The sequence below is a fragment of the Saccopteryx leptura genome, chromosome 1, assembly GCF_036850995.1.
Source record: "Saccopteryx leptura isolate mSacLep1 chromosome 1, mSacLep1_pri_phased_curated, whole genome shotgun sequence".
In the NCBI taxonomy this organism is placed as follows: Eukaryota; Metazoa; Chordata; class Mammalia; order Chiroptera; family Emballonuridae; genus Saccopteryx; species Saccopteryx leptura.
In genome coordinates, this window is record NC_089503.1 from 237,734,941 (window position 1) to 238,888,373 (window position 1,153,433).

General features: G+C 39.4%; 14 protein-coding genes, 2 non-coding genes and 6 pseudogenes across 29 annotated transcripts; 8 read left to right on the forward strand and 14 right to left on the reverse strand.

Moving 5' to 3' along the window:
* Positions 1–5,904: 5,904 nt before the first annotated feature.
* FBXO8 (F-box protein 8) lies at positions 5,905–48,248 on the reverse strand. Of its 3 annotated transcripts, XM_066387908.1 has the most exons (7): positions 47,987–48,248; positions 32,594–32,754; positions 29,529–29,865; positions 26,965–27,091; positions 10,969–11,087; positions 8,134–8,330; positions 5,905–6,539 (listed from the first exon to the last, which is right to left on the reverse strand). In XM_066387908.1, the coding sequence occupies exons 3-7, from the start codon at positions 29,855–29,857 to the stop codon at positions 6,352–6,354; spliced, it is 960 nt and encodes a 319-aa protein (XP_066244005.1). In that variant the 5' UTR covers positions 29,858–29,865; positions 32,594–32,754; positions 47,987–48,248; the 3' UTR covers positions 5,905–6,351. The 3 variants fall into 3 exon arrangements, with proteins under 3 accessions (XP_066244005.1, XP_066244004.1, XP_066244006.1); XM_066387907.1 differs by lacking the exon at positions 32,594–32,754; XM_066387909.1 differs by lacking the exons at positions 32,594–32,754; positions 47,987–48,248 and adding an exon at positions 31,232–31,383.
* Positions 48,249–48,504: 256 nt separating this feature from the next.
* CEP44 (centrosomal protein 44) lies at positions 48,505–74,888 on the forward strand. Of its 6 annotated transcripts, none has more exons than XM_066360939.1 (13): positions 48,505–48,804; positions 50,071–50,176; positions 50,776–50,807; positions 63,039–63,177; positions 66,165–66,312; positions 67,245–67,391; positions 67,765–67,890; positions 69,043–69,213; positions 70,590–70,796; positions 71,538–71,613; positions 72,788–72,909; positions 73,168–73,205; positions 73,946–74,888. In XM_066360939.1, the coding sequence occupies exons 4-13, from the start codon at positions 63,089–63,091 to the stop codon at positions 73,986–73,988; spliced, it is 1,167 nt and encodes a 388-aa protein (XP_066217036.1). In that variant the 5' UTR covers positions 48,505–48,804; positions 50,071–50,176; positions 50,776–50,807; positions 63,039–63,088; the 3' UTR covers positions 73,989–74,888. The 6 variants fall into 6 exon arrangements, with proteins under 6 accessions (XP_066217036.1, XP_066217037.1, XP_066217034.1 ...); XM_066360940.1 differs by having other exon boundaries at positions 50,779–50,807; XM_066360937.1 differs by lacking the exon at positions 50,071–50,176.
* Positions 74,889–75,363: 475 nt separating this feature from the next.
* Positions 75,364–75,467, reverse strand: LOC136390214 (U6 spliceosomal RNA). Its single transcript, XR_010748646.1, has one exon. It is a non-coding gene; the product is annotated as a U6 spliceosomal RNA (small nuclear RNA).
* A 15,003-nt stretch (positions 75,468–90,470) lies between these two features.
* LOC136389167 (translationally-controlled tumor protein-like) lies at positions 90,471–91,130 on the reverse strand (annotated as a pseudogene).
* Positions 91,131–101,267: 10,137 nt separating this feature from the next.
* Positions 101,268–102,463, forward strand: LOC136388232 (large ribosomal subunit protein P1 pseudogene; annotated as a pseudogene).
* Positions 102,464–240,321: 137,858 nt separating this feature from the next.
* HPGD (15-hydroxyprostaglandin dehydrogenase) lies at positions 240,322–273,722 on the reverse strand. 2 transcript variants are annotated; one of them, XM_066387958.1, is made up of 7 exons: positions 273,463–273,702; positions 273,089–273,212; positions 269,226–269,332; positions 262,504–262,600; positions 246,354–246,430; positions 243,576–243,739; positions 240,322–242,404 (listed from the first exon to the last, which is right to left on the reverse strand). In XM_066387958.1, exons 1-7 carry the CDS (start codon positions 273,553–273,555, stop codon positions 242,266–242,268), a joined length of 801 nt encoding a protein of 266 aa, XP_066244055.1. In that variant the 5' UTR covers positions 273,556–273,702; the 3' UTR covers positions 240,322–242,265. The 2 variants fall into 2 exon arrangements, with proteins under 2 accessions (XP_066244055.1, XP_066244063.1); XM_066387966.1 differs by lacking the exons at positions 262,504–262,600; positions 269,226–269,332 and having other exon boundaries at positions 273,463–273,722.
* CTSB (cathepsin B) lies at positions 247,077–945,393 on the forward strand. Of its 2 annotated transcripts, none has more exons than XM_066387947.1 (10): positions 247,077–247,167; positions 934,970–935,120; positions 936,042–936,127; positions 936,849–936,963; positions 939,747–939,865; positions 940,675–940,760; positions 941,073–941,219; positions 941,704–941,820; positions 943,820–943,948; positions 944,451–945,393. In XM_066387947.1, exons 2-10 carry the CDS (start codon positions 934,995–934,997, stop codon positions 944,546–944,548), a joined length of 1,023 nt encoding a protein of 340 aa, XP_066244044.1. In that variant the 5' UTR covers positions 247,077–247,167; positions 934,970–934,994; the 3' UTR covers positions 944,549–945,393. The 2 variants fall into 2 exon arrangements, with proteins under 2 accessions (XP_066244044.1, XP_066244036.1); XM_066387939.1 differs by lacking the exon at positions 247,077–247,167 and adding an exon at positions 923,897–924,054.
* On the reverse strand, positions 249,710–256,284 carry LOC136389749 (keratin, type I cytoskeletal 18 pseudogene; annotated as a pseudogene).
* GLRA3 (glycine receptor alpha 3) lies at positions 418,604–584,309 on the reverse strand. The gene is made up of 9 exons (XM_066360944.1): positions 583,789–584,309; positions 553,845–553,972; positions 538,448–538,515; positions 505,491–505,714; positions 492,886–492,968; positions 461,084–461,221; positions 455,916–456,130; positions 439,431–439,574; positions 418,604–419,189 (listed from the first exon to the last, which is right to left on the reverse strand). The coding sequence occupies exons 1-9, from the start codon at positions 583,857–583,859 to the stop codon at positions 418,914–418,916; spliced, it is 1,347 nt and encodes a 448-aa protein (XP_066217041.1). The 5' UTR covers positions 583,860–584,309; the 3' UTR covers positions 418,604–418,913.
* ADAM29 (ADAM metallopeptidase domain 29) lies at positions 683,727–687,515 on the forward strand. The gene is given in 9 exon segments (XM_066360183.1): positions 683,727–683,794; positions 685,705–685,834; positions 685,836–685,868; positions 685,870–686,086; positions 686,089–686,198; positions 686,200–686,355; positions 686,358–686,495; positions 686,498–686,854; positions 686,856–687,515. Coding segments are annotated over 9 exon segments (1,869 nt in total).
* Positions 700,118–700,715, reverse strand: LOC136388234 (small ribosomal subunit protein eS7-like; annotated as a pseudogene).
* LOC136388235 (calcium uniporter regulatory subunit MCUb, mitochondrial pseudogene) lies at positions 701,377–702,282 on the reverse strand (annotated as a pseudogene).
* On the forward strand, positions 719,728–723,943 carry LOC136388236 (disintegrin and metalloproteinase domain-containing protein 25-like). The gene is made up of 2 exons (XM_066360184.1): positions 719,728–721,775; positions 723,922–723,943. The coding sequence occupies exons 1-2, from the start codon at positions 719,728–719,730 to the stop codon at positions 723,941–723,943; spliced, it is 2,070 nt and encodes a 689-aa protein (XP_066216281.1).
* On the forward strand, positions 790,108–799,758 carry LOC136388237 (beta-defensin 131B-like). Its single transcript, XM_066360185.1, has 4 exons — positions 790,108–790,165; positions 797,012–797,125; positions 798,048–798,061; positions 799,699–799,758. The coding sequence occupies exons 1-4, from the start codon at positions 790,108–790,110 to the stop codon at positions 799,756–799,758; spliced, it is 246 nt and encodes an 81-aa protein (XP_066216282.1).
* Positions 804,557–806,603, forward strand: DEFB134 (defensin beta 134). Its single transcript, XM_066360945.1, has 2 exons — positions 804,557–804,614; positions 806,461–806,603. Exons 1-2 carry the CDS (start codon positions 804,557–804,559, stop codon positions 806,601–806,603), a joined length of 201 nt encoding a protein of 66 aa, XP_066217042.1.
* On the reverse strand, positions 839,730–841,585 carry DEFB135 (defensin beta 135). Its single transcript, XM_066360187.1, has 2 exons — positions 841,528–841,585; positions 839,730–839,899 (listed from the first exon to the last, which is right to left on the reverse strand). Exons 1-2 carry the CDS (start codon positions 841,583–841,585, stop codon positions 839,730–839,732), a joined length of 228 nt encoding a protein of 75 aa, XP_066216284.1.
* On the forward strand, positions 851,148–851,816 carry DEFB136 (defensin beta 136). Its single transcript, XM_066360188.1, has 2 exons — positions 851,148–851,202; positions 851,644–851,816. The coding sequence occupies exons 1-2, from the start codon at positions 851,148–851,150 to the stop codon at positions 851,814–851,816; spliced, it is 228 nt and encodes a 75-aa protein (XP_066216285.1).
* Positions 945,394–948,185: 2,792 nt separating the features above from the next.
* Positions 948,186–972,880, reverse strand: FDFT1 (farnesyl-diphosphate farnesyltransferase 1). 2 transcript variants are annotated; one of them, XM_066387925.1, is made up of 8 exons: positions 972,533–972,880; positions 962,874–962,971; positions 961,870–962,053; positions 957,658–957,786; positions 954,637–954,828; positions 951,608–951,784; positions 949,783–949,935; positions 948,186–948,725 (listed from the first exon to the last, which is right to left on the reverse strand). In XM_066387925.1, the coding sequence occupies exons 1-8, from the start codon at positions 972,629–972,631 to the stop codon at positions 948,504–948,506; spliced, it is 1,254 nt and encodes a 417-aa protein (XP_066244022.1). In that variant the 5' UTR covers positions 972,632–972,880; the 3' UTR covers positions 948,186–948,503. The 2 variants fall into 2 exon arrangements, with proteins under 2 accessions (XP_066244022.1, XP_066244015.1); XM_066387918.1 differs by lacking the exon at positions 972,533–972,880 and having other exon boundaries at positions 962,874–963,315.
* A 6,072-nt stretch (positions 972,881–978,952) lies between these two features.
* Positions 978,953–999,581, reverse strand: NEIL2 (nei like DNA glycosylase 2). Its single transcript, XM_066360946.1, has 5 exons — positions 999,403–999,581; positions 997,485–997,624; positions 990,997–991,349; positions 982,361–982,557; positions 978,953–979,994 (listed from the first exon to the last, which is right to left on the reverse strand). The coding sequence occupies exons 2-5, from the start codon at positions 997,620–997,622 to the stop codon at positions 979,681–979,683; spliced, it is 1,002 nt and encodes a 333-aa protein (XP_066217043.1). The 5' UTR covers positions 997,623–997,624; positions 999,403–999,581; the 3' UTR covers positions 978,953–979,680.
* LOC136389750 (citrate synthase, mitochondrial pseudogene) lies at positions 985,769–990,988 on the reverse strand (annotated as a pseudogene).
* A 9,122-nt stretch (positions 999,582–1,008,703) lies between the features above and the next one.
* On the reverse strand, positions 1,008,704–1,092,381 carry GATA4 (GATA binding protein 4). 4 transcript variants are annotated; one of them, XM_066387988.1, is made up of 7 exons: positions 1,092,268–1,092,381; positions 1,060,890–1,061,987; positions 1,016,292–1,016,461; positions 1,014,622–1,014,747; positions 1,012,169–1,012,256; positions 1,011,593–1,011,738; positions 1,008,704–1,010,545 (listed from the first exon to the last, which is right to left on the reverse strand). In XM_066387988.1, exons 2-7 carry the CDS (start codon positions 1,061,503–1,061,505, stop codon positions 1,010,363–1,010,365), a joined length of 1,329 nt encoding a protein of 442 aa, XP_066244085.1. In that variant the 5' UTR covers positions 1,061,506–1,061,987; positions 1,092,268–1,092,381; the 3' UTR covers positions 1,008,704–1,010,362. The 4 variants fall into 4 exon arrangements, with proteins under 4 accessions (XP_066244085.1, XP_066244094.1, XP_066244075.1 ...); XM_066387997.1 differs by having other exon boundaries at positions 1,092,152–1,092,285; XM_066387978.1 differs by lacking the exon at positions 1,092,268–1,092,381 and adding an exon at positions 1,065,436–1,065,823.
* A 25,709-nt stretch (positions 1,092,382–1,118,090) lies between these two features.
* LOC136390194 (U6 spliceosomal RNA) lies at positions 1,118,091–1,118,197 on the reverse strand. The gene has a single exon (XR_010748627.1). It is a non-coding gene; the product is annotated as a U6 spliceosomal RNA (small nuclear RNA).
* Positions 1,118,198–1,153,433: the final 35,236 nt, after the last annotated feature.

Consider the following 1,153,433-nt stretch of genomic DNA (forward strand, 5'->3'; position numbering starts at 1 on the left):
TTGGAGGACTCTAAGAGTTTTTAAGCATTTTTCCATTTTCCCTTCCTTTTCTTTCTTTTCTTAAAAACGGAAAAATCTGTATCTAAGAAAACATAGGTGTTGATTGTATATAGGATGGATGTACTTGCAGTACCCAGTTGGTATGGTGTGTTCTGAGCTTGAAACAGCACAGCCTTTAGTAGGGAAGGGAGCTGTAGACAGGTCTGAGAGGCAGCGGACCATAAGTACTCTTGCGGGTTTCAGCAGAGCTCAGATTACACACTGAGTAAGGGAATATTTGGTCAGAGACAATATAAAAGCCATTAGCACTACTGTGATTTCCTAGCCTCAAAGAACTCAGAGGAAGTGGAAAAGGTAGATTCAAAAAAGCCCAAATGTAGATGGGAAAAGTGATTTACCTGGACTGCATCACATGCAAAACTCAACATCCTTCCTAACTCTCCCTCCCTAGTTCTTGGCATAGTATTCTTCTCTAGTCCTTCTCCAGTTTTCACAACTCTTCCTTCTCTGATTTCTTTTTCTCTACCAAAACTTAAAATGTTGTTTCCCAAGTATTTTTTACTTAACATACTCCCTAGAAAAGTTGTCTCTTTTCATGCTTCACTTTATATAACATACTTTACATACAGAATGACCCTCAAACTTACACATCCAGCTCCAATTGTTTTTGAATGCTAGTCTCATTCTCCAGCTGCAGGCAATCAATGTTCTATTGATACTTTCAAATTCAAAAATTGGTACCATTATCTCTTCCATTTCTCTGTTGGTTGTTTCTTCTAGTAGCTAACTTTAACAATAAGACAACCAGGTTCTCAAGTTAGAAAACGTTGTCCAGTCCTGGCCAGTTGGCTCAGTGGTACAGCATCAGCTCAGCAGTATAGCACTGGCCCAGTGTGTGGAAGTCCCGGGTTCAATTCCTAGTCAGGGCACACAGGAGAAGCAACCATCTGCTTCTCCAACTCTCCCCCTTCTCTCTCTCTATTCCCCTCCTGGAGCCATGGAACAAATGAGCTAGTTGGCCCCGGGCACTGAGGATGGCTCCATGGCCTCACCTCGGTGCCAAGCAATGGAGCAGTGGCCCCAGATGGGCAAAACATCAGCCCCAGATGAGGGTTGCCGGGTGGATCCCAGTCAGGGTGCATGTGGGAGTCTTTCTCCGCCTCCCTGCCTCTCACTTGATTAAAAAAAAAAAAAAGAAAATTTTGTCCAAAATCACTAAATCTTATCAATTTTCCATGTTATTAAAGTTTTTTATTCATTCCTCCTTTCTAAATCCCTTGCCACTTGCTCAGTACAGTCCTTATAATGAAATGTGACCAGCTGGGAGCAATCCTTGACCTCTTAATAAGATCACATTCTGATAAAGAAGTTGGTCATGTAGAGAGTTACAGTATAATTATAATAATAGAGATATTTACAAAGTTCTATGTTTCACACTGAAAGAAGCAATGAGCAGTCATAGTATGATAGGGATATTTTTTGATAGCTTTGATGAAATTATATTTGGGATGGATCTTACACGGTGAAAGGAATGTTAGATACAGAAGGAAGAGAAGAACATCGCGGAAAGAACAGCTTATAAAAAGCAAAGACAGACCTGACTACATCTGAGAAGATGAGGCTTTAAAAAGAAAAGCTGAGGATCTTAAATGCCATGCTAAGGAGGTTATACTTAATTTTGTAGAGAGAAGGGAGTCATTAACTTTAAATAGATGGTATCATGAGTTTACATTTTAGAAAGAGAAATTTGTTGTATCTGAAAAAATGTTCTAACAGTTCCCAACTATAGAGAACGTGCCTCTCCAGCAAGCACCTGGAAACATTGGGACATTATTTGTCACAATGACTGAGGGATTCTACTGGCATCCAGCAGGGAAAATCCAGGCATGTTTATGTCCTATATGGAATGAAGCAGTCTCCTATAATGAACATTCTTCCCCAAAACCTAGTTGTATTCCCACTGGGGAAAAATGAATTGCTAATTGCTAATTTAGTAAATGTTTAGTAAAGATTTATTATTAAGGATTTCCATATACTGAACATTTAAAAAATTCTACTCATCTAGTTTTAAAAATAACCAAGAAAAAATCCTTATTCAGTAAGCACAGGAAGTAGTACAAATAGTACTGTCTCACTGGAGAGGGCTCCACTTCTAAGTGATGGCCAGGTAACTCTTTCAGAACCCTCCAATGGATAATAATCACAAACTCTGGACAAAATGTATTAACTACCTGAAAGTGATGGAAGAGGTTGATATGACAGAGGAGAGAACACTTGGAAGAAGAAAATAGGATTGACTTTCCCAATTTGTATAGCTCTTAGCCTAAAAGCAGTTCCCATTCTGTATCATGGGAGCCTATAGCTTTTATTGACTTGAAGAAGCATAGGACAGAGTTTGGGGCAATGACAGATGCTAAAAAATGAAGGGAGAAATAATAGTAAGGAAAGAACCAGAGAAAAAGCCCTAAATTCTGTGTATAAGCTCTGCCCAGAATCTTGGCTGGTCTGAAGCATGCTTACACAGGAAAGATTCCAAACAGAGCAGCTAGGTTAAAGAACTAAATAGATTTGAGCCTCCACCAATTGCAGGGGAACAAGAGCTTGTAACAGACATTCAGCCTAATTAATTGCCAGCCTATTAAAAAAAGTCTTTGGAGAAACATATCAGAATCCAGGATGTCTACATTTTTTTACCCATGTCCAGAACAAAATCTGAAGTACAGGATATGAAGAAACAGGAAAATATAATCTATTCACAAAAGAAAAGACAATCAAGGAAGACTGTCACTGAGATGATCTTGATATTGAAATAAACAAAAAAAGAATTCAAAGTAGCTATTATAACTATGTTTAAGATTGTAAGAGAACATGTGCTTGTAATTAAAAAAAAGGAAATAACAGAAATATAAATTATAAAAACTAAATAAAATTTTTATAACTAAAATATACAGAGATTGAAAGAAAAAGAAATTCATTGAATGAGCTTTAAAGAATGATTACAGAGAGTAAGTGAACTGGAATATATAGACAAAGTGAAACAATCCATTTGAAAAAAGAAAAAAAGGAAAAAATGAGAAAAAAAATCAGAACCTCACAGATCTGTGAGACATCAAAAGGTCTAACATATGTATAAAGAAATAGAGAAAAGAGAAACATTACATTGAAAAACTACTGGACAAAATAAAGCAGGCAGAAGAAAATGATATTATAATGCACGGAGGGAAAACAATTTGAGCACTACTAACTTCTCATTAGAAACACCGCGGGGGCAGAAACAACGAAACAATGCCTTTCAAGTGCCACACGGGGGAAAACTGTCGACATAGAAATACACTCAGCAAAAATAGTCTTCAAGAAGGAAAACAAAAAAAGATATTTATATATACATGTAAACTATGACACAACTAATTTCCAGAAGTCCTAAACTGTAATAGATATTTTTTTCAGGCTAAAATGAATGATACTACAAGAAAACTTGGATCTTTGAAGGAATAAAAATATTAGAAATGACAGTGTAGGTAAATATGAGTACTTTTTCTTAATTTCTTTAAAATATATATGACTGTTCAAAGTAAACTGCCATCTTACTATGGGGTATATAATGTATGCTATTTGTAAGACATATGACAACTATAAGGTAATGAATAGGGTAATGGGGCAAACATGCCTATGTGGGTACAGTTTTTATATTTTATGTGTAACAATACAATATTAACTGTAAATAGGCTTTGAAGAGTTGTACATCTGGGTACAGGTTTGGTTTACACAGGTGTATGCATTTGTGAAGATTAATTAGTATATTTAAGATATATGCACTTTATTAAATGTAAATTTTACCAAAAAAGAAAAAACAACTAAAAAATTTATTTCTAAGGTCTGATTGGTTGACTCAGTTGTAGAGTATCTGCCCAGCATGTGGATGTCCTGGGTTCGATTCCCGGTCAAGGCACACAGAAGCAACCATCTGCTTCTCTACCCTTCCCCTTCTGCCTTCTATTTCTCTCTCTCTCTCTCTCTCCCCCCCTCCTGCAGCCAAGGCTCCACTGGAGCAAGTTGGCCCTGGCACTGAGGATGGCACAATGGCCTCACCTTAGGCACTAAAATGGCTCTGGTTGCAATGGAGCAATGGCCCCAGATGGGCAGGGCATCACCCCCTAGTGGGCTTGCCAGGTGGATCCTGATCGGATGCATGCCAGAGTCTGTCTTTCTCCCTTCCCGCTTCTCACTTAAGAAAAAAAAATTTGATCTCTAGCTGATGATATGTGTTTTATTTAAGATTTTATTTATTCATTTTACGGGGGTGGGGAGGAAGAGAAGGGTGGAAAGAAGCAAGCATCCAGTCCCACATGCCTTGACCAGGCAAGCCCCAGGCCTGGAACCAGTGACTTCAGTATTTACAGGTTGCTGCTCTATACCCTGTGCTACCATAGGTCAGACATGATATATAAGTTGAAGTCTTAAATGAAGTGTACTGACGTCTGAGACCTGTATCAAAACAATAAGACAGGTTGATTGATGGCTAGAGAGATGGGTAAATATGTGGTAAAGTGAATGCGGTAAAACTTCAGTTGTAGAATCTAGGCAGGAGGACATAAGCATTTTCTGTAAAATATTTAACTTTTATATGTTTAAAATGTTTCAGAAGAAAATGTTGAAAAAAAATAATGCTGCCAATCTATATTTATAACCAGGTCAGGATGGAAAAATAAAACAGAAAAAGCAAAAGAAGATACACAATGAAAAGAAAAAAGAGGTAGTCAAGCTAAAACAGGCTGAGAACACCAAACAGTAAGAGAGACAGGAATGAAAAAGCAAAGTAAAAACAGAAGGAGATAGAGAGAGGGCAAGAGGCCATTCACTGGAAAACAGGAATGATAAAAGCACTACTCTTTGTTTCCTGAAAATTTCATATGATAGTTTTGAAGTTAAAGACTAGAATGCTTTTGTCAGGGAATTCAAAAGTATGTACTTGTGAAAATCAGTAAGATATTTGCTTCAGAGTGATAGAAAGTATTTATTACCAGCCTAAAAGTCTCTTTGACTTTCCAAAGTTGTTTATCTTATGGTCTGTCCTTGGAAATCTGTAGTACATCAGTCGGTTGTAATCCTGACTTAGGGCCAGATCAGGAGGAAAGCTAGGATTCCACATTTCTAGGGATGAGTTTCTGCTCCTCCAGTTCCCTCCCCACAAACTAGCAGCTCTCTCCATCACGTGCTGTGCCATGCCAAAGCTGGTACTCTTCACCTAGAGGGATTTCCAGGGAATTTCTGACCTGCCATATAAATATACCGCTCTTCATCATTCCAATGTTAACTGTTTTAATTATTAACTAATTATTAATGAGGATATACTTCACGTATTAGCCCTCCACATAGCAGTATTTTTCCTCTCATTACCCAATCATGTAACTAACATCTGTGAGGGCACAACTCATGTCTAGGTTTCAGAAGTACCTACCACAGTGCTGAGCATGTGAAAGATCCTTGACAAATATTTACTGAGTGAATGAATAAAGAATGTTTACTATCATTTACAATATTCTTTTCTCAACTGATTTCTGAACAGAAATTATCAACATTAGGAAAGTAGGAAAGTTTGACTAAATATTTAAAACATAAGTTCTAATAATATATTGTTTTTATACATGTAAATCTTAGATTTTAATATATTTTGCTATCCTAAATGGTTTAAAAGAGACTGTAACTTGACTAACCTAGAAGTTTTTAAAATTAAAAGTCAAATAATAAATTTATATTATAAAAATAACTGCCTATTTTGCATTTTAACAATACTCTTCTCAAGGTTCAAAGGAAAGAGCTGGTATAAATTGCTATTAAAGTAAGACTCAACTTTTATGAAAACTAATAACCTCAGATCAGAATCAAATAAATTTCAAAACTCAGTTTGAGAGAAAAAGGAAAGCCTTTAGTTAAAATCTTTACAATAAAATAATTATGATTATAAATCTCTTTAGTTAAATATGTACATATTACATGGTATTTTAAAAAAGAATGGAAATGAATAGCTTTTCAGGCAAATCTAATGCACAAATATTCCATCTTTTAGAGTATAGTGTCAGTTTAACATTCTTAAACAGCTGTGTCCGACAATGGCTCTGCTTTTGTGCAAAACATGATAAGCAAAATTAAAAAAAATTCTTCAAAATTCTTTAGTTCCTCAAGAAAATTACTAAAAAAGAAATTAGTAAAAGAAAACAAGGTTGTACACTCAAGCTTGATTGTATACCGAGGCTCCAAGGACCAGCACTAATGTAACCCCATATTTGCTAACTAAGTCCTTGGGTAGCTTTTAGTTTGAACTTAAACGTTCAAGTCTTAGCAATGGTGCTTTCATGCAGCCACGTGGCCAATCAGGTAGATGTTGTCATAAAGGTGCCCTACAAAATCTTCGCTAATATTCTGAGCAGCACGACGGGTATTTCGAATAAATTCTCGTTTTGACATTTTATTCTTCACATGAGGGCTAGTGAGGTCAATGGAAAGTAGAATCAAAGAGTAGCACAGTACATAGACAGCATCTGGAAGGAAAAAGAGATATTTCAAAATGTGGTTCCAAAGGCATTATATAATGCAAAAGTGTTCATAATTTCAAGAGCTCAAGATTAGATTCTACCTATAAGATTACTAAATCATCCCAGTTTGCCTGGGCCTTTCTCAATTTTAGCATTGGAAGTCCCATGTCCTGGGAAAATACCCAGTTTTGGGCAAACAGGGATGGTTGATTATCCTAACCGAATACCAACTCAGCACTTTCTTCAATTAAAAAGAATTTTACAATAGTTCAAGAGTTTATAGTGAGTGAGAATTTAAAACTCTAAATTTTAAAATTTCATAATTGGCTCTATTTTAATCTTGTTTTACAATGTGATATTCCCATTTAACTCCCCATTATATATACATATATATATATTTAAATTGAATTTAGTCAGTTGACACTGGTTAATAAAATTATACAGGCTTCAGGTGCACAATCCTACAACACATCATCTGTTCACCGTACTGTGTTCACCACCCCCAGTCAAGTTGCGGTCCAGCACCACTGATGCCCCTCCATCCTCCTCCACCGCCCCCACTGACCCCCACAGTCACCACACTGTTCTCCATGTCCATGAGTTTTTTTCTTTTCTCACTCAATCCCTCTAGCTCCCCCAACCACCGACACATAAAATTATATTTGTACTGTCAGTATATTTATCTTCCTATTAAAAAGAAGTCACATATTTATTTATATATAGTTTTACAAAAGTTTGATTTAACTTGAAAGTATCTTTAATGACAAGAAAATGTATTAAGTTGGTACTAGAAAATTAAAAATATAAACAGCTCATAAGATTATTACAATATTATGTCAGATATGTATTTTAAAGGTCTATGGAATTTACATATTAATCTGAAAAGTAAATCTTTAAGAAAAAGATTACTAAAGCTGAGAACTAGACAACAAAAAAATTTTCTTCTTTATATATAGATTTAGGCAATAGTTTATGTTTCCTATTAAAATAGCAACAAACTTCATCCTATCTGCTACTACTACTTGCCACAAGTATGGTGCTGTATTTCAGAATCCTACAGTCTTACTAAAGCTAACTAAGCATTATATCTTGTAAAAGTATGTTCAACTAATTTCATATGATAGCTAAATATTTTGTAATCTCTGCTTAGTAAGGTAAGCACAATAACACTTTTGATATGAAGAGATATGTAAAGTTATATCCCATAAAAAAATGTGACTCCAGCTACACACACACACACACACACACACACACACACACTGAACACTAATTGTATTATAAACACAGTTCTAGGTGTTATCTATATAATATGTGGATTATGAAAGCTTTAAAAATAACTCCTCAAGTTTTTAATTAGATTTGTAAAACTACCAATACTCAAAGAATTTAAAAAAATTTATTGCTAAATCCAACTTTCCTCCAAAACAGTATATTTACTATATATAAATGATAGCTATGGTGAACTAAAGTAGTCACTGCTACAAGCAGTAAAACAGATATTTGTAATTTTTCTTTACAGTGAGAAAAACGTCTCTTAAACTGCTGTTTTACTTGGAGGTGGGAGTGACAGGAGGAAGGAGTTCACTATATATATTCTTACCAGGACTAAGGCCAAGTTCTCTCATTAAATCAGGGTTACAAGCACAGAATCTATGTGAGAACTTCGTTATAAGAGTTTCAAGATATTCCCCACGCTCTTCAGGGGCATGGATGTGACGGAAAAATTCTCTCAGTGCATTGGGCAAGAACTGATTTCTAAAATTATGCAGTGTTACAAGGTCATCCAAGACATCTCTCCTAATAGGAAAAGAAAAAGATACAGCTTTAGTTAACTTCTCTATTAATCATCACTTTTGGATAAAAGCACTTTATCAAGCACCAGATCAGCTAATCCAGTAAAGTATATATAATTCCTAAAATAAAAATATTTGAGTGCGATTATTTAAGAAATTAAATGATTAAAAATATTTCATTAATAGAATAACAAAACAAGGTAAAACTATACTTCTAATCATAAAATGAAAAATAAAGTTTTTAATATTAAATAGGGTACTTTTCAAGTATCTTCCTGGCTAACTCCATGTGAGCAACATAATTCTTTGTTTAAATTATGAAAGTAAAGTCTTCAGCTTCCATTCCAATCCACATCACCAGAGGTAACAATTATTTATGCACACAATAAAAAATATCTACATGGGCCCTGGCCGGTTGGCTCAGTGGTAGAGCGTCGGCCTGGCGTGCAGAAGTCCTGGGTTCGATTCCCGGCCAGGGCACACAGGAGAAGCGCCCATCTGCTTCTCCGCCCCTCCCCCTCTCCTTCCTCTCTGTCTCTCTCTTCCTCTCCCGCAGCCGAGGCTCCATTGGAGCAAAGATGGCCCGGGCGCTGGGGATGGCTCCTTGGCCTTTGCCCCAGGCGCTAGAGTGGCTCTGGTCGCAACAGAGCGATGCCCTGGAGGGGCAGAGCATCGCCCCCTGGTGGGCAGAGCGTTGCCCCTGGTGGGCGTGCCGGGTGGATCCTGGTCGAGCGCATGCGGGAGTCTGTCTGACTGTCTCTCCCCGTTTCCAGCTTCAGAAAAATACAAAAAAAAAAATCTACATGTACTATGTAGTGTTCCAGAATTTTCTTTTGCTTATTTAACAGAGTATATTGTGAACAGCTTTTAATGTCTTTGCATACAGATCTCTTTCTTTTTAATGGCTCCACATTACCCAATCTTATGAATGTAACAATTCTAATGATAAACATGTAGATTATTTACAATTATATAAATATTTGTGTATATATTTGTGTGTGCATGTGATTTTTTATCAATAGCATTCTAATGGGCAATTTTTAAATAAATACATTAATCCTTACCGAACTAAATCATGATTATATGAACATAATCTTTAATATCTACCAGTTGCTTAGGGCAGGGATAGGCATACCATAGTTAGTGGACCAAATAGAGACACTGCCTGTTTTTGTAAATAAAGGTTTATTAGAATACAGCTACACTCATTTGTTTGTGTACTGCCTATGTCTGCTCTCATGACACCAATGGCAGAGTTATAAGTAGCTGTGACAGAGATCACACGGTCGGTAAACCCTAAAATATTTACAGAAACGATCAGGTTCTTTAGAGAGAAGCTGATCTGTAGGTATTTCACATTTAAATATTAGAAGAGTTAAAATCATCATCTTTATGTAAAAGATTTCAATGATCAGTATGCTGGACTGTAAACTCAAAGATGGAATATGTTTTTTTACTGAGAGAAAGACAGAAAGACAGACAGACAGATAGGCAAACAGGAAGGGGGAGAAATGAGATCAATTTGGTAGCTGTGGCACTTTTGTTGTTCATTGATTGCTTTCTCATACATGCCTTAACCTGGTGTAGGGGACTCCAGCCAAGCCAGTGATCCCTTGTTCAAGCCAGTGACCTTGGCCTTCAAACCAGTCACCTCAGGCCAGAGACCACGGGGTCATGTCTATGACCTCATGCTCAAGCCAGCAACCCCCCCGCTCAAGCTGGTGGGCCTGTGCTCAAGCCAGCTACCTCAGGGTTTCAATCCTGGGACCTCCGCATCCCAGATCAACGCTCTATCCACTGTGCCACCACGGTCAGGCTGGGGATTATGTTTTAATCAACTGCATAACCCTCCTCTCTAGCAGTTTCCAGAATATAATAAATGCAGATTGCTATTGAAAAATCATGAGAAATAAAAAGATTGAAAAGTACAATAAAAAGGCAACCACATTTTTGAGCCATTCACTTAGGTTAGTATGAGATCCATAATTTTAAAAATGGTAGTCACATCAAATTGTTATCCCAGTATTTTTTATATCCATTGATAACCATAATTAAAGAGTACAAATGAATGACTATCTAGTCAGAAAAGCTAGTAGGCATCATTTCTAACAGTGCAAAACATACTCTTAAATGACACATTTTTAGGATTTTCAAAGTTGTACATGACACTTTTGTGTAGTATCAATATGAAAATATACACATTTCACATCACTAGGATTTGTGAGTTTATGATTACAATTTGTCTATTTGATTTTTATATGGGCAATTCCAGAATTCAGAACTTTTAGTTACCCAAACTCTTAGATTTTTATGGCTAATTATTAAGGAAAAGGACTGTGTTTTTTTCAAAACTACTTGGTTTTGGTTAGCTATTACAAAAATGTTGGGCTTCCATTTTGTGTGTGTGTGTATGCGGGAGGGGGGAGGGTTTTTATTTTTTGTGTTTTTTTTTTTTTACTTTTACTTTCCTTATTGGCAAGTTAAAGCTTGCAAAGAAATGACTTGTAAAATACAGGAATCTTTTTCCTGTCTTTACTCAATTTTGCAACTGGATAACTGCTATGAAGTATAGTTTTTAAAGTAAAACAACTCATAAAAAGCATTAATGAACTTATTTCTGATGAAAACTAACTTTTTTTTACCTTTCATCAAGATAAATTCTCAGTTTTTTCCAATTTAGTGTTCTTGTACAGAAGATAAATTTTGCTATTTCCTTTGGTGAATCGTCTAGGATACCCTTGGACATAAAGTAGTTCACTCCCTAAGGCAGAAAGACAAACCTCATAAATAAAACCAGTCTTTATTTATAAATTTAACAATTAGGCAATAGCAGAACAATAGCTATAAATTCTTTCTAGCATTAATAGACTTTTTATAGCTTTAACATGCAAAATACAAGCTAGAACTTGAACTGAAACTATTATTTGTGGCTGATAGTTTTACATGCAATGAAAAGTAGGAAATTCAAAGTTAAGACTCATAAAGAAATCTTTTTCTTTTTTTTTTGTATTTTTCTGAAGCTGGAAACGGGGAGAGACAGTCAGACAGACTCCCGCATGCTCCCGACCGGGATCCACCCGGCACGCCCACCAGGGGCGACGCTCTGCCCACCAGGGGGCGATGCTCTGCCCCTCTGGGGCGTCGCTCTGCCTCAACCAGAGCCACTCTAGCGCCTGGGGCAGAGGCCAAGGAGCCATCCCCAGCGCCCGGGCCATCTCTGCTCCAATGGAGCCTTGGCTGCGGGAGGAGAAGAGAGAGACAGAGAGGAAGGGGGGGGGGGGTTGGAGAAGCAAATGGGCGCTTCTCCTATGTGCCCTGGCCGGGAATCGAACCTGGGTCCCCCGCACGCCAGGCCGACACTCTACCGCTGAGCCAACCGGCCAGGGCCTCATAAAGAAATCTTAATTCAACTTTCTGGCTCATGTCAGTTAAAACTAACTATATAGAGATATAGCCTAAATTAGGAAGGATGTTGAAGAGGGTTGGGAGAAACTACTATATGGATTTCAAAATAAGCCTTATCACAAACAATTCCGCTATCTAACAACAACAAAACACTATTTCTTAAAGTTCAGATACACATTCTAATATACTTTTCAGGAAAATTGACTCTTGAGGAAAAAAAGATTGTCCAAATGAAAAACTAACAACTTTATTTGGAAAACAAAAATAATTATTTAACTTAAAGCCAAGAGGGCACAATTCCAGGTCAGTTTATGGGTTATACATACTTTGGCTTTAAGCATTGCTATATTCTACAAGAATTTAGCTCTAACACACTGAGGCAAAACATAAAACAAAACAATTTATGCTTTTTATAGGATTTATCTTTGAATTTCCTTTTCTCTGCATGCAAAGTTTTCCAGAGAAGCGTTACTCATAAGTTTGCACCTGCTTTAGAATTAAATCATCAACAACAATACATCAACAACAAAAAAATCAAACACTAAAACCAATGTTCTCTCATGTTTAAGGAGGTCACATTCAAATAATTGCCTTAATGTGGATTTGAATGTGCAGTTATTGAAATAAAAGGCAGGTGCGTTTATTTCAACTCACAGTTATCCAGATACATGCATTACCAGGAATGCTTATGTCTGGAGAATAGCACATTGTATGCAGCTAATTGGTAGAGAAAATGACGTATTATATACACCCAACACATTGTTTTCACACATAAATTCCTTCAGCATTTCTTCCCTTTATAAATACTTACATAGCACTCAGAAATATTAGACACATTAAGAATTCAAAAAGCTTTAAGATTTTTACAAAAGACTCTTAAAACTCATAGCATTTTTATATTAAACAATTTTTAAGTAATTTGGTACAAATAGATAATGCATTTGAAAGGTTATAATAATTCTTAAATTGTAATTCAAAGATAAGGGTTGTTTTTTATATAAAACTAATTATATGAGCCATCAGATAACATCCTAATGATAACTTTAATGGTACAAAAGCAATCCTAAAGCACTGATTTAAAAAATGTGCACGAAGAACAAAATATGATTATCATGAAACTTTCTTGTCAACTCAATTGTAAGCCATATTTCAGACTACATCATGGATACAAGGCTAGGGAAGGCAACGTGATCAAGACAGAAAGCCAAAGAATTTGTTTGGAATGAGGCTTTCAGCAATTGTCTGAGGGGGCAGGAACTACAGAAATAGGAATGCTTGTTCCATCCTTTCCTCCATTAGTTTGAATAATCGAGAGTTGACTGTATATTTAATTGATCCACTCAGCAAAAAATGTCAGGTTTTTAATAAACTTCCTGCATTTAAAAGAATAACAATATATAAGAAGTGCTTAATTTTAACCCAAGTGTTTCAAAGACAAAGAAGTGGCAAATATTATTTAATAGGTTCTTTATTCATACCTACTTGTAAATCAATATTTAAGACATGTAAAGCTAATTCTAATCTACTTTTTAACAATTATATAAGATAAAAACCACTAATATGATTCATTAAATAACATATAAATCTCTAAGTAGGTAATATATAACATTTTAATATCATTTGGTGCTCATTTGCTATAAATTAACATTGGTATTTGCCTCACATAAATATCATAAAAATATTCTGTTGGTCATTTTCTTTTTTATTGATTCCATGTCTGAGACTTTAATAACTAACCTAACTTGTTCAGGTTTGAACATGTGGAAAAGCAAAGAAATGCAAAGGATATCTACTCTGAAATGTGGGAAAAAGGAAAAAAAAAAAACAACCTCACATACTTCCAAGCCAAAGGACAATCAAAAGTAAAAGATAAATGTTATCAGTTTAGAGTAGAGAGAAATGACTGATAATAAAAAGCCCACATGTTACAGAAGACACTGATTTAAAGGAAGCATTGATGCATTTGGTCTTAGAAATGTTGGTAGACACAACTAGAAAGGCACTGTAGACAAGCTGGCAATAAGATATAAAGAAAAAAAATGAGGGTTGAAGGTACAGATTAAGGATCTTAAACAAGAAGAATAAGTAAGGGAGTAGATAATGAAAAGGACAGGAAGAGAATAATGCACCACAGGCTAAGAGCCTCTGAAATTAAAAGAAAAGTACACAGTGCAATTACATAGCAGAGTTAAAGGAGCATAATCTTCATAAGAGGGACCAAATTATGGCTCTGCCACTAAATGATTATGTTACTATAAACAATTTTCCCAACCTTTTTGAGCCTCGGATTCCTAATCAGTAAAAATTAAAAGGCTACTGTGAGGATATGAAAGTGCCTGGCACAGCACATGACTAGTTTCCTTTATGTTTTAGACAGCTCATGGAGACAAAAATGGAAAAAGAGGGCATTGAATTTGGTGATTGAGAAAACTGAAAGTAGTGACTTCCAAGAGGTCTCTTTCTAAAGAGTAATGGGGACTTTTAAGTCCAATTAGAAAGCTAAGGAAGGGCCTGGCCAGGCAGTAGCACAGTGAATAGAATGTAGGCCTGGGATGCCGAAGACCCAGGTTTGAAACCCTGAGGTTGCCAGCCTAAGCATGGGCTCACCAGCTGGAGAGCGGGGTAGCCAGCTTGAGTGTAGGGTCAGCTGGCTTGAGCCCAAAGGTCGCTGGCTTGAACAAAGGGTCACTGGGTTAACTAGAGCCCACCAGTCAAGGCACATATGAGAAAGCAATCAATGAACAACTAAAAGTTCTGCAACTACGAGTCTATGCTTCTGAAAGAAAGAAACACATGGTAAGGAAACAAGGAAGGAAGGAAACAAGGAAGAAAGGAAGGGAGGGAGGGAGGAAAGAAGGGAGGAGAGAGGGAGAGAAAGAAAGAAAAAGAAAGAAAATGAGTTAAGGAAGAAAGAAAGCTAAGGAAGAAACACGTGGTAAGGAAACAGCACAGCCCACTCACTTAAAATATGTATAAGTACCAAGGAGGAAAACCATGGCAAAATTAAGAGGGCAAAACAAAAGAAAGACAATCAATGGAAAGAAAAAAACTGAAGTGCAGGAGAAAGAGACAATGGGAGCAGAAAGGTAGAGAAAAGGGAAGCAGGGGAGAAGAATGAATACAGGTGAGTTCATTGTGCTTTCTTTTTCTTTTAGATTTACTCATATTTAGAGAGAAAGGGAGGGAGAGAGAGAGAGAAGGGGGGGGAGGAGCAGGAAGCATCAACTCCCATATGTGCCTTGACCAGGCAGGCCTAGGGTTTCGAACTGGCGACTTCAGCATTCCAGACTGACGTTTTATCCACTGCGCCACCACAGGTCAGGCTCATTGTGCTTTCTAACTGGTCCAGAGAAAAGAGTATTAAAAAAGTTATAAAAGTAGAAAGCAGAATGTATGTTAATTTCCTTCTTCAGGAGGACAAACCATCTGAAGAGAGTTGGAAAAGAGCCAATTAGGATCCTGGAACAAAATGGTAAAGATTTCTATCAAAAATGGTGCAGGGTAAAACAAGAAATCCTTGAGGAATAAACAAAAGGAGAGCCAGGAAGCAATGAGAACCCAGGAAGAATCAATTCATCCCATCTGATGTTAAGCTTTTCTTTAAAAGATGCTTTCAGTGATTTGAGAAAAAATAAATCAAGAAATTTTGAAAAGCAGTCTCCCACCAAAATCTGTTATGCAAATGTAGCACCAAGACTTACACAATCAAAAAAGAGGTGAACTGTGTTCACGTAATTTTTCTAGGTGGCAAAAACAAGTAATTCAGGAAAACACAAACAAATCGCTAAAACCACTATTAAGAATTTAGAATGAAGAAAAGATGTGTTGGAGATTAGTCATCTTTATAACACATCTCTCCACTTACTAATTACTGAGAGAATGGCTCTTTCCCCATAATAATGCATATTTTAAGATATAACTACTTTGTTTTTTTCTATTACATACTCTTATTTTCTCTCATGTTTTAATAAAGTGTATTTTTAAAAATCAAACCACTATCATCCACAATGTGCTTCAAAAGCAAAGTCTACTACAGATATGTTCAGAACCAGAAAATATATATTTGGGAGTAGAGTGAATTCTAGAACACTAGACGTGCAATGCTAAACAAAAAGTACTAACTTTTTCTGTGAACTAAAAACTACTTAAAAAAATAAAGTCTTAATTAAAAAAAGTACTGGCTATTGGCACAAGCACTTCGCTGAAACACTGTGTAGCAATTGGTCAATAAAGGAAATCACTAATGAAACAAAACTGTAGCATACTAGGTACTACCCTTAATTTGTTTTCCTAAAGAACAGCTAAGGAAATACTTCTAGTGAAAATTTTGGTTTAGCTAGTTTTGTTCAACTCTGCCTTTGAATATACTGTAAAAATCTAGTACTGTGACTACTACTTTTCAGGCAATAAACCTGTCCTTACAGCATTATATAATAGAAAGCAAACTGGACAGCCTATTTAATTATTTTTTAATGAAGACTTTAAAAATAACAAATCCTAAAAGCTTAACAATTAATATTCATAAAACAAAATACTTTAATCTTGTTTCTAATTTTTCTTTCACTACAATACTATTAATACTCAAGTATACATTGTAACCACAGAAATGAAAAATTAAAATGTAACATTTTCACATCAAAAGTAATGATATAAAAATTACAATAGATGATACAATATGTTATGAATACTTTTCTTAATTATTTCTTAAAAATTAGCACATCAGAGGACAGCCCTCTACAAGTCAAATAGAAGTATCCCACTGTCTTGTTTGAAAATAACAGCCTCAAAGATTAAGATGACTGCTGATATTAATTCTTCTTAATAGTGTTTTCAGAATTGCTAAGAAAAGTGCTAAATCTATTAATTTTTATTCAGTCCAGCAGTTCTTAATTCTCCCTATTTAATCATATTAACATGTGCTCTATTAAGGGAAAAAAACCCACATGAACTTGAATAGGTAGAATTTACCTAGGTATATGTATTTTGCAAATAAATATCAACACCTTGCTTTTTAGCTAAAGTAAAATAAATACATAAACTTACAAAATGTGCAAGTTTAAGTCTAGGTATCTACTTTGCCATCCCATTTCATTCTATCCACTAACCTTTGCATTGTTTTCTCCCTCTGCAATTTTTCATGCCACATGCCCCTCTCCTGTGTGTAACACTGACCTCAGCACATATTTCAGAAATGAGACACAATGCTTTTATTCATGGTTATTTAAGCTACTCATACCTATAATAATTGTTAGTCCCAATCCAGTCACTAGATTCAAACATGACAGTAAAAACAGGTTTTTAAAGTTGTCCTATGTAGAAAGATAGTTTTATTACAAGAGTAATGTTTCCTGTTATTGAGGTACACATAATTAGGCTATTCACTGCAAGGCTTTGTGTGATTATAACTCAGAAGAAAGGAGGCATGAAATTTGGAAAATAAATGTAAAGACAGTTTTGATGTTAGTTGGAAATGTGAGCTACAGATTTCAGTTTTGTGTCTTCCCTAGGAAGAACAGAGAGCACACACTGTCCATGCTTACGTGGGGGAAATGACAGCTGTGAGGAGAAGAGAGGGTGCCAATATCCTGTTGCCAATTCCCTCTGATAGTTACTGAAATTGGTCAGAACATTACATTTTATCTTGATAATGAAGAGTCATACTGTTCAGTTTTGAGTGTGGAATACGGAATGAAATCAGTTTATTCATGTACCTTTTTTGTATTGACAAGAATTTCAGCTTCCAAAAACAATTTATGAATGACTCTTCAATACATTAAAGTGCACAATGGTCAGGAATTGCTGAGGACAGTCACATATACACCTTATTTGTAGCCAAAAGAAGCCAACAGAAAATCTCATATAAAGGAGAGATAGTTCAAATAAAACTAAGAAAAAAATGACAAATTCCCTCTAATGCAGTCCAGAGAAAATGGAAGAGAGGTGGACAAATATTTCCAATTCTTTTTCATAGGAGAGAAAGCAATGACATTAGACAAAATAAAATGAACCGTGATATCTAAGGTTTTAGATGATAATAATTAGTTCTACTAGCCTCAAACAGAAAAAGAGCCACATCTGTGAGTTCAAATAGTCCCCAGAAGAGTCACACGCATGCCTGGGATAGAGCAATAAGATGATGAATATGAAAGTACTTCCTAATAATTAGATATAGCAATCATTATTGTATTATTATTGTTAAAGTTGCTGGTAGCTTTTCTTGAAAAAGTCCCTTCTATCTCAAATATGTCTGATAATTAGAAAAAACATTTTAATCAAAATATGGAGATAAAACTCTATTAGGTTGAGGTATGATTAATAACAATTCAAACTAATAAGAAAGGGACACATTTGGACACCAACATTAGTGAATTAAAAAAAAATCATACCCCCAAATTTTATTTACAATGTGTGTGTGTGTTTTGATTTAAACAACTCTACTTAAAGTTTTATCATATTACCCAGATTCTCAGATGTATGTTCATAAACATATTTTTAACAGCTCTTAAACAATTTTAAAATAGCATTATAAAACCCTAAGTCTTAATAATAGAAAAGCAGAGAAGCAACTTGGGATTTAAGTGCTGGTTTCACTGCCAGCCCATGTGTATACTCATGTAGTTAAAGTATCTGTCCAGCCCACCACCATTTCAACCAAGACACATGTTTAATTCAAACATTACCTTGGACCCAGAATTACTGCTTCGAATGTCCTCAAGAAGACTAAACTAAGTAGCACCACTGAACAAAAAATTACTGTATATACAAAAAATTGCTCATTGCATGAGCAGGAAATAAAATGAAAAGCAGAATATCAGCATAAAGCTGGGAGATGTTGTGATCATACATACTTCATGAAGGATCACCATTAGGTATCAAATGTTTATATACTAGAATCCAAATTCCAAAAGAGGAAAAAACCCACAGCCTAGAATAGTGCCTGCCTCTGGTAGTGTTAAATTGTAGTTGTATCTCTATTTATTATAAACTTAAAGCTGAATTTTGGTGAGCACTTAGAAGTACTACGCTCTTAGAAGCACTAAACATATATTATTTAATTTAATCTTTAAAATACCACAATGATATAGGAACTGTTATTTTCCCATTTTACAGAGATGAAACTGAAGCACAGGGAGTTTAAATAATTTTCCCAAGGTTAAAGTCATTTAACTACTAATGGAGAGATACTTAATAAATATTTGTTGAATGAATGTTTGAGTTTATCTGTACAAAGATTCCAGCTGACTTTGAAGAGAAGCTGTAAACTTTTCAGGATTAATATAATTCAACTAAGGGGGAAAAATAAAAATAACACCAACCAAAACCTGTAAGTGAGGCCAAAACTCCAGTATGCTATGAAATGCCTCAAATTACAAACTCTCAAAGTTTGGAGTCATCAGTCCATATAATAAAAAACAACATGTCATTTTGCTGATGTAGTTAACTGCTAATGGCCAAAATTGGTTCAAAAAGATCTTAAGACTTTGATTATAAAGAAGGGATCTCTAAACTTTATAATATCATAGAGGAAAATTATATAATCTTACATATAGATGGACACTACAATTAGCTGGTTAAAAAGTGCGCTTAATGTAGTGTTTTATTTGTACTCCCACATTTCAAAAGCTACAATTAAATTGATGGATGCTATATAATTGGTGACATCCAAGATTGAGAAAATATTATCTTTTAATTTCTAATACAGCACTTATATTTTGGAGTGGCATCTACTGTGACATTGCTGGCAGCAATTGCTAAATGCAGGAAAGATATAGGAGAAACAATACCTTGGACACTGAAACTGAGAAGTTAAATCTAGAAAGTGATGTCAAGGTTCATGGAAACTGGTCACATGTGATAAGAAAGACTATCTCAGAAGTGTCAAGGTGGTCAGGTAGGATAGAAAGGAAATAAAAGGCAAATCAATTTTTCTTTGAAATATACTTAAAATATTAATTATTGGCAATATTGTTATGGCCAAGTGTCTAGGCACATTTATCTAAATTGGTAACAAGACTCAAACAAAGCAAAAAATTGCTCATTTTAGCATTTCACACTTTAAAATTTATAGTTATGTGTGTATTTACTAAAAAATATTCTAGTAAAATATTCTAATTTTATTCTTTCCTCTAATGCAAAGTCCTAGATTAATACACTGTCCACTACTTTCAGTTTACTTTCATCCCAGACAGTTCACACTAAATGAGATAACAAATAGCGTATCTCCTATAGGATACTAAGGAAAACAAGCAAAATCCATCAGGTGGTTTGACGGAAGAATAAATTATGGAATACTCTTGGCCTGAATCTCTTTTTCAATTAGACTAAGGCTAGAAACCAACGTGGGAAATTTGATTCTCTTTGAAGCTTCTAAAAGGGTGCGTCTAAAACATCCTTGGGTGGACTGATTCTACACCACATGCTAGAATGACTCTTGGAAACAAGAAAGGGGGAGAGAAGGTAGCCGTGATGTTGTATGGTCAGGGTACAGTGCAAAATAAAGTTAAATTTAAAACAAATATTAAAGCTTTACCCTAATAGACACAGGATAAAGTTGCCTTCTTAACCATAAAATCAACACATGCTGGGTCAGATTAAAAAGAGATACACACATATATACCCATATACCCATCATGTTGCCCTTGAAAAAGTAAATGGTCTCCAGTTTAGTATGACTTGACTAGTTGTAACCAGGTTGAAGGTATTAACTTATCTATTTAGAGGATAATATTTAATGTCTGAGAGGCATAGTTTTGCACTTTGACTCTATTGCTGTTCTGGGCAAAGGGACTTTGCCAGTGAACTTCAGCATTTTAGCACTTCTGGGTAAAGAACAATTCTTATAGAGGAAAAACTGTATTTGGTGAGGGACTCCTTTCTTTGTCAACTAGCTCCTTTTGCTCTAATTAAATTATCATCAGCAAATCTGGGGATAAATTAATTCACTAATGAAAAACAGCAATGCTTATTTTTATAGAAATGTGTTTGGGATTACACACCAAACTCCTGTAAGTTTGGTTAATAGCAATACCAGTGGTGAAGGTGATGATTATGCAGCATTAGGATGTTTTTGACCGCAAAAACAGGCACCTCAATTCAAAAAATTAAAAGAATTTATTACCTTGCATAACAAGAAGTTCCAAACTAACATGTTCCAGGTTGCTAGGCTCACACATGGCATCATGGACCCAATTCTTTCTTTCCAATGTGCTATTCTCAGTATGTTGTTAACACCCTTGTGGCTGCTGGAGTCCTGTTATTATATCCCCATTCACCAGTGTCTAGCAGTGTGCATGTATATTTGTACAAACACACTCTCACACTCTCACATACACAGTTCTACTTCTCCATGTTTCTTTTTAAAACCTAAATATAATCTTCTCCAATCTCACAGGTCAGATCTGGATTAAATGGATGTCATAGAAGCTAAGAGGTAAAGAATCAAATGATTAGCTTAGAAAAAGTAGGTTTATAGTTATTCCCATGGAAAATAATACATTAATTAATAAGTAATAATAAAACTGTGTTTCATGTACTCACAACTGTAAACCTACTTTTGCCTCACCCTGCCTATTCAACTCTTGAGGCTGGGACTGGAACAAGTCTTTCAGCTGGTCTACAGTGAGGAGTCTAAGGGATGGGCTTTAAACTGCTGCCCATATAGGGCCACTGTAATTGTTTTAGAAGTTACTTTTACCATTGGACAGAGCGGTCTTAAAAGGAACTCTAAAACATCTCCCGAGTTCCATCTTGTGTTCTTCCCTACTGCGTGCCAGTAACTCTTCTCTTCTGGTAATTAGACTTACTCACCTCAATCATAGAATTATTTCCTACCCTCATAGTCTTTTGTTTGTTTGGTTGATTTGATTTTGGCCTGTTTGGTCAGTGGCAGAAGGACCTAGTAGAACAAGAAGGTAGTCTCAGCAACCAATTTAAATTTTTGTGCCTCTGGTACCAATATTTCCCCCTTTGGGTATTTAGGCCTCTAGACCAGCAGAGCCCAGAAATATGGGAAGCTGAACTACAAACATTCCAAGTGGCTCACTAGTAAAAAAAGTGTTGCAGATGCTTGGATGCCTGCACAAAGACCATTCTGCTCTTTTCATTGCTTCTAGCATCTCATTTACAGTTACTAAATCATGTTCAGTTTAGTCAATCATGTAATCCTTTCTATTCTGCTGCTCTAGGGGTGTTCATCTAATTCAGTTCTATTCATAAGAAATGAGCACAAGTATACTGAAAACTCCTGAAAAACACTTTTTCCTCTTTAATAAGCATAAGAAATTCAAAGAGAGAGTTTCTTTGTCTTCTTTGTGTTGAGGGTCCTTTCACCTGAGAATGAGATATTTGAGCAGGGGTAGCCATCTGGTTACTAAGAAAGGACAAAAGTCAATACAATGAGGCCCATGAGGAGGTAACTCATAACATCACTGAAATAACTCTGGGATACCACCTCTGGGTGTCACTGATAGTAACAAATGTATATGACTTCAGCCATTATTAGTCAGATTTTCTGCTCCTTCACGCCAATACATACAGGGAAGAGTGTGTACTGCAGGTAGCAGATCATGAGTGTGCTACTGGCTGAGGGCAGCAGCACAGAGAAGGGCACTGAGGACAGATTATTCCTAGATATATTTTAGTTTCTAACATGAGCTTAGAATTTAGGAATTTTAGTTGACCTTTCTTTCTTTATGTTATCAGGCATTGCTTGAAGTATACCTTCATCGTACTGCCAAACAATACATTTGGGAAATGCCTATCTGTAAATTCTGATGAGCCCAATCATGGTTTTCTAGTCCTAGCAATAAAAATAGAAGTTAATTTTCATCACTGTTGCTATGCTATAAAGTAATGGTAGTGCACATTTTGCTGCTCTATGTTGCAGCAAAAAAAAAATCAGTAAGATTTAATGTCTGAGATAGTATTCATAAGAACTGAACATAAATTTCTATGTTCCTTTCTATAATGGAGAACTTCTACAAACTTCCTGTTTATATTTTAGCCAGTTCAACAACAAAAAGAATATACTATCTTTTTTATTTTTTGTATTTTTCTGAAGTGAGAAGCAGGGAGACAGAGAGACAGACTCCCGCATGCACCTGACCGGGATCTACTCGGCAAGCCCACTAGAGAGAGAGGCTCTGCCCATCTGGGCTGTTGCTCCGTTGCAATCAGAGCCATTCTAGCACCTGAGGTGGAGGCCATGGAGCCATTCTCAGCACCTGGGCCAACTTTGCTCCAATGGAGCCCTGGCTGCGGGAGGGGAAGAGAGAGACACAGCGAGAGGAGAGGGGGAAGGGTGAAAAAGCAAATGGGCGCTTCTCCTGTGTGCCCTGGCTGGGAATCAAAGCCAGGATTTCCACACACCAGGCTGACACTCTACTACTGGGCCAACTGGCCAGGGCCAAAAGAATGTTATCTTGAAAATAATTTCCTTATGCATTTCTGTCTAAAACACATGCACAGGTCAAATTGAAAATATTTCTCATTAAAGATTCTATCCCAGATCAATCTAACAAAATGCATAGAACTGTATGCATGTGGGTCTTTTTGTATGAGCACAGGAAAAATGTGTGTATAGTTTAAAATAACCTTTACCTGACCACAATGAGGATATTATGTTTAAAAACTTAAAAATAAATTTACATAAACAAAACTAAACCTATAATAAAGTTTAAAAACCATCTTTACAGAACATTAAGAAAAACATGTTCACTCTCAATTTTTCATAATCTAAATTTAAAAATAATTAGGTAAAAAATGTTCAATACTACATAGAGTACAAAGACTATAGCTTACTGGATGATAAGTAAAATTACTTTATTATAATACTGCTAGGGGAATAAAATCAACACACGTAATTTGTACATGCATAAGAAATACAGCCTAATGTAAACAGATGGTTTTCAGCACATTCCTTGACTCAAATGTGGTCACCTGCCACAGAGTACACAAGCTCATGCAGGAAATCAAGACTTTACATACAGCTGAGATCACAAGGCATGCATATAACAACAGCGTGCTCGATAAATCGTACCACAAACTGTGCAGATCTTCTCCCCCACCCCATGAGCCACTGCCAGCAGTTGTTGTGGAGTTTGGTTACCAATATCCGTGATATGAACGATGTCCTTTGGAGAATCTTGCTCCCTGTGGCTGTAAGTATCCTTATTTTGATAATATTTTAATGATGCTTGCTATCAAAATGTTAAGTAGAGAACTAGAAATTATGGAAAAATAGCCTTTTTTTTTTTTTTTTTTTTTTACAATACCGAACAATTATATATATCTTATCTCAGGTATTTACAATAAACACCACTTACATTTAAACATATCATCAAAACTAATAATTTACTTCTTAGGCTTAAGTCAAACCAAAATAACACATCTGATGACAGTGCTCCAGTGAGGAGAGAGAAAAAAAAACCTTCATAAAGTACTTCCTAATTTCTAGCACTAAAAAACATGGCAAGAGTCATTCTAGGCCCTGGCTAAAGTATGACTCACACAGAGAAGTTCTACAGAAAAACATTTATTTGGCTATCTCTTTCAATTATATGATTTCAATTTTGAAGGCTTGACTTGGATAAACAACTAAATTGATATTATTTATATTAGTCAATGGAAGAAAGTATGAAATATAGTCATTAAAATATATGTTTCCTCTCATTTCTCTGTACCTATAAGTGTATTTCAATATCTTTCTTTGCCTATTTACCCTAAGTACATTCTTGTAAAGGCAGAATTCTACTTTGCTATTAGGCAACACCAGTTAACTTACTAATATTCAAAAAAGCACAGAATTTTAATTCTGGAATTACAGGTCACTTTGAATGGTACAACTCTCTGTCTCTTAGCAGTACTATGTGCCCCTTTCAGAACAGGGAATTCAATCCTTTGGACTGGTCTAGGATATCTTTATATCAGGCCAGGGAGTGAAGAAAAATAAAGTACAGCCAACTCTCAGGAACAATGGGAGATAGGATGGATAAGTAATTCTGAAGATCTAAAAATCTTATTTATAACTTCAATCTCCTCTCTTAGCAAACATTTGACTCAAAAATAAAAAAAATTTTGTCAGATAAAAAGAGGACTTTAATTTTACTTCTTTTCTCTGCCTCCCTCCAAAAGTTCTAGAGGAGGTGTAATAAGAACTGCATACTATGGCACATGTAACCACAAAGATGGAAACATATTTTGACATCTAGCTTTTCTAATTTAGATATATAAAAATATCCATCACATTCTAGTATCTGAGGATATCTATATTTTCATCTTTGCATAAAAAGAATGGCTTTATAATTTGTTTAAAAAATTGGTACTCCTTTCACAAGGAATCACAATTTACCATAATCAATATTAGCAGTGAAATCCAACTGTTCTGACTTTTGTAAATCTACAACTCAGTACTTACCAAGTTACATTTTCCTTACAATTTAACATTTGCAAATTATATGAATTGAAGATGACAGTTTTACTCAATACTAGCATAATTTATGACAGAAGCAGTATGCCCTAATAACTGGGTATAAGACAGGCTTGTAACACCTGCCCTTCCTGATTCTTACATGTCTAGAGTACAACACTGTATTATTCTGCTTCAGTTCTTCTCCAGTAATCATCATTCAGTTAACTCAAGAGACTGATACAAAATATATATTTCATTATAAAGTTCATCACATGAACTGTTTTAGTCAGCAACACATAATGCCTAATTCTAATAAATAAGAATTATGAAGTCTTTGAAAGCATGCCATTCTTCAAAAACATTAAGTGTAGTTAGTATATCTTATACAGAGCATGTATGTCATAGCACAAGTTCAAAAAGGCAACATGCTTACTGTTACTATATATTTAGATAGAAAGAACTTGAGTTTAATAAAAAACAATGTAAAAATAAGCGTATTTTATGATAAAGGCATCAGGAAACACTTGCAATAAAGTGACAAGTTGCAAAACCTAAATTTATGATAATTTATCTACACATTTGCCTTCTAAAGAATGATTAATTTCTAAAAATCAATTATCATGCTGGTTTCAAATGTATAATTTGAACTTTAACTTATAAATCATTTTATTTTCATACAAAGTATCAGTTTTCTTTCACTCAAAGTAAAAACTCTTTAAACAGTCATGAAAGAAAAGAATATCTTAATTTAAATATTTATTCTAGGCTTAATTATATATATTTTGTTAATTTGTGGGGCTAAGACTTAACTTATAATGTGTATGTATCAGCAAACTTTGGTAGTGGTGTTATATTTTATTTTTCATTTGTGTACAAAAATTAACAAAGAAAGACATCATATATAATGAGTAAAAATCAATTTAACTTAAAAAGTATGGTGTCATTTGTATTATATGCATATTTATAAAATCAGTATTAATATTTAAATATTTTGCATAGGAGAAACATTTCTCTAATTATAACATAGCAGAGATTAAGATATCTTACAAATATTTGACTGAATGACTTAAATAGCCTTTAATACCTCCACAACAAATGAAAATGTTTGGTTTTGAAAATAAGTAAATTAAAATAACTGCCAATTGAATTTTTTCCACAGAAAATAATACATCCAGAAATGGCAGTTCTGAGTGTTAAATAATTTCTATTAGATTTCTAAAAATAAATCTAGGAGATAGTTAAACATCTATCTGATCATTTAAACCTTTCCAAGATATATTAAAATAAGAAGGAGGGAAGTCAGTTACAGAATTATCTTTATAAAAATTAAATAATGAATATAAAATTATGCAATTTTATAACAGAATCTAAAAGCAGTTTCCATGTCAACATGGAATCAGATTGTGAAAGGCATTATTTAAAGACAACATTTTGATGTGTTGCAGACTAGCACAAAGTCTTTAGTGATTATCTTTGATAAAAGTAGTGGCATCATCATTAAATATAAACAAAGCAAGAAGAAAATGCTGCAGATAAAATCTGATGAACATAGTTTATGCTCTCCACTTATAACATGGTAATATCTCAACCAGGTCCAAAAGAGGACTGTATGTGTCATGAAAGTTGCCACACAAAGTAAGCAGGTAGAGATTAGAACATGACATGATAAGTTAAAAATAGCAGTAGCACAAATACTGGACTTTGCAGTGACTGAGAAGGCATGCACAGTGACTTATTATTTTACTTGCAAGTTGATTATATTGGACAGTTGTAGCAAGAAAGTAATAAAGTTCAACTGTTACAAATATTCAAGTTCTTCACTTACCTCATCTGGATTGGCATTAAAGGTGAGGCTGCCTTCATCCAGCTGCATATATAATTTTCTAAAAGAAAATCCTATAGGAGGGTTCTTATTATATATGGAACAGTGACCCCAAGTGGATTTACACAACCTATAAAAGATAAAATCAGATAAGAAACATTACTATATTTAATGTTTCATGTATAAACATGATAAAATAGTAACATGAAATGGTATAAAATTAGCTTTTATAGCTCTAAAGTTTAAAATGTTTAATATACTTTTAAAATTTGTTTAATAGAGTATGATAGACAAATGCCTTTAATTTAGCAATTTTGATGGCACTTAATAAATATGAGTTACAAAGATTAATAATATTCATAAGTGCTATCTGAAGCTAAATATAAACTAATAATAACAATGATAGTTAACATTTACCAAGGGCATACTGATGCCAGACATTAAGTGAAGCAATGTTTAATCTTTACAATATAATCTGCTTAATTTTTATAACAATCCTATGATATTGGTGCTACAGGTAAGGAAACACACACATGATAAAAAAAAAAAGTTGCCCAAGGTTGCACAGTAAGTTGGAGTAGAGGCAGGATTTGAATCCAAGGAGTCTTATTCCAGAGCTTGTGATCTTAACCAAGAAACTACACAGGATTAAGTAAAATGTGTGCTCTCGTGTGAATAAATGAAATAAAACTGAATGGAGGGGCGATATTGCTGGGCAGGAGGACAACTTTGCTAATATATACTGCTCACAAACATTAGGGGATATTTTGTAGCTTCATATTCATTTTGAAATATCCCCTAATGTTTGTGAGCAGTATATATTAACAACAGGCAAACTATACACTGAAAGTTTAATGCTATAACTTTAATATATACATCAAAAGCTGTGACATTAAGCAAAGCTATTTTTAAGATAATGCTTCAAAACACTGGCTCTTTACTATCATGGTGATACATGACTGTTTAAAAATTCAATAAAACCCAAAATGCTAACAGCTCATATTTCAAAACACACTATTTCTGCAGACTGGAATAGTTGCTTCCAACACTGTACAGAGCCATTAGCTACTTATTGTTTGAAAGTTAAAGTTTTATCTTATTACAATGCCAGAAATTCTGGCTATATACCAGAGATCATAAAATTACTCCACAGAGCATAGCATTACTCCAGAGACATGAATACCAAAATTATATTTTGATACACTTTTTAATGACTCTGTCTCAAAATAATCTGATTTTTGTGTGTTCAAAAACACCTCATTACAACATACAGATGATGTATTATAGAATTGTGTACCTGAAACCTAGATATTTTTATTAACCAATGTCACCCCAATAAATTGAATTAAAAAATCAACAACAACAAAACACCTACTTGTAGAGCTAAACACTTTCACTTTCTCACATTCATTACTGATTTTGGCTCAAACTTCCTTCTTTTCATACATGTACAATGTACAGAAAAACAAAAAAGTTCAGAAAGAAAACAAGAAAAAGCTACTGTCTCAGCCTATTAACATCAATAATTTGAAGATAGTGGGTAAAATATCTAATTTAATATAATTTGCTTAATAGTTAATTTATATCTTTGTATCATTTTTACCAAATAATTGATTTTAAAACAGTAAGTTTGGTAACTTGTTTAGAAAATTATCAATATTTTAGCAGCCTCTTTATTCTAGTCCTATAGCTTGTGACTTTTATTACTAAGCAACAGAGCCTCCTAACATTACTAAGTACTCAAAAAGTCCCTTTTTAAAATAATAAAATTAAATAAACTTTGGTAAAAATGCTAGAAAACCAATGATTCTCCTATGCTTGGTAACATTTTCACAACTCAAGTATATGTGCTATTTAATGATTAATTTAGTTTCCATAAAGTAGAGTCTATCCCACCAAACATTCTTAGAGTTATAGCTCAAATTTACACTGGTAGAATAGCTGCTAAAATTTATTTAATCTATATTCAGTTTAGCAAATAGATTATCTCCTTGCTTTCTAATATTTGCCTACTTCATTGATTACATGATAGTTAGAAAAAATTTAAAAGTTGATGAAATATTCATCAGTTGAAGTTTATTCTAACAAGCACATGATTAAAAAAATATAAATGAGTAAACAAATACACACACCTTCCATCTGTAACCAATGAAAACAGTACAATTTGAAGAATATTTAGAGATTTTTAAGTATACCTAGTCCTTATAAGGGCAGAACAAACTATACCAGAGTTCTGAACATGCTTAAGTTTTAGATATAAATTCTCACTTAACAGCTTATATTTTTAGAATAAACTGACAAGTTTTTATTTATAATCAACTGAGGCATCTTGATTGGTAACCTCTCTTCTAACTGTAACTCATTATTTTTTTATACTGCCTTTCTTTTCCAATATCAATTTGACTGTGATAAGTGTATCTTTGTATTTCTAGGTTTTAATAAAGAACAACTCAAAAATCAAAGCCCCAGTTGAAAGGAATATTTCATAATACATATATACCTCATATAAAAAGAACAGTTGATTGTGCTTAGAAATATCTGAATTGAACATGGTGGACTGAACTTACCCTTGCCACAGAAGTTCATCATTAGCGAGGTCCTGCCAAACACATGAAGCTAAGCAGAGATCAGTGGCGTTCAGGTAGGACAAGATGGTAAAGCTTAGCTCGGGAGGCAACATTTCCAAATTAATGAATCCTTCCTGTTCTTTAGATTTCCTTGCCTTCAAGAGATGATATATATCAATGCCTCCCTGGACTTGTTTACGATGACTGGTGTTAGAAATGCTGCTGGCAGCCATCCTCCTGCTCTGCTCTCTGCTGAGGTAGCCTTGTTCACTATAGCCTTCCTGCTGTAGCTGCTGGTTTCTGGCCACTCTCCACAGCCCCTGACCCATCTGCAAGCCTGGGAGAAAGCCAAAATGTAAGGTTACAGTAAAAAAGGAACCTGCCTTTCCCAGTGGTGCAACAACTCTGACGTGAAACATTCATTTATCAGAATTAACATTCCTCATTAAAGCATATTAAGGAGTAATATATTACAAAGAATAGCTGGTATATCATATGTAGAAAACTTGGAAAGAGAAAGTTTCAGAAATACTTGGTTTATCACCTTTATCCCAGTTTGCTAAGTATTTTTAAAGTCCACAGGTGACATAATAATTTTTCATGTGGTGAGATTTAAAAGTTACTGGTGTCCTAAAGACTCTTACAAATTATAATTATGTGGACTTATGGGCCAGTATTAACTAGAGCTGTGATCAGAGCACAAGACTTGAGTTAAAAGGCCTCTAGACCCTGTTTTTTATCACAACCCAGGCTAAGCTAAGCTAGCCCCTTTTAACCAAACTCCCAGATGCCTAACAGCTGTGAAACAGGCTTTTAGTTTAATTCTTGCCAGTCTACATTTATGTTGTAGACTGTAATAAAATGTAACATAGGCCCCGAAGTCTAATTCAGAAACCTTATAAATTAGACACCTAGAACTCCATGATAAATAGCTCAATAATGACTATTTGGTTTTGTTGTTGCTTTACGTAAAAATCATAATTTAGACTAATTTTCCATTTCTCCTCCATATAGCTCTATGGATTTCTCAGAGATAACCAGGAAAAGGCAGACAAGAGTGTGCTCCAGCCTCCTCCACCCCCACCTCCACCCGAATGTCCTCCAACCAGAGCAGCTCCCCATTTCCCAGTTATGAATACCGGACTTCATCGTATAGAAATATAGAGAAAACTAATGGCCTAGACATCCTATTTGATCTTGGCTTTAAAATAAGTAACTCTTCCTAGGTAAATAAATTCAATGAGAAAAATGAAATCAGAACGAGCTTTTAACTAGTATAATTAACTTCATGATACCTTTTCCAAACAAAATATTCTTGTTTTATAAACCCAAGTTGGCTACTAATATGTGTGTTTATTTCAAAAGTTTGGGGGAAAAGTTCACTTTTGCATAAAACCATTAAACTAAATTTCATAGCATAACCTGAAATTAAAATATGGTTTTGTTTTAATTAGCTGTTTACAATAAGGACTAACAAAAGCAAGTCCAAGAAACAAAATCCACGGGTGACCAGAAATTTTGAAAATTATTAGGAACGATTATCTGTTAAAAGACTAGAATTCAAAATATACAAAGAACTTTTAAAACTCAACAATAAAAATACAGTCTGACCAAGTGGTGGCACAGTGGATAAGAGCATTGGCCTGGGACGCAGAACACCCAGGTTCAAAACCCCGAGGTCTCCAGCTGGAGTGTGGGCTCACCAGTTTGAGCAAGCAGGGTTGCTGGCTTGAGCGTGGGATCATAGACAGGAACCCGTGGTCGCTGGCTTGAGCCCAAATGTCGCTGGCCTGAAGCCCAAGGTCACTGGCTTGAAGCCCAAAGTTGCTGGCTTGAGCCAAGGTCGATGGCTTGAGCAAGAGGTCACTGGCTTGGCTGTTGCCCCTCAGTTCTAGGCACATATGAAAAGCAGTCAATGAACAACTAAGGTGCCACAACAAAGAATTGATGCTTCTCATCTCTCTCCTTTCCTGTTTGTCCCTATCTGTCCCTCTGTCTCTCTCGATAAAAATAAGTAAACAAACAAATAATCCACTTAAAATGAGCAAAAGAACTAAACAGATGCCCCACTAAAAAAGATATACAGATAGCAAGTATGCATATGAAAAAATGTTCAACATCATGTTATTAGGCAATCACAAATCAAAACAACGAGATAGCTACACATCTACTAGAATGATTGAAATCCAAAACATTGATAAAACCAAATGCTGGCAAGGACATGGGAATGCAAAATGGCATAGTCACTTTGGAAGACAGTATGGCAGTTTCTTAGAATATTAAATATGCTTTTACCATATAGTAATCCAACATTCATGGTCCTTGGTATTTACCCAAATAAGCTGAAAACTTATGTTCACACAAAAACCTGCATATGAATGTTGACAGCAGCTCTAGTCATAATTACCAAAACTTTTAAGCAACCAAGATGTCCTTCAGTAGGTGAATGGATAAACTGAGGTATACCCAGAAAATAGAATATTTAGCACTAAGAAGAATTGAGCTATCATGCCACAAAATGACATGTAGGGAACTTAAATGCATATTACTAAGTGAAAGAAATCGATCTAAAGAGGCATCTAATATGATTTTAATTATATGACATCTTGGAAAAGACAAAACAACTGAGAGAACAAAATAATCAACACAAAAATACAGACTATCAACAAAAATTTGTAAGGCATTTTAAGTCCCTTACAAGTGGACATTTAATTAATTTAAACATTTAATGTTTAAATATGTCATATCATATTCCAACATATATACAATTTAATTTTTATAAACACTTAACACTTTAAGACTTACAATCATAAAGAAAGGTATTTTATTTTCATCATTGTTATTTCTGTTTATCTTAGCAAGAAAATATCTAAAAGTTGCATTGATTGCTAAGTTCATCTAGCCTGTTATTTAGGATTAACTTAAATTTATTATTCTCCTTTGCTTTAGCAAAACTAAAGGTAAAAAATCAGACATGGTAACTATGTTATTTAAAACCTAAAGGTTTCTGGCATTTAGTATCCATTTCTGTGTATTTCCCCTACAGCATCTTTCCAGTGGCATACCGTTAAGCAGCTGTTGTTACTCTCAGGGATGTTGCTAGGGAACACAGACTCAGGGTGATTTCCCTAGGCTCTTGACTTTAATGGGGATCACTAAAATTGAGTGCTGACCATGATTCAGAAAGCATCCGGCAGGTAGAAAGAGGTAAAGCCAGCAGCTGGTTCTTAAATTAAAAAGAAAAAAAAAAAACTTGAGGAGGAGAATGGAAGTTTTAGGTTCATGTATACATAATTCAGACAAAGAAAATTGCATTTTCTATTCTCCTACTGTTAAATAATACTGCAAATTGCCCTTTTGGGATTCCATTTCTCTTTCAAAGCAGTTGTCGATACTGGGCAAGAATGCAGTATAATAAACCACTTGAGTAAGTTTAATATCGTAAGTTTAGCCTTTGGAGAAGAAAAGGGTGTTTATAGTGTTTCATCCCCACTCCCAACCTTCCTTAGGGTAACAGGGATGTGGAATGTGGGTGGAACTGTCAGAAAAGTGATAAAACTCTCAAAGGACATGATATCCATTACAGACGTTGTAAAGCAAGTCATGTAAGGGAGCAGTGTTGTGGACTCTGAAGTCAGACGAGTTTAAATCTTCACTCCACTGGTTATTACTTACAGGACCTTGGGGAATTTACTTGACTAGACTAAGCTTTAGTTTCTTCATATGTAGTGTGAAAAATAATAATACTTATTACTATAAGTATTAAATTATTGTTGTATTAAATTAGATAACATATGTAAAGTTTCATTCCACAGCTAATACTAAGATATTATCTATTAATTTGTTTTGACAAAATATTTTCATGAAGTAAAATAATGAGTTCTTTGGTAAAATATATTTAATGATATTTTAATAGTCCCGATGTTTTGCCCACCAAATAAACTCATTTGAACACGTTGGTACTTGCACAGCTCGTAATGTTTATATACATAAGTCTTCATCTTCTTTAGTTATCTGATATTTCAACCATAGTTATTTTTTCTTTTATCGCAATGATCACATTAAAAAAACAAACCTAAAGAACAAATATTCCTGCCTTCTATTTCACAAAATGTTTTTAAAATTCAGCATGCCTTATGATAGTCCCAGTAGAAATGCCATGAAACACGTCTTATGTTATCATTAGAAAGCTTCAACATTTGGCTCTAAGAGATACAAAATACGAGATGGTTTCATGATGGGTTCTTAAGTATTTTCAAACTCTTATAATATGTCATTTGTGCCAATTATTTGGTCAAAAAAATTAAGCTGCAGAGTAGAGTCACTGAATAGGCAAAGAATATCAAACTGAATAAAAATTACACACAAAAGAAGTTTTTGTATTTGAAATAAATACTTTTGGTATAAACTTGGATTTTGTGATGAAATCACTGCTAATTATTTGTTCACTCAAAACAGATTAAGAAAAATACAGTGTGTCTGTAAAGTCATGGTGCACTTTTGACCAGTCACAGGAAAGCAACAAAAGACGATAGAAATGTGAAATCTGCACCAAATAAAAGGAAAACCCTCCCAGTTTCTGTAGGATGATGTGGCAGCATGTGCACATGCGCAGATGATGACGTAACACCATGTATACAGCAGAGCAGCCCACGGCCATGCCAGTCAAGATGTGGACAGTACAGAGGAAAGTTCAGTGTGTTCTGTGGCTCGCTAAATTCGAATCTGTGACCAAAGTGCAACGTGAATATCAGCGCGTTTATAACGAAGCGCCAGCACATAGGAATAATATTACTCGGTGGGATAAGCAGTTGAAGGAAACCGGCAGTTTGGTAGAGAACCCTGTTCTGGTAGACCATTAGTCAGTGACGAGTCTGTAGAGGCTATACAGGATAGCTACCTAAGGAGCCTTAAAAAATCTGTGCGTGAGCCCACATCGAACTGCACTGAATAGGTATGAAACTGGGAGAGTTCTCCTTTTATTTGGTGCAGATTTCACATTTCTATCGTCTTTTGTTGCTTTCCTGTGACTGGTCAAAAGTGCACCATGACTTTACGGACACACTGTAGTTATTTCTTGGAGACAATACTTAACCTTACAAGAACATAATTAGTCTATTTCATGTACAAATAAAAAACACACCAGTCAATTCTTGTAGTTCTATAAAGTCACTGCAAACACTGAATTAGCAAATACTGAACCATTGTTCCTAGCAGAAATTAAGGATTAGGTTCCTGTGAGCCTCTGGATGTAACATTTTTTCCAACCCATCAGTACATAATCGTGTTTCGTGTGTGTTTCTGTTGAGTCATTGACATAGAACACCAATCCTGAAAGAACCTTATCTCAAGGGTAATTCTCTGTAAAGCATCAGCATAGTCCTCTTAATTATAAGAAACACTGCATATTTCAGTATTATTCTTGGGGGCCATTTTTAATGACAAAATTATCAACAGTACAGATGTGAAAAATGTAACACTAAACAGACTACAAAAAAGACTGTTTACAACATGAGAACTAAAATAAGAAGGTAGAGTACTGCCTTATTCAAATTTAGCTGGGAATCTGTGCCTTCACAGGTGTGAGTTTATGGAGCTCAGCAAACATCCAAGAATGACTGGAAAAGTGCCATAGAATTGATTTGAAAGATAAAAAATATTAATGAGTGTAAGGACCAAGAGAAGATCAGAAAATAAGCAAGGCACTGGCCTGACCTGTGGTGGCGCAGTGGATAAAGTGTCGACCTGGAATGCTGAGGTCGCCGGTTCAAAACCCTGGGCTTACCTGGTCAAGGCACATATGGGAGTTGATGCTTCCTGCTCCTCCCCCTGTTCTCTATCTCTCCTTCTCTCTCTCTCTCCCCTCTCTCTCTAATAAAAATGAATAAATAAAATCTAAAAAAGTAAATAAATAAAAAAAAATTAAAAAAAAAATAAGCAAGGCACTAATGGAACAGGGAACTTAAGGGTTACAGGCAGGTCCTGCTCCTGTTCTGTTAGGAGTAACATGCCCAAGGTCGTTCAAGAAGCAGAGACAGATAGGGACTCTGGGAAGCTGAGAGAGAAGAAAAAAAAAAGGAAAAAGAGACAAACGTTTGCATTCTATTGGTTAAAAGACCCTTATCAGAAGTTTAGGTTTGGAATTCGCCAATGAGCTAGACCCCAGCCCCTGTTGCTATGCTATGTGCAGCCTCCTTAGCAAATAGGTTACCGCCACATCTGCTTCTGTATGAGGCTTGCTTGCTTAGCTTATAAAAAGCTTTAGCTGTGAGCGCTAGGTGCGATTCCCATCTGTAGCTCCTTGTGAGCACGGTGTCTCTGAACACCTCGGGAATTTGCCCCTGCGCAGGTAAAACTGGCCAATAAAGTTACATCTATACTCCTGAAAGTCTCCAACGTTTGTTCTTGACCCGGTGGATGCTACAATGAGTAGGCAAAATCACTAATACAAATAATGAGAACTGTAAATTAATACTATTCAAGATGTCCTAATGCATTTTCTTCCAAATTTGAATATATTTTGTTTACAGTTTCTTGATCACGTTCAGAGGATTGATAAGACTCTAAGGAGCTTTCAAAATGAAACCAAAACTACTTTCTGTTGGTCTCCAACTTCGTTTTTTATTATCTGACAAAAATAAGCAAACATTTCATAACTACTCAGGTTACAGAGGAGAAATTATGCTAACAAAAAAATTCTTTAGAAGATATCAAAATTGAAATTCTTCCTTTTAGAGAAGAAAAACAATTATGGGGTAAAATTAGTCAATTAGGACACATATTTTCTTATTTTTCCGAATAGTAATAAAATGGACACTTATAAACAAAGATTTAGCTACTCTTAAGTAGTTTAAATTCTTCACAGAGAATGATAAACACAAATATAATAAAATTTGGAACTCCTTTTTAAATTGGATAAAGCATCAAATGAAGCAATGGCCAAACAGGCAAGTTTATATTATTCCGGAGTTTACATTTTCCTGGAATTACGCAAACATGGCTATTAATTTGACTAATCTTGATCATTGTGATATAGTAGTCAGTTTCCTCTGACTCAGAGCTATTATAGTGGTATAAAGATCAAATAAATATTCGTGCTCAATTCTGCACTACTCACAAATGCACTCCACAAGCTTGGTAATGGACAGGCGACTCAAAAACCTGGCACTAAGGACCATTGAACAGGGACTGGTAACCAAACTAAAAGTGACCTTAAATACTCAGTGGTGCTATGGATAAATGTGTCACCTCAGGTAAAAGACAGGAGCTATTTTGTATTTTAATCTCATGTATATAAAATTCATATTTTGGTGTTCTTTATTGTATCGTATCTTACACTTGAAAGTTATCTTCTTAATTCTGTTGTGTGTTTTTTTGTTTGTTTGTTTGTTTTTACAGAGACAGAGAGAGAGAGAGAGGGATAGACAGGGACAGACAGACAGGAATGGAGAGAGATGAGAAGCATCAATCATCAGTTTTTCGTTGTGGCACTTTAGTTGTTCACTGATTGCTTTCGCATATGTACCTTGACCGTGGGGCTACAGCAGACCGAGTAACCCCTTGCTCAAGCCAGTGACCTTGGGTCCAAGCAGGTGAGCTTTGCTCAGACCAGATGAGCCCATGCTCAAGCTGGCGACCTCGGGGTCTCAAACCTGGGTCTTCCGCATCTCAGTCCGATGCTCTATCCACTGCGCCACCACCTGGTCAGGCTAACTTCCTAATTCTTAAAGTTCTATGCTTCCATGCCCCAGTAGCTAAGTTGATGTAAATGGAAATTAATATAAATTTAGCAAGATTCCTGCATTTTTAAAAAATAAGGTCTTTGGAAAATATTTACCAAGAAGAATGCCTACAGTTTCTTGCTTAACTAATGATCTATTTATGGAGCAAACAGCCACTGTTACCTCTGTTGTAGCCCTACCTGTCAACATTCTAGGCATGTTACATGTAGGATTATGCATCAGTAGAGCTTTTTCTTCCAAAACAGCTCTTTTGGTATTGCATAGCTTAATTTTAATATGGTGAACTCTAAAATTATTTCAGTTCATTTATATACATAGATTTAGGAATAAGTTTTAAACCAGAATCAAGATAGATATAAATGGTAAGGTGCATCTCATTAATATAATTTATGACATAAGGTAGCGAGTTTCAACTGGTGTGCTGCCAAGAATTTTTAAACATGCAATACCTGACTATTTAGTCAGGGGCACTGAGCTCTTTTCCCTTAGATTGTCAAATAAAAAATGATAACAGCCCACACAACAATAGCTGCCCAGTGTGAATGAATCAAAATTATATCTACTTTATTGTCACATCAGCAAAACATATATATTTTGGTATGTGTCAGAATTTTAGTAATTAGTTTATGTGTGCCATGAGTAAAAAAAGAAAAAAAAAGAAAGGTTAAAAATCACTGACAGAAGGTATCAATTGGACAATAGATAGAAGAATGTTTTAACTCATTTTTGAAAAAAATCTTTCATAGTCAACTTTGGCCTCTTGTTAAAGATAAAATATTAAGCATATATATTTATCACTTTTCCCTCCTATTAAAGGTAGAAACTAAGTATAAAAGAGAAGGGAAAATAGGATTTTGGTCAATATGAGATTTCAAAAGATTTCTCTAACATGCAAGTGGAAGGTGGAGTGGTTCCTAATGAACCCATGATGAGGGAGGAGAGGAAAGTCTGAAACAGTGCCGAGAGAGAAGCACATGACACAGCCCCCAAGAGGCTTCTACGGGTCTGCAACGGAGTGTAAGGATGGGAGTAATTCAGAGCAAAATGAGGAACAAAAGCCAGGATTAACATATCTGGGTCATTGCTCCCTTACACAGTAATGGAAAAAAAAAATCCCCCTTACAATTTTTTTGTGATAATTAAATTAAATATGCACAATCTATCTACCAACACACATAGCTTAGGCATCTACCCCAACCTGTTTCCTTACCTAGGCAAAGTGAAGAAGTGTTTTCACTACATAAGTTGAATGACTCTAGAGAAAAGATTCCCCTCCTCTCCTACTAGCATATACAAGTGGACCGGCATTATGGCTATCAGACCAGGTTGCAGGGCAGCCCTCTACAGATGCATATATCTATAAATCAGCTTTTTACTATCTCAAAGATCCAACAGGCAATCATTTAGGTACAGCTGAAACATACATGGTTTATTTCTCCTGATTTCATCCAGTGACTCTTCAATAAAAGTTAAGTTTAATCTTAAGCTAATAGACATAGTTATAAAATCATACACTCTACATATTACACATTGAGAGTTTGCCTAGAGTAGGAATCCACTGAAGCTCTGCTATATATGAATATGGTGGAGAGGTACCCCTTTCTCCCAACCGTCCCCTTTCCAGTCCACCTGGGACCTCCTTTAAATCTATCAAAAACTGTTTCTTAAATATGTGTTATGAATGTCCAGGGAGCTAAAAGAAAATCAAAACAAAACAAAAGTAATGGCAGAATGCCTAAAGGGAATTAGGATTTAGAGAAGAAGCTCCCAACCTGAAACAATTTGGGCATCAAACTAAAAATAAGGACAATAAAGAATTATAATCCATCACATAAAAAAGAACCCATGATTCTATACTGATGATCAATAAATACATATATAAAGGAAAAAAGAAAGCTCTCCCTTATAGTAAAAATGCAACAAATAAAGATAAAATAACGGAGCCTGACCTGTAGTGGCAGTTGATAAAACATCAACCTGAAATGCTGAGGTCACTGGTTCGAAACCCCAGGATTGCCCGGTCAAGGCACATACGAGAAGCAACTACTACAGGTTGATGCTTCCTGCTCCTCCCCCACCCTCTCTAAAATCAATAAACAAAATCTTAAAAAAAAAAAGAATAATAAAAGAAAAATATTATCATTTTATAACCATCGCAGAAAAGATAATTCAGGCAAGAATTATCAATGGATGCTGAATCTAGAGTTTGGTAAAGAACAAAATATTTACAGAGTACCAAAGTAACTCCCTACATTTTATTCATTAATTACAAAAAGAAATTAAGAAATCAAACTGTGTTTAACCAAATTATCAAAATTAACATTTACCAATAATAGACAAATGAACATCATGTGCTCTTGGACATGCTATGCTGGGAAGGACAAAACATGAGGTATATGGTATTCCACACAAAAAAACCCACACAAAAATGTATAAGCTGGATCTAATTATAAGACTATCAGAGAAACCCAAATGAAGTCTGAAAAACGACAGAATATTTTTTCTTCAAAATTCTAATGCTGGAAAGCCAAAGAAAGGCCAAGGAGCAGTTCCAAATTAAAGGGGACAAAAAAAAAAAAAAAAAAAAAAAATATATATATATATATATATATATATATATATATATATATATATATATGACATCTAAATGTAATGTGTGGGATGGATCTTGTACTGGAAAAAAATTCCTATTAAGGACATTATTGGGATAATTAAAAAACTAGATACATGGACGGAAGATTGAATAAAAATATTGTGTCAATGTTAAATATCCTGAATTTGATAACTGTACAGTAGCTTTAGTTCAGAAAAACACAGTAACATCTATTTCTATATAGAGAAAATGATAAAGCTGTATTACATAATTATTTTAATTGGTGAATCTTAGTAAAGGGTATACGTTATTTTTATTTATTTTATAACCTTTCTGTACACAAACATCTCCTGGTTGTGTATCAGGCACATGATTTTGGAAAAACTTGAGTCTGATGTGCACTCAGTTTAGGAATTACTGCCTTAAGGCTTGGTTTCAAACAGACTGAAAACTATTAGCTAAGGAGATAAATACTCAGCATTATGGATTAAAGAGTAGTAGAAGACCCCACTCAAGGAAAACATCAAAATAGTCGAAAAGAATTACTTTTGCCATTTTTGATAGAAAATTTTATTTCAAAGCATGGAGAAAATTTTTTTTAAAGAAAGTAGCAAAACATCCCTTCACTTCTTTTGTGTGTGGAGATTTAAGGCTTGGACTTCCTGTCTGTGTTCCCTCCTTTTGTACATACTTATTTACATATCCAATAATATAGACAGTAAACAATATTTTTTGTACTTTGAACCCCATTTATTTTTTACTCTGTGCCAAGAACTCTGTGAAAAACATATATATAATAGCATTTTAATCCTGCCAACAACTCTAAGAAGGTATTTGTTATTATTCTAATTTATAGCCAAAGAAATAGTTACCCAGAGAAATTAAGTAACTTGGCCTGAGATTTGATAGCTGGCAGATGGAAGACTTAGGATTCAAACTCAGGTCTGAGTCCAAAGCTTTTATTCTTAACCATCAAACCACGTGCCCAGAGTTGTTAGAGCTCACAGCTCACAGATGGCAAAGGCAATCTGCCATCTGTTTCTTTCTCACTGGTTTGCATCTTTTGCCTCTGTCGCTGCTTATTAACTCCATTCTTGTTCCCAGCTGTGCTTCTCTTGTAGGCTACTGTTCTTCTGGAAAGCACATAGGCTCTGATATGAAAAGATGCTCTGAGTCAAACTCCAGCACAGAATGTGATGAGCCTGTTGTCTGAGGTCCTCATTTGCCTCATTAGTAAAATAATGGGTAATTTGTATCCAAGGGGACTTAGAGAACCTAGCCCATAGTAGGTAGTTTATAGTAAGAGCTAGTTTTGTAGTCACTCCTCAAGCCCTTTTAAGTGATAACTTTTTTTTCTTCTTTCAGATAGAGACAGAAAGGGAGAGAGGTGAGAAGCATTAACTCATAGTTGCTTCACTTCAGTTGTGTATTGATTGCTTTCTCAAAAGTGCCTTGATGGGGTGAGGGGAGCTCAAGTCGAGCCAAGGACCCCTTGCTCAAGCCAGTGACCTTGGGATCATGTCAGTGACCCCGCACTCAAGCTAATGAGGCCCATGCTCAAGCCGGGGACCTCGGAGGAGTTTCCAACCGGGTCCTCAGAGTCCTGGGCAGATGCTCCATCCACTGCACCACCACCAGTCAGGCTTAAATGATAACTCTTATTTTGGCTTTCCATTTCAGAGTACACCTGATTATTTTGGATTTAATTACCCGAGTAATCATAATCCTGGTTCTAAATTTCATTAATTGAGGATCTACGATATTTAGAGTTCCATTTACCTTTGCTAGGGGAAGAAAATAACAACTAGTAAATATATATAGTAAGTAGGAGCTAACTTTGCTTAGGTTGATACACTATATATAAAACAGTTTGGCAAATAGGTCAGTGATAACAGAGATACCTTTTTGGTGTTAAGTATTACTATAATGTTTAATCACTATTGATATGCTAATGCTCAACAGAGAGATGGATATAAGTTTTCTTGACACTGTTACTCTGGAGGGTAAATTTATAATTGGAGCTCCAATTATGCCATATGGTGTGTGACTGTAAATACTTCAAACAAGGTTTCTGAGCTTCTATTTCCCATAAAATGAGGGAATTCGCTCCTATCTATTTTATAGGGTTGCTAATGAGCCTTAACTAACATAACAAATATAAAAGCCTCTTTTAATTGTTAACACAGTATGTAGGTCTTGCCTCACTTTCTTTTTCTCTAATGTAAACATCTGAGAAACAGCCATATGTACTTTTTTGATATGATTTTGGATGTAGTTTTCTCTTTTTAAAAAAAGATAGTAAAAGTTTTAGTCTAAATAAATTTGTTGCAAATAGCATAAAGGAACTTCTACCTGGAAGGCACTACAAATTAGATTAATTACCAACAACTATATCAGTTAGTTTTTAAGAACAATAATACTTTTCTGTTTACTTCCAGTGGACGGCTGTATTTCTAAAAGAGATGGTGTTTTTGACTGACTGTGCTTGTAATGTCTTGTCTGCTTTCAAAAGGATAGAGTATTTCTACCAAATAATAAGATAGAAATTATTTTATTAATAGCTGTTGGTATATGTAATATAAAGCCTATTTTTAAAATATTAAGCAGCTTTAATCAAAACATCTCCTTGTAACAGTTAAGACATCAAATTAAGCACTATTCTATATGAAAAAGGTAAGTGTACTAATGCTTTTACTAATTCCATGACACTAAGAATTCAAACAATACAGGCTGTGGAGACAGCAATAAGTAATAAAGAATGGTTTATATACTATGCAGGTAGAGAATACACAGTGGAAGATGGGAAGAATATAAAGGAGTCTTTGGAGGACTAAAAAAAAATTCTGCTTTAAATATTTTTGTTTGAAGCAAACTGATTCCATAAATCTCTTCCTGAGCAAACACGGTTAAATCATTGGTTTTAATGACTGACATGAAAAATCTCATTTAAATACTCATTATAAGTGGTTAACTTCTTCAATATTTCTTAAGTATTAATATTTTCATAGTGGAATTTATAAATAAGAAATTTCCTATGTCAGATAAAGATAAAATTGTGTGCTAAAAGAGTTATTGTTTAAATGCAACTTCTATCAAGATTTAAAGATGAGATACTCAGTTATTTGTATCTTTTTGAAATTTTAAATTTTTTCCTCATAGAAACTAACAACTATATTTTCACTTATTTTAGGTTTTAAAAAATCTTTAAGTGATATGATGTGCTACTAATCAATGGCATAGGAACATAGGAGATTCTGTGAGAAAACATTTTCTATGAAACATTTAGAATCAATTTGGCTGCCCAGCATTTATTTCTCTACTTCTAAAAGAACAGACCACCAAAGTAGTTTAGTAGCGTCTGAGTAGAGAACCAAGGGGCAAAAAAAGGAAAGGAAAGAAAGGAAAAAAACCTGATAACCAATCACACCTCTAAAATTGAAAGGCAACAACTGTAGGGAAATGAGGGAAGGGTGCGTCCACAAGGAGGTCTTTCTAAGGAGAAAAGGGAAATAGCTAAGTACTAAGAGGTCACAGGGTACATTAAACACACATAAAAAAAAAAAAAAGAAAAAAAGAACCACTCATTAAATTTAAAGATCTGGTCCTGCAAGAGCAGTTTTTGTTCCTAAAAGGCATACTTGTTGTACTTTTTTAATTCACAAAGATTTACAATATTACTTTGTTTTCTGGAGGTTTTTTCCTGTTCTTTACTTTGATTCTGTAGTAAGTGTTACCAAGTGGCATCTAAATAAATGTAAAAATTAAGATGTGTAATTTCAATGTAACCAAAAGCTGAGAATTTTGTGCCTATTTAATGTCACTGATTCAGTTTCTTCAGCTTCTTTTGTAAAGTGTTTCATCGTCTGTTTTAACTTTTAAATAAAAGAAATTTATAATTCTCACCAGCATTATTTTTAATTACACTGGTTCTTACTTAACTGCACTATTTACTCAACCTCATTATAATCCTAGCTGCATTACCCACCTCCTTGGGACATAACACACTCCAAGCCCACCAACCACAATGACCATTCCTATGAGAGTTGTAGAATTAAAAAACAAAACAAAAAACTGTAATCCTCAATGAATTACTTTTATACAAAACAATGTGTTAAAATAAAAATAAATATTGAGAGAAGCTCAAAATAAGAGGAAAATCAGAAACAAGAGAAAACATCAAATGAAGAAACTGACATAAAACATGGATTTGATTCACGCTCCTATTTTCTACATCAAAAAAAATTATTGATTGATTTTAGAGAGACAGAAACATCAATTGGTTTCTGTATGTGCCCTGACCAGGGATGGAACCCACAGCCTTTATATATTGGGACAATGTGCTAGGGCAATTCAGGCTCCTCTTTAACTAGTTATGAGTATTGGGCAATTCACTTATATTTCAAAGCTCAGTTTCCTCACCTGTATACAAGGGTTGTGAACTTGATCCCTAAGGTCTCTCTTAGCCACAAAATTCTATGATTTTATAAAAATAAAACAAGAAACATTTCTTTAAAGAGGTGACAGAGTCAGATGTGTGTGTATGTGTTTGTGTGTATTTAACATCTGTCCTTTCCATCTTTTCCATGTTCATGACTTTTACAAATCGCTACTAAGTATGAGCAGATAGGAGTTCTTTGAGCTAATCAATGGCATAGGAAGTGATGGCTCACTTGCTAAATCCCTCTTTCAAAAAACTTATGAAATGCTATGCAATCTATTCTTGAAGAATATACAAACTGCTGATCACAGAACTAAACTCTCTAAACCTGCTGCCTAAATTTGAAACTAAAAATATCTTTTTTTCATCTTTATATCACAAAAGTACTTGCCCCAAGTATGATGTAAACTTATTCAAGTCAGGACATTTTAGTTTTATTGTAGAATCTATGTCAATAAGTTTGTCAGAATCACAAAACAATGAGAAAAAAAAAATAGAAACATAAATTTCTAGAAGTAGATGAACAATATTAAAGTTGTTTTAAAATCTTAAGTAAAACAGTTCAATGAAAAAGCATCATGAGTTAGATGTGTATTTCACAGACTTTCAATATTAATGACCTTGATGCATTATCACAGGCCAGGCAAGGGATTAGGATTAGTTTCCAAATTCGAATCACGATGTAGAAAAAAAACAAATAGCTGCACACAGTCGTTGGTTAAGCAATGAACTATTAAATTATAAATCTGAATGGCTAATTTTAATGCACTGTGATAAAAGAAAAGATCATCTCTTGATAATTCAATGTTTTAGTCTATACTATGTACAACAACCCACAAAGCATTCTCTATTAAACTGATCATATGTAATACATTACAATAAATATTTTAGCTTATCTAGAAGTTATTACCATAAGATATTTTGTGGTTGGAAGTATTTCAACTGTTACTTTTGTAAGCATCTGTTTAAATTTTTGCAGCCATCTAAGGGCCCCAAACTACTATAAATGAAATACAGTACATTAACCTGATAGGGAACCCCAATTTAGAAGCCAAGTTTACAGTGAGAATTGACACAATCCTGCTGGTATTAAGCCCCTGAGGAATAACAGATAAACTAGAATAATATTTTTACTAATAGATTTACAACATCTTTCAAATTTGGAAGAAGCATAGGCAATTTTACAGTGGGTCACAGCAAAAATAGTGTCACAAAAGAACCTGAATCATATACCTTTAATTTCTGATAAACTTTTATGGTTCACTGACAAAAGCTGTGCTAGTAATGTGCATCCAAGTAATACTGGAAAAGGTAGTACCTACCAGACATACAAGACACATATCCACTCTAAGACATACCTCTCCCATCTCTAATTGATCTACCACCATAAAGACTGCCACTGACCTGCATTCTTTCTATACCAGAAGGCTTTCCTCTACCAAGGGGTCGGGAACCGTTCTGGCTGAGAGAGCCATGAACGCCACATATTTTAAAATGTAATTCCGTGAGAGCCATACAATGACCCGTGTACATTAAGCATTATCTGATAAAAATTTGGTGTTGTCCTGGAGGACAGCTGTGATTGGCTCCAGCCACCCGCAACCATGAACATGAGCGGTAGGAAATGAATGGATTGTAATACATGAGAATGTTTTATACTTTTAACATTATTATTATTTTTTATTAAAGATTTGTCTGTGAGCCAGATGCAGCCATCAAAAGAGCCACATCTGGCTCGCGAGCCATAGGTTCCCGAGCCCTGCTCTACCATTTCCTAACTCCTTTCCTCCTTATCTTTGCTCATGGTTTTGGTTTTTTTTTGATACATAAAATGGCAATAGGTAATGAATACACAATTCCCAACTGTGATTTGCTCTGCTCCCATAGACTGTAAAATACAAGCATTCCTCTCACCCACATCATCATCCCTCAGGCAGTTCCCCAAGCAGAAGTTCCCCAAGAGAAGTTCCCCTCTCTTCACACAGGTGGAAAAAAGACGACAAAAAAAACCCAAAACAAAAAAAAAATAAAACACAACAACAAAAAGCTTTTCCAAGAGAGATAAGGCTTGTACAAGTTTATTTCTTCACATTCTGGCCCTTCTTCCTTGTCTGAATGCATTTCTTTTTACTTCATTTCTGCTCAGTTATTCCTAACCTATGGATTCCTAAAAGTTATCAGCCAGATTTCTGTGTTAGGCAGCCTTAGTCTAAAATGGTCCTCCAAGATCTTTCCATCTTGAGATTTATGCCTTGTGTAATCCTTTCCAGATAGATTTTGGGTTGGATTACTGAGTTATTTCTAACATGCAGTAGTGATGGGATAAATTGATGAGATTAGGTTATAAAAGACTATAGAGTCTTGTGTGTTCTGTATTAGATTAAAGCCAGCTGCTATACAGTGAGGCAGCCTTTGGAAAACACAGGCCTACCAATGACCAGGTGTATTGCACACGGAAATGAATCCCTCCATCTCTCAGTGGAGCCTTTAGGTGAGATCTCAGCACCCAGATACAGCTCATCTACAACTGCCTGAAAGAATATGAGTCAGAGGTACTCTGCGAAGCTGGGCATGAATTTCTGACCCTCAGAAACTTGGAGTTAATAAATACTTATATTTGTTATTTTAAGCAGCTAAATTTGGGGGTTAATTTGTCACTCAGCAATGGATAATACAGTATCTCATCAGACAAATTGTCAAGTTAACTGGTTAAAAATGGTAAGTTTCTTCCTCAACCTGAAAAAATAGAATAAAATTTATCCTTCATTCTGCTAAATTTTCTAAACCATTTTCCTATGTGTGTGTGTGTGGGGGGGGGGGGGACCCTTCTACCTCACAAATAAGGTTACCAAATGCCAAGAATTAAAAGAAGAAAAGCTGAAATGGAAAACATAAATTAGTTCCACCCTGCAGTAGTAAAGGTCATGATAATACTCATTTGGGCAGAAATCCTTCAAAATATAAATTCCACTCGTTAAAACAAGTATACTCAATTATTAAATTACTAAGTATATAACAGAACCTAAAAACAAAACAAAAAACAACAACAACAAAAAAAACCCCAACCGCCAAAACTTAAATGATTGAGACTTAGGAATCATTTATTTCATGCAATTAATAATATTTAATTGAGTACCCACCACGTAAGAAACTGAAGCCCAGTCACAGAGAAACAAGAGAAGACACTCTAAGAATCTGCCAAATTTATATCCAAAGTTTGACAACTGAAGCCAACTGGCAATTTATCGTGACCTTAAGTATGTTTGCTGAAAAGCATGTGAAGAACCGAAAATTGTGCCTATGTACCAAAACGAAAAAAACCCAAACACCACCACTTTGCTTGAAAAGCAACATTTGGATTAGACGCGAGTAAGCATGGCTGTTTCTCGGCTTCATTTCAGGAGGGAGCCCGGTCACTCCGTGGGGCCCCAAGACGACCTTACACCCCAATGGCCTAGAAACACAAGGAACACACCTACTCCCGCCTCCTGATACCGATTCCTCATTTTAATAAGCCAGCACTGCTGTCGCTCAAGATGCTTTACACTGTCATTGGTCCCCAAAGTCTTGCTGGTTGGCAAGTTTCTGCCAACTGGCAAGCACCGGCTATCTTTATTTGTGAGGAGAAAAGTAGGGGTGTACAGGGCAAAGAAGCAAAAGCTCCGCAATAGGCTGACGCTTGTACCTGAGCGACCTGCGATCCCCACCGCCGCCGCGACGATTCGGCCTCTTGGTGGGGGCTTTTAGCCAAAAGAAAAGGGCTCAGCCGGGAACTGGTGCCCAGGCCATGGAGAAGCCGGCTCAGACTTCACTTGTTCACGCCAGTGGAGATGACGGCGGCGAGAATCTCAGGAACAGCACTGGATTCCCTCCAAACTGAGCGCACCTCAAGCTGCAGCAGATAGGGCTGCCGACTGTCCGAGTTTTGACGTTTCCTATTGTTGCCGGAAGTGACGTTCCGGGTCTGAGCCTTAAAGAAAAAGCATTTTTATCCCCACTGTTTACGATTCGTAATAGATTCCCTGTTTCTCACTTGGCGTCGCGAGCCACTCTGAGCAACAAAACTAAGCCAAGTTCTACCCCGGAACTTAGGATCGGAGTAGCCATGGAGAAGGCTTTCAGCAGAGTCAGCGTCCTCGGGGGTCTGGACGAACGAGATGTGGAATCTGCAGCGAGGAATCGTGAGCGCTGGGGAGCCAGGCGCTTTGAAGGTCTTGCCGCGGAACGTAGCGGGTCTCCACCCGCTGTTCCAAATACAAACGGTCGGCGGGAGAAGCGCGCCCTGGCGCAGGCGTCCCGCCGCAGGGACTCGTTGCTGGCGGCTGGGCTCCTGTGGCAATCTCCGATTGCTTAGGCAGCCTCTCCTCCCCTTCGGAGCCCGTTTCTTTGCACGGCGCCTGCTGGGAGAGCCCGGGGGTGCTGGCGAGGTTGCCCCGCAGACTGGGCTGGTGTCCCCTCTCCCTGATGCCCTTACCGAGGCTCCGGGTGGGAGCGTAAGACCAGGTGTGTGTTTTCATCCTTTTAATTCAAGTGGAGGGAGGGGAGCCTTGGATGCGGCTTGCCTGTAACAACGAAGTAGGCAGTATCGTAGCAGCTCCTCCCCTGAGATCAAGTTGGATCCTTGGAGCTGAGGAGCGGTCCAGCTCCTCGGAAATGTTGTGGATGTGTTGCTTGCTTGCATTTCCCTGGTGTTTCAATATTTTCCCACTTTCCTGGAAGTCTATTGATTTTTCCCTCACTGTGAAAAAAACCCCAATCTTGACGTTTTGATTTCGGAATTATGACTATATTAAGCTGTTCTTCTAAAACTATTCAAACCTTTTAACAGTTTTATATATGAACACAGCAGTCTTGAGCTCTATACTTTGCCCCTTACTTCCTTTGGTTTATCCCCAATTTTCTCACTTTTTTCTTTCCCAGACCTTTCTCCCTATCACTTACAGCACTATTTCCCTGTCTTTGAACAGGGAAATGAACTTATTTTTTCCTCATATCTATTTCTCTATTTTTATACACGGTTTTAAGATAGTATCTAGCGATATGAGCTATGTCACAAATTTAACCATCAACCATCGTTACAGTGAGTGTAGTTATTTCATTCTGGACGAAAATCACTCTATTCAAGGCATTCCATTGTGAAGTATCATTTAATGACCTCCAACAGCAATGAGACTAAATATATTAAAAATTGAATTCAGAAAAAGAAAGAAAATAACTGAGTTCAGTTGGGCAGATCTGACTTGCAGAGAGAACTCTGCGGAAAGCTAGGAGGCAATATTGAGATCATCCTAATGATTAAAGCAGTGCTACAAGCTGAGTAATATCGCCTTTTTAAATTCCTTTGGTAAGGGATATAAAGTGTACCTTTTACCCATTTTAAAAGTTATTTTTCTTTTAGATTTTATTTATTGATTTTAGGGGGTGGTGGAAGGGGAGCAGGAAGCATCAACTCCTAGTAGTTGCTTCCCATATATGCCTTAAGCCCTAGAGTTTCTAACCAGCGACCTATCAGCATTCCAGGTCCCTACTTTATCTACTGTGCCACCACAGGTCAGGCTATAAGTTATTTTTCATCTCTGAAAGTACCATGTTAACATGTGCATAAGTCATAGAGTTACTTCTTTTCCATTTTAATGTTTAATTTTGTAATAGACTCAGTAAAGCTTTTCATGAAAATGTAGAGCAGTAACTAATTTTTTATAATATTTACCTTTTTTATCCCTTTTTTTTTTCTGTCCTGTTTTATTACTTATCTCTTTCACCTTTCAGATCCAAGCTGTACTTATATCTTCTTCTTCAAAATATTTATTCTGCTGGAACTGAAGAGGATGTGTTCCAGGGACATACTTTGTTGTCAGAAATTTTATTACCAGAGGTAGAAATAATGAGCCATTGATACATGTCTTAGAACTTCAGAGAAAGGAAAGATGGAAAGATACCATCCAGTGTTAAATGAATTTACATGTCTTAGAAAGATGAAATATACATCTGGAAGGATTAAAGGAAGTCTGTGGGACAAAGTACAATTGATATTAAAGTTATAGAATGTCTTAGGGGAAAAGTGCCCCCGGAAGAATTGTGTTAAGATAGATGAGTCTGGAAATTAAAACAAGCTCAGACCTACTGTACTTACCAATGACAATATCTAAGAATATATTCAATAACCTGTTCTTTGCCATGTTAATAAAGGAGAGCAGACTTGGTTCAGGAAGATGCTGTGTTTTTAAAAGGGAAAAGGGTTCAGAATTGGGTGGCTAGGGACTTAAACTAGAACGCTTACTAAATTTAATATTTTTCCCATTGTTAACCTTATTGCTTCTAGTTATGTACAGATAGAGAGGTGTGTAAGGAGATGATTTTTATCCTGGGCAACTGCCAGAAGGTTGAGTGGAGGGAAAGATCATACTCACTCTACTTCACCTGATGTATGAATTGTTCTGTTCTGTTTTTAATGTCAATGACTTCACTTTAAAGAAGCTTCATTCCAAGAGGATACATTACTCAAGGTATTGTGATATATTATTTTCCTTTTATGAAATGCCTATGGACAATTGCGAATAGATATTTGTAAGTGTGTTATTGAGATTTGCCTTTCTGGTTGACTAACTTATTATTTAGATAAACTATATCCCCTTTATATCTTCTAGCAAATGTTCTTAACTACTTTTTAAAATCTATTTATTTTATGAACCTCCTTAGGGAATAATCTTTGTTTAGAATCGAACAAAAGCCCTACCATTTGCAATAAAAAGAGTCATTTAAAAATATAATTCCATGATATTATTTCCTTTGGGATTTTAAAAAACTGAACCGTTTTATTTAAAATGTCAGGTATTTTTCATGTCTTTTGGTGCACACATATAAACATGTATTATTCTGTATGTGTGTTCGTTGGAGTTGTATTTCTGTCATAGGCCCTATGTATGTCAGCTTTAGTAGCTAGAGTCAATACATTTTCCATAGTAACTACTAATTTATCCGTTCACAGCGTTCTGTGAGTTTCAGATCTTTTATATCTTCACATTTTGTATTTCTTTCATAATTTCATAATAATTAAACATATTGAGTATCTTTTCACATGTTGACTTTTTGTAAAGTTCCTGTTTAGGTCTCTTCCCTATTTTTTTTTTACTGAGTTGTCTTTCTTTTTCTTAGTGCTTTGTAGGAATTTCTTTATATACTCTAGATATGAATCTTTTTGTTGGTTATATATATGACGCATCATCTTCCACTCTTTTTTTTTTTTTTTTTTTTTTTTTTAAATTTTTATTAATGTTAATGGGATGACATTAATAATTCAGGGTACATATATTCAAAGAAAAACATGTCTAAGTTATCTTGTCATTAAATTATGTTGCATACCCCTCGCCCAGAGTCAGATTGTCCTCCGTCACCCTCTATCTAGTTTTCTCTGTGCCCCTCCCCCTCCCCCTAAATCTCTCCCTCCCTCCCTCCTGCGTCCTCCCTCCCCCCACCCCTGGTAACCACCACACTCTTGTCCATGTCTCTTAGTCTCGTTTTTATGTTCCACCAATGTATGGAATCATGTAGTTCTTGTTTTTTTCTGATTTACTTATTTCACTCCGTATAATGTTATCAAGATCCCACCATTTTGCTATAAATGATCTAATGTCATCATTTCTTATGGCTGAGTAGTATTCCATAGTGTATATGTGCCACATCTTCTTTATCCAGTCTTCTATTGAAGGGCTTTTTGGTTGTTTCCATGTCTTGGCCACTGTGAACAATGCTGCTATGAACATGGGGCTACATGTGTCTTTACGTATCAATGATTCTGAGGTTTTGGGGTATATACCCAGTAGAGGGATTGCTGGGTCATAAGGTAGTTCTATTTGCAGTTTTTTGAGGAACCACCATACTTTCCTCCATAGTGGTTGTACTACTTTACATTCCCACCAACAGTGTATGAGGGTTCCTTTTTCTCCACAGCCTCTCCAACATTTGTTATTACCCGACTTGTTGATAATAGCTAATCTAACAGGGGTGAGGTGGTATCTCATTGTAGTTTTGATTTGCATTTCTCTAATAACTAATGAAGCTGAGCATCTTTTCATATATCTGTTGGCCATTTGTATTTCTTCCTGGGAGAAGTGTCTGTTCATGTCCTCTTCCCACCTTTTTATTGGATTGTTTGTTTGTTTGTTGTTGAGTTTTATGAGTTCTTTGTAAATTTTGGATATTAGGCCCTTATCTGAGCTGTCGTTTGAAAATATCAGTTCCCATTTAGTTGGCTGTCTGTTTATTTTGATATCAGTTTCTCTTGCTGAGCAAAAACTTCTTAGTCTGATGTAGTCCCATTCATTTATCTTTGCCTTCACTTCTCTTGCCATTGGAGTCAAGTTCATAAAATGTTCTTTAAAACCCAGATCCATGAGTTTAGTACCTATGTCTTCTTCTATGTACTTTATTGTTTCAGATATTATATTTAGGTCTTTGATCCATTTTGAATTAATTTTAGTACACGGGGACAGGCTGTAGTCGAGTTTCATTCTTTTGCATGTGGCTTTCCAGTTTTCCCAACACCATTTGTTGAAGAGGCTTTCTTTTCTCCATTTTGTGTTGTTGGCCCCTTTATCAAAGATTATTTGACCATATATATGTGGTTTTATTTCTGGGCTTTCTATTCTGTTCCATTGGTCTGAGTGTCTATTTTTCTGCCAATACCATGCAGTTTTGATTATTATGGCCCTATAATATAGTTTAAAGTCAGGTATTGTAATGCCCCCAGCTTCATTCTTTTTCCTTAGGATTGCTTTGGCTATTCGGGGTTTTTTATAGTTCCATATAAATCTGATGATTTTTTGTTCCATTTCTTTAAAAAAAGTCATAGGAATTTTGATGGGAATTGCGTTAAATTTATATATTACTTTGGGTAATATGGCCATTTTAATTATATTTATTCTTCCTATCCAAGAACAAGGAATATTTTTCCATCTCATTGTGTCTTTTTCTATTTCTCTTAGCAATGCCTTGTAGTTTTCTTTATATAGGTCCTTTACATTCTTTGTTATGTTTATTCCTAGGTATTTTATTTTTTTTGTTGCAAACGTGAAGGGGATTGTTTTTTTGAGTTCGTTTTCTAATATTTCATTGTTGGCATATAGAAATGCTATGGACTTCTGTATGTTAATTTTGTATCCTGCGACCTTACTGTATTGGTTTATTGTTTCTAGTAATCTTTTTGTGGAGTCCTTTGGGTTTTCGATGTATAGGATCATATCATCAGCAAAAAGTGATACCTTTACTTCTTCTTTTCCGATATGGATGCCTTTTATTTCTTTGTCTTGTCTGATTGCTCTGGCCAGCACTTCTAGCACCACGTTAAATAAGAGTGGACAGAGTGGACACCCCTGTCGTGTTCCTGATTTAAGTTGGAAAGTCCTCAGTTTTATGCCATTTAATATGATGTTGGCTGATGGTTTATCATATATGGCCTTTATTATGTTGAGATATTTTCCTTCTATACCCATTTTGTTGAGAGTCTTAAACATAAAATTGTGTTGTATTTTATCAAAAGCCTTTTCTGCATCTATTGATAAGATCATGTGGTTTTTGTTCTTTGTTTTGTTGATATGATGTATTACATTAACTGTTTTACGTATGTTGAACCATCCTTGAGATTCTGGGATGAATCCCACTTGATCATGGTGTATTATTTTTTTAATATGTTGTTGTATTCGATTTGCCAGTATTTTGTTTAGTATTTTAGCATCTGTATTCATTAGAGATATTGGTCTGTAGTTTTCTTTTTTTGTGCCATCCTTGCCAGGTTTTGGTATGAGGGTTATGTTGGCCTCATAAAATGTGTTTGGAAGTATTGCTTCTTCTTCAATTTTTTGGAAGACTTTGAGTAGAATAGGAACCAAGTCTTCTTTGAATGTTTGATAGAATTCACTAGTATAACCATCTGGACCTGGACTTTTATTTTTGGGGAGGTTTTTAATAGTTTTTTCTATTTCCTCCCTGCTGATTGGTCTGTTTAGGCTTTCTGCTTCTTCATGACTCAGTTTAGGAAGGTTGTATTGTTCTAGGAATTTATCCATTTCTTCTAGATTGTTGTATTTGGAGGCATATAGTTTTTCATAGTATTCTACAATAATTCTTTGTATATCTATTATGTCTGTGGTGATCTCTCCTCTTTCATTTTGGATTTTATTTATTTGAGTCCTGTGTCTTTTTTCCTTGGTGAGTCTTGCCAAGGGTTTGTCGATTTTGTTGATCTTTTCAAAGAACCAGCTCCTTGTTTTATTGATTTTTTCTATAGTTTTTCTGTTCTCTATTTCATTTATTTCTGCTCTGATTTTTATTATCTCCTTTCTTCGGCTGGTTTTGGGTTGTCTTTGTTCTTCTTTTTCTAGTTCCTTAAGGTGTGAAGTTAAGTGGTTTACTTCGGCTCTCTCTTGTTTGTTCATATAGGCCTGAAGTGATATGAACTTTCCTCTTATTACTGCTTTTGCTGCATCCCAGAGATTCTGATATGTCGTATTTTCATTTTCATTTGTTTGTATATATCTTTTGATCTCTGCGCTTATTTCTTCTTTGACCCATTCATTTTTTAAAAGTATGTTGTTTAATTTCCACAATTTTGTGGGTTTTTCCCCCTCTTTTTTACAGTTGAATTCTAGTTTCAAGGCTTTATGATCAGAGAATATGCTTGGCACAATTTCAATTTTTTTAAATTTGCTGATATTGTCTTTGTGGCCCAACATATGGTCAATTCTTGAGAATGTTCCATGTACACTAGAGAAAAATGTATACTCTGTCGCTTTGGGATGAAGTGTCCTGTAGATGTCTATCATATCCCGTTGTTCTAGTAATTCATTTAAGGCCACTATATCTTTATTGATTCTCTGTTTGGATGACCGATCTAGAGCTGTCAGCGGTGTATTGAGGTCTCCAAGTATGATTGTATTTTTGTCAGTTTTTGTTTTAAGGTCAATAAGTAGCTGTCTTATATATTTTGGTGCTCCTTGGTTTGGTGCATATATATTAAGGATTGTTATGTCTTCTTGATTCAGTGTCCCCTTAATCATTATGAAATGACCGTTTTTGTCTCTGAGTACTTTTTCTGTCTTGTAGTCAGCATTATTAGATATGAGTATTGCTACACCTGCTTTTTTTTGGGTGTTGTTTGCTTGGAGTATTGTTTTCCAGCCTTTCACTTTGAATTTGTTTTTATCCTTGTTGCTTAGATGAGTTTCTTGTAGGCAGCATATAGTTGGATTTTCTTTTTTAATCCATTCTGCTACTCTGTGTCTTTTTATTGGTAAGTTTAATCCATTTACATTTAGTGTAATTATTGACACTTGTGGGTTCCCTATTGCCATTTTATAAATTGCTTTCTGTTTGTTTTGTATCTTGTTTGATTCTTCTCTTTTGTTTTTCTATCATTTGTTTTTGTTTGTTTGTATTCCATACTTCTTTCCTCTGTTGTTACCTTTTTTAAGTCAAGTGTTTTTGTGGTGGTTTTTTCAAGGGTGGTTACCATTAAGTAATGAAAAGGGTACCTACCATATTCATTGTAGTACCCTTTCTTATGAATATTTCTGCGCTTCATCGTCCTTTGCTACTGTTAATCTTCATCTTTTCTCCCCTTTTTTTTTTCTTTTGTTGTCACAGTTTAAGTTTGGTTTTATTGTTTTCTTCGTGGAGCTGTTACTTGTGGTTATGTTTTCTTTTGTTCTTTGAATCTGGTTGGAAAACCCCCTTTAGTATTTCCTGGAGTGGGGGCTTTCTGATGATAAATTCTCTCATCTTTTCTGTATTTGTGAATATTTTTATATCTCCTTCGTACTTGAAGGATAGCTTTGATGGGTATAGAATTCTTGGCTGAAAGTTCCTCTCTTTCAGGGCTTTAAATATTGGGGTCCACTCTCTTCTAGCTTGTAGAGTTTCTGCTGAGAAATCTGATGATAATCTAATAGGCCTTCCTTTATATGTTGTATTCTTCTTTTCCCTGGCTGCCTTGAGAATTTTTTCTTTGTCATTGGTTTGTGTCATCTTCATTATGATGTGCCTTGGAGTGGGTTTGTTGTGGTTAAGAAAACTCGGTGTTCTGTTTGCTTCTTGAATTTGAGGCTTTAATTCTTTCCATAGGCTTGGGAAGTTCTCATCTATTATTTGTTTGAGTATATTCTCCATTCCATTTTCTTTCTCTTCTCCCTCTGATATACCTATTATTCTTATGTTATTCTTTCTGATGGAGTCAGACAATTCCTGTAGGGCTTTCTCGTTTTTTATTATTTTTGAGTCTCTTTCTTCTTCTCTCTGTTGTGCCTCAAGTTGCTTGTCTTCTATTTCACTGATCCTGTCTTCTATCTGGGCTGTTCTATTAGCTAAGCTTGCTACCTCGTTTTTCATCTCTTGAATTGAGTTTTTCATTTCTGTTTGATTTGCTTTTATAGTTTCAATTTCCTTGGTAATATATTCTTTGTGATCGTTGAGTTGTTTTCTGATTTCCCTAAATTGCCTTTCTGTGTTTTCTTGTATATCTCTGAGTATTTTTAAGATTTCTATTTTAAATTCTCTGTCATTTGGCTCCAAGGCTTCCAATATGTTAAGTCTTTTCTCCATAGATTTTTCCACATCAATTTGCGTTACCTCTCTGTCTTTTGTATCCATAATGTTCGATTTCCTCTTTCTTATTGGCATCTGAAGGTGGTCTTGAGGATAGTGTTAATTAGAATTAATAAAAAATAAAAAGGGAAAAAAAAAAAAAAAAAAAAAGGGAAAACACTCCACAAAATAAAAGTAATAATTTATTATTTCCCCCTTTTTTCTTTCTTCTCTTCCCCTCCTCTCACCTCCTTAGGGAAATATCGTGATGACCTGTGAATTATATTATGCTAAATGGAACAAAAACTGCCTATAATGGAGGGCCTGATTTGGGGTGAAGAGTTCAGGGGCAAAAAAGGGATTAGGGACCTACTAAATACAAAAACAAAAACAAAAACAAAAACAAAAACAAAAACAAAAAAAAAAAAAAAAAAAGAGAAAATCTTAGACAAGCATAAAATGATTTGCTTGTAAGTGATGGTCGACTAAGAGATTTAATGAGAGGGATGAGAGGGAAACAAAAAAGGAGAGAAAAACTACAATTAAAGAAGAAAAATATAAAAATAAAAATAATAAGTAAAAATCTGTTGTATTAAGTGGAGCGAAGACTAAATACAATGGAGACTTTGGGTTGGGAGGAATGCTAGTGAGTTAAAAAGCAATGTAAAAAGTGCCCAAAATGCCACAAAAACAAACAAATAACGAAAAACCAAGAACAAAAGCAGAAGAAGAAAAAAAAAGAACAGCAAAAAAAAAAAAAAAAAAAAAAAAAAACCCACAAAAACTTGAGTCCCAAATTAAATAATTTGTTCGTGATTGAGGCTTAAATGGGAGGAAAAGTAAAAGGAGAAAAGAAGAAATGAATAGAAAGGAAAAAATATGAGTAAGAGAGAAACGAAGGAAGAAAAAAAGGAAAGGAAAAAAAAAACAAAAGGGGAGAGAGTGAGAGTTAAGGGTTTTGGAGTGTAACCCTAAAGGAGAGTTAGGATGAAGAAAAGAAATAAAATGTAACACTCATGGGTAGTGTAGTTCAAGAAAAGGGTAGCATAAGATGGGCAGAGAGTAAAAGGACTGAGGTAGAAGAAATAGAAATAATAATAAAGGCAATAAAATAGAAGAAAGAAACCACAACAACAAAGAATTAGTGGAACCAGTTATAAAGTCTGTGGATTTTTCTTGATTTTGAGAGGTTAACTTCTTCCTTTTTTCTTTTCTCTCCCTCTTTCTGGTCGGTGACTCTATACCCCAGGATCTGCCCCTATGTCACTCTTAGGTAGGAATTTGCAGTTGATGGGATTCTATGGCAATGTCATATAATTGGCTTTAGTCTCGCTGGTAGTCAAGGCTTGTTGGCGTTTGTAGAGTCCAACAATGAGAGAGTTTGCTTTCCTGGAGTCTCTTTCCTAGTCTCCCCTTCCTGAATTAGCAGCTTGATGATCCAGCTATGAGGCTGCCACTGCTTCTGTCTGGGGAGAAAGAGGCTCAAAGAGCTGGGAAATCCCCACTCTATCCTCACTCAGCGCAAGGCTCTGGGTAAGGCTTTGGCAGTCAGAGCCTCCAGCGTAATCAGGTGGGGCTGGGAGTCAATTGTTGTCAAGGTGACTGTTCAGCGCCTATCATTCAGTTGGATCACTCAACCCAGGCTTTCCACACTTGGTAGCCTGTTTTGGCTGAAGCACTAGTCGCTGTTTGCTTTATGGATCTTAATATCTGCCAAGTCCCTCTTGTTAGGAATATCCCTGAATATGGAGGCTCTGTCAATCAGAAGTTGCCCCCGCCCCTTTAGCGAAAGGCACTGAAAAATATCACGCCTCTTGTCTTGGATCGCTGAACTGGGAGAGATCTTATCAATTAGAGCCCCGTGGGTGCGTAGATTTCGTGGGTTAAGCTAATTTCAGTGATTGGATCCGCAGCTGTGCTCCAGAGATCATTTCAGGCTGCCTGTTCCGCCCCTCCCCCAACGCTTGATTGTTAGCTTGAATGGCTGGGTGAGGTGCCCCGCCCGCGGAGAGAATCTCCTGACTAGGAAGGACAGCCTTGGCGCCCGCAGGGCACGGGGCGCCCTCGCGGTTTCTCAGCACGCCAGTGGACGGGGACCGGGCGCGCCCGCTGTTTCTTAGCACGCCAGTAGACGGGGACCGCGGCACGGGGGGTGCGCGCGGTTTCTCCGCACGCCAGTGGACGGGGACCGCGGCACGGGGGTGCGCGCGGTTTCTCCGCACGCCAGTGGACGGGACCTCGGCACGGGGGTGCGCGCGGTTTCTCAGCACGCCAGTGGACGGGGACCGGGCGCGTGCGCGCGGTTTCTCAGCACGCCAGTGGCCGGGGACCGCGGCACGGGGGTGCGCGCGGTTTCTCCGCACGCCAGTGGCCGGGGACCGCGGCACGGGGGTACGTGCGGTTTCTCAGCACACCAGTGGACGGGGCCTCTCTGGATCGCGGCACCGGGCGTGCGGTTTCTCGTCGCGCCAGTGGTCGGATCACGGCACGGGGGGCCGCGCGCAGCTTCTCAGGGTATGCTGGGATGGCCGCCAGTGCCCAGGCTGCCGTCCCCGAGTGCGGGCGGGCAGCTGCACGTGTGGGTTAACTCACCACAGGTGTACTCCGTCCTGGGCAACAGTCCCTCTGCTTTCAGTGTGTGTGTGGAAGTCCAGAATGCTCCGAGGATAATTTTTTCTGTTTCTAGTTGATAAATTTGTTGAGATTTTGGGGAGATCTGTCGGACGCGCTGCTCACGGCGCCATTTCCGTGACGTCTCTTCCACTCTTTTGATGAATGGAAATTGCTCATTTTAATGTGTTTAATTTTATTAGTCATAAGATAAGAAATCTTTCTGTCCCCAAAGCTCATGAAGATTCTTCTCTTCTGTGATCTCCAGGAAACCTGATTGTCTTATATTTTACATTTAGATCTTCAATAAACCTGATATTAATTTTGTGAAAGATGTGAGGTACCCTTTATATCAGGGGTTCAGGATTTATTTATTCCATCTGGATATTCAGTTGACAAAGTACCATTTATGGGAAAAGAACATCTTTACTCCAGGGCTACTCAGCATCAAGTTTGTCATAAATCTAGTGTCGATATATGCATGGTCTGTTTCTGCACTCTATTCTGTTCCATTGTTCTATTTGCGTATCTTTTCACTAATTCCAAATTTAACTTTATATTGCATCTTGATATCCAGTCGTTAAGTCCTCCAGTTTTGATCTTGATAGTTATTCTTTATCTTTTGAATTTCTATGTAAATTTTAGACTCAATTTGTTAATTTCCACCTAAGAAAAACAATAAGGATTTTTTGAGAGGGAGGATTAGAGAATGCATTAAGACTATAGATTAATATATTGTATCTTCCAATCTTGATCAAGGTGTATAACTCTTCTATTTAGGGCTACTTTAATATATATCAATAAGGTTTATTTTTTTGTTTTGAGGTCTTATACATCTTTTTTAAATTTGTTCATTTTTATGATTATTTATTGAGGCTATAGTAAATTATACATATGTAACTTTTAAACATTTTTTTAATTATTTGGGGAATACATGGAAATACAATTGATTTTTGTATATTGGCCTATCCAGCAACCTTGCTAAATTCACTTATTTCTTTTAAATTTTTTATATACAATTATGTTATCTGAATAATAACATTTTTCTTTCTTCTGTTTTAGTCTTTATCCTGTTTATTTCTTTTTCTTGTCCTTTTGTACCATCTACCACCTTTAACATAATGCTGAGTAGAAATGATCAGAGCTAATAAACTTGCCTTGTTCCCAATCTCAGGAAGAACATTGTCAATATTTCACTATTAAGTATGATGTTTGCAACAGATTTTTGTAGACAACCTTTATCAAATGCAGGCAGTTTCCTTCTATTTCTAATGTCCTAAGAATTATACAATGAATGGGTGTTGAATTTTATCATATGCCTGTTCTGCATGTATTGAAATGATTTTAAGATTTTTTTCTCCTTATTTGTTAATGTCTTGAGTTATACTGATTGATTTTTTTTCATTTTATACAGTGGATAATAATTTGATACTATTTTATTAATTTTATTCAAATTGTTTTAGCTCTGACCATTGGGAGCTATTTTATTTGGCTCCTGTGCCCTTTTGACATATCCCAATCAATGTCAGATTGGTTTGTTTGTTTTTGTGTGTACTTTCTTACTTTCTGGAACTACATAATGCGTCAGGTTCATCTTGCATATTTCCTGCCCCAATCCTACGACTGGCCATTTCTCCAGGGAGCCCTGGCTCCTTTTATTGGAGACTAGCATTACACACCAAGATCTGGATGCCATGTGTGCTCTTTGCTACTGGGGTGTCGTTGCTTTTAGTCACTTTCAGCTGGCAGAGAAAGGAAATATATGTGTGTATACTAAGCTGTCTATATCCACATGTCTATAAATATTTCAATATGAAACTATCTGGATCTATATTAAGCTACACATGAATTCATACTGACGTCTTTAACTAATCCATTAAGCATGGCTTATTCTAGTCTCCTACCCTCGTTCATCTGTAAATCTCACTCCAGCAGTAAGAAACCTGGCTCCTACTATTCAGCCATCCATTTATTTAATTGTTCAATTCCAGTATATATGTATGAAAGTATCAGAATTAACTCATATATACATGGGAAACAACTTTATAACTAGAGAACAGCTAAACCCAGGGAAGCAGAGAGGGAGTTGCCCAACTGAGCAAGTTATGTGTCAGAGAGGAGGGAAAGTAAAAAATCTAGGATTTAGCAGCTCCTTATATGAACTTTAAAATAATCATCCTGCCTGACCTGAGGTGGTGCAGTGGATAAAGCGTGGACCTGGAAACACTGACGTCGCCGGTTCGAAACCCTGGGCTTGCCTGGTCAAGGCACATATAGGAGTTGATGCTTTCTGCTCCTCCCCCCTTCTCTTTCTCTCTCCCTCCCTCCCTCCCTACTGCCCTCTCCCTCTCTCTCCTCTCTAAAATGAATAAATTTTAAAAATATCATCCTTATTTCAACACCCCCTGGCTTACCCCTTGCAGAACTATAAGGGGCCCTTCTATTCTGAACCTATTTTGCTGTTGTTGGCTTTCTCCTAAATAGACAGATGGAATTGGCCTGTCTCTGCTATGCTAGGTTGGTTATCATTCATCCATCTGCTTTCCGTCTTCCAAAATTTTGTTGATACCTTTAACTCTGTCATATGGACTCCCTCTAGCTCTGTTTGCCCTGGTGAGTATATATCGTTTTTAATAATTTACTTTTTAAGCAAAACATCTTATTGGCAACTCCATGAGGTCAGAGCCCTGGGAATAATGACTAAGTCTGTGCTACATCTCTGTCTCCATTTTTTACTGATTATTTTTTATGTGGCCTTGATAGGCATCTAAAATAATCATTGATGGAGATTATTTCAGGTTGATGTGTTTTCCCAAATGGTACTTTGTTGTTCAACATAAAGTGTTTCAGAGAGTATTATATATGAGACTATATATGAGACATATTATAAGAACTTGAATATAAGACAAACTTTTTTTTTTTTAATTTTTTTTTTTCTGTATTTTTCTGAAGCTGGAAACAGGGAGAGACAGTCAGACAGACTCCCGCATGCGCCCGACCGGGAGCCACCCGGCACGCCCACCAGGGGGCAACTCTCTGCCCACCAGGGGGCGATTCTCTGCCCCTCCGGGGCGTGGCTCTGTTGCCACCAGAGCCAGTCTAGCGCCTGGGGCAGAGACCGAGGAGCCATCCCAAGCGCCCGGGCCATCTTTGCTCCAGTGGAGCCTCCGCTGCAGGAGAGGAAGAGAGAGACAGAGAGGAAGGAGAGGGGGAGGGGTGGAGAAGCAGATGGGCGCTTCTCCTGTGTGCCCTGGCTGGGAATCGAACCTGGGACTTCTGCACGCCAGGCCGACGCTCTACCACTGAGCCAACCGGCCAGGGCTAAGACAAACTTTTTATAAGGAAAAAATATTGGGGGGAAATGTGCACCTTATATTCAAAAATATAAGATAGATACTAGGCAGTACTAGACCAGTAGGGAAGATAAGTTAGGGGAGAAGTAGCTAAGACAAGATAAGTATGGTGAGTGCCTATAGGAAATATGAACAAAATAGAATAGGAAAGCTTCAAAAATACAGACTTAACAGTGTTTTATGGATTTTTACTTTCAGGTGAAATATTTGATTATTTCAAAAGCTGGAGTTGAACGTCAGGTGAAATAATGGCAACAGGTGACTTAAAGAGAAGCTTACGAAACCTAGAACAAGCACTTCGCTCACTGAATTACCCTCAGGAGGTAGATTGTGTAGGGTAAGCTATAACATAAAGCTTATTTGTGGTCTTTTTGATATGATTTAATGCAGCGGTTCTCAACCTGTGGGTCACGACCTACAGATTGAGAACCGCTGATTTAATGTAATATCTGACATAGGGGGAAGTATCTAAATAGACTGATTTTGTCTGGGCGCCATTAAAATTTTCCTTGAAATAATTAAATTATTTTAGAAAGGAGGGAATTACAGGAGTTTGTTTGTTTCTAAGTATGAATTTTTAAAAGTACAACTCTAGATATTTAAAACATCTTCTGGAAGTAGCAGCACAATATACATCAGTATAAAGTCTGATCTCTACAACTTTTAAACTTGTAGAAACCTAATGAACTTATTACTTATATAACTTACCGCCCTTTTGCATTCAGTTGGGTAATATTTCTTTATGATTTAGAAGATTACACTTAATAGATTTCTCATTACAGCCTGTACCTTACCTGAAGATTATTAAGCTAACTCATATAACAGACATCACTTTGAACATTTCACTTTAGTTTCTACTTTCCAGATATGACTTAATTGCTTTTGTAGAATGTAGCAACATACATTTCTTCTATATTCTTGCCAATCTAATATGGTATTCCTTTCATCTTCTATCCTAATACATCTATTTCTTCTTACCTGGAATTATTCATTGATTTAATATTTCCCCCTCTAGGAAGCAAGCTGACATCTAGTACTTAGCTTTGTTCACCATAATATCCCCACATCTAGAATGATGCCTGGCATATATTAGAAGCTAATTAGACATTTACTCAGTGAGTGTCAAGGGACAAGTCAAGATTAACATGTTCAAGTTGTAGAGTAAGTCTTGGTTAAACCAACTACTGAGCAGAATCCTGGAGTAATGGGCTTTACATATCAAAATGGATGTTTTGACTGTGCACTAGGGAAAGTTAGCATCAAGAGATGACTGCAGGCCCTGGCCGGTTGGCTCAGTGGTAGAGCATCAGCCTGGCATGCAGGAGTCCTGGGTTTGATTCCCGGCCAGGGCACACAGGAGAAGCGCCCATCTGCTTCTCCACCCCTCCCCCCTCCTTCCTCTCTGTCTCTCTCTTCCCCTCCCGCTGCCGATGCTCCATTGGAGCAAAGTTGGCCCGAGCGCTGAGGACGGCTCTGTGGCCTCTGCCTCAGGCACTAGAATGGCTCTGGTCAAAACAGAGCAACACCCCAGATGGGCAGAGTATCCCCCCTGGTGGGCATGCCGGGTGGATCTTGCTTGGGTGCATACGGGAGTCTGTCTGACTGCCTCCCCGTTTCCAACTTCAGAAAAATACAAAAAAAAAAAAAAAAAAAAAAAAAAAGAGATGACTGCAAATGAAAGGCTAGTGAGGAGAGCAAGGGGAAAGGTGCATTCTGGTGACTGCTTTGAGACATTCCGTATGAGAAACAGAAAGTGTTCCATAGTGTGCTTCCATAGCATATGCCAATCCCATGTGGCTCCTCAAAAGAGGGAAATTTCTACTGTCTAGTCTGGCTGGGATTAACCAGTTTGAGTAGCCCAGTTTTCTTCTTACCACCTTAACCATCAACATTTTAAAAGACATTTTGTATGGGAATAATTCTAAAAGATACCGATTATTTTCCTTTCTCCTGCGTACACTATGAACATTTGATTTTCTTATTGACCCACAAGTGTCATTAAGAACAATGATTTTTAGGTCATTTGATAACACAGTAGTGTCTGCAGGGTCTGCTGAGGTAGGGAACGCTACTTGCTGCTGCTGCTTCAGGTTGCCACCCTCACACACACATTTCCATTCTTCCTGCTTTTCCCTATTTTTAATTTTATCTTGTGACCCGCTGGTTTTTGTTTTGTTGTTCCAGTTTTGCCTGTTCTTACTGATTCTAATCAAAGTCCATAGAAATTAGATAACCAAGATTTTTGACGTTGTTTTATATAAGAGATGTTAAATGAAGACCTGGCTGTCTTCTATTCATAATGTGCATAAAATAGGGACAGATTTTGCTGTTCAAAAGTATTTTTTGTTTCCCTTTTTTAAACTGTCTTACAGATAGACAAGCTTGCCAGAACAGTTTTCTCATTGGGTAAAATAATGTACCTGTAACCATAATGAGAAATATTTTATATTTGTCCTGAAAAACAAGTTGTAGCACAATCAACATATACTTGTTCTCTGCTTTTTTTTAATAGGGAGATTCATGTACATCCTGAATTTTGTGGAAAACGAATGCTTTATCCAAATGCATTATTAGTTCAGTTGAACAAATATAACTAGCTAATTGAACCAGTCTCTCCTGTGCTTTGTTGTGGGAGAACCTGTGAAATTAATGTGTATGGACAATTAGAAAATTCTGAGTATAAGACAGAGCATGAGGCATCAGATACCAGATAGCCTGAGAGTCATTCTGGGAGAGAGAAATATGCATCAGAACATTGAGGATGGCTTCATGGAAGCTTGAAATCTGACAAACGATGTATGAAGAATGAATAACAGGCAGAGAAAAGTAGGATACCTTTCTAGACTAGAGGAATTAGCATAATCTAATAAGGTACAGATTTCAAAGGGCTTGATACAGGGGGAAGATATTGATTAGCCTAGTTACAGTGTCCAGCCCTGTTTTCCTCATCTAGAACTTAATAATATTTTACCTGGGCAGTTTGTGGGAAGAAAGCACATGAGGTAAGGTACCAAGTGTTTGCAAGAGCAGAGAGTGTACTTGAGCACTGTAAGATGGTACATTTGTTTTATTAGAAGAATATGTACAAGATTTTCTATTGGTACTGAAGAGCTATCGTGTCTGAGCAAATGAATATTGGAATTTCATAGTAATTTCGCTAGGCTGCTTTAGCGTCGGGATGGAATCTAAAGGGTCTTGTGCATCACTTTATGATTATGGTTATTGTGTCGTTATAAATTATTGACAGTAATTCTTATGTTTCCCTGATTGTCCAACTTTGTGGAAGTATGCTTATTAAAAATCTTTTTCTTTTCCCCCCAACAGTTTGGTAAAGGGAGACACAGCGGCATCTTTGCCCATCATCAGCTATTGCCTTACCTCATATTCACCTCATGTAGCAGAGCTTCTCATAGAATCCAATGTGGAGCTCATAGCAAAGAATGACTTGCGCTTCATAGATACTTTCTATAAGGTATTTTTGAGTTTATGAAACTTTTAAATTTTTAGAAGTCATTGATGGTTTTTTAAGGTTAATGTTTTTGTAATAACATCTTAAGTATATGCAGCATATTTAGTTGACAGTATTTTCTTATGTATGTACCTCATCTAAATACAGTTCCTATTGCAATCAAAATGTAATTGAAGTTTGCTTTGTTTTATATTCTATTAAATATGACAACTGGTAAACATTTGTCATTGGGTGTCATTTTCCCTTTTTTATATCAAAGTTTAGTAAAAAATATTTTGCTGGCAGAAGTTAGAGAGGAATGTGGTTTTATTGAGTAAAGCTTGTGGTTCAAAGAATTATGAGTTAATTTAGTCTTAAGAAAGAACTCTAGCTTTGAGACTTTCTGTTCCTTGTGGTCTGGGACCATGTCTTATATCTACGCTAGCATGTATACTTGTATTATGTACACTGACCTTAATCTCATATCTGATTTTCAGAAAATCTACTTATTATCATTAATTTTTGCTCAAGCAAGCTAGTTTTGTTTTAACTACTTTTAAAAATGGTAAAACCCATTTATCATGTTGAAAAAAAATTTTTAAGTAGTAAGATGCACTTTATGAAATAGGAGCTTTTATTGTAGAGTCTCTGTTTAATCTTCCCTTTGTCTTTCACCCAGAAAACTTCTGTGGAAGCCTTAGAGGCACTTCTAAGAACTCTTAGAGTTCAAGGGTAGGTTTTGAAAAATTACTGGTCTAGCCTATTACTCTCATTTTACAAATGAGAAGTTAAAACTCAGAGGCCTCCTGACTTGTCTAAAAAACGTTTAGTGGAAGAATTGTGATCTCTTAGTACCTTTTAAATCAAAGACCACCCTGACCAGATGGGCATTTACTATTTTGGCTTTTTGAAAGAAACTGTTCCCAAGTTTTTGTTCATCTATTCCCTCTTTACAGCTTCTTCGTGATCACTTTAATTACAAACCAATCTTGACAAAAAAGCAGTTTCTCCAGTGTGGATTTGCGGAATGGAAAATTCAAATTATATGTGATATTTTGAATTGTGTGATGAAAAAGCATAAAGAATTGAGTAGTCTTGATAAGGTAATTTTCTTAATAGATTTTAACTTATGCCAAATGGCCAGTATTTTAATGTATAAGATCAATACCCTGACAGCAAACTAATACCTAGTATATAGTTACTACATTATTCCCAGATTTGTGTAACCTTCTAATACCTGGTGTTTGCTTAAAATACTAGTCACTTATAATTTACACATTAGTAACGTGGAGCTACACCTCCTAACCTAACAGTTCAAACAGTACATTTTCATCACTCCTTTTCAAAAGACATATAGTTTCATAGTCTCATTATTTGACAGTCATATCTCATATATAAAAATTTAAATTATAATAGAGTATAAATATACATCATGCTTTCACATAGCTTTTTACATCTTAATACTTTTTTCTTAAGACTTCATCACAACAAAGAAAGAAGATCAATTTTGTTAAGTCAGAACCTTCTTCATCAAGCAGTGAGACAACTTCTACAGAACCTGTTGGCATTGACATCACCAGCAGGTTTATGACTTCCGGAAAGGTACAAAAATGTATTGTTAAGGCTACTGATCTAATTAATCCAACACATAAGGTTCACTGTTCTAACTACCAGCGGCTAAAACATTCTAGTTAGATATTGTACTATAAAGATTTTTAAACAATGCGTATCATATGTTATCTAGGGAATATTTCAAAAGTTATAAGAAGAGCATAGAAATCTAGAATTGAACAAAACTTTCTCTTTATATTTCTAATTCCTGTTGCTGCCTTATTTCCTAGATAGAGTAGCAATGATTTAGGAAGGTTATACCATGTGCTCATGAACATTTACTCCTAATTATGTATTTAGTCTTCCTGAAACATGGAAACATACCAAGAGCACACTGTTAGTTATAGGTTATGATGATTCATTTACCTGTGTTCATATTTCTCTATCAGGAACATGAACTATCCAGTGATTGATAGTTCCCAAGCCTGTAATCTGGTTTTGGGTTAGGATTTTGAATATCTTCTCTTTGTTGATATCTTCCCGCCCGTGTCTGCTTTGAGCACGTGTGGCTGAATGAGTCCTGTATAAATACATAGCTTGACCTAATCCTTATGCTCAGGACTTTCCCTTTGTCACTATTAATTTTGAATTGTCAGCTGAAGGTCTGTCTGATATTTTATGGATCGTTTAATTTAAAAAAAAATTGTAATGAGTACTATTCATGGAACAATTTCTTGATTATTTATATGCAAATTATATGGTATCCTTTTTATGATGAAATTATTTTTTAAATAATTTTTCATTATCGAACATTTCAAATATTTACAAAAGTAATTCCCAATTTCAGCAACTTATCAACTCTTTGCTAATCTGGTTTTATCTTTATTATAACCACTTTTCCCAACATCTTTTCCCCAAATCTGAAACAATTTGAAACAAATCCCAGACATAATTGAAGAGATATTTTATTATTTTTTTTAATATATGTTTTAAAAGATCATATCCACAGTTTCATCATCACACATTAAATCTTAATATTAATAGCTTAATTAATGTTTGATATATAAATTATATGTGGTAATTCAAGCTCTTATAAATCTTAAAGGGAAGATAAGATGTTATTTTGCCAAGTTACTAAGTGTATGCTTAAAATAATTGTGTGAGGGAGACTGAAACAGCTCTGGCATATTTTTTGCTGTGCAGAAGAAAGCTGTGGTGATCCGTCACCTCTATAATGCAGATGATATTAACGTACCTGAAGATACCTTCAGTACAGTAACAGATGTTAAAGAAATATTTGCTGCGTCTGACTTAAAGGATACTGAAATAAAGATTCCTGAAGAAAAGGTTCCTGAAATCAAGTCTGAGCAACAAGTAAGAATTTTGGACTTCTTTAACAGATGCCAGTATCTTTTACTTGGACGTACGTGATTACTTTTGCGTCTATACTTTAGACTATCTCTAGCCTTTTGAATCATGACATGTTATCTTTGTTACCATGACTTAAGAATCTGTTTTACTGAATATAACTTGACAGATATTATTTACTGCCTATGTTCAGGGTACTGGGCTAGGTATTATAGGTAATGCAGGGATGAATAAGACATAGTACTTGTCAAGGAATTTATAGTTTAATGAGATACAGAGATATACTGCTTCGTACAGTGAAGGTTCTCTATCACCTATTCCCTATATTGATGAATGGAAAAAATTGGTACACTACTGCCTTCTCATTTTTCTTTTTGGGCCCTTGCTGTCCTTTTCTCACTTAGAGTACCTTTTCTGTTGCTGTTTTGCCACAGACCCTATTATAATGTCTAATCTTTTTTTTTAATATTTACTTATTTTTTGTATTTTTCTGAAGTTGGAAACGGGGAGGCAGTCAGACAGACTCCCACATGCGCCCGACCGGGATCCACCCGGCATGCCCACCAGGGGGCGATGCTCTGCCCATCTGGGGCGTTGCTCTGTTGCAACCAGAGCCATTCTAGCGCCTGAGGCAGAGGCCATGGAGCCATCCTCAGCGCCCGGGCCAACTTTGCTCCAATGGAGCGTTGGCTGCAGGAGGGGAAGAGAGAGACAGAGAGGAAGGAGAGGGGGAGGGGTGGAGAAGCAGATGGGCGCTTCTCCTGTGTGCCCTGGCCGGGAATCGAACCCGGGACTCCTGCACACCAGGCCGACACTCTACCACTGAGCCAACCGGCCAGGGCCTATAATGTCTAATCTTTACTGCTTCTGCTAAACTTTTTTTTTTCTATCTTCTGTATCTTGTGACATCTATACATCTTAGTATATAGTTGGCATTTATAAAAACTTTCAGATGGCCATTAGGCTTATTTCCTATTTATAGCAAACTGAACAGTTTCATTGTCGTTTCTTGGTTATTCCTCTTAGCTTTGTGCTTAGTGTTATGAGAAACTAGCTAGTGACAGTTTTATTGTACTACACAGTGTTGTTCTAAAGAGCCTTATGAAAGTTAACTTATATAATCCTCACAAGATCCATATGAAGTAGGAACTGGTTTGGTATTTTGTTTGGTTTGGTTTGGTTTTGATAAGAAAATGGAAGCATCAATGTTATACACATGACATAAGTGTCCAAGCAGTGTGCCTGCAGAGGTAGCAGTCTCCACTCCCATGCTCTATTGCCTGTTGTCCCCACTGAAATAACACAACGGAAATGGGAATACGTTGACCTCAAAGGCATTGCAGTTTGTGTAATATTATTTGGAATCTTTCTAATCATTTTAGGATGTGAAAGTTAATTCTGAGATTACTGCACTACAGACAAGGCTTGCTGAATGCCAGGAAAAGCTTGAGAAACTGACTCAGATAGAGAGTAGATTAGACTCCTTGGAAGAAAAAATGAAAGGAAAAGTGATGGTAAACGAAAAAACCTGGACTCATCTTCTAAGTCGCGTCACTCTTCTTGAAACAGAATTGCTTTTGTCCAAAAAGGTATTTTCTTTCCTTAACATTTTTAAGCTATGTCAACTACAATGAAGTTGTTATTTATTATTGTGTGTGCAATCCTTTGGAATGCTAGTAAGAGAATATTTAGGTAACGGGAAGATGTTTGGTGTCAGTGAAGTCCTATTCATATACAGCCTGTTTTATTGCTCTTGTCATATTATTGTTTTTATCTTCATCAAATAAGATAATCTGACAAACCTATATATTGAACTGTGCGAGCTATTTGATACTTGAAGTATTTAAAATGCGGTAAAAAACTGTTTGTTTAAGAAAAGCTTGGAATTATTTTATGTCCTACAATAGTGCAAATGGTCTGTTTACAGAGTGAAGAAAAGTTGGCAGAAGAAGGAAAATTAAAATTTGAACTCCCTTTTCCCAATCATTTACTTCAATCAAATTATGAATTTTAGAGACAGTTACCAAATTTGCCATTGCCTTATCAAATCTGATAAATTGTTTCTTGATTTACTCAGGATTTCCATTTCTGGTCTTAGTCTAACTTTCCTTTCTAAAAAGTACAGGTAGTAGATTCAAGAAGGTTACAATCTAATTCCACATTTAAAAGATTTCTTATACATAGGGATATTTATGTCTTTATAAATTAAATACTTAAAATGTTTAAATATTTATCATGTCATCTTTATATTTCATTATCACCGATATTAATATCAGATAAGAACAGTTTTCTTTTTATTTCATTCTAAATATTCAACTATATTATTCCAGAATGATGACTACATAGACTATAATAAAATGAGTGAAGACTATTCTTCTAGTAGTGACGTGGATATTCTGAAATCTGGTAAGTTCTTATGATAGTAGGATTGATGGAATAGTTAAGAGTTTAGAAAAATAATTTTTATAGATATTTGATAATTTTAATATTCCTCAGCCTTATATTGTAGAAACTGCAAAGCTCCTAGGAACAAAGAAAATATTGAATTTACAGACTACTGAAGCAAAGGATTGCTAAAGAAGCCAGCTAACATATCATATTTGACATAGTCGTTGCATAAATCCTAGTGTACAAAATCAACTTTTACAGATGTTTTACCCTTTTAATTGCTAAGTGCAGTAGAATAATAAAAATGGATCTCCAATTTTCTAATTTAAACTTTAGTAGCTTTGCATAAATAATACATGGACCATGAAAAGATGCATTGGTCAGCCTACAGCCTGCTAAGAGTGGGATGTAGCTGGTCTTCAAAGTTGGGCCATGCGATCTTAACCTTGAAGCTCAGATAATTAGATCAGGAGGAGACACTTAATCCAAGAACACCAATACAGAAGGTGCAAATCATTTTGTTCTCCTTGGAAATCTGGAATTAGATCACCAAGGATAATACATCAGATGACATTAATCTGGACTGGGCATTTTGTCCAAGTTCACGCTGATCAGTAAGCAGAGGAATAGAGCAAAAATAGGCAAGAGAAGTAACAAAAGACACTGGCTCTATGAATGGTGGAAGTAAAAGTCTTTTTAGTTGTTTCCGTCCTCACGTGGTAATACTTTTTGTTCCCTAATTGACGTTGTCTGTCTTACAGTAAAACTGTTTAAACAAGTGTTTAATTTTTTTTAGCTTTGTTTTTTTTCGGCCAAATGGTCCTCAGACCTGTTGATTGATTTGACAGGACCATGTTTTGTCTGTGATGTTCTGTCATTGATTCAGTTGTAGGGAAGATGTACCATGAGTTAGTAGCTTATATTTAAAAATAAATGAACTTGCCTATTTATTCAATTGATTGCTATTATGATAAAGATATATTGCCTTTTGTAATTATTATTGGCCAGTTTTTAACATCTAGGTCTTTACATGTAGGTTATTATCTTAGAAGGATATTAAAAACATCTATAAAGCAGTAACCATTTTATATTAAAATGTTTTATTTTTACTTCATATACAGTACATACAATTTTTTGATATTTGACTCCACTATGAGAGGAGAAGGTAACCTAAAAATGAATTTCTCCACAGATAGAAAAGGCCAAGAGAGGGAGGCAAGCATTCCTCTGTCCCCTGGTTATAGTACTGTATCAATAGATTCAACTCCCAGAACCTCCACTGTTAATTACTGTGGTTTGAAAGAGATTTCAGAGGTAAGAAAAACTGGCAACTGCTTAGATCATTTTCTTTCTAGGATCAGGAGACCAAGCAAGCATTCGATTTAGTTGCCGATATGATGGGCAAAAAATATATAGTGAAACTACATAAATTTTAATCTCATAAAAGTTTTTTGTGATAAGTAAACAGCACTTCATGCAATGTTCTAGTCTGTGTTTTATATGTTCATGGTCCATCTTTAATGATGTTTTACTTTGAGAAATTGCCTAAATTTGTCACTTTTTAAATTAAAGGAAACAACAATCCAGAAAATGGAAAGGATGAAAAAAATGTAAGTAACAGAAAGGGGCAACAGAAATTTATTTCTCTGCAGGGAATTGTATTGGATTACAGTATATATAGAATGTGCATATGTGTTTCAAACCTTAAAGGTCTCTCGATCAGGTGTGGAATTTCCTTCAGGACTCAAGTGGATAATAAATCCATCTATAGTTATGTGTTTGTGAGATGAGTCACTGTTTTGATTTCCAGAGAGTGATATAAAACATTGTTAATGGAATTAATTGTGGATTAAAGAGTGCGGAGATATTTTTGGTTGATAGTTAATCAAGAAGATGATCTATTTTTGCTAACTAATTTATCAACCTATTAAATAATATACAGAGATCAATGGTTTGGGGACATTTTAAGCATTGTTAAAGTATGGCTAGTGTTTTCAGATTATTGATAAGGTAATACTTAAAATGATACTTATTTCTAAAGAGCAGTTGAAAGGAAATATGAACTTGTGTTTAAGTTATTTAGGTAGCCTCCTCTAAAAAGAGATACTATTTTATGAAATTTGAAAAGTACTGAAATAACTTATGCTCCAGGAAATAAAGACTACTAATTGACTAGTTGGTATTCCTTCCTTCTGGTCATAGTATACTTAATGTATTAACAGTAACTATACCTATAAATAAGAAAGACACTGATATTTATTTTAGACTCAAGAACATAATTTTAACAACTTAAAGCCTATGCCTCATTATATTTATTTACTTAATGTATTACTTATTTATTATTTTTCAGGTTTGAAGAAACTGCAGAGTTACTGAAAGGTTCAAATCATTAATTATAGATTTTTTTTACATAAACTTTTCCAGGACTTTGGCTACTGTACATGCTGTCTCAGATTTTAAGAATTCTCTATAAATTTTAATATCTGCAACATTTTTATTAAGAATTTTAATTCTACTTGGTATATGAGCTTTTTCATTCAACATTGAATAAATACTTAAATATTTTTGTGCTGTGATTATATGCCTTTACTTTTCTTCAGAAAACTTATGTGCCAGTACATTTCTTTTATAGAGTGAAGTCATTAAGCAACATATTTTTGTGTTGACATTTGTTGGCAGTGTGCTAAGTAATGTGTTTTTTAAAGTACAGGCTTCAGGACCATAGTTTACATCCTGTTGGAAACACTCCAACTGGGACTTGCGTATTGTACCCAGGAGGATGTCGTACATACCATTTTGCCATCTGTACTGACGAGTATGTCGTAAGGAAAAGCTAAAAATGCTCATTGAAAATCAAATAAAGCACAAATACAGTGTTTTCATGCCTGCTGAAAAAGCAACAACATATTTTCAGTTAACGTTGAAAAAGTAAGTATATGATTCCCCTTTTGTATTTAGCTGCAGGTCGGAAAGTTCAGTGAACAACGTGTTGAGTATTTTAGTGTTCTATTCTGTGACACATTTTAAGACCAGCAGCACAGACACAGATGGTGGCCGTCCAGAATTACAAAGTACACAGGGAGGTGTTTTCTTTTGTTTTTTTTTTTTTTCAGGTGATGGGAAGTAATATATTTTTCTGAAAAGAGAAAAAGTTTTAGATAAAATTAAACCAAGAGAAAAAAATAAATTTACTTTAAATAACTAAGTTGATTATTACTATTTTTAACTTTATAAATAAAAATGTAATTGCCCTGGGTAATCTTCAAGGAAATTGGTTCTGTTATGTGGAAGGATAAAGGAGAGTGCTTTTTTTATTATTATTATTTAGTTCATCTGGTTATATATTATTTACATATGTTTATGTTATCTATATATGAATAATTTGAAATTTGTCACATATGAAACAATATTAAGTTAAAATTCTAAGTAAAAATGACTTTTAAAAAAGCATTTTTAGTAAATGCGTGCTTAGTCATTTGACTTTAAAATTATGAACTTTTGAAGTTATAAAATCTTGTGTGTAGTCGAGTTTCAGTAAATATTTCTAGAACAAATTCAGTTAGCTTTATATCTTCAATTACAAAAAAATTATTAAAATTAAGAGCTTAAAAGAAAACTATCAACTTCTAAAATATTAGGACCAGCATGGAATTATAGCACCATCTTGTGGTTCATATACCACAAAAGGTATTTATTTTATCTGATTAAAACAAGTGATTTCCCATGAAACATGGGGTCATATATATATATATTTTTCTTTTTTTTTAAAAAAATATGGAACACTTCACGAATTTGCGTGTCATCCTTGCGCAGGGGCCATGCTAATCTCTGTATTGTTCCAATTTTAGTATATGTGCTGCCGAAGCAAGCACCACATATATTTTTTTTCATTGAAGTTATTGGGGTAACACCAGTTGTCTACTGTTAAACTACAGGTTTCAGGTGCACAATTCCATATTTTTTCTTTTGAAAATCTCAATTCAAAACTCAACTCAATTTCTTTTAAAAAGAAACATTTTTCAAGTTTTCTTGTACAAAGACAGAAGGAAAAGTAAGTCTTGCTTTTTTATCTCTTCCTTTCCTCTCCCTTCTTTTTTCTTATTAGTTTATTTATTTATTTTGAGAAAGAAGAAGAAGGGGAAGAGAGAGAGAGGAGAAGGGAGCGAGGGAGAAGCACCAACTTGTTCCAATTAGCTATGCACTCATTGGTTACTTCTTATACATGCCCTGACTGGGGCTCAAACTGGGACCCTTGGGATCCAGCCGGTGTCCCTGGGATCGAACTGGCAACGTTGGCACTCCGGGATGATGTTCTATCCACCATGCCATGGGCCAGAGTGCTTTTTTCTTTTTTACAATTTAAAAAAATTTTCAATTATAGTTGACATTAAATATTATCTTTTTTTATATAAAGGTAGTATACATTTACACACAATTAAATGATTTGGAACATTTTTAATCTGCCAATTTACATGTAATATGCAACTTATGGTATGAATTGAAAATATAGTAAAAGATGTCTTCTATTATCAAGTGGGAATTTGGAATCTAAATTTTGTTACACTTTTGTCTAACAACTTAAACAAGAACTAATAAAATCAGCTCATAGTAACACCATGCATTTATACTTACAAAGAATCTCACTCTGTTGCTTTGACAGCATAATCTTTGGGGGAGGTGGGCAAATTTGACTTAGTTGAAGTTATTGGAGAGATAGCCAAATTATTTATTATTCTAACTCTTTTAGAAATAGAAAAAGTTAAGTTTTCTCTCTGGCAGTTTGATGCATAACTTGTAACAATAAACAGTCCCTTTTGATTAACTTGAAGATTTTGAGAAAGTGAGGGAGAGGAATCTTGGATAGATTACTTGGAGCTACATAATTAAACCTTCATTTAACTCAGGGGTCCCCAAACTATGGCCCGCAGGCCGCATGCGGCCCCCTGAGGCCATTTATCTGGCCCCCACCGCACACCCGGAAGGGGCACCTCTTTCATTGGTGGTCAGTGAGAGGAGCATAGTTCCCATTGAAATACTGGTCAGTTTGTTGATTTAAATTTACTTGTTCTCTATTTTAAATATTGTATTCGTTCCCATTTTGTTTTTTTACTTTAAAATAAGATATGTGTAGTGTGCATAGGGATTTGATCATAGTTTTTTTATAGTCCGGCCCTCCAACGGTCTGAGGGACAGTGAACTGGCCCCCTGTGTAAAAAGTTTGGGGACCCCTGATTTAACTGAAACCCTTAGTTAACTGGAATTAATTCTCAGAAGCTGGATAAAAGGTATTCGTCATGGTAACCACAAAGCTTGGGCTGTCCTATCTGTCCCATACTCTGAGTAGATCTGGATAGAGATCACACAGGAATACTCTAAAGAATACATACTAGTCAGAACAGATTAAAAAGAGGTAACATCAGCTATATAAAAATTCTAGCCCTGGCCGGTTGGCTCAGTGGTAGAGCGTCGGCCTGGCGTGCAGAAGTCCCGGGTTCGATTCCCGGCCAGGGCACACAGGAGAAGCGCCCATCTGCTTCTCCACCCCTCCCCCTCTCCTTCCTCTCTCTTCCCCTCCTGCAGCCGAGGCTCCATTGGAGCAAAGATGGCCCGGGTGCTGGGGATGGCTCCTCGGCCTCTGCCCCAGGCGCTAGAGTGGCTCTGGTCGCAACAGAGCGATGCCCCAGAGGGGCAGAGCATCGCCCCCTGGTGGGCAGAGCGTCGCTCCCTGGTGGGCGTGCCGGGTGGATCCCTGTCGGGCGCATGCGGGAGTCTGTCCGACTGTCTCTCCCTGTTTCCAGCTTCAGAAAAATAAAATAAAATAAATAAAAAATTCTAGGCAAATCTAAGGACTTTTTATTTTCGTAAGAGTTTATTTGAGCCAAACTGACCTATGTGGGGAGCAAGATCTCATATGCTCCCGCTAAGGACTAGTAAGTGGGAAATAGTAGTTCTATATTTTTTGTTTGTTTTACCCTAGCATATAATGTTTTAACATGTAACGTAGTCCCTCAAAAATAAAAATTAAAGACTTTGGAACTGTGTTTTATGCCATTCATTACAACTTTATACAATTGACAAGCACTTGGGGAAGAATTAAAAAGTAAAAGAACCTTGTCAATTTTATAAACTACAACACTTTTTGAGTTCAAATCACATTATAGATTTAATTTTTACTTTTTAACAATTCCCAGGTTTGTGCTCTTTCTTTCAAGCTGAAGGATGTAGAGAAGTTGATGAGGTGGTTGTGGTGTGAAACTTGAAAGTTAAATGACAAAATCAAAACTTTAATTGTTGTTACTTGAGCTGTAATGTTTCCAGTAAAAATGGCAGGTTTCTTATACTACTCAGAATGGAGAGAGGTGCAAAACCAGTAGTGATAGCAGTAGCAACGCCAAGAAAATGCTATTATTATTTTGGGAGGAGAGGGGAAATTTTTAAGTCCATGTTCATTTTATGATGATTTCTATTTATATGTAATACTTGCAGGAATGGAGAGACTATATGGTCTGTCTTATTCCTCTCTCTGAAGTTCACTAAATCATTGATAGAAAATTTTAATTTGATTTAACATTTTTAATGTAAAATGTTCAACTTAACATTTTCAAATTAAGAACAGAGTACTTATTTAATATGTGTCCCAACAGTACAATTTGAATTTTATATTATGGATGAGTGTTAAGAAGAAAAAGGAGGGAATCACAATGTTAATTACTCCAGGAAAGTTGAACAGTGGAAATTAGAGCAATGGGAAAACTGAATATTTTGGAATAAGTCCTAATTTGTAGATCTAATTCTTAGTTCACTTAAGTTGAGAAATACTTGGAGTACAATCAACTTATTAAATCATTGAGTGTAGCTCTTCAATTTTTTTAATGTTGAAATCCTGAGAGACGCTTGTGGATGTTGTACCTACCAGAATTATTCTCTACCTGTTTCTGAAACGCCTTTTTAGTATCTCTATAATTCAGGCCCTAAGTTCCCAGGTCTTAATTTTTCACTTTTGTAATATACCAGTAAAATTCACCAGATTTTTTTTTCTTTCTGGGTCCTCTGTTGACAATGTTTCCACTTTAATTATTTTGCTGTCACTGAAACTTCTGAGATTCTTTAATAATGTATCTCTGCTAGGATAGTTATGAAAAAAAGTTTTAAAATAAACTATGGACTAGTTACTGATAGTTATAAAAATAAAATTATTTATTTGAATTAGAATGGGGCCAAGATTGATCATTTTTAGACCCATTACTGACTTGACATTTTTTTTCATCCCCCAGTTTGATAAGGAAGCATTACTTTCTATAAGTCCTAATTCAGGCGGTTTGTCTTTTGTTTGAGGGAACTTAGCCAGAGATAATGACTACTCCTAATATGCTCCTTCCCAAGACCTATCCTTGACACTTTGATTTATTCATTTACCTTCTTTCCATTGCACTGCATTTCTCCTCATTCTTTGTTTGCACTATTCGCTGATCTCCCTGCTTAGAGTTTTGTAATATTCCTTTGATTGTGCCGTTCTGCTGCTTACATTGAATCTTCTATTGAGCAAAGCCCAACATCTTACATGGGACAACAAGTCTCATCTACCCTCCCAGCATTGACTTCTACAATTCTATAAAATCTGTTACATAGTTAGTTCTCTCTTAAATTGTCCTTTTGCTCACTATTTCTTTTGCTGGGAATGACTTTCCCTTCCATCTGACAAATTTTCTAAGACACTAGCTTCCTTAAAAAGGCTTTTCTCAGTTAACTACAGAAGTGAAATTATGTGCTGTCTCTTTTCTACATTAGTGCCTTGTTTAGACTTTTGATTTTTATATGATTTAATGGCTGTTATTTGTTTGCATGACTTTAATCTTCATTTTTCTGCCTTTTGATCTTCAATCTTTCTTCCAGTGTTTGGTTTCCCTAGTGCCTAGCATTTATTTATTCATTCATTCATTACAAACTACCTGGTACTTAATTATTTGTTGGCTTAATGATATCAAATTATAATTAAGTTATGAATTATATCAAGGTTTCCATATATATAGGATTACCAAGTTGAAAGCTATGGTCTGGCAAGTCATGCTATATGCTTTCTATGTAAGGAATGTATTGACGAAAGATAAAATCATCATGTGTTTTAATAAAGAGGTGTCGTATTTTGTTGATATGTTAATGGATGAATTTAGAATGAAAGTGGATTGAAGTGTCTACTAGGTAGGTGTCAGTCACATTGCCAGGCACTGGCTAAAGGCAGAGAACAAGTTGACATGGCTCCTGCTCTCATTGGCCTACAGCCAGCTCAGCAGGAAAGACAGTTAAATAAGCAACAACAATGTCTATTAAGTACTAAAAGGGAAGGTGATGCATCTGAGTAGTCTGGGGTGGAAGGGAGTCTTCTAAGAGGAAGAAAATCTAAATCTAAATCCTAAAGGATGAATGCAGATAGCCAGGGAAGAAGGTTGAAGCAAAAGGACTAGCATGAACCAAGGCCTAAGAAGGTCATTTGAAAGAAATTCACTAGGTCTGGTTACTGAGTGTGTGGGTGTAGGAGGAAGTCACAGAGACTAGGTCAGTTTATATGAGCCCTAAGGGCAGTTTGTATTTTATTTACTGAAAATTTTAAGTAGCTGAATATCATCGTTTTTGAAGGATTTATTTTAGTGCTTAAATATGGAGGATGAGTAAGAGGTAGCAAGGCTACAGGCAAAGAAACCATTAAGAGGCTATTACAACAATCTAAGATGGTAAGGGTGGCTCAGATGGAGACAGACATAAATAGCAGGCTGACAGCTGTGTGGGGGGGGGGCGGTAGAAAGGCTGAACAAAATAGAAAAAAAAAAAGCTCATGGGAACGAACAACAGTGGTGATTTGCCAGGGAGGGGGTGGAGGGACATGGAGGAAGGTATAGGAAAGATAAATGGTGATGGACAGAGACTTGATTTGGGGGGTGTGAACACAATACAGTATACAGGTGATATGTTGTACAATTGTGCACCTGAAACCTGTATAATTTTATTAACTAGTGTCACTTCAATTACTTCAATTAAAAAAAAAAGACTGAAGATAGAGGAAAATGGAATGTGAGAGAATGTGTTTCTCCCAATTTAAGACTGACTTAAGATCAATTTAAGGATTATTCTTGATTTAGTATGAGTATTGAGCTGAGGAAGACACTACACTTATCTAATACCTCATCTAATTGGTCCTGGACTTGGAATCTTGTGAGAAACACAAAGTCTTGGACCCCTCTCCTGACCTATTGAGTCAGATTCTGCATTGTACCAAGTCCCACAGTACTTTGTAGGTGCTTTAAATTTGAGAAGTACGAGTTACATTTACATACCTCTTGCTTTATTATCACTATCAACATGAATATAAGCCTTCAAATTTGGATTCTTTTGACTTGCTTTCCTCTAAATACAACCTTGCAATCTTGGACTCTTTCCCCCTTTAGATGGCTCAATGTAGGTTTTGAAAGCATTTAGTAATTTGTAGGGATCCATTTTTTATTTAAATTAAAATTCAGTGATATATGATCAAATGTGTGTGTGTGTGTGTGTGTGTGTGAGAGAGAGAGAGAGAGAGAGAGAGAGACAGAGATAGAGAGGGACAGATAGGGTCAGACAGGAAAGGAGAGAGATGAGAAGCATCAATTCTTTGTTGTGGCTCCTTAGTTGTTCATTGATTGCTTTCTCATATGTGCATTGACTGGGGGGCTACAGCAGAGCAAGTGACCCCTTGCTCAAGCCAGCAACCATGGAGTCATGTTTATGATCTCATCCTCAAGCTAGCAACCCCATGCTCCAGTTGGTGATCCCGTGCTCAAGCCGGCAACCTCAGAGTTTTGAACCTGGGTCCTCTGCATCCCAGGCCAACACTCTATCCACTGTGCCACCACCTGGTCAAACTATAATCTTACTTTTAAAAAAATAAACATGGCCCTGGCCGGTTGGCTCAGCGGTAGAGCGTCGGCCTGGTGTGCGGGCGACCCGGGTTTGATTCCCAGCCAGGGCACATAGGAGAAGCGCCCATTTGCTTCTCCACCCCCCCCCCTTCCTCTCTGTCTCTCTCTTCCCCTCCCGCAGCCAAGGCTCCATTGGAGCAAGGATGGCCCAGGCGCTGGGGATGGCTCCTTGGCCTCTGCCCCAGGCGCTAGAGTGGCTCTGGTCGCGGCAGAGTGATGCCCCAGAGGGGCAGAGCATTGCCCCCTGGTGGGCAGAGCGTCGCCCCTGGTGGGCGTGCCAGGTGGATCCCGGTCGGGCGCATGCAGGAGTCTGTCTGTTTCTCCCCGTTTCCAGCTTCAGAAAAATACAAAAAAAAAAAAAAAATACAAAAAAAATACAAAAAAAAAATAACAAAAATAAACATTTGTTAAGTACAACTCAACTTGAGAAGTGTAAAACGTGGGAGGAAAAATGCATTTAAAAATTTGAAAGTATATGTAAGAAGCAGTGTCAGTTGATGGATTGGGTCTGAGGAGAATGAAGGGAGGGAAGGCAGAAAGCACTACCTCTCCCTTCATAAGCTTTTCCCCAACAATATGTCATCCCTCAGCCTTGTCATCTTCTGTTTAGCCTGATCGTATTAGTCTAGAATCTGCTTTAGTCGTATTAGATTCTAGACTAATCGTATTAGTCTAGAATTCTGATAATTGTTAGTCTGTTGGTAAAACTAAAAACAGCCACAGCTGAAAATGTTTTAATGACATTTTTAAAAAGTCAAAATGTTCAAAATTTAAAAGCAGTTCAACATTACATGTATCCTTTTCTCAATTTTGCAACAGTTTTTGAATCACTGTGTTCTCTTCCACTTTTCCCTCTTCATATTCTGTGCTCTGCTCAGTTCTGGAATGTACTAGATAGACTTTCCATGACCTAATAGGTACTGTATCATCTACCCAAAATGCTCCTCACTCCTCAGTCTTCATTTCCTACCCTCTGTACCATGCCTAGCTAACTTCTGCTCATCCCATGGGTTTCAGAGTAAACATAAATTCCTCAGCTTTACATCCTTAGTTCTCTATCATAGTTTAGGCTCCCTATAAGTTTTCATTTCAATTTGTACATTATTAAACCCATTATTTGCGATTATTGTATAAGGTGTGACATCCTTGCTATCCGTAAGCTTCACAGGAGAAGAGATCCTGAGTTCTGTTCACTGTGTGTTTTTCATGCTTAGCACAATGTCTGGTACACAGGACATATTCAGTTCACTTTCTGGTTTGATAGATGACCACTTAAGACCTCCCTCTAACCCTTTAGATTACTATATAATTTGAATTTTGTAGGCAGCTTTTACTGATGTCTAAATTCAACGTCTCTATTGCCTATTTAGATGATCCATTACATTTCTGTATCTGGTAGTATATTTAAATTTGGAATATAGTATGTAGCATTAATTTCTAAATTGGTAACCTTTTGAATCATTCTCTGTATTTTAAGCATTAATATTTTTTAGCCTTAATACAATGAAGTTCTCCCAATGAAGTGAGGAAATTCTATGAACTACATTTTTAAAAAGTTTTAATAAAAACGCAGTTAGGTTTTATTTAAAGTACTAACAGCCAGTGAATTTTTAGGGGTGAAAAGATTTCTGTTTACAGCAATGTTGTAGAGAAGATACAAAAAAAATATCCTGCAACAACCCGTCAATATTCTAGGGAAAATACAATATTTAAAGGAAATTCCTAAGGGACAAAGAGGAAGCAGAAATTCAGAATAATAAGTTTGCTTGAAACGGCAGCTTCATGCCTGACCTGTGGTGGTGCAGTGGATAAAGCGTTGACCTGGAAATGCTGAGGTCGCCGGTTCGAAACCCTGGGCTTGCCTGGTCAAGGCACATATGGGAGTAGATGCTTCCAGCTCCTCCCCCCTTCTTTCTCTCTCTCTCTCTTTCCCTCTCTGTCTCTCTCTCTCCCCTCTCTAAAAATGAATAAATTAAAAAAGAAAAAAAAGAAATGGCAGCTTCCCCAAAGTCATTTGTTGATAGTAATATTCTAAGTCCTTGAGGGTTTTTCATCAGCCTCACTGTGGAATAATTCACATACAATAAAATTTTACCTATTTAAGTGCATAGTTCAATGAGTTTAGCAGTTTCTCATAAAGTTAAACATAACTGGATCATGTGACCCAGCCATCTCACTCCTAAATTTACCCAAGAGTAGTAAAACTGTGTTCAAACAAAGACTTGTATTTTAATGTTCATAGCAGCAATGAAAAGGGCCATGTAGAAAAGCCAAAATAAACTACAGAAAAATATTTAGAATTTGATGGATTTGGGGATATTACATCAATATATAAAAATTTTATTTCCACAGAGGAGCCTTGAATGGAAATTTACTGAAATATATATATAAGGAACAGATAATAAGTGATACATAGGACCAACCATAATAAAAGTTGTACGTAGACTTCATGAACAAAATTATAAAACATAAAGTAAATACATTAAAGAAAACCTTAATTAATGGAGGGACATACCATCTTTATATTAGGGAGACTGAATAAAGATTATTCATTCTCACCTAGTTTATAATGACATTATAATCAATTCCAATTTAATATAAAGATTAAAAAAGAAAGGCTCAATGATAACAAACAATTTTGAAGAAGACAAATGAGGTAGGGATTTATCTTTTAGGATATTTGAATTTATTATTAAACTGCAGTAATTATAAAAGTAATTAGAATTATTAAACCATTGTAGTGGAGGGCAGACACATTGGCTATTTAAGCAGAGCAAAGAGGCCCCAACCAGACTATAATCAGATGTATGACAAACCCCGCATTACTGAGTAGTGGGGAAAGGATGGATTATTCAGTAACTAGCGTTGGAATCCCTGGCTATCAGTACTTTTACATCGTCCTTAAAACACAAAATGCATGAACCATAAAAGAAAAAAAATACACCTGAAATGAATATAATACTGAATATCAAGTGTAATTGAAAAGATAAATAAATTTGAGATTAAAATGAAATATTTCAATTACTGGCTGGAAAGACAGTGGCTTCCTGGAGGATGGTTGGTTGCACAGAAGGTTTTCTCCAATAGAGCACATGAAGAAAATGGTTCCAGTGCTCATATTCCTTCTCTGATGTTATATCCACAAGGAGCCAACAAGACGGAGGTGAGCTGGAAGGCTGGAATGCAGAGGGACAAGTCTGGTATGATATAATGCCGAGTGAAGCCTTCAATATGCACATGTGTGGGGCTGCACGACTAGAGTGGCCTCTAAGATTGAGGCCACCATCTGAGCCCGCCCTGCCACTCCAGCATATTTTCCCACCCTTTCCTTCCTGGAGGAGAGGTAGTGGTGGAGGCGCCACTACCAGGATCCTGGGGCAACTACCTCAACCTCTCTGGATCTTGGTTTCTTCTGCTGTACAGAGAAGTTTCACCCAGGGCACTAGTTCTCAAACTAGGCACCATGGAACATTTGGAGGTTCCAGAAGTTAATGGAGGGTTTTGGTAGGTAACATGAAAGTTCCAAAAGGAACCAGAGCTCTGAGCAACCCTCCCCTCTGACTCCAAGCTGACACCTTATTCTCCATTTGTAAGATTTTCATGTGATTTCTTCGTATGTAATCTCATCACTGAAATAAAAATTTGAGAATCCTTTAAAATATTTCTGTCCATCAAAAAAAAGTGAGATGGTAAAGCAGAAATCAATTTTTTTCTGCAGAAATAACAGATTAGTATTCAGAATAACAACTATAAATAAACAAGACTAACAGAATAGAACAGAGTACAAAAGACATTAAGAATACTGAAAAAAAGTATCCTGATGAGAAATGCACACATAAAAAGATACTGATGAGATACCCACTAAGTTTATAAAATTTAAAAAGTCAATGTTAAGGTCTTTTTAAAAAATTGATTAATTGATTTTAGAAAGACAGAGGAAGGGGAAGAAAGAGGGATGAAAGGAAAGAAGCATTTATTTGTTGTTCCACTTAGTTGTGCATTCATTTTTTGCTTCCCATATATGCCCTGACTGAGGATCAAACCTGGAACCTTGGTGTTTTGGGATGATGCTCTAACCAACTGAACTAACTGGCCAGGGCTTAAATTTTGTTAAGGTTGTAGTCAACAAGAGGTCTCATATACTTCTGGCAGGAGTGCAATCAGTACAACCACTTTGCATATAATTTGGGAAAATCTCATAAGAGTGAAGATGTACATATCCTAAGAACTAGCACTACACACACTATGGCATATGCCTTAGATAAATTCCCTCACAAGTACTTAAAATATATATAAGAATATTCATAGTATGCATAGTAACATTGCATTAAATTGCCCCCCCCCCCAAATGGCAGTTACCATTGGTGAGAAATAAGCCTGGAGACGTAGACTGTTGTTACCATCCTAAAGAGCTTTCCTTGCTAAACAGTGGAAAGTCATGGGGACAAGGATTTTATATTGTGAAGATGACTCCGTGATGTTTTAGAAGGGGAATTAGAAGAGAACAAAGCTAGAGGCAGGAGGACTTGTTAGGAAACAGTTATAGTGTCCAGAAGAGAAACGGCGCTCAAGGTAAAGAAACAACTGGTGATAAAGGGGACACAGAAAAGAGAAATACTACAGACATAGAAGCAACTGTTGACTGGCTAGGTAAGGAAAGGAAAAGAACAGATGTTTATGTCCTGAATGGATGATAGGCACCCAAGAATATTGACAGTGGTCTTGTGGAAAGTCGATGGGCCCAATAGGATGAATAATCTCCGATTTACAATTCCAAATAAGTAAATAAATACATTGATTTGTTGGATAGGCTATTTATATGTGATTGATACAAATTTAGCACAAATGTCTGTCCCAAACAATGATTTAGTTTCTGTGTAGTTTAAATAATTTTTTAGCAGTATTTTCACAAAGCTTCTAAGGAGCTCAAATACAATCTTTATTCTTAATACTACCTAAAATGGTCTCTGCTTATGTCATGGGACTAACCCTGCCTTCTGGGTTTTCCCAATGATATTAAAAGGCAGGGTATGTGGTGGATTCATCAGCCTGGGATCTGGGACCTGTATTCAAGTCAAAAGCATGTTACATTATTCATTTTGCTTAGTGAATTAATGACTACAGAATTGGGTTTTTGTTGTCTCTGAAAAGTGAGGAAGCATAACAATTATTAATATGAAATAACATATAATTGTGATGGACATAATAGACACTTATTTGCTCTCCACTCTTGTACTACCCTCTATTTGTGGAATTTACCCAAGTTTCCTAGGTAACAGTGCCTTCCTGTTCTGAGTCATGTAGTTTTAAATGAACTGAACTCAGGTGTGGACTCACTCCTTCCTATTCCCAGACTGATGAGAGGTGAGCAGGCAACTGTAGGCTGGGAGCATAGTCTTCTGGGAAAGAGAAGCTTCTTTCCTTGTCTGCAGTAGCTTACCAGAAGAGACTCCTTTACTCGGTACAGTAGAATGTGAGGATGTGAATTTGGACTTGATATAGTTATTCTGCCTGAGTGAAAAGCAGCACATGGAACCCAAAGAAGAAGCCAATGTCTCAAAATGTAAGACTGTTTAAAATGCAGGAGAAGCTTCTTTCAAATCCAGGATCACCTATGGACTTCTCATTTCCATGAGCTGATACACTGCTCTTATCATTAGGAGGACTTACAGGAATAATGATGTACCCAGAAAATTGTATGCACTATTTAGAAAAAAAAAGTGAGGCATTTCTTTAATTCTTTTATCACAGCAAAGAATTATTGAATCTGGTTTTTAACCATAACACTTTGATACATGAAAATGATATTATTATACAATTAAAACTAATTAAATTCTAAACAGTAGGTATCAATAGCTCTTAAATTTTCAGGCCTAAACTATCATTTAACAATATAAAGGAGCTTTTAAAACCTGTTACATAAAGTTGCATAGAGTTTACTACAAACCATTAGCATTTAAGATTAGGATATAAAAAGACAATTCTACTTCCCCATTTTATTAGGAAGGTGAATCATGATGAGTAGGAAAATACACAGAAAAGCACTTTGCTCAAACAAAAAAAATTACACATTTTTAACAAGAGTTAGTCATAAGAATGTTTGAAAAGTTGTTAGCTTTCCCCCTCTTAGTGGTGTTAGTTGATTTTAAGCTGTAAAAGCTGAAGTTAAAGGAGACATGTGTTTTTAAATTGTTTTGATATAGCTTCAAAGTTATAAATGTTATAAAGTAGTCAATGTTAAAATATATTTGGTAGTTTAACAATAACATTTTGTTTCCAGGATAATGTTCTCACACTTTATAGCTTTAAGAATGTACTTTACTCATGGGAACTGAAAACTTTATGCTATGAGAAACTAAAGGGAAAAAGTTCAAAAGGTAGTCCATGACTTTTCTGAGGGGGAGAGGGGAGGTGGGGATTAGAAAACGGATAAAACTGTTTAGATTATGTTGTTCTCTGATTTAGTGAAAAAAAAAATGCTAATGAATATAAGTTAACCTCAGGTTATCAACAGTCTTGTTCAAGATAGATTTATGGTAAAAATAGACTACTGAACTGTCTTGGTAAATTTTTAAACATGTGTTTGGATGAGTTACAAATAACATCCTCTACCCTTAGGTCAAAAGGAATATGTGAACTCAAATTTTTTAGATAAGAATACTTATTATAGTTTTAGCTTCTATACTTCCTATTAAAATAACTATATAAGTATATACAATTCTGTTTTTATTCTAAATATGTAAGCACATTCATTTTTTAAACATATTTAAAGTAACATGTGTTCCTTTTATTTTCATTTGGAAACTTTTTAGAAGTACAAAGAACAAATTGCACCCAGAAATAAGCTCTGTTAATATTGTGGTATATATAATTTTTAAATTTTTATATGTGGGTATTTATGTGGATTGTGTGGGTTATTTAGAAGTGGAGATTCTATTTTAGGTATAATTTTAATTTTTTTATAGATCTCATGAGCATTTTCCATGTCATTAAATATTTTTAAATGCAAAAGCTATTTCAATAGCTACAAAATTTTCTCTTTTAAAAGTTTAATAAACATTTGACCTTCTTCAGTGTGCTGGGCATAACACCATTATTTTAAAAATAATATCTCTATTGTGTGTTCTGCTGGTTTCTAAAGGTCCTAAGTATAGGGTGGGATAAAAGTAGATTTACAGTTGTGAGTACATGATAAACAAGAGGTTTTTTTCTTGTATTATTATTAATATTATACATGTTATTTTCCATATGAACAACTATAAACCTACTTTTGACCCACTCTGTATAAAAAAATGCCATGATAAATGTTTCTACATGTAAATTTTTGATGTCACTATTATTTCCTTAGGAAATGTGTTTAGGGTATGCTGTGATTAAGGTAGTTGATATCTATTTGTGACTTTATGTCCACAGAAGTCACTCTTCTATAGGAGTTTTTGCTTAAATGTAAACTCACCACAACTGAGTATTTTTATTTATTTTAAATTTTTTCCATTGATTTGAAAGAAAGAAAAGGAAAGGGAAGGGAGAGATTAGCATCAACTAATTGTTTCATATATATTTTTGAAATCTTCCCATTGAAGAAAGAGAGAAGCATCAACTTGTTTCACTTAGTTATTCCATTTAGTTGTGTCCTCATTGACTGCTTCTCATGCACGCTCTGACCGGGGATGAACTCACGACCTCTGGCACACCGGATCGATGCTTTTTCCACTGAGGCATCCTGCCAGGGCAAATATTTTTATTTTTAAAATCTCTATTAGTACATAAATTATTTCATCATTATATTTACTCCTTTTGTTTTTATCATTAAAGTAGGACAATTGCAGAGGTTTCTGATCCCCATGGCTCTTTACCTGAGCCTCATTCCCCAAAGGAAAAAACTATTTTAACTGTTCCTTCTGGTGTCTGTCTATTTCTAAATAATGTAGTTATAGTTTTAGTTTGTTTTGTCTGCTTTAGGCATTATTTTTTGGACTACCTATTATGGAAGAGGAAGAAATAGCAGGCTAAGTCCTATCTATCCATACTGCCAATGTTTATACCATAGTTGAATCTGTCATTTTGTGTTTTCTTCCTAGAATTTTCCCATATGGAGGACTCCATCTTCTTGTTCCAAACTGGGCTGGCTGCTCTCTAGGCCCACTCCGTACAATTCCTCATGAAATTTTCCTTGGCCTCTCTCCTGTGTTTCATCTCTGTTTCTTGGCTCTCACGTCGTCCTTTTCTTGCCGTACTCTGATGGTTTAGTGGTGCTCATTCATGTAGTCCACAGGCTCTCCGGCTCTGCCTGGAAGGCTGGCTCCCTCCTCAGCTCCAGCTCTTCCAACGGCTATCTCCCAACCTATGGCTTTTTCCTTCTTGCTGCATGGGCAGCACTTGTCCATCTGATTCTCATATTTGAGAAATCTGTTAAGAGCTCGCTCTGACCCATACTCTCCATTTAGGCTTATCACTTTAATATTCTTTTATTGTCATGATAAATCAGAGCTATGGAGGTGGTAAAATACATGCTTTCTTGAAATATAAAGCCCACTTCATTAAATAAAACATTGTTATTGACTCTCCCCACAGCCACCTGTATTAGTCTTTTTTTATTCTTTTCGTAATCTCTCTTCCAGTTAACTACTTTCGTTTGTAGGTGATGGAATGTCTAAGGAATCTGCTTCAAATGTTGGCTGGCTCTGCTGTGAGCATGGTCTTTCCCTTTGCTTCAACTCAGAATTAAGACTTTTGATCCCTGTTTTCACTTTAGGAGTCATGTGAAGACAGTCTTATATTTTATCATAGTGGTGCACAACTAGGCTGTAGGTTCTCCAGGAACACTATACAGGGGGAATTTGAATATATATTAAGTGAAGAGGCTTTCTCTCAAATGAGTTTACATTCATTTTATTTTTAGACAACCTACACAGCATCTTTTCTTAAAAACCATGCCTCTGCTCCAAAGAAATCAAGGTCAAAATAAATAAAGAACTCAAGAGAACATCAGTCCCGTTTATCCTAGTCCTGGTGTGTGGATGAAAAGCAGCAGTCAGTTGTGATGACAGGTGATAGATTCAAATTGCCAAATTTGCTAACATTTTCCCAGTTCTGAACCGTCCTTAAAAAGAATCATACATGGACCATCCTCACTGTAGTCCTGCAGAGCAAGCCTGCCATGTGGATTCATGTTTTCACCCATAAAGAACTGGTGGTTTTTGAAATTAGCAATGATGTGTTGGATTTGTTCGGCAGCTCTTGTCATAAAAAGCTATACTCTTTCTGGTCTCTGTTCTTCAAGTTTCCCTTTCATTGATTTCATGTCATCTTTCATGTACTTTCTGTAAGCTTCTTTAGTGAAACTGGTTTCCTGTACATGATGGTGCCTGACAATGTCAACAGCAGTGATGACTGTTTTTGCACCTTCACCCTCCCACCTCCAGCGGAGGCATCTCCACTAATAAGCAAGTCATCAATGTCACCCTCTGTACTACTGACCACCTTCCCTTCTACCTCCAGGCACAGCACATCTCTGATCTCCCAGATCTTGCAGATGCCCAACAACATCTCAACATGGCTAATGGGGTCTGGGTAGATGATCATGATGGCCACTGGAAGGAGATGACACACATGGTGGCTTAGCAGGAACCGGAGTGCAGCTGGCGTGGCGCTGAAGGGTTTAGGGGGTGCAAAGGGCATTGGGCGGAAAGAGTTTTATTGATTTTAGAAAAAAAAATACAGTTAGTCAAATCACTGAAGAAAAATTCAAATGTTACAGACATACCAAAGTAGCCCATCCTCACTTTCCTCCCACTGTCTATTAAGTCCACACGCAGGTGAAGTGTTGTATGTCTAATATAGTGATAAGGACAAGCATTGGCAGAGAATAGGAGGAACGAAGACATAGTTCAACAGTGAAAGTAGCAGGGAAAGAGGTGGGCAAGGCAAATAAGCTAACTTTTTATAGGGTCGGTAGAAAGGCGCAGTCTTCCATGTAAGCTGGATCACCAAGGAGAAAATAAAGCCCCCAAATCCAAGACCCCTACTCTTGTGTTGATTGTACATTCTCAGCAGAACAATGTCACTCCTTTCAGTGGAGTAGGAGAAAGCAGTGGCAATAGAAAAAAAGGGGAAATGATGATAGTATTTGCTTAGTCTTTGAACATGCGATACTGGCAACACACTAGATTCATTCTATTTATTGCATCAACCACATCTTATAAACACATTTCCATAGGCCATATGTAACAGACCTTGGCTCCATTCACTGCATTTATTGACTCTTCAAATTGCTAACATATCATTTTTTTTCACATCATTTTCATCAAATAAAATTCACTTTAATTTTTATGAGCATATTTAAAACAAAAAATATCTGCCCAAATGGTCTGGGTCTCCAAGTGGCAGAGATTTTATATGCTTCATATGTGAACTGACAAAACTCTCAGGCAATGTATGCATAATCACGACCACTTACTGTTCTGGTTCAGATGTTTGCTCAGTATATGGGGCCTCAGCCTAAATAGAAAACTATTATATCAAGCGATGTATTTTTGGAGTAATAAACAATTGTGTTCCTAATTGGAAGGAAATGATGCTTAGAATTGAACCTGTTGCCTTCCTGAAATCGAAGTCTGGAACATATGGAGACATTCCTCTCTAACAAACACATTTGTGAATAAAAAAATCCACCAGGACTCTGAGTCCTTGTTGTGGAAGGCAGAGTTCTTAGGAATTTACTGGAAATGGAAAATTGATTACATTGGCCACAGAGGACATTTATATTTATAGAAACACTTTAGATAAGACTTTGAAAAGCCAGAAAAGAAATCACTTTTTGGAGATTTCAGAAAAGTGTTGTAATCCTTTTCATTTTTAATTGACATAAATAGGATTGTTATATTAATATTGACAGAAATTCGGTGCTTAATTGATGATTTTAACTGAAAAGGATGAATTGCTCTAACATGGGTTTACAATTTATCTTTACTATATATAGCTTGATTTTGTGGTCTGGCAAATGCCCAATAGCCATTTATCTAGTATGCATACCTTTCCACAGCTGGATTTTCAAATATGATTATGAAGTTCATATGACAGAGCTATCCTGAAAATAAATATGTCAGCAGGCTTTGCTTTATTTTATGCATTTATTCTGGATGTAACATAACTTGATACAAACACAGACATTTTGCCAGAGCTATTCAAGTGTAGCATCGTTGGAGATTGCAGAAGGTGATTTAGAAACACCTGGGTTGGATATTTATATCTATGCCTTAAACCCTAAAAGCCTTGCAGTTTTATAGTCCCTTTGGGGAAAGACAGGAACTACATTAACACTTGTTAGTGTAACAGTCAATGCACTGCAGAGAAAGACTTTGTAAAAAATTATGCAAAAGCATATAAAGGAAAGATTAAAAAGAAATAACATTTGATCACCCTTTATAGGTTTAGGAACATATTATTTTATAATAGTTTTTAGAAATATAGCTTTTATATTTTGGACCTTGGGAGCATGAAGAAAAGATGCATTGGAATAAAATTCTAAATATCATATTTGCATGAGTATCATTGTCTGCAGTAGTATTTAATGGGATGTAGTTAAGAGACACAGCTAATGTCAAAACAATAATCAACAAGGTATTCTGCTCAAGCTTGCTCTGTGTGGTCCTCTTGGAACCTTTGTCTCCTAAATATTATTTCCACACTCTCTTCCCTCCCTCCCTCCCATCTATTTGGTCCAACTTGATACCACACAAGACAAAAAGTTTACTTAATTTGATAGAATAGGAGCTGAGAGATGACTAGGGGGAAGAACAAAGAAGTTTCTTTATCAGTAAAATATTTATATTTAACACTCAGCATCTGGAGAAGCACCTCCACCCTTCTTGTCAAGAGCAGTAATTTTTGACCAGAGTAATAGGAGTGCAGCACTGTAGCAGGTGATGTTGACATTTTTTCAAAGTGGGAAGTCTTCAAGGCTATGATGTAATTCATTAGTGCCCGACTTTTGAAAAAAGCCTTCCTCCCACAAGCTAATCTTTAACAATAACATTGATCATTGCTAACATATTTGAGTACTTGCTCTTCCTGGGCACAGAGTAGATTACATATATTATCTCATTTAAATCTAACAATCCTGTTACATAGGTACTTGTGTTATCCAATGTAACTAAATGAGATAACTTTATCAATTATCTGTTATAACACACTACCTCCAAAATTAGTGGCTTAAAATACCAACCCTGTATTGAGCTCATGATTCTGTGGATGGTGATTTGGGGAAGGGGCTTCATTGGCTGGTTGTTTGTCTTGACCGGGTTTAGCTGATCTGGCTGAGCTCTATGAACTTGTGATAAGCTGGTGAGTCAGCTGGAGCCTTGCTGGTCTGTAAAAGCCTTTGCTAACACAACAGGGTCTCTCTACAAAGCTTCTCATTCTCCCGCCTACCAACCCAGGCTTGGTCATGTGTTCATCATCTTGAGGCCCAGGCTTGGAACTGGCACAATCACCTCATTTCTAGTGCGTTCTGTTGGTTAAAGTCTCAAGGTCTGCCAGGTTTCAAAGGATAGGGAAATTGTGTCTTGGCAGGACTTTCAGTTTGACCATTTTTGCATTTAACTATTGTTTCTGAATCAAAGAGAGATGCCCTTAATTGCCAAATATCACATGGTTAATTAGTAACCAGACTCTCACACACCGCTGGTAGGATTTGTACAGTCACTTTGAAAAACAGTTTGGCATTTTTGGAGTTGTTTGTCTTATTAAATTTTAAGAGTTCTTTATATATGCTGGATACAAGTTTTTCGTCTGACATATGTGTTGTGCAGATTTTTTTCCAGTTCTTGGCTTGTATTTTTATTTTCTTGACGGCATTTTTTTTTTATAGAACAAACGTTTTTCATTTTAATGAAGTCCCATTTACCAAGTATTCTATTTTATGTCTGTTCCTTTGGTGTTCTGTGGAAGACTGAATGAGCAAATGAGAAGTGGTTGAGAAGAGTCAAAGTGTAGTTCTAGCAGTCTAAGGGTATAGTCTGAAGGGATGCAAATTTTTTATTTAAAAACAAATTTTGCATTCTACTTAATAAAATAAACTTACTTGCCTTAACATAAAAATACTTTACATATGAGCAAGTGTATCTGATGTTCCAAGGTCAAAGCCCATGTTTATTCCCTGGCACAGGGCTGTCCACCTTCAGCACATAAGAACCCTAGGTTGAGAATCATAGAACTGAATGGCCATTTGCCTTAGAAACTAATGCTATTATTCATAATGAGTTTCATTATAAATAACAGTAAGAAGGCTACAATTAAAAGGGGAATTGCTAATGTAGTGTATATCTATATAATGAAGTCTTAATCTTTTCTGACCCTCAATATGAATTTTCTATGTAGATTCAACTATTCAACTGCTTAAATATGTCCAAGCTACTAATAAACCTTCTGGAATGAATAGCAGATGAACAACTGAATATAAATGAAAACAGATGCCTCAAAGAAGAGGATCCACAATTGTCATCAACTCTTCACGATCACTACGTTTTCTCTAACAACCTCATATGCCCACAGCACATTGCCAAAGTTTATTGACTTCTTCCAAAATTTCTGTATGAAATTATTATTATGATCTCATAGAGTTCAGGATTACTGACTGCAGAGCACGCTTCTCCAGGATGTTTTTTCAAAGGAGCTGGTACCCCCAGGAGTGTTGGGGGAGGGAGGCTCACATGCAGTTGAGGACATTACTAGCCTAACCCCTGCTGAATGATCTCAGAATCTTCCAAAGCTTGACTCCTTTTAAATATGAGAATCTGGAGTTTTTCCATGATCCAAAGACACAAGGCAAGCAGAAAAGGATACCCACTGACCTTGTATTTGATATCCACATTATTGTGCCTTTAAGATATATATTTCTTAAACTGACCTATTGAAATATCAATATTCTTCTGAATATGTGCACATACTTGCACAATAAAGGTCTTCATGATCTATGAGGAAAGGTGGGTTCTCGTACAACATAAATCCAAATAGCATAAAGCAGGGCTTTCTGCTCTGGAGCTATTTGCTTTTAATTTAATGTATGTTTAAATGTGTGTTTGAAACGATGTTTAAGAAGTGATAGTATAGTGATGGTAGCACACAATGTGAACTAACTTACCACCATTGGACTGTGCACTTAACAATAGTTAAGATGGTAAGTTCTGTGTTATTTGTATTTTACCACAATTAAAACTTTTTAATAAAAAATAGAAGGGATAGTAGGTTAAATAGGAAATAACTAAATGTGGCACCTGGGACTGAGTTTTTATCCTTATTGGACAGACCCTAGGAGACAAAATTAATTTCCTACCTTGTTTCTGCACACACATCGGATTGATTTAACTGTTTAAATAATCTCCTGGGTCTATAGCCCAGATTCTGTCTATTTCTTTTTTTCTGAAAAATACTGTTGTCTTTCAAAGACAGCTTAAGAGCAGAGAGATATATTCAGACACACATGCATAGAGCGACCAGAACACACACAGATGGTGGGTTGTGAGGGGAGCAGTGAAGGAGGGATATGATTGTGAGAAACTCCAGTTAATTATTATTATTATTATTGTATTTTGCCTAGAAGCAGATATGTATTGAAAATATATGCTTACTATAATAACTTCTAAAATTACAGTTCATTTTGATACAAAAATGTCAATCTCAAAATCTAATTTTAGGCAACTGTTCACCAAGCAGAATCATCACAAATATCTGTGCGTTTTGATGTTCGTATTTCTCTGATTGATTGTGCTAGTTACTTTAAACATTTGCTAGCACTCTCTGTAACATATCACAACATGTGACTGGAATAAAGGCTGGTTGTTAAGGTTTAGTACCAAAAGTATTTGAAAATGCTGAATGTTTCTTTGTTCCTTTACAATGATTCCTTGCTTTGTGGCTTTTATGCCTCAGAATCAAGAATCAAGTAGCTCACTAGGTTTGTGATACAGTTATTAAAGTTTATGTATTATATAGGAATATGTTATCATTATATAATTTTTTTTTCAGTAAAAGGAGGGGAGGCAGAAAGTCAGACTCCCACATGCACCCCAACAAGGATCCACCTGGCAAGCCCACTAAGGGGCAATGCTCTGCACATCAGGGGCTGTTACTCGGTTGCAACTGGAGCTATTTTTTAGTGCCTGAGGTGGAGGCCAAGGAGCCATCCTCAGTGCCTGGGGCCAACTCATTTGAGCCAATCAAACCATGGCTGTGGGAGGGAAAGAGAGAGAGAGAAGAGGAAGGGATGGGGAAACAGATGGTCGCTTCTCCTATGTGCCCTGACTGGGAATCAAACCAGGGACATTCACATGCCAGGCCGACACTCTACCACTGGGCCAACCAGCCAGGGCCACATAAAATTTTAAAGCACAAGATTTCTTTGAGAAATTACCAATGAATTTAATAACAAAGAGCCTAATAATCCCTAATCTCATACCCATCAGCAGTCATAGCCATGTCTGCCCTGCTTCACCAGACCCACGCAAACAATAATTTATATTACTTTCTGTCTTCATAGATTTGCTTATTTTGTATACATGGAATTACACAAGATGTGATGTGGTCATATGTGATTGGCATCTTTCACTTAAGATAATCGAGTCTAATTTATTGTCTAACTCCACGTCACATACACACATAGAATTTAAAAGCAGTAGTTTTTGAATTATGGATATTTGGAAATGTTCTTAATTCTGAAGAACTGTCCAGCATTAACATAAATGGCTAGATTTTTTAAAATTAATTTTAATGGGGTGACATTGATCAATCAGGGTACATAGGTTCAGAGAAAACATCTCCAGGTTATTTTGACATTTGATTATGTTGCATACCCATCACCCAAAGTCATATAATCTTCTGTCACCTTCTATCTGGTTTTTTTTTTTATCCCTCCTGTCCCCTCCCCTCTCTCACCCCGCTAACCCCGGAACCACCACACTTTTGTCCATGTCCTTGAGTCTCATTTTTATGTCCCACCTATGTATGGAATCATATAGTTTTTAGTTTTTTCTGATTTACTTATTTCACTCAGTATAATGTTATCAAGGTCCATCCATGATGTTGTAAATGATTTGATGTCATCATTTCTTATGGCTGAGTAGTATTCCATAGTATATATGCACCACATCTTCTTTATCCAGTCATCTATTGAAGGGGCTTTTTGGTTGTTTCCATGTCTTGGCCACTGTGAACAATGCTACAATGAACATGGGGCTGCATGTGTCTTTACATACCAGTGTTTTTGAGTTATGGGGGTATATTCCTAGTAGAGGGATTGCTGGGTCATATAGTAGGTCTATTTTTAATTTTTTGAGGAACCACCATACTTTCTTCCATAATGGTTGTACTACTTTACATTCCCACTAACAGTGGATGAGGGTTCTTTTTTCTTCGCAGACTCTCCAATACTTGTTATTACCTGTCTTGTTGATAATAGCTAATCTAACAGGCGTGGGGTGGTATCTCATTGTAGTTTTGATTTGCATTTCTCTAATAGCTAATGAAGATGAGCATCTTTTCATATATTTGTTGGCCATTTGTATTTCTTCGTGGGAGAAGTGTCTGTTCATGTCCTCTTCCCATTTTTTTTATTGGCTTGTTTGCTTGTTTGTTGTTGAGTTTTATGAGTTCTTTGTATATTTTGGATATTAGGCCCTTATCTGTGCTGTTGTTTGAAAATATCATCTCCCATTTAGTTGGTTGTCTGTTTGTTTTGTTGTCAGTTTCTTTTTCTGTGCAAAAGCTTCCTAGTCTGATGTAGTCCCATTCATGATTTTTTTTTTAAAGAAAGACAGAAATAGGGGAACAGACAAGGACAGACAGAAAGGAAGAGAGATGAGAAACATCAAGTCTTCATTGCAGCACCTTAGTTGTTTATTTATTGCTTCCTTATACGTACCTTGACTGGGGCACTGGCTCCAGTTGAGTAAGTGATGTCTTGCTCAAGCCAGTGACTTTGGGCTCAAACCAGCAACCATGGGGTCATGATCCCTCTCTCAAGCTGGTGACCTCATGCTAGTGAGCCCTCACTCAAGCCGGATGAGCCTGCACTCAAGCTGGCAACCTTGGGGTTTCAAACCTGGGTCCTTAGTGTTCCAGGTCAACGCTCTATCCACTGTGCCACTGCCTGGTCAGGTATGGCTAGATTTTTTTTTTTTTTGTATTTTTCTGAAGCTGGAAACGGGGAGAGACAGTCAGACAGACTCCCGCATGTGCCCGACTGACCAGGATCCACCCGGCACGCCCACCAGGGGCGATGCTCTGCCCCTCCGGGGCGTCGCTCTGCCGTGACCAGAGCCACTCTAGCGCCTGGGGCAGAGGACAAGGAGCCATCCCCAGCGCCCGGGCCATCTTTGCTCCAATGGAGCCTTGGCTGCGGGAGGGGAAGAGAGAGACAGAGAGGAAGGGGGGCGTGGAGAAGCAAATGGGCGCTTCTCCTATGTGCCCTGGCCGGGAATCGAACCCGGGTCCCCCGCACGCCAGGCCGACGCTCTACCGCTGAGGCAACTGGCCAGGGCTGGCTAGATTTTTTTTAAAGGTTAAAATTTACTTTATTTTTTTTAGTTTAAAATATTTTTTTTGAGTTTAGTAAATAGCTCTATCTCCCAAAGACAACTTCTCTTAATATAAGTTTTCTTCTAGGCTTTTTTCTTTTTTTGATGCATTTTGACATAACTGTAACCATATTCTACATAGTTTATACCCTTCATTTTAAACTTAAAATCAAACAAATCTTTCCTATAACATTACCAAAATGACATGCATGTAATTGAAAAACCCAAGTCATTATGCCATTATTTTTTTAGTTAATGCTATAATATTGCATTTTTAAGTTTGCTGCCATAAAAATGCTCTCATGAACACCTTACTACATAAAATGTTCACAATTTCTTTTACTTAGAGTATTAGTCAGAGTTCAACCAAGAAGCAGAACTAGCAGGAGAGCTATCATAACAGATTCATTGCAAAGAACTGACTTCCTGATTCTGGCACGTTGGAGTGACACTCTAACCAAGTGAGTTATCCAGCCAGGGCTCTCCTGATTCTGGAGGCTAACTAGGCACATGTGGAATCTTTCAGGAAGGCTGCCAGGGACAGCAGTCTGCAACTCTCTGGAATGGGCTGAAACTGCAGTTCCAGAAGCAGAATTTCTTCTGAAAAGGCTCAGATGCATTTCAAGCCTTTTAACTGATTGAATCACCCAGGTTACCTAGTATAATCCCTTTTACTAACAGTCAGTTGATTATGGACTCTAATCACATCTAAAAAAAAAAACGCCTTCACAGTAACACCTGAATGAGTGTTCCTGAGTAACTGAGAACTATAGCGTAGCTGGGCTGGTACACCAGAAGACCATCAGTGTTACATGTTCAGAAGTAGAATTCTTGAGTCAAAACGAATAAATTTTTTTTTAAATCTGATACGTATATTCAATTATTTTACTAAAGGGTCATGGGAATCTTCTATGCTTTCCCACTTTAGCCCTACCTTTCTTTGGGGTAAGTACCAGACTGCCTCCTCTACTAGACTATGGATCAATAACACAGTTGAGAGTGCCCCTAAAGTGAGACAGTGTTAGTGTCTCAAGATAAGCACATATCCTGGCAGTAAGTATGTAAGGATCCTGCTTTCCCAGGACATTGTTCTGCCTTCTTTATGTCAACATCTGGCCCCCTGAGCACTGTGCAAGCCTTACTGAGTAACTGCCCAGATCCATTCACAGGTGGGGATATAAATTTGTACTGTATTTATTATTTACTCTTTATAAGAAATGTAGTAGACATTTTGGGAGGAGATAGAAGTATTAACCCTGTCCTCATAAAGTCTAAAGTTGATACAGTAATTTTAAAGTAAATATTTGATGTTACATTCATGTTAAAGTTCATTTCTATATATTCTCTAACAAACAGGGCTACATCATGTCTTTAAAATCCATATAAGTATACATAAATATCAGGCCTTTATGAAGCTCCCTGTTGTTTCAGTAAATCTAGGTAGAGGTCCATATTTTATCTTTAGAGTCCTTATTGTCAGGCAGAGGTTAGGAGAGTGATAAAATTTTTTTTTTTTTTTGTAAGTTGAATTCTTAGTTCTACTACATACTATTTTTTATTTCTCTTTTTGGAGTTATTTTTGGTGAGTTTTTGTACTATTTTTTTAAAAAACCTGGACAAACAATCCCCCTAGACCTCCATTTTCTCACTTATAAAATGAAGATAACAAGATTACACTATCTCTCTTGTGTGGGGGTATGAGGATTAAATGAGTCGACACATATAAAAATTACGGTATTCATGCTGACACGTGATGTGTGTGTCTGAGTATTCGCCCTTCATATTTTTTGCTTTCTTTCTGCCTCCTCAGCCACAACGTCAACTTTTCGAATCATTTAGGGGCAAGACAGAAAGTAGACCTGGCTTGAAAATCGTTTTTTTTTTTTTTTTTTTTTTTTTTTTTTTTTTCCTATTTCTTCAAAGCCTCAAATCTTCAGAGGATTTAAGTTTTAAAGAAAGCAGGAAAAGGGGAGAGGTGTAATTTGAAGACAGAGATAGCATGCTTTGGAAAAGCATAAAAAGACAAATGCTCTCCGGAGTGCCCAGAGGGTCCCCACAGCTGAGGATGAGGAGGGAGTCTGTGGGTCCTGAGAACAGAGGTATTTGCATGCTTAGTGACAGCGTCTGAAAAGCTGGGACTACCAAGAGGATGGCCACTGCAGAGCCTCCAGGATGGGTGGGGGGGGGGGGGGACCTTAGGAAGTGTCACAGTAGATTCTGAAGGAGCTGTAAGAGCTCCAAAGAGCTGCCAAAGCTGAAACGCTTGTCCTGAGCCCTATAGGGCCAAAAGATAACTCTGGCAATTACCAGGATGGTCACAGATGGCCAGAAGTCCTTGATGTCATTTCACATGACCCAGAACCAAAACATAACTCTGGGTGGGGCAGGAACAAACTTTCACAACACTGATACGTTTCACAGTTGCCCAATGAGATCGGGCTTGGACATTGAAGTTTGATTGATTTTTAAAAAAATAAAGAAGTGAAATGTGACTTTACTTATGAACCAAGATTCACATCCCATACACACTCAAAAGAGTAACCTTAATAACTATGATTTAGCTTAAAAAGGGGGGGAGCATTTTCTGGGCCTTTATCAATTAGTTGTATCTAATTTCAAGAATTTTGAATCTTTTTCACTGGTGTTCACTTCCAAATATGCTAAAAATCCTTCCTATCCTCAAACAACAACCACTGATGTCTCTTGAGCCAACTATCCATCAAGTTTTTATATCCTTCCTTTCTTTTTTTATCACATTTATTAAGAATGCAGTCACAGGTGATGTGCCCACTTTCTTAATTAACTCCCATGTCCTGCCCAACTGATTGCAGTTTGCATTATTCTGTTCACTGAGGAACTAGTAAAAGTAGTCCAAATCCAAACAATTTTTTTGTTGTTGTTCTGCATCTTCTATAAGCTCTAAGTATCATTTGATACTGTATGCCACTCCTTTGTCAAAGATACTTGTTTTAAGACTTCACCCGGTGACGAGCACCACGCAGGGCGGCGCTGACTCAGCACTGGCCCGCACCAAGGCCTCCACCTCGGAGCTCCAGCTCGCCTGCGTCTACTCGGCCCTCACGCTGCATGACTATGAGGAGGTGACTAAAGCAGCTGGTGAAAATGCTGAACCTTTCTGTCCAGGCCTGTTTACGAAGGCTCACCGATGTCAACATCGGGAGCCTCATCTGCAGTGTAGGGGCTGGTGGGTCTGCCCCAGAGCGGGTGCTGCCCCAGCAGGAGGTCCTGCCCCTCCTCCTTGCGGCCCCAGGTCAGGAAGAGAGGAAGGAAGCAAGGAAAGAAGAATCTGAGGAGCCCGGAGATGAGATGGGCTTTGGCCATTAAGACTAAACCTCTTCTGTAACACATTCGATAACAAGCTGAACTCTGAGAAAAAAACAAAGACTTAAGACTGTATTTTGCTTTACGAGCAGTTTTAGGTTTACAACAAAATTGACAGGTAAGTACAGAGTTCCCATACCAGCCCCCCAGAAGCACAGCCTCTCCCCACTGTCAACATCACCACCCAAATGGTACTTTTATTCTTTTATTCAAAGATGAATCTATATTGATTTATCATAATCACCCTAAGTCCATAGTTTACCTTAGGGTTCATGCTTGGTTTGGACAAATGTACACATATGTCTATCATTATAATATCATATGGAGTATTTGCCCCAAAAGATTTATTTTTTTAATCCATCATTGTACAGAGAGATATTTTAAAAACTATCTATAAAGCAATATAGCTGCAAATAGAAGTCATACTACCCTTCCTTCTTGAGACCTGCTGCCATGTTTTATCTTCTACTGTTCAGTTAATTCCCTTATGCTCTTACTCCCTTGGGCTAAGACTCTGTCATTCCTTGTTGTTTTTTTTTCTCAACTCTGAAATCCAAGAGAATGCCAATTTTTTTTATACCTAAGAAAGATATTTTAGTTACTCCTCTTCCTACCACTTTCTACTAGAATAAGCAGCTCTCATTTCTATTACAATTAGAATACTTAATAACCCTAATGATTTTCCTGTTGTTACCAGATATGTATTCTCTAGTGATTTCACACACTGTAAAACAAACCAAAGCCAGTGATATACATCAGCACGCTGTTCACATCTCTGTAAGAGCGTTTACCACTTTACGTTTCCATTTCTCTCTCTAATAGTTTCCTCCAGAGGCCGTGGATTGCCTAAGTATATGGACTATGTTTTGTTCATCTATGTCCTCCTAGTGGCCTAGTTTACTGTTTTCTAGTTTATTTTTCTCTCTCTCTCCTTTTTTCTTTTCTTTTTTCCTCTATCTTTACACACAGGATTTAAGACAAGTGAAACATATTTTTGAGATGAAATATTTCTACTGAGCACCATAAATGGTAATCACAAAGCTTGGCAACCATGACAACTTTGTAAGGGAAGGGTTTTTATCACATAGCAGAGTGGTCCATTTCTTACTGCTCCTTTGTCCACCTGTGTCCATAAAATGACAGTAGTTATTGGAGAGGCAAGCTGGTTCCTCTCAAGTTCTTACCATATGTTGTTTTTCTTTCTATTCTTACTTTATCTATGTGTCCCACTAGGCCCCTTTATTCAACTTCCTATGTGACCCCCAGGTTCTGACAATAAGGATCTATTTATCAGGTGATTTCTATCCACTGTTCAAAAATTCTAGTGCTTTAGAAGCAGATATTTCAATTCCTTCTTTCTCTTCTCTCTTTTTTTATTTTTTAATAGGCTTTTTTTAAAAATTGATTTTAGGGAGAGGAGAGAGAGAAAAAAGAAGGTAAGGAGCAGGAAGCATCAACCCATAGTAGTTGCTTCTCATATGTGCCTTGACTGGGCAAACTCGGGGTTTTGAAATGGCAACCTCAGCATTCCAAGTTGATGCTCTATCCACTGTGCCTCCACAGACCAGGCTCTTTCTCATTTTTAAATCTGATTTCTATTCTCAGGTGAAGAAACACTGTGTGTATAAAGGTAAGGAACTGAGTCAAGGAGACTCCATCGTTACCACCTCAGGGTTTGAACTTTGAAAAAAACAAAACAAGGCCCTGGCTGGTGGCTCAGGGGATAGAGAAAAGGCCCAGCATATGGACGTCCCAGGTTCAATCCCCAGTCAGGGCACACAGGAAAAAGGACCATCTGCTTCTCTCCCCCAACCTCTCCCCCTTCTCTTCCTCTTCCCCTCCTACAGCCAGTGGCTCTGTTTGGTTCAAGTGGCTCCCCCAGGTGTTGAGGATGGCTTGGTTGATTCAAGCATCGGCCCCAGATAGGGGTTTCTGGGTGGATCCCAGTCAGGGTGCATGTGGGAGTCTGTCTCATTATCTATCCTCCTCTCACTTAAAAAAACAATTAAAAAAAGAAAGAAACCACAAAATTTTAAAAATAGAAAATAAAAAGAAAGAGATTAAGAAAAAATAATTTGGCCTGACCAGGATATCTGGTGCAGTGGATAGAGCATCAGACTGGAATACAGAGAACCCACCTTTGAAACCCTGTGGTTGCCAGCTTGAATGTGGGATCATAGATATGACCCCATGGTTACTGGCTGGAGCCCAAAGGTCAATAGCTTGAAGCCCAAGGTCACTGGCTTGAGCCCAAAGTTGCTGGCATGTGCAAGAGGGCACTGGCTCAGCTAGAGCCCCCCCCCCCGTCAAGGCACATATGAGAAAGCAATTAATGAACAACTAAGGAACCACAATGAAGAATTGATGCTTCTCATCTCTCTCCCTTCCTGTCTGTCTGTCCTTATCTGTCACTCTGTCTGTCTGTCTCGCTAAAAAAAAAAGTAGAAGAAAAAAAGTTTGGACTCTATTTTATGACCTTTTAAAATAAAATATAACCCTCTCCCCCTTAATTAAATGGATTTAATTCATTAAGATGGATGTTCAAAGAAGAAAGAGAAGGAGAAGGAAGAGAAGAAGAAGAAACTTTACTCCAGAAAGCTTCCCATGATCTTGTTTACAAGAAATTTCACAGTCATTTAAATGGCTGAGGTGTTGTTAGGTGGCCTGTGGAATTATGAAGAAAGTACAGTTTCTCCTCTCAAGGATCTTAATATGTTAATAACCACAATCTCTCCATGAGGAAGACTTATTGACAAGTGTTCACTGATAAGAAGCCTGAATTTAGTTTATTCTTTCTGAAAATACATATATTAATTTAACCAAAATGGAAGCTGCTGTTTGCTATTTGTACATGAGTTGGGGGTAGCTTTGTTAATACTATTGACACATGACAATTGCCTTCACATTTCTAAGCTTAGGGTTAAACTGTTTAATAAATAACTGCATCAAAGCACCAAGTTTAATTCAATGGCTTAAAAAGTTAGTGCAGTTTCAATTGGTAATTGTACTTTCACAGAGGGAATCATGTATGCCTTTATTTTTCAGAGAAAGGGAATTAAAGAATAAAGTCAAAATAGATTATTTTAATTACCAATAAAGCAGGTTGAAATCTTTCTGATGACTCTCTAACACACATACACACACACACACACACGCACACACAAAATCAACTAATAATTTTTGAATGGCCTTTTTATTTTATCACAAAATATTTGATATCCCTTGATTACTTACACAGATTTATTTTATTTTTAGATTTTATTTATTCATTTTTAGAGAAAGTGTGTGAGAGAGAGAGAAGTGGGGAGGAGCATCAACTCCCATATGTGCCTTGACCAGGCAAGCCCAGGGTTTCAAACCGGCAACCTCAGTGTTCCAGGTCAACATTTTATCCACCGTGCCACCACAGGTCAAGCAACACACAGATTTATTTTATACCATATGTAAAAACCATATGGGCAAAGCCAGAAGCAGAGTGACTTTTTAAATGTAATTTTCATTGCCATTGAGAGTGACAGATTTTTGACAAAATTCAGTATTTGGTCTGAACAATTATAGCAGTTTATTTTCCAGTAGCATGTAATTCCAACCTGATGCAATGGTTAATGTGGATATTTACTTCCTGAGCTAAATCTCCAAAACCCTTAAATGTTCAAATTACTTAATGTAAGGAAAACTCAGTGTCAACCTGTAGCAGTTCTTATGGAAAAGGAACAGAACTGTTACAATATTTGAACTCTAAATATGTGAAAGACGTAAAGTTGATGTTTGTGATGTTCCATTTCAGAATAACAACACTGGATCTATTTTTATTTTATTGATATATAGAAGGAGGTAGGAAGAGAAAAAGAGAGAGAGGCAAGAACAGTAATCTGTTCCTGTATGTGCCCTGACCAGGGATTGAACCAGCACCCTTTGTACTTCAGGATGATGCTCAACCAACCGACCTATCCATCCAGGGCTAGATTTATTTTTAAAGAAATACATAAAACTCGTGTCATTCAACACATTTTTATTAGTCATCAGCTGTGTTCTGGGTACTATGTTAGGCACCAGGGTTATTCTTTCAAGAAAACCTGAGCATTATTTTCGTAATCATAATGATGAACTAGGCAGCTTACTTTATTTCTATGGGCTACACGTCAAGAAAATTATAGTTAAAATAATAGATAATTCACCAATGGTTAGAAGTAGAAGAGAATAAAAGGGGGAGGGGACAAATGGTGACGGAAAGCTACGCCTTGGGATGGTGAACACCCAATATAGTATACAGACGATGTATTATAGAATTGTGCACTTAAAACCTATATAACTTTATTAATCAGTGTCACCCAATCAATTCAATTAAAAAGTAATAATCCAAGCAATGCACACAGTTTTTGTGGATATGAAAGCTTCTATCAGAATATTAGAGAAAAGTTATTACTAAATAATGAGTTACGTTCTTTGGGCATAAGTTGATAAAGCTTAATATGTCAGCATAAAAACCATCCAAACTTGTAGAGAATTTTTATGAGTTTATCTGAGCCAAACTGCTAACATATGCCAAGGAACAAGATCTCAAATGTTCTGGAGAACGGCAATTTTGCAGCTTCTTTTATGCATTTGAAATTAAGGAGGGAACATAAGGACAATGACATGGAAGCGAGGGAAAGCCAGTCAGGGATGGGATTATAGGATGGTTAACAAGATCACGTACTCTCTTGAAGGTGGTTACTTCAAAGGTGTGTTAACCTAGATGCACAGAAACAATAAACATGGCTTGATTAAAGCAATGATAAACTTTTTTCTAGAAAGTTACATGCCAAGGCTATGACTACCCACCATGACTTGTTCAGTTAGGAATTCATGATCAGTTCACCATGTGAGGTTACTTTGCATCGAAGCCTCCTTTCTGTCCACAAAAGAAACATGAATGTAAGATTGTCAGATATCCTCCATTTGGAGCTAGATGCTAATAACCATGATTCAGGATCAACTCTTTCAGAGTCATTCAACCAACTGCTTTGCTCGAATATTAGAATAAATTATAAAGGAAAGCTGAGGAACTATTTTCAGTAATTTCAGGGAACTATTTTTAGTAAGAACTATTTTCAGCAGGATTCAGGGAAGTGTGTAATAAAAAATATAGGATTGGTATTTATTCATTACTTCACACATTTAAAAGGAAAACAATTAATTGTGCTAGAAGATTACAGTCTAGTAGAGGAAAATGTCTAAACCAATAAGTGCACGGTAATGTATAAACTCTGAACTAGAAAGTTTTAAGATTATATGGGGGTATAAAAGGCATGATAAAAGCCAAAGAATGTTCTAGTTAACTGGTAATATAAAATTTTTATCATTCCCTTAAACACTACCTCTTCTTTCTCTCTTTTTTCCCAGACAAGAGAGAAAAAGAAAGATTAAAAAAAAATCTGGCCCTGGCCGGTTGGCTCAGTGGTAGAGCGTCAGCCTGGCGTGCAGGAGTCCTGGGTTCGATTCCCAGCCAGGGCACACAGGAGAAGCGCCCATCTGCTTCTCCACCCCTCCCCCTCTCCTTCCTCTATGTCTCTCTCTTCCCCTCCTGCAGCCGAGACTCCATTGGAGCAAAGTTGGCCTGGGCGCTGAGGACGGCTCCATGGCCTCTGCCTCAGGCGCTAGAATGGCTCTGGCTGCAACAGAGCAACGCCCCAGATGGGCAGAGCATCGGCCCCTGGTGGGCATGCCGGGTGGATCCCGGTCAGGTGCATGTGGGAGTCTGTCTGACTACCTCCCCGTTTCCAACTTCAGAAAAATACAAAAAAAAAAAAAAAAATCAGATACCAAGCGTGGTTATTTATTTATAGCTGTTATCTTAAATCTGTTTTTTCTTTTCTTTTCTTCTTCTTTCCTTCTTTTCTTTCTCTTCCTCCTTCTTCAAATCCTGTTCAAATGTGCAATTCTTTTAAAAAAATCTCTCTTTTGTTAGTGTAATTAACAGGTTTCCACTTACTAAGGCTGAGAAGGTAAAAGTTTTCCTTCCCCCATACTTGCTAAAGATTAAATGACATAAATGATTGAGAAATTATTTGTTCCATCCGGATCATTTTTGGCATGACTACACCAGACTTATCTCATTCAAAGATACATATAACGTAATGTAGTTAGAAAATATTATTCTGCCATTTGGTCCAGAGTCCTCTCTGTGAGCAATTTTATTCAGAAAACATGTGAAGTGCTGGGAGCGTGTCACTGAGTGACTTCAGAGGAAGGGAAGCTGGCTGCAATGCCTGAGGTCTGGGAAGCAATGTGTTGCTTTGCTGCTGAGGACAGGGTTGAGAAGAGTGGAGTAAAAGACGGAAGGAGTGGAGGAGAGGCAAGCCAGCAAACAGAGAAGCAAGTGCTGCAGAGAGAAAGAGCCAGGAGACAAACTGCTGGAGGTGAGTGGTAAAAATGAACCTGGGGAACAGGGCACTATAATAAGTGATATGTTTTTGCCCCTTCACATCTCCAATCACTACGTAGTTAAATCCTACATACTTTCAAATGCACTGGTTCAATTTTTGAGGAACACAATTAAGGAGCTGTTTTATTCCCAGGTCAACATGAGGCAGCACCTAGTAGCATGTGAGGATAAGAGCCCAGGAAGCAGAGGAAGTCACGAGATAGCAACCTGTGCACAAATTAGCCAACATTCATGAAATAGCTTGGGACTTCTACAGCAAATGGAAATCCGGGCTTCAATCCAGATTTCACTCAATCACCAAGGGTCAGATGAACTCTCGTTTGACAAGTGAGTAGCACCAATTTGTAAAGACACTAAGAAGGAGTTCACAATATTTTAAAGTTGGCTTTTTTTTAGTAAGCATCTATTTTTAATCTCTAATGAAATGCTCCCATTTAAATCCTTCAGTTTAAACCAATAATAACCCAGATCTTCTTTGTTCCCCTGTATGAACTCAGCCTTGACTTTTTCTAATTCAAATACATCCCTGTGGGTGTATTACTACACGGTCTTCAGAATATAAAAATGAAGTGACTCTCCCAGAGATCATGACGACACTATATTCTTTAAGTGGAGATGCATCATAAAACTGTTTTTGTACCATTCCTCTCACACAGGTATTTTTGAAGTTATAATCCACATTTCTGTTCTTTGTAACTTCAACTATACAATCAAATGTTGTATAGTTTAAAAATTTAAAAAATTTATTTAGAGAGAAATTTCTTCCTGCATTGAGTGACACTCTGTCTCATTTTGGCCATTTCCTCCCTCCTCCTCCTTCTTCCTCTTCCTCTTCTTCCTTTCTTCTTCTTCTTCTTCTTCTTCTTCTTATTATTATTATTATTATTAAAGTGAGAGGTGGGGAGGTAGGGAGGCAGAGAGGCCGACTCCCACATGTGACCCCACTGAGATCCATCCAGCAAGTCCCCTGTGGGGCCATGCTCTGCCCATCTGGGGCCACTGGTAACTGAGGCAAGGTTATGGTGCCATCCTCAGCGCCCAGGGAAACTCACTCCAATCAAGCCATGGCTACAGGAGGGGGAGAGAGAGAGAGAGAGAGGAAAAAAGGGGAAGAGTGGAGAACAAAATGGTCACTTTTCCTGTGTGCCCAGACTGGGAATTGAACCTGGGATTTCCACATGCTTGGCTGATAATCTACCACTGAGCCAACTGGCCAGGGCCTCCACTCCTCTTTAACTGAGCTCTTCTAACTGAATTATGTTCCAAGTTCCTAATTCCTTCTCTGACAGTCACTGTGGTTAAAATCGGAGGTGTGGGAGAGGCTCACATTCAGAGAAAATCCAGACTGAGCTATAGGAAATTTTTACCTGTGGATAGTCATGCAATGGACATTGCAATAATGTTATACAACTTCATTGTCCTCTAAATACTCCATAAAACTCTCAAAAGATGCTTCAAAGGAAATGGACAACATGTCATGATTAATTGATGCTCAAATTAGATGGGTTTGGGGTGGGAAGGAGTTATGGAGCAAATTTTGAGCAACTGATATTAAACACTCTAAGAACATAGCCTGAAAAATTGATCCTTGCATGTCAGTAAATTTATTAACTCTGTCAGTCAGTTCCAGCTCTATAAGATGGTCTAGGTTCATTTCTATTGTGTCCGGTATTAGAACAGTGAAGTTTTGACTATCCCGTGAGGAAAAGTCCAGGTTTCTTGGTTCTGTGAAACTGATACAATATTCACAAACAGAAATATTGATGGATGAGAAAATGGTTTTGTGCTCATGTTCATCAAGAATCTTTTCTTTCTGCATTCTAATATAAACTGTCAATCAATGTTCATGTGTTTGCTCAATGTTGTCTGTGTCTTTAAAAACTGGGTCAACTCAGAGGTAGAGCATCAGCCTGGCGTGTGGAAGTCCCGGGTTCCATTCCTGGCATAGCACACAGGAGAAGCACCCATTTGCTTCTCCACCCTTCCTCCTCTCCTTTCATTCTATCTCTCTCTTCCCCTCCCGCAGCCAAGGCTCCATTGGAGCAAAGTTGGCCTGTGCGCTCAGGATGGCTCCATGGCCTCCGTCTCTGGTGCTAGAATGGCTCCGATTGCAGCCGAGCAACACTCCAGAGGGGGCGAGCATCACTCCCTGGTGGGCATGCTGGGCGGATCCCAATCGGCACATGTGGGAGTCTGTATGTCTGACTCCCCTCCACTTCTCACTTTGGAAAAATACAAACAAAAAGAAAAAAAAATTGGGTCAGTAGTGTTGTTGATGTTGAAGTTCACCAGCACTCAGACTACATATGGGTATTATGGATATAGAATCTGGTTAGTCTTGAGAATAAGCCTCTGAGAGCAATAGCTTCCCTCCTTGTCTATTTTGAATGGCCCAATTTTGCTGGTAGACTGTAAAATACAATCTAGTTTAAGAACTGCCTTAATTGCTTTTTAATCCTGGTAGCTAAAACAGTACTTGATATATACTTTAGGGCTCCAGAAACATTTGCTATTGTTGATAATGGTAAATTGTGATAAATAGTACTTTAAATTTTAGAATACATACTATAATATAGTAGTTAGTAAACACTAAAGGAGTGCTTACTGTGTAGCTGAGCACTGTGATACAGTCTCCTAAAACTTTATAGCTCATTTGTTCCTATTTTACAATAAGAAAATGGGCATAGGGTAGAGAACTTGCTCACGGTTGGGATGAATATATTTCATCTTAAAAGACAGATTTGACTCCAGCTGTCACTGGAATCATTAGACTTTTTATATCTGTCAAATTTGATGAATGATAGCTGACATTTATTTCATTCTTAATATGTCAAACTGTTCTAAGTGTTTTAAATTTATCAGTTCAGCAACACAAGGTAATAAGTAGGTTATTACTTCTATTTTGGAAATAAAAAATGCAGAAATTGAAATGTTTAGTAGCTAAGGCTCAAGTTGCTGGAGCTAGTAAAGGTCTATCCAGGATTTAAATCATGGAAGTCATTTCAAAGACCCTACTCTCTGTTGATTTGCTATACAGCTCTAGACTACCTAAAGAACTCTCAAAAGTCCACAGTAAAAAAAAAAAAAAAAAGAAAAAAGAAAATGGACACAAGATATTAACAGGCATTTCCCAAAGAGAGAATATGAATAATAAATAAGCACATTAAAAAATGTGCAGTTCCCTGGCCGGGTGGTTCAGTTGGTTAGAGTGTTGTCTCATACGTCAAGGTTGTAGGTTCAATCCCCGGTCAGTAATCAACCAATGAATGCACAAATAAATGGAACAACAAATTAAGGTTTCTCTCTCTTCCTCTCTTTCCAAAATCAATAAATTAAAAGAATTTTAAAATGCACAGCATCATTAGTCATTAAGGAAATGTGTTTAAAACAGAGAATAACACTACACACCTGTCAGAATGACTAAAAAAAAAAAAAAAAAAAAAACCATGGTAAGATCAAATGCTGGTAAGAACAATGAGAAACTGAATTTCTCAGACATTCTTGGTGGGAATGTACCACCTGGGAACAGTTGGTACAACCACTCTGGAAACAATTTGACAGTTTCTTCATAGGAATCCTATTATTATTATTATTATTATTATTATTTTGCAACCTCATGTGAATCTTTAATTATTTCATAATATAACATGTCAAACAATAAGATAGGAATGGGCTGTTATTGCTTTCATTATTTTTTTTTAAAGTTAAGTTTTTATTTCAGCTTTCAATTGGTCCTTGCTAATATACAGAAGTATTACAGTCAATTTTGTATATTGACCCTGTATTCTGTTAACTTGACATTTTAAAATTTTATTTTATTATTTTTTATTAATTTTAATGGAGTGACATTGATAAATCAGGGTACATATGTTCAGAGAAAACATCTCCAAGTTATTTTGACATTTGGTTATGTTGCATACCCATCATTTACTGAGTGAAATAAGTAAATCAGAAAAAACTAAGAACTATATGATTCCATACATAGGTGGAACATAAAAATGAGACTCAGAGACATGGACAAGAGTGTGGTGGTCATAGGGGGTGGGGAGGGGAGGGAGGAGGTGAGGGGAGAGGAGGGGCACAAAGAAAACCAGATAGAAGGTGATGGAGGCTTTTATTATTTTGTTGCTTTCATAAAAATGGCATTTTTGGTATTGTACAGTAATTGACATGTATATTTTATTTTTTAAGTTTTTATCTCCAGTTGTTTATGATAAAATTATCTAAAACTTCCTGGCAATTTAAGAAAAAAAAGTTCTTTTAAAATGCTGTTCAGGGAGATGACGTCAGAGTAATGGCGGGGTAGGAAGCGATACCGATAAATCTCCCCCAAACCTCAACAAGATCTTCAACCAGAAACAGAAAAACCTATCCTTGGAGCCTCCAGATGTTTTGCAATACACCCAAAGGTATGATCGAGCGAAAAATTGGCTAAATATATAACCAAACCCCGAAGGAAATAGGGAGTAAGAAATGCTCCGCCTTCCTCACTAACCTAAACAGGGCGATTTTCACTGGAAACTGAGAATATAGAAACTAAGGCGGGCAAAGGGGGTGAATAGATCCAGGCCGCGGCACAAACGGCCGAACCAGGCTGTGGCACGGAGATCCAAGCCAAGGAAAAACTGTTCCTGTGACAACCCGGGCAATACAGGTAACACTCACGCCAAACCCAGACAAAGAAAGACAAGCGGGACAGCCATTTTACCTGATCCCCTGGTAGGTGCATAGTGGGCGAGAGATTCCTTCCAAAGCCCCCGGAGGGTGCGCCCGTGTTACTCCACAGAGAGGCAGAGTCAGAGGCCTTTGTGTGGGCCGAAAGCCTCCGGGCTGCCCCAGCACCCAGGGAGAGCCGCACACAGGGAGGGAGCAAGAGCTAATTCCAACACTGGAACTTTTCAGTGCGGGTGGGAGGTTTCACTCAGAGGGCAAGACTCTCCGGCCTCACATCCGGGTCTGCGTGCACAGAGAGTGGGCAGGAGACTCCTCCCAGCACCTCAGGAGTGGGAGCTCGTGTTGTCCCACGGAGGGGCAGAGTCGGGGGCCTTTGTGTGGGCCGAGGGTGGAGTCATGGGCTGCCCCAGCGCCTTAAAAAAGCTGCACACAGGGATGGAGCGAGAGCCAATTCCAACACTGGAACTTTTCAGTGCGGGCGGGGGGTTTCACTCAGAGGGCGAGACTTCCGGTCTAACATCCTGGTCTGCGCGCGCAGACCCGCCCATGTTACCGGACAGAGTGGCAGAGCCAGAGGTCTTTGAGTAGGCGGAAGCCCCAGCTGATTATGCTAGCGGCTCTGACTGACTGAGCCTTACCCAGAGCCCTGTGCTGAGTGGGAATAGAGTGGAGAGTTGCCAGCTCTTTGAGCCTCTTACTATCCAGGCAGAGGCAGCAGCAACCCCATAGCTGGATTCTCAGGCTACTAATTGAGGAAGGAAAGACTAGGAGAGAGGCTCCTGGAACACGGACTCTCTCACTGTCAGAGCCTATAAATGCTAATGAGCCTCGACTGCCAACGAGACTGAAGCACAATACATGACATCGCCATAGAGACTTATCAACTGCAAACCTCTACCTGAGCGTGCCAAAGGGGTAGAACCCGGGGTACAGACTCACCGACCAGGAAGAGGGAGAGAAAAGAAAAAGCAAGAAGATAACCTATCAAAATCAGAATAATCCGCAGACTTTATAACCTATCCCATTTTATTATATTTGTTCGTTTGTTTCTCTTATCTTCATCCTTGATTTTTTTTTCTTTTTTTTCCCTCCTCCAATTTGGTCGTTTAACTCCCTACCGGTCTTACTCTCTCCTCTCCTTGAACTACCCTACCCATAAGTGTTACATCTCCCATTATCTTTTCTTTCCTCTTCCTTTCTCTCTATGAGGGTTGCACTCCAAAACCCTTAACTCTCTCTCTCTCTCTCCTCTTTTTTCTTTTTTCTTCTTTTAGTGGTTCCCTCTTTTTTTTCTCTCTCTCTTTCTTTTCTCCCCCTATATTAGTTTCTTCCTTTCTCCTTTACATCTCTTCTCATTCAAACCTCAATAACAAACAAATTATTTTATCTGGGACTCAAACTTATGTTTGTGGCATTTTGGGGGGTTTTTTACTTCACCTTTTTAACTCACTAGCAGTGCTCCCATCCCTGGCTCTCCATTTTATCAAGCTCTTGTTCCACTAAATACAACAGTAATTTTTTAATTTGTCTCCCCATTTTCCTGTTTCCCTCTTACTCCTCTCATCATAACTCTTAGTCAACCAACACCTAAACGCAAATCATTTTATTCATGATCCAAATTTTTTCATTATTTGCTTTTTGTGGGTCAATACCCCCCCCTTTTTATTTATTTTTTATTTTTTTTTTTATTATTTTTTTTCTTACCCCTTTATTACTTTTCCCCAATTCAGGCCCTCCATTACAGGCATTGTTTGTTCTATTAAATACAATATAATTCACAGTTCACCACAAGATTTTCTCAAGAAAGAGGGGAGAGGAGAGGAGAGAAAAAAAGGAGGGGGGGAATAATTTCCTTTTTTTAAATTTTTATTTTATTTTATTTTTATTTATTTCATTATTAATTTTTTTAAAAAAAAAACTTTTTTTGATTTTTTATTTTTTTAACTTTTTATTTTTTATTAAATCTCATTAATACTATCAACAAAACCACCCTCAGATGCCATTAAGGAAGAGAAAATCGAATGTCATGGATACAAAAGAAAGAGAGGTAACACAGATAGATGAGGAAAAATCTATGGAGAAACAATTTAATATATTGGAAACCTTGGAGTTAAATGACAGAGAATTCAAGATAGAAATCCTAAAAATCCTCTGAGATATACAAGAAAACACAGAAAGGCAATTTAGGGAGCTCAGAAAACAACTCAATGAACACAAAGAATATATGTCCAAGGAAATTGAAACTATAAAAACAAATCAAACAGAGATGAAAAACTCAATTCACGAGCTGAAAAACGAGGTAACAAGCTTGGCTAATAGAACAGGCCAGATAGAAGAGAGGATTCGTGAAATAAAAGACAAGCAACTTGAGGCACAACAGAGAGAAGAAGAAAGAGACTCAAAAATTAAAAAAAAAAAAAAATGAGATAGCCCTACAAGAATTATCTGACTCCATCAGAAAGAATAACATAAGAATAATAGGTATATCAGAGGGAGAAGAGAGAGAAAATGGAATGGAGAACATATTCAAACAAATAATAGATGAGAACTTCCCAAGCCTGTGGAAAGAACTAAAGCCTCAAATTCATGAAGCAAACAGAACTCCAAGTTTTCTTAACCCCAACAAACCTACTCCAAGGCACATCATAATGAAATTGACACAAACCAACAGCAAAGAAAAAATTCTCAAGGCAGCCAGGGAAAAGAAGAATACAACATATAAAGGAAGGCCCATTAGATTATCATCCGATTTCTCAGCAGAAACTCTACAAGTTAGAAGAGAGTGGACCCCAATATTTAAAGTCCTGAAAGAGAGGAACTTTCAGCCACGAATACTATACCCATCAAAGCTATCCTTCAAATATGAAGGAGAAATAAAAACATTCACAGATACAGAAAAGATGAGGGAATTTATCATCAGAAAACCCCCACTCCAGGAATTACTAAAGGGGGTTCTCCAATCAGATACAAAGAACAACAAAAAAAATAAAGCCACAAGTAAAAGCTCCAAGAAGAACACAATAAAATCAAATTTAAACTGTGACAACAACAAAAAGAAAGGGGGGAGAGGATGGAGATTAACAGTAGCAAAGGACGATGGAGTGCAAAAGTACTCACAAAATAGTGCGCTACAATGAACAGGGTAGAAACCCTTTTCATTACCTAAAGGTAACCACCATTGAAAAACCACCACAGAAGCACATGAGATAAAAAAGATAGCAACAGTGGAAAGATGTATGGAATACAACCAAATAAAAACAAAAGATAGAAAAACGAAAGAGAAGGATCAAACAAGACACAAAACTAACAGAAAGCAAGATATAAAATGGCAATACGGAACTCACAAGTGTCAATAATTACACTAAATGTAAACGGATTAAACTCACCAATAAAAAGACACAGAGTAGCAGAATGGATTAAAAAAGAAAATCCAACTGTATGCTGCCTACAGGAAACTCATCTAAGTAACAAGGATAAAAACAAATTCAAAGTGAAAGGCTGGAAAACAATACTCCAAGCAAATAACATCCAAAAAAAAGCAGGTGTAGCAATACTCATATCTGATAATGCTGACTACAAGACAACAAAAGTACTCAGAGACAAAAATGGCCATTTCATAATGGCTAATGGGACACTGAATCAAGAAGACATAACAATTCTTAATATATATGCACCAAACCCAGGAGCACCAAAATATATAAGACAGCTACTTATTGACCTTAAAACAAAAACTGACAAAAATACAATCATACTTGGAGACCTCAATACACCGCTGACGGCTCTAGATCGGTCATCCAAACAGAGAATCAACAAAGATATAGTGGCCTTAAACAAAACACTAGAGCACCTGGATATGATAGACATCTACAGGACATTTCATCCCAAAGTGACTGAGTATACATTTTTCTCCAGTGTACATGGATCATTCTCAAGAATTGACCATATGTTGGGCCACAAAAACAACATCAGCAAATTCAGAAAAATCGAAGTTGTACCAAGCATATTTTCTGATAATAAAGCCTTGAAACTAGAATTCAACTGCAAAAAAGAGGAAAAAAATCCCACAAAAATGTGGAAACTAAACAACATACTTTTAAAAAATGAATGGGTCAAAGAAGAAATAAGTGCAGAGATCAAAAGATATATACAGACTAATGAAAATGACAATACGACATATCAGAATCTATGGGATGCAGCAAAAGCAGTGATAAGAGGGAAGTTCATATCACTTCAAGCATATATGAACAAACAAGAGAGCCCAAGTGAACCACTTAACTTCACACCTTAAGGAACTAGAAAAAGAAGAACAAAGACAACCCAAAACCAGCCGAAGAAAAGATAATAAAAATCAGAGCAGAAATAAATGAAATAGAGAGAGAACAGTAAAACTATAGAAAAAATTAGTAGAACAAAGAGCTGGTTCTTTGAAAAGATCAATAAAATTGACAAACCCTTGGCAAGACTTACCAAGGAAAAAAGAAAAAGAACTCATATAAACAAAATCCAAAATGAAAGAGGAGAAATCACCACGGACACCATAGATATATAAAGAATTATTGTAGAATACTATGAAAAACTTTATGCCACTAAATTCAACAAACTAGAAGAAATGGATAAATTCCTAGAACAATACAACCTTCCTAGACTGAGTAAAGAAGAAGCAGAAAGCCTAAACAGACCTATTAGTAGAGAAGAAATAGAAAAATCCATTAAAAACCTCCCCAAAAATAAAAGTCCAGGCCCTGATGGCTATACCAGCGAATTTTATCAAACATTCATAGACTTGGTTCCTATTCTACTGAAAGTCTTCCAAAAAATTGAAGAAGAAGCAATACTTCCAAACACATTTTATGAGGCCAACATAACCCTCATACCAAAAACAGGCAAGGATGGCACAAAAAAAGAAAACTACAGATCAATATCTCTAATGAATACAGATGCTAAAATACTAAACAAAATACTAGCAAATCGAATACAACAATATATTAAAAAAATAATACATCATGATCAAGTGGGATTCATCCCAGAATCTCAAGGATGGTTCAACATACGTAAAACGGTTAACGTAATACACCATATCAACAAAACAAAGAAAAAAAACCACATGATCTTATCAATAGACGCAGAAAAGGCTTTCGATAAAATACAACACAATTTTATGTTTAAGACTCTCAACAAAATGGGTATAGAAGGAAAATATCTCAACATGATAAAGGCCATATATGATAAACCATCAGCAAACATCATATTAAATGGCACAAAACTGAAGGCTTTCCCCCTTAAATCAGGAACAAGACAGGGTTGTCCACTCTCTCCACTGTTATTTAATGTGGTACTAGAGGTTCTAGCCAGAGCAATCAGACAAGACAAAGAAATAAAAGGCATCCATATCGGAAAAGAAGAAGTAAAGATATCACTTTTTGCAGATGATATGATCCTATACATCGAAAACCCCAAAGAATCCACAAAAAGACTACTAGAAACAGTAAGCCAATACAGTAAGGTCGCGGGATACAAAATTAACATATAGAAGTCAATAGCCTTCCTATATGCCAACAATGAAACAATTGAGAGTGAACTCAAAAGAATAATCCCCTTCATAATTGCAACAAAAAAAATAAAATACTTAGGAATAAACATAACAAAGAATGTAAAGGACTTATATAATGAAAACTATAAACCATTGTTAAGAGAAATTGAGAAAGATATAATGAGATGGAAGAATATTCCTTGTTCTTGGTTAGGAAGAATAAATATAATCAAGATGGCTATATTACCCAAAGCAATATACAAATTTAATGCAATTCCCATCAAAATTCCAATGACATTTTTTAAAGAAATAGAGCAAAAAATCATCAGATTTATATGGAACTATAAAAAACCCCAAATAGCCAAAGCAATCCTAAAGAAAAAGAATGAAGCTGGGGGCATTACAATACCTGACTTCAAACTCTATTATAGGGCCACGACAATCAAAACAGCATGGTATTGGCAGAAAAATAGACACTCAGACCAATGGAACAGAATAGAAAGTCCAGAAATAAAACCACATATATATAGTCAAATAATTTTTGATAAAGGGGCCAAGAACATACAATGGAGAAAAGAAAGCCTCTTCAATAAATGATGCTGGGAAAACTGGAAAGCCACATGCAAAAGAATGAAACTGGACTACAGTTTGTCCCCCTGTACTAAAATTAACTCAAAATGGATCAAAGATCTAAACATAAGACCTGAAACAATAAAGTACATAGAAGAAGACATAGGTACTAAACTCATGGACCTGGGTTTTAAAGAGTATTTTATGAATTTGACTCCAATTGCAAGAGAAGTGAAGGCAAAAATTAATGAATGGGACTACATCAGACTAAGAAGTTTTTGCTCAGCAAGAGAAACTGATAACAAAATAAACAGAAAGCCAACTAAATGGGAAATGATATTTTCAAACAACAGCTCAGATAAGGGCCTAATATCCAAAATATACAAAGAACTCATAAAACTCAACAACAAACAAACAAACAATCCAATAAAAAAATGGGAAGAGGACATGAACAGACACTTCTCCCAGGAGGAAGTACAAATGGCCAACAGATATATGAAAAGATGCTCATCTTCTTTAGTTATTAGAGAAATGCAAATCAAAACTGCAATGAGATACCACCTCACACCTGTTAGATTAGCTATTATTAACAAGACAGGTAATAGCAAATGTTGGAGAGGCTGTGGAGAAAAAGGAACTCTCATACACTGTTGGTGGGAATGTAAAGTAGTACAACCATTATGGAAGAAAGTATGGTGGTTCCTCAAAAAACTGAAAATAGAACTACCTTATGACCCAGCAATCCCTCTACTGGGTATATACCCCAAAACCTCAGAAACATTGATACGTAAAGACACATGCAGCCCCATGTTCATTGCAGCATTGTTCACAGTGGCCAGGACATGGAAACAACCAAAAAGCCCGTCAACAGACGACTTGATAAAGAAGATGTGGCACATACACACTATGGAATACTACTCAGCCATAAGAAATGATGACATCGGATCATTTACAGCAAAATGGTGGGATCTTGATAACATTATACGAAGTGAAATAAGTAAATCAGAAAAAACCAGGAACTGCATTTTTCCATACGTAGGTGGGACATAAAAGTGAAACTAAGAGACATTGATAAGAGTGTGGTGGTTACGGGGGGAGGGGCACAAAGAAAACTAGATAGAAGGTAACAGAGGACAATCTGACTCTGGGTGATGGGTATGCAACATAATTGAAAGACAAGATAACCTGGACTTGTTGATCTTTGAATATATGTAACCTGATTTATTGATGTCGCCCCATTAAAAAAATAAAAGTATAATTAAAAAAAAATGCTGTTCAGCCCTGGCATTTTAATGCTAATCAGTCCTGGTAGCTCAGTTGGTTAGACTGTCACCCCAATATACCAAGGTTCGTGGTTCAGTCCCCAGTCAGGACATATACAAGAAATAACCAATGAATACATAAATCAATGAAACAAGGAATCTATATTTCTTTTTCTCTCTCTCTAAAATCAATCTATTAATAAGTGGTTAAAAAAATAAATAAAATGTTCATCAGAGCTTGCTGCAGCAGAGATGTTTTATTTGAAAAAACCACTGGAGGGCAGTAGAGGCTTGAATTTTTGTTCACTTGGCGTTTTGGAATAAAACTGAGAAAATAAGGTATGCATTTGGTTCTGCTCTCAGCAAATAAAAACCTGTCATGATAAACATTGGTGATTATCAAGGTTTAAGCCACAAATCCAATTGTTAAAAAAATGTCAGTGTTGGTGTTAAGTTAAATAAAACCCACAATTAATAACACACACTGAGAAAGAACACCCACAGAGTAAAACTTTGTAAAATAAATCTTGGGCTAACAGTCTGGGATGAAAATGAACAAGTCTAGAGGGAAAAAATTGGCACTGAGCTCTGTGATGCAGTTGGAATTTTCTGGTTCAAAATCTTAATGACTTTCAGAAATTTCAAGTAACTCCTTTATTTCTGCTTCTCTTCCTAATAATTACACAAAACTCAGCTGTTCCTCATTTCTTGTCTGGGAAAAAACCTTTCCTTTAGATTTATAGATTACAGCAATCCACTATATCAGGCAGAGGAACAAAATTCTCCTGTTTTTGTCAAACTGAATTTAAAAATACTCAGTATCTTTTCATCTTGATAAAGCTGAGAGAAAATTTCTATATCATCTGATGGATTTTCTGTAAACTTTACTTGCTAGGGGTAAATGGAAACATTTCCTTCAGTATCAAGGTTCAAGAGATCCTATGCTTCTCTTCCCAGAGGTTAATCAATGAGGTTAATTCATTCGTGCATCTCATTCTAACTGTACATTTTCATCAAGGGTATTATTCCTGAGGTATTTGTTTGCATGTTACTGTTCTTTTGGGTCATCCTCATGTCAGATGGAATAAAACAATGGATATTAGTCTGGAACTTTTTATGTAGGAGAGACATTCAAAATCTCAGTTGAATATTTAAAATAGTGTTGAAGCAAATTTTCACATGGCAGGCATCATAACTGTTGGAACAATTTTTTGTCTGCGTACTACAATGTCATCTAAACCTAATGGGTGCTAGACAGTGAGGGAGGAGTGAAGTGTCTATAATGAGACATCCCCAATGATGTTGGTATGGTCATAAAGGTTAGATGCTCAACTCACTGTCAACCAAAAAAGCTTAGGCTATATTAAAGAATAAAAAGCATCTATTTGACCTGAAAGAGTTGCAAGTCAGGAGTCACAGATTCAGGTAGCAACCCAAATTGCACTGGAGAAAACAAAGAAAAGCAGGGTTTATAGAGGCAAAACCATAAAATATAATCCAGGGGTCCCCAAACTTTTTACACGGGGGGCCAGTTCACTGTCCCTCAGACCATTGGAGGGCTGGACTATAAAAAAAACTATGAACAAATCCCTATGCACACTGCACATATCTTATTTTAAAGTAAAAAATAACTAAAACGGGAACAAATACAATATTTAAAATAAAGAACAAGTAAATTTAAATCAACAAACTGACCAGTATTTCAATGGGAACTATGCTCCTCTCACTGACCACCAATGAAAGAGGTGCCCCTTCTGTGCGGCGGGGCCGGATAAATGGCCTCAGGGGGCCACATGCGGCCCACAGGCCTGTAGTTTGGGGGCCCCTGATATAATCCTTTTAAGCAAATTATGGTCTGCTGGCTATGTTAATAGGGATTGGTTAGTTTCAGTATGCAAATGCTACAAGGAGGAGGTCAAGTCCATATATATCTACAGGGCAGTTTCTTTTCCAGGATATTTATGTCTAAGAACTGAGGCATAAGATGCGCACAAGCCCCACCTGCCCAATAGCTTCCTGCCTCTATTTTAAGTGACTACTGTAGCATGCTTATTCCATTTTATTTTTCTTCCATTATCATGACAGTCAGGGTTATGTCCTCATAAACCCATCATAAGTTGAAAATACTGTAAGTCAAAAATGCATTTACTGTAGCTAACCTACCAAGCCTCATAGCTTAGCCTCACCTACCTCAAATGCACTCAGAATACTTATATTAGTTGGGCAAAATCATTTAACACAATATAAACATTGTTGATTGTTAGTTTACCCTTGTGATTTCATGGATGATGACTGTTTATTAGTTTGATCAAACATATCTTGGATTTTGAAATTGAAAAGTTTCCCGAAGAAAAACATATTCCTAATGAAAAAAGATCAATGAATAAGTGATTCTTAAAAATCCACTGGGGGGAATGTACTTTTTATTACATCTCCCCTTAGTTGAATTTCTCTCAAAAACTTGACGCATGTTCAGGGACTTACTGATCTTGCATAAAATGTATTTTTTATTTCTTCTTACTTGACTGCTTTCAATCCTTACCCTTACAACCCCTGCTTTTTTTCTGGTATTGTTCTTGGTTTGTGATTTCTACACTTGAAAAATCTATTCTTGATTCAAGTGAATCTTTTGGAGGATACATGTAATATAGATGACTAAAGACAGGCAGTCAGAGAATTTGGCTCAGGGGCTCAGAATCTAGGCGGTACTTTTTATGAAGATGAAGATATATTAAACCTTTCAGGGTTGAACATCATACTTAAATAAAGCTTTGACATTAGCCAGATGATCAGAAGTTGAATTTTATTTCTTGAAGTTGGTCTCCAAAATCTCCTAGCAACAATTCTTACGTGATTTCTTTTTCTAATACTTTTACGAAAAGCACCAGGGGAAGAGACTGATGTTTTGCTATAAGAGTTAATTTGATGCATGGGCTCAGCTTCTCTACCTCAAAGCAGCTCATTCCTGAAAAATTGCCCGAGTCTTTGCAAGAACTAAATTGTCTACTGCATGATAAAGAAGAAGCTTTTTGGAACTATCCACATTGTAAATTACAGGACTTCATGATTTAGAATAATGGATAAGTCAGAGCATTCTCCTGTGAACAGAAGTAACTTTGATGGCCATGGCTTATTGTTTACATGGAATCTGTCTTTAAATGTTCAGATTGGATCTTAAACAGCATCACATTTGACCTCACCTTGGCCCTCTCAGCAAGTAGAGGTAATTACTTCATTTTTATTAATGACAACATTAAAGCAGAGAATTAAAATATGCTGGAATGGATTCTTCTTAAACACTTTTAGAAGTATTTGGCTTCACATACCAAAAAGTACTGGTTACTTTTGTGAGCTACCAAATTCACAACTGAATGGAAATTGTTTTTAATACCTTGTACATGATTGATATTGTGCTAGGCACTATAAAAAGATGTTATTGTCAAATCCTCAAACCCTATGATGAAAATTTCTTTTATGTATGTTACAGAACAGAATGAGTTGGTCCACCCTGAGCTGGCAGAGCCAAACATTTAATACCGAGGACTGCAGTTGAGAAAGACTGGCTATTTTATTATGAGACCGGGAAGCTAATGCTCAAAAGCCCAAACTCCGATTCAGGATTCAGGGTGGATTTGTTGTTTTCTTTGGGTTTTTTATTAAAGTATAACTGGCATACCATATTCTATTAGTTTGGGGTATATATCTTAATTTTTTTTTTTTTTTAAGACTGTTTTGTCACTGAAGGAGAAAATAATACCTGGGTTACTTTTTACCTTTAATCCTAAATTCTCAAGCCAATGGCCACCAGCCACTGTGATCGCTGCCTTCAGTATGCCAGGACATTAGTGGGTACCAGAGGGTGGACGAGGCTCTCCCACTGAGTGAGGACTTGTCAAGGTGGGATGTTAGAGGCTGGGGAAACAGGTATGCTGAAGTGCTGGTGGGGCAGGTTTTAACTCGAGGGCCTTGAAGTTTGGCCATTTATGGTAGGGCTTCAACACAGTATCTTTCCGGACAACAGAACTTTTGCCTCCAAAAGGGTTCCAGTGTTCACGTTCTGGTTGTGTCCCAGTCCTTTGGCTCCATGGTGGGGTAAAGGGTGCGAGACTTCGGTTTTGGGTGAAGTTGGAGGTCAAAGTTCTCTCCCCTGTGCGTGCTTCGGCTGCATGACTTGCAGTTTTGGTCTCTTTCTGAAAAGCAACTCAGTATCTTGTTAAACAGGGTCAGATCATTTTGAGTTGGTTCTGCAGCCACACACACAAAGAACCCAAAATGCAGGGAGGTGAACTGACTTAGTTCACACAGCCTAGAGCAGGTAGAACACAAATTTGAGCTCTGATTTGTTTGCCTCGAGACCTAGGCCTTTTTGAAACCCTTGTACACTACTATACGAGGAAATGTAAATTTGTGCAGCCACTGTAGGAAACAGAACGGAGGTTCCTCAAAAAAACTAAAAATACAACTACCATATGATTCAGCAATTCCTGTTCTGGGTATATTTTGAAAGGAAATTAAGTAAATACCTCAAAGAGATATCTGCACTCTCATGTTATTGCATCATTATTCACAATACCAAGCTATAGAAACCACCTAAGTGTCTGTTGACGAACAAATGAATAAAAATATTGCTATATATATATATATATACTTCAGCCTTAAAAGAGAAAGAAGTATTTAAAAATAATTTTTTTTATTGATTTGCGAGAGGGGGGGTGAAAGGGAATGACAGAGCCAGAGAGAAACGTTGACTTGTCCCACTTATTTATGCATTCATTGGTTGAGTCTGGTGCCCTGACCAGGAATCAAACCTGCAATCGTGGCATATTAGGGTGATGCTCTAACCAACTGAGCCACCTGGCCAGGACAAAAAAGGGAAAGAGATCTTACTATTTGCAGCAACATGGATAGATGAACCCGAAGGACATTATGCTAAGAAAAATAAGCCAGGGACATAGAGCAAAAAAATGTCATGACCTCACTTAACTGTGGAGACAAATTTATAGAAGCAGAGAATGGAATGCAGGAGGATGCTAGGGGGGTGGGGAAATGGGGAGATGGTGGTCAAAGGGTACAAAGTTGCAATGTATGGAATGAATAGGTCTAGAGATTTAATAATGTACAGCATGATGACTAAAGTAAATAATACTGTATTGAATACTAAAAATTTGCTAAGAGGTTAGATTTAAGGTGTTCTCACCACAAAAAGAAAAAAATATGGTAACTATTTTTGGGTGAGGAAATGGATATGTTAATTAGCTTGACTTTAGCAATCATTTGACTGTGTATATGTATATGAAATAATTATGTACACCTTAACTGTATAATTTTTATTAATAAAATAAAATATTTTATAGTAAAAAAAAAAAAAGAAAGAAGACCTAGCCCTTTTCATTGTGAGTACCACCCTTTGAATTAGGACGTGAGCTCAAGTAAAAATCTCCTGACTCAGAAATTTGACTACAGTAATAACTGGTCAAGAAAAGCCTTTCCCTGCCCTGGACGGATGGCTCAGTTGGTTAGAGCATCCTCCCAAAGCACAGAGGTTGCTGGTTAGATTTACAGTCAAGTCACATACAGGAACTGATCTGTGTTCCTGTCTTTCTCTCCCTCTTGTCCTCCCTCTCTCTCTAAAATCAATAAAATAAACATTAAAAATAAAACAAGAACAAACAAGCCTTTCCCTATTTGCTCTTTTCTCTTTGCAGGGTGATAACCTTGGCGTTTCACAACCAAGTCTCTGGTTTGGAGGCAACACAGACTTTGAATCAGACAGATCTTCTGTGGGGCCTTGTGTAACCCACATAGCTTCTCTAAGTCTCAATTTCCTCATCTCTACATTATTAAATTATTGAGATAATATTTACTAGGTTGTGGAGAGGATTAAATGAGAAAACTCTTCGATGTACTTAGTATAGTATTGGTCACAAAGTAAAACCACTGTCTTTTACATAAGTGCACTGGCTGTGAAGCATTTGTTTCTCTGTCACCCATTTATAGATAACAGACCTCCACTGTGCTCTGTGGCCAGAGGACCAGCAGCACTGGCCTCATCAAGCAGCTGGTTAGTGTAGTCCGGGAATAATCAGTTTTCCTTTACTCTCTTAGGTTCAGTGGCTGGGGCCCTCCATCAAACTGATAAAGACAAATTAATTAAGGGGGAAAAAAAGAGTTTAAGACACAGGAATTCACAAAGAAAATATGTGGCTCAAGGAGGCAGTCAGGTAAGTGAGGCTTATATACCATTCTGGGCTAAACAAAATGTATGGTGAATAAGGGTTGTCTTGTTGTACAGAGAAAAGGCTCTCAGATGATAAAAGTCTCCAGCAGTCACTGTCTTCCTGGTACAGCAACATTTTTACAAATGGAAATTTCCTTTACACAAGGAGAAATTGATACCTGATTTATAGGTAGTAAAGGGGAAGTAATGAGATTCTTAATTCCTTTAGCTCAAATTAATTCTTATAACAAAGTGACATATTTTGGGGAGACATATTCTGGTATCTATCATTGATTATACAAAATCCCACCCATTTAGGCATTCATTGGTTGATTCTTGTATGTGCCCTGATGAAGGATAGAATCAGCAACCTTGGTGTATCAAGATTATGCTCTAACCAACTGAACTACCCAGCTAGGGCTTTGTGACATGATTTTTTAATACATATAAAAATGTGAGAAACATTCAAATTTCAGAATATTTTCTCATCATGATTGGTTTCTAGAATAGGTAAGTTCATTTACTTCTTCCCTTTCTATCTGTGTTACCAACCCTGTTATGTATCAATACACACACACACACACACACGCACACACACGCACACACACACACACACACATACACTTATACTTTGGCAGTATGATGAGAATTAAGGGTTCAGTAGTGAACAAAATGGTCTTTGCTCTCCTGGAACTTGAAATCCCTGGAGGAGAAACACCATGAACAAAAGAAAAATTCCCCTGAGGGCTGACAAATGAACCAGGAAGAGGTCACAGGAATGTTTGCAAGTAAATGTAAAGGCCTGGTGAGCAGTCTAGGCCTTATGAAATTAAAAATATAAACCCACTGGCTTGGGGAATCCTGAAAGTCTGATGGATATCAATTGAATCAGATGACTCAGCAATTCCTAATTTAATCATGTTACCAGGAAGTCAGAAGTACAAAAATGAATTTCATAAGATTTAAAAAAAACAAACAGAATTCCATAGGACTTTGTTCACATTGCTTTGAAGCATGATTGTTTTTAACCTCTGTCAGAAATCAGAAAGCCAATTTAAAACCTGAGAAAAGTAACCATTTTATTTTATTTATTTATTTATTATCTTTTTTTATGGTGGGCTGAGGAAGTTTAGGAAGTTGTATTTGACCACACATTGGTTTATTGGCTTATTTACATATTGGCATTTAGTTTTGAATTGTGTAGACGTTAAGGTTTCTTCCCAGTGTCTGATATCAAAATGGATGCCATACCATTGCATTACAAACTCTTTCATAGGCCTATGATGTAGATATTGTTTTGATCCTCCTTTTTTAGATGAGTAAACTATAGATTAATGATACTAATCACTTGAACGAGTGACTAAATGTTTCACAAAAAGAATGCACAGATCAAACATTTAAATAGATACAAGAAAGATTTACATAGATTCTGCCCTATCTGGATAACTCATTTGTCGGCTCCTGCACAAACGTTTCCAGTTCAATCCCCAGTCAGGGCACATACAGAAACAGATCATTGTTCCTGACTCTTTAGCTCTCTCTTTTTCTTTCTCTGTCTCCTTCCTCTCTTTTTTTTATTATTAATTTTAATGGGGTGACATAAATAAAATCAGGGTATATATGTTCAGAGAAAACATCTCCAGGTTATTTTGACATTTAATTATGTTGCATACCCATTACCCAAAGTTAAATTGTCTTCTATCACTTTCTACCTGGCTTTCTTTGTGCCCCTCCCCTCCCTCCCGGTAACCACCACACTCTTGTCCGTGTCTCTTAGTCTCATTTTTATGTCCGACCTATGTATGGAATCATACAGTTCTTAGTTTTTTCTGATTTACTTATTTCACTCAGTATAATGTTATCAAGGTCCATCTATGTTGTTGTAAATGATCTGATGTCATCATTTCTTATGGCTGAGTAGTATTCCATAGTATATATGTGCCGCCTCTTCTTTATCCAATCATCTATTGAAGGGCTTTTTGGTTTTTTCAATGTCTTGGCCACTGTGAACAATGCTGCCATGAATGTGGGGCTACATGTATCTTTACGTACCAATATTTTTGAGTTTTGGGATATATACCCAGTAGAGGGATTGCTGGGTCATATAGTAGGTCTATTTTTAGTTTTTTGAGGTACCACCGTACTTTCTTCCATAATGGTTGTACTACTTTACATTCTCACCAACAGTGCATGAGGGTTCCTTTTTCTCCACAGCCTCTCCAACACTTGTTATTACCTGTCTTGTTGATAATAGCTAATCCAACAGGTGTGAGGTGGTATCTCATTGTAGTTTTGATTTGCATTTCTCTAATAGCTAGTGAAGATGAGCATCTTTTCATATATCTGTTGGCCATTTGTATTTCTTCCTGGGAGAAGTGTTTGTTCATGTCCTCTTCCCATTTTTTATTGGATTGTTTGTTGTTGAGTTTTATGAGTTCTTTGTATATTTTTAATATCAGGCCCTTATCTGAGCTGTTGTTTGAAAATATCATCTCCCATTTAGTTGGCTGAATGTTTGTTTTATTATCAGTTTCTCTTGCTGTGCAAAAACTTCTTAGTCTGGATGCGGTCCCATTCATTTATCTTTGCCTTCACTTCCCTTGCCTTTGGAGTCAAATTCATAAAGTGCTCTTTATAACCAAGGTTCATTGTTTAGTACCTATGTTTTCTTATATGTACTTTATTGTTGCCGGTCTTATATTTAGGTCTTTGATCCATTTTGAATTAATTTTAGTACAAGGGGACAAACTGTAGTCGAGTTTCATTCTTTTACATGTGGTTTTCCAGTTTTCCCAGTATCATTTATTGAAGAGGCTTTCTGTTCTCCATTGTGTGTTATTGGCCCCTTTATTGAAAATTATTTGACCATATATATGTGGTTTTATTTCTGGGCTTTCTATTCTGTTCCATTGGTCTGAGTGTCCATTTTTCTGCCAATACCATGCTGTTTTGATTGTCGTGGCTCTATAATATAATATGAAGTCAGGTATTGTAATGCCCTCAGCTTTGTTCTTTTTTCTTAGGATTGCTTTGGCTATTTGGGGTTGTTTATAGTATAATATAACCTGATGACTTTTTTCCATTTCTTTAAAAAATGCCATTGGAATTTTGATGGGAATTGCATTGAATTTGTATATTGCTTTGAGTAATATGGTCATTTTGATTATATTTATTCTTCCTATCTAATAACAAGGAATATTTTTCCATTTTATTGTATTTTTTTTATTTCCCTTAACAATGCTTGTAGTTTTCATTATATAGGTCCTTTACATTTTTTGTTATGTTTATTTCTAGGTATTTTATTTTTTTTGTTGCAACCATGAAGGGAATTATTTTTTTGAGTTTGTTTTCTGATTTTTCATTGTTGGCATATAGGAAGGCAATGGACTTTTGTATATTAATTTTGTATCCTGAGACCTTACTGTATTAGTTTATTGTTTCTAGTAATCTTTTTGTGGAGTCTTTGGGGTTTTTGATGTATAAAATCATATCATCTGCAAAAGGTGAAACCTTTACTTTTTTCCCAATATAAATGCCTTTTATTTCTTTTTCTTGTCTGATTGCTCTGGCTAGAACTTCCAGCACCATGTTAAATAAGAGTGGAGAGAGGGGACAACACTGTCTTCTTCCTGACTTAAGGGGAAAAGTACTCAGTTTTATGCCATTTAATATGTTAGCTGATGGTTTATCAGAAATGGCCTTTATTATGTTGAGATAGTTTCCTTCTATACCCATTTTGTTGAATGTATTAAACATAAAATTGTGTTGTATTTTATTGAATGCCTTTTCTGCATTTATTGATAAAATCATGTGGTTTTTGTTCTTTGTTTTGTTGATATGGTGTATTACGTTAACCTTTTTACGTATGTTGAACCATCCTTGAGATTCTGGGAAGAATCCCACTTGATAATGATGTATTATTTTTTTAATATGTTGTTGTATTCAGTTTGCTAGTATTTTAGCATTTGTATTCATTAGAGATATTGGTCTGTAGTTTTCTTTTTTTTGTGCCATTCTTGCCAGGTTTCGGTATGAGGGTTACGTTGGCCTCATATAATGTGTTTGGAAGTATTGCTTCTTCTTCAATTTTTTGGAAGACTTTCAGTAGAATAGGAACCAAGTCTTCTTTCAATGTTTGATAGAATGCACTAGTATAGCCATCTGGCCCTGGACTTTTATTTTTGGGGAGGTTTTTAATAGTTTTTTTCTATTTCCTCCCTGCTTATGGGTCTGTTTAGACTTTCTGCTTCTTCATGACTCAGTCTAGGAAGATTGTATTGTTCTAGGAATTTATCCATTTCTTCTAGATTGTTGAATTTAGTGGTATATAGTTTTTCCTAGCATTCTTCAATAATTTTTTGTATATCTATGATATCTGTGGTGATTTCTCCTCTTTCATTTTGGATTTTGTTTATATGAGTCCTTTCTCTTTTTTCCTTGGTGAGTCTTGCCAAGGGTTTGTCAATTTTGTTGATCTTTTCAAAGAACCAGCTCCTTGTTTTATTAATTTTTCCTATAGTTTTTCTGTTCTCTATTTCATTTATTTCTGCTCTGATTTTTAATATTTCCTTTCTTCTGCTGGTTTTGGGTTGTCTTTGTTCTTCTTTTTTTACTTCCTTAAGATGTGAAGTTAAGTGGTTTACTTGGGCTCTCTCTTGTTTGTTGATATAGGCCTGTAGTGATATGAACTTCCCTCTTATCACTGCTTTTCCTGCATCCCAGAGATTTTGATATGTCGTATTGTTATTTTCACTTGTCTGTATGTATCTTTTGATCTGTGCACTTATTTCTTCTTTGACCCATTCATTTTTTAAAAGTATGTTGTTTAGTTTCCACATTTTTGTGGGTTTGTTTACCTCTCTTTTGCAGTTGAATACTAGTTTCAAGGCTTTATGATAAAAAAAATATGCTTGGTATAATTTCAATTTTTCTGAATTTGCTGATATTATTTTTGTGGCACAATATATGGTCAATTCTTGAGAATGTTCCATGTACACTAGAAAAAAATGTATACTCTGGCACTTTGGGATGTAATGTCTTGTAGATGTCTATCATATCCAATTGTTCTAGTGTTTCATTTAAGGCCAATATTTCTTTATTGATTTTCTGTTTGGATGAACAATCTAGAGTCATCGCAGTGTATTGAGGTCTCCAAGTATGATTGTATTTTTTTCAGTTTTTGTTTTTAGGTCAGTCAGTAGCTTTCTTATATATTTTGGTGCTCCTTGGTTTGGTGCATATATATATATTAAGAAGTGTTATGTCTTCTTGATTCAGTGTCCCCTTAATCATTATGAAATGACCGCTTTTGTCTCTGATTACCTTTGCTGTCTTATAGTCAGTCAGCATTGTTAGATATGAGTATTGCTACACCTGCTTTTTTTGGGATATTTGCATGGAGTATTGTATTCCAGACTTTCACTTTGAATTTGTTTTTATCCTTGTTGCTTAGATGTGTTTCTTGTAGGCAGCATACAGTTGGATTTTTTTAAAATCCATTCTGCTACTCTGTGTATTTTTATTGGTGAGTTCAATCCATTTACATTTAGTGTAATTATTGACACTTGAGGGTTTCCTATTGCCATTTTATATATTGCTTTCTGTTAGTTTTGTATCTTGTTTGATTCTTCTCTTTTGTTTTTCTATTATTTATTTTTGTTTGGTTGTAATCCATACTTCTTTCTTCTGTTACTTCTTTTTTCAAGTCATGTGCTTCTGTGGTGGTTTTTTCTGGGGTGGTTAGCATTAAGTAATGGAAAGGGTACCTACCATGTTCATTGTAGTACTCTATCTCATGAGTGCTTCTGCACTCCATCCTTTGCTACTTTTAATCTTTGTCCTCTCCCCTTTTTTGTTTTTGTTGTCACAGTTTAAATTTGATTTTATTGTGTTCTTTGTGGAGCTTTTACTTGTGGTTTTGTTTTGTTTTGTTCTTTGTATCTGGTCAGAGAACTGCCTTTGGTATTTCCTGAAGTGGGGGTTTTCTGGTGATAAATTTCCTCATCTTTTCTGTATCTGTGAATGTTTTTCTTTCTCCTTCATATTTGAAGGATAGCTTTGATGAGTATAGTATTCTTGGCTGGAAGTTCCTCTCTTTCAGAACTTTAAATATTGGGGTCCACTCTCTTCTTGCTTGTAGAGTTTCTGCTGAGAAATCTGATGATAATCTAATAGGCCTTCCTTTATATGTTGTATTCTTGTTTTCCCTGGCTGCCTTGAGAATTTTTTCTTTGTCATTGGTTTGTGCCAATTTCATTATGATTTGTGCCTGGGAGTAGGTTTGTTGGGGTTAAGATAACTCGGTGTTCTGTTTGCTTCTTGAATTTGAGGCTTTAGTTCTTTCCATAGGCTTGGGAAGTTCTTGTCTATTATTTGTTTGAATATGTTCTTCATTCCATTTTCTCTCTCTTCTCCTTCTGATATACCTATTATTTTTATGTTGTTCTTTTTTTTTTTTTTTGTATTTTTTTTGTATTTCTTCTGAAGCTGTTAACGGGGAGAGACAGTTAGACAGACTCCCGCATGCGCCCGACCGGGATCCACCCGGCACGTCCACCAGGGGCGACGCTCTGCCCACCAGGGAGCGATGCTCTGCCCCTCCGGGGCGTCGCTCTGCCGCGACCAGAGCCACTCCAGCGCCTGGGGCAGAGGCCAAGGAGCCATCCCCGGCACCCGGGCCATCTTTGCTCCAATGGAGCCTCGGCTGCGGGAGGGGAAGAGAGAGACAGAGAGGAAGGAGGTGGGGGGGTGGAGAAGCAAATGGGCGCCTCTCCTATGTGCCCTGGCCGGGAATTGAACCCGGGTCCCCTGCATGCCAGGCCAACACTCTACCGCTGAGCCAACCGGCCAGGGCTATGTTGTTTTTTTTGATGGAGTCAGACAATTCCTGTAGGGCTTTCTAATTTTTTTAAATTCGTGAGTCTCTCTCCTCTTCCTCTCTGTTGTGCCTCTAGTTGCCTGTCTTCTATGTCACTAATTCTCTGGCCTGTTCTATTAGTTAAGCTTGTTACCTCGTTTTTCAGTTCATGAATTGGGTTTTTCATCTCTGTTTGATTCGTTTTCATAGTTTCAATTTTCTTGGTAATATATTCTTTCTGTTTGTTGAGTTGTTTTCTGAGCTCCCTAAATTGCCTTTCTGTGTTTTCTTGTATATCTCTGAGTATTTTAGGATTTCTATTTTAAATTCTCTGTCATTTAACTCCAAGGTTTCCAATCTATTAAAATTTTTTCTATAGATTTTTTCTCATTTATCTGTACTACATCTCTGTCTTTTGTATTCATGATATTTGATTTCTGTAGGTAGAGCACAGAGCACATTCCTAGCAGCTGTAGCTGATGCAATGCTGTGAGAACACTCTAGCACCTGAAACCCTTCTAGGCACAGCCAGGAGGGAGCTCACTCGCTGTAAGGAAGTAACTCAGCACCAACCAGGCACTCCATGACCTTTTTAGCCATTGGCTTTGAAGGACATGCTATAACATTCTATTGGTTGAACCCATGTATATAAGCTAGCTTATTTCCTTAATAAAGCAGATCTGCATCACTGAACCTGGTCTCCAGAGTTGGGTCTCTGCATCTCCGTTGTCCTCACCCCTGGTGGGCCTTGTCCACAACTGGCACCCGGACAGAGACCAAACCGGCACCCAAGGGATGGGTGAGTGACCCTCTGCAATGGGGAACCTTCTCTCTCACTCCTGAACTCCCACAAGCTCAAGCCCTCCATGCCCTATTGCAGAGTAGGTGAGTTAAAGTTAGTGAAAAGGATCTTTGTACTTACTGGGAGATCCTCTCTGGTTTCAATCCCTGGCTTGGGGATGCCCTGATGTGTTTGTTCAGCCGAAGTACATGAAGGACAAACCTTCCCTCTTGGCCTCACTCCTGCCCTGCTAGCCATACATGCATGCCTGTCTGGTGCTCCCACCGAGGACCCTCCCCCATTCCAAAAATATTACAGGCTACCCCTCTCCCTGAGGAGCCCCTACCTCCCTCCACTGAGGAGAAAAGTGGCTTAGGCTCCAAGTTTAACACACTCATGGGTGAGCGCACAAAAATGAAACCAACCAAATTGCTAACTGTGCTATCGGCTTCCGCCAACCAAAGAAGCGGAAGTTGCGACTCCTGAAACTTTTTACTGTTGGTACGCTGGAACAACCCAGCCACGGCACAGTGGAAGGGTCCACACCCCCTTCTAGCACAAGGGAGAGGTTATGCTTGTGTTTTCCCAGAAAACAGCCCTCAGCCAATTTGGATTCCAGGACGAAACATAAGGCCAGTCCCGATGTCCCAAGATGACCCCTCCGACGAACCCCCCAGCCCAAGAGATGGCAAGTCTCCAGAAGAAGACCTCACGGCCAACGTGTGCACCCCATCACTTGGGGGGGGGGATATGGAGGCTTTGGCAGAGCAAGCCCAGAGAATAACACCTGATGGGCCCCCAGGCCCTGGTACTCTGTTCCTGCTTATGTGTGCTATAGTAACTGTTAACTCCAAGACGCAGGCAGACCCCCACCCTGGCATTATCCTGCCCATAGAGACAACAACAGCAAGCTGTCATTCATCAAGTCCAATTGGCCCTAATTAAAAGAGAAGGGGGAAGTGTAGGTAGAACGCAGAGTGCATTCCTAGCAGCTGTGGCTGATGCAATGCTGTGAGAATACTCCCAACACCTGAAAACCTCCTAGGCACACCCAGGAGGGAGCTCACCCGCTGTAAGGAGGTAACTCAGCACCAACCAGGCAGCTCCCTGACCTTTTCAGCCATTTGCTTTGAAGGACATGCTGTAACATTCTATTGGCTGAACCTGAGTATATAAGCTAGTTTACTTCCTTAATAAAGCAGATCTGCGTCCCTGAACCTGGTCTCTGGAGTTGGGTCTCTGCCTCTCCGTCATCCTCACCCCCATTAGGCCTTGTCCAGAGATTTTCTTTTCCTTAATGGCATCTGAGGGTGGTTTTGTTAATAACAGTAATAAGAATTGGTAAAGAATAAATTTTAAAAATTAAAAAAAATTATTATTATTTCTTGGTTTTGAGAAAATACCATGAAAAACTGAGAATTATATTGTACTAAATGGAACAAAAACTACCTAGAACAGAGGGCCTGAGTTGAGGAGAAGTGACAAAGGGGCAAAAAAAAAGGTAAGGACCCACAAAATGCTACAAGAAAAAAATTTGGATCAGGAATAAAATAATTTGCTTGTAAATGATGGTTGAATGAGAGATATAGTGAAAGAGACAAGAAGAAAACAAGAAAAAGAAAAAAATACTATTGTATTAAGTGGATCAAAAACTACATAGAATGGAGAGCCAGGGTTGGTGGGAATACTAATGAGTTAAAAAGCGAAGTAAAAAGCATACAAAATGCCACAAAAAAGTTGAATTCAAAATAAAAATAATTTGTTTGAGTGAGGATCGAATGAGAGGAAAAGTGAAAGAGAAAAGAAGAAACCAAGAGTGAAAGAGAAAAAGGGAAAAGAAAAAGAAAAAGAAGAAAAAGGGAGAGAGTTAAGGTTTTTGGAATGTAACCTTCATAGAGAGAAAGAAAAAAAAAGAAAAAAAAGAATGGGAAATGTAACACCTATGGATAATGAAGTTCAAGATGAAGAGAAAAGAATAAGATGAAAAGAGGATAAAATGACCAAGGTGGAAGAAAAAAAATAAAGATAACAAAATGAAAGAAAAAAAAAGTGGAAAAAGTTATAAAGACTGTGGATTATTCTTGATTTTGAGAGGTTATCTTCTTCCTTTTTCCTTCTTCTCTCTCTTTTTGGTCAGTGGCACTGTACCTCAGGCTCTGCCCTTGTGGCACGCTTAGGTAGAGATTTGCAGTTGATGTGTCGTTATGGCGATGACATATACTAGGCCTCAGTCTTGTTGGTAGTCGGGGCTTGTTAGTGTTTGCAGGCTCCAACAATGAGAGAGTTTGTTTTTCTGGAGCCTCTCTCCAAGTCTCTTCTTCCTGAACCAGCAGCCTGGTGATCCAGCTGTGAAGTTGCCCCTGCCACTGCCTGGAGAGTAAGAGGCCCTAAGAGCTGGCAAATCTCCACTCTATCTCTACTCAGTGCATGGCTCTGGGTAAGGCTTTGCCAGCCAGAGCCACCAGCATAATCAGGCAGGGCTGGTAGCCAATTGCTCTCAAGGTGTCTTTCTGTGAGCCTCCAGGGGTGTTTAGTATGCCTCAGCACTCTGTGGGACCACTCTTCTAGGCTTTTTGCACTTTGTAACCTGTATTGGCTGGCAGGAAGATGTCCTAGTCACTGCTTGCAGAACAGGAGGTCTTAAAAGCCCCCACGTCCCTCCTTTTAGAGCACAGCCCTGAGTATGAAAGCTCTGCCAGCCAGAGCCACCAGCTTAAGCAGGTAGGGGGACGAGTTGACTTCTGTTCAGGTTCCTTTCTAAGGTTCCCTGGGTATATCTAGTTAAATTTACCTTAGTGTCCCATGGGATTGCTCTCTGAAGGCTTCTCCCTTGTTAAAAAGCCTACAGCCTAGCCTGCCCAACTTCTGCAATGTTCTCTGAGGTCTGTTCCATAGGAATGTGTTTTCCACCCTGTATTGGCTGGCAGGAAGTTGCCCCAGCTACTGCATGCAGAGCAAGAGGCCCTAAAAAATATCACATCTCTCCATTGGGTTCTCTTAGATCACTGACCTGAGAAAGAAGACTTTGTTAGCCAGAGCCACTGCTGGCATAAACCAGCTGGGCAGTGAGCAGACTGAGGGTTAAGCTAATTTCAGTGATTGGATCCACGAATCTGCTCCAGAGACTGTCTGCAGGCTGCCTGCATGCCCCTCCCCCAGCACTTCCATATTTTTTCTTCCCCAGGAATGTGCTTTGTTAGCTTGTATGGCTGGCGGAAGTGCCCTGACCAGAGAGGTCCAGGCATAGGGAAGTAGGCTTTCGCGCATTCCCCACGCGCCGTTGTTTGGGGAGCAGGGATAACACTGACACTCTGGTCACAGCCCATGCAGAAGGCTACTGCTGACAGTCTTCGACCCTGTCCCTCTGTCCGGGAATGCAGGCGCCCATGCCCGGGGCGCTAGGAGGAACCACTCGCACACTGCCCATGCTTGCTGACCAGGATATCAGGAGTAAATAAGGCAACTGCTTGCTCACCTCTGCCGGGGTCTGCTGCCAGCGTTAGATCATGTGGGCTGAGCCACCACAGGCACACACTCTCTCCTTGGCTTGAACATCTCTGCCCTAGCCCAGCTCTTTCCACGCCCCCAGCCCTCACTTTCTCTCAGTTCCAAGTGAAAGCAGCCCTTGCTCAGGTCAGTGAGGAAGGCGGAGTGCTCTGTTCTCTGTCTTATTTCCTTCAGGGTCGATTATATAGATATTTAGCCACCTTTTCATCCAATCATACCTTTGTTCAGTGTATGTGTATTTCAGATGCTCCTGGGATTGTTTTTCTGTTTCTAGTTGTTGAACTTGTTGAAATTTTGGGGAGAGTCTACGGCCATACCACCCTGAACGCACCCGATCTCGTCTGAAATTTTGGGGAGAGGTATCAGGAACCCTCCTCACAGTGCCATTTCTCTGACATCACTGTCCTTAATCTTTCCTCTCTTTCTAAAATCAATAAATCTGATGTGAATGAATTAAAAAAAGATTTACATAGATTAATTTCTCTTTACTCAGTCTGAAAGGAATAATAAGATAATTTGTTTTCTTTGGAAATATTTTATTTTTCCACATTGTATTTTTTCTCACACATCCTACTATGCCAAGGACAGAACATTTTATCATAATTAGTATGGCACTGAAAATTTTTCAAGAATCTTGTTGTGATTTAATTTAAACCCTGAATATGGAATATGATTTATTTTCCTTTTTGTTTTGATATAGTTTATTTTATTTTTACTTTTATTTCATTACCTCACTTAAAACTAGCCAAATTACTAGGTATGTAAACCTGGTATATTGCATACTAACTTTGGGCTTTGATTTCTTCATGTATAAAATGGTGAAAATAATAGTAATACATACTTCACAGGGTTGCTATAATGAACAATGGGTTAATTTTTAAAGAAGTGACTACTGGTACATAGTAAGAGCTATGGGTTTGCAAAGTAAAACTAAAAATGGTTAATATATTCAGAGAAATAAACTTAATTTTTTTCTACATAATTTCTAGTGGCCCTTTTCAATTAGGAGAAATCAAAATGTAAAACAGTGTTCCTGAGTGGAAAATTCAGGATTTTGTTTTTTAGAAATACTTTTGAAGGTTGATTTAGAGCAGTGGTAGTCAACCTGGTCCCTACCACCCACTAGTGGGCATTCCAGCTTTCAGGGTGGGCGGTAGCAGAGCAACCAAAGTATAAATAAAAATAAAAATATAGATATAACTATAGTAAGTAGTTTTATAAAGATTTATTCTGCCAAACTTAGCGAAAATCTGACATAAAGTACTTGGTAAGTAATTATTATTATATACTTTAACTTCTTGTAACTCTGCTTTATAGATTTTATAAAGTAAAGTTATTTCCCTACTTTATAAATCACCATTACTGTGGAACTGGTGGGTGGTTAGAAAATTTTACTACTAATAGAGATACAAAAGTGGACGGTAGGTAAAATAAGTTTGACTACTCCTGATTTAGAGGTCATAGTCCTGCTATAAAGGTCATAGTCCTGCTATAAATGTCATAGTCCTTTCTCCTTAGGCTATAATTCTTCAACAAGAGTACCATTTATTCAAGGGCAGGGTTGGGGAGGGTGGCATATCTTACTCATCTTAATCCTTAGAACACTATAGAACAGGGGTCTCCAAACTTTTTACACAGGGGGCCAGTTCACTGTCCCTCAGACCATTGGAGGGCCGCATTATAAAAAAAAACTATGAACAAATCCCTATGCACACTGCACATATCTTATTTTAAAGTAAAAAAACAGAACGGGAACAAATACAATATTTAAAGTAAAGAACAAGTAAATTTAAATCAACAAACTGACCAGTATTTCAATGGGAACTATGGGCCTGCTTTTGGCTAATGAGATGGTCAATGTCCGGTTCCATATTTGTCACTGCTAGCCGTAACAAGTGATATGATGCGATTCTGGAGCCGTGATGCGTGCGTCCCACGTCACCGGAAGTAGTACTGTACGTGAGCGATGCTGCCACATACTGTGCTCCTCTCACTGACCACCAATAAAAGAGGTGCCCCTTCCAGAAGTACGGCGGGGGCCGAATAAATGGCCTCAGGGGGCCGCATGCGGCCCACGGCCATAGTTTGGGGACCCCTGCTATAGAGGATCTGCCAGAAAGTTGAAGTCTATATAAAATGTTGGTTGTATTAATAAAGCTTTTAAAATATTCTTTTTTTGTTAATTTTCCTGGAATTCCCAGCTTGGTCAAATGCCTCCTCTTCTAGACATTACTAGTTAGTCCAGATCCCTATGACTATGGCTGATGAACCACAGCATTACTGTGGAGAATGAATTCTGCCATAACTAAGCAGAAGTTGATAACACAGAGATAGAGGTTATAACTTCCAGAAGACTAACCACTAAATTCCGATCCTCTGGTTAAATACTTTTGAAATAAGTTTTGAAATTGAGGCCATAGGTTCAACACCTTCGGTTTGTATCATCATGAGAAAGCACATAGTGTCTCATGAGAAATAAAATTCCTGGAATTTTAAACCATTTTATCTGATGAGTAGAATCGGGTTTTTTTGTTTGTTTGTTTGTTTTTCTTTGTTTCTTTGGGGTTTTTTGTTTTGTTTTTAAAGAGATCTCTCCAGGCCCTGGATGGATAACTTGGTTGGTTGGAGTGTTGTGCCAGAGCACAGATTGCTGGTTTGGTCCCCGGTCAAGGCACATACAGAAACAGATATTCCTGTATCTTTCTTGTTCTCTCCCTCCCTCTCTCTAAAATCAATAAAATAAACATTTAAAATAGAGAAAAATATCTCCAGGAAAATTCAATACCTTAAAAATTGTTTAACAAATGCCAATTGAACAATCAGGAAAATAAAATAATCCCTTGTCCACATTCAAACCATTTTCTTTAAGTGGCAGATGTGTATTTTAAAAATATAATAATGTCATTTTAAAAACATTTACAGATGTCCTGCATTCTTATGAAGACAATGTATTAAGCATATGAGTGCTCATTGAATTTTAATTATCCTCATCATTCTTGATGTTGACACATTTAATACCTTCTATATCTCACCCCCTTCCATTTCTACCATTGTCCACTTCCTTCTGGGTCTGGCCCAGTCTTCCTCAGCTTGGTCCAAGCCTGGCTTAAAGACTCATGCTGCTCTTACTTCCCTTAATCCAGCCAAAGTTGCAGTGTTGAAATTTGCTGCCAGAAACTGAGCCCTCCATCCCCTCCATCACTTTCTTGCCCCACTAGAAATCCAGTAGCTTAATGGGAACAACCAAACTAACCCCACACTCTGTCTCCGCTGAAGTTAATGGCAGCTATATCTGCAGCACTGGAGAGAGATTAGTTAACATGTGCATAAGAGAGTAGTGGGGGAAAGGAGAAGCACGGAGGAGAAGAAAGGAGTCTGCAGGAGGCTGATGAAAATATGAATGACAGCAGAGTAGAAGTGATTGATGAGAGGTAGGAGAAAGGATTTGTCTGGACTAGGGAGTCAATGATGGAAAAGAAGGTATGAAATGGTAAAAGTGTTGTGAAGTAACCATGGAGACAGATTCTTTTCTCCTAAAACTCTTTCACCTTTTCGTTCCTTAAGCGTTTTTCATTTTAATAACATCATCTCAGAAAGTTGCCTGCTTTAATCTGCAAGGATTCTAGAAATCCACTATTCTTCACATCTTCTAATGTCTCTAGGATGTGTTGCGTCTAGAGGTAGACATATTTCAGTAAGATATAATACAAAATTAAAGAGACCCAGTGGTTCATGTTTCCCATCAGCGTCCGGCTTCTGTGGTGTGCTCTGTGACATGAATTGTACTGTGGATGACACACAGCGTAAGAGCAGCCAAACAGTCTACTTGTTTTTAGTGCTTGCATTTGTCGACTAGAGCTGCCGGACAAATACCATAGACCGGGTAACTTAAACAGCAGATATTTGTTGGCCCACGGTTCTGGTAGCCAAAAGTCCGAGATCAAGACATCAACAGGGTTGTTTCTTGCTGAGGTCTGCGAGGAAGAATGTTTCATATCTCACGCCCAGCTTTGGTGGTGTGCCAGCAACCACGGGCACTCATTGGCTTGTAAAGACATCAACTCAAACTCTGCCTTTCTCTGTACATGCTGTTCTCCCTTTGCCTGTGTCTGTATACATGCGTCCCCCTTTTATAAAGATACCACACCAGGAATATTGGGCAAGGGGCTCATCTTTCCCCAGTATGACCTCATCTTAGCTAATTACATCTGTAACAACTGAGTTTTCCAATAGGAGACATTCTGAGGTATTGAGAATAATAACTCCAATATGTGAATTTGGGGGGTTATACAAGTCAGTGATGCGTAATGGTGCCAGTTTGGGAAAATTAAGCTGAATTTACTGTCATTGGAAAACTATCATTTGAGTTGGGTGTTCTTTCTTGGGTAGGTCCTTTAAAAACTCTAATTAAAAAGTACAACTTCCAAGCACCAAGGTAAACTGGTCATGGATAAGGAGGGCTGCAGCTGAACACAGGTCACACTTGTCTCTCCTGTTGGTTCATCCCACAGTCACAGAGCCTTCTCATTCAAAGTCAGGCCCATGTTACCTGGAGGACTGACTACTAATGGTCTGTTTCTAACAAACTGTTTCTATACTAACTATAATGAATTCTACTTAAAGTCCATCTTCACCCCTTATATTGATTAAAGAAAACTTTTATGAGGCTTATTTCTAATCTCTAGTATGGGGTCGATTAACAAAGAACCTATCGGTACCTTTTCAATATTACACAAGTGATATAGGATTGTTATGAAAAAAAAAAAAGGCATTTGTAATTACAATAGCACAGGAGTAATCACTTTTCACTATTACCTTCATCTTGTTGCATATCCTTTACCTTCATATTATGTATTATTATTTTTAAACATAAAAGAAAATCATGCTCTCTCTCTCTCTCTATGTATATATATATATATACTGCTTTGAGATCTACTTCTTTCTCATAACAACATATTGTGAATAGGTCTCCATATCAACACATATTCTTTTCAAATGTTACTTTATGGTTACTGAATAGTCCATTATATAAATGTGTCATTCTTTACTTCACGAGCCCTATACTTCAAAGCTCCTTTTTTTTTTTTAAATGTTGGAAGCACAGGAAATAGTTTTACAAAGAGAGCTGCAAGAACAGTAAATGCTTGCCTATACCGTGAATCACATCCTTCAGATTAACTGGGAAACTTGTAATAAATTCAGGTACCTTAACAGAATTGGCCCCTGTTGCCATTTTTCTGATCATGGAAAAGAGTAAAATATATAAGCTACTTTCCTACCTCCAGCATAGAAAAATATAACGCTACAGTGAGATTTCCAGAGGGAGTCATTATGCATCCTCAAACTCCCAGTGGTACTAATTAGGTTTCTGTGGCCTGTTTCACCATGCAGTTCAGTTCAGAAGGTATGAACTGCTAATGACCAAATGACTCATGGAAACATAATATGTTTGAACCAGTTAGAAAAGTAATAAGAAGCCTCAAGTTGTACAACTTTGTTGAAAAAAGAGATTATTGTTTATGGGACATTTCATAGGAAAGATAACTTTAGTTCCTGTATCTTAGCAGTGAATTGTGATTCATTTTTTGGGTTACATCCTGAGTTCAACAAGCAGGAAGCATCTTGTAATCAGTTTGCTCCTAGAGATATAACAGTAAAATATAAGGTTGGTGAGCTAATGACTAGAATTGTGTAGAGGGACTGCCTAGAGACTAGGGCTGCATGGTTTCTATTCATTCATTCCTTTTTCTATGTGAAGAAGAGAGAGCCTGAAAGAGAGAGAAGGAAAGGGGTGGAGTCAGGAAGAAATGAGAGAAAGATGGGAAGGATTGGCTCGGCCTTGAAAGTGCTCAAGCACAGAATATCTGGTTATTTCATTTAGATCCATGTGTCCTTGACTCTTAGAGGATATGTTGGACCAAGCAATTTAAAAAAGTAAACCCACTAAGCAATAAGTAAGCCTTAAGCAAGAAAGTATTTAGAGCCCATCAGAGAGTATAAGTGGTTTGGCAGTAATTATAAATGCATAGTGGAAAACTAAGATCCACGTATACAGATTTGATGCTGACTACAAGTCAGAAAGCTAGAGAAGTGAGCAGTGTAGTTTATTTCCAGATCCCATTGCCGAAAGCTTCTTCTCTTGTTTAAAAATACAGTAATGATTTTTAAAACAAATCAAAATACTGACATTTAAAATGCTCATTTATTTATTTAAATGCTATATCATGAAAATAATATATAAAGATATATACTATTTAGATATACCTATATAATATAGAGAAAATTAATAATGTGAAATAAAACATGTCAAACAGTATAAAATAATATAATGAATATTCATGTCCAGATCATCCCGTTTAAGAAACAATAGTTATAAATAGTATTTTTTTTAAATTTTTCTTAAATCAGATGCGGGGATGCAGAATGACAGCTCCCACATGTGCCCCAATGGGGATCCACCCAGTAAGCCCCCTACCTGGTGATGCTCTGTCCATCTGGGGCATTGCTCCATTGCTTGGCAACTGAGCTATTTTAGTGCCTGAGGTGAGGCCATGGAGCCATCCTCAGCACCTTGGGCCAACTCATTCCAATTGAGTCATGGTTGCAGGAAAGGAAGAGAGAGAGAGAGAAGGGAGAGGGAGAAGGGTGGAGAAGCAGATGGTTCCTTCTCCTCTGTGCCCTGACCCGGAATTGAACTTTAGATGTCCATACACCAGCCGATGCTCTACCACTGAGCCAACCAGCAAGGGCCATTAACAGTATTGATAATTATTTTTTCCTACCCAACTGCATTGTGGCATATATAAGTATTGCTAAAATTTTGTAATAAATTTGTACATCTTTATATAAACAAAATTATACTGTATTTTTTCATAACTTGCTATTATGTTTGTATAAGAATCAACCTTATTAATACCTGTAGGATTAGATCATTTTTTAAAATTGTTGAATAGGATCACACACACAAAAAATAATATTTATTCATTTTCTTGTTGATGAACATTTAGCTTGTTTCCAATTCTTTGTTATTATACCCATTGCTAATTTAAGCTCTTCTAACTATGACTCTTGTGCATAAGTTTAACAGGGTTTCTGGGAGATCTTTCCAGAGTCAAATTTTGGAGTTACAGAGAGTATATGCATTTCCAACCTAACTAGAGTTTTAAAAATTGAACTCAAAATGTTTTTTTTCAAAGGTATATTCCAAATAGCAGTGCATAAGATTTCTATTTTTTCATGTTTTTGTTAACACTTGCATTGTCATTTTTAAAATATATATTATATACATTTGCCATTTTGGTGAATGTGAAATGATATAGTGGTTGAAATTTGTACTTCTGATTTCTAGGTCGAGTATATCTTTTTTAAAAAACTTTATATTATTATATTTTTAGAACAGTGTTAGGTTCACAGCAAAACTAAACAGAAAGCACAGAAATTTTTCATATACCTTCTACCTACACACATACATAGATAGCTTCCTCCATTATTAATGTCATTCACCAGAGTGGTACATTTGTTACAACTGATGAACCTGCATTGACACATTATAATCACCCAAAGTCCATAGTTTACATTAAGATTTATGCTGGAGAATATCTATGGGTTTGGACAAATGTATAATAACATATATATACAGAGTATTTTCATTGCCCTGAAAATTATCTGGGCTCCACTTATTCCTTCTTTCACATTCAGCCTTGGCAATCTCTGATCTTTTAACTTTTTTCATAGATTTGTTATTCCCAGAGAGTCATATAGTTGGAATCATGCAGTAGATAGCCTTTTCAGATTCAGTAATATGCATTTACGTTTCCTCCATAGCTCATTCTATTTTTTTTTAGACAATCATTGTCAGATGTACCACAGATTATTTATTCATTCACTTGCTGAAGGGCATCTTGTTGCATCAACATTTTGGCAATTGTGAATAAATCTGCTATGACTATCCATGTACAGGGTTTTGTGTGGGTATAAGTTTGCAGTTCCTTTGGATAAGTACCAAAGAGTACAACTGCTGGATCGTATGGTCAGAGTATTTTTAGTTGAATAATCTTTTTATATTTTTTTCAAAGGATGTTTGTTACATGTCTACATTTCTAGATATTTTAGCATTTTTTTCTTTCTTTCTGGGATATATTAGGTACAACATTGTCAGACACAAAGTCAACTTTGATCTTCAATTCTATGGAGCCCGTCAGTGGCCATCCCTCTCCTAAGGGCTGAAAGTTCTTTGCTGGATAAGAGAAAAGCATGAAGTGTTAAGTGCTTTTTAGAGGAATAAGGTTGCCACAAAGGAGGAGAGAAGCCCAGAGGGGAGGGTGGGCAGTGCTGAAGATAAATTTCCACTTCACAGTTCATCCTAATCTTGACCTTACCCCCAGTTTTAGTAAAATAAAGTAAGATCTATTTCTCCTCAGGATTTACTATTGCCTTAGTAAGAGGCAGACAGACTGTTGATTTAGAAAACAATGGATTATCTTTTCCCCTTAAAATTCAGAGTTTTCTGTGCAGGTGTTCTCCAGGGAGAATGATGGGGGAGAAAGTTCCCTTTCTGTAGCTACTGGAAAACTATATATTTCTTCATAGCAAAAAAAAAAAAAAAAAAAAAAAAAAGTTCTTTTATGATACTTCAAAAGTAGAGTCCTTAGACGCCTGCTGGGGATCAGCATGGTAGCTGCTATGAGAGCAAAATCACAATAGACTCCTGGCTTAGAAAAGTCCATGAGGATAGATATCTTTTGTGTGTTTCAGTTTAGGTATGATTTCAATGGGATCCATATCAGAACAGTCATAAAAGTTTGCCTACCTTGAAATGAGTTAAATCTGCCAAACCCACCCCTTACTTGAATAAATATGCAATCACTGGCTAGTAATATTTATTTGGTATATAAATACCTGCTGTGTGTTTTCTCCTCTTAAGGTGTTAATTTGATGCCTAGGATGGATATGGGAAGTGTGCGCTCAGTCACTGGTTTAGAACTGGCCCCAGGTGCTCTGGAGTCCCTCCCAGCTGAGTCTTCCTCCTTGTGACATTGGCTTTGGGAATTCATTAGAGATTCTTAGAAAGTAGAAAACGCCATGGAAAAGAATTCACAAAGCACTGGGAAAATGCTCAGGATATAGGGGCTGGGACTGGTTAAACCAGAGAGGGACAGGAGAAGTGGAGATACTTGGAGCAGTCAGTGACCTTAACTCCTACAGGTATGACTGCCTTACACGTGGATGCTGAACATCTTGAAGAGTGGAATGATGCTGTATCCACCTTTGTATCTGCACTGAGTAGGTACCTGATGGAATAGGGGTTTTGTCAAATTTGAACTAAAAACCCCCAAAACATTGACAACCCACACTTCAGAAGGTCAAAAATAAATAGAAATTAGAAAGATTTTATTTTCAGTTTTCTACTTGTGATAGTCACTGGTGGAAAAAAAAAACCCTAAAAATAAATAATGATCTATCTTCCAAGAGTGTCAAACAGAATTTTGGGGAGATTGTTATTTTTATTTTTTATTTTTATTTTTTGTATTTTTCTGAAGCTGGAAACAGGGAGGCAGTCAAACAGACTCCCGCATGCACCTGACCGGGATCCACCCGGCATGCCCACCAGGGGGCGATGCTCTGCCCATCTTGGGGCGTCGCTCTGCCGCAATCAGAGCCATTCTAGCACCTGAGGCAGAGGCCACAGAGCCATCCTCAGCGCCCAGGCAAACTTTGCTCCAGTGGAGCCTTGGCTGCTGGAGGGGAAGAGAGAGACAGAGAGGAAGGAGAGGGAGAAGGGTGGAGAAGCAGATGGGCACTTCTCCTGTGTGCCCTGGCCGAGAATCAAACCCGGGACTCCTGCACGCCAGGCCGACGCTTTACCACTGAGCCAACTGGCCAGGGAGAGATTGTTATTTTAAGTTCTATGTTATAGTTCTTCATGTTAACAATATATTTACAAAAGGTTAATCTGCAGTCTGATGGCCTGTTTAGAAACTTGGAAGTGATAATATGTTAACTTTGGCATCACTATGTTCCCATTCTATTCTTCTCTGATCTTCCACACACTATATATGATCATTTACTGCAGAAGTGACTTTAAATAGGTTTGTTGAGAAGAGGGGCTGGTGGGAGCCATAAAATGCATTCTGAGCATGACTCTGCAGAATACCTTCTCTGAAAAGGCAGCTAGCTGCCTGTGTTTAATTGTCACAGCACGTCACCAAACTGCAAACTTAGAGCAGAATGTAACCACTAACTTTCAGAAGCCCAGACCCAAGGTGTTACCATCTAATTCTTACTATGTATCACCCTAGAAAATAAATATGTGCACCTCATCCAAGTGGCTGTGCATGCTCAAACCATGCATGGGCTTGCAATTATTTGGAATCATTGAAGTACCAAGTAGTGACATTCGGGTTATATCATAGAAATGCATCACCAAATAGTCTACAAAATGTTCCTTTACTAGGGGTTGGCAAATTATGGCCTATGGGCCAAATGAGACTACTGCCTGTTTTTGGATGGCTTTGGAGCTGAATTGTTTCTGTATATTTAAGTAGTTAAAATGATTCTAAAGAAGAAGAATATTTGATGACACATGAAAATGATTTGAAATTCAAGTTTGGGGTCCATAGTCATGTTTAATTGGAACACAACCATACTCATTTATTCTTTTAGTGTTTTGAATTGCTTTCATGCTAACTCAGCAAAATCAAGTACTTTTCAATAGAGACACTATGGCCTAAAAGCCTAGAATAGTTATTATCTGATCCTTTACAGAAAAAAAAAAAATTGTTGCTCCCTGCTTTATGCCACTCTCTGAGAGAATCCTTGCTGGGACCATCATGGGTCAGAAAAAAGTAGGGCTACCTTGTGTTCTTTCATTCGAATGAAATGGTCTCCCTCTGGTCTCTCTATAGACAGGAGCATAACCTGAGTAACCATCCATAATGTTTTCTGATAGAGCAGATGAGGAGTCACAAGGAAACACCCAAATGTAGTCTAGTTTGCATATTTATGAGCACTTGTGCTTAGATTGGCTGAAAAGTTAAGAAACCCATTATCTATGTGGCGCCACATGAATTTTGCTGTGTACAGGACACCAGCTCTATGGACCTCCTATGTGACTTAAACTTCTTTTGGTTTGTGTGTTCTTCAAATGTGGAGGCAGGCCATATGTGGAGATGTTCAGAAGGCATGGAGATAATAGTGCTTTTTGTTTGTTTGTTTGTTTTCCAACTTATTCCCACAACTGAGGCTGCAATGTCTATGTCTATAAGATTATTCAAAGGGATTTTACTGAATTACTGGACGTTAAGTATAACTGTGTTGACACCGTGAGGCATAATGTCCATCTGGAGTTCCAGCTGGGGGAACTGGAATCCTGTCATTCTCGTCCCTGTCCTCTGTGGGACCGAAGACACTGGTTTCTGTTTCACAGCAGTAAAGACCACGATTAATACTTCGTGATAACATTTGACTGGTCTGAGAGTAAAGGGGACAGAGTTCAGCCCTATTTCTGCTTGCAACTAATTCTGTAGATTTAAGTTTGTAGATTTAAGTTCTTTTAAATTTTATGGGCCTCAGGTTTTTAATTATAAAGCAGTGTAATTGGACTAGGTGACATTGATAGCCACCTATAATTGCAAAGCATGACACTCTTCTTATAGCTTACAGAGGATGCTTCTTCCCTCATTGATTTCACTGCAAATACTTTGATAGTTACACAAGTCGTATGTTTTCTGGTGGAATTTGTTTTACTTTCAAGGTAATTAAACTGTTGCAATTAATAGATATAATTGAAATATTGTAGCAAAATGTTGCCTACTACATTTAAAAAGAAAGTCATGAGCATTAGATGCCAGTTAATAATTATAGAAAAACACAAAAGTAACAATAATAAAATAAGTCATATAAGATAACTAGCTTTACACAGTAAAGTACAAACATTCTGATGTGGAAGAGTTTGGGGGAGCGTCTCTAGACATTTTATTTAAACCAAAACTAAAACCAATCTTCCCCCAATCAAGCTAAACAAAAGTAATTTCTCAGACCTTGTCACCATGCTTCAGGGTCAGATTGGTTTTTTGGTATTTGTTGACTACTAAAGGCACAATATTTGTCAGTTCAACCATCTTCAGACTTTGTCAATAATGAAAACGAGAGAAGGGCGAAAAGAGCCAGAAGTAGCCAGCAGAGAAGAGAAAGGATCTCAGAAGATGAGAAGGGAAGAAAAGAGGGAAAATGTCTCCCAACTGCGAGTTGATAATAACAGTCTAAGGCCAGCTGCACACTTTTATTTTACTTTTTAGAAAAGAATGTTTGACTTCACACAACACCTAGTGAATGTGTTTTGTTCTTTCTGACACAACTTAAGAACAGAAAATGGAACTCAAAATTGGCAACAAATACCCAATATCAAAAAGTTTTATTTGATGTTTACTGTGACAGGACAAACTTCATCTTGAAGGTCTTTTTTGATGGCAAGCTTAGATAGCTTGTTGTCTTTTTCAAATAGTTCAGTGGCATGCAGTCAGATGTTTGAAAATAATTTCTGCTTTTACCACAGCTTGAAGATCAAATCAAAAAAAGTAGCATAATCGTTTATTTTTTAAATTTAATTTATTGTGTTTACCTAGATTCTAGTGTCGCCCCGAAAATAGTTTATTTTTTAAAGTAAATATTTTTGAAACCAAATCACCAGGAGGGTGATTTTTGTTTTGTTTTGTAGAACCAAATCATAGATAATTTCTTTTCATTCCTTTTCTTATAAATACTTACTCTAGGCAAGTGGTACTTTGCTATGTCACATTCATAAGACTCTCTCTCCCCCTCCCCACAACCAAATGGGCTGCTCCTTTTTGATAAAAAGTTTGTGCTTTTATTAATATTCATTAGGTTACCTTGGTAGTTTGCTGTCAAGACGTAAAATATTATTAGTGTTCTGTCACTTACCAATCAAGAAAAGTTTGAATGCATAAAATCAACATTTTATTTTGGAAAAAAAAAACTGTTTCAAGATCTACTGTTGGATCCACCAATAATGAATAAAATAATTCAACAGTTTGCCTCAGTGCTCTAATTTAAAATAAGGACAGTGGACGCAATTTAATATTGCCCATCTCTAATATTTATGATTAGAGTAAAGCTCAGAAAGAAATGAGGTAATGCTTGAGATAAATTATCACACTGAAATTCTCCTGAACACTGTCAGGATGGAGCTGCGCATGATTGTCGTCTGACTGACAGCACATTATTGCCATGTAAGTTGAGCCTAAGTTTGCCAATTTATTTAACATCTATGAACCCGTTGTTAAGGGTGCAAGGCAAATAAATCAGTGTCCCTGTCCTAAACAAGTATGACAATATTTGTAGATGAATATGTAAACTGAGTTAAACTCTTACGAAGTAGTAAATTAAAGTTATGTATTCAAATAAAAAGATTTAGGAATTTAAAATATTTACTGATTGTATTCATTTCCTATTGCTGCTGTAACAAGTTGCCACAAGTTTAGTGGTTTTCAACATCACCAATTTATTATCTTGTTTTAAAGGTCAGAGTCAAAATAGGTTTCAACTGGGCTAAGATTGTGTGTTGATAAGGACATGTTCCTTTCTGGAAGCTTTAGGAGAGAATTCATTTTCTTGCCTTTCACAGTTCCTAGAGGCCTCCTGCATTCCTTGGCTGCTGGCCTCTTCCATCTCAAAGTCGGCAATGGCCAGTCAAGTTCGTCTCTGCCACTTGACTCTGACATTCACTAATTTGACTCCCTCTTTTACTTATAAGGACCCTTATGATTGCTTTGAGCGCACCCACTTAATTCAGGAGAGTCTCTCATCTCAAGATCATTTTATTAACAATCATAATCCCATCTGCAACCTTAACTCTTCCTTGCCACATAACATAAAATAGCCACATGACCCAGATATTAAGATGTGTACATCTTTGGGAGGCCATTATTTTGCCTACCACACTGATGAAACTATAAATATTGACTTTCTATTTAGCTTTCATGAGTAATTGCAGTTAATCTTACTGATGCCACAGTCACCTAAGAATATACATTTAGTTCCATAACTTTAAAGTCCTTCACAATTCTAATATGAGTCTAAAAATTCATTCAGAACACAGAGGAGAAATGGCTTAGTATATTTCTGGCATTGCTTTTATGCAAGCTGTGAACTCATACTCCCCTTGCTTATTTAGATAATTCTAATTCATTCTGATCATGTATTGTTTCCATATGTACAACTCTAAGGAAATGATGTTCTTTTTTTTAATACCATCTGCTTTTTTATTATAGTCCATGAATCATTAATTTACTCCTAGGACCCTACAGCCTTAGATATTTTAATACTAATTCATAGGTCATTTTTTTCTTGTTGATTTGCTATATCTTTTTTTAATTTTTAATTACAATTTAAATTAATTTTATTTTTTAATTACAATTTACATTTAGTGTTATTTTGCATTAGGTTCAGGTATACAGCATAGTGGTTAGACAATTATATACTTTACAAAGTGTTCCTTCTGGTGTTTCTAGTACCACTGACCTGGCTCCATACATAGTTATTACAATATCATTGACTGTATTTCCTATGCTGTACTTGACAACCCTGACTATTTTGTAACTACTAATTTGTACTTCTTAATCATTTCAACTTTTCATCCAGTTCCGAAACCTTCTTCTTCTCAGGCAGTCATCAATCTGTTCTTTGTATCTTAATTCATAGGTCTTGATGGTATCATCAAAAAGAAGACTATAAAACCTTTTTCTTTTTTTTAAATCCAAGACAGGATTGCAGTTAAAACACCTTAATGCACTTTCATATTAAATACAATTCTTGCCTACATATAAGATGATGCTAAGACATGTCAACTAATTACTCTCCATTGCTCTAGAAGGGTGATGCCTAATCATAGAGGTGCTAAATTATTCTCCCAGATTCTTTCCTTCAAAATCAAATCCAATATTTTAGAATAGTAATTTAGGATGAGGAATGCAGTCATTCATGGTAGGCATTGTGGGACTTCCCACATCATCCTAAAGAAGACTAGAATTGACTTTTTAGGGTGCTGGACATGAGATTCCTCAGTTCTTTTCAAATAATAAAAATTATGGCCTCATGATGTTTACTGCAATCTTAGTAATGTTGGGACTAGAAGCTAAGAATCTTGATTTTTAAAAATCCTTTAATAATTTTAAAGTAGATCTACAGAGTGATTTCTACTCTACAGGCTCTTTATGATTGAAGTGACATGAAAGAAGTTGATTTAAATGCTTTTCTCTTTTGAAAATAACATTTGATGCCATTTTTACAATAAAGGAAATACTTGTTAAAGACATTTTGAAACAATTATAAAATTTAAAGAGGAATTAAAACTGTCTATGACTCCCTTGTCTACTTATAGTTAAGCTTTTGTTATATTTCTCTCTAGTTTGATAGTAATCTGTTCTTGATTATATGAAAAGAATCAACTACTCAGCCATAAGAAATGATGACATCGGATCATTTACAACAAAATGGTGGGATCTTGATAACATTATACGGAGTGAAATAAGTAAATCAGAAAAAAACAAGAACTTCATGATTCCATACATTGGTGGGACATAAAAACGAGATTAATAGACATGGGCAAGAGTGTGGTGGTTACGGGGTGGGGGGGGGGGGGGGGAGGAAGGAGAGAGAAGGGGAGGGGAGGGGGAGGGGCACAAAGAAAACTAGATAGAAGGTGACGGAGGACAATCTGACTTTGGGTGATGGGTATACAACATAATTGAATGACAAGATAAACTGGAGATGTTTTCTTTGAATATATGTACCCTGATTTATTGATGTCACCCCATTAAAATTAATAAAAATTTATTTATAAAAAAAAAAAGAATCAGCATTTCTTAGCATCTTGACTTTTTCATCATTCGTAATTCAACCAGCCTTATTTTACTGACTTATTTTAAAATCTTATATATAGCTCTGCAGAGCCTAAAAAAATAATAAACTAAATTTGCCTGGCTTATAAAAGTTCAGAGGTAGAATGTATGTAAGCATCATCTCTCCACTATTCCTACTGTAAAGTCAGTAGCCACGGCCACCATCAAAGCTGCCTGGCCCATTCAGGTTCACATTGGATTCAGGCAGACGGTAATGAAACAGTGGAACCGAAAACTGGTGGTCCATTTTTCTTTATTCTAGATTCGCACTCTGCAAGCGAGTAAAAACAAACACACTGGGCTCCAAAACCCACTCATTCAGTGCTCACAAAGCTACCGACTCATCCAAGTTTTCCTAGAATCAAAGGCTTCTACCTCACCAGTGTTATTCACCCCTGTTCCCTATCTCCTTCTCCTCCACAAACTGGCTTCTCCTTCACCATTCCACTATTTTGGCTGCCTCCTGCATGTGTCCTCCCTGCTCTGCTACCACATGGGCTCTTTCTCTCTCTAAGAACGTGGTTTCTCTCTCCCAAAATGGCCTCCTAGCTTCTCCTTTTAAAACCTTTTGGCATAAAAGCCCCTCCCCCAACACATATTAGCATAACCAAACCCCTTCTCAAGCAATAAGGCAATCAGCCACCCCATGTGGGCATTGGCCATCTTTAATGAGGTAAGCATAAATTAACTTATCTGCCCAATACCTACCTAAACTCCAGGGCTACTAAATGGCACTATTTGAAAGAAAATAGAAAAGTTGGGGGAAAAAAAAAGACAGAAATAAAAAAATAAAGGAAGGAAGGAAGGGAGGGAGGGAAGGAAGTATGGAAGGAGGGAGGAAAAAAGGAAGGAGGAAAGAAGGAAAGAAGGGAGGGAGGAAAGAAGGAAAGAAGGAAAGAAAGAAGGGAAGGAAAAATGAAGGAAAATATTTAAGAACTTACTTTTTGCAAACATTGTATTAACTTTGGGAAAACAAAGAGTATCAACATGGATTTATCTTCAATAAGCTTATAGTATGATTGCATAAGCCAGACATAAACCTCCAGAAATAATTTCAAAACAAAGATTCAAATCATTAAGAATCAAGAAAGGAGTACACACGAAACTGCCAAAGAAATTTAGGAAAGCTCATTTTGGTCTACAGTAAAAAGGCAGTTAGGAAAACTTTTATGAAAAAAAGTATGATGTGAATTGTTTCTTTAGAGAATATAACACATACTTTATTTAACACATACATATGTATTTGTTTCTTATTGAAAATGTTGCAGACCACATAGTTTGGTTTGGGTTTGAAGACTGGTGAGGAAGACTGCCTTGGTTTAGGTTATCATTCACTTCAAATTGCTACTTTATTAGTAAACAAACAGAGTGAGAGTTGGCACAATATCAGGAATAGAAGTGAGTGGATGAAGCTCCTTTATTTCTCTTTCTTCCCTCCATGAGAGCCCCTGACTTTCAGCTCATAAGGGATAGGGAACTCATCAAGTTAGATGAGCACTTCCTTTTTTTAAGGTTTTTTAAAAATTGATTTTGAGAGAGAAACAGGAATGTGGGGGAAGAGAGAGAGTGAAAAGCATCAACTAGTAGTTGCTTCACTCTAGTTGTTCATTGATTGCTTCTCTTAGGTGCCTTGACCTAGGGGCTGAAGCCAAACTAGTGACCCCTTGCTCAAGCTGGTGACCTTGGACTCAAGCTAGAGACTTTGGGATCATGTCAGTGATCCCATTTTCAAGCCTTTTCAAGCCAGTGAACCTGCACTCAAGTTGGCAACCTTGGGATTTTTGAAGCTGGGACTTCAATGTTCTAGGTCGAACTGCACCACCACTGGTCAAACAGATAAGCAGTTTTGCAAAGTTATGGATTGTAAGGAGCTACAACAGCAATTCAGGATCTGCCCCATTACAGCATGAGGAAATTGGTGTTGAGCCACACTTACATTTTTTTGTCTAATTTCTCTCTGCTTTGGGTCCATACAACATTTCAAGGCAGAAGGTCTGATTATTGTCCAACATACAACTACTGCTTAACACTGCATAGGGGGCACAAGACAAATACAGTTTCTGTCGTTATGGAGTTTATATAGACAGGGGAGAGAATATCAGGAAGGAATGCTGAGGTATAGAGTGATGTACAGGTGTAGCTCGTTCGTGAGATAAAAAATTAATATACAATGAGTATATCTAGAATAGAGAATATATGTACAGGAAAGATAAGGGGGATAGGCTGTGTCAATTAGTAGGATAAATAAAATAAAGACTATTTTATCCTAGGGAAAGACATTTGGACATTATACTAAGAACAATAAGGCATTGTTAAAGTTTATTGACATAATGGAGATGGCATTTTTTGAGAAGATTAAACTAAATATAGTGTGCAGTGGAGTTGGGGGGTCAGAGGTCAGAGGGAAAATATGGATGTGATGTGAATTTGATGTGTCAATCTGACCAGACCATAAGGTGCCCAGACCCTTGGTCAAACATTCTTCTGGGTGTGTCTGTAAAGGTGTTTTTGGATGAGATTAACATTTGAATTGGCAGACTGACCAAAGCAGATGCCCTCCCTAATGTGGGTGGTCCTAACCCAGTCAACTGAAAGACTGAAGAGAACAGAAATGTTAACCCTTTCCCGAATAAGAAAAAAACTTTCTCCAGTCTGACTGTTGTTAGCTGGGAAATCAATTATTCCTGTTTTCCTATTCCAACTGAAACATTAGGTCTTCCCGAATCTTGAGCCTGCCAGCCTTCGGACTGGAACCACATATGCTATTGGTTTTGTTTCCTTGGAGAATTCTGATTAATACAACCAGTTAAGAGGTTTTTTGTAATATGCCAGGTGTAAGGTGATAAGGGCAGGGACTAAGATGGTGAACTAAAAACAGCCAAGGAAGAAATAAGTGGGAAAACCATTCTAAGGGAAGTAACCAGAACTTTAGTGATTCAATAAATAACTGGATTGAGGGCGACAGAAGGATTGAGAATTTCTGGGTACCTGTTTTGGCAAAACCTACTTAGCCACACTTTATTTTTATTTTATTATTATTATTATTTTACTTGGTAACACTTTATTTGGGTGTGCATTCTCAGAGAAGGTAAAATGAGGGAAAATAGAGAGATAGACAAGGAGGAAAATGAAATAGCAAGTGGCCACAGCTTTGCAACAAACATGGATGATTGCTCAGCCACATGGGGCTTTTCGGAAAGACTATATGCATTCACTTCGACTTCCAGGGTTCTGCTGGAGGGAGTGGAGAATAAAGTTGATTTTATCTGCCAGATACTTGCTATTTCCCATCTCTTATTGATCCAAGTTCATCCCATATGACATTAATTCTCCAACACTTGGGCAGCATTTGGGGAAGCCAGATCCCAAAACTGCAGAGATAGTGTCTAGGGCTGAGGTTGAGCCAGCCAGCTGGTGTTACAAAACCTGCTTTTTGACTGCTCATCTGTTGCAGGACCTGGCTGGGGTGAGCCTGGACTTCATGCAGTCCCGTACCTTCTCATGCTTGAGCAGCAAAAAGAGAGCCCAGGTGAGAGGTTAGAGGTGAGCAGTGAGAGGCCTTGGACAGCTATATCAAGAATGCCTCTTACGTGACCTGGTGACTTGGTGCAACTGGCCAAGTGGATGGTACTCTAAGGACTCGCCTCTGCTATGAAGGAGATCATGTCGAATGACTGTCTTTCCAGGAAGCCTGAAGTCTCCTCTGTAGTTACAGAACATGCTGGTTCCAGGTACTTATCCTGGAGGGATATCCAAAAACTATGGTTGTGTGAATCTGGAAAAGTATAAAACTGGGTCTGGAATAGTTCATTCCTGAGAGAATAATGGTACCATTGACCAGTATGAGAAAATCCCAAGGAGAAACTGACATTTTTCAGAAAAGAAAAATGAATCATTTGGCTTTATACAGTTGATTGTGATCCTGAGGTGATGACCTGCAGTAAGTATCAAAGAATCACAAATCAATGAAAAATGAATATTTGATAAGATTTTAAGACCACTGTGCTAAAATTTCTTACTGGAGAGCTAGTGGAACATAAGAATCAAAGAGGTTTAATTATTTGCCCAGATGTCACAATGTAAGTTAGTTATAGAAATGAAAGGAGAAAATACAGTCCTTTCACCCAGGCTATTTTGACCGAACCATATGGAAGATGCTAGGAATACTGAGTTCTCACCCTGATTCTCTGGTGACAGTGGGTTCCACCTTTTAATCTTTCAGATAAGAATGTTCGGGCCCTGGCTGGTTGGCTCAGTGGTAGACCATCGGCCCAGTGAGTAGAAGTGCCAGTTTCGATTTCTGGCCAGGGCACATAGGAGAGGCACCCATCTGCTTCTCCACCCCTCCCCCTCTCCTTCCTCTCTGTCTCTCTCTTCCCCTCCTGCAGCCAAGGCTCCATTGGAGCAAAGTCGGCCTGGGCACTGAGGATGGCTTTATGGTTTCTACTTCAGGCGCTAGAATGGCTCCAGTTGTAATGAAGCAAAAACCCAGATGGACAAGGCATCACCCCCTAGTGGGCATGCCAAGTAGATCCTGGTCGGGCACATGCGGGAGTCTGTCTGTGTGCCTCCCTGTTTCTTACTTCAGAAAATACAAAAAAGAAAAAAAGAATGTTTGACAAGGTAACTCTCAACATCCCTTCCTCTGATGCACTCAGGAGAGCAACATGGCTAAAGGAATAGATTCATACCTTTGAGAATGTTTTAGATTCCTAAGATCAATGCCTCCTCTCTGTGGTTACAAAAATACGTTGGAGGCAGGAGGTCATCCTGAAGGGACATCACAAAACCATGTTCCAGTGAATCTGGAAAAGTGCAAACCTGTGTCAGACATAGTCAGATCCTGAGAGAATGATGAACCCATTGACCAAGACAAGAAATTCCCAAGAGAAAACTGACATAGAACAAAAAAGTGAGAGAACAGATCAATGATTAAACTTCATGAGATGTCTCAATTTATGGTGTGTGAGAAAGAGAAACCATGAAGGAAACCTATGGAGAAGAAGTGGGTAGTGAAGTAATAGAATAAGAAGGTCCCTGGGCTTGAAGCAAAGGGAGGAGCTGATAAAGGACTCATTAAAATTGGCAAATGCCAATTACATCAAGGTGAGGATTGAAAAAAGACCACGAGATCTGACAAGAAGAATCCTTATATATGAAAGATTTAAAATGCAATGGGCAAATGTTGAAGAATAAATTATGTACAAGAAAATGGATACAAAAGAGGAGACAATATGGAGTGTGGGTGGTCAAAGATATATTAGAGTAAGAGATAAGGTTTATAGACTTAAGGTGGTGTCAGTATGGTTGTAGGCAGAGGAGAAGAAGAGCAAAACACTGAAGATTTGGGGAAGAGGATTTAGCTGAAGGAATGAGATTCTAGAAGAAGTGAAAGAGGTAGAACATTCGTAATGTAGACAGACTGATTTTGGCAAGGAGAAAGGTACCTCTTCCCTGAATAAGGAGTAAAGGAAGAGTAGGCACCTGAAAATACAGATAACTTTGGAAATAGATGTCAACAGAGATGGTTTGAGGTGAAGGATGGTTTGAGGGTAGATGAGAGACATGTGACAAAGAACTTATTATCTGAGTCCATGTGAAGGCCAGGCCAAGAGTTGGTGCTTAGACTGAGTGGCTGAGGACTGAGGAAAAGGATCGAGCAAGTGATGGAGAGTCAGCAGAGTTAATAATAGAAAGGCTGTGCTACTGTGAGGGCACTGTTAGAACAAAGAGATAAATATAGATGACCAGTGTTTCAGTGGTCCTGTAGGCACAATTTTATGTTTTTTATTTTAGTGTTTGAAAGCTAAGAGGACACTTGTGGAAAGTAGGTTTCCCAAGGCTGGGGCGGAGTAGAACTAATAATTAAAGGATAGAATGTGTCTGGGACTCTAATTAAGGCAGTTTAAACTTGCTGACCGTGTTTCAGGCTGACTATTAGGAGATAAAGCTATAAAGGTAGTAAGGAGTTAGATAGCATAAAGGGATTAAGGGACTAGATATCGGGCTAGGGGAAGAGCCAGGTCAGGAATATGAGAGAGTGGCAAATGCTAGGTCAGGAAGTCACGATTAGAGAAGGAAATAGTTGAGTGAAAAGAGGAAGCAGAGAGAATGGTTCCCATAGATAACAGAACCCTGTGCTTGTGGAGTTTACACACTAGTAAGGGAAGACCATCAATAAATCATAACCATGGTGAATGAGCAAATTACTTAGTAACGTAAAGAAAGAGAGAGAGAGAGAAAGGACATTAGAATAAGGGAGATTGGGATGGGAAGGGCAGGGTAGATAGAATGTCAGTTTTTACAATGGGGTTGGGTGAGTGTCATTAAAAAAGTGAGATTTGAGTAAAGATTAATGGAGGTGGAAGAGTGAGCTAGGAGGAGAATCAAGGGCAGAATGTTCTAGGAAGAGGGGATGGCTAACGCCAAGGCTCTAGGTGGGAGCCTGGTGCCCATGAGGTATCACAGGGGGCTGACCACTACTTTTTGCTACATTGTGCAGCTGGACCTGTGTCTTTTCTGAACTATAGAACTGCAAACTCCAGTTTTTATGTTATTGCCAGAGGTAGGAATGGCACACACTCTGAATTCCTTCCTTCTGTGTATTGGCAGTACCCACTTCATCATTTTTGTGCATTACTTGTGAAGTACGGGAGTCTTGATTGTAGGTAATAACCATGCAAGTTCCTAGCTGTGGAGAAATGAATGTTAACTTCATCTGATCCTGAGCTAGAGGTATGAACTCAGGTATGAACATCACTCCTTTAGAATTTGGATATTCAGGAGGATAGGCTTCTATCTATATAAATAGTTAAGTGTTAAGTTAGATTTCTATCTATTAAAATGTTTCACTATGATTTAAAGCAAGTGTCCCCAAACTACGGCCCGCGGGCTGCATATGATCTCCTGAAGCCATTTATCAGGCCCCTGTTGCACTTCCAGAAGGGGCACCTCTTTCATTGGTGGTCAGTGAGAGGAGCACTGTATGTTGTGGCTCTCCAACGGTCTGAAGGACAGTGAACTGACCCCCTGTGTAAAAAGTTTGGGCACCCCTGATATAAAGTATTGGCTAGTCAGAGTGGCAAATAGAGGAGCTTATGATTAATAGAGTCATCTGAAAATTTTCAGTAACAAGTTGTATTGCTAGTTGATATGACCATTCTTCTAAGGGAGAAATCCGGCTTTCTTGTGACAATGCCTGGCTAGATAAGTCCTTGAGAATATATAAGTCTTGATAAAGACATTGAACTGTTAGACTATAAAATTGAGAGTTTGAGTCAAGATTGTTTATTTCTTAAGGAGTCAGGGAGACTTTAGCTTGGATCTGGGCTATGTCAGAGTTATGGATAGAGCTGAAGTGGAAGGGATAGTGTTAACATTGGTGGTTAGTTATAAAATTACATCCATCCTATGAAGCATTGTTTACATAGTCAAACCTGACATGGAATTATTTCTAAAGCACAGGAACTCTTTGATAAATGTTTCCTGAGTATCTATATTCATGAAACAAAAAAAAGACTTACTAAAATCACAACAAGCTTTTTAATCAACAATTAATCTCAGGAACAAGTTGTAAGATTACATTTGTTACAGGAAAGCCCCATTTAATTTCTCATTCTAACAAATAAACAACTTGAAATAGAGATTGAGGCAATGTATAATCAAAGATAAAAACAAAGCTTAGACTCCAGGGTATGAGTGGCATTTGATAAAACTCCCTGGTATTTCTGTAGTTATATCCTTATTTGTTTATAAAACCTCAGCTAAGAAAGTTTAGTTTATCAAAACAGAGTTATCTTTCCAAGATGTTTTATAAACAACATAAAGACCACATTGTCTAAGATGAGCTCCTGCCCAAATGTAATTAGGAACTGACCCTCCGATTTTCCAAGCCACATTGTTAGTGAGGTTAGAATCTGATAATTTCTACTAACTAGTGACTGTTTCAGAAGGTTTTAAAAAATGGTCAGTATGATGCTGAGTAATATAGGTGCTCTCAACCCCTGAGGGAAAGTGTCTACTTCTCACTCATTTGCTATTATCAGTTAGGATGACAGTTTAGCTGTCTAATGTGTTTGCCGTCTCCCTATGAATTAGAAGAAAAGAAGTGAGGAGAGGAGAGCAAAGAATGGGGATAAATGTCTGAAGCTGAACCATCTCATTAAAGGGAGATAGCAAAACCTAAACCAACTGTCACCTTGAATACTGGATATTTAGGAGAGAAACCTTTCCAACACAGACCATGTAGGTGGTAAAGAGACAGCGCATACCATACAATTAGGGAGAAAGGAATTCATTTGTAACTTTGCCCTTGTCTGGAAATTGAACTGAGGTGGTGCTGATGAGCAGATGGACAGTATAGAGGTAGGAAAAAGATTAGTTCATTCATTTATCTAAAGAGTATCTCAGGGGAGAAATGGGAAGGATTCTTATTTAAGTGAATTTCCAAGGAGGTAGAAAGAGTATGTCTAGAATGCTTTAATTAGAAATGGGCTCTGATGTTGGAAATACCACCAGATGAAATATCATCTTTAAATAATCTGGTCCGTTAGTCATCTGCTGCTACACCCAAGTGATGAACAATTGCGAGCCACTACACTGGTGAAAGACTTATGCAATCCCAATGTTTGCTTTCAGTGGATATTGAAGACAAAAACAGTTAATGTTCCAAATGATCATGCGAAAATTCTGGGTCATGGAGTTCATTTAGTCACACCACAGACCCAAGAAGAAAATGTGAATCAGGAAAATGCTTTTGCACGGTATTCAATGACCTCAACATTGTGCAAGTTAATTAGAAACTAGCTATTTATATATTACATAATTAAAATGGTTAGAAGGATGAGTCCTGTAATAATAGGCCAGATTTTCCAGTATATTTAATTTTTTTTAATTAAAATGATTTTAGTATAGCTTCTCCTGTGTACAGAACTGGCTTTTCTTTTACTTTGTTTCATAGAAGGCACTTAAAAATGTGGTTGTGGCAGCCCAATTCTGCAGTGCCTGGTGTGAAAGCTGTAACTATCCATTCTCCCCCAGCATCCTGCCTTTCAGTTCCTGGTCTTTAAGGCATCATTTGGATGGCAAACAGACACAGTGCATGGTACAAATAAAAACTATTTATTTCTCTGTCTTCTATCTTCTTTTCTGCTCCTTTTTCCTCTTTTATTTCCAAGGAGTTACTTTGATGACCACACACTTTCTCAGATCTCTTTCCCTTCCAATTCTTAAATGAATATTTGGGACAGGGGTATCAGAAAACAGTTGTTTGCCTATTGCCAACTGTGTTTTCTGGGATTATCAGACATCATGCTCAGCCCTGGGCTGCTGTGACTTTGAGGTGCAGCTGGTCAAGTGGAGAGGGCTAGTCCTTAGGGGGGTTTTCCAGCAGCACCACAAGCACCAAAATTTTGACCCTATAAGAGAGAAAATGGGAAATAAGTAGAAATAAAGTGTAGCTTTGTTTCTAGCTTGAAAGACAGAATTTTGGATTGCAAGAACAAGGAAACTTGGAATAAAACTGACTACTCTAAAACTAGCCTTGTCAGGTCTTCAAAGATTTCCCAGGAGTTATACTTTGATTTCTTATTGTAAACTATAAATGAAGACTCTTAGTTTGTTTTAACCTGAGCTTTCTCTTTTCTATAATAAAAGATAAAATATTAGGTGTCTATTATCCTTGCTACTAACTGGGATAATGCAACAGCTTTTTATTGTTTGTTATTTTTCATTTTTTAGAGGGAGAGAGAGAAAGGGGGTTGGGAAGGAGCAGGAAGCATCAACTCTAGTTGCTTCACAGCCTTTGCATGGTGATCTGATTCCGTGGTTGCTTCCCTTTGTTTTCACGTAGCAGAAAGAATGATTTAAATTTTTTTTCTAATAAAATCATGTCTAATTAAATCCTCCAGTAGTTCCAGAACTCAATTTTAACTTGATAGAACTGCTCTCAATCAAGTGCTATTTATTTAATCAATTTGCTTATTTGCATAATATCTGCTTTTTCTATTAAACTGTTAGCTGTTTAAGGATAGAAACCCTATAAGTGTCCATCTATGATTTTTTATTCTATAAACAAGATAAAAATGTTTCCTGACCACATGGAGAAAAAATCAGACATGCAAGAACTTACAGTGTGATATACAGTTTTGGAGAAAATAATGTCATAGGAGTGAGTGCGTGGCAGGAGTAGCTACACAGTCTGAGTGACAGGACGGGCTCAGAAAAGAAACTTTGGTATAAGTGGTAATGTAAGCTGAAACTTTAAAAATGAACAAAAGCTAACCAAGCAATGACATCATTCCAACATTTAAGTTAGAAACATTCTCAGAAGGTTTCTGGGAGATGGAAGATATGCTAAAAGGATTGTGGATGCTGGTAATATGGTGCAGCACTAATGGTGCTTACATGTGAGGCCAAAGTGGCAAAAGAAGGCTGGACACATAGGAAGACTTGTGTGAGCCCCCTGAGCACCTAAGAGCATCAGGAAGCCTCTGAAGTATTATAAACCAGGGTTCAGAGGATCAAAGTAACTCATTCAAGCTCTTATTTATTTATTTATTTGTTTGTTTATTTATTTATTTAAAGAGAGAGGAGGGAAGATATAGTCCCACATGTGCCTGAACTGGGATCTATCCAGTGACAACCATCTGGGGCTGATGCTGGCAACCAAGCTATTTTTCATTCCTGAGGCGCAGGCTCCATGCAGCCATCCTCTGTTCCCAGGGCTGATAGCCTGGAACCAATCGAGCCATATCTGCCCTGGGGTGTGTGTGGGGGAGACAGAGAGGAGGGGAAGGCAGAAACAGATGGTCGCTTCTCCTTTGTGCCCTGATTGGGAATTGAACCCTGGACATCTACATGCTGGGCTAATGCTCTACCACTGTGCCAACCGGCCAGGGCCACAAGCTCTTGAGCATCACTGTGGAGAATGACCTGGGAAAAAATAATGGAAGAAGAAAGGTTAGAACGTAGCTTCAATAACCCAGCTGAGTAACTAGGGTGACTTGGAATGGAACAGTGGTGGGGCCACTGGGAAAAGAGAAAAATCTGAAAAATTATTAGGCGTTAGGAGAAAGAAATGTAGTGTATGAGATGCTCAAATATGCTATATACTTTAGCAACATTCAGTAGATAGTGAGTGGCTGAAGGCACTAAAGCAATTGAAGAAAATGTTTAAATTTTATATTCCAGAAATATATCTCATTTTCTAATATGTGGGTGAAATCAAACAGTGGGGGAAGATACTAAGTATTACAGCAGTATTTTGTTTTCATACAGTTTCCACTGCTGCTAAATATTGTAGAAGGTTTAAGTTAGGCATGGAATTTTTTTGACTTATAATGTATTTAGTAATATAAACTTCATTTGGATTTTGTTTTTTAAACATGTTTGAAATCTGATTTTTTGGAGCATATCTATCATGACAAAAGTTTTCAAATATCTGAGTTACCGTATTGATCATTGCCTTAAACAGCCAGAGTGCAAAGTTATGTAATATATCTTGTTCCAAGTAAAGTAACACAGTTTGTGGTATAAACTAGTCAGATATATTATACTTATGAAATTAAAATTAGCTTTGATACATTTCTGACAGGTCTAGAAAAATGTGAAATATATTTTTTACCACACACGAAGAGCTGCATCATAGTAACAATGGATATCATTGCTGAGCCTAGACAGGGCCAGGGACATGCTGTACTGTACTTGGACTACCCTGCCTCCAGTGGGACCAGAGTTGAAACCTCAGTGACTATAAATTAAATAAATTTAGAAATTTTGGAATCTTCTAGAAGTTCAGACTGGAAAGTAAGGGGCCACCACTGAAAAACTCAGGAGGTGACAAATTCCACAAAGATGTGCTTTTGGTGAAGACTTAACACTTATGTAAACACTAATTAGCTCCTCTACAAGGTGAGTGGGAACCACTAAGAACTCTTACCGGGATTATTGGTAGGGTGAGGTGGGGTGTGTGTGTGTGTGGGGTGGTGTTAAATGTTATTTTCATTTCATCCACACTTTCTTTTCTCTTCCTATAAAGTAGCAGGAATCATTCCAGAAAATAAAATGGAATATGTAAATGTTGGTTGTCAGTCCAAAAACAGAAACCGTTGTGATTAAGTTTGGAAAATTTGAAATGGAAAGAGAGTTCAGAGAAGACAGGTTCAGCTACATCTGCCAAATTGGCCCACCATCTGTTTTTGTTAATAAAATTTTATTTGAACACAGCCTCACTCATTCCTTTATGTCTTGTCTCTGGCTGGAGCAAAGTTTGGTAGTTGTGACAAAAAACTTAAGGACTGCAAAACTGGAACTATTTATTATTTGGCTCTTTAAAGAAAAAGTTCACCAGCCTCCTAGCTGTGAATCAGTTTGATTTTTTAAAAAAATTCTTTCCACAAGTTCCCCTTTTTTATTTTGTCTGAGAAAATACGTTAAAGCAAATTTATAAATTGTGTATATATGACTAGAGTCTTAATTACATCTCAATCAGCCTTCTCTGATTTGAGTGGAAATTGACAGGAAGCAAGAGAAGAAAGGTGAGTGTACAGAGGTAAAACATGACAGTAAAACAGCAAAGGAAACAGCAGTAGTCATAAGGTCAAATGCACTTTCAAAGAAAATATTTCTAACTTTAATGTCATTTCAATCCCTTGTCCAGATAACTCACAGACTCAATGTTCAAAGGGCTTAGCAACAATTACAACCAAGTGGGTTTCAGGCCCTGGCAGGTGGGCTCAGTGTTCGAACATCTGCCAGGTATATGGATGTCCTGGGTTCAATTCCCGGTCAGGACACACAGGAGACAGGAGACACAGGAGAAGTGGCCATATGCTTCTCCATCCCTCCCTTTCTCACTTTTCTCTCTCTCTCTCTTCCCCTCCTCTCCTGCAGTCATGGCTTGATGGAGTGAGTTGGCTCCATAGCATCCATCTCAGGAGCTAAGGAGAGCTTGATTGCTGAGCAACAGAGTAACACCCCAGTTGGGCAGAGCATCACTCCCTAGTGGGCTTGCCAGGGTGTATGCAGGAGTCTGTCTCTGCCTCCTTGCCTCTCACTGAATAAAAAAAAAAAGGGAGATGACGTTAGAGTAATGGTGGGGTAGGAAGCGATACCGATAAATCTCCCCCAAAACTCAACAAGATCTTCAACCAGAAACAGAAAAACCTATCCTTGGAGCCTCCAGATGTTTTGCAATATACCCGAAGGTATGGTCGAGCGAAAAATTGGCTAAATATATAACCAAACCCCGAAGAAAATAGGGAGTAAGAAATGCTCTGCCTTCCTCACTAACCTAAACAGGGCGGCTTTCTCTGGGATCCGTGAATATAGAAACTGAGGCGGGCAAAGGGGGTGAATAGATCCAGGCCATGGCACAAATGGCCGAACCAGGCTGTGGCACAGAGATCCAAGCCGAGGAAAAACTGATCCTGTGGCAACCCGGGCAATACAAGCTAACACTCGCGCCAAACCCAAACAAAGAAAGACAAGCGGGGCAGCCATTTTACCCGATCTCCTGGTTGGCATGCAGATAGTGGGCGAGAGATTTCTTCCTAAGTCCCGGGAGTGGGTGTCCGTGTTACCTCACAGAGAGGCAGAGTCAGAGGCCTTTCTGTGGGCCGAAAGCGGAATCTCTGGGCAGCCCCAGCGCCCTGGGAAAGCCGCGCACAGGAGGGAGCAAGAACTAATTCCAACGGTGGAACTTTTCCGTGCTGGTAGGGGATTCACTCAGAGGGAAACGCGGCCAGCCTCATATCCTGCTCTGCGCGCTCAGATAGTGAGCGAGAGATTCCTCCGAGTGCCTCGGCAGTGCGCGCCCATGTTATCACACAAAGGGGCAGAGTCAGGGGCCTTTGTGTGGGCCAAAGCGGAATCTCGGGCCGCCCCAGCACCTTGCAAAAGCCGCGCACGGGGACAGAGCGAGAGCCAATTCCAACGCTGCAACTTTTCCATGTGGTTGGGGGTTTCACTCAGAGCATGAGACTGCTGGCCGGATATCCTGGTCTGCGCGCACAGATTGTGAGCGAGAGTTTCCTCCAAGCGCCCCAGAAGTGGGCGCCCGCCTGTGTTACTGGACAGAGTGGCAGAGCCAGAGGTCTTTGAGTGGGCAGAAACCCCGCCTGATTATGCTAGCAGCTCAGACTGACTGAGCCTTACCCAGAGCCCTGTGCTGAGTGGAAATAGAGTGGGGAGTTGCCAGCTCTTTGAGCCTCTTACTATCCAGGCAGAGGCAGCAGCAACCCCATAGCTGGATTATCAGGCTACTAATTGAGGAAGGAAAGACTAGAAGAAAGGCTCCAGGAACACGGACTCTCTCACTGTCGGAGCCTATAAATGCTAATGAGCCTCGACTGCCAACGAGACTAAAGCACAATACATGACATCGCCATAGAGACTTATCAACTGCAAACCTCTACCTGAGCATACCAAAGGGGCAGAACCCGGGGTACAGAGTCACTGACCAGGAAGAGGGAGAGAAAAGAAAAAGCAAGAAGATAACCTCTCAAAATCAAGAATAATCTGCAGACTTTATAACCTATCCCATTTTATTATATTTGTTCATTTGTTTCTCTTGTCTTCATTCTTGATATTTTTTTTCCTCCTCCAATTTGGCCGATTAACTCTCTGCCAGTCTTACTCTCTCCTCTCCTTGAACTACACTACCCATAAGTGTTACATCTCCCATTATCTTTTCTCTCCTCTTCCTTTCTCTCTATGAGGGTTGCACTCCAAAACCCTTAACTCTCTCTCCTCTTTTTTCTTTTTTCTTCTTTTAATGGTTCCCTCTTTTTTTCTCTCTCTCTCTTTCTTTTCTCCCTCTATATTAGTTTCTTCCTTTCTCCTTTACATCTCCTCTCATTCAAACCTCAATAACAAACAAATTATCTTATCTGGGACTCAAACTTATGTTTGTGGCATTTTGGGGGGTTTTTACTTCACCTTTTTAACTCACTAGCAGTGCTCCCATCCCTGGCTCTCCATTTTATCTAGTTCTTGTTCCACTAAATACAATAGTAATTTTTTAATTTGTCCCCCCATTTTTCTGTTTTCCTCTTATTCCTCTCATCATAACTCTTAGTCAACGAACAACTAAAAGCAAATAATTTTATTCTTGACCAAAATTTTTTCTTTATTTGCTTTTTGAGGGTCCATACCCCCTTCTTTTTTCTTTTTTTTTTCTTTTTTTGCCCCTTTATTACTTTTCCCCAATTCAGGCCCTCCATTACAGGCATTGTTTGTTATAATTCACAGTTCACCACAAGAATTTCTCAAGAAAGAGGGGAGAGGAGAGGAGAGGAAAAAAGGAGGGGGGGAATAATTTCCTTTTTTTAAAATTTTTATTTTATTTTATTTTTCTTTATTTCATTATTAATTTTTTTTAAAAATACAACTCTTTTCAATTTTTAATTTTTTTAATTTTTTATTCTTTATTAAATCTCATTAATACTATCAACAAAACCACCCTCAGATGCCATTAAGGAAGAGAAAATCGAATATCATGGATACAAAAGAAAGAGAGGTAACACAGCTAGATGAGGAAAAATCTATGGAGAAAAAATTTAATATATTGGAAACCTTGGAGCTAAATGACAGAGAATTCAAGATAGAAATCCTAAAAATCCTCGAGATATACAAGAAAACACAGAAAGGCAATTTAGAGAGCTCAGAAAACAACTCAATGAAGACAAAGAATATATGTCCAAGGAAATTGAAACTATAAAAACAAATCAAACAGAGATGAAAAACTCAATGCACGAGCTGAAAAACGAAGTAACAAGCTTAGCTAATAGAACAGGTCAGATAGAAGAGAGGATTAGTGAAATAGAAGACAAGCAACTTGAGGCACAACAGAGAGAAGAAGAAAGACACTCAAAAATTAAAAAAAATTAGATAGCCCTACAAAAATTATCTGACTTCATCAAAAAGAATAACATAAGAATAATAGGTATATCAGAGGGAGAAGAGAGAGAAAATAGAATGGAGAACATACTCAAACAAATAATAGATGAGAACTTCCCAAGCCTGTGGAAAGAACTAAAGCCTCAAGTTCAAGAAGCAAACAGAACTCCAAGTTTTCTTAACCCCAACAAACCTACTCCAAGGCATATCATAATGAAATTGACACAAACCAACAGCAAAGAAAAAATTCTCAAGGAAGCCAGGGAAAAGAAGAATACAACATATAAAGGAAGGCCCATTAGATTATCATCAGATTTCTCAGTAGAAACTCTACAAGCTAGAAGAGAGTGGACCCCAATATATAAAGTCCTGAAAGAGAGGAACTTTCAGCCACGAATACTATACCCATCAAAACTATCCTTCAAATATGAAGGAGAAATAAAAACATTCACAGATACAGAAAAAATGAGGGAATTGATCATCAGAAAACCCCCACTCCAGGAATTACTAAAGGGGGTTCTCCAATCAGATACAAAGAACAAAAAAAAAAAAATAAAGCCACAAGTAAAAGCTCCAAGAAGAACACAATAAAACCAAATTTAAACTGTGACAACAACAAAAAGAAAGGGGGGGAGAAGATGGAGATTAACAGTAGCAAAGGACGATGGAGTGCAAAAGTACTCACAAAATAGTTCTCTAAAATAAACAGGGTAGGGACGATTTTCATTACTCAAAGGTAACCACCATTGAAAAAACCACCACAGAAGCACATGAGATAAAAGAGATAGCAACAGAGGAAAGATGTATGGAATACAACCAAATAAAAACAAAAGATAGAAAAACGAAAGAGAAGGATCAAACAAGACACAAAACTAACAGAAAGCAATATATAAAATGGCAATAGGGAACTCACAAGTGTCAATAATTACACTCAATGTAAACGGATTAAACTCACCTATAAAAAGGCACAGAGTAGCAGAATGGATTAAAAAAGAAAATCCAACTGTATGCTGCCTACAGGAAACTCATCTAAGTAACAAGGATAAAAACAAATTCAAAGTGAAAGGCTGGAAAACAATACTCCAAGCAAATAAAATCCAAAAAAAAGCAGGTGTAGCAATACTCATATCAGATAATGCTGACTACAAGACAGGAAAAATACTCAGAGACAAAAATGGCCATTTCATAATGGCTAAGGGGACACTGAATCAAGAAGACATAACAATTCTTAATATATATGCACCAAACCCAGGAGCACCAAAATATATAAGACAGCTACTTATTGACCTTAAAACAAAAACTGACAAAAATACAATCATACTTGGAGACCTCAATACACCGCTGATGGCTCTAGATTGGTCATCCAAACAGAGAATCAACAAAGACATAGTGGCCTTAAACAAAACACTAGAGCACCTGGATATGATAGACATCTACAGGACATTTCATCCCAAAGTGACTGAGTATACATTTTTCTCCAGTGTACATGGATCATTCTCAAGAATTGACCATATGTTGGGCCACAAAAACAACATCAGCAAATTCAGAAAAATCGAAGTTGTACCAAGCATATTTTCTGATCATAAAGCCTTGAAACTAGAATTCAACTGCAAAAAAGAGGAAAAAAATCCCACAAAAATGTGGAAACTAAACAACATACTTTTAAAAAATGAATGGGTCAAAGAAGAAATAAGTGCAGAGATCAAAAGATATATACAGACTAATGAAAATGACAATACGACATATCAGAATCTATGGGATGCAGCAAAAGCAGTGATAAGAGGGAAGTTCATATCACTTCAGGCATATATGAACAAACAAGAGAGAGCCCAAGTGAACCACTTAACTTCCCACCTTAAGGAACTATAAAAAGAAGAACAAAGAAAACCCAAAACCAGCCGAAGAAAGGAGATAATAAAAATCAGAGCTGAAATAAATGATTTAGAGAACAGAAAAACTATAGAAAAAATTAATAGAAGAAGGAGCTGGTTCTTTGAAAAGATCAACAAAATTGACAAACCCTTGGCAAGACTTACCAAGGAAAAAAGAGAAAGAACTCATATAAACAAAATCCAAAATGAAAGAGGAGAAATCACCACGGACACCGTAGATATATAAAGAATTATTGTAGAATACTATGAAAAACTTTATGCCACTAAATTCAACAACCTAGAAGAAATGGATAAATTCCTAGAACAATACAACCTTCCTAGACTGAGTCAAGAAGAAGCAGAAAGCCTAAACAGACCTATTAGTAGAGAAGAAATAGAAAAAACCATTAAAAACCTCCCCAAAAATAAAAGTCCAGGACCTGACGGCTATACCAGCGAATTTTATCAAATATTCAAAGAAGACTTTGTTCCTATTCTACTCAAAGTCTTCCAAAAAATTGAAAAAAAAGCAATACTTCCAAACACATTTAATGAGGCCAACATAACCCTCATACCAAAACCAGGCAAGGATGGCACAAAAAAAAACTACAGACCAATATCTCTAATGAATACAGATGCTAAAATACTAAACAAAATACTAGCAAATCGAATACAACAACATATTAAAAAAATAATACATCATGATCAAGTGGGATTCATCCCAGAATCTCAAGGATGGTTCAACATACGTAAAACGGTTAACGTAATACACCATATCAACAAAACAAAGAACAAAAACCACATGATCTTATCAATAGACGCAGAAAAGGCTTTCGATAAAATACAACACAATTTTATGTGTAAGACTCTCAACAAAATGGGTGTAGAAGGAAAATATTTCAACATGATAAAGGCCATATATGATAAACCATCAGCTAACATCATATTAAATGGCACTAAACTGAAGGCTTTCCCCCTTAAATCAGGAACAAGACAGGGTTGTCCACTCTCTCCACTCTTATTTAATGTAGTACTAGAGGTTCTAGCCAGATCAATCAGACAAGACAAAGAAATAAAAGGCATTCATATCGGAAAAGAAGAAGGAAAGGTATCACTTTTTGCAGATGATATGATCCTATACATCGAAAACCCCAAAGAATCCACAAAAAGACTACTAGAAACAATAAGCCAATACAGTAAGGTCGCAGGATACAAAATTAACATACAGAAGTCAATAGCCTTTCTATATGCCAACAATGAAACAATTGAGAACGAACTCAAAAGAATAATCCCCTTCACGATTGCAACAAAAAAAATAAAATACTTAGGAATAAACATAACAAAGAATGTAAAGGACTTATATAATGAAAACTATAAACCATTGTTAAGGGAAATCGAAAAAGATATAATGAGATGGAAGAATATACCTTGTTCTTGGCTAGGAAGAATAAATATAATCAAGATGGCTATATTAACCAAAGCAATATACAAATTTAATGCAATTCCCATCAAACTTCCAATGACATTTTTTAAAGAAATAGAGCAAAAAATCATCAGATTTATATGGAACTATAAAAAACCCCGAATAGCCAAAGCAATCCTAAAGAAAAAGAATGAAGCTGGGGGCATTACAATACCTGACTTCAAACTCTATTATAGGGCCATGACAATCAAAACAGCATGGTATTGGCAGAAAAATAGACACTCAGACCAGTGGAACAGAATAGAAAGTCCAGAAATAAAACCACATATATATAGTCAAATAATTTTTGATAAAGGGGCCAACAACACACAATGGAGAAAAGAAAGCCTCTTCAATAAATGGTGCTGGGAAAACTGGAAAGCCACATGCAAAAGAATGAAACTGGACTACAGTTTGTCCCCCTGTACTAAAACTAACTCAAAATGGATCAAAGATCTAAACATAAGACCTGAAACAATTAAGTACATAGAAGACATAGATACTCAACTCATGGACCTGGGTTTTAAAGAGCATTTTATGAATTTGACTCCACAGGCAAGAGAAGTGAAGGCAAAAATTAATGAATGGGACTACATCAGACTAAGAAGTTTTTGCTCAGCAAGAGAAACTGATAACAAAATAAACAGAAAGCCAACTAAATGGGAAATGATATTTTCAAACAACAGCTCAGATAAGGGCCTAATATCCAAAATATACAAAGAACTCATAAAACTCAACAACAAACAAACAAACAATCCAATAAAAAAATGGGAAGAGGATATGAACAGACACTTCTCCCAGGAAGAAATACAAATGGCCAACAGATATATGAAAAGATGCTCATCTTCATTAGTTATTAGAGAAATGCAAATCAAAACTGCAATGAGATAACACCTCACACCTGTTAGATTAGCTATTAGTAACAAGACAGGTAATAGCAAATGTTGGAGAGGCTGTGGAGAAAAAGGAACCCTCATCCACTGTTGGTGAGAATGTAAAGTAGTACAACCATTATGGAAGAAAGTATGGTGGTTCCTCAAAAAACTGAAAATAGAACTGCCTTATGACCCAGCAATCCCTCTACTGGGTATATACCCCAAAACCTCAGAAACATTGATACGTAAAGACACATGCAGCCCCAAGTTTATTGCAGCATTGTTCACAGTGGCCAGGACATGGAAACAACCAAAACGCCCGAAGACTGGATAAAGAAGATGTGGCACATATACACTATGGAATACTACTCAGCCATAAGAAATGATGACATCGGAACATTTACAGCAAAATGGTGGGATCTTGATAACATGATACGAAGCGCAATAAGTAAATCAGAAAAAACCAGGAACTGCATTATTCCATACGTAGGTGGGACATAAAAGTGAAACTAAGAGACATTGATAAGAGTGTGGTGGTTACGGGGGGGAGGGGGGAATGGGAGAGGGAAAGGGGGAGGGGCACAAAGAAAACTAGATAGAAGGTGACAGAGGACAATCTAACTTTGGGTGATGGGTATGCAACATAATTGAATGACAAGATAACCTGGACTTGTTATCTTTGAATATATGTATCCTGATTTATTGATGTCACCCCATTAAAAAAATAAAATTATTATAAAAAAAATGGGTTTCATTCTTGTTCTCTCACCCTCATCAAGTGTTAATTTGTTTTTATTTTTAATTTTTATTGAATTTATTGGGAGACATTGGTTAATAAAATTATATAGGTTTAGTAAGGAATCACCCATTTTGAACCCTCTATGATTTGGATTAGAGAACTTTAGTTAAAAGCCTTGAGTAAATAAATGTCTCTTGGATGCAAACATCAAGAAACTGTGAGTGAATAACCTTTGTGCAGGCACATAGGAATGCATGTGAATGGGCTTTAGAAAAGTAGCCTAGAGGTTCGAGATTGCCCCTTCCTTTGTGCTTGTTAATTAGCAAAAGAAAAGAATGTACTGACCCAAATTAGCCCATTCTCCATGTCAGCAAAATGGCCATTATTTATTTTTTCCCCTTATCACCTGGTCTCCATCCCTTGCAATCCTGTTACCTCTGTTCTACTTCTGATCAATAAAAGCTCCAATGCTCTATCCACCGTGCCACTGCCTGGTCAGGGATTTGTGTGTGTGTGTGTGTGTGTGTGTGTGTGTGACAGAGACAGAAAGAGAGACAGAGAGAGGGACAGGTAAGGACAGACACACAGGAAGGGAGAGAGGATGTTAATTTATTTTATTTTATTTTTTTTAGGTGAAAGGAGGGGAGATAGAAAGACAGACTCCTGCATGTGTCCCAAGTAGGATCCACTAAGCAACCCCATCATAGGCTGATGCTGGAGTGCCAAGCTATTTTTAGTGCCAGAGGCTGATGCTCTCCAACGGAGCTTTTCTCAGCACCCAGGGCAATGCTTGAACTGAGCCACTGGTTGTGGGAGGTGAAAAGGAAGAGAAAGGGGAGATGGATGGGGGAGAGAAGCAGATGGTTGTCTCTCATGTGTGTCCTGATCAAGAATAGAACCCAGGACGTCCATATTCTGGACCAACACTCTATCCATTTAGCCACTTGTCAGGACCTCATGCTAATTTCTTTATAAGGAAGAAAACAAAAATTAGAAGAAGGCAATGTGGTATGTCTTTTTTTTTTTTTTTTTTTTTTTTTTTTTTTTTTTTTTTTGAGAGAGAGAGAGGGGAAAAGAAGAGGGAGGGAGAGAGAGAGAGAGAGAGAGAAACATTAACTTAGGTATGCGATTGATTGCTTCTCATATGTGCTTTGACTGTGCCTTAAGCTGGTAACATTGGAGTCAAACTGGTGACCTCAGTGCTCATGGCTGACACTCTATGCACAGTGCTACCAGCCAGAGCAGTGTGCCTTTTCTTTTCTCTTGTATGTGTTATGACCAGGGTTTGAACCCATAATCTTAGCATATGGGGACAACACTCTAATCAACTGAGCTAATTAGCCAGGAATAACGTGATATGTCTTGAAATTGCTTTTCTCTACTTGGTAGTAGTGAAATTAAATCAGAACTCTCTAAATTAAAAGTAGAATGCTATTTCCTGTGATTTAATTTGTCAAGCTGAAGTTACCTTATTTCTACATATCTTGGAAATATTTATCTGTGGTAGATTATTTTAGAATTTGATAAGTGAAATTTTAAAGTTTTATAATTTCTATTACCTGTTCTTGGGAAAAAATATTAATAAGTTTCAAATGCTTAAAAAATACACAACCCTTGTATGATTCCTTTACTTCAAAATCATCCTAAATAAATTATTAAAGATATAATCAAATATTTAGATATAGAATGTACAGCACAAAATTCTTTATGGTAGGCAAACTGTAATAGAAGATTTGGTTAAATAAATTATAATATATACATTAAATGTCTGCCTTAGCCATTGAGTAATATTGTAGATAAATGTATCTTCAATGTTCATTATCTCATTCATTGAAGGAAACAGGATTAAACATGATATGTAAATTTTTGTTCACTTTTTATTTAAAGCTATACTTTTACAACTAAATCTCAGTTTTTAATCCAAAATTTATATACTTTTAATATGTTTTAATTTAGCATGACCAGGTGGTGGCGCAGTAGATAGAGCATCAGACTGGGATACAGAGGACCCAGGTTTGAAACCCCTTAGTCACCGGCTTGAGTGCGGGCTCACCAGTTGAGCATGGGCTCGATGGCTTGAGTGTGGAATCATAGACATGATCCCATGATCACTGGCTTGAAACCCAAGATCACTGGTTTGAACCCAAGGTCTCTGGCTTGAGCAAGAGGTTATTCGATTTGCTGTAGCTCCCTGGCCAAGGCACATATGAGAAAGCAATCAATGAACAACTAAAGTGGCACAACAAAGGATTGATGTTTCTTATCTTCCTCCCTTCCTGTCTGTCCCTATTTGTCCCTCTCTTTGTATCTTTCTCTGTCTCTGTCATACACACACAAAAGTTTTAATTTAGAAATATATACAAGTTTGGTTTTTTTTGTTTGTTTTTTGTTTTTTCTGAAGTTGGAAACAGGGAGGCAGTCAGACAGACTCCCGCATGTGCCCAACCGGGATCCACCTGGCACGCCCACCAGGGGGCGATGCTCTGCCCATCTGGGGCGTCGCTCTGTTGCAACCAGAGCCATTCTAGTGCCTGAGGCAGAGGCCATAGAGCCATCCTCAGCACCTGGGCCAACTTTGCTCCAATGGAGCCTCGGCTGAGGGAGGGGAAGAGAGAGACAGAGAGGAAGGAGAGGGGGAGGGGTGGAGAAGCAGATGGGCGCTTCTCCTGTGTGCCCGGCCGGGAATGGAATCCAAGACTCCTGCACGCCAGGCCAACGCTCTACCACTGAGCCAACCGGCCAGGGCTATACAAGTTTTTAATAGTGATAATTTCAACAATAAAATTATAGATATTCTAAATGTTAAAAAACCTGTAAATTCCCATATTCCTAAATGTTTAATTTTTATGCAACAGTGTTATTTTATATTTTACTAAATGTTGTTATCCAATAATTAATGTAAAAATAATATTACAGTGTATTTCAACTTCAATTGCATAATTTTGTTCATTATTTGAGTTTTTACTTAATATATTTATCAAATTACTTTGCAAAGTTTCTGAAGTGAAAGTGATACTAGTGTTGGAATTTGGCTTACTCGAGGAAAAAAAAACAATAACTAGACCTCTCTTGATATTAACAGTCTTTATTAAGAAATGACCAAGGCCATTAAACTAGATGAACTTTGAATTTCCTTTCAAGTCTCATAATTCACTGAAAATACCAGAAGATGTCCTCAGGTCTTAACTTACTTCCCATCACAAACTCTGCTTTTAGAAGTCTGTAGAGACTGGTATGAGTTGAATAATGATGGCTAAAAAAATTCAGTCCTACAAAGCATTAAGTTAGAGGTGATCATTTGTCAAAACTCATTAGTGAAAAATAGGTTACATTAGCTAAATAAAGGCCACCCTCTAGTTCTTCAGTTCACAGTATTTTAACAAAGCAGATGAGGTCTTACATGATGCCACAGCTGGGGTCATGGTCACGAATCCAGGGCTTCCCTTGGAAAGGATCAAATCTATGTTTATGTAACTATGATTTTTTCCGTTATGTATTATTTGGTCATCTATTCATATATATGGTCAAGATTTAAATTTTAGTGCACTTGTAGCCAAACAACTTGTAAAGGAATTTGAATTTGTTTTCTAAGCAGATAATCTAATTTTGGAGTCCTGAACATTGAATAAGAGGAACGGGGGCTTCCTTGTCTTTGGTAGACTCAAGGTTAAATGTGGTGGGGAAAAAGTCTCCATGTCATTTCTTTTACTTAAACCTAAAGTGTGAAATATTTTATTCCCTAAAATTGCACACAGTGATTTACTTTGAAAATATCTTGCAATGAGAAATATCTTGGTTATTCTGGGACTATAATTACCCACACTTCATATTTACATGTTTAAGGACATTACAATTTCCCCAAGGGGTGGTTGGTACGCTTAGCTGCCATTTTGAGTCTCAGATGCATTGGAACATATTTTTAATGCTACGTCTTCTGTGAGAGCTGATTGACCTAAAATAAATTGTCAATAAAAAGAATATAGACTTAGCCTTGGCTCAGTGGTAGAGCGTCGGCCTGGCGTGCAGAAGTCCCGGGTTCGATTCCCGGCCAGGGCACACAGGAGAAGCGCCCATCTGCTTCTCCCCCCCCTCCCCCTCTCCTTCCTCCCTGTCTCTCTCTTCCCCTCCCGCAGCCGAGGCTCCATTGGAGCAAAAGATGGCCCGGGTGCTGGGGATGGCTTCTTGGCCTCTGCTCCAGGCGCTAGAGTGGCTCTGGTCACAACAGAGCGATGCCCCAGAGGGGCAGAGAGCATCGCCCCCTGGTGGGCAGAGCGTCGCCCCCTGGTGGGCGTGCCGGGTGGATCCCGGTCGGGCGCATGCAGGAGTCTGTCTGACTGTCTCTTCCCGTTTCTAGCTTCAGAAAAATACAAAAAAAAAAAAAAAAAAGAATATAGACTTAAATGGCTTTGCTTTGACATAGTTTGGTAAAATGGACTTAAAAAAAAACGTAAGGCAAGTCAAATATCTAGCTTGCTAGTTACATTTGATAATTTTGAGAAGAAGAAATAAGAAGGTAGAATTTTAATGTATAAGAACATAATAGATTGATTCCTAAGAATGTGTGTATTCACTCATTAGATTTCAAAATTTAATCCACAATAATGTTCTATATCTCTACCCATATATTTTCTTCAAAATGTCTTCCCCTGTATTAACCTTAAAGCCAAGGACAAGATTCACATGACTAGGTATTAATATTTTGGTTGATGCTTTAGTCCTTTGGTACATAGTGATGCAATAGAAATTGTTTTTCTGGGTGGGTTGCCAGCATTGTTATGCTTTATTAAAATCATTTGTTTACTGCTGAAGCTGAATTTGAAAGCTACATTTCTGACCCATTTTCCTCTAATATTTGGTGTTATGAAGAAAAAGTGAGCCACCAAATTCTAATGTGTTACATTTAAACAAAGCCTTTCTTTCCCCCTTTTTCTCCTAACCATACAATGTTCAGATATATACTTTAAAATCTCACTTCTTTAAGACACTTTACGTAGTTTACATATTGCAAACATCTGTCCTTCATAAGGCGTTGTTTTCTACCTTCTCCCTGTCATTCTTTCCTCTTCTCCACCCTAAGCAGTCTTGCTCTGGGCATGGTGTATAGATTAGATAGTATCTTTTTTGAGTCAGGTTACTTCTCTGAAGGTAGGAAATCATTGAGAATTGTACATTATAGTCATACAATATTTTATGTACATATGTTTGGTAAATTCATAAAAAAAGTTTGCCTTGCTTTATGTATTGGGGGAACAAGATATCCCAACAACTATCTAAATTTTAAATTTATGATTCAGCCTGCTCTCTTAAATTCCAACTCCACATTTTCTTATATCTACTCAATTCTATAACTGTATATGTCTCACAAGCACTTCACATTTAATGTATGGCTATATTTATTATCTTATTTTCTATGTTGGCTCTGTCTTTTTTTTTTTTTTCAGTCTAGTTAATAAAATCATCACCTATGTTCAAATAATCAAAGAACAATTTAGCTGACTTAAACAAATTTTATTTCACACTTCATGAAGCGGGCAGTCTCTACTCTCAAGAGTCTAAAAAGCTGCAAAGTAAGGAGGAAAGGCTGCATGCTTTTTTTTTTTTGCATTTTCCCGAAGCTAGAAATGGGGAGGCAGTCAGACAGACTCCCGCATGTGCCCGACCGGGATCCACCCGGCATGCCCACTAGGGGGTGATGCTCTGCCCCTCTGGGGCGTCGCTCTGTTGCATCCAGAGCCATTCTAGCGCCTGAGGCAGAGGCCACAGAGCCATCCTCAGCGCCCAGGCCATCTTTGCTCCAATGGAGCCTCGGCTGCGGGAGGGGAAGAGAGAGACAGAGAGGAAGGAGAGGGGGAGGAGTGGAGAAGCAGATGGGCACTTCTCCTATGTGCCCTGGCTGGGAATCGAACCCGGGACTCCTGCACGCCAGGCTGACACTCTACCACTGAGCCAACTGGCCAGGGCCAAGGCTGCATGCTTTAACAGAAGGAGGCCAGGAGGAAACAAGGAGGAAATACTCAGCACAAGTTGATTGGCTGGGGTTGCATATCTGACCTCATTTGGAAAGATAAAGGAACAAGGAAATAAGCATAGAGCCCAGACCTAGTTCGGTATTTGGGGACTGGCTGGCTGCATATACTGTGTTTCCGGTCAAGAGTAACATTTTAGGGACATGAAAGTTATCTAAGTCTTGGTTTGCTAACATGGCATCCTGGCCAGTGCAGCTCCATCTTGGGCCTAGAAGTTTAGCTCAATGCCCAGATGCTCAAGTTACAAACCCAGACATAATTTCAGAAACTAGTATAATACAGTGTGATGGGGAGGAAAATGTAGTACACTTGGGTGTCGGGTAGGAATGGGTTGATTATTTACAATGCAACTTTCTGAACGGGTACAGGCATGCCTCTGAGATATAGTGGGTTTTGTTCCAAACCATGAAAATAAAGTTAGTATCACAATAAAAGGAATCACATTTTTTTTTGTTTTCCTAGTATTTATAAAAGTTATATTTATATGATACTATAGTCTATTATATGTGCAATTGTCTAAAATAATGTGCACACCTTAATTAAAAAAAATACTTTATTGCTAAAACCACTGTCATATGAGCCTATTAGAAAAATGACACCAATAGATTTGCTCAACTGAAGGTTAGTAACCACAAACCTTTCATTTGTAAAAACCCTGCTTAACAAAATGAAGTGCAACAAAACAAGTTATGCTTGTGCTTCAACCTGTAGTGTGTCCATAAAGTCATGGTGCACTTTTGACCAGTCACAGGAAAGCCACAAAAGACGATAGAAATGTGAAATCTGCACCAAATAAAAGGAAAATTTTCCCAGTTTCATACCTATTCAGTGCAGTTCGATGTGGGCTCATGCACGGATTTTTTAAGGGCTCCTTAGGTAGCTATCCTGTATAGCCTCTACAGACTCGTCACTGACTGATGGCTTACCAGAACAGGGTTTCTCCACCAAACTGCCAGTTTCCTTCAACTGCTTATCCCACCGAGTAATGTTATTCCTATGTGGTGGCGCTTCGTTATAAACGTGCTGATACTCACGTTGCACTTTGGTCACGGATTTGAATTTAGTGAATTGAGTTTGAATTCACAGAACACACTGAACTTTCCTCTGTACCGTCCACATCTCGACTGGCATGACCGTGGGCTGCTCCACTGTATACACGGTGTTACATCATCATCTGCGCATGTGCACATGCTGCCACATCATCTTACAGAAACTGGGAGGGTTTTCCTTTTATTTGGCAGATTTCACATTTCTATCGTCTGTTGTTGCTTTCTTGTGACCGGTCAAAAGTGCACCATGACTTTACAGACACACTGTATTTTACAATCTGAAAAATCAGAAAAAAAAATCTAAATTTGTTGTGAGATTTATAGGAGGAGCTAATGTGTACAGAGTATTTTGTAGAAAGCAAGCAGTAATTTTCTCAATTATTTTTCATCTTTGCTGGAGCAACACGTTCTTGGTCACACTATTTGTATTTTCTAATTATCTCTCAAATTCGTTTCTGTGTCTCCTCTTCCTGCCACTTCCTCAGTTAGTTTCTCAGCCTGATTATCTCACTCACCACCTTGTTCCCCAGACGACAACCGCACCCCACCCCACCTTCCATCAATCCTGCATGCTGCAGGAAGGGTGATAATAACAGAGCAATCCGGATTTTGTCAGCATGGCTCTTGAGAATCCCTTCACTGTTTACGAAGATAAAAGGTAACACCCAGTGTCAGCAAGCCTGCCAGAAAACAGCATCTCAGAAGCTACTGATGGGAATAAAAATTAGTGTTTTACCAGAATGCCATCTGCCTAGTGTACCAAACACCTTTAAATAACACTTCTTCTCCCAGCAGTGCCACTTATACGCACTTATTTGGAAATGAAACAAGGAAACATGTTCTAGGGTTCTATCCAAGCTTCTTAGAAGAATAACAAGAATAAGACATGGTTAAAATGCAAAAGTGCCTGACCAGGCAGTGGCGCAGTGGATAGAGCGTCAGACTGGGATGCCAAGGAAGCAGGTTTGAGACTCCGAGGTCGCCAGCTTGAGCGCAGGCTCATCTGGTTTGAGCAAAGCTCACCAGCTTGGACCCAGGGTCACTGGCTCGAGCAAGGGGTTACTCGATCTGCTGAAGGCCCAAGGTCAAGGCACATATGAGAAAGCAATCAATGAACAATTAGGGTGTCGCAATGCGCAACGAAAAGACTAATGATTGATGCTTCTCATCTCTCTCCATTTGTGTGTCACTCTCTCTGACTCTCTCTCTGTCTTTGTAAAAAAAGAAAAGAAAAAAATGCAAAGCAAACTATGTTTTTTAGCACCAAGGTAGAAAATGGCAGCCACATATCACAAAAGCCAAGAAGTGTCTACAAATTCCAGGGAAAATCTAATCAACTCGAGGAACCAAAACTGACAGAAGAATTCATTGTTCGGCAAAATTAGTGGGAAAATTCTAGTGAAATGCGGGGAACATATGGTTGATTTCAGGAGAATTGGGGATATATTGACCTCAGAACAGTGGCATTGCAAGGCTGTTAGAGGCAGGATTGTGGTATAAAACGTGTAAAACCACATGATTACTTGCTTATAAGATATGTACAAAGTTTGTTTGATTTTCTTCTTTATGTTCTCCCCACTTAAACATTTCCATTGATGAACATGGATTAATTTAATTGACAGCAAAAAACAGTCAATAAAAGTCTTTCAGTGGACCCTCAATTCCTTTAATATAACGAGTATATCATTATTGTCTCTGTCTCATACCTAACTCTTTTGAAACACTTTTCTAAAATAGAATTTTTTTTTTCTGTTCCACATCTTTGCAACTGTTTTCCCCTGAAACAAACTGTCTAGGGAGTTCCTTGCAATCATTTGTTACTCAGCTAAAATTTACTCCTTTGTAAAATTCTTTTTTTTTTTATTAAAAAAAATTTATTTAGTGAGATGACTAGGAGGCAGAGACAGACTACCGCACGTGCCCTGACATGGATCCACCTGGCAAGCCCACTAAGGGGCGATGCTTTGCCCATCTGAGGCCTTTGCTCCATTGCCACCAGAGCCAATTTTCAGCACCTGAAGCAGAGGCCATGGAGCCATCCTCAGAGCCCAGGGCCAACTTGCTCCAATTGAGCTATGGCTGCAGGAGGGGAGAAGAAAAGAGAGAGAGAGAGAAAGAGAAAGAAGTAAGAGGGGGAGGGATAGAGAAGCAGATGGGTGCTTCTCCTGTGTGCTCTGACTGGGAATCAAACCTAGGACATCCACACACCAAATGCTCTACCACTGAGGCAACCAGTCAGTCAAATGTCATAAAATTCTATGACGGTCTCTAGACATAATATTATATGTGCTTCCACTTTTGTGATTCCATTGTATTCTGCCAACACCTCAGTTCTGGCCCTTACACACTTGGTGTACTATTTGTGCACATTTCTCCTGAACCGTGAAAGCTCTAGAAATGCGGACATTGTTTCACTTGAAACTTTGTGTGTTTAATAAATATTTGTTAAATTAACCCATAGGAAATGGGGCATTAATGTATGATATTCTTTAGGCTCTTCATTGGGTTTAGTGGGCAAATTTCTCACAATATTGCCTGAAGGACGTCTTTGAGTAAAGAAGTATTTTTTTTACATATTGTTTTTTTTATATTTATCATTATATATTCATTTCAAATGAGTAAGTGTTTAATTACTTTTATTCATTCTACATTTTTAATATTCTGTTTATTTTTTCAGAACACGGAGATCATGTTTCTTGTGTTTGATTTGCTTTACTCACATACATGGTCACTTGAATGCAATGAATTCACTTCAATTATTTTACAATATGATGATCAAATTGTCTTTACATCAAAAATAAAAGTTATTACCATTACTGGTTGGATTTATTTCTCAGATGTGGATGTCAAGGGCTTTACAATGCACTGTGCAGAAGTGCTATACTTAGAGAGTCACCTGCCAAGATAAATCCTGAGCTGGCATTTAGACATTAGTAGATTAGATTTATGGAAATTAAAAATATGTTCTTATGCAGAATGTTTTTTAAAAAGATTTTTTGGTGATATTTAGTGACTTTTAAGCTTATTTAGTCTAAAGTAAACTATTAAGTTCTTTCTAGAACCTCAACTAAACTGAATCTCTGGAGAAAAAAAGAATCAAAAATGTATTTCATTTTAGGAGAGTAGTTAATTGCAAAAGTGAGTAATTAAAGATTTGACTTTATTATAACATAATTTTTTAATTTTTTTAACAATATGATTAAATTGGTTCTTTCTATAATTTAGACAGATGCTTTTAATAGTCCTTCATCTCTTTGACAAATTAGAAGGGTCTAGATTTTCATAAACATTTCCTGTCAAAACATTTCCAGATTTGAATTTTCTCACAAATAAATGAAAAAAAATGCCCATACATCAATCTTAATTTTGGATTCTTATTTAAACTTGCCTTGAGATAACTGGAAGTATGGCAATCATTTTTCTCAGGGTATGCAACATTTTACTCGTAAACTTCGGCTGAAATCTGAAACCAATGTGAACTTTGACAGGAAAGAAAATGGGGAAGAAGGATGCAGAAGAAGAAGCAGAGAAGTTGGGGAGGAAGGAAACATTGAGTAGAGGCCATTACTACTTGACTAAAATGGGACTTCACATTTGGTGAATCATATTTTATTAAAAACTGATTTTTTTCTTTTCAATTGTGATTTGTGATGTTGTCTGCGAGTCACTGGAATCACCCCAGATGCACCCATGATGAGGATTACAATGTAAACAACAGAAATTACTTTTTCACAGTTTCCAAATTTTGGGTTTAGTGGTTTGCCAGCCTTTTTCAGGCTAGGAGTAAGGGGGAAACCCAATTTTTACAGATGTGTGGTCTCTTTCAAAGACATGATCCTGACTTGCAAAGAACTAGTAAATTTACTATCTGGAATAATTAAGAAATGCAACTTTTTTTTTAAATGTGAAATTTGGCTTTGGTGCTAAGATGATTGGCTCATAGAGGGTGCATTTTTCTTATCTGTTCCCTGAAGTAATGGAGTAAATAATATGAAATGCTGTGGGCATGTCATAGTATGACTCAGTGACTCATATGTTGGCAGTGGCCATGTAAATAGAGCTACTGTGTCTGAAGATAATGGGTAGCTACTAGCTAACTTCTTGTCAGCTCAAAAAGAAAATCAACTTCAGAGAATTTAAAAAATAAAGAATGTTTGCAAGAATTTGATTTCTGGATCTTTGAATTATGTTATGGAGATTTTTCATTAACACAGACTAAAACCTAAACTTCAAAATCATGATAAACAGTAGTTGAGGTTCTTATTACTCTGCCTCAATCCATCCTTTCCATTTTTCTTTTCTTTTCTTTTTCTATTAAGTGAGAGGCAGGGAGGCAGAGATAGATTCTGGCATCAGCCCTGACTGGGATTCACCCTACAAGCTCTACTTGGCAATGGTCTGTCCATCTGGGACCACTGCTCCATTGCTCAGCAATTGAGCTATTTTAGCACCTGAGGTGTAGCCATGGAGCCATCCTCAGCACCTGGAGCCAAGTTGCTCAAGCCATTTGGCCCTGGCTGCAGGAGGGGAAGAGAGAGAGAAAGAGAAAAAAGAAAGAGAGAGAAAGGGGGTAGAAGTAAAGAAGCAGATGGTCGATTCTCCTGTGTGCCCTTACCAGAAATCAAACCTGGGACTTCCACATGCTGGGTCAACGCTCTACCACTGAGCCAACCGGACAGGGCCCATTTTTCTAAGTGAATTAATTTTATCTATTTCTGGATTTCCTATGTTATACATTCCTCTAAGATGTTAAAAGTATATTTAGAAACATTTTTCAACAGAGCAGTGTTCAAATCCAGGATATATTCCATCATGATAAGATAATGGAGCTGACTGTTAAACAGACGATCTCCATACTCCAAAAACTCAGTAGAAGAAAATTAGCTTAACAATTGATGATTTCAAACAATTTCTCTTGAAGGATTTGACAAAGTAAAAGTAGTAGAGTTACTAATTGTCCTAGAAACCCCATGGACTACAGGGCATAGTAGAAAACATCTGGCTTTCCACTCTGGTAGGATCAGGGTTTGAATCCGACTTCTGTCAGCTACAAACTGTGTGACGTTAATCAAGTTATCATTTTTAAAACCAAAGAGCTAGTTTATTTTACATTCTTCTCTCTCTGACTCTCACAGGATTATTTCTACAACAGTATAGAATCTTGCTTTGTTCAAAATTGTCAATTATTAAGCTAATTTTTTTAGACTGAGTTTTTAGAGAAGTGGAGCTCATCTGTTTAATGTTCAGCTTCACTATCTTATCATGTTGGAATATATCCTGGCTTTAGGAAGCTACTCCGTTGAAAAAATATTTTATCCTTGTAGCTGAGTAAGCAGTAACAGGAAAGTTTATACAAATGCAGGTTGACATCTAACTGAAATTATATAACATCTAAAAACAGAAAGTCAAAAGAGGGACAGAGTATTACTTAACACAGACAACCAGCACCTGCTAGCTAGCCACCCATCCTTAACTCATCAATATTAACTAAATACATTCTCCAACGAAAACATAGTTTGTTTAGTCAACAACCAAGTGATTTTTGCCAATGTTATGGAAAATCAATCCTGCTCCTCATTTAAGTTAGTTGTTTTTTTGGTTTTTTTTTTTTAGGTCAAAGAGCTACTTTATTTTACATTCTTTCTGTGATTCTCTTAGGACTGTCCTAACAATAGCACTGAACCTTATATTTTCTATTCATAAATGGGTGCACATTGACAGGAAAGCTTACACAAATAGACAAGTATTTTATTCTCCTGGGAGGTTCAGTTTCTCATTTAAAGATATAATCAAACCTATCGGACATTTTAAGGTTAAAAAAAAATGAGATAATATATATAGTTTGTCTAACACCATGCTTGGCACAGGTAGGTGCTCTATTTTTCAACTAATAAAGAAAATATACGAGGCAGGTCAGCTATTCGTACTATTAGTACATACTAGATGAATCAATAGAGAGTATATTAGCAAATATAAAACTTCAATGATGAAATTTATACAGTGACTCCAAGGTGTCAGTTTATAATTTTGTTGTGTAAACATTTTGGCAATATTGGGATAACTTAATCTAAAATACACAACATTTTAAGAAATATATATGTAGTATCTTGAGGGCTTAATTCATTTGGTTTAAAAGCAAACAACTGAGTTACCCAGAAATAGTTTGATTCTTGGCTACTTCATTCCTGCAGCTGCTTGAGCTAAAGACTTATTCTGAATGGTTTTAGAAAGTCCCTGGGTTTCTAAATGTTTTTGAATTGAGCCAAGAATTTAGTTTTTAAACTTTTTTAGTAATTAATTTTTTTTCTGTTTTAATTCATTTTATAATAAAATAAGGTTATAATATTTTTTCATTATAGGAGTAATATAGTTTATTGTAAAAAAAAAATATTTTCCGCTACAAATATACGTAAAAAGGTTAAAATAGGCTCTGGCCAGTTGGCTCAGTGGTAGATCATCAGCTGGCATGTGGAAGCTCCAGGTTTGATTCTGGTCAGGGCACATAGGAGAAGTGACCATTTACTTCTCTCCCCTTCCCTCCCATCTCTCTCTCTCTCTCTCTCTTCCCCTCCTACAGCCATGGCTGGAATGGTTTGAGCAAAGTTGGTCCTGGGCGCTGAGGATGGTTCCATGGGCTTGCTCAAGCACTAAAATAGCTAGGTTGCTGAGTCATGGGGCAGCAGCACAGACAGACAGAGCATCGCCAGGTAGGGAGCTTGCCAGGTGAATCCCGGTCAGGGCACATGCGGGAGTCTGTCTGTCTGCCTCCCCACTTTTCACCTAATTAAAAAAAAAGAAAGTTAAAATAATATAAAAGTTTTTCAGCTTGAGGTAACAATGTTATGTAAGTAAATATTCTTTTTTTTTTTTTCTAAGTGAGAGGAGGGGAGATAGAGAGACAGATTCTGCATATGCTCTGACTGGGATCTACCTGGTAACCCCCATCTGGGGCCCATGCTTGAATCAACCAAGTTATCTTCAGTCCCTAGGTCCAGTGCTCAAACAAATCGAGCTACTGGCTACAGGAAGGGAAGAGAAAGAGAAGGGGAGAGGCAGGGGCGAGAAGCAGATGGTCGCTTCTGTGTGCCCTGACTGGGGATAGAACCCAGGACATCTGCATGCTGGTCAAAGTTCTATCCACTGGGCCAACCTGCCAGGGCCAGTGAATATTCTTTCATGCATCCCTGTCAACATCCATGAAGTGTTGATGGCCTGCCTCTCTCCAGGGACCCCAGGAACTCTGTTCTCCAGGACTCTCAACTTCCGTGCTCAAAGTTCTGTTCTGTTACAAGAGGAATTAAGTTTTGTGTCCATTTTCTCCAGAAAATTTTTGAAAGAGCAGAGGCCATATTTGTACCCTGCCAACTTCTGAATCTGCCCCACTTAGAAAAGGGAAATGATGGTTGACTTGGATTTAGCAGAGGCAGGGCTCATGTCCCTCTCTTTCAGTATCCCTTTAATAAAGTGTCTAGTGGCAATAGATTAACCCTTGTAAGACCCCAGACTTTGTGCTCTTCATATACTTCATGCATCTGTGAACTGGGCAACATGACCCCCACTGCCTTCCCCAGAAGGCACTTCATCCTAGAAGACCACGGGTTTTTCTAGACCATAGGCAATACAGGTTTTTCTCCTTATAACTGTTTATTCATAATCATAATTTTTATCATAACCTCTCTTGAAAAGTTTACTTCCTTGTGAACGACTCTTATCCTTTTAATATGGCTATATTTACCCCCAAAAATATATTTACAATATATAGTACAAGAAGTGATATTTCAGTGTTATGTTTTCAGACAAAAATATACTTATCAATAGATTTAACATATGTAACAATGTTTGGATAAATTCAAAATTGTATATATGTGTACACACACCAAGAGAAAGGTGTGTGCAAAAGAATGACAAGATTTGTGCATGCACTATTTCTGTACTTGAAAGTATACTTGTGTATAAAATTGTTTGCCTTAAAGGGGTTCCTATGTTAGAAATTTATTTTAAAGGACAGTTTGATATTAAAAATTGGTGAATAAAATGGTGCAAAAGAAGAGCATACCTTCCACAGAATGACTGCCTTGCACTCTTCCCCCACTGACTTCCATCTACATTCGTTCATTCTTCAATTTTTGGTCTTGGAAATCCAAAAGAAAGCACATATTTTCTATAGTTGTCTTTATCTTAGAAGTCATGATAAACCTCGTGTTAAGAAAATAAATCTTGACCTTGGCCAGTTGGCTTAGTGGTAGAACATTAATTAGCCAGGCGTGTGATGTCCTGGGTTCGATTCCCAATCAGGACACACAGGAGAAGTGACCATCTGCTTCTCTACCCCTTCCCCTCCCTTTGTCTCTCTGTCTCTCTACCCCTCCCGCAGTCGCAGCTTGATTGATTTGAGTACATTGGCCCCAGGCGTCAAGGATGGCTCTGTGGAGCTTCCTCTTCAGGTGCTAAAAATAGCTTTGTTGCAAGCATGGTCCCAGATGGGCAAAGCATCAGCTCCCAGACAGGGTTTGCTGGGTGGATCCTAGTCAGGGCACATGCAGAGTCTGTCTCTATTTTCCTTCCTCCCACTTGGAAAAGAAGAGAAAAGAGAAGAGAAGAGAAATCTCAAGGGGGTTCATTTTCAATGGAAAAAGAAATGTGAAGTAGCACCCTATAGTAAATGCAGAGGAGATTGCTGGTGCAGGGATAGCTGGGTGAGCTTCTTTAGCAGGGTTCCAAATATATAGATAGTTATCTTAATTATCAAAGGCCAATAAAATAAAGGAAGGGATTTGATATTTAAATAGTACAGTCATCATGTCATGGAAAAACTAAATGACATAATGATTCCCTGTGTGAACAATGTTTGAAATATCAGTACTGAGTATTTTTTAAAAAAATTTTTCTGAAGTTAGAAGCAGGGAAGCAGTCAGACAGATTTCCACACATGCCCGACCAGGATTCACCCAACATGCTCACCAGGGGTGATGCTCTGCCCATCTGGAGTGTTGCTGCATCTTGGCCGGAGCCATTCTAGCACCTGAGGTGGAGGCCATGGAGCCGTCCTCAGCACCTGGGCCAACTTTGCTCCAATGGAGCCTTGGCTGTGGGAGGGGAAGAGAGAGACAGAGAGGAAGGAGAGGAGGAAGGGTGGAGAAACAGATGAGCGCTTCTCCTGTGTGCCCTGACTGAGAATCGAACCCGGGACTTCCACATGCCAGGCCGATGCTTTACCACTGAGCCAACTGGCGGGGGCCCAGTACTGATTGATTTTGAATAGAATTTAAACAGGTATTCATGTTGATAGTGGTGATTTTTTTTCAGGAAAATATCAGCTGCCATATTAAATTAATGTTAATACAATTTTGGGAGAATTGTTTCTAAGTTTCTTTTAGTCTCATTGTTATATGGGAGCTATAAAAATACAAGTTTTATATCTATTTTTATATTTGTGCATCTCTAAGTCAAAGGGGCAATGTATTGCCCATTTTAGAGGAACACAACTCTTTCCTAGCGTAGATGAATAAACATACATACATGTTTATCTTTATTCCCAACGCCACTAATGACACACCAGAGATACTTTTTTGATACCTCTTATCCTTATTTTAGAAAAATATTTTTAAAAAACTGTTATTTTTTTATTGCTACTTTTCAGCAAGTCTCATGTGGGAGACAGTTCAGCTAAATGGTTAAGAATTCAGGGTTTGGATGGGAAAAAAACAACTTTGTGATCTTGGGAAAGAAACTTGGCCTTTAGTTTCATTTTTTAGAACACAAAACTAATAATACATAAGTCACTTGGTTGCACAACAACCCAACAAATAAAACCCAGAACATTATAAGTATTGAATAAATAGTAGATATCACTATTAACTTTGGAATTATATATCATGAAAGCTTCAGGATTGTCTGAAGTGATATTTTCTGGGGTGTTTGCAATTGTTTAATATTTATTAGGTGAAATGGTGTTTCAAGTTCCAGAAATTAGACTAGTCACTTGAAAAAAGTAGCTGATTATTGCTGGAGAATTATTAAAGCATAGGACATGAAAGTGACACACTTCTGTGTTAAGTCTAAATACTGTAGAGTCAGCTGATGACCTCTAGCCAGGCACACCTGGTTCATAGATCTACTCTCTGTTCATCAACTGCTTCTCATCTATTTCCTTCTCATCTTCTATTTCTGTCTCTCTCTCTCTCTCTCTCTCTCTTTCTTAAACACCACAAGCACCTCTTTCTGCATACTCCTGTTTTTTGTTTTCTACTCAGATATTCATATAACTCTTTCTAATGATGAATTTAGAGCTGTAAAAATAACAATTTGGATCATTTTTACTCTCTGTGCACCAAGTTTTAGGAACAAAATTTTAATATTTGGCCAGGCCAAAAGTCTTCTTTGGCACCTGCTCTTCCTGCTCACACACATATCTGGCACGCCACTGCGGCAGACAACATACAGTCCATATGCCTTGAACCTCAGAATGGGGACACTGTGAGTTAGTCACCACAATTCTAAGGATCCTAAGCTCGTGGCGTAGGCTGCACGTTAGAATAAACTGAGAGTTTAAAAAACTCTAAGACTTGGATTTTAATCCAGAGATTTGGACTTAATGTGTTTGGAGTGGGCATCTATTTTATTCATAAAGTTCAGCATTGAAAACCTCTCCTTCAGACTGTGGGTATTAATGTGTACCTGTTGTCTTCTCCAGTGTGTAACTAGGCCATTCGTGGAGCAGATTTCCCACCAGATAGCTGGTGGCTGTTTCATTAGACATGCTGGTTCTTGATGGATGACTATTACTCATTTCACCTTTGACACAGAGCCCACAAAATGCACTTTGCCAGTAAACAGCAATGACACGTAGACTAGTAAAGTGATTGTGATGTACCTAGAGCAATATCTCAGGGAGTTGTGGGAAAAAGGTAGTTATTGGACAGTTATGTGATACTGTTCACCTTGCCCTTAGCTTGGCTCTCCGGACATTACGTGGCAACGTTTTTCAGGCTGGACTAAGAAATTTTTAAAATGTAAACCCGAGACCACCACTCTACTATCAGTGCATCAGTATTTTCCCATTTTTCTGAATAAAACTAAATCCTATAACAAGAACCTTAAGAACCTTCTTTATTTGTCCCCTGAGCAATTAATTATCTCTCCAGTTTCATTTCTATTCAGTATCTCTCCCCTCCTCACCTTCTGCATTTCAGCCAGACAGAATTGGTTTTGCTTCTCCAAACATTCACTCCAGGTCTTTGTACATACTACCCTCTTCTTGAAATATTCTCCTTCCTTGCCAAATGTCTATCATCTTTCAATCTTAGCTGGCGCTTCTTCCTAGAAAAGTAAGGCACCAGTCCTAGCATTTATCCCCAGGTAACGCTCTCTTTGTCTATATTTCTCACGTGACTGGAAATTGCCTGGAAGTATTTTGCACACCCAGCACTGGGTCCTCTGTATAAAGCAGTGTCTCACATATAGTACTGTTTATATTTGTTACATGAATGAGTAAAACTTTTAATAAGATCCTATAGAAGCAAATGGGAATAATAATAACATCCAGTTCTTTCTTTCTCTGGATTAAATGTATTTACCTCAATTATAAAATTTGTAAGGAAAGAAAATGCTAAATGTATACATTGTCTTTGCCAATGATTGCTCCCTAGTCTTTCTAAAATTAAATGTATTGGGGTAACACTGGTTAATAACATTATATATGTAGCAGGTGTATAATTGTACATTCTCTGTATAGTCCGCAGTGATTTTCAACCCTTTTCATCTCATGGCACACATAAATTAATTACTACAATTCTGCAGCACAGCAAAAAATGTATTAAATTTTTTGCCACTCTGACAAAAAAAAATAAGTATAATTTTGTTTCATTCACACTGTACAACTACTGTTGTGTTAGCTGTTGCCATTTTTTGACAATTGAAAAGAAAATAGCTCAGTGACCCTGATTAAATAGATAACTAAAGCATGTTTTAAAATTCTTGCAGCACACTGGTTAAAATTCACTGGTATATTGCAGTGTGCGTTCACTGCCCAATGTCTAGTCTCCTGCCATCAGCATATGTAGTTGGCCTCCTTTATTCTCCTCATCCTCCTCTCACCTCCTCCCCCTCTCTTAACCACCTCCTTGTTTTTCTTAAGCTCATACACTGCTATTGATATTTGAAATATCCTCTGTATCTTCCAGTTTAATGTCTTTTGGTATAAAAGATCCACAGTACAGAGTAAAAAAAAAAGATATATCTCTCTATATATATATGTATATGTATATATATATATGACTGTATTTACTAGCACTAAATCAAGTTTACCATTTAAATAATTATATGTATTCAACTAATTTTCTCAATTAACTTTATAAGAAGTTGAACTTTAAGAGATGAAAAAATATTTTATAAACTGACATTTAAATATCATTTTAGATTTGGAAGTCTGAGTAATTCTTGTATTTCTTTCACCAGAACGACAGAAACTCATTGTGTTTACTGGCAATATAATCAAGGGATTATACTAACACATTGAAATAATGATCATATTGCAAATTTGGTGTTCTTCATTATGCATTTCTATCATTTGTTTATTTGGTACCAAGTATGCACGAGCCACTAGAAATAGAAAAATCTCTGTGGGACATTAGGAATGCTAAGAAGCCTTGCTTTGGGACAAATATAACAAAATGTGGTCTGCTTTTCAATGGGGTACATCTGGAGTAGAGTAACATGATACTAGGCCACACTGTTGGGTAACAGTAAAAATCAACATATGACACTCCTGCAGACAGCATCACCAGTATAGTACTTGGGTGATCCCTTTGGTGGGGAGATGGTGAGAGTAGGAAGCAGACCTACCACCAGCAACATTGATAATGCAGTTGGCAGGCTTCAGAAGTTTCTTCTCCATAGAGTCTGGAGCCTAAGGAGAAGGAGAAAAGTAGGAGTCATATAGCAGCTGAGATGGTTTTCATATGAGGACATAGGGGACATAGTTCAAAAATTTCTGTAGTAACAACATAGGGTCCCCCTGACTTTTCCAGTGAATCAGGGCAAATTTCTAGTACTTATTTCTACCCAAAGTATGACCTCACAGTTCTTCCTAGCCTGTAGTGCTCTGGAAAACACAGGTTATTATTCTGTTTTTGAAGGAAATATTTTCCTGCAGTTATATGCTTTTGATATTATACATAAGAAATAATGATCTCACTTATTCTTGCATTAGAGGTTAGAATTGGCTTGAAAAGGTGGTTTTTATTTCACAGATAGTTTGATGCAGAAAAAGTTTTTATGTTCAATCATGCAATAGCCTCAATCCATCAATCACTCAGAAATAAAGCCAAATTTCTCTAACTTCTGACCTTACTGCCTCTTGATTATGACAATACAGTCTTGAGAGAGGGGAGCTGATAGCCAAAGTCTTGATAGTTTGTCGTTATTTAAATTTCCAGTAGGTGGTAGATACATACAGTGCCGTAAGTTAGGGAGGCAGTTCAATTTTACCGGCGGCTCGGCTCTTCATTTGTTGTGTGACCTTCTGTCAAGTCACTCAGCCTCTCTGAGTTTTTTCCCTTGCAGATAAGATGTTCGGGGTAAATCAGAGATGGTTGACCTGGGGCCAGTGAGTTATGCTCTCCCACCAAAACACTAACGTCATTTATAAACAAGTTTCAGGGAGTTGACAAATTGAAACTTCTGTGTGACATACAGAACATATGCAATTTTCTTAGCAGAGAGTTCAGAGATAGTATCAAAAAGAAGTCTGTGATCAGAAATTCCTGACAACAAATAAATCAACAAAATTAGAATATATCATTTCAAAGTCCTTAATTGACTAGATACCTATGATGCTAAGTGTTTTAGAATTGAATATGATATAAAATAAGAAAAACATTTTTCTAGTGTAATTGTCAAGTACTATTGGTTGTAAGATTTCAAAACAAGTAGCCCTAAAGCCAATCTTCAGAGCAATGTGAATAAATATGAGAAGGATGTTAATGATACAATTTTATCTGTGTCCTGAATTCTAGTACTTTTAAGTCTCTCTTTTTTTAAAATTTCATGTTATATGTCTACATTTCCTTTGTGAGAATGCCTGACAAATTGTTGAATCATTTGTTTTGCAGACATGTGGGTGCTTTAATTTCTCACAACATGTTAATGTTTTAAATTTAAATGCTCCTTAAAAGACAAATTTGGTTGAAATTCCAGTATGTAAAGCTCACATTTTTGGTTGCAAAGTCAATTATGTGCATCATGTTAAAATTATGAAGGTATTCCAGGAGCTGTATATGGCTTTTGGAAAAAAAAAATTGGCAAAAAATAAAGGAGTTTCCTCAAAGTGTTTGAATGCTTATATTATTCTCAGTGGGTACTTGCCCACAGGACCCTTAGAACTATCTGTTTTTAGTACACTAGGGAATTCTTAACATAGAAAAATATAATTTTTTATTTGGAGGATGCAATGAGATGAATGATGCTCTAGCTAGTGGGCAGGGACAGGTTGAATGATTCTCAAGTTAATTTTTTTTTTTTAGCCCCAGATTGTCTTTGATGCACATTCCAATGCAAATGCCCATAAATGTGTTTTTTTCCAGGAAAGAACCTTGCTGGTGATTGGATCAGTGTAGCAAGGAGGCCTTCGCTCGAACATCATGATGTTCTATCTAGACTGTTACAGTCAGCTCTGCCTCTTTCACTACTGTACTTAACTTCTACCTCATCAGCATTTCCAATTCATGCTTCACGCTGATATTTTCTAATATTCGCCCTTTTCACTTCCACAATCATGATCTACTCTTAACTTCATTTTTGTCTCTACTATTTTAATTCTCTATATGCCCTGCCTTTTTGATACATACTCTTTTCTCCTGTGAATTAACTTCACTAGGCAGTAAGAAATACATATACATATATATATCTTACATATATACATATGTATATGTATATGTATATAGAAGATATGTGCATATTATCTTATATATCTATTTCATATATATAAATTTCAAGATCTTTTAATACTTCTCAGTAAATACAAACAACCTATAAACAAATCATTTTTCCCTTCCTTATGGATTCTTTATCTCAGTAAATCTGTCTAACACATATGTTCTATGAGGTGCTTGGTACCAAGAAGAGAAAGGTGATAGAAAAGAACTTTTAATGTGAAAGCATAGATTTGTAGATTTAATAGACATGTAGACAATTATATTTTTCTTTTGAACACTTTTCAAAATAATAGTTTTTGATTTAATGTTCAATTTTATCTTCCTTACCAGGAAGTGGACCATGGCTCTAAATGCAATGTTATTTCCAACATCTAGTCCAATGCCTGATACATATAGAGGCAGAATACATATTTCTTAAAGTAATCATTGAATTATAACTAGGGCAATAGTATTCAATTATTGCTAGAACAACAGTATTCTAATAGTGGCACATTCAAGCTTCAAAAGGGGCAGCTAGGATCTATTGATTTCTGCAGAGATAAAAGGAAGTTTTTTAAAAAGGGCAATGTCTGAGCTGAGACTTATGAAAATCAGTAGGAGTTGAGGAAAACAGGTAAGTTAAAGTCTGCTGTGGCAAAGAATAAATATAGAAACTGTTAGAAGACAGAGCTGGAAAGAACTTTATTCTGTAGGTCAGCATTTCTGAAAGTGTGTTCTGAGGACACTGGTCTTACCTGCTATTCAGAGAAAATAGTTCACTACGGGCAGTAGTGTGCTGGTAAATGTTTAACTGGTTTTATTGAAAAAAAATTTTAAGTTGTAATCTGTAACATTTGTTGGAAAGAAATGTAGAGTGACATACTATTTTATAGTATTTCTACCAGACAGATAAAATAGATGTAAATAACCAAATAACTTCAAGAACCTATCAGGCATCCCCAAACTATGGCCCGCGGGCTGCATGCCATTTATCCAGCTCCCCACCGCACTTTCGGAAGGGGCACCTCTTTTATTGGTGGTCAGTGAGAGGAGCACTGTATGTGGCGGCCCTCCAACGGTCTGAGGGACAGTGAACTGGCCCCTTGTGTAAAAAGTTTGGGGACCCCTGATAGTAACATGTAGCAATTTTATAGGAAGAAAAATAATTTTCCTTCTACCTTCTGAGTAATAAAGCACAGATTACCAAGAGAAAAACAAACAGGTTATTAATATGCATGCCTCATGTGTACATGGAAGATACTCGAGAAAACACGAGTAACTCCTGGAAGACGGCTTTGCTCACCACCATACCACCAACGCTCCATCAGGAGTAACTCCTTAGGTCGTTTAGGATTCAGGATTAAATGCTATCTTAATAGAGAGAAAGGAGGGGTGTAGAGGATTTTTCAGGGAGAAGAAATGATTTTTAGGAAAGATGAATGGGTCTTTAGAAGTGTAAATGAGAAGTATAATTGTGACAAAGTTCAGTCATAGTGTCTACTTCTCCTCTCCTCTCCACTCCTGGGACAAAAGTCAATCCTCCCTCATGGATTAAACTCCCAGGAAGAGAATTTATGACAATACAGTTCCTTTTAGAACAGGGGTCCCCAAACTTTTTACACAGGGGGCCAGTTCACTGTCCCTCAGACTGTTGGAGGGCTGGACTATAAAAAAAACTATGAACAAATCCCTATGCACACTGCACATATCTTATTTTAAAGTAAAAAACTAAAACAGTAACAAATACAATATTTAAAATAAAGAACAAGTAAATTTAAATCAACAAACTGACCAGTATTTCAATGGGAACTATGCTCCTCTCACTGACCACCAATGAAAGAGGTGCCCCTTCCGGAAGTGCGGCAGGGGCTGGATAAATGGCCTCAGGGGGCCGCATGCGGCCCGCGGGCCGTAGTTTGGGGACCCCTGTTCTAGAAGATCTGCCTTTAAGCAGATAAGGGCATTCAAGTACCTCCAGTTCAAAATAATCAATATGCCAAAAAAGTATATTTTGAGATACATATTCATAACATAATTAAAAAGTGATAAATTTTGAGTATTTATAGCCATAGTTTTTAATATAATTTACTTAATTGTAAGTTTATATAATTTAATTTTTATAATGTCTGTGTTTACTGACTTTCAAAATTTGTGAAACTACCAGTTTGTTTTTATAAGTTAATAGCTAGATTCAACATATTACTGGTCAAGTATATTTAATATAGTCTTTTTTTTAGAGTTCACCATGAATATTTGTTATTATTAAGGGTCTTGAGAAGTCTTGAAGCAAAATCATGTCTGTCTGGTTTATTGATTGAACAATAAACTCATTTTTAGTACAAGAGGTGTTAACAAGGCTCAGAACCAGAGTCCTGAGAATATTTTCAGAGTTTTAAAAATATATAGCATTATATATATTGGGGACATGTTGACTCATTGGCAAATCTGTTTAACTAGATTCTTTAACTATAAATAATAATTTATTATTTTTTATAATTTTCCTTTTTAACTGCTTATAAAAATAATTTGTGCATACTTTAAATTATATTCTACCTTTTCAAATTTCTGTTCAAGCCACACTTCTTTCCCAAAGGGGAATAAAACCCTCCCCGGCCTTACGTGGCTTATTGGAAGATGAGAGGCCGAGATGACCTCAAGACTGATTGGGGATGGACTGGAAGCTGGCTTGGCCCTGGTCAGATAGCTCAGTTGGTTAGAGAATCGTCTGGAAACACAAAGGATGTGGGTTCAATCCTGGGTCAGGCATATACAAGGACAGACCAGTGTTTCTTTCTTTCTCTTCACCATTCCTCTCTCTAAAATCAATCAATAATTTTTTTAAAAAAGTAAATACTACTAGTTGATGGTATTTAGAGATTAAAAAAATAAAAAATGAAAGCTGACTTCTTCCATAGAGAAAGAAATTTCTTGAGGAACGAGTTTTAAAGTGAAATGTGTTCTCCCTTTTCTGTGATATTTTCCTTCATGCTTAATGGTCTGATGTTTTCTGTCCCCTCTATGGAAAGAAAGCTATTGACCATTTTTTTTTCAAAATGATGGATTAAAGAATGTATTCCTGGATAATTTGCCACTTTAAAGGTGGCACCTTGACATTTTATTCTGCCACTGTTATACAAGAGTAAAGGACTGGTAAAATAATAAATACTTAAATTGCCATCACTCTTATAAAATCTAGGATATTTAACTGAATGCATGTCTGCTAGTAAAGAATGCTCAATCCCATTCTAAATTACTTTTAAAGCAAACTGTCCAGACAGTAGGTCCAGAGAACAACTGTAGCTAGATACTGATAATAGGAGAGATAAATATGGCAACAAGGAGGTCATAGATGGTAGACTGAGATATCCAAAAGAAATTTGGTTTCTTCTCAGATCAAGTAATTGACTATGATCTTGCCTTCTCACTGGAAAAATATATTAAACAACTGAGTTTCTACATTATAAACAAGTATTAAAGAATAATGATAATTACCCTTGAGAGAAAAGATACAAATATGGTGAGTCCTTCAATCACCTTAGTTTTCTGCCTATAGACCCTTTTTGTATTGTTTCACATGAAAAGAAATCCAAGCAGAGAAAGTGGTTTTACAAATTCCACTGAAGAGATAGATTCAGAATTCATGTACGGTGAGGGGCTTCAATTTATGTGGCAAAGCAGCAATAAAGAAGCAGAAAAAAAGCTACAGAAATATATATACCAGTTCTCTTGAGTTTATTGTTGAATTCTAAGCTGTGCATTCATACAGTGAAACTCCATGAGGCCAGGCAAAGAACTATCAGAGAGGTGATAAATTTCCAGGACTCACACAGGACTGAGAGTCTATCAAGTTCCAAATAGCTAGAGTAGAAAGACCTCATTGAGAAGATCTATAAAAAAGAGAGAGGATACAATTTTTTTTTAATAAGAAAGACAGACAAACAGAGACAGACAAGGAGGGAGAAAGATGAGAAGCATCAACTTTAATTGAGCAACTTTAGTTGTTCTTTCATTGTTTTCTCATATGTGCCTTGTCCAGGGGGCTCCAGCTGAGCCAGTGACCCCTTGCTTAAATCACCGGCTTTGGGTTCTAGCCAGTGACCGTGGGGTCATGTCTATGATCCCATGCTCAAACTGGCAACCCTGCCCTCAAGCTGGCAACCTTGGGGTTTCAAACCTGTGTCCTCAGCATCCCTGGCCAACTCTCTATTCACTGCACCACTGCCTGGTCAGGTGAGAGAGGATATAAATTGATGATATGAAGTATAACAGAGAAGCTATTACTCTATCAGGGGTCTCAAACTCGCGACCCGCGGGCCGCATGCGGCCCGCCCACCAATTTTGTGCAGCTCGCAGACTAATCAAACTTCGTGGATTAGTCTGCGGGCCAGTCTGCGGGCTGCACAAAATTGGTGGGTGGGCCGCATGCGGCCCGCGGGCCGGAGTTTGAGACCCCTGTGAGTCTAGATCTTTGCAACATTTAAAGAACAACAAAGTAATATGAACAATGTGATGTCAATGCATTTGATAATTTTAATTAAATGAACAAATTTCTTGAATGACACAAATCACCAAAACTGAGACAAGATGAAGGAGAAAATCTGAATAGTAGTCTATAAATTACCTCAGGGTGAGATGCTGGAGGATTAGGCTCTTCAATTATTCCTAGCAGCAGAGTTGCTTTCTTAACAAAGTTCAATATGAAGGCCATAGCAATTTATGCACAAGTAAATAAAACAGAGAGGGTGTCTAGACATGAAAGCACCAATGTACAGAATGTGGAGAGATAATAATACAAACAAAATCTCCTGAGAAAGCCCTCACTGATGTGTCAAAGTGATAAAAGAGAAGCTTGTAACAGGAGACTGAAGAATACCATTTCGAGAGAATAAAATGAAAACAGTGAGGGCGCTTGGAATGAAGCCATTTGGGAAGAATTCCTTTGAGATTCAAGATGTGACTTACAAAACAAGAATATAGAAGAGGCAGGTGAAAACAAGATTCTTAGGGAAGGTAAAGGGGTTAGTTTTGAAAATGGGAGCAGCATATTTCTTTGTGACAAAATTGAAGAATTGGGTAGGAGGAAATAAGTTAACCTTTTAGAGTAGAAAAGAAAGAAATTGAAGTTTATTGTTAATGACTTAAATCTTTTCAATGATACAGCCTCTGGGTTTGAATGTAGAGGGGAGTATTAGGAATTTGAAGACCGTGGAAATGATTTAAACTAGCCTCTAGGGGAAGTAGTGAAGAAAAGAATAGTGAAGTTCAAACCTGGTTGAAGTTACTTGGTGTGCACTTGGAATGGGTACAATCAGTAGTAGTGGGTGTAAGGATGACGGAAGCCAGGGGATTAACCCAAGATAGGGAATTATAATTGCTGGTCTGACAACATGTTGGGATGACAAAGGATTCTAGGGTGACTTTTGGACACCACTGAAATGACTTACAGGAAGTGTAAGCTGGGACAGGGAGAATGGCACTGAGATAGAAAAGAATGTAAGAGGAGGTCAGAGGATGTTCTCTGGGGTGTAGTTCCTTCTTCCTGTGGGGTAATTTCTGGGAGGGAGGTCTTTTGTCGTTTCACGTGTGCCTCAGTCACATAATCTTTTCTTTTAAACTAAAGTGAATGTTCTTTACTTTAAAATATTATATTTCACACAAAAAATATTTAATCATGCCTCAAACCTTCAAGAAAAGTAGTTAATTACAGTAAATAGCACCCTCCCTTCCACTCTCAGAGAGATAATCCTTATTATAAAAGTAAACTACTAAGGTACTTTTCTCTAAAAGGCAAAGTTCAATTTTTCTTTTAATGTCCTCAGTGAAGAGACCTACTGGTTGTTCAGTCACTATTCATTTCTCTTCATCAGGACTAATTACGTAGCTATAGCCATGTTGTGTTTTTAATATTCTCCTAATAATTGATTAAGTTGAACCATGTGAAATTGCCATTTTTTTTTTGTAAGGCATAAATGGTTATATATACAGTTTCATATAGTTCAACCTAATATTTCCAACTTTATTTCTCTAACTTTGAAAATACTTGAATTAAATCCAAAGTTGGGTTGTGAGTGAGTAAAGAATTATAATTTTGTATGCCACAAAATTATTTTAAATATTAAAATTTTTATAATAGAATAATAATAGCACTACTGACTTTCAAAAGAAGCACCACTCATTTCTAAAGACTATAAACACAGGTCCATTCAGTCATGCTCACTCATAGCCTATTCCCTGTCTTCTATTTGTGCTGTTTCTTTTCATTTTAGCTCTATTATGCAACTCTTACTTTATTTTAATTTTCTCTACCAACTTCAATTTAATACTTGAAACACCAAGTCAGTTTGCAAACTTAATAAAAATCTGTCAGTATTTCATTATCTTAGTAGATAAAAATATTCTATAGCCCCAGAGGCAGGCTCCAATCATTCATTGCTTCCTCTGACATTGACATGACAAGAGTTCTCTGTTGCCCCGGTTTGTAAATTGACATAATGCTTAAATGAACAGTTGAATCCCCTGGATGGTAATGGAATAGAAAGACCACGAGCAGCACAGTTCTGTAAGTCAACAGTCAGATTCTCTTCTCAGGGTATTACAAAGCTGAAATCAATGTGTTAGCTGGACTGAGTTGGCATCTGAAAGTTCTGGGGGAAGAAATCCACCTTCCAAGTTCATTTTTATTGTTGGCAGAATTCAGTTCCTTGTGGTTATGGAACGCAGGTCACTGACTCCTTGTTGGCTGTCATTTAAGGCATTTAGAGCCTGCTCGCATTTCTTAGCACATGGCCCCTCCATCTTCAAGCCAGAAATGGAACATTGAAATCCTTCTCCTGCTTCTAATCTCTGACTTCTGCCCACAACCTCTTTTAGTATATACAAAGTTTAATGGGGATTGTGAACCTGCTGAAAGCCTCATAATAATTTCCAAAGTCCAGAGTAATTCATTAGAAATTATGTTTGGCTCTGATTGCCCTGTTACTGTATAAATTTGTAGTTCAGATGCAGCTATTCCAAAGTAATGATACCGAAGAATCTAAGAAAGAATCATTGGTGATTGGTGTCTCCTAAAAAAATAAATAAATACATGGTATATATGCTATAGTTTGTACATTACCCTTTGGATGACTAAGATCTAATCCTAAGAAAATTAGTGGCTATTCTTTTCTTCCTATTATGTAACATATTTTCTAAAGTCCTAGATGCATTACAGAAGAAACATTGGTCTTTTCTTTGCAGACGTTCCCATTTATCTTGACTTTGTACTCGTACTCATGAGTCATGCTTTAGGCATCGTTTATGCCAACTATGGCAAAGAGCATTTGGATTTCTTTTGGTTTATTTCCTACCTAATATTGGCTTATGAATATGCAATTATATTTTCCTGTTTCTGTTGTTTTTTGACCTGTTTTGTTCATAATAATTTTTTTCACGTTGAGTAAAAATACCGCATTGAGTTAAATTAAATTTTACTGATAATTTTATAAGTGCTTGACTAGCATATCCTATTCTTTACAAAAAAAAAGTCAGTTGAAAATGTCAAACATAAATTAATATGTTTGACCAATTTAACATTTTATTTTACTGTTTTTTGTATAGATTGATAAAACAAGAAATGTTGTTACCTTCCCACTTTCATTTTAGGAAATGAATGAATTACTTATTTTTAATTTAAATGTCCTATCATTAGATATCTTTCTGAATTTAATTTGTGTAACTGATATTTGTTACTTTGATTTGCTACGTAAAAACTTCAATCATCTAGATATTGTGCAAACATTTTAGAAACTTGGCGATAAAGCAGTTCTTTCCATACCCAGTATGTTAGCCAAGTCCCTGAATTAGCAGTGTTTAGAGATGTCTATCCTCCCGAGACAACTCTGGCTAAAATGAAACAGTTTCTGACGAATAATTTTCTCAGCCTTAAGGCATCTGTACCCTCCGTTTGTTTTATCACAAACAGTAATTCAGAGGATTTGGCTTTAGGGAAATGGTTGTAAAACATCAAAATCAAGTGCTAAAATTTTCTTTTTTAAAAGGTCACAGAAATGGTAGTATCTCTGCAAGTGAATACAGTGTATCTTACCTGCCAAATACATACATAGTTAATCCAGCTTTTTGAAAATGGAAGAATGTGTTGGTTGAGCAATTTTTTTTTTATATTCTTTGTCCTGTAATTATCTCTGACTCAGCATTGGAGAGAGGTTTCTCTTCCAAGTGGAAACACGGACTTGTGTGGTCTCTTGCTATTTCACTGATAGAGGACAAATCTCCTTCTGGTGTTTCCTGAATTTCTACTACCTAGATGTTTGTCTCATTTCTCAGTCTCAGATGTGGGATGTGAGTGGTAGGGGCGGGCACTGTGGATGTGTGTGAGGTGAGATAAGTAGAAGCTCCAGAAGCAACTTCATTTTGCAAAATGTACTCATGTATCAAGTGCATTAGGTTAAATAGCTCTGAAATGTATGACAAGTTATAATTTCCTAAGAAGCAAGTTCATTATAACTCACCAATTTTCTTAGGAAACAGGAAAATCTCTATTGCTCAAGTTTTTTACATCATCATTCCCTGGAAAATCGTGCTTTCATCTTTCTGGTTAAGAAATGAGAGATACACCTCTCCACTTACTAAAGTCAAGTAACAATTGGAGAAGTGGAGCTGTCCATCACCAGTAAGGAGTGGAGACGACCAGTCATTGAGCAAGTGAAGAGCTAAAATGACTTTCCGGCTTTTCTTGTTTTTCTTTTCTTTTTTTTTTTTTAAGTTTTCTTTACTCAAGTTTGATAGGTAAATTTCATAGCTTTTATCATTCTTTAAGATTCATTATTTTTATTTTATTATTTTTTAATTTATTCATTTTTAGAGAAGAGAGAGAGAGAGATAGAGAGGGAGAGAGAGGAGAGAGAGACAGAGAGAGAGAAGGGAGAGAGGAGCTGGAAGCATCAACTCCCATACGTGCCTTGACCAGGCAAGCCCAGGGTTTTGAACTGGCGACCTCAGCATTTCCAGGTCAACGCTTTATCCACTGTACCACCACAGGTCAGGCACTTTCCGGCTTTTCTGAATTGGTCTTTATGGTCTAATTTTAATTCTTTGTCTGAAATGCAAATTCCCAGAATGCTAGACACCCATATTTCATTGCAAGTACAAAAAAAAAAAAATTGAAAGTCAACCACAGTTGGGATTTTTTATTGCCTACTGTTTTGATTGGTCTTGTCTCCTCCCTCCTCTTTCTTACTCCACTTGTTGAATAATCAGAAGCTGTCTCTGTTTAATGGGAAAAACAAACCCCTTAACAGAGTAATTCAAACAAGGGGCTTTCCTATGTAGATAGGTACTTACTTGATTGATCAGAAATCCCTTCTTCTTGATGATGGCTCTGACACTGCCAGGTACTATTGATGTGTTGTTTCTTGCTGATACAGCTGGTCTTTACTGAGAACGGTGCTACAGATACAAACTCATATCCAGCTCTGTTGCTGTTGGGCCTCTTTTCTCCTCTCACACAAAACTAAGGAGTAGGCTTACTTGAGATTCCATGTTCTGGCAAGCCTTGTTGCTGAACTTGGCAGGAACATTAAAATATTTTTATTAGAAGCCATGAATCAAGTTCCATCACAGGATTCAAAAGCTTCTAAACCTGGCTGACTTCTTTTGTCAAACTTCACAGAAAAGTGTAGTTTAAAATAAAGTTTATTTTCATATACAAAGATCCAATGAGAATAAATCTTACTCTATAGCATATGTAGAAAGTCTTCATTTACATTCAGACACACTCACCTGTGATTTCAAAGTCTGTCTATGCAGGTTTCAAATACAATCCAGAGAATTTTGTCAGTGAAAAAAGAATTGGGCTGTGATGGAGTTTGAAAACGGCAATATTTTCTCTGTGCCTGATGAAACTCAGTTGGCTTTGGTTCTTTAAAGATGCATGTTAAGGCCCTGGCCGGTTGGCTCAGTAGTAGAGCGTTGGCCTGGCGTGCAGGAGTCCCGGGTTCGATTCCCGGCCAGGGCACACAGGAGAAGCACCCATCTGCTTCTCCACCCCTCCCCCTCTCCTTCCTCTCTGTCTCTCTCTTCCCCTCCCGCAGCCAAGGCTCAATTGGAGCAAAGTTTGCCCGGGCGCTGGGGATGGCTCTGTGGCCTCTGCCTCAGGCACTAGAATGGCTCTGGTCGCAACAGAGAGACACCCTGGATGGGGCAACAGAGCGATGCCCCAGATGGGCAGAGCATCGCCCCCTGGTGGGCGTGCCGGGTGGATCCCGGTCAGGTGCATGCGGGAGTCTCTCTGACTGCCTCCCCCTTTCCAACTTCAGAAAAATACAAAAAAAAAAAAAAAAAAAAGATGCACGTCAGGATAGTTATAATGGGAAGTCCTATTAGTCCTTTCTCAGAGCAGAGGTTTGAAACTGCTCTCTCAAAGATACTTCTACGTTCTGCAAATCTAGGCTGAGGGAGCCTAAAATCTCAGATATCCATAGGACTTAACCTGTCATTCAGAATATAGCTCAGCTATCACAGAATGCTACAGAGAGTGAGGGGATTTTGTAAACATTGGCAAGAGAAAATTGAGCATGTGCATAATCTCTCCTAAACCCGAGTCTTGTTTTTATAGCATGAACTGCAGTCCTGAGGCCCCTCAAGTGAAAGGTGACATACAATAGACAAATCTAGAATAGGGCCACAGAGAATCCTGAACAAGTCTTAGATCCTAGAAATAGTTCAGGTGTGGGGTTAGAGGGAAAAGATAGACATCAGTTCACAGAGATGAATAAAGGTAACATCTTCGAGGATTGTTTGGATGTGTACTGTCATTTTGTACAAGTGACAGGGCACAGACTAGAATAAAAATTCTGGCTCTACTCTGAGAATCATAGCATTGCCTGGATGAATACGTATTAATGGCATTGTCTATGTATGTTACAGTTGCAGATACGAATGCTTTATAGATAGATTGCTTTGTACAAAGTAAAAGTCTTCCATTTCATTGCTTATAAAAATATCGTTGGTGAATTGGAGGCATTAGCTTCACATAAAAAAGTTGTGTTTTTGATGTTGTATATGATTATTGAGCAGAGAATAATTCTGTTAGAATAAAGAAGTAAAGGCACTTACTGTTTCATCTCCCATTACGGAGTCTTTGGAACTTTGGTAACTGAGCTGTGGATTTAGTGGGCGAAACAGCGTAATGTATATGACGCCCCTTTAAGTCTCCCATTACCCAGGAATGCGTTCACTTGTGTCATAGCAGCTGACTGAAAACACTGGAATCAGTTTAATCCTCGTACCTTTACAGTCTCTATCTATTGCTGTTAATAGCCCAGAAGCTCTACAGCAGGGTGTAACCCTGTTATCTTGAGAGGGTAGATTAGGAAGTGGAACACCTTGGCTATGTGGGATTGCACTGAAGTGCACATCCCCCTGGCACATCTCGTAGTCGCTGTATGCGACTCCTTGTCAACACTCCTTGATGAAGTCTTACCACACAAACCCGCTGAATGGCTGAGGAAACAACACATCGTTGTTTCCCCTCTTGGTTGCCATCCATTAAGAACGTGTTAACTTGGAAGCTTATCCTCCCCTTCCTATATATCTAAAACCTCTGTCAACAGTGAAAGATAGAGTAGACTATCAAAGATCTGGGAGTGTTTGATGAAACTCTGGGAGTTCTTTTTTGTTTGTTTTGTTTTGTACCGTTTTGAGGGAATTGCTAGGTAGTTTCTCTCTGGTACAGCCTGTTCTTCATAGAATTCCTCATATATCAAACTTCTTTCCCCAAGGTGAAGGAATGAGAAGAGAACGCCTCTGTTTTACTTCCCTCCGTAGAATAATGCATATTTGCTTTATATCATAAGAAGCTGACAGCTTTGGACTCTGCTTCCAGATGTCCAAATGGTTTGATTAAAAAAAAGGATAATAAGACATGACATATTTTCTCTTTCTGATCCAGAAAGAAACAGCTTTGTGTCAAGTCAATTGTAAGTTATAAGTTCAAGGAAACTATTATATAAATAAAGAAGATTGATAAAACCAAAGAAAACAGGGCAGGTAAAGGCACACTGCCCAGGAAGAAAAAATAGAGGCATGTAATAAAAATGACTTCTTTTAAACCAAGACTGAAATGTTTACATGATTTCCCACAGTGTGAATTATATGTAGCTCTAGCCCGTGAGGTAATCTTAAATCGAATATAGTTACAAACAGTTCATGCTCTGCAGTCTTTGCTATAAAATATAAGAAAAAGGCATATTTAAAGTTAAAACTAAAAGAAAAAAGAAATACAGAGTGTGAATAAGCAAGTAAGACCCTGAAGGCTTATCTAAGGCAGACATTTGTCAACATCTAAATACATGCTATTTGGAGTGATTTGGATTTATACTTATATAAAACTACCTAACCCCTAAAAATGAAAACTTTCCAGTGTGAACTTAGTATTTTTAAAGCCTTTTGATTTTCTAATTTAACAAAAGTATATGACAGAAGTTAGACCCAAAGCAGCAGCTGAGATAGGTTTTTACTTAGGTAATAATTATGCAAAGAAAAGCAAAGAGCTAAGCTTAAAAATAAAAATTAGCACTATCACAAAAGAACAGAGATCACTCCCAGCAGGAAAGTAACCTTAATTGGTATGACCTGCTGCTGTTATTTCGAGACCTTTGGACTCTGTCATTGAGGTGGCTACCTTATGAATTGGCCAATATATAATCTAGTGGAATGAATGTTAGACATTAGTGGGAGGCTTAGGTTACAGTCTATGCTTTGCCAATGAGTCAGGTGGCTTTCGGTATGACTTGGGAACGTTGGGTAATCTATTAACAGCAAAAACAAAACAATGTGCTCAAATGCTTTAAAGGAAAGACATTTTAAACTCAACTGGCCTTGGCCAGTTGGCTCAGTGTTAGAGTGGAGACCCAGCATATAGATGTCCTGGGTTCAATTCCTGGTTAGGGCACACAGGAGAAGTAACCATCTGCTTCTCCTTCTCCCTCCCCTCTTGTTTCTCCCTTTCTCTCCCTTTCTCTCCTGCAGCCATGGCTTGATTGATTCAAGCACACTGGCCCCAGGATCTGAGGATGGCTCCATGGAGCCTCACCTCAGGTGCTAAAAATAGCTCGGTTGTGAGCATGGCCCTAGATGGGCAGAATATTGGTCTCAGATGGGGATGACTGGGTGGATCCTAGTCAGGCCACATTCAGGAGTCTCTTTACCTCCTTTCCTCTCACTTCAAATAAAAAAAAAGTTATTATTATTTTTAAAATACAAAAATAACATCCATAGCTCTAGTCCTAAAATATTTCATCCTGAGCTTAATTTTCCCAATGTTCAATGAATGTTTTGGTCTATTTCCTTGAAAATGTGTAGGAGAGGCAGAGGAGAAGTAGAAGAAGGTAGGTCCATGGGTCCAAAGTAAGAAAATGAAAGCTCATATGTCTACTTCATTTCTTTCTTTTTTAAAAATTTAAATTTACTGGGGTGACTTTGGTAAATAAAACTATATAGGTTTTAAGTGTAGTATTCCATGACACATCATCTGTATATTGCATTGTGTGTTTACCGCCCAAAGTTAAATATCCTTCTGTCACCATATATTTGTTTCCCTTTTCCTTTTAATACTTCCCACCCCACCCCTTTTCCTTCTTGACTTTTGCTGTCTGACTTATTTTGCTTAGCATAATATGCTGACTATCTATCCATGTCACAAATGGAGTATTTCGGGTTTTTTTTTATTGCTGAATAACATTCCATTGTATATGTGTACCACATCTTCTTTATCCAATCATCTACCAAAGTTTGTTTCCATGCTTTGGTCACTGTGAATAATGATGCAATGAACATAGGGGTACTTATAACTTTATGAATATATGTTTTCAATATTTCAGGTAGATACCTAAAAGAGGAATTGCTGGGTCATATGGTAACTATTCTTAATTTTGTTAGAAACCCCAATACTGTTTTCCATAGTGTCTGTACCAGTTTACATTCTCACCAGCATTTCTCTTATACTTTACATTCAAAAATCTAAACTTGTAGTTGAGCTACATACATTATTTATAAGATTATTTAAGATTTAGAAGTTGTCTATTGATGCTTGGGAAGCTAGAAAGGTAAGAATAGTAAATAATGGTGGATCCTATAATGTTGAAAATGTTAGTTTTATAAAACTATAAATATAGCCTGATCAGGTGGTGGTGCAGTGGATAGAACATTGGACTGGGACATGGAGGATCCAGGTTCAAAACCCCAAGGTTGCTGGCTTGAGTGCAGGCTCACCAGTTTGAGCACGGGGTCACTAGCTTGAGCATGCGACCATAAACATGACGCCAGTGGTCCCTGGCTTGAACCCAAAGATCACTGGCTTGAAGCCCAAGGTTGTTGGCTTGAGCAAGGGGTTACTCACTCTGCTGTAGCCCCATGGTCAAGGCAAGTATGAGAAAGCAATCAATAAACAAGTAAGGTTCCACAATGAAGAATTGATGCTTCTCATCTTTCTCCCTTCTTGCCTGTCTGTCCCTATCTGTCCCTCTCTCTATCTCTCTCTCTGCCACAATAAGTAAGTAAATAAATAAATAAATAAATTTAGTATTTTGTCCACATGGAATCTGGTAGCTTCTATAGTTTTGTTTTGTTTTCTTTTTGGAAATATGCCCGTACACTGAAGGTCAGAAATCATATTGAGAATTTATTTTTAAAGATTTAAAAAAGACTTTGGATGGTGAGCACAAAATGGAATATACAAATGAATTATTATAAAGATGCACACCTGAAACATGCAATGTTATTTACCAATGATATCCTAATAAATTTAATTTAAAAAGATTTTTAGCTAATATAGCCATGAATATGAATAAAGCTTTCATTTGAATAAAGCTTTTGAATAAAGCTTTCATTTAGGCAATCAAAACTCTGTCTTTGAGGTAGAGATTTTCAGAAGGACTTTAAGAAATACATTCCTCAGTTTCCCTCATGCCACTCTTTTTTCAGGTTTTTGCCAATAAATCCTTTACATATTTCTGGAAATTGAATTCAGATTCTTTGGCTGTAAGAATGACGTGTAATTATCAACTGGCCATGAGGACTAGAGCAGCAATGGTGTGCAAATGGACTTCCTTAATTTTAATTTTTTGGCATCGTACTTATAAATGTTTTATTAGAAATATTTTAACAAATTTAAATTGATGTTTCTTCCATAGGATTCTTCTACACTCTATCTGATTTAGTAACTCCCAGGTTTTTTTTCTGGATTGCATTACTAATTTCTAGGGTGGGAGTGGGTGTGCACGATGGGAAGTAATGAGGAAAATTGAGACATTGTAGATCCAGTGGTTTGATAGACTTTGATATTCTTCTACTCAGATTAGTCTACTTTTGCCAGAATACCTATTGAGAAGGACAGGCTTCTGGCAAATAAACTGGTGTGAAATCTAGAAGCCTAAAATAAACTATAATTTTAAATATTTCCTGATTATGCAAAATAAAAGTAAAAGGTTAGAACATCAAAAAATAGGAGAATTTGGCATTAATCTACCGATAAATTGGTACTGTTGGGAAAGGGAAAATTTTCTCTTTCCCTCCTCTGGTTCTTTTGGCTGGCTAAATAATCAGAGACATTAACAAGGAAAGATCAAATTTAATTCTGTGTGTACAGGAACATCACATACACGACAGCGTCAGAGACCCCTACATACATGAGAGATTTTGAGACATAAAAGGAAAATGAGGTATATAAATCATTCTGAGATAGGGATGAGTTAATGCGCCTTGGGGTATCAGACAATCTTGCAGGGAGAACCCCTGTTCAATAATTAGTAGTTTCTCCTGCCATGTAAGTATGTTAAAAAAGATTATCTCTGCTAATCTCTTATTATAGGCAAGGCTCCTCATTCAAATTCTTCTAAATAGATAGGGAAGGGGGGAAGAAGTTTCTCTTGAGCCGGCAGGGTCTTCGTTGTCTTTAGCTCGAAATAACCCACATACCACTGAGACACATCTTGGGGTGTCTCATTGTGAAAGGCTCAAAGTACCATGGTTCAAATGAAGCTTGAATGATGTTTTTGTTGTTCTTGTTTTGTTTTGTTTTTCTGAAAGTAAAACATAACCAGATATATAGAGCAGGATTTTTTACTTCAAAACAATTGTACATTGCATTAGTTTATCTTAATATTGCAATTTTATACACCAGAGAGTTTTCTTAATATTATACAATTTTATAAAGTATTAACTCAAGAACAAGTGTTAGCATGGTAATTTTACGCCTTAATATAATACCTTCTCTCTCTCTTTTCTCTCTCTATTAGAAAAAATCTAAAACGTATTTTTAGTTTTTTTAAGGAAGAATCAATATTTTTCCTAAAGTGATTTTATAAAAAATGTTTTACAAGCAGCTCTTTAAATATTTGGAAACCCCTCCCTCAAATCAAATAACCTGTTATTTGATGTGTTAGTGAAAAGGCACTTAAAGATGTAGGGCAGAGAAAACAGAACGAAAGGAAAAAGAACACTCCCATTTCTTTTAGAAATGCAAAGTTTATTAAATAAGAGCTGAACTAGCTTCATTATATTGAGATACAATTCTAGTAGTCTAGTAGTAGCTTTCTTCCAGTGAAACAAGTAGATAGATATCTTGCACAAAGCTAAGTCATTTCCGGTTTGGATGGAAAGTGCAGCAGAGAAATCATGCAAATATCTTACAAGGACAGATAGCCAAGAAAATCATTGACTGGCAGGATCGAGTAGAAGGAGCAGGATATGGAAAGGGAAGGCAAAATTTAAGGTTGAAAATGTGGCGCCTATTCCATTTGTTTGTAGCAGGTTCCTGGCTTGAACCATCTTCTAGTCTACAAAATGTTCTTACTGGTGTCAGGATTCATCCTAATATAAGTAAGTAGCCCAAACATTAGGATGTAATTTATCAACTTTCTCTATATACACTAGCCCTGGAAGACATGAAAGTAAATGAGTTAGTTTTTGAATAAGCTTTGTTCCTTTACCAGTCTTTCCTCACCCTCATCTATCAATATGATCTGGTTTCCACTCAGACCTACTTTCTTCTTTAGCTATCAGGACCCTGATCCCTGTCTTTCACACCTTTCTTCCACTTAGTACAATGTGTATTCCATTTCCTGACAGTTATTCCTCTGCTGTAGCTAATCTGATAAACTAATGCCTGCTGAGTTGTTTAATAATAAATCATTGCTCCTACCTTGCCCATCTAAGATTATAACTTTGAATATTAAAGTCTTTCAAAGCCTTATCATGTAAGCATGACTAATGTTGGGTATTTTATGCAATAGAGCAGCTCATTAGTAGAGAGAAGATTTGAGATCAAGCAACCTCTAAATGACTCACTCCCCTTTCTGGTCATATTTTTCTAACTGGATTTCTTTTTTTTTTTTTTAATTTATTTTAATGTTTACTTTATTGATTTTAGAGAGAGAGGAAAGGAGGGAAAGAGACAGACAGAGATGATAGGAACATTGATCGGTTCCTGTATGTTCCTGACCAGGGGATCGAACTGGCAACCTCTGTGTTTCAGCACGATGCTCTAGCTAGCCAACCGAGCTATCTGGTCAGGGCAGGATTTTCAAAGTTAGCATTAGAATTTATTTTAGAAAAGCACTTGAATTAACTACTATATATTATATGTTATCAAAAAAGTGCTTGGTTTCAATTAGTTCTTTTTTTTTTTCATCTGAAATTTCTGTATCCATAAAATGCTACAGTGAGTGAAAATAAATAGTAACTATCCATTTAAACTTTACTTATAGTCTGTGTTCATGTCCTGAATAAGTTCACCTTCTCAGATGCATAGTATATTACTGAGGTTTCTTTGTTTTGTTTTTGTTGCAAATAACAGACCTCTAACTCAAATTAGCATAAAGAGTAAACCAGACTTACTGGCTCACATATCTGAAAAGTCCAGGCATGTTTTGATTAAAGCAGTCTCCCAGTTTTCTGTGATTCTCTTGGCTATACCCTCCTCTAGTATTCTGGCTTCTTCCCCAGACTGGATTCCATCATATTCACAAAACGACTGCCAGTAGCAACAAAGAAAAAACATGTTACTTCATTCATACCTGGGGAGAGAGATTGTCACTTTCTATAATTATTTAACAAAAGCCTTGAGATTTACTCTGGTTGGGCCCATCTCTGTGGCCAGGAAGAAACCAAATGCTGCCAGATCTGGGCTTGTGTAGAAGCCCCTACTGGGCCAATTTTTCTGTTTTAAGTGGGGGGGAAATAAGATAACTTAGAACCAGGAGGGAGGCAATCCATTAAAAGTTCATGACTAGCACAGTGAGGGAGGGGTATTTTCAAAGGAAAACCTAAGTGCAGTTAGTAAAAATGAAATAAGTTTTGAATGCATAATCAACTATTATTCCCCAAGTTTCTCTTTATGGAGTTTATCCTTTCAATCTTTGAAAAATGTCCAAGAAAACAGAAGTATAGAGTTTTGTTTGCCAAACAGGAAAATTATATGTAACTTGTATTTAGTTTGGCAAAGTAAGTTCCTTTCTAGTCTGTAGTAACCAAATCTTTACTCATTTCTTAGATATCCATACTTAACCATGTGAGAGATTCTAAGTACTAAATAATTAAATGATACTTTTAGACCCCAGCCACGTGGAGAAGTTCTTAAGATGCCATGCACAATTAACTTACAAGGAAAATGACCAAGGTGATACCCAGCCAAAACTGTGAGTCCCACATAGTCTGGTGTAAGGCTAACAATGCTCATCCTGTAATGAAGACAGGGCAGGTATGAATATTTAATTATATAAAAAGAATTCTGAGGAAAGAACCAACTCAAAGCTTAAAGGGTTATCGAGGAAGCAATTCTGTTGTTCCTTGTCTCTCTTCTTGATTCTGTGGCTGTTGTGTCTTCTAACAGTCAATAGTTAGAAAGTTTAACTTGTTATCATTCTAATAGTTCCTACTGCATTATGGTGGTTTTGTCTTAAATAAATGAGGAGAAAGGGCAGAAGAAAACCTGCCTTCAATTTCTTCACTTTCAGATCATCAGGTTCAAATATTTAAAGACAACCCAAATGACAGAAAGTAACAAAGAACTACTTTTCTGCTTGGTATTGACATATGGGCTGGCAGCAGCCCTGATCCAACCCTTAACTTTATTGCTACCAGAATCTCAACATTCAAAAATATCTCTTTATCTTTCTCTGGTGTCTAGAATTTTTATCTTTGAGATGATTCCTGATTTGCTTTTAGAGCCTGTCTGGACAAGTTACTACTTTGTAGAAAGCTTAATACAGCTTACATAGAAAAGCATGCCACCAATATGCAAATTAAATCATCATGTCAAGCTTGGAATGCAAAATGGTTGGCTCTTGCCTTTCTGGCCCTGGCTGCGTGTCTTTTTCACCTACATGGGACAAAAAGTAGAACACATGTGGAGCTCTATTTGCTGCCCCTGATGAGCATCATGGTGAGAATTGCTGTGGAGAAGCCATGGATTTGACAATGTAAGAATAGCTCTTAAGGAGGAAGGCCACTGGCTAAGAAGTTGAGAAGACTATTACAATGAAATAGACCATTATCAGAACTGAGAATTTAAATATTTTCTGTTCATCAACTTAAACAATGTAAATTGAATCCCATGAGTTTTAATGCCTAGGTATTAAAAATTTTACAGAACTGTCTACCAGCACCCCTCATTCTCATGGGTACTATAGAGCTTTCTCTATAATTTCTCTCTCGTATCACTGTCCTGACCACAGACAGACACCATACCTGACCTGGATCAACTAGAATCCTTACAAGAGTTTCAGAATGAAAGTAAATATCTGTTTGTGTGCCAGGAGTGTGAGTATAAAGGTAAAAAGTGTGGAAGCAATTAGTGGCTTTGTATCCTACTCTGATAGGACAAGTCAGTAACTAGTGTGATTTTTTCTTTAAGAGAGAGGAGAGATAGGCAGACTCCTGCATGCACTAGGATCCACGCAGCAATCCTGTCTAGGGCTGATGCTCATACCAACCGGGCTATCCTCAGCACCTGAGGCCAACGCTTGGACTAACCGAGCCATTGGCTAAGGGCAGGGGAAAAGAGAGGGAAGGAGGAAAGGAAGGGGAAGAGAAGCAGATGATCGCTTCTCATGTGTGTCCTGACCGAGAATCAAACCCAGGACATCTGGAAGGCTGACTCCATTCACTGAGCCAGCCAGCCAGGCCCTAGTAGATATTTAAATCAAATAAAGTCATGAAAGATATGCAAGCTCCAATCGTTGTCACATCTAAAAAGAAGCATAAAAAAGAAACACAAATCCAATTAAGTGGTGAAAAATATCAGCTAAAATATCAGGTGGAAGAATTCCATTTATTCAAGTCAAACAAAAATATGCAATAAAGGAATGTCTTGAACCCTGTTGTCAGTGGCAAGGCCAGCATCAGTCTACGTCTAGTGTCCCAAGTCTTTCATCCTGGTCCCAAATTACTGCTCAACAGTAATTTTAACACACTGAGATGTCAATACCAGTTTTTCTTTGAATAACAAAATTGTCTCCTTGAAGGAGTTTAAAATGAAATACAGAGATGGTTCAGTACATCAAATCAATACTCAGTACAGTAAATTCTCAGTTAACATCATAGAAGGTTCTTTTTTTTTTTCTAAGTGCCCACCGAGGCCACAGTAATGGTGATTTATTTATTTTTCTTTTCTTTTCTTTTCTTTTCTTTTTTTTTTTTAATAGAGACAGAGAGAGAGTCAGAGAGGGATAGACAAGAACAGACAGACAGGAAAGGAGAGAGATGAGAAGCATCAATCATCAGTTTTTCATTGCGACACTTTAATTGTTCATTGATTGCTTTCTCATATATACCTTGACCATGGGCCTTCAGCAGACCAAGTAACCCCCTGCTTGAGCCAGAGACCTTGGGTCCAAGCTGGTGAGCTTTTGCTCAAACCAGATGAGCCCGTGCTCAAGCTGGCGACCTCGGGGTCTCGAACCTGGGTCCTCGGCATCCCAGTCCAACGCTCTATCCACTGCACCACTGCCTGGTCAGGCTCATAGAAGGTTCTTAAACAGAACCAATTTTACCAGGCTAATTGATATGAGCAAGAGTCATGTTACTACGGGCATATTTCTGGTAACAAAATTATCACCAGACTTCTCAATAAAAACCCCATGTCATATTAAACATTAAAATAAATGTGAGCTATACATCTCTGTTCATAGGTGGCCAGAACCTCTCCCAACAGCTCAGGGCACAAGACAGTTATCCCAGTAGTGGGATTTAGCTGGTTCACACCAGTTCAGCAGAACCAATACCTAATTTTTTGTTGAGTTTGACAAACCAGTTGTTAAAATGGCACTTGTAATCAGGGTACTCTCTAAGGTGAAATTAAAATTATAAAGATTGGTAGAGTTTTGGGACCAAGATGGGCTGCCTGTAGTTTAAAGTCAACCCTAGCTGTCTGGCATGCTTATCCAGTGCTACATCACTATTTTTATTCAAATAAAAAGTTAGGTATGGTTTCCTGTCTTGAAAATATATATTTTATAATTGATTTGGCATTGATGATTGATATTCTAAATAAAATTTCTCTTCTTTCAAATGTACTGCAAGTAAGAAATATAGATATAATAAAGGCTGGAAAACTCATGATAAGATCTACTAAAGCATTTTAATGCTTGGAAAGAAAAAGGGTCTATATGAAAAAAAATGTTGATGAATTAATTATTTCAGAATCCTTCAAAAACATAAAATTTGTAGAAAATCATTGATTTGTAGGGCTTCCTTGGGAAAGACTTTTAGAAAACATGGTAACAAATTTGAAAAAAAGACTAATGGCTTGTGAACATTTAAAACCAAGTTGTAGCCAATTTCAAGATAGAAATAAATTTCTTAATTTTTTGGAGCCAGATTACTGGAATATTGAAGAAGTACTAGTTCCATGGAAAGCAGCTTAAGAACAATTGCTCATAATTAATGACATTTTAAATTACCAGATTGATATTAATAATTATCGAGATTTCATGGAAAACATTTTTAAAAATTCCCAGGACTATGCAATTCCTGAAAGTGTTCAAAGAGCTAAAACTATTGTCAGAATAATTGTTGTAAATTCAGCAGAAGTGGAAAGAGGTTTTTCAAAGATAAACATAATATGTTCAAAGAAGAGAAGCCGCCTGTTTCTAATATATCAAACACAATGACTATTAGTCTACTCTAATCGAGCTACCACTAAAGGAATGGGATCCTACTCCTACAGTGAAAAGATGGTTAAGGAAAAATCACACAGCTGATGATGCTTGGATAAAAGCAAAGAAAATTGCAAGTGAGGACGCCAATCAAGAAGCAATATGGAAATACCTTAAATAAGTTTTGTTTTTTGTCAGTTATTATTTAATATTTTTTTCACTAATATTTTAAAATTCATAACAATCTAGTTTTGTGTACCTCTTTTATTGTTCTTATTTAAGTATTAAATTAATGAAATAATAAACTACCTTTCAGAATATCTTTTTTTATACTTAAAATGATCATTAGGGCAGAGAATTGGTTGTTAAATTATTTGAATTCCACTATTGAATCACCCTCTCTAGATAGGATGCTCTTTCATCCAATGGCCACTCAGACCCACCCATACTCACTCAGACTAGAACTAAAGACATATGCTAATTAACCTCTTCACCTCACCTGCATGGCTCTGGGGTGTGGAAGGAACTGGAGTCCCCAGAGGAAAAAAAATGTCCAAAGGAGAAGAGATGGCAGTGTGGATACTTTTGGAAATCCTGAGTCCACTTGTTTCTGCCATCAGCTGCATTTCTGTCCCTTGAGATCTGTAGACGCCTTACTGTCCTTGTAATTTCCTTCTCTGGAAACCAAGAGAACTCATGTTTTTTGGTTTCTTTCTTTTTCTAGAGTATCTTCTGCAGAAATGTAACTTGTGAAATACAAACTGGAGACAATATCTTCTCTAGTCCTAGTAATTCTAAAAGAACCAGTCAACTTTCCCACTTATTAAAATAAAGTGGATTTCAAATGTGGTCCTTGCTTCACATGGATATGCAGAAAATAAAAAATGAACTTCAAAAAATTTTGAAAAGAATAATTGTGTATCAAAGTTCCTAAAATTACAGGTAGCTTTTGATCATCCCCCCCAAGGTGGTTTACACTTCATTTACTTTTCAGAATTGGAATAGTAATGGTGTCTATTTCTGGGATTGTTATTAGATTTGAAAGGAAATGCTTGGCATGGTGTCTGGAACAGAGTAAGCCTTCAGTAAATACTAGTGATGCTGCTAATGATACTTTTTTAAACTTTGTCTTTGGCTAGAGCAGTGTTTCCCAACCTTTTTTGTGCCATGCCCCACCTTAACCTTTCTAAAATTTTTATGTCCCCCCCTATGTAACATACATAATTTTTAACATTAAAAAATTGATTTGTTCACTTAATAAACATAAATGATAGGTTCTAGGAAGAAATCACTATGAAATTGTTAACAAAACACAGTAAAATTTCAAAACATATAATGAAAAACAGAAATTTAAATTCCAAATAATTTTAATACAGATTTTTCTATATTAATTTATTATTTTAATTTAGTGTGATCCTTGCGCTTGATACTTGCTGCACAGAGATTTTATATTAGGTTCCAATTTGGTTAGCTTTAGTCTCAAGTCTCCACGTTGTGTTATATCCAGCCGATTTCTTTTTTTTTACCAGTAAATCATTTACAGCACTAAATCCACATTCAGCTAAAAATGAAGATGGAAATGGTAGCAATAGTTTTCTTGCACATTTGGTTGAATTTGGGTATTTGATTTCTGTTTCCTCACAAAGCCATGCCATCGCTCCTTTGATATTAAATAAAGCTTTAACTGACTCATCATTTTGCAATTCTGCAAGTTCTTCTTGATACTGCATATTTGATATATCAGACAAATCCACTAACATTGGCTGCATCATCCATGTTAGGAAATCAATTTGTTTTAAATCAGAAAATCTTTCTTTTAAATCAGCCAATAGAATATTCAAATGATTGACAATAACAAGTAAAGCGGTATCAGTTACTTCACATTTTTGGAGCCAATGAAACTGTTTAAAGTTTTTGTTGTTAATATGTTTCTGACATAACTCAATATTGGTAATGAAACCAAATATCTTTGCTTTTGCATCGACAAGAGTTTTATTTGTTCCTTGAAGTTGCTTATTTAATATATTTAGTTTTTCAAAGATATCGGCTAAATAACTCACAAATGCTTTACCATCTATTGTTAACAGATACTTCATTTCAGGTTTGTCGCTTAAAAAATCACTAAGAGTACCAAACAGTTCCATAAATCTTTTCAAACAGTTTCCTTTAGATAGCCATCTTACTTCAGTATGAAGTAAAAGTCTCACATGGTCTTCATTTTGTTCTTCACAAAATAGCTTGAAAAGACGCTCACATTTGGCACTAGCTTTAATAGCATTAACACACTTTATTACTGTATGTAATACTTCATTCAGAACAGACGAGATGTTTTTAGCTACCAAGTTTTCCCTATGAATAACACAATGCACAAGAATCATCTCTGGATTCGCATCTTTCATCAATTTTAAGCAGCCATTTTTCTTGCCCATCATATTGGGAGCACCATCTGCAGCACAAGATGTTATATTTTTCATTGGTATATCATTGACATCTAAGTAGTTTTTTAGCTTATTATATATATATATCTTTGGAGGTAGTGGTGCTTTCTAATCTTTTACAGAACAACATTTCTTCAGCAAAATGTCCTTTATCAATATATCTTACGTAAGTTATCAATACTGCCTCACTGTCTCTCAAAGTTGATTCATCCATTTGCAAGGAGAATTTTCTTGTTTTCAGCTTTTCAATAAGTTGTTTTTCAATATCCTCACTCATTTCGTCTATTCTTCTGCTAATAGTATTGTCACTGAGTGGCATAGCTTTTACATCTTTGTCATCTTTTTCAAGAACCGTTTTAAGAAATGCTGATATTGATGGTTTTATTAAATTCTCTCCTATAGTGTGATTTTCTCCAGTTTTAGCGATGAATAAAGAAATTTGATAACTAGCCTCAAGAACACGATTATTAGTTGAAGTATGAGCAGTAAATAGAGACTTTAATGTTGTTCTTTTTTCAAAATTTTTCTTTAAAGTTTTAAAGTAACTCAAATCTGAATTAATATGAGCACTATGTTTCGCCTTCAAATGCGCCTCAAGATGACCTTGTTTCATTGATTCATTGGTCAAGCATTGCTGGCATAAAAGACAAAAAGGAATCCACTCATCATGAATAGCAGGTATGAACCCAAATTTTAAATATTCCTCCAAATATTGATGAGTTTTTTTCTTGCTTGCACCACTCATTTTACTATGGGCTATAATAAAAATAAGATCAATTAAAAACTAATATTAAAATATGTGTTAAAATATATTCAATGTGACATAGAGTAAACGTATATTAAAAATTCATATTTATTTAAATGTATATAACACATTTACTACACTACCACCACAAATCAAAAGGTATCTATATTTTTTCCACTTGACAAAATTTTCTGGAAAGTTATGCTTCTAAAATTAAAATTGTCATGCATGCACTATTATAGCCCCAATAATATTTATAAAATATTAGTGCTTTCTAGCCCCGATGCAAGAAGTACTTAATAAAGAGTTTAATATTGATAAAAATAAAATCAAATACTTACCAATTATATCTATATAATATATATATGTATATTTATTAAATCAACGAGCTTTTACAACAGTTTTGACTGACACTTATTTCAAATTAACACCAACTGAATGATGTGAAACACTACAGAAGTTGCGATGGGCCAATTAGGTGAGAATAACTGCGTTGTTTAGCGAGTTTTTAAAACGTCCGGGGTTCCCCGTGGCAGACGGCACACTCCGCAGTGAACCCAGGACGAAGTTTACTTGACGACGCCAATCACCCAGTTGATATTTTGGTTTCATCAAATGAAATTATACTTAATAATTATTTACAGCAATTATTTAAGAATTGCATTTTTTGTTAAATTTGGCACCAATATCTAGCATTGCATTTAAATGGCCCGGGGTGAAAGAGTTAAAGTTGTGTCGAGTCCATTTTCAAATTGCCCCCCTTAACTATCGAATTGCCCCCCTGTGGGGCGTGGGCCCCACGTTGGGAAACACTGGGCTAGAGCCTCGGCCAAGTGTATGGACACCCTGGGTTTGATTCCCAGTCCGGGCACACAGCAGAAGCAACCATCTGTTTCCCCTCCTTTCCTCTCCCCCTTCTCTCCCTCTTCCCCTCTGGCAGCGAGTGGCTCGATTGGTTCAAGCATTGGCCCTGGGCACTGAGGATAGCTCTGTTGGAGTACATCAGCCTTAGGTGCTAAAAATAGCTCAGTACTGGAGCATTGACTCCAGAAAGGGGTTTCCAGGTGAATCCCAGTCAGGGTGCATGTGGGAATGTGCCTCACTATCTCTCCTCCTCTCACCTAAAAACAAACAAACAAACAAACAAACAAATAAATAAAAGTAAACTTCGTCTTTGGCATCTAGAAAATCTGTGAAATGTCTCATTTCCCATGTGACCCTGCTGATTCTGATTCCTAACTGTGTTCCTGTCCATGTTTACTCCTTCATCTCCATTATTACTATGTTTGTTGAGGCCTCTATCATCTCCCTTATGTAATTTTGAATATTTTTCCACTTAGTTATCCAGACTTTCAGACCATCACTTACCTATTTCATTCTGAACCCATCCGAGATTATCTTCTCAAACACAAACCTGCTCCCATTACTTCCTATTAACATCCATGGAAGTGTCCCTATTAACCAACAAAAGTGCAGACAGACCTCTTAGACCAGGGGTCCCCAAACTTTTTACACAGGGGGCCAGTTCATTGTCCCTCAGACCGTTGGAGGGTCAGACTATAAAAAAAAACTATGAACAAATCCCTACGCACACTGCATATTTCTTATTTTAAAGTAAAAACACAAAACGGGAACAAATACAATATTTAAAATAAAGAACAAGTAAGTTTAAATCAACAAACTGACCAGTATTTAAATGGGAACTATGTTCCTCTCACTGACCACCAATGAAAGAGGTACCCCTTCCGGAAGTGTGGCGGGGCCCAGATAAATGGTCTCAGGGGGCCACATGCGGCCCATGGGTCGTAGTTTGGGGACCCTTTTCTTTGACACACAGGATACTTCATATGGCTTCAACTGTAAGTTCTATGCTGAACTCCTCAGAGCTGATTTTAGTTTGTTGAACAAGTTCTTGTTTTCCTCTCCCTGGAACATATTCCTCCCAAATACTTAAAAATCTTTCAAGGCTGGACTCAAAGTGTCTCCTTTTTTTACGAAGGCTTTTCCATCCCTATTCCCCTCAAGCAGATTTTCCATTATAAATTTCCCATCAACCTCATCCATGAATGTGTTACACTCTTCATAACATGGAATGATGACTTTTTCCTACAACATGTTTGTTTCCTGACCATGACTGTGAGCTCTTTGAAGGCAGGCACAGAACTTTTTCATCATTAGTTCCTAGCTGTATAATACTGTGCTTAATACAAGATGGCTATTTAATAAATGTATGGGGAATTAGTGGTAGAGCTATTGGTATTCTTGGAATTTATAATATTAAATTTAAAATTAAATTTAAAAATTTTCTTAGTAAATATCATGCTTAAGTGCTTCAAGAAAATTAAGAAACTTCTCACAAATATATTTTCTATTGGGGGAAGGGACTGTTTTAAACTCTAACAGCACTAAATTATAGCAAAGCAAGTTTGTCTCCTTAGCTAGTGAGACAGGAAAAAGTAAGTATTTTGTTACTTTAGTTTTTACATGCAGGCTAAAACATCATTAAAATAAGAGTTGTCACAGATAAGCTAAAATACAATAGTTGATTGACTATCTTTAAGTTAAATGAGGAAGAGTTTAAAGAAGGGCTAGTTTCCTCTTTATCTGCTTTGTGTCCATGGTAAAGGGGAAAAAACCCAACAGAGATGGATACAGGGAAGCTTATGAATGAAAATTACTATAGGGATGACTCAGCCTTTTCTCTCTACTATGAAATGTTTAAGTAGCCAAGAGGAAGTCATGAAAAAAGACACTACCATTTGCCTTAGAAACCTCAAAAAATAAAATAAATAGCCTTTTAATAGGAAAAGTTTTATTAGAGATTTTGTCTTATCCTTTCTGGCTTTCTACTCATTGAGTTGTATTTTTGTGTTTGTGTGCCTATGTGTGCATAGAGCTCACCAAATAGTGTTATTCTGCTTAGTTTATTATTATTATTTTTTTAGTTTCAAATACTTTACGGCAATGACAAAAAACAGAACTGTTTGGAATTCAGCATTTCTCATTAGTCACTCACTACAACTTATAATGAGATGCAAAAAGATGGTGGAAAGCTCAAATCAATCACTGCTCTGTTGCACTGTGTATGAAATGATATTTAGAGTCAGAGCAACCCAGCAACCCAGCATGTGTGATGCTTTAGAAAACAAGAAAAAAAGAATTGTCTGGAATAAAGTCCTGCAATGAATGGACAGTTTGGATTATGACTGACATCCTCTTCACCACACCAAAACAGTTCAAATCAACCAGCAAGTAAAAAACATTTACTATATTCCAATGAGCTATTGAGAATCATGGATCGGCCTGCTTTTCTGTCTTAGGTACTATGATGGTCATATAAAAAGTTTATTCATTGTTCCATTGACTCCGAATCAACAACGATTACAAACATCTGTATGCATACAATTAAATCCAGAAATCTGTTCCATATGCTTTTATACTAGGCTAAATATGGAAAACATATTTCTCTGATTCATCCAAGTCTCTTCCTACTATCTTCACCTTAAAATGGCCATCACCCCTCTACTTTATCCCTAATTTTAACTTTCTTCCATGTGCAGAATGTCTATCCTACCCATCCCCCTTGCACCTTCCCGACTCCCTCCCAAGAAGATTTATAGTTGAATATAAAAGGGAAATAAGGAAGCAAAACCCAGTGGTGGAATTTGGAGGCCCTGTAATTTGATAAGGATTAGCCCAGAGAAGGCAGGACTGGTAAATTGTGGTTTAACTGTTAAAGGCCTGAAATGATTATCTGGAGGTCTGTACTTTGTGCCTTTGGAAATAAGAAGCAGAAGGTTTTGAGCTGAAGAGAGATCCAATTAGAGGCATGTGTTAGATTACACCAACGCAGCATTTAGGGTTAATTGACTAGGACAGACACTGGAAGCTGGAGAGTAGTTATGATAAAAATCAAAACATATTAGCACAAGTACAATATTATGAGAACTTGACTTTGGGCAGTAGAAATGGATCAGAGAAAAAGGGCTAGGAAAAACAAAAGATTCTAGGCAAGATAGAGCTAATTTTCTGACTCAATTTCATGAATGGCAGCATGTTCACTCCCATAAAACCATAGCTGTATGCTTGACTCAATCCTATAAACTTACAAAATCTTTCACCATTAAGCTATAGGAAGAGAAGACAACAACAACAACAAAAAGGTAAATTCTTTGATAACACTTTAATAGCCATCAGATAAGGGTGACAAAATTTACCTAAGAAAACTGATACTGAAAACATCCTCCTGCCAAGGAGATCTCCCCACCCCCATTCCCATGGACAGGAAGAATGGAACCAACCATCCATCAACAAACATTTTGTAAGCTCTTTGACACAAAATGTAAATAAAATAAGCACTAGACTGATCCAAAATTATGTGGCCACTGTGACTCACTTAAAAAGGTCCTTGCCAGAGGCTGGAAACAGGCACCTCGGTGAATACGCAAAGGGGGAGCAAGGGCAGAAGCAGCCAGGTAGGGCCACACAGTTCTGGAAGGCCTCCTACAAAACATTCCTGATAATATATAAATAGGAGGAAATGGACATTAACAAACATTAGAAAAGAGCAAAGCAGTGAATGAAAACCATAATGACCCTTTCTGATTAAGGGCAGTATTTCTGTGAGTGGTGTTTACTTGGTATAAACTTAACTGCAAAGACCGTTATATAGTACTATAGAGCAAAAAGAAAGTTAAAAGTAATTTAAAGCTCTTCTGGTCCAACTTCCCACTTATGCATAAATGCATAGGATCCCTAACAGGTGGCTATCAGCCTCAACCATTTTCATGATCAGTGTATTTTCTGCTTGCAGGCCAAATGTATCTTATTTAGAGTATCTTAATTCTGATGGTACTTTATACCACATTCCTTGTATCTCCACTTATTCACAATTCTATTCCCTGGGGATAAGTATGTCTATTCTATCTTCTTTACAGCAATGCCACAATTTGAAGTTTTGTATACTTCTTCCATTGCTCTTAAGATAAGATCCAAACTCCAGATATTCAAGCCCTCTTACAATGTGATACTTAAACAGAGTATCTCAGAAGTCATCTGATCAATTCAAAGAAGACTGGCTATATTATCATTTGGCTTGGGGAAACTATATATTTTTTAAGACAGCTTAGGATGCCTTGGCCATTTAACAGACATTTTTTTCATTCAGTCAACAATAATGACTTGATGCACACCATGTTTCATGCACTAAAACAAAATCCTCATTTCTATAGTTTAGATTGTGGTAGAGTAGAGAAACCATAACGAAGTAACAGATGAATTCACAGAACATCCTATAAAGATAAAAACAAAAACAAATGTGATGTGATAGCAGAGAGAAAGGGATGGAAAACAGGTGAGATCACAACAGGATTTTATTCTAACAGTAATGGAAAACCACTGGGAGCTGTTTTCATTTGGGTTTCCCATTAGATGTACTGTTTTTTTTTCTTTTGATTCTTTGGATTTATCAACAATTATTATTTAAATTTATTCTTAATTAGCTTATCAGTAATACATTGTTTATCTTATATATTATCTAAGTATTATTGATTTATTAATATATAATATTAATTAGTGGTTTTTAAGAAATGCTAGAAAATATAAATAATTTAGAACACTTGAACTGTTTGCTCCCTCTTGACTTTTGTGTTCACATCTATTCTAAACCAAGAAGTCATTATTTTTATTTTTTAAATACTTTTTTGTCACCTTTTCCTTTTTCATTAACCTTTATACTTCCCTGCATTTCTCTTCCTCAATCTGGGGATCCTTTTTGGTGTCTGAAAAACTTCCTGTTTGTATTTATTTGAATATAGATCTGTTGTGACAAATTCTCTGTTTTGCTTTTTTCCTGCAAATATTTTCTTAATTATACATTTCATTGTGATTTTTTACTATAAATATAGAACTCTGGGTTTACGTTTGTTTGAAACTTTAAAATATTATTTCATTGTCTTCTGACTTATGTAGTTTCTGTTATGAAGGCACTGGCGAATTTTATTTTTGTTACTTTGAAGATAATTTGTCTTTTTTCTCCTCTGGATGTTTTTTCTCCCCAGGTTATTGGGTTTTTTATTTTATAGTTTTTACTATCATTTGGTGAGATGTGCTTCTCTTGTTGTCATTTGTATTGTTTCTTAAATCAGCAGCTTGAATTACTTTTGGAATATTTTTGCACATTACTTTCAAATTTTGCTTCTGCCTTGATTTTTCTTTTCTTCTTTTTTAGAACTCTAATCATACCAATGCGAGACTGTTTTAAGGTCCATATTTATCTCATGCTCTTTTTATGTATTTTCCATCTCCCTTTTTCTTTTTTTTCAGTCTATATATATATATATTTTTAATTATAATTTTATTTTTTTAATGGGGCGACATCAATAAATCAGGTTACATATATTCAAAGATCAACAAGTCCAGGTTATCTTGTCTTTCAATTATGTTGCATACCCATCACCCAAAGTCAGATTGTCCTCTGTCACCTTCTATCTAGTTTTCTTTGTGCCCCTCCCCCTCCCCCTTTCCCTATCCCTTTCCACCCCTCCCCCCGTAACCACCACACTCTTATCAATGTCTCTTAGTTTCACTTTCATGTCCCACCTACGTATGGAATAATGCAGTTCCTGGTTTTTTCTGATTTACTTATTTCACTTCGTATAATGTTATCAAGATCCCACCATTTTGCTGTAAATGATCCGATGTCATCATTTCTTATGGCTGAGTAGTATTCCATAGTGTATATGTGCCACATCTTCTTTATCCAGTCGTCTATTGACGGGCTTTTTGGTTGTTTCCATGTCCTGGCCACTGTGAACAATGCTGCAATAAACATGGGGCTGCATGTGTCTTTACGTATCAATGTTTCTGAGTTTTTGGGGTATATACCCAGTAGAGGGATTGCTGGGTCATAAGGTAATTCTATTTTCAGTTTTTTGAGGAACCACCATACTTTCTTCCATAATGGTTGTACTACTTTACATTCCCACCAACAGTGTATGAGGGTTCCTTTTTCTCCACAGCCTCTCCAACATTTGCTATTACCTGTCTTGTTAATAATAGCTAATCTAACAGGTGTGAGGTGGTATCTCATTGCAGTTTTGATTTGCATTTCTCTAATAACTAAAGAAGATGAGCATCTTTTCATATATCTGTTGGCCATTTGTACTTCCTCCTGGGAGAAGTGTCTGTTCATGTCCTCTTCCCATTTTTTTATTGGATTGTTTGTTTGTTTGTTGTTGAGTTTTATGAGTTCTTTGTATATTTTGGATATTAGGCCCTTATCTGAGCTGTTGTTTGAAAATATCAGTTCCCATTTAGTTGGCTTTCTGTTTATTTTGTTATCAGTTTCTCTTGCTGAGCAAAAACTTCTTAGTCTGATATAGTCCCATTCATTAATTTTTGCCTTCACTTTTCTTGCCATTGGAGTCAAATTCATAAAATGCTCTTTAAAACCCAGGTCCATGAGTTTAGTACCTATGTCTTCTTCTATGTACTTAATTGTTTCAGGTCTTATGTTTAGATCTTTGATCCATTTTGAGTTAATTTTAGTACTGGGGGACAAACTGTAGTCCAGTTTCATTCTTTTGCATGTGGCTTTCCAGTTTTCCCAGCACCATTTATTGAAGAGGCTTTCTTTTCTCCATTGTATGTTCTTGGCCCCTTTATCAAAAATTATTTGACCATATATATGTGGTTTTATTTCTGGACTTTCTATTCTGTTCCATTGGTCTGAGTGTCTATTTTTCTGCCAATACCATGCTGTTTTGATTGTCGTGGCCCTATAATAGAGTTTGAAGTCAGGTATTGTAATGCCCCCAGCTTCATTCTTTTTCTTTAGGATTGCTTTGGCTATTCGGGGTTTTTTATAGTTCCATATAAATCTGATGATTTTTTGCTCTATTTCTTTAAAAAATGTCATTGGAATTTTGATGGGAATTGCATTAAATTTGTATATTGCTTTGGGTAATATAGCCATCTTGATTATATTTATTCTTCCTAACCAAGAACAAGGAATATTCTTCCATCTCATTATATCTTTCTCAATTTCTCTTAACAATGGTTTATAGTTTTCATTATATAAGTCCTTTACATTCTTTGTTATGTTTATTCCTAAGTATTTTATTTTTTTTGTTGCAATCGTGAAGGGGATTATTCTTTTGAGTTCGTTCTCAATTGTTTCATTGTTGGCATATAGAAAGGCTATTGACTTCTGTATGTTAATTTTGTATCCTGCGACCTTACTGTATTGGCTTATTGTTTCTAATAGTCTTTTTGTGGATTCTTTGGGGTTTTCGATGTATAGGATCATATCATCTGCAAAAAGTGATACCTTTACTTCTTCTTTTCCAATATGGATGCCTTTTATTTCTTTGTCTTGTCTGATTGCTCTGGCTAGAACCTCTAGTACTACATTAAATAAGAGTGGAGAGAGTGGACAACCCTGTCTTGTTCCTGATTTAAGGGGGAAAGCCTTCAGTTTTGTGCCATTTAATATGATGTTAGCTGATGGTTTATTATATATGGCCTTTATCATGTTGAGATATTTTCCTTCTATACCCATTTTGTTGAGAGTCTTAAACATAAAATTGTGTTGTATTTTATCGAAAGCCTTTTCTGCGTCTATTGATAAGATCATGTGGTTTTTGTTCTTTGTTTTGTTGATATGGTGTATTACGTTAACCGTTTTACGTATGTTGAACCATCCTTGAGATTCTGGGATGAATCTCACTTGATCGTGATGTATTATTTTTTTAATATGTTGTTGTATTCGATTTGCTAGTATTTTGTTTAGTATTTTAGCATCTGTATTCATTAGAGATATTGGTCTGTAGTTTTCTTTTTTTGTGCCATCCTTGCCTGGTTTTGGTATGAGGGTTATGTTGGCCTCATAAAATGTGTTTGGAAGTATTGCTTCTTCTTCAATTTTTTGGAAGACTTTCAGTAGAATAGGAACCAAGTCTTCTTTGGATGTTTGATAAAATTCGCTGGTATAGCCATCTGGGCCTGGACTTTTATTTTTGGGGAGGTTTTTAATGGTTTTTTCTATTTCTTCTCTACTAATAGGTCTGTTTAGGCTTTCTGCTTCTTCTTGACTCAGTCTAGGAAGGTTGTATTGTTCTAGGAATTTATCCATTTCTTCTAGATTGTTGAATTTAGTGGGATAAAGTTTTTCATAGTATTCTACAATAATTCTTTGTATATCTACGGTGTCCGTGGTGATTTCTCCTCTTTCATTTTGGATTTTGTTTATATGAATTTTTTCTCTTTTTTCCTTGGTAAGTCTTGCCAAGGGTTTGTCAATTTTATTGATCTTTCAAAGAACCAGCTCTTTGTTCTATTAATTTTTTCTATAGTTTTACTGTTCTCTATTTCATTTATTTCTGCTCTGATTTTTATTATCTCCTTTCTTCGGCTAGTTTTGGGTTGTTTTTGTTCTTCTTTTTCTAGTTCTTTATGGTGTGAAGTTAAGTGGTTCACTTGGGCTGTCTTTTGTTTGTTCATATATGCCTGAAGTGATATGAACTTCCCTCTTATCACTGCTTTTGCTGCATCCCATAGATTCTGATATGTCGTATTGTCATTTTCATTAGTCTGTATATATCTTTTGATCTCTGCACTTATTTCTTCTTTGATCCATTCATTTTTTAAAAGTATGTTGTTTAGTTTTCACATTTTTGTGGGATTTTTTTCCTCCTTTTTGCAGTTGAATTCTAGTTTCAAGGCTTTATGATCAGAAAATATGCTTGGTACAACTTCGATTTTTCTGAATTTGCTGATGTTGTTTTTGTGGCCCAACATATGGTCAATTCTTGAGAATGATCTATGTACACTGGAGAAAAATGTATACTCAGTCACTTTGGGATGAAATGTCCTGTAGATGTCTATCATATCCAGGTGCTCTAGTGTTTTGTTTAAGGCCACTATATCTTTGTTGATTCTCTGTTTGGATGACCGATCTAGAGCCGTCAGCGGTGTATTGAGGTCTCCAAGTATGATTGAATTTTTGTCAGTTTTTGTTTTAAGGTCAATAAGTAGCTGTCTTATATATTTTGGTGCTCCTTGGTTTGGTGCATATATATTAAGAATTGTTATGTCTTCTTGATTCAGTGTCCCCTTAGCCATTATGAAATGGCCATTTTTGTTGTCTTGTAGTCAGCATTATCAGATATGAGTATTGCTACGCCTGCTTTTTTTGGATGTTATTTGCTTGGAGTATTGTTTTCCAGCCTTTCACTTTGAGTTTGTTTTTATCCTTGTTACTTAGATGAGTTTCCTGTAGGCAGCATACAGTTGGATTTTCTTTTTTAATCCATTCTGCTACTCTGTGTCTTTTTATTGGTGAGTTTAATCCGTTTACATTTAGTGTAATTATTGACACTTGTGAGTTCCGTATTGCCATTTTATATCTTGCTTTCTGTTAGTTTTGTGTCTTGTTTGATCCTTCTCTTTCGTTTTTTTATCTTTTGTTTTTATTTGGTTGTATTCCATACATCTTTCCACTGTTGCTATCTTTTTTATCTCATGTGCTTCTGTGGTAGTTTTTTCAATGGTGGTTACCTTTAGGTAATGAAAAGGGTTCCTACCCTGTTCATTGTAGCGCACTATTTTGTGAGTACTTTTGCACTCCATCGTCCTTTGCTACTGTTAATCTCCATCCTCTCCCCCCTTTCTTTTTGTTGTTGTCACAGTTTAAATTTGGTTTTATTGTGTTCTTCTTGGAGCTTTTACTTGTGGCTTTATTTTTTTTTGTTCTTTGTATCTGATTGGAGAACCCCCTTTAGTAATTCCTGGAGTTGGGGTTTTCTGATGATAAATTCCCTCATCTTTTCTGTATCTGTGAATGTTTTTATTTCTCCTTCATATTTGAAGGATAGCTTTGATGGGTATAGTATTCGTGGCTGAAAGTTCCTCTCTTTCAGCACTTTAAATATTGGGGTCCACTCTCTTCTAGCTTGTAGAGTTTCTGCTGAGAAATCTGATGATAATCTAATGGGCCTTCCTTTATATGTTGTATTCTTCTTTTCCCTGGCTGCCTTGAGAATTTTTTCTTTGCCGTTGGTTTGTGCCAATTTCATTATGTTGTGCCTTGGAGTAGGTTTATTGGGGTTAAGAAAACTCGGAGTTCTGTTTGCTTCATGAATTTGAGGCTTTAGTTCTTTCCACAGGCTTGGGAAGTTCTCATCTATTATTTGTTTGAGTATGTTCTCCATTCCATTTTCTCTCTCTTCTCCCTCTGATATACCTATTATTCTTATGTTATTCTTTCTGATGGAGTCAGATAATTCTTGCAGGGCTATCTCATTTTTTTTAATTTTTGAGTCTCTTTCTTCTTCTCTCTGTTGTGCCTCAAGTTGCTTGTCTTCTATTTCACTAATCCTCTTTTCTACCTGACCTGTTCTATTAGCCAAGCTTGTTTCCTCGTTTTTCAGCTCGTGAATTGAGTTTTTCATCTCTGTTTGATTTGTTTTTATAGTTTCAATTTCCTTGGACATATATTCTTTGTGTTCATTGAGTTGTTTTCTGAGCTCCCTAAATTGCCTTTCTGTGTTTTCTTGTATATCTCTGAGTATTTTTAGGATTTCTATCTTGAATTCTCTGTCATTTAACTCCAAGGTTTCCAATATATTAAATTTTTTCTCCATAGATTTTTCCTCTTCTATCTGTGTTACCTCTCTTTCTTTTGTATCCATGATATTTGATTTTCTCTTCCTTAATGGCATCTGAGGGTGGTTTTGTTGATAGTCTTAATGAGATTTAATAAAAAATAAAAAGTTAAAAAAATAAAAAATTGAAAAAAGTTGTTTTTTTTTAAAAAAATTAATAATGAAATAAAGAAAAATAAAATAAAATAAAAATTTAAAAAAAGGAAATTATTCCCCCCCTCCTTTTTTTCTCTCCTCTCCTCTCCCCTCTTTCTTGAGAAAATCTTGTGGTGAACTGTGAATTATATTGTATTTAATAGAACAAACAATGCCTGTAATGGAGGGCCTGAATTGGGGAAAAGTAATAAAGGGGCAAGAAAAATAAATAAATAAAAAAAAGGGGTGGGGGTATGGACCCACAAAAAGCAAATAATGAAAAAATTTGGATCAAGAATAAAATGATTTGCGTTTAGGTGTTGGTTGACTAAGAGTTATGATGAAAGGAATAAGAGGGAAACAGGAAAATGGGGGGACAAATTAAAAAGTTACTATTGCATTTAGTGGAACAAGGGCTTGATAAAATGGAGAGCCAGGGATGGGAGCACTGCTAGTGAGTTAAAAAGGTGAAGTAAAACCCCCCCAAAATGCCACAAACATAAGTTTGAGTCCCAGATAAAATAATTTGTTTGTTATTGAGGTTTGAATGAGAGGAGATGTAAAGGAAAAAGGAAGAAACTAATATAGAGGGAGAAAAGAAGAGAGAGAGAGAGAAAAAAAGAAGGAACCACTAAAAGAAGAAAAAAGAAAAAAGAGGAGAGAGAGAGAGAGAGAGAGAGAGAGAGTTAAGGGTTTTGGAGTGCAACCCTCATAGAAAGGAAGAGGAAAGAAAAGATAATGGGAGATGTAACACTTATGGGTAGTGTAGTTCAAGGAGAGGAGAGAGTAAGACCAGTAGGGAGTTAAATGACCAAATTGGAGGAGGAAAAAAAAAAAGAAAAAAGAAAAAAGAAAAAAAAAATCAAGGATGAAGATAAGAGAAACAAACGAACAAATATAATAAAATGGGATAGGTTATAAAGTCTGCGGATTATTCTGATTTTGAGAGGTTATCTTCTTGCTTTTTCTTTTCTCTCCCTCTTCCTGGTCGGTAACTCTGTACCCTGGGTTCTGCCCCTTTGGCATGCTCAGGTAGAGGTTTGCAGTTGATAAGTCTCTATGGCGATGTCATGTATTGTGCTTCAGTCTCGTTGGCAGTCGAGGCTCATTAGCGTTTATAGGCTCCGACAGTGAGAGAGTCCGTGTTCCAGGAGCCTCTCTCCTAGTCTTTCCTTCCTCAACCAGCAGCCTGAGAATCCAGTTTTGGGGTTGCTGCTGCCTCTGCCTGGATAGTAAGAGGCTCAAAGAGCTGGCAACTCCCCACTCTTATCTCCACTCAGCACAGGGCTCTGGGTAAGACTCAGTCAGTCAGAGCTGCTAGCATAATCAGCCGGGGCTTTCGCCTACTCAAAGACCTCTGGCTCTGTCACTCTGTCCAGTAACATGGGCGGGTCTGCGCGCGCAGACCAGGATGTTAGACCGGAAGTCTCGCCCTCTGAGTGAAACCCCCCACCTGCACTGAAAAGTTCCAGTGTTGGAATTGGCTCTCGCTCATCCCCGTGTGCGGCTTTTTCAAGGCGCTGGGGCAGCCCGTGACTCCACCCTCGGCCCACACAAAGGCCCCCGACTCTGCCCCTCCGTGGGACAACATGGGCTCCCACTCCGGAGGTGCTGGGAGGAGTCTCCTTCCCACTCTCCGTGCGTGCAGACCAGGATGTGAGGCCGGAGTCTTGCCCTCTGAGTGAAACCTCCCGCCCGCACTGAAAAGTTCCAGTGTTGGAATTAGCTCTCGCTTCCTCCCCTTGTGCAGCTCTCCCCGGGTGCTGGGGCAGCCCGGAGGCTTTCGGCCCACACAAAGGCCTCTGACTCTACCTCTCTGTGGAGTAACACGGGCGCACCCTCCGGGGGCTTTGGAAGGAATCTCTCGCCCACTATGCGCCTACCAGGGGATCAGGTAAAATGCCCGCCCCGCTTGTCTTTCTTTGTCTGGGTTTGGTGCAAGTGTTAGCTGTATTGCCCAGGTTGTCACAGGAACAGTTTTTCCTTGGCTTGGATCTCCGTGCCACAGCCTGGTTCGGCCGTTTGTGCCGCGGCCTGGATCTATTCACCCTCTTTGCCCACCTTAGTTTCTATATTCTCAGTTTCCAGTGAAAATCGCCCTGTTTAGGTTAGTGAGGAAGGCGGAGCATTTCTTACTCCCTATTTCCTTCGGGGTTTGGTTATATATTTAGCCAATTTTTCGCTCGATCATACCTTTGGGTGTATTGCGAAACATCTGGAGGCTCCAAGGATAGGTTTTTCTGTTTCTGGTTGAAGATCTTGTTGAGGTTTGGGGGAGATTTATCGGTATCGCTTCCTACTCCGCCATTACTCTGACGTCATCCTTCAGTCTATATATTTTTAATTCAATGATAGAAATTGTGTATGTAAAATTAGAGAAGCTTTGGATAATAATTTTTCTCCAGAGAAGGTTTTTATTGGCTTATGGTAGACAAGTAAAATAGTAGTGCATTGGCTAAATTTAATAAGAAATCATGCTCATTTGAATCTTGGTTTTAGTCTTTGCAAAGCCTGGTCTCTATTTCTGATTTGCCTTTACTTATAAAGTATAGTCTTTAGGGGCCTCAAATGAAAGCCTGGGAGATTTACTATACCCTCATAATTATAAAACACACAATTTTTTCCTCTCTCACATGTAATCTGGTGAGAGTTATGCTTAGTTCTTTTCATCTCCTAGTAGCCATTTTATACTCAGTCTACCTCTCAAACCAAGCTGCCTGTGGATTGTTGAATGGTTTGTAGTGAAACTAATTCAGATCTTTATTTTCTGTACTTACTTTCTTTCTGTAATCTTTTCTTCTCAAATTCTGGTGTCTGAGTAGTCCTAAACTCTAATTTTTTCCCAGCCAAGAGACACTTTAATTCTGTTTTATTCTACTTCTCTACAATTTAGTAGCCATGCTCTGCTCAGTTTCTAAGCATCTCTGTGAATTTAAAAATTGGCCTCACTTGACCTGTGGTGGCACAGTGTATAAAGCACCAACCTGGAATGCTGAGGTTGCCAGTTAGAAGCCCTAGGCTTGCCCATTCAAAGCACATATGAGAGTTGATGCTCCCTGCTCCTCCTCATGCCCTTCTCTCTTTCTCCTAAGAGGAATTTTAAAAAAGAACTACAAAAAAAAATTGTAAAAAAATAAATAAAAATAGAAAATAAATAAAAATTGTCCTCAATGGAAAAGTAGCAAAAGCACTCATTCATTTTAGTGAGCTTCTCTTTGCTCCAGCATCTTGGTCCCTCAAATTCTGATTCCCTGGATAAGCTTTCCTATGTCATTAATGGGATTTATTTTTTTAAATTTGATCATTTTTAGTTTTATTTTTCTTTATTTCTCCCTTTCTTGTTTTCTTTCTTTTCCTTCTTTCCTTCCTTCCTTTTTTTTTAATTTTCTGTCATTTCTTTCTTTTACTTTCTCTCCTTCTCTTTCTTTCTCTCTCTTTTTTTTCCCAACAAAGCCAGAAGCTACTTGGTAATTTTTATGTTATTAAATATACTCTATTTTAATGGGTTTTCTCTTTTAGGATTTTCACTTATTTTCTATAATATCTGTTTTCAGAGCCTGCCTGCTTCAGGTAGCATTTGTTGCATATTCATGTCACAGTGCTGTGGGTTGGCAGTTTGGGCTGGGCTTGGCTGAGCAGCTAGTCAGACTTGGCTAATCTTGTATGGGGCTTACTCAAGTTATCTGCCACTGGCTGCTAGGTTGGCTAGGACCTGGATGATTAACGTGTTTTGGTTCTTCTCTGTGTGGTCTCTCATCCACTAGCAAGTTATCCTCATACTTGTTCTTGAGGTGGCAAAATTCCATACACAAAAGCAGAAGCAAACATTCACAAACCTCTTCAGAAATCACACAATATTGATTCTCCTGCATTATTTTGAGAAAGGTCATAAGGCCAGCCCATTTTCAAGGGATGGAGAAATAGATCCCACCTCTTGGGAGAAGCTACAAAGAGTTGTGGTTATATTCTTAATCCATACCACTTGTTAAAGACATCTTAAATTCTATTCTGTCTGTTGGAGTTTTTTATATCCACTGCAAATAATGATAGTTTTTTTTTTTCCTTTCCAATTCTTACACTGCCATTTCCTTTCATAGCATGATTGCGCTGAGTAGACCATCCGGGACAATTTCACATAAAAGCAGTCCATATCACCACAAGAACGCTATAGGTAAAACACTGTGCTTACAACAGAGCTCTATGGTTGTAACTAGCTGTCCCTCCCCTTATATTCCTTTCCCGTCTATCAGTTTCTTCTCCATCTTTGTCTGAAAGTGGTGTGTGCTTTTGGCTCACCATGTCTGCATGCTCTGGATTGAAATCTTTTCTTTTTCGTGAATAATTCCATTTTGGTGGTAGAATACCTAGTCATTTTTGTTTTCCAGTTGACACTGGGTTGTATCACCATTCTATGTTGGACTCTTTAGTCCTCTTCCAATGTTCTTGTAACCAGTAGATTCTTCTGGACTTCAATGAAGTTTTCCAAACCAGACTTTAATCAATATATATCATTACTAATATCTACATACAACACAATATATTAAAACATGTGTGTATAAATTTTGCCCCCAAATTGTTCAGTAAATATTTATTGAATGAGTGAACATATGTGTGGAAGTGTTACTTAAAAACTGAGGGTGGGGGATAGTTTAATGGTTCAAAGTTAAACTTACAAATCCCTTGGCCTGGCGTGCAGGAGTCCTGGGTTCGATTCCCGACCAGGGCACACAGGAGAAGCGCCCATCTGCTTCTCCACCCCTCCCCCTCTCTTTCCTCTCTGTCTCTCTCTTCCCCTCCTGCAGCCAAGGCTCCATTGGAGCAAAGATGGCCCAGGCACTGAGGATGGCTCCATGGCCTCTGCCTCAGGTGCTAGAATGGCTCTGGTTGCAACAGAGCAATGCCCCAGATGGGCAGAGCATCGCCCCCTGGTGGACGTGCTGGGTGGATCCCGGTCGGGCGCATGCAGGAGTCTGTCTGACTGCCTCCCCGTTTCCAACTTCAGAAAAATACAAAAAAAAAAAATTTTAGTGTAACTATATGCTAATGATGAAATTTTAGTGAAAAGAATTAGAAGTGGTACTATTAAGTTTAAATGGAGTTATAGGATTAAAACAGTAACATAGAAATTCAGAAATGAAGGCTGTCTGGAGGCAATGATCACAGTCAATATTAAATCAAGTGAGTTTTGACTGTTTTCACTTTGACACACAATACAAAATATATTTTACATTGAGAATGAGAACAATCAGATATGCATGCAGTGTCTGCTGCATTTTCTTCTATTATATCCTATCCAATATGATATAAACAGTTCAGAAATCATGGATCTAGGCATGTATAGGAAGTATGATAGTCTGAAAATTTATCTGGAGGATTAAGGCATAACTAATCCTTTGTTCACTCTTTGTCTTCCTCTACAGAGGTTATCTCTTCTTTTTGTTGGCTTAGCATGTATTCACACACTTTCTAGTAAGAGCAGCATAATTATTTCCTTGGAAATGATCCCTGTCTTTTCTTAGTCCATAGGGTTCAGGTCAATTTCCTGCCCATCTCTGGTGTCCTCCAACACTCTCCAATCTTACCAGTTCTGGGGGAGATATGTCACTTGGTTCTGGTCAAGCAGAGTAGCCATCTCTGACTACAAGGAATGTCTTATTAATTGGCATGTAAGCTAAAAAAGGCAAATGAACTCTGTTGCCAAAAACAAGTTCTTGTTTTGCCATATGGGAAGCTGGTGAGAATCAGGCCATAGATTCTGGAAGCATCATCTGGAGAAAGCTGCCTGGGAGGAAAGCCAAGAAGAAGAGATGGAGGACTGATGACATTTGTGACCTTGGATCCAGTCACCTTTTCCAATGCACTAGTAAATATGTCTTTTGTAATATTAATGTAAGAGAAAAGCTACCCATCAAATGACATATAGTATGTGAAAAGATTTAAATTTTATTAAAAATGGACACTTTTAGACCTCTTCTCTGTCCTAAATTTATGAACAAATAGAACAAAAACAGAAATCATTACAAAATCACTTATACCTTAAACAGTGCTGCAAGTATCTAAAATTATTTTTATATGAGAAAAATAAGTTTGTTGGACATTTCAATGTTATTATTAAACCTCAATCTTCCTTCAGTGTCCACACATTTTTAGTTTTGCTCCTCAGTGAGCCCTACTTTGTTTATTAGGAAAACACATTTTAAAATACATATTATTCACATTAGGATTTTCACTGAAAAATACAATGAAGGAAACTAAAAATCCCCACTCCCAATTTAATATTTATTTTTTTCTCAGCCAGTATATAGAGGTATCATATAACATTATAGATTTATTTAAATCTATTTATAAAAGATAAATTTTTAATGTAAAATAACTTTTAGAATAAAATCACTTTTTTTAGAATAAAATCACTTCTTAGTTCTACTCAATTTTAAATGTCTGCATAGTTTATTGATTTGAAAAAAATTTAATCAAAGTATAAAGTATATTGAAAGCTGCCAACACAAAGAATTATCCACAAATGAAAAGTTTAAGCTACAGCTTTGAATATTACAATGGGAAAATATATACAATAAATGATATGACACATACAGTATCCATTATTCATTGATTGGTCACTGTAACAACGTATGAACAAGTCTGTGCTTAAGTATTTATATAACTTATCTCTATTAGACGTTTACTGATGTTCATTTCTTGTTGTGTTTTTAAAATATCTTATGTGAAGATCTAAACAATAGTTACTCATATTCAAATTCCTTCTTAAAAGTGAAGGTAATGTGTTCTCTGTGGCAGAATTAAAACAGAGCATCATATGGCAACACTCCAGTATTCCTAAGAAATATTTATTTATCTCACATAGTTCCAAGCTGAGAGCTTTAGAGTTAACAAATGGAGTGGATCACTTATAAGTGAAAGAGGAAATGATTGAATTAGAAATGTGCTTTCACTATTATTAACATTAACTATTGCTTGCAAATAGGGTTACCCAAAGCAGGTGTATTTAATGATCCTATCTTAAAATACCTGACAGAGAAGACAGGAAAACATCACAGCTATTTTTACCTCTTGCGATTATGGCTTTGAGCAAATAAAAACATTTACAGCGAGGCTGAAACAAAATTGTTTTCTTCTCCTTAATATCTATATATAGAACTCTAAGTAACTTCTGGAAATTAGAGGACAAAAGTTCCATTGAAAAGTAGGCACTTTTGAAATTGGTACAAATAAACAAAGAAGTAATCTGAAAAATATTGCATTTGTATTTTTTTTCTTAAGGAGCCTATCTTAAATATAACATTTTAGGAGCACTATCTTTTCCTGCTGTAACTATTAAATATTTTATTCCTGAGATTTTTGGAATCAATTAAATTCTTAAATTTAGCAAAGAGAAAAGAAATATTTTTCCCAGATGTGAAGCTGAACTGTGAATCAACATTTCAGCCAGTTACTTTGCGTAGTTTTTCCATACATCAGATTTTTCATTTGGGATATATTCACACTGCAATATTTTGTTTAACTGCTAGGCTCAAAACATGCCACATCATTAAAGAGCTGAAATGCTCAGCTGAAAGATGGTATATAAGTAAAAGTTATAGTTACTAAAGATTTGCCATTATAGGTAGCTCCCTCTTTTAAAATGCTACTATCGAAACAAAATGAGGGTTTTTTAAACATCTGGTTTGATTTAAATAACAATTCAAGTATCTCTTTTAAACTGATGTTCTGAAAAACATTAATATTCATGAATCATGAAATTAAATACAGTTTCTGTAAAGTAGAATATTTCTTGAATATCCTTTGTTTTAATTATTACATAGACTGTAAGGATCAAAATCTAGTTTGGTCCACATCATATTTTTAACAGTTCCTAATTTTTTCATCCATATACTTGACTATTTGTTTCTCAGTCTTTTGGCTATGATCAAGTGCATATACTTGACTAATCATGTAGGGAAAGATCAGTATCAAATTTATTAAGGAAAGCATTGAACAATAACATTTCATTAAAAAGCTATATTCAAACAAAGATAAGGTCTGAATATGGTCTGAATGTAAGTCACTTGTGCTTATTTTCAGTTATGGCTTATATATAAGATGTTCACTGAGCTTCTACATGAAATGGAGTTGTATCGTAGTCTTGGAAATGAATTCCCTTAGAAGTTGTGATCTTCATAATAGCTCCATTTAAAGAATCATCTTCAATAAGTGTTATTAATCCACAGGCAATCATCGATGGGCTAAAAGTAAAGGAAACATTGGTGTTTTAGAACGAAAACTTGAGACTTTTCAGTTCATTTTTGAGTTACTTTCTCAGCAGGAGATTTTTTTGTTAAATTTATTGGGGTGACATTGTTTAATAAAATTATAAATATTTCAGGTGTACAGTTCTATAATACATCATCTGTAGACTATAATGTGTGTTCACCACCCCAAGTCAAGTCTTCTTCCATCACCATTTATCAAGTTACTTTTGAGTAATCTACTATTTTTAACATGTAGTAGGGAAATGTGTATCAGGAATTATTGTTATCTCCATTTTTTATTCAATTAGATATTAACTAAATTATCTGATAAATTTAAATGTAGATTTCCATGCCTAATCTTCTGTCATCTTGACAGGAAGGATTTATGGATTTATACTTATTATTTACATTGACAAAATTATTGTTTTGTTATCTTGATCCTATCAGATCTTAGACTCATCAGATAGAAATGTTCTTAGAGTTGAAATAGGAAGAATTAGGCTGACATTTATATGAATGTCTATTATTAATTTGTTGCTCTTTTAAACACTTTAATGTATCAACTTAGTTTTAGACTTTCAAAAGCCCCCTAAGTTTGTTTTAGTATTATTTCCACTTAACATGTGAGAAAACTGATCTTAGCGGGTAAGTTCATGGTTAGAGGTGGAGCCAGGATTTGATCCCAGGGGGTCTGATTCTACCAGCCTGATAGCTGTGAGTTTGTACTGTCCACCTCCAGCTGCTCTAACTCAGACATTGCTCACCAAACACGTGTGTTGATCCACTGCTTATAATGAAAATGGTTTAAGTTAGGGAGCCATATAAAATTTTATAAGGGGTATGTGTAAATATTGTTTGGAATGTAGGCAGATAATCATTGCTTTTAAAGGTAACTGAACATCACCTTTTTAATTAAACAATATCTGCTTATGGTTGAAAGTATTAATGATGCATTGTCTATATCTTAAAGCAAAATTCCTAACATATAAACACATTTTATTCAGAAACCCAGAAAAAATATTTTCTTTCAGAGACTTTGCCAAGCCAAAACTTTGAAGCTTATTTCTCCCCTTTTATTTAAAACCTTATTTCCCCCTTTTTTATTGCTTATGTATAGATAGTACTTTGCTCCACCATATAAAAAGACAAGTATAGTTTTACTTACTCCAAAACCCCATAATATTTCATCATATCCTTGATGTGATCCTTATATTCTATATATTGTCCCATGTTTTCTTCTTTTTCAATGGATTCGAGGATGGGCGTATTAACAAAGCCTGGGCAAATGGCATTCATTCTCACTCCACTCTTCATAAGATTAGCAGCCATCTGTCAATTGGAAGTAGAAGGTTGCAGGTTTCAATAGTTTAGTAAACGTACAGCATAGGACAAACTGATAAGCCTATTCTAAAGACTCTAATATGAAACATGCTAGTCAAATATCCTTCTGGCTTTGTAACAATGACAATGTTAAAGTTGGCTGGTAGCAGAAAGTAAGAGAACATGTATCTAAAGATCTGAATTAATTTCTGAAAGCCTCACCTAATTAATTTTTTTAAAAAAATCAATATTACTTACTGGCCAACTCCTGAAAATACTTAATTATCTAAGGCTGCTGCTCTCTTATCTACTGAACTCAGCCAGAACCTGAAGGTAGGAAGTTGAGGTTTAAAATTAATATCCTGAGTTTTCTTTCAAAGATTAGATTTATATGACAGAATATTTGCTTAAAAATACTGTTAGTGGAAAGTTTTAGGACTTTGTTTCTAAAAAATACTTCTAATTATCTGGAAGACAATTTAAGTATTTTCAGACTAACAATCTTTGGCTGCATTTTCAACCTACTGACTTTATTTGAACTGTTTGTAAAACAAAATGTAGTTGATTATCTGAGGATTCTATTTTCTTACTTACTAAAATCTATTTGTAATCCCCCCAAATCAATACTCGTGGAGCTTTTGGGGTCATTTGTGGACAAGCACAGGGCAGTGAGAAATCTAAGTTGCCCAATGCCAATGTTCCAATTGAAGTCAGACAAAATAACACTCTGTTTTCTTGTTTCAACCGTTCTAACTGTAAAAGGTGTCCTCTTCATGGTGTATTTAGTCCATATTTTTCTTATTTTTGTTTACAATTTTGCTATTTAAAATGCAAGAATAGTGCTGAAATACTGTCTAGTGTTCCTAAGAGGTCTGTGATGTGTCTTACAGAGAAAATACGTGTGTTAGATAAGCTTCACTCAATCATGAGGTATTAGTGCTATTGGCCATTAGTTCAAATGGCAATACAGTACATATTAAATAAGGTATCTTTAAACAGAAATTCACATAAAACTTTAAGCAAAAATTCACATATGTATTGATTGATCAAAATATTGTAACCTCAGGCTTTAACTTCTCTAATTCAGTGTTTGCAAGTGCTTTTATAGAACATAACTAAAAGAAACAAGGAGAATTGACTGTATATGCTAAGCCTCCATGGAGACTGGACAAGTTTCAGTGTTGTAATTGTAAACATAAATAAATTGGAGGTTTTATTATTTAATAGCTTAATGAGATCAATAAAAGCTGAATTAAAGACTGTTTTTGCAAGTTAAATTAAAATGTCCAATCAATTTAAATTAAGATTGTGAGAGCTGCTTATCTTTCTTTTCTGACTGAACATTTACTGGTCACACATCTGTTTTCTTTACCTCCAGTATTTCTTCTGTTCATATTTTTCTCTTCATCTGTCTGGTTTCTCTCTGTGTCTCATCTAGACGAATCACTGCAGAGACTCTCAGTGTCCTCACCTCTTCTACACTTGTCCTCTCAACATATTCTCCAAGTAGTCGCCACTGATGGCTTCACTTTGAATAAAATCTAAGCTCGTTACAATCCATAAACCCCTCTTGGACAGGCTCCTGCTTACATCTTCAGTCGTTCCTCACCCTACTTACCCCTTGCTTGTCTAGCTTCGTTCAAACTATGTACCTTCTTCTCAGTTACTATGAAAAGGCAAACATTCCCATTTTACATTATCTATTCATGTGGTCAATTAGGTCTAAAATATACTCTTTAAAGTCCTGAACACCTTTCATGCTAAGCATGCATTGAGACGTCATCCTCCACTACCCTACCAAGTGATTTCCTGCTCCACCCCTTCTGCCCGCCCCCACGCTCTCCCTCATTTTATCGCATCTGCAGTGACATGTAGTGACTGGAGCACACTGCAAAGTCTATTTAAGGAAGGCTGAAATTAATATTTTTTAGATTTGGAGTCAATTTTAAAATAAAAGGCTATCTTCTCATAATTTAGCATTAGGATATTTTCTAATAGCACTTCATTTTAAAATGATCTATTCTTTATTTGTTCCTTTATGTGATCTTAAACTATTTTTTATAATAAAGATTGAGGTAAAATATATTTCTTTTCTCCTTTTTATTGAATTTATTGGGGTGACACTGGCTAACAAAATTTACCTAGGTGTTGGGTGCACAGTTCTATAACACCTGATCTGTACACTGTACTGTGTGTTCACCCCCAAGTCGAGTCTCCGGCCATCACCATTTATCCCCCCGTACCCTTCTCCACCTCCGTTCCCCACTCTACCGGCAATCACAACGCTGTTGTTGCATCCATGAGTTTTCTCTTTTTTACCCAATCCCTCCACCCCTGCCAGACACCTCTCTCCTGCCTACAGCAATCAGCCTGCTTTCTAGCAGTCTGTCTCTATTTGCTTATTAGTAGTTTATTTCATTCATTGGATTCTACATATGAGTGAAATCACATGGTGCTTGTCTTTCTCTGACAGGCTTATCTCACTAAGCATAATCTTTTCACTGGGCGTATCTTTCACTCAGATGTATTGAATTCTGAATGCATTCCCCTTGACTGTATAGAACCCATGCTACATATATGAACACAGAGAGAAAAAGCAAGACTGTGGTTGTTATATCCTCACCGCTGCTGAGCGTGTGAATCCAACTATGCCATGCTTTGAAGCACAATAGACAGGCTGTTGGGCAGCCGGCATGAGTCCTAAAGCAAACACAAAATTTAAACAATTTTATTAAACAATAAGCAGACAAAACCCAATAATTGCTATGCACGTGGATAATTTGTAACTGTTCACTTAAAATTAATCTAGAAAGTACACTGAAATAATCATCAGACAACTTCGTAAAACTCATTAATCTTAGCATGATTCATTCCTTCCATGATCTCTATCCACTGTACTGACCAGAATGCATGGAGATAAGGTATAGCCTACTAATTCAGCCAAGAGTGATCTTTCTGTCAAGAGAAGTCAATGTTATCTAAAACATAAAGAGAATCACCTTTAAATCCAGTAAGTTACCATCTAATTTGCAGCATTTAAGTCTGGATTTTAAAAAGTACACTGCTCACAAAAATTAGGGGATCAGGGAACATGCAGATACTCTAGTACTTTAGCCTTTTGCATAGCGCATTTTCACCAATGAGATAAAAGTTGGTTTTGCATCTCATTTGCATAATCAAACAACTTTCTTTGATTTGGCATTTGCTTTTCTTTTTTTTTAATTTAATTTATTTTATTTTATTTATTCATTTTAGAGAGGAGAGAGAAAGGAAGAGAGAGAGACAGAGAGGGAGAGAGAGAGGAGAGACAGAGAGAGAAGGTGGGGAGGAGCTGGAAGCATCAACTCCCATATGTGCCTTGACCAGGCAAGCCCAGGGTTTCGAACTGGCGACCTCAGCATTTCCAGGTCGACGCTTTATCCACTGCGCCACCACAGGTCAGGCCTTTTTATTATTATTATTATTATTTATTCATTTTAGAGAGGAGAGAGAAAGGAAGAGAGAGAGACAGAGAGGGAGAGAGAGAGGAGAGAGAGACAGAGAGGGCATTTGCTTTTCTGATGTTCTTGTTTAATAATAAAAAAAAAAATCAAATGCTTCTTTTTTTATTTCTTCATATTCATTTTGAAATATCCCCTAATTTTTGTGAGCAGTATATATATAGTCTACCTTGTTAAAGACTTCCAAATGGCTGAAGGAGTTTAAAGTGCTTAAATGGAATTTAGAGATTATTATTTGTCTTCATTATAAATTAGTACCCATTTTCCTGTCACCAACTGCATCTCTAAGTGTTTAAGAAAATTAAAAGTTAACTTCTTTGCATTTTGATCTATAGTACTGCCTCGATCTTCTTACCCTACAACCTTGGAAAAGCAAACCAAAAATAAAAATCTATGGTCTTATTTTATTTCCTTTCATAATCATGTACTCAATAACAGAATTCAAGCAATATTAGAATTTATTTAATTTTCCATATATGCACAATAATAATTAATTAAAAATATGATTAAATTCATGGCCTGGAGAAAAAAGAGTAGTGTTTCCATAGATGTAGGGTGTTTATTCTCCCTTGCCTACTGGTTCAACCCCTCCTCCTGAAAAAAAAACAACCACCCCTTTTTACTTCAGTAGCTATTACTATCAAGATTATTTCTCATAATTGTTGATTCTCTGTCTAATCAACAGTAAGACTTTTAACTAGAACCATTTCTGTACTTTGATTTTTAACTAATTTCTTGAAATAACTCATTTTTACATCTTTCATACCTGATCTCAGCCAAAAGGCTGAGAGGCAAATATTTTCACATTTTTTAAATTTGTGATTTCTGAGTCAAGAGACAGTGATCCCTGATTACTGTAATGTCATTACTATCAAAAGACACGCTAATATGCTCAATTATTCTGCTGGGGCATGCTCATCTCCACCTAGCTAACTAGTCCCGGAACACCACCAATCAGTTGAGTGTGTTGTGCTCAAGTTCTGCAATAAATGCAGACCTTAGCCACTCCCTGGGTGTTTTCCAGGTCTCAATTTATAAAGTATGTTTGCTCAAGAGCAATTTAAATCCTGAGAATGATAGTTCATACATTGTGTATCCACCCAGTGATATCAAAGCACTGTAACAGGTGGTTCTTTTCTTGTTTTGTTTTGTTTTGCTTAAGTAAAATGTGTAAGTTAATTAAGTTCAGCTCTATAAGTCAACGAGAAGTCATGATGCCTGCACAGGGTACACAGTTGTATTCGGAGTTGAGATAAAGGCAATAAATAGTTGAATCAGGCATTGCTGCTTTGTGTTCTTTGAAGTCAGTCACTGTTTTATCCTCTCCTTAAAGGTTTCTGAGACAAAAGCAGTAGGATAGTGTTCACCAACTGCAGGAAATGCAGAGTGCACCTTCATCAGAGATAAGCTAGTTGACACAGCCACAAAAAGCACAAGGATGCTGTTCGTAACTGTTGTCAAAGATGATCTGAAAGGAATTTTTGTTACATATGTGGAGGTACTGAACTTCTGAACCCAAGCTAGTTCAAAGTGTCCCAGAAGTGCCATAAATCAAATAGTGTTGTGTTGTTCCTGTTTAAGAAGCAAGAACAAGACATATACTTTACTTTAAAAGTAGAACTGCAATACAACCAGAATGTGAAGCAACTTGTTTGCATTTTGAAAGTTGTAACATTCTAATGACATCTTCGCTGCTATCCTGCAAAATGCTTACTATTGCATCATTTCACTTTCTGATATTAGATCAAAGGCCACATAAATTAATTTTAGAGGTGCAGAAACTGAGTACCCCTTTTTAGTTATATATTTTACAACTTTATTGAGGTATAATTGACATGCAATATATATTCTGAAATGTGTACACCCATGAAACCACACCACAATCAGGATAATGAACATATCCATAAGTCTCCCCGCGTCCCTTTGTCATCCCTTCTTTCTGCTTTTTCCCTCCCTGTGGGCTACCATCCACTTGCTGCTTTGTGTCACAATAGATTAGTTTACCTTTTCTGGGAGTTTACATAAACGTAATCATACAGTGAAAACTCCTTTTGGTCTGACATCTTTCACTCAGGATAATTATTTTGAGATTCATTCATGTGATAGTGTGTATTAATAGCTCATTTTTCTTTTTCTTTTTCTGAATAGTATTTCACTGTAAGTTTAAACTCATCAATTGTATATGCATTAAGCTGTCGATAGATATGTGGGTTCTTTCCAGTTTGGGGGTATTACAAATAAAAAGAATTCTATTTTTTCAACAAGTTGGAATTAATTTTGTTAAATAGAAAGCTTTTCTTGATCTCCACAGTACATGTAGATTTTAACTGTTGCTTCTTATGTTTATGAAAGGTAGGATGGGTTCGTGATCCACATGCAGTAATTTTTCTCCAACTTGCAAAATGACTTTCTTTTCCCCCCATAATTTCTGAACTTTTTATTGGCCTCCTGCCTCCCTAAGGGGCACTCCACTTTTGCCTTAATGCCCCAGACCTTCAGTGTCTTTGACCTCAGACACCATCCACAATCTTGCAGGGGTGGTCTTGTGGATGGGTTGTACGGAATGGTTGTTGTCCATGGTGTCACCAAAGTCAAAGTCTTCCCCTTCTTCCAGCAGGTGGTGATCTCAGGATGTTCAGCAAGGCCTCCCACTCCTGGGCCTTACGCTGACCATATGCCTGGATCTGAGCCAACTCTGACTCTAGGCACATCAGGACCCCATTAGCTGCTCCATCTGCATGGCATAGCACATCTCCACATCCCTAAGCTGGTCTCCAAACTGACCCTCAGATTTTTTATCAGGTCCAGGCTGATTTCCAAGAACCTGACCATAAAGCTCAGCTCTGTGAGTGTCATCTCAGCAGCTTCTGTTTCAGCGGTCCGTGAGATGACCATTGTCATATTCTCTTCAGTCTTCTGGGTCCAGTAATTCTCTAGAGCCTCTTGGTTCTTCCAAGCCAGCTTGTTATACTGGGTGTGGATGTCCCCATGATCTTGTTGAAGTCCTGAGATTTGGGGGCATCCAACTCCATGGTCAACCTAGAGCTAATGATCTAGTTTTGTAGACCATTTACTTCCTTCTGTGGTTCTCCTTTATGAAGAGCTGCTCCACCTTGAGAGCCTCGATTTCTGTTTTCAGCTGCAGCAGGGTGATGCTGATGTCACTCTCCAAAGACTGGCATATGACCAGCTCTACCTCATACTTGACTCCGAAGTCATCAGCAGCAAGATAGATGTTGTCAATCTGTAGAACAATGTGGGTACTGTCCACAGAACTTGCAAAGATCTGAGCCCTCAGATGCTCGGTGGTATTGAAATAATGCCACCGGTCTCTGATCTGGAGTTTCTTCTTTTTCAGGTATTACTGGATTTTTTCTCTTCAGTCTCCAATTATCAGCCTCCAGGTTTCTCACCCTCTCCAGGAAGGAGGCCAGGTGGTCATTCAGATATTGCATAGTCTCCTTCTAACTCTGGATACCCCCTATGCCAACCATACCCCCAGCCATCCCCCAAACCAAGCTCCAAGACCCCCAACCACCCCATGTGCTGGGACAAAGAGATTTGGAAGCCTGATTCTCTGACCTATGCGTAGACCCTGGAAGAGCTGCTGGCCAGCCTGGCCCCGAGGCTGGGCAACAGCACAGAGCCGAGCGTCCAGTAGGTTGTGGAGAAGCTGGAGCAGGTGCTGAAGCTCACATTGCTCAGGTTCAAGCAGCCCAACTGGCTTTCAGTATAGAGATTTACTATCTCTACCTCAGTTTGCTGCCTTGAGAAGGTAGGTTAAATGGAGGGAGCTCATTTTCAAGCTTTATTTATTTTGACAATGATTGTAGTTGGGGTAAAAATGTCTCAGAACTCAAACATATTCTGTTGGATACATTTTGTCTTCATAAGTACAGTATTATTGCTATTGTGATTTAGCTTCAATATCGGTTAAACATATTTCTGTTACTTACCTTAAACCCACACACCAACATATAATGTTTCTCTGTGCTTCAAATAAAAATGTGCTCTGACACTAGTAATAATGGTCAACACATTGAATTGTGCTGTATGTGCCAAGTGTGCATGGTATGACTTTGGGGACACCATTCATGTAGTAGCTCATATAAACAGTGTCCCCTAATGTTTGTGCAGTTTACAACCTACACAAATACATAGGACAGTCCTCTGGTAGAGGAGAGTGACTAAGCAAAAGAGTCTGAGAAAAGGTGAAGGGATTAAGGATTAATTTATAGACACAGACAACAGTATAGTGATTACCAGAGGGAAGGGGGGAAGGGTGAGGAGAGCTAAAAGAGGGTAAAGGGAAGATAAATAGTAACAGAAGGAGATTCAATTTGGGGTGGTGAACATACAACACAATACACAGATGATGTACTATAGAACTGTACACCTGAAACCTATAAAATTTATTAACCAGTCACCCCAATAAATTCAGTAAAAATTTTAAAAAAGAGAGAGACTGAGAAGGAGACGATGGAGGTAGGAAGAAAACAAGCTCCATGCTGCATCATAGAATTTAAGGATGTAAGTCGTTCAAGAGCCCTAGGGTGGTCACTGTTAATGAGTGCAGAATCCCATAAGAATTACTCTCTGAGATATGAACATGTCTCCATATTACTCATCTAAAAATAGTATCTCTTTTCAACTCACATCTTTCTCTAGCTATCACGTCATTTACTTTGACCAAAAAAAAAAGTGCTCAAAAGAGTTTTCTATTCATCGTCAAGACTCCTCACCTCCCATTTGACCCACACCTCATTCTAATTAGGCTTCCATCTGACCACCCCAGGAAAACAGGTCTTAGGGAGGTTGCCAGTGACCAACGTCTTGCTAAGGCTAACCCTCTTGTCTTCATCTTGCCTGATACCTTCCTTAGCAGCAACCAACACAGTGGACTCTGCCAAAAATAGTAATCATTGAACCACTTTCCTCTACATTTCTACTGGTGTGTCTCTGCCTCACACTCACTAGTAGTTTGTTCTCGTGTCCTTGGTTGGCTCTTTTCCTTGACCAGATCCGTGAATACGCTGGAGAACTCCAGAGTGATGACTAGCCCTCTTTACTTTTTTATGCATACTGTCTCCCTAGGTGACCTTGTCTACTCCTTGGGAGTAAATTCATCCTCTCAGTGTCTCTTTCTCTCTCGCTCTTTGTCTCTATCTTTCTGTTTCTCTCTCTCACACACACACACAATTCTCAGATTTAAATTCCCCATCTCCAGCTAGGGTCTCTTTCTCTGTATTGAGCATCAGAGAAGGAGGTTTGGGTTCTGAATATGTTGCATGAATTTTTCTTCCCTAAAATGTAATGCATGCTAATTCAAAAGGTTTTATAGGGGTGAATTCATTTTAAAAATATGTGTTTGGTACCAATTAAGTGCCCAATAAAATGACATGTTTTAAATACAGTCCATTGAAATCCATAATACTAATGGGAGCATCATCGTTTTATCAGAATGTTACTTCTTACAATACTCAGCCATCTCAAAATGCCCTCTTAATCGAGTTTGTCGAGAGGGGTTATAGCACAGTGGTTTTGGACTCTGGGTGCCAGGCTGGCTGAGCTCAAATCCTGAGTCCACCACACAGCTGTGTTAGCTTTGCAGGGGTAACAGCTGTGTCTGTGGCATTTTTCTCCTCTGAACTAGAGTAGAAATAGTAACTACTGTGAGTCTTGAATGAGCTGATTAACATAAAATACTGAAAACAGGGCCTGGCACATAATAAGCACTACTATTTGCTATTCTTTTTATAAAAATATAAAGTTCAACATTCTTCCTTAAAATGAAACATCTCAGCCTGACCAGGCGGTGGCGCAGTGAACAAAGTGTTGGCCTGGGATGCTGAGGGCCCAGGTTTGAAACCCCAAGGTTGCCGGATTGAGTGCGGGCTCACCAGCTTGAGCATGGGATCAGGACATGACCACTTGGTTGCTGGCTTAGGCCAAAGGTCACTGGTTTGAAACTCAAGGTTGCTGGCTTGAGCACAAGGTCACTGGCTTAGCTGGAGCCCTCCAGGCAAGGCACACATGAGAAAGCAATCAATGAACTGGTGCCCCAGCAAAGAACTGATGCTTCACATCTCTCTTTTTTCCTGCTTGCCTGTCCCTGTCTGTCTGTCTGTCTCTCTCTCCTCTTTATCTCTCTTGCTAAAAATTAAAAAAAGAAGGAAAAAAGAAACATCTCAAAGTCTTGTTTTATTGACTTATTTACCTATTTACCCATCTTGTACCTTCTTATGAATATGTATCTTTTGCACTAAAATGCCATGAATCTGGTACAGAGTCCTAACTTGGTTTGGCAAGCTGTGGACTGTTGTCAATTCTAGTTCAAAAGGATTTACAGAAGTGCATTTATTTAAGATCTATGTGTTTAGTACCTTTCAAGTGCAATGAAGTGGTATTTAAATATACTTTATTGAAATGTCTAAGACCAATGGGAGGACACCTGGTGCAGAGGTAGGGCACTTTATTGGTTGAACAGTCAGATCAACCCTATCCAACTTCAGGAGAGTTTTACCAGTATAATGACACAAGACCAATTAGTTGCTGGAATTATCTGAGTTTTTTAAACTTGCAAATTAATTCCCATATGCACAGGGAACTATTTGTCTTTTTAAAACTTTTATTTACTGATTTGAGAGAGAGAAAGAGAGAAATAGAAAGGGAGAAAAGTAGAAGGAGGGAGAGAGAGGGAGAGAAATGTCGATTTTTTGTTCCATTTATTTATGCATTCATTGGTGCTTCTTGTATGTGCCCTGCCTGGAATCGAACCTGCAACCTTGGTGTATCAGGAAAAAGCTCTAACCAACTGAGCTATAAGTCAGGGTTAGAAACTATTTGTCTTAATGTTAAAAGATTTAAAAGTAACAACAAAACAAAGGATTGTGAAAGTAGTCTTGAAATAAATGTCATTTTGTTTAATGTTGCGAGAAGTCTTTTATTTGAGCTTAAAAATGAATAACATATTTAAAAAGGATAAATTTTCAATACTTATTCTAGGCCCACCACTGCACAAGTTTACTTCTAGAATTGTAAAATGGCTCTCCTCAAAATAAAATGTCTAATTAGGAACATAACTGTAGATTTAGAAAAAAAATACCAAGAGAGGGAGAAATTCTACCCACAAATCAGAGACATACTTTCTATAACCACTCAGGATAATAACACCGAATGGTCACAGACTGATGAGATAATTATAAAAAAATTAAATGCCTGAAAACTACATATATAATTAGAAAAGAAATAAGTCATTTAGAAAAATAAAAAATAATTTCCATTTCCACATTTGTTCTTCCATCTGTAATATTCTTTCTACCCATAATTAAAAGAGAAAACTTTAATCTCTACATCTCATAAAAGATAAAAAGATAAAAAAACAAATTGTGCAGAAAACTGAAATCTGCTCAGACAGGGCAATTATACTGGATCATCAAACATATTTTCTTTTAAATAATAGAAACGTTGCAAATAGACTACACAGAAGTCCTAAAGAAATTCAACTTTGGAAAATAAATTGAGAATCTAAGGGCACTGATCTTTGCCTGACAAACCTGAGCTCAGCAGCAGTGTCTGAAAGCAGAAATCTGAATCCCTAACATTTTCTTTACCATCAAAAACCCCCCCAAAACTGTCTACCCATCTTTCTGTTTTTAGCCATCACTTCTCTAATATGGGGGTAAAAAAGGAGAACTGCTGAGAATCTATTTATCTATGTTTGTGCAGAAAGCTGACTGAAGTAACTGGTGGACTTCCTCATTATGTGATTTTTCCCACATAGTAGAATATTTTATCTGATGCTTTTTCTCCTGGTCTTGTGTTTGTCATTAACAAGTAAATTTTATTATTATTTTAAAGTGAGAGGAGTGGAGATAGTGAGGCAGACTCCTGTATGCACCCCAATTGGGGTCCATCTGGCAACCCTATCCAGGGCCAATGCTCGGGTATCAAGCTATTTTTAGTGCCTAAGGCTGATGTACTCCAATGGAGCCACTCTCAGTACCTGGAGCTATGCTTGAACCAATCGAGCCACTGGTTGTGGCAGGGAGAGAGAGAGGGAAGGGAAAGGGGAGAGAAGCTAATGGTCCCTTCTCCTGTGTGCCCTGACCAGGAATCAAACCTGGGACATCCATACATTGGGCTGATGCTCTATCCACTGAGCGACTGGTAGGGCCAAATTTAGATTTGAAGTGTGGCTTACTATAAAAAGTGGCACCAGTTTTCATAAAACTACTACATCTTTGATAATTAAAATCTTTCCAGAAAGGTAACTTTAAGAATTAACATTGGTAACTCTCAGAATATTGTTGTTCCTTCTATTCCACCAAAATCCACCTTCCTAAAAGTTCAGTCATTGCCTATGCTGAGATGAGCTTCCTAGCCACTCAGAGAATGTCCCAATGCCAACGGGATGCTGGCTCCTCAAAGTGTGGTGGGAGGACCAAAATCAGAATTTCAGGAGTAGAATTTTAGGCCCCACTCCCAGACCTATTGCATCAGAATCTGCAAATGAACCAAGTCCCTGGGTAATATCTGTGCATGTTGAATTCTAGAAGACTATTCATTCCCAAGTAATCCTTTTATCCCCCAGGGCAGGGAGCCCTACATCTTTTATCCATTCCTCAAAAGGCCAATTTATAACCATTTGATCTTTCTTGCTTATTCCTTCCAGTCTGTTTTCTTAATAATTTTAGGCCATAAGACAACAAAATCAATACCATGGAGAACTTCATCAGTACTAAGCAAGAAGGGTGGCTCACAGCTTCACAACAGTTGGCATCCGACCGATTAAGATCCAGAAATGTAGGTTCATCCATTCCATGACATACGGTAAAATGAAGCAAAATAAAGTTGCTTTTATTACTTCTGTCAATCCTCCCTACGTCTTCCAAGTTATGAAGCCTGTTTGATATTAGTTGTTCAGTTATAAGTAGAAGATTTTTACATTGACCTCTAATGTAGAAACTTGTGAAAGTTATACGTGATATCATAGAGTGAATAGTTTCTCACAATGTCCGGAACTTGGCAGTTGCTAATTATGTTAGGCCCCATGCCTAATATCAAGCATAGTTGCAGAGGTGGTACCACGTGGTTTTCTTAATTTCGGTCTGGAGATGAAGGGAAGTGATCCATGTTTCTTGACTGAAATTTCTGGTCTATTGTGGCATTTAAGTCCAACTACTGCTCTTCAGGCTTTGGGAGTCCCAATGTCTTGCAACTCAATACATGTTTCTCTTTAAATGGTCTGTGCTATGCTATTTCATCCTGCCATATTGATACAAGATATTGATTATGTAGCTCTTGGGGTAAAATCTTTGCCTAGTCACATTTTTTTTTTTTTTTTTTTTTTTTTTTTTTAGTGAGAGAGAGACAGACAGAGAGGAGGGGAAAGAGATGAGAAGCATCAACTCAGAGTTGCGTCACTTTACTTGTTCATTGATTGCTTACCATAAGTGCCTTGACTGGGGGGCTGAACTGCTGACCCTTCATTCAAGTCAGTGACCTTGGGCTCAAGCCAGTGACATTGGGCTTCAAGCCAGCGACCATGGGATCACATCAATGATCCCACTCTCAAGCCGGCGACCAGGCACGCAAGCTGGTGAGCCTGTGCTCAAGCCAGATGAGCTTGTGCTCAAGATGACAACCTCAGGGTTTCAACCTTGGGACCTCAGCATCCCAGGTTGACACTCTATCCACTGCACCACCACTTGTCAGGCTTTGCCTAGTTACTTTTACGTCTCCATTTCCTTTCTGTAAATGCACAACATATGTTTGATTAACTTGAACTTATTACTTAAAGTGGTAACTTTAGCACTTCTACCTTAACACAAACTGCAAGCTAATTATATTATTTTAAATAAAACTTATAGCTCAATTGAGTATTTCCCTGGACTGATATTAAAGACATGCTAATAAAAAAATCTATGATTTTCAAGTGACTTAGAGGCATAAAGACTGCCCCCACAACCCCAAGACCTCAGTAGCTGAGTATGGAGGCAGGTGGAAGCAGGATGATAGGCAGATTGTTTTTCCTGCGACAATGGCTTTGTCCATCCCACCGTTTTTTACCAACTAAGTACTGTATATGAGAAGCACACTCGACTCTTACGGGATGTTTTAAGGGAACACAGACATTTAATTATCTGTATTAAACCAGGCTTCACACTCTTCTCTGTTGTTTCCAACATTTTCTCTTTAATAGTTTAGAATCAACGTGACCAAATGAGTGCAGGTTTCTAGATTATGCTTACAAATAACAACTCGGATAGAAATGTCTACGTGGTTACCAATGATCAGTACGACTTCTTCTGGGCCCCCAGACTGGAGCACACCCTTTCCTCAATATGCTGAGGAATCACTCTCCACTCTAAGTACTCATATGTTTTTTAAATGTATTAATTGCATTTGATACTTGGTCTGCGTCTGTGGTCATTACTCATTAACTTCTCTGCCCAAACCAGTGTGTCAAGGTTTTCCTATGACAGCAAAGCACTCTGTTGAACCTATCCAAGAGATCATGGTGATAGACTGGGGACATTCAATGTAACCCACAGCTCCACCTTTAATACAGTGAGCTGCAGGGGGGGGGGGGCAGAACAGGAGAAATTTGCAAGGAAGGAAGCTTTGGAAAACAAAAGGAAGCAAACGAGGAAATACTTTTCCTACAATTTTGTCAATTATACCTCACTAAAGCTGAGTGAAAAATACTTTGACTCCAGAACTCCTGTCTATTGGTCATCTGCCATCTGCCAACATGCTATAACTTCAAGGGTATAAAATTGTTGATAACATTTCTGAGGATATGAAATGTGAAGCTGGAGAGTTTCACATTTATCTTCTTCTATTAACAAAATTCTGAATTTTTGTTAAACTAATCTCATTATGGAAGGAATAGAAGCTCTTGGTGAGTGGATAAAATACAAGACAATAGGTTTTAATACTCTTACTGAGAGGAGGGTACCTCAGTGACAAAGCCCAGCGTGGGTGGAGAGGTAGCAAGGACTGTCCAGGTTGGGCGCTGGCAACAGGAAGCCGTGTAAATGCACCGGGTGTGGAGACCAGGCATTAAGAGAGGGTACCTCCCTTCACACTGATGAAGGTACTGAATCAAGTAGAAGTGACAAAGATAAACTAACCATTATATACAGAGTCACCCTGCCTGTTAGGAAGAATATCAGAAGGAGAAGCAGTTTGGAAGACTATGATACTCACTAAAACCAGAACAATCTCATCATTGAATTATACTCATTCGTTGTTCTAGCTGCATGATTAGAGAAAGATCCACACATGCTTCCAAATACTGGCTCTGAGATAGGTAAGAACAGAATTAACACCCAGAGGTGGGTAGTGAGGTAAACCCAGCTCTTAGAAAATAAAGTGTACCTCTAACTGTGATCCTTAAATTGCCCTTCTCAATCGCATGTTTTGACTGGAGACTTTGGTAAGCTCCCAAAGTTTCCAGGACTTTACTTTGTGGGTCAAATGAGGCAAAAGCTTAGATTTCACTGAAGGTTTAGTAATGTAGTTTTAAGATTGAAGCAGTGGTATACACACACTAGCAGTATTTGACAATCCCTTTTCACCACATTCTGGCCAATCATGAGTAATTTACACTAAATCTGGGTTGATATGATAGCTAAAACATTAAATTTTATTTTTGTTTTCATTTGCATTGTTATGATTACTAATGAGATGGATCATTTAGATCTGTTCTACCTGTTAGCCATTTGTTCTACCAGTTCTATGAATTGTAGGTTTGTGTTTTTGCCCATTTTGTTGAGAATATAAAGGTTTTAATATCAATTATATTAACTCATTATATAGTATTTTTTTCACTTTTCTGTTTAATCTGAAATATTCTACAAAAACAGAGCCATAGATCTCAAGAAAGCTAAGGTACTTTTCTTGTTAATAAATATATTTCACCAGTGTTAAGAATGCATTAAAAAAGATTAAAGTGTCCAAGGGTCCTTAAAATACTAGTAAATTATACTGGTTTAATCATATTGTAGAAATTCAAGGCACTTTTTTTTTTACTTCATAAGCAAAGATAGACTTAGTTAGACAGGTTAACAGACAAACTCATACATAGAAGAATTAGATAATTTAGAGGTTAAGATATAAAAGGTCTCTTGTCATGAATTCCAGCTCTACTGCTTCCTTGATGTAAAAACTAGTGCAAGAAACTCAAACTCTACTGGTACAATTTCCTCATCTACAACCTGGAGATTATAAAATCTATTTCACAGGATTGTTGTATTAAATGAGATCATTGCATACACAATATTTAAAATAGTATCATGTAAACAGTGTATCCTCAGTGGCTCTTAATTATTATACATTTAAATACTTTTATTAGATAAAAGGCAATGCTACAGTGCATTTCTCTATTTATGGTCTTTTATTAAAGCCAGTAAATCTCTTCTGGAGAATCCTAGATTGATCCAACCCCGAGGCCTTCCAGCCTTCCTAAGAAGGAATCAGTACGTCCAGCGGCACAGGCAAAGGGCTCCCGGTACAGTGTCCATGGTTCAAGCTTTGCTAGCCTCTCAACTTGAGAAAGAGAGTCCATGGAATTGTCTCTTCACCACCACCCCAGGATTTTTTACATTTATATTTTAGATCAAACATCAATCATTTTTGTTAATTTCCTAATCATTTATGTAATTTTTCCTCCATTTTATTTTAAAGTCATGTAGATTTTGCCTTGAAAATTTGGTCCTTTCTGAGGCCAAATATCTTACATATTGCCCATGCTTTTACCTTTTAATGTATCCTTAGTATTGAACTGTTATAATTTGTAAGTAGATGTCATATTAGGAATAAAAACCAGATTGTTCTGAAAAAATCATAGAATTCAGTCTATAATAACTTTAGGGATGTCATTTTGCCCTTAAGCAACTCAGAAAATGAGTATATTTTTTTCTTCTTTGAATTTCTAATGAAGGAGATTTCTGTCTCCACGGGTGGCTGGTTGGCAATAATTTCAAGACTATCTGATGCCGCTGGTCGGTGGGCTCAGCAGTAGAGCATCAGCCCAGCGTGTGGAAGTCCCATTTTGATTCCCTATCAGAGCACACAGGAGAAGCAACCATCTGCTTCTCGTCCCTCCCCCCTCCCTTCTCCTTCCACAGCCATGGCTTGAATGAGCAAGTTGGCTCTGGGTGCTGAGGATGGCTTCATGGCCTCACCTCAGGTGCTAAAATAGGTCAGTTGCTGAGCAACAGAGCAGCGGCCCCAGATGGGCAGAACATCAGCCCCAAAGCAGGGGTTGCCTGGTGGATTCCAGTCGGGTCACATGCTGGGGAGTCTGTCTCTCCACCTCCCTGCCTTTCACTTAATTAAAAAAGAAAAAAACAACCATCTGACAATGATTCTCAGATGAATAAGAAAAATGCTGAGAAGCAAGACACTGGCATGGTCACAGATTTCTCCAAACCTCACTGCCTCAGATGTTACCGGAGCTGGGAGGTGAAGGACAAAGTGTGGGGGGTGGTCACCTATTGTGAAATGATTAAACAAACTGAAACCATTCAGATAATTTAAGGAAGTCTCACTATTTTGGACATGAATGATTTAGACTTGCTGTCACTATTGATCAGACTCGTAAAGCTTTGTAATATCCCTTGAACTAGTAAAGAACTATTGATTTTTTTCTAGAATTTTAAAAGTAAGGAATCTGGCTACATTGCACAAAAAGTTCTACCAAAGGCTGATAGCTACTCTGATATCAACTGATAGGAAATTATACTGCCTTGAATGAAGAAGTCTAGATGCATGTTGTGACAGAGGTTATATACTGTCCACTGGAACCAACTCTCCCCTTAGGCACACAGCTAGGCTGCATTTCCTAGACTTTCCTGCAGTTAGATGAGCCATGAGGACAAATTCTAAACTGGAATGTGAGCAGAAGTAAGATGTGCCATCACTCGGCATATCGAAAGAGCAGCTTTGCCCGCTTAGTGTTCTCTTTCTATTGGAGAAGAGCCCACCAATGTCACAGTTACTGAAGACAGAGCTTCCGCCAGCCTTGTTCTCCAAATGACTGAGTGAAAAATAAGCATATCCTATATTTAAGCCATTATGTGTCTGGGTTTATTTGTTTAGCATTGAAGGGGGGCAGACTAGGCCACCCCCCAATATGCTACTTTGGCAGAAGGATTATTTTGAGGTAAAGAAACTTGAAAAACAACAGGTGTAAGAAAGGCACTTGGACGTCCCCTTTTCTTCCTGACAGCAGGAGTTAAAAATCTAATGTAAAAGATGCCCAACCAATACCAGGAAGAAGCATTCTTATCACCAGAGACCCAGAGTCAAGGCCAAGAGAAATCTGTACAAACAGACCTTGTTAAAAGTTAAATGGTTTTTATCTTCTTAGTCTCCCTGTATATTTTAGTAACTTTGCCACAATTGCCTCTGTTTGCTCAACCTAGTTTATAAGCACTTAGGCCCTAGCCATTTCTTTGCATCTACAGTCTCTACGCAGCTTCCATGTACAAGTTAACATCTGTATGCTTTCCTCTAGTGGGTCTGTCTCATGTCAACTTAATTCTCAGGCCCAGCCAGAGACTCTAAGAGAACAGAGGTCCAGTTTGGCATATCCCGACAGCATATTCCAATTACTATATCTGCTATATTTTAAAACTCCACATTCTTACCAAAGTCACATGGAAGTCAAGATACCTTAATATTGTTTTGTACTTTTCACTCTGTCAAGGGTGCTTTCACATGTATTGCTGATCAAAAATCTCACAACAACTTTTGAGAAACAGTAACTCCAGGAAAATGTGTTTGCTTTTTTAATAGTACTGCAGTAAGATAACTTAATAAGTCACAATTTAAAAAATAATAGAAATAAACAGATTAAAATTTTGATATGCAATAGAAAATCACAGAGCCATTAAAAAGAAAATTAAAGTTTCAATTTCAAACCCAAAGGATAATAAATAGACTTTGAAGAATTACTTTTGTGGTTCAAAAAACCAATAAAAAATTAAAAATTTTTAATAATAAACTTAAAAAAAATTTCTCCCCCCAGTGATTTGAGAGAAAGAGAGAGAAAGGCAGGGAGAGAGAGAGGAGGGAAAGGAGAGAAGCTTCAACTCGCTGTTCCACTTCGTTGTTACATTTAGTTGTGTACTCAATGATTGCTTCCCCTACGGGCTGTGACCAGGGATTGAACCCCCACTCTCAGTGTACTGGGACAACACTTTGTCCACTGAGCCACCAGCCAGGGCAATAAATTATTATTAATAAAACAAGTGTCCTTACCTGCCAAAGATGACATATTGATAATGATGCCACCTTCACCTCCATTTTGCTTACTCATGTAATCCAAACCAAGATAGGTTCCACTGATAACAGAAACCTAATCCAGGGGCATGAATGAGAAAAGCAACATGGCCGTTACCCAATGTCATATAATCACACACAATTATTTTTATTCCTATTGCAGAGACTTAGGTAGACTTCTGCAACTGTTACCAATGAAGGGTTTTGAAATGGCTTTTGTTTCCCTAAAGTTGTGGAGTTTATCACAGCTCTGCAAAACCTGACTTAGAGATTCTATGGTAAAGATTGTAATCCTATAGTGTTTTGTCAATTTAACTCAACTCCGCATTTTAAAGAATTCTTTATATTCTTTTCCTTATCTAAATGGATGCAAAATTTATCTACCTTTATTAGAAGCATATGCTCCTCATTTCCAGGGAGTATACATTCATCTGCCCTGTTTACGTAATTCTCTTAGATCTTGCAATACATAATAGTGGATACACTTAAGTTCCTACAGTTTTCATTTGCTTTTGTATCTACTTCTTTTCCCTGGAATACAGAGGAAAGTGATGCCCCAGCTTTAGTGCAGACACTGATTAATCTAATTCAGTCATGGAAATCCCATTCTCCTTGCCAGTGACTGGTTCAGGAACCGGCATGGGACCCATTTCCTGCCAGTGAGAAACATGGTCAGCTGGAAGAGGTGGAGGGTGGGTCCAGGTTGGAGCAGGGTGGTGGAAGATGCTCATGAGAAAACTTTTGTTACTCTTAAGAAAACCAGAAAGAAATGACTACGTGACTCCTTTTTTATTGCTTTGTATGGATGCAATGGCTGGATTGAATATTGTCAGCACCCTTATGATGAAACCAGCATAAAGGAGGGGAGCGGGAAGAGGAGCAAAGAAAGGGGGTCCTGATGATACCACGGAGATGCAAAGTCAAACAGTCCTGACACTGCAATCTTACCGTGTGAGGTCATATAACTTTTATCCAGTGTGAGTGGGAGATTTCTGTCACTTGGGACATAAGGTCCTCAGTAATGTTTATCACTTAATTGGTTTATCATGGCTTAAAACTGTGCTTTTGAGGGTTTACTCTGCTTCACTACTCATCGCCACATGTAGGCACCTTCTCTTTCATTCTATCATTTAGAATTCACCCCCAGCCAAAACCACTTGTGTTATGAGACTTATATTTTAAATCTTATTTTCCCTTTAAATTAAGAACTCCTCTGCCTTCCAACTCAGACTCCTAAAAGGTGAAAATTTTCTTTTGACATCTTAATTCCTACTTTTTTCATTTCTTATAATACAGCAAAGAAAATGATACAATTGATAATGAGTCTGAAACTGTGAGCACACAATAATGTTAACCTTCTTTTAATTTAAAAAGTCCTTTGGAAGTTTTCTGATAAGAGTTCAGAATTGTCTCTCTACCTAATAGGAGTTTAGAACAAAAAAGTAAATTGAAGATTCTATTCACTTAAGCCATGTGTAATTTTGATGTTAAGTAGGTTTAGGGAGAATGAGTAAAATCTCCACGTGATTCCCCCTAAAATGGAAACACAAAACATTAATGGTTTATATAAGAAGGGAAAAAATGTAGATGGCTGAAATTACTGGTTAGTTAGATGCTCTTAGCTTCCAAGCCTCCAGCATGTCCGAACAGAATTTCTGTTTGTGCTTAATGGCACTACGCTTTGATTCTCAGGTATTTACAGCGCTGCTGACACCCCACTTTTGTGTTTTCAACATCTACAAATGCAAATAGAAAATTTGGAAACATGTAAGCTTTATTAAATATTTTTTAAAAAGCAAGACTGATTCCAGGTCTTTGGTGGAGGATGAGGACAAAGCATAATTTTCCCATCTATTATTAGGATAAGAACTGAGTAACTTTTCAAATGAAAACATTCTTAAAATAAATCCACACAACAAAGTTTAATGCTTTGCCTTTAAGGTTCTTTCCTTTCCCAATACAGTTCTCAAGGAATATACACACGATCACCTCTTTTTCTGACTTTATTTTTCATCTTTTTATTTTTCATGTTCAGTATTTTTTCACTTTTCTTAAGTGGCTGATATTACTGTCTTGCCCACTGCAGAAATTACTTAAAATTTAGCAAGTTAACATTATAGTTAACTATTGCTATAAATAGTTCAACTGGATCTTTAGATATTATAGAAAAGCAACAACAGAAAGTAGCTAATTTAATTTGTAATCAACATCTTGGGAGCCAAGAAAAGGGAGTACATTTGACAACAAAGTTTCTATCCATTTATTCAACTTGCCATTTAAAGGCAGAGTAGGAATCCAACTCATATAAAAATATAATAGAATGAAGAAAATGTAGATTTTTATAGTTTGGAAAAGAAATGCAATTTATTGAATGAATACTATGCAGGACTACTTTGCTGGATGTCTCATACATATTATGGTTTATTTAAGCTTAACCATCCTTAGAAGTGATCTTCAATCTTTCACAAACTCGGAAATTTAAGATTAGAGAAATAAAAGGTCAAGTATTCTACATTCTAGACTAAAGTCTAGTTTTGACTAATTCTAAATGTATGCCTTTTCCAGTTCAAATCTTTAGTCAACTCTTGTATTTATGAAAAAAAAATCATTAGAAATAGCCATCTGTTTTGTTTAATTTTTATTTGAATATCTTAAGGGATTCAATGTATGTTAGTTATGTGTCCAAATGAGATTATAAATCCCACTTGGGTCGGAATGAATTATTAGATTTATTAAAGCTTGAGAATGTAAAATAAATACATTATAGAATGTCCTTATCAATATTCAAGTTAAATCTATCTCTGGCCAATTGCCAGAGTAACCTTTGATATTCTGCTAAAACTACTTCTTTCTGAACATCCCTAGTAAGCTCTGTACAGCTATAAATAAGGCCACTGTGGTTGGCTTCAGACTAGGGAGGAAGTTCAGAACAACCGAATGGAAACAGAAGACTGGGAAGAGTTTAATGCATCTCTCATGTGGGAAGAGTGGTAAAGAACAAGGAAGAGGTTTAGTTTAATAAAGATTCAAAGTGGAAGGACAGATAACACTGTCTGTCAATACTAATGTATCAGGAAACCATCCAAACATTGTTTGAAAATACAAAACTGAATATCTGTGGATGTAAAGTATCATAGAATGGCATTTATTTATCCAATAAATATTAATTGAGCATCTATTCTGTACAAAAAACAACTTTCTGCTTTCAAAAGGCTTTCTATTCTGTACAAAAAACAACTTTCTGCTTTCAAAACAAACTCATAAGTTACACATGTATAAAATCATTCTAAGAATAATTTTAATAAAATTTAAAAATTGGTACATCGTATAAGAATGGTATAAATATGTTGTATGAGATTTCACAAGAGAGAGATATGTACTAAGGTCCTTTAAATGGTTACTCTTTTACAAGGACAGGATCATAGAAAAAGTGTGCAAAGAACACGCAGGAGGCAAATGGCATTCAGAACATTACTTAAAAATTACTGTGTAAACCACACACAAATATTTGCATTATACTAACTGAGATAATCAAGTTGGAAGAACAATGATTGGTCACATTCTAATCTACTTTTGCAATGGGTGTCTTAAGGAGGAGGGAAAGTAACCTGTTTTTTAGTTATATTTGAGAACAAAGGTTATATCTTGTTCTATGTAAAATTAAACAAATGTCATCGGTCACTGATATTAAGCTAAGGAGTGACTTGTATCAGAAGAGTCTGAAGAAAAATAAAGGCCAGCTAAATTTTAATAAGGAAGAACCCCGTAGAGTAAATTATAACTAAAGGAGTCAAATAAAATCCCCTTGGTCTTCCAGAATTTCCTATTTTCAGATAATGTAGCACTTTGGAGGAGGTGTTCATTCACTTAAGCTATATTCAAGCAGACATGCTCTCTCAGCTAGATGAAAATAGATAATGCAAATCCTTTGTGACAACCTCTCCACTATTTTTGTGTTTCTCACATTAACTAATCACTGCACCCTTTTCTAACATCTGCTTTCTCAGAGGAAAGACACAGAAGGTATCCATTATGAATGCATCGAATGTAAGAACTTTATATCCTTGTGACCTTTATCTACAACATATCTGTAGATCTGTATCACCGATGAAACTATTAAAAACATCAAGAGTGGTGCTAAAGGGAGAAAGCTGTTGCAACATGATTTGTGCTTTTTTGCTAGGATAGAGTGATGCAAAAAAAAAAAAAAATCTCATCACTATGTGGTTTTGGAAAGTAGCATAAGTTTATAAAAACATATTCTTAAAAACTCATGAAGCTCCCAATTGGTTGTATATTCACTTCTTTTTTAAATCTTGCAACCAAAAGATATAAGAAAATATGCCTTATGACAAATCGGGGTAACCACCAAAGAGTAAATATAAAATGTATGAGTTTCTTACCAGCTGAAGAAAATTAAAGCTATCAGATAAAATTTAAGAAAGGAATAGAAAAAGAACAAAAACAAAAAGCAAACTTAGTAAACATAAAATGTGAAATTAAGTGGAAGAAAAATCTTAATAAAAGTAAAAATAAATATAAGTGGCTTAAATTCACAAATATAAAAAGCAGGTGTCCCCAGAGATGATTTAAAAAATAAAGTAGCATACTATATTTTCAGCAAGAGACAAATTTAACATAAAAGTTTACTTTTATTTTTAAAATAATGTAATAGAAAAAGCTATGTTTAGGTCAATGAAAACAGGGGTACTGATTATATATATGGAAATACTTGAATGAATCAAAACCTATAGGTTGCAAAGGGAGATACAACTTAAAAAATCAAATTAGAAATCAATAAATTATAATTACTAGAAATTTATGCTTAAAATATTATAGGTTTATAATATTGCAGAGTCCAACCTACCAGAATTATGGAAAAAGGCAGGCAAATTAATACCTGTCATTTGAGATATGATTTCATTTTGTTCTAAAACTGACAGATCAAGGAGATAAAAGGTAGCAAAAAAAACAACTGAACCTCAAACAAAATAGAAATATTATAAAATAAAATTATAAGCTATAATCATTTATAAGCAGAGGAACACAAATATAAAATTAAATTAGGTATAACTAAGCAAATTCAATGGTGTAATAAACGATATAATATGTATATGTGCTGCCAAAGCAAGCATGATTGATATAATATGATTAACTATGATTTTGCCTAGAGATATAAGTATGGTTCACAATGAGAAAATATTTCCTTTTTATTTTACTTACATTACTAGTTTGAGGGGAAAAAAATTATAGAATTGTCTTAGCTCAGGAAAAGTAGTTGTCAGATTTCTTTAAACATACACATACAACAGAAAGATTTCGAGGAAAAGTTGACAAATAGGTCTTAGAATTGTTTTGAAATATAATGATAGCCAGGGTCACTTGAGACAAAGTTTAAAAAGAACTGCAAGGAATGTGTTTTTACTTTCAAATAGTAGCTTCTGTTTTCACTTAAAGGAGTTTAGGCTTCTATCAACTTTTTACCCTTATCAAAGTGATGCTTAACAGATTCGGCTCTTTTGTGAAATAGTGTAATTCTGACACCCATCAGGTTATTAATACATTTAAGTAATTTCTGCTCGGAATGTTGATTCAAGTCAAACATTTATTGCCCAAGCACTATATCTTCAAGATATTGGGCTGATTACTGAGAGAGGGACAAAGGAAACCATAACACAGTTTCTCTTTTGAAGACGTTTATCATCTCTTAGTTGGATATCATGAAGTAGGGGCCACTCCCTGTATGTTCATACACACACAGTGGCCCCTCTGTCCTTTCCCCACGCCCACTTTGCAAGTGAAAATGACCTTAGCATGGGCAAAGTAACTGCATGTACAGCTCAGCTGGGACATTTTGCTTTAGGGAAGGTTTGAGTTTTATTAAACCCCTAAGCCTTACGTCAAGTGTGTTTATAAAATAGGATAACCAACAAATGTGATACAATGGACCCAACAGAGATTTTACTTCCCAGTTCTACATTTTTATAATTTAAGTAAGAGCTAGATAGTCATCAAACACTATGAAAATTACACACATGCACCTGCACATACAAACACGTACAGGCACACACACAGCGACTTTCAGGATAAAAAAATCTTAATAATTACGAAGTCCAAAGGTTACTTTGGCCTTGTTTTCTGTTATATTCCCAGAATTAAATTAAGATTTCTTTTTTAAATAAGTTAAGCCAGGGTCATTTTATTTATTTTTTCTTTAAAGAGCAGGATGATAAATGTTTGCATATCATAGGGTCTCTGTCACAATTCTTCAATTTTGCTATAACAAAATGAAAGCACTCAGAGACAATGTATCAATGAATGACTATAGCTTTTTACATTCCTTTTCACTTTTTTCAACCATTTAAAAAATGTAAAACCTATTTTGAGCTTGCTGGTCACACAAAAACAGATGGCAAGCTGGTGCGACCTGTGGGCCATAGTTCGCCAACTCTTAAGTCATGCAATAAACTATGTTTCTTCTTATATTTTCTTATTATTTTAAGACAGATTTAGTTTTATAATTAAAAATCTCAAATATCTTCCTATTTTTCAAAGGAAATGCTTTTTTCCCCGCTTTCTGTAAGTTCCCTTTTTCTATACTATGCCATTGTATGGTTTCCATGAACATAAGAACCATTTTTCTTGAAAAACATCACATTATTAAATAATTTTAAGCAATACACATAGCTAAGAAAGCTTACCAAATTAATTTGCAGTGTTTTTTCCCAGTTTTTCTCATTATTCACTCCAGCATTATTGACCAAAATGTCCAGTCTTCCAAAGTGATCTACAACTTTTCTGAAAGTATCTAATATAAAAAAAAGATAGTATAGATATGTTTTTACTCTCCACATATACTATAAATCATATCTTATGCCATGAAGTGAATTTTATTTCTCCACCCTGATGGTGAAAGAGGGTGGAGAAATTATACTATTAGAGGCTTAATGCTTTGCTCCTCGAAGTATGGTTTGAGCCAGCAGCATCAGTCAGCATTTCCCAGGAGCTTATTAGAAAGGCAGAATCTGTGACCACCACAGACCTGAATCACGACTCTCAACTTTAATGAGATCCCTAGGTGGTTTGTATGCACGTTGAAGTTTGCTATTCAATAACTTTTTTATTAGTTGTTCATTTTAGAAAGGAAGGAGAGAGAGAGAGAAAGAGAGAGAAAGATGAGGGTAGGAGCAGGAAGCATCAACTCCCATATGTGCATTGACCAGGCAAGCCCCGGGTTTTGAACTGGTGACCTCAGAGTTCCAGGTTGACGTTTTATCCACTGCGCCACCACAGGTCAGGCAACTAAGCAGTAACTTAATGGTGTAAATTTGAGGGAACTGAACCTCCTCCTATGCTAATAGCCCTCAGAAGTTAGTGGGGCAGCCAGCATCTCTCTGTCCCTAAGAACTTACTGAAGCTCTTTGGCTTAGACTATGACAAATATCCTTTTTATTTGAATATTATTTTCATAAACTATAGTGTTAAACATGTGTTCTTGTGTATTCAAATCTATTCTCATCATTTCAGGGAGTTTTGAGACACTAGTAAGTAAAATCAGATTTTTATTCAGTGGATACTATAACTTTAGGTGTACTAGTTCACACATTTCTCTTTCTCACTGTTATCACTACTGTATACAAGTAGTCTGTATAAAAACTATGTTCAACCAAGGTCAAGTTCGCACAGATTCTGAGGCTTGAAGGTCACTCATTCCATTGTCCAATTACATATCGATTTCTTGCAAAGCATCCCAAGCCAGTTCATACTAAATTTTACTACCCTTGTATTGAGAAACATATTCTTTCTCAGAGTTGACTTTTACATAGTTCTATTGATTTACACTGTTTCCCCGGGCTTTTACCATTAGTTCTAGTTCTATTACTTGAGACTGTAGATAACAATTGTGGTTGCTCTTCCAAATGGCAATACATGTCCTCAGGTCTTGGGGCTAACATATGAGTTCTCTGAAAAAAGTACATCCACATAAACTTCATTTTGATTCAAATAAAATCATAGAATTTTTAACAATCAGCAGACATATTGAGGAGGGCATGGATTAATCAGTTCCCAAATAGATAATTTATTACACAAGTTAGTTGTCAAAAATAGTGCCAAGATTTTTAATATGCGCCCTTTTACCAAACAGGAATGAATAACAACAAAACAAAAACTGTTTACTTTTTCATGGAATTTTTTAAAGGCTTCTTAAGATCTCAAACTGATCACAGAAAAGGTCCTCTAGTAGAAAATATCTAAGTTTTTTGGTTTATTTTTTTTTGTATTTCATCCTAAGAATGTTCTCTTCAGAACTCCACATCCACCTTAAAGGAGATTAAGTTGTTAAATATGATGTTTAATTGCTTCTTTGATTTTTGTTGTTGTTTTGTTTACCACTGCATTTATTATATTCTGCCCTTACCAATGTATAATGTATCATCTTCTTTCTTACATACCACTGGATTTTGGGCTCAAGCAATTTACAGTCTAGCTCTTGGTGACATTTATATGCTGTGGTACTCTTTATAATTTACCTACCCCTCCCTGCCCTCATTTGCATTTATTCATTTATAAAATGAGTTACTTCTTCTTCAGCTCCAAGAACATTTTCACCTTTGTATTATCATGATTTCATTGAAACCTCCTTTGGTCACACGTCTAAACCATTTCAAAAGTTCTGGGCGCCACTAAATCCTGAAGTTGGAATAGTTGATACCGTATTTTCCTGAAGTGCAAATACATGCTTATGTCCAGACAGCACGTGAATTTCTCATAACCACATGCCTTCTCTTGGTCACTTATTATGTGTCTGTTTCCTCCTCCACAATCACTTATCCTTAAGGAATGTGTTTACAGCCAAAGTACTAAGTTTAAATACAGAAAAGCAAAAACAATTAAGGTTAAATGTCACATGTGTAACTACATAAATTCCTACAGAAATAGCTTCCAGATGATCTATACTGTTTCTTATTCCATCTGCATAAATGTTGAGATTTGACATGCCTCTATTCTTTTTTTTTTTTTTTTTTTTTGTATTTTTCTGAAGCTGGAAACGGGGAGAGACAGTCAGACAGACTCCCGCATGTGCCCGACCGGGATCCACCCGGCACGTCCACCAGGGGGCGACGGTCTGCCCACCAGGGGGCGATGCTCTGCCCCTCCAGGGCGTAGCTCTGTCGCGACCAGAGCCACTCTAGCGCCTGGGGCAGAGGCCAAGGAGCCATCCCCAGCGCCCGGGCCATCTTTGCTCCAATGGAGCCTTGGCTGCGGGAGGGGAAGAGAGAGACAGAGAGGAAGGAGAGGGGGAGGGGTGGAGAAGCAGATGGGCGCTTCTCCTGTGTGCCCTGGCCGGGAATCGAACCCCGGACTTCTGCACGCCAGGCCGACGCTCTACCACTGAGCCAACCGGCCAGGGCCAACATGCCTCTATTCTTGATGCAAAATATCATATGTGAGCAATAACACTTTATCCTCTGGCAAAATATGTTCCACCAGTGCTGTGTTTATATATCTCTTCCACTCATGCTTGTAATCCATGTTATAGATCTTTATTAGCACCTTATGCTTTTAATTACATATCTTCCTTTAAAACAATTTCCCTTAAATGTAGGGGAATACTCCCTCTACCATGCTAGTCTATTTTCAGTCTCTTACAGAATATCTCAACATTTTCAAAGAAAATCACACTTTAGTGGTTCTTTTAAGAACAGAGTTAGCAGAGTGACTTTTATGTAAGTTTTTTGCTCCATTGATAAAACATGTGCCCAACAATTTACTCTGTCTTTCAAGAAAACTTAGTGAGATATAAATACTGTATATTTTCTAATTTTTCCCAGAAAAATATGTATTTTTTCATGCACATCTTTAGGGCTTGTATATGACCAAATCTGTTTATATGCCAATATCAGTTCCTATATTTCACAAGTAGATTGTTCTATTTTAAGTAAGTAGACAGAAACAGGAAAGGCATTGAGGAAAGTCTGATAGAAACTTTTCTTCTGCCATTTTAAAAGCGTAATACAGCTATGATTATTTTTAAAGTACTGTCTAGTGGGGGGAAAACCAGAGAACATATGGTTAACAGCACCTAGCATGTCTGTGCTGGTGACCCTTGATCTTGCACCCTAGTGCACTTTAAAAGAGAAACACTGCCACATTTAATTGTCCTGTCTTCCAGCTTTCTGGAGGAAATTGTTTGCTACAGTCCCTCAGTCTACATTTAGCTTTCCAAGTTCCATCCGCAGTTTCAATCATTTAATAATTACTGTTGAATACACAAAGGAATTTTGATTACATTATGTGCTGCCAGATGACTAAAATAAAAGGATTTCTTAAGCAGAGTTGGGTTCCCCTCCCCTCTACTTTTTTTTTTTTTTGGCTATTGGGATGTCAATAGAAAACAACACTCCAAGCTATCTCGTGGAGCTTGGATGTAGCTGCTTTCCAGGAGCGGTCCCTGCCTGCTGCCTGCCCGAGGCTGGCCCTCTGGTTCCAGGCTGCCTTCAGGTTATTGCTTGCTCAAGGTAAAAGTGTGTTCCCTGTTGATGGATGGGTCCCAGTCTCTTACCTCTTAGTTGTTCCTGGTTCGCCACATCGCACTGGATGAATAGAGTCTTCTGAGGTTCAAACTGCTCGTCCAGAGCAGCTTTACATTTCTTACTTGCTTCATGATTCCAATCTACCAGCGCTACCTACAGATAGAAGAGAGGAATTCAAGTCCTGCGCAGCTCATGAAACAGACACGCAGATGAACAGTAAAAAACAGCAGGACGCTTCTATTTTGGACCTGACATTCAGCAATTAAAGGTCGGCTTTCCCCCCACCAGCCTCCTAGTCTCCCCGGGAGCCCCATGGCTTGGCGGGAGTGTGAGTGTGTGTGTGTGTGGGGTGGGGAGTCTCAAGGCGATCAGAGAAGTTTCTGCGGCCGGGCGCCGCCCTTACCTTGGCACCCTTGTGCAGCAGCGCCTCTGCGACCGCTCTACCGATGCCCTGCGCGGCGCCGGTTACCAGCGCCACTTTGCCGTTCACGTGCATGGTGCGGCCCTGCTTGGAGTCTCCGCGCCGCCGCAGCTTTTATGTTCCCCCGGCGCGCGCGCGTGCACCCCGGCCCCGCGCTCCCTTGCGAGTGGGCGGGGATGAAACTGTCCAGCCAACGTCAGGGTGCACCCGGGACTGTGTCACCTTGCCCTGAGCGCTCCGGCGCGGAGCTGCGCGATCTTTGCCTTCTTCACTCCCAGCCAAACCCAAGTCACAGCCTTCCCTCAACCTCTGGCTGCGTTACTGGCGATGAGCTAGCAGGAAAAGCAGAAAAGTAATGTCTGAAAAGCTATTTCCCTCCATCAATAATATTGTGGTGACTTAGGTATGGTGCCAGTGGGTACAGGAAACTTTGTAAAGTATATGATTGTCTAACCATTATTCTGCACACCAGAAAGTAATACACAATAATATTGACTGTAAACTGTAATTGAAAAACAAAACTTAAAAAAATTCCTTCAGTTGCCAAAGGGGGGCAGAGAATAGATTTGGGAGCTAAATTTCTTCCTCCGTTCAAGGTCCAGGCCCTTGCTCCCCGCCCACCCCCCAAATAAAAAGCAAACAAAGCCAACGTATAGGAATGTTGCTCTGTTGTTCTTTTGTCTCTTTCAAAGGTTTTGTCTCAATGCCAATCTCATGGACTTTCGGGTGGGAATGGGGGCAGCCAAGTTAAGTCAACACCACTGTTTTTTACTTAGTAGTGTTTTTGACAAACTTGTAAAGGTTCTGGATAAGTGAACTGTGCTCTGACCTGAAACTCCTGAATCTATCATTTCAAGGCTGGGACTTTGCGGATCCTGTTGACACTCCTGTTTCAAATCAGTATCAATTCTGTGTCATCTTGAGAACTCTCGCAAAAAACTGTCATGTACTTACACAGAACTCAAGGTCGCTGTCAGCCTGGTGAATTGTTGGTTCAATGGAATGCTTAATTGTTGAGTCATACTTGCTTCAGAGCTCGGAGTTAAGTATGGGCCAGAGGTTCCCTGTCCTCCAGGAACTGAGAGCGGTGTGCCAAGATGCCTTCAGCCAAAGCTATTTTGCTGACCTAGTCAATTTTCTTTTCTTTTTTCATGTCATCACCTGCAAGCTTCAATTTTATTTCTCCAAGCTTAATGCCCACTGGCATTTATTTTCATGAACAAAGAAATCTAAGCATTGGGGAGGTGACCTTTGCAAGCTTACAGAACACTGGAGGAAGGCGACTGGTTCAGCAGGCAAGAAGTGTTTGGGGAGAGGGGCTGTGTCAGAGATAATGTTTTCAGTAAGCCACTGAAGCGGGTCCTCCAAGTTGCTTTGAAAACGGGTCTTGAAAAAGTATTGAGAAATTAAGACAGGGAAAGAGATATTTATATTCAATTACAATAATTAAAATTGTAATGTGGAAAAATTTTAAAATAAAAGTGTAATGTGAAGAGTAAGTTGAGGTGTCATACTAAACAGCAGGGGATAAAAATAAGAAAAAAAACAAACAAAACCCAGCCCCTCTAGCATTTGCCCAGAACATAATAGAAGAAGAAAAGAAACAGTTTCTTTATCAGAAAAGAACTAACAGAAGAGACAGAAGGAACCTTTGAACAGATATGGGAACCTGTTGGGAGACCAAAGTGTTGCAGCACATGGTGAAAATTGTTTCAAGAAGAAAAGAACCTTTAATGATGCAAAGGACTCTGATGAACACAAGGAAAAGAAGGGTAGAAGAAAAGAAGTTCTTTTAATTGTTCAAGACAATAATTAATGTTAGTAAACTTAGAAGGCACAGTAAACATTAATTCTAACATTTCTTCTGGATTATTAATATAAAATACATATGAAATAGAGAAAAATGTAAGACCCAGTTTCTTTTGTATTGGTTTTATTTTGTTTTCAGCCCATAGGAGAAAGACTGGAATCTAGGGCATAATTACTACTTCTTACTCTTTTTCTTCTCAGTTTCCACTGCTATTGTCTTTGTTCAGAGCCTTATACACTCTCTTGTGATGACAGCAATAGTAGTTAGCCTTTTGAGTTTCTTCTTTGCTCTCCAATTAAAAAAAAAAATTGATTGATTTTAGAAAGAGAAAGAGAGAAACTCAATTTGTTGTTCCACTTACTTATACATTCATTGGATGATTCTTGTATGTGCCCTGACCAAGGGTTGAACCTGCAACCTTGGCATATTGGGACATATCTGACATGTTTACACATCTTCATTTTTTAAATCCTTAAAATATCTGAACTCCAGGGCATTGCTTAGACATTATTCTGTGTCCCGTATCTTTGTTGTAGGCCTTCTTCACATACTAGAAAACCATGTTGGTAAAAATTTATCCCACTCTCCCAGCCTCAGACTTTTGTCTTACAGACAGCATCTGCTCACCTGTCTATCCTTCCCCTTACACTTTCTCCAGTTTTTCTTTTACACTCAGATGCAAAAACTCCACAGTGGCTACACTGATCACATTGTTGTAATTACGTCGCTATCTCTGAGTGACTTCAAGGAGAGCTGTCTTTATTTCTGGATGCCTCCAGCATCTGGTTCTACACCATCCAAAGTACCTGCTTGTACTTGTTGAATAAAGTTCAGATAAATATGGATAGATATTCAATCAAAAGAAGTTGGAAATGTGAACTAGATGGTAAGATTTCCTCTATATCATGGTTACCTTTTAATGTGACTTAAAAGTAAGATCGAAAAAGAACACACATTGGTATATGTACCACATCTTCTTTATCCATTCATCTATCAAAGGACACTTTGGTTATTTGCATGTCTTGACCACCACGAATAATGCTGCAATGAACACAGAGGTGCATATATCTTTGTGAATAAATATTTTCAATTTTTAGGATCGATACCCAGAAGAGAAATTGCTGGGTCATGTGGTAACTTTATTCTTAATTTTTTGAGGACACTCCATACTGTTTTCCATAGTGGCTATACTGGTTTATTCCCACCAGCAATGATTGAGGGTTCCTTTTTTCCCCACAACATCTCCAACATTTATTATCACTTGTCTTGTTGATAATAGCCATTCTAACAGGTATGAAGTAGTATCACATTGTAGTTTTACATTTCCCTAATAGCTAATGAAGTTGAGCATCTTTTCACATCTGTTGGCCATTTGTATTTCTTCTTGAGAGAAGTATTTGTTCAGGTCCTCTGCCCATTTCTTAATTGAATGTTTGTTTCTTTGTTTGTTTGGTGTTGAATTGTATGAGTTCCTTATATAGTTCGGATATTAACTCTTTGTCAGAGCTGTTGTTTGCAAATATCTTCTCCCATTTGGTTGGTTGCCTTTTGTTTTGTTGGCGGTTCCTTTTGCTCTTCAGAAGCTTTTGGTTTGATATAGTCCCATTCATTTATTTTGCCTTTACTTCCCTTGCCTTTGGGGTCAAATTCATAAAATGTTCTCTATGACCAATAAAATACTATTCAGCCATACAAAAAAATGTAATATTACCATTTGGACAACATGGATGGACCTGGAGAATATTATGCTAAGTGAAATAAGTCAGTCTGAAAAAGCTAAGAACCATATAATTTCACTCATCTGTGGGATATAAAACTGCCTCATAGACACAAACAACAGTATGGTGGTTAACAAAGAAAAGAGGGGTAGAGGGTTAGTAAAGGGTGAAGAGAATCAAATATATGTTAACAGAAGATGATTTGGCTTGGGCCACAATGCAGTATACAGACCAGTTATCATAGAAATGTATATTTGAGAATTATATAATCTTAATAACCAGTGTCACTCCAATAAATTTAATTAAAAAAATAAAATACTAAAATAAAATAAATGAACTCTCACCCTCCACACATAAGTCCATAATAAAAAGTCCATTATTGTCCCCATTTTGTGCATGAGATTACCAAGTTTGGGAGCTCACTCTAGGTTACAAAGGTGTCAGTGGCAGAGCCTGGATTCAAACCATTCTGACTTCAAAAAAGACACAACATACCCATGTGCCTGTGCTCTTCTCCTCCCAGTGCTATGCATTCACTATAACAACCATTTGTGCAGCTCACACAGTGCTTTTATACATTACCAGTTGTCAATAAGTATTTAGAATTCCAGACCTGTAGAAACTTCATATCAGTTAGGAATGCTTTCAAGTACATATAACAGAAGAGTCAACTAAGAGGACCTCAGAAAAATAAAGACTTGTTTTGTTCACATGACACTGTTTTGCTCATGTGAAGGTAGGAGACTGGAGTGAGGAGAGATGATTCAGAAGTCAGGGCTGGCAGTAGCTCCTCAGTCATATAGAAAATTGGTTGACTCACTTGGAATGTCTGTCTACTGATCTTGTAGTCAATCTTCCAAGCCCTACTGTGCTATAATAAAGAATTTGTTTCATCTTTGTCCAAGATTCTTGGCATGGAGCTCCTAAAGGCCTTAGAATTTCCTGAGTGATTTCTTTGTTATGCTAATGATGCAAATCACTCATCTGGTTATGGGACTGATCACCAGAAAGTCCAACTATCTGATTAGGGGATTGAAACTTTGGGCCAGTCCTATCTCTGGGAAGGGGTGAGGGACTGGAGATTGAGTTCAATGACATGGTCAATATATAATCAATCATGCCTATATAAGGTAACCGCAATAAAAATCTTGGACACCAAAGCTCAGTGGGTACTTGTGGTGGGTGAGTGATCACTATGCTGGAAGAGTGATATGCCCTAATTTTATGGAGAAGACACACAAGTCCTACATCCCTCCCATACCTCATTCTTTATAATAAAACTGTTATCATGAGTGTAATGCCAAAAAAGAAAGAAAAAAGTACACTGGTATGAAGAAGACTTTTGATATTTTACTATACTTTATATTAAATGTCCATATTTACTTTAAAATATCTATAGGACATTATGTATAGTATATACTAAAACCAGTAGTAAACACATCCTTAGCCATTCCTCCATACCCCCCACAATGAGGGGGGTGTTGATATACATTTCTTGTTCATAACGGTGCTCAGTTTCATTTATATTAGTTATATATTTCTATCATTAACATGATTTGCATAATTAAAAGCATGATTCTTAACTAAAACTATAAAGTTAAATCTGAACGACCCATCATTCATATAATTTATGAAAGCATTCCTATTTTCAAGTTATATTTTACTTAGTTGTTTACAGTTTTTAAAAATAAAAACAAAATAACACAAAATTAAATAACATTTAAATTAAAAGGGATAATATTTGTTCTTCATTTTAATTGCAGGTACTGGGTATTGAACACTTGTTCAGGACCAAACATCCCATAAAGACTAAAAGCACAGCTTCTTTTTTTCTTTTTAATAAATTTTTATTAATGTTAATGGGATGACATTAATAATTCAGGGTACATATATTCAAAGAAAACATGTCTAGGTTATCTTCTCATTAAATTATGTTGCATACCCCTCGCCCAGAGTCAGATTGTCCTCTGTCACCCTCTATCTAGTTTTCTCTGTGCCCCTCCCCCTCCCCCTAAATCTCTCCCTCCCTCCCTCCTGCATCCTCCCTCCCCCCACCCCTGGTAACCACCACACTCTTGTCCATGTCTCTTAGTCTTGTTTTTATGTTCCACCAATGTATGGAATCATGTAGTTCTTGTTTTTTTCTGATTTACTTATTTCACTCTGTATAATGTTATCAAGATCCCACCATTTTGCTATAAATGATCTAATGTCATCATTTCTTATGGCTGAGTAGTATTCCATAGTGTATATGTGCCACATCTTCTTTATCCAATCTTCTATTGAAGGGCTTTTTGGTTGTTTCCATGTCTTGGCCACTGTGAACAAGCACAGCTTCTAGAAACAAAGACTGCCTGGGTTTGAATCCAGTTTGCCCACTTCCAAGGTATGACCTTGATCAAGTTACTTAGCTTCTCTGAATCTCTGCTTCCTCATTAGTAAAATGAGATGATAATAGTGCCTATTTTATAAAGGTGTTATAAAGACTATACTGAATTAAATAACTACAAGTCAAGTGCCTAGACCAGTGACTGGCACTTAGCAATTGTCGTATAAATGCTATTATCATGGAGCACTATACATATATAATTGCATTTACTACTTACAACTCAACTATGAAGTAGTTATTACTGTACTCATTTTACAGATGAGGCAAACAGGTTTGAAAAGGTTAGAAAATTGAGCCAGGTCACCTATCTAGAATATTGAAGGAAATGGCTTTGACTCAATGTGTGGCAGACTCTTGCGTAGCATTTTTTACAATTAAACTTTTTATTTTGAGATCATTGTAGCTGAGCAGTACTTTCAGCCATGATTGAATAGTGAATGTGTTAAAGAATTGTATACCTGGCTCTGGCCAGTTGGCTCAGTGGTAGAGCATTGGCCTGGGGTGTGATGTCCCAGGTTTGATTCCCGGCCAGGACACACAGGAGAAGCGACCATCTGCTTCTCCACCCCTCCCCCCTTTCCTTCCCACAGCCATGGCTCAATTGATTCAAGTGCGTTGGCCCCTGATGCTGAGGATGGCTCTGTGGATCCTCTGCTTCAGGTACTAAAAATAGCACAGTAGTGAGTATGGTCCTAGATGGGCAGAACACCCAGATGGGAGTTGCCAGGTGGATCCCAGTCGGAGCATATGTGTGAGTCTATCTCTGTATCTCCCCTCCTCTTGGAAAAAGAAGAAGAAAAAGAAAAGAATTGTACACCTGAAACCTATATAATTTTATAACTTTATTAACCAATATAATGCCAATAAATTCAGTTTTAAAAGTGAAAGATAATATATATAAAAAAAGAAAGCACACTGCCTAACTTTGGTAGTTCACATGTAATAATAACTTTTAAAAAAGAAATCCAAGTTAAAGATAGAGTATTTCAAATCAGAATTTCTTGATCAACTATAAATTTTTACACACACACTAGTCTTAGTTGACTCAGTTCTGACCTGCTAAGACAGGCCACTCTTAACCTGATGTTCCTTCATTCTGTGCCCAGGAGTGAGCATAGATATCCTTGTGTCACCTACTTACAGGCCCAGCTCCGACAGAGCTAGGTTAGTCACCTGGTCTTAAATGATCACATATAAATCAATACAGAAATAGGCTTTTTTTCTTTATTGAAACCAAAAAGCCCTGTGTAAATAGGCAGTTTCTGCTAGTATTGGGGTCTAGTGTTCTTGCCTTGGCTTTGCCTCTGCAAATTACAGAGGAGCTGAGTGTTCCTGAATATCTACTATGCTCTTGTTCCTTTGTATGTTATTTCACATAACCCTTAACCCTTTTACCAGCCCTGCAAGGTAAATATTATTATTCTTGTTTTTATAGGTGAAACTGAAGCTCATGGAAGACAAGTGACCTATCCAAAGATCTCACTTTGAAATTTAGCAACAAACTTGGGTTCAAACCCATTTCATGTGCTTCCAAAGCCTTTGCTGTTTCTGCCACACACAGCTGTCTTAGACAAATATATATTCAAATGCAGTCTCTTCCTGTTTCTACTTGCGTGATCGTGGTCTGGTTAATCAACCTCGGTGGTTCTAGGTTTCCTTAGCTGTTAAGTGAGGAATAAATTGACATTCCATGAATCATCCAGTATAGTGCCTGACACTATTTGGCGACTGATAAATTATGATTATTAGGTTCTTCCTCAATGTTTATATTTATTTCTAGATTTAGAAATAAACATGTAGTTAACAATGGAAAAACAATAATAATAATGATAGATTCTTAGCTCCACAGTACAAGTAATTTATTCTAACTTTCATAATGTATTAGTATTAGTCTGCTAAGGATGCCATAACAACGCAATAGAGTCTGTGGCTTAAACAACAGAAATTTATTTTTCACAGCTGTGGAGACTGAAAGTCCAAGATCAAGGTGTTGGCAGGTTTGGTTTCCCCTGAGGCCTCTCTCCTTGACTTGCAGATGCTTACCTCTTAGCTGTGTGTCCTCACGTGTTTTTCCTTGTGTGTGTGTGCCCCTGGTGTCTTCCTGCCTGTTCAAATTTCCTTTTTATCTGACCTGTGGTGGTGCAGTGGATAAAGAGCTGACCTGAAATGCTGAGTTCACTGGTTCGAAACCCCAGGCTTGCATAGTCAAAGTACATATAAGAAGCAGTGACTATGAGTAGGTGCTTCCTGCTCCTCCCCCTCTTCTCTCTCTCCTCTCTCAAAAATCAATAATAAAAAATGTTTTTAAATCAAATTGCCTCTTCTTATAAGGACACCAGTCAGTTTAGAGTATCGCTCACCCTAACAACTTTATTTTAACTTAATCACCTTTTAAAGGCCTTGTTTCCAAATACAGTCCTATTCTGGGATTCTGGGGGTTAAGCCTCTAACAGATGAATCGGAGGGGAGGGTGGCACAATTCATCCCATAACAAGTAGGTTTTCCAATTTGGAAATGAATGTCTGTTTATTGACTAAACCATATTGAGAAATCTTATAATGCATTCAGGATTGAGCCAGATTTGTGACTTATAACTGACAAGGCATCACATTCCTGTGAATGGTAACAAGTGAAATACAAGGGAAATGGGAAAAGAATTGAATGGTTAAGGTTATAGCTGCCAAATGGTCATGTGGCAGTGATGTGTTACAGGGGTGGGGTAAAAAAGATCTCTTTGTTGCAGATGACCGGAGAATTAAGAGAAGAGCCTTGGAATAATGGCCACACCCTGTGTTCCCACATTGTCTGGCATCAGTTGTGAACAACTGCTCTAAATTAACTTCTCTTTCCTATGTTAAACATATATAATTTGTACAATGTATTCAAGAAGTGTTTGTCAGGCACCACAGATTCATCAGGACATGAAGACATGCAGTAAATAAAACAAATGGTTCCACCCAATAGAGCTTGTAACCTAAGCTGGCTGGGGAGGCAGACAAGAACTGGATCCAGGCAGGTCTGTGGAGTGTGAGTCAGAAGACTTACCGGAGTGAGGTGGGGTGAGAAGAGGGGGCTCCCGCAGGAAGCCTTTCCTCTGAATCCGGACACGTGTTTAGGAGCAGTCCGGAGAGGAGGGGGAGGGGTAGTGCAAACTCTCAGAAGCTCATTGTCTAAGCATTGACTTTTTATTTTTTAAAAATTTGTATTGAACTTATTAGGGTGATATTAGTTAATGAAATTATACAAGTTTCAGGTACACAATTTTACAATATATCATCTGTACACGGTGTTGCGTGCTCATCACAGAAGTGAAGTCTCCCTCCATCACCATCTATTCCTCTTCTACTCCTCCACTTCCCTGCACCTGTTTTCCCTCCTGCAATCCCCACACTGTTTTCTGTGTTTATAGGTTTTTTTTTCTTTTCTCAATCCCTTCACCTTTTTCACCCAGGGCCCTCAACCCCATGCCCTCTGACATCTGTCAGTCTGTTCTCCATGTCTATGAATCTGTTTCTATTTTGTTTGTAAATTTATTTTGTTCATTAAAGACTTTATAATACATGATTTTTCATGTTTCGTAAATTCCAAGTGTTCTTAAGGTAGTAAATGAAATAGTCTTTATAAATAAATCTCACAAAACATTCCTCAGAAAATCTATTTTTGGTTCTGAGAGTTGGAATACCTAACAGAAAAGCAGATTCAGAACTTCTAGAATCTGTGACTTGGAGGTCAGGAGAATTTGGCCTAATATAGGCTGATATGATTGAGCTATTTGGGCATATGTAAATCAAATCCTCAGTTTCCTCATCTGTAACATTAGGGTGTGAGTTAATAGGAGAGCCCACAGAGCTCTCTAAGGAAGCTGCTGTCCTCCCTTCCCCAATCACCTGCCTTTCTCCTCTTCTCTCTTCTCTCTCCCACCTCCACTATACTCTTTCTAAGCCAGGCTTAGAATTCTTTTCAGATAGGAAACAAAGAATGGGAGAAGGATAGGGAAAAACTGCTTGTTCTAAGGAGTTTCTAGAAGCTGGATCCACTGTTCCCAGGGAGTACATTTTATGCCATCTTCCTGAAAAGAATTAATGGGATTTATGAGTACTGAAAGTTACTCAGTGATCTCCCATTAGACCAAGAAAGAGGTGTATTGTGGTGCTTAGGGTTATAGTGGTTTGACGTGGTTAAATAGATGTGCATCAGTTTTCTGGAGTGTGTTCCCAAAATAGTGATAATGATGGTGATGATATTTATTTATTAAGGGCTTGCTCTGTAATAGGTATTATACTCAAAGGTTTACACACATTATCTCTTTTATTTTCTAAAATGATTTCTTCTGATTTTCAGAAAAAGAAAGTGAGGCTTAGAGATACTTAGTCAATTGTACAGCTTCACACCATTAGTAAATGGCACAGCTGACCATTCTGAGCATTGTCACTATATTATTATGCTGTACACTTGAGAGTCTGCTAAATTTTATGAAGCTCATTATATACTACCATTTTAAACTTTTATTGTTGATTTAATAATTGACTTGAGAGAGAGAGAGAGAAAGGAGGGGAGAGAGAGAAACATTGATTTGTTGTTCCACTTATTCATACATTCATTGGTTGATTCTTTTTTTTTTTTTTTTTTCTGAAGCTGGAAACAGGGAGAGACAGTCAGACTCCCGCATGCGCCCGGGATCCACCGAGCATGCCCACCAGAGGGCGATGCTCTGCCCCTCCGGGGCGTCTCTCTGTCGCGACCAGAGCCACTCTAGCGCCTGGGGCAGAGGCCAAGGAGCCATCCCCAGCGCCCGGGCCATCTTTGCTCCAATGGAGCCTTGGCTGCGGGAGGGGAAGAGAGAGACAGAGAGGAAGGAGAGGGGGAGGGGTGGAGAAGCAGATGGGCGCTTCTCCTGTGTGCCCTGGCCGGGAATCGAACCTGGGACTTCTGCACGCCAGGCCGACGCTCTACCACTGAGCCAACTGGCCAGGGCTCTTTTTTTTTAATAAATAAATTTTTATTAATTTTAATAAGGTGACATCAATAAATCAGGGTACATATGTTCAAAGAAAACATGTCCAGGTTATCTTGTCATTCAATTATGTTGCATACCCATCACCCAAAGTCAGATTGTCCTCCGTCACCTTCTATCTAGTTTTCTTTGTGCCCTTCCCCCTCCCCCTCTCCCTCCTTCCCTCCTTCCTTCCCCCTGCCCCCCGTAACCAACACTCTCTTGTCCATGTCTCTTACTCTCATTTTTATGTCCCACCAATGTATGGAATCATGCAGTTCTTGTTTTTTTCTGATTTACTTATTTCACTTCGTATAATGTTATCAAGATCCCACCATTTTGTTGTAAGTGGTCCGATGTCATCATTTCTTATGGCTGAATAGTATACCATAGTGTATATGTGCCACATCTTCTTTATCCAGTCTTCTATTTTTTTTTTTTACAGTGATTAAAGCCTTTAAGCAAACTCTTGGCTAATACAGCAAGAATCCGTAAAAGAGTAGTGTCCTTAACATGTTCACCAAGTCCAAGTTGGCCCCAACACCATGCCAAATCCCTGAAAAATGCAACCCAACCCCAGTTCAGTCTGTTAGGAGCTGTCACTAGGAGCAGGAGTCCAGGACAAGTCCACCTCCAGGAAAAGTCCGCATGGCACTGGTATTGTTGTCACAATTCTATACTTTGCAGCTCACATCCAAGTCCCAATGACTGCTGCTTCTAGCTGGTAATGATTCAGGTAGACTGGAAAAGCCATCTGCAGCATGTGTGGAGATGGAGCTTCTGTTCTCCTCTGCCTGGAGAGATGAGATCAGGTTGCTTTTCCCTGGAGCTCTGCAACTGTGGCATGGTAAAGAGAACCTTGGGATACACTAAGCTGGGTGGCAAAGGTAGATTCATAATAGAAGTTGGCAAAAGGGGGAAAGAGAGCTCTAAATTAAGAGTAGGTCCCAGCCTGAAATATGAGTGGGGCATTGAGGTAGGAGGAATAAAGGAAACACTATATATTAAACAAAGCAGCAGAAAATAGGACTATCAACACCCACAACAGAGATCTTCGAGGGAAGAATAAAAAACCTGACTATCCAGGCAAGACATAGTTAAGTGGCCCTTGTGCAAATGAGATCAGTTACCTGTTTCTTGGAAGAAATACCCTAGGCTTGTCCACAGTGTCGTAGATGGGGCCGACGGCCCTGGGCCCTTTCAGCCTTCAGTGGCAAACCCCAGCATTCTGGGCAAGCTTAGGTCATAGGTGGCTGGAGCAGGGGTGGAAGAGACTGAACCCTCCCTTAGAGGAGCGAGGGGGAAACCTACCTTCTAGTGTCCCTGTTTCCTCACAGCAGAGGCATGTAAGTCTGGCAGGCTTTTAGCTCAATGACCTTCCTTTCCACTATTAAAGCAGGACCCAGATGGCATCCTATGAGACCCCTTTGGGGTGTGTTGGAGCCTTTAAGGGCATATCCTAAAAGCTGGTAGTTCCCCTGATCTCTATTGGGCTTTTTCTGCCTCTAGGTATCTTAAAAGCCATGCTCAGAAGATCTCACTGAGGGGTTTGAGGATCCCCATCTGCCTATATAAATCTTTTCCATATATCTGGAGCTATTTGGAAAAAGACAAAACAGTGTTATTAGCTGGATTAAATAAAGAAGGTAGTAGTTTGCAGGAGAAAAAGATTTGTTCATCAGCATTCAAAAGAAATTTAAAATTTTTTTAAGTAAAAGCATGATATGGTAGACCCATAGGAGTTTCAGGATATGACTCCCTCCTTTTAAATTTTTTTAAATTGACCTTAAAATATTTCCTCAGTACACTTTAATAATAACTTGACTTTAAAGATTGTAAGAAATACACATAATTTGAAAGGTTTGACAAAATACAGTAAATGTTTTTGCTCCATATGCAGGAGCATTGTCAGTTTAACCAGTTTAGGAAATCCAATAATAGAACAATGCATACAGACAATGAGCTATAACATGCTTAGCAGCCTCTCCTGTTCTGACAGAAGTTACTATAAATCCAGAATATGTATCCACTGTAACGTGGACATACGACTGTTTGCCAAATGAAGGTACATGAGTAACATCCATTTGCCAAAGTTGTCCTGATAGGGGTCCTTGAGGGTTAACTCCAAATGAAGGGACAGATTGTAGTATAGGATCCCTTGGACAGGTTTTCCCAATCTGCGGTGCTGCTTCCCGAGAAAGTTGAGACTGTTTACACAGGGCTGCAGCGTTCTGGTGATGAATAGTATGAGATTGAATTGCTTGATCTGTCATGGTTGCTCCAAATAATTTTCTTTTGGGTAGCTTGATCAACAAGGGTATTTCTAGGCCCTGGCCAGTTGGCTCAGTGGTAGAGCATCGGCCTGGCATGCAGGGGTCCTGCGTTCAATTCCTGGCCAGGGCACACAGAAGAAGCTCCCATCTGCCTCTCCACCCCTCCCCCTCTCCTTCCTCTCTGTCTCTCTCTTCCCTCCCGCAGCCAAGGCTCCATTGCAGCAAAGTTGGCCTGGGTGCTGAGGATGGCTCTGTGGCCTCCACCTCAGGTGCTAGAATGGCTCTGGTTGCAACAGAGCAACATCCCAGATGGGCAGAGCATCGCCCCCTGCTAAGCATGCCGGGTGGATCCCAGTCGGGCACATGCGGGAGCCTGTCTGACTGCCTCCCCATTTCCAACTTCAGAATAATAAAAAAAATAAAAATAAAAATAAAAAATTTAAAAAAAGAAATAAAAGAAAAAAAGGGCATTCCCTTGTGCTAAAGCTCCAGGGAGCATGGAGTGAGCTCCAGTATGTCCTATAAAACATGGAGCTCTATGTTGACATACAAGTCTTTGAAGAAGGAGGAACTGCTGAAATAGTTCAGCAGCATTTGTCCCTAAGACAGCAGTCTTTATAGTGGAAACACCATAAGTAAATATTTGCTGTCTGTATATAGATTAAAGGGGGAATATGGCAAATGCTGAAAAGCCATGATAATGGCATATAATTCTAGACTTTGTGCTGATTTTAAGTTGACAGTTTCAGTATAAAGTTGTCCATTGATTTGCAAGAGCAATTTGCCATTTAATGGAAGTTTCCCAGAGCCATTGTTGTTGATCCTTTGAAAAAAGGAACAACAATAATTTTGAGGCTCAAAACCTATAAGCTGTAAGGGTCGCCTATGCCCCTTGATAATCCAGGAGGCAACAAGATCCAAATATGGAAGTGTATTCCATGGGCTATTAGATGATTCCATGTGCCCAAGCTGTAGCTGCCCTTGTACCAATTAAGCAGCTGCCCTAAGTTTCTCCTGAGAAAGGGGCCATTGGTCTACCCATACAAGATTATCTGATTTCCAAGTAATTGGGTCTGCACAATGCATTATTGAGGTAGCAGGAGCTACCAAGGCCCCTATGCTAAATTTTGATATCCTAATCCACATCTTCTGGTATTGGGTGCCACTTCTATGGGGGTGAGAATTCCTCACTGTTCTTTCCCTAGTCCCTTGGTGGGCACAAATCCCCGATCAAGCATCTGAGTACTGACTAAACCATTAGGACTGACAAGCAATGCTCCCATATTTTTCAAAACATCTCTACTTCACAAATTAATTGGCCATCCAGGGAGCACATGAGGTTTAAAAACTCCACAATGACCTTCTTAATCTTCCCAATGTAAAAAACTAGAACTTTGTTGAGGGGATTTACTCTGCCCTATACCTTGTAATTCTGTGGCTGCTGCATTAGTGGGCCAGGAAGGAGGCCAATGTAGCTTAGCAATAACAGATACATCAGCTCCAGTATCTAGAAGTCCTTTAAATTTATACTCATGTATTGTTAGTTTCATTTCAGGGCGTTCCTGACCTATTTTTTTAAATCCAATTGGCAAAATCAGAGGAGCCAAATCACCAATCTGCTTGGAGCCCCTTTTGCAGAATGTGGCCTGAGAAGCAGAATTAGCATCCTTATAGTATTCTTCTAACTGCCTGAATTAGCCATGAGACACCTTCTTTTTTTTTTTTTTTTTTTTTTTTTGATTAATTTTGATGGGGTGACATCATTGATAAAATTGTCTTCTGTCACCTTCTAACTGGTTTCATTGGTTGATTCTTGTATGTGTCCTGATTAGACATCCAACCTACAACTTTGGCTTATTGGGACAAGGCTCTAACCAACTGAACTACCATCTTTCTGAGTTGTGTTGGAATTGAGTAACATTTCTAGAAGATATCATTGATTATTTAGGCAATTTTTGGAATTGTGTGGTAGAAATAAGATCCTAGGTATTGAGTAACTGTATAGTTAGGTGGTGCTGAGTACCAAAATTTTTCTGGACTGAGTTTTAGAAAGAAATAAGGAAAGTAAGTCCTCCTAAGTGGAGAGAGAAGTAGACATGGAGCTCTACCAGCTGTGTGATCAGAGGCCATTCTCCAGTCAGTTGTATAAAATTTGAGATGGGGAGAACAGTTTTGATAACAATGTTAACAGGAAGGCTAAGTGATAAAACGGATGTGAAAGTATCTAGCACAGTACTAGGAAGATCATTAAATGTTAGTCGATTTCAGGAAATTCCTGGCAAAGTTGGAACACATTTCAAAAGACTGGATTTTAGCAAAAGGATTTGAGAAAGGGGAATATAGTTAGGTAAAATTAAACCCCAGATACTTTGGGTTTCCAGGTAGTTGAAAGGTAAATGAAAACATCAGAAAAAAAACAAACAAACTAGAAAATGTGAGTGATTGTGAGTAATGAATAAAATCAAATTTAAGTTTCACTATAAATAGGTAAACATGGTCTCAATTATTAGAGTAAACCAGTAAATGGTAGTCAGACTGGAATATAATAGGGTCAGGGTAGCCCTTGTATTCAAGAAATAGATCTAAGAGTAGAGCCACAGGAGTAGAAAACATATGCACAGTTAAAATTTTAAGAACAAAATGAGAAATGATTTAGACCAAGAAATAAGGAAAAGTAGAAATGTGAAATTATTAATTTTATATAGTACATACTGAAACCCATTTGAATAAATCAATCCAGTTTAACTTAAAGTTATTTCTCCTACTTATAGTGACCAGTGGCAAGGATTCTTAAAAACGAAGAAATGAATACTGATGTTAAACAACTTATTACTTGGTGGATGTGAGTCGAGCCAGTGATGTGGTGGTATATTTTGTCCATATTCCTCTGAAAAATCAAAGCGTGAAGAAAATATTTATCTTACTTTATTGTCAGTTTTGAGTCTCTGAAAATAAGTGAAGCAAAAAAGAAATAGCATAACTGTATTGAATTTTAATTCAAAATAAACTGATTTTTTTAATGGAGAGTATATAATAAATTTGGCATCTTCGTATTCATATTGGTACAAACTTGAAAAGTAGTCTAAAATAAAAATGCCAATAGGGAAAAAGAGTAATTAGTTCCTGGACAGGAGGCAGCTGACATAAGCTTAGAGTCATGTATTCATTAACGGAGGCTAGTGTTCAGTCAGCAGTGTAAACTCTATTTGATCACACCTGGCTTCTGTTCTGATTGTTCAGTGTCTGTGTTGTGCCAGTTAATGTTTTGCATTAGCACTGCATTCAACAGATATTTACTTGACATGGATTATGTGCTTGGGCCAATAATAAGCCCTGGGATGACACTAGTATTTCTGCCTTCATGGAGCTTACCTTCTAGTTGAAGGGGCATATAAAATAATTATTGCAGAGAGTGATAAGTGATACAGAAACAATAAAACAGAATTGAGGTTGAGTGACATGAATGGGGGAGGAAGAAGGATTCTGTGAATTCCAACAGAGAAGGGAAGTCTCTGAGGAAGGAGCACTGAGTTGAGAAGAGATAAGAAAAAGCCAGCTGTAAAGACTGGAGAAGAATGAAAAGAAACGCACAGGATTTGAGGAAGAGCCTTATAATGATCCATCTGTCATGAACTGAGATTTCGAAATCATGAGGTAGGTAATAAAAATTCTCTTTAAAATATAAGAAGCAAAACAAAACAAAAAAATAAACATATATAAATATATCTATATATATATAAAGATGGAGAGGAGGTAGAGTAGTTGTGACAGATGATAGCGAATATTTGAGTGTTTTGTAACTCTATGAAGCTATTTTGTTTGTAGTCTTTTTATCCAGGAGAATATTGTTTGAACTAGGAAGAACAAAGCAGGCTTGTTCTGGAGATCACAAGAAGTTTGGAAGATTTAAAGGCATCAGCTGGATACTTTTAAAATGAGTTAATTATTAATCCACACATTGTTCGATGTCTAAGCATTTTCCTTTGTGATTGAAGAGCTGCTGTGAACAGACTTGGAGGAGAATGTGACAGGTGCCAGAAAACCAGAAATACACAAATGGCTGTTTTCAAAAGACAGGTCAAGACGAAGGTGGAGGGCAGTTGGGTAGGGGAAGAGGTTAGCATAGATAAATTCCAGAAGTTGTAGTGGGATGCTTTGACATCCATCTCCAGCATAATTTTATGCTTGAATATTGAAGCAATTATTTTTTAGTTATTAGTGGAGCAAGATGGTTACCACTAGGAGCCAGGCTGGATTCAATAAGAATTTCTCATGCCAAATGAACCTAATATATTTTCCAGACTGAAAAGTCAGGTAGGAAAAACAAGTCTAATTTGAGAAAGGCATATGAGGAAAATGTGCAGTTTACTAATTTTCTTTTTAAAGTTAACCTTTTGTAAATTTCAATCCATTTCAAACAGATACAAAACTATATTAGAAGTGACAAACTATAATAGTAATATGTAGAATTGCATTATTAATAGTTCTCTTTTTCTTTTAAGAAATTTATATTTCAAGTAAAATGCACAAAGTAAATGGCATTTGGTGAATAGAATGCCCATTTTTGGGTTTTTGTAGGTTTTTTTGTATTTTTCTGAGGTTGGAAATGGGGAGGCAGTCAGACAGACTCCCGCATGCACCCGACTGGGATCCACCCGGCACGCCCACCAGGGGGCCATGCTCTGCCTATCTGGGGCGTTGCTCTGTTGCGACCAGAGTCATTCTAGCACCAGAGGCAGAGGCCACAGAGCCATCCTCAGTGCCCGGGCCAACTTTGCTCCGATGGAGCCTTGGCTGCGGGAGGGGAAGAGAGAGACAGAGAGGAAGGAGAGGGGGAGGAATGGAGAAGCAGATGGGTGCTTCTGCTGTGTGCCCTGGCCGGGAATCAAACCTGGGACTCCTGCACACCAGGCCGACGCTCTACCACTGAGCCAACCAGCCAGGGCCTCCATTTTTGGTTTTTAATAAACTAAGAAATTTCAAATTTGCCTTTGAAGAGTATAAGATGGGATAAATTTATTTGTAATGAATATAAGGTTATATTTACATCTGGTAAAACAGTATGTGACCTTATAAAAATACTGAATTTATTCATTCTTTGCAAGTGAAAACACACTGACAAGCTGTGTAGTTAAAAAATATGCTTCAATCTGTTATGAATAAAAATATTTACAGAGATACAGCCTGTCAAGTGTGCCAGTAATGTTATACATATGATTTATGAGTGAGTTCCCTTGGTAAGATTTTTTAAATTACTTTTTCTTTTGAAATAATCTCAGACTCAGAGAATATCTGAAAAGTAATACAAGGATTCTTTTTTACCCAGAATCATTTGAGAGTTAGTTGTTGGTGTAATGGTTAATCATCCCATAATATTTTAGACCAACAAGCAAGGACATTCTCTTATATAAGGACAGTATAACCATAAGTAAAATTTAACAGGGCTAAAGTAGAATGGATCAGCTTCAGAATAATGGCAAAAAATGCTTTTCTTGATACTCAATATTACAAATGCTGCATTATTTTTATTGTTATTTTTATTACTACCAATTACAGTTCGATACATGTTTTAGTGCATATAGATTTGTAACTTCTTTTCTATTGTATTCTTGTAAACACATATTATATTTCAAAATAAGTCTTTCTGTTCTATGAATCCATGTGGTCTACAAAGAGAATGTAATTAAATGAATAATGATTGTTTAAATAATACTGCCGTTGACAAAATATTATTAATATATGCATGATTTTGCTAACAAGATAAATTCTTTATCTTTAAATATATAAATAAGTCAGATTTAATTCTATTATTTAATAATAATTTTATCATTCTCATGTATGGCTTATGTTATTAAGGTTGGTAAAAATTTGACAAATGAATTAAAATGCATTTGCTATCCTAGTAACAGCATTATTTTAAGCAACAAAATATTACATGGAAGGATATACTCAAATTTTATAAGTTAATTTACTGATATCCTATTGGACATTTACATTATTTTCATTTTATATTTTTTTACTTTTTAGATTATTTTTGTAAGTGAACAGTAAAATTTCTGAATGAAAAGACTATGTTAGATTAACCTCCTAAAAACTGTGATATCAATTTATATTCCTACCAATTGGTATAAGAATGACCATTTCCCTATTAACCATCTAATTCTGTCACACTTCTAAAGCTTGCCAAATGTGGGCACAAAATTAAATAGTTGTTTCTATTTGAATTTGCATATCTTTATTGTTAATAAAGTTGGATATTTTCCATATGCTTCTTGGTCATTTTTTAAAAATTCTGTGAATACATGATTTATTCACCTTGCCCATTTTTGTCATATTTTAAATATTTTTATTTCCTATGATAGACACTAAAGTTATACATTTCCATTTTAAATATGCATTCTGAATAGGTTGTACTGATATCTGAGATTATAAATAAAGTAATCCAGTAATGTGGTGGAGACAGAGGAAAGAAGGACTGTGAGATGGGGGAACTGATGGATGATTGGGGAAGAGTTCAGAGAGCTTCATAGTCCATACATTCTTCTCCATTTGTATATACACAGGAAAATATTCCTTCCAAAAGACAGGCTATGTCCTTGTATCAGTTATTTCATATGTCACAGGGATGTATTAAAAAGGGCAGGATGAAACTTTTGGTTTCAAGGGTTTAAGTATATATGAAAACATCAAATTGTACACTTTAAATCTACAGTTTTATTTATAATAGCTAAAAACCAGAAGCAGCCCAAATGTCCATTAACAGCTGAATGGATGAATGAATAGTGGCACAGCCTTACAACAGAATGTTGCTCAGCAATAAAAATAATGAAATACAGTGTGTCCGTAAAGCCATGGTGCACTTTTGACCGGTCACAGGAAAGCAACAAAAGATGATAGAAATGTGAAATCTGCACCAAATAAAAGGAAAACCCTCCCAGTTTCTGTAGGATGATGTGGCAGCATGTGCACATGTGCAGATGGTGATGTAACACCGTGTATATAGCGGAGCCACCCATGGCCATGCCAGTCGAGATGTGGACGGTACAGAGGAAAGTTCAGTGTGTTCTGTGGCTTGCTAAATTCAAATCCATGACCAAAGTGCAACGTGAATATCGGCGTGTTTATAACGAAGCGCCACCACATAGGAATAACATTACTCGGTGGGATAAGCAGTTGAAGGAAACCAGCAGTTTGGTGGAGATACCCCGTTCTGGTAGCCCATCAGTCAGTGACGAGTCTGTAGAGGCTATACAGGATAGCTACCTAAGGAGCCCTAAAAAATCTGTGCATGAGCCCACATCGAACTGCACTGAATAGGTATGAAACTGGGAGAGTTTTCCTTTTATTTGGTGCAGAATTCACATTTCTATAGTCTTCTGTTGCTTTCCTGTGACCAGTCAAAAGTGCACCATGACTTTATGGACACACTGTACTCATAGACATAACACTTATGAATCTTAATTATAGGCATGATGAAGGATACCAGAATAAAGAAAGCAAACACTTTATGATTCTAATCATATACAAATTCAGAAAGAACAAACTTATTTACTTGCCAAACAAAGGAAATTCAGGTTGTCATGAGAGCAGGACTAGGTCAGCAAAGAGTGCGTGATAAATACAAGAGTGATGGATGTGTTCATTAGTTTAATTATGATGGTTTAATGGGTTTACATGTACATCAAAATTAATTCAATTTTATAATTTAAATATGTGCAATTTATAGCTTGTCAGTTATATTCTTATAAAACTCATAAAAAATGGTCCAATAAACGTTTGGATCTACTTTTTTAAGAATCCAGGTCTGGCAACCCCACATTGACTCGACCATCTCTCTCTTCATGCCATCGGAAGGGCAGCCCTTCATTAGTAGCAGGCAATATTGGCAAACAGTAAAGACCATTTCTAAGTCAACAAACATTCTAGCTGGCTAGCAAGAGCCACATCCTTGAATGATAGGATTTCCCTTTTCTGTATTTTCATTTTCTTGACTGTGCAGCAATGGCCTTGAGGTGAACAGTTTAGAGGCTACAGGAGCAAACTTTCACTTGCTCTGACAATGACTTCCACTCCAAGAAAAACACTGGCATGAAGAGTATACTCATCTCATATAGCCATAGTTGCTGGAACATCTGTGGATGCACTTTCGGAAGAGGCACATCCTCTCTGGTTTGGTGCAGCCTCCTCCAGACCCTACTCATCACAGGCAGTGTTTCTGCCCCAGTTATAGTTTCAGCCTGGCCCCTGGAGTCTTACCACAAGTGCCACCAGCAAACTGAATTCTGAACATCAGGGTTCATTGTAGTACCTGGGGACCGGCTTCCCTCAATTGTTCTGGAGATATGTGACACCCTCTGGGGAAAGTAGAACCAACTCTTCTCCCCTAAGCACTGGAGATCATCCCAACAACTCTTTCCTCCTCAGGGTGGCTCCTGAACCCACAAAGTAATACTGGAATCCAATGCACAAAATAGGACCACAAAATGCTGTAGTCTTACCTAGGTGGTCTTCATCAGCAATGCAAATTAGACCAAAACAGGAAGAAGGTAAAATTTTTTTGCAAGTGACCAGCAATATCCACATTGGGTATTCTTGGTCAATATTGGGTCAAGACCATGCTTCAACTATTCAGAGGAGGGAATGAGACCCCAGAGGGCTCAGGCTATTCATGAGGCAATGGGAGAGAGAGAGAAGAAACATTTACTTTCCTTTATTACAATGAGGTGACTTATACACATGGTGGGGACCCATCAGGTGGCAGAAGTGAAATGGCTTATGCCACAAAAACTGTCAATGGCAAAGAGCTGGCAAAGGTCTTGGCCTGAGTAGGTGAAAAGTGTAGTGCTGCTCATTAAAGCTTTCCACATTTCTAGAACTTATGGGAAACCTTCCACGATGTATTTTCTGATACATGGGTTCAGGTCTGATAGATGGCTCCTTCACAAATATACTCCTTTAGTATTCTTACACAAAACCAGGTCTCATTAACTGGGCTCTTTTTTTTTTTTTTTTTTTAACAGATTCATTCAGAGTCTCTTCTGAGCTGGTAGACATCCACATGCAAAAAAAAAATTAAAAAGTTAATTTAGACACACACTTTTACAATACCCCTTACAAAAATTAACACAGAATGAATCACAGATCTAAATGTAAAATGCAGAACTACAAAATTCCTGAAAGATAACATAGGAACAAATTTAAATGAACTTGAGTTTGGCAATGACTTTGTAAATTCAAGACCAAAGGCACAATCTGTGAAAGAATTGATAAACTGGACCTCATCAAAATAAAAAATTTCTTCTCTATAAAAAATGCCTTAAAGAGAATGAGAATAGAAGCCACAGACTGGAAAAAAATATTTGCAAAAGACGTATCTGATAAAGGACTGTTATCGAAAATGTGCAAAGAACTGAAAGATCAACAATAAGAAAATGAACAACCAGAGTTAAAAATGGTCCAATCACATTAATAAACACTATATTACTAAACTAAAGCTACATAGATAGTAAGTAAACATATAGAAAGTTTCTCCACATTGTATGTCATTAGAGAAATGCAAATTAAAATAATAATGCGATACTGCTGAACACCTATCAGAAGGGCCAAAATCCAGAACACTGACAACACCCAATGCTGGTGAGGCTGTAGAGCAACAGGAAATCTCATTCATTGGTGGTGGAAATGCAAAACAGCCCAGCCACTTTGGAAGACAGATTGGCGCTTCCTCACAAAACTGAACATAGTCTTACCACAAGATCCAACAATGTGCTCCTTGGTATTTACCCAAATGAGTTGAAAATATTTTCACACAAAAACTTGCACAAGATGTTTACTAAAGCTTTATTCATAATTGCCAAAACTTGGAAGAAACCAAGATGTCCTTTAGTAGGTGAATGAATAAACTGTGGTACATGCAGACAAGGGACTATTACTCAGTGCTAAAAAGGAGCAAGTCATCAAGCCATGAAAAGACATGGAGGAACTTTAAATGTACTTTACTAAGTGAAAATAGCCAATCTGAAAAGGCTACCTAATGCATAATTCAAACATCATGACATTCTTGAAAAGGCAGAATGCTGGACACATAAAAAGATCAGTGGTTGTCAAGCTTCTCTCTCTGTGGAGAGAGAGGAATGAAAAAGGCAACAAAAAGCATCTTTTTAGAACAGTGATGATTCTGTATGGTATGATAACGGTAGATACATCTTGTTATACACTTTTACCGAACACCAGGAGTGAACCCTGATGTGTAAACCATGCCTTTGGTTGACAGTGATGTGTCAATGTAGGTCCACCCACTGTTACATATGTACCTCTCTAGTGGGTACTAGCTATCTGACAATGGGGAGCCTATGCATGTGGTGGGGGGCCTGGGGTGTATGAAAAACTTCTATACTTTTTGCAATTTTTTGTGGTTGTTGCAAAACTAAAACTGCTCTAAAAAATAAAGTCTTTTTGAAAAACATGAACTAAAGCAGACCCCTTTTCTCATCTTCTTTCATCTCCCTGAGAATTGCTGGAAACTATGAAGCTAATCCCTCCCTAGCATGTATACTCCATTTGCCTTTGCTCCTGAAGTTCTGCTTTCACTTCTCTGCCCTGATAAGTGCACAAAAAAGAATTTGTACAATCTTACATCTAACCACCTTCTGTTTAGCTTCTATAAAATTTTACCTAAATCAACAAATAAAAAATCTTCTAAATGTTTTTATGTTCAACAACTCCAAAAAATAAAAAGGTCCACTGTTTTCTCTGTATGTAAGTGAATTTCTTGGTAAATTCATTTAAAAAACTTAATAAGATATTTGGTTCCATCATTTAAGATATGATGGAAGATAGTTAAATCAATATTCATCCAAACTATTCTGCTATAAAACTATTCTTTTTTTCTTTTTGTTCAAACAAATATTCAGTTTGTACTTTAATCTTTCCCCTTGGCCATTCATTAATCAAAATGTATTATTGTAATGTTTTTGAGGCTTTTAAAGTTTAGAATTCCAGATTGTTGAACATTCTACTTCTTGCATTTCAGGACTCTCTTGCCTGTTCTCTATTCCTTGTGTTTTCTAGATTCCACAGCCCATTATTTGCATTACTATCTTGCCAACTACCTTAGCGCTATTCCACCTATTGGATCCACATTGACAAATCTGTCCATCTTCTCAATTTCCAAACTTAGACTGCTAAGGTACTATGAAGGCAAATCATAAACTATCCTGGTAAGAGTGGCACTCTCTGTTGCTTTCTCTCATGCCCCACCATAGCTAATTTAAGCATTAGAACTCTCTTCTAATTCCTTTATTTCTCTATTTCCCCTTTCGCAGTCAGCAGGAGTCTTTTTATTTCTCTGAATGTATAAAGTGGAATTTCCCTGACTTACTATCAACATACCTGTGACTCTACCTCCTTTCTCTTTGCTTCCAGGTCATGCTAGCATTGTCACATCTCTGACATAATTCTAATCTTTCCCTGTATACTTTGAAATCTAGTCCTTTCCATCTTCACAGGAAGACTATTTCACGATTTCTCTGATTTCTTTTCTGCTTATCTTCAGTTCTTCTTTCTCTATTAGCCTCAATCCTATGACAGGTAAACACTTTCGATTTTCTTATCTGTTAATTAAAATAAATACCTTGCTGCTATGTAATTTAATTTATTTTGATATTGTGCATATTCATTATCTCAAACTTATCTTTCAAATTCAGTCAGTCTTAAGTCTATTAAAATGTGGCTTCCCCTTCACTTGTCCCTTTCAGTCAAGAAAGTTGTAACTCCTTGATGGTAGGAACTGTAGGATATTCTGTTGTATTCCTAGCTCTTTACACATGGCCTGGCAGTTAGTTTGTAATTAAAAAGAAATATCGAAATAATATAAGGTTCCAGTGAACTTAAAAATTTTAAAGATGTAATTATATCATTAGCTTTGAGTTTCTTGGCATTAAGTATATAATAGCAGAAAGTATATATTGGGGCAATAATTTAAACATTTATCTTGATTGATAAAATAGACTAAGCATCATAGATTTAAGTTAAAAATATACTATTTGAATACACAGCCTATTGGTGTAAGAAATTCATGTTGTAAAAATTCCACACATAATCCTCAAAAAAATATGACTAGTACACATGAAACCCTTCCTTTATGTGCCCGTAAGCTTTAAACATGAGCAGATAGAACAGGGATTGGGAACCTTTTTGGCTGAGAGAGCCATGAACGCCACATGTTTTAAAATGTAATTCCATGAGAGCCATACAACGACCTGTGTATGTTACGCATTATCCAATAAAAATTTGGTGTTGTCCTGGAGGACAGCTGTGATTGGCTCCAGCCACCCGCAACCATGAACATGAGCGGTAGGAAATGAATGGATTGTAATACATGAGAATGTTTTATATTTTTAACGTTATTTTTTTAATTATAGATTTATCTGTGAGCCAGATGCAGCAATCAAAAGAGCCACATCTGGCTCGCGAGTCATAGGTTCTTGACCCCTGAGATAGAGGGTATTGCTGCCAATAGCTATAGAGTGTGTTGAGATGTAGGGAAGAGTCCCTATGGAGATACTTGCTTGGCCGAATAATGATTCTTGGCAGTATGTCAGAAATAAGAAAAAATAGAATCTGAGAAATTCAAAGTACAGCTTGGCAACATTTATCTTAATATGCTGACATTAGAGTTTTAAAATACTCTAATGGCAGTTGTAATGTTCAAGAAAAAAGTTCAACTCGCTCAGTCACTTGAAACAAAAGCATACCCTCTAAATACACTGCTCACAAAAATTAGAGGATCAGGAAATGTGCAGATACTTCCATACTTTCAGCCTTTTGTATAGTGCATTTTCACCAATGAAATATAAGTTGGTTTTGCATCTCATTTGCATAATAGGACAACTTTGATTTGTCATTTGCTTTTCTGATGTTCATCTTTAATAAAAAAAATCAAATGCTTGTTTTTTTTATCGCTTCATAATCATTTTGAAATATCCTCTAATTTTTGGAGCAGTATATTTTATTTTTAAATACATTTCTTAACTTTAAGTTTTAGGACAGTTTTAGGTTTATAGAAAAATTAAGGAGAAAGCATAGAGCTTCCACGTATCCTCCTCCCATCCCAGTTGTCACCCTAGCCTCAAGCTCGCATATGTCCCTTATTATTATCTTGCACTATTGTAGTGTATTAGTTACAATTGGTGATCTAAATACAGATACATTATTACTAACTAAAAGCCATAGTTTACATTGGGCTAATTCTTTGTGTTGAACAATCAAAAGATAAGTTCAAGTGTCAAGTTAGATTGTTTTCTTGAGATTTTTCTTGTTCCTTGAGGTAATGCTATGAATTTCCCTCTTAGGACTGTTTTCACTGTGTTCTGTTGATATGGGGTTGTTGTGTTCTCCTTTTCATTTGTTTCCAGGTAACTTTCGATTTCTCTTGATCATTGTTCCCATTCATTGTTTAGCAACAAGTTATTTAGTCTCCATTTGTTTGTGAGTTTTTCAGGTTTTTTCCTTGTTTGATTTCTAGTTTCATACCATTAAGGTCAGAGAAGATGTTTGATATGACTTTAATCTTCTTAAATTTATTAAGAAGATTTTTTCCTATAATGTGGTCTATCCTAGAAAAGGCTCCATGTGCACTTGAAAAGAATGTGTATTCTGTTGCCTTGAGGTAAAATACTCTGAAAATATCAATTAAATTCATCTGATCTAGTGTATCATTTAAGGCCACCATTTCCTTGTTGCTTTTCTGTCTGGAAGACTTATTCATTGATGTCTTTTGGGTGTGAAAATCCCCTATAATGACTGTATTACTGTCAATCTCTCCCTTTATGTCTATCAAGATTTGCTTTATACATTTAGGAGCTTTTATGTTGAGTGTATGAATGTTCTCTTGTTGGGTTGCTCCATTTATCATTATGTCTCCTCTTTGTCTCTTACTATAGTCTTTGTTTTATAATTTATTTGACAGATATAATTATTGCAGCCTCAGCTTAGTTTTCCTCTTCATTTGTATGAAATATCTTTTTCCATCCCTTTACTTTTAGTCTGCATGTACCTCTCGTTCTGAGATTGGTCACTTATAGACAGCATATATCTGGGGCTGAGCATAGCATTAATTGGCTATTTGCCTCAGATCTTCTGAAAGACTCAACTTCTAGTCATGGTTAAATGAAAAGAAATAGGGAGTAGCTCCAGTCATTTCCTGTACTTAAAACATTTGGCAAAAATATGTTTCAGAGTTGTTAAAATTGATGTGTTCAATTTTGTCAGCTTCTTTTGTCCTCAGGGTACTTTGTAACATCTGCTATTCCATAGAACATATGCTAATCACGAGAGGCCTCCTTTTATTGTTTTTCTTCCAATACTTAAATGTACATAAAAAAGTAAATTCATCCAAGCCTTTTAAGGTGAAGGATACTGTAAAAAAAAATTTTGGTAAAGTACAAAAACCCCATAATTTTTATTGTTATTTAAATCTAAAACATAGCAATTACATACATACAGAATAAAATTTCTATTTTCCCATGCAAAGACCTTAATCAAATAAAGAAATACATTTTCTGAATTGAATCATTGAAGGTTTGTGATAACCTTGTAAGGTAGGAGGATATGCCACCTTAAAATATACCCCTTTGGAACCTTCATCCACTGTTGGTGGGAATGTAAAGTAGTACAACCACTATGAAAGAAAGTATGGTGGTTCCTCAAAAAATTAAAAATAGAGCTACCATACAACCCAGCAATCCTTCTACTGGTTATATACCCCCAAAACTCAAAAATATTGGTACGTAAAGATACATGCAGCCCCATGTTCATTGCAGCATTATTCACAGTGGCCAAGACATGGAAACACCCAAAAAGCCCTTTAATAGATGACTGGATAAAGAAGATGTGGTACATATGTACTATGGAATACTACTCAGCCATAAGAAATGATGACATTGGATCATTTACAACAACATGGATGGGCCTTGATAACATTATGCTGAGTGAAATAAGTAAATCAGAAAAAGCTAAGAACTATATGATTCTATACATAGGTGGGACATAAAAAAGAGACTCAGAGACATGGACAAGAGTGTGGTGGTTATGGTGGAGGGGGGGGAGGTAGGGAGTGGGGGGAGGGGAGGGACACAAAGAAAACCAGATAGAGGGTGATGGAGGACAATTTGACTTTGGATGATGGGTATGCAACATAATCAATTGTCAAAATAACCTGGTTATTTTGATATTTTCTCTGAACATATGTACCCTGATTTATCAATGTCATCCCCTTAAAATTAAAAAATATATACCCCTTTGGCAGAAGGCTATTTTTAAGCTAAAGGCAATTAAGTAGATATAAGAAAAGCTCTCTGCACTCCCACTTTTGTAAAGGTGTCCCCTCTCATTCTTCTTCCCAAAGAAAACTTCAAACCCTTATTAGTCCAGAGGCAGCACCGTATAACAAACTTTGCTAAACTAGCCCTTATCTACCCCATAGGCTTGCCTTTCCACAATGTGCTGCCAATGAAGCTCAAAGTCTTTTTCTTTTGTCTTGTCACTTCTCTGCAAAATTATTATGTGGTTTTGGGGGGGATTTTTTTGTTAAGATGCTATCTGAACCCAAATTCTAATCTCCTCTTTGAGTTACTATCACTGGGCACTCCCCTGTGTCTGTGCAGTATACATGTTAATAAGCTTCTCCTTGTCTTCCCCTTGTTAGCTTGTCTTTTGTTCAATTTCAAGACCCCAATGAAACTACAATGATTAGAGGGGAAAGAAATATTTTCTTTCTCTGCAACTTTAACTCCCATTGACATGCCTAGAGTAACAGTTCTTATTAAATTTCTATGCACAGGAGCATTTCTTGGTAACTCTAGATGGGAAAAATTAGCCCAGATAGGTGCAAATAGGTGCAGATAGGCAGAGTGAGCCCTTCTGTAGCTGTTTCTGAGATTACAGAAGAAAGAGTTATTCTAGTTGCATTGAGCTGTATGGTGAAGAGAAATTACAAACCACTCAGTTGTTAATGAAAAAGTCTTGGGGTTATACCCTAGGAGACAAGTAGATGTCCTTTAACCCAAGCATTCCACAGTCCCAGTGCGCATGCATGTATTGTGTAAATTAAACTTCATTTGAGTAAGATTTCAGATGCATGTTTTATACTGTGTTGTATATGCGTGTGTGTGTGTGAAGAATTAGAAAACCCAATAGACCAATCACTAGTAAAGAAATTGAAACTAATCAAAAACCTCCCAGAAAATCCAAAGTCCAGGAGCAGATGGCTTCATAAGTGAATTCTACAAACATTTAAAGATGTGATACCTATCCTTCTAAAACTTCCAAAAGAATTAAAAATTAAAGAGAAAGGAATACTTTCTAACTCATTTTGGAAGGCCACTATTACCCTGATAACAAAACAAGGCAAGGCCAACACAGAAAAAAATATATGCAAAACATCTGACCCACTTCTCAAAAATTTCAAGGTCATCTAAATCAAAGTCTGAGAAACTGCCACAGCTAAGAAGAGTCTAAGTAGACATAACAACTAAAGGCAGTGTGGTATCTTGGATAGGATCATTGAACAGAAAAAGGACACCAGGTTAAAAACCAAAACTACCTGCTCAATATATAGATTTTATTAATAATGGGTAATATTGCTACATTAACTATAACAAGAGTACCATACTAATATAATATGTTAATAATATATGAAACTAGGTGCAAAGTATAAGAAAACTCTTTGCATTATCACAATTCTCTGTAAATCAAAAACATTTTTAGCCCTGACCAGTTGGCTCAGTGGTAGAGCATCGGCCTGGTGTGTGGAAGTCCCAGGTTCGATTCCTGGTCAGGGCACACAGGAGAAGCACCCATCTGCTTCTCAGCCCTCCCCCTCTTGCTTCTCTCTCTCTCCTCTCTCTGAAATGAATAAAAAAATTTAAAAAATTAAAAACATTTTTAAAGAATAAAATTTATTTTTAAAATTGTTCAAGAGTGATATCAGTCAACATCATGCAGAGTGAGTGAGAAGACTTGACTTTTTCACCCCTTAAATTCACAGCATCATAAGTTCTTATACATCAATAATCAAATGTAAATGGATTGAACTCACCAAACAAAAGACACAGAGTAGCTGGTTGGATTAAAAAACAAGATCCAGGCTCTCTCTCCAGGGAGCATGCCTGTGCCTTCTACTCCTCTTCTATTTCCTGCTCTGCCAGGTGCATTATTTTTACCTTTCTTTCTCCTAAGATCCAAGGGCTTCTTTTGCCTCTGTAGCTTGTGTCCTGAGTTTATTTCTTCTACCACTCACTTATTATACATCTGTGACTTTCTATATAAACTTTCTTTTACAGCTTGAGTTGTGACTATGAATTCTTTCTTAGCCAGAATTTAAGTACCAAGGTTACTGAACTGAGGCCTGACACCCAGTACTGTTTTGTTACCAACATTATAGTGCGACAGGGTTCCAGAGAGCCCACCTGGGACCACCTTGCAGACCTAGACCCATGCTAGCACCAGCAGGGGCTCCTTATACCTGACCAGCTCCTTGCTTTGCATCAAGTGGACTTGGGTGACTTTTCCTTGGAATTCGGGACATCCTAGTTTTAAGGTTAGAGGCTGACTTTCTCTGAGCTCTTTTCCTTTTTTTAAAAGATCCTTGAAGTTTTTTTAATCCTTGAGCTAAAATAAAGGTTAAGGGTTAAGAAAACATAGGCTAAAGATGAAGGTCAAGATAACTAAGGACAGGGAAAAAAAAATGGATGGCTAGTCTTTAACTTTGGATTTTCCATTGGAATTACTTTCCAAGAGTCTGAACAAAACCTTTTGCTGGATAAATGAGAACCTGAACTTGTTTGGCTCCCTGGATAAAGGGCACTTACTCCTTCCGGCTTGAATATCAGGTAATCTTAGGTGACTAAGAACCTCTGGAGAGGTGTCAAAGGTATACCTTATGATGTGCAGAAGCTCCATAGAGAATTCCAGCTCAACTGTAATTAAATAATTGACTAGTCTGGGGACTAGTACGTAAAGGTTGGTTACCTAGCATTTCAAATCCTGACAGCTGTATTAGACAGCAAGGAAGAGAAACCAGGTAATGGAAGAGGCTTTGAGATGACTCTAGAGGTGACAGCAAAACTAGAAAAACAAGGACCTCATACCCAGGGTAACCTTTTCTTCCCTACCATATCACTGGTTATTTAGTTCAGGCCTCCTGACCATTTATGTCACTAGTCATGTGGTTTAGACCCCTTGACCTTTCATATCACTGGTCATGTAGTCTGGGTCTTCTTCTGACCTTCTTCCCCCTGGCATGTCACTAGTTATGTGGTAGACCCTGTTAGAGGAGGAACAAGGGGCCAAAGAATGGCCTCAAGTGACTCCAATGCAAGCCCTTGCATGGTGACTCCCTTAAGCACTAACCCTTAAGGATAACATCTAGGCCTCAGCTGTGTTTCAACTCCAGATCCAGAAAAGCAGAAAAACCAGACAAGTGATGCCATGGCTGACATCAGGACCAGCTGCATTGACTGATGACCTCCTGTCCTAGTGCTGACCAATCAGTGGAGACCACTGACCTTGAAAGGACGCATCTGGAAAGCTAATAAATATTCTATTGAGATTCTCCTCTGGGACCTCCTCTAAAACCCCTGCACTTAAAAACCGTTAGGCGCCTGACCAGGCGGTGGCGCAGTGGATAAAGCGTCAGACTGGGATGCGGACGACCCAGATTCGAGACCCCGAGGTCGCCAGCTTGAGCATGGGCTCAACTGGTTTGAGCAAAGCTCACCAGCTTGGACCCAAGGTCACTGGCTCAAGCAAGGGGTTATTCAGCCTGCTGAAGTCCCGCGGTCAAGGCACATATGAGAAAGCAATCAATGAACAACTAAGGTGTCGCAAAGCACAACGAAAAACTGATGATTGATGCTTCTCATCCCTTCATTCCTGTCTGTCTGTCCCTGTGTATCCCTCTCTCTGACTCTCTCTCTGTCTCTGAAAAAAAAACCAAAAACCATTAAGCAAAAGACTCAGTGACTCTCCCATCTGGGCCCCTCTTTTGCCTTTGTAACTTGTTTCCTGAAGCTCATTTCTTTTATGACTCACTTCTTCTAGCTCTGTGACTTTCTAAATAAACTTTCTTCTATAGTTCAGGGGAAGAAAAACAAGATCCAAAACTATATGTTGCCTGCAGGAGATTCATCTCAGCTCCAAAGCCAATCATTGACTCAAAGTGAAAGGGTGAAAGATGATACTTCAAGCAAATGGCATAGGTAGCTAGTTAATATTAATAAAGGAAGGGAGCAAAGGGAATCAGATAATAAGCCTAGTCAACTAGGGAGCAGAACCAGACAATAAGTAGCTTCTCTAGGAAGTTGCAATAGTCACAGGGTCCCCAGGGGACCACTGCATCTTCCACCTTTGGAACCTAATCCCCTAAGTAGGCAGGAAGAATCATTACAAGTCATTAGCCAGAATTACTGAAGGAAAGAAAACAATAAAAGGGAAATGCTTCCGCTAAGGCATGTGCAGAAGACAAGGTGGTTGGGGGAGAGCTATCTTCTACTAGGAGACATGTACAGTGGGAACAAAGGAGGTGAACCCAGAGGCCTGTCTTTACAGCCTGGTAAAGGATTGGATTGAATAAGGGACACAGAATCTCAGAAGGCCTAAGAAATGGGTTGGTTAGTGGGAGGACGCAGCACAAGCCCATGAAGGATTGGAAAAGAGATTGGTCGGTTTGAAAGACCGAGATAAAATAACCAAAGCTTAACAAAGACAAGGCCTCTCTCTCTCTCTCTCTCTCTCTCTCTCTCTCTCTGTCTTGCCCCAGTAACATTGTCTTGCTCACTCATTGTTCACATGTTCTTTCTGTAGCAGCCACGTGGGCCTAACAGCCGCACAGACTCCAAGCTCAAGCTCAAAGTGCGAGTTTGGCTACAGCAAAGCAGCACCAGCTGGAGCTCAGTCAGAAACAGAAACTAAGCTAGCAGTATGGGGACAGAAGCCAAACTGGACTGAGTTTTGACATGGATTGAAGCAGTGGCACAGGATTTCTGGATCCTGGCCTTTCTTCTCGACTTGATGGAGACAAGGCTGGACTTCTTCCACAGTAGGACGGAGCTGAACCTCAGACAGCTTTTTGCTTGCTCCAGCTTCAATAAAGCTTACCACCATACCTCATCCTCCATGAAGAAGGACGAGTTAAGCTCTGAATCCCGAAGGATGAGAAGATGCTGACCACACAAAGAGCAGAAAAGTTTTGAATGGGGCTTTTGTTTTGAGTGGGTTAGCACAATATTGATAGTGATGGTCAAGTACAAGAACTTCCAAAATCATTTACCTAAGTGTCAAGTGTAAGCAAAGGAGATTAAAAGAGAACATTAGAAAAACAAACAGATGAGATTGAAGAAAGGTAAAGAGAGTGGATGGACAGTGAGTTGTCAATAATGGTAAATCATAGAGTGGTCTAGAAAGTGTGCTGAGAAAAATATTCAGAAAATATCAAGTAATTTGTAAATACTTACATATAAATGTATATTAACTTTTAAATTTCTATACTTTTTGCTTTAGCAATTATACTTCTATACATTTATCTAAATACATTTTAAAAAATATCTGCAAAGGTGTATGTACAAAGAAATTACTTTCAGTGTTGTTTTATAATAAAAATAGAGGCAACATTAGATACCCAATAATCAAAAACTAGTTTCAAAAACTGTTGTAGCCACACAATGAAATAGTATACAACTGTTAAAAAGTGTATTATAAAGTAGCATGCCAACGTTTTGGTCTCAAAATTCTTTTATTCTCTTACAAATTATAGATAACTTCAAAGAACTTTTGTTTTGTGAGTTATATCTATCTAGTCAAAGAATCTTATTGTTCCAATGGTATTGTTCCAATGATATTGTTCACTCTAGTTCCTCGGACTGAGGTCACCAGGTACAATGTAATGGCTTCTCAGATGTGCAGATAAGCACTGAAACATACCAACCTGTACTTTCTAGAATGAGTATGAAGAAAATTAATATAAAGGTTAAAAAAATTTCCAAGGGACCAGAGGGAAAGCGGACAGAGGGAAAGGGGATGAGAGGATGGGATCAGAGAAGGGAAAGAGATTGGTGAAATTATATATACATAACACAGCGTTATAGAGAGCCGGAAAGCAAATCCTGGAGGAAAAGGGGAGGACATTGGGGAGTGGGGGAAAGGGGGATGTTGAGGGGAACACAGGGGTGGGGGAATGTATTCAGTGGGACACTTGAATTATGTAAACACAATAAATTTAAATCAATAAAAAAAACTTTTGACATGACTCACTACCAAAAGTTGACTCTTGAGAATTCCAAGCAGACTATAGGAAAACTAAGCTACCTAAAAACCTCAAAATCAAAATGTAAAATAACATACTATATTTTCTTTTAGAATCAATTGAGAGGGTTCTGAGGAATTTATAAGTTTCTATGTAAGGACCTATTTAAGAATAAGGACAAATTGTAACAGCTGTCTGTGTCTGGTACTTTATTGAGGTATCCTTGTTTTTTGTTTAGCAATAGCCTAAATAGGCTTTGTCAGATGCTCAGGAAATGGTTTCATGGGTGCAGCAACAGGCTAAGCAGGAAGGCAGAGCAAAGAACTACAACAGGCTATGCTGGTTTCTTGCAAGTGGCCCTGTATATTGTTAAGAGGCCTTCTCATTAAGAGACGTGCACTTCCAAGCCAATCAGCTAGCTCTAGAGTCAAACCTGCTTTCAACTCACTCCTCTACTTGGCAGGATTTAATCAAAGAGTCTTAGTGCTGAAAAGAAGCCACCATCATCCTAATGCAATCACCTTGCAAGATTCCTCATGTATTGCTTGATCCCCTGGGTAGCATCCATCAGTAGCGCTGCCCAGGCTTCTAACACCTCCAGTACTGGACCGAGCCAGGCAACCTCTTCTTCTGCTGAACATCTCAAACTGTTAATAGTGTTGTTTATGTTAAATATCAAAGTATTTCCTAAATAGAAAAGGATCTATTGTTCAAATTCTATCCCCTGAAATGAATAGAACAACTCTGCTCCCCCTTCCTCATGTTATTATTTTAAATATTTGGAATCAACCATGATATTTTGCCTAAAAATTTGTTCTTGTTTCCTTCAAAGATATTTCAAGTCTCTTTATAACACTCACCATTTTTCTCTGGACATATTTTGAATTAAATAGTTTCCCAGATAGGAACACAAAATTTTAATAATATGTGCATTCTATATAGGAATGAGTAGTCCTATCACATTGTATATTTCTATGGTGCTTACAGTTAAACATGTTTTAAATATGTTTCAGATATATTGTTCTCTTACCTCCTGCTCTGTATTGTACTCTTATTAGTACTGCTTTTTACTCAATATTTGAATTTTATTCCGAGCTCTGTGAAATCTAATAGTTAACACAATATAACAACACAAGGATACTTTTGGATCTCAGATTTTTCATGAAAAAACTTATTTATCTTGACCAGTTTACAGGAGTTAGTTTCTCCTTTGTATTTGAAAATAGTACTTTGTTCATTTCACACAGGTGAAGTTATTCTGTAGGCTTGTGGCAGCTGCCTGTTCTGATTTCTTCATGCCCATGACATCCCAGTTCTTAAGTAGTATAAATGTCACCCACTGCTGCTTTTAGATAAATGTCAAAGGGATTGAACATCGTGAGGGATAGATTTATTATAAAACATCAGGATGATACCCATGTGTATTTTCCTCTAAAATAATGGCAAAAATAAACTTATGAAAATATGCACATGAAGGAAAGACTTAAAAAATTATTTTAATTAGCCAATTTTTCTGGTTTTGGAATGATAGTTACGAAAGCCAAGTGTCATCCAACCTTTAGAAAAGCATCTATTTCATATACTCGTTTTAAAGTTTATCTCTTTTAAGCAAAATGTGCTGTTTGAAATGTCCTTTCTGTGTAAGTTGGTCAAAATGTAAAACAATGCATTGCTCTCAGCTTAAACGGTTCTCTGTGACTATCTTCTCTGGATCTTTGTCCTTCATTCAGTTTTGAATCCGGATACATGACTTTCCTGCCAGATGTTAATGCTTATTTCTCATTTGTTTTCATTTCCTGTTGCCTTCAGAGCTCCACAGAGGGAAGGTGCTCTATGTGCAGCCTCGAAGGCATGTAGCTTTCCCAGGCATATTGTTTAGTTAATGAAAAGGATAGAAGAGAGGTCCACTCTATTTGTTTGGAGTTACATAAATATCCTTTAAAAGGAGGATTTCCTCATCTATTCCACTGTGGCGTTCCTGTTCTAGGAGAGTTTTAAATGAACATTTCATCGTTATATGATGACAGCTTTAGTTACAATTTTATAATTGTACCAAATACATTAAAGACGTTGGGAAATAAGAAAAGGAAAATGAAATAATAATTCCTGAATGTCTCTTAATATATATTATAAATGTGGGGTTATTGCATACTTATATACTCAAAACCTGTTAATTATTATAAACCTAGTAATAAAAGCAGCAGATATAGTGCTTTAAAAATAGCTCAATTATGCCTGACCAGGCGGTGGCGCAGGGAATAGAGCGTCGGATTGGGACCGGAGGACCCAGGTTTGAGACTTCGAGGTCACCAGCTCAAGCGCAGGCTCATCTGGTTTGAGCAAGGCTCGCCAGTTTCAGCCCAAGTTCACTGACTCCAGCAAGGGATCACTCAGTGCTCTGTAGCCCCCAGGTCAAGGCATATATGAGAAAGCAATCAATGGACAACTAAAGTGCCACGATGGAGAATTAATGCTTCTCATCTCTCCCCTTTCCTGTCTATCTGTCCCTCTCTCTGTCTCTGTCACACACACGCACACACACACACACACACACACACACACACACACACAAAGCTCAATTATGAAAGAAGAAACTGATAAATTATTGTTTTATATGTCAATCTTATAGGTTTATTTTCCTCTTTATCTCACATTCTTTCTCATATGGCGTTTGCTCACAAAGTTACAGTTGAAGTTGAAAAATTCTTTAAAAGGTAACACAATACAAAAATATTTTCAAAGAGAAACAATTTATTTTATGTACCCTCTGACATTATCTTGTGATTTAAGTTTTAAAATAAATGTAGAACTCAGATAATACTATTAATAAACCCTAAAATATTTTATATGATTTTAAATACTGTTAGTTCTTAAATATGTAACTAAGGTGGGACACATGGTTGCACAGAGGAAAGAGAAATGGCAATGATTAAAATAATATTAAGAATGACATTTTATAATATGTGTTAATATTTAACATAATAAATTTAATATGCACTATTTTTATGAATATATATATATTTTTTATTTATTAATTTTAGGGAGAGAGGAGAGAGAAAAAAGAGATAGAAACATCAATCTGCTCCTGTATGTGCCCTGACTGAAGATCTAACTCACAACTTTGTGTATCCAGACTAACCAACTGAGCTGCCCAACCAGGGCATTAAGAATATATTTTACACAATCTATGCTGCATATTATATTACACACTATGTGTAATGTTTATAATACATATATTAAAATTATACACTTACATCATGTTTTAATACATTTTGTAATATATAATAATAGCATCTACAATACATATCTATTTAATGCAATAATATTACTCAATAGTATTTTGTATGTATGTATATATGTATTTATTTATTTAAAGTGACCTGATGGTATTTTGTTCTTCATATGTTTCAGGGTTCGTGTTGTAGACCAGTGGTAGTCAACGTGGTCCCTACCGCCCACTAGTGGGCATTTCAGCTTTCATGGTGGGTGGTAGCAAAACAATCAAAGTATAAATAAAAAAATAGATTTAACTATAGTAAGTTGTTTTATAAAGATTTATTCTGTCAAACTTAGCGAAAATCCGACATAAAGTACTTGGTAAGTAATTATTATTATATGCTTTAACTTGCTGTAACTCTGCTTTATAAATTTTATAAAGTAAAGTTACTTCTTTACTTTATAAATCACCATTACTGTGGAACCGGTGGGCGGTTAGAAAATTTTACTACTAACAGAGATACAAAAGTGGGTGGTAGGTACTAAAAGGTTGACTACCCCTGTTGTAGACTTATATATTATCTCATTAATGTTTATGCCTCTCAGTAAGGTAGGTCCTACTTTATGTCCAATGTTTACATTAGGAAACAGGAGGAAAGATGTTTAGTAATATACTCACAGCAACAGAGGTAATAAGTGGGAAATGTGGTGTAGAGCCTGCTTTTCTTAGACTCCTATATTTGTATATAATCCCATTATATAAAAAGACAGTCCAGAGAAGGATTACACTGACTTTCTAATTTGTCACCAGGCTTTGATTTTTATATATTTTCCTTAAAAAATTATATTTAGCCTAGTACAATATTGAAATAATTTTGTTATTCCAGAGCTCAGAATTTGTTGAGTGACCAGCACTAACCAGGCCTGGGATATTTCATTTTCAGCAGCTAACCTACAAAGTAAACAATGTGTAGATAATAGCAAGGACTCATGTTAGAAACCGAGGGAGGGGATATTTTGAAAGATTGTTTTCCTAAGACTTCCTTGGTTCTTCTTAAAATGTTAATATTTTATTAGAAATGATGTAACAACAATAAAAAAACAACAAAAACTTGTTTTAAGTGTAAATCACATTTATTATAATCATTTACTCTACTTTCTGTTACTATTACTATCCACAAGAAGAAAAAATCCAAAAGAGAATAAAAATGATAAGCAAACAGAAGTTGTAAAATGAGATCAGTCTTAGTTCAATAGATGTCAATAGATACCATGTTTTCTTCTTTATCGCAAAATCTCTACAGACACTGATGGCAAAATTCTTTAATAACAAACTTGCATGAAAGCATAGATGTTAAACCATTATGCAAAATCCTCAAAAGTTAATTACTAAACTACATTTACTTTATATTAAAGAAAGGCTAAGATACAAATCATTTTTAGGCACCATTGAGTAGAAAGTAAAAATGGAGACTGAGTCATGAGACATAATTCAGTTCTCACAAAATTACACCTGGGTTCAATTTCACAAAATCACACCATTTTATAGGGTGAACATTCATACATCAGTTACTGACTTTTCCCCCTCAGAACACTTTCATAGTCCATTGAACATTTCAGTATAAAAATAGTGAAATGAAACTGGCAAAATGACTGTCTTAGCTCCATATTATTACTTGAAGAAGGCAAGATAAATATAAATTTCTGTCTAAATCATGATATTTGTAAACAAAGATGACCTTTTTTTAAGGAGAAAAGAAACTCATTTAAATTGCAGTGGCACAGCAGAGAGAGAGAAAGACAAATGTCATGGATTCAATGTTATGCAAGGGACACATCATGTTTCCTTTCAATAATAAGAGGTTGTCAAGTGTTTTACCACAGCTTCTTGAAGTTGACACATAACCTTTAGATTTGTCATGCATGCTACATGATTTTCTTGTTTGGAGCTACACTGGGTTTGCTCTGCAATAAAGCCCATTAATTATTCTGTTATTGTTATTATTTATATTGGGACATCAATTCCAGAAGATTCATAGTCGAAAATGCCTCCAAATCTTTGAACTCAGAAAGGAAAAGGAAATATCTTTATGTCAAATATTACGGTAAAAGCGAAGTAAAAAGCAAACAAGCCTTGACTACATGTTGGATAGATTCAAATAGTTTTCTTTGTGTTTGTCTCAAGCATACCTGGAAAGTTTAAGCGGTATTAACTTGTATAACAAATCTCATAAAAAATCATAGCTCTGTAATCTTCTTGTTCCTTTAGGCAGAATCAGATCTGAAACAAATAAGTGAAAGGAAGAATTATTGTGCAAAAGAACAAAAAGTTAAGAATTTTACACACTTCCTCGACAACTCTTTCTATTATACTCAATTATACTGTCAACTCATGTCATTCTTTTTCAGTTGTCTTCTCTTTTTTTTTTTTTCTGTGAGAGACAGTGGAGGGACAGATAGGGACAGACAGACAGGAAGGAAGAGAGATGAGAAGCATCAGTTCTTTGTTGCAGCTCCTTAGTTGTTCATTGACTGCTTTCTCATATGTGCCTTGACTGGAGGGCTACAGCAGAGCGAGTGACCCCCTTACTCAAACCAGTGACCTTGGGCGCAAGCCAGAGACCTTTGAGCTCAAGCCAGCCACCATGGAATCATGTTTATGATCCCATGCTCAAGCCAGCAACCTCATACTCAAGCTGTTGAACCCGCGCTCAAGCCGGATGAGCCCACACTCAAACCGGCAATCTTAGGGTTTTGAACCTGGGTCCTCCAGGTCCCAGTCTAATGCTCTATCCACCGCGCTACCACCTAGTCAGGCAGTTGTCTTCTCTTTACTATAAGTTAAGTCAAGTTATTGCTTTTTCTTTTGTCCTTGATTTTGGGTTACAGTTAGTTCACCTCTTTTATGTGCCAGATGTATCTTTGACCAAGATGGCAAGTTCTTCTGTTTTTCTTCTCTATCTAAAGAATTATAATTGTTTGAGGTTGTTACCATAGTTCTATTATATCAAAACTTTCATCACCAAGATATCCTTCTTTTCTTTTCCAGAGTCCTCTACAGTCTTCAGGAACTAGAGCTAGTTATCACTGGTATAATTGACTGCCTTTATTTCCTGGTTAAGATAATCTCAATAAGATTTTATTCTTATACCTTTGAGCTATTTCCACCTACTAGTGTAATAATTACATAACTTCTTCTAAGATATAATAATATCCCCCCCAAAAAATGAAATATGGGTGGATTGAAAGAGTGGGGAATAAAGCTAAGAGTGTTTTGTTTTGTTTTTTAAAGAGAAGGCTTATACACTACTGAGCTTCTCTGTTGTCACAATATAAAGATAGTCTATTCTTTATTTTGCAAATCTGAGACCTGAATCACAAGACTTTAATTAACTCAGTAAACCTCCACTTAAAAGAATATTTGCAACTTAATTAAAGTATCAATAATATGGAGTAATGATTGTTGCTATATGGGTAAATACTGCTTAATGCAAAACTCTAATCTTAGATCTAACCTGAAAGACTATACTTTCAGGGATCATTTCTATAGTTTGCTTGTTAGATCTAACCTGTTTTGTTCCAAGGCTGATTTGGAAATTTTGTTTAGATTTCCTGTTCCTAATCAATCTTGGGTGATATTTATCTCTATAACTTATAGACACAAGTCACAGTGGGAGTTCCATATTGACTGGTTCTCCTAAATCAGTAAACACAGTGATTCATACCTTAAGTTGTTGTTATGTTCTACAATTGGCCTATAGAGCAAAAGCCACACACATTGAAAATTATTGAGAGTATTTTACTTAGAATAGCCAATAAAGTACACTGAATATGCCAAATAGTAATAGTATACATACACTAAAATATGGAAACTATTAAGTTAGACTAAAGAAGAAAATTAAAGGAAGATCTATAATGTGTATGCTACTCATTCAAACCAGTCTTTTTTTAAAGCAGGCATAAAATTTCTAGCAGTGAATAAAAGATGAATAGAAGAATCCTTCTTTTTGGTATATTTTACTATATTCTGTATTTATAGTAAGACTTATTCAAGCCAATAGTGTTGTGAAGATTACAAGAGGTGAGATCACTTCTGTGCATACAGATGAGATGCTGGCCAGATTTTAAAGTCAGAGTATAGGTTAATTTGGTAATGTTACAACTCTAATTTTCTTCTAAACTGTCATATCTTTTTATTTGTAACTCTTATATGGATTACTGTATTATCTATTTTGGTTATTATTTTGTATTTGTATAGCTCTCCTGTAGAGTCGAGATTGTATATATGTTTTTGATTCAACAAATAAACTACCAAATAAGTGCTTCTTGAAGAGCTGAATTAATTTCTTACCTATAACTTTCTAATTTATTCTTCTACATTCTAATCTATGTCTACTCATGCAGACTGTCATTGTTTTCTTTCTCCCATCATTTCTATTTTCTTGTCATATTCATACCTGCAGCCTCCATCTTTTCCTCCTCTTTCCTTCTCTTTCTTACCTTCTTGGTTTCCTTCCCTTCTCTTATACTTTTCTTCCAGTCAATTCCATTCCATTTTATTTGTACTCATGTTTTGTGAGTTTAAAAATTTTTTTTCATGTTTATATAAAAATTTTAACAGCTCATAAAAATTTTAGCAATTCAGAAATGCTTAGAGAAGAAAGCAACCATCAACTCAGCAGCCATTGTTACCATATGTGAACATTATTCCGGCTATCTATAAAGGCCTATCTAAATGGATGATGATAATAGAAGCAGCTCCCACCAACACTTGCGGGTACTGTTAAAAATATTTTCAGTTTGTGTTTATGTGATTGTTTCTGGGAAGCCATGATTATTTCCATCTCCATTTTACACATGAGGAAATCAGGACTCCTGGAAATTAAGCAATTTACCCAAGGTTACATAATCAGTGGAAGCTGAGTGAGTAAACAAGTGCCCTGCATTGGTGAGGGATATTAGGAAAGATGGAATGATGTTACCTTTTAAAAAAATAAATGGACATTATTTCAGAGCAGATTTTGGTTCACAAAGAAATTGAGCAGAAAGTAAAAAGAGTCTTTATATACCCTTCCTGGCTCCTAGCCTCCCTCATTATCAGCATCTTGCACCAGAGTGGTACATTTGCTACAACCCATGAAGAAACACTGATATATCATAATCTCTCCAAGTCCATAGTTCACATTAAAGTTCACTCTTTGTGTTGTATATTCTACAGGTTTTGGCACATGTATAATGACTCGTATTCACCATTATGTTATAGTAAAGAATAGTTTTAATACACTAAAGATCCTCTGTGTTCATTCCTCCCTTCTCCTTAATCCAGTGGTTCTCAAAAGTGTGCGCCAGGGTGCAGTGGTACGCCCTAGAAGATTTCCAGGTGCACCCCATGGTATTCCAGAGAAATATGTGCCTGTGGGGAACCAAAACATCAACAGGGTTTTTGGAGTTTAGATTTTTGGGGGACAGAGGTGTGGGGAATTGGCTGTAAGCTGACAGTCTGCCAACCCCCCACCTCACTTTCCTGATTAGGTTGCAAAAGGCTGTTAAACTGTGGTGCTGGATTGTTTACACTACCCCCCATGTTCTCCAGAAAGACTGGAGGCAAGTTTCTTCTATCCTTTGTTTGGTGTAAAGTTAAGATTTGCTAATAGCCTCACTTTTCCCTATAAATAAACAAGATGCAGTTTTAGGATATGCTTTGTTCTTGCCAGCAGCAATTACAGGGTTCTCCCAACGCCTTATTTTCTTAATTTCATGTATTTTCTTAACTCTGCACTGTTCCCACTTGGGACCTGGAATTACTAGCTGCACTGGTTTGTGGCATGTGCCCAGATATAAAAATAAATATAGTTACTCTATTATACCATTTCATTATAAAAATACTACTCTTTTTGTTAACACATTATTGTTATATTTATTATTAACACATAATTATATTATTTTTAGGTAAATACACCCAAATAAAATGGATAGATTTTTCAAACAGCAGCGTGATATTGAAGAATCCGATTCTGGAAGTGAACAAATATTAAGTGCAAGCAAGAAAGCAAAATCACGGCCTACTTGCAAATATAATGAAAGTTATTTAAGCTTTGGTTTCACTTGGACCAGAAGTGAGATCATCCTTTACCGCTATGTTTAGTATGTGGATGTAAAATGGCAAGTGAATCATTGCTTCCTAGTAAATTGAGTAAACATTTTAAAATTATACTCTCTAATTTACTAGATAAATCTGTAAGTTTTTTCAAGAGATTGAACAGCAAACAAAAGCAGCAAATTATTTTAAAAGTATAATGACTATTTCTGATAAATCTCAAATTGCTTCTTATCACGTCTCAGAACTGATAGTAAAAAATATGAAAGCTCACACTTTAGATGAGTCACTTATTTTACCTGCATGCAAAAAAATGGTCATGACAATGCTAGGAAATGAAGAGCAATGAAAATAAGCAAGATTCCTCTGTCCAACAATACAGTTCACAGGCATATTATAGAAATGTCTTCTGATATCGAGAAAAATGTTTGCAGTAATAAGCTTCAGAATCCAAATTTTGCATTGCAAGTTGATGAGTCAACAGACATTACCAACACGGCACACTCTTAGCATTCATATCTGTTTTATTAATGAAGATCAAATAGTAAATCAGTTTCTTTTTTGCAAAGAATTAGGTGTGTCTACAAAAGGTGAAGACGTTTTTAACATTTTGAATCACTATCTTGTTAAATGGTAGTTAACATGGAAATCGTGTGTAGGCATTTGTACAGAGGGTGCCCCTTACATGGTAGGCTGTGTTAAGGGTCTTACATCTTTTGTAAAAAAACAAAATGAGAATGTTATTGTAACTCACTGCTTTCTTCATAGGGAGGCCTTGATGGCAAAAACATTGGGAGAAGCCCTGGCCGGTTGGCTCAGTGGTAGAGCGTCGGCCTGGTGTGCAGAAGTCCTCGGTTCGATTCGCAGCCAGGGCACACAGGAGAAGCGACCATCTGCTTCTCCACCCCTCCCCCTCTCCTTCCTCTCTGTCTCTCTCTTCCCCTCCTGCAGCGAGGCTCCATTGGAGCAAAGATGGCCCGGGCGCTGGGGATGGCTCCTTGGCCTCTGCCCCAGGCGCTGGAGTGGCTCTGGTTGCAACAGAGCAATGCCCCAGAGGGGCAGAGCATCGCCCCCTGGTGGGCAGAGCGTAGCCCCCTGGTGGGTGTGCCGGTGGATCCCAGTGGGGCGCATGCGGGAGTCTGTCTGACTGTCTCTCCCCATTTCCAGCTTCAGAAAAAAAAAAAAAAAAACATTGGGAGAAAAATTAAGAGAACTTTTAGATCAAGTTGTACAGATGGTAAACTTTATTAAAACAAGACCTGTCAAATCATGTTTATTTGAAAAGCTTTGTATTGATATAGATTCACAACACAGACGGCTGCTTTTACACACTGAGATGAAGTAGTTGTCAAGGGGAAAAGTACTTACCCATGTACACAAGCTACGACAGACAAGAATTTCTTGCATTTTTTGAAGAGATGAAACAGTTACGTTTTTGTAACCTCCTTTGGTGCGAATTTTGGATTGCCAGGTTACAGTATTTGGCCGATATATTTCAGCAGATCAACATTTTGAATACTAGCATGCAAGGGAAAAAAATATATTCTCACATCCACTGACAAGATCAAAGTGTTTCAGAGAAAACTACAGATTTGGAAAAGAAAAGCTATTGAAGGTAATTTGGAAATGTTTCCATTGGTAAATAACACTTGCCTAAATGAAACACTTCCAATAATAGTTGAACATTTAATAAGTTTAGAAGAAAATTTGGCTCCTTATTTTCCATCACTTAACACTGAACAATACGATTGGATTAGAAACCCATTCATGGAAGCTTCAAGTGATTTTGGTTTAACATTAACTGAAGAAGAGGAACTGGCAGCTATATCCACTGATCGTGGATTGATGATTAAACATAAGGAATTGTCTCTTGAAGCCTTTTGGATTTCTATAAAAGAAGAATATGTGGCAATATCTTTAAAAGCTTTGAACATTTTACTACAATTTTCAACATCCTATTTATGTGAATTAGAATTTTCTACCCTCAACACAAGAGTAAAAAGAGAGGAATTCTTCAATGTATTGACGAGGAAATGAGAGCTTGCCTTTCAAATATATGCCCAAACACTGAAGAAATCGCTAGGACTCATCAGGCTCATGTTTCTCATAAACACAAGAATAAAAAAAACTTAGCAACCTGCCGAATTTACTAAATCTTACTAAGAATGTATCTATATATATAAAAAGATAACTTTTTGTCCTTTTTTATTTTTTAACCCCTCTTTTTTACGAATTCTAAAAAGCATAACAAAAAATGTAACATAAAAATGTTTTATAATGTCAGAATAAAGTTAATTTTGTCATATTTATTTCATTTAATTATTGTAAAAGCATACTTGGACTTTATATATTTTTTCTTTAATATTTGACTTAATTATTATAACATATTTTTTAAAAATTTGTATATAGTGCGCCTACAATTATTTGTAGGATTTTAAATGCGCCCAGACTTCATAAAGTTTGGGAACTACTGCCTTAATCTGTGGCAACCACTGATCTTTTTATTGCCAGTACAGTTCTTCCTTTTCCAAGTGTCATATAATTAGAATTATAGAGTATGTAACTTTTTCAGATTCGCTGATTTGACTTAGTAATATGCATTTGAGTTTCCTTCATGTCTTGTCAAGGCTTGATATACTTTTGAGTAAAAAAATTGTTAGGAGTCATTAATAGCAATATTTTTATTTCAATCTGAAGAGAGATGTAAATGAACTTTTTGAATAGAAATTTTATTTATTACCTTAACATCTCCTGATTCCTCAGTAGAGTGTGGCCAGGAGGATATGAAAGCTGTGACAGATCAGTTGCTATGGAAGTTAAATATAAAATGTAATAAAAATGTGATCATTAATTCTGATGTAGATTCACTGGGTAGCATGAACTATTAAATATTGTCAATCTAAGAAAATCACCAAACCTGTAGAGAATTTTTATAAGGCTTTATTTGAGCCATAACCTATGACAAGTGCTGGGATGCAAGATCTCAAATGCTTATGAGAATGACAGGTTTGCAGTTTCTTTTGTGCATTTGAAATTAAGGAGAAAATGTAAGGAAGATTAAATGGAGGCAGGAGAAAGCAAGATGGGGATTGGATTAATAGTTAAAATGATGTGTTCTCTTGAGGGTGATTTTGTTTATTTCAAAGATGTATTCAAATGAACAAAAACAATGGATAGATATTGTTTAAGGCAATTATAACATTTTTACTAAAAATGTCATATGCCTGGGGCATGACTACCCACCACCATGACTGCCCAGTTAGGAATTTATGATCAGATCACCCTGTGAAATTACTTCCCAAAGAACCCTTTTTTTATCCCCAGTATGTAGTCATTTTTTACTATTGGTCCTTTTATTTGCTGCAAGTAAGAACTAAATGTATACTTACAGAATTTAATTGAATGAAACCTAACAGTATGTTGGCCAAAGAGAAGAGAAAGATTTAAATGTGATTTTTTTGGGGCCCTGGCTGATTAGCTCAATTGGTGAGAGCATCACCTGAAACACCAAGTTGACAGATTCAATCCCCATCAGGACCCATGCAGGAAGCAACCAATGAATATTCAAGTAAGTGGAACAAATGAATAGTTCTCTCTCTCTCTTTCTCTGTCTCTTTAAAAGCAATTAATAAAAAATTAAGTAAGTAAATGTGGTGTTTTGGGTTTTGTGGGGGGTTTTTTTTGCTAAATTTAATTCAATTATATTTGCCTACACTTAAAAGAAATGTTTTTATTCTAATTTAACTAAAATACAAAGTAGAGTATTATAATAGTTATTGGAAGTTTATGGTTAAATAAATATAATTAAGGTGAAATCTGTCACAATGGGAAATAATTTCATGTTTTCTATGCTTTAACTCTGTGTCCTATGTTTCTTTAGTTAAGAATCAGACTCAGGCCTGACCAGGTGGAGGTGTAGTGGATAGAGCATCGGACTGGGACACAGAGGACCCAGGTTCGAAACCCTGAGGTCGCCAGCTTAAGCACAGGCTCATCTGGCTTGAGCAAGGGTCACCAGCTTGAGCCCAAGGTTGCTGGCTTGAGCAAGGGGTCACTCGCTCTGCTGTAGCCCTCTGGTCAAGACACATATGAGAAAGTAATCAATGCACAACTAAGGTGTTGCAATGAAGAATTGTTGCTTCTCATCTTTCTCCCTTTCTGTCTGTCCCTATCTGTCCCTCTCTCTGTCACACACAGACACAAAAAAATTAGACTCAGATTTCAAAGAAAACTAAAGTCATCAAAATTAAAAAATTATGTATATTTTATTACTTTTTGACTGACTGAATGTTCTTCTTTACAACTAGTTGTTTTGGCATAGATTTGTTGTGATACTTAAGTATGAAGAGCTGCTGTTGATTCTAAATCATGGAATTTGATTTTCACCCTTGCTTCTATCAGGGAATTCAAGCAGTTGGGAGCTTGCAACAGATCACCACTAAAAAACTGAGTTTATGTTTATTGTCAATGATGAGGGGCTTGTTTCCTGAATATATGTACGTGAACAAACAATAGATTTCCACTTTACAATTGCTTTAAGAGTAAATTCAAATATGTTTATTATAGGTTTTTCTTGTTTAAAAATTAGTTTTAAACTTCAGTTACCTAGATTTAGTTATTCCCAGTTTAGTTATGTCATTTAATTATTAATTTCAAAATTTAATTGAAATTTAAGCCAAATCATTAGACACACATATAGCAATTGTGCAAAATCAAGCAAATCCATTAAGTAAAACTTATTGACATTAAGCATTTTAGTTACAATTGTCCAGGAGACCTGGTTCTACACAGAACTTGATTTATTTCAGAGAAAATGAAGTAGAAAGATTAAATGACCTAAAGTGATCACGACTTCTTAATTTCCCTATGGCATTTTCTTTTATAAACTATTTATATATCAAGAAGAGACACTGCCTGACCAGGGGATGGAGCAGTGGATAGAGCTTCAGACTGGGATGCAGAGGACCCAGGTTCGAGACCCCCGAGGTCGCCAGCTTGAGCGCGGGCTCATCTGGTTTGAGAAAAAAAAAAAAAGCCAACCAGCTTGAACCCAAGGTCCCTGGCTCCAGCAAGGGGTTACTCGGTCTGCTGAAGGCCCGCGGTCAAGGCACATATGAGAAAGCAATCAATGAACAACTAAGGTGTTGCAATGTGCAATGAAAAAAAAACACAAAAAACTAATGATTGATGCTTCTCATCTCTCTTCATTCCTGTCTGTCTGTCCCTGTCTATCCCTATCTCTGACTCACTCTCTGTCTCTGTAAAAAAAAAATAAATAAATAAATAAAATTTTTTTTTTTAAAAAAGAAGAGATACTGGGTGGGGAAACTGCTGAAATCAGGTAAAGATTCTAGTGGTTATAAAGGGATCCAACTAACTGATAAAGGGGTTGTATTTATCCATCCTCAAGAATATCATTACCCTTTTAAAATAAACTTGCTTATTCTCTATCAATTAATATGATACAACTCTACTTTGCTTCATAATTTTAACATTGGAAGACAAGGCTCCACATAAATGACTATGTTTTTTTAGATTTATTTAAGATTTATTTCATTTCTTTAATCTACATACATATTACAAATCTGCCAACTAATTATTGTAATAGGACTATGAGACTATAAAGGAAAGGCTATTAAATTATTTCTGTAGTATCAAAGAAATTTTTGAAGAGAAAGTAAGCTTTCTTCTGACTCTTGTAGTATCATCAGGTGAACTAGTGAGCTCAGAGAGAAAAGAAGCACACATGTAGTGGGGCGTGAGTTAGGATTAAACGTTTAACGATTTGCAGGTAGTTCTGGTTTGACATATTTGGTTTGACATTCTGGTTTGAAATTATTGATGCGTATGTGGTTAAACCCTGGTGTTATGTGCTCCTTGAAGAAAAATGGTGTTTTTCTTGTGAAAAAAATAGGGGTTATTGAAAGATTTTAAGCAAAGGTTAACAAACATGTTTAAAAGATCACTCTGGTAGTTGAACGACTTATTTAAACACTTTTATTTTTTTTAATTAATTTATTTTTATAGGTGATAAAACATGCTTTCATTCTTTATTAGGATGTGTTAAGTTGAAGAGGAAGAAAGGAAGTGGGAAAAGAAGTAATAGAGGGAAAAAAATCCCAAATCTTTTCCAAAGCAGGCTTTGAAAAATACCTTGACTTTAAAAATGAACAGATAGCTACTGCCACAATGTGTTAGTAAAATGGCATTTGGATTGGCAGCAAAGACATTATTGAAATTCTTCTCTCATATTAGTGACAGTCTTAACTTACTAAACCTTTTTAAAGATGTGTATACTTTAACCTATATAAATTCCTGGGGAAAACATCTCCATATTTGTGTAATAAAATGCATGCTATTTAAATATTATTTACTATTGTTTTGTTACATTTACCTTTTTTCAGCAATACAAAACACATTTCGTTTTGTTGCTATCTGATTCTGGTGAGCAAGTTTCACCCAATCCTGTATACTTGAGTCTAATGTTATCCATGTTTTTATTTATACATATATATAATTTGTTTTTTTAACATATTCTTTATTTATTTAACTATACAAAAGGATTTCATCATTTTTCTCTTCTTCTTCTTATTTTTATTATGTTCAGTTAAGTGAACAAAAATGAGTTCTATGGAACTTAATCTTACAGGATGACCCGATCATGAATGTTTAACTGGGAAGATTATGATTGGTAGTTACATACCAAGCATATAACTTTTTCAGTAAGAGGCTTATCTTTTCCTTAAGCAAGCCCTGTTTGTTCTTTCTATGCATCTAGGTTAATACACCGTGGACCATACTCAAGCATATAATCTTATCCATCCAGGAATCTAATCTCCATCTTTCTCCCACCTTCATTTAAGTCTTTCTTATGGCCCCACTGTGGGGGAGAAACAAATGCTGTTGTATACTCAAGCTAATAATCAGACAGCCATGAAAAAAAGAAAAAAGACATGAGACAGATTAGCAAGAGAAAATAATCAAATTTAATACATACATATGTAGGAGGACTCCACACACATGAGAGAGTCAGAGAGCCCACAGACAGGAGAGGTTCAGAGATGGAACGGAGATCAGGTATAGAAAACATCCTGAGCTAGGAGGAGGTAAGGGGCCGTGGGGGCTTCAGAGGGTTACTGCAAGATGATAAGAAAGGCAGATATCTGATGGCAAGTATTTTGCTTGACTTCTTAATCTTGAGGGGTTATTTAAAGTTCTGGAGATTCCTTATAAAAATTTCCAACAAAGCAGATAAAGTGCCTATATACCGTAGTTAATTACTATTCTTGCTGGACTTAAACAAACAGGCCAATTTCAATGAACTTAGACTTATTTTGTGGAGAAATAAGTCTTAATTTGGCTATCTTTGGTAAGTATGGGGATGATTTTAGAGAGAAAATTAGGTTTTAAAAGAAACTGTAATATACTTTCCTGGACATTAGAATCTAGTTCTGTCCATCGCCTTTTGAGTCTGTTTTTCCTGCTTGCAAACTGGACTGGGTCCTGAATTTTTCTAGTTGCCTCCAATAATTGCCTATGACTATCCAAACATGTTTCCAATTTTTCTCCCATATTTTGACTTGGAATATTTAAGAACCAAAACTACCCTTTTCCTGAACATTGCAATTACAAACTGCAGCTAGATGACATGATATAATTTTGTGCTTATACAATCTTAGTGACTGATGTTGTATAAGTCAAGCAGAATTTGCCTAAGTACCTGATGACATCATTAGAGATATTTCAAACTATAAACTAGGATGCTTCTGGCTTTGCATCTAAAAGCGTTCTTAACTGATAGCCTTACAGACTCAGAAACTGACTTATAATTTGCTCTGATCATTAACCTTTGTGTTTCTTGTTTTCATAAATACTTCTCTTATCAAACACAGACGTATAGAATTTAACCCTTACAGTCAGCAGTTTGTTTTATAGTCAGCCAACTCAGTATGTTAAATTTACATAAAATCTTCTGCAGAAGTTGACACTCACCTAAATAAAATTAAACAGGAAGCCACCTGGCTCCAAAGAGTCTCTGACAAAGAATTAAGAGTTTGGCCTCCTCCATTATCTTTTTAGTTGGCTTCCCAATGGTATTGGATCCTTCTTCTCATCTGGGTTACAGACTAAATATTGTATACAAGCAATGGTTAAGCCTCCTTTTGGGGAGGCAGGACTTTGAATATGAATCGCCAGTCTCCTTTACTTGCTGCAAGTAAATAAAACTAACTTGCAAAAGAAGAAGAAGAAGAAGAAGAAGAAGAAGAAGAAGAAGAAGAAGAAGAAGAAGAAGAAGAAGAAGAAGAAGGAGGGGGAGGGGGAGGGGGAGGGGGAGGGGGAGGGGGAGGGGGAGGGGGGAGGAGGAGGAGGAGGAGGAGGAGGAGGAGGAGGAGGAGAAGGAGAAGGAGAAGGAGAAGGAGAAGGAGAAGGAGAAGAAGAATATAGCTTGGTTGATTAGAGCCTGTTTGATCCCTCATCAGGGAACATACAGAAACAGATCAATGTTCCTGTCTCTCTCCTTTCCTCTGTCACTAAAATCAATAAATAAACATTTAAAAAAGCAGATGTTTTAATAATAGAGGTTTGTCCTACCTTATAGATAAGTCAAAAGAGATTATATCTGTTAATTTTCCATTATGAGCAAAGCCCTAATTCAAGTTCTTCCAGGTAGTGAAGGGAGAAGCATAAGTCTTTTTCTGAGCCTGGGGCTAAAGTTGCCTTGAGCTCTAAAAAAGCTGCATAGCACTAAAATTTATCTTGAAGTGACTTGTTCTGAACTCCCACAGTTCCCTCCCCTAAAACTTCTCTGGAAGTTTCACTTTCTAGAAATTGGGTTGGTAGATTGTTCTATCTCATTAAACCAGTCTCTCTATCTTGAGAGAAGTTTAGTTCAATTAAAAAGTTATGTCTTACCCTGGCCAGTTGGCTCAGCGGTAGAGCGTTGGCCTAGCGTGCGGAGGACCCGGGTTCGATTACCGGCCAGGGCACACAGGAGAAGCGCCCATTTGCTTCTCCACCCCTCCACCGCGCTTTCCTCTCTGTCTCTCTCTTCCCCTCCCGCAGCCGAGGCTCCATTGGAGCAAAGATGGCCTGGGCGCTGGGGATGGCTCTGTGGCCTCTGCCTCAGGCGCTAGAGTGGCTCTGGTCGCAACATGGCGACGCCCAGGATGGGCAGAGCATCGGCCCCTGGTGGGCAGAGCGTCGCCCCATGGTGGGCGTGCTGGGTGGATCCCGGTCGGGCGCATGCGGGAGTCTGTCTGACTGTCTCTCCCTGTTTCCAGCTTCAGAAAAAAAAAAAAAAAGTTATGTCTTATTTCAGGAGGCAGTGCTGCAGGTTGGCTTCCAAAGTAAAGCCTATGCTGCCACTAATCATGCGTTTATTAAGAGGCATCTCTATGGAAACAAAAGGAAAACAAAGGTTAATTATTGGAGCAGACTATAATCTTGGTTTCTGAGTTCTGAGAGCTGGCAGTCAAGATTTCTAGATGTTTATCTCAAATTATTTTCAGATGGAGTGAAGGCAGGCAGTTAGTCTGATAGATTACTCTGGTCTGCAGCTTGATCATCTCTGGTGATATTTCTGCAGCAGGCATGAAGATTGTCCACAGCTGAGATATCGTGGTGAGTTCTCTGATGTCTATATCAAGTGGTCCAACTTTAGCTTGCATGGCCTTGGTAAGGGAAGTTTTAGTTCTCAGTTCTAATCAAAAGATGAGAAAATGAAAATGTTTGTAGGGTTGCAGCCAAATGTTTAAGGAAACTAGAAAAGTTCAAGATCTAGTCCAGGTGTCAATAGAAAATTTAAAACACACACACACACACACACACACACACACACACACACACAAGAATGAACAGCACAGAATCTAAAATCCACAATGGTATATTATGAAACAACTTTCCTCTCTAAAATCACCCACATCCTTACCAAAGATAACCAAACTAAGACTGACTTATTTGTAAACAAGTCTATTTTTAATAAACTTGACCTGATTAATTGTGTAAGCCCAGCAAGAATAATAATTAACCATATAGGCTCTTTTAAATCTGCTTTACTGGAATTTTGCATAAAGAATCTTCAGACTGAATTTAAAAAGACCTCTTGAGGCTAAGAAGCTAAGCCACATACCTGCCACCAGCATTCACCTGTGATACCTATATATTTGGGGTTACTTCCTTCTTCTCAAGGTCCCCAATGTATCCTGAAGGTCTTTCTTTGCATCTTTCAGAAAGCAAACTTTGTTTCTTACCTGGAAAGACTGCTGTGAACTACAATATGTAATCAAGATACCAGGCTGTTTTTCTAAGGTGCTTTATTGGCTTTCAAAGTCAATCTTAACTCCTTAAAGCTTTCTGGTCATATCTGAGTCTCTGCATGTCTCTCCCTATTATAACATTCCAGTCAAAGCACTATGTTCTGTTATGAAGAGAATAGATTCTTTTTATAATTATTATTATTATTATAGAGTCAGAGAGAGACAAATAGAGACAGAGAGGAAGAAAGAGAGATGAGAAGCATCAGTTCTTCGTTGTGGTATCTTAGTTGTTCATTAATTTACTTTCTCATATGTGCCTTGACCTGGGGGCTACAGCAGAGTGAGTGACCCCTTCCTCAAGCCAGCAACCTTAGGCTTCAAGCCAGTGACCTTGGGTTTCAAGCCAGTGACCACTGGGCTCAAGCCAGTGACCATGGGGTCATGTCTATGATTCCATGCTCAAGCCAGTGACCCCAAACTTAAGCTGGTAAACCCACGCTCAAGCTGGATGAGCTCGTGCTCAAGCCAGTGACCTAGGTGTTTCAAACCTGGGTCTTCTGCATTCCAGGCCAACGTTTTATCCACAGTGCCACTGCCTGATCAGGCAAGAATAGATTCTTTTCTAAAAAAAAATTTTAGTTATTAATTTTAGAGAAAAAGGGAAAGTAAGAGAGAGAGAGAGAGAAATATTGATTTATTATTCCAATTATTTATGTATTCATTGGTTAATTCATTTACGTGCCCTGACTGGGGATTGAACCTACAAACCTTGGTATATCATGTTCTAACCAACTGAGCTCCCCAGCCAGGGTTGAAAAAGATTCTTATTGAACTGATGAAAATAAGCAGATTGCCATGAAATAAGCACTATCATTGAGAGTTTTCAAACACTGGAAGAATCAATTAGAGAGGAAAAAAATAAATGTTTCAATACTCCTTACAAAAATATAATTTATCAAATTGTTCTAAGTCACAGGTAGTTTATGAGAAAGAAAAATGTCCTTATATCTGAAAAACAAATGATTCTTAAAATAGCAATATTTTAAATAAAAATTCATAAAATTGTAGCCCTCACCATCAGTTCATTCAGTCCTGTATAATATGACTTGTTCTGCTTGAATCTAGTTTTTCCATTAGTTCTCTCCACCTTGCCTGCTAATTGACAGTGATGGGATCAGGGGTAATTCCAAGAAGTTTGCAAGGGTATCTGTAAAGATTCATAGGATTTGCTCAGTGAAGTGAGTCCCCAATCACTAGAGAAGGTGCAAGATTTGTGGAAAAGGTCTACCCCAATTAAAAAACACATTTTTTAACAGTTTATTTGCCACTGTAAAGGTATCATTCATGTGGCAGCTGGGTCATTTGGAAAGCTGCAACTCATCCAAAAAAATAAATAAAAACGTACATACAACAAGAATATAATGAAAACCCATACTAAGTTGAATGAAGCAGTTGAATGAAGTCCAGCTTAAATGTACTATGGTGGATAAAGAAATGCAAAACCTTTTTAAAAAAATGCCAGGGAGCTGGGCACCAAACTGTGTACCCCTGACTGTTTATTAAATTTACAGTTATTGTTTACCCATCTTAATTCTCTGATTCAGTAACATACTGTTGCCATGTTACAAGACCATCAGAAAAGCAAAAGTTTGGCAAATAAAGGTAATCTTTTTTTGCAAAAACAGAGTGGGCTGCATCCACATGTGCCACGATCTGATAGGTTCAGAAGTTTTGGTGTATCTTTCAATATGGATGGTAGATAGCTTATGTCAGGATTCTAAGATTTCCAGAAATGTCACATATATTTCTGGAACGTTTATAACATATACTCAAAAACTACAACATAAATAAGGCTCAATGTTATTTTGTATTTGAAAATGCTTCTCATGTAACTGCAACATGCCAAAATAGGCCATTTAATTTTTTTTTTTTTTTTAAAGAGAGAAAACTAATCTTCTGATGTGTCCAAGGGTCCTTAGAACACTCCAAAGTTATTTCCAGGTCAAGACTTTATTTATAATTTAGATTTTGAGAAGTTTGTCAAAATATATTAAGAAGTTTGGACATTTGACTAAATAGGATCATGAGCCATTATGTGATTTACTAGATGACTTGACTGTAAGCTGCTTGGCCATTTAACTATCTGTCTTGGTTTCATTATTTCACTCATCCTGTTTACTAACTCTGTCCCAAAACCAGCACTTTGGAGCCTGACCTGGCGGTGGCGCAGTGGATAGAGCATCAGTCTAGGACTTTGAGGACCCAGGTTTTAAACCCCAGCATGGGACCATAGACATGAGCCAATAGTCGCTGGCTTGAGTCCAAGTTCGCTGGCTTGAGCAAGGGGTTACTGGCTCAGCTGGAACCCCTGGGTCAAGGCACATATGAGAAAGCAATCAATGAACAACTAAGGTGCTGCAACAAGTTTATGCTTTTTGCTATCCCTTCCTGACTGTCTTGCACTGAAGGAAAGAAAGAAAGAAAGAAGAGAGAAAGAAAGAAAGAAAGAAAGAAAGAAAGAAAGAAAGAAAGAAAGAAAGAAAGAAAGAAAGAAAGAAAGAAAGAAACAAAGAAAGAAAGAAGGAAGGAAGGAAGGAAGGAAGGAAGGAAGGAAGGAAGGAAGGAAGGAAGGAAGGAAGGAAGGAAGGAAGGAAGGAAGGAAGGAAGGAAAGAAAGAAAGAAAGAAAGAAAGAAAGAAAGAAAGAAAGAAAGAAAGAAAGAAAGAAAGAAAGAAAGAAAGAAATTAAGAAAGAAAGAAAGAAAGACACAATTCCCCTATACTATGGATGCAAGTTGCATCCTCAGCTACCCTAAAAAAGATGGGGTGCCCTGTCTTTAAACACAGGAAATAAAGTACTATCTCTTCCTTCAACAAAGTTTACCTTCTACATGCAGTTGGTGGAGATAATAGACAATCTCTGGGAGAACAGGAAAAACAAAAACCCCCTTGAGAGCTTGCCACAGCCAGATGGAGAGCAAGGTGTACCTTGGCAACTGTACCCTTTGGATGGAAGAGGTCAGAGAGAAAATATTCTCACTCATCATATCATAAGGTCAAGTTCTTAGGACATATAACGAGATGAAAGGAGAGAAACCAGATAGAGACAAAGGAAAACAAAACTCATGAGGACTCATACTAAGTAAACAAGAGTCACTAGCCTAAGAAACTAGTTTCACAAATATTTTCTCCTACCAATCAAAATTTAGAAGAGAAAAAAGATTCTCACCACTTTCGCCTCCACTGGATCTTGTAGACAGAGATCTGGGGCTGTGCTGGCATGAGAAGAATCCTTACCTCCTGCCAGCCTGTGTCAAATGCCCTGGGATCCCCTCCTTTGCAGCAGCCCCTGGATAGGGGCCAGGTTTCCCCACTGAATTGATAATTGATCCTGCTCACAGTGCCCACTCTGGAGGAGGAACAAACTTTCCTCTGCCCTCAAATTCTTCTGGTCTAGCATATTAGCAAGAGAAATAAGCAAATTTAATACATACATATGAATGGGAACCCTGCATACAGGAGAGAGTTGGAGACCCCACATGCACAAGAGATTCAAAGATAGAAAGGGACCAGGTGTGTAAGACATTCTGAGGCCTTGGAAGCTTTGAAGGATCATTGCAAAATAATATTTAGTGAATAGAAGTTTGTTCTGCCTTATAGGTAGGTCAAAAGAGGTTATCAAAGCCCTAATTCAAGTTCTTCTAGGTAGTAAGGGAGGCATAGAAGTTTTTCTTGAGCCTGGGGCTAAAGCTGCTTTTAGTTCAGAACAATATGCATAGCACAGAAACACGTCTTAGGGTGACTCATCCTTATTTCCAAATGCATATAAGAAGTTGCCAACTATCACTCCTTGGAAGCATTTAACTCAGTCTGTTGAGACCTTGCTTCTATGCATATCCTCTGTTTGGCTCAAATAAATTTTCATAAAATTTTTCTACAGGTTTGAATTTTCTTACATTGACAGTGATAAGCTCCCTTACATACTTAATATCTTAATTTAATTACTCCCTTTATTCATTTCTTGCCCTGGCTAGGTGGTCTACTCTAGTGGATAGAGCATCGTATTGGCACAATGAGGTCACAGGTTTGAGCCCCAGTCAGGGGACATACCAGAAGCAACCAATGAATGCACAACTAAGTGTAACAATGAGTCGATGCTTCTCTCTCTTTCTCAAAACACTGCCACCAAAGATCTCTTTTTCACATATCATGTCATGTAATTAAATTATTATAATTGTTTTTTATTACATTACCTCCTATAATTTATTCTCTTTATATAACTGATTCAGAATTTATTCTCTTTATATAACTAATTAGGCTTTTTACTCTAGGGGGGCAGCATTCATTATCTGTTTAACTTTCTATTTTACCACAATCTAAGTAAGCATGGGAAGGTGGGCTTCTTACTGTTTCCTTGAATTTCTGTGTCCCCCTTTAAAATATTGTCATGCTATCAAAATTCATTTTGTCAGCTTCTGTAATGCAGATAAGCTTATTTTACCACAGACAGTGAGAATTATATGAAGAAGATTGACAAGTTAAAAAGCAAAGGTATTATTTAAGGTTAAAAATTAAGTCCAGGTTTAGAGTCAGTAAAATCTAGCCTTCTAAGTTCCTAATCATATTTCTTTTTAATTATTATGTTTCAAAGCTAATTTCTGCTGTTTCAAAGAAAATTGTTCCTTCTAATGAAATATTATTTTTAATATTTTTCCTCTTCCTGTATAATTTATTTTTATTGTGGACTGTCTTTACCTCTCTAATTCTGAACATCTGATTTTCCTAGCCGAATAGGTTCTTTATTGGCCATAAGACAACTCTCTTCCCCACCATATTGGTTTTGTTTACAATCCTTGCAGAAGATGACAAGATATATTTTTTCCCTCATGGTATTATAGATAAAAGTCAAGCTAGGTTGCTTAGTTAGTGGGGCTCATCATCAGAGTAACATATTTATTGAAACTTTTAACTAAATGAAACAGACTAAAATACAGAATCAGATATAGTTCTACCTGAGATTAAAACACCATTGTCAACAATAAATCAGCCTTTTTCTCTTGATTATATACTTCTAAATATTACATTATATTTAAACAAATATATATATTTTTTACCATAACCCAGTCTAAATATAGTAATAATCTGTTTCAGAATCTTTTGAAGCATGTAAAACATTTTTTGTTTTTGGTGTTTTTTTATTTTATTTTATTTTTCTGAAATTAGAAGAGGGGAGGCAGTCAGACAGACTCCCGCATGTGCCTGACCAGGATCCACCCAGCATGCCCACAGGGAGGCCATGTTCTGCCCACCTGGGGCATTGCTCTGCTGTAATTGAAGCCATTCTAGTGCCTGAGACAGAGGTCATGGAGCCATCCTCAGTGCCCAGGCCAACTTTGCTCCAATGGAGCCTTGGCTGTGGGAGGGGAAGAGAGAGTAGAGAGGAAGGAGAGGGGGAAGGGTGGAGAAGCAGATGGGCGTTTCTCGTGTGTGCCCTGGCCGGGAATCAAACCCAGAACTTTCACACACCGAGCCGATGCTCTACTGCTGAGCCAACTGGCCAGGGCCAAAGCATGTAAAACATTTTAGCATCAATTGCTTAAAACATAAACAAATCATGACAATTTTCTACTATAATGTAAATCCAAAAACCATTACAATGAATCAATATTTTATTAATTATAGCAGTACCTTCATACATTTAAAGTAGTAATGTATGAATATGCATAAAACATACTTTTGGTTCTAGCCAGTGGCTCAGTGGATAGAGTACCATCCCAGTGTATGAACACCCCAAGTTCGATCCCTGGTTAGGGCACACAGGAGAAGTGACCATCTGCTTCTCCCTCCCTCCCTCTCCCTTTCCTCACCATCTTCCTCTCCCACAGCCAGTGGTTCAGTTGATTCAAGAGTGGCCCCAGGTGCTGAGGATAGCTTTGTTGGAGTTCATCAGCCTCAGGTGCTAACAATAGCTCAGTACTCAAGCATTGGGTCCAGATGGTGTTGCTGGGTGGATCCCAGTCAGGGGTGCACATGCTGGAGTCAGCCTCACTATCTCTCCTCCTCTCACCTAAAAACAAAACAAAACAAACAAACAAAAAAAAATACTTTTAATCTACTACAGGCAATGTTTAGGACGAATGTGGTTTCCCAAACACTTTGGACTAGAAATAACTCTGATCAGAATGTGGAGTGCTTGCCTGGTCTAGGCACATATGGGAGTTGATGCTTCCAGCTCCTCCCCCCTTCTCTCTCTCTGTCTCTCTCTCCTCTCTCTCCCTCTCTGTCTCTCTCTCCTCTCTAAAAATGAATAAAAAAAAAAAAGAATGTGGAGTGCAAATGGCAGCAGGGTGTTGTAATGGGAAAAAGGGAAGCACTCACCACAAAAAAAAAAAAAATAGGTCAAAATAAGGTAAAGATGGTGCAATTCTTCTGTAATAAGAGATGCCAGATTTCATTCAGATATCGCATATTTGGCATTTCTAAAACTAAAGAGGCAATGGAAATTTCATGCAAAGGGACACCAGGTCGAATGTTGACATGTCAGGCAGGAAATATCATGTGAAGTTGATGCATAGCAATGGCTTCTAACTTCTACACATGGATTCTTCTGACCCTAAATAAAACCAGGGGTTACAATAGTTTTGGAGATCTGTTATGAATTTGATCATATCTCAATGTTTTCTCTTCTGGGTGGAGTTTTTGCAAGTCTTAGCTCCGTTGAATTGCAGCTAACCAAACTGACCACAGATGACATTTTGCTACAGAGTTCAGGGTATGGCTCAATTAATGGAAATAGGTTTGTGGCGCCTCCACATAGATCCAAAGAATTCTAGAAACCAAGCCAAGTCAACCAATATGAGTGTGAGCCAATATAAGTGAGAATAACTCCTTAGACCACAGAGTACTACTTGGCATTGAATAGCAGCAATTTGATTTATACTGTCTTTATGCATTTATAAGATCAAAACTTCTTTTTTTAAGAAAAAAATTTTAATACTCTTTGAAGAACAATTAACAATTTCTTTAAAATAACTGAGGAAATGTTGGGAGAGGTGTTGTGCCAAATTGTTCAAGGCAAAGGGTATAAGCTTTTTTCTGTTGTTGAATGTTTCATGTTTTGATCTCAATAAGCCATTTATCTTTTTATTTTTGGCATTGAGGTTAAAATATTTAACTATTTCATAGTAAATAATGCCTCCACACACCTGAAAGGTTCAGATACTATTACGTTTCAATGTAGTCCTTTTAGAAGAGAACTATTAAATTTGATTGACACATCAGTGTGTATTTAAAACAAGATAATTAGAAGCACTCATACTCTTGAGTGAGTTGCCTGCTCGCAACCATCTGAGTGTATTATTGCACAGTCAATCAATTCTTGCTTATCTTGTGATCTTTGTCTCTTGATTGAATTCCTTCTTTCAATAAGACAAGGACTGAGGTCTTGTCATTTCACCGATAACATCTTTTCCGTGCTGTTGCTGATAACACATCCTCTTGTCCTAGTTCCCTAAGGAGAGAATCTTCTGACCCTTCCAGACCTCATGCTATGTGCTTCTTCATCTGACTGTTTTTCTGTATCATGTATCATTTACCTCATAATAAATGGTAAATGTAAAAAAAATTAAATAAAAAGTAAAACAAGACAATTAGGGATAGATGAGAGCAATTGAGATCAGGATAATCTTCACAAATTCTTTTTCACCCCTAATATATTGTAGCATACATTTTGAGAAACTCTTAAAAGTAGGTATTATTTTATCAATAATATTGGAGCATAAGAAACACTCCCCAAAATATTTAATTTAAAATCTAACAAATAAGTTTTATCTAACCAAGGTGAATAAGCTCTAAAATACTGCAATGAACTTTAGGGAAAAAGCAAAAAGTAAGATTCTATTTAGACTTTTTTTTTTTTTTGCAAGACATGCTGCATAAATTTTGAGAATTGGTAGGATTTTTTTAAAAAATCTTAAGCTATTTTAGTTAAAGTGACATGTATGCAAATAAATAAATATCAGAGAATTACTACTAATAATAAATAGCCCCTTGGTCCAGTATTCTTCTCACCGAAGTTTATTCCTCACAGTAGCATAAGCATTTTCATTTGTATTTATACATATCATACTACTAGTATTACTTGATCATATATCTATATTATTTGATTGTATATAGGGAGAGAGAAAGAAAGACTACCTCTTATAAAATTAGTATTTAGATGCTGTATAACTCTTTATGGCAGTGATGTCTAAATAAAAAAAATCATTCTATACAATATTCTATGAGCCTTGGACTTAGTTGTTAAGATAACAAATCTCTAATATAAATATTTTTCCAAATGTTCCACCTGATAAATCAAACAGATATAAATAAATTTACTAAAATTTTAAATACATCAAATTATTTATTAGTCACATTTTCCCCCCCTCTGGAGTTCCTGCTTCCACAGTCTTCTATTGCCCAGTTCAAGTCTGAATGGCTCGTTTCTAAGCCTGGTATATATTGTCATTTTAGGACTTGCTTTTTATTTTCCTGTTATTGGTTGACTCATTTATTTTGCTGAAATATATTGTCGGTTTTTAATTTTTTTAAATTTTTTATCTTAAATTATCTTTATTATATTCCCACATTGATTTATAATTTAGCTGAGTATACAATTATAGCAAAAAATTATTATCTCTCAGAAATGTTAAAGACTTTCCTCGTAGTTTTCCAGTACCCTGTGGTATTGATAGAAAAAAAAATCAGTTGATATTCAAATACTATGTCTATTCTATTTGAGTACCACTGTATACTTTCCTCAAGCTACTAGAATTTCCTTTTGAGCCTTGGTGTTTTAAACTTTCCCAGTGAAACTTGGCTGCAAACCTCAGTTGGCTAGAGCTTTATCCTGCTATGCCATGGTTATGGTTCTATCCTCAGTCAAGTCACATACATGAACCAATCAATGAATGCATAAATAAATGGAAAAACAAATTAATATTTCTCTCTCTTTCTCTCTCCCTTCCTGTCTCTCTAAAATTAGTCAATAAATAAAAATGAATAAAATAAGCTTTCCTAGTGAAATGCTTGAGATGATTGTGTTGGGGAGGGTGAATTTCAATTTGGAGAATCATATGATGGGAGTGTTTTGATATTAATCATTTTGTCTGCTGTTTAGGAAGCAACATTTTGGTAGATATTGTACCTTCCAAACTGATCCTCTAATTTTTTCTTTCCTCTCCTATTTTCCTTCTGCTTGTCTATTTTTATGCCTTTCATGAGATTTCTCTGATTTTACCTCTATTCCTCTACTGAGCTTTTATTTACATTATATTTTAAATTTTTAATTTACTGATTTTTAGAGAGAGAAAGAATCACTGATTTGTTGTTCTACTTATTTATGCAGTCATTGGTTGATTCTTGCGTATGCCCTGACCAGGGATTGCATCGTAATTGTCATATATCAGGACTACACTCTAACCAACTGAGCTACCCTACCAGGGCCTACATTATATTTTTAATTCTTAAAGGTTCTTTCTTGTTCTCTTATTGTCCTTATTTAATGAATATATATATATATATATATATATTTTCCCCCTGCCTTCAGATCCATGCCACACTCCTGCCCTGGTACCTATTGTTGTTACTACTAGTCCTTAGCGTGTCTGTGAGACAAATTCATTAGTTCTTATGTCGGAACTGCCTCATATTTCCCACATCAGTGACCAATCCCCAATCTATGTTTAATTTCATAAGTATTTCAAGAAAAAAAATAATTTTTTTTCTAGAGTTTTCAAGACTTATTAAGCTGAAGATCCATTAGACATAAAGTCTTTGTAAAAGCTAATGCCTGCTTAATATGAAAGAGAATTTGAAAAAAGTATCTTAGTGCTTCATCTGAACCATCTCACTTAGCATTTAATGCTGAATGTACTATTTAAACCCCCCTTTTCCCAACATATATTTAATAAAATAGATACATACCAAATATTCCATTGGGCAAGTATAGAGTTATTTGTAAGATCCTTCAAATAGCAGAAACATTATCCTTTTCTATCTCACCCCCCAAAAAAGCATATTTAATGTAAATGATTGTGGATACATTATTAATAAATTCACTGTATTAAATTTTTCTCTTAGGCTAAACAACTTACCTGTTTGGAAAAAAAATGACTGCCTCATTTCAAACACAAAACCAAGTTAAAAGGGTCCATTGATATAAATATGAAAGGCAACACAATAAAGATTATGGAAGAAAATGTAAAACAATTTTTTCACATCTTTGGGAGAGGAAAAGATTTTCTAAAAAGGATATTAAAACAACTATTTGTAAAGATAAATGTTAAGAAATTGAACTATGCTAAAGCAAAAACTGTCTTTATCAAAGACATCATTATGAGATTGAATAGACAAGAAATAAAGTGGGAGAAAGGATCTGCAACTTATTTATCTTGGAAAGAACATGAATAGAGAACATTGAAAGAATTTCATTAAGAAAATTCTGAACCCCCTAATAGAAAAATGGGCAAAGGATCTAAACAGGAGCATTGCAAAAGACAATACCCAAGTGGCCAAAATACTTATGAAAAAATGTTCAACCTAAAAAATCAGGAAAATGCAGATTAAAGCCATAGAGAAACACCATTACTCATAAACCAGGATGAAGTTGCCAAATTTAGCAAATAAATATATGGAATTCTTAGGTATGTTTGAATTTTAGATAGACAATGGATAATTTTGTTAGTATAAGTATGCCCTAAATATTTCAAATGCAAATACAAGTCCTGTATTTTCTCCAGTAACACTAACCAGAAGGGCTAAAATGCAAATGATTAACAATATTAAGTGTTGATGGTAATGTGGAGCAATAGGAATTTCTCACACTGCTGCGAGAAGTGGTAATTGGTATAAAACCACTTTGTAGAACAATCTGTAAGTAGTTAATAAAGTCAAACATAGTAAATCTTAGAACTCAGCAATTCATTTCTAAAGAATAAAGAATATACCAAAAGTCATGTATACAAATATTCACCACTGCACTCTTTGTATTAAAACTATAAAAAAGCAAACAAATATATCTATTAATAATGTGATAAATTATATAGTCATATGGTGGAATATAAAACAAAAATAAGGAAGAACAAACTATATCTACCCTTGGTACATTGATAAAGCTCTGAAACACAATGTTGAATGAAAAAAGGCAAACAAACACTATCGTATTTCCCCGTGTATAAGACAATTGCATGTATAAGATGTACCTTAATTTTGGGGCCTGAAATTTGAAAAAAAATGAATTACATAAAGTTACTGAACTCAAGTTTTATTCATCATAAAATTCATACAACTCCACATCACTGTCAACACTCCCATTCATTAGCTTGTCCTCATCTGTGTATGATGACAAATCACTGTCTTCAACTATGAACACAAAAACAAGCTTGAAAAAGTGGGAAATGCAAGTAAAAGAAATCTACAACCACTGTATATGACACCCAGTTTATAGACCTCAAATTTTTAGAAAAAATGGTGCATCTTATACATGGGGAAATACAGTAGTACATTTTATTTATTTATTTATTCATTCATTCATTCATTCATTTTGAGAGTATGTTTATTAAAGCTGGGGACAGTTAAACATGGTAGGAGTTAAGGTAGAAGAGGCAACAAGAGAGAGCCTAGACAAGGCTTGGAGACAGGTTCAGGGGCTTAGCCCAGGACAATCTGTTGCTGCCCACAGTTCCCTCTGGTTGCAAGTATTGTGGGGACCCTTAGCATTTAGGAGATGCACACCTGAGAGACAAGAAAGGCATGAGTATCCTCCTGAGAGGGAGAGCACGCATGCTCAAACTAGTACATTTTAGATGGTTCCATTAGCACAAAGTTCAAAGACAAGCAGAATGAATTACAGTGTTAGAAATCAAGGTAGTGGTTACCATGAGGAAGGTAATGACTGGAGGAGGTACAAGTGGGAGACTTGATAATGTTGCATTTCTTGATTTGCATGTTGGTTACATGGGTGCATTCATTTCTGGAAACACAGCATGTACAGGATTTTGAATTGTGCACATTTCTCTGTGCAGGTTATATGTCAATGAATTGTTTGTTTTTTAATACAATAATTCACTACAGCATAGAGACTATAGTCAATAATATTCTAATAACTATGTATGGGGCCAGATGGGTATTAGAATTATTGGAATAATCCCTTTGTAAGTTAAATAAATGTTTAATCACTACATTATATACCTGAAACTAATATAATATTGTATGTCAACTGTATTGAAAAATAAAAATTATTTTTTAAAAGTAAACTAAAAAGTAAATTAAAATCACAATCTTAGTAATTTGGTTTTAGTAACAGGAAATTATTTGTGATACACATGAACACAGATTTTAACTAATGAATTATGCTCGCATATTTGAGGTGAACTAGCAGCTGTGCCTATACACTCTTCCTGTTACACCTGGGGGAGGAGTAGCCAAAGTGAATGTTCTGAGCAAACACTCTGGGCTGCACATGTCAACCTTGTTGAACACAACTGTTCCGCAGGCTCAGGGCACTGCGGTGAAATCTGTCTCCTTCCCTCTATTTTAAGAATTCCCTCTCCGATGTGCTGTCTCTAGTTTGTATCCTTTGTCCATTCTCCCAGCAGTTGGCTGGGATTTGGCTTTGCTTTAAAGTTTAAATGTTTCCTCTTTTCATGCCTCAGCTTCATGCTTGTTAACTCTCAGGAGAATCTAAATCAATACCCACACCTTTCCACCATCCTGTGCTGGGATTCTGTTTCTCTGGGATGTGCATAAAACTAAAATCACTGGAGCTACATGGTTATCTAGTTATATAACTATGCATTCCTTTACCTCGAAACAGGAAAGCAAGAAGTTATCACTGAGACCCAGCCATTTGCCATTATTAAAAAACTCTAACAATACTACTACTAATAAGAAAAATGTAATGTGTCATTGCTCCTGTTCTGTGGCCCTGATGTCTTGTTTGGTTGAAAACACAGTACTAGTTCCCTGTTGTTTCTTCCTAAAACTCCCCCAGACGTTAATATTGTTATTTAACCTAGAAACATCCCTTAGCTTTGAATCTTCTCCATGACTCTTTCCAACCGTCTATAAATCTGAGTACAAATCCTTGGAACACGTCTTTTCATGCAGTGGAAACAATGCTTTGGAGTCAAGCAAACTTGGCTTTGTACCCGGTCCCTCCACTTACTAGTTATGGGAACTGAAGCAAGTTATTCTCTGAGCCTCCTTTAACTCTGATTTTAAAGATGATATTGCAGAAAGTTATGGCTTGAGTATATGAAATAAAAGGCACTTACCACTTTGCTTTGAGTACAACAGAGTTTTCAAAACTTCTAGTTCCTGCCCTTCATCCTTCTCCATTACTGTCTTTCTACTCATCACTTAACAGGTCATTCTTGAGTTAATTGATCAAAGGCCCCCCCAAATGTGTCAATGATGTGATCATAACAAAATCATCATGTACACAACAGCTTGAACATTCATTTCTTACAGAAATACCTTCAAATAATAATCTTGAAATATCTTTATTGATACCCATGCATGAAACATAAGCGAACCGCAGGTGAATAAAAGGATGAGCCAGGTAGAGAAATAGATCGCCCGGCAGATAAGAAACATGGGTGGGGTTGGGGAGAGAAGCAACTAAACCATAAGGAGGGTAATGTCTCAGAGTAAATATTCCTTTCAATTTTTCTTGTGAATCTTTTTGATATAGTATGGAACAAACTTCCTGAACTATGGTTTCATTTTCCCCAAATGTTCTCCTTTTGCCTCCTCTCTATGACAGCAACAAATGAAAAAGTTATAGAAACATAATAAATACTTATTTGTTGAGTGAGTCAAATAAATGGCTGCAATACTGACTAGTGCAATGTATAAAGAATATGATTTTTTAAACAAGAAGAAACAAGCCTAAATCTATGATCCACCACTTACTAGCTATGTGCTGTTGGAAAATTTCATTTAGTTGCATTGCCTATGACTCAGTTTCTTAAGCTGCCAAACGGAGATAATGATATCTATCTTGTAAGACTGTAGTGAGGATTAAGATGATGTTTACATGGTCTCTAGCACGTTGCTCAATGATGTCTATTGAGCTAATACCTCTGCAACTAACACCCTCTGCAACAGCACTGCTGCTGTTACCACCCCTTCCGCATGTGCCTCATCCATGTCATTCATGTCTCACAGCCAAATACAGACCCATTCTCCTTCTGTAAAGGGAGCAGAGGCCCCTGGCTTGAATTACACAGTGACACTAGTCTGCCCTTCATGGACACGTGCTCCCTCACCTTGTTGCTCTCACGTGTCCTGGTTTATGTGGGGTCCTTGGTGTCACAGCCTCTCTCCTTCTCAACCTTCAGGGGTTATATAATTACCGCAGTCATCTTCTCTGGAGAACCGGAAAAAACTTCCAGTTATTTTATATCCAGTGTTTGTACCCCTGGCATAATGAAAATAAGAAACCCTGGCAGGTCTACGGAGTCATCCAATGTAGCAATTCCCTGGGCTGTTTAAATCAGATGTGTCCGGCTCATTTTCAGTGAAAAGGTTGTAGTGTGTTTGAGTGGCTTAGCCTTTTTATGGCTGAGTCTCATCGTCCATCATATTTATACAGGTATAAAGTTCAATAAAAAATGGTGTTATTGTAAACAGATATTTCCAAAAGCAGAATTCATTTTCTCAAAATGTATTGTCTCCTGTGATGACATTTGCAGTTGTTTTTAACCAAAAAAATATTCCTGGAATAAACTCTGTTTAATATTTTATAGTATAAGCTTGTTTTCCTTTTTTTTTTTTTTTTTTTTGTATTTTTCTGAAGCTGGAAACGGGGAGAGACAGTCAGACAGACTCCCGCATGCGCCCGACTGGGATCCACCCAGCACGCCCACCAGGGGCGACGCTCTGCCCACCAGGGGGCGATGCTCTGCCCCTCCGGGGCATCGCTCTGCCGCGACCAGAGCCACTCTAGCGCCTGGGGCAGAGGCCAAGGAGCCATCCCCAGCGCCTGGGCCATCCTTGCTCCAATGGAGCCTTGGCTGCGGGAGGGGAAGAGAGAGACAGAGAGGAAAGAGGGGGTGGAGAAGCAAATGGGCGCTTCTCCTATGTGCCCTGGCCGGGAATCGAACCCGGGTCCCCCGCATGCCAGGCCGATGCTCTACCGCTGAGCCAACCGGCCAGGGCCTTGTTTTCCCTCTTTTTATAATTTCCATAATTTGAAATGTTTTCTTGTTGACAATGCTTATAGATCCAGTTTATACCATCAGGAGGATTATCATAGGCACAAACGTAAAACAACTGTTCCTTCTCCCTACATGCTGTTTTTTGAATTAATCTGTCAAATTGTTCTCTTCTATCCTTGGGTGAAGATTCCAGCTTTTACAGCAGCTCTCAGGAATGAATGATGTCATATTTCAGAGAGTAGAAAGTGCAATCTAGCCCAATATACAGTCATCAATCTCTCATCAGATGTAAATTTTCTCTCCTTCCCCAGCTCAGTCCTGCTGTAGAAAATCCTGCAGTAGGAAGGAAGGTCCTGTTGGTTTTTGCACTGTTTCCCTACCTTTTTGTTTTACTTCTTCCCCTCCACTCCCCAATCTCTGACTCTTCAAGGGTTGGGTGTGAGAGTGGGGACTGGATAATGGAGGAGTGTGAAGGGCACAAAAATTCTTGCTTGATTAGTACAGTTATAACGGAGCTCTCTTTTGTGGCAGAATCCAAATGCTGGTAATGTCTCCCACAAGTCATCTTGTAGGTTCTCTGAAATTCCCCCTTTGAGGATGCCAAGAAAAATTTCCTGAGATGGGCAATAGATATCTCAGCTGGCCCCAGTCCCTGGCTTCCGGCAGCCACTCCACAATGACTCCATCTGCTGGATCACTTAAACCTAGTGAGCGCTTTTGGATACCTACTTTTTAAAATGACACAAGTTCAGTTCCTTCCATACAAACCTCACCTGGTCTACGGAAAGCATGAGCTACAGCTCTGGAAGAGCAGACCATGTTCAAAGCACCCCCTCTTTGCTCTTGGCCACAGGTTTCTCCAGTGAGCTTCTTGCATCTTGATTCCTCAAACATGAGTCAGGTACCAGACCTTGCGTTCCTGTTTCCCAAGGTCTCCAGGTCATCCCCAATTCATCCTTCTCACTTGGCATGGGGTTTGGGGCTGGGAGTGGGAAAGGAAGCATCTATGTGATGTTCTCACGCTAAAAATTTTTTCTCTGAAGAAATCTATGCTCTGCTGCCTCTCAATTTTCAAGCCTCTTTTTATATATTGGAGATAATAATGAATTAAGGATCATGGAACTTTCTTTTAACATACTGTTAGTTAAGTTCCATGGTAGATGCTGGAACTTTTTATAGGTGGTATGGATTCTTGAAATCCTTTATTCTCTTTGTGCAGACTCAGCTGAAAATGAAACAACAAAAATATACTGTACATATATAACAAAACTGTTTGCTATGCATGGCAGAAAGGTCTTATAACAAATTTTTTTTTTATTTTTTATTTTTCTGAAGCTGGAAACAGGGAGAGACAGTCAGACAGACTCCCGCATGCGCCCGACTGGGATCCACCCGGCACGCCCACCAGGGGCGACGCTCTGTCCACCAGGGGGCGATGCTCTGCCCCTCCGGGGTGTCGCTCTGCCGCGACCAGAGCTACTCCAGCGCCTGGGGCAGAGGCCAAGGAGCCATCCCCAGCGCCCGGGCCATCTTTGCTCCAATGGAGCCTTGGCTGCGGGAGGGGAAGAGAGAGACAGGGAGGAGGGGGGGTGGAGAAGCAAATGGGCGCTTCTCCTATGTGCCCTGGCCGGGAATCAAACCCGGGTCCCCTGCATGCCAGGCCGACGCTCTACCGCTGAGCCAACCGGCCAGGGCCTCTTATAACAAATTTTTGATAGGTAGAACATTAATCATTATATGACTGAAATTTAGTAATGATTGTTGTCATTTATGGTACTTAACATAAAGAATATAATAGTACATCAAGTGACTGTGAGCTGTACAGTTTTCTCTTTATTCTTATAATGTTTGAGGACCCTTTTCTTCTATTTATATTACCATGTTTATGTGGATGTCTCATTATTTTCCTTAGTAATGAAATAAAGAACAATAAGCCAAGGTTTCTATATAAGCTATAATTATCAATCAAAACACTCATTGTTGAACAGTATAAAAATATCACTTCAAAAGTCATTTGTAATAACAGTTAAAGTAGATATAATTATAAAAATAGTAAATGCAGAATGTACAAAATTGAAAACATGTAAAATAACTAATGAGAATATTGAAATCATCAAGTATTCAAAAAATCAAAGATAATTTTTTTAAACGTTTGATATAGATTCTTCTAGTTTCTACTTTCATAGTATGTGTTTTGTCTCTATTAATGAGGTCATATTTGAAAGGCAGAAACCATGGCCTGAACCAAAAATACAAGGCTAGTGTGTTCCAAAAGGAAAGTTTATTTTAAAAACGCCTGGTGCAGGCAGGCTGAGACCAGCAAAGGGTGTCAGCCCCAAGGGAGGGATAGGACAGGGATTCATCAAAGGGCCTTGGGCAAAGGCAGCTGCAAGATAACATTTTCTGTTTGTGGTGGGGAGTGGCACCACAGTTCCTCAAAACTGTCTGCACCCTAAATCAATCATCCCTATCAGCATCCAGCCACAAGAGAGATCTGGACTATATTACTGAGGAGGCCAGTCCTTCTTCCTCCTTCAGGTCTGCATTATTCTTAAGAAAGATGGTGGCTGAGTAGCCATTTTATCTATCAATATTGTGTATATGCAGTTTATTCTACTTTTAAGTGTAATACTATATATATATTAACATTAGTAAGAAATAAATATATTTTAATGGCTGAAAAAAACTATCAGAGTATCACATCTTTATTATTAAACATTTATGTAGTTCCTTGGTTTTATTTATAGCAAGCACATCAAGAAACTTCTTTATAGATAAATCAATACATTAGTTATTAATATTACCTTAGAATTTATATCTATGCTGACTGAATAAAAAATGAAAGGGTTTGAACATTTTGAACTCCTTTATTTCCTAGATTCTACCAGCAATGTATACGTACCAATAGTATCAAATTCTACTAGATTGCCTATTGCTTTTTAAATATTTTTATTGAATCTATTAGAGTGACACTGATCAATAAACCATACAGGTTTCAAGTGCACAACTCTATAATACATCAATCTGCATACTGCATTGTAAAGCCAGTAGTCACGGCCAGGGCCACCATCACAGCCGCCTGGCCCATGCAGGTTCGCATTGGATTCGGACAGTCGGTAAAGAAACAACGGAGCCACAAACTGGTGGGCCATCGTCTTTAATCCTAGCTTGCACCCGGCGGGCAAGTAAAAACATACACTGGGCTCTAAAACCCACTCACATTCAGTACTCACAAAGCCACTGACTTATCCGAGTTTCCTAGAATCAAAGGTTTCTAGCTCACCGGCCTTATTCTCCTCAGTTCCCCATCTCCTTCCTTATCCCAGATACAAACACTACACAAACTGGCTTCTCACTCAGCACTCCGCCATCTTGGCTGCTTCTCCTGGCCACATGGCCTCTTTCTGCTCTCTGCTCTCCTCCCTCTGCTCTCTCATGCTAATCATCCCAGGAACCAAGAGGGCAAGCTCCCGCTCCGTCCCCATTTTATAGTGTAGAAATCCAAACCCTTAATCCAATATACAAAATAGGGAAGTCTCTAATACAAAGTCATTTCTCTGAGGCATGACTGGATTGTACCACCCCACATCAAAACAGGTGGGAAAGGCTTAATCCCAAAACCAAGCCCCAGGCTATAAGGATTCTGCCTGCCCACAGAGACACACATTAATATCACCTGGGCAACGGCCTCCACGTGGGCAGCGCCTCTTTAACAAAGTGAGCATAATACATTTTATCTGCCCAACAGCATTGTGCAGATGGTCTATTTTTTTTAATTTTAATAATTTCATACATAAAGATGGTATTTTATTTTTTGTATTTTTATTGCATGCTTTTCAAGTGGCTTCCATTTACAATACATAAAAGTATGAGCCATTTGGAATGTTCAGTCTGAAGCTGCCATACTTAAAATGAAATACTTAATGAGAATATTTTATAGTAGTATAAAAAAATTGTATTGACCATTATGGAGGATAACTGTGTCTGGAAATCTGGGCCAAACCATGTCAACTCTGGCTTATAGTCTTGTTTTGGCAGATGAAATATATTATATTCACTTTGTTAAAGATGGCACTGTCTACGTGGAGGCCCATTGCCCAGGTGATAATATTAGTTGCCCTTGTTGCTTGGGTTGGGCGTGATTATATTAATGTGTGTTGGGGACAGGCTGTAAGCAGGCAGGATCCTTATAGCCTAAGGCTTAGTTTTAAGACTAAGCCTTTCCCACCCTTTTTGATGTGGAGTGATGCACTCTCATGAGGAATCCCATTATGCCTCAGATAAGTGACTTTATATCAGAGACTTCCTTGTTTGTATATTGGATTAAAGGTTTTGATTTCTACACTATAAAGTGGAATAGACCAGGAGCTTGCTCTGTCTAGGTTCCTGAGATTACCATTAGAGAGGAGAGCAGAGAAAGGCCACGTGGAGGAGGCCAGGAGAAGCAGCCAAGATGGTGGAGTGCTGAGGGAGAAGCCAATTTGTGCAGAGTTTGTGCAGAGAGAAGGAGATGGGAAACAGAGGTGGATAAGGCTGGTGAGGTTAGAAACCTTTGATTCTAGGAAACTCGGACAAGTCAGTGGCTTTGGGAGCCCTGAATGGAAAGGGAAGTGTTTTCCCACTGTGTGTATTTCTTGCCCGCCAGGTGCAAGCTAGGATTAAAGCTAATGGCCCACTAGTTCTTGGCTCCATTGTTTCATTACCGTCTGTCCGAATCTAATGCGAACCTGCATGAGCCGGGTGGCTGTGATGGTGGCTGTGGCTACTGGTTTTACACCTTGACTTTATTTTATGAGCAGGAAAGAACTAATCTATCGATACATTCTAAATGCAATTCTAGCCATATTGTGAGCCCACCTTATTAAATCAATTCCATGTGGAGTCAACCCTGTTATCTCCTATCAGCCTTTCTTTCTGTGTTGCCCTAATTGCTGCCTTTACCCAAATGACAACAGTCCTTCTTCAAAGAAGCAGCTGAATCCTGTTTGCAGCTTCTTCAAAATTTGCAGAAACAACCAGCTCATCATATCTCATGTCATTGATTTTAAGTACCAGCCACCAAGAGGCCACTCTCTAGAGTTGGGGTGACAGACCAGGAAACCTCTCCAAGTCAAGCAGCAAGCTTTTTTTTTTTTTCCAGATGTTTCACCTCCATGGAACATGAAATTTAAGTTAAAGTTTAATAAAATTATAAATTAATTTCCTTAGACCTAAGGCTATTAGCTCTTTCCTTAGTTGTTACCACCATGGTACCCTCCAATTTCCCTTTACATTTTTGTTAACTAGTTAACAACTTCATATCTAGTTTTAAAAGCTGTTTATTAAATTACTTTTTAAATAATTGGTAAGATTTCTCTCTTTGGATTGGACCCTGACTGATGCATTCAGAAAAAGGCAATAGCAGAAAATATAGACATATTCTCTTAATTGAACCTGAAGGGCCAAATGTCTACTACAAAAAAAAAAAAAGACAGATAATTGACATTTACTAATGTGCAGTAACATTTCAGTTAAATGTTAAATTTGGATTTCGTAGTTCGAGACATGTAAAATATTATAGTATAACAACTTTTTAAAGTTGAGAAGATGAAAATTGCCAAGGTAAAAATTAAGGTTATTAGTAAGTGCCATGGACTGAATTGTGTTCTCTCCAACTTCAGAGGATGAAGCTCAGCCACCAATGTGATGGTATTGAGAGATGGGAACTTTGGGAAGTAATTTGATGAGGTCATGAGGGTGGTGAGATCTTCATGATGAGATTAGCACCTGTTTAACAGGAGACACCAGGGAATTTCCTCTTCCTGTTCCGTGAAGACAGTGACCAGGCTGCTGTCTGTAAGCCAAGATGAGAGCTCTCACCAGAAATCGATCATGCTAACACTGATTCTGGACTTCCCAGACTACTGACCTGTGAGAGAGTAAATTTCTATGGCTAAAGCCTTCCTGTCTATAGTATTTTGTTACAGCAACTAAAATACACTGTTATGACAGGACAAAACACTTTCCATGCCATTTAAAAGAAATTAAAATGTGATGCCTTCTGAATGAAGAAATCAATGAAAATATTTTTAGGGAGAAAACTGAAAGGAAGGAAATGTTCTCTGTGCTCATTGGTCAAAGCAATTCTATCATCTGGGATGCCAGAAACCTAAGAGATTCTTATAACTGACAGTCATTAATTTAAAATACTATACAATATTTCGTTCACTTATAAAACTGATACTTTTGACTTTCTGATACAGTTTTTATTTTTCTTTTATTTTTTTAAGTGGGAGGAGGGGAGATAGTAAGGCAGACTTTTACATGCCCCCCCCTCAACTGGGATTCACCAAGCAACCCCATCTGAACCCAATGCTGAGTACCGAGCTGTTATTAGTGCCTGAAGCTGATGCACTCCAACCTAACTATCCTCAGTGCCTGAAGCTACACTTGAACCAATTGAACCACTGGCTGTATGAGAGGAAGAGGGAGAGAAGGGGGAGAAGGAGAGAAGGAGGGGAGAAAAACAGATTGTCACTTCTCATGTGTGCCCTGACCAGGAATTGAACTTGGGATGTCCATATGCCAGGCCGGCACTCTATCCACTGAGCTACCGGCCAGGGCCTTGATATAATTTTTCAAGGGTAGTGTTGAATTTTCTCAGACACAGTCTCACTCTCTCTTTCATATGGACCACCTCAGTGACCAAGATGCTATATAAAGAACAGATGGAAAAGAAACCACCCAAGCTTTGGAAATCCTCAGCCTCATGGTAGCCTTAATCCATGGTGGGCAGGATTACATGGACCAGGGAATGTATAAATAAATACAAGAGTATAAATGTCAGGCCTGACCACCAGTTGCTTATCCAAAACAAGTAAATAAAATGCATTTTGCTTACTAAAAATTTTTGTGATTATTCCTCATAAATGAAATTGTTAACTATTTGTTTAAATCTGATCTACAAACATGTAAAGTAAGTTTAGCTTCTAGTTACTTGCTTATTCCTAGTTAAACAACACAAAAGGATGTTTTAAAGTAAGAGGAAAAATTACCTGTAATCTCAAGAATTAACTTATTATTTTGCTTATTCCTTTCAGGTTGCTTTAATATGTGTATTTACATTATAATAATCTTAGAGAATTATTTTTTTATTCAGTAATTCAAAATTATTGAATAAACATTTTATATAAATATTTTAATGACAATATAACATACACTGTAACTATATATTATATTATACAAATAGTATATATATTTTATTCTATAGTAATTATATACTATATATCAAATTTTTTTCACTAGGAAATAAGGTTTTTCACTTTTTTCTATTAAAAACAATGCTTCTATGCAAATCTTTGTTCACATGCATTTTGAGTTTGAATTTTTTACTTGTTACCTAAGACAGCAAAGATTAAAGGAATGGAGTCTATAGCTTGGAACTCATCAATGCAATAATGAAATAGCTAACATAATTTAGCCAGAGTAGCTAATGTATTCTTCATTAGCTGTAATGCTTTTTTTTATATGGTGCTTTTCAAAATATGACCTTCAGAGAATTCAGGGGAAAGAGTAGGAGGCACTTCAAGATGGTTCTACTTCCTGACTTCAATTTCTGACTCTGGGTAGTTTCACCTTTGCCTGGTTGGAGGTCGTGGATGTAAATGTGGTCATTTACCACGGAAGAAAATGAAAACATAACAGTGGCGGGCTCTGAAACCTGTGGATTTGGAGGCAAGATACCAGTGGGTTCATTGTGTGAGTTCAATGTGATTGGGAAAGAAAAATGTAAACAAACAAAAACCAAGACATTCCAGTGAGGGTAGAGAGAGCCCGAGGTAAGACAAACAAGTTCTATGAAGTTTTTTTCCTCAGGGATTCTTAGATTTTATGACTAGAATGGTGTTAAAAGAAATATAAAGAAGAAAATATGGTTGGTTGCATTTTAGCATCTCCAACTGTATTTAGTCTGGGAAGAAAGTGTGTTTTGTCAAGCCTAAGAAAAATTAATTTTGATTCAGTAGGGATTATTAAAAATGGACATTTGACTACTTTATAGTGACCTGGGGTTAGCAAAATTTAACTTTTGCCAGTTTATTATGAGCTCAACTTGAATCAAACTGCCAAAATGTTATTTTAATGGATTTTGTTGCTCAGCTTCAACTCTAAGTTAAATATAAACATAAATTCATTTGACTTCAATTTGGTCTTATGTATAATATACATATGGCTCACATAGATAAAAAAAAGAAGTCTTCCAATTATTAATTATATTTTAAGATAAATTGAACTTGTTCACTAAATTTTTCCAAAAAAGGATTTCCATGGATATTTGAAAATAAACTTAAATGTGCCCAGAAAAATAAGACATTATTAAGATATTCTTTCTGATCCTCCCTTTGACTCTTTCCAAAACAAAAATTAAAACTGAGTTTAACCTCTTGTACCATAGTGTTTGTCATGTATTTCAAAACCAAATTACATTATCATCACAAATAAAACATTCAATGAAACAGCTGCCATGAAAAACTGATTTCAACTGGAACATTCAAAAGTTTAGTATTATCTTTAACATCAGCATCAGATAAAATTTCAGCTCACTTAGGGTATTTGGTTCTCTAATTGGAAGTACTCTAATAAAAACATATATATATATATATACATTATAACATACACACACACATATATATATAAATATATTGAATATATGTATTGCAATTTTTGTGCTGATTAAATTAGGATCATTTGAAATAGACATCAGACTCATGGCGACATGAGAGGTACTCCTGATCTCTTTCCTTCAAATTTCAACAAATTGAAAAACTATAATGCAATGAAGGAACCTTAGCTGGGTTTGTAGGCGTGCCTGAAAGATCCATGCACCGAATGGACTAATGGTGGGATGGATTGAAAAGGAGAGTGGAAGATAAAATGCACTTGTGGTGGGCTCTGAGGAGAAGGCAAACCTAGTATGACTGGGTTTTTGTTCTCTGATGGGCTACAGGAAGAAGGGAAGCTCAGGCTATTTGGATTTTCTCTGAAAGATACAAGAGGGAACTCAGAATGACTGAGTCTCCTGTCCCAGTAGTGAGTCAGAGGGCAGAGGAAAAGATGAACCAAAGTGACCAGAATGCAGGGTCATAGCCAATGTTCCTGCAGTCTACCTGCAGCCCACACTTGGAAGAGACAGAGAAAACTAAAGTGTGGCCCCCCAGTTTCCCATATCCTGCTTCCCTCATCTCTCAGTACTAACAGTGGCAGAGACAAACACCATAGCTAGCTCTCCAGAGATACTCTCTCCCCTGAAAAACAGAGGTGCTCCATGTCTGGTCCTGGGTCTGTTGAGACATGGGGAGAAGTTCACAGAGGCCTGAGATTGCCATTGCTAGAATCATAAAGGCATTAAACTGAAGATGTGAAGTTCTCACAACATGCCTCACCACCAATGCATCTGCAGCCCTGCCTACATCATTGTGACAGCAGCATCTCAGTGGAGGACAGCCCAGGAACTTCACAGACCTAAAACTTGTAATACAGCAAAACCTATTAGAAGAAATCTCTCAAAATCAAATTTTCTTTTTTCTTTTTTTTCTTCTTATTCTTTTTTCTCTTTTGAATTTCATTTTCTTTAATTTTTATATTTTTACTCTTATTTTTATTGGGTGTTTTGTTTTTGATTTTTTGTTTGTTTGTTTTCAATCTTTTTTGTGGTTTTTCTTCTTATAATAATTTTTCACATTTTTATTGTATTATTTTTAATTTATTTTTTACTATTTTTTTGTTAAGGTTCTTAACATGCCATCAAGGAAGAAGAAATTGAATGGCTACATAAGACAGAGACGTAGTACATAAAGAAAATACAAAGTCTCCAGAAAAAAAATCTTAATTACATGGAAACCTTGGTGTTAAATGATAGAGAATTCAAAATAGAAGTTCTAAAACTGCTCAATAAAATGTGAGAAGACACCAATAAGCAACTTAATAAGCTCAGAAAACAAATTAATGAAAAATATGAACACCTCACCAAGGAGATTAAAACTTTAAAAAGAGGAATGAAGAACTCAATATATGAATTAGAGACTGAGGTAGCAAGTGTAGCTAAAAGAATAAGCCAGATATAGGAAAGAATCAGTGACTTTGAAGATAGGCAATTAGAAAATGTTACAGAGAGAAGAGAAAAGAGACTCACAAATTTTTTTTAAAATGAGAAAGTTCTACAAAAAGTATCTGACTCCATCAGAAAGAGTAATATAAAAATAATGGGTGTATTGGAAGAAGAAGAGAGAGAGAAAGGAATGGAGAGTCTACTCAAAAAGTAATTGATAAGAATTTCCCAAGCCTATGGAAAGAGTTAGAGCTTTGAATCCAAAAAGCAAGCAAAATACTGAGTTACCACAACCCAGACAGACCTACTTTAAGGCACACCATAATAAAATTATCAAAAATCAATGACAAAGAAAGAATCCTCAAGGCAGGTAGGGAAAAGAACATAACATATAAAGGAAAGCCCATTAGTTATCATCAGAGTTCTCAGGAGAAACTCTGCAAGCCAGAAGAGAGTGGACCCCCAAATTCAAAGTATTGAAGGGGAGGAATTACCAGCCAAGAATACTATATTCATCAAAGTTATTTTTCAAATATGAAGAAAATATAAAAACTTTTACAGACATACAGAAGCTAAGAAAATTTATTAACAGAAAACCTCCACTATGGAAATACTCTAGAAGGTTATTTGACCAGACACAAAGAACAAAACAAATCAAAACTATAAGTAAAAGCTTCAACAAAGTCACAATAAAAACAAGGATAATCTATGACAGTGGTTCTCAACCTGTGGGTCACGACCCCGCCGGGGTCGTGACCCACAGGTTGAGAACTGCTGATCTATGACAACAATAACATAAAAAAGGAGAGGATAGCCCTGGCCAGTTGGCTCAGTGGTAGAGCATCGGCCTGGCGTGCAGAAGTCCTGGGTTCAATTCCCGGCCAGGGCACACAGGAGAAGTGCCCATCTGCTTCTCCACCCCTCCCCCTCTCCTTCCTCTCTGTCTCTCTCTTCCCCTCCCGCAGCCAAGGCTCCATTGGAGCCAAGTTGGCCCGGGCGCTGAGGATGGCTCTATGGCCTCTGTCTCAGGCACTAGAATGGCTCTGGTTGCAACAGAGCAATGCCCCAGATGGACAGAGCATGGCTCCCGGGTGGGCGTGCCGGGTGGATCCCGGTCGGGCGCATGTGGGAGTCTGTCTGACTGCCTCCCCGTTTCCAGCTTCAGAAAAATACAAAAAAAAAAAAAAAAAAGGAGTGGATAAAGATCTGCAGTAGCAAAAGGAGATGAAGTGTAGAAGCACTAATAAGACAAAGGACTCTTGTACATATGAACATTTTTCTCTTAATAACCTAATGGTATCCACCCACAAAAAAGCCACTATGGAAATACACACCTTAAAAAAAAAAGAGGAAACAGGGGAAAGATATATGGAATAACACCAAACAAAAAAAACTGACAGAAACAGAAGAGAGGAGCCAAACAAGACACAGAGTTGCCAGAAAACAAAACATAAAGTGGCTATAGGAAAACCTCAAATGTCAATATTTCCCTAAATATAAGTGGACTAAACTCTCCAATGGAGAGGCATAGACTAGCAGATTGGATCAAAAAGCAAAACCCAACCATAAGCTGCCTTCAGCTAAGCTAGAAGGACAAAAGTAGATTCCAAGTGAAAGGTTAGAAAATGATTCTCCAAGCAAATGATATCAAAGGAAAGCAGGTGTAACCATACTCATATCTAACAATGCTGACTTCAAGACAACAAAGGTAACCAGAGACAAAGAGGGACATTTCATAATGATAAAGGAGACAGCATATCAAGAAAACATAACACTTAATATATATGTTCTGAACCAAGGAACACCAAAATATATGACATCTAGTAAATGATCTAAAAATAGAAGCAGACAAAACACAATACTTGAAGATTTCAACACACTATTCAGAGTTTTAGATAAAACATCCTAACAGAAAATCAATAAAGAAATATTGGCCTTAAATGACACACTGAACCAAATGGACATAATAGACATTTATAGAACATTTCATCCCCAAAAGTCAGATTATACATTCTTCTCCAGTGTGCCTGGAACATTCTCAAGGATAGACCATATGTTGAGCTATAGAACTAACATCAACAAATTCAGGAAAATTGAAATTATACCAAGCATATTTTCTGACCATAAGGCTTTGAAATTAGAATTCAACAGTAAAAAGAAGTAAACAAACCCACAAAAAATATGGAAATTAAACAACATACTTCTAAAAAATGACTGGGTCAAAGAAGAAACAAAAGCAGAGATCAAATGATACATACAGACAAATGAAAATGACAACACAACAAATCAAAATTTCTGGGATTCAGCAAAAGCAGTAATAAGAGAGAAGTTTATATCCTTACAGGCTTATATCAAGAAATAAGAGAGAGCCCAAGTATAGCCTAACATCACATCTTAAGGAACTGGAAATAGAAGACCAAAGGTAACCCAAAGTCAGCAGAAGAAAAAGATAGTAAAAATTAGAGCAGACTAAATGAAATAGAGAACAACATCAAAAAAAAAACTATAAAAAAAATTAATACCACAAAGAGCTGGTCCCTTGAAAAGATCAATAAAACTGACAAACCACTGGTTAGACTCACTAAGGAAAGAAGAAGAACTCAAACAAAATCTGAAATGAAAGAGCAGAAATGACCACAGACATCATAGATATACAAAGGATCAGAGAATATTATGAAAGATTATATGCCACCAAATTCAACAACCTAGAGAAAATGGATAAATTCCTTGAACTATACAATCTTCCTAGACTGAGCTATGAAAAAGTGGAAAACCTAAATAGACTTATAAGCAGGAAGAAAATAGAAATAACTATCAAAAACCTCCCAAAAACCAAAAGTCCAGGACCAGATGGCTACATTAGTGAATTCTACCAAACATTCAAATAAAATATGGTACCTGTCTTTCTCAAAGTCTTCCAAAAAATAGAAGAAGTAATACTCCCTAACACATTTTATGAGGCTAACATAACCCTCATACCAAAACCTGGCAAGACCAACACACACAAAAAAATCTACAGATCAATATCTCTAATGAATACAGATGTCAAAAAATCAAATACAGCAACATGTTAAAAAATAATACATCACAATCAAGTGGGATTCATTTCAGGAGTACAAGGATGGTTCAACATATGGAAATCAATCAATGTAATACACCACATCAACAAAACAAAGAACAAAACCCATATGATTCTATCAATAGATGCAGAAAAGACATTTTATAAGACACTACATCCCTTTATGTTTAAAACACTCAATAACAGCAAATCCCAAAGGGGAAGTGGGAGGGGCTGGCAATGGAGGACAATGAGGTGCAGATGAGGGAATTATATTGAATGGGACACTTGAATTCATGTTAACACAATAAATTAAAATTAATAAAACATTTTTAAAAACACTCAATAAAATTGGAATAGAAGGAAAGTACATGAACATAATAAAGATCATATATGACAAACCATCAGTTAATATCATATTAAATGGTGAAAAAAGTGAAGGCTTTTCCTCTAACATCAGAAATAAGACAAGGCTGTCCACTTTCTCCACTCTTATTCAACATAGTTCTGGAAATTTTAACCAGAGCAATCAGGCAAGAGAAACAAACAAAAGGCATCTGTATTGGGAAAGAAGAAGTAAAGATATCACTTTTTGCAGATGACATGATCTTGTACATAGAAAACCCCAAAGATTCCACCAAAAAAACTATTAGAAACAATAACACAATACAGTAAAGTTAGAGGATACAAAATCAATATACAAAAGTTTATTGCTTGTCTATACACCAATCATAAAACTTTGGAAACTGAACTCAAGAAAACAATTCTTTTTACAATTGAAACAACAACAACAACAAAATACCTAGGAATAAACTTAACAAAGGATGTGAAAGACCTATACACTGAAAATGACAAAACATTATTGAAAGAAATTGAAAAAAACATAATGAAATGAAAAAATATTCCATATTCATGAATAAGAAGAATCAACATAGCTAAAATGGCCATACTGCCCAAGCAATATACAAATTTAATGCAGTCCCCATCAAAATCCCAAAGTCATTTTTTAAAGTAACAGAACAAAATATTACCAGGTTTATATGGAACCATAAGAAACCCCGAATAGCCAAAGCAATCCTGAAATAAAAGAATAAAGCTAAAGGTATCACACTACCTGACTTCAAATTATACTATAAAGCCACAATAATCAAAACATCATGGTACCGGCAGAAAAACAGATATACAGGCCAATGCAACAGAATCGAGAGTCCAGAAATAAAACTACATATATATGGACAAATTATCTTTGACAAAGAAGCCAAAAACACACAATGAAAAAAAAAGCCTGATATGATAAATGGTATTGGGAAATTGGAAAGCCACATACAAAAGAATGAAACTTGACTACAGTTTGTACCCATGAACAAAAATTAATTAAAAGTAGATCAAAAACCTAAATATAAGATCTGAAACAATAAATTACACAGAAGAAAACATAAGTACTAAACTCATGGACCTTGGCCATAGAGAACATTTTATGAATTTGACTCCAAAGGCAAGGAAAGAAAGGCAAAAATAAATGAATAGGATTATACCAAATTAAAAAGCTTCTGCACTGCAAAGGAAACTGACAACAAAACAAATAGGCAGCCAACAAAATGAGATATGATATTTGCAAACAACAGCTCTGATAAGTGGTTATTATCCAAAATATATAAAGAACTCAGAAAGCTCAGCAACAAACGAGCAAAAATCCAATTAAAAATGGGGAAATGACCTGAACAAACACTTCTCCCACAAGTACACACAAATGGCCAACAGATATATAAAAAGATGCTCACTAGTTATTTGAGAAATAAATGCAAGTCAAAACTACAATGAGATACCACCTTACACCTGTTAGATTGGCTATTATCAACAAGACAGGTAATAACAAGTGTTGGAGAGACTGTGGAGAAAAAGGAACCTTCAGTGGAATGCAAATTAATAGAACCATTATGGAAGAAAGTATGATAGTTCCTCAAAAAATCAAGAATAGAAAGAATTATCATATGACCCAGCAATCCCTCTACTGGGTATCAACCCGAAAACTCAAAAACATTGGTACATAAACATACATGCACCCCCATGTTCATCGTAGCATTATTCACAGTGGCCAAGACATGGAAACAACCAAAGTGTCCCTCAGTAGAAGATTGGTTAAAGATGTGGTAAATATGTACAATGAAATACCACTCAGCCATAAGAAATGATGACATAGTGACATTTACGACGATATGGATGAACCTTGAGAACATTATACTGAGTAAAACAAGTAAATCAGAAAAAGCTAAGAACTGTATGGTTTTACACATAGGTGGGATATAAAACTGAGAATCATGGACACAGATAAAAGTAAAGTAAGTGGTTACCAGGAGAAGGTGGATGTGAGGGAGGGGGATTGAGAGGTGGTGAGGGGAGGGTGTAAAGAGGGACAAATATAAGGTAACAAAAAATGATTTGACTTTGAATGATGAACACACCACACAATCAACTGTTCAAATGCTATAGAAATGTTTACCTGAAACCTATGTACTCTTATTTATCAATTGCACCCTATTAATGTTAATTTTCTAAATAAAAATTTTAAAAAATTAGTATCATTTAATAAAATACCAAGTAATATTACTTTGTTACCTAAGTGGAAGTTTGAAATACAGGGTGTAGTAAAAGTAGGTTTACAGATGTTCGTATGGAAAATAATAAAATAATTATTAAATAATAGTACCCAAATAAAACTGTGTTTCATGTACTCACAATTGTAAACCTACTTTTGCCACACCCGGTATTTTGCCATTGAGAAAAACTAACAGAAATATTTTATTCAACTAATGATGCAAAAAGGACTTTTTAATAAAAGCCAACTCAATGTATCCTTGCAAACTTTAATTTGATTTATACAGGAAAGCCTCTCTATAGTTATAACATATACTTTGAGTTGATTTTAGTTTTTCCATCTTTTCTGCAATTACAGAAAGGAGATCGGCCATTATGCCTCATGAAAGCTGCTTGTCCATGCTCTGGTGCGTGCAGTGCTCACATGGAGGGACTGGTCAGTGATTTGGACACCTGTCCTCCATGTTGCTCTACTGGTGGCAAGTTAACAGCCAGGGCAGGGCCATTCACCAAAGCAGGATTATATTCTTTTTTTTTTTTTCCTTTTTAATGATGGGGTAAAATTAGGAGCAAAAGTGTGTTTTTTAGGTGCTCGACAATTAAAAAAACAATTTCCTTGGTTTCTTAGTGAGATAATAACTATCAGCACTCGGTAAGTGCCAAGCATTGCAGTAAAGAGTTTGATGGTAAAGTATCACTTAATCAATATCATTTGCAATTTATAGAGGAGACAGTAGAGCCTTACGGGGATATGCAATTTGCCAACTCTTACCCAGCTAACAAGTGCCATAGTCAGGATTTGAACTTCAGGCTGCTGAGTGCAAAGCTTGTGCTTTTAATCATTCTACCAAAGGTTTCCACAGTGTAGATCTGGCTCTAGGGAGACTGATTGTAATGTGTACTTTGACCCATGTGGACCTTGCTGCTTTATAAGCTCTGGGATGTCACAGCCTTGAGAGGGTGATGTTTTCCACAAGGAGGTTGGCAACATCGGTAAGCAGGCCACCATCTTTATGTGCTTTGCAGTAACAGATACAAGTGTGCTATACGAAGGAGGAAAGCATATGTGAAACTCTCCGCAGTAATTAGGCCCTTTCAAAGCTTTACTATATTAAGGTGAGAAGAAGGAATACACACAGTCCTAGTTGAAAGCTGGAGGCAAAGGAGGATTAATAGTAAGATGATAGAATCTTCATTGTTTCGGTTGTTTGGATTTGTCACATTCACATATTATAATGAATAAGTGATATAATAGTACTCCCCCCCCCCCCCCCAGTAATCTGTTAAGTCTAAGTTATTAAAGGAAGCACATAGTGGCTTTCCTGCCCAGGCAGGGGGATTAACCCAGGGGCATTCCTCATAATGAACAGAATAAGCCTGGATCAGGATCCGTAGCCACCACTAACTAGGTCAGCTTCTAGATTTTATTTTCAGCACATGACTAGATCCACAAAGTTATGCTGTAAGGCTGGGTGAGTCATGGTTCATTAGCTGATAGTCATTCTGTTGCTAGAACTTTTTATCCTGCAAATGTCAAATTTAGAGTGCTCAAAAATCCCCAGAGTTAAGAATGAGTTCCCAATAAAACTCAGCATTTACATGGATTAACAAGAGAGGAAGCACTCTCCAGAGAACTAAAATGCTTTCGTTTGATAAAGTATGGGCAGTTTGAAACAAGCAGACAGGTGGCATTTTCAATTATCTTTCTTTGTAGCAAAATGTTAAGCCTCGGTGTGTAGTCAATATCTAGATTGCCTCCTTACTATTTAAGTCTGCCACTTTAAACTGTTTCATTCATCTTCAGTGGCATTATATTATATGGAAGATTGTTCAGATTTTTCACAAGAAAAATTCTCTTATTTAAGATATTTCCTTCATTTTTGTGCTTCTAAAATAAAAGGCACTAATTTTTTTAAAAGATACTAAGACCTTTCATGACTAGCCATATGTTATATTTAGTCATCATAAAATATTGATTAAAAATAGTTTCCGGACTGATTACTAAGTCATCTATTGTATTCAACAACATCTACCACATACATAGTTTAAGCCCTGACAGAGAAAGACATTTGCATATGGAAGCATCTGATAAAATGCTTATATTATTCTCCAAATAATACAGAACTATAATTCTTTTTTTAAAAATCGAATTTATTGGCTGACACTGGTTAACAAAATTATACAGCTCTCAGGCACACAATTCTATAACACATCATCTGTACAAAGTGTTCACCACTCCCAGAAATATCATTCTTATCTCTGACCTTGACCAAAGAAATTTTATTGTTTTATTGCTCACAATTGTGGATGTATTCTGGTTTCTGGTTTTTCTGGTTTTCTTTAGCTTGCTTCTTTTGGGTTCCTCATTTGGTCAGGAAAGATACCGTTAACACTATGAAAATACTTACCTCAAGATGCCATCATCTAAAAAATCAGCCATGCAAAAACTATCAAATTAGATTTTATGAAATAACAAGTGTGAGGGCCATATCTTTTTGCTGAGACCATCAGGAACAATATGGAATGGTCACACTCTCTTTGGAGCTCTTGTGAAGATCTCCATATTTATCTAGGTTGACTCCTTGGCAGAAAATCGGAGAAAGAGACCATGAAGTGTGCACACCTGTACTATTAAGCAAAAGATTACTTACATCAATTCATTTGGGCAAGTTTGTGGGTATTGTTTTCAATGTACTGTATGTGTTGCAGCATAAAAGAGATTCAGAGATACTGAATCTACTTAGAGCTCAGGCACCCTTTGCAACTCCGCTGTAGCAGGTGAAGAGCATATAACCTTTTCTTCTTATGTTTTCAGCCTTCTCTCAATTTATAATATCCTGCCATGCACATGCCATGGACACTCATGGTTCCTTCATGACCATGTCATAAACAAGATTTCTTCTGGAAGAAATCTGTCCTCCATACCCTCACCATTGAGGAGAGATGGAGGCTGATCATTTTGAACATGTCACAGAAAAATTAAAATCAGAAGGATATCTTATCTGGTGATCACTCTGTAAGTTATATACATGTCTAATCACTATGTTTTATACTTGAAACAAATATAATATTTTACATCAATAGTAACTGAAAAACATTCAGAAGGATATCAAGTTCTCATTCATCTCTTTAAAAATAATGTAAAACAAAAATAATTTTATTTAAAAAATAAAAACTATTTTATCAATAAACAAGTATTTTACATTCATTTTTATTACTTATCCATATGCAAAAATGTTGCATATAATTATAACCAAAATGCATGTTTATTAATTGAGGAGCCATAATTTATTTGAACATTCTCACAGTGTTAGACTTGCAATTTTAAATGAGATTTTGCTCTAATGGAAACTGCTAATAGTAACAGTTTTGTTTTTTTAATATTGACAACTTTATGCATAAAGATATTTGGCTTCCTTAAAATAAAATATTCAGGAGAAGGATTAATAAATTTCAGTAAAAATAATTTTAATTTCTTTTGAGACAATTTTGAAAATAACTACCTGAATTTACTATGCTTCAAGCAGTGTGTGAATCTTCTGGTTTCACCACATGATGGTTAGTTAATATTTGAGTATTGCCATTTTGCAGTCATTCACCAAATATTTATTTTAATAGTCTGGGATGCATCAGTGAACAAAAGTAACCCAAAACATCTGTCTTATTTAGTATAGGCTAAAATTGTCCAGATAATTGTTTCAAATTTACATTCTATTAATCACTCACGAGGATGGACATTTATCTCTGTTTACAATTCTCATTTCTTTATGTGATTTCTACTTATATATTCTGGAGTCAGTCTTCAAAGCAGAGATTCCTTGGCCAGTTGGCTTCCGTGACCTAAATAAATTGCTCTAACATTTCATGCAAGTCAAGATTATGGACAGTCACCTCAGTTTTGTATGCTCTAATCCAGGCACCTGGTGGTAAACATTGCTAGTAATGCCTCACAGCTAGTCATCACGTCCAGAAAGCATGTGCTGAGGCACTGTGATAAGGAATGTTTGCAGCCATGGTATCAATCATCCAGAAGAATCCACAATACTAGGCTCTCATAACCTGTTCTGTCAGCCTTTGGAATTCACCAAACATGTGGAGTGGATTAAAGAAGTGGTGTAGACTTCAACAGCTTAAAAATATCCAATTCTGCCACATTTTCTCCTGTCTTTTCTACTCATGTTGAGTTATTTGGTTGTCATGTTAGAGGAGCTTGAGCTATTCCTCCACTGAGTCATATAATATAGCCTGGGTGTGGCTTCCAAGGAAAAGGGCACTGCCTGAAAAGCCGTGTTATGCAATACGGGATCTGTATTGATGGAAGGATGGCAACAGCTCCTTGTCAGATGGTTTTGCCTCAGTTGATTTGACTGTGAGGTTTTAAAGAATAAGGAATAAGTGCCCAGGGCATAGAGCTTTAAAATGAGTACAATTATATGCCATCATTTTGATGACAGAAAAAGCCCTAGGGGCCAATATTTAAGTTTGGGCAAATGATTCTGCCCAACATTTCTCTCAGTCTAAAGCATCCCTAGGCTTACATATATTTTATGAAATAGCAAGTCCACAGAAAAATCCACTGTAACCTCTATGATCAATTTCATGCAAAAAGTCAGCCACCATCCATATGACAAACCTCCTGTAAACACAAGACAAGAGACCACTAAATAGAATCTGAATCTACCGTATTCCTTTAGTAGATTTGAGAGTTGTGTTTACACTGTTAAGCATTGTTCTTGTCTTGTTTTTAACTGGCAAAATGTGATCTTTTAAAATAAAAATTTTCTAATTTCTTTGTCCAGTGTCATAACTTAATATTTTATGCCTGGTTCAGCGACTTCTGATTTTCTGTTGCCCCTTGTTTCTTGGGACTTTGCCTCTTCTTTTGCCTATAAAGATGTTTTTTAGTTCCTTTGAATGGATAGCTCCTGATCACTGTCAAGTATGACTACCCCTGGAAAGGTTTTACTTTCTTTTCTTCCTCCCCAGCTTTATTGAATACACTTGACATATAGCATTGTTAGCCCTGGCTGGATAGCTCAGTTAGTTGGAGCACTGTCTTGATCACAAAGATTACTGGTTCAATCCCCGGTCAGGGCACATACAGAAACAGAATGGCATTTCTGTCTTTCTCACACCCTAAAATCAATAAGTAAGTTTTTTTTAAAAAAACATTGTGTAAGTTTAAGGTATATAACATGATGATTTGATACATGTGTAGTATTGCAAAATGATTATCAAGATAAGACTATTACCTGACATAGTTACTATTTTTTTGTGGAGAGAACTTCTATAATTTACCCTCTTAGGAACTTCTAAGTATACAACAGAGTATTGTTAACTATAGTCACCAAAACTTACTCATTTTATATTGGAAGTTTGTACACTTTGACCAACATCTCCCAAATTCCCTCAACCCCCAACCCTAGTAACCACCAATCTACTCTGTTTCTATGAGTTTGGCTTTTTTAGATTCCACGTATAAGTGGGATCATACAGTCTTTACCTTTTTCATCTGATTTATTTCACAATGCCCTTATGGTTTTCCATATTATCACCAAAGGCTGGATTTCTATCTTTTTTTTTCTTTCTCTCTCTTTCATTTAATGGCTCTATGATACTTCACTGTACATATAGACTGTATTTTCTTTACCCATTCATCCATCACAGACATTTTCTATGTCTTGCCTATTGTGAAAAAAGCTGCAAAGAACATGAGGGAGCAGATATCGATTTGGGATAGTGATTTCATTTTTTTCAGATATATACATGAAGTGAGATATTAGCTCATATAGTAGTTTTCTTTTTAATTTTTTGAAAAAAACTCTATGCTATTTTCAGTAATGGCTGTACTAATTTATATTCTTTAGAAAGGTTTTTCAAATTCTTTCTTTTTGCTCTGTCCCCTTCAGCTAACGGCTTTCATAGGATTTACTACATTACACTATATTTTAATATTTTATTCTCTTGTCTCTTTCTCTTATTACACTGAGTAACATGAAGGAAGGTAATATTTGTTTTATTGATACGTTTCTAATAGTGCTTGGCATCTGTTCAATTCTTTTTTTTTTTTTTGTATTTTTCTGAAGCTGGAAACAGGGAGAGACAGTCAGACAGACTCCCGCATGCGCCCGACCGGGATCCACCGGCACACCCACCAGGGGGCGACGCTCTGCCCACCAGGGGGCGATGCTCTGACCAGAGCCACTCTAGCGCCTGGGGCAGAGGCCAAGGAGCCATCCCCAGCACCCGGGCCATCTTTGCTCCAATGGAGCCTCGCTGCGGGAGGGGAAGAGAGAGACAGAGAGGAAGGAGAGGGGGAGGGGTGGAGAAGCAGATGGGCGCCTCTCCTATGTGCCCTGGCTGGGAATCGAACCAGGGACTTCTGCACGCCAGGCCATCGCTCTACCACTGAGCCAACTGGCCAGGGCGGCATCTGTTCAATTCTTGACAAAAATTAGTTGGATGAATGAATCACAGAAAGAAAGCAAAAGATCTAAGAACTTTCTAAGAATAGAGACATTTGCAAAATTGAGGGAGCAAAGGGTGAATGATTGTTTTATGTTAACAATGATCTTTTTGATGTTAACAAAAAGAGAGTACAGTGCTAAATGATTGGCAGCTCTTATTTGAATCTTGTCTTCATTTTCTTACAGACTTTTTAAACAAATCTTCTGTGCTACCATCATTCATTAGCTGCTTTGTGAATCTCTACAATTTAGCATTGTACTTAAAATGAACAGGGAGTCATATAATCTTTGACTGTTTGATGTTTTTGTAATTGATTGGTCCATTGTTATGCATTTAGGAAATTCAAATATGCAGTTTAATTATCCAAATAGTACTTCCCTGATTGGTTGGAATTCTGTGTTTTCACTGGTCATTATGGAGCTGCTCTGATGTTCTGATTGGTTGGTAAAGATGTAAATGAGAATAGAGCTGCACAGATCTGATTGGATGGGACAGGCCTCTGCCCATTGGTCAAAATACTATTCCAAGAACTCTTTTATAAGGGTCAGTTCAGATAGGAAGGAAAGCAGTGCAGGAGCCTTGACAGCTCAGTCTGCTACTTTGCCCTATATACAGTGCATATGAGACGACTCTGTAAACAATGGCTGCTAGACTGATTATGAATTTGAGCCTATTTCACCAAAGGAGTCTTTTTAGCAGGTATATTCTTTCTCGGGGTCAAAAGTAGGAAATGACATACCTACTCTGTTAGTAAATACACAAATAACTGTTAAAATTATGGTTAAGATGTTGGACTGAAGCTGCATTTATAATGCAGTATTAATGGAGTGAATACTAATAGAAATGTTCAAAGAATATAATGAAACATTTCAAAGAAAAATAAATACAAATACCTAATAAACAGAAAAATGTTTATTAATACATTCCATTAATACGTAGACATTAAAACAACTTTTTTTTTCTCTCTTTCTCAGAAAGGCAAAACTTACCGAGATTGCTGATCTATTTATTTAATTGATAATCTTGGTGAGAATGTTGGTGAACAGGTAGGTATTCTGATACATTGATGATGGGAGGTTAAAGTGCTGCAGTATTTCTGGTGAACAATTTAGCAATACCTACAAAAAATAAAAATGTACATTACCTGTCTTCCAGCAATCTCATTATTAACATTTTTTTCTGTGTACATATATATGAAAATGTTTGCCAATACACAGGTAAAAAATCTTCATTGAACATAGTTTGTTAAAGAAAGTAATTAAACCAATAACAGAAATGTTCATCAGTAAGTAAATGAGTAAATAAGTCGATATCTGTTACAGAATAATTTCCAATTATTAAAAAGAAAAAAGTAGATCCATGTATACTTGAGTATACATATATATACATATATAGAGTATATTTTTTATTTGGTGGAGTGACTGCTAGAACTATAGCTTAAAAGTAAAAGTCACTGACTGATGAGCACTTATCATCTTTGTCATCATGTAACTGGGAATAAACATGCCATATTACTGATTTACTGACATTAGTCTGAGTAGCCATAATATAGTGCCAAGTAAGAATGTAGTAACAAAGTAAGCATATAAAAGAATATAAAAGAATTTCTGTAAAGTGTTAAATCCAGTTTGTTACTCTTATAATTATAATTCCATACAACTAGTTTGGAAATCACAGTTATGTATTCTGTAACAAATCATAAGTCTATAATCAATCCTGTTGCTTTCACCTCTGGCCAAGCTCTCATTGCAGTTAAAAGTCCTGTTCCCCCTCATACACTGTTGGTGGGAATGTAAAGTAGTACAACCATTATGGAAGAAAGTATGGTGGTTCCTCAAAAAACTGAAAATAGAACTACCTTATGACCCAGCAATCCCTCTACTGGGTATATATCCCAAAAACTCAGAAACATTGATACGTAAAGACACATGCAGCCCCATGTTTATTGCAGCATTGTTCACAGTGGCCAGGACATGGAAACAACCAAAAAGCCCATCAATAGATGACTGGATAAAGAAGATGTGGCACATATACACTATGGAATACTACTCAGCCATAAGAAATGATGACATCGGAACATTTACAGCAAAATGGTGGGATCTTGATAACATGATACGAAGCGAAATAAGTAAATCAGAAAAAAACAGGAACTGTATTATTCCATACGTAGGTGGGACATAATAGTGAAACTAAGAGACATTTATAAGAGTGTGGTGGTTACGGGGGGGGAGGGGGGAATGGGAGAGGGATAGGGGGTGGGGAGGGGCACAAAGAAAACAAGATAGAAGGTGACAGAGGACAATCTGACTTTGGGTGGTGGGTATGCAACATAATTGAACGACAAGATAACCTGGACTTGTTATCTTTGAATATATGTATCCTGATTTATTGATGTCACCCCATTAAAAAAAATAAAATTATATAAAAAAAAAAAAAAAAAAAAAAAAAGTCCTGTTCCCCTCTGGCTGATGCATATCAAGAGTTAACATCCAAACAAGAAAAATAAGCATAAGCTCCTGCTCTTCTCACTCCCACTATGCTGGGGCTTGCAGTTCTGATTCTCACTTGCTCATAGCCAAAGGGTACAGCTTGACCGTGGGAATCTGTGGACACTTGTTACATGAAACAAAAATCCTATTTTATAAGTTAATTACTAGCTTCAATCCTGTAAGAATCAAAGGAATGGACTTTGACTTTTAGATATGCAGCCCCAGAAGAAGCTTGGCCTCCAATTCGTTATCTGAACAAATTGTGCTGAATCCCCTCAGTAAAGAACTCTCAATTCCCTCCTTTGGGTTCTTTTATTCTATTTTTGTTCATTCCCCCTCCTTCTCTTTTCTTACAAAAATCTTTGCCTGCACTAAGAGAGGGAGACTGGTTTTTGAGAACAGGAGACCCCCATCTTCTCAGGTTGCCTGCACTTGAATAAACCTCATTCTTTCTCACCAGCACCTGCATCATGTAATTGATTTTCATGGTGACAGGCAACCAGACCCAACGGTCATTTTTTCTGGTTTCAACCACTTGTCCTGGCCAATTTTTATAGTAAATATCCTGGGTTTAGTGGGCAAATTGCTGTTCCACCCAGATTTCTTGCATATCTGCTTTTGATCTCTCTGAGAGCTGGAAGCACGCACTGAGATGCTATTCAGTGGCCAGGACTCCCCTGTAGAGAACTTCTCTGTGACTACTGGAGCTGGTTTGCCAGCAGATTTAGAGTGAAAGTGCCTGGAAGGTTGCTACTGGGCCTCTGACTGCTATTAAATGATGACTGCTGGGTAGAAAAGTTTATGAATGCTGATTTCCTTAACTCTAGTTGGAACACTTCTGAGGTGTAACTTATATTCCATTTGGTAGATGGGATCAGGCTGAGGCCAGTCCAGCTGTGGGACCCATACCTGTGGTTACATCTTTGCTTGTCATGTGTAAAGCTATTTGTAAACATTCTCGGATGTTAGACTTTTGAATGCAGGACTTATGAGTTATGTACCTCTGCATGACCCATGAAACAGCAGAATAATTTACACCAGGGGTCCCCAAACTACGGCCCGCGGGCCACATGCGGCCCCCTTAGGCCATTTATCTGGTCCCCGCCGCACTTCTGGAAGGGCACCTCTTTCATTGGTGGTCAGTGAGAGGAGCATAGTTCCCATTGAAATATTGGTCAGTTTGTTGATTTAAATTTACTTGTTCTTTATTTTAAATATTGTATTTGTTCCCGTTTTGTTTTTTTACTTTAAAATAAGATATGTGCAGTGTGCATAGGAATTTGTTCATAGTTTTTTTTATAGTCCGGCCCTCCAATGGTCTGAGGGACAGTGAACTGGCCCCCTGTGTAAAAAATTTGGGGACCCCTGATTTACACACAAAAAGAATTTATTCCATAAATAAATAATTAATTATGTAGTTTTTTGTTTTACTTTTTTTTTTGCCCCCAAGGATGGCTAGATGGTTTTTGTTTTGTTGTGATTATGGCCACTTTTTTTCTTGCTTATTCCTTTCTGTAAATTATGACCTGGATTTGTTGGCCAGCTTGCTGAAATGAGTGGTGCACCACTTTGCCACCAGTGAACATATGACCTGAAACCAGACCTTACCCTACTTGGTCTGTCCTCAAATAGATGGAGCTACTTTGTCATAATTAGGAGAGTTGAGACAAAGATTCTCTCCTTGACCAAACTCTAACATGACTTCTAGCAGCCTAAGACTGTGTCCCTGGGATGACCTAACCCCCTTGAGTTCCTCTCTGGAAAGCTCAAGGCTACCAACATTTAACACGTGTTCTAGCTAACACCTGAGGATAGGCCCCAGACCTCCCTGTCTTAGAGCATTTGTTAAAAAATAAACTTACTATTGTAAATTCTTCCTCTGTCCCTTTGAGGTATATATGTATCTCCTACAACCAAGGACAGTCATTTTCAAGGACTTGAAAGCCATTCCTTTGAAATGCAATCCCCAGGAAGGATAGGGCCCCTGTCTCCTAGTCTTTATGGGAGGGTAGGGGCATAATTCATTAAGTGCTAGTTAGCAGGCACGGATGGAACAAATGGCATTGACATTGACCTCTTACCCAGTTTTTCGTGATTTTTCACCTCCCCCACCCCCAACACACACATGGCTGGGGACTCTACTCACTTCCTCTTCCTCTCTGCTCACTTCCCCTCCCTCTGGGCATCTCCGTACACATTGAAATAAAGCTTAGTTTACACTGAACTCTTCCTTACTGCAGTGGTATCACTAAACAAAATCTGTCTTTATGCCTTTAATTAGCATCAAGCTTTATCTTTGACAACCCTTCTCTAACTTGTGGAAAATAATTTGCTTTATTGCTATTTAGGGTAAGCTGTAAGATCCCTTGATAGAATACCTGCATTTTTGCTTTCTATTTATGGTCCTTTGCAAATACTAAGTGTCCATGTTTACCTTGTTTTAGATCTGTCCTGTTGTCCAAACATGATTAATCTACTTACCTTCCAGTTACAGGTTTGCACAACTCTGAAATATTGGAAGTAAAAATATTTTTCTCTCCCATTGAGCATCAGGACCACCATCTGACACTATTTAACAAGTTGTTCTGTCCATAGTTTTAAGGTCTGTATATGTTTTCTATTTTTAAAACTAATTGTTTTGGTGCTTAAGATATGTAGGCCATTTGTTAGGTAGTTACAAGATATTTAGGATGACTATTTCATCTCTAAAACCCAACATTTCAACAACAAGAAATAAATAAAACCCAATATTTTAAATGTAATAAAATTAGATTTTCTTTATATTATTATTTAGATTATTATTAATATGCAATAGACACGATTTCTAAATGTAATAATGTTAGATTTGTTTTGTCAACATAAATACATGTATTTGCAATATTTGATAACATAGCCCAAGCAGAATATTTATGTAGTGTTAAGTAGGTATATATGTTTGGCTATGTTTTATTTTGGTGTGGAGGTAAGCAGAAAAGAACTTGTTAAGTGTTAGGATTTACTATATATAATAACAGATCTATTTATTATTTACCTGCAATGTGTCAGGAACTTTATGTATGATATTTAATCCTTACCACAAAAGTGCACGGTGGGCAATAAATTTCCAATTTCAAAATGAAGTGAGACTTCAACATAATGTAAAATGGAATTTAAACCTAAGTCTGTGTCATTCTTAAATTTGTGCTCTTTCTACTGTACCATGCTTCACCTATGTACGGTGGACGGTTTGAAAAAGAAAAATCGTTTTGCTGAAGTACTCTTACGAATTGTCTGTCATTATCAACAACACCGCAAAAAAATGTACAGGAAAATCTCCAACTCACACTTAGAGACAAAAAAAAAAAAAAAAAAAGAAAGAAAATTTATGTGCTGTTGCTTAATAAATAATACAGTCAAAATAACTTCAAAAAATTTCACTAGGTTCTAGGATGATGCTGTTTACTCCAAATTCAGAGTTCCAAGGGACTGTAAAGAAAGATGAAAACTTGTCTGTTTTGCACATTAAGAATGAATATTTCCCATACTATTTTTTAATGTTGTAAAGAACTTTCCTGGGAAGTACAATAAAACTATATAAACAAAGGAAAGACAGCTGCACAAAAGGAAATTGGCAGGAAAATATAATAAAAACATAAATATCTTCCATAAATACAAGTTAAATATTTGAACTTGTTAAATTATAACTTTTTTACAGTAGTTAATTTGTTTTTATTTATCTCTTTGTCCAATTTACTGCTAGAATGGAAATAACTCTCTTTCTCTCTCTCTCTTTTAGTGTATTTCTTATTTTTGCCTCTGCTGTGACTTCGAGCTCTCTGTAGCTAAATTACAGTAACATTTAATATGCACTGTATCAGGGTTTACTCTATAGTCTCTAAGCTAACTGTGACATAAGCATTTTTTTCAAATTAGTAACTAGATTTTATATCTCCGAAAACTTCTAAATTACTGATAGCGCATAATCTTATAAATCAGATTAAATTTAGAATCCAGAGTGAGAACTCTTTTTGACTTTAAAAGTAAACATAACTCTGTATGATTGCAGAGCTTCTCATTTTGGCTTTGTAGGGGAAGAAAAAAACATCTTTTTCTTCTATCCATCTTAGGCTCATTAACTGGAGCCTTACACATTACACTGGCAAAAGATGATGACCAAGAGAAAAACTGTGGGTCAAATAAGTTTGTAAATATGATATACAGGTTTGCTTGCTTATAGTTTGCATTGGGTGTGGGGGGCAGGCTGTAAGCAGGCAGTGTTGTTATACCCTAAGGCTTAGTTTTAAGACTAAGGCTTTCCCACCCTAAGTGACTTTGTATCAGAGACTTCCTTGTTTGTATATTAGATTAAAGCAGGGGTCAGGAAACTTTTTGGCTGAGAGAGCCATGAACACCACATATTTTAAAATATAATTCCATGAAAGCCATACAACGACCCGTGTATGTTAGGCATTATCCAATAAAAATTTGGTGTTGTCCCGGAGGACAGCTGTGATTGGCTCCAGCCACCCGCAACCATGAACATGAGCAGTAGAAAATGAATGGATTGTAATACATGAGAATGTTTTATATTTTAAACATTATTATTTTTTTATTAAAGATTTGTCTGCGAGCCAGATGCAGGCATCAAAAGAGCCACATCTGGCTTGCGAGCCATAGGTTCCTGACCCCTGGATTAAAAGTTTTTATTTCTACACTCTAAAATGGGGCAGACCCGGGAGCTTGCTCTCTCGATTCAGTTCCTGAGATTAGCATTAGAGGAGAGAGCAGAGAAAGGCCACGTGGAGGAGAGGAGAGGCAGCCAAGATGGCGGAGTGCTGAAGGAGAAGCCAGTTTGTGCAGAGTTTGTGCAGAGAGAAGGAAGGAGATGGGGAACAGTGGTGAATATGTCTAGTGAGCTAGAAACCTTTGATTCTAGGAAACTCGGATAAGTCAGTAGCTTTGTGAGCACTGAATGAGTGGGTTTTGGAGCCCAGTGTGTGTATTTCTTGCCCACTGGGTACAAGCTAGGATTAAAGGTAATGGCCCACCAGTTCTTGGCTCCGTTGTTTCTTTACCGTCTGTCCAAATCTAATGTGAACCTGCACGGGCCAGGCTGCTGTGATGGTGGCCGCGGCTACTGGCTTTACAAAAACAAACAGAACTTCATTAATGTATGACTCACACATGTGCACATGGGAGCACTCAACGATGAGTAACTTGAATAGTGGTTAGAATTTGGTTTATATACCAGTTTAGGCTAAACAAGGGATTTGGGGATTCTAGGTGAGGGATACAAATTATGGAAAAATGACCAGGAAAAGTACAGTAAGCAAGGATTATTTATCAAGTTTCATTATGCAAATTTAAGCCAGAGCTTCCTCCTTTGATAAGAGTTGTTTAAGAGTCCTCTTCTTCCTGGTACAGGAAGTGGGGACACCTTTACAAATGTAAATTTCCTTTGAAAGCTTTTCCGGAGTTTGCTGTTTCTCCTTGGCTTTTAGCTCAAAATAATCTTTATGCGGAGGAGGCCTATTGCTGGTGGCATATTCTGTTACACTTTCGTGTCTATTTTCTATGTCAGTCTCTTTAAGTCTGCCCTTTTGCCTTTCAGCATATGGGCCACAATTTTGATTTAGTATTCCCAATTATTTAAGAATAAATTCTTAAGTAGTCTTGAAAAATAAATCATTAAGAATAATCCTTAAGTAGTTAACAAATATATATATTTGTTAGCAGCCTTGCTATATTATATAGCCTTACTATATACAATATATTAGGAGGCACTTTGCTACTGTGATATATGTAAAAAGAGCATAACTGATCAATGTTCATATGGTTAGAAAGTAACTCATTTCTCTAATGTGATTAGTTAAAATATTCTCATTTAGTTCTTGCTATATATATTTGTTAGCAGGTAAGTTGTTAGCAGCCTTGCTATATATTTTAAATGCATTTAAAATATATATATTTTTAATTTGGACACAACAGTACCATTTTGGAGTTCAGAAACAAAAATAAAGAATTGTTACATTTTCTGTTGGGCAAATAAATTTGTAAAATGTGATTTTTATGTTTGCTCACTTTGTTAAAAGTGGCGCTGCCCACAGGAATGGCTCTGCCAGGTAAAACTGCTAATTACCTTTCTGCTTGGGAAGGGGCTTTGTTATGTTAATGTTTGCTAAAGGAGGGGTTTTGTGCCAAAAAGTCTTAAGGAGAGAAAGAGAAGGAAAAGAAGGAAGAAGAAGAAGCCAAGATGGAGGGGAAGGAGAGAAAAGCCAGTTTTGCAGAGTAAAAAACCATGTTGGCAGATGGGAAACCAGAGGTGAGTGAGACTGGTGGGGGCCCTTTGATTCTAGAAAACCTGCATGTGTCAGTAACTTTGTGAGCTGTGAATGAGTGGGTTTTGGAACCCTGTGTGTTCTTACTCGCCTGCCAGGTGCGAGGCTAGAATAAAGGAATGACTCTCCAGTTTTTGGCTCCACAGTTTCTTTACCATCTGCCCAAATCTAATGGGAACCTGCACATGGCTGGCAAGGACGGCCATGGCTGCCGGCCCTACATTTTCTTATTAACCTTTAAAGTGATGTAATATGGTTAACGCTGAAAAGGGTAAGCCAAAAAAGCTTATAATTTTTGCTGCCAATATTATTCTCTTAGTCTTGTTTTCTTCCTCTCTCTTTGTCTTTTCTCTCCCTGCCTCTCTCCATCCCTTTAACTTTCTTTTTTCTTCTTCCCTTCTTTCCTTACTTGCTTCATTTCTTCCTCATCCCCACACTTTAAACAATATAATTTAAATACATTGAACATTAGCATCTTCTGGGCTTTTGACCTCCCATCTCAGGAACCTAGTTTCTTCCTGAAGATTTCTTTCTCTTACCTATTTGTCATAGTTCTGTCTTCAAGTACACATCTTTATTATATGCGGCTTAAGTGTCTGTTTGTCGCCGATAGCTTATTGGTTGCTTGTGTAACTGTACTAGCCAATGGGGTGAAGTTGCCATGGCATTCAAATAGTCCCGCCTTCTGGCATGCCACCTCACAAATTGAGGTTAAAGATTGGAGCAATTATTATGCTGTTAAGAAATCTTAACACCAGAAGGGGTCTTTGCAATGGCACAAGACTAGAGGTTCTCCAATTGAAAAATAATGTCATAATAGCTAAGTCTTTGACTGGCTCCTCTAAAGGTGAAATACATGTCATTCCAAGAACTGATTTGGCTCCATCTCAAACAGGGTTGCCGTTTCAATTGAGACATAGACAATTTCCTGTAAAACTTGCCTTTGCTATGACCATCAATAAGTCTCAGGGCCAAATGCTTAAGCGTGTTGGCATTTTTTTTACCTGAGCCTGCATTTGGACACGGTCAACTTTATGTTGCCTGTTCAAGAGTTCGTGAAAGAACGGACGTAAAATTAAAAATAATTGATGGTCCTCTGCAAGGCGAGCTTAAAAATGATGGAAAGATCTACACAAGAAATGTTGTGTACAAAGAGATCTTTGACATGTGAATTAACATTTTATTATTTAAATCACCTTTATTTATTGAGCTAGCAGTGGCTCTTAAGAAATGTACCGCCAGTGGTTTCCTTCATTGCACTCTACTTTAAGCAATTAAGCAAGTAGAAGGGGGAAACCCCGTGGGGCAGTAAGCAAAGGGGCGTCCTTGCCGCCTGCCCTGGGTAATTCAGTTTGAATTAGCAGACACCTTTGCACAAATCATTTTAATTACAATTTATAATATCTAGAACAGCGGTCATTTTGTATGACCGCCAAGCTTTCTAGTTATAAATACAAGAACTAGCCTGACCTGTGGTGGCGCAGTGGATAGAGTGTTAACCTGAAATGTTGAGGTCGCAGGATCCAAACACCAGGCTTGTCCAGTTAAGACACATATGAGAAGCCTTGTCTGTGCTTGACCAGTTGATGCTTCCCACTCCTGCCCCCCCTCCCCTCGTTCTAAAATCAATAAATATCTTTTAAAAAAACGCAAGAACTAAAAAATCAAAATAGGAGTACAATAGAAATTGGCACTAGCTACTGTGGTATATGTAAAAAAAAAGCATAACTGATCAATATTCATATGGTTAGAAATCAGCTCATTTCTCTAATTTGATTACTTAAAATATTCTCATTTACTTCTTCCCTTGAAATGATTTCTCTCCTGCCCCTGACCCTATTGTACTTTTTCTGTTCTATGTTATTGGATATAAACTTATTTTAAGAATAAAATTGGGCCTGACCAGGTGGTGGTGCAGTGGAAAGAGCATTGGACTGGGACGCGGAAGACAGGTTCAAAACCCCGAGGTCACCGGCTTGAGCGCAGACTCATCTGGTTTGAGCAAAGCTCACCAGCTTGAGCCCACAGTCATTGGCTTGAGCAAGGGGTCTCTCGGTCTGCTGTAGCTCCCCAGTCAAGGCACATATGAGAAAGCAATCAATGAACTAAGGTGCTGCAACAAAGAATTGATGTTTCTCATCTCTCTTCCTTCCTGTTTGTCCCTGTCTATTCCTCTTTCTGTTTCTCTCTGTCTCTCTCTCTCTCTCTCTCTCTCTCTCTCACACACACACACACACACACACACACACACACACACATGAATAAAATTAAGTGTTACTGAAATACAAATTATTAAGAAACAGAATTATTTTAATGAACTTTTATCATTAGGTTGATTTGTCAAACATGGAGACAAGACCCAGTCTGAGTCTCGGTTTGGCAGTACCAGAGGTCTTTCCCACTAAAGACTGTATGTCCCCGTCTGGCACGAAACACCAAAGATGTCTCCCTGGAGCAGAGCAGATCAGGCCAGCAAGTTGCCTTCTCATAGGGAGTGATAACAGACAGTTATTAGTTCCTGGAATATACAAAATAATTTTCTACCTCAGGAAATGTTCACATGTCATTTTCTTTGGCACAGATGCTATTTTGTCCATATTCTTCCAACTGCTTTCTTCAGATTACTCCTGCCAAAGCGTAAATCTCACTCATGCATAGTTCCTGACTCTTCTGTGAATAATGGTATAGAAACCAATGACAAACTAATTAACTTAAGCAATGGAGAGGTAATTTATTGGCCTCACACTGAAATATGTAGAGGTGACTGTGGCTTTAGTCACTGTTGGACTTGATATTGAAGGCTCCATTTCTCTCTTTTGTTGCTTAGACAAATTCCCTCTAGGTTGTAAATGTGACTGCAGCCCACTTATAAGCTTAGCAACTCCACAAAGATGGAGACTTCCTCCCTGTTTAAGTATCAGAATCTGGTTGTCCTTGCTTGGGTTATGGTTCATCCTGACATCAGTTACTGTTACAGGGGGAAAGAACCCTGGACAACAGCCTTTCCCAAATGTCTCTGCATGGAGAAGAAATAGCTCACAAATCACAGATGCAGGGCGGATGAACCAAAACATCCGAAGTCCTCTAAACTAGCTCAGATATCTTTCCTGACAGTCCCATCCTTTTCTTCTCTATCTAAACCCTTTGTAACCTTTATATCACTGATTCTGATTTGGGATTATTTTATTTATCTATGTTTCCTGAACTAGAAGATAAACATGACAGAAAGGACACTGACTCCCTTGTGCACTGTCTCACCTCCAGGATGAAGGACTGTGTCACATGGAGAGATTCAATAAATATTTTGTTACAAAGAGTAAGTAGACTTAACTAGATTCAATAATGGTGAAAGAAAACATTCTGATATTTATGAGGAGATGCTGATACTCAGTATTATAGTCTTACTTAAAAAAAAGAGAAAGAACATTGAACTCTGGTGTTTTGGTTCTCTGTTTTGAGAAAGTGTGTTGCCGGTTAGAACCTACACACAACTACACAGATCTGTGAATCTCACTTATGAATGACATCTTTGGGCTGATCTAAATACACAATTTTAAACTCTTTTTTTTATAATTACACCTCACCTTTTATACACATTGATTACCCATATATTTTCACCTATGTTCTTGCTGTGTTATCTTAGGCATTTTAGTTAACTTCTCTAAAAGCCTTTATTTTCTTGTATTACTCTGGAGTTTCATAGTGTATCATGAAAATTAAATGAGATAATGTGTTTTTAAAAACTAATGCAATACTTTGCAATGATAAGAATTAAAATATGGTCACTATTTTTCTCATTGTTTCTTACTCTTTTGTATAGAATATTTTTAAGGCAAAACTCATGTCAACCCCAATAGAGGTGACTTGGATTCCCTTATAAATTGTTGTGTAAAATTACTTTTGACAAGTATAGTATATATAGAAAGTTCTTAGGACATCCCTCTATCTTTAGGTTAGCAGTTTCTTTCTGTTTTCTAAAAATCATATTGCAGAGGCCATAGTGACTAAAGAGAAAAGAGAAAAAAAATAGTTGGAGCTGTTTTCTCATAAAATGTCAGGGCTCCCGGCAGGTACCCAGGCCTCACGAGCTCACTAATGTTCACGTCATTGGTAGAGGGGTGGAAGGAAAGGACACCAGGAATTAAACTGTTTTCCAGGAAGCATCATAAAGTCATTCTTTTCATCTGGATTGTAAAATATTTTCTAGGGTTATTATAGATCAATATATTAAAAAGGCTTATGATTAAAGGCATTGGCTTCCATGTGAAGTAGTCTAAAATAGACCAGGTAAAAATTTTATAAACAGTTATTTGAGTAGCAGAGATGGTCTGAGCTGTCTGGTCTGCTGGATGAAAGTTTTCCTTTCGGCAGGTCCTCCACTCCTCCACCTGAGCCAGGTAATCTCCTGTTCTTGTTCCCAGAATCATGACAGAATTGCCCATCTAGAACTTTCCAAGTGAAGGTATTAAAAGCAGAAGCAGACTGGAAGTGGGAGCTCAGCCAGTGGAAGACTATGAAAACTTTCTCTTTTTAAAAAAAAATTTACAGTTAACATATAATATTATGCCTTGGCTGAATGGCTTGGGTGGTGAGAACATAGTCTGAAAGCACACAGGTTGCCGGTTAAATCCCCAGTCAGGACACATATGGGAATGAATCGATGTTTCTGTCTCTCTCTCTTTCTAAAATCTATAAAATAAACATGAAAAGAAAAACCCTCATATAACATTATATTAGTTTCAGGTATATTGAACTTATTAGGGCAATCACTTTGTGAGTTATATAAATGAGAACTCTATTTTGCAGGGAGAACTTCATGGGATATCAAAGCCTGGAAAGGTAGAAGATAACTGGAACCAAAGGGCAGAGAGAAGCAAATATTATTGAAAGACTGGGTTCAGAGCCAAGAATCGCAGGACAAAGGCGACAATAAGAGAAGCAGGTGTTCCTTCAGTCTATTTCTTAGAACAAGTGTTGTTGTTTTATGACTTCCTTTTATATTTAAGCCATAGTGGTGCAAATGGTATATGTGTAAGGGGACCGTGGATGATGAGACAGACAGAGATTTACTCCGGCAATAATCAAGCAGAGTAAATCAGACTGATACAGAGAGCCATCTCAGTTATTAAGATCTTAATATTGGTGTTATGCACTTGTTTCTTGTCCAAATTTAGTGGCTTTTCTATTTTTCTTTTTATTTCCTTACTTTTTCCTTTCCTTATTTCTATTTGTTTGGTTTACTTTACTACTCCCTGTCTCAGTGTTTGACATATCTTTCAAGGACCAATTTTATTTTATGTTTTCACCTGGGTCTATTGTTCATTCATACTGTTGCCTGTTTTTCAGTTGTTATCTCTCGCTTTCTCTCTCTCTCTCTCTGTTGGTTTTTGTTGTTCTTACATTTATACAGCTGTTGAGTTCCTGCTCACTTTAGATGCCCATTTCAGCCTGTAAGGTTTGCCTGGTGATGACTCACTTTCTGGACCGTGGGACAGGGATGGGTGGATTTTTCAAACCCTGCAGTGGACAGCCCAAAGAAGTCAAGAAGTAATATGTGTAGTTCCTGAGCAGGAAGAGGGAAGAAAGTGCTGGGGAGTAACTGCCTCCAAAGTCTTTGGTTTTTATATAGTTTTATCTAAATTCAGCCTGGTTGATTATTTTAATGGTGCACTGACCTCTTAAGTGGCTGCTCTGTCACCACTCTTTCTAATTCATCTATTCATCACAAATAAGGCTAATTTGGAGTATCAAAGCTAGCTCTTTTGAAGATACTCTTCGTTATAATAAAAAAAAGTTTCTTTAAAATTCAAGAGTTTTTTTAAGAATTCAAGTAGAATAGGTCTCTTTACCCCCAAAAAGTAGATTTTCCCCTAGTAGACAGCAACTGTTATCACCTTTCTTGATCAATAAAAAAGTTATGACAGATGATGTCAGAGTGATGGCGCGGTAGGAAGCGATACCGAAAATCTCCCCATAAACTCAACAAGTTCTTCAACCAGAAACAGAAAAACCTATCCTTGGAGTCTTCAGATGCTTCACAACACACCCGAAGGTAGGGTCGAGCAAAAGATTGGCTAGATATATGGTCAAACCCCAGGGGAAATAGGGAGTAAGAAATGCTCCGCCTTCCTCTCTAATCCAAACAGGATGGCTTTCACTGAGAACTGAGAATATAGAAACTAAGGCGGGCATAGGGAGTGAATAGATCCAGGCCGCAGTACAAACAGCCAAACCAGGCTGTGGCACGGAGATCCAAGCCACGGAAAAACCTGGGAAATTCAAGCTAACACGCGCGCCAAACCCAGACAAAGAAAGACAAGTGGGGCAGCCATTTTCCGCATCTCCTGGTCGGCGCGCGCATGCATAGTGGGCAAGAGATTCCTACGAACACTTCAGGGGTGGGCGCCGCCCATGCTAACCCACAGAGAAGCAGAGTCAGAGGCCTCTGTGTGAGCAAAAAGCGGAATCTCCTAGGAGCCCCAGCACCCTGAGGGGACCGGGCATGGGGAGGGAGCTGGAGCCAACTCCAACGGCGGAACTTTTCTGTGTGGGAGGAGGGCTTTCTCGGAGTGAGAGGCGTCCCGCCTGAGCCTGATATCCTGGTCAGCGCGCACGCACGGAGAGTGGGCAGGAGATTCCTCCGAATTCCTCAGGGGTGGGCGCCCATGTTTTCCCACAGAGGAGCAGAGTCAGAGGCCTGTGAGCGGGCCAGGAGCAGAAGCCCCAGCGCCCTGGGAAAGCCGCACGGGGACAGAGCGAAAGCCAATTCCAACGCCGTAACTTTTCCGTGTGGGCAGAGGGCTTTCTCGGAGTGAGAGAAAGCCTGATTCCAACTGGCCTGATATCCAGGTCGGCGCACACGGAGAGTGGGCAAGAGATTACTCCGAACTCCTCAGGGGTGAGCGCGCGTGTTTTCCCACAGAGGAGCAGAGTCAGAGGCCTGTGAGCGGGTCAGGAGAGGAATCTCTGAGCTGCCCCAACACCCTGAGGGGGCCGCGCACAGTGATAGAGCGAGAGCCAATTCCAACGCTCAATCTTTTCCATGTGGATAGGGATTTCACTCGAAGTGTGACACGGCTGGTCTGACATCCTGGTGGGCGCGCACAGAGAGTGGGCAAGAGATTCCTCCGAACGCCTCAGGAGTGGGCACCCGTGTTATCCCACAGAGGGGCAGAGCCAGAGGTCTTTGAATGGGCGGAAGCCCCGCCTGATTATGCTAGCAGCTCTGACTGACTGAGCCTTACTCAGAGCCCTGTGCTGAGTAGGAATAGAGTGGGGAGTTGCCAGCTCTTTGAGCCTCTTACTATCCAGGCAGAGGCAGCAGCAACCCCATAGCTGGATTATCAGGCTTCTAACTGTGGAAGGAAAGACTAGGAGAGAGGCTCCAGGAACACTCTCACAGTGAGAGACCCTCTCACTGTTGGAGCCTATAAACACTAATGAGCCTCGACTGCCAACGAGACTGAAGCCCAATACATGACATCGCCATAGAGAATTATCAACTGCAAACCTCTTTCAGAGCGTGCCACAGGGGCAGAACCCGGGGTACAAAGTCACCGACCAGGAAGAGAGACAGAAAAGAAAAAGCAAGACGATAACCTCTCAAAATCAAGAATAATCTGCAGACTTTATAACCTATCCCTTTTTATTATATTTGTTCATCTGTGTCTCTTTTCTTCATTCTTGATTTTTTGTGTTTTTTTTTTTCTATTCCAATTTGGTCATTTAATTCTCTCTCAGTCTTACTCTCGCCTCTTTTTGAACTACACTACCCATAAGTGTTACATCTCCCATTATCTTTTCTTTCCTCCTCCTTTCTCTCTATGAGGGTTGCAATCCAAAACCCCTATCTCTTTCTCTTTCCTCCTTTTTCATTTTTCTTCTTTTAGTGCTTCCATCTTTTCTCTCTCTCTCTCTCTCTTTTCTCCCTCTATATTAGTCTCTTCCTTTCTCCTTTACGTCTTCTCTCATTCAAACCTCAATAACAAACAAATTATCTTATCTGGGACTCAAACTTAAGTTTGTGGCATTTTGGAGGGTTTTTACTTCACCTTTTTAACACATTAGCAGTGCTCCCATCCCTGGATCTCCATTTTATATAGTTCTTGTTCCACTAAATACAATAGTAATTTTTTAATTTTCCACCCCTTTTTCCTGTTTCCCTCTTATTCCTCTCATCATAACTCTGAGTAAGCCAACACCTAAAAGCAAATCATTTTATTCTTGACCCAAATTTTTTCCTTATTTGCTTTTTGTGGGTCTATACTGCCCCCTCTTTATATATATAATTTATTTCTTTTTCTTTTTTTTTCTTTTTCCTTTACCCCTTTATTACTTCTCCCCAATTCAGGCCCTCCACTACAGGTATTGTTTGTTCTATTTAGTACAATATAATTCACAGTTCATCACAAGATTTTCTCAAGAAAGAGGGGAGAGGAGAGGAGAGAAAAAAAAAGCAGAGGAAGGAATAATTCCCTTTTTTCTCAAATTTTTATCTTATTTTATTTTTCTTTATTTAATGATTAATTTTTTTAAAAAACTGCAATTTTTTATTTTTATTTTTATTTTTTTATCTTTTTATTCCTTATAAAATCTCATTAATACTATCAAGAAAACCACCCTCAGATGCCATTAAAGAAGAGAAAATCGAATATCATAGATACAAAAGAAAGAGAGGTAACACAGAGAGATGAGGAAAAATCTATGGAGAAAAAATTTAAGATATTGAAAACCTTGGACTTAAACGACAGAGAATTTAAAATAGAAATCCTAAAAATACTCAGAGATATACAAGAAAACACAGAAAGGCAATTTAGGGAGCTCAGAAAACAACTCGATGAACACAAAGAGTATATCTCCAAGGAAATTGAAACTATAAAAACAAATCAAACAGAGATGAAAAACTCAATTCACGAGCTGAAAAACGAGGTAACAAGCTTAGCTAATAGAACAGGCCAGGTAGAAGAGAGGATTAGCGAAATAGAAGACAAGCAACTTGAGGCTCAACAAAGAGAAGAAGAAAGAGATTCAAAAATTAAAAAAAAATGAGATAGCCCTACAAGAATTATCTGACTCCATCAGAAAGAATAACATAAGAATAATAGGTATATCAGAGGGAGAAGAGAGAGAAAATGGAATGGAGAACATACTCAAACAAATAATAGATGAGAACTTCCCAAGCCTGTGGAAAGAACTAAAGCCTCAAATTCTAGAAGCAAACAGAACTCGAAGTTTTCTTAACCCCAACAAACCTACTTCAAGGCACATCATAATAAAATTGGCACAAAACAACTGCAAAGAAAAGATTCTCAAGGCAGCCAGGGAAAAGAAGAATACAACATATAAAGGAAGGCCCATTAGATTATCATCAGATTTCTCAGCAGAACTCTACAAGCTAGAAGAGAGTGGACCCCAATATTTAAAGTCTTGAAAGAGAGGAACTTTCAGCCACGAATACTATACCCATCAAAGCTATCCTTCAAATATGAAGGAGAAATAAAAACATTCACAGATACAGAAAAGATGAGAGAATTTATCACCAGAAAACCCCCACTCCAGGAAATACTAAAGGGGGTTCTCCAATCAGATACAAAGAATAAAAAAAACAACAACAAAGCCACAAGTAAAAGCTCCAAGAAGAACATAACAAAACCAACTTTAAACTGTGACAACAATAAGAAAGGGGGGGAGAGGATGGAGATTAACAGTAGCAAAGGGCGATGGAGTGCAAAAGTACTCACAAAATAGTGCACTACAATGAACAGGGTAGGAACCCTTTTCATTACTTAATGGTAACCACCATTGAAAAAACCACCACAGAAGCACATGATTTAAAAAAGATAGCAACAGAGGAAAGATGTATGAAACACAACCAAATAAAAACAAAAGATAGTAAAATGAAAGAGAAGAATCAAACAAGGCACAAAACTAACAGAAAGCAATCTATAAAATGGCAATAAGGAACTCACAAGTGTCAATAATTACACTAAATGTACACGGATTAAACTCACCAATAAAAAGGCACAGAGTAGCGGAATGGATCAAAAAAGAAAATCCAACTGTATGCTGCCTACAAGAAACTCATCTAAGTAACAAGCATAAAAACAAATTCAAAGTGAAAGGCTGGAAAACAATACTCCAAGCAAATAACAACCACAAAAAGGCAGGCGTAGCAATACTCATATCTGATGATGCTGACTACAAGACAGCAAAAGTACTCAGAGACAAAAATGGCCATTTCATAATGGCTAAGGGGACACTGAATCAAGAAGACATAACAATTTTTAATATATATGCACCAAACCAAGGAGCACCAAAATATATAAGACAGCTACTTATTGACCTTAAAACAAAAACTGACAAAAATACAGTCATACTTGGAGACCTCAATACACCGCTGACGGCTCTAGATCGGTCATCCAAACAGAGAATCAACAAAGATATAGCAGCCTTAAACAAAACACTAGAGCACCTGGATATGATAGACATCTACAGGACATTTCATCCCAAAGTGACTGAGTATACATTTTTCTCCAATGTACATGGATCATTCTCAAGAATTGACCATATGTTGGGCCACAAAAACAACATCAGCAAATTCAGAAAAATCGAAGTTGTTCCAAGCATATTTTCTGATCATAAAGCCTTGAAACTAGAATTCAACTGCAAAAAAGAGGAAAAAAATCCCACAAAAATGTGGAAACTAAACAACATACTTTTAAAGAATGAATGGGTCAAGGAAGAAATAAGTGCAGAGATCAAAAGATATATACAGACTAATGAAAATGACAATACGACATATCAGAATCTATGGGATGCAGCAAAAGCAGTGATAAGAGGGAAGTTCATATCAGTTCAGGCCTATATGAACAAACAAGAGAGAGCCCAGGTGAACCACTTAACTTCACACCTTAAGGAACTAGAAAATGAAGAACAAAGACAACCCAAAACCAGCCGAAGAAAGGAGATAATAAAAATCAGAGCAGAAATAAATGAAATAGAGAACAGAAAAACTATAGAAAAAATTAATAGAACAAGGAGCTGGTTCTTTGAAAAGATCAACAAAATTGACAAACCCTTGGCAAGACTTACCAAGGAAAAAAGAGAAAGAACTCATATAAACAAAATCCAAAATGAAAGAGGAGAAATCACCACGGACATCGTAGATATACAAAGAATTATTGTAGAATACTATGAAAAACTTTATGCCACTAAATTCAACAACCTAGAAGAAATGGATAAATTCCTAGAACAATACAACCTTCCTAGACTGAGTCAAGAAGAAGCAGAAAGTCTAAACAGACCTATTAGTAGAGAAAAAATAGAAAAAAACCATTAAAAACCTCCTGAAAAATAAAAGTCCAGGCCCTGACGGCTATACCAGCGAATTTTATCAAACCTTCAAAGAAGACTTTGTTCCTATTCTACTCAAAGTGTTCCAAAAAATTGAAGAAGCAATACTTCCAAACACATTTTATGAGGCAAACATAATCCTTATACCAAAACCAGGCAAGGATGGCACAAAAAAAGAAAACTACAGACCAATATCTCTAATGAATACAGATGCTAAAATACTAAACAAAATACTAGCAAATCGAATACAACAACATATTAAAAAAATAATACATCATGATCAAGTGGGATTCATCCCAGAATCTCAAGGATGATTCAACATACGTAAAACGGTTAACGTAATACACCATATCAACAAAACAAAGAACAAGAACCACATGATATTATCAATAGATGCAGAAAAGGCTTCCGATAAAATACAACACAATTTTATGTTTAAGATTCTCAACAAAATGGGTATAGAAGGAAAATATCTCAACATGATAAAGGCCATATATGATAAACCATCAGCTAACATCATACTAAATGGCACAAAACTAAAAGCTTTCCCCCTTAAATCAGGAACAAGACAGGGTTGTCCACTCTCTCCACTCTTATTTAATGTGGTACTAGAGGTTCTTGCCACAGCAATCAGACAAAACAAAGAAATAAAAGGCATCCATATCAGAAAAGAAGAAGTAAAGGTATCACTTTTTGCAGATGATATGATCCTATACATTGAAAACCCCAAAGAATCCACAAAAAGACTACTAGAAACAATAAGCCAATACAGTAAGGTTGCAGGATACAAAATTAACATACAGAAGTCAATAGCCTTTCTATATACCAACAATGAAACATTTGAGAATAAACTCAAAAGAATAATCCCCTTCACAATTGCAACAAAAAAAATAAAATACCTAGGAATAAACATAACAAAGAATGTAAAGGACTTATACAATGAAAACTATAAACCATTGTTAAGGGAGATGGAAAAAGATATTATGAGATGGAAGAATATTCCTTGTTCTTGGTTAGGTAGAATAAATATAATCAAGATGGCCATATTACCCAAAGCAATATACAAATTTAATGCGATTCCCATCAAAATTCCAATGACATTTTTTAAAGAAATGGAGCAAAAAATAATCAGATTTATATGGAACTATAAAAAGCCCCGAATAGCCAAAGCAATCCTAAAGAAAAGGAATGAAGCTGGGGGCATTACAATACCTGACTTCAAACTATATTATACGGCCACGACAATCAAAACAGCATGGTATTGGCAGAAAAATAGACACTCAGACCAATGGAACAGAATAGAAAACCCAGAAATAAAACCACATATATATAGTCAAATAATTTTTGATAAAGGGGCCAACAATACACAATGGAGAAAAGAAAGCCTCTTCAACAAATGGTGCTGGGAAAACTGGAAAGCCACATGCAAAAGAATGAAGCTGGACTACAGTTTGTCCCCCTGTACTAAAATTAACTCAAAATGACTCAAAGATCTAAACATAAGACCTGAAACAATAAAGTACATAGAAGAAGACATAGGTACTAAACTCATGGACCTGGGCTTTAAAGAGCATTTTATGAATTTGACTCCACAAGCAAGAGAAGTGAAAGCAAAAATTAATGAATGGGACTACATCAGACTAAGAAGTTTTTGCTCAGCAAGAGAAACTGATAACAAGATAAACAGACAGCCAACTAATTGGGAAATGATATTTTTAAACACCTGCTCAGATAAGGGCCTAATATCCAAAATATACAAAGAACTCATAAAACTCAACAACAAACAAACAAACAATCCAATAAAAAAATGGGAAGAGGATATGAACAGACACTTCTCCCAGGAAGAAATACAAATGGCCAATAGATTTATGAAAAGATGCTCATCTTCTTTAGTTATTAGAGAAATGCAAATCAAAACTGCAATGAGATACCACCTCACACCTGTTAGATTAGCTATTATTAACAAAACAGGTAATAGCAAATGTTGGAGAGGCTGTGGAGAAAAAGGAACCCTCATACACTGTTGGTGGGAATGTAAAGTAGTACAACCATTATGGAAGAAAGTATGGTGGTTCCTCAAAAAACTGAAAATAGAACTACCTTATGACCCAGCAATCCCTCTACTGGGTATATACCCAAAAAACTCAGAAACATTGACTCGTAAAGACACATGCAGCCCCATGTTCATTGCAGCATTGTTCACAGTGGCCAGGACATGGAAACAACCAAAAAGCCCATCAATAAATGACTGGATAAAGAAGATGTGGCACATATACACTATGGAATACTACTCAGCCATAAGAAATGATGACATCGGAACATTTATAGCAAAATGGTGGGATCTTGACAACATTATACGGAGTGAAATAAGTAAATCAGAAAAAACCAGGAACTGCATTATTCCATACATAGATGGGACATAAAAGTGAGACCAAGAGACATTGATAAGAGTGTGGTGGTTACGGGGGGAAGGGGGAGAGGGAAAGGGAAGGGGAAGGGGGAGGGGCACAAAGAGAACTAGATAGAGGGTGACAGAGGACAATCTGACTTTGGGTGATGGGTATGCAACATAATTGAACGACAAGATAACCTGGACATGTTATCTTTGAATATATGTATCTTGATTTACTGATGTCACCCTATTAAAAATAAATAAATAAATAAATAAATAAATAAATAAAGTTATTATACTTTCAAGATTTTGTCCCCTAATTGTAGAATTTAATTAAAGTTGCTGTTGTGTTTCTTGTTGAGTTCAGCTCTTATTTCTCTTCCTGAAATATCTACCTGAGAACAATAACTATGTTGGAGGTCTTCATTTATGCCATTTATTTTTTCTGATTTTTAAAATCCTTTTGTGCCAAGGTATCTTTTCATAGTTGACTTTAACATGCTGTTTTCATGTAAACTTTATTTTCTCATACTGTATCCAATATACTTAGAATCATCCATCACTTATTTTATTCTTCCTGCTCTGATTTTGGACATTATCCTAAGCAAATAGAAAGAAGAAAATTTCTGTAGTCATCATATCCTGAGTAGCATGGCAAGAAAGGGCAAGGAGATAAAAAACAAATTAAAAGATTGAATCCAAAAGACTTAAATTGTAAAGTATAAAAATATACCAAAATCCAAATTTATCTATAACCAAGTAATAAGAAGCCTTGATTAATGGGATATAAATGGATTTACTTTTTAATATTCAAGACAAAATAAGTAAATTAAGCATCTATATTTGCTACTTGTATACTTCTGTATCTCTATTTCCACTCAATAAAAGTTGTATGTAGAATGATTGCTTTTTTGGCGTAGAAATTCTCATCTTTTCAAACAATATAATTTTATACTTTTACTAAATTATATTTATTATAGGAGTACCAAGTTCTTGAAAACATTTTAATAGCAGGACTCAAATTAAAAGTTTCTTACATTAGCAGTCAACTTAAAAAGAACACCCATTCTCCAAGCATATAGATTGATTGTAGTTTATGTCATACTTACAGGGCACTTGCTTAGTGAATTATGTAATAATTTTAATACATATCAGTAATATGTTAATACCTTAGAATTGCCATACCAACTAGTTATTTACAGATAGACAGTGTCTACTGTATCCCAAGGACTCTGTAAATATGTTTTAAAACTGTTAATATATTATAATTTTGTAATTTGATTAATGATGCAGATATAACTCCATTAATCCCAAAGAAAAGAAGCATGATGTCTGGATTGTTTCCAAATTCAAGTTGAGAACACATGTGCAATCCATAATATCTTGCATTGTATTTTTAACAACTAAAATGCCCTGTTTAACAAGGAAAATAAAATGAGACATAATTCCCAAAAAATATGAGATGAAAAATCAACTGTTACTGCAGATTTTACCTTTTAAACACTTATACCTACATAGCATGCTTTTCGGAGATAAGAGTTTAGTAAAATCCAACTTGGTTTACTGCTCTTTGAGTCATGTTAACTGAATTGATTGACTGTTTTAGCCCAAACCATGTTTGCTTGTATACGGCATTTTCCCTATCTGTTTTGGCCCCAAAGAGCGCTCTGCACAATGTGGTCCTAACAATCCTGTTTATTGCATTTGTAAATGTTATAACAAAAAAAATGGCAAGAGCTGTTATATTCATATATTGAAACATTATTCTGCTATAAAAATTAATATATCAATTTATTCTACAACATGAACTTGAAAACAGTATGCTAGGTGAAAGAAGCCAGACACGAAAGGCCACATACGATAGAACTTAATTTATGTGAAATGTTCAGGATAGGCAAATCCATAGAGACAGAACATAGATCAGCGGTGCCAATGTGCAGGGAGGAAGTAGGAAGAAATGGAGGAATAACTAGTACTGGGTATGAGGTTTATTTTCAGGGTGACAGAACATTCTGGAATTAGATAGGAATGATGGTTTCATACCTCTGAATGTCTTAAAAATAAATTGTACATTTTAATTATAGCATGTGAATGACATTTCAACTAAAGATGTTATAAAAATTAGCTAGAGCTATCAGTCTTCACCTTTTGACTGGTTGGTTGATTCACTGTATATATTTTATAGTTTTGGAATTTTTTCTTAAAAATGTATTTTTCTTAAGGTCAATAGGTGAGGTGATATGTCAATTAACTTGCCTGTGGGAATCCCTCATAAGGCATATCTCTATCAAATCATCACATTGTACACTTCAAATACATTACAATTTTGTCAACTATACCTCAATAGCTGAACAAGGAAAAGAATTCACCAAGACAAAAGGATATGAGAGGCTTAGAAAACTGCAGCTGGAGAAAGAAGACTGGTAAAGTATAGATAAATCACTGGTAAACAACCTAGTACAAAGTATAGGAAGTTATGTGGAGATTTCTTCTATGCTTCTAAAATGCCATCTTAGTTATTAGAACATAGACATCTTTTCTCATCTTGGAACTTATCTGCTCAAATAAGAAATATGCAGGGCACATTTAAAAATGTTTTGGGTGTGTGTGTGTGTGTTTGTATGTTGATCATTGTACTAAATTGGTATGAACAGAAAACCTTTTAAGCAGGTTATAATTGAAATAGTTTGAGAAAAAAAAATGAATTTCAGATATGTCCTAAAATATTTTGGTGGTTGTTTTGAGTTATAATGACCTGTTTCAATAAATGGTAATAAATATGTGATGTATGGTTTGATAATTTAATTTATATGCATGTACAAAATAAAATAGAAGTGCCATGTGAAAGTGATTGAAGGAGGGGTTTAGTAGACTGATGTATACCATAGTGGGACTCAGTTTGTGTTCCATGTGTATGGAAATACAGCTCCACATTCCCCAACTGGCTCTGTTTGAAGGATCTTCATATGTACAAGAATGGATCAGCAAAGGAACAGGCAACCCCTGATATCTGATGCTATGTCCCTAAGTTTTTACTTGACCCCATTTTATTTTGATGACAAGCTATTGTTTGGTGAATAATAAGAGAAGTCCTTGTAAATGGATGTTTCATCCCTCTTACAACCACTTCTGGATTTTGAACTATTTATAAACTATTCCTTTATATATAAGAGGTTGCCTCTCACTAATGGGATTGTTTACTATTTAGTGTACTTTGTGGTTTTCCCCTTTTCCCAAATAAAACCATAATGTTTTTTGAATTTGTCTTGGATAGGACTAGTAAACTTTTTGTCATTTTTATAGTTTCTTTCTAGGAAGCCTCAAAATAAATGCTGTTTTTTTTGTTTTTGTTTTTTTTTTTTTTTATATAGTTTTATTTTTTTAATGGGGTGACATCAATAAATCAGGATACATATATTCAAAGATAACAAGTCCAGGTTATCTTGTCGTTCAATTATGTTGCATACCCACCACCCAAAGTCAGATTGTCCTCTGTCACCTTCTATCTTGTTTTCTTTGTGCCCCTCCCCTCCCCCTATCCCTCTCCCATTCCCCCCTCCCCCCCCCCCGTAACCACCACACTCTTATAAATGTCTCTTAGTTTCACTATTATGTCCCACCTACGTATGGAATAATACCGTTCCTGGTTTTTTCTGATTTACTTATTTCGCTTCGTATCATGTTATCAAGATCCCACCATTTTGCTGTAAATGTTCCGATGTCATCATTTCTTATGGCTGAGTAGTATTCCATAGTGTATATGTGCCACATCTTCTTTATCCAGTCATCTATTGATGGGCTTTTTGGTTGTTTCCATGTCCTGGCCACTGTGAACAATGCTGCAATAAACATGGGGCTGCATGTGTCTTTACGTATCAATGTTTCTGAGTTTTTGGGATATATACCCAGTAGAGGGATTGCTGGGTCATAAGGTAGTTCTATTTTCAGTTTTTTGAGGAACCACCATACTTTCTTCCATAATGGTTGTACTACTTTACATTCCCACCAACAGTGTATGAGGGTTCCTTTTTCTCCACAGCCTCTCCAACATTTGCTGTTACCTGACTTGCTAATAACAGCTAATCGAACAGGTGTGAGGTGGTATCTCATTGCCGTTTTGATTTGCATTTCTCTAATAGCTAAAGAAGATGAGCATCTTTTCATATATCTGTTGGCCATTTGTATTTCTTCCTGGGAGAAGTGTCTATTCATATCCTCTTCCCATTTTTTTATTGGATTGTTTGTTTGTTTGTTGTTGAGTTTTATGAGTTCTTTGTATATTTTGGATATTAGGCCCTTATCTGAGCTGTCGTTTGAAAAAATCATTTCCCATTTAGTTGGCTTTCTGTTTATTTTGTTATCAGTTTCTCTTGCTGAGCAAAAACTTCTTAGTCTGATGTAGTCCCATTCATTAATTTTTGCCTTCACTTCTCTTGCCATTGGAGTCAAATTCATAAAATGCTCTTTAAAACCCAGGTCCCTGAGTTGAGTACCTATGTCTTCTTCTATGTACTTAATTGTTTCAGGTCTTATGTTTAGATCTTTGATCCATTTTGAGTTAATTTTTGTACAGGGGGAGAGACTGTAGTCCAGTTTCATTCTTTTGCATGTGGCTTTCCAGTTCTCCCAGCACCATTTATTGAAGAGGCTTTCTTTTCTCCATTGTGTGTTGTTGGCCCCTTTATCAAAAATTATTTGACTATATATATGTGGTTTTATTTCTGGACTTTCTATTCTGTTCCATTGGTCTGAGTGTCTATTTTTCTGCCAATACCATGCTGTTTTGATTGTCGTGGCCCTATAATAGAGTTTGAAGTCAGGTATTGAAATGCCCCCAGCTTCATTCTTTTTCTTTAGGATTGCTTTGGCTATTCGGGGTTTTTTATAGTTCCATATAAATCTGATGATTTTTTGCTCTATTTCTTTAAAAAATGTCATTGGAAGTTTGATGGGAATTGCATTAAATTTGTATATTGCTTTGGGTAATATAGCCATCTTGATTATATTTATTCTTCCTAGCCAAGAACAAGGTATATTCTTCCATCTCATTATATCTTTTTCGATTTCCCTTAACAATGGTTTATAGTTTTCATTATATAAGTCCTTTACATTCTTTGTTATGTTTATTCCTAAGTATTTTATTTTTTTTGTTGCAATCGTGAAGGGGATTGTTCTTTTGAGTTCCTTCTCAGTTGTTTCATTGTTGGCATATAGAAAGGCTATTGACTTCTGTATGTTAATTTTGTATCCTGCGACCTTACTGTATTGGCTTATTGTTTCTAGTAGTCTTTTTGTGGATTCTTTGGGGTTTTCGATGTATAGTATCATATCATCTGCAAAAAGTGATACCTTTACTTCTTCTTTTCCGATATAGATGCCTTTTATTTCTTTGTCTTGTCTGATTGCTCTGGCTAGAACCTCTAGTACCACATTAAATAACAGTGGAGAGAGTGGACAACCCTGTCTTGTTCCTGATTTAAGGGGGAAAGCCTTCAGTTTAGTGCCATTTAATATGATGTTAGCTGATGGTTTATCATATATGGCCTTTATCATGTTAAGATATTTTCCTTCTATACCCATTTTGTTGAGAGTCTTAAACATAAAATTGTGTTGTATTTTATCGAAAGCCTTTTCTGCGTCTATTGATAAGATCATGTGGTTTTTGTTCTTTGTTTTGTTGATATGGTGTATTACATTAACCGTTTTACGTATGTTGAACCATCCTTGAGATTCTGGGATGAATCCCACTTGATCATGATGTATTATTTTTTTAATATGTTGTTGTATTCGATTTGCTAGTATTTTGTTTAGTATTTTAGCATCTGTATTCATTAGAGATATTGGTCTGTAGTTTTCTTTTTTTGTGCCATCCTTGCCTGGTTTTGGTATGAGGGTTATGTTGGCTTCGTAAAATGTGTTTGGAAGTATTGCTTCTTCTTCAATTTTTTGGAAGACTTTGAGTAGAATAGGAACCAAGTCTTCTTTGAATGTTTGATAAAATTCGCTGGTATAGCCGTCAGGGCCTGGACTTTTATTTTTGGGGAGGTTTTTAATGGTTTTTTCTATTTCTTCTCTACTGATAGGTCTGTTTAGGCTTTCTGCTTCTTCTTGACTCAGTCTAGGAAGGTTGTATTGTTCTAGGAATTTATCCATTTCTTCTAGGTTGTTGAATTTAGTAGCATAAAGTTTTTCATAGTATTCTACAATAATTCTTTGTATATCTACAGTGTCCGTGGTGATTTCTCCTCTTTCATTTTGGATTTTGTTTATATGAGTTCTTTCTCTTTTTTCCTTGGTAAGTCTTGCCAAGGGTTTGTCAATTTTGTTGATCTTTTCAAAGAACCAGCTCCTTGTTCTATTAATTTTTTCTATAGTTTTTCTGTTCTCTAATTCATTTATTTCTGCTCTGATTTTTATTATCTCCTTTCTTCGGCTGGTTTTGGGTTGTCTTTGTTCTTCTTTTTCTAGTTCCTTAAGGTGGGAAGTCAAGTGGTTCACTTGAGCTCTCTCTTGTTTGTTCATATATGCCTGAAGTGATATGAACTTCCTTCTTATCACTGCTTTTGCTGCATCCCATAGATTCTGATATGTCGTATTGTCATTTTCATTAGTCTGTATATATCTTTTGATCTCTGCACTTATTTCTTCTTTGACCCATTCATTTTTTAAAAGTATGTTGTTTAGTTTCCACATTTTTGTGGGATTTTTTTCCTCTTTTTTGCAGTTGAATTCTAGTTTCAAGGCTTTATGATCAGAAAATATGCTTGGTACAACTTCAATTTTTCTGAATTTGCTGATGTTGTTTTTGTGGCCCAACATATGGTCAATTCTTGAGAATGATCCATGTACACTGGAGAAAAATGTATACTCAGTCACTTTGGGATGAAATGTCCTGTAGATGTCTATCATATCCAGATGCTCTAGTGTTTTGTTTAAGGCCACTATGTCTTTGTTGATTCTCTGTTTGGATGACCAATCTAGAGCCGTCAGCGGTGTATTGAGGTCTCCAAGTATGATTGTGTTTTTGTCAGTTTTTGTTTTAAGATCAATAAGTAGCTGTCTTATATATTTTGGTGCTCCTTGGTTTGGTGCATATATATTAAGAATTGTTATGTCTTCTTGATTCAGTGTCCCCTTAGCCATTATGAAATGGCCATTTTTGTCTCTGAGTACTTTTCCTGTCTTGTAGTCAGCATTATCCGATATGAGTATTGCTACACCTGCTTTTTTTTGGATGTTATTTGCTTGGAGTATTGTTTTCCAGCCTTTCACTTTGAATTTGTTTTTATCCTTGTTACTTAGATGAGTTTCCTGTAGGCAGCATACAGTTGGATTTTCTTTTTTAATCCATTCTGCTACTCTGTGCCTTTTTATTGGTGAGTTTAATCCGTTTACATTTAGTGTAATTATTGATACTTGTGGGTTCCCTATTGCCATTTTATATCTTGCTTTCTGTTAGTTTTGTGTCTTGTTTGATCCTTCTCTTTTGTTTTTCTATCTTTTGTTTTTATTTGGTTGTATTCCATACATCTTTCCACTGTTGCTATCTTTTTTATCTCATGTGCTTCTGTGGTGGTTTTTTCAATGGTGGTTACCTTTGAATAATGAAAAGGGTCCCTACCCTGTTCATTGTAGCGAACTATTTTGTGAGTACTTTTGCACTCCATCGTCCTTTGCTACTGTTAATCTCCATCTTCTCCCCCTCTTTCTTTTTGTTGTTGTCACAGTTTAAATTTGGTTTTATTGTGTTCTTCTTGGAGCTTTTACTTGTGGCTCTGTTTTTTTTTGTTCTTTGTATCTGATTGGAGAACCCCCTTTAGTAATTCCTGGAGTGGGGGTTTTCTGATGATAAATTCCCTCATCTTTTCTGTATCTGTGAATGTTTTTATTTCTCCTTCATATTTGAAGGATAGCTTTGATGGGTATAGTATTCGTGGCTGAAAGTTCCTCTCTTTCAGGACTTTAAATATTGGGGTCCACTCTCTTCTAGCTTGTAGAGTTTCTGCTGAGAAATCTGATGATAATCTAATGGGCCTTCCTTTATATGTTGTATTCTTCTTTTCCCTGGCTGCCTTGAGAATTTTTTCTTTGCTGTTGGTTTGTGTCAATTTCATTATGATATGCCTTGGAGTAGGTTTGTTGGGGTTAAGAAAACTTGGAGTTCTGTTTGCTTCTTGAACTTGAGGCTTTAGTTCTTTCCACAGGCTTGGGAAGTTCTCATCTATTATTTGTTTGAGTATGTTCTCCATTCCATTTTCTCTCTCTTCTCCCTCTGATATACCTATTATTCTTATGTTATTCTTTTTGATGGAGTCAGATAATTCTTGTAGGGCTATCTCATTTTTTTTAATTTTTGAGTCTCTTTCTTCTTCTCTCTGTTGTGCCTCAAGTTGCTTGTCTTCTATTTCACTAATCCTCTCTTCTATCTGACCTGTTCTATTAGCTAAGCTTGTTACTTCGTTTTTCAGCTCGTGAATTGAGTTTTTCATCTCTGTTTGATTTGTTTTTATAGTTTCAATTTCCTTGGACATATATTCTTTGTGTTCATTGAGTTGTTTTCTGAGCTCCCTAAATTGCCTTTCTGTATTTTCTTGTATATCTCGGAGGATTTTTAGGATTTCTATCTTGAATTCTCTGTCATTTAGCTCCAAGGTTTCCAATATATTAAATTTTTTCTCCATAGATTTTTCCTCATCTAGCTGTGTTACCTCTCTTTCTTTTGTATCCATGATATTCGATTTTCTCTTCCTTAATGGCATCTGAAGGTGGTTTTGTTGATAGTATTAATGAGATTTAATAAAGAATAAAAAGTTTAAAAAAATAATAAAAAAAAAATCGAAAAAAGTTGTTTTTTTTTAAAAAAAATTAATAATGTAATAAAGAAAAATAAAATAAAATAAAAATTAAAAAAAAAAAAAAAAAAAGGAAATTATTCCCCCCCTCCTTTTTTCCTCTCCTCTCCTCTCCCCTCTTTCTTGATAAAATCTTGTGGTGGACTGTGAATTATAACAAACAATGCCTGTGATGGAGGGCCTGAATTGGGGAAAAGTAATAAAGGGGCAAAAAAAAAAAAAAAAAAAAAAAGAAAAAAGAAGAAAAAAAAAAAAAAAAAAAAAAGAGCGTATGGACCCACAAAAAGCAAATAAGGAAAAAATTTGGGTCAAGAATAAAATGATTTGCTTTTAGGTGTTGGTTGTCTAAGAGTTATGATGAGAGGATTAAGAGGAAAACGGAAAAACGGGGGGACAAATTAAAAAATTACTATTGTATTTAGTGGAACAAGAACTAGATAATATGGAGAGCCAGGGATGGGAGCACTGCTAGTGAGTTAAAAAGGTGAAGTAAAAACCCCCCAGAATGCCACAAACATAAGTTTGAGTCCCAGATAAGATAATTTGTTTGTTATTGAGGTTTGAGTGAGAGGAGATATAAAGGAGAAAGGAAGAAACTAATATAGAGGGAGAAAAGAAAGAGAGAGAGAGAAAAAAAAGAGGGAACCACTAAAAGAAGAAAAAAGAAAGGAGAGAGAGAGAGAGAGAGTTAAGGGTTTTGGAGTGCAACCCTCATAGAGAGAAAGGAAGAGAAGAGAAAAGATAATGGGAGATGTAACACTTATGGGTAGTGTAGTTCAAGGAGAGGAGAGAGTAAGACCGGTAGAGAGTTAATCGGCCAAATTGGAGGAGGAAAAAAAAAGTATCAAGAATGAAGATAAGAGAAACAAACGAACAAATATAATAAAATGGGATAGGTTATAAAGTCTGCAGATTATTCTTGATTTTGAGAGGTTATCTTCTTGCTTTTTCTTTTCTCTCCCTCTTCCTGGTCGGTGACTCTGTCCCCCGGGTTTTGCCCCTTTGCCACGCTCAGGTGGAGGTTTGCAGTTGATAAGTCTCTATGGCAATGTCATGTATTGTGCTTTAGTCTCGTTGGCAGTCTAGGCTATTAGCATTTATAGGCTCCGACAGTGAGAGAGTCCGTGTTCCTAGAGCCTTTCTCCTAGTCTTTCCTTCCTCAATTAGCAGCCTGATAATCCAGCTATGGGGTTGCTGCTGCCTCTGCCTGGATAGTAAGAGGCTCAAAGAGCTGGCAACTCCCCACTCTATTTCCACTCAGCACAGGGCTCTGGGTAAGGCTCAGTCAGTCAGAGCTGCTAGCATAATCAGGTGGGCTTTCCGGCCATTCAAAGACCTCTGGCTCTGCCACTTTGTCCGGTAACACAAGCGGGTGCCCACTTCCGGGGCGCTTGGAGGAAACTCTCACTCACTGGCTGCGCGCGCAGACCAGGATATCCGGCCAGCAGTCTCACGCTCTGAGTGAAACCCCCAACCGCAGGGAAAAGTTGCAACGTTGGAATTGAGTCTCGCTCCGTCCCCGTGCGCGGCTTTTGCAAGGCGCTGGGGCGGCCCGAGATTCCGCTTTGGCCCACACAAAGGCCCCTGACTCTGCCCCTCTGTGCGATAACACGGGTGCGCACTGCCGAGGCACTCGGAGGAATCGCTCACTCCTTATCTGCGCGCGCAAACCAGGATATGAGGCCGGCCGCTTTCCCTCTGAGTGAAATACCCTCCGGCACGGAAAATCTCCACCGTTGGAATTAGTTCTCACTCCCTCCCGTGCGTGGCTTTCCCAGGGCGCTGGGGCTGCCCAGAGACTCTGCCCTCGGCCCACAGAAAGGCCTCCGACCCTGACTCTCCGTGAGGCAACACGGGCACTGACTCCCGGGGCCTAGGAAGAAATCTCTCGCCCACTAACTGCGCACCAACCAGGAGACCGGGTAAAATGGCCGCGCCGCTTGTCTTTCTTTGTTTGGGTTTGGCGCGAGTGTTAGCTTGAATTGCCCGGGTTGCCACAGGATCAGATTTTCCTCGGCTTGGATCTCCGTGCCACAGCCTGGTTCGGCCGTTTGTATTCACCCCCTTTGCCCGCCTCAGTTTCTATATTCACAGTTACCAGAGAAAGCCGCCCTGTTTAGGTTAGTGAGGAAGGCGGAGCATTTCTTACTCCCTAATTCCTTCGGGGTTTGGTTATATATTTAGCCAATTTTTCACTCAATCATACCTTTGGGTGTATTGCGAAGCATCTGGAAGCTCCAAGTATAGGTTTTTCTGTTTCTGGTTGAAGATCTTGTTGAGTTTTGGGGGAGATTTATCGGTATTGCTTCCTACCCCGCCATTACTCTGACGTCATCTCAATAAATGCTGTTTTTACAGTGTTCTTGATGTTTTCTTACACACAAATTGTATGATGTATCTATACTTGGCCAAAAGCTAATGAAAACAAGGAGTGGGTACTTAAAATAAACTAGACCAATTTATTCAGTAGTTAACAGATTAAGAGATAACCTAGACGCAAACTCTATTAGAATATGACTGTTTCAACCAATTCTTGCTTTTTGGGAGTTTATACTAGGGGACCTACTGAGGATGTTAGTACAGTGGTACCTTGAGATATAAATTTAATTCATTCTGTAACTGAGCTCGTAAGTCAGTCAACTTGTATATCAAATTGCCGATACTGGACCCGTGCACCAACGTGGCAACTAGTGGCAGCTTCCCAAATCACAATTCGTATCTTGGAATTTCGCTCGGATCTCGAACAAAAATACAGACCGAGTCACAGCTTGTATCTTAAAAAATTCGTATGTTTGTTCGTATTTCAGGATACCACTGTAGTTGGTAATGGGAGCAGAAAGAAGCTGGAAGAATGAAGAGAAGGGAGAAGTCCAGAGAAGCCATTTTTTATATATATATAGAAAAAGCTGGGAAACACCAATTAGCCACAGTAGCAGTTGACATAACAACAGTATACTTAAGGTCCATGGCCTTGAAATAGGAACCCCTGAGAGTAGGAAGCAATGGCTATGTCTGCTGCGAGGGTGTGGCCAGGTAGTTATTTAGGCTAGAGTTATGGTGCATACTCTGAATGACTACCCAATGTTTAGTAATGCTGGCTTTGCCATGCTTCATTCACTACTCATTCTACAGGCACTTATCTGCCTGTGTGCCAAGTGCATGCTCTAAGCGGAGGATCTATTAATGAACGGGAGATCGTTTATCCTTGTGAAATTTATATTCTAATGGCCAAGATTATTTCTATAATTTTCTCCATACCTTTATAATAAATTTTTATCACTTGAACAAATACAAATATGCTTTTGTTCCTTGCAGTCTGAGAGCCAGACTAATAAAAATGTTTCTATTTCATTTCACAGACATTATTTTAAAATTTTCTCTTTTTTTTTGCAAATATCAACTTATTAAATATTTATAACAGGTCTAAAACTATCTAAATTTTACAGAACAAGAAATGAAGGCAAAATACTTTTTAAAAATTGCCTAAAATAAATGGTGCCAGTAGTACCATCTACTAGTAGTAGATGGTGTAACCAAGTTTTTAATTCAGGTAGTCTAGCTCCTACATTTATGTTTTTCACCACTTTTCTGTGATGCCTTTAAAGACACTTGAAGAACTCCCTCTGTGTCCTGTGTAATTACTAGTCCTCATCTTGCATCTCCTAATTAATTTTACTTTTCTTGAGGGCAGTATTTCTATTCCATTGTTAATATATGTCATCACCAATATCTACAGCTAAGAGACTCTAAACATAATGGGGTGATGAAGTGATAATGCTATCGGTTACATTGGTCACAAATTATGTTAGCTAATAATGGTTCTCCCTTGAAATTTTCAATCATTACAGAATCATGTATTACTGTATACAGTAACATCATGGTGAATCAGTAATTCTCAGAGGGATGTACATATTAACATACCTCTTACATGCCATTAGCTCTGAGTCACAGGAGTGAATTGACACACAACTAACCGCAAGGTACTATAGTAAGTCTTCTGAAAGACGATTTACGTTGTTATATAATGTCATTGAGAAAGTTTTTCATATTATTCTCACTTTTGTTATATGGTAAATCTTTTGGGGCTTAGGTACACTTTTTCTACATCTTTTTTTTTTTACTTTTTATTTATTGATTTTATTTTTTTTAGAGAGAGAGAGAGGTGGTGGGAGAGAAGTGGGAAGCATCAACTCGTAGCAGTTGCTTCCTATAGGTGCCTTGAATGGGCAGACCCAGAGTTTTGAACCTGTGACATTAGCATTCCAGGTCAATGCTTTATTCACTGTGCCACCGCAGGTCAGGTTCTATATCTTCTTTATATTATTTTATTATGTGGAATTGTGGAAAATGGTTGAAAATCTGTAGATATTTGAAATCCATATACAACACCCACTTGACCTTTCTCTACCTTTTTAATTTACAATAGTGGTAGACACCTAATACAAAGTATTACATTCACACTAAATTACTTACAAACATATTTTAAATATGATCTACCTTCTCAGTTTTGTTTTAACATATTAAATTTTTTTATAAGTCATCAAGTTCCCAAAATCTACCAGAAATGTTTTTGCTATTTACACAGTAAGTCTCACTGGAGCAACATTTGCTAAAAACCAAAGTTGAACATAATCTCATTGAAATTGACTAGTGCAAAAGGATGAAAATATTCAAAATGCTGCAGGTGCTTTTTAAATTTATTCCCTGAGGTATGAACCTGTTACCAAGGAAACATTTTGCAAATGTTCATAAATGTCTCACTTGCTTTTTTCCCCCTAGAGTTTGCATGTACACTGAGCCCATTTACAAAATGCTCTGGGCAACTTCCATTCCTGTTATATTTATATATAAATTCATCATAGTCTTACAAAGAACTAAGTAGACTTGTCTGAGAAAATTCTTGTTTTCTTTTCAGTGAGAAAGTATAAGTGAGGATAACATTGATTATAAATTGTCTCACTGATTTAAAATAATCTGGAGTGAGAGGATTAGAGGGAATTTGGAGAAAATCAAACAAAAAAAAGTTCAGCCTTTGTAATTGTAACAATATTTAGACTAAAATGTAATAAATAATCTGAATAATTGAAAATTTGAATGTTGATAATTTTAAGATTAACAGATTAGAGATCACGGTTAGAGATTGCTTATAATATTATCATTTTCTGGAACAAATGAAAGCATTTATATTTTTATATGATCTTTTTAACAACATTAAGTGCTTTTCATAAAAACTTACTACTACATTGTGATCTTGACTTTTTTCCACTTTCAACTTCCAGGCATACATGGGGCCATAAATTATGAATGTAAGTGGTATCTGGTACACTAACATGTATTATTTATCTATTTTGAAAAGTAATTTTACTCCATCTAATATAGAGAAACAAACATAAGGCAAATTAATATGCCATAAACTAGATTACTGCTTATATCCAGTCAGAATATTTATATTTAATTTTCTAAAGGAAATTAAAAAACTTTTTTAAGGCCTTGGCTGGTTTGCTCATTGGATAAAGCATCAGCCTGGCATGTGGACATACTGAGTTATATCACCAGTTAGGGTCCACATGAGAAACAACCATCTATTTCTTTCTCCTTCCCTCTCCTCTCTCTCTCCCTCTTCCCCTCCAGCAGCCAGTGGCTTGGTTGGTCCAAATGTTGGCCCCAGGTGCTGAGGATAGCTTCCTTGATTCAAGCTTCAGCCCCAGATGGGGGTTGCCAGGTAGATCCTGGTAGGGGCACATGTGGGAGTCTGTCTCTCTATATTCACTCCTCTAATATAAAAAAAACAAACACATTTTTTCAATTACAGTTGACTTTCAATATTATATTAGTTTTAGGTGTGTAACATAGTGGTTAGACATTTATATAACTTACAAAATGATCTCCCTAAGTCTAGTACCCACCTGGCACCATACATAGTTATTACAATATTGTTGACAATATTCCATAGGCTATACTTTATTTACCGTTTTGAAACTTCCAGTTTTACTTCTTAATACTTTTACCCATCCCCTCACCCCCTCCCATCTGACAACCATCAGTTTGTTCTCTGTATCTATGAGTTGGCTTCTGTTTTGTTTATTTTGGTCTTTAAATCCTATGTATAAGTTCATTGATACAGTATTTGTCTTTCTCTGTCTGACTTATTTCACTTAGAGTACTTTCCAGTTCCGCCCATGTAGTTGCTAAGATTTCACTCTTCTATGGCTGTGTGAAATGCCATTGTATATACAAGGTTGAGTAAAAGTAAGTTTACAGTTATTCATATGGAAAATAATATGACAATTAATAAATAATAATACAAGAATAAACTCTTTCCCATCCTCACAACTGTAAACCTACTTTTGCACCATCTTATATGTACCACATCTCTTTATCCACTCATCTACTGATGGGCATTTAGGTTGTTTCCACATCTTGCCTACTGTAAGTAATGCTGTAGTGAACATATGGATGCATATGTCTTTTTGAATTAATGTTTTGAGTTTCTTCAGCTAAATACCCAGATGTGGAATTGCTGGGTCTCTAAGGAACTTTTTAAGGAAGCAAGGCTATGAGCATACTGTCAATTCATCATATGCTTGGATTTCTACAATAATTAATATTCCATAATTTTCTTAAAAATACTATTCTTGTTATTTATGAGGAGCAGCTATCATGGATTCACACATGGAGTGACATTTATTAGGATAAGGGAAAGGTCTAGATGACTAAACAGACTCTATTCTAGGTGGAAAGTATGACTTTCAGCATTTATAACAAAGGAGAATTCACAAATATTTGAAACCAAGAACTCTTTCTTTTACTTCTTTTTTTTCCCCCTAGAGATTACTAAAGAAAATTAAGTTGTCTTGGAGGTAACTTGACTACTGCTAGGCCACCCTAAGGTTGAGATTGCTGTTAGATGGACCAGTGTCTCATTAAGTATGTCTCATTGAGCAGGAACCCAGAAGCTATTAACCTCCTCCAAATTCTAAGACCTGATGATGACACAGGGCAGGTATGGATATAGAAGGGGCAAAAAAAGACAACATATTTTTTTTGGAACACTTTAATTAACTCAACTTGATTCTATTGTACTAGTTTCTACCTTGTCAGGGTCACATAAAAATTATTTTCTTAATTGAAATATCTTGTAATTTATTTCAACCATGATGATGGTTAGATATATGTGTTTGTTTTTCAGGTTTTAAAATTTTTATTATTAATAAATATATAGAAAATGAAAGTTTTGAACTTATAGTTTCAAATTTTATACTGAATATCAAACAAACAATAAAGTTAACATAAACTTATTGAAGAGCAAACACACTTAAAAACTTAAGGATGAAAAATTAAGAGCACTGAGGCACACAAATTAACTTGTAAACATTACTTCAGTTCAAATAATTTCATGTTCACTTTCTCCGATTCATGGTTCTCTATAAGTCTAGTAGACTCACCATTGTCTTTCAAAATTGATGCCAATTCATATATTTTGTATTTATTCTGAGATTGAGGGATAGATTAATTATTTATAATTTCCCCCTAAATTATAATCTGACCATGTATAATACTTCATTTGTAATATATTTTATTTTTCTTTGGAATGACAGAAAACAGAGATGAATAAAAGTTGGATAGCCAACTGCTTTTCAAAACTGAAGATTCATGCATGAGATGAAAGTTTTAAATGTGTAAGTAAAATAGTTATATTTTATTAAATAAAAATTAAAATTAGGAATGAAATTTAGCCATATATTGAAAGCCAGAGAGTAATAGTAAAAGAAAACATCTAAATTAACAAACTTTTAGTTTATGGTTTAAATAACAGAAGACATTATTGCTACTTTAAATATATAGATTTTTAAAACATACATTGAAACAGGCAAACAACATGATAGATATTTGGACTAAAATTTAGTCATCTTGACAACATTAAAATAAAAATCCCCATTGATTGGAGTGGGGGGTGGGGGAGAAAGAGAGAGAAGCATCAACTTGTTGTTCCACTTACTTGTTCCATCTAGTGTACTCATTGATTGCTTCTCTTACGTACCCTGAAGGGAGGTCAAATCTGTGACCTCCATGAGCCAGGACAATGCTTTATCCACTGAGCCAGATGGCAAAGGCCTTGACAACATGTTTTAATTGCCCATGGATTATCTTTCTTAAATATTTGACATGTTGAGGTTATATTTTCTACAGTATTCATAGCCAGGAAATTAAATCAGTTGTGTCAGTGTTTTACAATTGAAGGTTTTTCATATGCCGGGATGATGGAGAGACTAAGTCAGAACTCCCTTTGCCTCTCCTTTCATGGAAAGTTGTCTGTACATCTAGCATTTCCCACCTTTTGGACATAAAGAGCTGACCCTGTATTTACATTTCTTAAAAAAAAATTAATATAGACTACATTTATGCCCTGGCCAGATAGCTCAGTTGGTTAGAGCATCATCCCAAAGCACAAAGGTTGCCAGTTCGATTTTAGGTCAGGGCACATACAGGAATAGATTTATGTTTTTATCTCTCTCTCTCTCTCTTGCTCTCTCCCTTCCTCTCTATAAAATCAATAAAGTAAGCATTAAAAAAAAAAAGACAGACTACATTTCCACCAAGAACCCTTAATGAAATTTTAATGCAATTGGAAAACAAAATGAATACCCATAGCAGATTTTCTTCTATAGCACTGAAATTTTTCTATTTCTACTTCATACATTCTACTCATTTTAACTTTACATTTATTTCATAATATAATTTTCTCAAACTTTATAGGAAAATTGTGACTCCAGAGAGATGGTAATATTTATCTTGTAATTTCCAATCTCAACAAACCAGGGCCATTTTACCTCCATTTGAAGATCAAGAACAAGAACCAACTGAGAGTGCAGCTCTGGCTATAACAATTCTTGGTATCAGCAGTGTTGAGCAAAATGGCCTTATATCCAGAAGCAGATTTAACAGGGGGCACACCACATACGCGCCCTTGGCCCCGACTTCTGAAGGGTCCCACAAAACCCCAACTTTACACTTTTTTCTTTTTTTGTATTTTTTCTGAAGCTGGAAACGGGGAGGCAGTCAGACAGACTCCCGCATGCGCCCGACCGGGATCCACCCGGCACGCCCACCAGGGGGCGATGCTCTGCCCATCCGGGGTGTCGCTATGTTGCGACCAGAGCCACTCTAGCGCCTGGGGCAGAGGCCAAGGAGCCATCCCCAGTGCCCGGGCCATCTTTTGCTCCAATGGAGCCTCGGCTGTGGGAGGGGAAGAGAGAGACAAGAGAGGAAGGAGAGGGGGAGGGGTGGAGAAGCAGATGGGCGCCTCTCCTGTGTGTCCTGGCCCTAATCCAACCCGGGACTTCCGCACGCCAGGCCGACGCTCTACCACTGAGCTAACCGGCCAGGGTACCCTTTTTTCTAATCACACCAAGTTTGGTTTCATATGTGCAATTTTAACATTAACAGTGCATAATATTTTTTATTTATTTAAAAATATGGGTAACATATATTTTTATTTTCCCTGTCTCTCTCTCTCTTTTTTTAAAGGAGCTTAATATTTTCTTCTGCACCCGGGGCCTCAACAGACCTTAATCCACCTCGGTTTATATCTTTAGGCTCTATTTTATTACTTGTAAAATAAAAGTTTTGAGTAGGTTTTCCCTCAAAACTCAATTTAATAAAGCTATTTAAGAGCAGGATTATATTGCCTTGTATAATTATTTTCACTTTCATATACTTTTATGCCACAATATTGCTCTCAATCACACGTGAAAGTAGCCTCGCCATTCTAGATGGCATTTACAATCCCCAAGCCAATAAGAAGGAGCCATCTTGTGGTTTAGACCCAGAGAGGCTTACATTTATAAGGGGAGAATGTGTAGTTTTCAAATATATAATAGCCTTATATATGTATGAATGTGATCTAAATTTTCAACTCACAGATAATTTAAGAAAAACTCTAGTTCTTGGTATGAGTAAATTTTCTTTAGACAGTTCTGGGGATTTGTTTGACACTAAAGATGCACAGCACATAGCATGCTGTTGTCTGAGATTCATTTATTTTATTTAATGAAATTCTTTGAGTATCTCTTTGAGTATCAGTAGTTGTAACACTTATGAGGATACCCAAAGTTCAGGCCATCTCTGGAAAACACTGAGAGGACAAAATAATGATAATAAAATAGATAATTATATATTACCAAAATTTTATATTCTGTAGTTATATTTCTGAATCGTAAGTCTCAAACATTTTGATCAGTTAGGAATTTATTAACATAAAGCATGTGAGGTCATCATATTCTGTTGCATAAGAATACAGCATGTAACACCTATTGAAAAGTATGCATGTTTAGCATAAATAACATCAATGTAACAGTTAATAAAAATACACTAACAACGTTAAATACTATCACATTAATATTATTTTTAAAAAATTCTTTTTAGAAACTGAATTATATTGTCCATTAGTTGAATAATTTATATGAACATATTTTACCTAGATGCATTTTTATAACATAAAATAACATCTTTTTTCATTTATCCTAATATTTTCATTAATGTTCTCACAGACAATATGAAAATAATATTTCTAACTATACCAATTCAGCATCAGCAAATAGGTTCTGTTTTTCAAGAATGTACTATCTCCATTTGTTTCTCATTATTTTTAATTCAAAAAGAGATAAAAACAGATCAATAGTAACCTGAATTGAAAAAATATTTTAATTTACTATGTGCAACACAATTTAAATTACATAATTTTAGAAAAGATTAAGTATTATTTATTGATTACCCCAAAATTGTACTAACATAAAGTGTGCATAAAATAAGGCTCTTGCCCATGACCTATGGTTCCTGCAGATGTGATTTCTTTCCTTGCTCTGTTCCTGAATGTGAAGGAAACCTTCCAGTTTGCTCTCCTGGAGGTTTTCATGGCCTAAGTGACTCGAACAGAGTTGTGGATGATATTGAGGAAAACAAAGAAAGCACCCAGAGATAACAATATTGTCACCAGGTAGACTTCTGGTGTCCATTCTAGTACTTATTAAAGCATTGTAACAGATTAAAATTATATATTTCATTCAAGGGATTTAATAATTCATCAGTCTCATATCAGTGACTCTTACAATTTAAAAAGATAAACCATGCTTTTGGACTTTTCACCCTGTTTTAAATAATTTGGAAATTTGAATAAATTCACTTTTCCTATTTATATTTTATTCTTTTTTTTTTATTTGATTAGTCATTTAGGACATACAAGGTTACACTCATAAGAATGATATTCCATAGAGTAAATCTTTCAAGCACAGTCAATCTGTACAAAAATTACTGTTTTGGGTAGAAGTAATTATTTCAAAACATGAGCATATAAATCCATAAAGACAATTATTTCTGTAACTGACCATTTAGAAGAGACTTAGTCCTCAACCCTCCACCAAGGAAACAGAATTTGACATCAACTCAAAAGATCAAAAGAAAATGTTTATGGATATTTAAAAACAGAGAGACCTGTTTGGAAGACCAAGAACCATTAGGATATACAAGTAGACATTCCCATTTGATTGTTATCTAGTATTCATTGTTTTGAGAACAAATTTCTCATGTCACAGAATGAACTATGATTGAGCCCTCTCTCACAGCCCAGCTTCTGGTTAACAGTGTGACTGAGTATATTTTTTAGAACAGTATACTGCTGGGTAAAGAGCATCTACTGAGATCACTTGATAAGATAACACATGGGGGTTCAAATATAAGGCAACAGAAAAACAAAACATCTAAATATATAGTATACCATAGTTCAGTAACTGTGTCACATTCCAATTTATAATTTTCATGGGTGGGTAACTAACAATGTAAATGTACAAAATTGTAAGCAAGAAATATATATATATAATCAGATTATCAAGAAAGAAAGCAGCCATCAGCAAGAGTAAATTGTGGTAAAATATCTAAAGAAAACCAACCAATTTAGTGGTATTGAAAATGATGAGTATGATGAGAAAATGAAATATTTTAAACCATGGTAGTAAAAATTGATTTCTTAAAATCATAGCTCATCAATAAGTAATAATCACATTATGCTTGTTTACATACCTTCTATTTGAGTATATATCACCTACAGATGTCTCTAACTCTTGTACTTACAGATAAATTTGCCTCATTTGAGGCCAGCATTTCAGTCAAGAGTTTCCACCGATATTATATGAACCATTCAAGAGTAACCCAGTCAGCCAGTGAAGGGCCTGCTTGTCAGGGAAAATCATAATGCCAACTTGGCAAGGAATTCTGAGTCTATCAATTTTCTGAAACCTTATGCAGTCAATAAATATAAAAAGAAATACATAGCAGGAATTCCACAAATGAGAGGCAAGTTAACAAATATCATACTGAAACATTTTCTTGAACTTTTTATATTAATTTTCCCCTTAATCTTTTCTACTATAGCATCACTAAACTCTATCTTAATTATGCAGAGAAAAAAATGCAAGCTAGAATTTCAGATTTAAAATTAATAAAACAAACCAACCCTTCAATAAAACAAACCAACCCACCATTAAAACATCCCGTTTTAAAATGGTCTCTGTTGCCAAGTTAGGTAAAGGTGGTTTATTCAGTAAGCAGGTTTTAAGGAAAAGTCTTTCAAACAAACAAAAATTATAAATACAATAATGCCAAGTTATTTTTCTAGATAATAACCCATCTTCTTTCATTCTATCCTGAATAGAAAAGTATCCTTATTGTACTTTTCTTATAATGGAATGCATATATTAAGGTTTCTCTGAATCCTATACTACTGGTTTATAATCTAGATGTAATAGTTTCCATCAGAACAGAAATGTAGTATGACTTTTGCTAAGGAAAAAAATATGAACATTTGATTAAATATGCTGTTTATAAAAAGATAGGACAAAAGAGATCCATATTATTGCAAAGTGTTAATTTTTATTGTTTTTGATCAAATTATCTACAGATACATGATAAATACCATATACTGTACATGAGTTAATAATGACTCTGATTAGAGACTTTGTTAGCTACAGAATTGAACTAAAGATAATCTAAAGAGAAACTAGTTGTTATAATCATGCATCATTTTTAAATATATTTTCAGCATAATTTCCTAAAAAAATATGACATTATCTGATGGGAAGACATACAGACAGCAGACTCAGGAAGACATGTTTTAAATCTTCAGAAAAATAATTAACACCACAAAATAGCAATACTTTTTTTTAGTAGTCTTTTAAACATCTTGGCTCACTGATAATAAATCACTGTATATAATATTAAGATGGTAGTACATTAAAAATATACGGCACATTTTCTTTTTCTTTTGCTTCCAACAACATATTATATAATGTTCATATAATGGCAGGCTTCTTCCCGCTATTTTTTTTCCTTCAGTACCATCATCTTTCATACATTAAAATACATATTTAAGGAATGGCCATTGCATAATACAAAGAGTTGCAAGTGAAGAAGCTCAAAATGATTCAAGCATGTTCAAACACAATCATATCCAAATCGTTTCTGGGCCTTTAACCCACAGCTCCTTACCCCTTCATTCACAGTAACAAGCCACACTGGATAATAAGCATTGAGCGGGGTTGCCTGAAGGCACCTTTGCTAAAACTACCCTGGAGAAGGGGAGGGGCACAAAGAAAACCAGTTAGAAGGTGACAGAAGACAATTGGACTTTGGGTGATGGGACTACAGCATAATCAAATGTCAAAATAACCTAGAGATGTTTTCTCTGAACATAAGTACCCTGATTTATCAATTTCACCCCATTAAAATTAATAATAAAAAAATAAATAAATAAAAATAAAAAATAAAATAAAACTACCCTGGAGAAAAATCAACTATTAAAATAAAACAACTCATTATATTTTTATTAGAGTTTTACTCTAGAATTATAAATTATGTTTGGCTGATAGGGTTTTTTAAATTCCTATTACTTTGTAGAGTGTTATATAATATCTTTACGTTGTGAAATACATTTTTAAATACTTAGTTTAAAATTATTAAGTTATAAGAAGACATTTAAAGTTGTGTACTGTGAATAATGTACATAGATATTTTTATCAATTTCTATTTGTCTTATAGACAATTTATGTTTCATTATTTTATCAACCTGAAAGCATCTCCTCATTAACACTAAGTGCATTTATGAATGGCTTAAATAGGAATAAAGCTAGTAATAATGGACTGGAAAGATATTGCTTAAGCCTAAACATGGGCAGCAGATATGAAAAAATACATGATGTGCTGACTTAAGGGAGTAGAGTAGATTTATTTAAACTTGTAAAGTAAAAGTTATTTCTTGATCAAGAGAAACTTTTGAAAAATCATTGAGAGCTATTTCACAATGGAACAGGCTGTCATCTGAATAATGAGCTAATTATTGCTCTAAGAGTTTTAGGAGAATGTGGATGATCATTTACCATAAATGTAATGGTGAAGATTCTGAGATTGATCTGAAACACCTTAAAGATTTATCCTCAATTCTAAGAATACAAGAGAAAAACTGTTAAAATGAATTTGAAGAAAGAAAAATTATCAAACTTTCAGGGTTAAATGGAGTCTTATCAGAAAATAGGTTTATGTATGTTCATGTCAATTGGTCTCTTGTGGAACTTTGTTGATAACCCAGAATATTATGTCTTGCTCCAAACATACTAAATTCAGCATTTAGAACAGTGCCAGGTATATAGAAGTTTCTCCAAGTACATAGAAGGTTAAATATTTGTTTATTTGATGTTTGAATCAAAACCTCCATATTAAACACCAGCATGTATATATATTTTTAAAAATGCATTAGGAGGCCCTGGCCAGTTGGCTCAGTGGTAGAGCATCGGCCTGGTGTGCAGGAGTCCTGGGTTCAATTCCCGGCCAGGGCACACAGGAGAAGTACCCATCTGCTTTTCCACCCCTCCCCCTCTCCCTCCTCTCTGTCTCTCTCTTCCCCTCCCGCAGCCAAGGCTCCACTGGAGCAAAGTTTGCCCGGGCACTGAGGATGGCTCTATGGCCTCTGCCTCAGGCGCTAGAATGGCTCTGGTTGCAACAGAGCAATGCCCCAGATGGGCAGAGCATTGCCCCCTGGTGGGCATGCCGGGTGGATCCCGGTCGGGCGCATTCAGGAGTCTGACTGCCTCCCGGTTTTCAACTTCAGAAAAAAAAATGCATTAGGAATTATGATGTATAGTCAGGATTTAGAACATTATTTTTTAAATCATATTACATCACTCTTAAAACCCTCCTCTAATTTTTCTCATATATAAACTATAAAAAGTACTGAGAAAATTACCTACTACACTACAAAATCATCCAACATTACTAGTTATTAGTAGTTGTCTTTTGGAGGAAGCGTTTGACAAACATTCAGTCATTTTTCAGACAGTCCAGGTAGTGTTTTAGAATTCATTTGTTAATAGTTGGAGAAAAATTTGATTCATTTAGCTTGGTTTATGTGTTGTTAAAGCAAAATATGGATTTGTATTGATAATTAAGCGATGGCCAAACCAAATGACTGCACACTGCTCATCTTTCCTTATTTTTCTTTATATTGCAAAACACATCATAGAATTATGGACCTTTGTCCAGAAAAATTGAATTCCTTTGCATTTGCATTTGAAGGAATTTATTTGATTAATACCGTGTGTGTGTGTGTGTGTGTGTGTGTGTGTGTGTGTGTGTGTGTGTAAGTGAGGAAAAGGAAAAGAAAGAGATGAAGGCAGACTAAGATGGGAAGTGTAGAGGGGGAAAGTAAGGCAATCCTAACTACTAATTTGGGATTTTCTATCTTTTGGCCTGATTTCTGAGAGAAGCTTCTCCAGAATATTTTCCTGCCCTGCCCCCAGTTATTTTCAAATCCTAGAAAGTTGTACTTTATACTTGGGTTGCAAAGATCTTTTTTTAATTGAATCTATTAGGGTGACACTGGTTAATGTAATTATACTGGTTTCAGAAGCCCAGTTATACAGTGAAAAGTACACAAAGACAGGGAGGCTAAACAACATGTTACTAACAATGAATGGGTTAACAATGAGATCAAGGAACAAATCAAAAGATATTCTGAAGAAAATAAAAATGAGAACCCAAGCTGGTTGGCTCAGCGGTACAGCATCAGCCCAGCGTGTTGAAGTCCCAGGTTTGATTCCCGGTCAAGGCACACAGGAGAAGCAACCATCTGCTTCTACACTCCTCCCCCCTTTCTCTCACTTTCTCTCTCCTCCCCTCCCTCTCTTCCTCTCTTGCAGCCCTGGCTCAATAGGAGGAAGTTGGCCCCTAGTGCTGAGGATGGCTCCATGGCCTTGGCCTCAGGTGCTAGAATACTGTAGCTCTCTTGCCAATAATGGAGCAGCAGCTCCGGGTGAATCCTGGTCGGGCGCATGCAGGAATCTGTCTCTGCCACCCCAACTCCCAATAATAAAAAAAAGTAATGAGAACACAACCACCCAAAATCTATGGGACACAGCAAAAACAGTCTTAAGAGAGAAATTTATAGAATTATAGACCTACTATAGAAACCAAAAACAAATCTCAAATGAAGAATCTAACTGTACACTAAAGGAACTTAAAAAAGAACAACAAACACAAGAATAAACTCAAAATGGTGCAAGCATCTTCATCGTGAAGAATATGCGTACTTTTAAAGTATTTAGAATAGCAACTGTCTCCCTACAGAAGTTTATTTTTTAGTATCAGTATGTTTTTAGAGAGGAATAGGGGCTGGAATAAAAGTTCAATTTTAAAGTTAATTAAATTAATGGAATTCTTAGTGTTTGCTTCTTATTTATTCATGAACAGTTTATGTAAAAATGAGAATAAAATGGGATTGCTATATTTTACCACTTTTTTGTAGTACTTGGACAAGAACATTAAAATCAATGTACCTACTGAGGAAAGAATAAAAGTACATTTGGTATTATGGGTATTTCATTTGCACTCAATCAATAAGAAACCTGTTTGTCTATCTATAAATAGTGTTTTCTAAAATATTGTATTAAAAAGCACCAGATAGTCTTATAATTATAAGCTGTAATTCTTCCTATTGGTTTTTGGATCTCATTAAAATGTTAAAGTGATGCTGACCTGCAGTGGCACAGTGGATAAAGCATTGACCTGGAATGCTGAGGTTGCCGGTTAAAATGTTAAAGTGATGAGTTGATAAAAATTTAATGTCTCAAATATGACACAGAAACTGGAGAGAACAACTGTGCTTATATGCAGTGATCATTGAGCAGTGCTTATTCCTACATTGCTATGAATGGCACCGTGGCCCCAAAGGAGGCAACAAGAATTATGAAGGAATTGTGAAGAACAAGATTTGGCTGTCATTACATTTCAATTGTCAATCGTTTACAGAATTCTAATCTTTATGGTCATACCTTTCCACTGCCCATTATTTAGGCAGGTTCAGTTACAGAAAGTAGTCTTGTCAAAATAGTTTGAAAAACTGCACTAGAAAGTCCTTTATTATTTCTTGAGCAGATCGGACAATTTGGGGTACATTTTTAAAAGATATCAAAATTTGTCACTTAAAAGAATTGTGCAGTTTTTGCAACTAAATACTTCCCTGAAGTGCATAGGAAATCAGCAACTGACCATGCAAGTTACATTTATAGTCTGTCAGAGTGGATTGTGCTAAAAGTTTCAATACCTCTTTAACAGCATGTAACTCAGTCCAGAAGCAGAACACAGGCAATAAAATTATCTAGTTCAAAAACTGAATACCCAAATTAACAAGCAAAATGTAGCTATCATAACAGTGGTAATAAGTGGGTATAATTCAAAAGACAAGCTTATAATTATAAAGATGTGAAAATATTCTCTGAGTCACTAAGTCAATCTCTGACTAATATATTTCCATTAATTATATTTGCCTTGAATAGACTGTTAAAATAAAAATGCTTTGTGGGTGGAAACCATACTTAATCTCCTAATATGTTTTAATCAAGTCCATTATTTTATAGTATCTGCTTTGCCAGCATTAGTGAATACTGACAGACTATGTAGAAATTTATGCTGTGTACTTGGAATGGCTGTTTTTCTTTACTAGTTTATCATCAACTAGATGAGAAATACAGATAGTATATGCTAATACATTTTAAGAACTTGTTATTCTCTTTGTTGCAAAGTATGTGGAATCATGGAGATAGGATCTCCAAGATGGTTAATGATTGACTGGTCTATGACCATGGCACGTTTTCATTTTTAGTTTCTTTCTTAGAGTGCTCTGAGTTGTTAGTGGACACCTGTGAATTCAAGTATTGTCAATTTCTCACTTGCAATATTAAAAGTATTCTCTATTTTTAATATTGCCCAATCTCATATTCCCTCAAACCCATTTCATGGAATGTGTACTTTATAGATAAAAGGAAAATTGATTTGCCCATATAGTATTCATTTCTCTGAAGTGACTAGCAGGTTGAGGTATATCATATTAAAAACAGAAAAGTATTAATATATTTTTTAAAATGGGATGAAAGACGTTAAGAAAAGATAATAGTATGAAAGATACCCCTGTTTTTCTCTTAAAATCATAACTTCCATTGCACAGTGACAGAGTACTTAACAACTTGCTTTCTTCTGTGCAACATACTGGCTTATTTCTTCACATTATTTTTCTAAAATTTTAATTATTTCCCATATGATTCTGATAATTCATTAACCCAACACAGTGGTACCTTGAGATCCGAACAGACCAACATACTTTTTTTAAGATATGAGCTGCAACTCAGTCCGTATTTTTTTCGAGATCGGAGAGAAATTCCAAGATACAAGTTGTGATTCAGGAAGCTGCCACTAGTTGGTGCGTTGGTGCACGGGTCCAGTATCGGCAGTTTGATATATGAGTTGACTTACTTACAAGCTCAGTTACAGAACAAATTAAATTCGTATCTCAAGGTACCACTGTATATGTATTCATATTTTAGGGATATATAGATTTTAAAGCAGTTTAGGGATATAAAGATTTGAAAGTTCAAAATTCGGGTGAAGATTAGAATATATTCATAGACTAGAAATTGATAACAGAGTAATCATAATGATTCCTTAAATATAGGCATTGGATGGGCTCACCAGGTGAGTAATTGTCATGGAGAAATATCCAGAAAGGTTGAAGAAGTTTTAAAGACCCTGGCTTTCTTGCCCCCACCGTTTCTTTCTGGAATCTACTTTAAGTAATAAAAACCGTTCTAGGGCCCCACTATAGTTGAACTCCAATTCTAATAATTGGGAAAGACAGAGAAGGATGACACATATATTTCCTAAATATTCATATATTATTGAACCATACACTGCAATGGTTGAGATACATAATTATTTTAAAAGTGAAATAAACTTCATATACTATACAAAAATTTACAAACTTTCTAATGTGGTTATTTCAAAATACTTCATAATATTTATATTAGAATTGCAACTTGTGTGCGTAGTTAGTGCATATGCACACATTCTGGTTTTCTTGATATTAATAGTTTATTTGAAATATTAGGGTTTGACATGGGGATTGTTGAAGCACATTCTACCTCAGGGTGCTAATTACAATGTACTTTTCCAGTTTGAAAGGATCCAGACATGTTCATTAGAAAGGACACTTTTTTTTTTTTATATATATATATATATTTTTCTGAAGCTGGAAACGGGGAGAGACAGTCAGACCGACTCCCGCATGCGCCTGACCAGGATCCACCTGGCACGCCCACCAGGGGGCGACGCTCTGCCCACCAGGGGGCGATGCTCTGCCCATCTTGGGCATCGCTATGTTGCGACCAGAGCCACTCTAGCGCCTGAGGCAGAGGCCACAGAGCCATCCCCAGCCCCTGGGCCATCTTTGCTCCAATGGAGCCTTAGCTGCGGGAGGGGAAGAGAGAGACAGAGAGGAAGGAGAGGGGGAGGGGTAGAGAAGCAGATGGGCGCTTCTCCTGTGTGCCCTGGCCGGGAATCGAACCCCGGACTTCTGCACGCCTGGCTGACGCTCTACCACTGAGCCAACCGGCCAGGGCCTGAAAGGACACTTTCTTTTAAATATTTTTGGATTCAGTCTTGTCACTGTTACCATATGAGTGAAGGCTGTCACAGTATTTTCTTAGTGTGGTAAGACAATGAAAACTGTACCCACCTAAGCAAAGTATAATACTTTCGAAATAGGTTGCTACCACACCAAGATCCTTCCTGACAAGTGTTTCATGGCTAGTATTTTTACAGTCCAAATTTCAGGTTTTAAAAAAAGGGACAATTTTTAATATTCTCAGATATCAAAGCAAGTGATATCCATGAATTTCTTCTGGGGCATAAATTCATTATAACTCTGTTTCTGACAGAATTCACTTAAGTAATGATGGGGAGCATCTGAAATAATATGTGTAAAGTATAAAAAATGTATTTAAGTATTTCAGAGATATATTAAAACAATATAGTTTATCATTACTTCAAACCACCCAGCTTGTCCTCAGAGAATACAAATAGCATATCTTATTCTAATCTATCTTTAGCACAAGAATATATTTCCATGCCTTTGGTTCATATACACCAAGTGAAGAAGTATATGTTTAGCTTTTAGGTGCATAGTCCTCAAAATAACCAAAGCACATAGTAATAATGTCTCTCAGTTATGGCATTTACATTTGATGGCAAACATGATGATTATTTTTGAATTTTGTTTTGAATTTTTATGAAGGAAGGGAATTTGGTCTTTTCTTAGCAAAAATTTCTGAATATACAGTATATTTTTCAAAAGTACAAATGAAGAGTCCAAAATTCAATAACATAGAGAAAATTTTAACTTTAAATGGCAGTTCTTGCTTTGAGTTTGAGGTGGTTAAAGGTCAAAAGAGTTTACCACCTGATTCAAGAACTGGCTTATTTTTTCCTTTTAAATCTGTGTTCATCGTTTTCTGAATGTTTAAACCTTTCTCTGTTAATAATTTAGTACACTGAGTTTCCCTTCAGTGAATCTGACCGATATCTACAAAGTATTCTAAAGCTTTTTAAAAATACAATGTTAATGAAATAATTTCATGGGGTTGCTGATAAATTTTAAGTAAAAATTTTATTCAAAGTTATTCACATCTAGTGAATGTTTAGATATTGAAATCATTGATTCAGAAATATAAAAACAGTCAATATTCACTTTATAGAAATGACTTATTTTTATAATTTAGAATTAAAATATTCCCTCTTTATATTTGGAGTTAAAAGTTTGAAGTCATATAACTTTTATGGGAAAAATTTTATTATTAAAAAGTCTTTCATAAATCCAATTTTATGTTTATTGAATTCATTTTTATCAAAATGTAAGTACTATAATCCCATTGAATTTTAAAGTTTTATGCTAAGTTAAAATATAAAAGTCTTGCTGAATTTTGTTCAATCATATCAAACATTAAACATAATTACATACAGACATGTAAACTGATATTAAAAATCTAACAAAACAAAGGTACTGGCTTGAATTTCTCAGTGTTTTTTAATAATTAAAAATACGTAGCTAAAACACTTATTTAAACACATTAATGTTGTTTTCACTATTTTTTACTTTATTTAGAGACATACAAAGTTAAGAAAAGTAGATATTTTATAGAATATGATCTCTTAAGCCACTCATTTAAAATTTCCACAGAGGGAAATTTAATACTTTAAACCAGGGGTCAGGGACCTTTTTGGCTGAGAGAGCCATGAACGCCACATATTTTAAAATGTAATTCCATGAGAGCTATACAACGATTCATGTACCTTAGGCATTATCCAATAAAAATTTGGTGTTGTCCCAGAGGACAGCTGTGATTGGCTCCAGCCACCCACAACCATGAACATGAGCGGTAGGAAATGAATGGATTGTAATACATGAGGTTGATTTATTTTTTTAACGTTATTATTTTTTTATTAAAGATTTGTCTGCGAGCCAGATGCAGCCATCAAAAGAGCCACATCTGGCTCGCGAGCCATAGTTTCCTGACCCCTGCTTTAAACAATTCAAGTTAGTATCTAAATAATAAAAGTTCTTTATTTTAATCTTCTAATTTGAAATATTTTTATTATTACATAAGTTGGTCCAATAGTATCTGTATGTACAATTCTCTATTATTATTTAACAAATTTTCCACTGAAATAACTGATTATTTTTCTATTTTATAACTACAGAATAAGGAAATATTTTGAAGCTTCACACTACTAATTTTTTTATCTTCAACATTTCCCCTTTTTCCTTTTATAAAGGTTATTATTCAGATTTTACTTTTGTAAGATTTATTATCATTGAGTTAAAAATCAGGGAATCCAAAGTAGTTTTCACATGGACTATTATGTGATATTATATAACATACAAACACATTGGCAGTAACACTTCCACTTATGTTACTTACTATGGAAGAGCAGATAAATTAATATGAAATAGAATGTCACTATTGTATATATAGTATCCATTAAAAGAATCTTAAGCTAATTCATGACTTTGCATAGCAAATCACATAATATCTTCCCCTATGCCATTTTAATACAATGGTCATCATTTATACACCACACCTATGGCAAAGATACTTCCTTCTGAATTGACTGTTGCACTTGCAGGACCCCAGAGACTTAATCTTATTGTTGATGATGAATATCCTCATGCCTAAGGATTTTATAGATAACCCAGTAGAAAATATTAAAAATCAAAAAGGCTAACGGGAAACAGGCTCGGGAGATAGTGTCAATCTTCTTGGCCCGGTCGATAAAGACCTTCCTCATTTCATCAGGGCTTTTTGGCATTACCTGGACAGGATGGTTTGGGCCCTTGGGGGTCACACCATCTTTTGCTTGCAGACATGGTCCCATTCCATAGGCTGTAAAGCTGAATCGACTTTCCCTTACCTCATCATCCTGTCACGAGAAAAACATAAGAAAACATGTTAATCATGAAACAGAGCATAGATAACAGGCGCTTCATTATCATAACTTAAGCTTATCATGATAAATGTTAACATTATTATATAGAAAAGATAACTTAAGTTTATAAACATGAGCTGCTTTTTTTCCCATTCAAGTTTTATTGATTGAATGTGCTTCACATAGATGTGTTCATTAAGAAATATGAAACTCTCAAATGATATACAGGTTTTTTAATGGAAAAACTAACCATATTGCTAGAATATCTATATAAGTTGAACAAGAAAAAAATCTATCTTATATGTTTATTGAATTAATTTTTTTTATATTATGTTTCTAAATGAGTAAATATGTGATGTCAGAAGGGAAAATACCAGGATCATTGACTGAATTTTTATTTTCATGAAGGCAAATTTTTTAATATTTTCTATAATTTTATGTTACTTTGTTGGAAAATACAGTTTAGCTCAACAATACTGTTTGATTTTTTTGTTATCCTCACTTAAAGCTATACTTCTATGTTTTATACTAACCCACTGGAAGACTATAAGATAGTCACATATTCTGGTTTATATACAATTACTTTTTAAGGGCATTGGTTTATAGAAATTACAAGTGATATTTAGCAAAAGTTTATTTCACCCTAGAGAAAATTATAAATTATTATGTTCTAAAAAGTATTGTTACTTTTCTCTGAAATGTTTCAGATTGAAGAGATTAAGTGTACATGAAAAAAATTTAAAGAAAAACTATTAATAAAATTATAATAAAAAGTGTTCATGATAGGAAAATATAACACTAATTTATAATGAAATCTATTGATAAATACTTTAACAAATTTATTGAGAACATAACAGTAGATGGCTACCAATTAATTGAATTTTTTGTTACTAAGATTGAAAATTTAAAAGATGACATTTTAGTGGGAGGTATCACACTTCCTGATATCAAGTTATACTACAAGGCCGTTGTACTCAAAACAGCCTGGTACTGGCATAAGAACAGGCATATAGATCAATGGAACAGAACAGAGAACCCAGAAATAAACCCACAGTTCTATGGACAACTGATATTTGACAAAGGAGGTAAGGAAATACAATGGAGTAAAGACAGCCTCTTTAACAAATGGTGTTGGGAAAATTGGACAGCTACCTGCAAAAAAATGAAACTAGATCACCAGCTTACACCACTCACAAAAATAAACTCAAAATGGATAAAAGACTTAAATGTAGGCCGTGAAACCATAAGCATCTTAGAAGAAAACATAGGCAGTAAGCTCTCAGACATCTCTCGGAGCAATATATTTGCTGATTTATCTCCACAGGGAAGTGAAATAAAAGACAGGATAAACAAATGGGACTATATCAAACTCAAAAGCTTTTGCACAGCTAAAGACAACAAGAACAGAATAAAAAGACAAACTACACAATGGGAGAACATATTTGACAATACGTCTGATAAAGGGTTAATAACCAAAATTTATAAAGAACTTGTAAAACTCAACACCAGGAAGACAAACAACCCAATCCAAAAATGGGCAAAAGAGATGAATAGACACTTCTCCAAAGAGGACATACAGATGGCCAATAGGCATATGAAAAAATGCTCAGCATCACTAATCATTAGAGAAATGCAAATTAAAACCACAATGAGATATCACCTCACACCAGTCAGAATGGCGCTTATCAACAAAACAACACAGAATAAGTGCTGGCAAGGATGTGGAGAAAAGGGAACCCTCCTGCACTGCTGGTGGGAATGCAGACTGGTGCAGCCACTGTGGAAAACAGTATGAAGATTCCTCAAAAATCTGAAAATCGAACTGCCTTTTGACCCAGCTATCCCACTTTTAGGAATATACCCCAAGGACACCATAGAATGGCTCGAAAAGGAGAAATGCACCCGCATGTTTGTGGCAGCATTGTTCACAATAGCAAAGATCTGGAAACAGCCCAAGTGTCCGTCAGAGGACGAGTGGATTAAAAAGCTTTGGTACATATATACTATGGAATACTACTCAGCCATAAGAAATGATGACATCGGATCATTTACAATAACATGGATGGACCTTGACAACATTATACGGAGTGAAATAAGTAAATCAGAAAAAAAAAAACTAAGATGAATCCATACATAGAAGGGACATAAAAATGAGACTCAGAGACATGAACAAGAATGTGATGGCAACAGGGGCGGGAGGTTGGGGGAGGGGGGAGGGGGTGAAGAAGGAGAGAGGGGTTAGGGGAGGGGAGGGGCACAAAGAAAACCAGATAGAAGGTGACAGAAGATGATTTAACTTTGGGGGAGGGGGATACAGCACAATCAAATGTCAAAGTAATCTAGAGATATTTTCTCTCAACATATGTACCCTGATTTATCAATGTCATTGCATTAAATTTAATAAAAAAAAAAAAAAAGATGACATTTTACTAATTTTTATAGCTCACCTCTTACAGATTTTTGATGGTAATATAAGAGATAAAAGTAACTAAGTGCTCAAACTCAAAATATTACTTGGGTTTGTAAAAGTAGAAGTTCAATGAACAGTATATCACAAAATATAAAAGAAAAATTAGACTCTGGCTGGCTGGCTCAGTGGTAGAGCACCGGCCCGGTGTGTGAAAGTCCAGGGTTTGATTCCCAGCCAGGGCACACAGGAGAAGCGTCCATCTGCTTCTCCACTCTTCCCCCTCTCCTTTCTCTCTATCTCTTTCTTCTGCTCCCACAGTCAAGGCTCCACTGAAGCAAGGTTTGCCCTGGTGCTGAGGATGGCTCCATGGCCTGCACCTGAGGTGCTAGAATGGCTCTGGTTGCAGCGGAGCAACGCCCTTGATGGACTAAGCATCGCCCCCTATAGACCATGCTGGGTGGATCCTGGTCGGACACACGTGTAAGTCTGTCTGTCCTCCCCCCTCCCTTGCCCCTGCTTCTCACTTTGGAAAAATACAAAAAAAAAGTAAAAATTAAAATAGATTGTAAAAATAAGAAGATTATTAAATTTGATGTAATTATGTCTAAAATAGGTTTCTGGCAAATTATGAATTAAGGCAGTTCCACCTGAAAACAAAAAATGTAATTATTGGAAATTATATCAACAGTAAGACATATAAGTAATTGAACTTTGAGGAAACATGTATAACATAAAAGCTGATGATCCCAATCACATGCAACTACTGTTGTAATCTTGCAATAAATTGGAAAGTGATTTTCCAGTAGTCTTCAATAAAAATGTTCATTCATGCTGACAATATTTTTAGCTTCCATGGAAATTTTAAGACTAAATTATCATTTGCTTTGAATTTTGTATATCTTTTAAATAGTGGATATACTAATTAAACTGTTCTTATGGAAGTGCTGAAATAGTATCTTTATAATTTAGTAAATTATGCTGGTGCTTCATTCTAGAAGGAAATTTTAGGTCACTTGAGTAATATGTACAATTTTGTGTGAAAAAAAAGTATGAAATAGCCTTTTAAGCCACATCAACTCGTGTGTTTAAAAAACTCCATCTCAAAATAGGGCAAAATATAACTTCTGAATGAGCATTTACAATGCGGTGCTGGTATATTAATTAAGTCACTTGAGAGGTTGACTACAAAAATGCTAAGATTTTAGAATCCTTGCTAAGGTTTTTAGTAAAGTAGTATGTATTAACTATCTTTTTTTCCCCAGTTTTATTGAGAAATAATTAATATATATCATGGTATAAGTTTAAGGGATACAACCTAATAGTTGGATTTACATATATTGTAAAGTGATAACAATAGGTTTACTTAATATCCATGACCTCTTGTAGATAAAATTAAAAGAAAAAATTTCTCCTTGTCATAAAAACACTTAGGATCTATTCCAGGGGTCCCCAAACTTTTTACATAGGGGGCCAGTTCTCTGTCCCTCAGACCGTTGGAGGACCGGAGTATAAAAAAAACTATGAACAAATCCCTATGCACAATGCACATATCTTATTTTTAAGTAAAAAAACAAAATGGGAACAAATACAATATTTAAAATAAAGAACAAGTAAAATTAAATCAACAAACTGACCAGTATTTCAATGGGAACTATGCTCCTCTCACTGACCACCAATGAAACAGGTGCCCCTTCTAGAAGTGCGGTGGGGGCCGGATAAATGGCCTCAGGGGGCCGCATGTGGCCCGCGGGCCGTAGTTTGGGGACCCCTGATCTACTCTCTTCAGCACTTTCCTATGTGCCATGGTCATCATGTTGTATAGCACATGCCTAGTCCTGATTTATCCTTGTAACTGGAAGTTGTCCTTCTAATCTCCTTCTTCCATTCAACTACCTTTCTAATCATCTGTTCTGGAGAACTTAATATTTTCAAACCTTTAGAGACCCTCATACCTGAGAACAGAAACAATCCCTACGGTTTACCATATTTAGTGAACAACTGTATTTTTCTCAACCAGATCTTTCCACAGAACTGAGTTTAGGGTTAACCAGTCAGTGGTAGGATTCAGCTGGTTCACACTGCTTCAGCAGAACCAATGCTTAATTTTATGCTAAGTTCGGCAAACTGGTTGTTAAAATGTCACTTGTAATCAAGGTTCTCTCTAAAGTGGGCGCCTGGGCAGCTGCCCAATGTGGAAATCACAAATGTATATTTCTTACTGTTTTTTTTAATGTTCATCTGCACAGTAGTGTATTCTAAGTGCCTGCAGTAATGTTCATTCTGTTCATAGGTGAAAAAAATTGCAAGCGAGGATGCCAATCAAGAAGCAATATGGAAATATCTTAAATAACAGTTTTATTGTTTTTTGTCAGGTATTATTTAATATTTTTATTGCTATTTTAAAACTCTTATAATCTAGTTTTGTGTACCTTTTTATTGTTCTTATTTAAGTATTAAACACATGAAATAATAAACTACCTTTGGGTATATCTTTTTTTATACTTAAAATAGTCGTTAGGGCAGAGAACTGATTGTTAAACTATTTGAATCCCACCCCTAGGGTTAACCCCAGGCCTGGGCCATTTCAGGCCTGCTGAGATTGACTTCTGATTCTTCCAACATCACTTCCTTGTAAACAACAGAGTTAAGCTAACTGGGCAATGTAGAGTTTGGGTCACCCCCAGTGAAGGAGAGTACTTGCCCTGGGGAAGCCAAACAGTGGCCTGAATGTCTCTGGCCTACGTGACCAGACGGTATACAAATTTGGTGGGAAATAAAGGCTGTGAATTCTCTGTGTCAAGGTGACCACATACACACACATGCTGTGACTGTTGTCTGTGGCAGCTGCACCTACAGGTGTGCTGGGGGAGGGACATAAGAAGCTGTGCTCTTTAGTAACAGCGGGGCCTCCTGATTGGATGACGGTGCTGTGTCTAATGTGAGTGAGGTCTGCCTCACATACTCCTGCAGGACCAAATAAACGTTATATTGGGCGAAAGCCTACCATGCCTGAAGGGTCTGCTTGACAATTTGAACCCCAAATTTCAGCGGCGGTGACAGAAGCAGACCTGGCTCTCAGATCGTTTCAGACTCCAAAAATTTGGAGAGAGTTCTGATGAGAATGTGATATTGATCCACCTTGTGACTGAGGCAGTGAAAGTTCTGTGGAAAATAACTGGTTGATAGATCCTATACCTGGATGTGGGTGACAGTGATGCAGTCTTGTCCCTTGAGGAGTTGGCAGGTGGGTGATCAGTAAAGAGAAACGGAAAGGAACCACGGTGATAAATTGAGGAGAGAGTGGTTCAAAAGACAATTAATTCCTTGTCTCCTTAATTGGTTATTTGTGAAGCTGAAATCACTCGGGGGAAAGAGAAAAAAGGGCAAGGAAAGCAAGCAGCTTCGTGACCTGTGCTCAAGAAGAAAACGGAAGGGGCACTAGGACTGAAAACTGACCGTTTTGCACTCCACCTTGATAGCACTTCTCCAGAATCCCAAGCAAATGGGCCTGGAAACTAGTAATGGTAGTGCAGCCCAGTCCGATATAATTTAAGCCACAAATAAAAGCCGTGTGCATCATTTTAAAATTTAAACTTACGTTAGCTACAGTTTCGTAAGTTCAAAGAAACAGGCACAATTACTTTTAGGAACACATTTTCTTTAACTCAATATGTCCCAGATATTAATTAAACACTACTGAAAATAAAAGTTAAAAAGATATTTTACATTCTTTATTTCATACTAATGTCAGGATATGTTTTAACACGCCTCAATTCAGACTCCATATTTCTAGCGCCCAGTAGCCACATGGCTTGTAGTGACCATACTGAAGAAAGGAATTACAATATAATGGAGCTGTGTCTCCATGCTTTCCAGGGTCTTCAGGTTAATTGACCTAAGAGCTGATAAATTTTTTTGCGTGCTGCTGCATGAATGCTAACACCTAATTGCCATAGCGTTGCCATTCAAGAATTGCTGGCAGGCGTATTGTTAATGACCCTTCCGGAGTGGGTGAAGCCCTGGGTGGTATGAATCTATACTGAGGAAGGTAGCTACCTGGCTCTCTCACTGCTGTGAAATGGAACATCCCTTTAGAAGAGTAGCAAACCTGGGTTGGCCTTCTGATAACATATATATTATCAGAAAATATATGTATAAATCAGATAATATATGTATAATCAGATATATTATAATATATATATTGCTCTGAAGGCAGTTTAAGAGCATCGGTTCCCCAGTGTGGCTCTCCTTTTGGGAAGGCAGGAGGGTATATATTATTCATGGGTACATTTGCTTTTGCAGCTGCCATGCTGGGTATTACTAATGGAAAGAAAAAAAATACCTGGGCTGTTCGGAAGAAAGGTCATGGCCAGAGGTGACTTTATTAGCTCTCTTTAGGTGACTTTTAAGACACAGAAGAAAACTGACAGGATTCTTAAGAAAGATTTCCTGGTACATTATTGCCCGCTGGGAGGAAGGAAATCTCCCAGTTCCGCCAGCTGCTTCCCTTAAGGACCTCTATTAAATCTGCTGCTTTCATCTCCGAAGTGAAAGCCAGTGATGCCAGTGAGGAATGGAAACAAAAGGCACTTCTATGGGTTGCTGAATTTACTCCATCTGTTAAGGCAGTGAAAACAAAGAACACTGACTTGAAGGCAGGAGAGCTCCATGCCCAATTCTGACTAGGGTTCCAAGGTTACGTTAGGGTTGAAGTTGACTGTCCCGGGGTGGTGAACACAGCTTTTGGGGATTACTGGATGCCAGCACACAATGTACAGTAATGCTACCGGAGAATGAGAAGGCAGTTTAAGAGCAAAAGAAAAGCTGATGGGGCAAAGAAAAAGGCAGAGTGATGCTGTGATAGTAGGTATCATGGTCATAGCAAAAACTGTACATAGGAAATAAGAGACCAAGATATTTCCAGTAAATAGTATTGCCTTTGGCTAAATGTATAATCAGAGAAGATGTGACATGTGAAGGAATGATTTTGCCATGTCTGGCTGGGGCATAGCCTTGGGCAGTTCTTAGCTCAGATGTAGCTAGATGTATTGAAACGAGAGCCCTTAGAATTGCCTGAACCTTCCACAGTAACTATTTAACAGTACAAGATTCCAGGCAAATCAAGGCAACTCCCAGCTTTGATTAGGGAATGGTGGCAGCAGGGGTGATAGACACTCATTAATTTTCCCTTGAACATTCCTGTCTGCCTAATGTGAAACTAACTAGGTTCCAAAGGCTGACTACTTGGATTCACTAAAGAAGGACCCCTTACAGCCTCCGCCATGATGGATATGATGAAAACCATTCAAGATATTCAGAAGGACAAAGGCAGCTGGTAGGCTTTGACAGACTTGATTAAAGCTTTCCTCTTATTTTCAATCTAAAAAAAAGAGTCAAACACAGTGTGTCTTCTTGTGGGGTAGACCCAACTATAACCTCACTGTCATCCCTTAAGGAAGCCCGGATTCTCCGGTATACGGCTACATGATTAGAAACGGTTAGGTCCGGATCACTGTCAAAAGTAAGTTGGTTAATGATAAATGGTAGTTTCCTTCTCTGAGGAGAAAGTCAAGGGAGAGTCTGGAAGCTTCAGTGGCACATGTAACTCGGTAAAGGTGGATAACTAATCCAGAAAACTTTAGGACTCACTCCCATCAGTCCAGTTTCTGGAAATAACCTGGGCAAACCTCTAGAGACAATTCACAAACAGTGAAGGGAAAACTGCTGCTTCCTCTGGACCCCACTAGGAGAGAAACAGCTTACAGCACTATCTGAAATCTGACAGATAAATTTTGGATTTCTGTTGGCCAAACTATATAAAGCAACTAGAGAAAGACTGAATTTGAAAGGGAAACAAGGGTAAACTGTGAGAGGTTTGAGACAGGTAATAACCTAAACTGCCTCTCAGTGGCTGTAAGATTCATTCACGGTGAAGGTATTTGCTACTAAAATACGCTATGTAGACTGGAGTTTCTAGAAAAAGCTCAGTAGAAGCTCCCAAGGGGAGCTACTAGGATTTGAAACTAGAAAGCTTTCTGATGCTGTGAGCAGATATAATCTATATAAATGATGGTTACTGGCATTCTCTTTGGTTCTGGTGGAAGCAAGTCCTCAAAATGAAGGGATCTGAAGATAATCAGACTATATTCAGGCCTAATGTTTCTACCATGTTATAGGTGATGTCAAAAAGGCATTGCAAATATGCAACATAATCAAATGTCAAAATAATCTGGAGATGTTTTCTCTAAACATATGTACCCTGATTTATCAATGTCACTCCATTAAAATTAATTTAAAAAGTAGATATTTTAGCCTAAAAAAATTATTTATGTACTTAGCAAAGGGACATAAAAGAATTGTTTATCTGAATGAGGCAACAACCGGGGAGTATAAAATAAAGATTTTGGGAAATTAAAAAAAAAAAAGGCATTGCGATCTAAGTTCCATGATAAAATAGAAATGGTATTTTCAGAAAAACATAAGGGGAGTACCTTGGCCAAAGTACATTTTATTCATGAAAACGTAGCCTATCTGACAATGAACTAGTGGTGGAATCTCTGGTTAAGCTACAGAAGTGGTCTAAACATCATGATTCTCTTTCCACTGAGGCAAAACAGGCCACCTGGTTCACCAATGGAAACTCCCATATAGAAGGTCAGTACTCAAACCACACTTGTACTGGAATAAATAACTGTAGTTGAAGAGAGCAATGTCAGTCTACACAGTGGGCTGACTTGAGAACAGTTCATGTGGCAGTGTCGAAAGAACTGATTCTTGCTCTCAGAACAATATCTGGATGTTCAAAGACCCCCCAGGGTACAAGATAGAATTCCTTATAGAAATTCCAGGGAGGAAGTAAATTTGGTTATTTAAGGCCTACCAAATTGCTAGCTCAGAAGGAGACAAGGGTGCCAAGACATGCCCTGCACTGGCCATGGATGGAGCCATGTGGTGTCCGGGCTATCAACAATGGACATGTTCCTCTGTTGCCTGATGAGGCCATTGAATGATGATGAGAACTTGTCTTGAATAGTAACAACAGAACAAAATTGCTTGAAAATTGGCTTTGGGTTAAAACTCTGAATGACAAGCACTAACACATAGCTCACGGGTGGAATACTTAGGGTCTTTGCCCACAGCTCCCAAAAGATTTAATGGATTTTGGCAGAAATAGACAGCTAGTCCATCTTGGGCTCCGCTTACCCTGTAACAAAAGCCACAGCTGAAAATACTATTAGTGCCTTGGAACAAGGCATCTTACATCAGTTTGTGCCCCTGGAATAGACCTCATTGGACAAAGAAATACATTTAAACATGGCCAGTATATAAAATGACCCAAGAACAGAGCACAGGAAGGGCATGTCATACATATCCCGTCCACCCACAGAGCAGAGCTTTAAATAGAAATTGGAATGAGCAATTAAAACATGTATTACTAAAAAGAATGACAAGGATATGACAGTTGGCTAGCTCATTAAATGAGTGTGTATGAGGGAGTGGGTATAAGTGAGTTTAAATTGGAATGCCTTTAGAAAGGTGTCTGGTGTCTGTTGGTGGAAGTGAACGAGGTGGGGAACAATGCTGCCACATCACTCGGTCTTTCCCACAGCATAGGTTTTTCTTTGGTGTTACCTGATATAATGGTTCTGGGTCTACGATCGTCGTTTGCATTTTTTTAGCCATAGGGATTATTGCTTATGAGATACTACATCTATTTCTTTAAACTAGGAAGCCATTCATGCCCTGGGCAGGTGAGGGAACAAAACATCCTATGTGCTTGAGAGCTGCGAAGCTCCCAATAAAAATAAAGGTCCTTTATCTGCTGTCTCTCTTGCTTTTCAGCCTTCGAAAAAGTTAAGAAAATGACATATGGAGATGAAAGCTTATTTCTGTCTTGCAGGTATAATTGCCTCCTTAAACCTCTAATCCAGGGGTCAGGCACCTTTTTGGCTGAGAGGGCCATGAATGCCACATATTTTAAAATGTAATTTCATGAGAGCCATACAATGACTCATGTACATTATGCATTATCCAATAAAAATTTGGTGTTGTCCCGGAGGACAGCTGTGATTGGCTCCAGCCACCAGCAACCATGAACATGAGCGGTAGGAAATAAATGGATTGTAATACATGAGACTATTTTATTTTTTTAATGTTATTATTTTTTTTATTTAAGATTTGACTGCAAGCCAGATGCAGCCATCAAAAGAGCCACATCTGGCTCGTGAGCCATAGGTTCCCAACCCCTGCTCTAATCAGAGCTACAGTGCTGTACTGAACAAAGCTACTTCACATTTGGATATTGGTTTCAATAGAATATGACACACTTAAGCAATTGAAACTTAACCGTCTTTATATAGCATTGGTCCATCATAAAAACTGGCAACAATTTGCAAAATCATCATCATTCTACATGCATGCAGTAATGAGTCTTTTCAAGACCAATGTTTCTTGCACTGTGGTCTACATAACACTTGTCTTGGAAGCAATCACTGGGAGGGCTTGCTGAGACCCGTTTTCTGGATCTCCATTGCAGAGTCTTACTCATTAGCGTGTAGGCTGTCCAGGTATCAGCATTTCCAACAATGTCTGTAGGTGATTATAATGCACAGTCAAGTTGTAAAAACAAAAGTTCCCTAGAGAAACAATGCAGCTATCCTGGGCGGCTTGAATTTATAATGATGTACCATTTCTTTTTAATTTCTCCAACATTTTTTAATTTACATTTTAAGTGGTTGTTTACAAAAACATACCTTGTAATGATTTTGTGCTGGTATATTTTAATAATTCCTGTTTTTAAGTTAGGCTGTTTCTAGATAAGGCTACATGGAAGACTATACAACTTGTATTTTTATCCATTTTAAAATTTACTACAAGACATGAGCATATGTTAGAAAATAGACTTTGAATGATTGTGTTATAGAAATGTGATTTAAACCATTATTGTTTTCAAAAGCATCTGGAATATGATTTCACTTACAAATTCATCATCAATGGCTTTCCTATTAAACTGGGAGTTGAAGAAACAGAAACTGTTAATTTTAATAAAAAACACTTCCCTCATTAAAATGTCTTGTTCAAACATCTATTTCCTAACAACGGTAATAGAAAACAAAACGCTGAGGAACACATAAGTTCTAAAAAAATAGAAATAAATTTGGTATCTGTATTATGAAAATTGGGAGTACTATGGCAGAGAGTTTTCCAATATTTTATGTTGTCATAAATATATTAGATGGTCCAAATTTAAATCGGAGTCAAGATGTATATTCAAAATAAAAACGTTTTATTACAGTTAAGCCATTCCATGGTTTCATTATTTATTGCCAGAAGTCTGGATCGTTTTAATTAATTTAGCTCTCAGATTCTTGGTTTCTATTTCCAAAGAAAGATTAGAGCACAATCTAGCAGGTTTTTAGGATGAGAAAAAATATATAAAACACCTAACAAGGTACTTAAATTGTTCTTATTGTATTATTAATATTTTGTTTATTATAACTGCATAATATACAATATTAAAATAATTACAAATACCTACTTGAATCAGCTTACTCTTAGATATTTTAAATCCACAGAAACTAAACTAGCACTAAAGTGCTATGTAAAATAGGCCTCCCTATTGCTCACTCTGCTGTGACCTTGCACTTACGTTTTGCTTAAAAAAATTAGCCAACAGCATAAAACTGAAAACAGCATTTTGCCCCTCAGGCCTCACTTTATTATTGTTACAATAGATGGGATTTGCTAAATGACTGTTATGATCTTTGCAAATCTAATTTCTGCAATCAAGGAGTCTTTAGCATTGTCAATATGTTCTATGGAAAAGTACAAATATTTTAGGCATGCCCATTAGGTGAAGCATGTGGAGTCATCTTACAGCTTTAGAAGTAGGATCTCAGTTCTGTTAGACCAAGCTTCAATTTGTACCCCAACCAGTCAGAGGATGAGAGAAAGGACTATTAAATCTTAAAAGGTCATGTTACTCTTTTAAAAAAAATGACCGACCTATTAGGTTCATTTTGAGAGGCTCCACTTAACGTATTAATTTTAAGCATGGTTCATACTTTTCTAAATAGCTCATTTTAATAGTGGATGACTATATTAAAAATTATATTAAAATTCTTTGTGACTGATGTCTTTGCTTTGTAAACTCAGTGATAAAACTATCTTGCGTTTACCTGTATTTCAATGTGCAGTGATACTTTTTATTCCCAGTAACACTCAAATATTTCTTTGCGATAATTCAGTTTTCTGGAGATATTTTCAGCTTGAGTTTCTAATGAACTTAAGGCTCAAAAAAGCAAGGTATTTAGATAGACATCCAAAACTGTTGATACTATGCATTAGCCAATATTTAATATTCATAAAATTACAGCATTTTACAACTCAAAATAAAGGTATTAATAAAAATAAAATAAAATAAAATAAAAATGACCTCAAGAACATGGCTGATTGAAAAGGTAAAATTGAAGAGTTAATATACCCACAAGTAGTTCCTCTTAATATGCTTCAAACTAGAAGGGTAGGCAATGAAGAACATAAAAAGTCATTTATTTAGTGCACAAGTCTTTCTACAGGAGGATCTGTTTTCACTAAATTTGGAAATGAGAAAAATGTGTCAGTTATTCAGCATCAATATCATCTGGTGAAATATTCTAAATGCTTTTCATCTTATTTAGAGAATTCTGCCAAAGACTGATTCATGTAACATGCATATTATACCTAGAAATATTAGAGATAGATTGAAAATCCAGGTGTAGATATAGTCATTCACTTGAGTTGCTTCATTCATCTCTATCATGAAACATAATGCACTTATGAGGTAAGAATTTCCTATCCTCTTCTCAGTCCCAAAAATATAACCTCCAAAAAACTTATGTGGTTGTGGGGGTGATGAAGACAAAAATTGTCAGCGAGAGGTAACAAAACATTAAGTATCTAAAAGTGTCTGTAATGGTTATGTAAATTGCTGTGAGATATAGCAGCATTAAATATGTTATTTTTATCTTAATGTTTCTTCCTTAGTAGGTAACCTCAGGGTGTTTTTTTACACGATCAAGATGTTAACTAAATTATCCCTAAGGCTTTTCTCATTTAAATAACTTTCTGAAACTTTTAATTGTAAACTAAGAAAGTGATAGATGGAGAAAAATGTGAATTGTTATTAATTTCCAGGTACATGATTTCAAAGTATATGGATTTTGAAAAAAAAAAATTACTAACAACCTAATGGCTTATTTTTGTTGGGAAAAATCACCATTACTTAGAAATTTCTAAGGTATAATGAAATATGTGAATGCTTTTAAAATTGTTTTTCTAAAATATTAGTCTAAGATAAAAGAGTCCATTTAATACATCTATATACATTTCTATATTATTTAAAAATGAGTTAAAAGAATGCAATTATAGGTTAAAAATACCTTATAGTTGCAGGTCAATTGTCAATATAAAATTCTTTAAAATCTAGCTCCTAGGAAAACCTTCCATTTATTATAGATGACATATGAATTAGTTATGAATTAGCTAAGTTTATGCTTGGCATATTGAATTTAGAGTCAGAAACTGTTTGAAGATTATTGAACGGCAAAATGTAGGCTTAAAAATGAATGTTTGAGATGAAATATTGTGAAAATTCATTGCATATATTTTAGAGGATTGATGACAAATCAATGAAATAATTTTAAATTATTTATATATCTTTTTCTAGCATAATAAGCTAGATTATTTCAGTGCCAATTCATAATCATGGAGTGACATAATATATTTTAATATTATAGCATATATAAAAAACAGTGCTGTAAATCTGTTTTAGTTAACTTTGAGATGAAAGTTCTTACAATGCGTGTGAAAATTAAATAAAAATTATATTAATTTATTGAATATTATTTTTTCCTAAACAGGTATTTTAGAGGCATTATAGCTCTAAAAGATAGCTATGTTGAACCTAAACTCTAAATATTTGTTTGCAGAAAATAATTAAATTCTTACAATTTTTGTTTTACTTGAGAGGATGAAATTTCTAGCCCTTGTATATCAGAATCATTGAAATGGAATTTGTTTGAAGTTATTTGGGAACTACTTGTCTTCAGGTATGTATCAAAGATATTTGTAGGAAATATTTACCTATTGAAAGAGTATCTTATACTCCAGAATACAGCATAAACTGACTCGAATAATAACTTTATTATATAACTTAGTGTATATGGGTGCCACATTGTTTCCAACTGTGGAGCCTCAATCTCTTCAACCAAAATAGTGTACATGTACATTTATTTGTTTTAAGACTACAGAACTGACAAAATGTACAAGGGAAAAAAATCAATTATTTGTTATTCTTAGAAGTTACCTTGAATTATTTTGAAGTAAGACAGCATATAAATACATAAGCAAATAAAAGTGATGTTTTTGTACAGTCAAAACACACTCCATGATATCTTTATTTTAAAAAGACAACTCTCACGCCTAACAAAATATAAACTTGGCAATTATTTTCAAAATCTAGAACTAATAGTTTATGCTTATTTTATCTCTGTATATAAATAACAATTAATGTACAGTAAGTAGAAAGATGAAGATACCAGAACACTGTGTGAATGTTTTTTCTCAGTAAGCCATCTCATCATTACATTACACGGCAACGCAGATGAAGCTACATGAAATGCATTAAAGCAATCCATCTCATTCACATCGCTTCACAAATCACATATGTTTAGAAATATTTTGGTATGTCGTAGTAACCCTACAGGACTGATATACTGATATCATTCATGGGAAGTACAACTTCTAACCAAAACTCTTTCATGTCATGCATACACCCACACATACACAGCGCTGAGGACAAGCAGCTATGACCAGGTGCGGTGGGTAATGTGCACACAGCAGGCTATGACAGTGTGGGGTGGGGAAATTTGACACAAGAGCAAACTTTTATTCTTTCACAATAGACAAAAGGTTCACTTGAACCTTCATAGAAGACAAAGTAAGGCATAAAAGATTGTCTACATTGCCTAAACCAATGCTGAACCAAGTTAATACTTTTCTAGAAATAATATTTACATCACTAAAAGGTCCCCCGTTGTGAGAAACTTTCTATAATGATGCTATTGTATTTTGTATATTCTATCAAGTTAGAGTTCTAAAAACAAACTCAAGTAAATCAGTAGTACTCATTAAAAAAAAAGGAAATTGGGTCAACAATTCGACTCATTTTGATTTTGTTGATTTAAAGATTTAGACTGATAGATCTGTTTTCAAACATAGTTCTTGTTTTTTATCAATGATAAATTTAGTCAGCCCAGAGAGTTATTAGATTAAGAAAAACAGTCTTTAAATAGTCTTTAATATTAAAATGATTAACCCCAAATTTTTACAGATTATTATAAAATAAATGGGATGCATTTTTAATGAATGTATTTGCAAATCATTCTGCTTCCTTTTAAAAATAAAGTCAGAATTGACTATTAATGAGGTAAACCTGATTTTCATTAAAGTTCTTTTTGCACTGTTTTGTAAACAATACTTAATTAAATGTATATCTTTTATACGAAAGCTCCAATAAACATTAACTGTTTAGTTACTGGAAATTTAAATATACAGCTCACAAAAATTAGGGGACATTTTATAGCTTCATATTCATTTTAAAATATCTCCTAATTTTTGTGAGCAGTATATATACCTCTCCCCAAAAGGCTACTATATGTGATTATGCAAATTCAATGCAACTAAAAATATTTTTAAATTATAGTTGTTAATCAAGTAAAAGTAACTGGATCATGTAAAAAAAATTTTTTAAGGATGAAAAAACAAAAAAGAAGCGACTATTAGCTATGTTGGGAACAAATTTGAAATTTTGGTAGAAAAGAAAAATAGCTAAGTGATTATATATTATAATATAAAAAAGTGAATTAGGGCATATGTCCCTATGAGCTCTTTTTAATAAAACATTTTAAACAATGCCGCTATCAAAACCAAAATTATTTATTTTCTATAAAAAAATCTCAACATATTTTAACCTTTGGAATAGGTTCTAAGGATATATAAATTAAAAAAAGATTTTTATTTTTGCCTTATTTTTACGTTTCTATTTTCTGGAAGAGGAACTGCTTTTAGAACTCTTTGTAATTAACTTTCCCATTTATTTTGAAACTAATTTTGTCAAAGAACTCTTCTATGAAGACTATAATAACATCTATGTAATATTTTTGTTTAATACACATTAAAAATTCTTCTGAATGATTAAATTAGTTGGTTAACAAGATGAAAGAGAATAATGGAATATCCTTTTACTGAGCGAGGGAAGACAAATGGAGTTGTTAGAAAAAGAGGATGTTCTTAACTGAAAGGGGATGATGGTTGTTTGGCTTTAAATATGCAAGGGGCCGTGTTTCCCCACCAAACACTGCCTGGGTGCAGAATATGCTCTTCGCGTTTTTACTGATGACCACATTCCTCTAATTAGAGTTAAGAAAGTCAATTTACCGTGTCTGAGAAACGGTAAAACTTCTCCAATGCAAAAGCTTCTGTCTGTGGGAAGGTAAAGTGGACCAAGAGGGATTGAGAAACCAGAGAATCAAGGCAAACATGATTAAATATCATTGCACAATTGGTTTTAATTGCATATACCAGGTATATTAACAATCATGCAACAATGAATAGATTTTCACAGATGCAAGGTATCTACTTTTCAAAGTATGAAATGAACTAAAAAATAGATTAAAATATTCTTTTCCTACACTAAATCTTAATTAAATATTTTCTCTGTGTGTTTCAAATAATAATTAGAAAATAATAACATATTATTTTTGCATTTCTGCATTTTTCTAAAGTACGATACACTAGAAAAATTAATCTTGCTGTCTTTCATTGAGCTAAAGAAGGAGTGTCAAATATTAGTATCCCAATATTCAAATATTATAGGTGATAAAACTGAATAAAGTGATGCTTTAGTAACAATAAATTTTGAAAGGAAGAGCAGGAATTAAGCAAGTAAACTTGTACTCTATTATATCATCCACTGGATACTGTGACAGTTGGATGTGTGGTGAGAGTAGATAATGTCTGAGCTTTCAGCCTGGATTTGGACACCACATGTATAATACTCCTCATTTCTAGTGTTTGCAGCACATGGTTGATTCTAAATTGTAGAAAGGAGGAGGAAGGTAGGGGAGTGTAAAATAAATGTGAAAAAGAAAACCAAAATTAGGGGGGGAATAAGTATTGTCTTATTTAAGATTAATGAGATTTGAAGAGAAAAATTGTCTTCATCAGTTACTAAGGGGAAAGAAAGACAGGAGTTTTCAGTCTTGTGATATGGGATTATTTTGTCCTGTTACAGTGTTTCAGCCAATTTCAGGCCTCAAGAGAGAATGGGGGAACAAATAGGTAGGAAGGGAGGCAGAAGTTAGGGAGAGGAAAAAGAGAGAAATGGAGAGTAGGCAGAACAAGAAAAGTATAAGAAAACTCCAGCTGACAGGGGTGAGGTCAGGGGAAGAAGATTAAAAAACTTAATCTCCCATCAATATATGTTTTAATATACAAATTACATGCTTTTCATAGAAATTTGATCAAATACAAGATCTAGGCCCTGGCCGGTTAGCTCAGTGGTAGAGCGTCGGCCTGGTGTGCAGGAGTCCCGGGTTCGATTCCCGGCCAGGGCACACAGGAGAAGCGCCCATCTGCTTCTGCACCCCTCCCCCTCTCCTTCCTCTCTGTCTCTCTCTTCCCCTCCCGCAGCCAAGGCTCCACTGGAGCAAAGTTGGCCCGGGCACTGAGGATGGCTCTGTGGCCTCTGCCTCAGGTGCTAGGATGGCTCTGGTTGCAACAGAGCGACGCCCCAGATGGGCGGAGAATCGCCCCCTGGTGGGCATGCCGGGTGGATCCCAGTGGGGCGCATGCGGGAGTCTGTCTGACTGCCTCCCCCTTTCCAACTTCAGAAAAATACAAAAAAATTAAATTAAAAAGAATATTAAAAAAAAAAAAATCTAACATTGTTTTTGGTCCAGTGCGTTACCCAAAATATCTCAATGCTGATGTTCCTTCTCTGCCACACTAAATTGAGTATTTATTGGAGCAGGTGATGACTTAGACCATCAATTAGACATGACTGAATAAATTATGGCTTTAGAAGATGACTAATACTGAGTAGTGTCAGCACTGAGACATACTGCTTTAAAAAAGGTTTGTTGTTTTTTTTTTTTTTTTTGTATTTTTCTGAAGCTGGAAACGGGGAGAGACAGTCAGACAGACTCCCGCATGCACCCGGCCGGGATCCACCCAGCACGCCCACCAGGGGCGATGCTCTGCCCCTCAGGGGCGTCACTCTGCATGACCAGAGCCACTCCAGCGCCTGGGGCAGAGGCCAAGGAGCCATCCTCAGCGCCCAGGCCATCTTTGCTCCAATGGAGCCTTGGCTGCGGGAGGGGAAGAGAGAGACAGAGAGGAAGGAGGGGATGGGGGTGGAGAAGCAAATGGGCGCTTCTCCTATGTGCCCTGGCCGGGAATCGAACCCGGGTCCCCCTTACGCCAGGCCGACGCTCTACCGCTGAGCCGACCAGCCAGGGCCAAAAAAAGGTTTTATGAATCTATAAATCATAGCTAGTAATTCAGAAAACAGAAAGAATCCTTAAAAAAATTAAGTCCTTAAAAATGCACACTATTCGATTCCCGGCCAGGGCACACTGGAGAAGCGCCCATTTGCTTCTCCACCCCTCCGCCGCGCTTTCCTCTCTGTCTCTCTCTTCCCCTCCCGCAGCTAAGGCTCCATTGGAGCAAAGATGGCCCGGGCGCTAGAGTGGCTCTGGTCGCAACATGAGGACGCCCGGAGGGGCAGAGCATCGCCCCCTGGTGGGCAGAGCGTCGCCCCCTGGTGGGCGTGCCGGGTGGATCCCGGTCGGGCGCATGCGGGAGTCTGTCTGACTGTCTCTCCCTGTTTCCAGCTTCAGAAAAATTAAAAAAAAAAAAAAAAAAATGCACACTATATGAACTTTGCTATTTGTCCATTACTTAAGAATCCATTTGCTTACAAATATCAGCTGGCACATTAACATTAAAAGAAGTAAAATCATAGGTGTACTGGTTAATAGAAACTCTTCCTTACAGAAAAGAAAAGAGGTTGATTAAATCTATCTGCATGTAAAAAGGGATGACATTACAAGTCTTAATAGAAAGGAACAACCCCATTCTCCCCATTCTGTACATTCAAGTTCAATTAGGAGATTATTCTACAATTTCCTCTGATCTCTTAACAATGTTCTAAATAACATTTCTTCTAGGTTTCATTTATCAGGTGTTAGCAATACAAAAATAACACCCTATAGTGTTTCCCATGGGAATTTAGAAGAAATGTCTTGAAAACATCCAAGTATGCATAAAAAAGAGACCACATAGTTTTATATAAATATCAAAGTGTTAATAAAAAGGTAATATTTGATGGAAACAAAGGAATTAGTTCAAAAAAAGAAATAACTTTAATAGCTATATTTGATGACTTAAGTCAAGTAAAAGCATCAAAAGCACTCTAACACTGCAAATAAGAAATAATAAAATTTTGTTAATGTAAGCAAAAAAAGATCTCATTCCAGAAATACAATAGAAAGAAGTTGATAAAGCTCCATGTCACCAGACATATTGTGTCAAGTATAGCTAGATGTCACCATTTTCTTCCTAAAGCTATTTTTGACCATTTAACTTTCAGTTGGACAAAATCAAAGGAACATTATACCATTTAGCTCCCAGTCTGCACTCTCTGCACAGCCCATTAAATATAACAAATTCATTTTTTAGTGAAAGTCAGTATCCAAGTGAACCCAATACATTTAATCACTTACCTTATTCTTTCTCTTTCGTCGAAATCTCAGAAGTTCTTTGTGTTGTCTTGACACAAAATTTACAGCTGCGTATTCCAGAAGTGCTGAAAACACAAAAAGTAGGCATACTGCCATCCAAATGTCAATAGCTTTGACGTATGATACCTAGCCAAGAGAGAAAGAGAGAGGGAGCAATTGGTTGTATCGTTGTTTCCACTGAGGATGAAACCAAATGTCTGATTCTAAATTATACAATTTATATACCAGCTCAGGGACAAAAAATAAAATGATATCAACTTTTTTTTCTTAAGAAATTTGTTAGTAATTACTTTTGCAAGTTTATCTACTAGTCATATATTAAGACAAATATTTTTGCTAATTTCTTTTTTAATTGAATGCTAGATCATACATATGATGAAAGAAAAATTAAGATAAAATATAACTTCACCTTTAAGGGTAGTATAGTGTAATGCTTGAAAGTATAATATAACATTAAAACATACTTTCATGATAATATAATGCTTGAAAAAGTCTTAAGTAACATTGAAAAACAGATAATGCTATTTACTACCATTTAATTTTTTTTTTTTTTTGTATTTTTCTGAATCTGGAAACGGGAAGAGACAGTCAGACAGACTCCCGCATGCACCCCACCGGAATCCACCCGGCATGCCCATCAGGGGGGCTCTATTGTGACCAGAGCCACTCTAGTGCCTGGGGCAGAGGCCAAGGAGCCATCCCCAGCGCCTGGACCATCTTTGCTCCAGTGGAGCCTTGGCTGCGGGAGGGGAAGAGAGAGACAGAGAGGAAGGAGAGGGGGAGGGGTGGAGAAGCAGATGGGCGCTTCTCCTATGTGCCCTGGCCGGGAATCGAACCCAGGACCCCCGCACGCCAGGCCGACGCTCTACCACTGAGCCAACCAGCCAGGGCCATTTACTACCATTTTAGCTCCGTATTTCTTTCATTAAAAAGTATTTTATTTTGAAATAATTTTAACCTTACAGATGTTGCAAGAACAGTAAAAAGAACTCCCATGTCTGCAGTTAACATTTATCTATTCATATATCTCTGTCTTTATTATTATATCTATATCTGTGCTTTTCTTTCTGAACTATTTGAGTCTAAAATGTAGACATGATGCCCCATTACCCCTAAATACTTACCTGTATTTTCTAGAAGAAAAGAATACTCTCCTACATGACAATAATATATCCAACAAAATCAGAAAAATAACATTGATAAAACACTACCATTTAATCCTAAAACCTCAGTCCCATTTCACCAATTGTTTCAATAATGCACCTGTTAACACACAAAACAATTTTCTTTTAGTCCAGAATTTTAAACTAGAATCATGTGTTGCATTTTATCATCACATCTTTTTAGTCCTCAATATGAAACATTTGCCCTGCCCTTTCTTGCCTTTTTTTTTTTTTTTTTTTTTACAAGGACAGCGAGAGAGTCAGAGAGAGGAATAGATAGGGACAGACAGACAGGTACGGAGAGAGAGATGAGAAGCATCAATCATCAGTTTTTCATTGCAACAACTTGGTTGTTCATTGACTGCCCTCTCACTCATATGTGCCTTGACCGTGGGCCTTCAGCAGACCGAGTAACCCCTTGCTCGAGCCAGCAACCTTGGATCCAAGCTAGTAAGCTTTATTATTTTTATTTTTTTGCTCAAGCCAGATGAGCCCGTGATCAAACTGGCAACCTCGGGGTCTCGAACCTGGGTCCTCTGCATCCCAGTCCAACGCTTTATCCACTGCACCACTGCCTGGTCAGGCATCTTTTCTTGCCTTTTAAGACTTTGATATTTTGGATGAGTGTAGACCAGCTATTTTTTAAATGTCTTTTACTTTTGGTTTATCTGATATTTCCTCATTTTATACTCAGGTAATAGGATTTTAATAGGAATAGTGATATACTGTTCTTAATAACGTATCAGTCAAAAGGCACTCAATGTTGATCAGTTGGTTAAGGTATTTGCCACTAAATTTCTCTACCATAAAGTTACTAATTCTCCCTTGTGTGGAGATAATTTGAAACTGCATAAATATCCTTGTATTCTTTAAATATTCACCGTCTAGACATCAGTGATACTTTCCTGAATCCATTATTACAATGATGATTTACAAATAATGATTTTCTAATTCTATTATTTCATCTACATTTATTAGTTAGCATTATGTGGGAAGGGAAGTCTCTCTCTCTCTCATTTGTTTATTCACTCATTTATTTATATTATTATGGACTAAGAATAACAATTTTGTTCAATGAGTTACTATGCATTAACATCATTATTTATATTGCTGTTCACCTTACCTAGATTGGGTCAGTAGGAAGCCCTAAAAGTTAGCCATGTCTTCTCTTTGGCAAGTCTTCATCATGATTTGAGTACATCCTAACTTTCTGGCACAAGGTATTCCAAATTATATTTTTCCTGTTCCAGTTCTAAAGTTAGCCCTTGCTCTTAGAATCCTTTCTTTAGTGAAGAACAGCTTTTAGAAACCAGGATCTGGGCATTGGGTGTGCTCACTGCTCCCTGGGAGTCACGTTTTCTAGGCCTTCTTAGTACCTAGAGCTTGAAATTATATTTACAGGGGCGGGAAAAAAGTAGGCTTACAGTTGTGATACAAATAAATAATACAATAATTAATAAATAATAATACAAGAATAAACTATTTTGTGTACACAACTGTAAACTTATTTTTCTAACCCCTGTATATATATAAAAGTATTTCACAATTTATAACATATATACTATATATTTTATAATTATATGCAATTATATATTTACATGATTATATAACATATATAAAAATATCTAGCATATATTTATATTTAAAACATGAGTTGACACTGGTGTTTTAAGGTCCAATTCAATACCACAGAGCTCATTCTAGTATTTATTTTTTCTGTATATGTAATACTTTCTGACAATGGAAAAAATGGCTCCCATTTTTCTTTAACATATATTTGATTATACAACACAAATGTAACTAATATTTTAATTTTGCTGGCCGCCCCCAGCCTGAGTTTCATTGGTCCCAGCTGCTTCATTGGTTCTGGCCCCACACCTAAAAGCCCTGCTGGCTCCCATCACCTTGACTCCTAGCCTCTGGTCCTGCCATCCCATTAGCCTCCTTGACTCTGATGATGTCTTAGCTATGGGTCTTGTTGTATTCTGTCACCTTAAAGGTAAGGAAGAGAACAGAATAAAAGGGGAAAAACAGAAAAAACAGAGAACTTTTAAATTATTATTATTATTATTATTATTAGGAGAAGAAACTCTAAGAAATGAAAGAAAAGGAAGAGTAAAAGGAAGAAATAGACTCCTATTTCCTAGAAACAGGCTCCTTTGGAGAGAACAATTCAGTAACTTTTAAAAAATTGCTTTAATCTTGCTCTCAGGTTAAATGGACAGTGATTTGCTCTATCATTGGCAATTGCTCAAAGATAGTATGTTCTCAAAGATAGTATTTTTTATTGTACATGTGCAGGTATTACACAGCAGAAGCATTATACCGTGCAAGCAAGTACCAGTAAAATCATTACCTTTTGTGAAATAAGCACGAGACTACTCATTTTATTTTTTACTTTAGGCATGCCAATTAGATGTGTGTGGGGGTGGGGGGATCTCATTTTCCAAAAGTTAGAAATAATAGTGAAAAGTATTTATGAGAACTGTATTTTGAGCTTTTCCTAGGAAATGGATAGGTACTTAGAAGTTTGCTTTCTCACTGATAGAAATAAATTTCCCTTTCCCAAAAAGATATAGCCCTGGAGAGCAGAACGTCAGGCTAGATGTAAACAAGGATGCTCTACTTCCTCCTCTAGACCACTGTGTAGCTACCTTAAGGAACAAAATCACCCTTTGGAGATTTGACTATTTCAATGTTATTTGTATCTTCTGTATTTTTTTTTTCTTTTCTTCTCATCTTGAATATTTGGTAAAGTTGTTTTTGTCAAATGCCAGCTTGTGGAAATCTTGATCAAATTTAGCTTGTGGTTTAAAAGGGAAAGAGGTTCAATATTTGGGAGAAACACAGTGAAGAAAGAAACAAATCCAATAAGGGAACACCTCCCTGCAACTTTTCCCAGTTGGCTCTTTAGGTCTCAGGCTAGACATTGCCCAAGTCTGTTCAAAATCTATTCAGGCGCCTATGCTTACCTGAATATGTTGCATTGCAATTGCTTATTTCTTGTTCGTGTATGTTTAAACTGTGAATTCTTTGAGAGCAGACAGCATCTCTGTTTTGCTCACCATGACAAGCATGTTTGGCATGTGTACACATATTTGCTGAGTGAATGGATAGATAAATGTAAGTGTGAAATGTTAAAATCCTGGGGAAGAATGAATCGTAGGTAATGATTCATATGAAGTAAGTCACTTTCAGGAGTAATGCGTTGCTAACACCTTGGATTGGATTATTTATTTTTTAAGGAAGTCATTTCTTGACACCTCCAATGGTGTCAATTTACATATAAAATATATCAACAAAGGAGTCCTTTGTGTCACCTCCTGGATCTTAACCATGACTTCGGCTAATCAGAATGGCCTCTACTGAGCAGAGAGAAGTATGCCTTCATTTTATTTGAGTGCTATGCTAAGTGTCCATCTGTTTGTAAAGTTCTGTTCTTAGTGTTGTCGTTACAAAGATGAGTAAAACAGACAACATTTACTATTAATAATTGACCTTCAACTACTGTACTAACATTCCTTCACAGACCTATCTCCTTATAAAGTATAAATATAAATTTCATAAGTTCTGTAGTTATGTCGGAAATTTCTGGTTGCCTTCAGACACATACTTCCCCGGAAGATGTAATTGTGCTTTCAAAGGCATTGTCTCAAGCTACACTATTTCTGGAAAATGGGTCATAAAGTATGTGGGCAATTTTTACCAACCTAAATGTATAATGACATGAACCAAATAGATTAAATTAAAATTTTAATTTCCAATATAATCCAGCGGATGCTTTCAATGACAGCAGACATATGAACATCCTTTGTATCTGCCAGCGTCTGCTCATTGTGAACAGCTCCCAATTGTTGAGGCTTAACAGCCTACTTTCTTCATTCTCTCCTCTTACTCCATTTGGTTATTTCAACTCTTTTTCTCCTCCTCCACTCTTACTGCCTCTGCAAGCACAGCAAACTCTGAACCTCAGTAGTTTGAAATTCTAGGCTTAGGAACTTTAAATAAAGACAGCAGTTCTTACTTCAACACATTTGTAACATACTCATGACCTATAACACACTCCCCATGTGATTCAGAATTATCACCTTGGTTCCAGCCTCCGCTACTCGCTCTCTGTCCCTTGGGGCAGTTTCATTCTAATTCAGCTCATCCTTCTGGCTCACCTCTCCAACAGTCCCATCGTCCACTGTGCTGTTGGAACCCTAATTCTATTTTAAGCAGCAATCTCTCCTCAGTATTAGACATTAAATACCTTTCTAAAATCAGTTTTATAGTGTATAAATCCCTTCTTGATTCACTCCCAACTTACTTTCGTTGCTACAGGCATTCATTTACTTGTTTTCTCATTTAATATTTATTGAACATCATTAATGTACCCAAGTTCTGTTCTTAGTGTTGTAATTACAAAGATGAGTAAAACAGACAAGATTTACCATTAATTATTGACCTTGAACTAGTACTGACATTCCTTCACATACATAGTTGAATACAACTAATCTGTCTCTGGAGCCCCTAAACATAAACTACTATTCTACATCACCTAGTTATTAGGCTGCTTCTATTTCAGCTACCACTATAAATTTACAACTGTGAACACACTAAGGAAAAATAAATCTCTGTATCTTGACATCCCAGGCTCTTTAACTTTTACCTAATAGTTAAAAGTGAGGTCAGTGCACAATATACATATTATAAAGTCCTCTCTACTTTTTGGTTTTGTTCCTAAAATGGATAATCAGCTTCCTAGCAGACAATGTAGCAAAGGGAGAATAAGAATTGTACTTATCACATAAAAACAAACTAGGTGCTCTGTGGAAGCAACATTAGGCCAGGGAAATATTTTATCCTTTGAAGTACAATGAAAGTCTCCTTAACGCCATTCTTACATTAATTGTAATGAAGTGTTTTTGCGAGCTAGGAGACCATTGCCTATTTGTCAAGTGATAATACAAAAAGAGATCGGCCTGGGTAAATTATTTGAGTGTGCAGAGCTAGATTATTGCAAGCTCTTATCTTTTTCAGTCTAAAAAAATGTTTCATAATGCAAAGAAAGGAATATAAGCATCACATCCTGTAGACTTCTTATATCATGTTATTTTTTCCAAAAAACATGCGTTCATTCTACTTTGCAGTTATTTATCATTAGAAAATAGAGAAAGCCTGCTTCTTGTGTTCCAAATAATATGTATGTAATTGGATTTTATCATTACCATTCATCCTGACTATAAAGATTGGAATCAAATCCCACCTTGACCCTGGGAAGCAGTCATGCTCAGGGAGCTTGCCTGAGCATGAATTTCTTCACCTCTACCCTTCCAGTGACACAAGGAAGTAGGCATAGGAAGATTCAGGCTAGAATATGATACAATAACAAATTCCACAAATCTCACTGGCTTGAAATAAGAAAAGACATTCCATGACCATTTTAAGTCTAACAGTAACTCTGGACTTTTGATGTTGTTGTCATCCTCACTGTGACCTCAGTTGGAAAACTGGAATGACCCTCATAGCAGAGGACAACGAGGGCACTGATGGGCTTCCCGTTTGGGAATAATACTCCAGGCTAGAAGTGGCACAGGTCACTGTTCAAAGCTCATTAGTCAGAACTACTCAGTGTCAGCCCCAACAACGTCAGAACAAAGAAGAACCCTACCCTGAACCCGGAAGGCAGACAGAGCCAGCCTCAGTGGCTGAGGGAGTGGATGGAGCAGGTACCAGGGTGTGTACTCCTGAAGCAAAAACAAGGATCTTACAAACACAGAATGGAGGACGAGTGTGGATTATAATCTGATCACTGCTTATGAGATCTTGACTAGAAAACTAAAATAGCTTTGTCAAGAGAACAAAACTCACTGTTTCATAGAAAGAAGCTGTTAATTATTAGAGTGCGACCTAGAAAAAGAAACCTCCCCAATCTTCAGCCAAAAATTTTCTCACCACGTAGTGTCAGTAAAATCAATTGGAAAGAAGTACAAAAAATAGAGTCCAGGTAGTAGACCTCTGAAGTCGTTTGACTCTGTGCTCTCTGATTCAGAGGAATACATAGATTGCATACATCTCAGCCAATCTTCCAACACTAAATTAACTTTTGCACTAGTCTTTGATAAGATTAGTGAGTAGCAACAGTTTTAGATTATACTCCCTTGCAAGTACATTGGGTAAGCTGTACCAGAAGCATGGTACCATGTGCTGTTGTTGAGAGGCCTGCCAAGATTCATGCCTCTACCCTACTCCACACAAAGGCAGTCATTTTGCTTGCTGGGGCCAACAATGTTCTAGACTACAGCTCATAGATGACAAAGCATTGATGAGTAAATAGTTATTATACAGAATGAGGCAAAAGGAGGTTTACAGTTGTTCATATGGAAAATAATACAATAATTAATAATTAAAAATATGCCTGACCAGGTGATGACGCGTTGGATAGAGTGTCAGCTTGGAACTCTGAAGACCCAGGTTCAAAATCCTGAGGGTCTCCAGCTTGAGCTCAGGTTTATCTGGCTTGTGCACAATTCACCAGCTTGAGCTCATGGTCGCTGGCTTGAGCATGGGATCATAGACTTGACCCCATGGTTGCTGACCTGAGCCCAAAGGTCACTGGCTTGAGCCTAAGGTCACTGGCTTGAGGAAGGGGTCACTGAATCTCTGGAGCCCCCAAGTCAAGGCACATATGAGAAAGCAATCAATGAACAACTAAGGTGTCTCAATGAAGAATTGATGCTTCTCATCTCTCCTCCTTTCTGCCTGTATGTCTTTCTCTGTCCCCCTCTCTCTTTCACTAAATATATATATATACATATATATATATATCTAATACAAGAATAAATTGTTGTGTACTCACAACTGTAAACCTACTTTTGCTCACTCTTGTATTATAACCCAGACTATAAAATAATAGTAACTTATACTTACTAAATTATAAATTATAACCCAGACCACTATTAATCAATTCAGAAATAGCAATCTAAAATGCATTTCAAACAGCACAACTTAAATTTAAAAAAGAAATTGATTAAAACAGAACCTGGCCAATAATATTGTAATAACTATGTATGGTGTCAGGTGGTTGCTAGACATTTTGGGGGGATAACTTTGTAAATCATATAAATATCTAAACATTATGCTGTATACCTAAAATTAATATAATCATGCATGTAATCTGTAATTGAAAATAAAAAACCAAAACCTGGAGTTTGAATCACAAAATCTAATGTAAACCTACCTCTAGGCACTCTATAATGTAAAATTTCCCAAAATCACTTGAGAATGATTATTTTGTCAATTCTTTTCTCAATCCAAATGTGTCTTTTATTTGAAAAAGAGGTATAAAAAATCATAGCATATTTCTTTCGATTAGCTGAAATAGCCCTTTGAATAGGGTAATTTATTCTCCCTTACTGGCAATCAATCCTGGTGGGTTCTCCCACTTCCTCAGAAAATTGTCAAATAAACTGTGATGAGGAATGCTGGCTGTGGAACGGTCAAGTGACCCAAGTAGACAGCTACCTGCTTTTTCTCTGAGACAGGCTGGAAACTTCCCTGCTGTGTCATTGCTTTTGTCTTAGGGATTTTATTATATTTAGATCACATTGACTATTCATTAATTTTTGGCTTGGTAAAATCCAAATGATAGTACACTTACTCCTACCTTTCTCCTTAGTATAAAACCTGTAGAAGAATTTGCATTTTGTAACGTTTGTAGGACAAAATAATACTAGTCTCAAAATTTGGTTGATCTTCATTTAAGACCTAAAGCCAGAGAGAGAAAGAAATAAGAACCAAGGCAAAGAATAAATAAAAGTTTAAAAACAGGTGAGGAGGTGGAATAAGGCTGATATTGAAGAAGCTAAAGGAACTGCCATGAGGACTGTTTCCTAAGAGTACTAGGCAGCAAACCACGGAGCAGAGATGTTGACATTCATCATCCTGGAGGGTGAAGATGTCACGTTCATACTGATTATGATCCTCATAACCCTTAGTAAAGGGAGGATGCTGAGAACACAGTATTTACTTCCCACATAAGGTTTTTATTTTAAGAGATAAAATGTAACAGGGAATCGTAATAGCAGAGCTGCATTATTTCCAAAGTGATAAACTCGACTAATCGCTCCAGCCACCAGATAAGAAAAGTGCAACCAAAAAGGCGAAGGGATTTTGAAGGGTCACCTGGCTATCTCTGACTTCGGCTGCAGCTGTGGAAGTTTTAGCATCATCTTTTTTATAGGACATGACTCAGATTTAACACTTAGATGAAACTGTAAAATCTAGCTGTCGCTGGAAATCTTTCTTAGGTACATGCTGTTAGTTACTGGTGTTTCTTAAGATATTAATTTTTTTTACCTGATCAGTTAAGGTTGAATTATATTTGTGACTTCTCTTCCTATTCATTTTTTTTGGATTGGATATTATCTGTGTCTATTGCATCATCTTTATTGTAATAATATACCTTCCTATTCCCTTTTTCTCTGAAGTCTAAGACCTTTATCTTTAACTTCAAACAGGAATCAAAGAGACATAAAGCCTATTAGGTACTTTTCCACACTGATTTTTGGACCAAATTCTTTATTCCATTGATGAAAGGGGAGTTTTATATCCAGTATTATTCATCAGGATTATTTGTGGTACTGTTCTAGAATGTGTGTGAATGCATTAAAGGGGGTTTAAGACAGTATTTAGGTAAAAATATCTCAAAGTTGCATATGTATCTTCTGTTTTTAAATTTAGTTTGATGCTAAAGCCATTGCATTGTCTTCTTTCAAAAATATTTTAAACTTTGTGATTGATTATATCCTTTTTCTTAAATATGCCTTCAAATTTAAGAACTTATGCACTGGTTCTGTCTGTGTTGACTACAGGAGACATGATTGATAACTGCTCATTTTCAGCTTAATGAGATCTAGTAAGCCCAGTAAATGTAGGCTTTAAGATCAAATGTAGAACCAGAGATATCTATCTGTTTCTATTCTTCTTATTATTGGGCCCACCTGTGTTTAGGAATTATCTTTCAAAAGCACTAATACTATTCAATAATATTCATATGCATTATATCTTGTGATTTTAACAAAAAGAGTATGGATAAACAATTCTTTCATTTTCTGTGTCTTTTCCTTTCTTTTTTCTAAGTGAATGTAATATGCAATCACATTATTAATATGTTCAATGAAAAATTTTTTAAAATGGGTTGCCTGCATCAAAGATTATATTTTGAGGTTAAATTTACTTATTAAATACTTTGTCACATTAATAAATTTAAAGTGAATCCACAAGCATCACATTTGTACTAAAGTTGATTGAAGTCATCTTAGTTCATTCTATTTTGAATAGATATTAGAAACTTGTATCTAAATGGTGAGAACCAAAACATTACTGACAGTAATAGTCATTAATTGCTATGCTAATAGGAAAACCTTACTATTCTTTAGCCTCTCTACCCCCATTTACATCATTGCTGACATTTACAACTTACTCTCCTTTAAAACTGCAGGGTTTTGTTTTTGTGTTTTTGGAGAATAATAACATATATTTTGAGAACTATTAAATAAGGACAAAATAGAGAATAGAAATTCTTTGTTTTTCTTCTTATTTTTTTTCAATGTAATGCCACACTTAGATCTTTGTGTGCCCACACAATCATGGTTTTCAAATAAAAAATAACAGTTCAATTTCTATTTTTTAACAGTAGTAATCACTTCTATAGTTGGTATCATTATGAAAAATAAAAACTTAATATGTAATCTATATTTATGTTTTCTAAGAACCAATGTTTTATTTATGCTGAGGTAGATATAGGCAATATTTAAATTCTTTTTCATTAATTTGATGATTCTCAGGGGAAAACAGGGTTCTGCTTAAGTAGGGAGTAACTTAAGTTTTCACATTCTATTTAGAAAGATGAAAACAATGACATACTTTTGCTTTTCAAGCTAAGTAAATGTTTAAAGTCTCAGTACTAAGTAAATGGTTAAAAGCTCACATTGTCTTTAAATATCTGCATGATATTTACTCAGTTGACACATACTGTGTACTGAGTTAGGCTCTAAGGATAGAAATGCCTACAGGATAGCTTGTCCTTTCAAGAAACTACTCCTTGTGGGTTCCACAGACAAACTGAATGGGGAAAAAAGGTGAGAGGAAATCATTTAGGATAAACACAGCTTTTGGTGCAGAATTTGCCGTTTTTATCAGGTACTGGCCTCTGTGAAATATTTAACTGATTAACCACCTTTGAAATTTCAAGTGTTTCTTATTTTCTAATGATCAGACGGTTTCTTCTGAATGAGTGGGCCATCGTGGTGGGGACAGAATGGGAGAAATACAATCTTCCTTCTTTCCTTCCTCCTTCTTGTTTTCTTGAGTATTTGCTGATAAGACAGTCTGGTCTAACAAAAGAGACATAAAGTTTTAGCAAATCATAGTCCCTGAGGTAGATAAGATGGTTTGTCAATAATCCCTTTTTTCTCTCCGTTCCTCTTCTAGGGTGCCCTGTGGGTGGAGTACATTACCCACCCCCATGACACAGGAAATGAGAACAGATGACTGTATGCCAATTCCGAGCAAAAAACTTGTGTGTTTCTGCTCACCTTCTTGCTTCCCTGTACTCCTCCATGGAGATAGCATGCTATGTGGTCCCGAAATGGGAAGACCCAAGGAGCAGACCTGAACCCACTTCACAGCCTATATCCAAGCCCATCCTAAGTCAGGCAATCTCAGACAAGCCCAGAAGAGGCACAAGCCAAGGCCTCTGAGCAAGAATAAACATGATAAGCCATTGAGATTTGGAGATTGTTTATTATGTAGAATAATTGCAATAGAACTGCAATGAAACAGAGCCTACAGCCCCACGAGTCTCATAATATACTGTGTTCAGAGCTAGGGTTTAGATGGACTTAGGATCCAGAAAATCCCTCACCCCTGCCGTGTGCGTGTGTGTGTGCGTGCGTGCGCGCACGTGGGCATGTGCACATATCTGACTGTTTAACATCCTAGATCCAAGGGTCTCTGATATAAAATAAGCATGAAGCTCATTTCTAAAAGGCTAAACTAATGTGTGTATGTGGTGATAGTTGCATATTTCTGTGAATGAAATGAAACAGAAAACATTCACCAAAGCCACACTTTAGCTTGTCCCTATGAAACAGAATGAGAAAAGAATGGAAGTAGGTCTCCAATAGAAAATTGATTTTTGGAAGCAGCAGAGGCAGGGCGCAGTGTATGTAATATTGTAGAATACCCCCAATCTTCCCAGAGTTCACTTTTGCCGGTTCTTTCTAGAACCCACAGTTTCTAAAATGTATATTTTCCCCCTTCTCTTTATTTTCTTTATTTCTACATATCCTCATACTTAATAAATATAATTCCCCCAGTGCCAAGATCTTAACAAAATCTTAGAATAGATGATATTTATACTAAAAAATAAATACTTATTATCCCCCCTTTTATTCTAATTAAAATGTAATACTCCCCTAAAAGATTGCTTTTAAACATCTTTATAATACCATACAATGTTTGAATCTCAAAGTTTTAAAACAGTTTTGGGGTGAGTGGGTCTGACCTTCAACTAAACTGTCTAACTTATTCTGTACATAAAGGAGCCATGGCGGGGGGGGGGGGGGGGGACAAAGAGGAGAGGAGACTTTGAATGTCCGGGTCCATTTCCAACTAGAGGAGAGGAGCCAACCACAAATACAGCTTTTCCTCCTCTTTCTGGGCTTTCTTTTATGCTTAGGAAAAGTATCTCTGTTCTGCATCCCTATCCAGCTACAGTTTACTCCCTGCAGTCTGAGGCCGACATGTTCCTGGTCAGAAATCTAGTAGTTTTGACTTTTGACAATTCTGTGTGGTTGTCTTATAAACATCTCAAAGTTAATTGCAACGCCTTGCTCTGTTTCTCCCCCAAATGCCACCCTGCACACCTGCCTTTTCTTTAACTCTCGGTATCTAATTCATAAGCAAATCACGTCTAATCCACCTCCAAATGAACCTTGTCAGAAAACATCTACCTCTTTCTAAATCCATCTGCCGCTGTCCACCTCTGCTGCCACCACCTAGCGAGGCCCTCATCTGTTCTGGACTACAACAGTTTTCTCAGCTTTCACTTCTACCCTTTCTATCTGATCTCTACATGAAGTCAGAGAGATGACGCCTCTTACTAAAATCCTTCCGGAATCCACCCCCAATCAGCCTAATCTGTATCAAGGTCTACAAAGCCCTCCACAATCACCACCATTTTTTTCTCATTCACGATCCTTCAGGCACACTGGTAGGAAGTGTTCATCAGGGTAACAACTTTGAACAGTTGCTAAGGAGAGATTGCATTGTCACCTTCTTCGGGCCACTGCTGCAGGCACTGCAGCAATGCCAAATAGTTTCCAGTTCCAAGAAATGAATCACAGGAGTCTTCTTGCTCTGGACAATTACATGCTTAATTTATCACAAAACTGTAAGAGGCCATTATCAGAAAGGACTCTCAGCTCTGCAGTTCTCAAGGTGCTGGCTAAAGTATATTCTTCAAGATTTTCTACTCTGGGACCTTCATATTCTCCAGGAGTTGTATTGGCAAAGAGCCTGAACAAAACACTAAGCAGTTATCATAAATGAATGATTTATTGTTTCTTCCTCAGATGATGCCTGATAATCCCTATTGTTTTCCTGAATTTAATTTAGTTTTCCTACTTCCTAGATTTTGTCAGTAGCACAATGGTGGTTGTTTTAGTGGCAAGCCTTTCAGGTATTTGAGGATTCTTTTGTGAGGTTGAGAACAGCAGATCTTAAGGTGCATGGTTTCAGACTTCTGTTCTTAAATGAAAATGTGAGACCCTGGCATCTTGCCTATCTATTCTGTCCCCCACCCCATCAAAGAGTCAGAAGTTTCAAGAAATTTTCTACTCTTTTGAATGGTTTCATTCAATAGATTAATTCTTGTTTATTCTGGCTATTCACTGTCTGCCTTCTAGAATTCTAATGTACATAACTGAATATGTTCAATCTTTCATTCCTTGACTATTGCAAAGCCTAAAATGATATGGTCACCTTCTCTTAAGATATTGCTTTGTTAATCAATTCTTTCTTGTGGCTCAGAATTAAATATTATCACATTTCCAGTGGTCACTGTTTATATGATTTGTGAGATGTACAGTAGGCTTTCTACACATTTATGTATATGCTTGAACTCATAGTTAAAAATTCACTCTTCCCTGAGATCACAGTGAAATAAATGCCTTTTTAAAAACCTTTCTTATTTTTTGAGGAAAAATCTGAAGCCATCCCAAACTCTTCCTTGTTTATTTTTTTAAATCTTGTCTTCATTTTATTGCTTTATTGCTTTTTTTAAACTTCTATGCCTGCACTCCAACCTCCATGATCTCCCAAATCTGCCTTAATCTTTGTATCCAAATGCCTTTATATTGTGCCTCTTAGCAGCTGAAACTTCATAATATAAAGCACTGTGTGCTCTTCTTCCTGGTTGACAACTTACAGAACAAATGAGCTTTGACTTTTTTTAGCTCATGAAGGAAATCAATGAGTAAATTGGCAATTTCCTTCACAAATAATATTACAGAACTTTATTACTCAGTACCCTTGAGATGTTTGTATGTATACAGGAGTGAGCAAAAGTAGGTTTATAGTTATTTGTATGGAAAAGGACATGCAGGTTATGATTATTATAATAGATTTATTGACTCAAGAGAATGTCACGATGTAACTGTAAACCTACTTTTGCCCATTGTTGTATAAATAAACATTGAAATGAATTAGTTTATAGTCTTATATGCAGATTTATAATTTTCAACTATACAATATTTTATACAACACTAGTTGATATATATCATTTTGAAAATACAATTAAGTATTTAAAAAATAAGCTTTCTTTTGAAAAACAGTCATTGAGAATTGTTCATCAAATGCACAAGAAAAACAAATATAATTTAAATATATTTATATCATTACAATGAAAATAGAAAAGCATGTTGAAAATTAGACAAGATTATTTAATTTAAATATTTTATTTTTATTCATTTTAGAGAGGGAGAGCTAGAAAGAGAGAAAGAGAGAAAATGCAAGGAGGAGCAGGAAGCACTAACTCCCAAAGATGCCTTTACTAGGCAAACCCAGGGTTTTGTACCAGTGACCTCAGCATTCCACTTTACCCACTGCACCACCACAGGCCAGGCAAGATTACTTACCATATTGTTCGCTCCATAAGACGCACATTTTTCCCCCCAAAAGTGGAGGGGAAAATGCCCATGCATCTTATGGAGCAAAAAATAAGATATTTTATTAAATATTTTAACACACCATTTGGTTCAAAATATTTTTTTTTGTTATTTTTATCCTTAAAACCCTAAGTGTGTCTTATGGTCAGGTGCATCTCATGGAGCGAAAAATATGGTAATTTAGATAGTAGAAATTTTTTTCTTAGAAGTTATTGAGAACAAAATAATTTTCATTGCTATGTTGCCAAGAAAAGAGTTTATTATGTTTATTTCAGCATATCTTGTGGGGGGGAAAATGATGTCTTTTACAAACCTCATAGAGGGAACAGTTTATTTTAACTCTGGTAGTTCAGCATGGACTAAAAACATGGTATCAGATAAACTTTGTTTTTATTCAGTTGTGGCTACTTAAAAGCCAGAGGAGAAAAACACGCCCTCAAATAATATATTTAACTCAGGGTGCAGCAATATTGGCGCTTTCATATAATATTTGTGAAAGTGTAATTGTTATAAATTTTTCTGATGGGAAATTTGCCAATACATATCAATGCTTAGAGCTATCTGTGCAGCAATTCCAGTTCTGAGAACCTGACACTAATAAAAAATACAAAATATATGAAAAACCATGTGTATATATCCATGTATATAACACTCATTATATGAATGTTCATCATTGTGTTAGTCCTAAGAGTATATTATTAGTGTACATCCATATAATGAAGCATTGTGTCACCATTTAAAGTTACCATGTAGATTTATTTTATACATGTTTGATAGATTTCTCAATGCATAAACATCTATAAAAATTTCTATAGTGTATAAGAGTATTATTGATGTTTAAATAATTAGGGGTCATAACACAAAATATGAATAAAAGATATCATTGGTTTGAAGAACTTTTTTCTTCATCTACATTTGTGTTTTACAAATTTTTCTGCTTTGGTCATATATTACTTAAACATTTGTAATAAATAATAAGTGCTATTGAACAAGTTCTGAAAAAAAACTAACAATGATACATATGTATATAATTTATATATAAACAGTTGTGCCAATGTATGTATATATATTTTTTTTTGCGCACTTACCTTCGGTAAGGAAGCCCGTGATCCTGAACTCTGTGTGGTCATAGTTAGCACAGTCGTTATTCCCAAAGCTACCCTGGCTGGGGCAGCATCCATGTTGATCCAAAATGAAACCCACGATAGAATAACAATCAGGAGACTGGGAATGTACATCTGGATCAGATAGTATCCCATTTGTCGTTCAAGATGGAATCGCACTTCTATACAGGTAAACTTTCCTGATTGGTTGTAAAGTAAATGCAGCAATTGGTAAAAGTAGGTCTTTGTTATGGCATCAAATATCACTATTTTGTTCTCATAATATTGTCCTAAAATTTTCCATTACAACAAAAAGGAATCCTGAATCATATATGTAAATCTGCTCCTGAAAAATAGTTTTCTTATTTTCTGCTAGCATCTAGAAGCAACATAATATGAGAACATACTGTTTCAAGAAATAGTATGTATTCTTATTACTTCATACTTGATTAGCACTTCATACTTGTCAAACTACTCAAAGATCTATTATTTTGCTTGATTCTAACAATTACTTCTGAAATTAATAAGAGAAATTACTCAGTGACTGTTGTTACTTCCTTGTTCATTGACAGTTTTTGGTGCTTTTAAGTATTTATTTAGATCCAAGTACTATTTGTTCCAGAAGCCTTTATGTTAACTTTAAGGTCAGTGCTGAAGAATAATACACCAAAGTTGGATAGTTCCTTAAGTGCAATCTGTAAGTTATTTTATGCACTAATAATTTGGAAACAATTAATGCCAACGAATAAGAAAACGTGTTATTTCCCATTAATAACTTTAAAACACACTTACTAAAAAGAAATGTGAGATATATTTTTTCTATATATCATGTCTTTGTGTCTCTGTTATAGCAAGTAATTAAAAGAAACATAAATTGTGCTTTAATTAAACATTTAGTTGATATTATTGCTTATCCCCTGGTTCTATTCCCTACTCCATTACCATTATGCCTACTCTATTACTATTATCGTGCCTTAAACTAGTTGTTTATCATTTTAACATGCTTATCTTTCTCAAAGGGACATTCTCTAATATAATTATGAGAGAAAGACTCTAAAGAACAATTTTAGGAAAAGTGCTAGTATAGGTTCAGTACAAAACATCTAATATTGGGACTTGAGCCACATGCTACTGTAATGAATGGACCGGGCTGTGGGATTAAGGGATGAATGCAATTCCAGAGCTTAAAAATCTTAACAGATTTTCATAAACTCCGGGAAAGTGGGACTCCACACTTAAATGTCTAGTAGTCAGAAACATATATGCAAGCTCTTCACAATCCTTTTATTAATTTATCAAATACACACAGAATGCTTAACCATTCTTGAAGTCTATGAAAATACTTTAGATTTTTAAAACTTTTTTAAAATATAAAAATTTTTGTTTTTCTTTAAAATAAAATAGAGCAGGAATAATGAAATATTTTCATGATATAACTTAAATACTTTAAATAATCTCATGATGCAATCTGTAACAATTATTGACTATTTGGGTACTGTGAATAAATTCTTTACCATTCATATAATTCTCAAGAAAAAAAAGGCTCTCGTGCTTTATACAAAGTCTTTTTATGACTATCAATAAGAAGAAATATAATAATACATATGTGTGGTTCTAGAGAGAAAAATGAACAAGTTGTACAAGTTCTGACATAACAACACTAGTAAAACACGATGACTATGGAGTTCATCTCTTTTTGAGCGTCTATTTTATGGCATTACAGCTATTTATTTGTGACTGTGATTTTAATTTGCAATCAAAAGTATCTTGAATGAGATGGGTCAAGCAATAAAGAAAGAAAAATAACATTACTATAATCAGAAATAAAAGGGGACATTACTACTGACCTCAGAGAAACTAAAAGTATTATAAGTGAATAATAATATGGATAACTGTATGCCAATAAATTGAATGAGTTAGAAATTGAAAAGTACATAGTATGACACATGTTATAGAAAACTGATTCAAGAAGAAATAGAAAATCTGAATAGAAAGTGAAGAGTTTGAATTACTAATTTAAAATTTTCATACAAAGGAAAACTCACTCAAGATCAGAAAGTTTCACTGCTGAATTCTAGTAAACATTTAAAGAAGAATAACAATCTTCATAAACTTTTTCAGAAACTAAAAAGCAGGAAACATGTCCTAAATTACTGAATGAGCTCAATATTACCCTGATACCAAAAATAGACAAAGACATCACAAGAAAAAATAGAGAGAGATAATACCTTTTATTAATATAAATGCAAAACTTCCAGCAAAATGCTAGCAAACTAAATCCAACAACATATGAAAAATACTATACAGCATAACTAAAATTGATCATGAAATGCAAGCAAGTTTGGTTTAATATTCAAAGATCAACAAATGTAATATGTTATTAATAGAATAAAAGGCAAAAGCTATACGACCATCTCAATAGATATAAAGAATTTGTCAAAAATCCAGCACCATTCCATAATAAAAACACTCAACGAACTTGAGATAGAAGATTTTCTCAAGCTAATAAAGGACATCTTTGAAAAACCTACAGCTAACATCACACTTAATGGTAGAAAACAAAACGCTTTCCCACCAAGGTAGGGGAGAAGGCAAGAATGTCTTCTCTTGTTACTTTTATGAAACATTGAGGAGGTTTTAGCCAGAAAATTAGGCAAATTATTAAATAAAAGACTTTTAGTTTGAAAAAGAACTAGTAAAGCTATTTTTATAAGCAGAAGACATTACATTGCTTATAGAAAATCCTTAAGAATTCACCAAGTGAAAAAAAGAATTCATCAAGTTTTAAAACATGTTAGCACAAAGATGAACCTCAAGAACATTGTGCTAAGTGAAAGAACCTAGTTTCAAAGACTACATAGAATTCTTTTTGTATGGAACATCTAGAAATGTAAAGCTATAGAGAAAGTTGATTTGTGGTTGCCTAGGGTTGCTGGGCAGGTAGAACTGCTAATGAAAGTAAGGTTTATTTTTTTCGCATGATAAAATGTTCCAAAATTATAGTGATGGTTGCACAACTCTAAAAATACTAAAAATCATTGAGCTGTATAAACAAGTGAATTTTATATGATGAACACAAAACACAATGAATATTTTACATGTTATAGAGATGTATAGCTGAAATCAATGTGTTCCTATGAACAAACATCACCCAATTAAATTTCATTTCTAAATTTAAAAAAAATATTATTTAGTTATAAGATGAATAAGATCTGAGGATATAATGTACAACATGGTGACTGAGTAGATAACACTGTACTGTATAAGTGAAATTTGCTAGGAGTCTAGAACTTAAATGTTCTCACACATACACAAAAGGTAAATATGTGAGGTAATGCATATGTTAATGAACTTAATGGGGAAATCATTTCACAGTGTATCCATATATCAAATCATCACATTGTACACTAATTATCTTACAATTTTATGTCAACTATCCTTGAACAAAATTGGGGTCAGGAGCATTCTTGCTGATATAGATCTAAAGGAAAAATTTCCTGCTTAGTGCAAAATTGTTTCTCCCTCTTTCTCCTAGAGAGTAGGCTTTAAGTATCCTCACTTGTACAGACAAATTTTCCATGTTCAAATCCACCTTTATTATTTTACTCAGTGAACATTTATTGAGCATCTGTATACTTCAGCAGTAATACAGAAATGAAGAGATAAAATCTTTAGCTTCATAAACTTAAGGTAATAAGAGAAACAGACAGGACCTAAGTAAACATATAAATTAAAGATATAATTTCAGGCAGTAGAAACAAGAAGAGGAAGGGGAGTGGCTTTGGGTGTGTTACATGTGTTTGTAATGAAAAGCCATGTGAGGAGTTGACATTGGAGCAGCCCTGAGGTATGCGACAGTATTCGGTTTGGGATAATTTGGGGGAAGAGGCTTATGTCTAAAAGAAAGAGCAAGTACAAAGGACCTGAAGGAGGAATGAGTGTGGCGAATGTGAGAAAGCGAGCCATTGCGGCCAGATTACAGAGCAAGGCAGAGAGAGGCAGAAAGGGGTTTTGGGGAGATGGGCAAGAGGCACCACCACGTTTGTGGCACTTCGTTCCAGCAGCCCGAAGAAAGAGAACCCCCATCCAAAAGCAACTCTAGAGACTGGAACATTCCCCTGGGAGTTCTTTGTCATTGCTACCGCCCCTAGAAAGCTGAGCAAGAACACTGGTATGGCCCTGCCTGCTTTTTGTCCTCACGTTGGGATGTTAAACTTGAACTCTCTATAAATTAGTATCAACTCCATCCCTGATGAAATGTGGTAAGGGGTGAGAAAATGGCAGTGACTTTTTCACCGGAGACTGAATTAAGGAGATAAAAAAAAGTTTTTGAGACCTTGGATAGTAAAAGTTCAGCTCATAGTTCTGAAAAATGCTAACCCCAAGAGGAATCATTTCCTGTAATAAAATGATAAAAGCAGCAGCAGATGCTGGTGGGAGGCCATGCTCTGACCACATTGGAGTAATGTCTCCACTGCGGACAGTTTCACAGAATCTGTAGGAATAAGTTAGACAGTTAGAATAGATATCACGGGAATAGGCCATGCCAGCTGAGAAAAGTGAACAGATCTCATGAATGTACAACTATCACATTAAATTTTTCAATCCTTGATGTGAATAACTATATTTGACACCTATCCTCAAAGGTAAAAGGATACTGTGTCAGTGTGAATAGTGTGCATGTAAGTAACAGTCTCTTAAAATGCACAAAATTGCAGCCAGAAGTTTAGGCAACTGACGCCTTACTTTTTTAAAAAAGCAATTCCTTTCAATTTGTTAGCAAGCACAATGTTTACTGCCCAAAAAGAGTTAGAAAGTACATTTTACTGCTCACATAGAAACTAAAGGAACTTTTTGAAGCACTTTCTATGCAATTATGGGCTCTTCATACACACACACACACACACACACACACACACACAGGAATTTAAAGATATTTAAACACCAAGCATTTCTTTGGTCCCATACAAACAGAGTTATATAATAATATGCATGAGTCAAAGCATCTGGAAATTTCCATTTTCTGCTCTATTACTATAAAAACACTGAGCTATAGACAGTGAAAATAAATAACCTAGTGCTACAATTAAGAAACATCTGACTATTATAAAACCACAAGTTGTAAAGTATAATGAAGAATACGCAAGCCCTACCTGTGTTGTAATGTTTAGTGCAATATCGTAAATCTTTCTCTTCTTTCAACAGAAACTGGGGCAGAGTGAGTCCTTCTGCCACTTGCACAGGTGCCTCATCTTGCCATTCAAAAATGAGATCATTCATTGTGTATCCAACTAGGCAAAACATAATTAAAATATTTATGGCATTAATGGGCATTCAAAGAAATGAAAAAGCACACAATATTACTTGTACAGTTTACATGGGACAAGAAGACCAAACACTATCATTTGAACTATTCCATCTTACAATTCCATCTCACAAGTCTACTGAAATCTATTCATATGAAACATTCATCAAATAATGTGATAAAACGTAGTAAGACATTAATAAGTATAACATGCATATAGAAACCTTAAAGGCTACGCATATGCATTCTTCCCTCTCTGGAGCATGCCCACACCTTTTCCCCTCTTCTTCCCTCCAGCATGTTCTCTGCCTTTCTTTATCCTAAGCTCCAAGGTCCCCTGTTTTGTGTCTGTATCTGGTTTCCTTAGTCCAAGCAGCCCAGCTGGCTCACCTTTCTGCCTTTGTGACATTCTAAATAAACTTTCTCTAATAATTTGAGTTCCTTGGCTTTGAATTCTTTTCTTAGTCATAACTCAAGAAATATAGAAAAATACTATTCAGGGCTTTTTCAACAAAAGCTGAAATTTTCACTGGTTTGGATATAACCTCAACTATAATACCTGTGGCCGGGGGCGGGGGTACCAGAGCTGAAACCTTTCTTGATTAATTAATTAATTAATTATTTTAGTTTATGGTATCTGTCTCTACATTCCAGGTCCCAAAATTAACTAAATAATATTTTAAATAGAAAAGTCTGCTATTCAAAAGAAATTAGAGCACAAAGAAAATCCACACAGAATAATTTGTCGGAGAGGAAACTCTTGAACTTACTAAGAATGAGTTCAACATAGAATTAACTAATGTATTTTGTAATAAGTAGGTACCTTTCAGCAAATTAAAGTTTTATATTTCCATTAGAGAAGTACTTTTTAAAAAGCAGAATTTTATCTTTTTATTCCACTTGAAAGTTATGGCAGAAAGAGAGCCAAAAGCAGATGAAACCAACAGGGGAAGACTTGTTACAATGCACAACCACCATGGAGGCAGAAGGAGAGAGGAAGCAGGTCTGGCCTCTGAACTGAGTCCAGCGGTCAGGTTAGTGAGCAGAAGCTCTAGGTCCAAGAAGCAACAAACAAGGGAAAGTGTCCCCAACAAATTTTCCTATAGCTTATATTGTAAGTGAGAGAGTATGAGAGTGATTAAAATCAGCTGGCGTGGAGCAAGCTAGGTTGAACTGAACAGTGGGTAGGAAAGGGAATTTATCACCCTTCCCCCTCCTGCCATATCTGGAAAAGAATCTCCTCAAAACAGCTGAATCTATCTAGCTGTGGAGGGAGTGACTGAACTGAGACCCAACTGTACCTACCTGACCCTAGGCAATACCCAGCAGCAGCCACCCACAGCAATGAGGATGGCAGTAGCAATCCTCCCACAAGTGATTAGAGGATTTCCTTACTGTCTGGGATTCCGCCGTCCAAGTTAATAGCAGCAGTATCATCAGTGTAATGGCTTGTTATGGAGCAAGCACTATTTGGTAGTTTGTAAAATTATCTAGACCATAAGGGCACAACTGAATTCTGGTTCCAGACAGATATGGTAGATATGGAAGCTGCAAGACTATCCTCGCTATGCCACTGGAGTTTGCACAGCAAGGACTTATGCTGGACTTAATACTGACAACGTGGCTCAGAGGATAAAGTGCCAACCCAGTGCACCAGAAATATGTTGGATGCCCAGACAGGGCACCTACAAGGAGCTCAATGAGTGCACAACTAAATGGAACTAGGTGAAACAAACTGATGCTTCTCTTTATTTCTCTCTCCTTTCCCCTCTATCTCTCTCCTTTCCTCTTTCTTTCAAATCAATGGACTTAATACTAGAATATATTTCATTGAACTCTTCAATTAATGATTTGGTTGCTAATAATAGAAGGCCTTTATTTTTACTTATGAATCCTTTGATATATCCATTATAAATACCATTTTAATTATAGAAAAAAACAGATGCACATTTCTCAAGGAATATTATTAAGATGGTAAAATAAGCATCAATTCTTATTCATTTCCAGGTAAGACATGTACCTTACCCTTCCATGACTGTAATCACTAAAGACAAAATATGGGCAGTTTTGTCCCAATTTAGACAGATCAATGGAGAAATTAACTAAAACGTTATCTTGTTTTTACTTTCTAAATTTTTCTTAGGGTCTTCTGTGAAAAGAAACTAGCCCTCTGACAGCCCTTAAAAAACAAGCTTTCATTAGTTTCTAATGCAGGTCATAGGCAGCATATTTAGCTTGCCTATGATCATCCACACAAAATGAGTTAGGTATGAGAATTTCATAATCAAACTATGCTTCTATATTATGTTCCATAAAATATTTAAAATTGAAATCAGAAGAAAAATTATAAGATAACATGTTTAAGGGGTAATTCTTTTATTCTGAGTAACTTACTAGATATCTTAGGAAAATCATTAAATGAGAATTTTGTTTCAATAAACCTTCAAATGTAACTTTAAAAACATCAGTTCTCGAGAGGCCTCTGGGAGTGGGAGGAGAGGGGAAATTAAAAAACAAAAACAAAAAAAAAAAAAAAAAACATCAGTTCTCCTCTACACAGTTCAAAGTGTTTTAGCATCCTTACATTTTGGGTTTGTAGAACTTTATATAAGTCTGAGAATGTTAAGGAGAACAGACTGTCTAATAAAGCTGACATTCTGAGTTGAATTGCTGTGTTCTGTAATAAGCCTCTCAGCAAAAAGAACTTTATTCAAGGAATGAAGACATTAACCCTAACTTAAGCCAGCAATCTCATATGGTAGCTGCAGTGAAACATGCCAACGGATAGGTCAATGCAACCAAACACTTGTTTGTCCAACAAGTATTGAGCACTTACTTTATGCAAGGTATTCTGCTGAGTTTCGGGGAATGTGAGTGTTACTACCAGGTAGAAAATCAGTGACATGGGGGAGGTACAAGTGGTGTGTGCCTTCAGAAGGGGAAATCAATGGTATCCAGTTAGGCTTTGTTTGAGTTAGACTTTGACTAAAGGCAGGACCTGTATATAAAGAATCTGAGAGAAGGTAAGGTCTTCAGGTAAAGGAAAGAGTACAGTCCATTGAAAGAAACTGCAGACTCCAAAGGATTGCATCAGGTATAGCAATAACTTTCCTTGCCTAGAGCCAGTTTGCATAAAGGAGCATATGGAATGAAAAGATAAATTAACGTAAAATTGTGCAAAGTAAAATCTAGTTTGAAAAGTTCAATTTTTTAACTTCTTGGTAGGCACTGATAGCCAAATGAATCTTTGGAGCAAGGGAGTGATGTAACAAAAAGTGTGCTTTAGAAACATTACTTCATGGGAGTCACAAGGTCTAAACTGCTCTCTTAATCATAAGACATAATTTACTTTTTCACTGGGTTGACATTTGCCCAGATGGTAAAGAAACAATGGTGGGTAAAAGTTCTTGTGCTTTAGTATAATTTAAGGCAGTGGCACCAAACTGCTAACAGTTATTGTGTTCTTTACTACATACATCACAGCAAGAACAATGTTACTTTTATTTAAGAATGTTCTTGATCCTTGATGAATAATATTATCAAATTTTGACCATTATATAAATAACTTTGTACTATTCAGTGTGGCCAAATGGAAAAATAAAATGTAGCTGTAATTTTGAGTGATGCAGAGGAGACATCTAGAGTCTGAACTTCCTAAGTAGTATCTCTGGGGCTAATTCAAAGTGGGCAATGCCAGAATGTTACCTAATGTTCAGCAATCGATAGTGATACTGATACCCATGAGGGGAAGCAGCAACAAGAGAATAATAACCTCATAGAATTTGGGTCAAGACCCCCATAGACCCGGACAGTTTTATAACACTACATGAGGGTTTTCTGAAGAATTTATAATATGGAACTTACCAGCCTTCGTGAGTAGGGAGCTTGAGATTTATTTAGAATTTTTAAAAATATGTACAATTTCTTGCATGCAAAAATCTTTAAAATGTGCACTCCTGTTATATATATATAATTAGAAAAATCATCATTTGAAGCACAAAAATAGGTTAAATAGATATGCAATTAATACACTGTAGTAGTCTGCAATATTTGAAAGGAAAGAATTGTCATTTTTCCTTGGGATCTTTCTGGTCCTCTGGAAAAAAAATGCAAATTCCCAATTTTTCACTGCCCCCTCATGTCATTAGATAAGAAAATAGTTTTTTTTAACTCTAATTAAACTTAAGATATGGAATAAAACCTTGTCTATAAGATATCAGGAGATAGAATATTACAATCATTTAAAATATTCTTACATGTTATTAGGGCATTGCAAATTAAAACAGCAACATACTAGTACACATCTAATGGTATGGCCAAAATCCAGAACACTGACAATGTTAAATACTGATAAGAACACAATGAAAGCAAAAGCTTTCAATCCTGGTGTGAATATAAAAATAGTATAGTCACTTTGGAAAACAGTTTGGTGGTTTCTTACAAAAGTAAAGATACACTTACTATAAAATCCAGTAATCATTCTTTAGGATTCACTCAAATGAAATAAAAACATGACTACACAAAACCTGTGTATAGATATTTATAGCAGTTTTATGTATCACTGGCAAAACTTTGAAACAACCAAAATGTTCTTCAGTGGGTAAATGAATAAATAAATTGTGAATTTCCAGACAATGGAATATCATTCAGTGCTGAAAAGAAGTGAGCTAGCAAGTCACATAAAGACATGGAGGAAATTTACATGCATATTGCTAAGTGAAAGGAGCCAAGCTGAAAAGGCTACATACTGACTCAACTACATGACATAATGGAAAAAGCAAAGTTATGGAGGCAGTAAAAAAAAAATCAGTGGTTATCACGAGTTGGGAGGGGCAGGAAGAAAGAATAGGCAGAACACAAAGGACATCTGAGGCAGTCGAACTCTTCTATATATAGCTGTTTCCTACAGACAGAACTCTCACTCTTCTCCCCACTCAATGCTGTCAAGCTATCTCCTCCAGTCTCTGGGTTTCTAGGCTGGGGCTCTGGTTCTGGGACTGAGGACCTCGCCTCTCAGGGTCTGAGATGTGTGTTATTATATACAGTGGTACCTTGAGATATGAATTTAATTCATCCTGTAACCTAGCTCATAAGACAGTCAACTTGTATATCACACTGCTGATACTGGACCCATGCGCCAACATGCCAACTAGTGGCAGCTTCCCAAATCACGACTCATATCTCAAAATTTTGCTCAGATCTCAAACAAAAATATGAACTAAGTTACAGCTTGATCTGAAAAAAATTTGTATGTTAGTCTGTTCGTATTTCAAGGTGCCACTGTATTTGTCAAAACTCAAAAATGCATATCACCAACAGTGAACTCTAATGTAGGTTCATGGATTGTAATAAACCTACTACTCCAGTGTAGGAGATTGATATTGAGAGAGGATGTGTGTGTGCAAAAGGACAAGAATATGAATGGGAAACCTGTAGTTTTTGATCAACTTTGCTATGAAACTAAAATTGATCTAAAAAGTAATGTCTATTTAATCAAACAAATCTCATCAATAAAGACATTCATATATTATGAACAAGAAAAAAGTAGTAGTATTGACATGTGGCCCTGGAATTAATTTTCTTGACCCATTAATTTAACAAATAAGTGCTTCAAGGATTCCAAGATGGCAGCAGAGTAGACAGATGCACAGACTGCCACCTCCCAGGACCAAATTGGATTACAAATTAATTTAAGAACAATCATTGTGAAAAGCCATCTGCGGACTAAACAAACAGGACTTGAAAACAATGGAGCACAGAAGAAACCACACTGAGCCTGGTAGGGTGTGTGGGGATGCAGTGGGGGCTCCCCCACTCCCAGGAGCAAGGGGAAGCGGAGGGTCCAGAGGGTTTCTCATTGCAAGGAGAGAGACCCTGAGAGGCAGGGGTCCTCAGTCCAGGACCTGAGCCCCAGCCTAGAAACCCAGAGACTGGAGGAGATAGCTTGACAGCATTGAGTGGGGAGAAGAGCGAGAGTTCTGTCTGTGGAAAACGACTGGCAAAGAACTTGCAGCCTTAAAGGGCCAGCACAGAAAATATCACTCACAGCCACTTGCCTGGGGCACTGGGGGCGAGGAGGGCTGAAAGGACTGGCCTTGCATGAGGAGAGTGGGGAGATTGAGGCACGGGGACACAAACGGTGACATGGAGAAGAATACCTGAACTGAGTCATTCTCCAGTGACAAGCCAGCCATAGCTGAGGGAGGGTGGGGGTAGCTCCCTCTGTCCAGCACAAGCCTAGTGTGGAGCCAGTTGACCCACCTCCAAAAGCTCTCCAGCTCAAATCAGCATGAAAGGCAGTCCAGAAAGGAGGAAGTTAAGGGGAGCAGCAGTGACTCAGGTTTCCAGGGAGACCTGAGCTGCACCTCCCCCTTCTGATAGAGAGAACACACCCCACCCCCCAAAAGTAAATGGGCAGACCACACCTTCTGGTTCTCAGAAGTCACACCCACCACATTCCTGGATAGAGTTTCAACTGGGGCCAAAGAACAAAATATGCCCACTCCCCCCCCCCCAAACACAGAAGCTTCCTGCTGGGCTCAGCAAACACAGAAGCTCTCTGCTGGGTTCAGCAAACAAACAGCAGGGAAATTAAGACTTTTAATTGGCTCTACTAGTTAAGGAGAATTAAAATCTGAGCAACCAGCAGAGGCTGAGGGATAAAAGCCTGCAGAAGAAGCCACATTCCATAAACCAACCTCAGACCCACAACCCTAACAAGCTTACAAACTGCACACAGAAAAAATGAGAAGACAGAAGAATATAATCCATATGAATCAACAAGAGAAATCTCCAGAAAAAGAACTGAATGAGATGGAAGTAACTAAATTACCAGATGCAGAGTTTAAAATAATGATTGTTAGGATGCTTAAGGATCTCAGAGCTACAATGGATGGACTTATGAGCACCTAAATAAAGAAATTGCAAGCATCAAAAAGGACACTGAAATCATAAAAAAGAATCAATCAGAAATGGCAATTATGCAATTACAATATCAGAAATGAAGACTACACTAGAAGGAATCAACAGCAGGCTGAATGAAGCAGACGATCGAATCAGCAAATTAGAGGACAAGATAAATAATAACACAGAAACAGAGCAGCAAAAAGAAAAGAGGCTCAAAAAGTCTGAGGAAACTGTATCAGAGAACTCTGTGACAATACAAAGAAAAATAATATCGCATCATAGGGGTTACTGAAGGAGAAAAGAACAAGGGATAGATAACCTGTTTGAAGAAATCATAGCTGAAAACTTTCCTAAATTGATGAAGGAAAAAATTACATAAAAACGAGACTCAGAGACATGGACAAGAGTGTGATGGTTACGGGGGGGGGGGGGGGGGGGGAGCACAAAGAAAACCAGATAGAAGGTGACGGAAGACAATTTGACTTTGGGTGAGGGGATTGCAGCATAATGAAATGTCAAAATAACCTGGAGATGTTTTCTCTGAACATATTTACCCTGATTTATCAATGTCATCCCATTAAAACTAAAAAAAAAAAAAAAGTGGTATATCTATGCAATTGGATGTTCTTTCGCTATTAATAAAAGAATGAAGTAACTATATATGTCACAACATAGATGAGCCTTTAAAGTGTTATGCTAAATGAAGAGGTCAGTCACAAAGGACCACATAATTACATAATTTCATTTCTACAAAATATCTAGAATAGGCAAATCTGTAGATACAAAAGGTAGATTAGTGGTCCATTAAGGCTGAGGAGAATGGGGCCATAGGAGAATGAGAGCTAAGGAGTATAGCTTCTTTCTGAGGTGGTGAAAAGTTTCCAAAATTAACTGGTTATGATTGTACAGGGTGACAAAAGTAGGTATATAGTTGTGAGTGCGCAAAACACAGACTCTGGTCTTATATTATTTATTAATTATTGTATTATTTTCCATATGAATAACTGTACACCTATGTTTACTCCACCCTGCATATATCTGTGACCAGACTAAAACCATTGAATTTTATACTTTAAATGGGTGAATTGTATTATACGAAAATTGTATCTCAATAAAGATTGAAAAGTTAAAAAAAATCACAAGTTCAAGAAGCACAGAGAGTCCCAGTAAAGAGAACCAAATGAGGCCTTCACCAAGACACATCATAATTAAAATATCAAAGTTAAGAGATAAAAAAAATACTAAAAGCAGCAAGAGAAAAAAAGTCAATTACCTACAGTGAAGCCCCCATAAGGATGACATCTGACTTTTCAACAGAAACACTTGAGACCAGAAGGGAATAGCAATAAATCCTTAAAGTAATCCAAAACAAGAGCTTATAACCAAAACTTCTTTATCCAGCAAAATTATCGTTTAAAAATAGAAGGAGAAATAAAAAGCTTCCCAGACAAAAAAAACAAAACAAAACAAAAAAAACTCAAGGAATTCATTACAACCAATCCAGTACTGCAAGAAATGTTAAGGGGCCTGCTATAACAAGAGCAAATAAAAAAAGAAATCTAGAAAAATAAAATTATAGATTTAAAGAATAAAATAGCAAGAAACAACTGCATATCAATAATAACCTTAAATGTAAATGGACTAAATGCTCCAATCAAAAGACATAGGGTAGCTGCATGGATAAGAAAAGAGGACCCATACATATGCTGTCTACAAGAGACCCACCTCAGAACAAAAAATACACATAGACTGAGAGTAAAGAGATGGAAACAAATATTTCACACAAATGGAAAGGAAAAAATAGCTGGGATAGCAATACTAATATCTGACAAAATAAACTTTAAAACTAAGGCTATAGTAAGAGATAAAGAAGGTCACTGCATAATGATAAAAGAAGCATTACAACAAAAAGATGTAACTATTAAAAATATATATGTGCCTAATATAGGAACACCTAAATATCTAAAACAGATTTTGATGGACAAAAATGGCAAGATAAACAGCAATACTATAATAGTAGGGGATTTTAATACCCCACTAACTTTAATGGATAAAACCTCCAGACAGAAAATTAACAAAGAAACAGCAGCCTTAAATGACACACGAGAGCAACTAAATTTAATAGATATCTTCAGAACCATTCCCCACAAAGCAGCAGAATATACATTCTTTTCAAGTGCTCATGGTACATTCTTTAGAATAGACCACATGTTAGGACACAAAACAAGTCTTAATAAATTTAAGAAGATTGAAATCATATCAAGCATCTTCTCTGACCACAATGTCAGGAAACTAGAAATCAACCACAATAGAAAAACTGAAAAACATTCAAACACTTGGAGACTAAATAGCATGTTATTAAATAATGAATGGGTTAACAATGAGATCAAGGAAGAAATCGAAAACTTCCTTCAAACAAATGAAGATGAACATAAAACAACTCAAAATTTATGGGACACAGCAAAAGCAGTCCTGACAGGGAAGTTCATAGCATTACAGGCATACCTTAAAGAGCAAGAAAAAGCTCAAATTAACAACTTAACCCTGCACCTAAAAGAACTAGAAAAAGAACAGCAAGTAAAGCCCAGAGGAAGCAGAAGGAAGGAAATAATAAAGATCAGAGCAGAAATAAATGACATAGAGGCAAAAACAAAACAAAAAACAGAAAGTCAATGAAACCAAGAGCTGGTTCTTCGAAAAGGTAAACAAAATTGATGAACCTTTAACAAAACTCACCAAGAAAAAAGAGAGAGGACTCAAATAAATAAAATTAGAAATGAGAGTGGAGAAGCAACAACTGACATGGCAGAAATACAAGGATTATAAGAAAATACTATGAAGAACTGTATGCCCCAAAATGGGACAACCTAGATGAAATGGATAAATTCCTTGAAAAATATAATCATTTCAAAAATCAATCTGGACAAATCAGAAAACCTAAACAGACCGATTACACCAAAAGAGATTGAAACAGTTATCAAAAAACTCCCAACAAACAAAAATCCTAGGTCTGATGACTTCACAGGCAAATTTTACCAAGTATTCAAAGAAGAACCAACTCCTATCTTTCTCAAGCTGTTTCAAAAAATTCAAGAGGAGGGAAAACTTCCAAACTCTTTTTATGAGGTGAACATAATTCTCATTCCAAAACCAGGCAAAGATACTACAAAGAAAGAAAACTCAAAAGACGATAGAAATGTGAAATCTGCACCAAATAAAAGGAAAACTCTCCCAATTTCATACCTATTCAGTGCAGTTCAATGTGGGCTCATGCACAGATTTTTTAGGGCTCCTTAGATAGCTATTCTGTATAGCCTCTACAGAATCGGCACTGACTGATGGCCTACCAAAATGAGGTTTCTCCACCAAACTGCCAGTTTCCTTCAACTGCTTATCCCACCGAGTTATGTTATTCCTGTGTGGTTGTGCTTCGTTATAAACACGCTGATATTCACGTTGCACTTTGGTCATGGATTCAAATTTAGCGAGCCACAGAACACACTGAACTGTCCTCTGTACTGTCCACATCTCGAATGGCATGGCCGTGGGCTGCTCTGCTGTATACACGGTGTTATGTGATCATCTGTGCATGCCACATGCTGCCACATCATCCTACAGAAATTGGGAGGGTTTTCCTTTTATTTGGTGCAGAGTTCACATTTCTATCGTCTTTTGCTGCTTTCCTGTGACTGGTCAAAAGTGCACCATGACTTTACGGACACACTGTATTAGCAAATCGGATCCAGCAACACATGAAAAAAATCATACATTATGATTAAGTGGGATTTATTCTGTGGAGGCAAGGCTGGTACAATATTCTCAAATCAATCAATGTGATATATCACATAAACAAAAAGAAGGATAAAAACCAAATGATAATATCAATAGATGCAAAAAAGCATTTGATAAAATTCAGCACCCATTTATGATCAAAACTCTCAGCAAAGTGGGAATACAGGGAACATACCTCACATGATAAAGGCCACCTATGACAAACCCACAGCCAATATCATACTCAATGGGCAAAAATTAAAAGCAATCCCCATAAGATCAGGAACAAGACAGGGGTGCCCCCTTTCACCACTCTTATTCAACATAGTTCTGGAAGTCCTAGCTACAGAAATCAGACAAAAAGAAGAAATATAAGGCATCCAAATTGGAAAAGAAGAAGTAAAACTTTCATTATTTGCTGATGTCTTGATACTGTACATAGAAAGCCTTAAAGTCTCAGTCAAAAAACTACTGGAACTGATAAATGAATTCAACAAGGTGACAGGATATAAAATTAATATTCAGAAATCAGTGGCATTTATGTACACCAACAATAAACTGTCAGAAAGAGAAATTAAGGAAATAATCTCCTTCACTATTGCAACCAAAAAAACAAAGTACCTATGAATAAATTTAAACAAGGAGGTTAAGGACCTGTACTCAGAAAATTATAAAACATTGATAAAGGAAATCAAAGAAGATACAAACAAGTGGAAGTACATACCATGTTCATGGATGAGAAGAATAAATATCATTAGAATGTCTATACTACCCAAAGCAATATATAAGTTCAATGCAATTTCTATTAAAATACCAATGACATACTTCAAACATATAGAACAAATATTCCAAAAATTTATATGGAACCAAATATGAACACAAATAGCCTCAGCAATCTTGAAAAAGGAAAATAAAGCAAGGGGTATCACACTTCCTGATATCAAGTTATACTACAAGGCCATTGTACTCAAAACAGCCTGGTACTGGCATAAGAACAGGCATACAGATAAGTGGAAGAGAACAGAGAACCCAGAAATAAACCCACGCCTTATGGTCAATTGATATTTGACAAAGGAGGTAAAAGCATACATTGGAGTAAAGACAGTCTCTTTAACAAATGGTGCTGGGAACACTGGACAAATACATGTAAAAAAATGAAACTAGACCACCAACTTATACCATTCACAAAAATAAACTCAAAATGGATAAAAGACTTGAATGTAAGTCGTAAAACTATGATCATCTTGGAAGAAAACATAGGCAGTAAGCTCATTGACATCTCTCGCAGCAATATATTTGCTGATTTAACTCCACGGGCAAGTGAAATAAAGGACAGGATGAACAAATGGGACTATATCAAACTAAAAAGCTTTTGCACAGCAAAAGACAACATGAACAAAACAAAAAGACAACCCACACATTCGCCAACATGTCCGATAAGGGATTAAAAACCAAAATCTACAAAGAACTTGTAAAACTCAACACCAGGAAAGTAAACAATACAATCAAAAATTGGGCAAAAGAACTGAATAGACACTTCTCCAAGGAGGACATACAGATGGCAAATGGGCATATGAAAAAATATTCAATATCACTAATCATTAGAGAAATGCAAATTAAAGCCACAATGAGATATCACCTCACACCTGTCAGAATGGTGCTTATTAACAAAACAACACATAACAAGTGCTGGCGAGGGTGCGGAGAAAAGGGAACCCTCCTGCACTGCTGGTGGGAATGCAGACTAGTCCAGCCACTGTGGAAAACAATATGGAGATTCCTCAAAAAATTAAATATCAAATTGCCTTTTGACTCAGCTATCCCACTTCTAGGAATATATTCTAAAAATAACAAATGGATTCAAAAGAAGAAATGTACCCCCATGTTTATTGCATCATTGTTTACAATAGCCAAGATCTGGAAACAGCCTCAGTGTCTATCAGTAGATGAGTGGATTAAAAAGCAGTGGTGCATATACACAATAGAATACTATGCAGCTGTGAAAAGGAAGGAAATCTTACCCTTTGTGACAACATGGATGGACCTGGAGTCTATTATGCTAAGCGAAATAAGCCAGGCAGAGAAAGAAAATTTCATATCACTTCACTCATGTGAGAAATCCAATGAACAATGTGAAGTGAAGAACAGAAGAGAGGCAGAGAAGGGGGCAAAGAGTCCAGAGGGAAAGCAGGCAGAGGAAAAGGGGATGAGAGGAGGGGATCAAAGAAAGGAAAGACATTAGTGAAAGTATATACACATAACACAAAGAGATAGAGGACAGGAAAGTAAGTCATAGAGGGAAGGAGGGAAGGTGGTGGTGGGAGGGATCACAAGGGGTATCAAGGAGAACATGGGGGGGAGGGTGATATATGAGAGAGGGTGATATATTCGGGGTACACTTGTAACTATATACACACAACAAATTAAAATCAATATAACAAACAAACAAACAAAAAACAAATAAGTGCTTTCTCCATGTGAGAACATATGTATGGTGCTGGAACCACAAATTGGCCTGGCTCCAGTCAAGATGTTCATAGTATAGTGGCAGCTGACAGTAAATGACAGTAAAACATAAAAAAAAAGACAGATGTGAAGTCCTATAGAAATAAGCCAGGAGGTCTGTGAGTTCAGGATAGGATCATGAATGAGACTGAAGGTTGGGAGCAGATGGAGAATCAGATAAGATCTCCCACAGGGAGGACTGCAGGGGTGAGTAATGATTATTCACTCCAGGGGTCTCAAACTCAACTCAGCATGTGGGCTGCAGAGCAAGATCACAGCCATTCGGCGGGCAGCACTAGGTCTACAAAAGGCAACTGTTACGCAACACTTTTCTTGAACTTCGTGGATTAGTCTGCAGGCCACACAAAATTGTTCGGCGGGCCGCGAGTTTGAGACCCCTGCCAGATGTGAAAACATAAACGGGCATTTGTTTTCAACTCTGAACTGTATCTAAATATGCCACCTCCATTCCATCTGATTAGGGTGAACTAGAGACAGCAACTCCAACTAACCAATTAACGATGACCATCTCTTTCTGGGAACTTGGTCTTAAGAGAAATAATTCAGTCTTTCAGGATTTTTTCCTTTCTCCTAGTCAAGAAGCACCTGGTTATAAGGAGGCTAATCATACATCTTTGTTTGCCAAGACACCTATAGATTACTTCTTTCCTCATGCTTTATTTTTAGATTAAATATTATTGTGAATCATTGTTTTAAAATACATCATTGTTGGTTTGGTAGATCTTCAGTGTTACCTCTAGGTTCTCCCATGGTATGAGACAGTATGAGATTATTTTAATGTTTAAATATTAGGCTAAATCTGTAAAACAGCCAACATCAACAATGGTCCATCTATCGTTACAGTACCCTTTAACTAACAGAGACACTAGCATAATTTTTAAGGCAGATAACTCCTGATCTGAGTAATGGAGGAAGTTTTCAACTTTGTTCCCCCTACTGGTCACTTGCTGTCACTTCTCTGTGACACTTGCAAAGGGTCCAGAGTCGGTGTCATGGAGAATTGTTAGTTGTAAGGGAAAGCTGAACTGTGTGCTGCTATGAACCACATTTTAAAAAAAAATCTAAATTCTTTGAAACCCAAAGACATTTATTTTATGATTGGCAACATTCATATTTTTTATCAGAGGTGATAAGCCCTCTGGCAGCAATGGCTAAATGGGTTAAAATAAATAAAAGTTCATAGTTATTTAAATATTAAACATTAAACTTACATTTCAAAAGAAAGTTGATGTTGAATGTGCAACTTGAACAAAAGGCGATTTATATTTAACATTCATGAAAAGGGGCTAAGGACAGCACTGTCCATGTAAAAGCCACAAGACACAAAGAGCTGAAAACACGTCAACATCTATTTCAGAATTTACAGTCCTTTAATGAATGCAGCCCAGATGTGCATTTTCAGAGGGAGTACTTACATATCACTGTATGAAAAACAAGATTTTATTTAGATCAAATACTTTTTTTCTAAATTAATTTCACCCTTTTTTGATATCAAGTTTTTTGGGAAAAGTCCATAACGGAAAATTTGCAAGCAATGAAATAATGTTAGGTTTGTTTCAGTCTCATTTCCTGCTTCAAAAAGAAAATTGGCTAAATTAATTTTAAATGAGCTTAATTTTGAAATCCAACTCTGTAATCCGAGTAAAGCTTTTGGAATTACACTTGTTGAAGATAAAATACCTGATGTCCTTGTAAATTCTACCGTAAAGTCTCTCTTCAATTCATTTAAAAAGTTCAACATTAAAAATAAATGCCACTTGTTTGTGATGGAACTGAATAAAATAATTCCAACAATTATTTTACTGTTGGAATTCATCACTGTGGTAAAAACTATGTTCTCTGTAAATTAAGAAATCTGTGGAGCTGCAATATTCTTGAATTACATATGATTTATTTCATATTCATAAACTCTTACATTCCAGCAATTGAAAAGAAACTATCTATAGCTGTTAAACTTTACAACATTTTTTATGTAAACACAGAGTAACTAAACTATAATGTTTGTGTGCGTGACAAAGCTGATGTTGAATTAAAATTGTAGGTCATCGTGGCAAAACATGTTTCTCTACTATCAGTTAATTTTCTTTTAAGTTTGACTGAAAAACTAGATATAAATCAACTTAGATGTTCTGCAATGGTATTGAACTTTTGGTAAATTAGTTCTCTAAATTTGGTTGCATTTGTTCAAAGTGAGCTGAAAATATTTAATCAAAGTATTTTATAAATGGATCACTAAATTTTTAGATTCTAAAGTTTATTCAGCAAGTAAGATATATAAAAATGAAGTTTGTAGACAGAAATACATTTAAATTAATCCCTAAAATAGAAAAGGAGAAACAATGAAGTCTCAAATAATACATTTATTTTTTATAGTTGAGAACTGTGTTTTGAATTCTTGCATGAAATGAAATGAAATGAAATGAAGATGGCATAGTTTTTGGCATCTAAATTTGTCAAAGAATTTTAAAAGATTCCCAAGAAGCAACTAATTTGACTGAGTTTTGTCCTATAAACACATTTGTTGCTAAAAGGTATTCTTATTCAAGACAAAGACAGTATCTGTAAAAATATATGAGCTGAGATTAATTAACTATTTAAACAAAAAAAATAAAACCAAACTCTGAAATTATCAAGTATTTTAGCTATCTCAACTACATAAATAATATTTTCTCAGTAAAAAAATATATGTAATTAATACAACAGGGTCAATTGGCAGTGTCAAAGTTTAAAAAAAATGTAATAATTAAATAATTAATTATCATTGAAAGACAAAAAATCTGCAATAAAGATAGATACATGCTATGGTCTTGGGTAGGAGGACCATTATTGTGAAAATGTTCTTCTTCCATAACCGATCTACAATGCAATTTAAATAAAAACCCAAATGTAATTTTCAACTAGAAATTAATCTGAAGTATAAAAACATATGCACAGCAACAGCAGTTTTGAAAAATAGCATGTCAAGAAGTAGGCCATAGCCTGACCTATGGTGGCGCAGTGGATAAAGCATCGACCTGGAAATGCTGAGGTCGCCAGTTCAAAACCATGGGCTTGCCTGGTCAAGGCACATATGGGAGTTGATGCTTCCAGCTCCTCCCCTCTTCTTTCTCTCTGTCTCTCTCTCTCCCTCTCTCTCTACTCTCTAAAAATGAATAAATAAAATAAAAATTTTAAAAAAAATTAAAAAAAAAAAAAAGAAGTAGGCCTGCCTAGCACAGGACAAAAAATACAAATAAAGCTATGGTGTAAAAGTAGCTTCAGGTTGGAACCTCTGCACCAATTAGATAAATGCTATAGAACAGAGTCCAGAATCAAACCCATATAAGGAAATTTAAGGTAAAAAATGGCATTTCAGGCCCTGGCCGGTTGGCTCAGCAGTGGAGCGTCGGCCTGGCGTGCAGAAGTCCCAGGTTCGATTCCCGGCCAGGGCACACAGGAGAGGCGCCCATCTGCTTCTCCACCGCTCCCCCTCTCCTTCCTCTCTGTCTCTCTCTTCCTCTCCCGCAGCCGAGGCTCCATTGGAGCGAAGGATGGCCCGGGCGCTGGGGATGGCTCTGTGGCCTCTGCCCCAGGGGCTAGAGTGGCTCTGGTCGCAACATAGCTACGCCCCGGATGGGCAGAGCATTGCCCCCTGGTGGGCATGCTGGGTGGATCCCGGTCGGGCGCATGCGGGAGTCTGTCTGACTGCCTCCCCGTTTCCAGCTTCAGAAAAATACCAAAAAAAAAAAAAAATGGCATTTCAAATCAATTTGGAAACCTTTTAAATAAATGGTAATGGAAAAAATTCCATCCACTCACAAAAAGAATTACACAAATACGCAACCTACTTGTATTTAAAATGTAAGTACAACCTGTGCTATAAAATTCCTGGGTTAAATACATATTTTTGTATTTTTTGGTATATGGGAGGCATAATTTATTAAGAAAAAGAATTCATTATATATAATTATATATTTATAACCTTCTGTATTATGAAAGGTATCATAAAGTTAAAATGTTAAGGACATATACAAAATAACACATAGAAATAGAAACGAAAAGATAATTTCATACAAAGTCAGAGAAAGTTTAAACAGGAAACAGACTGAACAAACAATGGCCACTAAGTATGCAAAACAAAGAAAGCCCAATGTCAGGGAGACAAAGGCACAATGGGAGACAAGATCACATTCATCAGATTAGAAAGGAAACCCTCCCTTCAACCTGAAGCAAATGGAAATGTTAATGTTTTATACAAAATATTAGTTTTTAATTATCTGTATTTTTATGTTTGAAATGTCTTTATATTTATAATCATATGTATAATCTGTATATACACAGAGAGAATAACAGAAAAAGGTCATAAAGCAGATTTGAAAGTGGCTAATAGTGAAAAAACTTTGAGTTCAGGCTAACATGTGTTTTTGTTTGTCTTTCAATTTCTAGTATTCACATTTTCTAATACAACCACGTTGATTTTGAAGACATCGTTCAAATGTCTTGTATTATCACTTTTAAAAATCAAATGATGAGGTCACCAGTTCGAAACCCTGGGCTTGCCTGGTCAAGGCACATATGGGAGTTGATGTTTCCTGCTCTTCCCTCTTCTCTCTCTCTCTCTCTCTCCTCTCTAAAATGAATGAATAAATAAATAAAAATTTTTAAAAAGAAAAGGTTATATATAAAAATCAAATGACCTTAGGTCATTTAAAAACTAGCTTAAAAGACTACAAAAGAAAAAAAAGAGGTTATTGTAAAGTACTGTATACCATGAGTAGTATACTGTAAAATAAATGCTCATTCGAAGGGACAAAGTGGGATGAGAAATTATTTACGTTTCAACTGAGTTTTGAGATTCTGTAATAAATTATAGATTCATATTTAGTTTTAAAAGTGAACTAGAATAATATCTGACCCAGTTTTCTCAATTGAAAGAGAAAGGGGAAGGAGGGAGAGACTGAGACTTCTGAGTTTGACTCAGCTTGCAAATGCTTATGTTTTTAACTAGCAGCTGGGATTTTAAAAACAAAAGAAAATGCTCAAACTTGGCGCATGCTTGCTGATTATTGCCAGGAGGAATCTTACTCAAGTAAATTTTATTGACCTGACAAGAAACAACTGCTGTGTCAAAATGTATTTAATAAAAACATTTTTACTCATAATTTGTGCATTTAATTTGAAAAATCTTACCATAATCCAGGTTGTTAAATGGAGTTTCATTTAAATTATAGGCCTGCTAAATTATCTACCTGGTGATTGCACTTTCTCTAAAACTCTCTGGTATAACTAACCTATATTATTATTCTACTAGTATTTTGGGTGCACTTCTATTTGAAGACCTAAAACACTGTATCATGAACCACAAATTTAAGCTTTCTCCCTCTTTCTCTTAGGATAATGGTGGAAATGTAATTTGTGACTTAACTGCTCTTCTTAAATGACAATTACACTGGAAAATTTGTCTGCATTTCTCAAAACTTCACAAAATTACCACACATTGAATATCCAGTGTTTTAAAGTTCTTAGGAGAATTCTCAACTAAAATATGAAGATGACCTGATCATGAGCCCATTTTAATGAGGAAAAAGTATATGATTGGATTGATTTCTGCCCTAGGAGAGGTCATAAGAGGGTTCTGCCCGAGTACCTCTTTGGAATAAACTTCAGTTTGTGAAAAAAACTGCCTGCCTACCAGAAGGCTGGAGGTTCAGATCTGCTCACATTTATGAAATAATTTATTACATAGACCTAAACTCTGAGCCAACATCAGTTTGGCAATATCTAAAAGTTGTGTAATATTTTGAGAGTAGAGAATAGAAAGCACCGTAATCTTCTGATTGGTTCCAGGGTTTTTTGATGCCTGATATTTCAGTATAATTTATCATTTACGAATAACCAAAACTATGCTAGTCCTCCGGAAGAAAGTCCTACATAATATTATCAAGAAGACCCACTTCAGGTTCTTGTTTCCATAAGCATTTGAAGAGTATCATTATGAAATAGCAGAAATTTTAACATGACTAAATAAGTTCCAGAGAATTAAATTATAAATGTCTTCAGGGTGAAATGTTATAAAATGTCTGTCACTGCATTACATTCATTAAAATGCTGAAGAGAAGACAATTAGCTCAGTGAGAAGAAAACTCAGTCTGAGTTATTCCTATATTATTTTAGAGAATTAATATTTGTTAAATAGTTAAAATTATTTGTTAGATAAGTCAATTGTGTTATAATTCCCATTATCAGGATATTTTTCTACGTGTTCTTTCTCACAGCTTACTAACTAACTGTCAATTATGTCAGGTAAAAGTGAAAAACTAACTTGAGAACAGAAAGCTTTTTCATGCAAAGAATATATCATGGCTAACATTTTAATAGAAATGACAGAGACAATGATTGTAATATGGTTGAGAATGAAGGTCTCATCACAAATGAGAACATTAACTACATCCAGAGCTATTTTTACCATTGTCTATGTCCAGAATACTCACAGATATAGTCCATCAGTTCCAAAATAATAATGTTTGGAAAATTTATGAAACTACTGGTGACTTAGAAAAAAAGTCACTATTTCTAGAAAATATTGTAACTTCTATAGATGGTATATTTGTATCACATTAATGTATTAAGAGAATATTGCAGAAAACTTTCACATTTATAGATTCACTATACTTACTATTTTAAATCAACAGATCTCTATGAGGCCTAGATACATGAAATGATATAAATCCTTCTTATTACTACCAACTGCTTACAATTTGATAAAGTTGTTTATTGCTTTTTTTTCTTTTTTCTTTTCAGTTATGCATCTGGACTTCCTGCCCTGATCCAGACTTGGAGATATCAACAAATTGCTAGGAATCAGTGACTACAGCTGGGTATGTTATGGACAAACAGGTCACTTGAGACTTCTGAGATCCTGGGAAATTGAGTAGGCACTCTATCAATAACTCATAGACTTTAAAACCTCCTGGAGCCCTGGCTGGTTGGCTCAGTGGTAGAGCATCGGCCTGGCGTGCAGGAGTTCCGGGTTCGATTCCCGGCCAGGGCACACAGGAGAAGCGCCCATCTGCTTCTACACCCCCTCCCCCTCTCCTTCCTCTCTGTCTCTCTCTTCCCCTCCTGCAGCCGAGGCTCCATTGGAGCAAAGTTGGCCCAGACGTTGAGGATGGCTCTGTGGCCTCTGCCTCAGGTGCTAGAATGGCTCTGGTTGCAGCAGAGCAACGCCCCAGATGGGCAGAGCATCGCCCCCTGGTGGGCATGCCGGGTGGATCCTGGTCGGGCACATGCGGGAGTCTGTCTGACTGCCTCCCCGTTTCCAACTTCAGAAAAATACAAACAAAACAAAACAAAACAAAAAAAACCTTCCTGGAATGTGAATAGGATACTTACCACACAAACAAAAGTCCATTTGGAGGAATCTATGAACATAGCTGCCCCAGAGGAAAAGATACCAATTTAGCATCCATGGCCATTGTCATCACTAGTCACAGTTCCCAAGTTTTGACCTCAGTATTGTATTAAAATGCTTTTGAAGTCCATCTTACCAGTTTATCATTGTGAACTCTTTAATCATGCTCAACATGCCTTTAAAAAATAGATTATGTTCACCAAACTTTCCTTACTTTTTTTCCCTTATTTTAATTTTCCTGTTTTCTAATTGGTTTGCTTTCTTCTTGATCTTCCTTACAGTTAAGTCATCATGTTATTTCTGTTTACTTGTTTGGTTTTGTTTATTTCTTGACCCTCTTTGTAAATATACCATGGTGTCTAGATGCTATGTTTTTAATTTTATATGTCAGATTTATGGTCTTATATGTTTAAAAACATTCTTGAGTCCTAGAGTTGAGGCAACCTTTGCTTTCATCTGAAAAATCAATGGATTCACATAGTTTATATAGTTTGTTAATGAAGAATTTAAAGTTACAGTGCATTTCCTGCATTTGTTTTCTCACATAGAGAACAGCAACAGAGCACAAAATTGAAGGAATTATTGAGCTTGGACACTGGAGCCATCTCTGGGAAAGGTGCTACCCAAATTTTGAAAGCATTACCTGGAAGGTCTTTTAGAGTGAGGTAAACATGAGGGTTGGAAAAAGTAGCGTTAGTTGGGGAATTAATTAAGGAAGAAGAAAAATGATGACACTTCTAAACAGTAAATAACAAATGGAAGGGTCACAGAAAAAAAGAGATGGTCTTATTACCAAGAATGCTGGAATATTAAGGTAAACTATAGTGTTTTCAGCAAGATATTTGAGGAATTCTAATGTTCTCCTTACAAACAAGAGTTTCAAAATTCCATTAATGGTACTATGCTTAAGTGTTTTACAACTGCTTTAAAAGCAATTATTAATTTTTTTTCAGGAGTGATCAATCTAGAGGAATACTTCTAGTGCATGTTGCAGAATTTTCTCAGGCTTGCCCTTTTGGAAGTGCATAAAGGTATGTTCTTCAATTCTCTGGATGATTAACTAGGAGAGATATGGATCTTCAAGTTAAATTCATGGACTGAATCTTGCAAGATGATATTTAACTGGGGCAAAGGCAAAATTCTTTGCACTTAGTCAAGTGAATCAACTGGGTGAGCACGGAATGGGGTATATAGAACTTAGATGTAGAATTTAGCTAAATGTAGATGTAGTCTCAGGCAAGAGTGTTTTACAGCTGCCTGTAATGTATGAGTGATCTTAGGCTGCAAATCGCAGAATGATTGGCATTGTCACCAGGAGGAGGTGACCTACTTTGCATATCTTGGTTTAGTTCAGTCAGGGGTGGGGAAATAGGCAAAGAGAGGAACTCTAAATCTTTTCATATGAAAAACAAATATAATTACTGGATATATTTAACTTGGAGAGCTTACTTAAGAATACCAAACTACAATTTATAAATATTTGGAAATCATCACATAGATTTCAAAATGACTGATGTTTGTTCTAAGTCTGTGACCTATTAATTAATAGGGGTTTATTCTGTTCAATTCTTAGCTGTGGGGCTTTGGGAAAGTCATTTAACCTTTCTAAACCTTATTTTGCTGATAATTTGCTGAAATAAGACCTATCTTATTAAGTTATAGTTATGATTAAATCAGGTACTATGGTAATGGATATAAAGTTATAGTGACATCATCATTTTGTAAGACTTGTAAATATATTATGTTTTTATTGTATTTCCATATGATTAGAATATTTGATAACTGGCAAAAATTCAACCTACAAAGATGTAGACAGATTGGGAGAGCAGGGTCATGGTGTTAAGTAGGGTGAAATGTTTAAGGTTTATATGAGGACTGATTTTATAAGCAATTAGTTCATTATTGAATATTTTTGTCTTGGGAAAACTTGCCTTCTAATCAACATTGTAACTGCACAGGCTTAGGTAAAACAAGAACTATCTGTATCTCTGGCTAGCCAAGCAAAAGGCATAATATTATTTTGAATAGTATCTACACTGTTTAAATTATGAAAGAGCTTGAAGTAGAGCTGATAAAGAATAAAACAAAGTCCAAGTCTATATTTTGCCTTAACTAGCATTAGCATAAATTCCCGAGTAACCACTCTCAGTCAAATCAGATGTGGTTTTGACATGAATATGAAAAATTAAAAAACAAAAACCTCCCTCCCATCTATCTTTAGATATTTTTATCCAAATCCCCATTAAACCTCATATTTGAAAGAGTCTTTAAATTTTTGTCAGAACTTTTTTCTTCAAATTGACCCTTAAAAATATTTTTTTCTGTAATTTTAGAAATTTGGGCTGTTCTTTGAGGAAAAAAAGTCCTTTCTTCACCAAATCATTTCCTTATACTTTTTCTAACTGAATAATTAAATTTTCTTTAACTTTCTCACATTGGTGATGTTTTTCTCTTTTTTTTTTAGCCTATTTTTTTAGACATAACAGGGATAATTAGGCCTTTTATGTCTGTAGTGATAATTTATATATATCCTATGTCATCTTTGTCTTTAAACAACAGCAGGCTTTATTATGACTCTAAAAATTATTATGCAATATTCTTCCATGATTAAAAATATCTTTTGTTTCTTATTTTTCACCTGATGGAAAAAATGTTCATTTAGAAATTTACCTTCGGGCACAAATTAAAGGCTGAAAATGAATCTTTTTTTCTTACCTCTATCTCTGTGTGTTGCTTTGCATTGACTCCTTAGGGGCATAGTTAAGTTATAATACCGTTGCTTCCTTCCCTTATGGATTAGCTATTTATAAAGCAACCAAACAAGATGCATTTATAAATAAAACTGTAATATTAATGAAAATTTGTCTTTTGAAAAGGTAGTTTCAGTTTTATTTCATTCAGCCAATTAAAAAAAGAAAAACCATGCAATGGGGCCTGAACATCAATCTACTCCTGAGAAGAAAGGTTAATGATCACTTTAATATTTAGTTTATCTTCATTCACTAGAAGTGTCACTTAGTTTTACATATTACCAATAACTGCACATAAAAAGTACATAGTTTTTTTTAATTAAATAAAGCATTTTGTGAAAAGCATGCCTTCATTGCAGAATTCTCTCTGTAGCATAGATGAGTTAATATTTTTATTAAAATTTTATTAGGTGATGTGAATTTTGAAGATACAAGCTGTCATGGTAATTGGCCTGTATTTTCTGGCTGAACTTCAGAGTAAACTATGAGTATTAGAAGAAAAGAAAAATAAATAAAACTAAGACAGTTTCTGTACATCCAAGAGCAAACATTCTATTTACTTCAGGATTCTTTCATGAGGTTGAATAAAGAATATACATTGGAATAAATGGTATGTTGAACCTCTAACTTTTATAAAAATGTTCAGGTAAAACTTTGTTGAGATTTGAGGATAAAGTAGGTCGTTAAGTTTGATAAGGGAAATGTCTGAAATTAGAACATATGAATGGGGCCACATTTTTTCCTTTGGCTCTTCAGTGGAATTCTCAATGATGAGATTTAAGCTTTTTAGTTTAACTTAAGTTTCAGTTTTACTCAGGTTATTTTATATTGTTTTTAAACGGAAGCAGAATTAATCATTAAGATGAACACCATTTGAATTGAAGTTAACAAATTTTTACTTATACTTAAATATTGAAAAAAAAGTAGTTTTCTAATTTTCTTGGTGTTCATTGCAAGTGCTATATGACTCTACACTCCATGAGTAAACTAGATTATGCATACTGTTCAAATGTCACAAAGAGTTTTTTATTGTCTTTCTCTGTTTTACTTTCTTTCTGTTCCCCAATTTTTCTTAAACTCAGTGATGCTGTCTTTCTTTTGCTCTCTTTTGGTCTTCATTTTAAACACTATCTTCAGAAATCTCTTATATCCTCATGTCTCCAAGCAATATTTCTAACCTTGTTTCTCTATATATACACAACCGTTCCTAATTCAAGCTCTATTCCAAAATGTCCCATAATCAAAAACACATTTCTAATTAAACATGCGTTTTCACAAGAAACACAGCATTTTAAGCAGAAATCAGTTTCTGCACGACTTTTTCCATAAATTACACGCTCTCTTCCAATTCATATAAACAAAGCAATATTTTAATCCTCATGATTGAGAGAAATCTTGGGATACTCATCTTCATGCTAATTCTTATGCAAATCATTGAAAAAGTCTTCCAAATAGTCTCTTTTTCTCCCATTCATTGTGTCAGCTTTTTGAATTTTTTATTAACTTATGACCGATTTAGCTATCTCAGTGCATTTCTTCTCATTCTCTTACTCAAATAAAGCTTTTGCCTGAGGTTCTTTCCTTATGCCAGATCAGTGGACAGGACTGGAAGAGAATTGTTCAGGATTTTCTTTTCTTTTTTTATTCAGTGAGAGGAGGGGAGGCAGAGAGACAGACTCCCACATGCATCTTGACCAGGATCCACCCAGCAAGCCCACTAGGGGATGATACTCTGCCCATCTGGGGCATTGCTCTATTGATCAGCAACTGAGCTCTTCTTAGCACCTGAGGTAGAAGCCACAGAGCCATTCTCAGCACTAGGAGCCAACTCGCTCCGACTGAGCCATGGCTATAGGAAGGGAAGAGAGAGAGAAGTGAGAGGGAGAAGGGTGGAGAAGCAGATGGTGCTTCTCCTGTGTGCCCTGACCAGGAATCAAACCCAGGACATCCATACGCCGGGCTGATGCTCTACCACTGAGCCAACTAGCCAGGGTCTCTTTTATTGTTTTTAATTGAATTTATCTACTATTATTTCCATCTCTTTATTTTATATTTTTTATATGCAACCTAATTTTTTTTCTCCTTAAAGAGTTTCTTCAGAAGTTTGTCTTGATTCTTAGGCTTTTCAAAGTACCAGTTTTTTAATGTAATTCTTTGAATACTGTTATTTCTTTATATTCTCTTGAATAGAATACCTAGCTCAATGGTTTTTTAGGACAAATAACTGCTTTAGCAGTGCCTAAAAGTTTTGATACTAAGTGCTTCCATTGTCATTTAATATTAAGTTTTTATTTATTTCTTATTTAACCAGTCATTTAGTATATGATGGTAGTTTCTAGGCACATTATTGTATAGTAATGTATAATAATTTGTTACTAGATAGTAATTTTATATTGTTATTAATTACATTCTGTTTTTGTCAGAGATCATACTTCATCATATGTTGATTCTTAAGATGTATTGAAGCATTCTTTATGGCTTACTACACAATTTTTGTAAATGTTCTTGTTCACTAAAAACAAAAGAAACTATGAATTTTATATCTGTAGATTAATAAATCTTTCTGTTCAAATACTTGTACCTGTACTTTCAAGTACAAGTTATTGATTTATGCATTTTAATCGTATTTCTGCCTGCTTTTGTTTTATAAATTTGGAAGTATATGAAAAACATTTTTATAATCATTATACCTTATTTATGTATTTTTTCTTTACCAGCACATCACTCAAGGCTTTGTCTTATGATTCTTTTTCCTATAATTTATTTTTTCTAATATTAAAATTATTATCTGGGAATTTTTTAATACACCTTTCTCTGTTATGCATTTTTCTACTTTTTTCTTCCCAAGATTTTTTTGCATAGTGTTTAATAAACAGTATTGCTATTGTGAGCTAAATTAATTTCTAATAAAAGAGTGGAAAGTGTTTAATGACTGAAATATGAAAAGGACACTTGAGGCAGTCTACTCATTTCTGATAAAGGACTTAAGAGTCAAGAGAAGCTTGTTAAGAAGCTGTTTTCCCTAGTTTTAGAAAAAGCACTTGCTTGACAACATATTGTTGCATTTAAATATGTGTTAACATCTAGTTTGAGACTCTGTTTAGCTGTGTAAATTGAACTCTTGCATTTATTTTAATTATAATAATATTGAGAACTATTTTTGTTCTCTTTCTGTGCTTCACATATATTATGCTTTTATTGATTTTATTTTCCTCCTTTCTCACATTCTATTTGATGAGTCAGTAATTTTTAGTCTGGTTCTAAAGTTATTTATTCTACTTATATTCTTTGATGTTATCCTTAGCTCATATGCCTTTTTTGTTTCAGTTATCAATTTTGTCACAGAGCTTCTCTTCCTTTGATTGTCCCTGCACGCCTCTTCTCAGTAACTTTCTTTTTCCTAAACTAGGAATTTGTATGATCCAGGGATTTAAATGTAAGTTATGAATGCACACTTTTAGGGATGTGGAGTTATTGCTAGTTTAGAAAAAATAATGATCTAAGTAAATTGCTAAGTTTATTGACTATTAGCATTGTTTTTCTCTTAGTCACTGTTTCCTTTGTGCTAACAGTATGGAATTAACATATGCTTATCGTCTTTAATGAAATTATTATATTTGCATAAATAACTCCCCAACTAGTCTTTGAAGTCCTTCAAAACAGGGACTTTTGGATTTTATTTATTATTGTATCATCCAACTTATTATGTGGAATATATTAGGTATTTGATAAATATTTTTTAATTGATGCTTAAATAAATGAACATTCCTTAGGTCACTTAGACAGTCCTGACCATTGATATACACTTATTGACCATTTATTGAATTAAAGAAAGTTAGATCATGAAAGGCCATGAAAACCTTTGTTTTTAAATTTCTTATTCCTCCTCCTTCTCCCCCTCCTTCTCCCCTTCTTCTTCTCCTTCTCCTCCTCCTCCTCCTCCTCTTCTTCCTCCTTCTCCTCCTCTTCCTCCTCCTCTTCTCCTCGTCCTCCTCCTCCTCCTTCTTCTTCTTTTTGCTTGTTTTTATGCTCTCTGCCCAAATTGTTTTATTTTTCTACTTTGCAGTCAAAATTCATTCAACAGTAAACACTAGGTTCCTTATAGCTCTTGCTTCTCAGTAGATTAAACACTTTTAAATCCTTCAACTTGTCATTTTAAGCCATTATTTAAAAAATTTAAAAAGATGTGGATAATTGCTCTGAGTTTAAGAAAAACAGCTTGAAGAAGTTGACCTTAGTAGCTTCTACTTTGGCAAGACTTCAGTATCTACTAAAGGAGTTTAATAAACATTATCTCTATGGTGAGCTAAATTAATTTCTAAGAGAGTAGGAAGTGTTTAATGACTGAAATATAAAAGGAGCTCTTGAGGCAGTCTACTCATTCCTGATAAAGGAATTAAGAAACAAGGAGGAGGGGGCAAGAAGCTTTGTTTTCCCTAGTTGAATTTTTGATTGATTTGGAAATGTTCTGGGAAAGAGAGAAACAATGAAAGATCTTGTTATGTCAACACTGCATTCTGCAAAATAATCTAGTACCTTTCCCTTACTCTAAAAAAAAAAAATTAAAAAGTCAGTAACCAAACTATCTCATAAGTGCTGTTTTCTTTCTCGTTTTTTTTTTTTAATAATTAACATTCATAGAATAACAGATTTTACTCACTGCTCTCACTTTCTCATCATGCACTTTTAACCTTTTTAACTTTTTGAAATCCAGCTTTGACCCTCATCATTCTAATTACATCTGTTTTTGTCATCAATAACAAGGGCTTTCTAAAAAAAATTTTTTTCAATTATTGTTGACATGCACTATTATATTAGTTTGGGTGTATAGCATAGTGATTGGACATTTATATAACTTATGAAGTAATCCCCCCAATAAGTCTACTTCCCATCTGGCACTATATATTGTCATTACAATATTATTGACTATATTCCCAATGTTGTACTACTTTTTTCAATCACCTTTTAAAAAACATTTCACAGCATTTGATACTGCTAAACAGATCTCCTCAACAGTCCTCTCTTTTGAGATTGAATGCTATTGATTTTAATTTGCCATCTATGATGACCCCTTAGCTAAAATTCCTTCGAACACCCTCTAAATGTAGACATTTCTTATGGATTTGTTTGCACTATGTCTGTTTTCCTCTCTACATTCTATTTTTCTGAAATTTCATCTTATTATTTGAACCACTTTCTTAATGGCTTCAAATAGTGTATCCCCATTTCTAACTCTTTCCTTTGGTTTTATGCCTACATTTTCCACACCTGAAATATATTAATATTAGATTTATCGATATTCCCTTCTTCGTATACTTTCCATACTAGGTTTCCTTTCTTTGTCAATATTTCCAATGTGATTCTATTTATCTAAGCTCTTTAGCTCTGACTCATTGGTGCCGAGAGCCTTTACATCCACTCTGTATAGGAGCGAATGAAGAATACACCACCCCAAAATATGCCACCCTAGCATAAGGACTATTTTGAGCTAAAGGCACTTGAAAAACAGCAGATGCAAAAGGGCATTCTAATCTCCTCCTTTCGTTCCGAAAATAAAAGATAAAAACTCCCATGTGAAGATGTGCTCCCTATACCAGGAAAAAGGAAGTATTGATAAAGTTGGCATCAAAGTCAAGAAAACTGTGTACACACAGACCTTGTTAAAATAACTTACCTTCCTTTAGTCGCCCCCATGGAGCTTAGTTACCTTTCCACAACTGCTCTCTTTGTTCAGCCTAGTATAAAGGCACTTAGATTTAGCCACTTCTTTGAGTCTTTATGTCTTTACAAGGGATCTCATGTTACATAAAATTTATATTAAATAATTGTGTATTCTTTTTTCCTTTTAATCTGTCTTGTCTGTTTCATTTTCAGACCCAGCGAAAAAAGTTTAAGAATTTAAAGAAGAAGTTTTGTTGCTCCTACAATATCAACCTCTAATGTTTCTTCTACCTTCCACATCATTCCACTTTGTCCTTTTTTTTTTTTAGTCTTCTTGATTGGAGTGTTATAAAAACTTTTTTTTTCATTACTGTTTACTTTCAATATTATTTTGTATTAGTTTCAGGTGTACAGCACAGTAGTTAGACAAACACATACTTTACAAAAAGTTTCCCCCAATATTTGTAGTACTTGCCCAGCACCATACATAGTTATTACAATATTATTGATTATATTCCCTGTGCTATACTTTACATTTCCATGACTAATCTGTACTTTTCAATCTCTTCACATTTTTCACCCAATCTTTCTATGCTCCTCCCCTCTGGCAACCATCAGTTTTTTTTCTATATCTATGAGTCTGTTTATATTTTATTTGTTTATATTATTCTTTAGATTCCACATATAAGTGAAATTGTATGGTAGTTGTCTTTCTCTATCCGACTTACTTCACCTAGCATACACCCTCTGGGTCCATCTATGCTGTTGCAAATGTTAAGATTTCATTTTTTTTTATAGCCAAGTTGTATTCCATGTATACATGTACCACCGATTTTTTACTCACTTGACTATTAATGGGCACTTGGATTGCTTCCATGTCTTGGCTATTATAAATAACGCTGCAATGAGCACAGGGTGCATACATTCTTTTGAATTAGTGTTTTGAGTTTCTTTGGATAAATACCCAGAAGTGGCATCACTGTTCAACATCACTAATCATCAGAGAAATGCAAATTAAAACCACAAAGAGATATCACCCAACACCTGTCAGAATGACTATCACCAATAAATCAGTAAACAACAAGTGTTGACAAAGATGTGGAGAAAAGAGAATCCTCATGCTTGCTGGTGGGAATGCTGACTGGTGCAGCCACTGAAAACAGTAAGGAGGTTCTTCAAAAACTTAGAAATAGAAATGCCATATAAAACCTTAAATAACCTTGGTTCATTTAGCTGAAAGGATCTTTAAGAACGTAATATTGACCAAATCATGTTCTTGCTCCTAAATCTTGACTGTTCTTCACTGCTTATTGAACAATATCTAGCATCTTGGTTTAGTAATTAAGTGACCAGTTTGCTTTAGACTACTTTGCATATGATTTTTTTCCTCAATATCTTCTCATGTACCTAATTTTGCAAACAAGGTACAGATGAGCCTGTCCTCAAAATTCCTTTATAATATGGGTGGAAAGTCCATATTATACTGGGAATCTTGTGTTGTTCCCTCCCCATTTTTATTATTAAATATCTCCCCCAACTAAAACTCGATTATTTTATTTTTCTTTCATCAAATTTACTGCTTTACTCATGGGAATTATTAATATTTAAGAACTACTTATGAAAGTAATGCATTTGAATTTAATAAAAAAGGCATCATTATCAGAGAAAGACATATTTCCACTTCCTCACTTTAAGAGAAACAAAGGTAGATGGATGGCTGTATTCCCCCATGAAGTAGGCACGCCATCTAGTGACAGTTCTGCCACACTACAAACTTTGCCTCTGAGGCCTGTCTGAAGATCCACCTTCAAATTTTCGAGGGGGATATCAAACTAAACTTTTTATTTCCCAGATATAACATACTACAATAAGAAAAAATTTGAATGACACTTATTTTTTGTATGTCATTAAACATGAAAACCTACTAATTTAGGATTAATTATATAAATTCAGAGAAATAGAAGGACCTGAAGATTTTATATGCTGGCATGAATCAGGGATGTGTTTGAATCCACTTTGAAAGAAATTTAAAGAAATGTCTCTAAGCTTGGATGACTCTCTGATAAAATGTGATAAATTTCTTTTTTCCCTAAGATAACAAATATAACATACCCAGCAGAGTATACTCTGAATAAATATTAGCTGAGGGGCGCCATAATGGTTCAGAGTACACACAGACATTGGAGCCAGATGTTTTGTTGTAACAACCTCCATGAATTGGAGCACAATGCTCAGTTGCTCAAAATGACCACTTCACATCTGGAGACATGGTGATAACAATATCTTCATTGCATGAGAAGTAATACATGCAAAATATTTGTTCTATAGCAGGCACTCAGTAAAATATAATAGCTTGTTTTTTATGATTATTATCCTTTTTACCTTTAATAATTTGCATAAAGACATTAGCTGCTGTTCAGGCTTAAAATCTATTATTCCTAGGTCAACAATTTCTTTCTTGTTCATAGTATGGAGTGCATGTGTTAGACATCATGACTTTCAATACCTGGTGAGAGATACCATGCTTATTTACTAAATATCTGACAAAAACAGTTGCAAAATAAATTATCTACAGAATACATTAAAAACATTTATATCTACTATATTTTTCTAAATATTCAGAAAAAGTAAGTTGTTCATACTTACAACTCTCCAGTTGCATAATGCACGTTTGCACATCCATTGGAAAATTCTTGAGATCCATTGGACAGGAAAGTGTTAATGTCAATCTGAAGGAATTCAAAGCAATTATTCTTAAAAGAAGCTTATGATATCATATTAATGTTATATTGTTCAACATACAATTGGAAAGCAATGTTGCTGTTGGTTGTTACTAACATCTATTCAAATAAAACCTGCTCTATCTTGGATATGTTATTTACTCTGAAACAGCTGGCTTTTATATGTAAATTTGTTTGTGGGGGGAGAAAGAAGTTGTATATTAAACATCATATTTATTTGTTTGTTTGTTTGCTTCTTTTTTTTTCTTTAGAGAGTGCTACAGATATCTTTTAGATACTAACAGGCTCACTATCTAAAAGATATCTGTAGTTACAGAAGAGACCCTCAAAATATTTGAAAGTGAGTTCTATAAAATTAATACTAAATGCCAACAAGTACACTTTCCCAAAATCACATAGACCACATATTTGAGGAGACTGGAGTTCTAAATGTGGAAAGGCAGGGTGTAGAGAAGTAATCCTGTATGACAAGTCTCAGTCATCTCTGTAACTGCATTGAAGAAGTTGTCAACGAGCATCCAGCAGTACTCAGCAAAGGAATAAACTCCAACCTGGAGGACTTGAAAATTCTAGGTAATAGAGTGGGTTTCCCACTGTGGGGCTAGGGCATGTCACCAGGTCTTACCAGTGTCAAGAAACAGCCCTCTAGGATCTGTGTGACATTGTCCCATGCTCATCAAACAACCTTTTGATGTGGCTTCACAGATAGTGACTTGGATAGTATACACCAGCATGTTCGCCCTTCCAGAAAGTATTTGAACTTTGACATTCCAGATCATTCATCACTCTTAAATATTTTTTGTATTGGAAAAGTTTATTACCAAGATATCATCAGGGATTACCAAGAATTTCTAGTTCCTGGACTTGAGATAAAGAGGCTCAGATCTAAACAAACCCAAGTTTATTCAAACCAAGTTTTTTCTGGGAAGTCTCTAACTAACTCCCCCTCCCACTTTTTATTTATGATTTTAATTTATTGTGTTTACATAGATTCAAATGTCCCACCAAATATATCTCCTCTCACCCCCGTGTTCCCGTCACCCCCCTTTGCCCCCTCCCCCCAACACCTTCCCCCCTTCCCTCCAGGATTTGCTGTCCTATTCTCTATAACACTGTGTTATGTATATATAATTTCACTAATCTCTTTCCCTTCTCTGATCCCATCCTCTCTTCCACTTTCCCTCTGAGCGTGTTCCCTCTGGTCCCTTTGATCCCGCCTCTGCCTCTGTTCCGTTCCTTAGTTCACATTGTTCATTGGATTCCTCAAATGAGTGAGGTCATATGATATTTTTCTTTCTCTGCCTGGCTTATTTCACTTAGTATGGACAGACCTAACCAGCCCCTTTTATTGAAAGTATTCCCAGTGAGATTCAGTATAGTAAAGAGCACTCCAGAGGAATTTGGTTACTTAAACTTTGTGACCCCACAGGCAGAGACTACTTCGCCTCACTGCGTTTCAGTTGCCACATCTCTAAAATGAAGAAATAGCAGCATCCACTCTGGGAGAGCTGTTGTGAGCAATATGCTAGTTAATACGTCAGTGCTTAAATAAATGCTTGACACTCAGTAAACACTCAATAAATACTAATTATTAAGGATTATTATTATATTCTACCACTCTCAGCCTTTCCCAATTTGCCCTCCCCCCAAAATTACACAGGATGGGTGCTAAAGATGACTGAATTAAATCACATCTAAAAAAATAATTTTAGCTTTAACCAAAAAAATCATTATCAGCTCTGGTCAATGTAACCACATTCTCCGTACACAGACCACACAGTTAAAGCAATAATGGTCTATGTTCTACAGTGAATGCTCTTGGTGAAATCCAATTAATGTAGTTGAGAGACATAAATGAGCAGACACATGAAGCTGCTGAATGTTTGAGTCCCAGGAGGACCATTTGACAATTCATTCGAGTCAGAGTCTATAACACACTAAAATAATTCACAGAGTTCATGCTTCAGAAGCAATTTTCTCCTGGCTCAGCTAGGTTAAGTGAGCCTGTTAGTATGATCTTGTAGGTTTGCAAAGCTCTCTCTTAAAAAGGCAATTGTAAAAATCAGTTGGACACGTTCTCTGCCTTGTGAAAGTGCTTATTAGAGGTGTATGCACAAGTACATTTTGAAGGTACACACATCAATTTTCCAGACATCCAGGGCCCTCTGGCCAGCCCGTTCCAAATGCTGGCTTGGAGAATTACTCCTGTGACCTTTTGTATAGAAGTTAATTGTGTTCTTAGAATCTTTTCCAGGCTCTTGCCACGCATGTGATGTCAAATTCATTTCCTTGCTATTTTTCTGGCATAAAATGCAAGACATTACATAACTCTTTTAAAAAAGAAAAAAAGGAGGTGCTTGAAAAGAATTATTTAGAAAAGAGAAAACACTGTAGAACTCATCATAAATTATATCCTGAAAAACATTGATCTATTGACACTCTTTTTGTTTAAGCAGGACACAATTGCTTCTTTAACAGCACATGAATGAAGAATATGTGTTAGCGTGGTGGGTGTGAGATTGAATTTCTTCATCAAAATATTACATATAAATTGTAATTTTGTCCTGTCCACATCAAAAGAAAATGAAATCAAAAGGCAATTAATCACATTCAACTGTTTTGGAAATGAGTATCTTCTTATGTTAAGAGAGGACACTAAGTTCTCTTTCTGAGACAAGACACATAAACAGGATATGGCTTTTTTTTTATGTTGTCCTAAGAAGTCTTGGCTTTGTGAAGTAGTCATGTTGAAAAAAGGTGCCTATAATCTGTGACAATTGACCTCATTAAAATTGAGGTATTAGATACTTTTGAGCAAACATTGCCTAGAGCAGTGATTTTCAACCTTTCTCATCTCATTGCGCATATAATATAATCACTAAAATTATGCAGCACACCAAAAATATATTTTTTGCTGATCTGACAAAAAAAATAGGTATAACTTTGATTCATTCATGCCAGAATCTATTGTTGTGTTAGCTGTTGTTATTTTATTTGAGTCTAAGAGAAGAAAGGTCAGTGCCTTAAGTATATAGTCATATATTGCAGTTTTTGAAATTTTTTGTGACATACAAGTTGAAAATCCTTGGCCTACTGTATGGTGTCTATCCCAACCATTAATTGAAGTATTAAAAATGTTTTCTAATAATAGGTAATACATTCATTGTGCTTACTATGTAGTAGGCACAATACTAATACTGTGTGTGTGCATATTTATTTATTTATCACTACAAATTTATAAGACAAGTAAACTATAATATTCCTATTTTAGCGATGAGGAAGCTGAGAGGTTAACTCATCTTACATTATGAAGCAGAAATTGGTAGAGCTGAATTTGAAACCCTGGGGTTCTAGCTCTGGATTCTATGTCCTTAACCTTAAAATATACTGTTTTCAAAGATAGTGTGGCATTTTTCATGAAAATGTGCTCCATACAACAAGTAAACATTTCAGACATTTAGTTGTTAAATTTAAAGTAAAATAAACACACATAATTATTCCCCAAAATATTAGAGAAATGTAATGAAGCTTTAGAAAATGTAAGAAATTTCCAGTTTGACCAGGCAGTGGCGCAGTGGATAGAGCATTGGACTGGGATGTAGAGGACCCAGGTTCAAAACCTCAGCTTGAGCACAGGGTTGCTGGCTTGAGCATGGGATCATAGACATGACCTCATAGTTGCTGGCTTGAATCTTAGGTCACTGGCTTGAAGCCCAAGGTTGCTGACTTGAGCCCATGGTCACTGGCTTGAGCAAAAGGTCACTCGCTCTGCTGTAGCCCCCTGGTCAAGGCACATATGAGAAAGCAAGCATTGAACAACTAAGGAGACTAAGGAGCTGCAATGAAGAATTGATGCTTCTCATCTCTCTCCTTTCTTGCCTGTCTGTCCCATCTGTCCCTCTCTCTGTCTCTCGCTTTGCCTCTGTTACAAAAAAAAATTCCCCATAGTTTTTATATCTTTACTTGAGTTATTTGGTATTTTATTATGAGTTATTCTACAAAGAGCACCCTCAACAGAGAGTAGATTGTTGGAACACAAGAAGGGAGATTAGAAATGGTTTTCTAATTGCAAGTTTTGTTGCCATCCGATGCCAAAGAGTATCAAAAAGCTTATCAAACCATCACCAATGCAACCTCAGTATTGTTAATACTCCATTTAGGGAAGCTGATATAACTATGACCTATTCAGAAAAATATACCGAGTCACACACAAACAAAATTTTTCTCATCACATAAATTTTATGGCGTTATAAATTGATTTCCTTTGAATAGACAGCATCTTAAAAAGCATTTAGTAAAATAAGTTTGCTTTTTCTATTTAAAAATTAATGCCTATCAATGTTCAAAAAATAAGCATATTGTACAAGTAAATTTGAATTCTATTTGCAACAGAATTTCAAAGAGTGATTATATTTAGCTTCAATAAAAATTAAAATTGCATTATGACAAGTATCTCTGCATACCAGTTTTATATAAAATTTTTCTGTGATTTGATTTTTAATGTAATAACACTTCTGTAATATAAGTAGTAATATCCATCATATAAGTTAGTGGTATTAATAGCTATTACTACTATTAGTAAAGTAAGCAATAGGTAAAATTTAATGTCTATAACGGACTTCTATTATCTTACAATAAATATATTACCATCCCCTTTTTACTGAGGCTAAGATCTATCAATAATTTGCAGGAGTCTATGCAGGGCTGATTTGGAGATTCTGGAAAATGGCAGAATTTTTTAGAAAGACAAAATTTAAAACTTCAGCCTGGCACCGTGCTGTGTGCTTTACATATATTATTGCAGGCTCAAGAGAATTTTCATACATATAAGAAAAACAAACTTTTCACAATTAAAGAGACGTGCTCCAATCACAGCAAGTAGATTGTATAGGCTTGATCTGGGTTGGGAGACATACTTCCCTGCATCTTTTTTGCTCTTTCATGCACCTCTTGCTGAGTGCACCAAGCCCTTGATTATTCTTTTACCTTTGTCACTTCTCAGGGTTATTAATGCACCTGTTAATTTTGAGAGATATGATAACATTGTTTCCCAGGACAGAAAGAAGGCTTGCTTGTTTCTTGCTATAAAAGCCGTGGATTCCCCAAACTCAGTGTTTCATAGCTGTGACACAGACCCACGATGTGTGTTATACCCATCTGGATCTTCCAACGAGACTTATGGACAAATAAAGCAAAAATGGGGATGCCTGTGCTATTTGCTGGCAGTGAGTAATACGTTCCTTTGTCTCTGACCCAGGAGTCTTGTGTCCTCAGTCAGCACCCATTAAACAAGTAACAGGCTAACTTTATAAGCAAAGTATATTCAATATCAAATTTGACAATCTAGAGTCATGTGTCTGGCTCCAAAGCCAATACTTTAAAAGTACCTCATTTAAAAATTATCAATATATTAGCAGTGGGATTCAAATAATTTAACAACCGGTTCTCTGCCCCAGTGCCTTTTTATGTATAAAAGAACAATATACCGAAAGGTAGCTTATTATTTCATGCATTTAATACTCAAATAAGAACAATGAAAGAGGTACACAAAACTAGATTATATCATAAAAAAGAGTTTTAAAATATTAATGAAAAATATTAAATAATACTCATAATATCTCAGGGGAATTTTGAACAAAACACAAAGATGAAACAAATGACAGCTTGTCACCCTCTGGTTGTCTGGCACTTTTTCTCTTTATGTTGTATGTTTGTTTACTGAAGTAACAAGAAAATTAAAATGTAGTATTTCATCAAAGGTATAATGAGTTTTATGAAATGAATAAATAAATATTCTAAGCATAGTTCCATCAAATTTTTTCACCTATGGATGGAATGAACATTACTATGGACACTTAGAATACGCCGTTGCACCGATGAATGTTAAAAAAGAGTAAGGAGCCCTGGCCGGTTGGCTCAGCGGTAGAGCGTCGGCCTAGCGTGCAGGGGACCCGGGTTCGATTCCTGGCCAGGGCACATAGGAGAAGCACCCATTTGCTTCTCCACCCCCCCTCCTTCTTCTTCCCCTCCCGCAGCCAAGGCTCCATTGGAGCAAAGATGGCCCGGGCGCTGGGGATGGCTCCTTGGCCTCTGCCCCAGGCGCTAGAGTGGCTCTGGTCACGGCAGAGCGATGCCCCGGAGGGGCAGAGCATCGCCCCCTGGTGGGCAGAGCGTCGCCCCTGGTGGGAGTGCCAGGTGGATCCCGGTCGGGCGCATGCGGGAGTCTGTCTGACTGTCTCTCTCCGTTTCCAGCTTCGGAAAAATACAAAAAAAAAAAAAAAAAGAGTAAGGAATGTAAATTTGTGATTTCCACATTGGGCAACTGCCCAGGCACCCACCTCAGAGAGAACCCTGATTACAAGTGCCACTTTAACAACTGATTTGCCGAACTCAACAAAAAATTAGGTATCAGTCTGCCAAACCTGTGCATACCAACTGAATCCCACCACTGAATATAAGTCATGAATATCACAAAAGTTTAAACAGTTGTGCCCTGACTGGATAGCTCAGTAGGTTAGAGTGTGAGCCCAAGCCCCGAGGTTACCTGTTTGATCTCCTGTCAGGACACATACAGCAAGAGATCAATGTTTCTGTCTTTTTCTCTCTCCCTCTCTCTCTAAAATCAATAAATAAAAAAAATTAAAAACAGTTGTACCTTTGCCCCACCTATCCTTTAATCCCAGTTCTAGCTCCTGAGAGGCAGCCTTTCTTTAGATATTTGTTTAGGATTCATGTTCATATATCTACATTGTTTATTTATACTTGATTTTTAAAATTTGAGTAATTGTCTATTAATTTCCTACAATAGAACATTAAAATTTATTTCTCTTTATACCATACTCCATGTATAATGAACTCTCCAACCATACTCAAAATTTCATTATATAAGCATTTATAGTTAAATTAATATTTGGTGTTTATATACTATGAATATGTAATTATAATTTATGGTTAAACTTAGTAGCTTGTTGTAATTACAGCTTCTGTATAACATTTTGTTTTTCCTGGTGTTAATAATTGTCTCATTTTAACAATCACTTCAGTTTTTACCTCCTACTATTACTTCAAATTCCATAAACTCCCTATCAGAGCTACGAGGTCCCTCTCAGTGTTTAAACACAGCAGATAATCTATCAATTTCTTTTTACTTAATTTTTATTTATTGATTTTAGCAAGAGAGGAAGGGGGATAGAGAGACAGAGAGACATCACTCTGTTCCTGTATGGACCCTGACCGGGGTTGGAACCAGCAACCTCTGCACTTCTGGATGATGCTCTAACCAACTGAGTTTTCCTGCCAGGGCACAATTTCTTGTTTTACATCTCTCTCTCTCTCTCTCTCTCTCTCTCTCTCTCTCTCTCTCTCTCTCTCTCTCTCTTTGTTTTTCCTTTCCAGTCATATACTGGACCTCTATTGACATTGATTTTCATATCATTACTCTCCTATTTTCTATTTCTTTGTATTTTGATTCTTCTTCTTGGGAGACTTCTTCACTTCATCTTCCAAACGTTCTACTATATTTTTTTCTACTTTGGTTTACTATTTGCTCTTATTATGCCTTGAATGACTCCACTTTACTTTCCTAGAAGAATTTTACTTCATGCATCCAGTTGTCTCATCTGTCCAGAGATTTTTTATACTCCCTTCCTGTTCCCTACATTTTCTCTTGAATCATTTTTTTGTTTGTTTCTTTAATTTTCTTCTTGTTTTTCTTTATTTTCTCTGCATGTTTCTTCTGGCTTCTGCTTTTTGATTATTGTTAATATTATATGATGTCTGCCAATGTCGGTTTACATATGAGAGCAAAGCACTAAAAACTATTTGGAGCTCAGTTAGTAGTGGATGGTTCATTGAGTAATGGTCTTATCTAAAGGATGATAACAAGGCTGCCCCAATATCTCATTGGTGTTTCCCCAAATGTCAGTATCTGTAAATTTTTTTCTATTGGGCAAGTTAGGTTCTCCAGAGGTGTGTTCTTTTGCCTATTGCTCAGTAAAAGTTTAAGTCTGGCTTTCAGCACTTTAGGGAGAACAAGGGTATCACCATTCAGTGTACCTCAAGTAATCTTTTTTTGGATATGATGCCTCATGACCGATCTAGCTGTGCCTGGAGTCTCTACTACTGAAGCTCTCAGCACAACCTCTCTGAGGTTTTCTGTCCTGCTTTCTGCCCAATTCAGAAGGCTAAAAGGCAGCCCCTGGTCTAAAGGACATAGGTGAGACAATTAGAAATAGAAGGTTCATTGTTGTTTCGACAGTTTAAATCAATTCTTTTTCTTTGATCTCATTTCTAACCCCTACTTTCTGAAGTCCTAGCCACCTCAAATTCCTAAAAGTTTGAGGATGTTATTTCCTTCCTTTTGAGTTCTCCTACTTAGGCTTAGATTTTAGCTGTCTCTGCCTGTTAAGTCAGTTTTCACAAGCACATTCATTTTCCAGCTTCCTAAAGTATGTTGTCATCATTTATCTGTCACTGGCTTCTTTTCCATTACTTTCACCCCCTCTATGTATTAATGCCATTTTATTCCCTATTTAGTATCTTTCTTTGTTTTAGTGGGTTGAAGGAGAAAGTACAGATAAATGGATAAGTTAAATAGGTCAGGTTTGCCAGGACATTCTGCTTCTTTCTGTAAACAAGTAGGAAAGCCAGAACTCCTGTGAAACATCACAGATGCTTCATTTGTAAATTGAACGAGATTTTTTTTTCGCCTAGCACAACTTCTGTTAACAAAGACACTGTTTGCCAATTGAAGATTTCAAAGTACTGTGCGATTTCCAAAAATAACTTATAAAAAATCAAATTTAGTCTTTGATCATGTGAGCCAGGATATAGCAAACAAAAACTAGGAGCTGAGAGAAATCATCCTGTTTCATCTGAATTCATACCAAAAAGACAAAAATGCAGTTCTGAATTATTCCATAGCTTTCCTCAAAATATTAGAAGGAATGTAAGCAATTTATAATGAATAGATCCATTTTCCAATTCCAAGAAGATGATAAAAATAACTAAATATCCATAATCATACAGGACATATACACATTATATTTCAATTCTACCAATAGAAATATTCTAGACATTATAACTGCAAAATTATTATTCCATGCCATCTGAATCTGTCTGCAATGAAACAATACCTTATAATTAATAAATTATACCTTTCTCAAAGTTAAACTTGCTCTATTTGCACAGTGTCATGGATCCCCTGATATCCATTATAAATCCATAACAAAGAGGAGTCAAGGATCATGATCTCAGGTTTCAAGCTTCCATCACAAAATATATATATTTAATTTATAAGTAATACATAAGTCTTTCTGAAGAATTCAAGTAATATAAACTCACATACAGTTCACCTTTATTGCTACCCAAATCCAACTGCTCATTTCCATAGCTGTTTATCTTCTACCAGTTGTTGGGCGTCCTTCTGAACTTTTTGCATGGATTGATTTGGATATGTATTTTTACATAAACAGTTATGCTTACATTTAGAAAGTGTCTTAAGTAAAAATAAATATAATAATTTCTCTTGAACTTAAATATATTTTCTCTTATGAATAAATTTAGGTCTATCTAATGAAGAATATTTCATAATATGGGACCATCATTGTGTTCTGCTTTGTTCTTATTAATGAATATTTAGGGGTCTATTTTGCTGCTGCTCTTTCTGTGTTGCAGTGGGAATCTTTGTAAATATATCTTAAGTGTAAATAAACACATAAGTAATGTAAATTCTTATAAGTCAAATGGCTAAGTTGAAGAATAAATGAATTTTATGTATTTTACATAACATAACAAGCCATCTTTCCAAAGAGTTAATAACAAGTCATATACCCACAGAAACGATATTAAACCAGTTCTGTTCATTTCTGGCAATATGTTTATTTTTTTTAATTGTTTTCTTATTTGTTGCTTTTCATTCCCCCCACATCAGTGTTATAATTTTTGCCTCAACTGTCAAATACAGTTCAAAAAACTCAAGATGAGAAGGAAAGTCTATCATTGCATTTATTCATATTTTTTGCTTACTGTTTCCTTTCTACTTCTTGTGTTCCAATGTTCCTTCTTTCACTGTTTCTTTTCTGTTTAGAAAACTTCTATAGCTAGATTTTATATTTTAATTTTTATTTATTGATTTCTATAGAGTGAGAGGAAGGGATATAGAGACAGAAGAAAAAAAGAAAAACATCAACCTGTTGTTCCACTTATTCATGAATTCAGTGGTTGATTCTTGTATGTGCCATGACCGGGGATTGAACCTGCAACCTCAGTATGTTGGAAAGATGTTCCAACCAATTGAGATACATGGCCAGGGCTTGTAGCTAGACTTTTTAGATAGGTCGTCCTGTGACAAATTCTCTTAGCTTTCCTTCATATAAGAATGTCATTTTTTTCCCCCTTCCTTCCTGGAGGATATTTTCACTGGGTACAAGATTCTAGGATGATAGCTCTTTTCTTTCAGCACTTAAAAAAAAATGTGTCTGGCTTCTATGATTTCTGATGTGATATCTGTTATTGCTTTAATTGTTTTTCCCTATAAGTAAAGTACTGTTATCTCTAGATGTTTTCAAAATTTTTATTTAGTTTTTAGAGGTTTGTCTATGATGTGACTTGCAATAAATATCTTTATGGTTCATTCAATTTCTTGAATCTGTAGGTTTATGCTTTTTGTAGAATTTATAAATATTTTAGTCCTTAATTCCTCTAATTTTTTTTAGTTCTATATCCTATTCTCCCTCTCCATATAAGACTCTGATAACATGAATGTTAGAACTTTTATTATACTACCACGGGTCCCTGTGGCTCTGCCGTCCCTCCACCCCCAAATCTATCATCTCTGTTGTTCAGAGTGGGTATTTTTTTATTATTCTCTTATACTTCACTGATACTTTCCTTTGTCCTCTCCATTTTTCTACTGAGCCCACCCACTAGGTTTTTATTTTGGTTTTTCTATTTTTCAATCCTAAAATTTTCATTAGTTCTACTTTATCTGCTATTTCTTTGCTGAAGCTTTTTATTTTTTTATTTGTTTCAAGCACATCTGTAATTGCTCACTAAAGCATTTTTATCATGGCAAATTTTATCATGTCAGATAATTCTAACATTGTTGTTATCTTGATGTTGGCATCAGTTCTTGTCTTTTTTTCACTCAGTTTAAGAACTTTCTGGTTCTATGTATAATGAATAATTTTTCTATCCTAGACATTTCTATATTATTTTATGAGACTCTGAATCTTATTTAATCATTGTCTTGGCCTTCTATGACTCTGCACTGTCAAGACAAAGAGTGGTGGGGATTCTACCCTTTTGTTTCCAGGTAGTGGCAGAAGTCCAGGTTTCCTAATCAACTTCCATTGATACATGAGGAAAGAGATTGCTTGTTACTGCAAGGTGTTCCATCCAGCTCCCCACATGATTTCCACTGACACCATTGTGGGACTGGCCTCATTACTGCTGAGTGATGTGAAAGTCTTGACTCTCTTTTAGGATTCCAGTGACACTACCCCCAACATCTATAGTCTTCTTATGTCTCCTTCTTATTGGGAGTCTCCTTAAGTTTGTTATATGTATTGTATCTAGCATCTTGAGTCATACTTAGCAGAAGAAATGGGGGAAATAGATGTGTTCCACCTTCCCACTATCTTTTGATTCTTTCACTTTTTAGTAATTCTCCAAAAAAGTTCAAAATCATCTTTCTTAGACCTGGAATTCACAAGTTATTCACTGATATGGGAGCACAGGGCTGAATTACTGAAGAGAACTGACATTTTCCTTTATGTTTTATGTAGCAATAAATCATTCAAGATTATATTAACACATTAATAAGTTTTCAGAAATTTGATGAAAGTGTCAGTTCACAGTAGAGTGATGTCACTTTATCACTCTTAGGAAATAATAAATGTATTGAAAGGAAATTTGTTTACATAAAATAAGAAAATATGAAAAATAATATATCAAGATGTTTATGTTTTGGTCTTAATTATTGCTAGGTTTTCATATTAATTTAAAAAGGTTATATGGTCTTCTGAGAAATATATAATAAATAAGTAAAATGTAAATAAGACCTTTTCTAAAGTGTAATTAGAGAAGCTCAGAAAAAATCTAAAAATATACACACACCTGAAAAATAATTTATGAAAAAAAAGATTTCAGACTAGCAAATCTCAATATTTCTTCACCTATAAATATTTAAAGGACTATGCATACATAAAAATATAATCACAACGTATGATTTGGTTACCATACAATTTGTCTTTAAATCACCCACCAAGCACTGGGCCACCTAATAACTGGGGCCACATGTTAAAAAAAAGCAGATTTCCAAGAATTATTCAGACATTCTAGATCTAAAACTTGGGTCTGCTATTGTTGATTAAGCATATTTGGAAATGATATATTAAAGAAATTTAAGTGGAACAATGAAAGTAGTTAATAAAAAATTTCAAAATACGAAAAACAAAAAAAGAACCCACTCTTTTTCACTAAAATCAGTAATTTAAGTCTTTGACTCACCTTATTGAATAAAGAACATTTCCATTCTTGAAAATTCTTAACAATTTGTTGTCTGTTGTAACTTCGTGAAAGTTGGCACCCTTTTCATTGGCAAAGAACAAGTCAGGTTTCCAAATGGAGTCCAACATGGAAGGATCTAGGTCTAAAGAGTCATCAGGATATTCACTATATGCAAGACGAGGATCATTCCATTTCTGACGCAGAAAGATATTTACTCTATAATCCTATAACAAAAGAAGAAAAGGGAGAAAAAAATCTGCTTTAAAGAGTTTAAAATCTTCTCTGCTATTTTTTGGGTTTCTCTGAGTTATAACAAAAGCCACTGACATCCTTGTGAGCTTTCCATCCCACACAATCATCACTCATTACTACCGACAAAAGTCATTTTATTGCTGAGGCTTTTTCTGGGTTTTTAGAGATCTGTACGCCTCCAAAGAAAAAGCCACTGAAGAGCACAATTTTATAATGCTTATATATTTTGTTATTCTATTTAAATTTTACTCTCCTGGTTTGTCAGAATAAATTATTGGATTGCTATTAGACACTCACAGTAAAATATTTTCAGCTTTGCATATATTTTCTAGATATCTAATAGCATCTGGAATGCCTTTAGTGAAATTTCCTTAAAAGTTGTCTATTAGCATATATGTTTTTTGAAAATGAAGACACATAATGTAATGTTTAATATAGCATGCAAATTCTATAAAATAAACAACTTGGGATAAGTAACAGATTTTAGAATAATAAAATAATAACAAAGGAACATTATTGCCAATCATTCTTTAAGAAGATTTAGTTAATAAAATTTCCAAATTAGGGCCAAATTCTTGTTCACAAATTCTGGACTAATGTATAAAATGACAAGATTGATAGCTGGGTATGTATGTTGTATTTGTATATGGATAATAGGCATTACCTATGACTTTATAAACACAATTTTCCCCTTAGATTATTTGAAATAAGCAAATAAACATGTAGAGTTCATTACAAGCATGAGTAATGTGAACATTTTTAGAAAGCTTTATTTGCATGGAAAATAGGTTGGAGATATTCAAAGAAACTGAACACCAGTTATTATCTAGTTTTTTTATTCCTTGAACAGCAAATTATCAGTTGTCAGAATACAGTAACCAAGCAATCACAAAGAGTGCTTTCATAACATTAGACCCGATAGATGGCTTATCTTGCAGGTAGGTCTAATTCAGAGTGTGTAGTGACAAATGCATATGCTCTCCTAACCACTTCTGTGCACCAAGCCCTCCATCTTCTAACTGTAACGGAAGTTACAGTCCAGACAATATATTTTCTGCTTGCTAAATGCTCCATGTATCTTCAAGAGTGTCAGTGGAGCAGAGGTCACTTCCTCTTCTTTATACAGTTTGATAATGTAAAACTCTCACCAGCCATAAAGATCTGTAGAAACTGTAGATGGGAATATATGAACAAGCTTCTACTAGACAAAGAGAGGTCATCATCCTCTCCTAGCATAGAGTTTAGAGTACCATGAAGCACAACTCTATGGTGGCCAGTTCTTGTGTCCTCACCATTCTTCTGTACCTAAGCCCTCACTACCACCAAAGGAATTCGTGTTTAGACTAAAACCAGTTTCTCTCTGCCTTACTTATAAGAAAAGGCTAAAGAAATACAAGTTATAGTGATACTTGTCAGGGGAAAAAAATTACTAATTAATAAAGAATTTTCTTTTGCATTGATTCCTAAGATTATATATCTACTGCTCACAAAAAAAATTAGGGGATATTTCAAAATGAATATGAAGCAATTAAAAAAGAAGGTTTTGACTTTTTTTATTAAACAAGAACATCAGAAAAGCAAATGACAAGTCAAAAAAAGTTGTTTGATTATGCAAATGATATGCAAAACCAATTTTTATTTCATTGGTGAAAATGCACTATACAAAAATACTAGAGTATCTGCAGGTTCCCTGATCGTCTAATTTGTGTGAGCAGAACTGAAGTATTTATACGCTACAATGAATTTACTGAGAACACTCTGTAGCTGTTCCCCATTGAGAGGCTAAAATAAAAGTACTTTTAAGCTTCCATATATGTAATAACATTTGGCTGAATCTCTTTATCCTTATGTTACTGTTTTAATGGTAAACTTTATAAACACAATCTCAGATCTTCCAGGAACACTCTTTGCTTTAAGAGTGTGCTAAGGAGGACATGGAGTATCCTTCAGTTTCTGCTTCTAAATCACACAAGGAAAAAATCAACTCACTCGTCAACCAAGGCCAAAAGTTAACCGACATACATTGTGTTTTTTCTTTCAATAACCAGAAATATTTTTGTTTTCTAACACATTTAAGTATTTGCTTTAGGGCCAGGGTCCAAAACAAAATCAGAAAAAAACCCATCTCCTGAAAACCTAAACACTGAAGTTTTTATAGTCCTCACAGTTTGGGTTTTGACTTGCTTGCAAATAAACATTATTCCGAGAAGCTTCCCTATTACATAACCAAATACAGCTTTTCAAAAATATTTTTTTCCTAAAAATAATTTTTAAGGCTGATTCCTCATGGCCAATATATCCCATTTATAACCAGCACCAATTATATTAATTATTTTTGAACCCTGATCATTTGTGAAAATGTGCAAAGGGCAAATAAAATATCATAGTAAAATAAAACCACCTTAAAATAAGTCCTTGCAACTCAATTTAAAATCACTTGTTTATAATTGAAGACCATGAACTGAAGAAGGAAACAGTTTTGCAAAACAGAGACTAATGGATGTGCATGCAGCATAGGCGAAACAATTTTAAGTGAACTTGTGAATAATAAAAAAAGACAATAATAAATCTGAGATAATACCTAATATATTGGGAGTGAAATCAATATTTACAGCTCACATTTCTAACATGTAGACATATATTGAATTAATCAATAAGTTTTATAAGGCAGTTAAGTTTACACTTATGTGGGATCATATAATTTACAACAGAGATATTAATGACTTCTGTAATCCTAAGGTAACACATTTGTATGGTTTTTAAGCCACTGAATTTGTGGCAATTTGCTACAGCAGTAATAGGAAACTGGCGCAATTATCTTTTTTAATGGATTTGGGTACATAATAGTTCTCTCTTTTCTTTTTTAAGAAGTTCTTAAAACAATAAGATTATTTTTGTCAGTTATTCTAGAACGTAAAACATTTAAGGCAAACATCCCTGGATTTCTAGCAAAATGGAAAAATAACTCAAAATTCTTACTGTTTTTAGAAGTCCTAATCAAAGATACTGGCTAATTTCAAAATGATCAGGAAATAATTTTCCTGTCTCAAAGAAATAAGGACAAAGCGCAAACTCCCTGACAAATATTTTGCTGGTTTAGTGTTATAAGATTTTCTAATTCTAAAGGGCTGCACAACGTAAGTCCCCATGCATTACAAAGTGCAGAACACTAATACTCAGTAGTGGGATAATTGCTCTTAACTTCACCTCCATAATATCCCCCATGTTGCCTGCACCATCTGCTCCATGAACCCCACCACAGGAAGGGTGGTTGTATGGGCCACTGATTCTGAAATAATGGCCCATTGGAAAAGAGCTTTTCAGCTCTCAGTTACTAAACCAACAGGGAAGAAAGTCATTTTATAAGAGCTATTTAGACGTTCAGAAAGGTTATTTCATATCTCCCCTTGACTTCTTCATTATTCCTATGTTTAATTATTCTCTAGAAAAGGGCAGAATCATTTTTAAATTATAAAAAAAATTAAAAAGGAAACCTAGTTATGTACCAGTTGTGGAAATCAAAAGTTAAGAATTTTTAAAATGCAAAATAGACTCTCAAAATGTGTAGAAAATGAAATATCAACAAAATCCATCCCTGTTTTTATCATTTGAGAGTTTTTTTCTTATAACAGTATTTAAAAGAAATATTAATTATTTAAATTCATGTAATTTATCAGGATTGGTCAGAACACAAGTGTGTTGAATCAATGAAATAACATTCTCTATGTCTCATTCAGTAACCTCTGTTTAAATGTAAGATGTTTTTTGGTCCTTTCAGGCTGCTATACAAAATAGTACAGACCAGATGACTTATAAACAACAAACATTTATTACTTATTGTTCTGGAGGCTGAAAGTTTGAGATTAGGTGGCAATACGGGGAGTGAGGGCCCTCTTCTGGGCTGCAGCCTTCTCATTGTACTATTGTCACATGGCAGAAGGTTATGAGGGCCTCTACGGGATCTCTTCATAGGAGCACTAATTCCATTCATGAGGGTTCCAATGCTCATGATTTAAGGATCTCCCCAAAATTTCAAGAACTAATACCACCACCTTTGGCAGGGGTATGGGGTCGGAAGGGGTAGGATTTCAATATATTAAATTGGGGGGAAGCACAAACTATATCAAAATTCAAAATTAGCCTGACCATGTGGTGGCACAGTGGATAGAGTGTTGAACTGGGATGCGGAGGACCCAGGTTCGAGACCCCAATGTCGCCAGCTTGAGAGCGGGCTCATCTGGTTTGAGCAAAAGCTCACCAGCTTGGACCCAAGGTCGCTGGCTTGAGCAAGGGGTTACTTGGTCTGCTATATTCCCACGGTCAAGGCACATATGAGAAATCAATCAATGAACAACTAAGGTGTCGCAAAGAAAAAACAATGATTGGTGCTTCTCATCTTTCTCTGCTCCTGTCTGTCTGTCCCTAGCTATCCCTCTTTCTGACTCTCTCTGTCTCTGTAAAAAAAAAAAAAAAAAAAAAATCAAAATTAAACCACTGGCAAAAATAATAAAAAGCTATACAACTGACTCTTGAACAATACAGGAGTGTGGAGTGCCAACCCCAGTAGTTGAAAATCCAGGTATAATTTTTTACTCTTCACAGACTTAATTACAGACAGAGATTTGCATCTGCAGGTTTGGTAACCACAGATTCTGCAGCCGCAGATTCCACTATTCGCAGATCAAAAATAGAATTTTTCATACATGGTTAGGAATCCACAGTTTGGAAATCATGGTTGGGAATGTGTAAATACTGTTTCTGATCCTGAGATGGTTGACTCCACCGTGTAAAACCAGGATAGAGAGGGCCAACTCTATTGCATATAGGTGGACCCACACAGTTTAGCCCATGTGGTTCTAAGGCCAACTCTATTCCATTCTGAACACTGCCCATTATTTTTAGGCTTCAAGGTAAGAATTTCTGGAGAAGTCAACTTAGTTTATTGGAACGTTATTTTAGAAGTCAGTATAGATTTATTCCAACTAATACAGTTTATTCAGTTTGTGATGCCTGGATCTAGTAATAAAGACCTTCCCAGAGCCAGAACTGTCAGTAATTGCTTCTTTTCATTGAAAATTGGTTAATTTCTGTAGCTCTTTGGGTATAATGTAACAAGTTATTCTCAGACTTAATGTGCTCATAATAGTGCTTTGCCATTTATCTAGAAACACTCTCTGCCTCCCAACACTCATTTCTTGCATTCCTACTCAATTCTTTGCAACTTCTATGCCCAATTTTCAGCCTTCTCACAAACTGGGCTAGACAACCCAGTAGAACATTTTTTCTGCTTCACCGCAAGTTGTGCCAACAAAGCCATAGATAGGAGGGAAAATGACACTATTTTTTGCTTTGAATTTTTTTTTCCAAATCAATTCTTAAACTTCTGTTTACTCCATTTTGTTATAACAAGTAAGAAAAGAACGTTTGTATGTTTCTTCTTGTTTAGGCAACATAGACTTGAAAATTCTGTTACTACTATTTCCATTCAGGACCTAAAATTTACATTAACATTTATATCCGCCTGACCTGTGGTGGCACGATGGATAAAATGTGGGCCTGGAACACTGAGGTCATCAGTTTGAAACCCTGGGCTTGCTTGGTCAAGGCATATATAGGAGTTCATGCTTCCTGCTCCTCCCCCATTCTTTCTCTTTATCTCTCTCTCCCCTTTCTCACTAAAAATGAATAAAATTTTTTTAAAAAGCCTTAACATTTAAAATATATATATATATCTAACAAAAAATGCACTCACTTGTTTGAATTTTCATGTTAAAATAAATATAACCATTTATATATAATACTTATAATTTGCAATGTGTGTCATGTTGGCAATTATCCACTTATTATGATTTATTTTGGGGAGTTCCATTAAACCAGGGGTCAGGAACCTATGGCTCACAAGCCAGATGTGGCTCTTTTGATGGCTGCATCTGGCTCACAGACAAATCTTTAATAAAAAAAAATAACGTTAAAAATATAAAACATTCTCATGTATTACAATCTATTCATTTCCTACTGCTCATGTTCATGGTTGCGGGTGGCTGGAGCCAATCACAGCTGTCCTCCGGCACAACACCAAATTTTTATTGGATAATGCCTAACATACATGGGTGGTTGTATGGCTCTCACAGAATTACATTTTAAAATATGTGGCATTCATGGCTCTCTCAGTCAAAAAGGTTCCCGACCCCTGCATTAAACCATTCTTGTTCTACTACTGGAATATATGAATTGGATCTTAAAAAGAGAAAAAGTCTTATGGAAAATAAATTATTATTTAGTCTTTGGAATATCCTATTTTCAGTCAACACTGTGAAAGCTCCTAAAATCAAACAAGAAATTCTAAGAACTCACTAATAAAAAGAAAACTTTTCTGAGGATAGCTGAGAGACACTTCACACTTTAAAGGATGGATAATAGCACCATAAAATAATTTTTTGAAGATCTTCCAACTAGCGTGTTTCCTTGAATGTCTGATGTAAACTATGTTATATTTTATCATGTGTCTTTTTTTTCTTTACTTTAAATTTGGTCTAATGTATATGTACCAATACCATTAGTTACATTTAGTACATTCACAATATTGTGCAACCACTATTACTTTCTAGTTTCCAGATCATTTCATCATATCAAAAGGAAACCTTGTGCCTATTAAGCTGTTAGTCCCCATTCCCCCTTCTCTCCAGCCCCTGGCAATCTTCAATCTGCTCTCTAACCCTATACATTTGCCTACTCTGAATATTTTATACTAATGAAGTCATACACCATGTGGTGTTTTGTGTCTGGCTTCTTGTACTCAGCATTATACTTCCAAGTTTTATTTTACATGTATTTTAAAAGTGTATTTAATAATATAGAGATGATCTGTTTAATTTACAAACATTTGAAAGGTCTCATAGAGAATTATATATGAAAAGTGGTATAATTTTAAAGACAAATGTTTTTGGAAGTGAATGCCATATATATAATAACTAGAAAGCCCAGCAGTCATACAAAATGACCGCTGTTCTAGATATTATAAATTGTAATTAAAATGATTTGTGCAAAGGTGTCTGCTAATTCAAACTGAATTACCCAGGGCAGATGGCGAAGACGCCCCTTTGCTTAGTGCCCCACGGGGTTTCCCCCTTCTACTTGCTTAATTGCTTAAAGTAGAGTGCAATGAAGGAAACCACTGGTGGTACATTTCTTAAGAGCCACCACTAGCTCAATAAATAAAGGTGATTTAAATGTGTTTTAATCCTTTTTGCGTTTCGGTCAGCATTACTCTGTCGTTTTTTTTGCATTTCTCTCCTGCCTTTGTTCAAGGGGCTCATTTTGTCGAGACAGGCTTTTTTGTCTTGCATCTGAGGCAAGCCTTGTTTCTCTATGCTCATCAGTCTCATTTTGCCGAGAAAGACGCATTTGCTCTGCGACTGAAGCAAGCCTTGTCTTTCTCTGCTCAGTGGTTTCTTTTTGTCGAGAAAGCCGTTTTTGTGCAGCTTTAGCTCCTTTTCTCTCCTCTTCAGTGCTGTATTTTCTAGGAGGCATTCTTAAAAGAAATTACGTTAAGACGTAGTTTTTATGTAAAACAGATGATTGCCAATGCAAACAAATGTTCACCTTCCCCCTGACCTGCTCAATTTGCGTTCAGCCATGGCAACTTCACCCCATTGGCTAGTACAGTTACGCAAGCAACCAATAAGCTATCAGCGACAAACAGACACTTAAGCCGCATATAATAAAGATATATAAAATTGCAATCCACAGTCAACATAAAGGATGAAAATGATAACTATTGTTAATTGAATGATGACTTCCAGTCATGAAGCTATATGCCTTAAATATAATTTGGAATTGAAAAAAAAATGCTGAAATATACAAATTTAATGCAATTCCCATCAAACTTCCAATGACGTTTTTTAAAGAAATAGAGCAAAAAATCATCAGATTTATATGGAACTATAAAAAACCCCGAATAGCCAAAGCAATCCTAAAGAAAAAGAATGAAGCTGGGGGCATTACAATACCTGACTTCAAACTATACTATAGGGCCACGACAATCAAAACAGCATGGTATTGGCAGAAAAATAGACACTCAGACCAATGGAACAGAATAGAAAGTCCAGAAATAAAACCACATATATATAGTCAAATAATTTTTGATAAAGGGGCCAACAACACACAATGGAGAAAAGAAAGCCTCTTCAATAAATGGTGCTGGGAAAACTGGAAAGCCACATGCAAAAGAATGAAACTGGACTACAGTCTCTCCCCCTGTACAAAAATTAACTCAAAATGGATCAAAGATCTAAAAATAAGACCTGAAACAATTAAGTACATAGAAGAAGACATAGGTACTCAACTCATGGACCTCGGTTTTAAAGAGCATTTTATGAATTTGACTCCACAGGCAAGAGAAGTGAAGGCAAAAATTAATGAATGGGACTACATCAGACTAAGAAGTTTTTGCTCAGCAAGAGAAACTGATAACAAAATAAACAGACAGCCAACTAAATGGGAAATGATATTTTCAAACAACAGCTCAGATAAGGGCCTAATATCCAAAATATACAAAGAACTCATAAAACTCAACAACAAACAAACAAATAATCCAATAAAAAAATGGGAAGAGGATATGAACAGACACTTCTCCCAGGAAGAAATACAAATGGCCAATAGATTTATGAAAAGATGCTCATCTTCTTTAGCTATTAGAGAAATGCAAATCAAAACGGCAATGAGATACCACCTCACACCTGTTCAATTAGCTACTATTAGCAAGATAGGTAATAGCAAATGTTGGAGAGGCTGTGGAGAAAAAGGAACCCTCATACACTGTTGGTGGGAATGTAAAGTAGTACAACCATTATGGAAGAAAGTATGGTGGTTCCTCAAAAAACTGAAAATAGAACTACCTTATGACCCAGCAATCCCTCTACTGGGTATATATTCCAAAAACTCAGAAACATTGATACGTAAAGACACATGCAGCCCCATGTTTATTGCAGCATTGTTCACAGTGGCCAGGACATGGAAACAACCAAAAAGCCCATCAATAGATGACTGGATAAAGAAGATGTGGCACATATACACTATGGAATACTACTCAGCCATAAGAAATGATGACATCGGAACATTTACAGCAAAATGGTGGGATCTTGATAACATGATACGAAGCGAAATAAGTAAATCAGAAAAAAACAGGAACTGCATTATTCCATACATAGGTGGGACATAAAAGTGAAACTAAGAGACATTGATAAGAGTGTGGTGGTTACGGGGGGGAGGGGGGAATGGGAGAGGGAAAGGGGGAGGGGGAGGGGCACAAAGAAAACAAGATAGAAGGTGACAGAGGACAATCTGACTTTGGGTGATGGGTATGCAACATAACTGAACGACAAGATAACCTGGCCTTGTTATCTTTGAATATATGTATCCTGATTTATTGATGTCACCCCATTAAAAAAAATAAAATTATTAAAATAAAATAAAATAAAATAAAAACAGAAAAAAAATGCTGATTAAAATTTGCCTTGCTTGGAAATTTTCAGGAATATAATTAGGCCTAACAGTTTCATCTTACAAGAATTTTTCATGATAGCAATATCTGACACTGTAAGAGCATACCTAAGTGTTTCCCACCAATGAGGTCTTATTTTACTATCATATGTAATTTAAGACTAATGCTACAGAACTGACTAGCAAAAGACAATTTATTCTGAGTCTATATAACATCAAATATTACCAAAGTAAACAAATTATGCAAACTAGTTTTTCTTACCTGAAAATGTCTCCAGTTTAAATATTCTGAGATTTTTAGTTATACACCTACATATTTTTTAATTACACACCTACACCTATTATTTTGTGATAATCCTTAATCTTTACAATTTTAATGAATGATTGACACTTAGAACCTTGGATTTGGGGAAAAGACATGGTTAAAGAAATAAAAACAAAGGTAAAAATGTTATTGGCAAAGGATTTTTGTTTTGCTTGTTTTTACAAGCAAATTGTTCATGTAAATGAATTATTCCACTAAGTGTTTCTAGTATTTTCAAATTGTTCTCAACATTGAAGCTTGTTATCACACTTTTTTTTTCAAAGTGATTATTCCATTTTATTATTCTTTCAGTTTATATGAGAAAATCCAATCACTTTACATCTTTGTAAATACATGGATATTATTAGCTTTTAAAATTTTAGTCATTCTAATAAGTACATAGGGATATTAAAATACTTTTCTTTAATGACTAATGATATAAAACATCTTTTCATGTGCTTTTGATTATTTATCTCTTTCTATTATGTAATATCTGTTCACAGTTTGTCTCCCTGTTTTGTAATTGTTTGTCTTACTATTATTGAATTGTCAAGTGTTCTTTATATATTCTAATATAATATCTTTTTCTTTTTTATTATTAATTTTAATGGAGTGACATTGATAAATCAGGGTACATATGTTCAGAGAAAACATCTCCAGATTATTTTGACATTTGATTATGTTACATACCCCTCACCCAAAGTCAAATTGTCTTCGGTCATCAACTTCTGTCTGGTTTTCTTTGTGCCCCTCCCCTCCCCCCACACTCTCCCTCTCCTTCCCCCCCCCCCATTACATGTAAGCCGTGAAACCATAAGCATCTTAGAAGAAAACATAGGCAGTAAGCTCTCCAACATCTCTCGCAGCAATATATAAATATTTGCCGATTTATCTCCACGGGCAAGTGAAATAAAAGACAGGATTAACAAACGGGACTATATCAAACTAAAAAGGTTTTGCACAGCTAAAGACAATAAGAACAGAATAAAAAGACAACCTACACAATGGGAGAACATATTCGACAATACATCTGATAAGGGGTTAATAACCAAAATTTATAAAGAACTTGTAAAAATCAACACCAGGAAAGTAAACAATACAATCAAAAAATGGGCAAAAGAAATGAATAGACACTTCTCCAAAGAGGACATACAGATGGCCAATAGGCATATGAAAAAATACTCAACATCACTAATCATTAGAGAAATGCAAATGAAAACCACAATGAGATATCACCTCACACCGGCCAGAATGGCGCTCATCAACAAAACAACACAGAATACGTGCTGGCGAGGATGTGGAGAAAAGGGAACCCTCCTGCACTGGTGGGGGGAATGCAGACTGGTGCAGCCACTGTGGAAAACAGTATGGAGATTCCTCAAAAAATTAAAAATCAAACTGCCTTTTGACCCAGCTATTCCACTTTTAGGAATATACCCCAAGAACACCATAGAACGGCTCCAAAAGGAGAAATGCACCCCCATGTTTGTGGCAGCATTGTTTACAATAGCGAAAATCTGGAAACAGCCCAAGTGTCCATCAACGGATGAGTGGATTAAAAAGCTTTGGTGTATATATGTACACACACTATGGAATACTACTCAGCCATAAGAAATGATGACATCGGATCATTTACAACAACATGGATGGACCTTGATAACATTATACTTAGTGAAATAAGTAAATCAGAAAAAACTAAGAACTATATAATCCCATACATAGATGGGACATAAAAATGAGACTCAGAGACATGGACAAGAATGTTATCACACTTTTACATCTTAATTGATATTTAAATTTCTAGTGGTTTTTCTGAGAAACCCCTTTTTGTCTCTTGTCAATCTTTTGACATATGGGGGCTTATAAATGGATATAATTTACAGTGAAGTAATAGAGGTTAAATATTAAAAGAAAAAATTCCCATTTGGAAAAGTTGTAGTGAGTTAAATATTCTATGCTGTATGTGGAATGAATTTTCCTTCTGAGCAATTCAGATAATTTTTAACTGGTCATTTGTTGACTTGGAGATTGGCCAAGAAGCTGTGTGGAGGCTATTAGCTGTAGTTTAAAGCTGTAAAGGAATTGACTTCTTTTAGAAACAATTATTGAATATTGCAGCCTCGTTTAGGATAATTCTTTGAGAGTAATGGGATGAAATATTTGTCTCCTCTGAATCAAATGAGACAGCCACTTTTAAAATCCATAATTTAGCCTTAAGTAAACTATAAAAATTGTATATATGCAACCCACTAAAATCATAATTAAAGAGAAAATGTAATCAATCATTAAGTATTTTGCTTCTTAGGTAGACAACACCACACATTTTAACATTTTTATATTTATAGAGATTTTGAATTATACTTCTATATTTAAAAGTATTTAGGTATAAGATATCATCATGGACAAAAGATATGTTGCCAAATTTCCATGTGTTTTGACTTTTTATAGACTGTTTGGCAACCTGTGGTTGTACTCTTATATTTGAATTTATAAATTTGAGGACATACATATTTTATAAAATGCAAATTCTATGGTGAGTTTAGCATAATATAGATGTGGAAATATTTAAATATGATTACTTTATTTCTACATTATAGTTTGGTCCTGGCCCATTTCCAAATCTATTGATATATTATTTTCTTTATAAAATCATCTTTCTATTTATACTTGAATATTTCATGACAGGAAAATTATGTTAACTGATGAGAACACATGGAACACATTAAGTATCTACCAATCCCATTTTATAGGACAGTAACAAAAAGTGAGATCTCCTTAATTTTCATCCAGGTCTTGAGCTCTCGCTGCATAGTATACAATATACTGCTCAAAACAAATGATACCATCTCAAAGTCAAGGTCTTTTTTAGGGTAGCAGATTATTTCTCCCCCCACCCCAGGTACTGTGCCCACCCCACCAACTGAATTCCACTGAGTGACTTCTGTTGAAACCATGTAGAAATGGTTTAGGAGACCTGCTCAAACCCATGACCTACAAAACTAGGAAATACATTTTTTTTTTATTTTTAGAGAGAGACAGGAAGGGAGAGAGAGGTGGGAAAGAGATAAGAAGCATCAGCTCATTGTTATTCACCTTTTCACCTTAGTTGGGTTTTTTTGTTTGTTTGTTTGTTTGTTTGAGAGAAACACACGGGGAAGGAGAGAGACAGAAATATTGAGCTGCTCCTATATGTGCCCTGACTGGGGAATCTGACTGGCAACCATGCTCTCTGACAACTGAGCTATCTGACCAGGGCTTAATATCGATTTTTAGAGAGACAGAGAGAAGAAGGGAGAAGACAGGGAAGTATCCGTTTGATGTTCTGCTCAGATGTGCATTCTTTGGTTGCTTCCCATGTGCGTGCCCTGATCAGGGATCGAACCCACAAAGCTGTTGTTTTGAGATGATTCTTTTAACCAACTGAGCTAACCGGTCCTTAGTTGTTTTTTATTGATGGTTTCTCATATGTGCCTTGACGGGGAAGAGGAGGTGGCACTCAAGCTAAGCTAGTGACCTCTTGCTCAAGCCAGCGACAACATCCTGGCTATATACTTTATCCACAGGAATAAATATGCTATATTATTGATTTACTGATGTTAATCTGACTAGCCATAAGATGAGCTAAATAAAAATGTGCCAACAAAGTCAATGTACAGTATAAAAGAATTTCTGTAAAATATTAAATTCAGTCTGTTGCCCTTATAACTATGATTCAGTATTACTAGTTTAATGATCACAGTATGTATTCTATAACAAATTGAAAGTATATCATCAATCCTGTACTTTCACCTCTGGCCAAGCTCTTTTCACAGTTAAAAGGCCTGTTCCCCTCCAGTCAATGCACATCAAGGGTTATCATCTGAGCAAAAAGAATAAGCATAAGTGGCAACTACATCTCTAGGTCCCCCCCCCCACCTCTCTCCCACCAGCTGAGGCTTGTAGTTCTTTTTCTTTTTTAAAAAAAATTTTTAAAGACTTTATTCATTTTAGAGAAGAGGTGGGGGGGAGGGGAGCAGGAGGCATCAACTCCTATATGTGCCTTGACCAGGCAAGGCCAAGGTTTCAAACCAGCAAGCTCAGCATTCCAGGTCGATGCTTCATCCACAGCACCACCACAAGTCAGGCAAAACTTGTAGTTCTAATTATTGCTCAAGGCCAAGGAAAACCTGACTTTGGGAATACGTGGAAACCTGTCACATAGAACCAAAACCCCTAGTTTATAAGTTATTCCCTAGCTTCAGTTCCTGTTATAACCAAGGGAACAGACTCCGACTTTCAGAAATTCCAGCTCCGGAAGATGTGTGGCCTTCAATCTGTTCTCTGAACAAACTGTGCAGAGCCCCCTCAGCAAAGAACTCTCAGCCCCATCCTTTGGTCTATTTTTATCCATCCTCCCTCCTTCTCTCTCTTTATAAAAACCCCTGCCTTCATCTAAGGAGTAAGATGGGTGTTTGAGGACAGGAGGCCCCCCAGCCTCTCTGGTGACCGGCACTTGAATAAACCTCTTTCCTTTGCACCAGCACCTGTCCTAGATTACTGACTGTCACAGCAGGCGTTCGGACCTGCGGGTCATTTCTCTGGTGTCATTAAGATATTATTTGTTCATCTCTGAGTTTTATTCAGCTTTGAATTCAACTAAATAAAAATTTCCTTTTCTCCACACACAGCATAATTGCCATGGCCTATAAATTTCCTAGAATGGTTTTTGTAAGAGTAAGTTTTAAAAAAAAACAAGGATAACAAAACATAATATAACTCAACAGTTGTGTTTTATAAAGAGAGATAGGAAGAAAACATTTTAAAAATTTAAGAAATGTTCTTCGTTAGAAAGTTGAAATGCCAAAATTGAATCAGTGATTCAATGTTTGCCTGCATATTGACCAGGGCATACCTAAGTCATTTGGGACCAAGAGAATGTATTGTTCAGTGTTTTTAATATGAGTTATTTTGAAATATAAGGTTTGAAGAATAAGAGCACTAAAGCTCACTGAGTACTGAATTGGTCAGAATGAATTAAGTTTTATAAATTAAGAACATACTTCACAATAACTGTAGTATAAAAATTGTCAAGGGCAAACAATTTAGCCCTAATAAGAAACAGAAACTCTGGGAGAGAAAGAGGATTACAAAAACGTATTGCATTCTGAATCTAATAGCCACTACGCTTCATAAGGCAAGATACTATTGAATTCACACAGAAATTTAAGAAGGTAAAATATCTTCCAATTTTGTTTGAAATGTTTGCTTTTTCCTCTCTGTTTGGAGAGCAAAATGAAGGTAGAGAGATTGCAGACTTGCAATCAAGTAATTTGCAAATTGTGAAGTCTCCGTGGTCATAGCAAATAACGGATCTTAAAAACTGACTCCTGGAATTTCATCACCCGTTCCAAATTACTAGAAGATAATTTATATATAAATTATATATATAATATATATTATTGTACATATTTAAGGTTTACAACATCTGGTATATAGTCAAGCTAATTAACATAACTTTACATACTCACTTTTTGTGTGTGATGAGAGCACCTGAAGTCGACTGTCTCAGCATACGTCCAGTGTTAGCTACAGTATTATCAGCTATGGTTATCATGCCTATACCTTAGATCTCCAGACTTATTCATTCTACATAATGGCAACTTTGCACTCTTTGACCACAATCTCCTCATTTCCCCAACCTGCCCATCCCTGGTAACCACCATTCTACTCTCCGCTTCTGTGAGGTCAACTTACATTTCTTTTAACTTTTAAAATTGTTTAAACTTACTTATTGATTTGAGAGAGAGAGAGAAACATGAATGTGTTGTTCTACTTACAGTATTTATGCATTCATTGGTTGATTCTTGTACGTGCCCTGACCAGGGATTGGACCTGCAATCTTGGCATATGAGGATTAAGCTATAACCAACTGAGTATGTGGCCATGGTCAACTTATACTTCTTTTATATTCTACACAACAGTGAGATCATACAGTATTTGTCTTTCTGTGTCTGGCTTATTTCATGAAAAGCTAGCAATCTTGATGTGATTTACATTTCATCCTTCAGAATCACTTCTTGGCTTGGCCACCATCTGCAGTTCCTGAGGTCATGGTAGCACTGAGTTTTTCCACAGCAGTGTCAGCAAAGTTCCCATTTCCTGTCACTAGTTTCCTGCTTGTTGAAGGAATAAATGTATTTAGTAAGCGGTGTGTGTCTTGTAGTTCAGGGTGGCTCAGTTGCTATGATGGTTTCCTGGTTCCTAGATTCCCCTAGATTCCAGTGTATTCCTGGAATCTTCTGATTTCCCATCTCCCTGCTCCAGGAAGGGATAAAAGCTTTCCTGACAAACCACATCGGTAGTATAATTTTTCTTCTTCTAATGCTTTTATGAACATCGAATTCCCAGTAGTAAATCACTTTTTGTGAAATAGCTTCTGTTATAGCCACTGAACACCAACTAGACCAATATTTGTCACCAGTGGTAAATGCAAATTGTGAAGTCTCCGTGGTCATAGCAAATGAGCACCAGGGACTATTCAGTTGGCCTGTTTGCCTTTGAAGGCCTTGTGTAGTTCAATCCTGGAAGCAGAGGACACTAGTAGTGCATGGCAACCAGTGGTAAAATTAACTGAAATTCTTACCTATGACCATCTAAAATGAAGTAGATTTTGCAGAACAAGTGCTAAAAGGTCATAGCAAAATATAATGCCATAGGCATAAAGATTTCAAGAAATGAGATGTAGGCTGCTTGCTTCTACTTGTGCCAGGAATTTAAAGAAAAAAATAATCTGTTCAGAAATTTAAATTTTTAGGTTAAGGCATGGCTGGAGAGCCAGAGATGAGTCATGATTTTTCTTAAAGAGTAGCTTATCTTCTGTAACTTCATGAGTAAGGATTAGATGGTTAAAAATCAATTCAAAGAATGGGCCCCTGGGTTACTAAACTAGAAAGCACATTATATTCACTCTCTTGCAGGGTGATGTATGTGAATGTTATGGTCTTGACAAGGGAAGAGTGAAACTTTAAGTATTAGAATAATTAAACTTGGGAGGATTTGGAAAACTCCAAGCATCTGTAACTGAAATCAAGTTCTTTTAAAAAATCACCCCCAAGCTATATTTGTTTATGGGGATAGGAGTGGGAGCAGGCAGAGACTTGGTATCTATCAAGTCCCCAGGCATCATTCTGCTGAAAGCTGTACTAATTGGTGGGTTGATCGTCAAGTTCTTGGTGAAATTTTCAGGCAGTTCTTAAAAGTGTCTTATGAAGAACTTTCTCCTTAGGAATCTATCTAAAGCACAGTTTCTACTTGGTAAAAATTACCTTTATTCAACCTTAACAAGGAAAAAAAAAGCAGTTTATCCATATATCTATATCTATCTATCTATCAACTACCAATCTACTTTTGAGTAAAATGCAGCTATATAGACCATTCCTCTGGCTAAGCCATGATAGTAATACCATACATATTATGTGTATTTCAATAAAGTTTGTTGTCCCTGGACCAGGCTTGAGGAATGAACACCGTAAGAAATATTTTGAGAACAATTTTATCAAATAGTGAAAGATATGATGCAGTGATGGTTATATGAATAAAATGAAACCATTAAAATCATCACAAAAGCATAAAATGAAACAAATCTGGCCCTTGTGTCAAACATGGAAGGTAAGTTTGAAACAAATCTGAATGTATTTGCAGTTAATACAGTGGTGTGTATGTGTAAGCACACACATAAAGTTTAAAAAATAGCATATAAAAAAGAAGATACTCATAAATTAATAAAGAGGGACATAGTTCAGTCTCCAGTCCATACATATTAATAGTTTTGCAAACAGCTAGGGGGCATAAAAATGTATCCCTTTTCCCTAAGAATACCCAGTGCCTCTGTCCCATTTTCTCCTGTTGTTCCATATGCTAGCAAGCAATGAGGATAGAAATATTAGCCTTGGGCAAGTGTAGTCATGAGTAGCCCTGTAAATATGTACTTTAGAGAACACAATCTCAATGAGGACAATATTGTTCCCAAAAGAGAAAAAAACGGGTACTTGGTGGGTGAAAAATATATAATTCAGAGATAAACACAGTGTATATAAACAGATATACACCATCCAGGAAGTATTAAACTTTCATAGGGAGGACAATTAAGGAAAAAGATATCTAAAGAGACTCCTAAAAGAGGCATAAAGGGAAAAATTGGTTGAGAAACCCTGCCTTAGAGAAAACCAAAGTGAAAAAGGAATGCAAAGCATAGTCATTTCTTTTTGACTCTGCTGTCAAATTTTGATTAATCATATTTAACTTTATAGTGCATGGGTGAGAACTAGCAATTATCTTTAGAGCAAGTTAAAATATGATAAAGAGTGAAATATATTTAGAAACAAAATTTTTAACCTTTTCAGTAGCTGCTTCTGGGATGTGCATGTAACAAACGTACAACAGAGGATATATTAAAATGGTAAATGATCATCAGATGACAGTGAGCAGAAGCCTCGGGAAGACCTAAGAAGGATAAGCAATGACTCTGGAAAAGAAAAAAACAATGAAAGAACAACCTAAAGCAAACAAAATGGCTGCCACCAAAAAAAGGGGAAGGGCATGAATTTTATTAGCTCAGGGAAGGATCGGGCCATTCTCTTATTACTTTTGGGGGACAGTCACTTGCCGGGCCCAGAAGGTTCCTGGAAGTGTGGAAGTGAAGTAACATCACTGCCTAACACCATTAGGGGGATAGAGGCAACTGCAGCGGAGAAAGGAGAGGAGAGGAGAATTCAGTCAGGGGAAAGTAGAGAGAAAGTCTTCACTAATTCCAAGGCTGTGGAGAAAAGAATCCCAGTAAGAACTGGAAGACTTAATGGAGAATCAAGAACTCCCAAACGGCCCTGGCCGGTTGGCTCAGTGGTAGAGCGTCGGCCTGGCGTGCAAGGGGTCCCGGGTTCAATTCCCGGCCAGGGCACACAGGAGAAGCGCCCATCTGCTTCTCCACCCCTCCTCCTCCCCTCCCCCTCCTCTCTGTCTCTCTCTTCCCCTCCCGCAGCCAAGGCTCCATTGGAGCAAAGATGGCCTGGGCACTGGGGATGGCTCCTTGGCCTCTGCCCCAGGCGCTAAAGTGCCTCTGGTCGCAATAGAGCGACACCCCGGAGGGGCAGGGCGTCGCCCCCTGGTGGGCAGAGCGTCGCCCCCTGGTGGGCATGCCGGGTGGATCCCGGGCGGGCGCATGCAGGAGTCTGTCTGACTGTCTCTCCCCGTTTCCAGCTTCGGAAAAAATACAAAAAAAAAAAAAAAAAGAACTCCCAAATGCCTTCCCTGAAAGGGAAAATAGGCTTCATTATCATCTGTAGATAAATTTAATGGGTTTCACAGATAAAGGCTGTGAACATTTATAGTTTATCTGCCTATATATGTTATAAGCTGTTTTTGTTAATTAAACCGAAATATACCTTTGTGGCAGGATTATTTGTCTTAGGCTCTAGCTAGTCTCTGGAGTGTTGGCAATATTCCAAGAAAGTACTAAGGAGAATTTTAACGTGATGCAGATTATAGCAATACATGCATGTTAATAAATCTGTTTTCTCATGCTATTTCATAAAACAACTCTCCTTGATGAGATTGAGAGAAAAATAATTTTTCTTATATTTTTAAAATAAAAGCTTGAAGTACTAAACCAATTTTTATATCCTTTCTATATGTGTATTTGTATATATATGTATATATACATGTATGTTATCGTTAAGTAGGGATTTTCCACTTTCTAACTGACTAAGCAACAAAGACTGCTTAACTCTTTTGCTTACATCTGTTCTACTTGACAGGGCACTTGTGGCACAGCCCCAGGTCCCTGTCAATCTGGCTTGTTTGAACCCATCTGAAGCATAGTTAAGTTGGTTTGTTTTGTAGATGGGCTGCTCGGTTTATCACAGCAACAGAAACATGTCATCTACAGGGTCTCCGAGAAAAGATCAGCATTAACTTCCGCTCATCTGTCAGAGATTCAGCATTGCAGCTGAAGAGCTATTTGCAATTGAAATTGATTCCCAAGTACTTAACACTAATTGACACGTTAAATCCATGACTAACAAATTATGACTAATGCCAATCATCTTAAAAAGCTCAATTCCCCCTCTTCATGCCCATTTTCTCTTTAGAGCTTGAAATGACATTTTGGAGTGTATTCTTTCAGAAAATCTAATTCTCTGAGGGAAGGGTGCAGGATGGTAAATACCAGAAAGATGAGCACCATAGCTAGGAACCATTCACAAGAATCAGGTCATTTCTATGTTATGTTAGGTGGCCAACCAAAGTGCTTTCATTGATCTGGTGACAGTGACTGCTATGTCCTGTCTTTCTCTTAAGAGGACCAGGTGCAGATAATAGTCACTTTGCATTACACATTAGCGTTACAGAAGGCAAAGAGACGAGGCTTCAATTAAGTGACATGTGTCGTGACACTACATTTACCCCTATAATCTTCCTCAGCTTTTCTCATCCCAGATATTTCAAATATCTAAACAGAATACAATTAACCTTTCTATCAACTTAGCTAGAATAAAAGAAAGCTCTATATAGATACATGGTCCAATAAAGAAGGGAAGATGCAGAGAATGTGCCTGACAACTCCCTCCTCCACAGACACCTTCCTTCCTGTTGTCATTAGCGTCACTTTCTCCTTGGCACTTTCCCCCTATAGAATCGGAAATGTGCTTTTACACACCCCATTTGTTTTAATGATATCGCAGCACAACTAAACAATTGTATTCTTTGTGGTATTCTCGATAAGAAATTGTACCTGTGTGAACAGGATCTGCAGACAGTCTCTTTTTGCGAGACAGTGATTAGAAGGATGCTGCTGTGAACGGCTGTGTGAGGCAGAGATTTATTCCTATTTTCAAAGGGGTCACCAGGATCTATAATCTTCATGCATACCTAGCTTTGTGCAACCTTTCCCATAAATACGCCCTGTTTCTGATTCATGCTTATAAAAGATAGTTGAGAACACATTCAGGGAGGCAGTTACCAGGTACTCATGCTTGAAATTAAAAAATCTTTCAGACCAGTGTCATCACTATATTTGGCTAGGCTTTACCTATTACTCAAAGTAAGAAAAATAAGACAGTGAGGCTAAGCTCTTTACAGACATAATCTTATCATTAAAAGGATAGCAGGATGCTTTAGGGCTATTCCAAAAGGAAGTAGGATAGCTATCTAATTATATGTTATATTAACAGTATCAGATCGAGAAATATGAATTACGCAGGAAGAGTCTCTAACTATTCCTGGCACTCATAAAGTGAATGTACCTTTACAAGAACTTAACTCATTGGCAATAGATACAATGGTCCAAGTTATGTTTGGGAAAGGTTACAGAAGGACAGGAAAAATAGACTTCCTTTCGAATTACATACATTTCCTTCCAACTGTCATGAAAATAACATTACTATGAAACCTGGTTGATACCTGAAATAATTGCATCTTAATACTTTTTTTTTAAACATTTTTCTTCAATCAGCATAAGCACTGTATAACAAGAGCTCTAATTTCTTATCACAGAGAACTCACCATACAAAATTTTAGCATTTTTAATGAATTTATCTATCAATACAGCTAAAAGAGCTAATGCTTTTTGAGGAAAGATTATAAAATTACATGTGAAGATTTGAATAAGAAAATCCAAATTTATTGGGGCAATATTAGCCAACATTAAAAAGATTGTACAATTAGATATTTAATTCATATTTTAAGCCTGCAGCACCAATGTAAGGCAGTGACTAGGACTCAGAACTGCAAAGCCAGATAACATGGCAAAGCAGAAAAAGCAGAGTTTATCCACTTGTATCAAGGTCAAAATAGCAAATTTCTCTTCTTAGAAAAAATACTCTGTTAGCCAGAATGTGTGTGTGTGTGTGTGTGTGTGTGTGTGTGTGTGTTTGACAATATATAATTAACAGCAACTTTGTACTGAGAAATATCCTAGTTTATGTTTGTGTTTAGTGATGAACATATCAGAGTGGATTGCTGCTCTATAGAGCCTATACTCAAAATAATTTAAATAAATGACCACAGATTTAAACAAAATATTTTTAAAGATAGAACTTAAAAGTAAATTGGATTAAAACTATATAATATCAATGAAGTCTATTTAATAAATTAGTACATGGGGCTAAATGCCACCCTAATATAGTCAAATAAGTAGCCTTAAAAAAGAGCTTATCATCATTATAGTGTGTACCTATCATTTATTTGTATAATGAAAAACTATACAGTTTGGCAATTTTGTGAGCTCAAAGCAGACCCTGAGATACTCTCACCCAAACCAACCATACATCACTATATATAGGCACCTCAAAAACTCTTATACAAAAATATCTTGCCTTTTTTTGTTTTTATTTTTGAAAAATATTCTAGTAGAACTGGTAAAACATAATGGTTCAATGAGTAAATATTGACTTAAGGCACATAACAGCTCAATGCTCTAACTCTTATTTATAACAAGATGAAGAGCCATCTGTTTTCTGAAGATTCAGCCAATTTATCCATTTTTAAATACTGCTATATATACACACCCAAACTACTACATACATATATATGAGTTTTTAATAAAAGTTCAATTTACAAATGCTTTCATCCTGGCATATGAGCCTTATCCACAACTCATCACAGGTTTGCTGGAATGTGTTTCACTTAAGTCACTTAACACGAACATCTTAAATTTCCCTTCATAGAAGCAATTACTCATGACTTATTTTGGTCACCACAAGTTTAAAAGTCAGGATGGATGTACCTATGTCACAAAGACTGTGTTGCAGAATGGGAAAGGGAATGACTTTAATGATGGTAAACCAGCTGTATTTAAATGTTTTAAGAACTAGTTTCCAATAGTTGTTAAAACATTGTTTGCTTTCTGACCAGGTGGTGGCATAGAGCATCGGACTGGGGTGCAGAGGACCCAGGTTCGAGACCCCAAGGTCACCAGCTTGAGCATGGACTCATCTCGCTTGAGCAAAAAGCTCACCAGCTTGGACCCCAGGTCGCTGGCTCAAGCAAGGGGTTATTCAGTCTGCTGAAGGCTCACAGTCAAGGCACATATGAGAAAGCAATCAATGAACAACTAAGGTGTTGCAACAAAAAACTGATAATTGATGCTTCTCATCTCTCCGTTCCTGTCTGTCTGTCCCTATCTATCCCTCTCTCTGACTCTCTCTTTCTGTCCCTGTAAAAAAAAATCATTGTTTGCTTAAAAAAAGAATGTAAACTTGGAATAATGGAAGCAGAACTCTCCATTAGAGAATCTCATTGTATATAATGACATACAACTCAAATGTGAGGGAAATGGGGAAGTTTAGAATTCCATATTATTTATATAAAAAAATTTTGATGACAATATGTCAAGAATAATAAAGTTGCACTCAAGTGAGAATACCTGGCACTATGTTAAGTTTGACAAACATTGGGAAAGGATGAGCTTGACACTTAAGAAATCTGAGTTTATACCTGACCAAGCAGTGGCACAGTGGATAGAGCATCTACCTGGGACACTGAGGACCCAGGTTTGAAACCCCGAGGTTGCCAGTTTGTGCGCTGGATCACTAGCTTGAGCAAAGAGTCGCTGGCTTGAGTGTGGGATCATAGACATGACCCCATGGTCACTGGCTTGAACAAGGGGTCACTAGCTCAGCTGGAGCCTCCAGTCAAGGCATGTATGAGAAAGCAATCAATGAACAACTAAAATACCATAACTACGAGTTGATGTTTATCTCTCTTTCTTTCTGGCTATCTGTCTATCTTTCTCTCTCTCTCTTTCTCTCCCTCTCCTTTGCTAAAAAAGAAAAAGAGAAAAAGAAATTTGAGTTTACACTATGCACAGAAATAGACACTAGACCAGCAGAAGGAGTTTATATATTTGGTCAGTGAAGAGCCCTTGCTGGTTGGCTCAGTGGTAGAGCATCGGCCCAGAGTGTAAATTCCTAGGTTCAAATCCTGGTCAGGGCACACAGAAGAAGCAACCATCTGCTTCTCCACCCCTCCCCCTCTCTCTTCTATCTCTCTGTCTCTCTGTTGCTCACTCTCTTCTCCTTCCACAGCCATGGCTCAATTGGTTCCAGTGAATTGGCCCTGGGGCTGAGGATAGCTCCACAGAGCCTCTAACTCAGGTGCTAAAAATAGTTTGGTTGCTAAGCAACATCCCTAGATGGGCTGAGCACTACCAGTAAGGGGGTTTCCAGGGTGGATCCGGTTGGGATGCGTGCAGGATTCTGACTCTCTGCCTCCCCTCCTCTCACTTAAAAAAAAAAAAAGACTTTGAAGACACTTAAGAACTTTGTTAGGCAGATATATATAAATTGGTAGAATTATTTAGTCTTATTTAAGGTATAAGTTCTCAGCTATAAAGATATTTGTTCATGATAATGGGTATTTTGAAATTATACCCTCTTAATTTTAATACACAGCTTAGATGAATTAGTGTTTTTGTATTATAAAATGTAAACTCTACTTGTGTATGAAATTAGAATGGAAAAAGAAAGTGATATCAGAGAAATGGCGCTGTGAGGAGCGCGACCGACAAATCTCCCCCAAATTTCAACAAGTTCATCAACCAGAGACAGAAAAATCTATCCTTGGAGCGTCTGGGAGTTCCACACACTGAAAACGAAGTGATATCAACAAGACCACCCTCAGATGCCATTCAGAAAAAGGAAATCAAATATCATGGATATAAAAGATAGAGAAGTAGCACAGATAGATGTGGAAAAATCTATGTAGAAAAAATTTAATATATTGGAAAGCTTGGAGCTAAATGACAGAGAATTTAAAATAGAAATCCTAAAAATACTCAGAGATATACAAGAAAACACAGAAAGGCAATTTAGGGAGCTCAGAAAACAACTCAACGAACACAAAGAATATATTACCAAGGAAATTAAAACTATAAAAACAAATCAAACAGAGATGAAAAATTCAATTCATGAACTGAAAAACGAGGTAACAAGCTTAACTAATTAAATAGGCCAGAGAGAAGGTAGGATTAGTGACATAGAAAACAAGCAACTTCAGGCACAACAGAGAGAAGAGGAGAGAGACTCAAAAATTTAAAAAAATGAAAAATCCCTACAGGAATTGTCTGACTCTATCAAAAAGAATAACATAAGAATAATAGGTATATCAGAGGGAGAAGAGAGAGAAAATGGAATGGGGAATATATTCAAACAAATAATAGACGAGAACTTCCCAAGCCTGTGGAAAGAACTAAAGCCTCAAATTCAAGAAGCAAACAGAACACCAAGTTTTCTTAACCACAACAAACCTACTCCAAGGCACATCATAATGAAATTGGCACAAACCAACGACAAAGAAAAAATTCTCAAGGCAGCCAGGGAAAAGAAGAATACAACATATAAAGGAAGGCCTATTAGATTATCATCAGATTTCTCAGCAGAAACTCTACAAGCAATAAGAGAGTGGACCCCAATATTTAAAGCCCTGAAAGAGAGGAATTTTCAGCCAAGAATACTATACCCATCAAAGCTATCCTTCAAATATGAAGGAGAAATAAAAACATTCGCAAATACAGAAAAGATGAGGAAACTTATCATCAGAAAACCCTCACTCCAGGAAATACTAAAGGGGGTTTTCCAACCAGATACAAAGAACAAAACAAAACAAAACCACAAGTAAAAGCTGCACCAAGAACACAATAAAATCAAATTTAAACTGTGACAACAAAAACAAAAAAAAGGGGAGAAGATGGAGATTAACAGTAGCAAAGGACGTTGGAGTGCAGAAACACTCATAAAATAGGGTACTACGATGAATATGGTAGGTACCCTTTTCATTACTTAATGATAACCACCCTTAAGAAAACCACCAAAGAAGCACATGACTTAAAAAAGGTAGCAACAGAGGAAAGAAGTATGGAATACAAACAAACAAAAACAAATGATAGAAAAACAAAAGAGAAGAATCAAGCAAGATACAAAACTAACAGAAAGCACTTTATAAAATGGCTAAAGGGAACCCACAAGTGTCAATAATTACACTAAATGTAAATGGATTAAACTCACCAATAAAAAGACACAGAGTAGCAGAATGGATTAAAAAAGAAAATCCACTATATGCTGCCTACAAGAAACACATCTAAGCAACAAGGATAAAAACAAATTCAAAGTAAAAGGCTGGAAAACAGTACTCCAAGCAAATAACATCCAAAAAAAAGCAGGTGTAGCAATACTTATATCTAATAATGGTGACTACAAGACAGAAAAAGTACTCAGAGACAAAAATGGTCATTTCATAATGATTAAGGGGACACTGAATCAAGAAGACATAACAATCCTTAATATATATGCACCAAACCAAGGAGCACCAAAATATATGACAGCTACTTATTGACCTAAAAACAAAAACTGACAAAAATATATACAATCATACTTGGAGACCTCAATACACCACTGATGGCTCTCAGGAGTCGTCAAACTTTTTATAAAACCCGCCCACTTTTGCAGTGCTGGTCAACCTGGTCCCTACTGCCCACTAGTGGGCGTTCCAGCTTTCATGATGGGCCAATCACGGTGCTGTTTTGTTGCTCTGCTACCGCCCACCATGAAAGCTGAACCGCCCACTAGTGGGCGGTAGGGACTAGGTTGACCAGCACTGCAAAAGTGGGTGGTTTTTATAAAAAGTTTGACGACCCCTGCTCTAGATCGTTCATCTAAACAGAAAATCAATAAAAATATATTGGCCTTAAATGAAACACTAGAGCACCTGGATATGATAGACATCTACAGGACACTTCATCCCAAAGCAACAGAGTATACATTTTTCTTTAGTGTACATGGAACATTCTCAAGAATTGACCATATGTTGGGCCACAAAGATAACATCAGCAAATACAAAAAAATCAAAATTGTACCAAGCATATTTTCTGATCATAAAGCCTTGAAACTAGAATTCAACTGCAAAAAAGAGGGAAAACAACCCACAAAAAAGTAGAAACTAAACAACATACTTTTAAAAAATGAATGGGTCAAAGAAGAAATAAGCGCAGAGATCAAAAGATATATACAGACAAATGAAAATGACAATACAACATATCAGAATCTTTGGGATGCAGCAAAAGCAGTAATAAGAGAAAAGTTCATATCACTTCAGGCCTATATGAACAAACAAGAGAGAGCCCAAGTGAACCACTTAACTTCACACCTTAAGGAACTAGAAAAAGAAGAACAAAGACAACCCAAAACCAGCTGAAGAAAGGAAATAATAAAAATCAGAGCAAAAATAAATGAAATAGAGAACAGAAAAACTATAGAAAAAATTAATAAAACAAGGAGCTGGTTCTTTGAAAAGATCAACAAAATTGTCAAACCCTTGGCAAGACTTACTAAGGAAAAAAGAGAAAGAACTCATATAAACAAAATCCAAAATGAAAGAGGAGAAATCACCACATATATCATAGATATACCAAGAATTATTGTAGAATACTATGAAAAACTATATGCCACCAAATTCAACAATCTAGAAGAAATGGATAAATTCCTAGAACAATATAACCTTCCTAGACTCAGTCATGAAGAAGCAGAAAGCCTAAACAGACCAATTAGCAGGGAGGAAATAGAAAAAACTATTAAAAACCTCCCCAAAAATAAATGTCCAGGCCCAGACGGTTATACTAGTGAATTCTATCAAACATTCAAAGAAGACTTGGTTCCTATTCTACTCAAAGTCTTCCAAAAATTGAAGAAGAAGCAATACTTCCAAACACATTTTATGAAGCCAACATAACCCTCATACCGAACCCTGGCAAGGATGGCACAAAAAAAGAAAACTACAGATCAATATCTCTAATGAATACAGATGCTAAAATACTAAACAAAATAATGGCAAATCGAATACAACAACATATTAAAAAAAATACATCATGATCAAGTGGGATTCATCCCAGACTCTCAAGGATGGTTCAACATACGTAAAACGGTTAACATAATACACCATATCAACAAAACAAAGAACAAAAACCACATGATCTTATCAATAGGTGCAGAAAAGGCATTTGATAAAATACAACACAACTTTATGTTTAAGACACTCAACAAAATGGGTATAGAAAGAAAATATCTCAACATGATAAAAGCCATATATGATAAACCATCAGCCAACATCATATTAAATGGTATAAAACTGAAGGCTTTCCCTCTTAAATCAGGAACAAGACAGGGTTGTCCACTCTCTTTACTCTTATTTAACATGGTGCTAGAAGTTCTGGCCAGAGCAATCAGACAAGACAAAGAAATAAAAGGCATTCATATTGAAAAAGAAGAAGTAAAGGTATCACTTTTTTTAGATGATATGATCCTATACATCAAAAACCCCAGAGACTCCACAAAAAGATTCCTAGAAACAATAAACCAATACAGTAAGGTCGCAGGATACAAAATTAATATACAAAAGTCCATAGCCTTTCTATATGCCAACAATGAAATATTAGAAAATGAACTCAAAAGAATAATCCCCTTCACGATTGCAACAAAAAAATAAAATACCTAGGAATAAACATAACAAAGAATGTAAAGGACTTATATAATGAAAACTACAAAGCATTGTTAAGGGAAATTGAAAAAGATACAATGAGATGGAAAAATATTCCTTGTTCTTGGATAGGAAGAATAAATATAATCAAAATGGTCATATTACCCAAAGCAATTTATAAATTTAATGCAATTCCTGTCAAAATTCTGATGACATTTTTTAAAGAAATGGAACAAAAAAATCATCAGATTTATATGGAACTATAAAAAACCCCGAATAGCCAAAGCAATCCTAAGAAAAAAGAATGAAGCTGGGGCATTACTATACCTGACTTCAAACTATATTATAGGGCCACGACAATCAAAACAGCATGGTATTGGCAGAAAAATAGACACTCAGACCAATGGAACAGAATAGAAAGTCCAGAAATAAAACCACATATATATGGTCAAATAATTTTCAATAAAGAGGCCAACAACACACAATGGAAAAAAGAAAGCCTCTTCAACAAATGGTGCTGGGAAAACTGGAAAGCCACATGCAAAAGAATGAAACTTGACTACAGCTTGTCCCCTTGTACTAAAATTAATTCAAAATGGATCAAAGACCTAAATATAAGACCTGAAACAATAAAGTACATAGAAGAAAACATAGGTACTAAACTCATGGACCTGGGTTTTAAAGAGCATTTTATGAATTTGACTCCAAAGGCAATAGAAGTGAAGGCAAAGATAAATGAATGGGACTACATCAGACTAAGAAGTGTTTGTTCAGCAAGAGAAACTGACAACAAAATAAACAAACAGCCAACTAAATGGGAAATGATATTTTCAAACAACAGCTCAGATAAGGGCCTAATATCCAAAATATACAAAGAACTCATAAAACTCAACAACAAACAAACAATCCAATAAAAAAATGGGAAGAGGACATGAACAGACACTTCTCCAGGAAGAAATACAAATGGCCAACAGATATATGAAAAGATGCTCATCTTCATTAGTTATTAGAGAAATGCAAATCAAAACTGCAATGAGATACCACCTCACACCTGTTAGATTAGCTATTATTAACAAGACAGGTAATAGCAAATGTTGGAGAGGCTGTGGAGAAAAAGGAACCCTCATTCACTGTTGGTGGGAATGTAAAGTAGTACAACCATTATGGAAGAAATTATGGTGGTTCCTCAAAAAACTGAAAATAGAACTACCTTATGACTCAGCAATCCCTCTACTGGGTATATACCCCAAAAACTCAGAAACATTGATACATAAAGACACATGTAGCCCCATGTTCATTGCAGCATTGTTCACAGTGGCCGAGACATGGAAACAACCAAGAAGCCCTTCAATAGACGACTGGATAAAGAAGATGTCTATACACTATATGGAATACTACTCAGCCATTAGAAATGATGACATCAGATCATTTACAACAAAATGGTGGGATCTTGATAACATTATACAGAGTGAAATAAGTAAATCAGAAAAAAACAAGAACTACATGATTCCATACATAGGTGGGACATAAAAACAAGACTAAGAGACATGGACAAGAGTGTGGTGGTTACTTGGGGTGGGGGGAAAGGAGGGGGAGGGGAAAGGGGAGGGGGAGGGGCACAAAGAAAACTAGATAGAAGGTGACGGAGGACAATCTTGACTTTGGGTTATGGGTATGCAACATAATTGAATGACAAGATAACCTGAACATGTTTTCTTTGAATATATGTACCCTGATTTATTGATGTCATCCCATTAACATTAATAAAGATTTATTTATTAAAAAAAGAAATTAGAATGTTTGAAAATATAATAATGCTTTTATAAAAATTAAGCAGTATGGCAAATAAAACAATGATATAAAGTTTAGTTTGCAGAGTTGGGATGATCTAACTATACTAAATGACAGCAACTTAATCAAGTGGTAGCAAAATGTTGTATGATTCTTAAGATAGAAATATAATAACAAGCTGTAATCTTCTCTACTCCTAGATAGAGGTATAGTATACTGTAGTTAATCTACCTGATACCATTGAAATGTTTTACAAATATTGAATCCGATTATAAGAATAAAAGTAATGGCACATGTTAAGCAGTTTGGAAGACTATAAAGAAAGATACCAGGTGGGATATCGTTAATGTTATGATAGGTTATTTATAATATTTAACCTCTGGAGTGTTTGATTAATGTTCACTGATGCTACTTGTGACTCTGCAAAGGGGTGTAATGGAGTCTATAAATGATTTCAAAGGAAATCCAGTATGATGGCATATGTAAGAATGGGAAGAATTTCTACACTAGAGACGGGAAGAAATAAAACTGAGTGAGGGTCAAAAAAAAAAAACTGAGTAAGGGTCACCGTGAGAGTGTTTTTTCAATATTCTGCAAGCTTTTTGTATAATATTATTCTATAAAGGAAATCTGTCTAAAATGGTTAAAGGTAAAAATTTAGCTGGTATAGTCATCCCATAGATTGTGTGGTTATAACCAATTAGTGGTAGACTGATGAATATGTTATAAAAAAAAAAGCAGAGATGCCCTGGCTGGATAGCTCAGTTGGTTAGGGCATCCTCCCAAAGCACAGAGGTTGCCAGTTCAATCCCCGGTCAGGGCACATACAGGAACAGTTTGATGTTTCTGTCTCTCTCTCTTCCTCTTTCTAAAGTCAATAAATATACATTAATATACATATATATTTAAATAAATTTTAAAAAGCAGAAGCCTTCAGGAACCTGACAATCTTTCAGATTTTAATAAGGAAATTTGTCCATGTCTTGTTTCCAAGTCTCTTCTTCCACCCCAGAAGAATAAGTAAGGTTGTAAACTTTTTTGAAAATTGCTGTTGAGAGTATTTTGTGGAAATGACCTTGCAAAAGAGAAAGCATAAACATATTTCCAGGTTTTTAGGATTTCACAGTGTATATAATAGCAATAAAAATGAGAAAGTTGCCAGGGCTAGAAATATACTTTGGGAAGTCTAAATAGAAAAAAAAATTAAAAGCCAGCAGAGATTCCTTTATCTTCAATATGATTTGGAGTAGATATGTATAAACTGACCAGATATTCAACTGGAATCCAGAATATGTCAACCTCTAAAACAGAACTACAGGCACTTTAGGGTGAGCACTGCCCCAGAACTACACTGTGCTTATACAAATTATAGGCATTTACTCTGTATTTACACAACACACACACACACATCCATGTTAAGTTATATACTGTAGTTAGTTCTATATAATTCCCAAATACGTGAGGTCAGGTTTTCTCCATTGATGCTTCTATTGTTTCAATAGGACCACAGAGATGCCGCTAAATGACTGAATATTGCATTCATGATGAAAAGATCTTTTTTTAAAAATGGTGCCTGGATAAAGTCTCTTTGTGTCGAGAGATCTTCTATACACATACATACATAAAACTCACACACATCCCCCAGAATAATTTGTATAAATATATCAGATTACTTTTCCTTAGAATTTGTTATCACATCATGCTGAGATATATAAAATGAACATAATTCTCTACTTAAAAGGTTTTGGAAGCTAATAAATCTTGAAGCCTTTTATATCCCATTTTAGTTAAAATCAATTTTGAAAATTAATGCAAATGACTTGTTAAATTTAGGAATGGAGTATAATTCTAGGTAATTTAAGAAGCACCATACATAGTTTCAATTTTTAAAAGTTGCCTGCTAGAGAATTTTACAGATATTCAGTGGTTCACATGTCTAAGTCTGCATTTTATTTTAGGAAAAAGTGTACAGTGATAGCCACAGGGCAAAGAAGAGATGCAACATGATCTTTAAAGAAAGTTATAAAATTCAAAACAGAATAAATCGGGTCTGTAATGATATTTTTTTCTTTAATAATTATGTAAAATGTTCTCAATTACATAATAATGAAGTCTCTGTTCAGTAAGTTTAGTTAAATCAAAGCATACACTATAATTTGCCTTTATGATGTTTTGAGCAAATATTATAGTCAGTTGGGGAAGTAATCAAATAGAATATATAAAACAATATTATGAACACATCTAGAAGTATACAAAATAATTAAACATAAAATTGTTATGCCTATGCTTATGTCTGGTTATTAAAAAGCATTGAAAAGGAATAAATAATTTTATGATAGAATTTGTTTTAATTCATGATTTAGTATTTAATTACTCAAGTATGAAAAATTAACTTTGTCTTCACTTACATTTGTTCTATAAAATACCATCTCTAAATGAAACACTATTACCCATAATTGATTACAATTTAATTATACCATTAATTTTTATCTTTTAAAATCTCATTATATTAATTTTAACTTTAAATTAAATATTATTAGCAGAAAAATTACCACTAATGTGACTATCAGTTACTTTGGTATAAAAGTTGTTACAAAATAAACATGCCTACCATGGTTGTCTCAGCGATAGAGCCAAAGCTGTTTATGAATATGTTGCATGTGACATTAACTGGAGGACCTGAAAAAGAGATTATAACAAAAGGGCTATTTAAATACTTATCTAAAATATTTTCAAATAATTTCATGCTTCTCATTAATAGTTTTTTTTTGAAAAAGAATATTTTTTAATATATGTATACACACAGATGCTTAAAATTGACGGCAATCATTCTGTAAAATCATCTGAATTTCAAATCACAGGTTCATGATCTCCTTTGAATACTGATGCTGCTCAGTCATTAACCTCTTTTGGTCTGTTTCCTTTTTGGTCTGTAAATTTAGTAAGTAGATTATAAGTTCAACATTTGAGCCTCTTTAAAGAGTTTCTATTGACATTTTCCCCCATATACGAGCCATATTTTCTTGTTTCCTTGCATGTCACATACTTTTTTAAAAGACTGGATACTTTAGAAAATATGTGTCAGCTGTAGAAATCAGACCTCCCACTTCCAACTCAGTTTTTTGTCATTGCTGGTGTTTCTTATTGTTGTTTCTTGTTTAATGACTTACCTTAACTAATACTGCCAAGTCTGTATTTCCCTAGAGTTGCTAAAGTCTCTGCTCCCTGAGTGTACTGGTCAACAAATGATTTGTCAGATCTCCTTAATGACTTGAACCAGTCAGTGAGTCCTCCACCCTTTGCCCAAGGGTTTCATGTTCGTTTGGGGGCATGTCTTTGATGTTCATGCTTTACTGTCCACTTTCTGCTTGTACAGGGTCTCAGGTCACCCAGAGGTCAGAACTTTTCAAAGGTGCCTACGGGCATCTCATTCCCCAGATCTTTTCCATTTCTTATTCCAGCTCTTGCCTGCCCAGTTGGTGATTTCTTGTGATCATTCTCCACAAATGCCCTGGTAATGGAATTTTTCTAATGAGAGAGTTCACAGTCCAATAACGACAAGCCCTCTGAGTGAGACTTTAGGGAACAGCAAGACAGTTCAAACAGTAACAGCTCTAGGGATAGACTTTCTAAGAAGCTCCAAACGTATGGGTCTTCCCTCTCAGTCTAGTAGCCATTACGCTGCAGATTTTTACAGCTTCTGAGGTTGCGAGGTGGTTGGTTTTCAAACTTACTGGGGACCTGGGGAGTGGGGTCCTATTTAAATGCCCTTTATCTTTAGGAGAAATTAATCAGTTTTCCTTTTATTAGCACCTTCATAGTCTTGCAAGATTTTGGTTAATTTTCAGAGTTCTAAAGGTTAAGTATGACAATTCTACCCATGTTTTTGTTGTTTGTTTTTTTGAGAAGTGAATTTACAGAAATCCTCACTCTGCCATTCTAGAAGTCCCCTGTAAGTGCCTGATTTAATATTTGTTATTAAACCAATAATTTTTATTTCATCAGGTCCATTTATTCATTCTTTTCACTAAATATCTAAAACCTGTGCACACCAAATTGAAGAAGGTACAAAGAAATGATCATATAGCAGGACAGAAATTAAGAGGAATCAGTAAATTATGGACTATGTCTTGTCACCACATACTGTGCTGCCTGCTTCTCAGGTGTCACTTGGTCCATACACCACTGAGAGTGAAAGGAGTAGTATTATTAAGTCCTGTTAGGAGGAGGACTTCTCTGATGTATTTGTATTCTCTCTAAAATGTACCACAATCATCTCAAGTTGACCAGAGGCTTGAATAGTGAAGCCAATGAATAAAATAAGGAGAATAACATGTTTCCACTGAAGAACAATGGTCAGAAAAATGACTAGTTGAGGCTTTCTCTGGTAGTTGGGAACTTGATGCCTCACATTTTGGGAAACAGATTCCTGCCCTTGTTCCTCCAAACATGCCTCAGTCAGATGCAAAATGCTCTTCTTAAAAGCAAAAAGTTAGGTGCTTAACAGGAAGGGAAGGACACAATACTTATTGGGCCGCTGGTTCTCAGCACAGGAGATTTTGCCGTCATCCTCTATGAATATATGTCAATGTCCAGAGACATTTTTGGTGTCACAGCTGAGACCTTGCTACTGGCATCCAGTGGGTATAAGGCAGGGAAGCTACTAAGTATCCTGCAATGCAAATATAGCCTCCCACAACAATGAGTTATCAGAAACAAAATGTCAACAGTTGGCAAACTCTATATCAGGTAAAAGATAAATGCTGCTACAAATGTATAAAACCTTTATACTTAACAAATCCCATCTTTTTTCTGATTGTATACAAATGATAGCTACTGTTTTTGAAATCTGTTTTAATGAAAATTGAATGATCTGGTTAAGTTGAATATTACTTTGTAATAAGACAAGGCATTCTATTACATCTCTGGGTAGTGGTCAGGAACTGAGCTATATAATTTTTTAAAATTTATTTATGATTTTAATTTGTGTTTACATAGATTCAAGTGTCCCACCAAATATATCTCCCCCTTATTCCCTCTTGCCCCCCATGCCCCCTCCCCCCAATGCCTTCCCCCCTTCCTTCCAGGATTGGCTGTCCTGTTCTCTATAATGCTGTGTTATGTATATATAATTTCATTAATCTCTTTCCCTTCTCTGACCCCATCTTCTCTTCTACTTTCCCTCCGGCTGCTTTCTCTCTGGTCCCTTTGATACCGCCTCTGCCTCTGTTCCATTGCTCAGTTCACATTGTTCATTGCATTCCTCAAATGAGTGAGGTCATATGGTATTTTTCTTTCTTTCTTTCTTTTTTCTCTTTTTTTAAAATTAATTTTAATGAGGTGACATTGATAAATCAGGGTACATATGTTCAGAGAAATCATCTCTAGGTTATTTTGACATTTGATTATGCTGCATTCCCATCACCCAAAGTTCAATTGTCTTCTGTCACCTTCTAACTGGTTTTCTTTGTGCCCCTCCCCTCCCCCAACCACCTCCCTCTCCTCCCCCTCATCCCGTAACCCCACACTCTTGTCTATGTCTCTGAGTCTCATTTTTATGTCCCACCTATGTATGGAATCATATAATTCTTTTTTTCTGATTTACTTATTTCGCTCAGTATAATGTTATCAAGGTCCATCCATGTTGTTGTAAATGATCCGATGTCATCATTTCTTATGGCTGAGTAGTATTCCATAGTATATATGTACCAAAGCTGTTTTTTTTTTCAATAATTTTATTTTTTTAATGGGGTGACATCAATAAATCAGGATATATATTCAAAGATAACAAGGCCAGGTTATCTTGTCGTTCAATTATGTTGCATACCCATCACCCAAAGTCAGATTGTCCTCCGTCACCTTCTATCTAGTTTTCTTTGTGCCCCTCCCCCTCCCCCTTTCCCTATCCCTTTCCCCCCTCCCCCCGTAACCACCACACTCTTATCAATGTCTCTTAGTTTCACTTTTATGTCCCACTTACGTATGGAATAATGCAGTTCCTGGTTTTTCTGATTTACTTATTTTGCTTCGTATAATGTTATCAAGATCCCACCATTTTGCTGTAAATGATCCAATGTCATCATTTCTTATGGCTGAGTAGTATTCCATAGTGTATATGTGCCACATCTTTTTTATCCAGTCATCTATTGAAGGGCTTCTTGGTTGTTTCCATGTCCTGGCCACTGTGAACAATGCTGCAATGAGCGTGGAGCTGCATGTGTCTTTACGTATCAATGTTTCCGAGTTTTGGGGGTATATACCCAGTAGAGGGATTGCTGGGTCATAAGGTAGTTCTATTTTCAGTTTTTTGAGGAACCACCATACTTTCTTCCATAATGGTTGTACTACTTTACATTCCCACCAACAGTGGATGAGGGTTCCTTTTTCTCCACAGCCTCTCCAACATTTGCTATTCCCTGTCTTGTTAATAATAGCTAATCTGACAGGTGTGAGGTGGTATCTCATTGCAGTTTTGATTTGCATTTCTCTAATAACTAAAGAAGATGAGTATCTTTTCATATATCTGTTGGCCATTTGTATTTCTTCCTGGGAGAAGTGTCTGTTCATGTCCTCTTCCCATTTTTTTATTGTACCAAAGCTTTTTAATCCACTCGTCCACTGATGGACACTTGGGCTGTTTCCAGATCTTCACTATTGTGAACAATGCTGCCATAAACATGGGGGTGCATTTCTTCTTTTTAAACAGTGCTATGGTGTTCTTGGGGTATATTCCTAAAAGTGGGATAGCTGGGTCAAAAGGCAGTTCGATTTTCAGTTTTTTGAAAAATCTCCATACTGTTTTCCACAGTGGCTGCACCAGTCTGCATTCCCACCAGCAGTGCAGGAGGGTTCCCTTTTCTCCACATCCTCGCCAGCACTTATTCTGTGTTGTTTTGTTGATGAGCGCCATTCTGACTGGTGTGAGATGATATCTCATTGTGGTTTTAATTTGCATTTCTCTAATGATTAGTGATGTTGTCTACAGCCATACCACCCTGAACGCGCCCAATCTCGTCTGATTAGTGATGTTGAGTATTTTTTCATATGCCTATTGGCCATCTGTATGTCCTCTTTGGAGAAGTGTCTATTCATTTCTTTTGCCCATTTTTTGATTGAATTGTTTGTCTTCCTGGTACTGAGTTTTACAAGTTCTTTATAAATTTTGGTTATTAACCCCTTATCAGACATATTGTCAAATATATTCTCCCATTGTGTAGTTTGTCTTTTTATTCTGTTCTTATTGTCTTTAGCTGTGCAGAAGCTTTTTAGTTTGATATAGTCCCATTTGTTTATCCTGTCTTTTATTTCATTTGCCCATGGAGATAAATCGGCAAATATATTGCTGCAAGAGATGTCAGAGAGCTTACTGCCTATGTTTTCTTCTAAGATACTTACGGTTTTACGGCTTACATTTAAGTCTTTTATCAATTTTGAGTTTATTTTTGTGAATGGTGTAAGTTGGTGGTCTAGTTTTATTTTTTTGCAGGTAGCTGTCCAATTTTCCCAACACCATTTGTTGAAGAGGCTGTCTTTATTCCAATGTATGCTCTTACCTCCTTTGTCAAATATCTATTGTCCATAAAAGTGTGGGTTTATTTCTGGGTTCTCAGTTCTGTTCCATTGATCTATATGCCTGTTCTTATGCCAGTACCAGGCTGTTTTGAGTACAATGGCCTTGTAGTATAACTTGATATCTGGAAATGTGATACCTCCCACTTTATTCTTCCTTCCCAAGATTGCTGAGGTTATTCGTGCTCTCTTTTGGTTCCATATAAATTTTTGGAATATGTGTTCTATATCTTTGAAATAAGTCATTGGTATTTTAATCAGTATTGCATTGAATTTATAAATTGCTTTGGGTAATATAGACATTTTAATGATGTTTATTCTTCCTAACCATGAGCAACGGTATATGCTTCCACTTGTTTGTATCTTCCTTGATTTCTTTTATCAATGTTTTATAATTTTCTGAGTACAGGTCTTTAATCTCCCTGGTTAAATTTATTCCTAGGTACTTTATTTTTTTGGTTGCAATGGTGAAGGAGATTGCTTCCTTAATTTTTCTTTCTGACAGTTCGTTGTTACTATATAAAAATGCCTCTGGTTTCTGAGTATTAATTTTATATCCTGCCACCTTGCTGAATTCATTTATCAGGTCTAGTAGTTTTTTGACTGAGACTTTAGGGTTTTCTATATACAATATCATATCATCTGCAAATAATGATATTTTTACTTCTTCTTTTTCAATTTGGATGCCTTTTTTTTTTCTTGTCTGATTGCTGTGGCTAAGACTTCCAGAACTATGGTGAATAAGAGTGGTTAAAGGGGGCACCCTTGCCTTGTTCCTGATCTTAAGGGGATTGATTTTAATTTTTGCCCATTGAGTATGATGTTGGCTGTGGGTTTGTCATAGATGGCCTTTATCATGTTGAGGTATGTTCCCTGTATTCCCACTTTGCTGAGAATTTTGATCATGAATGGGTGCTGGATTTTATCAAATGCTTTTTTGCATCTATTAAAATTATCATGTGGTTTTTCTGTTTCCTTTTGTTTATGTGATGAATTACATTGATTGATTTGCAAATATTGAACCAGCCTTGCCTCCCCAGAATAAATCCCACTTGATCATGGTGTATGATTTTTTTCATATATTGCTGGATCCAGTTTGCTAATATTTTGTTGAGGGTTTTAGCATCTAAATTCATCAGGGATATTGGCCTATAATTTTCTTTCTTTGTATTTTCTTTGCCTGGTTTTGGAATGAGTATTATACTCGCCTCATAAAAGGAGTTTAGAAGTCTTCTTTCCTCTTGAATTTTTTGAAATAGCTTGAGAAGGATAGGAGTTAGTTCTTCTTTGAATATTTGGTAGAATTCACTTGTGAAGCCATCAGGCCCAGGACTTTTCTTTTTGAGGAGTTTTTTGATAGCTGTTTCAATCTCATTTGTTGTAATTGGTCTGTTTAGGTTTTCTGATTCTTCCAGATTAATTTTTGGAAGATTATATGTTTCAAGGAATTTGTCCATTTCATCTAGGTTGTCTAGTTTTTTGGCATACAGTTCTTCATAGTATTTTCTTACAATATTTTGTATTTCTGTTCTGTCAGTTGTTATTTCTCCACTCTCATTTCTAATTTTATTTATTTGAGTCCTCTTTTTTTCTTGGTGAGTCTGGTTAAAGGTTCATCCATCTTGTTTACCTTTTCAAAGAACCAGCTCCTGGTTTCATTGATCCTCTGTATTGTTTCTTTAGCCTCTATGTCATTTATTTCTGCTCTGATCTTTGTTATTTCCTTCTTCTACTACCTCTGGGCTTTACTTGCTGTTCTTTTTCTAGTTCTTTTAGATGCAGGGTCAAGTTGTTTATTTGAGCTTTTTCTAGCTTCTTAAGCTGAGCTATATAATTTAAGAGCACTTATCACTTGTGTGTGTGTGTGTGTGTGAACACCATAAAAGTTGAAATTTTGTCTGTTTTATGGACTGTGATTCACTTTTTAAAGAACCAACGTCTTTAATTTTCAGCCAAAAAAAAAAAAAAAAAAGCAGAAAGTTAGGTTGATTTCCAAATCTAAATTCAACGTGGTAATAAAGTTAATCACAGTGATCTCATGTCTGAGCTTTATTGTTTAATCTAGGGGTAGTCAACCTTTTTTATACCTACTGCCCACTTTTGTATCTGTTAGTAGTAAAATTTTCTAATCGCCCACCGGTTCTATAGTAATGGTGATTTATAAAGTAGAGAAGTAACTTTACTTTATAAAATTTATAAAGCAGAGTTACAGCAAGTTAAAGCATATAATAATAATTATTTACCAAGAACTTTATGTTGAAGTTTTGCTAAATTTGGCAGAATAAATCTTTATAAAACAACTTACTATAGTTAAATCTATCTTTTTATTTATACTTTGGTTGCTCTGCTACCGCCCACCATGAAAGCTGGAATGCCCACTAGTGGGCGGTAGGGACCAGGTTGACTACCACTGGTTTAATCCATCAGTTACCAGATGCATTCCTCACCTGGTTATCAAAACATACATAAGTGATATTTGGTTCCCACTTGAATATATATACATATACTCTTTTTTAGCAGAAATAAAGGTGAATAGATTCAGGCACCAGGCCTTAATTTCAAATTTTAAAAATAGAGGAGATGCTTGCTTGAAAGCTACATACATCTTTATTGATATTGATATATAAATGTTTAACATGTACATAAATTATTTTTTTCTTAAAGAATTTAAAAGCACATTAGAGTGTGAAACAATTTAGAAGTAAAAGCCATTGTCTTTAAAATGGTCTTGGCCCAGACCATGGAATCTTTTCAATGTGACACCAAGCTATTTGGAATTTGCCTAATGAACAGGAGGGAGCCATTACTGGTTCTTGGTCATGAGAGTGTGGTGAACCAACACAACATGGTGAAAGGTCGAATGAGTAGCAATAGCTTAGAAACAGAGAAAATAGTTAAAAATTTATTGTAATAGTACAGATGGGAAAAGGAATGGCCATAACCAAGAACAGTACAAGTGGAGACATATTACAAAGAATGAAATGAATATAATACTATCATGTTTGTAAAACACTGTATTCTACACACGAAGCTTTGGTTTGTGTCAGTTCAGGGCAGGGGCAGCAATTTTGAAGTAGGCTTTCTAGCCTAGCTATTAATACGTATATTCAAAAATTTTGTAGAGCCCTGGCCCAGTGGCTCAGTTGGTTAGAGCATTGTCCTGATGTGTCAAGGTTGTGGGTTCAGTGCCTTGTCAGGGTACATACAGGAGTCAACCAGTGAATGCATGGATGGATGAACAATAAATCAATCTCTCTCTCTCTCCTTCTCTCTGTCTCTCTCTGGAATCAATGAATAAAGATTCAAAAAAATTTTTTTTCAGAGAATGAAGCTCTGAGAAGATGTTAAATCTTCCATTGCCATTACAGAAAGCACCTGTTTCAGCAGTCCTTGGCCAATCTGCTACTTCTCTGTGCCAGTGCAAAAGCTGTTATGTCCAACTAGTACACTGCTATGTTTAGCAACAGAGAAAATAACTGCTATAACATCCATATGGCAAACTGTGCTTTTAAATTGTTCATTACATTAGCCATCGTTGGCCTGAAAAGCAAATGACAGTAGTTGCAGATGTTTTAAGCAGCATGTTTTCTTTTAGATGTTTCTTAAGTTCAGAAGTGGGTAAAGGCAAAATAGCAAAGTATGGTGTAAAGCCTTGGCAATTATATTATTGCCATTCATTTTGGGGAAAATTGTTCAACAGGCAGATCAAGAGCAAACAAAGAGACAAACAATTACCCAAGTGTTTATGAAAATAACTCTAAGTAATATTTAGCATAATGTATCAAAGCTTCCCTCTTTTTAAAGACAAAGAATGCAATTGAAAAATTAACTCTCAAAAAATTATGCTTACTGAGTTGTCTTTATTTGGGTTAAATATATATATTTTTATGTAGTCATGTCACAAAGAGAGAGATTTCTTTTTTTTTTAATTAACAAAAGCATACATGATGATGTTAAATCCAAATTTTAAATTACTTATTAGATTGTTGAAAAAGTTAAAAATTATGGCATAAAAATAGGACTACGTTCACTCTTTGCCTTTCTCTTCTTCTTCCTTCCCCTTCCCAGTCCTAACACCATTCAGTCAAGTGGTGTGAGCCAGGCTTCAAGCCAGAGATGACTGCAGTAGTGCGAGAATCTGCAGCAGGATGAGAAGGGCACCCATGGAGAAGGGTTACATGGCAAGGGATGTGGGAGACAGAGTGAGTGAGAAGAATGTTGCCATCGTGGGACAGCCTGGTGTGGATAATTAGAGCCAGGAAAGGGTGAGGAGAGAGTCCACATGGAGCATCCAGGCCCAGGGTCAGAGACTAAACAGGACCCTGGGGCATGCGTGCAGGAGAGGTAGTGGCAGCAGACCAGGAAGAGTCATTATTTATTGATCATATAAGGAATTATATTAAGGATAATGAGAGCCAGATTTCTAACTGTCAGATGAGGAAGTTAAAATATGGAAACTCAGAAACTAAAGTTAACCTATGGAATTTAAAATATTAATATGAACTCATGGTTTTCAATAGATAGAGAAGTAATATATCACATATATTTATATGAATATAAATACATATGTGCTTGTATGTATATATGTGTGTATATTTATACATATATGTATAGGTATAAAGATGTATCCTGGCAAGCACCAATTTAATCAGTTAAACAAAATATAAACATCACCAGTTCGGTAAAAAGCAAAGTGGTCCACCATCTGATACGATGCAATCAGAACGTAAGATCACTGCTGTGATATGTCTGTAAAGATGTGTTACTTAAACCGATAAATGAGGAAACATTAGACTAAAGCAAACTGAGGTACATTTTGTTAAATAACAGGGTATTTTTTAAATACCTAATTCATGACTGTCATAGAAAGAATAAGCTTCTGGTTCAGACTGATAGAGACATGATAAATGACAAATAAAATACAAAATGTGACTCTAAACTGGATCATTTTTGCTATGAAGCCATTATTCAGGAAATTGGTAAAACTTAAATGGCAGTCCACAAATTAAATGATAGCAATATATCCATATTAATTTGCTTGTTTCAATGGTTAGATGGTGGTTATTTGGGAGAATGTTCTTATTTGTGTGATACACTCAAGTATTAGGGCATCTGGTCAACAGCTTATTTTCAAGGAGTTTGGGGTGAAATAGCTAAGTGCTATACTTGCAAATCTTCTGTTTGAGATTGTTTACAAATGAAAAAGAAATGACTACTACAGAAAGAATACATTAAAAAATAAAAACCAAAGAAAACCTAAAAATACAGAAAGCAGAATCTAAATCTGTGAATATTTCAGATGAACCTCTACAATGTTAGAAAGCCTTATTACTAAAGAGATTCTTCTCAGAAAAATGACTTTCTATTATATAAAACTGCAAGTAGGAGATATACCTTTAAAAATAATTATGGGAGCCCTGGCTGGTTGGCTCAGCGGTAGAGCGTCAGCCTAGCATGCGGAGGACCCGGGTTCGATTCCCGGCCAGGGCACACAGGAGAAGCGCCCATTTGCTTCTCCACCCCCTCCGCCGCGCTTTCCTGTCTCTCTCTTCCCCTCCCGCAGCCAAGGCTCCATTGGAGCAAAGATGGCCCGGGCGCTGGGGATGGCTCTGTGGCCTCTGCCCCAGGCGCTAGAGTGGCTCTGGTCGCAACATGGTGACGCCCAGGATGGGCAGAGCATCGCCCCTGGTGGGCAGAGCGTCGCCCCATGGTGGGCGTGCCGGGTGGATCCCGGTCGGGCACATGCAGGAGTCTGTCTGACTGTCTCTCCCTGTTTCCAGCTTCAGAAAAATGAAAAAATAAAAAATAAATAATAATTATGAATTTTCTTCAAAAACAGCAGGCTCTGGATAGATAAGAATAGTTAAAAAATAGGTAAAGGAAATACTGTTAGGTTAAAGCTGTGGGTGTCCAGTTCACTGGGGAAGGGGAAAGCCTCCTTTCGGCTTCCCTTGGCAACTGGCAGGTTGGTATAAACCCGGATTAGGGCTGACCTGTAGAGAGCGCCAGGGGACTGCCTTATCCTATATGAGATAGCTGACTGGCTAATGACAGGCTAAGCCCCTTCCCGGGTCTATGGGTGGGCACTGGGGAGAGCCAAACTGATACACAAGGCTAGTTTGTTCCAAAAGGATTGTTTATTTAAAACACTTGGGTGCAAGCGTGCTAAGATGGACTCAAATGCCTTGTCGGCCCTGGGGAGGATTGGAGTTGGGTATTTTATAGTTTAATCAGGGGTCTTGGAAAAGGCGGCTGACGTCACCGTCTCGATAGGTACAAAGTATTTTTTTGTATGTGGATTGAAGAAGCACCACAGTTTCTCCAAATTGTTTATCTCCTGGCTCAACTGTCTAATGGAGGCCTGTGCTAGTGCCCCGGGCCGTCCAGGCAGGCCAGGGCTTCAAGCAGGCCAATCCGCCCTCCTCCCACTGGGTTGTACAGTCCCTGGAATGGGAAGGGGCTGATCCACTCAGAAGATAGCACCCCTGAGCCTGTAGCCTGCCTTTTATTGTGATTTAAACTCCTCTAATAGTCAAGTCCCTTCCCGATGTAAGCTTTTCTTGACTTTTGCAAAGATAAACTGTTTGTTATATTTCAAAGTGAAGGCCAGGAAGCCACTGAGAGAATAGCAAGTCAATGAACTACAACTCCATGGTGAGGGAGGGAAATGTGCTTCTTTGAGCCTGGGTAAGAAATTGGGTGAGGGGAATTTTTAAAGGAGGTTCTGGTTTTAAAAGCCACCCTGAACCCAAACCCTTACACTAACACTTTCCCTGGGGAAAAAAAGGACAAGCAGGAAATGAGTATAAGGTACACATGCCATTCTGGAGATAGAACGTGTTGTAGCAAAAACAACTATTTAAAAACTGAATTTGTAATGTGGAAGAAAGGGATTAATAGAGAACTAGTACAGATGAAAAGACAGAAACCACAAAGACATTGTGAAGGCAAACAATGTTATTTATAGAAAATGAGCATGGCCATTGCAGATAGAATGGAGAGAAAAAGCACTAAATGTTTGGAAGACATGATCAAGTAATTGCTGAGAGAGTACTTTTTGCCTGGATCTAAATTATACTCAAGGGTTATCAAACATCAACTGAGGGCCCAAACAATATGATCAAAGGAAAGAAGTAAAATCCAAAAGAAATCTGGTAAAATAGTCTAGTGAAATAATACTTTATCATCTATGGATGTATAGGCTTCTACTTCCAAATGAGTCCTGAAAGCTTCTATTTCAAGAGGGGCTTTGAACAGTTTTTTTTTGCTCTCTGAGGCACAAACCTTAGGATTAGCTATAGGAAAGGAGGTGGGGAGTTGGAAAGGCCTTCGGGGAGAGACCACAGGCACCTGTCTCAGATAGCTATCTGATTCCCATCCAAATCCCTGTAGAGCAGGGGTGGGTAGCCTGGGGTTTAGTCCTATAGAATTTTTGAAGGAATGGAAATAAATTTTTGTTTTTAGTTTTACAAATATAGTTTATTAAGGTGATTGAAAATTGGCTCAGTGGTAGAGCTTCGGCCTGGCGTGCAGGAGTCCCGGGTTCCATTCCCGGCCAGGGCACACAGGGGAAGCGCCCATCTGTTTCTCCACCCCTCCCCCTCTCCTTCCTCTCTGTCTCTCTCTTCCCCTCCCACAGCCGAGGCTCCATTGAAGCAAAGTTGGCCCGGGCGCTGAGGATGGCTCTGTGGCCTCTGCCTCAGGCACTAGAATGGCTCTGGTTGCAACAGAGCAATGCCCCAGATGGGCAGAGCATCGCCCCCTGGTGGGCATGCCGGGTGGATCCTAGTCGGGGGCATGTGGGAGTCTGACTGCCTCCCCGTTTCCAACTTCAGAAAAATACAAAAAAAGAAAAGAAAAAAAAAGAAAATAGCATGGTTCTGTTAACAATTACTGACTTTTTGTTTTCTTTTTCTATATTTATTCAGATATAATTGACATAGTACAAGTTTAAAGTACACAACATGTTGATTTGATATCTTTATGTATCATAATATGATTACCACCATAGCATTAGATAACACCTCCATCACAGCACATAATTGCTATTTCTTATTTATAGCAAGAATATTTAATCTATACTTTTAGCAACTTTCAAGTATATCATATAGTACTGTCAACTATAGTCACAGTGCTGTGCATTAGTCCTCAGAACTTACTCATCTTCTGCTTATAAGAAGTTTTAAAATAAGGCAGGGGAAATAACTTTTTTGCTTGGGGAAACAGGGTCTCTAACAGTACCTCAAAACTAACTAAAACCTTCTCTGTTTCGGCATCATTCTAAAAGACCTCAGACTGAAGCCTAGTCAACACTCAACACTCACTGAAAGAAGTGCTCTGGCCAGGGCATTCATGTCCCTGTCAAATTTTCTTTTCCAGAGAGAGAAATAGCAGAAAATCACCTTCTTGCGCGCACGTGCGCACGCACACGCACACACACACACAAACTAAACCTGCCTCAGCACCCCTGGAAATCACCTCAATCCTTCCTGAACTATAGAACGCTTTTCTCAAATATAAAAAACTAGAGGTTTAAAAAAGAGTGAAGATGAAGGAACATAAATGTTCCTACAGGAAGAAAAGAGAAATTATTGTACAGAAAGGGAAAACAGGGGAGGTGGAATGAAAGCACGGAGACATCAAATTAGCAGTCTAGTTAGTGCAAAGTAATCTCATAATGCCTTGTTTGTGAAGGGCCTAGAAAGCAAGCCAACAGATGTCACTAGACGTAACCAGTTTTACCTTTGAAGTGTTTGCCACAGAGAGGTAGGATTGTTGCATAAGGATTGTTGAGGCAAGGAGCTGCTGCTTCTCATCATTAATATATTTTTTAAGATTTTATTTATTGATTTGAGAGAGAGGAGCGGGTAGAGCAGGAAGCATTAACTCATAGTAATTGCTTCTCACGTGTGCCCTGACCTCTCAGGCCCAGGGCTTCAAATCGGCAACCTCAGCATTCCGGGTCAATGCTTTACCCACTGCACCACAGGTCAGGCTCATCGCTAATATTTTTAAACAGTTTAGTGTTTGACAAGTTCAAATGCATACTGTTGTCATAAATAAAATAAACAGCAAAACATACAAACTAGCATCTGCCTTCATGACACCACCTTCATGACTTCACATTCAAGAAAAATGGTTTAGGTCAGATAAAGGGGATTGTGAAGAGACCATAAGGTGATTACAGAATTAAAGTGCTCTGAAACATTCAAAAAGTAAACAGATGACACTATGTAATGTCCACAGTTGGTTCAAAGGAAAAATCTAAACAATTCACCTTAAATCTAGAGAAAAACAAACAGGAGTGAAGGGTTTGAGAGTGTGTTCCACCAAGATGTTGGAAGAAAATTGGACTTTTTTTTAAAGAGAAAGAGAATTGTTTTGGAGAATGACATAATGCCAGCATGAGCAATAATTCTATTAAAGACAAATGTTCACAGGAGGATACTGCTTTTCCTCAATTTATAAAAGATCCTTATTAATGCTGAAATTTATTTTTATTTGAATATTATAGCCCTTAAAACTGTACTATTTTATTACAACTTGCAATTAGTGTTTTCCTCCTTTGCAGTTAAAAATATTAATGGTCAAAACACTTAAAAGCAATGAGTAAAAGCAATCTACAATTTAAATGTTAAACTCATTTTAAAATTGAAGCAGTTCATATTTTTCTACTCATAAATTATCAACAAATTTTACTCCGATTTTTTTCTCCTTCTATGTGTACCTAGTATTTATTAGTACTCTCTAATTCTTATGCCATTGCTAAACAATCATTTTTTATCCCATAAAAATAAATTCAGGAAGAAAGAATTATTATAGAACACATGAATTTTTTAACCTTTTTTTTACTTACCCATGGAATAGTTGTGTACTCTTATAACTTAATTATTCTAATTAAATAAAAAAATATTCAAGAGATATTATATAAGTAGGGACATAAAAGCAGCCTTTTAATCTTTTACCATAGATTAAATTATAGTACGTATTATCATTCTGGATTACCCACATATAACTTATATAAATACATTATCACTATAATGAAAAAATAGTAAAGAGTATTCAGGTTGATAATTATGCTCTTTCCTTTAAATTTAGGTAAAAGATTTAGTAAGTAGAATAATTTCTTAAATATTTTCAGTGTCTTTTAAGTTATCCAGGTGCTTCCCCAGTACATAAATTTAACAAGTATTTGATTCTCCACAATATAGAAAGTTCAGTTATGGAGGATTTAAATATGGGGGAGATTTGTTGCCAGCTTTAAAGAAGCTTTCATTCCAGTTAGTGAGACTACTCAATTGTATATAGTTAGTGAGAATATATATGTATATATTCTGAAATGAGTATCAGAATTTTTGGTGGAATCAATTTTTTAAAATATACCTTGTTTGATCATATTTAAAACACATTTTATATATAGTAGTAAACAGAACAATTACCTTTAAAGTTGGGCCTGATTCTTGCATCATACCCTGATGTCCTCCCCATTAATTTATCCAGAAAGTCAGAAGGCGACATTGGAGCACTTCGAGATCTCGCACTATCTGTTTCCTTTGTTGCAACCAAACTACAAATGAGAAAAAGCGGAGATTTTACAAAAAAGAAAAAAAAGTCTTCTTACCAATTGTTACCTACAAATATAAAATTAACATGTTAAGCAAAAATACCTTTCATCACGAAACAGAGAGCTTTACAGTGAATGTGACCATATCATAGACAAGTATTTGAAAGGTTTCATTAGTTTTCAGCCCAAAGGTCAAAGATGATATTATTTTCCATTAAGTCTGGAAACAAAGACAAACTATTAGGCCTTCCAAATTTATATGTATTCAAACTTTATTTCAATTGTAGTTTTTAGCTAAAAATATCCTTAATTGTTTTTATTAAGGGGAAAACGTCATCTTCAGGTTCTGTGAATTTTTTAAACAGTAATAAACCTTCTGTCTGATCGATTAAACAATCATGTTTTTTTTCTTTAATTAGAGCAGCTCTTATATTAACAACATACGCAATTAAATTTATCCTGCTTTCACCTTGTGTCATTCATCTATAGTACATTTTGTTTAGATCTGACATTTGTTCATCAAGATTGAGAAATTACCATAAGTGTGGTATATATCCAATAAAATTGGATATCATACAACGAGAAACTGTGTCCAGGAAATGTAAAGGGTTACTGTGTTTTTTCATTCAAACATTTTTCTTTCTTTTTTGCAGCTGCTGTTGCTGAAAGCCCATAGTGTAACTGCATCTCCATCTAGCTTTTTGTTTATCTAGGTTGGTCCACAGAAGGCCTGGGTCTGCTCACTAATACAAAATGACTGTTTTCATCCACAGAGCTTTGCTTAGGTAAGTGAAGCAGACTTTCTGAGCGTACATGTGTTTGAAACTGACATATTTAAACTGATGTTACTTCGTGTAGGTTGTGAATCAGTCAGAGCATTGCCAAACCCTGAACCTTTTTGGTTACCTCCTGATCTCCGTAGAACTGTTATTAAATTCTTCCCGCCCGAATTGTTTGTATATTCTAAGATCGTATTTTATTTTTTTATTTTTTATTGAATTTGTTGGGTGACACTGGTAAATAAAACTATATAGGTTTCAGGTCAGAATTTTTAATAAGAAGTGACAATGGGACTTAGAGCTATCACCATTAAATTGTCTACTACACACATATATTCAGTGATTCATAAGCACAATTCTTTTTTCTTGAGAGGGACAAGAAAGAAGAGAGATGAGAAGCATCAACCTCGTAGTTGCATCACTTTAGTTGTTCACTAATTGCTTCTCATACATGCCTTCACCAGAGGAGTCAAGTTGAGCCAGTGCCCCTTGCTGAAGCCAGAAACCTTGGGAACATGTTGATGATCTCACACTCAACCTGCCGACTCCGCACTCAAGCTGGTAAATCTGAAGTCAAGCCAGATAAGCCGCACTCAAGTTGGCAATCTCAGGGTCTCAAACCTGGGTCCTCAGCATACCAGGTCAATGCTCTCTCCACTGCACCACCACCAATCAGGCCATAAGCATAATTTTAAAATTTAGTATCAATGATAATATGAGAATAACATTTCTGAAAGCATAGTATCACAACTAACAGCACTTATTAATTATTGCACTGTTCTAGAAGTTCTATCCAGTTCCGGACATTTGAAATCACTTAGCTTCACAGTGACTCATACTGTCTCCCTTGCTTTCTCCTTAAACAGAAGCTTCTCTCCCTATTCTGTTGGTTCCATATCTGATTATTACTGGTCTGCTGAACTCTCTGCCATTATGATCTCTGAAAAATTTATTTTAATGTAATAATGAAAATCATCATCATCATAAAAAGAAAAAAATCCACTATCTTCTCGATAACTCTAAAACTTTCCTCCACCGTCCAGTTTTAAGTAAATTTTATCTGTCTTTCCTTAATCAGCATTTGTTCACTTTCCATGGCTCAAGAACAGAAGACAGAAAGTCATTGTCAGGCTCTTAGCTACATATTGCTGCTTCTAAACTAATCTCCTTATTTCCTTTGCAAAAGCCTTTATTTCAGTTATCTTGGGGAAAATCTTTCTATATTCTCTTACCAACAAATAAACCAACTAACCTGGATCTAAACTAATAACAGTCTGCCCCTCACTTACTAAAAAATAATAGGTAACTTATGTGTGCTGAACTGGCAATCCCTCACATTTTGCACTGGATGGGAGAGATCATCACAGATTATCCAGGTCAGCCCCACATGCAATGACATGTATCTTTAGAGGAGAGAAAATTCTAGACAGAAAAAGGAAGGCAATGTGCCCACAAAGACAGAGATTCGGGTAATGTGGCCATAGCCAAGGAATGCCAGCAGTCAATAGAGGAATAAAGTAGAAGAAATATTCTTTCCTTGAACCTCTGCAGGGTCTTATTCACACCTTGTTTTGGACCCCGTGGACTGATTTCAGAGTGCTGGCCTCTGCAATTGGGAGAGATTAAATTGTTGTTTTCAGCTACCCAGTCTGTGGTTATTTGTTATAGCAGTCATAGAAAAACTAAATCAGTGGGTTCTTCGTTTTAGTTCCTCGATTTTTCAACTCCAGAAGTCCTCTTTGTCCTTTCTTTTATGATTTCTATCTCTTTTTTTGTATTTGGTGAGATATTATTGTCATACTTTCTTTTTAGTTCTTTGGACATGTTTTCTTTTAATTTTTTAATGTATTTTAAAAAATAGCTGGCTTAAAGTCTTTGTCTAGAAATTCTAATGTCTGTTTTCCTTTATCTTTACATATATAGTCATACACATCATTTTAAATTGTTAAAACTTAGGGTAGGCCTGACCAGGATGTGGCACAGTGAATAGAGCATCGGCCTGGGATGCAGAGAACCCAGATTTGAAACCCCAAGGTCACCAGCTTCAGCATAGGCTCATCTGGCTTGAGCGTGGGCTCACCAGCTTGAGCACGGGGTTGCTGGCTTGAGCTTGTGATCATAGACATGACCTCATGGTCACTGGCTTGAGCCCAAAGTCACTGTCTTGAGCTTAAGGTCACTGGCTTGAGCAAGGGGTCACTTGCTCTGCTGTACCCACCCCCCCCCTCCCCGGTCAAGGCACATATGAGAAAGCATTCAATGAACAACTAAGGAGCCACAATGAAGAATTGATGCTACTCATCTCTCTCCCTTCCTGTCTGTCTCTCCCTCTCTCTGTCTTTCTCTCTGTCACCCCCCCCAAAAAAAAAACTTAGGGTAGGACAAAGCAATGGGAAGAAATATACGATTAATTTAGAATGAATTTTGGATAACAAACTACTATCAAGTCTATTTTTTTTTTATCTAAACCTTCTAGTTTCAACAAAACTGTCATTTTTATAACAAGTACTAAGGTTGTTAGCAAATTAGTCATGATCAGTGTTTTTGAAAGAAGCAGCTTTGAATTTTTTAAAAGTGTTATTTATGAAAATCTCAGACTCTGTGATGATTTGCCTGCCTCCCACACTGGGCTTTCTTTTCCATGCTGTACCAAGTGCTAAATTTACTATTCACTTGTCTTGGAAACTGTGCGTGGGTTTAAACACATTCCTATCAATGAACATTTATTTTTCATTTACGTATTTATATATTCTTATTTTTATAAAGACATGCTACTTGAAAGTTGAGAGACTTAAACTTCTGAGAGGCTGGCAAACCTATTTTCTTAAGCATTGAAATCAAACATGCATCAACAAGGTAAGTCCCTTCTTCCTCTTCCCTTCCTTCCTCTTCAATGAAACAAGAAAGTAAAATAAATCCACTTTTGGAGAACAGAAATCACCACTAAATATAGACACTTTTAAGATATACCGTATTTAATATAATAGTCAGTTCCTATTTACCTCTGCTAAATATACCTTGAAATTGAGGGGAAATGTGAAAAGTTGTAGCTGGGAAACATAATGTGAGTTTGAGAAAAGTCTTCTCACATGGGGCCACAAATCTCCACGCACCTATTTTCATGAGTTGATTTGCACAAAATCAAGGGTGACCTGTAGGGAATAAATCAGTGCCCAGACTCCTGAGGAAAGAATGTTTGGGGTCTGATGGAGAAAAGATAGTTTTACCATGTATACTCTAGCTCCAGACCAGTCCAGTTATAGGGTGTGAATTCCTTATGAAAAAAAAAAAATTCTGTTAGAATTTGGAAATGTTTTAACTGTAGGAACATGCTGCAAGCCACTGATATTTTTAGCCTTAATTTGAGAAATAAAGCACAAAATGGAAAAGATGAGCATTCTTCCCATTTTTTTAATGGCTTCAGTTTCTTTAAGAGAAATTAAAGAGAAAGAAACCAGGATCTCTGGGAATAGGTGCTGCTTTGAGCACTTCACGTTAAGGCACTCTGCCTTAGAAAAGGAACCCATTGTACGCCATGAAGACACAGGCACTGAAGCAGGCTTCAGGTTGATTATGTGATGTTAATTATTTTAAAAGGAGGCCAAAGTGGAAGACAATAAAGGAACTATTTTAGAATATCTCAGGAGATTTAGAGAAATAACTAAAAAAATTAACTGAAAATCCTCAGGGTACTAGAATTTAATTCTTGCCACTGCGAGGGATGTGCCAGTAAAATATGATTATCATTTTATAAGTGATCTCATTTCTACCTGTAGTTTGGTGGGGGGCAGTGGAAACCCCTATATGTTTCTTTTTCTTTTTGTCATGCAAGTGCCTGACTTAAGCTTGGATTGCTGAGGCATCCATTTCAAAGAGGAATCCACTTCAAAGTCTATCTCGAATAAACACATTGCCAGCTATGCAGCTAGAGAAAAAGGCTCCTTTGTTTTAGAGGCTTTGCTTGATTTCAGTAACTGACCACTTGGGCTACTTGTTTGTTTTTGTCTTCCTGTGCTTTAAAATGCCCCTCTTATGAGGTTTTAAAATCACCAGTAAATAATGAGCCCGCAAACTGGAGGCCCTCATCCTTGACCCCAATAAAAGCAAAATTCTGGCCCCTTCTCTCTCTCTCTCTCTCTCTCTCTCTCTCTCTCTCTCTCTCTCTCTCTGTTTCTCTCTCTGTCCACCTGTGTCCTCACAGTGTGGCCCCAGGTATAATTTTCCAGAGCTCAGAAGTAATAAACCTGTATCTTTTCAGAGTTTCCTAATGGTTATTGTCAAAGGGCATTTTGCAATCACAGTAAGAACCAAAAGTGTAGGTCCAGTTGTAATAGTTGTAACATTGATTTAAGGAAGGAGCTCTGTGGGAGCTCCGTGGGGCCTAGGTGAGTGCTCCCTGGGCATTTTTAGTTGATAGCATGACTATGAATAGATGGAAACCTGCAGAAAACATCAGGATCCAGTTATTTTAATTAGCCTAACAATAAAAATGATAATTGCTTCTTCATTTCGCAGGCACAGGATTCATATACATGATATAATTTGATTGTCATAACAACATTGCTGGTTAGACATAATTATGTATTACAAATGAAGAAACTAAGGTTTAAAGTGTTTGTTTGTTTGCTGAGACATTCCAATATTAAATGTATGTCAATATTTTAAATCAAATTAAACTTTCTACTGAAAACAACTGACAATGTTAAATAATAATCTGTGCATTGGAAAGTTAAAAGCAGTGAAAAATCACATGGCTAAAAATTAAAGAAAAAAACGCACAAAAGTGAGTCTAGTATCAATATCTGCATTTCCCTTAAGGTGGTCATCAACTTCATAGTAGCTAAGTAGTTAAAAATCTGTGTGCAAGCTTTGAAAGCTTTGCAGACTTAAGGGGGTTAGAATTGTAATCGAGGATTCACCAAAGGGGTGAACTCCTCGGAGTTGGTTTGAGATCAAAATCATTACAACTTCTGAGTAAGAATGAATTCAAAATATAGAAACCTTAAGAGGAAGCTGAGCATAGCTTGGAATCATCTCATTTTTGAAACTATAATAAAATAGTCACAGATTGCTAGCAACCTAAGTGTGCTAATAAAAGCAAGCATAAATCAAACTCCTTCTATTACCACAAAACCTGTTTTTTCTTGATTCTTTTAAAACATAGTTAATGGAAACTTCATCTTTCCATTTCTCAGGATGACAATCTTTGATAACCCTTCACTCTTTTTTATTTCACATATTTTATTTATCCAGTTGGCCCGACCTTCTCATTTGGATCCATAATCTAACTACATCTTATGTCCTCTTCAACTTCTTTGGTACAACCTACCACTTGCCATTACTTTTGCCTGGAATGCTAATTGTCCCTCTATTCATCTTATTAATTTTTACTTCTCTTAATGATATAGGTTTGAGAATCATTTCCTCAGGAAGCCATAACTCTTCTCTCTGCTTTTGTAAAATCCTGTTAAAGTATTTCCCAAGTTTGTATCTCATTGGTACTATTTGTTACAATTGCAACTATCATTTTTAATAGAACTGATCAATATCTATCTCCTACTGTGTAGAATTTATTTAAGCAAAAATCATGACTGTTCCATTTGTTTTAATGGCTGCAGATAGAGCATCCAGAATAACTAATGAATAAATATTTTTGAAATGAATTAACTAAATATTATGATGTAGAAGTCAAACATTAAAAGATGACCCAGCAACTCTAGCAATTATCACATTTAGAGTGTATGTTTAACACTAGAGAGTGTAACCTGAAAGGCTGAAAGTGAGGGCCAAACCGAAAACATGAGGCTAGTGTGTCCCGAAAGGAAAGTTTATTTTTAAAATGTCTGGGTGCAAGTGGGCTGAGACCAACAAAGGTTGTCAGCCCGAGCTGCAGGAGGGAGCGTTTAGATATAGGGGTTGCTGCAGGCATTTGGAGGCATGGGATTGGATGCACCTGGACATGCTCAGATTAGCATATTTTGGTTTGTGGCCTTAGTCACTGACTTGATGATGAGCAGGAGGAGGGGGATTCAGCTGCAGAAACACCTTCTCTGCAAATTTCTTCTGAGGTAGCACAGGCCTAATTAGCTTGGTCTTATCTTGTGTGCTTGGTAAATCTTGAAAACAGCCAAGGTCAGGAATCTCCCAGGAACAGCTGAATCCTGGCTCCGCTGGGCCTGTGGCTAAGATTTTACAAACAACTATTGTGATTTAAACTCCCCTAATTGTCAGGAACCTCCCCACGGTAAGCTTTTCCAGACATTCCTGCAAAATAAACTTTTTGCTACATTTCAAATTAAATTAAAGGCCAGGCAGCCATTAAAGAGAGACAATAGCAAGCAAATTAACTACTCTCTCACAGTGGGTGATGAAAATGTTCTGTTTTGAGCCCTTCCTTCTCCTTCAGACCCGCACTGCTTTTGGATGGAAGCTGAGTAGTCATTTTATCTATCACAACCTTTCCCCCCTTCTGTCCTTCTAAGTCAGTGGTCAGCAAACCTCGGCTCGCGAGCCACATGCTTCTCAATCAGATTAGGATGTTTTTAGCAAAGGCCAGTTTAGGAGTACCCTAATTAAGTTAATAACAATGTACCTACCTATATAATTTAAGTTTACAAAATTTGGCTCTCAAAAGAAATTTCAATGGTTGTACTGTTGATATTTGGCTCTGTTGACTAATGAGTTTACTGACCACTGTTCTAAATTAAGAGAGATACTAATAATCAGGAGAGATCCTAAAACAAGTATTTAGAAACAGGAAAAATTCAGGACATAAAAATCTGAGAGTATAACTTAAATCATTCAAGTTCTATGTCAGAAATTCACCATTTAATGGTGGAACTAGAGAGTTGTAAACTGGACTGTCATGGGTGCCTTTTTAACTGGGCCTGATATTGCAGTGATGTTTACATTCAGTGCTTACATAAATTAGTGCTTATTAGAGGTGTCTATGCTCAGTGCTTGCTAGTTGTCAGTAATAAATTACATATTGATTGTGTGTCTGAATGTGAACATTTAACATAAGGTCATAAATGGGGGACAGGTGGGGAAAGGAAGACACTATTCTATAGTAAGAATGGATAACAAAGGATTAGCTAGTGTAATTATATGAGGTTTCTTAACCCTAATATTTATACAATCTTTTTTGTTTTATCTGCAAAATATATTTTTATCATATAATCACTCTTTTTACTAAACACTTTCAGAATACTGTGCTCAAAATTCATGGAAATTGCTATAACTTCTGTGAGAATTTCCATCAACTTCTATGGAAACGGTCTATTCTCATGGCGAATCATTTATGTACTTTATAGTTTTGGCATCAATTTATTTCAACTGAAAGAACTGAAAGGCCGTAACAGAGTTCACTGATTTGTAGCTTCTTAATGGCTTTTTTTTTTAAGGAAAGCTAATTAAGTATTTCAGTTACATTGAAAGTTACTTACAATAGACTTAATAGTTTCTATTGTGTGTGGAGTGCACAAGATAATTAAATGGAAGTCATCATGGTACAATGGCTGAGGCTTCGGATAGACAGCCAGGAGGCTTACATTTTGTTCCAGCTTTGTCATGATCTAGTTGTTTCACCTTGGGAAAGGCAGAATTTCTATTCCCAGTATAAAAATGGAGATTTAAAGTGGCACTCCTTTGTCACAAGTGAGTTTAGAAACCAAATGACAATCTACACATACATTTCAAAAAATGCCGAGCTCTTATGACAGCACGGGGATTTTGCATTTGATACCATGACTCTTGATCAGGGGTAGTTTTAAGTAAAATAAAGAGAAAATCACTTAAGCTCATTTGTAGATGGGTCCTGGGTGGTTATTGTAGTATCTCATGAAACTCAAGTGAAGAAAATATAGATGACCATCAAGAAAGACTAGCACCATAAAAGAAAAAAAATCTAATTGACTCATCCCAGTTTCTGGACTCAGCTTGTGGCTGAAACTACTTTAGAAAAAGAGGTTGAAAGTCACATTGCAAGTCTGTGGTTGTAGGGGCCTTGCTTGTTCACTGCTCTGCCTTAAATGACTTCTATTCAGGACAATCTTTCAGAACTCAACTATTGCATGACATTTAAAGCAAAAAACACCTCCTAGACCTTTAAAATATGCACAAAGTTTGTTGGAAAAAACACTTTAATCTAATGTATGTGCATTGTACAAACAAAATCATAAAAATACAGTAAAATTAAGAGGAAAAGCACCTTAATCCACCACCCAGTGTGATGGTCAAATAAGTTTGTAAATAGGTTTGCTCGCATATAGTTTGCATTGGGTGTGGGGGACAGGCTGTAAGCAGGCAGGATTGTTATACCCTAAGGCTTAGTTTTAAGACTAAGCTTTTCCCACTGTTGGTCAAATAAGTTTTTAAATATGATATATATGTTTGCTTGTTTATAGTTTGTATTGGGTGTAGGGGACAGGCTGTAAGCAGGCTGGGTTATTATAGCCTAAGGCTTAGTTTTAAGACTAAGCTTTTCCCCACACCCTTGACTGATTGCATGATGTGGGGTGGTACATTCTCATGAGGAATCCCATTATGCCTCAGATAAGTGACTTTGTATCACAGACTTCCTATTTGTATATTGGTTTAAAGCAGGGGTCCCCAAACTACGGCCCGTGGGCTGCATGCGGCCCCCTGAGGCCATTTATCCGGCCCCTGCCGCACTTCCAGAAGGAGCACTTCTTTCATTGGTGGTCAGTGAGAGGAGCATAGTTCCCATTGAAATACTGGTCAGTTTGTTGATTTAAATTTACTTGTTCTTTATTTTAAATATTGTATTTATTCTCGTTTTGTTTTTTTACTTTAAAATAAGATATGTGCAGTGTGCATAGGGATTTGTTCATAGTTTTTTTTATAGTCCGGCCCTCCAACAGTCTGAGGGACAGTGAACTGGCCCCCTGTGTAAAAAGTTTGGGGACCCCTGGTTTAAAGGTTTTGATTTTTAGACTATAAAATGGGGGCAGACTGGGAGCTTGCTTTCTCTTGGTTCCTGAGATTAGCATTAAAGAGGAGAGCAGACGAAGGCCATGTGGAGAAGGCCAGGAGAAGCAGCAAAGATGGTGGAGTGCTAAAGGAGAAGCCAGTTTGTGCAGTTTGTGCAGAGAAGGAGATGGGGAACAAAGGACAATAAAGCTGGTAAGGTAGACACCTTTGATTCTAGGAAACTCGGATAAGTCAGTAGCTTTGTGAGCACTGAATGAGTGGGTTTTGGAGCCCAGTGTGTGTTTTTACTTGCCCGCAGGGTGCAGGCTAGGATTAAAGCTAATGGTCCACCAATTCTTGGCTCCATTGTTTCATTACCGTCTGTCTGAATCTAATGCGAACCTGCATGGGCCAGGCAGCTCTGATGATGGCCGTGGCTACTGGCTTTACACAGTGATACAGAAATCATCCATTCACTTGCAATTTTAACTGTTATAAACATTTAAAAAATAAACTGCAAAACATTGTAGGAGAAGTAGTACCACTTAATTCTGAACTCTCTACTTTCTATTTTCAATTAATTGTGCTTGCATCAATGCCTACTGATGAAATGCATTTTTATAAATCTCCAAATCAGTATAACTGAGAATATAAAAGCATGATATTTTCAAGCACCAATCTCTGGCGTTTCTGAACCTGGAAAGAAATGTACAACAAAATATTAAAATGGAGTCATACTAAGTTTTTATTTTCTCAATAATATTGCAGAGCACTGACTCATTCAGATTATGGTAGATATTCCCATTTGTGTGACTGCAAATGTTTATGTGAATGTCACCTTTCAATGTTCTACCTTAAGTTTATTAAAGACAGGTTAGTCCTTTTTTATTCCTGTGGTGCAGGAAGCTCTACATTTGTTTGACCATCACATTCCTTTAAGGAGAGAGAAATGGAGCGGAACAAAGGCAGGAGTCAAGCAATAAAACAAAAAAAGAGGGGAGGGCATTTATAGGTGGAAGTGATAGGAAAGGTAAATAAGCAATGAATATGGTGTTACTCAGTTTCCTCTAGTGAAGATTAGACTACATCAAGATTTTTATTGAGACTATAGTCTTTTTAAAAATTAAGAGAGAGGTCAGCAAAAGCATTCTCTGGTTTTAACATTATGCTTAAAGCTACTGTCAGTTGAGATTACTCTGACTCTCTGTTTCTTTTTGCGCCCCTTCTAATTAGGTTGCCACCTGAATCTCTGAACTCCTTCTCCCCCTGCATACTCTGACCAAGATGTTCCAGATCACCACCCTTAGAATGCGGGTTGACTAACCCAGATGCAGGACTTTTCAGTAATCTGTAATCTCCTTGCGGGTGAACTGGACTTTCCCGTAACCTCCCTGCTGGTAAACTGACGTCAATGGCTGAAACCAGTCTTCCCCCTTCTTTTAAGGCTGCCCAACTCCCACCCGAAGGTTCCCTATTTAACCCTACCTGTTGGAAAAGCGGGTGCTGACCTCTGCTTTAGGAATTAGCCCAGCACATAACCCCCCAATAAAGTTGTCTTGCCTGAACTCTGATGTGTTCCTCCTTCAGCCAATCTTTCACCTTCCACCTTCCTTCTTTATCTCTGCCTAACTATCTGGGGGGGGGGGGGGGGAGTGTTTAGTTTCCAAGTAAACAAAAAAATTTAAAAATGCTCTAGATTGTAGAAGTTATTTCCTGTGTTTTATTTATTTGTTTGTTTGTTTGTTTGTTTTCCTTAAGTGAGAAGCGGGGAGGCAGAGGGACAGATTCTCACATGCATCCTGATGGAGATCTACCCAGCAAACCCTCTACTGAGTGATGCTCTGCCCATCTGGGGCCCTTGCTACTTTGCTCAGCAACCAAGCTATTTTAGCACCTGAGGCAAGAGCATGGAGCCATCCTCAGTGCCCAGGGCCAACTTGCTCCAACCAAGCCATGGCTGCAAGAGGGGAAGAGAGAGAGAAAAGTGAGAAGAAGAAGAGTGGAGAAACAGACAGGCACTTCTCCTGTGTGCTCTAACTGGGAATCAAACCCAGGACATCCATAAGCCAGGCTGATGCTCTACCACTGAGCCAACCAGCCAGAGCCAGAGCATGCTTTCCTTTAATCACACATAACAAAACTCCTAGAAAAATGCCTTGTAGGAACAGGCTAGCCATTTTCAAGATGTAAAAGAAAAGGGTTCAGAAGTGAGAGAGTACAAGATGTATGCCCAAACATGGTGCTCATAGAGGAGAACAAAGAGTAACATTTTGAAAGTGGGTCTCATATTTCTATTTTTCAATAAAAATATTAATAAAAAATTTTTGCTGTGACTCGAATAGAATGGATATCATTTTATCTTTTAAAGAATAATGTGATAATAATTCCTTTTTCTACTTTAGAATAATCTGCTCTGGCAGATTCACTCATTTGGTTAGAGTGTCCTCTCAAAATACAAAGGCGGTGGGTTCAACCCAGGCAGGTCACATATAGGAAGCAACTGATGAATGCATAACTAAGTAGAAAAATGCCTCTCTCTCTCTCACACACACACACAATCAATCAGTCAATCAATAATAATAGATAAATCTTAGAATAACTTAATCACATGCTCGATTGGAAAAATAAGCAGTTAGTTTAAATTAGGTGATATGGGTTCTACTTCTGGCTTTGCCACCTAAATTAGTGCAGCCTGAATAAAGATCAGTTCTCTTGGTTTTATTCTCCTCCAGTGCAGAATGATGGGGGCATCTGCTGCAGTAGGAGCTTATTGGGCAAACAAGTATATATAACAAGTGTGTTAGGCTTGCTCACTTTGTACTTTGCCTGATTGGTGCAAGAGCATGGGGCAGTGCCCTGTGTGTATAGTCTATGTAAGGCTGTGGGTGCTTGCCCTCAGGAGGGCAGATTGCAAATTGTGAATTGCTTGCCTGCTTGGGAGGGGCCATTGTTTAATATTGTTTGCAGAAGAGGTCCGCCCCAGCCTGTTTGGCTCAAGAGTCCAGAGAGAGAGGAAAGCAGTTTTCTCTGCCTGCTTGCTCATCCGCAGTTGCAAGACTCTAAATAAGTGAAATGGCCCTCCATTTTCTGGCTCCACAGTCCCTTTACTGTCTGCTTGAATCCAATGTGAATCTGCATGGCCACAGCCACTGGTATTGCAGGGCTGAACTGAATCCCCTAAGGCAGTGGTTCTCAAAGTATATGCCAGGGCACACTGGTGCACCCTAGAAGATGTCCAGGTGCACCCTACGATATTCCAGAGAAATATGTGCCTGTTGGGGACCAAAAAACCAACAAGGTTTTATGGAGTTTAGATTTTTGGGGGACAGAGGTATGAGGAATTGGCTATAAACTGACAGTCTGCCCAATCCCCACCTCACTTGCCTGATTAGGTTGCAAAAGACTGTTAAGCTGTGATGCTGGATTGTTTACACTACCCCCCATGTTCCCCAGAAAGACTGGAGGCAAGTTTCTTCTATCCTTTGTTTGGTATAAAGTTACAGAAATACCGCTCTTTTTGTTAACACATCATTATTATATTTATTATTAACACATCATTATATTATTTTTAGATAAATACACCCAAATAAAATGGATAAATTTCTCAAAAAGAAGTATGATATTGAAGAAATCGATTCTGGAAGTAAGCAAAAGTTAAGTGTAAATAAAATAGGACTTGAAGGCTAAGAGGCAGAACTTAATTTATAGCATTTTCCATCACTTAACACTGAACAATATGATTGGATTAGAAGCCCATTCATGGAAGCTTCAAGTGATTTTGGTTTAACATTAACAAAAGAAGAAGGACTGGCAGCTATATCCACTGTTCATGGATTGAGGATTAAACAGAAGGAATTGTCTCTTGAAGCCTTTTGGATTTCTATAAAAGAATATGTGGCAATATCTAAAAAAGCTTTGAACATTTTATTACAATTTTCAACATCCTATTTATGTGAATTAGGATTTTCTACCCTCAACACAATTAAGAGTAAAAAGAGAAGAATTCTTCAATGTATTGGCAAGGAAACGAGAGTTTGCCTTTCAAATATATGCCCAAACATTGAAGAAATCACTAGGACACAAAAGGCTCATGTTTCTTATAAACACAAGAATGAAAAACCTTAACACATTCGTGCCAGGACCTGCCGAATTTATCAAATCTTATTAAGAATGTATCTATATATATAAAAAATTAACTTTTTGTCATTTTTTAATTTTTTAACCCTTCTTTTTTATAAATTCTAAAAAGTATAACTCAAAAAGTGTAACATAAAAATGTTTTTTAATGTCAGAATAAATTTAATTTTGTTGTATTTATTTCATTTAATTACCATAAAAGCACGCTTGGACTTTATATTTTTTCTTTCATATTTGACTTAATTATTATAACATATTTCTCAAAATTTGTATATAGTATGCCTACAATTATTTGTAGGATTTTAAATGTGCCCCGACTTCAAAAAGTTTGAGAACCACTACCCTAAAAACTAGGAGCACAGACCTGCCATCTTACCAGCAGTAATGTCTGCTGAGCTCTGTTCTGTGTTTGTAACTGTTGAAGCAGACTACACTTGTGTGCTTCATTGTTATCTTTATCTCAGATGATAGATAACCTTGCCTCCTTCTTCAACAAGATAATAGATGTTCAACTGCAAATCTGAAATCACAACTCTCATATCTATAGCTTGCCATATTCTGCATCTATCCTAACCTCCCATCTAATCCCAGAGAAAGACCTTACACACTCTTCTTTTTCAAAAGCTACACTTCAATTACTACTCTTTAAATCTTATTTTTCATCTTCTCAATGACTTTGCCTTTCTTCTTCTGCACCTCTCTTGTCTTTTCAAAAGCACTTTCTAATTCATTCACTTCTTTCCTACAGGCTATAAACAAAACCAAACAAATCAAGAACTGCCTTTCCTAGCTGTGTCCACCATTGCTTTCCTTTCTCATAGACTCTTGAAAAACAAAAAGAACTTATATTTTACCTTTTTTTGTTAACTTACCATTCAATGTTATGCTAACATATTTGTAGATTTTTTTAATACCAAAAAATGCACTTGAGAAGGCTACTAATAATCTTCCATATTTTTTTGTTTGTTTTCATGGCATTTGACATTACCGATCATTATTTCTTTTCCAAAACTCTTCTTTCAGGTTCTGTGACATATTCTGTTCTCCTTTTTTTATTTACCATACCTCCTTTCTACTTTTTCCCCAATACCTCTTATTCTTCCCAACCCTTAAAGGTAAATGTTCTTAAAACACTGATTTTCAAATCTGAATGTGTTTATGAATTATCTGCAGAGCCCGATCAAATGCACATTTGGTTCTGAAAGCCTGTGGTAGAATTCATTGTCTAAATATCTTTCTTTTTCTTTTTCTTTTTATTGCATTTATTGAGCATTTCAAATAACTTCCCAGGTGGTGGTTAGTTACTGGACCACATTTTGAGTAGCAGTGCCCTGGGCAGGGAAGGACGGACAGTTCACATCCACAGGCCACAGTGATTACAGATGAGCTGTGTTCCCCATAGCTCAGCCACCAGTGTGGGAGGTGGGGCCTGCAGCAGCTAGAGCCAGACTTGGTGACTGTGTGAGTCACCATTCTTGTTTGTTTACCCCAGGGGGGATGAAACATCTAGTGTAAAAAAATATTGCAAAGCCATGCCCCAGAATCCTAGCCATCCAATCTCATCTATTCCCAGGTCTTGTTCTCCCACCTCTATGTTAAAGTATTCCATTAACTACCTATCTCATAAGCATTACCTTCACTATGCATATCTGGAGCAAATTTATGATACTTTCCTACATAGTTGTTCTCTTCTTTTATGTTCTATTATCATTGTCCTGTTGTTGACCCACTTTCTAAAGGTATAAATATGAAGAATGCCCTAGACAAGTCTTTTATTTTCTCACTTCCAGTTAAAGGACAAGTTTTGTGCTTGATTTTGCTTTGCTTCTGATATCTGCTCCCTTCTCTCTACTTTTGGGATGTCCTACTGTGTTGACTACTTTTTCTGATGCCTGTTGTGGCCCCCACCACATTCAACATACTTTCTTCCAAGTCCCCATGTTACTTCTTGAGTGATATTTCTGAAACATGATCTGCTCATGCTTTTTTCCTGCTGAGAATAGTTCCCTTCTGCTTCAGTTAGACTGAGTTTCATACTACAGAATACTAAACAGGGCCTGGAGCTTCTGGACCGCCCTCTGAAGGCATTTCCAAGAAGTTATACTTGCCATTTCTGTTTTCAATTCAGTTGCCAGAACTTGGCAACGTGGGCACACAAAGGTGCCAGGGAAACTGGGAAATCTTAACCTTTTGGAATTGCCTTTAAAGAGAAGCTTTTTTCTCTTTTCCGATGGCTGGAAGGCAGCTATGCTGGCTGGAATCTGAGCATCTATCTCAAATAACCACGTTCAGGGCAACAAAACAATACATGGATTGGTAAACTCCCATTCCAGAGTTGGTCTGTTCACTTTTACAGCTTTTCCTTCCTTCCTTCTTTCTTTCTTTCCTTCTTTTTTCTTTTTCTTTCTTTTGAAAAAAAAAATAAACCTTTCTTAAACCAATACTATTGTGTACTTCCCATCACTCATAAATGAACGGAATCTGAACTAACACAGCTTAAGGGCTAATCTCTTCATCCTTTGTTTATTTTCCTGCTGCTTAGCACCTCACACATCTACCACTGTAATGGATTTTAGGAAAAAAATAGATTTTTGGAATAAAGACTACTGATTCTAAATGAAGTGAGAAATTATAACTGTAATACTAAACACATATATTTTGTTAATGAGAGAGATCACAGTTCTGTTAGTTACAAAACATTATGCTCTGTAGATGGATACAGATTTACACATTACATTTATTAAGTAGCATATTCCATATAGTATTTCAGTAGACAGAAAGTTCACCCAGTCCTTCAAAGGCCAAACTGAAACATGCCCCTGAGTCTTCTTTCTCCAAATCCCTTCTTGTTTTCACATGTGTGCACAGATGCATGCATAGAGAAGACAGAATGCAAGAAAAGTTCATTTAAGCACTGGCCAGGCAAGTCAATCGGTTAGAGCATTGTCCCGATATGCCAAGGGTCGGGAACCTTTTTGGCTGAGAGAGCCATGAACGCCACATATTTTAAAATGTAATTCCGTGACCGCCATACAATGACCCGTGTATGTTACGCATTATCCAATAAAAATTTGGTGTTGTCCCAGAGGACAGCTGTGATTGGCTCCAGCCACCCGCAACCATGAACATGAGCGGTAGGAAATGAATGGATTAGAATACATGAGAATGTTTTATATTTTTAACATTATTTTTTTTTTTATTAAAGATTTGTCTGCAAGCCAGATGCAGCCATCAAAAGAGCCACATCTGGCTTGCAAGCCTTAGGTTCCCAACCCCTGCAATATGCCATGGTTGTGACTTCAATCCCCAGTCAGGGCACACACAAGAAACAACCAATGAATGCATAAGTAAGTAAAACAATAAATCAGTGTTTCTCTCTCTCTCCTTTTCTATCTCTCTAAAATCAATCAATAAAAATTTGTAAATAAAAATGTTAATTTAGAAAACATCTACAATACACTAGCTGTTTCTTACAGAGGTGTAAATCTCATCTTATATTTACTATTTTTTAGTTTGTTTTTTTATATATTGACTTTAGAATGAGACAGAAAGAAAAAGAGGGAGAAACATCTATTTGTTATTCTGCTGACATATACATTCATTGGTTGATTCTTGTATGTGCCCTGACTGGGAATCAAACCTGCAACCTTGGTGTATTAGGATGATGCTCTTAACCAACTGAGCTACCTGGCCAGAGCCCTAACTGCTATATTTTTGAGCTTGGATTTTATTTGCTCTAAAAATTAAAGTTTTTTTTAGATCAATTAATCTTTCTGGTGTAATCTTTGCTGTACATTAACATATTTATATAACTGTACATATACACACAGAGAATATTATGCACTCTAGCCTTTTGAAGTAGAGCAAATTTTTAAGTTCACATGTCAATATTTAAGTGACATTATTTTGTCTACACATAAAACTTAATTCTCTACAATAGTCTCAGGAGGCATAGACTGAGGTCTGCAGCACAGTGTTTGATGATTCTCACTTTCTTTAAGATTTGCAGGAAGAAAGAGATAGCTTAAATTTTAAGGAATTAAAAGGAAAAAAAGGATTTCATAATCTTTTTTTATTTTTTATTTTTTTTATTTTTCTGAAGTTGGAAACGGGGAGGCAGTCAGACAGACTCCTGCATGCGCCCAACCGGGATCCACCTGGCATGCCCACCAGGGGCGATGCTCTGCCCATCTGGGGCATTGCTCCATTGCAACCAGAGGCACTCTAGCGCCTGAGGCAGAGGCCACAGAGCCATCCTTAGTGCCCGGCCAACTTTGCTCCAATGGAACCTTGGCTGTGGGAGGGGAAGAGAGAGACAGAGAGGAAGGAGAGGGGGAAGGGTGGAGAAGCAGGTGGGCGCTTCTCCTGTGTGCCCTGGCGGGGAATTGAACCCGGGACTCCTGCACGCCAGGCCGATGTTCTACCACTGGGATTTCATAATCTTTTAAAGTATTTTAAGCTCAAAAAAAAAAACTAAAGCAGAAAGGAGATTTCTAATAGTTGTACCCATATAATCCCTGTTAACTCTAGTCTTCCTAATAAATAAAGCAAGAGGGAAGGTAAGGAAACAGGAAGCTCATTTATTCTTAGCAGGCAGTGGGATATACTACATTAAATTGGGCCCCATGGTGTTTTAATAGACTAAAGGTAAGTCTCGTCTTAAAAAAGAAAGATTTAACAGCTGGTAGAAAATATTAATGCATGTTACAGTGTTTTATCTTTTAATAAAAAATAATAACTTATAGAAATAGATTGTTTTTAAGTCAAGACTTCATTACATACATCATTCTTCTTTCCCTTGTCAGAAATGTAATTGTTTGTTTATAAAACTATGGAAAGTCATAAATCTCCTTTTCTTGGATTTTTCTTTTATTTGATATACAAATAATTAAGTTTAAGTCTTTAAATTTCTGATAAACAGAACAAACACATTTAAATAATACAAATGAGATATATACATATATTTATATACAAACATCAACAGAACGAGTGAGTATAAAGGAGCTCATTTAAATAGTTTCTTCCCTTTATATCAAGTAATGACAATGAAACATTTTGTTTCAAAATAAAAAAAAATTATTTTAATAAACATTTGATTTTTTCTAACACCCAACAATTGTCATATAAACATTTCCTAAGAAGTTAGTCCTAAAACAACATAAATCATGGACGTATTAGAAAACCTCCATTTATCATCAACACTGGCCTGTTCCCTCTACTAACAAGGCTTTCTTTGTCTGAGATGCTCTTCCCTCTCCTCTGCCCACTCAAATTCCATCAGCTGTTTAAGGTTCATTTAAATTCCTGTCTTCCTCATAAAGAATGTGTACTACTTTCCATTCCTAAAAAGATGTTTCCTTTTCTCAATATTTATACTCATTACCATTTTGGGTAATTATTCATGACTACATTTTTGAAAATTGCCAGCAGAAAAGAAATGGTCATTCAACCACCCTTCATAGAATCTCTTGGGCCTAAAACATAAACATATGTGAATAAACAGATTAAAAGACAAAAACAAATATTCTGTGATATCAGCAGTTTTCAAAAACTTGTCAGTGATTATAATCCCAGAACTGTGATAGGTGCAATAATAGAAGTCAAATATTATGCCTTGAGAATATGCATTATTTATTTAATTATTATTTAGAATGGTCATTTAATTATGTCTTCTCTTTCCAGTTTAGAGATTTTATAATTAAAATTGTAGATTGATGTAAAGATATAATTTTATATGTTCTATATGTGTGTACAGAAATATGATGTATGCATTTAATAGTTATTTGCTGTAACCTTTTTAATGTGAAATGTTATTTCCATTTTTTCAATGTTTGAAAAGGAATAAGCTATTATAAAACAAAAGCTCAGCACTGCTTCATTTAGGAGGGTGAAGATAGGTCCCAAATAGGAACAAGTGAGGCACAGATGAGTAAAAAATAAATGGGAAAATGTAGATTATTTTTCTAAAACTTTTTCTATGAAATCAAAGAGAAGTAAGAGGCAAGTGAGTAACTACATTACCACAGGCAAATAAAATTAGGAATAAAAAAATGAAGTACCAAATTACCTCTTGAATGCTTTAAGCAGAAGAAGAGAGAATAGTGTTTTTTAGTTATGCCTAGAGAGTTATTTATTTGAAATTGTCAATATGCTTTTGGAGAAAACAACAACAATGTTTCAATTCCAAGTTACTGAGCCTTTCAGTGTGGTAGACACTCTTTTAAACCCTAGAAATAGAACTAGAAATATGATACTATCCCTGTCCTCAAGGACATCACAATTTGAACTAGAGGTAGTACTCAGGCATTTACCATATCCCTTGTACATGTGCAATAATACAGGTGCTGGGATCCTGTAAACATAGAGGAAGTATCCTCACCTAAACTTGGGGGAGAATCAGAGAAGGATTCTTAGAGAAGGTAAAGTGAGCTCAACAGAAATTAGTCAGACAGCCTGACCCGGTGATGGCGCAGTAGATAAAGCATTGGACTGGGACTCAGAGGACCCAGGTTCAAAATCCTGAGGTCACCGGCTTGAGCATGGGCTCATCTGCTGGAGTGCGGGCTCAACAGCTTGAGCATGGGGTCACTGGCTTGAGTGTGGGATCATAGACATGACCCCACGGTCACTGGCTTGAGCCCAAAGATCGCTAGCTTGAAGCCCAAGGTCATTGGCTTGAGGAAGGAGTCACTGGCTCTCTGGAGCCCCTGGGTCAAGGCACATATGAGAAAGCAATCAGTGAACAACTAAGGAGCCACAACAAAGAATGATGCTTCTCATCTCTCTCCCTTCCTGTCTTCTCTCTCTCTAAAAAGAAAAAACAAATTAGCCAGACAGACGGAATTCACATTTTCCTTCAGTCATTTGATAGAAAACATTTGAGTGGTCATTTCACTGACATTCAAATCACTTATCTTCTCCTCCCAGGATCCCACCGTAAGTATTGTATGACCAATCCTAACCAAATCGAACTAAAACAAACAAACAACAACAAAGGCAAACATAAAAAACAAATAAATTGTAATGATAATATCTCCAAGATTCTTTTAAAAATAGTTACATAAAATTTTGAAAGTCATCTAAGAATGATGTTAGTAAGAATAGTTGTGATCTGAAATGTGTTCACAGGAAGCTTAGCAGCTCCTGGGAACCATACATATTTATTAAAAAGACATGTTGCAAAAGTTCTTTAATGCTTTCAGGATTAAGGTATCATAAAGGATGTCAGTAGATAAATGATACCAACTATTGGTTTATTTTCCAAAGTTGTAAGACTCTAATAAAATCCAAGACAAGGAAATGTTTTCTTTATATTTAGGTTATGATTCAAATGGTAAAAACTGTACGATTCTAGTCTAGCATCATGAAAAAGCAGGAACCCTTGTACCATGTATTCTCAACAGAAGTGTTATCACCTGAGGGAGTATAGGAGAAAGGTTAATCTTAGAGTGGAAACTTTTCTCATTTATAAAACAGACAGACACATATGTATGCATACATCTACTGCATACATGACATTGAATTAAATATTATGAAAGTAAAACAAAAATCAGAAACAACCCTATCCTCACAGGCTTTACAGTGAAGAGGGAGAGAAACGTGCATGAAGATCTAAAACACACATTTAAAGCGTCAGCACATGGTTTCACTTCTACAGTGGTTTATTGTTAATTAAAAGTTGAGGTTTTGTTTCCCTAGGATACTTTGCACACTGCCTGGGTAGTCATTTTTTATTGCTCTGTACATTTTTATAAAATTATATTATAGAGAGAGTCGGGTAGAATGCTGCAGGTACTCTGAAACCAGAGCAGTCAAGCCTTGTGCATAGAGCGACTACGTGGAAAAAGTTATTAACTCAAATCATACCTAAATAAAAACATATTTCCTATGAGCAGGAGGGTCATTTTAAGTAAAGATGAAAACATAAAAAAAACTAAATATACAAAGACAAATATTTGAAGGGCAGATATATAAATTTTATTTTGGACAAAAGAAAATAGAATAGTGTTTTAGATTTTATTGATTAAAATTGTTTGATAAATATTTTCCATCTGAAGTAAAAACATCCTTATGGTTAGAAAATTTTTAAATTTTATGGGAATGACCACATGTTAAGAGATATTTTTGAGAAATTTCAAATTTGGGTAGGATGTTGGAGGGACCACTTACTTCTAATATAATCCCAATCATTCTATGTTGGCAATAGTGTCAGAAATATCTCAAGGTCTAGCAAAAATTTCCAATTGGTTATGACAAATGTTTGTATGCACTCATATAAAATTCTTCATCATTTGTATCGGAAGTTATTCATTTCAATAAACTATTTTCAGAGGAAGTTAATAACTTTTTGATTTTGTGCTATTCCTATTTGTGCCACTGAGTTTACTACTGTGCATTAAATTGTCTGAGAGGTGCTGGTAATACTTCCTCCTAAAAGCACTTTTAGTACGAAGACTCTGAAAGAATTTCAGAAATTTACTATGATAGAGCTCTTCCTCCTCCTCTTTCCCTTTCCCTCCCCTTTCTTCTTCTTTTTACCATTGTTTCCTCTACTAACAACATCTGAGGATTTCAAACTTTGTTTTCTTAAAATATGTATGTTTGCAATGCAGTTGTTAGAATAGCTCCATTTTGTGCAACTGAACAGCTGATTCACACACTTTCTGTTGTGGCTAAACAGATGTTCCAATCTTGAAGTTTCTGCCTTCACTCTAGAACTAGTTCCCTGAAAGTCACTGAGCTGTCTCTCTTCCTGATCTTCTCCCCAAAGCAAGGCAAAGCTATAGTTAACATCATTTTCTTAGTGGAGAAAGACAAACAACCCACAAATCCACATAGACATTTACCTACACATGAATTTATTTTCAGTAAGTACTGTTAATTCAAGTAAAAAGATAATCACATGGGCAGAATATGAGACAGTTTTGGTGGAAAATCAAAGAAGATTCACTATATATGCTTCATGAAGGAAAAGGAAAAGATGTATGTCCTTCCTAAATAATTCCCTAGAAATCTCCTGAGAAAAAAATTTTTTTTTTTTTTGTATTTTTCCGAAGCTGGAAACGGGGATAGACAGTCCGACAGACTCCCGCATGCGCCAACCGGGATCTACCCGGCACGCCCACCGGGGGGCGACGCTCTGCCCCTCCGCCGCGTCGCTCTGTCGCGACCAGAGCCACTTCAGCGCCTGGGGCAGAGGCCAAGGAGCCATCCCCAGCGCCTGGGGCCATCTTTGCTCCAATGGAGCCTCGCTGCGGGAGGGGAAGAGAGAGACAGAGAGGAAGGAGAGGGGGAGGGGTGGAGAAGCAGATGGGCGCTTCTCCTGTGTGCCTTGGTCGGGAATTGAACCCGGGACCTCTGCACGCCAGGCCGATGCTCCACCTCTGAGCCAACCGGCCAGGGCCTGAGAAAATTTAAGTGAATAAGATGTATGATCCATGAATATGGACTAGTTTATGATATTAGTTGAAATTAGAGCATTGCAAAGGTTTATAGAAAAGTGATAGAAAGATATATGCTATTGATAAGAGCAGGTCCTTGGTCTCACCAGGACAAAACTATGATAAATCTATTACTTTGTCATTTGGTTATGATCAATCTCACCACAGTTTCGGTCAGAGCTCTCTGAGTACTTTTCTGTGCTCTGATCTAAATGTTCTACCTTATTACAGATAAATATTTTCTTTATTCATTTTTCTTTTCACAAGTATGACCACCTTCATAAAACAGTGACTGTTAATTCTATAGTTCAAGCATTGTTTCTGCATTCTTAGCTGATAGCAGGATACCAAGATCTACTTCTAGCATCTCAAACTCAAAACATCTTAGACCAAGTTCAATGTCCTCTTTTCTTTCAACAGTCTGAATTCTCCAATTTTTTTTAAAGACTATATTTTCTACATCAAACTAACAAGGTTTTACACAGCAAAGGAAACCATTATCAACAACAACAACAACAAAAAACCTTACTGAATAGAAGATATTCACCAATGATATATCCAATAAAGTGTTGATGTCAAAAATTTATGAAGTCATACAACTCAAACAATACAATTAAAAATGGGCAGAGGACATGAATAGACACTTCTCCAAAGAGGACATAAAGATGGCCAATAGACATATGAAAAGATAGCTATTATTAATAAATCAATAAACAACAAGTGTTAATGAAGATGTGGAGAACAGGAAACCCTCATGCACTGTTGGTATGAATTAGACTGGTGCATCAAGTATGAAAAACAGTATAGAGTTACTCAAAAAATTAAAAATGAAACTGCTTTATGATCCAGCAATTCCACTTCTGGGAATATAACCAAAAAAATCTAAAATACTAATTTTAAAGAATATATGTACCCCCATGTTTGTTGTGGCAATATTTACAATAGTCGGGCTATAGAACCAACCCAAGTGTTCATCAATAGTAAGTGGATAAAATAACTGTGGTACCTATACACAATGCAATACTACTTGACCATAAAAAAAAGAATGAAATCTTACCTTTTGTGACAGCATGGATGGACCTAGAGGGTATTGTGCTAAGTGAAATAAGTCAGACAGACAAAGACAAATACCATATGACTTCATTTAAATGTGGAATCTAAAGAACAAAATAAACAAAGAAAATAGAAACAGACTGATAGATGCAGAGAACAAATTGATATTTGCCAGAGCAGTAGGGGTTTGGTGGGCTGGGTAGAAAAGGTGAAAGGATTAATAAGTACAAATTGGTAGTTACAGAATAGTCACTGAAAGTGTAAATTACAGCAGAGGGAATATAGTCAATAATATTGTTATAACTTTGTAAAGTGTAAGTGGGTACTAGAAATATCAGGGAGATCACTTTGTGAAGCATATGATTGTCTGACCATTGTGCTGTACACCTAAAATAATACAAAATAATACTGAATGTAAGCTGTAATTGAAAAATAGATAAAAACATAAAAAATGTGTTGACCTAATAATTCTTCTAAAACAACACGAAGGCCAATTTTGGGTACTTCACTAACTGTTTTGTTTTAATTGTCCTGAAAAATTGTTAGAAAATAAGATCTGTATGAAAGGGTTAAATAAATGGAGAAAGAAAAAAATTGAATAAAACAAATCATATTTGATGAAAAATTCCAACAATGGTCTCTAAATTCTAAAATAAACAGATTCTTCTTCTTATAGTTTTGTCATTGTTGTTTACATAGTTCTTACTATTATTAAATATTATTAGTTATCTTATGATTAATTGTAATTTTGAGATAAATTTGAAATATCAGAGATACCTTTGAAAGAATTTATAGAAATATTTTGAGCCAACTTACAATTATAAGTATCCAGTTATAATTAGATTACTTCCTTCTGAATTTTATCCATATTCCACTGTGAAAGGAAGCATATATCTGCATGATTATTATGGTAGCCAGCTCAGTAGTTGTTGTCATTAGAATATGACTTTAAACCATAAATTTGACTATCACTGTTCCCTAAGCATACTGTAGGCCTATATCACTCTTTTCCACAGAATATTATCCTTACATCTTATTTCTACCAGTGGAACAAGCATTTTACAAGATCCAGTACAAGTACCAATCCTTTTAGATAGCTTCCCTATTTCACATTCCTTAAACATTGCTGTTAGTGTTTTTCTTTTGTCACTTGGCTCTTTGTATTTTCTTCTCTGTTAAATTCTAAATTCATTGGGAAATATGGTAGTTTTCCAATTATTCACAGCTAAATTATACCTAGCACAAATATTTCTGTGCAGAATTTGGTAAAGAAATCCTGTTGAATTGCTTAACATTACATATGAAGCACACATTTGTTAAGTTGCCACAGTCCATACTTGTGTGGTCAAGGGAGAGAAAAATTTTTTTTTAATTTTTTTTATTGATTTCTAGAAAGAGAGAGAGAGAGAGAAATAGAGAGAGAGAAGGAGGGGGAAGAAGTGGGAAGCTTCAACTCATAGTAGTTGCTTCCCATATGTGCCTTGACCAGGCAAGCCCAGGGTTTCAAACCGGCGACCTCAGTGTTCTAGGTCAATGCTTTAGCCACTGCACCACCACAGGTCAGATGGGAAAGAAAAAATATGTACAAGAGGAAATATTTTATGAGCTGCTTTCTGAATCTGCAGGGCAAACTGCTTGAGGCATTTACTAGACAAATGGGACATGATTCTTCTACAATATACTTGGGAAAATGTATCATTATTTAGAGACACAAAGAAGATGCATATATTATGTGTGTAGCATGATAGTTTTAAAAAATCTATAGAACACTGCTAATGTACCTGAATATATGAAATCATAAAAATAGAAAAGTATATTAAAGTATATTTTCCTTAATATCTTACATAAGAAAATAAAACCAACATTAAAAGGGGTTTTCCTCATCCTCTAAAACATACCAAAAGCAAAAACAAGAAATTCCATGCCAAAATGTTTTTCTTAGACTTTGAAGTAAACCAAGAAAACATTTTATTTGTGATTATGATGAAACCTGAAATTCATACATTCAGCTTTTGACACAATGTACTATAATTTATTCATATATCTAGTCTGTGTTGGTATCAAACTGTAAAGATGAAAAACAAAATTGTGTATTATAAAAATAGTTTGTTTAAACACCAGTTTTTGGCAGTTCCCCTGCTCAGAATTTGTTCCTCAAGCTCTTCTTAATCATAACTTAACTACATTTCAAAGAAAGTTGAACACTGGTGTTTTGATCTTTATTTTATTAACATGAGAACTAGAACCCAAAACCATAGAAGAATTGCTTCAAAAAAGAGCATTATCTGAGCAAGCTGTGAAACTTTTAAGAACTTCACTAATAAGAAATTTAGATTTCTTATGTCTGTTAATGCACTTTTCTCACTTGCTTTTATTAAAAGAACTATCCCCTTTAATAAAATTACATTTCATATACCAGACATATTCTGTTAATGAATACTTCTAATTGTATTATAGTAGTAACATTTTTGTTCTGGTGTTTTTGCCTTAATAAAACTGTTTACTAAAAAAGTAGAAATTATGCCAAGATAAAATAACTGAAATATCATCTGTGGTCTTGCAATAACTAAGAAAATCCTAGGAATTTTTATAATGCTTTTATACTGATAAAATTTTGTAATAGTAATAGCACAGAAACTCTCAAACATTGCTGGCAGGAATATAAATAGCTACAACTGCTTTGAAGTCTTCCAGTATCTACTAAAGCTAAACCTGTGTAGTATCTATTAAACCATCCTTTGATCCAACCATTCTTGCTCTAGAGAAAGAATTGGGCCCAACCCACACAGTCCTCAAAATTAATGAATTCACAAAAAGATGTGTTCAAGGATGTTCATCATAGTATAGCCAAATCCTAAAAAATATCCAAATATTACATACTAGAACAATAGATAAATTGTGATGTCTTCATATAATGGAATACCATATAGCAATAAGAATAAATAGGTTAATGCTAGATGTGACAATAATGGATAGATCACAGAAACAGAATGTTCATCAAAATAAAGCAGACTCAAATGAGTATATAAAGTTCAAAACCAGAAAAAAGACACTTATTGTTGCATAAGTCAGATTAGTGCAGATTTATCTTTGGGCAAAGTAGTGTCTAGGAAAAGATGTGGTGGGAGTGAGTGGGCAGAGTGGGGACTCCTGTGATACTGAAAATGCAACTCTTGGCCATGGTCTCTTACACAAGTGTGTTTTCTTTGTAAAACATTATATGGAGTTTGTTATTTGTGCACTTTTCTGTGTATGTTATAGCTCAATAAAAAATTTAAAAATCTTTTAAAACCTATGGGGAAAAGTCAGTACTTGTAAATTATTTAATTATAAATATTGGTGGTTTCTAGATGTTTTTGCCTCCAAATTGTCCTGGAATATTTTTAAATTAAAAATATATTCATGAACTGATAGTAAACACTTTTTTATATTTTATTTTTTCTTTGCATGTTTCCTTCTTGCTCAATACATCACAAATAGACTTTCTGAACAACGAACAGTTTCCATAAAGACATTTATTTTATAAAATATTTCCAGTAGAGGGAGCTTCACTTTCTTGACTATAAAAACTTTTCTTTCAATGGCCATCACTGAAAATAAAAATGTTTAATTTTTTACATATGATTAAAGTTCTTCACAGAGTGATGAGCTACTCTCATCCAAGACTAGTCTAAGATACATAGAAAAATTTTTATATTCAATTTATGAGAGAAGAAAAGGAACCTGATAAAGAATATTTGTATTGCATAAACTTCTATACTGGGTATGTCTTTTTCAAGGAACTACAGTTTTGGAGCTACATTTTGCACTTTTAACTAAAAGTATCTAATATTAACAAAGGTACATTTTTATAATCAAGACTGTGAGCTGGAAATACAATATTTGTGAATTTCAATAAAACTAAACAAAAATTAGAGACTCTAGTGATGAAGATTATATATCTAAGACTATAATATAACAAATGTGGTGAGTTTACATTGTGCAGATTTGACCACATTGACCAATATATTTTACTACTGACATTAAGCTTCTTAAATCTGAATATCTATGAACTAAGTTATCATGTTGTTTTGAAAAAATAAATATGTACAATATCATCTAAAATACTAAAAAAAAATGGAGCAAAATGACCGGTTTCTCTAATAACATGAACTCCTTTCCATAAAATGTTCATAAATGTAAAAAATCTATACACTGTTTGTTTTGATTACTACATATAAAATTTGTAATAATTGTAAAATTAAAAATTTACTAAATATTACTAAAATATTTTCACTGAAAATATTCTGGTTTACAGTGGTTCAACCCCTCAAGAAAAAGTCAATAATTTCAGAAATAAAATAACCTTCACAACCAGTTCCTGTTATTATAGGCATATCAAAATATATATATATAACTTCTTATAAGGTAATTTTTATGAAAAACACTATGATTTTTCTAAGGTGCCCAAAGATGAAAAATTGACCTAACAACCTAGCAAAGAACATTTACATGTGTCAAATGAAAATCAGTATACACATAACTTACTCTACTTATTTGATTTTAATCCTGTTGAAAAGCTTGTGAACCATAAGATGAAAATTATAATTATAAGGTAATTATAACAGTAAAATAAAATTTATTTGATTGTTCAAATATCTATATAAGTAATATCTTGCTTATACATTGCTTAATTAAGAATAGTGATTAAATTATCTGATCTTTTGCTTAGTTTCTCTTTTCCTCTTTAAATTAATTACAAAGAAAAAATGAGGCCTACAAAATATGACTGGACATGATAAGAAAATGACATGTCATAGAATAATATTATTGTTTTATAGGTTTTTTATTATATTACTTTCTCTAAGAAGATTATTCTTGACATATAACATAGCTAATGATTTATTTATGATTTTGCCTCCATGTATTACCTGAACTAAGTTTATTAGAAAATAGTTCTTGCAAGTTATTTATTTTGTATTCATTTAGCTTAACCTCTGGATATATCAACAATGTTTAGAATTTTTCTGATATGTAAATGTTTATATTCTTATATTTTGCTTTTTAAAAAGTTAGTAGTGTTCTATTTTTAATTACTATATGTTTTTAACTCCCAAAAAGAGAGTATTTATAATTCACTTAGAAAAAGGAAGCTCTAACAGCAATTTGAGAAGGAAAAATTTGGCTTTGGAAATAACTTTTCCAAGGCAACCTCAGCTGCTGTTAGTATAAGATGCCAGTTACTAAAATGCATTAATTTCTGAAAATAGAGCAAAGTTACATGCTTTCGGAGGTCTCATACTAGATACTTTTAGACACACACACACACACACACACAAATGCTAGATACTTTTAGACAAAAAAAGAACCTAGTAGATTTTAGGGATGCTTTCAACAAGTCGATTTCTAATTGCATTCTTGGTCGCATCAATAACAAGTGGTTGCAACCCAGCACACAGGCTTTAATGAGTTCTCCAACTGTTAAATTCAAGTGACTCACCTGAGTAACAGTGCTGCTTCCCAGAAATAAAATCCCGAAACTAAAGTCCGAAAGTGTCTCACGTGGGCCATGATACGGAAAGATATTCACGATGTTGATATTAGTCTTGTCCAAGGCATGGGGGAACAAGAGAGCCGGGAATGAAAACGTGCAACCTAACTCCTTGTGGCGGTGGAGACAAACGCCCGGAAAGCTTCAGCACCATAGACAGCTGCCCGCAGTCAGCGGAGGCCCTGTCTTTCAACCCCTTGAAAGTCCCTTTCGACCCCTTCTCTGAGCATTGAGCAGAGGGACATTCACAGGGCTGCAAATGTGCAGGTGATTTACACAGTGAAAGCGGAATAGTGGGTGAGATGAAATGTATGAAGTGCCTAGGTTCTGGGCAACAGTTCCCTGGAGCTCTAGCGGCAAAGGAAGAATGCTTGTCCTTTCCTGACTCAGACCCACGTTTGAAGAAAGAACAGCAGCAACAGCCGGAACAAAGATGCTGCTGCTTCACCTGCTCCAAGCGCCGCCGGCCAGAATCCCACTCTCCACCTTCGGGTAAAACCCGAGACTGCCAGCGCGGCAAAGGGAAGTGGGGCGGGGCCAGACCGCACTGTCTTGCCCGCAAATCACAACCGCACAGCGGGACAGAGTGACAGGCCACTCACGACGGTAGGCGGTGCTTAGCACTTGATTCTTTAAAAAAAAAAATCGCAGCGAGTAACTGCTGCAGAGCCTAACATGCGACTGGAGTGAGTTGGGATAGAGGAAACTTTAGACCTAAGCCTGGGAGAGTCAGCATGTTAGGAAGGAAGTAGAACCGTTTTTGGAAGGATTCTCCATTATTCGCTTCCCCGGGAAAAAGTTCAATTTAGTAATGAAAGGTTTTTTCAGATGTGACCGGTGTCTTTGACCTTACACGGAAATGTAAGAGTAAGCATTAAGCCCATGGAAAGAGGGGAAAGCAGGAAATGTGGTGCATGGACACAGCAGGCAGGAGAACCAGCTTCTTCTAGAATTCTCTCATAACCTTGGCCAGTTTCTGGCCAGGAAGCATCGTTGACTAGAATGAGTTGAGTGTCCTTCAGTCATAATAAGGGTTCTAAAAAGATGAAAGTGAGAAATCTAAAGAGATGGCTACTTAGAGACACAAGCTATCCACCATTTCTCCTCACATACTTTCCATATCTTAACAGTAAGTTTGAGTAAGAAGGACAACCAGTTCATATGTTACAGCCTTTTCTCTGTCGTCCATCTCTTTATTCTCTCTCTCTCATTCCATCACCCCCCCATGACAATTTACAAGAGGATGTGAATTGAAAGACTGGAATGGATAAGTGTGTGTGTGTGTGTGTGTGTGTGTGTGTGTGTGTGTGTTTGTTTGTTCATGTATCTCAAAATAAAAGAATTTTAAAAAAATATTCTGTTAGATCTTTATAGTGGCTTTTGCTACTATCAACAAGAATAAAAATGTTCATTTCTTTTTCACCCCTTGAAAAAACTCCTGCATATATTTATTCTGAATGCTGTACTTTAATGTCTTAACTTTCTCAATGACTAAACTACATGCCAAGAATTTCTACTTACTTTCTCACAAACATTGTCTTCTTAATTAAATTCCAACAGCAATTGACATCAGTGATCCTGCAAATCTTTATGTAACTGGAAGAGTGGAAGTCATTACCTTCCAACTCTCTCAAAAGAGGACAGTGGGAAAAAAAATCTCTTTACTCTTTAGCAGACAAGCTTATTTACATTCGGTGGAAATAAATGAATTTTGGATGCATTTCCATATTTATGACTATACTCATCTCTTCTCACATCTTTATTTTTTTTATTTAAGTTACAAACCTCCAGAAACCCATAAGAAATATAACTAATTCTGTCCATGAATATTTGCAGCTTGAGAAAAATTTATACAATTTTAATTAACTCAGGTTTTCAGTGAATCTTTTGAAAGCTCACAAAGTAGAAATGTTTAGTTGGTCATACTTTGAATAGCATTAATTCTTTTAAAAACCACACATAATCAAAAAACAAAGTAAGGCATTAAAAAAGCCTGAATTCCTTGCTTTGTTTCACCACTAATTGGGTATTTTGGGGAAAGGCATCTACTTTTTAAATTTTTTAAACTTAATACAGCTTTTTTTTATGGAGACAGAGTAAGTTTTAAGTCAGAGAGAGGGACAGATAGGGACAGACAGCCAGGAAGGGAGAGAGATGAGAAGCATCAATTCATTGCAGCACCTTAGTTGTTCATTGATTGCTTTCTCATATGTGCCTTGACTGGGGGGCTACAGCAGAGTGAGTGAGTGACTCCTTGCTCAAGCCAGCAACCTTGGGCTCAAGCCAACAACCTTGGGCTTCAAGCTAGCGACCTTTGGGCTAAAGCCAGTGACCATGGGGCCATGTCTCTGATCCTACACTCAAACCAGCAACCCCATGTTCAAGCCAATTGAGCCAGCATTCAAACCAGTGACCTCAGGGTTTTGAACCTGAATCCTCCGCATCCCAGTCCAATGCTCTATTTCCTGTGCCACTGCCTGGTCAGGCAATATAGCTTTAAAGTATATATTTATTGATTCAATTGAATTAAATGAGCTCTGAGATTTATCCTCAGGACCAATGGAGACAACCAATCAATAAATGTTTATTTAAGTAAGCAAATTTATGGATAATATTTAAAGTTTTTTGTTTATATTGATGTGGATACTTATATGATAGCTTAATGAGCAGGATAATTTTAGCTATTCTCATTAACATAAAAGCATAGGAACATTATGCTTTATCAAATTAAGATACCTAGTCAATCAGTTTCTTAGATATCGATATAAGATGACTAGAATACCCATATTACTCATTTTTTCATATGATTATTATGCACCATGATTATTATCTTAAAATTACTTGTGACAAGTTATCATCCTCTTCATTTATTTGTTTGACTCACTACAATGAAGATCATGGCCCTTATTTAGCATAACACCTAGCATATAATTAATATTTAATATTTGTTATATGCATTAATGATCATATTAAGAATACTATACAAGTAGTTAGTAAATAAACTTGTTATAGTGTACTGGGTACTAATTCACTTCATTTAAATAAATTAGAAATTAATCAAAGAGTGGGTTGTACTGCCTTGCTTCTTTTAGTTAACATTTGATGATAAATTTTTTAGGGTTTATTGTCTATGGATTTTTATATTGTTGGTTTTTAATTTCTGTAAGGTCAAAATTAATTTTATGTATCTATATATTTGTGGTATCTATTCTTGTAAATTCACTCTTTTGAGAATAATAGTCCTGATTGGATGAGTAGGTGAACAAATGTGGTTTTAGAAAAATGACTATTCTGTAGGTGATAACTAACTGACTAGCTCATTCATGTAAAACTAGATTCTGATACCGCCAAATCTCTGCTCTTCTCCATGTGGCCTTTATTATTTCTCTCTTGCACTAATAGATTATATTTCACATTATACAAAACATGGGACTTCAGAGCTGACTGGGATATTGATTTTTATCATACTCTCCTTTTACAAGAGAACTAATTGTAGCACAAAGCGGTTAAGTGGTAGTTACAACCCCTTGTATTCAGCAATTTAAAGATATCAAACTTGAATTTGGTGTTTCTGGCTTATTTTGTGGTAGTTTGCTCACTACCATGGAGTTATCTTAAATGGTCTATTTCCACTATTGACTCAAAAATAAATGCATATTTGCCTAAACTACAGAAAAGTTGAGCAATTTCAATCCAATGATAAAGCATTTTTCATATGCTTAGTTGTTACTACCAATGATCTTAAAATACAATATTTTATACGTATTGCTAAAATGATTGCTATTTATAGAAAACTTACTTACTTGTTTGAAGTCAGTATAGTATGGGGTTAGTAACAGTTTTATGAGAGTTGATCAGATTCAGTAACATTCAGTCATTCTAACCTTCTCATCAAAAGTTTGTGTATAAATCCAAATGCTGGTTTGAAAACTTACAGAAGGTAATGTCACTTTGGAATAATTAGAATAATAACCTCTTTGAATTAACACTCTGGAAGGTTGAAAGTTTTAATTTAGGACACAATCAGAAAGTCACTTGTTTATTATAAATCAAGTAGAGAAGAATTAATCCTACTGCAGTGATAGATAGCATCATAAAGCGGGTGAGCCTAGTGAATTTATATTTTGTATAGGGATCTACATACTGAACAGATACAGTAATCATGACATTTAGCTGATCAGGTGACCCTCTTTGGGGAATATCCCAAAATTACTGGTAGAAATATCCAGTAATTTTTCTCCATTTCCTTGTTCAGGCTACAAAATTTCTCACATGATTCTCAGCAATACTTCCTATTGTTTCTTCCCCTTGCTTTCGTTTTCCCCTTGATTAATCTTCCATTGTAAATAGTAAGGATTTGTTTGTTTGCTTGTTTTAATAAATCAAATGATGCTACTTCTTAAATTAAATTTATTTGGGTGATATTAGTTAAAAGATTACAAAATTTTTATGATGCATAATCCATATATTGCATTGTGTGCCCCACCTAAAGTCAAATCTTCTGTCACCATATATTTGACCCCCTTTACCCGTTACTACTCCCTCACCCCCTTCCCTCTGGTGACCACTATACTGTTGTCTGTGTCTATGAATTTTTGTTTGTTTTATTGTTTATTCATTTATTGCTTTCAGTTTTATATCCCACATAAGAGTGAAATCATATGGTTCTTAATTTTTCTGTCTGATATTTCATTTAGCATGATATTCTCCAGGTCCATCCATATTGTCACAAATGACAGTATTTTATCTTTTCTAACTGCTGAATGGCATTTTATCGTGTGTGTGTGTGTGTGTGTGTGTGTGTGTGTGTGTGTATCTTCTTTATCCAACCATCTATCAAAGGAAAGGATGCTCAACTTCACTATTAGGGAACTGCAAATTAAAACGATGGGATACCACCTCACACCTATTAGAATGGCTATTATCAACAAGACAAGTAATAACATGTGTTGAAGAAGTTGTGGAGAAAAAAAGAACCCTCATTTACTGCTGGTGGGAATGTAAACTGGTACAGCCACTGCGGAAATCAGATACCATTTTTATTCCTAAACCCTTCAGTGCCTTTCCAGTGCAATAGATTAAATTCCACATTCCTCTTCACAGCTGAGAAGGCTCTCGTTTTCAATTGACCATCTCGTCATTGTTTACTAGTCTCTCTTTTTCCTACTACATACCAGTGACATGAGCTACTTATATATTTCATGATCTCTCTACTTTAATTCTTGGGCATCTATGTCTAGATTCTTTCCAACATTATAAATATCTCTTTTTGTTGTTGTTCTTTCTTCTCTCTCTCTCTAACAAAATGTTCCCATTTACCTTTTTTTTTTTTTAGTGAGAGGAAGGAAGGCAGATACATGTGCCCCAATTGAGGGTCCACCTGAAAAGCCCACTAGGGGGCAATACTCTGCCTTTCTGGGGCTTTTGCTCCCTTACTTAGCAACCTAGCCATTTTTTTGGAGCCTGAGGTGGAGGCCACAGAGCCATCCTCAACCCCACGGCCAGCTCACCCAAACCAATCAAGCCATGGCTGCAGGAGGAAGAGAGAGAGAGAGAGAGAGAGAGAGAGAGAGAGAGAGATTGAGAGAGAGAGAGAGAGGAGGGGGAGGGATGGAGAAGCAGATGGTGCTTCTCCTGTGTGGCCTGACCAGGAATCGAACCTAGGACACCCACACGCCAGGTTGATGCTCAACCACTGGGCCAACTGGCCAGGGCCCCAATTTACCTTTAAATCATTTATTTCTTTCATATATTAAATTATAATTTGACGTTTGACTTTATTTTGAATACTCTTGTTAGACAGTGAGAGTGTGCATCCAAATGCCTACCACAGTGCTGGGCACATAGTGATCAGGAAATATTTGTTGAATGAATAAACAAATGCACAAACATTTTCTGCTTTTTAATCCTTTTTCTCTACTAATCTATTTCAACCCCTCTTTCTTCATAAAATTATTATAGTGTTCTCTCCAGATCAAACATATTCCTTGGCTATCTAAAATAAACTTTGAGCTTAAATTTGTGCCCGCAGTTCACCTGGAGAATGACTTATTTATAAATATAATTAATGTAACCCACTATATTATGATTTTTACTACTTAAACTAATTTGGAGAAGGAAAGAGAGAGAGAAAAAAAAAAACACTGATTTGTCATTCCACTTTCTGCATTCATTGGTTGATTCTTGTTTATACCCTGGCCAGGGATCAAACCCACAACCTTGGCGTATCAGGAGAATGCTCTAACCAACTGAGCTATCTGACCACATACACTATTTTAACTTCTAGACTGTCATTTTTTTCTTCAAATTATGGTGATAATTTGTCATATTTCCTCAATAGTGGAATATCTGAAGCACTTAATTAACAATTTCAATCTTTTTCTGAATCTTATATTAACATATCACAAATTATACAAGTAACTTTAGATTATTTTTTAAAACAGTTTATTCATTAGCAAATATAGAGTTTATAATATGCATCTTTTAGGCACTTCTTTGGATACACACATGTATATGAAACACATCTTATCCTACTGGAACTACAATTTATATAATATGTAAGATGCACATGAATATTTATAGTGTCTCATAGAATCTGAATATTGAAGGAAATTAAGAGAAATGCTATGAGAATTCAAATGCATTACAAGTAGTCCCCGGGATACAAAAAAATATATGTTCTGTAGGTTTGTTTTTAAGTTGAATTTGTATGTAAGTTGGAACAGGTACATTTACCTATTAAATGCAACTTAGACAAATGTTTGTCTTAACATAGTATTTATTTTTAGCTTTGTGGGCATATAAATACTTAAACATTTTCAAATACAACTTTAAACAATCTTGGATAATGCGGAAGATAATGAACTTGTTGGAGAGGATGTGACTGGTGTTAGAGCGTCCAGGTTTGATTCCACTGCTGGAGTCAGTTTCTTGAAGTAGACATCAAGGGAGGTTTGTACAGAGCTTTGCTTTTTCCCATCACAAATGGCCCTGTAGCATCTCAGGCTTTCAGTAACTGTCTGTCAAACTTGGTGACCTCTCTGTATCAAGATCTTGCTCCTTTAAATTTGCCATTCCTGCTTTAATGAGACAAAAAGCATCAGCTAACTTTTTTGTGAAAAACATTTTCGGGTTCTGAACTTTCTAAATCCCTGTTTTCTTCCTTAAATGCTATCATCTGCTGCTCTTGTTCCATGAGGTCTTCACTGGTTAGTTCTTTGCCAAGGGAGTGTAGCAACTCTATGATACCATTTTCACTGATGTCCAATTGCAGTTGATTACCAATAGCCTTTATGGTGCTCCATTTGTAAGTACAAGTTGTAAGTCAGATGTCTGTGACTCAGGGACTTACTATAATTCAAAATGGGGAGCATGAGAAGATGCACAACTGTTCAAAGAGTAGGGTGTATTTAACAAAGCTTTGAAATCGGTTCACAGGTCATTTCTAGAATTTGACTGTGGGGAAATTGCAGCAGAAAACTTTGTAGGAGGAGGACAGTAAAAAGTCTTCAGAAGCATAGAAAGAGAAAAAAGTGGAAATTTGGGAATATTTGTGTAGTTAATTTTTACCCAGGGTGGTAAATTTGCCTTTATTTAATAGTGACAGAACTTATAAATGGTCTACATATCAATTCAGCCTGTTTTCAAACCAAAGATTATTTTTCTTATTAAAAAGATATTATTGGAACATATATTCCTGAATTAGGTGCCCAAAACAAGTGAAAGAGAGCTTTGATGCTGCATATGCAAACAAGTGTTTCACAGTAGCAGTTTCAAAATCTGTGGTCACAATGGTTAGTATTCTGTTCCTTTGCAAAGCATTTTTATTAGTTATTTTTTAGATGTTTTTGAAATTCTAATTATCTGGAATACTTAATATGCATTTTCCCTTTCTAATGCCCTGAAGAAAAATGTTAGAAGAGTAAATATTTTAAAAGAATGAATTTTTAACACCTTATAGATTTTTTTATTTATTTATCCTAAAAATATGATGTAATGTGAGAAATATATTTATCTGCTAAGAAACTAAAATCATTTAAAAACTTTCAGACCAAAAAAGATTTTAATATTGAATATAACTGGCCTGAAATTAGGTCCCAATTTTGACTTTTTTTTTTTTATTTTTTTTTATTTTTCTGAAGTTGGAAACGGGAGAGACAGTCAGACAGACTCCCGCATGCGCCCGACCGGGATCCACCCGGCACACCCACCAGGGGTGACACTCTGCCCACCAGGGGGCGACGCTCTGCCCCTCCCGGGCATCGCTCTGTTGTGACCAGAGCCACTCTAGCACCTGGGGCAGAGGCCAAGGAGCCAACCCCAGCACTCGGGCCATCTTTGCTCCAATGGAGCCTCGGCTGCAGGAGGGGAAGAGAGAGACAGAGAGGAAGGAGAGGGGGAGGGGTGGAGAAGCAGATGGGCGCTTCTCCTGTGTGCCCTGGCTGGGAATCGAACCAGGGACTTCCGCACGCCAGGCCGACGCTCTACCACTGAGCCAACCGGCCAGGGCCCCAATTTTGACACTTAATCTCCTTGTTACTTTGGACAAAGTGCTTGTTCTAATTTAGCTTTAGTTGATTATAAAATAAAGTTATAATCTGTTTCATATTTTTCTTTAGCTCTTTAATTCTTCCAAAAATGTCTGGCTTTTTAAAGATTCCTTTTGACATTTCAATTGGTCTTAACAGAAATTCTTGTAACTCTATTACCATTTGACTTCATCCACTTGTAAAACCTTGTAATATTTAAAGATATTTGTATTTTATTTACTTTTAACACAATAACTTTATTGCTATATAATTTACATTTGTACCATAAAAATTTACCCTGTAAAACTATACATTATAGTGGTTTTCAAGGTAAATTTATATGAATGAGCAATCATTACCAGTATCTGATTTTAGAACATTTTATTTATTTATTTATTTATTTATTTATATTTTTTTGTATTTTTCTGAAGTTGGAAACAGGGAGGCAGTCAGACAGACTCCCGCATGCACCCGACCGGGATCCACCTGGCATGTCCACCAGGGGGCGATGCTCTGCCCATCTGAGGCGTTGCTCTGTTGCAACCAGGGCCATTCTAGTGCCTGAGGCAGAGGCCATGGAGCCATCCTCAGCGCCTGGGCCAACTTTGCTCCAATGGAGCCTTAGCTGCGGGAGGGGAAGAGAGAGACAGAGAGGAAGGGGAGGGATGGAGAAGCAGATGGGCGCCTCTCCTGTGTGCCCTGGCCGGGAATCGAACCCGGGACTCCTGCACGCCAGGCTGACGCTCTACCACTGAACCAACTGGCCAGGGCCTAATTTTAGAACATTTTAAACACACACACACACACACACACACACACACACACACACACACACACACACACAGAACTGATATCCATTGTCAGTTTTCATTTCCCCCATCTCCAGTCCCGGAGAACCACTTATGTATATTCTGTCTCCATGGATTGGCCTATTCTTGACATTTTGTATAAATGGAATCATAAAATATGTGAGCTTTTGAGACTAATTTCTTTTTATTAGCATGATGTTTTTCAGATTTAGTGTAGTACATTGACCCTGACTTCTTAAATTAAATTGATATCTAGCAAACATAAGTGTTAACTTTTTAAAAATTTAATAGACTCTATCTTTTAGAGCAGCTTTAAGTTCACAACAAAATGGAACAGAAGGTACGGAGATTTTCCATATGCCCTCAGCACCTATACATGCACAGTTTCCCCTACTATCAAGGTCCCAGACTGGTACTTGTTGCACTTGATAAGCCTATATTTCAACACCATTATCACCGGAAGTCTATAGTTTATATATATTAGGATTTATTTCTAGTCTATATATTTTTTTAGTTTTTCCAAATGTATAAGGACATGTATCTACCATTACGGTATCACACAGAATAGTTTCATTGCCCTAAAATTCCTGTGTGCTTCACCTTTTTGTCTTTTTTTTTCCTGCCTCTAAACCCTGAGTAACCACAGACTTCATATTGTTTATAGTTTTGCTTTTTCCAGCAGGTCATATGATTAGAATCCTACAGTATGTAGCCTTTTCAGAAAGGCTTCTTTCACTTAGTAATATGGACTTAAGGTTATTCCATGTGTTTTTATGGCTTGATAGCTCATTTCTTTTTAGCACGGAATAATATTCCATTGTCTGGATGTACCATTGTTTATCCATTCACCTAACATTTCAATTTCATTAATTCATACTCTTATTTTATTATTGCTTTCTTTTCTTACTTTGGTTTAATTTGCTCTTATTTTTCTACTACTCTAAGCAGAAAGCTTAGAGTATTAATTTTAGATCTTTCTTCTTTTTAATATATTAATTCAATGTATAATTTTTTATGAACACTGCTTTTGCTACATCCTACAGATGTTTTGCAAATTGTGTTATTTTATTTAGTTCAACATGTTTTAAATTTCTCTCAAGGTTTCTTCTTTGATCCATGTGTTATTTAGAAGTATGTTGGTTAATTTCCATGTATTGGGGATTTTCCAGCTATTTTTCTATCATTGATTTCTAATATAATTCCATTGTGGTATGAGAATAGATACTGTATAATTTTTATTATTTTAAATTTGTGAAGGTGTTTTATGGTCCAGATTGTGGTCTCCCTCAGGGATTCCTCCATGTGAATACATATCTGTTATATCCAGTTGATTTGTGGTATTGTTGAGTTCAGTTATGTCCTTGCTGAATCTATTCATTTCTAATATAAGTGTGTTGGAGTCACCAACTATAATAATGTATTCAGTTGTAATAGTGAAACTGCTATAAATAGGTCTCTGGTAATGTGGTGTTGAGGTGTAAAAGGTGGGGAAGCATTTCAGAGCTCTAAAATTAGGTCTCAGTCTTTAAATGAGTCTGTGCCTTTGGACTGTGAACTTCACAAGGGTGTCTCAAGTTTTTTTAATTTTTTACCCCTTTGGTGATATAGGAGGGCTGAAATAGGTTAGAGTTGGCTATTTCCCTTCCCCCAGGTCAATTAGATAATAAAACCCCAGAAGCTCAGGTTTCTCCCGAGGGCATAGCTTGTTAAGAAAAAGAAATAAAATAATCTTTATACCACATTTGAATATACCAATATATGTGTTAAAATTGACATGGCTATGGAGTTCAAAGTCAAGAGACAAACACAGTTCTCTACATTGAATACATTCTCTTCTGCTTTCCATATAATACATGCTCATTAAATGCTATTGAATGAATGATGCCAGTGTAAGGGAATAGGTGTTGGGATAAAGCATGAAGAAAGAACTGTGGAGTAATGTACAAAGGTCAACCTCAAACTGGTATCCATTTGGTTCAGTTCATCTACCCCTAAGACCAGCATTTTAAATCACACTTGGGAAATTTAGAAACAGTGAAGAGAAAAGAGAGTAATTATAACTTTGAGGGAATAGGTCATGTGAGAAAAGGCTCAAGGTAGTGTTTTTACTCACCTAAAAAGAATAGATTATTTGACATAATGGCAGACTACACTCAATCATATATGAAGATGTGCTTTCATTACCTTCTTTCATAGATTGAAAAAGGTTAAAATTGGGTTTATGTTATATACTTTTGGAAATATTTGAATTTAACATTATATAATATATTAAACTAAAACATGTCACTAACATTATCTACTTTTAGTTTACCAACATGTTTTTATATACGTTATTTCATTTGTTCTCATTTGAGTCTCAAAAATATTCACAAACGGCCCTAGCCAGTTGGCTCAGCGGTAGAGCTTCGGCCTGGCGTGCGGGGGAACCAGGTTCGATTCCCAGCCAGGGCACGTAGAAGAAGCGCCCATTTGCTTCTCCACCCCCCCTCCTTCCTCTCTGTCTCTCTCTTCCCCTCTCGCAGCCAAGGCTCCATTGGAGCAGAGATGGCCCGGGTGCTGGGGATGGCTCCTTGGCCTCTGCCCCAGGCGCTAAAGTGGCTCTGGTCGCGGCAGAGCGTCGCCCCGGAGGGGCAAAGCATCACCCCCTGGTGGGCAGAGCGTCTGCCCCTGGTGGGCGTGCCGGGTGGATCCCGGTCGGGCGCATGCGGGAGTCTGTCTGACTGTCTCTCCCCGTTTCCAACTTCAGAAAAATACAAAAAAAAAAAAAAAAAAAAAAAATATATATATATATATATATATATATATATTCACAAAGGCAGATAGAATAGGTATTCTTTTCATTTCAAGGGAACTAAATCCCTAGCTCAGAGAAGTTTAGCACTTTTTTCTGGATTCATGATCAGTAAGTACTGGTTGGAACCAAAACTCAGATTTTCCAACTTCTGGTATAGTGTCCTTTACAATAGTCCACCCTACCTGAGAAGTGAAAATGGAGTCACTTCCAGGCTAAAAATTCTAGGTTCTTGAACAATATGTAATGCATCCTTTATACCCGGTTAAATGTTATATCTATCTATATTGGACTTTTCTAGATGACATCTGGCTAGTATAATAATGCCTTATATGTGTATAACACACTATATAGAAAACAGGTTTAAAGCCATTTTTAAAGGAAAAAAAATAGAATGCTCTGGTGTATTTCAAACAGTTCCTTTACCCCTCCCCCTGCTGGAAGCACAGGGAATTTGTTTCTTATATTTGCCATAAGAACCTGGCAGAGCTCCAGGAGGTTAAACTCTCAGACAGTATGGTTCTGGGTCCCCTGGAGTATTTCTCTCTCAGACTTGTGCCCTCAGAACTTCCCACAGTTAATCGTTTATAGTTCAGGTTTCCCTTCCCTGGAGCTTGTCCTCATGATGGTTTCTGCTGGTGGGTTTTCCTGTCAGTCTCTTCAGTTCAGGGGGGCTTGGCCAGTTGACCTCACTTCTCTCTTATGGCTCTAAGAAGAGTTGGTTTTTCTGTTGCTCAGCTTTTTACTTGTTAGGATGAAGTGGCAACTTCCCAACTTCTAACCAACTGGACCAAAAGCCTGAAATTTCTTATAGTTCTGTTTTAAAGTATATATTTTAAAAGCCTAACCTGAGCTTGATTTGGGAGATTTTCACAACTTTGAGATTTCTTAGTCTTTATAATTACTGTAAATTTTAGTGATTAAAGAGGGCATCGTTTGAGCCTAAATCATATTTGTTTTAGGATGTAGGCATACTCAAGGCATTTCAAAAAAACAGTAGGAGTACTAAGAGGCAAAAGTCATTTTTTTAAAGTAGAGTCAAGTTATACAAATTAAATGATTAACTTTATTTCAGGTTATCAATATACTTAAATAATACTTAGCTCTCTCTTGCTTAAAATATTTTAATTTGCTTCTTGCCTCTAAACTTGACTGTCTGCATGGTTAACTCCTCTTGCCTTCTCTGTTGCAGGTCCAAACCTGTAATGAGCAGACTTTCCGGACCCATCCCATGTAAAGCAGCCACCATACCTTTCGCTTTCTCCTCCATCACCCACCTTACTTACTGAATGGATAAGAATTGTTTATTTATATATTTTCTGTCTCTCTTCTCCTAAGGTAAGGTCCAAGTGGTAAATACCCTCTTTGGCTTTTGACTCACACTTCTCTGTGTCCTAAGATGCAAAAAAAAAAACCAAAACAAAAAAACTAAAAAATACAGAGATGAAGCAGGGGAAGCAAGGAGAGAGAAAGAGGAGGGAAACAGAGACAGACATAAAAAGAGAAAGAGAGAGGAAATAAGTATTTTCTTATAATGTTGGTTATTGAAAATTTGACAAACCAGAAACAACATTTATGTTAATTGATGGAGACAAGGATGGCAAATTTGACAACATGCCTGGCATAGTTGGTGGGGTCCCCAACATAATCAGTCTGTAATAACTGGGGCAAATGTTAACACTAAGTTCAGCCCCTGAGTCAGCTGTTTGAATCAGGGGCAGCGACAGATGCAGCTGTGTCTCTGGTGGGTGCTAGCAAACACAGTTGATAGTTGGGGGATAGCAATAATTGGGCTATTCAGTGAGCAAAAGAAGAAAGAGAAAGTGCTAAAATACATGCAGTAGTCATGGAGACAACTAGCTTCTTGGAGCATTGGGTATGACACTTGCAGGAACCTCACAAAATTATCTAAGAAGAAATTGAGAGAGGCAGGATTTCCTGAAGAATAAATAAAATCATGCATTGACAGAGAATTTTGACTTTGTTCACTTGTTTTTAATCTTCCCTCATTGCCAGACTAATGAGGCCTATGAAACAAAGGTTTCCTTCTGCAGCTAAAAAAAATTATCTTTGCCCCTTTGAGAGAGAAATCAGGAAACAACAACAACAAAAAGTCACCACCTGTATCTGAGGATTTTCTCTACACAACAGAGTAGAAAAATCAAAAGCAAGTAATTCTCTTTTTTAGCCATATAATTTAGGAAAAATAATATGGATTTTAGAATACTTAAATTAATTTTTCAGGCATCGAGTTCAAAGCCAAGTTCTTCATGCTTAATGAAGAAAAGAAATCATGGAAAATATTATTCTCCCGCTTTTCCAAATGTTTCCATGTTCCAGTCGTGTTATATAATCCCTCCTCCCAATGGAAAGCACATAAAAACACTTTCCTTTAGTGTCGTACCTTTTCTGCGGCATAGAGTGATATATATTTGTAGCAATCCAGACTCAGCTTTGACTCTGAATGTTGGCGTTGCTTTTGTAGTCTGCACTAAACAATGGACTACTGATGGTTACTCACATTCTTTGTACACCAGTATTTTATACTTGTGAGAAAAGGGGCTCAGCTTAGACACAGTCATTCAAATATAAAAGTTGAGTAATTCCATCTTAGTCATTGCTCTTGATTTTTTGTTCCTTATTTTGTGTAAATACTTATGGTAATGATAGTTTTCTTGTGTCTTATTCTAATCTATAGCATATAGAAGCTATTTCATCTCACAGTAACTTTAATATATTTAGTATGATCTACCATTTCTCTCTACTTCAACAGGACTTGAAGTTGATATATTACCTTTAAGGCCTAGGACCCCATGAAATTGAGCCATAATTTTTCATCTAGATCTTTTAGCTTGCACCTAAATTGTATTAAAATTTCTTATTTTCTTAGAACATTTAGAGGTTGATAAAACCTTTAAAATTTTTCAAGTAAAATTATACTTTATGTTTAGAGATGAATGTTAAAATCAAATTTATTGTTAAATCTTGACATTTATCCAGAAGCAACTTCAATTAAGAAATAGCAAAAGGGCATTTCTGAAATTAGAAATGAGATTTGAGGGTCAAAACAAAGGTGGTTTTTAAATTTTTCAATCTTTTTTCCCCATTGCTGTTCTGGGTAATACAAGTGCATATTATTGTAAATATTAGATTCTCTCCAAGTTATGAAATTATGTATTTCATAATCTTATAAAACTGAATGCAAGAAAAGTTTTTTTATATCTAGAAAATAAGTATAATATTTATTAATCTATAGAGAGGACCTAAAAACTAATATTTTTATTCAAAAGATATCATAAATTATATATATAGCAGATACTTTCAACTATACTCATATTAAAATATGAATCTTTAACTTTCATTAACTTTTCCTCAAGATATTTAGTAAAATATATTAACATATAAATTTTTTTATGTATTTATTTTAAAGAGGAGAGAGAGAGAAGTGGGGAAAGAGCAGGAAACATCAACTCCTAAATATACCTTGACCAGGCAAGCCCAGGGTCTGATCTGATTACCTCAGCGTTTCAAGTGAACAATTTATCCACTGCACCACCACAAGTCAGGCTCTAATATATAAATGCTTTTAACTTTTAGAGCAAATATAGTAGCATAATATTATAAATATGAGCACCAGACAGTATAACTATCAAAGCAAATAAATGAGTTATTGTTCATGCGCATAGCCACATCTTTTAGGACAATAGGCACAGTCACGATATAAATTTCAATAAGTGATCATACACTATTTCAGAGCTGCTTTAGCCTGAAGATTGTGATATATGGGCATGTACAGTAACAACTGCTTCCTTAACAATCTGAAAGTGTTATATTTTTTTCTCCTCAATCAATAAGAAGTAAGGGGTTTGAAAAGAAATATGAAACACAAATTGGAAAGTGGGACCTGTATGCTTTGCTTCTGGAGTTGGAAGTCTGGACAGATCTTATTTTCATAGGAAGAATACTATATATTTGCCGAAGAGTATTTGATTCAGGTGGAGGTTTCAATACACCCAGTCCTCAAAATAAGTAGAACACTGCATGGCAGCAGGCCAGGATCTCCTTCCCCTTGATGAGCCCTTGCTGATAAAAGTCTATTTAATGTAGAAAGAAACAGAGAAGAAAGAGGCCATCTATAAGACAGTAAGAGGGTCCTCACCAGGAACTGAGTTTGTCAGCACCTTGATTTTGAACTTTCCAGTCTTCAATACTGTGAGAAATAAAAAATTTTAAGCTATCTAATGTATACCATTTTCTTATAACTATTTAAGTGGACTAATTCATAGCGTGTTACCATGTACTTCCATGACCTCTGTTTGGGACAGTTTTAGCCTAAAAATATGTTCACATAAGCACTGGGTTTTAGTTTTTGTACCTAAACGACACAGTAGGTGTCTTGCCTGATTGATGGACTTTTTGCCTGAGCCTTTTGATTTTAGCTCCCAGTGCTGTCTCTTGTGAAAACAACTTGATCACAAATTTCAAACCGGTTGAATTCAAACTACTTGAAATGTAGCCCTAACCCATGTACCCCATACAACAAATTTGATTAGCTACTTCCAGACTTTTACTTTATTCCTTGAGCCATGTCTTTTTCCAGATTTTTTTCATGTTGTCAGAGAATAATTATGAAGAAAAATGTTCACAGTTTGGTAAATAGAAATGTAAGCTACAGAGTGTGTTTAGACTGAATGTTTGTATCCCATCCCCCACACCACCACCAAAATTCATATATTGAATCCCTAACCTCTGCTGTGATGATTTTAGAGGTTGGGCCTTTGGGAAGTAATTGAGTTTAGATGAAGTCTTGAGGATGGGACACCCATAATGGAATTAGTGCCCTTGTAAGAAGAGGAAGACAGACCAGAGCTCTCTCCTTCCACCATGTAGAAGATGGAGACCGTCTACAAAGCAGGAAGAAGGTCTTCACCAGAAACTAAATTTGCAAGCATCTTAATTTTGGACTTCATAAGTCTTCAGAACTATGAGAAATAAAAATTTTAAGGTATCTAATCTATACTATTTTATTATAGCTGTTTAAGCCAACTAATGCATAGTGTGTTCCCATGTTCTTTCAGTATTTTTTTTTTTGCATGAATCTTCATTTAAATACTTAGATTAGAAGAGTCTTTGAATCCTAGTCATGTAATCCACTGATGCCCTGACTGATTTAAATTTTTTCTCTAGGATGTTTTTAAAAAATAAGAAATAAGAAAACTATAGTTTTTTTTAAGCTTTACTTGAAAGATATAAGCATTAGGGTATTTACACCATGGTTCAAGATATCACAATCTTAACATGTACTAGATAAGCTATAAAAATAAGAGCAAACATTAACTGTGTATGTACTATCTTGCAGGCACTGAGTTAAAATTTTACATACCTTATCTCATGTTATTCTGTGAAGAACCCATGAGGAAGTTGCCAATTTTACTTGGCAACTGAAGAGCAAACTGAAACTTACAGGTGTTAAAAAATAAGACAACAGAACAAAAATGGAGTCATTTATGCTAAACTACACATCACCCATTGGAGACTAAATTACTGTTTGGGCTTTAATGGAAATTTAGACCTGTCAGCATTGGTTAGGTAATCTTTCTGATAGACCCCAGGGAAAATAATCTTGCAATAACCAGTGTTTTTTTGCCAAGTATAACTTCCTTGTTCCCATTCCCTTCTGACTATGTCTTTCATTTTGTACAGCTCTTTGGAGCTCCTTCCTATCAACTAGATTGGATGCTGCCCAATTCCTGAATTATTGAATAAAGTCAATAAGATCTCTAAAATTTATTCAGTTGAATTTTGTTTTTTTTAACAGAGAGATTATGTAACTTGTTTATGGTCAAACAGCAGAAAAGATCTGACTCAGCCTTGTGCCTGTCTGACTCCAAAGATCATATTCTTACATCACACTGATTTTTTTATGTGGACTGTTAATTAAATCTTACCCATCACTGACTGGCGGGATGAAGAAAATAACCTGATTTCCTGTTGCTTTGGACATAATATATTGCCTTACATCTGAATATATTTTAGAGTTTAATTTAGGTTTAATTTTTCTTTCTGTTTTAATATTATATTCAATGTGTATGATAGCCAATAGCTAGTTAGTCAAGCTATAAGAACTACATTGCTAATAAATTTTAATTTCAGGATGTTTTATCCTTGACTAGCTGGTTATAGACACATTTGACTGGTTTTAAGGAGCTCTGAGTATTACTTTCAGTCAATCACCAAAAATAGGAAAAAAAAAATAACAAACTAGAGCTAGGAGGCCATTAAGAATTGGTCTTATGTACGTCTTCATCTGACAGAACATGAACTTTTGAACTAGGCCAAACCATAAATATTCTAAGAATACTGCAAGAACACCTGCAAATTGTTACAGTGATGGACATTTACTATGAGATAAACTAAGCAATCAATCATGTTTATTCAAAGTTAGTTTTCTGCCACCCAGAATTATTTGTGTCAACTAAAATTATTTATGAATGACCTACAAAAAGCTCTCTTTTTGCCTTTTAAAAATCCCTGACTTGCCTGATCAGGCGGTGGCGCAGTGGATAGAGCATCGGACTGAGATGCGGAGGACCTAGGTTCGAGACCCCGACGTCGCCAGCTTGAGTGCGAGTTCATCTGGTTTGAGTAAAAAGCTCACCTCACCAGCTTGGACCCAAGGTCGCTGGCTCAAGCAAGGGGTTGCTCGGTCTATTGTAGCCCCACGGTCAAGGCATATATGAGAAAGCAATCAATGAACAACTAAGATGTCGCAGTGGAAAACTGATGATTGATGCTTCTCATCTCTCTCCGTTCCTGTCTGTCTGTCCCTATCTATCCCTCTCTCTGACTCTCTGTCCATGTAAAAATTTTTTTTAAAAAAAATTAAAAAATAAAAATAAAAACCCCTGACTTTTGCCCTGGCTGGTTGGCTCAGTGGTAGAGCATCAACCCAGTGTGTGGATGTCCTGGGTTCAATTCTTGGTCAGGGCACACAGAAGAAGCGCCCATCTGCTTCTCCCCCCTCCCCCCCCCATCCATCTACCTCTCTCTTCTCCTCCCACAGCCATTGCTCAAATGGCTCAAGCAAAGTTGGCCCTAGTTGCTGAGGATGCTGTCCATGGCCTCAGGGTGCTGAATATGCTGTCCATGGCCTCACTTCAGGTGCTAAAATAGCTTGGTTGCCAAGCAACAGAGCAGTGGCCTCAGAAGAGCAGAGCATCACCTGGTGTGGGGCTTGCAGGGTGGATCCTGGTCAAGTACATGCGGGAGTCTGTCTCTGCCTGCCTCTCACTTAATTTTTTAAAAAAAGAAAAACCTGACTTTTGCATCCTAGTGGGACACTGTTTGGGTTGCCACCTTAATCTGTATGCCCTGAATTACAATTCTTTGATCCCAAATAAATCCTTTTATTGTTCATCGCTAGATTATTTAGGTTAAGAAAACAAACTGCAGCCGCTGCTTAGACTCCCTATTCATCCCTGTAAATGTTTATGGTATGAGCTTGTTTTCTGATGATACCAACTAGAATCAACAATGGGCTTATGGACAAGGTATTTGATGGACCTTTTATATTGCCTACTATCCATAAGTACCTGATATTACTGAAGATTGGAATAATCTCTTCAAAAATGACTCAAAAAATTTCTGACTATATAGCCTTTAATTCTTCCTTATCCACACGCGTTAGAAAGGCACAATAGCCATTGAATGCAGCTATCTCCAGAAAGGCATCATTTCCTCTTGGGAGCTTCCTGGATAATGATCAGGTTAAAATTGATGGGGGTTATATAGACCTATTTTGAAAATACAGGATTCTGCCCTGCCCATTCCTGGGTATGATGCATATTTCTTTCACTAAGCAATGAACCCAATCTGGCCTGGTTGGTATACCTTCTTGGTGGGAGTCCAGTGAAAAGAAGACCTAGGGGATTCAAACTTAATTCTGATTTAGCCACTTAGATTTCTGATTGGATTAACATGATCATAGGTGTATGAGTTCAGAATGAGCTGCCTCAAGATGTGCCTTAGTGGCACACAGGTTATTTTGAGTTACGACAACTAAGACTCTGCAGGCTCAGGAGAAACTTCCACTCCCCCTTAACTAGCTAGAAGAGGGGTCCCCAAGCTACGGCCTGCGGGCCGCATGCGGCCCCCTGAGGCCATTTATCCAGCCCCCACCGCACTTCTGAAAGGGGCACCTCTTTCATTGGTGGTCAGTAAGAAGAGCATAGTTCCCATTGAAATACTGGTCAGTTTGTTGATTTAAATTTACTTGTTCTTTATTTTAAATATTGTATTTGTTCCCATTTTGGGTTTTTTGTTTTTGTTTTTGTTTTTTTTTGTATTTTTCTGAAGCTGGAAACGGGGAGAGACAGTCAGACAGACTCCCGCATGCGCCCGACCGGGATCCACCCGGCACGCCCACCAGGGGGCGATGCTCTGCCCCTCCGGGCGTCGCTCTGCCGTGAGCGACCAGAGCCACTCTAGCGCCTGGGGCAGAGGCCAAGGAGCCATCCCCAGCGCCCGGGCCATCTTTGCTCCAATGGAGCCTTGACTGCGGGAGGGGAAGAGAGAGACAGAGAGGAAGGAGGGGGTGGGGGTGGAGAAGCAAATGGGCACTTCTCCTATGTGCCCTGGCCGGGAATCGAACCCAGGTCCCCCGCATGCCAGGCCGACGCTCTACCGCTGAGCCAACCCGCCAGGGCCTAATATAGACATTTTAATGATGTTTATTCTTTCTAACCATGAGCACGGTATATGCTTCCACTTGTTTTTATCTTCCTTGATTTCTTTTATCAATGCTTTGTAATTTTCCGAGTACAAGTCTTTAGTCTCCTTGGTTAAGTTTATTCCTAGGTACTTTATTTTTTTGGTTGTAATACAGCACGCCAGGCCGACGCTCTACCGCTGAGCCAACCGGCCAGGGCCCCGTTTTGTTTTTTTACTTTAAAATAAGATATGTGTAGTGTGCATAGGGATTTGATCATAGTTTTTTTTTATAGTCTGGCCCTCCAATGGTCTTAGGGACAGTGAACTGTCCCCTGTGTAAAAGTTTGGGGACCCCTGATCTAGAAGAATTTAAATCAGGAGCCTGACCCATGATAAGAGTTATAACCAGAATGACTTTTTACCTACCTATGTGGCAGGGAAAACTAATAATTACCGAACACGTGCTCTCCCTGAAATCACCTTCTGAAGACTCAAGGTGCCTTATTCCATCCCTAGCTCAGAATATCATATATACCTATTTCCCTTTCTGTCTTTGAACCTCTTATGAGTCTGAGGTCTCTGACACTCTCATGTATGTGGGGTTTCCATACATATATATGTAATCAAGTTTAGTTATTTTTCTCTTGCCGGTCTGTTTCATATCTATTTGATTATTAGACCAGCTGAAAGAACTTTGAAAATAGAGGAAAGTTTCTTCCTCTCCTACATAGGTTACAACAGTGGTTCTCAATCTTGCTAATGCTGTGACCCCGCAATACAGTTCCTCATGTTGCGGTGACCCCAAACCAAAAAATAATTTTGGTGGCTACTTCATAACTGTAATTTTGCTACAGTTATGATTCGGAATGTAAATACCTGATATACATTATGTATTTGCCGATGGCTTTAGGCAACCCCGCTGGGGTCGCGACCCACAGGTTGAGAACCACTGGGTTACAATAAAGTGACTACTTGTTTGCCAAGTTCTCTTATAGTGGTTAATGTGTGCTTTTGGGGATATTGTAGTTGGTTTCTATAAGTTTTATAAAAATTTCCTTGTACCTCTTATACCTGTATTTTTTAGACAAAAAGTTTAGGTGTGAGCAGAGGATGATAATAAGCATTGGGGAAGAGGAAGGAGAGATGCAGATATAGCTACTAGAAAAGGATTTGAGGGTTGTAGGAGACAGACATAAGGTGGCTTCCCAGGATTTCCATCTCTTTATGTATATGGTGGCAGAAAGCTCACCAATATTGCGTCCTGATGTTAGTGGAAAGCAGAACTTGTAAGTGATCAACTTGTCTGTTTGACTAAGGTCATTTCTGAGCAAAGTGTTGAAGGTATCACAAAGGAGAAGGACCCCAACAGTTCTTACAAACTCTTTAACCCCAGGGTCATAATTTGTTCCCTAGGACTACACTTCTTATGTAAAAGTTAGTTGTTAACTTACCTTCCATCTAAACATATGTTTATTTTCACTTATTAGGGAATGTCAAAGTGTTTGTGGGAACACTATCAGAAATCAGGTAGCCCTAAGACAACTGCAGAGATCTGTCCCCAATGTGGCTGCGCTTGTTTACTCATGGAAATTGCCTTATTAATTAGGCACACCTTGTGGGCAGTTTCTCCTCAATGGTAATTCTCTATTTAGAAAAAGGTGATACAAAATATGTGCTCACTTTTGTTGAAGTCATCAAGTCATCTGGTCCTTGGAAAACAGGCCCTAGTCAACCTCAGCTCACTAGATTGGATTTCCTTAGACTTTATCTTTAAAAACCAAGGAGAAAGCCTGACCTGTGGTGGCGCAGTGGATAAAGTGTCGATCTGGAATGCTGAGGTCGCCGGTTCAAAACCCTGGGCTTGCCTGGTCAAGGCACATATGGGAGTTGATGCTTCCTGCTCCTCCCCTCTTTCTCTCTCTCTCCTCTAAAATGAATGAATAAATAAATAAATAAATAAATAAATAAATAAATAAATAAATAAATAAATTTTAAAAAAACCAAGGAGAAGTTTATATAGTTAAAAATATATCCTACTGATTCATGCTTTGGGTCTATTTCAATGCAAAAGCTTGAGAGAACCACCTGGATTTCTATGGTAGACTGTACTGGTTTATGAGATTTGTTCTGCTGGGACCTTGAAAAACATGACTAGCATTAATATTGCAGGATTACCACATCTAGCTGCTTGGAGTCTTCGTGAGAGTAGCCTTTATTAAATACCAAATAAGAAAAATAAAGAACTTTGGTCAGATGTTTTTTGAAGAGATGAGGGAGCAGCATAATTTAATGGGAAAAGTCTCTAGAAACCAAGATTATGTTGAAAGGAGGGGTGGATGTTTGAGGAGACAGTTCTCTAAGGATCTCTCATGACTCCGTGTCTTACAAGTAGAAGCAATGAATGTTGTTGTCCTGGACTATCCTTTCAGGGATGTTTACACAGAGAGAGTGTATACCATCAGAGCAAGGAGTATGCATACTTGCTGCCCACTAAAGATGCAGGTTCCCTAAACCCAGGGTTTCTCTCCTGTGGGTATAACTCACTATGTGCTCAGGTACCATTTGACCACTTTTGGTGTCACCATGTAAGAATGAGGACTCAACCTGACCAGGCGGTAGCACAGTGGATAGAGCGTCGGACTGGGATGTGGAGGACCCAGGTTCGAGACCCCAAGGTCCCCAGCTTGAGCGCAGGCTCATCTGGTTTCAGCAAAGCTCACCAGCTTGGACTCAAGGTCACTGGCTCGAGCAAGGGGTTACTCGGTCTGCTGTAGCCCCACAATCAAGGCACATATAAGAAAGCAATCAATGAACAACTAAGGTGTTGCAACGAAAAACTGATGATTGATGCTTCTCATCTCTCTCCGTTCCTGTCTGTCTGCCCTATCTGTCCCTCTCTCTGACTCTCTCTCTGTCTCTGTAAAAAAAAAAAAAAATGAGAACTCAGAGAATAGGAACAAAATATCTGTTGAGACTCTGATGACTGCTACTGGGGTAATAAACTGCCCTTTGTTTCTGACTCAGGAGTCTGATGTCTTCTCCCCACATCTGTGAAGTTGTGGCAGTCTAACTTGTTAAGTTACAAGTAAGGTAGACTCTCAGACCTTCCATGACAAGGTGCTATGTCTACTTCTGGGCCAAGACAGGAGAAAAATTTATGCATGCTCTGTACCCCCACCCTTTTTAAAATTTTTCTTTCAGCAGTGAATGGAACTGTTTTCCTGACTCGCTTCATGGAAGACAGCCCTCTGCATAGTGAGAAAAACTGGTTGTTCTGTTGATAAGAGAGAGATAATTTTACAGTATGCTAACTCACTGAAATGTAGGGGTTTATTTGGTACAGTAGTGGGAGCTATGCATAATTTGACAAAGAATGACAAACAAATGTGAGTGACCAGACAGCACACACATAGGCCTTCTGAAAATATTTGTGGAAACCAACTATAGATGAGTGCCTAAGGCAGTCTATCTTAACAGGCAGCAGGAGGGGTAATTCCTTTTATTCATCCGCCAAGTTATAAGCTGCAATTTCAAGGCCTTTGAAAGTCCCACAGCCCCTAAATTACTCCTGCAACTTGGCATCTTGCCCCTGCTAGATCCTTGAGCATTATTCTAGAGAACATGATGAGCAATGAAGGGCTTGTTTATCTATCATTTATTGTGTTTCCCCGAGAAAGTGTTACTCCTGCTGATTTAGTTTATGTGCTGTCTAGGCATTCACCTTTGCTCATTTATTACTTAATGCGTCTTTAGAATTACTCTGTTCAACATAGAAATAGTATGTGCTACCGAGATGTGCTACCGCAACTAATTACAGACATGCAGCAATTTATCAGTGGTGGGCAACAGACTAAGGAACAATATTTCAGGATAAAATTGTTAAATAACTGTTATTACGTGATGCTAGGGACTGAATAAATAAACAGGGTATTTTTGCAATCTGGACAGAGGTGCTGGGCCCAAACCCCACCTCATTTGCCTAGTTAACAAAGAGGTACACCTGATTCTCATTTGTCTCACCCATGTTCTCTGGAGGAGGCTGGAAGCTAGTTTCTTATTAGCGTAAAGTAGATTTGGATGGTATGGTGGGGGTTGTCTTTGAGTTGCCTTGGAAACTTAATTAAATTGCTGATGGACCACATTTTTTCTATGAATAAAAGTGGATGTGTTTCTGGGAGCAGGCACGTTACGGCTAAGGAACGGTAGAGACTGTTTGCCGTGGCGTCCTCCTGAACCCATCTGTATGTGTGTGTGTGTGTGTGTGTATATATATATATTTAAGTCTCTGTCTATCATTTATTTCAATTCCATACCTTTTCCCATTCGAAGACCCTGTAATAGACTTGTCATGGCTGGACCACAACAATGTGAAAAATGTTTAGTAAAATCACCACCTACCATGATATGGACAAACAGACCAAGGTTTTACTGGACCTGTAGCTCTTGAGAAAATTGATTCTAAAAATTAAAAGCCTTGGTGTCATTGGTTTTATTTTTTTTGCTTTTAGAATAGGACTCTCAGATAATAACTTAGCTTATGCAGGAATTAACTGTTTTAATAGCAAAAAAAAGGAGAGAACAGAGAAAGTTTGCAATTTGGCAAGATTGGGAAAATCTACAGACAACAACGACAAGACTAGGCAACAAAGGCCTATTAAGATTTTTTAGTTAATATAAGTGACTCAGTTCTAAAGGCAAAATAAGATAAGGGTTAACTTTCCATTCTAAACCTATTGTTTTAGATGTTCTCAAGATAGTCACCATGAAATTGAGAGTGAAGGGTGTAGGGGGGATAAGCCATGAGTCAAGACAGACTTGAGAACTTTTTTCTTTTTTTAGGTGAGAAGAGAGGAGATAGACATACTCCCACATGAGCCCTGACAGCGATCCATCCAGCAACCCTATCTGGGGTCGATGTTCAAATCAACTGAGCTATTTTTAGTGCCTGAAGCTGATGCTGAGACCAGCCAAGCTATCCTCAGTGCCAGCCCAGGGCCACATTCAAACTAATTGAAACACTTGCTGTGGGAGGGGAAGAGGGAGAGAAGGGGGAAAGGCAGGAGGGAGAAACAGATGGTCACTTCTCCTGCATGCCCTTACCAGGAATAAAACTGGGACGTCCATATGCTCTATCCACTGAGCCACTAGCCAGGGCCAAGAATTACTTTTTTTCTTTTTTATTCAGTGAGAGGAGGGAAGGCTGAAGGAGAGACTCCCACATGTGCCCCAACTGGGATCCACCCAGCAAGCCCACTAGGGGGTAATGCTCTGCCCATCTGGGGTATTGCTTCATTGCTCAGCAAAAGAGTTCTTCTTAGCACCTGAGGCGGAGGTCATGGAGCCATCCTCCACACCTGGGGCCAACTCGCTACAACTGAGCCATGGTTATGGGAGGGGGAAAGAGAGAGAAAAGAGGAGGGCAGGGGGAGAAGCAGATGGGAACTTCTCCTGTGTGCCCTGACTGGGAATCAAACCTGGAATGTCTACCACTAAGCAAACTGGCCAGGTCCTCATGAACTGTTTCTAAGAAAGGACTGTGGTAGAGTTCTCAGTACCTAGTACTTTCTAGAAGCAAAAACTTTCCCCTTTCCCAAGTTTTAAGAAATTTTATTGCCTAAGAAACCAAATCCCTAGCACAGAAAACCTTTGACCCTTTTTTCTTAAAGTGCAATCAGACCCCAATACTTGCCTAAGCAGAAAGCAGGCTGGCAAAGCTCTGCACATCACGGAGTGTATAGTACTGATGTCCACCTCACCTGTGACTATACAGGAAAATGAGCTAGGGAGAACTATCTGGAGCACAGTCAAGGTTCATAGAAAACAGTTCTCTGGGTTGTTAGTTTCGGAGAGTGGAATCAGGGTCTAGTCAAGTAATGTCCACACTACCACAGCAGGTCTTTCTGGTGCCTTTCCACAGGACTGCATCTTTGGTGTTTTCTTTCCCATTCTTTCCTTCTCTGAATGTTCAAGTGCATTTCATTACAGATATATTGTCTCTGCTCCATTAACTGTACAATGGATGGGTGAGGGGTAAGGGCATATCATCATCTTGTGGTCAACAGGACACAGGATATTAACAGTGTACCATATGAGAGCAAGCTTCTGGATTTTTGAGCCTAGAGCAGACATCTCTGAAGACTTAGGGACTGTCTGAGCCAAAGTTTAGAAGCAGTCTGAATGCCTGCATCATCAGGTGGAGGAAAGCAAGGTCCACATACAATTTGTGAAGAATATAATCCTATTCTATTAAGCCACTGAAATTGGAAGTTTCTCACAGGAGTAGTATAACCCTAAGCTGGTGATTCTCAAACTTTTATTCATTTTTAGGTCTTTAAAAGCCTTTTGGAAACACTTTTTTCTCATCGTTCCTCTCCCAATTAAGTTGTAACATCATAGCAGTAATCTATATCTGTATGTGTATTCTAAGCATATCTGTGCTTTATCCAAATACACCCTCGCTCCCAACCCAGACCCAATTTTGTCCCCTTGGGGGCACTATTGCTCCAGTTGAGAATGCATGACCTAACGGCGATTTTCAACATTTTTCATCTCATGGCACACATAAACTAACTACTAAAATTCTGCAGCACATCAAAAAATATACTTTTTGTCAATCTGACAAAAAAAATGAATTTTGAATTATTCACACTGGATGGCTATTGTGCTGGCTGTCATCTTTTTTTTTTTTTTTTTTTTTTTTTGTCAATCAGGAGAAAAGAGGTCAGTGCCCCTGACTAAATAGTCAGGTATTACATATTTTAAAAATTCTTGTGGCACACCAGTAGAAAATTGCTGCTTTACATGGTATTCTTGCTCACCTCTTTTACCTCGAAAAACAAAAGGAAGGTATGTGAAAGGGCCAGTTGTGTGAGGTTACCAGGAAAAGCAAGGTAAATGAGGGTAAGATTTGTTTGCATTTAGGTCGGTATTTTCTCCATTGATAAAGCATTTCAGATGATGTAAAGTCATCCTACTCTTCCAGGTACAGAGAGAGAGAGAGAGACAGCCTTCACAATGGAGATTTCTTTTATAAATGTAAAGCCAGTGGCCAGGGCTGCCATCACAGCAGCCCGGCCCATGCAGGTTTGCATTGGATTCGAACAGTCAGTGAAGAAACAACGGAGCCAAAAACTGATGGGCCATAGTCTTTAATCCTAGCTTGCACTCGGCGGGCAAGCAAAAACCACACACTGGGCTCCAAAACCCACTCACATTCAATGCTCACTTATCCAAGTTTCCTAGAATCAAAGGTTTCTAGCTCACCAGCCTTATTCTCCTCAGTTCCCCATCTCCTTCCTTATCCCAGATACAAACTCTGCACAAACTGGCATCTCACTCAGCACTCCGCCATCTTGGCTGCTTTTCCTGGCCACATGGCCTCTTTCCGCTGCTCTCTCATGCTAATCATCCCAGGAACCAAGAGAGCAAGCTCCTGTTATGCCCCCATTTTAGAGTGTAGATTCAAAACCTTTAATCCAATATACAAAATAGGGAAGTCTCTAATACAAAGTCACTTCTCTGAGGCATGATTGGATTGTACTGCCCCACATCAAAAAGGGTGGGAAAGGCTTAATCCCAAAACCAAGCCCCACGCTACAAGGATTCTGCCTGCCCACAGAGACACACATTAATATCACCTGGGCAACGGCCTCCACGTGGGCAGTGCCACTTTAACAAAGTGAGCATAATATATTTTATCTGCCCAACACCTTGCCAAAAAAGATAACTTCTACTTTTGCTTTTAGGGTTTTTCTTACATCTGCAGATTCTCACAAATGATCAACTCAAAATAATCCTTATGCCAAAGAGGCATTTTTTGAGGTGGCACACTTCGCTGCCCTTTACAACTAATGGTGGTTTGTTGCTGACGTGGCATAAAGTTATGACATGATGGGTCTAACTAACAGTAACCAATACTAGCTGGACAGTTTCAATCATGTCGTCATTTGACGTTTCACAATCAGATACTCTGTCTCCACTAAGGCCCAAATCCATAGGTTATACTTCAGGGGTATATTGTTTTCTGCTGAAGATGGGACAGTCTTAGTCCAAAACCCTAGTGGTCTGTGCTATGATTCTCATATTGGAGTATTCCCAGGACTCTACACAATGTTCTGTTCTATAGCAGGCTTAGCATACTATACATGGGCTGAATCTGATTCAGGGCCTCTGTCTGTAATTAAAAGTCTGTTGGAATGCAGTCATACACATCTATGTGTTGTCTGGGACTGTGGTTGCACTACCACCAGGGAGTTAGGTAGTCCTGCTATAATGGCAGGATTGAATAGTTGTACTGCGTCAGCAGAGTTTGGTAGTTGCGATGGAGACCCGATGGCCCTCAAAGCCATTTGCGAAAACAGTTTGCTGACTCCTGCTCTCAAGCATCATTGAATCTGCTGGATTATATGACCCTTGTGGCAGAACTGTTTGTACCGCTGCCTACCCCTGATGCTGAGCCTCCTGCTCTGGGCACCACTTGACCCTGGCAGCTTTCTGAGTCACCTGACAAATGAATCAGAGCAATATTCCTGATATATTCCTCATTATAGGATATGCTCTTCCAAAAATCCAAAAGTGTCTACCAAGCACTGTGACTCTTTGCTGGTGGCAGAAAGTTGCAGTATTCTGGCATGCACCATATCATCAAGTTTCATGAAAGGCAGGTCCTTTGCTCTAGCAAGCTGCCAGCCTAATACGGTATACAGAGTATTTGCTACTTTTTGCTTACTAAGTTCTCAACAACAACAACAAAATCAGAGAGAGTTTTCATAGAATTTGCAGATAATGCTGGGGAACAATTTTTTTTTCATTTTCTGTTGCATGAGGTTTTAGAACTGTTTCTATATATTTCTGCTTTGCTGATTCCAAATCTGAAATCCATTTTTGGGGGGCATGCTCTAGTTTTTATGCAATTTTAATTTCTTTTTGTTACAGTTAATGGCATGCATTGGTTTTTAAATTGGAGTTAAAGGGCAACGAATGACTCTTGTATTGAATATAACCACAAGGCAATTAATGTTTTACAAACATCACTTTTACATAATTATAGTTGTTTTTAAATGTAAAAAAATTACTATTTGATAAAAACACCCTCTTATTGTGTTTAAAGATTGAATCATGGCTTCTTCGAGTAGGCGTAAATGTAAGAATTGTCCTGACAACTTCTGTTTATGTATGTGGCTGTTACACACTTCAACGTCAAAGGCGCAATATTTCATCATTTGTGACACATGCATATATTGCCTATTTTCAAGTTCCCTTTGGCGATCAAGACAAGAATTGGGCTCCTCATATTGTGTGTCATAGTTTTGAGGAAATGCTTCGTGACTGGACAAAAGGAAAACGCAAAGGAATTCCTTTGGTATTCCCATGGTTTGGCGTGAACCTAAGGACCACAGCAGTGACTGTTATTTCTGTCTGATCCATACAAAGGGTATCACAAGAAAAAACAGCATATGGTCACATATCCTAATAATCCTTCAGCAATACGACCTATCCCACACTCTGAGACACTCCCGGTTCCAGTTTTCAATGGTTTTATTTCTTCTAAGGATGAAGAAAGTGAACGTGGTTATCAAGTGTATTTTGATAAGATGCATGAGGAAATGGTTGTAGAATCTGAAGGGTCTTCTTCTGATGCCAAGCAGTCATTAACCACTCAGCAGTTTAGCCAACCTGAATTGAATGACTTAGTAAGAATGACATAAAAATTGTCCTCAACTTTCTGAAGTATGAGGAGCATAACTGGATTATTTGTGTGGATCTTAAAATGGTAAATTTTCTTCTAGGACAACAGAGAGGTTTCACGAAGTATCCTTGCTTTCTGTGTTTGTGGGACAGCTGAACTCACGAGAAACACTGGACACAGAAGGAGTGGACAAATTGTGAAGCTCTGGAAGTGGGGATGCAAAATATTGTGAATGAACCTGTAGTTAATCGAGACAGAATTATTTTTCCCCCACTTCACATCAAACTTGGCTTAATGAAACAGTTTGTTTTGTTCAGGCTTTAAATAGAGAAAGTGAATGCTTTCAACATTATTTCTGCTTTTCCTGCCTTGTCTTTCGAGAAGATAAAAGCAGGTGTATTCAATGGACCTCAAATTTGAATGCTCATACATGACGAAGAATTTTCCAGGAAGATGAATAAGGAGGAGAAAGTAGCATGGCAGTCTTTTGTGGCAGTTACAAAGAACTTCCTTGGCAAAAAAAAAGCAGAAAACTATGACCTTCTGGTTCAGAGGATGCTGTTGGCTTTCCGTGACATTGGATGTAACATGGGTGTTAAGATTCACTTCCTGAACAGTCACCTTGACAAGTTTCCTGAAAATCTTGGAGCTGTTAGTGATGAGCAGACTATTGCTGGAGCATCAAATGAGATTATCCTCAACAAGTACACAAATGCAAGAGCTACAAATGCAAATTTTTGCCTGAATAGAATTTAAATAACTTTTGCACAAATTCTATGATTAAAATAAGTGTTTTAATATGTTCTATTTCAAAATTGTAGACAAATTCTGATGCAATCATATCTTTTAATGTATCAGTGTATTTACTGCATTATATAAATTATTATATTTTCACAAAGATGAAGCCCAAGAGGACATTCTACTTCATTATGTTAAACTAAATATTGAAAATTTTACAATACAATGAAAACCTAAAATCTTGAATTGCAAAAAAAACTGTAGCTTACAGAGAGAAACTAATGTCAGATTTGAGATCAGCATACTCGAATTAGGTAAGAACAAGTGATTTTGTGGATGCAACAAAAATTTAGTTCCCCAGTAAATCAAGACCCCATCAGACAATTCTGTGACAGAATGTAGCGGATTTAAGATAGTCCTAGGGCAAGATCATGCACTACTTACTGTCCTTCTCAGTGCCTTTGAGTGTCTTTCCTGATGGGGAATGAAATTAAATACTTTTGCTAGATTAATAGCAATTGTTTTAATTAACTATTACTACTGTGACTAATTACCACAAATTTAGTGTCTTGAAACAACACAAATGTATTATCTGACAGTTCTGTAGAACAGAGACTTCACTGGGCTAAGATTAAGATGTCAGTTTGGGGGCATACCTTGGGGGCTGAAGGTACTAGTGGTCTGTGCTATGATTCTCATATTGGAGTATTCCCAGGACTCTACACAATATTCAATTTTTCAATTTCTAGGTTTTGCCCACTTTCCTTGGCACATGGCACCCTCTCTTCCTATTTAGAATCAGCAATGTTGAGCCAACCCCTTCTTCCACTGCCATCTCTCTCTTTCTCTTTACTCTTCTACTCTTGAGGACCCTTGTAACTACATTGATCTTGCCCAGATAATTCAAGATTATCACCTATTTTAAGGTCAGCTGATTCTTAATTCTCTTATGCCAAGTAACCTACCATTGTTGCAAGTTCTGGGGATTAAGACAACAATGTAGTTGTGGGGCTTTAATTGTGCCTACCACAACATATCAAGTGCAAAGTCTGTGTTGTTCTTTCTGTTCTCAGAAATATACTGCATTTGTCAAAGCAGCGGTGAGAATGGGTCTGCCATTTGGTTAAGTACAGGAAACTCCACTGTCATCTGCTATGACCTATCTAAATTTTCTTGCAGGTTGTTATTGGTTAATTCAAGGAAAATATAAATGAGTATCACAAAACTTTATTATTTTCAAGCCTTAGGGTTTGGCATCGATTTCTACCAGGTGACTTGAAATGCAGTGGTGTTTCTGATGTTCTATTCTGGTGAGGAGAAAAGGGCAGTATTAAAGATTTCTGCTTATTCTTTTCTATAATATCCCACAGAGAAGGGAACCAATGTGAGGATTCTGTCCACTGCTGAGTATATTCATGTTAACATACTCAGAGACTATACAAATGACCACAGAAGGAATGGATAGGTAAGTTGGGTCTAGTACAGATGAACTCAGTCCAGGAGTCTATCATATAGCATCAATAACCTTATCCCACTGTAGCATATGGGTTATGATGATATTTTGTTATTCTTTTGCTGAACTGAGCTCAGACTTTATTTCCAAAAGTTCTAGGAACATCTGCAAATTCCATTTTACAATATAAAGTTGTTTTAGATATTGAATACAGGCCATTTGGGAACAGATTGAAGGAATCGCTCCTATGTAAAACTTACTGTAGCAGAAGAAAGATGGCCACAGAATAGGTGGATGTTCCAACTGCCACCTCCTAGGACCAAATTGGATTACAACTTAATTTAAGAACAATCATTTTGAAAAACCAACTTTGGACTAAACTAAGAGGAATCTATAGCCAAGGATCACCAAAGTAGCCACACCGAGACTGGTAGAAAGGGCAGAGATGCAGAAAGAGCTGCCCTGCTCCCTGGAGTGAACGGCGGCCCGGAGGGACTCTCTTGGTGGGGTGGATTGCCCTGAGAAGTGTGAGTCCTCAGCTTCAAGACCAGAGCCCCAGCCTAGAGCCCCAGAGCATAGAAGAGGCACCCACACAGCATTTAGCTGTAAAAAGAGCCGGGTTTCTGTCCATGAGAAAGAGACACATCTTTCGGACGCAGACTCTGTTTTAAAGGGCCTGAGCAGAAAACCTCATTCACAGCCACTTACCCAGGGCTCTGGTGAGGGAGAGCTGAGAGGACTGGAGTTGCAGGAGGATTGTTTAAAGTTGGAGGCCCAGGGAGAGACACTGTGGAGGATGGTCACCAGAACCCCTGTGCTGAGTCATTCTCCAGCACTACAGTCACCATCTTTCTTGGGTGGAGCATCCCCTTTGTGCAGCATCAGCCTGGAGAAAAGAGCTTCTTCACCCTTGGGAGTTTCTCCTACCCCAGGAATGGCGACAGGTCATTCTGAGAGGCCAGGAAGCAGGGGCCGCATCAGTGATTCAGTTTTCTGGTGTTGAGACCGGAGCTCCCCCCCACATACACTTTCCCAAGTCTATGACTGGTGCTTCCACCTCACAAAAGACTCAGCTGAAACTGTCTGGAGAGGGAACAGACCACACCTCTGGGTCTCAGAGACCACACCCACTGGACTCCTGGGGTCACACCTTACTGAGATTTGTGAAACAAGTCTAGACAGACTGACACCTGGGGCCAAGGGGTGGAGCCACATGCACAATTTTTCCTAATTGCTGAACTGCTTCAGGCTCTAGACCAGTGGTAGTCAACCTGGCCCCTACCACCCACTAGTGGGCATTTCAGCTTTCATGGTGGGAGGTAGCGGAGCAACCAAAGTGTAAATAAAAAGATAGATTTAACTACATATAGTAAGTTGTTTTATAAAGATTTATTCTGCCAAACAGCGAAAATCCGACATAAATTACTTGGAAAGTAATTATTATTAAATGTTTAACTTGCTATAACTCTGCTTTATAAATTTTATAAAGTAAAGTTACTTCCCTACTTTATAAATCACCATTACTGTGGAACCAGTGGGCGGTTAGAAAATTTTACTACTAACAGAGACGCAAAAGTGGGTGGTAGGTATAAAAAGGTTGACTACCCCTGCTCTAGACTCTAGCAGAGGTTTTCTAGCTGCTGAGCTCAACAAGCGGCCAGCAGACAGATTGCAGGAGGTGAAAGCAGGGAAACTTGGCTTTTTGAATGGACTTTCCTCCAAGACCAGAGTGGGTAAAAGCCAACCTAGGAGTGCAGCTTGGTATTTCCATGTGCACCTGGGCCCAGCAGAGGCAGCCACAAACTCTGAGTTGCTTGTAGCTCCAAGAAGGTTGCTGAGGGCCAATCACGGGCAGAATCTCCCACTGGTCTGTGCTGGGTTCCTGTTTGGGAGGCCCAGGGCTGGTATATCCAGGGTCCAGCTGTGGAAAGCGTCAGTTCAGGAATTAACAACCCTTACTAGAGTGATATCTTAAGGAAAAGCTTCTCACACCAGGCCCAGCTGAGGCGAATTCCACTCTCTGTGATCAGCACCAGCACAGCAGCTCATGTGCATTGGATAGGGTGGAACTTCAGGCAGCCGGCCTGGGCACAGGATATTCTGTCCTGCTAAGCTAGATTCTACAGGGGGAAGGGAGAGAGGCTTGGAGCATGGGCATTTAAAGTGTGGGTCCCTGTGAGTCTATAGTTGGATCTGGTCAAGGGGCTTAGCCACCTTCAAGAGAGGGACAGTCAGCCCCAGGAGAGTACTCTCTCAGTCTTCTTCCCTGAGACTGGAGTCTCAACAGCTAAAAGAACTTCTGCAGAGGAGACTGTTGGGCACACTTGGTCTGAACCTGCTGCTTACCTTGTTGGGGAGAAATAAAATTTGAGTATCCAGCAGTGGCTGAGGAATCAAGCTCTGGAGTAAGGGCCTCATTCCCTGTACTGAGCTCCTGACCAAGAGACTCCTGAAGTAGGGAATCCCACAAATGTTGTATTCACAACCTCAGAAGTCCTAACCCACCAAATGTGCAACCTGTAGAGGGGTTGGTTGGATGAGGCCAATCTGAGCCCACAGTATAGTCTTACTAAGAAGACTCTGTGGGAAGACCAGGTAGCTGCAAGAGGAGGAGCAGAGGAAAAGTGGAGACAAATCTTAGAGCTTAGGCTTTTAAAGAGCTCTTGTAATCTCTAAGCAGGAGTAAGCTGATTCTAATGAAAAGGTTGGCCCCTCCCACAGTACCTAGACACAGAAAACGCAGACACAAACAGCAAAAAGTGCAGTAGCTGCAGACTGGTAGCCCAAAGTGGGTTACAAACAACAGCTGACACCTACCCATGAAGAACTAGAGCCAACACTACTGGTAGTGGGTGGCAGACAGCACCAACCCTAGACTCAACCACTTACACAAGCAGTACACTCAAAGGTGAAGTCTAGCAGGCACCAGACACTGTGGAGAATAAATACGTCCAACAAGGCAGACATTGCACATTGTGTAATACACATGATCAAGGTGGACCCTTAGAGCCAGCCAGCCTGAAGGGATAACTGTGCCCACAAAAAGACCAACTGCATCTAATACTCACATACAACAAGGGGGGAGATAGTACCCTCAAGAAGCATTCTTGAAAAAGGAAAACAAGTGGCCCAGAGGGTAATACAACCAAGCCCATCTTCTTATAAAGACCACACAAAAATTTCAAGGTCAGACAGTGCTACCTAATACATAGACAAAATGGGCAGAAAAAGAAATTCAACCCAAATGAATCAACAAAAGAAATCCCCAGAAAAAGAACTGAATGAAATGGATGTAACCAAAATACCAGATGCACAGTTTAAAACAATGATTTTTAGGATGCTAAAGGATCTTAGAGCAACAACAGATGGACATAATGAGCACCTAAATAAAGAGATAGCAAGAATCAAAAAGGACATTGAAATCATAAAAAAGAAGCAGTCAGAAATGACAAATACAATATCAGAAATGAAGACTGCACTAGAAGGAATTAATAGCAGGCTGGATGAAGCAGGGGAAGGAATCAGCAATTTAGAGGACAAGATAAGCAAAAGCATGGAAGCAGAACAGCAAAAAGAGGCTCAAAAAGTCTGAGGCAACTCTAAGAGACCTCTGTGACAACATGAAGAGAAACAACATCTGCATCATAGGTGTTCCTGAAGGAGAAGAGAAAAAACAAGGGATAGAGAACCTGTTTGAAGAAATCATAGCTGAAAACTTCCCTAAATTGATGAAGGAAAAAGTCACACAAGTTCAAGAAACACAGAGAGTCCCATTAAAGAGGAATCCAAGGAGGCCCACACCAAGACACATCATAATTAAAGTGTCAAAGTTAAGAGACAAAGAAAGAATATGAAAAGCTGCAAGAGAAAAGCAGTTAATTACCTACAGAGAAGCCTCATAAGGATGACATCTGACTTCTCAACAGAAACACTTGAGGCCAGAGGGGACTGGCAAGAAATATTCAAAGTGATGCAAAGCAAGAACCTACAACCAAGACTTCTTTATCCAGCAAGGCTATCGTTTAAAATTGAAAAAGAAATAAAAAGTTTTCCAGACAAAAAAAAACTCAAGGAATTTATTACAACCAAACCAATACTGCAAGAAATGTTAAGGGGCCTGCTGTAAAAAGAGCAAAGGAAAAAAATGAAAAAAATGAGGATTGTAGATTTAAAGAATAAAATGACAATAAAAACTACCTATCAATAATAACCTTCAATGTAAATGCATTAAATGTTCTAATCAAAAGACATAGGGTAGCTGCATGGATAAAAAAACAGGACCCATATATATGCTGTCTACAAGAGACCCACCTCAGAACAAAAGATATACATAGACTAAAAGTGAAGGGATGGAAATAGTATTTCACGCAAATGGAAATAAGAAAAAAGCTGGGGTAGCAATACTTATATCTGACAAAATAGACTTTAAAACAAAGTCTATAGTAAGGAATAAAGAAGGTCACTACATAATGATAAAGGGAGCAATCCAACAAGAGGATATAACCATTGTAAATATCTATAGGCCTAATATAGGAGCACTTAAATATATAAAGCAGATTTTGATGGACATAAAGGGTGAGATCAACAGCAATACTATAATAGTAGGAGATTTTAATACCCCACTAACATCAATGGATAGATCCTCCAAACAAAAAATTAACAAAAATCAACAACCATAAATGACACACTTGATCAACTGGATTTAATGGATATCTTCAGAACCTTTCACCCTAAAGCAGCAGAATATATATTCTTTTCAAGTGCTCATGGTACATTCTGTAGGATAGACCACATGTTAGGACACAAAATGAGTCTCAATAAATTTAAGAAGATTGAAATCATATCAAGCATCTTCTCTGATCACATTGGCATGAAACTAGAAATCAACTACAATAGAAAAACTGAAAAACATTCAAACACTTGGAGGCTAAATAGCATGTTATTAAATAACGAATGGGTTAACAATGAGATCAAGGAAGAAATCAAAAATTTCCTTCAAACAAATGAAAATAAATATACAATTCAAAATTTATGGGACACAGCAAAAGCAGTCCTAAGAGGGAAGTTCATAGCATTACAGGCATACCTTAAAAGCTTGAAAAAGCTCAAATAAACAACTTAACCCAGCATCTAAAAGAACTAGAAAAAGAAGAACAACAAATAAACCCCGGAGGATGTAGAAGGAAGGATATAATACAGATCAGAACGGAAATAAATGACATAGAGGCTAAAAAAAAACAATACAAAATACAGAAGATCAATGAAACCAAGAGCTGGTTTTTTGAAAAAATAAACAAGATTGATAAACCTTTAACCAACTCATCAGGAAAAAAAGAGAGAGGACTCAAATAAATAAAATTAGAAATGAAAGTAAAGAAGTAACAGCTGACACCACAGAAATACAAAGAACTGTAAGAAAATACTATGAAGATCTGTATGCCAAAAACTAGACAACCTAGGTGAAATAGGTAAATTCCTAGAAACATATAATCTTCCAAAACTCAATCTGGAAGAATCACAAAACCTAAACAGACTGATTACAACATATGAAGTTGAAACAGTTATTTAAAAACTCCCAACAAACAAAAGTCCTGGAGCAGATGGTTTCATAGGCAAATTTTACCAAATATTCAAAGAAGAACTGCCTGACCAGGTGGTGGCGCAGTAGATGGAGCGTCGGACTGGGATGCAGAGGACCCAGGTTCGAGACTCCAGCAAGGGGTTACTCAGTCTGCTGAAGGCCCATGGTCAGGGCACGTATGAGAGGGCAATCGATGAACAACTAAGGTGTTGCAATGCGCAATGAAAAACTAATGATTGATGCTTCTCATCTCTCTCCGTTCCTGTCTGTCTATCCCTCTCTCTCACTCTCTGTCTCTGTAAAATAAATAAATAAATAAATAAAAATTAAAAAAAAAAAAAACAAAGAAGAACTAACCACCTATCCTTCTCAAGCTATTTCAAAAAAGTCAAGAGGAGGGAAAACTTCCAAGCTCCTTTTATGAGGCAAGCATAATACTCATTCCAAAACCAGGTAAAGACCCTACAAAGAAAGAAAACTATAGGCCAATATCCCTGATGAACTTAGATGCTAAAATTGTCAACAAAATATTAGCAAATAGGATCCAGCAATACATGAAAAAAATTATACATCATGATCAAGTGGGATTTATTCTGGGGAGGCAAGGATGGTACAATATTCACAGATCAATCAATGTGATTCATCACATAAACAAAAGGAAGGATAAAAATCACATGATAATATAATTTATCTATTGATATGATAATATCAATAGATGCAGAAAAAGCATTTGATAAAATCCAGCACCCATTTATGATAAAAACTCTCAGCAAAGTGGGAATACAGGGAACATACCTCAACATGATAAAGGCCAACTATGACAAACCCACAGCCAACATTATACTCAATGGGCAAAAATTGAAAGCAATCCCCTCAAGAACAGGAACAAGGCAGGGGTGCCCCCTTTCACTATTCTTATTCAACATAGTTCTTGACGTCCTAGCCACAGCAACCAGACAAGAAGAAGAAATAAAAGGCATCCAAATTGGAAAAGAAAAAGTAAAAGTATTATTATTTGCTGATGACATAATACTGTACATAGAAAACCCTAAAGTCTCAGTCAAAAAACTACTAGACCTGATAAATGAATTTGGCAAGGTGGCAGGATATAAAATTAATATTCAAAAATCAGTGGCATTTTTATACACCAACAGTAAACTGTCTGAAAGAGAAATTAATGAAACAATCCCCTTCACTATTGCAACAACAACAAAAATAAAGTACCTAGGAGTAAATTTAACCAAGGAGGTAAAGGACTTGTACTCAGAAAATTATAAAACATTGATAAAAAAAAATTAAGGAAGGTACAAACAAGTGAAAGCATATACCGTGTTCATAGATAGGAAGAATAAACATCATTAAAATGTCTATATTACCCAAAGCAATCTATAAATTCAATACAATTCCTATTAAAATACCAATGGCATACTTCAAAGATATAGAACACATATTCCAAAAATTTATATGAAACCAAAAAAGAACAGGAATAGCCTCAGCAATCTTGAAAATGAAGAATTAAAGTGGGAGATATCACACTTCCTGATATAAAGTTATATTACAAGACCATTGTACTCAAAACAACTTTAGTACTGGCATAAGAATAGGCATACAGATCAATGGAACAGAACAGAGAACACAGAAATAAACCCATGCCTTTATAGTCAATTGATATTTGACAAAGGATGTAAGAGCATACAATGGAGTAAAGACAGTCTCTTTAATAAATGGTATTGGGACCATTGAAGAGGTACATACAAAAAAATGAAACTAGACCACCAACTTACACCATTCACAAAAATAAACTCAAAATGGATAAAAGACTTAAATGTAAGTTGTGAAACCATAAACATCTTGGAAGAAAACATAGGCAGTAAACTCTTCGATATCTCTCATTGCAATATTTTTGCTGATTTATCTCCATGGGCAAGTGAAATAAAGGACAGGATGAAGAAATGGGACTATATCAAACCGAAAAGCACAGCAAAAGACACCATGAACAAAATAAAAAGACAGCCTGACCAGGCGGTGGCGCAGTGGATAGAGCATCGGACTGAGATGTAGAGGACTCAGGTTTGAGACCCTGAAGTCACCAGCTTGAGCGTGGGCTCATCTGGTTTGAGCAAAGCTCAACAGCTTGGACCCAAGGTTGCTGGCTTGAGCAAGGTGTTATTCAGTCTGCTGTAGCCCTCCGGTCAGGGCACATATGAGAAAGCAATCAATGAACAACTAAGGTGTCACAACAAAAAACTGATAATTGATGCTTCTTATCTCTCTCTGTTCCTGTCTGTCTGTCCCTGTCTATCCCTCTCTCTGACTCTCTCTGTCTCTGTAAAAAAAAAAAAAAAAGACAACCCACACAATGGGAGAACATATTTGCCAGTACATCTGATAAGGGGTTAATAACCAAAATTTATAAAGAACTTGTAAAACTCAACAGCAGGAAGGTAAACAATTCAATCAAAAAATGAGCAAAAGAAATTAATAGACACTTCTTCAAAGAGGACATACAGATGGCCATTAGGCATATGAAAAAATGTTCAACATCACTAATCATTAGAGAAATGCAAATTAAAGCCATAATGAGATATCATCTCACACTTGTCAGAATGGCGCTCATTAACAAAACAACACATAATAAATGCTGGAGAGGGTGTGGAGAAAAGGTAACCCTCCAGCACTGTTGGTGGAAATGCAGACTGGTGCAGCCACTATGTAAAACAGCATCGAGATTTCTCAAAAAATTAAAAATGGAACTGCCTTTTGACCCAGCCATCCCACTTTTAGGAATATATCCCATGAATACCAAATCACTGATTCAAAAGAAGAAATGTACCCCATGTTTATTGCAGCATTGTTTACAATAGCCAAGATCTAGAAACAGCCCAAGTGTCCTTCAGTGGATGAGTGGATTAAAAAGTAGTGGTACATATACACAATGGAATACAATGGAGCCATGAGGAAGAAGGAAATCTTACCTTTTGTGACAACATGGATGGACCTGGAAACTATCATGCTAAGTGAAATAAGCCAGGCAGAGAAAGAAAAATATCATATGACCTCACTCATTTGAGGGATCCAATAAACAATGTGAACTGAGGAATGGAAAGGAGGCAGAGGCAGGATCAAAGAGACCAGAGGGAAAGCGGTCAGAGTGAAAGTGGAAGAGAAGATGAGATCAGAGAAGGGAAAGAAATTAGTGAAATTATATATACATAACACAGCATTATAGAGAACAGGACAGCAAATCCTGAAGGAAAGGGGAGAAGGCATTGGGGGAAGGGCACAAAGGGGGGGCTGAGGGGAACATGGGGGTGAGAGGAGATATATTTGGTGGGACACTTGAATCTATGTAAACAGAATAAATTAAAATCATAAATAAATAAAAAAGCTGTGATATGTATACACAATGGAATACTACAGAGCTGTAAAAAAGAAGGAAGTCTTACCCTTTGTGACAGCATGGATGGACCTGGAGATTATTATGATAAGTGAAATAAGCCAGGCAGAGAAAGAAAAATACCACATGATCTCACCTATATGTGGACTCTAATGAACAAAGTAAACTGAGGAATGGAATAGAGGTAGAGACAGGGTCACAGGGACCAGAGGGACATCAGTCAGAAGGAAGGGGGATGAGGGGATGGGATTAGAGAAGGTAAAGGGATTAGTGAAACTATATATACTTAACACAGAGATATAGATAACAGGACAGCAAATCCTAGAGGAAAGGGGGAGGGAGTTATATTCAGCGGGGCACTTGAATCCATGTAAACATAATAAATTAAAATTTAATTTAAAAAAACTTACTATAGTATCAGGATCCTATAAACAAAGGATCTTGATTTGTCTTTCAAATTCTGTTAATAACATTTCTGAAAAGGAGATATACATGCTTTGTCAAGAGCCATTTCTCCATACAAACATTAGCTATACAGAACACATTATTAACAATGTACATTGTGGTGGGCAGAATTTAAAGAAGTTAGTCCCCAAGATTTCTGCCCTCCTGGTGTATTTTTCATTTTGCTGTCTAAAAACTTTTCAGTTTGATAAGTCTCATTTGTTTATTTTTTCTTTTGTTTCTCTTGCTCAAAGAGATATATCAGAAAAAAATACTGCTACAAGAAATGTCCGAGATTATACTACCTATGTTTTATTTTAGGATTTTTATGGTACATCTGAGAATCAATTAATATTCAAAATTTATAAAGAACTTATAAAACTCAATACCAAAAAAATTTTTTTTATATGGGCAAAGGACTTGAATAGACATTTCTCCAAAGAGGTCATACTAATGGCCAATGGACATATGAAAAGATGCTCAGTGTTACTAATCATCAAAGAAATACAAATTAAAACCACAGTATTACCCCACACCTGTCAGAATGACTATCATCAATAAATCAGCAAACAACAAATGTTGGTGAGATGTGGAGAAAGAGAACCCTAGTGCACTGTTGGTGGGGATGCAAGTTACTTCAAAAAAATTAAAATGTAGTTTGGCCCTGGCCAGGTGGCTCAGTGGATAAAGTGTCAACCCCCTGTCAGGGCATGTACGAGAAGCAATCAATGAGTGCACAACTAAATAGAACAACTAAGTGGAACAGCGATTTGATGCTTCTTTCTCTCTCCCTTCCTTTCTCTCTCCCTCTCTCTCTCTCAAATCAATAGGGGAAAAATTTTAAATATAAAAATGTAACTGCCTTATGACCCAGTTATTCCACTCTGGAAAAATATATTAAGAATCCCAGCCTGACCACGCAGTGGCATAGTGGATAGAGTGTTGGACTGGGATGCGGAAGACCCAGGTTGGAAACCCTGAGGTCACCGGCTTGAGCAGGGCTCATCTAACTTGAGCACGGGCTCACCAGCTTGAGCGCAGGATTGAGCGTGGGATCATAGACATGACCCCATGGTCGCTGGCTTGAGCCCAAAGGTCACTGGCTTGAAGCCCAAGGTCGCTGGCTTGAGCAAGGGGTCAATCGCTCTGCTGTAGCCCCCCAGTCAAGACACATAAGATGAGAAAGCAATCACTGAACAACTAAGGAGCTGCAACAAAGAATTGATGCTTCTCATCTCTCTCCCTTCCTGTCTGTCTGTCTGTCCCTATCTATCCCTCTCTCTGACTCTCTGTCTCTGTCAAAAAAAAAAAAGAATCCCAAAAACATTAATTAGAAAGAAGATATACACCTCTATGTTCACTGCAGAGTTATTTACAATAGCCAAGAACTGGAGTCAGCCCAATTGCCCATCAGTAGATGAGTGGACAAAAAAATAGTGGTACACTTACACAATGGAAAATTACTTGGCTGTAAAGAAGGAAATCTTACCCTTTGCAACAGCATGGATGGACCTGGAGAACATTATGCTAAGTGAAATAAGCCAGTCAGAGAAGGACAAGTGCCATACGCTTTCACTCATATGTGGAATCTAATGAACAAAATGAACCAACAAGCTAAATAGAGAAAGACTCATAGAGAGCAGGCTGACAACTGTTGCAGGGGCTGGCGATGGAGCAGGCTAGAGAAGGTGTGGACAGATAAAGAAAAAAAGAGAAAAACTCATAAACACAAACAACAGTGGGGTGATTGCCAAGGGAGAGGTGGGGTGTAGGGAGGTGGAGAAGAATACAGGGAGCAAAGATGCTGATGCCTGGACAGTTGACTTGGGAGGTGAACATACAATACAGTGTACAGATGATGCTGTCAAATTGTGTACCTAAAACATGTATAATTTAATTAACCAGCGTCATCGCAATCAATTCAATAAAAAATAAAAAAAATACCAAAAGAGTTTTCTCATATTTTTGTCAAACTCTAGAGATAAACATTTTAAAGCTTTGCAAATTTGCAGGCATTTGGGAGTTAAAATAATTTCTGAATAGTGTTTCTATTACTTGTAATAATTGTTTGGTATCAACACTAAGCTATACAGGTACTCAGAGGAAAACAAAGATTTCATCATAGCGTAACCGTGTTGTTTTCATTAAAGCTTCACTAATGCGCAACTTCTAAAGCATTATTTTGTTCTGAAAACAGAAGTTCTACTTTCAAATTTAAATGTATTTAAATTAGTATTTAAATATACTCTACAAACACATATCAGTCTGAGTTATTATTCAGTATGATAATTATTTGTGGTGATTATTATGTACCATTTAGTGAGCTGTGTATTTGAAGTCTTGCCAAATACAGTGTGTTTAATTCTATGAATTTCTGATGACATTTTTCCTATAAAAACACAGACTACATTTTTAACATCCCCCTTCAAGCATAACACATTGTGATAAAAGGCTACATAGTAGTATAAGGTTAAAGAAATCTGATATCATTTTTATTTTTGTTTCTTAACGGTTTTTTCTATTCATTGGAATTTAAGAAATCAGGAAAATTTAACTTTTTAATATTGTAATTGGTTGGTTTGCTATATTTTGTAAATTTTATGAATTTAATTCTGAGATGATATCCTTTTAAAACACTGAAACATTTTAATATCTTATTTTATGTAATTATTTGATTTGTGTGCTCTTGATATAATATTCTGTTTTATCTGATATATATTATTTGTATTTTATAATTTTAATTAATTTCAAGAAAACACACTGCACGTGCTATTATTATGTAACATAAATCTACAAAACAACATTGACCATCATAACAAACAATATTTTGTGTATCCAAAATTGTTTTTTATTTTGGTTAGATTAGAAAATATTTGTGTTGGTCATCTTTCAGTGCTTTCCTTCAGTTACATGACTTGGATATCAAGGCCTTTGTTTAGACAAAACTTCATTGAAGAGTTGAAACAACCACATTCAACCATTTCCCTTGTTCCTATGAAAGTCTATAAAAAAACAAATTGAGAAATAAAGTCATCACAGACTTAATGTCACTGAACACCCAACACTGTTCAATATTAAATATTTTGGTTGGAAGTACGCTAACTTGAACATTTCTTCAAAGAGAGGAACTTTGCTAAAGTCAAATAATTTGGCTGAAATCATTATCTTTCAAAGGTTTTTGTTTAAAAAAGAAATCTTTCTAAATCCTGGTAGAGTTAATCTTCTCAGGGAAATAATGATCGTATGGTTTATGAATAAACTACTTTGTGGTACAAGATGTTAAGCTAAAAATTCATAAATTCAGTAAATAGCAATTAAATAAGATATTGCATCATGTTAACATTATTGGTTACCTTGCAACTATAAAAATATTTTATCACTGCATTCAGGTGCATTTCTTTTTTATATATTAATAAAAATAAATAACAAAGAAGTACAGATAAAGGGCATATATTATTCTACTAATAGTTATTTTGCACTTGATATTTGAGCTATTATTTTCTCAGAAAGTATAAGTGGAGAAAAATATATTTTTAAAGTAAAATTTGAAACATTAAAATTATTCTAAATGATATACTACTTCACAAACTGCAATATTTTATGAATAGCTACAATTAAGGAATTAAAGGTTTGAAGACAAAAATAAAGTGTCATTAGATGCTTCTGTTTCATATTGTAAATTTATAATTATTCAACTTCATAAAAACCTTTCATTAACTTTTATAAGTTTATCTCTTGTAGCTATAAGTGAAAAATCTTTTATATAACAACTGTTACAGTTTTTCTGATACCAAAATTTTGGTTATTTATATTCATGAAATACTTATTGGGACCCTCTATTATAAGGACCCAAATATTTATATTTCAATATGTGTTATTAACTTCAAATTTATAGTTTGACTGAGAATTGTGAATAAATATACATGTTGACCTAACCACAAATAATAGGCCAGGTTAGTACTATCAAGTCATGTTAGGGCATAACTCCATTTTCTGTTACCAAACTCATGGGGTTCACTGCTTGGGGTGCTCTATTCAAGAATGAGATGTGGTTGTCATAAGGTAGTTTCAATTACTTGCAGCAAGTAAAGGAGACAGTATATTCATATCCATAGCTCTGCCTCCTTAAAGGGAAGCTTAATATTGCATGTATGCATTATTTGTTCAATTACATGTTGATCTCTTCTCCACAATTGACCACTTTTATCCAGTTGAGTTCCTGGCAATTTATCCACCCTGTTTACAGCTATATCTGCAAAACACTGTGCTACATTTTATCACTAGGAAGAAATAACATGTAGAACTGCCCAGACTTGAGACCCTTGTCCTATCTCCCAATTGATTTCTCTGGGTCAAGGCCCTCTTCTCCACTACCTAGGGGCAGTTATTATTTCAGTTATCCATGTGGAGTTGTCAACATAAGATAGAAGTGAAAGTTGTTACATTAGACAGTCAATATGCAGAAATTTGTTCTTACAAAACCTACATTTTAAGCTAAAAAGAAAGAATAACCTGTATATAGCTGCCCAGCCTAGACAAAACAAGGCACACTTTGGCCAAGAAAAATCTGTAAGAACAAAGTATTGGCCACCATATTTTGATTAATCTTCAATAATAAATATGCTCAAGGCGTGGCAGTTCCCTGACAGTAACCAAACTTGACTGCTCCTGGGCCCATTTAAGCCATGCCAGATCCTACATGCAGCACCTCCTTTGAATTTTAATTTCATTTCCCTCCTTATTTAGTTGAACTCTTCATTTTCTGATGCTCAAAAACATTTTAAAAGTTAAAAAAAACCCTTAATATTAATTGTTGCTGTAACAATCTGAATTTTTATAAAGTAGAATCTGAGTTGACCTGTGAAAAATAACCTTGCTAAATACTAAAATTAGAAATCAGCTGGTAAAAATTTATTAAGACAGAGATAGAGAAAATGTTAAATTGGCTCACAGAAATTAATTGTTGGAGCTGTTAATGAATAAATGATTTACCCCTCATGATAAGCCTTGACATTCCACTTGTGATGAGCTTGGACATTTATGTTTTTTTAAAAAGGGACTTGAATGTTTTAAATGTTTAGATGTTTGGGATGACTTTCAGCTACAGAAAGGAGAGAATAGGCTTCTTTTTTGTATATATTTGTCAGGATAATGAGAGCTGATCACTGATGCATTAATTGCATTGTAACAACAAAAATGTATTTTTATGAAGTGCTTCTTACTCATTTCTCCTGTAGGATAGACGTTTGTGAATTTTTAACAAGAAAAAATTTAACACAGTATATTTCTTCTGAAATTTAAATGAGAATTTGTTTTAAGTAACTTGAATAACATATCATATGCATTTTTAATTTTTTTTCTTTTCCAAATGAGAGGAGGGGAGATAGAGAGACCCCCACATGCACTGCAACTGGAATCCACCCAGCAACCCTCATCTGGGGCTGATGCTCTGCCCATCTGGGACAATGCTGGCAACTGAGCTATTTTTAGTGTCTGGGGTAGAGGTTCCACAGAGCCATCCTCAGCGCCCTGGCCAATGCACTTGAACCAACTGAGCCATGCCTACAGGAAGGGAAGAGAGAAAGAGAGAGAAGGGGAGAAGGGGTAGAGAAGCAGATGGTCACTTCTCCTGTGTGCCCTGACTGGGAATCAAACCTGGAACATCCACATGCCAGGCCAAGGCTCTACCACTGAGCCAACCAGCCAGGACACATAATATGCATTTAAATGAACTGTACTGTTACTATATTCAGTGTTACTCTAAGCTAGATATAACAAGGAAGGAACTTTTTATAAATAGTATCTTTTAATATAACAGCATTAATCAAAATGGTATTTGGCCACTTAAACATTCTCCAGCCTCACAAACCAACATGGCTTGATAATTTAAGAATGATATCTCTTTCTCTCTCACACACATACACACACCCCTTCTATTTTCCTTTTTAAGAAAAGGGAAATATAAACTTATTTGGATTTCTATGTGTTTAACCTGAGAATAACTCATAAAAAATTAACCAGAGATGACGTCAGAGTAATGGTGGGGTAGGAAGCGATACCAATAAATCTCCCCCAAAACTCAACAAGATCTTCAACCAGAAATAGAAAAACCTATCCTTGGAGCCTCCAGATGTTTCGCAATACACCCGAAGGTATGATCGAGCGAAAAATTGGCTAAATATATAACCAAACCCCAAAGGAAATAGGGAGTAAGAAATGCTCCGCCTTCCTCACTAACCTAAACAGGGCGGCTTTCACTGGAAAATGAGAATATAGAAACTAAGGCGGGCAAAGGGGGTGAATAGTTCCAGGCCGTGGCACAAACAGCTGAACCAGGCTGTGGCACAGAGATCCAAGCCGAGGAAAAACTGTTCCTGTGACAACCCAGGCAATACAAGCTAACACTCACGCCAAACCCAGACAAAGAAAGACAAGCGGCGCGGCCATTTTACCCGGTCTCCTGGTCGGTGCGCGCAGATAGTGGGCGAGAGATTCCTTCCAAAACCCTGGGAGTGGGCGCCTGTGTTGTCCCACAGAGAGGCAGAGTCAGAGGCATTTGTGTGGGCCAAAAGTGGAATCTCCGAGCCACCCCAGCGCCCTGGGGGAGCCGCACATGGGGAGGGAGCGAGAACTAATTCCAATGCTGGAACTTTTCCGTGCGGAAGAGGGTTTCACTCAGAGGGTGAGGCCGCTGGTCTGATATCCTGGTCTGCGCATGCGGATAGTGAGCGAGAGATTCCTCCGAGTGCCTCGGCAGTGCCTGTCCATTTTATCCCACAGAGGGGCAGAGTTAGGGGCCTTTGTGTGGGCCAAAAAGCGGAATCTCAGGCCACCCCAGTGCCTTAAGGGAGCCGCGCACGGGAAGGGAGCAAGAACTAATTCCAACACTGGAATTTGTCCATGCGGGAGGGGTTTCACTAAGAGGGTGAGGTGGCTGGTCTAATATCCTGGTCAGCGCGCACGGAGAGTGGTCAAGAGACTCCTCCCAGCACCTCAGGAGTGGGAGCCCGTGTTATCCCACAGAGGGGCAGAGTCAGGGGCCTTTGTGTGGGCCGAAAGCAGAATCTCAGGCCGCCCCAGCGCCTTGAAAAAGCCGCACATGGGGACGGAGCGAAAGCCAATTCCAACGCTGGAACTTTTCAGTGAGGGCGGGGGGGTTTCACTCAGTGGGCGAGACTTCCGGTCTGACATCCTGGTATGCGCGCACAGATAGTGAGCGAGAGTTTACTACAAGCGCCCCGGGAGTGGGTGCTCGCCCATGTTACCGGACAGAGTGGAAGAGCCAGAGGTCTTTGAGTGGGCAGAAGCCCCACCTGATTATGCTAGCAGTTCTGACTGACTGAGCCTTACCCAGAGCCCTGCGCTGAGTGGGAATAGAGTGGGGAGTTGCCAGCTCTTTGAGCCTCTTACTATCCAGGCAGAGGCAGCAGCAACCCCATAGCTAGATTATCAGGCTACTAATTGAGGAAGGAAAGACTAGGAGAGAGGCTCCAGGAACACACACTCTCTCACTGTCGGAGCCTATGCTAATGAGCCTTGACTGCCAACGAGACTGAAGCACAATACATGACATCGCCATAGAGACTTAGCAACTGCAAACCTCTACCTGAGCATGCCAAAGGGGCAGAACCCGGGGTACAGAGTCACCAACCAGGAAGAGGGAGAGAAAAGAAAAAGCAAGAAGATAACCTCTCAAAATCAAGAATAATCTGCAGACTTTATAACCTATCCCATTTTATTATATTTGTTCATTTGTTTCTCTTATCTTCATCCTTGATTTTTTTTTTCTTTTTTCCTCCTCCAATTTGGCCGTTTAATTCTCTACCAGTCTTACTCTCTCCTCTCCTTGAACTACACTACCCATAAGTGTTACATCTCCCATTATCTTTTCTTTCCTCTTCCTTTCTCTCTATGAGGGTTGCACTCCAAAACCCTTAACTCTCTCTCTCTCTCTCTCTCCTCTTTTTTCTTTTTTCATCTTTTAGTGGTTCCCTTTTCTCTCTCTCTCTCTCTCTCTCTCTCTCTCTCTCTCTCTTTTCTTCCTCTATATTAGTTTTTTCCTTTCTCCTTTACATCTCCTCTCATTCAAACCTCAATAACGAACAAATTATCTTATCTGGGACTCAAACTTATGTTTCTGGCATTTTGGGGGATTTTACCTCATCTTTTTAACTCACTAGCAGTGCTCCTATCCCTGGCTCTCCATTTTATCAAGCTCTTGTTCCACTAAATACAATAGTAATTTTTTAATTTGTCCCCCCATTTTCCTGTTTCCCTCTTATTCCTCTCATCATAACTCTTAGTCAACCAACACCTAAACGCAAATCATTTTATTCTTGATCCAAATTTTTTCATTATTTGCTTTTTGTGGGGCCATACCCCCCCCTTTTTTTTCTTTTTTTTTCTTGCCCCTTTATTACTTTTCCCCAATTCAGGCCCTCCATTACAGGCATTGTTTGTTCTATTAAATACAATATAATTCACAGTTCACCACAAGATTTTCTCAAGAAAGAGGGGAGAGGAGAGGAGAGGAAAAAAGGAGGGGGGGGGGAATAATTTCCTTTTTTTTAATTTTTATTTTATTTTAATTTTCTTTATTTCATTATTAATTAAAAAAACAACTTTTTTCAATTTTTTATTTTTTTAACTTTTTATTCTTTATTAAATCTCATTAATACTATCAACAAAACCACCCTCAGATGCCATTAAGGAAGAGAAAATTGAATATCATGGATACAAAAGAAAGAGGTAACACAGATAGATGAGGAAAAATCTATGGAGAAAAAATTTAATATATTGGAAACCTTGGAGCTAAATGACAGAGAATTCAAGACAGAAATCCTAAAAATACTCAGAGATACACAAGAAAACACAAAAATGCAATTTAGGAAGCTCAGAAAACAACTCAATGAACACAAAGAATATATGTCCAAGGAAATTGAAACTATAAAAACAAATCAAACAGAGATGAAAAACTCAATTCACGAGCTGAAAAACGAGGTAACAAGCTTAGCTAATAGAACAGGCCAGATAGAAGAGAGGATTAGTGAAATAGAAGACAAGCAACTTGAGGCACAACAGAGAGAAGAAGAAAGAGACTCAAAATTAAAAAAAATGAGATAGCCCTACAGGAATTATCTGACTCCATCAAAAAGAATAACATAAGAATAATAGGTATATCAGAGGGAGAAGAGAGAGAAAATGGAATGGAGAACATACTCAAACAAATAATAAATGAGAACTTCCCAAGCCTGTGGAAAGAACTAAAGCCTCAAATTCATGAAGCAAACAGAACTCCGAGTTTTCTTAACCCCAACAAACCTACACCAAGGCACATCATAATGAAATTGGCACAAACCAATGGCAAAGAAAAAATTCTCAAGGCAGCCAGGGAAAAGAAGAATACAACATATAAAGGAAGGCCCATTAGATTATCATCAGATTTCTCAGCAGAAACTCTACAAGCTAGAAGAGAGTGGACCCCAATATTTAAAGTCCTGAAAGAGAGGAACTTTCAGCCATGAATACTATACCCATCAAAGCTATCCTTCAAATATGAAGGAGAAATAAAAACATTCACAGATACAGAAAAGATGAGGGAATTTATCATCAGAAAACCCCTACTCCAGGTATTACTAAAGGGGGTTCTCCAATCAGATACAAAGAACAAAAAAAAAAAATAAAGCCACAAGTAAAAGCTCCAAGAAGAACACAATAAAACCAAATTTAAACTGTGACAACAACAAAAAGAAAGGGGGGAGAGTATGGAGATTAACAGTAGCAAAAGACGATGGAGTGCAAAAGTACTCACAAAATAGTGCGCTACAATGAACAGGGTAGGAACCCTTTTCATTACTTAAAGGTAACCACCATTGAAAAAACCACCACAGAAGTACACGTGAGACAAAAAAGATAGCAACCGAGAAAAGATGTATGGAATACAACCAAATAAAAAGATAGCAAAATGAAAGAGAAGGATCAAACAAGACACAAAACTAACAGAAAGCAATTGATAAAATGGCAATAGAGAACTCACAAGTGTCAATAATTACACTAAATGTAAATGGATTAAACTCACCAATAAAAAGACACAGAGTAGCAGAATGGATTAAAAAATAAAATCCAACTGTATGCTGCCTACAGGAAACTCATCTAAGTAACAAGGATAAAAACAAATTCAAAGTGAAAGGCTGGAAAACAATACTCCAAGCAAATAACATCCAAAAAAAAGCAGGCGTAGCAATACTCATATCTGATAATGCTGACAACAAGACAGCAAAGTACTCAGAGACAAAAATGGCCATTTCATAATGGCTAAGGGGACACTGAATCAAGAAGACATAACAATTCTTTTTTTTTTTTTTTTTTTGTATTTTTCTGAAGCTGGAAATGGGGAGAGACAGTCAGACAGACTCCCGCATGCACCCAACCGGGATCCACCCGGCACGCCCACCAGGGGCGAAGCTCTGCCCACCAGGGGGCGATGCTCTGCCCCTCCGGGGCGTCGCTCTGCCGCGACCAGAGCTACTCTAGCACCTGGGGCAGAGGCCAAGGAGCCATCCCCAGCGCCCGGGCTATCTTTGCTCCAATGGAGCCTTGGCTGTGGGAGGGGAAGAGAGAGACAGAGAGGAAGGAGGGGAGGGGGGTGGAGAAGCAAATGGGCGCTTCTCCTGTGTGCCCTGGCCGGGAATCGAACCCGGGTCCCCTGCACACCAGGCCGACGCTCTACCGCTGAGCCAACCAGCCAGGACAATTCTTAATATATATGCACCAAACCAAGGAGCACCAAAATATATAAGACAGCTACTTATTGACCTTAAAACAAAAACTGACAAAAATACCATCATTTTTGGAGACCTCAATACACCGCTGACGGCTCTAGATCGGTCATCCAAACAGAGAATCAACAAAGATATAGTGGCCTTAAACAAAACACTAGAGCACCTGGATATGATAGACATCTACAGGACATTTCATCCCAAAGTGACTGAGTATACATTTTTCTCCAGTGTACATGGATCATTCTCAAGAATTGACCATATGTTGGGCCACAAAAACAACATCAGCAAATTCAGAAAAATCGAAGTTGTACCAAGCATATTTTCTGATCATAAAGCCTTGAAACTAGAATTCAACTGCAAAAAAGAGGAAAAAAATCCCACAAAAATGTGGAAACTAAACAACATACTTTTAAAAAATGAATGGGTCAAAGAAGAAATAAGTGCAGAGATCAAAAGATATATACAGACTAATGAAAATGACAATACAACATATCAGAATCTATGGGATGCAGCAAAAGCAGTGATAAGAGGGAAGTTCATATCACTTCAGGCATATATGAACAAAGAAGAGAGAGCCCAAGTGAACCACTTAACTTCCCACCTTAAGGAACTAGAAAAAGAAGAACAAAGACAACCCAAAACCAGCCGAAGAAAGGAGATAATAAAAATCAGAGCAGAAATAAATGAAATAGAGAACAGTAAAACTATAGAAAAAATTAATAGAACAAAGAGCTGGTTCTTTGAAAAGATCAACAAAATTGACAAACCCTTGGCAAGACTTACCAAGGAAAAAAGAGAAAGAACTCATATAAACAAAATCCAAAATGAAAGAGGAAAAATCACCACGGACACCATAGATAGACAAAGAATTATTGTAGAATACTATGAAAAACTTTATGCCACTAAATTCAACAATCTAGAAGAAATGGATAAATTCCTAGAACAATATAACCTTCCTAGACTGAGTCATGAAGAAGCAGAAAGCCTAAACAGACCTATTAGTAGAGAAGAAATAGAAAAAAACATTAAAAATCTCCCCAAAAATAAAAGTCCAGGCCCTGACGGCTATACCAGTGAATTCTATCAAACATTCAAAGAAGACTTGGTTCCTATTCTACTCAAAGTCTTCCAAAAAATTGAAGAAGAAGCAATACTTCCAAACACATTTTATGAGGCCAACATAACCCTCATACCAAAACCAGGCAAGGATGGCACAAAAAAAGAAAACTACAGACCAATATCTCTAATGAATACAGATGCTAAAATACTAAACAAAATACTAGCAAATCGAATACAACAACATATTAAAGAAATAATACATCATGATCAAGTGGGACTCATCCCAGAATCTCAAGGATGGTTCAACATACGTAAAACGGTTAACATAATACACCATATCAACAACACAAAGAACAAAAACCACATGATCTTATCAATAGACGCAGAAAAGGCTTTTGATAAAATACAACACAATTTTATGTTTAAGACTCTCAACAAAATGGGTATAGAAGGAAAATATCTCAACATGATAAAAGCCATATATGATAAACCAACAGCTAACATCATATTAAATGGCACAAAACTGAAGACTTTCCCCCTTAAATCAGGAACAAGACAGGGTTGTCCACTCTCTCCACTCGTATTTAATGTGGTACTAGAAGTTCTAGCCAGAGCAATCAGACAAGACAAAGAAATAAAAGGCATGCATATCAGAAAAGAAGAAGTAAAGGTATCACTTTTTGCAGATGATATGATCCTATACATCGAAAACCCCAAAGAATCCACAAAAAGACTACTAGAAACAATAAGCCAATACAGTAAGGTCGCAGGATACAAAATTAACATACAGAAGTCAATAGCCTTTCTATATGCCAACAATGAAACAACTGAGAACGAACTCAAAAGAATAATCCCCTTCACAATTGCAACAAAAAAAATAAAATACTTAGAAATAAACATAACAAAGAATGTAAAGGACTTATATAATGAAAACTACAAACCATTGTTAAGGGAAATCAAAAAAGATATAATGAGATGGAAGAATATTCCTTGTTCTTGGATAGGAAGAATAAATATAATCAAGATGGCCATATTACCCAAAGCAATATACAAATTTAATGCAATTCCCATCAAACTTCCAATGACATTTTTTAAAGAAATAGAGCAAAAAATCATCAGATTTATATGGAACTATAAAAAAACCCGAATAGCCAAAGCAATCCTAAAGAAAAAGAATGAAGCTGGGGGCATTTCAATACCTGACTTCAAACTATATTATAGGGCCACGACAATCAAAACAGCATGGTATTGGCAGAAAAATAGACACTCAGACCAATGGAACAGAATAGAAAGTCCAGAAATAAAACCACATATATATAGTCAAATAATTTTTGATAAAGGGGCCAACAACACACAATGGAGAAAAGAAAGCCTCTTCAATAAATGGTGCTGGGAAAACTGGAAAGCCACATGCAAAAGAATGAAACTGGACTACAGTTTGTCCCCCTGTACTAAAATTAACTCAAAATGGATCAAAGATCTAAACATAAGACCTGAAACAATAAAGTACATAGAAGAAGACATAGGTACTAAACTCATGGACCTGGGTTTTAAAGAGTATTTTATGAATTTGACTCCACAGGCAAGAGAAGTGAAGGCAAAAATTAATGAATGGGACTACATCAGACTAAGAAGATTTTGCTCAGCAAGAGAAACTGATAACAAAATAAACAGAAAGCCAACTAAATGGGAAATGATATTTTCAAACAACAGCTCAGATAAGGGCCTAATATCCAAAATATACAAAGAACTCATAAAACTCAACAACAAACAAACGAACAATCCAATAAAAAAATGGGAAGAGGACATGAACAGACACTTCTCCCAGGAGGAAGTACAAATGGCCAACAGATATATGAAAAGATGCTCATCTTCTTTAGCTATTAGAGAAATGCAAATCAAAACGGCAATGAGATACCACCTCACACCTGTTAGATTAGCTATTATTAACAAGACAGGTAATAGCAAATGTTGGAGAGGCTGTGGAGAAAAAGGAACCCTCATACACTGTTGGTGGGAATGTAAAGTAGTACAACCATTATGGAAGAAAGTATGGTGGTTCCTCAAAAACCTGAAAATAGAACTACCTTATGACCCAGCAATCCCTCTACTGGGTATATAGCCCAAAAACTCAGAAACATTGATACGTAAAGACATGTGCAGCCCCATGTTCATTGCAGCATTGTTCACAGTGGCCAGGACATGGAAACAACCAAAAAGCCCGTCAATAGATGACTGGATAAAGAAGATGTGGCACATATACACTATGGAATACTACTCAGCCATAAGAAATGATGACATCGGATCATTTACAGCAAAATGGTGGGATCTTGATAACATTATACGAAATGAAATAAGTAAATCAGAAAAAAACAGGAACTGCATTATTCCATACGTAGGTGGGACATAAAAGTGAAACTAAGAGACATTGATAAGAGTGTGGTGGTTACGGGGGGAGGGGGGAAAGGGAGAGGGAAAGGGGGAGGGGGTGGGGCACAAAGAAAACTAGATAGAAGGTGACAGAGGACAATCTGACTTTGGGTGATGGGTATGCAACATAATTGAAAGACAAGATAACCAGGACTTGTTGATCTTTGAATATATGTATCCTGATTTATTGATGTCACCGCATTAAAAAGATAAAATTATTTAAAAAAATTAACCAGATAGACATACAGAGATTAACATATAGATCTCTAGATTTTATACATAGATATATGTGTATGTATACTTACAGAGATGTAGATATAAATATAATCCAGTGGTGGAATCAGTGAGAATATTTCTCAGTGTCTTGCCAATGATTTTTACTTAAAATAACACATCTTCCTCTGATATGAACATATATGTTCTTGAAGTTGGGATTTTAGTCAAACTCTGCGTTTTATAGTGTTAATTTTAAAAGTTGATTTATTATATGGTTTGATATTCTCATAAATAGAATCATTGCTGACAAATTACCTTTACCAAATATGGACTATAAAATTAAAGTATAAATTATCATTGCTAGTTTCATATAAACAAATTCATTGTTTTTGGAATTAGTGTTATGACTTATATAATTAATAAATAAGACATTAGTTATTTTGACTTATAAGTATTCTGTTCACAAAAATTGATAATAATATGCATAAATAGAAACAGAAGCTTAAAATTTAGCATAATTTTTATAAGAATGAGACGGCACTCAAACTCCAGGTGTGCAGGCTTTATTAGAGGAGAAAGACCTGCTGGGGCACTTCTCCAAAAGAAGGACCCCAAAAACAGACTGAGGCAAAATTTTATAGGGTTGGGGATAGCCTCGAGCAAGGGTGTGCTGGTATGTTCGGCTTTCTGGAATACTCTTCCTTGGGGCAATCAATCAGCTTCCTGGAACCCCTCTGTCCTAGGGGCGATTGTCTGGTAATTAAGGGTGGGGTCAGGCAGCCAAGAGGAACAGCAAAAGGGCAGTTGTAATTCCTGGTAAATTCGTGTATCTATCATTTCTCAACTCTGTGGTTACATATAAAAGAAAGGCAGTTATTAATTTTATAATATATGGTGAGGGGTGACAAGGAGAAAGAGGAGAAAAAATTGGAAAATTATTGTTTCTTCTGGAGAGAACTCAAGAAGAGAACCTTGCCAAACCAAGTCCCTCATCTAGTTAAGGAGGTCATCAATTTCCGTTCTGTAAGGTCTGAATCATGCGATGTCTTCGAAAACCTGAGTGAGGAAGTAAAAAAACCTTGCGAGGTAATAATTGTTAGTTGCTTGCTGCGAGTGCCAATTGAACAGGGTGACATGGTGATACATGGTCTCCTGGATGAGCCTCATGAGACGTGCTGGTCTGGTTCCTCTCGAATGGGAGGACATGTGGAGATTTTTAGAGACAGTGAACCTGTTGGTGTAAGTTTTAGAAGGACTGAGTATGTGTAGTTTAAAAGGAAGGGGGTTTGGAGGATATTCAGGAGGGAACTTCTCGGGCTGAGGGGCAGCTTCTTCCTGCTGTCATCCCTACCTATTTAATATTTCCCTCATGAAGTTCTCCTTGGGGTACTGGGGAATAGGAGTGTAGGAGCATTTGATTGTAGATAATCCTAGAGATTTCTCTCATCTGGGCCTGTAGGAACTTGATAAAGAAGGGGGCAAGCATTAAAATTAGGCACAGAATTAGGATTGGTCCTATAATTGGTGCTAGCTTGGAAACAAGGGGTTTTTCCACCATTGTTTGGAGTAGGGGTCAGTACTGGCCTGGCCACTGCGGATTTATTCTTGAAGTTTTCAGAGAGAGTTGATATTCTCCTCTACCAGGCCAGACTCATTAATGTAGTAGCAACACTGTTCCTGTAAAAAGAGTCAAGTACCACCCTTCTCTGCTGTTAGTAGGTATAAAGCCCTCCAGTTTGGTAGGGCGACCTGAACTAGAGAGGTCAGTTGTCTCTGGAGGGAGGCTAGAGAGGTAGCTGAATTATCAAGGGCCTGTTCTAGGTCTGCCTTTAGTTGGTTAGCAGTCCATATACTATGGCCTAAGCCAGCCCCACCTATCCCTATAGCTGTTACAGAGGTGGCAAGGCTAAGGCCAAGGAGGACTGGGAGGAAGGCAGCCTCTTTATTCCTGCTTGTTCTCAGCTAGTTTGAAAATTCTTCCTCTCCATAATATGTTAGTTGTGGCGCAACTATTACCAGGACACAAGGGAGCAGGGAAGAGGTGTTTAAGGTTTTTAGAATGGTTCCATTAGGACCATTTTAGAAATGAGTTCTGTTAGGGCTGGTTAGAGAAGTTTGATTGGGATAGTCTTATTACATAATGGGGTAGGCCAATTGGTGTAGCAAATTGAGAGGGTTTTTTTGGAAGGGAGGAACTCCAGAGAGAGAAAAGGGGTCTTGAATTTTGGTGGTGTTGAGTGGGTATGGTAAAGGAACTGCAGTGATGGGAGGCTTGTTTAAAAAGGCACAGAGAAAGCAATGTTGTATACAGAAGTGAGGTTGAGAACTTGGATGCCCTGCTTGATGAGGCCTAGCCATGAGAAAGGTCGGGAGTAGGAATGTATTTATAGGGTTTCAGATTTTTCTGTTTCGCGAGGGCAGGTTTCAGGATTGGTGTGTAGGGTTAGGTAGATTTTTCAATTTTCTGATTGCCAAAGGTCTGCATGTGGTTCTGTAAGAAACTAGTGAACAAATGTAAGAGGCAGGATCCAAAAGTTAGAAAAATAAATAGGAGAGTGAGTGGACCAATGAAAGGCAATAGTCAAGACACCCAGTTTTTGCAAAACCACTGATTCCATGATTCGGTTTGTTTTTTACGAATTTGCTGGGCTTCAGAGAGAAAGAGAGTAGAAATAAGACAGGGAAGTGACCAGTCCCCCTGCCCCTAGACCTATTTTTATAGAGATTTCTAAAGCAACAAGAAGAGGAATTACCTGTATAACTCATTTGGTCCTTAGATTGATGGATAGTGTACTAGGAACTGGAAGAGGCTCATGGGGTTGGATTAGGTTGATATATGGGGTGAGATAGATTAGGGTACAGGTTTTTATCCAATTGGTAGGGAGACTCATATAGGTGTTGGTCCCACATAAGTAGAAAGTCCCTGATTGGTTGATACAGGATGAGAGGTGGATAGAGAGTAGAAGGAAAAGGGGTCAGTTTTGTTTCTCTGTTTCTGAGCTCCAGATGGTCAGGGTGGAGGAAAAAGTCACCCCAATAAGTGGGGAGAGTAAAGAATTGTTAGTTAGGGTGACTTAATTAAACATTCTTTGAAAACCCATTTTCTGATTGTTCAAATTCTTTTTTCTCGGTACAACCTCCTACAACCTGCATAAACCTTATAAACCTTCAACTTTCATAAACTTTCTTATCCAGAAATAACTGACCTTCATAACAACTTGCTTTTCCTTTTTCTTTCAAAAGTATTTCCATACCTTATACCTTCTATTATTAAAACCATACAATTCCTTTCTAGTCAGAACTCTTGATTTAAAAATTGTTAACCTTTAGTGACAATTAAGTTGACTTTCTTTTTTCTTAGTTTCTCTTTTCCCAAAGCCTGATTAAAATAGTCCTTAGTTTCTTCATATATTTGCCATATGTAGACCAACCAGCTTCAGGTTTGTGGTTGGAGTAAGGCATGCCATTTTTCTATTTTAGCAGCAGTGGGAGTTGTCAGGATCACGATGTGTGGACCTGTCCATGTGAAAGTCAGTCCTTGGGTGATGTAATGCTGGAGGTGCCTCTTGGACAGTCTTTGAACAGTTTGCTGAGTAACCTGTAAATCCTGCAAGTACTTAGGGGAAGGGTGGTTACATTTCTACACTTTGCAGTTAGAGTTTAAGTCCTAGTGACCACTGCTTCTAGCTGGGATTAGCAGCAGGTCCCAGCCTACAATAGGCATGGGGCATTGAGACAAGAGGAATAAAGAAGATACTACATATTATATAAAGTAACAAACTCAGACTGTCAATACCCACAGTAGAGATCTTTGAGAGATAAATAAAACTCAGATATTCAGGCATAGTAAATGGCCCTTGTGTTTCCAAAAAATGAGATCAGCTTATCTACTATTTGGAATAAATACCTTAGGCTCATGAACGATGTCCTTGGGCCTTCAGTGGCAATTCCCAGCATGCTGGACAAGGTCAGGTCACAAGTAGCTGGAGCAGGGCTAGAAGAGACTGAACCCTCCCTCCATGGAGCAAGGGGGCAGCTTACCTTCTCGTGTTCCTCTTTCCATAGCACAGATGTGTCAACCAGTGGGGCCAGGAAGCCTGGCAGGCTTCAGTTCAATGACCTTTCTTTCCACTCTGGAGCAGGGTCCTGATGGAATTCTATGAAGCCCTTTAGGGCACTGGAGCCTTTAAGAGCATATGCCAAAAGCTGGTATTTCCTGACTTCTTTTGGGCCTTGTTTGCCTTTTCTGTTACTTCCTTGGCCATTATAGTCCTTAAACGCCATGCTCAGAAGATCTCGCTGAGGGGCTTGACTAAGAGAGCAAAATTGGGAATCCAATGTTTAAAGAAGCCTATTAGACTGAGGAAAGAAAGGATTTGATTTGTGGTGGTAGGTGGTTGGAGACTGCGGAAGGTCTGAGTTCAATATAGGGTGAGACCTCAGGTAGTGGGGGTTAAGGTGATGCCCAGATAGACTAAAGACTAAGAGTGAAGTTGAGCCTTACCAGAGAAGACACAATATCCCTTCACGGTAAAGAAGTTAAGAAGGGTGGCTGTGTGTCTCCTTGAGGCAGGCAGGGAGGAGCTGCAGAGGAGTAGGTTATTTACATACTGTAAGAGAGTATTAGTTTTGAGATTGCATGCTGCTAAATCCTGAGCTAGTGCCTGCCCAAACAGGTATGGGCTGTTTCTGAACCCCTGGGGTAAGACAGTCCATGTAAGTTGCTGGGCTGCATTAATGTCCGGGTCAGTTCAGGTGAATGCAAACAGAAAGTAAGAATCAGGGTGTAGAGGGATGGTAAAGAAAGCATTCTTGAGGTCTAGGACCATGAAGTGAGTGGTGTTTGAAGAAATGTGTGACAGTAACTTGTAGAGATTAGGGACTACTGGATGGAGGGGAACTACTGCCTCATTGATTAGGTGTAAAACTTGTACAAGACGATAAGCCCCTGAAGGTTTTTGAACAGGAAGGATGGGGTTATTGCAGGGAGAGTCCATGAGGATGAGTAAGCCCTGATTTAAGAGGTGGGTAATTATTGGTTTAAGGCCTTGGAAATAGACACAATTACACATTAAACAAATATTTTACATATAAATTATGAATTAAGGAATTTAAATGAGCACGCTTTACTTGTTTCAATTACAATTATACTAGAGATATTTTCTGACAAAAAGACAAGACGGATTACTTACTCACATAGCTTAATATACAATTCTGCTTTTTTAAGTTTTTTGAGATGGCAGGGAGTTGCCAGCATAGAGGGGAGGAAGAGAGGAAGCAGACAGATGGGCAGCATGAACAGCTGGATGGAAAGAAGGAAGGTCAGAATCTGCAGGAGGAGGGAGAGGAGGTTGGAGTGCTGGTGGTGGCACCACGTGGTCAGAGGAGTCAAAAAGATTTAGAGCTCTGAAGAGAGGGGAGAGGACAAGGGGGAGAAGGGCATAGCTGTAGCAGAAGCTGATGATGAGAGGGAAATGGATAAAATACAGCCAAAGCCGGTGGGGAGGGGTCGAAAAAGAGAGACAGGCACCACAGCCGGAGCACAGCTTTTAAGGAGGGAGGAGGGATTTAAGAACACAGTGGAGAAGAGAAGGGTCCCTGGCCAGCAGGGGAGGAGAAAGAGGGAGTGGTATTTGCAGGTGGAAAGAGGATTTTAGCAAAGAGAGGGGAGGGGGCTTTCTGGAGGAAAGAGACTGGAGTGAAGAGATTTGCAGAGGGACCAGAGAGAAGTCCCGAAAGAGGGGTGCCCCCGGGGGTCAGGTAGGAGGGGGAGAGAATTGGGAGTCCATTGAGAAGGAAAGATTAGCGGCAGAGGTTTTAGATGAGGTTTCTCTGGACAAAAATGGCCTGCGTGTAGAACAAGCAGTACAGAAATTAAGGACAGAAGAGAAGGGAGAAGAAAGACCTGCACATAAAGAATCTCTGATTCCCTCCCCGTCCAGTGGCAAAAGTTGTCAAGATCTCTTAGGATATTGTAATGGTAGTAGAAAGCAACCTGGCTAGGTGCCTAGACTTTCAAGGAAGTCCATAGAAGCTAGCTGCTCAGAGTAGAAATCTCCCAAACTGTGAACCCCAGAGAGTAGAGTGAGCATCCTGAAGGAGTAGTCCCAAAGGAGTAGAAGAGTAGTCTCTGAGGCCTGAGATTGGGAGAAGCCCATGTTCCAAGGGGAGTCTGACTGGATGGTTTGGACTGGGAGGAGCCCACAGTAGAGGAGACTGGTGAGAGAAGGGGGCATCCCCACCTTCAGTCACAGTTCCGAGAAAAGGAAATCTCTGTAGAAAGAGAGTCTCAGACAAGAGGTCGTCACCCCAAGGCCTAGATCCTGGGACATAGGAGAGTGACCTGGCTAGGCGCACCTAGACTTTCGTAGAAGTCCAGTAGAGGAGTAGAGGCAGACCACCCGTAGATATGGGATCCGAAGTCAAAACCGTCCAACCAGGAAGGGGTATTTTTGGAGAGAAATTTGGAAGCCAACCAGGGAAGGGAAGGGAGAAACTCCTTACTTTCCTGGTCCAGCAGGGTTCAGGACAAAGTCAGACTGCTGGTCACTCAACCATGCTCATACAGCCGAACAGAATCAGGGAGTTAGCCCGGAGGAGCTGCCGCTGTCCACAGCTTCCCTGGTTGTAAGTTCGGCAGCAAGAGGATCATCCAGGCAGCCAGTGCCCCATCCCGGGTTTTGGCACCAGATGTAACAATGAGACAGCACTCAAACTCCAGGTGTGCAGGTTTTATTAGAGGAGAAAGACCTGCTGGGTGCTTCATCAAAAGAAGGGCCCCAAAAACAGACTGAGGCAAAATTTTATAGGGTTGGGGATAGCCTCGAGCAAGGGTGTGCTGGTATGTTCAGCCTTCTGGAATACTCTTCCTTGGGGTGAATGACCAGCTTCCTGGAACTCCTCTGTCTCAGCGATTGTCTGGTAATTAAGGGTGGGGTCAGGCAGCCAAGTGGAACAGCAAAAGGGCAGTTGCAATTCCTGGTCAATTCATGTATCTATCAATTTTCTAATTTATTCATGATTTATTATAATCTATTCTACACAGCTAGTGGTCAGCTAACTTTCCAGAAAAAAAAAATGGCTTTATTTAAGATACAGTATTAGAAAATACTTCAGACTTACTTCAACCAAAATGGCAAGGGAATTTTATAAAAACAAGCCTCTGGGTTATGATCTCATCTCAGAGATGTGGAGAACTAGAGAGTGCTTCCCCCACTTAAAACAAGAAAAAAAATTTAATGCAGAGGAGACAAGATGGCGCTGGAGTAGGCGGACGTACCAACATCTACCTCCCAGAACCAAAGTGGAATACAAACTAATTTTAAGAACTATCATGTGAAAAAACCAACTTTGGACTAAACTAAGAGGACTCTTCAACCAAGGAACACTGAAGAAACCACACTGAAACTGGTAGGAAAAGCGGAAACATGGAGAGGGCTGCCCAGCTCTCTGGAGCTAACGACATCAGGGAGAGACTCGTGTGGCGGGAAGTGAGTTTAGCAGAGGGGGAAGGGTCCTGAGCCCCAGGAACAAAGCCCCAGCCTGCAGCCCCAGAGCCCAGAAGAGGCGTAAGGACAGTACTTAGCTGGAAATAAGTCAGGATACTGTTTGTGAGAAGAGTCTGATTTCTCAGACCCAGGATCCTTCTTAAAGGAACCGTGCAGAATATCTCTCTCACAAACACTCACCCGGGGCTCCTGGGGATGGAAGGAGAGAGGAGAGGACCAGAGTAACAGGAAGAGAGTATAATCTAGGAGGCACAGGGAGAAATATTTTGGGAGATAGCCACCCTAACCCCTGGGACGAGTCACTCCCCAAAGCTGAAGTGAATATTTCCCCTGGAAACAGCAATACCAGCAAAGGGAAGCAGAAGAGCAGCCAAACAAGCACCCCCGCAGCACTCAGAGCAGAGTTGCATAGAAGGAGGGAGCTTTTGGGTCTACAGCAGTGAGTCTTAGGGTCCGAGCTGCAACGCCCCCACCCACGTGGCTGAGGGCTTGCCGGAGGGCCGGCGGCAGCAGGAGACAAAAGCTCGGTTCTGCTGGCAGGGGTGGAAGCCAGCTGGCCACCACTGGGCTCAGGTGTGAGCTCAATGTTGCCCAGCTGGGGGAAGGGGGCGTGCAAAAATGGTCAAACTCAGCTGCCAGCAGCCTGTAATTCAGCCTGTGGGAGAAGGGCAGGAACCCCAGAAAGGGTGGGGACAATCCCTGGGGCAAGGGCAGAGGAGCACAGCCTTGCCCCGCCTGTGCAACCCAGGCTTGCAGTCTGACTTGGTAGCCGGCTCCTCCCGCGGGGGTGGAGCCAAAAGCCCAGTAGAGGCAGAGTTCCGCTACTGAGCTGAGCTTGGGCATGCATTCCTGCCCGGTGGTAGAGCCAAGGCTAGCAAACGTTCCTCGAACAGGCTCCTCCTGCAAGGGCAGGGCGAAAGCCCGGAAACAGGCGGAGACCCGCAGCTGAGCAAAGGTGCTCGCCAGTGCCCTCAGGACCGAGCATAACATCACACACGGGGGCAGGGCAAAGGCCAAGGCCACCAACACTTGTGCACCCGAGCGCGTGATCACAGCCACTCCCGTGAAGAGAAAATGCGGAGGCAGAGAAATACAACACAAATAAACCTAGATAAATCCCCAGAAAAGGACATAAGTGAATCAGATATAACCAAATTACCAGATGCAGAGTTTAAAATAACGATTGTTAGGATGCTCAGAGATATTAGAACAACCATAGATGGCCATTATGAAAACCTAAATAAAGAGATAACAAATATAAAAAAGGACATTGAAATAATAAAAAAGAATCAGTCAGAAATGACAAATACAATATCTGAAATAAAGAATACAATGGAAGGAATTAAAAGCAGGATGGATGAAGCAGAGAATCAAATCAGCGAGTTAGAGGACATGATAAAAAAAAAGGCACGGAAGCAGAGCAGAAAAAAGAAAAGAGACTCAAAAAGTCTGAGGAAACTTTAAGAGAGCTCTGTGACAACATGAAGAGAAACAACATCCGCATCATAGGGGTTCCTGAAGAAGAAGAGAAAGAACAAGGGATAGAGATTTTGTTCAAACAAATCATAGCAGAAAACTTCCCCCAATTAAGACAGGAAAACATTTCATATGTTCAGGAAGCACAGAGAACTCCATTAAGGAGAAACCCAAAGAAACCAACACCAAGACACATCATAATTAAAATACCAAAGCTAAGTGATAAAGAGAAAATATTAAAAGCTGCAAGAGAAAAAAAGACTATCACCTGCAAAGGAGCCCCCATAAGGATGACTTCTGACTTCTCAACAGAAACACTTGAGGCCAGAAGGAAATGGCAAGAAATATTCAAAGTAATGCAGAACAAGAACCTACAACCAAGACTACTTTATCCAGCAAGGCTATCATTTAAAATTGAAGGAGAAATAAAAAGGTTTACAGACAAAAAAAAAAAACTCAAGGAATTCACTGCAACCAAACCAAGGCTGCAAGAAATGCTAAGGGACCTGTTGTAAACAGATCAAAGGAAAAAAAGAATACAACAAAAGAGGAATACAGTTTTAAAGAAAAAAAATGGCAATAAACAATTACATATCAATAATAACCTTAAATGTTAATGGATTAAATGATCCGATCAAGAGACATAGGGTTGCTGCGTGGATAAGAAAACAGGACCCATACATATGCTGTCTACAAGAGACACACCTTAAATCAAAAGATGCACACAGACTGAAGATAAAAGGATGGAAAAAAATATTTCACGCAAATGGAAATGAAAAAAAAGCTGGGGTAGCAATACGTATATCAGACAAAATGGACTTTAAAACAAAGACCATAGTTAGAGATAAAGAAGGTCACTACATAATGATAAAGGGAGCAATCCAAAAGGAAGATATAACCATTATAAATATCTACGCACCTAATATAGGAGCACCTAAATATATAAAGCAGACTTTGATGGACTTAAAGGGCGAGATCAACAGCAATACTATAATAGTAGGGGATTTCAATACCCCATTAACATCATTAGATAGATCCTCAAGAAAGAATATTAACAAAGAAACAGCAGACTTAAAGGACATATTAGATATACTCAATTTAATAGATATCTTCAGAACCTTTCACCCTAAAACAGCAGCATATACATTCTTTTCAAGCGCTCATGGTACATTCTCTAGAATAGACCACATGTTAGGGCACAAAAGCAGTCTCAACAAATTTAAGAAGATTGAAATCATATCGAGCACTTTCTCTGATCACAATGGCATTAAACTAGAAGTAAACCACAATAGAAAAATTGAAAAACATTTAAACACTTGGAAACTAAATAGCATGTTATTAAATAACGAATGGGTTAACATTGAGATCAAAGAAGAAATTAAAAACTTCCTAGAAACAAACGATAATGAGCATACATCAACTCAAAATTTATGGGACACAGCAAAAGCAGTCCTGAGAGGGAAGTTTATAGCATTACAGGCATACCTCAAGAAGCTAGAAAAAGCTCAAATAAACAACTTAACCCTGCATCTAAAAGAACTAGAAAAAGAACAGCAAGTAAATCCCAGAGGTAGTAGAAGGAAGGAAATAATAAAGATCAGAGCAGAAATAAATGACATAGAGGCTAAAGAAACAATACAAAGGATCAATGAAACCAGGAGCTGGTTCTTTGAAAAGGTAAACAAGATCAATGAACCTTTAGTGAGACTCACCAAGAAAAAAGAGAGAGGACTCAAATAAATAAAATTAGAAGCGAGAGTGGAGAAATAACAACTGACACAACAGAAATACAAAATATTGTAAGAAAATACTATGAAGAACTGTACGCCAAAAAACTAGACAACCTAGATGAAATGGACAAATTCCTTGAATCATATAATCTTCCAAAAATCAATCTGGAAGAATCAGAAAACCTAAACAGACCAATTACAACAAATGATATTGAAACAGCTATCAAAAAACTCCCCAAAAAGGAAAGTCCTGGGCCTGATGGCTTCACAAGTGAATTCTACCAAATATTCAAAGAAGAACTAACTCCTATCCTTCTCAAGCTATTTCAAAAAATTCAAGAGGAAGGAAGACATCCAAACTCCTTTTATGAGGCGAGCATAATTTTGATTCCAAAACCAGGCAAAGACAACATAAAAAAAGAAAATTATAGGCCAATATCCCTGATGAACTTAGATGCAAAAATCCTCAACAAAATATTAGCAAACCGGATCCAGCAATATATGAAAAAAATCATACACCATGATCAAGTGGGATTTATTCTTGGGAGGCAAGGCTGGTACAATATTCACAAATCAATCAATGTGATTCATCACATAAACAAAAGAAAAGAGAAAAACCACATGATAATTTCAATAGATGCAGAAAAAGCATTTGATAAAATTCAGCACCCTTTCATGATCAAAACTCTCAGCAAAGTGGGAATACAGGGAACATACCTCCACATGATAAAGGCCATCTATGACAAACCCACAGCCAACATCATACTCAATGGGCAAAAATTAAAAGTAATCCCCTTAAGATCAGGAACAAGGCAGGGGTGCCCCCTTTCACTACTCTTATTCAACATAGTCCTGGAAGTCCTAGCCACAGCAATAAGACAAGAAAAAGAAATAAAAGGCATCCAAATTGGAAAAGAAGAAGTAAAACTATCATTATTTGCAGATGATATGATATTGTACATAGAAAACCCTAAAGTCTCAGTCAAAAAACTACCAGACCTGATAAATTAATTCGGCAATGTGGCAGGATATAAAACCAATACTCAGAAATCAAAGGTATTTTTATACACTAATAATGAACTGTCAGAAAGAGAAATCAAGGAATCAATCCCCTTTACCATTGCAACCAAAAAAATAAATTACCTAGGAATAAATCTAACCAAGGAGATTAAAAACTTGTATTCAGAAAATTATAAAACATTGATAAAAGAAATCAGGGAAGATATGAATAAGTGGAGGCATATACCGTGCTCATGGTTAGAAAGAATAAACATCATTAAAATGTCTATATTACCCAAAACAATTTATAAATTCAATGCAATACCGATTAAAATACCAATGACTTACTTCAAAGATAAAGAACACATACTCCAAAAATTTATATGGAACCAAAAGAGAACATGAATAGCCTCAGCAATCTTGAAAAGGAAAAATAAAGCAGGAGGGATCACACTTCCAGATATCAAGTTATATTATAAGGCCATTGTACTCAAAACAGCATAGTACTGGCATAAGAACAGGCACATAGATCAATGGAACAGAACAGAGAACCCAGAAATAAACCCACAGCTCTATGGACAACTGATATTTGACAAAGGAGGTAATGAAATACAATGGAGTAAAGATAGCCTCTTCAACAAATGGTGTTGGGAAAATTGGACAGCTACCTGCAAAAAAATGAAACTAGACCACCAACTTACACCACTCACAAAAATAAACTCAAAATGGATAAAAGACTTAAATGTAAGCCGTGAAACCATAAGCATCTTAGAAGAAAACATAGGCAGTAAGCTCTCTGACATCTCTCGCAGCAATATATTGGCTGATTTGTCTCCACAGGCAAGTGAAATAAAAGACAGGATAAACAAATGGGACTTTATCAAACTAAAAAGCTTCTGCACAGCTAAAGACAATAAGAACAGAATAAAAAGACAAACTACACAATGGGAGAATATATTTGACATTGCGTCTGATAAGGGGTTAATAACCAAAATTTATAAAGAACTTGTAAAACTTAATACCAGGAAGACAAACAATCCAATCCAAAAATGGGCAAAAGAAATGAATAGACACTTCTCCAAAGAGGACACACAGATGGCCAAAAGGCATATGAAAAAATGTTCAACACCACTAATGATTAGAGAAATGCAAATTAAAACCACAATGAGATATCATCTCACACCAGTCAGAATAGTGCTTATCAATAAAACAACACAGAATAAGTGCTGGCGAGGATGTGGAGAAAAGGGAACCCCCCTGCACTGCTGGTGGGAATGCAGACTGGTGCAGCCACTGTGGAAAACAGTATGGAGATTCCTCAAGAAATTAAAAATTGAACTGCCTTTTGACCCAGCTATACCACTGTTAGGAATTTACTCCAAGGACACCATAGCACTGTTTGAAAAGAAGAAATGCACCCCCATGTTTATGGCAGCATTGTTCACAATAGCAAAGATCTGGAAACAGCCCAAGTGTCCTTCAGAGGATGAGTGGATTAAAAAGCTTTGGTATATATATACTATGGAATACTACTCAGCCATAAGAAAGGATGACATAGGATCTTTTACAACAACATGGATGGGCCTTGATAACATTATACTGAGCGAAAGAAGTAAATCAGAAAAAACTAAGAACTATATGATTCCATACATAGGTGGGACATAAAGATGAGACTCAAAGACATGGACAACAGTGTTGGGGGTACAGGGTGGGGGGAGGAGAGGGAGGGGGTTGGGGGAGGGGAGGGGCACAAAGATCATGGCTTTTCAGCATTTGCCATATTCCACTTTAATCTATAGACAGACAGCAAATATTTACTTATGGTGTTTCCACTATAAAGACTGCTGTCTTAGGGACAAATGCTGATGAACTATTTCAGCAGTTCCTCCTTCTTCAAAGACTTATATGTAAACAGAGCTCCATGTTTCATAGGACATACTCAAGCTCACTCCATGCTCCCTGGAGCTTTAACACAAAGGAATGCCCTTTTTGGGGGGGGCTGTATTTTTTCTTTTATTTATTTATTTTTTGTATTTTTCTGAAGATGGAAATGGGGAGGCAGTCAGACAGAGTCCCGCATGCGCCTGACCGGGATCCACCTGGCATGCCTACCAGGGGGGAATGCTCTGCCCATCTGGGGGGTTGCTCTGTTGCCACCAGAGCCATTATAACAACTGAGGCAGAGGCCATGGGGCCATCCTTAGGGCCTGGGGTGGCTTTGCTCCGGTGGAGCCTTGGCTGTGGGAGGGGAGGAGAGAGATGGAGAGGAAGGAGAGGGGGAGAGGTGGAGAGTAATAACACTGTTTTTTCTTTTTCCAAATAGCTCCAGATATATGGAAAAGATTTATATAGGCAGATGGGGATCCTCAAACTCCTCAGCGAGACCTTCTGAGCATGGCCTTTAAGATACCTAGAGGCAGAAAAAGCCCAATAGAGATCAGGGGAACTACCAGCTTTTAGGATACACCCTTAAAGGCTCCAATGCCCCAAAGGGGTCTCCTAGGATGCCATCTGGGTCCTGCTTCAATAGTGGAAAGGAAGGTCATTGAGCTAAAGCCTGCCAGACTTACATGCCTCTGCTGTGAGGAAACAGGGACACTGGAAGGTAGGCTTCCCCCTCGCTCCTCTAAGGGAGGGTTCAGTCTCTTCCAGCCCTACTCCAGCCACCTATGACCTAACCTTGCCCAGAAATCTGGGGTTTGCCACTGAAGGCAGAAGGTGCCCAGGGCCGTCGGCCCCATCTATGACACTGTGGACGAGCCTAGGGTATTTCTTCCAAGAAGCAGGTAAACTGATCTCATTTGCACAAGGGCCACTTAACTATGTTTTGCCTGAATAGTCAGGTTTTTTATTCTTCCCTCAAAGATCTCTGTTGTGGGTGTTGATAGTCCTATTTTCTGCTGCTTTGCTTAATATATAGTGTTTCCTTTATCCCTCTTATCTCAATGCCCCACTCATATTTCAGGCTGGGACCTACTCCTAATTTAGAGCTCTCTTTCCCCCTTTTGCCAACTTCTACTATGAATCTACCTTTGCCACCCAGCTTAGTGTATCCCAAGGTTCTCTTTACCATGCCACAGTCGCAGAGCTCCAGGGAAAAGCTACCTGGTCTCATCACTCCAGGCAGAGGAGAACAGAAGCTCCATATCCACGCATGCTGCAAATGGCTTCTCCAGTCTACCTGAATCATTACCAGCTAGAAGCAGCGGTCACTGGGACTTGGACATGAGCTGCAAAGTATAGAACGGTGACAATTCCAGTGCCATGCAAACTTTTCCTGGATGTGGACTTTTCCTGGACTCCTGCTCCCTGTGACAGATCCTAACAGACTGAACTGTGGTTGGGTTGCATTTTTCAGGGATTTGGCATGGTGATGGGGCCAACTTGGACTTGGTGAACATGTTAAGGACACTACTCTTTTATGGATTCTTGCTGTATTGGCCAAGAGTTTGCTTAAAGGCTTTTAATCACTGTAAAAAAAAAATAGAAGGCTCGATAAAGAAGATGGGGCACATATACACCATGGTATACTAGTCAGCTAGAAGAAATGATGACATCGGATCACTTACAGCAGATTGGTGGAATCTTGATAACATTATGCGGAGTGAAATAAGCAAATCAGAAAAAAACAAGAACTGCAGGATTCCATACATTGGTGGGACATAAAAGTGAGACTAAGAGACATGGACAGGAGTGTGGTGGTTACGGGGGGTGGGGGTAGGGAATGAGGGAGGGGGGGGAGGGGGAGGGGTACAAAGAAAACTGGATAGAGGGTGACGGAGGACTATCTCTCTTTGGGTGATAGGTATGCAACAGAACTAAATGACAAAATAACCTGGAAATGTTTTCTTTGAATATATGTACCCTGATTTATTGATGTCACCCCACTTAAATAAAAATTTATTTATTAAAAAAAATTTAATGCAAATTAATGAGTTTTCCAATTACTGCAACAAATATTGCAATAGATAAAAATAAAAATAAGATCAAGAATGTGAAATGTACACTCAGGGAAAAATAGGTCCAGGAATTTGCCTCTCTGAAACATAAGGTTGCTGAGTGGCTTATAAACTGTTAATAAGAATCAACTAGAAGACTTTAATTGCTAAAGTCTAAGTGAAGTGAACATGGAAGCTGGAAACTGGAAGCCATCCTTCTGCAAGCTTTTTCTCGAGGAAAGATTGGAGAAAATCCTAAGGACGTGTCTCTGCGGGTGCTGTGTAGGGAGTGGAGCATTGTCCACTTCCTAATCTCCACCTGTCTCAACTTCTCTATTTGTCCTGTGGAAACAAACCCTTAATATGCAACGTCATCAAGACATGGTGCCTCAGGGCACAGATAGAAACCACCGGCTGTAGTCGTGAAAGAAGAAAAAGGAAGAAGGAAAAAGCCTTACCCTACAGAATGCCTACAAAGCACAGCATTACCTGTGGAGGAGATTCAAGGACATTATTGAAGGCCTCACCTCTGGGACCCATGTTTATAGTACCTGCCTAAGGCTGCAGCTTAACCAGAACTCCAGAGAAAGGGCCTGGCCTCTCCTCTAAACCTATCAGTTTAATCCTTAATCTTCCAACCGCATAGTCACAGCATAGGAGTAAGAAGCAAACCATGTCAACTCAACAAAAACTTTTTAATTAAAAAAATAAAATACAGTAAAATTCATAGATCACATGAAAATAAAATAAGTGAAATATAGCTGGGAGAGATGCAAGAGAGTGATTCATTTTGTGAGCATTAAGAAATGAAGAATAAGGCCCTGGCCGGTTGGCTCAGCGGTAGAGCGTCGGCCTGGCGTGAGGGGGACCCAGGTTTGATTCCCGGCCAGGGCACATAGGAGAAGCGCCCATTTGCTTCTCCACCCCCTCCCTCCTTCCTCTCTGTCTCTCTCTTCCCCTCCCGCAGCCAAGGCTCCATTGGAGCAAGGATGGCCCGGGCGCTGGGGATGGCTCCTTGGCCTCTGCCCCAGGTGCTAGAGTGGCTCTGGTCACGGCAGAGCGACACCCCGGAGGGGCAGAGCATCGCCCCCTGGTGGGCAGAGCGTCGCCCCCTGGTGGGCATGCCAGGTGGATCCCGGTCAGGCTCATGCGGGAGTCTGTCTGACTGTCTCTCCCCGTTTCCAGCTTCAGAAAAGAAAAATAAAATAAATAAAATAAAAAAATAAAAAAATAAAAAGAAATGAAGAATAAAATATAAAATTTCATATAGAAAAAGAGTCAAGTTAAAATTGACCATGACATTGAAGTTACATTATCCTACTTAACCAAAACAGGAGAGTGTCCTTGCAAAACCTTCATTTTTTTATTCATTTTAGAGAGAGGAGAGAGAGAAAAAGAGGGGGAAGCAGTTAACATCAATTCCCATATGTGCTTTGAACATGCAAATCCAGGGTTTTGAACTGGCGACTTCAGTGTTCCAGGTCGACGCTTTAACCACTGTGCCACCACAGGTCAGGAACAAAACCTTTCTTAAAGACTCTTCCTTAATTTCTCAATTTTACACACAGGACAGAAATAGTATTGGAAAAAGAGCACCTGACGCTCTTATCTAACCTCTCTCTGGTATTTGTCCCGTACCAGATACCTTCAATAACCTTCAAACACTTTTTATGTCCCAGCCCACTGTCCCCTTCAGACTTGTAACTGAGAAACATTCTTTCCTTTTGTGACATCACACCAACTAACTAAATGAGGTGGTGGTGTGGGGAATTTTCTTTAAACTATGCTCTCCTGATGGCCTATTCCTGAATTTCCTGAGGACACTTTGATCTTAATCAGGTCACCGGTAATTTTAACATAGATTTGCCTGTACCCTTCATAGAAGTTGAAGGCCTAGGAAGTAATCATACTTCTAGGCATAAACTATGCTGATTTTCTCATATCATTTGGGCTTAAACTAGCAGTTTAATACTGAATCCTCCAAATATCTACCTAGACTTGCACCATACCCACTAAAACCAGAACCAAATGAAGTACAAAAATCAGTAATATGAAAACCTAATAGTAAAATGTACTATTTCTTGAAATATTGTTATTCTGCAAGTTAGCAAAAGAAAAAAAATCCAAAAGCAGGAATATAGGTTTGTTCAGAATCTCAGAAGTAGAAATCTAATAACTATTCCCTACTTCCTTGTAGTACCAAAACCAAACATTAATTTATCTTCGGTATACCATGAAGCTGCATGTTCTACAGCTATAAATCTGTTTTTTTAAATCCAAAAGCAGGGATATAGGTTTGTTCAGAATCTCAGAAGTAGAAATCTAATAATTATTCCCTACTTCCTTGTAGTACCAAAACCAAATATTAATTTATTTTCAGTATACCATGAAGCTGCATGTTCTACAGCTATAAATCTGTTTTTTGGTCTTTGAATCTTTTATATTCAGAGTCATTTTTTTTCTTTTGCTTTCTTCTGGGAAAATCAACAAAGTCCTTAACTAGGTAGGACCCTCAAGACTCTTACATTTCCCTATACTTTATTTTTATCTTATATATTGATCATTTTTTATTCTACTCTAAAGTTTATTTGAACTCTGTAACGGATTCCATCTATCTATTTATTGTTTTATCTCTAATACTTTCTGAATAAAATAAAAAGTTTTTGTTTAAGTAAAGTGATTCCTTGGGACATAATTTATCCCAAAGCGGTAAATTTCACACTCCTGAAAAATTGTAACAATTCTGAATTTTCCCAGCATAATAACTAAGAGACAACACAGATGAATCTTGAATCTCATTGACTATCGCAGAAAATGGGTTCCCAAGTGTATTTATTTCTATTTGCTACACAACAAATTAATACAAACTTGTGTGGTTAAAACAACATATATTTATTATGTCACAGTGCTCCTGGGTCAGGAGTTCAGGCATGGTTTAGATAAGTCCTCTGCTCAGGGTCTTACAAACTGATATCAAGGTATTAACCATACTAAAGTTCTCTTCTGGATGGTGAGATTATCTTCCAAGATCATTAGGTTATGCACAGAAATTTGTTCCTTGGAGTTATAACTTTGAAGTCCTCAGCTTCTAGCAGGCGTCCCCAAACTACGGCCCGTGGGCCACATGCGGCCCCCAGAGGCCATTTATCCGGCCCCCTGCCACACTTCCAGAAGGGGCACCTCTTTCATTGGTGGTCAGTGAAAGGAGCACTGAATGTGGCAGCCCTCCAATGGTCTGAGGGACAGTGAACTGGGCCCCTGTGTAAAAAGTTTGGGGACCCCTGTTAGAGGCTGCCGCTGTCTGCTGGCAGCTTGAACATGGATGTTTCTTTTTTTGTGAAGTCAGCAGAAGAGTCTTGCTTTTATGGCTTTCACCTTATAAAGCCAGTTCCTTCCTTTTTAAATCAAAATCAACTAATTAGGGACACCAATTATATATGCAAAATATTTTCACCTTTGTAATGTAACAAAATCTAATCACACAAGTGACAGTTACCATGTTCACAGGTCCTACATACATACAAGAGGAGAGGATTATACAAGAGTATGCACATCAGGGAATTAAGGAGGTGATTTTAGCATTTTGCCTATTGCTCTGATTTACTGTATGACTTAATTGGGTCTTTGTTAACCAAATCTCTTAACTGGAAATTTAAGCATGAATAGGCATTTTGTTTTAAAAATTAGCTTCTTAGCAACCTCTCACTGTGGACCTAGCTCATTATAAAGCTCACTATCTATTCATACATAAGAGATTTGAACAAGCTTTTGGTGTTCTGACTCAACTTTATGGAATCATCACAGATCAATATCATGCAACTTTTATTTTATTGACCCAGTATCAAAGTTCTAAAGCTGGTAGCAGTAGTTGCCAACTGGGTAGAGTCTCCTACTAAGAATGCTTACTTCCTGTGAAGTCTTATTTCTTTCTCCCTCCTGAATTTCTATTCATTGTTGTAATACTTTAAATCCTACTTTTCTTCTTCCACAGAAAAAAGGAAGCTCATGACTCCCTAACTATTGATTGTTAAAAAATCTAATGGGTTCATTAAAATATCCCTAATAAGTTTATTAAAAATGCAGCCCTAGCATCCTCTGGGTAGCTCAGCAGATAGAGCACCAGCCCGGCTTATGGATGTCCCAGGTTTGATTCCTGCTCAGGGCACACAGGAAAAGCAACCATCTGCTTCTCCCCCTCCTTCCTCTCCCTTTTCTCTCCCCCGTCCCCTCCCACAGCCAGTGGCTTGTTTGGTTCGAGTGTGGCCTCAGACACTGAGGATAGTTCAGTACTCAAGCATTAGCCTTAGATACTAAAAATAGCTCAGTATTCAAGCATCAGCCCCATGTGGGGTTGCCAGGTGGATCCCAGTCAGGGTGCATGTAGGAGTCTGCCTCACTATCTCCTCTCCTCTCACCTTAAAAAAAAATCCTAGAAATCTAGATTTAATCTTATTTCTGTATAGGTCCTGTTTCAAGAATGAAACAAACAAAAAAATCATTGTAACATCTCAATTCACCACTAGAATATGACTTTAAGAGGCAAACATATACCCAGATTACAGAATTTGTTGTGATCCCAATAGTTTCTTGTCTAGATAAAAAGAAGAGGATTTACATATACAATAATAGTAGAAATACTTTGGGGATAGTCTATACTTCTGAAAGATTTAGAGAAAATCTAGTTACTTGACCCAAGTAGGATGCTTAATTTAGAATCATTCACAGATTAGAGACATTTTAATAACTCTAATGGTTTCTAAGTAGTTGGCTGTTTTTAAGGTAGAAGCTGGCTCAAAGATATCAAAGCAAGAGAAGAAGTACTGGGTGATCATTGTTCTAAGAAGGCTGTTCTCACCAAGATCCCAATGCTCATAATAGAGACCAATATCATCCATCTCTTAAGAAGTTCAAAAAGAATATTATTACATATTATACAATGCCAGCTTCTTTTGGTTCCAGTATCAGAAAAAAAAGGTATTTATTACATAGAAATAATATCTTCTATTCTTAGAGTGGCTGCTTGTGGCCTCAAATGAAATCTTGAAATATTTTTCCATAATTTTATTCACACATCTAGGACAAATTGACATTGTAATCAATCATCATTAGTGAGGAAACAATTTTATTGACTGTTGTTGATGAGTGGTGCCAAAGTTTATAATTCTATTTGACAGACCAATGAGGGCATTTTGACCAAAAACAGGTCAAATGGATGGGTGGTCCCAAACAACTGATACTCAGTTAGCAATACAACAGGCTACTGACCATTATCCAAAACTGGACAGGGGTGTGTAGTTACCTTGTTAAATTGATCCTTGCCTTAGTAGCTGCAGACATCACTTAGTACCCATTTGGCCCATCAATTTCCCTTCTCAGAAAAAGAGTTAGTTATATAAATTGCAATCCAATTCAGTTACAATTCATCCATAATTACACACACACTCTTAGGTACCTACTTCCTATAAAGGAGGTATCAAACACATCAAATAGACTTCAACACATAACTGAAGGCATATTTACATTAGTACATGATTAAAATTTTTTTGTTTATTTCTCCTTGCCTAAATATATGTTAGTCCAAATGCTTATCACAAAGTGATAATTAAGATGAAGTAGGGGAGGCCCTGGCCAGTTGGCTCAGTGGTAGAGCATCGGCCTGGTGTGCAGGAGTCCCGGGTTCGATTCCCAGCCAGGGCACACAGGAGAAGCGCCCATTTGCTTCTCCACCCCTCCCCCTCCTTCCTCTCTGTCTCTCTCTTTCCCTCCCGCAGCTGAGGCTCCATTGGAGCAGTTGGCCCAGGCGCTGAGGATGGCTCCATGGCCTCTGCCTCAGGTGCTAGAATGGCTCTGGTCGCAACAGAGAAACGCCCCAGATGGGCAGAGCATCGTCCCCTGGTGGGCATGTCGGGTGGATCCCGGTCGGGCACATGCAGGAGTCTGTCTGACTGCCTCCCTGTTTCCAACTTCAGAAAAATACAAAATATGTGTGTGTGTGTGTGTGTGTGTGTGTGTGTGTGTGTGTGTGTGTGTGTGTGTATATATATATATGCAAGATGAAGTAGGGGAATCAAGCTTCATATGGGTTAATAATGTGGACTCTGTACCTAAACAGAGACCCCCTTCACATAGGAATGTGCATATAGTGACATGCAGCAACTGTGCTGGGTAAATGTGTCTACATGGAAGAATCCAGTTAGAACTCAATCCTGGAAAACAAAGCATACAGACAAGAACCTCAGAGCCAACATTAAATATTAATTGGTGGGCAGTGGCACATTCATTCAAAGTAATGGCATAGTGTAAAGCAGGGGTCCCCAAACTATAGCCCGTGGGCCGCATGCCTCCCCCTGAGGCCATTTATCCGGCCCCCGCCGCACTTCTGGAAGGGGCACCTCTTTCATTGGTGGTCAGTGAGAGGAGCATAGTTCCCATTGAAATACTGGTCAGTTTGTTGATTTAAATTTACTTGTTCTTTATTTTAAATATTGTATTTGTTCCCATTTTGGTTTTTTATTTTAAAATAAGATATGTGCAGTGTGCATAGGAATTTGTTCATAGTTTTTTTTATAGTCTGGCCCTCCAACGGTCTGAGTGAACTGGCCCCCTGTGTAAAAAGTTTGGGGACCCTGGTGTAAAGACATGGGTAGGATACAAATTAGCTTTATTTTTAAATGTATAAATAAGTCATTATATTTCTCCATACAGAAGTCATCCTTAACAGTGTTAATGGTCATCAACTTTGTCCCATTAAGAAACCTGAGCACTAAAACATGACCATTGTACCTCAGGTAGCATAGTTTTTGCTATAGTTTACGAAGCCAGACTTTTTGAATTCCTATAACAAATTAAATTTTCTTTTGAAATACATATATTCATATATTTTATAGATGATTTCATTTCATGTGTATGTCTCTATATGGGTATGTATGCATTATATAAGTTTATATCTAGAAAAATATATATCTAGTGTATCTGTATGTATATTAGATCTAAATTGGTAACAAAATCTCTGTTAAGCTTTTTTTTTAATTAAACAACACAGTGAAAGCTCAGAGGCAATATTATGAACTATTTCCTTTTATTTATAGCAACAATCTCCACATATGTTGAACACTAAAATAACAATGAGTATATGTAAATTAAGTTGAAAATCAGCTTGTATGAAAACATCCATAAGAACTATAAAGGGAAAATTAGTAAGACTAATGGATTGGGAAGAAATGCAGCTACCCTGGCCAGTTGACTCAGTGGTAGATTGTCAACCTGGCATGTAGAAGTCCTGGGTTCAATTCCTAGTCAGGGAACACAGGAGAAGTGACCATATGCTTCTCCACCCTTCCTCCTCCCTTTTCTCTCTCTCTCTCTCTCTCTCTCTCTCTCTTCTCCTACAGCCATGGCTTGAATGGTTCGAGCAAGTTTGTCCCTGGCGCTGAGGATGGCTCCATGGCCTGCCTCAGGTACTAAAATAGCCTGGTTGCCAAGCAACAGAGCAACGCCCCAGATAAGCAGAGCATGGCCCCATAGAGGGCTTGCTGGGTGGATCCCAGTCTGGTTGCATGCAGGAGTCTGTCTCTCTGCTTCCTCACCTCCCACTTAAAAAAAAATGCAACTTTGGAAATACATCTTATTCTAAGCCAAGGATTAATTACCAATCTAGGTTTCTTTAGGAAGCACATGTTTAGTCAACTATTTCAGCAAAGTTCTTAGCACCAATATAAATATCTTACTTTCTTTGAACTCTTATAGTGTCTATCTTGAGATATCTGAGCCTAATCTACTTTCTTTTTTGGTCTGTGGGACTTTGTAGGAATTAATAGAAATTGTTAATAATATAATAATACCAATAACAAACTTCAGCGATTCAATCTATCATCTATCTATTCATCTACTAATTTCACCTGTGACCTCACAAATGCTTACCTGAATTACTTTTTTATGTCTTATTGTAAATATCACAACCACCATTGTAAAACTGTATTTATTCACTTTATGCAGCATTCAATTCAACTACCCACTCTTACTTGATAAACTTGCTTCCTACATAGAATTCTAGCTCAATCAATTTCTCCCCTCTTCATTCGTACCTTCAATGCCTCTTTTTTACTCTCATCTCTGAGGTCTAGCTAATTGTCATTTTCACTTTTTAGAGTCAACTCTTTTCCCGAGCCCATAGCTCTTAAATTCTCATTCCTACTAGGTCTTGTGCCTTCAATTATCTTCCCCCTTTTCCTTTAGCTTTTTATTTTTTATTTTTTCAGAGACAGAGAGAGTCAGAGAGAAGGACAGATAGGGACAAACAGACAGGAAGGGAGAGAGATGAGAAGCATCACTTCTTTGTTGCAGCTCCTTAGTTGTTCAGTGATCGCTTTCTCATCTTATGTACCTTGAGGGGGGATGAGGGGGGTACCTCAGAGCAAGTGACCCCTTGCTCAAGCCAGTGACCTTTGGGCTCAAGCCAGTGACCATGGGGTCATGTATATGATTCCACACTCAAGCCAGTGACCCCTCGCTCAAGCTGGTGAGCCTGTGCTCAAGCTGGCAACCTTGGGGTTTTAAACCTGTGTCCTCTGTGACCCAGTCTGATGCTACACCCACTATGCCACTGCCTGGTCAGGCTCTTTAGCTTCTTGCTCACAACTGTCTTCCTCCTCCCTAAAAACCGGTCAAAGTCTCTTTCTATGTAAAAGCAACATCAACAATAGGAAACAATAAATTAAGCACCCATTAAGCAAATTAGCATATGCAAATGAACTTCAATCTTGATTTTTTTTCTTTTAATCTTTTTTTTTAATTTTATTTTTTTAATGGGGTGACATCAATAAATCAAGATACATATATTCAAAGATAACATGTCCAGGTTATCTTGTCGTTCAATTATGTTGCATACCCATCACCCAAAGTCAGATTGTTCTCTGTCACCTTCTATCTAGTTTTCTTTGTGCCCCTCCCCCTCCCCTTTCTCTTTCCCTCTCCCCCCTCCCCCCGTAACCACCACACTCTTATCAATGTCTCTTAGTCTCACTTTTATGTCCCACCTACGTATGGAATAATGCAGTTCTTGGTTTATTCTGATTTACTTATTTCACTTCATATAATGTTATCAAGATCCCACCATTTTGCTGTAAATGATCCAATGTCATCATTTCTTATGGTTGAGTAGTATTCCATAGTGTATATGTGCCACATCTTCTTTATCCAGTCATCTATTGATGGGCTTTTTGGTTGTTTCCATGTCCTGGCCACTGTGAACAATGCTGCAATGAACATGGGGCTGCATGTGTCTTTGCGTATCAATGTTTCTGAGTTTTGGGGGTATATACCCAGTAGAGGGATTGCTGGGTCATAAGGTAGTTCTATTTTCAGTTTTTTGAGGAACCACCATATTTTCTTCCATAATGGTTGTACTACTTTACATTCCCACCAACAGTGTATGAGGGTTCCTTTTTCTCCACACCCTCTCCAACATTTGCTATTACCTGTCTTGTTAATAATAGCTAATCTAACAGGGGTGAGGTGGTATCTCATTGCAGTTTTGATTTGCATTTCTCTAATAACTAAAGAAGATGAGCATCTTTTCATATAGCTGTTGGCCATTTGTATTTCTTCCTGGGAGAAGTGTCTGTTCATGTCCTCTTCTCATTTTTTTATTGGATTGTTTGTTTGTTTGTTTGTTGTTGAGTTTTATGAGTTCTTTGTATATTTTGAATATTATGCCCTAATCTGAGCTGTTGTTTGAAAATATCATTTCCCATTTAGTTGGCTGTCTGTTTATTTTGTTATCAGTTTCTCTTGCTGAGCAAAAACTTCTTAGTCTGATGTAGTCCCATTCATTAACTTTTGCCTTCAATTCTCTTGCCTGTGGAGTCAAATTCATAAAATGCTCTTTAAAACCCAGGTCCATGAGTTTAGTACCTATGTCTTCTTCTATGTACTTAATTGTTTCAGGTCTTATGTTTAGATCTTTGATCCATTTTGAGTTAATTTTAGTACAGGGAGACAAACTGTAGTCCAGTTTCATTCTTTTGCATGTGGCTTTCCAGTTTTCCCAGCACCATTTATTGAAGAGGCTTTCTTTTCTCCATTGTGTGTTGTTGGCCCCTTTATCAAAAATTATTTGACTATATATATGTGGTTTTATTTCTGGGTTTTCTATTCTGTTCCATTGGTCTGAGTGTCTATTTTTCTGCCAATACCATGCTGTTTTGATTGTCGTGGCCCTATAATATAGTTTGAAGTCAGGTATTGTAATGCCCCCAGCTTCATTCTTTTTCTTTAGGATTGCTTTGGCTATTCGGGGTTCTTTTATACTTCCATATAAATCTGATGATTTTTTGTTCCATTTCTTTAAAAAATGTCATTGGAATTTTGATGGGAATTGCATTAAATTTGTACATTGCTTTGGGTAATATGGCCATTTTGATTATATTTATTCTTCCTAGCCAAGAACAAGGAATATTCTTCCATCTCATTATATCTTTTTCGATTTCCCTTAACAATGGTTTATAGTTTTCATTATATAAGTCCTTTACATTCTTTGTTATGTTTAGTCCTATGTATTTTATTTTTTTTGTTGCAATCGTGAAGGGGATTATTCTTTTGAGTTCGATCTCAAATGTTTCGTTGTTGGCATATAGAAAGGCTATTGACTTCTGTATGTTAATTTTGTATCCTGCGACCTTACTGTCTTGGCTTATTGTTTCTAGTAGTCTTTTTGTGGATTCTTTGGGGTTTTCAATGTATAGGATCATATCATCTGCAAAAAGTGATACCTTTACTTCTTCTTTTCCGATATGGATGCCTTTTATTTCTTTGTCTTGTTTGATTGCTCTGGCTAGAACCTCTAGTACCACATTAAATAAGAGTGGAGAGAGTGGACAACCCTGTCTTGTTCCTGATTTAAGGGGGAAAGCCTTCAGTTTTGTGCCATTTAATATGATGTTAGCTTTGTTCCTGATTTAAGGGGGAAAGCCTTCAGTTTTGTGCCATTTAAAATGATGTTAGCTGATGGTTTATCATATATGGACTTTATCATGTTGAGATATTTTCCTTCTATACCCATTTTGTTGAGAGTCTTAAACATAAAATTGTGTTGTATTTCATTGAAAGCCTTTTCTGTGTCTATTGATAAGATCATGTGGTTTTTGTTCTTTGTTTTGTTGATATGGTGTATTACATTAACCGTTTTACGTATGTTGAACCATCCTTGAGATTCTGGGATGAATCCCACTTGATCATGATGTATTATCTTTTTAATATGTTGTTGTATTCGATTTGCTAGTATTTTGTTTAGTATTTTAGCATCTGTATTCATTAGAGATATTGGTCTGTAGTTTTCTTTTTTTGTGCCATCCTTGCCTGGTTTTGGTATGAGGGTTATGTTGGCCTCATTAAATGTGTTTGGAAGTATTGCTTCTTCTTCAATTTTTTGGAAGACTTTGAGTAGAATAGGAACCAAGTCTTCTTTGAATGTTTGATAAAATTCGCTGGTATAGCCGTCTGGGCCTGGACTTTTATTTTTGGGGATGTTTTTAATGTTTTTTTCTATTTCTTCTCTACTAATAGGTCTGTTTAGGCTTTCTGCTTCTTCTTGACTCAGTCTAGGAAGGTTGCATTGTTCTAAGAATTTATCCATTTCTTCTAGGTTGTTGAATTTAGTGGCATAAAGTTTTTCATAGTATTCTACAATAATTCTTTGTATATCTACGGTGTCCATGGTGATTTCTCCTCTTTCATTTTGGATTTTGTTTATTTGAGTTCTTTCTCTTTTTTCCTTGGTAAGTCTTGCCAAGGGCTTGTCAATTTTGTAGATCTTTTCAAAGAACCAGCTCCTTGTTTTATTAATTTTTTTCTATAGTTTTTCTGTTCTCTATTTCATTTATTTCTGCTCTGATTTTTATTATCTCCTTTCTTCGGCTGGTTTTGGGTTGTCTTTGTTCTTCTTTTTCTAGTTCCTTAAGGTGGGAAGTTAAGTGGTTCACTTGGGCTCTCTCTTGTTTGTTCATATATGCCTGAAGTGATATGAACTTCCCTCTTATCACTGCTTTTGCTGCATCCCATAGATTCTGATATGTCGTATTGTCATTTTCATTTGTCTGTATATATCTTTTGATCTCAGCGCTTATTTCTTCTTTAACCCATTTATTTTTTAAAAGTATGTTGTTTAGTTTCCACATTTTTGTGGGATTTTTTTTCTCTTTTTTGCAGTTGAATTCTAGTTTCAAGGCTTTATGATCAGAAAATATGCTTGGTACAACTTCGATTTTTCTGAATTTGCTGATGTTGTTTTTGTGGCCCAACATATGGTCAATTCTTGAGAATGATCCATGTACACTGGAGAAAAATGTATACTCAGTCACTTTGGGATGAAATGTCCTGTAGATGTCTATCATATCCAGGTACTCTAGTGTTTTGTTTAAGGCCACTATATCTTTGTTGATTCTCTGTTTGGATGACCAATCTAGAGCCGTCAGCGGTGTATTGAGGTCTCCAGGTATGATTGTATTTTTGTCAGTTTTTGTTTTAAGGTAGCTGTCTTATATATTTTGGTGCTCCTTGGTTTGGTGCATATATATTAAGAATTATTATGTCTTCTTGATTCAGTGTCCCCTTGGCCATTATGAAATGGCCATTTTTGTCTCTGAGTACTTTTGCTGTCTTGTAGTCAGCCTTATCCGATATGAGTATTGCTACGCCTGCTTTTTTTTTTTGGATGTTATTTGCTTGGAGTATTGTTTTCCAGCCTTTCACTTTGAATTTGTTTTTATCCTTGTTGCTTAGATGAGTTTCTTGTAGGCAGCATACAGTTGGATTTTCTTTTTTAATCCATTCTGCTACTCTGTGCCTTTTTATTGGTGAGTTTAATTCGTTTACATTTAGTGTAATTATTGACACTTGTGAGTTCCCTATTGCCATTTTATATATTGCTTTCTGTTAGTTTTGTGTCTTCTTTGATCCTTCTCTTTCATCTTTCTATCTTTTGTCTTTATTTGGTTGTATTCCATACATCTTTCCTCTGTTGCTATCTTTTTTAAATCATGTGCTTCTGTGGTGGTTTTTTCAATGGTGGTTACCTTTAAGTAATGAAAAGGGTTCCTACCCTGTTCATTGTAATGCACTATTTTGTGAGTACTTTTGCACTCCATTGTCCTTTGCTACTGTTAATCTCCATCCTCTCCTCCCCCTTTCTTTTTGTTGTTGTCACAGTTTAAATTTGGTTTTATTGTGTTCTTCTTGGAGCTTTTACTTGTGGCTTTGTTTTTTTTGTTGTTCTTTGTATCTGATTGGAGAACCCCCTTTAGTAATTCCTGGAGTGGGGGTCTTCTGATGATAAATTCCCTCATCTTTTCTGTATCTGTGAATGTTTTTATTTCTCCTTCATATTTGAAGGATAGCTTTGATGGGTATAGTATTCATGGCTGAAAGTTCCTCTCTTTCAGTACTTTAAATATTGGGGTCCATTCTCTTCTAGCTTGTAGAGTTTCTGCTGAGAAATCTGATGATAATCTAATGGGCCTTCCTTTATATGTTGTATTCTTCTTTTCCCTGGCTGCCTTGAGAATTTTTTCTTTGCCGTTGGTTTGTGCCAATTTCATTATGATGTACCTTGGAGTAGGTTTGTTGGGGTTTAGAAAACTCGGAGTTCTGTTTGATTCTTGAATTTGAGGCTTCAGTTTTTTCCACAGGCTTGGGAAGTTCTCATCTATTATTTGTTTGAGTATGTTCTCCATTCCATTTTCTCTCTCTTCTCCCTCTGATATACCTATTATTCTTATGTTATTCTTTTTTATGGAGTCAGATAATTCCTGTAGGGCTATCTCATTTTTTTTAATTTTGAGTCTCTTTCTTCTTCTCTCTGTTGTGCCTAGAGTTGCTTGTCTTCTATTTCACTAATCCTACCTTCTATCTGGCCTGTTCTATTAGCTAAGCTTGTTACCTCATTTTTCAGCTCGTGTATTGAGTTTTTCATCTCTGTTTGATTTGTTTTTATAGTTTCAATTTCCTTGGAAATATATTCTTTGTGTTCATTGAGTTGTTTTCTGAGCTCCCTAAATTGCCTTTCTGTGTTTTCTTGTATATCTCTGAGTATTTTTAGGATTTCTATTTTAAATTCTCTGTCGTTTAACTCCAATTTCATATATATCAAATTTTTTCTCCATAGATTTTTCCTCATCTGTGTTACCTCTCTTTCTTTTGTATCCATGATATTCGATTTTATCTTCCTTGATGGCATCTGAGGGTGGTTTTGTTGATAGTATTAATGAGATTTAATAAAAAATAAAAAGTTAAAAAAATAAAAATAAAAAATTGAAGTTTTTTTAAAAAAAATAAAGAAAGAAAAGTAAAATAAAATAAAATTTTTTTTAAAAAAAAAGGAAATTATTTTCCCCCTCCTTTTTTCCTCTCCTCTCCTCTCCCCTCTTTCTTGAGAAAAATCTTGTGGTGAACTGTGAGTTATATTGTACTAAATAGAACAAACAATGCCTGTACTGGAGGGCCTGAATTGGGGAGAAGTAATAAAAGGGAAAAAAAAAACGAAAAAAAAGGGGTACCCACAAAAAGCAAATAAGGAAAAAATTTGGGTCAAGAATAAAATGATTTGCTTTTAGGTGTTGGTTGACTAAGAGTTATGATGAGAGGAATAAGAGGGAAACAGGAAAATAGGGGACAAATTAAAAAATTACTATTGTATTTAGTGGAACAAGAACTAGATAAAATGGAGAGCCAGGGATGGGAGCACTGCTAGTGAGTTAAAAAGGTGAAGTAAAAACCCCCCAAAATCCACAAACATAATTTTGAGTCCCAGATAAGATAATTTGTTTGTTATTGAGGTTTGAATGAGAGGAGACGTAAAGGAGAAAGGAAGAAACTAATATAGAGGGAGAAAAGAAAGAGAGAGAGAAAAAAAAGAGGGTACCACTAAAAGAAGAAAAAAGAGGAGAGAGAGAGAGAGAGTTAAGGGTTTTGGAGTACAACCATCATATAGAGAAAGGAAGAGGAAAGAAAAGATAATGGGAGATGTAATACTTATGGGTAGTGTAGTTCAAGGAGAGGAGAGAGTAAGACCAGCAAAGAGTTAAACAACCAAATTGAAGGAGAAAAAAAAAAAGAAAAAAAATCAAGAATGAAGATAAGAGAAAGAAACGAACAAATATAATAAAATGGGATAGGTTATAAAGTCTGCGGATTATTCTTGATTTTGAGAGGTTATCTTCTTGCTTTTTCTTTTCTCTCCCTCTTCCTGGTCGGTGACTCTGTACCCCGGGTTCTGCCCCTTTGGCATGCTCAGGTAGAGGTTTGCAGTTGATAAGTCTCTATGGCGATGTCATGTATTGTGCTTCAGTCTTGTTGGCAGTCGAGGCTCATTAGCATTTATAGGCTCTGACAGTGAGAGAGTCCATGTTCCTGGAGCCTCTCTCCTAGTCTTTCCTTCCTCAATTAGTAGCCTGATAATCTAGCTATGGGGTTGCTGCTGCCTCTGCCTGGATAGTTAGAGGCTCAAAGAGCTGGCCACTCCCCACTCTATTCCCACTCAGCACAGGGCTCTGGGTAAGGCTCAGTCAGTCAGAGCTGCTAGCATAATCAGGCGGGGCTTCCACCCACTCAAAGACCTCTGGCTCTGCCACTCTGTCTGGTAACACAGGTGGGCACCCACTCCTGGGGTGCTTGGAGGAAACTCTCGCTCACTATCTGCACACACAGACCAGGATATCAGGCTAGAAGTCTCACCCTCTGAGTGAAACCCCCTCCTGTACGGAAAAGTTGCAGCATTGGAATTGACTCTCACTCCCTCCCCATGCGCGGCTCCCTCAGGGTGCTGGGGCGGCTTGAGATTCCGCTTTTGGCCCACACAAAGGCCCCTGACTCTGCCCCTCTGTGGGATAACACAGGCTCCCACTCCTGAGGTGCTGGGAGGAATCTCTTGCCCTCTCTCTGTGTGCGCCGACCAGGAGATCAGGGAAAATGGCTGCCCCACTTGTCTTTCTTTGTCTGGGTTTGGCGCGAGCGTTAGCTTGTATTGCCCGGGTTGCTACAGGAACAGTTTTTCCTCGGCTTGGATCTCCATGCTACAGCCTGGTTCGGCCGTTTGTGCTGCGGCCTGGATCTATTCACCTGCTTTACCTGCCTCAGTTTCTATATTCTCAGTTCCCAGTGAAAGCCGCCCTGTTAAGGTTAGTGAGGAAAGCGGAGCATTTCTTACTCCCTATTTCCTTCAGGGTTTGATTATATATTTAGCCAATATTTCACTCCACCATACCTTCGGGTGTATTGTGAAACATCTGGAGGCTCCAAGGATAGGTTTTTCTGTTTCTGGTTGAAGATCTTGTTGAGTTTTGGGGGAGATTTATCGGTATCACTTCCTACCGCGCCATTACGCTGACGTCATCTCTTTTTCTTTTAATCTTTTTTTAACTATTTCCCAGGCCATAGTAGCCTGGTATGTAAATAAATTCTTTTTTTTTTTTTTTTTTTTTTTTTTTTTTTTTTATCAGAGACACAGAGAGAGTCAGAGAGAGGGACAGACAGGGACAGACAGGAACAGAGAGAGACAAGAAGCATCAATCATCAGTTTTTTGTTGCGACACCTTAGTTGTTCATTGATTGCTTTCTCATATGTGCCTTGACCGTGGGGCTACAGCAGACCGAGTAACCCCTTGCTTGAGCCAGTGACCTTGGGTCCAAGCTGGTGAGCTTTGCTCAAACCAGATGAGCCCGTGCTCAAGCTGGTGACCTCAGGGTCTTGAACCTGGGTCCTCTGCATCCCAGTCCAACACTCTATCCACTGCGCCACTGCCTGGTCAGGCTGTACATAAATTCTTAATAATATTCACAAACTAGTTATTTCTGCCTTCACAAAACTCTTTCTGTAGAAATTTAAAACCCTTTCAAATTTCTTTTCTTTTAATTTCTTAACATTTTTATTTATTAATTTTAGAGAGAGAGGAAGGGAGAGAGAGAGAGAGAGGAACATTAATTTGTTATGCCATTATTTATGCATTTTATTGGTTGATTCTTATATGTGCCCTGACCAGGGATAAGATCCTGCCTTCCTGGCATATTGGGATGACATTCTAACCATCTGAGCTATCCAACCAGGGCCTTCAAATCTTATCAAATTTCCTAAAGTTAATTCTGAAAGTTTCTAGGAGGAAAGTTACACTCATTCTAAAAATTTGCACTGCTGTCTACCAAGTGCAACTTTTCTCCCGGGTGTATGTTATTTCTCTGCAATGGCAAACATGGCAAACACACAGACACTGCCCTGATTAGGCCCAGGCTGGTTTAGTGTCTCACAATTAGAATCCTGCTCTTTGAGCTAAGAGAATCATGTTTCCCCAGCTGGAGCTGATAACATCAAGGTTGTGGCATCTTCTACACTCATTATTTTTCTTCTATTTCTTCTTTCCTTTAAACAGTCCTCTTACCCAAAATTCTGGTGTGCCAGTCCTTGAAGCCTGGAACAGATTCCAAGCTGATTGACAGACATAAACTTCAATCATTCCTTTTCTCTGTTTTTCTTGTCTCTCTTATCTCAGGATAAGATACATTCTTAACTGATTCTTTGACATTGGCTTTCTTCTTATTTTTCCAGTTTGTATTAGTTTTACTTCTTTTTCTTGCCTTATCGTACAACCAGATAGCCCAGTACAATGATGATTAAAATCATTAGAGAGGACATCTTTACTTTGTTCTTGAAAGCAGTCTTACACAGTTAAATATGATGTTAATTTTATCTTTCATGGATGCTTGTGATCAGATTAAGGAAGATTGCTTCTTCTTTGATTTATGTGAGAGGTATTTTTTATTTCTTAAATTATATATATATTTTTTTGACAGAGACAGAGAGAGAGTCAGAGAGAGGGACAGATAGGGACAGACAAACAGGAAGAGAGAGAGATGAGAAGCATCAATTCTTCATTGTGGCACCTTAGTTGTTCATTGATTGCTTTCTCATATGTGCCTTGAATGGGGGACTACAGCAAAGCAAGTGACCCCTTGTTCAAGCCAGCGACCCTAGGCTCAAGCCAGCGACCTTGGACTTTAAACTTTAAGCCAGTAATCTTTGGGCTCAAACCAGAAACCAAGAGGTCATGTCTATGATCCCAGACTCAAGCCAGCAACTCGCACTCAAGCCAGATACCTCAGAGTTTTGAACCTGGGTCCTCTATGTCCCAGTCCAATGCTCTATCCATTGTGCCACTGCCTGGGCAGGCAGTCGTAAATGTTTTTATCATGACTTTTCATGAAATGCTCTTCCTGAAAATATTGAGGTATCATGGTACATATATTTTCCTCTATTATTCTATTCAAGTGGTGTATTGTATATATTAATTTTTAATGTAAGCCAACTTTCAATCCTTGTGATTAACCCCTTGTGGGACATGTATTACACTGAGGAACAAAATTTTTATTGCATCCACAAAAACACTTGTTCTTACCTAATTCGAGTGTGCTGATCTCAAATCTGACATTAGCTTTTCTCTCTAATCTACAGGTTTTTTGCAATTCAAGATTTTAGGTTTTCATCTTACTGTAAAATTTTCAACATCAAGTTTAACATAATGAAGTAAAATGTATTCTTGGGCATCATCTTTGTGAAAATATAATAATTTATATAATGCAGTAAATACACTAATACACTAAAAGATATGATTGCATCAGAATTTGTCTACAATTTTGAAATAGAACATATTAAAACACTTTTTTAATCATAAAATTTGTGCAAAACTTATTTAAATTCTTTCAGGCAAAAATGTGCGTTTGTAGCTCTTGCATTTGTGTACTTGTTAAGGACAGTCTCGTTTGATGCTCCAGCAGTCGTCTGCTCATCACTAACACTCCAAGATTTTCAGGAAACTTGTCAAGGTGACTGTTCAGGAAGTGAATCTTAACACCCATGTTACATCCAATGTCACGGAAAGCCCACAGCATCCTCTGAACCAGAAGTTCATAGTTTTCTGCTTTTTTGTTGCCAAGGAAGTTCTTTGTAACTGCCACAAAAGACTGCCATGCTGCTTTCTCCTCCTTATTCATCTTCCTGGAAAATTCTTCGTCGTGTATGAGCGTTCAAATTTGAGGTCCATTGAATACACTTGCTTTTATCTTCTCGAAAGACAAGGCAGGAAAAGCAGAAATAATGTTGAAAGCATTCACTTTCTCTATTCAAAGCCTGAACAAAACAAACTGTTTCATTAAGCCAAGTTTGATATGAAGTGGGGGGAAAATAATTCTGTCTCGATTAACTACAGGTTCACTCACAATATTTTGCGTCCCTACTTCCAGAGCTTCACAATTTGTCCACTCCTTCTGTGTCCAGTATTTCTTGTGAGTTCGGCTGTCCCACAAACACAGAAAGCAAGGATACTTCGTGAAACCTCTCTGTTGTCCTAGAAGAAAATTTACCATTTTAAGATCCACACAAATAATCCAGTTATGCTCCTCATACTTCAGAAAGTTGAGGACAATTTTTATGTCATTCTTACTAAGTCATTCAATTCAGGTTGGCTAAACTGCTGAGCAGTTAATGACTGCTTGGCATCAGAAGAAGACCCTTCAGATTCTACAACCATTTCCTCATGCATCTTATCAAAATACACTTGATCACCATGTTCACTTTCCTCCTTCTTAGAAGAAATAAAACCATTGAAAACTGGAACCGGGAGTGTCTCACAGTATGGAATACGTCTTATTGCTGAAAGAATATTAGGATATGTGATCATATGCCATTTTTTCTTGTGATGCCCTTTGTATGGATCAGACAGAAATAACAGTCACTGCTGTGGTCCTTAGGTTCACACCAAACCATGGGAATACCAAAAGGCATTCCTTTGCGGTTTCCTCTTGTTCAGTCACGAAGCATTTCCTCACAATTATGACACAATATGAGAAGCCCAATTCTTGTCTTGATCGCCAAGGGGAACTTGAAAATAGGCAATATATGCACGTGTCACAAATGATGAAATGTTGCGCCTTTGACGTTGAAGTGTGTAACAGCCACATACATCACAGAAGTTGTCAGGACTATTCTTACATTTACGGCTACTCTAAGAAGCCATGATTCAATCTTAAAACAAAATAAGAAGGTGTTTTTATCAGATAATAATTTTTTACATTTAAAAACAATACAATTATGTAAAAGTGATGTTTGTAAAACATTAATTGCCTTGTGGTTATGTTCAATCCAAGAGTCGTTGCCCTTTAACTCCAATTTAAAAACCAATGCATGCCATTAACTGTAACAAAAAGAAATTAAAATTGCATAAAAACTAGAGCATGCACCAAAAAACAAATCAGATTTGGAATCAGCAAAGCAGAAATATATAGAAACAGTTCTAAAACCTCATGCAACAGAAAATAAAAAAAAATTGTTCCCCAGTGTTATTAGCACTTTATATATTGGGAGATTTGATTGCTAATATTTAGTTCAGGATATTTAAGACTATATTTATGAGTGATATTGATAAATTATTTTTGATAGGTTTTGATATTAGAGTTAAGATCAGCTCATAAAACAAGTTGAGAGTTATTCTGTCTCTCTTGTGCTGAAGGAATTTCATTAGTGTTATTTCTTCCTGAAATGATTTGAGAATCCATCATTGAAATCATCTGGGCCTGAAATTTTCTTTGTGCAGATGTTTCTGATGAATTCAATTTCTTTGATGGATTTATGGCAATTGAGGCTTTTTTATGTAATTTTAATTTGTTTTTGACAAATTCCGTTTTCAAGAAAATTTTCCATTTCAAGAAGTTATTCATAATATTCTTTTTTATCCTTTTGATGTCTGTAGGATCTGAAGTGATATCACATTTTCCATTCCTGAAATGGGTAATATATGTCTTCTCTTTTATCTCTTGATTATTTTCATTGGATGTTTATCATTTTTACTAATTTTTTTAAAGAAAGAAATTGACTTTGCTAATTTTCTATTTCCTTGATTCTACTCTTTATTATGTATATTTTTTTCCTTCTGCCTGCTTTAAGTTTAACTTACTCTTTTTTCTTGATTGTCTTTCTTTTTCTAATAGTATTTTTCTTATGTTTTCTAATAATGGCATATTTTTAATATTCCCAGTAATAACATTGCTTTAGTTGCATCCTACATATTTAAGGTATGTTTTATTGCTCATTACTATTTAGTTTAAAATAAATTTAAAATTTTTGCTTGAGATGTCTTTAGTGGCACATAGATTACTTGGGAGTGTATTGCCTATTTATAAATGTTAAAAGCTTTTCTAGATGTTTTTATTATTAACTTTTAATTTGATTCTGTTATGGTGAAATAGCATACTTTGAACTTTTTCAACATTTTGAAATTTGTCTTAGTTAACGATCCTGTGTTTAGAATGTCTTAGTGAATATTCTATATAAATTTGAAAGGAATGTGTGTTTTACAGAGATTGGACAAGGTGTCCTATCAATGTCATGTAAAGTTGTTTGACAGTGTTATTCAGATCTTCTATATCTTTATGCTTTCTGTGACTAGTTTATTTATTAATTGTGTTAAATATTTAAATGTTTGTGGATTTGTCTATCTCTCTCTCTAATTCTGTTTTTGCTTGATGTTTTAGAAAGCTGTGTAATTAAGCAATACCCTTTAGAGAGTTTATGTTTTTCTGCTGTATTGACTAATTCTTTTGAAATTTCTCTCCTCATCTCTAGTAATAATTCTTGTCTTCAAGTCTTTTTTGGTTGATTTTAATGTAGCCAATGCAGTCTTCCCAAAGATAATACTTGTTGCCTCCTGCTTCTCTCTTAGCCTTTTCTCTCTAAATAATCAATAAATAAAATTTTGAGGGGAAAAAAAGACAGTGCTTGCATGGCATATATTTGTCATCTTTTTATTTTATTTTCATTTCCATGTTTGCATAGTCAGTGCCTCTGTAGACAGCATATGTTTCTTGCTTTTAAACCAAATCCAATAAGCTCCATCTACATCCTAACTGGAATGTTTAGTCCAGCTGTATTTAAGATAATCATTGCTACAGTAGAATATAAGCCTGCTATTTTATTTGCCTAATTTATTTGTCCTTTACAGTTTTCTTTGCCTTAATTAATTTTTTAAGTGTTACATTTTTATTATTTTATTAACTTTTTAATTAAACACTTAGAATTATTTTATTTATTTTTAGTAGTTGTTTAAGGGACTACAATGTGTAAGGTTAATTTATTACAATTTAGAGTTAATATTACTCTACTTCACACTAAATATAGAAACGTTGCAAAAAACATGGTTCTTTTTACCCCACCTGTTCTTTGTAGGATTCTTCTCATATACACTAAAGCTACGTATACCAACAAAAAAAAAAATCACAAACCAACTTTTGATTTATCTGTTGACCAGCCTTATGTTTTCTTTTGTTTTTTTTACCAGTGCTTTCAAACCCACTTTCTTTTTTTTTAACTTATTAATTTTAATGCGGTGACATTGATAAATCAGGGTACATATGTTCAGAGAAAACATCTCCAGATTATTTTGACATTTGATTATGTTGCATACCCCTCACCCAAAGTCAAATTGTCTTCCGTCATCTCCTATCTGATTTTCTTTGTGCCTCTCCCCTCACCCCACCCCCTCTCTCTCCTCCCTCTCCCCCCCATTACCATCACATTATTATCCATGTCTCTGAGTCTCATTTTTATGTCCCATCTATGTATAGATTCATATAGTTCTTAGTTTTTTCTGATTTACTTATTTCATTCAGTATAATGTTATCAAATTCCATCCATGTTATTGTAAATGATCCAATGTCATCATTTCTTATGGCTGAGTAGTATTCCATAGTATATATGTACCAAGCTTTTTAATCCACTCGTCCACTGACGGACACTTGGGCTGTTTCCAAGCTATTGTGAACAATGCTGCCATAAATATGGGGGTGCATTTCTTTTTTTGGAACAGTTATGTTTTTTTAATAAATTAAAAGAAGAAAAATAAGACAGTGTGTGTCAATAATTCATTCTGTGCATGGCCACACCATAACACACTGGGAAAAGATGTGCAGTAAATATGATAAGCACATTTAATCTAATGGCTAAAAAGCTTACATAAAATTTTAAAACTATAATAATAATTTAGAGTAAGAGAATAATGAGAAAAAGATAGTAAAAATGCAAAGAAATACAGGAGAATTAGGATATTAATGATATTTAATGTTTAAGGTATACAATATTTTGCTTTGAAATATTTCTATATTTCAATATAATTCTCTCTGTAGCACTGATTAACACCTCCACACATCACATAATTATCTTTTTTTTTATATTTTGCTTATTCATTTTAGAGAGGAGAGAGAGAAAAAGAAGGTAGGGAGGAGCAGGAAGCATCAACTCCCATATGTGCCTTGATCAGGCAAGCCCAGGGTTTCGATCCAGTGACCTCAGTGTTTCAGGTCGACGCTTTACCCACTGCACCACCACAGGTCAGGTTCACATAATTATCTTTTCCTGTGGTGGGAACAATTAAGATCTAGTCTCTTACAACTTTGTAGTTTACAATACAGTATTGATCAGTAATCTTTAATATTACATGCGGTTGTGGTGTTGCTGCTGAAAAATATATATAAAAATATTAACAGAAATAAAAGTGTAAAAATTTTATTAACATTCAGTTTTTTTGTTTGTTTTTTTTAATAATTTTATTTTTTTAATGCGGTGACATCAATAAATCAGGATACATATATTCAAAGATAACAAGCCCAGGTTATCTTGTCGTTCAATTATGTTGCATACCCACCACCCAAAGTCAGATTGTCCTCTGTCACCTTCTATCTTGTTTTCTTTGTGCCCCTCCCCACCCCCTTTCCCTCTCCCATTCCCCCCTCCCCCCCGTAACCACCACACTCTTATCAATGTCTCTTAGTTTCACTATTATGTCCCACCTACTTATGGAATAATACAGTTCCTGGTTTTTTCTGATTTACTTATTTCGCTTCGTATCATGTTATCAAGATCCCACCATTTTGCTGTAAATGTTCCGATGTCATCATTTCTTATGGCTGAGTAGTATTCCATAGTGTATATGTGCCACATCTTCTTTATCCAGGCATCTATTGACGGGCTTTTTGGTTGTTTCCATGTCCTGGCCACTGTGAACAATGCTGCAATAAACATGGGGCTGCATGTGTCTTTACGTATCAATGTTTCTGAGTTTTTGGGATATTAACATTCAGTTTTAAAAGCTTTTACTTGTAACACTTTAAGATTGGAATGTCAGACCTGGCCGGTTGTCTCAGTGGTAGAGCATCGGCCTGGCGTGCAGAAGTCCCAGGTCCGATTCCCAGCCAGGGCACACAGGAGAAGCACCCATTTGCTTCTCCATCCTTCCCCCTCTCCTTCCTCTCTGTCTCTCTCTTCCCCTCCCGCAGCCAAGGCTCCATTGGAGCAAAGATGGCCCGGGCGCTGGGGATGGCTCCTTGGCCTCTGCCCCAGGCACTAGAGTGGCTCTGGTAGCAACAGAGCGATGCCCCGGAGGGGCAGAGCATCGCCCCCTGGTGAGCAGAGCATTGCCCCTGGTGGGTGTGCCCGGTGGATCCCGGTCCGGCGCATGCGGGAGTCTGTCTGACTGTCTCTCCCCGTTTCCAGCTTCAGAAAAATACAAAAAAAAAAAAGAGTGGAATGCTACTCCTTTTTGTTTGTTTAGTTTTTACATGATCAAGCGGAACTTATTTCAGTGATACAACGTTGGCTCAACATTCACAAATCAATCAACATAAATGAAGGACACAAAATCACATAAACGCATCAATAAATGCAGAAGAAGACTGCAAAAAATGCAAAGGAATGTAAGAGAAATATACAGCCTTATTATCAATTAAATATTTTAAGTAAGATATTAATGACATTTAACATTTAAGTTTATGGTATTAAGTTTAAGTTTAAGATTGAGGCATTCAGCAAAATACAGCCCCCACTCACCCCACTCATGATAAGAACTCTCACAAGAGTGAGGACAGAACAACAAAAGCCATATACGATAAAATCACAGCCAATACCACAATAAACCGTGAAAGGCTGAGAGGTTGTTGTTTTTTTGTGTTTTGTTTTGTTTTTCTATTTTTTTTTTTCAGTTACAACTGACATTCAATATTATATTAGTTTCATGTGTTTAGTGCAGTAGAATGCTACTTCTTTAAAAAGTTACCTTTTAGGGTTAGGTTGTTGATTTAAAAGTTGTAGAGCTTTGGTATTCTTTGTTTAGCACTTTTAAGAATTCATAATCTGGCCCTGGCTGGTTGGCTCAGCGGTAGAGCGTCGGCCTGGCGAGCGGGGGACCCGGGTTCAATCCCTGGCCAGGGCACATAGGAGAAGCGCCCATTTGCTTCTCCACCCCCCCCCTCCTTCCTCTCTGTCTCTCTCTTCCCCTCCTGCAGCCAAGGCTCCATTGGAGCAAAGATGGCCCGGGCGCTGGGGATGGCTCCTTGGCCTCTGCCCCAGGCGCTAGAGTGGCTCTGGTCGCGGCAGAGCGACGCCCCGGAGGGGCAGAGCATCGCCCCCTGGTGAGCAGAGCATCGCCCCTGGTGGGCGTGCAGGGTGGATCCCCGTTGGGCGCATGCGGGAGTCTGTCTGACTGTCTCTCCCCGTTTCCAGCTTCAAAAAGAAAAGAAAAAAAAAAAAGAATTCATAATCTTAGTCCAGAACTGGTAATATTATGCCATTTTCTTCCTTCTCACAGAAGTAGTTGATTTAAGTCAGCATGAAATAGGTGTTCAGGGCATCATTCTTCTGCATTAACAAGAGGAACATTCTGAATTTTAGAAATTAATTGTTTTACTACTTACTCATAAAGGAGAAAAAAAATAGCCAGTTATCAAAATTCTGATGTCTATCCAAAGTAACAATAGTTAGAAGACATGAATATTAGTTGCTATGGTAGAAATAAAGAAATCTTCACAGATATTGGAGATAACTATTTATAACTTCTCTCTCAAAAGTCATAAATGTTTTATAAACCCACATTTACTAAATAATCACACTCTGTCTTGAAAACCACAGAAAGCACAATACTCAGATGAATCATCACCAGACGAACAAGAATACATCTGAGTGTTGTCATCTGTATTTTGACAAGGAAGCATATAGTGGATTGTGAAATAGTTTATTTAAGCTATGTGTATACTTAATATATTTTGGTTAATAAAAGCAATTTAAATGCATTAAAAAGAACTTTCTAAGAACCAATTTTCTTACAGGTACAAGACCTTTAAAAATCTTAACACTCTTTGACCCAGCAATTCCCTTTCTAGGAATCTTTCCTAAGGGAATAGGCAGAAATTCAAACAAAAATACAGAAAAATATATTAAGACATCATTTACAATAATGAAAAATTAGAAAAATTGTATTCAATAGTGAGAAACTGGAACTTCTAGCAAGCACCTTCATAAGGCAGACTATTAGGGAGTTAAGAACAAGCTTGTTTTCCAAAAATATTTAATGCTATAGGGCATACATCTGTTGTAAAGTTTAAAAAAAAATAAGAGTTTAAAGAGTCACTGTTTTGCCAAATCTATGAAATCATTGATTCATGAAAGATTACCAATAGGTTCTAAAAGTATTGAGAGTTATTTACATTAAACCAGACTTTTGCATGGTTCTAAAACCATGTCAAGACTTTTCTGGGTTGCAAGAGACAAAACATAACTTTATAATTGAAGAAATCAAGATAGCCTTACTCTAAATTAGTGTTTAATCTTAGTGTCATTAGTAATGGGTCTCCTGATAGACTTCAAAATGTAGTATTCAACATCACCTGTATGTTTTACTTAAAAATATATACAGTAATTTGAAAGGAAATTTCAAAAGGGAAAGGCAGTGGCTCTCCAGTTTGCTATGCCAAGTTTGCACTCCTAAAAAACAGAGAGGTGAACCAGACAGAGATAAAAATTTTAAATAACTATTGATGATAAAAATTATTTTAAAAGCTAGAGATTTATAGTATTTTCTGTTTTTTATGCTAGCTGAAAGAAAAACAGAAGCAAAGTGTTGCGGTAAAGATGTTTCCAATGATTTGGACTCACAATAGAAACACTGCTTTTAGTAAACATGCTAATGGAAATCAGCTTCTCTTCAAATCCACTTGTTTAGAAAGTTATTTTCTGTTCAGTGTTTTTTAAAAAGGCATATTTTGTAGGCCATTAAACAGATAGAATGAACTGGAAATTTGAGAAACCATTTGTTATATTTAAAAATACTAAAAGTAGAGACAAATGTACGATGACAGAAAATGATTTGACTTTGAGTGATGGGCACACAATGCAATCAACAGTTCAAAACACAACTAAGCCACAGAAAAAGAGAAAAGACATAAATATAGTGTACTGACACTATTCTGTAGTAACAGAAAAAATGAGTGTAAAAAAAAAATTCTTTACCTTTATTTTTGCAGTTGGCGTCGTAAACTCAAAATGTCATATGTGGAGCCTGACCTGTGGTGGTACAGTGGTTAAAGTGTCGACCTGGAAACACTGAGGTCGCTGGTTCAAAACCCTGGGCTTGCCTGGTCAGGGCACATGTGGGAGTTGATGCTTCCTGCTCCTCCTTTCTGTCTGTCTTTCTCTCTCCCTCTCTCCTCTCTAAAATGAATAAATAAAAAATATTTTTTTAAAAAATGTCATATATGGAGACTGCCATAATTCGAGGACCCCTGTACAAGCCTACAGAAACATTTTTCATCCCAAAAAGGATGTAACATTTGTAAACATTTATGCACCACCCTAAATATATAAAGCAAATATTAACATATCTAAAAGGAGAAAAAGATGATAATATACATAGTAGGGGACTTCAATAGGTAGATAAGACAAACAGAAAATTAATAAGAAAACATTGAACTTAAATGACACATAAACCGGATGGACTAAGTCAACATTTATAAGCCTTTGAAGTTATCACTCTGAATGAATCAGCACATATGTGTCTTGGCTCAAGAGCAGGTGCTGGAGCACCTTACTCTTTCTTGTTGAGCTTTTTCATTTTCTGTCCTTTGCCCAGAGAGAACCAACTAATTTTGGTTTCTTGTCGATACCTGCTGATGGTTCTGTGTCAGACTTTTCCAGCACCCAGTTTGGGATATACATGAGAGATTAAAAGAAAACTCAGGAAAGGCCCTGGCCGGTTCGCTAAGCGGTAGAGCGTTGGCCCGGCGTGCAGGAGTCCCGGGTTCAATTCTTGGCCAGGGCACACAGGAGAGGTGCCCATCTGCTTCTCCTCTCACCGCCTCTCCTTCCTCTCTATCTCTCTCTCCCCCTCCTGCAGCCAAGGCTACTCTGGAGCAAAGTTGGCCCAGGCGTTGAAGACGACTCCATGGCCTCTGCTTCAGGTGCTAGAATGGCTCAGGCCCCAATGTCGCAGCATCCCAGATGGGCAGAGCATCGCCCCCTGGTGGGCATGCCAGGTGGATCCTGGTCGGGCGCATGCGGGAGTCTATCTGACTGCCTCCCTACTTCGGAAAAATACAAAAAAAGAAAAAGAAAAAGAAAACTCAGGGAAATCACCCTATTGCCATTCCTCAAATTGAGATGTTTCCAGCCAGTCTGTCTTTTTCTGTTTAGTTTTCAGTTTTTTCCTATTAAATTATGTTCAAGGTATTTAGTTGTATTAAGAAGGAATAAGCAAGAAAACTTAATCTATACCATCTTGTTTCAGAAATTAAATTAGCCACAGGTATTGAATAATGTTCTTCATTAAAAATGTAATCAAGTATAAACACTTATAAGTATACTCCAAGGAACAATTAAAATTCATTATTTGCTATGTTTAGACATATTCACCATTATTTACTATATAAACAATTAAGCTAAGCATTATAAGAGACATAAACATGTGTGAAGGACACCAATAAAGCCCTTGAGTACCTCCAGTCTGGCAAATCTACTGAGGAGAGTAATGTAGAAAAGAAAAAGAAATTAAACATTGTGCTCTAGGGAAGCATATAGTAAGTACCATAAAAGAAACTTTAAAATAACATGATATAGCCTGACCCAGAGTGGTGCAGTGGATAAAGCGTTGACCTGGAATGCTGAGGTTGCCAGTTCAAAATCCCAACCTCGCTCAGCCAAGGCACATACAAGAAGCAACTGTGAGTTGATGTTTCCTGCTCCTCTCCCCACCTTTCTCTCTCTCTCAAGTCAATAAATTTTAAAAAGTTTTTACTTAAAAATATCATGATATATAATATATATTTATATTTAAATACACATGTACATATTATATGTATCTTAGGTAATGTTATCACTTCATTTATCACTTGAAGAGTATAATGAATCCTTATTTACACATTAACCAGGTAATAACTATAAATCTTTGCCAGTTTTTATTCTTCTATACACTTCCAAAACCCCTCAGCCCTCTCAATATTTGATAGCAAATTGTAGGCAGTTTCTTGAGTCATTCCTTCATCAAAATATCATTTTTATTAAACGTCTTTTCTTCTCTCTTCTCTGGGCCCTGTCAGAACCACCAAATCCATGTGTTGCTTTTTGTTTTACTTAGAGTACTCACAATAAGGAGCTTGACTATCTGTGACCAGCCCTACCTGCCTTCTTCTCTGGATCAATGTTTCCATAATGGTGGCTTCATAATTATTGTAATGGAAGCCTGTTGTATGTGAGGATTGTGCTTCTACTACACTGGCTTGGAGTTTCTGTCCTTTCTGGGCATACTTGGGCTGAGCACACCTACTATCACAGCCTTCCAGGAGTGATGATTCCCTTGAAGATAACAGGCACGAACGAGCTTCAGCATGAACTTTCCAGGCTGGTCTCTCATACAGTCTATATTTTGAGGGTGAAAGACACATTGTCCACATGAAGATCAAGAAGCATTTGCTGTTCAGACAGCTCTCAGTGTTCACCTATAGCCACCAAGGTGCTCTCCTTGAGGATCAGCTTTTTGTCCAGAATGACTGCTACTATCAAGGTTCTGTGGAGGAAGACCCAGAATCTCTGGTTGCTCTCAGTGCCTGTTTTGGTGGCTTTAGAGATTGGTACAGATAAATGGCATTGCTTATGAAATTAAGCCCATGACTTTTTCTACCAAATTTGAACATCTGTTATATAAGAAGGACAGCGAAGACACCCAGTTCCCAACCACAAAAATCTGCCTCTATGCAAGAGGAAATTGAACAGCAATTTGAGTTTCAAAAGACATAATTCTACTCCAAAACAAAGTTTGTAGGGGGCTGGTGGGTCCATAAGTACTTTAATGAAATAGCAGTGATAGTTGACAATACTTTCTATCTTAAGTGTAAGAAAAAAAACTCTCAATGTTGCAAGAAGATCTCTCTGTTATGGCAAATACAACAGATTCCATTTACGAAGTAATGGGTCTTCAGGTTTTATTGTTTGGTATGGAGTTGTGGACTCAAACAAACTACACTGAAGTAGAGATAAAGAGACAAAGAGATTTCTGAGACTTTTTAGCCATTGGAAGGCTAAAAACCTTGTTCCCTGCCAGCCACATGATACTGCACTTCTTATATATAAGTCAACAAGAAGATTAAGTGGTTTAGGCTTTGTTGAAGGAATGTGTAAACAAACCCATAGTTGTGCAATTGTTACTTTTACTGGCAAACCTTTAAGCATTATTGTAATTGCAATGGTTCAACATATAGATCATATTTTGGGTCAGTTTTAGGATGGTTTGTTGTGTACATGTGGAAAATATAAATGTATAATGCATAATGATAATCCAACAATAACTAAATTTAGCAATTGTTATTCTTAATTTTTGAGATATTTTATGCTTTAGACAAAAATGTTTGTTGTACACTGTGTACACAAAGGACATATTAACATGGCAGAACTATGGTAATGATATTGTTGAAGAAGAAGAGGAGTGTGACAGTGGACTTTTGCAACAATGTGTAAAAGGTGCCTTTTGTCCATTAAACTGCTCTCTGAGTTTTGCATCTAATTATGCTTATGAGTTTTGTTGCAAGGACTGCCAGTTCTTACCATCAGGGGAAATATGTAGAAGGAAGATCAATGAATGTGATCTTCTAGAATGGTGTGGTAGAGCATCCTGTATGTGTCCAGATGATGTATATATAGAAGATGGAATTTCCTGTAATGATTGTGCCTACTGCTATGAAAAGAGATGTAATGATTGCCATGCACAGTGTAAGCAGATTTTTGGCCAAGAAGCAAAGAGTGCAAATCACAATTATTACAAAAAAAAAATAAGCATTCTAGATGACTGTTTCATATTTAATAACTCAGATATGCTATGTGGAAGGGTTCAGTATGAAAACATAAATGAAATTGCCCTTCTAAGAGACCATTCTACTGGGCATTAGACTTCCTACAATGGCACCAACTGCTAGAGTACCGACTACCACTTTGGGATGGTCATACCTGATACAGGTGAAGTGAAAGATGGCACAGAATGTGGTGAAGAACAAAGATAAAGGAAGAGAGATGTGAGAAATTAATAGTAATGAGTCAAGCAGAGGTGATCAGAAGTCAAGGGAGATTGTTCCAGGCAGAGTGTGCAACATGCTTAAAGACCCACAGCAAGGGGTTCCAGGAATTAAAAGAAATTCTTTAAGGTTAAATGGAAAATTAGAATAGTGTGAGGTGAGCTTAGAGCAAGAGACCTAATAGAAAGAGCCTTTCGAGCATACTAAGCTGAGGAAAATGGGAAACAAAATCATATCCTGTGTAACATAATCAGATTTGTCTCTGTAATAAGTCTTTATGGCTGTAATATGTAGAATAGATTGGAAGGAAAGAAGATGGAATCAGGAAGAGACTATTGCAGTAGTCAAGGCATAAGGGAATACTGGACAGAATTTGAGATAGGGCAGTAAGATGGGAAGTTACAGATAAATATGCAAGACTTACGGAGGAGCTAGACGACATAGTACCTGACAGATGTTTAGATATAAAGGAGAATGGAGTAAATGGTGCCTGAATAACTGTGTAACTTTTCCAGGCCTGCCTACCTATCCACATGCCACACTCCTTACCTTGGGCCCAACAGAATGGTTGTTTTCATATACAGCTGTGATCATGCCATCCCCCTGCTGAAAGCTCTTCAGTTTCTACTATCATGTCTCTGCCTGAGGATCAAAATATATCAAATACCTAGGAATGAAATATATGCAAGATTTCTATTCTGACCAGTACAAAATATTGCTGAGACATTAAACAAGGCACTACTAAATATTACCATATTCATTAAATAAGAGAACAAATTTTGTTAAAGTGTTATTTCTAGATTACTGTATAATTAAATATAATTCTAACAATATCTTACCTGTAGGGAATTATTTTAATTTTTTTTAATTTGAGAAAATAAAACTAATGTGAAAACTCTGAGTGTGAAAAAGGAGTATGAGTAGGAAAACAGCACAGCAAGGGCCTTGCAGTACCAGGTAGCCAGACCTATTATGAAACTACAACAATTAAGAGAATGGGATGCTAACAAGTAAAATAAAATAGGTAAGTGTTAGTGCATGTGAACCCAAGGAAAAGCCCTGAGACTGAAATTTTATATCCATAAATGGAGGTCAGGGGAATACCAAGAAAAAGGCTGGCCACTCCAAGTCTAGTAATTAATAGTTTATTAATTTATATATGAGGCATGTTTTAGACAACTGCATGATGAAATGGGTCTTAATGTCACTTGGCAGATACCAAAAAGTTATATAGGGTAACTGGTGGGACAGGAGGAATAGTCACAGGTACTAGTACGTAAATACTACCAGGCATGGGATATCACTTTACATGTTTGACCAGGTCAGGACAACAACATGTCTAGTAACCATCACGTAGCAGGAGGCATGGGAGGGGTGCTGATTTATGTCAGAATAATCTGTTACAATCAGAAGTCTCTAAGGGGGTTGAGGGATTCAGAAAGCAGCCTCCATTCTGGCCTGGGTCCAGCTTGTGGGAAAGAGAGCAGTTACATCATGGAAGAATCCCTTCTCCACAAGAAGCCAAATGTTCTTACCATTAACTTGTGCTGGGTCAATAGGATATCTATTTATAAAGATATCTCTTTATCTCTACATCACACTGGTTGATTTCATATCTAAATGTCAAAGGTTCATCGATAAAGCTGTTGAAGGAAAACATAGGAGTACAACTTAACTATAAGACAGATCTTCAAATCAATGTGAAAAATACATACAGCTTAATAGAAGACTGGCAAAGAACTCGAACCATTTCTGAAAAGAGGCTATCTAATGGCCAGTAAACTTATGAATAATCAGAGAAATGTAAACTCTACTAAGTCTTGCACTGTTTTTCTTTCAAGAAGAGCTCTGTGACATATTCATCTTGTCTTCAAGGAGAGAAATCCTCAGCTTAGTGTCTACTCTGTAAACCTTACCCAGCTTATGGCTATTGGGCCCATGGCCAACAGAATAAAAGCTTGTCGATATGACACAATAATGTTCTCAATAATTCTCTGCCTGCTTTCATTCATACTTCTCAATTCTCTTATTTGGAAATACAATGTGGTTGGTGACGTCACGGAAATGGCGCTGTGAGCAGCGCGTCCGACAGATCTCCCCAAAATCACAACAAATTTATCAACTAGAAACAGGAAAATTTATCTTCGGAGCAAACTGAAGGCAATAGGACTGTTATCACTCGAATCTGAGAGACGAGGGTGTGGAGGAAGCTACCCCAGGGACGTTCATTCAAGCCGCGAGAAAGTGCGCCTGTGGTAAGTCATCCCGCACTCGGAAGCCACCACCGCCGCCGCCAGCCCGGGTCGGTTGCAGAACGAGCGGCGAGCAGTTGCTGGCGCGCTCCCGGTCTGGTTGCAGACCGAGCATTGCAGACCGAGCACCGCTAACGTTCCCAGCGGCCCGCGCACGGGGAGCGGGAGAGGCCCCAGGGCGGTATTCCCTACTTGGGAGATTCTCTCCGCGGGCGGGGCACCTCACCCAGCCATTCAAGCTAACAATCAAGCGTTGGGGGAGGGGCGCGCGCAGGCAGCCTGAAATACCTTTGGGAGCACAGCTGCGACCCAATTACTAAAATTAACTTAACCCGTGAAATCTGCGCACCCTCGGTTCTAATTGATAAGATCTCTCTCAGTTCACCGACCCAAGACAAGAGGCGTGATATTTTTTGGTGCCTCTCGCTAAAGGGGCGGGGGCAACTTCTGATTGATAGAGCCTCCATATTCAGGGATAAACGCTAACAAGAAGGACTTGGCAGATAATAAGATCTATAGCACACTAGTCACAAGCAGAGACTAGTGCCTCTTCTTACCGGCCAAAACAGGCTACAAAGTGTGGAAAGCCTGGGTTGAGAGGTCCAACGGAATGCTAGGCGCTGAACAATCACCTTGACAACAATTGACTCCCACCCCCGCCTGATTACACTGGAGGCCCTGACTGTCAGAGCCCTTCCCAGAGCCTTGCACTGAGTGGGGATAGAGTGGGGATTTCCCAGCTCTCTGAGCCTCTTACTCCCCAGGCAGAAGCAGTGGCAGCCTTGTGGCTGGATCGCCAGGCTGCTGGTTCAGGAAGGGGGGACTGGGAGAGAGAATCCACGAAGGCGAACTCTCTCGTCGGTAGACCCTGCAGACGCCGGCAGGCCTTGACTACCAGCAAGACTAAAGCCAATTGTGTGACATTGCCGTAGAACCCCATCAATTGCAAGTCCCTGCCTGGGTGTGGCGCAGGGGCAGGGCCTGGGGTACAGAGTCGCCGACCGGGAAGAGGGAGAGAGGAGAAGGAGGAAGAGGTTGACATCTCAAAATCAGGAAAAATCCACAGACTTTGCAGCTTGTTCCACTGTCTGTTTTTTTTGTTTGTTTGGTTTTTTTTTGTTGTTGTTGTTGTTTGTTCCTTCTATCTTATTGCCTTTATTTCCTCCACCTCAGTCCTTCTATTCTCTGCCCATCTTATGTTTCCCTTTTCTTGAACTACACTACCCATAAGTGTTACATTTTATTTCTCTTCTTCATCCTCACCCTCCTTTGGGGTTATACTCCAGGACACTTAATTCTCACTCTCTCCTCTTTTGTTTTTTTTTGCCTTATTTTGTTTTTTTCTCTTCCTTTTTTATTTCTTCCTTCGTTTTTCTCTTTTTCTTATTTTTTCCTTTCTATTCGTTTTTTCTTTTCTTGTTTTACTTTCCTCCCATTTAATCCTCAATCACGAACAAATTAGTTAATTTGGGACTCAAGGTTTTTTTTGGCTTTGTTTTTCTTTTTCGGTTTTGTTTTTGTTTTTTTCTGGTTGGTTTGTTTTTGTGGCATTTTGGGTCCTCCCAACCCAAGGTCTCCATTGTATTTGGTCTTTGCTCCACTTAATACAACGTATTTTTACTTATTATTTTTATTTTTTCTTCTTGATTATTCCTTTTTTTGTCCTTTTTTCTGGTTCCCTCTTGTCCCTCTCATTATATCTCTTGGTTGACCGTCACCCGCAGGCAGATCAACTTATGCTTGTCTAAAATTTTCTTCCTTTTTTTTTTTTTTTTTTTTATTTATTTATTTTTTTTTTGCCCCCTTGAACTCTACACCGCAAACCAGGCCCTCCATTATAGGCACGATATTTCCCTGAGGAGGGGAGAGGAGGGAAGGAGAACAAAGAAAAAAAAAGGGGGAAATAATAAATTATTACTGCTTTTTTTTGTGGGGTGTTTTACCCTTTGTTTTTTGGGTTTTTTTTGTTTTTTTTTGTTTTTTTCTGTTTTTTTGTTTTTTTGTTTTTTACTTTTTACTCTTTATTAATTCTAATTAGTGCTATCAACAAGACCACCCTCAGATGCCAATAAGAAAGAGGAAATCGAATATTATGGATACAAAAGAAAGAGAGGTAACACAAATAGATGTGGAAAAATCTATGGAGAAAAGACTTAACATATTGGAAGCTTTGGAGCTAAATGACAGAGAATTTAAAATAGAAATCTTAAAAATACTCAGAGATATACAAGAAAACACGGAAAGGCAATATAGGGAGATCAGAAAACAACTCAATGAACACAAAGAATATATTACCAAGGAAATTGAAATTATAAAAACAAATCAAACAGAAATGAAAAACTCAATTCACGAGCTGAAAAACGAGGTAACAAGCTTAGCTAGCAGAACAACCCAGATTGAAGATAGGATTAGTGAAATAGAAGACAAACAACTTGAGGCACAACAGAGAGAAGAAGAAAGAGACTCAAAAATAATAAAAAACGAGAAAGCCCTACAGGAATTATCTGACTCCATCAGAAAGAATAACATAAGAATAATAGGTATATCAGAGGGAGAAGAGAAAGAAAATGGAATGGAGAATATACTCAAACAAATAATAGACGAGAACTTCCCAAGCCTGTGGAAAGAACTAAAGCCTCAAATTCAAGAAGCAAACAGAACACCGAGTTTTCTTAACCCCAACAAACCCACTCCAAGGCACATCATAATAAAGATGACACAAACCAATGACAAAGAAAAAATTCTCAAGGCAGCCAGGGAAAAGAAGAGTACAACATATAAAGGAAGGCCTATTAGATTATCATCAGATTTCTCAGCAGAAACTCTACAAGCTAGAAGAGAGTGGACCCCAATATTTAAAGCCCTGAAAGAGAGGAACTTTCAGCCAAGAATACTATACCCATCAAAGCTATCCTTCAAGTATGAAGGAGATATAAAAACATTCACAAATACAGAAAAGATGAGAGAATTTATCACCAGAAAGCCCCCACTCCAGGAAATACTAAAGGGGGTTTTCCAACCAGATTCAAAGAACAAAAGAAAACAACACCACAAGTAACAGCTCCACCAAGAACACAATAAAACCAAACTTAAACTGTGACAACAAAGAAAAAAAAAAGGGGGGGAGAGAATGGAGATTAACAGTAGCAAAGGACAATGAAGTGCAGAAATACTTATAAGATAGGGTACTACAATGAATATGGTAGGTACCCTTTTCATTACTTAATGGTAACCACCCTAGAAAAAACCACCACAAAAACACATGACTTAAAAAAGGTAGCAACAGAGGAAAGAAGTATGGAACACAAACAAACAGAAACAAATGATAGAAAAACAAAAGAGAAGAATCAAACTAGATACAAAACTAACAGAAAGCAATTTATAAAATGGCAGTAGGGAACCCACAAGTGTCAATAATTACACTAAATGTAAATGGATTAAACTTACCAATAAAAAGACACAGAGTAGCAGAATGGATTAAAAAAGAAAATCCAACTATATGCTGCCTACAAGAAACACATCTAAGCAACAAGGATAAAAACAAATTCAAAGTGAAAGGCTGGAAAACAATACTCCAAGCAAACAACACCCAAAAAAAAGCAGGTGTAGCAATACTCATATCTGATAATGCTGACTACAAGACAGAAAAAGTACTCAGAGACAAAAATGGTCACTTCATAATGATTAAGGGGACACTGAATCAAGAAGACATAACAATCCTTAATATATATGCACCAAACCAAGGAGCACCAAAATATATAAGACAGCTACTTATTGACCTTAAAACAAAAACTAACAAAAATACAATCATACTTGGAGACCTCAATACTCCGCTGACGGCTCTAGATCGGTCATCCAAACAGAGAATCAATAAAGATATAGTGGCCTTGAACGAAATACTAGAACACCTGGATATGATAGACATCTACAGGACACTTCATCCCAAAGCGACAGAGTATACATTTTTCTCTAGTGTACATGGAACATTCTCAAGAATTGACCATATGTTGGGCCACAAAGACAATATTAGCAAATTTAGAAAAATTGAAATTGTACCAAGCATATTTTCTGATCATAAAGCCTTGAAACTAGAATTCAACTGTAAAAAAGAGGGGGAAAAACCCACAAAAATGTGGAAACTAAACAACATACTTCTAAAAAATGAATGGGTCAAAGAAGAAATAAGCACAGAGATCAAAAGATACATACAGACAAATGAAAATGAAAATACGACATATCAGAATCTCTGGGATGCAGCAAAAGCAGTAATAAGAGGAAAGTTCATATCACTTCAGGCCTATATGAACAAACAAGAGAGAGCCGAAATAAACCACTTAACTTCACACCTTAAGGAACTAGAAAAAGAAGAACAAAGACAACCCAAAACCAGCCGAAGAAAGGAGATAATAAAAATCAGAGCAGAAATAAATGAAATAGAGAACAGAAAAACTATAGAAAAAATCAATAAAACAAGGAGCTGGTTCTTTGAAAAGGTCAACAAAATTGACAAACCCTTAGCAAGACTCACCAAGGAAAAAAGGCACAGGACTCAAATAAATAAAATCCAAAATGAAAGAGGAGAGATCACCACAGACATCATAGATATACAAAGAATTATTGTAGAATACTATGAAAAATTATATGCCACCAAATACAACAATCTAGAAGAAATGGATAAATTCCTAGAACAATACAACCTTCCTAGACTGAGTCATGAAGAAGCAGAAAGCCTAAACAGACCAATCAGCAGGGAGGAAATAGAAAAAACTATTAAAAACCTCCCCAAAAATAAAAGTCCAGGCCCAGACGGTTATACTAGTGAATTCTATCAAACATTCAAAGAAGACTTGGTTCCTATTCTACTCAAAGTCTTCCAAAAAATTGAAGAAGAAGCAATACTTCCAAACACATTTTATGAGGCCAACATAACCCTCATACCAAAACCTGGCAAGGATGGCACAAAGAAAGAAAACTACAGACCAATATCTCTAATGAATACAGATGCTAAAATTCTAAACAAAATACTGGCAAACCGAATACAACAACATATTAAAAAAATAATACATCATGATCAAGTGGGATTCATCCCAGAATCTCAAGGATGGTTCAACATACGCAAAACGGTTAACATAATACACCATATCAACAAAACAAAGAACAAAAACCACATGATCTTATCAATAGATGCAGAAAAGGCTTTTGATAAAATACAACACAATTTTATGTTTAAGACTCTCGGCAAAATGTGTATAGAAGGAAAATATCTCAACATGATAAAGGCCATATATGATAAACCATCAGCCAACATCATTTTAAACGGCAAAAAACTGAGGACTTTCTACCTTAAAGACAGGGTTGTCCACTCTCTCCACTCTTATTTAACGTGGTGCTAGAAGTTCTGGCCAGAGCAATCAGACAAGACAAAGAAATAAAAGGCATCCATATTGGAAAAGAAGAAGTAAAGGTATCACTTTTTGCTGATGATATGATCCTATACATCGAAAACCCGAAGGACTCCACAAAAAGATTATTAGAAACAATAAACCAATACAGTAAGGTCACAGGATACAAAATTAACATACAGAAGTCCATAGCCTTTCTCTATGCCAACAATGAAATATTAGAAAACGAACTCAAAAAAATAATCCCCTTCACGATTGCAACAAAAAAAATAAAATACCTAGGAATAAACATAACAAAGAATGTAAAGGACCTATATAATGAAAATTACAAAGCATTGTTAAGGGAAATCGAAAAAGATACAATGAGATGGAAAAATATTCCTTGTTCTTGGATAGGAAGAATAAATATAATCAAAATGGCCATATTACCCAAAGCAATATACAAATTTAATGCAATTCCCATCAAAATCCCTATGAGATTTTTTAAAGAAATGGAACAAAAAATCATCAGATTTATATGGAACTATAAAAAACCCCGAATAGCCAAAACAATCCTAAGGAAAAAGAATGAAGCTGGGGGCATTACAATACCTGACTTTAAACTATATTATAGGGCCACAATAATCAAAACAGCATGGTATTGGCAGAAAAATAGACACTCAGACCAATGGAACAGAATAGAAAGCCCAGAAATAAAACCACATATATATGGTCAAATAATCTTTGATAAAGGGGCCAACAACACACAATGGAGAAAAGAAAGCCTCTTTAACAAATGGTGTTGGGAAAACTGGAAAGCCACATGCAAAAGAATGAAACTCGACTACAGCCTGTCCCCGTGTACTAAAATTAATTCAAAATGGATCAAAGACCTAAATATAAGACCTGAAACAATAAAGTACATAGAAGAAGACATAGGTACTAAACTGATGGACCTGGGTTTTAAAGAACATTTTATGAACTTGACTCCAATGGCAAGAGAAGTGAAGGCAAAGATAAATGAATGGGACTACATCAGAATAAAAAGTTTTTGCTCAGCAAGAGAAACTGATATAAAAATAAACAGACAGCCAACTAAATGGGAAATGATATTTTCAAACAACAGCTCAGATTAGGGCCTAATTTCCAAAATTTACAAAGAACTCATAAAACTCAACAACAAACAAACAAACAATCCAATAAAAAAATGGGAAGAAGACATGAATAGACACTTCTCCCAGGAAGAGATACAAATGGCCAACAGATATATGAAAAAATGCTCAGCTTCATTAGTTATTAGGGAAATGCAAATCAAAACTACAATGAGATACCACCTCACCCCTGTTAGATTAGCTATGATCAACAAGACGGGTAATAGCAAATGTTGGAGAGGCTGTGGAGAAAAAGGAACCCTCATTCACTGTTGGTGGGACTGTAAAGTAGTACAACCATTATGGAGGAAAGTATGGTGGTTCCTCAAAAAACTGCAAATAGAACTACCTTATGACCCAGCAATCCCTCTACTGGGTATATACCCCAAAACCGCAGAAACATTGATACGTGAAGACACATGTAGCCCCATGTTCATTGCAGCACTGTTCACAGTGGCCAAGACATGGAAACAACCAAAAAGCCCTTCAATAGAAGACTGGATAAAGAAGATGTGGCACATATACACTATGGAATACTACTCAGCCATAAGAAACGATGACATCAGATCATTTACAGCAAAATGGTGGGATCTTGATAACATTATAAGGAGTGAAATAAGTAAATCAGAAAAAAACAAGAACTACATGATTCCATACATTGGTGGAACATAAAAATGAGACTAAGAGACATGGACAAGAGTGTGGTGGTTACCAGGGGTGGGGGGGAGGGAGGACAGGGGGAGAGTTAGGGGGAGGGGGAGGGGCACAGAGAACTAGATAGAGGGTGGCGAAGGACAATCTGACTTTGGGCGAGGGGTATGCAACATAATTTAATGACAAAATAACCTAGACATGTTTTCTTTGAATATATGTACCCTGATTTATTAATGTCATCCCATTACCATTAATAAAAATTTATTTAAAAAAAAAAAAAGAAAAAAAAAAAAAAAAGAAATACAATGTGTTTGAATAGCCCTTCAATCTGTTACTATGTGAGCAGTGTGTTTCCTAAAATCCTAGCTTTATACAATATTTTATTCACTTAGAATGACTTTCCTTATCTTTTGACATTCTTCCCATCCTTCATAAGTTATTATAGGTCAACAAAGATGGTAAAATAGGAGATCCCCTGTTTATATCCATCACTGCAACAATAATTAGTCAGTTATCCACAGACAAAATTGTCTTTATTCCTACAAAAGAATCCAGATAGGAACTAGCAAAACCCCAGTGGAGTCCCAAGACCAAGAAGGAATATTTTGAGAACATTTCTGTGCCTACATGGCAGCCTCATGAACAGTGATCCCAGCTACAAATTCATAAATAGCCCTGTCCCCTTGTGGATTGGGATATAGCTCAGCTTGGCCTTGGTCCTGACACCAGCACCGTTCTCCAAGGGACCAGAGAGGAGTCAACCTGTCTGTGCCCCCTGGAAGCTGGCCTGTAGACTCCATTCTAACTGTGGATCTTGAAGCAGCCCTGTAACTTGCCTCCGAACCCCCCTAGTGGTGGTCTGGTAGTAGTCCTGCTTTTCCAGACACCTTCCAGGAATCAGGCTTGTCCATGCTCTCAGGAGAATGACTTGCAGACCTCAGCTCAACTGTGGATCTTGAAGAGACCCAGTAAACCTGGTTCTTCTCCTCAAGGAACCACAGAGACATACCTGTTCATGCTCCTTAAGGCAAACCTGAAAACCCGTGTAAGACTGCAGATCTCCGCATCTCATCCGCATCCCAGTCCGAGGCTCTATCCACTTCACCATTGCCTGGTCAGGCTAAGACTGCAGATCTTGAGTAGCCCTGTTACCCTCCCAGCTACGGCCCAGAAGCATGATGCTTACCAAGAAACGCTCCCTGAGCCAAACTCACTAACCTTGGTTCAGCTTAGGATCTTGAAGAGTCCCTGTAACCTAAATGTAGCCCCCGTCAGTTATGGTCCCTCTCAACTGTGGTCTAAAAGCAACCCTGCTGAACCAGGGACCTATTAGGAGACAATACACATCAGTGCCCCTAGTGGCATATTTGACAACCTCTGTTGGTCTGTGAATAGTGAGTACTCTGTAACTTAGCTGCAAGCCCTTTCAGCCCTCTCAGTATGAGAGAAGTTTTACCCACTCAAGTACCCATCCAGTAATGCCATGGGAAGATTCCTAGAGACAGGCAGAAGCTACACCCATCTGACACCTGGTAACAGGATCAACGTTTGCAAACCCAACTAACTGTGGACCATGAAATGGACCTTTTCCCAGTGCCAGCTCTACTGACCAACATCCTGGAGGCAGTACTGTTCAATCAGGAACCAGACAGGACCTATACATGCCCAGTTCCCTGGGAATAGGGCCACCAATCATGGACGTACGGCAACCACATGACACGGCTCAAACCCCACTTGACCATGATTCTAGAGGCAGTACCAACAGCCCAGGGACCTGACAGGAGAAGGTGACAAGCTGCCACAATCAGCCTGTTAAGACAAGAAGATATGTTTTTAAGAAACATATAGAAGAACTAAGAAAAAAATAATAAAGTCAATAAGGAAAGTTTTTTTATAGAGTGAAAGTGAATCTAAATTTAGATATATAATTGGAATTGCAGTTGAGCATGCAAAGGGGAGTAATTTTGGATATTAAAAACAAATGCCTCTTTCAGTTAGCAGGATTTGAAGCTCATTAATTAATAGCACTGGTATTTTGAAATAAAATAAAGATTAACTCAAGAAAGGAGTTCTTTATAAATGTAATTTTTCTAAAGATTTTAAGAGCATCTTTGTTTTATTTAAATATAGGAAACTAACCATTATATATATAGTACTCCAGCAATTAACAAATCCTATTTGCTCTAAATTCAGTAATATTAACAGAATACATACTTTGTACCATCAGTCAGTGTGATTAACAATCAGATGACTTAGCAATATAAGGGAATTTCATCAGAAAAATTATAATGAAATGGAAGGTTGAGTATTAAAAATAATTACAATCATGTGACCACTAAGCAAAATGTGAAATAGAGAATTTAATAATTTTTTCTTACTATTTGACTTATGAATATGCTTACCTCAAATTAGGGCTTCCTAAACAATATATTAATCTAAATTTTTTCATTCATTCATTATACTAATAATACTACTTTAAAAGTTGTGAATTCTTATTTTAGTTTTTGTCAGTGTCTATAAAAAGATGCATGCCTTTTCTTTAATAATGTAATATTGGTGTATGATTTAATAACTTTATTAATAAAATTTTATTGTTTTCACAAGCATTAATCTTGTGACTTTCATTATTTCTCTTTAATTCTAGAATTCTATACCAAATATAATAGCTATAATTTCAAAGAAGCATAATAAAACTATTGTAAAACTATTGTAAGTAACTTTAAAATAATCATACAAAGAAAGTAAAAAAAAAAAAACCTACAGAAAAAAAAATCCTACAAGGTGATTATTAAAAAGGAGAGATTAAAATCCAATGCCGTTTCTGAACATATTGCAATACATAGTACTAAGCTATAACTCAAGGTTGTCATTTTTCCCTGAAGCAGTCCTAAGAGCAAAAATTATAAATGAAATTGTGGTCTGACTCCTTACTTCTATGCTAAAGAAATCAGGTAATTATTTATTTATTTATTTAAATTTTATTTAAAAATAAATTTAAAGAAATATTGCAAAGATAGCTTACAGTTCCTGAAAACCAAATCTCACACCAAGTTTCTCCTATTGTTTACAGTTTACATAACCCTGGTACATTTGTTACAACAAATAAAACAATACTCATACACTATTATTAACTAAAGTCCATATTTTTTATTTTAACTTATTTTTTTTTCCAACTGATACTCTGAGAATTTAAACTTAACATTCTTGCGAGAAGCTTCTTAGAGACACCAGAGAAATTTTCAACCCTGTGCTCCACGCAGCTCTGCTTGGCTTGAGTCAAATGGACTTTTATGAGCAGGCTGCCGTCCGGTTCCGTGCGGAATCTCATGCCCACAATTTCACCTGAGGAAACCAAGTCCTCCTGGGTCGCATCATGCACGGCTGTCAGAGTGCGGCTCTGGGACACTTTTGCTCATCCTCTGCTCGGCTTTCTTGAGTTGGCTTAGGCAGAATTCTCCTCTGAGAGACCAAGACAGCGTGCTTCCCACTGAACGTTTTCTCCTATTCACGTACCAGCCCGACCTGGATCTTCCGGAAAGACTTTCAGTTGAGGAACCAGAACAAAGATTATAATAGCTTTCTAACCGCAGCCAACTTCATTTTCCTTGGCTGCTGTGATGTTTTCAGCTTCTGAAATTGGGCCTGGAGGGCCGACTTTATCTCCAGTTCCCGCAGAGCCTGGGAGATGCCCGACTCGAACTCGTCTGGCTTCTCTTTGAGCTTCACGATCATGGCTGTCGGACTGAACATGGCGTTCTCCTTGATGAGCAACAGCTTGGGAAAAGCAAAGTCCGTGTGTGTGTGTGTGTGTGTGTGTGTGTGTGTGTGTGTGTGTGTGTGTGTGTGTGTGTGTGTGTGTGTGTGTGTGAAAAGCAAAGTCCGTGTGTGTGTGTGTGTGTGAGAGAAAAGCAAAGTCCGTGTGTGTGTGTGTGTGTGAAAAGCAAAGTCCGTGTGTGTGTGTGTGTGTGTGTGTGTGTGTGTGTGTGTTAGATTTTTTAATTTTACCTGATTTTTTTCCCCCTGTTGCAGCTTCCAATATGGACTACCATGTTGCATTTAGTTGTCATATCTTCTTAGACTCCTCTTGGTTGTTACTCTTTCTTCCTTGTTTTCGATGACCTTGACATTTTTGAGGTGTGCTTTTCTTATAGTTTATAGAAAGTCCCTCAGTTTGGGTTTTTCTGATATTGTTTTTTTCACAGTTCAACTAGGGTGATGGGTTTCAGGGAGGAGGATCACAGAGACAAACTGTCACTTTTGTTTTTACCCGTGTTTTGCAAGCATTTTTATTTTTCATTAATGAAACAAATTGAAGCAATCTATGGGACAATGAACCATGGGACTCAGAAAGTTCTAGTTTCTAAGTTGCAAAATAAACATATAACGGAAAAATATGATAAAAATCATAAGATTAATTATCTCCATTAAGTTCTTCCACTTGCACGGGCAAATAGCAAGAGTGGTGTACGCAGTTCAGGGATTCTTTAACTTTAGCAAGGTCTTCTTATAACTTGTGCCATGTCAAAGTGCTGCTGCTTTGATTTCTTACGAAAGAATTGAAGAAATTGCCTACTCTTCATAGCTGAGTAAGTATAATCCTATCGAGTAACTATAAAGTTGCAAAAAAAGACCGTGGAATTTGCCAGTGTGATGAAGTGTGTAACTGGTTCCCTGATATCCCAGGAGTACACGCACCAAGTGAGCTAGGTCAATACCTTTCCCTAAATGAACAGCAGCACTAATCCAGCCCACAGGAGTCCACCGGTTTGAGTTTCTAAGAGAGCTTCAGTTCTGGCTTTCATCTGTTCCAGGGGCTGCAGCTGTCCCTTCCTGTGGTCAATTTTCTTCAGTGGCATTTTCTCATTTTCTGAAACTCTTCCACATTCAAGGTTTTAAAAAGTCTGTGAGCCAAGGATTTTATGGTTTCCATCTCAGGAATGTACTCACTACTCAGTTTTTCTTTCTTGGGGCACTGAACATCATATTTTATTAACAAGAAATTTAAAATTATTCATTAGCACAATCGCCATCAGTGATAAAGCTGCAATCTCACTGCCAGCTGCTGTGAAAATGGCTGCAGTTTTGACACCTTTGCCTTCATTTCATAGGTCCTGGAATAATGAACCAACTGTTGATAACATTGGGTTTGTCTACAAATTGGCAGCGCTTTCTTTCTGGATGGTAAAGTAAGTGTCAAAGGAAGGCCGTGTTTATAATGAACTCTTATGTCATCAGGTGGCACCTCTGTACTATAAAGATGTGATTAATAGTATTTCAGATTTTCTCTCAACTTCTCATACAAAACCTGGGATGTCATTAGCCACTTCCCTGCTCAGTCCAGGGTGCTGGGATCAGCGGCCATCAACACAACAGGGGTTCCTTTAAATTGTCATTTTCATCACATTATCAAGGGCCCATGCAATAAACATGACTTATTAGTGATGATTTAACCTTTGATCACCTGGCTAAGCTAGCCTTTGTCTGGTTTCTACAATACATGTAATGTTACTTCCCTTCTCTCTACTTCTATAGTGTACTCTTTGACACTATGAGTAACCCACAGCTCTGGAGTGAGGCCATATGTTCTAATTCCTTGAAGGAAGAATATTCACATAAATTATTTAGAATTCTTCTGCATAAGAGATTGATCTCTACCAGTAGTGGGATTCAGCCAGTTCACAAAATTTCGGCAAAACCGGTACCTAATTTTTTGCTGAGTTCGGTGAACTGGTTGTTAAAATGGCACTTGTAATCAGGGTTCTCTCTAAGGTGGGCATCTGGGCAGCCACCCAATGTGGAAATCACAAATTTACACTCTTTACTCTTTTTCTTTTTTTTTTTTTTTTTTTTATATAATTTTATTTTTTAATGGGGTGACATCAATAAATCAGGATACATATATTCAAAGATAACAAGTCCAGGTTATCTTGTCGTTCAATTATGTTGCATACCCACCACCCAAAGTCAGATTGTCCTCTGTCACCTTCTATCTTGTTTTCTTTGTGCCCCTCCCCACCCCCTATCCCTCTCCCATTCCCCCCTCCCCCCCCCGTAACCACCACACTCTTATAAATGTCTCTTAGTTTCACTATTATGTCCCACCTACGTATGGAATAATACAGTTCCTGTTTTTTTCTGATTTACTTATTTCGCTTCGTATCATGTTATCAAGATCCCACCATTTTGCTGTAAATGTTCCGATGTCATCATTTCTTATGGCTGAGTAGTATTCCATAGTGTATATGTGCCACATCTTCTTTATCCAGTCATCTATTGATGGGCTTTTTGGTTGTTTCCATGTCCTGGCCACTGTGAACAATGCTGCAATAAACATGGGGCTGCATGTGTCTTTACATATCAATGTTTCTGAGTTTTGGGGATATATACCCAGTAGAGGGATTGCTGGGTCATAAGGTAGTTCTATTTTCAGTTTTTTGAGGAACCACCATACTTTCTTCCATAATGGTTGTACTACTTTACATTCCCACCAACAGTGTATGAGGGTTCCTTTTTCTCCACAGCCTCTCCAACATTTGCTGTTACCTGACTTGCTAATAACAGCTAATCGAACAGGTGTGAGGTGGTATCTCATTGCCGTTTTGATTTGCATTTCTCTAATAGCTAAAGAAGATGAGCATCTTTTCATAAATCTGTTGGCCATTTGTATTTCTTCCTGGGAGAAGTGTCTATTCATATCCTCTTCCCATTTTTTTATTGGATTGTTTGTTTGTTTGTTGTTGAGTTTTATGAGTTCTTTGTATATTTTGGATATTAGGCCCTTATCTGAGCTGTTGTTTGAAAATATCATTTCCCATTTAGTTGGCTTTCTGTTTATTTTGTTATCAGTTTCTCTTGCTGAGCAAAAACTTCTTAGTCTGATGTAGTCCCATTCATTAATTTTTGCCTTCACTTCTCTTGCCATTGGAGTCAAATTCATAAAATGCTCTTTAAAACCCAGGTCCCTGAGTTGAGTACCTATGTCTTCTTCTATGTACTTAATTGTTTCAGGTCTTATGTTTAGATCTTTGATCCATTTTGAGTTAATTTTTGTACAGGGGGAGAGACTGTAGTCCAGTTTCATTCTTTTGCATGTGGCTTTCCAGTTTTCCCAGCACCATTTATTGAAGAGGCTTTCTTTTCTCCATTGTGTGTTGTTGGCCCCTTTATCAAAAATTATTTGACTATATATATGTGGTTTTATTTCTGGACTTTCTATTCTGTTCCATTGGTCTGAGTGTCTATTTTTCTGCCAATACCATGCTGTTTTGATTGTCGTGGCCCTATAATAGAGTTTGAAGTCAGGTATTGAAATGCCCCCAGCTTCATTCTTTTTCTTTAGGATTGCTTTGGCTATTCGGGGTTTTTTATAGTTCCATATAAATCTGATGATTTTTTGCTCTATTTCTTTAAAAAATGTCATTGGAAGTTTGATGGGAATTGCATTAAATTTGTATATTGCTTTGGGTAATATAGCCATCTTGATTATATTTATTCTTCCTAGCCAAGAACAAGGTATATTCTTCCATCTCATTATATCTTTTTCGATTTCCCTTAACAATGGTTTATAGTTTTCATTATATAAGTCCTTTACATTCTTTGTTATGTTTATTCCTAAGTATTTTATTTTTTTTGTTGCAATCGTGAAGGGGATTGTTCTTTTGAGTTCCTTCTCAGTTGTTTCATTGTTGGCATAGAGAAAGGCTATGGAATTCTGTATGTTAATTTTGTATCCTGCGACCTTACTGTATTGGCTTATTGTTTCTAGTAGTCTTTTTGTGGATTCTTTGGGGTTTTCGATGTATAGTATCATATCATCTGCAAAAAGTGATACTTTTACTTCTTCTTTTCCTATATGGATGCCTTTTATTTCTTTGTCTTGTCTGATTGCTCTGGCTAGAACCTCTAGTACCACATTAAATAAGAGTGGAGAGAGTGGACAACCCTGTCTTGTTCCTGATTTAAGGGGGAAAGCCTTCAGTTTAGTGCCATTTAATATGATGTTAGCTAATGGTTTATCATATATGGCCTTTATCATGTTGAGATATTTTCCTTCTATACCCATTTTGTTGAGAGTCTTAAACATAAAATTGTGTTGTATTTTATCGAAAGCCTTTTCTGCGTCTATTGATAAGATCATGTGGTTTTTGTTCTTTGTTTTGTTGATATAGTGTATTACATTAACCGTTTTACGTATGTTGAACCATCCTTGAGATTCTGGGATGAATCCCACTTGATCATGATGTATTATCTTTTTAATATGTTGTTGTATTCGATTTGCTAGTATTTTGTTTAGTATTTTAGCATCTGTATTCATTAGAGATATTGGTCTGTAGTTTTCTTTTTTTGTGCCATCCTTGCCTGGTTTTGGTATGAGGGTTATGTTGGCTTCGTAAAATGTGTTTGGAAGTATTGCTTCTTCTTCAATTTTTTGGAAGACTTTGAGTAGAATAGGAACCAAGTCTTCTTTGAATGTTTGATAAAATTTGCTGGTATAGCCGTCAGGGCCTGGACTTTTATTTTTGGGGAGGTTTTTAATGGTTTTTTCTATTTCTTCTCTACTGATAGGTCTGTTTAGGCTTTCTGCTTCTTCTTGACTCAGTCTAGGAAGGTTGTATTTTTCTAGGAATTTATCCATTTCTTCTAGGTTGTTGAATTTAGTGGCATAAAGTTTTTCATAGTATTCTACAATAATTCTTTGTATATCTACGGTGTCCGTGGTGATTTCTCCTCTTTCATTTTGGATTTTGTTTATATGAGTTCTTTCTCTTTTTTCCTTGGTAAGTCTTGCCAAGGGTTTGTCAATTTTGTTGATCTTTTCAAAGAACCAGCTCCTTGTTCTATTAATTTTTTCTATAGTTTTTCTGTTCTCTAATTCATTTATTTCTGCTCTGATTTTTATTATCTCCTTTCTTCGGCTAGTTTTGGGTTGTCTTTGTTCTTCTTTTTCTAGTTCCTTAAGGTGTGAAGTTAAGTGGTTCACTTGGGCTCTCTCTTGTTTGTTCATATATGCCTGAAGTGATATGATCTTCCCTCTTATCACTGCTTTTGCTGCATCCCATAGATTCTGATATGTCGTATTGTCATTTTCATTAGTCTGTATATATCTTTTGATCTCTGCACTTATTTCTTCTTTGACCCATTCATTTTTTAAAAGTATGTTGTTTAGTTTCCACATTTTTGTGGGATTTTTTTCCTCTTTTTTGCAGTTGAATTCTAGTTTCAAGGCTTTATGATCAGAAAATATGCTTGGTACAACTTCAATTTTTCTGAATTTGCTGATGTTGTTTTTGTGGCCCAACATATGGTCAATTCTTGAGAATGATCCATGTACACTGGAGAAAAATGTATACTCAGTCACTTTGGGATGAAATGTCCTGTAGATGTCTATCATATCCAGGTGCTCTAGTGTTTTGTTTAAGGCCACTATGTCTTTGTTGATTCTCTGTTTGGATGACCGATCTAGAGCCGTCAGCGGTGTATTGAGGTCTCCAAGTATGATTGTGTTTTTGTCAGTTTTTGTTTTAAGATCAATAAGTAGCTGTCTTATATATTTTGGTGCTCCTTGGTTTGGTGCATATATATTAAGAATTGTTATGTCTTCTTGATTCAGTGTCCCCTTAGCCATTATGAAATGGCCATTTTTGTCTCTGAGTACTTTTCCTGTCTTGTAGTCAGCATTATCCGATATGAGTATTGCTACACCTGCTTTTTTTTGGATGTTATTTGCTTGGAGTATTGTTTTCCAGCCTTTTACTTTGAATTTGTTTTTGTCCTTGTTACTTAGATGAGTTTCCTGTAGGCAGCATACAGTTGGATTTTCTTTTTTAATCCATTCTGCTACTCTGTGCCTTTTTATTGGTGAGTTTAATCCGTTTACATTTAGTGTAATTATTGATACTTGTGGGTTCCCTATTGCCATTTTATATCTTGCTTTCTGTTAGTTTTGTGTCTTGTTTGATCCTTCTCTTTTGTTTTTCTATCTTTTGTTTTTATTTGGTTGTATTCCATACATCTTTCCACTGTTGCTATCTTTTTTATCTCATGTGCTTCTGTGGTGGTTTTTTCAATGGTGGTTACCTTTGAATAATGAAAAGGGTCCCTACCCTGTTCATTGTAGCGAACTATTTTGTGAGTACTTTTGCACTCCATCGTCCTTTGCTACTGTTAATCTCCATCTTCTCCCCCTCTTTCTTTTTGTTGTTGTCACAGTTTAAATTTGGTTTTATTGTGTTCTTCTTGGAGCTTTTACTTGTGGCTCTGTTTTTTTTTTTGTTTTTTGTATCTGATTGGAGAACCCCCTTTAGTAATTCCTGGAGTGGGGGTTTTCTGATGATAAATTCCCTCATCTTTTCTGTATCTGTGAATGTTTTTATTTCTCCTTCATATTTGAAGGATAGCTTTGATGGGTATAGTATTCGTGGCTGAAAGTTCCTCTCTTTCAGGACTTTAAATATTGGGGTCCATTCTCTTCTAGCTTGTAGAGTTTCTGTTGAGAAATCTGATGATAATCTAATGGGCCTTCCTTTATATGTTGTATTCTTCTTTTCCCTGGCTGCCTTGAGAATTTTTTCTTTGCTGTTGGTTTGTGTCAATTTCATTATGATATGCCTTGGAGTAGGTTTGTTGGGGTTAAGAAAACTTGGAGTTCTGTTTGCTTCTTGAACTTGAGGCTTTAGTTCTTTCCACAGGCTTGGGAAGTTCTCATCTATTATTTGTTTGAGTATGTTCTCCATTCCATTTTCTCTCTCTTCTCCCTCTGATATACCTATTATTCTTATGTTATTCTTTTTGATGGAGTCAGATAATTCTTGTAGGGCTATCTCATTTTTTTTAATTTATGAGTCTCTTTCTTCTTCTCTCTGTTGTGCCTCAAGTTGCTTGTCTTCTATTTCACTAATCCTCTCTTCTATTGGACCTGTTCTATTAGCTAAGCTTGTTACTTTGTTTTTCAGCTTGTGAATTGAGTTTTTCATCTCTGTTTGATTTGTTTTTATAGTTTCAATTTCCTTGGACATATATTCTTTGTGTTCCTTGAGTTGTTTTCTGAGCTCCCTAAATTGCCTTTCTGTGTTTTCTTGTATATCTCGGAGGATTTTTAGGATTTCTATCTTGAATTCTCTGTCATTTAGCTCCAAGGTTTCCAATATATTAAATTTTTTCTCCATAGATTTTTCCTCATCTAGCTGTGTTACCTCTCTTTCTTTTGTATCCATGATATTTGATTTTCTCTTCCTTAATGGCATCTGAGGGTAGTTTTGTTGATAGTATTAATGAGATTTAATAAAGAATAAAAAGTTTAAAAAAATAAAAAAAAAATCGAAAAAAGTTTTTTTTTTAAAAAAAAATTAATAATGAAATAAAGAAAAATAAAATAAAATAAAAATTAAAAAAAAAAAAAAAAAGGAAATTATTCCCCCCCTCCTTTTTTACTCTCCTCTCCTCTCCCCTCTTTCTTGATAAAATCTTGTGGTGGACTGTGAATTATAACAAACAATGCCTGTGATGGAGGGCCTGAATTGGGGAAAAGTAATAAAGGGGCAAGCAAAAAAAAAAAAAAAGAAAAAAGAAGAAAAAGAAAAAAAAAAGAATGTATGGATGCACAAAAAGCAAATAAGGAAAAAATTTGGGTCAAGAATAAAATGATTTGCTTTTAGGTGTTGGTTGTCTAAGAGTTATGATGAGAGGATTAAGAGGAAAACGGAAAATGGGGGGACAAATTAAAAAATTACTATTGTATTTAGTGGAACAAGAACTAGATAATATGGAGAGCCAGGGATGGGAGCACTGCTAGTGAGTTAAAAAGGTGAAGTAAAAAAACCCCAGAATGCCACAAACATAAATTTGAGTCCCAGATAAGATAATTCGTTTGTTATTGAGGTTTGAGTGAGAGGAGATGTAAAGGAGAAAGGAAGAAACTAATATAGAGGGAGAAAAGAAAGAGAGAGAGAAAAAAAAAAAAGAGGGAACCACTAAAAGAAGAAAAAAGAAAGGAGAGAGAGAGAGAGAGTTAAGGGTTTTGGAGTGCAACCCTCATAGAGAGAAAGGAAGAGAAGAGAAAAGATAATGGGAGATGTAACACTTATGGGTAGTGTAGTTCAAGGAGAGGAGAGAGTAAGACCGGTAGAGAGTTAATCGGCCAAATTGGAGGAGGAAAAAAAAAGTATCAAGAATGAAGATAAGAGAAACAAACGAACAAATATAATAAAATGGGATAGGTTATAAAGTCTGCAGATTATTCTTGATTTTGAGAGGTTATCTTCTTGCTTTTTCTTTTCTCTCCCTCTTCCTGGTCGGTGACTCTGTACCCCGGGTTTTGCCCCTTTGCCACGCTCAGGTGGAGGTTTGCAGTTGATAAGTCTCTATGGCGATGTCATGTATTGTGCTTCAGTCTCGTTGGCAGTCTAGGCTATTAGCATTTATAGGCTCCGACAGTGAGAGAGTCCGTGTTCCTAGAGCCTTTCTCCTAGTCTTTCCTTCCTCAATTAGTAGCCTGATAATCCAGCTATGGGGTTGCTGCTGCCTCTGCCTGGATAGTAAGAGGCTCAAAGAGCTGGCAACTCCCCACTCTATTTCCACTCAGCACAGGGCTCTGGGTAAGGCTCAGTCAGTCAGAGCTGCTACCATAATCAGGCGGGCTTTCCGGCCATTCAAAGACCTCTGGCTCTGCCACTCTGTCCGGTAACACAAGCGGGTGCCCACTTCCGGGGCGCTTGGAGGAAACTCTCATTCACTGGCTGCGCGCGCAGACCAGGATATCCGGCCAGCAGTCTCACGCTCTGAGTGAAACCCCCAACCGCAGGGAAAAGTTGCAGCGTTGGAATTGAGTCTCGCTCCGTCCCCGTGCGCGGCTTTTGCAAGGCGCTGGGGCGGCCCGAGATTCCGCTTTGGCCCACACAAAGGCCCCTGACTCTGCCCCTCTGTGCGATGACACGGGCGCGCACTGCCGAGGCACTCGGAGGAATCGCTCACTCCTTATCTGCGCGCGCAAACCAGGATATGAGGCCGGCCGCTTTCCCTCTGAGTGAAACACCCTCCGGCAAGGAAAATCTCCACCATTGGAATTAGTTCTCACTCCCTCCCGTGCGTGGCTTTCCCAGGGCGCTGGGGCTGCCCAGAGACTCTGCCCTCGGCCCACAGAAAGGCCTCTGACCCTGCCTCTCCGTGGGGCAACACGGGCACTGACTCCCGGGGCCTAGGAAGAAATCTCTCGCCCACTAACTGCGCACCAGCCAGGAGACCGGGTAAAATGGCCGCGCCGCTTGTCTTTCTTTGTTTGGGTTTGGCGCGAGTGTTAGCTTGTATTGCCCGGGTTGCCACAGGATCAGATTTTCCTCGGCTTGGATCTCCGTGCCACAGCCTGGTTCGGCTGTTTGTGTCGCGGCCTGGATGTATTCACCCCCTTTGCCCGCCTCAGTTTCTATATTCACAGTTACCAGAGAAAGCCGCCCTGTTTAGGTTAGTGAGGAAGGCGGAGCATTTCTTACTCCCTATTTCCTTCGGGGTTTGGTTATATATTTAGCCAATTTTTCACTCAATCATACCTTTGGGTGTATTGCGAAGCATCTGGAAGCTCCAAGTATAGGTTTTTCTGTTTCTGGTTGAAGATCTTGTTGAGTTTTGGGGGAGATTTATCGGTATCGCTTCCTACCCCGCCATTACTCTGACGTCCTACTCTTTTTCAATGTTCATTTGTGCAACAGCATATTCTAACTGCCCATAGTAATGTTCATTCTGTCCATAGGTGAAAAAAAAATTGCAAATGAGGATGCCAATCAAGAAGCAATATGGAAATATCTTAAATAAAAGTTTTATTTTTCTTGTCAGGTATTATTTAATACTTTTTCATTAATATTTTAAAACTCATAACATAATCTACTTTGTGTGCCTCTTTTATTGTTCTTATTTAAGTTTTAAATGCATGAAATAATAAACTATTTTTCAGTATATCTTTTTTTATACTTAAAACAGTCATTAAGGCAGAGAACTGGTTGTTAAATTATTTGAATCCCACCACTGGTCTCTACTCACCATTTATTTCCTCAATGATTTATTCATATCAGTATAAACTCATGGACATTTAGTATTTTACACTTTGTCACTCAAGTTTTTCTGGTTTTTGCTGCTGAAATTTCTTTCGGTTTGTTGCTGTGTTTCTTTGACATAGACCGCTTATTTTTTTTCTTTTTCTTTTTTTTTAAGCACTTTCTTACTATCTGGCATTAAAAGATGTTCCAAGTTTATTTTGTATAGTACTTGTCTCAGCCCTAGAATTAGTCATTTCTTCAAGAAACCCTGATTTATTTCCATGGAGAGTAGCATTAGAAACCAAGATACAGGAATTGGGTTCATGTACATGCATACATAATGTATCTATATACATTATACATATATTAATATATTAACTTACTTTACATTAATTTACAAATGAGTTTGTACCAATGTATCTCATTCTATTTTACTACCACACAGATCATTTTTGTTTTTACCTCTTGTTTATCTGTACTCTCTAACCTCGACCAATGCAGTACTGAGGTTTCTTGCTCTCAACATTGTCTTTATTTACTTTTTTGTTCAATCTCACTTTGTATGTACTGTGTGTGAGTGTGTGTGTATGTGTGTGTATGTGTGTGTGTGTATATTTGCATCTACATTAAGATACAAATGAGTTACGCTGATGTCTCCCATCTAGCCCAGTATCGCATAGGTCATTCTTATTCGCCCCTTGCTTCTCTCTAAGCTACCACTCCAACATTCATTTGTCTCGATATCAATATTCACTGTTCATAAGCTTCCTTGTTTCATCCCAGTACGTGTGCACAGTAGTTTCAGGATTCACATTTGTATCCTGTGAGAAACAACTTGACTATGTAGAGTTTTGAGTCTTATAGTTTCCCTTTATTTTCAAAGTTTCTTAAGTCATCAGTCATCTCTACCTCCTTCAGGGAGGTTTGTCATACACATGTAACAGACTTCGATTTTTTTGTAACACTCAGTATTCCATCCTAGATTGGACCACTCTTGATCCAACCCAATAACTTTCTAGATTTTTAAAAATTCTTATACATTGAGGTTTATTCTTTGTGTTGTGGAGTTCCCTGAGTGGTGACAAATGCATAGTGTCACATATATATTATTACAGTACCATACAGAATAGCTTTACAACACAAAAAATCAACTATGCTGTACCTATTTATTATCTCCACTCTCCTCATACCCTGGCAACCAAGATTCTCATGTTCCATCTTTGAACAATTTCCATTTTTGAAGTTTTAACTTTTCCCAAAATATCATATCAATTAAACCATATAGTTCATAGCCTTTCAGACTGGCCTCTCTGTTTGCATTGTGCATTTCAGATTTTTCTATTTATATGTATAGATTAACAATTTATTCCTTTTTTCACTGAAAAAAATGTTGCATTGTGTGAATATGCCACAGGTTAAGTACTCACCTACTGAAAACATCGTTGTTGCCTCCAGGTTTAGAGATTTTTACTAAAGAAAATTCAAATATTTTTATGTAATTTTGTGTAGACATGGTTTTCAATTCAATTACTTAAATACCTATAGCATGCTCACTGGATCATATAGAAAGACTATATTTTGCTTCATAAGAAACTACCAGACTGTCTTTGAAAATAGCTGCAGTACTTTGTATTTATACCAGCAATGAATGAAATTTTTATCCTTTTAATTGAATTTATTGGGGTGACCAAAATATACAGGTTGCAGATACACAATTCTATAACACATCATCTGTACACTGTACTGGATGTCCAATCCCCCGAATCAAGTCTCCATCCATCACTATTTATCCCCTCATACTCTCTTCCACCTTGAATGAGAGTTCTTATTGTTCTACATCCTCCATAGAAAGTGGTAGTAATAATTCTGTGGATTTTAGTCATAATAATAAGTGTGTAGTGCTTTCACATTGTTGTTGCATTTTTGTTTTTGTATGGTTTTGTTGTTGTTATAAGATTATGCAGAGAGTTCTTGTATACCCTTGCAGTGGGATGGATAGAAGCTCCCAAAATATATTCAAGACCTAGACTCAGGAGATATGAACTGAGCCTTATTTGAAAATAGAGTCTTTGCAGATATAATGAAGTTAAAGTTCTTGAGAAGAGATGATCTTGAGTGTAGGGTGAGCCTTAAATCCAATGACAAGTGTCCTTAAAAGAGAGAAAGAAGGCTATGTGAGATCGAAGGGCAAGCTACAAACCAAGATACAGTATGCTAAAGATGGCTACAAACCACTGGAAGCTAGGACAGACCATGCAAGGGAAACTTCTTCAGAGCCTCCAGGAGGAGCCAGCCCAATGACATCTTGAGTTCAGATTTCTGGCTTCCAGAACTTTGAGAGAATAAACTTCTGCTGCTTTAAGTTTGTGGTAACAGTTTTGTGGCAACCCTAAAAAGCCAATGCAACCCCTCACCATGTTGTCTCTATATCTGCATCTTACCATACTATGATACATTTGTCAAAACTAAGAAACCACTGCTACATTGCAGAGATTTGCAAAGTATTTTGCATCTCTTCTCGAGAACCTAAACTTAATTATATCTGCAAGAACTTTATTTCCAAACAAGGCTCCATTCATAGCTACTGAGTCTAGGACTTGAACATATTTGGAGAATTTTTATTAATTTCACTATAAAGGCATACAGGAACTCTCTGCATTATAGTAAAACTACATTACTATTAAGTAAATTCTAGTTTTTATTTTGATTTCCCTATGTTTCTATTCCATGATCTAGTCTAGGATACCACATTGCATTTAGTCAAGCCATGTGTGACAGTTTCTTAGTCTTTGTTTGTTTGTTTGTTTGTTATGGCTTTGACAGTTTTGAGAAGTACTGGTCAATTATTTTATAGAATTTTTGTTTGATGTTTTTCTCATATTAGAACAGAGTCATGGATTTTTGAAAAGAGTGTCACAGATATGAACTATATTTTTATCATATCATGTCAGGAGATCAAGAAATCAATACAATATCACTGGTGATGCTAATATTGATCACTTGGTACAGGGAACTCTTGCTACATTTCTTTGCTGTAGTGTTACTATTTTTCTTGTTTCCATATTTTATTATTTGTAAGTGAGCAATTAATTACAAGTTATACTCAGGGAAGAGGAGTATTTACATATAGTTTTTGCAATATGTCTGTAAGGAAGATTTGTCTCCTCACCCTCATTTTTTTGTTGTTGTTGTTTAGCCAATCATTTATTCATAACAATGTAGACTCGTGCCCCACAAATTTGTAACATTTTCTGCTTCATTTGGCATTCCAAATAAAATCTGTCTTTGCTTTATTTTTCCCTTCTAGAAACAAGACTTTCCAAACTTCATTCTCTCTCTCTCTCTCAATTAATGTGTTGAATATTAATTGAGAACCAGACATTATCTCTAACTTAAGGATAATGTAATACAAATAATTTTTTTCCAGAAGTTCACAGCCTAGAGGGTTCTGCTATATGCCATTTACCTTGCTAGGTCCTGAGGATATAAAGTTACTTTGGAAACAACCAGAAGATAACTATTAGATGACTTCTTTTTTTCTTCCTCCTTTTTCTCTTCTACTTCCTCCTTCTCCTCTTTCTTCTCCTCTTCCTTATTCTTCTTTCTTCTTTTTATACTTGCATTTTTAACAATATGTAGTAAATCTCGCTTGACCAGGCAGCAGCACAGTGGATAGAGCATTGCCCTGAGACTCTGAAGACCCAGGTTCAAAATCCGGAGGTCTCCAGCTTGAGCACAGGTTTATCTGGCTTGAGCATGGCTCACCAGCTTGAGCACAGCATCACTGGCTTCAGCATGAGATCATAGACATGACCTCATGGTCGCTGACTTGAGCCCAAAGGTCACTGGCTTGAAGCCTAAGGTTGCTGAGTTGAGTCCAAGGCTGCTGGCTTGAGCAAGGAGTCACTGGCTTGGCTGGATCCCCCTGGTCAAAACACATACGAGAAAGCAATCAATAAACAACTAAAGTGCCGCAACTACGAGTTGATGCTTCTCATCTCTCTCCCTTTCTGTCTGTCTCTCTGTCTCTCTGACTAAATAAATAAACAAACAAACAATAGGTAGTAGGTCTCTTTTTAACTTCATATGATCCAATATTTGTATGTATTGTGAAATGATCATCATAGTAAGTTTAGTTATCTGTATGGTACACAGCTATAAGTTTTTCTCCTTGTGATGAGAACTTTTCAGATGTACTCTCTTAGTAACTTTCAAGTATGCAGTAAACTGTTACTAACTATAAACACCATGATGTACATTAGAAAGGCAAAGAAAAGTTAAAAAATTCCAGTGAGGGGAAAGTGCAGATCAGGAATAGAATTACTGACCTGGAAGGGAAATAGAAAGACCCAGATACATCCATTGGCAGACATTACCAAGCTCTCTGTCCCATGGGTAAACTCTCAAGGGCAGTAAATAACTAAACTTGCTTCTTTGGTTTACCCCAGCCAATTTGCTAAATACAGGTGTGCCCATATTGGCAATTTTAAACTTCCATATAATCAATTTTCCTATTAAATTTATTCTCATTATTTTTACTCACCTGTCTCTTCTTCTAAATTTCATTTGCCTTTTCTTGCTGATAACGGTTTTTTTAACAAATGAATTATATTTATGTACAGATATGAAATGTTTCTATGTTACTTCACTGAACTTATAAAGAAAATTGCTAGTGGTTCCTGATATCCAAATTTCTTGTAAAATATTTTAAATCAGGTAAACCATTTTCTGGAACTTGAAGAACTTTAAGTGTTTATTTCCTCAACATATGGCTCAATGTTGAAGAAATAACCTGGAACCAAAGCAAGAGTTTAAACAAAATTACTGAATCTAAATTATTTATACTGTGTATAGAGAGCATATAGGATAGGAATAAAGAATATAGTCAGATCTATTCATAAAAGTAGTTAGAATTCAAGTGTGATGGAGATGGTGGAATCACAATGAGGAAGAACTTTAGCCAGTTGCCATGGTCTGTAGAGCCAGTTAAGTCTTGCTGCTGAGTAGCTACAACTAGAAGTTAATCAATTCAGATACAAAAAAAAGGGAGGGTACTTATATTTCTCTTTGCCATGTGAGGTTTCAAATAAAAACCTTTGTTCATAGAGATGAATAGTAGAAACCATCAATGAATGCAACAATGCTAGAAAGGACCATGGGAACATTAATTCTTCTGATGGTAAGTCACTCAAGAGCTTCATCTAACAGAAAGAAGCAAGAATATTTAGGCATTCATGAATACACACACATATACACATATACAGACACAAAACAAGAGTCTTTATTAAGTATTCATATCTTGAGAGGTACCAATGACATTTATTATTTCCTCTCTTAGTATATTTTACTTGGTGAAGAACTAAAAAATTGTGCTTTAATGGATTGTTAGTCATATTCTGGAAGACTGTGACTTAAGCTATAAATAGGAGTGAGAAGGGAGGTGGTAATTAAAGTATCAAGCTTGATCAATTTGAAAAAACTGTGGGGATATAAAACAAAATTTATCAATTGTCCTATACATATATTAGTATGTACCATAATATCTAATCAATAGGCAATGGTGGTACTGAAAGGGAGAAGTACCATGAGTTAGATGAATATCACCTAAATGTGTTTATATCTTTATTATATGCGGCTTAAGTGTCTGTTTGTCGCCAATAGCTTATTGGTTGCTTGCGTAACTGTACTAGCCAATGGAGTGAAGTTGCCATGGCATTCAAATAGTCCCACCTTCTGGCATGCCACCTCACAAATTGAGGTTAAAGATTGGAGCAATTATTATGCTGTTAAGAAATCTTAACACCAGAAGGGGTCTTTGCAATGGTACAAGACTAGAGGTTCTCCAATTGAAAAATAATGTCATAATAGCTAAGTCTTTGACTGGCTCCTCTAAAGGTGAAATACATGTCATTCCAAGAATTGATTTGGTTCCATCTCAAACAGGGTTGCCGTTTCAATTGAGACATAGACAATTTCCTGTAAAACTTGCCTTTGCTATGACCATCAATAAGTCTCAGGGCCAAACGCTTAAGCTTGTTGGCATTTTTTACCTGAGCCTGCATTTGGACATGGTCAACTTTATGTTGCCTGTTCAAGAGTTCGTGAAAGAACGGACGTAAAATTAAAAATAATTGATGGTCCTCTGCAAGGTGAGCTTAAAAATGATGGAAAGATCTACACAAGAAATGTTGTATACAAAGAGATCTTTGACATGTGAATTAACATTTTATTATTTAAATCACCTTTATTTATTGAGCTAGCGGTGGCTCTTAAGAAATGTACCACCAGTGGTTTCCTTCATTGCACTCTACTTTAAGCAATTAAGCAAGTAGAAGGGGGAAACCCTGTGGGGCAGTAAGCAAAGGGGTGTCCTCACTGCCTGCCCTGGGTAATTCAGTTTGAATTAGCAGACATCTTTGCACAAATCATTTTAATTACAATTTATAATATCTAGAACAGTGGTCATTTTGTATGACCGCCGGGCTTTCTAGTTTTAGTATATTCTTAAGAAGAACATTTCCACACCATGTATAATAGAATAAAATCAAACTAGATGGGAAGCTGTTGGAGATTCCAGTTGAATGTACTGAAGACAAAATAAAGTACTTTCAATGCAAAGGAAGTCCATAATACCAAAAGAATAGAGGAAAGCTTCAGAGAGGGTAATATTTACATACAGGGAAAAAACATGTAAATATTCACAGTTTTAGAATTGCAAGACAACTCTCAATTTTAATCTTTAGATAGATGTATTTATTTCATAAGCATAAATACATATACATATCTTATATGAAAAATACAAATACAAAAATATTTGGCTCAATAATATAAACATATTATCACATATTTGTGAAAATGAGAAGTCTGGTACAAGCACAATACCTTTCTGACAATACTGATCTGTTACTTTCTTCCTTGAATAAAATATTAATAAAACCACAGTATGTGCAGACATGGGCTACACACTTGGGAAACAATTGAATAATACAGGCCTAAAAAAAATAATGGTCTTAAACACAATTTTGGACAGAGTGGTTGGGGCAAAGATACACATTAGAAAATTTTTAAATTGCATTCAATAGTTTACATATACTTGCCAATTTCATTTATAGTGTGACTATCCACATTCATCATAAGATCATTAAAGCACTGAGAATGCTTAATTAAGGTAATAATATCAAGAACCCCTGTACAAACTGAAAACACACAAGAAAGCAAAGTTTGATTACAGATCTAGAACACACTGGTTAAATCCACATTCCAGAGTAGGTAATTAAAAATGAAAAATGCCAAATTAAGAGACTATCATCTTCAGGAATTATGTACTCGTTTATGCTTAATTTTTTAAATCTTGATTTAATGTGCCTTGATATCTTTTCTCTGGAGTCATTTTTTCTGTTACTTACAGAATTTTCTTCTCATGAAAAGCAATAGCATGCTTCTCTATGTTCTCACTTTTTTGAGGAAAGTTTTTTTAAAAAATTAATTCTACTGAATTTACATGTCAACAGTGTGAAGCCCCATTGATACTTTGACCTTTGCAGTTTGGCAGAATTAGATGTAAATAGGAGCACAGAAAGGGGTTAGGAAAAATAATAATTTGTTGCATGAGTATATACCAGGGTGGGCAAAACTAGTTTAATAATAATAATAAATAGTGCAATAATTAGTTAATAATAATACAAGAAAAAACTGTTTCACACTTACCCCTGTATATTAAGGACCATAAAGAAAATAATTATAATAATGTATGTCATTATTTAAAATATTTTTATTGAAGGATTAAAAACTACAAATTGGTGCCTGATTTGTGGTGATGCAGTGGAGAAAGCGTCGACCTGGAACACTGAGGTCGCCGGTTCGAAACCCTTGGCTCACCTGGTCAAGGCACATATGGGAGTTGATGCTTCCTGTTCCTTCTCCCCTTCTCTCTCTCTCTCTCTCCTCTCTAAAAATGAATAAATAATAATTTTTTTTAAAAACCTACAAATTGGTAGTAACAGAATGGTAATGGGAATGTAAAGTACAACATATGAAATATAGTCAATAATATACTAATAACTGAGATTTATAAAATGATCACTTAGTAAGTTATATAAGGTGTAATCACTGAGGTGTACACCTGAAACTAATATATTATTGTATGTCAACTGTAATTGAAAAATAAAAAATGATTTAAAAAATAATAATATTAAAAGTAAAATATATATATTATTATTTATACCTTGACAATATGTACAAATAGAGACTCCCTCTCAAAATATATTTGTTCATCTTTCCATTAAGACCCTTTGTTTCAACTATTTTTTTCTTAAAAATGTCCACACTCTTGTGTTTTTAAAGAACAGTACCATTAGTCACAATGTGTTGTTCCTATAGGTTCAAAAAGTGTCAGTCTATGACCAATCACCATTTTTTGTGCACCCACAGTCTCACACTGCTTTACCACTCCTTAAGGGCAAATGCAACAGTATTATAAGTCATGTCTTGAGCCAAAGATTAATCCACTTTAACCTGGATCTTTTTCTTCTTCCTTCCTTGTCCTCTTCATTACCTCCAATCCTGTCTCCACCGTTCTTTTGATTTTCTTTTTTAGTGTGCTGCTCCAAGGATGTGACTCTGCCTGTGAACAGATTAAAACTCAGTGCTGAATAGCCAGCCCAGACGGACCAGAGAGAACAGTGATACTTCCTGCCTGTCTTATTTTGTTTTTACCAGCTGTGTATGGTGGCGCCGTAATGGCTGTGGGTGAAGCCCTGGTGTGTGTGAGGAACGCTCTCCCGCCACTCTGGATGGCAGTGATTTTGTTCCTACATGGATGGTCCCAGGTTGGGCACTCCCAACGCTATTTGTCCCCAGAATTGGTGATTCCCTTGAGGGTAACAGACACTGGCATGGGCATGAAGTCTCAAGGTTGGCTTTCTTACAGCATGCATTTTGGGGGCCAGAAACAAGTTGTTCACATGAAGGTCAACAAGCATTTGCTATCTAGAAACCTCCAAGTGTTCACTTACACAGACCAGGGTGCTCTCCTTATAGAACAGCCTTTTGTTCGGAATGACTGCTACTATCGTGGTTTTGTGGAAGGGTACACAAATTCCCTTGTTGCCCTCAGTACCTGTTTGGGGGGGTTGCAAGGAATATTACAGATAAATGACATTGTTTACGAATTAAAGCCCAAAGAGCTTTCAACCACATTTGAACATCTTGTATATAAGATAAACAGTGAGGAGACAAAATTCCCAACCATGAGATGTGGATTGACAGATGAAGAAACAGCACGACAATTGAAATTTCAAGAACGTGTTCATTTCACTTTGATGCAGAGTGGCTATAAAGATTGGTGGGCACACAAGCGGTTTCTTGAGCTGGCACTGGTGGTGGACCACAATCGCTATCTTCATCACAATAGTAACACCTCTCACGTGCAATCTGAAGTATACTTTGTTGCCAATGAAGTAAATAACCTTTTGAACTCACTGGATATTAATGTGGTTTTAATGGGACTTGAGATATGGACTGAAAAGAACCCTGTTCCAATAGATACCATAAGAGATCTCCTATCAAAATTTTGCAAATGGAAGCAAATGGGCTTTAATAACCGCTTACCCCATGATGTTGCTCATGTTTTTGTAAAGAAGAAATTTGGTATTACATTAGGCTTAGCTTATGTTGGAGGTGCATGTAAATCTAGTTATAATTGTGGAGTTGAAAGCTTCATGAATAATGATGCTCATGGTTTCTCATCTGTTGTGGCACATGAGATCGGTCATAATTTTGGTATGGAGCATGATGTACAAACATGTGGATGTGGGTTAAAAACCTGTATAATGGCTGAATATCACAGTTTATCAAATAGATTCAGTAACTGCAGTTATGCTGAATTCATAAACACCATACAAAATGTAAAGTGTTTGTACACTTCATCAAATACAGAGGACCTCTTCACTCTTACACAGTGTGGGAACAGTGTGGTTGAACAAGGAGAAGAATGTGACTGTGGTGCTTTACATTTGTGTGAAAAAGATCCATGTTGTCAGCCAAACTGCACCTTGAGATCTGGGGCTGCCTGTGCTTTTGGGCTTTGTTGCAAAGACTGCCAAATCATGCCAACAGGCAGAGTTTGTAGACAAGAAGAAAATGAATGTGATCTCCCAGAGTGGTGCAATGGGACATCCTACCATTGTCCAGAAGATACGTATGTGCAGAATGGGAGCCCATGCAAGGGCGGTGGCTACTGCTATGAAAAGAGATGCAATAACCGTGAAGAACAGTGTAAGAAAATTTTTGGCAAAGCAGCCAAGAGTGCACATCAGACTTGCTACACAAAAATGAACACCCAAGGTGACCGTTTTGGGAACTGTGGCATCCGTGGCACATCATATGTACGGTGTGAGATCTCAGATAGCCTATGTGGGAGGGTTCAGTGTGCAAACGTGACAGAACTTCCTCTTCTAAGAGATCATTCTACTGTGCACTGGACTCACTTCAATGGTGTCACCTGCTGGGGTACTGACTACCACATGGGGATGACCATACCTGATGTTGGTGATGTGAGAGATGGTACAGAGTGTGATGCAAAACATGTCTGCATCAAAAGGAAATGTGTCCCCATGTCACTCCTAGAAAGTAATTGTTCACCTGCAACCTGCAATATGAAAGGGGTCTGCAACAACAGACAAAACTGCCATTGCAACTCTAGGTGGGACCCTCCAAACTGCTTGAAAAGGGGCAGTGGAGGCAGTATTGATAGTGGCCCACCCCCCAAAAAATATAAAATGAAAAAGTACCTGCCACTACTTTTGTTGATTCCCTTTTTTATTTTATTATGCTTCTTCTTTTGGGTTTTTATGGTACACAGGAGAACAGAGAACAATAAAGAACAGGATGTTCCAACTTCATCTAAATAAAGAAAAATGTTCCACCCTCACATGAGTAAAAAGAGCAAAATGTCAAGACTTTACCTTAGGAAGAAGAGCAAGATGTTCCAATTTCATCTAAGGAGGAATGATAAAATATCCTGACTGCATTTTAGGAAGAAAAGCAACAATTTATAATACCAAAAAAAAACCCCAAACAATTGTATTAAATTTCCAATATACTAAGTGGCAGTGTCCTGTCTGTAGAAATCTTTCAGAATGTGTCACCATTGACAAATTTCTGCGATTTTTTTTATTTGTGATCATAAATCATTGGTCGTGAAATGATTAGCAATATATGCTGATTCTTAGAATATTTCTACTTTCCATTGTTTTAAATAGTTTTAACCTTCAGTTCAAGGAATTAGTCTCTTTGTGGTTCCTGAGCAAAGGCACAGCTAATGGATAATGTGTACTTGTGTGTTTTTAATTTGCTGTCTCAATTCTAACCATCCTCCCCATTTACTCTGTCATGCAGGGAAAGCTAACATACAAATTAAATTTCTTCTTTGCCACTCTTCTATTACTTTCTGCAATAGTGGGCAACTAAAGGAGCCTGCAAACTTGGGAAACATTTTTATTACTATTCAGGCCACTCTCACCTTATTAAGTTTTATTACTATTCAGGCCACTCTTACCTTATTAACAGCTCTCACCTTTACAAAGATAGTAACTTTCAATCTGCACATTATTACTGTATACAGCACAGGGGTAGGCAAAAGTAGGTCTACAGTTGTGAGTATACCAAACATAGAGTTTATTCTTATACTATGATTTATTAGTTACTGTATAATTTTCCATACAAACAACTGTAAACCTACTTTTGTCCCACTCCTGTATCATAATGTCATTATTATGATTTATGTATGTGTGTATATATAATTTTTAGTAACTATCAGAACCAACAGTACTGTCAGGTTCAGAGACTCTGGCAGGCTACCAAGCATGTTACCCTCAAGGTTTAGAGTGCTTGATCTTTGAGTCCTCTGCCAAATCCCTGAGGTTCCAGTACCAGGTTGGCTAACCTTCTCCTCAGAGGATATAGCATTAGATTCATGGGGCTTATTCCAAAGGCATAGGTTCCAATAATCCCATCTCTTTTCTTACATCACCAGTCCTAGGAGCAATAGCTACTACTACATCTACTGGTTAATAAGTCGTGGTTATCTCAGCGGTGTGGTTTCCTTTAATGACAGATCTCAACTAGTAGAGTATTATCTTAGTATAATGGAGAACACAAGGAAAAAGTCTGACATGAGTGGCTTCTAAATTTTTTTATACTACTGCCCTTTAATATCTTGTGAGCATGATTTACTTTCTGACAGAATTACTTCAAAATCTGAAAAGACAGAAAATAATACTTACAACTCAACTCCTTTATACTTTTACTTATAAAATGGATTTAAAAGATACTTAGAATTTTCTTTTAGATACACAAATCTTCACAACCATGTTTTCTCTGGGAAAAAATTAAGCTAGAAACATCTCAATTTTAAGACTGTATTTTAAGGACATCAAAGAGCTGAGGAAGCAATGTGGTGACAAATGAAACTTCATGGAGGGAAAAATATCTGGAAAGTGTACAATCTTTCCCATCATTTTTCTTCTGAGACCTTGGGTACAATAAATGTGAATTGAGCCTCATCTTGGCCCAGCTAGGAGGCATCATCTGAGGGGGAAAAAAATCCCCAAATGCTATTATTTACTATACAGGTTTAGATGGTTAAATTGGAAATTGAAGGGCCTCTAATTCACAACCATGTTCTCCAGGTCACAATTGTTTAATTTAAGAGCTTTATGGGAGGCTAGAGAGCCACTCTGAAATATCTCAAAGGCACGGTTTCCTAGGACCATGGTAGATTTTGGACACAAGATATAGTATAAAAGGAGGCTTGTCTTAAGCATCTGTATGGTCTCTACATAACATTTATCTGATTTTGATGTTGCATGTGACAAACAGTTGGAGAGCTGGATTGTGAACTTTTAGGTGATAAATCCCCTATAATCTTTTAGAGCTGAGAAAATAGCCACATAGACTCACACTTGAAATTCTAGCAGGTTCATGCCTAAGCAACACAGAAATGGAGAATTTACCCAGAATTTACTAAAAACTCACTCACCTCATACCTAGCATTATCCATGACCTAAGGTAATCAGCTACTATTCAATCTTTCCAGCAGAAAAAAAGAGAAGACTCTCTAGAAAAAAAAAACAAACCTAAAGCTTCTTTGGGTGTGTATATATAATTTCCTGTATAATGTTAACCATTACTTTACATGCCAAAAGCTAAAATTTAGGACTTATGACTAAGAGGAGAAAATTTTTTTTAAAAGATAAAGAAAAACTATAATATGAAGGTGATCCAGAAAGTAGAAAAGAGTACATTTTTAAAAATAACTATTTAATGCATTTTAAAATAAAATAAAAATATATAAAATATGGGGAAGAACGTAAAATATCCTCAGTCAGTTAGAATATACAAAAGCATCAACTGAATATTTTTAAACAAATGTGAAAATTTTAAGAATTTTGTCAATAGTTTGAACAGTAATTTGGACATGGCAAAATAAAAATTAGTTATCTGAAAAGCAGTTCAGTGGAGAAATTCCCACACTGATTGAGGTGCACAGAAAAATAAAAGCATAAATATTGAGCTTCAGAAATATATGTAACATACAGATGTTTTAAAAACCTTATTAACAGAAAATTACAGAAAGTGAAACAGGGAAGAGATTAAAAATAATAGTCAATAGATGTTTGTGGACAGTTTTTTTAAAGGCAAGAAAGATGTCAAACTATTGCTTCAGAGTGATTCACATATTTCTCTGAGGCACAGTCTTTTTCTTGTCTTTCTTGTGATTGTGACAACCTTAATAACCCATCAAGTAGGGTGATTTATTTTTTCTGCCTGCTCAAATTGTCTGATAATCTCTTTTATAAATAAAAAAAATTATCTGACTATTTCAAGCCATCTTAGAGTTGATCCTCAGTTTTAACATTTAATAAGTGGTCCTTCAGTCTGACTCTGGGCGAGGGGTATGCAACATAATTTAATGACAAGATAACCTGGACATGTTTTCTTTGAATATATGTACCCTGATTTATTAATGTCATCCCATTAACATTAATAAAAATTTATTAAAAAAAAATAATAATAATAAGTGGTCCTTGCAACATCACACAAATAAACATAGCACAAAAACAAACCAAAACTGAAAAGCACAGGGTTCAGACAAGCAATATTGACCATACTACACATACAATGGCTAAAAAAACATTTACTAAAACTTGAGCTTATTTCTCTAATTCTTTCCCACTTAAAATTAGGCAGTCTCTCAAAACCTATAAAATTCATTAAACTCAACATAAAAGTCTAAATATTTATAAAAACCAAAGAAAATCACTAAAGTTAAGTCAAACCTTTTTTATATCTGAATCAGAGGTTCTTCTCCAGACATTGTTATAAAAATGTTTATTGCTCGGAAATGGAGAAGATTAACAATAGCAGAATAAAAAATGAAGAGGCTAATTTCTTGTTGATGATATTGCTATATAATATAAGGTTATAAATTTTATCAGTCTGAACAGAGCTTTATATTTAACATCATGTTGCTCTATTTAGGATTGACTAAATTCCATTACTTACTTTATTATAGCACTTTAAATCTTTGGAAAATGTGGTTAAATAGAACCTTAAATTATAAATTGTACCATGATTAGAATGCAAAGCTTTTAAGAAATAATTGCATTTTCATCCTTGTTTCAATATATTTAAATGAAGAATCACCCTATAGGCTTTATTTTCTTGTCTCATTTTTTTAAATGTAATTAGATCAATAATAAGTGTGAGTTAATATAAGAATATTTTTCTTTATTTGGTCATTTCACCATGAAGGATTATAGATAACAAAGTTCAAAACATATACTTTAAGATCATATGCCAATATTATTAAATGATAGCATATCTTTCTTTATATTTACTAATTACTTACTTCCTTTTTAAAAAACATCTTGGACAGTAACTAATTCTTAATAGAAATACATATAAATTATATATTTATATTATATGAAAATACATATATATAATATAGAAATATTCACATTTCCAATAAGTCTCAGTAAGTTAATGAATTATATATTGTAGTTAATATAGTTTTTCTTCATCCTTAAAAAATTGGTTAATTTTAGTTTACAATTTCAAATTTTGGAAAATTAAATACTACCTAAATATAATTTTAAAACTATGTTTACTTTTAAAGTCTCTTATTTTGTAATATTTTCTAAGTATTCCATTTTCACATTTAAATTAACAGTAAGAAATTAAACAAAATTGAGGCTGTGAAAAATACAATGTTAAATTGACATGTTCAGTGCATTCAAGAAGTAATATCACCCTGACCTGTGGTGGCGCAGTTGATAAAACATCAATCTGGAATGCTGAGGTCGCTCATTTGAAACCTTGCACTTGCCCAGTCTAGGCACTTACAAGAAGCAACTTCTATGAACTGAAGTTTCTCATTCTCTTCCCCTCATCTCAACCTTTCTCTCTCTATCGTCTCTCTAAAATCAATATATAAAATCTTTTTCTAAAAAAAAAAAAAATATATATATATATATATATATATATATATATATATATATATATATGAAGTTGATGGGCCATCTGTTCCTTCCTATATAAAAGATTCAAGAAAGCACAGTCCAATTTCAGACACCCATCAAAGTATATATAATAATTTAATAAATGCATATTTTAAAATTGAGCTTCTAAATCCAATATACTGGAACAATGACCAGTACAATAATAAGACAAAAATGGCAATTTTGTGTCTTCCTATCAATTCTCGAAAATATCTTCTTTTTTTTTTTTTTTTTGGATTTTTCTGAAGCTGGAAACGGGGAGAGACAGTCAGACAGACTCCCACATGCGCCCGACCGGGATCCACCCGGCACGCCCACCAGGGGGCGATGCTCTGCCCCTCCGGGGCATTGCTCTGCCGTGACCAGAGCCACTCTAGCGCCTGGGGCAGAGGCCAAGGAGCCATCCCCAGCGCCCGGGCCATCTTTGCTCCAATGGAGCCTTGGCTGCGGGAGGGGAAGAGAGAGACAGAGAGGAAGGGGGGTGTGGAGAAGCAAATGGGCGCTTCTCCTATGTGCCCTGGCCGGGAATCGAACCCGGGTTCCCCGCTCGCCAGGCCAACGCTCTACCGCTGAGCCAACCAGCCAGGGCCTCGAAAATATCTTCTAACAAAAAATTTGTTAATAGATGTATTCCTGCCACTTACCACAGACATCCACCAAGGATTAACACAAACAACATCAGGGCATTTGCCCTTGGCAAACAGATTCCCACTTTTCTTCCATTAGCATTAATATTGTGAACAAGTAAAATGTACTTGAAATACAAGAATGAGAACCAGAACTATTTTATTTTATTTTATTTTATTTTTTATTCAGTGAGAAGAGGGGAGGCAGAGATAGACTCCACATGCACCTGGACCTGGATCCAACTGGCAAGCCCACTGGGTGGGGGGATGCTTTGTCCATCTGGTGCATTGCTCTGTTGCTCAACAACCAAGCTCTTCTTAGCACCTATGGCCAAGGTCATGGAGTTATCCTCTGTGCCTGGAGCCAACCAACTCCACTTGAGCCATGGCTATAGTAGGGGAAGAGAGAGAGAGAGAAGCGAGAAGGGGGAAGGGTGGAGAAGCAGATGGACATTTCTCCTGTGTGCCCTAACTGAGAATTGAACCCAGGACATCCACATTCCAGGCCAACTTCTACCACGAGCCAACCAGCCAGGGCCAAAAACCAGAACTTTAAAAAATAAACAACTGAGAACTATCACCTTAAATTCTGTATTAGATACACTATTGCAGTATTCCAGAAACTGTTGGGACATTCATTATTAAGGTATTCTAGTTACCTTCCTTGAATATAATTTACATGCCATAAAATTACCTCATTGTAAGTATATTTTTTTTATTTTTAGTAAACTTAGGAATTGTGCAATCATGACTATGGGCCAGTTGTAGAATACTCCCATCATCTAAGTACATTCATTCGGGATTATGTCAAGTTTATTCTACAATGACCTTCCATGCTAGGTAAACACTAACTACAATTTGCTTTTGCTTATCATTTCTTATGATGGAAGCATATAACATAGTCATTTCTTTCTGTTTTTTTTTAATTTATTCAATAGAATGTTTTTTGAAGCTCTTATTATACTATGTATTAGTAATCAATTCACTTTTTACTGGTGTATCATTCTCCATTGTATGAATCTACTGTATCTTGGTTAATGGAGTGAAGAAATAAAGTAGAGTCACTGTAGTCAAGCTGGTAAATTACTAACATCACATAGGTAAGGCATGAGGGAAGGATTCTGTTCTTGTTTTAACTAGTCCGGGATTTTAAACTTTTGAACTTTCCAGACCTGTGTCAATGTCTGGATTTATATCAGACCTCCAGTCACCCTCTGACCACGTGCTAAAAGACTAAAGAAACACTGTTCCAACCAAGACCACTTTATCCAGCAAGGCTATCATTTAAAATTGAAGGAGAAATAAAAAGGTTTCCAGACCAAAAAAAAACTCAAGAAATTCACTACAACCAAATCAATGCTGCAAGAAATGCTAAGGGGCTTGTTGTAAACAGATCAAAGGAAAAAAAGAATATAGCAAAAGAGGAATACAGTTTTAAAGAATAAAATGGCAATAAACAACTACATATCAATAATAACCTTAAATGTAAATGGCTTAAATGATCTGATCAAAAGACATAGGGTAGTTGCATGGATAAGAAAACAGGACCCATACAAATGCTGTATACAAGAGACACACCTTAAAACAAAAGATGCACATAGACTGAAGATAAAAGGATGGAAAAAAATATTTCAAGCAAATGGAAATGAAAAAAAAGCTGGGGCAGCAATACTTATATCAGACAAATTTGACTTTAAAACAAAGGCTATATAGTAAGAGATAAAGAAGGTCACTACATAATGATAAAGGGAGCAATCCAACAGGAAGATATAACCATTATAAATACGCACCTAATATAGGAGCACCTAAATATATAAAGCAGACTTTGATGGATTTAAAGGTTGAGATCAACAGCAATACTATAATAGTAGGAGATTTCAATACCCAGTAACATCAATAGATATATCCTCAAGAAAGAAAATTAACAAAGAAACAGCAGACTTAAAGGATATACTAGATCAACTCGATTTAATAGATATCTTCAGAACCTTTCATACTAAAGCAGCAGAATATACATTCTTTTCAAGTGCTCATGGTACATTCTCTAGGATAGACCACATATTAGGACACAAAAGCAGTCTCAACAAATTTATGAAGGTTGAAATCATATTGAGCACTTTCTCTGATCACAATGGCATGAAACTAGAAATCAACCACAACAGAAAAACTGAAAAATACTCAAACACTTGGAAACTAAATAGCATGTTATTAAATAATGAATGGGTTAACAATGAGATCAAAAAAGAAATAAAAAAATTCCTAGAAACGAACAATAATGAGCATACAACAACTCAAAATTTATGGGACACAGCAAAAGCAATCCTGAGAGGGAAGTTGATAACATTACAGGCATACCTCAAGAAGCTAGAAAAAGCTCAAATAAACAACTTGACCCTACATCTAAAAGAACTAGAAAAAGAACAGCAATTAAAGCCCAGAGGTAGTAGAAGAAAGAAAATAATAAAGATCAGAGCAGAAATAAATGACATAGAGGCTAAAGAAACAATACAGAGGATCAATGAAACCAGGAGCCAGTTCTTTGAAAAGTTAAATAAGATGGATGAACCTTTAACCAGACTCACCAAGAAAAAAAGAGAGAGGACTCAAATAAATAAAATTAGAAACAAGAGCGGAGAAATAACAACTGATAAAACAGAAATACAAAATAGTGTAAGAAAATACTATAAAGAACCTGTATGCCAAAAAACTAGACAACCTAGATGAAATGGACAAATTCCTCGAAACATATAATCTTCCAAAAATTAATCTGGAAGAATCAGAAAACCTAAACAGACCAATTACAAAAAATGAGATAGAACAGTTATCAAAAAACTCCCAACAGGCCCTGGCCGGTTGGCTCAGCGGTAGAGCATCGGCCTGGCATGTGGGGGACCCGGGTTCGATTCCTGGCCAGGGCACATAGGAGAAGCGCCCATTTGCTTCTCCACCCCCCCCTCCTTCCTCTCTGTCTCTCTCTTCCCCTCCCGCAGCCAAGGCTCCATTGAAGCAAAGATGGCCCGGGCACTGGGGATGGCTCCTTGGCCTCTGCCCCAGGCGCTAGAGTGGCTCGGGTTGCGGCAGAGCAATACCCCTGAGGGGCAGAGCATCGCCCCCTGGTGGTCAGAGCATCACCCCTGGTGGGCGTACCGGGTGGATCCCGGTCAGGCGCATGCGGGAGTCTGTCTGACTGTCTCTTCCCGTTTCCAGCTTCAGAAAAATACAAAAAAATAAATAAATAAATAAATAAATAAATAAATAAATAAATAAAATAAAAAAACTCCCAACAAAAAAAAGTCCAGGGCCTGATGGCTTCACAAGTGAATTCTACCAAATATTCAAAGAATAACTAACGCTAATTCTTCTCAAGCTATTTCAAAAAATTCAAGAGGAAGGAAGACTTCTAAGCTCCTTTTATGAGGTGAGTATATTTCTGATTCCAAAACTAGGCAAAGATAAGACAAAGGAAGAAAATTATAGGCCAATATCCCTGATGAATTTAGATGCTAAAATCATCAACAAAATATTAGCAAACCGGATCCAGCAATATATGAAAAAAATCACACACCATGATCAAGTGGGATTTATTCTGGGGAGGCAAGACTGGTACAATATTTGCAAATCAATCAATGTGATTCATCACATAAACAAAAGGAAGGAGAAAAACCACATGATAATTTTAACAGATGCAGAAAAAGTACTTAATAAAATCTAGCACCCGTTCATGATCAAAACTCTCAGCAAAGTGGGAATATAGGGAACGTACCTCAACATGATAAAGGCCATCAATGACAACAAACCCACAGCCAACATCATACTCAATGGGCAAAAATTAAAAGCAATCCCTTTAAGATTGGGAACAAGACAGGAGTGCCCCCTTTCACCACTCTTATTCAACATATTTCTGGAAGTCCTAGCCATAGCAATCAGACAAGAAAAAGAAATAAAAGGCATCCAAATTGGAAAAGAAGAAGTAAAACTGTCATTATTTGCAGATGATATGATATTGTATATAGAAAACCCTAAAGTCTCAGTCAAAAAACTACTGGACCTAATAAATGAATTCAGCAAGGTGGCAGGGCATAAAATTAATACTCAGAAATCAGAGGCATTTTTATACACTAACAATGAACTGTCAGAAAGAGAAATTAAGGAAGCAATCCCTTCACCATTGCAACAAAAAAAATAAAGTACCTAGAAATAAATTTAACCAGGGAGATTAAAGACTTGTACTCAGAAAATTATAAAACATTGATAAAAGAAATTAAGGAAGATACAAACAAGTGGAAGCATATACCGTGCTCATGGTTAGGAAGAATAAACATCATTAAAATGTCTATATTACCCAAAGCAATCTAAAAATTCAATGCAATACCAATTAAAATACCAATGACTTACTTCAAAGATATAGATTACATATTCCAAAAATTTATATGGAACCAAAAGAGAACACGAATAGCCTCAGCAATCTTGAAAAGGAAGAATAAAGTGGGAGGTATCACACTTTCTGATATCAAGTTATACTATAAGGCCATTGTACTCAAAACAGCTTGGTACTGGCATAAGAACAGGAATATAGATCAATGGATCAAAACTGAGAACCCAGAAATAAACCCACACTTTTATGGACAACTGATATTTGACAAAGGAGGTAAGAACATACATTGGAGTAAAGACAGCCTCTTCAATAAATGGTGTTGGGAAAATTGGACAGCTACCTGCAAAAAAATGAAACTAGACCACCAACTTACACCATTCACAAAAATAAACTCAAAATGGATAAAAGACTTAAATGTAAGCCGTAAAACCATAAGCATCTTAGAAAAAAACATAGGCAGTAAGCTCTCTGACATCTCACGCAGCAATATATTTGCCGATTTATCTCCACGGGCAAGTGAAATTAAGGACAGGATAAACAAATGGGACTATGTCAAAATAAAAAGCTTCTGCACAGCTAAAGACAATAAGAACAGAATAAAAAGGCAAACTACACAATGGGAGAATATATTTGACAATACGTCTGATAAGGGGTTAATAACCAAAATTTATAAAGAACTTGTAGAACTCAATACCAGGAAGACAAACAATCCAATAAAAAAATGGGCAAAAGAAATGAATAGACACTTCTCCCAAGAGGACATACAGATGGCCAATAGACATATGAAAAAGTGCTCAACATCACTAATCATTAGAGAAATGCAAATTAAAACCACAATGAGATATCATCTCACACCAGTCAGAATGGCGCTCAACAACAAAACAACACAGAGTAAGTGCTGGCGGAGATGTGGAGAAAAGGGAACTCTCCTGCACTGCTGGTGGAAATGCAGACTGGTGCAGCCACTGTGGAAAATAGTATGGATATTTCTAAAAAAAATTAAAAATTTAATTGCCTTTTGACCCAGCTATACCACTTTTAGAAATATACCCCAAGAACACCATAGCACTGTTTCAAAAGGAGAAATGTACCCTTATGTTTATGGCAGCATTGTTCACAATAGTGAAGATCTGGAAACAGCCTATGTGTCCATCAGTGGACGAGTGGATTAAAAAGCCTTGGTACATATATACTATGGAGTACAACTCAGCCATAAGAAATGATGACATCGGATCATTTACAACAACATGGATGGACCTTGATAACATTATACTGAGCGAAATAAGTAAATCAGAAAAAACTAAGAACTATATGATTCCATACATAGGTGGGACATAAAAATGAGACTCGGAGACATGGACAAGAGTGTATGGGTTATGGGGTGGGGGGGAAGAGAGGGAGGGTGTTGGGGGAGGGGAGGGGCACAAAGAAAACCAGTCAGAAGGTGACGTAAGACAATTGGACTTTGGGTGATGGGAATGTAGCATAATCAAAAAATGTCAAAATAACCTAGAGATGTTTTCTCTGAACATATGTACCCTGATTTATCAATGTCACCCCATCAAAATTAATTTTAAAAAAAAGAAACACTGTTCCATTATCCAGACAGCCTGACATTTATCATCCAGTCTGGTCCTCTAGAGCAGTGGTCCCCAACCCCCGGGCCACAGACCAGTACCAGTCCGTGGGCCATTTGGTCTGCAGAGAAATAATAAATTACTTACATTATTTCTGTTTTATTTATATTTAAGTCTGAACAATGTTTTATTTTTTAAAAATGACCAGATTTCCTTTGTTACATCCAAGACTCACTCTTGACGCTTGTCTTGGTCATGTGATATACATTTATCCATCCCACCCTAAAGGCCAGTCCGTGAAAATATTTTCTGACATTAAACCAGTCCGTGGGGACTACTGCTCTAGAAGCTAAGAATGCAGAGCTGATGCTTCTTAAGAACGTACTTTTTACTATAAGAACTCTTAGCTTTTCTTTCTTGGTTGGAACACTGTGGGTATTACCTAGTTGTGGTTTTGATTTGAAAACCCCAAGACCCTTAAATAAATTTTTATCATTTATTTCTACTCAAAGCCTTCAGACTTTTTTTTTTTTTTTTTTTTTGCATCTACTCAATATCTATACACCAGATCATAAACAGTACATTGTATCCAGGTTTGGGCTAGCATGTATAATTTCTCCATCATTTTCAAGTATATGTCTTTGTGTGGACATGTTTTTCTTTTTCTTAGGTCACATAGGAAGTTTATGTGCAACTTTTTAAGTTCCCGAAGTGTCTGTAAGACATTGCACTCCCTCAAATAATGTATGAACGTTTCAGTTTGTTCACGTCTACAATCCTCAGTTGATTTTCTCTATTATTTTATGTCTGTTCCACTGATTTATGCTTATATCTTTATTACATTCTTTCTTCAATTTGTTTTATGCTTAGCTTGCTTTTCCTTATGACTATTATTGGCACAATCAATTTTCTACTGAGGACTGCTTTAGGTGAATTCCATGAAACTTGTATGTTGTTTTTTATTATTTAATTTCTCTCAGAACAAAATATTTTGATACTCCTTGTTATTTCTTCCTTGATTCATGGTGGTATTTAGAAGTGTGTGGTTTGTTTCCAAATATTGAGATAATTATTCTGCTTTAGTAGATTATACATTTAACATGTAAAAGAGTAGATTTATATAAATGTTATTGTTTTTGTTTTAGATCTGTTTATTAAAGAATGCTATATTCCTAATAAGTATTTAAGTCATTTCATTTTATTTGAAAATTTATGCCATTTTATAATCATTCAATATATGACAGTAGATACATTGTGCCTTATAAATCATTTATATGATATCTCTATTGAAAAATTATTTAAAAATTTTTTTTAATTTTTTTTTTTTTTACAGAGACAGAGAGTGAGTCAGAGAGAGGGATAGACAGGGACAGACAGACAAGAATGGAGAGAGATGAGAAGCATCAATCACTAGCTTTTCATTGCGCGTTGCAACACCTTAGTTGTTCATTGATTGCTTTTTCATATGTGCCTTGACCGCGGGCCTTCAGCAGACCGAGTAACCCATTGCTGGAGCCAGCAACCTTGGGTTCAAGCTGGTGGGCTCTTGCTCAAACCAGATGAGCCTGCGCTCAAGCTGGCGACCTCAGAGTTTCGAACCTGGGTCTTCCGCATCCCAGTCCGACGCTCTATCCACTGCACCACCGCCTGGTCAGGCTTTAAAATTTTTAATAAACATTAGCTACTAGAAATATTTAAAAAGAAAAAAGCTAATAAAATATATAGTGGTGACAGATTTTAGGGTATGCCTCTCAGAATATAACGTCTAAAATTCTAATATGATACAAATTCTCTTTCTAATCAAATGTTACACTGCTGTATTTAGTGAAATGTAAATCCAGGAAGGAGGTATGATGTGATAAGACATGGGATTCCTGTGAGCTAGATGTGTCAAATATGTGACTTCACAAACCATGAATTGGAGAAAAGACACATAAAAGAAAAATCAGCTTTGCAGTCACCATCGGTTTATTGCACATGCAATAACTGATTGTTTTGCTTTGCATAAATATGTTTAAGTATCTTTAGGCTATTAGGAAAAATCTAGAAACAAAGCTAAATAGAGGAATAAACCAAGACTAACTGTTTCACCTGCAAAAGACCTCAATACTTGATATCAAAGTAAATTTTCGTCTTTTATAATTGCATTCCTCTAAGGGTCTGATGCCAATTTTATTCTCTATGTGTTTTATGAAGAGAGCAAAGATCTCATATACCTATCAAGTGTACAAGTTCAGAACTTAAAGGTCAAAATTTATTCACCATAAACCTTTACTAATTCTTGCTTTGGGGTCTATCCATACACAATGTCTTTAGAAAACACTCAAAGACACTACCTTTTGTTACATGTGTTGGTTATTCTATTATCAACTTTATGATTCCCTTCTTTTTATTTTCAACACTCTAATAAAAAATTAGATGTTTCTGCCCAACTTAGCTTCATTTATAGGCATTTGGTTTATGACACTTTCTGTTTGGAAACATTAGGTTTTTCCTATTTTTGTCAGGACAAAGCAAACATGCTTTAGATCAGATCTTAAAATCTAATCTAACCTCCTAATGTACAGCTAATAATCTCCACAAGACCTTTGGCATTCTCATCAGCATCCCCTTAGCACTTGAAGTCATTCCTCTCACCCAGAAGCTTTCTTCTATCCAATACTTATTGATATTTGATGAGGATCATCAGGGATCCTTCTCTCTCAAAGGTAAGCACACACCTTTCCCACTCCAGGAACTTCTCTGCAGCTACGTTGACGGTTGCTTCCTCAACATCTGTATGCATTGCATTCAGTAATCCGTGTGATATTGTCAATGTATATTTACTTGTTTTGTTCAGTAATGCTCATGAAGATTTATTCTGAACCACTAAAGAGATATTTTATTTCTTGTAGCATATAAGTCCCAACTAGAAAAGTATGCCCACAAATAAATCTTCAAATCCAAGTTTTAAAAGTGGGGGGAGATCTAGTGTGTGCAACTGAGCTAGGATTGTAGAATCACTCCATTTCTAATACCATGGCTGTGTATTCAGTATACTCAGTGCTTTGCATAAACAGCCATACAATGCTTAACTACCTGGATAAGTTCTAACAAGACCATCAGCAATTTCATCATTGTAAGAAACTCATACAGTGAAATTACACAAACCTAGATGGCATAGCCTCCATTACATACCCAGGCTATATGAAATGGCCTATTGCTCCTAAGCTGCTAAGTGTGTACTGAATATGGTAAGCAGTTATAACACAATGGTAAGTAGATATGTGTATAAACATATTTACACATAGAACAGATACAGTGAAAATATGGTACAAAGGATTTTTTAAATGGTGCACCTGTTTAGAGCAATAGTCCCCAACCCCCAGGCCATGGACCAGTGCCAGTCCATGAGCCATTTGGTACCAGTCCACAGAGAAAGAATAAATAACTTACATTATTTTTGTTTTATTTATATTTAAGTCTGAATGATGTTTTATTTTTTTAAAATGACCAGATTTCCTCTGTTACATCCATCTAAGACTCACTCTTGATGCTTGTCTTGGTCACGCGATACACTTATCCATCCCAACCTAAAGGCCAGTCCATGAAAATATTTTCTGACATTAAACCGGTCCGTGGCCCAAAAAAGGTTGGGGACCACTGGTTTACAGCACTTACCATGAATGCATCTGGCAAGATTAGAAGTTGCTCTGGGTGACTGAATCTGTGAGTGGCAAGTGAATGTGAAGGCCTAGGACATTACTATACATGACTGTAGACTTTATAAACACTGTAACTTAGGACAAGCTCATTTTATAAAAAAAATATTTTTTCTTCAATAATAAATTAACTATAGCTTACTGTAAATTTTTACTTTCTAAACATTTTAAGCTTTAAAAAGGTTTTGACTCTTTTGTAAAACCACTTAGTATGAAACAAAAACATTGTACAGCTGTGCAAAAAAAATATTTTCTTTCTTTATATCTTTATTCTGTAGCTTTTATTAAGTATTATGTTCTGTGCATAATTGTTTTGCTATATTTTCATATGACCGGCAATGTAGTAGGCTTATTTACACCACATCACCACAAATCCATACTTAATGCATTATGCAACGATAATATGATGGCTATAACATCACTAAACATTTTTCAGCTTTATCAGAACTTTGTGGAACCCCAATCATATACGTGTTCTTTCATTGCCTGAAATGTCATTATGTGACACATGACTGTAGTGGTGTTAGTGGTAGTAGCAGAAATCATGACAAGAGTAAACACTCATTGGTTCCAACCACTGCACTGAGCATGATTTTTACTACTTATAAGATCCCTGTTCATTGGATGAAACATTGTTGCATACAGATCTTAGGGAACTAGTCCAGAAAATCTGGCTCCAGATTACATTTTTATCACACTGTCAATGCAACATTCCAGAAAAAGCTTGATTTGATTGAATTAATTACCTGGTAAACTTTTATATGAAAATTGCTTAGCAAATAAATGATATACTTTCTAAAATTCATGTTTCCACATCTGTTACATAGTGCTTTATAAATCAGCATGCCCGACATGAAAATCTGTTGTGTCTCTCCATGTTGGGTAAAACTATTTTTTCTTTCTTCATACCACACCCCCTCCCCCACACATAAAAAATGTTTAAGCTATTTTCTCCTTAGAGCAATAATAATAAAAACATTATGACCTGACCTGTGGTGGCGCAGTGGGATAAAGTGTCGACCTGGAACATTGAGGTTACCGGTTCGAAACCTTGGGCTTAAAAAAAAATAAAAATTAAAATTAAATTTAAAAAAATTAAAAAAATTAAAAAAAAAAGAAACCTTTGGCTTGCCTGGTCAAGGCACATATGGGAGTTGATGCTTCCTGCTCCTCCCCCTTCTCTCTCTCTCTCTCTCTCTCTCTCTCTCTCCTCTCTCTCTAAAAATCAATAAATAAAATATTTTAAAAAAACAAAAAAAGAAAGAAAAACATTATGAATAATAGGTAATTGATTTATCACATGTAGGAAAATTAATTGCACTGTATGACAAGGAGAACCACTTTTCATAAGTGTTCTAAACAAACATCTCAACAGAAAGAACTTTTCTCACAATTCTGTTTCACTTCTGTTGCATTGAATTCTTAAAAGATAGGTTTCTGCCTGACTGGTGGCGACATAGTGGATAAAGCATCGACCCAAGATACCTAGTGCCCTGGTTCAAAGACCCAAGGTTACTGGTTAGAGCACAGGCTTGCCGGCTTCAGCATAGAGTTGCCAGCTTGAGTGCAGGATTATCAACATGATCCCAAGGTTGCTGGCTTGAACGCTGGATCTGCTTGCGCCTCCAAGTCAAGGCACATATGAGAAGCAATCAATAAAACAACTAAAATAAAGCAACTACAAGTTGATGTTTCTCATCTCTCTCCTTCCCCCTCTCTCCCTTGTCATCTTTCTCTCTCTAAAAATAAAAGAAGATATATTGCTAAGCAATATTTCTTGAGTATACACTCTGTAATGAGCATAATGGAATATTTTAATACAAGAGATAGTCTCTTATTTTCTTATTTCCAAGTGTAGTGTTTCTTTTATCTGGATATCTTAGCCTATTATTTTTATCCATTCAACTTCTAAATTGCACCTAGTTGGATAAAAGACTCCACAGATTATCATGTCCAATGTAGTTCCTACTTCCACTTTGAGATATTTGGCATTAAGAATCCGTAAAGCTGAACACTTTAGAAACATCCACTTCTTAAAAACTTAGCCATGCAACAATTTCTATACAACTAAGACTAAAATGCAAAGCAGCACTTCACATGAATTCTCTAGGTCTGTGCTCTGTTCCACCCAAAGGGGAAAAAAAATGACTGCACTGAAGAGTCAGGCAGTCCATTATTTCCCAATAGGTAGAGTATTATTTTGGCTGTCCAAAAAATGTCTTTACTCACAATTTTTAAAAATTAATTTTGGTTCCTGAAATTGGTACATAATGTTCACAGCTTCCATAAGATATTGTTAATACACCAATGTTAAAAATGTATTAGTGTCTGGGAAGTAGCTCATTTAGCTTTTCCTGCTATTCTCAGCTCAAGTTCTCTCCAAAACAGATTTTTAGGCCTGAAAAAAAATTAAAAAAAAATTAATTTTGGGTTTTTCCAATCATTTTGTCCTCTACTTACAGATCTTATAGGAAATACAATTATAGCTAGATTAACATGAGTTTCAATTGGTATGATTCAAAATGCAATTTGTGAAGTGACGTCACGGAAATGGAGCCGTGAGCAGCGCGTCCGACAGATCTCCCCAAAATCACAACAAATTTATCAACTAGAAACAGGAAAATTTATCTTCGGAGCATTCTGGAGTTCCACACAAACTGAAAGCGAAGGGACTGTTATCACTTGGATCTGGGAGACGAGGGTGTGGAGGAACCTACCGCAGGGACGTTCATTCAAGCCGCGAGGAAGTGCGCCTGTGGTGGTGGTGAGTCAGCCCATACTCGGGAGCCGCGAGCCGCCGCCGCGAGCAGCGCCCGGTTCGGTTGCAGAGCGAGCACCGCCGCCGCGAGCAGCTGCGGGCAGCGCCCGGTTCGGTTGCGGAGCGAGCGCCGCTGACGTTCCCAGCGGCCCGCGCACGGGGAGCGGGAGAGGCCCCAGGGCAGTATTCCCTACTTGGGAGATTCTCTCCGCGGGCGGGGCACCTCACCCAGCCATTCAAGCTAACAATCAAGCATTGGGGGAGGGGCGCGCGCAGGCAGCCTGAAATACCTTCGGGAGCACAGCTGCGACCCAATTACTAAAATTAACTTAACCCGTGAAATCTGCGCACCCTCGGTTCTAATTGATAAGATCTCTCTCAGTTCACCGACCCAAGACAAGAGGCGTGATATTTTTTAGTGCCTCTCGCTAAAGGGGCGGGGGCAACTTCTGATTGATAGAGCCTCCATATTCAGGGATAAACGCTAACAAGAAGGACTTGGCAGATAATAAGATCTATACTACACTAGTCGCAAGCAGAGACTAGTGCCTCTTCTTCCCAGCCAAAACAGGCTACAAAGTGTGGAAAGCCTGGGTTGAGAGGTCCAATGGAATGTTAGGCGCTGAACAGTCACCTTGACAACAATTGACTCCCACCCCCGCCTGATTACACTGGAGGCCCTGACTGCCAGAGCCTTTCCCAAAGCCTTGCACTGAGTGGGGATAGAGTGGGGATTTCCCAGCTCTTTGAGCCTCTTACTCCCCAGGCAGAAGCAGTTGCAGCCTTATAGCTGGATCACCAGGCTGCTAATTCAGGAAGGGGGGACTAGGAGAGAGAATCCAGGAAAGCAAACTCTCTCATCGTTGGACCCTGCAAACGCCAACAAGCCTTGACTACCAGCAAGACTAAAGCCAATTATATGACATTGCCATAGAATCCCATCAACTGCAAATCCCTACCTAAGTGTGACACAGGGGCAGAGCCTGGGGTACAGAGTCACCGACCAGGAAGAGGGAGAGAAAAGAAAAAGGAAGAAGTTAACATCTCAAAATCAAGAAAAATCCACAGACTTTACAACTTGTTCCACTAATTTTTTTTTTGTTGTTGTTGTTGTTGTTGTTTGTTTCTTCTATCTTATTGCCTTTATTTCCTCCACCTCGGTCCTTATATTCTCTGCCCATCTTATGCTTCCCTTTTCTTGAACTACACTACCCATAAGTGTTACATTTTATTTCTCTTCTTCATCCTCACCCTCCTTTAAGATTATACTCCAAAACACTTAACTCTCACTTTCTCCTCTTTTGTTTTTTTTTGTTTTGTTTTGTTTTGCTTTATTTTGTTTTTTTCTCTTCCTTTTTTATTTCTTCCTTCATTTTTCTCTTTTTCTTATTTTTTCCTTTCTATTCATTTTTTCTTTTTTTTTCTCGTTTTACTTTCCTCCCATTTAGTCCTCAATCACGAACAAATTAGTTAATTTGGGACTCAAGGCTTTTTTTTGGCTTTATTTTTCTTTTTCGCTTTTGTTTTTGTTTATTTCTTGTTTGTTTATTTTTGTGGCATTTTGGGTCCTCCCAACCCAAGGTCTCCATTGTATTTAGTCTCCGCTCCACTTAATACAACAGATTTTTACTTATTATTTTTATTTTTTTCTTCTTTATTATTCCTTTTTTTGTCCTTTTTTCTGGTTCCCTCTTATCCCTCTCATTATATCTCTTAGTTGACCATCACCCACAAGCAAATCATCTTATGCTTGTCTAAGATTTTCTTCCTTTTTTTTTTTTTTTTTTTTTTTTTTTTTTTTTGCATTTAGTAGGTCCCTACTCCCCTTTTTTTTTGCCCCTTGAACTCTTCACCGCAAATCAGACCCTCCATTATAGGCACGATATTTCCCTGAGGAGGGGAGAGGAGGGAAAGAGAAGAAAGAAAAAAAGGGGGAAATAATAAATTATTACTGCTTTTTTTTGTGGGGTGTTTTACCTTTTTTTTTTTTTTTTTTTTTTTCCTACTTTTTACTCTTTATTAATTCTAATTAGTGCTATCAACAAGACCACCCTCAGATGCCAATAAGAAAGAGGAAATCGAATATTATGGATACAAAAGAAAGAGAGGTAACACAAATAGATGTGGAAAAATCTATGGAGAAAAGACTTAACATATTGGAAGCCTTGGAGCTAAATGACAGAGAATTTAAAATAGAAATCTTAAAAATACTCAGAGATATACAAGAAAACACAGAAAGGCAATATAGGGAGATCAGAAAACAACTCAATGAACACAAAGAATATATTACCAAGGAAATTGAAACTATAAAAACAAATCAAACAGAAATGAAAAACTCAATTCACAAGCTGAAAAACGAGGTAACAAGCTTAGCTAGCTGAACAGCCCAGATTGAAGATAGGATTAGTGAAATAGAAGACAAACAACTTGAGGCACAACAGAGAGAAGAAGAAAGAGACTCAAAAATAATAAAAAACGAGAAAGCCCTACAGGAATTATCTGACTCCATCAGAAAGAATAACATAAGAATAATAGGTATATCAGAGGGAGAAGAGAAAGAAAATGGAATGGAGAATATACTCAAACAAATAATAGACGAGAACTTCCCAAGCCTGTGGAAAGAACTAAAGCCTCAAATTCAAGAAGCAAACAGAACACCGAGTTTTCTTAACCCCAACAAACCCACTCCAAGGCACATCATAATAAAGATGACACAAACCAATGACAAAGAAAAAATTCTCAAGGCAGCCAGGGAAAAGAAGAGTACAACATATAAAGGAAGGCCTATTAGATTATCATCAGATTTCTCAGCAGAAACTCTACAAGCTAGAAGAGAGTGGACCCCAATATTTAAAGCCCTGAAAGAGAGGAACTTTCAGCCAAGAATACTATACCCATCAAAGCTATCCTTCAAGTATGAAGGAGATATAAAAACATTCCCAAATACAGAAAAGATGAGAGAATTTACTAACAGAAAGCCCCCACTCCAGGAAATACTAAAGGGGGTTTTCCAACCAGATTCAAAGAACAAAAGAAAACAACACCACAAGTAACAGCTCCACCAAGAACACAATAAAACCAAACTTAAACTGTGACAACAAAGGAAAAAAAAGGGGGGAGAGAATGGAGATTAACAGTAGCAAAGGACGATGAAGTGCAGAAATACTTATAAGATAGGGTACTACAATGAATATGGTAGGTACCCTTTTCATTACTTAATGGTAACCACCCTAGAAAAAACCACCACAAAAACACATGACTTAAAAAAGGTAGCAACAGAGGAAAGAAGTATGGAACACAAACAAACAGAAACAAATGATAGAAAAACAAAAGAGAAGAATCAAACTAGATACAAAACTAACAGAAAGCAATTTATAAAATGGCAGTAGGGAACCCACAAGTGTCAATAATTACACTAAATGTAAATGGATTAAACTTACCAATAAAAAGACACAGAGTAGCAGAATGGATTAAAAAAGAAAATCCAACTATATGCTGCCTACAAGAAACACATCTAAGCAACAAGGATAAAAACAAATTCAAAGTGAAAGGCTGAAAAACAATACTCCAAGCAAACAACACCCAAAAAAAAGCAGGTGTAGCAATACTCATATCTGATAATGCTGACTACAAGACAGAAAAAGTACTCAGAGACAAAAATGGTCACTTCATAATGATTAAGGGGACACTGAATCAAGAAGACATAACAATCCTTAATATATATGCACCAAACCAAGGAGCACCAAAATATATAAGACAGCTACTGATTGACCTTAAAACAAAAACTAACAAAAATACAATCATACTTGGAGACCTCAATACTCCGCTGACGGCTCTAGATCGGTCATCCAAACAGAGAATCAATAAAGATATAGTGGCCTTAAACGAAATACTAGAACACCTGGATATGATAGACATCTACAGGACACTTCATCCCAAAGCGACAGAGTATACATTTTTCTCTAGTGTACATGGAACATTCTCAAGAATTGACCATATGTTGGGCCACAAAGACAATATCAGCAAATTTAGAAAAATTGAAATTGTACCAAGTATATTTTCTGATCATAAAGCCTTGAAACTAGAATTCAACTGCAAAAAAGAGGGGGAAAAATCCACAAAAATGTGGAAACTAAACAACATACTTCTAAAAAATGAATGGGTCAAAGAAGAAATAAGCGCAGAGATCAAAAGATATATACAGACAAATGAAAATGAAAATACGACATATCAGAATCTCTGGGATGCAGCAAAAGCAGTAATAAGAGGAAAGTTCATATCACTTCAGGCCTATATGAACAAACAAGAGAGAGCCGAAGTAAACCACTTAACTTCACACCTTAAGGAACTAGAAAAAGAAGAACAAAGACAACCCAAAACCAGCCGAAGAAAGGAGATAATAAAAATCAGAGCAGAAATAAATGAAATAGAGAACAGAAAAACTTTAGAAAAAATTAATAGAACAAGGAGCTGGTTCTTGAAAAGATCAACAAAATTGACAAACCCTTGGCAAGACTCACCAAGGAAAAAAGGCACAAGACTCAAATAAATAAAATCCAAAATGAAAGAGGAGAGATCACCACAGACATCATAGATATACAAAGAATTATTGTAGAATACTATGAAAAATTATATGCCACCAAATACAACAATCTAGAAGAAATGGATAAATTCCTAGAACAATACAACCTTCCTAGACTGAGTCATGAAGAAGCAGAAAGCCTAAACAGACCAATCAGCAGGGAGGAAATAGAAAAAACTATTAAAAACCTCCCCAAAAATAAAAGTCCAGGCCCAGACGGTTATACTAGTGAATTCTATCAAACATTCAAAGAAGATTTGGTTCCTATTCTACTCAAAGTCTTCCAAAAAATTGAAGAAGAAGCAATACTTCCAAACACATTTTATGAGGCCAACATAACCCTCATACCAAAACCTGGCAAGGATGGCACAAAGAAAGAAAACTACAGACCAATATCTCTAATGAATACAGATGCTAAAATTCTAAACAAAATACTGGCAAACCGAATACAACAACATATTAAAAAAATAATACATCATGATCAAGTGGGATTCATCCCAGAATCTCAAGGATGGTTCAACATACGCAAAACGGTTAACGTAATACACCATATCAACAAAACAAAGAACAAAAACCACATGATCTTATCAATAGATGCAGAAAAGGCTTTTGATAAAATACAACACAATTTTATGTTTAAGACTCTCAACAAAATGGGTATAGAAGGAAAATATCTCAACATGATAAAGGCCATATATGATAAACCATCAGCCAACATCATTTTTAAACGGCATAAAACTGAGGACTTTCTACCTTAAATCAGGAACAAGACAGGGTTGTCCACTCTCTCCACTCTTATTTAACGTGGTGCTAGAAGTTCTGGCCAGAGCAATCAGACAAGACAAAGAAATAAAAGGCATCCATATCGGAAAAGAAGAAGTAAAGGTATCACTTTTTGCCGATGATATGATCCTATACATCGAAAACCCGAAGGACTCCACAAAAAGATTATTAGAAACAATAAACCAATACAGTAAGGTCGCAGGATACAAAATTAACATACAGAAGTCCATAGCCTTTCTCTATGCCAACAATGAAATATTAGAAAACGAACTCAAAAAAATAATCCCCTTCACGATTGCAACAAAAAAAATAAAATACCTAGGAATAAACATAACAAAGAATGTAAAGGACCTATATAATGAAAATTACAAAGCATTGTTAAGGGAAATCAAAAAAGATACAATGAGATGGAAAAATATTCCTTGTTCTTGGATAGGAAGAATAAATATAATCAAAATGGCCATATTATCCAAAGCAATATACAAATTTAATGCAATTCCCATCAAAATCCCTATGAGATTTTTTAAAGAAATGGAACAAAAAATCATCAGATTTATATGGAACTATAAAAAACCCCGAATAGCCAAAACAATCCTAAGGAAAAAGAATGAAGCTGGCGGCATTACAATACCTGACTTTAAACTATATTATAGGGCCACGATAATCAAAACAGTATGGTATTGGCAGAAAAATAGACACTCAGACCAATGGAACAGAATAGAAAGCCCAGAAATAAAACCACATATCTATGGTCAAATAATCTTTGATAAAGGGGCCAACAACACAATGGAGAAAAGAAAGCCTCTTCAACAAATGGTGTTGGGAAAACTGGAAAGCCACATGCAAAAGAATGAAACTCGACTACAGCCTGTCCCGTGTACTAAAATTAATTCAAAATGGATCAAAGACCTAAATATAAGACCTGAAACAATAAAGTACATAGAAGAAGACATAGGTACTAAACTCATGGACCTGGGTTTTAAAGAACATTTTATGAACTTGACTCCAATGGCAAGAGAAGTGAAGGCAAAGATAAATGAATGGGACTACATCAGAATAAAAAGTTTTTGCTCAGCAAGAGAAACTGATAACAAATGGGACATGATAGCCAACTAAATGGGAAATGATATTTTCAAACAACAGCTCAGATAAGGGCCTAATTTCCAAAATTTACAAAGAACTCATAAAACTCAACAACAAACAAACAAACAATCCAATAAAAAAAATGGGAAGAAGACATGAATAGACACTTCTCCCAGGAAGAGATACAAATGGCCAACAGATATATGAAAAGATGCTCAGCTTCATTAGTTATTAGGGAAATGCAAATCAAAACTACAATGAGATACCACCTCACCCCTGTTAGATTAGCTATTATCAACAAGACGGGTAATAGCAAATGTTGGAGAGGCTGTGGAGAAAAAGGAACCCTCATTCACTGTTGGTGGGACTGTAAAGTAGTACAACCATTATGGAGGAAAGTATGGTGGTTCCTCAAAAAACTGCAAATAGAACTACCTTATGACCCAGCAATCCCTCTACTGGGTATATATACCCCAAAACCTCAGAAACATTGATACGTGAAGACACATGTAGCCCCATGTTCATTGCAGCACTGTTCACAGTGGCCAAGACATGGAAACAACCAAAAAGCCCTTCAATAGAAGACTGGATAAAGAAGATGTGGCACATATACACTATGGAATACTACTCAGCCATAAGAAATGATGACATCAGATCATTTACAGCAAAATGGTGGGATCTTGATAACATTATAAGGAGTGAAATAAGTAAATCAGAAAAAAACAAGAACTACATGACTCCATACATTGGTGGAACATAAAAATGAGACTAAGAGACATGGACAAGAGTGTGGTGGTTACCAGGGGTGGGGGGAGGGAGGACAGGGGGAGAGTTAGGGGGAGGGGGAGGGGCACAGAGAACTAGATAGAGGGTGGCGAAGGACAATCTGACTTTGGGCGAGGGGTATGCAACATAATTTAATGACAAAATAACCTAGACATGTTTTCTTTGAATATATGTACCCTGATTTATTAATGTCATCCCATTACCATTAATAAAAATTTATTTAAAAATAAAAAAAAATAAAATAAAATAAAAACAAAATGCAATTTGTTTGATTTCACATAAATATACTTAAAAGCATTTAATGATTTCTAGAACCAAGTTTATGAGTTTTTTACTCTAAATTGTTCATTGCCTGTAGATCATTCCTCTTCCATGGTGGATGCTACATCTTAATTACTATAGAAGTTAATAATTGTAGCAGTTCTTGGAAATCACTTCACTAAAGAAGTCATTGCAGCAGCTCAACTCTGTATTTTGTATCTCTAAAAAACTCAATTTTGTATCTCTAAAAATCTGACAGCTGTGGCTACCACTTCCAGTATTATGTTGAATAAGAGCAATGAAAGTGGACTTCTCTGCCATGTTCCTAATCTTAAGGGAAATATTTTAGTTTTTCCCCATTGAGTAAAATGTTAGCTATGGGTTTGTCACATGTGGCTTTTATTATGATGAGGTATGTTCCCTCTAGTCTCACTTTCTGAGAGTTTTTTTATCATTAATGGGTGCTTGATCTTGGACTTCCAGCTTCTAGAACTGTGAGAAAATAATTTTTGTACTGTAGTTTAAAACACTTAATCTATGGTACTTTATTACAGCAGCCATAACAAATAAACATACCATTACATACTAACTTCTTATTCTCCCTGTCCCCAGCAACTGTCATTCTGCTTTCTGTCTCTATGAATGTGACTGTTCTAAGCACCTTATATAGAATAGAATTATACAGTATTTGTTCTTTCATGAGTGACTTCACTTAGAGCCTAATACCTTCAAGGATCACCCATATTGTAGTATATGTCAGAATGTCCTTCTTTATAAGGTAAATACTATGGTATTGTATGGATATACCACATTTTGTTTATCTTTTCATACATTAATGGATATTTGTGGAGCTTTTTTCCACATTTTGGGTATTATGAGTAGTGTTGCTATAAATACTAGTGTACAAATATCTGTTCAAGTCTCTGCCTTCAGTTCTTTGGGGTATATATCCAGAAATGAAATTGCTGGGCCATATGGCAATTCTATTTAAATTTTTGAGACACTGCCATATAGAACTTTGGGTTTTATACTGAGAGGGATGAACCATTGGAGGGTTATGGGTGGAGAAGTGTCTGGCTTCAAGACCTGCCATGAGCTACAAAGATGGTAGCAGAGTAGGCAGACACACAGACTCCCAGTCACACCACCAAACTGGATTACAAATTAATTTAGGAACAATCAGCGTGAAAAAACAACTTTGGACTAAAAGAACAGGTCTCAAACACCAAGTAGCAAAGAAGAAGCCATACTGAGCCTGGTAGGGAGTGCAGAGTCCGGTGGGCTCCCCTGTTTCCAAGAGTGAAGGGGGGGTGAGGCTGAGAGCCAAGAAGGGCTCTCATATCAAGGAGAAGAGCAGAAAATATTGCTCACAGCCACTTGCCTGGGCACCTGGGAATGAGGTGGGCTGAGAGGACAGGCTTCTCTTCCAAAAGGAAAAGAGGGAGAGAGAGACAGATGGTGACAGGCAGAGAAATGCATGAGATGACCTGAGAAGCTGACTCATCCAGTGCGGAAGCGGCCATAGCTGGGGAAAGGGCACAAGCCTAAAGTGGTTCTGGGTGACCCACCTCCAGAAAGCTCTCCAGCTCCAATCAGCACAAAAAGACACAGCTAAAAACAGGAAGTGGGAAGGAGGAGCAGAAACGTAGGTCTCCATGGAGATCAGAGATACACCTCCCCCTACTGAAGCTGAGAGAGCACCCCACCCTTGGAGAGTAGCTGGCAGAGTCTCAGAGTTTACACCCACCGCATTCCTGGGTACACTTTCAAATAAGCCCCCTGCTGAGATCAGTAAACAAGATTACCACCGAGTTAAGAAAACTGATAACAAAACAAACAAATCAAGATTTCAAAGCGGCTCTACTAGGTAAGGAGATCACAACTGGAAGAAGCCTACAAGTCATACAGAGGAAAAAATGGGAAGGCAGATAAGCATAAGTCATATGCTTCAACAAGATAAATCCTCAGAAAATTTCTGGAGAAATCAGAAGTAATCAAATTATCAGATGCAGAGTATAAAATAATGATTGTTAGGATGCTTAAGGATCTCAAAGCTACAATGGTTGGACTTAATGAACACCTCAATAAAGAAATTGTAAACATAAAAAAGGACACGGAAATCATAAAGAAGAACCAGACAGAAATGACAAACACAATATCAGAAATGAAGACTACACTAGAAGGAATTAAAAGCAGGCTGGATGAAGCAGAGGATCAAATCAGTGACTTAGAGGACAAGATAAGTGAAAGCATGGCAGCATAAAAGCAAAAAGAGAAGAGGATTAAAAATTCTGAGGAAACTCTAAGAGAGCTCTGTGACAACATTAAGAGAAACAATATCCGCATAATAGGTGTTACTGAAGGAGAAGACAAAGAACAAGGACTAGAGAAGCTCTTTGAAGAAATTTTAGCTGAAAATTTTCCTAAATTGATACAGGAAAGAGTCACACAAGTTCAAGAAGCAGAGAGAACCCCATTAAAAAAGAACTCAAAGAGACCCACACCGAGACATATCATAATCAAAATACCAAAGCTAAGAGATAAAGAAACAATATTAAAAGCTGTAAGAGAAAAACAGTTAATCATTTACAGAGGAACACCCATAAGGATGACATCTGACTTCTCAACAGAAACACTTGAGGTCAGAGGGGATTGGCAAAAAATATTCAAAGTAATGCAAAACAAGAACCTACAACCAAGACTTCTTTATCCAGCAAGACTATTGTTTAAAATTGAAGAAGAAATAAAAAGCTTCCCAGACAAAAAAAAAAAAAAAAAATCAAGAAATTCATCACAACCAAACCAATGCTGCAAGAAATGTTAAGGGACCTGCTGTACACAGAACAAAGTGTGTGTGTGTGTGGGGGGGGGGGGGATATACACAGTGTGTCCGTAAAGTCATGGTGCACTTTTGACCGGTCACAGGAAAGCAACAAAAGATGATAGAAATGTGAAATCTGCACCAAAAAAAAGAAAAACTCTCCCAGTTTTATACTTATTCAGTGCAGTTTGATGTGGACTCATGCACAGATTTTTTAGGGCTCCTTAGGTAGCTATCCCATATAGCCTCTATAGACTCATCACTGACTGATGGCCTACCAGAACAGGGTTTCTCCACTAGATTACCAGTTTCCTTCAACTGCTTATCCCATTGAATAATGTTATTCCTATGTGGTGGCGCTTCATTATAAATGAGCCATATTCACATTGCACTTTGGTCATGGATTCGAATTTAGTGAGCCACAGAACACACTGAACTTTCCTCTGTACCATTCACATCTCCACTGGCATGGCCGTGGGCTGCTCCGCTGTATACACAGTGTTACGTCATCATCTGCGCATGCGCACATGCTGCCACATCATCCTACAGAAACTGGGAGGGTTTTCCTTTTACTTGGTGCAGATTTCACATTTGTATCATCTTTTGTTGCTTTCCTGTGACTGGTCAAAAGTGCACCATGACTTTACGGACATAGTGTGTGTGTGTGCGTGTGTGTGTGTGTGTGTGTGTGTGTGTGTGTGTGTGTAAAGAGAAATATAGATTTAAAGAAAAAATGGCAATAAACAACTACCTGTAAATAATTACCTTAAATGTAAATGGATTAAATGCTCTAATCAAAAGACATAGGGTAGCTGAATGGATAAGAAAACAGGACCCATACATATGCTATCTAGAAAAGACCCACCTCAAAACAAAAGATATACATAGTCTGAAAGTAAAAGGATGGAAAAAAATATTTCATGCAAATGGAAATGAAAAAAAAGCTGGGGTAGCAATACTTATATCTGATAAAATAGACCTTAAAACAAAGACTATAGTGAAAGATAAAGAAGGTCACTACATAATGATAAAGGGAGCAATCCAACAGGAAGATATAACCATTATAAATATCTATGCACCTAATACAAGAGCATCTAAATATATAAAGCAGACTTTGAGGGATACAAAGGGCGAGATCAACAGCAATAGTAGGGGATTTCAATACCCTACTAACATCAATGGATAGATCCTCAAGAAAGAAAATTAACAAAGAAAGGGCAGAATTAAGGAAAACACTAGATCAACTGGATTTAATAGATATTTTCAGAACCTTTCACCCTAAAGCAGCAGAATATACATTCTTTTCAAGTGCACATGGTACATTCTCTAGGATAGACCACATATTAGGGCCGTGATGGCAAACCTTTTTATAAAAACCGCCCACTTTTGCAGTGCTGGTCAACCTGGTCCCTCCTGCCCACTAGTGGGTGTTCCAGCTTTCATGATGGGCCAATCGCAGTGCCATTTGGTTGCTTCACTACTACCCACCATGAAAGCTGGAACACCCACTAGTGGGCAGGAGGGACCAGATTGACCAGCACTGCAAAAGTGGGCGGTTTTTATAAAAAGGTTTGCCATCATGGTATTAGGGCATAAAACGAGTCTCAACAAATTTAAGAAGATTGAAACCATATCAAGCATTTTCTCTGACCACAATGACATGAAACTAAAAATCAACTACAATAGAAAAACTGAAAAACACTCAAACACTTGGAAATTAAACAGCATGTTATTAAATAATGAATGCATCAACAATGAGATCAAGGGAGCAATCAAAAATTTCCTTGAAACAAATAAAAATGAGCATACAACAACTCAAAATCTGTGGGACACAGCAAAAGCAGTCCTGAGGGGGAAATTCTTAGCATTACATGCAAATCTTAAGAAGCTAGAAAAAGCTCAAATAAACAACTTAATCCTGCAACTAAAAGAACTAGAAAAAGAACAGCAAGTAAAGCCTAGAGGAAGTAGAAAGAAGTATATAATAAAGATTAGAGTGGAAATAAATGACATAGAGACTAAAAAAACAATACAGAGGATCAATGAAACCAAGAGCTGGTTCTTTGAAAAAGTAAACAAGATTGATGAACCCTTAGCCAGGCTCACCAAGAAAAAAAGAGAGAGGACTCAAATAAATAAAATTAGAAATGAGGGTGGAGAAGTAACAATGGACACAAAAGATTGTAAGAAAATACTATGAAGAACTGTATGCCAAAAAATTAGACAACCTAGTGAAATGGACAAATTCCTTGAAAAATATAATCACCTAAATAGACCGATTACAACAATAGTTATCAAGAAACTCCCAATAAACAAAAGTTCTGGCCAGATGGCTTCACAGGAAAATTCTACCAAACATTCAAAGAAGAACTAATTCTTATCCTTCTCAAGCTATTTCAAGAGAAGGGAAAACTTCCAAGCTCCTTTTATGAGGCAAGCAAAATCCTCATTCCAAAACCAGGTAAAGACCCTACAAAGAAAGAAAAGTATAGGCCAATATCCCTGATGAATTTAAATGCTAAAATTCTCAACAAAATATTAGCAAACCGGATCCAGCAATACATGAAAAAAATCGTACATCATGATCAAGTGATTTATTATAGAGAGACAAGGCTGGTACAATATTTGCAAATCAATCAATGTGATTTATTACATAAACAAAAGGAAGGATAAAAACTACATGATAATATCAATAGATGCAGAAAAAGCATTCGATAAAATCCAGTACCCATTCATGATCAAAACTCTCAGCAAAGTGGGAATACAGGGAACATACCTCCACATGATAAAGGCCATCTATGACAGGCCCAGGCCCACAACCAACATCATACTCAATGGGTAAAAGTTAAAAGCAATACCCTTAAGATCAGGAACAAGGCAGGGGTGCCCCCTTTCACCACTCTTATTCAATATAGTTCTGGAAGTCCTAGCCACAGCAATCAGACAAGAAGAAGAAATAAAAGGCATCCAAATTGGAAAAGAAGAAGTAAAACTATCATTATTTGCTGATGATATGATACTGTACATAGAAAACGCTAAAGTCACAGTCAAAAAACTACTGGAACTGATAAATGAATTTAGTATGGTGTCAGGACATAAAATTAATACTCAGAAATCAGAGGCATTTTTATACACTAACAATAGTTTGTCTGAAAGAGAAATTAAGAAAACAATCCCCTTCAATATTGCAACAAAAATAAAATAAAATACCTAGGAGTAAATTTAACCAAGAAGATTAAAGACTTGTACTCAGAAAATTATAAAACATTGATAAAAGAAATCAAGGAAAATACAAACAAGTGGAAGCATATACTGTATCATAGCTAGGAAGAATAAACATCATTAAAATGCTCATATTACCCAAAACAATTTATAAATTCAATGCAATTCCTATGAAAATATCAAGGACATACTTCAAAATTATAGAACAAATATTCCAAAAATTCATATGGAACCAAAAAAGAACACGAATAGCCTCAGCAATCTTGAAAAAGAAGACTAAAGTGGGTGGTATCACACTTTCTGATATCAAGTTATTCTACAAGGCCATTGTACTCAAAACAGCTTGGTACTGGCATAAGAACAGGCATATAGATCAATGGAACAGAACAGAGAACCCAGAAATAAACCCACACCTTTATGAACAATTGATATTTGACAAGGATGGTAATAGCATACAATGGAGTACAGACAGTCTCTTTAACAAATGGTGTTAGAAAAATTGGACAGCTACCTGCAAAAAAATGAAACTAGACCACCAACTTACACCATTCACAAAACTAAACTCAAAATGGATAAAAGACTTAAATGTAAGTCATGAAACCATAAGCATCCTGGAGGAAAACATAGGCAATAAGCTCTCCAACATCTCTCGCAGCAATATATTTGCTGATTTGTCTCCATCTGCAAGGGAAATAAAGGACAGGATGAACAAATGGGACTGTATCAAACTAAAAAGCTTTTGCACAGCCAAAGACAATATAAACAACATAAAAAGGCAAACCACACATTGGGAGAACATATTTGACAATACGTCTGATAAGGGGTTAATAAGCAAAATCTATAAAGAACTTGTAAAAATCAACACCAGGAAGATAAACAACCCAATCAAAAAATGGGCAAAAGAAATGAATAGACACTTCTCCAAAGAGGACCTACACATGGCCGATAGACATATGAAAAAATACTCAACATCACTAATTATTAGAGAAATGCAAATTAAAACCACAATGAGATACCACCTCACACCAGTCAGAAGGGCGCTCATCAACAAAACAACACAGAGTAAGTGCTGGCGAGGATGTGGAGAAAAGGGAACCCTCCTGCCCTGCTGGTGGGAATGCAGACAGGTGCAGCCACTGTGGAAAACAGTATGGAGGTCCCTCAAAAAATTAAAAATCCAACTGCCTTTTGACCCAGCCATCCCACTTTTAGGAATATATCCCAAGAACACCACATCAACGATTCAAAAGGAGAAATACACCCCCATGTTTATGGCAGCATTGTTTACAATAGCAAAGATCTAGAAACAGCCCAAGTGTCCAACAGTAGATCAATGGGTTAAAAAGCAGTTGTACATATACACAATGAAATACTATGGGGCCATGAAAAAGAAGGAAATATTACTTTTTGCAACAACATGCATGGACCTAGAAACTATTATGTTAAGTGAAATAAGCCAGACAAAGAAAAATATCATATGACCTCACTCATTTGAGGAATCCAACGAACAATATGAACTGAGAAGCAGAATAGAGACAGAGGCAGAATCAAAGAATCCAGAATTAAAGCAGACAGAGAGAAAGGGGATAAGAGAGAGATAGGATGGGATGAGAGCAGTAAAGCAAATCCTGGAGGGAAGGAGGAGGGCGCTACAGGGAGGGGGACAGGGAGGATGTACTGGGGAACACTGGTCAGGGGAGGATGTATTCAGGGGGACACTAGAATCTATGTAAACATAATAAATTAATAATTAAAAAAGACCTGCCACTATCATTTTCAATATACTGTAATGCCCCAAGACATACCCATTTAGTCAGAATAGAGCAGGTACTTAGCTTAATTCAGTTCCAATATTCCACAGTAATTATAATCATTTTATTTTGTCAATGTAATAATTCTTTAAAATACAAAAATATTTAACTCCCAATTACTTGTTGCTTTTTTATGCCTAAATAAATGGTTGTCCACTGGGCTTTCTTTCTTAGTGCCAGTTTTATAAGACAGGCAGTCCCATTAAACTGAGATTCTTTTTTCTTTCTTTCTTTCTTTTTTTTTTTTTTGTATTTCTCTGAAGCTGGAAACGGGGTGAGACAGTCAGACAGACTCCCGCATGCGCCCGACCGGGATCCACCCGGCAGGCCCACCAGGGGGCGATGCTCTGCCCCTCCGGGGCGTCACTCTGTCGCGACCAGAGCCACTCTAGCGCCTGGGGCAGAAGCCAAGGAGCCATCCCCAGCGCCCGGGCCATCCCTGCTCCAATGGAACCTCGGCTGCGGGAGGGGAAGAGAGAGACAGAGAGGAAGGAGAGGGGGAGAGGTGGAGAAGCAGATGGGCACTTCTCCTGTGTGCCCTGGCCGGGAATCGAACCCGGGACTTCTGCATGCCAGGCTGATGCTCTACCACTGAGCCAACCGGCCAGGACCTAAACTGAGATTCTTTAAGACATCTATCTTTTTTCCTAACTCATTGGCAGTTCATCATTTTTAGGCAATATCATATCAGATACAGCCAGAGATATAACTCTGAAAATTTCTGCCTGAATTAGTACTGATTAGTGTTCATATTTAAATACCGAAGACTAGAGTGCTCAGGGATTATATTTGGCCAAACTTTGAAGAAAAAAAAAAAACACTTATTACTGACATTGCTTCATTTAAACATTTTTACTCATCATCTCTTATTTTTCATTTAAACAGATTGTATTGAACATATCTCAAAGTTTCAGAGCCTCAATAATAGACAAAATATTGTACAAAGATAGCCAGAAAATCCACAGCAATCATTATGTTCATGACCTTGGAAGAAGCCTCCCTTGGGCTTTTCAGGGAACTAAGACCACTGCTTCCTCGGTCAAGGCCTCCATTTAAAGGTAGACTGACAGGCTCCCTAAGGAGCTCCTCCACTACTTTGACTTCTTCCTGTGACTGCCTCTATCATACAGTAATTATGCTCCTTAGGGTTATATGTTATGTTTGAACATTGTAAGAGCTCACTTGTAGAATCAGTATATGATGAAAGAATTTCTCTAATCAGTATCTTGTTGTGACAGGAGGTAAGACAAAAGAAAAAAGAAAAGGAGCTGGGACAAAAAAAGGTCCCCTTCGCCACAGATAATGTTCAGATATAATCTGAAACATGAAGATTTCAGTTCATTCAAACGGACAGGACCTTCTACTGTCAAATTTTTAGTATGCTGGACAAATTATCCTTTTGAAAAACAAGGAGTGCCCGGGCCGGTTGTCTCAGCGGTAGAGCGTCGGCCTGGCGTGCGGGGGACCGGGGTTCGATTCCCGGCCAGGGCACATAGGAGAAGCGCCCATTTGCTTCTCCACCCCCCCCCCTCTTTCCTCTCTGTCTCTCTCTTCCCCTCCCACAGCGAGGCTCCATTGGAGCAAAGATGGCCTGGGCGCTGGGGATGGCTCCTTGGCCTCTGCCCCTGGCGCTAGAGTGGCTCTGGTCGTGGCAAAGCGACACCCCAGAGGGGCAGAGCATCGCCCCCTGGTGGGCAGAGCGTTGCCCCTGGTGGGCGTGCCGGGTGGATCCCGGTCGGGCGCATGCGGGAGTCTGTCTGACTGTCTCTCCCTGTTTCCAGCTTCAGGAAAAAAAAATACAAAAAAAAAAAAAAAGAAAAAGAAAGAAAAACAAGGAGTATTTCCACTTACATAAGTCAAATTTGTTGTGTTTGTTGAATTTCCAGATAGTTAGTCATTCCTAGATGTAGCTATGGTCTTTTAAATACTGTTTGCACAATAACCTAAAATTTGGAAAAAGTAGCTAAGTTAGCTAGCCAATGAACTCTACCCAGAGGCTGCACTTTTGCATTGTGTTGGGCAGATAAAATATATTATGCTCACTTTGTTAAAGATGGCGCTGCCGCCCTGGCTGGTTGGCTCAGCGGTAGAGCGTCGGCCTAGTGTGCGGAGGACCCGGGTTCGATTCCCGGCCAGGGCACACAGGAGAAGCACCCATTTGCTTCTCCACCCCTTCGCCGCGCCTTCCTCTCTGTCATTCTCTTCCCCTCCCACAGCCAAGGCTCCATTGGAGCAAAGATGGCCCGGGCGCTGGGGATGGCTCTGTGGCCTCTGCCTCTGGCGCTAGAGTGGCTCTGGTCGCAACATGGCGACGCCCAGGATGGGCAGGGCATCTCCCCCTGGTGGGCAGAGCCGTCGCCCCTGGTGGGCGTGCCGGGTGGATCCCGGTCGGGCGCATGCGGGAGTCTGTCTGACTGTCTCTCCCCGGTTCCAGCTTCAGAAAAATGAAAAAAAAAAAAAAAAAAAGATGGCGCTGCCCACATGAAAGCCCGTCGCCCAGGTGATAATATTAGTTGCCCTTCTTGCTTGGGATGGGCGTGATTATGTTAATATGTGTTGGGAGAGGGCTTTCGCGCCAAAAGGTTTTAAAAGGAAGAGAGATCACATTGTTCCTGGGAAGAGTGATTATGTTCTAGGAGGAGCCCATGATGAGAGGAGAGCAGAGAAAGGCCACATGGAGGAGAGGAGAAGTAGCAAAGATGGCGGGGTTCTGAAGGAGAAGCCAGTTTGTGCAGAGAGAGGGAGATGGGGAACAGGTGAATAAGGCTGGTGAGCTTAGAAACCTTTGATTCTAAGAAACTAGTATAAGTCAGTGGCTTTGTGAGCACTGAATGAGTGGGTTTTGGAGCCCAGTGTGTGTTTTACTTGCCCACCGTGTGCAAGCTAGGATTAAAGCTAGTGGTCCACCAGTTCTTGGCTCCATTGTTTTATTACCATCTGTCTGAATCAAATGCGAACTTGCACGGGCCAGGTGGCTGTGATGGTGGCCACAGCTACTGGCTTTACATTTGGCATATTCTGTGGCAGGATTCGGATCAATTCAGTATGGAGCCACCACCACCTTTGAGTGGTGGAGTAGAGCACTGGCTGCTGTTATGGTTCCCTATGGCTGTCCTTTTGGGGGCTGTAGGCTGGCTGACTTTTACAGCCAGGCATGAGGAAGCCAAGAGCTCTGTGGAAGAGGCTGCCTGGGACCTGCAAACTGAGCAGTGGAAGGAGCTGGAGCAAATGTGAGAGAAAGAGATGCTGACCCTGGAGCTGGAGCAAGCACTAGAGGAGGCCAACCAGGTTCGTGAGATTTGCTTGGAAATGGAGCAGCCAATGGAGAAGGAATCACAGGCTCATGAGTTGCAGATTTCCCTGGACATTGTGGAGAGCCAGTAGCAGTGGCAGGCCGGGGCTGAGGCTGGGCCCGGGGCTACAAGGCTGGCAGCAGGAGCTGATATTTTCAGTTCCTCTTTGAAGGATGAGGAGAATCAGTCTGGAGTTGCAATCCACAGTCTCCAAAAGGTGAGAACCCAGCAGCAAGGCTTACCTACTATGCCCTTGGTAGGTCTGTGATTTTGGAACATAGGGATGAATGCCCTCATGCTCTCTGGAGCAGAGATGGAAATGCTGACTGCTATGGCCACGTGCTCCTCTTTGGGACAGTATAAAACTTGCCAGGACAGCAGGGATGAGGGGGGAGGCTGAGGTCCCATGTGCTTGGATTGATTCCTGGACTATGACCAGAGTGGGCACTGGCTCCTTTGCTGGATGGACCTACGGATTTTGGACAATGTGAAATACCCTGATGGGGGTGGGGGTGGCTTTGCTGGAGGCCCTCCTTCTGCCCCAGGAAGCTTTTCCCATGGCTAGAGAGAAGTTCGAGGACATTTTGCACTTTTGGCAAAGTGCTCAGAGACTGGTTCAATGTATCCTTGTAATTGTTGAAATTGTATGATTTGTCATGTTGTATTTTGTGTAATGTGCCTAATTTCCTTGCACAGGAATGCCAGTGGTGTAGATTGTGAGTAGTAAAGTGAGCATAGGGGTGGATTGTTGGGCAGATAAAATATATTATGCTCACTTTGTTAAAGATGGCACTGCCCACATAGAAGCCCATCACCCAGGTAATATTAGTTGCCCTTCCTGCTTGGGATGGGCGTGATTATATTAATGTGTGTTGGGGGAGGATTTTCTTGCCAAAGGTTTTAAAAGGAAGAGAGATCACATTGTTCCTGGGAAGAGTGATTACGTTCTTGGAGGAGCCCATGCTGAGAGGAGAGCAGAGAAAGGCCACGTGGAGGAGAGGAGAAGCAGCCAAGATGGCAGGGTGCTGAAGGAGAAGCCAGTTTGTGCAGTTTTTGCAGAGAGAGGGAGAATGGGAACAGAGGTGAATAAGGCTGATGAGCTAGAAACCTTTGATTCTAGAAAACTAGGGTAAGTCAGTAGCTTTGTAAGCACTGAATGTGGGGGTTGTGGAGCCCAGTGTGTGTTTTTACTTGCCCACTGGTACAAGCTAGGATTAAAGCTAATGGCTCACCAGTTCTTGGCTCCATTGTTTCATTACCATCTGTCCAAATCAAATGCAAACCTTCAAAGGCCAGGCAGCTGTGATGGTAGCCGTGGCTACTGGCTTTACACATTAGAAATCACTATGAAGAAAACTGGGAACAAAATATCAAACTAGAGAATAATATTTTATAAAAGACTATATATGGAATAAAATGCATGTTGGATTACTGAAACCCAAACCATTGGTATTAGTTTAATATTTATATTAGAACAATATTCAATCAGACAAAATATTGTTTTGTCTAAACTATCTGTTGTTTACACTGAAGTGTGACCAGATGTAAAATCATTATTTGAGTGTTGGAAAAATAAGTTTGTATAATGTGTTCTTAAGTTTGCTCACTTATATTTTGCATTGGCCATGGCAGCACCATGTGTATGTAGTCTGTGAAGGGCTGTGGTGCTTGTCCTCAGGATGCAGATTGCAAATTGTGGATTACCTTCCTGCTTGGGAGGGACCATTGTATTGCTAATGTTTGCTGGAGAAGGAATTCTTTTTCCTCAGTCTGGGTTTTTCTAGAAGAGGAGTACAAGTGTGGAACTGGAGCTGAGGGGCTTTGTAAGCTCCCCTGAGGCTGGTGGGGGCCTTTGATTCCAGGAGGAACCAGAGATGATTTTCTGGGTTGTGCAACCGGAGAATGTGTCAGGGCTCTGGGAACTTTGAACAAGAGGAAAGCAGTCTTGCCTGCCTGCTGTCCACCGGTATAAGACTTAAATAAACGGAATGGCCCACCATTTTTTGGCTCCACTGTTTCTTTTCTATCTGCCCAAATCCAATGAGAACCTGCATGGCCACAATTGTGGCGGCCACTAGCCATACACTGAGATTTCAAAACATTATTGTTTCTCTTTGCAATATCAAATTCCAAATGCATCTTGTCATTTATGCACATGCTTGGACCTTCCTACAGTCCAGTATGATCAGTATCATCCTATCAAAACAAACTATGCCTGATATCTCATTTGAAGTACACTTTATCAAATGTACTTTTCTAACTCAATCTTCATATTATTTCATATTAATAAACACACAAACAAAGGAAATGACTTTTTAAAATAATTTATCATCAAGAAAATACTCCCCTCATAGCTACTGGGAAAGTATAAATACAGAGAACACACCCAATTTCCAGAAACTTGCAGCAATGCCAATACCCATGTCTTTCTTTATAGCATTAATGAGTGAGAAATGTGAAGAGCATTAGCTCTCTGAGAGCAAATATGATTAAACAGTTATTGAGTGTTGGGCAGATAAAATATATTATGCTCACTTTGTTAAAGATGGCGCTGCCCACGTGGAAACCCATCTCCCAGGTGATGATATTAGTTGCCCTTATGCTTGGAATGGGCATAATTATATTGTGTGTTGGGGGTGGGCTGTGGGCAGGAAAGGTCCTTGTAGCCTGGGGCTTGGTTTTAGGACTAAGCCTTTCCCACCCTTTTTGATGTGGGGTGGTGCACTCTCATGAGGAATCCCATTATGCATCAGATAAGTGACTTTGTATCAAAAACTTCCTTGTCTGTATATTGGATTAAAGGTTTTGATTTCTATGCTATAAAATGGGGGCAGATCGGGAGCTTGCTCTCTCTTGGTTCCTGAGATTAGCATTAGAGAGGAGAGCAGAAAAAGGCCACGTGGAGGAGGCCAGGAGAAACAGCCAAGAAGGTGGAGTGCTGAGTGAGAAGCCTGTTTGTGCAGAGAGAAGATGGGGAACAGAGATGAGTGAGACTGGTGAGGTTAGAAACCTTTGATTCTAGGAAACTTAGATAAGTCAGTAACTTTGTGAACACTGAATGTGAGTGGGTTTTGGAGCCCAGTGTGTGTTTTTACTTGCCTGCCGGGTGCAAGCTAGGATTAAAGATGATGACTGTTGGGCGGATAAAATGTATTATGCTCACTTTGTTAAAGATAACACGAGGAGGCAGTCGCCCAGGTGATATTAATGTGTGTTGGAGATCGTTGTAACCTGGGGCTTGGTTTTGGGATTAAGCCTTTCCCACCCTTTTTGCTGTAGGGCGGTACAATCCTATCATGCCTCAGAGAAGTGACTTTGTATTAGAGACTTCCCTATTATGTATATTGGATTAAGGGTTTGGATTTCTACACTATAAAAGGGAGGCAGAACGGGACTCGGCTCTTGGTTCCTGAGGTTAGCATGAGAGAGCAAAGAGAGTAGAGCCAGCAGCTAAAGGAGGCCACGTGGAGGAGGCCAGGAGAAGCAGCCAAGATGGCGGAGTGCTGAGTGAGATGCCAGTTTGTGCAGAGTTTGTATCTGGGATAAGGAAGGGGATGGGGAACCGAGGAGAAGAAGGCCGGTGAGCTAGAAACCTTTGATTCTAGAAAACTCGGATAAATCAGTGGCTTTGTGAGCACTGAGTGTGACTGGGTTTTGGAGCCCAGTGTGTATTTTTACTTGCCCGCCGGGTGCAAGGTAGGATTAAAGGTTATGGCCCACCAGTTTTTGGCTCCATGGTTTCTTTACCGACTGTCCGAATCCAATGCGAACCTGCATGGGCCGGGCTGCTGTGATAGTGGCCCTGGCCACGGCTGTTGGCTTTACAATGACCCACCAGTTCTTGGCTCTGTTGTTTCATTACCGACTGTCCGAATCTAATGCGAACCTGCATGGGCCGGGCAGCTGTGATGGTTGCCATAGATACTGGCCTTACATTAAGGAAATTAGAAGAGGAAAAACGAAGGAGATAGGTTATGTGGAAGGCAGGAGTGAGGTATTCAGCTATGAAATAATCAAGAATTATTATTGGGTCCTATTATAAGTAGGTCACGAAGACAGTGACTACATAGAGACTACATGGTGTACACCAAGAGACCCAGGAGTGACTGCCCCACAATCTCCTATACAGGTTTTATGAGATGGTCCAGAGCCCCAGTCCTTATAGAAACAGGGACAAGAATGAGAAAGTTAAGAATCAAGAGGAGAATGAGGAAAAGAAAATGAGGAAGTCAGGAAAGGGAACTTCCTTAGAGAAGATTAAAGGGCAAGGGAAGTGCAGTAGTTCATGTCCCCACCTATTGATTAATGTTCAGTACTTTTGTCAGTAAAGCAACTGTGGCCTTTGCCTCAGGGCACTGAACACTGTCCCTGTTCTAAATTCTTATTCAGGGCCTCTACAAAGAATAAAGGATCATTATCTGCCCTGTGGTGGCACAGTGGATAAAGCATTGACCTGGGAGGCTGAGGTCACCAGTTCAAAACCCCAAACTTGCTCAGTCAAGGCACACATGAGAAGCAACTACTATGAGTTGATGTTTCCTGACCTTCACCTTCTCTCTCTCTCTCCTCTTTAAAGTCAATAAATAAAATCTTTTACAAAAAATAGAATAAAAGATCATAGCCAGTTAAGAAGAGAAAAGATATATTAAATTTGATCATCAAACACTGACCAGCTAATTAATCTGAAATGTAAGGTGTTGATAAGAAGCTAACATTTAATGTTACACTTCTTTCAATATGATATATCCTCTATATTCATGGATTTGATGTATCTCTCTGTGGTACTATCAGTTAATACAAACTATAACCTAACAGAATTTTAAAGATTTTTCTTTATTTCTTTACTTAAAAAAAATATCACAGCCCACTATATAAGGAAAAATACTGTTGTCCTGAACTCATTTTTTAGGAAGGGGCAACAGGGAAAACCAAAATGTACTTTGGAATTGATTAGGTTTTCAAGATGATGAGCATATTTTTTAAACATTAGGCTAACTATATGTTTTCCTAACCAAGATGGTATAAAAATATTTCCAAATGGAGAGGTAGGATGAGATGTTATTACCTCAGCATAGTGGGAGTTACTGAGTAGAAAGGCAGAATGTGGGTGTTGGGCAGATAAAATATATTATGATCACTTTGTTAAAGATGGCGCTGCCCACATGGAAGCCTGTCGCCCAGGTGATATTAATGTGTGTTGGGGGCTGGCTGTGGGCAGGCAGGATCCTTGTAGCCTGGGGCTTGGTTTTAGGACTAAGCCTTTCCCACCCTTTTTATGTGGGGTGGTACAATCCCATCATGCCTCAGATAAGTGATTTTGTATTAGAGACTTCCCTATTTTGTATATTGAATGTAAAGCCAGCAGCCAGGGCCAGGGCCACCATCACGGCAGCCGCTTGGCCCATGCAGGTTCGCATTGGATTCGGACAGTCGGTAAAGAAACAATGGAGCCACAAACTGATGGGCCATAGTCTTTAATCCTAGCTTGCACCTGGCGGGCAAGTAAAAAACTACACACTGGGCTCCAAAACCCAGTCACATTCAGTGCTCACAAAGCCACTGACTTATCCGAGTTTCCTAGAATCAAAGGTTTCTAGCTCACCAGACTTATTCACCTCTGTTCCCCATCTCCTTCCTTATCCCAAATACAAACTCTACACAAACTGGCATCTCACTCAGCACTCCACCATCTTGGCTGCTTCTCCTGGCCTCCTCCACGTGGCCTCTCTGCTCTGTTCTCTAATGCTATTCCAGGAACCGAGAGCCAAACTCTTGTTCTACCCCCATTTTATATTGTAGCTTCACAACCTCTAATCCAATATACAAAATAGGGAAGTCTCTAGTAAAGTCACTTCTCTGAGGCATGATTGGATTGTACCACCCCACATCAAAAAGGGTGGGAAAGGCTTAATCCCAAAACCAAGCCCCAGGCTACAAGGATTCTCAAAACACATTAATATCACCTGGGCAACGGCCTCTTTAACAAAGTGAGCATAATACATTTTATCCACCCAACATTGGATTAAAGGCTTTGATTTCTACACTATAAAATGGGGTCAGAACGGGAGCTTGCTCTCTTAGTTCCTGAGATTAGCATTAGAGGAGAGAGCAGAGAGGAGAGCAGAGAAAGGCCACATGGAGGAGGCCAGGAGAAGCAGCCAAGATGGTGGAGTGTTGAGTGAGAAGCCAATTTGTGCAGAGTTTGTGCAGGGAGAAGGAAGGAGATGGGGAACAGAGGTGAATAAAGTCTGGTGAGCTAGAAACCTTTGATTCTAGGAAACTCGAATAACTCAGTAGCTTTGTGAGCACTGAATGTGAGTGGGTTTTGGAGCCCAGTGTGTGCTTTTACTTGCCCACCAGGTGCAAGCTAGGATTAAAGACGATGGCCCATCAATTTTTGGCTCCGTTGTTTCTTTACCGACTGTCCGAATCCAATGCGAACCTGCATGGGCCAGGGAGCTGTGATGGTGTCCGTGGTTACTGGCTTTACAGTAGGGAAAGACAATATCAAAAATTAAAAGTAGGGGACAAAATGTTACCCTTTTCCATCAAAGTACTTGACTGTATTCCATGTTTTGTGATGAGGCTTGCCCAGTCTGTTAGCAAATAGATATATGAGAAAATGCTCAATGTCACTAATCATCAGAGAGATGTAAATTAAAACCATAATGAGATATCACCTCATGCCTGTCAGAATGACCATCATCAATAAATCAATCAAAAAGTACTGATGAGACCTGTGGTGGTGCAGTGGATAAAGCGTCGACCTGGAAATGCTGAGGTTGCCGGTTCAAAACCCTGGGCTTGCCTGGTCAAGGCACATATGGGAGTCGATGCTTCCAGCTCCTCTCTCTTTCTCTCTCTCTCCCTCTCTCTCTCCTCTCTAAAATGAATAAATAAAATTTTTTTAAAAAGTGCTGATGAGGATGTGGACTGTTGGTGGGGATGCAGACTGCTGCAGCCACGGTGGAAAACAGTATGGAGTTTTCTCAAAAAATTAAAAGTGAAACTGCCTTACAAACTAGCAATCCCATTTCTGGGAACATATCCAAAGAAACCCAAAACAGTAATTCAAAAGAATATACAGGGGTTGGCAAAAGCACTTTTATAGATGTTGAGTATGTGAAACACAGAGTTTATTCTTGTAGTAGTATTATTTATTACTTATTGTATTATTTTCTATCTTAACAACTATAAACTTATTTTTGCCCCACCCTGTATGCACCCCTATGTTCATAGCAGCATTGTTTCCAGATTTGGAAGCAGCTTGAGTGCCCAACAGTAGATAGTAGGGAAAAAAGGTGTGGTACTTTCATACTTGGCCATAAAAAAGAAGGAAGTCTTACCTTTTGTGACAGCATAAATGGACCTGGAGAGTATTACGCTAAGTGAAATAAGCCAGTCAGAGAGAGACAAACATCATATTATCACTTATATTTGCAATCTAGTCAACAAAATAAACTAACAAAACAGAAATAGGCTCATAGATACAGAGAGCAGATTGACTGCTGTTAGAGAGGAGGAGGGTTGGGAACTCAGTAAAAAAGATGAAGGGTAGAGGGGCAATAAATGGTGATGAAAGGAGACTTGACTTGTGGTGGTAAACACACAATATAATATGCAGATGGTGTGTTATAGAATTATGCACCTGAAACATATATAATTTTATTAACCAATGTCATCTCAATAAATTCAATAAAAAATTTTAAATTGAATACAGCTTTTTTACATAAAAAAATACTCCTTCATAATAAGATGAATTAAATAAAAACCAAATTAATACATCATTTTTTACCTAGGTCAGGAGTTTCCATTTTGATAGCACACCAGTAAAGATATTGGTAAAAGACATTCTCATACAGGAAAGAATATAAATTGGTACAACATTATCAAGGACAATATCACAACATTTATCACAATTATGGAAGCAATTAAGTTTTGATGTGGTCATATCACATCCAGGAATTATCTTAAAGATATAATCACAAATATGTAGAGTGGTGAATGCAGATGTTACACTGTGTTTCAGATGTGATAACCTTCTGAAGTTATTTTTCTTTGTACTGCCCTCAGTCTTAGCTAAGCTTGAGACTAGGGGCAGCCAGCTCAGCAAAGCTACCTCTGGCTTGTCCCCTTTCCTCAGCCTGTTTTGGAACAAAGTGGAAGAAAATTTTGTTTACCATCCTCAATCTCAGAATTAAGCTCACCTGGGATTCACCCGCTGGGAAAGAATTTTTAAAATAACATCTGTTAGTGTAATATTGATAATCCTACTACCATCTTACAGTACTTTAGAGTTATTATATGTTTTTAATTATATAATTTGTTGTTTTTTTAATAAACCTGCAAAATATTAGTATAAAATCTATAGCACATATGAATAAACCGAAAGTCAAAAAGCTGAAATGAATTATCTAAAGCCACTTAAATAAGTTGACAACTTTGAAATTGACATATTTTCTGGCTCAAAATCAGGACATATTTCTCCACAAAGTTCATGATAATGACATCAACTACCTTTCAACCTGTTGTTTGATTAATTATATATTAATTTTTTTTATTTTTACAGAGACAGAGAGAGAGTCAGAGAGAGGGATATAGATAGGGACAGACAGACAGGAACAGAGAAAGATGAGAAGCATCAATCATTAGTTTTTTGTTGCAACACCTTAGTTGTTCATTGATTGCTTTCTCATATGTGCCTTGACCGTGGGGCTACAGCAGACCAAGTAATCCCTTGCTCAAGCCAACGACCTTGGGTCCAAGCTGGTTAGCCTTGCTCAAACCAGATGAGCCCGCGCTCAAACTGGTGACCTCGGGGTCTCGAACCTGGGTCCTCCGCGTCCCAGTCCAATGCTCTATCCACTGCGCCACTACCTGGTCAGGTTATATTAATTATTTATTCAGAAGAATTAACTGGTGATGATATATAGTTAATTTATTATTATATATCATGTTAATAGATTATTTATGTGTATATATATGTGTGTATATATATATGTGTGTATATATATATATAGTATTGTATACATGCTAGAAAATGATAATAGAACTTCCATAGCTATCAAGAGCCCTATGAGGAAATAGCTTCAAAGGGCACTTGACAACTATGAAAGCTCAATTAATATTTTCAAGTCACTAATCAAATAAACAAAGGCTATAATTTGCCAAATCTTATAGTAGGGCCCAACTTTATTAAAACAAACAAATGAACCAACAAAAACGTTGATCCTGGAGTCTTAACATTTTAAGTTCAATTAATCTAAATGGGATAACTTGATCAACAAAGGAAAGCAAGAAGGAGAGAAAGAAGAAAAACACGGCCAAAATCATTGAAACTGATTCAAATTAAACCTCTAGGTTTCTGCTCTATGAGAATTGTTCTAGCAGAAGTATAAAGAGAAGGAAGCCAAATGCACTTAACGGTGGTCCAGAGACGAGGCTGAATGTATTACAAAGCACATCAGGCAGAATGAGGGCTTTTTTTTTTTTTTTTATAAATAAATTTTTATTTTAATGGGGTGACATCAATAAATCAGGGTATATATATTCAAAGAAAACATTTCCAGGTTATTTTGTCATTTAGTTCTGTTACATACCCATCACCCAAAGAGAGATCGTCCTCCGTCACCCTCGTCCTCCGTCACCCTCTATCCAGTTTTCTTTGTACCCCTCCCCCTCCCCCTCCCCCTCTCCCTCCTTCCCTCACCCCACCCCCCGTAACCACTCCACTCCTGACCATGTCTCTTAGTCTTGTTTTTATGTCCCACCAATGTATGGAATCCTGCAGTTCTTGTTTTTTTTCTGATTCACTTATTTCACAGAGTGAGGGCTTTTAACTATAACCTGATTTTTACCTACTGGCTGTGGCAGTTTTCGACTAAAACTCTCTGAACCTCAATGGGCTGATTTCTAAAATGGATATAAAAGCAGCCATCCAGAGGCTGCTAGCATTGTTAGGAGAATCAAATTATAAAGTGAAATAAAGAGTTAATAAGTGGTACCTATTCTCATTAATGTCATTAGTACTTAGGCATCTCTCCTCCCTTTTCCCTCTTTGTTAGCAAGATGGCAGATGGTGAGAGGCTTCTTCCATTTTCTTTGGCTTCTATTTGTCAGTTGATACCTCTAGTATATGTGATGCTCTTGTGTTTGACAATATTCACTTTTACTCCATTTTCGCCACCCATACATAAAACAGTGTTTCTAAAAATGTTGCCCAGTGATTCTGTTGGCAGCAGAATCACCTAGATATTCACTTTAAGTGGGTATTTATGTGCCATCCCAAAACCACTCGATCTCCATGGGTGAGACTTAGAAACAGGCTTTCATAACAAATCCTCAGGTTATTTTAATTGACGTTTAGAAACACATCTGACTCTGACCTATCCTTTGACTGTTCTGACCTAATCTGACCTAATTGCATATCCTAGCTACACTCTGAAATAACATTTACAACATATGACATTTTCACCTTTTGTCAGAAATTCCAGCACATAGATTGCTCTTTGTCCTTTTTATATAACTCTCCAATGAGGAATCAACCCAGCTCCTGGCCAAAAGGGAACTAGGTGTGATTTTTCAGGCCTAAAAGTAGGCAGTTTCAAAGACTTTACCTATCAGGTCTCAAAGTATGAAGCTTGGCATTTAGTTGCATCGCAGTGAGCTGTGAATACTTCTGTAACTCAATGTTTAGCAAATATTAGGCACTATTTTTGTAGGTGAGTTACGGAAAGTCCATTTGAAAACTATTTTTGTCTTGCCTACAGTATATAAATTTATTTCTTTTCAGTATATAAATAATAAAAGTTCATGCCCTGGCTGGATGGTATGGTTGGTTACAGCATCATCCCAAAGTGCAGAGGTTGCTGGTTCAATCCTGGTCAGGGCACATATAGGAACAGGTTGATGTTCCTATCTCTCCCTCTCTCTCTCCCTTTCTCTCTCTCACTAAAATCAAAAAATAAAAATTAAGAAGAAAAAAAGTTCATTATACTGTGTGATAGTTAATTTTACGTGGCAACCTGATTGGGCCACAGAGTGCTCAGGTATTTGGTCAAACATTATTCTGAGTGTTTCTGGATGATATTAACATTTAAATTAGTAGACTGAGTAATATGGGTGGGTCTCATCCAATCAGTTGAAAGTCTAAATAGAACAAAAAGGGTATCTCCCTAGTAAAAGAGAATTCTTCCTGTTTGACTGCTTTCAAATTGAGACATCAGCTTTTTCCTGCCTTCGAATTCAAATTGAAACAGCTCTTCCTTGGTCTCAGATCTGCTGGCTTTGAACAAGAACTACACCTGGTTCTCTCCTGGTTCTCCTAGTTCTTAGGACTTGGGACTTGGACTGGAATAACAAATCAGCTCTCCTGGGTCTCCAGTTTGACAACCCATGTTGTAGCTCTTGGTACTTGCCTTCTTCCATGATTGTATGAGCCAATTCTTTTTATCTCTTTCTTTCCTTATGTACATCTTATTCGTTCTGTTTCTCTGAAGAGCCCTAATATGTATAGCAAGTACAAATTAAATGTTGTGAACTGAATGACAAAGTTATATCCTCATTTTTAGAAAGATCACTTGCATTGAGGTTCTTCTGTTACTCAATAGAACTGATTTGTTTCTACTCATGTCTTTCCAAGAAGCCTGACTTCCTTATGTTCACATAAACTTTGATAATAAGATTACCTTATAATCATTTGGGTAATCATAGTGAGTCTATCATTAAGGATAATTGACTTATACTTTGCTCATTTTTTTAACTTTTTTTTTAGATTTTATTTATTCATTTTTATTAGAGAGAGAGGAGAGAGAGAGAGAGACAGAGAGGGAGAGGAAGAGATAGAAAGAACAGGGGGAGGAGCAGGAAGCATAAACTCCCATATGTGCCCTGACCAGGCAAGCCCGGGGTCTCAAACTGGTGACCTCAGCATTCCAGGTCGACTCTCTATCCCAGGCATGGCCAACATACGGCCCATGGGCCGGATCCAGCCCGCATTGAGTTTATGCGGCCCGCAATTAAATTTTGAATATTCTCCGCTACTTTAAAATCTCAGCTACTCAGAAGCAGAAGCATCTTTGATTATTGGAAATCAAAATATTTAAGAAGATAGTGATATGCGGGAAAGAATTCCACATGTGACTAATCTAGTGTTAACTTCCAATAATTGGTCGAATGAATTTGCAATACTTCTTTATTTTTTTAAAAAATTCCATTATAAAGATTTACAACTTTTCTACTCATCTGTACTCGATATGAACTGTTTGACGTTTAGCAGCGATGTGAAACCCACATTCTTTGAGGCGGGGCTTGCTAGTGCACACCCAAGGTCAAACAATTCATTATTTTTGTGGTCAAGTGTGCTGAATCAAGTGGCATTGATGCATAGACAATAGCTGCAGTTGATAACTGAAAACATGTCCAGGCTGTTTGTAAAACAAAATAATTGTTTTATTTGCAATATAACCCCTTCGAGCTCATTCACTCACATTTATTCATAAACAAATTACATGATAAAATTTTGTTTACTTAAACAAATCATTTTGGTCTTTAACATTTTTTAATTTTAATATTTTATCCAGCCCATGAAAAAAGTTTTCTTTCTAATCTGGCCCAGGGCAAAATCTGTTGGCCACACCTGCTCTATCCACTGTGCCACCACAGGTCAGGCTATACTTTGCTCATTTTTAATGTGACATTACATACTAAATAGCATTTGATTCATACATATGAATATTATCAGCTTTCATAAACTTTCTTTAAAGTGTGGTGCATATTTTTTAATAACACTAAAGTATTTATAAAGAAAACATGATAATTTTTAAAGGTAGGTATGAAATGGGACTCATGTTTGGGTCACTCTTCCTTGCACACAACAAAAGCAGAAAAAACATACTGTAATATAGTGCCTACCATGATTCCAAGAATTTCTGAAACACAACACTGGTATAAAAAATTAGCAAAACTTTCTATGCACCTCCGTCAAAAAACACAACATCATATAAACTTTGATTAAAAACTGCAAACCCGAGTGACGTCACAGAAATGGCGCCGTGAGCAGCGCGTCCGACAGATCTCCCCAAAATCACAACAAATTTATCAACTAGAAACAGGAAAATTTATCCTCGGAGCATTCCGGAGTTCCACAAAAACTGAAAGCGAAAGGACTGTTATCATTTGAATCTGAGAGACGAGGGTGTGGAGGAAGCTACCGCAGGGACGTTCATTCAAGCCGCGAGGAAGTGCGCCTGTGGTGAGTCAGCCCACACTCGGGAGCCGGGAGCAGCCGCGAGCAGCCGCCGCGAGCAGCCGCCGCGAGCAGCCGCCGGCGCGCCTGGTCCGCTTGCAGAGCGAGCACCGCTAACGTTCCCAGCGGCCCGCGCACTGCGAGTGAGAGTCGCCAGCCACTGGTGCCCGGAGCACCCCATTCGCGCGTGTACCCTGGGCATTCCACGCACCCAGAGCGCCCTGCTGGCCCGCACACCCAGGGTGCCCCATCATCCTGCGCCTGGTGCATCCCAGCCGCCAGCAGCCGGGGGGAGTGGGAGAGGCCCCAGGGCGGTATTCCCTACTTGGGAGATTCTCTCTGTGGGCGGGGCACCTCACCCAGCCATTCAAGCTAACAATCAAGCGTTGGGGGAGGGGCGCGCGCAGGCAGCCTGAAATACCTTCGGGAGCACAGCTGCAACCCAATCACTGAAATTAGCTTAACCCGTGAAATCTGCGCACCCTCGGTTCTAATTGATAAGATCTCTCTCAGTGCAGCGACCCAAGACAAGAGGCATGATATTTTTTAGTGCCTCTCGCTAAAGGGGCGGGGGCAACTTCTGATTGATAGATCCTCCATATTCAGGGATAAACGCTAACAAGAAGGACTTGGCAGATAATAAGATCTATACTACACTAGTCGCAAGCAGAGACTAGTGCCTCTTCTTCCCAGCCGAAACAGGCTACAAAGTGTGGAAAGCCTGAGTTGAGAGGTCCAACTGAATGCTAGGCGCTGAACAGTCACCTTGACAACAATTGACTCCCACCCCCGCCTGATTACACTGGAGGCCCTGACTGCCAGAGCCTTTCCCAAAGCCTTGCACTGAGTGGGGATAGAGTGGGGATTTCCCAGCTCTTTGAGCCTCTTACTCCCCAGGCAGAAGCAGTTGCAGCCTTATAGCTGGATCACCAGGCTGCTAATTCAGGAAGGGGGGACTAGGAGAGAGAATCCAGGAAAGCAAACTCTCTCATCGTTGGACCCTGCAAACGCCAACAAGCCTTGACTACCAGCAAGACTAAAGCCAATTATATGACATTGCCATAGAATCCCATCAACTGCAAATCCCTACCTAAGTGTGACACAGGGGCAGAGCCTGGGGTACAGTCACCGACCATGAAGAGGGAGAGAAAAGAAAAAGGAAGAAGTTAACATCTCAAAATCAAGAAAAATCCACAGACTTTACAACTTGTTCCACTAATTTTTTTTTGTTGTTGTTGTTGTTGTTTGTTTCTTCTATCTTATTGCCTTTATTTCCTCCACCTCGGTCCTTCTATTCTCTGCCCATCTTATGCTTCCCTTTTCTTGAACTACACTACCAATAAGTGTTACATTTTATTTCTCTTCTTCATCCTCACCCTCCTTTAAGGTTATACTCCAAAACACTTAACTCTCACTCTCTCCTCTTTTGTTTTATTTTGTTTTGCTTTATCTTGTTTTTTTCTCTTCCTTTTTTATTTCTTCCTTCGTTTTTCTCTTTTTCTTATTTTTTCCTTTCTATTCGTTTTTTCTTTTCTCGTTTTAGTTTCATCCCATTTAATCCTCAATCACGAACAAATTAGTTAATTTGGGACTCAAGGCTTTTTTTGGCTTTATTTTTCTTTTTCGCTTTTGTTTTTGTTTTTTTCTTGTTTGTTTATTTTTGTGGCATTTTGGGTCCTCCCAACCCAAGGTCTCCATTGTATTTAGTCTTCGCTCCACTTAATACAACAGATTTTTACTTATCATTTTTATTTTTTTCTTCTTTATTATTCTTTTTTTTGTCCTTTTTTCTGGTTCCCTCTTATCCCTCTCATTATATCTCTTAGTTGACCATCACTCACAAGCAAATCATCTTATGCTTGTCTAAGATTTTCTTCCTTTTTTTTTTTTTTTTTTTTTTTTTTTGCATTTAGTAGGTCCCTACTCCCCTTTTTTTGCCCCTTGAACTCTTCACCCAAAATCAGGCCCTCCATTATAGGCACGATATTTCCCTGAGGAGGGGAGAGGAGGGAAAGAGAAGAAAGAAAAAAAGGGGGAAATAATAAATTATTACTGTTTTTTTTTGTGGGGTGTTTTACCTTTTTTTTTTTTTTTTTTTTTTTTTTTTTTACTTTTTATTCTTTATTAATTCTAATTAGTGCTATCAACAAGACCACCCTCAGATGCCAATAAGAAAGAGGAAATCAAATATTATGGATACAAAAGAAAGAGAGGTAACACAAATAGATGTGGAAAAATCTATGGAGAAAAGACTTAACATATTGGAAGCCTTGGAGCTAAATGACAGAGAATTTAAAATAGAAATCTTAAAAATACTCAGAGATATACAAGAAAACACAGAAAGGCAATATAGGGAGATCAGAAAACAACTCAATGAACACAAAGAATATATTACCAAGGAAATTGAAACTATAAAAACAAATCAAACAGAAATGAAAAACTCAATTCACGAACTGAAAAACCAGGTAAATAGCTTAGCTAGCAGAACAGCCCAGATTGAAGATAGGATTAGTGAAATAGAAGACAAACAACTTGAGGCACAACAGAGAGAAGAAGAAAGAGACTCAAAAATAATAAAAAAACGAGAAAGCCCTACAGGAATTGTCTGACTCCATCAGAAAGAATAACATAAGAATAATAGGTATATCAGAGGGAGAAGAGAAAGAAAATGGAATGGAGAATATACTCAAACAAATAATAGACGAGAACTTCCCAAGCCTGTGGAAAGAACTAAAGCCTCAAATTCAAGAAGCAAACAGAACACCGAGTTTTCTTAACCCCAACAAACCCACTCCAAGGCACGTCATAATAAAGATGACACAAACCAATGACAAAGAAAAAATTCTCAAGGCAGCCAGGGAAAAGAAGAGTACAACATATAAAGGAAGGCCCATTAGATTATCATCAGATTTCTCAGCAGAAACTCTACAAGCTAGAAGAGAGTGCACCCCAATATTTAAAGCCCTGAAAGAGAGGAACTTTCAGCCACGAATACTATACCCATCAAAGCTATCCTTCAAGTATGAAGGAGATATAAAAACATTCACAAATTCAGAAAAGATGAGAGAATTTATCAACAGAAAGCCCCCACTCCAGGAAATACTAAAGGGGGTTTTCCAACCAGATTCAAAGAACAAAAGAAAACAACACCACAAGTAACAGCTCCACCAAGAACACAATAAAACCAAACTTAAACTGTGACAACAAAGGAAAAAAAGGGGGGAGAGGATGGAGATTAACAGTAGCAAAGGACGATGAAGTGCAGAAATACTTATAAGATAGGGTACTACAATGAATATGGTAGGTACCCTTTTCATTACTTAATGGTAACCACCCTAGAAAAAACTACCACAAAAACACTTGACTTAAAAAAGGTAGCAACAGAGGAAAGAAGTATGGAACACAAACAAACAAAAACAAATGATAGAAAAACAAAAGAGAAGAATCAAACTAGATACAAAACTAACAGAAAACAATTTATAAAATGGCAGTAGGGAACCCACAAGTGTCAATAATTACACTAAATGTAAATGGATTAAACTTACCAATAAAAAGACACAGAGTAGCAGAATGGATTAAAAAAGAAAATCCAACTATATGCTGCCTACAAGAAACACATCTAAGCAACAAGGATAAAAACAAATTCAAAGTGAAAGGCTAGAAAACAATACTCCAAGCAAACAACACCCAAAAAAAAGCAGGTGTAGCAATACTCATATCTGATAATGCTGACTACAAGACAGAAAAAGTACTCAGAGACAAAAATGGTCATTTCATAATGATTAAGGGGACACTGAATCAAGAAGACATAACAATCCTTAATATATATGCACCAAACCAAGGAGCACCAAAATATATAAGACAGCTACTTATTGACCTTAAAACAAAAACTGACAAAAATACAATCATACTTGGAGACCTCAATACTCCGCTGATGGCTCTAGATCGGTCATCCAAACAGAGAATCAATAAAGAGATAGTGGCCTTAAACGAAATACTAGAACACCTGGATATGATAGACATCTACAGGACACTTCATCCCAAAGCGATAGAGTATACATTTTTCTCTAGTGTACATGGAACATTCTCAAGAATTGACCATATGTTGGGCCACAAAGACAATATCAGCAAATTTAGAAAAATTGAAATTGTACCAAGCATATTTTCCGATCATAAAGCCTTGAAACTAGAATTCAACTGCAAAAAAGAGGGGGAAAAACCCACAAAAATGTGGAAACTAAACAACATACTTCTAAAAAATGAATGGGTCAAAGAAGAAATAAGCGCAGAGATCAAAAGATATATACAGACAAATGAAAATGAAAATACGACATATCAGAATCTCTGGGATGCAGCAAAAGCAATAATAAGAGGAAAATTCATATCACTTCAGGCCTATATGAACAAACAAGAGAGAGCCGAAGTAAACCACTTAACTTCACACCTTAAGGAACTAGAAAAAGAAGAACAAAGACAACCCAAAACCAGCCGAAGAAAGGAGATAATAAAAATCAGAGCAGAAATAAATGAAATAGAGAACAGAAAAACTATAGAAAAAATCAATAAAACAAGGAGCTGGTTCTTTGAAAAGATCAACAAAATTGACAAACCCTTGGCAAGACTCACCAAGGAAAAAAGGCACAGGACTCAAATAAATAAAATCCAAAATGAAAGAGGAGAGATCACCACAGACATCATAGATATACAAAGAATTATTGTAGAATACTATGAAAAATTATATGCCACCAAATACAACAATCTAGAAGAAATGGATAAATTCCTAGAACAATACAACCTTCCTAGACTGAGTCATGAAGAAGCAGAAAGCCTAAACAGACCAATCAGCAGGGAGGAAATAGAAAAAACTATTAAAAACCTTCCCAAAAATAAAAGTCCAGGCCCAGACGGTTATACTAGTGAATTCTATCAAACATTCAAAGAAGACTTGGTTCCTATTCTACTCAAAGTCTTCCAAAAAATTGAAGAAGAAGCAATACTTCCAAACACATTTTATGAGGCCAACATAACCCTCATACCAAAACCTGGCAAGGATGGCACAAAGAAAGAAAACTACAGACCAATATCTCTAATGAATACAGATGCTAAAATTCTAAACAAAATACTGGCAAACCGAATACAACAACATATTAAAAAAATAATACATCATGATCAAGTGGAATTCATCCCAGAATCTCAAGGATGGTTCAACATACGCAAAACGGTTAACGTAATACACCATATCAACAAAACAAAGAACAAAAACCACATGATCTTATCAATAGATGCAGAAAAGGCTTTTGATAAAATACAACACAATTTTATGTTTAAGACTCTCAACAAAATGGGTATAGAAGGAAAATATCTCAACATGATAAAGGCCATATATGATAAACCATCAGCCAACATCATTTTAAACGGCATAAAACTGAGGACTTTCTACCTTAAATCAGGAACAAGACAGGGTTGTCCACTCTCTCCACTCTTATTTAACATGGTGCTAGAAGTTCTGGCCAGAGCAATCAGACAAGACAAAGAAATAAAAGGCATCCATATCGGAAAAGAAGAAGTAAAGGTATCACTTTTTGCTGATGATATGATCCTATACATCGAAAACCCGAAGGACTCCACAAAAAGATTATTAGAAACAATCAACCAATACAGTAAGGTCGCAGGATACAAAATTAACATACAGAAGTCCATAGCCTTTCTCTATGCCAACAATGAAATATTAGAAAACAAACTCAAAAAAATAATCCCCTTCACGATTGCAACAAAAAAAATAAAATACCTAGGAATAAACATAACAAAGAATGTAAAGGACCTATATAATGAAAATTACAAAGCATTGTTAAGGGAAATCGAAAAAAGATACAATGAGATGGAAAAATATTCCTTGTTCTTGGATAGGAAGAATAAATATAATCAAAATGGCCATATTACCCAAAGCAATATACAAATTTAATGCAATTCCCATCAAAATCCCTATGAGATTTTTTAAAGAAATGGAACAAAAAATCATCAGATTTATATGGAACTATAAAAAACCCCGAATAGCCAAAACAATCCTAAGGAAAAAGAATGAAGCTGGGGGCATTACAATACCTGACTTTAAACTATATTATAGGGCCACGATAATCAAAACAGCATGGTATTGGCAGAAAAATAGACACTCAGACCAATGGAACAGAATAGAAAGCCCAGAAATAAAACCACATATATATGGTCAAATAATCTTTGATAAAGGGGCCAACAACACACAATGGAGAAAAGAAAGCCTCTTCAACAAATGGTGTTGGGGAAACTGGAAAGCCACATGCAAAAGAATGAAACTCGACTACAGCCTGTCCCCGTGTACTAAAATTAATTCAAAATGGATCAAAGACCTAAATATAAGACCTGAAACAATAAAGTACATAGAAGAAGACATAGGTACTAAACTCATGGACCTGGGTTTTAAAGAACATTTTATGAACTTGACTCCAATGGCAAGAGAAGTGAAGGCAAAGATAAATGAATGGGACTACATCAGAATAAAAAGTTTTTGCTCAGCAAGAGAAACTGATATAAAAATAAACAGACAGCCAACTAAATGGGAAACGATATTTTCAAACAACAGCTCAGATAAGGGCCTAATATCCAAAATATACAAAGAACTCATAAAACTCAACAACAAACAAACAAACAATCCAATAAAAAAATGGGAAGAGGACATGAATAGACACTTCTCCCAGGAAGAGATACAAATGGCCAACAGATATATGAAAAGATGCTCAGCTTCATTAGTTATTAGGGAAATGCAAATCAAAACTACAATGAGATACCACCTCACCCCTGTTAGATTAGCTATTATCAACAAGACGGGTAATAGCAAATGTTGGAGAGGCTGTGGAGAAAAAGGAACCCTCATTCACTGTTGGTGGGACTGTAAAGTAGTACAACCATTATGGAGGAAAGTATGGTGGTTCCTCAAAAAACTGCAAATAGAACTACCTTATGACCCAGCAATCCCTCTACTGGGTATATACCCCAAAACCTCAGAAACATTGATACGTGAAGACACATGTAGCCCCGTGTTCATTGCAGCACTGTTCACAGTGGCCAAGACATGGAAACAACCAAAAAGCCCTTCAATAGAAGACTGGATAAAGAAGATGTGGCACATATACACTATGGAATACTACTCAGCCATAAGAAATGATGACATCAGATCATTTACAGCAAAATGGTGGGATCTTGATAACATTATAAGGAGTGAAATAAGTAAATCAGAAAAAAACAAGAACTACATGACTCCATACATTGGTGGAACATAAAAATGAGACTAAGAGACATGGACAAGAGTGTGGTGGTTACCAGGGGTGGGGGGAGGGAGGACAGGGGGAGAGTTAGGGGGAGGGGGAGGGGCACAGAGAACTAGATAGAGGATGGCGAAGGACAATCTGACTTTGGGCGAGGGGTATGCAACATAATCTAATGACAAAATAACCTAGACATGTTTTCTTTGAATATATGTACCCTGATTTATTAATGTCATCCCATTACCATTAATAAAAATTCATTTAAAAAAAAACTGCAAACCCAAGAGTCAGCATTTTCTTCAAGTATGATAAAATAGAACTTCCTTCTACTGTTAAATGACTGTTTGTCTTTCATAGATTGATTTTTTAATTAATTAATTAATTTTTATTGATTGATTTTAGCCAGAGAGAAACAGGAACTTTGATCTGTTCCTTTATGTGCCCTGACCAGGGATCGAACCAACAACCTCTGCACTTTGGGCCGATGCTCCAACCAAGGAGCTATCTGGCCAGGGCGATTGTTTGATTTTTTTAGAATGTTTTTAGAATTGTTATATTTTTAAAAGTTATAAAATCTCATAAGTGACTTATCTTATACAGGCTTTATGCCTACCAGGCCATCTTTTACTTTAACTAACATAAGGCTATTGGGCTAATCAATTCTACATGTAGATGCAGGAAAGGAAAATTTTGCTTCTAATTGATTTAGCTGACATTATTAAATAACTTTTTTCATATAATAATATATCAGCACATTTAAAAAGTATAAAGGTTATTTTAAAACTCATTTTCTTTGTCATAATTTTATAATTCCGTTAAGATATTCTTGATTTTTTATTCCCACATCTCTTTTTACTCCTAGAAAAAAAAGTTATCATAGTGAAACTTCCTCTGACAGCTAAATATTCTATTTCCTATGAAAAGGATTGGATTATATAAATGTGATGTGTCAAATGGCAAACATTAAAAGTATTATCTTAACTGGAGGCCGCCATCCTGTGTTTTTTAAAAAATCTTTAAATTATTTAATACTCAACATAATATTTTCAGTTTCAACCATTTAAAATTTTATATCAAAGTCCACGTGAATGTTTTAGCTTGATCATGTGGCTAAGACTCCAAATCACATTTTGTCTTTTTGAGGTTTAGAGATTCAGAGCACGTTCTTTTTTTGAATGAGTTAGAACTCAAAGTCTGTGTTCCATAATGTATCAAACCTTCAAAACTAATCATTCGGACACAGAAAATGAGCTGGTGACCTGTCTAACCCTAACAGCAATGAATGTGACATAGCAGAAATGAAGACAGCTAGGGCTTGTGTGTCTTTTAAAAGCAGTTAAAACTGTTCAGTATAGAGAGGGGGAAAGATAACAGAAATTGTCACAATGCAAATGTTTATTCCAACTTAAATATACTCTACTATAAACAATACACAAATCACTGGTCTGACTTGACTAGTGTTTTATGTGTTTAGAAAGCTAGGCAATCTTCAAAAAACACAGAGAACTGACAGGGAGAACTCACTGCAGCACATCAGAATCAGAGGGATAAAGGAAAAAATAAATAAATAAAATTAAACCAGTTTCCTTAGCAACTAACCAATTGACATAAAAAAGAAAAGGGTTTTTCTGTCTGGTGTGAGCTACTGACTGCTATATAATTTGCTTACTATGGACTCCATATAGAGCAGTGGTCCCCAACCTTTTTTGGGCCACGGACCAGTTTAATGTCAGAAAATATTTTCATGGACCGGCCTTTAGGGTGGGACAGATAAATGTATCACGTGACCGTGATACAAGAGTGAGTATCACTCACGACAAGCAACAAGAGTGAGTCTTAGATAGATGTAACAGAGGGAATCTGGTCATTTTTTAAAAATAAAACATCGGCCTGGCCTGTGGTGGTGCAATGGGATAAAGCGTCGACCTGGAATGCTGAGGTCGCCAGTTTGAAACCCTGGGCTTGCCTGGTCAAGGCACATATGGGAGTTGATGCTTCCTGCTCCTCCCCCTTCTCTCTCTCTCTCTCCTCTCTAAAAATGGAATAAAGTCTTAAAAAAAAAATCGTTCAGACTTAAATATAAATAAAACAGAAATAATATGTTATTTATTCTTTCTCTGCAGACCGGTACCAAATGGTCCACGGACCGGTACCGGTCCGCGGCCCAGGGGTTGGGGACCACTGATATAGAGGACTGTCTGACGGAGGGTATTTTCCATTACCTCAATATCCAGAAGTCATGAGATTTTATCAAAATGTAAAAGTAATTTCAATACAAATCTTTGTGCATTCATTATTTAAAAACAAACCTCTTAGAAACATAAATAAAACCAGAGAATTTTACTAGATTTCAATATCGTATTAAAATACTTGATTTATCTTTGTAACTAACCTTTATTATGTGGAATTGCATGAATTTGCGAAAGGTCATGATGAGAATATCTGTAATTATATATATATTTTTTTCTTCTTCTTCTTCTTCTTCTTCTGAAGCTGGAAACGGGGAGAGACAGTCAGACAGACTCCCGCATGCGCCCGACCGGGATCCACCGGGCACGCCCGCCAGGGGCGATGCTCTGCCCCTCCCGGGCGTCGCTCTGCCACAACCAGAGCCACTCTAGCGCCTGGGGCAGAGGCCAAGGAGCCATCCCCAGCGCCCAGGCCATCTTTGCTCCAATGGAGCCTTGGCTGCTGGAGGGGAAGAGAGAGACAGAGAGGAAGGAGGGGGGCGGTGGAGAAGCAAATGGGTGCTTCTCCTATGTGCCCTGGCCGGGAATCGAACCCGGTCCCCCGCACGCCAGGCCGACGCTCTACTGCTGAGCCAACCGGCCAGGGCCTGTAATTATATTTTTATGAGAAATGTGATATGAAGATAATTTTGTATTAATGATAAATATATATATTTATCAGCAAAGAGCCAGAATGTTTGGAGGCGCAGGGTGAGAAGTTTCTCTGTGTTCCATAGGGGACTAAGAATGGACACTCAGAAAAACATTCAATCCACAAAGCAACAGCCAATGACATATATCTGTGGAAAATATCACTGAGAAAATGAAATAAAATCCAGGGATCCAATCAGATACAGAAAATGTGGATACAGAATAATACACAAGAGAAGGGCTAACATATGGATGGGTTTTTTGACGCTCAGTGAAACGTGGAAGCCACAGGACTATTTTTGTATTTGGATTGGCTGTTAATGTTTCTTATTGTCGAATAGCTTTTGATTAGTGTACTTATCTTTATGAATCCAACTATACGCATGTGATTTCTCTTTTAAAACCATATCATACTTAGGTATTTATTGATAGTTTGTAGAAGGAAATTATTTTTGTTTGATTATATGACTTAAATTTTAATTTTATTGCGTGTGTCATCTGACACAATGTGGATTAAAAGTGTTTTCCCTTACCACTTTTAATCAAAATCTAGAATCTTCTGGGGTTCTTGTTCAAAACGAAGGTTTCTAGTGCCCTCTAAAGGACTGATGAAGTAAGTTTCCTGGAAACCACTGCCGTCACCAACTGTAGGCTCTGTAGCATCATTTTGTATAAACACCAATGTGCTTACTGTCAGTGGCATACATCATTTTGAGTTATATTTTTTACTTGTTACTTGGAGTAGCCTTTCTGTGTTTGTATATAATTCTTGACTATTTGTTAAATCTTGGAAGAAAAAGAAAAGAAACTTCAATGGTTGTTTTCTGTAAGGGAAAATCAATTCCAAGTAAAGTAGGTGAAACAGGCTATTAAGGCAGGCGTAATTATCCAAGGAGTAATCATTTATTATTATTAAAAACATTCTGCTTTCAAAAAATAAAAATAATAGGGGTTGGTCTACACTGAATTATTGGGTAAATGTTTAAAACATTTGCCTTGACATTAGGGGTATGGAATTGACAGTCATTCTCATGCTCCACCTGTTCCAGATTTCATTCTTATGAATGTCACAGTGGTCTCCCTAACATTCATTTTGAAGATTATATATACTCTAATTTTATTAATAGCTTCGTGTGTTTCTGACATTCTAAAAATATATGCCAACTTTTAAAAACTGTGTTTCTACTACCATCCTCAAATAGTAAGTTTTATAAATTACTATACAAAGTACTACCAATTTTTAAGGAGTACTTCCTTGGGCTAAATTTCTCCTTACTCATGGCTTTCATAATCTTTCAATTCTGCTACATTCCTTCTTGACCTTGTCCTTTTTAGACAGAGGGGTCCCCATAAATGTGATATCTCTATGACAGCCCACTAAAGAAACCCGAACTCATTGGATAATATAATTACTCTAATCTTAGCTGTTCTAATTTCATTATAAGTCCTTTGCATGTCAGTAGTTTAACTGAATATTGTTTTTGATTAACTATACAGTAGTTTAATAGAAACAGTGTTACCGCTCAAACTTAAGGCTACCATTTGAATCATCACTTGCCTCTTTGTGTCCCTTTCATTTATAAAATAAAAGTCATTTGGGAAAAAGGGAGAGAGTGGGGAGAGGGGAGGGGCACAAAGAAAACCAGATAGAAGGTGAAGGAAGACAATTTGACTTTGGGTTTGTGGGTATGCAACATAATCAAATGTCAAAATAACCTGGAGATGTTTTCTCTAAACCTATGTACACTGATTGATCAATGTCACCCCATTAATAAAAATAAATAAATAAATAAATAAATGTCATTTGACCTCTTGTCTATGTGGACAGTTTTTAAAAAATAGATAAAATTTGTTTTTAAAAGATTCTTTTTAATGGTGCACTCTAAATATAAATATTAGTAAATGATGACCTTGGATCTAACACCGAATTTGTCTCCCACTAAACTGATAACCAATAACTATGGATATGTCCACAGAAAAAGCACTGAAAAGTGGTTCAAAGTCAGCCCTGTTACTCAATAACTGGCCAGTTCACTTTATTCGTTTTAACTGCAGCTTCATTGTTAAATGGAGGACTTATGCTGGTCAGTTCATGGAGCTAACAGTCCTGTGAGACTGGAGCTATTTTCAGAGACTGAAGTTACAAAAAATTTAAAAATAGAGGAAACCAAGAATGACCAATCCTAAAGAAGAATAAAATATCACATAAGTTTCTTAAAAATGAAGAAACCATCGTGAAGATATCATATCACAGTGCTGGAGCACCATCTTTAAGATGTACCATAATACATATTTTAAACCAATGGCCAGTACATGATTCTGTATTCCCAAAAGCTAGAATACCAGGATTAGAAAAACAAAGTATGAATATAAGATTGCCCCTTCTGGTCACTCCTAGGGACATACTTGGCAGATTTGTGCTTCCTATTCCCACATCTTTATGCTCCACTGGACCAAAGTTTTAGGTTCTTATGGTGGAGTTGTTTCTACCAGAGGACACAATAAGAGCTCCACCAAACTTAATGCTATGAGTGTCATCCAGTAGTCTTGAACTCCTACTGGAAGATTAGGCAGCAAAGAAAGAAATTACTACATTGATAGGATTAACTCATCCTAATTATCATGGAATGGTAGAGTGGCTACACATAAACAGGGCAAATGAAACCTTATTTCATCATGTTATATCATCATGCCCAGTGACAACCATGAATTAACTATTTCAATAATCATAGCCTGACTAAAACACAGTAACCAGCGGCACAAACATCACAAGAATGGAGGGCTGACTTACACCACAAAGCAAGCAATAGATCAACAAAAGTGCTGTCCCAGAGTGAGGGATATCTGGAATAATAAAGAAGAAAAGTAATGTTATAGCCTCAAGACCAACTGAGAGTAGTAAGGCCTATTATGTTCCTAACCCTAGTGTTTCAACTATTTTTTGAATCATAATTAGCCATACTCTTAAAATGTCAAGGGCAAGATGAAATAAGTTGAACATGGGGCATGAAAGAATCGGAGTGGTACAAGAGATGGACATTAGTACACACTGTTGCTGCCCTGCTTGTATCACTTGGCATTCTTCCCTACACAGAGATAGATACTTAATCTGAAGACCTGAGACTCTTTTCCTCGGGGCTTTTGGCGTACTACAGAATCCAAAAATAGTTAGTACCCCTGGAAGCAGCGCTCAGTCATGGCCGTCTAAGGAGTTATGTTGATAAATATCCCAGCTTCCTTGTCCTTCAACTGGCATAACTCGGAAGGGTCTTCCACACTTCATCTTAAGATTTCACCTTGGAAATGATAAATAGTGGCCCCAAATAGTAACTATCTTCAAGTTCACCTTTTTTCAGTTTCTTCTCTTGCTTGTCTTATTTCTCCACTCTTCTGGTATATATTAGGATCACCTCCCTAAAAAACTACTGACACTATAATCTTGTCAAAGATATTTTACATCACAGATGGAACTAAGACAATACCATTTACCTCTTTTTATCCCTAGTTTGTGAATACTGTACTCTCTCATTTTACTGTTATGACACAGGTATCTTTTCCAAAATTATTGTGTGTGTGAAGTATTCCCTGTCATTGCAATATATATTCCACAAAGGCAGGAATTTTGTCTGTCTTGTCCACTACTGTATTCTCAGGACTTAAGACAATACAGAGTACATATTAAGGGCTAAAAAAAAATGGAATAATTTAGTGTATTAAATATTGGACCAACCTTTCATCCCCAAAATAACACTGTTCATGATGTATTCATTTTTTACTTTGAAATTCAGTCCAATTTGATAATAGTTTATGTAGCATTTATATCTACATTTATAGATTAAATTGGATCTTTTTTTCTTTTGCTCTTTGTGGCAAGGATTGGATTTACTGACTGAGATATAATGAACCATTGGAGTATATCACATAAGACAAGATGCCATTTATAAAATTAGATTCTAAAAAGGAAGTAGTTTTCCTTTTGGGTATACTCTCTCATGCTTTCTCAGGTCACTTTTTCTTGGGCAAGCCAGCAACCATGTCACGAGGTAGTTCTAGAGAAAAGTCCGCATGGCAAGAAACTGCCAACAACCATGTGAGTTCCGAAGACCTCCTCCAGCCTTCTGATGAGAATGCAACCCCAGCTGACAGCTTTGTCTCAGTTTTGTGGGAGACCTTGAGCCAAAGCATCCAGTTAAGCCACACTCAGATTCCTGATACATATAAATTGTAAGGTAAGAAATGTTTGTGGTCTGGCCTTGGCTGGGTAGCTCAGCTGGTTAGAGTATCGTCCCAATATGCCAAGATGGCAAGTTTAATCCCTGATCAGGACACATACCAGAATCAGCCAATGGCTGTATAAATAAGTAGAACAATAAATTGGTCTCTTTCTCTCTATCCCTCCCCTTCCTCTCTCTAAATTCAATAAATGAAAAAAATTGTAAATGTTTGTTCATTTAGGCCACTACATTTGGGGGTTTTTTTTATTATGTTTTAATATGCAACTAATATATTGCCCTTGTGATGTTTCTATATTGTGGTTATTCTATTTCGTAAAATTAGTTAAGTAGCTATCTAGCTCATTCTTTTCTCTGAATTATTCTCATAAAATAAAAATTATCTATTCTTGAAGGTAGTGTATAAAATCTAACTCATTTTAGCACCTTTCAAATGTGAAAGGATGAACTTTGACTACTTGCAATTTCATTATATTGGCAAGCTTTGTTGACTTACATTTTCCTAAAAGTGTCCATTTCATTCAAATATTCAGCATAAGAAATTTAAACTAGTCTATAATATTTAAACTCTTTTCTACCTGTTATTTTAATGGAAAAAATAAACCAGACTAGTAATAATCTTTTAAGTTATAGAATAATGCCTTGCTAGACAAGAGCACAGTGGTTACTAGGGGGAGGGAGATTTAAGGGAGGGAGAAGGGGAAAAGGTGGGGGGAAGGAAGTAATGAGGGACAAATATAAGGTGAAGGAAAATGATTTGACTTTGGGTGATGGGTATACAACATAATCAACAGTTCAAATGCTATAGAAACGTTTACCTGAAACCTATGTACTCTTGTAGATCAATGTCACTCTGTTAAGTTTAATTTGTTAAGTTAAAAAAAAAATAATGCATTGCATTTATTTTTATATTAATTTTGTGAGTTTTCCAATTTTAAAATAATATATTATTTAGGAATTAGAATAAAAATAAAATATACATATAGTATAATAGTATATAGTTATCTATGTACATATATATGTATATAATTATATATATATACATATATAATATGCTTATTTTAATACAGATTAAAAGCTATTAGTAATTTGGCAAAAGTATATTGAGCCTGACCAGGTGGTGGTGCAGTGGATAGAGCATTGGACTGGAATGCAAAGGACCCAGGTTCGAAACCCTGAGGTCACTGGCTTGAGCACAGGCTCATCTGGTTTGAGCACAGCTCACCAGCTTGAACCCAAGGTTGCTGGCCTGAGTAAGGGGTCATTCAGTCTGCTGTAGTCCCCAGTCAAGGCACATATGAGAAAGCAATCAATGAACAACTAAGGTGCCACAACATAGAGTTGATGCTTCTCATCTCTCTCCCTTCCTGTCTATCTGTCCTTATCTGTCCCTCTCTCTGTCTCTGTCAGTATCTTGAGTAGAAAGATGAGGGGAGGTGTCAGAAACCTATAGAGTAAGAAGTGAATAGAAAGGACTAGGAGCAGAATATGTATTATTATTTTTCTGAGAAGAAAGGGGAAGAAAGTTAAGGTTCTACGTAAAATGTAAACTAAAGATAAGGAAGGTAATTTTATGGTTTGATTGATTGAATAATTTTATTGATCTCACTGAGAAAGAGAAACAAAGACACTGATTTGCTGTTCCACTTATTTATGCACTCATTGGTTGATTTCTGTATGTACCCTGACCGGGAATCAAACCTGCAACCTTGCGTATCAGGACAACACGTGGCCAGGGCCTGTTTTGTTGTTAAAGTGAAGGAACTTGAGGATGTTTAAGACTAAACATAAAGAAATAACAAATTCAGAAAAATTGAAGCAATAAGAAAAAGAAATTGTTGAAGCTGCCAGGACTCCAAAGCTGTCAATACTCCTGACTACAGGGAAGGAAGGTGGATAATGAACAATTGTTTATAAATTATTTTCTGAGTATCTAATGCCCTTCTGGAGAGCTGTGCCCAATAAAACCCAATAGTTTCTAGGTCGAATTTACTAGCTCATGGTAAATTAATTCCTTTCCCCTTGTGCTGTTACAAATTGTGCTTTGATAGCTTGATAACTATCTGATTTTTTTTCTCTGTGTTCTTTCAAGAAAAAGCATTTGTCAAAGTGTCATATCTTTCTTAACTGAGGTCCTATACTACTTGGAGATGAGCTACCTTTCAACATTCATCTGGTGCCCACCAACCCATCTCAGAATGGAATGAACCTTCTTCTGACCCTTCCTTTGATGTCCAGGACTGCCAGCCCATGGATCACACAATGTTCTTCGACTTTCCTGGCAGGCTTCCAAGCTCACCTCCTGGCTCCAGACATGTCTAGATAGAAAACAAATGTTTATAGAAAATGTCAAAGCATCACTGAATGTTCTGCCCTTAGTGTTCTCTAAGGAATTAGTATTCATAATTTATATTTCTTTGCAATGTAAACTATACTTCTAAAGCTTTTCCACATGATCAAGAAGTTGAGAAACCAAGGCTCATGAGAAAAAGTCAGTAAATTCTGGATTTACGATCAGAGATGCTAAAAATTCCAAACCAGTCCAATTTATGTAAATAGAGTAGTCATCAATAACCAGCACATATCCCAATGGCCCCAAGATTCCCCTGTGAGTTTTCAGGGTGCCAGGAGAGTCTTGTTTTCTGGTGCCACCTGTCCCAGCAACTTCAGAGCAAAAAAAATCCGAGCCGAAGCTTAAGAGTCACCCCACTGCTTTCAGCTCCCTCACTGACCCTTCTTGAGACCAGTGTGAAGTCTGTGACATTTGCTTCTTTCAGGACCACTGATAATAATACCATAAGCCTTCACCAATCCCCTATCCCTGATTCAGCACAAGATACTATTTTCAAAACCTCGGCCAGGGAGGATCTACTCAAATAATGTCACTGCATGCTCCACTCACTGAAACGCTGAGGTAGAAAACCCAGCTCTCAGAGGGAGCTGTGGCAGAAAGGAGCTTTCTTCATGGTACTGAGATAAGTTTCATAACCTGGATGGAGTAAGACCATCTAAGAAGTTATGAAAATCAAATAAGACCATGAATGGGAGTGTACTTCGCAGCTTTTAAAATTGGTATCCTTACTCATATGTTCTTTAGGGATTCCCTAGGCTACATGTTCCTTCATGTTCATTTCCTTAGTGTGTACAAGGTAAATTGTGCCACTTTGTTAGAAATATGCTTGTGTGTCATTGCCATTGCTTTGTTTATATTATTTGTTTTCCCAAGTTCATCTAAAGTCCACACTTCCTTTTTCTCCTTTCTGTTCTTCTCACATTACATGTAGTGTGATGTAAACAAGTTGCGTTCACTAAGACTTTAGATATAAAAATTGTTTTTATTCAGTTGGTTAAAGAGAGAGAGAATTAAACAAAAGCTTTTCTATGTCTTTCTAACTTGTGTATGGTTTCAAATGTAATTTCATTGCTGAAGCCTGCTAATGTATAGTCCAAAAAATACTAATAAATGGGCATGCTGTTATAACCAGTGTTTCTCTTCCTATTGTTTGGAAAATAAAGTGAATACTTTTACTCTACAGCCTGATCAGATGGTGGCACAGTGGATAGAGCACTGGCTTGGGATGCAGAGGATCCAGGTTTGAAACCCCAAAGTCACCAGCTTGAGCAATGGCTCATCTGGCTTGAGCATGGGTTTACCAGGGTCACCAGATTGAGCATGGAGTCATAAAAATGACCCCAAGGTCACTGGTTGAGCAAGGGGTCACTGGCTCAGCTGGAGCCCCCTGGTCAAGGCACATATGAGAAAGGAATCAATGAACAACTAAGATGCTGCAACTATGAGTTGATGCTTCTCATCTCCCTTCCTGTCTATCTGTATCTCGCTCTCTCTTTCTCACTAAAAAATAATAATAATACTTCCACTCTACAAATATCACCTTAACCTTTACAGGGCCTCCAGGAACCCTTAAGACAATAATTTTTCAGTAGAATATCTCTCTAGCTTTCACCATGGCTACCCCTTCTCTGTCAGTGCTATGAACCCTACTATCATTACCCACATCCTGTCAATATTTAACAAATGAACTTATTTTGAATAATTTACCGTCGTGTTCATTACATTCTGTCTCCTGATGTAAAGGCTCATTTGAACACACAAATGTTCTTGCTACCAAAAGGTTCAGTAATCAGACAGCAACTCACCTACTGGGTACTCAATATATAAAGAAGTTCTCTTCATCCCAGCTACTGATTCTAAGTAACTTAACCATGAGGATTTTGCTTTACATCCTTGTGGTCCTTGTCTTATTGTCCACAGTTCCCCCAGGTAAGACAGAAACCTTTCTTTCCAGGGTTATGAAAATATAAATGAAAGAGAATACAAGGTCTTCCAAGAGTTTGAAAATAAATAAGACAAGTGCAGGTTGTACCACAGAATAAAGAATGTGAGAGGAGTACATTGGCTGCTTACAGGAAGGGAGAGTTGATGCTACAACATTAATAAGGTGGTGCCTTTTAGTGATTTAATTTACTATGAAATCTAACTTGTGAATGTGCTTGATCCTAAGATGGTGGAAAGATGTTCACAGAACATGCACAACAGAAAAATGGAGAAAATTGAAAAAATGAAAAGTGAGTGGTGATTAGAAGAAAGGCCAGAGATAAAGAGGAGGTTACTTCATCATAATCTGTGGTTCACAGAATATTCTGATCACTAACTAGGAAAGGGGTAAAGACCCAGCTGGAAATTACTTGTGTATGGTGGGAGCTAAGATTCCACCTCAACACTTAACAAAAATAATTAATTATACAGACATATTTATTGAATAATCAATCCAACTTTTTCAGATTTATTTTATTTTTATTAAGTTTATTGGGATGACATTGGTTAATAAAATTATATAAGTTTCAGGAGTACAATTCTATAATACACGATCTGCATATTGTATTGTGTGTTCACCACCCCAAGCCAGGTCTCCTTCCATTCACCTTTTATCTCCTCATACCCTGTCTTACCGCCTCCAGACCCCCTTACCTTTTATTAATCACCATATTGTTGTCTGTCTATGAGTTGTTGGGGGGTTTTTTTGCGTAATCCCTTCACATTTTTCACACAACCTCTCCAGCCCCCCTCCACTCTGACAGCTGTCAGTCTGTTCTCTGTAGCTATGAATCTGTTTCTATTTTGTTAGTTTATTTTGTTCATTAGATTCCACTTATAAGTGAAATCATAAAGTATTTGTCTTTCTCTAACTGACTTATTTTACTTAGCAGAATACTATCCAAGTTCACCCATGCTGTTTCAAAAGCTAAGATTTTTTTTCTTTTTTACAGCTAAGTAGTATTCCACTGTATAAATATACCACAAGCTCTTTTATCTACTAATCTACTGATGAACATTTGGGCTGCTTCCAAATACTAGCTATTGTAAATAGTGCTGCAGTGAACATAGGGGTGCATATATTCTTTTGAATTAGTGTTTAGGGTTTCTTTGAATATATTCCTAGACATGGAATTGCTGAGTCATAAAGCAGTTCCATTTTTTTAATTTTTTGAGATAACTCAATACTGCTTTCCACAGTGGCTGCACCAGTCTGCAAGTCCAGCAACAGTGCACAAGGGTTCCCTTTTCACCACAGCCTCACCAGCACTTGTTGTTTGTTGATTTATTGATGAGCGCCATTCTGACAGGCATGAAGTGATATCTCATTGTGGTTTTAATGTGCATTGCTCTGATGATTAGCAACATGGAGCACCTTTTCATATGTCTATCGGCCATCTTTATATCTTCTTTGGAGAAGTGTTTATTCTGGTCTTTTGCCCATTTTTTAACTGGGTTGTTTGTTTTTTTGGTGTTGAACTTTAGTTCTTTAGAATTTTTGGATATTAATGCTTTATCAGGTGTATCATTGGCAAATGTGTTCTTGCATTCAGGATGTTGTCTTGTCATTTTGTTGATGGTTTTCTTTGCTGTGTAAAAAAACTTTTTTTATGTAGTCTTCTTTGTTTATTTTTTTCTTTTGTTTCCTTTTTTAAGGCGATATATCAGAAAAAATATTGTTATAAGAAATGTCCAAGATTTTACTGCCTATGCTTTCTTCTAGGAGTTTTATGGTTTCATATCTAACATTTAAGTCTTTAATTTATTTTGAGTTTATTCTCTGTATGATAAACTTCTCCTGTGAAACCATCCAGTCCAGGACTTTTGTTTATTGAAGTTTATTTATTTTTTATTACTGCTTCAATTTCACCAGCTGTAATCTGAGATTCTTGATTCTTCCTTGTTTGGTTTTAGAAAATTGTATGTTTCTAGGAATTTATTCATTTTATACAGATTGTCTAATTTGCTGGCATGTAGCTGTTCATGATATTCTCTGCAATCTCTTGTATTTCTGTAGTCAGTTGTTATTTCATTTCTGATTTTATTTATTTGGGTCCTCTCTTTTTTAAAAAAATGAGTCTGTTTAAGGATTTGTCAATCTTGTTTATCTTTTCAAAGAACCAACTCTTGGTATTATTGATCTTTTTGTATTTTTTTACTCTCTTTTATTTATTTCTGCTCTACTCTTTATTATTATTTTTCTTCTAGTCAATTTGGGCTTTGTTAGTTGTTCTTTTTTAGTTCCTTTAAGTGTAAAGTTATACTCAAAGGTTAAACAATTCTGAAATTGATTAATGCATCAGATCATCCATGTCATCAAGTGTCAGAAAAGTGCCAGATTTATCCTTAACTAGCTCCTCTTGAGGTTTGACAATAGCAGGCATTTTTCTAGACATCATAACTTGACCCACCAAATTACATGAGTAAAAAGAAGGCATTTCTTCTTATATCAGCAAAGAATACTTTCCCAGAAGTTCCCTAGAAATAGGTTACATACCCACTCCCAAACTAATCACCAACAAAGAAATGAACAATATTATTGGTTTTGACTACTGCAGATTTATGCCTTGGATGTTTGGAAAAGTGGTAGACAACTAAACCTCATCAGAATTCTGGCACATAAGAACATAGTATATCTTGTCACATTGCTTTAAAATTTATATAAATGGAACTAATTAGTAATACTTTTATATCTGGCTTACTTCACTCCCTATTACATTTATGAAATTAGACTATGTTTCTATATGCAACTATACAGTTCATTAATTTTTATTTCTTTACAGTGTTCCATCACAAAAATATACTACAGTTTATTTATTTATTTTACTTTGATAAACATTTAGGCTGTTTCCAGTTTGGGCTGTTATGAAGCTTATTCCAGTTAAAATTGTCATTAAATGATTCTTGTTGTATATGTGAACACATTTATTGGGTATATATTGGAATAAAAGTGCTTGTCACAGGGCATGTACGTCTTCAACTTTAGGAAATAATTTCAGTTTCCCAAATAGTTTAGCATATTTTACACTCTTTTCAGCAGTGTGGAACAACTCTCAGTGGTCCACATCTCTACTAACAGTTTACATAATCAGACTGTTAAATTATTACCATTCTAGCATTTGTATAGTAGTAACTGAGTGTAGTTTACATTTAAATTTATAGATTATTAATAAGATTGAGGATTTTGCATTTGCTTAGTGGCCATTTTAATATCAATTCTCCAAGTACCTTTCAAATATTTTGCCCATTATTCTATTGAGTTATTTTTTATTTTCTCAGTGCTCTGTAAGGTTTCATATAAACTCTGGATGCAAATCCTTTATTATGTGTCACAAATACCTTCTGGTTTATGATTTTGCCTTTCACCCCTTTTATCATGTCATTTTATAAATAGACATTCTTAATATTAATGTGATACAAATTATTAAACTTCTTTATAATTTAGTGCTTTTGTATTCTTTTCTCTACCTAAAGCTCACAAAAGTATCCTCTGAATATCTTCAAAAAGCTTTTCTTTATTCTCCAAAAACTTTATCTAATGGGCACACAACACAATCAACAGTTCAAAAGCAATAGAAATATTTACCTGAAACTTATGTACTCTTACTGATCAATATTATCCCATTAAATTTAATTTTCTAAGTAAAATTAAAATTTTAATTAAAAAAACTTTATTATTTTGCCTATGACATGTAGATTGTAAATCTCCACCTGCTATTGATTTTTGTAAAATAGGGGTCAAAATTTGTTACTTGTTTTTACCATATAGGTAACAAATTGACCCAGCACCTTTTCTTGAAAAAATAAAGGAAAAATATCTTTTTCTCAATGAACAGCAGTGCTATCTTTGTCATAGAGCTAGTCTCTGTTCTGATCTATCTACTCTTTTCCATTACCCTATTTGTCTCTTTACAAATAATACACTCCTAATTTATGAGTTTATCATATTTTCATATTGTGGAAGGAAACATAGCTACATTTTATTTATTTTAAAGAGTATTTTAAAATTCTAGATACTTTGAATTTCCATCTAAATTTTAGAATCAACTATTCAAATACATATATACTCATATTTAATGAGGATTTTCACTGAGATTGTACTGGATGTGGCAAATATGTGGAGTAAAGGGAACACTTATACACTTTTGGCAGGAATGTAAGTTGGTACCAACCATTATGGAAAGCAGCATGAAGGTACTGCAAGAACTTAAAATTAGAACTACCATATGATCTAGCAATCCCACTTCTAATTTATATCCAAAAGAATAAAATTAGAATATTAATCAGATATCTGCATTCTCATATTCATTGCAACATTATTCACATCAGTCAAGATATAGAAACAACCTAAGTGTCCATGAATTGATGAATGGGTAAAAAAAATGGTGGTATACATATATAAATATATACAATGGAAAATTGTTCAGCCTTAAACAGAAAGAAACTAAGCCATTTACAAAAACATGAATAAACCTGAAGGACATTAAGCTAAGTCAAATAAAGGAGACACAGGAAGTCCAATACTGTATAATCTCATTTAAGTATAGAATGTAAAAATGTCAGACTCAAAGAAGTAGATAGTATAATGGTGGTTGTCTACGATGGAGGAGGGGGGAATGGAGAGATGCTGATCAAAGGTACAAACTTTCAGTTATAAAATGAACAAGTTTTGGAGACTTAATGTACAACTTAATATAGTTAATATATTTTATAATTGACATTTGCTAAGACAGTAGATTTCAAGTGATCTTACAACACAAAGAAATAAAATAGCTGTCCTGTTCAAATAGCTCTGTTGGTTAGAGTATCATTCCCATACACAAAGGTTGTGAGTTTGATTCCTGGTCAAGATACATACAGGAATGGATTTATGTTTGTTTCTCTTTCTCCCTCCCTCTCTCTCTAAAATCATAAATAAATTTTTTTAAAAAAATAAAGAAAGAAACAAACTATGTAAAGTGATGTATATGTTATCTCATGGTGGTATATTGTATACTTCAAATATATGCAATTTTTATTAATCAATAATTTTTCAATAAAGGTAAGAAGGAAATATACACACACAAAGAAAATGTGATATATACATACAGTGGATCATCATTCAGCCCTAAAAATGGAGGATATCTTGTCATTTGCAATAATATGGATGGACCTTGAGAGCACAAAGCAAAATGAAATAAGCCAGATACAGAAAGACTAATACTACATAACCTCACTTACATATGGAATATCTAAAAAAGTCAAACTCATAGTAACAGAAAGTATATTGGTGATTACCTGGGTCTGAGGGGTAGAGAAAATGAGGAACTGTTGGTCATCTGTTGCAGTTATGCAAGATAAACAAGTTCTGATGTTTTAGTATACATATGGTACCTATGGCTAACAACACTATATTGTATACTTAAAATTTTCTAAGAGTATAGACCTCATGCCAAGCATTCTTACTATACATAATAACAATAATAGTAATGATGAAGGTAGAAGAAAATTTTGGGAGTTGATGAATATGTCTATGGCCTTGATGGTTGTGATAGTTTCATAGGTGAACACTTGTTCCCAGACTTATCAAGTTCTACACATTAAATATGTATAGTTTTTTACATTAGTCATATCATGATAAAGTAGTTTAAAATAGAGTAAATAAATTGTCTCTTTATTAAACTATTGCAACCAAACAATAAAAAAACATGATATAATTACAATATGCAACCCTTATTGCACTAATAAATCTAACCATTGAACATCAATAGCTGCTATTATCTCCAAAAGAGAGACAACCATACATTAAGGTTCTCCCAATATACTATAGCTGGCTACAGGTATCAAACATGAGTCTGATCAAGCCTTTGAATCCTGCTGCCAATTTTCTGAAAATACAGAGGACACCAGAGCATGTTGAGTTCTCAAAGAGTATTCAGTCAGAAAATATCAACTGTGGGGAAGACTACAGATTAAACATCTCAAGTTTTTCAATATAAACAATTGTAAGAAAAGGATTTGTGAAGGACCAGTAGCTTTAAAAGGAATAGCAAACATTGTGATGAGAAAAAACTAAACTGTAATGTCTGGGAATAAAAACTCAGGTAATAAAACAAATTTTAAAAGGTAAAAAAATGATTACTGTAAAACTTAGGATAGTTTTCTTTGGGGGAAAAGCATAGGAGAAAATATCTTGTGTGTGATAGAGAGAGGAAGATATTTGAGAACCAAAGTGAGAGATTATGGCTTATAAAATCTTGTGCAGATCTCAAAAACTTCTTCAATAAAGAAAACATCATGGCTTTGGGCCTAAATACACCAAAAAGACCCAATTCCCTCTATTCCTTCTCATTCTCAATTGGAATTTTTTTTAAATAAACCATAAGCTTCTAATTTTAGCTTACTCTGTCTTCTTTTGATTTTCTGATTTAAGGTTAACCCTCCCTCTTAACTGCTCAATTTTATCCCCATTCACTTTTTAAGAACCTCAGTCTTGAAATTAAACATTCTTTCTTGTACCATGAATCCTGGCCCCTAAATGAATGTTTTATTCCAGACATAAATATGCCATAATAGTCCTCATCAAAAGCCCTTCCCCCTTTCAGTTACTTTCTCATTTATCTACTCTCTTACAGAAGAAATATTCAGATATCTTTATTTGATATCTCCACTTTTCTCTACTGCAATCTTTTTTTGTTATTTTTTCTGGACAACTTCTTTATTGTTATTGTTTTAATTTATTATGAAACACTTTAAAAATTAAAATATACAAATAATTAACCTAATACAATATAATATTTTCTCTTTTCAAAGCCAGAAGCACAAAGTCTAAGGACGACTGTTACCCCAAACCATTCTATCAATGCAGATTGAAGTGTAAGTCTAACGAATATTCACTTAGATACTGTGCTGACTGGCGCATCTGCTGCAGACACAGGAATAGATGGAAGTGATGAAAACTCCAACTCCATTTCCTTCTAAATCCAAGAAAAAAAACTAAAATGAATAAGATACTCTTGCCTATATAAGAATAACTACAACCATTATGGAAGAAAGCATGGTGGTTCCTCAAAAAATTAAGAATAAAACTACCATATGATCCAACAATCCTACTAGGTATCTATCCCAAAAACTTGAAAACATTGATACATAAAGACACATGCACCCCCATGTTCATCGCAGCATTATTCATGGTGGTCAAGACATGGAAACAACCAAAGTATCCTTTGATAGAGGATTGGATAAGAACGATGCGGTACATATATACAATGGAATACTACTCAGCCATAAGAAATGAAGACATATTGCCACTTACGACAACATGGATGGACCTTGAGAACATTATACTGAGTGAAATAAGAAAATCAGAGAAAACTAAGAGCTTTATGATTTTACACATAAGTGGGAAATAAAACTGAGACTCATGGACATAGGTAAAAGTGAAGTGCTTACCAAGGGAAGAGGAATGTGAGGAAGAGGCTGGTGGGAAAGGAGTTAAAAAGGACAAATATACAGTGACAGAAAATGATTTAACTTTGGGTGATGGTTATACAATATAATCAACAATTCAAATGCTGTAGAAATGTTTACCTGAAAGCTGTGTACTCTTATTGATCAATGTCACCCTGTTAAATTTAATTTTTTAAATAAGATTTAAAAATTGATAAACAAAAAAATAACTAATATGATGGATAAGAGAAATTCATGATGATTATGCTGAGATGGTCAGGTTAAAGTAAATATAAACTTTATAAAGGCTTACACTCTATTTTCATATGTACACTTCTACATTAATTTCCTCAGTTGACATTCACACCACGTTGTTTGTTCATCAATAGTACTATCAGAGGCAGATTAAGGTTGGTTGAGGCCCCGGGCATAGAAGAAAATATTGGGCCCCTTAAAAAAAAGAGAGAGGTGGGAAATAAAAATACATGTTAACCATATTTTTAAATAAATAAAAAATATTATGTACTATTAATGTTAAAATTGCACATATGAAACCAAACTTGGTGTCATTAGAAAAAAAGTATAAAGCTGGGGTTTTGTGGAGCCCTTCAGAAGTAGGGGCCCAGGGTGTGCACCCGGTGTGCCCGCTGTTAAATCCGCCTCTGAGTACTATATCCCAACCCCACCACTTACTTTTTAACCTTGGATATATTCTTTAGTCTTTCTCTACCTTAGTTTCTTTATATATGAAGTACAATAACAATAGTACCTACATCCTGTAGTTATGAGAATTATATGCATTAATATACATAAAGTCTTAAGCAACACCTGACCCCAGTGTAAACTCTACATGTGTTCATTTTAATTTCATGGACCAGAGTAAGTGATGTCCTGTAGCATTTTGGAATGTATAATATTAAACTATTCTTTGTGTTCTAAAATAAAATTGATATTTGTTAAAATTTCCTATGGCTTTGAAAATAAAGTATATTTTATGTTTCTGAGTTAATACAGTTTTATATACACACAATATTTATGCAACATTATCATATTTTAGTAATCTAGGACTGGAACGCTGGTAGTGAGGACTAGAAGAGCCAAATGGATTTCAGAAGGAAGATTGATGGAATTGAGTGGCCATATAATATAATGAGAAGGAAGTATGAAAGGTGATCCTGAGGTTTCAAAGCTAGCAAAGAGATGGTTAGCACTATAGCTCACTTAAACTAGAGTCCAGAGAGGAAGTAGGTTGGGATATGGGGAAAAATCAATTGAGATGTTTTGGCACATGGAGTTTTGGCATAAAGGGATATGTATATCAGCCCACTGGGCACATTTACAGAAGTATAACTTTATTTTTTATAAATAAACTTAATTCCTATTATGAACTCCATTCTTCCTGGTCACAGAAACTGAAACATAGTCATTTCAGAATTGCTACTCTTTTCTCCAAGTTACTTGTAAGTTCCAGAAGAGCTAAGCCCTGGTAGGGCATCTGAGAGAGCCTTCCTTAATTAAGGCATTCTCCTGACTTGGTCTTTCATCACTAGTCAAGGTTCAACTGCTGAGTTGCCTCTTATTCTTAATAAAATTCTTAAAACCCTTTGTATGAGGTTCATTGCTTTGTGCATATGATAATTCTGCTACTCGTGTGTCATTCTGGGTTACCAGAAATTCAGCTGGGACAATCTATGACCACCTCTTCCATGTTGATCTCAGCCCTACAGGGATAATATTGCTGCTACCTTCTGTTGGGGTTAAATTGGCTCCTCTAAAACTCAAATTCCCTATTAGGGCAACTTCTTCAGTAAACATCTCCCTCACCTAGCCTCCCCCTCTTTGTAAGCAACACCTCCCCACCCTGGGAAGGTTCTGAAAAATGTCCTTGAGACAAGGCCTTCATGAGGGGCCTGAAAGTTGGGAAAAGGAGACAATCTGCAACCAAGGCAACAAACCCTGAAATGCTAATCTGGGCATGTCCAGGTGCAGCCAACTCCATGCCAGAAAATGCTTGCAACAACCCCTACTATATCTAATGCTCTCTCCCACAGCTCAGGGCTGACACGCTTTTGTCGACACCCTTTTGCTGGTCTCAGCCCGCTTACATCTAAGCACTTTTAAAATAAACTTTCCTTTTGGAACATACTAGCCTTGTGTTTTTAGTTCATTCCGTGGTTTCTGCCTTTCACCTTCCCATGCTGGGGGAACTGGTGTGAGGGAAGGGGAACCAAGGCTATGAGACTCTCTACTCAAGGAATGATGCAATCAATGCTAAGCTATGTTCCTGCCACCACTCTGAACTCCACTTACATAAGGAAACATTAGTGCACCGTGCTCTCAGACTTTACGCAGTATTTCTGTCCTCTATTACCTTATCCCATTTCCCTCCTCTCCTATTATATTAATCCCAGGACTGTAGATAGAAACAGTGTCTCATCACAATCTAAGCCAGGGGTCGGGAAACTATGGCTCATGAGCCAGATGTGGCTCTTTTGATGGCTGCATCTGGCTCACAGACAAATCTTTAATAAAAAAATAATGACGTTAAAAATATAAAACATTCTCATGTATTACAATCCATTCATTTCCTACCGCTCATGTTCATGGTTGCGGGTGGCTAGAGCCAATCACAGCTGTCTTCCGAGACAACACCAAATTTTTATTGGATAATGCGGAACGTACACAGGTCATTGTATGGCTCTCACAGAATTACATTTTAAAATATGTGGCGTTCATGGCTCTCTCAGCCAAAAAGGTTCCTGACCCTTGATCTAAGCTGTCCTTCTCCCTTCTGAGATACTGTCTTTCTGCTTCTACTTTATTCAAGACTTGGTTTAGGGGAGGAACCATGCCCTAATTCATCTGCATACTCTAACATCTGTCATAAAATCTGAATTCAAGAGTTCTTCCCAGTACTCAAAAGAACACAGTCTTGAGATGCAGAAGCCTGTCTTTGCTTCTCTCTTTTTGAGGAGAAAGGTTCACTACAGCCCACCAGAAGCAAGGAGAAAATCACAAAAGAGATTCTTCCTCACAACTTTCAGAGATTTCTAAACTTCTAAAACTTTGACCTCAAACTTCTAAACTCCAGAACTCTGAGACAATAGATTTCTGTTGTTTAAGCCATCCACTTTGTGGTAATTTATTATGAAGCTCTAGGGACCTAATACATTATACTTCTGTCTGTTTTTACTTTATTTTTAAACTAAGTGTATTGGGGTGACATTGATTCATAAGATTATATAGGTTTCTAGTGCACTTTACTATGATACATGATCTGTATATTGCATTGTGTGCCCACCACCCAAATCAAATCATCTTCTGTCACTATATATTTGGCCCCCTTTACCCTTTACTACCTCTATCTATTCTTTCCCTCTGATAAACATCATACTATTGTCTGTGTCTATGAGTTTTTGTTTGCTTGTTTTTCCTGTTTGTACATACAGTTCTTAACTTTTCTGTCTGACTTATTTCACTTAGCATGATATTCTCAAGATCCTTCTATGTTGCCACAAATGGCAGTATTCCATCTTTCCTTATGGCTGAGTATTATTTCATTGTATGTATGTACTAAATCTTCTTTATCCAATCATCTATCAAAAGACACTTAAGTTGTTTCGCTGTCTTGGCCACTGTGAATAATGCTACAATTGAGCATGAAGGTGCATATATCTTTGTGAATAAGTGTTTTCAAAATTTTTAGTAGATATGCAAAAGAGGTATTGCTGAGTCATATAACTCTATTCTTAATATTTTTAAGGGCCTCCATATTATTTTCTATAATGGCTTTTCCAGTTTACATTCTCACCAGCAGTGAACGAGACTTTCTTTTTCTCCACAACCTCTCCAACACTTGTTACTTGTCTTGTTAATAATAGCCATTCTAATAGGTATGAGGTGGTATCTCATTGTAGTTTTTATTTGTATTTCCCTAAAAGCTAGTGAAGTTGAGAATCTTTTTATAATACAAAAACAAGTGTTTGAAAGGATATGGAGAAAAGATAGCCCTTGTACACTCTTGGTGGGAATGCAGATTGGTACAGCCACAATGGAAAACAGTATAAAGATCCCTCAAAAAGTTAAGAATAAAATTACCATATAATCCAGCTGGTCCACTGCTAAGTATTTACCCAAAGAATGCAAAAGCCTGAATTCAAAAAAATATATTCACCCTTATGTTTATTGCAGCATTATTTGCAATAGCCAAGATATAGAAACAACCTAAAAGTCCATCAATAGATGAATGGAAAAAGAAAATGTGGTGTAGCCTGACCAGGCAGTGGCAGAGTGGGATGGGATGGGAGCATCAGCCTGGGATGCTAAAGACCCAGGGTCAAAACCCCAAGGTCACTGGTTTGAGCACAGGCTCATCCACTTGAATGTGGGCTCACCAACTTGAGCACAGGGTTGCTGGCTTGAGTGTGGGAATATAGACATGACCCCATGGTCACTGGCTTGAGCCTAAAGGTCATTGGGTTGAAGCCCAAGGTCGCTGGCTTGAGCAGGAGGTCACTAGCTCAGCTGGAGTCCCCAGTCAAGACACATATGAGAAAGCAATAAGTGAACAATTAAAGTGCTGCAATGACAAGTTGATGCTTCTCATCTCTCTTTCTTCCTTCCTCTTCGTCTTTCCCTGTTTGTCCTTTTCTCTCTCTAACTAGAAAGAGAGAGAAGAAAATGTGGTATATATAATGAAATACTGCTCAGCCAAAAAAATAATAATAATAATGAAATCTTGCTATTTGCATCAACACAGATGGACCTTAAGGTTATTATGCTAAGTGAAGTAAGTCAGAGAAAGATGGATATTGTATAATTTTATTTACATATAAGAAACAAGTGTACAAACAAAATAAAACTCATAGATACAGAGAACAGACCAGTGGTTAGCAGAGGGAAAGGAATTTGAGGGCTGATGAGAGCAGTGAAGTGATCAGTTGTATGCTGCTGGATAGTAACTAGACTTGGGGGTGATCACTTTGCAGTGTATACAAATGCCCAATTATAACACTGCAGACCTGAAATTCAGGTGTATTTTTAAAAGACAAAAGATAGGAAATGTTGGCAGAAGAATCTGAATAAAAGGGAACACTTCAGCACTGTTGGTGGGAATATAAATTGGTACATCCATTATGAAAACAGTATAGAGTCCCCTTTAAAAATTTAAATTAGAAATGCCATGTGATCCAGCAATCCTGTTTCTAGGTATATATACAAAGGACACTAAATCAGTATCACAGTTATCTGCACACTCATGTTCATTCCAGCACTACTTACAATAGCCAAGTTATGGAAACAACCTCAGTGACCATCAACACTGAATGGGTAGAAAAAATGTGGCATATATATATGCAATGGAATACCATTCCGCCATGAAAAAGAGGGAAATCCTGCCATTTGTGACAATACAGATGCACCAGCAAACATTATGCTTACTGGAAAAAGCCAGACACAGACAAATACTGTATTATCTCACTTATGTGTGAAATCTCAAAAAATCAAATTCATAGAACCAGAAAGTAAAGTGGTGGTTGCCAGGGGTTTGGGAGGTGGGAGAAATGAGGAGATGTTGAACAAAAGGGATAAACTTTCAATTATAAGATCAGTAAGTTCTGAGAATCTAATGTATAGTATGGTGACTCTAGTTCATAATACTGTATTGTATGCTTACAGTTTGCTAAGATGATAAACTTACTGTCATCACATGAAAAATTAATAACTATTTGAGGTGAAGTTAGTGCTATTAGCTTGATTTTGATAATTATTTCACAATATGTATGTCCTTCAAATCATCACATCTTATTTCTTACACATATACAATTTTTATTTGTAATTATAGCTCAGTAAAGCTAGGGCGAAAAAAGTCATGAAGAGTGGTTGCAGTGGGGTTTTAAATAAGTGGATACATGTCAAAATTTGACAACTTGTACACTCTAATATTTGTAGTTTTTACGTCATTATACCGCAATAAAGACTGTTTTAAATAATAAGAATTCTTTTTTTAAAAGTCCTTGAGCCTGACCTGTGGTGGCGCAGTGGATAAAGCGTCGACCTGGAAATGCCAAGGTCGCCGGTTCGAAACCCTGGGCTTGCCTGGCCAAGGCACATATGGGAGTTGATGCTTCCAGCTCCTCCCCCGTCTCTCTCTCCTCTCTCTCTCTCTCTCTCTGTATCTCTCTCTCCCTCTCCCTCTCCTCTCTAAAATGAATAAATAAATAAAAACTTAAAAAAATTACTCATTTAAAAAAAAAACAAAAACAAAAAAACACCCTAAAAAGTCCTTGAGAGAATCTTGTGCAGCTTTAAAAAATACTACTTATGGAGCTTATAATGACACAAAAAAATACTTAGGGTATATAGCATGTTACAAAAGCAGGATGCTAATTATAAGTACATTAATTTTATATCTATGCAAAAAAAATTAAACAATAAACAAGGCATAAATAAAATGCACTTAAAAACACACCAGTTGTCTTTGGGAGGTAGCACGCAAGTATAACTCTTCTTTCCCTGTAATTTTTAATATTTTTAAAATTTTTCAAAAATTAGCATTTTAATTTTTGTTGTAACACAAAGACCAAACAAAATGAAATTTATTCAAAAAAAGAGAAAGCATATAGTTCTCAGTCTCCTTTAGTACTTTTGGAAAACCCAGGTGGAGAAGCAGTGCTTCTGTCCAAAGGAAAAGCTGTCAAACAGGAAATTGCTGTCAGTTTTTTTCTCATATAAGCATTGCTAACTCAGCTGCCTCGGGGGAGACTGATCAGTGTAGCTTATCCACCTGGAGCAGGGCATACCCCAGGTTTGAGAGCTTTGGGTGGGAGGGCATGCTCAACCTTCCCTTTCTGCTCCCTGACAGCCGGTGTCAGACCTTGCCACCAGGCTCCCTGACAGAAGACCCTAGCCATGGAGCCTCTCCTTCCTGTGTTTGTCTTTCTCATCTTTTGGAACCCAGTGCTGGCAGGTAAAATGGAAATCTTCCTGGGGGAGGGGGGAGTCTTTTGTCTAGAAGAGTGATTCCACTAAGCAAACCTATGAGTGTCCTCCCACCATGGGCGTGCTGCTTTGATGTCAGCAAGGTCTGAACTTGAATCCTGGCTCTCCACCTTGTTAGCTGTACTACAACAGGCAGGAATCTGAGCTTCTCTGAACTTTAGTCTCTTCATTTACAAAATAGAAGTAATAGTACTAACCTCACAGTCTTGTAAGAATTAAATGGGTAGATAGAATATGCCTATACATAATATATACAGTACCTGACTTGCAAGAAGTATCATCTTTTCATTAATAATACCCTGTCCTGTTTTTCCACTATTTTGTCTCTAATTCAGAAATATATCTAGTCATACTAGTTAAGACCAGCAAAAAGTGATAACATTTAAAGCTCTCTAATATGCTAAAATTCCTTATAGTACATTTACTAACTAGAGTCCTTAGGTACATGGTGAAACAGATTTGGAACTGTTTGTTCCAAAAGAATTAATGAGCTTATGTGATACAAGAAATGTCTGATCAGATGAGGTAACATCTAGAGCAGTGGTAGTCAACCTGGTTGACTTCCAGCTTTCATGGTGATCAGTAGCAGAGCAACCAAAGTATAAATAAAAAGATAGATTTAACTATAGTAAGTTATTTCATAAAGATTTATTCTGCCAAACTTAGCAAAAATCTGACATAAAGTACTTGGTAAGTAATTATTATTATATGCTTTAACTTGCTGTAACTCTGCTTTATAAATTTTATAAACTAAAGTTACTTCCCTACTTTATAAATCACCATTACTGTGGAACCGGTGGGCGGTTAGAAAATTTTACTACTGACAGAGATACAAAAGTGGGCGGTAGGTATTAAAAGGTTGACTACCCCTGATCTAGAGAGACATGAGAGAAAACACTGACTGGCCTCACATTCTGACTTTAAAAATCTCATCAGGAATAGTCTCTTCACTTGTAATTGAATCAATTCACATCCATGTGTTATGGGGTCCCATTTAATTTCTCACCTTCCCTGAATTATTCTCTAAGCAAATAAACTAGATTTTCAGATCATGTAATGCAATAGGCTAGATTTAAGAATCCGTAGGATCAAGGCCTCTTAAAGCTACTGATGGGACCAGTTTCACTAAGGGTTATGACAATGGACTCATGGTCTCTAGACAGTCAACAATTGCATATAGTCTACAATATTCCAATTCCAATTAGTGTCTTATACATTCCCATAGTTAGTCCCTTTTCATAGGAAATTTTTGTCTTGTATTCAGACCTTTATATATACTTCATCTTCCTGGGCTTCCATCTCATCAGCTAAGTGACCCAAACCCCTTCTTTGATTCAGTTTCTGACAAGAGTTATGTTCCTGGCTTATAGACAGCCACCGTCTTTCTGTGTCTCACACCTATAAGGCCACCAATCTTAATGCTTGAGGGCCTCTCTCTCATGACCTCACTTAAGAGATAAAGTCTCTGTCTCCAAATACAGTCACCCTGGGGTTTAGGGTTTCAAAATATGAATTGGGAGATGTGGAGGGACTGCAAGTCAATCCATAGCACAAGTTAATTTTTTCCAATCAGAATCAATTGATTCAATTCAATCAGGATCAGTTGATTCAAACAGTATCCATCGTTATGACTTAGTCTCCTTGAAATCCAGTATGATAAAAAAAAAAAAGAGAGAAAGAAAGAAAGAAAGAAAGAAAGAAAGAAAGAAAGAAAGAAAGAAAGAAAGAAGGAAAGGAAGGAAATGCAGGGTCTTCTCATTTTATAAGCCCAAAAGGCCTATAGTGAGTTATCCTTTCATTCATTTTCTTTCTAGGCTTGAATCCAATATCATTAGAACTGCACAAGCAATGCCATGGCAATGGCACCTGCAGACTTGAGTGCTATGGAAGTGAAATGTTAGTTGCCTACTGCATGTTCCAGCTGGAGTGCTGTGTCAGAGGAAACCCTGAGCCCTGACAACAGAAGCCAGTGAATGACAATTAACTTGAAAGTCCCTGACCACCCCCATCTTTCACACAGCCAAGAAATTTAGATTAAACTGTCATTCTGTGATGTACCCATGTCTGTTGGTTTTAGCATTTTTATAAGCCTTCAGATTCTTATGATTTTGGATCTTAAAAGCTGGGCTGTGCCTGACCTGTGGTGGTGCAGTGGATAAAGCTTTGACCTGGAATGCTGAGGTCACTGGTTCAAAACCCTGGGCTTGCCTGGTCAAGGCACATATGGGAGTTGATGCTTCCAGCTCCTCCCCCCTTCTCTCTCTCTGTCTCTCTCTCTCCCCCTCTCTCTCCTCTCTAAAAATAAATAAATAAAAAAATAAATAAACTTTAAAAAATAAAAAAGCTGGGCTGTAGCCTTCCTGAAATCCACTAAACTCATGAAAACAATTTAGGACACATATTCTCACTTCAAAGTGGTCTCCAGTGCTCTCCTCTGTACCTATTTATCTCTTTACTCACAGAAAGGCTGTCTTAATTATTCAGAGAGGCTTCAAATTACAAAAACATCTTTCTATACCTAGGCATTACCATGCTTTCAGTTCCCCACTCACCTTCTTTTTCACCCCTGAAGACCTGGGGTATCGCTCTCATAGACCCATAGGTAAGGCCTAACTGCAGGCTGGTATTGTCTTAATGTGATTGCTGGAATGTCTAGAATTTGTAATAGAGATTCTGAGAAACCCCAAGCTCAAGAAAAAGCTCTATCTTTAAGAAGGTTCATTTTTACTTAGAGCTGACATAAATAAAAAAGTGAGATTGGTGTCTCTGGTTTAGCTAAGGAGCTGATCAACTAGAAATGACCCTTTTAAAAAAATTTAGAGCTCATAACAAGAACCACAAAGGTAGGTTTTAATTCTGCCTTCTCCTGGTGTTCAGCATAACCAGAGTTCAGTTCAGATAAGGTGAGGGCGGGGAGGGGGAGTCCAGAGCCATTCATGTTCTTCTGAGTCAATAACTATGAATTACATGCTTTACTCCAAAGAGTAGTTGAGTTCATTCTCTTCTCCAGATTAATCATACTTCGAAATTTTTTTCAAGTATGAAATACAGGCCCAACTGCATAGACAACTTCCTTGAGTATGAAGTTAGCTGTTTTATACAAGCATAATTACCTACAATTTCTTTTTTTATTGAATTTATTGGGATGACATTGGTTAATAAAATTATACAGGTTTTAGGAACACTATTCCACAACATATCGTCTGTATATTGCATTGTATGCTCACCATCCTGAAGCAAGTCTCTCTCTCTCACCATGAAATATCCTTTTGCATCCCTTCCTTTGAGCTTACGTGGGTCCTTAAGGCTGAAGTGAGTCTCCCACGGCAGAATATAGTTTGGTCTTGTTTTTGTTGTTGTTATTATTGTTGTCTGTTTGTTTTGTTTTGTTTTTATCCATTCTATCCCTCTGTCCTTTTGATTTGAGAATTCGGTTCATTTTCATGTACATTGATATGTAAGGACTACTAATGCCATTTGTTTTCTGGCTGTTTGTAGTTCCATTTTTTTCCTCTTTTGCTGCCTACCTTTGTGAATTATTGATTTTCAGTGGTGAGCTCAGATTCCCTTTCCTTTATCTTTTGTGTGTCTACTATATGTTTTTGTTCTGTGGTTACCATGAGGACAACATAAAACACCTTATATGCAGATACAACAGTCCACTTTGCTGGTAGCAACTTAACCTCAATCACATACAGAACTCTACCCTTTTTACTTATTCTCTGTTATGCTTGTGATATCAAATTTTACCACTTCTTATATTGGGTGCTTGTTAAAATCATAGTAGCTATAGCTATTTTCAATATACTTTTTTTTTCTTTTTTCTTTTTCTTTTTTTTTAGTGAGAGAGACAGAGACAGAGTTAGGGACAGATAGGGACAGACAAACAGGAAGGGAGAGAGGTGAAAAGCATCAATTCTTTGTTGAGGCACCTTAGTTGTTCATTGGTTGATTGTTTTCTCATATGTGCCTTGACTAGGGAGCTCCAGCTAAGCCAGTGACCCCTTGCTCAAACCAGCAATCTTGGGCTTAAGCCAGTGACCACAGGGTCATGTCTATGATCCCATGCTCAAGCCAGCAACCTCGCACTCAAGTTGGTGAGCTTGCACTCAAGCCAGATGAGCCCGTGCTCAAGCCAGTGACTTTGGGGTTTCAAACTTGGGTACTTTGCATCCCGGGCCAATGCTCCACTGTGCCACATGTGATCAGGCTTAATACACTTTTTCTTTAACCTTTACACTATAGTTAAATGATTAACATGCCATCATTTACAGAATTATAGTTTTGTAATCCCAACGTGTGTGTGTGTGTGTGTATACCTATGCCAAAGTGTTGCATATTTTCATGTTTCCATGTAAGTACGTAATGTCTTTTAATTATTTTCCTAAAACAGTGGGTGGCACAAAACAGGTTATAGCCATGATTAATAATGATAATAATAATTGTGTAACATAGTACAATGATAATAACAAATATGTAAGGTTTTTCTTTATTGATTTTTGGGAGTGACACTAGTTAACAGAATTATACAGGTTTCAGGTGCACAATTCTACAACACTTCATCTGTACACTGTATTGCGTGTTCACCATCCAAAGTCAAGTCTCCACCCATCACCATTTATCCCCTCCATACCCTCCTCCACCTCCCCGAGCCCTTTTCCATCCTGCATTCCCACACTGTCGTCAGTGGCCATGAGTTTTTCTCTTTTTTTTTCTTTTTTTGCTCAATCATATACACATACACTTAAACCCCCAAACACACCTGTCAGCCTTTTCTCTATGAGTCTGTCTCTATTTGCTTGTTGGTTCATTTTGTTCATTAGATTCCACATATGAGTGAAATCACATGGTACTTGTTTTTCTCTGACTGGCTTATATCACTTAGCACCCTGGTCAGCAAACCGCGGCTCAAGAGCCACATGCAGCTTCTTTGCCCCTTGAGTGTGGCTCTTCCACAAAATGCCACGTGCAGGTGCTACCTCGATAAGTATTGTACCTACCTATATAGTTTAAATTAAAAAAAATTTGGCTCTCAAAAGAAATTTCAGAGTGGGACCGAGTGGGCGGGGCTGACCGCGAGGATTGGTCAGGGTATCACGCCATCCAGACCTGGTTCTGCTGTGAAATGGACCCCGACGGGTGCTTCCTCCACGGGTACAAGCAGCTCGCTTATGACGGTACCGACTACATTGCCCTGAATGAGGACCTGCACTCCTGGACCGTGGCCCAAGCGGCGGCTCAAATCACCCAGCAGGAGTGGGAGGCGGCCGGTGCTGGGGAGAACTGGAGGAACTACCGGCAGGGCGCCTGCGTGGAGTGGCTCCGCCTTTACCTGGAAAAGGGGAAGGAGACTCTGCAGCGCGCGGAGCCTCCTCAGGCCACCATCCCCACTGTGGTCACTATTACTGTCCTGGTCGTCCTTGGAGCTGTGGTCACTGGAGCTGTGGTGGGAGCTATGATGTGGAGGAGGAGGCGCTCAGCATGAGACAGCTGCCTTGTCGGGGACTGAGTGATGGAAGATGCTTCACACACACTCACTTTCCAACCCTGTTTGTGACTTCAGGAACATCTCACTTCTCTTTCTGCAAAGGGCATCTGAACATGTCTGCATTCCTATCAGCGTAATTGAGGAGGTGGGAGGCTGGCCCACCCCTGTCCCCCACATCCCTCCTCACACTTCCCTGTCCAGCAGAGGGGGGCTAGGCCCTCCTCATCCCTGTCTGTACTTGGTGGAACACTGAGCTGCAGCTTCTTACTCCCTTATTGAAATAAGACTTTGGAAGTGACATCACGGAAATGGTGCCGTGAGCAGCGCGTCTGACAGATCTCCCCAAAATCTCAACAAATTTATCAACTAGAAACAGAAAAATTTATCCTCGGAGCATCCCGGAGTTCCACACACACACTGAAAGCGAAAGGACTGTTGCCGAGAAGGGAATACGCCTGTGGTGAGTCAACCCACACGTGCAGCTGCCCGCGCTGCGTCCAGGGGAGTACCGGCAACCACCGGTGTGCTCTGAGAAGCCGCGCGCGTGCCCCAAGCCGCGTCCCGGGGAGTGCCGGCAACCACCGGCGTGCTCTGAGAAGCCGCACGCGCGCCCGCGCGCCCCGAGCCGTGTCCCAGGGAGTGCCGGCAACCACCGGCGTGCTCTGAGAAGCCGCGCGTGCGCCCGCGCGCCCCGAGCCGCGTCCCGGGGAGTGCCGGCAACCACCGGTGTGCTCTGAGAAGCCGCGCGCGTGCCCCAAGCCGCATCCCGGGGAGTGCCAGCCACCACTGGCGTGCTCTGAGAAGCCGGGCGCGCGTGCGCCCCAATCCACGTCCCGGGGAGTGCCGGCAACCACCGGCGTGCTCTGAGAAGCCGCACGCGCTCCCGCGCGCCCCGAGCCACGTCCCGGGGAGTGCCGGCAACCACTGGCGTGCTCTGAGAAGACGCGCGCGCGCCCGCGTGCCCCGAGCCGCATCCCGGGGAGTGCGGGCAACCACCGGTGTGCTCTGAGAAGCCGCGCGCATGCCCCAAGCCGCATCCCGGGGAGTGCCAGCCACCACTGGCGTGCTCTGAGAAGCCGGGCGCGTGTGCGCCCCAATCCACGTCCCGGGGAGTGCCGGCAACCACCGGCGTGCTCTGAGAAGCCGCACACGCGCCCGCGCGCCCCAAGCCGCGTCCCGGGGAGTGCCGGCAACCACTGGCGTGCTCTGAGAAGCCGCACGCACGCACCCCGTGCCGCAGTCCGGGAGGGGCGCCAAACCTGTCTTTCCTAGTCAGGAGATTCTCTCCGTGGACGGGGCACCTCACCCAGCCATTCAAGCTAACAATCAAGCGTTGGGGGAGGGGCGCACAGGCAGCCTGAAATACTCTCTGGAGCACAGCTGCGGATCCAATCACTGAAATTAGCTTAACCCACAAAATCTACGTACCCACGGGGCTCTAATTGATAAGATCTCTCCCAGTTCAGCGATCCAAGACAAGAGGCGTGATATTTTTCAGTGCCTTTCGCTAAAGGGGCGGGGGCAACTTCTGATTGACAGAGCCTCCATATTCAGGGATATACCTAACAAGAGGGACTTGGCAGATATTAAGATCTATATAGCAAGCAGCGAATAGTGCATCTTCTTTCTAGCCAAAACAGGCTACAAAGTGTGGAAAGCCTGGGTTGAGTGGTCCAACTGAATGGTAGGCGCTGAACAGTCACCTTGACAACAATTGACTCCCAGCCCCACCTGATTACGCTGGAGGCTCTGACTGCCAGAGCCTTACCCAGAGCCTTGCACTGAATGAGGATAGAGTGGGGATTTCCCAGCTCTTTGGGCCTCTTACTCCCCAGACAGAAGCAGTGGCAGCCTCATAGCTGGATCACCAGGCTGCTAATTCAGGAAGGGGAGACTAAGGGAGAGACTCCAGGAAAGCAAACTCTCTCTCATTGTTGGACTCTACAAACGCCAACAAGCCTTCACTACCAGCGAGACTAAAGCCAATTATATGACATTGCCATAGAATCCCATCAACTGCAAATCCCTACCTAAGCGTGACACAGGGGCAGAACCTGGGGTACAGAGTCACCGACCAGGAAGAGGAAGAGAAAAGAAAAAGGAAGAAGTTAACCTCTCAAAATCAAGAAAAATCCACAGACTTTATAACTTGTTCCACTAATTCTTTGTTGTTGTTGTTTCTCTCTTCTTTCATATTGCCTTTATTTGTATTTCCTCCACCTCGGTCCTTTTATTCTCTGCCCATCTTATGCTACCCTTTTCTTGAACTACGCTACCCATGAGTGTTACATTTTATTTCTTTTCTTCATCCTTACTCTCCCTTAGGGTTACACTCTAAAACCCTTAACTCTCACTCTCTCCCCTTTTGTTTTCTTTTTGTTTTTTTTGTTTTTTTCCCTTTCCTTTTTTTCTTCCTTCGTTTCTCTCTTTTTCTTATTTTTTCCTTTCTATTTGTTTCTTCTTTTCTCCTTTTACTTTTCCTCTCATTTAATCCTCAATCACGAACAAATTATTTAATTTGGGACTCAAGTTTTTTTGTTTTTGTTGTTTGTTGTTTTTTTTTTCTTTTCTTTTCTGCTTTTGTTCTTGGTTTTCCTTTATTTGTTTGTTTTTGTGGCACTTTGGGTACTTTTTACATTGCTTTTTAACTCACTAGCATTCCTCCCAACCCAAAGTCTCCGTTGTATTTAGTCTTCACTCCACTTAATACAACAGATTTTTACTTATTATTTTTATTTTTTTCCTCTTTAAATATTATTTTTTCTCTCCTTTTTTCTGTTTCCCTCTTATCCCTCTCATTATATCTCTTAGTCAACCATCACTTACAAGCAAATCATTTTATGCTTGTCTAAGATATCCTCCTTTTTTTTTTTTTTTTTTTTTGCATTTAGTAGGTCCCTACTCCCTTTTTTGCCCCTTGAACTCTTCACCCCAAATCAGGCCCTCTGTTATAGGCAGTTTTTGTTCTATTTAGCATAATATAATTCACAGGTCATCACGATATCTACCTAAAGAGGTGAGAGGAGGGGAGGAGAAGAAAGAAAAAAGGGGGAAATAATAAATCATTACTTTTTTTGTGTGTGGAGTGTTTTTCCTTTTTTTTTCCCCCCCTTTTTATTCTTTATTAATTCTAATTAACAATATCAACAAGACCACCTTCAGATGCCAATAAGAAAAAGGAAATCGAATATTATGGATACAAAAGATAGAGAGGTAACACAAATAGATGTGGAAAAATCTATGGAGAAAAGATTTAACATACTGGAAGCCTTGGAGCCAAATGACAGATAATTTAAAATAGAAATCTTAAAAATACTCAGAGATATACAAGAAAACACAGAAAGGCAATTTAGGGAAATCAGAAAACAACTCAACGATCACAAAGAATATATTACCAAGGAAATTGAAACTATAAAAACAAATCAAACAGAAATGAAAAATTCAACTCACGAACTGAAAAACGAGATAACAAGCTTAGCTAATAGAACAGCCCAGATAGAAGATAGGATTAGTGAAATAGAAGACAAGCAACTTGAGGCACAACAGAGAGAAGAAGAAAGAGACTCAAAAATAATAAAAAACGAGAAAGCCCTACAGGAATTGTCTGACTCCATCAGAAAGAATAACATAAGAATAATAGGTATATCAGAGGGAGAAGAGAAAGAAAATGGAATGGAGAATATACTCAAACAAATAATAGATGAGAACTTCCCAAGCCTGTGGAAAGAACTAAAGCCTCAAATTCAAGAAGCAAACAGAACACCGAGTTTTCTTAACCACAACAAACCCACTCCAAGGCACATCATAATGAAGATGACACAAAGCAATGACAAAGAAAAAATTCTCAAGGCAGCCAGGGAAAAGAAGAATACAACATATAAAGGAAGACCTATTAGATTATCATCAGACTTCTCAGCAGAAACTCTACAAGCTAGAAGAGAGTGGGCCCCAATATTCAAAGCCCTGAAAGAGAGAAACTTTCAGCCAAGAATACTATACCCATCAAAGCTATCCTTCAAGTACGAAGGAGATATAAAAATATTCACAAATACAGAAAAGATGAGAGAATTTATCATCAGAAAGCCCCCACTCCAGGAAATACTAAAGGGGGTTTTCCAACCAGATTCAAAGAACAAAAGAAAACAAAACCACAAGTAACAGCTCCACCAACCAAGAAAACAATAAAACCAAACTTAAACTGTGACAACAAAAGAAAAAAAAAGGGGGGGAGAGAATGGAGATTAACAGTAGCAAAGGACGATGAAGTGCAGAAATACTTATAAGATAGGGTACTACAATGAATATGGTAGGTACCCTTTTCATTACTTAATGGTAACCACCCTAGAAAAAACCACCACAAAAACACATGACTTAAAAAAGGTAGCAACAGAGGAAAGAAGTATGGAACACAAACAAACAGAAACAAATGATAGAAAAACAAAAGAGAAGAATCAAACAAGATACAAAACTAACAGAAAGCAATTTATAAAATGGCAATAGGGAACCCACAAGTGTCAATAATTACACTAAATGTAAATGGATTAAACTTACCAATAAAAAGACACAGAGTAGCAGAATGGATTAAAAAAGAAAATCCAACTGTATGCTGCCTACAAGAAACTTATCTAAGCAACAAGGATAAAAACAAATTCAAAGTGAAAGGCTGGAAAACAATACTCCAAGCAAACAACACCCAAAAAAAAGCAGGTGTAGCAATACTCATATCTGATAATGCTGACTACAAGACAGAAAAAGTACTCAGAGACAAAAATGGTCATTTCATAATGATTAAGGGGACACTGAATCAAGAAGACATAACAATCCTTAATATATATGCACCAAACCAAGGAGCACCAAAATATATAAGACAGCTACTTATTGACCTTAAAACAAAAACTGACAAAAATACAATCATACTTGGAGACCTCAATACACCGCTGACGGCTCTAGATCGGTCATCCAAACAGAGAATCAATAAAGATATAGTGGCCTTAAACGAAATACTAGAACACCTGGATATGATAGACATCTATAGGACACTTCATCCCAAAGCAACAGAGTATACATTTTTCTCTAGTGTACATGGAACATTCTCAAGAATTGACCATATGTTGGGCCACAAAGACAATATCAGCAAATTTAGAAAAATTGAAATTGTACCAAGCATATTTTCTGATCATAAAGCCTTGAAACTAGAATTCAACTGCAAAAAAGAGGGGGAAAAACCCACAAAAATGTGGAAACTAAACAACATACTTCTAAAAAATGAATGGGTCAAAGAAGAAATAAGCGCAGAGATCAAAAGATATATACAGACAAATGAAAATGAAAATACGACATATCAGAATCTCTGGGATGCAGCAAAAGCAGTAATAAGAGGAAAGTTCATATCACTTCAGGCCTATATGAACAAACAAGAGAGAGACGAAGTAAACCACTTAACTTCACACCTTAAGGAGCTAGAAAAAGAAGAACAAAGACAACCCAAAACCAGCCGAAGAAAGGAGATAATAAAAATCAGAGCAGAAATAAACGAAATAGAGAACAGAAAAACTATAGAAAAAAATCAATAAAACAAGGAGCTGGTTCTTTGAAAAGATCAACAAAATCGACAAACCCTTGGCAAGACTCACCAAGGAAAAAAGACACAGGACTCAAGTAAATAAAATCCAAAATGAAAGAGGAGAAATCACCACAGACATCATAGATATACAAAGAATTATTGTAGAATACTATGAAAAACTATATGCCACCAAATACAACAATCTAGAAGAAATGGATAAATTCCTAGAACAATACAACCTTCCTAAACTGAGTCATGAAGAAGCAGAAAACCTAAACAGACCAATCAGCAGGGAGGAAATAGAAAAAACTGTTAAAAACCTCCCCAAAAATAAAAGTCCAGGCCCAGACGGTTATACTAGTGAATTCTATCAAACATTCAAAGAAGACTTGGTTCCTATTCTACTCAAAGTCTTCCAAAAAATTGAAGAAGAAGCAATACTTCCAAACACATTTTATGAGGCCAACATAACCCTCATACCAAAACCAGGCAAGGATGGCACAAAGAAAGAAAACTACAGACCAATATCTCTAATGAATACAGATGCTAAAATACTAAACAAAATACTGGCAAATCGAATACAACAACATATTAAAAAAATAATACATCATGATCAAGTGGAATTCATCCCAGAATCTCAAGGATGGTTCAACATACGTAAAACGGTTAAGGTAATACACCATATCAACAAAACAAAGAACAAAAACCACATGATCTTATCAATAGACGCAGAAAAGGCTTTCAGTAAAATACAACACAATTTTATGTTTAAGACTCTCAACAAAATGGGTATAGAAGGAAAATATCTCAACATGATAAAGACCATATATGATAAACCATCAGCCAACATCATATTAAATGGCGTAAAACTGAGGACTTTCCACCTTAAATCAGGAACAAGACAGGGTTGTCCACTCTCTCCACTCTTATTTAACATGGTGCTAGAAGTTCTGGCCAGAGCAATCAGACAAGACAAAGAAATAAAAGGCATCCATATCGGAAAAGAAGAAGTAAAGGTATCACTTTTTGCTGATGATATGATCCTATACATCGAAAACCCAAAGGACTCCACAAAAAGATTACTAGAAACAATAAACCAATACAGTAAGGTCGCAGGATACAAAATCAACATACAAAATTCCATAGCCTTTCTATATGCCAACAATGAAATATTAGAAAACGAACTCAAAAAAATAATCCCCTTCACGATTGCAACAAAAAAAATAAAATACCTAGGAATAAACATAACAAAGGATGTAAAGGACCTATATAACGAAAACTACAAGGCATTGCTAAGAGAAATAGAAAAAGACACAATGAGATGGAAAAATATTCCTTGTTCTTGGATAGGAAGAATAAACATAATTAAAATAGCCATATTACCCAAAGTAATATATAAATTTAATGCAATTCCCATCAAAATTCCTATGACATTTTTTAAAGAAATGGAACAAAAAACCATAAGATTTATATGGAACTATAAAAAACCCTGAATAGCTAAAGCAATCCTAAGGAAAAAGAATGAAGCTGGGGGCATTACAATACCTGACTTCAAACTATATTATAGGGCCACAATAATCAAAACTGTATGGTATTGGCAGAAAAATAGACACTCAGACCAATGGAACAGAATAGAAAGCCCAGAAATAAAACCACATATATATGGTCAAATAATCTTTGATAAGGGGGCCAACAACACAAAATGGAGAAAAGAAAGCCTCTTCAACAAATGGTGTTGGGGAAACTGGAAAGCCACATGCAAAAGAATGAAACTCGACTACAGCCTGTCCCCGTGTACTAAAATTAATTCAAAATGGATCAAAGACCTAAATATATGATCTGAAACAATAAAGTACATAGAAGAAGACATAGGTACTAAACTCATGGACCTGGGTTTTAAAGAACATTTTATGAACTTGACTCCAATGGCAAGAGAAGTGAAGGCAAAGATAAATGAATGGGACTACATCAGAATAAAAAGTTTTTGCTCAGCAAGAGAAACTGATATCAAAATAAACAGACAGCCAACTAAATGGGAACTGATATTTTCAAATAATAGCTCAGATAAGGGCCTAATATCCAAAATTTACAAAGAACTCATAAAACTCAACAACAAACAAACAAACTATCCAATAAAAAAATGGGAAGAGGACATGAACAGACACTTCTCCCAGGAAGAAATAGAAATGGCCAACAGATATATGAAAAGATGCTCAGCTTCATTAGTTATTAGAGAAATGCAAATCAACTACAATGAGATACCACCTCACCCCTGTTAGATTAGCTATTATCAACAAGACAGGTAATAGCAAATGTTGGAGAGGCTGTGGAGGAAAAGGAACCCTCATACACTGTTGGTGGGAATGTAAAGTAGTACAACCATTATGGAGGAAAGTATGGTGGTTCCTCAAAAAACTGAAAATAGAACTACCTTATGACCCAGCAATCCCTCTACTGGGTATATACCCCAAAACCTCAGAATCATTGATTCGTAAAGACACATGTAGCCCCATGTTCATTGCAGCACTGTTCACAGTGGCCAAGACATGGAAACAACCAAAAAGCCCTTCAATAGAAGACTGGATAAAGAAGATGTGGCACATATACACTATGGAATACTACTCAGCCATAAGAAATGATGACATCAGATCATTTACAGCAAAATGGTGGGATCTTGATAACATTATACGGAGTGAAATAAGTAAATCAGAAAAAAACAAGAACTACATGATTCCATACATTGGTGGAACATAAAAACGAGACTAAGAGACATGGACAAGAGAGTGGTGGTTACCAGGGGTGGGGGGAGGGAGGACGCAGGAGGGAGGGAGGGAGAGAGTTAGGGGGAGGGGGAGGGGCACAGAGAAAACTAGACAGAGGGTGACGGAGGACAATCTGACTCTGGGTGAGGGGTATGCAACATAATTTAATGACAAGATAACCTAGACATGTTTTCTTTAAATATATGTACCCTGAATTATTAATGTCATCCCATTAACATTAATAAAAATTTATTAAAAAAAAAAAAAAAGAAATAAGACTTTGGGTGGGAATTAGTTTTTTCAGTTCTTGCTGTGGGGATTGTTGGGTTAATTAGAGAAGAAGACCCTAAAGTTTGAGAGGAAATAAATGGAAGCACTGAGAACTTTCCAAAACAACAACAAAAATTTTCAGTCGTTGTACTGTTGATATTTGGTTCTGTTGACTAATGAGTTTGCTGACCACTGATTAGCATAATGCTCTTCATGTCCATCCATGCCTGTGATGGCGAACCTTTTTATAAAAACTGCCCACTTTTGCAGTGCTGGTCAACCTGGTCCCTCCCGCCCACTAGTGGGCATTTCAGCTTTCATAGTGGGCCAATCACAGCACCATTTGGTTGCTCCACTACCGCCCACTAGTGGGCAGGAGGGACCAAGTTGACCAGCACTGCAAAAGTGGGTGATTTTTATAAAAAGGTTTGCCATCACGGATCCATGCTGTCACAAAGGGTAAAATTTTCTTTTGACGGCAGACTAGTATTCCATGTGTAAGTACCACAGCATTTTATCCACTCATCTACTGGTGAACACTTGTGTGGCTTCCAAATCTTGGCTTTGTAAATAATGCTACAAAAAGCATGGAGATACACAGATACTTTTTGAATTAGTGTTTGAGGTTTCTTTGGATAAATTCTCAGAGGTAGAACCTTTGGGTCAAAAGGCAGTTCCATTTCTAATTTTTTGAAGAATCTCCATACTGTTTTCCACAGTGGCTGCACCAGTCTGCATTCCCACCAGCAGTGCAGGAGGGTTCCCTTTTCTCCATATCATAGCTAACACTTGTTGTTTGTTGATATATTCATGATAGCCTTTCTGTTTGAAATATTCCTTCAGCAGGTCTTATAAGGCAAGGCTGCTGGTGAAGAACTCTTTCAATTTTAATTTTCCAGAGAAGTTTTTTTATTTCACTTATTTCTGAAAGATAACTTTTCCAGCTAGAGTATGCTTGGCTGGCATTTTTATCTTTCAGCACTTTAAATACAGTGTGTTTGTAAAGTCATGGTGCACTTTTGACCGGTCACAGGAAAGCAACAAAAGACGATAGAAATGTGAAATCTGCACCAAATAAAAGGAAAACCCTCCTAGTTTCTGTAGGATGATGTGGCAGCATGTGCGCATGCGCAGATGATGATGTAACACCGTGTATACAGCAGAGCAGCCCATGGCCATGCCAGTCGAGATGTGGATGGTACAGAGGAAAGTTTAGTGTGTTCTGTGGCTTGCTAAATTCGAATCCGTGACCAAAGTGCAATGTGAATATCAGCACATTTATAACGAAGCGCCATCACATAGGAATAACATTACTCGGTGGGATAAGCAGCTGAAGGAAACCGGCAGTTTGGTGGAGAAACCCCGTTCTGGTAGGCCATCAGTCAGTGACGAGTCTGTAGAGGCTATTCAGGATAGCTACCTAAGGAGCCCTAAAAAATCTGTGCATGAGCCCACATCAAACTGCACTGAATAGGTATGAAACTGGGAGAGTTTTCCTTTTATTTGGTGCAGATTTCACATTTCTATCATCTTTTATTGCTTCCCTGTGACCGGTCAAAAGTGCACTATGACTTTACGGACAGTATATTCATACCACTTTCTCCTGATCTATAAGGTTTCTGCTGAGAAATTCACTGATAGCCTAATGGAGTTCTTTTTAGATTACATTTTTTTCTTTCTGCTTTTAGGATTCTCTTTGTCTGAGGGGTATTTTTGTTTGTTTGTTTGTTTGTTTCAGCAACAGATAAAAAGAGAGACAGGAAGGCAGAGAGATGAGAAACATCTAGTTGTGCCACTTTAGATGTTCATTTATTGCTTCTCATACATGCCTTGACCAGAGAGTTTCAGCTGAGCCAGTGACACCTTGTTCAAGCCAACGACCTTGGGCTCCAACAACCTTGGGCTTCAAGCCAGTGACCTTTGGGTTCAAGCCAGCAACCATGTAATCATGTCCATGATTTCATGTTCAAGCCAACGATCCTGTACTCAAGCTGGTGATTCTGCACTCAAGCCATTGACCTTGGAGTTTTGAACCTGAGACCTCTACCCACTGTGCCACCGCTTGTCAGGTTGTCTTTGATTTTTGAGAGTTTTATTAAAATGTGTATTGTGGAAGATTATTTTTAGTCAAAATAATGAAATGATCTATTAGTTTCATAAATTTTAATATTAAGCCTTTCTTCACATGGGAATTTCTCAGCTGTTATATCTTTAAATAACCTCTCTACCCTCGGCCCTGACTGGTTGGCTCAGTGATAGAGCATCAGCTTGGAGTAGGAATGTCCCAGGTTCGATTCCTGGTCAGGCACACAGGACAAGAGAAGTTATTGTGATTTTTTTTGTGATGTCATTTTCATCATTTTTCATGCTCCATTGAAGTTTATGTTTCTGATTTTAAATCTCAAGTAGCTGTGTCCTGCAATCATTAATCATTACTAGCTGCCTTCACACAGAAGATACATTTTGTCAGTCTGGCTTATAGCTGGGGCTCTTTCTGACTTTATATGGATGTATTTGCTCCATATTTCATGCATCGTCTTGTAGCAGAATTCTTAACCTTGTGTGCCTTCTCTCAAATTTACAGTGTACCAAGCTGACTACTGGAAACACTGGTTTTTTTGGGGGGAGGTGTTTTTTTTTTAACAGACAGAGAGAGAGTCTGAGAGAGGGATAGATAGGGACAGACAGACAGAAACGGAGAGAGATGAGAAGCATCTATCATTAGTTTTTCGTTGCAACACCTTAGTTGTTCATTGATTGCTTTCTCATATGTGCCTTGACCGTGGGGCTACAGCAGACTGAGTGACCCCTTGCTCGAGCCAGCGACCCTGGGTTCAAGCTGGTGAGCTTTTGCTCAAACCAGATGAGCCCGCGCTCAAGCTGGCGACCTCGGGGTCTCGAACCTGGGGCCTCCTCATCCCAGTCCGATGCTCTATCCACTGCACCACCGCCTGGTCAGGCATGGAAACACTGTTTAAGTTTTCCCAAAGATGGCACCACAGCTCAAGGTTATGATTTCTCATCTAACCACAAATTTGGCTTATTTTTTGTGCATGCTTTTTTATCTACCTGAGGTCATTTGCACCACCACTATCAGGAGTGCACAAAAGAAGCTGGCAATAGTCAGGGGAAAAGTGGGTTTGACACACAGGCCAGATGAGGACTCCTCGGGTGAGGTATTTCCAGTGGCTTATGGGTTAACTTTCTGTTGGAATCCAGAACACATTCTGCAAGAACCACATTCTTTAAATGCATCAGAATCTGCCTCTTTCCCAGTCACCACACTAATCCTTGTGATGGAGATGTCATTTTATTACTTCAGAGGGAGAAGTGTTTCTTTATCAGTGTCCCAGGCACTTACTCACTGCCCTCCCTTTCCACCCATGGGCGAGATCCCCAGTTTTCTATAGCTTTCGGCCATGCTACCTTGTGGGAGGAGTGATACTGGTACAGTTCTTCTTACCCACTCTAATACAGCCAAATTTGTATTTTTCAGCTTCAACAGAGTGTTGAAACTTTTCTTTAAAATCTAGACTTCTACAAAGGCTCTCTTGCCTATGGCTGAGGCAGCATTCCACAGCATACTCAGACTACAACCAACAAGGGCTAAAGCTGATTTTCAGCCTCCGCCTTGTTCCACAGCCCATACCAGAATCTGTCTATTACCAGATACAGAATTGACTGAGACTCCTACCACATCTCTTGATATATGGGGTTGAACTACAATGTTATGAAACTAGAATTCAATAATAAGACAAATGATACAAATTTTACAATACATATAAACTTAAAAACACACTCAGGAACAACCAATGGGTCAAAGAAAAATTAAAAGGAATATCAAATAATGACTTCAAACAAATTGAAATGGAAACACAATGTACCTAAACATATGAGATGCTGCAAAATCAGTTTTAAGAGGAAAACTTAGGCCCTGGCTGGTTGGCTCAGCGGTAGAGCTTTGGCCTGGTGTGTGGGGGACCCGGGTTCGATTCCCGGCCAGGGCACACAGGAGAAGTGCCCATTTGATTCTCCACCCCCTCCTCCTTCCTCTCTGTCTCTCTCTTCCCCTCCCGCAGCCAAGGCTCCATTGGAGCAAAGATGGCCCGGGCGCTGGGGATGGCTCCTTGGCCTCTGCCCCAAGCGCTAGAGTGGCTCTGGTCGCGACAGAGCGACGCCCCGGAGGGGCAGAGCATTGCCCCCTGGTGGGCAGAGCATTGCCCCTGGTGGGCGTGCCGGGTGGATCCTGGTCGGGCGCATGCGGGAGTCTGTCTGACTGTCTCTCCCCATTTCCAGCTTCAGAAAAATACACACACACAAAAAAAAAAAAAAAAAAAAAAAAGAGGAAAACTTAGCAATAAATATCTATATTACGAAAAATAATCTTACATAAAATAAACTAACTTTACAGTTTAAGTAATTATAAAGAAGAATAAACCAAGTTTAAAGTTAGCAGAAGAAATAACAAACAGCAGAGCAGAAACAATAAAGACCATATTAATAATAGAAAAATTCAACAAATCAAAAAGTTGGGGTTTTTTGGAAAAAATAAAATTGACAAGCATTTAGCATGACCAAGAAAAAAGAAATATTCAAATAAACAAAATCAAAAATGAAAGAGGAGACATTACAGCTGGTACCACCGAAATAGAAAGGGTAATAAGAAAGTACTATGAACAATTATATGCCAAGAATTATCCAACTTAGAAGAAATGGATATATTTCTAGGAACAAACAAACTATTGCAACTAAAGCATGAAAAAATAGAAAATCTAAACAGACCAATAATGAATAAGATTAAACAAGTTATCAAAACATCCCAACAAAGAAAAACCCAGAACCAGATGGTATTACTGGTGAATTCTACCAAACCTTTTTAAAAAAATGAATGCCAAAGCTTTTCAAACTCTTCCAAGATATTAAAGAGGAAAGATTGCTTCCAAACTTATTTTATGAAACCAGCATTACCCTGTCACCAAAAGCGGATAAGAAAACTACAAGAAAATAACACTACAGACCAATATTCCTGATAAATATAAATGAAAAAATTCTCAATAAAATACTACCGTCTGGCCTGTGGTGGCCCAGTGGATAGAGCAACAACCTGAAACTCTGAGCTTACCTATTCAAAACCCCGGGCTTGCCCAGTCAAGACATGTATGAGAAGCAACGTGCAAGCAATGAACAACTAAAGTGAATCAACTAAGTTAGTACTTCTCACTCCCCTTTCTTATGTAAAATCAATCAATAAAATCTTTAAAAATATATACTAGCAGACCAAATGTAAGAGCACAATAAAGGACATAAACTATGACCAAATGGGATTTATCCTTGGGTTGAAGGGATTGTTTAAAATATACAAATCAATAAATGATATACCACATTAATAGAATGGATGATAAAAAATTATATAATTATCTCAATAGATGCAGGAAAAGCATTTGACAAAATACTATATATCTTTACATGATAAAAACTCTCAACAAATTGGTATAATAGTAATTACTGCAAGATAATAAAGGACGTATATGACAAGCTCACAGTTAACATTATACTCAATGCTTCAATATTGAAAGCTTTTCTTCCAAGATCAAAAACAAGACAAGGGTGCCCACTCTCATTACTCCTACTCCAAATAGTACTGGAAGTCCTACACAGAGTGATTAGGCAAGAAAATTAACAAAAGGCATCTAATCAGAAAGAAAGAAGTAAAATTGTCTCTGTTTGCAGATGTCATGATCATAGCCATAGAAAATCCTAAAGCCTCTAGCAAAAAACTATTAGTACTAATAAACAAATTCAATAAAGTTACAAGACACACAATTAACACAAAGAAAGCTGTTAAGTTTCTATACACTAATAATAAAATCTCTAAAAAAGAAAAAATCAATTTATAATCAATTAAAATCAATTTATAATTATTTTATAACACCACAAAAAATAAAATATTTAAAGAATAAATTTAGCCTGACCAGGCAGTGGCGCAGTGGATAGAGCGTCGGACTGGGATGCCAAGGACCCAGGTTCGAGACCCTGAGGTCACCAGCTTGAGCGCGGGCTCATCTGGTTTGAACAAAAGCTCACCAGCTTGGACCCAAGGTCGCTGGCTCGAGCAAGAGGTTACTCAGTTTGCTGAAGGCCTGCAGTCAAGGCACATATGAGAAAGCAATCAATGAACAACTAAGGTGTTGCAATGCACAATGAAAAACTAATGATTGATGCTTCTCATCTCTTCGTTCCTGTCTGTCTGTCCCTGTCTATCCGTCTCTCTAACTCTCTCTCTGTCTCTGTAAAAAAAAAAAAAAAGAAGAATAAATTTAACCAAGGAGATGAAAGATGAATGATTGAAAATTAAGTAGTAAGACATAATAGAAAGATATCTTGTATTCATATTGAGGAAGAATTAATATTATTGCCCAAAGTCATTAATATATTCGATGCAAACCCTAAAAAAATTCCACTTATATTTGTCAAATAAATAGAAAAAAAAAGCAATCCTAATATTTGTATGAAACTACAAAGGACACCTTTTAGAATGACCAAAATCCAAAACATTCACAACGGCAATGCTGGCAAGGATGTGGGATAATGGGGCTTCCAGTCATTACTGCTGGAATAAAATGGTACAGCCACTTCAGAAAAAAGTTTAAGAGTTTTTAAAAAACTAAAACATACTTCTAGTCATATAATTCAGGTATCATGCCCATTGATATTTATCAGAAGGAGTTGAAAACCTATGTCCACACCAAAATCCTGCACACAATATTTGTAACAGCTTTATTTTTTAATTGACTTTATTCGGGTGACACTGGTTAACATATGTGGCCAAATAAAAAATAAAAAAGGAAATGTAGCAGTTTTATTGGTAATTGTTACAACTCAGAGAAAACCAAGATCTCCTTTAATAAATAACTGACTAAATAAACTATGGTACATCCACAGTGTGTGACTTGTGGATCCAATCAATCGTCTTACCAGAAATATTTCCAGGGTGGATTGAAGGTGACAAAGACAGAACAAGATTAAGGAAGGCTAACAGACTTCTGGGATTCTATGACACCTTAGCTGTTCATTGATTGCTCTCTCATATGTGCCTTGACCGCGGGCCTTCAGCAGACCGAGCAACTCCTTGCTTGAGCCAGCAACCTTGGGTCCAAGCTGGTGAGCTTTTTGCTCAAGCCAGATGAGCCTGCACTCCAGCTGATGACCTCGGGGTCTCAAACCTGTGTCCTTCTGCATTCCAGTCCAGCGCTCTATCCACTGCGCCACCACCTGGTCAGGCTTCTTCTGGGATTCTATAGGCAGGGTGAAAGATGGAAGACCCCTATATGCCGCTAATGTGCAAATGAGCAAAAGACCGATCAGCTGAATAAACAGAATCAGGCTTTATTGGGAGCTCCGGGCGAGTTCACTGACCCTAGGACGCAGGTCTGTGAAGGCGCACCCAGGTTAGGACTTTTGGGTTTTTTATATTTGCAGGAGGGGGTTGGTAACAGCCAGCGGGATGGGGGTTTGGTGAAGCGTGCAGTTCCTGGAACAACCTCAGGGATGATTCCGAGGACTTGGGCCTGTGCGGTTTCGGTGAGATTAGCACTTGCCGGAAAACTCAGGGCAAAGGAGGGTTTCACAACCCAACCCCAAGGCAACTACTGGGCATTCCCGACTCTTTGTAATAGAGGGCAAGGGGCGACGTCATCCTTCTGGCTGCTTCCTGATGTATGGGGATGTCGTTAGGGGTAGGGGATTGTGTTATTGTAGTCAGGGTCTCGGGTTCCAAGGGGTTGGTATTGGCGTAGCAGTAGTATTTCATGTACTGTCTGGCTCGTGAGGGTCCTTAACCGGTTCTGCAATAGGGTGGACAGCAATCAGAGCAGGCAAGGTCCAAAAGCTAGGACTAGAAAAATGACAATTAGGGGACCTAGAAACGGGAGGACCCAATGCATCCAGGTCGTACTAAACCAGGAGTCCCATGGCTGAGTCATCCTTTCTCGAATCTGCCGAGCCTTTTCCTGCAGATCATGAGCGGCGCTGCGGACAACACCCGATTGATTGATGTAGAAGCAGCATTGTTCCTCTAAAAAGAGACAGATACCCCCTTTTTCGGCTGTGAGAAGGTCTAGACCCCTACGATTTTGTAAGGTGACGGCTGCTAAGGAGTCTATTTGGTCCTGGATGCTAAGCAAGGCGGCAGCGGTTCGTTCCAAGGCAGATTGTAAGTCATCAGACAGTTTGTGAAAAAATGTGAGAGAAGTCCCTAGTCCTCCTGCTCCTAAGCCTAGGCCTCCAGCTATCCCCAGGGCAGTCAGGAGGGGTATGAATGGTACCGCCGAGTAGGCTGAGGATAGGAGGGAAAGGCAGATTCAACAGTCAGATGCTAGTGTGGAATTAATTTGACGAAGGAGGCTTTGAGTTAAGTTCAGGGTGCGGGCCAGGTATGAGGATTCTAATAGTGAGGGTGTGAAAGTGGCCAAGACTGGAGAGAAGGAGGCCTGTAGAATGAGAAAAAGGAGACAGAGGACCATGTTGCTGAGTATGGAGTCAGTATTTATGGATTCTGAGTTTAGTGGGGCCTAAAGGTGTGCAGGAATACGTTTGTGTTGGAGCCCTTTTTATTCTGGAGAGGTGGACCCACGCGGAGATTGCTAGAACTTTAACTGCGGACAGGGTAGTCAGGACTACCGTGTAGGGTCCTTCCCACTTGGGGGTGAGAGGTTTTTGGGAAAGGGTTTTTATAAAGACCTGGTCCCCTGAGGTGACCCGTTCTGTTGGCCTGGCCCCAGGGCTAGGCTCAGGAAGGGCTGAGTTGGCGTGTTCCCTGAGCAGAGAACGGAGGAGGGAGAGGTAGGGCAGGTATGAAGCTAGAGGGGGTGGGTGTGGAGAAGACGGAGTTGATAGGAGGAAAGGTCGGTTGTAGAGGATTTCAAAGGGGCTAAGTTGGGAAGGCCCCCTGGGAGTAGCTCTTAGACAGGTTAGAGCCAGAGGGAGAAGGGTAGGCCAAGACTGACGGAGTTCCAGGCTAAGTTTGGTCAGATGATCCTTGATGAGCCCATTGGCCCTCTCTACCTTACCAGAGGATTGGGGATGGTAGGCTGTGTGGAACTTCCACTGTATGCCAAGAGAAGTGGAGACAGCGTCGGTGACCTTGGAGATGAAGGCAGGTCCGTTGTCCGACTGGATGGAGGAGGGCAAACCGAAGCGGGGGATGATGTCTCGGATCAGGTGGTCAGCTACCGTCCCTGCGGTTTCAGAGGTTGTGAGGAAAGCCTCAATCTATCCTGAAAAAGTATCCACCATAGTTAGAAGGTATTTGAGGTTTTTATGTCTGGGCATGTGGGTGAAGTCGACCTGCCAATCCTGCCCAGGCAGGTGGCCCCGCATTTGGTGAAGTGGGCGGCGGACATGGCAGGCCCCTTGACTGTTCGTCCTGGAACAGGTGGAGCAAGAGGAATGAACATCTTGGATAGTTTGCCGGAGATGGTCGTGGTGGAATAGAGGAGATAGAAAATGAAAAAGAGCTTTAGGTCCAATGTGTAAGGATTTATGAATGTCAGCGATTATTTGGTGTCTTTGAGACTGTGGGAGGATGAGGAGGTCATTTTTGAAAGCCCATCCGTCCTTGATTTGGACCTCAGGGGAGGATTGAAAAAGATCTTGTTCTGTGGAAGAATATTGTGGGTTGTATGTCTTTGAAAGAAAGCAGATAGCAAAGGTAGGGTGTGTGCGTGCTATGGAACGAGCTGTTTTATCAGCAAAGGCATTTCCCTTAGCTATGAGAGAATTGGAGGTCTGGTGACCCTTACAATGTATGATGGCTATTTGTGAGGGGAGTTGGATGGCTTGTATAAGCTTGGAAATGAGCTTGCCATTCAGAACAGGTGTCCCCTTAGTCGTGAGGAAACCCCGTTCCTTCCAGATCATACAGTGAGAGTGGGCGATAAGAAAGGCGTATTTAGAATCAGTGTATATGTTAACTGCCTTATTCTTTGCCCAGATGAGGGCCCGGGTTAGGGCAACCAGTTCAGCCTATTGGGAGGTGGTTCCTAGGGGGAGGCTGTTTGCCTCGATAACCTGGGTGTCAGAAACGGCGGAGTCCCTGCGGCTCAGGGATTGAGCTGCCATCAATGTAGAGGGTATATTGGGCCTTAGGTAATGGGTGAGCCGCAAGGTCAGAGCGGGGAGATTTAGAATGTTCTAACACTTCAATGCAAGAGTGGGTAGAGGGTGGTGCATTGGAGACTGGAAGGAGGGTGGCTGGGTTAAGAGAGTTGCAATTAGAGAGAGTGATGGAGGGGTTTTCTATGAAGAGGAGGTGGTACAGCTGTAATCGAGAAGGTCCGAGGTGTGACAGAGCCTGATGCGAAAGGAGGTCTGTGAGGCGATGGGGGGAAAAACCTGTAATGGCTGCTGGAGATTAATTTTCAGTGCCTCGGTGGTGAGATCAGCGGCAGCTGCAACAGCTCGTAGGCAGGGTTGCCATCCACGTGTGGTGGGATCCAACTGTCTGGAGAGATAGGCTATTGGGACCAGAGTGGGACCCGCCGGCTGGGCCAGAACTCCTAGAGCTAAGTGCCGTCTTTCCTCAGTATAAAGGACAAAAGGACGGGAAGGGTTAGGTAGGGCCAGGGCCGAGGCCGAGCAGAGGGCCCCTAGAAGGGTCGAGAAGGCCCTGCGGACAGTTTCGGGAGAGGTCAGAGGTCCCTCGGGCGCCTCTTTAGCTGCCAGGTAGAGAGGTTTGGCCAAAAGGGCAAAATTAGGGACCCAATGGTGAAAGAAACCTACTAGTCCCAGGAATGACTGGATTTCAGTTGCCGAGGTGGGAGGTTGCAGGCCCCGAAGAGCCTGTAACCTGTCGGTGGTGATGGCTTGGTGGGTTGGGGTGACTAAGAGGCCAAGGTAAGTGACAGATGGGGTAGCTATTTGTGCCTTCCTGGCAGATACCTGATACCCCCTACTGTAAAGAAAATTCAGTAAGAGGGTGGTAGCCTTGAGGCATTCAGCCTCACTTGGAGAGCAGACTAAAAGGTCATCTACATACTGTAGAAGGGTGGAGGGAGTTATGTTGCAGGCAAGTAAGTCTGTTGCCAGTGCCTGCCCGAATAGATGGGGGCTGTCCCGGAATCCCTGGGGGAGGACCGTCCAGGTTAGTTGTTGGGCGGTATTGGAGACCGGGTCCTCCCAGGTGAAAGCAAAGAGAAAGTAGGAATCCGGGTGGAGAGGCATGGTGAAGAACGCATCCTTGAGGTCAAGGACTGAGAAGTGGGTGGTATTAGGGGGAATGTGTGACAGAAGGGTGTAATGGTTGGGGACTATTGGGGATATGGGGACAACCGCTGAATTGATGATGCGGAGATCCTGCACAAGGCGGTATTGTCCTGAAGCCTTCTTAACAGGAAGGATTGGGGTGTTACAAGGTGAGTTGGTGGGGATTAGTAAACCTTGTGTTTTAAGCTTGGTGATGATGGGTAAGAGTCCCATCCTATGGGTGTGTGAGATGGGAAACTGTGGGCGGTTGGGAAAAGAGGATGGGTCCTTAAGTCTGATTAACACAGGAGTGTGGTGTGAGGTTACAGTGGGGGTGTCCGTGTTCCAGACTTCAGGGTTTACCCCGGGTAAAGGCTGGACCCTGTGGTCTGAGTCCGGCTCAGGTTCGGGACCTGGTACTAATGCTAGTAAAAAACCTGCTTGGGGGGAAAAAGAAATACTTGCCCGGAGTTTGGACAAAATGTCTCTCCCTAGGAGGGGAACTGGGCAGGAGGGTATAACTAGGAAGGAGTGTGAGAATGAGTGACCCTCAAATAGGCAATTAAGGGGGGTTGTTTGCCGTGGATTCGAGGGTGATCCATCGATTCCCATGACCGAGACCTGGGAAGGAACTGTAAGGTCCGAATGATAGGGAAGGACAGAGTAGGTAGCCCCCGTGTCTATTAAAAAAGAGACAGACTTACCCGCTACCTGGAGCGTAGCCCTGGGCTCGGTGAGGGTAACCGAAGTCGAAGAGCCAGGGCCCCCTCAGTCGTCCATCAAGCCCAGCAGTTCTGAGACCGGAAATGCCTGGTTCTCAGCTCCCGGGCATTGAGGTGCCGTAGGCTGAGCCAGGGTCGGGCAGTCCGACTTCCAGTGGCCCATGAGTTTGCTTTGTGGGCAAGGTTTGGTAGGGGGCCTCGGTTGCGGGCAGGCCTTGGCCCAGTGGCCCTCTTTGCCGCACTTAAAGCAGGCACCCGGTGGTGTGCGCTGTCCTCCTTGGGAGGCTGGCCTTTCTGCCGGTTCCCCTACCGGCCGAAGGGCCGCTACCAGGGCTTGGGTTTGGAGGTTTACCTTTTGTTGCAGCCGTTCAAGGCGGGCGGCTTCAGCCGTTTCCTCCCAGGCATTGAAGACCTTAAAGGCCATTTTTACCAGGTCTTGGATGGGAGTCTCGGGACCCTCCTCAGCCTTTTTCAGTTTTTTCCTAATATCTGGGGCTGACTGAGAGATGAAGTGGGAGGCTAGAACTGTGGCCCCGTTGCGTGACCCCGGGTCTAGGCGCGTGTATCTTACTAAAGCTTCCTGAAGGCGGTTAAGGAAAAGGGCAGGGTTTTCTTCAGGGAGTTGAGTAATTTCCCTTAGTTTGTCATAGTTAACGACCTTGTTGGAAACTGTATCCATGCCCCTGATTAAATATTGGAGCATAAGGTTTCTGCGGGGGATGTTAGACCCTTGGCCAGGTTGATAATTCCAGTTAGGGTCTTCCCCAGGCACTGCCTCTGTGCCGAGAGGAGTTTGGTTGTTTACTAAGTGATCCCTGTCTGCCTGCTGCCCAGCGGCAGTGAGGATGCGTTCGTGTTCCTCGGGGGTGAGGGTGGAGGCACAAATGACCTTAATGTCATGCCAGGTCAGGTCATATGTCTGAGTCAGGTAACGGAATTCCTTAATGTAGGTGGAGGGGTCGGCCGAGAAAGATCCTAGCCGTTTCTCGATTTGTGAGAGGTCTTGGAGAGAAAAGGGAACATGGACCCGGACCAGCCCTTCCGCCCCAGCTACCTCGCGGAGGGGGGCGAGGACAGCGGATGACGATTGGGGACTGTGTGACCTGGTGTGGGCTGCGACGGGAGAAGTTAGGGGGTCGTCAGGAGGCGGAGCATTAGGAATCAGAGGAGTAGAAGGAGCTGGAGGGGGGGACAGGTGGTCGGGCAGGTCATCAGGTTGAGAATAAGGAGGAGGATCTTTAGAAGAAGTTCTGGGAGGAGGAGAAGTCTGGGCTAGGAAGATTTGGTGGGTAGAACACTGGGAGCAAAGGTCGGGACGGGAACGAAGGTCCCAAAAAGCCTGAACATAAGGGACCTCAGAATCTTTTCCTGTCCGTCGGCAGAAATTGTCCAGGTCTTGAAGGACGTTAAAATCAAAAGTGCCCATAGGAGGCCAGTGGGATTTATTGTCTAGGTTGTATTGAGGCCATGCGACCTGTGACAAGAAAATGAGTTTCTTCCGACGGAGGGTTTGAGTGTGCCCTAATCTGGAAAAATTTTGCAGGAGGCACCCTAAAGGCGTTTTTGGGTCCATTTTGGACTTAGAGTTCCCCATGATTTGGCAGGTCTCTAGGCCCTAGGCGCCGGAGGAGAAAGAGTACAGGAGAGGCGTCCCTTCCGAGTACCCGTCTCCTAACAGGAGACCCAGATGGGGGTCTCAAGACGGAGGTAGGAGAACAGCCGAAAGGCGTCCCTTTTGACTGAACCCTTACAGAGGCTCCAGGAGCGGGCGGAGGGATTCTCGGCTCGGCCGAGTCTAGGACGAGAAACCCCGGTGGAGGCGCAGGACCAGAGAGAATGAAAGAGAAACCAGGTTACTCACAGTTGGCGATCAAGGTCGTAGGGAACCCAGAGTCCGAAACGACGGGCAGCACGAGGCAAATGGAAGAGAGGGGGGACTCCTGCCCTCAGCCAGAAGGCCGAGGTGGGTCACAAAACCCCTCTCCCGGGTTTCGGCACCAAATGAAAGGTGGAAGACCCCTATATGCCGCCAATGTGGGAATGAGCAAAAGACCAATCAGCCGAATAAACAGAATCAGGCTTTATTGGGAGCTCCGGGCGAGTTCACTGACCCTAGGACGCAGGTCTGTGAAGGCGCACCCGGGTTAGGACTTTTGGGTTTTTTATATTTGCAGGAGGGGGTTGGTAACGGCCAGCGGGATGGGGGTTTGGTGAAGCGTGCAGTTCCCAGAACAACCTCAGGGATGATTCCGAGGACTTGGGCCTGTGCGGTTTCGGTGAGATTAGCACTTGCCAGAAAATTCAGGGCAAAGGAGGGTTTCACAATTCAACCCCAAGGCAACTACCGGACACAGGGAACATGTGTTAACCTTCAAGAAAAGGAAGGAGGCCCTGGCCGGTTGGCTCAGCGGTAGAGCGTCGGCCTGGCGTGCGGGGGACCCGGGTTCGATTCCCGGCCAGGGCACATAGGAGAAGCGCCCATTTGCTTCTCCACCCCCACCCTCTCTCCTTCCTCTCTGTCTCTCTCTTCCCCTCCCGCAGCCAAGGCTCCATTGGAGCAAAGATGGCCCGGGCGCTGGGGATGGCTCCTTGACCTCTGCCCCAGGCGCTAGAGTGGCTCTGGTCGCGGCAAAGCAACGCCCCGGAGGGGCAGAGCATCGCCCCCTGGTGGGCAGAGCGTCGCCCCTGGTGGGCGTGCCGGGTGGATCCCGGTCGGGCGCATGCAGGAGTCTGTCTGACTGTCTCTCCCCGTTTCCAGCTTCAGAAAAATACAAAAAAGAAAAAGAAAAAGAAAAGGAAGGAATGATTGTCAAGGTCATTCAGAACCTAGCGGTGCCACCATTTCTACTCTACACCCAAAAAGCACAGGCCCAGAGGTGCAGGGTTGCCATCCAGGGCTGAGGTATTGAGGCCACTATCTTGGTGGTTCCAGAGGGCAGGGCCAGCATCCCAGTAGGCCTGGAGAGCAGAGCATTGAGCCAGAGTGGATTTATTCTTAAGCCTTCAAATCGAAGGGAATTTAGCCTGCTGGGTTTCAGACCTGCTTGGTTTCAGACCTCTCTTTGTTTATCCTATGCCTGTCTGCCATTGTATTTTGGACGCAGATAACTTACCTAGTTTCACAAGTTCACAGCTGAAGAGGAATTTTTGCCTCAGGATAAACCATACCCCAAGTCTCACCTATAAATACTTTAGATGAGATTTAAGATTTAAGAGTTGATGCTGGAATGAATGATGGCTTTTAGGTATGTTAGGATGTGATGAATATATTTTGCATGTGAGAATGACATGAATTTAAGGGGCATTATACAGCAGACAGTTATAAATTGAATCGTGTGCCCCCAGAAAACATATGTTAAAGTTCTAACTCCCAACACCTGAGATTATAATCTTACTTAAAAATAGGGTCGTTGCAGATGTTAACATGAGGTCATTAGGATGGTCACCAATCCATTATGACTAATGTCCTTATTCAAAGGGAATATTTTGACACAGACACATGCAAACTAGGAAAATACCTTGTAAAGATAATGATACAGATAGGGGTGATGCTTTCATAAACCGAGGAATGCCAGAAAACCTCCAGAATCTGGGTGAGAAGCACGAAACAGATTCTCTCTCACAGCCTTCAGAAAGAACCAACACTGCTGGCATCTTGCTGTTACATGCTATAGCCTCAGAACAATGGTGCAATAAATTTCCATTGTTTAAGCTGCTTGGTTTGCATTGCTGTGTTATGGCAGACCCAGCATACTGACATGAGTAACTGCCAGAGTTTCTTTGGGGAATGATAAAAATATTCTAAAATTGATTGTGGTAATGGTTGTACAACTCTGTGAATATCCTAAAAACCACTGAATTATACACTTACAGGAATGAATTTTATAGTATTATAGATTTTGAATTCTAGATCAGCAAAATCGTTTAAAAAGAAAACTAGGCCCTGGCCAGTTGGCTCAGCGGTAGAGCGTCGGTCTGGCGTGCGGGGGATCCAGGTTCGATTCCTGGCCAGGGCACATAGGGGAAGTGCTCATTTGCTTCTCCACCCCCCTCCCTCCTTCCTCTCTGTCTCTCTCTTCCCCTCCCGCAGCCAAGGCTCCATTGGAGCAAAGATGGCCCGGGCTCTGGGGATGGCTCCTTGGCCTCTGCCCCAGGCACTAGAGTGGCTCTGGTCGCAACAGAGCGACGCCCCGGAGGGGCAGAGCATCACTCCCTGGTGGGCAGAGCGTTGCCCCTGGTGGGCCTGCTGGGTGGATCCTGGTCGGGCGCATGCGGGAGTCTGTCTGACTGTCTCTCCCCATTTCCAGCTTCAGAAAAATACAAAAAAAAAAAAAAAGAAAACTAAACATACAACTAAACCTATGTCTGAGAATTTCTACTCACAAGTATTGACCCAAGAGAAATAAATGTTTATTTTCACAAAACTATTTGTGCAAGAATGTTCATTGCCTTATTATTGCAATAGCCAAAAGTGTGGAACCCATCTTGGAAGTGCCTCGAGGGGAGAGTTTACAAATAAACTGCAGAGAAGTCATACGATAGAATACTTAGAGCAGCAATTAAAAGGAATGGCCTATAGGTACAGTATAAGCAACATCATGGAAAAACATCAAAATATTGTCTAAGTGAAGGTAAAATCCCTACACAAAAGAGTATGTACTCTAACGATACCCCCTTACATATAAAGTTCTAGAATAGGCCCTGTCCCGGTAAAGCCCAAGCTCTACGTGGAGCAGGCGTCCCTGATTTGATTTCCCCATGCAGTGGGACACTCCTGCATATCAGCAGGGCTGGCAGCCTCTTCAAGACTACTCTTGAGGTAGCTATGAGGATGCTACTGACCAGTGCCGACACTAAGTGCCACCGGAGGAAAGACACAACTGACACACAAGTTAGTTGCAAGAATCACACAGGCAATTTATTACTCACAAATCCTTTTGGTGTGCCTGGGTACAGCTTAAGGGGGCCTCGCTGGCGTGCTCCTTTTGCCTGTCTTTGGTCAGAGCTCAGAGCGGCATGGAGACAGTCCATGTTCACGTTCACATTGGAGTCTGGGCGAGACTACCGCAGCAGGGGGCCCATCAGCTTTAGTACCTTTTCTTGCCAATGCCTTCTAACAGGCGTCAATCTACAGGATTATCACCTCAAACCACCTTTTTGGGAGTTCCTTGCAGGGAACCCTTTTTATGTTAATCTACTGAAATGTCATCTCAAGCCACTTTTAAGATGTTCCTAGGGAAGCTTCTTGTTTATGTTAATTTACAGAGTTATGACATCAAGCCACTTCTTATCTATGTATAACTTCACACACATTCTAACTGGGCCCTGCTCAAAAGAGTCTGTTTATCACATCTGCACACACTATATTAATTCTTACCCAGACAGCATAACTTTATTTAATTTCCTTAATTAATTTTAATATTATATCTTAATTACTTGTATATACTGTATCTTCCATATATTTTTTATATTTCTATATATTTAATTACTATAACATTATATTACTACAACAGGTCCACTTAACCTCTGGTTAGTATAAAACATAACACCAATTGATGCTCAGAAAATATAAAATTGGTGGCAAATATAAAGTAGAAAGGGGAATGAAGAACTTCATGGAGTGATGTAGATGTTTGAGACCTCGATATGGTTTAGATTACATAGGTATATGCATTTGTCAAAGTTCTTAAAATGGTTCACTCAAGATCTTTGCACTTTGTGGTATGTAAATTTTATTTTAAAAATATGTATATTTAAAAAAACTACTAAACTCTAAGTAATAATTTTATTCTCAAGTACTTAGAGACAAATGTATTGATGTTTGTAACTTACCTCAAAATGCATCCAGTTAGATTGATTGTTGCATATATATTTTACATCTATAGAAGTGAGTTCAGCCCTGGCCAGTTAACTCAGTCGGTTAGGAGTGTCCTCCCAAAACAAGGCTGCAGGTTCGATGCCTAGTCAGGGCACACATGGGAAGCAATCCAAAAAAAATAAATGGGCCTGACCAGGTGGTAGCACAGTGAATAGAGCGTCGGACTGGGATGCCGAGGACCCAGGTTTGAAACCCCGAGGTCGCCAGTTTAAGCACAGGCTCATTTGGTTTGAGCAAGGCTCACCAGCTTGAACCCAAGGTCACTAACTTGAGCTAGGTGTCACTCGGTCTGCTGTAGCCCCCTGGTCAAGGCACATATGAGAAAGCAATCACTGAGAAACTAAGGTGCCACAACAAAGAATTGATGCTTCTCATCTCTCTCCCTTCCAGTCTGTCTGTCCCTATCTGTCTCTTTCTCTGTCTCTCTCTGTCTCTGTCACACACACAAAAAAATGCACAACTGAGTGAACCAATAAATGCTTCCCTTCCCATTCCCCTCTACCTCCCTTCCTCTCTCTGTCTAAAAAGACAATAAAACTTAAGCCCTGGCTGGATATTTCGGTTGGTTGGAGCGTCGTCCAGGTGCGTGGGTGTTGCCAGTTCAATTCCCAGTCAGGGCACACACAGAAACAACTCAATGTTTTCATCTATTCCTAGAAGTGAGTTATTTGTGTGGAGATGGAGGGCTGAAGTTGGCCTTAATCTGCTGGCATAAACTCAGTTGTATGTGGAGAAGGGGATGTGAATAAGGGGGACAATTTTTGCAAATATTCCTGGAAAGAGAGAGGAAAGGGAATGTATTAATATCTCTTTCCCTTCAAGACACATAAACATTGGCCTGAGTTCTGTGTAGAAAAGAGATTGCTGGAAGTAGCAGTAAATACTGTTTCAAAAGAGACTCTGTGAGACCTGAGACCATGAGGAGCATTAATTTGATGCTTAAGTGGTGAAAAAAAAAAACAAATACAGAACAAGGGTATTTACCCTATCTTAGAGTATGGACAAGCATAAGGTTGGCTCAATGAAACCTACACCAAATGTGGCAGCCCCTTCTTTTGCCCCAAATAATATGGAGAGACATCAGTGCGAATACCACAGCACCAACCACAGTGGCAGCTACAAAGGGAAGAATCTGTCTTCCAGTTAAATTTTAGTGGTAGACACCAGCACCGGGACCAATCAAGAAAAGCATGAGAGCCTAACTTTAGCCTGACTGGGTAGTGGCACAGTGGATAGAGCATCCGACTTGGACACAGAGGACCCAGGTTCGAAACTCCGAGGTATTTGGCTTGAGCGCAGACTTATCCAGCTTGATTGTGAGCCCAACAGCTTGAGTATGGGATCATAGATTTGACCTCATGGTCTCTGACTTTAGCCTAAAGGTCACTGGCTTGAAGCCCAAGGTCGCTGACCTGAGCCTAAGGTTACTGGCTTAAACAAGGGGTCACTGGCTCAGCTATAGCCCCCTAGTCAAGGCACATGTGAGAAAACAAGCAGTGAACAACTAAGGTGCCACAACGAAGAATTGATACTTCTCATCTCTCTCCTTCCTGTCTGTCCCTCTCTCTGGCTCTCTCACTAAAAAAAAAAAAAAAAAAAAAAAGGCATGCGAGATTTTTTTTTAGGGAGGTCACAGAAGACACACCCAGGGTCTCTCAGCAGTAAATGAGTGATCTGGGGTAGACCAACTGAGAAAGCACAACCCAGTACAAGCATAACTCCATAGCTATTCAGAGACAATGAAACTCATTTATCACAGAAGGCTATTCAGTGAGAAAAATTTACAGCCTATTTTTTTTATTAATTTTAATTTATTGTGTTAACATGGATTCAAGTGTCCCACTCAATATAACTCCCTCATCCCCGCCCCCTTGTCTCCCATTACTCCCTCCTTTGACCCCCTCCCCGTAACTCCCTCCCCCTTCCCTTCGGGATTTGCTGTCCTGTTATCTGTATCTAAGTGTTATGTATATATAATTTTACTAATCTCTTCACCTTCTCTGATCCCATCCCTTCACCCCCCTTCCCTTTGACAGCTGTCCTTCTGGTCATTGTGGCCCTGACTCTGCCTCTTATCCATTCTCAGTTCACTTTGTTCATTAGATTCCACATATAAGTGAAATCATGTAATATTTGTCTGTCTCTGCTTGGCTTAGTTCACTTAGCATAATAATCTCCAGGTCCATCCATGCCATCTCAAAAAGTAAGATTTTCTTCTTTTTCATGGCCACGTAGTATTCCATTGTGTATATGTCCAAGAATGTGCGTCATAGCACTATTCACAAGAGCCCAAAACTAGAAATTATACGTATGATCATCTATACTAGATGGTCATCTATACACAATTTATTTTCAAATGCATATCTTATACTAAATATGATTATATCTAGTATCTATACTAGATATGGTCATCTATACCTAATTTATTTTCAAATAAATTGTGGTATATTTCCCAATACAATACTATGCAATATTAAGAATGAGTAATCTATAATTACATCCAAAAATATAAATAAATGTCATAAAAATAATGTAGATTAGAAAAATCTAGGTGCAAGGAGTACCTACTGTTTATTTCCATTTATATAAAATTCAAAAAGAGGTGTCAGGATTTATAGGATTAGACTTCAAGCTAGGGAATTAGCTTTTATAGTCCTCACTGAAATGTAGAAATGTTTCTTTCTTCACTTGGGTGAAGGTTCCATCAGTATGTTAGGCTGGTAAAATTTAATAATATGATTGTATGGTATACTTCAAAGAAAGGTTTTAGGAAATTTTAATAAAAAATAAATTTTTTTAACTTTATTGATTAATTTGAGGGAGACAAAAACATCAATTTGTTGTTCTACTTATTTATGCATTCACCAGTTGATTTGTTATATGTACCCTGATTGGGGATCAAACCCATCACCTCGGAGTACTGGGCAGATGCTCTCACCAACTGAGCTATCCCACCAAGGCAGGAATAAATTAACAAAAGAAAAGTACTGAAGACGGGGAATTTAAGAAATCTTTTCCCTTAGGAGACACATGAACGCCCTTAAAGAGAAACACAGCAGACACAGAAACATGGAGAGACTAAAGCCATTGTTTTAATGGGATTGTGTAATGAGAAGGATCTGTGTCCCCGAAAGAAATCAGAGGGAGCTGCAGATATAACTATTGTGCAATTATTTTAGGTAAAAATTTTTTATCTACGCAGCACAAAAAATTACTATCACAAAAAATATGAAATTCTTCTTTTTTTCTACAGCTTAATCTGCAAGTACCTTCCATTCGCCAGCATGAATGCAAAAGTCTTCTTATGTATGCGTTCATTCCACTTCTAACTGCCAACAGAAACAAAGGTAAGTGCACAGTGTCTTGTAGGGTCACAGTATCATGGATAAATTAGACTTAAAACTTTTTAATAATAAGTTAGACAGGATCAAAAACATCACAGTCATGTTATGGCCAGATGCTGCTTTTTCAATTACTTTTAAGTTATTTTCCAAAGACCTTGTTATAAACCTTTAGTTCCCGTGGTCCCCATTTACATGTGCAGATCACAGAGCCCAGCAGATTCAGCTTGGGACAATTTGCAATAGAAAGATCATTTGGACCTGGGAGTATTCTCAGGAATCTTCAGAGGTCCCATTCTAGGGGGGGCATGCAGGGTCTAGGTTAGCATCAGGCAGTTGAGGCTTGTCACAGTGTTCACTTGAAGAAGGAATGATCGCTGACCTAGAGTTACGGAAGACCATGGTTCTGGCCCTGTGTTCCCAATAGCATTCTTTGTGACTTTCTTGCCAAGGGCCTTACTACCTGTCTTGGCTTAGTCACAGGGCACATGAAAACATCCCAGGGAATAATGAGTATGAAGTGGTTTGAAAACACATATCTAAATTTATTGCTAGTATTCTTCCTAGCATTAAGACCTGGGAGCCTCTGGAAGCTGAGGGGTAGGGAAGGACAGGTAGGAAGGCAGTTTAAGAAGGTTAGGGTGGCTTAGAGTCACCCTGCTGAATTATCCCTCCTGTGTGCTAAACCTTATCAATCTCTCCACCCAGCTGGGCCATGAGACCATCTATCAGGGCTTTGTGGTATGAAGATAATTAATGTGGTATGACCAAAGGCCACTGGCAAACAAATTTTCCAGTTAGCTCTAGGACTTCTCTCTGGGGACAAGGGAGTCCAGTGGGTACACAGTGCAAAGTGTCCAGAGGTCCTGTCCTCCAGGACAGCAGCATCAACCTCAACAACATCCTCATCCTGGGCCTGTTTTTGTAACACTTGATGCCTGGCCCTTAGGTACTACCTTTTGAATATGAGGGTATAGGGCCAAGGGTAAAAGCTTTCTGCAGATCTTGCAGACCCCAGCAAGCCATAAGCAAAGCAGTTTTGAGGATCTCCACTTTAGTTACTCAAGTGGACCCTTCCCCTTATTACCAAGGTGCTGGCTTCTGTCCAGAGAATATAAATTTGACCCCTTAAGCTGAAGTTCCATGGGATCCCATCATGCTGTAAGTATATTTGAACAACCAGCTCTGATTGTTGGTTCTGCTATCAAACTTGCCTTAATTTCTAAATCTATGAGAAATCATATAGGTAACTGACTTAGGAGTGTGATTTCTAAGAGTCCTAAAGAAACAGCCCCCCCTCCCTTAAATCCTACCTGTCCTCTAAAGGTCTCGTGCTACTGCTTTGCTCTGCTCCTGCCAACCCCATCAGTTCAACTTTCCTCACAAACTTTACTCACTCCCCACACCAAAATCTAGAACCCGTTTCTTTTTGAAGAGAGCCACCTCCTGTTATGTGTCCTTGGCATGTTCTCTTCCTTCCCTGGAACAGCCCAGAACATCCCTCTCTGTTTCTGCTTTTTTCATCCAAGTCCTGCTTTCTTCTCATTCCTATAGAATTTCATATCCTCTTTCCCTTCACTTTTTAGCATTCCGTAGGGAGGGGATTCCATTTTTACCTGGTGGAACATAGGAGAGCAAGACAAGGACCACAAGGACCAAGCGGAAGGTCCTCATGGCTGAACCAGTCAGCAGAGAGACAGCTGAGAGACCAGGGAGAGTCACTCTATATGTAGCTCTCAAGAGATGGGGTGAGGGGGAGTGTTGCTTGGCTAGTGAACCTTTTAAGAACAAGAACATTTGCTTGCTCCACTGAACAATCCAATAAACTAAAGGTCTGACTTTGAACATGACATCTTCCCATTAAAACACACTTGCTGAGTGCCATTTACATGCTGGCAACTGGATTCTAAGCCCTCGAGGATGCTGTATAGCATATATCTTTGTATCTTCCTCATACATTCATTTAACAAATGCCTGTAATGTACAAAGACCGTAAAGTTACGTTATGTTGTCTTTTTGTTTTCTTTTTTTTTTTTTTTTTTTTTTTTTTTTTTTGGTGAGAGACAGAGAGAGAGAAAGAGAGGGACAGATAGAAACAGGCAGACAAACAGGAGGGAGAGGGATGAGAAGCATCAATTCTTTGTTGTAGCTCCTAGGTTATTCATTGACTGCTTTCTCATATGTGCCTTGACTGGGGGGGCTACAGCAGAGCAAGTGACCCCTTACTCAAGCCAATGACCTTGGGCTTCAAGCTAGTGATCTTTGGGCTCAAGCCAGTAACCCCACACTCAAGCTGGTGAGCCTGCTCTCAAGCCGGATGAGCCCTCGCTCAAGCCAGTGACATCAGGGTTTCTCCCACCCCCCCTTCTTTTGTTGTGCAGAGACAGACAGAGAGGGTCAGAGAAAGGGACAGATAAGGACAGACAGACAGGAAAGGAGAGAGATGAGAAACATCAATTCTTTGTTATGGTTCCTTAGTTGTTCATTGATTGATTTCTCATATGTGCCTCGACTGGGGGCTACAGCAGAGCGAGTGGCCCCTTGCTCGAGCCAGCAACCTTAGGCTCAAGCTAGTGAGTCCTGCTCAAACCCAATGAGCCCACGCTCAAGCTGGCAACCTCGGAGTCTCGAACCTGGGTCTTCCGGGTCCCAGTCCAACGCTCTATCCACTGCGCCACCGCCTGGTCAGGCGTTACCTTATATTGTTGACAAAATGTTTTCAATAGTTGTTTTCAACCTCACACACAAGAAAAATAAAACAGGTAGATATTATTCTCCTATTTTAAGAACAAAGAACATGAGACCCAGGTGGAATAAATGACTTTTCCAAGTTGTCACGGACCGTAAATGGCAGCAACTTGACTTACACACACATTTGCCTGAATCCTGAATACAGAATTCACACAAACCTCAGGTCTAGTGTAGCTACAATCTATTTTGGGAAATAAGAGCTTCCCAAAGAGCATGGGAAGCCTGACCAGGAGGTGGCGCAGTGGATAGAGCATCGGATTGGGATACGGAAGGACCCAGGTTCGAGACTCCAAGGTTGCCAGCTTAAGCGTGGGCTCATCTGGTTTGAGCAAAAAGCTCACCAGCTTGGACCTAAGGTCTCTGGCTCAAGCAAGGGGTTACTCTCGGTCTGCTGAAGGCCCGCAGTCAAGGCACATATGAGAAAGCAATCAATGAACAACTAAGGTGTCGCAATGCGCAACGAAAAACTGATGATTGATGCTTCTCATCTCTCTGTTCCTGTCTGTCTGTCCCTGTCTATCCCTCTCTCTGGCTCTGCAAAGAGCATGGGAAAATCCCCGTCACACCATCAACATCAGTCTGGGGAGCACAACGAGTCTTCCATGTCCCCATTGAACACATGCTATGTGCTGGCAAATGCGGGGCATACAAGGAATTTATGACAGAACTCTTGCTTGAAGGTACTAAAAGTCAACAGTCTGACCGTTTACAAAGTGAGTTAAGCTTTACAAAAGCTCCATCTGATATTGTATAAAGACTAGAGAACCCAGAATCAGACAACCTGACTTCTGATCAGGACTCAGCTTGATGGGCCTCCAATGAAGCACTTACTTCACCTAAGTGTCAGCATTCTCTGCTGTAAAACTGGTTGTACATCCTCAGTGCTACTTATCACCAAGGCTTGTTGTGAAGCCAAATAAAGCGATTCTTGTAAAAAGTTCTTAAAAATGGACACTTAAGGGACTGGCAGACCCATACAACAGAAGAGGTATTTTAAAACCAGAGAGATGGTAGAGATAATCCTCCAACTAGAGAGTAGATTAGGACAGGAGCCAAGTTTTCCATCATTCTAACCAGTGTGTTTTTCACCACATTAAATATATATATATATATATTTATGTATATCAATATGTATGTATATCAATATGTCATTATATATAATTCAACCACTTTAGTAAAGTCTTGTTTTCTAACTTCAGGAAATCTGTGATATAATTGAGATTACATATGTGGGAAGACTCATAAGAGAACTTCAGAGCAAAAAAAATTAATAAGTAGAGAATGAATGGGAGACATGAGTTTGGAGGACCCCAAAGGGAAATGATCACGTGAGTGCAAGTGTATTTTCTAAGCTGGAGCATTAGGAAGAGCCAGATCTGTACTTTGTCGCCCCATCTGGCTCTGCTATCCTCTTCTCCAACCAACCTTCTTGGCCTCCAGTTATGCTCATTCCCCTGTGCCCTCCAGAACCCCAATTCCTTCTACCTCATATCTTCTCCCCAGCAAATTTTCTACCTCTGTGTCCCAATGAAATGCTGGGTTCTCCTCTAAGGATATTGCTCTCTAGTAGCCTTTGCTGATTGAACACTACTCATCTACTGGGGCTCCTCACACCATCGGACAGGCAAGCACAGCATGTCACAATCTCCTAACAGCCTTGTGCTGTTTCCAGAGCAATACCAGACCTGAACCTGACACCTCCTTCGTCTCACCTCACCCACCTTGACTGGATCATCAGATCTTCCCAATTCTGCCTAGATTAGAACATAAAGCTCAGCCCCACCCACTTCATCTGCACTTTCACCATGCCACGCAAGGCATCCTCTTCTGTTATTTATTAAACAGCTTCTTAGGTGATCTCCCTTATCATTTTTCCACATTTATCACTCAACTGTCATGCAGTAACAAAATGGCCTGTATAAAATAAAATTGGGTAATGCATTTGCCCTTCGTCGGCCCTAGCCAGTAGCTCAGTGGCAGAGCGTCGGCCTGGCGTGCAGGAGTCCCGGGTTCAATTCCTGGCCAGGGCACACAGGAGAAGCGCCATCTGCTTCTCCACCCCTCCCCCTCTCCTTCCTCTCTGTCTCTCTCTTCCCCTCCCGCAGCCAAGGCTCCATTGGAGCAAAGATGGCCCGGGCGCTGGGGATGGCTCCATGGCCTCTGCCCCAGGCGCTAGACTGGCTCTGGTCGCAACAGAGCGACGCCCCGGATGGGCAGAGCATTGCCCCCTGGTGGGCGTGCCGGGTGGATCCCGGTCAGGTGCATGCGGGAGTCTGTCTGACTGCCTCCCCGTTTCCAGCTTCAGAAAAAATACAATAAAATAAAATGAAATAAAAACCTTTCCCTGGCTTCCTCCTGGCCTAACATCTCGGAGTTGCTTGATGAATGTATCCAAAATGCAAATCAGACCTCATTGCTTCCTTGCACTTCAGTTGGTAGTGCCTCTTTAACACTTTCAGTTGACATTTGTGAAAATTTCATTCATGGCCCTTTGTAACTTGGCTCTACCTCCCTCTCCAGCCTCGTCTGTAATCCCATGTTCTAGTGAGACACCAGTATGTGTTCATACCTGCACACACCATACTCTTCTACACCTCTGTACCCAGATCCTTTGGATCTATTGAGTTCCCTGAAACTCCCTTTCCTGTTCTTCCTGGCTAACTCCTACTCCTTAAAGACTCTATAGCAGAGTATCATCTCCTCCAGTAAGCCTTCTTTGCTTCCTCCAAAGCTCATTTTGCTGCCCCAAGTTTCCATAGCATCCTGTACATAAAAGTTTTGTAGCTCTGCCCTGGCCAGATGGCTCAGTTAATTGGGGGACCTTGCTAAAGGACAGAGTTGCTGGTTCAATCCCCGGTCAGGGAACATACAGGAACAGATCAATGTTCCTGTCTGTCTGTCTGTCTCTCTCTCTCTCTCTCTCTCTCTCACTCTCCATTCCTCTCTCACTAAAATCAATGAATAGGAAATAATTTTTTTAACTTTCATAGTTCTTACCTTTTTGAATTAAAATTATAAACTTATAAAGTATATGGCTGAGAGGGCAAGAATCTTCTCTATAACCTACATCCCTAGAACCCAACACAAAGCCTGACATAGAGTGCCACAAACATTGGCCACATTGACCTGCTCTGAATCTCCTCCTTGTTCTGCTCTCCAGAGCTAACTCCATGCCCATGCTGGACTTCCCCTCCATGCCCACAGTGATCCTGGCCCTTGCATGTTCTCTCTCATTGGGTCTGTGCTTCACTTCTTACAAATAGGAGTCTGAGGAGAGGAAGGTTGAGCTGATCATCTGCTCAAAATTGTAAAGCAGAGTATTTGGCAGATGCCAGATTCATGTCCAACATTGCAGAACTACCTGTCTCTACAGAAATTCATGGAGATAAGGACAGTTTCTCTTAGCCTACTTTGCTACATTTGTGCTGAGAAATTCGAGGAGGGAAAGGAGACTTAAATGCCCAAAGGAACAAATTATGTTCTGTAGACAATCTGGCAGGAGCTAAGAAAGAATGTAAACTAGACCTGGGGGTTTCTTGGCACTAGTGCCAATGGTATGAGGGCATCTGATCTTAAAAGCAAGCACTGAGGCCTTTCTTCCCTGTGTGGCCAGTGACCAGCTCCAAGCCAGTATCTCCTCACAGAATGTCCTAAGACTCGCCACATCGTCAATCTTGTTGAACATAATAAATTGATTCACCTGATTACACAGTTCCTCCTTGATCACTTGGGATAACCAGATCTTGCTGTCCTCTCTGAACTTCTTCGGGTACAGAGAGTGATTTATTATCCTCATGTCGAAGTAGGTGTTAACATAGAACCAGCTGGATTCTTTCCCGCTTGGGTTTGGGCTTTGGTTTTGGTCTCTCAGACCTTGTGGGGTCTCAGGAAGATCAAAACTGTCATTTTAACCAACACTCTAAACCCTGTCCCAATTTACAGTTAGAGAAACAAGAATTAGGGTGTGGATATCATAGGGGACCACCATAGGTACCGTGAAGAAAGTCAAATGGCAAGATCCGGAGTGGGAGGAGATATTTGCTGTGCATATAACTGACAAAGGGTTTGTATGAGGAAAATGTAAAGAATGTCTACAAATTATTTTTAATGGACAAACCAATATGGGGAAAAAAAGGGCAAAAGATTTGAATAGACAATTATCAAAAGAGAAAATCTAAGTGGCCCATAAACATATGAGAAGATACCTGCCCCTTATTTGTTACCAGGGAAATCGTGTCCATCTGCAAGGAGGTACCTGCTAGATAACTATCAAGTTGTCTAACGTGTAAAGGTCTGGTGATACCAAGCAGTGCTGAGGATGTGGAGTAACCCCAGTTCTCATACATTGCCACTGGACAGATAAATTAACACAAAGTACATTGGTAAGGAGTTTGGCATTTAGGCAAATTGAAGTGATGTGTGTGTTGTGACTCAGTACTTTCACTCCAGGTACCTATCCTCCAGAAAGCAAGCCAGTGTGCACAGAGGAGAAGTACAAGAATGTCCACAGCAGCACTCTTTGTAATCTCTAGAAACAACTCAAATAGTTGTCAACAGTCATAATTACATACTGAGATGAACACTAAGTAATGTTGCACACAGAAACACAGGTAAATCTCAAAAGCCCAATGATCCTACTTCTGGGAATATATCCAAAAAACCCAAGACACTCATTTGAAAAAATATTTGGACCCCTATGTTCACTGCAGCATTATTTACAATAGCCAAGATCTGGAAACAGCCCAAGTGCCCATTAGTAGATGAGTGGATAAAAAGCTGTGGTACATTTACACAATGGAATGCTACTTAGCTGAAAAAAGGAAGAAGGAAGGAAAGAAGGAAAGGAGGAAGGGAGGGAGGGAGGGAGGGAGGGAGGGAGGGAGGGAGGAGGGAAGGAAGGAAAGGAAAAAAGAAAGGAGGAAGGGAAGGAGGGAGGGAGGGAGGAAAGGAAGGAAGGAAGGAAGGAAGGAAGGAAGGAAGGAAGGAAGGAAGGAAGGAAGGAAGGAAGGAAGGAAGGAAATAATGAAAAAAAGGAGAAATTTGCCTAGCCTGTGATGGCATGGTGGATAAAGTGTCAACCTGGAATGCTGAGGTCACAGGTTTGAAACCCCAGGCTTGCCTGGTTAAGGAACATAAGATAACCAATTAATGAACAACTAAAGTAAAGCAACTATGAATTAATACTTCTCGCTCCACTTCACCCCTCCTCTCTCTTTAAAATCAATAAATGAAATCTTAAAAAAAAAAAAAAAAAAAAAAAAGAGGGGAGTGGAAATCTTACTGTTTGCAACAGCATGGATTGACCTGGAGCTTATTATGCTAAGTGAGATAAGCCAATCAGAAGAAGACAATGCAATATGATCTCATTTATATGTGAAATCTAATTTTAAAAAATTAAACTGACAAACAAAATAGAAACAGAGCCATGGATACATGGAACAGATGGACAGCTGTCAGAGGAAAGGGGGTTAGGAGGGTTGGATGAAAGAGGGTGAAGGGATTAAGTAAATATATATATGTATAACACATAGATATGGGGAAAAACAAATGTACATGCAGAATTACAAACAGTGAAGTCAGGAACTATCTGACTAGTGAATAAGGCAGCTCTAAATGAGGCTTGCTCCTTCGATAGGGTAAATCAGTAGTGCAGCGTAAGATGTGTTATGGATGTTTTTTCTTTTTCTTTTTTTTACAGCGACAGAGAAAGAGTCAGAGAGAGGGATAGATGAGACAGACAGACAGGAACGGAGAGATGAGAAGCATCAATTACTAGTTTTTCGTTGCGCATTGCAACACCTTAATTGTTCATTGATTGCCTTCTAATATGTGCCTTGACCACGGGCCTTCAGCAGACCGAGTAACCCCTTGCTCGAGCCAGCAACCTTGGGCTCAAACCAGAGGAACCCTCACTCAAGCTGGCGACCTTGGGGCCTCAAACCTGGGTTCTCTGCATCCCAGTCCGTCGCTCTATCCACTGCGCCACCGCCCGGTCAGGCGGATGTTTTTTTCTTGAAGTTACTGTGGGAGAGGAAGAATCTTTACCTTCAAGATACTTCTGCTTCATCTAATAATCAAATAGACATGAGACAGGTTAGCAAGAGAGACTAACCAAATTTAATACATATGTATGTATAGAAACCCACATACATGAGACAGTCAGAAACACCACGTGCACAGAGAAATTCAGAGACAGAAAGAGAGCTAAAGGCATATAAGACCTCCTGAGCTAGGGATGAGGCAATACACCTTGGGGGTTTCAAAGGGTCATTGCAGGATGCTAAGAACAATTTAGTAAACAGAAGTTTGCTCTGCTCTAAAATAGGTCAAAAGAGGTTATCTCTGCTAACCTCTTACTCTGGGCAAAGCCACTGATTCAAGTTCTTCTAGGTAGTGAAGGGAGGGGCAGAAACTCCTCTGAGCCCACTGGTGGAGATGCCTTTAGCTAGAAACAGTCTGCACATCTTGGCTCTGAACCTCCACGGTTGACATGATAAAGAGAGCAGAGAATCTTAGGAAACAAAGATAAAGGAAGAAAGCAGCCAGAGAGCACCAGGAAGGGAAAAGAATGAAGCCATTTGTGCTCCTCTGGCAGTTTTGCCCAACAAGACTTCAGGCAAGAGACGGGAACACTCCGCACAAATGGAAAAGTTCCTGTCCAAAGGTTGAAACGGCGATTTAATCAGGACATGCGTAGGCAGAAAGGAAAGAGTCCATTCTGAGCACGTACTGATCTCCAAATGCATTATAGATCTGCTTTTTAGAATTGTGTCCAGGAGGATCTCAGAAGTACTAAGACAATGTTGAGTTCATACCTCCCATGTTCCCTAATGCATGATTGAACAATTTATAATGTATGGAGAAGGGCGGAGTTCCGGACCAAGAATCAGAAGAACTGAGTATTTCACGGCAGCATAGCCGAAAGCTTCTTCCCTTTGCGCAGCCCGTTCACCAAGCGGAGCCTTGTGTTCTCCGTCTCTAAAAGAATGAGGGGGGCCCACTAAGCCTGTGCAATGTCTATGGTAGCAAATGGTCAGGATACAACCTGCACTCTACGGGCTGCCATTGCATGCCCAGTGCAGGGTCTCTTGGAAGCCTTCCAGAGGGTCACGCAAAGGAATTTTCAGCCCTGACCTAGCACCAACCTACCTACTTAGTGCACTAGCCCACCGTATCTCCCCCACTCCCATTCCAACCACGCCAGTGCTGTCCGCATTGCAGACACTCAGATTAAAACTCTCCCGGTCATGTTTGACATTTACTAAGTCCCCTGGAGAGGCTCCATAAAAGAGAAAGCAACACAGCTCTAGTGGCGGAATTTCATAATCATGATGGAGGAGAAGGAGGAGGACGGACCTAGTCTACACCAGGTTGAGAGCAATGTGTTGTGTAAGCTCTATCTCATTCCATCCTCAAAAAACCCTCTCATGGTGCACATTTTGAGAAGAGGAGGATGAAGAAATTCAGAGATGCTGAATTTGTCCAAGGACATGTGACTGCAAAGCAGAGCGTAACCAATAAAACCATGCTTTACTGCCACACTACAAATTCAGAATCCTAAGGTCATGGGCCACTTGGGTACAAGCCTTCCTCCCAGGGCAAGAATAAAACCAATGTTAGCATCTTTTCAAGTCTTGGTTCCCCACCACAACTTTAGTGGAGGACTGACTTAATGACCCTTCCCCAGAGTTGCATCCCAGTAAATACTGTCTTGCTCCACTGCTGACACGGGCCATCCAACCTTGAACACAGCCCTGAACTGGCTCTTCCTGTGATAGACCAAGAGAAAGTTCCAACCCACTCACTCCAAAAAGACAACTTTTCCCAGAACCTTCAAATTCCCCAGATTCTAACTGCTGTTTCTTATGAGCCATTTGGAAAATACAGCCCCTTGGTGAACTTTTCCAGAGACAAAGTTCCTGCAGCACGTGCCTCCACCAGGTGACTAAATCTGCCACCTCAGGAAAAGCTGTTCTTTCTCTACTAGGTCTAAGCACCTACCCTATTCTTGGTCAGGCCAGCAGTTGACACGCTGAGCCCTTTTGTTTCTTGCAACACTGCAAGTCCTTGCTCACATTCTCTCTGGCCTTAAACGAAGCCTGTGTTTTACAGCATCACTTCCCCGGGCTCCCCTGTTGTCAGTGGGACTCAGAAGGAAAGGAGAATGAGGTTGACACTTTCCCTGCCATTTTTCCATCAGAACACATTTGAAGTTATAGGGAAAGGGTTTGGGCCATAGCATGATGACGCCTGTTCGCTGCTTCTGTTGTGCCTTGACTGAGTCCTTTGTTCCACAACTAGTAGAAGAGAAAGTAGCACGGAATGGCCCAGTGACTCTATCCTCTAACCCCGAATAAGCCCGTCACCCGCCCGTGGGTGCCCTTCCAGGTCGCATAAGGCCAGCCCCACCCAGGCTTGCCCGGCTCTATAAAAGAGCCTCCCTGGCAGCCACCCCCAGGCAGTCCCAGCTGTGCCCTCCTCAGCAATGAGGCTCTGTCTTTCTGGGTCCCTCTTCCTCCTGGTGATCTCACTGCCTGCAGGTAAGAGGGTGGGTACAGGTCTGACCATGAAAATGGGACTCTTTCGAGGACTATGGTATTTACAAACCCTATGGATAGAAGCACAGCAGGGGGATACCAATATACAATGGGCCCTGAGGGTAGGGGTAAAAGTTGGGTTAGTGGTTTTCAGCCCAGCCCTTTTCCTCTGTTGCTACATCCTGAAGGTCCCCCAAAGCTTGAGAGAGGGGAGCCAATTACACGCTGTTCCGCTATCCCAATTCCTATTTGCCTTCATTCCTCTGGTTAGCCGCAGACTCGGTGGCCTCCACTGAAATATGCTAAAAGATGAGAAGACAGAGTCCATAAAATAAATCACAAAATAGTAAAGCATCCACCGGGAAGAGAGTACATACAGCCCTAGGGTTTCTCCTAACCTCTTGAAGGCTGATTTTTCTTTCTTTTTTTTTTTTTTTCTTTCAGGGCATTGTCTGATTGAAAATGAAGGAGTAATGCTTCGAGGCTGTACTGTGATTGGTGGCAGATGTTTCTTTGCTTGTCCAGTGGGATGGAAATGGGCTGAATACTGTTACAGCATATTTTCTTGTTGCAAAGTAATGGAAAAACACAAACCCCCCCAGGCCTTTCAGTACTGACTCTCACTTCCTGGGGCCAATTAAAGGAATATGTGAATGGCTAAAAGGACAAAGTCCTCAGTCTGTGTGGAAGCATCATTACTGAGTCAGGGGAGCCAACAAAGGCCAGACACTGACCAATTTACTGGCAAAATTTCAGAAGTGTTTTTTAAAAGGGCACTATGGTGAAAGACATCTCTTGGGTATACAACATAATCAACAGTTCAAATGCTATAGAATTTTTACTTGAAACCTATGTACTTGTATTAATCAATGTCATCCTGTTAAATTTAATTTTCTAAATAAATTTTTTTTAAATATATCTTATTCTTTTTGCTACCCTTCCACCTCCATCACTAATTCTTATTTCAAGTTTAAATTCAATTTATTAATACATGACTACAGGATCAGCTGAGCCTAATAGCAATAGCTTACTGTTGGACAGATAAAATATATTATGCTCACTTTGTTAAAGATGGTGCTGCCCACGTGGAAGCCCGTTGCCCAGGTGATATTAATGTGTGTGTTGGGGGCAGGCTATGGGCAGGCAGGATCCTTGTAGCCTGAGGGCTTGGTTTTAGGACTAAGCCTTTCCCACCCTTTTTGATGTGAGGTGAACTTTGTATCAGAGACTTCCCTATTTTGTATATTGGATTAAAAGTTTGGATTTCTGCACTATAAAGTGGGGCAGACCAGGAGTTTGCTCTCTCTCGGTTCCCGAGATTAGCATTAGAGCAGAGAGCAGGTTGGAGAGCAGAGTAAGGCCACATGGAGGAGAGGAGAGGCAGCCAAGATGGTGGAGTGCTGAAAGAGAAGCCAGTTTGTGCAGAGAGAAGGAAGGAGATGGGGAACAGAGGTGAATATGTCTAGTGAGCTAGAAATCTTTGATTCTAGGAAACTTGGATAAGTCAGTAGCTTTGTGAGCACTGAATGAGTGGGTTTTGGAGCCCAGTGTGTGTTTTACTTGCCCGCCGGGTACAAGCTAGGATTAAAGATGATGGCCCACCAGTTTTTGGCTCTGTTGTTTCTTTACCGACTGTCTGAATTCAATGCGAACCTGCATGGGCCAGGCAGCTATGATGGTGGCTGTGGATACTGGCTTTATACTTACCATGTGGCAGTCACACTTTTAACTGGCCTATATATAGTAAATCACTTCATTTTCACAACAAATTGTATTATGTCTCCTATTTTCTGATGATGAAACTTTCCAAGGTTACACAAGTAGCAAGAGTTAGTTATCACTGTGTTTGAACTCAGATGTAATTCTTTTCCTTTTTCTTTTTTTTTTTTTTTAATGTACTGGAATGGCATTGGTTCACAAAACAATACAGGTTTCAAGTGTTCAACTAAACAAAACATCACCTGCACACAGCATCCTATGCCCATCCCCCAAGCAAAATCTCTTTCTATCCCCAACCCCCCTTTCCACACCTCCACCTACCACTCACCGCCTTTCCCTCTAGCTATCACCACAGTGTTGTCTGTGGGACCCAGATAGTCTTGATCCAGGGTCTTTACTGTTGAGCTAGACCATCTATCTCTCAGTTACTAAGTATAGGAATCTAGCTGGAAGTATTGGTTGTAGTGTGTAGTGATAGTAGATTGCAGCCCAACAAGGAGTCAAGAATCCAATAGAGCCAGACCTGTGGTGGCGCAGTGGATAAAGCATCGACCTGGAAATGCTGAAGTCGCCGGTTCGAAACCCTGGGCTTGCCTGGTCAAGGCACATATGGGAGTTGATACTTCCAGCTTCTCCCCCCTGTCTCTCTCTCCTCTCTCTCTGTCTCTCTCTCTACTTCTCTCTCTCCTCTCTAAAATGAATAAATAAAATAAAAATTAAAAAAAAAAAAAGACGTCAACCTGGAAACATTGAGGTTGCCGGTTCAAAACCCTGGCTTGCCTGGTCAAGGCACATATGGGAGTTGATGCTTCCTGCTCCTCCCCCTCTCTCCCTCTCTCTCTCTGTCCCCCCCAAAAATGAATAAATAAATAAATAAAAGAATCCAATAGATTCATAAAACACAAAACCTCTCAAAACCCTTCCTATAGCTTAAAGTTACAATGCTCCTGGTGGCTAAGGTGGGTTTGTGACTCTACTCAGGGGCTCTGATGATCCAAGCCCAGTGTTTCCAGAAGATTCCACACACCAAACATCACTGTTCTCAACACTATAGAAGTAGCAATGGATAATACGGACACTCACAAAACATAGTGTTGTCGGCAGCATTGTTCCAACAGCACTTTCTCACCACCCCCTCCCTGTTCTCGCTCAGAGACAGAGGTCACAGATCTTCATCAAGCCCTTAATCATTATCTTTTCAGGAAAAAAAGAGAAGCCGCTGAGTTCGGGGTTTTCCTTTCCCTAGGGCGTGCCTGAGGGAAACGCATCTGAACATCTGTGCTGGAATTCTAAACAGGAATCCGTTCTCCTGGAAGATCTGCCAGCTCAGAGCCCTCCACACCTCCGATCCTCAACATCCCTACAAAAAAAGAAAAACCAGAAATCATCACTAGTCTACAGGGCTAGCCTCCTAGGGCTTCAATTTGGAATTAACTCCAAAGCGGTTCTATGGTGTCCAGTACCTGTATTTGGTGATTTAAATCCACCCACTAACCAAAAGAAAGGGAGAAGCGATGCAAAAGCTTGCAAAAGTGATATCAGTGCAATGAAATTCAATGAAAACAAAATAAACAGCGAAAACTAAGGGAAGGGAAATAGCAAATATTCTTTCACCAGATTTCAATAGGGAATACAACCCTAAGAAAGGTAAAAAATCTTTACCCTTTTCTTGTGGTTCCTCAGGTCATGTGATTACAGCAGTGTGGGGTTGCTCTAACTTTGACAATGAAATGCAAAAAGACACACACAACAGGCCTTTGATTTTCTTCAGCTCAGCTTAGATAAGACTGAAATGTTCAATTATTCTTGCTGAAAACCCACTCTTAGGTGAGATAGCTAAGAGTGCTGAATCGTCATATTTATTAAAAATTTTTTTGTTTTTTGGTTTTTGGGTTTTGGGTTTTTTTTACAGAGACAGAGTCAGAGGGAGGGATAAATAGACAGGAACGAAGAGAGATGAGAAGCATCAATCCTTAGTTTTTCATTGCGCGTTGCAACACCTTAGTTGTTCATTAATTGCTTTCTTGTATGTGCCTTCACCACAGGCCTTCAGCAGACCAAGTAACCCCTTGCTGGAGCCAGAGACCTTGGGTTCAAGCTGGTGGGCTTTTGCTCAAACCAGATGAGCCCGCGCTCAAGTTGGCAACCTCGGGGTCTCGAACCTGGGTCCTCTGTATCCCAGTCCAACGCTCTATCCACTGTGGCACCGCCTGGTCAAGTGAATCATCACATTTAAAAAAGCCATTAAGTATTCACATTGTGGCTCCATGACTGTATCCCCTCTGAGGAAGCAAAGGAGCCAAACTTTGCTCCCCATATCCCAAGCAGCCATAAGGAAGGTCCATGATTTAAGCTTAGCAAATTAGATGTCTATTCCCAGGATCTGAACTTGAATGAATGACATTCCTACATTGGTCCCATTGGAGAACTGCTTTGTACAAATGCAGCAGACGATCTCAGAACCATGATCTGGCAGTGTGGATCTTCTGAGCTCCTCCATTTGTGGCTATATTCCAAAACTGTTCTGTAAGGCCCAGACATCTTTCTAGTACATTCTCTTTCAGCTTAAAAATGTACAGAATTAATATTGGTTACCGGAAACCAAGAAATCTGAATGATACTGAGAACTCTTACTGATACCTCATCATACAGTCATTTTAAAATTACTAAATAAGGTAAGCTTTACCAGGCAGTTGTGCAGTGGATAGAGCATCGGACTGAGACGCAGAGGACCCAGATTTGAAACCCCAAGGTCTCAGGCTTGCGCATGGGCTCACCAGCTTGAGCACGGGGTTGCTGGCTTGAGTGTGGGATCATAGACATGACCTCATTGTTGCTAGATTGAACCAAAGCTACTGGCTTGAGCAAGGGGTCACTTGCTCTGTTGTAGCCCCCTGGTCAAGGCACATATAAAAAAGCAATCAGCCTGACCTATGGTGGCGCAGGGGATAAAGCGTTGACCTGGAACGCTGAGGTCACCAGTTTGAAACCTTACACTTGTCTGGTCAAGGCACATATGGGAGTTGATGCTTCCAGCTCCTCCACACTTTCTCTCTCTCTCCTCTCTAAAATGAATAAATAAAAAAAGAAAACAATCATTGAACAACTAAGATGCCTCAATGAATAATGTGATGCTTCTCATCTCTCTCCTTTCCTGTCTATCTGTTTGTATCTTTCCCTTTCTGTGTCTCTTTCTCTCTGTTTCTGTCACACACAAAAAAAGATTAAACTGCAAAGACAAGAACTGGTGGGCCACTACCTTTATTCCTAGCTCGCACTTGGCGAGCGAGTAAACACAAACACACTGAGCTCCAAGACCCACTCATTCAGCGCTCACAAAGCTACTGACACAGCCGAGTTTTCCTAGAATCAAAGGCCTCCACCAGTCTTATCCCCTCTGGTTCCCCATCTCCCTTCTCCTCTCCGCACAAACTGGCTTCTCCTTCAGCACCCAGCCATCTTGACTGCCTCCTCTCCCCCAACCACGTGGCCTCTATCCCCTGGAACAATGTGGTCACCTCCTCTCTCTACAACAACGTGATCTCTCTCCCAAAATGACCTCCTAGCTCCTCCTTTTAAAACTTTTTGGCTTGAAAGTCCTCCCCCCAGCACACATTAGCATAACCAAGCCCCTTCCCAAGCATGAAAGCAATCAGCTGTATCACGTGAGAGCATCATTGCATGAGCAGTGGCCATTTTTAACAATAAGAGTGAGCAAAACCAGAAAATACAGATTTTACAACTCATTTGCCCAACATGAGATGATATACGTAACAAGCTTAGCATTTTGTCATCTGTCTCAAATACTCTGACATTGTGTTAGCCAGGTTCCAGTTCACAAAGAGAAGGACTGTGCTGCCCATGCAGAAAGGCATTGAAGACGAGCTGAAGCCCTAAGCCCCATGTACCATGAAACCAGTACAATAGTAGCATAGGAATCAGAACAGGCATCCAGACATGTAAAAGGAAAGCAGATCTCAGGGACAGAATCAAACCCAGCTCCCCAACATTACCATCTATACTACACAATTCTTTCTCCAAAATCAAACATGGAGGCATAAAGTCTGGTTTCCTGGGTCTGCCCTAACACATTACCATGAACAGGGTGGCTTAAAACTACAGAAATTTAGTCTCACATTTCTAGAGGTGGGAAGTCCAAGATCAAGGTATTGGCAGAGCCGTATTGCCTCTGAAGATTCTGGAGAAGAATCCTCTTTGGTCTCTTCCCAGCTTCTGGAGGATATTGGCAATTCTCAGCATTCCTTGACTTCAAGCTGCATCATTTCAGTCTCTGACTCTGTCTTCATGTGTTCTTCTTACTCACCAGTGTATGTTTCTGTATATCTTCACATGGCTTCCTTCTGCGGACACCAGTCATTGATTTTGCAGCTGACCCTTATCTAACATGACCTCATTTCAGCTAATTGCATTTACAATGAACCTATTTCCAAATATAGTCACTTTCTGAAGTTCCAAGTAGACAACATTTAGGGGGGACAATACCACCCCAGTACAGGCTACAAACAGGGAGTTTGAGTTTTCCTTTGGAGATGAAGGTCCCTTCTTTACACATCCCATTATACACAATGAGGGAAGACAACTGCAGGAGAGAACTTGTAAATGAATCCATCTTACATATGAAAACCTACACTGTTTCTCTACTAGAGATTGCCCAGACTTCCCCTGGTAAATATGAAAGAAGAATAAGGTGGTCCCTAGACTCACGATGCTCAGAGATTGTTTGGAGAAATAGAATCATAAATCGTCACAACACAAGCTGACAGATCTGTGAGGTGATCTGCATGCTTTCCTGTGACACAAGAAGCCCCCCCACACACGCTTTATTGAGGTAATAATTGACAATTTAAAATTGTACATATTAAAGCTGTACACCTTGATGATTTGTACATTGCAAACTAATGACCATAATCAAGCCAATTCACATCTATCACCTCATATAGTCACCGTGTATGTGCACGTGGGCATGAGATGAGAACACAAGATATACTCTCTTAACAAATTTCAAGTGTACAATATAGTATCTTTGACACATGACCCTTTGGAGCCAAGATGGAGGTGAGCAATAGGGTGTACAGAAAATCTGACATGCTTTATGTGGAACCAAAAAGGAATTCTTAGAAAAAATAATCTATGGGGAGACAGCTGGCCCCAATGGAACGAAAGTTGAAAACATATCATTCACAAATTCTGTGCTCCCGCTTGGACCATTCTCTCCATAAATAATATTTTTAAAGTACAATAAACTGCCAAATAATGATAGGAAAATTCTAGTCCTGCGTCTTTTAGGTCACATTAAAGGTCCAGATATTGAGCCAAAGCAATTCTTTCCAAAAGCCAGTTTCTGCACCCTTCAGTGTTCACATATGTCTGTATTTCTGACTTCAGACTTTTCTCATCAACCCAACCAACAAGGACATTTCTCTTTCCTTGGTCCTTAGTCTCAGTTTCATTTAATTATCTCCAGTTTCCACATCTTTTTTTCTCACTACCCAGTCCCCCATTCTGCGTCTCAAGAGCACCAAAACCATCCTGGGAAAACTATTTTTAGTGGGATGGGCGAGTGGCGGTGAGCGAGGGGGACAGGTGGAGACCACTCTGGCGTGAAGCAGTGCCTCTGTGTGCTCTTCTCAGAGCCCATTCATGTTCTCTTTCTGGCCAAAAGTCTGGGAATGATGAGCTGGGATCTGAGATGAACAGTTGGGTCATGGAGCCAGAACTCTGCATAATAGAACCAGGTCTTATTGTCTCTCCTGAGATCATTTTTTTTTTTTTTTTTTTTTTGTATTTTTCTGAAGCTGGAAACGGTGAGAGACAGTCAGACAGACTCCCGCATACGCCCGACCAGGATCCACCCGGCACGCCCACCAGGGGGCGACGCTCTGCCCACCAGGGGGCGATGCTCTGCCCCTCTGGGGCGTCGCTCTGTCGCTACCAGAGCCACTCTAGCGCCTGGGGCAGAGGCCACCAAGGAGCCATCCCCAGCGCCCGGGCCATCCTTGCTCCAATGGAGCCTCGCTGCGGGAGGGGAAGAGAGAGACAGAGAGGAAGGAGAGGGGGAGGGGTGGAGAAGCAGATGGGCGCTTCTCCTGTGTGTCCTGGCCGGGAATCGAACCCGGGACTCCCGCACGCCAGGCCGATGCCCCACCACTGAGCCTACCGGCCAGGGCCCTGAGATCATTTTTATGCTCACCATCACTGGGATTTGCTAGATCCTAAGAGAGAAAGAATTCTATTAGCATGATCAACGACTCTCTACCCTTGGGTGCTTAAGAGTTCCAGCAGAAAGGAAGAGGCCTCTTAAGTTTCCCCAGAGTAGCCTTTGGCAGAGATCGCATGTCTCCAATCATCACAGCGAGGGCCCATTGTGTCATCATTGTGTCCAGGCATCTCAGCACACAGGACAGAGTGTTGTATGGCTGAGGGACAGCAGGCAGACAGCAGGGCTCAGGCCCAGCTTGTTGGAAGGTACAGGGCTGCAGCGGTTCAGAGGCTGCATGCCCTATATTTTTCCCCTCCAAAGTGAGCGCAGAGCAGTGGTGAAGTTCACCTGTGGGATCCGGATGGGGTATCCGACCCACAGGACCTGGTGGCCCTGCTGCTCGAGTCTTCTCCACAAGCCACCAGCAGAGAGGTTCTCACTCCATAAGACATGAAGGGCTGCCTTCTACAGATGCTGGTAGTTTGATTTGGGGATGTGAACAGTTTGGGATTTTGTTTTGTTTTTTTCCTCAAATTGCACACAATCCCAGCTCATCTTACAGAAGAACTAAGGACCACCACCATGGAGCTGGTAGGAGGAGACATGCCTTAAGTTCCCCCTGGAAAAACATTAAAATACTACTTATCATAGCATAGTTCATAAACAGGGCCAACCCTGGAGTGTGGGATTGCAACAGGTAACGCCTATGGCCACACACCAAAGGTGACAATGACTTGACTATTTTAGACCTCAGGTTGCCTCTGGGTTGCTGCTTCTTCACTCAGACTGGACTCAGTGCCCAAGGGAAACATAGGAAGTGGTGATTATAATCACTCAAGTCCCTCACCCTGATTTCTAAGGTGGTGTGTGTAGAAGTCTCAAGGTTTTGTTCTCTGGAGTTGGAGGAAATTACTCCACAAATAGCAAGTCAGTCAAAGGAGTTAATGGCCTAACAGGCATCATCAAACTTTTTATAAAAACCACCCACTTTTTTTGGCCTGACCTGTGTTGGCGCAGTGGATAAAGCGTTGACCTGGAAATGCTGAGGTCACCGGTTCAAAACCCTGGGCTTGCCTGGTCAAGGCACATATGGGAGTTGATGCTTCCTGCTCCTCCCCCCCTTCTGTCTGTCTGTCTGTCTGTCTGTCTCTCTCTCTCCTCTAAAATGAATAAATATTTAAAAAAAAAAAAAAAAAAAACCACCCACTTTTGCAGTGCTGGTCAACCTGGTCCCTACCGCCCACTAGTGGGCGGTCCAGCTTTCATGGTGGGCCAATCGCGGCTCCGTTTGGTTGCTGCCCACCTTGAAAGTTGAAACGCCCACTAGTGGGTGGCAGGACCAGGTTGACCAGCACTGCAAAAGTGGGTGGTTTTTATAAAAAGTTTGACTACGCCTGTCAATCTTTCACAGTGCAGGTGAAGAGACCAACCTTCAGAGCAATTAAGAAATTCTTTCAAGACCACGGAAGGGGTCAGCGGCCAAGCTGGAGCCCCACCTGGATGATGCCACTCCCTTTCCGGGTCCTGATCCAGAAAAGGAAGCCTCTGGGCCCTCTGAGAACCCTGCTGGCACCAGAAGGGAACACTAAGTCCCCAGAGATGGTTTGAAAGGGTTAGAAGAACAGGAATCAGGACTTAGGGAGAAACCAATCCCTCAAAGAGGACCCTAAAACAGGGACACTTAGGCTGGTACACCAAAACCTTGAAAGGGCTTTATGGTTTGAACTTCTTCTGAGAAATTCTCTTCCCAATATTCAGGGCAGAGATTTCCCAGCCTCTGTCGGGTTCTCCGCCACCCCCCTCACCCCCCACTCCCCAGGCTAGCCCCACGCTTCTGCTCGTGCTGGGAAGTTAACGGTGGAGTGGAGAAGAAGACATTGGCCTTTCTACTGGCCAGGAAGTCTTCTGGCTGCATCTATTGGGGGCAGGGTGACTCCTGGTGCCTGGCCTGCTCATCCTGTGCCCTGACAAAGCCAGCCAGTTTCCTGATGGCCTTTAATGCACGGGAGGGAAGGCAAGCGAGGGGAAGAAACATTGTTGCTTCAATAAACCTAACTTCCCTGGAGTGGGGAAAGGTGCTTTCTTGATTGATTTGACAGACAGCCCAAGTGAATGTGCCCGCCCTCCCAGGAGCACACCTGCGCCTCTCCCTTCCCCCGTGCTTGCTGGCGGTCTGGAGAGCTCCCATGGAGAAAGGCCTGTTCCAATCTTTTGTCAATTTTTTTATTGGTCTATTTGTCATTTTATTATTGATTCGTAAGGCTTCAAATACATTTGAGTTTACAAATATATGGACAGTAAGAAAGCCTTGCCTATCATGAAGTAATACCAGAGCCCAAACAAGAACTTGGGTCCGACTTCCACCCCACTGCCCCTTCTACTTTCCAACATAGTGTGATGTGTACACACTCGACCTTGACACTGGGAAAATGGAAGGACACGTGGGGAAAAATGAGTGCCACAAAACACTGTTAAGTTGTTCATCTCTTAAAACAGTAAACAGCCTGACCAGGCGGTGACGCAGTGCAGAGCGATGGACTGGGATGCGGAAGGACTCAGATTCGAGACCCTGAAGTCACCACCTTGAGCGCGGGCTCATCTGGTTTGAGGGGGAAAAAAAAGGCTCACCAGCTTGGACCCAAGGTCGCTGGCTCCAGCAAGAGGTTACTCGGTCTGCTGAAGGCCCGCGGTCAAGGCACATATGAGAAAGCAATCAGTGAACAACTAAGGTGTCGCAACGCGCCACAAAAAACTAATGATTGATGCTTCTCATCTCTCTCCGTTCCTGTCTGTCTGTCCCTGTCTATCTCTGCCTCTGTAAAAACAAACAAAAAACAAACAAACAAAAAAAAAAACAGTAAACAGCTGTCACATATTATTAAATAAATAAGTAAGCAAGACTTGTCATACAATACAGACCATCTTTAAATAGATTATGGGGCTGAAGGAAATCAGTCCACACAAGACAAAAACAGCTTTTATTTAGCTAACAGTTCCTATGCTCTGTGTGCCAGACACTAAAGGGGTTAACCGGCTCTTCCCATTTTCTCTTTGTTTCTTTTGTCAAGGCTGCACCGAGTATCCCTTAAGGAGTAAAACTCTTTCCAGCCACCAGGTGGCAGACTCTATCCATTTTGCTGCCTCTCTGCAGCGTACAACAGCTGAGAGCACTGGGCCTGGGACACGTCAGCATCTTCTCTAACGTTCTGCTTGACAATTAGCTACTTCATTGTCTTTGAGGGCCTCATGGGCAGCACAATGCTGGACACAAGAGTCAGCATTCAATAAAAAATGACAAAGTAGACGAATAAAGGCAGCGCCCTGGGGGCTGTGGTTTCTTCACAATAATGTCCACTCTTCAGAGTGCCTTGTAACCTCTGTTTACTGAACATGACAGTTTACAGAAATACAGGCACAGAGAGGTAAAAGCTGTGGTCTTAGACACACAGCAAGTGGGAGTCAGAGCCCACATAAAACTTCAAGCAAAGGACTGCAGTTATTAGTGTCCTAACCATGGATTGGTGGAGCAGTCACAGACTGAGCAAGGGTGTACCAAGGAGACAGACACTCTTGTGCTGCTGGTCTGACCAAGTGAGGCACTGGCTAGTGAGGCAGCAGCCGCAAGAACCTCCTGCCCATGGCAGCTTCGTCGTCTAAACACACACACACACACACACACACACACACACACACACCCAAAAGTCCCTTAGAAATCAAAATCATCTTTACAGATTGGAAAACTGAGTCCTGGTATGGGAGGGAGGACAGGGGAGGATATGGACTTGCCCAAGACCGATACTAGTGAGACCAGAAACCAGCAAAGGCCCAAGGTTTTCTGAGACGCAGTCAGTGCTCCATGTTCCATACCAGGTGTGTTTAGGGAAGAGAGCTAGTCAAAATTATGAGCCACAATTAAAAATTTTAAATCTTTTTCAACCTTGCCTATTTTGGAAAACAGATACATGCCAACGGTGTAGCGCTAGAAAGGAATTGGACCAAAATTAAATGCAATCCAATGATGGTACAAAAGGGACTCAAGTCGTGGAACATTTTTGTAGCGCCTTTGGAAGGTCTCCTGACCGGTCAACACTGAATGAAATAGCCCGTCGCTGAGAATGACACAGTAAGAAAGGCCAAACCACAAATGCTTCTTGAGACTGGTAATTGGAGTTCCTATGTTCACCACTGGGGGGGGGGGGGGGCGCAGCGTGCCTGTTTTTCCAGCTCGGGCGAGCGATGAAATTGCCCACTGTTCTCCCATCCTGTGTGTCTTTCCAGGGCCAAGAAAACTTGAACTTTTAAAAGAGTGGGACAAAAACTAGAGAAGTGTGAATTTAGATCTTAACTTCACACATTAGAGGTCAGAGAGATGAAACTGTATTGCTGGGGGGAATGGAGCATATGTATCCCAGTTTTATAAAAGAAATTATATATTTCTGACTGTTTAAGAGGTGGGAACCATTAGCAAAGGTAAGTTGATGAAATGTAGTGATTGAAGGTGAAGTTTTTTTTTAATTGTACATAAAAATGTATGTGAAAGGAAAGAAACTAATTTGAAAAACAAGGGAGGGCAAAACAACTATATATGATGGAGACTCGGTGAAGAGAACTCTCCCGGAACATTATAGACTTGGACATAGCCTCCCTGAGCTCAGGCCCAACATGTCACATACTAGCTGAGTGATGTTTAGAAGAGCACTTAACTTCGGTTACTCATCTATAAAAGGAAAAATAATCACACAAGAGGCCATCAATAAGTTGACGTGGTTAGCACAATGTCTGACACATCTTATGAATTTAATCGATGCCGAGTGCATCTGAATCTATTAGTTGATAGTAAGAACCAATGGCACGTGTCACATCTATACATAGATTCTGTTTAACAAGAGGTCAGAAGAGACATGGCCCAGGGTACCAGGTCAGTGTTTTCTTACAGAATATTTCTAATCTTCAAAGCAATCCAGCCATTTGGATATCTTTTTTATATATAAAGAGTGCCAATGCAAATAGCAACTAGCTAATGAACAATGAAAGAAAAGATCCTACTTACAATAGCAAACAAAAAATAAAATATGTAATAACAAACTTAACAAGGAATGTGCAAATATCTACATGAAGATACTTTAAACCTTTATTGAAGGACCTAAAAGAAGACTTGAACTAATGGAATGATTCTCCATGTCCTTAGATAAGAAGATTTGATATGATAAATATGGCACCTTTCCCCTCCTGTTAACCTATAAATTAAATGTGATCTCATTGAAAGATAGGAAAAAGTTTAGACTCAAATGAGCTACTTCTAAAGCTCATATGAAAACAATTAAAAGTAAGAATCTCATTGGAAATTCTGATAAGCAAGAATACTGACAAATAGCCCTTCTGGATGTTAAAACCTATTATGCAGTAATCAATAATGAAAACAATATAATAATAGCTTATGACTAGACAGATCATTAATGTCAAGATATGGACCCAGTACAAATGAACATTAAGAAATAATAAAGAAGCCATCTAATCAAGTATTATTCAATAAATGGTGCCAGGAAAACTAGAGAGAATCTGAAAATATTGTAATATTGGATTCTACCTCAAAGTTGTGAAGATAAGAAGGATTCGTACAGCGCTAGAGGAAAGCCTGGAATAATTATTTTATACCTGTCTACCTGAAATAAAGCACAAGTACTGCTGGAGACTGAATGTTTCTGTGCCCCCAAAATCTGTATGTTGAAATTCTAACCCCTAGTGTGATGACATTAAGAGATGGGGTCTTTGGGAAGTGATTAGTAAGTCATAAGGATGAAATGCCCATCAATGGGATTAGTGCCCTCATAAAAGTCTTGAGAGCACCTGCTTCCTCTCTCTGCTCTTTGCCTTGTGAAGACACCATCTACAAACCAGGAAGTGGCCCTCGCCAGACACCAGATCTGCCAGAACCTTGACCTTGGATTTCCCAGTCTCCAGAGCTGTGAAAAATAAATGTCTGCTGTTTAAGCAAATTTTACCAAGCATTCAAAGAAGAACTGATAACTGTATTTCTCAAACTATTGCAAAAAATTCAAGAGGAGGGAATACTTCCAAGTTTATTTTACGAAGGATGGAAAGTGACTTTGCTTGGGGCGATGGGTGCAGAATGCAGTGTGCAGACAATGTTTTGTTGGGTTCTACACTTGAAACCTGTATGGTTTTGAAAACCAATGTCACCCAATAATTGTAATTGAAATAAATAAATATGAAATTAAAAGTGACCCTAGGAAATGAGAAAGTCAGACAGCCAAAAAGCACATGAAAAGATGTTCAGTTTCATTAGCTGTCAGGGAAATGCAAAATAAAACCACAGTGAGATCCTGATGCAAATCCAGAAGAAAGTGGTGCATACATCCTCCAGCACACACATCTGGAAAAGTTCCTAGCAGTTTCATTGGCCTGACTGGTGGTGGTGCCGTGGACAAAACATCAACCTGGGCTACTGAAGGTCCAGGTTCAAAACCCCAAAGACACTAGCTGGGGCACAAGCTTTCCAGCTTGAGCCTAAAGGTTGCTGGCTTGAAGCCCAAGGTCATTGGCTTGAGCCCAAGGTCACTGGCTCAGCAGGAGTCACCCCCCCTCTCCTGGTCACGGCACATAGGAAAAGCAATCAATGAACAAATAAAGTGACACAACTACAAGTTGATGTTTCTCATCTCTCTCCCTTTCTGTCTGTCTCTCTCACTACAAAAACGAAAAAGAGAAACAAATTCTGGATATGCCCATCAACAACTGAATATATAAATAACTGAAATATTGCAATGTTTTACAGCAGTAAAAAAGAATGAACTGGGGGAAGGATAGATGAATAGGCAGAACCAGAAAATTTTTAAGGCAATGGAAATACTCTGTATGGACACCAGCATGGTGGTTACCAGAGGGAAGTGGGGTGGGGGTACCAAGAGCAAAGGGGTTAAATATATGGTGATGGAAGATGGTTTGACTCTGAGTGGTGGGCACACAATGCAATGTACAGATGATGCATCATAGAAATGTGTACTTGAAACCTATATAATCTAATTAACAAATGTCACCTCAATAAATTGAAAAGGAAACACACAAATAAAGAAAATACTCTCTATAATACAGTACTATAATAATGGATTTATGTCATTATACATTTGTCTAAATCCATAGCCTGTTCACCCAGAGTGAAACCTAACGGAAACTGTGGACTTGGGTGATAATGATGGCTGTGTGGGTTCACCAAGTGTAACCAATGTGCCACTCTGGTAGGGGATGTTGATGGCGGGGGAAGCTGTGAGCATGGGGGGAGGGTATATGGGAAATCTTTGTACCTTCTGCTCAACTTTGCTGTGAACCTAAAACTGCTGGGGGCGGGGGAGATAGTCAATTAAAGAAAAAGAAAAATGAATGAATTACTGCTACTCATCACAATTACAAACACAGGGTGATCCTTTAGGACATTAAGATGAGGAAGGGACTCAGACACAAAAGAGCAATGCTACATGATTCTATTTATGTGAATTTCAAGAACACACAAAACTATGGCAGAAGTCATGGTTGCAGTTGGGTGGAAAATAACAGGGAAAGAGCACAGAGCAAAGGGTCTATTTCTGGATCTGGGTGGTGTTCACATGGGTAGATCCATCTGTAACAGCGCATCGATCTGTCCGCATAAGATCTGCCTACTCTATGCTCAACTGCAGTTTTAACTATTGAAGTTACACTAGGAAGCATGGCCACATCTCTCTTCCTAAAAATGAATCTGAAACCCAAGTTTTGCTGAGGTCCAGAGAGGAAACTTGCGAACTCCATGGGGCTCCCCCAACGACAGTGACAGATTGACAGCAGTGCCTTAAAGAGCCAGGTGAAGGGTTCACGGTTGGGACCGTCCTGGAGGTCCGTTTCCCCTTCTGTAGACGGGCATGTGGTCAGAAGGCGAGCTCACATCAGGTCATGGATTGAATCATTCACAGTATCTGCTAGACAAAACTTGCAAGAGTCTTACAAATTCCCCCGACCCTGACATCTCACACCAAACTCTCTTTTCCTCCCCGACTTGCTAACAATGCACAGACACTGCTCTCCAGGCCACTGCCCTGTAGAGTCCCACACACCTCCCCCACCGTGGGCACTCCCCAGATAAGACTCGGGCTTTCCAACCTGTGGCGCCAGCCTGGGAGAAGCAGACAGAGCGCGGGCCCTGTGGCCCCTCTGCCGGCTCCAGCTAGCCCTTCCCTTCCCTGGCACCAAAACAGATGACTTCATCTTGGGGACCCAGCTCCTATCAGCTGATGGGCCTCCCTGGGACCGGAGGCGGGAAGGAGCCTGAAGGCAGAGGCTGGCCTGAGCTCTGGTTACTTTGGCACAGACTGGGGCTCTGTGGAGTGTCAGCCGCAGCCTTCAAACCAGAGGAGCCCCGGCCTTGTTCTGGGGGTTCCTGCCGCCTGCACGTGGCTACCTCTCCCAGCTCAGCCTCCCTGCTCCTCCGAGCTGAACTTAGTATGAAGCAGCTGCAACTGGAAGCCACCACTTAGCCAAGTGCAGAAGGACAAAAGAGGCTCCCGCTGTCCTTGAAATTAAAGTCCCATTCCTGGTCATGAGTCCCACGGCGACCGACCCTTCGTGTTTGCCCATGTTGATTGTCTTGGGCCAACCCAGGGCATCATTAATGCAGCTCAGGAATCTAAACTCTGTCACTGTCCACTTTCAGTGTCCACTCTCTTGCTCCTCCACCCACCCCCTTTACAGGGTCCAGTGTGACTGCTGAGGGACCAGCAGGGAGTCTGGGGTGGGGGGGGGTCTGCTCAACAGGCCACAGCCTGGGGAAATGGCTATGTTCTGCAGGTCATGTCACTGCTTGGTGGCTTTGCTGCTGATACCAGTTTTCAGTCTAGCCCAACCCTTTGGGGCTGCTGGTTACTGCCCTGGCCAAGGTGGGGCTCATGTTGTCACCTGCAGAGGGTAGGCTCTGGAGCTGGGCCACTGACTTCCCACGTCCACGTGATCTTAAAGCAAGGTAAGTCACCTAACGTCTCCAGATCCCAGTTGCCTCACCTATAAATTGGGGATTTAACTTACTCTCTCAGACCACTGCTGTACGGATCAAAAAAATAAAATAAAATAGTGCTTCGTGTCCAGCAGTAAAAACACTCAACATGTATGTTATTTTTATTACCTGGATCTGTCTGGTGTCAGGGGTCTCTGTGACATGGTGGTCCTGGTGAGGAGGTCAGCTTCTGCCTGTCTCCCTCAGCCCCCAGCCTTTGGGTGTACAAACAGAGGCTCTAGAACCCCCAGGGAGCCCCTGGGCTCTCTCATGATGAATTCCAGCACCACAGGGACTCTCGACTCCCCTGGCCTCCGTCCTCTCCTTCCGGGCCAGCACACATCGTGATTCCTGAGGCCCAGGCATTTGAACCACCTCCTGGCTTCAGAAATCACTATTTGAAAAAGCAGACTTTGTCAAGCAGACGCCTGTCAAACATCAAGGAGAAGTGCACTGTGCCTCTTCTCCACCCCAAAGAGGAGGGTGCCAGTGGGTGGAGAATGTGTCATCTTAGCAGCTCCCCAGACCAAGGTTCTCCCGTGCCCTCTCACTTTCTGTTCATCCCTCTGCCTTTCTGGAAAACACAGGGCCAGTTGACTCTCCTGAGCCTTTGTGCAGACTCGACCGGGCATCACGTCCAAGTAGACCCTGCGCTTCCCTGTTAGAGGTTGAGTGTGAGACAGGTGATCAGGGAGCAGGAAGAGCTTTAGATAGTGTCATCCTCTGTGCTACCCAGATTTCACGTTCTTACCCAGCTCCTTTTAGCACTTCTAACCTGCAATGATGAGGCTGTGGCCTGCCACAGCCTGACTTGCACATGCCTTAGCTCCCCACAACAACTCCTCTTGCTGGAAGAGCAGTTGTATGTACATGAACACTGAGAAAGTAGCGAGCCAGAGACCGGCCTCAGGTCCCACAGCTTGTTCCAGACTAGGATCTGGACCTTCTGGTTCTGGTTCTGGTTCTGCAGAGCAGGCTCTGTGTGTGTCCGGCTGCCCCAAGACAGGAGCCTTACTCGCTCCCGGGGGACAGCTGAGCAAGGGCGCATGGGCCTGGCGTCCGGACTCTCTCTCCACAAGGGCTGACAGCCCATCGCTCGGGGCGACAACCATGAAGAGCCTCCTGCTAATGCCTCCTGAGGGTCTGCAGTGCGCGGGTGCTGGGGCCACTGGGAATGCCCGGCACCTTCACGCCCTTAAGACCCTCCAGGACCACAGCCTGCATGAGATACTACTTTTTAATGATAATTATGAGCGCTGGCGAGAGTGTTGGTCAACAGGAACTGTCACACTTTTCTGGGAGTAGTTAAAACTGAAGTCACTGTTTTGGAGGGCGGTTGGACTCCATGGTTCAAAACACTTTAAATTCATGACGCCAAAATATTCTAGCTGTGGCTTTGACCCTCCCCTCTCAAACCAAACCTCTCATCTGGCCCACACCTCTTCCTGACCCAGCTCCCAAACCCTGGCTCTGCAGTTGCTTCACCCCTGCTTCTGACCACATTGTTTGCATTTAATCTCCATTTATATTTGATATTTAACCCTGAATTCCTTTACAGAATTCTACCACTCTGACTTATCTCTGTCCAGACAGGCTCTGGAAGGTCACATCCAAATTATGGCCCCTCACATCTGAGCACAGCGTGCCAGTCCCGTGGCCGTTACCGTGGTTAAGATACCACCGTTCGATAAATAAAGAAGCAAAACATTCTGAGGGTTTGGAGTCTCCATCTGACTCAGAGCAAAGGCTCGGGCTGTTTCTAAGGCGAAAGCTAGTAGCTTCATCAGCTACTGTGGGAAGTATTGGGTTGAGAGAGGTGAGAAAGGGGGGACACTGGCGGGAGGGGGATCTGGTCATCACGACATCCCACCTAGAGTGTGTTGGGAATGGTAGAAAGAGATCTGCAAACTTGTTGTACGCCTGCCTCCAGCTGAGCCACTTTGCCAACATCCCTGTCAGGCCACAGCGATAACTTGGGCCCCCTGTGGTTCCTCCAATTACTCTGGTCTGCTGTTGCCATACCCAGGTCATTCCCCAGCAAGCAGAAGCCATGGGTTTGAACGCTCCTCCTAAGCCACATGACTGCCCACCCCACTGAGCTGCTCAGAGCTGTCCGCCCTGTCCTGCCCTGGGCCCGGCTCCGGGCGCAGCATGATGGCCAGGCTTGGGAGAGGGGGGGCAGAGGGCTGCAGAGATGCTGTCAGGCTCTGGTATTATTGTCCAGAGCTGGGAGGCCACTTATCTGGAACGCCCACACAGGGAAATGAGATAGTCCGGCAACACTTTTCCCACCAATATCCTTATCTTGACTGGAAAGAAGACTGTGTTTGTGTGTGAAGACATGTGTGTGTGATTTTACAAACTCCTGTGTATGTCTACACGTTTTCCATGCCATGACTTCTGACCAGGTGGATGTTGTTTGTGTAATTTAGTGACTTGAATATGAGTTTGCAAAGTATGTCCAAATTTGTCATGTCGGAAGAAAAGTAGATGGCCAAAAGGGAGACAAGAGATGGGAGGTACAGAAGGAGAAAAACAGCATCAGGGGAAACATTTTTAAAAGATTGAAAACAACCAGCTTTGGTGAAAGGGTGACGAAATGAATATTTTCATACATTGATTAGGAAAGTTGTGTAATGTTGAAAAGTTAAATGTATCTTCCCTAGTAAGTCTTTCTATATCTACCCAAGAGATAGTATGCATGCACACAAAGAGATGTACAAGAATATTCATTACAGAATTATTATGGCAGCAAAAACTATAAATAACCTAAATGTCAATTGACAGGGGAGTGGTTTAAATATATTATTGTTTAGTATATTATAAGTATCAGTCAGAAAGAACAAAAAAAATCTTTATACCAAAATGGAAAAATTCCCCCAAATGCGTAAGTTTAAAAAAATACCAAATCACAGAATTTATATGGATTATACTATATAAGGAACAAAAAATATATAAATTTCTACAGAAATATAAATATCTATCTATCTATTTATATAGATATCTCTACATATGGAAACACACACTCACACATATACAGAGAGAGAGAAGGAGACCTGGAAGGTGTTCACACAGAAATGACAGCAGTGTTTGCCTCTAAAGGAAAAGGCTGGAATTAAAGATGCATTATCTAAATATTCCTACCATGGACATAAGTTTCTGTATAATTTGTTTAATTATAAACACATTTAAACATTTTAAAGAAGTCAACAACACTAAGGTCCACTAACCACAGACCCTATGATCCAAACAGAAATTGGGAAAGAAAATCAATATCTTGTTTTCTGTGGCAAACCTGTGATTCTGCCTGGTTCTCATCCTCCTGGTAAGTTGAAGGGAGCAGGAGCAGGAGCAAGCAGGAAGAAGGGACCGGGGTCACCACCACACCTTGTGTACATGGGGAAAGAATAAGGTTGTTTTTACCTGTGTTGTTCTGAAAAGTAGCTACCAATGCAGAGAACACAGGTAGGGTAGCTGAAAGTTTTCCCCTTAGAGTTAGATCCAGAAAAAGGTTTAATTTGAGCCAATCTTTTTTTATTTATATTATCAATTGGGAAACTGAGGCCTGAGTAGGTAAAAAAGAGTAAAATTCTTGCAACTCTACAATTAATTCTCCTCCTCTTTCTGGGTCGTGGAGGAGAGGAGGAGAATTCAACCCAGAGACAGTAATAAAGATATACACTCCCTCAGTCCAGGAGAAATTCTGGCAAAGCTCCTAAACTTGAGTAGACCCATAGATGATGCTAGAATCATTTAAAATCTCACCACCTGGAGAATGGGAACCAGGGATCTCAGGATCAGAAGATGAAGACTAAAGCTCTCAGCCTTTACAGACCCTTCCCCAAATCTCTTTACCCAGGATGGAACCACTACTCACAAGGCAGATGTCAAGGACAAGCAAAATTAATACAGAAAAAATTGTCTCCTAGTCCTCCACCTTAGGTTCAAAGCAGTTCTCTTCCATTGTAGTTTAGCTAGATATAAAATTCTAAGTTGCCAGTTACTTTTCTTTAGCACTTTATTCAATTTTCTTTTGGCTGCTGTTGCTGTGAAAAGTCAGTCCTCAGTCTAATTGCTGTACCTTGGTATATTAACCCATCTTTTCTCTCTGGTTGCCTTGGAAATTTTTCTTCTTATCTTTTATGTTTTACAATGTGTCTGGGAATAGATTATTTTTAATCCAGTTTATAACTGTGTTTATTAAACCTAAGTATACTTGCCTTTCATGAATTCTGGAAAATCCTCAGGTATTATTTCTTCAAATATTGCCTCTTGAAATAATGTTTTCTTGTATTTCTTCATTTTGCCTTAGTTTGATTTCCAAAAGTGGAGCCTGAGAGCATGATTTAAGTGTAAATTTATTAAGGAAGTGATCCCAATGACCAGAAATAGTGAGGTATGGAGAGTGAAACAGAAAATTCTATAAAGTTCACATTATTGAACTAGTTATCACTGTGGCTATCTGGGGCTCAGTCCTCTTTCAGAGGACTCTTTAGAGAACTTGGATTGTTTCAATGAAGAACAATTTAATTGAGGCATTTATTTACTTACTCCCATCCTCCATTGGTGGAGGGCTGCTCATCTAAGTTGAATCATACAGTATTTGTCCTTTTGTGACTGGCTTATTTCACTGAGCAAAATCAAGGTTTATCTATGTTGTAGCATGTGTCAGAATTTCATTCCTTGTACATCTAAAACTAATACAATGTTATATGTCAATTATATTTCAATTTTAAAAATAAGTAAATAAAAAAATTGCATTCTTTTTTAAGGCTAAATAATATTCCACTTTTGTTTATTCATTCATCCATGGATGGAAATTTGGGTTGAAACAAATTCTTTTTTTTTTATTAAGTGAGAGGCTGGGAGGCAGAGAGACAGAGTCCCACATGCACCCCAATCAGGATCTACTCAGCAAGTCCCCTACCAGGCAATGCTCTGCTCAACTGCTCTGTTGCTCAGGAACTGATCTATTTTAGCACCTGAGGTGAGGCTATGGAGCCATCCTCAGTGTCCAGGGCCAATGTGCTGAAACTATTTGAGCCATGGCTATGGGAGGGGAAGAGAGAGAGAGAGAGAAAGAGAAAGAGAGAGAACGGGGAGAGGTGGAGGAGCAGATGGTTGCTTCTCCTGTGTACCCTGACTGGGAATCAAACCCAGTACTTCCACACGCTGGGCCAATGCTCTACTGCTGAGCCAACCGGCCCCAGTGAAACAAAATTTTAAGTAAGAGTTTCAGCTGGAGTTTAGGGTTATTGGGAGATGTTTTACCCACCTAGAGTTACAGAGAAAGTCTTTCTCACCAATGAGCAGGGGTTTTTAGTTCCCCTTTCACTGAGCATCAGCTTTTCAAGGGCTCTGACTTATGCAGGGGTCTCAGGGGCAACTCCCTTTTCTTATACTCCTAGGGCCTCAACACCTGTCCCTGTGAGGTAGTTAAAACCAAAGCCTCTAGCCAATAGCACCTACTTCCTAATTAGATCCCGCCTCTCTCAGACTCCAGGGCCCATAGAATCAGTTCTCACACTAACTACTCTGACTTTCTATTCCTTCTTCATCCTTAGAACCTTGGAGTTTCCCTCTCCTGTTTTAAAGTGGTATTCAACCTTGGCTCATATTAGAGTCAACTGGGGACATTTTAAAAATTCCCAGACACAACCCAGACCAGACATCCAATTTAAATCTCTGGTAATCAGAAGTAAGGTTATTGAAATAAAACTATCTTATGTAAATAACCATATAAGAGGTACCTGAGTATGCAAAAAAAAAAACTATGAAGGTTGACTCAAGGTGTCAAAACATAGGAGCCCTGTCCTGTTCTCACTCTGCTGCCTTTGTTAGGTTATAGTTCGAAAGTGGGAAATTGTGGTCTGGGATCATTTTTAGGCTGCAAACTTAATCTGGAAATAATATTGATTGTCAAGTATAACTACCTCCTTTAGCCTCCTATGTGAGCTCTTCCTTACAAAGCCCAGATTTGGTGCCATTAACATTCTGATGTCCCACGCCACATCTTTCTATGGGGAATGAACCAGTTTTCAACAAGAGCAAAGCAACAAGTCTGTCCAGTATTAAACTAGCAAATGCATATGTCATCTTCATTTTGTCACCTCTACTGAATGAAGTGACCTCTTTAGCCCATATATGATTCTTTGCTGTTCATACACTTGCATCAGCCCCATCAAACTCATTAATGATAATAATAGTAACCAGCAAATAATAACAACTTCTGCTATTTAATTTTTTTTTTAACAGTGACAGAGAGAGAGTCAGAGAGAGTGATAGACAGGGACAGAGAGAGATGAGAGGCATCAGTCATCAGTTTTTTGTTGTGACACCTTAGTTGTTCATTGATTGCTTTCTCATATGTGCCTTGACCACGGGCCTTCAGCAGACTGAGTAACCCCTTGCTCAAGCCAGCAACCTTGGGTCCAAGCTGGTGAGCTTTTGCTCAAACCAGATGAGCCCGCGCTCAACCTGGCGACCTCAGGGTCTCGAACCTGGGTCCTCCGCATCCCAGTCCAACGCTCTATCCACTGCGCCACCGCCTGGTCAGGCAACTTCTGCTATTTAAACTGCCCTATTGCTACCAGGGGCCAGAACCTGGACTCCAAATTTTACATCTTTATTTTTTATTGTTCTTACATAAATGTAATTATAAAAAATAAAATGAATATACATTATACTATATAAAAATGTTATAACTTTATACTATACAAGAAATATAAAATTATTACTATTATTATAAACTATTATGCAAAGAGATAAGTGCAGAAAAACAGACCACAATATTATCATAGCCAAGATTTAATAGGTGTTGATACTTTGTCATATTGGCCTCAAATCAAATTATAGAGTGAAAACTTTTATCACATTCTTTATCCCTCCCCTCCCCAGAGGTAACTACTATCTTAAAGTTGTGCTTATCATTTGCAAGAACATTTTATACCTTTCCTACATGCACAGATATCCATAAATAACATACAGAATTGCATGCGTTTGAAATTTTTACCTAAATTAAATGGCATTGGAAGGAAGGGAATAACAGGTTACGCTACACACATGCAGCATCTGCACATTCCAGTAGGTGTCACTAGTGCTTCAGTCAGAGAGAAAGGTGGAGGGGAGAGAGAGAGAGATGGGTTTTTTGTTGTTGTTCTCAGCGATATAGATTTGGGGTCTCGTTCTGTGGAGGTTTTAACTCATTTGCATTTTGAGACTGTCTACATGTAACACACTGGAGCTTTATTTTTCAAAGCTTAAAAGCAGCATTGTATGCAATGAGACCTCAGTTTGTTTGTTTTTTTAATTCTTTCTCTAGAGGAAAGGCCCATGAGATATGGAGAAAGCACAGAGCAGAAAGGTGGAAGATACCCCTGGAGTGTTTGGCAGAATCTGATGTTAGTCCCAGTGCCTCAGCTAACCAGCTATGCCACTTGGGAAAGCAGGTTCCCTCCCTGGGCCTCAGTGCACCCCACTGCTTGCAGGAGTGAGGGAGTCGGACATAGTAAGGATAGCATATCCTTGCACCTCTGGCACCGATGCTGGTCCTTTGAGAGTGGCTCCCGGGGCTGCCCTGGACAGAGAAAGAAAGGGTTCCCCATATTCCACACTCACTAGAGGGCAGTGGGCATGCCCCGTGTTTGCCATCCCAGAAGAGCACTTCTTGAGGTCCCTACCAGGTCTAAATTCACCTCCCTTCCTGCCCTCCTGGCTGGGCAGCAGCAAAAGAAATTTGCTGACCTGGGGCCATGACCAACCCCATCTTGATTATGCACATATTTATTTTATTCATTTTATTTTTAAAGTGGGTGTGGCTTGTTTTAAATCTCAGGAAGTCTTAGTTAAATGGCCAGTTCAGGTTCAGAGAGCACAGAGGTTGAGAACCCATTTGGACTGTGGTCAGACCTCGGTTTTTCCTGAAACCGCCAGGCAGATTAGCCTTGCCTCTCCACTCCCAGATCCACAGCAGAGCCCTGAAAGCACACATCCTACATCTCCACTCACTAAAACTGTCAACAGTCACAGCAAATTTGATTAAACAACAACAAAAAAAAAGTCCAAAGAAGTAAGTGCTGCCAGTTTGATGCTTTTTTAGGAGTCCATGAGGGCCAGTGTGTCTACCCATTAAACATCTGTCCTAACCACCACTGGTCTTGGAGGCAGGGGCATGGGCCGACCATGTGAGCCATGAGCTTCGGGAGGTCTGGGTCACCCTGTGGCAGCTTCCAGAGGCTGGAGCCTGCCCCTGGGCTGCACTCCTCCCACTGGCCCCTCCCTGACCTGCCCTCTCTCTGGCCTTGGGGCCCTGGGGAGGCCTGAAAGGGCCATGGGAGTTTGGCTACCATTATCCGGCCCTTATCTGAGCCCACTTAGTTCAATGACTAGGAGCCGACCTGAGGGTCACGCCTGTCTCCAGAGAGCCAGTGCTATCTCGGTGACCTGCAGAAACCTTGGCATGAGCTCATGTTTTCTGACGACAGAGAGGACCCCAGCCGTATCGCTGCTCCGAACCCCCACCCCCAGCGTCTGGCAAGAGCTGGGTGAAGGCTCCACCATTACTCACTGAAATAGCAACACAGATAACCACAGCAGACAGAAATACATTGATGAATTTCCATTCAGAAAACCCCCTCGTCCCACCCTCCCCTCGGTCTTCCTGTGGTCCCACTCAGTGGGACACTCAAGCACACAGGCAAGGCCTTTCTCAGACACAGCCTGGAAACCATCACTACCAATTGTGGGGGTTCAGAACGAATCACCCCAAGATGTGCCTCAGCGGTATACAGGTTACTTTAAGCTAAAGGCAACTTTAGCTGCATGCTCAAGAGAAAATTCTGCCCCTCCCTTTAACTACCTACAGGAATTTGAATTAGGGGCCTTGCTCATAAGAGATTATCAGAGATAACTTCTTCTGACCTATCTATAGGGCAGGGCAAACTTGTATTTACTAACCTTCTGTTTTTCTTATCATCTTGCAATGACCTTTTGAAGTCCCCAAATTGCATTACTTCATTCCTAGCTCAGAATGTCCTATATACTTCCATCTCCCTTTCTATCTCTGAACCTCTCTCATGCATGTGGGGTCTGTGTATGCAGGGTTTTTATAATAAAGATGTATTAAATGTGGTTTTCTCTTGCTAATCTGCCTCATGTCTATTTTATTATTAAACCAGACAAAAGAACCTTGAAGGTAGAAGAAAGTTTGTTCCTCCCTCACGCCCCCACCACCACGAGTACATGATGGACATTAAACTACTGAAAAGTATAATTCCTGCGAAGTATAATCAAGAATTCATGTGCTTGTAGTGGCACAGTGGATAAATCATCTACCTGGAATGCTGAGATCGCCAGTTTGAAACTCTGGGCTTGCCCAGTCAAGGCACATACAAGAAACAATGAATTGATAATTCCCGCTCCTACTTCCTTCCACCCCCACCTTTCTCTTTCTTCCTCTCTCTCTAAAATTAATAAATAAAACTTTAAATTAAAAAAAATAAAAAGAATTCATGCTAAAACATTTGGAAAAACACCATAAGGACAGAAACCCTCTTACTCATCAGCATGTTCCAAAGTCTGACATCCCATGGCAAACAGTAAGCTCTCAGTATAAATGAACAGAATTGAACTATATCGGGTAGGACTGACAGCCCACAGGACTAGGAAGCAGGTCATTGGTTGCTGACCCTACCTTGACTTCCTGGGGTCCTTGGGCAGTTTAGTTTCCTCTCTCTGGTCCACAGAGACATAATAAAATCTGTCAGGAGCTTTTAGTGCATTTACATTTAATGTAATTACTGACATATTTGAGTTTGTTGGTCAAATAAATTTGTAAATATGATATAAAGGTTTGCTCACTTATAGTTTGCATTGGGTGTGGGGGATAGGCTGTAAGCAGGCAGGATCCTTATAGCCTAAGGCTTAGTTTTAAGACTAAGCCTTTCCCACCTTATGTGACTTTGTATCAGAGACTTTCTTGTTTGTATATTGGATTAAAGGTTTTGATTTCTAGCCTGACCAGGCGGTGGTGCAGTGGATAGAGCATCAGACTAGGATGCGGAGATACCCGGGTTCAAGATCCCAAGGTCACCAGCTGGAGCACAGGCTCATCGCTTTTGAGCAAAGCTCACCAGCTTGAGCCCAAGGTCGCTGGCTCCAGCAAGGGGTCACTCGGTCTGCTGTAGCCCTGCAGTCAAGGCACATATGAGAAATCAATCAATGGACAGCTAAGGAACCGCAATGAAGAACTGATGTTTTTCATCTCTCTCCCTTCCTGTCTGTCTGTCCCTCTCTCTGACTCTCTCTGTCTCTGCCACACACACACACACAAAAAAGTTTTGTTTTCTACACTATAAAATGGGGCAGACAAGGAGCTTGCTCTCTCTCAGTTCCTGAGATTAGCATTAGAGAGGAGAGCAGAGAAAGGCCACGTGGAGGAGAGGAGAAGCAGCCAAGATGGCAGAGTGCTGAAGGAAAAGCCTGTTTGTGCAGAGAGAGGGAGATGGGGAACAGAGGTGAATAAGGTTGGTGAGGTACAAATCTTTGATTCTAGGAATCAAAGTGGCTTTGGGAGCCGTGAATGGAAAGGGAAGTGTTTTCCCACTGTATATTTCTTGTCTGCCGGGCGCAAACTAGGATTAAAGCTAATGGCCCACCAGTTCTTGGCTCCGTTGTTTCATTACCATCTGTTCGAATCAAATGCAAACCTGCATGGGTCAGGCGACTGTTATGGTGGCCATGGCTACTGGCTTTACAGAGTTTAAATTTGCAACTTTTTTTGGAGTTTTTTTTTTAATTTTTTTATTTATTTACTTTTTTAGATTTTATTTATTCATTTTTATTAGAGAGAGAAAGGAGAGAGAGAGAGAGAGGGAGAGGGAGAGATAGAGAGAGAACAGGGGGAGGAGCAGGAAGCACCAACTCCCATATGTGCCTTGACCAGGCGAGCCCAGGGTTTTGAACCAGTGACCTCAGCATTTCCAGGTCAACACTTTATCCACTGCACCACCACAGGTCAGGCTGCAACTTCTTTTATTACTTTCTATTTGCCCTGGATGCTCTATGCTTGGTTTTTTCTCTTTCTACTAGCCATTACTTGACTTGATCTTGACTTAATCAATTTCATCATGTTCTCCCTCTATTACTTTGGAAGGTATAAGCCCTATTTTTATCATGATTACATAGAAATTACAACATGCAGAGCTAATAATAATTCACTACCAAAGCCTAAAGTCAAATGTATGGTCAAATAAGGAAGTCTCTGATACTGAGCCTCTTATCTGAGGCATATATAGGATTTCTCATAAGAGTGCACCACCTCACATCATGCAACAGTCAAGGGTGTGGGGAAAAGCTTAGTTTTGAGAAGATCTTAGTATTAGAAGGATGTTGAAAAGATCTTAGTATTAAAAGGGTGGGCAACTTAGTTTTAAAACTAAGTCTTAGGCTATAATGACTTCGCCAGCTTACAGCCTGTTTCCCACACCCCATGCAAACTATAAGCGAGCAAAAACATATATATCATATTTACAAACTTATTTGACCTACATCAAACAATACGTTTAACCTACTCCCAGACAATAACAATCTTGCAACACTTTAATTCCATTTTACCCCTTTAGCTTATATGCTATTGTGATGTATTTCAATTTTCCAGTTCTTTCTAATCTCACAAATCATTATTATTATTGTTTTATACAGTGTTTGTTCATTTAAATGTGGCCATATATTTGCCCATTCTTTTTACCTCTATTTATTCTTGCACCTCAGTCCTTCCATCTTGGACTGTTTTGCTGCCTTCCTGAAACACAACCTATAGAATTCCCTTCCATGGGCTTAATATTGGAAAAATCCCTTCTGGTTTTATTTATTTGAAAATTTATTTTGCTGTTATTAAAAAAAAAATGTTTACACTGTATAGAATTCTAGGTTAGCAGTTATTTTTCTTTCAGATATTTCTTTTAAATATTTCAAAAATATTTTATCATCCAGATTTCACTATTACCAATGTGGTTATCTCCCCCCTACACACCCTCACCCCACTCCCCCCCCCCCCTCCCAATGACTTTTCAGATACTTTTTCTTTGTCTTTGGTATTCCGAGGTTTTACAAAGAAGTGACTAATATGTAGATGCATGCGTTATTCTATTAGACTTGAACATTTAGATTGATAGTCTGGATGGTTTCTTTTGGCTAATTTCCTATTCACTAATTCTCCTCTTAGTTGTGTCTAATCTGTTATACTCTCCATGGCACTTTTACTTGTCTGGTTATCATATGTTTCATTTGTTAAGGTTCTATTCTGTTCCTCTTAAGATCTGTTGATGCCACTTTGGAAACTTTCCTGCAGGTATTTCCAAGCTCCTATTTCTATTAGCATACCAGGCATGCTTTTTGTGGGAGTACACTTAGAATAATCAGACAGAGAGGAGATCTTGGTATCATTATTCCAACAAAGTATTTGTGGATCTGTTTTTATTGTCTCTTCTTTCTGCTGGTTCTTCTCTTGGTACCTTGTTTTCTTTTGGTGTCAGGTTATCTTTTATTGTAAGCTGCTCATCATACTTGAAAAAGTATTTATAGCAATAATTTCAGATCTAGGTCAAAGCTACCTTTCTTCAAAGAGGATCTGGCTTGCTTCTGTCAGGTTCCCAGGGGTTATTTCTGTCCCCCATCGCCCAATCCATAAGGCTGTCAAAGGAAAGTCCAAATTTGTCAAGATCAGTAAACATTCTCAAAAAGGTAAAAATGGTTTCCAGACTCTGCTTACATCTCTATGTACTTGTTTGCAGTTCAGTTTTGACCCAATTATTTGATGCTGCTATGTTTATACTTAAATGCTTTTAGGGTCCTTAAAAAAAAACAACTGCAGAATACGTTGTTTTCAGCAGGGGGTAGTTTGTCCAAATGACCTAAACTGCCATGGTCAGATCCACTGAGCTTATTTAACACTTACCTACCTAATAGCTTGGTGGTTTCCCTCAACCAAAGACCATTCTGTCTCAGAGGACTATTTAAAGACACAAAACTTCATGCAGTGTTGAAAAGACGGGTTTTGTAACTTCTACCAAGATGTTTAAAACTAAAAATACTATGTTCTAATCTTTAACTTATCTGGATAATATGATTCTCACAGTGTCTCATGTTATTTGAGGTACATCTGTATTTATTATCCATTGCCACATCACAAATGTCATTAACTGAGGGATTTAAAACAACACATATTATCTCACGGTTTTTCTTGGTTGGAATCCAAGAATGGCTTATCTCAGTCATTTGCTTTGGGTTATCTCCAAAGGCTGAGGTGCTCTCAGTCAGGGCTGGGGGCTCATCTGAAGGCTCAACTGGGAAAGGATCTGTTTCCAAGCTCACCTGAGCGGTTGCTGGCAAAATTCAGCTCCTTTTGAGATGTTGGACTAAAGGCCGATGTTGACTGTTGGCTGAAGGCATTTTCTTGCCATGTGGGTCTCTCAAAATTGTTTCCTCACAGCCAGCAAAAGAGAAAAGAAGCTGCTAGCAAGACAGTCCAAATCTTTCATACTCTAATCATGGCGGTGACATCTTTTCATGTTGAGCCATTCACTTAGTTAAAACAAGTTACTCAAAGGGAGAGGATTAGACAGGTGTAAATACCAGAAGGCAGAGATCATTGGGGATCATCTCAGAAGCTGCCTATTGCAACATCTCTGGGCAGACTTCCAAGTGTGACATTGGCACAGCCCCAGCAAGTGCTAAGCGTGGTGCCTCCTTTCCACCTAGGGCAGTGGTCCCCAACCCCCGGGCCACGGACCGGTACCGGTCCATGGGCCATTTTGGTACCTGTCCACAGAGAAAGAATAAATAACTTACATTATTTCCGTTTTATTTATATTTAAGTCTGAACGATGTTTTATTTTTTTTAAATGACCAGATTCCCTCTGTTATATCCGTCTAAGGTGCACTCTTTATGCTTGTCTCAGTCACATGATACATTTATCCATCCCACCCTAAATATTTTCACGTCCCACCGTGAAAATATTTTCTGACATTAAATTGGTCCATGGCCCAAAAAAGGTTGGGAGCCACTAATCTAGGGGACACTTTGTTCTGAAGTCAGCCAGACAGGTAAGAGTCTGGTTAGCACATAACAGTTGAGTGACCTTGAATAAATTACTTCCCTTCCCTGGACCTTAGTTTCCTGATCTGTAAACTGGGACAATAAATATCCTCAAAGGGCTTACACAATCTAATATTCAGCCAGCATGCCAACCAGTTCTTAAATTACCTGTTTCCCTGAGCCTCCTGGAGGTCCCTTGGCCACTACAGTATTCCTGATCCTTGCCTCAGGACCTTCTTGGACCCCACACAATCCAGCGATTACAGTAATAACGTCTGGCACAACAATGGGCCTGTAGGACCATGCTCCAGTGTCATGCAGGCCATTTTCCATCCTGTCCCGTCCTGAATGTAAAATATCTTGAATATCACCCTTGGTTGTCAGTTTTCTGTATATGCTGAGGTCTCCAAAAGCACACTTCGTAAACAGAACCCCACTTTCCGGCTTGCATTCTGAAACACTCAGATGGAGAGCCTGCTCTGAATCTACTCACCAAAGGGGCCTGTAAATGGAACCCCAAATGAAAGGGTCTCACCTACTCGATCGCACCAGTGGACTGGGGCAGGCCTAGAGGCCGCTCAGCAAAACCCTCTCCTGGTGGAAATCTGGTGTGAAAAAACAACCTCCTTGCTTTTCAAGCAGACCATGTAAATAAACTTCCTGGCACAATTTATGGCATGATGTAGAAAAAAGCTTTTGCCCGCGCCTCTGGAAAAGAGGGTCTGTATCCTAGCCCTGGCTCTGCCCGTGGCGCTGGAGTCTGACCGCCCGGATTCAAACCCCCACCCCACCAGAAACTGACTGTGCAGCTTGGGCAGGCTTTTCCAGCATGAGTTCTCTCTCGGGTCAAACTGCCTGGTTTGAATCCCAGACCTGCTGCTTGCCTGCTCTGGCCTTACGCAATTTGTGAACTCTCTCTCCACCCCCATTTCTTCATCGGGGCTACCTGGTAGGGTCTGTGTGGTCAGCAAATGAATTCAGGCATGTACACAACTTAGAACAGTATCTGCACAGAGTAAGCTTTCAATAAAGGTAAGTCATTGTTATTAAATAAAGAATCCAAATAAAGAGCTTGGCACTTCATAAGCATCTGATTATAATTATTAATCGCGCCTCAGTTGACTCACCTAAGTGAGAATAACAATATTTACTTCCAAATGTATGAGAAAATGCTGAATGAAATGTTCCATGCAAGTCAATTTCACTCCAATGTCTCACTTTGCATACATCTGTTACCCCTCTCCCAAGTGATGAGGGTGGCTACAAAACTGGAGAACCTGCCAACGACAGGGTCCAGGAGATGAGGGAGGAGGGATGGGAGTCAACTCCGTTTCTTCTTGACACCACCTCCTGGAAGCCCAGCCAGCTGTGCCCCACTGGCTCTTTCAACAGGGCCCTTTCAAGCACAGAGCTGAAAAAAAGAGTGTTTTTTACAAGCCTCCTGAAAAGGCCAGAGGCTTTGACCACAGAACTGCAAGAGGCCATGGAAAGCACCTGTTCTGTACCTAGAAGCCTGGTGCCATTTTGGAAGGGACCATCCGACACAGCTCCCTGCACCAGCTGTGCTGATATTCGTCACCCAGGAGGAAGCTGTGCAGAGAGAGGGGCTACAAGAAGACATGGAAGGGGACTCAGGAAACCCCAGACTGAGCTCGGCCCTGGCCCTGCCTTTGATACATGGGCATCTTGAGTAAGTCAAGTCACCCGTCTGAGCCTCAATTTCTCCATCTGTAATGGGCATAATGTCTTTGTCCTGCCTACCTCCCAAGTGGACTGGAACTCATACTAGATGGTAAATTAAAATGCTTTATGTCTGAAGCATTTTACAAACTTGGGTCAAGTGCTCCTCCAGGTCTCTGGCTTCTCCCTGCCAACACAGGCCCATGGTGGCTCTGGGGACACAGAATAAGAATGGCTTTTGCCACCAAGGGAAGAAAATGAGCTTACCAGGCTAAGAGTGATCAGGGCAACAAGACGAAGTGTGAGGTCTCTGGAAACACGGGGAGGATACGCCATCCAGCCTCACGGGCCAGGACAGGCTGCCTGGAGGAGGAGAGGCCCACACATGGATGAGCAGGTACTGCCCAGGAAAGAGGGTGGGAAGGGCAGCCTGGGCAAAGAGAGGCAGGAGAGGGAGGGCCCAGGGGGCGCAGCTGTCTCCACGTCTCTGAACGGGGGTCCGGCCTCCCCTCCCCTCCCCTCCTAAGGAGCCTGTCCATCTCCAGGGGCTGAGAAGAGTCAGCCCTCAGAGCAGGGGCAGCAAAACTGAGAAGCCAGCAGCTAAAAATCTGACATATCAGGTCAAAAATTCAGACCTCTCCCCCAATACAAAGCTTTTTTTTTTCCTTTTCCTCTTATCTTTGTAAATACCCTCACATGTTCCTCTTGGCTGAGACCAGGTCAAGCCTCCGACCTCTGAGTCTTTCCTTCCTCAGGGCCCACCCCTGTCCCCTCAGTCAGGGACCCACGGCCACCCCCCAACACACACACACTGCCCCCCTCTCAGCTACGTGTCTGCAGCCACATCCGAGACAGGGGCATCTCTGGGGACCGGCAGACAAGTGGGGAGACCATGGGGAGATCAAGGGTGTCAGGCAGGAAAGAAAACAGGAAAGTAGAGATGATAAGGGAAGAGTTTCAAAAGAACTGGAATAAATTTTTAAAAAACAGCAAGTTTGGGGAAATCCTGGCCTGAAGAGCAAACAGTCCCCAGTCATCAGGGTGAGAGCAGAGCTGGCCCAGAAATACCCTTTGGCACAGGGCAGGGAAGGAAGATGTAATTGTGTGCGGCCGGGAGGGACTCCTCAAGGAGGCTGACCCATTCATTCATTCAATATATTTACGGAAGGACAATTTCTTTTAGGTTTTTGTATAAGCTCAACTCTGAAAGCTCCCCGTGGGCCAAGGTGCCTAGGGAACAGCCAGGCATGCTCCTGCCCCAGGGCCTTTGCACTTACTTTTTCTTCTGCCTGCAATACTCTTCCACAAATAATCACATCACTTCTTTCCTCATCTTCCTTCAGTCTTTAGTAAAATGTCAGCTTCTCTGTGATGCTTCCCTAACCATCTTATTTAAAATTGTAGTGCCAGACCTCCCCCAGCAAAGCACCTAGTCTTATCTTCCCAGGCCTGCCCCTAACATTTGTAGCTCTTAGAGCAAGAGTAAAATCAATGATGCCCAAAATATTGCCCACACCCTTTTTCTCCCGCCCCCACTTCTACCCAGCACCTCAAGGAGCTTCACACACACATGTGAACATCTTAGCCATGTCCCCTGTGAGCAGTTACCTCTTGATGACACCTTGGGCTTAGGGGTACACACACTTGTGCTGCATTCCCTAAGGTCAGACCCAGAGGAATGCACACAAGCCCTGGACATAGGCCCAGTCATTTGGGCAGAAACTTTTGAAGTCTTGGGTAACTACAGTGTGGTCTAGAAAGGGGATTCAAGCTCCCAGCGGCACAACCCTTGGCCTGGAAAAACCCTCGCCCTGGAAGAGGACCAGGGTGCATCTCTGAAGTTCACGACTGAGCACAGGGGTCCCTGTTGGCTAGGTCTAAGGATGGGACTGTCCCTTCCCTACTTTTTTTTTTACTCCATCAATGGACTATGTATTTTTTCTAAGTTATCTGGCTTTATTGTCTGATCCCCTCCAGTAAAATGTAAGCCTCAAAGAAGGCAGGGGTCTGTTTTGATTGCTATTATATTCTCTGTACTTAAAACGATACCTGCCACACCGTAGGTGCTCAATAAATATTTATAAAATAAACAGTCCCCAGTTTCAATAAACTTACTCTCAAAAACACCTGGATGCGTGTTGTGAAATTTTTCCAGCAGAAGTCAGGAACCCACACATTACCAGCTGTGGGTTCCCAGCCCTAGGCAGACGGGAAGAGCCATGTCTCCTGTCTGGTAGCAAGGCTTCCTGATAAGATGTTCATATGTGGCTCAGCTGTGTCTGGATTCCAAGTCTCTAACTGCATGCCTTGGGTCATTCAGCAGCCAGACAAACACCTGGGTATCCAGAACACTGAGGGGTTTAATGACAAAAAAGGAGGAGGAGCAAGAGGAAGAGCAGGCAGGAATTCCCAGCGAAGCCTGGAAGTTAGGATAGGTGACTCTCACACTTGATCTGTGAAGGTGCTGCAGGCACAGACAGGAGGGTCCCCAGACTGACGTCAGGACAGGGCTTCCCCCAGGCACACCTCTGTGCACAAATCCTACTCCGAGGGCGACCGGAAAAAGAGAAATGGTTAAGTCACAGCAGCACAAGCCACGGAGGTGATTCCAGCTGGCAGGCGCCTTGCCATTGTCCTCCCTGGGAAGAAGGCCCGGCCCTGCCTGGAGTGGTAGCATCACTCCGCCCCTCCCCCAGCCCCACCCGAACCCAGAACATCCCTCACTCCTTCTTAGGGATGGCTACTGCTCTCCAGGTTGGCCGCAGGGTGGCGCTGTCGGCATTAACAGAGGGCGCCGCTGGGCTCCACAGCCGCTGGAAGGGTGGGCTACCAAGTGATGTGGGTGCTGGAGCATCACCGGGCTGGATCAAGGAAGACCAAGGCTCGTGCTGACTGACTGCAAGGGACCCATCTGCAGGCGGGAATTAGAAACAAATAACTCACGGCGTCAGGTCTTGGCTGGTTTCAGAGTGGGCTGCAGGTGAACCTGCGTGAGATGATAGGGCAGATAGGAGGACTTGCCTGGACTTCACGGTCCAGAAAACTGGTCCCTTGAAATTATAGGATTCACTCAAGTTTATTTGGCTCCAAAGTCCAGTAAACACAATTGCTTTTCTTTTTGTTGTTTGTTGCACAAACATGCACTGTTTATAAACCAAAATAAAAAATGGAGGGGGGGGGGGTTAGAAAAGAGGGAAGATAGGCCTGAATCATGATGGCAGAGATACGTGGAAGGTCACAAAACAGTTGATGTTAGAGCTTGTCCTGAGAATGACTCCACCCAGGTCCTTCTGGACTGGGGAACGGGTCCTGGCTATATGTATTACTCCCGACCCATTGGAACCTCAGTGTGTTTCACCGGAAAGTGGGAACACTAACAGTGCCCTGCCCATCTCAAAGGGAAGAAGTATTATATAACAAGCAAGGACATGCTTTTAAAATTGTTACATGCTCAGTCAGAGTAAACAGTTGTTAATATCCTCCTCCTAATTATCGTTACTGACAAAGTCGTTGACTAGTGATCCCTGAAACCTCTCTGAGGTGGTAAAGCCAAGACCACCAACCCTGACTCTACTTTACACGGACATCAGTTTGTAGATGGGATTCACCTACAGTGTTTACACTTTGCAGCCAGAGTTCCTGGTAATGTATATGTCTATACTGTAGTTTGAGGGCCTCTCAGTCTGGAGCCATAGGAGGGCTGAGACCAAAAAATAGAAAGAGGTGGCCAGACTCAATGACATTCTCAGTCACATGGGCCTTATTTCAGAGGTTATGATGCCATAAGACTCTTCTACCAGGTGACCCACTGCGCTGCATTAGCCCTGGTCCTTACCATTTCCCTCCTCCACCACCACCAACAGATTTACAATCACAACAAAGGTAGCAAGCCGCAGAAATAAGAGGAAAAGTAGGCAGGGCCCACTGTCCCTGTGTCAGTAACTTACATGTTTATAACACTCTCTATACTTTGCATTTCACTTGCTCGGAAGATATCTAGTCCAATTTCAAAAGTGGGCAAAAGGCTTGAATAAACGTCTTACAAATGAAGATGTATAAATGACAAATAGGCACATGAAAAGATGCTCCACATCATTAGTCATAAAGGAAATGCAAATTAAAACCACCAGTGAGCCCTTGTTGATTGACTCAGTGGTTCAGGGGTGGAGCGTTCTCCTGGAGTATGGATGTCCCAGGTTCAATTCCCAGTAAGGCCACACAGGAAAAGTGACCATCTGCTTCTTCACCCCTCCCCCTCTCCCTTCTTTCTCTCTCTCTCTCTCTCTCTCTCTCTCTCTCTCTCTCTCTTCCCCCCCCCCTCCAGTAGCCATGGCTTGATTGGTTCGAGTGCATCAGCCCCAGGTGCTGAGGATGGCTCCATGGAGCCTCCACCTCAGGCGCTAAAAATAGCTCAGTTGCAAGCATGGCCCTAGATGGGCAGAACATCAGCCCCAGATGAAGGTTGCCAAATGAATGCCAGTCGGGGTGCAAGTAGGAGTCTGTCTCTCTATCTCCATTCTTCTTACTTGGAGAAGGAGGAGGAGGAGGAGGAGGAGGAGGAGGAGGAGGAGGAGGAAGAGGAGGAGAAGGAGGAGGAGGAGGAGGAGGAGGAGGAGGAGGAGGAGGAGGAGGGGGAGGGGGAGGGGGAGGAGAAAACAAAACAAAACACCAGTGAGATACCACTGCACACCCATGGAGATGATCACTCTAAAACTGATCACCACAAGTGTTGGTGAGGAAGTGGAACAACTGGAAATGTCACCTACAATGACCTAGCCATTCCACTTTTAGGTATTTACTCAAGAGAAATTAAAATATTCATTCCCACAAAGACTTGCACTTGGATATTCATAGCAGCTTTCTTTATGTTAGCCAAGAGATGGAAACAACACAAACTATATTGGCAGTGAATGGATAAACAAACTGGTCTATCTATTCAATGAAATGCTATTCATCAAGCCTGACCTGTGGTGGCGCAGTGGATAAAGCATCGACCTGGAACACTGAGGTCGCCAGTTCGAAACCCTGCACTTGCCTGGTCAAGGCACATATGGAAGTTGATGCTTCCTGCTCCTCCCCCCTTCTCTCTCTCTCTCTCTCCCTCTCCCCTCTCTAAAATGAATAAATTTTTAAAAAAGAAAAAAAAAGAAATGCTATTCATCAATAAAAAAGAGTGAATTATTGATTTATAAAACTACATTGATGATTCTCTAAATAAAAAGATAGACATAGCCTGACCAGGTGGTGGCGCAGTGGACAGAGTGTTGGACTGGGATGCCGAGCACCCAGGTTCGAGACCCCGAGGTCACCAACTTGAGTGCAAGCTCATCTAGTTTGAGCCAAGCTCACCAGCTTGAGTCCAAGGTTGCTGGCTCAAGCAAGGGGTCACTCAGTCTGCTGTAGCCCCCCCAGTCAAGGCACATATGAGAAGGCAATCAATGAACAACTAAGGTGCTGCAACGAAAAATTGATGCTTCTCATCTCTCTCCATTCCTGTCTGTCTGTCCCTATCTGTCCCTCTCTCTGACTCTCTCTGTCTCTGTCGCAAAAAAAAGATAGACATAAAAGAGCACATATAATATGACTCCATTTATATAAAATTCTAGAAAATACAGTTGACTCTATAGTGAGAGCAAGATCAGTGGTTGCCTGAGAATGGGGACAGGGAGACACGCAGAAAGGAGGGATTACACAGGGGCACAAGGAAACTGTGCAGGGTTATGGATGTTATCATGATCTTAGCATGATGTTTTCATGGTACATATTCATAGGTCAAAACTAACCAAAGGGTACACATTAAATACATGCAGTTTGTCATATATCAATTAAACCTCAGTAAGCTATAAAAAAAAATTTATTTTTCAAAAAGAACAATTGATATACATAACAACATGGGTGACTGTCAAAAGCATTATGTTGGGTAAAAGAAGCCAGACATAAACTAGAATGCACTGTATGTTTTCATTTATATGAAAATCTTAGGCTCTGGCTGGTTGGCTCAGTGGTAGAGCGTCGGCCTGGCGTGCAGGGGACCCGGGTTCGATTTCCGGCCAGGGCACACAGGAGAAGCGTCCATCTGCTTCTCCACCCCTCCCCCTCTCCTTCCTCTCTATCTCTCTCTTCCCCTCCTGCAGCCAAGGCTCCACTGGAGCAAAGTTGGCCCCGGCGCTGAGGATAGCTCTATGGCCTCACCTCAGGCACTAGAATGGCTCTGGTCGCAACAGAGCGACGCCCCAGATGGGCAGAACATGGCCCCCTCGTGGGCATGCCGGGTGGATCCCGGTCGGGCGCATGAGGGAGTCTGTCTGACTGCCTCCCCGTTTCCAGCTTCAGAAAAATGCAAAAAAAAAAAAACCCAAAAAACTTTATGCTTTTAGAATCTGGAACCAGTTAACAGTATGAAAATGCTCTCTCTGTATTGGGATTTTCAGCAACCAGCACTGATACTCAACACTGTTGAGTAACGTGTAATATGACACTCAGCTTCCAAGATGGCCCCCAATAACACTGGCCTCCCAGTATTCAGGCTGTATGCCTTCCCATATTACATAGGACTGGTATTTGCAACCAATGGGATGTTGCAGAAATGATGATATGGCTTCTGAGGCAAAGTCATAGGAGACATCACAGCTTCTATCTTGCTCTCTCATGAGTCACTCCTTCAGGGAAGCCAGCCACTCTGTTGTGAGGACACTCAAGCAGCTGAGGCCGCCTGCCAACAGCCAGCACCAACTTGCCTGCTGTGTGAGTCGACCACCTTCGAAACAGATCCTCCAGACCCAGTCGGGTCCTCAGGTGACGCAGCCCACAACCAACATTTTATTTATTTATTTTTGAGAGAGAGAGATCCCAACCAGGGATTACACCCACAACCTTGGTATATTGGGGTGACACTCTAACCAACTGAGCTGAGTTATCCGGCCAGGGCTCCCAGCCAACATTTTAAGTGCGATTCCATGGAAGATCCTGAGCTGAAGGAGCCCAGAGACAACTGCGCCCACATTTCTCGTCTATAGAAACTGTGAGATCATAAATGATTGCCGTTGTTCTAAACTACTAGATTTTCAGGTAATCGGTTGCTCAGCAAAAGATAAATATAGGTGGTGGACAAAAGCTCTAAACATGAGACAAAGAGCTGAGTTTCAGTTCCTGACCTACTATTTATTGCTGTGTCACTTTACTCTTCATGCCTAGTTTTTGTCCTAGTGAGCTTGGGCTGCTTTAACAAGAATACCATACACTGGGCAGCTTTAGCTCCAAACATTTGTTTCTCATGGTGCTGGAAGCTGGAAGCCCAAGATCAAGGTGCCGGCTGATCCAGTGTCTGTGAGAGCCTGCTCCCTGACCTACAGAAAGTGCCTCCTCGCTGTGTCCTCACATGGCAGAAAGCTCCGATCTCTTTCTTTTCTAATAAGGACACTAATCCCATTGTCAGTGGAAGCAATTGCAAACCTAAAGGAAGATTTAAAGAGTTTATTATGAGTTTAGGGTTTGGGTGTTAGCCGAGGAAGTCAGATCTCAAGGGATTGAGATAATGTTCTGGACAAGAGCAGTCCTGCTGTGTATTTTATACATTAGAATGAAAAGAGATGCCTTAAGGAAGCTTACATGAATGAAATCCCTTAGAGGCAGATTAAGGAGGCAGGAGAAAGCAAAACAGGGAAATCTGGGATTGGATAAAAGTAAAATAGAAAGATGCACTTTTCTTTAAAAGATTTTATTTATTGATTTTAGAGAGATAGGAGAGAGAAAGGAAGGGGCAGGGGAGAGGAGTGAGAAGCATTTGTTTCTCATATGTGCCTTGACCAGGCAAGCCCGGGGTTTCAAACTGGCAACCTCAGCGTTCCAGGTGGATACTTTATCCACTGTGCCACCACAGGTCAGGCACATGCACACGTTTTTAACACTGGTGCGTGCAGGACAGCTAACATTTACAGAAGTACATAGGTAAGAGATAACAAGGAGGAATCTTCAGGTTGTCTCACCCCATTCCAGGGTCTGGAGAAGAGATCATCTGACATTTTAGTTTGTTATTCTAGATGCCCAAAATCAATGGGCAGGGCTTACTCAAGGTAGACCTTAGGCATGACTTCCCACCACCAGTTGCTCAGTTAGGATATTTTTCTTAATAATTGAAACTTCTTGTGATCACTTTTAGCTCTTGAGCTTGTCCAGCTGGCAGAGGAGCCCCTTTTGGGCACACCATTATGGGGGCCCCGTGCTCAGGCCCTCATATAATTCTAAGGACCCCACTTCCTTAGACCATCCCACTGGGCAGAGGGCTTCAACACATGAATCTGGAGAAAACAAACATGCCGTTCATCACAATGATCTCTTTTTTAAAAAAATAGCATGAAAATACTGCTTGCTTCACAAGTTTGTTTAAAGCAGGGGTCAGGAACCTATGGCTCACGAACCAGATGTGGCTCTTTTGATGGCTGCATCTGGCTCGCAGACAAATCTTTAATAAAAAAATAATAACGTTAAAAATATAAAACATTCTCATGTATTCCAATCCATTCATTTCCTACCGCTCATGTTCATGGTTGCAGGTGGCTGGAGCCAATCACAGCTGTCCTCCGGGACAACACCACATTTTTATTGAATAATGCCTAACGTACATGGGTCGTTGTATGTCTCTCACAGAATTACATTTTAAAATATGTGGCATTTATGGCTCTCTCAGCCAAAAAGATTCCCGACCCTTGGTTTAAAGGATCAACGTGTGAAAGGCCCCTAGCACAGGACCAGGCCGGGGGAAGAGACTCGACCAGATCAACGCTGGTTCTCTTCTCTAACCACACTTTCCCCACCCTCCGGCTTAGCTATGCAACTTCTGCTTCATCAGATAAAGTTGGAACCCGAACTGCAGGGTTTGCTGCAGGAGTCAGATGGGAGTATGTGCTTGGAGAGACCCTGTAAACTCTAAAGTCCTCCCCAAGTGCTGTGGTTAGCAGTGAAGGGCCTGTCTCCAGAGACCGTGCCTAAGGCAGCTTCCTCTATCTAAGTAAATCTAAGGTCCACCGGAGCCGCTGGGATCACATGGACATGGCTGGAAAGCCACAGAAAGGCTCTTCCCCGCTGCTGACCTCAGGCCCACACTCTATTTATTGCCAAGGGGCTGGGGCTTGATAAAGCTCAAACTCCAAAGTCCAGAAAGGCATATGACACCCCATCAGAAGACACGATGAGGTCACCGAGTAGACCAAACATCCAGAGAGGAAGCAAAAGTGCCACCAAGAAAGATGAGCTCTGAGAAAAACAGGAGGAGTTTTACTGAGCTGTGAAGTCTGTGGTTACACAGAGCAGTCCGGTGCCCCCTCCCCCACCCATACCCGCAAGACCCCCGAAATAGGAACTGGCCTTGGGGGCACCTCAGACAAATCATGCCCTGACAGCAGGTGAGAAAACACGCCAACTGGGGAAAAGAAAGAGAAAACAGCAATCATGACTTAGTCAAAGGATGCCTGTAAGTTCCTATTTGCAAAAGTTTTGCTCTGAAAATTTTGCCTCAAAATCTGGATGTCTTTTTTTTTTCTCCCTCTAATGCTTTATTATAAAATACCTAAATAAAGTCATGAATGACTACATTTTAAGATCAGGTTACACATCAATGAAATGGAGTACACATACATAAATCAACATATAAGAATATTACGTAGGTGGGACATAAAAGTGAGACTAAGAGACATTGATAAGAGTGTGGTGGTTACGGGGGGAGGGGGGAGAGGGAAAGGGAAAGGGGGAGGGGGAGGGGCACAAAGAAAACTAGATAGAAGGTGACAGAGGACAATCTGACTTTGGGTGATGGGTATGCAACATAATTGAACGACAAGATAACCTGGACATGTTATCTTTGAATATATGTATCCTGATTTATTTATGTCACCCCATTAAAAAAATAAAATTATAAAAAAAAATTAGTGAAGAGACAAGACAATAAAAAGCTCTAATATGATAAAAATTAAAAAACAAATAAAAAAATAAATAAAAAAAAAAGAATATTAGGTATAGGACACTGAATCAAAAAAGTGTGGTGGCCTGGCCAAGTAGCTCAGTTGGTTAGAGTCCTGATGACATGCCAAGGTTGTGGGTTCAATCCCCAGTCAGAACACATACAAGGATCAACCAATGAATGCACAACTAAGTGAAAGAACAAATCTATGTTTTTCTCTCTTCCTCCCTTCCTCTTTCTCTAAAATCAAGAAATAAATTTTTAAAGTTTTTTTATAAAAAACATGGCACTGAACTAGACATATGGCCACTCTAATAAATTTCAAAATAAATAAAACCATACAATTACAGCTTTGTTATTCACATAATACTGTATTTTAAAAGGTGAAAATAGTGATATAGTCAATTTTGACAATTGTTACCTCTGGAGGGAATGTCTAAGGTAAAAGTATACACAGTTGATGTACTTTCATGGCTAATACTGTTGGCTAGTGAAGTCACATACATTAATTTCATTATGACATTCTATAATCTGCATGCGCCTCACATTCTCTCTCAAAATCTGTATTTCTTTTCTTCAGTTTTTCTCTCATATTTCCATATAAGGGAATATAAACACATTAAGGACTTTTGAATAATTAAAAAGGAGAAAACACTTCTACCACCCTATTTGCACTTCAGTTTTTCTTATTCCCATGCAAAGGGTTCCTTTTTAACTGTGTTACAATCATATTGTACATACTTCCACTTTCTGCTCTTAACATTGTGTCATAAGTAGTTTTCCAAGTGAGCTAATATCTTCAGAAGCATTCTTTTTCAAGGCTACATCATAAAATATATATAATTCTTCCTGAAAAATCCAAGAATCCTGATGACTTCTGCACAGTATATGAGTTTAAAAGAAAATAAACATGCTGCTGTGTTCGCCTTCCAGGGATGCCATAACAAATAACCACAAACTGGATATGGCTTTAAAAAATAAAAATGTATTCTCTCACAGTTTTGAAAGTCAGGAGTCCAAAATCAAGGTGTCAGCAGGATGATGCTCCCTGAACAACCTGGGAAAGAAGTCTTCCTTGCCTCTCTCCCAGCTTCTGGTGACTCCCGGCAATCCTTAGTTTCCTCAGCTTGTAGCAGATCACTCTAATCTCTGCCTCTGTCTTTATATCTCCTCTTCTCCATGTGTCTCTGTATGTCCTCTTCCCCTTCTACCCTCCCCCCCTTTTTTTAGAGAGAGAGAAGGTGGGGAGGAGCAAGAAACATCAACTCCCATATGTGCCTTGACCGGGTAAGCCCGGGGTTTCAAACTGGTGACCTCAGCATTCCGAGTCAACACTTTACCCACGGCACCACCACAGGTCAGGCTGTTCTCTCCTCTTCTTATAAGGATATTAACCATTGGATTTAGAGTCTACGATCTCAATTTAATCACATCTGCAAAGATCCCTAATAAGATCCACTCTGAGGTTCTGGGTGTACGTGAATTTTGAGGAGACACCATTTGACTCACTCCGGCTGCCTTCTGCAAAAATCTAAAACACCAAAAACTGGCTTTCAAAGAAGATATTAATGGGCAGCCACCAGGGAACCAATTCGAATGTGCTGGTTCTTCATCCATATTGTAGAAGGTGTACACTGAAAGAGATCTCAGGGATTTGTCCCATCTTCTCATTTCATCAATAAGGCATTTAGGGTGGGGTGGGCAGTCCATGGGAAGGTGATTTATCCCAGGAGACTTGAATGTCCAGTTAAATTCAAGGAGTCCACCTCAAGCCAATGTTAGTTGGGCTCAATATAACCCTCAGTCTACAGCTCATGGACTTTCTCCAGGATTGTTCAATTTACCCACTGCTGAGTAACAAATAGCCCACACTTAGCAGCTTAAAACAACACACGTCTATTACCATACAGTTCCTGGGGGGTCAGGAATTTGTACTTGGCTTTGCTGCCTCTTTGGCTTCAGGGCCTCTCCCAAGGCTGCACTCAGAGTACTGGCCAAGGTTAAGGTTCAGCTGGGGAAGGATCCTCCTCCAAGTTCACTTACATGGTTGTCAGTATGATTCAATTCCGTCTGGGCTGTTGGATGGAGGGCCTCAGTTCCCAGCTGGCTTTGGGGGAGAAGCCACCCTCAGGTCCTTGCCTTGTGTCCCTCCCACAGACTGGACGACCTAAACAACAGAAATTTATTTTCTCACAGTTCAAGAGTTTGGAAATCTGAGATCAGGTGTCGGGAATGCTAGCTTCCTCTGAGGCCTCTCTCCTTGGCTTGCAGATGGCCGTCCTCCCACTGTATCCTCTCACATGCTCTTCTTCCCCTTTTGTGTGCTTTCCTGAGTCTACATTTCCTCTTCTTATAAGGACACCATTGGATCTTATAAGGACAAGATGGGATTAGGGCCCACCCTAAAGGCCTCATTTTTACTCAGTCACCTCTTTAAAGATCTTACCTTCAAATACAGCCACACTCTGAGATACTGGGGGATTGGGGCTTCAGCATAGAAATTTGAAGGGTGAGGGACACAGTTCAGCCCATAGCAGTAGGAACCTGACCTCATTTTATAGCCCTCACCCTCTGTGACTCTCACCCTCAGAGAGCACCCCCGAATCCACCAGCAGCCTCAGAGCTCATGGGAGAATCATTACAGGGAGAATCCAGCGGCCCGGGAGGATGACTATGTTCCCTCGTTGTGCGGCTGTACTGCTCCTCCGCTCTGCAGTCAACCCCACCTCAGTGGTCCACAGCGACACCTCTGGGCAGCTGTTTCCCTAATCCAGAAATTCCCATTCGCTCCTCAGGACTCTCTCCCCTCCTAAACGCTGCCTCACCGCTCAGCTTCACTCCCTGACCTCCCTGTGACCCTCCCACACCGCAGATGGCGGACAGACCCAATCAGGCACAAACCACTGATTGTGGAGAACTTTCTGGAACAATGTTCTCTATTGCAGTTCCCTGAGAGGACACACTCCTGCTTGTCCTCCTCTGCTAGGGGCCTCTTTCTGATTCCTCCTTGTATCCCTGGCCTCTTAACCTTGGAGAGGCTTCAGTTTCACTTCCAAGACTTGTTTTTGGCTGTCCTCCTGCTTTGGTGAACTCAGTTGGTCACGTGGCATTAGATACCATCTATACACTGATAACTTGTAATTCTCTGTCTCCAGTTTGGTAGCTGTAAACTGCAAACTCAACTTGCCTTGAATGTTTAATAAGATGTCTCATTCAGGACACATCCAAAACTGAACTCCTGGTCTCCCCTCAAAATGCTTCTTTCTCTGAAATCTTTCCCACCTAACTTTATGGGTAGATGAAAAAGGAGTTCTATAAAGGTAACCTCACAAGGTGTCTGATCATAAATTCCTAACAAGACAGGTCATGGTGGGTAGTCACCACGACTGTCACATGAACTTTTTAGTAAGAGGTCTGTCTTTGCCTTAAGCAAGCCTTGTCCATTGTTTCTGTGCATCTAGGTTGACACAGCTTTGAAATAGGCATGATAACCCTCGGGGAGCACATGATCTTAACTATCCTGTGGTCCAATCCCTGCCTTGCTTTTTCCTAACTTCATGTAATTTCCTTTAGGTTCCCTCCTTAACTTCAAATGCATAAAAGAAACTTCAGAACTGTCATTCTCTGGAACATCTGAGATCTTGCTTCCCAACACATGTCATCAATTTTAATTCAAATATACTCATTAAAAATTCTCTACAGGTTTGGACATTTCTTCTATCAACATTGGCAACTCTGTTCTTCCTGTTTCTTAGGCCCAAAACTCTGGGAGTCATCCCTGATCCCTTTTCTTCTCTCATAGCCCACATCACATCCATGGGCAAGTCTCCTTGGCTCTGCCTTCAGACTCTTCCCACTCCTCACCATCTCCCCTGCAACCGTCCTGGTCCAAGTTCCCATCTTCTCTCCCCAGATGACCTCAGCAGCTTCCTAACTAATCTCTCTGCTTCTGCCTCTATTCTTCTTCCCATCATTCCTAGCACAGCAGTCAGAAGGCACCTGTTACAACCTAAGACAAATCACAGCACTTCTCTGTTCAAAACCCACCAATAGCTCCCACAGCACTCACAGTAAAAGCCACGGCACAGAAAGTAGAAGGGTGGTTACCAGGGGCTGGAGAGAAAGACAGAAAGTTAGTGTTTCAAAGTGGATGGTTTTAGTTTGGGAAGATGAAAATGTTCTAGAGATGGGTGATGGTGATGATTGTACAATTGTGCAAATGTATTTCTTGCCACTGAACTTACACTTAAAAATGGTTGAGGAGGTCAATTTTATGCTGCCACAATAAAAATAAGTAACTAGATAGGTAGAGAGACAGATTTTTTTTTAAGCCAAGGCCCTATGCATTCTGACTCCCTTTTATTTTTCTGACTTTATCTTCTCCCATTCCCCATCCCACACATTTCTTTTCGGTCATGCAAACATTCTTACTGTTCTGAACACACCGTAGGCATTCAGGGCTTTTGCATTTAGGTTGAAATGCTCTTCCCCATACATCTGGATGGTTCAATGGCACACCCCCTACTCTCTGGTGGGGGCTGAGAAACCTTTCCACGGCGCCTCATCTAAAATTGCAAACCACACCCTGCATTTCATTGGTACTTCCCATCCACATTCTCTGCCTTATTTTTCCCCACCGCTTATATCATCTGACACACAGATTATTGTTTATGCATCTTTTTTTTTAAAGATCTTTATTTATTCATTTTAGAGAAGGGGGAGAAAGAGAGAGAGAGAGAGAGAGAGAGAAGGGAGAGAAGAAGGGAGGAGGAGCAGGAAGCATCAACTCCCATATGTGCCTTGACTGGGCAAGCCCAGGGTTTCGAACTGGTGACTTCAGCATTCCAGGTAGACGCTTTATCCACTGCGCCACCACAGGTTAGGCTGTTTATGCATCTATTTTATTGCCTGTTTTCTACCTCTGCAACATGAGCTCTGTGCAGTTGAGGTTTGTATCTGCTATATACTTCTTTCTTTTTTCAAGTGAGAGGAGGGGAGATAGAGAGACAGAGTCCTGCTTCTGCCCCAACCAGGACCCACCCCGCAACCCCCATCTGGGGCTGATGCTCTGCCCATCAGGGGCCATGCTCGCAACCAAGCTATTTTTAGTGCCTAAGGTAGAGGTTTCATAGAGCCATCCTCAGTGCCCTGGGCCAATGCACTCAAACCAATTGATCCATGTCAGTGGGAGGGGAAGAGAAAGAATGAGAGAGAAAGAAGGGAGAGGGGTGGAGAAGAAGATGGTCTCTTCTCTTGTGTGCCAAGACCAGGAATAGAACCTGGGACATCCATACACCGAGCCAATGCTCTACCACTGAGCCAACTGGCAATGGCCTGTATCTGCTGTGTTTACTGCTCCATCCTCAGCTCCTAGAACAGTGCCTAGTGCCTCGTTGATACCCAACAAAGTAAATTAGTATTTACTGTGGCATTGGAGATATTTTTGTTTGTTTGTTTGTTTGTTTTTCTGCATTTTTGAAGCCGGAAACTGGGAGAGACAGTCAGACAGACTCCCACATGCGCCCGACCGGGATCCACCCGGCACGCCCACTAGGGGGCGATGCTCTGTTGCGACCAGAGCCACTCTAGCACCTGGGGCAGAGACCGAGGAGCCATCCCCAGCGCCCGGGCCATCCTTGCTCCAGTGGAGCCTCGGCTGCGGGAGGGGAAGAGAGAGACAGAGAGGAGGAGAAGGGGAGGGGTAGAGAAGCAGATGGGCGCTTCTCCTGTGTGCCCTGGCCGGGAATCGAACCCGGGACTTCTGCACGCCAGGCCGACGCTCTACCACTGAGCCAACCGGCCAGGGGGGATTTTTTTTTAAAACTATGTAGAACTATCAGTTCACAACAAGATTATGCTCTTTCTATACAAATCTTTTGCAAACAGTAAAAAAAAAGTAAGATCATGCAAGCTATATAAAAACAAAAGGAAAGTTGGGAAGGGTACAGTGTAGGGGAGGGCACTCAGGGGTACTTTTCAACTACAAAATTTTTACTCTTCTATTACTGGTAAAGACACAAGACTACATCCAAACTGGAAGTAGTTCCTGAAGTTCAAATGTCCTAGCCTTGCTGTGAGGACAAAGATATGTTCACCAAGAATAGTCATGGAGATGTAAAGTACAGAACAGGAATTATAGGCAATACCATTGTAATAACTACATATGTATGCTGTCATATGGGTACTAGATTTATTGGGGTGATCACTTAGTAAATGATACAATGTCCAATCACTGGGCTATACACATGAAATTAATAAAATATTGCATGTAAATATAATTGAAAAATAAAAAATTATTTTTTTTACAGGGACAGAGAGAGAGAGGGATAGATAGGGACAGACAGGAATGGAGAGAGATGAGAAGCATCAATCATCAGTTTTTTGTTGCGAGACCTTAGTTGTTCATTGATTGCTTTCTCATATGTGCCCTGATCGTGGGCCTCCAGCAGACCGAGCAACCCTTTGCTCGAGCCAGGGATTATTACTCGGTGGTGAGCTTTTTTTTTTTATTTTTTTGCTCAAGCCAGATGAGCCCGCGCTCAAGCTGGCGACCTCGGGGGTCTCGAACCTGGGTCCTTCCGTATCCCAGTCCAACACTCTATCCACTGTGCCACCGCCCAGTCAGGCAAAAAATTCTTTAAAGACGAAAGAAATTTTGGCCTAACCTGTGGTGATGCAGTGGATAAAGCGTTGACCTGGAACGCTGAGGTTGCTGGTTCAAAACCCTGCACTTGCCTGGTCAAGGCACATATGGGAGTTGATGCTTCCTGCTCTTCCCTCCTCTCTCTCTCTGCCCCCCCTAAAATGAATAAATAAAATCTTTAAAAAAGAAGAAATGGCCTAACCAGGCGGTGGCGCAGTGGATAGAGCGTTGGACTGGGATGCAGAGGACCCAGGTTCAAGACCCCCGAGGTCGCCAGCTTGAGCGCGGGCTCATCTGGTGTCATCTGGTTTGAGCAAAATTCTACCAGCTTGAGCCCAAGGTCACTGTCTCCAGCAGGGGGTTACTCGGTCTGCTGTAGCCCCATGGTCAGGGCACATATGAGAGAGCAACAATCAATGAACAACTGGGGTGTTGCAACATGCAATGAAAAACTGATGATTGATGCTTCTCATCTCTCCGTTCCTGTCTGTCTGTCCCTGTCTATCCCTCTCTCTGACTCACTCTCTGTCTCTGTAAAAAAAAAAAAGAAGAAGAAGAAATATGTTATGAAAGATAAAAGTTATCAAGATTGTAAAAGAAAAAAAATTATGAAACCAAGGAAGGAAGGTGCCATCATAATAGGAATAACCTGCAGGTCCTGCAGAAGTGGACTGGCCAGACAGCCTTCAAATCTGCGGGAAGCTGTCCCAGAGAAAGTCTCCGTCACCTAAGGCGGGGCCTCTGATGACAGTTTTTTACTCTCTGACCGTTTTGCCTTTCAGGATATGAAGCCGGAATCACTACTACCTGCAGGCAGTGAGGTAAAAGCAGCTCAGAGATATTTTGTTTGGTCTCATCAGTGTTTGTTTTTCGTTTGGGCCAGTCTTTTTTTTTTTTTTTTTAAAGATTTTTTAAATTTTTATTTATTTATTCATTTTAGAGAAGAGAGAGTTAGAATGAGAGAGAGAGAGAAAGAGAGAGAGAGAGAGGGGGGGGGAGGAGCAGGAAGCATCAACTCCCATATATGCCTTGACCAGGCAAGCCCAGGGTTTTGAACCGGTGGCCTCAGTGTTCCAGGTCAACGCTTTATCCACTGTGCCACAACAGGTCAGGCTTGTTTGGGCCAGTCTTTAAAAAGCAAGGGGCAGCCTGACCAGGCGGTGGCGCAGTGGATAGAGCCTTAGACTGGGATGCGGAAGACCCAGGTTCGAGACCCCGAGGTTGCCAGTTTGAGCGCGGGCTCATCTGGCTTGAGCAAAAAGCTCGCCAGCTTGGACCCAGGGTCGCTGGCTCGAGCAAGGGGTTATTCGGTCTGCTGAAGGCCCATGGTCAAGGCACATATGAGAAAGCAATCAATGAACAATTAAGGTGTCGCAATGCGCAACGAAAAACTAATGATTGATGCTTCTCATCTCTCCGTTCCTGTCTGTCTGTCCCTGTCTATCCCTCACTCTGACTCTCTCTGTCTCTGTAAAAAAAAAAAAAAAAAAAAAAAAAGCAAGGGGCAGCCCTGGCCGGTTGGCTCAGTTGTAGAGCGTCGGCCTGGCGTGCAGGAGTCCCGGCTTCTATTCCCGGCCAGGGCACACAGGAGAAGCGCCCATCTGCTTCTCCACCCCTCCCCCTCTCCTTCCTTTCTGTCTCTCTCTTCCCCTCCCGCAGTCAAGGCTCCATTGGAGCAAAGTTGGCCCGGATACTGAGCATGCCCCCTGGTGGGCGTGCCGGTGGATCCCGGTTGGGCGCATGCGGGAGTCTGTCTGACTGCCTCCCCGTTTCCAATTTCAGAAAAATACAAAAAAAAAAAAAAAAATTAAAAAGCAAGGGGCTTCACTTCCAAATACAGATTTCTTTTTTTAACCTTTTTTTTTTAGATTTTATTGATTCATTTTTATAGTGAGAGGAGAAAAAGAAAGAGAGAGAAAAAAGGTGGGGAGGAGCAGAAAGCATCAACTCCCATATGTGTTTTGACCGGGCAAGCCCAGGGTTTCGGACTAGCGACGTCAGTGTTCCAGGTAAATGCTTAAACCACCGTGCCACCACAGGTCAGGCTCCAAATACAGATTTCTCCTTCTGTTAAATCAACCAGAAGATGTGGTAACATTCTGTTGGCAAGAATTTGCTAGAACTGAGTCAAAGTCACCTCTTTATTTAAGGCCTACATGCTCTCTTCTTCCTAGTGCTCACCACTCCCTTAGTTTCTCCCAACACTGAAACCACGTGTTCATCACCACTGGCCTCATAAACTTTCTTCTTATCACAGAGAAATAGTTTCTATGCAAAACTCTCTCAAAAATGAAAACGGAGTCTGGCCTATGGTGACACAGTAGATAAAGCGTCAACCTGGAATGTAAGAAACCCTGGGCCTGCTCAGTCAAGGCACGTATGAGAAACAACTACTTACTATCAGTTGATGCTTCTTGTTCCTTCCCCTCTTTCTCTCTCTCCTCTCTTTCTCTAAAGAAAAGTAATAAAGCCTGACTGGGCGGTGGTGCAGTGGATAGAGCGTCAAACTGGGATGTGGAGGACCCAGGTTTGAGACCCCGAGTTCGCCAGCTTGAGTGCAGGCTCATCTGGTTTAAGCAAGGCTCACCAGCTTGAACCCAAGGTCGCTGGCTTGAACAAGGGGTCACTTGGTCTGCTGTAGCCCGCTGGTCAAGGCACATATGAGAAAGCAATCAATGAACAACTAAGGTGCCACAACGAAGAATTGATGCTTCTCATCTTTCTTCCTTCCTGTCTGTCCCTCTCTCTGTCACAAAATAAATAAATAAATAAAATTAAAATACTTAAAAAAAAGAATTAAAAAGTAATAATAACAATAATAAAATCAATAAAGAAAATCTTTTTAAAAATGGAAAAAGGAACTCAGAGCCACTATCTCAGGAAAGCCTGTGATGGACTTTGACAGGGCTAAGATAGTATACGCAGTATGGAAGGAGGCGCATAGGGCTACTGTGCACCATTGCACAATTTACTTCATCACTCCAGTGAATGCGCTCCCTAGAGTTGTGCAAGGAACAGTTTACACAGCTGTTCGGTGCATTCCAGAGGCACAAGAAAGATGCCGGTGTGGCACAGCCGCGAGAGGCCAGCAGACCCTCTCCGGGACAGCACTCCAAGGCCAACAAAACTAGAAGAAAGAAGACAAAGGAAGAAGGCATGGGATTACTATGTCAGAAAGAAGAAAATGAATGCATTTACCTTGTTCTGCTTTCACTTCTACCAGAACATGTGATTCTCAAAAGGGAGAGAGCAAAGCACAAACATCAGGAGGTCTCTGAAGTCCAAGGTCAGCGTTGTGCACCATGCCCTCGTGGGCACTGGCCAGATACTGGGGCTTCCAGAGGACTGACTCAGGAGCATATGTGACATAACTGTCTTCTTTGGGGTAGGCCTGTTCTCGATGTTTTCTATCATAGTTAAAAGGAAGTTTCTAGTCACTAAGAGACAGAAACCAGGGAAATTTTCTGAGTTTCTTTTATTTACTTACCACCTGCCGGGCTCTCCCTGGGCCTGGGTGAATCTTGAGGGTGCCGGGGTCCTGCAGCCAAGCTCCAGGGGACAGTCACATCAAGCCCCTTTCTTCCTTCCTGAAGGCAGAAAGGGGGCTCACGATTGTCATGCCCTCGTAGTTCTAATACCACATTTGTAACAATGAAGAGCAAGTGTTTGCTTTCTTTCTTTCTTTCTTTTTGTTTTTCTGAAGTTGGAAACGGGGAGGCAGTCAGACAGACTCCCGCATGCGCCCAATCGGGATCCACCCGGCATGCCTACCAGGGGGCGATGCTCTGCGCATCTGGGGCGGCGCTCTGTTGCAACCAGAGCCACTCTAGCGCCTGAGGCAGAGGCTACAGAGCCATCCTCAGCGCCCAGGCCAACTTTGCTCCAATGGAGCCTTGGCTGCGGGAGGGGAAGAGAGAGACAGAGAGGAAGGAGAGGGGGAGGGGTGGAGAAGCAGATGGGCGCTTCTCCTGTGTGCCCTGGCCGGGAATAGAAGCCGGGACTCCTGCACGCCAGGCCGACGCTCTACAACTGAGCCAACCGGCCAGGGCCAAGTGTCCAACTGAACCATTAAAAAGCAAGGCTACTTACTCTGCAGACTCAGAGGGGCTTCTGCGATGGTTTCTGCAGGCAGGAGGCTCTCCTTTCTTTGCCTGACATATTTTCTGGGGAAAGTGACTACCAACCTCAGTGAGGGGCCCTCAAGGCCAGACAGCGTGACAGCTCAGTTCCGACTGCTCCCCAGAGACTAATGAAGCTCCTGCGCGGTGAGAGCCAAGGCCCCTTGGGGCCCATGGCGGATTGGCAGAGGGGCTCCCGTGGCAGATCCAGGGACTAATTTAGCAGGAGGGGGAAGGGAGGACTGAGGATGGAGGGAGACCAAGCTGAGACGCCCACGTGCAGGGCTAGAAACGCGGTGGTGGAGATGAGCAAGGAATCATCTCTCTCCCAGGTTTCCCAGGGCACCGATGCTCAAACAACCACAAGGACACCGGCAAAGTGACTACCCAGAACCCCGTAGAGCGGCTTCAGGAGAGGGAGAGCGCACTGCCCGCCACAGGGATCAATAACCTCTTTAGGGAAGAGATGCATTTATTCTTAGCCTGGAACTCCGAGCTGGGAATGAAGAGGGAAGGGCATTTGACACCGCTGAGGGCACAGCAAACACAAATTTCAAAGGTGTGGCTGTGCAAGAAAGAGTGTGTGTGAAAATTCTTAGGACTGAAACTGCGCTGAGTCAACCTTACTGCGCCCCTTTCCCCATGTAGACCCCTCTTCCAAGTCCCACATGCCGGCCATGGAAGGGTCTTTGGCATTTGCTCCCATGCGCCCTCTTCCTGGTGAAATTCTACTGTCTTTTGAAGTCTTAGAAGTTTATTTTGCGAAGCCTTCCCTGATTCTGTCAGTCAGAATTCCAATCATACTTTCGTTCTCCCTCTCTTCTGCCTGACACACTGCGTGTGTGTGTGTGTGTGTGTGTGCGCGCGTGTGTGTGCATGTGCACGCGCTGATGGGCAACTTATCTGGTTCCCCAACTTACATACACAGAAGCTCACATCGCGTGGGCTCTGGGGCCCTGCATTCTGCTGCCCCTGCCTGCGTTCTCTCTGGCACTTGGCTCAAAAACGGCGCTGGGTTGGGCTTCTGACTGATTGCTGAATCCCAGCCACTGGAGCTGAGTCCTGGTTTTACTGCTGAGGGACTGAGGGTCCTTGGACAGATCATCTCAAGTCCTGTGCCTCAGGTTCCCTATATATTAAAAGATGTTACAGAGTTGATGTAAATCCTGGATGACATTATTCACTGAAAAGTGCACATTGACTATTATTGTCACTTATATTTATTTGTTGTGTATATATCACATAATTTTAAAATCTGTCTTTGAGAATTCCAAAGTCCTTTTCACCTTGAACGTTGAGAAAAGAATTGTTTCAATGACTGAAATTGAGCAGAAGAGACTGACCTGTCCTTGGGCTCATAGTGACCCAGGATAATTGTGAAAGACAAAGGAATTCCTGTCATCCTCCTAACAGGTCAAACCATAGGTCAGCCTTTTAGAAAGTCATAAAATCAGCCCTGGCCGGTTGGCTCAGCGGTAGAGCGTCGGCCTAGCGTGCGGAGGACCCGGGTTCGATTCCCGGCCAGGGCACACAGGAGAAGCGCCCATTTGCTTCTCCACCCCTCCGCCGCGCTTTCCTCTCTGTCTCTCTCTTCCCCTCCCGCAGCCAAGGCTCCATTGGAGCAGAGATGGCCCGGGCGCTGGGGATGGCTCTGTGGCCTCTGCCCCAGGCGCTGGAGTGGCTCTGGTCGCAACATGGCGACGCCCAGGATGGGCAGAGCATCGCCCCCTGGTGGGCAGAGCTTCGCCCCATGGTGGGCGTGCCGGGTGGATCCCTGTCGGGCGCATGCGGGAGTCTGTCTGACTGTCTCTCCCTGTTTCCAGCTTCAGAAAAATGAAAAAAAAAAAAGAAAGTCATAAAATCATTAGGGCAGGGCTTTTGCTACACCAGACTTTCCATAGCTGGTCAATATTTTTATAAATAAATGAATATTATTATTCATAATAATAAAAAGGATGAGAAACATGTGGCTTTATTATGTTACCTTATTGCAGAGAGGAAAGAACTCAGGTGACTCAAGGAACAGTCTGAATGTTAGAAATTTGAGAACAAAGAGTTTTTGAGAGAGAAAAGCATCAGAACTCATTCCAACACCCTCAGGTTCAAAACGGCAACCTCAGGGTCAAACCAGCATCCTTGATATCAAATCGGTGACCTTGGAACTCTGGGATGATTCTCTACCACTGTGCAACTGGCCAGGGCAAAAAAAAAAACCTCTTGTCTTTATAAAAAGTCTCCATGACTCCTCTGTTTCTGGAGGAGGTGGCACTTGGGTCTCACTGGGGAGCACTGATCTCCCTCCCACTGCGTGGGCTGCACATTCTGGAAGCTATGCTTTCAGGAAGATAATGGCAAGTGCTGAGAAGCCCGATGAGGATGAGGTCAGGTCTGGGAACCATGTCCCAAGAGCATGAGCTGATGGAACTGAGGCCATTTGGCCCTCTGTCAAAAGATGCAGTAACCTTGCTGGGTAGAAAGCGATATTTGGAGCTGGGGGTAGGGCAGGAGATGCAACTTTGTGTCAGTAAATTCAGAAACCAGAAAGGCCTTGTAAGGTAGCAAGCATCCCAGCACCCCAGCTATGCAAGCACAGGGCCAGTGACCACTAGCCAGGATTCGCAGTACATATAGAAAGTGCTACTAGAAAGGGTGTGAAGGATATTGTAGAATGTTGACTTCTTTCAGAGCGGAGAGCCTGCCGGGGCCCTCACTGTATCCCCAACGGTCAGTACAGTATCTGACACCATAGGAGGCCGTCAATCATCTCTGAGGTGCCTTTCAATTTTAAAGTTACTTAGACTCTTTCAAGGACGGTGTTATAAATAATAATGCTACTGAGAGACCGACTCACCAAAGAGATTCCACTTATGTGGAAACATGTCATGGCCACGGCATGTTTTTTGACGGGGTTACGACACATTTTCTGCATAGTCCAGAACCAGAAAATAGTTTTTCAATAACTGCAGCCCAGAAAACCACCCGAGGGCAGGCTCTGCTTACAAAGCAAAGCTGGGCAAGTTTTTCATGTTTCTCTCTTCCTACCATTCATTGGCTTTTACTATTAAACTCAGTGAAAAAATATCAGTATCACCCTCTGTGAAATTACCAACTCCCAATCCACAGAAACATTCTAGAATTAAGTGCAGGGAGAAAGACATGGCAGGGTGTTAAAATAATCAGCAGCTCTGGGAACCACTACTTGGCTAGAAGCTTTACCTGCTGTTATGAACAGGATTGTGCCCACCCAAAAGTTTATGTTGAAGCCCTACTCCCCAGCACTTCCAAGTGTGACTATGTTTGGAGGTAAGGCCTTTTAAAATGATGAAGTTAAAATGAGGCCCTGCCTTCAGAGTGGGCCCTAGTCCAATCTGATCAGTGTCCTCAGAGGAAATGTGAACACAGAGACGCCAGTGATGTCCAAGCACCGAGGAAAGACCATGTGAGGCAGAGAAAGAAGGTGGCCTTCTGCAAGCCAACGCTCCTCAGAAACCAAACATGCTGACACCCTGCTCTTGGACTTGCAGCTTCCAAAACTGGGAGAAGATTGATTTCTGTGGTTGAAGCCACTCAGTCTGTGGCATGTTGTTATGGTCGTCCTGGCAAACTTTTGTACCTGAGATATTTTATTTCATCATTATGATATTTATTTATTTGTTTGTTTATTTATTTATTTTGAAAGAGGGAGAAGAAAATATCAGTTTGCTGTTTCACTTATTTATGCATTCATTGGTCAATTTTTGTACGTTCCCTGACCAGGGATCAAACCTGCAACCTTGGCATGTCGGAATGATGCTCTGAGCACCTGAGCTTCCCGGCTAGGGCCATTTCGTTCTTGTAAATATTCTGATTATTTACCGTATTTTGCAGAAGAAACAAAGGCTCAGAGAAGTCAGTTAATTTGTCTCAGTTCTCACAGTGAGTGGTACAGCCAGGAAGATTTGATATCTGGTTTGTGGGTTGCAAACACCCAGACTCTTCCGACTATACATCAAGTTGCCTAGTAAAACTAATGGAGGGATTTCCAACTAATACCATAGGGAGACGGGCTCTAATCAGTCTAATCTTCTGGGCATGTTTCACCATTACCCACAGCAGTGTCATCTGGATCAAGAAACCTAACGACAACCTGAAAGGACTCTTCAAGTCCTCACCTGGCATTAGAGCCACACAGAGTCCAACAGGATCTGACAGGAAGCAGTTGGGGTGGGGGAGCAGACATTCTTTGTGCTCTCTGAAGGAGGCGCTATTCTATAAACCCTGATCTCAGCCCTGATTCTCATGGAGGATAAGAGCATAGGGCCCCTTATATAACAATTATAATGATGACCCTTACCTACAGCTTCCATCTACCACGCATTATGCTTAGGCATATGTTATTTGTAATCTTGACATGTATTTTGTGAGGCAAATACCGCTCCTGTGTCACAGATGACACAGAGGATGAAACTGAGGCTTAGAAAAGTTGAGTGACTTCTCAAGGACACACCAACTAGTAAGGCACAGAGCCCGAACTCCTGCTGCCCCACACCTGCCCTTTCTCACCACCGTCCTGCCTCACACCAAGAAAATCAGAGGCCACACTGAGACACACCTGTGCAGCTCAATGGTGCAGTTCCTAAGACCCCTAAGAAGACCCTCCAGCAGGCTTCAGTGGAGGAACTACTACTACAGGAGCCAGGAGTCCTCCGGAGATGGCAACCTCATTGTCCATCTCATTAAAACAGGAATCCAGCCAGGAATAGACCAAGATAGCTAACAGATTGTACATTCCTGCCCAGCCATCTTGCTGGCTCCTAGTACCCTGTTTCTCAGTCCCATGTGCTTAACCCACACTCCAGCAGGCAGCCAGGAAGTTAGGGAAGCAGCCAGCACCTACACTATGACCTTGGCTTTTGTTAACTCTGGCCCTGGTAACACCAGCTGGATGATGGTTCCTATCAGGTGATTGCCTGCCTTATAATTATGGACATCTCTACCACGTGGTGCTATCAGTCATCTGAGTGTGCCTCAAAGGACAGGCAGCATGGGCAGTGGGTTCAGATGCTCAATGCCTAATCCAGGAACTTGATTGTTAGTTCCAGTTTGAATGAGCTGCATGTCCATGTTATTTCTCTGGGCTTCAGCTTTTTCAACTCTCTATTTTTTTTAAATTTTATTTATTTATTTTTAAAATTCTTTTTTTTACAGAGACAGAGAGTGAATCAGAGAGAGGGATAGACAGGGACAGACAGACAGGACACAGAGAACGAGAACCAATAGGACAGGGGTCAGGAACCTTTTTGGCTGAGAGAGCCATGAACGCCACATATTTTAAAATGTATTTCCATGAGAGCCATACAATGACCCGTGTATGTTACGCATTATCCGATAAAAATTTGGTGTTGTCCTGGAGGACAGCTGTGATTGGCTCCAGCCACCCGCAACCATGAACATGAGCAGTAGGAAATGAATGGATTGTAATACATGAGAATGTTTTATATTTTTAATGTTATTATTTTTTTAATTAAAGATTTGTCTGCGAGCCAGATGCAGCCATCAAAAGAGCCACATCTCGCTCGCGAGCCATAGGTTCCCGACCCCTGCAATAGGATGTCTGTCTATATCTATCTATCTATCTATCTATCTATCTATCTATATCTAGCTGTATCTTTATATGGGGGAGGAAGAGGAGAAGATTTATCATAGGAATCGACTCACATGGTTTTGGAGGCTAAGGAGTCCAATGTTCTACCATTGGCAAGCTGGAGCCCCAGGAAACCTGGTGATTTATCGCAGTATTCACAGGCCTGAGAAGCAGAGGTTGACTGTGTAAGTCTCGATCTGAGGGCAAAAGCTCTAGAACCAGGAGGTCACTGGTCTGTCTTAAAGTCCAAAGGCCCAATGTCTGAGGCAGAAGACGATGGTCCCCATTTAAGAAAATGGGAAGAACCCATGTGTCCTTCCTTTGCCATTTTGTTCTATTCGGGCCCCCAGTGGATTGGGTGAGCCCCACCCACATTGGGGAGCGTGATCTTCTTTGTTCAGTCTGTCAGATCAAATGGTAATCTTTTCCAGAAGCACCCTCACAGATACACCCAGAAATAATGTTTACCAGCTCTCTGGGCACCCCTTAGGAGAGTCAAGTTTACACATAAAATTAACTATTACACTCCTAGATGAGAACCCAGGTTAAATTTTATAATTTGGACATTCACCACTTTGCTCAATCATTCAGACTTTGTCACTAAGTGTCTGCTGTGAGCCAAATGTTGGGAAAACTACGGAACGTCTTGGGAAGAGTAGGGAGCCCCTAATTACCCTGTTTGCCAGAGCCCCAAAGGTATGCAACCTCCTGATCAATCCCACGGCCGTGGTGTTTTTCCTTGGTTGAGCTGGCTGATCTGTCCACCAAGATCCTAAACTCCATATCAGTCATGCCTGCCACTCAATTCCCAAAGCCTAGTATAGTGCCTAGCACAGAGCAGGCAAGGCAAATTCACCAACACGGCAAGCCTGAAAGCTACATTACTTCACATTCATTTTTAAAATGAACACTTTGGGCAGAGATGTGGAAGCAATGAATAATTGGAGCCCAAAGGATTATTTAAAAAAATTTTTTTTAGATTTTATTTATTTATTCATTTTTATTAGAAAGAGAGAGGAGAGAGAGAGAAAGAGAGAGAGAGAGAGAGAGAGAGAGAGAAGGGGTAGGAGCAGGAAGCATCAACTCCCATATGTGCCTTGACCAGGCAAGTCCGGGATTTTGAACTGGCGACCTCAGCGTTCCACGTCGATGCTTTATCCATTGCGCCACCACAGGCCAGGCCCAAAGGATTTTTAAAGCAATAAAACTACTCTGTGTCACACTGTATAATGGAGGGTCCATGTCATTATACATCTGTCCAAACCCACACAACACCAGAAGTGAACCCTAATATAGATTATGGACTTTAGGGGGTAACGATGTGTCAATGTAGGCTCATCAGTTGTAACACATGGATTGTTCTAGTGGGGGATATAGAAAATGGGAGACATTGGGGGTGGGGAAATATGAGAAATTTTTGTACCTTCCTCTCAATCTTGCTGTGAACCTAAAACTACTCTAAAAAATAAAATCTTTTTTAAAGGTTTAAAAACGTCAGGGCGAATTTTCTCTCCAGGTAGGTGTGTAGAACGTGTTCATCCTCCCTTATGGAAGAGGAGCTTCAGAAGGAAGAGCTCCTGAAACACCAGAACGGTGGTCATGCCCACTGGGAAGCACCAGCACCCCATACCCCAACCTCAAGCCAGCTGCTCAGTTCCCCTGCTGGCCAGCTGGTCTGCTTTCCCCAGAGCTGGGGAAGCCGGGACACGGCTGGGTCTCCAGGCATGTACAACCCCATCAGCAGCCCTGTCCTGACCCCCTTGACTCAGCTGAGCAAGGCTGAAGTTTCCAAAAGGAAATCTCCTAGAGAAGTGAAATTTAAAAGAGCACAGCTGGCCCCAGAACTCTAACTGGTGCAGAAACTATCTTTAGCCCAGAGAGGCCAGGTTGGAGTAAACGAGACCCTGTGGAATGAATGTCTACAAGAATTCAGACTTCAGAAAGTGGGGAGACAGGGAAGAACTGGGTTGTTTTGCCACTGAGAAGGAAGGGGAGAGATATGTAAGGGGGAGGAGTCCCAAAGATGGAGAGGTTGGACTAAATGAAATCCAGTCTGGTGAAGTCACCAAAGAGCATGTGCTGGAAAGGAGATGCCTCATGCTCTAGATGCATTTTTTTTTTTTTTTTTAGTAAGCAAGACAGACAGACAGGGACAGACAGACAGGAAGGGAAAGTGATGCGAAGCATAAATTCTTTGTTGCAGCATGTTAGCTATTCATCGATTGCTTTCTTATATGTGTCTTGACTGGGGCGGGGGGGGGGGGTGGCTCCAGCCAAGCCAGTGACCCCTTGCTCAAGCCAGCAACCTTGGGCTCAAGCCAGTGACCACGGGGTCATGTCTATGATCCCATGCTCAAGCCAGATGAGCCTGTGATCAAGCGGCGATTTATGAGTTTTGAACCTGAGTTCTCAGCATCCCAGGTTGACATTCTGTCCACTGTGCCACTGCCTTGTCAGGCCCTAGATGCATTTTTGCAAAGTAAAATCCTCCTCCATCTCTTGGTGACCACCTGCCTGTCCTCATTGCTGGCCCCCAAACCTCCAGGAGAGTCTACTACCCTCATCCGGATTTGTGTGGGCTTCAGATGTCTGAGGAAATCAAGCAAGGGATGGAGTTCTGTGTATGCAGAAAACAAGCACCCCTACCCCTCACCCCACACTCCTCCATTGTCTGAGATCCGCAAACAGCTTAGGGACGGCTTTAAACATCCCACAGCGTGAAAATGGAAGGTCTCCATCCATTTTTACCTGGATCTCAAAGGAGAAGGGTCCCCAGCTGAAAATCTATAGTGCAAGTAAAAAAATAGAATAGCATTTTAAAAAGGACAAGTGAACAGAACACAGATACCTTTGGCTTAATTATTTTTTAATTTAATTTAATTTCCAATTTTTTATTTATTTTATTTATTGTGTTAACATGGATTCAAGTGTCCCACTCAATATAACACCTTCACCCCCCAACCCCATGTCCCCCATTACACCCCTTTTGTCCCCTCCCCTTAACTCCCTCCCCCCTTCCCTCTGGGGTTTGCTGTCCTTTTATCTGTATCTCTGTATTATATATATATATATAATTTCACTAACCCCTCCACCTTCTCTGATCCCACCCTCTCATCCCCCTTCCCTCTGACTGCTGTCCCTCTGCTCCCTGTGACCCTGCCTCTGCCTCTGTTCAGTTTGCCTTAATTATTCAGGCTGTCTTAGTCACACAGACTCTGGCTCCCTTCCTGCCCCCCCGCCCTGAACTCATGTGCTGGTTCATCATGAATCCTGCAAGCTTAAGTACATATTTCCCCTTGGCTTTCTGACCTATATCTGGCTCAGCGCTAGTAGCAAACTCGGCTGACAAGCCTGGTCACGCTAGAACCATGCCTCTCATTTGTCATTTCCCTCTGTTGGCAGGAAGTTACAATCTTTTACAGATTCATGAGCCCATAACCCCATGAAGCTCCTATTCCAAAACTGAAGGCCACTTTCTGGTTGAATGAAAGGCTAAGAAAATGAAGCTGAGATGAAGGCTGGACCCTGCCTGCATCGAATGTTCAAGCCTTTCTTGGCTCTTGTCACAAAATTCACCAACTTCTCCCACCTGTTCCCTGAGGGCTGCTCTTCGACCTCCCTTCACACAGATGAGATGATTAACAACCAAAAAATGCTTTATACATCCAGTCACAGACACGCATACTAATTAGAGGAGGGCTTCTCACCACACAGACCCTGGGTAAACAAATTAAGGACGGAAGCTCACGTAAGTAAACATCTGGAGGGGGCTCAGGAGGCCATGTCTCACTCTGAATTTCTGAAATCTAAAGTCATCCTCAAGCAGAAGCACAATGCCTAAAAAATAAAAACTCTTCTTTAAAGTGTTTTGTTTTGTTTTTTTTTTTGTCTTGGGGTGCTGGTAAGGGGAGCATTTTATTTTATTTTATTATTTTATTTTATTTTTTAATTTTTTTACAGAGACAGAGAGAGAGTCAGAGAGAGGGATAGACAGGGACAGACAGACAGGAACGGAGAGATGAGAAGCATCAATCATTAGTTTTTCGTTGCGCGTTGCGACACCCTAGTTCAGTGGTCCCCAACCCCCAGGCCGTGGACCGGTACTGGTCCTTGGGCCATTTGGTACCAGTCCGCAGAGAAAGAATAAATAACTTAGATCATTTCTGTTTTATTTATATTTAAGTCTGAACGACGTTTTATTTTTTAAAAATGACCAGATTCCCTCTGTTACATCCGTCTAAGACTCACTCTTGACGCTTGTCTCGGTCACGTGATACATTTATCCGTCCCACCCTAAAGGCCAGTCCGTGAAAATATTTTCTGACATTAAACTGGTCCGTGGCCCAAAAAAGGTTGGGGACCACTGCCCTAGTTGTTTACTGTTGGGCGGATAAAATGTATTATGCTCACTTTGTTAAAGATAACACGAGGAGGCAGTCGCCCAGGTGATATTAATGTGTGTTGGGGTGGGCTAGGGGCAAGCAGAATCCTTGTAGCCTTGGTTTTGGGATTAAGCCTGTCCCACCCTTTTTGGTGTGAGGTGGTACAATCCTATCATGCCTCAGAGAAGTGACTTTGTATTAGAGACTTCCCTGTTATGTATATTGGATTAAGGGTTTGGATTTCTACACTATAAAATGGGGACGGAACGAGAGTTTGGGCTCTTGGTTCCTGAGGTTAGCATGAGAGAGCAGAGAGAGTAGAGCCAGCAGCGGAAGGAGGCCACGTGGAGGAGGCCAGGAAAAGCAGCCAAGATGGCGGAGAGCTGAGTGAGATGCCAGTTTGTGTAGAGTTTGTATCTGGGATAAGGAAGGAGATGGGGAACTGAGGAGAAGAGGGCTGGTGAGCTAGAAACCTTTGATTCTAGGAAACTCGGATAAGTCAGTGGCTTTGTGAGCACTGAGTGTGACTGGGTTTTGGAGCCCAGTGTGTATTTTTTACTTGCCCGCCGGGTGCAAGCTAGGATTAAAGGCTATGGCCCACCAGTTTTTGGCTCCATGGTTTCTTTACCGACTGTCCGAATCCAATGCGAACCTGCATAGGCCAGAAGGCTGCTGTGATAGTGGCCCTGGCCCTGCCTATTGGCTTTACATTTACCCACATTGATTGCTTTCTCATATGTGCCTTGACCGCAGGCCTTCAGCAGACCTAGTAACCCTTTGCTTGAGCCAGCAACCTTGGGTTCAAGCTGGTGAACTTTGCTCAAACCAGATGAGCCCGTGCTCAAGCTGGCGACCTGGGGGTCTCGAACCTGGTCCTCGGCATCCCAGTCTGATGCTCTATCCACTGTGCCACCACCTGGTCAGGCTCTTCTTTGAAGTTTATCTGATTTTTGAAAATTACCTACTGGCCATCTATAGCAAATGAGCCAACATTTCTGAAATCGAGAGAGCTGTTAGACCAGGGGTCAGGAACCTTGGCTCGCGAGCCAGATGTGGCTCTTTTGATGGCTGCATCTGGCGTGCAGACAAATCTTTAAATAAAAATAATAATAACGTTAAAAATATAAAACATTCTCATGTATTCCAGTCCATTCATTTCCTACCGCTCATGTTCATGGTTGTGGATAGCTGGAGCCAATCACAGCTGTCCTCCAGGACAACAGCAAATATTTATTGGATAATGCGTAACGTACACAGGTTGTTGTACGGCTCTCACAGAATTACATTTTAAAATATGTGGCTTTCATGGCTCTCTCAGCCAAAAAGGTTCCCGACCCCTGTGTTAGACCATTCTCCATGGCTGATCGAGTGCTGTCAGAGATAAGTCAGAGCAATGGTTATGCGTTTAAATGGGAATAGTTTACTTTTTCCTGTTCTTTAGCAAAAAATGAATCTTAGAATCAGAAACTATTTCTTCTGGCATGAGGTATTAAACTTTTCTCCCATTTTGGGTACCGGCTGAGCCAAAAATGATTGAGAACCCTTGAACTGGGGTACTTTCCTACTATCACTCTTGACAGCTTTGCGGACAGGATGTTTGGTACTCACTGCTGATGGTATGAAGTTGCTTTTTCACGGAGAGCTAAGTGAATAGGTCTGTCCCTGGGGGAAATTTAGTGTCTAGGATAAAAATACTACAACACATTCCATGACACTCCAAAATATGGGATCCAAAATAGACTCCTCCATCTCTGTAACTCAGACCCTTTTTGCAAGCTCCTCAGCCACCCTAGAGTGGGTCCAAAGCCTCACACTGTGCTAAAGGTTATGACTGTGATCTCAGAAAAGGAGATGGAAAACACACTAGACCAAGTCAGGGGCTCAGCTGCTTACATGCACGTGACTTTGGCGAATTGCCTAGACTCTTCTCAGTTTTCTCATCTGGAAAAAGCCTCCCACACAGGAAGGTTAAGAGGATCCAAGTAGAAAAGTTTCTGAGGGTGAGAGTGTTTTGTAACCTCTCAGGAGCTATAGGAGTAAAAAAACATGCTCACAGGTATTGTCAGGACTTCTGATTTGGAGCAGCTGGAATGATAGCTCGTGTTTACTAGGCTCGCTCTGTGCTGTGCACTCAGTGCCTTTTGTGTATTAACTCCCTGCCACAGACTGAACTGTGCTTCCCTAGATTCCATATGTTAAAGCTCTAACCCCCAATGGATGGTATTTGGAGATGGGGTCTTGGGATGTAATTAGGTTTATAAGAAGTCATGAGAGTGCCCTTGTAAGAAAGAGGCACCGAAGAGCTTGTTTTCTCTCTCTTTCTCCCATGTGAAGGAAAGACCATGTACAGACACAGCCACAGCGGGAAGGTGGCCATTTGCAATCCAAAGGGAGAGCCTTCACTAGACACCAAGCCTGCAGGCACCCTGAGTTTGGACTTCTAACCTCCAGAACTATAAGAAATAAAGTCCTGTTGTTTAAGCTACTTTAGTATTTTATTACTGCAGCCTGAGCTGACTAAGACACTTCCTTGATCTTATAATACCCCTAAAAGATCAACCTTGTCATTACGACGTTCTACAGATGAAAAAAAAAAAAAGGAGAAGCTTATAGAGTTTAATGAACTTGCCCAAGGCCAAGGTCACCAACTGGGAATGGTGGAACCATGATTATGAATTTGTGGCAGAGACCAGCCAGAGGTCACTTAAACCATTTCTAATTCCTGCCACAGAACTAAACCTTGTTCCCAGCTCTGTCACATCCAGAGTTTCCTTCAGAGGAATGTGTGTGAAAGCATTGTATACCGCTCATAGGATAGCGAGGGGGAAAAGGACTTGGACAGGTTCCCCATACTCTCCCTTCCTTTTGGCAGAGACCTCAGAGTTCATGTATAGAAGATGGCAGCACAAGAAGAGAGCAGCTTGGGCCCCTCGGTGACATCACAAAGCAGGGTACCTCCTCTCAACCAACCCTCACTGGTCTACAACTTTAATAAGAAATTAACTGTTGCCTGACCTGTGGTGGCGCAGTGGATAAATCATTGACCTGGAACACTGAGGTCGCCAGTTCAAAACTCTGCACTTGCCTGGTCAAGGCACATATGGGAGTTGATGCTTCTTGCTGCTCCCCCCCTCCTCTCTCCTCTCTAAAATGAATATAAATAAATAAATAAATAAATAAATAATTTTTAAAAAATAAAGAAAGAAGTACTACTAGAATTCCTGGGCAACATCTATAAGATGCCAAAGAAATTGATTTGGGTAAAGACCTAGGGTAGTTTCTATTTATCAAACTGTAAGCAGATAGCAATTTAAAAAAAAAAGAAATTAACTGTTCTTGGGGTAGGTCTATTTGTTATAGAAGCTCATATTACTTGCCCTGATTAATACATCCCAAGATTTCTTCTTAGTAGTGACTACTGAATCCTCTCTTGAGTATAGCCACAGGCAGCAAGTAGGTACTGCCATTGAGAATGGCTTAACAGTATAAAGATAGTTCTAGACTTCAAGTGTCAGCAAGGTAACCAAGCCAGTTTCATATGTAAAAATGATAATGATATTTTTTTTGCAATATAAAAACCTGAATAAATTAGAAACTAAGAAACAATACAAAGACTCATTTTAATGAATAAAGGAAAGTTTATTTACACTTATCTTCAAGGGAATTGACTTGGATGGCTAACACATATACAACCTAATCTGATACGGTTTATAGCAAAATTACCTTTAATTTCCAGTACCCAGAATAGCCTGTCCCATATTAAATTAGCAGTAGCTTTGGCTGAGATATGACTGGTGTTTGCTCCTCATTGTTCTCTTCTCACTACCCTGTTGAGAAACAAAAGATCAGGAATTTCCCCAATCAGTTCTTTCTCTAGGGTTTCCAAATAATCTACCTCTTCTGAGAAAGCACAAAGCAGCCCTCTCCAGTAGGACAGGGTTAGGGATGAATTGTGTCCCTCCAAAATTCATGTGCTGAAGCCCTAACCCCTAGTACCTCAGAATGTATATGGAGATAGGGCTCTCAAAGAAGTGATTGTGTTAAATGAGGCCATTAGGGTAAACCCTTATTCAATCTAAAGGGTATCTTTCCGAGAAAAGGAGAACAGGACACAAAGGGACACCAGAGATGTGTGTGCGCGCACACATACACAAAAAAAGTTATTGAGTTTATCTTTAAAACTTGTTTTTGCAGAGTTGTTTTTATTTCATATTTTGTTTTTGTTTCGTATGCTTCTAAGACCAGATTTTTATTCCAATATGATATTATAAAATTTTTTAAAGATCACAAAGGTGACAGAATGTGATCATGAATATAAAAACACTGGTATTTAATATTAAAATACTGGTATGCCCACCACCTAGTTTGTAACAGTAACATTTATTGCATTTGTTTTATTGCACATCTGTGCATCTATCCCTCCTTTGCTTCCTCCCTCCATTCATCATCTTAAAGCATTTTAAAATTTCATATTTCAGATAGCTGTAACTTCCTTTTTGGCATCCATATGATAACCAGAATCCAGTATGGTTGACAGTGAATAACACAGGGGTTGTTTCCACTGCTCTGTTTCCCTATCCCACCTTGCGCAGTCGAAAATCTGCATATAACTCTTGACTCCTCCCAAACTTAACTACTGTTGGGCGGATAAAATGTATTATGCTCACTTTGTTAAAGATGGCGCTTGCCCACGTGGAGGCCGTTGCCCAGGTAATATTAATGTGTGTCTCTGTGGGTTGTGGGCAGGCAGGATCCTTGTAGCCTGGGGCTTGGTTTTAGGATTAAGCCTTTCCCACTCATTTTGATGTGGGGTGGTACAATCCAATCATGCCTCAGAGAAGTGACTTTGTATTAGAGACTTCCCTATTTTGTATATTGGATTAAAGGTTTTGAATCTACACTATAAAATGGGGGCAGAACGGGAGCTTGCTCTTGGTTCCTGAGATTATCATTAGAGGAGAGAGCAGAGAAGAGAGCAGAGAAAGGCCACATAGAGAAGCAGCCAAGATGGCGGAGTGTTGAGTGAGAAGCCAGTTTGTGCAGAGTTTGTCCAGGGAGAAGGAAGGAGATGGGGAACAGAGATGAATGATACTGGTGAGCTAGAAACCTTTGATTCTAGGAAACTCGGATAAATCAGTAGCTTTGTGAGCACTGAATGTGAGTGGGTTTTGGAGCCCAGCGTGTGTTTTTACTTGCCCGCCGGGTGCAAACTAGAATTAAAGATGATGGCCCACCAGTTTTTGGCTCCATTGTTTCTTTACCGACTGTCCGAATCCATTGCGAACCTGCATGGGCCAGGCTGCTGTGATAGTGGCTGTGCCTACTGGCTTTACAACTACTAATAGCCTCCTGTTGACTGGAAGCCTGACTTAACAGTCAACTAACATATTTTGCATGTTTCTTGTATTATAAACTTTTTTAAAGATTAAATTAGAGAAATAAAAATGTATTTAAAAATTATAAGGAAGTGAAGATAGATTTGCTGTATTTATTGAAAAAGAGTCTATGCATAACTGGACCGGAGCAAACTCATGTTCAAGTGTCAACTGTAGTTGCTCACAGTAGTTTCTTTAGATGTAAAATGATATCTACAATGATGAAATTCACAAACTTGCAGTATGTATGTGCTGAGTGTGGACAAGTATATACACATTGTAACCCAAGCCCTTATTAAAATGTAGAACATAACCATCATTCCAGAAAGTTCTCAAGTCTCTTGCAGACAATTCCCACTTTCACCATCCCTAGAGGCAAATACTGGTATAAATTCTGTTCCACTACAGATTAGTTTTGCTTGTTCTAGAACTGCATTGAAAAGGAATCATATTTAGTATGCATTCTTACTCAACACAATGATTTTGAGACTGAACCTGTGGGTGTGTGTTGGGCAAATAAGTTTATAAAATGTGTTTTTTAGGTTTGCTCGCTCATATTTTGCATTTGCTTGGGCAGAGCCACGAGTGTGTAGTCTGTGAAAGGCTGCTGTGCTTGCCCTCAGGGCGGCAGATTGCAAATTGCAGATTACCTTCCTGTTTGGGAGGGGCCATTGTGTTGCTAATGTTTGCTGGAGAAGGGATATTTTCTGAAGCCTGGGTTTTGCAGGAAGAGAAGAAGGTGTACAGATGTGGAACCAAAGCTGAGGAGATTTGAGAGCTCTGCTGAGGCTGGTGGGGGCCTTGGATTCCAGGAGGAATTGGAAAAGGTTGTTCGGATTGTGGAACCAGAGAATGCATCAGAGCTTTGGGAGTTCTGAATGAGAGGGAAGTGGTCTTCCTTGCCTATTTGCTTGTCTGCCAGTACAAGACTTTAATAAACAGAATGGCCCACATTTTTTGGCTCTGCTCTTTCTTTACCGTCTGCCCGAATCCAATGAGAACCTGCATGGCCACGATGGCAGCGGCCACTGGCCATACATCGTATGTGTAGTAATATCACCCCTTTTTGTGTTTGGGAAGTATTGTTGCATACACTGCTTGTTAATGTAGATCAGGGGTAGTCAACCTTTTTATACCTACCGCCCACTTTTGTATCTCTGTTAGTAGTAAAATTTTCTAACCGCCAACCGGTTCCACAGTAATGGTGATTTATAAAGTAGGGAAGTAACTTTACTTTATAAAATTTATAAAGCAGAGTTACAGCAAGTTAAAGCATATAATAATAATTACTTACCAAGTACTTTATGTTGGATTTTCACTAAGTTTGGCAGAATAAATCCTTATAAAACAATTTACTATAGTTAAGTCTATTTATTTGGTTGCTCCGATACCGCTCACCATGAAAGCTGGAACACCCACTAGTGGGCGGTAGGGACCAGGTTGACCAGCACTGGTCTAGAATCTAGACTCTAGATGGACACCTGGTTTGTTTCCAGTTTTTGGCTAGTATGAATGAAGCCACTATGAAAATGATTGTAGAAGTCTTTTTGTGGCCCTATACTTTCATTTCTGTTGGGTAACTACATGAAAATGGAGTTTCTGGGTCATAATGTAGGGGCATATTTAAATTAAAAAGAGTTGCAGAGTGTTTCTTAAAACAAAGCAGCTGTACCCTTTTACTCTCCCATCAGCAATAAACAAGAACCTCCATTGCTCCGCATTCTTGCCAACATTTGATGTTGTCACTATTTCTAATAAGATCAGATCTTTTTATATTATATCTAGCTCTGGGCATTAGAAAATGGGAAGGGCTTTGCAATCACTAAGTATGTATGGAGCTGTGACTGGTGCACACTACACAGAAACGAATGTACATTTATTCCTCAGAACAATCTGTTTGGAGGCTAGGAGAGGTGAAGTAACAGGGGAACTAGGATTCAAACCCAGGTTTTTCTGTCTCCATTTTCTTTTTTCACCTTGGCTAGTACTAGTGAAACAAGACAGTGCTGAAAAGGGAGATTCCTGTACAAGGGAGTGTCATCAACCTTTTCCCATTGGTCAGAGCCCTCCAGGAAGCTCAAAAGATTCTGGTTCATGGTAGAATCTGGTGTTTCTGGTCCTGTAGGTTTAGATGAATTGGGGGCAAGGAAGGGAGGAAAGGTGGGAGTGACGAAATTCTACTCCAGCCACTTGTTTCCATCTGCCTGTTAGAGGTCCCAGGAGATTAAGCTCCCATGATCATATAGGGCATGAAGGGAGGAGGCTGTAAAGCCAGTAGCCATGGCCACCATCACAGTCTCCTGGCCCATGCTGGTTCGCATTAGATTTGGACAGATGGTAATGAAACAACGGAGCCAAGAACTGGTGGGCCATTACCTTTAATCCTAGCTTGCACCTGGCGGGCAAGTAAAAACACACACTGGGCTCCAAAACCCACTTATTCAGTGCTCACAAAGCTACTGACGTATCCGAGCTTCCTAGAATCAAAGGTTTCTAGCTCACTAGCCTATTCACCTCTGTTCCCCATGTCCTTCCTTCTCTCTGCACAAACTGGTTTCTCCTTCAGCATTCTGCCATCTTGGCTGCTTCTCTTCTCCTCCACGTGGCCTTTATCTGCTCTCTTACGGCATGGGCTTTTCCTAGAACGTAATCACTCTTCCCGTTTAAAATCTTTTGGCGCGAAAGCCCTCTCCCAACACATATTAACATAATCACGCCTATCACAAGCAAGAAGGGCAATTAATATTATCACCCAGGCAACAGGCTTCCACGTGGGCAGCGCCATCTTTAACAAAGTGAGCATAATGTTTTATCTGCCCAACAGAGGGGCATCCAAGATTTATTTGAGAGGCTGTGTCAGTGCTGCGGTTTGGGATACAAATGGAGAAGAAACGGAATGAATGGAGCCCTGTCCATTCAATCCTCACAATTGTATGAGGTAATTACAACCATCTTCATTAGCCAGATGAGAAATCTGAAGAAGAGAGGTGTAAGTCACTTATTCAAACACACAGTTCTACAAGGCGTATTCTAAACTCTGTCCACCTTCCAGGGGAAAAGAGTGATGCGGCAGCTGTAGAATCGCAGGCTTGGAGCTGGATGCTGAGAGATTTCTGCTCCCAAGGTTGTTCTCTGTAGAAATCCTGACCGCAGCTCCTGCAATTAGTACTCAGTGGTTTCAGCTACCGTTTTCATGATTACATAGCTGGAGCATCTTATTGGCACGTTCTCAGAATATTAATGCTAAAAGAGCCTTTTAAAGCTCTTCTGGTCGTTCTTGTGTCTTGATAGCTCCAACTCTGGCACTTGTTCCTGAATGAATGAAATGCGGGACAGTTATCTTTTCCCCCAAGCAGGGATCTGTGTGTCTTGAATGAGCTGCGTTCAGGCTGCAAGGCCCCTGGGAAATTTTCTAGGTTGGGTGGAGGCCCTTAGGGACATCTTCAGTTCCCTTCCGCTCCCCGCGAGCCCTAATCCGCAGGGCTAGAGGCGGAGTGGGGGGGGGGGGTGCGCCGAGTACCTCTTCTCCATCAGCGCGCCCACCCACAGGGGGTCTCCAAGAGCGCAGGAGGGACGGGGATGGGGTGGGTGCAGCCAGCAGAAGCTTCAGGGGTGGGATGGGGGTGCCCGGCTCAACGGGGAGCGGAGGGGGGAAGGGGATGGGGTGCAGCAAGAAAATAGAGCAAGGAGTGGCTGAGGGTCCCAGGCTCACTCTGGAGCTGGAATGGGGGCAAGGTGGGTGCAGACTGCAGAAAGAGCCGGGGGCGGCGGCCTGGGATGCGGAGCTAGTTCGGAGCCGGGGGTGTGGCCGCTGGTTCGTCGCGGTCACATGATGAGTCAGCCGGCGCGGGGCGGGGCCAGGGGCGGTAAATAGGTTCGGGGCCGCCCGGCTGGCTACGGCGGCTGCTCCGGCACCAGCTCCTGCTGCACCTGCACCTACATTGGCACCGGCACTGGCACAGTGCGCACTCGTCGGCAGCAGGCCCAGGCTTTCGGCGGTGGAGCTCGGTGAGTTCTGGCGGGCGGCGGGCTGGGGCGCGGGAGCGGTGCCACCGCGGCGGAAGTGACCTTCACCGGGGATGAGATTGGGGGCCCTGTGCGTCCCCCACCAGGCCCAGGCGGCTTCTCCGGGGACGCGTGGGATCGGAGAGCTTCAGGCTGTCACAGCCGGGTCAGCGTGGGTGGCAGCCGCGCACTCCTAAAAAGTCTCCCTGGTGAGAAGAGCAAAAAAACCCGTTCGCGGGCAGCCGGGCTCCCAGCCCCCAGCCGGCCGGGAACCTCGAGCCTGCTGGTCCCTCCTCCAGGGCTGTGTTCTCGACCTGGGCGGGTCATCCCGACTCCACGATCCATCCGCCCCCAGGGCTGGCCCAGGAGGCCGCCCGGGTGGAGCCGGGCAGTTTACGGGGGCGATCCCAGCTAGGAGCCTGCGAGGAGGAATAGTTTGGCCCGGATCCCGGTGAATTTCGACTAGAACCTGGCTCCCAGGCCCCTTGTCGGTTTCTGGGTCCCAGATTCCGCGCAAACTGCTGAATTAATGGTATCTGTCTGCATCTCTCTGGAGTGTTTTCTTATTCCAGAGGGTTTGCCTAGGCAACTTTCTGCACACAATCATACACAATTCCAGAGACCCAGGAAGACAGAAACCGGACACAGGAACCCGGGACTGGGTGGATTAGGCTAGAATCCACTTGAAAAGTTAAGTCCACAAATGTGAAGAAAAACTAAACTGAGAGGAGACTAGAAGACTGTACACGGCCTCAGTCCCCTCATCCTGGGCGTATAGTGGGGAGGAGGAGGAGGCCACTCCTACTCCCCATGGAAGGGAGACAATGCCTCTGGCCCAGGGTGGTGTGGGAAAGGAGAAAGCAGGGCAGAGTCCCTGGGGCATCACCTCCTCCCTCAGTTAATGACCTGGAGGGCCTGGGAGAGCAGTGTGGGGTGACTGAGTTTGGGGGTTCAGCTGGCCCGCGGTCCAGGTAGATATGAGTTGAATTTGTCTTCTTAGTGGGCCTACATCAACAACCCCTTCCCTGGGCACTAAGGAAGCCAACAGGCAGAAGAGGTAGAAGGATCATAGCGCAGGCCTCACATACCTCTGCCTGACTCAGTAGAAATCCTCACCCAGTGGTAGGGTAGGTGGTGAGTTCAAAGGGAAGCCTAGCGCCGTTTGTTTCCTTGGAAAACCTGATTCCCAAGTGCCTCCACTCTGAGGTGAATGCAGCTGAGATTCTCCTAGATGAATCGATCAGTGCAGAGCGAGAAGAAGGTGAAAGGCTTAGAAGGGTGTCTGGCTTGGTCAAAGCTACTTTCCTTTTCTTCCATAAAGTCCTTTCCTTAATGGAGAATTGTTTCCTGTTGGCACTGGGCCCTTGAGCACAGAGAAGGGGTCTGGGTTGTCCCAATCCTGTATGGCTTCCCCAAAGAGAGATTTAAAGGTACCTCTGGAGAGAAGTTCTGCCCAAACCTTTTTTGGGCATTTGTTCCAAAGAGGGGGTATTAACCAGTGGAAAGGTGCAGATCCCTCATCTGGGGGCTTTGCAGGCACAGTGGGTGGCAACACAGGCCTGACACAGCCTGGCTCCAGTAACTCCCTTGGTATTGAGTCTGGACAGTCCTATCCTGTAACTGGTGAAGACGCAGGAGTTCCAGGAAAAGCCTGTCTGTGCGCTGCTGACTCAGCAGCTAGCAAGGAGGCCTGGTTCTTTCCCCAGCTGCTGAACTAAGGAGATGGCATAAGAGGTTGCCCACATTTTAGAGGTGAGAGATTTCTTTTGTGTTACAATTGACAGCTGGATTGAGGAGTGAAAGGGGAGCCTATGTCAGGGGTGCCTTGACGAACCTGTTGGGTGATTTCCTTAAATGTAACTGCCCCTGCTGGGAGAGAAAGCCTGAAATTTCTGGGGGTGAAGAGCCCCCCACTGTCTGCCACTTATTTTTGAGAGTTTGGCATAAGGAAGGTATTAGAAATATGTGAGGTTGAACTGTATGAAATGGGAAATTGTGAACATCAAGGATGGAAATTGGGCATTTTCATAGGGTTCAGCCTCAACGTGTAGAGAGATGGGGTTTGACTGTGAGTTGATGGATAAAGTCAGACACATACAGCTGTGGTTTGTACTCACTGAAGACTGGGAGGCAGTCAGCAGTCAGACCTGGTCCCCGATCATTGTCTCTCTTGGTTTAAGCTCTCTGCACACACTCCAGGACCTGCCTAAGAGAGGGAGATGAATCTTCAGTCCCTCCCTGCTTCTGGTCTTCCTGGGGGACATGGTAGCTCCTTTCTGGCTTCTCCATATAGTCCTGTTATACTTTTTTGTTTTCTTTTAATATTTTTGTATCAATCCATGAACAATGTTATTAAAATTAATATAACTGATACTGCATGAATCCTTCCCCACTGCTGTATATGAGACTTATTTATGTTGATACATACAGTTTAGTCCATTCATCTTGAATGCACAGTGTATTTGTCTGTAGAGGAACAATTAGATTGTTTTTGCTTTTTCACTGTTACAGCATTGAATCTCTCAGACACTTTACAAGACTTTCTTTAGGGCAAAAGCAGAAGTTAAATTAATTGCTGGGTCATTAGTTACGTGCATCTTCCATTTTGCTAGATACTGACAGAGTGCTTAGAGGTACAATGAGTGTTGACTAAACTCTGCTCTCAGCAGTGTTGAGGGTTCCTGTTCCTCATATTTTCCAACACTAGATATTTATTAAACTTTGATTTTTGTCAAGCACCAGTTTCCTTTACCTGTAAAACAAAAGCCTAAATGAGACTTTTCCAGGGTTACTGTTTTGTGAACACTGGATCCTGGGAACAAGGCATGCTTGCATTCTTGACTGTGTTATCTGTCTTGACCAGACCAATAACTCATTTAGCCTGGTCCTTGAGATTACCTACAGTTACCGGCAAGGATGGGGAGAGGAAGATGGAACAGAAACTGCCAAGATAGCAAACTGACTCAGTATAGAGTACTCTGAAAACACCTAGTCTGCCAAGAGAACCAGCGAAGGCAGGGCTTTTCTCTGTGACCCTCTGACCTGCTGACCTGGACTTGGGCAGAATGTGCTCACAGGCACACACAAGTCACATGACTTCCGGGCTTGCACACAAGACCTGGGAGGGTGGTGCCAGCCAAGGACTTCAGTCACTCCGTGGTTGAGGCATTGTCCAATGTCATTTAGGAGACATCTGCCACCCATTCTCGATCCACTTAACCCTACAGGTGTTTGGGTTAAGTAATTCATTCTGGTTGTCAAGATAGCAGAACAAACCATCATTTGAGCGCTTGTTATTAAAAGTTGGAGGATTGTAATTTTTCATCCACAGTGAGATACTCTTGGGAATAAAAAGAATTACCCCGAGACAGCAAGAGTTAACTTGGCCCATGGGCATATTCACTCCTCTAGTGAGGGAGAGACTGTTACCTAGTGGCGGTTCATTGGGCTGCCTTTCAGGCTGAGACAGGCAGCCTGAAAGGTTTTTTTTTTTTTCGAAAAAGAGCATCTCCTGTCTCCCAACAGCCTGTGTGAGTTTCTTTTCCTGGGGCTCCAGGAGAGGAAACCAGGACCAAGTCAGAGAAATGAAGCCTTTCTGTTGCTTCCTTTTGTGGTTTCCAACGTCTCGGTCACCCCAAGGACCCATCCGGCAGAGAAATGTAATATAGTCTGTGATTGAATTAGGGAGCTACTGTGTTCCTTCAAGCTGGAGAAGCATAGGACACTAATCTCATTTAAATCTCCAAGGATTTCTGACAGCTTTTATAAAGTAGTTGCAAGGTCCTTCAGAATCCAGGCAGTATGCCCATTTTAGAAACTGAGACATGGGGATGCAGTGCTCCCTTCAGCATCTCAATAAGTCAGTATCATCTGGTGAGCAAAAGCTTTCAGAACTTTCTAGAACTTTGTCCAAACTCTGACTTGTTTCTTAACAATGCAAAATTTTTTGACTGGTCTGTGGCTTCCTAGGAACTTTTGTTTTAATCCTAAGGTAGTAATTCTCTTGTTTGCAGGAAGTGAGCTGTTAAGGCTGATCTTAAGCAATGTTCCATTTGTGAGCACTGTAGCTACCTAGTTTCCAGGCAACCTGGTGGAAATGAGTCACTTATTTTGGACAGATGATTGGCAGGTGAGCAGCAGGGGAAATACCTCTTAAGAGACTGAGGCAAGGGGGGCCTTCCAACTGTCTGTCCTGGTTCCCTTGGGTCACACAGCAGTTGCTTGCTGGGGGTGTGGGGGATACATTTCAACTGCAGGGGCCAGGCTTAGGGAATGCATAGCTAACCTGGTCTGTTCATTCTCACAGCGTTGAGACAGGTGACAACTAGGAACCCTTTTGGGGGTTTTTTTGTTTGTTTTTTTAAATTTTTTAATTTTGTTTGTTTTTAGGAAGAGAAGGAGGGGAGAGAGAAAAATATTGATTTTGTTGTTCCACTTATTTATGCATTCATTGGTTCATTCTTGTATGTGCCCTGACCGGGGATCGAACCTGCAATCTTGGCGCATCAGGATGACCCACTAACCAACTAAACTACCCATCCAGGGCCTTTTTAAACATTTATTTATTTAAAGTGTATAAGCCAAGAAGCAGTTAACCAGGTCTGCCTTAGGAGCAGAGACATAAAACGGAAAAGACCAGATCAAAGGCTGTGATTCAGAGTCAGAAAGCGAAGGCCTTGGGTTTCCGTCAGGTGGACTGGAGCATATTTGCAATCGAGGCACTTGTGTCTGTCACCACAGTGCCGCCCCAACATGGAGGAGTAACTAGGCAAACTGATATCAAAGGGGAACGAAGATCTGCTTCCTTTTGATTTATGGGTATACTATAGTGGTCAAAAGTGTAGGAATATCTGCCACTAATGACAGCAAGAGGCAAGATTAGTCTTTATGGAAGAGAAAGAAACAAGAGTTCTCTTGCAAGGTCTCATTAACTCTTTACCCCCTCCCTTTCCATTTCCTCCCTAATCAAGATAGATATATATATATTGGTGGATATTGGTAACATGCAGGCACTTGATTTTTGACTCTTTAGCGTTGACTGTGAAAGAGGTCAGCAATATGTGAACCGCAGCAGTGGACAAGGAAGAGCAGAGTAGCAGATGTGGGAGACTTGCTGGGCATTCACTTGTCTTTTTCTCCATTAGCCAGGAGGTTGCAGCTGGCTTACTTGGAAAGTTCACGTATATATGTCCTGTCTCATCCAGTTCAATACAGATTTAGAATCCAGTCGACCTGAGGGCTCTATCACCACCTTTTTAAAAAGAATCAAGACAAATCATGGGCAAAACTGATTCTGAATCTTTCGGGATGTCAGGACTTGAAGCCACCTGTGACTTTGGCATCAGTTCCTCTCCTTCTGTGTTCATTCTGTCCCAAAATGGCTTCATAGTAGTCTGGGGACAGCTCTGCTGTGAGGGGAGGTAGATAGGATGGCCTGGCCATAGGCCCCTGTTTCACGTGACCTTCCACAGAACTTGAGTGGGCGTGCTTTCATATGAACTGGTAGGTGCTCTAGGGGTTTGGAGAGGAAATGAGAGTCTCCCCCCTTTTAAGCTAGATATTAGCTTGGAAAAGGGGAAACAGGGTACAGTGGGACACCAGGTCTGCCCAGGAAGTCAGCTGACCAAAGACGAGAAGTAACATCTGCCCACCATACTTCCAGCCCACACCCTGGAAGGCAGGGTGGTGACTTGCGGTGTTCTTATCCTGTTTGGACTCCTCTCCCTCATGAAGAACTTTCTGTTCATTCTCTCTTGTAATTGAGAAGGGAAAAGCACAGAGTTGAGAAATAAAGGGAAGTGTTTGCCAAAAAGAGGGGAAGCAAAAGCTGTTCTGTTTTGTGCTGAGGCCACGGTTTTAACCATTTGCGTGTAGTGTGTCCTGTGTTCAAGGTTTGTGTGGATGTGGAGAGAAGAAAAGCAGTCTGGTGCTCACTAAAATGAAGTCATCACCGCTCTTAGGGCATTTTTGTCTCTTCAGGGAGGAGAAATTTGACTTAATTTTCTTTGGGTTCGCAACAGTCTCAGGGTCCTCAGGATGGAAGCCCATTTGGAGGTTAATTGAGGTTAAAATCTCCGTTGTCACTCGGACTCTTCCGTGTGATGTGGAGGTGTTATGGATTGGTTTGGAGGGGCCTGAAGTTCTGTGGCACAGGCTAGAGGTGGAGGAGGAAGAAAGAGAGGGGAGGCAGAGGGTGGCGAGTCAGACCCGGAAACTGAACGAGCCCAAATGAGCCACTGTGCCAGGCGCCTTGCTCTGCCCACCCACATTGCACTCTGGACTTCCACCCGGAGAACTGACGGCTCTGAGCTCCATGTTACAGGTGGTGAAACTGAGGCTGAGTGAAGGGTGGTGCTCAAGGCTGCACAGTTAGTGAGTTGAAAAGTCGAGATCTGAATCCAGGTGTCCTGACGCCTGACTCCAAGCCCCGTGCTCCTCCTCACTGCTGGCTGCACGGGCTGTTGACACTTGAACCCCAACCCACATGCTCTCCTGTAATGCCATGGCGCTGTGCCTGGGGTCCTGGGGCTGAAAGGGAGGTTTCCTGAGTGCTCAGTCCAGATGGGCTGGGAGTCGGGGGTGCTGAGGTCTGTGCTTTCTGGGAGGGGTCCTTGGTTCTACACTGAGGCTCTGAGGAGAGAGAATCAAGTTGGCAGGAAATATGGAAGAGGACCTGTGGGACCAAAGGAGAAGTGGGGTGAGTGCGTGAAAGACACTGCAGGTGCGGCAGCGTGGGGGGCCTGGCAGGAATCAGGTGGGCGCACATGGCAGTTGTCAGTGGCAGGAACTGAGAACCATCTGGGAGGTGGGAGGCACTTGTGTTCTCTCCCACCACAGAAACCAGAGAAATCTTGTTTTAAAATCTGAGTTGCCACGGAGGTGTTCCCATTTCCACTTGCTTATATGACTTAACATCTCAGCAGATGGCTGAGCACCCAGAAAGCACCCGGGGACACTCCAGTTGACATTTAGGGAGCATTCCGCTAGGACTGCTTCCTGCACTAGGTTCTCCTATCGTGGAACCGTGTTAAGATGGCAAGTGTAAGAGGGTGTTGATAAAAAGAAGGAACCCACTGCTTTGCTCCCTGGGTTGCTCTTTGACCCTTTTGCCATGTGAGGGAGGACACAGTGAGCCGCTTACCTAACAGTTTGGAAGTTGTGTGGGTCCCTGACGCGTGGTCATGTGAGTGGCAGCCTCCCCCATGAATCACTGAAAATGGGAAGGTTAAGTGTTTTGAGCAGAAAGTCACTAGGGAAGAAGCCTAACTAAGTGCATTCTGGGGCTCATTAACCCTTGGTGTTCTTTCATCAATTTGGTGGTAAGAGGTCTTTGGTAAACCTAACTATTGTTCCTAAAAAGAACAAAGCATCAAATATAATATATTTATGTGTTTAAAAAGGATATATAGTGGAAAGTAAGTTCCTCTGTTGCAGCTACGTGCTACTTTGTGTGTTTTTCTTGACGTTTTACACATAGTGGCAGGAATATACTTGTGCATTGCTTAATGGGTTCATGAGCTTACTATGACTCACTCAACTAGTTAGTTCCTCTCTTAAAGAGCTGCTTTGTGTTCTTTTCTTTCACCATTTATTATAACTTAATGTATTCTATTATTTCACCATTTATGATAGCTTAACAGTTACTCTGTTCAACACTTGTTTGGTTTTGGTCTTTTGCTAGTACAGAGAATATGTAGGGAACATCCATGTGCCTCTGTCTTTGCATTTTGAGGCAGGTAAGATACCTTTCTAAATGTCAGATTGCTGAGTAAGAGGGCGCGCAGATTAAAATTTGTTAGAGATGGTTAGGTTGGCCTCTGCGTGTTGGTCCCCACCACACCAGCCAGTGCGATAGCTCTGCTCCCCACATATAAATCCCACTGAGAACTATCAGACTGTCCCGCCTTTGCCAGTCTGGTTGAAGATAAATATCTTTTTGATTTTATCTGTATTATCTGTGGTTGGGCATCTTTTAATGTCTGTTGGCCATGTGTAGTTCTTTTCCTGTAAATTCACTGTTTATATCCTTTGCCATTTTCAATTACACTGTTTCTGTTCTGATTTTAACAGCCCTTTGCATATTAAGGAAATGAAGCCTTAGGCATATGAAGCACTAATTTTTGTTCACTTGTCAACTTTTTGTTTTTCTAGAAGAAAGGCTTTATTTTCTTCTATTTTTTATCTTCTTTTCCAAGTGAGAGGAGGGGACATAGACTCCCACGTGTGCCCTGACCAGGATCCCACCCAGCAACCCCGTCTGGGGCCGCTGCTCTGCCCATCTGGGGCCATGTTCACAACTGAGCTATTTTTAGCACCTGAGGCAGAGGCTCCACAGAGCCATCCTCATTGCCTGGGGCAACATGCTCGAACCAGTTGAGGCATGGCTTTGGGATAGGAAAAGAGAGAAGAGTAGGGGGGATGGAGAAGCAGATGGGCTCTTCTCCTGTGTTCCCTGACTAGGAATTGAACCCAGGACATCTTCATGCTAGGCCAACTCTCTACCACTGAGGGGTTTTATTTTCATGTAGTCAGTTTCCCTTTAAGGTTCTGTTTTACATCAGTCTTAGTTGCTCCTCACTCCAATATTACATTTTTAAAAATGCATTTATTTTTTTCACACAGTTTCGGTGTTTTTGTTCAAGATCTTTGTTCCATGTAGCATTTTTGTATGTGTAAGGAATCAAGTATAAAGATTCAGCCTTACTTTATTTTTCAAACTGCTTAGCCAGTTGTACCTGCACTGTCGACTGAGATACGCAGTGTTCTCCCTCGTCTCGACCACACACACTGAATTCCCATACAGCAGTGGTCTCCAACCCGCAGGCCGCAGAGAAAGAATAAATAACTTACATTATTTCCGTTTTATTTATATTTGAATGATGTTTTATTTTTTAAAAATGACCAGATTCCCTCTGTTACATCCATCTAACACTCACTCTTGACGCTTGTCTCGGTCACGTGATACATTTATCCATCCCACTCTAAAGGCCGGTCCGTGAAAATATTTTCTGATGTTAAACCGGTCCGTGGCCCAAAAAAGGTTGAGGACCACTGCCATACAGCTATGCTTCAGAATGGTCTGCTTTGTCAGCCAGACAGGTCCTGGGCCAGCGTCCCCCAGGGGGTTATAATACATTTGCTACCACGAGGACCAGTTTTCCATCCTTGCTTGCTTTTTTCCACAACTGTTTTTCTTTTTTTTCTTTCTTTTTTTTTTTTTTTTTTTGCTATCCTTGCACATTTATTCTTCCAGGTGAATTGTTGCTTAAGCAACAATGAAATTTTAAATATTCCCTCAAATATAATTCACTGTGTGGGAGGCAATGTGGTAAGTGCTGTCACCTAAGTCATGTCGTTTTTATGTGACCTTTAAAATGACCTGTAACCTGTGAGGAGGTTGGTCACTTCAGGGACAGGAAATCCCCCAGCATACACACAAACACCACTCATAGGTGCACTGTACGGGTATCTCACAGGGCCTGACGGTAGTATGGGACCAGGTTGGATTTCTTGTTTTCATAGAGCTGCCGCCCGAGAGCCTGATTCAGAGGCTGTGCTGGAATTCACCAGTCTCCTGACTCACAAGCTGGTCCTGGATCTAAGGGCTGTGGGCGTGATGTGGTTTCCTTTCCCAGAAGCCCTACCTGTGGAAGCAGAGCCCTGGCTGACCGGAAAAACCAGAGAGAGTCCCAGGGGACTGGTGCCACTGGCCACACCAGCTCTGCTTCCCTGCCTCTCCTGAGACTGGCACACGCTGGCCTTCACGTGGCTGCTGTTTGCTTGTTTTGTAGCCCAAATGTGGCTCATGACATTTATTTCGTTTTGCATATTTTTAAATCCACTTGTGACATAATCACACGGTCAGACTGTTTACTCTTTCAGAGCACTCACTGGGGAAATGCCCCAACTTTGCCCTACAAGTCCGTGAGGGGCAGGTTGGCGATGGCAAGAGTGCAAAGGGCGCTAGACTCAATGTAGCCCAAAGATGTAGATGTCTTCATTCATGTAGGACAGACTTGCTGATACTGCTTGTTTTCTGGGCCCTGGGGTTTTGACAGACAGCAGCAGGTCAGCCCTGGCTGGTCCTCACAGCTCATAAGATGGTCTGGGCTACAAACCATCCAGTGAACAGCAGCGTTTCAGACTCCGAGCTGAGCCCTCACCCTGTGGGACAGACCCAAGCGGTGCGTGTCACCGGCCCTTCACTGCTCACTGCAGGCAGCATGGCCCCTTGGCTTTCTCTGTCCTGGCTCCCAGCCACCTGTAGGAGAAGCACATGCGGTCTGTCTTAGCCCATTTAGTCTGCTCCAACAGGACACCACAAACTGGGTGATATTAAATAGACATTTGTTTCTCACAGTCTGGAGGCTGGAAGTCCAAGATCATAGCACCAGCCTGGTTGTGAGGCCACATGTCTGGGTCACAGAAGAATTGCTGTGTCCATATATGGCGGAAGGAACAAGAGATCTCTCTGGGGTCTCTCTTAGAAGAGCACTAATTCCATTTAGGAGGGCTCCAACCTTGTGAGCTAATCACCCCCCAAAGGCCTTACATCCTAACACTGTCACATTGGGGGTTAGGATTTCAACGTGGACTTTGGGGTGATGCAGACATTCAGACCAGAGCATGCATGGCCTTTGTGCTGTAGGCACAGGTAGGGACTTTTAAGACAAGACTTAGGATCCCATAGGCACCATAGGTCCTAGACGGTTCTCTGCTGCCACACCCAGTCTTGACAAAAGAAGAAACTGAGGAGCAGAAGGGGACAGGCGGCAGCTGGGGCAAAAACACGGGTCTTTTGACAACTTGAGTTGTTCCTGGCCCCAGAACGAGGCTACCTGAGATGGCACCCTTGTTGCGTGGTGAGCACTAAGTGAAGGGGAGCAGCTTCTGATGTCTCATGTCCTTTCCTTTCTAGGTGAATCTAGGATCCAGTTTCCAAAATGTGGCAGCTCGTGGCCACCCTCAGCTGCCTGGTTGTGCTCACCAGTGCGCGGAGCACGCTCAGTTTCCAGCCCCTGTCAGAAGAGCTGGTCAACTATGTTAATAAACAGAACACTACCTGGAAGGTGGGCTGTCAGGGCTGCTTCCTGCACGTGTCCCTTCCAAGGGTCATCGGTCTGGGCGCTCTGACTCGAGAGTCATGGCCACTCGGGACCATGCCACCCTCCTCCCTGCCCCTTCCGTGTGTGTGTGTGTGTGTGTGTGTGTGTGTGTGTGTGTGTGTGTGTTTTACTCATGTGTGAACATGCATAGGGGATAAACAAGCTTTGCAGCTTTGCAAGTTTCATTGCTGGGTAGTCTTTGAACTCTACTGTGGTAGGTATTAAGGACTCATTAATACTAACAGCAGCTTGATTTTGTCCAGTCCTGGGGTCTGGGTCTTCAGGAACCAAGAAATAAGGAACAGGTCACATTTAGGGCTACAGAGGGTCTCTCTTATCAGTAAAAAGAGAAGACACCCCCTGGTCTGTTAGCAGTACACTGCCCCTGAGGTCCACCTGGGCTGGTCCTGGCTTGCTCTGCCGGGTGCTCATCTTAGTCTATTCAGGCTGCTATCACAAAATGCCATATATTGGGTAGCTTATAAACAGAAATGTATTGCTCGTAGTTCTGGAGGCTGGAAATACAGGCTCGAGGTAGCAGCAGGGTCAGGTTCTAGGAGGGCCCTCTTCCAGGTTGCAGATGGCTGGCTTCTCTTTGTGTCTTCACATGGTGGGAGGGGCAGGGGAGCTCTCTGGGGTCTCCTTTATAAGGACACTAATCCCCTTTGTGAAGACTCCACCCTTATGACCTAAGTACCTCCTAGAAGCTCACCTCCAGGTATCTGCACATTGCCAGTTAGGTTTCAACATGTATTTTGGAGAAATTTGGCCTATAGTGGTAGACCAGCCCTTGTCAGGCCTTGAATGTGAACAGCATGCACACTGTCATCCACCCTGTCCCTGTCCCTGTCGGTGAGTGACTGTTATGGATGGGCTCTCTTCCAGGCCGGACACAACTTCTACAACGTGGAACTGAGCTACTTGAAGAAGCTGTGTGGCACCAAATTGGGTGGGCCCAAGCTGCCCGAGAGGTGAGCCCCCACTCCCTGGGGCGTGAGAAGCAGGCATTTGTTTGGGACAGTGGGAAGGAGGGAAGAGAGAAGGCCTCCCTGGCGTCCATAGGTCTCGCTTCTCTCAGAGACTACTTGAGGGGCAGGGTTCAGCCCAAATGCCATTGAGTCCTACTGTGCGCTTCTCCAGGCAGCGCAGGCCCCAGTGGGAGAGGCCCCAAGACCGGGTCTCCACAATCTGCAAGGGCCCAATCTTGAATAAGGAAAATCTAAGAAAAGTCATGTCACCTGCCATTCATGTTTTATTTTTCTAGAAAATTCTGGTCATTTTCATGTAAACATCATTACTCTTGTAGGAAGCACTAGAAAAATCTTATAGTGAGGATGGGACAATGAAGTTATAGGACCTCTCACAGTGGTAAAGATACTGAAAATGCTGTCAGGAGCCCGGATAGACGTTTATGACTGGGGGTAAGGCAGGGGAGGCAAGAAACAGTTATCTGGATCCTGTGCCGAAAACTCTTGAAAAATATCCATAAAATAAGTCTAGAAAGAAGCATATGGAATGATAGGTGGTGTTAAGCAGTAGAATCGCGTTTTGTTTTCTAAAATTCCAAATTTCTGCCTTGCGCCACCCTTCGTGGGTGATGGCCCGCAGTCAGCTGGCCTTTGTAGGGATGTGGTCGGGTGGGCAGCGCTGGCGGTAGATGCAGGCTTAAAATGGAGACCTTCATTTTCCCAGAGTTTCGATTGCTGAGGACATGGTTCTGCCTGAAAGCTTCGATGCCCGGGAACAGTGGCCGAACTGCCCAACCATCAAGGAGATCAGAGACCAGGGCTCCTGTGGCTCCTGCTGGGTGAGGCCCTGCTGGCTGGGAGTGGCTAGAGCAAGGCAGGGGTTGGGAGTGACCAACAGTTGGGGGTGGACCAATTGTGACTAGGCTAAGTCAGTCTCTACCAGTATAAACCTAATCAAGACCCCTATGGCTATGAGCAAGGGCTAGGTGCAAGAAGCAATGTGTAGCCTGACCAGGCGGTGGCGCAGTAGATAAAATGTTGGACTGGGATGTGGAAGACCCAGGTTCGAGACCCTGAGGTCTCCAACTTGAGCGCAGGCTCATCTGGTTGGAGCCAAAGCTCACTGGCTTGAGCCCAAGGTCGCTAGCTCGAGCAAGGGGTTACTCGGTCTTCTGAAGGCCTGCGGTCAGGGCACATATGAGAAAGCAGTCAATGAACAACTAAGGTGTCGCAACACGCAAAGAAAAACTAATGATTGATGCTTCTCATCTCTCCGTTCCTGTCTGTCTGTCCCTGTCTATCCCTCTCTCTGACTCTCTGTCTCTGTAAAAAAAAAAAAAGAAGCAATGTGTAAAGCACAGCGCCCTGCACAGGGCACAGCCCATGTGTGGGTTGTGCAGTGTTTTTATTTCTCTGTTTGACATACTGTCCTGGGCCATCAGCAAATAGCATTAGTTATTAGTTTTTAGTTTTTTTTGTTTTTTTTTTTTTTAATTTTTATTCATTTTAGAGAGGAGAGAGAGTGAGAGAGAGAAAGAGAGGGAAAGGGGGGAGGAGCAAGAAGCATCAACTCCCATATGTGCCTTGACCAGGCAAGTAGCAGGGTTTTGAACTGGCGACCTTAGTGTTCCAAGTTGACGCTTTATCCACTGCGCCACCACAGGTCAAGCCAAATAGCATTAGTTTTGGCCTCTACTCTGCATTTTGAAGACTCAGCCATTCTTTATCAATGAGCTGTCTTAATTTTGGGTTTTGGTTTTTTGGGGTTTTTTTTTTTATTTTTCTGAAGTGAGAAGCAGGGAGGCAAAGGGACAGGCTCCCACATGCACCCAACTGGGATCCACACAGCATGCCCACCAGGGGGCGATGCTCTGCCCATCTGGGGCATTGTTTGGTTGCAACCGAGGTGAGGCCATGGAGCCATCCTCAGCACCTGGGCCAACTTTGCTCCAGTGGCGCCTTGGCTGTGGGAGGGGAAGAGAGAGACAAAGAGGAAGGAGAGGGGAAGGGATGGAGAAGCAGATGGGCGCTTCTCTTGTGTGCCCTGGCCAGGAACTTCCACACGTTGGGCCAATGCTCTACAACTGAGCCAACTGGCCAAGACCTGTTTGCTTTTTTTTTTTTTTTTTTGTATTTCTCTGAAGCTAGAAACGGGGAGAGACAGTCAGACAGACTCCCGCATGCGCCTGACCGGGATCCACCCGGCACGCCCACCAGGGGGCGACGCACTGCCCACCAGGGGGCGATGCTCTGCTCCTCTGGGGCATCACTCTGTCGCGACCAGAGCCACTGCAGCGCCTGGGGCAGAGGCTAAGGAGCCATCCCCAGGGCCCGGGCCATCTTTGCTCCAATGGAGCCTCGGCGGGAGGGGAAGAGAGAGACAGAGAAGAAGGAGAGGGGGAGGGGTGGAGAAGCAGATGGGCACCTCTCCTGTGTGCCCTGGCTGGGAATCAAACCCAGGACCTCTGCACGCCAGGCCGACGCTCTACCACTGAGCCAACTGGCCAGGGCCAGCCTGTTTTCTTTTTTTTTTTTTTTTTTTTGTATTTTTCTGAAGCTGGAAACGGGGAGAGACAGTCAGATAGACTCCCACATGCGCCCGACCGGGATCCACCCGGCACGCCCACCAGGGGCGATGCTCTGCCCCTCCGGGGCGTCGCTCTACCGCGACCAGAGCCACTCTAGCGCCTGGGGCAGAGGCCAAGGAGCCATCCCCAGCGCCCGGGCCATCCTTGCTCCAATGGAGCCTTGGCTGCGGGAGGGGAAGAGAGAGACAGAGAGGAAGGAGGTGGGGGTGGAGAAGCAAATGGGCGCTTCTCCTATGTGCCCTGGCCGGAAATCGAACCCGGGTCCTCCGCACGCCAGGCCGACGCTCTACCGCTGAGCCAACCGGCCAGGGCCCTGTTTGCTTTTTAACTGTGGTAAATACACAATATAAATTTTATTATCTTAATCATTCTTTTTTTTTTTTTTTTTTAAGATTTTAGTTATTGATTTTACAGAGGGCAGGGTGGAGATGAGAAGTTTCAACTCATAGTTGGTCCACTTTAGTTGTTCATTGATCGCTTGTCATATATGCCTTGACCAGGCAAGCCCAGGGTTTCGAACCTGCAACCTCAGTATTCCAGATCAACGCTCTCTCCACAGGACCACCAGCAGCCAGGCACCATCTTAATCATTCTTAACTGTACAGTTCAGTGTCATCAAGTACCTTCACATTGTGTAGTCATCACCATCAGCCATCCACAGAGCTCTTGTCATCTTGCAAAGCTGAAACTGTCCCCATTAAACATTAACACCTGCCATTCGCCCTCCTCTCAGACCCAGCACCCACCCTTCTACTTTCTGTGTCTATGACTTTGACTAGTCTGGGTACCTCATAGAAGTGAAATCATAGAGTATTTGTCCTTTGTGTGAGCTGTTTTTATGTTAAAAATCAAAACCATACATTTCAAAAAGGAACTAAGGGCCCAGCCAGAGGTTTGGGGAAGATTAAAGTAACTTGCAAGCTAAGCTGCACGCCAGGACCCTCGCCTGACACTGAGAAAGACTAGCTACCAAGAAGGGCTGGGGAGGGCACAGTCCAGGAGTGGGCTCACCTGAGTGGGGCTTGTTTCTGCAGGCATTTGGGGCTGTGGAAGCCATTTCTGACCGGATCTGCATCCTCACCAATGGGAAAGTCAACGTGGAGGTGTCTGCCGAAGACCTGCTCACCTGCTGTGGCTTCCAGTGTGGGGAAGGGTGAGTCTGAGGCAGCGCCTTCCACCGAGGGAGCCCAGGCCACTGTGAATGGCGCCAGGGAGACCCTGGGCTAGGGCCGCCTCGGAGGGTGGGTGAGGCTCCGTAGATGGGAGTAATACTCCTTCAGGATAAAGGGTCGTCAAGATAGTGTGGAGACTGGGGAGGCTGGGAGCAGCCCTAGCATGGCTGCTGCTTCTGGGAGGTTCCTAAAACCAGGCTGGCCGCACAGGGCTGGCTGTGGTGGTAGGGTCTGGGCCAAACAGACGCGCTCAGGTACCGAGGTTAAATTTCTGACCTCAAGTCTGGTTTTTGTCATCCTTGTTCCCTTTTCCTCCACAAGGAAATGTAACAGCCTCAGGGCCTGTTTCCTTTTCTGTAGTTAAGGATAATGGTTCCCTCAGACTGGTCACTGCTTCGTGCTGCCCTCTTAGGAACAAGGTGTGTCCAGGTCTCACTTACCCCACGCCAGTTAAGTTAGAATTTCTGGCGCTGGTGTTTTTGCAAGTCCCAGAAGAGTCTCTGTGCTGCCTGATTGAGAATCCCTGTTCTAGAAAGGACACAACCTGGGCTGGTGTAGACATGAGTGTGAGCATCCTTCTGTCTTCTTCCGGGTCTTGGGGCTAAGCAGAGAGCCTGGTTGATTCCCGGGAAGAAGGGACATCCCAGGGGAGAATGAATTGGGGGTCTGTTGGGATCTGGGAGAGCTGTCGGGCCAGTTGCTAAAGGCAGTGGTGGGTCCAGCAGGCAGTGGTCTGGGGGCAGCTGGCATCTCTCTCATGATGACTTTTAATGAGTGGCTCTTTTCTTAGCTGTAATGGGGGCTTTCCCTCTGGTGCTTGGAACTTCTGGACAAAAAAAGGCCTGGTTTCCGGTGGCCTCTATGACTCCCATGTAGGTGAGTGTCTGCCCTGAGTCCCCGTCAGGCCAGATGGGTTTTATAAGCAATGAATAGTAATGGTCTCATTTTCCACTATAAAAGGGAAGGATTAGGGTTCAGGGCAAGAGTGCTGAGCTGATAAATAAGGTAGAGAGACAAACAAGCCAGTCCTCTCCATGGCAGACTTGGCAACAGTGGACAAGCAGACTGAGGCTGCAGACTTGAGGGTAACTCCTGTTCCCGCTAGTCATTACCCCAGTTCCTTCTGGTCTCGGGGGCCTATGTAAGAGCTCTTGGCTGACACTGTCCTTTCTGCTTGGTTTTCCCCAGGTTGCAGACCCTACTCCATCCCTCCCTGTGAACACCACGTGAATGGCTCCCGGCCTGCATGCTCAGGGGAGGGGGGCAGCACCCCCAAGTGCAGCAAGGTCTGCGAGGCGGGCTACACCCCATCCTACAAGGAAGACAAACACTTCGGTAAGCGCACCAGGTGGGAGACCTGCTGACAGCCTCCCCAAGCCAAAGGGAGAGAGGCCAGGACAGCTGAAACTTAGGAACACAGTATGGAGAAGGAAAGGGTGTTACTGCCTCGCTTGCTGACCTGTTGTTTTCTGTCTACACCCCGAGTTCCATCTCAGGAATGTTGTTTTAACAGACGCTTGGAGTTGGAGGGGACCAAACCCCTCGTCTTCCAGGGGACCTGCCTTTGTCCTCCTGGGTCCCACTCTGCCCTCCAGGGCCACGCTCTCCTGCTTTACAGCTTCCAGGTCCCGCTCAATCACTCCTCTCTCAGGGGGTCCCTGATCAGCACTGTCACACACTCCTTCCCATCCCAACTCCCCTCCCAGGCTGGGCAAGTCTCCTAGATGCTCAGTCTTCACCTGGTGGCCTCCCCATAAGTCAGTGACCAGTGGCTGATGGAGCCTCAGAGCCTCACCCCCCTTGCTGGTTTGTTTGCCAGGATGCCAATCCTACAGCCTCCCCAGCAGCGAGAAGGAGATCATGGCGGAGATCTATAAAAATGGCCCAGTGGAGGCAGCGTTCTCCGTGTATTCGGACTTCCTGCTGTACAAGTCTGGTGTGTATTGACCCCTGATGGCAATGGGGGAGGTCTGGGTTCAGGTGAGCCTACAGAGCTTGCTCAGAGGAGGGAGACAGGGTGTCCAGGAGCAGGGCGGTGTCAGGCTTCCCCTCACCCTGGCCCCCGACCCTCACAGTCACTGCTCTGGGCAGATGTCCCTGCTCTGCTTCCTTATACCTACCTGCCCACTCTTCTGCACGTGCTCTTCAGATCTCCTCTCCAGTGTTTATGGCCAGTTCCTGCTTGTTCCACTCATCCCACAATAGCCAGCTCAGATATCTCCTCAGGGAAGCCTTTCTCACCTCCCTGGAGCCTCTGACTCCCGCCTGTTTGCCTCAGTTGCTTTATCAGCACATTCATCACATTGCAACTAGAGGTTTTCTGTGTCTGGACTGACGCATGAAGGCAAAAAATTCATATTTGTCTTGGCAAAGCCCTAGCATCATGCTTACCACCCAGTGGATGAGGAAGCAGAGAACCAACTGTGTGCAATGCAGTGGGGACCTGGCCGGTCCTTGGCCTGAGAGCCATCTTAGAAACCCCCCATTCCAGATGAACAGGCCATGCTGACCGCTCTGTCTCGTGTACAGTCTGCTAGATTGAAAACTCCGAAGCTGTCAACTCTTATAAGACAAGGATTGGACAAAGGAGGATGACTCTGGGAAGGAAAGATATTATTAATCTTGTAGTTCTTAAGACGAAGTGACTCACGGAACATAGGCTGTTGGCCAGCCCTCTGAGCACTTTGGCCAGTGTCTTTACTGATCACCATTGGCTGCCACCAACTGGGCCCCTCTCCTGCATCAGCTCTCCAGGCTGACCCCAGAGCAGCAATTTAATGAACTCTTTCAGACACAGAATACTTTTCATCAGTAAACCATTAAATGGGAGTCCCAGTATGTAAAACGTAATTGGTATTTTAACATTAAACTTATTTCTAAATTAGAATTTATAACTTTAGTTTTAAAGGCAACCAACAGGCATGTTTTGTTGGACTCCATTTTCATATTTATTCAACCTATTTGTGTATGTTGAGCTTTCAAAAATATATTTAGCCCTGGCCAGTTGGCTCAGCGGTAGAGCGTCGGCCTAGCGTGCGGAGGACCCGGGTTCGATTCCCGGCCAGGGCACACAGGAGAAGCGCCCATTTGCTTCTCCACCCCTCCGCCGCGCTTTCCTCTCTGTCTCTCTCTTCCCCTCCCGCAGCCAAGGCTCCATTGGAGCAAAGATGGCCCGGGCGCTGGGGATGGCTCTGTGGCCTCTGCCTCAGGCACTAGAGTGGCTCTGGTCGCAACATGGCGACGCCCAGGATGGGCAGAGCATCGCCCCCTGGTGGGCAGAGCGTCGCCCCTGGTGGGCGTGCCGGGTGGATCCCGGTCGGGCGCATGCGGGAGTCTGTCTGACTGTCTCTCCCTGTTTCCAGCTTCAGAAAAAAAAAAAAAAAAAAAAAAATATATATATATATATATATATATATATTTTTTTTTTTTTTTAAATGTGCCCTGGCCGGATAGTTTGGTTGGAGCATTGTCCTGATACACAAAGGTTGCGGGTTTGATACCTGGTCAGGGCACATATAGGAATAGATCAGTGTTTCTCTCTCTCCTGTCCTTCCTCTAAGATCACTGAATTTATTTTATTTTATTTTATTTTATTCATTTTAGAAAGGAGAGAGAGACAGAGAGAGAGAAGGGGGAGGAGCTGGAAGCATCAACTCCCATATGTGCCTTGACCAGGCAAGCCCAGGGTTTCGAACCGGCAACCTCAGCATTTCCAGGTCGATGCTTTATCCACTGCGCCACCACAGGTCAGGCAAGATTACTGAATTTAAATACAGATAGGTAGATATAGAATAGAGAACCCTGTTTGAAAACAGTGGTAGGCCTCTTGGGCCCTCTGGGCCCGTCTTGACTCGGGCAGCCAGCTGAATTGGAGGGGTGCTGTGAGAGATGGGGCAATGGCTTTGTCTTGGCTTGAACTGGTTTTTTCTTCTCAGGAGTGTACCAACATGTCAGTGGAGAAATGGTGGGAGGCCACGCAGTCCGCATCCTGGGCTGGGGAGTGGAGAATGACACCCCCTACTGGCTTGTTGGCAACTCCTGGAACACCGACTGGGGTGACAGTGGTGAGTGGCTGCTTCCTTCCTGTTAAAAATAGGGTATTATGAGCCAGAACATAGTTGTCATCTTGTCTTCCTCTGCTCTAACCACTGTACAGGTCCAAACCAAACCCTAGGCCTGGCACTTAGCTATGACCTGCCAGGTGTCCAGGTGCTAGTGGGCTGGGGTTTCCTTCTGCCATAAACAGATTCTGATCCTGAGGGTGGTAGGGAACAGGGCCCAGCTTTAAATTGCTTGTGTCTGCCAGTTCCCTTGCACCAGGTGCAGTGACAGGTGACATGGGTTCGAGTGGCAGTAGCGTGCAGAGGCCTCACAATGTGGAGCTGGGCTGCTAGGCCAACAGTAGAGCTGACGGAGCACCCCGGTATTGGCCTGGTGCTGGTTTGGTGTCCTTTGGGGCTGGCCTAGTGACTTTCCCTCTTGGGTCTTTCAGGGATGAGTCTGAATATGCTGGCAAGGGCCACCACCCAAGGCACACTTTAAAGGCATCTTACTTCTGCTTTCCAGGCTTCTTTAAAATCCTCAGAGGACAGGATCACTGTGGAATTGAATCGGAAATCGTGGCTGGACTCCCCTGCACTGAGCAGTACCGGCAAAGGATCTAACCAGCTGTGGGCCCTTCCAGCGAGCCCTAGAGCAGTTTTTCCCTAAATAGAGCCAGTGGGGCTGGGGGTGAGATGAGGGATAGGCATATCTTTTATTTTTTGAGTTCAAATAGGATACAAGAGGTTTTAGACAGGGCCTGAAGGACTGGATTGGGCCAAACCTCGTGTCTGCCATGACAGCTGTCTTCCAAGGAGACACATCCAAGGCCTGGCTTACCTCCCAGCCCATTCAGTGGACTGTTGTCATAATGCACTTAGACCACTAAGCCACTGCTGCAAGCAAAGCAGGTCCTCTTTCCTTAGACTAGTGCTGCTCTGGCTCTTGCTGTAACCACCTCCACATCCTCCATCCTCCCCCACCGTGCATCACCAGAGAGCATGACAGACCTAAAGGGTTTATAGATTTCCCAAAGGAATGAAAGGTGGTTTCCTAAGAGGATAGCTTCCCACCCACAGCAGTACCTCCAAGCAAGTGGCTTTCTGGATTTGCAAACAGGCTGAGAAGAGAAACAGTGGGGCCGCCCTTTGAAAAAAGCCACTCGCCCAGGGCCCCTGCACCCAGCTTTGCAGTGTTGCTCACCTACCCTGCTTGTCCTGGACATGAATCTTTTTAAATAGTTTTACTTTTGGTGCACCTCAGCTGATCATAAGAATGAAAGCATCTAATAGAGCTATACTAGCTTCCCTTAAACTGGGTGGTCTTGAGTGGCCTACTGACCTCTAGTATGACAGTGAAAATAGTTTGGGAGAAACCAGCTTTTTGTTTAAAAATCACTGCTTCACCCTGTTAAATTTACATGGAAAAGAATGACTGTGCCAATAAAAGGTTTCTCCTTTAATGTGAAGTCTGTTCTGGTGGGCTCTCAGATTATGTCACACACTGTCCGTAGGTTTGTGGCTGCTGTCTCTCCTTATCCCCTAGAAAGAACCATGTTCTCATGGATCTGGGTGCTCTTTAAACTCGAACCACACCACCTTGCCTCAGTTGGGGAGGGGGCACACAAAATACCTAACTAGCTTCTCACTGCTCCAGTGTCCTTTCAAACATCATTTCTTTTCAGTTCCATCATTCTCATCAACCCTTTGAATTTGCCCCAAGCCTTGATGAGCTCTGCCCTTGCTTACACTAAGAACATAATTGTATTTGACATATATTTTTTTAACCCAACAACAAGCCAGCAGTGGCCTAAGGATTCATACAGGCATGGAGAATCGGTGATGTCACACCAGTGTCCTGTTGGAGGGCCAGCATCTCTGGGAGCTCCAGTGCTGGGGTGGGGTGGAGGCAAAGCCTGTGTACTGTATTTTGGGAGTTCCTTAGGACTCTTCAATTTACACTGCTGGTTAAGAACTATTCCTTTGGTGAGGCCTAGTTATGAATCTAAACAGCAAAGTATACCATACCAGTTTTTGATGGAACAAGAAATCTAGCAGAATTGGCACCCATGCCACTGGCCTATCAATACTCTATTATTTTCATTTCCCAACTGAGAGTTGGACTAGCTCTTCCTAAAGCCATGCAAAGGTCAACTTCTGATGTGATTCAGAAGTCAAGAACCAGAAGGTACCTAAAATAAGTTCTTAAACACCCAATGAATATTGTAGGAAAAGTATGTGAAACTCAAGCATAGCACTTATGAAGTCTTTAACAAAGGTTATCAAAGCTATAAATTCATAACCCTTTTATTCTTAACATTTCAATTAGAATATAGTCATAGCCTCAGTCAAGTTCTGACATTCTACCTACCCCAAACTGAGTTGAAGAATCCCATTTGCATACTTTCTCCCACCTCCGCCACGTCCCCTGAAACTCCAGCCTCACCCCAGAAACCAGCAGATGTGCTAGATGATGTAACAGTGAACTGCAGGTCCTCTTCACACTTGGTTCAAGGAGTCTTTTGTTAGAAAACAAATAATTCTGAAACTGGGATCAATATTAATACTTTAATAAACCTCAAATCACTGCCACTCATCATTACCCTCATCACCTCAGCTACTCTGAGGAGCCCTACCGATATGGATAAGGTAGACATATACCAGGAATGCTATACATTTGATTAATTACATTAACCGTGGTCAAGTGGTGAGGTTGGTGCAGATTTAGCAAATAAAAATACAGGATGCCCAATTTCATTTGAATTTCAGGTAAGTAATTTTGATATCAATGTCCCATGCAATATTTGGGATATAATTACCTAAAGAAAAGTTGATCTGAAATCCAAGTTTAACTGGGTTTTAACCTGCTGGCAGTTTTAGTAGAGAAACACTTAAAAGGGAAACACCTGCCAAAGAACTGGGCGTGGGCATGAGCTCTCAGACCTTTGCACAAGTCTGTCATAGTAGAATCAGTTTTATAGCTCGGAGGGACTTAAAATCAGCTAAGCCACTCAGAAGCTCAACCAAGTCCCACAGATCATGACTGAGCCAGGAGAGGAGCTTCCAGTGTGCCCACCTCAGATCAAGGCTCTGGCCACCATGAACTTCAGCACAACTAATCTTAGATTTCAACAACCTATCCTGGAATCACAAACCAAGTTTTGATGCTTTAACCTACCCTGAAAATTACTGTCTCTGGCTCACAGCTGTACAACAGGAACATGGCGGGTCACTAGTCTGTCCAGGGCTGAGCTTCAAACGAACCAATTAACTGAAGCCTCCGTGGTCTGAAAGCTAAGCAGCGTATCAGATGGGGCAGCTGTCACAGGAGGAAAATCAGCGTGTGTGTGTATAAACAACGTAAATCCAGGACTGTGGCAAAAGAAAACACTCATCCACACCAAGCACTTACAGCTTCCAGAAAGCATTAGAAACTGCCCAACAGTAATTCTCAGCTTGAAGGGCTTTTGCAAACACCCTTAGTGAGGGGGTGTGTTCTCCCTAGTCCAAGCTGAGATCTGAGAGTCACTGGGCGCGAGTCTGTCAGCTGCAGCTGTGCTGGCAATGGAGGAAGGTGCACCACTGCGCCTGGAGATCCAGGCTGAGTACCACGCGGCCTTTAGGCCAATCACAGCTTGTCCCTTTCTTGAGATGTCAGTGTATAAACTGGTAATTAAAAGAAACTAAGCTGAATTTACAACCCTGAATACAGCAAAGAGAACTTGCCAAAAGGAGAGCGTCTGGCAGTTAATGCGGCTACAAGCTGAGGGCGAGGTTCTGCGGGCACTTGCTTGTCTTCCAGCAGGCATGGCCCTTCTCGGCACAGCTCTGGGTGGCTTCGCAGGGCAGCAGATGGCCATCTGTTCCTCAGGCACTACTCCATTCCTGAGCCCCTTACCTGCCATGCTTACCTAGGCTTTCAAGTGAACTGCCCTTGACAGATGCAGAGTAATTCATTCTTACAAAAATCTCAAAAACATCAGCCTTAACTGGAGACCAGTCCTCAACAATGGGGCGAGGCAATCTTTCTGAAAGGCAAACTCTCGAAAGAAAATAATACCAGAACACCCAGAGGTTAATTACTAGCCTTCATGTACAGAAGACGGCCTGCATTCTTAGGAAACAAGAAAAACGACCTTAGAGCGATGAACCTTACAGCTACTACATTCAGTCAACAGAAGAAAATAAAATGATGAGAAAACAGGAAACAGACATAAAGAAAAATCCACTTCACTTTCCTACTTGGATAGGTATTCAAAGGTTGCTTCAAATTAAATATGTTTAATTATAATTCTAGCCAAGATGCACACGATGAGCCTCCAGCAGTCCTTTATGCAACCACATCCCCTGCTGGCAGCACCGAATGCTCTGCCGTCTGCCACCAAGCGCAGGTGGGCACAACCTACAAGTACTCGGTGCTGGGGGTCCGGCCTCCTTTTATTCTTCTAGTTGCATGGCAGCTTCTCCAGGTCCAAGCCCACAGAGTCCTTAAACGGATGAAAGCAGGAAGAAAAAGGGCGGGAGGGGGAGCCAATATGCATCCTTAAAAAAAAGGTCAATCCATTTCATGGTGGACAAATCAATGTTCTCCAGTCTGCACATAGTCTTCGGTGACCTGGGACAGGGTGCTCACGTACTGCCAGCTCAGGGCAGCCAAGAGCATGACGAATGACAGGTAAATGGGTGAGTAGTGGCTTCGAGAGATCAGCTGACAGCTGGGGAGATTCTGTGTCCGGATCCTGGAGATGATCTGCCCTGTTTTACTAGAAGATGGGTCTGAGCTGGGGACTCTATTATAGATCTGTTCAAGAAAGGAAAATACAGTTAGTGCTGCTTACTGAGTCCAAAGAACTTTATAAACATATTCTGTGTTGATCACTTACAACAACCCCAAACAGGCAGGGATTTTATGCCCATTTTACCAATGAGGAAACAGGACATGAAAGTAATAATCCGAAGCACTCCGCTAATAAAGTAGGATGTCCACCCAGGCCTGTGTAATCCCGAAGCCCGTCCCACCGAGCAGCAGGGAGGCCTGAGCCATGACACACCAGCAGCTACAGTCCTCACTGACTCCACCCCCACACTGCGCAGAGCCAGGCACACAGGAGGGCTTGGTAATGTCAGCGCAGGGTTTAGGCTGCAGCAGAATACCACGAAGAAGGGGAAGTATACTGGGTAGACTAGCAGATGCAGTTTAGGACAGACTGAATCTGTGGAGTGGGCCACAGCCTAGGAGAGGAAAGGCAAGGGCAGAGGCAGGGCACTTGGGGGGCACCTGGAGTTCTCCCTGCACCTCTACACCTCCTATCCCCTCACACACCTCTGAAATATCTGCTCAACCCCGTCCTCCTCCACATTTGAAAGAGAATTTGTATTAGAAATTTTAGAAATAATTGCAACTTGATGACTTTCAATTGTCAAAATTCCCTCCTGTGGTTTCTCAACTGAGGCCCATGAAAGAACTGACTCGTGTCAGGAAATAAGGACTGGGGCCCAGAAAAACCCATCAGACAATGTGTCAGCATACATAAGCCTCGGCTTCACACTGCTCACCTGTAAACAAGAAGCTTGGCTGGCCTCTGACGGCACCTCCTAGCTCAACAAGTATGATTCTACCTAGGAGTTCCAGGCTTGCTTCATTGACTCCTCTTACCAGAGTGCTGTGCAGCTCTGAACAACCAGCCCCCTGAATGCACACTTTGTTCCTAATAAAGGCCACCCACTCCTATCAGTTATGCTGTAACACAGTGAGTTGTTAGGATCATCTAATATCCAAATAAATGTTTAAATAAGTAAACAGTATTTAAATCATAGAAATAGCTACAAATTATGTGGGTAGTTAAATAAAAACCCACCTCCTCCATGTACTGGTATATTATAGCTTTGACAGCTGGCATGTTGGTGGCATCCATCATTAGGGTTACTGCTTGTCCTTTTCGAATCTTCACTACCCCTCTGAACACCTGCTGATTATTGTAACAGGCAGCCAAAGTAGCAATGGCCATTACCTATAGATAATAAGAAGAGAGGAAAAAATATCACTAATATATTTCATGAAACAAAAGAAACGGTGCTGTAAACAATCATCATCATGAAAAGGTAAGAAAACCAATCTTCTGTAAAATAAGAGTTGCCAAAGAGCTAAGACATAACTAACCAAGAAAAAATCCCCACGAAGAAAACATGTCACTTCTACCTTCCCCACGCCTCCCTTCTGCAACAACACACAGAATAATTAGGTGGTCTTTGCAGTCTTGCATGATTCTCTAGTTAAGCAACGAGAGTTCTTTTTTATTTGGAAACAACAAACACAAACCAATGCAACATTTTCCATGCAATGAGTTATTAGATCTGAAAATAGTCTCAAGAAGGTATTATTTGGTAAGATTTTTAAATTTTTTCTATTTTTCCTCCAATGAACATAATCATTACACACTAAAAAATAGCACAAGGGAGGGGAGGAAACAAAAGAAAAGGGAAGATAGTTTCCCATGCTCAAAGGTAAATTATTTCTAGGTAAATGAAAACCTATAGTTACATATACAGGTCTTAGTTGAAACAATCCAGGGATCCCCGAACTTTTTACACAGGGGGTAAGTTCACTGTCCCTCAGACCGCTGGAGGGCCAGACTATAAAAAAACTTTCACTGACCACCAATGAAAGAGGTGCCCCGTCCGAAAGTGCAGCGGGGGCCGGATAAATGGCCTCAGGGGCCGCAGTTTGGGGACCCCTGAAACAACTATTCAAGACTGGCTATCAGAACAAGATCAAGCCAAGTTTCCAAATCAACTAAATCCTATGACTTTCATTACTTACTTGAGTTAAAAACTGGAAATTGGCAAAGGCATTTTATTTATTTTTTTATTTTTTATTATTATTATTTTTTTTTGTATTTTGCTGAAGCTGGAAACGGGGAGAGACAGTCAGACAGACTCCCGCATGCGCCCGACCGGGATCCACCCGGCACACCCACCAGGGGCGACACTCTGCCCACCAGGGGCGATGCTCTGCCCCTCCGGGGCGTCGCTCTGCTGCGACCAGAGCCACTCTAGCGCCTGGGGCAGAGGCCAAGGAGCCATCCCCAGCGCCCGGGCCATCTTTGCTCCAATGGAGCCTTGGCTGAGGGAGGGGAAGAGAGAGACAGAGAGGAAGGAGGGGGTGGGGGTGGAGAAGCAAATGGGCGCTTCTCCTGTGTGCCCTGGCCCGGAATCGAACTCGGGTCCCCCTCACGCCAGGCCGACGCTCTTACCGCTGAGCCAACCGGCCAGGGCCGGCAAAGGCATTTTAAAGGTATAAGCTCCTAGAATAGCAAGGAGCTAGGTCCGTAGGATCAGGTTCTGTTAGCCTGAGTCTAAGCAAAGGACAGCACATTTTCAGTGCTTAATTTTTAAGGATAACAGCTTTACCTATAAATCTCAGCATTCCCTATAAATCTAGGAAAGGAGCAGACTTCACCTCGAGGCTTCGCTGAGTGTGGTGGTGGTGAAGCAGGGAGCTGTTGCAAAACACTGCCTGTCCCCCAGCAAAAAAATAATAAACTAGTCATCTTTGTAAAAAACCATATTCCTGAATACAGCATACCAAAAGAAAGACGCAATCTACAGACCCCCAACACCACCAGCACATCACTGCCGTTAGCCTCTATCTCCATATACAACAAGTGTAGCCCTATTCCATACCTGAGGAATAGCACAGAAGTTAAACACACTTTGGTTTCTAAGTCTGGAAAGGTATTTGATGACATCTGGAATGTGGTGCAATGCATTGGTTATAAGTTCATTCAGACACTGCACGGCCAAGTCAATATTTTCTGGCTTTGCAAAATCACCCAACTTCTTAACATACTTGCTCCAAACCTAGACAAATAAAAAGATCAAAAGACAAGTTAAGATGTGCATAGAGGAAAAATGAAGCAATATGGAAGGATTTTTGTGAATAACTACGATCCACAGTAAAACTTCTTCAGCTCTGACTCATTTTTAAAACAAGATCAGGTCTGTTTTAAGCTACACACAATGGCTATTTATGACTACAAGTAAAGGCCTAATAACAACCTAAAAGTACAGTGACGTTTGGGAAAGTGTCCCAAATAGTGCAACATGTACTAAGTAATACTTTGATGACCTCAGACTAAAAAGGCCCCTTGTTATCCAGAAGGTATTAGTTTACTCCTGAAAAAATAACCAAATTGATACAAAATCAGCCTCAACAGTACAAGGTAAACATTCTCAAGATTGCCAGGCCTCAAAATAATTAATGATTAACACAACATTCCAGATTGTGATGAGAAAGCACTGAACCACCATATCTGGGGAAAAATAGCTGGGTCTATAAGCTAAGAACATTACCCTGTGGATCTTGGTAAACTGAAATTGAAAAATATCCTCAACTTGGAATGTTTGATAATTTTTAATATTTAGAGGATTCTCTGAAGCTAGCAAATAACTTCTATTCTCGGGTAATTTTTAAGCTTCTTGAAGAACAACACTCCCCCAATACAAATGACTACACCTAAAAGGGTTAAGAATTTCTACAAAGTCAGTTACCCCTTGGTATCTGCAGGGGACTGGTTCCAGGACCCCCACTGGATACCAAAATTGGAGGATGTCTAAGTCCTCTGTATAATACAGTGTAGAATAATGCAAACAGTCAGCACTCAAGTACATGAATTCCCAACCTCAGATTGAAAACGGTTGAATTGTGGAACGAGGGATTTGAAACCCAAGGACACGAAGGATCAACCATGTATTTATTGAAGAAAAATCAGTGTAGAACCAGACCTGTCCAGTCCAAACTGATGTTGTTCAAGGGTCAACTGTAGTTCTTTCTGTGTTTCTATTAATACTTCACAAAAGGAGGAGGTGAAATGTATGCAGGACTGCAGAGCTGGTGCTCATCTGAGAGGCAGAGTAGTATGCTGGACAGCCACTGGGCTGACCCAAGCAACTGAGGCTTTGCTTCTGGGCTTACCACAAACTCACTGCAGGTCCTTAGGACCCTTCTCTGAGCCATGGTGTCAAAGGGGTACTCAAGAGCTGTTGCTTAACCCTGGCCGCACATCAGTCACCTGGGAAGCCTGAAAAACTATGATGTCTCGGGTTGGGGTAGTTTTAATGTGAATTTGTCTTATTAAGGGGTAAGACTGTGCCCTGGCTGGTGGTGCAGTGGATCAAGTGTAGTCCCAGAGCTACAAGATTGCTGCTTCAATCCTGGGATCACTGGCTGGATTGCAAGGGTGCCAGAGTGACCGAGTTCCCATTTCGAGCCCAGATCAGGGCACATATGTGAAGCAATCAACGGCACAACTAAGTGGAACAAGTTGGTGCTTCTCTTCCTCTCTCCCCCCTTCCCTTACCTCCTACTTTCAAAAAAAAGGGGGGGGGGTAAGACTTTTTTCAGATGTTTAAGGATCATTTGCATCTTTCTTTCTGTGAGCCAACTGTTCTTATCACTTTGCCCATTTTTCTATAGAGCACTTGGTCTTTTCCTTAACTTTAATATATTAGGAATATTAACCCTTTACCTGCAGCATAATTTGCAAATATTTACCCATTTTGAAAGCACTTGGTTTTAGACTGATGGTTGCCAGAGGGAAGAGAGATCAGGGTTTGGTGAAGGGATTGAGAAGTACAAATTGGCAGTCACCAAACAGTCACGAGGACATAAAGTACAGCACAGGGAATAGAGTCAACAATACTGTAATAACTGTGTGCGGTGGTACCAAGTGGGTACCTGGAATCGCAGGTGACAACTCTGTAAAGATATGATTATCTAACCACTATACTGTACACCCAAAACGAATACAAAATAGTATCAAATATAAACTGTAATTGAAAAATAAAATTTAATAAATAAAAGCATTTGGTTTTAGGAAACCATTTTATGAAAAGCAAAAGGTAAATGCTGGAACAAAATCAGAAAAGTTGTAAGATTTTCTAGCTTTGCTTCTGAATAAAAATCAATGTCAAAGCCTTTCCTTTCCCTATTTTTTAATTGTCAAAGATCAACTCATCTGTTAAAATGAACATCTGTAGTTTTTGCCTATCTAGCAGCCTTTCCCTCTTCTTGTCCTAGAATATTCCTTGCTTGGCTGAAATCCATTCTTTGCATTTGTTGGGCAGATATAATTCGGATCTGGACAAGAGTACTCAGCCCTCTGACTACAGTAATTGTAAGAGATGGGAACAGGAACCAAGCCCTATAAATCAGGCCTTTTTAAGAGCTTTTTTGTTGTTAGTAGGTTATAAGTCAATGGGTTGTAATATATACCACTTGGAAAATGCCTGTCAAGAAACAGAAAGGGCACAGAGCTTGGTTATATAGTCTGAACCCTTGGATTCAGCCAGTCTACTTACATAAAAGAAACTTAATCTTAACCTACTGCCCTGGTCAGATAGCTAGGTTGGTTAGAGCCTTGTCCCGAAGTGCTGAGGTTGCTGTTGCTGGTTTGATCTCCCATCAAAGCACATACAAGAACAGATCTCTGTTTGTTTCTTTCTCTTTCCCTCCCTCCCTCCCTCCTTTCCTTCCTCTCTTGCTAAAATCAATAAATATTTTTTAAAAAATAAATAAATCTTAGCCTACTTTTCTCTTATTTGATTAAGGTAGTTTGAGTTGCATTTCTGTCACTAGCAACCAAAATTTAATGGGGTTTGTTTTCAGAAAGTGTTTAAAATTATTTTTCCCCAAGTCCCCTGAATTTTGTTACCTCTTGAGGCCAAAACTCTCTTCCTTCTTGCTGATCTTCCAAGTAATCACGAATGATGTTTGTTTTCTGCAGAAACAGGCCCATAGAGTTTGCACACTCTATGTCTTCACCAACGATGGGGTCTTCTAACTCTGAGGCCGAGAACAGACGAGAAAGGCCAATTCCCACCAGCCCAGCAACATAGTGACAGTACTGTAAAAGATTATTTTTAAAGTACTTAAATAATAAAATTTTTATTGAAAATGCTAGAGATCATTAGCTACAAAGGAACAGGTTCCAAACAGAATGTACAAGATCTCATTTTGATTGAAAAACACAAGTATACACTACGGGCATGTAAGGAGTAAAAAGCCAAGTATAGTGTGCACAAAAGAATTAACAAACGTGATCTCTGGCTGGTGTGATGGCTTTTTTGTTTTTCACTTGTATTTTCTATATTTCTACAATGCACATGGGCTGCATCTAGAATAAAAGGTTATTAAAAAATTAACTACTACAGTAAACTTTTTGATATCCAAACGAGGGAGCGAAGACAATGAGGGAATAAAATATATTCTAATAGAAACTAGAATACTAAGTTTAATCTTGAAGACATTTCAAGATCTTGCAGTAGTTCAAAATCTTCATTATATAGAATAACAAATACTATCAAGATGTGCTTGACACTGTTTTAAGCACTCTGTACAGGATGGGGCAAAAGCAGGATTACAGCTGTAAGTACATGAAACAAGCATTATTTATTAATTATATATATATTATTTTCCATACAAATAACTATAAACTTACTTCTGTCCCACCCTGTATATTCAATCCTCACAAACATCTTGTGTGGTACATACAAATATTAACACCATTTTACAGATACAGAAACTGAGGCAGAAAAGTCCACTAACTTGCCCACTCATCTGGGAAGTCAGGCCAGGAATTTGAAGCCAAGTAGTTTGGTTTAAGAGGCAGGCTTTAACAATGCAAAAACTGCCATTCTCTAAAGAGACCTTAGTCAACTAATAATGGTCAAAGAATTTTTTTTTCCATCAAAGTGGTTTGTCAAAGCTATCCTTCCCTGAAAAAAATATTCTAAAGCAACTTAATACAATGCTTCTATAAAATGAATGTCCATTAGACAATTTAAGAAGTGAAGAGTAAAGAAGGTACCCTCTAAAGAGCAGTTATGCAAAAACGAAAGAGTCAAGTGTCTCTGGTTCAAAGTAATACAAAGCCAGGGACTGACTAGTCAAGGACACAGTGAAATGGTAAAGAGAAAGCACTTGAAATATGTTCTAGGAGAGGAAGACTCTGGGAAGAATAAAAATATGCTGAAAGTAGAGAGAAAAAATGAGCTGTGGATAAGTACAAGAAATTTTAAAAGAATTACTAGAAATTAAAAATATTAGTACATCCATAATGCTGTCCAAGGAAAAGTAGATTTTATTTTAAGATAAAAGTTCTTTGGATAGAAATACTCCTAGAATGGAAGTATTCGTGTTTTTCCCAAGTTGAAGAAAAAATAAAATCTTTTAAAGTACTCAATTTTATCAGAACTATTCGACCGATAATTCAGTTTCCCGACAGATCTGTAGAGGAGAAAAGAAAGTTACTGTGTGGATAACTGGTGCTGGTTCTTGGCCAGAGTTTTAGCTTTAATTTTAAATTCATAAACTGGATATTCTAAGAGCTATCACACACATGCTAACTTAGGAAGCATCAACCAACATTTCCAAAGATGTTGCCATACAGTAGAAAAATTAATGCCAGACCTTGGACTTACACTCACTCAGTAAATATAGTAGCCTTTCTTTTGTGATTCTAACCTAAACACTATTAAAGATAAAAAGTAGGTACACAGTTTAGATGTTTAAAATGGCTTTGCTTCCACTAGGGTGAAGTATATTGTCTCACAAACATCATTCCTATGAAAAATAGGCAAGCTCCCTCCCCCCTATCTTGTACTTTGATATTTATTTAGTTTAGTCCTCATAGTCACTTAGGTCACTTTGTCTAGATAAGCACTCACCCAGTCCCCTACTATCTTGGTCAAGATCTTTCACAACTGTTGGTCAGGAACAAACTCTGGCCACATAAAAGCCATTCCCACATGTATATTTGTTTATAACCACAATACAAATTGGGGGGGGAGTGTCAATAAACTTAAAACATCTTACACTGTATTATTTCTGTAAGGAAATGATGGGAAAGAGAGAAGAAGTATTAGTTGCTCACCTGTCAGCATTATACACCTATAATCCAAAATTAATACCTGTGGATTTTCATGAACTAAGGAAACAGATACATAATTTAATGGTTTAAAAGTAATTGTGTGAAGATGAAACTGGAAATGACTCAGATACTAAGTTATATGAACATACACACACACTGAGTAATGGATAAGAACAAAATAACAAAACTTTTAAGATTTGAAAACTAATTATTTATATGTTACATGAACTAATTTGGCCATTTACCTATAATTTCATAGCAAATTAAAGACACTATTATAAGCTTAATGCCTATACCTCTGGGATAAATTGTATCAACTTTGGCCTAACTTAATGGTAAACTCTCTTCAGCATGCTTTATTTCAAGTATTAACCCGTTGAGCAGTTAAGTTTTTTTCATGCTCACTGACCCCCGGGAGTGAGTTTTTTCCAAAAAATGAAATTAGTTCCAGTTATAGTTTTATTAACTTAAAATCATGTTTGTTTGATAACCAATTTATGGAAACAAGAACATTTGCCTTTTTTTTTTTTAACATTGCCTTACACATTTTTAAAATAAAAATTTTTGTTACGATTGTACTCTGGATGGTCAGGAGGCACGAGGACGTAAATGAACGTTCATACTACTCAAAGGGTTAAACTATAAACCTTCACTAAGTGTTTATGATGAGACATTCAAGCTAAGCAGATGGGTTTTAAAACCAGATACCCTTGAACTGGGAGATGTTATCCTCATTCTGAACTTCACAATGAGGACCACCAGCTCTGTCATATGCACCACACACTGCTTTACAGGCACACTAACCTTGTCCCACTCCTGTTCAGACGTCACCTGCTTATCCAAAAACTCCGCCATCCCAAATCCCATTTTCCGGCAAATGTCGACAATCACTGTTTGGTATTTTACAGCCAGATTTCTAAACTCAAGGGAGATCTGAAATGGAGATATGAAAATAAAAAAATATAGCTAATGTATTTATACTGGGAACCAACCTGGTACTCTAAGCAAGAGCAGAACTTATTTATTTTTTTTTTTTTTGAGCAGAACTTATAAGAGTATTTATGGGCCTAATGATTCACCTATAAGCCCAACATCTATTTTTTTTTTTTTTTTTTTTTTGACAGAGCCAGAGAGCCAGAGAGGGACAGACAGGAAGGGAGAGAGATGAGAAGCATCAATTCTTTGTTGCAGCTTAGTTGTTCATCGATTGCTTTCTCATATGTGCCTCGATGGGGGGGCTACAGCAGAGCAAGTGACCCCTTGCTCAAGCCAGTGACCTTGGGGTTTCGAACATGGGTCATCAGCGTCCCAGTCCAATGCTCTATACACTGAGCCACCACCTGGTCAGGCTAAGCCTAGAATCTATTATGCTAGTTTTCTACATATTGAATAATAAACCCAGCAAATTTTATAAATATTAAAACAGAAGGGTCTAAAAATCCTAGTTTCTAGACTCAAAAGATACAAAGTCTCACTATACACTCATCTTCCTAACATATAATAAATGCAATGCTTCAACATAAAACTGGGCATAAATGGAAAAATTTTAGGAAGAATGCCTCATTTCAGACAAACCTCATAATAGTGAAGGTTCATTTTTGCTAACTATCTAGTACTTCCTATATAAGCATTGTCCAAACACCAGAGATAGACAGCCAGAAACCATGATAAACTCATGCTCCTGCAGAATTTATATTCTAGCAATCAGCAACCATTATCATCAGTTCCCAATTTACATCATAAAGCCATATTGTCTCCCCCATTATAAGGCCACACCCTTTTTCTTTTTTGACAGAGACAGAGAGAGTCAGAAAGAAGGGCAGATAGGGACAGACAGGAAGGGAGAGAGATGAGAAGCATCAATTCTTCATTGCAGCTCTTTAGTTGTCCAGTGATTGCTTTCTCATAAGTGCCTTGGGAGGGGGGGACACTACAGCAGAGAGAGTGACCCCTTACTCAAGCCAGCAACCTTGGGGTCATGTCTATGATCCCACTCTCAAGTCAGCGACCCCTCGCTCAAGCTGGCAACCTCAGGGTTTTGAACCTAGGTCCTGTCCTCCACATCCTAGGCCAACGCTCTATCCACTGTGCCACCACCTGGTCAGGCAAGGCCACACTTTTTAACAACTCAATTTAGTTCATTCTGAGGTATTCTACCCAACATTTTTTTCCATAACCCAAGCTCTTATGTAGAAAGTAAACTGGTGTTTTTAAAATTCATTGCTTATGCACAAATATCTTAAGTTCAAAAAAGTGTTTGTTTATAGGTTATCAAAATACAATATAAAAACACCATGAAATTTCTTAAATAAAATTCTAAAAAATATATTATTAGACCCAACACATAACACTAAAAACAGTAAGTAGACTTTCATATGCATCAGCATTATAAGAAATACCTGGTTGTGTTTACAGAAAGGTTAGAAAAACTTCCTCAGGAAACTCCTAAATTTAAGGACCTGAAGGAAAACCAGTTGGTTACAGGGCACCTAAGGGATTCAGAAGCCTTAGACCAGGGGTCGGGAACCTATGGCTCGCAAGCCAGATGTGGCTCTTTTGATGGCTGCATCTGGCTTGCAGACAAATCTTTAATAAAAAAAATAATAACATTAAAAATATAAAACATTCTCATGTATTCCAATCCATTCATTTCCTACTGCTCATGTTCATGGTTGCAGTTGGCTGGAGCCAATCACAGCTGTTCTCCGGGACAACACCAAATTTTTATTAGATAATGCGTAAAGTACACGGGTCGTTGTATGGCTCTCACGGAATTACATTTTAAAATATGTGGCTTTTATGGCTCTCTCAGCCAAAAAGGTTCCTGACCCCTGCCTTAGACACTTTAGAATTATTCTATTAACATCAAATGTTAAACTCCCCAAATCCGTAAAATCAATCCAATCTCTCCAGAACAGCTTTTCCAAGCAAAGCCAAGAGGTAACTCCTGTTGTGGACTGAAACAAATGAGCAAGTCTACCAAAGGTTATTTGGATCCCTGAATCGCCATAGGACCTGTTCTTTCAACAGATCCTTGGCTAGGTCAGTTCTATTTATAAGAGAGGAAAAGGCAGTGAGGTGGGGGAGGAGAAGCAGCTTAAACTCTTAAAAACAAACACTCCAAAATAAACATTTCACTGCTGAATTTTAACTACCCCCCCCCCCAACTCTTTGGTACTTGTTACATAATAACAGTGGTGGGCTAGAGTAGGTTTGCAATTGTTCTTATGGAAAATACAGTAATAAATAACACTAGAATAAATTCTGTATTTTGGGTACTCACAACTGTAAACCTACTTTTATCCTGTATATAAATTGTAAGTTCAAAAAATAAAAAGTAGGAAAGAGTGGCACTGAGGAGCTGTGTTTGCCCAGAAACCTGAGGGAGGGAGAGAGAGCATTGCTGACTTGTCCAAACTCAGTGCCCAATTCACATATGCTCTAATAACAAGTTCTGCCCAATGAAGTGAGCCAGGAGGACCTATTTTTTAGCCCCCCAGGTGATTCTTTTTCTCAGCTACCATAGATTGTCCAGGTCCTTGGAGGTGATTTCAAGTGCATGAAGGAAGGACATCAGAGTGAGTCCACTAGTATAATGAAGAAAGGAGTGAGCTCTAATTCCCTAACTACTTATTTTTCAGATGCTTTTCCTTTCTTCTTTTGTATTATATTATATTTACTAACTCTACCTAATTATCCTCAGACTTTTTTTTTTTGTTTGTATGGTATTGAATTTTTGGCTTTGACACTGAAGGCATCAATCAGTTCAATAGTCTGAAACAGTCCTTGCTCTAAAGGAGTCTTTCTCAAACATCCTTCTGTAATAGATGGATTCCTTCCCTTGCCACTCAGGAATATAGGTTTGTTTAAATAGCAAGAGCCACATAACGACTATTCTTCCCTAAAAATTCTGGCAACTATGTACATACAAAAGGGCTTTGTTTGGCTATTAGCAAACATGAGACTTTTCCAAATCAAAACTTTATAAGATATGACAGAATCACTTATTGGTGTGATAAGACATACAAATTCCAGAAAAATAGGACCCAGTCACATGTATCACATACACTTGTGGGATTTTCTAAAGCTCAAGATTTTAATTATAACCCACTTTACTCCAACAGAATGGACTAAACACCGATTATTTCCAGAACACTTGGGATGTACCAGGCGCTATTCTAAAATACTTTACACATAAGAACTTATTCAATCCTCATAGCTCTAACTTTACAAATGAGAAAACTGAAACACCAAGAAGTTAAGGAACTCATCCAGCACCAAACAGATGTAAGCTACAGAGGATCACCCTGCTCTCAGTCTTCACCCCAGCTGCTACCCATCGTCAGCAGCATGTTCATGCTATCAGGTTTACCCAAGAAGCCAGCAGTGCTACATACCCAGGCTGCATTATGGACAATAGTTTTGTGAGCCAGCTTGAGATTCCATCTTTTACGACACCAGAACTTAAGAGCATCTTTCCACAGGAGTAAATATGGGACTTCTAAACACTATTCTAGCAATAATAGTAGCTAACACCATTCTCAGAGCTTTACCGATATTAACTCTTTTAATCTTCACAATCCTATGAGGTACGTACTATTATTATCTCTCTGTTATAGATAAAAAAACAAGTGAGGCATAGACAAGCTAGGTAACTAAGCACCAGTTAATAAGTGGGAGTTATTTCAACCCAGGCAGCCTGGCTTAACATTCATATCATATTATGCTGCCCTCAGACTGCTTATTTAAATGTTCTCTACAGGTATACAGACTAACTGACATTATATCAGTAATTAAAAACACAACTATATGCCCTGGCTGGGTGGCTAAGTAGCCCATCATCCTGGGCTACTGAGGTCGTGGGTTCAATCCCGGGAATGTATGAGAAGCAATTAATGACTACACAACTAAGTGGAATAATGAGTTGATACTTCTCTCTCTCTCAAATCAATGGAAAAATTAAAAACAAACAAAAACCCCACAACTATATGAAGAAGAGATTTTTAATTCCACTACCGTTGGGAAGTCCTCCAGCACTTGTCGATCCTTCTCCTTGCTCTCCATGAACCTCCAGTCAGGTTCATAAAGGTAAGAATGAAAGTTGTGTAACAGTGGGACCTTTTTTTCTATACTGATGGTCATGTCATCTTCCAGAGTGTCCAGAGCTCGGAGAACCAGATAAAATATGCACACTGCATGGCTGTAAAAAAGGAATAACAATATATTGGAACAAATATATTAATATTTATTAATACCAAAAATATTTATTCCAAAATAACATCTATACCAGGCCATTTTCTAAACCCTTCTACACCCCTAACTCTGTAGAACTATGAAAGAATATCCAAAGCCTTTTATACTTGAGATATCTTAGTTTTCCTTTCTTAGATGGCAGCAATGGATTTCTGTAGTTTATTTATAAAAAACAAATAAATAAATCTATCAGCTGGATGTCACTACTACTCCCAGAATGAGTTATGATTAACTAATGTAGAACAACAGTACAAAGGCCAACCGACCAAATGTTTAGATTGAACCAATATAGTACAGATTTAAAAAATAAAGTGAAAAGACACAACTTCTCAGAGTAAGTACATACATGAAGGCAATTGGTCTAAATTCATGTATGTATGTAATCAGCACAGAGGCAACTTAAGAAGAATTAAGCCAGTATACTAGAAATATAAAAGAGCACAAGTGAAGCCAACAAAAATGCATGACCTGCTCAGAGACAGGTTCAGCTGCCAGGACTAAAAAAGGTAAACACCCTCCCTTCCTTGAAAGAGCTGGGCCTGCAGGGACATCATTAGATGGCAAGATGCCCGGCAGGGCAGTCTAAAGTAAACACATGGGCGTTTCAACAGGGAATGTTTCCTTTACTCAAGTGGTGCACGTTCTGTAAGCCATCGAGCACAGAGAAGGAAATACTAGGGGGCTATGTCAAAAAGTTGCATGGAATGACTCAAAGCCCGCTGGAAAGCTTTCCTCCCCCGTCAAAAGGAGCTGCCTCCACCACGCACCGCATTTCTTCATCCAGCGCCTGGATAACAGCTGCGAAACTGCGACTGGTCTCATGCAGATACTTGTAGCAAGTTTTCAAGCTGCTGCTGAGCGAGTCCTGCGGGCAGAGAAGACACACGGAGGTAGCAGAGGTCGAGGAGCAGGAGTGGGACTGGGGCAGGCGGCAGGCAGCCGTCGGGCTCCGTAGCCGAGCGCAGACGCCCTCTCCTCGTAGCCAGTCCTTGGAGGGCCAGGTGGCGGGAGGAAAGGGGCAGCAGCGCGGGGGACTGCCCGCGCCCCGGGGCGTCGCGGCGGGGCTCAGCACCAAAGTCCGCTTGAAGAGGGACATGGCCTTGGTGCCGCAGGCCGCTGCGGCCATGAGAACCGTGTGGCCAGCACTGAGTTTCTCCTCCATAGACCCAGAGTTGGGAGGCCCACCGAGGGGGCGGAGCAGGCTCTCCCTTCACCCCAATAGGCTTGAGCTGGCCGCGCAGGGAGCGGGCGACCCGCCCATCCCACACGTGAGGCCCTCAGAGCAGGGAGGCTGGCTCGGTCCCACGGTAGGTCCCGCCCCTCGCAGCCTCTGGCTTGCAACTCATGCACTAGCAAACGCCGCCTTCTCACTATTCCCTTTTTCCTCAGAACCTACAGGTTGTTATCGGAACACAGTCCACTTTTAAGAAGCTTGCCTTTTCCCCTTGGGACAGCATCTCTTGGTCAAACTTGAGTCGGGCTCCCTTGATTCACTTTTGTATCTATCTTTGCATCGCCCAGTTGAAGCAAAAAACCTGCAACTGGTTTGGCCAGACTCCACAAACCCGGGTAATCTGATCAGCCTATTTGACTGGGCTCTTACCCGGCCATCCCATCGCCCCCGCCTGCCGCCAGCAAGAACCCAGTTAGGTCGTTGTGCCTGAAAACCCTTGCCCCAATATTTCCTTAGAAATTTTCCCTCCACCAACTCCTCCACTCTGCCTGCCCTGAACTATAAATCCCCACTTTTCCTTGTATTGGGTATTGAGACCAGTTCTATACTAGAGGTCCCTTTCCCCCACTGCAATATCCTTTCTGAATAAAATCTGTTTTTACTGCTTTAACTACTTTCTGTTCAGCTATTGTAGCTTTCTCTTTACCACCTGGTAAACCTCCACTATTCTCTGGAAAACTAGCTATTCCTTTTAAGATTTCTAATGGTCTTTTTCCTTTCAAATCAGTGAGCTATTAGGAGCAACTTCCTGAATTTTATTCTTCCCTAAGGAAAATAAGAATTGTTTTTCCAGGAACCCCCCCGCACATATTTTGATATGAAAGCATATCAGAAAGAACTGCTGTATGTGTGTGTGTATTACAGAGATGTTATATTTTAGAGCAGTTTTATGTTTACAGGAAAACTGACTCAAAAGTAGAGTTCCATACACACTCTTACAGGTCCCCAATCTCTTCCACTATCTTTTACTTTATTTTTTAGCGAGAAAAAGAGATAGAGACAGAGAGAGAGAGAGACTGGAAGGGAGAGAGATGAGAAATATCAACTCCTAGTTGCAGCACTTCAGTTGTTCATTGCTTGCTTCTCATATGTGCCTTGACCCCCCACATGGTGGGGGGACTCCAGGTGGGCCAGTGACCCCTTGCTCAAGCCAGTAACCTTGGGCTCAAGCCAGTGACTTTGGGCTTCAAGCCAATGATCATAGGGTCACGTCTAGGATCCCACGCTCAAGCCAGCGACCCTGGGGTCTCAAACCTGAGTCCCCAGCATGCAACACACCTCCTCCAACCTCAAAAGGGGACTGAGGTCAATAAATCACATCTCTATCTCCTTCCCCCACCATTTGTTTCCATATCTCACCTTGTAACAATAAATTTCCTGAAATTACCAAGATAAAGGAAGATATACCTATTAAACACACCATGGAAAACACTAGTCACTAAAAATTTCCACTGCTTGATTCGTTGAAGTTGAGGAAAACAAAAAAGTTAAAGCTCCTGCCACCTGTCCCTAGAGCCTCCCGATGTTTACCACTGCTGATTAAGTGCGCTCCCAAGAATTCTCTAGCGAGAGCAAACAAGGATGAAGGGCATTTAGAGGAGGCGTGAGCAGTGGCTAGAAGCACAAGACTGAAGTCCCAGGACTGGGGCTCCAGTCTCAGCTGAAAGACAGTTCCACAAGTAAACAGCTATGGATCCTCCCCACCGTCCTCCTTTAAGACTTGAGCTAACAACACAGGTTTGTTCCCTCCAAAGACGGAAAAGACCCATAAATAAACTTGAGAACGGAATTTATATAACAAGATTAATAACTACCATTTATTGGGCAGCTACTACATGGCAAGCACAATACAGACATTACTAAGTCCTCGCTTAACCTGTTTACCTTTTTAATTCTGAGGGGAAAAACCCTTTAAGGAAAATGGTGTAGACCTACAATCCATCTGAAATCTTCATGGTCAGGTGTGTAGCAGAATTGAGAAATTTTCATGTTTTAGAAAACAGGCAATAAAATGCACGTACAGCCCCAGACACTGTGGAGTAGCATCCCATAATTGATCTTAACTTTTCTTCAAGCAAAACATTTAAATATTTACACTAAGCGGGGTCACTTCAATTCAGAACCCGTTTTTTGCTACAAAATGACCTTGAGCCAGAGTTATGAGGAAACAGTTTTCAGACCATTTTGGAGTTGGGAAATGTGGTTAAAGAATAGTGATCTGGTATCTAGTTTACAGATGAACAAATTATTGCTTGGAGGTTAAGTTACCAAAAGTTACTCAGCTACTTCAGTCAGGCTTTAGACTTAATAGACTTAAGATATTAGTCTAAATCACTGGTGTTCAACTGCTAGAGCACAGACAGGTGCCAGTCCTCAAAAGAGTTAACCACCCTGATGTTGTATGAAGATTTAAGCTTGATAGAAGCCAGAAATGCATGTTTACAAAATACCTGCTTTTTTTCCATTATGTGCCCCCAGAGAGATGTTACAACTTGCAGGTGGCAGTATGCTCCTAGACTTACTGATACACTCTTAAAAATTCAGTATAAAACAAGTTTGACTAAATCCTAAATTCCTACAGCCAAATCTTTCTGTGATAGAAATAATCAGCCCTCAATATCTGCTAAGTGTAAATTTTCCCCCAGCTTCTTTGCTACTTAAAAACTAAGATGTAAAGAAAAATGGTTCTTCCTGTTTCCTTTCATTAGAGGTACACTTAACTAATTTTTAAATGGCTCACAGGGGTTAAAAAGGGCTCAGAAAAACTGCAACTATCAAAATAATAATGTTGTCCAGCATTCAAGACACTGTGAACAGTTTTTCTCTTACCCCTTTATCATGGCCACCCATTCCCCATTTCTTTTTATAAATGGGGAAATGAGAAGAAAATGAGAAAGAGAAGTCCAGACTCTTAAATCTCAACCCTACAAATTGTGTCCCCTGCCTTCAGACACTCAGATCCCTTGCCATGTTAATTTTCTTTGTAGTACTTATCTCTACCTGAAATATTGTATAATTGCTTTTAAAAAAACAAAACAAAACAAAAACCCTCTTCCACTAGAATGTAAGGTTCATAAAGGAAAGGTCTCATGTATCTTGTTCACTGCTGTTATCTCCAGCACATAGAACATTATCTGGCATGCAATTGGTGAAGAAGGGAGGGAGGGAAGGAGCTGATACAGTAGAATTGGGAAGGGAAGAAAGCAATTAGGAATTGTAGAGTGCCAGTTAGGTGCTGGGACAGGTCAAAGGGCTGACATCTGATCAAGCTGTCTGGGACCAGTCAAAGCCGATGCTCTCTATCCCACCCTGGTGGCCTCTAAACTATTGTAGAAACATGGAAGTCTTCAGACAAACCTGAGTTAGCATCCTGGAACCACCACTTAGGAGCTGTGTGACCCCACAGAAGTTAATTACTAATCTATATAATAGCAGTAATGATAGAACCATCATCTCTTTAGGGTTGTTGTCATGATTGACTAGATGTGGTAAGTTATAAAATAACCACCAGAATTTTGTGGCTCTTTTGATTAGGAGATGGGATCTTTCTTCATCTGGGCTCTTATTGTGACTTTTTCAACCAACAGGTAGCAAATGCGACTCAAACAGAGGCTTGAAAAGTGCATGCACACTGAGCTTGGCGCTCTTCCAGTTGCCATGTGAAGAGTCCTGGGGCTACAGCCTGCTGGATCATGACTCACATATGGCCCAGTCTCCCCTTGACTCTTAAGGCTACCGTCTGCTAACCACTGAATTGTCCAGCCACAAGCCGAATGGTTTTAGCTGAGCAATCCCAGTAGAAATCAACCAAGCTGGCCCAGGCCAGAAGAACTCCCCAGCTGTCCTAGAGAACTGTGAACTCAATTACTGTTATTTTAAGTTACTATTATTTTATACATAACACCACATTGACTATCCTGAACATTTTTAAGTGTGCAGTTTAGTGCTGTTAAATATTCACATTGTCGTGCAACTAATCTCCAGAACTGAGTCACCCAGTTTTGGGGCTACTTACTCAACGAAAGCTAACTGATATACTAAAGCAGTGGTTCTCAAAGTGTGCACCAGGGTGCACTGGTGTGCCCTAGAAGATTTCCAGGTGTGCCCTATGGTATTCCAGAGAAATATGTGCCTGTTGGGGACCAAAAAACCAACAGGGTTTTGGAGTTTAGATTTTTGGGGGACAGAGGTGTGGGGAATTGGCTATAAACTGACAGCCTGCCCAACCCCCCACCTAACTTGCCTGATTAGGTTGCAAAAGGCTGTTAAGCTGTGGTGCTGGATTACACTACCCCCCATGTTCCCCAGAAAGACTGGAGGCAAGTTTCTTCTATCCTTTGTTTGGTATAAAGTTAAGATGATATGTATGGTGGGGGTTTTCTGCACTCAACACAATTAAGAGTAAAAAAAGAGGAATTCTTCAATGTATTGACGAGGAAATGAGTTTGCCTTTCAAATATATGCCCAAACATCAAAGAAATCGCTAGGACACATCAGGCTCATGTTTCTCATAAACACAAGAATGAAAAGCTTAACACATTCGCACCAGGATCTCCTGAATTTACTAAATCTTACTAAGAATGTATCTATATCTAGATATAGATATAGATATAGATAACTGTTTTGTCATTTTATTTTTTAACCCCTCTTTTTTATAAATTCTAAAAAGCAAAACTCAAAAAATGTAACATAAAAATGTATTTTAATGTCAGAATAAATTTAATTTTGTCATATTTATTTCATTTAATTACCATAAAAGTACGCTTGGACTTCATATTTTTTCTTTAATATTTGACTTAATTATTATAACATATTTCTCAGAAATTTGTGTATAGTGCACCTACAATTATTTGTAGAATTTTAAATGCACCCCAACTTCAAAAAGTTTGAGAGCCACTACACTAAGGTAACAGACTTAAAAAAGCTTAGAACAGTGCATGACTAACACAGAACTCAATAAATGCTATTATTAATATTATTCATTTGCTTACTCTGACTCACAATATAATCTCCTAATCCCACTCACCTGCCAGATGAGTGTTTCAAAAATACTTTCATCATGATATAGTTCTGCTTTTAACCATTATCTCTTTTATTGTATTCCCACTCTTACTTTCTCACTTAATACTTCTAGTTTACATTCTTCAATTCCAGCCAGGTTTGTTTCCTTATTCCACTCGCCTCATGCTCAATCCTACCTACATACTTGGTTCATGCTGACTTTCCACTGACGAGCCTCCCTACTAATCTAAATCTAATACCTCTTCAAGGCCCTATCCCTCACAAAGCGCTTTTCTTGTGTTTTCTGAAAACTTTTCACTCTAAAACATTTCTACTTCACTAAAATTTCCCAAAGTCAAAATGTCCTTAAGATGACTTGGCACTTCCATGGTTATCTTATTTTTGTACATCTGCTCTCCATTAGACTGTGATCAGTGTTTAGGGCAGGCATTTGCCACTTTGTGTCCATCACACAAAAGTGTGTTCAATTTTTAGCTGAATCTGGACAATCCTCTGCTTAACGTGTCTCTGTGATCCATCACCTTAATGGTAAGCAGCATGGTGGGGATAAGAAGAGAGTGAGCTCTCAGTCAGACTGCCAGGGTCAAATACAGATTCCACCACAGGATAGCTGTTAGACTTCAGGCAATTAGTTAACCACTTTGTGCCTGTTTCTTCATCTATAAAACAGGAAAAACTACAGTAGCTTCCATATAAGGTTACTGGGAAGTTTAAATAATAAATGTAGAATGCTTTTTAAATAGTGCTTGGCACACAGCAATAGCTCAATAAACATTAGCCATTATTATGACACCCTTTAAAAGGTAAAGATCTGGGTTTAAAACCTTTCAGCAGGTCTTCCATCCAGATGGGAGAATAGGCCTGACCAGGTGGCACAGTGGATAAAGTGTCAGCCTGGGACCCTGAGGACCCAGGTTCAAAACCCCAAGGTCGCTAGCTTGAGCACAGAGTTGCTGGCTTGAGGGTGGAATCATAGACATGACCCCATGGTCCTTGGCCTAAAGCCCAAGGCCTCTGGCTTGAGCCCTAAATCTCTACCTTGAGCAAGGGGTCAATGGCTCAGCTGGAGCTCCCCAACCCCGCCTTGGCCAAGGCAGTATGAGAAAGCAATCAATGAACAACTAAGGTGCCACAAACTATAAGTTGATGCTTCTCATCTCTCTCCCTTCCTGTCTGTCTCTCTTTCTCTCTAGCTATAAATTTTAAAAAAACACAAAACAAAACATGGGAGAATAGGTCCTGAACTTGTACAATTAAGGATCTGATGGACCACAATTCTAAGTCCACAGCATGATGCGACTGCCTAAAAAGTCGATGAACAGTGATGTGCGGGGAGGGTGTGACAAGGAAAAGAACTTTTGTTGTATCTGACATTTTATTTCTTAACATTTTATTTCTTAACAATACAAAACATGAAATAAATACAGCAATAACTTAATATATAGCTAATCCTGGAAATAGACACAAAATGGTTTGTTATAGTATTTTTAGTACTTTTCTATTTGTTTGCAATATTTTATAATTAAAATACATTTTTTAAAGTAAAAGCAATTTTATGTTAATTAGAAATACAACATCTAAGGCTGCCTACTTTTATGTGACATTTCTTGCCAAGCACTATGACTTTCCCCACTGATGACATTGGAGCTACCTAAAGGTATAGATAAAAACAAGAAACATAAGGTTCAGATGTGTAAAGAAAGATAAGCCACAGACCTGCCTAAGACCCTTTTCTCTTTTTGAGCATGGAAAACAATTTTTTTAAGTTATTCTGGACATAAATAAAATTTAACTTAAAAAATAATACAATATCCATAAGAAATAAATTTAAAGTCTAAAATAACCAAATCATACCTAAAGTACTATTCAATTTTGAACCACAGACTTTAGAGAGAGAGGGACCAAGTTGTTACATGACCTAGAAGAAGCAACAGATATCAAGTAGAAGAGCACAGAACATTTGTATATCAGTATTCTTAGAGAGAACATGATAGGTCTCTTAAAACACTTCAAGTACTGTATTTCAAAACAAGGATTAGACTCTCTGGCTCCAGAGAGAGAACAAAGAGTGGATGTTCAGCTCACTTTAAGGTCACACTGCCTAAAAACCAGAACTATGTGGAGTGGAGTGGGCACTCTCCAGAGGTAGTGAATTACCTATCACAGCAGGTATTCAGACTATACAACCTGGATTGTAAAGCAGCGACTATTATCTGTTTTATGTGACAGATCCCTGGAAGAATCTTATAATAGTGGATACCATTCTCCTCCCCCGCAAACACACAAATTTAAAATAACATAAATATTTGCAAATAACTTCAGGAAAGCTCCAAGTAAGAACTCCTAATCAAACATCTTTTGAGCAAGGCACAAGAACTATGTATGTATGTATGCAAGTATGTATGTATGTACACAAGTATGTGTGTGTGTGTATTCACTCACTCATTCACTCACTCACTCATTCATTCATTCATTCAGAGAGAGGAAAGGAGAGAGAGACAGGAACATCAAGCTGCTCCTGTATGTGCCCTGACTGGGGAATCCAGCTAGCAATCTCTGTGCTCTGGGAGGATTGCTCCAACCAACCTATCTGGCCAGCGCTGTTTGTTTGTTTTTTAGAGAGCAATTTAAAGCTGTATTTCTTTTAGGCATTCCTCAAAAGATTAATTCCTCTATCCTAGCCAAATGTGGAATTTTCACTTCTGTGAATTTCCTCATGGCATTTACTATATTATCTGCCACATTTACTTATGTTTATCTTGTTTAAAAAGCTAGATGTTTCTTGAGGACAGGGCTCCCTTTTGTTCATTAATTCAGTAAGGTACATCAAACAAGATTCCTATATTTCAAACAGCAAATCCAGAATCTTAAATCTGAAAGGGATTTGGGGAACTAATAACCACAATACCAGTCTATGGCACTGATATGCAGTAAAATAGTGCTAGAGAAAATGCTTAAGGAAGGTTCGCAGGTTACATGAAAAGGCATTTTGTGATGGCGTCTTCCTAAGTTTTCTATAATCAATTTTATAACGTTTTACTGACTAGACAAGATGGTGAGTTTTTTGAGTGTTTTGTCTATACATGCCAGCCTGCCATGCTGCACCCCTGTAAAGCCTGGCACAGAACAGGTGGTTCATAAATGACTGCTGAATGGTCAACAGAGGTGGCACTCACTGAAGCTAGACCTTGAAAAGTGAGACAGACTCTAACTCATGAGAAAAGGGAAAAACATTTTCTTTTCTGATGGAAAATTTAAGTGTTCCAATGAAGGACACTAAACAAAGAACAGTATTTCACTGCGATGTTTCCATTAGAGAAAATAATTTAATGGAACCCTTTTGATGGAACCCTCTAACGCTGCTGAAGGTGTCTATTCGTTTGATAATTGCTTTAGAATAATTTTCTTGTTGCAATAAATACCTTTGTAAGCATTAATTTAACAAAGGGTACGAGAATGAGGCAGATGAAATATAAAAAAACCCAGGTCTGGCCTTCAAGAAGCCATAATGTAGTTAATTAATAGACATACAAATAACTAGTAAGAACTTGGGGTTGTAAATAAGCGTTAAGCGTTATAAAAAACCTGAGGAAGACAGGACTGTTCAGACTGCAGGGAAGTGCGGGGAGCTTCTGCAGGGGATGGCGTAACAGAAAACTGGAAGGATGAGTCAGGTTACATTCCAGAAAAGGGACCCAGAGTCAATATTTACATTGTTAATTGGGTGCAAATATTCTTCTCCAAGGTTGTCTCCCGCTTTAACTACCCGTATAATCTGTTTTGTAAACCAAGGACTGGAAAATAGATCAACATCATTTTGAAGAATGAAACGTCAAGCAAAATGACCTGGAAGCCTACTTCTTAACCGAGTAGAAACATTTTAAGCAGCAAGATAACTTGAGGAAGGGTAGGGGCGAGAGGAGGCCTGAGCAAGAGCCCAAGCCCAGCGGGGCGCGACGCTGGGTTAAGTAAGGAGAGCGGGCCTGGCTGGACAAGTGGGACCACCTCACCGGGCGGGGTCTGCTCCCGAACGGACGGAGGGCGCCTGTGGCGTTAGGCACCCACTCGCCGCGCTGCGGCCCGATTTTGGACCCCACGGGCCAAGCCTGAAGAGCTGGCGCCGCGCGCAGCGTCTCAGCCCCGGCAGGGATGCAGGGATGTTCAACCCACCTGGTCCATCTTGGGTATCACCTTATGCCGACCTCCCATCCGGAAGCGCAGCAGGTTGTAAAACTCCTCGGGGTGCCCCAAGCACTTCACGAACTCCATGCTGACTGAAGGACGTCAAGCCTAGGTGTTCAAACGCCGGTGCTTAAGGACTTAGGGGTTGGCAGCGCGGCTGGATGGCAGGGCGGGAACGGAGGCCGACCAAGCGCGGCGACGCCACGCCCACTCCCCCGCCCATCTAACGGGCGTTCGGCTCTCGAGCCGCTTCCGGTGGGCCAGTGGGGTGGACTGACAAACGCTGAATGGCCAGAGCGATTCGCACCAGGAAGACACCAGCCAATCGACGACAGGATGAGTCTGGCGTGATGACTACATTCTAGAATCTAACTGTAGAGTGAGAAAGAGGCAGGCGAGCGAGATTGATACTCCTACTGGGGGCGGACTTTCGTCTTCGGCCATCCCTTCGCGGGGCTAGGAACGCTGATTGGCCAGGAAGGCTCTCACTGGAAGACGCCAGCCAATCGGCGGCAGGATGTGTCTGGCGTGATAACTACATCCTAGAAGCTAACTGTAGAGTGAGAAAGAGGCAGGCGAGTGGGATTGGTGCTCCTGGCAGGGGGCGGGCTTTTGTTTTTCTCTGCCTACCCTTCGTCCGGGTTGGGGCGCGAACTCTGTACGCCGGTAGTTTAAGTTTAATTAAGTCGGACTCTGGTCTGGGCGTACTTTGAGAGGGCCGCCGAGACTAGCAGAGTGAGCAGGAGTCCGTCACGATTTTGTCAGTAAACCCTCCGCGGTTGTTTTGTTTGCCCCTGCGGGCCGGATTAGCTCTTCCGTGAGGCGCTGCGGTCCGCGCCCGACTACCAAACGTTTAATCACGCTCTTTGTTGTCAACAGCGCACAAACACAGCAACAGCTTTGCCAACTCACCTGCGACACAGACCCCGCACAGCACCCTTCACCTGCCTCCCCCGTGGAGCCCGAGGGAACACCTGGGATCCAGCGCAGCAGTGCAACTCGTTTGCTGGGCTTCACAACCCGCAAAGCGCTTTTACTTCTGAGTGATGTCAATAGCTTCTCTAGAGTTTTGGCTACCCTCTTCAAAGTGTGTGTTTTAGACCCAATTAGTCCCAAAAAAGGATTTGCAGCGTTCCCACGACCTATATACAAAGGTGATGACACTTAACATCTGTTCTAGATTTCTCACAAGCCCTAGAAACTACTTGCCACCTACGCCCCCCCCCCCCCCCCACCTCCAGTTTTTTGAACACCGCAACCAGAATCGCTTTAAAATTTGTCTGATCAAATCACTGGCTAAAACACTGCAACGTCCCTGCGTTTCACTCAGTAAAGCCAAAGCCCCTACAAGGGTCTACAAAACTCTCCGTGATTAGCACTCCATCTGATTACCTCTCTGACATCCAACTTTTACTTTCCTCCTCTCTCTGGCCTTAGGGCCTTTGATGTCCAGCTGTTTACTTTCCTTGAAATATTTTTCCCTCCGGATATCCCATTAGCTAACTCCTACACCTCCTTCAAGTCTGCTGAAATCTCACCTCATTTAGGCCCACCCTGATCATCCTACTCTAATTTTTTCCCATATTTATCACATTCTAAAATAATACATAATTTACTTGTGATGTTTAGTGGCTGTTTTACCTTGGTAGAATGCAAGCTCCATGATGACAGGTCCTTGTTTTATTTTTTAACTTAATTCCAAGAATCTAGAATCACGCTTAGCTCATAATAGGTGCACAATGAATACTTACTGGATCTAGCTGTGTCTAGGACAGGGGTCGGGAACCTTTTTGGCTGAGAGAGCCATGAATGCTGCATATTTTAAAATATAATTCCGAAGGGGGAGGGGGAGGGGCACAAAGAAAACTAGATAGAAGGTGACAGAGGACAATCTGACTTTGGGTGATGGGTATGCAACATAATTGAACGACAAGATAACCTGGACTTGTTATCTTTGAATATATGTATCCTGATTTATTGATGTCGCCCCATTAAAAAAATAAAATTATTATAAAAAAATATATATATAATTCCGTGAGAGCCATACAACAACCCGTGTACGTTTGCATTATCCAATAAAAATGTGTTGTCCCGGAGGACAGCTGTGATTAGCTCCAGCCACTCGCAACCATGAACATGAGCGGTAGGAAATGAATGGATTGTAATACATGAGAATGTTTTATATTTTTAACGTTATTTTTTTTAATTAAAGATCTGTCTGTGAGCCAGATGCAGCCATCAAAAGAGCCACATCTGGCTTGCGAGCCATAGGTTCCCGACCCCTGCAATAGGACACCTCCTCTTTGACATCCCCCAAACTGTACAGACTTAGCATCTCCACAACTGAAATCTTTCTCCCATTGAACCTGCTTCTCCTGTGACTGGCATTAACAGCCTCCCAGTCACCAATTTAAAAATCTAGACGTCATCGCTAACTCCTGTCTCTCCCTACACCACTTTGAAATCATTCATCAAAATCTATGGAGTCCAAGAAACAAATGTCTCTAGTCTTAATCTCTTCTCTCTGCTCCATCTTGGTGTAAGCCTCATCTTCCCTCCTGAACTATTTTGGGGATGGCTTCCCATCTCCTTCCATCGTCCCCATGTGGCAACTAGAGTAATTTATCTAAAACATATACTTGATTATGTTACTCTCTTGCTGACAACCCTTCAATTTTAAATTGCTGAAATGCCTTTCAAGATAAAATCAAGGATTCTGGCAGAGTAAAAACTCCCTCATCATTTGGCACGAAGATGCCCTATTTTGGGTTTTAGCCTCCTATCCAGTCAGTTTGCTACTTTCAAACCCTGATCCTGCCCTGTCAGCACTTACATTTCCCAAAGAGGCCGATGTACTTTACACCCCAGGTCATGGCCCAAGTAATTCACCTGCCTGGAACTGCCCTTCCTTGCTCTTCACCTGGTTACTGCGCGCTTTCATTATAGCTCAGGCACAATCTCCTGCTTCAGGAATATTCATCTGAAGCCCACTGGCCTCTCCTTTATCTGTTCTTTAGATTGAACAAACTTCCACTCAACAATAACAATGTGGCAGGCCCTGGAAAAAGACCAGTAAAATGATGTTCTACCCCAGAAAGGTTCCAGTCCAGAGGAAGACAGAGACACAGCTGGAGCCTAATTTAGCACATGCAGTCTGAACTCAGTGCCAGCTGAAGACGGCACGTACAAATGGACAATGATCAGACCATTGACAGTACAGCATTCTGACCCACAACCTCTGCAGCAATTGGCTTGGGATGCTCAGGATCTGATCAAGGACTTCTCTATTTTTTGTCCCCACTTCCCACACAGGACCAACCACAGAAAGGCAAATATGCTCCCCAAACCAATCACACCAGACACCCTGCTAGTTAGCCTGCTTTCAGCTTCCCCATGCTGACCTCCTCCAATCCAAGCACTCCTGATGACTTTCCACTGTAAAGCTTTCCCACTTTCCTGCCTGCCTCAGTCTGCCAAATGCGTGATGTTGGTTGATGCCCTCGCTGTGCAGCAAGCTTGATGAAAGAGCATCACTTGTTCGTTCTATTCTAAGTGGTCTTTATTTCCACAAACCTCAGTATTTCGATCATATCCAGTAGTTCCTCTCTTCCTAAACTTTCTGTATTTTTTTTATTTATTCATTTTAGAGAGGAGAGGGAGAGAGAGAGAGAGAGAGAGGAGAGACAGAGAGAGAAGGGGGGAGGAGCTGGAAGCATCAACTCCCATATGTGCCTTGACCAGGCAAGCCCAGGGTTTCGAACCGGCGACCTCAGCATTTCCAAGTCGATATTTTATCCACTGTGCCACGACAGGTCAGGCACTTTCTGTATTCTAATTATCTCATGACTCTTTACCTCATCATGAATCCCTCAATGTCAGAGACCAAATCTAAACGAACACCTGGTATGAACAAGCCTCTACTATTTTGCCAAGGCCACTGAAACCTAACATTAAATTCCAAGTTGTTCACCATGTCACTTATCTGGAAACTCGAGAGATAAATAAACCTCTCCCTTGGAATGTGCCGAGTACAAATATACCTCTCTTCACTTCTAAGAGAAACCTGGACTTGCCCTCTCTATATTCCTCACCTACAGTTCTGTTGAGCAAAAACCTCTCCTATCAACCAGGCACATGGACAAGAGTAATTCCCACCATTCAATTCCCCACCCCTGCTGCCTCTGTACCACCGTTACCTTTTCTCTCATTCGGTCCACTTATGCTAGCCCTTTCCTTCCTCTTTTCAGAACTTGGAAATTTCTGCTGAGAGCTGCCTGCCATGACAAGTTAAATCTTAAAAAGGGGCACAGTAGCCTGACCAGGCAGTGGAGCAGTGAATAGAGTGTCGAACTGGGATGCAGAGGACTCAGGTTTGAAACCCCCAGGTCACCAGCTTGAGTGCAGGCTCACCCAGCTTGAGCATGGGCTCACCAGCTTGAGCACAGGGTTGATGGCTTGACGTGGGATCATAGACATGACCCCATAGTCACTGGCTTGAGCAAGGAGTCACTCGCTCTGCTGTAGCCCCGCAATCAAGGCACATATGAGAAAGCAATCAATGAACAACTAAGGTGTTGCAATGAAGAATTGATGCTTCTCATCTCTCTCCCTTCCTGTCTGTCTGTCCCTCTGTCACACACACAAAGAAAGAGGCATGGTAGATGTGGTTTCTGCTGTGCATGTTTCTACCTCCCCATTTCTTCCATTCAGAGCCCTATTGTGATGGTGCCAATAACCTGTACAACTCCATTGTTGGCTACTTTGTGGGACATACCCCTAATGATGTCATCCAGGACTTGACCAACACCTATGGTGTAGTTGTTCAGGCCAACAGTTAGAGGGCTACAATTAAGTATGTGTCTTTGTTTGTTTGTTTTTTCTTTTTATTTATTTATTCATTTTTAGAGAGGAGAGAGAGACAGAGAGGGAGAGAGAGGAGAGAAAGACAGAGGGAGAGAAGGGAGGAGGAGCAGGAAGCATCAACTTCCATATGTGCATTGACCAGGCAAGCCCAGGGTTTCGAACCAGCGACCTCAGCATTTCCAGGTTGATGCTATATCAACTGCCACCACAGGTCAGGCCTGTTTTTTTTTTTTTTCTTTTACAGAGACAGAGAGAGAAATAGACAGGGACAGACAGGAACAGAGAGATGAGAAGCATCAATCATTAGTTTTTCGTTGTGTGTTACACCTTAGTTGTTCATTGATTGCTTTCTCATATGTGCCTTGACCGCGGGCCTTCAGCAGACCGAGTAACCCCTTGCTTGAGCCAGCGACCTTGGGCTCAAGCTGGTGAGCTTTTTGCTCAAACCAGATGAGCCCGCGCTCAAGCTGGCGACCTCGGGGTCTCGAACCTGGGTCTTTCACATCCCAGTCCGACGCTTTACCCACTGTGCCACCGCCTGGTCAGGCCTTTGTTTTTTCTCACAGAGACAGAGAGTGAGTCAGAGAGGGATAGACAGGGACAGACAGACAGGAACGGAGAGAGATGAGAAGCATCAATTATCAGTTTTTCGTTGTGCGTTACACCTTAGTTGTTCATTGATTGCTTTCTCATATGTGCCTTGACCGTGGGCCTTCAGTAGACCGAGTAACCCTTTGCTCGAGCCAGCGACCTTAGGTCCAAGCTGGTGAGCTTTGCTCAAACCAGATGATCCCTCGCTCAAACTGGCGACCTTGGGGTCTCGAACCTGGGTCCTTGGCATCCCAGTCCAACGTTCTATCCACTGTGCCACCGCCTGGTCAGGCGTGTGCCCTTGTTTTTGTTGTTGTTTTTGTTTTCAGAGAGACAAGAAGGAAGAGGGGTGAAGAAAGAGAAGTATTAACTCAAGTAGTTGGTTGCTTTGACTTTAGTTGTTTATCCTTGGCCCTTGTTTAACCATGTGACCTCAAGCAAGTTCCTCAGCCTGTCTAGACTTCACTTTCCTCACCTATGAAACAAAGCCAGTCAGAGTGAATACCTACCTCCATGGGATTGCAGATTACATGGCGAGAGTAGGCTAAGTGCTTTACATAGTAAGGAATCAGTATATATACACTATTATACAGGTTACAGGTCTGCCATAAAGTGGCTTTGCCCACTGTTGACAACTCTCAATTCCATAAGACAGCTGAGAGAAAAGGAAAGCCAGAAATATCAGCCACTGTTTTGAATTTCACTCACACAAATCACTATCTTCTATGTACCAGAGGCTGAAGCAACAGAAGTGAAATCCATCTGGGCTTCACCTGATCTCCTGCCAAGGCAAGTGCCCCAAGGAGCAGATGAGCTGGTGTGAGCTCCCTACCCCCCCCCTTCCTTTTAAGTGGACCCACCAGGCCTACTCAGTGAGTCCAAGCAGCCAGCCTCACAAAGCACTCAGTTATTTACATTGCTAGCACCATCCTGCCAAATAAAGATGACAACAGAAAATGACAAAGAGCTTTATTTGCATATCCTACTTTCTTCCAGCTGTTGTTACAAGTTTACACTGTGGCTCTACCAACCTTGATTCCTGCACTGTCCCACATAGCAAGGGTCACAAATATATCACCTTGGGAGGAAACAAGTAGCTTTTTCCTAAAGCCCACTGGGCACACCAGAAAGGTGGCCAGCCCCCTGGTCCCCCTCCTCCCCAACCCTTTCCCTGACTGGCTGTCTCCATCCCACGGGAAAGGACCCAGGCAGGAGGCTGAATCTGGGCAGGACCCTCACACGACTCCATCCTCACCCCTGGATCCCTCCAGGGAACTGAAAAAAGACAATTCTGTCTTCCTGTTTCTCAAAGGGAGGGCCTTAAAATCAACCAGTGTTTCAAAACCCAAACCAAACCAAACAGCTATTTCCACACTTATATTTTCATTACCCCACTGTTGTTCCAGGAGGCTTTTCCTTTAATTGTCATCATAACTTTTCTCATCTTTCACAATAACAGAACTAGATAGAAGATTTAACCAACACCTGGGGGGGGGGATCTAACCCTGTGAAAACTCTGCCTTAGACATAACTTCAGTGAGATGAGCAGGACTGACATCCTCCCGCCTCACCCTCCCCTCTAATTACACCTGCAATCTCAAACCCTGCCCACACCCCCTTTCTCGACACCCTGGCATCACGCTCCCTTAAGGGCAAGGTCTGTAAAGAGGGGCCTGCGTGCCTTAGGAAAGCTGGACTGGCTCTGGCTTGTCGGGTGGCAGCCTGGGCTGGCACTGTGGGCACCACCACGTGAGCCTCTGGAAGCCACCTGGAGGCCCAAAGGCCTCCTTCATGACCTGGTGCCCGGCAGGGCACTGCTCCTTCTGGTAGATCTGCATGTGCTTCTGTCTGCCCTGGAACTTTCCCTGAAGCCAGTCTGCACTGAACTCCACCACGCGATCCACCAGGGTCTCAAGTTGCCGAGGACTGAGCAGTGACCCGAGAGTGAGAGGATGGATCCCAGCTTCATACAAAGCTTCGTTCTTAATGATGTTCCCTGGAAGAAAGCAGGGAGAGGACGAGGGATGAACACAGGACACATCTGCAGTGAAACCAGTGCACGAAGTTAATAAAGAAAACTCAAGCTCCTATGATGGCACAAGGGAGAAGCTCGGAAGACCTGGGGCCAGCTCTGCCACGTACAAGGCCTCTCGGGGTGAGTGCCCCCATCCCCGAGTCAGTTTCCCTGTCTATAAAATGGGTTTGGTGATGCTTACTTTAAGGGTTGTTGTGAAGATGAAAGGAGATAAAAACTCACACACAGTCCATGTTATATATAGCAGAGTGGTCCTCAAAATAGGTTCTGGACCCTGACTACCTGGGTTTAACTCCTGCTCATCCACATCCTAGTGATATGACTGCAAATTCCTCAGCTTCTTTAGGCTACAGTTTCCTCATCGGTAAATGGGGATGTTACCTGGTTTCTGTGAGCAGTGAGTGAGAATTCATACACACACACACACAAATGCTGAGCACAGTGCTGGTACGTAGAGTACTCAATACGTATCAGCTGTATTATTGTTTAAAATGTTAAGCATAATGCCTAAAATACAGAAAGTGCTAGGAGATATTATTTTATTATTTTTCTACTCCTGCTGCATTCCCTGTAAAGCCAGCCTTGCTCCTTCCTTGCAGTATCAATAATTCTCTTCAAAATGTTCCAGCAATGGAGTTGCTTTAATCTCTACTAGGCATTTATTTCAGACTCTCTCAAGGTATGGTGAACTGAGTCCATGCTTGCTGGGCCGTTAGCAGTAATCTCCTTCAGCAGCGAAGGTCGGGCTTGGTAGAAGGCAAGCGTTCAGCACGTGGAGTAAACGGGTGAATGAAATTACTGCTCTTTCCAGGGGCTTCATCATCCTACTCATGGCTACACACATAATTTCTAAAATTCACTGACACACTGCCTGGATTCCTATCTCAGGCTGTACCACTTACTAGCAATATGTCCTTTGCTTTCATTTCTTCATCTGAACAAAGGGAAAACTAGTAAATTACTATCCTACAGAATAGCAATAAGGATGAAACCCCATGCCTGGCATGTTAAGAGTCACCTGAAAATTTTTGGCTGTTGTTACTATTGTTCATAATAATGTTTTGTTAGTAGGGCATTAGCTCTTGCTATATATACTCTAAAGGTCACTTCTGAAAAACCCTTTGCTCTTCAAGGAGTAGGGACTCCCATGGTCCTAACACAAACATGCAAGGCCACTGTCTGGTGAACCACTGGGCCTCATCCTCTCCCCCACCATGAGGTGACTCTGCCTGCAGCAGACAAAACGATGCCTTTGATATGGAGGTCACTCTGCCACCACCAGCTCACCCTATTGCCTCAGCAATCAATCACAGGGGCACATGCTGCCCCACTGTGGGAAATAATAAATGCTATGTTCTTATAGTCCAGCTAAGTTAACCTCCTAGTTTTCAAATTGCTCAGCTCTTCTCAATACTCACAGTTCCACTGCTCAGGAAACCTAACAGTGAAGGAACCTGCTTCCTCACTCATGTCTTGTAAGATCCTAATGTAGACCTGAGACATGTCTGCTCTGACCAGCAGGCAGCCCCATCTGCCGGAGAGCAGCCCCCATTAATAATGCACCAATCTGCCTGACCAGGCGGTGGCACAGTGGATAGAGCGCCAGACTGGGATGCAGAAGGACCCAGGTTTGAGACCTCAAGGTCGCCAGCTTGAGCGCAGACTCAACTGGTTTGAGCAAAAGCTCACTAGCTTGGACCCAAGGTTGCTGGCTCAAGCAAGGGGTTACTCCATCTGCTGAAGGCCCGCGGTCAAGGCACATCGAGAAAGCAATCAATGAACAACTAAGGTGTCGCAACAAAAAACTGATGATTGATGCTTCTCATCTCTCTCCGTTCCTGTCTGTCCCTATCTATCCCCCTCTCTCTGACTCTCTATCTGTCTCTGTAAAAAAACAAAACAAAAAAACCCAAAACAAAACAAAATAATGCACCAATCTGCATTAGCAAACTACATGGCTTTGATTCCTAACAGACACCTATCAAGCAGCCCCTGTGTCCCAGGCACAGTTCTAGGCAGCGGAGGATTCAAGGATAGATGAGACATAACTTTACCCTTTGAGGGGTTATATGCTAATGTGGCTGTCAGGAAGACTACAACTGATAACAGAATCTGCATATGAATTCTGAAGCCAGGAAAGAAGTTAGAAACTGCCTAATCTAACCGCCTCTGTTCATAAACAAAGGAAGTGGAGCTGAAGAGAGTAAGTGATCATCTGAAGCCCAGCAGTACTCACACTTGAGGTAGCTCTCAGGTCTGTGCTACCAGACCAGGGACTTTTCTATGAAATAACTCTGTGGGGATTATCCCGTTCCCATCAGTCATACCTAAGCCTGAGAAGTATCTTTGGTCCAACAGTGTATAGCAGACAGGCTGCTCCCGGCCCAGAGCTTCCAAGGCTTGTCCTCGGTGAAACTTTTCAGACAGGATGTCAGAAGTGGGTTTGAGCACTGGGGAAGAGCCCCAAGACATCTGACAATTATAAAACACCAGGAAGCTGCCATCACCAAAGTTCAGGACCAACCTGGGAAGAAAGAAAAGGTAGTGAGCACACAGAGTGACCACAGGATTGTTAGGTCACTGGTCTGTACACTCCTACTCCACTATCTGGGTGAGCATGGGGAAGCTAAGGTCCCGAAAAAACAAAGGGATGGCTCTGCCAGAATAATAATAATTTCAGGGCTAAGCAGAGTAATTAAAAGAAAACATATGGCCCTTCGATTTTTTATCATAACAATACATGGACGTACAGAAAAATCTCAAGTTCAGGAGCTGTGGTAACCTGCACAAAAAGAGGGCTTATTAGAAAGGAAGACACAGATGCTAATGAGGCACCACTCCCAGTTTCAGCAAGATTTACTGAGAAAGACACACCCAGACATACTCCCACAGGCTTCCTGAACTGTTGGAGACTGCAGGCTGACAGGGTCCTTGCAGGTTAGATTTTTGGGGGACAGAGGTGTGGGGGACTGGCAGTAAGCTGACAATCTGTCCAACCCCCCACCTTACTTCCTTGATTAAGTTGCTAAAGGCTGGCCCTGGCCAGTTGGCTCAGCAGTAGATCGTCGACCCAGTGTATGGAAGTCCCGGGTTCGATTCCCGGTCAGGCACACAGGAGAAGCGCCCATCTGCTTCTCCACCCCTCCCCCTCTCCTTCCTCTCTGTCTCTCTCTTCCCCTCCCGCAGCCGAGGCTCCACTGGAGCAAACATGGCCCTGGGCACTGAGGATGGCTCCAAGGCCTCTGCCTCAGGCACCAGAATGGCTCTGGTTGCAGGGAGCAACGCCCCAGATGGGCAGAGCATCGCCCCCTGGTGGGCATGCCAGGTGAATCCCAGTCGAGCACATGCAGGAGTCCATCTCTCTGCCTCCCCGCTTCTCACTTCAGAAAAATACAAAACAGATTGGTAAACACTAAGCTCTTCTCCATATCTCCATGTTAGCTGTGATGCTGGATTGTTTCTACTGTCCTATCCCCCATGTCCCTGGGAGAGACTGGAGGCAGTTTTCTTTTTACCCTTTGTTTTGTGAAGTTAACATGTTATGCAGGGTGGAGAGTTTCTGTACTGGGGAGAATTCTTGGGTTGCCTCTGCAATGTGACTTTGTTTCAAAGATCTCTTGGATTTGCTAATGACTTGACTCTGCCCTATAAATAAAGCAGTTTGGGGCGTAGACTCGCTCTTGCAAGCTCAAGGCCGTGCAGAGGCTCTCTGATGCCATCCTTTTTCTCTGAGTTTATTTCTTCATTCTACACCATTCTCACTCAGGACCTGGACAATTACTAGCTATGCTGGTCCGCAGCACTGAACTCCAAGAACACAGGGAAAATCTTACGAATTCTGATTAAAAAAATAACGGGTTACTCTGTAAGAGAAGATAATGAGGCTGGAATTGGACTCCATATTGGAAGGAAGATGCAATTCGTGCATCTGACCACAATGACATTCTTATGCGGAAGGAAGAGGGTGAATTTAGACGAACAGGAACTCGAAAACCATCTCTGCATAATATGACGTGAATACTCAAATCAGCAAGGATTGCGAGCTAGGGGAAGACGAAAAGGACAAGACAGAATGAGCAGCACTGGATTTTGTAATGTTTACTGTGAGATCTAAAATTGATTAATTATGAAAGCGCAACTGAAAACTACAACACAAGTGTTAAGAAGAATTCTTAAAGCAAAAGATACCTAATTTTAATGTTTTTAATTTAATTAGTTTTGTGGGCTTTTTGTTAACAAAACCATTTAGTCCACATTTTATACAGAATAGTCTGAAATATGCGTCACGACTTGACAAGTTACCCAGGGTTTTAGACAGTGTGTCCATCTCAACACCGTGGGGATGAGGATCCACACAAACCCAGGCAGGAGCTGTGAGGGAGGAAGGGGGCACAGCAGCAGTGTATTTCAACCCTTTTTTATTTTTCTTTCATTTTTAAAAGAATTTCTATTTCTTGGTTTCAGTGAGAGAGGAAGGGAGAGGGAGAGACAGGAACACTGAGCTGTTCTTGCATGTACCCCTAAGTGGCAACCTCTGCGCTTCCAGATGATGCTCTAACCAACCAAGCTACCTGGTGAGGGCTCAACCCTTTCTCAAAGAAAAGGCAGTAGAGCAACGGGAGTCACTGAGAACCTGCACAGAGGGGGCTTCTAAAACACACTGTACTGTGAGCTCTTAGGGACGGGACAGGCAGGATGAGGGCCCTGATACTTCCTTGTGTCAGGGGAGGAGGAGGGAGGCTTATTATGTTTAATGCTCTCAGCCCCCGGGCCTGATATTTAAAGGATACCATGTCCAAAGTTAAATCATTTCCTTGCTCAGAAAAAGGTGCTAGTATATCCCGGGGACCAGACCATGTAGACATCGTGCTGGTCATTCCCAAGTCCTGATTCTATAGCCCACAACATGTGAAAATAAAGAGATAAGAAGTTCAGAAGGTAGCAGCTAAACAGCTTAGTTCATGGTAATAGCACTTATAAAGCCAAAGGACTGGGAGGACAATGTATCAGACAGTGCTCTACATGACCTGCAGGGGGGACCCAGAGGGGGAGGCCCAGAGCATCCTGTTTGAGGAGCAACATGTACAGAAAATCTCAAAAGAGGTATTACAGTAATGGGGATGAGAACACTCCCAGATCTTAATTCTTATGGGATAATTTTAAAAAGTAAAAATCAAACACTGGGTGCCAGTAACAACAAATGCCATGGCCTTTATGGTTACCTGGAAGCATAAAAAAAAAATGCCCAAAGCATGTCCAGCTAACCAACAGGTCTCGCTAGGAAGTGTCTGTGCACAGTGGAGAGGGGCCCCCAGGCTTGGTACAGCCAACAATTGAACAGGATCCCTATGGAGACAGAAGGTGCAGAGTCCTGGTTCACTGGCCTCATGAGGGCTGGGCGGAGTAGAACCAAAGCTCCAACGTGCCTGTAGATTCTCTGCATTCAGCTCTGACCCAGGGAAAGAGGGGCCAGATTCTAACACACACCACATGCTTTAGTCCTGGTCACCCCGCAGTTGACGAGCAACTCATACCAGGCAGGGGAAAGGAGCTGGTTAGGGGAAAAGGGTTCACCTGTCATCTTAATTTATATTTTAACCTCAAACTTATTATCAGTGCCTCAGATACAATTTAATCTTATGTCTTTAAAAGCCCCCTGAAACAAAAGTATACTTTTTTTTAAGCTCTCCGACTTCTAGTAGTTAGTTTCCCCCCATCTCCAGTTTTACCCGGACTTAAGAGTTCACAAACTGCACCAGGCCCGCGGTGCTCATGGACGTGGGCCTCTGCAGAGGGCAGCCTAGGGCTCAGCTCCAGGGGAAGTGTGCCAGTTCACCTGATGCTCGTGACACCCCAGCCGGACTGTGCAGTGACTCACCTTTGCCATGCCATAGCACTGGCAGCACCCCACTGTGAGCATCTCCCTCCGGTCCCTGCACCTCTGCCATGCCACAGCACTGGCAGCACCCCACTGTGAGCATCTCCCTCCGGTCCCTGCACCTCTGCCATGCCACAGCACTGGCAGCACCCCACTGTGAGCATCTCCCTCCGGTCCCTGCCCTGCTCTAAGAACACTGGACACAGTCTTGTACAGCTGAGCGACCAGCAGAAACACGGGGTCAGGAAGCAGGTGTTTCAGAGCAAACTCTCGCTGACCCGTCTTCTGTGGGTCAATCTTCCTTAGTACTGTATGGCCACGGCCTGGGACAACCCATCCTGAGTTTAGTGTGTGCCCTAGTCTCGTAACTTCTCATCGGACACGCCTTTGCCAACTCCCTTCTGTAGCTGTGCCAGCCAAACAAGCTCTTCCTGATTTGCCAGTCCATGTCAGATTTCTGCCAACCTATTCATGGCTGCTGCCAAGGATAGGTAGGGGTATGCCTACCAACCAGCTGGCATGGGCACTTACGATGCCACCTTCATGGTCACTATGGATGGTGAGGTACAAGCACATGAGCTCGGTAAATAGAGCATCGCTATAGCCTAATATGCTGGTGACATTGGGGGACCAGTCCAGCTTAGAGTCAATGGCCCCAGTACTGCTGCCCCCCCAGTACAGATTCTGGTAGACCTTTGTGGCAACACAAGGTAGCTTTGTGATCAGATCTCTACAGTCTTCATAAATCAACTCCCAAGTAAATCACCTTGGTTTTATTGATACCCTCTGCAAATGCTCAGGCAAAGTAGCTTTCCCTGTTGAGAGCTGTGATGGCTGCACTGAGCTGAGACATAGGGTGGAGACTGGCAGGAAAGGTGTCCAAAATGGTGACCACATGAAAGACACAGCCACTCTCTTTGCTCGCTCTTTTGAGAGCCAAGATACCTGTTCCTCTGTTGGGATTTGCCCAGTTACCAGCAGCCAGAGTAAGCCTTCTGGCAGGTGTTCTTCCCCACCCTTATCCTTGGGCAGCAGTTTCTGGCATTCTGGGATACTGTAGCCTTGGAAATGGACGCCCTCATCAGGATCAAGAACTGGTGTTTCGTATACCCATCCCTTCATGCCCCTCAGGGCCACCACCATCCATCATGCCCACAGGGACCTGGCCCGCCACTGTCTTGCCATGTTGTTGCCTGAAGGTCTCAATGCTGGCCTGCTCCTTAGGAACTGGGTCAGCCAAGATACAGCTTTCAAATTCGTGAAGGAGCACTAGCATGCTGGGCAGCAGGAACAAGACAGGATGCATTCTTGCCCCAATGAACCAGTGGCCGTGGTGAGTAAAGACGTGGAGATGGGTGGACAAGGTTCTGCATTAGTTTAATTATATATAATTACATAATTAAGCATCTGGAACTAAAATTCTAAACTATCTCAGCAAATGCAGGCAACAGGGTGGATGTGACAGGAAGCAGTAGTGAAGTAGAAATACTGTCAGGGTCTCATCTCAGAGGAGTGAAGGACAGTGACCAAAACACCCGTCTCAATATAAGGGAGAAGTGTTATTCATTTATGTTATTAAAAACTTGATCTTCAACTGTCAAATGTAATTGAAAAATAAATTTAAAATAATTTTTAATTTGATGGTTATTAACTCAGAAAACAATATAGGTATACTATAAAGATAAAAGTATTACCAAAAGAATGAAGATAAATAACAATACTTCCAAATTAGCGCAAAAAAAAGCAGAAAAGAAATGATAAGTCCAACAAAAAGAAACAAGGTATAATAAAATGGCAAATGAAAGAAAATCCAAATACTAGTTATTCAAAATAGTTTCAGTTTGAGTTTTAAAGAGATATAAAAATGCCCTGGCCAACTGTCTCAGTGGTAGAGCATAGGCCCAGCATGTGGAAGTCCTGGGTTCAATTCCCGGTCAGAGCACACAGAAGTGCCCATCTGCTTCTCCACCCTTCCCCTCTCCTTCCTCTCTGTCCCTCTCTTCCCCTCCTGCAGCCAAGGCTCCATTGGAACAAAGTTGGCCCAGGTGCTGAGGCTGGCTCCATGGCCTCCGCCTCAGGTGCTAGAATGGCTCTGGTTGCAACAGAGCAACACCCCAGATGGGCAGAGCATCACCCCCTAGTGGGCATGCTGGGTGGATCCCAGTCGGGCACATGCGGGAGTCTGACTGCCTCCTCACTTCTAACTTCGTAAAAATACCCCCCAAAAAGAAAATATACAAAAAAATCCTGCTTCACAGTATATAAGAAACATCTAAAATAAGTGAAAAAACATAAAACATACCTACAACTAAGTAAGAAAAGCCCAAGGGGTGGGCTGACCACACAGAGTGGCACTATTAACATGAAGAAAGTCAGAATTCAAAACCAAAGGCAAAGAGAGGGTATGCTATTTAATTATGAAGATATAAAGAATCTATGACAGCCAAGGACCCTGATGCCTGGGACCACAGGGCAGCAAAACACGCAAACAAAAATGCTTACAAAGAAAAGAGGAGAAACTTTCTAAAACCACAACTACCCTGGGGGACTTAATGCTTCTCTTCTCAAGTTTGGCACATTAAGTGAACAAAAAAAAAGCAAAGACAGAGAATCTGAGTTATCAAAGCCATAACCTGTTCTTAACTTTTACAGAATGTTTTACTTTGAATGAACATACTATCTACATTTATGTAAATACAGTGTAAAACAAAGAGCAATTATGTGTTTGGTTACAAATCTCAATGCCAAAAGTAGAAAAAGTACAGACTTTGATCCTAACACTGATCATAACCAATAAAAAATTACAACAAAACAAGACGATGACTCCAAACACTCAACCATTTGGAAAATTACAAAACACTCTTAGATAAACAGTGTAAAAAACTAACATTATTTATTTGAAAGCCCAACAATGTAGATAAAATTCTGGAAAGCCTAATTAAGGAAAAAAGGGGTAAAGATACAAAGTAACATAAAAAACAAGAAAAATTAGAAGGAAGACATAATAGACAAGACTTTAAAAGTAAGACAGTGACAGGTGTTAACTCCATGACAAATGTAAAAACCTGGGAGCCTTGCTAGTGGGAGCACATTTCAATCCCCTATGGAGACTGACTAGTTCAGGAAGCAGCCCAGGAGCCAGCTGCAGATAGTGAGGTTTGCTGGGGGCTTTTGAGGAAGCTCCCTTGCTCAAATGAATGTTTAGAAATGGCCCCTTCTCCTTTCCTTTCTTTGTGCGGACTTAGGCCTGGGACTGCAGAGCCTCTTGCAACTGATCTAAGGACAAACCCAACACGTGGAAAAGTGCAAAGACAGGAGACTCACAGGAGCCTGAAGCCAAAAGTTGAGAACTGGGTCAATGCCAAAGCCTACTTCCATCTCCTTCCAATTTAACCCTTTGAGTAGTGAGTTTTTTTCACGCTCGCTGACTTCCGGGAGTGAGGTTGGGTTTTTTTTTTCAAAAAATGAAATGAGTTCCAGTTCCAGTTTTATTAACTTAAAATCATGTTTGTTTGTTTGTTTGATAACCAATTTATGGATGGAAACAAGAAGAACATACATTTGCATTTTTTTTTTTTTTTTTTTTTTGTATTTTTCTGAAGCTGGAAACGGGAAGGCAGTCAGACAGACTCAAGCATGCGCCCGACCGACTGACCGACCGGGATCCACCCGGCACGCCCACCAGGGGGCGATGCTCTGCCCATCTTGGGGGGTCGCTCTGCCACAATCAGAGCCATTTCAGCGCCTGAGGCAAAGGCCACAGAGCCATCCTCAGCGCCCGGGCAAACCTTGCCCCAATGGAGCCCCGGCTGCGGGAGGGGAAGAGAGAGACAGAGAGGAAGGAGAGAGGGAGGGGTGGAGAAGCAGATGGGCGCTTCTACCGTGTGCCCTGGCCAGGAATTGTACCCAGGACTCCTGCACACCAGGCCGACGCTCTACCACTGAGCCAACCGGCCAGGGCCACATTTGCCTTTTTTAATCTTGCCTTGCACATTTTTAAAATAAAAATTTCTGAACGATCAGACTCTGGATGGTCAGGAGGCACGAGGATGGACATGAACGTTCATACTACTCAAAGGGTTAAGCCAACCTGAGTTATTTTTACAGTCCAGAGCATCTTACTAGCCCTTCATCAAGCCATAAATAAAGACTGCAGTTCTGAGCATTAAAAAAATAATAATATGAGACTTAAGAAAATAGAAAAGCAGTGTGACTTTTGGGTTAAAGAGGCCATCATAAGAAACATAGCAACCCCATACGGTGCCGGACTTTAATAACTTCCTAAGTTATATACATGTCTAATCACTACATTGTATAGCAGAAACTAATATAATATTCTGTGTTAATTGTAATTGAAAAATAAAAAATTATTCAAAAAATACTATTTACTACATAAAAATTAAAAATCCTGAATGCCAAATAGGCACAAAAACTGTCAAAAGACACAGACAAGAAACAATGCTGGTATCACACATCACAAAGGTTAACACATAATATCCAAAAACTCCTACAAAGTGACAAAAAAGAAAGTACACAAACAATCCAGTGCTGGTGGGAAATCAGCTCAGCGAGCCCTTCTGCAAGGCCACAAGAATGTTCAACCACAAGCCTGCTCAGGCATCTTATCAGCAATGCCCACTCTGGGTCCGTATGCGCAGGAAATAACCCTGAATGTGGATAGTATTTTAAGCACTAAGATAGTCTCAACATGAACAGATTAAAAACTGAGACAATTCTGTCCCTAACTCAGAGTGTCCCTAACTGGGACAGTTCTGTCCCTAACATCAAGCCATCCGATGTTCCTCAGAGGCCTCGGCCTTGGGCCGTGTTTGTTGGGAAAGTTCTCCCCTTCTCTAAGCTAACCCAGGATGTGAGCATTCCTCTCTGGGTGCCGACTAGTCTACTTCCTACGACAGGTAAGCAAGCGGAGAAGGGTAAGGGTCTTCTCTCCCCTAGGAAGCGGACTGCTGGACAACAGACTGGACAGCCACCTGAGGGTGCCCACAGAGTGTGCCACACCGTGTGGACACTGCAGACCGGCGCAGATGCAGATACAGCCCACGGCCCACTCCACCATGCCATTACCTTGGACTGGGGTCTCTCCAGTCACCCCTCTTGTTCGCTTTCTTTGCTCTGGAGAATTCATTCACCCAGATGCTGCCAAACAAACCAAAGCTGATCTGCAGCCACTTCTCAGCACCTCCTGCAGGGCCGTCTCCCTCCAAACACCCAGAACCGTGGTCTCCACTGTGGACAAGCTCCAGAGACTGGGAGGACTGGCCTGAGATTTTCTGGCTGTCGGGACCCACAGTCTGCTTTTGGTCCCCAGCCTCTTCCTTCCTGTCTCCTTTTTGTAGAGGTTCTGGCAATGGGTTGTTGCCAGGAGACCTGGTTCCTTCATCTGGATCAAATCTAAGGAATAATTTCTTTCCATGGACCTAGAAAAAAAATGAACATGATCTAAGCCTTTGCTTGTAGACGTATTTGTGTACCCCCCCCCCAAATTTCTATGTTGAAAACACAACCTTCAGTGGTTTGGTATCTGAAGGTGGCTTCTGGAAGGTGATTAGTTCACGAGGATGGAGCCCACCTGAATGGGATTGGTGCCCTTTTAAAGAAGACTCCAGAGAGTTCCCTTGTCCCTTCCACCACGTACGAACACAGAGAGAAGATGACCATCTATGAGCCAGAAAGCTGAATCTGCCAGCACCTGGATCCTGAATTTTCAGCTTCCAGAACTGAGAAATAAGTTTCTGTTTATAAGCCACCCAGTCTGTGGCATTCAGTTATAGCATAAACAAAGAAAGCCTCACAGACCTAGAAAGGGGAAGACTAACAAGGGGCATTTTTCTCCATTCTTGCCTCCTCTACGAAGCTTTCCAAAGTTGAATATTTTACACTTGACTTTTGCTCTTTGCTCCAGGGTTGTGGGCAGTTAGCACTGTAAGGTCAGTGGATAATGGGGGAAGGTCATGTGAGGAACCCGGGAACTTTGGCTAGGACTGCCCACAACCAAGCACGCCAAAAGAAACTTCCCAGGAGTCCTTTGGAAAAAAGCGATCGTCTGCCAGCCAGTGAGATTTCACGTCATATTAGCTCGACCACCCTAGGGACCCTTTAAATATCTCCCACACGGGTCACCCCTTGCGACTTCCCTGGCCTCCATCTTTTCTTGGGGCCAGGGAACCTCATCGGGCGAGATGCATGCTCTGTACTCAATAAAGCCTTTTACTATTCTACACTTCGTGGCTCCGGCCCCTTTCTTCCTTCTTGGTGGGGAAAAATACCCTTACAAGCACATTTTCAAGTGAGTAGATTCAAGTGGGAATGAATCTACTCAGTGAAATAGACTAGCAGTGAAATAGAACCATTCTAGACAGCAGGGCCACCCTAGAATGGTTCCAACTTCTTTCATGGATTAGCTAAATGAATACAAATTGTCATCCCTGTATTCAGTGATTAATGTTTTTTTTAAAAAAGAAATAATGAGCATACAGGTGCCACACATTGTAAAGACAACACATTGTAAAATTTGGCACTCCCCACCACCCCCTGAAATTGGATTTAATAGAAGTAACAGCCACAAGGGAATTCAAAATAAAAAAGTATAATCAATAAAATGGAATACTGACATAATAATTGACCAGTATGACTCAACCCACCACTATACAATGAGTAAAGAGTTCACCTCACCCTAATGTAAACAATTTCATTAAAAGAACAGGAAAATGTGTGCCAAAGAATGTTCCAGCTGCTTTGTTTTCTATTTTCATATGGAAGCCTTAGTAGACAATGTCTACACAGCCAGACCAGGATGAGCCTGTTCTACATGACCTGAAATGCAGGCAGTCTTTCAACCAGTTAAAACCAAAGCATCTGGCGTTAACAATGGAAGTGCCCGTGTTACTCTGACACCAAGGATGCCTGCCTCCTTGAAAGTCATGGTTCTGGTATGATCTCCAATTTGTCCGTTAGTATAAAAATTACCACTGTAGCAGTCTTGAAATCTTCTCCCCAAAAGAGGACATTACCTTTTTAAATAATTCCAGAATAACCTATGTGCAAATCAGAGCACAGCTATTTATTTCTATACATGAAGAATGGTTTAACTGAGCTACATAAAAAAGAAAAACTGAGCAAGGAATTAAGCGGGCATAACAGAATTTGCTCCAGAAAATACTTTCTCAATGCAAATTCACCAATGTCGATATACTGCTAAAGAAAATATTTGTCAAATGCCCCTCAGGGTCAAAACATTTCCCAGGCCCAAAATGCTTTGGTCAGGATATCCTTATACCCTTTTCAACTATAACAGTTTCTACTGTCCCTCTTTTAAATTCCTGTGCACACGGGTTCCTTCAAATAACTGACCATTAATTAAGTTGATACACTGTGCCAAACAGAATGGTAGGCTCTGAGGAGCACACAGATGAATAAGTCTCTGCTCCTTCCTTCCAGGAACTCAGTATTTAAAAGGAAGAAATCTGACACATGCTACAACATGGATCAACATTGAAAGCATGCTCAGTTAAAGAAGCCAGTCACAGAAAAACACACATATGATGTCCTTGATTGCATGCATGTGAAATGTCCAACAAAGGCAAGTTTATAGAGACAGAAAATGAATTAGTGGTTGCTCAGGGCCGTGGTTGGGGTGAAATGCAGAGTGACTGCTAATGGACATCAGGTTTCTTTTGGGGGTGATAAAAATATTCTAAAATTGATTGTGGTGATGGTTGTACAACTCTGTGTGAAGACACTAAAAGTCATTGAATTGCACACTTTAAGTAGATGAATTGTATGCTATGTCAGTTATATGTCAAAACTGTTATATATATACTAGAAAGCCCGGCGGTCATACGAAATGACCGCTGTTCTAGATATTATAAATTGTAATTAAAATGATTTGTGCAAAGGTGTCTGCTAATTCAAACCGAATTACCCAGGGCAGGCGGCGAGGACGCCCCTTTGCTTAGTGCCCCACGGGGCTTCCCCGTTCTACTTGCTTAATTGCTTAAAGTAGAGTGCAATGAAGGAAACCACCAGCGGTACATTTCTTAAGAGCCACCGCTAGCTCAATAAATAAAGGTGATTTAAATAATAAAATGTTAATTCACATGTCAAAGTTTCTCCGTTTGAAACTGTTTTAATCCTTTTTGCGTTTCGGTCAGCATTACTCTGTCGTTTTTTTGCATTTCTCTCCTGCCTTTGTTCAAGGGACTCATTTTGTCAAGACAGGCTTTTTTGTCTTGCATCTGAGGCAAGCCTTGTTTCTCTATGCTCATCAGTCTCATTTTGCCGAGAAAGACGCATTTGCTCTGCGACTGAAGCAAGCCTTGTCTTTCTCTGCTCAGTGGTTTCTTTTTGTCGAGAAAGCCGTTTTTGTGCAGCTTTAGCTCCTTTTCTCTCCTCTTCAGTGCTGTATTTTCTAGGAGGCATTCTTAAAAGAAATTAAGTTAAGATGTAGTTTTTATGTAAAACAGATGATTGCCAATGCAAACAAATGTTCACCTTCCCCCTGACCCGCTCAATTTGCGTTCAGCCATGGCACCTTCACCCCATTGGCTAGTACAGTTATGCAAGCAACCAATAAGCTATCGGCGACAGACACCTAAGCCGCATATAATAAAGATATATATTTTTTTAATTGAAGGATTGGTTAAAAGTGTACGATCCCTAGATATCCCCCCTACCACCCTACCCAACTGTCGATGTAAAAAAATGTCCAAACCTGTACAGAATTTTTATGAGTTTGTTTAAGCCAAACTGATAACACAGGCTGGGGAGCTAGATCTCAAATGCTCTGGAGAACAACAGTTTTGCAGCTTCTTTTATGCATTTGAAATTAAGGACTTGCCTGACTACTGGTGGCGAAATGGATAGAACATCGACCTGGGATGCTGAGGTTCCAGGTTGAAACCCCTAGGTTGCCAGCCTGAGCACAGGCTCATCTGGCTTGAGTGCAGAATTGTCAACTTGAGCATGAGCTCATTGGAATGATCCCATGGTCGCCAGCTTGAGCCCAAGGTCACTGGCTTGAGCAAGGGGTCTTTAGCTGGAGCCACCTAGTCAAGGCACATATGAAAAGGAATCTGAACTCAAGTGATGCAACTATGAGTTGATACTTCTTATCTCTCTCCCTATCTCTCTCTCATACACAAAAATAAATAAATTAATTAATTAAGCACGTAATTTAAGAAAGATTACATGGAGGTAGGAAAAAGCAAAGGGGGACTGGATTAGAGGATAGTCAACAAGATTACGAGCTTTCAAAAGTATATTAATCTAGATGCACAAAAACAATGAATAAACCTTTAACTAAAAAGTTTCAAGCAACATATAGGGGCCCGAGCATGTGAGGACACAGGGAGAAGATGCCGTCTATAGGACACAGAGAGAGGCCTCAGAAGAACCAACCTTGCTCTCTTCTTGATCTAGAATTTCCAGAATTATGAGACAATAAATTCCATTAAATTAAAAAGTTATATGCCTGGGGCACGACTATCCACCATGACCTGATCAGTTAAGAATTTATGATCAGGCTTGACCTGTGGTGGGCAGTGGATAAAGCACTGACCTGGAAAACAGAGGTCGCCAGTTCGAAACCCTGGGCTTGCCTGGTCAAGGCACATATGTGAGTTGATGCTTCCTGCTCCTCCCCTCCCCTTTTTTCTTCTTCTTCTTCAAAAAAAGAATTTATGATCAGATCACCCTGTGAGGTTATTTTCCATAGAATGCCTTGTTTTCGCCCGCACAAACAAGGACAGAATAGAAACACTACTCAATATTTATCTCCTATGCACTTTTGCTCAGGCAGCTCCTGGAGTGCGTGCTCTGCCAAATGAGTATAAAACAAAGAAAAAGATGATACTGGACCAGGTGTAGAGAGAATGCCGGCTACCTGTCTCCACTTCCCTACTAATGAATCTATCTACTGATTTACAGAGATCTCAATACATTCAGCTAAAAATCTACACCCTCCCCCAGCCCCAGATGGGCAGATAGTGAGATGTACGCACTCACCTTCCAAAGTCAATTTTCAGTTCCAGAGGGGAAGGGACCGACTGATAGAGAGGGGCAGAGAAGGAGCCCACTGATGAGTCCTTACTGCCCACATGGAGGCAGTTCCCCAAGGCCACCTCCCTTGGGCTCCTCAGGCTCCTACAATGCCAACTTCTGCCTTGGTTTACTAGAAAGCCAGCCCCCAGTTCCACCTCAAGGCTCCCATGCCACACATCTCTGCCCACACAGCCACTTGGTAACCATTCTTTGCAGTCCAGCTCTGTAATAGGCATATGCTACGTGATGGGATTCCTGAGAGGAAGGGGCATAATCTTGCCCCTTTAGGACTTCAGGACAAAGTCTAAATACTCTCATGGGAGAAGCAAGAACCTGAGGTCAGACGGCCTGGGTTCCAGTCTCTGTCTCTTGTTAGCTATGTCAACTTGGGCTAAATGCTCCCCCAACTCTGAGCCCGTCTCCAAATGCAGAAGCCATAGGGGAAGAGCTAGACCTCTCCCAGGTCTAACCACGAATGGTTGTATAGCCTGACCTGTGGTGGCGCAGTGGATAAAGTGTCTACCTGGAACACTGAGGTCGCCAGTTCAAAACCCTGGGCTTGCCTGGTCAAGGCACACATGGGAGTTGATGCTTCTAGCTCCTCCCCCCTTCTCTCTCTCTGTCTCTCTCTCCTCTCTCTCCCTGTCTCTCTCCTCTCTAAAAATGAATAAATAAAATAAAAAAAATAAAAAAAAAATGATTTAAAGAATGGTTGTATAACCTGTGGGTGTGTGTGTGAAAGGCAAGGTTGACGAAAGCAAACTAGATTTACTGAGCACCTATTATGTGCCAAGCTTAAAGTCGGCTTCATATAACAATGTAACTGCTAAGTGATTTATCCCTATTTATAACTTCAAAAAGTAGAACTAAAATTAAGTAACTTGCTTAGGAGCACACAGCTAAGCAACAGCTCATTTAATTTTTCTACAGCCAATTGCTATATGCCTAAGTGCCAGACACTGAGCTAAGTGCCAGGGATACAATATTGATGAGGACACATCCCCTGCCCTAACTCTCTGTCTTCTCCACTCAACAAGCAGGAAAAATCAGAGGGATGCTTGAGTCGGACCACAGGAGCCATGTGAACCCCTTGAGGGAATTCTGACTTATGCTCAGGGTAAATGTGAGCCAAGATGGAAGCTTGATCAGTAGGCTATGTTCTTTCCTTATGTCCTTGCCCCATGGGATTAAACTTGGTTCCTAAGCAAAAGTGCACATCAGAATCAGCTGGAGTGATCAGAATCCCTCCAGGCTCCCAGAATCAGAATCTCCAGCTTGTGCATGTATATTTTTTATCGTCCCAAGGGCCACTGTGATGCCCACTTCCAGCTGAGAAACACCAGACTGAACGAGGAGGAGCTGCATGGAGTCCTAGCATGGAGTCCAAGACGGGCTAAAGAACATAATGGCATGGAAAGTGTTGAGGTAAATTCCAGGGAGGCACAGGATGTGCTGATGATGCCGGCCCACCTGTGTGAGGTATGAACAAGCCCACCAGAAGATGACGAACTCACCTGGGCGTCCTGGAGCCATAGGAACTGTAAGGTGGCAGGGTTTAGCTTCTTACTGCTACCCCCTGTTTTGACCACCTGCTGCCCCACAAAAGGGGAGACCAAATGGTGAAACTTCCTCACAGATGGCCCTTCTGGCATCCCTGCAAGCAGAAATGACACAGGTGGTTTCTCTCCAGCACCTACGATGGGTGCCAAGCTCCAAGCAGCTTTTTTGACCCAAAGGGAGTGTGGTTTGGGAGGACAGCCAGATCAAAGAGACAGACCAACTGAGTCAGCTTCCCAGGAATAGCTTTCCTTTCCAGCTCCTCTCACCTTCCTTCAGGTAGCAAACAATGAAGTTCCCGCAGTGTGCTAAACATCACCTCTGGGCACCCTCTCCTTTGATCCTGTGGCAGCTTGAACAGGAGCAGACCCTTGTTATTTTTCACCTGGTCTGTGGGCACTAACTCATCCCCACACTTTTTCTAACCCCATCTATTCCCTCCAAAACCAATTCAACCCACTGCTGCTGAATTATTCCCCACCCCTTTCCATTTTTAGGGAAGAGTTGGTCGCGGTAGAGAAGGCTGTAAGGGACACAAGGACACAGATGTGGATCCGGCCCTCCCAGGACCACCTCACTAGTGAGGGCGCTGTGTGTGTGCCAGCAGTACAGAGATCAGAATCCTGGCACCTGCAGAAACAGGTCATGTGGGTTTAGAGCAAGGAGAGGTCACATCCAGCTTAACTACAAATATGTATCCCTGGGAACTGAAAAGTAACTGGGGTTCCATTTTAACCCTGATGTAGGGTTATCTTTAGATCTCTCCCTGCCCCAAATCACCCAGGTTCACTGACAGCTTGTGGACGAGGCACCCCGGCTTCTCAGACACAGAAGTGCCCTTGCCACAACCTTTACCCAGGGCACACTACTTAACTACCTGTTTCCTCACCTGCACAAGACTGTAAGTAATGATGAAAACCCAAAGAACTAAGTAGGTTCCTGGCATGGTGGGAGCTCCTTGTATTTCAGCAATTCTAAAAAAAAGTTTAAATCTCTGAAATGGGAATGTCTCTTACAAGCCATGCTTTCTCATAGTTTAATAAGCAGCACATTCAGTAATGTATATTTTAAATTTAATGATGTTTTAGAGTCACTGAAATGTAGTAATATTTCCCTAATCAGACCTTCAAGACACTAGAGATTCTATAGTGACAAAAAGCTGGGCTAACAGGAGACTTGCTGTTGACCTTAACCTTCACCAGCTCTCTGTGTCCAGGTCATCTCCAAAAGAGGAAGCTTCTGGAAAAACTTCCCTCTGAAATGCATCTAATTCTTAAAGGATCTAGACACATGGTATATTTACGAAGATGGAAAATTGGGAAGCAAATTGCCTCTACCATAGCCTTAAAGGGTTAGAACCGAAAGGGACACCTTTGATGGGGAAACCACGCCAGGCCTCAAGCCCCTCCTCTCTCAAGGCTGGTTAATGGCTCGCTTAGCAGACTCTGAAAACAGGAGATGAGAGAGAGGAGCGTCACCATCGCCCTCTTTTTTAAGGTAAATCACTCACTCCCGTGGGGAGAGGCTAAAATGGATGCTTTTCCCAACTTCCTGGGGGGGGGGGGGGAGGTCAGAGGTGGGCGCAGAGACAGGGCTGAAACCCCCCAGGGAGAAGAGTAGACAGGGACAGTGGTAAACATCCCTCGGGGGTTGGGGGATGCGGGTTCCATAGGGGATGCTTCTTAGTTTTTCGGTAATTGACTTTTCCCGCAGGTAACAAGGTCACGACAAGGCGCGCAGGCGGCGGTAAAGCTTGGGAAACCTTGGATTAAGATGGGGTTAATTTTAAAGTGCCACTCCGCGCACCTCCCAGGAGGGCGCCCGCAGCCCTCTCCCCGCCCGCGAGGGCCGCCCGGGGCTGGCGGCTGCACTCACCGGCTCCGGGCCCGCACGCCGCCAACGGCCCGCGAGGACTGGGCGTCCGGCGTCCGCGCACTGCTCTGCCTCCCGCAGCGGCTGCGGACGCTATGCTGGGAGCGCGGAGCCCGGCTTTGCTCCAAGGTGGGAAACAAGGCGTAGCGCAAGGGTCCCCACTCGTGGTGGGCACGTGACTGTGTTTGGGGGCGGGCGTAGAGTCGGCTCCGCCTCGGATGGGCGGGGCTAGATGTCAGTGGGTGGGCAACGGGGCTTTGGCGGGGCGGAGCTCGCCCTTAGTGGACCTTCTTCCGTGGGAGTCCTGGAGGCCCCGTGGCGACCAAGGGTCAGGGTTAAGGGCGGGCGTGGGAGAAGGGCAGTCCAAGACTGAGATTGAGCGATCCGTAGCAAGAAGGGAGCTGCCTTTGGAATATGTATTGTTTAACGAAGACAGACGATTATAGAAAAAAGTTGATTAAGTATCTGAACAGAACCTCGGATGGTTCAGGCAAAAGCATGCCTTTAAGTTGATTTTGCTCAGCTTCCAAGTCTGGAGATGTCATTATGAAAAGGAAACGGGGCGCCAAGAAATTCTCAGTGTAATTTTTTTTTTTTTTTTTTTTGTATTTTTCAGAAGCTGGAAACGGGGAGAGACCGTCAGACAGACTCCCGCATGCGCCCGACCGGGATCCACCCGGCACGCCCACCAGGGGCGACGCTCTGCCCACCAGGGGGCGATGCTCTGCCCCTCCGGGGCGTCGCTCTGCCGCGACCAGAGCCACTCTAGCGCCTGGGGCAGAGGTCAAGGAGCCATCCCCAGTGCCCGGGCCATCTTTGCTCCAATGGAGCCTTGGCTGCGGGAGGGGAAGAGAGAGACAGAGAGGAAGGAGGGGGGGGGGGGGTGGAGAAGCAAATGGGCGCTTCTCCTATGTGCCCTGGCCGGGAATCGAACCCGAGTTCCCCGCACGCCAGGCCGACCAGGGCCCTCAGTGTAATTTTTAAAGTGGGATCTCTATATAACTTGAATGTTATTTGCATTTTTACCACAAATTTTGCCTTAAAAGTAATATTTGTATGTTAAAGTTTTATTTCAAAGAATGAAAAGATAAAATAGTAGACTATTTAAAAGTAAGGATGTTCCCATTGTTAATTCTCCAAAAAGGATGGGGAACGGAAACAGGACAGCAGGCACCGTGGATCCTGGCTGGGGGGCCCTGGGGAGAACTTGGCCAGCACAGGAAGCAGGTGTCCTGCTGAGTGACAGGGAGCAGTTCAGCCCCCCTTCTACTGAAGAGGCTTGGGCTAGAAGTGAGGAAAGGGTAGGAAGGTTTGGAGCACCCAGGGATCTCAGCCCAGAGGAGCCCTGGACAGAGTGGATGAGTTTTGTGGCATGGAGTTTTCAGGAGGGATCCCCTGAGAGTCTTCTAGTCTTTCTCTTTCTATATCTGGCTTCTTTTGGAGACCAACATCGCACCACAGGATGACCCTTGCTGTAGAATCAGGCACACCCCACAGTAGTTTCTGGAGCCCTTAATCTCATTTGGTAGACTCTGGCTGGTCCAGGAAGGGACAGAGTCACAAGCCTTGCCTCACCTCTTGGAATGAATGCCGGATGGTTAAGAGGTCTTTGGGGAGGCCAAAGGGCAATAGAGTTGAGGAAAGCAATGGTTCACAACTTGACTTTGTCATTTATAGTAACAGCTGTTATTTGTTGAGCACATATTATATACAAGACACTCTTCTAACCTCTTTACATAGATTGCCTCATTCATTATTAGTTGTGGGAAAACAAGCAAGTCACAATATTTCAATCTATCCACGTATTAAAGTGGGATTTCATGGTGTTTTTATGGAAATATTAAAAAGCAGGGCTTCTCAAACTTTAATGTACATATGAGCCAGCTGGAAAGTGTGTTTAAATGCAGATTCTGACTCAATTTTGTAGCAAAGCCCAAGACTTTGCCTTTCCAACAAGCTGCCAGCTGCTGCTGCTGGTCTAGGGGCCATACCTGGAGCAGCAAGGGCTTAAGAGCACAGTACTTGGCAGTTGTTAGGCACTCAATAAATAGTCCTTAAATGAATGATTATGAAATTATGAGATATGAAACATTCATGAACTGTGAAGTGATGTGTGGGTTTATGGAAGCATCATTCTAGGATAGTAAGGCTGGGAAATCTACCTGGAAAAGGGCAAACCCCTAGAAGAGTAACTATAGAATAGCACCCAGAACACTATTTCTGCATCAGCTGACCTGGGTCCAAATCCCACCACTCAGTGGGCAGAGCTTGGGCAAATAATTTAACCTTGTTATACCTCAGTTTCTTCATCTGTAGTATGGAGTGAAATGCCTGCCTCACTGGGCTACTGTGGGATTTATTAAGATGATAAATCAACCTTTTAGCACTGAGCCTGGCAAAAAGCAATAGCTCATTATGTTTTAGTTATTATTATTATTTGTCCCCTGAATTCGGGCAGCCCCAAAGCCTAAGGAGCCTGGGCCTCATCACTATGGGGGTCAGCACCCAGCTTTCTGAGGGCCATGTAGCCAATTTCTCTCTCTTCTTTTGTGCCCCTAGTTTCTCCAACAGGGTTAAAGTTATTATGTACATGAAAATCAATTAAAATTCAGCCACCTCTAAGACAGCAAGAAAGGAAGCAAAGGGGAATCTGGTTAGGAATCAAAGTGCCAAGGAAAGACTTGGGAGAGTCTGAACCACATCAGGAGAATTCATAGGTCTCTAGAGCAGTGATTTTCAACCTTTCTCATTTCATGGCACACATAAACTAATTACTGAAATTCTGTGGCATATCAAAAATATATTTTTTTGCCAAGCTGACAAAAAGATATAATTTTGATTGATTTACCAAATTAATAATAAAATAGTCTACCTCTTTTGCTCCAAAGGGGCTTTTAAAAAAATCAGATACCTGTACTTGTATCAAGAATTTCTGATATCAAGAAGTAACAAATTAGATGCAACTCTATTTATAGCTCAAGATAGGGCATTCATGCCAGGTTATTGTTGTGTGGGCTGTTGTCATTTTTTTATTTGACAATCTAGGAAAAGAGTTCAGTGCCCTTGACTAAATGGCCTGGTATTGATTGCATGTTTTAAAAGTTCTTGTGGCATGCTGGTTGAAAATGGCCGCTCTAGACGCACCTGGGCAGCGTTGAGGGCCAAGTGAGGCTCCTGGCTCTATTCTAGTTGGCCTACTTTTGAGCATGTGACTGTAAATAGTAAGCCCTATTCCCCAGTGGTTCTAGGTGCTTCTTTCATTGTGTCTAAAATGGGAGAATTGGATAATTTGGAACCAAGGATCCTCCCCAACTTCTAGAAATATGTTAAAAGACTTCACCTCAGAGTGGGACCTAGACCCAGACTGTGCGGGATTTCCAGCATTGAGGTACACACTCTTTAGGTGAAGTAGAGATGGGATGAAACAGTCCCAATTCTGGAGTCAACAGGAATGATTTGAAATAGTTTGAATCCTAATTCTGCACAAACTAGTTCTGTGAGCTTCAGCGAGTTACTTAAAATCTGTGGGCCAGTAGCCCTGGCAGGTTGGCTCAATGGTAGAGCGTCTCATGGTGTGTGGAAGTCCCTGGTTTGATTCCCAGACAGGGCACACAGGCTAAGTGCCCATCTGCTCCACCCTTCTCCCTCTTGCTTCTCTCTCCCTCTCTTCTCCCCTACTGCAATTAGAGCAAGTTAGCCCCCGGTGCTGAGGATAGCTCCATGGCCTGAGCTTTAGGCTCTAAAACATGGCTCCAGTTGTAATGGAACAAGGGCCCCAGATGGGCAGAATATCGCCCCCTAGTGGGCTTGCCGGGTAAATCCCAGTGGAGGGACATGCCCGGAGTCTGTCTCTGCCTATGCTCCTCTCACTAAAAAAAAAAAAAAAAAAATCTATGGGCCAGTATTTTCTTCATAGGCAAAACATAATGATGATATTTTTTATGTGCATAATATAAAGCTACTAGTAGTGGCTGATGTGCAGCAGCAGTAAGTACTTTAGCAGACTTTTCTGCACTGATCTCAGATTGCTTGAAATTCAGGCTGATACTTTCTGAAGAGCACAAGGAAGGGGGCACAGGCGCCCTCGTGTGGTAACTTGATTAACTGCAAGGGTAGTACTTTTATTCCAATCTCAAAGCTTCCCTAGTGAGAGGGTCAGATGCTCATTAAGTGCAGCTCTTGCTCATGCAATCTCTGTGGCCTTGGGTAAATTCCTTTGATGATGATGATGGAACAAGAGGGATTGGACTAGATAATCTCTGGGACCCCCTCGTGATTTATAAATGTGTCAGGCCTCCAATCCAGGCATCCTTTTTCCTAGTGGGTAGGGTTCAGCTTTCTTTCCCTTCCATTCTACTCTCCCTGGTAAGTTACTGGAAACCTTTAGCAATACTAACTCCCCTCAAATCCTTCGCAGCTTGTGTTCTGTAACCCCATTGTACTCTCATAGATTCCAGCCCCATACCCTCCTGTAAGGAAAGGGCTACCAGGAATTCTCAGCTCTGTCCTTGTGTGAACAGCTAGATTTTAGGCTATAGGACCTCCCGAGAGCCTAGAACAGCTCCACGGGCTTTGACCGCTCCTCCGAGAATGTTCCCTTTAACCAGCACAGCCTTGCAGCGCTAAACTAAACCAGAACCTGATAGCGGTTCTTAACCTGGGATACAGGGAGAACTTTCAGAGTTCTGGTGGTGTGCAAAGTCTCAGGCTGTGTGCACCCTTCTGAAAACGTGGGCACAGCTTTGTTACATTTTTGGAGTGGTCTGTGACCACAAAGGTTAAAAAAAAAACTACTGCCCCAAATTACAGGAATAATGTACTTTCAGCATTCTCTATACAGGATCCTGCAGGAAGCCTTGGAATGTGTTCCAATCCCAGAACCTGCAGCCCCTCTCAAATCTCAGGCAGTGAGGGGAGGCACCAGGCTATTTGCTGGATTTAAGAAAACACACCAGACCTACAGCATTTCAGGCAGACCTGGAAATGTTTTCCATCACTTCCTCTTCCTTCTCCGGGATTCACTTTCAGAACCTAGAGATCATTCTTCAATAGCTCTTCATTAATGACAAATTTCTATACTTTGAAGGGGCATTTAGAATTAAGACCAGTGACAAAAATTGGTCATGTGATATAACTGTTTGGAGTCCCAAACAAAATGTGACTAAGAAACAATAAACCTGGTTCTCTTAGGCTGGTGTGAGCAGGTTCTGGATAGCATCTGCAGGGACTGCCAACATCTTTGTGCAATGGCTGCAAAATTGGAAGGAGTAGTGTCCCATGTGGCTACTTTAGACACAGTACTCACTTGGGTGGATAGCTTCGGAAACATTTTTAAAACTCACTACTAGGGTCCTAATAAAGGTACTGTTTTCTGCTCAAAGAACACCAATCTGAGGTCTCCGGAAGGAGCATTTTCCAATGTTGAGGCCCTAACTTTTCATTTTACCAACAAGAGTGTGTAAGACCCAGTGAGACATGAGCCACTTTCTTCCAACTCATGATTTCAGAGACAATGGTCCAAGTCCAGGATGCTAGAGCTAATTCAGTGTGACTTTATTGGGGTAGAATGAAATCTAAGTTTTTTACATCTCTAATGGCAATTCATTTCATTTGAGCAAATCCATTTTCAATTGAAGAAGAGGCAGCACAAGTGACTACGGTCATTGTAGGGGAGTCTACTAGTATTGTCTGCTAGTATTGAGCTTCTGAATTAACTTCTTGTAATAAGATTCACTGATTAGGAATTAGTAACTGCCCAGTGATTATTGAGAAACCTTTTAAATATATTTTTTTAATTTTATTTTATTTTTTTTCGACAGGGACAGAGTGTCAGAGAGGGACAGACAGACGGGAAGGGAGAGAGATGAGAAGCATCAATTCTTTGTTGAGGCATCTTAGTTGTTCATTGATTGCTCTCTCACACATGCCTTGACCTGGGGAGCTAAAGCGGAGCGACTGACTCCTTGCTCAAGCCAGTGACCTTGGGCTCAAGCCAGCAACCTTGGACTTCATGTTTATTTCTCAGGTGAAGCAGGGCCACCACAGCTGTAGGAGAAAAGGCAACCATGGTCAACAGGTGTGTGTGTGTGTGTGTGTGTGTACATGACAGGTGTGTGTGTGTGTGTGTGTGTGTGTACATGCACATGTGTGTGTTTCCTTCCCTCAGGAGGAGAATCTCCCCACATAGGGCTACAGTCTGGGCCCAAGTGCACCATGTGCCTTACAGGCTTTTTTCTGACTCTTCTATTCCTGTTAACCTAGAACACAGCTGTGTGGTCACCTCTCTATAAAACTAACCCACAACCTCCCAAGCTTCAGCCCAGTGAGCTAGCAATACATAACCCCAAAGAAAACTGAACTTTGAAAAACCTGGTCTGTTTTTATGTAATCTTCAGTTGGGTTACTTAGTTCTCCTTGTCGCTGAATAGTCAGTCTTTTTGCAAATGCCACTGCCACACCAACCGAAAAGGAGACAGAAGTCACACCAGAGCCAGAGTGGTGCAGAACAGCAGCACTCCCAGGAGGCTACAGGTCAGGAACAAAAGCAAGTGTCGAGGGCCAGAGAGACCTGGGGGTTCGACTTCCCAGGCTAAGCTGTGACACTTTAAGACTGGTCCTTGGTCACTGGGTTGATGGCATTGTTGTGTTCTAGCTTCAATCAGGGCAAGGGTGCAATCTGAAGAGTAGAGTCCAATGTCAGAAAACGATTAAAAAACCAAAACCCAACCAGTTCCACTCCAAAAGCAGCTTTCCAAATGGCTGTTTCTCATGTACTCTATATCCTCGTCAGTATGTCCAGTTCTGGGGACTTGGGGCCGGGGGTGGGGTCATCCCAATAACCCCCACCTAGCTCCATTTAGTGAATGTTCATTCAATATAAGCTTAATTTTCACTGCTGTCAACCCAAGCCAAACAATCTCAGCTAAATCTGCAATTGCTCACCCCCTAAAGGCATTCAAAAGTCAAATATAAAGAAAGAACCCTCTCCAAATGATTTAACCTGTGCTTCAAAAGGTTGTGATAGCAAGAGGTGAGACTGTAAGGAAATGTAAGGGATTTCTTTTTTTTTTTCTTTTTTTAAGTGAGAGACAGAGAGAGGGACAGATAGGGACACAGACAAGAAGGGAAAGGGATGAGAAGCATCAATCAGTTCTTTGTTGCGACACCTTAGTTGTTCATTGACTGCTTTCTCATGTGTCTTGACCGGGGGGCCACAGCTGAGCCAGTGACCCCTTGCTCTCAAGCCAGCAACCTTTGGGTTCACGCCAGTGACCATGGGGTCATGTCCATGATCCCATGCTCAAGCCAGCGACCCCACACTCAAGCTGGTGAGCCTGCGCTCAAACCAGATGAGCCCACACTCAAGCTGGCAACCTTGGGGTTTCGAACCTGGGTCCTCTGAGTCCTAAGCTGACACTCTATCCACTACGCCCCTGCCTGGTCAGGCATAAGGGATTTCTTAATCTGGGCACATGTCCACTGGCTGCTTCACTCACCATATTAGGTAGTCATTTATTTTAATAATGCCATGATTGCTAATCCCCTCTCCCCATTGTTCCCCAGCTGCTTCCCAACCATCTGGGAACTGCATCCTTTAGAATATCAAAATTGACCTCCTCTGAGGATATGTTTGATCTGGGAAAACAACCAAGTCTGGCGAGCAGGAAGGCTGAAACAAGCTGGATTTTACTGTCTGGGGATGAAGCACAAGTTATGCCTAGACAAGGTCTTTTGGTAGTGTGTATAATTTTGTTCTGGAAGCCATTCCTAAAGGGAAGTGGCAGTGATGTTTTCAGCAAGGATTTCATCATCAGAAAACATGTGTCCCAAGGCCGACATAGATCCTGGTCGGTTTTATTTTTTATTTTGAAGCTCTTCCGTTGCTCCTAGTTGCTAGAGTTATCCTTCTGGATGGTCACTACAATGAATAGGTTTGGCTACTCCTTAGCAAATGTAAAAGCTTTCCTGATTTGACATAGAAGGATGGTTGTTATAGGGTTTTTCCCCCCCTGACCTGCTCAAGAATTAACAGTGGTGCTATGAAAAGTCAACAGCCACCAGATGCCAGGGTGAGTTCGGCATAATCCAAACGAGAGGCCGGAAGCCACCATAAACAGTTCTGAGTGCGGGTAGATTTTCTTGTCTGGATCCCTTTCCACAGATTCCAAGTCAGAGGGTGGCCTTACAACCATTGCCACCAACCTTCACCCCACTTTTTTTTTTTTCATTTTTCTGAAGCTGGAAACAGGGAGAGACAGTCAGACAGACTCCCGCATGCGCCCGACCGGGATCCACCCGGCACGCCCACCAGGGGCGACGCTCTGCCCACCAGGGGGCGATGCTCTGCCCATCCTGGGCGTCGCCATGTTGCGACCAGAGCCACTCTAGCGCCTGAGGCAGAGGCCACAGAGCCATCCCCAGCGCCCGGGCCATTTTTGCTCCAATGGAGCCTTGGCTGCGGGAGGGGAAGAGAGAGACAGAGAGGAAAGCGCGGCGGAGGGGTGGAGAAGCAAATGGGCGCTTCTCCTGTGTGCCCTGGCCGGGAATCGAACCCGGGTCCTCCGCACGCTAGGCCGACGCTCTACCACTGAGCCAACCGGCCAGGGCCACCCCACTTTTAAGATGAAGCAATTAAGCAATTCTGTAGTCTAAAAAGGTGAAGACAAATGGATCAAGGAGAAGTTTCTCTCAGCTTGCATTGGGGCCATCACTTGCTAGTTTCAGTCAGACCGTAAAGGAGAAGTGGAAGATGGAAGAACACCTCCAGGTGACCCCCGGCACACACTGTAACTCAGGCAGGCTGGACAGATCACTGCCTCTAAGGCAGCGGTTCTCAACCTGTGGGTCGCGACCCCGGCGGGGGTCGAACGACCAAAACACAGGGGTCGCCTAAAGCCACCCACAGGTTGAGAACCGCTGCTCTAAGGTTTGCCTCATGTTCCAGCCCTGTTGTCCCCAAGGGGAGAGCTAAAAATGGCCTCCTTCATTGGGTAACGACTGTTGGATCACAGGAACTTTAGGGAGCGATTGATCCAACCCTCTCTTAGGAAACCAAAGCCTAGGAATAACCTGTCAAGGTCGCAGACTAGTCAGTGGCGGGGCCAGGCTGAGTGCTCCTCTCACCAGCCATGGTCAGGGACAGAGGAAGACCTGGCCAACTGCCAAAAGCAAACGAAGGAAGAAAATGACTTCAGATGCAGCCCATGGGCCGGTGGGCTAGGGAGCTCTGGGGCTCACGACTGCCTCCCAGAGGGCAGTGCAGAACCACCCAGGAGAGATGCCAAGGGGAGGAGGAAAAGGGAAAGACGAGTACAGATAAATTTATTAGTTAAATACTGATTTTACAGCCATTTCACCTTAAGACAATGTTAACAGGTTTGTGGTTAGGGAAGGCATATGGGGGTGGCCTTCATGAAGGAAAGCAATGTAAATGATGATTAAAACAGAATCTTGGTTTAGAGATATTCTCTCCTACAGCCTGTAGGATTTTTTTTTTGAGGGGGGATGGGTGTTTCAGGGTAGGATGTAGTAAGGCCACAGTCTGCGACAGCTCTGTTGATAAGGACGACACGGGAGAGTCCATGAGCCCCAGTGTCACAGGCAGAAATAGCAACATGGAGATGAGAAAAAGGCCAATTCCAGACAGGCAGAGACCTGGAGACCCCTTCTGGCCCAACGGTCTTCTCTTAAGGTCATCGTCTTTCTTTCCATGAGTTTTGTTTCATTGTGTTTGCTTTGAATTTTTGTTGCAAAATCCCTAGCTTTTCACCTCTTGGGCAACAGAGTTCTGCTGGAGAGAGGAGGCGGGTGCGGGCAGCCCGCACCCCGTGGCTGCACCTGGTCTGCTGTCTGGCCTGGATGCACATCTCTGCAGGACATGAGCGGTGTCAGCAAGACCAGATGGAGCGTGAGGCATCGGCATCGAATGAAGACCCGGCCCTCGTGCAATGCAGGGTCCAGCCCCCACCGTGTCCAACAGACGGCTTCTCCAAGTGGGTCTCAAGTATCAGATGAGCATCAGTCCAACTTGCTTTAGCAGCAGAACCTTTTTGTTCTCACTCAGGACCCCCCATGCGGGATGGGGTGGAAGAAGGATTCTGAAGGGGAAGGGGGGGGCTGCTGTTTAGATACACTGCTGAGCTCCTGTTCACACACATTCAACCTGAAGGCAGGCCGAATCACTCGGAGCAGTGGAAGGGGCTTTATTTTCAGAGGCCTTGGGTGAAGAGTGGGAGCGAGGGAATGAGGCTGTGAGCGCTGGGGAGGGGGTTGGGGGGGAGGCCCGTGGGGGAGGCAAAGTTGCCAAGTTGCGATTCCCCGAAGCCATGCTGCAGGGTGGGTGAGTGGCCTCTCCTCCGTCTCCCCACGGGGTGCGCGCAGGAACTCGGGCACTTCCCCCAGCATGTCTGGAGTCAAGATTCAATATCGTGGGGTGAGGGGTGTGCTGAGCCTCAGGGGAGTGTTGGGTGTTGGGCAGGGGCAGGAGCTGCCTGGCGGGGCCTGTCACATCCAAAGGCACATCAGAAGCCCTGGCTCAGGCTGGAGCAGGGGTCCCAGCACCCTGCCCCTCTATGCACCCTGAGATCCCCAGTGCTGGGAACGCCATGGTCAAACTGCCACCTTAGGCCACAGTGATGGAAAGGTAGAGAAGGACATCTCATCTCTTGTTGGGGTGGAGTGGGGCAGAAAAATGAGAAAGAAGTCTTAAGTGTGTTTTAGGGATGGGCGGATGCTTCCAGATCAGTCTGGGCTCTTCCCAGCCCCCTATCTTGAACAGGTATCTGATAGGATCCAGCACCTACGTCCCCTAAGAAATCGTCGACTCTTCAAGTTTCTTCCCAGTTGTTGTTCTGGAGTCAGTCACTCCCAGACGGAGCAGGCTGGCCGCTGGCGCAGAGCCTGACCTCTGCTGCGCTCCCAGGCCCAAGTCTACGCGGGAATCTGAGGTGGGCGGGAGGTGACATTATGCAGTGATTATGTCCCCGTGACTGTCAGCCAAGGCCAGGCTGTTCCAAGGGTCCTGCTTGGAGCTGGCTTGCGGTGACTGGCTGACAGAAGATGCGTAGCCTTGTGGAGAGAGCTTCAGGGCCGAGAGGACTGGGTGGATGGAGGGCCCGTGGCCAGACATCGCACTGACCGAGAACGTCTGAAAGCAAACAGTGCAAGATGAGGTGCGTTGACTGAGTCCTGAGGGCCTGGGGTGGGGGGCGGTCTGGGCTGAAGAGGGGAAGCCTCATTACATAGACGTTCCCAAGCTGGCTCTCACCCCCAGGAGAAAAATCAGAGGAGTAGACCAAAGGCAGGAGTGGACAAGGGCAGGACAAGGGACCCAGAAACACTTCTGTTCTCTACCCCTGTGCTATGGAATGCAAAAGGTCTGTGTGATTTGTCGGCTGCTTCTGCGATATGTCCCCATGGGTTTGTGACTATTCTGGTTTTTCTGAAGGCTCTGATAATTACATGAGAAATCTGCCACAATCTCATCACCATCAGATTTTCACTTTCAAACAGTAGCATCCTTCCCACTCAGAAAGGATTTCTGGCTCTTCTGGTCCTATAGAACCAGCTGCTCTTCACCCAGACAGTAACAAGCTGGTTAGGCCCCGGACTCCCGCAAGTATGGGTAAGAGAGCAGAGTTAATGGGAGACTGAGACCAGAAACATCCCGATCCCAAATGAGAGGAGCCACAAAGGAAGGGGGGAGAGGAGCAGGGATGCCGTCATATCCAAAAGAGGAGCATGAGGGGACTGCTGGTCCATCTTCTAGGCACAAGGAGGAGGTTGGGACCTGCAACTGGCCCTCATTAAAATGACATCCTGCCTGTGACCTCCTCACCAACCCCAATCCACCCACCTTGCCCTCTGCAGTTTCCACGCCTCTGCCCATGCCAGGAGGTCCTCCTCCTCCCCTTCCTCCTGTTGAAGGCTACCCATCCTTCAAGGCTGAGGTCAAACACCCCTCTCTTAGGAGACAGCGGAGCTGCCAAACACTATGTCGCATAGTTGTGTGTGCGAATTACTGTAGCTGATCGCATGTACTGATATAATCCTCATGCAGACAGTGCCCAGCCTGGCGGGGGGGCGAGGTGGACGGCACCTCCCTCGGCCACAGGCTCCAGTGCTGGCCTGGTCACCTGGTACTCTGGCAGCTCCTCCCCCATGGACAGTCCTGCTCCCCCGCCCAGGGGCGCACCTGGGACATGGAGCTGCTGTGGCCGTAGTGGGACGACAGCCCGGGCTCTGTCTTGATGGGGCGCATCTCCTCGCTGCTGCTGGCGGCCGTGGTGCTGGAGCTGCTGGAAATGCTGGTGGGAGGGAGGCTCTCGCTGCCCGAGGGACCTGGAGCAAGGCAGAGTCAGGATACCGAGGTCAGAGGCAGGGACAAAGGCAGGCCATTCTTTGAGACAGACAGCCAGGGTCCTTCATCAGTGGAGGGCAATGGTTCCCAGAATGAGATTTCCAAGGGAACTTTTTGAAATGATAGGCACATCACCCTTTATCCCAACCCCTTGAGGCCACATGTGTTTCAAGATTCAAAACTTTTTTTGATTTTAATAAGGGTGTATATACTATACATTATAGAATGCCTCCAGTAAGGAAGGTCTGGCACAACACCCATATGTAAATACATTAATAACTACAGCAAAATATGTGAATGTCCACACGTGGGGCAAATAAAGACTATACATAGTTGGTGTCTGAACACATTCTCACACACTCCCAGAGCTACAGGCTTATTCGTGTGATTACACACGGCTCTTCTACTCACCTGCTGGTGCCTTAGATTTATTAAGGTTCTTGGGCTTCCGTTTTCTGGTTTGAATCCCTTCTTTCCGCATCGCAAGAGGCCTGGGAACCTAGGGGATCACAAGTCAACATATATGGTTTTCCACTTGAACACGATCAGCTTCAGTACACACACACAAACACACACACACACACACACACACACACACACACCGGGAAGGCAACATCTAAGCCAGGGGTCTCAAACTCGCGGCCCGCCGAACAATGTTGTGCGGCCCGCAGACTAATCCACGAAGTTCAAAATATTTTGGATAAAATTAAGTAAGCCTGGGGGCCTACTTGTATTTTTCATTTCTCTAGCATCCTAGCTAGATATTAGCTTAGTTAACAGCAGTTGTGATGCGAACTACAGTTTCTGGTTGTTTTGTGACACTGAGTAAACTGCATGTACGATTGTGCTTGTTGTACTGATTTTTTTTTGTTTTCAACTGCAGTGAGAAAAGTGTTGCGTAACAGTTGCCTTTTGTAGACCTAGTGCGGCCCGCCGAACGGCTGTGATCTTGCTCTGCAGCCCACATGCTGAGTTGAGTTTGAGACCCCTGATCTAAGCCATCCCTCTATAATGCAACTAAATAAATCAGCCCCTGGAACTCCTGCTGAGAGAGAAATCAAATGTATTGAGTACATGCTACACACGGGGTATTTACAGTAGACCCTGTAGACAATACTGCAGGACACAGTTCCTTCCCGCCAGAGGCTCAGTTTAGCAGGAATGACAGACCATAAGCAGACTCAGAGGCGATGTAGGAGAACTCTGTCCTGGGCTGGGGAGGAAGGAAAGTGGCACATGAGCACATCAAGGAAAGCTTCACTGAAGAGGTAACGTCTGAGTGTAGGAGTCGTGTAGACAGCGGCAGGTATGTCAGGCAGCAGGAACACTGTATGCCAAAACCTTCCATTTACCAGCCTCGTCAGGACACCATGAGAGTGAGAAGGCAGTGCTCTTCTTAGTAATTATGCCAAGAAAATAGGCAGAAACTGGGACAGCCCTGCTGAGTCAAGATGTAGAGTCACTATGCTTAGAGCAGCTCCTCACTGGACTGAATCTGACGGGAGCCAACGGTGGTGTTTCCATGGGAGCAGCAAGAGATTATGCTGTAGACTGATTGGCGGCCAGGTGCTGAGCTACACTGTCTGTGGGCAATACTTTTGTCCCATCTGACTTCTCATACACAAGCAGTGACTGCCAGGTGTCATGCTCTTGGATATTCACAGAGGCCTAAACAAGTGGCTGGGGAACAAGCCTACATCATTCTAGTATTTTAAAATACTGTGCCTTCCCCATATCTGGTTTCTTTTAGCCCCTGGCCTATGCTTGTCTCCCATGTGGGACTAATAATGGCCAAACCTGCAAATACTGAAAGAAAAGCAATCACTACTCCAGAGACGTCAACCTAGAATAGTTAGAAGTGCACCAGCGCACGTGAACGTGAACTTGCCTTCTAGTCCACTGAGAGTCAGATGAGACAGCACTCCTGCCTTTGGGGAGAAGTGTGCCCAGGCCCTCTTAAAGCCCATCCTGACTTTGGGAGAATCTTGATCTCATCTTTATCCCTACCCCCCTCAGTACTTTAAAAAAAAAAAAAGTGGTGCAAAGATACACATAACAAGATCTACCATCTTAACCATCGTTAACTGGACAGTTCAGCAGTGTAAGTCACGCTGTTGGGCAGCCATCCCCGCCTTCCATCTCCAGAACACTTTTCATCTTGCAAAACTGGGACTCTGTACCCACTAAATAACTCCTCACTGCCCCTGCCCCAAAGTCCCTGGCAACCACCATTATACTTTCTGTCTCTGAACTTGATCGGCTTTGTTGTATATCATACTTCCACCTACAGAGACTACTTCTGAGTCTCCTAATCTGTAAAATGGGAATTAGACTTATATGATGTTAAAGATGAAGTGACCAGCAGTATTTCTGATATGATATGAAGTCTGTGTCCCCCCAAAATTCATGTTGGAAACCTCCCCCAAGGTGATGGTATTAGGAGGTGGGGCCTTTGGGAGATGATTAGGTCATGAGGGTGGAGCCTTCATGAATGGAATTAGTGCCCTCGTAAGAGTCCCAAGAGTTCCCTCATGCTCTGTGCCATGTGAGCATGCTAGGGAAAGTCTGTGACCTGGAAGACGGCCCTCACTCAGCTGTGCTGGTGTCCTGATCAACTTCTAGCCTCCAGACTGTGAGAAAGAAATTTCCATTTAGAAGTCACCTGGCCTATGGTATTCTGTTGGAGCTGCCAGAATGGACTAACACATGCTGTGAGATCCCTTCCCATATCCAATTATCTTTGTTAAGAAGGAGGAATACATATAGCCTGAAGGGAGGAAGATGAGTGAGCACTGAGTGATGGGTGTGAAGGGTCGTGGATGCTGGTCAAGGTGGCCATCCTGCATGGGAGTGGGACTACTTACGCCATGGAGCTTCATGTACAGGCCGCAGGCATTGCACACGGGCTCACCCTCGGCGTTACGGCGCCACAGCGTGGTGGTGGTAGTCTGGCAGTTGGCACAAGAGAGGCCCACTCGGCGGGAAGCGGACTGCAATACAGGAGACAAACCCTTCAAGTCCAGGTAGAAGGCAGATGCTGCTGCTTCTGCCTCACAGCGAGTGATGCAGGGCTGGGCCCTCCCTAAATGGGTGATGGGAGTAGGCCATAATAATTTTGTGTGTGCTGGTTGTGTATCTCAGAACCTTGGTGTGTCTCTCAGACCAGCCTCTGTGCCAGGGTCTCCCTGTACCCGAGCCACTCCTGGGACGGGGTGGGGGAAACGTCTGCCCTGGGAGAGGAAGACTGAATCCTAGTCCTAACTCTGGCTTTAGAGGTATCAGTAGCCACTGAACATCAGATGGAAAGCCCCGCGAGCACTGGGCACTGCAGGCAGAGAGGCTTCTCCTCAACGTGGAGTGAACGTGGTTTCAGGTGCCAGGCACAGGTGGTGGGTGAGGATTTACTGTATCCAAGTGTCATCAGAGACTGGCTGGGTTCTGGAACCTCAAGAAAGGGAAAGATCAGGGTTTATCTGCTTTGCTCTTCCCTCATCAATTACAGGAAACTCAGTTCATATTGGTCACAATCAAATTATAGTAAGAAAAGACCATGGAACCAAGAACCCAAAACTCAGTTCCAAACTCTACCTCAATCACAGGGCCCAATACACACTATATAACCTCTCTGCACTTCGGGTGGGTCAGTCAACTGAAAACAGGGTCAGTAACAATATAGAAGGGAAGAGCTGACCTTCTTCATGGGGTTGACGTGAACACAGGAGGCATACAAGGCAACGCTGCACTGGGAACCAGGAAGTCTGGACGCACTCATATATGACCACAGGTGAGGCCATTAGCTTTTCAGAGCCTCACTTTTCACTTCTGCATAATATGGGCTTGAATTATATAGATGTTCTTATGAAGATTTCTAAACAGAAACCTCATTTAAATAGATGGTGGGAGGGCCTGTAGGAGGAGCTCTCATGAGATACCCCTCATTGTCAGTTACAGAAGAGGTATCTGCCTTCTCCAACAGGAAGATGTTTTCCTACTCTACAACTCCAGCAGGTTAATTAAGGACAGTCTCCTCCCCCCACCACAAGACTTATAACTCAGCCAATGAAAAGCCACTACATTTCCAACTCCCAGTTTCTTCCAATGGACTCTTTGTTTACAACAGCCCCTCTGAAGTCTCCCTTTCCTCTACAAAATAATCTTTCTCTCCTTTGTCATCTGGACTTGGCATGGTTTGCCATCAGACCACATGTTCTGAATTACAAATCTCTGTTTTTCCAGAATATATTCATTTTGCTGGAGAAATAGCTGGCTATTTGTTTAAGGTCAACAGTCTGGAACAACCTTGTAGCTCAAACTAATTCTAAAGGTGTGAGCAATCGCCACATGGCCTAAATCTACCCACCTAGCCCCTCAAACCATACCTCCTTTTAAAGATGACTCAAAATCCGGAATTTAAAACCCAGAAGTTTTCCACCAAGGTAGGAGCCTTGAAGCCAGGTGCTGAGAGGAGACACATGTGCCCCCCCCCCCCCCAACCCAAGGCTTCTGGACTTCTGTGGTCTGGGTACTTGCTTACCAGCCGGCGCTGAGGCTTGATGAGGGGCCGGTTGATGCCGTTCATCTTGTGGTAAAGACCACAGGCATTGCATAGATAGTGCCCCGTCCCATCCCGCCTCCAGAGTGGGGTGGACATGGCCCCGCAGTTGACGCACTCTCTGCCTTCTGAGAAGTCGTCAAACATATCTACTGGGTGGGAAATAATACCAAGAATTAATTCTTTGTTTATTCCTATTAACCTTATGTCAGAATATTTTGAGACCAAGAAAATAATACCCTTTCTTTGGATGGAGTGAAGGATGCATCACCTTGGGGCCTCACTCTTCCTCACTCTGACCTCAACCCCTGGGGGATCTTTCTGCTCAGAGGACTATCATAGGAAGTAGACAGTTTTACTCTTGGACATCCCAGACCCAGCAGGACTCTCCCTAGTCAGGAGAAAGGAAGAGAGTCTGGCAGCAACCACCAGCAGCCTGATTTTAGTCCTTTCTCTCTCCTTCAGAGCCTGTAACCCTGTGGTTCTCACCTAACACTGAGTTCCACTCTGACCTTCTGTCTCTCCCTTTTCCTTTCAAAATTAAAAATTCTTTTCCCTTTGAATAAAAATAATATTTACTTCAGGAAAACTAGAAAACACTGACACGTGTAAAATATATGATTCATACATAATCCTATATATAACATGAAGATCACCAGTATTATTATCATTTTGTTCTATTATATCCTTTGCAATACTTCATATATATGTATTTTTGACTGCTTGAGATCAAGCTATATAATTTTGAGCCTGTTTTTTCACTTAATAGCAAAGCCTTTTCCCACATTAGAAATTCTTCATAAGCTCACTTTAAGCGCAGTATAATGTCCCATCCTATAAATGTGTCATCCTTTAAATGTTGTCATTGACCTTTTATTTAATCATTACCCAGTTTCTGATTTCCTGTTTTGTAAACATTGCTCCTTTTGAACACAAATTTTGAGATTTCTGGTTATTTCTTAGGATACTCCCCTAGAAGTAGAATTAATGAACCAAAGGAACACATTTTTAAAGTTTTTGTGATTTTCAAACTGCTCTGCAAATAAAACAAACAAAAAAACCCTGTAATTCATTCCTCTCATTTCCATCTACCCATATGACCTTCTGTGTCACAATGTGACATATCTCCTTGTCTATTGGTACATAAAAAAAGGTGCACATTATAGTGATGGTGGCAGAGTTTATCACACTTCCACGGGCATGTTGCCACCATTGTCACTTACTCACCTGCTCCCCCCCATTACCTTTCTCTTCCACATCTATACAATTCTCCGACTGATAAAGTCCACTCATGTGCACTTCATTTGCCCTGGTGCAATCAGCTGGGCTTCTCTGTTACCCCATATGATCTACAGAAAGCCTGGCTCAGAAATTCCAGGAGTCTGACTCCCTGTACACTGCTTCTCTGCTCTCCCTCCGTCAGGACCCAGCCCTAGGATTTAAGGTGGCACATTCTGCTATTTCTGTGACCTGGATCCCTGCTTTGAGGGAACAGTGGGCTAAAGAAGAGGATGTTGGGGGGGTGGGGGGCCCTCCCCTCAACTCTGGGTACACAAACAGTCATTTGCACCTGCAAACAAGTAGCTGTATGTCCACACCAAGTCAACAACGTGCAGGTGTGAGGAGCTGTTTGCTCAGGCCAGGGAGCTGAGCACACAGTGGTCACAGGAGAGGCTATTTTTGCACCTGGGTCACACTGAGAACCCTCCAGCAAGGTCACCTGCCTGCACAGCCGCACAAGAAAAGGCAATTCAAAGAGTAGCTTGCTTCCCCAAGCCTGGGGGAGACGTAGAGTGAGCACCAACTTGCACACCACCGGCAACACCTTCATGACCACCTCCACGTTCACTTCCAGACCCTTGCCCAAGGCTGGTTAGCGCTGCTGCCTCAGCCAGGCCTTCCCTGAGGGAAATAAAAAGGCCAGCAGAATTCACAGAAGGACCTTAGACCAAGGCGGGTCCCTGCAATGTCATCATTTTGTCAAGAGTTTACAATAAACACTAGATGGCACCAGAGCTTCAGAATTGAACCAAGACACTGTGTCCTGGTATAAAATCAGGTTTAGGAATTGCAGGACCTTTTTAGATCATCTCACCAGTCCCAACCCAGGGCAACCCTCTTATTCTACTTTTTATTATTATGAAAAACTTTAAACATATTCAAAAGTGGACAGATGAACACTTAGTCATCATTCAGCTTCCAACAAATTGAGCCCAATCTTGTCTCCGTTACACCTCCTCCCACTTCCCCTTCTTGTAAAACTGAGGAAAATCCTACATATGTCATTTCATTCACAAATATTTCAGTACATAGATCTCACAGATGAAGATTATCTTCTCCTTTTAAAGAAAAGCAACCTGGCTTCTTTTCTATGTTCTGGTTTATCTAAAGAAGGTTCCAGAGACAAAAATCTCATAATCTGCCTCTCTCCCTTTTTCTCCACATGCATGCACCATTGGAGACAGACTCTCCCAGGTCTCTGCAGGTTGCTGGCCTCAGGCTGCTTTCAGAAACACAAAGGCTGCCTTAGAAACTCCTTCAGGCTTGCCTCACAGAATGGGTTACAGAGTCAGCAACAATTTTACTGGCCAGGGAAAGGCACTGGAGGTTGGCAAATAGAAATTTGTCACCGACAAATATTTTTTTTTAATTTTTAAAAATATTTTATTTATTGATTTTTAGAGAGAGGGGAGAGAGAGAGAGAGAGAGAGAGAGAGAGAGAGAGAAGGGGGAGGAGCAGGAAGCATCAACTCCCATATGTGCCTTGACCAGGCAAGCCCAAGGTTTCGAACGGGCGACCTCAGTATTCCAGGTCGACGCTTTATCCCACTGCACCACCACAGGTCAGGCCTCACCGACAAATATTTATTGAGCATCTGCTATTTAAGCACTCAGACACATGTCACAGGAGCTAAAAGGGAATCTTACTCTCAGAATGACCTACTTAGGCAAATTGAGCCAGAATATAATTTACACAATTAATTTTTGGAACACAACTAAGTTGGGGATCTGGGTGGCAGGAACATCTTGTCCAGAGCAGAAAGTGCAGAAGTCCAACTCAGATAGAAAGGTCGAGTGTCACAACAGCAGCCAAAGAGAAGGACTGCATGAGAGGCCAAGGCCCTGCTTCCTCAGGCCCTGTCAGACCACCTGTCTTCCCCACAACCCACTACATCTTCAAATCTGAACACATTTCCATATTTTCTACCAGAAAATTTCCATCCAACCTACTCAATGAATGGTTATATAATTTTAAATGATTATTATGAAGATGGTGTAACAATTGAGGAAAATGCTTACCCTACATGTTAAATAAAAAAAATGCAGCACACGAAATGCCATGTAAGGAACTTTTGTTACACTAGTTAGGTTGTATAGACTTTCTTTAAAAAAACAAAACTAAGGCCCTGGCCGGTTGGCTCAGTGGTAGAGCATCGGCCTGGCGTGCAGAAGTCCCAGGTTCAATTCCCGGCCAGGGCACACAGGAGAAGTGCCCATCTGCTTCTCTACCCCTCCCCTCTCCTTCCTCTCTGTCTCTCTCTTCCCCTCCCAAGGCCGAGGCTCCATTGGAGCAAAGATGGCCCGGGCGCTGGGGATGGCTCCTTGGCCTCTGCCCCAGGCGCTATAGTGGCTCTGGTCGCAACAGAGCGATGCCCCGGAGTGGCAGAGCATCGCCCCCTGGTGGGCATAGCGTCGCCCCCTGGTGGGTGTGCCGGGTGGATCCCAGTCAGGCGCATGCGGGAGTCTGTCTGACTGTCTCTCCCCGTTTCTAGCTTCAGAAAAATACAAACAACAACAACAAAAAAAAAAACCCTAAAACTAAAAAAAATACTGTAATGTCATAATTGCTTATTTTAAAAATCTGATAAAAAAATAAAAATGAAACAAAAAAAGTTTTGATCACCTCAACCAACTCCCTCTCTACTATAGAGGAAGGGAACTATCTTACTGACTTACAATTTGACACATATTAACCCCACCCACCCATCCAAGACTGAAGAAAGGAGAAAAAGAAGTTCAAACCCTGCTGCTTAGCACCCACTCTGGGAAAACAGGAGGTAGCAGGCTGTGAGCCCCAAACTAGCACTAATATCTGGGGGTGTGTACCTTTGTAACAACCACCTCTTATTCCCTGATTAGAAACACATAGGGTGGAACTTCCTGAGGGCAGTGGGCAGCAGCATGAAGCCAATTTCTAAGCCTGATTTCTATGCAGAAGGGCACAACTGTGGCCTTGACTTATGAAAGCCGCACCTACACACCCATGCTGAGCACCATGGGCACTGGCCCAGCCACTTAGAAGGCAGTGGGAAGCCAGCTCTAGGAAGTGGGTCAGTGGTACCCCACATCCAGAGGAAAGACTTGTAATAATAGTTGTGAAGTACTTTGCAAATAAGAGGAAAAACTCACAACAATAGCTGTAAAGTGCTTTGCAAACACCAAATGAGATAACAATGATGGATTATTGTTAGGGTTGGAGGGGTCCTGAGGGGGTGGAGAAGACCAGGGACAACCTTTGGTCTGCTGGGTTATGGGGGGAGAGAGGGGAGAGATAGAAGAGCTAGGAGACTTGGGGATCTGACCTCTTCTCAAGCCACTGGGACCATGCTCAGAACTGTAAATGTCTAACCCACTCAGACTTGGCCAAGTTTGAGACTGCTGTCAGGGAGTGAAGGGTCAGCAAGGTTGACAATATATACTTATGACATCTCAAAGCTGCTGCTCATGGGAAACATTAATAAATGATTATTTTAGCAATCAAAAGCGTAATGTGAATTGAGCCCTTACCCCAAGAATGGGACTCTAACTCCTCACTTCCATCCATAACCCCAATAAAAAAATTTGTTTTCAAAGAGGGAAACAAATGTAGCCTGACTTCTTAGGCATCCGATTTAGAATGGATCTTCCCAGGAATTAAGGCAGTCTATCCCCACCCAAGTGACTGAAAGAAAAATGTGGGCCTGGAGGTTGAAGGATCCCACCCCTGACTTCCCCACAGAGAACTGACGCAATCAAAGGCAAGGACTCTGACCTCTCCCCTGACCTGCTCCATCCATCTTGGGGAACCACCCACAGGTGGGGTGAGCCAGTGGGAGCTGGGAGAAGGAAGGGCCATGAGGAAGGAGGGGAGTAAGAGAAAGAAGGGAGAGATCAGAGGCCAAGGTCATGGTTGGCAACACCCACTGGGCGCTGCTGGAGGCTGGAGAGGAAGCTCAGGCCGAGGACACTGCCGGGTGTATGCTGCCCGCTGGGCCAGTGCCCTGGGAGCTGGGTCTCTGCAGAGCTGCCACCCGAGCCTTCCTTCATCTGAGAGGCTTCTTCTTGCTAAGAAAAGCTGGGTCTTGAGCCAGAGCCCATGAGGGAGCGACCCTTCTCCTCAACTTCACCCTCCGATGCTGGGGTATTTGGTCTCAGGCCGCCTGTTTCAAGGAAGGATGGAGCACTGAGGCCAGAACATTGGCTGTGTGTCTGCTCTGCTTGCCCCCTGTAAAAGTGCTGGATATAGAAATTCATTTGACAAAACTGAAGCAAAATCCCTTCCCAGAGTTGTTTTGGTCTAGCTGGGGATACACACCTCAAAACAAATAATTACATTACATGTGACAAACTGCAATGGCGCCTGGGCTACATCATGGGCCCCCGCCCCAGCTGCACATCTTCAGCTGTCCTAGATCACCGTGCAATCTGTTCGGGAAGGCAAGGCACACAAACACGATGGAAATCAGCCATGCCCAGGGCAGCTATTCAGTGCTACAGAAGAGAGGCCAGAGAGGATCACAGCTTGGACAACAAGAGGGGAGGGGCCAGCCCCAGACCTCCCCAGGAGCCAAAGGGGCTTCAGGAACAAAGTCTTTAGCCCCACCCATAGGTCCCTCACTGAACTCCAGGCTGGAGTCCCATCCAAAGTTCACCAGAGATTGTGCATGGATTTCCTGACAGGCCCAGATCTGTCCCCGGGGCTGGCGCCTGGGTCTGGGGCACGAGGAGCAAACAAATCCTGAGGTTTTTCTGGCAGCTCCTGAGCCTTTGGTCTTCTGGGCTTTGTCAGGCTGGGCCCGTGACAGGAGGCTGCTGACGGGGGTGCAGACACAGCTCCAGCAGCATCCAGGCTGGCGGGGAATAGGAGCGCCTATTTTGGAAGCTCCTGCAGCCACTGAACAGAAGCGGCTCTTGCCAGGCAGGGCCGGAGTTGCCCAGTGGAGTTTGAGGCCTCTGCTTCTAAGCATTGGAGAACAAAATGCTGGCGGTTGTAGATTATCCAGGAGAATTCTGCTGCGGGTTTATGCGATGCAGAACATTTTTAGAATTTTACAGACAAGGACACTGCGAATAGTCCATATGAAATATTTAGCACACTGTATTTCTTAATAACTGCTGAATAATATGACAGACCTTAAACTTTTCTACAGGTTAATGTAATAATTGTACTGGAAGTAAATCTTCACACACACACCCCCACACAAACATATGCACACGCACTGGTGTTGATCTACAATAGGAGCTTGGCTTCGGGCTTGAGGTTAAGAGTTAAATACTGTGACTCAGATTTAAAATAAAAAAAGGGACAAAGGGATGGGGAAAGAAAGAAGAGGTTGAAGAACAAGTGACAGGCTGGAGGAAAATATTTATAGCATGCAAGAGCTGGAAGTTAAACACACACAGTCTCCCAGGAGAGGGTCACCATGAACCCTTCCCATCCATGATCTGCAGGCTGAGACACCACCATCTTTAAAGTAGGCAAATGATCAAAGGAAAAAGAAGGGACAACTCAATGATTGTGCTATAATTTCTACTTTTCAAACTTTCCCTTAGGTCAATATTTTGTCCTACTCAATGTTTTGTTTTTGTTTTTGTTTTTGTATTTTTCTGAAGCTGGAAACGGGGAGAGACAGTCAGACAGACTCCCGCATGCGCCCGACCGGGATCCACCCGGCACGCCCACCAGGGGCAACGCTCTATCCACCAGGGGGCGATGCTCTGCCCCTCCAGGGGCGTCGCTCTGTCGCGACCAGAGCCACTCTAGCGCCTGGGACAGAGGCCAAGGAACCATCCCCAGCGCCCGGGCCATCTTTGCTCCAATGGAGCCTCGGCTACGGGAGGGGAAGAGAGAGACAGAGAGGAAGGAGAGGGGGAGGGGTGGAGAAGCAGATGGGCGCTTCTCCTGTGTGCCCTGGCCGGGAATCAAACCCAGGACTTCTGCACGCCAGGCCGACGCTCTACCACTGAGCCAACCGGCCAGGGCCCTACTCAATGTTTTTACAAGACCGTTTTGCCCAGTTGTCTCCTTGTCCTCCTGGGCTTCCTCTCCTGCCTCCCAGCCACCACCACTCAGTGAACGCGCTGTCTGCAGCCTTCCTGGTGGGACCTGGTGGGACCGACACACAGCCGGACAGGCTGCTGTGTCCAGAATATACTGTCCTTCAGCCCCCGGCCTCCCAAACCTGGCACCACCAGCTCTCTCTTTTTGCCACCCCTTGGTGCTGAGTAGGATGCCACATAACTCATCATCCAGAATGAGACACTTCTGAGGAAAAGGGGCTTATTACTAATTAATCTGGGACAGCAGGTTTAAAACCAGGATGTGTGGCCACTCTCAGCAGAAGTCCGGGCGTGAGGCCTACACCCCTGACATGCCTACTCCCTCTATATTTCCCTACACGCTGGTTTCTCCTGACGTCACCACCTGACTTAGAAGTGGGCTGATTCATCACCTCTCAGACAAGGTGCAGGCAGAATGCAAGGAGAAAGAGACATAAAATGACTCTAAATGCCAACAGATAGTTGGTCACTGACATCTCCTAACCCCTTGGTTCAGCCTTAGCCTCCACCACGGCCACAGGAACCCTGACTGGGCCTCAGCAACTGACAATGTTTGCCACTGCCTGCACCGTGCCTTGTTCAGTGACTGCACCATCGCTTACCCCCTAGTCACTGCTCCCCCTGTGCTGGCCTGTATCAATTAGGGCTCCAAAGCTCCTGCAGGGCAGGCGGCACAAAAGCCTTAAAGCCTGGATGTGATGTTTGGGTGATTCTGTGCACAGTAGTGGAAGAAACTGACGTCCAGAGAAGGTGAATGACTCACCTAAGCTTCAAGAACAGTGATTCTTTACCTTTTCCATCTCGTAGCACACATAAACAAATTACCTAAAATCTGCAGCACACCAAAAACATATACTTTTTCCCAATTTGGCAACAACAAAAAAAAAAGAGGTATAATTTTTATTTGTTCACACCAGACAGCCATTGCTGTGTGGGCTGTTGTAAGTTTTTATTTGACAATCTAAGGGAAAAGAGGTCAGTGGCCCAGACTAAATAGTCAGGCACTGCGTGTTTTAAAAATTCTTGCTGGCACCACTCTGCTCTCAGGCTAGATCACTCCATCTGCAGCACTCTGCATACAACAGACACCCTGCGCTCATTGACCAATCAGATTTCAACAAAATCCAGCGCCCTCAAGTGTCTAATGAGGCATCAGTAGTGCCAGTAGGAAGATGTAGATCTTCAGGGGTGTGTATAATATATGTAGCAGATGAATGGGTGTGTATCAAAAAGTACTCCATGCTGCATTAAAAACCAGCCTACTCTTGATAGTGATAAAACTGTCCTAATTATTCATTAGAAATATATCAAAAGGACCTTCTTCCCCCCTCTCCCCCCAAAAAAGAGAAAGATAAAAATGTTTATTTTTAAGATATCCATGGTAAAATACTGGAAACAACCCAACTATCTACTGATAATGGAATCAGTAAAAAAACTAAGTTGCAGTAAAAAATATGAAAATATAAGTTGATTTTTAAAATGACAACTATACAAACTATGTTAAGATTTTCTCTTCCTGTAACATCATTACATAAGCAGTTAATTAAACAAGTATCTGTATCTGGGGAAGAAGAGTGCTGGAGGCAGAAGGAACAGCACAGCAAAGGCTCTGAGCTTTAGAGAAATAGACAGTTAAAAATCACATCATGAGCCTGACCAGGTGGTGGTGCAGTGGATAGAGCGTCCGACTGGGATGCGGAGGACCCAGGTTCGAGACCCCAAGGTCTCCAGCTTGAGCATGGGCTCATCTGCTTTGAGCAAAAAGCTCACCAGCTTGGACCCAAGGTCACTCGGTATGCTGAAGGCCCACAGTCAAGGCACACATGAGAAAGCAATCAATGAACAACTAAGGTGTCGCAACGAAAAACTGATGATTGATGCTTCTCATCTCTCTCCGTTCCTGTCTGTCCCTATCTATCCCTCTCTCTGACTCTCTGTCTCTGTTAAAAAAAAATCACATTATGCAACATAAAAGGAGCTACTAGTTGCAAAAGACCATTGAGTGTCTTTCGTCCAGAATGGGCAAATCCAGAGTCAGAGAGTCGATCTGTGGTTGCCAGGAGCTTGGGGAGATGGACACAGAGTGGCTGTAAATGGGCAGGAGGTTCTTTTTGGAGTGGTAGAAGTGTTATAAAATTGTGAGATGGATGCACAACTCTGTGAATATACTAAAATCCACTTACTGTACACTTTAAATCAGTGAAGTTTACAGAATGTATGTTGTATATTAATGATGCTGTTACAAAACAACTACAAAAAATTAAATTAAATTTTAAAAAGCATCTCTGCCTAGGAGTCAGGGGATTGGAAATGTCTACTTTATTTCTTCAACTTACTGGGATCCCCTCATTCCAAAACAAAGTACCTTCTCCACCTTGGGCCCAGGCACCTCCCTTCCCCTCTGGGCTCAAGTATCCTCAATGGCACTAATTATTTTTCCCATTCCACAGAAAGAAAGAGAAAAGCCCTCCCCGTAGGTGCAGGAGGAGCAAATGTGGATATACATGATGAGCCAACCAAAAGCTGCCTTTAAATCACAAAGTCCAGTGCTGGGCCTGTCTCTAACAAGTCACTGGGACCAACACCTCTCCAGGAGTCCTGTCAGCTTGCCCCAGTCATCTACATGTACCCTGAAAGGGGGGATGTGAGAAAACAAGTGTTCTAGGCATTAATGGAGAGCATGCCATGGTACAGCTCAGAGGACAACGTAGCAATACCTTAGCAAAAGTATAGATGCATGTGCCATTTGATTTAGAAATTCCACTTCCAGGAATTTATTCTACAATGCACTGGCACTTGTATAAAATGATTGGTTCACGTACAAAGAGATTCATTGTGGCTTTTTTTTTTTTTTTACAATAGCAATGAATTGGAAAACAATTTGCTTATTTATCAATATAGAACTGGTTAACTCAGTACCCTATGTAGTCATAAAGAATGAAGATCTTCTATATACCAATATGACATTCTTTACAAAATATGTTATGAAGTATTAGGGGTAAAGTACAAAATAGTTTATCTGATGCTTTCTGATAAAAAGAAGGGGAGAGGAGTCTATCCACAGATTTGTTTGTATATACAAAATAGCTCTGGAAGGACAGACAAGAAACTGGTAATACTGATTGTTTCCAGGGAGACATCCTGGTGACTCAGGGATGCTTTTCACTGTAAGCTCTTGTGAACCTTTGAATACTCAATATGTTAATTTATTGCCTATTTTCAAAAACAGGCAATTTTCAACCTTTTATGTTAAATAAACTAAATAAATATGTGTAAACTATCACCATCATTGTTTCAGCAGGCAGTATGTAGGGCAGGTTTCATTTTCTGATTTCCCTTAAGAGCATCTTATCTCCTAACATTTTCTAAGTGGGTTCTCAGTCTCACCCCCCGACTGCCATCTCTCACAGTGCCCTAGTCCCTGTCCTGTCCCCAGAAGCCCTCAGCCCAGCCTCCACAGGCAGGCTCAGCCCCCAGTGGATCTGGCTTAGCTTCTAATGCTGTTATACACATGCACACTGCCTATTTAGACTTTGTTCTTTTATTAATTAGGAAGACTGAAAGAGAAAGCTTTGGGCAGGCTCTCTGTCAGGGCCAGTCGAGACTTAAACCAGGGCAGTCTGGGCCCCTTTGATTCTGCACCCCCTCTCCAGCTTGTTATAAACTGGCAGGATAGAAAGGAAATACTGAACAAATTGCCAGACCAGCTCCCTCAGGGACCAAGACAATAGGTCTGGGGGGAAAGACTTTTCCTTCCAGTCCAGTGGCTGTCCAGAGGAAACAACTTCCCTTTCACCTCCTGGAATGGCAGCAGCCAGCCAGCCAGCAGGGGAGATTTATGGAGATATAATGTGACCTCTTTATTGCCCTGAATGCTAAAGAGGCATTTCAGGGGAGATTTACGCCTTTTAGAAGGGGAGGGGAGCAAGGGTGTAAAAACATATGCACTATGCACGAAGCTGTTTCCCCTCTGGGGTTTTCTTGGGGATTACTTAATCAAACCAAGGTTAAACTCAATGGCCAGCACCTTTACATCTTATCTTGCTAATCCACCTAGTTACCCTGCAAGCTTTTGCACGAAATATGGGGTCTAAGGAGAGCTGGGAGGGCTCTGTTGAGCTTTGAGTTCAGTTAACACTAAAATTAAACAAAAAATAAAGATGAATATCATATGTAGCAGGGCCAAGAGCCTGTTCTCCTACCACAGGACCTAAATAGTTTATGTTTCACCTGCCGATGCTTGGGATCTTCCTTGTAAAATAAGGATGTAAAACCAGATCATCTAGGTCCTTCCTAGTTTGAAAATGGTCTAGATTAATATTAGATCAATGTATAAATTACTCTGCACTGGTGGTTTTTCTGGTTTTTAAAGTTGCAGAACACTTTCTTCTAAGAAAGCCTTGTCTGAGGAAGCCCAGCACTTAAAGAAAAAACAAAAACAAAAACAAAAACAAAAAAAGGAAGTGCAGCTCATTGGGTGAAAAGATAACTCAAATCCTTCCCAAATCCCCTGGACATAATGAATACAGTGATAGCCTTGAGGAAGGTCCTCCAACCGCTAGAGGGCACAGAAGCACAGCTACAGGAGTGTTACTTAAGACTCCCTACCAAGGATGTGCAAGGGGTCCGTCCAATGCTTCAATATCAGAAACTACATTTACCAGACTAAAGGCTGGGACTAATAACAACCAATTCCAGAATTAATGAAGTGGAAATGTTTGCCAACAGTAATTTTACCTCTCTTGCTCTGGTCTCCACAAATCAAAAGTGAAGTATTTAAAAAAGATTTTGGAATCATCCAACTTAGCTCTATATTGTAACTTTTCTCATTTACATATTAAAATTTTTTCCAAATTTTCGTTTAAACTGTGTAATTCATAATCGCGATAAATATAAAAAGTCTCCACCATTACCATTATCTCACCCCCCCTGAGACAACACTAACAACTTTTCTATTTATCTAGATATTTTCTATTTTATTAATCATAATTTTTATTTTTAGAAATTAGAAAAAAGTATCAGGAGTACTATAACAATCTCTATTATTCCCTGTCACCATCTCTTATTCAACCACCATTCTAAATTTAGTAAATATCTTTACAATTCCTTTTTATACCTTTACACATCTCTAAATGTCATATGATTTAATGTCCTCACACTGTACATCACATCTACAAATTTACTTTACTTTATGAAAAATTTTACTTTATTTTGGGAGTTCTTTTCTTTCTTTCCTTTTTTTTTAGAGATAAAGAGAGGGGCAGATAGGAACAAATAGGAAGGGAGAGAGATAAGAAGCATCAACTCATAGTTGTGGCACCTTAGTTGTTTATTGATTGCTTTCTGATATGTGCCTTGACCAGGGGGCTAAAGCCACGCCAGTGACCCTTGCTCAAGCCAGCAACCTTGGGCTCAAGCCAGCGATCTTGAGGGTTTGAACCTGGGACCGCAGTGTCCCAAGCCGACACTCTATCCACTGCCCCACCGCCTGGTCAGGCTAGGGTTCTTTTCATCTGATATGTTCCTGTTCAGAGAGGAAGGGGAGAAAGCATACCTTTGCTCTGTTATTTTTCACAGGAAGTCTCCACCCATTCTAAGCAACACATACATCCTTCTCAAAACCTACAACTTCTTCTTCATTGTACTTTCACTAGCCTGCCCAGACTACCCTAAGGTTTCCATAGGTTTATTTGGCAATTAATCACATTGATCTTGAATTATCCATTTTATCCTTGTTTTCAGCTATCACTTATATCTTTGAATGTTATTTAGTCTTTTTTTTCCTAAACTATATTTTGTTCCTAAGCCAACTTATAGGCACATAAGAGATCAGGGTGTATTTTATATCTTGTTTATTTAGTTAGCTTTATTTTCTCTCTTTTCTCATCCAAGCCTCAGAACTCTATAGCCAAGCAGACACTGACAAATTATATTTAAGAAAATGGAGCTTCTGAGCACAGGAGTCTGCAGAATCCAGCTCTCAGCTTCTCTTCCTCCCACCTGAAGAACCACAAAGGAATCCCAGGAACCTAGGAGCATAGCTGATGGCAAAGGTCTAGTAGTTCAATCCATCCTTTTAAATACAATACATCCTTTTCCATTTTAGGAAAAGTTTGAAGGTGCTACAGAAATGCAATTAGGAGGAACACTACTACTGACTCTTATATTAATAGGGCTCACACCTTTCGGGGAAAAAAAGAGAATGCAGTGTCAGGATGGAGGATTTTTGCAGTTTATTCTCTACCTGCTAAACTTTTACACTGTTTCTCTATATATATACAGTGTGTCGGTAAAATTATGGTGCACTTTTGACCGGTCACAGGAAAGCAACAAAAGACGATAGAAATGTGAAATCTGCACCAAATAAAAGGAAAACTCTCCCAGTTTCATACTATTCAGTGCAGTTCGATGTGGGCTCACGCACAGATTTTTTAGGGCTCCTTAGGTAGCTATCCCATATAGCCTCTACAGACTCGTCACTGACTGATGGCCTACCAGAACGGGATTTCTCCACCAAACTGCCAGTTTCCTTCAACTGCTTATCCCACCGAGTAATGTTATTCCTACGTGTGGCACTTCATTATAAATGCGCCGATATTCACGTTGCACTTTGGTCACGAATTCAAATTTAGAGAGCCACAGAACACACTGAACTTTCCTCTGTACTGTCCACATCTCGACTGGCATGGCCGTGGGCTGCTCCGCTGTATACACGGTGTTATGTCATCATCTGCGCATGCGCACATGCTGCCACATCATCCTTCAGAAACTGGGAGGGTTTTCCTTTTATTTGGTGCAGGTTTCACATTTCTATCTTTTGTTGCTTTCCTGTGACCGGTCAAAAGTGCACCATGACTATTCAGACACACTGTATTTTTGTTGTTGTTGTTAATTGTGGTGGAATACACACCACGTGTAATTACCATTTAAGCATGTTTTAGTGTACAATTCAGTAGTGTTAAGTATATTCATATTGTTGTGCAATCCATCCCTAGAATTCTTTTCATCTTGTTAAACTAAAACTCTGTCCCCATTAAACAACTCCCTCCTTCCCCCAGCCCCTGGCAACCACCATTCTACTTCCTGTATCTGTGAATTTGACTTCTCTAGGTACCTCAGAGAAGTGATATCCTACAGAATTTGTCTTCTTGTGCCTGGCTTATTTCACTTAGCATGATGTTCTCAGAGTTCATACATGTTGTACATATGTCAGAATTTCCCCCCTTTTTAAGGCTGAAAAAATACTCCACTGTATATATAAACCATGTTATGTTTATCCATTCATCTGTCTATGGACACTTGTCTTGCTTATGTAAATGTGGCCCCTTATATAGAAGGAATTATAAACATTAAGTAAGATATGGAGTCTATGTCCCTAAATGTAGACTAATACTGAGAAAGAAGAGAAATTCTAACTAATATAAGAGCCTTTTGGCTATTGTGGTATTCTCCTTTTCATCAATAATGTGTCCACCTTTACAAAATATAAAAAAAATCAGGAACAAAGGCAGGGCTGTGCATTGAACAGTAAAATAAATCTATCAGACCTTGACCACTAGGGCTCCCATTTGCTGACCCAGCCAGGAAGGTTGCGCATGGCAGGGTCTTCATTAGACTGGGTCTTCTAGAAAGAAGCGCAGAAGTAGCGGTAGCTACAGAAAAGCCAGGACAAAAGGGAAATCTTGTGGCAGCAAGATTTTGAGGGAAGGAAGAAGCCCCAGTAGCCCTGCTCCCACAGGGCTGTTTATGCGCATGTATGGCGACCTCAGCCTGCACAGTTCCCTGAAATGGCAGGGTGCGTGCCACCAGTGCAGCTGACAGTGGGAGTGGATGGGAAGAGCACTGGCCCAGGAAGTTAGGCTGATCTGATTCTGCCAGCCTCAGCACCATGTGGCCTTGAGCACCCTGTAACAAATGGATATTGCAACTCCTGCCCTCAGGACAGTTGTTGGGAATAAATTAAACTATGTCAGAGGAGAGCAGTGAATACTGTCAGCTCTCAAGAGTGTTTGTTGGGCCTCAGTGCCACCATTAGATGTCACAACTATCTTCCAAACTGCTCATCAGCTGGGCAGGCTGGATGCAGTTGTGGACTGCATCATCCTCCTTGCTGCCTTAGTTCTGCTCAGCTGCTGTCCTCAGAACCTATTGGAAGGGCCAACAGTTCCTGTTCCTGATGGTAATGGCACAAATACTCATCCTTCACTTGCTCCTTTCAGATGGTCAGAGCTGGCAGGGCCCATAGATACCAGAGTCATCTGCTGCCAACTCTCCCAATTTTACAAAGGAATCAGAAGCCTGGGAAAGCCCACGTGGACCATGCAGTTTCTATCAACACTCCTTAAAAGACAGCTCGATCACTTCCTGTCAGATGGGCACTGAGTCCACATCACTCCTGCAGCAGAGACAGAGGCACAAAGAAACCTGGATCCTGCTTGCATCTCAGTCAAGAGATAGGAATGCCCAGAATGGTGCATTTATTAGGGGATTTTCTTTTTTCTTTTATTAAGTGAGAAGCGGGGAGGCAGAGAGACAGACTCCAGCATGCTCCACAACAGGGATCCACCAGGCAAGCCCCCTATGGAAGTGGGGTGGGGGATGCTTAGCCCATCAGGGGCATTGCTCTATTGCTAAGCAACTGAGCTATTTTAGTGCCTGAAGCATGGAGCCATCCTCGGCAGCCAGGGCCAACTTGCTCAAACTGTTGAGCAATGACTGCGGGAGAGGGAGAGGGAGAGAGAGAGAGAGAAGGAAGAGGGGGAGAGGTGAAGAAGCAGATGGTCGCTTCTCTTGTGTGCCTTGGCCGGGAATCAAACCTGGGATTTCCAAGCCAGGCCAACACTCTACCGCTGAGCCAAATAACCAGGGTTGAGGATTTTCTTTAAAATTAATAAACAACTCATTTTCTTCCTAACCTTCTCCAAATCCACTGAGAATCTAGCAGCCACCATGGGTTAGATGCATTTCCTGGCAGAAATCCACAAGGCAGTTACTTGCCCCCTGCTTTTCAGCAAACACAATTTAACACCATGATAATGCTAACCGCAGTGATGTGTGACTCAGACCCTAGGAAAGATCTGACTCTACTGAAGCAATTCAGGGGGTAAGGGGGCCTGATTTATTCTAAGTGTTCCAGAGACAGACCCTGCCAGGGCTTCCTCCATAGCTTCTCCAACAATCCTTCCTTTCTGAATGCAATCCAAGTGGTTTCTTCATTTTTTCCCTTTTGTTCAAATCTCACTGGAGGCAGACAAATGGTTCCAACTCCTTTAGAAGGATTTTTAAAAATATTCTAAGGCTATGACAAATGTCACTCTTCAGGCACCTACCACCCCAACTAACTTCTGCTTATGTAAATGTGCTTCCCTATGTAGAAGGAATTATAAACATTAAGTTGGATATGGGGTCTATGTTGTTAAATGTAGGTTAAAATTGAGAAAAAAGGTGAATTCTAACTAATACAAAACCTACCTTTAACTCAACTTGGCACCCTCCTGTGCAACCTAACTCTTTATTGTGGAACTAAAAAGATTCTATTTGAAATAATAACTTCTTAAAGATTTTTTTTTTTTTAATTTTATTTATTGATTTTTAGAGAGAGAGGAGTGAGAGAGACAGAGAGAGAGAGAGAGAGAGAGAAGGGGGGAGGAGCTGGAAGCATCAACTCCCATATGTGCCTTGACCAGGCAAGCCCAAGGTTTCGAACCGGCAACCTCAAGTGTTCCAGGTCGACGCTTTATCTCACTGCGCCACCACAGGTCAGGCAATAATAACTTCTTTAATGGTAACAGCCAAGGTGAACTTTTATCTAATGTCTAACATTAAAGAACTATGCTTTATGAACATCACGTCCTATAAGTCAAAATAACCCTATGAAGTACCTGCTATTTAATTTTATAAACATGAAAACTGGAGAAGAGCTGGAATTTGAAATCAGGTGTCTGACTTCAGACCCACTCCCTTAATTACAAGATTCTTCCTGCTTCTCTTTTATCAGCTGCCAAATAGTAAAAAGTTGGAGGTCCCAACAAGGAATATAAGCAAAAGTTCTGAAAATAATGGAAAAAAGTCTGGCTAATGGGCTCTGCCTTCACCATGTCAACTGGTTAGATGGTCCATTTGGCCAGCTCTCCCCTCCCCAGCATCTGTCCTCTTCGTCCCCCCACCACCACTGCCCCTCTGCTTTGTCCTGGGAAAAGGGTCCCCTTTATTAATGCCATTCCTGGAGATGTGTTTACATAGGGCAGGAAACTTAATATCAACATTCCCCACAGGAGAGTGTCCTGTCACTTCTGTGAAGCACTTCAGGCGGGCAGAGACTAGCTGCACGAATCAACAGGCACTTATGCCCTTTAAACAGAGCCTGATGGGAGAGTTTGTTTCTACAGAGAATCTTTGAGTTCCTGAGCCCGTTTGTTATGATGAGCTGAGAGGCAGTTGTGCATAGGCAAAACTCCCTCTGGTGCCTCAAGAGGCTCTCGAGGAAGGATCTCAGGGAATCTCTGAAAGTGGGGAGGAGGGAAAACAGTGGATTTAGGCATTCAACGGGTGGGAAAGGACAAACCTGATGAGTGAATTTCTGCAAGTCTTTATAAACTGGCTGGGAAAGACTGCAATGGACCTGGCTCCAAGTTCAGAACACTGAGAGAATGTAAAGTCTTTGTGGGGCCTGAGGAAGCCCAAGGGACACACACCACCAGGATCCAGCAGAACACCACAGGATCAAAGAATAAGCCCAGCAGGCTTTTACAAGGTGAAACATGAGGGCTCCCAATTATCCATTTTCTCAGCTTCCTTGCTTGCCCCCCCTGCTCAGCACCTCTGTTGCCCTGCCCTGCCCCACTCTCCCCTCCCGCCTTCATCAGAGGCAGCTGGATGAGCTCCTCTGCCCCTTGTCACTCTCTACCCTGGGGGCTCCCTTCTGTTTTCAAGTGATGGCTTCACACAGTGATGAACCTGCTGGGCATCTCACACCTGTGTGTCCCTCCCCCGTGCCTCAGACCCACCACATCCAAACTGTTGGTCCCACTCCAAGTGCCCTGTCATTACCTTTGAGAATGCCACTGGAGCTTTCAATGTTTTTCTCTCTCCTGCTGGCCTTCCAAGTTTTGGCTGCCTTTGCATGCTTCTTACAGCTCCTAAATTTCCCCACTACCCACCCCTGCACCAGAGCTCTACAAGGTCCTACTCCCTGTACAACTGATCAGGGGTGAGGACAGGCCCATCACTGGCCTCTGTCTCTCAGGAAACTGTCTCAGTAGGGCCAGACTGAAGTATGAATATGTAGCCAAAGGGATCATATACTTTATGATGAATTCCAGACTACCTTTTCAGAAAATGAACATTTTTTTTGTATTTACCATGCAATTATATCACAGACCCCAAAATGAGTGAGGTATGATTCTTGCTCTGGAAAGACTGTCAGTCTAGTGAAACTATAATCCAGGTAAAAGGATAGCACCTTAAGATATAGTGAAAACACTGGCCATGGCTGATTCTCAGTAATTCTGCCTGGAGCCTTGTCAGAGGCGCTGCCAGACGCCCACAGAGAGATTCTGATGAGAGAGCCCACCCAGCTTTCATGTAATTCATGACAAGATCCAACTGTGCTCCCTCTCTGCTACCAAAAGGCAGTGTGACCTGTCTTCTTTGATTCTTCCTTGTTTTCTTCCAGTTCTTCCAGAGTCAAATGAGTAAGAACGAGAGACAAAAGTTGTCTGTATATAAAGCATTATGAATTTATTAGGGTAGAATGAAAAAAAATGAGACCATCAGACAGAAGACAACTTGCCAAGGTTCTGCGCCATGCTGGCTAACATCGTGCAGCACCGTGTGTGTGCCAGGGCTCCGGCGTCCATGCTGTTCACCACCACAATGATGGACAACAGCAAGTCTCCCTCTCTCGTCAACAGCTAGACTCAAGTTCCAGCTAACTTGGCCTTCCCGTCAAAGACCAAGACTCACAGAGCCTAAGTGATAAAATGCAAGGGACTCTCCAGAAATACAGTAGAAGTTGCTCTTCTCTGCATAAGAAGTCAAATAAGAGCCAGTTCCTTCACCATCCCTCCCTGGAGGTGCCACCGATTTCCCAGGCTGTCCCAGCAACCAGTGGCTTCCAGGCAGAAGGGGAAGTGATTAAACAGATTCTCCAGCCCTTGAACAATGGAGGAGGCTTCAAAGGAAATATGGGGTGAGAAATCCTACTCAACAATGGACTCAACTCTACTCAGAAGTTTCTGCAGACTTTTTCAGTCCAGCACATTAAGGTACTGTGGGGGGAAAGGGTATGAGTTCTTGAGGGGGCAGTGGAATCCCACAGAAGTGGAGAAATGATACTGGTTTGGTCCACATGACTGGTCAGTGATGTAAGGCCTCAAATCCAAGATTCCTGCCTTGATCCAGCATCCCATTAGCCACAAAGTGTCCCCTCTTCCTCACTCTCACCTCCACAAGGCACTTAACAGCCAAGCAGGAGGGCCACACAGTAAGGAGAGAGAGTTTCCATGACAAGCTGGAAAAACAGCTTAGAATCTAAAGGAAATGGAGCATACTTGAATGCCATCTCTGGGTGGCCAACTTCAGGGTGACCCACTTTTACAGGCCGTGTAAACTGGGGAGATGAGAGGTGCATAGAAGTTGGCTTAACACATACATCTCATAGCTCTTTCTCCCCAAACTATGGCTATAGAGGCTCAAGACAAAGATAATGATCACTGTCTTCACCCATGCCCTTCCTTGGCTAGTTTGGCCTGATGATTTCCTCTTGACTTTTTTTCCATGTCCTCTGCCATCACTCACTCATTCTCCAGGCTAAAGAATGCTGCTGACAGCCTCTCACTCAGCCACCTGCCTTCTGTCTCCATGCCAGCCGTCTCCCCCCACCCCTCTCTCTCTCTCTCACACACACAAACACACACACACACACACTGCATGCATGTATTCCCAATCTACCGAGTCAATCAAGTTTGCCCTCTAATGCATAAAGCCCCAAACTTCTCTGCCTGATTTTCAAGGCCGTCCATATCTGGTCCCAGCTGTGTCAAATCTGCCAGTCCCTAAAGGGGAACCAAGCTGGTGGAGTGCTGGGGTAAGTGTCTGAGATACAGGTGACCATCTGAAGCAGAGCACAGCATCAAGATGTTAGAAGCAGAGGGAGCCCACTGTGAGAAACCCAGTACGTGTAGCTAAGAGGAGCCCAAAGCCCAAAGCTAGAAACATTAGTGGTAGGCTCAAAGTCCAAGCCAAGGAATTACTAAAACAGACAAAACTGGTTTCAGTAATCAACTGTTAGTGAAAACATTGATGTTATTTTTATATTTTTATGAGACTCTGTGGTTCCTGTGGCATAAAGCAAATGAGGAATTATGTTGATGTTATTGAGAATGGGTTTTTTGGTGTGGATGAAAAGATTTAAAAATGTAAAGAAGCATGAAAGAGCCTCACCTGTGGTGGCACAGTGGGTAAAGTGTCGACTTGGAATGCTGAGGTCACCAGTTTGAAAACCCTCCTGGTCAAAGCACCTATGAGAAGCAACTACTAGTTGATGCTTCCTCCTCTTCTCCCCCTTTCTCTCTCTCTCTCCCCTCTTTAAAATCAATAAATAAAATCTTAAAAAAAAAAAGCAGCATGAAAGATGTAAAATGGTGAAGCTGCCATGGAAAACAGTAGGGTGGATCCTCAAATCCACACAATCCAGCAATTCCACTTCTAGGTTCTTACCCCAAAGAAGGAAAAACATGGACTGGAACATGTCCACCCACGTCAAACAGCAGCACATGGATGGAAAAGGAAGTTCTACAGAAAGTAACCTCACAAGGTGATCTGATCAAAAATTACTAATTGGGCAGGTCATGGTGGGTAGTCTGCTCCAGTCATATAACTTCTTTAGTAAAGGCTTATCTTTGCCTTAAGCAAGCTTTGTACATTGTTTCTGTGCATCTAGGTTAATACACACCTTTTAAATGCCTCTCTTTGGACCCCTTGAAAAGGAAATCACCCTAAAGACAAAGACAGCAAGCACATAATCTTGTTAACGATCCTGTCTTGCTCTCTCCCACCCTCACATAATCTTCATTCTATCCCTTCTCTTATTCCAAATGAATAACAAAAGTTGACAATTGTCATTTGGGAAGCATTTTTCTCAAGACTATTGAGAAAGTATTGCTTCCAGGCACATTTTCTGTTTGACTCAAATTTTTTTTTTTCTTAAGAGAGAAGTGGGGAGGCAGGAAGACAGACGCCTGCATTCACTGCAACCAGGATCCACCTGGCAAGCCCCTTAATGGGCAATGATCTGCCCATCTGGGGCTGTTGCTCCGTTGCTTGGCAACTGAGCTATTTTAGCACCTGAAGCGAGGCCATGGAGCCATCCTCAGCGCCCAGGGTCAACTTGCTCCAACCAAGCCATGGCTGCAGGAGAGGAAGAGAGAGAGAGAGAGAGAGAAGGGAGAGGGGGAAAGGTGGATTTAGGGCCAGTAGCCACGGCCACCATCACAGCCGCCTGGCCAGTGCAGGTTTGCATTTGATTCGGACAGGTGGTAATGAAACAACAGAGCCAAAAACTGGTGGGCCATTAACTTTAATCCTAGCTTGCACCCGGCAGGCAAGAAATACACACAGTGGGAGAACACTTCCTTTTCCATTCAGGGCTCCCAAAGCCACTGACTTATCCAAGTTTCCTAGAATCAAAGGTTTCTATTTCACCAGCATTATTCATCTCTGTCCCCCATCTCCTCTCTGCTCAAACTCTGCACAAACTGGCTTATCCTTCAGCACTCCACCATCTTAGCTGCTTCTGCTCTCCTCCACGTGGCCTTTCTCTGCTCTCCTCCAGCATGGGCTCCTCTGCCCCATTTTATAGTGTAGAAATCAAAACCTTTAATCCAATATACAAACAAGGAAGTCTCTGATACAAAGTCTTATCTGAGGCATAAATGGGATTCCTCATGAGAGTGCACCACCCCACATCATGTAACATTCAATGGTGTGGGGAAAAGCTTAGTTTTGAAAAGATCTTAGTATTAAAAGGGTGGGAAAGGCTTAGTCTTAAAACTAAGCCTTAGGCTATAACGACCCTGCTTGTTTACAGCCTGTCCCCTAAACCCAATGCAAACTATAAGTGAGCAAACATATATACCATATTTATAAACTTATTTGACCAACAGTGGAGAAGTAGATGGTCATTTCTCCTGTGTGCCCTGACGGGTTATCGAACCCGGGTGTCCATAGGCCGGGCCAATGCTCGACCACTGAGCCAACAGGCCAGGGCCTCAAATAAATTTTTGTAAAAGTTTACCACAGGCTTGAATGTTCTTATAGCGATAAGCATTATTTACAATAGCTAGAAGGCAGAAGCAACCCAGTTGAATGGACAAACAAAATGTGGTAGATACATGCAATGGAATATTTATTCAGCCTTTAAAAGGAAGAAAATTCGGACATGGTACAACATGGGTGAAACTGGAGAACATTAGGTTAAGTGAAATAATCTAGACACAAATGATCAAATCCTTTTATGTTTATACCAACATGGGGTATTTAGAGTAGTCAGATTCATACAGAGAGAAAGAAGAATAGTGTTTTTCAGGGACTAGGGGGATAAATATAGAGTTTCTGTTGGGAAAGATGAAAAAGTTCTGGAAATGGATGGTGGTGATGGTTCCACAACACTGTGCATGCACTTAATATCACTGAACTATACACTTAAAATGGTTAAAATTATCTATTTTATGTTACGTATATTTTACCAGTTTTTAAAAAATACACAGTGGGCCTGACCTGTGCTGGCACAGTGGACAGAGTGCTGAACTGGAATGCTGAGGTTGCCTGTTCAAAACCCTGGGCTTGCTGGGTCAAGGCACAAACAAGAAGCAACTGCTATAGGTGTTTTTTTTTTATTCTTTTTTTTTTTTTTCATTTTTCTGAAGCTGGAAACGGGGAGAGACAGTCAGACAGACTCCCGCATGCGCCCGACCGGGATCCACCCGGCACGCCCACCAGGGGGCGATGCTCTGCCCATCCTGGACGTCGCCATGTTGCGACCAGAGCCACTCTAGCGCCTGAGGCAGAGGCCACAGAGCCATCCCCAGCGCCCGGGCCATCTTTGCTCCAATAGAGCCTTGGCTGCGGGAAGGGAAGAGAGAGACAGAGAGGAAAGCACGGCGGAGGGGTGGAGAAGCAAATGGGCGCTTCTCCTGTGTGCCCTGGCCGGGAATCGAACCCGGGTCCTCCGCACGCTAGGCCGACGCTCTACCGCTGAGCCAACCGGCCAGGGCCAACTGCTATAGGTTGATGCTTCCTGCTCCTTCCTCCCTTCTCTCTCCTCTCTCTAAAATAAATAAAATCTTTTAAAAAAAAAGTAGAAGAGGAGATGACATCAGAGTAATGGTGTGGTAGGAAGTGATACCGATAAATCTCCCCAAAAACTCAACAAGATCTTCAACCAGAAACAGAAAAATCTATCCTTGGAGCCTCCAGATGTTCCACAATACACCCGAAGGCAGAGGCAGCAGCAACCCCATAGCTGGATTATCAGGCTACTAATTGAGGAAGGAAAGACTAGGAGAGAGGCTCCAGGAACACAGACTCTCTCACTGTCGGAGCCTACAAATGCTAATGAGCCTCGACTGCCAACGAGACTGAAGCCCAATACATGACATCGCCATACTTATCAACTGCAAACCTCTACCTGAGCGTGCCACAGGGGCAGAACCTGGGGTACAGAGTCACTGACCAGGAAGAGGGAGAGAAAAGAAAAAGCAAGAAGATAACCTCTCAAAATCAAGAATAATCCACAGACTTTATAACCTATCCCATTTTATTATATTTGTTCGTTTGTTTCTCTTATCTTCATTCTTGATTTTTTTTTTCCTCCTCCAATTTGGTCGTCTAATTCTCTGCCGGTCTTACTCTCTCCTCTCCTTGAACTACACTACCCATAAGTGTTGCATCTCCCATTATCTTTTCTTTCCTCTTCCTTTCTCTCTATGAGGGTTGCACTCCAAAACCCTTAACTCGCTCTCTCTCTCTTTTTTCTTCTTTTAGTGGTACCTCTTTTTTTTCTTTTTTCTCTCTTTCTTTTCTCCCTCTATATTAGTTTCTTCCTTTCTCCTTTACGTCTCCTCTCATTCAATCCTCAGTAACGAACAAATTATCTTATCTGGGACTCAAACTTATGTTTGTAGCATTTTGGGGGGGTTTTACTTCACTTTTTTAACTCACTAGCAGTGCTCCCATCCCTGGCTCTCCATTTTATCTAGTTCTCGTTCCACTAAATACAATAGTAATTTTTTTAATTTTTCCCCCCATTTTCCTGTTTCCTTCTTATTCCTCTCATCATATCTCTTAGTCAACCAACACCTAAAAGCAAATCATTTTATTCTTGACCCAAATTTTTTCCTTATTTGCTTTTTGTAGGTCCATACCCCCCTTTTTTTGCTCCTTTATTACTTCTCCCCAATTCAGACCCTCCATTACACGCATTGTTTGTTCTATTTAGTACAATATAATTCACAGTTCACCACAAGATTTTCTCAAGAAAGAGGGGAGAGGAGAGGAGAGGAAAAAATGAGGGGGAGAATAATTTCCTTTTTTTTAATTAAATTAAATTTTATTTAATTTTTAATTTAAAAAAAACTTCTATTTTTTATTTTTTTTAACTTTTTATTCTTTATTAAATCTCATTAATACTATCAACAAAACCACCCTCAGATGCCATTAAGGAAGAGAAAATAAAATATCATGGATACAAAAGACAGAGAGGTAGCACAGATAGATGAGGAAAAATCTACGGAGAAAAAATTTAATATATTGGAAACGTTGGAGTTAAATGACAGAGAATTTAAAATAGAAATCCTAAAAATACTCAGAGATATACAAGAAAACACAGAAAGGCAATTTAGAGAACTCAGAAAACAACTCAATGAACACAAAGAATATATTTCCAAGGAAATTGAAACTATAAAAACAAATCAGAGATGAAAAACTCAATTTACGAGCTGAAAAACGAGGTAACAAGCTTAGCTAATAGAACAGGCCAGATAGAAGGTAGGATTAGTGAAATAAAAGACAAGCAACTTGAGGCACAACAGAGAGAAGAAGAAAGAGACTCAAAAATTAAAAAAAAATGAGATAGCCCTACAGGAATTATCTGACTCCATCAAAAAGAATAACATAAGAATAATAGGTATATCAGAGGGAGAAGAGAGAGAAAATGGAATGGAGAACATACTCAAACAAATAAGAGATGACAACTTCCCAAGCCTGTAGAAAGAACTAAAGCCTCAAATTCAAGAAGCAAACAGAACTCCGAGTTTTCTTAACCCCAACAAACCTACTCCAAGGCACATCATAATGAAATTGGCACAAACTAACGGCAAAGAAAAAATTCTCAAGGCAGCCAGGGAAAAGAAGAATACAACATATAAAGGAAGGCCCATTAGATTATCATCAGATTTCTCAACAGAAACTCTACAAGCTAGAAGAGAGTGGACCCCAATATTTAAAGTCCTGAAAGAGAGGAACTTTCAGCCACGGATACTATACCCATCAAAGCTATCCTTCAAATATGAAGGAGAAATAAAAACATTCACAGATACAGAAAAGATGAGGAAATTTATCATCAGAAAACCCTCACTCCAGGAATTACTAAAGGGGGTTCTCCAATCAGATACAAAGAACAAAAAAAAACAAAGCCACAAGTAAAAGCTCCAAGAAGAACACAATAAAACCAAATTTAAACTGTGACAACAACAAAAAGAAAGGGGGAGGGGGAGAGGATGGAGATTAACAGTAGCAAAGGACGATGGAGTGCAAAAGTACTCATAAGATAGTGCACTACAATGAACAGGGTAGGAACCCTTTTCATTACTTAATGGTAACCACCATTGAAAAAACCACCACAGAAGCACATGATTTAAAAAAGATAGCAACAGAGGAAAGATGTATGGAATACAACCAAATAAAAACAAAAGATAGAAAAACGAAAGAGAAGGATCAAACAAGACACAAAACTAACAGAAAGTAATCTATAAAATGGCAATAGGGAACTCACAAATGTCAATAATTACACTACATGTAAACGGATTAAACTCACCAATAAAAAGGCACAGAGTAGCAGAAAAGGATTAAAAAAGAAAATCCAACTGTATGCTGCCTACAAGAAACTCATCTATTATTATTATTTTTTTTTACAGAGGCAGAGATAGGGACAGAAAGGAACGGAGAGAGATGAGAAGCATCAATCATTAGTTTCTCGTTGCACGTTGCGACTTCTCAGTTGTTCATTGATTGCTTTCTCATATGTGCCTTGACCGCCGGCCCTCAGCAGACCGAGTAACCCCTTGCTGGAGCCAGCGACCTTAGGTCCAAGCCAGTGAGCTTTTTGCTCAAACCAGATGAGCCCGCGCTCAAGCTGGTGACCTTGGGGTCTCGAACCTGAATCCTTCTGCATCCAAGTCCGACGCTCTATCTACTGCGCCACCACCTGGTCAGGCAAGAAACTCATCTAAGCAACAAGGATAAAAACAAATTCAAAGTGAAAGGCTGGAAAACAATACTCCAAGCAAATAACATCCAAAAAAAAGCAGGCATAGCAATACTCATATTTGATAATGCTGACTACAAGACAGCAAAAGTACTCAAGAGACAAAAATGGCCATTTCATAATGGCTAAAGGGACACTGAATCAAGAAGACATAACAATTCTTAATATATATGCACCAAACCAAGGAGCACCAAAATATACAAGAAAGCTACTTATTAACCTTAAAAAAAAAACTGACAAAAATACAATCATACTTGGAGACCTCAATACACCGCTGACGGCTCTAGATCAGTCATCCAAACAGAGAATCAACAAAGATATAGTGGCCTTAAACAAAACACTAGAGCACCTGGATATGATAGACAGCTACAGGACATTTCATCCCAAAGTGACAGAGTATACATTTTTCTCCAGTGTACATGGATCATTCTCAAGAATTGACCATATATGTTGGGCCACAAAAACAACATCAGCAAATTCAGAAAAATCGAAGTTGTACCAAGCATATTTTCTGATCATAAAGCCTTGAAACTAGAATTCAACTGCAAAAAAGAGGAAAAAAATCCCACAAAAATGTGAAAACTAAACAACATACTTTTAAAAAATGAATGGGTCAAAGAAGAAATAAGTGCAGAGATCAAAAGATACATACAGACAAATGAGAATGACAATACGACATATCAGAATCTATGGGATGCAGCAAAAGCAGTGATAAGAGGGAAGTTCATATCACTTCAGGCATATATGAACAAACAAGAGAGAGCCCAAGTGAACCACTTAACTTCACACCTTAAGGAACTGGAAAAAGAAGAACAAAGATAACCCAAAACCAGCCAAAGAAAGGAGATAATAAAAATCAGAGCAGAAATAAATGAAATAGAGAACAGAAAAACTTTAGAAAAAATTAATAGAACAAGGAGCTGGTTCTTTGAAAAAATCAACAAAATTGACAAACCCTTGGCAAGACTTACCAAGGAAAAAAGAGAAAGAACTCATATAAACAAAATCCAAAATGAAAGAGGAGAAATCACCACAGACATCGTAGATATACAAAGAATTATTGTAGAATACTATGAAAAACTTTATGTCACTAAATTCAACAACATAGAAGAAATGGATAAATTCCTAGAACAATACAACCAACCTTCCTAGACTGAGTCAAGAAGAAGCAGAAAGCCTAAACAGACCTATTAGTAGAGAAGAAATAGAAAAAAACATTAAAAACCTCCCCCAAAATAAAAGTCCAGGCCCAGACGGCTATACCAGTGAATTTTATCAAACAATCAAAGAAGACTTGGTTCCTATTCTACTGAAAGTCTTCCAAAAAAATTGAAGAAGAAGCAATACTTCCAAACACATTTTATGAGGCCAACATAACCCTCATACCAAAACCAGGCAAGGATGGCACAAAAAAAGAAAACTACAGACCAATATCTCTAATGAATACAGATGCTAAAATACTAAACAAAATACTAGCAAATCGAATACAACAACATATTAAAAAAATAATACATCATGATCAAGTGGGATTCATCCCAGAATCTCAAGGATGGTTCAACATACATAAAACGGTTAACGTAATACACCATATCAACAAAACAAAGAACAAAAACCACATGATCTTATCAATAGACGCAGAAAAGGCTTTTGATAAAATACAACACAATTTTATGTTTAAGATTCTCAACAAAATGGGTATAGAAGGAAAATATCTCAACGTGATAAAGGCCGTATATGATAAACCATCAGCTAACATCATATTAAATGGCACAAAACTGAAGACTTTCCCCCTTAAATCAGGAACAAGACAGGGTTGTCCACTCTCTCCACTCTTATTTAATGTGGTACTAGAGGTTCTAGCCAGAGCAATCAGACAAGACAAAGAAATAAAAGGCATCCATACTGGAAAAGAGGAAGTAAAGGTATCACTTTTTGCAGATGATATGATCCTATACATCGAAAACCTCAGAGAATCCACAAAAAGACTACTAGAAACAATAAGCCAATACAGTAAGGTCACAGGATACAAAATTAACATACAAAAGTCCATAGCCTTTCTATATGCCAACAATGAAACATTTGAGAACGAACTCAAAAGAATAATCCCCTTCACGATTGCAACAAAAAAAATAAAATACTTAGGAATAAACATAACAAAGAATGTAAAGGACTTATATAATGAAAACTATAAACCACTGTTAAGGGAAATTGAAAAAGATATAATGAGATGGAAGAATATTCCTTGTTCTTGGTTAGGAAGAATAAATATAATCAAGATGGCCATATTATCCAAAGCAATATACAAATTTAATGCAATTCTCATCAAAATTCCAATGACATTTTTTAAAGAAATGGAGCAAAAAATTATCAGATTTATATGGAACTATAAAAAACCCCGAATAGCCAAAGCAATCCTAAAGAAAAAGAATGAAGCTGGGGGCATTACAATACCTGACTTCAAACTATATTATAGGGCCACGACAATCAAAACAGCATGGTATTGGCAGAAAAATAGACACTCAGACCAATGGAACAGAATAGAAAACCCAGAAATAAAACCGCATATATATAGTCAAATAATTTTTGATAAAGGGGCCAACAACACACAATGGAGAAAAGAAAGCCTCTTCAACAAATGGTGCTGGGAAAACTGGAAAGCCACATGCAAAAGAATGAAACTGGACTACAGTTTGTCCCCCTGTACTAAGATTAACTCAAAATGGATCAAAGATCTGAACATAAGACCTGAAACAATAAAGTACATAGAAGAAGACATAGGTACTAAACTCATGGACCTGGGTTTTAAAGAGCATTTTATGAATTTGACTCCAAAGGCAAGAGAAGTGAAGGCAAAAATTAATGAATGGGACTACATCAGACTAAGAAGTTTTTGCTCAGCAAGAGAAACTGATAACAAATGGGACATGATAGCCAACTAAATGGGAAATGATATTTTCAAACAACTGCTCAGATAAGGGCCTAATATCCAAAATATACAAAGAGCCCTGGCCGGTTGGCTCAGCGGTGGAGCGTCGGCCTGATATGCGGGGGACCCGGGTTCGATTCCTGGCCGGGGCACATAGGAGAGGTGCCCGTTTGCTTCTCCACCCCCCCCTCCTTCCTCTCTGTCTCTCTCTTCTCCTCCCGCAGCCGGAGCTCCATTGGGGCGGAGATGGCCCAGGCGCTGGGGGTGGCTCCTTGGCCTCTGCCCCGGGCGCTGGAGTGGCTCTAGTCGCAGCGGAGCGACGCCCCCTGGTGGGCAGATCTTCGCCCCTGGTGGGCGTGCCGGGTGGATAGCGGTCAGGCGCATGCGGGAGTCTGACTGTCTCTCCCCGTTTCCGGCTTCAGAAAAATACAAAAAAAAAAATACACACACACACACACAAAGAACTCATAAAACTCAACAACAAACAATCCAATAAAAAGATGGGAAGAGGACATGAACAGACACTTCTCCCAGGAAGAAATACAAATGGCCAACAGATATATGAAAAGATGCTCATCTTCTTTAGTTATTAGAGAAATGCAAATCAAAATGGCAATGAGATACCACTTCACACCTGTTAGATTAGCTATTATTAACAAGACAGGTAATAGCAAATGTTGGAGAGGCTGTGGAGAAAAAGGAACCCTCATTCACTGTTGGTGGGAATGTAAAGTAGTACAACCATTATGGAAGAAAGTATGGTGGTTCCTCAAAAAACTGAAAATAGAACTACCTTATGACCCAGCAATCCCTCTACTGGGTATATACCCCCAAAACTCAGAAACATTGATACGTAAAGACACATGCAGCCCCATGTTTATTGCAGCATTGTTCACAGTGGCCAGGATATGGAAACAACCAAAAAGCCCATCAATAGATGACTGGATAAAGAAGATGTGGCACATATACACTATGGAATACTACTCAGCCATAAGAAATGATGACATCGGATCATTTACAGCAAAATGGTGGGATTTTGATAACATTATATGAAGTGAAATAAGTAAATCAGAAAAAACAGGAACTGCATTATTCCATATGTAGGTGGGACATAAAAGTGAGACTAAGAGGCATTGATAAGAGTGTGGTGGTTACGGGGGGAGGGGGGAGAGGGAGAGGGAAAGGGAGAGGGGGAGGGGCACAAAGAAAACTAGATAGAAGGTGACAGAGGACAATCTGACTTTGGGTGATGGGTATGCAACATAATTGAACAACAAGGTAACCTGGACATGTTTTCTTTGAATATATGTATCCTGATTTATTGATGTCACCCCATTAAAAAAATAAAATTATATTTAAAAAAAAAGTAGAAGAAAGGTATGTAATGGGAATTAAAATCCTTTCAGACCTAAATTTGAATTGCAAGTATTGGTATCAACACAGGAATTTATCTTATCTTTGGGTGGGGTGGGAGAATTATTTCCTAACCCTCTATACTGAATGACTAACCCAATATGAAAAGCTCAGCTAGCAGAGTTAGCTCTAAGAGTGGTGTCCAGATACTATTCCTCACTAAAAGGAGCCAGGGCTTCTTGGAGAAAGGGCCCAATCCAGATCTGAGAGGAGAAAATGAACACAAAGAGCCTGGAACATTTTGCAGTATGGAAAGCAAGAAAGGATCAAACTAAGATTTTGCCCCCCAAAAACTATTTTTTCAGGAACCAATTTGAGCAAGTTTCCACCGGCAAAATTGCAACAATCTGAGAGCATCAACTAGGACAAGGATAATTACTACGTGGATTAAGACACATCGTATATATTGAAATCCATGAATTCCTAATGATACTAAAAACTCCATTTCATTGGTCATTGGTGAAGGATGCTAGGAAACTAATTTATTCTTCTGAATGCTGAAAAATAAAGCAAAAGAAGCACTTTTCCTGACTTACATATACAAACTGTATCTCAGAGTCACCAAATATTCATTTCAATAAACTATTTTTTATTGTTATAGATGTATTACAGTTAATCAATAAAGAAGAAGTGAGAGCATTAGAATGTCACCATTTGCAACCCCTAATGAAATAATGGGTCTAGGCAATGACCATCAGAACTGCTGAATGCAGTCAAGCCTATTTTTTCTTTTTTTTTTAAGCCTATTTTTTCAATCACAGATTTACATGAAATTAGGGAACATGTTAAATGTCATGAAGGGAACACAATCAATAAAACCCAGCTGTAGGAAAGTACAGGAAAAGCCTAGTATCTTTGGCAAATATATTGAAAGAAAAAGAAACAGTAAAAGGGGAATCTATAGACTAAAAGAAATTTAAGAGGCAATGCACGAACCTTATTTAGATCCTAATTTGAACAAACTGTTAAAGAAAGTCAGGCAAATGGGAAATTTGAACACTGATTGCATATTTACTGATATTAAGGAGGAATAGCTAATTTGTATCAGAGTGATAATTGCACTGGGGCTGTATTTTTTAAAAGTGCCCTTATATCTCTTAAAGATACTTACATAAGTATTTATAGATAAAATGGTCAGTTGTCTGGAATGTCCTTTCCAATAACATAATATGGGGGCAGGGGGGTAGATGAAATACTGCCAATAATAAGTTGATATTTTTGAAGCTGAGGGATGAATAGTCACTCTCTACTTCTGCAAATGTTTGAAATTAAACATTTTAAAATTGTTTAAAAGGCAAGAATTGAATTTAAAATCTTTATTTTTACCTCTAAATCTCCTGGTGCTTTGGCTAATCCATCCTATGGTTCTACTGATGCATAAACAATACTTTCCCCTGTAATTACCAACATTTCTATTCAAGGCCACTCCTGTCACCTGCCTCACTGTGCAAAAGAAAGTGGGATAACCAGAGGGTAGGACTCACCTCTGAGAGCAGATTAGCTATGCCCCTCTATTTTCCCAGGGTAGGGAAGATGGGATCTAGTCTGGGAACTAGAAATTGGCCTGACTTTTTGCCCCTTCTTTCCATCCCAGCACGAACACAAACCACGCCACGGCACAGTGTTCTACTGCTAAAAGACATACACATGAACTCTTCCAAAATCTCCTGGTAGCATGCCACTTTCTTCCCATCAGAGTTCTTTCTCTAATTGGGCACATGTGCAGAAATGCAGAGGAAGGCAGTCACTACCCTGCAAGTGTGAGGCAAAAACAAAACAAAACAAAAAAACTGGGAGCCACTATTTTTAGCCTGTCTGCACTGTAACCAAAGTTATACCCAGAATGCTACTCCAATCCCGCCACCCCGCTGCTCTTCTTGCAAGTCTTCTCTCGGTCACGGAGGACAAATCCAAAGTGTTTAGATGCCTCTGCTCGCTTTGGCGCCTGATGTCCTCCCACCCGGCACTGTGGACTACCCAGACTCATGAGGTACCCTCACTTTGGAACGTCTTTCCCTCCACTCAGCAAACTCCGAATCATCATTTAGGATTCAACTCTGGAGTCCCCTTCTCCAGGTCTGAGCTTCTGGTTCAGAGTCCTAGGGGCCCCCGTGGAACCCAGCTTGACCCCACTGCAGCCCTCCATGCCCTGGTCAAGACTGCACATTCACTTTTATCTCCCCTACTAGACTGCCAGCTGCTGGTGTGCAGAGACCATCTTGCTCATTTTTGATCTCCGAAGTCTAACAAGTGCCCTGCTCACAGGAAGCAGAAAGAAATATTTGTTGGCTGGTTGATTGATGAAGCAAATGTGTTTGGTACTGGTGTGTTTAACAGTTCTACCCTCTGTGGAGCTAGCTCTACTGCTTGCTAGGACCTCTGATTCTAAATGGGTTTAGTAATAACAGAAAAGCAAAGGAACAATAAACTGAGACCAACGCTGAAGTCACTTAACCCGTGGTTTCCCAAAGTTATTTTTACATTGCAGTAGCTAAGTATTCTCTTGTGTATAAAAATAAAAAATAAAAATAAATAAAACTGGGCCCAAAACTTCACAGATACTGTTGCTTAAAATGAGGCAAGTGACCTTAGAAACCTACTCTACACAGACTGCGTAAATTCAAGTTTGATGCACGCACAGAAAGGTTGTGTTGCTATGGTGGCTTTGGTATGAGGAGGGACAGCCAACATCAACTATTATCACAGGGGATGCCATTCAACCCTGGATATTTATTCTCCCAAAGGAGCAACCCTGTTTCGCATTTCTGACCCTGGCCTGATTTCTTACCCTTAGAAATGCAGATACTCAAGCTAAGAGAGGCATAGTAAGTGGTCCAAAGTCAACCAGCATGAAAACAAGAGCACAGGACATGCTCCCAGAGGCCTTTGGCACCAGACTGATATGGTTTTACCTCAACAATCTCCCCTAAAAAGTCGGTTGGAAGCTACTACTCACATTTTCCAGCAAATTGGAGCTTCGCAAATCAACACACCCTGCAACTGGTTACCTCACTTCAAGGGGGAAACCATTGAGAACTTATAAGTTAATATGCTCAAGCTTTAAACTGGCTTTGCAGAATATACTATAAGATTGATAAACTGTTTTTATACACAACTGTCTTGTTTGATTGGCTATTAATTATTGGCAATTCTTTCAATCAATCTTTTTTTGCTCTATTTAAGGGATCATCTTTAGGAGCTGGACTTAGTCACTAATCTCATTAAAAGATTCTTCAATGATGAAATAACTAAACAGTAACTTTTATGGTTGTTTAAATATATAGATACACACATGCCTGTATATGGATGGTAACTAAGCAGTCAAAGGTAAATAATTGGTAAGATTACCAACTATTTGTGCATTGGTTTATGTGAATTTTTTATTTTTCCATATTAAACATACATTGAGTTTAATAAAAGAACAAATTTTCCCAATACCATTGAGGGGGAAAAGTCTGTTTTTCTGAAGCCATCTTTAACCTGGAAAACATTTTCATTTTTCAAATAAGCAGTATTTTTCTATTAAGTGTGCACTCCGTGAGAACCACATTCTTTTTTAGGGTCAAGTTAAGTTCTCTCCATATGCTAGGGAAAGGTTTTATTTGTTGTTTGTTTTCCCCGCCTACTCAATTTTGCGGGGTAACCTGTATTATTGCCTCTCTTTACCTGGTTTGATTTATGGTCTTGGAAGTCAGGTCATTCTTTGCTAGGTTGAAGAAAAAAAGAGAGGAAAAGAAAGGTTTCCCCACCTAATACCTGATAAAATATCTCAAAAGGTCATTGCAGACCTTGACAGAAACACATACAATTTCAACCCAATCTGATAAAACAGCAACTAGAAAACTTTTATCAGAAGAAAATGTAACTTGCCATTTCCCAGCTCAGTTGACAGAACTTTTTTATCTGAAATGACAGACATCATAAGATAGGAAAAGCCTCAGATAAGAAACCAAATTGAGTTGTCTTGAATCAGATCCGATTGTCTGCCCCAGTTCAAACTCCCACACCTGCTTGAATGGGTCAATGAGTCTCTTGGCATGGTCCCTGAGGGGTTTGGAAACATGGCAAAAGTGGTGAACTTTGAGACTTCAGCGTTTATTCTGCGATTATAATTAACCTGCTCACCAGTTGCTATCGATCAATTCTGAATGGAGGTGATAAAGTTTGACTGGATTGCTGGAAGTGGAAACGAAGATTTAAACTGGGGAAAAAATCCACTAAGATTAAAAAAAAATAATTTTAAGAAGCAAAGCTGGATCTTTGATTGGTTTAATAATTGTCAAACCCTTCCCACCAAATTCTGATAGTGACTCCTTGGTTTCTCATCCTCTAAAATAAAGTATATCTGTGATTATTCAACACAGAGTGAATGACAGCCTCACACCCCATACTTGCTTCTCAAAAACTTTAAAACATGCAGTGGCTGAGCTGCCTGGACTCCTCCTCCTTTAGGGACCAGTAAGATATTTAAAGCCATGAAGTCAGTTATAGGGATTCTGCAAAATGCTAAAGGCCAAAAATACAAATTCCCTTCATTCAGATAAGAGGCCTGAATATCCTGGTTCAATTCTGATTACAGAGCAGTAATAGATAAAGCCATAGGCCCCCTGCCAGAACCAAGAGAGCTTCCACTGATGGCTTCTGTGTTCAGCTCACACCAGTGCTATGGTGGTGGATGGTGGTGGATGGTGGTGGGTGGTGGTGGGGCAGGGGGGGATGGGTTCTTCTGGCTGGGGTTTCATTCACTTCCTTGATCCATGCCTCTACTCTCACCTTCATTAAAGACGTCATTACTGTGCTTTTCTCCCCTCCTTTCTCTGCTCCTCCCACAAATACATTAGACTCTTCAGAGAAAGGAGAATACAGAGAGGATTTTCATTTTCTTTTAGGAAAGGGACTTGAGGGAGAGCCATATGGTTTTGCTTTTATGCAGCCAACGGTCCCCCTACACCCTTCACCAGTGAGAATCCTCTAGTGTGGAGGGTCTGAATTCTGGAAAACTGTTCTTTAACTCTCTGCACACCAGAATCAAGAGGTTGAAAAGAAAGTTTGTGCAAGGTAGGGATTCCTACCACTGAAGAGTTCTGCAGTTTCAGAATGAGATGGAAGGTAACTCGGGAAGACATTACAGCTGGAGAGACATTCAGGGGAGGTAGGATACACAGAAGAGAAACCACACTGAAGGGAGGGAGCAGGTGGAGAGCTAACAGAACACCTTGAAGTGTGAGTCCTTCCACCACCACACAACATCTGTTTCTGCAGGGATAAGTGAAAACGAAACGTGGGATAAATGGGGAGAAATATGATCCTGGAAGTTGGACTAACCTGGGTTCTAAGCCAGAGCTGCTGTGTCCTACTAGTGGGAACTGGGGCCGATTACTTAATCTTTCTGAGCATCACTTTCCTCTCCTGCAAAGTAGAGATAATATCTACCTCTCAAGAAGGACTTAAAAGTCCCTGACAACTTCCTCATTGACCTTTAATAAAGGATCCAACTTCCTATATATAAATTGCACATACATAACACAATGTAGGGGCATATATGTAGTGCAGGATATAGGCTGCTATCCCTAAAAAGTTGTTAGCTAGTTTCCAAACATGAATGTACCCAAACTGCACATTTCTTTTGTATAACTTAAAACAGATACAAATTACTCCTATTATAACCCCACTCATATTGTCTTTCCTACCTTCTTTAGAAGGAGATAAAAAGAGTAGCTCTATATATAGCCAATAAAATGCTTAGATAATTCTTCATGGAGTGTGTTACATGAGACCAAAATCAGTATAACAGAGACACCCTTCCCCAAACCATGAGAGAATCTTCCCCCTCCATCTTATTCAAAATGTGAAGGCTGCCTAACCGGGCGGTGGCCCAGTGGATACAGCGTCGGACTGGGATGCGGAAGACCCAGGTTCAAGACCCCAAGGTCGCCAGCTTGAGCGCGGGCTCATCTGGTTTGAGCAAAAGCTCACAAGCTTGAGCCCAAGGTCGCTGGCTCAAGCAAGGGGTTACTCGGTCTGCTGAAGGCCAGCAGTCAAGGCACATATGAGAAAGCAATCAATGAACAACAAAGGTGTCACAACAAAAAACTAATGATTGATGCTTCTCATCTCTTTGTTCCTGTCTGTCTGTCTATGTCTATCCCTCTCTCTGACTCTGTCTCTGTTAAAAAAAAAAAAAAAATGTGCCTGACCTGTGGTGGCGCAGTGGATAAAGCCTCGACCTGGAATGCTGAGGTCGCCGGTTCAAAACCCTGGGCTTGCCTGGTCAAGGTACATATGGGAGTTGATGCTTCCTGCTCCTCCCCCTTCTCTCTCTCTCTCTTCCCTCTCTCTCTAATAAAAATGAATAAATAAAATCTAAAAAAGTAAATAAATAAATAATTTAAAAAAAAATGTGAAGGCTAAAGAGGCACCAGCAGACAAATACTTTTAGATGCCAAAAAGGCCCCTTTAAGATTTTTTTTAATTTATTCATTTTAGATAGGAGAGAGAGAGAGAGAGAGAGAGAGAGAGAGAAGGGAGGAGGAGCAGGAAGCATCAACTCCCACACGTGCTTTGACCAGGTAAGCGCAGGGTTTCAAACTGGCGACCTCAGCGTTTCCAGGTCAATGCTTTATCCACTGCGCCACCAAAGGTCAGGGGCCCCTTCAAGTTCTTAAAGCAGCAGCAGCATCCCCTGGTCTGCAAGAATTGCCCTCTTCTAGAGCAGGGCAATGATAAAACCAGCAACCCTATTTGCAATGGCTTCAGCTCTAACTGCATACAACTCAATTGTCTTTAAAACAACAAAAAAAGGTTGAAAAGAATTGGATAAAAGACCTTGAAATTGAGCCTTGGCAGATGGCTCTCGATTGTTTAGCGAATTGTTCCAAAGCACGGAGGTTGCTGGTTCTATCACATACAGGAACAAATGATGTTCCTGTTTCTCTGAACATACAATCAGTGTACATACAGATGATGTGTTATTGAATTGTGCACCTGAAACCTGTATAATTTTGTTAACCAGTGTCACCCCATTAAATTCAATAGAAAGGGAAAATAAAAGAATTGGTTACGATTTATCTTGCCCTGGAGGAAGGTAATTTGTTTTCTAACAAAACCTCATCACTGCCCTAGGTTAGCGGTTTTTGGGATCTAGCCCCACTATAACCTGAAGGGGAACTCACACCTGTGAATGTGCCCCAGAAAGGAGCCATCTCAATGTGGGGGTGGGGGCATCTGACCGTTGCTGACTGAGTTCCGCTACCCACAGACATTACTGAGAATAGGGTAAGAATTTCTGCCCACCAGTAAAGCAATCTGTTGAATAAACAAAAATCAAAAGCCAAATTCAATAAACATTTATTTTAAAGAACTCCTCCTACGCATCCATAAGGTAAATATAGAACCTATTTAAAAAAAAAAAAGGAAGAGACTTTCAGGAAGTTAATTCATGAGTAATGTATGTCTTTAAAATTTTAATTAGAAAAAATTGGTTTAATTTTTAAATTTTGTAATATATTCAGAGGGTTCAAAATTCAAAAGGTTGCATTTGCACACCCACGTTCACAGCAGCATTATTTACAAGTCAAGAAGGTGAAAACTATTCAAATGCTCAGGATGGAATAATGGATGCACACAAAATGTGATATATACATACAATGGACTATTATTCAGCATTAAAAAGAAAAGAAATTCTGATGCATGATACAATATAGATGAACCTTGAGGACATTATGCTCAGTGAAATAAGCCAGTCACAAAAAAAGGCAAATACTGTATGATTCCACTTATATGAGGTTCCTAGTCAAATTCAGAGACAGAAAAGTAGAGTAGTGGTTGACAGGACCCAAGGAGAGAAAGAAATGGGGAGGTGTTTAATGGGCATACAGTTTCAGTTATACAAGTGGAAAAAGTTCTGAAAATCTGTTTCACAACAATGTGAATATACTTAACACTACTGAACGATACACTTTAAAATGCTTAAGTGGGTAAAAGAAAATACAACTTAACTTTAACCTCCATATATTTTAAATAACCTCTTGTTATTTAAACAGTTAAAGCACACAAAAAAATGACTATTAAAAATGGTTAAGATGTTTTTAAAATTCAGAAGTTTCCAAAGCATAGATGGTAAAAATCCATTTCTACCCTTATCCCTCATCAAACTTGTTATCCTCCCCATGTGAAATCAAGGTTACAAATTCCTTGTGAACACTATTTCCAGAGATAAATTAAATATTTTCAAAGGCACATAATCTTTTCTTTTTTTGCACAAATATCACGCCACACACACAACCTGCCCTTACAAAGTCTTGTAGAGGACTCCATATCATCACATAATAAACTTCCTCGTTTTTTTTTTATGCCTTCATGATATCCTATTATTTACATGTGCCATATGTATACAAATAGCCCCTAATAACACAAATTTAGGTTATTCCCAATTTTGCTATTAAAAAGAATGCTGCAACTAATATGTGCCAGTTTGTTTATAAAAATAATTTCCTAAAAAGTTAAATTTCTAGGTCAACGGTATCAACTCTGTAATTTGTAGGCTATCACCAAGGGCTCTTCATACATGTTGTATCAATTTACACTTCCCCCAACGGGTAACAGAGTTCCTGTTTCCTCATACCTCCAAGTATGTTTATTTTCTTAGCTAGCTAAGTAAAAAAAAAAAAAGAAAGAAAGAAAGAAAGAAAAGGGAGAAACACAGAAGAAAGTGTTATCTAAAACTGCCTCCTGTGCATGCATCACTCCACCTGAGTGCTTAGAAAGTACCTAACAAATGTGGCCTGACCTTCTGATGAGACACAATTGGGCAGGTGACAGGTCTCACTAGAAGCAGTGACACACCCCTGACCACCCCCACACACCTTCTCCATTTAATTGGTTCTGGGCTGAGCACCATAGACCAGCCCAACTCTGACTGACCTGCTCAAGGTGGGAACCGGAAAGTTAAACAACTCTGGTTTTCTCAAAGACTGACAAATCATTCTCTAACCAAACATGCTACTTAAATGAAAAAAAAAAAAAAAAAAAAGTTGATCTCACAAAGTTCCCTGCGTAAAATGAACCAGCTCTGAAAGTAACTGGCCTCATTAATAAGCAGTCCCCCAAAGATCCAGAAAACATTTCAGAATTTTCCTCGGATCTACACCATAAACAAATTCTTAGAATACCGTGAATGAGGTAAATCTTTTAAAGAAACCATCTGAGTAACTCTGAGTGATATACAAGTACCTCACTATGCTGTTATTTTTTTAACCAACTTTTAAAATGATTCAAAAATTTTGAGGCTCTTTGAAAATATTATAGTTGCTTGTTTCTCTATTACACAAAAGAACTGTTATTCTATAATGAAACATATTTGCATAGATTTCCCAGTAACCTCTACCACAACACCATTTCCTTCAAGGCATATTTACATATAATTTTCATTGTCTCCTTTTCAGTCTTAAGTACGTACAAGCATTAATTGGGAAAAAAAATTTATTGTGATGTAATGTGCATGCAATAAAATACTCGTTTTAATAGTATATTTCCATCAGTTTTGACATATTGCAGTACCTGTGTAACCACTGTGATTAGATTCTTTAAAAGAAGACAGCTATATTAGCTTACTTTTCCACATGATCCCAAACATGAACCTGCACCTCTTGAAACACCAGAATTCTTTGCACAGCTCTGCTGGCAGGTGGCAATGAACTCTCCTTAAGCACTTTCAGTGCCCAGAAGCTTATTATTAAGATAAGCATTCCGTACACCATTTGAAGAACTACAATCAAGTGCGAGAGAGTGTTCTTCTCAAACCTAATACCTGCTTACCTGGAGCAACACAAAGTTAGGCCACAGACCTTTGCCTTTTAGGTATCTGTACATAGTCGCTCTCACCCACTCTTATCCACCCTGTGACTTCTCCAACCTAAACAGTTCCAGTAGTTTCCCAAAGTTTCTAGAACCTACCCTGCTTACTCAGTCTTCCCTGAGGCTTCCCAGTTGGCCTCCTAAGGACCCATTGTGTGAGGTTTGACCTGGGCAGAGTACTAAGGCAATTGCCTCCTAGATCTCTGCTCAAATATTTGCTAAGTGCCCAGCATGTGCCAGGCACTTAAATCAGTAAGACTCTGTACTTGCCCTCAGTAAGGTCACATAATTCCATTAATGCAGCCTAATTAATGATTTCAACTGTTGTTTTAGGGCTGTAGCTCATATTGAACTTGGAATGAATTAAAGTTCATATACATTGCAGTCATGGTAGAAGAATTCCTTCCAACCTAAGTGCAGGGCTTTACAGAGGCCCCTGTTAGTTTTTATTACTTTGATTTTTGCCTTACTTAAAAAACCAACATAAGAACTCTGGAGAGATATTAACAATTGTTAATACTAAGGTGACTAATACTTCATAGAAAAATAAAGGTATTCTGTTACTGTCTCCTCATTGAAATCACAAATGATTTTTGAGTGAAGGGTGAGTTTATGTAGTTCTACTTAAATATATTATTTAAGCAAAAGCCAAGCTGTATTGTATCATTTCATGGTATACTCCCAGTGTTATGGTGAGGGCATGACTTTTCTTTTTCTTTTTAAGTTGCAGGTGCTTTTCCTGCAAACTTCTACTCATTCTTCAAAGCCAAATGCAGATGGCATCACTTAGGTGAAGACTTTCAGATTCCTAGACAAAGGCAAGGACAACCTCTATCTTCTCTTCTTTGCTCTGAGCTCATTACTGTAGCACATTGCTGGGTTATTTACCCATTTTCACACTGTTTAGGGTGACCAGCCATCCCCATTTGTTAGGTCCGTCCTGGGTTTAGCACTAAAATCCCCAAGTCCCCGAAAATCCCTCAGTCCTGAGTAATCAGAAAAACTAGTCACTCTATATGATTGTGTAGGATAAAATAGCCATCAAGTACTTCGAAAACATTAGCTTATTTTTCTAATTCAAGACAACTCTAAAAGTAGTTACGATTATCCTTTTCTAAAGAAAAAAAGAAGAGACCAAGAGAGGTAAGTAACTTGCATAACTCAAGATCACAAGAGCACATGAAATTGAATCTAGGTTTGCCTGAGTCATAACATCACAGCATTGCCATTGTGGTGTCAGTGGCAATTCCACACATCAAGCTCTTCATAAATATCATGGAATCAGTAATTCTTTGTCATCACCCTTCTAGCACTCACCATCAACTAGTATGCCAGGGTTGGTCCTCAAGAAAGCTACCATTTTCAGGAGGGTCCATGTGATAGGAGGGACATATAAAAACCCATTTACATGCATTGTTTTAAACTTAATTTGTTTTATGTAAGTGCCACCAGAAGATGTGAATGCCAACAATTCAACCTGCCTCATGTTCCCTCACAAAGAGATCATGGAACCTTTCATGGACTGGCCTATTTAAAACACTTGGCTCTGTGTGGAGGAGAAAATCCTGGCTGCTAAGCCAGACCCAAGGGCTACTTTCAGGTGGGACTCCTGAGGTAGTGGAACTGAGCAGGGTGCTGGGAAGACAGGCCACACATCTTGGGAAGAAAGTACTCCTTGGAGGTCAGCTTGCCATCTGCTGACACTAGAATTTGGGAAACTGCTTATTCAGTACCTTCCTGTGTGTTATGGGTTACATTTTAGAATCTAAATACTAACTGCCTGCACTCACACAGTATCTTTTCTTCTTGTTTTAAGATGGTTGTGGTTGTAACCCTGATGACCAGGAAGTATCCTTCTCTTTATTTCCCTAACCAAACACCAAATTCCTGCTCTAGGATTATAGGCGTTAGGAAGCAACCTCCCCACCCCTACTTCCAAGTTAGAAGTGGAACTACATATTAGGGGCCTCTTTTAAAACAGTAGTTCTGGAGAGAACGCAGGAGTTCTAAGAATGCAGGGCTGAAGCGCCGCACCCCACCCACACACCCTCCCAAAGCCGCCATTGTATGGAGATGTCGCACGTGCTATCTTGGGTCCTCCCCAAGGGCTCCGGAGGTCCCCCTCCTCCCCTGCGGTGTGCCGTCTGGCTGCCCTGCTAGACGAAGGGGGGAACTAGGAGTCACAGACCCAGCCCCGGCGCCACTGCCACGGTTAATCAGTTTACCTGGGATGTGGATTTGGCTGGACCCCCCTGGAGACCTTCCCTGGCCACCCAGGGACAGAGGATAATTTAAAAGCTCTTCAAAGCCAGAACCCTTCTCTGAGCCAGCCCAAGATTGGAAACTGGGTAGGGACAGGCTTTACTCTTCAAAGTGAGAACAAATGCGAAAGGATTTAGCACTTAGTAGGTAGTCAATAAATGTTAACTTTGTTTCTCTAGTCTGAGTTTCCCCTCCCCCACAAAAGCCTTGGCCATCCACACTCGCTCCCGTCCTTCCTGAAGTTCTGCAGGCCCAGAGGTCGTCCGCATTTTTAACTAGAGGTTGCCACTTCCCGTTCCCTCCCGGCCCAAAACTCTGCGGCCTTTTCCCAGCCTTTATTTTATGTATCTGTAAATCGGGGTAGGAGAAAGCGCACATATCTGGAGTCTTTCCCAGATTGACGTTCAAATGAAATATTAAGTTACGTAATATTAAATAATTACGATTATTATTTCTAATTCCAGCCCCTAGGACAAGAGGGGGCTCAACACGTGGATGCTGCGGCAAAGTCTCCGTTTAAGTCGGGCATTATGAACAGGGCATTACAAAGAAGCCCCATTTGAGCTTCTTCTGTTCCCGGACTCTGACCAAGCCTGCGTTTAATGCACCCCTGGGCACATCTGTCCCGGCGGACCACGCACACTGCGACAGTACTCTGGCCCGGAGGCATCCACATGGTGCCACCGCTCCGGTCCCTCCTTTGTTCCTGGTGTGAAATCCCCAACAGGAAAATCATCTGCCACCCCGAGGGGTTCTCCAACTGGGCCGCCAAATGGCCTAGAAGATCTTAGTTGCCAAGCCAACGTAATCAGTTCCCCGCGGCGGACCCTGAAGGAGGGCCGGGAGAAAATGGGGGCAGAAACCCAGCGATCGCCAGTGCTGTCCTCAGGGGAGGGTGCCGGGCTGCCGCTCTCGGGCGGGCCGGGCGCCTCCAGCAGGCACCCACTGATCGGCGCTGCCCGGGCGTTCAGCGCGCCCAGCCAGCTCCGGCGTCTGGGCTGCTCCGAGGACGACTTCAGACCCGCCACGTGCAGTCGGCCGCCCTCACGTAGCAGAATCCAGGCTCCTTGGGGCTGTGACCTCCCGTCCCCATCGCCCCGCGCGGCCAGCTTCTTCTTGTTTGCTTTCCTTAGAAACTAACCCATCCCCCCGCCCCTCCCACGTCACCTCCCCACGCTCTGTGAGAATTAAACGCCCCAGGCAGGGCTCTGGACGCCCCTGCTCCCCCCAAGCGGCCCCGGTACTCGCGCTCAGTACTCACCGAGGTTGGGGTGCCGAGCGGCGGGGTTGGCGCGGCCCGGCAGGCTGTGCAGGACCGGGCTGTCGAAGGGGCCGGCGGAGGCGGCGGCGGCCGCGGCCCACGACGCACCCACGTCCGCCATGTAGGCCGGGTAGGGGCTGGAGTAGGAGCCGGCGAAGCCCGCGCGCCCGTACTGCTCGCGGCCGCTCAGGCCCGCGCCCGCCGCCGCGCCGCCACTGCTGTAGGCTGCGGCTTCCCGGGCGGCGGCGGCCGCCGCGGCCGCTGCCAGGGACCCGGTGGTGCCCGGGAAGGAGAAGCGAGGCGACACGGGCGGCGGGGTGTAGGCGGCTCCCTCGGCTCCGGCCTGGCTCCAGCCCGGGCTTCCCTGCTGGGTCCCGGGCCCCGCACCCGACGGGGCCGCGCCGGAGCTGCCGCCCGCGGCGCCCCCGGACGCAGCGCCCCCGCCTCCGCCCTGGAGGTAGGACAGGCCCAGCACCGAGGAGGGCACGCGCGGCGTGGGCACGTAGACGGGCGAGGCCGCCGCGCCCGCGCTGTGCATGAAGGCCCCGGGGCCGCCCGCGTCGTAGGCCCCCGGCGGGGGGCCGTGGTTGGCGGCCATGGCCAGGCTCTGGTACATCGTCCCTGCGGCCTCTCCGCTTCCGAGTCCTCTCACGCGCAGGTCCAGGAGCAATGCGCGGAGAGAAAAAGAATTACAAAATAACAATAATAATAATGTACAGGTGTGGGACTGTCACAAAAACGAAGATCAAAAATCAATTTTTAAAAAAAAAATTCCTTCAAAGATGTATACGTATTAAATCCATCATTGGACAAAAGACTTGCTTACTCAGGAAAATACCAAATTAAGTTTTTGGTGGTTCCCAGAGATGGCGGAGGAGGGGCCGAATTTACCCCGGGGCCTGAAGGTCCGGGCGCCTAGGGGTGCCAGAAGACGCAGGGTCGGGCCTGGGCGTGGGCGTGGAAACGCGCCTTCAGGTCACGCCGCGGGCTGTCGCTGCTCACAGTCCTCCGGACCGCGCGGCCGCGGGCGCAGGGCGCGGCGGGCTGGCCCCAGAGCCGAGGGCCGGGCTGGCTTCTTTCCTCCCGGCAGCCGCCGTCCTAAAGGAGGGACAGAAGGGAGATAGTTCATCCTGAGCTTCAGCCCCAGTCCCTGTGCTTGGTCGCTTCCCCGCACTGCAAACGCAACCGCCACTCCCGCGCCCAGCTTTGGGAGCCGCGCAGTTCCAAGGGAAGCTGCGGTCTTTGTGTTTCAGGGGCCGTGGAGTATGGCTGACCCCTCAGGGGTCCCTTGGAGATGCGGGGTTTCCCGATTACTGGACATGTAATTATTGGTTGTGATTTAGGCCAAAAAAAATTTTTTTTGTATTGCTTGTCAGGGAGGACTTTATTTTACTCTATTTTTAAAGCGTGTTGCCGCAGTATTTTATACGTCCAAGGTCTCCGTGGAGTGCTTGCGACCTAGGAAATCTCGCTCATCTTCTTGGTTCCCCTACTTACTCCTAAGTATACCCGGCCATGAAAGAATTTTACATTGCCCATGAAAGACAATAACAACTTTAAAAAAACCCAGCAACCTAAGAAATTTGTTTGTAATTTTCTTTTTAAGCTAAACGTACAATCTAAACCCTCATGAATGAGCAGAATCTGCTACATCTCAGTGAAAAGGATTGTGAAATTCCTTATCCACACATTATACCATGTGGACATCAAATCAGACAAGGTATATGTTTCTTGCAAATAGTTTTGCAGACTGTATATTAGGACCAGGTAAGTGAGAGGAGTGTACAAGGTTACTTTACAGAACTACTCACTGGACCATTCCAATTCATTGAATTTTTTTTAATGGAATCATTGGTCCATCCATGTCTGGAATAAGAACACCAATGAGATCAGCAAAGAAGAGTTTGTAGAACTTGAGTCTATCCTTGTATCCTGTGTTTCGATTTTACCAGGCACTTTTTCTGATAAAATAAGAGTTCCACATTCTGGAGCACCTGCTCTGTTTTGGGTCCCTTTCTCCACAACTCCTCTAAGTAAAAGTGTCTCTCCTCATTTTACAAAAGGAAACTGAAGCATCAGAAAGTTTTGAAAGCTTATCAAAGAGCAAAATACAATTAAGGGGGAGTGGGGGAATGGGGAATCTGTAGGCCTCCAGGGGTTTGAGGTTGTCCACTACACTCCCACTTTTCTCCTTAAGAAGAGGCAGCTACTCTTAACAGTGGTTTCTTTTTCATTGCAATAGTAGACTTGCAAAGATATTAATTGAATTAAATCCAGGCTCTGCAACTTACTGAATGAATGACTTGTTTAGACCATTACTTAATCGTTCTGTACCTCAGTTTCTTCATTTGCAAAAATGAAAATATTTAAGGTCATAGTAGGAGTTATAAATTAATATCTGTAAAGCCACTTGTAACAGGATTTTTAATAAAAGTATTATAACAGGCACAAAAAAGTTCTATGTAATTATTGGTTACTGTTATTATAGATTCCTAATGTACCATAAGAAAGTGACTCAAATGTAATCTATACTATAATAAATGGTTATCATTATTATTGTAAAAAAAATCTGAAAATGAAATCTTTTAAGTGCTTTTAATCATTTTTGGTAACATTGCTAATAATAAAACTAATAGCATTGTATTATACAGTCACATGCTGACTCCTAAATATTTATTTGCTTTCTAAAGTATTGGTTTGGTGGACATTTCCTTCCAGTAAGAAGTTTGGTTAGAGGGTAGATTAAAAAACTTTGACCTAAGATTACCAACTTTCCCCTTTGAAAATGAAGGCAAAAAACTTCATAGGAATTGCTGAGTTTCAATAAGTAAATACATTAGTTTACCTTAATATTCATTATTTAAGTGTTAAATCAAATAAATGACCTATTTTCTATCATACTCAACACCTGCCGTTCTAAAACATAGTGTCATGAGTTTTATTCTCACTTAACTGCAGGAAAGGAAGATTTATAACTTTATAATCCAACTTCCAGTATACATACAGATAACTAACCTACAAGCTTTAAAATAGAAAGCTCAAAATACCGTAAATCTAACATTTGTCTTTCTTACATTCTCTGCCTTTTTAAATGGTTGATCCATTACCTCAGAGTTGAATGACTGGACAATAGAAGGTGGAAAAAAGATCCCTCTATAGCTTTCTGAAAATAAACAAGAAAGTAACTATTTCCTTCAGATGAGTTTTGCTTGTTTCTGTAATCCAGACGCGGTCCGCAGAGGGAGCCCCGTGAGCTCCTTAGAATGGCTGAGGTCTGGCCTCGCGTTGGGAGCCCAGACCCGAGCGCCCCAGTTTTCCCTCTACTTTTGATCACTCATCCCAGTGCACCCCAAATTCAAAGGCCAGTCAGGAAATGCTTCCTATCTTCGTGATTTAGCCCACAGCCGCTTTCTGATCTATTTCGGAGAGCCGAGGATCCAGAGCGCCAGAATGTTCGCGTCCATTTACAAGTCACTCCGCCTCTTTCGGCTCAGCTCGCGCCTTCCCTCTGGGCCTGCTGCGCAGAAAACTCACACACGAACGCACTCAGAAATGTGGGGGGCATCACCCTGTTACCCCCAATAAAACCTTTCTGTCTTTAACAGCTGGAACCTGCTCCTCGCTGCCTGTTCCTTTTCTGAGAAACACAGGAAAGACTTCCCCAAGGCGCTTCCCCAACTTTCCCGGTGGCGCCGGCCGTGCTGCCCGATTTCCCCCAGGCCTGGTCCCTTTTCACCCTCTTCACCCAACCGAAAGGTTCCTCATTCCCCAACGTGGTGGCAGCCACCACTCAGGCATCCTCCTCTCCCCTGGGTGATCCTCCCCCTACCCCCACCACTATCACCCGGCCCAAATCCAGCCGACCTAACGTGGATCTGAGCGGCAAATCGCGGCCAGCAGACGGACGTCACTGACCTCCGCCCGGGTTCCGGCCCTCAGCTCCTGTCACCCAGAAGCGCTGTGAGTGGGCAGGGTTGCTTCACGGGGGACGTTTAGCTTCCGGCACCCCAGTCTGGAAGGCGAGGAGGCCGGTCCGAAGGGCACAGAAAGTCCGGCGGCCAGCAGCCGTTTTCAACTTGACAAGGCCTCCCCAGAACCTGTCTCCCACCGCCACTCCGCGTCCACGGAGTCGCCAGTGGGCGACGTTCCTCCGTCTGAGCCCTTCGGTGTTCGAACCTGTCCTGGGTCAGCTGGTCAAGGTGATTTCCCACAGCCATCGTCCCCTCCCAGACCCAGGCTTGCGAGGGGTAAACAAGGGCCAAAGACTCTCTGCACGCGGAGGCGGGATTAAAAACGTTCAAGTTCACACCAAAAGAATCCTAAAGCAACTTCGAAGATCCGTCTCCGCTTTCTCCCCAAATCTCATTTTGTTTTAAAGAAGCTGCTAAGCCAAACGCAGAGCGGCAGGCTTTGGCTAATTTAGGGGAAGAGAAGCGACCAACGTCTCTTTTCTACCCCCTAGTTGCCTCTCTATTACACGGCAAACCACCGCGGAGGAGCTCAGAGAGCCGCGATTGGAGGGAGAGGGCCCGGGCGCGAGCCGTACCTGCGGAGACCGGAGCTTCCAGGAGAGACGGCGCCCTACCTCCTGGGCCCAGGAGCTTCGGCGGCTGCGGAGCCTCTCGCAGCCACAGTGTCGGCCGCCTCCGCGTCCCCAGCTCGCGGCCCGGGTCTCCTTGCCCCTGCGCTCCCGCTCGCTGCCGCTGACTGGCCTCTGGCAGTCACGTGCAAGGGCGGGGGGCGGGGGCGCGGCGAGGCTGCAGCACCTCTGCTGGGCGTCAGGCTGCACGGCTGTTCAGAAAACTCCCCCGGCAGGCAAAGTCCAGCCTCAGAGATCTCCTCGGAAAACGCCGAAGTGCCGCTGCCGCCAGGGCGCGGGACTTCACCCACCGCTCTGCGGGAGGTCGACTCATTTGTAATTTTCCCCAGGATCAGCTTTATTAATAAGCCACCTCTCTCCCACCCCTCCCCCACCCCGCCTCCTGGTGGTCCGGATCTTGTTGCGGCCCTGGACGCAGTGGGCGAGGGGCGGGACTGATGAAGGGAAAGGTGACCCTTGATCGAGTGTAGGGCACTGGGGTCACCCAGAGAGTCCGGCCGGCTATAGGTCTCTGGGGGGGCAGTCGGTGGTGGGGATCCACCTGGTCCGAGACTCTGAATAGGTGGAAGAATCACCAAACCTGGGACCGACCACTCATCCGCAGCTTGGAGACGGAAGCCTCCTTTTCTCCTTCCAGCAGCTTCCCTAGCAATCGACAAGGCGCTGGCTCCAGCCCTCAATTTTAGTATTTATGCAAAACGTGCACCCCTGCCTGGCGATGCTTCCCATCTCCTGCGGCTTCTCCTGTCAGATCTTTATGCTTTCAGTGCAGCCCGCGGCGCCGCTGCACTAATCCCTGGGACGTGGCAGGGGCCTGGGGAGCTCGGCGGTCCCCGGGACTTCTCGGCCAAGAGGGCTCTGCCTGCAGCCTCCTCCCTCCAGCCGGGGAGGGGAAGGTGGCAGGCCCGTGTCTGTAGTCGGCGTCAGTGCCTAGAGGCCCCAGCGCAGCGGGGCTGTGAGCCATAGAGTCCCTCAGACAGGTCTAAAGGTTAATAGAGCAATCACAGGGCCCTATTACCGCGTAAAAATAACCCATCGATTACCGTAGCCTTCAGCTCCAGATAACAGCCGGCCGGTGGCTCTCACGCTTTCGATTAAACTTTTTTTCCCCCCTAAAGCCGCGTTTCTCTCCCTAGCAGAGGTTTTTCATACCAGATCAGAGGGGTCAGGAGGGGGCCAGGATACCAACCTGCGTGAAATCTGTGCTAGGAAGGGTAGAAGTGACACCCGCTTCCGCAGTTGGTGATCGGTCGTGGATTTCCGGCCTGAGCGAGAGTAACCCGGGCTCTGAGGACTAGGCTAGGAAGCGGGGGCTGGTTAAAGGAAAACCCCAAAGGGATCACAGCCAACTCATGGGGATTCTTAGGAAAATCCCAGAGGAAGAAATGAGCGCGGCTGCGCGGGGAATTCTCTTCCTTGAGCTAAAGGTGCGGAGGTCCAGAGGGGCCCAAGACCCGGAGAGAAAACTAGAGCTCCGGGTGGAGCGACGGGAGGTCTGCGCGTTGGCCGAAGCGCCGACGCCGCACCCCAGGGCGCAGAGGGTGGAGGGCTTAGGGTCCCTTCTCCAGCTCCCCCAACTCCTCTCCAGAGGCTCTGCAAAATCTGGCGCTGCAGATCCCAGGCCTGAGAATTTAAGAGGGATGGGATCCTGGGGATCGCTGAGACTAGACCTGGGGAAAGACAGTTTTGCGAAGACACTCCGACCTGCGCACTGGCAGACGCAACGGAGGAGATGGATACGCACCCCTTGCACTGTTTGAAAAAGGCTCTCATCCCCATTGGGTGAGCGAGAGAAGCTCGAAGCCAAAGGCTTTCTTCGTCTGGGGCCTACGAGTGTTTTCTGGAGACTTGAAATTCTCTGGGCTTGGATGAGTAGGTAGCTGTCCTGGCCTCTTTCTTTTCTCATGGGGATATGTGGCTCCAGCGATGCCCAAGGCCTCAGAGCTGCCTCCCGCGCGCGACCCTCAAAGGGTGAAAGAAGCTGACCCTTGGAACTAGGCAGTAGGCAGTTGTTTTGTTTGGGGGTTTTGTTTGTTTGTTTTTGTTTTTTAGCAACGAACCGGGGCTTGGGGCTGAGCACTGAGTGGAGCGGCCATCTGAGGGTCCTCACCCAAACCCAGGACAGAGGCCGCTCCCACCCGACCTTCTTCCGGTAGTGCAGGGTGGCCATAGGAGAGAGCGCGGGTGCTGCGCTGAGGTTCGCTTTAGCTGGGTGACCTGAAGCGAGCTTCTCCCAACTCTTACCCCAGCCCCCAGCCTCTCAGAATTTGTCTTCTACCCAATGTAGTGATGGGGACAACACCAGGCCCTTCTCTATGTGGCTTGATTAAGAGACACTTGATAAAAGAGCCTGCTTTTAAAAAACTATTGCTTGTGAGGAACCCCGGATTCACAAACCGCCGCCCCCTACCCGCGCTCCTTTTCAGGTCCTTGACAGAGCTTTGCCCACACTTCCCCCCGGCACTTTCCCAGTGGGCTGAAGCCTGAGAACCTTGACAGATTCGTTGGTTCTAAGAAGGCACCCCAGGACAGAGAAATTTGTGTTGGTTTCCTGTGGATTTTCTTCTCTGGTTCCAGCGCCCTGAGTCTGTCCCCAAAGGGCTCAGCTCAAGGACAGTCCGGATGGTGTTTGGCAGCGGTCTGCTCTTTCGGGGTGTTTCGTTTTCTCTCGCTCTCTCCTTCCTTCCTTCCTGGGCTGGCTTCCCCCCTCCCTTGGGGAGGCGGGAGCTGCCTCGGCCTCCGAGCGTTGCCAGGAGCGGGGAGCATTTCAAGGCCTTGCTGGCCCGCTGGCCTGGAGGAGGTTTACCGCCAGGTTCCCAGGCTTCTCCCTTGTGCAGGAGGCTTCTGGGAGGGGGAGGGGTGCTCTGAGGTTCGAAGTCGTAAGAGGCTATTTTTAAGGAGATGTTCCTAGGCCGCTTGTCTGGGCTGTGGCCCAATCCCACTCATGTCCCCTTTCTGTTTATCTTTTCCATACTCCACAGGGAAATTTTAATTCCGTGAACGTCTTTGACCTCTTTTTACTAAGGGCCTGGGTTTAGTGAAGAGTGAAGTTACGTTTCCTTACACCATGAAGGCCCCTGAGTCTTGAGCTGGTCCATACCCTACCAGAGACGCAGTTGTAAGCTGGACATGGTGGACAGAGGAAGCTGAACACTAGTTCCCTGGGACGGGGGGCGGGTTAAACAGTGGACGGTGAAATATACTCTGAGACCAGCGAGGGTCTCCCGCGCGGTTGTCTTGGGATGTCCTGGGGGGACCTGAGAGAGCAGCTTGCTCTAAGTGCCACGTCTGGTCCACACTCTCAAGTTTTGGCTGGTGAGGTCCTTGGGCACCCGGCGAAAATCAGCATCGGCTCCCACTCTACCCGAATGCCAACTACGCCTTAAAAACATGGACCCCCCAAAGACTTATAATCGGGAGCAAGAAGCCCCCTGAGAGAGCACCACAGAGGGGACTACAGAAGTCACCCCTCGTCCTGTGTAACGAATTTCTTCGGAGATGCAGACGCCTGTCTGCAGACTTGTGCGCAAGGGTTCAAGGACAGACAAGCAAAGTGACCCGCGCGGAACGTTTGCGGTCTCCTGAGCCTGTACCCACGGACTTCGAGTCCCTGCGCCGTTCCTGGGCGCCACCCGCTCCATTCCTTCTCCCTCTGGGACACTTGGTGCTCACTCGGGTGGCCCTTCCCGTCCCCTGCTCAAATCCTCGCGGGCAGAGCCGGGAGAGCCAAAGTTCGGAGCGGGGCGGTCTCCTCCGTTAGAAAAATGGAGAACGAATTAAGCTGCAAGACTACACAGACCTTTCCCTCTTTGAGCTGCGTGCCTTCAACACCGGAAACTCTTTGTGGGGCAGAAGGGACATAGAGACCCTCGCCTCCTCGCACCGGGAACCAAGCTCTGCATCCCAGGAAGTGATTATTAGACCCTCGCCAGCAGTCTAGTGGAGAGGAGGCAGCAACGCTATTTTTCTGTCTTGCTTTTAAAAGTATTTACCGATGTTACAAAAGGAAGCCACGTTCTCACTCACAGGCCTCCGCAAAGCCTTCCTGGTGATTCCGGCCCTGAGGACCCGAGTATGAGGCGCACCCCCTCATATTTTATAGTCATTTCCAGATTACAGAACACTCTCAGGTTCCATTTTTTTTTTTTCTCGAGGAAACAACATTACCGCGCTGGGGGGAGGGAGGGGAGGTGTTACCGTTCCCAGACAAACGGGAACTTCAAGACGCAGAGAGGTTAATATACTTGTCCCGAGCTGGCAAAGACGGCGCGCTCGACCACAGGTCTTGAATCTAGATTCCCGAGTCTTCATTTTTTCTATTCTATTTAACATCGAGTTTGTATAATGAAACATTTTTTAACACTCGTTTGCCTTTCAAATATCTTTAAATTTTCTTTAATGGGTATATCTGACACTTAAACATTAAAATCAATTTAAAATGAAACAGTTCGTGTCTTATAATCTATGAGCTCGTGGGAAGGGAAAGAAAAGCGAAAAGAAGTCTCCACATTCTCATCAAGTTCGGGAAGGATGCCAGAGGCTTTTAAATGAGGGGGGCACGCTCTTCAGGTTCCGGGACAGCGGAGACTCGGCACCGCAGGTCCGGGCAGTCGCCAGCTCGTCTGCAAGTTCAGAGCGCTCTGCGCTCTGCTCCCTGGGACCAGGCTGTGTCTCACATGCCCCTCTTACTCCTCCCGGCCTGGCTCCCCCTCCTTCTCCTTATATCCAAGGGCCCAGGGGTGGGGGGGGTGGGGGGGTGGGGGGGAGCAGCGACCAGGATCTCTGGCACCCACTGGCCAGGCTGCGCCAATAGCCGTTGCGCTGTCCATCGCGGGGTCTACACTTCGGAACGAAGCTGCCATCTCCAGGGTCTCTCTTGGTGATGTGGGCCCCAATTAATTCACTGGTGGATCCTCCCTCCCTCCTCCCTTGTAAGGGACTTTGAAGTTGCAGTGGTTAAGGTGTCCAGTCCAGAGAAAGAGCACGAGAAATATTCACACCCCCTCCCCACATGGAGGTCAGCAACCATATCTGGCACATAGTAGATGCTCAAGAAATGTATGTTGAATTAGTATTATTTTTTTAAACTACAAAAGGTATTGCTAATAGCATCTCTCCGGGTTGGTGGGAACTGGAGAATGGAACACACCCCTCTGGCGCACAATGGGGGCCCAGAGTCGCCACCATTTCTAAGTAGAACGCTGACGCCCAGGCCATACACGAAGAAAGTGTCCTAGTTTGGGTTGCTAGGGATTATTTATCAGCTTGGCTCAACCACCTGTCCAACCTGCAAATCTCCCGCCTAAATTTTGGCTGCGCCTAAGGATCCCGCCGAGCTCTGGGCTCTGGGGTCTGCAAGAAGAAGGCATTTCCTGGCACGAAACATCTCGGAAGTTATGTTTCGCTAAGGGAACCTGGTTTGGCACCCAGGCAGTGGCGATCCGCGCGAGGGAGACCGTGGGACTCCCTGAGACAAAGAAAGAAAAAGGTCGCCACGTTCACGGTCTCCCGTAGCCTGAAGGACCCAGACCCATAAATCCTGGAAAGATGGAGAGACCCAGTCAGACAACAGCACTGACAAAAAATCGAGGGGGAATGGAGATGGAGAGAGACAGAAAGAAGAGAGTGGAGGGAAAAGGGGGAAGGCAGAGGAAGACGGGCAGGAGGACAGAGAAAGGACTTGGGAGCCACTGAGAGTGAGCACAGGCCTGAGAAAACCAAGGAGGGATAGGACTCGCTCATCCATTTGTTCATTAATTCTATATTTATTGAACACCTCCTCTGTGTTAGGAACTTTCAAGGCGTTGAGGTTCAGCGCGGAGGGAAACAGAGAAAATGTCTGTCACGGGGAGCCCATATTCCATAAAGAAAGATGAACAACAAATAAGTCAAATTTATAGTGTCAAATGGTGGGGTGTTGGGGGGGGGTAAAAGCAGACCAGAATGGACAGGGAGAATAAGCAGGGCGGGATAGAGACAGGAGTCTCCGAGCCAGAGAAAGAAGGCGAGATCTGGCGACGTGAAGAGAGAACCTAGATCCTGAGAGAAAGGGCAAAGCAAGCGAGAGACACGGAAAGGAGAGGGCCGGGCCGGATCGGAGCAGAGGGCACTGGCCAGGGCCGAGGCCAAGCCGGAGTCGAGGGCTCACTGCCCCCTGCCCAGCTCCTGGGATGGCGTTGGGGACACGGGTTGCTGGAGCGCCGCCAGTCGCCAGACCCGGCGCGCACAGCGGGCGACCTGTGGGGCCACCAGAGACGCGGCGACCTCAGCGCCAGCCTGGGCCGTTTCCGCAGCGGCCGCCACCTCCCCCGCCGCCGGCACCCTCCCCTGGCCACGGAGCCGAGGTGACCCGGGCTGGGAGAAGACGCCCAGGCAGGCGCCTGGACTTGGCGAGCCAAGCGAGAGACAGGAAAATGTCAAGGAAGCGTGAAGCCCAAGTGCGAAAACAGCGTCTGTCCGAGAGCCTCGCCGGCCGGGAGGCCGCGGAAGGGCCTGGGTAGGGCCGGAGGTGGCTGGAGGCGAAGGCGGCGCTGCGTCCCGGACGCCGGGGAGCGCCCGCTGCAGACGGGCCCGGCCACCCTGCGATGCACAGGAAGGTCGCCTCACACGCCACCACCCCACCGTTGCAGCAGGCGCCCTAGAGTGTGGGCTGTTTTTCCCCTAACACCCATCTGTGCGTGAAGGTATTTACTAATTTTTTGGAAATAATTGGCTTCTTGCTACAGCAAAAGGAAAGGGGAGGCGCGGTGCTTCTTATAGCTAGACCTACATATTTCTGTCAAATGGGTACGTACTGCATTCTGACCTGAGTGAATGAAAAGACTGGAAGATCCCCAGCATTACATTTCTTTTAGCTCCTTTCGACCTTTGTCCCATTCGTGGCATACGTGAGCGTCTGACTGAAAGACAAGGGCACGCTGCCCTTCAGGTTTGCTTTCTTCAGCAGCCCCGTCCCTCTTCAGCAGAGGTGCTAATGAACAGCAGCAAATCGTCAAAGGGCAAGGGGCCACACGGAGGCAAGCCCAGAAGCAAAGGGCCTGAGTGAGACGGAATAATCAGCACCTAGGAAAGAAGAGCTGGCAGGATTTCGCGTATGGAGGCGCAAAACGAACCGCAGGAGTCTAGGCTAGGCTAACCTCGTCCGTCCTTCCCTCGCCCCCACCTCAGGGGCTGGAATTGTGTCTAGTGAGGGGCAGGATTTCCCTCCTCCCCCATGAAGTCTCTGGCACGCCCAGTTCCAGTGGAGTGTGGGGTAGGGATGAAGTGGAGAGCTCAGAGCAGAGAGTATAAGAAAAAGCCTTTTTAGTGAAGAGTGATCAATTTTTCAATCACTATGTGAGAAATTTGTCAACTCCACTTCAAAAGCCCGAAATTCTCATTCTCTTTCCCTCTCTCCCCCTTCTCTAAACTCTCTCTCTCCTCTACATACCATTTTTTTGTCAGTAACCCCACACTCTCTGAAAATAGCTACCTAGCAGATGTATTATTTGCAATATGCCTTAGGATAGAAAAAACTAAATATAAGTCATGCTTTGATCTATAAAAGAAGATTGCTGGCATGTTCAAACCCTGCATTTTATTTATAATAGCCCCAAACTCTGAAGCACACAGATGATCCTCAACTGGGGAAGAATGGGAATACAAATGATGGCCCTGGCTGGTTAGTTCAGTTGGTTAGAGCAGAGTCCTGAAACACTGCAAAACAACCAATGAATGAACAACTAAGTGGAACAACAAATGAATGCTTCCTTCTCTCTCTCTTTCTCTCTTTCTCTTTTTGAAAAAAATTTTAGTGAGAGACAACAGATAGATAGACAGACAGAAAGGGAAAGAGATGAGAAGCATCAATTCTACCTTCCAGCACCTTAATTGCTTTCTCACATGTGCCTCGACTGGGGCGTTAAGGGGGGGGGGGGGGAACAGCTCCAGCAGAGCCAGTGACCCCTTGCTCAAGCCAGCGACCTTGGGATCATGTCTATAATCCCACACCCAAGCCAGAGCTCCTCATTCAAGCCGGCGGCCTCGGGGTTTCAAACCTTGGTCCTCAGTGTCCCAGGCGGACACTCTACACACTGTGCCACCACCTGGTCAGGTCTCTCTCCTCTTAAAGCAATCAGAAAGAAAGGAAGGAAGGAAGAAAGGAAGGAAGGGAGGGAAGGAGGGAGGGAGGGAGGGAGGGAAACGAATAAAGTACATCACTACAGTGGAATACTACTCAGGACCAAAAAAAGAAAGAACTACAAATACACCCAACAACATGAATGAATCTCAAATGCACTAGGCTGCATAAAAGAAGCCAGACGGAAAATACTAAAGGAATTCACAGAATGTATATGACATTCTCAACTAGGGACAGAAAACAGATCAGAAGTCACTGGCAAGGGGTTGGGGAAGAGGCAACTGCAAAGGGGGAAGAGAAAGTTTTGTGCAGTGTTGGAACTATTCTATATCTTGATTGTGGTGGTGGGTAATTGCACTCTTTGTGTGTTTGTCCAAACTCATAGAACTGTATGCTAAAAAGAGTGAATTGACTGTGTGTAAATTTCACCTCCATAAATCAGACTTTTTAAAAAGCAGGGGAAAGGGGTATGGCTCAGGCAAGATAAGAGTCTTCCACCTCTCTTCTCTCTCTCTCTACACACACACACTTGCTCATCATGTCTTCAGAGAGACTCCATATCCCTGGTACATGTTTGACTCCCACCTAAAATACTTCAGAAGAATGATTTATATACAAAAGAAACCCTTGCATGACTTTTAAAAGGATCCAGTTTCCAAGGTTGGTCTTCTGCGTGGTCTGCAGGAATGGCCACAGCAGACTACCCTGGGTGCAGCTCCAGTGTCTGTTTCACACACATTTGACACATGTACACTCATATTTCACAGCAGGCTGCAGGGAGGGTGACATCCAAAGGAAGGTTTTTTTTGTTCTTTCCTTTTGAGAATCCTGGAGCCAGGCAGCGGAGTCTCAGGATTGCTAAGGTCACTTTCAACAACACTGCCACTCCCCAACCAACCTGTTGGTGAAGGATAGAGAGCAGGATCCAGCTCTCTGTCTCAGGGGAGACTGGGTTTTGTCCAGCTGGTCTCATGAGGCAAGAGTATGCCAAAGCCTGGCCTTGAAGGAACGAGTTTGCCCCTGAGAATAGGACTGTATTTTTTAATGGACTAAGGGAAAAGCATTTAGTAAAACATGGCAGGAGCACATGACCTTATTCAATCTTCACAACAGGAGAAGTTAGTTGTTTTAACTCTGATTCTTACATCAATTTTCATTACACCCAGCTGCAGTTTGTCATGTGCACACGGCTACTGCATAGGGGGGTGTAACTGGAAGAAAGTGTGTCCTGTTCCAGATAAAACCACACTCTGTACCTGCATTTACAGAAATTGGAGTCTAGTGGACATCACAGGAAGCCCAAAAGCCACTGACTACCTGGGCTACAGGATAACTTTGCTACCTTCCTTTCTCACTCAAGTGTGTATGCGTGTGTGTGTGTGTGTGTGTGTGTGTGTGTGACTGTGTGTTTGTGTGTGATCATTTCTACCTTTTCCTAGAGTGGTTGATAAGATCACTGTTTCTAACTTCAGTCAAATTACTGTGGTAATGGAGGGAAAATGAATGTTAACAGACACCCATTGGTCATTGGCTTTATCTTATCCTCTTCACTTGAATGTAAAAACCAACAATACCAACACTAATAAAACACCACCATCATCAACAAAAAAGAACAAAACCCCACAAAATATTGTGTTTCCTGTTAGAAACAAAGCAAACAGTTTGGTTTTGTCACTTTCCTTATCACTCTCATTCCCATCCTTGGAGAGCTTGCTAATTAAGCAGCGAAGAACCAAAAGGTGGGAAGGGAAGGGAAGAAGTGAAAAGGATGCAGGCATCCACACTAGGGGAGTGTGGTGGCCCAGCAACATTGGGGTAGGGGTGAACCCAGGGGCCACTATAGATCTGACCTGACCCCCTGGGTGGCTTTGGGTAAATCAAAGGCAGCACTGTGGGCCAGTTTCCCTCTTATGAAGTGAAATTGGATACTATGATCTGAAAGTTCTTTCAGCCTCACTGTCCTCTGGACCTGAATTATTTGAATTCCCTTACAAGTGCTGCAGTTCATAGAGCAAACATCTATTGAATGCTTACTACGTGCCAGGCACCCTGAAAACTTTGGAAATATAAGAATGAACACAAGTTTCTACCTTTAAACTGTTCAGACCAGTGAGAACAGCCCTGAAAACAAGCAACAGGAGAAAGCGCTGGAACAAATTAAGCACATGAAGAGAAACCGTATTAACTCCTTGGGGGGAAAGGGTAGGTGGGAGGACTAAGTAAATGAATTCCAGGAACTGTGTTATTTTTAAGTGTAGGTTCCCCCCCCCCCCCGCCTCATTTACTATTTACTACCCCCCCCCCCCCCCGCACCTGAGTGCGAGTGCACACGCGCGCGCACACATATGCAGTGACCTGATTTGGGGCAGGAATTGTGCAAATCCACAGCAACCTCCTGTGCCTGGAACCTACAACATGCACGACTTGACCCATTTCACACATTTGATGCCAAACATACATATCAGTTATGGGTCCCGCAGAGTGCTAGTGTGGTCCGCACACGGGCTGGGAGTCAGGAGATGTGGGCTCTTGTTCCCATCACCTCCTGGTCCTGTGACCTCAGGCATGTCCTGCCTTCCACTCTGACTTTGTTTCCTCATCTGTGAAACGGTTCTTATATTCGGTTCTAAGCGCCCTTCATAGAGCTTTAAAAACAAATGAACCCATCCTTAAAAGACTCCATGATTAAGTGTTGGAATAAAGTCAAATATTTGGGGGCGGGGGGCTGTTAATTGATTGATCTGAGGGAGAGAGAGAGAGAGAGAGAGAGAGAGAGAGAGAGAGAAGCATTCAATTGTTCCACTAAGTTGTGCGTTCATTGGTCGCTTCCCTTATGTCCCCTGACCGGGGATAGAACCCTCAACTTTGGTGTTTCGTGATCGAGCTCTAACCCACTGAGCAACCTGCCAGGGCCTCAAATATTTGATCATTGATAGAAAAGTGCTGCCTGGGCCCACGCGGGTCTGTCTCGAGCTCACACACAGCCTGCCCGGTCCCTCGTGCACACAGGCGGCTCCCGGGCTCCGCGCGCCCGCCTCCCGCGCGCGCTGCCCCGCGCCGCCGCCGCGCCCGCCGGCATGATGGATGGCCGCGGAGCCGGCGGCCTGTCAGGCCTTATTGATGAGGTGCGCGCTGACGGCCGCCGCGTAACCTGAGGCGGCAGGAGGCGAGCGCGGGGAGGCGGGCGGGCGCAGACTCGGCGGCGCTCAGGGTCAGCCCCCGGCTGGCCGGCCTCCCCCGCCCGCCGGCGCGCCGGGGCCCGGCTCCGCGGAGGGGGCGGAGGGCACGGAAGCGCATCCCGGTCCGGCTTCCTCTCTGCGGCCGCCTCGCTCTCCGCCCCCCCCCCCCCCGTTCGCCCGCGCCCCTGCCCTCCGGGCCGCGAGCGCCACCCCGTCCCGGCGTCCGCACCTTCCCTGCGGACCCCCGCTCTCACCCGGGCGGCCCAGGCCGTACCGGCGTCCGAGGCCGTGGCGGCGCCCGCGTTCCCGGAGAGCTGCGCCTTCCCGGAGGGGCCGGGCCGCGCCCCTGAGGCGGGACCCCGCGGCCGCTGGGGTGTCCCAGGCCCCACAGTGTAGACGGAGAACGGTCTGTTTCACGGGAATCACTCCCGCCGCCGGGAGAAGAGAGGAATCGGGACGCCAGTGAAGCCTCCGCTTGAGTGCATTAGGATTTTTCTATAGCGATAGATAGGCTAGGTAGGTAAATAAAAGTAAACACCTACACGTAAAGACATGTAGGTGGGTAAGGTTCCAACGAGATACTCTCCCTCCCCATTTTGTGCATTTCTAATTTTCTAATTGAGTGAGAAAGTTCCTAATGGAGTAAGTATTCGTTTATAACAGCGAAGACACTTGAAAAGATAGGATCGAGCTAAGTTCATTCTAAATTTGTCCGCTTACTTTCTTCAGGGCCACCTTCCTCCATCTTGTTTTTGCCTCGTTTTTCCCTTCCCACAGCCCTTTCAGAACGAGAAGAAAGACTGTCATGCTATCAACTCAGCGCCTGACAGACTGCAGACCAAGGGCAGCCTGCCTTAGCGCCTCTGCCTTTCTAGTGACAGCCCCCACGGCCACCTTCTCTGTTGGTGACACTAAAGCCAAGCATCTCGAGTCTATTAGGTGGAAAGCACTCCCAGTTTAGGAGAATTCAAGATGCAAGTCAATACTGATGACAACTTAATTCAGACCTGTAAGGGGCACAACTTTTGGGTCCCCCTCCCACACACTTGGAGTTAAGGGTTAGCCCTGACAAGTGAAGGGCCGTAATTCTCATTAGATGTGACCCAAGAACTGGAAAAAGGGCAGTCTTTTCTCCAGGGCACAGTAGAGAGAGTGGAGGAAGTGATCTCAGGTTGGCGCGTCTAAAATACTCAATGCACAAGGAAGGCGAGGTCTAGACAAGAGATGAGGGTGGTGGAAGCTCATTGATCTAGAAATCAGGAATCTTGGGTTCTAATCCTGACACTGCCACCACAGGCAAATCACTTAACTTCTTAAGCTTTAGTTTCTGTCTGCAAAATGAAGAGAATGGCCCCTTCTTATAATCAACATTTTTGTGACTTTAAGGCTCCAAATGAATGTTAGCAAATTGTGCCAGTCTATGTCTCAGATGGTTCTATACCAGGGGATTCATTCCTGGTCCTGCACAGTGAAAGCTTAGGAATGCCAGGCCTATAAGTCTGAATCCAGTCATAGCTGCTGTGAGGAACCGAGAATGTTACGCTTGTCTGAATGTGCATGATAAAAGCTTAGACTGCAGATAAAACTTTCAATCTACTTTCTAAGCAAACATTTATTAACAGCTAACCCTGGGCACTTATGATACGCCAGGCAGGGTGACAAGTGTGTTGTATGGATTGATTATCTCATTTGCCTACACAATTACTCTATGTCCCCAATTTTACAGATGAAGAAATTTAGGTACAAAGCTGTTAAAAAACCTACCCATATTAAAAGGTGTCAGGGCCGAGATTTACAGGTAGTTTGATTCCAGAACCCAAATATTGTCACTATGAACAAGGTTAGTACTGTGAAGAATATAAAAGGGGAAAACAAGGACTTTCTTTTATATATCCTCCTTTTAAAAAATTCATTTTTTTTTTGTCCTGGCCAGCTTGCTCAGTGGAGAGAGCACCCCCCACCCCAATGCAGTAAGGTCTCATTTTGATCCCTGGTCAGGGCACATAAGAGAATCAATCAATGAGTACACAAGTAAGTTGGGTATTCCAACTTGTCCTTACACAGTGTAAACCTGTCCTGTATGACTGAAGATGTAGTATCTGGGACGTGGCTAAAACACGTGCTACAGTCCCTTCTACTGTGTGCAGAGAAGCTCATGTGTGGAAGATGCCACGTGGTGCCTCACCAGCACCTTGGCCTGTGTGCTCCTGTTGGTGGGGTGACCATGACCCCAGGTACCTTTGGCCTGCTTATCAGTCCCAGGAGAGCCTCTCTCTAACACTGGCATTGACATGGAGTTCTGGATTTGCAAGAGATTTCAGGGAGTCTGGTTCAACCCACTCATTCAATAGATGAGGACCCAGAGAGGTCTACAACTTATCTAGAGTCACTATGCAATTTAAAAGCAGGGCTAGGAGTAGGTGCCCTGGGACCCCGGTTGTACCCTGCTCTTCCATGTCAACAGTGCTGCTGCAGGAACTGATATCTCCTGTCTATAAATCTGCATCCCAAGGCCAACCTTCCCTCACCCTGATGCAATCACACAATCACCAGGGGCAGAGGATTAGTGATAAGGCAGCAAGCACTGAGCTCCGGGGTAGTCTGGGAACCTGGTTACCGCTGTTGTCCTCCCCCCACCCTCCCCACCCTCCTCTACAGGAAGGTGGAAACAGTAACCCAGGCTCAGCCTTGTGGTGAGGGGGGGAGGCGTCAGGATTCAGTAAAGGGGTTTCAAGGGATCATAGATGTTCAAAAGGATGGTCATTCCATTTCTCTCTTATACCATCCAAAAGGGTACTCAGTACATAATTGCATTTATAGACTATCTTCCAATTAGTCTGTGGACTCATGAATAATCCAGCCTTCAAAATAAAAGGGGAAAAAAGGCAGCAAAGTGTGTGTTTTGGGGCGGAGGAGACATGCATAATGGGCAGGGTTCTGAACTTGGTCCTTGTTCTGACTCATTGTTTCATAGGGTGATCCTAGGTCCCACTTTATGCCTGCTGTCCTGTGTCCTGGATGATTACTAGCTCACACACACATGCACTCATAGTTTCACATAAATTAAATAGTCACTCTTTGTCACTTGAACTCTCTAAGCCTTGGTTTCCTCATCTACAAAGTAAAGGCTTTGAGTAAATATTTTTCAAATTCTCTTTTTATTGGAAAATGTTTCAATTTTATGAATGTGGGGCTACAGGAGGATCTCCTTTTGTCTGGATAGCTAAGAGCAAAGTTATTTATGGATTTGTGACTGCTCTATAATTGACATTGAACTTTGGGCCTTGGGTTCACCATTGGCAAACTGGGATTGATTAAAAATAATAATAAAATAAACCAGCTTTTCTGAATAACATGTGAAAATTCATTAGCGCTCCTGTGCCAAATAAGGAAATCATCTGTTAATTTTATGCATTTTTGGCACATGTTACAAATATTATAACTGCAATTGGCACCCTTACAGTCCCACTTCTAGTTCCCCACCAGTTTGTTTGTATTTAACATCTAAATGGAGGACACACAATTTTTTGATTTGGTTTTTAATTGGGGCCATCAATTCATTGTCTCATTTCCCCCACCCCCCATGACTTCCCAGCCCCGTTCTCATGATAAAGAAATGTTGTTGGGGACAAGGTTGTGGCAAGGCCACCTCCTCTCTGTGCTCCTTGTTGTGGCTACCACAGCAGTCAGGCAGTCTCCCCTTTCCTCCTATTCCCAAGCACACATTCCCTTTACACCTGCTGACTATGCGTCCGTGTGTGTGTGTGTGTGTGTGTGTGTGTGTGTGTGTGTGTGTGTGTGTACACATTCAATTTTGTTACTTTGTTAAGCTTAAAAGTTCCATGATGGCTGGAATGATATTTAATAATCTCAATATTCCCCAGAGAAACCTGCACACAGTATGTGCTCAATATATCCTCAGAAGAATGAATTAATGATTGAATAAATCTGGAGGCCAAATATGGAATTCTGTATAAGCAATGTGCCTGCTTGTGAAATGCATATAGTTTTCCTGAATTTCTTTCTCCCTCTCTTTCCTGGCATCTCAGGAGATCGCAGGCACAGCCTCATTCTAAATATATGACTTTGTAAACAACTTTATTTTCAATGTTTTGATCTCACATGCATGGGGACTCTTAAACTGCCATTTGCTTACTTTATAACTTTCATGTTGGAGAGGCTGAATGATAAATGAGAGATGAATAATTCCTTATTGCTACTTATCTGCTGAATCTATAAACTAGTGTCAGCATTTACTCAGTTGGGTTTAAAGCTGTGCCTCATATACTTATTAACCTGCTTAAAATAAGCCATAAAAATGGGCTTGGTAGGCCGTTGTTTTAACTAATTTTTAAAAATGACACTGGTCATTTCCCACTAATTCATAGGGTGACCTTTGGCAAATCACTTCACCTCCCTGAGCCTTCACCTGCAAAATGAAAGGGGGTGGGGCTAGATCAGCTTTAAAATATTTGCAGCGTTGTCATTCCTTAATTCCATGATTTTCAGACAAATAAAATAAGGGATCCTGATAATACCTATTAAAGCAATGACAAATCAGTTGGTATAGGCTATCTCATGAGTCCCTGGAGGGTGGAGGAGGCAGCATGTGGTAGTCAGAGTGGGGCTTTAAATTTTATTCTGCTACTAGTGTTGTGACCTTTGGCAATCCAACATCTCTGAGTCTCAGTTTCCCCATCTATAAAATGCACATAATACTCTAATACTCACTGATAACACCAGAGAGCAACCAAATGTAAGGATCAAATGTGATATAAATGGAAAAGCACTTTCAGAAATGTTATTTATTGTCCCCAATTTATAGATGAAAGCATACTCTTTGGTTAGTCAGTTTGTAGCAAGGCCAAGGGTATACTTGTTTGACTTCTCTTATTCTATCTTGATTACATGTGGATATTATTCCAAAACTTCATAAAGACTGAGCACTTAATATGCTTCTCTGAGGTTGTGGGTGTTCAAGAAAAACCTGTGTCTGATGAGACATCTCTGGCATTCTAAATGGCTCAGTGATAAGAAAATTAGTTAATATCCTACTGGCCCACAGATCCAGAAACTCCTAGCTAGGTAGAAAATAAAGTATTTTTAAAAAGTTTTAGAAATATACATCCTTCCCAGCTTCAATTCTCCTCACTTCTAATACTCCTTGCTTTGGGAGGCATCTTGGCCATGTCAAGTGTACCTATGGTCTGCTCAAGGATTTGGGTTTGATTTCCTTCAGAGACATGTGCAGAGAAACCAGTAGTTGCTGAGATTTTTTTGTTGTAGAGAATTCAGTCAGCAAAAATGTCTGGAACAGTCCCTTGAGAATCATTCTTCAGGACAGTACTTACCCCCATGCCTGGTCAGTGCAGGGAGCTGGCAGATGTGGCTTGAAGAAAAATATGATGCCTGACTGGACCCTACTTTCAGAGATGAACTGACTCATGTCAATAAAAAAATAAAAGTTTGCATTTTTACCTGAAATCTATTCATATTTTTTACCAACAACCAACCAACCAACCAACCAGACAACAAAGGCTTACCTTGACATTAAATTAAAAAATTTTAAATGTACAAAGCTTAGAGAAAGAAGATAGAAATGGTATTTTAAGTCTATATCCCTTACTATATGCAGGACTACAATTTTTTAGTTGATAAATGTTTATTTGCTAATTAACAACAATGAAACTGAGCTCCATGTTTCTTTTATCCCTTGTTAACTGAATGTGTTACATTAACCTAAAAATCTCAGTGCAAGATCTTTTGAAGTTGCCCTAAATTTATGGATTTTGTTTCTATTTCTTTTTGTTACCATCCTCCCCACCCCCAATCCCATCCCACACTCTGTTTATACAGTAGAAGGAAGGCACTCTTCATCTTTATAAATTGCTACTTATTTCTCAATAAATTAAAACTATTTCAGTTTCAAGAATGGCACCTGATATTGATTAATACTTTTAATTCATTTGGTTTTCAGTTGAGTTCTTAGTAGTTAACTTTCTGCGTTTACAAAGGTCTTTCTTTCTAAACACCCTCTCTAGCTTTTTGGCCACCACTAAAGGTCTGTCTTCCCTCCCCTGCCTAAGTTTCCTCCTCTTCTCCTGGGTCTGAATAATCAGCTTTTAGTTGCAGCTGGACCAGCACCTGGCCTCACATTTTACCACATCCTTCTGCCAGAAAAGGGAGTTTTGAGAAGAGGAAAATGTTACAAGAACTTACACTATTGTTTTCAATTTCAGAAACACTCAAGGTTGCAAGTAAAATTCTGAGACAATCTGGATGGTTGAAAAAACATTTTCTATGGGGGGAGGGAGAAACTCTGTAGAAAAATCACTCCCACCGCTTATAAATGTCTCTAGCCAAGAATCAACAGTCCAGAACTATTCTTAGAGAGTGAGTCTATTGAGTTTTGAGGGTTTTTTTTTTTTTTTTTTAGAGAGAGAGACCGAGAGACAGGAACATGGAGCTGTTATTGTATGTGGCCTGAACTGGCAACCTTTGTGCTTCTGGATGACGCTCCAACCAACCAAGCTATCCAGTCAGGGCTTAATCTTTTAAATTTATTGATCGATTTCTAGAGAAAGAAAGAAAGAGAGAGAGAGAGAGAGAGAGAGAGAGAGAGAGGAAGGGGGAGAGATGTGAGGGAGAAGGGGAACATTCATTTGTTGTTCCACTTAGTTGTGCATTCATTGGTTGCTTCAAACGCGCGCGCGCGCGCGCGCGTGTGTGTGTGTGTGTGTGTGTGTGTGTGTGCCGGCGCGCAAACTTGCAACTTTGTCGTTTTGGGATGATATTCTAATCAACTGAGCTAACCAGCCAGGTCCAAAATTTCGGAATTCTAAACCTGAAATCTCTAAAATGGACATGTTTGTCATAAGCACGATAGTCATGAAATCTTAAGAAGTGAGGAATAAATCTAATCAATCCTCTACACCTCTGTCAAAATATTTCTTTTTTCTAATTCCAAATAAACAAAAACTCTCTGCAGTTCATTTGGAAAACATAGGAAAGTATACCAAGAAAAACAAAATCCATCTTTAACCACAGAGAACATTAGTGATCTCTTTCCCTCTCTTCCTACCACCAGTTTCACACGGTATAGAGTGCTTCGCAATCTGTTTTTTATTTTTAATATATTATGAGCCATTTCTATTTCATTAAATATTTTAGGAAAACAGTTTGATGGCTCCATTATGGATTTTGCATAGTTTATGTAAGTTTTATTGTTTGAGTATATGTTATTTTCTATTTTTCACTACAATAAATAAATGTGTGATATGTCCTTGTCAAATTTACATAAATTTGGATTAGAATAGCATCTTATCAACCTCTGATTATTTCCTCAGGGTCAGTTTCTACTATTGGAAAATGTGGGTCAAAAAATAGGATCACTTGTAGGGTTTGAGTGAATATTGTCAAACTGCCTTCAAGAAAGGTTGCATCCAAATTCCCACTACCACGAACACTCAATTTTGGATAAGATAATTAAAAATATATTTATAATTTGTCAGGTAAATTTCTACCTCTTATTAAACAAATCTAATTTCTGGAGCGTTTTGAAGCCATAGGTTATGGGGGTAAAAAAGGCCCTAAGCAGTTGGCTCAGTAGTAGAGTGTTGGCCCTGAATGTGAAAGTCCCAGGTTTGATTCCCAGTCAGGGCACACAGAAGAAGCCACCATCTGTTTATCCACCCCTCCTCCTCTCTCACCTCTCTCTCTCTCTCTCTCTCTCTCTCTCTCTCCCTTCTGCTCCCTCTCTTCCCCTCCCTCAGCTATGGCAACTGTGGCTTAAATGGTTCTGGTTCCAGTAAAAGCCATGGCCTCACCTCAGGCACCAAAATAGCTCAGTTGCAGAGCAACTGAGCAGCGGACCAGACAGTCAGAGCATAGGGTGGTAGGGGGCTTGCATGGTGGATCCCCTTAAGTGGTACATGCGGGAGTCTTTCTCTGCCTCCCCACCTCTCACTTAACGAAGAAAAAAAAAAAGAAGAAAAGAAAAGAGACAAAGCCAGGTGAAATGAAGAAGTATGTTGATGCCTAGCTAAAGGAGCTATATGTGGTGGGAATTATTTCAGAGGACTCTGTTCTCTGAGGTTTGGGAAAATTTCAAAATACAAGAAACCAGAGCACAGAAATGTTAAATAATTTCCCCAAGACGTAGACATTAAGTAGTGGAGATAGGATTCAAATCACAATATTGGAACACAAGTCTAAACTCTTACACTGACCAGGGACAATGTGCACTTCATATCTCATCAATTCTAAAGTTTCCAGAATATTCTTTATAATGAGTTTATTGTCCAGAAGTTGGCTTTTGTAGCTTTTAAGTTTTTAACTGGCCAAGTTATTTCTGAGGGAAAATTTTATCTTTGAAAAGGTGACATCCTCAATTATTGAGGAGCATATTATACATCTTATTTCTAGAACATGCCAGAAGTAGAAGTGAAATAACTTGCCGAGGTCACCCAGCTTGCAGGCAGGACTAGAATCCAGACTCTGGCAATGTTGGCTACTGCTTAGAGTGTTGTCTTTGACTTGGCAGCAAATATCCTCAATGGGCAGGGGAGGAAGGCCAGTTTCACTAAGGCCAATGGCACCTTAGCATTTCATGAGGGTTAGTGTCCAGCACCTGGGGGTGGAGATCTGAATGAGAGGTGGCACAGACAGGTTAGTGGGGCACCTGGTGGTGACCACAGCATGAGGGGCTCAGCACCCTGAGCTTAGGCACAGACAGGGGGAGACCATCTTCTCCCAGAGAAAGACCTCCCATTTTACCAGCCACTTTCAATTGGGAAGCCCATGGGTGAGTAGAAGGTGGAGGCTGGGGCCTCTCATTGCCCACCTTCTGGGAGGGCATTCTTGCACTGAATGGAAGGCTGGACCAGATAACCTCGGGGGCCCTTCCAACTCCCAACGTCTCTGACTTGTGTGTCTTGGGGGAAAGAAGTGAGCAGTCATGGGACTGGAATAGTTGATTTAGGGCCCCACCCCAGTCTCCAGCTTAGTCTTCATCTTGGGCAAATAATTGCAAATAATTTAACCTGTCAGTATAAGGCACAATGCCTGGCATGGAGTAAAGCTTTGTAAATGTTTGCTGAATGAATGAATGAGTGAAGTAATGGGTGGGTGGATTTAAGACTCCCATTTCCCCAGGAATACTGGTGAAAATTAAAGTCTTACAGAGTCGTTTGGTTGGTGTAGAGTTTGAATGACACAATGTACATTATATTGAACTTAAAAGAAAATGTGATTCCCTCAACCCAAAGAGATTCTGATCACCCTTACATTGACAATGGGTAGAAAGAATCATAATTTACCAGCATCAGTAAGCATTCAATGCAGTGGTGAATTTTGAGTCCACACAAAACTGTCGCACTAATTCCCTCACCGCCAATGGGGCAGATTTGGGCCACCCAGGGCCGGGTGGGGCACGCCAGCCCCCATCCCTTCCTCCTCCCTCTCTCCGGATAAATACCGAGGTCTAATGGATTGTTCATGCTGCTGTCCAGATTAGATAGCGAGCCCCCACGTTATCGCGGCTGGAGCAAACCCGAGCGGCCACCACGCTGAGAGCTTTCTAAGGCTGCCCCGTGCGAAGCCTGGGGAGTCTAGAGGGCCAGAGAGAGCAGAGAGCTGCTGACAAACCCTGGGTCCCGGAGGCTGTTTCCACCAAGCCCCGCTCAGCAGAATCTGTCCCAAATCCTGCCCCCATTCCTACAGCATGTAACTGAGCAGGTATCCGAGGTGATCGGTAGTTATTAGCTGCTGAATTCTAAGGAGTGGTTCTGAGACAGGAACTCGTTCACAGTATTTTGGTTGTCAACCTTCCAAAAGCAAGGACCACTTCGAGACGCCCCCCGCCCCAATACCAGAGATGCTTTTGCACAGACAGGGACTCCTACCTCCAACCAGAGTAGTACTTTCCTAGCTTTTGTGCTTCCTGGAATCCGGCAGAGGAAGCACGGCTCCCTTTCTGACTTCCTCATTGCCAAGTTCTTGCCCGTTAATGATCGTGTTTCCCAAAGGAAAGTTTCTTTAAAGTTTTATTTATGGTTCTTAAAGAAATAAACTGTAACAAGTTTTTTTCCTTATGAGCGACTTTTATCTCCAGTCATTTTTGGGGAGGTAAAGAACACCTACTATCTCTTAGCACTGTCACAGAAAATAAAACGTTCATGTATGCTCTGACAACAAATTCTCCACAAAATAAATAATAAATGCCCCCAAACATTATTTATCTACAAGGAGAGACTAATCGTTCTATTATTATGAATGATAGAACTACTGTGATATAACAGAAAGCAAATACAGTCTTAGGTAGTGAACAAGGAAAAGTTATCTAGTTCAACCATATCAACTTCCTTCGCAGTTAGTGGCAAGTTGTAATAGTTGTAATAAACGGTGTGGCAGGACAAATCATCTGGCTCAATATTAAACGTTTCCACAATATTAAAAATAAACTGTATCATGTTTTTGAGCGAATCAATCTTGTGAGACGCCCACCTAGCCGTTGGAAAGTGATTTTGTAATGCGCTATGTAGTTAGAGGTGGAAATTTAAGAGATTCCTTAAAAGCGAACGAACCAGCTACTGTGTAATTTAACACTTAGGAATGAAAATAAGTCGGTAAAAGGAAGCCTTCTGATTCATCCAACAAGACATCTTTGTCAAGTAACTTCTGCATGCAAGCGGTACACCCAAATTAATAAAACGAATTTAATATATGGGGTAAGGGACTCGGTTTGGGATGAGAACAATTTACAGGTGACGCGTGTGTCTGGGAGCATCCTGCAGTCACTAACACCGGGCGGATCTGCAGTCGGCCAAGAGCTAGGGTAAAATAGAAAGGCACACACGGAGAAAAGCACAGCAAATTCTGTAAAGGAAAAAGGGAGGGGTTTTGATTAAGCAAGAAAAGAAAACTGGAAATAAATGAAAAGAACGAGAAAACGGGAGGGGAGAGAGAAAGGAAAAGAGAAAACAAAAAATTTAAGACGATATTAGACAAGTAAAGAAAATCTCCAAGAACGGCGGGTAGGGTGAATGAGGGCGCAACAACACGTCTCAGCATCTGGGAAAAGCAGCAGCCACCCCGCGGCGGAACGCCGACCTCCCACAGACACCGCCCCAGGCGCCTGGGCACCGGAGCCGGCGTGGGCGGCAGCGCGGGGCTGCGGCTCCGGGCTTTAGGGACAAGTGGTACTGGAACTGTCTGCCGGGGAGTTTTAACAGGAGGAGGCGTGCTGCGGAATCGTCGAGTTAGGGGAGCGAGCTAAGAAGTGGTTAAAAGACACTGCCCAGGCCTGGAATCTTCCTCCATAAGCCCCGAGTCCAAAAGCTACGCGAGGTCTCGCCCTCCAGCCCCGCTCCTGTAGGTCAGTGCCTGAAATAGTCTCTCCAACCCCGGCAGAGGGACACGGCCTGGACCGTCTGCAGCCAATAAGCTCTCGAGCCTGGGGTGCCTGCCTTTCATGCCCCTCAATAACCCTCCAAACCCGGCCCAAGAAAAGGCTGACCCAGTGCCTTACGGACTAGTCTGGGGCTCGCTGGGACTCTCGACAGTGTGTGGGTGGGTGAGGGTGTCTCCCCACACAGGAATGCCGAGATGCAGAACAGCCTAACGGGGGGTTGGAGTGCGTGTGAGAAGAACCGTTCTAGATGACAGCGGAAACTGGGGAGAGCCGTTTCAGGGTCGAGCTAACGCCCTGCACCTGGAGAGGGGCGCGCACGCGGCGGGCGGGGCTCTGCCCTCCTTCTCCTCCGAGCTCCCAGCCTCGGTGCTTCCAGCATCCCGCGGGCTCTGCGTTCCCCAAAGGGGTCGCCCGTTCTGAGCAGCACCAGGCCCAGGCCCAAGGTCACAAGACTGAGGGCGGCCGGGAACTCACTGCCCGTGGCCTGGGCTTTCTGGCCCCTCAGCCCCGTGCTGGGCGCGCTGGGTCTCGCCGGGTTCCAGAGACCAGGGACGCGACCCTGGAGACTGCCGGCGCGACACCCGTCCGGGCTGACCCGGCTGGCCCACGCGGCGCCATACTGGTCGAAATGCATTCAAACCAATCCAGGCTCAGCCTCACCAGAGATAGAAACGAGGAGAGGGAGGTTCGCGAGGGCGTGGGCCGAGTGCGGGAACGCGGCAAGAACTGGTGGGGTCTGGGGGTTTATTGGCTAAGACCCGCAGGCTCTCGAGCGCACGGTCGCGCGCGTCGGCGGGGACCCTCCCAGCCAGTTTGCTGAAGGTGCCCTCTCCACCCCCCACTCCTCGCCCTCCATGGCCGCCGGGCTTCGCACTGACGGCTCCACCCGAGGGACAGGAGATTCGAGACGTTAACCGGCCTCACAGCCCCTAAGGGGCCGCAGCGTGCGCTCAGGCTGCCCGTGCCTGGTGTCCGCGCGGGCGGAGTGCTTCCCCGCTGGACTCTATCTGGGGAGGATCTTCTCTGGTGACCAGTCGTTTAGCGACGGGTTCGAGCCCCTTTGCCGATGACCCTCGTGATGTAACTGGGGGCGCAGTAACTTCTCCCAACCTTTCCCCGTTATTCGAAGAGAGAGAGAAACACTTCGATATCAAAGGAATTTGTAAACTTTTAAGCGCCATAAAACGGGATAAAAATGATTATTAGTTATTTAAACTGTTACCCTTGTCCTAATTTTTCTTATTTTTGGCACATTTTCCTCCTCTTTGAGGGGTCCCCGAAACTTTATTGAGTGTTCCTATTGGGAATCTCCATCCCTATGCTTCGTCCCCTTTAAAAAAAAATGTCACTTTTCGTTCCCTACGCTAAACTTGCTCAGGGTTAGGACTGTTCGCCCAGGACCCGGCCCGCTGGCGTCTCCCTGGACATTTTTAAGGACGCGGTTACTGCCGCTGGGCCGCCCGGTGAGGAACAGACCCGGCAGGACCGCCGGCCTCCCTCTCTCCAGCTGAGCGTCCCAGCTCTGTGGCCCAGGGAGCCACGGTCCTCGGTCCTTCTCATTTCACCAACAGCCTAGGGCTGCTCCCTTCCCTTCCCTTCCCTTCCCGCCCCTGTCTTTTCCGATTCTCTGCGGAGCCAGACGCCGCCAGGTTTATTGACCTTAGATCGGCTTGGGGCTTTATCAGACTCGGCGGGGGTGTCCCGCGGCTCACGGACCCCTCCCTCCATTGGCGCGCGGCGGGAGACCCTTTTAAGATTTTCTGGAAACCTCCTTCCCGCCCATCCCAGACTCTTCTCGGAGAACTTTCAGAAATTCGAATGATCGCGGAGTGAATTGAAGCAGGGCCTTCTGGGCCCCGGACAATTTCCCGTGTTGCCCCTTTATCTAGGTAATGCAGGTGAAAGTGCCTCCCCCCACTTCCAATTATTCGGATAATTGTCTCGCATCTCCACCTGGTGCTGTGTTTACACAGTTGGAGATTGATCGCTTGCATTTCTTCAGTCGCTGTGCTGCCCCAACCCTAAACCCCCTCCTCTCTACTACTCCCCGCCTTAAAACGTCTTACATTTGCAAACTGTAATTTTCCTTCCTATAAATCACTTGGCAAATATAACAAAGCATTAGAAAGTCATTTGAAATGGGTATTTTATTGCGCTTGAGAAATAGAACAACTTATTTATATTTCTCCAGTACCAACCACACAAAACTGTCCTAAGATAAAGAGCAACTTATTAACATTTCTCCAGTACCAACCACACAAAACTGTCCTTAAGAGCTCCGCAACCCCCACCCCCAATTGAACACGAGGATGAAAATCACTGTCAGAAACTTTTTTTTTTATATAAGAAAGAGGAAATGTCTATGTGGCTAAAAATGAATTCTAATGAATTCTGTTGTTTTTTTTTAAGTTGATAAAGTGAGTTTTAAAATATCCTTTTACTCGAGGCCTATTGATCCAAATAAGACTAGCAGAAACAAAACACTACTGCTACTAATAAAACTAAACCAATTCTGTGATGATAACTCAGGGGCTTCTGGCACCCTTCTACAGTGAGGTTTCCCTGCAAATCAGAGCGGCTTTTCCCCGATTTTGCCCAGCGAAAAATATCAATTTCCCTTCACTGTAGAGAACGTGCAGAGGACTGAGAATATCCGCGCTGGGGGAAAATGAGGAGGGGAAGGAAACCAGAGCTGGGAAGGGGAAAGATAAGTGAAACAGACGAGTGCAGGTTTTGAGACAGCGTTTGAATTCATCTGGCTGAAAGCCGGCAGGGCTTAGGGAGAAAGAAACGGAGCAGAAGGAATAATTTTCTATTCCCAGCTATGCAAAGGTAATATTTGTAGTAAGTGCACCGACATCAAGAGACTTTGTGCTAAATCCTACACAATTCCAAAGGAGCACTTGCTTAGTCCTCCAAAGGCTACAGTTAAAAGATGCCATTGTCTGTTTTCAACCTTTGGGCTAGGGAGGAAACTCAGACAACCTGGCTAGTTTCACACTCCCCCAGAGCCTTAGTTATGTAAGGTTTCATTCTGAACTCAGGGTCTCTCATTCTCCACCCCATAGCTTCCCCTCTGTCTTCCTGCTTTGTTTCTCCTTTTCTTTTGGACTCAACTCTTTTCTCAATGACAGAAAAGATTCAAAGCTTATTTGCTGATAACTCTGGATTCATAGGTAGCAGAGGTACTTTTGATTTGTATGCAAAAGCATATGCAACTAAGCTCTTCAAAGCACAGAGTGGGCTGGGGTAGAAAATCACAATTGCTGCTGTACACCTGTAGGACCCACCTCCACTGCTCCCTCCCCTTTATGTTTCACTCCAGAATAAATGGAAAAATTAAGCCCCACACCGATCCCGGCTGACCCTTGGCCTGAGAATAGGCAAAGAAAAGTAGCAGATCCTGAAGGCCTTGAGGCCTACTCACTACCTCGCCTATGAAGCCAACATGAAGTGCCAGTGAGACTTTCTGCCCTGAAAGCACACTAGGCAGGTCTGGCACGGGGCAGCGAGGCTCTCCGAAGCTTTCCAAGGGCTTCTCAAGATGGAGCGTTGGAAGCCGGGATCCTGGGGGAAAGCCATGTGATCTGGGCATATTGGTGGGAGAAAGGGAGCAGGGTCCAAGACATCTGGTCAGAGCCACTTGATTTTTTTGTATGTGGTATAGATGTATGTATTTTCTTCTTGAGACACTGACCATCCCATTGATTTCTGATTGTTGGAGCGGGATGCTAAATTGAAAAATAGAGACACAGAAATGCCACCCAGTTGTAAGAGAGACAGAGAAAATGAACCAGCAAGAGAAACTGGGAAAGGAAGCCTTGCTTCTGTGGCATGGCCTGCAAAGAATCTCATTCTTTCTTCCTGTCCCAAAGGTCTCCAGCACATCCTCAGTCACACACTGGCTAGCCCCCCCCCCCCCCAAGTCTGATGGTCCGCACACTCCCCACCGACCTCTCATTTCCCCAGCCCGCGGCTCCTGGCGCTTCGGCCTTCCTCCTGCTCCCTCGGTGCATCTCCCCCTCTGCCCTGACGGAGGGGTCGCCAGGGAGGGTCTGGAGGGGACTCACCCACAGTGGGAGCGGTGTCCCTGTGGCTCCTCTCAGCTTGGTGCCAGGCAGACTCTCAGGGACAGTCTAGGTCCCTTGGTCCCGCACTCCAGGCTGTTCTCAGCTGGGTGGGAGGGAGGCGGTGTGAGCTGCGTCTCCCAGCTCCCTCAGAGCTCCCAGCTTTCCCCTCAGAATTAGATAACAGGAAAAATAGATAAGAGAAGTGGTTCATTAATTCAGCCAGCCTTTTTTTTTTTTTTTTTTGTATGTGTATGTACAAGTGGAAGGAAACCCTGCTAGGGAATGAAGCCCTGGTTGGATATATATATTTTTAAAATACCAGTGTTCACAGAGTCCCAGAGATGCTTCTGAAAGGTCACTTGGGACCCAAGCTTGACAGGAAATAAACCTGAAGAATCAGCATTCATGAGGAAGAAAGGCTGACTTCACAACTTGTGACTTCTTCACCCCAAATGTCGCAGATACTGGTCCTGCCTTTCTGTGAGTGGGGAGGGCTGCTTTGTGGTATTTGCTTAGGTCATGCAATTGTCCTCTGAAAGCAGAGATAATAATAACAGTCCTACTCTTCCTGGTATGGCAATAAAAAAATCACAGATTTTCAAAGCACTAGCTTGTGGTATTTCCTGGGCTCCTCACAACAGGATCTGGTAGGCAGATTATATAATAATAAAAGATAATTGAGATAACTGAGTTCAGAGAGGTTAGGAGTGTGTCCATGGAGGGCACAGCAAAGAAGAGCTCCCATATTGGATTGCAGACCAATGGATTCTTAATCTAGTAATAAAGAAATCAATGTGTTCTTAGAATTCAAAGAGATACCAGAATTCCAATCTCTTACCCAAAACAGGAATCCCCTGTGAAGTGATGATCTGTACTGTACTTGAATACTCTTGGTGATGGGGAGCTCATTGCTCTACATTGCATGAATGTTCAGCTCTACTGGTCACTGCACTTCCTTGTATCCAAAATAACCTAAGATTTTGAGGCTGTGGCAGGCACAGAGAAAAAAAACAGAGAGACAGTTGAAGTGTAATTTGAGGGACCAGGCAAACCAGATTTCTTTTGGCAACTCTGCTGCAGAATTCTCTCCTCCTTGGTGTTATTTAGGGTAAGCCTTGTCCATGGCGTTTCCTAAAAGCACTTCTTAATAATAAGAATAAACATAATGCCCTTATTATTATTATTATTATTATTATTTGTATTTTTCTGAAGCTGGAAACGGGGAGATAGACAGACTCCCGCATGCACCCGACCAGGATCCACCCAGCACGCCCATCAGGGGGCGATGCTCTGCCCATCTTGGGGGTCGCTCTGTTGCAACCAGAGCCATTCTAGTGCCTGCGGCAGAGGCCATGGAGCCATCCTCAGCGCCCGGGCCAACTTTGCTCCAATGGAGCCTTGGCTGCGGGAGGGGAAGAGAGAGACAGACAGGAAGGAGAGGGGGAGGGGTAGAGAAGCAGATGGGCGCTTCTCCTGTGTGCCCTGGCCAGGAATCAAACCCGGGACTCCTGCACGCCAGGCCGACGCTCTAATGCCCTTATATTTTAATTTATTTTCCCACTTCCGAGTCTTTTGGAATCTTTACAACAGTCTCTGCAAGGTAAGGAGAGAATGTTTAAGTTATTTCAATTTCCAAACTGCAGACCAGGAACCTGAAACAGAAAAGGTAAGTGGCTTGTCAGAAATCAAGAAACAAATGTTCGATGGTAAAGGAACTAGAGAGATGAAGGCCTGGGAAAAAAGGGAAAACATAAGGGAAAAATGAGTATTTTTTCCTTTCAAGAATTTTTAGTTATGAATATTTTTGTAAGTGATGAATAAGGTGTCTATTATTGTTATCTGTCTTTACACTCTTTCCCTGCCAAATAACTTGTAGAAACTATGCCACAGGAAGATTTTAGTGTAAAACTCCCTGTAGAGTCAGATCATTAAAATTCCTCAAGAGTGAGCTGACTGGTATAAGACATACCTGTAGAAGCATAGGACATGCCTTCTTTCTCCAGAGGAATCTGTTGTTTTCACCAGAGAATAGCCTTGTTCCCATGTCTTTTCCTGTTATGGAGTTTTAAACAATTATGATAGTAAAATGTGTGTGTGTGTGTGTGTGTGTGTGTGTGTGTGTGTACAGTTTAGTGGCACTAAGTACATTCACATTGTTTTGTAACCACCATCATCACTCATCTCTCATCTCCAGAATCTTTTTGTCTAGTTTGATGGAGACTGAAACTCTGTCTCCATCAAATGCTAACTCCCTATTCCCTCCTCCCCTCGGCCCCTGGCAACCACCACTATACTTTCTGTCTTTATAAATTTGATTACTATACACGGAATCCTACAGTACTTGTCCTTTTCTGATCGTATTTACTTAGCATATGTTATCAAGCTTCATCTATATTGTGGCTTGTGTTAGAATTTTTTTTTCTCTTTAAGGCTGAATAATATTTCATTATATGGGTATAGCAGTTTTGTTTACCCATTCATCCATGGTCCATGGGTGACCATATTGGCAATCGCGAATAATGCTCTTCTGAACATGGGTGTGCAAACATATGTTCTATTTCTTGTCTTCATTTCTTTTGGGTATATATCCAGATGTGGAATTGTTGGATTATATGGATCTGTCTATGTTTAATTTTCTGAGGAGCTGCAGTACTGTTTTCACCCCTTATGGAATTCTAATCTGAATTTTGAAGTGGAGATATCTCCATCCTCCTAAGTAGCAAAGAACTGAGAAAAACAATATCCACTTATCCCTTGGAGTTTTATCCAAGGGCTATCCTGCCTGCTCAAAAGTCTTGTAAAAGAGAATAATTTTACAGTAGGGAAGAAGGAGGAATATGAAGTTCTCTTGATAATCACATCAGAGCAGAAAGAACACTCAATTCTTTATTAAAAGATTAAAGGGGATAATTTCTGGCATCAAGGTGCAGTAGAAAAAGAACCTGTATTTTAATACCAGCTCTGACAGCTTTTTGGCTCAATCTCCCCCATGTGACCACAGAATCTGGGGGCCTGAGCATCTGTGTTGGGCCAGCAATGTCAAGGAAAAAAACAAGTCAGAGATAGAACATCTTAATATTTATTTTTTATAATTTATTTTAATTAATTAGTTAATTAATTAATTTTTGTGACAGAGAGAGGGACAGTCAGACAGGAAGAAGAGATGAGAAGCACCAATTCTTTTTTGCAGCACCTTAGTTGTTCATCAATTGCTTTCTCACATGTGCCTTGACTGAGGACTACATCAGACCGAGTGACCCCTTGCTCAAGCCAGTCACCTTGGGCTCAAGCTGGTGAACCTTGCTCAAATCAGATGAGCCCATGTTCAAGCTGGCCACCCTGGGGTTTCGAACCTGGGCCTTCCGCATCCCAGTCCAATGCTCTATTCACTGCGCCACCACCTGGTCAGGCATACATAGAACATCTTTATGTTCATATTGTAAATTAGAAAAATAAAAATAATCATGGTAGTGCTAAAAATTTTCACATATTTTTATTTCTCCCTACATTTCTGATTTTTTTTGGAGGCAGCAGGAAACCCATTTTTGGCCCTGTGGTTTCAAACTTTCCATAGGTTTTCTATACTTGAGGGAACCTGAGGGTGTAGCTTGGGGCTGCATTAATCCAGCAAGGCCAGTGCAAGCTTTTCTTGGGAGGGATATGGAATCCCTTGGCCCCCAGTGACATGTTGGGGAGGGTGGGTTGTGAGATGTGCCCAGGAAACACAGGCGTACTTTGGGCTAGCTACTCCATAGTGTTCTTGTGCCGGCTGATTACCATATATGCTCCTGTGCTTGCCCTATTCAGTCTGAGGGTAAACCCCAGAGGTAATGATGATGATGAAGATGATGTAACTAACTACTGATACAACCAGCCAGAACTCTAAAAATCAGTCAAAACCCATACCAGAGCCAAAGATGTTTCTGAGGAACATCTGTTTTAGGTCTGCTCTTCTTATTCTTAAAAACACAACACAAACAATTTTTATTAGTTTTTATTATAACACTTACTAAATAAGTGTTACATATTCACTGCTGAAATTAAAAGTACTGTAGAAAGCAGAAAGCAACAGATTTCCTCCCCTCCTGCCCCCCCCCCCCCACCAGGGCACTCTTAAATTCTGACTTTTCTTCTGAAGACTGCTCTTTTTCTGGGATGTAGGACATCGAGCATGTGATTATATGACAGTCCCAAGAAGTTACATTTCTTCCTCTTGTGTGAGCAAATTAATCAACACTTTTTCTTTCTTTTTTTCTTTTCAGTGTGTGTGAAAGAGAAAGAAAAAGAGCTTAACATCTTTAAGCCTTAATTTTCAAATCTGTAAAATGGGCATAATAATAATAATTCTTATCTCATAGAGTTCCTGTGAAGGTTAAATGAGATGACAATATGACTTAATGTTTGTCATGCCTGTAACCAGGTATAAAATGAGCTGTGGGCATGAGAAGAGATTACATTCAGCCCAGTGACCCTGAATCTCCTTTCTTCTTATGGAAAAAGGTATAATCATTGGTTTTATCCCTGACTGTCATCCATATTTCATTAAAACGTGATGAAAGGATTCTCATGACAACCTAAATGCTCTCCTTACAGGATTTACTCATAGAAAAGCTCCTTGACTGTTAATTCATCACTGATATTTTCACAGGAAGATGCAAAGACAGTACAGAGATCATCCATGTTTTCTTTACCTAGTTTCCCTCAATAATCACATCTTACATAATTAGAGTACAGTTTCAAAACCAGAAAATTAACATGGTACAGTGTTTGTACAGTTTTATGTCATTTTATCACATGTAGATTCATGTAACCACCACTGCCATCAAGACACAGAATTATTCCAGCACCACAAAGATTCTCCTTGTGCTACTCCTTCAGTCACACCCACCCCTGCCCTCCAACATCCTTAATCCTTGGCAACCACCAATTTTTTCCATGTTTGTAATTTAGTCATTTTGAGGATGTTATGCAAATAAAATCATGCAGTATGTGACCTTGTAAGATTGGCTTTTTAAAATCAGAATGATGTTCTTGAGATCTATCCAAGTTGTTGCATACATCATCAGTTCATTTCTTTTCATTGCTGAGTAGAATCCCAGAGTATGAGTGCATTGCTTAACTATCAACCTACTGAAGGATATTTTGGCAGTTCCTATTTTTGATTATTACAAATGAAGATGCTAAAAGTAATTGTGCTTAGGTTTTTTTGTGTGGATTTTAGTTTTTATTTTTCTGAGACAAACACCTGTGAGTGTGATTGCTGGGTCATATGGTAAGTGTATGTTTAGTTTTGTAAGAAACTCTCAAGCTATCTTTTGGAGGGTGGTTCAACTTTACATTCCACCAGCAATATATGAGAGAGCTAGTTTTTCTGCATCCTTGACAGCATTTACTATTTTTTATTTTAGATATTTTATAGGTGTGTAGTTGTTTATGATGGTTTTAATTTTCACTTTTCTGATGGCTAGTGATGTTGACAATCTTTTTGTATGCTTATTTACCATTTGTATATACTCTTCAGTGAAATGTCTCTTCACGTCTTTTGCCCATTTTTAAAAAATACATTTTTAAAATATTTTTTGTTTTCTATTTTACAGAGAGAGGAGAGAGGGGTGGGGAATACAAAGTACCAACTCATAGTTGCTTCACTTTAGTTGTTCATTGCTTGAGACCCAGCATTCTAGGTCAATGCTCCATCCACTATACCACTATAGTCCACATCTTTTACCCATTTTTAAATTGGTTGTTTGATTTTTTCACTGTTGAGCTTTGACAGTTCTTTATATATTCTAGATATGAATCCTTTGTCAGATATGTAGTTTGCAAATATTTTCTCCCATCACTAATTTGTCATTTAATTTTTTTTTAAAGAGTCTTTTGTAGAGAAAAATTTTACATTTTTTATGAAGTTCAATTTACTAATTTTTCTTTTATGGATCATGTTTTTGGTGTCATGTCTTTTAAAAAAAATATTTTTAAGTGAGAGGAGGGTAGATAGAGAGACAGATTCCCACATGCACCCCCAACAGGGATCCACCCGGCACCTCCCATCTTGGGCTTGGACTAAGGACCAACCGAGCCACTGGCTGTGGGAGGGAAGGAGAGGGAGAAAGGGGAGAGGGATGAGAAGAGAAGCAGATGGTTACTTCCCTTGTGAGCCCTGACTGGGGATCAAACCTAGGATGTCCACAAACCAGGCCGATGCTCTATTCACTGAGTTAACTGGCCAGGGCAAAAATATTGTTTATATATATTTTTTATTGATTGATTTTAGAGAGAGATAGAGAAACATCGATTTGCTATCCCGCCCATTCATGCATTTATTGGTTGATTCTTGCATGTGCCGTGACAGGGGATCAAACCTGCAACCTTGGCACATGGGGACATGCTTTAAGAAACTGAGCTACCCAGCCAGGGTCAGCTATTGTAATTCTTTTGCTTTTCCACATAAACTTTAAAATAATCTTGTCTCTAGCTACAAAAAGTCTTACTGAGATTTTCAGAGGAATTCTATTCAATTTATATATACATTTTGGGAAAGTTGACATCTTTGCTATGTTGAGTCTTCCAATCTATGACCATAGTATGTCTCTCCATCTATTTAAATTTTCTTTGATTTCTTTCTGCAGAGTTTCATAATTTTTAGTATAGAGTACTACTTGTAAGTCCTTACTGTTAAGTATTTAATTTTTTGAGCAACTGTAAACAGTATTACATGTTTAATTTTAGTTTTCACATATTTGTTGTGAAATAAAAACTTAGATCCACACAAAAAAACCTGAGCATAATTACTTTTAGCATCTTCATTTGTAATAGTCAAAAATGGGAACTGTCAAAATATCCTTCAGTAGGTTGATAGTTAAATAAGCAATACATTCATACCCTGGGATTCGACTCAGCAATGAAAAGAAATGAACTAATGATGTATATAAAAATGTAATTGATTGTTGATCTTGTAACTTGAATCCTTGCTGAACTCATGCATTAGTTTTAGAAGTTTTTTTTGTGTGTGTGACACAAATAAGTTCTGATAACCCACTACCATCGGACCAGCCTTTTTTTTTTTTTTTGTAAATTCTTTGGAATTTAACAAAAATAGCTACATAAATATTTTATTTATTTACCAAGAAAAATCTTAGATTGGAATCATAAATAACAAATACGTATGTATTTTGTACAACTCAGTCCTCTCTAATGGTAAAGAAATTAGCAACATATTTTTAGAGTTCTAATTTCATGGTAGGTAGATAAATCATAGAGTTTTTTAGAAATTAAGTATTGATTTTGGGTGTACAGTGTAGTGGTTAGACAATCATATGTGTTGCACATTGTTCCTCTCAACATTTCCGGTACCCCATCTAACACCATACTTAGTTTTATCATATCAATATTATTGACTATATTTCCTGAGCTTTACTTACTTCCACATGACTATTTTGTAGCTACCAATCTGTGCTTTTTAGTCCCTTCACATCTTCTACTCAGTCTCTTAATGCTCCTCCATTCTGACAACCACCAATTTTTTGTATCTATGAGTCTATTTCAATTCTCTGTGTTGGTTTATTTTATCTTTGTCTGACTGACTTATTTCATTAAACATAATACCCTTGAGGTCTATCCATGCTGTCTCAAATGGTAAGGTTTCATTCCTTTTTTATGGCAAAGTAATATTCCATTGTATATATGTACCACCGTTTTTTAAATCCACTCATCTATTGATGAACACTTGGGTTGCTTTCATAGGTTGGCTATTGTAAATAATGCTGCAATAAACATAGAGGTGCATATCTTTTTTGAATTAGTATTTTGGCTGTTTTGGATAAATCCCTACACATGGAATTACTGGGTCTTAAAGCAGGTCCATGTTTAATCTTTTGAAGAAACTCCCTACTGTTTTCCACAGTGGCTCCACTAATCTGCACTTCCAATAACAGTGCACAAGGGTTCCCTTTACTCCACATCCTTGTGAATACTTGTCATTTGTGGTTTATTTGTGATAGCCATTCTAACAGGTGTGAGGTTATATCTCATTACGGTTTTACTTTGCATTTTTCTGACAATGACATTGAGTATCTTTTCATATGTCTCTTGGCCTTCTACATTCTCTCTTTGGAGAAGTGTCTATTCAGATCCTTTGTCCATTATTTAAATTGGGTTGTGTGTGTGTGTGTGTGTGTGTGTGTGTGTATGTGTGTGTTGAGTAGTAGGAGTTCTTTATAAATTTTGGACATTAACCCTTTATCAGATATATCATTGGTGAGTATATTTTCCCATTTAATAGGTTGTCTCTTCATTTTTAATTTTTTTATTTTTCTGAAGTTAGAAGCAGGGAGGCAGTCAGACAGACTCCCGCATGCGCCTGGCTGGGATCCACCCAGCATGCTCACCAGTGGGTGAGGCTCTGCCCATCTGGGGCGTTGCTCCACTGTGACTGGAGCCATTCTAGCACCTGAGGCAGAGGCCATGGAGCCATCTTCAGTGCACAGGCCAACTTTGCTCCAATGGAGCCTTGGCTACACTAGGGGCAGAGAGAGATAGAGAGGAAGGAGGGGGAAGGGTGGAGAAGCAGATGGGCGCTTCTCCTGTGTGCCCTGGCTGGGAATCGAACCCAGGACTTCCACACTCTGGACCGATGCCCTACCACTGAGCCGACCAGCCAGGGCCTGTCTCTTTATTTTTTTTATGGATTCCTTTGCTGTGCAGAAACTTTTTAGTTTAATGTAATCCCATTTGTTTATTAATTTTTTGTTTCCCTTGACCTTAGAGATATATCAGTAAAAGATATTGCTGCAAGACATATCTGAGATTTTACTGCCTATGTTTTCTTCTAGGATTTTTATGTTTTATTTATTTTTTATCTTTTTTTTATTTATTCACTTTAGAGAGGAGATGGAGAGACAGAGGAAGAGGGAGAGAGAGAGAGAGAGAGAGAGAGAGAGAGAGGAGAGACAGAGAGAGAGAAGGGGGGAGGAGCTGGAAGCATCAACTCCCATATGTGCCTTGACCAGGCAAGCCCAGGGTTTTGAACCAGCGACCTCAGCATTTCCAGGTCGACGCTTTATCCACTGCACCACCACAGGTCAGGCTAGGATTTTTATGTTTTAAAATCTTATATTTAATTCTAATTCATTTTGAGTTTATTCTTGTATAAAGTGTAAGGAGGTGGTCTAGTTTCATCATTAGCATGTATTTGTCCAGTTTTCCCAGCACCATTGATTGAAGAGACCGTCTTTACCCCATTGTATGCTCTTGTCTCCTTTGTCAAACATTAACTGACAATATAGAAGTGGGTTTTATTTCTGGGCTCCCTATTCTATTTTTGTAATCTATATGTCTGTTTTTATGCCAGTACCATGCTTTTCTGATTACTGTTATAGTTTTATATCAAGTAGTGTGATACCCAACTTTGTTCTTTTTTCTCACTATTGTGAAGCTATCCAGACTTTATTGTGGTTCCATATAAATATTTGGATTATCTGTTCTAGTTCTGCGAAATACACCATTGGTAATTTGACAGGGATTGCACTGAATCTATACATTGTTTTGAGTAGTATGGACATTTTAATGATGTTAATTATTCCTATCTATGAACATGCAATATGATTCCATTTATTTGTATCATCTTTGATTTCTTTTTTCAGTGCTTTACAGTTTTCTGTGTATAGGTCTTTTACTTCCTTGGTTAAATTTATTTTATTTACTTATTTATTTTTCAGTGCAAATGTAAATGGGATTGTTTTCTTAGTTTCCCTTTCTGATATTTCATTATTGGTTATTCAGCCTGACCTGTGGTGGCGCAGTGGATAAAGTGTCAACTTGGAATGCTGAGGTTGTAGGTTCAAATTCCCAGGCTTGCCTGGACAAGGCACATATGAGAAGCAACTACTATGAGTTGATCCTTTCTGCTCCTCCCCACCTTTCTCTCTCTCTCAAATCAGTAAATAAAATCTTTAAAAAAATAATAAATAAATAAAATAAAAATTCAGCCAATTTCTGAATATTAATTTTGTATTCTGTTACTTTACTGAATTCACTTATCAATTCTAGTAGCTTTTTGGTGGAGCCCTGAGGGTTTTTTATATACAGTATCATGTCATCTGCAAAGAATGAGAACTTTACTTCTTCCTTTCCAATTTGGATGCCTTTTAGTTCTCTCTCTTGTCTGATAGCTAGGACTTCCAGCACTATGTTGATTAAGAGTAATGAAAACAGACTTCCCTTCTTTCTAATCTTAAGGGAAATACAATTTTTTAAAAAGATTTAAAAATTTATTTATTGAGGGTTTTTTTGGTGTGTTTTTTTTTTAGAAAGAGTGAGGAATAAAAAGAGAGAGCGAGATTATAGATGCTTCACTTTAGTTGTTCATTGATTGCTTGTTGTATGTGCCTTGATGGAGTAAGCCCAAGGTTTCAAATGGATAACCTCATTGGTTCAGGTCTATGCTCTATTCTCTGGGCCACCACAAGTCAGTTTTATATTTTAATTTTTTAAACAAAAGGACCATATTATCTGAAAATAAGCTTACTTATATTTCTTTCTTTGTGATCTGTATTCTTTTTATTTCCTTTACTTGCCTTAATGTTCTGGCCAGAACTTCTAGTACTATGTTGATCAGATGTGGTGAGAGTGGGAATCCTTGTCTTATTCTCAGTCTTAAGGAGAAAGCATTTAGTGTTTTATCAGTAAGTGTAGCATTAGCCATAGGTCTTTTGTAAATATTCTTTATCAACTTGAGAAAATGCTCCTCTATTTCTAGTTTTCAGAGAGTTGTCATTATAAATGGGTGTCAAGTTTTGTCAAAAGTTTTTTTCTGCCTAACCAGGTGGTGGCGCAGTGGATAGAGCATCAGACTGGGATGCAGAAGGACCCAGGTTCGAGACCCCCGAGGTTGCCAGCTTGAGCGTGGGCTCATCTGGTTTGAACAAAAAGTTCACCAGCTTGGACCCAAGGTCGCTGGCTCGAGCAAGGGGTTACTCAGTCTGCTGAAGGCCCACAGTTAAGGCACATATGAGAAAGCAATCAATGAACAACTAAGGTGTCGCAACGAAAAACTGATGATTGATGCTTCTCATCTCTCTCCGTCCCTGTCTGACTCTCTCTTTGTCCCTGTGAAGTCAATTGATATTATCATATGATTTATCTTCTTTAGCCTATTCATGTGGTGGATTACACTGATTTCCAAATATTGACCCAGCTTTGCGTCATTAGTCATAGTGTATAATTCTTTTTCTATATTGTTGTAGTCTATTTGCTAACATTTTGTTAAGGACATCTCATCTATGTAAATGAGGAATATTGGTCTGTAGTGTTCTTTCTGTGTATTTCTTAGTCTTGTTTAGGTATTAGGGTAATACAAGCCTCATAAAATGCATTGGGAAATTGTCCCTTCATTTCTGTTTTCTGGAAAAGATTTTGTAGAACTGTGTGTGTGTGTTTTTAATATTCACAACATTTGGTAAAATTCTGTAATAAAATCATCTGGACCTGGATATTTATTTTTGGGAAATTTGAATTACAAATTCAATTTCCTAAAGAGTTATAAGGCTATTAAAATGGTCTATTTAATATTGAGTTGTGAGAGTTTCTGCTTTTTGAAGAACTGGTTCATTTCATCTAAGTGGTCAAACTTTTGTGTGTAGAATTGATTCCCTTATTATCCTTTGATCTCTGCAGGGTCTGAAATGATATCCCTTGTTTTATTCCTGATCTTGGTATTTGGTATCTTCTGTTTTTGAAAAATGTTTAGTTTTGCTGGACTTCTGTAAATTTTATTGATCTTTTTAAAGAACCAGCTTTTTGTTTCATTGACTTTTTTCTATTATTTTTCTGTTTTCAATTTCATTGATATTTGCTTTTGCTTTTATTATTTCCTCTACTTGCTTTGGACTTTATTTTTCTAACTTTTTGAGATGAGAGCTTAGATGATTAATTTGAACCTATCCCTCTTTATTAAAATAAGCATTTAATGTTAGAATTTTCCCCTCAACACTGTTTTAGCTATATCTCCAAAATTTTAATGTTGTATTTTAAGTTTCATTCAGTTAAATATATTTTGTGATTTTTCTTGAGATGCCTTCTTTGAATTATGGATTATCTGTAGTTCATTGTTTAATTTCCAAGTGTGTAGAGATTTTTCAGTTTTTTTTCTGATATTGATTTCTTGTTTGATTTCACTGTGTCATCTTGGTTGATAGTCTTTTTCTTTTTATCAAGTTGAATTTTTCCTGGTTCTTGTTTAATAAATGATTTTCTATTGGATATTTTGCATATTATATTGCAGCACTGGTTTTATTCCAATCTTGGTTATAGGTCCCCAACACCACTGGGAGTTCAATCTTACCCCTAAACCTCTACTGCTGCCACCCTGCCTGGGATCATCAGTGATGCCTTGTTATTGCTCTTCATGTGGCCTCCCTCCCACCACAAGAAGGGAGACCCCATTATCATGTGTGGTGGTAAAAGTCCTGACTCCATTAGGTTTCTTCTGATACCATGCCAGCAGAGAGTGTGGTAGCCTCCTTACTACTGGGTGGGGTTGTGAGTCTGGGCTCCCTAGGTGCTCTTTATTGACGATGCAGAGTGAAAGAAAGGCTCCTAAAAAAATTTAAACTCTAGCCTGGCTTGTGGTGGCGCAGTGGATAAAGTGTCAACCTGGAATCCTGAGGTTGCCGGTTCAAAACCCTGGGCTTGCCTGGCCAAGGAACATATGGGAGTTGAGGCTTCCTGCTCCTCCCCCCTTCTCTCTCTAAAAATAAATAAAAAATTTAAACTCTATTAAGGGAAAAAGAAGAGATGGAATAAAGACTCAATATCAAAAGATACAATGATTTATTTTTAGATATTCACAAATTTACCTTAAAATTTATTTAATACAATAAATGAATAAAAATAGCCATGAAAGAAGAGTAATCATAGGGAACTTGACCACCAAATATTAAAATGTATTATAAAGGTATAAATCAAAGCAATGTGACATTGACTTAATAATATGGAGACAGATCAACGAACCAATAATAGGTAGTCCAATATATATATATATATATGCATATGTATATACATATATATATGTGTGTGTGTGTGTGTGTGTGTGTGTGTGTGTGTGTATTTATTTATATGAGTTTACTCCACTATAAATGTGGCATTTCAAAAAGAACAGATTATTTAATAAATAGTGGTTGGACAATTGTCTACCTATATATAAACAAAATATAGTGACAAATATATACATAAATAACTTCTAGTTAGATCAAATAGAGTATAATCTAAAAAATTTAACCATGAAAGTTGTGGAAAAGATATACTGAAAATTTATATAATTTCAGGGTAGGAAAGACAATTCTATGCATAGCATCAAAGGTAGGAACTTTGGTCCCAATCTGGGACCAATGCTGTGCCCATCTGGGGCCATACTCTCAACCGAGCTATTTTTAACACCTGAGGCAGAGACTCCATGGAGCCTTCCTTAGTACCCAGGCTGATATGCTCGAATCAATTAAGCCATGGCTGCGGGAGGGGAAGAGAGAGAGAGAAGGAGGAGGGAGAGGGCTGGAGAAGCAGATGGTCATTTCTCCTGTGTGCCCTGATTGGGAATCAAACCTGAGACTTCCACATAGCAGGCCAACACTTCATCACTATTGACCCAACCTGCCTGGGCTTAATTCTAACATTATAACAGTGGTTGTTTTGGGTAATGACATATCTGGTGATTTATATATATTTTCTTTTTCTTGATCCATACTTTTTAATTTTTCTGCAAATTTTATGTATTATTAATTTATAGTTTACTTTTAAATCATGGATTTATCCAGATGCAAAAGCACAGAATTTAGAACCAGAAGACTTTGATTAAGACTCGGTTTTCTCACTCATTTGTTGTGCGTTGTTGAATAAGGTACCTAACTCCTCTAAACTTCTTCTTCTTTTTTTTTTTTTACAGAGACAGAGTGAGTCAGAGAGAGGGATAGACAGGGACAGACAGACAGTAATGGAGAGAGATGTGAAGCGTCAATCATTAACCCCCTTGCTGGAGCCAGCAACCCTGGGTTCAAGTTGGTGAGCTTTGCTCAAACCGGATGAGCCCGCGCTCAAGCTGGCGACCTTGGGGTCTCGAACCTGGGTCCTTCCGCATCCCAGTCCGACGCTCCATCCACTGCGCCACTGCCTGGTCAGGCTCTAAACTTCTATTTTTAAGAAAATTGTCCCCATGAATAAAAAAAGTTGACCTGGCCGAATAGCTCAGTTGGTTAGAGTGTTCTCCAGATTTGCAGAGGTTGTCGGTTCAATCCCTGATCAGGGCACCTACAGACACAGATCGCTATTTCAGCCCCTCTCTCTTACTTTCCCTTTATCTTTCTCTAAAATCAATAAGCAAATTTAAAATAATAAAGTTTCCTCCCTTAAAAATGGTGATGATAATAAATGCTCACCTTATAAGATTCTCATGAGGATTATAGTCCATTGCACAGCACAATTAGAAAACTGTTTATAAACTACAAACAACATAAATGTTAGTTGAGATGATGATGCTTTTAGTATCAACCATAGTTATACAACACATAGTTGAGATCTTTAAACAGAGATATCTGTTAAGATATCTGTGAAATTTATTTCAAGGACTAAATGAGGTACCTCTGCACCTTTCTAACTAATTATGCAAAGAAATTATTTTGAGCTCGTATGTTTTGATAGGAATTTGTTGGATACTTTAGGAAAATTTGGTAGTGTAAAAATTATAACCAATTTTGGAGGTTTCAAAAAAGGATTGTCATTTGTAACAAATATTCTTTTTTTTTTTAAATTTTTTTATAGAGATTTTATTTATTCATTATAGAGAGGGGAGAGAGAGAGAGAGAGAGAAGGGGGGAGGAGCAGAAAGCATCAACTCCCATATGTGCCTTGACCAGGCAAGCCCAGGATTTTGAACCGGCAGCCTCAGCGTTTCCAGGCTGATACTTTATCCACTGTGCCACCACAGGTCAGGCTGTAACAAATATTTTTAAGGACGTCTCCATTTCTGAATTGGTGCCACCTATTCTTCAGACTATGTTTTTTAAACAAATAAAATTATCAGATAAAATGATCAAGTAATCAGGCCAGTGGAGAGATATAGCATTTAAATAGAGTTGCTAGATAAAATTCAGGATACCCAGTGAAATTTGAATTTCAAATAAACAACAAATCATATTTTAGTCTAAGTATATCAAAAATATTATATAGTCACATGTACTTTGATTAAAATATGATTTATTGTTTCTCTGAAATTCAGATTTAACTTGCCAGCCTGTGGTTTCACTTGCTAAATCTGGCAACTTTAAGTATGGAGAACCTGCTACAAGTATGTTTTGGGGTTGATGGATGGGATGTGTGTTAATGGAACTGTGTCTGAATAGGGAGTTCTCAAATGTGAGGTGGTGTTTTGACATCATATTATGAAAGTACCCTGCTCAAAGTTCAGATTTGTACATTATGAGAACACAGAGTTGAGAATAAATGAATATTTTATGAAGATGGATTTTGAATTGAATAATTAAGAATGGTGGATTTCCCAGGATTATATTTTTAAAAGTTTTATTTATTGATTCTAGAGAGAAGGCGATGAAAGGAAGAGAGAAAGAGAGAAACATCAATTTGCTATTCACCCATCTTTGCATTCATTAGTTGCCTTTTTTTCAAAAAGGATTTTATTTATTGATTTTACAGAAAGGGGGGGGGACGAGAAGTATCAACTCATAGTTGCTTTACTTTAGCTGTTCATTGCTTGTTTATTGTTTGTTGTATGTGCCTTGACCAGGCAAGCCCAGGGTTTTGAACTGGCAACCTTGACATTACAGGTTAACACTCTATCTACTGAGCCACTGCAGGTCAGGATCATTGTTTGATTCTTGTACGTGCCTTGACCTGGGATTGAACCCGCAACCTTAGTGTAGAGAGAGGACGCTCTAACGTAGTGGTCCCCAACCTTTTTTGGGCCACGGACCGGTTTAATGTCAGAAAATATTTTCACGGACCGGCCTTTAGGGTGGGACGGATAAATGTATCACGTGACCGAAACAAGCATCAAGAGTGAGTTTTAGACAGATGTAACAGAGGGGATCTGGTCATTTTTAAAAAATAAAACATCGTTCAGACTTAAATATAAATAAAACAGAAATAATGTAAGTTATTTATTCTTTCTCTGCGGACCGGTACCAAATGGCCCAAGGACCAGTACCGGTCTGCAGCCCGGGGGTTGGGGACCACTGCTCTATCCAATTGAGCTACCCAGCCAGGGCTCCCAAGAATATTATTCATACATATAACATAATAGGTCGGACATAGTGCCTGCCTGCCCCACCTTCTATCCCCATAATTCTAGCTTTATGAATTTGTTTCTCAAGTCACTCATGTACACTGACTCACTGATGTCTCAGGGCCTCCCTCCATCAAGCTGGCCTCTGACTAAGTCAGTGGTAGCTGAGTCCACAGGCCAACAGACTTGGTGCCTTCGGGCTGAAGGGGAAGGAGCTGTGCCATGAGGAGCCAGGCTGAGTCAGGGTTGTTCTGGGAGTAAAGTCTCCTCTTAGGAAGGTGAATGAACTCTATTCTCACAACCCTCTACAAGTAACATTGTCCAGTGCTCTTGCTGGAGCGTGCATCTACCCACAATGGCTTGTCATAGGACGGTTTATTCCTGGTTGTGAGGCCACCACCCCAACACATTTCAATTTAAGAAAAACATAGGTGCAAAGATTTAGATTTAGTTTGTGCCCAAGAAAACCTAAACGCTGCAAACTTAAAACAAGTTAAACCCAGGAGAATGGGATTAAGAGATTGGGAAGTGAGCGTGGGGGAGGCACTTATACTTTTTACACATTATGTACTTCTGTGTTGCTTGCTGGGGGAGGGGGAACTTTTGCAAAGAGAACGTAGTAATTTTTTTTATTAGACCAGTAACAAAGCAGAACATTGGAGATCAAATTTTAAACTAAACCCACTCCCAAACACAACTGTTTTCATTCATTTTGAAATATTGCCTTTATAGTACACAGGACGTGTACTATTTTGTATTCTGCTAATGTTTTCTGAAGTTAAAATAACTTATTAATTTTAAACTATAATTTTTATTTTTAATTACAGTTTACTTTTAATATTATTTGTATTGGTATAGAATATATTGTATAGCATGGTGGGTTTTTTTTATAGTCATATACTTTACAAAATGTCCCTCCTAATATTTCCATTACTGCCATGGTCCTTACAGCTTTACCACAGCTATGTCTCTGCATTGCTAACAATTCTAAGTATCACTTTTCAGGGCTAGAAGGGTGGACTTTGAGTTACCAGTGACTTGCAGTATGAACTTGTCTTTTCTGGGTACTGATTTGACCAGCTGAGTTGGAATGGGGAGCTTCCTCATTTTCTTTTTTTAATCTGGAATATGAGGCACTGGAAATAGGTTCTTTCTGGAGTCCCTTTCATGTATTATCTATTAGCTTCATGAAACACATCATACATAACAATCATTTGGACATAATTTTTTTTGTAAATCTTTATTTAATCTACCAGCCTTCCTGCTTTAAGATCACTTGGCGTAACATCATTCATTTATCCTCATAATAGATATATGGTGGTGGTTATAATTTTCCCTTTCATAGGTGGAGAAACTGAGTCCAGAGGGATGGGATAATTTATTGCAGCATTGGCCTCTTATCAGGGCAGCCCTGAGTTTCGGCTGCCCTGTGTTATGGCTGATGGATAGCAGACCAGATCTCTCGAGAGCAGACAATGGGAGGCGGCTTTGGTATGATTATTAAATAGATCTATCATTTTCCTGCCACCTCCCTTTTCTACTCCTTGAATTCCTAGTCACTACTTCTCTGAGGTATTTGGGACATATGCATGAATGGACCCTTGAAATCAACCAACACACACACACACACACACACACACACACACGCACGACAATTTGGTCACACATACAAGGCAGATAAACTGGAGGGGGCCTGCAAAAGGATCTGCAGATAAAACTTCCGGTATCTGGGCAGGTAACACCTAATTACAACAGAGCAGTGTTGACTTACACTTTTCCTTATCGGGGGATCAGGTATTCGTGTAAATCAGAAAAGGGTTTGATGGATGCTACTTCACTGGAGTTTCTAGACAAAGGACAAGTTTGGTTAAACAAAATACATATTCTCCTTATCTACAGTGGCAACTATCATGCAGTTCCCCATCTTTCCTTCTACTTCCCAAGCCCTATAAAAACGAGGGCCTTATCTGGAATTTGTAAGAGCCTAATGTCTAGCAGGCTCTTTGCTAAAATCACTCTGACAACGCCACAACTCAGGCCCAGCCCAAGCCATTTGGGCAGACAGATGATCTTTCCTTATCTCCAATTGTCTTGGCAATAAATGTCTTTTTCTTAAGATGCCTGTTTAGACTACCCTAGGGGAAAAGAACAGGTACCATCTCGCTGATGGGAGAAGCCTTTAGGATTCGGAGACTTAAAAACTGGTCCACTAGCTTCGCAAGTTTCAAAGGCTGTGGTGGGAAAGAATGCAGACTCGGAGGGGAGGCTCTCAGGTCAGATGGGTTGGGAACTTGTCCAGAAAAGGGAAAGCCTGTAACAGTCCCAAGAGATGGGAGCCTCTCCCAAACCTCTCTCTGAGGTTTGGGGAAAAAAAGAAATTAGGATGAGGACTGACACAGAGAAGTGAAGGAGGGAGAATGTCTTAGGTTAGCTGTGAGGAAGTTGATGAGATTTCGGTGCCGTTTCTCAAAAAAGATGGTGGCCCCTCAGGATTGTTGGTGTCAGGAAGAAGACGGCTGGGGTAGGGAGAGGACGCTATATAGTGCAGTCAGAGACATGGAGGAGGCTCTGCTTCTAATCTGCTGGGAGGCCTTGAACCTGCCCCTCCCCATCTTGGGACTCCAGAGCTGGTCTTTAGAGAGTGTGTTTCATGGCTCTGGTGCCCACAGGTGCAGGGAGGAGCCCATCCTCAAGGTCCCCAGAACCCATCAGGGGTGAGCAGGGGCTGCACAAACACTAATATGCCCTGAGCCTTTTCCATGCACCTAACACAAATTTGCCTCTCCTCTTACTCCTAGTGCACTTGATATTTAGGTACAAATAATGAGCTAGTCAGAGTGATAATTCTGGTGGTGGCCTCTAGGTCACTGAGTTCGGTACCTTGTGAGAACTTGCATGTCATCTCCAACCTCCCCGCTAAAGGAGTGTCTAATACTTTTTTTCTTCTTTTCCAATGATAGATAGGGAGACAGACTCCTGCACGCACCCCAATCGGGATCCACTTGGCAACTCCTGTCTGCAGCTGATACTCTGCCCACCTGGGGCCGTGCTCTCAACCAGTTATTTTTAGCACCTGAGGTGGAGGCTCCATAGAGCTGTCCTCAGTGCCCAGGGCCCACATGCTCGAATCAATCCAGCCATGACTACTGTAGGGGAAGAGAGAGAGAGAGAAAGGGGGGAGGGGTAGAGAGGCAGATGTTTGCCTCTCTTGTGTGCCCTGACCAGGAATGGAACCCAGGATATCCACACACCAGGCTGATGCTCTACCACTGAGCCAACTGTCCAGGGCCAGGAGTACCTACTTTCAAACAGTGAGCAGAGGCCTCACTCTTTCTGGTTGCACTGCTTCAGAATTGCACGGACCTGTCTTCCCCCCAGCTGTGTAGCCTAAATTTACTGACGTCCCCGAGATTTGGTTTTTTAATTTATCTTTATTTAAGTATAGTTGTTATACAATCTTATATTGGTTATATTAATTCCCTTCCTTAGTTTTGCTTAGCATTTTCCTAGTAATTAGTGATGCTGGACATTTTTTCATGAGCTTATTGGCCCTTTGTGTATCTTCTTAGAAGAACTGTCTGTCCAAATCTTTTGCCCATTTCTTAATGGGCCTCATTTCATTGTTGTAGCTGTTGAGTTGTAGGAATTCTTGCTATATTCTGGATATTGGGCCCTTATCAGATATAGGTCAGAATAGGCGCTTTTTCTCCTTCAAGGTTGACTCTGGTTTGAGACTCTCTTAACCTCTAAAGTGATCGTCTTGTTCTACTTCAGAGACCAGCCTATTATTCATTTGATTTCTTATTTTAAGAAATTCTATTTTAACTTTAAAATTAATTCACATTCATCAAACAAATATCGAACAACATAAACATATACAAATAAGAAAACAAGAGCCACCTGCAAAAGGTTTGTTCAGACAGAGCCTCCATTCACTCTGGTACGATTCTCTCCAGGCATGATAGAGGCAGAGGTGGGTTGGTATACAGACAGGGAATTAGATAGACAAACAATGTAGATATATATTTTCATAGTTGGTATCATTCTGTATTTTGTTCCTTCTTTCTCTCCAGATCTCCAACACCTCCTCCGCTCTCTCAGCTTCTTATCACACTGAGAAAATAAAAGCTGTCCACGCGCTCAAAACCCTGCATTTTCCCACCTGTCTCTCTCGGGGCTTGCCCACCCCCTCCCCACCATGCACAGCTGCACTGTCCTTGATCTTTTACGAGTTCACTCCATCCTCTCCATGTGAACTGGACTCCATTCTTCCCCAATGCTCAGAATGTGGCCCCAACAGTTCTCCCCCTTCTCCTTTGACTCATCCATTCATTCTTTCCTTCTGGGTCATTCCTACCACCATCAGATGCAGCATTGTGGCCTCCTTCTTTAAAAACTAAGTTCCCCTTTATTTAATCCCACATCCCCCTGAGAGAAGGACAGAGATTATGCACATTCGACAAAGGATAGGTGCACTAGGCCTTGGTGTAAGGTATTCACACTGAGTTTGGGGGAGACAATTCTGGAAGGGGAGGCTAGGGTCAGAGTGCTCAGGGCTTTAAGCGCTTGGTTCTGTAGAAGATATGAAATCATTCAGGGCTTTTAAGAAAGCGCTGTGTTGTGCTGTCTTGCCGAGGTTTTTCTGGCAGCAGTAAGCAGGGTTGGGAAAAGACGTTGGGAGGTCAGTGTCCTATGAAGGCAGGGATGGACCACATGCCCAGCGATGGAGGTTGTGCTCTGTGAGAGACCTGGTCTAGCATACAATTTTAAGTCACAAAGATTGATTATATATGGGTGATGAAAGAGGAAAAACTCACCTCCAGTAGTAGCACTGAATGTCTATGAAAATGGGGTTCTCTCTCACTTAAAAGAATTGAACCTGAGAGGAAGATAAAGAGGCAGGTGGTTTCTAACATGTGCAGGTGGGAAGCTTATTCTGGAAGTGAGGCTCCCACTGCAGAGAGGTGATGAGTGTTTGCTACCTGGGTCTTACCGAGAGTGGATGAGGGTAACCGAGATGGCGTGAAAGGTCGCAAAGGCCCCCTGGGAACCAAAGGGCAGGCTGGCCACGCTTCTTCCCCAGCAGGACCCCTGGGCAGCAGCGGTGCGGTGAGGGGGGCTATGGTATCATGTGGTGCTTGGGAAGAAGTAAGGAGGAGGCTAATGAGAAAGTCCTTAGTTTTATTTTCTTTCACTTACAGACAAGCTGAGAGAGGCCCTACAAGGGAGATTTCTTGGGGAAGCAGGGAGAGGGTTTTGGTGAAGGGAAAAGAACTTTACTAGTCTGGGATTCCATGAAGGGAAATGGGGGTGGGACCAGGGACAGCTCTGGACAGTTAAAAGTAACAAGGCAGCCAGGAGTTAAAAGGATGGAATAGGAGATGGCAGATGGGACAGGTGGGATCTGCAGAGGAGTCCTGCCAGTGACCTCGTCGGGAAGAAGTCCTTGAGGAAGCAGGACAGGCCTCAGAGGGGAGCCTGTTGAACTCAGCAAGGCCTCCTGGGCTCCTTTCCTTATTTAGGTGAAAGGTGATATTTCTGAACTTGGAAGGTAGGAGCCCTCCCAACCTCTCCCCGGGAAAGGGAACGCCAACGGCCAATTGCTTATTTATTTCTTTCCAATCCTGTAGTTTTATGGGGCCGTAAATGAGGACAGCAGGGAATTAATGAAAAAGGTGTAGCCAAGACAAACAGCAGAGTCCTTGCCCATGTGGCACTTGCAGTCTAAAGGTGTGCATGATGCAACCTGTGGCCGCGTGTTCCCAGGAGGGCAGGGTGGAGCTGCCCTGGGCAGCCTGGGGCGGCCGGGAGGTGGTTGGGAGGGGCGGGCGGCCTTGACCCACAGGAATGACTGAAGGAGATCTTCTCCCACAGCAGTGGGGGGACAAACGGCAGGCTGCTGCTGGGGGCACAGGCAGGCTGGTGGTGTAGCTGGAGGGAGTTGGCATTCGATCCCTCAGCATTGGTCAGTGAACCACCAGGACACAACACTTTGAGCAAGAGTCTTAAAATCCCTAACTCTAACCTCGAAGACATTACACTCAGTGAAAGACGCCAGGTGTAGATGGGCAACTATTATGTTTCCACTTAGATACGGGACTTAGAGGAGTCAAACCCCCAGAGACAGAGGGGAGGTGGCATTACCAGGGGCTGAGGGGAAGGGGAAACGGGGAGTTAATGTGTGGAGTTTTAGTTTGGAAAGATGAGAAGGTTCGGGAGATGAATGGCGGTGAATGGTGGTGATGGTAGCACTGAGCTAGACACTTAAAAATAGTTAAAATGGTTCCTCAGATGTTATCTGAACTTTACCACAATAAAAACGCATTACAAAAATCCCAATTCACTTTGCATGGACTTTCTTTGTATCAAGCTGACTCCTACCTTGATTTGGCTTCCTAAGGCAGTAGACAATGGCTGACTGGGAGCTGGGCACCTGTCACCCTCTGGCTGTAATAAATGGATAAATACTATCCTGTTTTCAGTGATGGTCAAACTGCCAGGGGCTGCCCCCTTGTTGGGAAAAGTCCAGCCCTGAGCCTGCCATGTGGAGGCCTAGGTCTGAAGTCACAGCATTCCCTACCCCGTCCCCCTTCCCCACTGCAGCAAAGAGGCCAGCAATCAGAAGTAGATGGTATTGGTCAGCAGCAGCTGGTCACTGGGAAGAAGCACGGTGTTGGAGGCTGACATGTCTGGGTTTGCATCACCATCATTAATGAGCAAGCTGCTAACCCAGGGGTCCAGAACCTTTTTGGCTGAGAGAGCCATGAACACCACATATTTTAAAATGTAATTCCATGAGAGCCATACAATGACCCGTGTACGTTAGGCATTATCTAATAAAAATTTGGTGTTGTCCTGGAGGACAGCTGTGATTGTCTCCAGCCACCCGCAACCATGAACATGAGCGGTAGGAAATGAATGGATTGTAATACATGAGAATGTTTTATATTTTTAACGTTATTATTATTTTTATTAAAGATTTGTCTGCGAGCCAGATGCAGCCATCAAAAGAGCCACATCTGGCTCGTGAGCCATAGGTTCCTGACCCCTGTGCTAACCTCTTGTAAGCCTTAGTTGTCTAATCTGAAAAATGGGCTCAATATTATTTATCCTTCAGGGTTGTGAGAGCTCTATAATATAAAATATATTAAGCACAGAGCATGGTGTTTGCAGAGAGTAGATGTTCAACTAATGTTACTTCCCCCAACCTCCCACGCCTCACCATTTTAAAGAAATGATATATGTTTTAGTGCATTCAGACTCCTATAATAAAATGCTTTCAATTGAGTAGCTTAAATGATAGACATTTTTCACAGTTCTGGAGGCTGGAAGTCCAAGATCATGGCGCTAGCAGATTTGGTATGTGGTGAGAGCCCATTTCTTCATAGACAGCCCTCTTTGCCCCATGTCCTCCCATGGCCCAAAGGGTAGGAAGCTCGGTGGGGTCTCTTTCATAAAGGCGCTAATCCCATTCACTACCTCCCAAAGGCCCCACCTCCGAATACCATCACTTTGGGGATTAGGGTTTCAGCATATGAATTTTAAGGGGAAACGAATATTCAGAGCATAATGGTGAAATTTAAGAGATACTCAGAAAGTTCTTTTCTTTCTCTTGAGATTTCTGAGAAGAAAGTGGATGTCCCTCTGCCATGGAGCTTGGGAGGTAGAGTGGGTACAGAATGTCTTCTGAAGGTCCTTTAACCCTAAAATCTCAATTTTCACAGGGGTGGCCTTTTTATGTGCCACCCCCTTTGGGACTGTTTTTTTTTCTGAGTAAGCTTATGAATATCTCTGTGAAAACCTCACATTCCACCAATAAGCAGATTTTCTTGTAAGCAAATCAGCAGTAGAGGTGAAGACCCCTCAAGAGCCCTTGGCTCACAGCCAGCCCTTTGCAGAGCTGAGTCCCAGGGCTGGGAGACATCAGGACAGGTGCTTGACCCATCCGTACACAGGTCAAAGTGATGTCCGACCATCTCTGGGCCAGAGCCAGACAGGATGAGGTGGGACATATTAAGTCATTTGGATTTTATTTTATATGATGTAAAACATCTGAGCATTAGAGACCATACAGAAGTGAGGCGTTCTGGAGAAAAAACAGGTTGAACTTTTTTACTTTTCACTGGCGTATAAGTAAAGAGAGATTAGGAGCTGTAGTGAAGTAAAAATTGTTGGAGGAACAGATGGTGGGAATGTAAGATGAGGCAACCATTGTGAAAAACCGTATGGTGTTTCCTTAAAATATTAAATATAGAATTTCCAGATGACCCAGCAGATACACTTTTGAGTATATACCCAAAAGAATGAAAAGAAAAGTCACAAAGAAATATTTGTACACCCATGTTCATAGCAATGTTATTCACAGTAAACAAAAGGTATCCACCAATGGATGAATAGAGAAACCAACTGCAGTATATCCATACAAGTGAATGTTATTCTGTCCTAGAAAGAAGGGAAATTCTGACACATGCTACAGCATGGATGAACCTTCAAGATATTGTGCTATGTGAAATAAGCCAGACACAAAAAGATGCATGATTCCACTTAAATGAGGTACTCAGAATAGTCAAATTTATAGCGACAGAAAATGGAATGATGGTTGCCAGGGATGGGGGAAGCAGAGAAGAAGGAGCTGTAGTGTAATGGGGACAGAGTTTCAGTTTGGGAAGATGAACGTGTACTGGAGATGGATGGTGGTGAGGGTTGCACAATGATGTGAATGTGCTGAATGCCACAGTTAATTTAAAAAAAAGAGCTAAGGACTGGGATATGGGCAAAAGTTACTCAGGTGGTTGGGAACAATGAATGGGTGGCTTCTGCTCTTAAGAAATGACTGACAGAGGGTCTTTTCTAGAGCCATCAGGGGATAATGGCAGATTAGTGCAGGTGGGCACAAGCAAGGAGCAGATGGGGTGTTGTGGACCAAGAGAGGCTTCCTAGAAGGAGAAGTGGGTTTTGAAGGATGAATAAGAGTTTGAAAATTGGATGATGTCAGAGGAGGGTATTCTGGACATAGAGACTGGCACCTGTCTCTGATATGGGATAGATCACCCACGTTACCTGTTCCTTTTACCACTGCATTGCTTGTATCAGGCTGCATTCCTCTAGGCCTGCTGAGTTTATTCCTGGCTGCTGAGACCTGGTCTGTCCTGGGCAGGGTCAGCAGCAGGGTTGTTTTGACAGCAGAGCTCACTAAGAACAAGTGCACATTTTCCCTCCCATTGTCCACGAATTCTGATGCTGAAGATCTTGGGGAGGAGTAGAGAGCACCTGAGCAGAGGGAATGGTGGAAGGCATGCACGATGAATACAGATGCCTCTGCAAAGGGACCCAAGGAGACTTTTTGTGGTGACGAATATGCTCATATTGTGATTGGTGAAGATTTCAGGGGTGTGTATATATGTCACCTTATCAAGTTGTACACTTAAACAACTGCAGTTTATTGACTATGGGTTATATTTCTATAAGACTGTTAAAAATAGTATAGATATCTCAAAATTCCTAGCTGCTTTCTTTTCTTTTCTTTCTTTTTTTTTTTAATATGGAATGCTTCACGAATTTGCGTGTCATCCTTGCGCAGGGGCCATGCTAATCTTCTCTGTATTGTTCCAATTTTAGTATATGTGCTGCCAAAGCGAGCACCCTAGCTGCTTTTAAAAATGTTTATTTTTCAGTATAAAATTGATACAGGATGATCAGAGAAATTTAGAAATTCATGAAAGCAGGAAAAAGAAAGTGAATCACACATTTTTCTTTTTTTCCTTTTGGTGGGGGGATCATTATTACCAAACCAAAAAGATGTTCCTACCTGGGGCTCACTGGGGTGGGGGGATAAGGCTCCTGCCCCAGCACCAGTGGGCCAAGGTGCTTAGTCAGGTACAGTGGAGAGTCACTTGGGGGTCTATGTCTTGCAAATGTCTGACTGCCTCCAATCCTGAGATTCTGGTTTGGCAAGTCTAAGAAGGAGACCTGGAATCTGAATTTAAAGTGAGCATTCCAGGTTAATCTTAGTCAGATGGTCCACACCCACTTTTTGAGACTCTAAAATAGAGATGAATCACAAAGCTGTGATGGTCTTTGATCTTAGTGATAGCTACAGTTATTGAATACTTAATCCTCTTTTTAAAAAATGTTTATTTTTATTCATTTTAGAGAGGAGAGAGAGAGAGAGAGAGAGAGAGAGAGAGAGAGAGAGAGAGAGGAGAGGAGAAGCAGGAAGCATCAACTCCCACATGTGCCTTAACCAGACAAGTGCAGGGTTTTGAACCGGTGACCTCAGCGTTCCAGGTAGATGCTTTATCCACTGCGCCACCACAGGTCATGCTACTTAATACTTTTGAGGTACTATTTCAAGAGCTTTATAGATGTTATTCAGTGTTAGTGGTTAAGAGCAAGTTCCTAAAGTTAGATGTTTGGATGTAAACTTCACTCTGCCACCATTAGCTCCATAGCTTTGGGCAAGTTACTTATAAGTCCTAAATTTTACATTTCTCCAAAGACATGTGCAAATGGCCAACAAGAATTTGAAAAGATACTCATCAATAATTATTTGGGAAATACAAATCAAAACTGCATGGCCAGGGGCTGCCATCATCATGGCCATGCACATGCAGGTTCTCACTGGATTTAGGCAGACAGTAAAGAAACAGCGGAGCCAAAAAAAATGGTGAGTCATTCCTTTATTAAAGTCTCGTTCCGGCTGATGAGCAAACACACAGGGCTCCCAAAGCCACTGACGCATTTCTGGTTCCACAACCAGAAGAATCCTTCCCGGTTTCTCCTAGAATCAAAGGCCCCACCAGTCTTAGCAGAGCTTGCAAAGCCTCTCACCTCTGGTTCCCCCTCTGCACACCTCTCTTTCCCTGCCAACATGGCTTCTTTCTGCCTCTCCTTCTTCTTCTTCTCTTTCTTTTCAAAATTTTCTGGCACAAAAACTTCTCTTCCAGCAAACATTAGTAAAACAATGGCCCTTCCCAAGCAGGAAGGTAATTTGCAGTTTCACAGACCATATATACCTGGTGCTGCCCAGCACCATTTTGTAACAATAAAAGTGAGCAAACTAAAAAAGTACAAATTTTACAAACTCATTTGCCCCCCCCCCAAAAAAAAAAAAAAAACCATAATGAGATACCATCTCACACTCAGTAAGATGGCTACTATCAGAAAAACAGAAAGTCAGTGTTGGTGAGGATGTAGAGAAATTGGAACCATTGGTGGGAATGGTGCAGCCATTATGGAAAACAGTATAACCTTTCCTCCAAAAATTAAACAGAAAATTACCATTTGATCCAATAACCCCACTTTTGCGTATATACACAATAGAATTCAAAGCAGAAACCCAAACAGATATTTGCACACCTATGTTTACAGCAGTGTTTTCACAATAGCCAAAAGGTGGAAACAAGTTAAGTGTCCATCAATGGATAAATAGATACACAAAATGTGGTATATACATACAGTGGAATATTATTCATCCTTAGAAAGGAAGGAAATCCTGACACATGCTATATAGTACAGGGTGTCCTTGGGTTATGACACAGTTCCATTCCTAGGACAGTGATGTAACCCGAACTTTGGTGTAAGTTGAAACACACTCTAGCCTAAGTCACTTACCTATCCTATCACAATTTAGTAGCCATGATAAGGGTCAAAAAGTCGCCAAACAAAGCAACACAAACAGAACACTTGTGCCTTTAATAGTCCAACTGGCGTAGGTAAGCATACTTGGGGACATCAACTCCCTCACTCATACTGTATATTCTTCCGCTGCACACCACCAAACTAGTTCGCCCACATAGTCCGTAAGCACAACGCTAATGGCGTAAGCCAAAACACTCACATCTCAATTCTTTTAAGCTTTTATGGGAGTGAGTGTTGTAAACTTGAAATGTTGTACGTCGAGACTGTCGTAATCAGAGGACCCCCTGTTTTGATGAACCTTGAGGGCATTCTGCTAAGTGATATAAACCAGTCATAAAAGGACAAATACAGTATGATTCCACTTCTATGAGGTTCCTAGAATAGCCAGATTTATAGAGACAGAAAGTAAAATGTTGGTTGCCAGGGACTTGAGGAGGGAGAATGGGGGCAGTTAGTGTTTAATGGGCACAGAGTTTCCTTTTGGGAAGATAAGAAGGTTCTGAAGACGAATGGTAGTGACTGATGGTCGCACAATGTGAATGTGCTCACTGTCGCTGAACTGTACCTTGAAAAATGGTTGAGATGGTAAATTCTATGTTGTGTGTATTTTACCACAATGAAAAAGAAGAGAGAAAATATGTCCTAAATTGAGTTTATCATTTCTAGAACTGGGCAAAAGCCTCACTCCCTTTTGTGGTTGTAAGGGTTGGACATATGAACACACTAACACCTGAGAAAAGTGGCCGGCCCAGAGCAAGCTGTCAGTGATGATGACAATTGTAATGGTCATTAGCGTCATTCAACTGGCCAGTGCTCAGACACAGTCAGCCCTTTTGTGGGTGGCCTTGGGCACATCCCTATACCTTTCCGGGTCTCAGTCCCACAAAAAAAGGTCTGATGACAGCCAAGGTGCCTGTCCTCCGTGCAGTGCTCCCTGTGGGCTGCCCACCATGTCATCCTTCATTCTGAGCCCACCCTGCTGAGATGGTCAGTGCTGGGGTGCTATGGGGCGAACCAGGGTTTGTGACTCATGTCTCCCACCTGGAGATGCCTAACTGTGGCTCTTATGGGCCTTTCTCTTATGGACTTATGACAGACGGTCCCGGTGTATACATGAGTATTGCCCACAGGAGCCTGACTTCGTGTGCACATCCATGTGCGACATGTTCTGTTTGTGTAGGGAGGGCCTAGCTGGAGGTGGGAATATGGAGGGGCGAGGGTACTGTGCTGAATGTCACACTCCTCAGAGATGAGGGACAGTAGTCTTTACCACATTGGTAAAGAACAGTGTTTTTTTTTAACCTTCGCTGCACACTGGGAGCATTATAGAACACTGGTGCCCGTCCCACTTCTGGGGCTCTGGTCACATTGGTCTGAGTGGCTTGGGCCCCAGGATGTTTCAAAGCTCCTTTGGGGGGTTTACTTTGCAGCCGGGTTGGGCGCTCCCCGAGGCTGAGGATGGAGGCTTCAGCCCAGACTTGATGGAGTTGGGCTCTATCCAAGGGCTGAAGAAGCCTGTGTGGTGTGTGTGAGAGGCTACCTGTAAGCTGTTTATTGCCTGATTGAATTACTGGGTAAATATTGACCTGAGGCTCTGGTATCCCAGGAGCTACCTGTTGTTTCCACGGGCACATCTCAAGCTCGGTGGGGACCCGTTTGTCTGGTTTGGGCTCTGCCAGACAAGAGATGGGCACCACAGAGGCCAAGTGTCCCCTGGAAAGACACTGTGCCGTGGCCTTCAGTGGAAGCTGGGCTTTACATGCAGGCAGGCCAATATGCAGGAGGAGGCTAGGCAGTGGAGTCAGGTGCTCACGTGAGTTATGAGAACTGTGGCAGGTGTTTTAAGTTTTCAGAACCTCAGTCTCCTAATCTGTCCAGTAAGGATAACAGTAGCTTCCTGCAGGGTTACTGTAAGGAGAAAGGCCACACTTCATGAAATGTACCCTTCACATCATAGTTGCTCAATAAATGGCTTTTTCTTTTCTTTTCTTTTTTTGTTGTTGTTGTTTTTGGACAGAGAACCAGCCAGCTGCCCAGTCTGTGGGGAGTTGCTTCAGTCTTTCTGCCATCGAGTGTGTGTGTGTTAACCAGTGAGAATCTGAGGCTCTCTTGGGTAATGGATGGAAAAGACAGAGCTCATTCTCTTCTTGCCATAGGCTGAACTGTGGGCCCCATCCTCAAATTTTTATGTTGAAATCCTAACTCCCAGGACCTCAGGATGTGACTGTATTTGGAGATAGTGTCTTTCAAGAGGCACTTAAACAAAAATGAGGTAATTGGGGTGGATTCTAATCCAATATGACCAGTGTCTTAATAATAAGAGGAGATTAAGACACACAGGCACAGAGGGAAGGCCAGGTGAGGACACAGGGAGAAGACGGCCATCGACCAGCTCAGGAGAAATGCCTCAGAAGAAACCAACCCTCTTGACACTTTGGTCTTGGATTTTCAGCCTCTGGAACTATGAGAAAATAAATTTCTGTTTTTAAGCCTCCAAAAATCACTTTGGCCCTAAAGCTTCCTTAACTTCCCCAGTGAGTACCCTCAGAGCACTTTGTGTAGACTTCATTTTATTGGGTTTATCCACCAAACATCTGGACATCTCCCTGCACCCCTCTGTCCATCTCTGTCTCTCTTGTGCCCACGTGCTGGCTTGAGGAAGAGCATGTCCCCTTTCCAGTTCACCCCAACTTGGTCTAATGGCCTCTTTCCTGGTGATTACCTGGGGCACGTTTTGTAATCTCCCTACACTCAGTGTCCTCTTTTGCAGCAATAGGGGTCATAATATCTACCTCACTGTGAATGTAAAGTGCTCAGCACTCAATAATGTCAGCTCTTATCAGTCCTTCGGGCCAAGGCACAGAGCTTTCTTATTTAGCAACAAGGTAAAAGGCAGCTGGATAAGCTGACCTTTCTGACACAAAGCAAATTCTTGGAAAGGACAGCCTCTTACCTGGCAAACTAGTACAGGCCTCCTGATCTTCCCTTCTAACCACATCACAGTCTATTCTCGCTCCTGTTAAAAAACAAATTTTCCGCCCTGGCTGGTTGGCTCAGTGGTAGAGCGTCGGCCTGGCATGCAGGAGTCCTGGGTTTGATTCCCGGCCAGGGCACACAGGGGAAGCGCCCATCTGCTTCTCCACCCCTTCCCCTCTCTTTCCTCTCTGTCTCTCTCTTCCCCTCCTGCAGCCAAGGCTCCACTGGAGCAAAGTTGGCCCGGGTGCTGAGGATGGCTCTGTGGCCTCTGCCTCAGGTGCTAGAGTGGCTCTGGTTGCAACAGAGCAACGCCTCAGATGGGCAGAGCATCCCCCCCTGGTAGGCGTGCCGGGTGGATCCCAGTTGGGCGCATGCGGGAGTCTGTCTGACTGCCTCCCCGTTTCCAACTTCAGAAAAATACAAAAAGAAAAACAACAACAAAAAAAACAAAAACAATTTTCCTGAAAGAGTAGAACACTGGTTTTTACCAGTAGGGTCATAAGACAAAATACTGGATGCCCAATTAAATTTGAATTTCAAATAAACAGCTAATAACTTTCAGCATGAGTATGTTCCAAATGCTGCATGGGACAGACTTATGCTAAGAATTACTCGCCGTTTATCTGAAATTGAAATTTAACTGGGCATTCTGTATTTTTATGTGTTAAGTATGACAACCCTACTTACTAGCTGTTGACATCTTGGGTAAAGACGTTTGTTAGATGCTTTTCAGAAAGCCAGTTTGGATGGGAAGAGAATGTGAATGCCGTGTGAATACCTCTTGCTGATAACCAGTAACAAAGAATCTTGTCTTGACCAACCTTTAGTCAGGCTCTTGAGCCTTCTCCTAAGCCCATCTGTGCAATTCCTTGTAAAATTGAGTTTGAGCAAAAATCCTGCTAAGTCAGTTTAATTAGAACATTCCCTCTACCCCCATATGTGGTTACCCTTAGTATGCAATCAGGTTCCTTGTCCTCCAGCGTCCCCCAGGCGATGTCCCATCACCCTGGCCCATCTTGAGCAAAATCTTGTTAGGTCTGCTTAGCCACAACCCTTCTCACCACTGATGTTTCCTCTGAATAATTTTTCCATCCACTGACCCACCCCCTGCCCCAATCTCCTTGGCTATAAGCTCCCACTTGCCCCTGCTGTATTCAGAGTTGAGCCCAATCTCTCTCCCCCACTGTAAAATCCCATTATAATATCCCTGTACCTACCCTCCTGGTCCTGAATAAGGTCTGCCTTACCATCTGTAACAAGTGTCATTGATTATTTTACTTTAACCCCAGCACAGTAGCCCAGCTGAGTCATTTTGTAGGGATTGGTTCACCAGCTGAGTTTTATCTGTCATGAAAGAGCTTAAAAAATAATAAGGAAGCCTAGTTTCCATTGATCTTGTGGCTTTTACATGAAACATGCATGTAAGGCTTCTGTGCTGGCTCCCTTTCTCAAAACCTTTGGCAAAGATGACCAAAAAATAGCTTCTGTGGAAATTATTTATTTAGTATTAATGGGGCATCGTTAGATCTTGGCCAGACATTTCAAGTAAACAGAATTACTTCACATAGAGTTGTTTGAAACCAGAGATTTCCTGTGACACCCACCTCCCAGAGTTTTAACAGGAGCCAGAGAAGTTATATTTACAGAAACCCCGTTAATTTTACCCCCACCCTCACATTTAATCCCAAATACAACAGATACTGGAATGTCTGCAGACAGTGGCCGGTTTGACGAATGAGGCCGGGAGGTGATCCTTTGGTGCAGTTGTGTTGATGAATGGAGAGTTGGGTTGAGGTTGTTATAGATGGACTAGGGGGCGGATGCCAGTGGGTCTACAATATTTTAAAGAAGTTGCAAACACAATCAATTAATAAAAACATTAACCCTCAGCACACAGTGTCTTTTGGTTAAGTTTCTTGGAAGGCTTTGCAACTCACTTCTGACCTCAGCCATTTAAAAGAGTTCCCAGGCAGAGTTGTAGGCACTGTGGCTTTTTTATATTTCTTCCTGAGACATTCATCATGTCTGCCTAAATCTTGAACATTTGCTTACGCACTTTGTGGAAGCCAATTTAGGTGGAAGTCCCTGTTGGAGGGGCCGTCAGTGGGACAGACTGTGGTAGGGTGATTATTAGACATTCCTCCTACTCAAGGACCTTCCTAGTTCAGACAGAGCTTGAGAACTAGAAGAGATTTCCAAAGGTAGGTAGAGAAGGGCTAAGAGTTTCCTGAATCGGAGGATCCCTCCAATCCTAACAGAGGATCTGGGGTGGGGGTTGGGGGAAGTTCATGGTAGAAAGAACATCAGAAAACCCAGGTTTCAGTCCTGACCACAGGTGACCTTGGGCAAGTCACTTAAATAGTCTGGCCTTTACTTTTTAAATCTAGTAAACAAAGGAATAACATTACCTATTCTGTTAGGCTATCTCTAATAACATAATAAATGTAAGTGAAGTATATAAATCATTGTTTTTGTAGTCAGAAGCTGCATGGGAATCTGAGTTGAGGTCTGTCCATTGTACATAGTGCAGTGGGGTGACTCACAGAGACTATGGGGACCTCTTTGAGTCATAATTCTGGTTTTCTTGGAAAGGTTTATGATGGCTTCCACCACATCTGAGAGTACAGCCTCTCTAGTGACTTGCTATCTCTTCTAAGGACTATTTGGGGCCAGACAGTACCCCCAGGTCACCACAGTCTTGTCTTGAACAAGTGTTAGTTTGATTACAAGCAGCATTTCTTTTCAACAAGAGAGAGAAGAGACAGGAAAAGAAAACACTAGAATGCATTGCAAGCAGGCAGGGTGAGTATCGGTTTGTGAAACTTCTCAGACATATTCCACACATACATGTTGAACTGCAATTAAGAAGAGATTTCTTACAGTGAGTTGTGCTTTAAAAACTCAGAAGTCCTCTTTAAGCAAAGACAAATATGATTTTATCACTCGGGTAGTTTTGAGTCCAACCAGCCAAGGCAGTGAGTGCTGACAGTGTCCCCAAGGCAAGGAGTCCAGAAATGCCTTCTCGGTTTGAGTCACAGGACTGGTTCATGACACCAACATTGTACCACAGGCAGTTTCTAATCCCAGCTCTTTTTTTTTTTCTTTTCTTTTTTTCTTTTTTTTCAGAGACAGAGAGAGGGATAGATAGAGACAGACAGGAACAGAGAGAAATGAGAAGCATCAATCATCAGTTTTTCATTGTGGCACTTTTTTAGTTGTTCATTGATTGCTTTCTTATATGTGCCTTGACCGTGGGGCTACAGCAGACCGAGTAACCCCTTGCTCGAGCCAGCGACCTTGGGTCCAAGCTGGTGAGCTTTGCTCAAATCAGTTTAGCCCCGCTGAAGCTGGCGACCTCGGGGTCTCGAACCTGGGTCCTCCACATCCCAGTTCGATGCTCTATCCACTGTGCCACTGCCTGGTCAGGCTAATCCCAGCTCTTAAAGTAGCAGCTCTAAGCCTCTGAGCCCCCTCCTAGCCCTCCACACTGCGGCTGGCTCCCATGAGCTCCAGGACCTTCCCAGGGCTGATATTCTGGGCTTCATTACCTCTTTGTTCTTGGGACCCATTTGTGCTTCCTCGGTGTGGGAAGGAGCTGAACCTGAGTCTTCTCACACTCCAGGTCAGCACCCTGGGGATGACCGCCTCCTACACCACTGCTTTCCACTCCCGCCTTTTGGGCCTCCCAAACAGTGCCTCCAACATCTTCACCGCACATGGAACTAGACATGTTTTCCAGCCCCTTCCCTCTGGTTCTCAGACAAATAAGATTCTCCCTCTATGCTGACAGCTTTCACCCCTTCAGATAATGTGGGGACATTCTGGACAGTTTCGTCTGGGACTTTCGTCAGCAGCAGGATTGGCAAACCCAGATGTCTCCTGGCTTTGTCCTCCAAAGGGGCTCGCCAGACATAGTGTCAATGGTCCTTCTATCTCCCAGATGCAAGAGCCCTTCCTTCATTCACTCCTTCTCTGTCTTCATCTCTCACTTCTTTTCCTACTCTTCCTTTTATTTTCCATCTAAGTCATGCTATTTGCAAAGCACCCTTCTACACTGTCAATAGACTTAACTGGTATATTTTTATTTTGGAGAAAACATTTGCAGGGATGTAAATAAATAAAATCTGTAAAACTGTAGTGCTTTGATGATTGCATATTGTAAATATTATGTAATTATTGAAATAGAGGTTATATCAACCTGACGTTCTTACACTGTGTTTTTTTACTCCCTCTGATCAGATCCTTAAATCTGAGGCTTATTCAACTGGAATAGTCCCTCACTTCTTTTCAGGTAGGGGTGAGGATGGACTGAGGGTGACTTCTTTATAAATTGCCTTTGGTAATTATCTAATAAATATTTAAAGACATAGCCACCAAATAATAAAAAAATACAATCACCTTAGTTGGTAATAACCAGACATCAATAGCTTGTTGTTTTGTTTTTTTATTTTTCAAGAGCGAATACTTTACCATCCTTTCTTATAATCTCAGGAAAGAGTGTATTCCTAAAATTTTATACTTTTAACTATTAACAAAATGCTATTAAAATATCTCCCTCTCCAAAGCCTCTTTTACACCCTTCTCATCCCCTTTTTCTGTACTGGGTGACATCTCAGAGGTAGTGTCTGAGGGAAGGCATTCATGAGGCAGAACAGAACAAGCCAAAGTCACATGGGTTAGCCCTGATCCTCTGAGAGTCAAAAAAATAAAAATAAACAAAAAAAGGATTAATGACTATGGAAGAGAAAACGGGAGGGAGCTGGGAAAGCTGAGAAAGATGTCAGGCCGCAGAGCAAGTCTACCTGGAGTGAAGGAGAGACGGAGAGAAGAGGGGTAGGAATCTGCAGACTAACATGCAGTCAAAAGCAAGTTTGGGAAAGTTCACATTGGTCACCAGCGGAGTCCTGGGTGCCCCAGGAGTACTGCCGTGTGTTTTGCTGTATTCAGTCATCGGCTGGGAGAAGCCCCAGTGCGGATGGTGGCCTTCCTAGAAACACTGCCATAGATGCACAGTGCAGCAGCTGGGGTCCCTGGCCAGCTAAGTCCTCCGAAGGTGAGGGTCTGCAAGGCACATTCTCTTAGCCACACTGCTTGATCTGGCCATTTGTGTGCTACCTGATAAGAATCTTCTGTCCTCTTCACAGCTTCTCTTCTTACAGATACTTTTGCAGTGGGTAGGGTCTTCCTGTTTTGCTATTAGTTACTAACTGCAGGTAATCCACAGATGAATTGTGCTGCTCACCACACAGCAACTGGACCTCCTCCAGAGTTGGGTTAGCAGGTTCTGATAGTTGAAGAAAAAAAAAAAAAGCACAGGGAGGGCTGTGTGTGACCCAGACATCATTGAGTTCCAGGGGGTGACTCTCCTGGTGCCCCATGTATCGTCCTGATGTCACTCTGGGCTGCATGTTCTCAAGGGAGCAGACTGCTGGTCACCTCCCTTGCAAGGAAGTACTGCACATTCTGTGTTCCATAATGCCTACCAAGGTAACTCACACCTGGGACCACTCTACCCCTCGGTAATTTCAGTGAAGTTGGTTTGGACCCCATTTCCAGCCTGGGTAAGCCCCGCGGCCCCCTGAGAATTCTGTGACTGGCCAGCCTCACTTCCTTATGGCTCTCATCTCTGCCAGTCCAGGTGTGTCAGCTCCATTCAGCCTCCCGCCAGCTGGTCCTCCTTTACTTCTCAAACAAGAAATCTAATCACACTTGTATTTCATTTGTTAGTAAATTTACTAAAACTTCAGGTTATATGGACAGGGACCAGCACATGGTGATTCTTCTGCCACCTCGCTTTCCCCTCCCTCCTCACTCCATGTTCTTTCCAAATGCCTGTGTCTTCTCTAGAGAATCTGGGCCCCTCAGCTCACACGCAGGCTCTTTAGGGAGCATAACCTCTGCTCTAAGTGTTCCTCTTTCCTATCCCCTCCTGCCTTAGCGCGGCCTTCCTGACCCAGGCCCTAGAATTCTGGGAGGAGGGCTCTTCATCTCCTTATGGTCATTTTTTGTAGCTCTATTTTTTTTTAAAGTAATTTCAAACTTATGAAAGAGGTGCCAAAATTGGCAAGGAACTCTGACATACCCAGATTCCCCAGATGTGAACATCTTGCAGAACGCTAGGCAGTACAGTTATCGAGACGAAGAAACTGACACTGATGTGCTTTGTCATCTAGTTGGCAGGTGTAATTCAAATTTTGCCAACTCTTTCACTATTGCCCTTTTCCTGGTTCAGGATCTAATTAGAGACAAGCTCATAGGTTGTATTTAGTGGACGTGTCACTTGAATCCCATTTAATCCAGATTCTAGGTGAGGGATCAGCACACATTTTCTGCAAAGGACCAGAAAGTAAATATTTTAGGCTTTGTAGGTCGTGCCTCCTCTCCTATAATTATTTTTATTTTTTCTGCATGAATAGCTCCCAATCTTGTCCAGTGGATTTTCTAAATGGAATAAATGTTTCTCTGAATAGTACTTCTCTGCTCAAAGTGCCTGACAACCATCTGGATTTATTCAGTCTATTTTAAGCAAACTTTTCTGGTGAATGACCAGCTGAGACATGTCTTGGGGCTATGGCTGGGTGTTCTCCATTCCAGCTTTGAGCTAGGAGTAAAGGTTTCCTGAGACCGATGGCCTAGGCCAGTGATGGGCAATCTTTTGAGCTTGGTGTGTCAAAATTTGCCAAAAAACCGAGCATAATTCGGGTGGTGTATTACTTCGAGAAAAACCCCCATAATTTTGTGATATTTATAGTTTAAATAACAAAAATGTATAATTGTAATATATAACTGTATTTAATAAACCAAAAACTAATTATTTAACTTACCTGCTTAGTGACTTCTTTGTTCATCTGTCAGTCGGTTTCTTTTGTTGGTTTTGATATTATTTAACTTGTGTGGGGTGCCGTGAACTAAGATAAGTGAAGGGGAGGGGGGATTCTTTAACTAACCTGCCTATTAGTGACTTTTTTGTTGCTGAATTTCATTGGCTAAATCTTCAAATGAAGGTTGGTATTTTGTACACTTCAAGCCCAAGCAAGCGCTACTAACTTCATCTGTCAATCTGTTTTTTTTTTGTTGGTTTTGATATTATTTAATGCTGAGAATAAGGTCTCACAAAAGTATGTAGACTAGGGAAAAATTGTGAGTAAAGCCATTGCTATATTTTTCACGGTGCTAAAAGTGTCTGGTAATCGGTTCCAGGCACTCCAAATTTCCTGTTTGTAGTGGCACTCCTCTTGATTCTCCAAGCAGCACCTTTCCAGATTCTCAAGCTTTGACCTCAAGATGACAAACACCTGAGCCCAGATGCTGTCTTGAAATTCTGCAAGTTGCATCTTATGTAAATTAAGATGGCTGCCGCTATTTCTAATGGCGGGAAACGGCACCCATAGCACAGGCCCTCGCCTCTCCCAGCCTCCCCCTCACTTATCTCAGTAATGATGGTCAATTAGAAATCCACGACACCCCAGAATAGTAGATTGGATGATGGTTGCTATGGTTATGCGGTTGCTGGTAATGGCGATCACAGGGCCCCCAGAGATGCGTCCCCCACGGCATTCCGCTGCTTCCTGTTCTGCCAGCCGGAAGTGAGGTCAAAGATCCCCTAACGGCCTAACCGGAAGTCCCAGAACTAGACGCTCTGTGCCAGAGTTCTGTTGTTTTGGCCTACAGACCTCCGGCACAGAGTGTCTACACTACAGCAAATGTTTTATTCTTGGCTACTGCACCTGGCCATGCAGGGGCCGAGGATGAAACATCCTTCTCGGCATGCGGCCCCATACTTCTCTGGTATGTGGCCACATGTGGCCACGTGTCATCAAAAATGGCTACATGTGTTGGTGCTGACACGTGTGTCATAGGTTCACCATCACGGGCCTAGGCAGTGGGGCAGATGTTGAGTCTGGGCTGTCTGCTCAGGCCGTCCTTTAGATATGAGGCTGCTCAGGCAGGCTCTGCCCCCACCTGCCCCCGCTGTCCCTCTCCCGTTCCCGCCTCCCTTCAGAATGCCTAGGTAACAGGCTCTCTTTTAGATTTCCCCTTCCCCAGAGTGAGACCCTTGGAATCCCAGACAGGCGGAGTCAGCTGAGGACGGTGGGAGAGGTGGTGGGGCGGGGAAGGGGAGGGATAGAGGGCAGCCCTGCGTCTCCTTAGCAATCAAAGCCAGTATTGTTCGCAAAGAGTTAACCAGCATACCAGGCTTGCAATTAGTAAGAAATAATGGGGTGTGATGGGTGTAGAACAACGGCTGGAACTGATTTTCAGCCTTACAGTGAGCAACCGCCCTGCTGATTCTCCTTCCTTATTTCCTGGTAACGTGCAGGCTCAGTAGAGCAGAAATCCTTGGGGGAGGGGGAGGGGAGGGCAGGGGAGCAATCTGTCTTTGAATAATTTAAACAGTGCAGCACAGCCAAGCTAAATGGAGCTTATCAAATGTTACACCTCTTAAAGCTGCAATCAGAGGCGGCAGGATATTAACTGTAAAGTCCTCTTTTCTGCTCAGAGGAAAACCAAGGAACAGACCAGCTACTTACTGGGAAGGAAGAGGAGTTGGGGAGGTGGCAAAAGAGAGAATTGGATCAATTCTGAAGACCAGATTAATAGCACTAAGGAAGAAGATATCTGAGGACAAGACAGAGGAAGAGTATTTACTGAGCACCTACTGTGTATGGGGATGACAGGCCCTTTGATACAGGATATTTTCTTTAACCTTTGCCCCACATCTAAAAGACATATGCTATTATCCATAGGTACTTTTAACTAGAGAAGTAAATTACTAAGACTTGTTCACTTCAAGTACTATAATAGAATACTTTATTCCAACTGGTCTGAGCAAAGTGGTTGTTTTTCCCCTCGTAATATAACTACGATGTCTAATGGACCAGCCTGATTTAGGTCTCAAACAATGTCACCAGGATGCCATTTCTCTCCATCTCTCTTGGCTCTGACTTTTGCTGTGTTGGCTTAGGGCTCAGGCTCCTTGAAGAAGAGGTACAATAACAGCAGCAGCAGCAGCCACAGCAACCCCTGTATCTTCTATGGTTCATACTCAGCCAGGAAGAACTCTGCTCTAAAAGTTGAAGCAGGAGTGACAGGGAACAAATTCAACTCCAATTTCAACAATTAAAAAGCAAGACACAACACAGGAAACAATGGTGTTTAGACAATGAGTAACAGGTAGTGCAAGACAGGAATCCCAGAGAGAAGGGAAACAGGAAAGAGTTTCTAGGCTGTGGCACTGGGAAGGGAGACTCAGGTGGAGGCTGGCAGCCTCCATGGGAAGGCCAAGTCAGCTAGAGGTCACAGGATGGAGCAATGGAAAGGAGAGAGAGCCTTGGAGGCCTGCAGAAGGTCCCTCTCAAATACTCAGCAGAGCACTGATGCATGTATTCATACAAGGAAACTTCTGGAGGCAGGGGAAAGAACTCCTTAAAAGAGTAGGCATAACCATCCCCAGAGCTCGTGCAGATCAGAAATAATTTGTGGTCTCATCAGCCATAGTGGAAAACTTACTAATATCTGTAGTGTTGGGAAGAGAACTCTGGTTATGGCTCTTGTAGCTGCAATAAGCTTGATTAGACCTCGATTTAAAGCTTGATCTGGTCCTGGCTTTAAAATCTTACATGCATACCTCAAAAGGAGTTGTCCCTAAACACCTGAATCCCAGAAAAAAATGAAGAACATTGAAAGGAATACAAAAACATTCACCACCTGAGAAGGTAAAATTCACAATGTCTCTCAGCTAATTAAAAATTACTGTACTAAGCATGCAATGAACCATAATGAAGAGAACTATCAATCAATAGAAACAGATCCAGAGATGATACAGGTGATAGAATTAGTAAACAAGAACACTAAAGTAAGTATTAAAAATATATTCTACGTCAGCCTAGCGTGTGGAGGACCCGGGTTCGATTCCCGGCCAGGGCACACAGGAGAAGCGCCCATTTGCTTCTCCACCCCTCCGCCGCGCTTTCCTCTCTGTCTCTCTCTTCCCCTCCTGCAGCCAAGGCTCCATTGGAGCAAAGATGGCCCGGGCGCTGGGGATGGCTCTGTGGCCTCTGCCTCAGGCGCTAGAGTGGCTCTGGTCACAACATGGCGACACCCAGGATGGGCAGATTATCGCCCCCTGGTGGGCAGAGTGTCGCCCCATGGTGGGTGTGCCGGGTGGATCCCAGTCGGGCGCATGCGGGAGTCTGTCTGACTGTCTCTCCCCGTTTCCAGCTTCAGAAAAATGAAAAAAAAATAAAATATATATATATATATATATTCTAGCCTAACCAGGCTGTGGTGCAGTGGATAGAGTGTTGGACTGGGACATGGAGGACCCAGATTCGAAACCCCAAGGTCACCGGCTGGAGTGTGGGCTCATCTGGCTTGAGCATGGGGTCACCACCCTGAAGTCCAAGGTTGGCTTGAGCCCAATGTCACTGGCTTGAGCAAAGGTTCACTGGCTCAGTTGGAGCCCTCGGTCAAGGCACTTATGAGAAAGCGGTCAATGAACAACTAAAGTGCCGTAACGAAGAATTGATGCTTCTCATCCTTCTCCCTTCCTGTCCGTCTGTCCTTTTCTCCCTCTCTCTCTCTGTGTTCCTGTCACTAAAAAGGATGTATATTTTATACATCAAAAAGTAGAGAAAGCATGAATACAACATGGAAGATAAAAAATGTATTTCCTAAAGATAGAAAACAATGTTTGAGATAAAAACAAGACTGGATAATTAGAATTTGCAGAAGAAAATAATAGTGAACTTGAAGAAATATCTTTAGAAACTGTTCAAGGTGAAACACAGAGAAAAAGACTGGAAAACCCCTAGAACATCATTGAGCTGTGGGACGCCTTCAAGTGGCCTAATACACATACAATTGGAATTGCTGAGCGAGAGCAGGCAGATAGTGACTTGTGCAGGAAAAATGCTCAATTGTTGAATAAATGGATGACTTCGTTATCTTGTGGCCTTGCATCTCTTCCACTCTATGAGGTTGGGCCTTATAATAACAGTTTTAATAACAATGATGGTGATGATGATGATTCATTCATGTCATGTAAGAATTTGTATAATCTTTTATTTTTCCTTTGCAACAACCCTATGAAATCGGTCATTATCCTCACATTACCAGTGAGGAAATGGGCATATGAAGCCATGAAGTTATAGCTGAGACAAAGATCTTGGGGGACATAATTTTGTGGTACAAATTCATATAGTTTTGTGAGAAGCCAAGACCCTGGACCCTGGACATGATTTGAGCTAGAAAAGTGGCCATTCAGGGAACATCTCTGGATTTCTCTCTCAATTGTGTACATGGCAAATCTTTTCCCACCTCTGGCCATCATGTTTCCATCCTGTAACATGAGAATGTTGGAACAAATTATTCTTCAAGGGCTCTTCCAGTCTGAACATTTGTACCATTTGTATTGGTTCCTGTCACTTGTGTGTTCCTTTCCTTTCAGAGCTCATATCACACCAAGAAGTGTCTCTTAGGTAGTATGGAAATCCAGAGGCCAGCTATGGCCACATGAAGATAGTCATTGTGTTGGAAAAAAATATTTTTTTCAAGTATATACAAATAGCTGCATTGTCAATCATTGAGGCACAAGGTAATAGTCCTGTTGGTTAACTGTCAGGATGAGAAGGGGACACATAGCCAGACCAAACAACAAATGACTGAAAAATTTTTAGCAGAAGATTCAAAGGACATAGGACCCTGGATGTGGAGTATTTGAAGTGCTGTTATGAAGAAGGAGGTTTAGACTACATAGGGGATATCTTTAAGTTCTGCAAAGTTGGGAGTCCCTTTTTCTGTATATCTGAAATTGTGACCTGGGGAACAACAAACAGTCATCTTTTTTTTACCCTATCCTTCTTTGGGACACTGTAGCCCTGGAAAGTGCTTTGCTGAGAAAGAAGAGTGAATTGGACTTGTCAAAAAAACTGAACCATGAGATGGAGAGAGCTTCAGAGCATTTCTTATGCTTGGCTTTGTTTTTTTCTGCCCAGAGACCTTGGGAGAGACTCTGCATGCTTATCATAAATTCTCCTGATGGCTTAAGCTCAGCTGATTTCTGTAATGTGCAACCTCGAGTCCAACTAGGATCACAGGTAGATGTCTGGGGAAATGCACTGCACCATTATTTAGAGAAGAATGTTGAGGACAGCTTTGCAAATCTGGAAAGGGTTCCTTTTGGAGGGGCAAGTCCCACATCATGGGCTACATTACAGCAGGCATCTGGGGTGGCAGGATAAACATAAAAACTCATTTAGAAAATAGTATAGATGACATCTCATTTCCCCCCACTTTTTATTCTAAGAATAACTCAGATAATACACACATATGTTCTTTGCAAGAAAAATGTACTTCAGTCCACACATACAAGTTAGTTGTTAAATGTGTCTTTTAATGGGCTCTTAGATACCAACTAAATACACCACTAAGGACTTGAGTAGTCATTAATAACTTTTGATAATGATAAAGAACATTTTTAAAAATGTTTTCCTACTTTTCTTTGGACCCAAGAATTGCTAAGTTATTGAAATGTAGAAACATAAAAATATATTTTTTATTTATTTTTAATTTTTAAAAATTTTATTTATTGATTGATTTTAAAGAGAAAGGAAGAGAGAAAGAAAAATTCATTTGTTGTTCCACTAATTAATGCATTCATTGGTTGATTCTTCTATATGCCATGACCAGGAATCATTTGCAATCTTGGCATATTGGAATAATGCTTTAATCAACTGAGCTGCCCAACGAAGGTTATTATTTTTTCTAATTGAATTTATTGAATTAACATGGGTTAACAAATTATACAGGTTTCAGGTACACAATTTTACAACATATCTTCTCTACCATATAATTTTGTTAACCCGTGTCAATCCGATAAATTCAACTAGAAAAAATGTATTTTTAAAAGCTTTGATTTTCTCTCGGAATAAACTCATTCTATTACAGTCAGTCACCTTTAGTTATGTGGCATTTGTATATAAGATCTTTGTAGCACTAGTATTCTGATAAATACACTCCTTAAAAACATAACTTTAAAAAATGTTACTATTGTATGATAACCCTAAAACTAGTCCCTAGTCTCTAAATAAAGGATATTTTATATAACATTTTTTGACAATAAAGAGTCATCATGATAAGGATCATTTCTTGTATTTATGGTAACAGCAATGTCCTCTGAGACCATTGAGATGTATGCAACTATTTGCCTTTAAGCTAGATTACCACATTGGTCTGCTTTTCATGGGTTAAGGTTTAGTGAACTCAATTTTGGGCTGGCAGCTCTCAGTTTCCACTAATAATAGTGTGCTCGTCCCTCCAAGGACCCACTGACATAGGAACACACATGTATGCACACATGGCATATGTATCCACAGTGACACGTAAACATACACGTTGACGCACAGGCACACATCGACACACATAGACACTCATGCATCAGCATGCGCGTGTGCACATGTGCAGGTAATGTTGACAGCCTGTGGCTGCATTAGAGCTGCCATGAGTCTTTCTTTTGCGTCTTTGTCTGGAGTTTATAGCACTTGGAAAATGGCAGGCGTGGGAAGCCTTCTAGTCTTGGGTTAGTTTAAACTCCCTCTACATATTTGGAGGGTGTCCAGGCCCTGTAAGCTCGCTCGTTCAGGGAGCTGATAACAGTGACCTTACTGGTGAGGGAGGACAGCCCAGCTGAGGCCAAGGAGCCATGCTGGCTGAGCTGAGGTCACTTTTCCTCCCACGCTGCACCTGGGTTGGCTCTGATGTCAAAGAGCTGGGTTCCAGCACTGGGCAGGAACCCAGTGCTCAGCTCTCAAGGAGGACGGTGAGAGAGAGTGCTGGCCCTTTGGGTTTGGGGTGGGGAAGCAGCCAGCTCTCTCTCCATTGGGAGCTCTCAGGCTGCTGGTCACACTTCTACCCGAAAGCACAAAGCACGCCTCTCCAGAATGGTGACAGAATTCAGAATTCCCATCCTTGTTGGGCCTGCATCCTGCTCCTCAGCAGCTCTGGGGCCCAGTGGCCAGGCGCTGCCTGGGAGAGCTCAGGTCTGCACCATGATGGCTGTGTATATGTGGAGGGCCCCGAAGTAGAACTAACCCTTAGAGTCCTGGGCTACAAGGCCTGGAGGTCACCTTATCCACCTCCTTCATGCCTCCTCCTTCAAGAGGCATCCTGTCCCATTCAGTGACCACGGGTGGCAGGGAACTCGGGCTGCCCTACCAGAACAGCCTATGTTAGAGGTGAACCCCACCCAGTTCCGGCCTCTCTGTCGCTTCCACTTGTTGGTCCTGATTGAGCCTCTTGAACGACTCGGGTTAGGACTAAGCCTTCTTTCACATGACAGCCTTTCAAATATTTGAAAACAGCTGGCATTCATACATTCAGCAAATACTGATAGGGTGCCTGCTAGGCGCCAGGCCTGGTGCTGGGAGCTGGGGGGGGGGGGTCTAGAGGAGGGGGCCGACAAGAAAGGAGAGCCGGCCGCAGGGTGATGAGTCTGTGGGGCTGGGAGCACGTGCGATCTGCACAGCCCCAAGGAGAGGACAGCAAGCCGAGTGCTGGAGGTCCAGCCGGGGTTACTCAGAGGGGGTGGGGGTTCTAAGTGCTGCAGACAGAGGGGGCTGGCCAGGCGAAGGTGGGGCACAGTACAGCCCCCTGAATTACAGTTCCGCAGGATGTGCAGGGCATCACTGGGACCCGACCCTGCGACGACGGCAAGGGGAGCGGGTGGAAATGTAGAGCCGAGTTTTACGATGGGAAAGGCAGAATCGCATGTGGATTTCAGGGATCCCACCCTATCTGCGAGGTAGAGAGGCATTTCAAGGACTGCCCTCTGGCTTGGGCAGAGTCCAGGAGGGACTGCTGGAGGCATCTAGGCCAGAGGTGCTGGGTGCCTGAACTCAGGGGCCATAGGGTAGAGAGCAGGGGGTGGAGCTGAGAGATGGTAACATATGGTCCAAGGGGATCCTTCTCGTGCACCTACTTGAGAGCCCTGGCTGAACTTCGGGCTGCCTCTGCTAGGCCCACAGCAAACTAGGGAAAGATAGTGTCCAAACCAGCCTGATGTCCTGCAATCTTTGTACTGGAGCCTGGCTTAGCTGCCAGGTAGGCTCGGACCTCCAAAAGACTGTATAAAAGTGCAGTCAAAGTAAGTGAGTGAGTGACTGAGTGAGTGTGTGTGTGTGTGTGTGTGTGTGTGTGTGTGTGTTGTGGGTGTCAGGTTATTAGGGGTGGAGGCAAGGGAACTGTTTGATTAATGGGTGTCCTGTGAACCTGCACATTTGCCCAAGGCTGCATTCCTGGGCTTTCAAACCCAGGGCAGTTTGATAAGCTGAGACCAAAGTCCTCTTGCCTCCCAGAAAGAAGAGCAAACAGGGCCACTCACTAATCCCAGCCCTGGCCTCTGGAGCCGTCTCTCAGCAACCAGCCTACAGAGTGGCCTTTCACAGGCCAATCAATGGGACAGCTCGGGGACCTGCAGGAGGCCTGACAGCCAGCTTGTCTGAGCAAGGTAGGAGAGAGGCCATGGCTCACCCATCCAGCACACAATCTGAAGGCCCATGCTTGGCCAATTGAGGCTCTCCATAATTACAGCACCTGCTGAGCTGGCCTCCTCTCCCTCTCCTTCCCACCACCCCCTTATTAGTAGGGCTTTTTTCCATTTCTCCAGGGCCTTCCCACCCCCCACAGCCTTTAATCTTCTGCCCTGATCCCTCCTCCTCCAGGAAGCTTTCCCTGATCACTCCAGCCTACATAGGACTCTCCCTTCTCTGGATTCCTAGTGACATCAGAGTTGTGGCTCATGGCTTCAAATCAGATACTTATCCAATCAGTGTGTGTCTTGGCTTCACATCATCAACTAGATTGTCAGCACTCTGAGGGTAGGGTTTACACTTTGGGACACTTACCCACCCCCAGTGGAGGGAATACAGGTGGCTTTGGGAGGACCACAGATGTGGGGAGGGCTTGAGGGAACAGGGGACAGATCAGGGGTGGAGGTGGCAGGTCTGACACTGAAGCACTCCCTCCAGGAAGATGTAGAGAGCGAGCTCTTTGAGAGAGAGGCAGCTGTGGGGTTAGCATTGGGGAGAATGTTTATTTTGGGGTGTAACAGACACTAGCTGGCTCTTTGCAGGAAGGAACCCTGGAAGCCAGGCTGAGAGACAGAAGAAGGCAGCATGCAGAGGCTGGAACTGGGTCACACAGCCCGCTTAGCATGCCTGCAGCATCGAAGTCACTCTCACTGTGCTCCTGAGAGCAGGGACTGTTATGTCCTCTCTCCTGATGAGAAAACCAGTCTGGGAGACTCAGTAACTCCCCAACACACTCAGCCAGTCAGGGGCGGAACTTCATCCTGCCAGATTACTAAATCCAAACATAACCCTCCTGCTGCCTTTGCTCTTGACAGTTTCATAGATTCAGCCCTGTCTTTTGTGATATTCTTCTCCACTGATCCCACACTTTAAGTTCCACAAGATATCCGAAGAACTGTGACCAAAAACAGTAACAAGATTTTGCTGTCTAGCTGTCTATCAACTTACCTACCTACCTATCTTCCTATATTCCTATTTATCTACCATCTACCTACCTACCTATCTATCCATACATCTATGTGCCATTTACTGAGCCCTGCAAAGCACAGGCCCTGCAAAAGTCACTGCATTGTTCCCGTCCTGCCAATTTGGCACAGACACTGTCAGACAGTGGATGATCAGGCGTGAAGCTGCGTGTGCCTTTGAAGATTCCCCTGTAGATATCATGACAAATGCAGATCCCTGGCTTGTCTTAGGGATTCTAGTTCAGAACGGTAGAGGGGCTCAGGGACATGCTTTTCCAGTGTCCCAGGGGAGTGCAATGTAGGTGACCCTCAGATCGCATCCTGAAAAACAGCTGCCTGTAAAGTGCTGTTCAGATGGGAGAGTCAGTGAGGCCTGAGAAGGTCAGGGAGGCCACATGGTGTCAAGGGGCCAGTTACTCTGACGTCCCCCGAGAAGGTCTGGGAGCCCATGAAAAATGTGGAGTAGCAGGGGGAGAAGGGCCCAGCAGGTCCTCAGCGTCTTCCTGTGGTAGTGAGGGACACGCTCACGGGGCCACAAGGCATTTTATACAAAGTAAGGCGGCTGGGAAAGGCCATGGTTGGCTTTTACCCGGTAATAATAATGTCACCAATAGCAGCAACAAACCATCCTACTTTGCTGCATTGGAAAAGGGTAACCTTCTGCATTCATTCCTCAGAGCCACATGGACCTTCCATGGTGAAGATAGAGGAGGTGATATCTAATCCTGACCGGGGACTAAAGGAACAAAGAAAATCAACTGCAACTAAGACTGGGCTGAAGACCAGAATGGTCATGAATCCTCGAGGTCTTGGGTTGAATGGGAACCAAGAGACAATCATCACCATCATTAATGTTATCTGTTGATCATGTGCCATGTGCTTTCTCTACAATGTCTTATTCAACCCTCAAGCAACCCCATGTTAAGAAGGGGAAGCTGGAATAGCTAGCCACCCAATAACCCGTTCCGATGGGAGGGAGCCGGTCACCAGTGAGCTCTTAGACTGCATCTGGCCTTGGCTTCTCCCTACAGCAGGGCAGCCTCAAAGCACCCCAGATGTACAAATTTGTCTTCTTCGCAACCTCTCACACCACATTGCTGTGGTCCACTTACCTCCGAGTCCACCACAAGGGACCAGACCCTGAGCTCTCTCTCTTGGATGGAGCTTCAGTCCCTGTCACTCTACTTCCAGCTCTCCTGCCAAATAGCCTCTAACCAGACAATGTCTCTGTACCAACCCCCACCCCACCCGGCTGGCTCCCCAGACCCAGAGCACACATTTCACCCTCAAAGGGCCCCTCCTCATCAACAGCCCTGCCTCTGCCTCCGCAGCCTGCCCTTGGGGGGCCACTTTCTCCCACTCCTTCCTTATTAGCGTGTGTGAAAAGAAAAGGAATTTCTCTTGCCATTTATCCTTGGAACAGCCTCCAAAAGGAGTTGAAGGACACACTGCAAAGTGTGAAAAAAACAAGGCCTGAGCTTGCCAAGAGGGCCCAAGTGGTTATTTTAATCATGTGGAACAGCCCCCTTTTCATGGAAAATTTTCTACTCCAACACCTGTGGCCATTAAAGGAACCCTCACTCTTTTCTACCCCAGAGTCCCAGGGGTCACCCTCTAGCTGGGGCCTGCTGCCAGCTCGAGTAATTATTCCTGCTGCCCTTCCTCTCTGCCTTCCTCATCCCTTCCCAGCCCAGCGCTGCCTCCCCCCAGGGGCCAGCCGGCAGGCAGTGGGTGTGAGGGAGCCGGGCAGGCAGTGGGTGTGAGGGAGCCGGGCTGGCAGTGGGTGTGAGGGAGCCCGGCAGGCAGTGGGTGTGAGGGAGCCATTTTGCCTGGCCTTCCTCTTCCTTTGCATAAGCCTGGACCCCACCCCCAGCCCTAATGGCCTCTCAGGGTTTCTTGGATCAGGTCTATCCTTGTCCCTATCTTGCCCCTTCCCTCCCCTCTTCCTGACCCTTCCTCATGCAGACTCACTCCCTACTTACCCTTCCATGCCTTCTGTTCCCTAGAATGCTCTGCGCTCCTCTGCTGGGGAGGCAGAGGCAGGGCTGTTGATGAGGAGGGGCCTTTTGAGGGTGAAATGTGTGCTCTGGGTCTGGGGAGCCAGCCGGGTGGGGTGGGGGTTGGTACAGAGACATTGTCTGGTTAGAGGCTATTTGGCAGGAGAGCTGGAAGTAGAGTGACAGGGACCGAAGCTCCATCCAAGAGAGAGAGCTCAGGGTCTGGTCCCTTGTGGTGGACTTGGGTTAAGTGGACCACAGCAATGTGGTATGAGAGGTTGCGAAGAAGACAAATTTGTATGTCTGGGGTGCTTCGAGGCTGCCCTGCCATAAGGAGAAGCCAAGGCCAGACGTGGACTAAGAGCTCACTGGCGACCTGCTTCCTCCCATCGGAACGGGTTATTGGGTGGCTAGCTATTCCAGCTTCCCCTCCGTAACATGCGGTTGCTTGAGATTGAATAAGACATTGTGGAGAAAGCACATGGCACATGATCAACAGATAACTCAAAGAAAATGGGGAGCCCCTAGAGAAATAACATCACCAAACCCTCTTTTGATGATTTTTAGTCCTTGTCAGTGCCCAGTTTTCTGATTCAGACTATATATGATGATTTTGTTTTGCAATAGGTGATCCATGCAGTCAGGGAAACAGTATAGTCTCCTTCCCCTGGCTTCTTTGTAGGAGAGGGGAGAGCAGATCCACACTGGTGGAGAGAATTACTTAAAATCATACAGGGCTCGGTGAAGATGGCAAAGGACTGGGAATAGACTATGTTTAAAAGCCAAAGTTCTCAAATGAGGTGCTCCCCTTTCCCCATTTCCTCCGTTGCTCCACAGTCCACTTCAATTATGCTGCTTTTTATCACAGCCTGAAATGGCTCTTAAGGTCACCGATGACCTCAATGTCACTGTGTCTGGTGGGCATTTTCTCTCTCCATCCCGAGTGCATTAGCAGCATTTGACATTTTGGCAGTACCCTCCTCCATCTTGAAGCTTTTGCTTCTATGCTTCCTCATGTCCGTGTTTTTCTCTGACTACTCAGGCCACTTTGTAGTGTCCATTGCAGGAAATCTCCCCTCCAGAGCTTAGAAACTTGGCCTTTCCCAAGGCTCAGGTTTAGATCTCTTCCTACTCTACTTTCTCCCTTTGCGGTCTTGTCCAGATCCACTCTTTCTGCCACCACCAGTGTGTCTCCAGCCCTGACCTCTTATTGATGTCATTTAGATGCTTCAAACACATCTCAGACTTAACTTGTCTGAAACTAAACTTGTGATCTTCTCTAGAACTCCCGTGTTGTACCACTCTGCTGGGCACTGTTGAACAAAGTGACGTCTTGTTCTTCTCCCCAAACCTGGTCCTTTCTGTGCTCCTGAGCTCACTGAATAAGACCAACCAAACACTATTACAGGACAGAAATCCAAGAGTCATACTTGATGGCTCTTTCTCCCTCTCCCCCACCAGGTACAGTCTGTCACCTGGTTCCCCACCCTTATGTAAGCCACCACTATTTCCTCAGTGGCTTCCCGACAGTCTGCCCATGTTCCAACATTAGAACATGAGATACAGGGCAGTTAAAGTAGAAATAAGGACGAGACAGATATAAACTATCTTTTTGTGTGTGGCAGAGACAGAGAGAGGGACAGATAAGAACAGACAGACAGGAAGGGAAAGAGATGAGAAGCACCAACTCTTTGATGCGGCACCCTAGTTGCTCATCAACCACTCTCTCACATGTACCTTGACCAGGAGGCTACAGCAGACTGAGTGACCCCTTGCTCAAGCCAGTGACTTTGGGCTCAAACTGGTGAGCTTTGCTCAAACCAGATGAGCCCTCTCTCAAGACGGCAACTTCCAGGTTTCGAACCTGGGCCCTCCACATCCCAGTCCAATGCTCCATCCACTGCGCCACTGCCTGGTCAGGCTAAATTGACTTTTGAGATGATAGCATTCTAGCAAACATGGACTATATCTCTGCAGGAAAATCTATAAAAATTACATCAAATTAAGAACACCCTGATTTTAGCCATGTAATGAAGACTGTACTAAATTACTTAGCATGGAAGGTGGCACTCAGGTATGTAAGTGGTTAACTTTTTATGCTCAGGCCTTCAATTTCTTGTAAGGCCATTTACATGTGCAGTAGCAATTTAAAAAATTAAAAGCCATACCCAAATCAGTAAAAAAAAAAAAAAAAAAAAAAAAAAAGTAGGACCTTTCAAAACAATTAAAATTCCCCTGATATTATTAAAATGTAAAACTGATTACTAGAGGGTAGGATTCATAGTTAATTTATCTTTGTATCACCATAGTACCCAATATAATGCCTAATATATGCTAGTTCCTTATAGATGTTTTTGAATAAAAAAAATGTGCATTGTTTAAAATACATGAGCCTCCACTCTTTATTTATTAGTCAAGTACAAGAAAATATCAAGCATATGGTGTTTGATATGCTTGAAACCTGTATAGTTTTGTGAACCAATATATTATCCCAATAAATTAAAAAAGATAATATTAAGTGTAATTAAGTGACAGTTAGAGGAAGTACAAAAGGTGGCCCAATCTCTAGCTTTCTCTCTGGCCCAGACTTCTGTCCCCTCTGCCAATTTAGTGTTGTTGGAACAACAGTTTTATTAATGGTCCAGAGAGGAACAGGTAGAAACGAGGTAGGTGGAAAGGGGAGCTATCTGATCGTTATTTCCCTGACACCTCAATTTGAGGGTTCCAAGCATTTTTCAGGGTAAGTTTATTAAAAATCTTTGGGTCCCAGCCTGACGAGGTGGTGGCACAGTGGATAGAGTGTCAAACTGGAAAGTAGAGGACCCAGGTTCGAAACCCTGGGGTCGCTGGCTTGAACATGGGATCATGGACGTGATCCCATGGTCGCTGGCTTGAGCCCAAAGGTTTTTGGCTTGAAGCCCAAAGGTCACTGGCTTGAAGCCTAAGGTTGCTGACTTGAGCCCAAGGTGGCTTGAGCAAGGGGTCACTCCCTCTGCTGTAGCACCCCCCCCCAGTCTAGGCAATTAATGAACAACTAAGGTGCCACAATGAAGAATTGATGCTTCTCATTTCTCTCCCTTCCTGTCTGTCTGTCCCTATCTGTCCCTCTCTCTGTCTCTGTCACACACACATGAAAAAGAAAAATTCAGATCCCACTCAAAGAAGAAAATGTAAGTTTGAACCTCCTTGTCTCCATTTTGCAGAAAAGCAATCAAAGCAAGACTTAAACTGGCATCTAGAGAGTTGCTTCCTGGGATGACGGTAAGTCTCACCAATCACAGAAGACTTCCTGTAATTAAAATGAGTTAATTTGCCAAAACAATGTTGAAACAAAATAACTTTTTAAAATTTTATTTATTGGTTTTTAGAGAAAGATATATATAGAGAAACACCAATTTGTTGTTCCACTTATTTATACATTCATTGGTTTATTCTTCTATGTGCTCTGACTGGGGATCAATCCCTGCAACCTTGGTATATATATTAGGATGGTGCTCTAACCAACTTAGCCACCCGGCCAAGGCCTCACACTTTCCAACTTTAAAACTTGTTTCAAATCTCCCGTAATCAAAGCAGTGTGGTACTAGTATAAAGATAAACATATAGACCAATGAAATAGAATTGAACTAAAATAAACCAGATATAAACTCAGACATTCATGGCCAACTGATTTTCAACAATGGTGTCGAGACCATTCAATGGGGGAAAAGAATAGTCTCTCAAAAAGTGGTGCTGGGACAACTGGCTAGCTACATGCCAGAGAATTAAATTAAATCCCTTCCTCACACCATGTATAATAATTAACTCAAAATGGATCAATGACTCCTATACAGTGGTGAATAAAAGTAGGTTTACAGTTGTGAGTATGTGAAACACAGTGTTTATTCTTATATTATTATTTATTATCATTATGTTATTTATTTGTATTTTAGCTACACCTACTTTTGCCAACCCTTGTATAAGAGCTCAAATTATAAAACTATTAGAAGAGAAGAGAGAAATAAATCATCATGATTTGGATTTGGCAATGTTTTCTTAGATATGACACCAAAATAAATAAATAAATAAATAAATAAATAAATAAATAAATAAATAAGACATCAAAATAAAAAACTTTTATGCATTAGAAAAGAGACTACAATTTACAGAATGGTAGAAAATATTTGCAAATCATATATCTGATAAATATCTAATATTCAAAATATATTAAAATACTCTTTCTGGCCTGACCTGTGGTGGCGCAGTGGGATAAAGCATCGACCTGGAACACTGAGGTTGCCGGTTCAAAACCTTGGGCTTGCCTAGTCAAGGCACATATGGGAGTTGATGCTTCCTGCTCCTCCCCCTTCTCTCTCTCTCACTCTCTCTCTCTCTCCCCCCTCTCTCTAAAAATCAATAAATAAAATATAAAAAAAAATACTTTCTGCTCAATAACAAAAATACAAAAAAATGTAACTTAAAAATGTGCAAAAGACTTGACTAGACATTTTTTCAAAAAAGATAAACAAATGGCTAATAAGCACATGATAAGATGCTGTACATCATTAGTCCTTAGAAAATGCAAATCAAAACCACAATGAGATACCACTTCATACTCACTATGATGGCTACTAAAAATATGTCTAAAAATTACAAGTGTTGGAGACAGTGTGGAGAAATTGGATTCATTGTATGTTACTGTGGGAATGTAAAATAGTTTAGCTGCTATGGAAACTGGTTTGGTGTTTCTTGAAAAAAAATTAAACATAGAATTACTACATGATCCAAAAATTCTACTTTTAGGTATATGTCCCAAATACTTTTTTAAAAAAGGTATGCAAATTAATACTTACAGATAAATGTTCACAGCAGAACTATTTACAATGGCTAAAACGTGGGAACAACCTAAATGTCCACCAACAAACAAATAAATAAACAAAATGTGGTTATCCACACAACTGAATATTATTCAATCATAAACAGGAATAAAGTGTTTATAAATGATGCAATGTGAATGAACCTTGAAAATGTCATGTTAAGTAGAACAAGCCAGATACAAAAGATCACAAATTGTATGATTCGATTTATTTGAAATATCCAGAATAGAGACAGAAAGCCGGCTGGCAGTTGCCGGAGGCTTAGACAAGGGGCATGGAGAGAGACTTCTTAATGAGTATGGAATTTTCTTTTTAAAGTCATGAAATGTTTTGAAACTTGATAGTCTTTGTTTTAAAATATTGTGTGAATGTACTAAACGTTACTGCGTATACACCTTAAAATACTTAATTTTTTCATGCACATTTCATCTCGATTAGGAAAAAGTTAATTCACTCAGAGATTCATTAAGAAAGAAAAATATTTAAGCCCACTGTGTGCTTCTTATGAAGCAAATGACTATATGACTGACAACTTTTCACATGCCAACCACTGTGGGGACAAAATGCACATGTATTTTCTGGAGCACGCAGAGCTGTGAAACACATGTACTGAAGTTATGAACTGATTGAACCCAAGAGGCCGATCTACCTAGCTGGCTGAGGTCTTCCCTTCTAACCAGATGAGCCCCTGCCGCCGAGCAGCATTGTCCCTACTCACCTAGCTGCATCCGCGTTCTCTCTTTTACAAAGAGTTCAACCTTCAGATGGGGTTCTGGGTTGGAGGGCATGGTGAAATGAAAAAAGAAAGGGTATTCAGGGGTCTGAGCTTCCACAGGCAGCAGGTTTCAACTGACTGAAGATCAGTTTAAAGTCCAGGGGTGAGAAGCTAAAGAATTTGATAGATGATGCCCTTAGAACAGAGCCAAATCTGACCTAAAGACCATCACCTCCCATGTTCCCTAAAGGAGCTCAGGAATCAGCAGCAGGAAAGTTATGTGGCCATCGGATGGACCAGCCTGGCAGATTATAAAGGGCCGAATTAAGGGTCTTACATGAGCTGAGTGATTCAGGACAGAACAGTTAACACAAGAAGAATGGGAGATTGGACCTGAAAGAAAATAGCATCCTGGATACCTGGAAGGAATTCAGACATCATGTGCAGGCATCTAGCTGGCTCTGGGTAAGCAGGGTTGATGTTCCCCCGCCCTTAACTGCCACCCAATTAACCACCAATTATGAATTCTTCTTCTGCACTGGTTTCCACAGGTAACACCTCAGATACCTCCTTTCTCTCTGTGAGCACTCTGTGCCTTTAGGGCCCAACCACATTCTGCTATAGATGTTTATGTATACAGCAAAATCTCTTATGAACTCTGAGACCCTTTTGGCCAGGATAAGTCTTACTAAGCCTAATATAATACTTTATTCTATGATGGTGCTCATGAGATGTCAACTGTGTGGATTAGACTATAGGGGATAGGTTTTTTCCGCCAGCAAACTTTAATTCGATGAAACACAATATAACCCTCCAATTAAACACAGAGGCCTTGGGGGTGGCATATGACCTAGGCTGGCCCAATTCTAATTATTTACTTCCCCTCCCCATAGTGATTGGCTCAGATGTGGGCATGTGACCTGAGTATAACCAATCAGAATCACTCCATGAAACTTGACACATAGACTCCAGAGCTTTTTGGATCATGAGCTGTGAGTACATGGGCCCAGAGGGAATTTCCCATAGCCATGTTTCTTAACACACTGAGAGTCTTCTGCAAGAATCAGGACAACTGTATGAGGCAAGTAAAGGTTGGCTAGAGAGAAAGAGAGAGAGAGAAACAGAGCTTGGTAATGTTTGACATTTCAGCTTTGCCTGAAGTCATGATAGCTCAGATTACCCAATTACAATTTTATTTCCCCCTTTCCTCACTTATGTTTGTTTGATTGGGTTTTTGTTCTCTACATTCAAGTCCTGACTAATATCATGAAATCATTAGTGAGAGCATCCTATTCTGAACCTCACTTGACAGTAGAAGGAATCTCAGACAGAATTCATGAACAGTAGGAATTCAGTATGACACTGTCCTGTGGTCTGCCAGAGGTTAACTCAAAGTTAGGGCACTTAGGAAAAGTTGAGAAATGCTTAGAAGCTTGGTGTGGTGGATAAGTAATACATTTGAAGGAGAGAGTAGTGATGAAAATTAGCCATGACCATTGACAGGGGAGCTGAGACAGAGCTGGAAAGAATGAGAAGACTGAACAAAGCAGAAAGATAAATTCTCAATATACATGGGAAGTCAGACTAGTGTGGACAACAGGACCAAGTAAAACACAGCCAAAAAGAGTAGAGATTGGCAATGAGTAGTGACTAAACCAGGTACCAGAATCTCACCTCTCTTCCCCACCCTTCATCTATCCATCTTGTATCCCAGATACGATGTCACCTGCTGAAATTATCATAATGAATATAATGACGTTGCCCAGACCTCGTCAAGTCCCATAGCATGTGGTGGGTGCTAACTGAAGTGTTTTCTGATGGAATCTGAAATGGGGATTGTCTAGCAGAGAAGACAAAAATGTAGAAAGTAATTATTGAGGAGTACATTGTATGGAGCAGAAAAGAGAGTGCCTAAACCATCAGGGGGTTGACGGAAGGTTTCATTGAAGAAGTTTATTTTCAACCTATTTAAATTCATGTAGATATGAAATGCTTGAATGTGGGACCCATATGCTAATCAATTTCTTTCTTTAAAATTTAAAAATTTTTATTTTTTATTACTTCTTTTTATTAAGTGAGAGACAGGGAGGCAGAGAGACAGAAAGACTCCTACATGTGTCCCAACCAGGATCCTCCCTACTGTGCGATGTTCTGCCCATCTGAAGCCATTGCTCTGTTGCTCCGCAGTGGAGCTATTTTAGCACCTGAGGCAAGTACATGAAGCCATCCTTAGTGCCTGAGGTCAACTTGCTTGAACCATTTGAGCCAAGGCTGTGGAAGGGGAAGAGAGAGAGAAAGAGAGAAGGGGTAGAGAAGGTTGTCTCTCCTGGGTGCCTTGACCAGGAATCGAACCCAAGCTCTACTGGATGGAGGGTGGGGAAGATAGGTGAGATCCTGGTACCTGGTTTAGTCACTACTCATTTCAATCTCTACTCTTTTTGGTTGTAGCCAACACACTGGGCTGACGCTCTTCTGCTGGGCCAACTGGCCAGTGCCATCAATTTCTTGTAAAAAAAAAAAAAAAGAGGGGGGGAGTGACCATAACCACCATGTAGGGGTGTTATTAGATATTGTACCTGGCATGAAGATGATACTGAGTAAATTGTACCTATTCCTACTATCTATAATGTCCAGATTAAGTGAAGAAGGAATGCCAGTTCCCATCATTTACACCAATAATTTTGCCTCCTAAACTGCTTGACAAGGATTGAAATGTTGGCAATGTGATTACCAGATGGTGAAAAAGAGGGTGTTCTCAGTATTTGTTTTTAATTTTAATTTTTTATTGATTTTAGAGAGAGAGGAATAACAGGAGAGAGAAACATTGATTTGTTGTTCCATTTATTTATGCATTCATTGGTTGGTTCTTGTATGTGCCCTGACAGAAGATTGAACCCACAAACTTGGCTTATCAGGATAATACTTTAACCAACTGAGCTACCTGACCAAGGCTCAGGGTGTCTTCTATTTGGCTGAGAGGGTCCTTTTGGTTTTGCACATGTTCAGTGATTAAACATCTTGCTACTGATAGATTATTTTATTTATTTATTTATTTATTTATTTTTTATTTTTATTTTTTCTGAAGTTGGAAAAGGGGAGGCAGTCAGACAGACTCCCGCATGCGCCCGACGGGGATCCACCCAGCATGCCCACCAGGGGGCGATGCTCTGCCCATCTGGGGCATTGCTCTGCTGCAACCAGAGCCATTCTAGTGCCTGAGGTAGAGGCCATAGTGCCATCTCCAGCGCCCCGGCCAACTTTGCTCCAATGGAGCCTTGGCTGCAGGAGGGGAAGAGAGAGACAGAGAGGAAGGAGAAGGGAAGGGGTGGAGAAGCAGATGGGCGCTTCTCCTGTGTGCCCTGGCCGGGAATCGAACCTGGGACTCCTGCACGCCAGGCCGACGCTCTACCACTGAACCAACCGGCCAGGGCTCTGATAGATTATTTTAAAAGCAACATCTTTGTCTTGGTATTTGGAAACATACCTTTGATTCTATGTAAACAGTTCTCTAACTACTTTTTTTCTTTTTCTTTTTGATAGGAAACCATACCTGGTCAGGGGCTACATATCTTCAATTTAATTAAACAAATTCAATAAACATTTCTTAGGTTCCAACTATGTGCCAAGGCTGGGCTAGGCACTAAAGATAGAAAGACGGATGGCGTCGTGTTGCCTTGAGGAGATTGTGGTAAAAGAGAGGCAATGCAATCATTATAATACTAGCTGGTTTAAAAGGGAGGGTAGAATACTTTTCAAGAACTGTAGAAACAGAACTGAGAGTGACTAATTCTTCTGGAGAAGGGATAAGGAATACCAATAAGGGGGACATGACATTTAAGAATGTGATTGTCAGGGCAGTGAGGGCATTCCAAACTAGGGAGCACTGAGGGCAAAAGTCTGGAGACTTGAGTGGTGTCTTGTTTCTTTCACTTGGGCTTTATGGGGAAGGAGGTAGAGAAAAAGACTGGACAGGCAGGTAGCGTGAATGCTTTGTATGGAGTCTGGACTCTAACAATAAAGAGGCCTTGAAAAGTTTTATTTTATTTTATATTTCTTAAGTGAGAGGAAGGGAGATAGACAGACTCCCACTTGCATTGCCACTGGGATCCCCAACTAGGGCTGACGCTTGGATTGTCCGAGCAATCCTCACCACCTGGGGCCAACACCCAAACCCATCAAGCCACTGGCTGCGAGAAGGGAAGAGGAAGAGAAGGGGGAGAGGGAGGGGAAGAGAAACAGATGGTGGCTTCTCATGTGTGCCCTGATTGGGGATTGAACCCAGGGTGTCCGTACGTTGGACCAATTCTCTATCCACTGAGCAAATTAGCCAGGGCCTGAAAAGTATTATCTAGGATCTCAGGTGATCAAAGCGGTGTTCCAGATGTTGGGCTCAAAGGCAAAGGTGACTCAAGCAACAAGGTGAGTGATGGACTGGAGCTGGGCAAGTTGGGAGCGAAGACCAGATGAGGTGATCGAAATAGCCCAGATGAGACCCACTGGTGGCCTGTACCAGCTGTGAGGATTTGGATGTGAAATGGACTGGATGTGAGGCTGGAGGGAGTTGAGGATGGCTCACAGGCTTTTGGCATGCGAAGAACACAGTTGGGATATTGGGGAGGGTGCCGAAATGGGGTGGGGGTTAGGAAGAAGCCAGGCTGCCTTTCCTGGTCTGACACCAACATAAGTGCAGAAATGGAACACAAGAGGCTAGGCTACTGGGCTGGTCATAGGAGTGTGGGTGGTCCAGACAGGCAGTGGTCTAGCAGGGAAACCCCCTGCTCTAAAATAGTACCAAACTTCATATTTTGAGGGAAGCCAACTGTCCAAGGACCAGGGGGAGTGGACAGACCCTTGCACAGATGCATTAGGGGAACATACACCCTTCCCAACTGGCAATACTTTCTCTGTGGGCTTGTGTGGGCCCAGCTGTTGACACTGGGTGGGGTGCTGTAGGGGCCATACTGATCCTGGGAGCGGTTCAGGCATTGACACTGTTACAGTCCCATTGTCTTACCCACTTTCTCTCTCCAAATAAGCCAAGTAAAACAAACAACTCAAAATCCAACAAACTACAGACGGTTTCAAATGTGCAAAACAAAGAATAACTTTGTATCTTGTCAAGGAATTCTATTCCCTAAGATCTAAAAGAGATGATAAACTTTCCAATTATACCGTCTTTCTCTAACTGGGCTGTTTCCCTTCAAAACTGACCACCACCAGCCAGGTTAATTCAACACGCTTCAGGTTACTATTGGATTGTCTAATCACTAAGCTGTACACCTGAAACCAACATAAGACAGTATTGAAAGTAAACTGCAATGGGGCAGGGCTGAGGTGGGCATGCTTGGGCTCAAAGCGAAAGATTGGCCTAAGCCGCCGGTTTTCCTTGCTGCTGTGGGCTCAAGGCTTGTGAAGGGCAGGTTCCCCCTGGGTGTTGCAGGCCGCTAGGAACCACACGCAGGGCGAGGGACAGAAACACTTGAACCAAAGGACTTGGCAGGGGCAGGGATGGCCTACCTCTATTTGCCACACCCGGTGGCTGCCGAAATCGCAGTGCACCCTCTGCGTCCCAGAGCCAGCGCCTGCACTCTGAGCACTCTCCCCTCCCCCCTGCACCCTGTCCTCCGCCCCTCCCTGGGCAACCTACCCAACCCAGCCCAGACTCGCTGGCTGCCCCTCCCCCTGGCCGCTGCCTGTGGCCGCTGGAATCCCTGTCGCCCCGGGACTCAGCTGACAGCGGACAGACAATGGTATTTCCCATCAGCCTGGATATCAGGAGCCGGCCTTATCCAGCGGTGTTTTTCTATTAGTCTAACACCCCATTGTCCAGCCCTTATCACTGAAATGTTGATGTCATGCCTGGCTTGGAAGTGGTTTCTGCATCTCGGCGCTCGGACAGCTTCACTTTAATTGGGGGAGGGGGAGGGGTGGAGGAGCCCCTTTATCAGAATTCTCATGAGAATTCACCCCTTGCCTCCTTCCAATGGGGCCGCGGAGGGCGCCAGGATGGGGTGGGTTCCCAGCTCCAATAGCTGGCCTTTCTCTCTGTCTCTGGGACTCCACCCGGCTGGCCTCCCTCAGAGCTGAAATGCTGAGGAGGGTTGTGAGGATGCTGTCCAAAGCTTTTGTCCCCCAGTGCTCT

What these genes read in the sequence shown, in the direction of transcription:
- FBXO8 (XM_066387907.1), bottom strand. Translation starts at nt 29,857, where the DNA reads ATGGGTCAGGGGCTGTGGAGAGTGGCCAGAAACCAGCAGCTACAGCAG. An exon ending in GATGAACTTCTGTGGCAAGG is followed by an intron (nt 27,092 to 29,528) that starts GTAAGTTCAGTC and finishes TATCTTTTATAG; the next exon opens with GTTGTGTAAATCCACTTGGG. An exon ending in AGAATTTATCTTGATGAAAG is followed by an intron (nt 8,331 to 10,968) that starts GTAAAAAAAAGT and finishes TTTTCCTATTAG; the next exon opens with GAGAGATGTCTTGGATGACC.
- CEP44 (XM_066360939.1), top strand. Translation starts at nt 63,089, where the DNA reads ATGGCAACAGGTGACTTAAAGAGAAGCTTACGAAACCTAGAACAAGCA. An exon ending in GGTTTATGACTTCCGGAAAG is followed by an intron (nt 67,891 to 69,042) that starts GTACAAAAATGT and finishes TTTGCTGTGCAG; the next exon opens with AAGAAAGCTGTGGTGATCCG. An exon ending in GTTTGAAAGAGATTTCAGAG is followed by an intron (nt 72,910 to 73,167) that starts GTAAGAAAAACT and finishes TTTAAATTAAAG; the next exon opens with GAAACAACAATCCAGAAAAT.
- HPGD (XM_066387958.1), bottom strand. Translation starts at nt 273,555, where the DNA reads ATGCACGTGAACGGCAAAGTGGCGCTGGTAACCGGCGCCGCGCAGGGC. An exon ending in AAACACTGCAAATTAATTTG is followed by an intron (nt 262,601 to 269,225) that starts GTAAGCTTTCTT and finishes CCCCTGGATTAG; the next exon opens with GTTTCTGTTATCAGTGGAAC. An exon ending in AAATATTATGGGGTTTTGGA is followed by an intron (nt 242,405 to 243,575) that starts GTAAGTAAAACT and finishes CTTTACTTTTAG; the next exon opens with CCCATCGATGATTGCCTGTG.
- GLRA3 (XM_066360944.1), bottom strand. Translation starts at nt 583,859, where the DNA reads ATGGCCCACGTGAGACACTTTCGGACTTTAGTTTCGGGATTTTATTTC. An exon ending in GAAGCAGCACTGTTACTCAG is followed by an intron (nt 553,973 to 583,788) that starts GTGAGTCACTTG and finishes TCTCATTTGTAG; the next exon opens with TTTGGTTGCAACAAAGGAAA. An exon ending in AATGTTCTTTATTCAATAAG is followed by an intron (nt 492,969 to 505,490) that starts GTGAGTCAAAGA and finishes GAATTCCTTCAG; the next exon opens with ATTGACATTAACACTTTCCT.
- LOC136388236 (XM_066360184.1), top strand. Translation starts at nt 719,728, where the DNA reads ATGGCTGTGGGTGAAGCCCTGGTGTGTGTGAGGAACGCTCTCCCGCCA. An exon ending in AAAAAATATAAAATGAAAAA is followed by an intron (nt 721,776 to 723,921) that starts GTACCTGCCACT and finishes ATAATCTTTTAG; the next exon opens with AGCTGAGAAAATAGCCACAT.
- LOC136388237 (XM_066360185.1), top strand. Translation starts at nt 790,108, where the DNA reads ATGAGGATTTTGCTTTACATCCTTGTGGTCCTTGTCTTATTGTCCACA. An exon ending in ATTGTCCACAGTTCCCCCAG is followed by an intron (nt 790,166 to 797,011) that starts GTAAGACAGAAA and finishes CTCTTTTCAAAG; the next exon opens with CCAGAAGCACAAAGTCTAAG.
- DEFB134 (XM_066360945.1), top strand. Translation starts at nt 804,557, where the DNA reads ATGGAGCCTCTCCTTCCTGTGTTTGTCTTTCTCATCTTTTGGAACCCA. An exon ending in TTGGAACCCAGTGCTGGCAG is followed by an intron (nt 804,615 to 806,460) that starts GTAAAATGGAAA and finishes TTTTCTTTCTAG; the next exon opens with GCTTGAATCCAATATCATTA.
- DEFB135 (XM_066360187.1), bottom strand. Translation starts at nt 841,585, where the DNA reads ATGAGGACCTTCCGCTTGGTCCTTGTGGTCCTTGTCTTGCTCTCCTAT. An exon ending in GCTCTCCTATGTTCCACCAG is followed by an intron (nt 839,900 to 841,527) that starts GTAAAAATGGAA and finishes TTCTGTTGGCAG; the next exon opens with TTAGAAGTGGAATGAACGCA.
- DEFB136 (XM_066360188.1), top strand. Translation starts at nt 851,148, where the DNA reads ATGAGGCTCTGTCTTTCTGGGTCCCTCTTCCTCCTGGTGATCTCACTG. An exon ending in GGTGATCTCACTGCCTGCAG is followed by an intron (nt 851,203 to 851,643) that starts GTAAGAGGGTGG and finishes TTTTTCTTTCAG; the next exon opens with GGCATTGTCTGATTGAAAAT.
- CTSB (XM_066387947.1), top strand. Translation starts at nt 934,995, where the DNA reads ATGTGGCAGCTCGTGGCCACCCTCAGCTGCCTGGTTGTGCTCACCAGT. An exon ending in GCTCCTGTGGCTCCTGCTGG is followed by an intron (nt 936,964 to 939,746) that starts GTGAGGCCCTGC and finishes TTGTTTCTGCAG; the next exon opens with GCATTTGGGGCTGTGGAAGC. An exon ending in CACCGACTGGGGTGACAGTG is followed by an intron (nt 943,949 to 944,450) that starts GTGAGTGGCTGC and finishes TCTGCTTTCCAG; the next exon opens with GCTTCTTTAAAATCCTCAGA.
- FDFT1 (XM_066387918.1), bottom strand. Translation starts at nt 963,268, where the DNA reads ATGGAGGAGAAACTCAGTGCTGGCCACACGGTTCTCATGGCCGCAGCG. An exon ending in CTGAACAGGAGTGGGACAAG is followed by an intron (nt 954,829 to 957,657) that starts GTTAGTGTGCCT and finishes AATCTTTTACAG; the next exon opens with TACTGTCACTATGTTGCTGG. An exon ending in TATACCAGTACATGGAGGAG is followed by an intron (nt 948,726 to 949,782) that starts GTGGGTTTTTAT and finishes TTTCTTGAACAG; the next exon opens with ATCTATAATAGAGTCCCCAG.
- NEIL2 (XM_066360946.1), bottom strand. Translation starts at nt 997,622, where the DNA reads ATGCCAGAAGGGCCATCTGTGAGGAAGTTTCACCATTTGGTCTCCCCT. An exon ending in TGGAGAGACCCCAGTCCAAG is followed by an intron (nt 982,558 to 990,996) that starts GTAATGGCATGG and finishes CTTTCTTCCCAG; the next exon opens with GTTGGTCCTGAACTTTGGTG. An exon ending in AAGATACTTCTCAGGCTTAG is followed by an intron (nt 979,995 to 982,360) that starts GTATGACTGATG and finishes GCTTTCTTCCAG; the next exon opens with GGAACATCATTAAGAACGAA.
- GATA4 (XM_066387988.1), bottom strand. Translation starts at nt 1,061,505, where the DNA reads ATGTACCAGAGCCTGGCCATGGCCGCCAACCACGGCCCCCCGCCGGGG. An exon ending in CGCTCGGCACCCCAACCTCG is followed by an intron (nt 1,016,462 to 1,060,889) that starts GTGAGTACTGAG and finishes TTTCCCACCCAG; the next exon opens with TAGATATGTTTGACGACTTC. An exon ending in ACAGCAGCTCCATGTCCCAG is followed by an intron (nt 1,010,546 to 1,011,592) that starts GTGCGCCCCTGG and finishes GTTTGCTTTCAG; the next exon opens with ACGTTCTCGGTCAGTGCGAT.